This window comes from Topomyia yanbarensis, chromosome 3 (genome assembly GCF_030247195.1).
Source record: "Topomyia yanbarensis strain Yona2022 chromosome 3, ASM3024719v1, whole genome shotgun sequence".
Lineage (NCBI taxonomy): Eukaryota > Metazoa > Arthropoda > Insecta > Diptera > Culicidae > Topomyia > Topomyia yanbarensis.
This window is the reverse complement of record NC_080672.1, coordinates 104,661,739-105,799,196: the sequence shown is the minus strand read 5'-3', so window position 1 is coordinate 105,799,196 and position 1,137,458 is coordinate 104,661,739. Positions and strand designations below refer to the sequence as shown.

At 38.7% G+C, this 1,137,458-nt stretch overlaps 20 protein-coding genes across 41 annotated transcripts; 10 read left to right on the top strand and 10 right to left on the bottom strand.

Moving 5' to 3' along the window:
* Positions 1–11,325: 11,325 nt before the first annotated feature.
* On the bottom strand, positions 11,326–14,488 carry LOC131690500 (lactoylglutathione lyase). 4 transcript variants are annotated; one of them, XM_058976328.1, is made up of 5 exons: positions 14,390–14,488; positions 14,204–14,330; positions 12,280–12,416; positions 12,129–12,215; positions 11,326–12,071 (listed from the first exon to the last, which is right to left on the bottom strand). In XM_058976328.1, exons 2-5 carry the CDS (start codon positions 14,273–14,275, stop codon positions 11,828–11,830), a joined length of 540 nt encoding a protein of 179 aa, XP_058832311.1. In that variant the 5' UTR covers positions 14,276–14,330; positions 14,390–14,488; the 3' UTR covers positions 11,326–11,827. The 4 variants fall into 4 exon arrangements, with proteins under 4 accessions (XP_058832311.1, XP_058832313.1, XP_058832312.1 ...); XM_058976330.1 differs by having other exon boundaries at positions 14,395–14,477; XM_058976329.1 differs by having other exon boundaries at positions 14,385–14,472.
* A 56,820-nt stretch (positions 14,489–71,308) lies between these two features.
* Positions 71,309–206,514, top strand: LOC131689369 (uncharacterized). The gene is made up of 3 exons (XM_058974417.1): positions 71,309–73,347; positions 196,565–196,748; positions 204,470–206,514. Exons 1-3 carry the CDS (start codon positions 72,694–72,696, stop codon positions 205,669–205,671), a joined length of 2,040 nt encoding a protein of 679 aa, XP_058830400.1. The 5' UTR covers positions 71,309–72,693; the 3' UTR covers positions 205,672–206,514.
* On the bottom strand, positions 139,457–139,798 carry LOC131689370 (large ribosomal subunit protein P2-like). Its single transcript, XM_058974418.1, has one exon. The coding sequence runs from the start codon at positions 139,781–139,783 to the stop codon at positions 139,457–139,459; it is 327 nt and encodes a 108-aa protein (XP_058830401.1). The 5' UTR covers positions 139,784–139,798.
* A 16,069-nt stretch (positions 206,515–222,583) lies between the features above and the next one.
* On the bottom strand, positions 222,584–233,046 carry LOC131692955 (uncharacterized). The gene is made up of 5 exons (XM_058980387.1): positions 232,739–233,046; positions 223,902–224,778; positions 223,339–223,839; positions 223,091–223,285; positions 222,584–223,035 (listed from the first exon to the last, which is right to left on the bottom strand). Exons 1-5 carry the CDS (start codon positions 232,816–232,818, stop codon positions 222,916–222,918), a joined length of 1,773 nt encoding a protein of 590 aa, XP_058836370.1. The 5' UTR covers positions 232,819–233,046; the 3' UTR covers positions 222,584–222,915.
* Positions 233,047–235,339: 2,293 nt separating this feature from the next.
* LOC131690687 (cytochrome c oxidase assembly factor 7 homolog) lies at positions 235,340–236,624 on the top strand. The gene is made up of 2 exons (XM_058976614.1): positions 235,340–235,570; positions 235,685–236,624. Exons 1-2 carry the CDS (start codon positions 235,471–235,473, stop codon positions 236,380–236,382), a joined length of 798 nt encoding a protein of 265 aa, XP_058832597.1. The 5' UTR covers positions 235,340–235,470; the 3' UTR covers positions 236,383–236,624.
* Positions 236,625–236,806: 182 nt separating this feature from the next.
* LOC131690685 (actin-related protein 10) lies at positions 236,807–238,262 on the bottom strand. The gene is made up of 2 exons (XM_058976613.1): positions 238,025–238,262; positions 236,807–237,967 (listed from the first exon to the last, which is right to left on the bottom strand). Exons 1-2 carry the CDS (start codon positions 238,093–238,095, stop codon positions 236,896–236,898), a joined length of 1,143 nt encoding a protein of 380 aa, XP_058832596.1. The 5' UTR covers positions 238,096–238,262; the 3' UTR covers positions 236,807–236,895.
* Positions 238,263–242,532: 4,270 nt separating this feature from the next.
* LOC131690981 (zinc finger protein 883-like) lies at positions 242,533–246,307 on the top strand. The gene is made up of 8 exons (XM_058977095.1): positions 242,533–242,760; positions 242,821–243,310; positions 243,373–243,503; positions 243,606–243,779; positions 243,838–244,219; positions 244,284–244,397; positions 244,474–244,763; positions 244,846–246,307. Exons 1-8 carry the CDS (start codon positions 242,632–242,634, stop codon positions 245,032–245,034), a joined length of 1,899 nt encoding a protein of 632 aa, XP_058833078.1. The 5' UTR covers positions 242,533–242,631; the 3' UTR covers positions 245,035–246,307.
* A 10,162-nt stretch (positions 246,308–256,469) lies between these two features.
* Positions 256,470–260,151, bottom strand: LOC131690302 (protein DDI1 homolog 2). Of its 5 annotated transcripts, none has more exons than XM_058975965.1 (6): positions 260,034–260,151; positions 259,479–259,979; positions 258,521–259,239; positions 258,259–258,460; positions 257,179–257,244; positions 256,470–257,090 (listed from the first exon to the last, which is right to left on the bottom strand). In XM_058975965.1, exons 2-6 carry the CDS (start codon positions 259,750–259,752, stop codon positions 256,795–256,797), a joined length of 1,557 nt encoding a protein of 518 aa, XP_058831948.1. In that variant the 5' UTR covers positions 259,753–259,979; positions 260,034–260,151; the 3' UTR covers positions 256,470–256,794. The 5 variants fall into 5 exon arrangements, with proteins under 5 accessions (XP_058831948.1, XP_058831951.1, XP_058831949.1 ...); XM_058975968.1 differs by having other exon boundaries at positions 257,179–257,241; XM_058975966.1 differs by having other exon boundaries at positions 260,037–260,151.
* Positions 260,152–268,323: 8,172 nt separating this feature from the next.
* Positions 268,324–269,622, top strand: LOC131691915 (CD2 antigen cytoplasmic tail-binding protein 2 homolog). 2 transcript variants are annotated; one of them, XM_058978660.1, is made up of 2 exons: positions 268,324–268,558; positions 268,675–269,622. In XM_058978660.1, exons 1-2 carry the CDS (start codon positions 268,416–268,418, stop codon positions 269,573–269,575), a joined length of 1,044 nt encoding a protein of 347 aa, XP_058834643.1. In that variant the 5' UTR covers positions 268,324–268,415; the 3' UTR covers positions 269,576–269,622. The 2 variants fall into 2 exon arrangements, with proteins under 2 accessions (XP_058834643.1, XP_058834644.1); XM_058978661.1 differs by having other exon boundaries at positions 268,492–268,610.
* Positions 269,623–272,043: 2,421 nt separating this feature from the next.
* On the top strand, positions 272,044–308,498 carry LOC131688479 (probable citrate synthase 2, mitochondrial). Its single transcript, XM_058972758.1, has 6 exons — positions 272,044–272,171; positions 272,450–272,552; positions 283,581–283,739; positions 301,531–301,657; positions 306,152–306,843; positions 306,903–308,498. Exons 2-6 carry the CDS (start codon positions 272,505–272,507, stop codon positions 307,275–307,277), a joined length of 1,401 nt encoding a protein of 466 aa, XP_058828741.1. The 5' UTR covers positions 272,044–272,171; positions 272,450–272,504; the 3' UTR covers positions 307,278–308,498.
* Positions 308,499–309,002: 504 nt separating this feature from the next.
* On the bottom strand, positions 309,003–311,672 carry LOC131687125 (putative leucine-rich repeat-containing protein DDB_G0290503). Its single transcript, XM_058971173.1, has 5 exons — positions 311,264–311,672; positions 310,861–311,180; positions 310,635–310,804; positions 309,313–310,571; positions 309,003–309,254 (listed from the first exon to the last, which is right to left on the bottom strand). The coding sequence occupies exons 1-5, from the start codon at positions 311,297–311,299 to the stop codon at positions 309,147–309,149; spliced, it is 1,893 nt and encodes a 630-aa protein (XP_058827156.1). The 5' UTR covers positions 311,300–311,672; the 3' UTR covers positions 309,003–309,146.
* An 878-nt stretch (positions 311,673–312,550) lies between these two features.
* Positions 312,551–313,329, bottom strand: LOC131690118 (vacuolar protein-sorting-associated protein 25). Its single transcript, XM_058975653.1, has 2 exons — positions 313,198–313,329; positions 312,551–313,120 (listed from the first exon to the last, which is right to left on the bottom strand). The coding sequence occupies exons 1-2, from the start codon at positions 313,245–313,247 to the stop codon at positions 312,649–312,651; spliced, it is 522 nt and encodes a 173-aa protein (XP_058831636.1). The 5' UTR covers positions 313,248–313,329; the 3' UTR covers positions 312,551–312,648.
* Positions 313,330–317,933: 4,604 nt separating this feature from the next.
* Positions 317,934–344,966, top strand: LOC131688874 (ankyrin repeat and LEM domain-containing protein 1-like). Of its 2 annotated transcripts, none has more exons than XM_058973464.1 (3): positions 317,934–318,431; positions 318,492–320,463; positions 343,617–344,966. In XM_058973464.1, the coding sequence occupies exons 2-3, from the start codon at positions 318,535–318,537 to the stop codon at positions 344,226–344,228; spliced, it is 2,541 nt and encodes an 846-aa protein (XP_058829447.1). In that variant the 5' UTR covers positions 317,934–318,431; positions 318,492–318,534; the 3' UTR covers positions 344,229–344,966. The 2 variants fall into 2 exon arrangements, with proteins under 2 accessions (XP_058829447.1, XP_058829448.1); XM_058973465.1 differs by lacking the exons at positions 317,934–318,431; positions 318,492–320,463 and adding exons at positions 339,803–341,541; positions 341,631–342,392 and having other exon boundaries at positions 343,617–343,755.
* A 6,304-nt stretch (positions 344,967–351,270) lies between these two features.
* On the bottom strand, positions 351,271–1,017,520 carry LOC131693203 (solute carrier family 12 member 4). Of its 9 annotated transcripts, XM_058980844.1 has the most exons (25): positions 1,017,381–1,017,520; positions 1,001,272–1,001,846; positions 963,534–963,905; positions 540,681–540,751; positions 523,512–523,632; positions 522,869–523,002; positions 499,181–499,263; positions 487,379–487,481; positions 457,655–457,760; positions 452,184–452,313; positions 451,681–451,802; positions 451,506–451,588; positions 451,059–451,194; positions 411,516–411,672; positions 410,981–411,373; positions 409,147–409,266; positions 400,296–400,658; positions 400,048–400,237; positions 399,759–399,974; positions 392,778–392,885; positions 386,473–386,529; positions 371,020–371,148; positions 370,664–370,848; positions 370,364–370,503; positions 351,271–364,808 (listed from the first exon to the last, which is right to left on the bottom strand). In XM_058980844.1, the coding sequence occupies exons 3-25, from the start codon at positions 963,634–963,636 to the stop codon at positions 364,717–364,719; spliced, it is 3,342 nt and encodes a 1,113-aa protein (XP_058836827.1). In that variant the 5' UTR covers positions 963,637–963,905; positions 1,001,272–1,001,846; positions 1,017,381–1,017,520; the 3' UTR covers positions 351,271–364,716. The 9 variants fall into 9 exon arrangements, with proteins under 9 accessions (XP_058836827.1, XP_058836829.1, XP_058836828.1 ...); XM_058980846.1 differs by lacking the exons at positions 963,534–963,905; positions 1,001,272–1,001,846; positions 1,017,381–1,017,520 and adding exons at positions 858,242–859,288; positions 911,693–912,259; XM_058980845.1 differs by lacking the exons at positions 963,534–963,905; positions 1,001,272–1,001,846; positions 1,017,381–1,017,520 and adding exons at positions 858,242–859,288; positions 911,763–912,259.
* Positions 1,017,521–1,026,974: 9,454 nt separating this feature from the next.
* On the top strand, positions 1,026,975–1,051,182 carry LOC131687124 (uncharacterized). Its single transcript, XM_058971172.1, has 17 exons — positions 1,026,975–1,027,031; positions 1,027,091–1,027,311; positions 1,034,183–1,034,342; positions 1,034,419–1,034,784; positions 1,034,838–1,034,949; positions 1,035,004–1,035,288; positions 1,035,445–1,035,655; positions 1,035,759–1,036,281; positions 1,047,675–1,047,726; positions 1,048,299–1,048,354; positions 1,048,422–1,048,630; positions 1,048,689–1,048,848; positions 1,048,916–1,049,281; positions 1,049,337–1,049,448; positions 1,049,505–1,049,780; positions 1,049,838–1,050,048; positions 1,050,105–1,051,182. Exons 1-17 carry the CDS (start codon positions 1,026,986–1,026,988, stop codon positions 1,050,627–1,050,629), a joined length of 3,891 nt encoding a protein of 1,296 aa, XP_058827155.1. The 5' UTR covers positions 1,026,975–1,026,985; the 3' UTR covers positions 1,050,630–1,051,182.
* Positions 1,051,183–1,076,394: 25,212 nt separating this feature from the next.
* Positions 1,076,395–1,079,974, top strand: LOC131687123 (uncharacterized). The gene is made up of 4 exons (XM_058971171.1): positions 1,076,395–1,076,693; positions 1,076,759–1,076,949; positions 1,077,000–1,079,885; positions 1,079,930–1,079,974. The coding sequence occupies exons 3-4, from the start codon at positions 1,077,081–1,077,083 to the stop codon at positions 1,079,972–1,079,974; spliced, it is 2,850 nt and encodes a 949-aa protein (XP_058827154.1). The 5' UTR covers positions 1,076,395–1,076,693; positions 1,076,759–1,076,949; positions 1,077,000–1,077,080.
* Positions 1,079,975–1,080,183: 209 nt separating this feature from the next.
* On the top strand, positions 1,080,184–1,083,950 carry LOC131691413 (uncharacterized). The gene is made up of 2 exons (XM_058977785.1): positions 1,080,184–1,083,690; positions 1,083,756–1,083,950. Exon 1 carries the CDS (start codon positions 1,080,192–1,080,194, stop codon positions 1,083,453–1,083,455), a length of 3,264 nt encoding a protein of 1,087 aa, XP_058833768.1. The 5' UTR covers positions 1,080,184–1,080,191; the 3' UTR covers positions 1,083,456–1,083,690; positions 1,083,756–1,083,950.
* Positions 1,083,951–1,088,725: 4,775 nt separating this feature from the next.
* Positions 1,088,726–1,091,460, bottom strand: LOC131690606 (uncharacterized). Its single transcript, XM_058976509.1, has 8 exons — positions 1,091,402–1,091,460; positions 1,091,119–1,091,339; positions 1,090,895–1,091,054; positions 1,090,464–1,090,829; positions 1,090,086–1,090,197; positions 1,089,746–1,090,030; positions 1,089,473–1,089,683; positions 1,088,726–1,089,405 (listed from the first exon to the last, which is right to left on the bottom strand). The coding sequence occupies exons 1-8, from the start codon at positions 1,091,454–1,091,456 to the stop codon at positions 1,088,869–1,088,871; spliced, it is 1,947 nt and encodes a 648-aa protein (XP_058832492.1). The 5' UTR covers positions 1,091,457–1,091,460; the 3' UTR covers positions 1,088,726–1,088,868.
* An 8,577-nt stretch (positions 1,091,461–1,100,037) lies between these two features.
* LOC131687122 (uncharacterized) lies at positions 1,100,038–1,101,969 on the bottom strand. Its single transcript, XM_058971170.1, has one exon. The coding sequence runs from the start codon at positions 1,101,967–1,101,969 to the stop codon at positions 1,100,038–1,100,040; it is 1,932 nt and encodes a 643-aa protein (XP_058827153.1).
* A 5,674-nt stretch (positions 1,101,970–1,107,643) lies between these two features.
* Positions 1,107,644–1,128,510, top strand: LOC131688431 (uncharacterized). Of its 5 annotated transcripts, none has more exons than XM_058972645.1 (5): positions 1,107,645–1,107,867; positions 1,117,697–1,117,973; positions 1,118,031–1,118,257; positions 1,121,369–1,121,479; positions 1,127,806–1,128,510. In XM_058972645.1, the coding sequence occupies exons 1-5, from the start codon at positions 1,107,729–1,107,731 to the stop codon at positions 1,127,856–1,127,858; spliced, it is 807 nt and encodes a 268-aa protein (XP_058828628.1). In that variant the 5' UTR covers positions 1,107,645–1,107,728; the 3' UTR covers positions 1,127,859–1,128,510. The 5 variants fall into 5 exon arrangements, with proteins under 5 accessions (XP_058828630.1, XP_058828628.1, XP_058828631.1 ...); XM_058972648.1 differs by having other exon boundaries at positions 1,107,725–1,108,220; XM_058972649.1 differs by lacking the exon at positions 1,107,645–1,107,867 and adding an exon at positions 1,116,600–1,116,791.
* The last annotated feature ends 8,948 nt before the right edge of the window (positions 1,128,511–1,137,458 follow it).

Genomic DNA, 1,137,458 nt, shown 5'->3' with positions numbered 1-1,137,458 from the left:
AACTATATAATTTTAATGGTTGTGTGTGACAATGCTGTAATTAGTATCTTCATATAACGACGGTGAGAGAATCAATGTTCGGTTACAAGATCGGATACCGCTTACTTGCATATACATGTCACATATGAGAGGAATTTAGTACAAAATATAATGCGATAGTACAATTACGCAAAGTATTCTTTGCACATATCAAAGACAAAAAATAGTACGTGTCAGTTCGGTGAAAAAACGTCACATTACGGCTTATCCTGATCAGAAACCGCTGAACACAAACAATTACCAAATATTTGGAGCCCGTTCTGGTAATATTGACAACGACGCTGCGTCAAGTATCTTAAAATCTACAGCCAGCACAATCATTGAGGAAATTCACACTCATAAAGGCAACAAGCAAGCATGTTTGCGAACATAAAGACAGCAACCACGATGATGACACGGAAGTGTTCAATAGCGAGATGGATATGAACGACCCCCTATACGCAATTGGTGAGGAAAAATATTTCCTCGCCTCGTAAACAGGTATGTATGTGCAATGGCTAAGAACTTGCTAACTTTATTATTTTTATTGTTGGAAATATATATAAATAGATAACAGAACCACTGTTCCGATTGACTAAAGTATTGAACCGAGTTCACTTACTGATTATTTAAAAAAATAGTACAATAAGTTTTATGGACAACTGAGCACTAAAATTCTCCAAAAGTGAACGCTTCATCGCAAGTGATTGTCACGTTCAACAAAACTCAAATGTAATACTCGATATTGGCATTTCTGTATTGAATTTCTGTATTAGGTCTGTGCACTCTGCACTCTTAGTATAAATACTAGACATCACATTCAAAGGTACTAGGCAAAAAAATATTTCAATTTACTGAGAACGATATAGCTGAGACAACAGTTTTTGCTTTTGCGTCGTTTTAACGTATTATCATTTTCATTGGCTCTTAATTTCATTTTCATGCGAAGAATTTGTTCCGTATTAAAACACTGTTGCGACTAAAATGTTGCGACTGGTTGAATCTATTAGTCCAATAATTTCGATTTCATGTCTTCAGTATGTAGCAGTCTCACGATCTGTTTTTTATTCGTTTTGGACTAAAATGAGAGATGACCAGAAATCACGAATGCACTCAGAACGAGTGCTTTCGGAATTGCGCTCTGATGCTCACAATTCGGTTTGAATATAACGGCATTTTCGAAAGCACATTACGTCTTCGTTGCCCGCACAATATTCAACGTTAGGTGGAAAAAGTTTGATTGAAATTGTTTCCTAAATTTTGGTAAAAAAAAATCTGTTATCAAAAAGCATTACAGCTTTCTTCAAGAAGTCATGCATCTCTTTTAATCTTGATGATGATAGTAAAAAAGCTTGAGCTAATTAAAAACGAACCAATTACTGAGCAGATTTTATGAATTGACTTAGAAAGTGTAACTGCATCTGCAAGCATCTTCGCAAATCCAACTGCCAGAAGGAACTAGACAGCAGGCCATGTACACTGCCGCTAACAACAATTTTGCAAAAGATACACAGGAATCGGATAAATTGCAGTAATTTAAAAAAAAACATAGAAATATGAATGAAAGTCTCTTCGGTACAGAAGAAGCAAGTGCGCTGTGTATTGTGTCTTTGATTTGTCGGAAGCAAGTGTGGTGCTAAAATTATTGAGCTCACCCATATTTATAGTTTCGAGTAATTCTAGTGGTGTCTTGTTACATTCAGTGCTTCGAAGTATTTCTGCTTGTATTTATCAAAACTGACATTCAGATTCAACGCCTCGGTCATTCATTTATTTTCCAACTGACTGAAATTTCATGCAGAATCGAATGTTTGAGTGCAGAGGAAATATAAATTCCTTCATCAACCAAAGCATTCATTTGTTATTATATGGACAGTTTTAAGGCAGAGCATGTTCTATATTTTTGAGCATAAGCGAGCTGCGTAATCTATGTCTGGTGCATTTTTGCTCAATAATCCCTCTCAAAGCTAGCATAGAAACAAAATTCAGTTTGCTTCTGAAACCGAACATATGCGAACCCGAATGCGCTATGTCGGGAGAACAAATGACGTGGGAAACGAACCAAACATTTCATTCATCACGGCGGGCAGGAATTGAATTTCGTTTCTCTTTCAAGTTCACGCAGGGATGTCAATTTTTTTAAGGTCTGGTTACATTTAACAAACTTTACGTAAATTGCAAGATAACAATAATCAGCGGATTTCCTTTCGATTAGTGAACAGTCCTTTAGTAGATAAAATTCCGATTAGTTTGATAGATTAATTCATTAAAACATCTCTTTTGTAATGTCCAAAAATCTATGAATTCCGAAATGAAACCTGTTCGTGTGCTCAAATATAATATTTGCTTTATATAGGTAATCTTTTTTTTTTATTTTTCGATTATAGAGGTTTTAACCTTAAGGTCATTCGCCTCTTCGGGTTAGAAAAATCTCTTATGGAAAATTTCTAACCCTATGTGCGGGGTCGGGACTCGAACCGAGGTGCGCTGCGTACAAGGCAATCGATTTACCAACTACGCTACGCCCACCCCCTTATAGGTAATCTTATCGAGTACCAACGAGAACAAAGGACACGGTTTGGTGCGTAGAGGTTAATTGGTGATAGGAGATGAAGAACATCATATTCAGCCAGAAGAAGCTTAGACACGAAGATAGCTTGCGACGCGTATAGCTCTGATCTATCTCACAAAATTTTGCGGTTCTCAGTTTTCGTGTGCGAGCGCTAGGGGCGAATGTTGTTACGGGGCGCTTTTTTAAAAAAAATGTAAGACGAAAAACAAGCTTTTACTTTTTATTGTATATTTACTATAAAGTTTTATATATCATAGAGAACTTTTCATTTCACAATTCAAAATTTAGTGAAAATCAGATAGGAATAACATAGGTTGAAATAGAAATTCATTTCTACTGCAAAAGAATCGACAAGAAAGTAGTGGTCCGTATTGGAAAAGGATTGGTGTAATTCGGACCATTCGTGTACTTTTGCACAAAACTGTTTATACGCAATACGGTAAAAAATCGGAAAAAGCCGTTTTAGAAAAAATGTGCGCAATTGATCAGGCTTTCAGGAAAAAATATTTATTTGTGAATCGGTTGACACGTTACAGTTCTGTAGCTCATAAACCCTTACTAGGTCCGAATTGGCCCAGTTCAAATTCAAAAGCAAGAATTCGTCGATGAACTATAGCCTTTCTTGATAACAGATAACATATTCTCTATTGCCTATTCACTAAGAAATTTTCAAAATTACATTCAGTTTCCAGTGACAATCTCAAGTCACCAGAATTAACACATTTATGCAAAAAGTTTCAAGCCCCTCCCGAAACAAAATCCTGGCCTATGTACGTCATATAAAAGTTTACCTGTGTTTGCATCATGGAGAAGCTATCAATTTTCTTATTAAATATGTTTTTAAATAAACTGCTCATAACAAAAAATTTCCGCACTATAATCGTTTTCAAAACATTATGTCTTTTGACCGAATGAATGGATTGAAAATTATTTTCGCTGTATAAACGCTTCCTTTACCGCCATCATAAATCTGGTCGATATAATGAAAATACGCACATATCTGCGTTATATAGTCAAAACCATCACCCTCCTACAGCCGCGTAACCGACAGAAACTGTTGATGCGAGAATGCATGCTGAGAGGTCATCTGAATGCATTTCATTACTTCTACTAGTCACCATCAGATGGCTAACCACTGTGGAGGAAATATTTCGAATGAGTAGCCACTGAAACGTTTCTCTCTTAGAGATGCTCCGCTCGTTAACACGCCATCTTCCACTCAGCGATGCCAGATTTGCAGACATGTTGTTTCATTTCCATACCGATAAAATTTTAAAATTTAAAGTCTCCGGTGTCTGGGTATATATATAACTGAAAATCTGGTTCGATATTTGTAGCTTGAAATCCCCAGAAATTTTTATTTTAAGCTCCTTAGTTAGATCCCGAATGTAAATTCGGAGGCCGCGTCTGTTAAATCGAATCCCAAGGCCTATTGGGAGTGAAACTGATAGACAGACAGACTGGTGAATCACCAGTGATGATCCGATCCCTGAAGCAGAGACGATTATTCATAAAGTGTATTAAGACTTACTTTGAGAAAATTCAAAAAGACACCCTTAATGTAAGTTATCGTTATCCTTTTTTGCTATTTATATATTGAGCGACCGAAAATAAAAGTCGCAAGGACAGAACATGCTTTGTATAACCCGTTTCAAATATATTAGAATATAAAAATCGGAAGTAAACCTCAACCATAAGAATCGGACAGAGATCCTTCAGCATAAGAACCGATTGAAAATGTTCACCCGTAAAACTCGGCAAAACTGAACTTCCAGTATAAAAATCGGTTAAAAATAAATAAATCGTTCGCAGGAGCATGTTCAAGATTAAAAGTCGGCTAACAAAAACTTCTTTGTAAAAATCGGATATATTTTTTCCGGTTTTTATAGTGAAGGTTTTGTTATCCGACTCTTACAAAGGAAAGACCCACTCCCAGTCCGATTTTTATGCTTGAAGTCAGGGCCGTCGAGAGCTGCGTCGGGCCCAAGGCTTGTATTACTACCGTGCCCTTTTAAACCAAAGCCCTCTAGTTCAGTATGAGTTAGTTCCTCTTCAACCATGGGAAACTCGTGAGGCCGTGGTTTCTATTAGTCTCCAGTTGACTCATATTGCCACATCCACAGATAGTGTGCCAGACATGTGAATTTCGACAGCTTCTTATTCCGTGGTATCCAAATCGGGTTAAATTGCCATAGCTACGACTTTTTCAATTTTGCGTGTACTCAGGAATCAGGAAGCAGTAGCGTCTAGTTCGAATGACACGTTCCCCACGTTGATCGAAGAATTGTGCCTTGCCATGAATCCCCACCCACCCTTCCTCTCTTCTTTTGTTTGACAAACCGACTGTTTAAATTGACGTATTAGTGCCCATAGAAATTGGATTCGAGCTGCAGTCGAAAAACTCGTTTCAATTTGGTATACGCGTTTGATCACTGATCTGTGAGAAGATTTGCATGTATACTTGCATTTGTATAAAGAAATTTAATCCAAACTCAACCCAGATGTTGGTTTATATTACGCAAACGTCTATTGTGGATTATATTTGCAATTGTATTTTTTTCCGAAAAATCGTGCAGAATTTGCATTTTGATTATAAATTTATTGCATCATCATTTATTACATGAAGGCAATGGAAATGCTAAATTATAGCTTATCTAGAATTTTAAATTAGTGCTTATGGTTACTACACAAAGCAATTAAAGCAGAGCATTCTGCGCATCTGAACGATCTGCAGATGTCACAATAGCAGGGAATAATACTTCCAACCCCCGGAGGAATTTGGAATTTTTATTTTAACAGTAAGCGGATATATTTCATTTCGCGAAACAAACACTTCTGCTTGATTGATGGTCTGGAATATAATCAGCACGCTATATCTTACATGGTGAAACTGTAGGGTGTAAACATTGGCCATAGTGGTTTGGACATTTGGCTTCTACTGTGCAGACAAAGCGATACACGGATTGATTTATTTGCTGGTTGCAATTGAGCAGTTTTTAGCTTTTATTGTAAGCAAAATGAAAAGGTAGAAGATGCAGTTCAAAATTCTCGTTTAAAATTATTACATCAAAAATATTTTCAATTTATATAAGTTTATCTCATATTGAATCCAAGAAAACCTTTTCTAGTCGTAGATTTTATGCAGGTTTAAATAACAAACAATGTGATATGGCTAACGTAGGAGCCAGTTTTGATATGCTGTGAGAATTGACCATTGTATGAAATCCCGAGCAAAATCCAACATCAAAATTACAGCAAATAGACAACATATTTTGATATCAAGCATCAAATTGAAATCTTATTTTGATATCAGTTTAAACTTTTTCAGATATGACATCACATTTTGATCTCATTTTGATGTGCTTACATTTTTAGAAAAAAATGTTTGTTTCTATTTCTTTGACAAACATCAAATTGTCATTGTCATTTCTCAGCCCACACCCTGGCAGACGTTCATCCGCCCATCTAGACTCTGTCAAGATGAGGACCTACAAAGCCTAACTGTTCGTATGTGCTAGTCCGTATAGCACACCAGTTTCTTCCACAAGCAGGCGCCGGCTGTTAACCAGTCCCACAAGTTTCAGATACATTACATAGAGGATAGTTGGAGACAGAAAATGAAGAGATAGTAAAGAGATTTTTGGTTTGCTGAAACGAGACAAGAAAAGCAAAATAATTGTGATCAGTTTTTTTTTTATCGGGCAGATGGGACTGCAGCTTAACGTAACGTCAAGTTCTCTATTTTGTCTGGTCCAATGTATCCTGCTCCTAACAACGCGTGCTAAGTCGTCAGTGATGCAATTAAAACTTCGCATTGATTCCGCTTCTATTTTCTTCCTGATCTCCTCATGGGTCCCCTAGGTCAGAAGCGGATCAATCGACTGTTAAGTAAATTAGAGATCGCAATCAGCCGTGATGTCCGCGAATTTCATACATACATACAAACTAAGTTCAGAGCGTGTAACGTCGTGTCATCTAGTCTGTCATCCTATGGAAAATAATCCTACCATCGCCTTGGGGTAAACGTCATACTTCCTTCAATATACATATTCATTACATTATGGACCAGGCAAACCCTTAATTTTCTATTATTATTATCCTGAGTAGCTATACCAGTGAAGGTATTTTAGGATTTCGCAAAAAGAATCTCTGCCAATAAAGGCGTAAGAAATATTTATCCACTATTAACCATAAAGTTTGCTCGAACCGAATGTCCGCCTTGTTCGACTCGAATAGACCACACCGACCCGAAAGGGTTGCTTATCATTTCTGAGAGCCGGTGTGCTTGGTCGAGTTTAGTAGTCATAAGAACAAGTCCTGAATAATTAACTATCTCTTAGGTGCCAGTCCTGCACTCCTTTCCTGAACTAGCCTCATACTCACGATCAAAAGAGTCGACAACTAGTAGGATCCACATGTCCCCCACCCAAGTGAATTGATCAACTTGCAAGTAGGAGCACATATCTACAAACCAGCCAAGAAGACTTCCGAATCAATGAGAATGGACCATGCCAGTCGAAGGCCACAGGCTCAGCGCCATCTCGTACAGTGTCATTGTCATTTCTCAAGATGAGAACCTACAAAGCCTAACTGTTCGTATGTGCTAGTCCGTATAGATTTTGGTTTGCTGAAACGAAACAAGAAAAGCAAAACAATTGTGATTAGTATCGTAGCTATAATAAATAAATAAACGATTTCTCCTCTGTTGTCGGTTTCCCTGTTCGCAGTCCTCCTTCCTGTTCCTGATCTGTTTGGGCCACTGGCTTGGCCGTCCGGTTCTCCCGCACACATCGTAGCAGGAGAAACAAATGAAAAGACAAAACAAAACAAAATAAAAATAAATGGACGTCTGCTATCTGTGCCTAAATTGATGTTGCTTCTCAGTTTTGCACGACCCAGGGGGGACTTGGCCTTGATCCCAATGCTCTGTCACCGATGTTACGTGATATTCGTTATGGAATATTCTTTGTTTGTGAGCCGTTCATAAACAATGTTGTACGTTTTTTTTATCCCTGATCCGCTGATACGTCTAAAATTCATTTTTAGTTTTTTTTTATCTCGTTACGTGACGCTCTTCCCCTATTGTCAATATCCAACATCATTTATGAATGGTCTCTTGGTGATATATTTAGAGCAGACAATCCAATGAAAAATAGGATTGACAGGATTTTAGTGCGCTCTTGGCACCTTGTGTCACATCTTCATGTTTGCTATACATATTAAGAATACCAAAGCATGCGATGTGATGACCGGAAGATTAGAGAAGCAACTCCTCCCCTTCCCCCCCACATCATATTTTGATCTCATTTTGATGTGCTTACATTTTTAGAAAAAAATGTTTGTTTCTATTTCTTTGACAAACATCAAATTGATTACTTATTCTGTTATCAAAGAAATTTTCCACCATCTCAATGAGTTTTCAATTTGCTTTCACTGATAGCATAAATAGTTTTCTGTTTGATGTCATAGTGCAATTTTTCTGCTTTCGATTTTGATCTTTTAACCGTTAAAACGACCAAAATGATAACAACCTGAGCAATTATTCCCTACTACATCACAACATCAAGTTTAGCTCTCAATTTGTTATCAGACTCTGCTCGGGATGCCTTAACCTCACAAATTTGACAAGTGCTGGTACTTTTGTTTACAGTTTGGACTTAACAAATTTGAATTCCATTGAAATAAGCTTAGTGCTAATAATTAATTACCAAGAAATTTAACCGCAAAACTAGTTACCGATTCAGAGAACACTAGAAGTATTTGATAAACTAATAATTAGTTCACTAATTAGATCTTTCATATACATTTTCGCACAGTAGGGAATAGCACAATTTAATTATAAGGCGCTCATGAGAACATTTGTACTTCTAAAAACATGATTCCCAATATATTTTAAATGCTTAATTTTGAGAATACAAATAATCTCTAAGTTCAAAATGTAATCAACAGGACCACCACCTGTCACATTTAGAGCATGACGTCACTGTGCAGTGCCCAATATGTAGAACCCGACAACAATATAGACACAGAAAGAAATAAGAAGACGCAAATTAAACAACTGCGAGTACAGGCAACCGAGTACTGCTGCTGATGGATGAACTGAACCTAACGTGCTATAAAAATACAAAAATACAAAAAGGTTATCCATTTTTATTACCTGTTAATTAAGATAAGTCTACCTTCTCATCTCGCCCAGAGTAGAAACTAAAAATCGTTCCGCTATAGACACATGGCAAAAACGACTGCAGACGAATTGCGTTGCTATTGATTTTTGGAAATGTCCTGTAAGACCAACTACTCGGGAAGTGAAACAATTACTAAATGTGCAGATTGTGCTCAACCCGGGAGAAGTTAACGCCCTGCAAATGCACCATATCAAACATTAGGAAACATTCACGGAACAACGTGCAGTACACCAACGAAAGCTGCCACGTTAACAAAATCATCCCCGTATACATAGGCAAGGGCTCTAGAGAGATGTGCTTACACGAAATATCTCCACACGCCTCTGACATCGTGATTAACAAATTTATGTCAAGATACGGAAAAGTGGCTTTAATAAGAGCTGTAACTTCGCATGTTCCCGGGTATCCCTAACTTTGTTCTTGTGGTAAGAATGCTTCCGTACAAACCAACTTTGTCATATGTAACCATTTTATGCGGATCAACCAAAAATGGTACGTTTCATCAGACAATTCTGGTTATACAATCATGGTATATTCATAGGCGCGAATTCTACAAAAAGACACTGCACCACGGAAAACTTTGTGCAACAGCAGCTAAGAAAAGCATACCTACTATAACCGTAAACAGTACACTGTTATATTATGCCAAACTACAAACGGCTACAAAACCAATATCTACGGATCTGACAGGAACAAATATTCATTCAACAACAATCACGCCCAGTGTCTCCAATCCAACAACCGGCACTACCAGCAAAAAAGCGAACGTAGAAGAGAACTGATGCGTTTGTCCGTGCGCTCGCATTTCTGTTTGACGCTCATTGCTTTCTTCGAAAATACTTTAAATTGGCTTCTCACTATTTTGTAGTTTATTCCGTCGTTTCAAGCAATAAAACTCGTTTTTTAAACTTGTACACAAAGTAGACAACTCCCTTAAGAACATTTGTTTTAACAAGTGTCAACTATCAAATAAAGTTTTCATTTTTATGCGCTTTCATCATATAACAATTTATTATTTATTATTTTTGATCTTCTATGAATACCGGACGTGTTCGCCAATGTTTCGGGTAGGATCGCGGGCCCCCAAATACCATTCGGGCCCCAGGGCAATTGCCCTGGCTGCCTCCCCCTCTCATCGGGCCTGCTTGAAGTTTATATCCGTTTTTTTATATTCTAATATATTTAAAGCGGGTTTTACGAAGCATGTTCTGTCCTTGCGACTTTTATTTTCGGTCGCTCATATATCAAGTAAGTAGAGTTCTAGTTTGAAATTTTCCTGAATTTAGTCAATTTAAAAAAAAAGTATTTCTGTTATTCATTTAAATATACATTTTCCAAATAATTCACTTTTGGACTAGTTTCGGAAAGCTAGTATTACTATTTATTTAAATTCTTTGCAAAGTTTATAGCGAAGACCCAGTAAGGGATGTACAGTTTCGTATGCGGGTCATTCCGGAATAATCTAGTAAAATGTCTTGCTTGACCAGTTTTCTGTTGGCTTCAGAAAAATCTGGATGATTAAATAAAAATCCGGAACATTCGCAATACTGTCTAAAGAAATAAATTACGAAAGAATAGATTTAATGTTTTGTAATTTATACAAAGTGGCTCCATTAAACGGTCTTCTAAAGACTTATTAGAGCATTCTTTTTACGCTTTGAGTTAGCGTTGGTGACTTTCTTAACAGTATTTCACATTGCAAAGTCGGGTATCCGGAGAAGGCCACATTTCCTTTGTCCAAAAATGCTTAAAATTATGATGGTACAACACTTTTGTCCCATGTGCTGGTGCCGAATCTTGCGTAAAGCAAATGTCAACGACTTCATTTTCAATCCATGACATTTTCTGTTGTAAAACTGCAGGTAGACGTACTGGTTGATTTATACACCATCCTGAATCCGGTAAACAGGAGGTTTGTTACTATTTAAAGCTACTGCCCAAATCATGATCGAATCCGGTTGTTGTGTTCTATATACAAATATATTGCTAGGATTAATGGAAGCAAGATTTTTACTGAGTACCCTATCATGTTGACGGCAAGATATGCGGCTTACATCGAACAATTTCTCGTCCGAATAGAAAACGCTCGTGGTAAGATGATTTGCGTACCAACCCTTTCACCATTTTGCATCTTTCCAGTCTCTTCTTTTTCGTTGCCTCAGAAAGAAACTGGTGTTGTCGGAGTTTTATAGATGTAAACCAAAATCTTTTATCACCGAAGTTTGGAACGTCTTACGTGACACATTGTAGTCGTTAGCCATTTGGCTCATGGATCTGGCCGGATCGCTACGCATTTTGTTGGTCACAGCTTACACAACGAGACCTTTTCATTCCTGGACGTCTAGATTCTCTATTTTCATCTTGCAATCGTTTCTTGTATCGCCAGATAAATTTTTGATTAATACCGAGCAGCTTCATTATGTCTCCAACGAACTTCTGCTTCGTTTATAGTTCCAAAACTGCTCAGCGTTTGGATTCCCACTCCATAGTTCTGAAATTCCACAATATCACTATGTTAGTATTACATTAATTTTATCCCAATAGAAAATATTTATGTGCGCACTTGAATTTTATTTGTTCCCAGTGGTTTATAATTGAATTATGACAGATCAAAACAATGGGACCATTTTGAAGTCACCCTGTATACAAGTTATATCCTTCATTTATACATACTCGCACACCCCCCAACCGAAGAGTTTTGAATTATCGATTGGGTTGATTGATGGTAAGAATATTTTCACTTAAATATTTTAAAAAATATTGAAAAAGCAATCTTTTTGCATAATCGAAGCATTTGAAATAACTTCTCTGATATTCTTTTTTTTCACAAAGTTTCTTTATAGTTGTGTTCAAAAATATAATAAACTCACGAACGCCTCCGATAAAGAATATTTGCTTTTTTTCAAGGTATAATTATAAATAAGGCAATCTTTGTGAAGTATTCTTTTCAAAACATACAGGATTTTTAACCCTTCTTCACTGGTTCCATATTGTTTTCATAATTTGGCCGAACATTCTTATTCCAAAAAATAGATGTTATCAAACATCTGTTTCACACGCCTGCTACCTTTGCAGGGTTGAAAATCTCAATCCAATAGCCGTCAGGGTCTTTGATAAAAGCCAGTCCCTTCATGCGACCTTCCTCCGGACGTTTCACGTACTCCACACCGAGGCGATCAAATCGAGCGCATGCTTTTGCCACATCTGGTACCATAATCCCAATGTGACCGTATCCGCGAGGCTCGGCATTCCCATTGTGATACTTCTGATCCGGATCGGCTTCCGTGCCCCAGTTGCTGCAATTAACGATTATTTAGAAAATTTTCTTGGAAATAAGCTCACCGCACACTCACTGAGTTAGTTCCAGGGTAGCTTTCCGACTCATGGCCCATTGGATGCATTCCTTCTTATCGTTTGGTTGATGGGCGATGTCTTCGTATCTAGATATGGAGAAAAGCGCTTAAATAAAGCTATGCAGGGTGAGATTCGTGGTCATGTACGCACCCCATGAAATACAGCGAGAACTGAGCTTCAGGAAAGTCCATCTTGCACAGCAAATTCATTCCCAGCACTTCATTGTAGAACGGAATTGAGGCACGTGGGTCCTTGATACGGTACATGGTTTGCTGGAACAGAAAGTCCTAAATGGAGCAGGAATTGGCGGCATATGAAACACAAAAATAATGGATTAATTGACTTTTATCGGGAACGCTTGGTTTACAATTTGTTAAAGCTAAACAAAGTTCCACACGGAAAGAAATTAATCATGAAATTGCCAACTTTGCATCATGGATACAAGATAAGAGTAGAAGTTTTTGTCACTAAACAATTTGCAATGAAAAGTGTTAACTGTATAATAAGTCCTGTAATATTTGAAAGGGAAAATTGGAAAATAGCTAAAGCCTGAATAATTATTAACCTATACTTAAACGAATTCGACCAGAATTAGGGAGTAGGACACACACACTTAGAAAAAATGAAAATTACATTTGACGTAAGCAACATTGCGACGAATTTTGCTGTCTATTAATGAAATTTTACATGTTTTGACATGTAAAATAAAATATTGTGTCTCTTTTGATGTAGAACTCGGTTGAATGGAGATGTAGAATTGTGAACAACGCGCTTTTTTACATGTTCTTGAATGTAAATTCCAGTGAATTGCGACGCTCTTTTTATGTGCATCTTGCGAGATGTAAATATATGATTAATTCGTAAATCATCGATAATCTTCCATAAAGTGCAGTCGAGTGATGATCTCAACTTCACGTTAATTATATTGTAACTTTATTTGGTTTGAATAGCGAAGTGAGATTTGAGATTTGTTCGCTAGGAATGAAAACTAGATAACCGCTCTAGTTAACTGATGTCTAACATACAAATTATTACTCTATTGCTCAAAGTTCATTTTAATGTAATGTTATCATTAGTGGGAAATAAATTAATACAACTCACTTCGTGTAGGCCGGCAATAACAAACTCACGTATGAGATCCATAACCAAATAAAAAAATACACTCAAGCTCGTTTTTTGCGACTTTACCTTTGAAGTCACTCATACATTGTGAGATATAAATAAAAACAAAGCTAATTTGAACTACTCGCATGTTTCTATTTAATCTCGAATTTCAGTGCTACAGAAATGATAAAATTTAACTTTCTATTGAGATATCTGGTGTTTACAATACACACACTGATATCCCGCATTTTAACACTAGCTTCCTCGTTTCATATCGATGGTTTGTTTGATTCTAAATTCGCCATATAAACGATGCTTTCCTTCAAATTAAAACGCCAAAAAGACTCAATACCAACGCAGCTGAATAGGACTATAGTTACAAAAAAATAAATAAAAATAAAATCATTGTTTAAATATCACACAGTCGACTATGATGTAACCAGAGTGGGATAATATTTAAAATCAGTCACGCGCGAATCATTAATTAAACAGATCTTCAATCGGATATTCGCGAAACTAAATAAATTGAAACATAAACACAACGCATCCAAAGGAATGCAGAGGTGTGTCTTTTTTCAAAAACTGGATTTGCATCACAGTCGTATCATTCCAACTGGATGTATTCAAAAGGTTTTTGTAAGTTTATGACGTACTAAGTATTGATTTCCGCATATTTTTTCATTTGATCAACTATTACTTCGATCAAATATGAGCTGTTTCCTCGTCTGGTACATACAAATCAACAGTAACACTACACTGAGAAACAAAAATATGCAGATATTATTTTCTATTTCCGTCGTTATGCATACTACTAGTATGCATTCAATGTGTGGATAGACCAAATATGTTCGATGCATAAAATTTACTGCAGAAGATAAGAAAGGCAGATAAACGCAGATAACGATGACTAAATAAAGTTCTCCGTGTTCATGCACTCTTCCACACACGTCCCTGACAACCGCACACTTACCTTCGTATCGGCATCGGGAAGTTTTAGCAATTCTTTGGCTTCCTTATCCGTCAAACCCTGAGCTTCACCCATTCTGACGGCGTCAATCCGATGTGCTAGCGGTGTAGTATTGGAAAATAATTAAAATCTGAAATTATTAAAGCTTGCCATGAGATAATATTAGAATGCAATATCGAAATACCTAACTGTACCCAACACGTACGGAAAACACCGACCGGCGATCGCACGTACCAATCGACAAATAAGAAATGCAACGGTGTGTGCTGCTCTGCTAGCAGAACGAACTGGCAAGTGAGAAAACACTAGCGAAAGCATGGTTGGATCAAAGTGAGATTGTTAGCTTGTTCCGGGAGCAAAAAGCTGTTGATGAGAACGAGGGAGCTGTAAGACAAACGTTAATGGTGCGCGGTGCCTTAATATAAAATATTATCATTGTTTTGTGTATTTATTTTGTATACCTGGGATACCAAAAGAAAGTGACCAAGAAAGAGAGAGAAAGAGAGAGAGAGAGAGAGAGAGAGAGAGAGAGAGAGAGAGAGAGAGAGAGAGAGCTGTAGCTACTACAGAGTGATTCAACATCAGTTTTAAACGGCATTTTCTAGTAGTTACCAACTGCTAACAATAAACTGGCATGCTATTGTTGTTCAGTATTCTTTGCCATTTCATAATGGAACGACGTATACCGGCTCATCGTCTTCACGCGGAGAAATTTCGAGTAGTTGAATCAAAAAATGCAATTTTTGAACTCAACAATTCATTCTTGTTGTTTCAAAACTGTCAAAATTCTCTTTGAAAGGAAATTCCGGACACACCATTACTCACCAATCACAGATGTTAGTAGTAAATAAAAGAGAAAAGTTTTCTCTTTCATTAACTGTGTTTAGCCAGTAACGGTTTGGCTGGACTTACCTTTCAAAGAGAGCTATGACAGTTGGCTTTTAAGCCGTAATCATATGTTTGTCGAGAATTAAATCAACAATACTCGCTTGTACATTCAAAAAAATATTTTTTGATATGAAAAATAAATTGTTGATTCTATAGTGTACAAAACAAGTTGTTGATTTTTTGTCAGTGTATACGTCTAGCATCATCAGTAAAAAATAACAAACATTCAAAAGCTAAAATGAGTACGCCGGAAGAATATGTACATCAGGTTGCAGTGGAAGAAGTGTCCGCTGAAATTATTGAAATTGTCGAGTTGTTGAATGGAGTTGGGTTATCGGTGTCCATAACTGAGAGCTTTATCGATGAGTAAGTTATTATTTATTTGTGCCAATAGTTTAAAAGTATTATTGTTTTCAGCTAACGAGTACACCGCTGAAACATTACGGATCGTCGAGTGACGCGAGGTGGAAGAACTGCCCGAGTGAACGATATTTATCAACGGGTTAAATACCTGGAGAAAAGCTCAGGTATTTTTTTGTTCACGTTTAATGTTACCCATAAAACATTATTTTTTGTGTATAACTGCCACAATATAGTTTTCTTTTCTCTTTCGAATATTATTTTTATTATTTCGAAAAAACAATATTTTTGATTCAACTAACAAAAATGGCTGATTCAGCAACTAAATATTGTTGTTCAATCATTTTTTTTTGTTATTTCAAAAAACAAAGTTGTTGACCCATGATCTGCTTTTAAAAACAAAAAAATATTCATTGAATTCAATAAAAAATTGCTGGTGTCAACAATATTTATTGTTAGCCCGGAAACAATAAATATTGTTCAATACAGCATATTGTTGTTAAAAAATATTTCTATGCGTGCCACTGTATTACGAAAATTAGCGCTCTGTGAGGTTTCGTGCGTTCCGTCCATTCCATACCCATACCCATTTGCCGTATGCTATTAAATACGAAAACTTCTCTCAGATGGACAAAATGAGTTCGTGCAACCAACGAAATCATTCGTATTCTTCAGTTCATAAAATGACCTACTACAGTGAAGACCCGTTTTCATCAGCTCCTTGAATTATTAGTCAAATTGAAACAACATTTTAAATCATTGTTTTTTATGTTATTCAATAAATTACTGGGAGGATTAAATCAGTTTACATGGTTATGAATTTTGTATAAGAAATCCGATTAGCATTGATATGAGCTTTGAAATGAATTGCAAATACAACTAGTGCCTGACGCGTATTTTGTAATTATCAAAATCATTTGAGAAGTAACAATCATTATCATTCAGATATAAATCTCATTGTATAAATCCAGTTTCTCGGGAAATACCAAGGAACCGCTGCTCATTACGTCCAATTTTATATATTTAGTGTAGAATGGGGTCAAATGGGTATGGGGGTACAATAGGCATTGCTATGTTATTGCAAAGGTAGCTCATGTTGCGTGAATTAGATACACGGTAGAGAACATCGCCCAAGTAACAATTTAGGTTTTATGGTACTCTTGAAGTCACTTTTAAAACTTGGATTATACTTGTAGCGTGCTATAAAACTTAAAATGTTACTTGGTCGTTATCGACTGTCATTTCGACAATTACCGAGGATCAGCTGTATTAGTTACGGCGTCGTTTTTTGTTTTTGCAAATCATACTTTCGAGTGAAATAATCTTCTAGACTTGATAGTTATTGTTTGTGTTGGGTACTGTCTTCTCGAGCTTGCATCCATCCATCATGCGGCATTTGAATGGTTTTGGATATTTCATTGTACAACTAAGTGCTCTTTTTGAAATGTGAAAATATCGTTGGAAAAGTTTTGTTTTGTCTGTGGTGAGCACATATTTACGAATTAAAGGAATTTTAGCCTTCTCCTTCAACAGGTTTCACAGCAGATTCTCAGTTCACAGAATATTACGTGCCTAGTGCTACGATCCCACTGAGACTCCTTCCCGATAGAGACTCGAATATTTGACGACTGGCTTATGAGACCAGTGCTACGCCCTCTAAACCACCGCAACAGGGCAGGGTCCGCTAAAATCATAAAATTTCCATTTCGCTCAATGTGCCATAGCATCAACTTTTTCCATCCGATGTTAGTGATATTAGGCTTAAAATTAACGTAAACATATTATTTGTCATCTTAGATTCTAAAAGGTCCGAAAAAAAATTTGTTCTTCGGTAAAAAAAAATCATTTAAAATTACTCATAACTTTTAAAAATGGTCAAAAATGCACTTTTTTATACTTTGGTTGCTTGCAGCACTAAAAATTTTACATATGATCGACACATATTATTTGTTTTTGGAAAGGGCATCTCAGCACCTTTCAACCTGGATATTGACTAAATTAATTGAATGATTTTGACACGTAATATTGACTGAAAACTACTAAAAGTGCTCAAAAACGAGTTTTTTGAGAAAATCACAAAATCGCTTCCTTGAACAAAAAAATTAATATTGTTTTCGCGTTCAGCGACCCAAAATTAGTCTAAAAATACTTTTTCTTGGGGGTGGGCGTAGCGTAGTTGGTAAATCGATTGCCTTGTATGCAACACACCTGGGTTCGAGTCCCGACCCCGCACATAGGGTTAGAAATTTTTCATAAGAGATTTTTCCAACCCGAAGAGGCGAATGACGTTAGGGTTAAAACCTCTATAATCGAAAAAAAAGAAATACTTTTTCTTGTAGCTTCATTTTTCTTGTAAACTAGTGTAATCGAAAAAAAACATGGTGGAAAAAAAAGGAAAAGGAATCCAAACAAACGAATTTCCTCTCAAGGTTTGTTTTGACTATTTGACTATATTGAAAAATTTGGGGAAATGTCAGCCATGCTCTAATTTTTATATAAATGCACAGTGATAAGCATAAATAATAAACTGTTGGCATTCATTCGAACATTGTGAGGAATTTTATAAGACTGTTTTATGAAAACCATTATTTCTACCATGTTCTCTACTTAGAAATGTCTGCAATTTTTGATAAATGGGTACCTATGGCGTTCATTCGCACATTTTCATGAATTTCAAAAGGCTGTCTTATGGAAATAGTACGAGATGGAGTTGGAAAATTTCCCCGCCAAATCACAAGACCGACTTTTAAAATCCATTTAAAATCCTTATGTCTGAAGTCGGTTTTATGGAAATTCAATGTAAATTTAGCTCAGTGTATAAGCACAAACATTTACTCAGATTTCTGGACAAAATGTTGAATTCGCTTGAGTATTCGAAAATTCATAATAGAGCAACATCAAAACTACATTTTTTCCTTCTTCCTAAATACAGCTTTGAGAATAAGGGTACTCTAGGCAAAACTAAGGTCAAACTCTGTTACTTGAATTTGCACCACGACAATTAAGACCTTATATTTGGACTAAGAAGACCAAGAATTACTCTAAATATGACATATGAAGACATCTGTTTTATGAAGTGGCATCTCTCCATACCAAGTTGGGACAAAATTATGAGTAAAAATTTCTGATGCGGTCCCCCCATTTTTCACAAAGTGGTGAATTTTTCAAAACATGGAGACATGCTGTGGACTTGAGTGATTCGTAGTTATGCTACCTAAGCTCGACCCTCATCAGCAGAAGACAAAAGTTAAGCCCGTGAGGTATAAGCCTGTTCTAATGACCCTGCCACTTCTAGTTTTCCGATCTGTATATTTCACATCCTTGCTCTCACTTGAGTACTATGGCTCTAAATTTTCCTAACATTCCCTACCCAGTAATCTCTAGCTAATTGAATGTCGTTAAAATGTAAAAAAACACTTGGTTTAATTTTATTGTTTTGGTGCCCGTAAATATCTTCGTAAAATATTTTGTCATCATTCGACATATTTAAAATATTTTTTGCTATTTGAAAATTTACACATCTCTATATTGGAATAGTTTTTACAGCCAAAGTTGACGAATTGCACCAAACTTCACTGGTGGTTAAATAAATGTTTAGTCTAGAAAATGTTAAAAAAAAGTTTAACAAATGATAATTATTTCTACTATTTTTTAAACAACTTTTCAAGCAAATATAGTTTTAATTGGTTTCTTCACTCGATATTCATACCGTTTAAGTCGTAAGATATTGCATATATTATCAGTTTTTAATGGAATTTTAGGGCAAACACAGGGTTTTTAAAATATTAGATTGGTCGCCACGGCACACAGTGTCGCCTAGCTGGACAAAACCTCAAAAAAATTTTTTTGCGTTTTACATGGTTTAAAATTTTCCTGTGTTTATAAACAGGTTGAATAAATGAATTGAATGAATCTTCTCAAAATATGAAATCTTAAAAACGAAAGTTACCTATACTATTCAAATGAATATATGTTTTTAGTTTAGCTTGTCATTTAGGTCGAACTGGTTACTTTTTTGAAGCCGTTAAGAAAGATCGCTTGTAGCTAATGACACCTGAAAATTAGTGTACTTTCCCAAAATGAATGTCTTGTTTTGCCCCTTTCTACCCCGAGGTATGAAAAAAGGTGATTTCTCATAATATGTCTTAAGGAGACGCATAGTAGTGTTTGATTACCCAGGGTTCCCAGCATAATTTAGAAAATGTCTCTCAGCCTTATCAACAATTAAGAAAATGTGTGTTCTGCTATTTATCACATTATTAAAATTTATCACACCAACCTTTTTATAAATAAATATTGTGATATAGTGCACTTTATATTCTTAATGTTGAATTTTAGAACCACCAAAAGAGCCAAAATTTTGAGGAAAAAAAAATAAAAAAGATTTCATCACATTCGGATCACCTTTGAGGTTTTGTCCGTGTTTTGTATGGAAGGTGATCACTGTGCGGCACACTAGGATTAGCATCCCACTAGCAAACTTCCCGTACCATCCGAGACACGTTTAGACAAGTATAAAAATTGGCAATGATAAGTTTGGTTGACAAATGGCGTGTGACGTGATAAATCAACTAGTTTTTGGAGAACAGATGGTGCGTTTAAACTTAAAACATATTGTTTATTATTTCATCGTTTTCGTTTGTTGAAATTAGCTATAGTTGTGTGGGTGATAGGCTACCCCGTAGAGTGTTGCATTCTTTGCATAAAAACCTAACCAATGAGCGCGAGAAAATCTTTCCGTTGATACGCACAAATGGAGCAGCAAATTTTAATATAAAACTTTTCGGATTTCAAATATACAACGATTGTCGAAGGGAGTCAGAGTCGTGGAAAGCTAACATCATGCTGATCGAAGCATGCCGTGGCGAGCAGAGGCTGTTTCTCCCACACGTTGCGTGTGGCAGGGTAAAACAAAAAAAAACAAATAATTTAAAAAACCCTATGCATGCTCAATTTTTTTTCTATAATATAATATAATATAATATAATATAATATAATATAATATAATATAATATAATATAATATAATATAATATAATATAATATAATATAATATAATATAATATAATATAATATAATATAATATAATATAATATAATATAATATAATATAATATAATATAATATAATATAATATAATATAATATAATATAATATAATATAATATAATATAATATAATATAATATAATATAATATAATATAATATAATATAATATAATATAATATAATATAATATAATATAATATAATATAATATAATATAGGGGAACCCGGGGCTATTAAGACAGTAGGGGTAATTCGGACCCCCTCGATTTCTCAGAAAATCGTAAGACTTTCTGACTGTAGTACATATTCGTGGAACCGCTATTCTAAAATATTAATATTGACAGCCGAATCACCTTATTTGTTTTTTTTAGAAAGGCGATACGTGTTTCATTTTTTTGCCATCCTCAAAACAAAAATTACTGTAATGCAAAAACCCTAATTAAAGCAACAAATAAAATTGAAAAAAACGAAAGGTATGTATTTTAGAAAGCTTGAGGCTCTTATTCTATGGAATGATTTTTGTTTGGGTGAAAACACAGATATTTTCAAGACGCTAACCACTTTTGTGCGAAATGAGCGTACGGGGCTATTCGGACCCACTATTATATCAAACACCGTTTAGCGGCTTGCGGCTTTGCAGGCGATTGCACACGGCATAGCAAAGAAAGTACATGATGCGCCAATCGACAGCTGTGACTAACCAAATTAAGTTTTGGATTTTTTTCTTAAGGAGTTTCTCTAATAAATATTTCATAGGTAAATATAGTTACATTGTAAAAAAACTAAAAAAAATTGACGGTCTGAATTGCCCCGTAGGGAGGTCTGAATTACCCCTACATTGTATAAGGATGGAAAACGTAGAGTTTTGCAAATCGCTACCTAGCGCTGCCATGGAGTGGTGCAAATAAACTTTTATGGCACCAAAATTTATGTTTCATACTAACAATTAGAACTTTTGACCGATTAATTTTTTCACATCTATCCACCTAAAAGGGCGATTTGCTTAAGTAGGTCCGAATAGCCCCGGGTTCCCCTATGCAAGATTTACAGCTTAAACGGTATGAATATTAGGGTATCGCAAATTTTTTTTTTTTAATTCTCAAACCCCCCCCCCCCCCTCTCATATTGTGACAAATGTCAAATTTTTGAAATTGGTGCTATGTGAAAATATGGAGGAAAAAAAATTGTACCTTGTTGAACGTAAAAAATTCTTAGAAATACAACAAAAATAGATTCGTTTGCATTAAAATTCGAAAGCATCAAATTTTTGACATTAACTCTACAAACCACATTTTTTCATTAAATGTCCCAATACCTCAACTTCGCCTTTTTTCCAGGTATGAAACTTTTCTCATGTAATTCCTAAGCGTATTTTTCACTATAAGTAGTAAATTAAATAAGAATTTTGTTGTTAAATGGAGTTAATATGTGCGATTTTAGGATAAAAATGTGAAATAGACAAGGGGAACATGGGGAGACTTGACCAGGTTTTCAGCTAAAATTGCATAAATCTCTAAAAAGCCTTGAATCCCCCAAAAATCATCCAGATATAATGCGCAAAGTTATTGCGCGTCTTCATGATTTTTTGCAGAATTTTTAATTTAATTTTTGAAAAGTTGCAAAAGTTTTTCTGTGATCGTTTTTTCTGGTCAAGTCTCCCCATTGCGGTGAGACTTGACCAAGGCGTGGGGAGACTTGACCAAGAGAATTTTGAAAAATCATAACAAAAAATAATGACATAAAACATACTGTAATTATTTTTTTCCCTATTGTCGAGATCCTTAGGTAGCAGTAAAAAATATAAAAGAGCATTTGATAAATTTTGATTTTTTTAAATGCATTTCTTTTTAAGGATTAACTGTATTGCATGCATTGTATGTTCACACGTCACGAAATCAGTCCTACTATTGCTAACTTTGTTTACAAATTTTAAAATATAAAGACTTATGTTTGGGGTGGGATTTTTTTATGGCGTGATTAACATTAACAGTAGGTACCAAAGCATAATAAATATTAGGAATTTTGTATCTTTCTTCAGCTGATCGTCACTTGGTCAAGTCTCCCCATAAAATCTTGGTCAAGTCTCCCCAACATTAGTTATTGCGTTCAATTTCATGCGAATTCTAGTAATAACTATTCCAATGTTCCAGTTTATGTAAAATCATTTCACTACTTCACAAGAATTAAGATGGCATATTAGTCCTTTAATAGTAATTAGTAGTCGAGTAGATATGTCCATACAAAGTTTGATAAAAAATTACATCATTTATTGCAAATTTATTAATCACGTAATATTTTCTGCAAGGAAAGGATTTTTTACTCCAAACTTTCAAAATTACCTTAAGGGATCGAAACAAGTATAAAAATATTCTTGAAAAAAAATTAAGAATCGAATAGAAGACGCCATAGCCGAAAATAGAATTTTGCGCTTGGTCAAGTCTCCCCATGTTCCCCTATATGTCCGATAAGTTGATGCTTCTGAATTTTACCGGTAACGAATCTATTTTTATTTTGTTCCTAAGGATTCCACATTCAACAAGGTACAATTTATGAAAATTGAATGAAGAATAATAGAGATAATGATAAAATTTAATATGAATGACAAAAGGCTTTATAACCCCAACTTCTCGTATTTGGACAAAGATCAAAAAGGTTCCGTTCGATTCCTGAAATTTTTTCACATTAGAAAAACTGCAAAATATGTATGGTTTGCACCACGGAGCAAAAAAATTAAAAAATATCAAAATTTAAAAAAATTGGGGTCAAAATGACCCAGTCCCTCCTTTACCGTATTTTTATAGAAACAGGAATATCTTCATTTCAATACTAAGGTTATTTACTTTAAAAATAGGTATAAATTGTAATTTTCTGATTGTTACTTCAAAAGTTATAGCATTTAATATATTTAAGTTATAGCATTTAATATATTTTCATCCCATAGTACCAATTTCTAAAATTTCAAGCGACGTGCGCGGGAGTCTAGAATTGTCCAAATGATGTGAAATTTGGCATCTCAGCTTACTTTGACATTTGTCACAATATGAGAGGAGGCCTTTGAGAATTCATTTTTTTGCGATGCCCTAATGAATATCGCGCGAAGATTAAAACTGTATTTGTTTGAAAAATTGTTTAAAAAATAGTAGAAATAGTTAACATTTGTTAGACATTTTTTTAACATTTTCTAGACAAAACATTTATTTGACCACCAGTGAAGTTTGATGCAATTCGAAATTAAACTTCGGCTGTAAAAACTATTACAATAAAAAGGTGTATAAATTTTCAAATAATAATAATTATAGTAAATATTTCGAATAACGACAAAAAAAAATTTTAAATTAAATTTAAAATTAAAAATCTTTTACTTAATAAAAATTGGTTGATGTGGTTAAAAATTGAGTTTTTAACTAATTTTAGGTTGCTGAATCCATTTCTGCTATCAGTTTCGAAATCCCATAATCCTTTTTATCGACTTTTTTATGTAAACCCATTTGAAGTCGTTGGATGTTAAAGGGGTAATATACACGTTATGATGCAAGATGATGCCTGTATACCTTTAACTACGTTAAATTTTAAGTCAGATTCATGATAGGTGACCCATGAGAGACCATCTCAAAAATTGTAAGACGTATAGAGATAAATTACTGATATGACATTCAATTTCTTTATTGATTTTTCTTGATGCAGAACAAACGTAAATGATTTCTGCATGAAAAGCTCAAATGTATAGTTTAACACATTAATTCTCCTATCCAAAGAGCTCTAAACTACTCCAATCGACCGTATAGTTCTTGAAATATCGCCATTCGAAGTTCGAAGGTACGAACAATTCTTATGAATTGAAATGAACAGAAATCCTCCTTCACTTGAGGGATTCCATGAGAAACCGGCCGACCACAAAATATTACCATCGTCGATTCAAACGAAACTTTAAAGTTGTGTTCGGTTTATGAGTCTCCATTATTTTCTCTGACAATTGCAATATTTTGATACAAGAGCGATTTTTCAAAAGGGCGCAAACATTTCTACGCGCATTAAATTCAAAAAATTTTTGTTCGATTACTGTGTTTTATACAGCAAAACTTTCTGAGAACGAGTTTCAGAGAATAAATATTTATGTACAAAAAAATACTCAGTGTATTGTTGTGTAAAAAATGTTGTGTCATTTTTCACAAAAACAAAAATTTGTGTTAAAAATTTAAATTGCAGAGAAACCCTTTTTTCAAATTTTTTATATTTTAGGAACAAAAACCTATAGAGAAAATAAATATTCTGAATGTGATTGTATGATGGAGAACTTATCGGTAAAAAAGTTTTTCAAACAATAACTTTATACATGTTTTTAAATTTCATACTAATTGACATACAAAACTGTAATTTTATTACAGAATATAATTCTTAGTATTATTTTAAATCAAAATGTATTTAACAAAAATCTTCCAAGATGCGATAGTTGTCGAGATATTTGGAATTTTGGTCCAACAAAAACAGTTAATTCGTGTGATTATGCCCTTTTTAAAAGTTGTTCGTGTTATCCCATCATAAAATGTCAAAAATCTAATGTTTATCATTTTAAAGACGTTAAAGAAACTTTTTAAGTGTATTTGGTCATGGAGAATCTTTCTATAAAAAAAGTTTTCCTAACAACAACTTTTGACATATTTTTATAATTCATAATATTTGCAGTCAAAAATACAATTTTCTTTCTGAATATGATTCTAAACGCTATCGAAATGCTTATAACAATTTTTTCTGAAATGTAGTAGTTCTCGAGATATTTCAAATTTTGTTTTAACAACACAATTGTTTTGTTTTCTTACGCCCTTTTCAGAAGTTATTCGCGTTTCTCTATCAACAATATTAAGTTTTTCAAAAGACTTATAATATTTCCTGTAACTTTCTCTTTGACATCAAGGTGATATTGTAAACTATTAGAAAGCTATACAAAAACAACCAAAATATGATCGAACTATTTAGTTTAATCATAAGACCCTATGGTTGAACAGTATTTTGTTTGTTTTCGTATAGCTTTCAAATGGTTTACAATATCACCTTGATGTCAATGAGAAAGTTATAGGAAATGTTATGGGTCTGTTGAAAAACTTATTATTGTTGATCAAGAGACGCGAATAATTTCTGAAAAGCTCGTAAGAAAACAAAAGAATTATGTTGTTAAATCAAAATTTCAAATATCTCGAGAACTACTACTTTTCAGAAAAATTTTGTTATAAGCATTTTGATTTAAAATAGCGTTTAGAATCATATTTAAAAAGAAAATTGTATTTTTGACTGCAAATATTATGAATTATAAAAATATGTCAAAAGTTGTTAGGAATTTTTTTTTATTGAATCCAGATCCAGATACATTGAAAAAGTTTCTTTTACGTCTTTAAAACGATAAACATTAGATTTTTGACATTTTATAATTGGGTAACCCGAATAACTTTTAAAAAGGGCATAATCACACGAATTAACTGTTTTTGTTGGAACAAAATTCCAAATATCTGGAAAACTATCGCATTTTGGAAGATTTTTTTTAAACACATTTTGATTTAAAACGAGACTTAAAATTATATTCTATAATAAAATTACAGTTTTCTATGTCAATTAGTATGAAATTTAAAAACATGTATAAAGTTATTGTTTGTAAAACTTTTTTACCATTAAGTTCTCCATCATACAATCACATTCAGAATGATTCTTTTCTTTTGAGGTTTTTATTGACAAAGTATAAAAAATAGAAAAAATCGGTTTCTTTACAATTTAAATTTTTAATACAAATTTTTGTTTTTGTGAAAAATGACACAACATTTTTTTCAGTGTATATTGTTTTCGTACATAAATATTTATTCTCTGAAACTCGTTCTCAGAAAGTTTTGCTGTATAAAATACAGTAATCGAAAAGAAATTTTTAGAAATTAATGCGCGTAGAAATGTTTACGCCCTTTTAAAAAATTGCTCTTGAGTCAAAATAATCTTACTGATTGTTTAATCTTCCATGCCGATGAAATGTGTAAAGTAAAGAGTGTCGGTCAGGATTTTATTTATTTTCGGACGGATCTTCGTGGAATTCCTCACTTACTTCAACGACATGTTAAAAATTCACTTCTCATGCGATCAGCGTAAAATTTTGAGATAATTTTATTCAAACGGAGGGAAAAGTAAAATAAATATTTAGAAAAGAATTACAAAACATTAATTTTTGGGGTTTTGTCACTCGTCGTGCTGGTGAACGATGTTATAATTGTGGAAGATCTAGGTGCGAGTCAACCAAGTTTTACACAGTGCGATAACATATTCAAAAATACGAATGGATTAATTTGCAGGATAACATTTCTGTAACTTAACCTGTAAATTAGTCATCATTCCGATTTTCAAGCCATCCCTTTTTTTGTGTATGTTTATTGAGTTGCATCGCATGCGTCAAGAATCATTAATCACACCTTACGTACACAAGTCCACGACGTCTACAAATGATTGCCACGTGTGTTACATACAGATTTTGGAAGTAATTGGATGAATCTCAAATAGAAAATTACCGTTAGCCAACGGTACAAAATAATCAATTTCCCAAAGGCCAACTAAATTGATATAGCAATGAACGGTCCAATGCATTGTTACGTGCGTCCGTTTCTCGACTGGTGGTAATTAGAGTAGTGACATTCGTATTCGCAATTTTCATTAACTCGAACGAACAGGCGGAGGCTATGAATCATATAAACCAGTGCAAGGAGCGGCTATCGATTGAATTAGGAAAGCCCGAAATTCACCTCCTGTAAATTCACCGGTAAGAGGGTGGAAAGTATGGCATTAATCGAACATCACGGCATCACGCCAGTGGGTAAATTTTTTGACCTAGAAATGAGTTTTTGGTTTTACCAACCCTCCGGTCTGGGTAATAAAAGACAAAAGGACGCAGCACGTTGGTTAGAAAGCGCTGTCCAGATTTCGGTTTGATGTGATAATTAAACGTTCATAAAGACTTGCAAATCACTAATTATTGCATTTAAAAATTTAATTGAGCGAGTCCTACATCTGTTTGTCTCTGGAAGCTTTTCTTATATTGCCGGTCGAATGATTTACGAACATATACTTTCCACTGTAGTATTTGGTACGAATGGCAGTGCAATTAATCCTTGGATGTTGCTTCTCTTACAATTCAACTTTGTCCAGGCTGCAGTAGATATTTATGTTGTATAATTTTGGAGAATAATGAACTACTGCTACTAAATCGGTTATGACTAAATTTATAAAAATAAGTGAGTTCAATAGAGAGTTATCATTTTATAAGCCTTCGAAAAAATAAAACAGTTGGTCGCAACTTTCCCACGAGTGCATTTAATATTTATTTCGTCCCTTGAAACAACCACCATTATGTTGTTTCACACCAGTGCAAAAAAGACAAATCAAGATAAAGACCATTCTCAACAATAACTCAATATAAATTTAACATCAATTTATCCTAGTTATCATCAGCAAACATCTCTCCGGTAGGCTCGATACATGGAGCAATGATAAAATGATCTGAAAGCTGAGCCTTTCGATTTGCACTGATGCATAAAGCAAGCGTAAGCGCAAGACGGAAAGATTTTACGGAAAATCAGATCCCAACTGTTGTGACACACGTTCCAAGGCTGTGTTCGAGGATATAGAGGGTGCAAGACGAATAGAATGCATTTTTCTTCTATTCTGCTCAATTGAATGGATCATTCGGTTTTAACGGCAGGCAAAACGTTGCATTTTAATGATCTTTTGCACCTTTCGATTCACGAGTACATAACTGAAAAATGACTACAGAAATAGTTCCATCGCTTCTAGTTTCATTCTTCACAATACTAAATAGCTACCCCGGAGGCACTCGGGAAGACGGAACTAATTTCTCTGTTAGCTCCTGCAAATGAATAACCATATACAAAATGTGCGTAAGGAAACAACATCCTGCCTCTATTGAATAATCATGCTGTGTGTGGCCGCAGAATGTCCTCAAAATTTGGCTTCCGATTCATAACAGTTCATATTGTACAAGCACGTGCTCAGCATCTGGTTTCGATAGTAGCTAGCAAATATGTCGAAACTGGCGGCACTGTTACACATGTCACCTGACATTGATGACGTCGCATTTGCCGTTATCAATTCTGACGGATTAACGTGTTGGTAGTGACGTCCGGACATTCATTCAACATTTCGCCGACAAATCGAGGGTTTGATATCGTTGCGTGAGAAAAGAGTCAGCCTGACTAATAAATGGTAACTCACTGGCATTTTCTTTGTTTTATGGGCTTCGTTCAACGCAGTTACGAATAATGAGTTGCGATAAATGGAGCTGCAACTTTGGAGCTCAGCAAGGTAAAGGTTGAATCCGCCCGTGTTTGACTTGAGTGATGCTACGGATTAGTCAGCGAAAGTTCATGGGAGATTAGGTGTTAATTAGAGATATGTCACAATAGAAAGAGACTCTGTGCCTAAGACGGACACATTAAGGTTAAATAGCACATTAGGTCTATCCATTGATGCATTACTCGCAAATCGTACGCAAACCGTGATTTGAGATCATATTCCATCAATACAGTAACTTATACTAATAAAATTTCAAACAAAAAGATGTTTGAAATGGTTGTGAAAAGAGGTCATTTCAAAACAAGGATGGGAAAGACGGACACCTGGTATGGGTAAGATGGACATGCCGTATTGGTAAAGGTGAACATAGGGCAAGGGCAGAGTGAGACGCTTCTCTACCAATAAATGTTGTTTTCTATCATTTACATCACAATGTTGAGATAATAAAACATAACCCAAGGGTATGCAATTTAGCGGTATTCTGCTTTGTATTCGCGTGAGAAAAATGTCCATCTTTCCCTACCCTACTGTGTCCATCGTACCCAACATGATACCAAATTTAAAAACCGACTTAATCTACCTGGCAGCGAGATGAGACTTTTCTTACAGATATCACTGTTAGATCCTTCAATTGTTTGCAGAACTCATGCGAAATAAGCACCTACCTAGAAACGGGATGAACACAGTTTCGGGTCCTACACGAATAAAAGCACAGATAAACTACATAAATTATAGAAAATCAATAACGCAAATGAAATTTCAAAAAAGCAAAAAAAAAAAAAAAGTTGCCAAATTCATAAAATGAGTAGAATGAATAATATAGATCAAACTAATAAAATAAAAAAAAAATCAAATTAAATTAGCTCATTAAACAAAAAAAATTATACAATAACGTACATTAACTCCCACCAATGAATAAAATTGAAAGAAAAGAAATGAATGAAATTAAAAGAAATGAATAAAAGGAATCAAATTAATCAAATGAGTTAAATGAAAGTTCCTGCTTATATGGAACTATGCGACTTTGGTTAGTCATTATTGATCTGGACTGACAAATCTATGTAATGTTGCACAAATTTTAATAATTTTTGCATCATTTTGATATCACGGTGGTACCAGTCAGTGTCAATATATGAGAATTTACTGTGTGACCGTACTCTTCAACCCGTCACTCCGAAACCGGAAGTCCTATCAATAAAAATTCAATAGCAGCCGATGGGAAGGTTGTATCTTTCATTTGAGACTAAGTATGTATTGTACAAATCGGTCCAGGCATCTCCGAGAAACAGAGGTGACATATCTTTGCCACATACACACATACACAGATTGCAGACACCTCCAATCTGTATATGTGTGTACCTCCAATCTGTGTATCTGCAGACCAAAAAAATTGGAATTTTATTGTTGGCGTAATTTCAAACTTGCCACAATCTAACAAACCGTAATTGACGAAATGACGAAATATAACCGTGTTCTGTTTAATTTTACATGAAAGATGCACTTTCCATGCGCAGTGCCATAAAATTAAACCCTTCAACATTTTAAACAAGCGCCATATGTGGAGTAAAATTAAGTGACTCGCAAAATTCAACGACATGTAAAACTAATATCAAACGTAAAACTATTTTGATGCTCGTGTATGTCATGGTCAGGAGACGTAAATTTACACGATTTTTTCTAGGTGTGTGTGTACCCTGTCCAAATTAAGTCATTTTCGGAGAAAGTTTTTAAATTAACACCTAGAACAAAAATCTGAGCTGACCAATGCATGTTTCAATTTTTTTTCAAAATGTGGAGAGGTCTAATACACACAGACATTTCCCTATCTCGACGAATGGTATATGACACTCGACCAGGATTAGGTTGGCCACTAGAGTGGCTCGCGGTTGTATTGGAAAACTTCAAAATGATTTAAACTAGTGGGCACAGCACTTTTTGAGTTCCTTTTGTGGTCCCAAATGCCTGTGCAGTGGCGGTTGGTTGCTTCCCGGGTTTGCGCATTGCATTCAAAGTTTGCATGGGATGTTATATGGGGAAATTATTTTGCATTTACGTTAATAAAGATCGCTATTTCACTGAATATGAAAAACCAACTTAGTTAAACTATAGTTGGTTAACAACTTTGTCGAAGACCGTAACTGGCTACGAGTTTTCAAAAAATAGTTATAACGATTTTAAAACTTATGGTAAAATCCAAATGCAGAAATTGAATTACTTTTCCCAACACTGCCGGTGCACCACCGACATCCATATTTAAATCTTAAATAAATGAGAATATATTCATCACAGAGATTTGTTACCTTTGCATGAAATATTCAGAATGAATTTTTGAATAACATAGACGTAGTCAGAAAATGAAAACAAGAGGGCCACAAGCCGTACTCCCCAGTCCCTTTTGAGATAGGACTACGTCTTTATTTTCGATATGGGAGCGCACTTTGAAAATTCTACAAAAATGGTATGTAACGAAAAGTGTTTAATTTTAAACGAATATAATTCAGCCATCTCACGAAAAATTTTCAATTTTTTGCGCGAATCGCCCCGAAATACTTCTAAGAATAGATTCCAATAGATAAAGCCGAAGATTTTTAAATCATGGCATTAAAAATTTAAATAACATGCAACCTTGTCAAAATATCGCGCATTTACATACAGTAGATAGCGCTTCCCAAGCCCGATACGACAGATTTGTGTACCTACTTCGCTACGCTTCTATAAATGACGTCATTATCGACTATTTAAAGAACGGATTTGGCCGGAAAAGCTTAGTTGCCTGTTGAACGGCAGGCAGAGCAGATCACTGCGCTGTGTGTTTTTACAGCCAGTGTAGCTGAATGAGAAGTCCGTTATACCACTTGTGGAGATACGCTATCCAGTGCTATGCTTTCTTTTGTGTTGTGCTCTTGTGCAGCACACTTTTATGTTCAATTCACAGTTATTCATGCACAAAATCGCTTGTACATTCTCCATTTGCAAACACGGTTAACATAGTGTCGTGGTACTAGTTGTCTCTTTAGCTCTACCCGTCATCATTAGCGTTGACTCATTTTGCTTTGTTCGCTTGGGTTCAATGTTTGAGGCGAATGTATCTAATTTGTTGGCAAGGTTACTATATTCACAGATTTTTCTGTAATGTCAGAGATTTTTTCACAATTTTTTATAACAAATTCTTTTTCACAGATGGTAGATTTTTGGCATTTTGATGAAAATTTGATAGATTTTTGGAAATATTGTGATTTTTCACAGATTTTTCAGAAATTTATCACAGATTTTTTTCCTGTTTCAGTTATCACAGATGGTGAAATGATATTTTTGACCGAAACGCAGATTTCAATGGGGCATCCCTGTTTGTTAACGGATGCATACGTAAGCTGCATGATAGCAATCTGTGCTTTCATGCTCAAAAACGTCGAAAATGTGTATTATCCAAGTTTAATGTGTGCTAATTATTTACTTTACCTGCCTTTGTCAATAAAACTGGCTGAAAACTACGAATCTAACTGCGACGAAAAGTAATCGTTGTGTCTCCTTTGGAAAAACACGGACAATATTAAATGCGCCAATTCAATTCGTCGCATCAAAATGATTGAATGGCTCGTTTCCAATGAAAATATTTTTACATAAATTCTCCTTTCTTTTTCGACGCTGCTGCCGTTCGCTACTGTAGGACGCTCAGCGCTGTATGGCAGCCTGTGTGTAAAGCAGTAACATATTAAAAAATATCGCCCCTAGTACAGATGCGAACGATACAGTTTTTCTATCCTTATATTACACTTTTTAATATTTTTAATCTATTTAATATTTTTAACCACAAACAACGACAATGAATGCGGTTCATTTACGCCACGACCGGCATCAACGCTTTCGACTCTCTCTTTGAATGGACAGAGAAGAGTGTACAAAGCGAGAGGTCAAACTTTACTGCGCCACACCCTCACCGAGCAGCCGGAGTACAGCAGCAGAACAAAAATGTATTTTACTGCTGTACGGAAAAGTGTACTCGGTCTGGCTACCGTTCTGGCAGCAGCAGCAGTGATGTGTCGCTGTAGCGGGCTGTCCGGCTTGTGCAAATGTAAATATACCGGAAAATATGTAGTTTACCGGTACCGTTCGCATCCCTGGTTGGAAGAAATAATGAATTTCTGAATTTGGATTGAACCATAAGTTTTAAAATCGTTATAACTATTTTTTTTGAAAACTCGTAGCTGTAACTATCAGTACGAACTACGCTGAAAGTGAGAACGGAGGCAGTTCGGGTTCCGGAAAGGGACATCGACAGTGGACGCCATCCGCTCGTGAAGAAAGCGTTCAACAGTGCTAGCTGGAGGGCGATCGCCGTAGCGCTGCACAGAATGCGTGTTCCGGACTATCTGTGCAAGGTTCTAAAAAGTTACTTCCAAAACCGAATACTGGTCTACGAAACGAACACGGAGAAGAGCGCGATTAGGGTCACGACGGGAGTAGCTCAGGGCTCCATAGTTGGCCCAACGCTCTGGAATATAATGTACAACGGAGTGTTAACACTGTGACTGCCCAGGGGAGTGGAGATCGTTCGCTTTGCAGATGACGCTGCCCTGACGATAATGGGCGAGACCCTTGAGGAGGTGGAGATGTTGACGGCAGAGGCAATAGGCATCATGGAAACCGGGATGGCAAACGTCAAGTTGCAGCTGGCTCACCACAATACCGAGGTAGTGCTGGTCAGCAACCGTAAAAAATCCAGTTTGTCGTGATCAGCGTCGGGGTCAATCCATCCCATCGATGCGTGCTCTGAAGCACCTGGGGGTGATGGTCGACGATCGGTTAAATTACAGCAGGCATATCCACTGTGTATGTGAGAAGTCTGCGAGGATAATTTACGCATTGGAAAGGATCATGCCGAATCACGGAGGAGCAAAAGGCAGCACGAGACATTTCCTAGAGGGTGTCTTATCCTCAATACTGAGGTATGGCGTACCGGCATGGGCTGCTATGCTGAACTCAAAGCGGAACCGGACGAAGTTGTACGCGAGTGCGTACAGAGAGATATCGTCGGAGGCGGTATGCGTAAATGCCGGAATGATTCCCATCTGCATCATACTGGCTGAGTACGTGACATGCTACCAGCGGAGAAATACACGTAAAGCAAGGAGACAGGTCCGATATGACTCGTTAGCTAAGAGGGCAGCAAGAGTAGGACAACGCGGAAAAAGGAAGGTTTGGACAAGCTTCGTCGCCCTTTGCCCGGAGTGTGTGAAAGTGCAAAAGACACTGAAACACGTGGTCTCCGAATGCCCTAGGTTCGAAGAAGTCCGAAGGAATATGCCTGATATAACAGTGAATAATATCGTCGAAGAGATGTGCCGCGACGAGCATATCTGGGACGCTGTCAACAGAGTGGTTGCGAGTATACTCTCCGAGCTGCAGAAGAAGCGGCGAAGGGAACAAAAAAGTAGCGACATTGGCTAGGACTCCGCCGTGGAACCACAAATCGGGTGGCGGGAGAAATTCTACCGCTGGAGAACTCTCCGAGTGTGTAGACGGGGTCCACCGCCGGGGACCAGTTGAATAGTACGCGACATAACACCGGGTTCGGGTCGTCAGGGTGCCAGCGTACCGGATGTTAGGCATCACCGGAATCGCCGAACCGATCTCGACACCCTACCGGGTAGATCGTGAGTAGGCTAGACCGGCGGTGGCCGGGAATTAGACCGAGTAGACGGCGTCAAATAGCTAGCAGTGGGTCGTTGGAGCGCCAGTGAACCGGAAGCTACGCTTCGCCCGGAATCGCCTGATGGACTTCAGCACCTACTGGCTGGCCCGTTAAGTAGGCTAAGTCCACCGCCGGGGACTAGACCAAGTAGACGAAGCGGGGAGCTTAATGGCTCACAGAAACGTACATCGGTATCGGGAGCAATCTACCACCGGAGAATTCGCGGAAGGGTAGATTCGTCGCCGTGGACTACCCGACAGAATCGTGACGAAAGGGGAGCTGATTGGCTCACGAAACAAACACCAGTACTGAGAGAAATTCCGTTGCCGGGGAACTCTCAGTCGGAGTAGGATAATATTCGAGTTGATTTTGATAAAGCTGGGAGCTAAATGGCTCAAGGAAGCGGGTATCGGTGTCGGGGGAATTTCCTCCGTCGGGGAACTATCGGTCGGCGTAGGGTGAGTTCACCGTTTGGGACTATCCAAGTAGATCGTGATAAGGCCGGGAGCTGAATGAAGAGGAAACATGAGCTAAATGGCTCCAGGAATCAGCACCCAAACGGCTCATGGGGACGAGAGCTAAACGGCGACGTAATAGATGGAGACAAGAAGTAAGAAAAGAATCGAGAGTTAAATCAAAGATCAAAGGTCGAGCCATTCCATGAATCAAGTGAGACTGCGAGATAAAGCAGAAGAGAGAAGTGCGACGAAAGCACAACGATTCCCTTCATGAAGTAATACCTTGACGTTTTTCCGTGGGGAAGGATGGCGTGAAAAGTAAGGATTGTTTTTAGTGGTTAGGCACGAACGTGAGTCCCACACAGTGCCAATACACTACAGGCCAGGCTTTTGAAGTTTTGCTATTAAAAAAAACAGACGTTTTCCTATTTCGACGAACTAAGCCGAATGGTATATGACACTCGACCAGGATTAGGTTGGCCACATTTACGAGTGATTGATTGCATAGTCTTTTCTCATATAAGCAATAAGTTAGCTCAACATTACAATTTCGATATTTTTATCTTCGAGGCAGTTAGATTAGCCCATTAGCAACATGTTCGAATATAATAACGCTTTATTCATTGATTTTTTTAATTTTAGTCGAATCATTTACTTATACCCGTATTTTCAGGGAAAGCGCGTGTTCGTTTTTAAGCGGTTATATATGTTGAGATACGGGAAAAAATGGAAAAGTTTGAATTTTTATAAAGGAATGTAGCCATATTTTTATGAAATACTTGTTATACGTTTAGCGTAATACAATGTCCAATTTGCAAAATCCACTTGAAAAAATAAAAAATATTAATAATTGTCGAAGCCTTAGCGATTTTCGCAAAACGTGGTTTTTCAATGAGGTTTGCCGTGACTACGATTCCAGTCCAACAGCTCAACAGAAACCATCAAACTAAAAAAATCATTAGTATATGTACCTGTGGTGTCCTTGAATGATCGATTAAAAACAATTCTTCTTTTTGGAAACAGGGACAATTTTTCCAAAAAAATCACAATTTTCAACTGAAAAAAATTATTAAAAAATTCATAACAATAATATGAAAATTTTGACGAAAAAATGGAATCGTTCAAGGACACGGCAGTTAAATTACGAACAAGTCAAAAAAAAAGTTTTGAGATCGGTTGAAAACTTTTTCGGCAATCGTAGTCATCGCAAACACGCTTTTGGGAAACATGATTTCACGATAATCGCGTTTAAAGTTTCAAGTATAAGCAACCCCTCCATAAGGGAGCAAGATGAAAAACTCTATAACTTTGCGTCCACTGCTCCGATCTCTATAAAAATTTGAGGTAACATTCTTAAGAACCTGAGCTTTACGATAGAAGAATAAAAAAATTTCGATTTTTTGGCCGACCTAAACATATATATATCCCCTTAATGATGTTTGCCCACGCGTAAAAAAAATGTTTTAAATTTAATGGTACCATAATGTACAAAATAATGAAGAATATCTAAAAAATATAATTTGATCTAAAAGCTCGATTCTTTTTCTTATTTTGTCGAACTTTTCGCTTTAGCCATTCCATAGTGCCCTGGCCCAGCGCAGTGTGCCATGCGTAAATACGGTTAGAGTCTGATTAGTAGTATCACCCGCGGTTTATACTGAATGCAAATAGTCAACCTTTACATTGATAACAAGGTTTTTCCTGTGAATTTATATAGGGTTTTATTATTCTTTACCATTTGAAATTCACAGTTGATACCTCAAAAAAGCCTATCACGGATGGGTCCATTAACTTTACAAACAGGTCCAACACTATATTTAATCTCTTTCAAATAGATTTGTTTTCTTCCAGCTCCATAGGTGAAGCCGTTAATGTAGTACAAAGATAAAAGCCGTTCCACAAATATACCGATATGCAAATAGTAAACGACGCCACGACGCTCTACGTACATGATAATCCAAACAAATTGCTTTATCAGGGTGGGTGGTGAGAACCAGGAAGGGAGAAAATCCTACTCGAACAGATTTACCAGAAATTTCATTAATTAATTCCTCCGTGTGGCCTATACATGGTGGTCGATACTCCTCCTGTGGCACATATTTCGAGTAAAAGGGTTTATTCATTAGACATCGTTCCATCATTGGATGGTTGGGAGCCCTTTTAAATGAGATATCACTTTCACTTTTTTTCCTATACGCATGATCCCCAACAGGTGAAATCTGTAGCAGCAGGCAGCACCCTGCCCCGTACTCGTCATTCCACCCAAAAGCATTATCATTCTCAGATCCGCCGGTAATCCGGTTTAAGCACGATATCGAACCAGCTGATGCATATTAGTTCGAATTGAACCCCATTCAATACGGGTGATGACGATTCGTGATATGAAAAATTCTGATTCCATCGCGACTGTGGAAAAAAACAGGCTAAACGATGCAGAGTGGAATCTGATAAAAAAAAATCAGGTAACATACTGTGCCTGCTCCAAAAAAGAAAACGCTACTCGAAAAAATAGGAAAAATAGGTCAACTATGAGTTACACCACCAGCTCTTATCAGCAGATGCATTCAACATGCGTTGCAGTAGGATCGCCCTCGTCGCCATTCGGTCACCGGGCCACCAGGCAGTGAGTGCAGTTGGGGTGCTATCTGTATCCATCGGCATCAGGCCCTGTCCGATCCGTTTTACATAATGGTACTTTTGTATGCTAGGGTGAACTTTCATGAGCTTAACTTTTCGATAAAATTTTCGCCCGGCTTTTTTTTGTATGAATTTTCCGGTTTATTTGAATTTCAGAGAACAATTTGATTGATAATACGATAAGAGCCAGCCAGGTTTGTGGAAATGAAGTAGGGTTCAGGTTTGGAACGCTGATTGTCAAATGTTGGTAGCGTAACGTACTGTATTTGTCCTGCACGCTGTCAACGGTCTGTGTAAACAGAAGGTTGATAAGAGACGGTTAATTATTTAAAATTGCTGGCTGCAATTTTATAGAATTTATGCTGAATATGAATTTATATAACTAATAATTTTAGAAGGATGTCACGTCTTTAATACATCAAAATCTTGGTAGGGTAGTTGAGCCAAGCCAAATTATCAGGAATTACTATTTCTGAAAAGTTTACTCGAAAGAGAATTTAAATTCATATTTAGCCCCTTCTGAAACATGAATTGTATCTTTTTGTCACGTTCCAGTGCCGTCGATTCTCCGAAACCGATTCAATCAATCTTGCATCAGTGCTTTGGCGCATGATGGCAGGCTGGCTAGTGTCCAGGTCGGATTACATCCGAAAGACACGATCCGCTAAATGATGCATTTAATTTCTCATTTTATTTCATTTCCATTGCTCCCACTGTCGATCTTTCTCGGCTCCGGTTCGTACGATTGAGTTGTTGATGGTTGCAATGAAATTCGATACATGGGCCATTATCCCCGTTTGCGGTGGGAAAGAGACTCCGATGAAAGCTCACTGGTACAGTCGGTCGGTGTGGGGTGACGATGTTTCGATAAATACGTACGACCATTTTCGAGCGTTTCATGACAAATCAGAAAGGGGGTAGAATTCAGTTAATTTCAATGCACCTTTGCCGAAGGTGTGAATTAGCTTGATTTCAGGCTCACTTATATGACGAGACGATCTGACAAAACTTTCATCAATTAAATACATTTTCGACTTCCGGGTAGCGCAGAAATCCAGAAAAAAGACTACATAGTAGCAGATGTTCACAATTGCTACGAGAAGCATTTATTAGCAAACCGATTCAGTTCATTTTCGCCCTCCGCATTTCCAAGCATATAAAACACAACCCAGATAATTGGTTTTGGAATTTCACATCCAAGCGTTTGTCGATCGCATTAATCATTTGACGTATCGAGTTGTCAGGGAATTTTGGTCAATTGTGTGACAAATTTTGACGTAGATGTGTATACAAGTGCCACCGACTTGTTGCCAAAAATAAATCACATAGGCAAACGATAACTGGGCTAAATTTAGACTCAAATAAAAACAGTGTTTTATCTTTGTGCTGCATGGATGTACTAAGTCTTGCCGGAACAATGATATTTCCATGAATGGAAAGAATTTCACTTAAATTGTTTTTTACGCGGGGATTACATTCAGCGTAAATTGAAAAATATATATAATTGTATTTAATCCAACTAGAGGATCATCCATAAATGACGTAGCATTATATGGGGGAGGGGGAGTTTTGTATTTTGTGATGATGTGTGACGACAGGGGGGAGTGGGTCATGTTATGCTACGTAGCTTTACCCGTTTCATCTAACTAACATCGTTTTTTATTTTTTTACGGGGTCAACGGAGGGGGACGTTTAACGTCAAGCTACGTAATTACCAGGGGGGTTATTTAGAGGTTTGTGACGAAATGCTACGATGGGAGAGGGGGGGTGTTAAAAATCACTCAAAAATGCTACGTCATTTATAGATGATCCCTAGCTGTATTCATTAATCGGTTATATCACCTTGGATCACAAAAAAGTTGACAATTGGCGATTTTTCGTTTCATAATTACTATTTTGCACATATTTTGGTAGTAAGCCCGTGTGCAGAAAATTCGGTTGATTTTTAACGTTTATTTTAAAAGAAACGTACAGAAACCCTCAAACTTTGAAGATTTTTGCAGAGGCCTGGTCTTAGTCTTTTGTGAACCAAACGACTCAGCTCAACAAATTGGATAAATGTTTGTTATCAAGAAGGAGTCATCAAAAGACACCGCTGCATAGTGGTCGGAAACCCCAAGAACGTAAACTTAAGGGGGAGAAAGGGTTTTAGCCTGAAAAAAAAAACACTTTTTTGCGATTTTTTTAGAACTTTGCGTGAAGCGAAAAAACTTTTGTACATTATAGTGTGTCATTTCAATTACATGCTGTAATTTTTCTCTGCAAAAATATCCACAAACGTCTCGGTGACGAAGCTTTTTGTAGGACGTTTGTGGAAAAAACATGATTTGCGGTGTCACCTTCCATTCAAAAACTACAAAGCCAATTTCTTTCAAACTATGCATAAACATTCTATGTTAAAAATGCTTAACCCCTACGTTGAGTTTTTGAGATAAATTTTTAATTGAGGGATTTTTTACTTTTTACCCCACTGGGATGCCGGATATACCCCAAGGGAATTCGGATTAGTTCCGGAACCGGTCCACGGATTTGAACACTACTCGGTATATAGAAACTGGACTAAATTCCAGATCTTTTAAAGCCGGTTCCATCCAATTCGGTCAGAAATTGACGAAATGAGAGCAAAATTTAAACAAAATTTTCAGAAAAATTTTAGCTTGGTACTGTAAAGGTTAAATGAAAATTTTTATTTTTCACGAAAAATACCGCCTTTTTGTGAGTAAACAAACACCCCTTTAAACGAAAAATTATCTTAAAAACTCAACGTAGGGGTTAGATATTTTTAACATAGAATGTGCATCCAAAGTTTGAAAGAAAGCGGTTTTGTAGTTTTTGAATGGACGGTAACACCGCAAATCATGTTTTTTCCACAAACGTTCTACGAAAAGCTTCGTCACCGAGACGTTTGTGGATATTTTTGCATAGAAAAATTACAGCATGTTATTGAAATGATACACTATAATGTACAAAAGTTTTGATCAATTCGCTTCACGCAAGTGTTTTTTTCACGCTGAAATCCTTAACTTCACCCCCCCCCCCTCCCCCTTCATTCACTAGAGGCCAAACCATCGAATATATTCACAGGGTATCTTTGGACGAATTGTTTGTAAGAACATTCCCCACAACATGATAAAAATAAAAACTAGGCATGGCTTACTACACTCCAACTAAAAAAATAACTTTTTATGCTAAAAAGGTGGAAAGTTGGTGTCTTCGACAAAGTTTTAGAAATGCTCGTAATGAAGAATTTTGTTGAACAACTTGAACTTGTAGAACTTGAAGTTATCGATTTATAAAGCGTTTTTGCCACTGAGGCTTTTCGTGCAAACCATGTTCCAAATAAATGTGGAGGCAACAAAACCACATAATATTGTTAAAGACTGTAAGTAAAAATACTCATGCGTTTCAAAGTTATTGAAGATTTTAACATTTTTTACCAGCAATTACAAAATTTACGAAAAAGAACCGACAAATTTTTTTTCGTTAATTTTTAAATGGAAAAAGTGAAAAAAACATTACAAAGTGAACTTACCCTATTCATAGGTTTCTAGAGTGCCACGCATCAAACCTTCTTACCTTTATTATGCATAGTCTGGACATCGAAAATAGCTCGTCCGTTTTGGTTTGCACTCTTATACGCAGTTGAAATTGGTGTAAAAAATTTAAAATTCTTCAATAACTCTAAAACGAATGAGTATTTTTCAAGAGATGTGCGCGGCGCCGCCGATTTCAGGTAAAATTTTAACATGCAGTCTTCATAAATAATTTAATTTTTACATGTAGCCTTCAACAATATTATGTGGTTTTAATACCTCAACATTTGATCGAAAAATCACAGTGAAAAAGTTATATTAAAAAAAAACTAAATTTAAAACGCTTTATAAATCGATAACCTTAAGTCCTACAAGTTCAAGTTGTTCGATAAAATTCTTCACTATGGGCATTTCTAAAACTTTATCGAAGACACCAACTTCCTACCTCGTCAGTATAAAAAGTCAATTTTTCTAGCTCAATCATAGTAAGCCAAGCCTCAATTTAATTTTTATCAGCTTGTGGGGAATATTCATACGAACAATTCCTCCAAAGGCACCCTGTGAATATATTCGATAGTTTAGCCTGTAGCGAATTAAGTTCACGTTTTTAGCATTTTCGACCACTGTGCGCTACCTGCTGGCTCGTGGTGGATTCAAAATTGGTATATGTATCTCGCGATCCCCATCCGTCCGGGGCAACCGTTAAGTACTGCTTCAGTAGGGATTGTGTTCTTGCTTATTTTGTTTTGTGTTAATCGTCATGTTTTTATCCATAGCTACTTTTTCTTACTTGCCGTTCAACCTTCGCGATATATCTAACCTGCTCAGGTCTGCTGCAAATATTGTCACCTGTTCAGACAGGAACCGATCCGGAGGTGTCGACCACAAGGATTTACATCTCTGTCCAACTACCTTCGCCAGGCTTCTTATCCTTCTTGGTGCTGGTCGTTCCTATTTATCTACTAGCTGGTGCTGAGAACTTCTCGGCGGCGGTATTTCACTCTATACCGATGCCCATTTTCGCAATTCATTTCACTGCCACTCCAACGGAATAATCATCGGCGGTAAACAAGGCGGTGTGGTTTTTACCCCCCTCCCCCTTGTTGTAAAAGCTTGCAAAATGCTGCCACGGATCACCTCATTTGGAACTAGAGATGGGCGAATGAATCGCGAATCGATCAAAAGAATCGACCAATAACCCTAACGCCCTCCGTATCCTCCACCGGCCATGTCGCCTAATAAATATATTTTTTCCCGTTTCATCTCAAACATTTTTCAAAGTACTGAAACGAATCAACTCTCGGAACTGAATAAGTTTGCTATCTCTATTTGGAACCTTATGCGCGGTGACCACAATAAATCAAGAACGGCTTATCTGTAATGGAAAAACCAAGAATTTTTCTTAAGCAGCATCATGCGTGACTTCTTTGCGCCCATTTTATCAATTTTAACGAATTATAACTGTTACGGAAACTTTCGGACTTCCATTCAGCGAATCTCGTGAATTTGTTGGAGTTTGCAAAGCTGTAATTTTAATTTAATTCATCGTTTACTATAGTGTAAGTGTTAATTTGTTGTCTACTCACATTTGTTAGTCCATTTGATGTTTAACCGTAACAATGTTTAATTTTAATTATAGGGCTAGAAAAAAAGAATACTGTACTGAAAAAGCACGTGTCTGTTGAAGCTAGATTATAGGTTTTATGACCGTTGTTGATTCTCAATTGTTCTTTTTAACCCTGTATAACCAATTGCATCATTTCCGCGCAACATATCGAGATTATGTGATTAGTTCACAGATGACAGATACCTTGGCCTGCTGATACATGGAACATCTCCCGACCCGTATCGATGACTGCTTGTCCTCAGCTATACCACCATCCATTACGTCCAGCAGAGCGAGCTTAAAAACTGGTCGAACAAGTGTACACGTAGTTGTCTGCAGAAGCGCTTTCCGAATCCTGCCATCCTTAGCTGGATAAACCTGCAAAACCCGTCCTCTTACCCACTTATTTCTGGTATTAACATCAGCCATCACTACCAAGTCACCCACCCGTATTGCTCTTGTTTCCGAAAACCATTTCGTTCGTCGGTAGATAGTCGGAAGGCACTCCCTGATCCACCGTTTCCAGAATTGATCCAACATGTGCTGAACGATGTTCCAGCTGATTCGTAGTGCTACCTTCTCGTCTATAGGCGCTTTTACTGGCTGGCATATCCCCGTCGAGCTAAGCAGAAGGAAGTGATTCGGCGTTGGTGACTCCTGCCCGCGTTTTTCAAATTGGCGAGCACGATAACTCAAAAACTAATCAACGAATTGACTTGATTTTTTATGAGAATGCACAATATGTGTATCCTGTTGATGAACCACAGAAAACTGAATGAATTTTTTTTCTTCCTATTATTTTGAGGAAAAGTGAGCGAATTTTACAGTAAAATATTAGATTTTTCGGTTTTCATGAAGCCATTTTCTGAATTATTTCTATTCTTTTTTAATTCATCGATTAACTACAAGTCTAAGCTTTACAAATCTTATTGAATTTCCTGTGTCAGACAATTTTATCAAGAGTTATCGTGTTCGCCGCGGCGCTTCTCGACTTGGAAATTGTTGGGCGTCTAGTCTTGAAACACTCGTATGTGTGGTTCTGCGTGACTGAAATTATTTTTTTTTTCGTGCACAATGAGTATATAGGGTAAGGTGCCGATTTTGGCACTATTAGGTTTGAACAATTTTAAAGTGAAGCAATATTATCTATAACCTAAAGCATAATTGTACTGTTTCTTAAACATCTATATAATGCTTATTTATTAGAAATGCTTTTTTTCAGCACAAATAAATATAAATAATAAATCCTCATCGAAAAACAATTTGCTTGAATTGAAATGCCTTATTTGTTTATTTGTTGTACCGTCACCAACACACTTGGCCCCAATGGTGGTTACTTAAACTAATTACATTTCAGAATACGCATTATTTTAGTTTTTATCGAATTCCTTGTCAGGTTGAAGTCAAACGCCGTCGCCACAATGTTAAATACACGCTGGAGTCCGGTAACAGCGCTCTTGCGCCCATAGTTAGTTCTCCTGAACGGGAATCGCAGAAGAGAGTTAGGGACCATTCATAAATTACGTAACGCAAAAATTGCCCAAAATTGACCCCCCCCCCTCCCCCTATGTAACAAAGTGTCACAAATTTTTACATCCCCCCCTCCCCTGTTACGTAACAAATTCCAAGAAAATTTTTTTTTCTTCGATGAAAACATGTTACGTAACGATCTAGTTAACACCCCCTCCCCCCTATGTCACAACTTGTCACAACTTGTCGTACCCCCTCCCCCCCCCCCCTAAAAGCGTTACGTAATTTATGAATGGTCCCTTATTGCGCAGAGCTCGAACGCGAGCTTGAAGATCGAGGCGTCCGAGGATTGTAGGGCAATCCACCCTGGCAGACAGTAAGTCCGAGACGAACAGGGCTCGAGAGCAGTCCCTCCGGATGCTTAGAGTATCGAGCTGTATTAACTGACAACGGTTTTCGTAGCTTGGCAGCTGAAATCTGTTTTGCCAAGGAAGATGTCGGAGTGCAAAGCGTACGAACCGGCGTTGGACGGCCTCGATTCTGTCGACACCGTTCTGGTAGTAACCCAAGCTGTCTTGAAGCTTTATCCACAATGGATGATGTATGTGGTTTGAACGTTAGTGCCGAATCCATGATGACTCCGAGATCCTTGACGTTAGAGTGTCTTGGAATACTCGAGTCGAAGAGATGATAGTTAAACTGAATCGGATGGCGTTTTCGCGTGAATGTAACGATTGAGCATTTGCTCGGGTTTAAAACCATTCTGTTTAGATCACACCACGTACTAAAGCTCTCCAATTCACTCTGAAGAAACTTGGCATCGGTTTTATCCCGTATTTGTCGAAACATTTTCATGTCGTCGGCAAAAGAAAGGCGGGGTCCTTGTAATTTGATGTTGACATCATTAAAGTAAAGGAGGAATATCACTAGACCGAGATGGCTTCCTTGTGGGATGCCGGATGTAGCGAAGAATGGTGCAGATAGACAGTCATTAATACTGATTTGAAGTTGCCTTCCATCGAGGTAGGAACGAAACCAGCACTGTAGTTGTTCATGAATACCGAGTTTGTCCAGCTTCGCTATTGCGATATCATGATTGATTTTGTCGAAGGCCGCAGATAAATCCATGTAAATAGCATCGGTTTGCAATCCGTCAGCGAATCCATCGAGTACATATATTGTGAACGAGAGCAGGTTAGTCGTTGTCGATCGTTTAGGGATAAAGCCGTGTTGATCGTCTGCAATGTAGTGTTTACAGTGAAAGAAAAGAGGGTCTAAGACAACCAGCTCGAATAGTTTTGATACTGCACTTAAACACGAGATTCCCCAATAATTGTCAATGTTCGATTTGTTTCCTTTTTGTGAACTGGAAACATGTGTGCTGCTTTCCAGCAGGAAGGGAATGTTCTAGTATTGAGTGATAGCACAAAGACTCGCCGAAGTGGTTCAAGAAGCCCGCTGATGCACTTTTTGACAAAAATGACATACAAGATGGTAACCCGGATTCTTTTCGCAGCTCGTTCACATATCGTCGCTGTTGTGCTATCTTATGACAAGCGCCGTTTTGCACATTTCGAGAAAAACGATTTTTAAAGTTTGAGATTGAATATCTCGAAACTTATAAATGGTATAAAAAATTCAAGGAAGGCAATTGATGCTTCTGTCTATTCTGTGTTAAACACTCAAATATTACAAAGATCAGTTGACTATGTTGCGAGCTTTTAGTATAAATGTAACCAAAAGTCGCACTCACACGTGTCATAGATGTGTATTGATGACAAAATTTGTATAGCGTGTCATAATCGTGCACGGAAAATTTTCCATAGAAAAAAATCATCAACTATTAACTTTTATTCATATCTTTGGCTTCATTTGGTCTATAAACAATCAGTGAGATGCATTTTGAAGGAAATAAGTCAGGGAATCTAGCAAAAATTGTTATTTTTGTTTACAGTGTTGCCAAATATGCTATATTTCCAGTTTAAAGCTTAAATTGCATTTTTTTCACAATTCGCGCATTTTTGTTTTGAAAATGATTATGCCATTGTGTTTCTGAGATAGCTTTACATATAAAAACATCTTATTCATCAAGATAATTTGAGCCAATCCCACTGCACAGTCATTTGAAGCAAAAAATTAAAAATTTCTCAGCACATATCCAAAACGACTTGGGCTTGGATTTCAGTTGACGTTCGACGTTTCGCTGGTATGGTTGATCCATGAACGGTGAAAGTAGTGGTTTTGTAATGCAACTGTCTTATGCTTCGAGAAGTTTTTAAATGCGGCTCGTTTGGCAGTTTTTAATCGTCTAAGCACTGTTGATTGCCAGGGAGGTTCTTGATTAGTACTGACTGTTCGTTTTGGCACATGACGGTCGATTAGGTAGTTAAGAATATTAGACAACGTCATCGCTGCTTCGCTCGCGTCATCATTGTTAAGATTTTCGTCCCAGTTTATATCCAACAGAGTGCTAACGATGCTGTCGTAGTCAGCGTTTTAAAAATCGTAGACGATAGAGCTTGAGACGTCTTCGAAATTCACTCCTAGGTTACCAGCGAGTACAAGATGTAGTGGGGGATGATGGCGCACATGCTGGACTAAAGCAGAGGTCCAATGTACGTCCATTCTCGTTGATAATATTATTAATTTGCCGAAGAGTTGCGCTACTGTAGTTGTCCAAGATACAACTGGCATTGTTGATAAGCGCAGACTTTTCGATAACCAATCGTAGATATCCATTACTTGCCGGGCACCAGGTCAAGCCAGGTAGGTTGAAGTCGCCCAGTAAAACAATATCATCAGACGGGGCAGCGATCGAGGTGATGAAAGAAACGGAGGAAAGATGTACATCGATCAGGCTGCAATCACGAATTCGGTCAGGTGAAAAATACACGACGCACAGGAACAGATTGCGCTCGGCAAGTTTCACTGATATCCACACTTGCTCGGAGCTCGCCCACCGCTCATCGTTGATCACTCGGGCTTTTATACAATGGCGAACGGCGATGAGTACACCACCTCCTGATGTCTTGTGGCTGTTGATGGCATTGCGGTCACAGCGGAAGACATCAAATGTTGAACCAAACACCTGGCGAGACAGAGTACGGTTATCGAGCCACGTCTCGGTTAAGGCGATGACGTCATAACAGCAGGCCGTGGTCGCGAGCAAATTGCTGCCCGTTGATGAATTTAAGCCACCAACATTCTGGTAGTAAATCTCGATGTTATTGGATGACGGATCAGGTTCTGCAGAGAACGAAACAACTGCATCGCGCCCCAGAATGTGGCGATCATCATCGGCGAGAGAAATGGTTGACATCTGGTCACAAGATGTTAGAGCAAAAGGCAAATTTCTGCAAGCGAAGAATACACACTTAATTTTTTCTGCCGAATCTCAGCTTTTTTAGCATCTTTTGCCGAAATCTCAACAGCTGAAATTCCGCAAACATTATTTTTTCCTGAGATCTCAGTAAAAGTGACCTTTGAGTGCTGAGACTCGGAAAATATTTCACCGAAAATCAGCAAGCAAATTTCACTTTACTGAGATATCAGTTTCTAAATTTGCTGACTACACAGCTGTTGAGAAGTTACCGAACCGAATTGAGTGTGTACATCAGCGCTTGAAGTGTTCGGATCAGATGTATACTTGCCATTTGTGGCGGGTTGGAAGACCCTTTCCCCCATCCCACACACAGGACCGGGACGACTGATGATCGCTGGCTGCAATTGCCCGACTGTGGCGGGGGGATCGAGGGCTTCCATAGTGCCAACTGCGGTGCGTCCCAGTATGCGTTGAACCCCGATGGTGCGATGCGGAGAGCAGGAACGGGACGGTAGTAGCTTACGGCAAGAGTTGGACGATGAACTAGAAGCGTGAATCGGTTCAACCGTTGTATCGTTACAATTTGTATAATACTTGCCGAGCAAGGCGGCTTGGAAAACCCCTTCTCCACCCACACATACAGGACCGGGACGACTGCTGAACGATGGCTGCAAGGGCTCGACTGTAGCGAGGGGATCGAGGGCGAGTGGCAGTGGGGATAGTGGCATTGCCAATCGTTGCAGAGTCCTCTGTAGGGTTGATGGGCCGGGTTGCATTAGCGGAATACATGCGGCTTCCGAGGGCAGAGGAAAATCAGTCGGTGGGCACCAAATGTTCTGGGTATGGGTATCCTCAAATTCCCTGAACAATATGCCTTGCGGCCATGTGTCAGGGTTAAGAGCTGCTTCACGGTACTTTGGGTGAACTCCAACTTTGAAAGATATGAAGTTCCGAGTACTGACGTCTATGCCTTTTTTAACAAGCGGAATAACCTTTATTTCCTCGTTGCAGTTTAGTCCTTCTTTGGACATTTTTTCGACTGTCTCTTTGCTAACGCTGGGATGAAAGCGGGAAAGATACATCCAGAGCAACGGAGTGGGAGGTGGAACCGTCAGAATGTTGCTATTATCGACTAGCTTTCCACCGCCGACAAGAATACTGCTCGAATCAGGGCCATCCTCGCGACGACGTTTCTGAGGTGGTCGAGAGGTACCGGAATTGGGTCGGACTGGAGTGGCTGTTGAAACCTTTCTGGCAAAGTGCAAAATATGCTGGTTATTTTTTGATAACTCTGCCTTTAGTTCAGCACAGACGTCATCCGTTTTCCCAGCGATAGCAGCGATAACACATCCAAGCGAGGAAACGATGCACAGTGGCGGATTTCCCAAAAAACCTGGCCAAAAGTCGAAAATGGTTTTGATTGATCTGCATAGGTGTATACCATGGTTTTTTGGGGCGCAGATTACGATTTTGATGTCAGATTTTCAAAATTCAAAATGGCGCATGCAAAATGGCCGACATTTTAATCTAAAAATAAGTAAATTTTCACGAATGAAGATTTAATGGCTCCAGTGTATGCCAATAACATTTAAAATGTATCAAATTTTAAATAGTGTGTAGCTAAATGATAGAATTTGTTGATTTGCATACATTAAGAGGATTGGGTGTCTAGATAATGTAGCTATTATGAGAATTGATGTTATTAGTCATTTCAAACTATGTATTTTGAAATATTATGCAACATAGCTACAAAACTTTTAAACTCTCTGTACGATTATTGTTCAATTGCTGATGCATATATTTCTCAAAGAACAAAAAATAGTATTTTTCTAATATACAGAAAATAAGCCGATTCTGCGACGAAAAGCATGGAGTGAAAATTGACAACAAGTTTGCATGCAAATTGCAGTAACTAAAAATAAATATGAGAAAAATACGAAAATAAGTGAAATTCACTAAGATTGATAGTTTTATTTAAATTAAATTTGACCGAGGATTTGTGCAAAGTACATTATTATACAATGAAACATTTAAATTCTTGCGTTATACTTGGTCAGAACATGCTAGTACTGCTTCCTGTTATAGTTTTGAGCAACCACGTTTTATTATCATGCTTGCTGATATGCTACGACTGTTAACCTTCTCACAAACAAATTCGACAAACTGGAGTGTACGCCAAAGTGAGCTCTTTGGCCAAATAACGGCCGGAGATCCCAGTATTCTTTTGCACTACTCTACTCTTTTCGCTTGTAGTATCCAGTCATATATTCCACCTCTAGATTTGTTTTGTTTTGCATGATCCAAGGTCATAGTTCCCAGATAACGTTTAATCATGGCATCCATGATAGATTTTTGATATTTGGAACCTTTGGCGATTACTTCTGTTGACCTCGTTGGATTTCAATATGAACGACCAACATTATTTACGTCTTTTGCGTTCCACTTTTGATAACTTTTGAACATGTTTATGAATCTCGATGAAATTTTCACCACTAAATACCCAATTCTTTCTGATCAAAATGCAGTATTGTGCGACTCGCTATGACAACCGGAGGTGCAGTAGTAATTAAAAGTACGAGTCCAAATTTTAATCTAAAAATCTTATAATCCATCTCCGTCTCCACTTAATCAAAGATTACTCATAAACGAGCAAATTCGGGCAAGAATTCTATTATATTCCAAATAGAGAATCGTTCAAGGAACACAAAAAAAATATAGTGGACATACGTGGACAAAAAAAGTATTTCAATAATTTAGCAAAAATGTCTGTTGAAACCGTCTGCTACAAAAGCGTGAAAGTTATTGACATTTTCTATAGACAAACAAAATAATATGTTTTGACATCAGTACATATAATTAAAGTACATACCGTCAGCATAACTTTCCATTATTACACATTTGAAACCGACACTTTTATCAAAATCTAGCTACACTTGAATAATAATGATATTTCGGGCGCTCGATGAAAAATATGAGCAAAGCGCGATGGTTTAAACTGTTTGGATGTGTCAACACCTCAAATATGAAAATTTTGAAGTGTTTCACTTAAAATAGCATGCGGCAGCACCATCTGAAGGACAATATATGTACTAGACCCCAAAATACTACCATGCAATTTTCGACTTTTGGCCAGGTTTTTAGCCAAATCCGCCACTGTGCGATGTCGCGAAAGCGAGCAAACTTCAGCAACTTGACACATTCATTGCACATCCAAAATAAATTTGGGTTTTCGGCAAGTTTTTTCAAGAACGGCTTGTTGAGTTATTTACCGCACTGCATATGCACCACATTTTTGCAAAATCCCATGCATTCGAAAAAGTCATCGTCCGATTTGACGGTTTTCGCGCAGTGATCGCATGCACTTGTGGTATGAATTCCTACATACCACATAAGCAACTCTTATTAGATATTCATCAGTCAAACATGATGAAGTCAGTGTGTAATCCGCCAAAATCATCGTCACAACGCAACGCAACACAACTTACAGTGATAATATGATGATTCAGTCCAATTTGCTTCAAATTTGGATCAAGTACTCTTGGTGGGACTAGGAACCGACTCAGGGGTATGCCGATTGAGTTTTCAAAACTTAATTATTTTTCTGGGCAGTCTACTGTCCATATTAGCAATTTAACATATTCTACAATGTTTGTGTGTGTAAAAAGCGCCATCTTTTGGCAATATTAACTTTTTTTATAAATTGATTATAGTAATATATAGAAAATTTATCTTTTGAATCAAAAGTGATAGCACTTGGCCGTTGTCTACTAAGTTGTAGAGGAGAGTCTTGTTGTCTCTATCACTCACAGTAATCGAGTTACGAGACGTTTTCTATGATGAACTCATTAAATTCTTAATTTACTTACAACTTTTTTGTTTCTGATTTCTCACATCAATGACGTTCGAAGATATTTTTTATCATCACAAAACACTCAGCTTTCCCGAAAAGACCAAATAGCTGTTAATACTTTGTAAAGAGTTATGACTGATTTTGGTTTTATTATAACCTGTTTTTGAACCTGTATGACTTCACTATCGGCAAAAATTGTAATTGTTGTATTATGTTGGCTTAAGCTACAAAACGAAAATAAAACTGTTTGTCCCTAAGCACCCGCGCAGAAGTTATACATTGTTGAAAGCATTATGTGTGGCCCTTCTGAAGCCACGTGAATGACTCACTGCACAAGCACTGATGTTCAAAGACGCTTTCCCTTGATTTTCTGAGTGGCGCGCACTCTGTGTACTAGCGCATCTGCTGAAAAAATAACACCGATATTGATTTTTTTTTATTTCGTTTATAGAGGTTTTAACCTTGAGGTCATTCGCCTCTTCGGGTTAGAAAAATCTCTTATGAAAAATTTCTAACCCTATGTGCGGGGTCGGGACTCGAACCCAGGTGCGCTGCGTACAAGGCAATCGATTTACCAACTACGCTACGCCCACCCTCTCACCGATATTGAATGATTTTCTAACAGAAGATGCACAAGTTTATCTCGGTTCGGGTCTTTGAATACCAGCGCCTACTCGTTCAGTGAGCCATTCACGCGGCTTCAGGAGGGCCACACATAATGATTTCAACAGTGTATAACTTCTGAACGGGTGCCTATGCACAAAGTTTTAAACTTCGTTTTGTAGGTGAACCCCAGTCCTATGAGAATAGTTTATAATATAATTACAGTTACTGGCGTTAGTGAAGTTTTACGGGTTCAAAAACAGGTTAAAAAATGGTGTTGAGTCTTTGTTCAAATCTTCAAAACTACAAAATTCTCTTCGTCTAAAAGCCCGCGAAAGTGAAAGATGCGATTTCGACTGGTAAAACACCTCCAGAAAGAATCTTTGGACTAATTTTCAAGATGAGTTGATTATAACTCTCATTAGGCCGTTACAAATATTTAAAAATATTTGTCCCAGCACAATTCACGACGGACATATGATTACGGCGTAAAAATTCTCTTTGATGGGAAATTCTAGACAAACTGTTACTGGCCGAACACAGTTTACAGCCGTTAATGAAAAAGAAAACGTTTCTGTTTTGTTTATTACTAACATCTGTGATTGGCGAGCAACGGTTTTTCCGGAATTTCCACTCAAAGTGAATTTTGACATTTGACTTATCATATATTTGTAGAGAATTTTTTTTGAAGGGAGGTTGGGTGCGAGTCAATAAAATAAAAATATTTTTTGCCTTTTTTTTCATAAAGAAAGGATATGCAATCACTCTGAAAACCGACATTTTAACCGAAGCCCGGAGGGCCGAGTCTCATATACCATTCGACTCAGTTCGTCGAAATTGACAAATGTCTGTATGTGTGTGTGTTTTCAAAACTCACTCACTTTTCTCAGAGATGGCTGAACGGAATCGCTGATTTCAAATGAAAGGTATAACGCTCCCATAAGCTGCCATTGAATTTTTTGTCGATCGGACTTACGGTTCCGGAGTTACGGGTTGAAGAGTGTGGTCACCCAGCAAATTCCCATATAAAATGGTAACACCATAATGTCCAAATGGTGTAATACATATTAAAAAGTGTGCAAAATAACTCGGATTTGTGGGTCTAGATCACTAATGATCATTCTAAGCAGCTTTGACCACATTGGTCACCTATGGCGGATCTTGATGCCCCCAGGTACTTTCCAAGTTCGTAAGTTAATTTCACACCTTTTTCTCTGGGAATTCTTGACCGATTTTTATAAACTTGGTTTCAAATGAAAGATACAATACTCCCATGGACTGTTACAGGTTGTTTATTGCGACCACATAGGAATTTCCCATATAAACCGGTAAAATCGTAATACTTCAAAGGATAAAAATCCATTTCTATTTGCAAGACTAGATCACTGATGGCCAATCAAAGATTCTTTGAATATAATGTCCACTATCGACAGTTCCGGAATTTTCAAGTTCTGGACGTATTCCAGAATTAGTCACATCGATTACTCGGTGATGACTGAACCGATTATCACAAACCAAATCTCAAATGGTGGGTATAATATGCGGTTGGAGGTTGCAATGCACTGTTGCATACTCCATCTAGCTCTCAACTTCCCCTCACAGCATCTCTTTCTACATCACCCTCCCCCCTCCCTTCCCTTTGACCTATATTCTCTTCGTCCGCCATATTCAATTTTTAGAGAATTTCGTCCCATAGCCATTTAAGTGAGATTGGAGTCGCTGAGCTCAAATTTGACATCGAAAAGATCGAATCAATTCATCTTATAGTGATAAATTGATTTTGTCACACATTTTATGATATAAGTTTTGCAAATAGTTGGTGATGAATACAAATGGTCGGTATTAAGTCAGACCGGACTAAGTGACCAAATATTGATTTCGAGAAAAACGAGTTTAAAGTTTGAATCGCAGCATCCTTTACATTATGAGTGAAAATTATTTTTTGCCATAACTCTTGTTTATTGTTACATATTTCAAATCTGGCTAGAGTCGAATGTAGCTGACGAAATTCTTTATCCAATGCTATAATTATCTCATTTTTTGATGTTTTGCGACTTAGTCCGGTCTGACTTAACACCGACCAAATGAGAACATAAATAAACTATCCAATTTCATTATCATCAGTTCGGTTCTTGCGGATTAGATTTCAATGTCCTTTAGTGAACTGTAACTTTCTCTTACTACAACTTTTATATTAGATGATAGAATCTATCGACATTTTTACTATGACTTTCAGCTATCAACTCGGTATCGTTTGTTGGTTTTAATCAACGATTTTATTAATGGTGTGTTCAGGTTAGCCTCATTTCCGTTGATTTCTTAGCTGTGTTTTCGATTTAAGTATATCTTTAGAAAAAAAACCGCTTCTTTTATAATCTAGCCAAATATTAAAAGACGCCTTTCTACTACCTATTCGCAAATTAATAAGTATTGATGCCTTGTTAACTTAGTGTCGACTATCAGAGATAGTACTTCATCAGCATTTAACTTCGCAAATTCTGTAGCATAAGCACTCAAGTTAACTAGCAGAATTTTTATAATTCACTGCATCAACTTTAGACAATTCTAATACAGTAAAGATCCTTTTTTAATAGCCCTTTGGGGCATATATTTTTCTTTCTTTTCAATAAACCGAAGCTCTTAAAATATTCTTCTTCGGTCTCTAGATATAGCATCATAACCCTTTCTGATTATTTAGTTTAAATTCCGCTTAATAGGGTCAGACAACGCAAAATTTAAAATAAAATTTAAATTTGGATTTTTGCCTTTCTCATATAAAGAAAGGCTACGCAATCACTTCAAAAATCGATCTTCCAACCAAGGCCCCGAAAGCCAAGTGTCATATCCCATTCGATTCAGTTCGTCGAGATCGCAAAATGTCTGTGTGTATGTTTGTGTGTATGTATGTGTGTGTCAAATAATGTCACTCAATTTTCTCAGAGATGGCTGAACCGAATTGCACAAACTTAGTTTCAAATGAACGGTATAACGCTCCTATAAGACGCTATTGAGTTTTTAGTTGATCGGATTTCCGGTTCCGGAGTTACGGGTTAAAGAGTGTGGTCACACAACAAATTCCCATATAAACTAGTAACCCTATGATGTCTGAAAGGTGTAATACATATTCAAATACGTTCAACATTACTTGGATTTGCGGTTCTAGATCACTAATGACCAATTAAAGTAATTTTTCTACATTGGTCACCTATGACGGATCTTGATGCCCAATGGAAACTCGCCAAGTTCCCGAGCTAAAGTTACACCTATTTTCCAGCAAATTCTTAGCCGATGTTTACAAACTTGAATTCAAATGAAAGATATAATACCCCTGTTACTGCTTTTGATTTTCATTCAGTTCTGACTTTTGGTTCCGGAGTTACAGGTTGGTTATTGCGGTCACATAGGAATTTCTCATATAAACCGGTACAATCGTAATACCGCATAGGTTTAAAATCTATTGAAATTAACATCGAATTACTTCAATTCGCAGGACTAGATCACTGATGGCGATTCAAAAATTATTGGAATGTATTGTCCACTATTGATAATTCCGGAAATCCCGGGGTTCCGAGCAAATTCCAAATCTAAAGCCACTTCGTTGATAACTGAACCAAATTTCACTAATCTAGTCTCAAATGGAAGGTACAATATGAAGTTCGATGTTGAACCCTTCATCTACCCCTCCACCTTCTACCTCTCAATCCTCCACCCATCACTCAGTGTCAGTGTCGATATGTTGCTTATCAGGTTCGTGAAAGTCGTACACTTAAATATGCTTAATGCTCATCAAGTGTAATAAGAATGTAATAGACATTTCCACAATGTTATATTGAATACAACCAGCCATTAAATCATAGTTTGGATAAATGAGAAAGGCACAATTGCACCACTAGGTGGATTAAAACAGGTTTTTTATTAAAGCAAGTACAATAGCAATTTATTTCAATTTAATTTCTGAAAAAGAAGATTTGAAGATGGCGGGGTTGAGTTGTTTGTTTTAATGGAAAAATTCTTGCAAAACATTATCCAATCAATCAAAAGTTCGTATAAGTAGGATCTGCTTAGACTATCAGCACCGGTGCGTAAGCAAATGCGTGTGTATTTTGATTACGCTAAACGATAATAATATATTTAGACACCCGTTTTCGCACCGGTCGTTGGTAAATAGGTTGCCAAAATAATAATCTGTGTTCACACCGGTAGTTGTTATTATAGTTACGTTACATTTTTTTTGCAATCATGCAATAAAGTATTTTTTTTTTAAATTAATTATATGGATTTAATTCAGTGAAAAAATATAGCTAGAAAGAAAATACATTTATTTATTGAGTTCAATCAAATCATTTCAGTAACATATATCGTTCTCTTTTCCAAAAATTATATTATTGAAATGATTGCAACATTATTCGAACTGGAAATGTTTATTGAGATTAAAAGTTAATTATTGTTTGAATGCAAAAAATGTTCGTACCATTAATTTTGCCGATTGAAGCAATAAACATTGTATAATTGAATTCAATAAGACATTTTTTGTTCAAATTTGTTAAAATTTTCTATGTAATAATAATTATGAGAATTCATAGAATTCTATGAACTAATGATTGCCCGGCAGTTATTGTCTAAAGCACATACTACGACGGTTCCGAATCAGGAGTGCAATGAAGAAGATCTCATCCTAGATATTACGAACAGACTTGCGGTGAATGAAGCTTTTCGACCATTCAACGATTGTTTTGCGGAACCAGTTTTCACGAACGATTGGTTTCGAAGACTTTCGTTTTTTGTATTTCGAAGCCTTTGAAGAGGAGACAATACTATAATAAAAAGCCAGAGAAAGCTGGGTTTTACTAAATTATGTGAAAGCCATCTGACATACGTCCTTCGGACACTACAGTAAAATATATTCGCATGAGAGAAAATTTGCGCCTTAATCTATGTGAGAATCCTGCTATACCCCAGATAATAGATGTTTAGACAGATTTTTACATAAATTTTTAGCCCAAATGTGCGTCATCTGTGGTAATATTGCAGAGTATAGTTGGGTAAATATATCTGCGTTTTAAGAATTTTCAAAGGCGATTTTGAATCGCAGAGTAGTGGGCTTATTCAGGAATACTTGGTACGCTGGACTGTATACGGTATACCCACTCGAAATGGAAACATTACTGTACAACTTGGGCAGAATAGTATACAGTAAAACAAAAATAATGAAGTGGTAGCATTTTATGCGTGGCTTCAATAATGATATTAACTTGCTGAAGTAAACTGCGTTGTTTTCCGAGGTTGATACATGAGGTTGATTACGTTGATATAGTCATCACATCTCGTCTAACTTAGAACTAGAATCAGGAATCAGTAGTGGTTGGCTCAAATGGCACGTTCCTAATATAGATCCGAGCTTTGTGCTTAAAAGACAATTATCAAAATTCACGTTGAGGGGGAGTTCCAAACCAATATTCACCAAACACATCTAGTGCTCGTGAACAAAAGGAGTATTGCCATCTCTTTCGTGACAGCTATGAACTGCGCTAAGCCAACAATAGTTTCTCCGGACATCAGCAAGCAACAACTAGCCGCTAGCCGGCGCTACTATCGGCCAACAGACTTCTAGTAATCGGTATACGGACTTTTCGTACACCCAGTAAAGTTCAATCGGAAATGAGCCGGAATTCTGGCTGGTTTTAGTCCATATTCCGGCTCCATTGATAAAACCGATTATAACTAAAATGTGTCACTAAAGCCGGAATGCAAATTAGAACCAGCCAACATTCCGGCTGAGCTTAACTTGTAGTATTCCGGCGCCAATAACACAACCATTTCCAATTAGAATCGGTTGTATCACTGGAAATGAAATACTAACTACAACTACATCTACTTCAAGAAATAAACATTAAGTGCGTACCCTGGGGCAAATTGATACACACGAATTTGTGGCAAATTGATACAGTGTATCAATTTAATCCAACATTTTGTCATCGATACGGTAATTCCAAAGATGGAATCAAATTATCACTTACTGTTTAAAATTATAAATTTGGTTCCAATTTATCAGTATGGCAAATTACAACACGGAATCTTGCTTTCAAACAATGGTCCTGCGGGGTAGTGCAAAATTCCTAACCAGAGTTTAATATGGTAAACACTTTTAACGCAAACAATTTGAAATTCTACTAGAGCTTCGCCTGTTAAATGCATCGCTTTTTGCGATGCGATGAGCTGAAGCGACAGTAGGTAGCATAAGGTAATGTAATGTTCAGATGTGCTCCTTTGAATATGGTCGATGTACTTCTCAAATCAGTCTGTTAGGTCTGTTTGTCTGTGCATAGACCGAGCCAAAGGATCCTCCGGCGTTTATCATGGCCTGACACAGGTCATATTCATAGGAAGATTAAACAGTCGAACGTTCGAATATTTTTGAGCGTGACGTTTGCTGCTTACCAAATTGGTCGTCAAATCCACATCCATGTATCAACAGTTTGGATAAAATTCTCGGAGTAAGTCAAAAACTATTGAAACGAATTAACAAAAGTAATTATCCTTGAATCATAGAATATTTCTACATTGTTCGACGTAGAATTCTTCTAGTAAATTTGTAATAAAATTTCTTGCAACAATCAACTTTATTGTCCAACAATAAATTAGTTAATTAACATTTCGTGTTACTGTTTCTATGAGCAATATAAGAAATGTTTGAATGTATTAAAATATCAATTTTTATAATGTACTACCGTCCAACCCCGCCATCTCCTTTTTCACAAAATTAGTGAATTTTGAAATTTTATGGAGAAAGGTTAAAATTTATTGATTTTGTATTGTAATGTCATATTAGACTGTAGTATAAATTATTGTTAAACTACTGTTTTGGTACAATGAAAAAAATGGCTTTTAGTCAACACATTATTATGGTAGTGCATTCACGTTCATACATTTCACTATACACCACAACATCATATTATCCCCCGAAAATATGATGAACCACCGCCTGAAACTAGATGGTGATGATGTAACAGGTGTGATCTGTGTCCGTCCAAGTTCTTTTTAGGTATTCTTTTCTGAACCAAGCGCTGCAGAGTGTGTGGCAAACCATTATGGTCGTTATCTTCCACTTACTATTGGACCTGAATTAAAGACTTTTGCACAAGAAAAATTCACGCATTGCCTTTCTTTTTGAATCTTACTTTCCACAGTTCCATTTGTTCGCAGTGTTTCCTCATACATTCTATGCAGATTTTTAGTTTTTTGATTTGACCCATCAATCTGATCCTGGGACACATCATGACAGCTTGACATAATGCTATATCTACCAGTTCAATCCAAGTTGCTTCGATGCACTTATTTTTACTTTCACGCAGTAAATATACAGCATGATCATAAATATGTGTTATTGAATTCAAACAAATACTGTTCATTGCATCAAACGACAAAATAATTGGTGTGAATCAAGGTTTGAAAATATATTTTCATTAAAACAACAATAAACTTTTAATTTCAATAATTCTGTTGTAATTTCAGTAAACTTTAAATAAGTGTTATTTAATTCAATCATCGCGAGACCCTATTTTTTACATTTTCCTTTGCTTTGCTTCCTTTCTACGAATAGCAACGTTGCCGTCAGTTGGAAGAAGTTATCAAATATACGCACTTGCTATAAACCGAAACGATAAGTTTCCATTTCCCAACCTGTTTACGAACCGCCGGTGCGGTGTCGTGTTATGATGGCGGTTAGCAAATCGCTTTTACCCACGCTCCGGTGCTGTTAGTCTTAGGCTTCTTCCAAATTGTAATTCTGAAACGTAAAATCAAAGATTTGGCACCGCCAAGCTAACGTAAACGTGCCTGCCAAATTAATGAACTGATTAAAATAATAGTTTTTCAATCTAAATGACAGTTTTAGTACCGTGTCCAATATCTTGACATCTACGACACTGAGTCAGCATACTGCTCCGTTGAACGTAAAAATTGTGTTATCTAATAATTTGAAATAATTAACCCCGTTACGGTTGGTAATCAAATAAAGCTTCTGGGTGATTCCAGAGCGTCGCGTGTTCATACCTTTACCTTTTTTGCACAAGTATCATTTGTGAAGGGGAAAACCAAATAAATCTGTTGAAAAAACATCACATGCCATCGATTACTTTAATATTTGGCCCCGACTTTTTTGAGGAAACCCAGATAGGGTAAAGTGCCTATTTTCACCATACTAAGGACGGTTCCTCACTAACACACTAATTACTCGGCCTACAATCAATGGGATGCGTACAAATTGGCATAAACAGCTTTGCTTCGTTGTTAAGAACCAAGATAACACAAATGCGCTGAAAACAGTGAAATTCTCGTATTTGAGCGCAACGAAAACTCGAATCGTGTACGCTTATTGTTGCGCTACCATTTGGCTAACTGTGTGGAACAAAGATGACAGACGCTGCTCTACCCAACGGTTTCAAATTAGTAAGGCGATAAAAGATATCACCCTATGTTCAAAGAATCAAATCAAGCGTTCAGCAGAATTATTCTTGAAATAGACTAATTTGAGAAAACATTTCTAATACATTATAGCACTGAACATATGTTTCACACTTTCACTAGTATTGAAAAATATAGATAGTTTCGAAAGAGACTATTGCAGATGATGCAATTGTTATTAAAAATCGAACGGGTAGAAAGGTCCGCTATTGTAGACAAATATAAAGTACGGCTTGTAAATTTCTAGCTGATCGCAAAAAAGTTACAATTATTGGCAACATTGCACATACTTGAAACTATAAGAGCTCTATTATTTTTTTACGTTGTGTGTATTCGCCAGAACAAACCAAGGAAGAAGAAAACTTGGAACTTTGTGTTACTCAGTCAAGTTACGATTCACCTAATAATGTATGTCTTTTACTATCACTGAATAATCATATATCTTGAATGCACTAAAACAGACCCATAAGTAACTTATATGGATACATCCAGATTTATTGGTTTATTCAGGCATCTCGGACATTTCCCTACTCTTTCATATCAACCGATTTAACCCGCAACCAGAAGGGAACCTCATCAAGTTTTAGTTCGCCATAAATTAACACGTATTAATCCTCATAGAGATGGGAAAGTAAAATAAATAAATCGTCGCAGCTAATCACACTGGTCGTGTTCCCGTTGCATCTTTCAGGCAGTTTGAAAATGTGCGGCCAGACATTGGATACATTATTCAAATTAGTATACATTACCGGGATAGTGCTACATCGTAGTTCGGTTTTGTTTGGTTTTCAGCTTAGTCACAGATTTTCCCTCCCATAAACTAGCTGACTGACATAAGGCGATTGGCTTATATGTTCAGTACCTACTGGATGAAAGTGAAAGTAGTCATCGTTCATCGGTTGCACGATTATATTGAATCTGCCGAAATACTATATAATAGTTTCGTGCTTCAACGCCCTAATCCGTTTTCTTTTGGTTCTGGGGAATTCCAACCCTACGGCGAAAAAAAAATGTACGTTTGTGATCCCAATTAACACCAGGCGTGGACGTATAAATGAGTAATAAAATTTGTTAATTGTTACCGAAGCTTGGTGCCTGTGGTGAACTAACAGAGGCGATAGTGGCATACTTATAACACTATCCATCTACAGTTCAGTCTGTTGAGTCGATGAGTCAAGCAAAAGTTTGGATTCGCTAAGTAGTTGAGCAAAACAAAACAGTATCCGAATAAATCGACAAATTGACTATGGGTCTTGACAGTACCTGCTATGTAGATACTGCGATACAAAATTTCGTCGGAAGTGAACTAATTAGTAACCCGGTTTTGTAATGTTTTAATGGGCAGATTTAATTGTACTTGGCATAGATTCATGCCCTTGAAAACCATTCGGAAGAAATGATGCAACAATTGACTGATTTGTAAACGAAGAGCTTAAAAGATTGTGCCGTCGGGAACCGATTTCTTCTGGACTTGCCGTAATCGTTATGTTTGGTCAGTCATACCATAAAAACAATTGACAATTTTAGCGATAACCTGAATAATTTTATTATTATTGTTTTTCTCACATCACGCGCCACACGGTAGCACAATCGCGGAAGTTAATCCTAGGACAATTGTGTCTGGTTCTTACAATTTATTAGACACATCTAATCAGCTACACTCGGAGCGTTGCAAACCAGTTCATCATTTCTGGCCGAAATTATTGCAAGGTCATGAAAATACTAACCAGTGTTGGTCATGATTCGCCGAATTTTATCAATACGTTATATGTGTCATGATAATGAATTAATGTTTATTTATAGTTTCATGGTATTTTTGGATTACTTTGGAAACATTTTCTCTTCTACAGACTAATTTATTTCGTGATTGTTTGTGAAGTAATAAACAAGGCCCGATCGAACAAACTTCAGATTTAAAGGCTGACTTTTTGCTCCCTTAAATCCTCTCACTGCTTTTTGCCATTCTCATATAAAAAGTCAATGCAATAACTCCAATAATCGACTTTCCAACAAGCCCGAAGGGTCGAGTGTCATATACCATTCGATTCAGTTCGTCGAGATCGCAAAATGTCTGTGTGGAAGTATGTGTGTGGGTATGTATGTGAGTGTATGTGTGTGTCAAATAATATCACTCAATTTTCTCAGAGATAGCTGAACCTATTTGCACAATCTTAGTTTCAAATGAACGGTATAAGGCTTTCATAAACCGCTATTGAATTTTCAGTTGATCTGACTAGCGATTCCGAAATTACGGGTTGAAGAGTGCGGTCACATAGTAAATTTCCATATAAACTGGTATAACTTTGATGTTCGAATGATTTAATACATATTCAAATGGGTTCAACAAATTAAAGTTGCTTTGACCACATCGGCCACCTATAACGGTTTTTGATACCCCTGACGGTGAACTCGCCGAGTTCCTAGCTAAGTCATCTATTTTCCAGCGAACTCCTAACAAATTTTTACAAACTTGATTCCAAATGAAAGATATAATACTCCCATTGACTGATGTTGAATTTCTTTCAGTTCTAGCTTTTGGCTCCGGAGTTACAGGTTGAATATTGCGGTCACATAGAAATTTCAAATATAAATCACTACTATCATAATACCCCATAAAATCTATTAAAATTAAGATCAAATTACTTCAAACATTCTTAGAATATATTGTCCACTATCGATAATTCCGAAAGTCCCAGGTTTTAAACATTAGTTGTAATGAACGCTATAAAACTTCAACATAACCAAAATGGTTACTTGGGCTGCCATGGAATATGCCAGGAAATATTCCATGGCAGCCCAAGTAACCATTTTGGTTATGTTGAAGTTTTATAGCGTTCATTACAACTAATGTTTAAAACCTGTCATGCACACCTCACGGTTTTAGCGCCTTTCTACATGTTGCTATAAACCTGCGTCATGACAAGTTGGCCCAGGAAGTCCATTAAGAGAGCTGCTCTACGAAGGTTTACTAAGTATCGCACAATCCCACTTAGAAACCATTACGTCAGTGTCAACCATGCTTATAAACGAGCTAGTCAATATTGTTTCTTTCGATATCAGCAAAACATTCTACACAGACCTATTTGCTGTTTTTGACCAAGTGAACCATGATATAACAATCACTAAAATGGAGAAATTTGGAATCAACAGTAGTTTGTTGCAGTTATTGCGATCCTACCCTACAGATCGCGAAATAGTGGTAGTCATTGGAGATTGTCAGGCACCCATATTTACTTCTACCCCAGGGAAGTCACTTGGGACCGCTGATGTTTCTGCTTTACTTCAACGACGTCCATATAGTTCTGAAAACTCCACGCCTGTCCTTCACAGATGAGCACAAGATGTTTCTTTTCTTCCGCTCTACTAAAGATTGTAGATTACTCCAACAAAAGTTTGAATCCTTTGCGAACTGGTGTGACACGAACCCTATGTGTGTAAATCCAAAGAAGTGCTTGGTGATATCGTTCTCACAAAAAAGACCCGGTTTGTTTTAACTGCCGCCTACTGGATACTGAAATTGAACGCGTTAGTTTCGAATGATGGGATGCATCTTAAGGATAGCCAAAAATTTTACGGATAGTTATTGTCTCAAATCGATATCCTGCTCTTTGTGGCGGTCAATACTGAAGTACTGCTGTGTGGCAAGTTTGGAGCCCAAACTATAACAACGGTGTTGAGAGAATTGAATCCGCGCAATGACGATTTTTACTTTTAGTGCTTCGTAGGTTGCCTTGGAGAGATCCCATCCGTATGCCCAGTTACGAAATTCGGTAGCAGCTGATGCATTTGCAACCCCTGCTCGTTTAGCCTACAAATTTATCTCGCTCAACTCTGCGTCTACGATTTTCAGAACCTTCAACGGATCCGTTAATTTCGAATGATTCCTTCATTATTGTACTGGTGGTTTTTTCCACTTTATTGATATTATTTTTACAAAAATTTTGTGACGACATCTTTGGGGCTTTGAATATATGACAAATACAAATAAAATAGTCCATCGATTCGTGAAGTGAACCAAATGTTGAAGGTTAATGCTGTACAATAGGGCATTGGAAAATAACACTCATATTTGAAATCTAAAAAGCCCGCCATGCATAATGTGACAAATGTCAAAGTAAACTCAGATGCCAAATTTCACATCATTTGAACAATTTTAGACCTCCACCCACTTCGCTTGAAGTTTTTGACATTGGTACTATGGGAATATATGAGAAAAAATATATTAAATGCTTTAACAACAAAATGTCCCAAAACTCCAACTTACCGTATTTCTTCGAAAAGTAACAATGTTTCCTTCAGAAAAAAAGTTATGAACTGAAATTTTCCGAATCTTCAAAAGTACAAAGTTATAGCATTTAATATATTTTTTCCACAAATTTTTTCATAGTTGCAACGCACAGTGGTCCAGAATGTAAATTTAGCAGGAATTCTAACTTTTTGCTAAAATTAAATGACTAAGCCTTAATCTATATTTGGAAAAGTTGTTGTACTTTACAATGCCCTTCTTTTAGTTTAAACAGAAGCTAGGGTGGTTCTAATGTTAACAATATGTAAAATTATTAACGGTTCAAGATAGATCTTGACTGTCTTCGATGAAGTTGTAAAACAACACATTTTAGACAAATTTGCTTAAGACACGCAAGCTCTAGCTTTTATACTTTCCATTGCACGATAAATTCAAATATAAGCTTTAGGGTATTCCTCAAAAAAACGGTTGTATTTCAACTATTTTCGTAATTTTTATTTTGCACTAAAATACACTTTGGACAACTTGAAGATTATTTTTAGGCACATAATTTGCTTTAAAACACCAACTGCTAAACTGTTTTCGTTTCAAAGTAATGAGAACTTTTTTATAAAAAAAATATTTTTTTCAAGTAGCATTATCTTAGGTTAGGGCACTTAACATTAAATACCGTCGGTGTCATATGTATCATCGTGCTTTGTAGCATAGATCATCAAAAATGGCAAATTCAATATTTTTTATATCTTGCAATATTTAAATAGTTTATTTTTAGTAAAAAAGTATATATAACTTTTTAACGAGAGAAACTAGAGGTTCCGTATATTGAGACAAATTGTTCTCCATCAAAATATCTGAAAGTCTTTCTAAAATGATCTTCATGAAAAATCAAAACTGCAAAAGTTATGTAAAGAAAACCATTTTTTAAGAAATACTTTTTTTTTGGTAAATTTGTTGTAAAAAACAAAAACATAGAGTTCCAGTATCTCCGACAACATTTTTAAAATTTTATTTACTACAATTTTCTGGAAGACAGCAAAACTCTATCTCGAGCCACTAAAGTTAATTTTTTTATTTAAAAAAAATTAGAACCACCCTGCCCACTGTTTAAAATAATAGAAAAGTATTGCAAAGTGTAATATTTTATCATGAAAAAGAAACTATATTTTTTGTATCGTCCGCCGTAAAAGTAATCCAAATATATTACAAAAAAAAACCTTTTTTTTTAATATATCATACTATGTTGCGTTTCGGCTTCGCCTCATCAGAAACCGACACTAACACATTGTCGGAATAGATTAGCGCCGGCTTGACGCAAATCCCTTAAAACTAAAACACACTATGTGTTTCAATCAAACGACTGATCAAACGTGATTTCCCGTTCGAGCAGAAGTTCTGTTTATGCCGATGAGACACAAGTGAAGCCGAAACTTGTCTTGGCTTAGCAGGCCTATGCGAAAGCACTATGCTATATTTCACCCTAAGGAGGAAAATTTGGTAAAAACCAAAATTTCTCACTAGGGTGAAAATTTGTTGGTGTTGGTTTTTTTAATATAACTTTCAGTTTTTAATTTTTTCCAACCTATCCTTCAGGTGTTTTTCAGAGTTTTTGAAGACGAATATTTTCTTCTAACGTATCAAAACGTACATATAATACATATAATACCAAAAATTGATTTTTTTAAATCTCAAAGCATTTGAAATTTCAAAAAAATATCGTTCTCACCGTTTTTTGCTCAATTATAACTCTAACCATGACCTTAATTATAGTTGAAAAAGAACTATCTTTTGTTTGCCCCAATGGTAACCTTTGATTTTAAATGTATTATAAAATAAAAAGTGTGACAGATAGGGCTAACATGCCAGCAGAAATCTTTTCCAAAATTTGTCGTTCTGCAACTTCGCTGAAGGTCGTTTGGCTCTAGCTAGAATGTTTAAAAGTTAATTTTTTGATCTTGGTAGAAAAACTGTAACCCCAACTGTTGTTTTAACAAAAAGAAGAGGCTCACCAACTACGAAAACTTCTCCAAAGACTTAATAAGGCTAAGTTCTTTAGCTTTACAAAAATCTCAAAATTCGTGCTAAATTTGCATTCTGGAACTCGGCGGGGGTCTAAAAGTGTACAAATGATGTTAAATTTGTCATCTGGGCTTACTTTGATATTTGTCACAATATGAAGAGAGGGGGGGGGGAGAGTACTTCAGGCCTTGAAAAAAATTAGCAATGCCCTACTGTACAATTCCACCATTTACATCATGCGGTACTGATTATGTTCCAAAATATTAGTTAAACAAAATCATTTTCTTCGCAGAACAACTTGAAACACGTTTTCGAATGCATTGACATATTATACAACATCCCAAAATATATAGATAATGGCACCACGTAGTAGTCCCGCCGGTATCAAACAACTCATCTCAAAATACGGAGGGGTGAATAGTGTTAAGGAAGATACTTGGAGGAACTTCTTCCCAGGACACTGCAACAGCGTTCGTGTGGTGAGAATGCGTACGACAGAACCTATTCCCTCCTACTTGACCGTCCCATGCAGATCAGCTCATTTGCGTATTTCCAACGAACATTGGTAACCTACCCAGGACAGATTTCTACGTACCACTAATACTGTGATTAACCGCTACACCATGGAAAACCGCGCAGAGGCTGCTAAGGAAATCCCACCTGTTACGAACAAAGTCGATATACAGTCGTCGTATACCAAACCACAACCGGTTGTTAACTCAACGACTGCGTACCAGGCACTAACAAACACTAGCTCAACAACGATCGGGCCCACCGAATTCCATTACGAATAGCAAGCAACGATTACACCAAACGCCTCCAAACCAACAACCAACACCACCAATAAAGAATCACATGCCGACAAAGAAGGATTCACAACAGAAGCCCACAAGCACAAGAAACAAATAAAAACATCCGACCGTGAGCATTAGAGGGATTCCATGAGAAACCGACCAACCGCAAAATATGACCTTCGCTGATTCAACCGAAAGTTTGCAGTTGTGTTCGGTTTATAACTCCATGATTTTCTTTAGCAATTGCATTATTTTGACACAAGAACAATTTTTCAAAAGGGCGTAGTCGTTTCTGTGTGCATTACTTTCAAAATTATGAGTTATAGGGAATTAATACTTCTGTACAAAAAAATCTACACTGAAAGAAATGCTGTTTCATTTGTCACAAGAACAAATTGAAAAAACCCATTTTTTATTTTTTTTTTCTATTTTGTCAACAAAATCCTAAAGAGAAAAGAAACATTTTAAATGTGATTGCATGATGGATAACTTATCGGTGAAAATATATCTGGTGATAATTCAATATTAATTCGTCAAAAGGGCTAAAGAGCTTTTTGTAAACAAACTTGTTTCGCTCATTATTCCGCTGCAGAGTGGAATATGGAATGCGATAATCTAAATCTTCACGCTTCGTAGAAGCAATTTCAATTCTTTTCTGCGCTGAAATCATAGTAAATTAAGGGAAATCATAAAAACAAAAGATTTTTGCAAATCTTATTTTGAAAAAATAATTTGGCAATTTAAACATGTTTACAAATTTTATACTAATTAATATGAATATGATTCAAAGTATCATTTAAATCAATATGAATTTAACAAAAAAAAATCCAATCAGCAAAAGCTATCAAGATATTTGGAATTTTGACGCCACAAAAACAATTAATTCGTGTAATTATATCCTTTTTAAAAGTTATTCGCATTTCCCCATCATAACAAGCCAATGAGGAATTCCACGAAGATCCGTCCGAAAATCTTTAAAATCGTGACCGACCATTTTAGATTCCTATGAAACTTTACACGTTTCACCGGCATAGAAAACTAATCATTTTCCACAATCAGTAAGATTATTTTGACCCAAGAGCAATTTTTTAAATGGGCGTAGACATTTCTACGTGCATTAATTTTAAATTTTTTTTGATCGGTTGCTGTATTTTAACAGTAAAACTTTCCAAGAACGAGTTACAACGAATTAATATTTCTGTACGAAAAAAATGTGCGCTGAAAAAAAATGTCATTTTTCACACATGTTAAAAATTTAAATGTTTAATGTGTTTAAATTCAAATGTTAAAAATTTAAATTGCAAGAAAACCCATTTTTTCTATTTTTTTATATTTTGTTAACAAAATCCTAAAGAGAAAAGAAACATTTTGAATGTGATTGTATGATGGAGAAGTTATCGGTAAAAAAGTTTTTCTAACAATAATTTTATACATGTTTCGAAATTCCATACTAAATGACATACAAAACTGTCATTTTATTACAGAATAAAATTTTTAGCATCGTTTAAAATTAAAGTGCTTTTAACAAAAAATTTCCAAAATGCGATAGTTTTGGAAATATTTCAAATTTTTTCTCACCAAAATAGTCAATTCGTTTGATTATGCCCTTTTTAAAAGTTATTCGCGTTACCCCATCATACAATGTCAAAAATCTAATGTTTATCGTTTCAAAGATGTAAATGAAACTTTTTCAGCATATTTGGATCATGGAGAAGCTTTCAGTAAAAAAGTTTTCCTAACAACAGGATATATTTGTGACACATTTTTATAATTCATACTATTTGCAGTGAAAAATACAATTTTCTTTTTGAATATGATTCTAAACGCCATTTTCAATCAAAAGGCTCATAACCAAAAATTTAAAAAATGTAGTTCTCGTGATATTTTAAATTTTGTTTTGACGACACAATTATTTTATTTTATTACGACCTTTTCAGAAGTTGTTCGCGTTTCTCCATCAACAACAAAAGGATTTTCAAAAGGCCCATAACATTTCCTGTAACTTTCTCTTTGACATCACGGCGATATTGTAAAGCATTTGAAAGCTACATGAAAACAACCAAAATATGATTGATATAGTTTAATCATCAGACCATGTATAAAGTTATTGTTAGAAAATTTATTTTACCAATAAGTTCTCCATCATACAATCACATTCGAAATATTTCTTATCTCTTTAGGTTTTTGTTGATAAAATATAAAAAATTAGAAAACAATGGGTTTTCTTGTAATTTAAATTGTCAACAAAAAAATTTGTTTTTGTGAAAAATTATACAACATTTTTTTCGTACAGAAATATTCATTCCCTGTAACTCATTCTCAGAAACTTTTGCTGTATAAAATACAAAAATCGATCAAATTTTTTTGTGAAATTAATGCGCGTAGAAATGTCTACGCCCTTTTGAAAAATTGCTCTTGTATCAAAATTCAATGAAGACCCGTTTTTATCAACCCCTTGGGGAATTTTAAACTAATAAAACATGGACGTTGATAAAATCGGGACATATATGTTTCTGTCTTTTTAATTAACCGAAGCTCTTAAAATATTCTTCTTTGGTTCTTAGATATAGCCTCGCAACCTTTTCTGATTATTTACTTAAAGTACTCCTAAGGAGGTCTGACAGTGCAAAATGTAAAAAAATTGAAATATATGCTTAAGAAAGGATTTACTCGAATTCAACTTGGTTCGTCTGCTAGAGCCCATCAAACTACCAACTATCAATTTTCATATGAAACTGATAAAATCGGGTGAAAAAGCTGATAAAATCGGGGGCAGATAAAATCGGGTGCTGATAAAATCGGGTCTCCACTGTATTACAATTGTCAGAGATAACCATGAAGATTCATAAACCGAACACAACTTCAAAGTTTCGTTCGAATCGACGATGGTCATATTTTGTGGTCGGCCGGTTTCTCATGGAATCCCTCCAATAATCTAATGTTTATCGTTTTAAAGACGTTTTTTCCTAACAACTCTTGATATATTTTTATTACTATTTGCAGTCAAAAAAAAACAATTTTCATTTTGAACATGATTCTAAACGCCATTTCAAATCAAAATGCTCATAACAAAAATTTTATGAAATGTAGTAGTTCTCGAGATAATTTGAATTTAGTTTTTGTTTTTTTTTGTTGGCCGAGCAATTAACGAAATATATGTCCAAAATAGCCTCTTTACCCTGTGTGGAACGTATAAAATCCTTCAAATTGTCGGACTCGGAACTGCAAATTGTGCCTTGGGATCAATGATTGCAGTTTATTAACCCGTTAAAAATGTACGTAGAAGAATTATGATTTCAACCCTCGTGCTGACCATAGCTAATTAATCTACCATCTACCAGCAATACTAAAACCATGAATCATAAATTGAATCGTGCACCTGTGTAGCACGTGCAATCTTCTTCTCGTCCTTTTTATCAATTTCTCGCGCCAACATACTGCATACAATCCATTCTCTCACGATTTCCCCCAGCTGACAAGTTGCAAGCATCGGGAAAGCACACACGTTCGCATATGATCCATTTCCCCCTAACTCTCACCCGATTTCTCTCGCACGCGATCATCTTCTCAGCGACCATCAGCCAATCACAGCCCGCCCAAAGAAGCTTTCATTTTCCGCCGCCGAACTCGGGCATGGGAGAATTTCTCTCGCTCTACCGAGTCCACATTTGGCGCGCGTCTCGAACCGACCAACCACAAGCCAGGCACGGTGATTGCGCTCTGCTGAGAGGAGCTTAGTGCCACTGGCACTAGCAGTAGGTAGGTAGGTAGTCCGTCAGTCCGTCAGTCATATCAAGGCGATAGGCAGACAGAGTCGGTTAACGAAGCAAAAAAAAATAAGCAAGGAAAATTTTATGTTAAGTAACGACGGTCAACATCGCGGAGACAGCAGTTCAAGCTCAGAACGCTAGCTGGTCACATCGAACAGGCGCCGGAAGTTGTTCCGAAAATCGGTCGTCGGTTAGCCACAGACTGTTGCACATGTTGTTTTGCAACTTCTCCTTGCGGAGTTTTTAATGTCGCGAATTCGTGAAATTCGGAAAATCGCTTCCCTAGTGACAATTTTTCGAGGGATCGGAAGACGATCTTGTGCAATCCTGATTAATCACTTGATTTGAAGAAGTGTAATTACTCGCTTTGAGTTAGACAGAGAGCGATCGGCAGATGAGTGGGGGGGAGAAGAAAACGAATAAAAATAAATCAAAATTTGGATGCGACATCAAAACAAGTGCATTCGCGGGAAGACGATGTGCAAGTTGTAAAGTGATGTATGATGTAGAGTCGATTTTTTTGCTTCGTTTTCTGAAGAGAGTGTCAGAGAACCGGGAAAAAATACGAGCAAATAAATAAAATAACAGTGCGAATGCAAATATACGATAAAATTAAAACATTTTCCTGACAAGTTGTTCGGCGATTGCACCGCGAGAATCGAAGAGGCGCAAGAATTTGGATTTCGGGTCTCGGATCTTGCGGCGGTTTTGTGATAGTGCATCTCGAAAAACGAACCGAACAGAAAATAAGGAAGGCAGAGCAGAATCAGATGATCGTTATCGGTAACGTGTTTGTTGGTGGAAGAAACGTGTTCATATCTCAGGTGGAACGAAAGTAAATACAACGTAACTAGTGTTTGTGTTAATATATGACGGACGAAACAAGTGCGTGCTGTTTTCGAATAACAGAAGCGGAAAATTAAGGTGCAATTTTACAACTTGCAATAACAGCCGCACGCAGTACAAGTGTGGTTGAAGAGATTATTTCTGCGGTTTTGTGCGGTTTGTGCGGGAAGAAATAGAATTTGCATAACTTATTCTCAAGATATGCAACCTAGTTCGGAACGCTAGGCCTGGCGGTGAACGTGTTGCCGCTTTCGGGCAAATTCCTACTCCCATGCGCACTAGAATTAGTATGTACTAGTTTATAGATCTACTAGCGCTGACCGTGGAGTAGAACGCACTACTATTTAAAAGTATAATAAATTCGCGCTCACGTACAATTACACTTTGGTGCAATTCTGCAATAGTGCGGTTTCATCTATTATCAGATCATGCCATCGGCTGATTTTCGTTAGCAGTAGCAAAGGTTGAACAAATTACAGAAACAACGATCAATTAACACTAATAAGTTAGCTTAGACCCTCGAGGATACAATTACCTCACGTAACGTGATTATGAACTAGGATGGGTAAACTGGTACGAATACGGCAATCGACGACAGGTAGGAACACCTATCACCCTGCCAAGATGATAACCGAATTATCTGTCAGCTTCAAGCGAAGCTTGCATCCGCCCCATCCTTTGCCACACAACAAACACTCCCACCGGTATCCACATCATTATCAGCATCCAGTAGGACGACAGCACTGCCGATCCCATAGCATCGGTAGCAGTAGCAGTAGAACCGATAGCAGGTTCTGCTTTACCACTAGTAGCAGTTATTTACCGAAATTCCTGATTTTATTGTTCCTATCTATCTGTGATAACCGGGCGTGTAGAACGCTAACCCTAGCAGAGGCCGCAGCCGCTACCGTAGTCAGTAGCACCAGCAGTACCACCGTTCCCATTCTAAGCACTAGTATCAGCAGCAGCAGTAGTTCAACTATAACTAGCACAAGCAGTAGCACTCAGCTCACCAGTAGTAGTATTTACCACACTCAAGTGGAACACCATCGGCGGCAGCCGTCGCAGCAGCAGGACGTTTTAGATGATAGTGAAAGTGACGTCGTGGCGGCAGCAGCAGCAGCAGCCCCCGCGTCGGCGACGTTCAATCGAACCAAGCTGCAGGAGATCGTCATGGAGGGACTCGGACTTAGCGAGATTCCCGATGTTAGTTCGGTAAGTCGGCTTCTTACATATTTTGTTCATTATATCTGTCTGCTGATAGCAAGGTGCCTTTTCACGTCACGATATGGCTATGTATGAAAGGGTTTAATTTTGGAGTGAAATTGAGATGGGAAATAAATGGTTTATTTCCTATCTAGTGCAGTGCTTGTACAAACCAAAAAATAATTGAATTTAAACGACATGTAAATCAATACGAATGTAAACATACAAAGATCGAATTAAAAATTTGTTTGAAAATTACGTGAAAATCAATGCACTCAATTTGGAGCATCAAAAAGCATACAATTTTACACTTTCATTCGTGTAATATTACATCTCATTCATTTTACAGCAATATGCGAATAAAAATACATTGAAGTGCATTGATTTCCCGAATAAAGAAACTGTAATTTTCAATCAACGTGTAAAAGTATAATAAAATTCGTTGAAGAAAGTATGACAACTCGTTTGGATTTGTGGTGAAACTTAATTTTACATTTATATTCATTCTCCAAATATGTGCATGAAAATAAACTTAAAATCGCAAAATATTTTTTTCTGTGCATGGAATATTTTGGACCCGGAACTAGTGAAATATAAAAAAAGCCGTGGCTTTGAGAGGAAGGAGTACATTTTTACATTTTTTTGAGAGTTGTCCTACTGAAGCTGTAGAGCTAGGTTCTCGGAAGGGCTCCTCGTCAGAATCACACAATACAATTGCAGACGAGACAGGCAAAGACGCCCACTAAAACACTGCTTTAGGCCAATTGTAGCGGGCCGTAATTCTGAATGTGATATTCATTGTACGGTTCAGGTATGTGCGGGTGTAGGGACTTCGCGATCGCGTGTATCATCTAGAGATGGTCGGGTTTCAATTTTTTCGAACCCGAACCCGACCCGAACCCGAAAGCTTGAAAATCGAAAAACCCGAACCCGAAATATTAACATTTGAAAAACCCAAACCCGGCCCGAGCCTGAACATTTTAAAATAGAAAAACCCGAACCCGAAAATAAAAATTTTGTGAAACCCGAGCCCGACCCGAACCCGATATTTTCAAAATTTTAAAACCCGACCCGAACCAAAAAATTTATAATTCGAAAAACCCTATCTGAACCGGACTTGTTAATACGGATATTCAACCAAAGATCCCGAAGATTTTTAAATTTAGGCATCCGAGCTGGATCCAAGGATCATCCAAAAGTATCATCCAAAGCTCATGCAAAATAGTTATAGAATCACTCGAACCTGAAGTAGCACCATATATATATATATCTACCTATGACAAAACGAATTACTGGCTAGAGAGATTGGCATTTATATTTAGTATTATTAAACGTCGCTTTTATAATGTTCTGAGAAACTTATAAATCGGCATATGAGCGACATTTTTTGATTGGTCTAACTGAAGGCATGAGGCTAGGCTGCTAGGATCGAGCGTAGAGACTTCCGGACGAGAATGATTCATGATCGCGCGAGCGGAGAGTTAGCGCGTGAGACTGCGTTTGTAAATTCATAAGTGCTAAAACATTCACTTAATTACCGGGGTGTTTTAATGTTGGCAAGATCGCGGGCGCAAGAATGTGTGGATGATTGCAATTGCATGGTCACGTTTGTGACCAGGTTTGTGTTATCGCGAAGGTCGCGAGCGTTTGTACGCTTTGAATGGGAGAGATTGGGAGTGGAAATGAGAGAATATGCAATTTATTGTGTTAGTGAGTGTTAGTATGAATCTGATTTAATATATAGTAATAAAAGAAATATAAGTCAAACAAAGATAGATGGAAGTAGAACACAAATATAGATTAGTTTTAGTTTGCACGGATAATGTTAGGGCAGAGTAAATCTAAAAAATGGAAGAATATAGAGATTTTCTAGACTACTGAGTAAATGAAAATATATTAGCTGCAGAAAGTAATAGATATTACATGCATCTAAACTACTTTTAGGCCGCTTACAGAGCGGCGGCAAGAAGCTGAGCCGGAACTGAAACCGACACCAATATGTGGGACGCGAGAAACTGGTCTACCGCAAATCAAAGGGATGATGTCAGAGTGAAAACCGAGCGGATCTGCGCCGACTGCCTGCTTTCACCCTGACAGGCTCCAACTGGCATGCCGCAAGCAGGTCCCCCACATTCCGCACCCCACGGCCAGCACCTTTTCCTTTTTTATTCTTTTTGCTTTCGTTTTTTTTCTCTTTTTTTTTTGTCTGCCAAGCTACGTACATTATCGTGCGTTATCGATCCACCGGCGACTGCCATCGCCACACTGAAAAAAATCCGTTTATAAATTCATGAAAAAATTTCTTGAACTAAATGATTAACAAAAACCGTAATCAAGTTCCTGAAATTATGAATAATAAACCTCGTATTCATGAAACTATTTGTGTTTCCAAAAAACTAGTTCGTCCCCAATATATACATGGCGTTATTTTCGAATGTTTGGTTGCGTTTTTCTTTAGTCTCAAATGAAAGGTTGCGCTCCCGAAAATGGCTATTAAATTTCATCCCGATTCCCCGGGTTGTGGCGTGCGATCACATAGCAAATTGCGATTCAAACCGATATTCCGATGAAAGCAAAAATGGTAACAATTTCGCTAAAATGTCTCTCAAACAACTTAAATTTGCGGTTCTAGGTCCCTGGCGGCCAACCGAAATTCTCCTGTTCATGATTGAGAAAGGCACAATTGCACCGCTAGGTTGATTAAAACAGGTTTTTTATATAATTTTGTAAAATAATGTATAATTTTTAAAAGATGTATCAAATACAGAACAGACAATAGTGTATCATGTAAAACATTTATTGATATAAATACTTTTTTTCTTTTTACACTTTTTACGATAAATTGTGTCCAATGATTTTTTATAAATAAGGCGGTGGTCAGTTATTTTCGTCCACGTCCATTATCACTTATTTTATAAAGTGATTCATCAATCGTGATACCTTTGAAAATGAACCACCTCGGTTATACAACTATTTTTTCCGATCTTATTGTAATGCAAATTCATTTCGTTATATTCTGAATTTCACATATGTCGTCGCATGATTTTAAGGCATTGCAACGGAACACATGTCCGCCAGTTGATGCCAATCAAACCAACATTTCTTTAGACTGAGCAAACTAATTTCTTTGTTTTTAGTGTTTATTTGACAAACTAGAAAACTAATCCAAACTTTTTATTGCGCGTGGGAAATACGCATGGCCTTGTCTGAGTGAAGAATGACTTTTGAATTATGTATGATGGTCAAAAATTGACAATGCGCAAGAAGAATTCCAAACCAGTTACCGCCTTTCGGCAATCATATCAGCACGAAGAATAAATGTTTTGATGTCATATTCATTGGTTTACTTTTAGTCCATTCAATCACCAATAAATTATATTAATTGCTCTTATTGTATTGAGTACTTGCATATGCATTAGAATAGTACTTACACTATATTACTGTCACGTTAACCATATTTGTTCATGAGTATAAAAATGATGTAGCTTGATTATTAGGTGATAGGTTGTATATATTGTATATTTTGGTTCTAATTGTTTTGCAGCTTATTCTAGTAATTAGCGGAAAAAACCGCGCACATGTGCATCCGACATACAAAGTTAATTGTTTCAGGCATTTCGGTAGGGTTTATTTTCTACCATTTAAAATGTGCCTTAGATAGCATAACAACGCGCGAATAATTATAAGATAAAACTCAATCGTCCGCTGAGAAAGAAGTCAATACATAATTGGCATTAATAATAACACCACAATTTATACACAATAAATAATGCATGTATTACGAAACCTTTAATTAAATCAATATGTCGACAAATGTCTCGAGACACTAAAAGTAATCACTTTTCATTGTATTGTATTATTTATGATGCCGCATTTCGCCAGAATTAAAAAGCAAGGAATAATAATTTTTATTACAAACCAAACATTTCAAAATTCATTCAATAGACGATAAATCTATCATAAATTCTCGACAGCCGGCTGCCCAGAGCACACATGGTAACACTACTGAGAGTTGAAAAGATCGTATCATATATCAAGGTGAATCCAGATTTGGGTAACTCCACCCCATCCTACTAACAAAAACCCCTTCTCGTGGCAAATGTGGAGATGCAGAGGTACACGGTCTTCATAACAACGTCTGTTACACTAACATTCCTTCCCGTCCCCGATAACTGTAAGAACGTGGCTGTAGCCGTTATTGGTATTTCAAAGTAAAGATCTTTCGAAACGTACACATTGAGGAAGGATAGCTACTCCCAGGCCCCATTCGTTGATTCTCTGTGCAATTTCGTTTGTTCTGGTCAATCACGGAGTAGCGATTGTACGGTCATCATGCTTATGCTCAGGGGCGGATCCAGAAAAAAAAGGAGAGGAGTTCGAAATTTCGATTTTAAAATAAACGTTGTACAATACGTAATACGTAAAAACCTCATTTAATGAAAATCAGTAATGGTGTTCAAATTTGGTTTGGAAAGATTTTGAGTATGAAACTAATATAAAATTCAAACTAATTTAAAATTTTCTCAACAAGTTGAAAATTTTCGGGAGGGGTCCGGACTCCCAAGACCCTCCCTCTGGATCCGCCACTGCTCATACTCACGCTCATGCTCAAATTGTGTCCGATGATTTTTAAGGATATGGAAGAAATGTTTGAGAATGAGAATGTGCTGTAAGGAATGAACAGAAAATAAATTAGATACAGAAAAGTGTCAAGAGACTTTCTGTTTCGTTTAAAATTTTTACAATTAATTTGACAGGTATGTGAATTGTGGTTTAGTCGTATTTATTGATAAAACTGTATTGATAGAACTATTTGTAAAAATACATCCGCCTCACCCGCTTCGTGCATCAGTCAGACTTTCCCTATAACATTAATACAAACCATAACAACATAAAATCACGATCTTTTTTAATGTCACGTGACGTGAAATTACACAAAAAGAACACCTATACAATATTCTACAATGTGGAAGAAAAACTATTCGTAGTGTTGCCACTTGCTGATATGGTTTCAAGGTCCTAAAAAAGCTTCATCCATTATCAGAGACACAGTCACTTTTGCTGTCATTTCGATAATTAGCGCACGGCGCGGGCGCAGATGATCATTATTTACTCTGTCGTGCCAACCGAGCTGATCGGTGCGGATGGGCAATTTTATTTTATATGCTCCGCTTCCATCGAGCAATATTTTTCCGTATAAGTAAAACCAATAGAAGTAAAGTGTGAAGCTAATAATTTAAATCTAATTATACATAACTGCCGGTTACACGTTAGGGTGGTACAAATAACATGTTTTTGCTGCACATCCTAAACTGCGTCCAACTTTGGCCGATGACTACTGTTATATATCGAGATTTTGATTCTGGTTCCTTAGAGAATTTCGTAGATTTTAGCATGTCTTTCGTGTGCTATCTTTTTTCACTTAATTGAGTGAATGAAGCTGATAGTTGTAATAAATTCCTTGATTCTGAACATCTGACAATAGAAATGATTTCAAAATTCTGGAAAATTGCCCACATTTGGAGCACGGCACCATACGAACGACGAATCCTTCAGAGCTGGACGACATGGGCCCCGCAGCAACAGCGCAGCCAGCGTCTAGCATCGCTTATTCTAATTATAATTGAATCAAATTAAGCAAACCTGAAATAGTTCAGTCGACCAAACCGAGTCGAGGCCAGACCGCGAGACGGGTTGACAAAACCCAGAGGAGATGAGATTGGCCGGTTAATCGAAAACCATCGGATTGGCAGCTTGCTTGAGTAGGTTTCGCGCCGCCACACACACACATTCTTACCTCCGGCCGGACTCATTTCCTGCTTCCGATTCCTAAGATCGGCAGCTCCGATACCTAGACGCTGCGGGCGGCGGTCGGTGGCGTGAGTTGCCGCGTCCGCTTGCTGGCAGGCAAACTATGCACAGAGAAAAATCATTTCGCGTCTCCAGCCGTAACCGTGGCCAGCCAGCCTACTATGAGCTGTCAATCATCATCATCGACGACGACGTTGTCGTGTTTCCTCGTAACGTGATGCCATTGCAGCGTGATGACACGGCCCGGTCGATGTAGCGCATTTATAATAAAGGTACCAGTCAGTTCTGGCACAGATAAAAACACGCAGAACCAGCGAAACTCGGTGACTCGGTCAGTCAGTACCGGCTCGCTTCGGCAGAATTCGATCCAGATCTGCATCTTCAAGGGTAGTGCATTTTCCTGTTCGCACGCTTTGGTTTTACTATTCTGTAATGGGAAAAAAGCTGTATAATCTGGCCGAGGATTTACTTTTCTTGAACCGGGATGTAGATACATGTAGAAGCAGATTTTTCAAATGAATTCAATAGTTTGGAGTTCCATTGAAAGGATATGTAATCAAATAAATTTTTAATTGATGTTGAGCTTGAGCTTGTGCGACCACCCCTGGCTGCTACTCGGTTATCGATCTGGACTAGCTGAAGTTGCACAGAGAATAAGTAGATAATTATGCTTGGGAGTAGCGAAACATCTTTTAATGTGCAACTCCTGGTAATCCTAAAGTTTTTTTCTTGTTCAATACCGGCGCCGGCCAGGCCCAAACGTAGATCGCGGAAGGAAAGGGAAGGAATGGGTAGTCCGATACTTGCTTTTGCTAGAGGCCTTATATACTACTGCGCACTCCACAAGTATCACAAGAGGAGGATATTTTTGTTAGTATAGTTAGTAAGAATATAGAAGTTTGATCACTTCTTCTTTACCGACGTCAGAGAGGTGACTTCACTATCTGGACTAGACATCGATCCACCAAATTCATAGACCGGGGACCAACGGCTTTGCTTCCCTTCCGAAGGAAGACGTGACCACAGATTTTTTCACCTCAGACAAATCTCAACGACCTCGGCTGGAATTGAACCCAGGCAAATTGGAATGAGTGGCGGTCACGCTTACCACTCAACCAACGGCGCTGTCACAAATAATTTTTTAATTGATGTTACTGCTTAACTGAAAATATTTTGTAAATATAGACTGATTTAAAACTTAAATGACTACGTGATATAAGTGGAAATATTTTATTACTGGTTGTATTCCGTTGTTTATATTACATTGACACGGCTCAATGCTTGAGCTTAAAGGAGCCGTGGGTCTTTTGAATATTTACTAAAAAAATTAATAAAAATAGCATTTTAATGTATTTCCATTCTTTTCTTAGGCGGTGGAGCATTTTCGGCGTCGCCAGAAAACTCGTGTAAGCATTCAGTCAGCTTCTTGGTTGACGGTGATGTTTGTTACTACAGAAGCACTGGATACTTCAATATTCGTTTGTGTGATTAAACCGTCATCGTTGGTTGAACAATTGTCTGTATTTTAGCACTGCACGTTGAAGTGTGTATTGTTTTGTTTGTTGCTGATGTTTGTTTTTCTTGAGAGATTCCTTGCACAGTTTTCTATAAGGGACTATTCATATAATATGTAACGAAAACATTGCCTAAAATTGACTTCCCCCTCCCTCCATGTAGCAAATCCCTTTAAAAAATCTTTTGTGAAACCATATTACGTAACGTTCTAGCTTAATCCCCCCACCTCACACATCAAAAAATAATGAAATTTACATGACACCTAAACCAATACGAATGTAAATACAAAAAAGCAAGAATCAAGAATTTGAGTGAAAATTACGTTAAATTCAATGCACTCAATTGGAACATCAAAAATATTACGTGAATGAAAGTGTAAAATACGATTATACACTTTCATTCGTGTAATATTATCATGTCATTCATTTTACAGCAACATTGGAATAAAAATACATTGAAGTGCATTGGCTTTCCGTTGCATGAAATGCAGTTTTTTTCAATCCACGTGTAAAATTATAATAAAATTCGTTGAAGAAAGCATGACAATCCATGTGTATTTGTGATGGGACTTACTTTTACATTTATATTCATGCTCCAAATATGTGCATGCAAATAAACTTGAAATTATAAAATATTTTTTTCTGTGCATATATCACAACATGTCACAATTTATCGTATCCCACCGCTAAAGGCTATACGTAATTTATGAACGGTCCCTAATATGCAGATTGTTCACCAGCGATGCCACATGCTTTTGTGAAATATCTGTAGAAGAATAATTAAAATGTTTGTAAAAGTCTGTAGATGGTTGTGTAAATCCTAGTTACACTAGAATGTTACTTTAAAAGTAGAATGAAAATAGAATTCTATTGTAAAGGCATCACTCGTATTACAATACAGTTATTAAAGTGGAATTTTTCTAAGCATCATTCCTCTTTTTAAAATCTATAAATTTCTGACTACGTCTGTAGGAAACTATAAAAAGTCTGTAAAATACAGACATGTCTGTAAAGCTTACATCACTGTTGTTCACAGAACTGACACGTGGCAGTTTGTTGGTCATATGTGCACAGTGTGGTTTGTGCATAGCGGGTCCCATGATTCGGGGTAAAAAATAGGGCGTTTCAGCCGCATTGTTACCGCCTGAACATCGTTGGGATGGCCGAAGAAGAAATTCCTCCAAGCTGAGCTAGAAAGAGAAAGGAAATTAAATTCATGACCACCGCGGGAATGCTTCAGTTGTTTGCTACGTCTTTCATTGTTTCGGTGCAGTGTGTTCATTGAGTTATTTTTGGTTCAAATTATATTTAAATTACAAACTGAATTTTGTCTCTATGTTGGCTATGAATAGGATTATCGAGCAAAAATGCACCAGAAATAAAATGTAAAAGATGCCATATTCTGCCTTGGTCGGTGCGTGAATTGAGATTTTCTCTGAACTGAAAACATTCGCTTCTTCGTGAAACTTCAGTCAGCTTGGAAGTGAATGAATGAGGGAGGCGTTGAAGCTGAATATTTCTTTCGGTAAAGGCATGCTAAAGTGGGTACCTGAATTTGAGATTTCACACATCTGATCAAAACCCAAGCTCCGATCCACCGAAACCACCAGTGCCGCCTTTATACACTGGCATACTGGGCTAGAACCATGAGCGCCGCATTCCGGATAGGTATAACATCAAACTAAACCACTAGAGGCACCAGGGAAAAGAATGGGAAACACATGTTCCCCCTTTGAACATTATTCAGTTCCTACTTCTATTAACTCAAGAACCGTTGCACAGTGGCATAACGAGTGACAGAACCCCAAAAATCAATATCTTGTATTTCTTTTGCTAATATTTATATTAATTTTCTTTCAGTTTGAATAAAATTATCTTCAAATTTGACCAATAAAAATGAATTTTTAACATGTCATTGAAGCAAGTGATGTCGAGGATTTCGAATTAAAAATGACTACATCTCAAGAACTACACGGTCGATTAGAGTAGTTTTAAGTTCTTCAGAACGAAGAGAGATTGTAAAAAATTATCGATTTCGGCTTTTTGTACAATTTTTGTTTGCTTACAATTTTTAAGATGGTTTCATATGGGTTACTTATAACGGAACTGACTCAAAATTTAGTAAAGTTTCAAGATATACGAATTTTTGCAAGTTTTTATATCTATGTTTATGAAAATACCCGGATGGAAACGCCTAGTAGCTCATAAATCTTCTTACGAATTTGTTGCCTAAACAACATCATATTACTAACAAATTAAAGATTTTTACTAGCTTTGCCCATTATCAAATTTACATAAAATTAGTCAAAAAAGTCGAGTAATGGAATTTCAAAACTGATAACAGAAATGGATTCAGCGGCCTAAAATTAGCTAAAACGCAATTTTAGCCATATAAACCAAATTTTAAAATTTAGTCGCAACTTTGTATGGAGAGGTACCACTATGTGTCGTAGGCGGCTAATGTCAAAGACTTCGGGGTGTCATTAGTGATCCATACTCGCAAATCCAAATAATTTTGCACCCATTTTTAAAAGCTTTGCCTCATTTTAATATCGTAGTGATACCAGTTTATATGAGTAATTTCTGTGTGGTCGCACTCTTAAACCCGTAACTCCGGAACCGGATATCAGATCAACACAAAATTGAAGAGCAGCCGATGCGATGGAAAGGTTGTACCTTTCATTTGAAACTAAGTTTGGGCAAATCGGTTCAGTCATCTCTGAGAAAAATGAATGATATTTTTGACACATACACACATGTGATGTACCGGCGACTATCCGGATTTGAAGATCGTATGAAGGCACTCAAACAGCGGCGATTAGACTACCGGCCGTTGCCAACAAGCTGGCAGAGACCGGCAGGATAAAAGTGGGACAATTGATGTGCTCGTCGAGTGTCGCTCCGTGAGTTACCAAACAGATGGAGCGATGCTTCAGGTTCTTGGACCTCAGACATCAGACGAGGAACTGCATGGGCCCGAACAGGTCTACACTGTGTAGAAAATGTGGAGAAAAAGAGCACGGAGGACGGAAACGACCACACGACGGAAGGCTTCGAATACTGTGCGTACTTAAAGGCGAAGGCACACCAATTAGTCGGACGAACCCCGGTTGTTATAGGAGGAGACTTGAACGCTTGAGCCGTGGAGCGGGGTAGCAGACTGACCAACGTAAAAGGTTACAACTTGTTGGAAACCTTGGCGAAGCTGGATGTGAGAGTGTACAACGAAGGTCCGCTACCATATTCCGTAAAGACGGTCGAGAACCCATCATCGACATACCATTCTGCAGTATGGATAACATGAATTGGCAAGGTCGTGAGCAGTGGAATATGTACCCAACAACATCAAAAAATAGTGAGCAGTACACACATAGTGACCACCGGAAACAGTAGCGAGGGCATGCGATGTAACAATGCCGAGGAAAATGGAGCCGAGCAACCAGCGTCTTGCGTACTGATGGAACGAAAGGCTAAGCATCCTCCGGGCTGCCTGCCTAAAAGCAAGATGACGCGTTCAGAGGGCAAGAGCTGAGGCAATCAGAGAGGAGTGTAAGGTAGCAGTCTGGGCGACCAGGGCCGTTTTTAAACGCGAGGTAGTACTACGCAAATCCACCTGCTACGAAGATCTGTGCAGATAAGTAGACGCTAACCCCTAGGGCTATGCTTACCGTGTCATCATGACCAAGATCAAGGGTCCAATGACGCCAGTCGAAATTTACGCTGACAAGCTTAAAATTATCATGGAGGGTTTCTTCCCGAAGCACGACTCAACCGCAGTTGATGCAGTCGATGGAAATACTGGTATTAATGGAGTTTCCAACGACAAGCTCGTTATGGTGGCAAAAGGGTTGAAAGGGAAGAAAGCTCCCGGATCAAATGGTATCCCCAACGTGTCACAGAAGACCGCGATCCTAACGTTTCCGGACATGTTCAGGATAGTTCTACAGAAATGCCTGGACGAAGGCTACTCCCCGGACAGATGGAAGATCCAGAAGCTGGTGTTGCTGTCAAAACCAGGGAAACCATCAGGAGATCCAGCATCGTATCGGCCTATACGCCTGCTGGATACTCTCGGTAACCTCCTGGAAAGGGTCATCCTCAACAGGCTGACGACCTACGCTGAAAGTGCGAACGGACTATCGCAGAGGCAGTTCGGGTTTCGGAAAGGGATATCGACGGCGGACGCCATCCGTACAGTCATCGCGAGCGCGGAGAAAGCGTTGAAGCAAAAGAGAAGACCGAGGTAGTGATTGTCAGCGTCGGGGACAATCTTTCTCATCGATGCATGCGCTGAAGCACCTGGGTGGTCGACGATTGGTTAAATTACAACAGTCATGTCGACTATGTATGAGAAGGCTGCGATGACAACTACTAATACATTGGCAAGGATCATGCCGAATATCGGAGGAGCAAGAGGTAGTATGAGACGTCTCCTGGCTGGTGTCTCATCCTCAATACCGAGGTATGGCGTACCGGCCTGGGCTGCTGCGCTGAACTCAAAGCAGACCCGGACGAAGTTTACAAGGACGTTTCGCGTAATAGCTGTTCATGCCGCCAGTGCGTACAGAACGATATCGTCGGAGGCGGTATGCGTAACTACCGGGATGATTCCTATCTGCAGAACTATGGCTGAGGACCAACGGAGAAATGCATGTAATGCCAGGGGATTGGTCCGAGCGGACTCGTTGGCTAAGTGACAGCAGGAGTGGAACAACGCGGAGAAAGGAATGTGGACACAACGACTCATCCTAAATGTGTCTGCTTGGGTACATAGGAGAGATGAACTTCCATTTGAGACATTTTTGGTCCAGGAACGGATGCTTCTGGAAGTACGTGCATGAGACAGCGGAACACGTGGTCTTCGAATGTCCCAGGTTCGAAAGAGCCCGAAAGGGTATACCTGGTGTGACAGTTGACAATATCGTCGAATAGATGTACCATGACGAGCATATCGGGGACGCTGTAAACAGAGTGGTTACTAGCATACTCTCCGAGCTATCGAGGAAGCGCTATTGGCTAGAAAGCCGCCGTGGAACCACAAATCGGATTTCGGGAGAAATTCCGCCGCCGGGGAACTCTTCGACGGTTATACTGGGTCCACCGCCGGGACCAGTTGAGTAGTACTCGACGTAGCTCCGGGTTCGGGTCGTTGGGACGCCAGTAAACCGGACGTCAGGCTTCACCGGGATCGCCGGATCGACCTCGACACCCTAACGAGTAGCTTGTGAGCAGGCTAGTTCCACTGCCGGGGATTAGACCGAATAGACCGCTTCGAATAGCTAGCAGTAGGTTGTTGGGGCGCCAGTGAACCGGAAGCTACGCTTCAGCTGGAATCGCTGGAAGGACCTCAGCACCTACTGGCTGGTCCGTTGAGTAGGCAAGGTCAACCACCGAGGACTAGACCGAGTAGACAAAGCGGGGAGCTAAATGGCTCACGGAAACGAACATCGGTATCGGGAGAAATCTACTGCCGGGGAATTCACGCCGCTAGCTAATTGGCTCACGAAACAGACGCCGGTACCGAGAGAAATTCCGTTGCCGAGGAACTCTCAGTCGGAGTAGGTTAATATCCGAGTTGATCTCGATAAAGCTGGGAGCTAAATGGCTCACCGAAGCAGGTATCGGTGTCGGAAGAAATTCCTTCCATCGTTGTAAGGCCGGAAAATGAATAACTCACGGAAACAGGAGCCAAATGGCTCAAAGAATCAGCACCTAAACGGCTCACGGGGACGAGAGCTAAATGGCGACGTAATAGATTGAGACATGAAGCAAGAGAATTCAAAGCTCAAATGTGGAACCATTTCTTAAACCAAGTGAGGCTCCGAAATAGAGCAGAAGAAAGAGGTGCGACGAAAGCACAACGAATCCCCCTCTCCCACGAAGTAAACGTAGTTCTATGGGGAAGAAGGGCGTAAAGAGTAAGGATTGTTTTTAGTGGTTGGGCACGAACGTGAGTCGTGAGTCCCAAACAGTGCCAATATAGTACAGGACAGCGTTTAAAGTTTTTTGAACCTTACTATAAAAAAAACTCATGCAGACTATTTCCGATCTCAACGAACTGAGTCGAATGGGATATGACAATCGGCCCTCTGGGCCGGATTAAGTCAACATTTTCAGAGTAATTGCATAAGTTTACGGTATGAGAAAGGCAAAACTAGAAGAACTGGTATCAAAAACCTCTCTGGCCACTAGGAACGCAATCCAACCAAACAATGCCCCTAATTTGCCGGTCCATATCTCCAAAACCAGGTGTCTTGTAATTACGCTCTAAACTGTATTCGAAAGATCATGTTATGTGTCCGACCGGGTGTCTGGTATCATGCAATCCTGTTATTCTTTTCGAAGCTGGAAGCTGGCATAACTTTTGGGAGAGTTAAATTGGTGATAAAGCGGGACTGAAAAAGGACTTTTGAATTTGTTTCTGCTAAACCGACCGGATACTTACTAGACTGAAATTCTTATAACTACGGCTCTTGCTAACAACTTTAGTCACATTAAGAAGAGTTGGGTGCTGGAACTCATTTTAGAATCTGTGAAAATGGAACGAATGAACTCTAGTACTGGGATACCTTTTGTGAATTTCAGTAGAATCGCAGCAACATGAGCACCGAAACTCTTGGAACTAGCTTAGAAGACTGCATCTTATCGTTATGGAACCATTTTTAGATTTGTTCCCGGAAGGTTCATTCCGGAACCGACTCCTATGGGACCATAAGTGACTTTTCCGCGGTATAATTGTTATATGGTTCCGAAATGCTCATTTCAGCCTTTGATTTCCCCGACAAGAGAAAGTTCCCGTGTGCACCGCTAGCTGGATAGGAACCGATTTTTATTTACGAGCAAGCGACCTTTTGTTGTTGCCAAGTGGAATGTATGCGACCTGTGCTGTGATGGGAATAAATGTTGGTTGGTTTATCGATTTTTAAATGCTTTTGTAAATTTTTCATTCATTGCTATTTGCTCTGCAATGTGTTTCGTTCTGGCTGCACGGGATGCACTTGAACTTGCCGCCCACTTTTGACTGCTCGTTTCGATTCTGCGTGCCCGTTTCTTTTTTTTTATTTCAACGGGAGGCCAAGAGTCATCGATGTAAAACGAGCAAACAATTCTCATCGATAGCAATTTTCCAATTCTTTCGGGATAATTAAAAGTGATGCTATGCTGTTTCAGTACTTCATTCTCTGGAATGTTTCGAAAAAATGTTTATACCGGAGTTGTTACATTACTGCTATTTTCTTGTCATTAGATTAAAAAAAATTGCTTTAAATTTGAATTGTTTTATGATTCATGGGAAAATTCGCGCATCATATTTGATTTTCGAGGCAGCATACGATTCAAAGAAACCAAACGAAATGTAGCAGATAATTCTGAAACACTTTTTAGTCTTTTGTTTTAAAATTTCGTGAAAATCACTGAATAAAATTGAGTTGATTATTTGTGCAATTAGTCACTAAGTTAGTGTCGGATTCTAATAAGACGAAGTCGAAACGAAAATTCCATAACTAATTTAGTTATAGGTTTTGTGCTCTTCACGCGCAAAGATGGTTTCAAACAATGTTCTCCTTCACCCTCTGGAAATCGCGCAAATAGCTCACTGAACGAGCAGCCGCTGGTGCGCTAAGACGATTTCGCTAAATTTTCAGAGCAGCGTGCACTCAGTGCACTAGCGCGACTTCCGGAGATTGTTAATTGAGATTTCAATAATACAATTATATAATTAATACAATTTATATTGCTACCAAAATTACTTTTTTCGTCTAGAACACAGATTCTATAACGTTGTAGTCCCCTATCTCATGTCCGCAGGTAAGGCATCGAACACACATCGGTTGTGTACCAAGCGAGTGCGCTATCTACTAAGCTATGCCATTCACTATACTTTCTTGACGATCACACTATTTTCGTTCGTTTCTCATTCCTGAAGCAGAGCGGGGACGGGGAAAAACATAAATAAATAAAATTCCAATGCAGCCGTAATTGAGATAATTTTCCCCCTTTTCTGGCGTGTGTACTAGGCTAGTAATGTTTCATTAGTATGTACGATATGCCATAATGCATGCACAAACGTGCACCGATTCAAAAAAACGAGGAGTTTATCATTTCGAGATGTATTTATTTTCGTTCAGAGAATGCATTCAAGTTACTTGGCGGTACCCTGCTGTAGGTCGAATTCTGTAGCAAAATGCTTCAACATTTTTAGAACTTAAATGTGTTTTAAATGATATGAATGAAATAGAGTTTCATTTTTTGAGCTGAAAACCGCTGACAAACAGTTATCCGAAGCAAATTCTGCTTTTTCGACTTACTCAGAGATCATGATTTGTTGTTACATTAACCAATCATGATGTATTTCCAAAACAATGACTTGCTAATCCATACTGTTTCATCAACAACAGTCCTATTCCAACTGTACAATTTCAATTCTCCCGCATTCGGCCCAATCCTCACAGGCACCCTTGAACCCACCAAGGAGCTGAATAATCTTTCCAAAATGCTTTGTAAGTAGCTACACTTTATGTACATGATACGTATGCGATGTGACCGTGGCATGAAAGATGCGCCGCCGCCGACGCCGCACACTGTATAAATAGAACTCGCGGATACTGCTGAATTCGATCCGACCGAGTGATCAGTCTTGTGATGAATAAGATAGAGGGTCGGGGAGGGGTGGATGGAGATTATGCTCGCGTAAGATAGAGATAGGGCATACTTAGCTAATGAGGCTCGATGGAGGATGCGACAGGATGTCGGATGTCATTGGAATCAAAAATATCACTTAGATTGCAGTGGCACGATAGGTAGTCAGTGCACCGGGGATTCTGGCGGATTCTGATCATTTGCTATGGAGTATTTTTAGTGTTTCTGTTCATTAAAGAAGTAAAGTTCTGCTCAGACGGTTGCTATTTCAATATTTTTGAGCTTAAACTGGTACGAATTTGAAAAATAATAGCATGTTAATAAGACCTTCAATGGTGTTAATGGAAATAATTCGAATCAACATTGGACCGTGGCGTAGCCCTTACCAAAATAATTTAGTGTGGAGAAAATATTAAACTGTTGGTAATAGTATAAAATTCAATATTACAACTAACTTCTCTCTGCTACACATTTAGTAAACCCTTTCTTTGGAACACAAACATGCGCTTAGAATTCGGAAAATTGCGGAAACATTTTAATCTGGACCTTGATATTGTTGTGATCCTATAAATGGGGAAATAACTTAAGAACCACTTTTTCAAAACCACTTTTTCCCCTTTGTTCGAGAGGTCGTGCTTAGATTTTGATGAAAATTTCAGCGCTTGTTTATGCATATCCCACATATGGACTTCAATCAAATATTAGCTTGCTATTTTGACGGGAAGTTGTGTAGAACGGGCATTGAAAATTGATCCGCAGATATAGGTCGAAATTTTTGAACCTCTCTAACCCATTCATGCCCATGTTGTTTGTGGACAATAACGTTTTTAAACAGTTATAACTTTTGATTGAGGCAAGATTTGTTCACAAAACAAGTAAGGCTAATGAACGTGTCTATTGCCTTTCATTTGATTTCTAACAGGATCAGCTCTAGAACTGAAATTATTGCAATTAGTCTGATTGGATTCCAATGGAGCAGTGCTGCCAGAGACGGTTTACGTTGACGACGAAAAATGATTTTTTCATATATCTTCGTTATGGTTCAATATTATTGAAAACTGATAAAACTTATCAATTAAGAGTGCCTTTGGCTACGTTTTCCAAGTAAGTGGACTATTGTAAATATTCTAGGAGAATTGTATTGAGCATTGGAAGGTAAAAATTGAGCAGCTTCTAGCACTGCGAGGGATGCACCTATCTTTATGAAAAAAGGCTTTTCGTGTTTCTTGATCCCACCGTTTTCAAAGAAAAACAGTTTTTAAATCCTACGTGCACTAGAAAAAAAGTTGGGCATGAAAGGGCTAACTCGGATTTAACTAGATGAAGTCTAATTCTGTTTAGTTTTTCTTAAAACTTGATGACGTCTAACTCTGTTTACTTTTTTCTGAAAACAGAGCTTGGAAAATGAATGAACTGAAAACGAACGAACACTCTTCATTCGTTCTTCCTTTTACGAATATGTCACTTATTGAACCATTCACTACCCAAATACTGAGTTGACGGTGTTGATTCACCACCACCGAGGAGTAGAAAATAGGGTAAGCCTTTTTGATGTGTAATCGATATATTCATATTTTACCTTGAAAAATGACAACTTTGAAAACGATATAACACTGTGCAACAATTAAGGGTAGGTTTATATAGATGAATTTTAGAGGAACCTTTGTACTATAAGCTTATGGTAATGCACTATGCAATATTTCTCCTTAGTGGAGAACAATTTTGGTAAAAACTATGTTTTCTCCATTAAGGAGAAAGTTGTTTAAAACCATCTTTGCGCGTGAAGAGTATAAAACCAATAACTAAATTAGTTATTGAATTCGCGTTTCGACCAAATGTTTCGATTTCATTAGTTCTCATCAGCTTAAAATGAACTTCTTTTCTTGCGGAACATCACGCTTGACTAGGGGTTTGCTCAGGAACACAAATTGTTGCTCCATTTTTTAGAGCTAGTGCCAATCCGGCATCCGGCAGTCAGTTAAGTTCTATGCAATTGTGAAGCGAGAGCGAACGGTCATCATTAATCCAATCGAGCAGCAAGTCGCGACTGTTACAAAGCAGAAAATCCAAGGCAAGCTTGGACCAGTTTCATTGGGTGTTAAAAGAGTATTTTACTGACCCAGTGGAGAAGCAACTGGTAAATATGACAATCCCGTGAATCAGCGCTTAGATTGCTCAGTACTAGAGTGCCCAGAAATATAAAGAATTTTGGAAAACTCACTCGGCCCACCACTGAGTCAATTCCTAGTCCCACCAGGAGTACTTGCACCAAATTTGAAGCAAATCGGACAAATCTAGCTACCGGACCAACGTGCCTGAAGTTTGTATGGGATTTTTCGACAATTTACATGGAGAAAACCCACTAGCTCGCATTTTCACCGCCAGGTGGCACTGTATGCATCGTATTATCACTGTAAGTGAAAATAAGAAAGATAATTTAATTGTCTACAACTTTGTCGAAGACTGCTTGTCAATCCGGCTTTGTTGAAAGAAGTTATTAAACTTTTAGCGAAGTGATGTCTGAGTCAGTTTTGCATGGGGCCTTAGAGTGGCCCAAAATGGCATAAATCTCGAAATCAAAATCTTACCCTCTAAAATGAAAGTTTGGGTCCTCAACAAGCTTTCCTGAAAATTTCAGCTGATTTGGTTCACTGCAAGGGGTTCCGCAAACTACTCAAAGTTTGTATGGAAAAAAGAAACCAAATGTATGGAGAAATGCATCAGTTTCACATTTTCAGCTCTAGGTGGTGCCGTAATCAATGAAAGTCTTTCGTGTGAAAAAATAAAAATCCTCATGTAACAATGAATGGACTCGTGAAAACCGGAGGTCAATCTGATGACAGCAGACAAAGTTATAAGCGCGCAAAGTTGAGGGTGTCATGTGCTGCAGTTGGGGTGGCTCTGTCGAAAGTGCAAATAAAACCCTTGCTTATGAAGGCACGAATTACATGAGGTAGAAACACTCGATTACATGGATTACAACTTCTAATAACTCAAAATGCGGGCTATTTGGAAGAGTAGTATCTTCGGCAAACTGGACAAGTATGTCAAGGGCTTTCCGGTAAAAATATGAATAATTCAGAATTCTCTCACTAGGTGGCGCTAGGGCGACTGAAAATGCCGTATACTTTTTTTAAAAATAATGCTATAGCTCGTGATCGGGAACACTTGGCTGACCGTAGTCTTCTGCAAAGCAGATCATAAGGTCAAGGGCTTTTCGACAGAAAACAGTTTAATTCAAAATTCTTCCTCTGGGCGGAGTTAGAGTGTCTGGAAAATTCTAACACTCTTTCATTTTATATTAGGCCATATCTCGTGATGGGAATCATTAATTGGGGCGGAGTGTTCGGCGCAGTAGTACAATTTCTAAAGGTGAACATAATTCTCGTATTAATCGACATTTTTTTTTTCTTTTTGGCTTATTCTCTCTCAAGTGAAAAGATCAGGTGGAGATGTAGAGTGGTTTATTTATTTATTTGTGGAGATGTAGAGTGGAATATTTTTATTAAATTCAAATCCACGTGTTCAGCGCTGGACTAGTCGTTTCACGAAAATATGGTAGACGCCAGCATTGTAGCAGAGCTTGGCGATGAAAAAAACGAAATAATAAGATTTTTAAAAGAGCAGTCAGCGATCAAGCAGCAGCGAAATGACTACAAAGAATTGTTTGATATCGCTTTAGCATTCCTTAGCGACAAAAAAAATTAAATTTTCTCCACCAGAAGCGCACAGCCGTGCCAGATGGATGGCAAAAGCAATTTATTGCCTAAAATATGACTCTTTAGAGATCAAAGTAAGTATAGGGCATTTTCAGTCGCCCTAGCGCCACCTAGTGAGAGAATTCTGAATTATTCATGTTTTTACCGGAAAGCCCTTGACATACTTGTCCAGTTTGCCGAAGATACCACTCTTCCAAATAGCCCGCATTTTGAGTTATTAGAAGTTGTAATCCATGTAATCGAGTGTTTCTACCTCATGTAATTCGTGCCTTCATAAGCAAGGGTTTTATTTGCACTTTCGACAGAGCCACCCCAACTGCAGCACATGACACCCTCAACTTTGCGCGCTTATAACTTTGTCTGCTGTCATCAGATTGACCTCCGGTTTTCACGAGTCCATTCATTGTTACATGAGGATTTTTATTTTTTCACACGAAAGACTTTCATTGATTACGGCGCCACCTAGAGCTGAAAATGTGAAACTGATGCATTTCTCCATACATTTGGTTTCTTTTTTCCATACAAACTTTGAGCAGTTTGCGGAACCCCTTGCAGTGGACCAAATGAGCTGCAATTTTCAGGAAAGCTTGTTGGGAACCCAAACTATCATTTTGGGGGGTAAGGTTTGAAATTCCAAACTTTGCACTTTTTTCATACAACGTTGGGCCACTCTAATGGGGCCTAGCAGTACATGGTAGTGTATCAGTACTAGGTTCTAACAAACTAAACATTTTGTGGAATATTGGTTAGATTTAGCTCAATAGTATGTTCGGAAGAATTGTAGTACATAATACGAGTTATGTTATGGTTAGAATATTTTAGTTACACCTGTGACCGCATAGATGGCGCCAACACTAACTTTTCAACGGAGAGAGATAACATATCAAGATGTTTGGAAGAATTACTACAAAAGGCTTGTTCTACAACTTTGTAGAAGACACCTAATTTCTATCTCTCTCCGTTGAAAAGTTAGTGTTGGCGCCATCTATGCGGTCACAGGTGGAACTAAAATTTTCTAACCAAAACATAACTCGTATTATGTACTATAATTCATCCGAACATACTATTGAGCTAAATATAACCATTATTCCACAAAATGTTTAGTTTGTTAGAACCTAGTACTGATACACTACCATGCACTGCTAGGCCCCATGCAAAACTGACTCAGACATCACTTCGTTAAAAGTTTAATAACTTTTCTTGTTCGAGTCGTATCGCTTTGAAGTCTTCAACAAAGGTGTAGATAATAGAATTATCTTCTTAAGTTTCACTTTTGGTGATAATCTGATGTACACAGTGCCACCTAGCGGGGAAAATGTCCAGCCACCTAGCGGGGAAAATGTGCGAAAGTGGATTTTCTCCATGTAAATTGTCGAAAAATCCCATACAAACTTCAAGCACGTAGGTCCGGTAGCTAGACTTGTTCGATTTGGCTCAAATTTGGAGCAGACATTCCTTGTGGGACTAGGAATCGACTCAGGTGTGGGCCGATGGGGGTCATTTTTTCTGTCACTCTACTCAGTACAGTGAAAACAAATCTGTCTGAGAACGCCGTACGTCCAGAAAGCTTCATAACCCAGAGTAAAAGTTGCTGGTTTTACTGACGACATCACTGCGGAAAACTTCATTGAAAAACTAATTCAGCAAAACAATTTTCCTCAGCCTGCCAACCTAACGGTTATAGGATTTGTGCGAAACGAAAAACACACAGATAATCCGATGTCTGCCATTATTGAAACTGATGCCAAAACATTCGAAAAGCTGATGCAACTACAACAAGTCAACTCAGTAGCGTGTGGTTGGCCCCACCAAGAGCGCCAGCCTCAGAGGGGCGCTAAATTCAAGACGGGCTTTTTAATTTTTGTGAGGATAAATCATGAAATAAGTCAAGATAATGCGCCATTTCATAGTAAACTGAACACTGACAAAGAAAAGAATGTAAGCACCAAAACGTTGCAAAACAATGCTCGATGATAAACTAAGTCAAGTTCTAACTCCAACTGCTGTTTCAACTTCCCCACATGAAGATCTTTAGAGCGATACTCTTCCAAAAAAGCACAATGATTTGTCGTGGTGAGTGGCGTAACTCTTTTTAGTTTTTCTGAAAGAGTGCTTAGATTGTTTTGAACCCTTTCATGCCCAACTTTTTTCTAGTGCATGTAGGGTATCAAAACCATTTTTCCTTGAAAGCGATGGGATTAAGAAACACGAAAACTCTTTTTTTCAAAAAGATAGGCGATTCCCTTGCAGTGCTAGAAGTTGTTAAATTTTTACATTCCAATGATCAATACAATTCTTCTAGATTGTTTACAATAGTCCAATTGCGTGGAAAACGTAGCCAAAGACAGTTTGAATTGATAAGTATTATCAGTTTTCAATAATATTGCACCATAACGAAGATATATGAAGAATTCATTTTTCGTCGTCAACGTAGACTGTCCCTGGCAGTACTGCTCTATCGGAATCCAATCAGACTAATTGTAATAACTTCACTTCTAGAGCTGATCCTTGTAACTGTTAATGCTCAAATGAAAGGTAATAGTCACATTTATAAGCCTTACTTGCTTTTGTGAGCAAATCTTGCCTCAATCAAAAATTATAGATGTTTAAAAACGTTGTTGTCCACAAACAACTTGGGCTAGAATGGGTTAAAGGGAACGCTTCAGATTTCTAGGACCCTAGATCATATGAACGCTCTCAATATAGGCAAACCAATTTTACATCATTCTCAATGCAAGAGTCATTCTCACGATTCTCACCGAACCGCTCAATGAAGCAAAAGGAATCGGTGACCCCACCGTCGATCTCAACTTTATTAGCGAACATTTAGACGCGGTAATCTTTCATAAATCCTTGTCGCCACTAACGTAATTTGCTTGCATTTCTGAACTGCAATTCTGAACTGGACGACCTTTCGGGATTTCTGTCACTGTTGAATACGTCAACGTTAGTTCTTTCAAAATCTAGTATCTTTGGTCCGAAAGAAGCTCAAATATGGTCCAACCGAGTTCAATCAATGTTTTTAAACGGGAAATCGGAATCTGGGTCCTTTCAGGAAAGTTTATTTATGGCCGGGCCAAAAATCACAGGATAGTAATGCAAACATAGACATGAGAAAAACCTTTACATCTGAAATCTTTCTTCAGCGGGATTCATGTTCACTGAAAATACTGCAGGTGCATTTGTGACCACCGCTGTAGGAGAGCGGAGCCCTTTTCATGTACACTCAAAATCATTGTTCGAAAGTCGAACTAAAAAGAGTTACAAAGTTATCACCAAAGGGGCGCAAAACTGAGATTTCGCCAAGGGCGCCAGAAGGCCACGCTACGGCTCTGGGTTAGGTGACGAATACCAGATACTAATTACTGGATTTTGCATCGGAGTAATCATTGACGACACTATGAGCTGTCGAACAGTTGTGTCAACAAGTTAATTTATGAGTTATTTCAAACGAAACTTTAATGGTTCTTTTCTCGAAAGAGTGGATAACAACCGTTAAGTCAAATACTTTGAGGTTATATGGGATTCCAAACTGAACTGGTCTGCTCACATTGAGTTATGCGCCAAAAAAAGCCTACATGCCCTTCGGGCAGTGCAGACGCACTTTTGGAAAGATCTTGGGTATCAAACCCAATTACATTTGGATTAACACGGCATTTGTACGTTTAATACTGTGATACGGATGCCTTGTGTGGTGGCAGAGAGGAGAGGTCATAACGGTCCAGTCGAAGCCAAACCATCTGCAAAGAATGGCGCGCTAAGCCATCTGCAAAGAATGGCGTTTACAGGTGCTTCCACGACAACTCCGACTGCTGCCCTGAGGCCCTTCTAAATATCAAACCTACTACACATACACCTTAAGCAAGAAGCACTATCGTGCGCACCAAGACTGCAGGTTACTGGGCATTGTAACAGTAACCATGTTGATCTTGGTACCAGTCATGCACAACTGTGGTCATAAATAATTACAGGGGTTGAAGATATTCTTGCGATGTCACACTCACAAGTAATTTTCCTTACAGGACATTCCATGTGATGATTCCCTCTCGAGAGTAGTGGTTGTCTGGCTAAATAGAGAGACAACAACAAACGCAAGTCGACACAGATCTTTCATTAGGGCCTAAGTCGCAATGTACTCAAATGGAGAAAAATCAGTTTCAATATTCGGCGAAGGTTTTCTAAATGTAGTTTTTATTGTAGGTATAAATTACTTTATGACCGTGTTTTTCCGGAAGCATTTTTCGTTAAACCTTATGACAATATAACAAAGAATTTAATTCCTATGTGCTTTTAGTGGGTAGAAACTAAAAAAATGCTTACGCCCAATTTGCATCCCAGTCGTGATTTCGCCCTTCAGCAACCACCATTTGCGGAAGGGCTAAACCGTGTACATAATTTTCAGAAGGGCGCGGTAAATGGGCTAAACTGACTCTGTCTTGCTGGGTAGGGCTGGGTAAATGGGCGAGCTTGACAGTATACCTTTTAATAGGGCTCAGCAAATGGGCGCATAGAAACCCAATGTAAAAGAAAGGGCGCGTGAATCTTTTCTTCAAATTTCATGAAAATATCGAAATATTCGAATGTTTATGTGCAACAACTATCGAGTAGACATGATCATAGTAGATATTGCTTATCATTTATATAACAGAATCGCCGTTTATTCTTTTATTTGTGAATAATAACCGTACGCCCGCTTCTGTCTAAAAATGTAAGTTTGGCCTTTATATTCCATATGAGAAGAAGGGCCTAAAAAATCTCGAAGAAAATGCAATCGAAATCTCGAAGAAAATGCATGTTTCGCCGTTTTGTTTTCTTTAATTATACATCGAACCAAAAACCATTTTAACTAATTTTCACCTCAATCTTGTAGTATTTTTGTTGCATAATGTCGTAATAGCGAAAACGCAGTTTGTTTACATTTGCGATTTAAGCCCTAATGAAAAATCTATGTCGAAGTGACCTGTTACATTAACGGCTCTCCGATAGAGGGACGTGCTGGTGCTGGTGTCTACTGTCGTGAAATGAGATTGGAACAGTCCCACTCGCTAGCTAGATACTGCACTGTAGTCCAAGCAGAAATCTTCGCGATTATGTGCGGGGTACAATCGGCTCTTCGACAGAGCTTGCTCCGGCAACGTTATAAACTTCTGCTCCGATAGTCAGGCTGCAATCAAGGCCTGACAAATCACGATCCAAGCTAGTGATCGCGTATAGGGCCCTCGAGAGCCGCGCCGGGCCTCGGGACTTAGAATGCTGATTGGTCCTACTATAACTTCTTATTTGAATATCGATTAGGGCAATTGTACACTTTAACCTTTCAAATCTAACCATTTTTATACAAATCGTTTCATACAGCTTAATGCGTAAGCTTAACGGAGCCTTGGGTATTTTATAAATTTAAAATATGAAAAAATAAAACGAAATAAACGAATTAATGTCGTTAAAAACATACGAATAAAGGATGTATAGATAACTATTGCGATGATTTGAAACTTACGTAACTTTTCTCATACTTGCTCAAAATTTGCCCAGTTTCTCTTTAGAGTGTATTGTTTAGATCCGCTAAGTTTAGCAGTTGTCAGTGAGATATCGGTCGAACTGGAAGAAAACAGTAAACCGGTCGCGAAATAACTGTTTTCATCCAAATGCAAAGTTCTGGGTTGTCGCATCGCGTCTTGAGAAAACTGATGGATCTACAATGTATATTATACATCAAACCAACCGTCGCAATGGTCCTCCTAAGGTTCCTGGAATGGAAGACAGTGGACTACAAGTCAGAAGCTGAACGAAAATTAGGAACAACGCGTAAAAAACCGACAAAGCACTGATTGCCCATTTTAAGCGGAATCCGAACCTTTCGACACAGGATTTGGTCAGAAAACTAGATGTTTCGCAAAGTTCCGTCTAGTAGGCCAAGAAAAGATGCAAAACTTCCCAAATCGGGACGAACAACGGCAAAGTATTGCCAAAGCCCTCGACCAAAAAGTTTACACGACGCTATTAACGAAATACTAGTGCTGCGTCATTGATGATGAAATCAACATCAATACGGATATGAAGCAAAAGACCAAAAGCTCAATTAAATATGAGATTAACAAAACTGAGTGTCACCAAAAACGACTTTTGTCGTTATAAAGGCAGCACGATCAAAAAAAATGTTTTGGCTCAATTTGGCACCATCCACTATTCCAAATCGTATATGGATAATTCGGTGGGTTTTGTACCACGAGCCCACCAAACTGTCCTGAACTCCGTCCGATTAAAACCTATTGACCATGATTAAGCGCAAACTTCGAAATACCAAAGAAATGGCGAAGGACGAAAAGGAAATGATGAGGAAGTGGAAGCAACTGAAGTATCCCACACTATTCCATCTTCCGTGACACTAACCTATGGTACTCGTTATGCTCAGACCACGTCGTGTACCTAAGAGAATCCAACGTTTGTGTCAATTCTGTAAACAAACTGCATTACAAGAAAAGCACCGCAGTGCAGTCGAAGAGAAACGGGAAGAATCAGCGATTTTTTTTCGTACGCGTCCGTAAGCTATAGGATTTCAGCTGACTACGCAAACACACGTAAATGGACATGACGCCTTTCAATCATCGTTATCGTAACCTCGAAACCAACAACATTCAGACTGTCCCGGTCTATACCAACTACGATGTGCTTTGTCTTGTAATAGTTAATAGTTAATAATCATAACCACTCTTTTAAATTACACAAATACCTCTTCCACAGCTCTGCGATCGACTCCAGTGACGTCGATATCGTCCGCATAACCAAGAAGCCAGTCAGATATCTTTCTTTTCGCAGCAGATCTTCGGATCCTTCGCTTTTTCGAATTCTTTGTTGAACAAGAACGTAAAAAGAGCATCACTATACCGCCAAATCACCAGTCATCGTGCGTTTAAGAGGATTTGGCGTGACTTCAAGTCTTGGTTTTTTTTATCAAAACGATAACCGCTCTCATAGTCACCGTAAAAATATCTTCATAATACGTCACAATTTAGAAGTAATATAAAACTATTAGCAACAAAACGAGAATAAGGATTTGAGGACACTTGTTTGGAATATGTCATAGTCATCAGTCAGATCCATTTACCGTGTATTTAAAATTTTGATTCAACTTTATTTAGAATGTTTTAATAAAACGATGGAACGGGAGGATTTGGTTTTGAAACTACACGGCGGATGGAGCACGCAATTGAACTGCACACTAAGAATCGAAGGAAAGTCTATCAAAATGGCAGGTAAGTGCCGCAAAGGAATGTAGCAGCCAAACTTTGCTAATTTGAGTAAATTTGTTTGATAACCCAACCATTTGCATAAATTATAGAAATATATTTTCGGCTAGGTTTTCGAAATGTTATGCTAATCTCTGTTGACGCGAGGATAACATATTTGAATTATGCGATGACTATGCATATGAAAAAATTTATGCAAAATAAATTATGACTGCAAGCTTATTAATGGATCCTATTATATCTAGCTTGGGGAAACTTCCATTGGACTTCTGAAGAGTCCCAGATGCTTCAGATACGGATTTACCAGAATTTTTGGTGTGCTTGCTATGCATGGCACATATAAAAATCTCTTCGAACTCAAACCAATGAGAACAATTTATATAATGAGCATGATTTAATGAACTAAAAGCAAACCAATTAATATGACTATCCAACTTTTGTTCTTCATTCCAATATGACTCACGCAAATTGGTAAATAATTTTCGAACCATCTCGTGAATTGTCAGTTCTCATCCCTCATACATGACTCAACTCGCATCATTTCACTCAGGCAGGATCAGGCGTATTCCCTACGCACATTAAATAGTCTCTGGATTACTCACTCAGTTAGTCAAATAAATAATAAACAATCAAAGAAATTAGTTTTCTTTGTTCAAAGGCGTGACGTGAACAAGCGGATACGCGTTCTCTTACAAAGCCGTCAAATCGACGAACATTTCATTTTTTTGTTGCCCCACCCGACGCCAAACGCCCGGGGTTTCAAATATGACCTCATACGGATCTGCACTTTTTTATTCAGGTGCTCTACCAAACAACTCTTTGATATGCATTAAAATTGTTTGATCCGGTTCGAGGAAATAGTCGTTTGCCTGTTTCAACAGAACGACCGCATTGAAAGGTTCATTGAAGCATATCCCACAAAACTGACGTGTTGGAGAACAAACTGAACCGTGCATAATTAAAATTCCAAGATCGAGCCCGCTTCCCTGGTGTGTGTAAATTGATCCTAGGATTATCAGTTTACCTACAACCCCAAACACTGTGTGCCAACGTACACATCGCAGGTGGCCGCCACAAGCTAACGATCACCTTTCGGCAGGTGTCACTTTACTAAACTGCACGAACGCTACTGTTTACAAACACACGTCACTGCATCCAAGTGCGGACTGTTCAGCAATCGGGCACGACGGCAGGGAAACCTCCCACCAGCATCAAACGATGCTCTCAAACTGTCAGACCCTAAGGGCTCGTCTCTGTCTGGTGCTGAACTGTGTTGATTATAAAACCGCTGTATTCAATTTGCATAATTGAAGCTATAATATTAGAGCAAATCTATAAACTAACAGCCATTGCGGGACGTCGTCGGCTAGCCTAGGCCTAGCCTAGCCTAGTCGAAGTCCAAATCGATGTCCGACGCCACCATCGCATAGTGACAAATCGTGAAAATGATTTATCACTTCGCGCCGGCTTCGATTAAGTGGGACTTTGCCTTTCATCGGATCTATGGACTGGATTCGATTCACAGACAGGTGGACCTTCAGTTGAGGTGCAAAATCTGAGGTAGGTGTAGTTACAGTTCAAAATCAATTTTTTGGAGCTTTGTTTGTAGCAAAGCACAGCGAGCCGGGTTGCCAAACAAAGGTTAAGTTAACCTTTGTACGGAACTGTACACTCTGCTGTGTGAAAAAAAATTACAAATTAGATGAGCTGTTGTAATTGTACCGGTTTGACACCTCGCAGCCTGCAAAACAAGTTCGGCGAGCCAATGCTAGCAGAGGATGATGGAACTTGTTTCGATGCTTGCCTATATGCATATGTATGCTAAAGCGAGAAGAGCAGCGCAGAGGATTTTAAATTTAGATTTGTCTAGGAATAATTGTTTTGACGGGTGATTGGAGAATCTTCGATTCGGCTCGAAACATTTATTAGCCATGCGCGGGGTTCTCACCATTGTCCGATCGATGTAGCGACGATGACAACGAGAACGGAAAAAACGACGACGACAATCACCATAACGACGGAATATGGGTACGTGCTCGATTTAATAGTGTCGAATTAACCGTATTGTGGCACGACTCCAATTGCGGCTTGAGCACCACCGCCGAGGCGCAAGCGTGCAGAACCCGTGCTTTATGAGGTGCTTTGTGGGAGTGAGTAAATGAATGATTAGTGGCTGACCGATACGATTTTTGCGCTAATTAATTTGACTCCTGTTCGCTTAACTCCAACTGGATGTTTTGGCTTAACGGTGGACTGCATGTAAACAGTGGACAAGAAATATCGTCAACATATCTGCCTGAATTGTTTTGGGATCTTTAATACTTTTCGATAGTGAGGGTTTTGGTTAACACGGTTCGTCTCCGTCACCCGAAACGATGAATTCTTTTCTCATGATAATTTCAATTCGACTAGGATGTCATTGACCGGGAGAAAACGTTGCTGCAGGATGTTTACATTAAAGTTCGTTACCAGTAATATGGCAGGTGTCCTGCCATTTCAAAGATCCTTCTACTGCTTGGATTCAACTACCGCGATTAGACATTTGTGCTTGTGAAATGTGTGGTATTGGCGGCTCAAATCTCTCGCAGTATTTCAGCAAAGAATTGACCCACTGGGATGCTGTTCCCATGTCGTAAGAGACGACCAAAACAGAAGTCCTCTAGTCAATGTTTTCTCCGGGCCGAGGACTGAATAACTGGCAGGACTAAAATATGCCAGTCGCGCACGGAGGATCGTGGGTGTTACCCTTGCTGTGTTACGCGAATCTCTGACACAGTGGACATTTGTTTTTTTCGGATATGACGGTCATATGATGGTCCCATTACCAATTTCGGGATTCGCTATAGGCGATTATAAGCCAACGTGTTTGGTATTTTGGTTGGTTGCTGTACCGCAAGTGCTGATGATGATATGTGTGATCGAGTATGGTTAGAGTAGCGCAATTTAATTTTTTTTTAAAACAGCATTATGCATGTAAGGGTTAACTATATTTTACATTATACGTGTCGTATCTAATTATTACAGTAAGTATAGAAATGTATTATTTATGTATAATATAACTGGTAACAGTGTAACTAGTGTCTGACGGAATCAATTTTTATGGTAAGACCCAGAGTCTGTGCACTTTAAGAGTCAAGTACAGAGGAATGCGCCACACTGCATAATAAGGCTAGTTCTGGAGAAAATTTTCAATAGAACCTTAGTAACATTGCGAGCCTCTTTCTCTTTCGATTATTATGACGTCACTACAAAACTTGGCACTAAATTTTCAGTACATATCGAAAGCCCGTGTTTAGGAATACAAAACTGATAGCTTCCAAATAGTTTGTTTTAGCTTCATGATATCTTTGGCAAATTTGTTAGTTTTATGGCGATTTTTTTCGAATTAATGGAATTCGGGTGGTCCTTGTTGTTAGGGTGTTCAAAGTATCGATTGTTTAGATGTGTGAAGTTTACCTGCGCAATGCCCTACAATATAATATCACAAATAAATTGAAAGAAGTTGGCTGAATAAACAAGGCTATCTATAACGGTTAATTTGCTATGTTTTTTAGGATTTGGGGTAGGGTGACTCTTGAAAAATTGTTCATTAATTTTCAGAAAGAAGAGATAACAGCCCCAGTAGCGAAATCAACACTACCATGCAGTGAATTGTTTGAGTTTTGACGTCCAGTGGACCGAAGAAAAGCAATTCGAATTAAATGATATGTTACACCTCCGTAATGAGGGGCACGGTACTCGAGAAGTGCGCTAAGATTGTGAGAATTCTACTGGCCAACGCACAGTGTCGCCTAGCCGTACAAAACCTCAAAATTTTATTTTGGATTTTTTGATGATGATTTAGCATTTTTCTCTGTAAACAGGTTGAGTAGAGTCTTCTCAAAATATTAAGTCTTCAAGACAAAAGATAGATTTATTTACAAACCTTCAAAAGTGAAATATATGATCAATTCTTGGAAAAAAAAACTGTGTTCAAACCTTTGTTATTCAAATGAATATATAGTTTTAGTTAAGATTCTGATTAGGGTTGCACTGATTTCATTAGTAAGGTTATTCGGTAAACTTATATTTGCCATTCAATTTAGTCGATACAAGGCGTTCTTCTTAGTCACACTTTCTGAAGAACAAATAATAAATCGTGCATTAAATTAAAATTATTTATTCAAGGTGGCTGTACTTTTTTCTCGAATCAGTTCGGAAAGATAGCTTGTAGTTCATGACTATTTAAAACTAGTGTACTTTTCGAAAATAAATGTCTTGTTTGCCCCTTTCTGCCCCGAGGTATGAAAAAGGTGATTTTTCATAATATGTCTGAAGGAGACGCATGGTAATGTTTGATTATCCAGGGTTTGCAATATAATTTATAAATGTCTCTTAGCATTATCAACAATTAAAAAAATATGTATTCTGCTAAAAATTTACTAAACCATTTTTTTTAAATGAATTTTCAGACTTACTTTATATTCGTAAATGTTGAATTTTCAAACCACCCTAGGTACCAAAATTTCGAGGTAAAAAAAATAAAAAATCAACACCAAATAAGAATTCAGCGACGTAAAATTACCCCAATGTGAAATTTCATCAAATTCGGTCCCCTTTTGAGGTTTTGTCCGACTTTTGTATGGAAGGTGATCCCTGTGCGACAACTGAATTTGATAAAAATAATGAATAAAATTGAATTTTCTTATTTTTTCTTTCATCTCATTCCATTTCACACATGATTAAAAATCCTTGAAACATTTTTAAAGTCGTAAAATGAAAATCCAAACTTCAAAAATCAAGTTCCATTTTTGGCATGGTTCCGGTGTTGGCAAATGAAAAAAAAAATAAAAACGGAATCCTACTGTACTTGTGAATAGTGCTATTCACACGTCGTCGCTGTTGTGCTATCTTATGACAAACACCATTTTGGGGTAAACTGAGTTAGTTATGCCACATTACTCGTCTTAAAAATTTCTACAATGTGGCGTTTACAGAATTTTGAAATTCTGCTTAGTTACTGAAATATATCGAGAAACGTGAGGATAAATTGTGAGATTTTTGCTTCAAATCACTATAACTGGGGATTAGCTCAAGTTATAATGAAGTTTTAGATGGTTTTTGTGCAAAAATGTCTTACGAACACAATGGCATAATAATTTTCAAAATAAAAAAACTTATGTGGCAAGAAAAATGTAGTTTTACTTTTAAACTGTAAATATTTCATGTTTGGCAACACTGTAAGCATAAATTACTATTTTTTCTAGATTCCTTGATCAGTTTCAAATGCTCCTCACCGATAGTTTCTAAACCAAATAAAGCCGAAAATATCAATAAAAGTTAAAAAATTTTGCTTTATGTGTATAGAAAAACTTCCATGCACAATAATGACACGTCATACAAATTTTCATCAATACACACCTATAACACGTGAGAGTGCGACTTTTGTTTACATTTTTAGTAAAAACTCTGAATATAGCCAATAGATTTTCGTGACATTTGAGAGAGTAATACAGAATAGATATAGAAGCATCAATTGTCTTCTCTGAATTATTTCTACCAATAATAAGTTTCAAGATATTCACACTTTAAAAATCGTTTTTCTCGAAATGTGCTAAAAGGCGCCTGTCACCGACCTCACAAATCTTGATTTATGTGCTGACAAGGCCAATATGACTGTCGAGTACATAAACTAGAAATACGTTTATTGTTCGGCATATTTATCGCATAATTAATCATCATCTTCTGATGATTTCAAAAGGGTTATATCATACTGTGGCCGAAATGGGTTTCCCTCACGATCGTCACTAATGCAAATGCCCACCACATAAATTGAGGCAGCTCAGAAATAAATTTGGGAGGCAACGAATTGATGGAATACAAATATGAATGACGTATTGAAGAAAATCGCCAAATATTTGCACGACCTGACAGAGAAGAGGTGTTAAATGTAACTTTCTGCTCTGACGCTATTTCGCATGAGTTGGCAAACTGGCTCGTACCAAACGAATTCGAAACGTCGTTGTCTGATCATAAGTACAATGTCTTGGATCATTTATGAGGGCGATGGCAACCATATTGCCACCTTTTCGTTTCGTACATAACGCATGAATATGAAGTGAGAAGTGTTCCAATCTTATGAAATGTACTTGTTAGGAGTCTGGCAACTCTTCTTATTACTTTTTATTGAGATACAGTGAAAAGTGTCAGATTGGTGGAATTTTTTGACAAAAAAATAGATTCCCTTTTGAACAATAAAATTAGCTCGACTTGGAAAAAATTCTCTAGACCCTAAAAGTTGGTAATGCAAATTTGTAAAAACGACTATTTTTAATCTGAAAATTTGGTTTATGGGTGGTAAAAATTGCAAAGAAAAAAATAAAATGAAATAATGAAATCTGTAATCTGTAGTCTCAATTTTCAACTTATCCTCAGAATCCAGGGGTTATTTACTGTTAATCAGGTAATATCCAGTAACTTACCTTAATTTCTTTCTGAATTTCTGATCCAGCTCGATGTGTCGTTAAATTTGCACCAATCTCGTTGGAAATACATCAAACATTACGAAAACTGATGCTTTCTAACGAGCAATAGCAAGTATATTTTCAAAACAGTTTTTATTGCGAAATATATATATAAATATATTAAATAAACTAAGTGAAAGAACCGTGTTTCTATTAATATAACATTCATTAAGAAACTCTGAGCTATAAACTATAATGGGTTAAACGTCTCGCTAGATATCGTCACATATCGTATTCCCAAAGCTACGAACAAGGACCTCTACGAAGAGGATTTGGCGACTAGGTTTCATGGGTATCTTCCGAAGATTAAATCTTCAAGGGACAGATACAGTATCCAAGCATCTCCTCAGTGAATTTCAAAATGATCCATCGAGGGACTCGAGAGATATGGCGATTTAAAGTTTTATGATACGTTTCATAAGGCTACCAGCAAACACCCACGGATTTGGTCCAATCTCTATGAACAAAAAAATATTTGTCTGCTTATTTAGTACATGGCATTCAAAAGATATAGTAATCAAGTATATCCCCTGCAAGTTTGGAAATATTTCATTGACGGAATCGAAAGTTATAACGGTTTGGATGTGGTATGCGGTCATAGATGGGTTTTCTACCAGACTTCAAGCGTGAATCCATGTTTGTCCATTGACTATTTAGTTCGTTTATACGTGTCACGATTTTTAAAGGAAACCCTTACCATTTTATTACATAAATATAATATACAAATGGTGTTATTAATATGGTGCACTGAAAAAATATGAAAATAGGGTTGTCTACCAAACGTTAAATATAATGTGTAATTTTAAAAAAATAGATGAAAGTTGGAATGTTTACTTCAAAAGGCCATATCTCAATGGTATGTTGACTGATTCTAATTATTTTTTTCATTATTGAACAGGTAGACGTTTCATCGTTAATTTTCATCAAGAAGAATATAAAATAGAGTTGGCTACTTCAAACAATAGACAACTTAATTATCCTCAACTATATGTATTATCACTATTTAGTAAATATCTTTATATTCAAAACGACAACCTATCAATTTCTATACATTAGTTGAATGCAACGAACGCAAACTACAAATCATGGAAAAATAAAACCATAAATTCAACACATATATTCAAAAATATGAAGGTATTTGCTGATTCAGATCAATTTATGTTATGATACGGTTTTTGTTGGAAATTTTGTACAATCGTGATTCGCTGGTTGGGTTGACAGATGTTAAAACTGGGGGATGTTATTAGTGGGGGGGATCAAAGGGGATGTTATTAGTACAAGTTCATCTGCTCATATCTCTAACTATTGTCAGTTTTATTGTCGAATTGAATTTAACATGAGAATTTGACATTCAGATGTCGACAATGGACCAACTAGCGGAGGTCCAACCTGTTAAAAATTGAGCGACCAGCGAATCACGACTGTGTTAGTTTTAATATTTCATATATCTATAATTTGTAGTAAACAGCAATTGCAATCAACTAGTATATAAAAATTGATAGGCCGCTATTTTTAATACAAAAATAATCACTAAATAATTATAATACATATAGTTGAGACCAATTATATTGTCTATTTATTTATGTAGACAACTCTTTTTTATATTCTTCTTGATGAAAATTAACGATGAAACGTCTACCTGTTCAATAATGAAAAAATAATTAGAATCAGTCAACATACCATTGAGATACAGTAAAAGTAAACATTCCAACTTTCATCTATTTTTTTTTAATTTACACATTATGTTTAACGTTTGGTTGACAACCCTATTTTCATATTTTTTCAGTGCACCATATAAATAACACCATTTGTACATTATATTTATGTAATTAAATCGCAAGGGTTTCCTTTAAAAATCGCGACACGTATAAACGATCTAAATAGTCAATGGAATATTTCCAAACTTGCAGGGGATATACTTGATTACTATATCTTTTGAATGCCATGTACTAAATAAGTAGACAAATATTGTTTTGTTCATAGAGATTGGACCAAACCCGTGGGTGTTTGCTGGTAGCCTTATGAAACGTATCATAAAACTTCACATCGCCATATCTCTCGAATCCCTCGATGGATCATTTTGAAATTCACTGAGAAGATGCTTGGATACTGTATCTTTCGAATGCCGTATGCCAAATTTATGGTGATTTTTTTTAGTTATTAACGGTTTTAGGAACACCGTGTGGCTCAATTCTCGAGATTAGTAAATTAAATTAGTTAGTTTAGAAATTGAAAGACTTTCATGTCAGTTCGGTTAGAACTGCTAATGGTGAATACTCGTCTGATGACGATGTTGTACTCCACTGTCTTTTTGACACACACTTTTTAGGTTGTGCGAGGCCATCACTGACGACTGCCCCTGAGTTTAGGTAGTTCGGATTCTTGGGCATATGCTCGTAGAATTGTGACGAGCGCATCTACCAAATCGGCGATTGAAAGCTTTGCCCTGTTAAAGTCTCTGGGAAAAGATGGAATCATTCCAGTTCCCACAAAGAGGATATGAACACTTCAATTATATTCTGAAAAAAATTCTTTCTTGTAGTCTTGCAACAGGCTATATTCCATTAGCGTGGCGGGAAATGACCATAAAATTCATTCCCAAAGGTGACCGCATTACTTGAGGAGGCAAACAGCTTTAGACCGATCAGTCTGACCTCCTTCCTTCTCAAATCAAATCGACCACTACATGCGGGATGTTAGCTTGAGCGATCACCCGCTGCATGCAATGCAACATGCATATCAGCAGAGGAAATATACTACTACCCTGTTACAACATTGAAAAAGTTTGTTTTCGCAAAACCAGTCAAGTTTGGAGTTTTTCTCGATATTAAGGTGCTGTTGACAATGTGTCTTTTGAATTCATTTTGGAAGCAGCACGAGGTCACGAAGTTCCTGCATATATCACGAACTGGATACACGCAATGCTTAGCAACCGAGATCTGTGCTCATCGACTAGAGATAAGAAAACTAAGTGTCTGCGGATGTCCTCAAGGTGGTATGCTACCACCACTTTTATGGAACATTGTCGTCGATGGCGTGTTTAAGAAACTTAATTAGCTTGGACTCCCGACATATAGCTTCGCCCATGATCATCACATAATGACTACCGGTATTAGCAATAACACACCTTTTAATTTACTGCAACAAGCCTTAAGTGTTGTAGGGCAATGGTGTCTTCATGTTGGACTATCAGTTAATCCAAATAAATCATCAATGGTGCTTTTCACGCAACGAAGGATTACAACAGGAGCTTGTCGAGTCTACTTTCTACTTCTGCCGCAGTCAGACGTACAATCGAGCCAAGTGAACAACAGGCCTCTCGATCTAGTGTGCATTGTCTCGATAACAAAGGAAATATCGGATTATTCTTGTCATCATGAGTAAAGTTGACGAAAAAGCTCTACTCCGAACCAACGCAGCGGTCGTTGACTTTAAATTTTGTTTAAAACGACCGAGTTTTAGCGAAGTGGAATACCTTCTGAAGGTAAAAATGCAACTTAGGCTTGCGGAAGTCTTGTACCTTCAGTATCATCATCTTCACAATGTAGTGTTAATATCATTCAGCATGTTAGCACAAGCCGAACGTTTCGTTTTGAAGAACAACTTAAAACACGTGGTTGAAAGTGACAACTTTGGAATTAAGGTTCCCGTATACATTGAGAATGATTATATAGATGTAAGGTTATATGACCTATCACCTCGTACCCCTCCTGAGCCAATTGCAAAATGCATGTCGCAATACGGAGAAGTAGAATCCGTTACACCTGATACTTGGAGAAACTTCTTCCCGGGTACTCTTAACGGTGTTTTTGTAGTGAAGATGCGGGTTGAAAGGCCTATACCCTCCTACTTGGCAATAAAACTTAATACTCGCGGAACTACAATTATGCAAACTACGCTATGCACCCATGAGGGGCAAACTCCTACGTGCAAGTATTGTAATCAGACAGCTCATCATGGACAACCTTGCGCGGAAGATGCAGAGGAAAATGCATCTCAACCGATTGCCAACTCATCTACGGCAAACCAACCTAAAACAGAGTTTTCAATACCAATGCCTGAACCACAAACGGTGGCCAAATTTGTGGCAGCTGTTCAGACCATAATGACAACCGCAAAAGAATCATCCAGCACCACAAAAGCAACTGTAAACAACATCGGCAACGAATGCAGTAACAATGACGATGGATCTACACTGATCAACAATAAGTGCAAGAAGCAAGAGAGAACATCTGATCCCGGACACCAAGCCAGCTTCGACCGGGATGTGAAAAACAAGAGAGAATTAAATGACCCCCCTGACGTTGTTTGCCAACAGACCTCGCAAAAAAAAAGTTGCGCGCACGAGAATTAATTAAATTTTGTTTGTATTTTTATTTTTACATGTATTGTAAACGTATAAAAGATCCATGGCTCCGTTAAGCTATGAGCCGTGTCAAATAAACGAATTAAAAAAAAACAGGAGCTTGTCCCTTGTAGTTTTTATCTCTGATATCATTGTCGCAGATCAAGATAAGTACGTTGGGGTAATGCTTTACTCAAAACTTAATTGGACAGCTTACATCTATTTTTTCTCCATCAAGGAGAAAATTGTTTACAAAACATCTTTGCGTGTGAAGAGCACAAAACATATAACTTAAAATAATTATGGAATTTTCGTTTCTACCTCGTGTCATCAGAATTCGACATCAACTTAGTGCCAGGACTAAGCTCGCACCAGATTGACGCTAGCTCCAAAAAAAACGGATACACAATCTGTATTCGCCTCGTCAAGCGTGATGTCCCGCAATAAAAGGAGCTCTAGGGATTTGCTCAGGAACACAAATTGTGTCTCCGTTTGTTTGGAGCTAGTGTCAATCCGGCGCTAGCTTAGTCCTGTCACTAAGTTAGTGTCGTATTCTGATGAGACGAAGTCTAAACGCAAACTCCATAACTAATTATGAAAACTTGTATAGCCTTCGGCCAATGTAGACGGGCTTTCGGCAAATCTTGGGGACTGAAACCCAAGTACATTCAGTGGATCTACACAACAATTGTTAGATCAATACTAGCATACGGATGCCTTGTACGGAGGTGAAAGGGAGACCTCATGACAATTCAATCAAAGTTAAACCATCTTCAGAAGATGGCCTTGGTGGCGAAGACTGGTGCGTTCACAACACGTACTGCTGCTCTAGAGGCACTCGTGAACATAAAACCACTATGTGTTTCTGAAACAAGAAGCACTTACCGTCTGGAAATTTACTGGGCTCTGGAGCAATAACCCAATAAATCGTGCAACTAGCTACATAAGACTGTGGCCCCAAATGGTTGCTTGGGATGAGTATACTGTTGCTCCCAGTGGCCTTACACTCACATGTAGTTTTTCTTTTAAAACTTTCAATGTGAGATTTCCTCCCTGGAAAGGAATGGCTGTCTGGCTGGATAGAGCGACAACTTGAAGAGTACGTAGTTGGTTATACTGATGGTTCTATGTTCGATGGCCGAGCCGATGCTGGTGTCTATTGTCGTGAAATGAGATTAAACCAATCTCATTCGCTTGGTAGATACTATACCGTATCTACCAAGCGAAATTGGGTAAATGAATCTATTTTGCTCTGACAGTCAGGCTGCACTAAAAGCACTTAGTTCGGCAGATTCGAAATCGACATTAGTGATCGCATGTCGAACTCAAATCGAAGAATTTAGCATTTCAAATGCTATCTACCTTCTATGGTTACCCGGTCATTCCAGTATTACTGTAAATAAATGGGCGGACGAATTGGCTAGAGCTGGCAATGCAACTGACTTCGCTGGTTCAGAACCAGTTCTTCTACCTTCGATAAGTTGGCTAAAGCGCAAGATTCACTCTTGGGCTGCGTTCAAACAACTTTTTACAACTTTACAACTTTTCTGCCGAATATAAGTCTGAAAATGTCAACAATTTAGCTGCGTTTTTCCAAACACAATTGCAGTATTATAGTATTATAGAGCACTGACTAGACATTGCAAACTCAATTATCACTTGGCTACTATTCAGCGTGCTGAGTATTATTCATGTGATCTTTGTGAATCCGATTACGGAACTTCGTATCATTTGATATGTAACTGCCCTGCAGTAATACAACTGCGTATCTAGATTATTGGTTCTCCATACATAGATGAACCTATGTACAGAGAGCTGAAACTCAAGGATATGCTATTGTTCGTAACCCAGTGTGGTAAAGAGCTGTAGTTTAAGCCGTATCTGAATGACAATATCTCTTCGGGGTGTTGTCGTTTTGTTGTGTTTTTTATTCCCTTGTGAGTGAAGAATACTTCCGTATTATCTATTATCTATTTTCTCTGATTCGATATTTTTCTTATCTCTAACCTCACACGGAAAACCGATTCATCATTAGTTCAACCAAAGAAAAAGTTGATTTTTTTTTTGATTTCGTATGGTTGATATTTGGCCGAACCAAGTTTAAGACCACGCTCCAGTGTCAGGCCCATTCAGATTTATTCAGATACCTCCAAACGAATCCTCGAGTTGAACTATTCCTGAACCAAAAGAACATAATGCTTTGTTGTGCAAAATGAAAAAAGCGTGCTTAAAGTGTCTTTCAAGATAACGCATCAGATTATCCGGGCGTTTTTTGTACGCGGGGCAGGGCAATAGATGACGTGGACTCTCCCCACAATAGGCACAGTCTTGTCGAACAAGACACAAAAAAAGAAAGCTGTTCCACTAAAGGTCACCCGATATGAGCTTGTACACTGATAATATAAATTCGTTAATATTATGAAATTGAACCTGAAATACATGAATTCATTCGTCGTTTTCTGCAACGAACTATTTTCGTGCATTGTAAATAGTAAATAGGTTTCGTTCATTTCATCAACAAGAATGGCCGCTTTGTGAACGAAAGCTTTCGTAAATTTTACATATTTGGTATAAACTGCACGATTGTTATTGTTGATATCGACATTATTTTTCGTGAATGAAACGAAATGTTTTGTTTATTTTAATAAACGTTTGTGTATATTACGACCGATATCGTTTGTTTCGCGAATTCATTTCGTTCATTATAGAAAAGTTTTCGTATTTATTAGCATATTATTTTTGTCATTCGATCTTTTGGGATCGATGTTTGACAACACCGATTTTTTTTAATTTAAAAAAATCGATCTGGCCAAATCGATTTTATTGTGGTATGAAGAAATGGTCGTTTGATGAACGAAAGTTTTCGTAAATGCTACTTATTTAGTGTGCATTGAACGAATGTTATCGTTGATAGCGACATTATTTTTCGTGAATGAAGCGAATTGTTTCGTTTATGTATATTACGAATGATTTCGTTGGTCACACGAATTCATTTTGTTCATCTTAGAAAAGTTCTCGTATTCGTTGGAATATTATTTTTTTTCAATCGATTTTTTAGGATCGATTTATGATAACAACGATTTTTTAAACTAAAAGGATCTATCTGGTAAAATCGATATTATTTCAACCTACTCGCTTCTATAGAGGACTAGAAAGTTTATGGTGTGAAGTAATGGCCGCTTGATGAACGAAAGTTTTCGTAAATTTTACATATTTAGTGTACGATGCACGAATGTTATTATTGAAAACGATGTTATTTTTCGGGAATGAAACGAAATGTTTCGATTAATTTAATAAACGGTTGTGAATATTACGAACGATTTCGTTGGTCGCATTCGATCTTTTAGGATCGATATTTGACAGTACCGATTTTTTTTAAATTAAGGGGATCGATCTGGTAACATCGATTTTATTTCAACCTGCTCATCATTATTGAGGACTAGAAAGATTGTGGTGTAAAGAAATGGCCGCTTGGTGAACGAAAGTTTTCGTAAATTTTACTTATTTAGTGTACACTGCACGAATGTTATCGTTGATAACGACATTATTTTTCGTGAATGAAACGAAATATTTTGTTTATAAAATATTTTTTTTGTTTATAAACGTTTGTGTATATTACAAACGATTTCGTTTGTCTCGCGAATTCATTTCATTCGTCTTAGAAAAGTTTTCGTATTTATTAGCATATTTTTTTTTCATTCGATCTTTTGGGATCGATATTTGACAACACCGATTTTTTTTATTTAACGAACCGATCTGGCAAAATCGATTTTATTGTGGTATGAATAAATGGCCGCTTGATGAACGAAAGTTTTCGCAATATTTACTTATTTAGTGTACATTGCACGATTGTTGTCGTTGGTAACGACATCATTTTGGTAAATGAAATGAAATGATTCGTTTATTTTAATAAATGTTTGCGTATAATAATTTTGTTGGTTGCACGAATTCATTTCGTTTATCTTAGAAAAGTTTTCGCATTTATTACCATATTTTTTCAATCGTTCTTTTAGGATCACAACAATGATCCATGCCAAAAAGGTTTTTTTTTAAATTTTTTATTGGCGAAATCGATTTTACTTCAACCTGCTCACCTCTATTGAGGACTAGAAAGATTGTGATGTGAAGTAATGGCCACTTGATGTACGAAAGTTTTCGTAAATTTTACATATTTAGTATACATTGCACGAATGTTATTGTTGAAAACGGCAATATTTTTCCGGAATGCAACGAAATGTTTCGTTAATTTTAATAAACGGTTGTGTATATTACGAACAATATTGTTGGTCGCACAAATTCATTTCGTTCATCTAAGAAAAGTTTTCGTATTTAATAGCATATTATTTTTACATTGCTCCAGGAGAGAAAAACTCAAACTTCTTCATACAAAACCAACGACCAGTTCGCGATGGCTCAACTGGATCCGTAGTGCTCCGGATTATGGATCAACTAGAAGCGAAAGAGGTTCAGGAAATCTTCCTGAAACCGGAGGACACGGATACGGTTACTAAATAGTCAGACCGAGATCGTCGTGATGATCAACAATTATTGACCCATATTCTACCTCTCTTTTTACGTTGACGGTTTGACGAATGATGCTCGTAAATATTACGAAGACTTTCGTGTATAGCAGTGAACAATTCGTTTGCCTATTGAAGCCGTTTCGTAGTAATCCAACGAAAGTCGTTTCGTAGTTTTCACGAAAAACTCGTAAAAAAAAATAAAAGTGTTTCAATTGAACTACGAATGATTCATCATATGTACGAAAAAATTCGTATATTTTATGAAAATTGTCTGTACGAATCTAATTCGCAGCGATTTACCAATATATTGTATCAGTGTAGGAGCATACTATTTGGCTCCGTCTTGTGCGGTTACCATTATAAAACCTTCGCTCGCTGAAGCAAGAGGTCCTTGAAACAGCAAATCCCGTGCACATATGAAAAACTCGAATCCATAACCACACCGTCAATCTCAACTGCGTGGGCAGGCATTTAAGCGCGGTAGTCCATCATAAAATACTTGTCGCCAGTAATGTCAATTGCCTTCTTTAGACAAGTTATCACAAATCTAAGAATATCAGGGCGAACTTTCGAGTTACTTAGCGGAAAATCTTTGACCCGAAAGCACATCAATTCAATGTGTATTATTTTGAACGAGAAGCCGGAGTCTTCGATGACGAATCTTGCTCGCCCTCCGGGAAGATGTGGGTTGTATTTACCAATAAATCGCCTACTTAGTAAATCGATCTGAACTTACTGTCTCCCGGTAAAAACACTCCGTCCGTCACCTTCGAAGACCTAGCGCCATCTGACTTTATGAAGTCTCCAGAGAAAATGCTCCATCCGTCGCTTTTAAACACCGCAATAATGATGTTGTAGTCAAATTTTCAGTGAACTTATATTCAAAATTTCACGTTTCAAGTTTTAGTGGGCTGTAGTATTGGCAAATACCGCAACTTCAATCTACCACCTGAACTAGCTCAGAACAGAAGTCGAATTGCTCCATTTCAACCAGAAGACACACAAGTAGACCTCCTAGTTTGTCGCTTTGTCTTCTCTGTAGAAGAATATAACGAAAATTCTACCTACTTATTAAGGTGCAATAAGTGTCGATCATGAGCAAATAGCTGCCTCGCTATTTATTGGGAAAGTGGAACGGTTATTAAAAGTATGATGAGTATGAAACCTAATTTGGCTGTTGTTCGCACCCTTCAATTTAACTTTTTTTTTACATTTTAACGACATTCAATTAGCTAGAGATTACTAAGTAAGGAAAGTTATGAAAATTTAGAACCATGGCACTCAAGTGAGAGCAAGGTTGTAAAATATACAGATCGGAAAACTAGAAGTGGTAAAGTCATTAGAAAAAGGCTTCAAATCTTACTGACTAATCTTTTGTCTTTTGCTGGTAGGAGTCGAGCTTAGGCAGCATTACTACAAATCGCTCAAGTCTACCAGCATGACTCAATGGCAAAGACAGACTTGTCCCTCTTTACCGTGAGAACCGACAAAAGAGAAGTCAAGTAAGATCACCACTGAAAACCTGTCGACGACTACAGCATGAATGAAATACTGCTGTTCATCTCAATTTAACCATATCATACATAATGCACTGATTATGCGCAAAACCATTACTCAAACAGAGTCGTTCATCAAGCGAAACAACCCGCAGCACGCCGTTGAATACGACAACGTTAAAGTTAGCACTCTCGTATATATGAATGATGATTTAATCGAGGTACGACTGCACGATCTGACACCACTTACCTTTAATCTCGTAATGAAAACTAATGTTAAATTACGGAGAGGTGGTCTTTGTTGGAGAAACTTTTTCTTAGGTTGTCCCAACGGTGTTTGTGTGTTGAGAATGCTTCCGACGAAACCTATTCCCTCGTACCTAACTCTTCTAATCTATTCAATGGAGTTCAATATGCTCACAAAACGCTGGCTACACATCCGTGGCAGTACTCTATGTGCCAATTCTGTAGTCAGGCGCCACAACAGGAAAAATCCTGCTAAGGAAAATTCGTCGACTGGCCGAATAAAAAATTTTACGATGACGATATGGATGAAGACGCAACAGAAGACAGACCGATTGACCTCCAAGTTGTAGTGGATAATGCAGTTAATAATTCACCACCAAGAAAATGAATTTAAACACGCAGCAACAAACTGCGTCAACAATATCGGACAAAAAATAATTGTGGTTATTTTTCTTGTAATTTGACACATTGTAAAAACATTTGAGACCTACGGCTCGGACACCAGCCTTAGGAGAGCGCTGAAATCCTTATCTGCTTTAGAAACTTTGTTAGTATTAGTGTGCAGTTTCTATATACATAAATACCATTATTTGAAAGACAACTAAAAATAAATCCAAAGTTAACATAAATGGGAGTAAACTGAAGACTACGATACGGCTCTGCCGTTATGCCCAGCGTATATGAACATAGTTGCTGTCTCTACTTTGATGTATTTCAGTAAGGTTTGCATTAGGGTGTCTCAAATTAACATCATGTTTAAAAAGTCACGGGCATACCCAGTTTTGAAGAAAAACTAATGGAAACCACCAAAATTAACACTTTTACTAAGTTTTAATGACTCTGTCGGGCTTATAAGCCAAAATTTATACAAATAACTAAACAAAATTCTCCATTTGGATCTCCAGGAAATGGCAAAAAATGGTGATAAAATCTAAGACAGGAGCACTTCAACAGGCATAAATTTCAGTCTATTTTCAACCATCAAAGGCATCGGTCACGATACTCAGTGTGCTCCTGCTGTCCGAGCCAGTGCAAAGCGAACGCAAAAACAGTTACTTGTGCGCATTGTCTGAAGAACAAAGGATACCGTTATTATTATTCTTGCGTGATCTATCAAGATGACTGAGTCTCATCAACAAAACGTGATTATTCGACCTAACACAGTGGCCATTGACTTCAGGTCTTTTCGCATAAGACCAAGTATTCGTGATGTGAAACATCTGTTGAAGGTGAAAATGCAGCTTCGGTTTTCGGAAGTCACCTCCATACAGCCTGAGCAAGTCAGGCATGCGGTGCTGATAACCTTCAACAAATTCGCCCAGGCGAAAAGATTTATTTCGCAGAACAACTTAAAACACGTGCTTGTTTGTGACAACGCTGAAATCAAGATCCCTATATACATGGATAATGGAAATATTGAAGTTAAATTACATGATTTATCTCCACTTACTTGCAAAGTGGCAATTAAAAGATTCATGTCGCATTTCGGAGCAGTGGAATCTATTACGGAGGACACATGGAGATTTAGGTATTTCAAATGGTGTCTTTGTGGCGAGAATGCGAGTAGACCAACCCATTCCCTCCTACCTTACCCTGCAGTACAACACAGAAGGGGGTGATACCATTACACAGCGAACTCTTTGTACATATCAAGGACAAACTAATACGTGCCAGTTTTGTGAACAAACGGCACATTACAGACAACCCTGCCCAGAAACAGCTGAGGAAAGCTCATCTCCAGAAAGATATGCCAACACACAGGCTCCAATATCTTTACCTGAACTACAAACGGTTGCCAAATTTGTGGCTGCTGTTCAGGCAATAATGACAACTGCTAAAGCTGCGTCAAGTACTTCAAATTCAACAACAAATGCCACCAGCGAAGAAGCTACCACCAAGGATGGAGTGTTCACATTCGTGACCCACAAGGGCAAGAAGCCAGGAAGAACATCTGATCGCGAGTATCATGGCAGTAATATAGATGATGATACGGACGTAAACAACAACGAGACAGACATGGATAACCCCGAAGTTAGCGAAAGAAGGCACAACTTCCCGACGCGAAAAAAGATCTCCGCTCGCAATAGCAGGTTGCGCGCACAGCTCAAAATAAAATTAATTATTTTTATTTTTTACTGCTTGTTAATATATAAAAAGACCCATGGCTCCTCTAAGCTAACGCATTGAGCCGTGTCAAATAAACGAATTAAAATAAAAAAACAGGGATGAATTTGAAATTTTACCAAAAATCGGTCCATTTTTCAAAAAATCAAAATTCTCCACCAGTAGGAAGCGTTTTAATAAATTCACTGCGAAGAAGAAAGGGGTCCTAATACCCTAACCTTTCATTTAAGAAGTGAACCCGATGTCTTTTCGTATGATGTGCGCCTTGAGTCAAAATCAATAATAATTTTAAATAAGTATTATTTTAGAGTCTCGCAAAGTTAAAAGAAAATATAGTTGCATTTTTCATTATTCTGTTGAAATCAACTAATTCAGAAAACAAGAATTGGGTCTGATATTTTTTCATCGAATGGCTTTCAATGTACCACTTCCCTAATCCTTCTGATCAGGAAATGACGAAAAGACAAATCACAGCAAGGCCGAAATCTCCGATCAATATGGGATACGTGCCATTTGAATCAGTCGCTACTGATTCCTAATTCCTGATTGCATTCAACTACCGAATATAAATTTGTGAGTGTGAAATGATAAAAATTCCAAAGCAAACTGCTGAAACTGCTGCCAATATAATGCATCTCGATATCATGGTCACACGCCACGGAATTAGACATCCACATAATTCCAGCCGATTCTTAGTGTGTAGGACAATTGTAGGGCTAGTATCCCATCGATCCTATTGACAAGCAGAAACCTTTGTGTTTGGTTGACACGATACCGCATTTAAACAAACTTCCAGTATGCTAAAGTTTAACTCGTTCATTATACATAACCTCAAGTGTCCGGCAGCAGACACACAATTTTCAAGCAAACCAAAACAAACATCCAATCAATGCCGCATGCCACCGCCAAACTGCACCGATGACGATCTCCGTCTTCATTTCTGATTGTGCACCAAACGTCATAACCGCTGCTCAGCTCTCGAGCCTTCTTTTCTCCTCTTCACCGTCCCCCAAACGTCATACAAGTTCCGAACATGACCTGCTCCGATCCGTACGCATACGCTCCTGCAATATACATAAGAAACACCATGTTCAACAGAAAACGGTCGATCGCGCGCAGATCGACGCCGCCATCGCCACAGGATGCAACCAAAATACATTGGTGGTGCTGCTTTGCCTCCAGCTTCCTACCAACGACGACGACCAAAGACCGCAGGCAACATTCTCGAAAGTTTGTTTACGATCACTCATGACTTATTAGCGCAACTACTCTCGGCTACTTGAGAACTGCGGCCGATCATCACTGTCTGACGCAATGGGGGTAGGAGACGGGGTCTGTAGGTGCGTGCATTGGAACTGCACGCGAGAACCTGCGTGTTCAAGTGCTTTTACAACCTACCGCCAACGAACAGACGATTTGTTTTATAGCGCGGGAAAAAAGAGCACAAGTTCCGGCTCCGAACAGTAATTTACTACGTTTACATCGATTAACTTTTAAAATGGAACTACTCTACCTCACCCCTGTTCCTCACGGAGTACATCGCAAGCTGCCTTTAGGGAATATCTTATCATCGGGCGAGCTAGCAATTCACACACTGAAGAAGCCCATAGAGTGATGTGATTTTCAGGTTATAGTTTCTCGTCCTCAGACAACGAACCTGCGCGGCTGGTGGTCAGTTTCTGTAGGTACATACATGCCTTCTTGTCAGTAGTAAACCCAACGGAAAATTTCTCCTCATCATTAATCATAGTTTCTACATCTAGTGTCCATCATCAGGAGACACTTGCGTCTAGACGCGGTCGGCTTTCTGGATGTTCAACGGTTCTAATTACGACGGTTGTGGAAATCCCTGTTACCGGTTGCACTCAGGCACAGTGTGAATCCAAAAGTACAGAAAACTGCCATAATTATGGATGGTTTAACCTGCTAACATATCTACCGAAAATAGGCAATAATAACTGTTCAGTTGCTGTAATTTCGTGACGATGATTTGCAGAATTCGGCTGCCTGGAGGTACGGACGGGATTTCTAACTACCAGCAGCCCTAACCTCCGGGGAATTCCGTGTAGCCTTGTTTGGGGTTCCTGTTTGCGCTCTCTTTGCTGAAGGTTGTAATTTACTTACGATAATCTTCTTGTTGACGCTGTCTCTTTGGCCCTGGACTTTGCTCGTTGGCGGGATAAATTCGAAGAAAATTTGCATTTCACGCGGATGTGAGCGTTGTTGCTGTTCCGATTATTCTAGGGTGATTGGACCTCTTCTCATCATAATTTTTAGTGATTTGGTGATTTATCGGGGCTATGATTATTTGATTGAGCTAAATTCTTTTTAATGGGAAAATTTCAAAACTCGGATTTGAACGAAGTAAAAAAAAACCATCCTCGGTTAATCCTATCATTTGAGAGATCAGCAATATCATCTAGCTAACAAATGTATTCAACTGCGTACGATGAATAAAAGGAATAAGTTTGATACCGGTTTCTGCACTATTGAGCCGGTTTTTCGATGTTGGATATTCGAATTGTTTGTATTTATTACTAAATATTAACCCATTATCAAATCATGAATGGCCCAAAACTAATGATATTTTTCTTGTTTGCTTTCAGGTAAGGATGCTCCCAGCATAGGTTCATACTAGTATCTCGAAAGAACGACAACTCAAGCCTCGATTGGGTTTAGCACTGCCAGATCTTTTAGAAAACGTTGGTAACATTATTTTAAAAATATTATAGAGATGGAGGTCCCACAACATTAAACGTTTAAATGGTCACATTTTTCTTTTTTACTTTTTAACGACATTCAATTAGCTAGAGATTACTGGGTAGGGAAAGTTATGAAAATTTAGAGCCATAGTACTCAAGTGAGAACAAGGTTGTGAACTTTCCCTACCCAGTAATCTCTAGCTAATTGGATGTCGTTAACGAGTAAAAAAAATCAATAACCTTCAAATTCGCAATATTCATTAGGCTAAATCCTATTGTTGTGTAGTAGGCGGTATGCCCTTGGTTTGTTTCGAATATCTTTGAAGTGTATATATTCATCAGCAGCATTGTTTCGGTTTTCATAAGTGTTTATTCAAGTGCTTTGGTTCATAATAGTTTATACATCTCTTTTGCAGTAGTTTAAAAATGAATCGTCTTCGCGAAAATAATGCACTTCTAGGATGCTTATATTTTACAGGATAATTTACAAATTAACTCTGGTCTCCTGGCTTTTGTATCCTCTTAACACAACATCGCTTCACTGTTACTTCATCACGGACCAAGTGCATCGACGTGCTGTATGTGACAAAGTAAACTTAAATTCCAGCCCATTCCATACGACTTACTGTTGCTTCGGCCTTCCGCCGGGCCACACCCTTTTGACCCTTTCAGTGTCCAGTCACTGATTTCTAGCTACAACTGACTTTTCATTAATTATATTTGTGACATAATCGGAACAAGGATCATTGATGGAATTGTTGATAAATTATTGTTGAAGATACCGAAGTTAGTGAACCCTTCCATACATGATCCGCGAAAAAAAAACATTTACTCGGAGTGTATGTGTTTATATTTTTTGTAAAAAAATGTTTAGAATCTCCCGCGTGCGTCGATGATCCGCAATTCAACGAAATTCTTCGTCCATGGATGTGTATTCTATGCCGCACATGTAATCTTAATCTAAGAGAAACATACGTTAACCCTTTCATGCCCAACTTTTTTGTAGGGTATAAAGGGTTTTACATTTCTTATAAAAGAAATGTAAAGAATTCGCTCAAACTTTCAAGATTTTTTCCGAGGCCCGGAGGGCCGAGTCTTATATACCAATCGACTCAGCTCGACGATTTAGGTCAATGTCTGTGTGTGTGTGTGTATGTAACGGACAAATTCTCATTCGTGTTTCTCAGCAATGGCTGAACCGATCTTATCCAAACCAATTTTAAATGAAAGAACTAAAAAACAGTATGAACGCTATTAATTTGTTTTTGATTCTGATGTTTAGTTTCCAAGATATGAATGTTTGACTGCGCAAAAATGGCGTTTTTTGCAGTTTTTTTTAAATTATCTGCCGAAATTGACAATATAGATTAACAATTTATATGTTTTTAGACAGCTTTAACGAACACCTTTCGTACAAGCTATAGATTGTTGAAATCGGACTATTATCCAAAGAGATATTTAACATTAAATGCGGACGAAAGATTTTTATCATTTCCCATAGCCAGAAATATGACCAAAAACATGTAATCTATTATTAACGCCAAAACGGCTTATTTTAGGTCAATAGTATCTTCGGAGAATTTAATGGAGGCAATATGCCCTTTGTTTTGGTATTGTGCTTTTGCTGATTAATCCCCCTATGAGTGAGATATTTTCACAAATTTCTTTGGAAGTGATTATATCGAAATGATGCCTTCAGCAAATTTGTAGCTCTTACTTTTGCGAATAACTTTACTGAAGACTTTAAATATCTGTTTTGAATACTTTAAAAGTTATGGCTTGTTGTTTGTTGATTACTCTTTGTCGCCTATTTATTGTTCAATATAGTAATAATCCATTGAAATAAGCCAAACATTATTTCGATAAAACGAATTTTGCATTTCATTTTACTATCTACAACCGCTAGAAATAATCACCGAACACTTCCAAGTTGTCGTGAAGGAACTTGATAACTTATCAGAGCAAAAATGTTCATTTGTGCGCACCTTCTGACTGCAATTTTTCTAACTTATAACCATCGGATCGATCTGAAACATATCGGAAAATGAAAAGCGAAATAAATAACTCCAAGCAACGGCGTAGCCAAGAGAAGGTTTTGGGGTTTAATACCATACAACCCCCTCCCTCCCCCCCACAACACCCAAAAAAATATTGGATTGAAGTTGAAAACTTGTTGATGCAGACTGATTTAATTCAATATTACAATAACAATTATCTGATCCGTAGATTGATAACCTGTTGTTGTAAACATCATGAGGACTTTTGATAAATTGTCGGAATGGGGTCCTGATATGAAACTGATCTCTTGGTCTTGATTTCACAGTTGTCTAATAGCATCAATATCAAATTCCTGCCTGAAAACATTCCAATAGAAAATTCCAGAGTTCTGTAATCAACCATAATCCTCAGATTTATTTTCAAATTGATCTCGTTTTTGTAGAGATGTACTGTAATAAGGGTCTTTATTTAATAGGAAGCGAAGTTAAAATTGATTTAATGTCTATGCTCACCAAAAAATGCATAAATTTCAACATTTGCTAAAAATGTTTTTGCCTTTCTCATTCACTCTAACATTCATCGATCTAATCCCGACCGGGAGGGCCGAGTGTCATATGCTAATCGACTCAGTTCGTCGAGATCGGAAAATGTCTGTGTGTGTATGTATGTCTGTATGTATGTGTGTATGTGGAAAAAAATGTGACCTCTGTTAATCAGAGATGGCTGGATCGATTTGCACAAAGTTAGTCTCAAATGACAGGTACAATCTTCCCATCGGCTGCTATTCCGGAGTTACGAGTTGAAGAGTGCAATCACACAGCAAATTCCCATATAAACTGAAATGAAAAATTTTCAAAATCAAATTTGTATTTTTGATGCCAAATGACATTATAATGCATGAAACATTGAGATTTGATGTAAACTCGAAAAAATAACGTTTGACAAATATTGATTTTTTTGGACTTTGGTACTTTTTTGCTCTGTTACTATTTTCTGAAAAATTAATACTGCATAATTTTAAAACTTCAAAAATTACGGTTTCGGAATTATGCCGTTTAGACATTAAGATCGATTTTCACCAAACCCCCACCAATTGTAAAATTGGTATTGTAAAAAAACGTAAGGGCGATACTTCAATGCTGATAGGTGGGACCGAAAAAGTAAACAATCGCCAAAGGGACTATATACTATATATACAATAATTTTGTCAATTTCAATAGCAAACACAAATTTTAATTTAATAATTTCAAATACTTCATGAAGTTTTGGGTTTCGATCACTGAATCATGCAATCTGGATGTAAAAAACACAATAGTTCTTAAATAGGAAATAAAACCAAGTCTGGAAATATGCACTGTTGATTTTCTTTGAATGGTGGGTTTTTTCAAGAAAAAGCGTTGATTTCTTAATTCTCAGTCGCGTTGGAAATTTGAGTAAAGTATAAACTTCAAATCGATTAAAAAAAATCGATTTTTTTTGGCTCAGTACAATATACATAACCCCTCTAGAAAAATCAGTTTTCCCACCACAATGCATTGATTGAGGAATTTAGATATTTTATTAACAGAGCATTAGCAATAATTCGTTTGTATGTCTATTTTATGGGCCATTTTTTCGCCTTCCCATTGATTTGGTTTGAGATTTCTAGCACTGATGTTGTCCTATGCTGATTTGAGTGATTCCTGTCCCTGTCCTGCCACTATCCCATGTAGTATGTGTTATCAAAAACATCGCGAAGCATCAAGTTCTAAATGTTCTCAAACGATATAATATCCGAAGAGAGTGATAAGAGTTATAAGAAATGTCTCATCACACTGTTAGGTGGATTAAAAGCGTTTTAAAACTATTTTCACATGAAAACGGAGGGGCCAAGAAAATTATCATTACGGATCAATTGTATAAATCAAAGTTAAACAGTGTCAAGTACTGTGCAAAGATAAACAATCCGAAGTGTAATCGTAATAATTTACATCCGGAAGTCGCCATCTTGGATTTCAACATAAATTTCTGGCACCTACTCGTCAAGACCATTCCGAAAATACCCAGTCAGTGTAGATTCTAGACTGTGAAATCTGGACTTTAGATTCTGGACTCCGAGTTCTAGCCTCGATATTCTGCTATGGACTCTGGTCTCTGAACTATGGTCCCTGGGGTCTTGATTCTGAACTCTGGAATCTGAACTCTAGACTCTTGACTCTGAACTCTGGAATCTGTACTCGGGACACTGGATTCTAGACTCTTGGTTCTTCCCTCGGGACCATGGATTCTGGGTTCTGGTCTCTGGACTATGGACACTGAACTTTAGATTTTGGATTCTTTAATCTCATCGCTGAATGATGGACTCTTGGCGCTGGCCTCGACTTTCTGTACTATGCACTCTGGAATCTGAACCATGGGCTCTGGTATCTGGGGTCTTGATCCTTCACTCTGGAATCTGAACTTTAGGCTCTGCACTCGGGTCACTGGATTCTCGACTGTAGGCTCCCTCCTTGGGACTCTGGATTCTGGTCTCTGGGCTCTATGCTCTGGACCAAGGAGCTTTTATTCTTATGTGATGCGATCTTCGAGATCGCCGATCAGCCATGTTGGTAATAGAAACGACAGCTAACAACATTGTTTATTACATCCCCATGCATGTTTGCTTGGATTTCAGTATGTAAACAAAGTTGTTCTCTGTCATTTTTCTTTCCCGCAACTTGCTGCACGCTTATCTCACTCCTCACCTAGTTACTGCTGAAGACGAATCACCTTAGAACTCTAAGCACCTTGCTCTGGACTCAGTATTTTGGGTTGAGGATTTTGGACTCTGAACTCTGGCCCAGGATTCTCGTCTCTGGACTATGAGCTCTACATTTTGGACTTTGGACGCTGGGTTCTGGACTCTGGACTCTCACCTCGAGATTTTGTGTTATGGACTCTGGGTTCAGGGCTCTGTGCTCTGGAGTCTGAACTCTTCCCTCAGTATTTTGGGTTAAGTACTTTGGGGCTCTGGATTCTGATCTCAAAGCTCTGGACTCTGGTAACAGTAATTTGGGTTGAGGACTCTGGGCTCTGGACCCAGGATTCCCGACTTTGTTCTCTGCACTCTGAACTCTGGACTCTGCACTCTCTGGATTCTGAGCTCTCGCCTCGAGATTCTGTGCTAAGGACTCTGGACAGTAGACTGTGGTCTATGAGCTATGGGTTCTGCGTCTTTATTCTGGAATTTGGACTCTGAACTGTGGACTTTGGACTCTAAATTCTGGACAATGCGTTCTGCACTCGGGACTGCAGATTCTGGGCTCCGGACTCTGGGCTCTCTCCTCGGGACTCTGGGTTCTGGTCACTGGGCTATGGAATCTAAACTCTGGATTATCGAATCTGAACTCTGGATTCTGGACTCTGAGCTCTGGAATCTGGACTCCAAACTCTGGTCTTACTATTTTGGGTAAGGGGCTCTGGACTTTGGGCTTTGGGCTTTGTGTTCTGGAATTTGTGCTGAGGACTCTGGGCTCAGTATTTTTGGATATGAATTCTAGACTCTGGTTTCTGGGCTCTGTACTCTAGGTTTTGGACTCTGGGCTCTGGCATCTGAACTCTGAACTCTGGGCTCTGGACTCTGAACTCTGCACTCGGAGCTCTGCATTCTGAACTCTGAGCTCTGTCTTCGGAACTCTGAGTTTTGTTCGCTGCGCTGTGGACTCTGGACTCTGCGTTCTCGACACTGAACTCTGGATTCTGGACTCTGAATTCGCCTCAGTATTTTGGGTTAAGAACTCGCGACTCTGGACTCTGGTCTCTCTCCTTGGGACTATGGAATTCTCTCCTCGGGGTTCTAGGTTTTGGTCTCTTGGCAATGGACCATGAATAAAAATACACTGAAAAAAAATTATGTTTGGATAAGGAAAAGTTTTTTTCAAATAACTTTTTTTCCTTGAAAGTGCCCAATTTGAATTTTTGACAGTAGATAGGGAACATAATTACCTAATTTTTAAAATCGATTTTTTGCAGTGTGAGAGTAGATGAACAATTTTTTTAATATTTTTATTCAAAAATTTGACCAATTTTGTAAAAATCACTCCTACAACATTTTTTTGGTGGAATTTGTTATTTTTAGACTATAGCCGTTTGAAAAAAATGTTCGACCCTTTTCAAAAGACAGTCTATATCATTTTTAAAAAACAAAGTATGCAAAGTGGCTTTTTGTGACAAAGTCTTCATGAACAGAAAGTTTTATTAAAATCTGAGAGGGTGATTCCAACTCTGAATACGATTTAGCGCGAAATTCTTCTATAATAAGAATGTAATAGACATTTCCACAATTTTATTGAACAAAACCAATCATAGTTTGGAAAAACGAGAAAGAGACAATCGCACCACTAGGTGGATTAAAACAGGGTTTTTTATGTTTGAATATGTATATATAGGATACAGTGCCTATTTTCACCATATTTAAGAGGGTGCCTCGCTAATTCATTAATTACTCGGCCTACAATCAATGGAATGCGTACAAATTGGCATCAACAGCTTTGCTTTGTTGTTAAGAGTCAAGATAGTAGTACAAATGCTCTGGAAACGGTGAAATGTTCGTGTTTAAGCGCAACGAAAACCCGAACTGAGTGCCCCTATTGCTGCGTTACCATACGTTGAAGAAAGATAGCAGACGCTGCTCTAACCAATGGCTTCAACTGGGTAGGGTGATAGTACAAACATGGCGATAATAGGCTTATCACCCTATCTGACAACCAATGTACGATTCAAAACGATACATTATAGTATTAGGTATATTGGATTATTTGTTTTGTAAAGAAAAATAGACATGTTTTTTTGGATATATGTAAATCCTTTTCACCTTCCTCGCTCAGCTATAAGCCGTGCCATAAGAGTATCATGTTTACCGACAATCATTCATCGGCACTAAACAGCGAACATTATAGAAATATAAGCTATAAAAATCACACCTCGTATTCCAAATCAGCGGCGAAAACAAAAAATCATGTCATGCCATCCCGATTAACAGGAAATAACATAATTATGGCAAAATACCACTTTTGTAACATCTAGTGGTATAGATCAAATTACGTTAGCAGTTAAATTTAACTAGCAAAATTTACCAATAATCGGATGATATAGTTTTTATTATTTTGTTATGATCTTCTGATCAGGATCATACTATACAGTGAATCTTCCAACACTAATAAAACTACAAAAAAGTGCAAAAACCGGTTGCTGAACTTAGCCAATTTCTGAAGCGGGCCTTCGTCGGGAATTCCACCAATATTTTCAACCTTGTCCGATCAGCGATTGGTCTTCCTTTGTCCCAATTTCGTACCGCTTTCGATCGCGATAATTAACGCATCTTCTTTCCTCGCAAGTAAACAATGCAGATAAAGCCATGCAGCTGGTTCTGTTCGAAACGTACACAGCAGAGCCATATTGGCAACGTCACTATTTACGCGTCATCGGCTCACTCATTAGCGCATTTTTTTTACTGCGCTTTCTCATCAGCACCGACACTATAGCTCCGGTCTGTGTGTCAAGATCTTCTAGCGCTAATGAGTAATCGTGCGTATGACGATAATTTCTCACCGACCAGTTCCAGACTCCAGTTGCCGTGCACCGGGCGGCGGTGTTTTGTGAAAAATGTGTATACAAGCTATTGTTCTGCATTTAGGTTGCTGCTAAGCGCGGAACCTAGTATTATCTGCCTCGCTAAGTGACGTTTCAGCAACAGCAACCAATCAGTGGTTCAATCTCTCACGAACTGCCAGTTTTGCTTATTACGAAATCGATGCGCATGATACGCATCGGTCGTTTTCAACACGAAAGTTGGGTCATAAAACATATATGTATACCAGTGACTGCAACAGATTCATAGTGCATATGGGTTATGAGCAGCAACAGTGCCATTTTTATATAGGGTATTAGGCCCATTTTAGCAGTAGAATTAATTATTTTTATCATTAATAACTGAGAGCTATTTGACGAAAAAATTAATGGTTTAAACTCGAAAGTTTTTTACTCAGGAGTATTGTAAATTTTAGCTGGTAAAATTAAGTATGACAATTTGGCTTATTATTCTGAAAGTAGAGTATGGATTACTCATTTCACCACACCAGCAAATCGCCTGCCAAATCAGAATATGTATAATAAATTCGGCTTTTGCCTTTTTCTTCCTCTGGAACAGCAAACTTTGCTTGACAAAGAAATATTCCTGTTCAAGTTGTTGGCAGAAATCCACGGTAATGTAGAATTCGACGTCCAGATCGATGTAACGCAATTCACCAATCAGCGCTCCGTTATTTCCTGAACAACAACAACAAACCTGGCAACCGCTCGTAATTTGGATGCTGGTATTGTACACTGTGCATTGGATTTGATAGTCGTTAAAATGTGTACCTTGTTGGTTTCTGCGTACAAAGATACTGACAGGTGTGAATATCCATTTTGCACGTACACACCCTTTACTGCTTGTCAATTAAACAAAACCTGCACCGATGGGACAATGCAAACACCGACAACTGTTGCCAAATGACAATACCAATACAAACACATTCCAATAGTGCCACCAACCGCCGTCTCCGATCGACCTACCGACCAAGCTGCACGGCCTTCACTAGAATACCGCAGACGAAAAATATACAAATCAAGAAGTCGCGAAATGCTGTCAAACAAACATGATTTGCGCTGTTGACTACTCTGTTGTCCTCCCCGACCCTCCCACTCTTTACGGTGGCGGTGGTGGTGGTGATACTGACTGTTTCCGAAGAACAAATCGGTACCGACCAGCTACAAGCAAAAGAATGTCTGGAATGTCAAATTTACCGACGGCGCCCGATGATGCCTGCGCTAGGTGGAAAACACATTGCTCATCGACCCCCGGGGCAACCGTCCTCGTAACCACCCGGATTTTCTGCACACATCCGCCACCATTTAGTGTCGTGATTTTTCCACTAGCTGCGAGCGACCAGCATCATCAACCAAACGATCACGGGATCGTTACAAGGTGTGATTGATGCTTTGCTTTATCCAAAGTTGACTTAGTTGATTTCGCTTTGTAAAGCAGGGGGTGTTAAGCGAAGAAGGTGGACGCCTGTGTCGCTTATGGGGTGAAATATTTCAAAGCTAGGTGACGACAAAGTTGTTGACTGCTGATTTTGCCGTATTTCTTACGGATTAATGGCTTTTGACACTAACTGGTCGTTAACAGTTTGTTTGGAATTTTTACACGAGTTCTTTATCAGCTGGAAGTGCAAAGAGGATTTTGAAAAGATGTTGCAACAGTTTTGTTTTGACTTGCGCATGGATATTGTTGTTTCAGGCCTTCTCGAGATAGCAATATTGTTTGGCCAGATTATGATTATGTGGGAGGAATCGTTTTTCGGTAAAAATAAATAATAATGAATTTCAAATGTTACTGTGATAATAAACTGTGCTAGGAAACGATTCTTGAGAACAAAAAATCAGGGAATCAGTTATGTCCGTGGTATGTTACAGCACGGGGAACAGACCTCCGTGTTCGATACAACATATTGCACATTAGACTGGTTCAATTTTTGACTTTTAGCTCCACCAGGCTCTACCGATTCCTTGTATGGCCCTTAGTAATTGTGCAAATTTTGGTACCGATCGGTTGTGTCTACAGACCCTCCAAAAATTTCAAAGTTTATATGGAAGTTTGTATGTAAAATCGGTTAACATTGAAAATAAATTCTTAAAAAATCACCTCATCAATCAATTAATCATAACACTATTTATTTCTAAAGGTATTCTTCTAATGAACACATTCGGGGAACATTGCAAGTTTATCAAAATTCGATGAGAAAAGTTATTAACTAAAGAAGCAGTATGACTTCAAAACAAGTGGATTTTTTATTAATCATAGCAACCCTGTTTGAATTACAAATTTTTCATTTTTTACGCATTTTCAACACTTATTTTCAGTTTTTATTCTTTTTCTGATATTACCTTTTTGCTTTGACGATAGATCTCGACGTTTCATGTATTTTGACATCAGATCTCGACGGTTCATGCATTTTGAAATCATTCGACTTCGTCTCATCAGAAGCCGACACTACTGGGTGACTGTTTGGATTTAGTGTCTAACTAGTGCCAATTTGGGAACTAGTTTAGATACATCGTCTGACTTGGTTCCAAGCTAGTGTTAATTAGTGACGAAATGAATTTGAAACACAAAAATCCAACTTAATAAAGTAAGGTTGTTCTTTATCTGTGTACGCAATGCAATATACATTTGCTTAACGTGTTTTCTTGTCACGATTTACCGGAATGCTTAAGGATCCAAACGCGAAACTTACCACAATCCGCTGTAGAGGAGATCGATGCCAGTTGGCTTTTTTTTATTTCGATTATAGAGGTTTTAACCCCAAGGCCATTCGCCTTTTCGGGTTAGAAAAATCTCTTATGAAAATTTTCTAATCCTATGTGCGGGGTCAGGACTCGAACCCAGATGCGCTGCGTACAAGGCAATCGATTTACCAACTACGCTACGCCCACCCCCAGTTGGCGGTTGAAATTAGTTGATGGAAACCTCTTTTCTTCGTTTGTAATAGATACATCGATTTAATCCAAAATGAGTATATTTTAGGACAGTGCATAAGAAGAGCTTTAAGCATTAATAAAGATTTAAACCCAGTCTACTTTCTACTTCTGCCGCAGTCAGACGTACAATCGAGCCAAGTGAACAACAGGCCTCTCGATCTAGTGTGCATTGTCTCGAGAACAAAGGAAATATCGGATTATTCTTGTCATCATAAGTAAAGTTGACGAAAAAGCTCTATTCCGACCCAACGCTGCGGTCGTTGACTTTAAATTTTGTTTAAAACGACCGAGTTTTAGTGAAGTGGAATACTGCCTATAATCGCAAGTCAGTCCCATGTAGATAGGGAATCCCATAGAACATGGGACTGACTTGCGATTATGGGCAGAATACCTTCTGAAGGTAAAAATGCAACTTAGGCTTGCTGAAGTCTTGTACCTTCAGTATCATCATTTTCGCAATGTAGTGTTAATATCATTCAACACGTTAGCACAAGCCGAGCGTTTCGTTTTGAAGAACAACTTGAAACACGTGGTTGAAAGTGACAACGTTGGAATTAAGATTCCCGTATACATTGAGAATGATTATATAGATGTAAGGTTATATGACCTATCACCTCGTACCCCTCCTGAGCCAATTGCAAAATGCATGTCGCAATACGGAGAAGTAGAATCCGTTACACCTGATACTTGGAGAAACTTCTTCCCGGGTGCTCCTAACGGCGTTTTTGTAGTGAGGATGCGGATTGAAAGGCCTATACCCTCCTACTTGGCAATAAAACTCAAAACTCACGGAACTACAATTATGCAAACTACGCTATGCACCCATGAGGGGCAAACTCCTACGTGCAAGTATTGTAATCAGACAGCTCATCATGGACAACCTTGCGCGGAAGATGCAGAGGAAAATGCATCTCAACCGATTTTGCCGTATTTCTTACGGATTAATGGCTTTTGACACTAACTGGTCGTTAACAGTTTGTTTGGAATTTTTACACGAGTTCTTTATCAGCTGGAAGTGCAAAGAGGATTTTGAAAAGATGTTGCAACAGTTTTGTTTTGACTTGCGCATGGATATTGTTGTTTCAGGCCTTCTCGAGATAGCAATATTGTTTGGCCAGATTATGATTATGTGGGAGGAATCGTTTTTCGGTAAAAATAAATAATAATGAATTTCAAATGTTACTGTGATAATAAACTGTGCTAGGAAACGATTCTTGAGAACAAAAAATCAGGGAATCAGTTATGTCCGTGGTATGTTACAGCACGGGGAACAGACCTCCGTGTTCGATACAACATATTGCACATTAGACTGGTTCAATTTTTGACTTTTAGCTCCACCAGGCTCTACCGATTCCTTGTATGGCCCTTAGTAATTGTGCAAATTTTGGTACCGATCGGTTGTGTCTACAGACCCTCCAAAAATTTCAAAGTTTATATGGAAGTTTGTATGTAAAATCGGTTAACATTGAAAATAAATTCTTAAAAAATCACCTCATCAATCAATTAATCATAACACTATTTATTTCTAAAGGTATTCTTCTAATGAACACATTCGGGGAACATTGCAAGTTTATCAAAATTCGATGAGAAAAGTTATTAACTAAAGAAGCAGTATGACTTCAAAACAAGTGGATTTTTTATTAATCATAGCAACCCTGTTTGAATTACAAATTTTTCATTTTTTACGCATTTTCAACACTTATTTTCAGTTTTTATTCTTTTTCTGATATTACCTTTTTGCTTTGACGATAGATCTCGACGTTTCATGTATTTTGACATCAGATCTCGACGGTTCATGCATTTTGAAATCATTCGACTTCGTCTCATCAGAAGCCGACACTACTGGGTGACTGTTTGGATTTAGTGTCTAACTAGTGCCAATTTGGGAACTAGTTTAGATACATCGTCTGACTTGGTTCCAAGCTAGTGTTAATTAGTGACGAAATGAATTTGAAACACAAAAATCCAACTTAATAAAGTAAGGTTGTTCTTTATCTGTGTACGCAATGCAATATACATTTGCTTAACGTGTTTTCTTGTCACGATTTACCGGAATGCTTAAGGATCCAAACGCGAAACTTACCACAATCCGCTGTAGAGGAGATCGATGCCAGTTGGCTTTTTTTTATTTCGATTATAGAGGTTTTAACCCCAAGGCCATTCGCCTTTTCGGGTTAGAAAAATCTCTTATGAAAATTTTCTAATCCTATGTGCGGGGTCAGGACTCGAACCCAGATGCGCTGCGTACAAGGCAATCGATTTACCAACTACGCTACGCCCACCCCCAGTTGGCGGTTGAAATTAGTTGATGGAAACCTCTTTTCTTCGTTTGTAATAGATACATCGATTTAATCCAAAATGAGTATATTTTAGGACAGTGCATAAGAAGAGCTTTAAGCATTAATAAAGATTTAAACCCAGTCTACTTTCTACTTCTGCCGCAGTCAGACGTACAATCGAGCCAAGTGAACAACAGGCCTCTCGATCTAGTGTGCATTGTCTCGAGAACAAAGGAAATATCGGATTATTCTTGTCATCATAAGTAAAGTTGACGAAAAAGCTCTATTCCGACCCAACGCTGCGGTCGTTGACTTTAAATTTTGTTTAAAACGACCGAGTTTTAGTGAAGTGGAATACTGCCTATAATCGCAAGTCAGTCCCATGTAGATAGGGAATCCCATAGAACATGGGACTGACTTGCGATTATGGGCAGAATACCTTCTGAAGGTAAAAATGCAACTTAGGCTTGCTGAAGTCTTGTACCTTCAGTATCATCATTTTCGCAATGTAGTGTTAATATCATTCAACACGTTAGCACAAGCCGAGCGTTTCGTTTTGAAGAACAACTTGAAACACGTGGTTGAAAGTGACAACGTTGGAATTAAGATTCCCGTATACATTGAGAATGATTATATAGATGTAAGGTTATATGACCTATCACCTCGTACCCCTCCTGAGCCAATTGCAAAATGCATGTCGCAATACGGAGAAGTAGAATCCGTTACACCTGATACTTGGAGAAACTTCTTCCCGGGTGCTCCTAACGGCGTTTTTGTAGTGAGGATGCGGATTGAAAGGCCTATACCCTCCTACTTGGCAATAAAACTCAAAACTCACGGAACTACAATTATGCAAACTACGCTATGCACCCATGAGGGGCAAACTCCTACGTGCAAGTATTGTAATCAGACAGCTCATCATGGACAACCTTGCGCGGAAGATGCAGAGGAAAATGCATCTCAACCGAATGCCAACTCATCTACGGCAAACCAACCTAAAACAGAGTTTTCAATACCAATGCCTGAACCACAAACGGTGACCAAATTTGTGGCAGTTGTTCAGACCATAATGACAACCGCAAAAGAATCATCCAGCACCCCAAAAGCAATTGTAAGCAACATCGGCAACGAATGCAGTAACAATGACGACGGATTTACACTGATCAACAATAAGTGCAAGAAACAAGGGAGAACATCTGATCCCGGACACCAAGCCAGCTTCGATCGGGGCGTGAAAAACAAGCAAGAATTAAATGATCCCCCTGGCGCTGTTTGCCAACAGACTTCGCGAAAAAAGGTCTCAACTCGCAATAAAAAGTTGCGCGACGAGATCCAATTAATTAATTCTTGTTTGTATTTTTATTTTTACATGTATTGTAAACGTATAAAAGATCCACGGCTCCGTTAAGCTACCGCTATGAGCAAATAAACGGATTTAAAAAAAAAAGATTTAAACTCCAAATGTTGTCGTTCTTTAACAAGAAATGTGATAGTCGCGATTGACCGTAAACCGAATGTTTTCAAATAGTGCGTCTAAATCCAGCATACAGCATTGAGCTTAAACTTGGTAGGAATTAAATGCATAAACTAGTAAGAATTTATGATAACTTATGCTGCTTACGGTTAGACGAAACTATTACTATTTAAAGCTAGGCGAACGTGCATGCGGTTGAACTAAACATAAACTATCAATAGCCCTGAGGTAAGTATTACAATAAGAACTAAAGCAAAACATGATTATTATGGGTAAATAGGATATGTTGGTTTGGATAGGTACAGTGTTGCCTGAATAATTTAGTGCAAACTAGATCACTAAAAGCAAGTGGAAAATTAAAATTTTTGAATTCATATCTAGGTCCTTAGGAATTTAATAATTTACATTTACATCGAAATACATGACTGAATTTGGATCAATTTACGATGTCGATGAAATCGTCCAGGTCCGCATCGATCATGATTTCTTCCTCCCCTTTCCTAGCTTCGGAAGACAGGTAAATGTCGACGTTGCTAATAACATTTAATCCCAAGGATACGGGCAAATAAATACATTCAATATCGGACAACGTATCGTCGCACAGTGACCAGGCCAATAATACAAAAAAATCTCTCGTGATTATATAGTTATGGTTGCATAATTTATTGTTTCAAACTTGATTTTGCCAACAATGAACTGTTTTTTTAGTATATAGAAGAACGCATAGGTTGGTTCGTTATTTACCGATAAGTTAAATAATATTGATAATCGATTGCTCATCAAAATTTTTTAGCATTTTTATCGGATAACATTACTATCAGTTGTATATTGAACAATAATTATAAGGTTTTGGTGAATATGGATTGCAGAAAAATGAGTATGTTTATATATGTATTCAAAGAATTTAACTAAAAATAACCTTAACTAATTTTTCCCTCGTTATCCCTCGCAAATATTTCTTGAAAGCGGTCTTCAGACTATTCAGTTCCACTTAAACTAGGCTTCAGCTGCGCAAGTCTGCACCTAGAATTCCTAGAGTGTCTAAGATGATGTATATATTTGACGTAAGGAGCGGTTTGCCCACTACTCCGGTTTATTATTTGTCCGGCAGACCCTTTGGTCAGGGCGGTCTACCAAGACCTACGAATGCTCGTAACACAATAAGACGAAAAAAAAATTTTATATTTTAAAATTCTAATGTTTTATTATTACAGATCTTGAAATTATATAGCATATTTATTATTTTCGATCGGATCATTCCAACATGTGTTATATTAATTTATTGACCGCTACTTTTTGAAACACATGTCGTTACGGAATATTCGATGTACGGGGCAGGCTCACTTCACTTCATACCACAACGATGTTCTCGAATACTTTTTGAGAAAGCCCGTTGTGACTCATATCGATATAGTTCCAATTTACAAATAAATTTTAAGTCATGAGCTGTTGCTCCTTTTTTAAATAATTAATACTCTAACGAGGGTACTGTTATTTACGCGAAAATTTAAATTTTTCGGTTGGTAAACTCTTTGAATTCATAAAAACTACTTTTAGGGAGAAATTCACAATTAATTTTAAATTTAGTCGTGAACTTGCTTTTATAATCAAGAACAATATTCTAAAATTGAAGACTGGTCTGTGAGTTCACGAGATATCAGGCACGCTGGACACAATATCAAAATATTACGTTCGAGCACAAAAGCTGCAGTTTCGAGAATTTTCATGCCTACTCATCATGATATTTTTGTATAGGCACATCAAAACATGTACAATTTGATAATCTAAAAAGGCAACAAATTTTTTTTTATTATGAATGATTAGTGTATTAAGAAAAGCTATATTACACTCTTAGGTGGATAGAATTTTAATATGAAATTCAGATTCAGTGGCCCAAAATTTACTAAAGAAATGTAGTTTTGTATCGACATTTGCATTGAATATATTTATGACCGCCACTCTTAATGAATGGAACCACTGTGCGTCGAGGCGGTGAGCGGTCCAAGAATACTGCTAGGCGACATCCGTTGAGCGAATCTCGAAAAGTTCAGGATTATCATTGTCAGTTATGCGAATAACGTGAACAATGAAGAAATGCTGCAGTGCGATGGTTGCGTTAAGTGGTTCCATTTCATGTGTGTGCTGGTTACGGAGGAAATCGCTAACTTTAGTTGGATTTGCCCGTTCTACAAGACCGCATCCGTTTCCCACTAGTACCGCTAAACTAACGTCATCGAAATCCGCTGACGGGAATTAAGGACGCCGCCGGTTAGGTCCAAAAGCAAAGTTGGATCTGCTGGAAGTGAAACAAGGCGGTTGGGAGAACTCGAACTTCGAAGGCTACCCCAAGAGCTCGAAATGGAGAAGCGGTTCCTTGAACAAAACTACAAGGTTTTGAAGAAATACGGAAGCGAATAATCATCAGTGCCTGGATGTCGTCCAGTAAATTCAGAATCCATCAACTATTCATACCAAGCAGTGTCATGTGCGCGATGCGGTTGGCACAACAGTTATGTCAAGCGAATCCGCTATTCTCAACTCCATCGTCACAAGATACGCAGGGGCACCAGGGTCGTATATACCAGCTTCGATTTACTTCAATCCCAGAAGCCTACTTCCAGCAGCCAACACGAGAGCTGCCAGCTTTCAGGTTCGCCCAAATGAACATTCAAGTCCGACCCGGTATCCGGGTCACGAATCCAAGGTCAACGTTCATCCCCTCGCCGAATCTCGGTATCTACACGGATTCGACATGACCACTCACAATAAGGTGAAGCAAGATCCTCTACGAAACCGTATGAGTTCTCAATCGACGCCATATTGCGGCGGTTTCATGGGATGTGCCAGAGTTCGACGATACATTGGAGAACTGGTCGCATATTTATTTCACAGAAATAAATGTACCCTTCCAAACTAGTGGTATTTGTTATATCCTTCGTGTTGTGGAGAAATCTCTTATTCAAAGAGACCGAATCCCATCATCCTCGGACTCGGATTTCTCCTTCTTCACCACCTTCTTCGCCTCGGCCGGAGCGGCAACAGCAGAACCAGCAGCGGCACTACTGGCAGCCGGAGCAGCTCCACCAGCTGGCATCGAGGACAGTTTCTCGCGGCCGGAAGCGTTCAGCTCCTCCACAGATTTACCCTTAAGCTCAGTAACCTCCTTTGTGACGCGGGCCGAATGCGCTTCAATACCGACCGAGCTGAGGATCTTCGCGATGTCAGCGTTCGCTGGGGAATCATTTCCGCCCAGGACGGCCAAAAGGTATGCAGCCACGTAACGCATTTTTAAGTCCGCTGGACACGAAAAAAGAGCAACACAAAATAAAACACAACTTACTTGTTTGAACTTCAAGCCAGAAAGAGTATTCTATGCTATGTTCAACTCATTTACGCAAATGTGTGAGTTCACAAAACAAAAAGAATATGTTAAAACTACGGAAGTGGCTTAAGTGAAAAGGGATTGGAGGCAGTAAGATGCAAGTTGCAGACAACTATCGACACTGAAAATGCTATACCACGGGTGGTCAGATTCAATCATTCAGTCAATCGTCAAAAGCATCAGAAGCCTTCCAGCGCCAAACATGAAGAAAATCGAAACGGTGGTGAACTTAGCGTTGCCGCTGAAGAATTTCATCTTTAACACATATATCCGGTACGAGCTAGTGGAATCAGAATCAGAATATATTGGCTCAAATGGCACGTTCCCCGTACATAGTCGGGGATTTGTGCCTTTGTGGTTCCCCGAATCCAAATTTTGAAAGCCTTACTGGTTATATATTTTTTAATTTGTTTTACTAATTACATTTCAGAATACACATTATTTTAGTTTTTATCGAATTTCTTGTCAGGTTGAAGTCAAAAGCTGTCGCCACACTGTTAAACGCACACTGCAGTCCGGTAACAGCGCTCTGGCGCCCATAGTTAGTTCTCCTGAACGGGACTCGCAGAAGAGGGTTATTGCGCAGAGCTCGAACGCAAGCTTGAAGATCGAGGCGTCCGAGACGAACAGGGCTCGAAAGCAGTCCCTCCAGATGGTTAGAGTATCGAGCTGTATTAACTGACAACGGTTTTCGTAGCTTGGCAGCTGAAATCTGTTTTGCCAAGGAAGATGTCGGAGTGCAAAGCGTAGGAACCGGCGTTGGACGGCCTCGATTCTGTCGACACCGTTCTGGTAGTAAGGGTTCCAAACAGCAGAACAATATTCCAGCGTTGAGCGAACCAGCGCGCAATAGAGAGATTTTAAACAGTATACGTCCTTAAAGTTTTTCGCTATTCGGAAGATGAACCCAAGCTGTCTTGATACCTTATCAACAATGGATGATGTATGTGGTTTGAACGTTAGTGCCGAATCCATCATGACTCCGAAATCCTTGACGTTAGAGCGTCTTGAAATACTCGAGTCGAAGAGATGGTAGTTAAACTGAATCGGATGGCGTTTCCGCGTGAACGTAACGATTGAGCATTTGCTCGGGTTTAAAACCATTCTGTTTAGATCACACCACGTACTGAAGCTCTTCAATTCACTCCGAAGAAACTGGGCATCGGTTTTATCCCGTATTTGTCGAAACATTTTCATGTCGTCGGCAAAAGAAAGGCTTGGTCCTTGTAATTTGATGTTGACGTCATTAAAGTAGACGAGGAATATCACTGGACCGAGATGGCTTCCTTGTGGCATGCCGGATGTAGTGAAGAATGGTGTAGATAGACAGTCCTTAATGCTTTAGAGTTGCCTTCCATCGAGGTAGGAACGAAACCAGCGCAGTAGTTGTCCATGAATACCGAGTTTGTCCAGCTTCGCTATTGCGATATCATGATTTATTTTGTCGAACGCCGCAGATAAATCCATGTAAATAGCATCGGTTTGCAATCCGTCAGCGAATCCATCGAGTACATATGTTGTGAACGAGAGCAGGTTGGTCGTTGTCGATCGCTTAGGCATTAAACCGTGTTGGTCGTCTGCAATGTAGTGTTTGCAGTGAAAGAAAAGAGGGTCTAAGACAACCAGCTCGAATAGTTTTGATACTGCACTTAAACACGAGATTCCCCGATAATTGTCATTGTTCGATTTGTTTCCTTTTTTGTGAACTGGAAACATGTGCGCTGCTTTCCAGCAGAAAGGGAATGTTCCAGTATTGAGTGATAGCACAAAAACTCGCCGAAGTGGTTCAAGAAGCCCGCTGATGCACTTTTTGACTAAAATCGAGAGAACGCCATCTGGGCCCGGGGAACTAATTGCTTTCAGCTTGGAATTTGCTGCAAGAATGGTAGCATTATCGACACAAATCCGGTTGATGGTTCGTCCTAGAGAAGGAGTTAGATTGGCGGCGATATGTACCGCCTAAAAATACATAGCTTTAAAAATTCGCATAAAAATAACTTGCATTAACTTACTAAAATACGCATAAAAACCTCCTAAAAACCACATAGAACACTTCAGTTATCTTCAATTCAATTTTTCTCTGCAGGAAGTAATATATGGGATTTTCGATTGATATGCACCGATGTAGTGGAGTGCACTGGTTTGCACTTTCTAGCAGAAGTGTCAATGCAACATACCCAGTTTTCTGCACATCTGCTAGTAAGTGCAAAAATGGTGCAAAACCAGTGCACTCCACTACACCTGTGTCAATCAATCGAAAATCTCAAGAGATAATTGCAACCTGTTTGCCGTACTATGTTTTGATTTCGCTATGCACTCATCTGTGCTAATATTCTCGTTTTAGATTTAGCGTCTATCTGGTGGCTAAGTCGTTCTGTCAGACGAAGTCAAAACGCAACGCCACTACTTATAAAAGTTAGAAGTGCTATGCTCTTGTATACAAAATATGATTTAAACCATGTTGTACATGAAGAGCACGGTTCTCCTTGTGGAGTAATAGAGAATAAAATAATTATTTGAACTCGGTTATGAGGTTTTTTTTTGACAGAATCAGTTTCGGAAAATGATAAAATATGTCCCGATCTCGTCAGTTCCCCGGTGTTGTCAATATAAAATACACCAAAAGACTAACAAAAAATGTGGTCACCATTGTGCTCAAACGACAAAAGTTAAATAGAACGAGTAAAACCAATGCAAGGATATCATTCACATCGCATTATTAGGACATTTTTAAAAATATATCAAATGATTAACACCCTAGGAATCCGCTTATTTTGCTGCTCAGTATGATACCTCTAACATAAATCAAGCTAAAAATAAATGAAACGAATTCTTATTTAAAATGCCATCGCTGCTAAAAATAGCCTAGTAAGCATTCCCAACAAAGTGTCACCTCTTTCACCACAGACATTCTGACATACCAGTGCTCCGAATAAAAAAGCGCGATTTATGGCAAGCTAATTGCGACTATTTCCAGCTCCCTCATACCGGTTTTGAATCCAAACATATTTTTCGGGATCCGTAAACACCGCAAGCAATCATGTGTTCTTCAGCTACCTCTCTGCCTCGTTAATTTAAATCCCATCAACTCTTCTGGTTTGCGCGCGTACATCCGTGATCCCACGGATTCCCATCGTGTGTTGAAAAATGGCAGAGGGGAATTCCCTCACTTTGCCCGATTATTTCGTCATGTTCCCATCTCATGCCACCCAGCGGGCAAGTGACAATCCAGAATGTTTACACACCCCATCGGTATCACGCGGCGAGAGTAGAGAGCGATAAAAAAACGCTAACATGTTCCCGCAATCGGCACGAGATCATGATGATTTCGGAACGATGATAAGCTACTTTTTGCGCCATGACTGAGGACGGTCTGAAAAAGGAAACCCCCAGCCGGCGCACGTTAGCAACGAGAGTCTTCGCAAAGAATCAGAACATAAAAAACCTAAATTATGCCATCAAGCGAACGTTTACTGTCAGAATCATCGCCGTTTCGCGAGGGGGCGCAAATCGACAGTCGCGAAGCGACCCAAAAACAGCTGATTTTACCATCGCAACGGTTGTGGTAGGCAGGTTTTGCCGCAAACGCTGGCAGTAGCATAGTCACGCACACGTCAGTCACATCGCTTGTAGCTAATCGAATTCGATTGAGATTGGAAATCAGATCGATAGCCTATTTTTTCGTTGCTCTCAATAGCTCACGTTTTGATTTGTTGTGTTCACAAGGTTAGATAACTTTAAAATATTTGTTCGTATTATTTAAACGTAATCGCTATACAGATACACCAGAAGCAGCAATTAATAAGCACACAACACTGTAGATCAACTTATTCAAATTTGAGCTAACTCATGGAGTGACGAATACGCCCGCCAAACTGCAATCTCGTGGTGAATCCCCTTAATGCAGGGTACCGGGTCGAAAAAATGTCACAACCGTCCAAGCTGCACTAGCACGAATGGGCGGATAATTAAATTTCATTTCTTTTTCATGTGTACCGACATATGCTTCGAAGTCGTAAAACGAGGAGAGGTCAGACTTGCAAAAGTAATTTTCCATATCATGAGCCGTTCTGGTGGATTTCCAAAACATGAACCAGAAAAGTATCGGCCAAATGACAGTCTCATTTCGCTGGTCACTCTGGGTAGGCCGTTCTCATTTCGAAACGTTCGTACTCGGAAGCGGTTATTGCCCTCTGTGAGATTGTTTTGCTGCAGGATCAGCTGCATAAGCAACATGTATCGATGTTCGAATTGATTTATGATTTCCCAGCACAGCCCGAAACTGTCGGTGGCAAATTATGCATAATGGTCCGAACTTGTATAAGTGTTAGGAGAAGGCAGCAACGACAAATAACCAGATTACATCGATTTGACTGTGGCGTGCCGTGTGTCGTGAGTTAGTCTTGATGGGACTTCTGAGAAGTTTTCCTAAGCCAACCTTGCCTTATTATTTTTGAAGCTGACTTTCAGGATTTGTTGGTATACCGGAGTGATAGTATTTTAATGACCAACATTCGAAATTAATTGTCGCTCATGTCTTTAAAACTCCAATCGCAAATCTTGAACTGAATATTTATTATATCATTCATAACTACTTCGAACTTCCATTGTATGCACTGGATAATACAATTTTTGCACTCATCAGTTTGGATAAAATGTTCATCCATTCTGAATTAAATTACTAAATCTGAGCAAAAACTGAGTTCCGCAAAATCTTTCGGAAGCGGTGCGGAAAAGTGATAAGTCTTCAACATGGAGTTCCACCAGAACACTTAATATCGTTTAGCTATAGGATTTTGTTCCCGACAGATTTATCTGAAATATCATATTTAGTTAGGAATTTAAGGGGGGCGTCTGGTGTAGAGGACAAAAATAATCGACTTTTTTATCCGCTTAATTGTTAGTATTGAACCTCTTGAAAGGTCTCCCGAAATCTCGGTGGCCACGCTGAACTACTTGCCATGCATTCCACGCGCCTTTTGCTACAACACAGGCAGATTTCAATATATCGGTAAGAATTTTCTAAAAACTGACAGCGATAAAAATACAGCGTAAACAATACACTCTAAACTACTTCTACCCAAATATTCAAGAGAAAATACCTCTACAGCGTTTTTGTAGAAAATAACTTATTGGATATTTTCTCTTGAAAATTTGGGTAGAAGTAGATTAATGTGTACTGTTTATACTGTATTTTTATAACAGTCAGTTTTTGGAAAATTAGAAAAAATGGCACCACCCGAAAATTAACGACGGCGACGGTGGTTGAGTGGTTAGTGTGACCGCCATTCATTCCAGTTGGCCTGGGTTCAATCCCAGTCGAGGTCGTTGAGATTTTTCCGAGGTGAAAAAATCTGTGGTCACGTCTTCCTTCGGAAGGGAAGTAGGGGAGAGGGGGTAACAGTGAAACACATTTTTTCTACGATTTAAATTTGATGATAATACATGATATTTGGGTAGCCAAAAGTGGTACATAGTACCACTCTATTATTAAGTAATACATATATTTTTTCCAACTGGTTAAACTCAAGGGAAATAACTTTTTGTGGGTAATAAACAGTCGGTTATCATAATTCTACGAGCAAATGCCCAAGAATCAGAATATCCTGAAAAGAACTCAGGGGCAGGCGTCAGTGATGGCTCCCTACAACCTGGAACGTGTGTTTGTCAAAAAGACAGTTGAATACTACGTCTGCGTCAGACGAGTATTCACCATTAGCAGTTCTAATCGAACTGGCGTGAGTCTTTCGATTTCGAAAGTTACTTATTTAATCTATTAGTCTTGTTGAAACTTGAAGCATTTTTGTACAGAGGCTTTTCCAACCACTTCGCTCAGAGGATCGAAGGGCATTTCTGTATGATTTGCCTGCCAACCTAAATGCTTCTGACCCGTCCCTGCGTCTGCGATTCCTAGCTTTTCTACATAATCTTTTTGAGTCGAACAGGTTCGGTACTCCTCCAAGCAGTTCTTTTAAAAGAATGCATAACTCGAAGCGGACAAACATCTTGGTATGCTCAGTCTTGGTCTACATATTCGCCTCCAACACTGAACCTAAGCGAATGGTGCAAAGTTGTACAAAGTTCGGTTCAAACATCTTACACGGATGAAACATACGCACCAAGAAAGACGAGTCAACACTAGTGATGATGCGTGGAGAGAAAGAGACAACTAGAACCACGAACCCTTGTATATCGTATACCGTTTATGCACACTGAGTTCGACTGTCATGGATTGGTTCATACAAGTGTTTTTGTGCGAATTATTGCGTTCGAGTTTGTACACTAAATATGTATTTGAAACGAGCACAGAACAGTAGAAATAATGGTTTTTGATGTTCATTTAGCAAGACTAGTGATGAACGAGTACTTTGATGAAAATTTGCTTCATCGACTGTAAAAACCACGGTATCACTGGCAGACATTATTTAGACCAAAAAATCGCTAAAAGAACTCACTAATCGAAAGCTTTGATGCTTCTCTTCCATATGAGCATAATTTTGAAATGTTCTATCAGGGGATCTAGAACATTTATTTTTTTAACATTTTGATGATAAATTTTTAGGTAGTCTCTCAAACAGATATCTCGCTTAGCTAGGATTGCGCCGGCTCATGCATTTTAGAAAAAATTCGCCAAAGTATCTTGTAATGCTCCTTGCAAATCGACAATGTTGGGTCCTGTTACAGAGACCACTCGGTTATCTGCAAATTGCATTACCGTGCATGAATTACTTAATCTACGTCATTCACGAAAAATGAGAAGTAGACTACAACATGAGCCCTGGGGAAGACCCATGAAACTAAAACGTGATGTTTTTAATTCGCCATGAAAAAATTATGTGGTTTTCTAACAACAACGTTATTTTAAATCGGTGAACGTGTGGAAACAAACATAAAATTCTGGTGAAACTTCCCTATACCTATCCAAAAACCTTCTATTTCAGTTACGCCAACTTAGGTTACTGTATCCTTCGTCTCGGTGGTAGGCAATAATTATTATTCGGCAAAGAGACCGTTGAACAGCACGTCTTAAGTTTCAATTTCAATCAACGCTTCCTACGATTCCCTTGATCTGAGAAGTATTACAGAAGCGAATAGAGATTACTGATGCAAAAATAAAACTGTCATGTTTGTTTTAAATTTTGCAATTTCAAACCTTTAAAGGAAATGTATACTAATTAATAAGAAAGAGTTATAGGGTATTCTGGTGACTAGAGAAGTCTTTTTAAAAGAAAGAAAAAAATGTCCCGATTTTGCCAATGTCCTTATTTTGTCATTCTAAAATAAACCATGGGGCTGATAAATGCGGGTAATCACTGTAACTGCAAACACCTTATTTATTAACTGATAATAACACCGAATTGCTTGGAAACTTTCTCATGCCATGAATCGTACCACATAAATGATTTTCATTGCCATAAATCATTGGTATTCCGTATCATTGGTAGACCCAAAATAACCCAAAGCTGATTCGTGTACCAATAATACGGTCTGATTCATCTATCGATACCGCAATAAAAGGCAACCCACTCTACCTTCGATTTCACCTGCTCGTATGTCATCGCTCAGTTAACGCTCCAACGCCGTTCGTTCACGGGGGCGGAACAACTGACCAACACAGGACTCGCCAATTACGGCTGCCATTATAACCAAACCCACGGCTAAGCAACCCGATTCTACCGAAAGCAAACGGCGATCCTTTCCAGCTCCGACCACCTGATCGGTCGAGAGAAAGTCAATACCGTAGCCGAGTACCAGTGTCGATTATGTTCGATGAAATATTAAGAACCGAACCGGCGTAAACAAATAAACTTTTGCAACGCACGCAATGTAAACTCTCATTGATGATACTGGCGTTTAATAATAATTACTGACGCCGAGAAGTCAAAATTAGACTCGATACTTTTTTGGAAGATCATCTCATGGCATTCGTAAATAAACGCATCTGTTTTTTACGAGACCACAACCATCCGTGGAATCCAGCTATTTGTGGTCACGGCTCATCGACTGCGGATTGGTCGAGAGAAGGGGGAGGAAGTCGGTTCCGAAAATAGCTACAAAGTAACGCAGAATCAAAAATAGATCGAAAATATTTCAGGATTTTTCCGGTTGAGATCTGTTTTGACGTATTGGCAGCACGAACATAAATCTCCATGCTTTATTGGCCCAACGGACGTAGTTGCAAATCGCTAGGGAATCGGGTAGGTGGAGATTTACTCTGACTCACGAGAAGATTTCAGTTCCGATATGAACAGCCGCAGATATGCGGTCAGAGAGGTAAACAAATCCGATTGAGATCAGATGTGTGATCGACGCAAAAACGAGTACGCGCAGGTGTTGGCAGAATTCCGTGCATTTTTCCGTGACCATTCACATTGCGGGCAGAACATTTCACACCCCCATCCGAGATCCAAGTCTCCCTGAGGAACGTGAAGATAATCAAAATATTTTCCTTGACCAGCTATGACAAAAAGAAACAGTAAATTTACAAAAGCCATGTGTCGTGCGGTTTGCCGATCGTGGGAAGCGTCTTTATGTCTCGCGTGATCCCCGTTTTCTCGCGCAATTTGCCGCCAGTGCGCTAACATGTTTAACACCTTCCCATTTGAGGCGCAATTGAATGGGGCGGTCATACCAGTCAGGGAAAGAAATGTGCCCTCCGTCGACATTCGTGAAAACTTCGTGGTGGGTCAGCCCACTCGAAAATACAACTCATGTTTGCCACAATAGGACATCTTGGGACAAAAGTTCAATGTGTAGGAATGTAACCAACATCCGTCCGGGTGTGCTGCATAACCTCAATTTAAGTCTTCAATGGTTTTCTTGAGATTGACGTCATAAAATTTCCCCTCATTGAAGAACTTTTGTGTAGAGCAACAGTGGCCTCTTAGAAAGCAGTTGGCTGAGGGCGACCAATTACATTTTTCAGCACTTGTGACTGATTTAAAAATGACCGACAGTTACGCTTCTAGTTTGGGATGGCAGCGCTAGTATTTAACAGGTATGAATTCATATGTTTGCACTAGTATTTTATAGTCATTTCTTCGAACATGGAACATGTGTTCTCTGTGCTTTTTAGGTTTAAAACTATGTTTCAAGTGTTTCAAGCTATATTAGTACTGCTATCACAACGAAAACATTTTTGTTTCTCGAGAAAAGTTGAAATCTATACCGTTTATTCAAAACGTAATATCTAACAAATGTAAACAAACTGAGTTTATTATGCCAAATAAAAGCTAAGCATTGACTCTTTATCGTCCACAAATAAATTTGTGCAAATCGATTCATCCATCTCTGCGAAAAATGAGTGACATTATAGTGGCAAAAGGGCTGAAAGCGAAGAAATCTCCTGGTCCGGACGGTATCCCAAACGCGGTGTTCAGGTTTTGCAAATCGTTTGGTATTTCGACTTTTTAACCGAGGCACGGAAGACCAAGTTCTTCAGGCTCAGAAAATGCTGTATGTGTGTACGTGCTTTGGAGAGAGCAGAAAAAATGTTCAAAAACACTACGAGCAGGAAAAAATGTATAAAAAACAATAACTCAGGGAACGGGTTTGGGCAGCCACCCGACCCGCTAAAACAACTACTCTTGCACGGAACCTGATTTCTTAGTGCTCTTCCCCTGCAAGGACAATGTGGGCGGCAAACATCAGACTGTCTAATTCACTTCGGCTCCCTTGTGCCATTTAGTACCACTTTCTCGTTGAGCTTCCGACCTGTTCGCGAACAACTCGGTCTAGTTTCCGAAGTTGGACCTAGCCTACTCCGATGAAGAGTTCCCCGACGAGAAAATTTCTCCCGAAACCGAGCCAGCCAGCCAGGTGCTGACTCGGTGGAGCAAGGAGTGCGGTTCACTGATGCCCCGACGACCCAGACTGGTGGTGTCTCGTCGCAGTCTACTCAGTCCCGACGGTGAATCTAGCGTATGCCGCCGGAGAGTTCCCCGACGAAAGAAACTCCCCCGAAACCAATTTTAGTTTGGTTTTCGCTACATTTTTATCGAGCTAACCGGAAGGGTGCCGCGGTCGGTCCGGTAACTCCGGGTGGAGCGTGGCGTCCGGTTCGCTGGCACTCCGACATGCTTCGGTGTCTCCTTGACGTTCTGACACGCCGGACACAATGCTGACGTTGCGTGCCCGAACCGATAAAGATACTTCCTGTTGAAGCCCTCGCCTGTCACGTGGGAGTTCACCTCTCCGTACTTTCTGTTGACTCACAACGACAGATTTGGGATGAGCCGATCCACCTTCCCTTTTCGTATTGTCCCATTTCTACTGCCACCTCGCCATCGAATCGATTCTCACCATCTTCCTCACATTTCTGGTGTTTATAGCACTCGATATCCTCCGGCAGGGTGATGCAGATGGGGATCATCCCGGCAATAACACATACTATAAGATTTTATGGTCACCGCAACATATTTATTTCATGGACTTGTTGGCTTTTTTCGGTGAAAATGAAAACTCCAAATTTTCCCATTACCACACGTAACGTTTCGGCTTTCTGCTCTTTAGCCATCGTCGGACGCATAAACTTATATCTTAATTATATCGGTTTATATGAAAAATTCCTGTGTGACCGCAATAACCAACCTGTAACTCCGGAACCAAAAGCCAGAATCGAATGAAGTTCAATAGTAGTCAATGGAAGCATTATGTGTTTCATTTAAAATCAGGTTTGTAAAAATAGAGACCGCTTAGGAGCTTGGCGAGTACCTCGGGGGTATCAGAACCGTCATAGCTGGCCAATGTGATCATAACTATTTTGATTGGTCATTAGTGTTCTGGATACTCTTGGTAAACTTGTGGAAAGGATTATGCTCAACAGGCTGACCAACTACGCTGAAAGTGAAGACGAACTATCGTTAAGGCAATTCGGATTCCGGAAAGGGATATCGACGGTGGACACCATCCGTACAGTCATCGCGAGCACGGAAAAAGTGTTGAAGCAAAAGAGAAGGGGTAATCACTACTGCTCCGTGGTAACGATCGACGTGGAAAACGCGTTCAACACTGCCAGCTGGGTGGCGATAACCGCTGCACAGAATGCGGGTTCCGGACTATCTGTGCAAGGTTCTGAAAAGTTACTTTCAGAACTGAGTACTGATCGACGAAACGAACATGGGGCAGAGATCGATTAGGGTCACCTTAGGGCTCCATACTTGGCCTAACGCTCTGGAATATATATATATATATATATATATATATATATATATATATATATATATATATATATATATATATATATATATATATATATATATATATATATATATATATATATATATATATATATATATATATATATATATATATATATATATATATATATATATATATATATATATATATATATATATATATATATATATATATATATATATATATATATATATATATATATATATATATATATATATATATATATATATATATATATATATATATATAACGCAGTGTTAACACTGGAACTGCCAAAGAGAGTTGAGATCATCGGCTTTGCAGATGACGTTGTCCTGACGATAACCGGCGAGACCCTTGAGGAGGTGGAGATGTTGCCGGCAGAAGCAATAGGCATCGTGGAAACCTAGATGGCTGACGTCAATTTGCAGCTGGCTCACCACAAGACCGAGGTAGTACTGATCAGCAATCGTAAACAAATTCAGCGTGTCGTGATCAGCATCTGTGGACACTCAACCCAATGTATGCGTGCGACGAAGCATCTGGGTATGATAGTCGACGATCAGTTAAATTACAACAGCCATATCGACTACGCATGTGAGAAGGCTGCGAGGACAACTAACGCAAGGATCATGCTGAATAACGGAGGAGCAAGATGCAGCACGAGACGTCTTCTGGCGGGTGTCTCATCCTCAATACTGAGGTATGGCGTACCGGCCATGGCTGCTGCGCTGAACTCAAAGCAAAACCGGACGAAGTTGACAACCACTTTTCGCCTAACAGCTGTTCGTGTCGCGAGTGCGTACAGAACGATATCGTCGGAAGCGGTATGCGTAATTGCCGGGATGATTCCCATCTGCATCACTCTGGCTGAGGACATAGAATGCTACCAGTGGAGAAATGAACGTAATGCAAGGAGACTGGTTCGAGTGGACTTGTTGGCTAAGTGGCAGCAAGGGTGGGATAACGCGGAGAAAGGAAGGTGGACTCATCTCAAATGTGTCTACTTGGGTACATAGGAAGTATGGAGAGGTGAACTTCCATCTGACGCAGTTTTTGTCCGGGCATGGATGCTTCCGGAAATCCCTACATCGGTTTGGACACGCTTCGTCACCCCTTTGCCCGGAGTGTGTGAACGTGCAAGAGACACCGGAACACGTGGTCTTCGAATGCCCCAGATACGAAGAAGTCCGAAGGGGTATTCCTTATATAACAGTGGAAAATATCGTCGAAGAGATGTGCCGCGACGAGCATATCTGGGACGCTGCCTACAGAGTTATTACGAGTGTACTTTCCGAGCTGCAAAGGAAGTGGCGAAGGGACCAACAAAGTAACGACATTGGTTAGAACGCCGCAGTGAAACCACAAATAGGGTTTCGGGAGAAATTCCGCCGCCGGGAAACTCACCGACGAACAGTGGCGTAACTATATCAAATCCATGGCCAAAATTATTTCACATGTTTTTAAGCTTTTTTATACAATAACAAGTGATGAAAAATGGTTTTTCATGCTTTTAGACAATTTATGACCAAAATATGAAAATATTAAACCTACTAAACGAATTCCACGAGCATTATTATTTTTCAATGTAAACGTGATTTTAAAGTAATCTATTAGTTTGAGGAAACCTTGCATTGAGATTTAGTCTGTTTCAACTATTTTCATAAATTAAAACATTTTGTTTCAAATTCATATGTTTATTTCGCTTTTCTGGTTTTCTTATAGTAGAAAATAATATTCAAGATTTTGTAAATTCGTAATAATAGAAATCTATCCAGGTGATTACCGTATTCAATCTGAATTATTCACGTTAATACTTGCAATCCTGAGACAAGGAACTGGAATGAGAAGATTGCATAATTTGTTTGATGCTTCGCTTAAGTTTCCAAGGCAACTTATGTACGTTACATTTCATATAGCAAGGTTAGTGGGAGTTATATTTCACACTCTTTTATATGGCTATCGTGGTCATAATAGCTCAATTTGGTTAATGAACGCAATCTAACAAAAAATAATATGGGGGACTCAATCAAATCATTTTTGTCATATAAGCTTGAGCTTGTGCAACCACCCATGGCCGCTACTCCGTTATCGATCTGGACTAGCTGAAGTTGCACAGGGAATAAGTAGATGATTATGCTTGGGAGCAGCGTAACATCTTTCAATGTGCAACTCCTGGTAATCCTAAATTTTTTATTGATCAATACCGGCGCCGGCCAAGCCCTAACGTAGATCGCAGGAGGAAAGTGAAAGGGTTAGGGCGACACTTGATTTTTCCAGAGGCCGTATATACTACTGCGCACTCCACAAGTATTACAGGAGGAGGATATTTGTTAGTAAGTATAGAAGTTGGATACTACTTCTTCTTTACCGATGCCAGAGAGGTGACTTCATTTCTGGACTAGATATCGATCCATCAACTCATTGACCGGGGACCAACGGCTTTACTTCCCTTCCGAAGGAAGACGTCACCACAGATTTTTTCACCTCAGAAAAATCTCAATGACCTTGGCTGGAATTGAACCCAGGCCAACTGGAATGAGTGGCGGTCACGCTTACCACTCAACCACCAGCGCCGTCTCAAATTATTTTTTTCATATAAGATCTTTTAAATAGCCCCAATACTGATAATTGTATTCTCTTAAATTTGAGCAAAAAACGCGACATTTTCAAACAGCTGTAAAAAACCGAATGGGATTAATTGGGAATGTTTTCTTCGTGGAACAGTGAGAGGACACTCCAAATAATCTTTTCCTTTTAACAGATTTAGCCGACATTGCCCGACAAGGTATTTTTTTACTAACGAATATGTGGAAAATTGATAAATTGAGCACTTTTATAAAACCTACCCAAAAATAACAAAGAAAAGCTTAAATTGACCCCAATTGATTGTAGCTGCTGGAGTTTGCTATGAAAAGCACGAATTTGATTTATATATTGACTTTGGGTAATTAGTTTTTGAGCAATCTGAAAAATATAGGGATAATGGCTTTCAAGCTAATAAAATGTGTAAAATAATCACTGATTTCAAATAATTGCATATAAAAATTATCAAACAAAAACGCTTTTCTTTTTAAGCAAAGCGTTAGAGTATGTTTAGAAGAACAATTTAAGCTGAAAATATGGACAAATAAACAAAAACAATATTTTTTTTCTATTTTGGCCAGAATTTGAAGTGAGTTACGCCTCTGTGCGACGGCGGAGACTGGGTCCAGCACCGGGGACCAGTTGAGTAGTACGCGATGTAGCACCGGGCTCGGGCCGTCGGGGCGCCAGCGAACCGGACGTCAGGCTTCACCGGAATCGCCGGACCGACCTCGACACTCTACCGGGTAGCTCGGGAGTAGGATAGATCCACCGCCGGGGATTAGACCGAGTAGACCGCGTCGAATAGCCAGAAGTGGATCGTTGGGGTGCCAGTGAACGGGAAGCTACGCTCCACCCGGAATCGCTGGATGGACCTCAGCACCTGCTGGCTGGCCGTTGAGTAGGCTAGGTCCACCACCGGGGACTAGACCGAGCAGACGAAGCGGGGAGTTTAATGGCGCACAGAAACATACATTGGTATCGGGAGCGGTCTACCGCCGGGGAATTCACGTTAGGGTAGATTCGGCGCCGTGGACTACCCGACAGAACCGTGACGAAAAGGGGAGCTAATTGGCTCACGAAACAAACACCGGTAACGAAAGAAATTCCGTTGTCGGGGAACTCTCAATCGGAGTAGGATAAGCGGTAAAGCTGGGAGCTGAATGGTTCAAGAAAGCGGGTATCGGTGTCAAGGGAAATTCCTCCGTCGGTGAACTATCGGTCGGAATAGGATGAGTTCACCGTTGAGCACTATCTAAGCGGATCATGATAAGGCCGCGAGCTGAATGACTCACGGAAACATGAGCTGAATGGCTCAGGGAATCAGCACCTAAATGGCTCAGCACAGGGACGAGAACTAAACGGCAACGTAATGGATGGAGGCAAGAAGCAGGAGAGAAATCGAGAGTTAAATCAAAGCTCATAGGTCGTGCCACTCCATGAACCAAGCGAGGCTCCGAGATAGAGCAGCAGAAAGAGGTGCGACGAAAGCGCAACGAACCCCCTCCCCCCCGCGAAGTAATACGATGACGTAGTTCCGTGGGGAAGAAGGGCGTAAAAAGTAAGGAATGTTTTAGTGGTTAGGCACGAACGTGAGTCCCACACAGTGCCAATACACTACAGGCCAGGCTTTTGAAGCTTTTTTAACCTTACTATAAAAAACACATACATACACACACACAGACATTTTCCGACCTCGACGAACTGAGTCGAATGGCATATGACATTCGGCCCTCCGGACCGGGATTAGGTTGACGATTTTTAGAGCGATTGCATAACCTTTCTATATGAGAAAGACAAAAAGCAATATGGCTAACACAACAATAATATAATGCAGTGATTCTCAACCTGGAGTTCATTGAACCATAGAGAACCGTGATAAGATTTCTGGTAATCCGTGAAGATGAATATTTTTTTCCGGTTGGATATTGAAATTTAAAGCTTTTTCACAACATACAGAAAAAGTATATTGATAGCAAACAAAATTGATCTTCACAAACAGCATTATATCATCGCCTCCAGTTGCGCGGTGAAATAAACCAATCACAGACAATAAAATTACCCGTAAAGCGGAGAAATATTATTTCGATTGAATTTGAACAAAATCTTCTTTGTCCTACAGAAGACGTTGAACTGTTATTAAAGCGAAAACGGATCTCAATCTCAAGGAAGTGACATACATACAGTTACACCACGTGAGGAACTGTGTATAGGTTACGTTTAAAAGTTTAGTCCAGGTAGAAAGGTTTATTGCGACGAATAACATGCAATACGGCAGCGAATATATGTATGACGATAAAATTAACGGGCGCCGTGATCAGAACACATTAAAAGATTAATGTTTACATACGTAGAAGTAGAATCCGTTATAAACTATACTTGAGAGGAAATTTTCAGTGGCATTTCCAACAGCGTGCGATTGGCAACAGCGTGAGATCCTGGTGTCAGTTTGGTAACCTGATGAGAGAAGGCAAATGGGCTGACTCCAAAGTTGTGGCGAACAACACAGTCAAGATAAAAGTATTCAACACGCAGCAGCCAACTGCATTCACAAGCCCTTACTGTCCACAGTAACTTTGTGTTATTTCTGTGGGTCCCTGATACGAAAAAGGTTGAGAACCGCTGATATAATGCGTGTACGACACCGAAGCTTTTGAAAGTATTCAATACAATTTAATGGAACAAAAATACACTAATGAATATGACAATAAAACATTTGTTCTTCGTGCCGCTATGACTGCCGCAAATTGGTATCGGATTCATCTCGCGAACTGTCAATTTTCATTCCCCATACAAAATTCAAAAGTCATCATTTACTAAGGCAAGACCATGCGTATTCTCCACGCGCATTAAATGCCCCGAGTAATACAAGAGTGCCCATTCAATTGGAGATTAAATGATCCCGTACCTCAGTAAATCCTATTTTTGATCAGTTTTTGTCTCTTTTCCTTTCACCTGTTGATTAGTTCTTTACACGCTTTTATTATTTATTGTACGATTAAAAATACCACAGTTTTAACAAGGTTTTCACCAGCGAACGGATCCGTCGTTGGAAATTGGGATTAGGTTTGAATAAAAACCGTATTATGTTAAAATTTCGCGAGAACAACACCTGACTTGTCGGCTATTCCGTGCTCGGTGAATATAAATATCTTTATTCCGGTGAAAATCAAAACTTTGCAAGCTCTCTTCATTAGAATGACTTATTATATAAACATTATTGAGTACCTGATTAAGCTTTTTTTTCAAATTCTGTTTGAAATAGCAATCGCTGGCGAGGAAGTGCTGATTTTTGGACAGTTTTAGTGCTCAACCTTCGATAAAATTTCTTCTATAACATTTTACCATCAATTTGTTCAAAAGGAAGCAAACATATTCCCAAGGTACAAGTTGGTTTGAAGTCACCGAGACTGATGTTTCATTTATAATTTTTTTTCTGAAAAAAACGCGACGCGAAAAAATGACGCGGTTTTAACCACCTAGTCCTTCCTCCTGCAGTGTCTTATTTTAGGGTATCCCTTGAGAAATTGTAATTACTTTTTGCTATTACTTTTTAAATTATTTTGCTAGGATTGTTTTTGAAATTTTTTCAAACGCATTTATATCCTATAACCTATCCAAAATATGTTTGCTTTCCTATTAACAACCAAATAGCCAAATGATTAGTCAAATATTTGTTCGGTTAAGCACCGACACAGGCAACACGCAACGAGAATTTTAATCTCTAAATTAACATCGCCGCCTGCAAATGCATCCGCCCGGCGCTAATGGATGATCCTTTTCATCACAGGAAGCTTCCCACAGGGCAGCAATCAAAAGGATTCATTTCAACCAGCTCTTAAGTGGTTGCATCAACATTCGCAGGTAGAAAAATCCCCGCTCGGTGTGGGTTTTTCACTTTTGATGTGTTCAACTTCTAGATAACGTAAAAAAACTGACCTAATCTACTACGGCACAAAAAGAAGACCGCCCCGCCGTGCAATGGAATTTCCTATCGGTCTACTGGCTGACATTCCAAGGCATTCAGTCGGTGGCGCGTCATTGACGCCGGCACCATCAGGAAGGTGCTAATCATCGGTGTCAACAATTTTCCGCCTAATTAAAGATGTAACAGACTCTCGTACACTCCCTCAAGCGTGCCACGCCGGACTTCACTCAGGTGGGTACTTGCTTTCTCGAGTGGGTATGTGCGAACAATAATAAAGAACGAATTCCCCTCCCGCACAGGTGCGCTAGGCTGTCCGCGCTAATGGCACCATAAACTTCGATTGTTGATGCGGAGATTCGAAAGCGAATATTTTCGCTACCCCGTTCTGAACACATCCGGCTATGGCAGCTGGGTCAGATAATGACGGAATACTCCGGTGACAACCAATCCCATCAATGATGTGATGAGACAAACAGGGATGACGATACCTGTTGCAGCACTTTTTGTGTGTGTATACAATAAGTGGCTTAAACCGGCTTACTTGCGGAATACGCCGAATTACTGGAAACTTTTCGGTGGGTAAACCTACATATTTGCGTTGCCTTTAGTGGAGAGCGGCGGTTGTGGTGATTCGGCAATTAAACGGCGGAGCGCACACGATCTATACGGTGAAGCGTGCGCTTACTCAACCGCGATCATATCCTAACGATGACTGAGCAAATAGAAAGATGATCCGATCACGCAGTGACAGATCGCTTCATCTTTATTTTAAGCCGCGACCATAAATCACGGCCGTACGAATAGCGACACGTTGCGTACAGACGGGCGTTTTCTTTGGCGGCGATCAAGGTTTCAAGCTCCGCCTGTGATCTGCCGGTTATGCCCATAGGAGGCAAACGGACGCACAGTGAGCTTTGGGAATTTATTTTTTCGATCAAGGTGTGAATAATTTCTATCCAGTAAAATTTAGTTTTAAGTAGTGTATGTATCTGCATCGCTTTATTAACATGCTAATGGTAATTCAGCATGTTTATTAGATTTGCACGTTTAGTCAAAAGCCGGTTTTAAAACAAAATACGTCATTATGATGCTTTAAAAGATCCATCCACCTTTGACGCTGTTTTTATGTCTTTCTTGAAATTTCTTCATAAACAAACGATCATATTTTTTATTACACACCCTTTTGTGGTCCATCAACCTTTATGAAAAAAAAATGCAGATATCTAAATAACCATATTATAAACCTGTTATTTGAACGTAAGTGTCGAACCGAAGATGTCTCCGAGATCCTTAGCGTGGGTCTGTCTGAATGCCCGAGACGAACAAATGGTAGTTGATCTGAATAAGATTACATCACGCCGTCCAGCTTTCTTTGAAGAATTTCGGCGATATTGATAGCTTCCTTGAAGCATGGGAAATGGGCCAGATAAACAATTCTTAAGGCTAATTTGGAAATACCTTCCATTGAATGGTTTGCCCAAGAATAACGAGTTTGTCTAGCTTGGCTGTTTTAATATCATGGGTGATTTTGTCGAAGGTAGCGGTTAGATCCATGCAAATAATATGGTACAAACTAAGATAAAAAACACAGGCTGTTGAGAAAATCGCTTGAATTTTTTTTATTATAATATGAGTAGAAGAGAATGAATACAAGATAATAAAGAAAATTTTCGACTCTTGAAGTTCAAATAACTGCCAACAGACCGAACAGCTTGCAATACAGATTGGCCAAAACTTCAAATGAAAAGTACCTCGCAATTCATCAACAGTATTTATCTTTAGTGGTGGTCTTCCTTACCGATGGGATTTTTTTTCACCAGAGAAAAAAAACATAAGATAATAACCGAACGCTGCGGGGTCCATAGTTTTGCATAGGCGTGGGCGAAGCGACGCCTGCCGCTGCCAGTAATGCAGCTCTCAAGAAGCGACCGAAAAAAAACTTACAATAGCATAACAAATTGTTTGCAAGCCTATGTCAATTTTTCACTGATCCATGCGAGAACGAACACAGAGCAAAGAAAGGACGACGGTTAGAGAATTTCCCGGACGTGATCTTGTCGTTCTCTTTGTCTCCGTCGTGTGTATGTTCCCGGCAGATCAGACTCTCCTAATCCGCATGTAAGTACATGGCTAATCCTTCCTCTGTACCGGTACCGAAGACTGCTTGAGACGATAGGTTACGGGTGTTGGTCCCACATTGAACAAAAAAGATTACTTCCAAGTCGTAAATTTTCAGGAGAAATTTAGATTCTTTTCTTTGGACGTCGCATATGAATCGAGAGAATGTTTACGTTTGTGTCTGATTATTACCTCTGTATCTGTATGAATGTGCAATAACAAGAAATTCAGTCCTGGAATCATCTGCATAGGGCTGAGGGTGTAGATTTTTTTCAACGCATGAACAAACAGCTTCACCATACAATGTAACAACAGTGCAGAGGATTGAAAGCAGATGTGAAATTGTGTGGGGTTAGGGAAATGTGCATGTTTTGTGAAGGGTATGGGTCGGTAGTTTATCAAAACACTTGTTAACAGTTGTAAGCTAAATGAATAATAACAATAACAATAACTCGGAGTCGGCAATTTTGGTGATTTTTTTACATTGTTTCGTATGAAGGAAAATTTTCCTTCTATCAATGACCATACACTTCTATCACCTCAAAAGCGCAGCCGAATCTAGCAGTTGGATATGTCCGTAGGTAGTAGGTTTAGGTGAGTATACACGAAAAGTGTTGTTATCAATGGGAATAATAAGACACATATAATAATTCGAAATAACTAGAAAACACTACATTTCTCGACAAATATATTATTGTTTCATTTATTGTTTTATTTATTATGATTGCTTTATTTGGAGCAGGGAAAAGCCCCCTGGAGCTAGGCTTCATTCAAACCCTCCCTCCAGCAGGCATAAAACCTCCTCATCTTTTGTACCAACAGATTACAAATATTCAAATGATACATTTCACAGTTTATTTCTACGACTAACACTGACACTATAATTCAAGAGCTGATTCAAATGGTCCTTAGTGACAAATGTAAACAAACTGAGTTATTTGCAGCGCAGCATGTAATTACAACATAGCTAATGAATACCGAATACCAGGATTCATTATACCCAGTATTTATCAAAATAACAAGCATTATATAAAAAGTCGCAAAGTTTTCATGATAATATTTTGAAATTTTACACTTGAGACCTTTTAAATTAAAAGGACCTATGCGTGAAACATTTCAAAACCTCTGCAACGGTTCATAGGCGCCATACGAAAACGACGCAAGATTCATTTCATTCTATGTTTTTCCCACTGCACATAGGTACCTAGTAAAAACGTCCTAAGCATCAAAACAAAAGAAATTATTTTCTTCTATTCATGCGACTTATTTTCTAAGTTGAATTTAGAAAGTATAATAAATTAAATGATAATTGGAAATCTTAGTTATTCTAAAGTAACATGCCATTCATTGGTTTTAACCACTTCCAGCCAATGGTTTGTTAATATAAACTGAAGTTTCGCGCAATTTTTTTTTTTGCAAGACTTCTGTTAAATCCAGTTCAAACTATTTACCATAGTAATGAAGAAGATTCGTATTCCGGTGCTCATTTTATCGAAAACTTTGAAGAAATTTAATATTCGTCGTAAGAGCTACCTTTACTGAAAAAAGCCTTATGTGCAGCGTCGTATGATTCTTAGGCCCGAAAAAAAACCTATGTGAAAGGTCCTATAATTTTCAAAAGGACACATCATTCTAAAGCGCTTAAAAGCTACATTAGCACTAAAAATTTCATGTTTTTAGTATTATTTACATAAAGAGCATAGTCCTTAAACTATATTGGCATAATTGGTCCATCAAAACAAATATTTGTTCTCTAATTGGGATTTGTTTTAAGTCCATGAAACTTCAGCCTCGTTTTTCTCAGTTCGAGCTCAATTTCACTTAGGACCTTTTGAATAAGTACTCTTGAATTGTGCTACAGTATATCTAACATTGGGACCAAACTTCCCATGAACATGTACAATTTTGTACCTGTGCACAAAATTTCGTGCACGCGTTCAACTTCAAACATGCTTTGTCTCGATGTACAAGTTCACCTCGAACATCGAACTCAAGCGAACGATGTGCAAACTCTAGTTCAAACATCCGTGTACGTACAACGGGTGCGTAAACGAGAACGATTCGCTCATGGCAAAAAGAGTCAGCGCTAGTGACGATGAGAGTGAGAAAGAGAAAACTGGTGCCACGAACCGATGTGTACGCACACCGTGTACGTACATGGGGTTCAGTTGTGCAGGCGAACATGTGCACGTGTTTAGGTACGAAATAGCGTGTTTGAGTTCGTAGTGTGGGTTTAATTTGAGCACAGAACCAGAGCGAATATTGTGTACGATGTGCATATGGGAAGACTGATTGGGACCAAAGATAACTTGACACAATCGCTTAGTGACGTTACGGGAAAGATGGAAGTCAAAGACGTGGGAACATCGGTTTTCTCCATAAGTGAGCCGAGGGTCTTTCAAGATTTTTCAATATGTAAAAATTAAAATTTACCTTCAACTGTTCATTGGGTCTTGTTAACGCAGCTTACTGCAGCGTGTTAAGATCCTTTTCCTTGGTGGTGAAACAGTAGATGTGTAGTCTGCCTTGGGGGTCATTCGGTCCGTCTCCTGGCGCGTTTTCGTTCACGTTCATGTCGTCATCGGTACTGTATTAAGGATACTCACGGTCAGATGTTCTTATTTGTTTCTTGTACGTACAGGTCACTGTTGTAAATTCTTTTTCATCGGTATTTCATTGTTTATTGGTGTTGGTTTGGAGACATTTGGTATAATCGTTGTTACTTCGGTGGTGGTAATGGCAGTTGGTTTAGTGGTACTGGTCCCGATCGTTGTTGAGCTGATGTTTGTTACTGCCAGGTCCGCAGTCGTGGCTTACCAACCGGTTGTGTGGAATTTGTGGAGGGTTTTCCGTAGTGTAGCAGCTGACCACAATATTGGAACGTAGAAAACTGCCCTAGGTACGTGACTAGTGTTCGTTGAAAATATGCAATACCTTCAGGTGATCTGCATGAAATGGTCAAGTAGGAGGGAGTAGGTTTTGTCGGACGCATTCTCAGCACACGAACGCCGTTGCGAAGTCCTGGGAAGAAGTTCCTCCAAGTATCTTCCTTAACACTATCCACCTCTCCGTATTTTGACATAAGTTGTTTGATAGCGGATTGACTAGTACATGGGGCTAGGTCATGTAGTTTTATTTCAATACTGTCATTATCTATATACGTTGAGATGCTGTATAAAATGTCATTACATTCGACGATGCGTTTCAAGTTGTTCTGCGAAGCCAATGATTAATACTTGATTAATGTTTTTGAACATAATCAGTACCGCATGACGTAAATGGTGGAATTGCACCGCACTAATTTCTGCTACGTTGAGCTTCATGTCCACCTTCAACATTTGCTCCACTTCACGAATCGATGGTCTTACCGGACATTTCGAGAAGTCAACAGCCACGCAGTTTGCCCGCAAAGGGGTATACTCTTGCTTTGCATTGTCACTCATCGTTTGTTCACGTTTCACACACTAGGTATAAGGAATCAATTTTTGCTTTTGCAAATAGACAAAGCGGCGCACGGGTAAATGTTATTACTTGCCCTGCTATAGCAGTGGAGCGAATTCTTGCTTCTAAATTAAGCAAAATGGAACACCGGTTAAATAAACGACACAATAAACGACTGGCTCATTATGGCTCAAATTTACGTTGGACAGCTTCGATGCGTTGAATACCATTTTGGTAATAAGGTGCCCAAACAACAACTGCACATTCAAGCGTAGAACAAATAGTGCCTCTAAGCTGTGTACATCAATGAATTCTCTTGTAACACGAAATATAAATCCTAAGAGTTTGGAAGCTTTGGAAATGGTGTTCTACGTTTTCTTTAAAATTCAGTTTTGAATCTAGCTGATCCCCCAAGTCCTTTGCGGACAATTCACGTCGAAGAACAGTCTGAGAAATATTATATTCGAATTTGATTATTGAATGTTTCCGGGTGAAAGATGTGACTGAGCCTTTAGAAGCATTTAGTTGCATCCTGTTGACATGACACCAATTTTTGAATATATCCAACTGAGACTGTAAGAATTCAACATCGGTAGATGTTTTAACGAGGTAAGTTTAAAGTCATCGGCAAATGATAGTTTCATGCATTTTAGCGAGTGCATGAAGTCGTTGAGGTAGAGCAAGAATATGAAAGGTCCAAGATGACTACTCTGAGGAATCCTAGAGCGGGTAACAATATATATATATATATATATATATATATATATATATATATATATATATATATATATATATATATATATATATATATATATATATATATATATATATATATATATATATATATATATATATATATATATATATATATATATATATATATATATATATATATATATATATATATATATATATATATATATATATATATATATATATATATATATATATATATATATATATATATATATATATATATATATATATATATATATATAGGAGTGAAGCCATTTGATCACAAATTTATTAGGGTAGATCCTTTCTTTGAAGATCGTTCGCAGTTAATGACGTTGGGAGAGTTGGTAGAGTTGGCGATCTTCGTCTTCGGTTCAACGTTTATATTCGGCCGGAAACATGTTTTTCGCCAGCACTTTAAACCATGGCCGGCATCGACTGACGCTTCCGAATCACAATGTTCACTTCGTCCAGGTACATCTTCGCCGTTTAGCCAGTTGCTCCGACCTCCCCGGCTTACGGTTCAGAATGATGAGACCATTTTGGCCTCGGTCTTTCTCTTTAGCTTCTGCTGTACATTAAGGTGTGAAGACAGGTTTTTTTTTCTTCGGAAGACAATTTTTTTTCGGATGTCTGACTGATCTGACAGAATTCTGACTCAAAATCAAAAACCGATTCAGAATCCTGGGCGGTGAAGCCAAATTGAAGACATTTTTTATGGAATGTGAAGACATTTGAAAAATATACCTGGTATCCCTGTACAAAACAATTGATTACACTGTCAATTTTTTTCTCTGCACAACAGGCTTGCTACGATTGGTGATGGACAGGGTGAATCCGTGAAAGCGGTACATTGAGCATCTCGTTGTAATTTAAGAGCATCTCGTTGTAATTTCTTCCACACCATGGTTAGAGAATGCAACCCGAGGGCAACTTGACAGCTCTCATATATTAAACTTATAAGCAAATTTTGTGGTGATTTGGTGATGTCATGGCGGCTCGAATGGATGCATCCAATAAACAGACGGAATATACCACAATAATATTACCAATATGTTCCCAGGACCTCACAGTGGCTCGGCTTAGAACAAAAGGTGGACTTAAGTCAAAACATTGTCGTATCAGTACAAATAGAACGGTTGTATGTGATTTTGGTACGTTAAATTCGTTTTTGATATAAATATGTAAGATTCCGTTTTTGGCACGTTCCGTTGTTGGCATGCTCCATTTTTGGCAACAAAAATGTTCCGTTTTTGGCAACAAATGGGTTCCGTTTTTGGCAACATTGTTGTTGTACATAGTAAATCTTTTACAAAATGCTCATACACATTTAGTTTTAATAATTGATATCACTTTTGACTTTTTTTCCATACATGAGAGTCATATCTACTACATTTTATGGGGGCAGGCATAACAAATAAAATTATATTTGCTGATTTTCTTCTATCATTTCATTTCATATCACATATTCTTATATAATTACTGTTGTTGTAACATTTATGATGTAACAAATTGAAAATAAAAGCTTTTAAAATAAGGTTCCATTTTTGGCACGGTTCCTGTTTTGGCAACTGAAAAAAATATACTGTTACCAAAAACGGAATCCTACTGTACATTGAAAATAAACATTTACTGTTCATTAGGGTGACTCAAAAAAAGGTTTTTTTGTCGAAACGGCTCAAAAATTATTTTAAAAGTAACTGTTGTGCACTAGATTCGTTTTTGATGTTAAACCATGCCAGAAAAAAGAAATTCTCACTCATTAGGGTGGCTCCAAAATAATTATTTTTATGTAATCGTTCATAAAATTGTTTAATTGTAATGTTAGTGCGCTGAATTTGTGTTAATATTAAAACATGTTAGAAAAAAGTCCCCTCTCATTAGGGTGGCAGCAAAATAATTTTTTTGTGGTAGAATTTAATATTTTTTAGTAGAAATGTTTGTGTACTGCATTCCTTTTTGTTAGTAAAACACCAGAAAAAACACTCATTAGGGAGGCTAAAAAATAATTATTTCGCTGTTAAGTTTCTTCATTTTTTGTATGTTTTGCTACGCCGCACGTTTGATATTCAAAAGAGTTTATTTTTATCTCACAACAATTGAAGAATTAAAATTATTGTTATGTCTTAACGATTCAAATAAGATGATTTTGAATAGCTTTGGAACGTTGAGTTCATTTTTGACGTAAATTGTTAAGCAAAAATAACTTCATTAATCAGCAGTTTGATCATCCTCTCAATATTATTTGAAAGCTGTGCATTTCTTGATGTCCTTATTCTAGTTATAAAATAATTATTGAAATTTTATATCATTGAATACCACGCGTTTACATTTGCAGTTTTCTTAAATTTTTATTGCTTATCGCAAGTTTTCGCAAAACTACCATGGGTTCATGTGAAAGAGAAAATTAAAAGCTTTCGAATGAGTATTGTGCGCTAGCGGGCTTTCGCGGGCGTCGTAGTTGTTATGGCTTTAGAATTTCGTGCTTGGTTAATTATCATGTCAATAACAAACAGCTATTTGAACAATGAATAAACAAACTAGTAACTCATTTGTGGCAATTTTACGATGTAATTTAATCAAACGAATAATTTTGCTGAAGTAACCTATGCTATAGGACCAACGAAAATAACCGGACAAAGTTCCGATGAGCAAATTATGCAAAAACACTGGAGTTACACCTTTCTAAAAGCTGTGAATTTTTTTTTCATCCAATTAGTGTGGGTGCTCCTATAGTTGAGGTGTACCAATAGTTGCAGTAGTGGGTTATACGCCTAACTAAGGTACCAACCATCAACAAATATTTTTTTTATCGATTCATCGCACTAAAATTATGCGACAATAAAACTGTTATCCTTGAAATTTGCTCAAATAACTATTGAAAAAAATGATTTTCTTAGAATTTTGAGCTCCCTTGCACCTATAGTTGATGTAGTGTACCTATAGTTGCAAGTCCCATAAGAAAGCAATGGGATTTGCAACAATAGGAACCGAAATTAGCGATTGCACCACTATTGGTACATGTGTTCCTATAGTGGTACAAGCGGTTTTGAATACATAAATTGGTTATTAAGCCATCTTTATATTTTTCCTATGAAGTAGGGACTGAAAGCTTTCGTTTAATGTATTAACATTGCCCATAGGTCTATTAATCGATTTTTTATCAAAAATTTTCATTAAGCATGCGACTATTGGTACATCCACCCTAGCCTAAAATCGTGCGAAATTGTTTCCGGTACATAAGCCAACGCAAGAAAAAATATTGATGAACATATAGCGTGACCTTCATATCAGAGCTGCCAGATGATTTTGTTGAAAATCTGTATCCTTGCTATAAAAACTATGTATTTTTCTGTATTCATTGGAGAAAAAGAATTTTGATAATTGATGCGTATTTAAAAGTTTTAAATATTGTCTCCTATAAATTCAAACATTCAAGAAGGGTTTAAAATGAGTACTTTGAAGTAATCTGTACATTTCCCGGCTCAAGAGTTTTTGACTTTTTTTAATATAAAAAGTGTTGGGGTTCATTTGACAATAAATCGTTGAATAAATGACAATTCTTAATAAAAACGGTGGCGGGAGGGTCCGCCAATAACGTTGTCAATTGAAATTTTCAAAAGCCTGTATACATCTGTATTGTATATTGATCTGTTTAAATCTATATTCTGTATCAGGTCGGTATCAGATATAGGTATGCAGATAAATCTGTATAAATGGCAGCTCTGCTTCGATCGTTCAAATTGTTTTAGGTTGACCAGTCGTTTGATTGGAAGCATAATTAGTGTTTCCGTTATGGGATTTAGCGTCAAGCTGGCGCTGATCTATTCCGGCAATAAGTTAGTGTCGATTTCTGGTAAGACGAATCCAAAACGCACCTACGATTTTATTAGTAATTAATGTTAATCTATCTATCAACAAAGATTAGCATTTACTGACATACTTTTTGGTGGCATCCATCGGGAAAAACAGTTCGAAACGGTGAGGCGAAAGCAATTGAGTGAAAAAAAATCCCAGAGGCAGAATTCGAACCTGCAACCCTTGAGATAGGCATAAGGATCCAGAAATGAACACATAATTATCGCATTGGCAACAGTGATCGTACCGTATCGTATACGTATCGTATATCGTGTATATAGGGTACTTCAAGTGCTATATACAAGTGGTTATTTTGGAGCGAGTCGAAGACTTAGATGGCGCGAATTCGTTCGGACCTTGGACGGCACATGTTGCATTCCAGAATGGAAACATTCTTAGACGTAGACGCGAATCTAAGAAAAAATAAACTAGCACATGATTATGATAAATTTTAATTTTCCTACTATGTAGAAACATTCACCTCTATCTCGGTTAGCGCAGATGATAAATCTAGTCTGTTTGATTTACCAGCTGACGAGCCTGATTTTATTAAAGGGAACGCGCGGTCACCCACGTGCTACCGACGTCGATCGAAACAGATCGCGCGATTAGATAGTGCATGGCGCTCGAACACCGCTATTATATAGTAGCTAAGTACTTCAATTTTATGGCTGGCATCAAATGACCCAAAAATTGGTTCTCAAGTTTCACCAATGGCAAAGTAAACAACGGTTCACGTGACCCACAGATGGGCAATTCGGTTTGCACTTTTACAGCTTTATTTCGGGATTCACCACAGTGTCGTCAGCTTTGCTTTATCTTGACGTTTCGTGACAGGGGTGTGACACAAGATCAAAACACGACCTACCGATGATTGATTAATCACTTTTCTATGGTCTAATGCTTGTACCCCGCATAACCAGAAAATTCAATTTTTTACCCGCACACGCTCGTTGGGAATTCCTTCCTAAATCGATTCAGCCGCGAGATGATGACGACGCGCAACGGCCAATCGAATGGTGAGGTGTGCCGTCGCAGCGCCGTAGTTGGCTTGGCGTGTGCTTCCATTCATCACAGGTGTTGTTGTTGTTGTTGTTTTGGGGGGGAAATACGACCTGCAACGGTAATGTTGTTCAACGTTGTTTTGTGGTTGTTGGGCACTGATTATCTTATCACTGGGACGGTAGTATGGTGAAAGAAATTTAGGTTCATGTCAGCCTTCGGCGAAACGGAGAAGGCGATGACCGAAACGGGGCTATGGATTAATTTACCACATTGTTCGCCAGTTTCCAGACGCCAACTTGGATTATATCGAGCTTAATCATCGCTGAAGGAAGTAATAAGTGACCATTACACCACATTCCTTGAACAAACGAACTTGACTTAACTGCCAGCGCATTTTGCCATTCCGCCAGGCTGCACATTGTATTCGGATACGTAAGACGTGAACTATTTCCCACACACACGTACCTACCTAGTTAGTTCCTTTCAAATGGGCCTCCTCCAGGGTGCAATTAAATTTATCGCCTGCTTCGACGAAAACCCATAAAATACAAATCTCGCCGAGCAAGTGGTCGTTATACCTTGCTACCTACAACCTCGCCGAGGGACCGTTGATTTCGAGAAAACGCACAGCGATGCGATGCGCACGTTCTGCGAACTGCTATGATTAATTACTTCGTTGCACAAACTTGCCATTACAGCCGCGAAAGGTAAACACAAACTTACGATCCGGTCCGGCCCTTCGGTCAAGTCTCAATTGAAACTGGCGGGTACGATGTAATAAGTTTATTAATTTAAACATCAATCGCAACTAATTGATATTTATCAACCCCCGTACCCTCTGACTGTGTGTTAGCGGTTCCATGTTTTTCCCACTTTGGAATGTAAATTTATGCACCGACCGACACGAGAGGATCACAATCTATCATCGGATTGTCTTTTATCTTCTTGTGGTTGCGAAGACAGGTGCCGGCTGGTGTTAGTATTCAATAGTACTGATTTCACTATGATGATGGTGCGGCACCTTCAGTTCGTTCCAATATGGGCAGCTTTTTAGGCTCAGTCAGCATCCGAGCGGCTTATTAGGCCTTTCGCCGGTCCGCACACCGTGCAGCCATGCAATGGATCGTGTTTGTTCAAACGCACCTTTGTTGCATGGGACTGCATGCGGACGTTTTAGATATCCCGTGTACTACATTATTCATACGCTCGGATCGTGGGGGCATGTGTTGAGTACAAATAGTAAATAATTGTGCAACAAGTGGCGACGATTTTAAATGCCCCGTTAAGCAGTTTAAGGCAGCTAATGACAGCCATTTATCTCCCGTGATTAAGGTGACGAGGAGGAAACGAGAGTTCGTGTTGGAGATCTTTTTTTCTCGATTTTCTATGCTCGAATTGAGCGGTGGTATTTTCCATGTTTTTCGGCGTTCTTTGATAGAATGATATACTAGATTTATGTAAACGGTTTATATGAGACTTCATATCTTTGAATGCTACTAAACCAGATTCGAATCACAAGTCCCACAAAGTTTTGGTTAATTAATTCTCATCAGTTTAAATCAGAATTTCTTTTCTTACGGGACATCTGCAGGACTAGGAGTTTACTCAGAAACACAAATTGTGTTTTCGTTTTTGAAGCTAGCGTCAATCCCTCGCTAGCTTAGTCTTCTAACGAAGTTAGTGTCGGATTCTGATGAGAAGAACTCGAAACGCCACTCCATTAACTAATTTTGTTATAGGTTTTGTGCTCATTACGCGCAATAGTGATTTAAAACAATTTTCTCTTTAGTAGAGAAAAAATAGTTTTTACCCAAAAAATTTTCTCTGACATGAGAAATATAGCATAGTGTCCATTTCTTTGTTTTGCATTGTTAATTTCTTACAACCAGGGGATTATAATTTGAAATTATTTTTATAACGAAGGGAAACAATTCTACAGCTATCTCAAAGTCAAAAGAGAAGTTTAGTTATGTTCCTCCTCACAGGCTTTGCATAGTACCGAAAATACCGGTACTTATATTTATTCAGTATCTTTCGAATAAAAACTTGTCAGTCAGATGTGAGTACGAAACCGTCAAAGAATTTGTCTCATTTTTCCAAATAAAATTGCAATCTTCTAGTCAGGCCACTGATTGATATCACATGGCTGTTATTCAGCGTGCTGAGTAGTATTCATGTGATCTTTGTGAATTCGGTTACGAGACCTTCCACCTCTCGTTCTCTTCCCCCAGGCAAGAGATGGGACAACATGGCAAGGCACAAATCTCCGAATATCGTGGGAAACGTGCCAATCGAGCCAATATATTCTGATTCCTATAATATAATCAACAACACGACGTGTCGCTCCTATTTCGAAAGTGTGACTCCAATGTGACTACTCCCCGGTGGCTAGTACTATTTTGATAATTGGTGACAAAAGGCATGAAACTGGCAACTCTGATTAATCTGGAGTTAAAAACTAGAAATAAAACTGCGGGGACTCCATCGGATTCGGGTTTAGCTGCCAAATTCAATCGAATTAGTTCGTATCCTTATAGCACTGGACATGTACCCATACATTTCCGGTGAATACGTTGCCATTATATTTGATCTTAAGGACCATTTTTGTGGAAACTAACATAATAAATGTGAATGAAAGGAGTAACTAACTCACGGTAATTCGAATCGGTCTATGCACATCGTCATATTAGCGCAATCACAATTCTTGGAATATGCCTGACTGATTTGGCGGAAACACGGCGCGCAAATGCCGACAAAATTACTAACCGAACCCATATCCCTAATACCAATCTCACACTCATCCAGGTGACACTTGTGGAGTATGCAGTAGTATGTACGACCTCTAGCGATAACAAGTGTCACACTAATATTCTTTCTCTCCCCTACCGCGATCTACATTCACGAGGTGGAACTGTTGCTAAAGGTGAACATGAAGCAAAAGCTTACGGAAGTCCCATATTCAATTTCACCACGTGCACAATGCAGTTCTGATCCTCTTCCTAAAGTTAACCAAAGCAGAAACCTTCATAGATGAGTGATTCCAGGAGTAGTGATCCATCTTAAAATGCGAATGGGTTCTGATTTTCCACAATAAAATTACTGATCCAGAGGAAAATTTAACAATTTTGGCGAGTTTTGTAGAAATTATCTTTTTTTTCAGAATAGCAACTTATATGCATATATGGTGGTCCGATGTTACGCGATGATATAGTGATTACTTTCGTAAACCAACCGATTTTCGCCTCAATATAACTTCAATTCTAAGCGTTGGGATCTTTCTTTGTTAAAACAAAAGAATAAAATTTTCAAGTAGAATATTTCATTATAGCCGATGTAGTGTTTCATAGTTCCTATACATTAAGCACGCAGGTTGATTTCACCGCCGCCTGTTTTGTATTCAAAAAAGTTATTTCTAGTGAATTTTACCAACTGAAAAAAATATATCTATAAGTAAACAATAAGCTACAATGAACTTTACTTTAAACATACAGTTGTTTGGACATTTCAAGCGCGTCGCGTGTTATTTCTAAAAATGACGACTGAAAAAAATTGACAGATGGTTTGCTGTAACAGGTTTGTGAAAGTTAACGGAGTACGGTTATTTCAAATCATTTTGCTGAACAATCAGCTCAATTTTACTGGGCTGAAAACTTCTGCTGAAAAAATAACATGGGTCTGACAAATCCAGTTAAAACTAAAGCGGAGTTCAGCAATCGCTTGGGGTAATTACTGACAGTCATTGTGAAATACAAATTGTTCTGTAGTTTTTTAATCTGATTGCTGAAATAATCTTAAACATATTGTTTTACGGTGTGGATCCTCAAAAATTACTGAACAAATTTCGATTGGTTAAGTGTGGGTTATTCAACAACTTTGCCAAAGACACTATAACTTAAAAACGAAAGGTAAGGTCCCTAGTGACAATTTAGGTTTTGTGATTGTTTTATAGCCACTCATTAAACTTAGATTGCATATGTGGCGTGCCATAAAACTTCGATTGTTACTGTTGTTTTTGGTCGTCATGTACCCCGGGGCTGCCCTTTTCCCGTCAATTAAGTACTACAGTAACGAGTCAATAGTCCAATACCGTACACATTAAATAGTGGAAAAAGTTATCTTCCGTTAATTGTACCTTTACTGTGGTTGATTTAGTTGGAATATTCTGTGACACACTGGTATCATTTACCTTCAAAGTGTGTAAAAAAATAACCACAGCATAAAAGAAAAAAGGCATGAATATACCATTTCTCCAGTAAGTGGAAGGTCACGTAGCACTTCGAAAGTAAAGTGAAAGACGTACCAAAAAGAACTCAGTCGAGCATAAATATGCATCATAAATTTATATTACTTATACCTGGTCATACCTACAATCTCCACGCAGTTTTACAACTGTTTAGTGAATAGCATGACACAGGAACGGAGAAGTTTGCTTCCCGGGAGGTTGTCACATCAGTTAGTTCGAATGACAGTCGAACAATTTATTGACTGCAAAGAATTTCAATTACCCAGTAGAATAAACTGTTGTTGGAAGTATGTACTAAACATATAAAAAGAAAAAAAAACCAGGCCTTGACGATTGCATTTTCTGTCACATTATGTACGTTCCCTTCATCCAAAACTCATCTCATGATCGTGAATTGCGCGACCACACCGGCACTAAGTAAGCAAGACGGGTACAAGGTTATGTTCACATGGAAGCATAAGCTGTTGTTCTCCACTTCACGCAGCTGTCTTCTCCATACTTTGCGCACCGATGAAGGGTCACTTACGCAATAAGTGCTAATAATATATTCCTATCGTAATGGATAAACAAATAGTCATGCAGAAGCTGTCAAAATTCATCAACGTGTAGGAATATAGCTCTGCTTGAATGTCTCTCTGCTTCGCCCCTTGGACATAAATGAAGCGTGGAATGAAGATGACCAACGAATTGTCACCTCCTCGGTACGTCTGTATCCCACCATCAGTCACCGCCTGCCTTACCAACGTTAATCAGTTGAGGAAGATTGATACGTGTCGGTACCTTAAAACCACTATAAGAGTATTTCATTCAGTTTCGCAAGAATTAACCAGTGAATGTTCCCGTCGTCGTGATCTTTTGGCTTCGCCTAAGGGCACACTTCATCGGCCGAAGAAGCTCCACTTCCCAACTCTGATTGCAATAAAGATACGGTTGATCTACTCAACCCTCAGAGATGAAAAATGAATATGTTTTATCGTTTAACAATGAGCTATCGATTACCATACTTTTATCGATCCGAAGCCCGCCGCGGGCGTCATGATAAATTCTACGTGCGAGATTCGATTGAGTTTCAATAGCCTCATAACGCGTGCCACCTTGTTTGCTTCATGTCGCAACGACTATAGGTACGATCGAGTAAACCCCACGAAGGTTTCAAATTTCTATAAATGTTTGACTAACAGAAGAGGAGCGCCTTGTCTTATATAAATATGCAACGGTTGGTCGTCCAAATATTAAAATCCGTATATGGATTCAGATTGGAGTAGATGTGAAACATCTGGTTTCTTCCGTTTTTTTTCAATCAGGTTCCTTATAACACCGCAAATATATAACTAACTAGAGGCTTTATTATCATTATGTGTGATTTAGGTGCTTCGGTGGAGATTAGTTCAACAAACGGTTATTGGATTTACAGTTGGGCTAGTGATGAGTAGTGCCGCCGTGCGGCTTCAGGTCCTTACAGCTTTCAAATGTAAAGCAAATAAATCATCAGGGTCAATGACTGTGTGACACTCGGCACGGGCGAGTGACAGTGGTAATTTAGGGAGTCGAGCTGTGAGCACGTACGTAAAAAACTGTTGATTTAGAGTCAAAAGTCAATAAAAACTGAACTGAGTAGTGATCGTGTCTAGGGGAAGTTGTTTGCTTTCTAAAGTGTTCCCACTGTTACTGTTAGAGTCAGAAACTATGGTAATCCTTTGGAAGTGCTACTGGGCACGTTTTGAGATATCGGCGGAGTCTTTGGTATTTGCGGGAGAACGACATATGGTATCGCCGATGATTATCATAAAATGATCACCGGTATTTGCATTAACACACTTTTTGATTTGCTGCAACAAGCCTTATGTGTTGTTGAGCAATGTATCTACATGTTGGACTATCAGTTAATCCAAATAAAACATTAATGGTGCTTTTCACACAACGAAGGATTGCAACCGGAGTTCGTCAATTGCAGCTCATTATTGTCGCAGATCAAGTTGACTGCGTTGGGGTAATTCTTGACTCAAAACTTAATTGGACAGCTTACATTAACTTCAGGACCAAGAAAGCTTACATGGCCTTCGGCCAATGTAGACGGCTTTTCGGCAAATATTGGGGACTCAAACCCAAGTACATTCAGGGGATCTACACAATAATTGTTAAACCAATACTGGCTTACGGGTGCCTCGTTTGGTGGCAGAAGGCAGAAGCTTTGACAATCCAATCAAAGTTAAACCATGTTCAGAGGATGGTCATGATGGCGATGACTGGTGCGTTCTCGACAACACCTACTGCTGCTCTAGAGGCACTCTTAAACATAAATCCTCTATATGTGTTTCTGAAACAAGAAGCAATAGATCGTGCAACTAGCCACACAAGGCTGTGGCCCCAAATGGTTACTTGGTATGAGTATACACTTGCTTCCAGTGACCTTACAGTCACATGTAGTTTTCCTTTTAGGACTTTCAATGTGAGAATTCTTTTTAGGACTTTAAATATGAGGAATGGCTGTCTGGCTGGACTGGAACTTGAAGAATACGTATTTTGTTATACTGACGGTTCTTTGTTGCAGGGCCGAGCCGGTGCTGATATCTTTTGTCGTGAAATGAGATTAAACCAGTCTCATTCGCTCGGTAGATATTGTACCGTATACCAAGCAGAAATCTTTGCGATTTTGTGTGGCATACAATCGGCACTTCAAAAAGGAATTTGCAGTAAAAAATCTATATTCGCTCTGACAGTTTGGCTGCCCAGATTCGACATTGAACTTAGTAATCGCATGTCGGACTCAAGTCAAAGGACTTAGCGTTTCAGATGCTAACTTTTATGGTACCCCGTCATTCAGGTGTTACTGCATCGGGTGTTACTGGAATGAGCGGACGAATTGACTAGAGCGGGCGCTGCGACTAACTTCGTTGGTCCAGAACCGGTTCTACCACTTTCGATAAAATGGATAAAGCACAAGATTCGCTCTTGGGCTGCATCCGAACATGCCAACTAGGGTTGTGGTACCGGTAATACCGGTACCGAAAATCCCGGGAATACCGACCCATTTTTGGTACCGTAATACCGGTACTGAACAAAAGCCAGTACCGGTATTTTCGGTACCATGCCATTTTTTATGAAAAATATGTGGACTCTAGGGGGACCTGTTTCAAAATATCGGTCTGCAAGATGACTTTTAATTATATTAGTTACCTTCTATAAGATAAACATTACTAGCTCCCGTTGTAATGAACGGTATGTTTAAATTCCTGCTTTATTTTGTCGAAATTAAATTTTAACGATCTTGTACTAAATTCAAAATATTCACATCTAGCGTAAGAGACGTAAAAATTTGCAATGATTTTTTTATTAGCGACATACTGATTGGTTTCCATTATTCGCTGGGTAGTGCGTAATAAGACTATGGTCTAAGTCATGTCTTTGGTTTGCTCTTAAACCTTTATTTATAAAAGAACGAACAGCGATTTAGTAGCTAACAATTTTAAACTTGATGAACTACTCCAAATGGGGCGATTTGTAATTATTGGTGATCGCAAAATTCAGCAAAACTCCATAGTTTACAGGGAAGCAAGGAACCTTGGTATGCACGTCGAAATCAATTTACAGAAAATCAAGAGAGGAAATGGAAGCAACCTGCTCGGATTTACTGCCATTCTCGCTTTGATTTACTGTTGTTAATAGTTGTTAATAGTGCACAAATCAATCATCTGAGAATATGGTCATCAGTTTGAGCATTCAATTTCACTTTGAAGCTTTTCTCGATTTAAAAATAAAAAAATTCGAGTACCGGTACTTTACCGGTACTACCGGTACTGAGGGCTTCAGTACCGTAGTACCGGTTCTCGCCAAAAAGGGTCGGCACCGCGAACCCTAATGCCAACCATAGGCGTAGCTTGCGAACTTGCGCTCAAATAAAAACTTTTCTGCCGTATGTCGGTCCGACATTGTTAAAAATTTGGTTGCATTTTTTCAAGCACAATTGCAGTATTCTAGTCAGGGCACTAACTGAATATTGCACATTCAAATTTCACATGGTTACTATTCAGCGCACTGAGTATTATTCATGTGATCTTTGTAAATCCGATTACTGAATATCATATCATTTGACTTTTCTCGTTCCTTATATGAGGAAGGCATAGAAATCCTCAAACGTTGAAGATTTTTTCCGAGACCCAGAGGGCTGAGTCTTGTGTCGACTTGGCTCAACGCATTGGGGCAGGTTAGTTAGGTACAATGTCCGTTATCGAGAAGGATTCTTGATCAAACACCACCTGCCTGCTGACTCATGGTAGTGTCTTGTTCCTCCCAATCCTTATTCTTCCGCGGCCACTGTTAGGTATTACTTCAGGAGGGATAGTGCACTTGCTCTTATGTGTTAATCCTTCGAGTTTTTTCCATTGATTCTATTTGCTGCTTACCGCCCAACTTTCGTTGTATAACTGCTCGTACTGCGACACGAATCGATCCAGAGATTGCCAAACATAGCGACTTGCATCTCTTTACAACCATCTTTGCATGGTTTCTTATTCTGGTTGCAGTTGAAAATCGAAGAATTGACTTGCGCCTTTCGTTTTTTCCCCTATTTGCAAGGTGGGCAACTAAAGCGCATCTTGTGTACATATTAGAGAATCAACTTGCGCATCATCTACATCAGTTGCGCTTTAGTTCCGCACGCTGAAAATAGGAGAAAAATCGAAAGGCGCAAGTTCACTATTTCGATATTCAACTGCGACCAGAATATCCTTCGGTACTCGTTCCTATTTATCTACTAACACGTGCTGAGAGCTCCCTGGTGGCGGAATTTCTCCCGATACCGATGTCTGTTTCATGAGCGATTTAGTTCTCAACAGTGAAATTTCTCCAAACAATGACATCCCGATTATCTTCGAGTTCATGTTGTTCGTTCGTTGTATTGCTGTGTAACTGATCTACTCACAACTTTTAATTTCGAAACTGCAATTTGCAATAACAATGAATTGAACCAAGTTCATTATCGTGATTTTGGATCTGCCGGATAATATCTTTTATTTAATATCTTGTTTTTGGGGTGAAACTATCAACTGTTTTCGTTTAATCGGAGTGTGAATAATAGAACATGGGTTGGTCCAATTCGGACCTTTTGCCGTATATACGATCTGATAAGGGATCGCGAAAAACCGTTTGAAAGGAAAGTCTGCGCAGTCGGTCGAGCTATCAAAAAACATAAATTTTCGCAAATCGGTTGACAGATTTCGACGCTATAACCTATTTTTATGTAATTTGGATCAGCTCTTACTTTTTATTGTATATTTACTACAAAGTTTTATATTTCAAAGAAAAAATTTCATTACACAATTCGAAATTTAGTGAAACTCAAATAGGAATAACTTATTTCTATTGCAAAAAATCTTGTGTACATGTTAGAGAATCAACTTGCGCATCATCTACATCAGTTGCGCTTTAGTTCCGCACGCTGAAAATAGGAGAAAAATCGAAAGGCGCAAGTTCACTATTTCGATATTCAACTGCGACCAGAATATCCTTCGGTACTCGTTCCTATTTATCTACTAACACGTGCTGAGAGCTCCCTGGTGGCGGAATTTCTCCCGATACCGATGTCTGTTTCATGAGCGATTTAGTTCTCAACAGTGAAATTTCTCCAAACAATGACATCCCGATTATCTTCGAGTTCATGTTGTTCGTTCGTTGTATTGCTGTGTAACTGATCTACTCACAACTTTTAATTTCGAAACTGCAATTTGCAATAACAATGAATTGAACCAAGTTCATTATCGTGATTTTGGATCTGCCGGATAATATCTTTTATTTAATATCTTGTTTTTGGGGTGAAACTATCAACTGTTTTCGTTTAATCGGAGTGTGAATAATAGAACATGGGTTGGTCCAATTCGGACCTTTTGCCGTATATACGATCTGATAAGGGATCGCGAAAAACCGTTTGAAAGGAAAGTCTGCGCAGTCGGTCGAGCTATCAAAAAACATAAATTTTCGCAAATCGGTTGACAGATTTCGACGCTATAACCTATTTTTATGTAATTTGGATCAGCTCTTACTTTTTATTGTATATTTACTACAAAGTTTTATATTTCAAAGAAAAAATTTCATTACACAATTCGAAATTTAGTGAAACTCAAATAGGAATAACTTATTTCTATTGCAAAAAATCTTGTGTACATGTTAGAGAATCAACTTGCGCATCATCTACATCAGTTGCGCTTTAGTTCCGCACGCTGAAAATAGGAGAAAAATCGAAAGGCGCAAGTTCACTATTTCGATATTCAACTGCGACCAGAATATCCTTCGGTACTCGTTCCTATTTATCTACTAACACGTGCTGAGAGCTCCCTGGTGGCGGAATTTCTCCCGATACCGATGTCTGTTTCATGAGCGATTTAGTTCTCAACAGTGAAATTTCTCCAAACAATGACATCCCGATTATCTTCGAGTTCATGTTGTTCGTTCGTTGTATTGCTGTGTAACTGATCTACTCACAACTTTTAATTTCGAAACTGCAATTTGCAATAACAATGAATTGAACCAAGTTCATTATCGTGATTTTGGATCTGCCGGATAATATCTTTTATTTAATATCTTGTTTTTGGGGTGAAACTATCAACTGTTTTCGTTTAATCGGAGTGTGAATAATAGAACATGGGTTGGTCCAATTCGGACCTTTTGCCGTATATACGATCTGATAAGGGATCGCGAAAAACCGTTTGAAAGGAAAGTCTGCGCAGTCGGTCGAGCTATCAAAAAACATAAATTTTCGCAAATCGGTTGACAGATTTCGACGCTATAACCTATTTTTATGTAATTTGGATCAGCTCTTACTTTTTATTGTATATTTACTACAAAGTTTTATATTTCAAAGAAAAAATTTCATTACACAATTCGAAATTTAGTGAAACTCAAATAGGAATAACTTATTTCTATTGCAAAAAATCGATAAGAAATGGATGTTCTGAATTGGAACAGGGTTACGGTAATTTGAACCTTTCATGTACTTTTGCGCAGAACCTTTTATAAACAAAACGGTAAAAGAACGAAAAAAATCGCCTTAGAAAAAATGTGCACAATTGGTCAGGCTTTCAGGAAAAAAATATTTATTTGTGGATCAGTTGACACGTTCCAGTTCCATAGCTCATAAACCTTTACTAGGTCCGAATTGGCCCAGTTCCCCTTACATTTTTTCCTGATCAGGAGGTTTAGAAATTTTGCACTGTAATTCCAAACTTTCGTGAGAGGGCTTTGAACACCTAAAACGCTCCCCTTGCGCACGGGCCTGGATGGAGTATCTTTTAGGGACACGTTGTTGAATTAGTTGACACTAAGAAAATAGACAATTTTACATAAAATAAATTACCTCTTTTCTCCTTAGGGCGAAATTATAGCATAATAAATTACTTTTGACCAGCCACTTTCAGACTCTTTCTGAAATGTTGAGTAAGATACAATTTCACACTTGTATTATGGTAAGAATTGGGGTAAAATGAGAACACACGTTTCGTCACTCATTCTAAGTACGTTTCATCGATTCCTTGGACTACTTTTTACATAAGAAAAACTGCTTTTGTTTAGCCACTTTCAGCCTCTCTTGGCATACAGTTAGTGTGATTTTACATATTTATTATAGGGAGAATTGGGGTAAGCCGGGTACACAAGCTTCGTGCGGTCATTCTAAGTTTCTTCAATCGATTCCTCGGACGTTTTTGCATAAGAGTTGCTACTTTTAATCAGCCGCATTAAATCTGGTTCTGATATGTAAAGCCATAATTTTATACTTGAATTGCTGAAGGAATTAGGCTAAAAGGGGTACACACGTTTCGGGTAGTCATTCTAACTATATTCAAACGATAACCTGACTTTGTATACATAAAATTTTTTGATCCGCCGCAATTTATCTTTTACCGAAATATAGAGCCAGGAATAACATCAAACTCAAGTCGTGCGAAGAATTGGGGTGAAATAGGTATGCGAGTTTCGTGCAATTATTATACCTATCTTTATTACATTTTAACGACAGCTAGAGATTACTGGGTAGGGAAAGTTATGAAAATTAGAGCCATAGTACTCAAGTGAGAGCAAGGATGTCAAGTAAACAGATTGGAGAACTAGAAGTGGCAGGGTCAATAGAACAAGCTTAATATCGTACGGAATTAACTTTTGTCTTCTGCTAATGAGGGTTGAGCTTAGACAGCATAACTACGAATCACCCGAGTTCACTAGCATGTGTCTTAGTATAGACAGACAAGTCCATCTTTACCGTGACAACCGATTGCCGATTACCTATCTTTGATCGATTCCCTGGACTTTTTTACATAAGAAATACTAACTTTGGACAGCTGCATTTAACTTTATTCCGAGTTTTATATTCAGTATTGAATATAAACACGCTGTGGTCGTTGTAAATACCAACAATCAATTTTCAATTCCTTTTTGGGGAAACTTTATCGCGTTTGGGGAACATTGTTTCCCACTGTGCAGCGTATATACAAATACTATATAATAACTATTTCCATATACAAACAGGACGAGAGCTATGCTGAAATCTGAGATTTATAAGGCATATCGAAATCACTTATTTCAATGCAATCTTTCAGAAGATAGTAAAATTGCAGTATCCAAATCAGCAATCTGTATAGTGTACTCTACTTCACTTCGATTAAGTCGCTGATGTTGCCAGCCCATCTTTTTTATAATTCGTTTATTTGACACGGCTCATAGTGGTAGCTTAACGGAGCCGTGGATCTTTTATATGTATACAAATGTAAAAATAAAAATATAAACAAATATTATTATAATATTGGATCTCGTGCGCGCAACTTTTTATTGCGAGCAGAGACCTTCGTTCGCGGGGTTTGCTGGCAATCTGCATCTGGGGGGTCATTTAGTTTCTTGCACTTATTGTTGACCAGCGTAAATCCGTCACTGTTATTGTTATCCTTGCCAATGTTGCTTACAGTTGATTTTACGGTACTGGATGCTTCTTTCGTGGTTGTCATTATGGTCTGTGCAACTGCTGCCACAAATTTGGCCTCAGCTTGTGGGTCAGGCATTGATATTGAAAACTCTGTTTTGGGTTGATTTGCCGTAAATGAGTTGACAATCGGTTAATATGCGTCTTCCTCTGCATCTTCCGCGCAAGGTTGTCCATGATGAGCTGTCTGATTACAATACTTGCACGTATGAGTTTACCCCTAATGGGTGCATAGCGTAGTTTGCATAATTGTACTTCCGTGAGTTTTGAGTTTTATGGTCAAGTAGGAGGGTATAGGCCTTTCAACCCGCATCCTCACTACAAAAACGCCGTTCGGAGTACCCGGGAAGAAGTTTCTCCAAGTATTAGGTGTAACGGATTCTATTTCTCCGTATTGCGACATGCATTTTGCAATTGGCTCAGGAGGGGTACGAGGTGATAGGTCATATAACCTTACATCTATATAATCATTCTCAATATATACGGGAATCTTAATTCCAACGTTGTCACTTCCAATCACGTGTTTTACGTTGTTCTTCAAAACGAAACGCTTGGCTTGTGCTAACGTGTTGAATGATATTGGGTTGGGTCGGAGTAGAGCTTTTTCGTCAACTTTACTCATGATGACCTGGGAGGGAGAAACAGACACTACGCACGAAGTGTAAATAATAGCACTTGTCACGGAGCAAGAAAACTTGCGACAGCCAAAATCGATCAAGGTGGGCGACGCTTAAATCAGCAATTTCTTTTTGCGTGTCATCGATGCAAGCGTGTTACCGGCATATGACTTCAATTGTGTGATGGAAATAGAGCTTGGGGCAGTATAAAATCAGTAAAAGTTTTTTTTTTCGGGTGCTTTACATTGATTTGAAGAAAAAGTCAGACGACAGATTGGTTCCAGTGCTCGAGTGAAAATGAACACATTTCGGAACGTTGTGTCTCACCTTCTATTTTAAAAATAAGATTTTGTGCCGTTCTTCTCCTTCATTCTACCACGTTTTCCTAAAAATTTTCTTGCACTGATTATTACAAAACTGATACAATATTAAATTGAAGTTGAAAAATAGAATTTGATTTTATAAAAATTAAACTAACAGAGTCCTTGAATAAGGAAACTCGCCGGTAGAGGCATACTTATCTGATTTGTGAAATGTCGACCACCATTGAATAAGATAAATTTATTTTTCAAATATAAAAAAGAATCTGCATAATAGTTCTAGTTTATTTCATGTTACATTCGAGTGTAATTTACGATTGATGGCTCCAGCTCATATCCCATAACATATGACGTTAAATTTTGTTATCAACACAGTTTTTCCATCGCAGAATTTTTTTTTAATACCGAGACCGTTCAAGTTCACCAGAATACATTTTTCTTTAATAACTTTCTTACTTTTTCGATTTCAGTTGAGCGAACCGCCTGGGAAAGTGTTCACCGCAAGCCTCTGCGAAAAATCTGCGCTTCAAGGACGCGGCCATAATGCCGATAATTTGCAATATTTTTTTCATACAAGTTTTTATTTTCTTCGGTAGTATGACTAACAAATTGCCTTTCGCCTTTCCAAATAAAACTTGCCTGATACTCTTTTAAAAAATCACGAACTTAAATATATGAAGTGATAGCGATTGGGGTTGTAACCCGAATCAGTTTCTACTTCTAGAAAAAACGTTATATCTCGACAAACATATGATTACGGCCTAAAAGCCAACTGTCAAAATCCACTTTGAATGGAAATTCCGGACAAACCGTTACACGCCAATCACAGATGTTGATAATAAACGAAAGAGAAAAGTTTTCTCTTTCATAAACTGTTGTGAACTGTGTTCGACTAGTAACGGTTTGTCTGGAATTTCCATTCAAAGTGGATTTTGACAGTTGGCTTTTAGGCCGTAATCATATGTTTGTCGAGATATATACTTTTAGGCTGTGGACCATTTGGCGAACTTTTTTCACTTTTGATTGAAATTTGACAGTTCGAGTTTTTTTTTCTATCGGATGGTTAAATCCAATGACAAGAGCGACCCATTCCAAATGTTGACTAATGGATAGGTATTTAGAATTGACAGCTGTAAAAACAGCTTTAAATATGTCACTCGCAGTTTTCGAACATAAAGATCCACATAATGAAATAACCGAACAAACGTTTGACATAACATGTTCTCGTTTTCATATTTGCCCTTTATGTTCTACTAAAAAATATTGCCAACCTGAATAATGTACAGAAAACTGTTTCCACCTTTCTTTTCACATCATCCAACAACAATTATTTAGCTGTCAAATTTAACCATTTGCTATACAACAGGGTTATTTTGCAAATAACTTTCGAAATGTAAGTTTTTAGCTAATAAATATAAATGGAATATTTTAATGAATCGGATCATCTGATTAATCTATGGGTACCCGAACACTAAAAATATAATGTCGATGTCAAACCTGATGTCGAAGTAACTTACTAATTTCTTTTATCGAAACTTTGATAATATTTTTTTGCATGCATCTAGGCCTACGTTGATGATTTTCATTTTCTTAGTACATTCTCAAAAGAAACTTTAAACTGGGGCACCGTCAAATCTGACAAGCAAAGTGTCACCCATTCTAAAATTGTTTAATGAGCCACAAATTTTTAAAACTCTTCACACTCGATTCTCGTCATTATTTTTTGATTCTGCATTCTCATTTCTTGGAGTAGAGAACATTTACAGCGTCATCTCTTTTCCATAATTACATAACGAGCATAAAACATATGTTAGACGTAGTTTATTGAGCTTTTATGCAACGATACAGAATAATTACATAATTCAAACACCATAAAGACTTATTAAAATTTATAAAAATTCAAGTGAAAAAGACACTTTTGTTGAATCCTCCCACTAGTTGTTTTTAATAGTGATTATTTCCTTCTTATGTTCAAACACTTTCGTTCTGTCTGGTAGTTTGATTAATTCGATGAAATGTAAAGATGATTTGAAATTTGCATATAAATTTTGCGTTTTTCATATTTTACATTATAGCAAGATCGCAATATTGTCTTAAAACGATGCTCGAAACTCTTGAACGTATCCAAATTCTTATTCATCATTGAATACATAGAAATGCAATTTATTTGATGATGGCAGTACGGATTACCGAAAAATTCATCTGGTTAATCTGGAAATGACATTAAAATCGCAGAAAAACTTTGATAATATTTATTACTTTGCCCAATCTAGACAAAAAATCAAGGAAACTTATTGTTCAGAAACTTTTTCAAGCAAGAATACGATAACAATACTTTCATTTTCTCAATGTTCACTTTTTTGTGGCTCGGAGCGATAGTTTCGTTCTGGCTGGCTATGACGTTCACAATTATTGAGTCTGTTTCTCCCTCCCAGATGATGACAAGAATAATCCGATGTTTTCTTTGTTCTCGAGACAATGCACACTAGATCGAGAGGCCTGTTGTTCACTTGGCTCGATTGTACGTCTGACTGCGGCAGAAGTAGTAAGTAGACTGAGCCCATCTTTTTGATTCGATCATTCAAGTGCTCCATGAAGATACTTTCTAGAAACACTTATAGAAATGGACAAAAAACTTGGTTTACAATTTCAAAAATGGCCATTAGTTAATTGTTTTTTCCAAATTAAAACTGCTCTGAATTAGAATGCACCTATACTGTGAGTATACGCTTGTCTAGTTTTAAGTATGTGCAATAAACTGTTATTGATAAGATTCAAAGAGGGCTTTTTGGTCTCGGGTTCTACTGAGATATACGCTGAGAAATTTTCAATTTTTTGCTTCAAATGACTGTGTCTGAGGATTGGCTCAAGTTCTCTTGATGTATAAGATGTTTTTATGTGTAAAACTATTTGTGAAATACAATGACATAATCATGTTCAAAACAAAAATACACGAATTGTGAGCAAAATTCAGTTTAAGTTTTAAACTGGAAATATAACATATTTGGCAACACTGTAACCAAAAAAACTATTTTTTCTAGATTCCCTGACTCATTTCCTTCAAAATCCATCTCACCGATTGTTTATAGATCAAATGAAGCCAAAGATATCAATAAATGCTAATAATTTATGATTTTTTTCTATGGAAAATTTTCCAGGCGCGATTATGACACCCCGCATAAATGTCTACCATATGCCAACCATTAAATCAAACATTGAAAAACCATTTTCAATATGGTTCGTTCAACAATAGATTAACCATTGCCTGGTATTATATCGAAAATAACCAGTGTCGTTTTTCCATGCTCGACCATACAAACAACGGGTCGTTAAGAACAGTCACCATACCAAAATATGCGATTTTCCATATACATTTTGACAACATACCATTCAAGAACTATACAGATTATGGTGGCATGCATATTTTAGATCTAGCGATATATAAAATATTGGCGCAGAAAAAAATGTCTTCACTTTCACATTTCAATTCTATCGATTGATGAAATTTCATTTTGTTACACGCAATCTTCTGATGAGAGCTTGATTGAGATTAACTGGACTATCGCTTTATCCAACTGAGCTATCGCAGTAATATTGCAAGACGAAAATTTTTGATCATGTTAAGCTACAGGTTTTTGAAGCAGCGTGAACAGATATGCGAATAACAAAGACCACCAGAGCAATATTAACCTCTAGCGCAAAAGTACAATGTAGTATACAAATCTCCAATATAGGATACACGGAAGGTATTGGAAATGGTAACTAAAATGAGTATGGTAGTATAATATTTGAATTATAATGGTGAAATGTATCAGTAGTATTCCCAATATGGTGAGTATTATATGAATAGTTAGGAAATGGTTCCGAAAATTTCTGGAATGGTATTTATTTATACGGGACGCCATACAAATTTTGTCATCAATACACACCTATGACACGTGTGAGTGCGACTTTTGTTTACATTTACAGTATAAAACTCGCAACATAGTCAACCGATTTTCGTAATATTTGAGAGGTTAATACAGAATAGATCAAAGCATTGTCTTCTTTGAATTGTTTATACCATTTATAAGTTTCAAGATATTCAATACCAAACTTTAAAAATCGGTTTTCTCGAGATGTGCTAAATATCATAAGATAACACAACAGCGACGATGTAACGATTTTTACACAAAAAACCCAACCTGCGCAAAAATGTTTTTTACAACTAGTATTTTCAAAAAATTTACGCATGATCACCAAAAAATGATATTTCTGCTCAAAATATTGACCATCCTGGTTTGTCATTGCTTTCCGATACCGGTTCAGATTGTTGATGCTACACGTTACTAAATTTAGTAAACATTGGCATGGCTATTTAGCACATCTGCACACCCGGCAAGTATTGTCACATTTTTTTTATAAAGTACAGACAACCATTAACACACCGCCATCGTCAAATCGGGTTTCTTTGTCGATAATGCTAACGAATCTTTTATTATTGGCATTACCAGACTAGTGCGAGCTCACGTGTGGTCCCTAAACGGTCTTAGTCGCGAGACAACATTGTTCCAAATTGCCTTCGCTGGCCACTTGTTAGAAACCACAGGCTCCTCGAAAAAGCGACCATACACTGACTGGCTGACTGATCTTATCTTGAGTCGGCGTCTGTTGATTTTTGCGCCACATTCTTTGTCGCTAGCGGGGGACATTTCGGAATGCTACATGCACAGGACGAAGGGCTAATTGCTTTCCTTGTTGACGGAGGCGCCCCGAGGCGTCCTACCGGTCTTATCGGGCCGCCTGGTTACGATAAGTGTAGCCTGGATAGACCGGAATTCTATAGGAAGGAAGACGTATTTTTGCACGTCTTCACTTTTCCTTCGGGTAAATGATCGAAAAGAAAAGAGGCTGGCATGCATAAGTAAATATTTTCACAGTACTTGCATCTTTCCGTTTCACAAGGCTCTCGTGCCCACACACTGACTGTGCATTGACGAAAGGAAGGTGTCGCTTTTCGCAAACTGTGTTGACACGACACGGAGTTTGATTTCTGTTTGAATGGTCTCTCTTTAACGCCCGCCTGTCGTAGTAGGCCGCCGCCGTTTAGTGACATATATCCACATAGGCCGTGTGCGTACCCCGACTCTGGCTTCTATCATGACCAACTTCGTCTCAAGAAGAACAAGAGGCATACAGGCGCTGTTGACTTCTTCAGCTGAGTGCGTTGGACTTTATAGGAAAGGAGTTCTTTATCTTCTATCTTATTATTTTCATCCAACAGTTGGCCGGTTAGCTGGCTGAGAGGATTTTAGCACCAGTGCTCCATACCATGTGACGCTTCTTAGATCTGTGGCAATACATGGTGTTCGACTGAGCCAGAATTTGCAACAACAAAAATATATGCCCTAAAGTAAAGCTTTTTCAAGAACGTAATAGTAATCGAGCATATGGCTAGAACAATGAGAAGCCTGAAATGTTCCAAAATCGTTATCTTATCGGAAATTTTCTGCAATATTTCTTCAACTAATTGGATAACGTACAACAAAGTACTTCATTCTGCATACATGTTTATTAAAATTGAGTGAAGAATAGTAGAGATATATGCACGAGAAGATGATAAAATTTACAAATTACAAATGGCCCTATAACCCCAGCTTCTCGTATTCGGACAAAGGGCAAAAGGGTTCCTTTCGATTTCTGAGACTTTTTCACATTAGAAAAACTGCAAAATATGTATGATTTGCATCACGGAGCAGAAAATTTTTAAAAATAGGGGATTTTGGGGCCAAAATGACCCAGTACCCCACTTTCCCGTATTTTATTAGAAACAGGAATGTCTCTATTCAAATACTAATGTTATTTCCTTTAAAAAGAGGTATAAATTTTCTGATTACTACTTTAAAAGTTATAGCATTTAATATGTTTTTCCTTCTTATTTTCCCATAGCACCAATTTCAAAAATTTCAAGTGGGCGGGAGTCTAAAATTGTCCAAATGATGTGAAATTTGGCATCTGAGCTTACTTTGACCTTTGTCTCAATATGAGAGGATAGGCCTTTGAGAATTAAAAAAAAACTACTGCCCTACTGAGCAGGGGTTGGTACTGACAGTAAGATGCTTCGTGTTGAGATCCTTTTTCTCGGCGGTGAGGCATTAGTTGCCTTATCCGTCGCAGCTTAAGGGTCATTCAGTCTGCCTTCTCTCGCGTTATCGTTCACGCCAATGCTATCATCGGCACTGCTTTCTTGCTTTTCACGATCAGAGGCTCCTATTTGTTTCTTGTTTTTTCTTGTTGGAGAGACTTGCCCAAAAAAAACCAATCTCTGACTAACTTTTATAACTTTGGAAAAAGTAAACCAAAAATTCTGCAAAAAAACATGAATACGCACAATACTGCTGCGCATTATGTTTAAATGAGTTTTGAAGGATTGAAAACGTTTTTAGGCATTCACGTAGGTTTAACTAAAAACTTGATCAAGTCTTCCCATGCTCCCCTATCTCATGTGGTAGGCCATCTGTTCCTGTGACTTGAAGAGCACCATTTACCCTCGCCACCGGGACCATCAACCAACACAATTTATGTGCAGGACTGCCTTGACAAACAACACACTTGTTCCGTTCTTTTTACGGAAAAAGCCGTGGAGTAGTACGCCGGGAACATACGTCCAGGTGGTGCCCAAGGAAACGAAATCTCCCAACACGCCAGAACTCCGCCTAATAGGAATATATCGGTTTTATGTAAAAATCCTGCAATTTTTTATTTAGTCTGTTTATTTGAAGAGACACGGAATTATTTTCCCTGCTATTCTTATATATTAATGAGTTTTCGACTGTAAAGGTAATAATTTATGAGTTAACGATTGGCGTTTCGGTCAATATAAATCAAGAACACTCGTTTTTGTCATTCTCTAATATTTCGTCCTTATTGAACCATTTTAAAGTAATCAAAATTTTGTGTTCTGTTGTCGGAAGAAACAGACAACAGAACACAACATTTTCGATTCCTTGGAGAATAAGGAATCCAACAAACCAAACCGAAACGTGTGTTCTTGATTAATATTTCCTGAAACGCCGATCTTTAAAACATAAACTACCACCTTAACAGTCGAAAACACATTAAGCAAAATAAGCGGAACCTCAAGAAGACGCGAAAGACGGTTGTCAGAGAGATGCAGTTCAAAGCAAATTGACGTTCTACGGCGAGTAAAGTGATTAAGTAGGCTGTGCAAAACATGATGGAAGGAGTCATTCGCATTCGCTAAAAAGGAAGCTTGAGTGAATATTTTTTCTTTATTCTGTATGAATTGAACTTGCTAAAGAAACATGTTTTGAATTTTTAATAAAATGTTTGCCCGATTTACACGCATTCTTGCTCGACAATTTTTGATTTGAACACCCTTTAACATCGGGATAATAGAATTTAGCCACCACCTTAACTCTTCATTGCTCCACGATGTCTGTCAACTTTCTAGTGTCCTTTAACGAGAAAATTTATTGAAGCAGACCCAAGGCCTTTGGGTCTAATCTCAAAAAACGGCTTCAGTTCAATATTCCTCATCAGCAAACATGAACTTCAGCGCTTACTACCAAGACATCACTCGATACCAGCCAGCCGTTTTAGCGTTCACTCAAGATGTGACTTTTTGGATTTTAGTGTTCAACTGGCGCCAATTTTGTGCTGGTTAGGACTTATCTAACTAGCATTAAGTTAGTGTTAGTTACTGACGGGGAGAATCCAAAACACTAAAAAACCAAACTTTTAACTAAAATCGGTTGTCCCATTAGAGCCGGATTCTAACTAGAGGCAGCCATAATTCCAGCTCATTTTCAAGCTGGATATAACTGGGGCTGATGGTTTGCTGAATACCTTTAAACCTAAGTAATTTAATTCAAATTAAATCTGTTTCTATGTCCTCCCAGTTGCGACTTACAAATTGATCTGAAGCAAGTTGAATAAAAACTAACCTTATGTCCAAGTGTACCGCATAAATTTGACTCATCTTCTATTCATTTACCTTTAATGCATTTTTATAAAGTTGGATGATCGTACCACTCGCAGGAAAAAGACTACCCAGTATATTCGGTTGCCAAGTGCTTCACAGTCTTTTTTTTTTCAAATTTTCAGAAGTGGCATCTATTAGCATCTCATAATTTAAATATAAAATCGTGACACACATTCGAAGAAGCTTGCGGGTATTAAAAACCTGATACAAATTCACTGTCTGGGTAAAACGTTACGCTATCAAGTGAAAGTTTTCGCCACTTTTTGGTTTTTTTGATATTTAAGAAGAAAAATGAAAATTATAAAAGAAAGAAAGAATGCTTGAAATAATCATCTTTGCTTGGCTCTTTAGAAAGTATTCCATGATTCGTTACAACGCTACTTTTAACAAAATATTCTAGTAAGCATTATACTGTATGTCGTGACGTCCTGTAGCCATATTCGATAGTTGACCACCAACTTTCAAACACGTCCAGTCGTGCTAACTTTCGCCAATAGAATAACGCTCGAGATGCATCTAAGCGACTGCAACCCTTCGCTCTAGCTCAGAGGCTCAATTACTCTCTCATCGGTTCGTATGATCTATACTCCGAAGCTCAATAACCGACGTATGTCGCCGCGAAAGAAACTTTCCTCGTCAGTCGTGCACTGGAACCGATCATACATTCATTCTCTCCATCTCTCACCGCGTCCCAAATATACACACACTAATGTAACCTCGGTTGCTATAAACACTCATTTGCACGATATACGGGTACTCAGCAGCAGCTTTCTCGACTCTCGTTGGCGTTCACAACTATTTACTACCATCGCTCTACCGTCTCTATAGAAACGTTTATTGCCTATCGCATGCCTCTCCCGCTCACCAATACAGTCGATTGATCGCTTCCGGCTAGATAGTCTTTTTCTATGTTTGTTAATACACTGCGAAATCGGTTTACAAATTCTATGTTGCTTAACCACCCTAAACTGTTATCTACTACAATATTCCCCACCTCCACTCTAAATGGTTACAGTTTTCAACTATTGAAAAGGTTGTATATTTATCGAATGATTACTAAAATGTTGTATGAAAAACAGGTCTATGCTAAATGCAATAGACACTTTCATTGAATCTGGCTGTAGCATTTCTGAACTGAAAAAGTCCTTCTTTCAACATATTTATGATGCATTTCGCCTTGCACAATTTCATGACCCGAATTACGTATTACTATTATTGGTGGAATCAGTTTTACTCCCTGCACATTTCTAGTGTAATACCCCAAATTATCACTCATAACGACTTCGTGCCTCGTTTGTGTAATGCTTGTTTTACAATTTAGCTTAATTAATTTGCAATAGCCTAAAAAAATATTGGAGTTCATGGCGAAGTTCTCTTCATTTATTTTACAGATATTTTATTCTAGATATGACAAGATTTACAGTTATGTCGCACGAATCACAGCTATGTAGCTCCACAGCTATGTAGCTGACCTTTGGATGTGATTCTATCATTTTGATCGGTCTTCGTTAGAATTGATACCACATACACACCCTATAAACCATTCAAAAATTAAGGTTCAACCCCAGTGATCCCGTGAGGTTATAAATAGTATATCTTTACTGAACCCTCATTGATAGGCATGAATCGTGTCGCCAAAATCCCATGAAACAAAACTGCATCTCTGAATGACCGTGTAAAACCATTTTGAAATCGTAACGTATGATTAACTGCTTCAAAATTAAGAATATTTATTATTCCTATTAAGATATCTGACGTTTAAAATACCCACCTAAGATCTCGCCTTTTTATACTACCGCCCTTCCCTTAAGCCCAGAAGCGGTTTGTTTTCCTCCCAAATCGCCGTGTAAACGATTTGTTTTCCTCCCAAATCAAACGTCAAAACTGCACAATACGAACGCAGTTGGATAAGTCTATACAGGATGCATACTTCCAATATTAAATGATAGGGTGATTTTTTTTGATTTGTTGCTTAAAATTCTTAGCACAAAATGGAAGGAGTCTAGTGTTTATATAGCGATATGAAAGTTTGTTCACTAAGTTACGTTGAATAAATCTACCGAAAGATAGAATATTGCAAACAAAAACAATCAATTACATCAATATAATATCGGATATTATTGTAAATACAATGCATAGATCGACGTCAATCGATGTTTTGTCGATTTTTGGTTGATCATTTAGCTATAATTCTGATAATGTACCTAGTTCACCAAGGGGTGGTATTTAACTAGCACATGGAAATCTTAAATATCTTAAATTTATCATTGCTTACAATGTCTACAGATGTTCCTCAATAAATTTACTTTTGACCACAATTCAATTGTATTCCCAACAATCTCTGTAATCGCATAAGGTTCAGAAATGGCTCTATATTGCTGAAAGTATTCCGTATTTTTGGTTCATCGCCTGACTTTACTGCACTAACGTCAATATTCTTTTTTTTTTGTATCAAGTCGTTTCTTTCGTTTTCATTTCGAATCCTCCAGCTTCTTCTTGTATCGAGTTCCCATATTACATACATTTTATTCGGGTTCTTTCGCTTCTTCAAATTGTTCGAGTAAGGGTCAAATATTTTAATCATAACGTCTGCAACGCGTTCCACGCCATATCTCATAGTTTAACGGTTGTTAGTCTGCTACAATTTCATGTCTCGGAGCAATCCTTCTTCATTAGAATCGGTACCACAGGCTCAAGCTTTGTTATTATGCCTTCAGGTAATCCTCCGGATATCAACTTAGGACCGTTATTCATAATCGCGTCCATTTTGGAAATTGATCTTAACAGACTATTTGAAAATATTGTGCATTTTTGATTCTCAACTCGGCTCTGTTGTGCTAACGACAAATTTCATTATTTACATCGTTTCGCTCAAGGAAGAAATTTCATAAGGAACTCTTCCATTCGTTCTTTTATACCCAGAGTCCTTTCTCTCCAGGTACCTTATTTCCAAGGAGTCCTCTCGCTCCATTTTCATTTGGAGTCCATTCGCTCCTTTAAATTATTGAGTCCTTTCGCTCAAGATTTCATTTGGAGTCCTCTCGCTCCTTCCATTTTTTTAACCTTGGAGTCCTCTCGCTCCGCATACATTATAACTAAGGATCTTCGCTCCCTTTTCAGATGGAATCCTTTCGCTCCTTTAAGTTATTGAGCCCTTCCGCTCAAACAAATGACTAACGCATTTTCAAACTCCCGACACTATGAATCACGCACCTCAGACAAAGCTCAAAATACAAATTAAAGAAGTTGACCTCCTATCCACATAAGCACCGTTATTCGTCCCAACTACGTGCTCCAATATGCAGATGAAAACTAAGCAGCTTGGATCACTTCTCTACTTTTTTTAACAGTTGATGGTCAACAATACTTACCGGACGGGAGCGTCCACTGCGCCATTGTCGTGACGTCCTGTAGCCATATTCGATAGTTGACCACCAACTTTCAAACACGTCCAGTCGTGCTAACTTTCGCCAATAGAATAACGCTCGAGATTCATCTAAGCGACTGCAACCCTTCGCTCTAGCTCAGAGGCTCAATTACTCTCTCATCGGTTCGTATGATCTATACTCCGAAGCTCAATAACCGACGTATGTCGCCGCGAAAGAAACTTTCCTCGTCAGTCGTGCACTGGAACCGATCATACATTCATTCTCTCCATCTCTCACCGCGTCCCAAATATACACACACTAATGTAACCTCGGTTGCTATAAACACTCATTTGCACGATATACGGGTACTCAGCAGCAGCTTTCTCGACTCTCGTTGGCGTTCACAACTATTTACTACCATCGCTCTACCGTCTCTATAGAAACGTTTATTGCCTATCGCATGCCTCTCCCGCTCACCAATACAGTCGATTGATCGCTTCCGGCTAGATAGTCTTTTTCTATGTTTGTTAATACACTGCGAAATCGGTTTACAAATTCTATGTTGCTTAACCACCCTAAACTGTTATCTACTACACTGTATAATATTAAAGATCCATTTTTAAATTCAGAATCTAACTTTTATTCAAACTTCATGGACGATTTACCCAATTCCCAACAACCGGACATCCTTTTCAGTAAACACCATGTGAGCGGATAAACCTGCGAACCGACAAATATTGTTCGAGATATTCCACATCTTTTTTTCATTTCGGTGATCTTTCTGCTGTTTGGATAAAGAATCATAGTAGGAAAATATTGATCTACGCGAATTACAGTCAAACAGCGGCCCATATAAATGCACGTATCAACACCTACTTTATATGAGATCATCAATAAGCATCCTATGATTGATCGATCGGCAGATATATGGAACGCAAAAAAAAGAAAAATAAACAAAAGCTCAACGGACTTATGAAGCATGACTGTCACACGAGTCACACGATACTGCCTCAATTGCTGCACACTGAAGAATTTTTGATGCGGGTTTTTAGTGTGAAATTAAAGTTGTACTTTTATATTAATTCGTTATGGAAATTGCGATTCGACTTCGTCTCATCAGAATCCGACACTAACTTAATGACAAGACTAAGCTAGTGCCGGATTGACGGTAGCTTCAATTTTATTCAGGCAGGAGCTGTTGTGGTAAAAGGTGTGCATTACCCTCATATAATTTCGTCTTGATTTCTCTTTTAATATGCTAAATTGCTAACGTATGCATAAAAAATAGACAGCTTTCAGAAGGAACTGAAAAAAAAATCGAAAAATAAACCCAGGAATCAGTGTAGTTATCTAATGTAGATTACCATAATAGCTGTAAAGTCATAAATTTTTGTGTTGTTTTTCGAATTCACATCGGAATGCAGATGTTCGACCTATATAGATACATGGAAGAATTAAGCGTAGAACGGGAATATACAATGTCGGGTCTCGTTATTATTAATACTCGAATTACTTTATCTCTAAGATTTTTGGTTTAAAAGGTTGGCAAAGCTGTATTATTCTGGAACATGAGGCCAAACTATATCTCCATGCACCTCTGATACAAAACTCCTATCCCTTGCTACCCGTGGTACCCACTGGAGTAGGAGTCACCTTATGCCGTTTTTGCTTGGACCTGAGGCTGGTTCGGATTCTGACCCAACCGCTGTCAGTTCATACATTTTGACAGCGGTTGGGGTTGGAGCCTGGTTCAGTTTCGGGCATTAGCTCCATTGGTAAAGATCTGTAGGTGGAATGCTGACAGAGAAGGGGAACAAACGAAGGGACCTGGTTATGAACAGAGTAAAGCTTTCGGTACACATGCTAATTTTGGTCCGCTCAAAATTATTTCATATTCCATTCGATTATTGCTTTCGACATTATTTCATTATTTTCCTTTTCTAGTTTTCCTTATGTAAAAAATAATTTAAAAAAATGTCGATTGGCTATGTTTCAAGACATTTTCTTGCTATTTAACGTGAAGCTCAAGTTCAAGCTTAACGGAAACTAAAAAATTATTAAATGATCATTGAAGTGTGAATAACACGCAACACTTCCGATGGTCGGCTCACACCGGAATGCGGATGTTCGAATTCACACGGAAATTTTTGAAGATACCCAGTTTTTTTCATACAGATTTTCGTAATACATATGCGTGTTTTAAATTGTTACTTATCCCTCACATAAAAAAATACATCATTGTGCGATAAGTACCCCAATTGAATCAGATTGATCATCACCAAATGTTCGTCTAGTGTTACTATTTGTATTTATTACCATTCGTTCTTTATTTCCTTTTCTAGATGAACGTCAGTCAACAAGAATTCGAAACCAAATATCGAGAGTACCTGGAACGAGTGAACCGACGAAGCAACCTGCAACGGTTACTGCAACAGCAAGGGCTGGACGAGACTGACGGTGGCGAAGGCGAACTTGAGGAGGGGCACTTGGTGGAGACGCGACATCTGTACAGCTTCCCAAATTCAGGTAAGCTTTAAATCGATGAAACAATTCGGCTAACACTACTAAGCATTTTTCCCATGCTTTTTATTCATGACGTATTTAGTATATTTCCACTCCGTTTATATTACCAGAGCTTGACAATTTCAGTAGCGTCAATCAGCTTATATGTTGTCATTTCACTTACTGAATGGCACTCAATCGAGCTGATTTTTATATGTTTAACTTTTATATATTTACAACAAATAAACAATGAAAATTCTTTTTAATCTACCTAGTTGTGCAATTGTGTCTTCCTCATTTGTCCAAACTACGACTCCATAGCTGGTTATGTTGTATATAATGGAGGAAATGTCAATTATATATTCAGTACGATTGGCACATACACGGTTAAATAAAACAACCTGCAGCATAAGTTCTTTTAACTTACTTTTGAGTTGTGCCTCGCTTTCGCACTTATTAGTGTTGTCAAAAACAAAACGAGAGATTCGACTCAGTCGAGGTCTTCCGTGGAGGAAGGTACTTTTGAGTTGTTTGGGGTATACTCAAAATTAGGTAAATTCAACTTAAATTTGAGTATAAAAAACCTATCAATGAGTTGTAATTTTTGCCGTGATTAAATGGCAACTACCTTCAACACGGTTTACCTAATTTTAAGTTCCACCATGATACCACGAGATTGAGTCAAAGGAACTCAATTTTAGGTAGTTTTTCGTTTCCGTGTAGATACAATGGGGTCGACCACGAACTTGAGATGCTATGTGTCATGACTAAAACACTTCAAACCAGCAGCGGATCCAAGAGGATAGTTCGGGGGGGTCCGGACCCCCCAAAATTTTTCACACTTCTTCCAGAAGCAATTCAATGACTTCAGCGAGTAGTGTATCGATAATCGTATTATTCGAAATCTCGCAAATTGTTCTGCCACTACCTTTTACCTTGAACTGATTTTTATTTATTTCTTATGTTCGGTTTACACCGGACAGACAGCTTTTAAAACTATATATATATATATATATATATATATATATATATATATATATATATATATATATATATATATATATATATATATATATATATATATATATATATATATATATATATATATATATATATATATATATATATATATATATATATATATATATATATATATATATATATATATATATATATATATATATATATATATATATATATATATATATGTATATATATATATATATATATATATATATATATATATATATATATATATATATATATATATATATATATATATATATATATATATATATATATATATATATATATATATATATATATATATATATATATATATATATATATATATATTATTAATAACTATCTATGCTTGGAAATGTTAAAATCAAACAATGAAGAGGTTTCGTTAAATCTGCGGCAAAATTTTCCAGTGGATTATTTTGTCCATATGCAGTACGGTGTCTAAGGATCCACAACAGAGTGGGGTTACGAAAAACACGGGGAGACACATACAAATTAACGCCCGAGAGAAGAACTTGACAGCAAATCGAAAACAAAAACTCTTGGCATGAGGATACGACTCGCCAGAGTCTGCAGACCGAGTAGCATACATCTATCGGCATAAGGAGGCAATACAACTGGATCATGGAATGAAAGTTTCCTGAGAGCGAGTCGCACAAAACATCTTTGTAGACGTTAAAGTCGGTTACATTGAACGGCAAGGTACGGTGCCCTCACTTGCACAACGTAGTCCAGAACACTTCTGATCAGGGCACAGTTTTTAGTGCGTAGAAATCATCGAAGTCCGCGGTGTTCCGGAAGTGACTGCATCGGTTGCCGATCGACCGTGGACCTGCGCGCACTGTTTGCCACTGAGTATTTGCTCCCGAACAACCGTATCCAGCGCTAAGGTAGCACGTTTGTCGTTGAAAATGAAGCCGTTGGAAGAGCAATAAGAGATGGAGAAACGTCATCTCGCCGAGAAATATGCGATCCTGGAAGAGGAGCTGAACGAAACGGATGAGATGGTTAGCAACCGAAGCAGGGTCAGCAGAAGGACGAGCTTAGAAAGAAAAGTTTCCCAGTAATGCCCCGCGATCTACCTACGTTTTCGGGCAACCCAGCTGACTGGCCAATATTCATCATCACCTTTATGAATAGCTCGTTAGTATGTGAATATAACAGCGCCGAAAATCTCGCGCGTCTTCAACGTTGCCTGAAAGGACCCGTGTATGAATCTGTCAAAAGTAGATTGTTGCTTCCTGAATCAGTACCGCATGTAATTGATACCCTTCGTTTGTTGTATGGACGACATGAATTGTTAATCAGTGCTCTACTACAGGAAGTACGAATTGTTCCGACGCCGAAAGCGGCAAGATTGGAGACAATCATCGACTTTGGTATGGCTGTGCGCAGTCTCTGCGAGCACCTGGAAGCCACTGGACTGCAAGAGCACCTATCCAATCCCACGATGCTGACGGAGTTAGTGGGGAAACTGCCTGCACACACTATGATGCAATGGGTAGATCATATACAGCAGCATTCGGTGGTCAACCTTAAAGTGTTCGGGGACTTCATGCTCAGGATCGTCAAGACCTTTAGCAGAGTAACGATGTACGTTGGAGAGGATGGCGGCGATCAGTAGAAGTATAGGCAAAAGGGAGCTGTGAATGCAGAAATCAGGGCACCAAGTATCAGCGTGCTCTGCGTTTGAAGCGTATACCGTAGATAACCGGTGGAAGTTCGCGCAAAATAACGGCTGTGTCGGAGCTGCCTTAGCGCACATGGAAGGAGAAACTTAGAAACGCAACACGGTGTGCGATCGAAGGATGTCAACATCGTCACCATCCACTCCTGCATTCTGATCGAGTTAGTTCGAATACTCGGCTTACAGTACAAAATCACACGCATCGGCAAGGCAAGCAGACTCTTCTATTCCGTATTATAACAGTCGTCATCTCAGGGCCACGAGCTGCCATCGAAACTTTCGCCTTTCTGGATGATGTCTCGGATCTATCGCTGATCGAGAGCGACCTGACAGAGCAACTGGGAATCAACGGTTGGACAACACTTTTGTGCCTGAAGTGGACAGGTAAAGCTACCCGTGTCAAAGTAGAAAAGAAGCTGCAGCGCAAAACAATTCTCTATTGATGATATCCGTCCAGTGAAGGAGCTTATTTTGCCGGAATAGAGTTTTGATTAGGGTGAGCTGGCGCAACATTATCATTACCTTCAAGGTTTACCAATTGTCAGCTATGCAAATGCTGTTCCCCGTCTGTTGATAGGCTTGAACAAGGTTAGCCTCACTGTACCGATGAAAGTGAAGGAAGGCAAGAAGAGCGAGCCTGTTGCAGTGAAAACCAGACTAGAATGATGCATCTTCGGTGACAGTGGTAAAGAAGGCACGCTTTTACTGAATTTTCACGCCTGTGAGTACGCCAGCGACCAGGACTTACATATAGCAGTGATAGAATATTTCTCAATGAAGATGCAGGGATAAAGCCGTCAGTAGTTCTGGAATCCGACGAGGAGAAGAGGACTAGAAACATCATGAAGCAGACGACGAGACGAGTAGGTGACCAGCTCGAAACAGGTCCATTGTGGCAGTACGACGACATCGAACTTCCGGGTAGCTACAATATGGCATTCAAGATTTTTGAGTGTCTGGAGCGCAAGATGATGAGCTGGCTGCAAAACTAAATACCCGATTGCGGAGTACCAGCACAAAGGATATGCGCATTGTGCTGCAAAGGATTAGAACGAGCATACTTAAAACGTGCGTGGTACCTACCTCTAGGAGCGGTGACGAACCCTCGGAAGCCAGGCAAAGTTCTACTGATATGGGACGCAGCAGCAAAGGTGGATGGAATATCTCTGAACGCAATGCTGCTTAAAGTAGGAGTGCCTGCAAATATACGAAAAATGTTCCACCACCTGTTGATCCACCAGCCAGAGCGTCTTTCTCAACATTTCTTGATCCTGAATAACCCATCAGGACCGGTGGAAACCTACATTATGCATGTGGCAACATTTGGATCCACGTGTTCGTCGGCGTCAGCGCAGTATGCTAAAAATGAAAACGCTGAAGAATTCCTGAAGACCATTTCCCACGAACAGTAGAGGGAATTCTGAAAAGCCATTATGTTGACAACTATCTCGATCGCTTCGAGAATAACGAAGAAGCCAAGCGAGTGTCGCGTGAAATTGCAGCGATACACCAGAAGGGATCCATCTTAGGACCTGGGCGTCGAACAAGGCTGGAGTTCTTCATGGATTAAAGGCGTTCGATATCCCAAGCAACAGCCTATGCTTGAATGCAGCGATCGCGATCGCGTGCTGGGCATGCTATGTCAGACTTTAGAGAACGAGGTGCTGTTCTCAATGGAAATTAAAGAGGAGATATGGTGATAGATAGCGGTAAGCGGCCAACCAAACGTTAGATGTTGAAATGCCAAATGGACGTATTCGATATTTGCTGAGCGTGTCTCTCGTCCATGAAAAGATTCTCCTTCAGGATGTGTGGCGAGCTGGATTGCAGTGGGACGAACAGGTAACAGAAGAGATGTATGATCATCTTCAATTGCACGTTTTCATCGATGCAAGTGAAGTCGCTTTCTCTGCCGTAGCATACTTCAAAGTGATCAACACGGAGCGCAAAGCAGAGACTTCCGTTTGATATCATACGTTCAGGAGAATCACAGCGTGAAGGTGAAGCAGCGCTTCCTGTGGAGCGATTCCGCCAGTGTTGACCTAATTACGCGCCGATCATCGTCGGTACACGCAGTACGTAGCGTACCGTGTACGGGAGATATTGACAACAACAGACCTCTCAGAATGGCAGTGGGTCCCCAGCAAGCTAAACCCTGCAGATGCTGCAACAAAGTGGGGTAAGAATCGTGCCCTGAAGCAACCGACGAGTGGTTTAATGGACCGGAATTTCTTCGGCTTACCGAGGAGAATTGGCCGGAGAAATCGAGACCTTCAAGGGTACCCGAAGAGGAACTGAGATCCTGCTTTCTAATCCAGAGGTTGTGATAGATATTTCTAGATTCTCACAGTGGTGACAGTTGCTAGGTTCAGTTGCATACGTACACCGTTTCGTGGGCAACTGTAGGCGTAATGTCATGGAGAGACGCCGAAATTGCTGTATCTTAGTCAAGAGGAACTGAAGAAGGCGAAGAACACACTTGTGTGGATTGCGCAATGGCAGGAGTACCCGGATGAGATGATTGCAGTGTTGAGAAGACAAGCAGCATTAATCGAGCAGCTTGTATCAGTTGACACAAACAGTCAATGAATGTGGCGTGCTACGCGTCGGCGGGAGAATTGGAGCTGCACCGCATACATCGTTCGATGCCAGGTGCCCGGTGATTCTCCAAAGAAAACATCCAGTGATGACGCTGGTTGTAGACGACTCCATCGTGCCTTTCGTCATGGTAATTCTGAAACCGTAATGAACGATGTTCGGCAGTTCTACAGCATCTTCCAACTATGGAGAGTGGTGAAGCACGTTGTGACCGGCTGTCAGTGGCGAAAAGTGAAAAAGGCGACTCCAAAGGTTCCGCGAATGGCACCGCTACTTTTGGCCCGCTTGTCCTCATCTACTCGAACATTCACCTACACCGGTATTTTTTTCGGGCCGTTGCTGGTGAAAGTCAAGAATGCCAGGTGCACAGATTTATCTGTGTTTCACAGATTTTCAATATGCTGCACAGATTGCAAAACCTGCACATATTTCCACAGATTTTTGTTTTAACGCACAAATTTCAGACTTTCTTCTAGAATGCACAGATTAGAATAGATTTCTCAATTTTTTACCTTGCGCTTAATTTTTGACTCGCGCAAAAACCAAAAAAAGGTCACCACATCTTGTTTTCAGCCAAATTCGTACGTTTTCCGCACAGATTTTTCAAAATATCACCTGACATCCCTGGTGAAAGTAGGAAGGATCTCGGTTAAACGCTGAATCTGTCTGTTCACCTGTCTAACCACCCGTTCTGTTCATGTGGACAAACAGTCTTTCCACACCGTCGCTTCCTCTGTCGCCGAAGACCGCCAGTGAAAATCTGGAAATCTTCTCCGACAATGGTACCAACTTCCAAGGTTCCGAACGACTGCTGCGGAAAGAACTCGAGAACGTACATGGAGAATTAGCAGCAACGTTCACAAACGCGTGTACCAAATGAGTCTTTATCCCGCCGGGTCTTATGGGAGGCGCGTGGGAAAGGATAGTGCGATCCATAAAGTCAGAAATGGAAGCAGCCTACAACAACGACCGGAAACTGGACGACGAAGGGTTGGTGACACTAGCCGTACCAGCCAAGGGTATAGCCGGCCACGCACGTATCTATCCTAGATGCTGCTGAAGTAGAAGCCCTGACTCTAAACCATTTCCTATTGTGAATTTCTACTGGTGTTCGTCAGCCTGCAATACCCTTCAGTGATCCTGTCTCTGCCATAAAGCATTCCTGGAACCAAATACAACATAATGTGGACGTCTTCTGGAAGTGCTGGATACGGGAATATCTTCCGATGCTGACTAAGCGAATGCAGTGGTTCGGAGAAGTGAAACCTCTGGCTGTCAGAGATTTGGTGCTCATAGCAGATGTAGGAATGGCTGGACGCGCGGAAAAATCTAAAATGTGACTGCGGAAGACGAAAGAATTCAACAAGCGAGGAGAATACTGCGTAGACCACAGGCTTAAAAATATTCACATCTCGCAAGATCCACATAAAACGAGCGTCACAGTTCACTCGAATTTACATTCCAGAACATGTACAAATGCGTTTTGTTCACAATTGAGGGGGAGAATGTTGCTGCCAACACTGTTCTTGGTGGTGTATCTGGTGCTGAACAGTACTGTCACTCGACTGAAACGTGGACGATTACATGACCCGACGGCGGGAGAAGAGCTGTTATTTTATCAAAAGCGCTGAGTAAGGCATCGTGCACCGGAGGAGGAAAACTAAATTTTATTAAATATATCCTAAGCAAATCACAGAAAGTTACAGTAAGCTTTAAAAGTAAAATTCGTAAACCTAATCTAAAACTAAAATCCCAGATTAGCACATGTTAGTACGGACGAAATTCATTTTGATTCGTAAACGATTGTGGTTCAAGAATGAAAATTGTAAGTAAATCTACTATACTTACACCGGATGCTAATAAAATTATTTTCAGCTTTATGCTGTCTCACACCAAACACCATTTTTCAACCGAGGTCGTTGGATGCAAAATTAAATGATCTCTCGAAATTTAGAGTCTAAATTGCTATTAAACAAGGACGCTTCATAATAAAAAATGTTCAGCAATTTTTATATTTATAATAGAAGAATCGCAAAATAATGATAGTTTTGATATTGTTGTCCTATAATCGCAAAGTATTTTTCACAAAAGAACATAATATAGCATACTGTTGAAAAGAACATTTCTTCTTTCCAGAATGCTTAAAAAACTCAAAATCGGCTGAAAAATGACCGCGTTTGGTGCCAATCAAGATTTTGAGGGTACATTAAATTGATCAAACGTGGTTTTGTGTTGTATTTGACCAGACCTACAACAGACCACTTTAAATATACATTCATTTTTTTGCATTTTGTAGTACCGTGTTATCAGGATTGATGTTTAATTATGATTTCTACATTCTAGTCGCTCAATTAAACTCCAAAACGTCTGATTCATTACCACTGTCGCAAGTCTTCAGCATGATAATCGAGTCTCATTTTGTATTCCTTTTCAGATCCTATGCTGAATCACCAGAAGCTTCGACGCAAGCGATCTCTCAACAACAACTACGATCTGGTCTATATCCGCTTCGATATACCAACCAGAAATGCAACGACAGGTGAGCTTAGCGGACTAAACTCTCCTTCCATCTTCAACGGTCCGTCTTCCGACGAACAGTCCCATCACAGTGGCCAGCATCATCATCGGCACCACCAGACACTCTCGGAACTACCCCCAATCTCACCAGAGAACATCGAAGAATCATCACTAAACATAATGTTAACCAGAAGACAAAACAGCGAACGTAGCACAAATAATAATAATAGTAAACATCAACAACAGCATCTGACACCGCCGGCAACGGCCAGTGAAGACCAACGGCTGCAGCAGCAGTACCATCCCCATCACGGCAGACGTAAGGGAAGAGTCAAATTCAAACACAACAACCAAAACAGCGGCAATGGCATCGATGGCGGCAGCATCAGCGGCAGTCATTCAAAAAGCAACAATCACAACTCGGGCAAAAGTATTACTTTACATGTATATCAACTGGTCGAACCCTACGAACGGCACTGGTTGATATCAAAGACCATCCACGTATCGGAAATGGCTATTGACGACAAAAAGTGGTACCAGCTACCACTTGACGAAGCCGTGCGCACTTGGCTCGATGGCTCACGCAAGAATCTCGGATTGGAAATCTTTTGTGAAAACTGCTACAGCAACGACATATTCGTCATCCACGATTCGTCACCATTCTTCGCCAGTTACGATGAAACGCCCGTGCTCAACGTGGTAGGCAAACTGGTGCAGCGTGAAAAACGATCCAAAGTGCAACGTTACCGACCTACCATGCGGGATTACCTCTCGCCACCCAAGTCGACCTCGTGCACGCCGAACAACAAACGCTGCTGCCGTCACCCGCTGTTGGTGGACTTTCGCGACATTGAAGGATTCGATTTCATTATCCAGCCGAAAATCTTCGATGCCGGTTTTTGCCGAGGACGTTGCCCGTTGAAATTCAACCCCGCTAGTCACCATGCACTGTTGCAGAGTTTACTGCATGAACACGTCAAGTACGACGTCCCGAAGCCGTGCTGCGCACCGTCGCGTTTGGACCACATCGACGTCCTGCATGCCGACCCAAAGAATCCTCAACGACTGAAGGTGTCCACCTGGAGCAACATGCGCGTCACAGAGTGCGCCTGTTCGTGATCTGTTGATCGAACCGAGGACCGACCACTTGCATTTATCATGGGCTTGGGCTTCGAACCTGAACGGCACGAACTCCCCGGAGCCGAGAACGATAGTATTATTTATTGCGACAAACAAACAAAACGTGTGTAGCCTGTAAGATTCCAAGTAACAGAAAACCAAAACTCACACCGAAGGAAACTGACACTGTATGCAAATCTTTATGGTAGGATTGAATCGCACTACGAGCAACAGAACAATAGAAATAGCCCGCGTTAGTTGGTACACGTTAGTTAGAGGTTGACAGGTCATATTGTGCTTCAAATATCAAAGTTCCCCGATTCTAGCATAGGTATTTCATTTTATTTATAAATTATTTATTTGTAGAAAGTACAGAGAGCTTTTAAGTTGACTTAAATACAGTAGGTAGAGGGCAGGTGTCCGTTTAACCCTGAAATGTACAATGTTGTTTTTAATCAACATTGCGCATTTAAGGGTTACAAATACTGAATGAAAATGTACATAAATGGAAAAATTTCGAAACTCGAAAACTCAACTTTTAGCCAAAGGAAAACTATTTATGGAGAAATACATTTTGCTAGCAGAAATTTTCCAATATATGAACACACCGCGTTGTATATATGTGAGCTGATCGTGTACAATTTTAATATTTATTGATTCTTCCATCTAAAGTTTCTTTGTAGAATATTTATGTAAAAACAAAATAGGATTTTTTTTTGTTTTGTTTTTGATTTGTGAGGAAACATAAATGAACTACTTATTTTGTGAAGCCATCCCGAGTAACGAAACGAAAAGCAAAATACATAGTGTTGAAATAAATACTGTTTATAGAACTAGATTGTGTCCAGGGAAACCCCAACTCCCGTTTTCATTCGTTCGTGATTCTACGCTATCCGAAATCCAGTTTAATATTTCCTACCTTGATACCGTGTTGGCTACAGCGTCATCTCAACAATTCCAGGCGTATCGTAGAGCTTTGTCGATCTTGGGCGGCTTCCTTCCAGTTCCCCCGCACGTTCAGGGATCTCAGGACCTTCTCCACTGCGTATAGCCAACGTGTTCGTGGCCTCCCACGAAGTCGGCGTCCTCTTCCTGGCTCCGTGCTGAATATTGTTTCTTCCGACATTCGCACCACATGACCAGCCCATTCCATTCTGCCGTATCTGTTTAAGAATATCCGCAGTTTTGTATACTTAGTACAACTTATGATTCATGCGTCTGCGCCACACTCCATTTTCGCAAATCCCGCCGAGTATTGTCCGTAGCACTTTCCGCTCGAAGACTCCGAATGCTCTCCTATCTGCCTCCCTCAACGTCCACGCTTCGTGGCCATAAAGTGCGACAGGGAGGATCAGTGTCTTGTACTTTGTCTTGGCTGAGTTGATGACTAAGCCTATCCTCGCAGTCTCCCTCTTAAAAGGCGCAACGTCTTGTCATACGGGAAATGTTCTTTAGATCCGGGATGATCTCCTGCCTAATCCGGGACGTATGGTCACTTTAAGCTAGAGCCGACTTCTCGATGTAGCAAAGGATACCATGGCAGAATGCTAACGTAAGTACATATGTCTCTGAAGGGGCCTAGGAGATTTTTATCTTGTTTTCTGACACATTTTAAATGTGCATGGATTGGCACTCGCGCGTTCATCGGAAATGAAAGATTTGAAAAGGACCATAAAGCATTTTAAATTATCTAGTCCTTTACCCGTTCATTTCCAAAAAAATCAAATTATGAACCAGATGGTGAGCATTTGAACAAAAAAAATCGGTCTTATTCTGCGCGGTGTGACGTGAGGTGACTAAACTCACCTCACTTTACGTGACTTTTTCACCCGATTCTAAGAGTCGACTCGAGTGAGGTGAGATTCCCCATTGCAGTTAAATGGGCGTCTCACGTCATCCGAAGTGACTCTTCAGAATTGGGTGAGAAAAGTCATTTTAGTCAATGCACGTCGCACGCCGCGCAGAATAGGGCCGTATTTCTTTTTCGAAAAATCGTTTTTAATTGCGCCAAAAATATACTTTTTCTAAAACATGGGTTAGCTTTTAAACTAAAAATAAGTAGAGCGTTCTTGAGATACTGTTGTTCATTTATAAAACAGGTGTGTTCTCTTTGTAGCAATATTTATTACTGAACGTCAGGTTCGAGTAAGTGTTGCTAGTAATTCAGTAAGATCACAACATATATCCATGGTACCGACCGTAAGTTCCTTATAGCGGAATTTCTCTCGGTAGCAATGTCTGTTTCGTTAGCCAATTAGCTCCCATTTATGTCCCGATGTAGTCGGATAGTCCACGGCGGTGAATCTATCCTACTGTGAATACCCCGACAGTAGATTTCTCCTGATACCGATGTTTTTTTCCGTGAACCATTCAGCTCCCCGCTTCACCCCGATTTACTCGATCTAGTCCCCGGCGGTGAAACTAGCCAACTCAACGGGTCAACCAGTAGGTTCTGAAGCCTGTCCAGCGATTCCGGGTGGAGCGCAGCTTCCGGTTCAAAAGCTTTTCAACGGCCCACTGCTAGCTATTCGACGCGATCTACTCGCTCTTATCCCTGCCGGTGAATCTACCCTGCTCACGAGCTAACCGGTAGGGCGTCGAGGTGGGTCCGGCGATTCCAGTGAAGCCTGCCGTCCGGTTCACTGGTGCTCCGACGACACGAACCCTACGTCGCGTAGTACCTAATTGGTCCCCGGCGGTGGACCTAATCTACACCGACGGAGTTCCTCGAAGTCGGAATTTCTCCCGAAACCGGATTTGTGGTTTCACGGCACTACTTTGTTATTTCCTTCGCCACTTTCTCTGCAGCTCGTAGAGTATACTCGTAACCACTCTGTTGACAGCATACCAAACATGCTCGTCGTGGGATATCTATTCGACGATATTGTCAACTGTCACACCAGGCATACCCCTTCGAATCCAGGGCATTCGAAAACCACGTGTTCCGGTGTCTCTCACACGTTCACACACTCCGGGCAAAGGGGTGATGAAGCATGTCTAAACCGATGCAGGTACTTCCGGAAGTATCCGTGCCCGGATAAAAAGTTCACCTCGCCATGCTTCCTATCCACCCATACCGACACATTTAGGATTAGTTGGTGAGTCCACCTTCCTTTTTCCGCGTTGTTCTAGTCTTACTGCCACTTAGCCAACGAGTCCGCCTCCTTGCATTTCGTGTATTCCTCCGTTGGTAGCATTCCACGTCCTCAGCCAGAGTGATGCAGACGGCAATCATCCCGGCAATGACGCTCGAGCCTCGAACAACTATTATACGAAACGTGCTGCATCTTGCTCCTCCGATGTTCGGCATGATCCTTGCCAATACATTAGTTGTCCTCGCAGCCTTCTCACATGCATAGTCGACATGGCTGTTGTAATTTAACAGGTCGTCGACTATCACACCCAAGAGCCTCACCGCACACATCAATGGGATTTAGTGTTCACCGACACTGATCACGACACGCAGTACTACCTCCGTCTTGTAGTGAGCCACCTGCAACTTGACACCAGGCATCCAGGTTTCCCCGATGCGTATTGTCTCTGCCGTCAACGTCTTCACTTCCAGTTATCGCTAGGATAACGTCATCTGCAAACCCAATGATCTCTACTCCCCATGGCAGTTACAGTGTCAACACTTCGTTGTGCATTATATTCCAGAGCGTTGGGCCGAATATGGAGCCCTGGGGTATTTCCGCCGTGACTCTAATCGATCTCTACCCCATATTCGTTTCGTTGACTAGTACTGGGTTCTGGAAGTAACTCCGAACCTCTCGGAAGAGGTCCCCATCAGAATCACATACTACAATTTGCAGATGAGACAGGCAATGGCGCCCACTAAAACACGGCTTTAGGCCAATTGCAGCTGGCCGTGATTCTGAATGTGATATTTATTGTACGGTTCAGGTATGTGCGGGCGTAGGAACTCGCGATCGCGTGTATCATCGCGAAGGGCTCGAGCATTTGTACGTTAACGTATTCGATCGCGTGTGCGTTTGCATGTCGCATGTGTTAACGTGTACTTCGCGTGTATAAATTCTATTTCATAACCGTGTGCCTTTCGCATATTCGCGTGTGTTCTTGGATAATCGCGCGCGGACCGTCAATCTAATACTTTATTTTTGGTGTACGGTTCAGATGCTAAAAGAAAGTGAGATCTTCCATATCACTAGAGTTCCCGGTGATGTCGCCATGTTGTCTAGCGGGTATGAGCTTTATTTTTCGATTGGTCCTACTGAATGTATGGACCTAAGTTATTAGGACAGAGAGTAATGGTTTCAGGACGTGACCGATTCATGAGCGCACGAAAACGGACGTTTGGAGGTTCGCGTTTGAGACAGCGTTTGAAACTTTGTAAGTGCTAAAACGTTCTCCTTATTACCGGGGTGTTATTAAGTTTGCGCGATCGCGAACGTAGGTGTGCGTTGTTAATCGCGAAGGGCTTAAGTGTTCGTATGTTAACACGTTTGTCACGTGTGCTCGCGTTCATGTGTACAAAACTGGATTTTGTAACCGTGTAGCCATTCCTATATAGGCGGGCGTTCTTGGATGATCACGCGGACCTTCATTCTGATAGTTAGTTTTCGGTGTACAATTCACATTCTGACAGGGAGTAAGTTACCCCATATCACTAGAGTCCTCGGTCATGTCGCCATGTAGTGTGGTGTTCAGTGGATATGAGAGCTTTTTTTTAATCGGTCCAATTGAAGGCATGGACCTAGACTACTGATACAAAGGATAGAAACATCCGTAAGTGACCGTTTCATGATCGCGCGACCGCGGCAGTTTTTAAGTTCACGCTTGAGACCGCGTTTGAAAATTTATAGTGGCTGAGACATTCACTTTATCACCGGGATGTTATCATGTTTACGAGATCGCGGGTGTAGGTGCCGTAGATGGTCGCGAAGGGCTCAAGCATTTGTATATTAACGTGTTTGTCAAGTGTATGTGACTTGGCGTGTATAATTTCGATTTTATAATGATGTAGCGTGTATTCTTGTTTGATCGCGTGCGAACCTTGAATCTGATGCTTAATTTTTAGTGTATGGTACAGATGGTAGAAGAGAGTCCGTTTCCCATATCACTAGAGTTCCAGGTCATGTCACCATCGAACGTGTTTAGTGAATATGAGCGTCACTTGTTTGATTGGTTCAACTGAAGACATTAGTCCAGACTACTAGGACCGAGGTAAGACTTCCAGACGTGACCGTTTCATGATCGCGCGAGTGGTGGGTTCATGTTGGAGACCGCGTTTGGAGGTTTAAAAATGCTACGTTTACTTAACTGCCGGGGTTTTTTCATGTAGGCGAAATCGCGGACGTAAGTATGTGTGGATTATTGCAATTGCATGGTCGCGTTTGTGGCTAGGTTTGTGTTATCGCGAAGGCCACGAGCGTTTGTACCTATATGAGTATAGATAACATATAGTAGAGATATACTAATAAAAGGAATCATAACATGCCGAATAAAGAAAAAAAGATGCAAAGAGCTTGATTAGAAGTGTATAAATTGACCGATACTATTTTTGTATACATTAGTAATGGAAAAGCAAACTAATAGATGTGCAAAAGTATAGACTAATGAATACATGTAACATGCAATCAAACTCGTCTAAATGCAGCAAATGTTGTATGTTTACCATTAACCACAATTGCATGCTGTTAGACTTTCATCGTGCTATGCTGGTCGGGAATGGATGATTCACGTGCGTCGGTAAATTCATTGTATCCTAATTTATCCAATCCGACTTTCCCGAATGAATAGAACCAAATGCACAAATTGATCACCAGAGGTATTAGCCACTATTGTATCATATACGCCAGTTCTGCATCCATTCCCTGACCCAACTGTCACAAATACTCAGACGAACACATACATAGATAGACATACGACTAGCACATAACAATTATACACTAGCACGAAAAACTACGATTATTACAAAGCGATAACTAATAGGTTTCTACTTATGTATTTATTAAAGTAATTTAATTATTAAATGCACAATGACGAATTCGACCGATAAATGGACACACAATGACTCCCAAATTGTGGAACAATATTTGCAAACACGGCACACAGCAAATGTCAATACACGACGACCCGCCAGTCGGCCACATCACCGCGCACAGACCAGTGATTGAGCGGTTGTATGCGCAGGTGCAGAGTGTGAAGAAACATAGAACATAAGAAAAGGCGCAAAGCCCTCTTGGTCTCCTCGATGAACCACTATCGAGGCGTAATGCAATAACCATCTTAAAGCAGTTGATCTTTAGCGCTGATGCACGCAATATGCCTGATGATGTTTGCAATGCCGTCAAACCCCTCAACCTTGGGGAGGGAAGTAACTCCTCAGAACCTTGCACAAATAATCCAGCACCCGCATTCTGTGCAGCGCTACGGCGCTGTTGAATGCGTTCTTCACGACGATCATAACATCGGCGCAGAAGCGTTTACCCTTCTCTTTTATTTCAATGCTTTCTCTGCGCTCGCAATCCTACCGCTTCTGCCACAAGTTCCCGATAGGTCGAGCTCTTGTTCAATGGATCTGTCTTCAACTCGAATAGCATCTAACTTTTCTGAGTGTCCCTGGTTCTTACTACGTTCTCGCAGGATCGCAGCGTTCGTCACGCCGTCGTTTGCTTCGACGACTAGAGTGACACCCCTATACCTCTCCTGGCGCGGCCAGGGGTCCACTTTCTTTTTTGTTTTTCCTTCGTTTTTTTTCCTCCTATTTACAGTTCGCCATTCGCTCTCCATTTGGCAGCTGTTTCGCTGTCTTTCACCGACCTTCTTGCGCTTCTTCGGTTCTTCCTCCTCTCCTGGTGTTTCTCTTACTCTTCACAGAACGAGACTACCGGTCCCTTTGGCGTTTCGTAGGCTTCTGCTTTCGCTATCTCCGTGGTCTACGGTATCTTTTCGACGTGTCCAGCTTTCTGGAGTAACGTCAACTGTTCAAACAATCTGCCTTGATTCCTGCAATTAGAAACAGTTTGAGGTCGACAGCGCAAATAAGAATGCTTCCTGATGGGATCACATAAGAAATATCATTGAAGAGCAGGGAGAATAGCAGAGGTCCGAGGTTTCCTGCCTGGGGAATACCTAGGTGGTTGATGAAACCATGATTCATTATTTGCAAGCTCTGCAGATAGAAAACCATCATCGAAATATGATTTAAGCCGCTCGGTAGAGTCAGACGGTGCACACAGTCGTTTGATCTTTTCAAGTAGGAGAGAGTGATCCACACGGTAGAACGCAGCTTTGAAATCTGTGTATGCCGTGTTTACACAGGATCTTTTTTCAGTGAACATGCATTTTTCTCCTTGAATCGATTTAAGCCCTTCTTTTCAAATCTATCTATCTATCTATATAACGACGTAACCGATTGCCCTAAAAATTTATACATAGTAGACATTTGTTATGGAATGTGTTTGTGTACCATTGGTTGGAGATTATCTACCCGCCAGATGGGGCTTCGGAACAAATTGTTTTCCTCCTATTTCGTTGAAAGTTGCACCAACGCTCGATGGGTATTAGCTAGTAGAATATAAAGGCGAAACTTGCATTTGTAGACAGAACCAGGGCTAATGGTTATTGTCATTGTTATTTATCAGTGTGCAATCGGGCTGTCTCAACAACCTATTTCTGCAAACTATGTGCATTAACTGTACACCTACCGTCTCACCGTTGCACTTGACAGTGTGTGCAGTGCTTTGTGGGCACACCTACGACCGCGCACCCGGCTTCCCATGAGCGTTTTGGCCGCTCAGAGGCTGTCCTTCCATTTCGCTCAGGGATACATTGCTCCTATACACATCCACACATACCGGCCGAAAGCCTCTCGGCCCTTGGGCAGGATGTGCGTAGCGTAAGACGCACCAACACGGGAGAGATGCTCCTGGTGCTGAAGCGAGGCGCACAATCAAGTGCAGTATACAAGGCCTTGGCCCAAGAGGTCCTTGGTGAGGGCGCCCAAATCAGGTCGCTAGGTGCGGAAACAACTCTCCAGTGCAAGCACTTGGACGAGTTCACGACCGCAGAAGACGTCGTCGCAGCCGTCAAGGAGCACTGCGACGTCACAATCGAGCGGGCCTCTGTGCGATTGAGAGATGGACCCTCTGGCACCCAAGTAGCCTACCTCAGGCTACTGAAGGCGGATGCCAAAAAGGTAACCGAGAAAGGGAAGCTGAAGATCGGCTGGTCGGTATGCCCTATTAGTATACCCCAGCCGCCTTCAGTGGATAGGTGCTATCGGTGCCTTGAATCCGGCCACAAAGCATACGAATGCAAAGGCATAGACAGGAGCAAGCTATGTCGTCGCTGCGGCGTGGAGGGACATAAAGAGCGGGGGTGCACTAAGGCATATAAGTGCCTTATTTGCACCGCTAAGAAGCAAGCCCATAAACATGCTATGGGCGGACCTTCGTGTCCCTTCCGCGAGTTAAATAAGAAGAAGCCGTGAGAGTCACACAGCTAAATCTTAACCATTGTGCAGCAGCCCAACAGCTGCTGTGGCAGTCGGTCTCGGAGTCGAGGACAGATGTCGCCCTCTTATCAGACCCGTACAGCATCCCTGCCGGCAACGGCAATTGGGTGTCGGACGGGTCTGGAATGGTGGCAATCTGTACAACGGGACGGTTCCCGGTTCAAGAGGTAATACACCCCTCCGCCGAGGGTGTGGCGATTGCCAAGATCAATGGTGTGTTCTATTCAGCCCGGGGACAACTTGACAGATAGTGCTTGTTTCATATATGTACCACTAATTTGATGGTGGCGCTAGTATGCCTTCTCCGTACGAGTACCACGCACAACGAAACGAAATAGTTTCAAGAGAAAAGCGTGTTTCGTTACGTGTGTTATGAACGCCGCCAATGCAGCAAGAACAACATTTAGAAAAAGCGTATTCCAAAATGTGGATGAAAATTATTAGAGAATAAATTTATCCCTAACTGGAAACTGTCAGCAAGGTACATAAATCTTATTAATAATTTTATTTGGAAGTCGTTGTTTTTTTTTTGTTTTATTGTTGTGTGAAGTGTGTAATCGGTAAATCATTTGTGCTTTTTGCCCGAGAAATATGAATGAAAATCATTTTGGCCAATGAAAGTAAATCACCAAACCTAACAATTCGAGAACATTTGACATCTTGTTTCAAATTAATTAAGAACGTTAAGAATTCTAAAATTTTGTTTGGGAATATAAACGAAATATGTCGGATTTTCTACATAGTCAGCAAAATTGGTTTTGGATAGAATTTGTGCGCTTTTACCAGAATTCTGGCAGCAAACCGGTAGTGCCCGGTTTTAGAATGCTGCCAGGAATAGGGGCCATGCATAAATAACTCAGCATTTTGGGGGGTAGGGAGGGTGTACCAAATTTGTGACGAAGTGTGACGAGGGGGAGGGTAGGGTCAGAAGTTGTGCGACGTAGCATTAAGTTTAAAACCCATTGTTTAGAGAAAACAATTTAATGATCCTCCATTATTCCATTATTATAAATTTAAAATCAAACAAGTTACTTTTGATGCGGTTTTTCACGAGGTAAATTTTACGATTCGCGGAATTACAAGTTCACAAAAATACGAAAAGATTTTGAATGCGGATTTAACGTGCTACATTAGTTAGTTAATGTTGCTAACTATTAGACTTAGTTTGGGAGCTAAATTAAATTTTCACTTCGTATTCAACCAAACAAAATTTAGTAATTTAGATGAACGTATGCTTCTTAGAATCATTGGCAGCTGCAGGATTGTGAACTGAGAGAACTTCTCTTTATGCTCCCCTTATAAAATTCCAAACAAAACAATCAACACTATATTTGTGATGAAATGGGCTTATTTTGCACGCAATTTGCTGTTATAATGAAAATGTTGATAAAAGTCGTCAAACATTTTGAAAGGACATGTATTTAAAATAATTGAAAAACATGTAATTTTTTTTCATCACCCGGGCGCTTTGCATGGGACGAGGGGGAGGGGGGTAGGTAAATGCTACGTTATTTACGAGGGGGAGGTTAGAATTTAGTGACCAAATGCTACGAGGGGGAAGGAGGGGTCAAAAATCGCCGCAAAAAGCTACGTCATTTGTATACGGCCCCATATACAATTATGTTCGACTCTTGCCAGAGTTTTATTCGACTTTTGCAATAATTCTGTCCAAAAGATTTTGCGATGGTTTTGGTACGGATTCCTTCATAATTCATTTCGCATATTACTCAGCTCCAGCCCGACAGAAAACTAATTGAACGGCGTCTATCGGAGGATTTCATATTGGTTCGATCTCGAAGATTTTCGGAAATTTCAATATAAGTGGAAGTGGCTCGATTTTGAAAGCCATCCTCTTGTATTTCTGAAAATCAATTTATTTTTCTTGGATTTTTTAGATCCAAAATAGAATCTATGTTTCTGTTAAGGTATGGACAGTTTTTAATTTGAACAGCGAAATAAATTTGGTGATAGAAATGCTTAAATTGTTCATTTTTTACAGCTATAGAAAATAATAGATGAGATGAGCCTTTTTTAAATTTTGTTCCATTCGAGCCGCCATGACATCACCAAATCACCACAAAATTTGCTTATGAGTTCAATATATGGGAGCTGTCAAGTTGTCCCCGGGCTGGTTCTATTGCAGCTGCTACGCCCCACCAAGGTGGCCAATAGAACAGTTCTACCAGATGATCGACAGGCTCTCGTCGGACCTCGTGGGCCGGAAACCGGTAGTAATAGCGGGAGACTTTAACGCTTGGGCAGTGGAGTGGGGCAGCCGCTGTACAAATAGCAGGGGTCAAGCGCTAATGGAAGCGCTTGCGAAACTCGATACTGTGCTAGCTAATGATGGCTCCGCTAGTACATTCCGTAGAAACGGAGTGGAGGCGTGGATTTATTTGACCTTTGCCAGCCCGAGTCTGGCTCCAGGCATGGAATGGAGGGTAGACGAAGGCTACACCCATAGCGATCATTTAGCAATCCGCTTTAAGATCAACTATGGTGTGCAGCATCCGAGGGCGGGAGATCCCTGTCAGGTACGCGGGTGGAAGTCCAATCACTTCGACAGCGAAGCTTTCACCGCGGCCCTGGGACTGGAGGCCAACACCGACAGTCTAAGCGGGGATGCGCTGGTAGCTGTTCTATCACGCGCGTGCGACGCCACTATGCCGAGAAAAACACTGCCAAGAAACGGTAGATGCCCGGTATACTGGTGGAGTGCCGAGATTGCAGCTCTACGGTCAGCCTGTCTCAGAGCTAGACGTAGGATGCAAAGAGCTCGCACCGAGGATGCAAGAGAGAACCGCCGTGAAGTGTTTCGAGCTGCGAAATTAGCCCTTAACAAGGCTATTAAAAGCAGCAAGAGAGCGTGTTTCGACAACCTGTGTGAGAGTGCCAACGCGAATCCGTGGGGTGACGCCTACCGGATTGTGATGGCCAAGACCAAAGGGGGCTCCTCACCCCCAGAACGGTCTCCGGACCGGTTGGCAACGATTATCGAAGTACTCTTCCCGTCTCGAGCCACAAGCCCCTGGCCACCTGCACTACGAGACAGTGCGGGCACGGTCGAAATGGTGGCTCCAGTGACGAATGAAGAACTACTCGCAGTGGCTAAATCCCTAGCAATGAACAAAGCTCCAGGGCCGGATGGAGTTCCAAACAACGCTCTCAAGGCAGCGATCATAGCGAACCCGAACATGTTCAGGCTAGCTATGCAGAGATGCCTCGACGAGTGCCGTTTCCCCGATAGATGGAAAAGGCAGAAACTGGTGCTGTTGCCGAAGCCCGGGAAGCCGCCAGGCGACCCATCGGCGTACAGACCAATCTGTCTGATAGACACGACTGCAAACTGCTTGAGAGGATCATCCTCAACAGGCTCACCCCGTACGCGGAAGGTACGGACGGTCTGTCAAGCAACCAGTTTGGCTTTCGGAAGGGTAAGTCCACAGTGGACGCTCTCAACTCAGTGATAAATACTGCCGAGATAGCGATCCAACGAAAAAGGCGAGGTATTCGATACTGTGCGTTAGTGACACTTGACGTGAAGAACGCATTCAACAGCGCAAGCTGGGATGCCATCGCGCTCTCGTTACACCGGCTTAGCCTACCAGTGGGTCTGTACCGGATCCTGGAAAGTTACTTCCAAAACCGCGTACTGATATATGAGACCGATGCCGGTCAGAAAAGGGTTCCGATTACCGCCGGAGTCCCGCAGGGCTCGATCCTAGGCCCGGTGCTATGGAACCTCATGTATGACGGGGTTCTGAGACTGAAGTTCCCTCCTGGGGTCAAGATCGTCGGCTTTGCCGACGACGTAACCTTGGAGGTCTACGGAGAGTCAATTCCTGAGGTAGAACTAACCGCAGAACACGCGATTAGCACGGTGGAGGAATGGATGAGCGCGAGAGGCCTGGAGCTCGCTCATCATAAGACGGAGGTAGTTATCGTCAACAACCGCAAGTCGGCACAACATGCAGTTATCCATGTGGGAGAAGTCGCGATCACTTCACAGCGAAGTCTGAAGTCTCTCGGAGTCATTATAGACGACAAGCTGACCTTCGGCAGCCATGTCGACTATACGTGCAAGAGAGCGTCGACTGCTGTTGCGGCACTATCGATAATGATGTCCAACAGCTCAAAGGTGTGCGCCAGTAGACGTAGGTTACTGGCAGGCGTTGCCGTATCTATCCTCAGGTACGGCGGCCCGTCATGGTCAAGAGCACTGAGGGTAACCAGTTACCTACAGAAACTGGAGAGCACCTACCGCGTGATGTGCCTCAGAGTGATATCTGCCTACCGCACGGTATCACACGATGCATCCTGCGTGATAGCGAGCATGATGCCAGTCGGGCTGGTCATTCGGGAAGATGAGGAGTGCTTTGAGCTACGTGGAAATAGGGGAGCCCGCGAGCGCACCAGGGCGACCTCGGTCGCCAGATGGCAGCGTGAGTGGGACAACTCCTCGAAAGGTAGGTGGACTCACCGGCTGATACCTAGCATATCGAGCTGGGTGGGAAGACCCCATGGGGAAGTTCACTTCCACCTGACACAATTCCTGTCAGGCCATGGCTGTTTCCGTCAGTACCTCCACAGGTTCGGGCACGCGGAGGTCCCAGTCTGCCCGGACTGCCCAGGTGTAGATGAAACTGCCGAACACATACTGTTCGTATGTCATCGGTTCGACGTCGAAAGAAGAGCAATGCTTGACGTCTGTGGCTGGGACACAACCCCTGATACCCTTATTCAGCGGATGTGTCAATCGGTGGAGAAGTGGAACGCAGTCTCGGCTGCTACCATCCAGATTGCCAGTAGGCTACAGGTAATCTGGCGAACCGAGCAACAGACGACGGGCACGGCTAACTAGTGATTGGTTAGCTGGAGCGAAAAAGGCCAAGCGCAAAATAAGAGAGTGAATGGTCTGTTCATGCCGAGGTAGGTTGGCGCAGCGAATGGCAACCGCGTAAGGGGTAAACCCAGCCACCCCGAAGCAAGACAGAAGAGTGAGTGTATAGGCGTATAAGTGGACTGCCTCATGCCAAGACGGGAGGGTCGTAGCGTAGTATGTTGGAACTAAGCTATCGATGCCTCATGGCATGGCAGAGGAGTGAAAGGGTGAGCATCCAAGTCAGTCTCACACTGCATGTTAAGGGTGAGCATAAAAGTCAGCCTCACAGGTTGGTAGAGGCTAGCACAAAAGTCAGCCTAGCAAGGAATGAAAAAGGTGAGCACAAAAGTCAGCCTCGCATGGTATGTCAGAAGTGGGGCCTAAGAAAAATGTCCCACACGGGATGCCAGAGGGAGTGACAAAGGTACAATAGAGTGGCACGATTGAGAGTGAATCAGGTGATAGGGTGAGCACCCAAGTCAGCCTCACATGGATGGGTAGGGCGAGCACAAAAGTAAGCCTAGCAAGGAATGAGTAAGGTGAGCACACAAGTCAGCCTCGCATGGAACGTAAAAGGTGAGCACAAAAGTCAGCCTCATGTGGGAGTGTTTGAGAGTGAATCAAAGTGCGATTGAGAGAGCACCCAAGTAAGCCTCATACAGGATGTATGAACGCGTGAGTGAGAGTGAATGAGTACATTTAGTACAGCCATCCCCCCAGAAGTAATACCGAGAGGTAGTTCCTGGGAGGAATGATGGTGGAGCCCAATGGAGTTTAGTCGGTATTAATGGCTGGTCACCATTCGAGTCCGACACGCCCCCAGTGCACCCCGTGCGGTAGATTGGACCCTACCAATAGCACGTGTACTGGGCTAGGACATAAAGGTCTTCTCCATTGTAAAAAAAAAAAAAAAAAATACATGCGGGCTTATATTCATATATACATACAAACTGTTTGGCACAAGTTTAAAGCGTGTAACGTTGTGTCATCTAGTCTATCATCCTATAGAAAATCATCCTACCATCGCCTTGGGGTCAACGTCATATTGGCAAATTTCGCATTGAATCCGTTTCTGTCTCTTCCTAATCTCATTTTTGTCTCCTAGGTTCGATGCGGATCAATCGACTATTAATTGAAACGGTAAACATACTAGCAGTATTGGTCCTTACTCGCGAATACTTTTCCTACAACTGTGCTGTTTCATCTCTATCTTATAACAGACTTCGATTATACCTGTTCTAGTCATTCAGTATTCATTACATTATGGACCAGGCAAACCCTCAATTTTTCTATTATTATTATCCTGAGTAGCTATACCAGTGAAGGTATTTTAAGATTTCGCAAAAAGAATATCTGCCAATAAAGGCATAAGAAATATTTATCCACTATTCCCCATAAAGTTTGCTCGAACCGAATGTCTGCCTGGTTCGACTCGAATAGACCACACCGACCCGAAAGGGTTGCTTATCCTTTCTGAGAGCCGGTGTGCTTGGTCGAGCTTAATAATCATAAGAACAAGCCCTGAATAATTAACTATCTCTTAGGTGCCAGTCCTGCACTCCTTTCCTGAACTAGCCTCATACTCACGATCAAAAGAGTCGACAACTAGTAGGATCCACATGTCCCCCACCCAAGCGAATTGATCAACTTGCAAGTAGGAGCACATATCTACCAACCAGCCAAGAAGACTTCCGAATCAATGAGAATGGACCATGCCAGTCGAAGGCCACAGGCCCAGCGCCATCACGTACAGTGTCATTGTCATTTCTCAGCCCACATCCTGGCAGACGTTCATCCGCCCATCTAGACTCTGTCAAGATGAGAACCTACAAAGCCTAACTGTTCGTATGTGCTAGTCCGTATAGATTTTGGTTTGCTGAAACGAAACAAGAAAAGCAAAATAATTGTGATTAGTATCGTAGTTATAATAAATAAGTAAACGATTTCGCATCTGTTGTTTGTTTCCTTGTTCGCAGTCCTCCTTCCTGTTCCTGATCTGTTTGGGCTATTGGCTTTCCGTTTCCTTGGCCGTCACGTTCTCTTGCACCGAGTTGCATATATTGTAGCAAGAGAAACAAATGAAAAGACGAAACAAAAAACCCTTACTTTCCCTTTGCTTATCATTTTGGTAACAGCCAGGAAGCACTTGGCCTTGTACCCACTGCTCTTCCACCATCCTCGTGGTTTTCTCCATTTATTACTGGCGTCGCATGTGATATTTGGGTACGGAAAATGATTTCCTGAGCAGACAATTAAATGAAAGAAGATTGCCAGGTAATTAGTGCAATTTCTGCACCAGGTATCATATCGTCATTAAGTGTATCTACTATATGATGTGATGGCGTGAAGGATAAATAAGCAACCCAAGCTCCCCGATTACAAAATTTGTGTGGCATGTCCAAGGATACAAAATGCCTACCTTTTCTGCGGCGTTAATTTTTCTGCCTACATTCTCATTTCTCTCTCGATGCTGCTGTCATTCGCTAGTGCAGGACGCCCAGCGCTGTACGGCTGCCTGTGTGCAAAGCAGTAACATGACAAAAAACTACTGTCCCCAGTACAGCCACCAGACGCGAGCGGTACAGCTTCTCTTTCCTTATTTTACATTTTTTAATATTTTCAATCTTTTTAATATTTTTATTCAAAAATGACGACAATGAATGCGGCTCATTTACGCCACGGCCGGCATCAACGCTTTCGTGTGCGGGCCTCTCCCTTTGACTATGCAGAGAAAAATGTACAAAGCGAGAGAACAAACTTTACTACGCCACACTCTCACCGAGCAGTCGGAGTACAGCAGCAAAACAAAAATGTATTCTACTGCTGTACGGGAAAATGTAATCCGTTTTGGCTACCGCTCTGGTAAGAGCTGTAGTGATGCGTCGCTGTAGCGGGCTGTACGGCTTGTGCAAATGTAAATATACCGAAAAAAATGTAGTTTATCGATACCGTTGGCATCCCTGGGCATGTCATAATAGTACATAAAAAATTTCCCATAGGAAAAAATCATCAATTATTAACTTTTATTCATATCTTTGGCTTCATTTGGTCTATAAACAATCGTTGGGATGCATTTTGAAGGAAGTGAGTCAGGGAATCTAGAAAAAATATTTACTTTTGGTTACAGTGTTGCCAAATATGCTATTTTTCCATTTTAAAACTTAAAATGCATTTTTCTCACAATTAGTTTATTGGTGTTTTAAAAATGATTATGCCATTGTGTTTCTCAGATAGTTTTACCCATAAAAACATCTTATACATCAAGATAACTTGAACCAATCTTCAGACACAGTCATTTGAAGCAAAACATTAAAATTTTCTCAGCACGTTTCTCGCGATATCTCAGTAATTAAGCAGAATGTCGAAATTCTGAAAACGTCACTTTGTAGAGATTACAAGTGATGTGGCATATCTAACTCAGTTTACCCCAAAACGGCGCTGGTCATGAGATAGTACAATAGCGACGATATATTACGGTTAAAACAACCAAAACGCCCCGGAAAAGCACAGAGTCAAGAAAATGTTTTTGATCGTCAAGAAAACAAAATATGTTCAAAATATTGCTTTATAATCTGGAAGATAACATAGGCGAACAAAAAGAACAATGTTGATTATTAAAATTGATCGAAGAATTTACCTTTCTCGTATTTCTTGTTTAAACTGCTTATAAAAATCACTTACAGAACAATCATACCGATCACTCAAAATTCAAACGAGTATAAACAATGTGAACAGGCTATTGAAAAAGAATATTACATTTGCACGCAAAATACGCCAAAAAAGATAAAACATATTAACTGCTCACGAGTTCAAGAGTTTTAAAAAGTAATAGAACTTTCGTAAATCGATAGCGTAATACTATTCAGCATCAAGCCTTCAATAATCAATACAAACGGTAATGTTCGATTCGATTGATTTCTCTGCTGAATTCTTCAGTTTCGCCTTCAATAGTCCACCGTTGAAACATACGCTGATATATGGCCCCGTCAAGATAGTTTTCATCCTGAAAGACACCCAATAATAAAATATTTCAAGTCGCATAAATCAGGTTAACGTACCATAAATGAATCGTCCAATCCGGCACAGTAGAAGCTATGTTTAACAAACGTACGCATCTTCACGTAAGTAAAATACAAATGGAACGCCCGAAGATGCAAATTTTCCGGCAGTTCAACATTCTGTACACGTTCTCGGCGACACTTATGAATGACCATCAGCATAATGTCCGCCTCAAAACGATCCATCATGTTTAACTGAAATGATTGCTATATTTTCAGAAAAGTATAAAAATTCGATTATCAATTACCTTCACCATGAAGCATAGAGTTACACTATCCTGCAGATGGGATCGTTGATCAGTTTTGCAGAAGAATTCCAAAGCACACCTATTCAGTGTCATTCCGGTGACAAACTCGAGCACGCGGATGTTAAAATCCGGAATGGCCATCAACGTCAGTCCAGCAAGCGAGAAAATGTAATCCAACGAAGGAATGTGTAAATTCTTCGGATACTGTGGCTTCAACTCTGCCATGGTATATGGTTCTGTGTGACTGCGTTTGATCTTAACGTACCGAACTAGCGACTGATCATTCTTATGCTGAAGAATGACTCCGCTAATACGTTGGTACAAATTGGTAGCAATTTCATAAAAATCTACGCCATGCTGCTGCCAAAAGCGATAGTCAACAAAGGTTATTGAACAAGTGAACAATATACCATGGTAGATATCATAATTGAACGAATCCTGCTTCTTCAGTTGCATGCTGATCGAATCATTGTTCTGATCGACGGACAAGGTTATCTTATTCTGCGAAGTAATTCTGCTTTGAAACGTTCGTCATTGTTAGCAAAGTAACAAAGGATACTTACAATATTATAGCTTTCACACACAGTTTTGAAATCATCAAATTTGTCGAGATACTTCTGTTCGCCGAAAAAATCGCGTGCAATCTTGAGGTAGTCCAGCTCCTGCAAGTTCCCAGCGGTCTTTTTGACGTACGTAGCCAAGTCTCTAAACAATGTACGTCTGTCGTTAGGCACTTTGATACGTTCCAGGAACGTGCAAAACGATGAAGTGTTGAAGTACCAGTCGCAAATCGCCCCCAGAACTCTCAGCTGCTTGGTTGATAATCCAAGTGTTCGACGAATAGCGAGAGGATCAAACTCGACCGTTTCCATTTTATATGAAGCGCAGTCGACCAGCGACCACAGTTTGTACTTCGGAAAAGCCAATCCGCTGTACAGCAACAGGGCGTAATTTTTGGAAATGATAGCCAACGCGTCATGGACGCTAGCATACTTGGCAATCTCCTGATGACGCGTGTTATCCCAAGCTCGCATAATCTTGCCGTACTTGCGGGCAATCTTCTGAACCGATTCCGTCCACACACGCTCAATAGGGATGAAATTAGAATCGGCGGCAACCTGGCTGTAGTGTGCCCTGTCTAGATAATCAATGATGGCGCACTGAAGCTCATAACGCCAATCCTTGCTGCTGACTTTTGCTTCATCCTCGTCCGGCAGGATCTGTCCACTAACGTCCAAATATGGTCCGTTCGTAATGAAAAGGAGCTCCGCTCCCCAGCCCTTTAGCGATGCTACGAAGTTTTCAAGCTGTTGCACCCGTTGCCGAGAGATTCCGCATAGATCGTTCATCTTGGTCTGGTCTCCGCTCCGGTGCAGATAACCACCCAGCTGATCGTAATACATCAGATCGATGATTATCAGTGGCTTGTTGGCGTAGCGGCTGTGGGGATAATATCGGTTATTAGAGTTATATAAGAGTTGTTATTAAAGTTGTACGGTGCAATGCGTTGTGGTTGTAGAAAGCTCTATGAAACAATGCGTTCAATATTTGACTATCATTTATTCAAGGTTTAGTGGGGGTTGGATAAAACATCTTTTTTAAAATAATTGGCATTTGAGTTAACACTAATCAAAAAGGTAGAGACCTCAAGAGATGTAAACCGAATAAGACCTCGTTTTTTAATTCGAAATCCAGAGATGCTGCCGTTTTACGCATAATTATCCTATGTATATAGGGAATCCCATACAATGTGATACGTGCAGGTGGGGCTATGATTGCATTTTGGTATTTGCAGGATGAATCTAATAAGAGTGGTACGAAAAATATCAGCACAAATTAACTTACGTCATACTGATATCGTCCAGTTCTCATTAAGTCGAGTTAACGCTATGACGTCGACCCGTAGTGCTTCGGGATTTTTGGTTACCAACATTAGCAAACCGTGTGTTCTACCATACCTATATATACTACATTGAATCCCACGAGCGGTTCTCAAACTTATTTGCACAGCGGACCCCTTTGAAATCACCCTGGGTGATTGCGGACCCACACAGTTCAACGTCGATTTTGTATGCGGTCAACATTTCTTTTCTAGAGTTGTCCTACTGGAGCTGCAGAGCTAGGTTCTCGGAAGGGCTCCCCGTCAGAATCACTCACTACAACTGCAGACGAGACGGGAAATGTTACCCGCTAAAACACTGGTTAAGACCAATTGCAGCGGGCCGTGATTCTGAATGATATTCATTGTACGGTTCAGATACGTGCGAGCGAAGGGAGTTCACGATCGTATCGCGAAGTATTCGATCGTTTGTACATTAACGTGTTCGATCGCGTGGGCGTTTGTATATCTCGTGTGCTAGCGTGTATGCAACTTCGTGTGTATAAATTCGATTTTATAACCGAGTGTCCATACGCATGTTTGCGTGTGTTATTAGATAATCGCGCGCGGACCGTGAATCTAATACTTAATTTTTGGAGTACGGTTCAGATGCCAGGAGAGTTCTTCTATATCACTAGAATTCCCGGTCGTATCACCATGGAATTGTCTAATGGATATTAGCGTCATTTTTAGTGGTCCAACTGAAGGTTGCCAGGGCAGAATGTAGGGACTTCCAGCCGTAATCGAACCGTGGATGATCGCGAAGGACTAGGGCATTTGTATGTTAACGTGTTTGTCGCGTGTGCTAGCACGTATGGAACTTCGCGTATATAAATTCGATTTTATTTTATACGCATAGTTGCGTGTATTCTTGAATGATCGCGATGCTCAATTTTTAGTGCATGGTTTAGACGCTAGAAGAGAGTAAGTTTCCTCACATCACAAGACTTCCCCGTCATGCCGCCATGGAACATGTAGTCTAGTGATTATGAGCGTCATTTTTTTTGGTCCACCTAAAAGCATGGACCTAGACTGCTAGGACTGATCGTAGAGATTTCCGGACGTAACCGATGCATTATCACGCAAACATGAGCATTTGTAGGTTCCAGTTTGAGACCGCGTTTATAAGTCCATTAGTGCTAAAACATTCACTTAATCATCGGGGTGTACGTATTCATTACATTATGGACCAGGCAAATCCTCATTTTTTTCTATTATCACTACGTTGAGTAGCTAGACGAGTGAAGGTATTTTAGGGTTTCACAAAAAGAATCTCGGCCCATAATGGACATATAAAATATTTAGCCGCTATTCCCCATAAAGTTAGCTCGAACCGAATGTCTGCCTGGTTCGATTCGAACAAACCACACCGAGCCGAAAGGGCTGCCTCTCGTTTCTGAGAGCCGGCGTGCTTGGTCAAGTTAAACAATCATAATAACAAGTTCTGAACACACCCAGGTTTTATTTTTACGCGGGGGATACGTCCTGCTTAAAAAAACCGCGGTAATTGGAGAATCCGCGTAAAAAAACCACGTTAATTGGAAAATCCGCGTAAAAAAAACTCTCAGCAAAAGACTTAGAATATTTTCGCAAGTTTTCTTTTGCACGGATTTTGCAATTAACACGGTTTTTACAGAAAATTTTCTAAGTCTTTTTGAATGCAAAAGACTTAGTAGATTTTCGGAAAGATGGAAGAGACGGGTCTGGACTCCTTATGGTCCGCACCTCAACAATATGGGTATTTTTGGAATGGTCTTGACGAGTAGGTGCCAGAATTTGTTTTTGACGCCATTTTGAAATTCAAGATGGCGACTTCCGGTTTAGCGGAAATTCTCTACAACCTATGCAATATGGGTATTTGCGGGATGGTCTTGACGAGTAGGTGCCAGAAATTTGTTTGATGCCATTTTGAAATTCAAGATAGCGACTTCCGACTTAGCGAAATTCTCTACAACTCAATGAATATGGATATTTTTGGAATGGTCTTGACGAGTAGGTGCCAGAAATTGATGCTTTATGGCATTTTGAAATCCATGATGGCGACTTCCGGATTAGCAAAATTTGCTATAGCCCAATCAATATGGGTATTGTCGGAATGGTATTGACGAGTAAGTTCCAGAAATTGATTTTTGGCGCCATTTTGAAATCCAAGATGGCAACTTCCGGTTTAGCGGAAATTCTAATAACAGTACTGTAACAACATTCTACATACGCTGATTGATTTTTATGAAGATCTGACATACGGTGTGGAAAAAACTGCTTTTTTCGTTTGCGAATTTTGCGCATTCTCTGTGCAACCTTAAACAATATGGGTATTTTCGGAATGGTCTTAACGAGTAGGCCATTCTGAAATCCAAGATAGAGACTTTCGGTTCACCGAAATTCCCGCATGAAAAATCTGGGCAATCATCCAAAACATCCTCGAATATAAGATCTAATCATAAACCAGCGAAATGTAAAATATTTTTATGTCTTCATCCAGAAGAAGGCGGTGAAAATGGAAGTGAGAGAAGAAAGAGACATGTGTGGTGTGAGTTGGGGGTTTGACAAAATCGGGACGCATATTTTTCTTTCTTTTTAAGAAACCGAAGCTCTTGAAATATTATTCTTCAGTCCCTAGATATAGCCTCATAATTTTTCCTGATTATTTAGCTCTAAATTTCCTCCCAGTTCAAAATTCAAAAAAAATTTTTTTGCATATTTCGGGTCTCTAAGATAAGAAAAATATGCTCAAGAAAGGATTAGGAATTTAACTTGGTTCGTCTGCTAGAGCTATGCTACCAACTATTAATTTTTATATGAGGCTGATAAAATCGGGGTGGATAAGATGGGGGACTAATAAAATCGGGTGCTGATAAAATCGAGTCTTCAATTTCGCTTCCGGAAATCGCCATCTTGGATTTCAAAATGACGTTAAAAATCAATTTTTGGAACCAACTCGTTAAGATCATTCCGAAAATACCCATATTGATTGGGTTATAGCGAATGTGGCTAACCCGGAAGTTGCCATCTTAGAATTCAACATGGCGTCAAACATCGACCTTTGTCTTCTACTCGTCAAGACCATTCTGAAAATACCCCATTGGGTTATAGCGAGTTTCACTAAACCGGAAGTTGCCACCTTGGATTCCAAAATGGCGTCAAACAAATTTCTTGCACCTACTCGTCAAGACCATTCCCATATTGCATGGGTTGTAGGGAATTTCCGCTAAACCGGAAGTCGCCATCTTGGACTTTAAAATGGCTTCAAAAATCAAACCAACTCGTCAAGACCATTCCAAAAATACCCATAGGGGCCGTTCATAAACCACGTAGACTCATAGGGGGGACGGGGGGGTCTGGCAAAAGTCTACGTTTGTCTACGAGGGGGAGGGGGGTCTTTGAAAAAGTCTACGTAGACTTTTATTTTTTGTTATTCTCGTATTACTAATAATGAATGGGATTTAAAGAGAGTTGTATTCAAAATATCGGTCTATTCAGTATTTATGCAGAAACTTCAGAGCTAGTACATATTGAGGTAACTACTCGTTAAGCGACCACTCAACCCAGAACCCACGATTTTTTTTTTGGACAACCTCACACGTTTTTGTTTCTTGCGTATATTTTGATATAGTTTTGATCTGGGAATAATACAAAATGACAGTTCCAAAGACGATCACCAAAAATTCCTCTCGTCTCGAAGATTTTGACTGTGAAATCATCTGAAGCACCACTAGTTAGCAGACATGCATGGACCATTAAATGCATGAACCATAAAAAGTTAAAAAATGTTCAAAGTTAAGCATTGTAACAACAAAACACCCGATTTTTAACAATAAGTAGATTAATTTTTTTATTTTTATTTAATAATTTCGGTGGTTAAAGCAGTAGTGTAGTTAAACTTCTACAACAAAGTGTTTACTCGAGTTAATCAGTTTCTCTTGCAATCATTTACACTGATTAAAAAATCTTTAAACACCCGTTAAATTTTACGTCTTGACCCTATGCAACTCCGTGCAAACCGGCTCTACTATATTTATCTTCGAAAATATTCGGAGTTAAACTTTGATACTTTGCGATAATACTCTAAGGTGATACGGCTATTAATTACATAAGAAATATAAATATTTTTGGGAAGATTTAAATAGCTTCGTTCCCTTAATCAAATAAGGCAATTCAGATTATCTTAGAAATATTGGAATTTGTTCACGAAAAGTTAAATTTGTGTGCATGTTTGGTTTATTATTTTAGTCTAGATGATAGTACACATCGACAGTATTAATTTGTAATTGTTTCTTATAATTTAACAATTTTGAATGCACCAGTAAGGCTCAAAAAGTTTTTAGCAATTCTGCATTGTTGGTGTAGGTCGCACTTCGGCCAAAATTTAAGCTAGTTATAGCAATGTATCTTTATACATATATTTGAGTGACTAACCTTGAAAAGAAGTATTCCGCTACACAAACGTTGGAAAGCACCTTGAATCGGTATTAATTGATTTGATCAATCATAGACAAAAAACCAATGTGAAAAATCTTTCTTTAATATTTAAAAAGCTTGAAATAAATCTGAACGCTTATTTTTAATTGAACATTATAATGTGCTTCTTGCTAAATTCACATTTCCTGCGAATAAAAAAAAATTAAGTCTACGTAGACTTTTGGTGGGGGAGGGAGGGGGGTTGGTAAAAGTCTACTAAGGTCTACTAGGGGGGGTTAAAAATTCTCAAATTTCGGTCTACGTGGTTTATGAACGGTCCCTAAGGAGTCCAGACCCGTCTCTTACATATTTCCAAAAATCTTCTAAGTCTTTTGCATTCAAAAGGTCTTAGAATATTTTTTGCGAAAACCGCGTTAATTACGAAATCCGCGCAAAAAAAACTGCTAAAATTCTTCGAAGTTCTTTGCATTTAAAAGGACTTTTTTTCAGAAAAGTCTTGCATTTGCATTCAGAAATTTTTTGCAAAAACCGTATTGATTGAAAAATCCGCGTAAAAACCGCGTTGATTCGAAAATCCGCGTAAAAAACCTCGTAAAAAAACCACGCAAAAAAACCGCGTGAAAAAAACTTGACCTGAACTTAACTCTCTTAGGTGCCAGTCCTGCACTCCTTTTCTGAACTAGCCTCATACCCAAGGTCAAAAGAGTCGACAACTAGCAGGATACACATGTTCCACCCAGGCGAATTGATCTATCAACTTGCAAGTGGGAGCACATAGGGCGATGTGCCTATTATGGCAGTAGAGCCTGTTGTGACCCTATTTCGTACCCCTTGGTTTCGAACCAAGCATATGAGATAATGACACTATCGATTTGGCTAAAACAGGTGAGAAAAAATAAGCTCAAGTTATATTCTTTATTTGTTGTGCACATATGTATTTAGAACTATCCTCTAAATCCAACTTTTATTTAACACTCACGTAGTGAACCGAAACTGGATGCAACGGCGCTTAGCAAAATAAACACTTACGAGCCAGCATTTACCGCCTCATATCTCGTTATTCCGGCACAAATATACTAAACATTGCACTGATACATACCTTTATTTTAGCTGGAGAACCTTTTTACGATAATTTCACTTTAAAATCACTCGTCAAACACTAGAATAGGCCTAGTGTTATAATAGGATGAAACTAAATACGGGGGTTCCTATTATTGGCATGTTTTGCTGATACACTACCACAATCAAAACCGACTTTTTGCATCCATCATACAGAAAAGAATCACCAGTGCGGCCAAACCAAAACATGAAATTGTAAATATAATGTAATGCAATTTCAGGTATAAGTAATCAATTATTTCAAGTTATTCAACTAATTGTTGATTGCAGATATTTTATTTTCATCTGCACATACAATTCGGATCGGAAGAAAGCAATGTGTGATGTGAAACTTGTCATTCCACTTGCTAACCTTCGAATGGTTTTTTTTCTGCATGCGCAATTCTGGGCGCTCTTCTACTAACAGCTGATGAGTTTCATTCATGTGCGTGATGTTTACGTTTGTTTTGATCGGCTGAAAAAAGCAGAATGATTCGTTTTACAAATCACACGTTGGCGTCCATGATCTGGATACCTAGTTAGAATCGACGCAAATGGAATATGAGGCATTGCGTTTCAACTAGATTGTTTTTCGATGAGGTGGAAATTGGCACACCCATGAGGCGATATTTGGATCGTTGGGGTGGGAATAGATTCACAGAATGGAACATTTATTTTTATTTATGCTGAAAATTGAGGCAATTCTGCTAAATAAGAATTATATAGATGTTTAAGAAACAGTACACTGATACTTTATTCTGAGAAAGGTTATAGATAATATGGCTTCTTTTAAAGTTGTTCAAAAATAGTGCGACCCTCTCCCTAATGGTGCCAAAATAGGCTCATCACCCTGGCTGCTAAAAAAATTATCGACTTAGCTGAATGGTGCTTTTGAAAAAGTGGCTGTAGTTTTTTTTTTTCATTACCCAGTTGTGTTGCGTCCCCAGCACGGTGTGGTTGTGTGGCAAAAAATCGTAGCTACTTTTTCAGCTAAGTTGATATTTTTCTAGCAGCTATTTTACATTATTTGAATCAAATAAATCGACTGATTTTCTTCTTCTAGAGTTTTGAAAAGGTTTTATATGGATGAAACAGTGGCAAAGCTTAACACATTTTTTCTAACACATACTATCAAGCGCTCAATTTTTTTTTCTTTGCTGTGTCAATTACTTGACGGCTGAGACCGTACACGGCCCATTTCGGCAGCGTTCAATTCTTATAGACGCTCACCCAAAGTTCATTGAACCTTAAAATAACGACGTTGAATCCCTCTGGATAAAGACTCGCCATCTCTATCGTTTGTTTACCATTTGTCTGTCAGTGTCATTCCAATTCAACACAAGACTTGGCTGGATTTGAAGCGATTTTCTTCGTATTGACAATTTTTCTTTAGAATTGTATTCAAGTGCTAATGCGGATACTCAGTGATTTTAGTTCGGAACACATCTAAGGAAGAATTTTATGCAACTCAAGAAATTGTTTCGAGCCATGAATTGTTAGGTCAACTCAGATTTGTTCACAGTCGCGACCCCATCATCTAAACCAAGAAATCTGGAAAACGCGTTAGGGCCATTCATAAATTACGTAACGCTTTTAGGGGGGGAGGGGGTTCGACAAGTTGTTACATATTGTGACATAGGGGGGAGGGGGAGTAAGCTAGATCGTTACGTAACATGTTTTCACCGAAGAAAAAAAAATTTCAAGGAATTCGTTACGTCATAGGGGAGGGGGAATAAAGAAATTTGTGACAATTTGTTACATGGGGGAGGGGGGAGTCAATTTTGGGCAATTTTTGCGTTACGTAATTTATGAATGGTCCCTTAGAAGTTCTAGTTTCCAAGATAACGAAATATAAAGCGCTATCTCGAACTCTTAACGAGTCTTACTTCTAAACGATACGGAGGATAATGGTAGACAAAGCCGTCTATCGGGACTGCACAGTAAACAAAATAGCATTATGTTCATCGAACCAAAAAGAAGATAAAATACAGGCTTTAAACCTACCTTCTGTAATCCATTATTTTTTGACGAATAGAAACCCTTGTTGAAAGCCCATTTCCACGAAAATAGTTTGACATGAACATTTTCTGCAAAACTACACCGTTTCCCGAAGAACAAAATTACAGATAACAATAAATAATAAAAAAAATTCGATTTTTAAACGGATATATAAATCCAAACAAGTGTTCAGTTGTAACAAATACAAATTTGTATTTGGTTGTAATATATTTTTAACACGCGACTAATTTTTCTTTATAGAAAAACGTGAACGACGAACGGGCAACAGCAGCTATCTTCTAACGTCGATAATGCACGGTTAAACTAAAGTACATATTGAGTATTTAACTACCAGCGTTGCCAGATGATTTCAAATGAGTATATTACACGCAGAATTTTATTTACACACTTAAAATCCATTACCTACCAGTAGGTAATTTTAATTTGCTGTCCTTATTTCACTACCGGAAAACGACGAAGAGGGAATGATTTTTTTACTCAAAATTAATGGGATGAAGTTTAGTCGGCTTTGGCGAATATCTCATTATTTTTGGGTAAATTTGGACTCCCTCTCTTTCGTTTTTCGTTGGAGGAAGTGGGATGCACAGATTTAAAAATACCTACTGCTAGGTAATGCAAGTTTTCTGTGTATGCATCGAGAGCATACTTTTCTATCTGCTCTCGTTTCTTCTGCCACAGAGAACAGACATACATGATCGAACAAAAATATTTAAAAAACGTGTGTAAACATTTGAATTAATATACGAAAAACACTTGCGCCGCCACACCAACCTATCCCAACTATCCGTCAAATCGATTCCGGAACCGGTTCGAAATCCTGGATGGATTCAGCATGGAATCTAGCTCAAAGAAAACAACCGATTCCGACTATCGGTTGACGCATTTGAGCTGGAATTCATGCTGGAAGTCCGAATCGGTTTCGGACTAGTTTGACTGGGTAGAGGAATAACCGCTGTCAATTCAATCGAACTCAGCCACAAAAAAACATGACGACAGTAGCGCACCTGGTTTAGATATCCAAACTACCTTCGAAACCGTTAGAGATTTTACACAAGTTGAATGCTGAAGATGGACGTCTGTTCTCTGTGCTTCTGCTGTGAATTTTATGCATTGGACATATTCGGTCTATCCACCCCGGTCAAACCATTCGGAATTTGATTCGGAATCCTCTATGAAGTCAGTATGGATTCCAAATCAAATGCAACAACCGATTCTGAGTCGGAATCGGTTGTTGCATTTGATTTGGAATCCATAATGACTCCATTCAGAAATCCGAACCGGTTCCGGAATGAGTTTAGCTGGGACTCATTGAATGCTTACTAGAAGTATATGCATGAAAATGCATAAAAATCACAGCAGAAGAAAGAAGACGGGAATATGTCCAATGCATAAAATTTACAGCAGAAGAAACGTGAGGCAGATAGAAAAGTATGCTATCGATGCATAAATATAATTCTGCGTGTATACTATACTACCAATGTTGTATATACAGGTATGGCGAAGAGGGCACTTTGGTATTCGTAAGATGAATCTTACATGATTGGTGTGAGTAATCACAGAATAACACCTCATTGCAATACTACAGTATAGTATACTATATTGGAAGAACCTAGAAAAACTCTAGTAAGAGAACTGCGGAGAGAAAAACAGCATTTTGGCAACGTATACCCCGGAATTGTATGGCAACACGTCCAATGTTATAAGGATAGGCAATGTTCGATTGGATTCGTTTTTTGACAGCTAAACGCGAATCCAATCGATCCAAAATGGAGTCTCCGCAGTTCTCTTTCTAGAGTTTTTCTAGTCCGAACCGGTTACGGAATGGGTGTTTAATTGCCCACTGGGACGTCCAAAAAATTGTTTCAAAAGCGTTCAACACGGGTCCAACGATGGACGTTTGTTGAACGGTTATTTGGACGTTGTCCAAATTGGTCCAATGAACGTCCTTCATTGGACGATTTTGAAACCAACCGTTCTCCAACCAACCGGTTTCAAAATCGTCCAATGAAGGACGTTCGTTGGACCAATTTGGACATCGTCCAAATAACCGTTCAACGAACGTCCATCGTTGGACCCGTGTTGAACGATTTTGAAACAATTTTTTGGACGTCTCAGTGGGTGGGAAGGAGCATCCCAGTAAAATTCAACCGGAAATGAGCTGGAATTCCGGCTGGTTCCAGTTCGTACACCGGCTCCAGTGACACAACCGATTCTAGTTAGAATCGGTTATGTCACTGGAGCCAGTGTCCAGTAAAGTTCAGCCGGAAATGAACTGGAATTCTGGCTGGTTCCAGTTCGTATTCCGGCTCCAGTGCAACAACCGATTCTAACTAGAATCGGTTGTGTCACTGGATCCGGAATACGAACTGGAACCAGCCAGAATTCCGGTTCATTTCCGGCTGAGCTTAACTGGGTGTACGAACTGGAACCAGCCGGAAATCCGGCTCATTTCCGGTTGAACTTTACTGGGGTGTATTTATAACGTCAATTGACAATATCCAACCGCAACCATTATTAGACGAGTTATTATTCGAAGTGCGGGATAACTTTTGCTCTATATAGCTTTTCAAAACAAAAAAATCAACAGCTGACGGAATCACGACGAGTAAACGTCAAACAGACCGATAGGAGTTCGAAGAAAAACAACTTTGTGCATGTGTAAAAAATAGTAATTTGCAAAAAAATTGTTTTAACTTATCCGGATTCACGGTTCAAAAATGTCTTTCGACCTAAAAAATGAGGCTGACGTCAAGGAATATCTAGAAAAGTTGGGTATCGAGTATCGATTCGGGTGCTATTCAGAAAAGAAACCAGAAGGTAAACGACAACTTTTGCATGAATTACACAACACCTCCTTTGAATGTATTGAATTTACAAAAACTCAAGAAAACAGATGTATATTGAAAATTAACAATCATGTATTGTTTGCAGTTTGTCACCTGCTAGGCGATTACTTGGAAGGTATTAAAAAAGATTTTGAAAAAGCCGCCAAAGTTTACCGGTCTAATTGCGACGATTATGGGTATGCCAGAAGTTGTCTAAAATATGGTAATTATAGTTTTCTTGGCAAGGGACGAGCCTCAGAAAAGGGTGATCCTGTTAAAGCCTACAAATACTACGAGAAAGGTTGCGAACTCAACGATCCTGACGCTTGTCTACACTCTGGCCTCCTCCTGGTTTCCAAATCGATTCCTAAGGATTTAAAACGAGATGTCCCGAAGGCGTTTGAATATCTCAAAAAAAGCTGTGAAATGAACAACGGCAATGCTTGCTTTTACCTTTCCGGAATGCACATTTCCGGGATTCTGAAGGACGAGTTCAATACCGCAAAGGTGAAGGAAGAGTTAGATCAAAAGGAAAAGGCTTTTTCGAAAAACCCATCGTCATTACCCCCAGCTGCTTATGTCGTGGAAAGGGACATGCAAAAAGCGTTTGAATTCGCGTACAAAGCCTGCGAACTGAGAAACATGTATGCCTGTGCTAACCTGAGTCAAATGTACGCCAAAGGTGATGGTATTGGTAAGGACGAGAAAAAAGCAGAAAAATATAAACAGTTGGCAATGGAAATGCAGGACGAGATAAAAAAGCAACAACAGTTGAACTTCCAGCAAGGATTGAACCCAACGTAGATACGACATTCCACTGTAGTCGGAACTATTTGTATTTTCCCAACAATGTATGAAGATGAGTAGAACAAACGAAACTGGTCATTGCTTTTTAGGTTCTACAATTCGGTTAGTCTCGTGCAGCGTTTTTATTGTTATATTTTCAATTGTACCTTCCGACTGTCAGTTGATTGCAGTTTGCTTAAATGTGTGATGCAATATCGACTCCGGTTGGGGAATAAAAGCGCATAGGAATGTGAATTTTTTAGCGAGTTGGAAATGTTCATATTTATTCAAAGAGGTAGAAAGAAATTCATGGAGTCCCTTTCCAATAGTCTGTTCCAATTACAACAAAATTTCACGTTTGTCTAGTGTTTGAACGGCTGTGAATCATTTGCTTCAGCAATACAAATTTTTGCTTTAAAAACGTGATTTTGAAACAGTTAAGTCACCACCATCCGTAGTTTATTAGGTTTTGAAGTAAATTGTTAAACATTTTATATGAGATAGATATATGTGTTTACACATCCAACCTGGCTAAATCCGGCCGTGAGACCGCACTTCATCATAGTTGATAAAGTCTGGTAGTTGTTGATGTTTGCTGTATGCCTCCCGTGCGATGGACTTCGATAATACCAGATCTGTTGCCCCGTAGATAGACCCTCCAAGCCAAGCGGTAAAATTCGCCTTGGACGGAGGTTTGTGGAATTTGAACGTTTTGACAAAAAGTTTATCGCTGTATTGTTCAGACTCCAACAAAGCCAGCAGCTCCTGCTTCAGGCGAGCTGCCAATCCCAAAACCATCGTCGATCCGCCTATGAGTACAATATTCTCGGCCAACGCTTTACGCATGTCCTTCGGACATTTCAGTATTGAATTGAGAATTATGTTTGCCAAGTTGAGATGATCGTTATCATCTGGGAAAAGCACTTCAAATGCCGTTTCTCGAATTACGCCAGGAATCTTGATAGTTTCATCTCCTTTAACGGGATAATCAACTTCCGGACAAGCCACCGGTTTTTCGTCACTACGCCATTTGATTGCCCGCTCTCTGGTCGTAACGAAGCAGGTTCGAACCTTAATGTCTTCAATGACGTAGTCTGTCAGCAACTGTTCATCTATTCCATTCAAAATTAATTCACCCTTTATATGTTCATGCACTGCTTCTGCAGCCAAGGGCTGTGCTTCCCAAGCAAACACTGCTTGAACTCCACTGTACACAGGAACAACCACTGCTTCCTTGTACCCAATATCCACAACGAGTGCCGTATCTACTGCCAACGTAGCTAAAACAACCAAATGGATTGGTACGTAGAAAATCGATGACACGTCAAAATGACAAAAAAGTGCCCTGGCCAGATTCTCTCGAATCTGTGTAGGCCAAAGCACAGATTCCACAATCACCACCTTGCGTTCCTTGGGGCTGACCAAAACGTATTTGAAGAAAATGGTTTTCAGAAAATCTACCAACTGATCGTACAGTTCGGACTCATTAGCGTAATCGAGCAGTTTTTTGCTAGCAGCTGTTTGTCCGGAATTTTTTGATTTATGTTCCAACACTTCTGACGGAATGATACTGCGAGGGTGGGATTCACCGGCAAAGCCCAATCTGCGATGAAAACAAAAATTGAAAATGCATACCTCTGAGCTCGAGAATCAACCTTACTTAGTGAATGCATGACCAATTTCCAGCACAATTGCAGGTTTTTCTTGCAACACCGAATCGAAAAGAGGCATAATATTGTGCGAATACTTAAGAAGCAAATCGTGCTATTTAGATGTTCAGAATAGATTTCCTTTGCCTCAAAAAAGAAATTTATCTCTAGAAACTGACGGTCTGATTCCAATAATCAAAATAATTCGTTGACTTCTTTTTGTTCTCGTCTTTGTACACCCACCGTCCATGAACCATCAATTGACAATTCGAGAAATTGAGTTGCTGTACACGCTCATTCAAAACTACTTCAAATTTAACAAAAACCAAAGTGAAGTGAGCCTATATCCCCAGTAAAGTTCAGCCGGAACTCTGGCTGATTCTAATTCGCACTCCGGCTCCAGTGACGCAACCGATTCTAAATAGAATCGGTTGAGTTACTGGAGCCGCCTCTTACCCTCTAAGAACGGTTGGTTTCAAAATCGTCCAATGAAGAACGTTCGTTGGACCAATTTGGACAACGTCCAAATAACCGTTCAACAAACGCCCATCGTTGAACCCGTGTTGAACGGTTTTGCAACAATTTTTTGGACGTCTTAGTGGGTAGGAACGGTACCCGAGTAGAGTCTGATAAATTGAAAACTAAACTTGGTGTTGTGATGTTCAGCAAATGATCACTCAGATTGGTGTCGTTTTGGTCGTTTTAACGGTTCAAAATGGAGAGCAGCAAAATTGTCCTATGACATCAAATAGAAAACTAATTCTGCTATTAGTCAGAGTAAATTGAAAGCTCATTGAGATGCTGAATTTCTTTTTGATAACAAAATATGTATTCACTTTGATGTTTTACCAAAGAAATATAAACATAGAAAATTTTTCTAAGAAACAAGGATAGCAAAATGAGATCAAAATTTGATGTCATATTTAAAATATCTAAAACTGATAACAAAATAAGATTTAAATTTGATGCTATTATCAAAATACGAATTTAACTTGTAATTTTGATGTTCGACTTTGCTCGGGCTGGTTTCAAAATCGTTCAATAAAAGACGTTTGTTGGACCAACGTTGGACGACGTCCAAATAACCGTTTAACAGACGTTCTTCGTTGGACCCGTGTTGAACGATTTTGAAACAATTTTTTGGGCTTTTCAGTGGGCGGTTTCAGTGACAAAAACGATCGATTCTACTATGCTATATTTCACCCTAATCCAGCCATCGTGCCATAGCAGAAAGTTAGCAAAAGTTGAGCAAAGAGAAATTGATTCTGGCAGAGCTTCTGCAAACATTTTGCGCGATTTGTGTAAGAATTCTGGCAGAGAATTCGCTCAAATGCAACAACCGTTCCTGACAGAAGCGGTTAAATTAACCGATGCTGCTCGCTATTAGCTAGAATCCAGCCAGGAACGTACAGCCGGGATTTCTGTACACTTCCTGCCATAACTTTGTCAGATGTTTTGCTCGATTCGTGCTAAAATTCTACTAGGTAGAATTTCCAGGATCTTTGCACGGTTTATTTCCGAGTTGTTTGCTCGGTTCCAGTCAGAATCTGCCAGAAAACCGCGAGCGAAACCGAGTTCGCCTTAGTACAGTTAACCCCGCAGGATGTGCGCAGAAATCTGACAGGGCTACTAAACCAAGACTGACAGAAATCTGGCAGACCGGTCTCTGCCAGAAAAATTGGTGACTGTGTAGAACCCGGTCAAACCATTCGGAATTTGACTCGGAATCCTGAATAGAGTCAGTATGGATTCCAGCTCAAATGCAACAACCGATTCCGACTCAATCGGTTTCGGAATCGGTTGTTGCATTTGAGTTGGAATCCATACTGACTCCATTCAGATTCAGAATTCCGAATCGCAATCCGAATGGCTTGACCGGCAACCACCCAGCATCACACACTTAATTTTTTTTTTCTGCCGAATCTCAGCTTTTTTCGCATCTTTTGCCGAAATCTCAACAGTTGAGATCTCAGTAAACAATTTTTTGGCCTAAATCTCAGTAGTGTTACATTTCATAGTTGATAGGGGAACATAGGGAGACTTAACCAAGCGCAAAATTATATTTTTGACTATGGCGTCTTCTATTCGATTCTTAATTTTTTTTCAAAAATATTTTTATACTTGTGTCGATCCCTTAAGCACAGAGAACAGACATCCATGATCGAACAAAAATATTTAAAAAACGTGTGTAAACATTTGAATTAATATACAATAAACACTAGCGCCACCACACCAACCTATCCCAACTATCCGTAAAATCCATTCCGGAACCGGTTCGAAATCCTGAATGGATTCAGTATGGAATCTTGCTCAAAGAAAACAACCGATTCCGACTCTATCGGTTGATGCATTTGAGCTGCAATTCATGCTGGAAGTTCGAACCGGTTCCAGACTAGTTTGACTGGGTGACTGGGTAGAGGCATAACCGCTGTCAATTCTGTCGAACTCAGCCACAAAAAAACATGACGACAGTGGCGCACCTGGTTTCGATATCCCAACTACCTTCGAAACCGTTAGATATTTTACACAAGTTGAATGATGAAGATGGACGTCTGTTCTCTGTGCCTTAAGGTAATTTTAAAAGCTTGGAATGAAAAATCTTTTCCTTACAGAAAATATTACGTGATTGATAAATTTGCATTAAATGATGTAACTTTTTATCAAACTTTGTATGGACATATCTACTCGACTATTAATTACTATTAATGTACTAATATACCATCTTAATCCTTGTGAAGCAGTGAAATGATTTTACATAAATTGGAACATTGGAATACTTAATACTAGAATTAAGTATGACATTGAACGCAATAACTAATGTTGGGGAGACTTCACCAAATGGCAATAGGGATCTTTAATTTGGAAAAATTGTGCCAGTTTTTCATATGTATTGGTAGCGGGTGTCCTTACGAGTACACTCATATCATTCTTAAACCTTAATTATTCTTTTATGATTTTTAAATTTAAAAAAACCAAATTAAACTCAACCAGCAAACTGACAGTTGCCCTACTAAATGACGTATCTGCAAATATCTCGTTCGCCTCATTGTTAACCGGGACAGCACCCCACACAGCATGATCTGGTACTTTGTCAATCCGCTAGCAACCTGCCATCCCAAGTTTCATCTGCAAACTATGGTAGATCTGATAAGGCAACCTATAGGGTCGTGCAAGTCGCATGGGTTTGGATGTGTTATTGTCCTAAAAGGAAACAAACTAAAAAATGTTTTTTTCAATAGTTTCGGGCCAAAAAATTGAAAAAGGACTGAAATATTAACTCACGGTACTAATCTGCATCAGAATATGCCTTAACCCGCACACCCCTAAAGATCCCTATTGGCTGAAGAAAGATACTAAATTCCTGATATTTATTATGCTTTGGTATCTACTGTTAATGTTAATCACGCCATAAAAAAAATCCCACCTCAACCATAAGTCTTTATATTTTAGTATTCGTAAACAAAGTTAGCAATAGTAGGACTGATTTCGTGAAGTGTGAACATGCAATGCAAGCAGTACAGTCAATCCTTAAAAAGAAATGCATTAAAAAATTTAAATTTATCAAATACAACCCTTTTATATTTTTTACTGCTACCTAAGGATCTCGACACTATGGAAAAAAATAATTACAGTATGTTTTATGTCATTATTTTTTGTTATGATTTTTCAAAATTTTTTTGTTCAAGTCTCCCCACTCCTTGGTCAAGTCTCCTCGCAGTGGGGAGACTTGACCAAAAAAGACGATCACAGAAAAACTTTTGTAACTTTTCAAAAATTATATTAAAAATTCTGCATAAAAACATGAAGACGTATAATAACTTTGCACCACAGATAACAGACGTTTAGGCTCGATTTGAATCGTGTGTAAATACCCGCTGCTGAAATTCCGAATAAATCAGACGTCTGAAACACGTTTGGCAAACGTTTGTAAATTGCGCAGCGATCGATACAATGCAGTTAGAGTGCAGCTGTCAATCACGTGTAGCAAACAGTTGCGCAGATGGCAATAGTGAAACACGGATTTCCAACGTTTATCAATTTGAAAGTTTACACAGGTTTTTCAAGAAATTTTGTTCTAGCCTAAACGTCTGTTATCTGTGTTTGCACATTATCTCAATGACTTTTGGGGATTGAAGGCTTTTTTTGGAGATTTATGCAGTTTTAGCTGAAAACCTGGTCAAGTCTCCCATGTTCCCCTACTCGAAAAATATTTCACCGAAAATCAGCTAGCAAATCTCACATTACTGAGATATCAGTTTCTAAGTTTGCTGACTACACAGCTGTTGGGAAATTGCCGAGCCAAATTGAGTGTGTAGGAAACTTAACTAGCTCAGTTCAGCTCAGCCGGAAATGAATCGGAATTCTGGCTCTAGTTAGAATCGGTTGTGTCACTGGAGCCAGAATATGAACTGGAACCAGCCAGAACTGCGGTTCATTTCCGGCTGAACTTTACCCGGAGGATGCTGAAATTGAGTACTGCTTTACTCCAATTTTGAGTGATTCTGCATGAGCGTGTTATGTCAAAACGCTTGTTTACAAAATATAATAAATTTTATCTTCTAGCAAATTCTAATAGGCAAAAATACAAAAATCAAGTTCTAATTTGCAAAAATACACTATGATCGCAAGTTTGGATCAACTTAATTTTGCTGAAATATGTCGAGGTTGCATGACCAAAAAGCAACGGATGCGTCCTCTGTTTGGTTCCAGCCTGGACTCGATGCTGATGGCCGTAGCAGATGTGACAGTAGGGTTTCTTACAAACTGGCAAGTCGTTTAACTAATTAAATGGTCTTGTACCAAATAGGTGGCGGAAAACGATGGATATCCAGCGCAGATGTGTGTACAATGTGTGCTGCAGGTCAGTCGGGCTTTTACTTTTAAGCAGCAATGTGAACGAACCGATTCCACCTTGAAGGAGTATCTGGAAAGATCAACAATCCTGGAAAACAACACAGAAACTGTTCCAGAAGTTGTTATTGTCGATAACAATGGGGATCAAACAGATCATGCAGAATTGCGACTGATAACATTAGGCGAGGAGAACGAGCAATATGAATATCGGTTTAAGGAGGATGGTTCAAATGAATGTGTTCTGATAATACGATCCGTTGAAAGTGCAGATGAAAAGGTAGCAAACGCATCGTTAAACAATTTTGTAATATCTACGATGAATACTCTTCATGAGGAGCCTGAAATGACGATCGAGGATGTGAAGTTCATCACTTCATTCGATATTAATTCTGACGCTCTCGAATGCAATGCTGTAGACGGAGAAGCTGAGGTCGATCAATACGGTACTTATCATTATTAGTTATATAGGTTGTTTAATACACATTTTCTAAATTTGCTTCATTAGAGGGAAATGGTTCTTGTAACCAAGATATTGATGTTAAAGTCGAGCCTATGATAGAAGAACCGAAACACATCACTACAGTATTCAAATGTGCTGTATGCTTTAAGGATTTTTCGTCTCAAAATACACTACAGGTGAGTTTCAGTTTTACCAAAATTGTTCTCTACTAAGCGAAAATGTACCATGTTTTCAAAATGTTAAGATCTGATGAATTAACTGTTTGGTAACATTTACAGGAGCACTTTTGTACATCCGACACGATTAAAAATTTAGTGGAAAATGATCATCCGAAAGATTTAGGTCAACCAACCACAGAAGAACCACCACCTCCATCTTACGACTGCTCGATTTCCAGACGCTTTTGCTGTGGGGTTTGCAGTAAGAAATTTTCAGATTCCAGCAAGCTACGGGTAGGCGAAAAATTTAAAAAATTTACTTTATCTAACTAAATTGCTAATAATTTATCAGCGTCACTCTCGCACGCATCTTATTGACAAACCACACGTTTGTAAAGTGTGTGGAATGTCGTTCGCCGAAAGTTCTAATCTTACCAAGCACCATCGGAAGCATACCGGTGAACTGAGGAATGTGATAGGTAAACCAAATCTGTGCTCAGTGTGCGGCAAACGGTTCAAATGGGCAACATCGCTTTCGAAGCACATGAAGCATCACACTAAACGGAAGCTATTCGTGTGCCCGTATCAGGACTGTAACAAATACTACGTGGAACAGCGTTCGTTAGATATTCACATGTTTTCGCACGATGGACAGAAACCTTTTTCGTGTAGCTACTGTAATAAGGGATTTACCCAAAAATGTAATTTACAGAAACATGAACGTGTGCATACCGGTAAAAAATTTGTGTTTGTGAGAGATGAAACGTATCACGTAAATATTTATTTTATACTTTATAGGGGAAAAGCCATTCAAATGTACTATTTGTTTCAAAAGTTTTGCACAGAGTGGTTATTTAGTAATTCATCAACGAATACACAGCAGGGAAAAACCATACGATTGCAGAGAATGTGGTAAGACTAAATAAAATCATACATACGAAAATATTATGTTGTATATATTATTTCTGGAAAACTATTTTTCTTCCAGGGAAACAATTCGCAGCTTCCAATGCGCTGACGGTTCACCTACGATCACATAGTGGCGAACGTCCATACGGCTGTGATGTTTGTAGCAAACGCTTCTCTCGACAAGAAACTCTAACGATCCACAAAACCAGAAAACATTTGAACGATAGACCACACGTTTGCACACTGTGTTCTTCCAAATTCGTTTCCACCGGATCTCTAACGGCACATATGAAAAGTGACCACAGCGATCGGTACTACCACATGTGTCCCACTTGTGGAAAAGTATTCGCTTCCATGCAAAGTTTGAAGGTAATACATCATACATGCGCAGTTTCCGTTTGCGCTATCTCTAGTCGCGGGCGAAAATTTACTAAGCTTATTGTGATTCCAGAACCATCAAAAGATTCATCTTAAGGAAGGGGAGATAGCTGAGGGTCAGCCGCAACCTTTGATCCAATTTGTGGTGGACCAGGAACATGTAAAGCAGACGGCGAATCTAACTTCGGTTCTCAACAGTAGTACAGCTGGATCGAACGAGGGAAAACTTATTGTGATAAATTCTCAAAGTGTTACACATTAGGGGAATATACCTACTATCAACTCTAGAGATTTTGGTGTTATGAACATGATAGAATTGTTATTGTTATTTATCAGTGTGCAATCGGGCTGTCTCAACAACCTATTTCTGCAACCTATGTGCATTAACTGTACACCTATCGTCTATCCGTTGCACTTGACAGTGTGTGCAGTGCTTTATGGTCACACCTACGACCGCGCACCCGGCTTCCCATGAGCGTTTTGGCGGCTCAGAGGTGTCCTTCCATGTTGCTCAGGGATACATTGGTCCTATACACATCCATGCATACAGGCATACATACGGGCTTACATTCATACATACATACAAACTATTTGGCGCAAGTTTAGAGCGTGTAACATCGTGTCATCTAGTCTGTCATCCTATGGAAAATCATCCTACCATCGCCTTGAGGTCAACGTCATATTGGCAAATTTCGCATTGAATCCGCTTCTGTCTCTTCCTAATCTCCTTTTTGTCTCCTAGGTCCGAAGCGGATCAATCGACTATTAATTGAAATGGTAAACATACTAGCAGTATTATTAGTCCTTACTCGCGAATATGTTTCCTACAACTGTGCTGTTTCTTCTCTATATTATAACATAACTCGATTATCCCTGTTCTAGTCAATATACATATTCATTACATTATGGACCAGGCAAACCCTTAATTTTTCTATTATTATTATCCTGAGTAGCTATACCAGTGAAGGTATTTTAGGATTTCGTTAAAAAGAATCTCTGCCAATAAAGACGTAAGCAATATTTATCCACATAAAGTTTGCTCGAAACGAATGTCCGCCTGGTTCGACTCGAACAGACCACACCGACCCGAAAGGATTGCCTATCATTTCTGAGAGCCGGTGTGCTTGATCGAGTTTAATAATCATAAGAACAAGTCCTGAATAATTAACTATCTCTTAGGTGCCAGTCCTGCACTCCTTTCCTGAACTAGCCTCATACTCACGATCAAAAGAGTCGACAACTAGTAGGATCCACATGTCCCCCACCCAAGCGAATTGATCAACTTGCAAGTAGGAGCACATATCTACCAACCTGCCAAGAAGACTTCCGAATCAATGAGAATGGACCATGCCAGTCGAAGGCCACAGGCCCAGCGCCATCTCGTACAGTGTCATTGTCATTTCTCAAGATGAGAACCTACAAAGCCTAACTGTTCGTATGTGCTAGTCCGTATAGATTTTGGTTTGCTGAAACGAAACAAGAAAAGCAAAACAATTGTGATTAGTATCGTAGCTATAATAAATAAATAAACGATTTCTCCTCTGTTGTCGGTTTCCCTGTTCGCAGTCCTCCCTCCTGTTCCTGATCTGTTTGGGCCACTGGCTTTCCGTTTCCTTGGCCGTCCCGTTCTCCCGCACACATCGTAGCAGGAGAAACAAATGAAAAGACAAAACAAAATGAAAATAAATGGACGTCTGCTATCTGTGCCCTAAATTGATGTTGCTTCTCAGTTTTGCACGACCCAGGGGGGACTTGGCCTTTATCCCAATGCTCTGTCACCGATGTTACGTGATATTCGTTATGGAACATTCTTTGTTTGGGGGCCATTCATAAACAATGTTGTACGTTTTTTTATCCCTGATCCGCTGATACGTCTAAAATTCATTTTTAGTTTTTAGCTCGTTATGTGAAGCTCTTCCCCTATTGTCAATATCCAACATCATTTATGAATGGTCCCCTGGTGATATATTTAGAGCATTTCCAATGAAAAATAGGATTGACAGGATTTTAGCGCGCTCTTGGCGCCTTGTGTCACATCTTCATGTTTGTTATACATACTAAGAATACCAAAGCATGCGATGTGATGACCGGAAGATTAGAGAAGCAACTCCTCCCCTTCCCCCCCCCATAAACATGATAGAATTATAATAATTTAATTTTCTGTCTTTCATGATCGCTGGGTTCGTTGATGAGTCTAATGGGACAAAATGTTTCTTGGTGGCTAATGCTGATTTCGTTTTTAGAGCCGAGTCGCTCTAGGTTCGCTCTGAGCTGTCACTTTTGTATGGATTTTGTAAATATTAGAGCGAACCTAGTGCGACTCTGATCAAAAACCGAAATCAGCATAAGAGTGGAAAATCCAAACAAGTGGTGGGTCTGTTATGATCTGGATTAAGTGTGTCGGCGGATGGCGACATGGGTATTTCTACTTCCGAATAGGATTTTAAGATGATGTGATTATCTCTTAACTTATTCGAATTGTCTTCCTGATTCTCGCGAGCGGTGCGGGTTGCTTAGCTATACTTCCGGCTATCATATCGCTCGCAAGAAACTGTAATTGTTAACGAAGGAGTACTGCTGATGTGCAAGGTGCCAGAAAATTGAAACTGCCTATTTACCTCGCTAACCCATCAGATTTTGAACTGCTCTCCAAGAGCGATCGAGAACGACTTTTACAGTCGCACATTGGTTACCACTGAATCGGTCAAGTGGGAAGTTGACAGCTTTGCTTCATACAAATCGCCTGAAGAAGATGGAATCTTTCCCGTGCTGCTGCAAAAGGAATTTGATATTTTCAAACATATCTTCAAACACATGATTATGCTTTCCAGTCTTGCTACTTGGTATCCCGAAAGCACGATGAGAAAAAAACTGTCAAATTTATTTCCAAAGGGGGCTCTCAATCTATGAAAAAGCCAAAATTTTGAGACCTCCTATCAACTAAAGTTCTTTTCTTCTAAAAGCTTTGTAATGGGTTATCGATCATTAGGGGAAAGAGGGTAACAGTGGAACTATGAAAACGTATTGTTTTCATAGTTCCACTGTTACCCTCTTTCCCCTACATCAGGAACGATTGTTTAGTTGAATATCCACCGCACAAAATGCAACATGCACATTGTTACATCTAAAAAACCGCACATACGGGATCAAATTGAATCTCAATTAAAACGCACGCGTGTACTTCCCTTATCTGTCCTCTATATTTTTCTTTTTTTCTCTCTTCCGCGCAGTGCTACCAGAATCTATTATTATTTTCAGATACAACAATCTCCTCCTCCTATGGTTTATTTCATAGCTGTACCATGTTCAGTCGTTCATATCGTAGTCCTTGAAACGCAATGGCCGTCTCGTTTCGCGCCTCGGTCTTCCTTCACCTTCGTTCTGTGCAATATGAACCGCTGGTGTATTGGTACTGGATTGCAGCTTAGCTGGTGGTGTTGCCCAGCTAGAACATCGTGATTCGTCGTGGCCACCCTGTTCCGGTTCAGTGAACTCTGAAAGCCGCTTCAAATGTGCCGAATTTTACCAAGATATATTTCCCGTTGGAGGTTTCAACCAATACACTGTTGCCGCTCTTCTGGAGGACAGTAGCGGGTTCTGTATGGAATGGCCTGGAAAGTTTATTTTGGGGAATCAAATTGCGCATGAGAACATGCGCAATTTGATTCCCCAAAATAAAGGGTCAAGTCTGCGTCTTGAGGACGCAGACTTGACTCTTCAGCTTTATGCGAAGTATCGTACCGTAGTTTGGCTGCATTATTATAAATCCAATCACTGTCTCTCACTTCGGAATCCGCTTGTTCTCCATCATTACCAATCTTAGGAATCCAACCACGGAAGCTCCTGCCAAATAGGATTTCTGCTGGTGACCGACCCGTTGCTGGACGTTGAATCAAATAGTATACGTAATTCGCCTCGTCCAAATCAGCTTTCCAGTCTCTGCCATTAACCTGTGCTATTCGCAAGATTTTCAGGATCGATCGATTCTGGCGCTTGACCTTCCCGTTGGCTCGGGGCTAATATGGTGTGGTGTGTCTTAGCGAGATTCCAAATGTATTGCAAAACGTTTCCATTTTATTGCTTGAGAAGTTTTTCGCATTGTCCGAAATTAAAATAACTGGAAAAGCCATACGAAGAAAATTTAATATTCCTCGTAGTCGTTCGATGATATCGTCAGATGTAGTAGTTTGCATCACTGCTGTTAGGGACCGTTCATAAACCACGTAGACCGAAATTTGAGAATTTTTAACCCCCCCTCCCCCCTAGTAGACCTTAGTAGACTTTTACCAACCCCCCCCCCCCCCACACCACAAGTCTACGTAGACTTTTATTTTTTTTTATTCGCGGGAAGAAGCACAGTATAATGTTCAATTAAAAATTAGTGTTCAGATTTATTTCAAGCTTTTTAAATATTAAAGAAAGGTTTTTCATTTTTACCATTTTTTTGTTAACCATTTTTGTTAACGACCTATTGAGTCAATTTGTCAACAGTTTTTACGGCATTTAATTAGCAAGGGACTGGAAGGTGAAGTATATTTTTCAATATTTAGAGCCATAGTACTCAAGGGAGGCACCTACGGTAGCAGACAAAAGGTTAAGTCGCCGGTGAGCTCTAAGCTTGCATATATGATCCTTCCACGCTTTTCTAAACTTTCTTCCTTCAACACCTTGCTCTCCCTTGAGTACTATGGCTCTAAATATTGAAAAATATACTTCACCTTCCAGTCCCTTGCTAATTAAATGCCGTAAAAACTGTTGACAAGGTTTTTCACATTGGTTTTTTTGTCTATGATTGATCAAATCAATTAATACCAATTCAAGGTGCTTTCCAACGTTCGTGTAGCGGAATACTTCTCTTCAAGGTTAGTCATTCAAGTGTATGTAAAAAGATATATTGCTATAACTAGTTCAAATTTTGGTCGAAGTGCGACCTATACCAACAATGCAGAATTGCTAAACACTTTTTGAGCCTTACTGGTGCATTCAAAATTGTTAAATTATAAGAAACAATTACAAAATAATACTGTCGATGTGTACTATCATCTAGACTAAAATAATAAACCAAACATGTACACAAATTTCACTTTTCGTGAACAAATTTCAATATTTCTAAGATAATAAGATAATCTAAATTGCCTTATTTGAACGAAGCTATTTAAATCTTCCCAAAAATATTTATTTTTCTTGTGTAATTAATAGCCATATCACCTGAGAGTATTATCGCAAAGTATCAAAGTTTAACTCCGAATATTGTCGAAGATAAATATAGTTGAACCGATTTTCACGGAGTTGCGTAGGGTTAAGACGTAAAATTTAACGGGTGTTTAAAGATTTTGAAATCAGTGCAAATGATTGCAAGAGAAGCTGATTAACTCGAGTAAACACTTTGTTGTAAAATTATAACTACACTATTGCTTTAACCACCGAAATCAATATAAATAAAAAATAAAAAATATTAATCCATTTAATCGGGCGTTTTGTTGTTACAATGGTGGTTTTAATGCTTAACTTGGACCATTTTTTAACTTTTTATGGTTCATGCATTTAATGGTCCATGCATGTCTGCTAACTAGTGGTGTTTCAGATGATTTCACAGTCAAAATCTTCCGACGAAAGGAATTTTTGGCGATCGTCTTTGGAACTGTCATTTTGTATTATTCCTAGATAAAAACTATATCAAAATATACGCAAGAAACAACAACGTGAGAGGTTGTCCTAAAAAAATCGGTTCTGGGTTGAGTGGTCGCTTAACGAGTAGTTACCTTAATAGTGTACTAGCTTTGAAGTGTCTGTATAATTACTGAATAGACCGATATTTTGAACACAACTCTCTTTAAATCTTATTTATAATTAGTAATACGAGAATAACAAAAAATAAAAGTCTACGTAGACTTTTGCAAAGATCCCCCCTCCCCCCTCGTAGACAAACGTAGACTTTTGCCAGACCCCCCCGTCCCACCTATGAGTCTACGTGGTTTATGAACGGCCCCTTACTCGAAAACGGTTGTACATACACTGAAAAAAATCCAAACGTTAATTCTATTTGCTTCAAAACGCTTAAAATTCATATGAAGAAGAAATGCTATTGTTATCACGCGCACACATAGCTTCAATGTGTCAACTGTATAAACTATGTATGCACACACATAAGTTATATGTGCATATTGTTATAGAGTGGGGTTTTATGTGTCTAATAGTTATGAAATGTGAATGTAAGATTAATATTTCTTGTAAATACACACATTAGGTTTATGTGCCAGCAAATAGTGTCTATATGCCTCCGTTAATTGCAAAAATCTATGTGTAAAATCAATAGGCATAACGTTTACTTTTTTTTGAGTGTATCAATCAACACTAATATCGATTCGTTAGAAGGAAATGGCCCCAACATGTCAATTTCGAGCGTATGCCATGGTTGACTCGGTAATTCTCGAACCGACATTGGTTGTGGTGGACCGGACGTGCTTACCAGTCGACAATCCATACACGATTTCACCAAATTCTCTGCCTGTTTATCAATATTTGGCCACCAAAACCTGCTACTAAGCCGCTGTTTAGTTTTTCTCTATTCCTGGGTGCCCTATGTGTGCCAGTTTCAATACTTTGTTTCAAAGCGTCACTGGAATTATTATGCGATCATTCCTCAACGCAATATCATTCAGGATCATAATCTCCTCTCTAAATGAGTAATACTTTTTCAACGTCGCTTTCCAACATCCCGTGTTTGTTTAAAAATCTCTATCATGCAGTGTCTCTTCGCCTATTTCGTTCAGTGTGAGTACAGAAGGAGCATCGCTTCACCTTCCAGATCATATGTGGAGCATTCCCAGAACTGTGGTAGCCTTGACAACGGATCTGCTATGTTGGCCTTTCCAGATACATGGATAATTTTATAGCGAAAGGACTGCAACTTCAGGGCCTATCTTTCTATCCGAGAGCACTGCTTGCGTTTAGTTTCAAACGTGACCTTGAGAGACTCGTGATCCGTGACCAACTTGAATTCTAAACCTCTCAGATAAGTTTCCAATCTCTCAGTTGCCCACACCAACGCTAGCGCCTCTCTTTAATTCTGTGCCTTTGCCGTTGAGGATAACCCTTTACTGATGTAACAGATTGCTCTTTTTTCCTTGCTTCTCCTGTAGCAGAACAGCTCCCAGGCTTACCGGACTGGTATCAGCGATCAATATAGTATCGTCGTGAGGTGAATAGTATCCGAGATTTTTTGGATTAGCAACTTCATCTTTTATTTTTTCAAATGCTACGGAATGCTTTTCAATCCACTTAAATTTTACGTCTTTGTGTAATAACTCTCGCAATGGCGAAGTTATAAGTTTGTAATGAACTTACCAAGATAATTGATTAGTCGTAAAAAACTCCGTAGCTCCTCGACCGATTCTGGTTTCCGACACCTACGTATGGCATCAACTTTGTCCTCCGTCGGAGTTATTCCTTTGTCACTTAGCTGGTGACCCATAAATGTCACTTGACTTTGCCTGTATTGACACTTCTGCTCGTTAATAGTCATACCAAATTGACCAATCGCTCCATCACTGCTGCAAGCGCTTGGTCGTGGCTTTTCCGATCCGGTCCGAATACAAGTATGTCATCTATGAACAATTTCACACCTGGAATACCTGACAGCACTCGTTCCATCACGCTTTGGAACACCTCGGATGCACAGCTCAAGTGAGTCTCTTGTACCGATAGTATCCGTGGTGAGTTGCAAATGTTGTAATTGGTCGTGAATCTTCTGCTAATTCTATTTGATGAAATGCCTTGTTCAAGTCGATTTTTGAAAACACTCTGCTATTGTTCAAATGGGGAACGATGTCGTCGAATGTGGGGAGCGGGTGATGCTGCGGCACGATTGCTTTTTTAGCATCACGCATGTCTACGCAGAGCCAAACCTTGTCCTTATTGCCGATCTTCGGTCGGACTACGAGCCACGGTGAATCACGGGGTGCAATCTCGATGATGTCTTGGTTTAGTAGTTGCTTTATTTCTCGCTCAACTTTTGGTTGCAGCGGAATCGGAATCCGACTCTGTGTCTGTTGAACGGGTTTTACAGACGGATCGATTGATACAGATACTACCACACCCTTAAGCTTACCGATTCTCTCCGAGTTGGATTGCACCGAACAAATTGAGGTGTCGATTATGACGATTCCTAGATCAGTCGCTGCTTTTCGCCCAAGTAGATTTGATCCAGTTTGACTACGTATATCTGATCGTTGACAGATTTTTGCGTTGTAATATCTGTTGCGAACATGCCAACAACGTTCAACTGGTGGTTTCAATAAGCCAACAATTTTTTCGTTACCTTCGTTGTTGATACTGAACTCGCACTTTTTCGTTTTTCGGGTATTCCCAAACAGCCAGGCTGATGACATTTACTCCTGCCCCAGAATCGATCATCCACTTGATTTTAATTCCTCCTACTTTGCAGGTAACGGTTTCGTTCCTCCTCGGATTCATGGCAAACCCATAATTTACATCCTGCTCTTCTTCACTACATGAATCATCATCACAGGAATTAATTTCCTCCTTGACAGAGTCATCATTCGATATCTCTCTTACGTTTTGCTTTCGCCGCGTACCGGAATGCATTATTTGCTCAGCCCGCGATCCTTTAGTTTTGCAACACTTTTTAAAGTGTCCGAGTAGGTGGCACTTTTCACACTTTTGTCCCGTGCCGGACAATCATCATCATTTGCATAATGGCCAGCAAGTCCGCAACGAAAACATTCTCCTTTCGACCCATAAACTCTGTTGATATCTTGAGCCTTCTGTAGGTTTCGTCGATGTTTGGCGATTGATTCCAGTGAACGGCTAAGTTCAACAGTTTGCATTAAAGTCGTATCGGGTTTCGTTAGGATCTTGGCACGCAGTTCGTCGGAGTAGCTTTTTTCGAAGATTTGTTTCTTAATATTTTCCTCCAACCAATTTCCATATTCACACAGGCTACCCCTAGGGGCACATCACATAATTATAAGCATGTAAAACAAATTTGCATTACATTAAAAAAATGCATTTAATTTCCATTTCTGCAACAACTTTACACTCCCTCACAGAAAAATTTGTATGACAAACGTCCGACGTTGATCCACTTTGTTCGATGTTTTGCTGAAATTAGGGCAAGTTTTTTGTAGGGTTTTGACGTCTGGCACACAAAGCAAAATACATCACACGCAACGCAAAATACATTATGAATTTCTATTTTGATGGAAAGAAATACATTTAATTTCGCTCATTTCTCGACAAACATATGATTACGGCCTAAAAGCCAACTGTCAAAATCCACTTTGAATGGAAATTCCGGACAAACCGTTACTAGTCGAACATAGTTCACAAGAGTTTATAAAAGAGAAAACTTTTCTCTTTCGTTTACTACCAACATTTGTAATTGGCGTGTAACGGTTTGTCCGGAATTTCCAATCAAAATGGATTTTGACAGTTGGCTTTTAGGCCGTAATCATATGTTTGTCGAGATTTTTACGAATGCATATCGTGATCTGCCCCTAGGGCTACCCTGTTCTCGGAGCCGTAAAACAAATTTTTCTATTGACTCCTCAGGGCTTTGTTCTAGGTTACGAAAAATATGTATTTCTCTCGGTCGACATTTCAAATACAGAAAATAATCATCGAGCAGCTTCACAGTTTCTTTATATAAATCCGATCCTTCTGGTACTTGAAGTTCTTCTTCATCACGAAGGTTGAAGAATATGTCTTGAACGTCGTTACCGGCATAATGTAATAAATACGATCGTTTGCGTGCTGGTATTGTTACATTATTTACACCGAGAAAAATTTCAAAGCAGCGTTTCCACCTTTTCCAACGATTGCACACTGTGGATGTGTCGGTGGGGTCGAATTTAGGAAGGCTGGAAGAACCTGGGATATCCATTTTCACTCGTTTTCGATGGTTTTGTATTTGTGAACCGGTTCGCGTCGTGTTATTCTTTTATCTATGTATATAAGTGCTTTCCGCACAGTTTTGGAATAAACCGACAAATTTTTTCATCTACTGGTCTCAGTTCTCGATTGAATTTAACTTCGCTTTTGTATTTAAACACTTTTGACCAGAAATTTTCCTTCGTCGCCAAATGTTACATCTAATAAACCGCACATACGGGACCGAATTGAATCGCTATTAAAACGCACGCGTGTACTTCTCTTATGTGGTTTTTGTTTGAGGCGAAACTGAGTCAGTTCCTAACCCCAACTGCTGTCAAAATGTATGAACTGACAGCGGTTGGGGTTAGAACCTGACTCAGTTTCAGGTTCAAGCGAAATCGCCATTAACTGCTCTCTATATTCTTTTTTTTTTTTCTTCTTCATCCGCGCAGTGCTACCAGAATCTATTATTATTTTCAGATACAACACATATCACTGTAGGAAATCCTTGATCACTCTGCTTCACGATGTTGTTTACAACATTGAAAAAACCTTATTGCTTTTTGGTGCGATCATGTGGTGTCTGCATGTATCCCGGGTTGAATAAACGCAATGCTTAGTAACCGTATTCTTTGCTCGTCGCTGAGACAGGCAGAGATAAGGAAATTGAGTATTTGCGGTTGTCACATTTGCTATGAAAACTGGTTACCGAAGCCTTGTTGAAGAAACTCAATACGCTTGGATTTCCAGCCTACGGGTTCGCTGATGATTACCAAATATTAATTGCTGGACTTCGTATCGGAATTATTTTTGACTTAATGCAATAAGCATTACGAACTGCCGAACACTGGTGTCGACAAATTAAATTATCAGTTAATCCAAACAAAACTTCAATGATTATTTTAATAAAATAATAACTGGAGTTCGTTCTTTGCAATTCTTACATTCTGTGCTATTGTGTGCAAATTAAGTCAAATATGTTGGAGTTTTATTAGATTCCAAACTGAACTGGTCTGCTCACGTTGAGTTCAGAGTGCAGAAAGTGTGCCTGGCCTTCGGGCAATGCAGACCAACTTTTCAAAAGACCTGAGGTCTCAAACCTAAATACATCTATTGGATTTACACAATTGTACGTCCAATACAGTCATACGGATGCCCTAGAGGGTAGAGGTGATAACGGCCTAGTCAAAGCTAAACCATCTGCAAAGAATGGCGCTCATGGCGTTGTTTTTGCCACAATTCCGACTGCTGTCCTTGAATCCCTTCTATAAATCAAACCATTACACATACACCTCAAACAAGAAGTACGATTATGTGCATAAAGACTGCAGGGTACTGGGCTTTGGAACAGTAACCTTGTTTATCCTTGCTTTCAGTCATATACGACTGTGGTCACAAATGGTTACATGGGGTGAAGATATTCTTCTCCGAGCGATATTACACTCACATCTAGTTTTACGAACAGCACATTCCATGTGTTGATTCCCTCTCGAAAGGAGTGATTGTTTGGTTATAGGGAGAGACAACAACAAACGCAAATGGTCTGCTACACTGACGGTTCGCTGAACTGAAAATGGAGCTAGAAGAAAATATCATTTTTCATCAGCACAAAGACCCTAAGCCATCTGCCACGATATTTGAACCAAGTCCCACACCTGCCAGAATGATCCACACAATTACCTGATCTCAAGCAATAGAAAATATAAGTTTTAAAGCTTCCGGCGGATTAGGAATTAGATGGATTAGTCATGTAAGGTTCCAGAAGAACGAACATACCTATTAGCATTTTTATGTAAAACATTTTTTATTATTCAAATTCAATGCATTTATTTTACTTAAGTAACCCCTATCATGTCAGTGAATTCGTTTAGTACATTACTTTTTTCTTGTAAATAATCAGTTCCACAAATTTCTTCTGCTCAAAACTATAGAGAAGTCAAACTAACTCATTAAATGTCGTACCTTCAACCATTCTAGCACAGAAAACGGAGAAATCTCCAAAAATCGCACAAAACGATATGAAAAGAATCAACTGTTCACTCTCTCCGGTTAGAAAAAAAGAAATGCATTCCGGCGAAGCGTTTCAGAAGAAAGGTTCATTGTCAAAAATTGTCTGCCATTACTCCAATTATCCTAGCTTGGCGAAAAGACCTGAAGTAGCTTTAGCTTTATCCCCGTTAGCAGCCCTAAGCTCAGCCATTACCATCTGTCGGCTGAAACCCATTGATTCCAGCTCTACCACGTCCATCTCGGTAAACTGATCGCTCGGCAACAGCACCAATGGGACGTCCTCTGTCGATTCAGGCTCTGGTTGTTTCGCTGGCGGCGATTGCTGCTGCAGTCCGGAGGTTGTTGGTGTACTGGTACTGATAGTGCCACTGGTGGTAGTGATAATATTGCCTGGGCTGGTATTACTGGACGAAGCTACAAATAAACAGTCATGTTTCAGCAATTATGTAGAAAGACAGAGAAAGCTTATATATTAACATATCCGAAGTGATATTCCACTTACGAGATCTTCGTCGTTTATGCTGGGAATCTCCTAACTGAGGTTGTCCGCTTGTTGTAGGTTCCTCTGCTGTTCCGTTAGTATTTTATTGCACCCCAAATGGTAATAAAAGGCAGCATGTAGAAATATTTTTCTTATTGTTAAAAATATCAAAAGGAACAGCAAAACTTAAATTGCATAAAAGGGGATATATTGTCCTGCTTCAAATTAAGATACACCATCTAACAACTAGATGCACAGCTTTATTCTACATTACGACAGATCGTATTTTCGAACGAATGTGATTTGCATTCTCAATAACGACAACAAAACCAAATGGGATCCTGCTTCGATCGAACCGCATTCGTTCGAAAATGTGATCCTTTGTTATGCAGAATAAGGTTGGTAGCGTTTTAGTAAAATTAACCGATTATGGAAATCATCGCGAAAAAAGCCATGCTTTCTATCCTACATTCCATTGGTGTGAATAGAACAACTTCGTTGGGTTAGTATAACTTTCAGTCGGTATTTTAGAATAAGCGGATAACGAAGTTTATAGGAGTAGGCACGCTAGGGATTGATTAGTCCAACTATTAGGATGTCGGGCTTGTGAGTGATGATAATGGAAATGCTGAGATTTTGCAATAAAACCAATACAAATTAACATTATGGAATCCCATATAACATAGGATAATCCAATATTAATTCTTCAAAAGGACTAAGGAGATTTTTGTAAAAAAAAGCTTGTTTCGCTCCTTATTCCGCTGCAGAGTGGAATTTTATGAAAAATACACATTAATCCACATCTTTACCATTCGTAGAAGCAATTCGAAATGTTTTCTGCATTCAAATTATAGCCACTTAGGTTTTTTGAAGATAGTTGGTTATAAGTATTTGGATCTTCAACACCTCAGATCTTCGAGAATTCCTATTACTAGTAGGAATTATGAGGACAGCGATGTCAGGCCAAATAGAAAGCCAAATACAATAATGAAACAAAACAAAACATCGCTACTTGTCACTAAGCCACCCAATACAAACACGGATTAAATTTTTGAACCATTTGCGAAATATCAACAAGTAGATAACATCCCAATAACTGACCTTGATCGGACTGACTTTTAGCAAGTGCATGCTTCATGGCCATTTCTTCGGCAATCCGAGCAGATTCGGCCATAGCCCTATGTTCCTCTTCGGGACTACCTGTCAGCCGGGCACACTCCGGTAAATCGCCTTCTGCTAAGAATTTAGTTTCTGTTCCAGTTGTACCAATTCGCAGCACGCCATTCTTGAGATCAATATTACACTAGAACATAAAATACATATTATAATGCAATAACCGAACCACATCAGATACTGATCCTACCTGGTGTCTTTTCAGCATATCCAGTCCAAGCAACATATCCATCGGTTGCTCTTCCAGCACTGAAAAACTTGAGGTGAGGAAATCATTCTCGATTTGAATCTGCACCATGTGAATTCTGCCGATGATTTTCTGCACACCAACACCCTTTGCAATACCAGCCCATCTACTATCAACAAGTCGCATTATGTTACACCGTTCAGCCGCAGCAGCGCTCATAATTGTGGCCTGAGCTCCGGAGTCGATGAACGCCTTTACCGGATGTCCGTTAACGCGACAGTTGATGTACAGCATCACAACGGTTCCAAACGTTTCCGGATTGTATTCCATCGCAGCTTCCATATTGGCTTCGATATTTTTTTGCTTTATTTCCTCTGCGATCAAACGCTGAGCTTCCGCATCGAACGGGCTTGCCTGGAGAATTCTTAACCGCTGTTGTTGCTTTTCCATTCGTTCGGAAATCTGCTTTCGCAACACTGTGGCAAAAGTTTCTAAGTTTCCTGAAAGTAATGCTTCCGCCAGGCGTGGATTGTTCTGCTTAAGCAGTGCCAGTTGATCTGGATTAGAAAGAAACATTTCGCGTACCACTGCCGGATCATCCTCTGGAGCAACCGTAGGCGATGGCCGATTGTTGTTTATAAGGGCAGAGTTTCCGCTACTTGAAGCTACTACCGGCGGAACTTGAATCGAGCTGAAATCCAAGCTAGCCAAGCGAGATGGTTCTATGAAAAAAAAATGAATACTTGTTCATCCGTACAGCAGAACAAAATTTGCTTTTTAAGTGCAGCTGGTGGCGAAATAAAATATTTTTAGAAATGTACAGACTCAACCTCATTTATCAACTGCAATAACAGTCTTTCTACGGAATTCACATTCTACTGAAGTAAACAATCCCACGCATATTCACTCTTCCTGAGAGTGCATTGACCTATCGCCTACTCTTTCCAAATGATCATCTTACCTGCCGGTTGAGGCCTGGTGCGAGCTGCCTGTGAAACTTGCTGAGCAGCCTGCATTATATGCTGCAACATGATGACGTCTCCATCCCGAATTCCCAACTCTGTGACGGTCTTTTTATCGTCCAACAAAGGTTGTCCATTGAGGGAGATTACTATTTCAGTCGCAGGGAAGCCGCTCTCCATTTCGCAAAGTGCCTTAAAGTTCTCCAGTTCCATATCATCAGACACTTCCAGAGGAAATGTATAGTCTGCCATTGTCGTGACCGTGACTCGCATTTTCAACTAGTAACCGATTGTCCTCAAATAAAAATACCAAGTGTTTACAATATTCTAGAATGTTTTTGTGATATTTTATTTTTCACTGTTCTCTGATGAACACTTGAACTATTTTAATTTAAGCCTTCGCATAAAATAAGGACATTTGCCTGTCACGCTCCTTTCTCCGTCATCCACTACGACTGCTTCACGAGATTTTCTTCAGATCAAAATAAGAAACCGTTTATCTGCAAGTAGCGGTAATTATCCAAAGTAAAATACGCCGTATATAAATTTGTCACCACTGTTTCGTTGATCTCCTTAGTAAGATGTGAAGATTATCAGCAATTTTACTGCAAAAACAGAGAATTTTTACAGATATAAAACACAAACGCGTTGTCACCGTTAGCTTACTCAACACCAAATTTCGAAACGAACACAATCAAACATTTGAAAATGTCAAAAGTTGCCAAAATACAAGAGGCGCACTACAGCGAAACCTCAATATTGCTTTTATTATTGCGTATTTGTTCCCGGGATTTTCATATCCAAGAATATATTATAAGTTTTATATAGAATTCTATTCATTCTCTTTTTTTCTGTCTATCAGCTCGTTTCTTCACCATTCCATTTTCAACCTCTAGCTGTTTCGTTTCTTTTATTTCCATAAACGCTTCGAATGTCTGGCTAGTTGCCACGGATGGTGCACGGATAGTTTCTCTTTTAAATGGCGCGTTAGTTGTTTTCGGTAATGAGAGCACCTCCTGAATCACTTTATCAGATGGGCTGTTTTCTGGCTCTAATCCACCAGGAATTTTATTATCCTGCTCCACAGAATATTTGCTAAATGGTTGTATACCATTCCCCCGAAATCCATTTCCCAGAAAGCCATTCCCCAGAATTCCTTTCCCAGAATGTACCATTCCCCTGAAAGACATTTCCCAGAATGTGCCAATCCCTAGAAAACCATTATCCAGAATGCCCCATTCCCCAGAAAGTCATTCCCCAGAATGCCTAATTCCCCAGAAAAGTTATGGATTTTATTTATTATTTGTGGTTAAGCCAAAGGTTTACGCATACCTAATTAAAGAAACTTGTGCGGTGTTCAGCTGCTGAGGATGTACCGTCGAAAGCGGCGGCCTCTCGCAAGCAAACCTGTTATCCTCTCGTATAGCCGGTTTACTCGAACATAGGACTTGGTTCCTTCTTTCAAACATGAGCAGTTCTTTGAATTTGTACGCCAAGAAACTCTTGCACGCAAACTTGTGATCTTTTTGTCTGCCCGGTTTATTCAAACATAGATGTTGATTCCTTCTTTGGAGCTTTGGTTGAATCCATATTAAAATCGAAATGAATGCATATTTTGACAAATGGTTTCGTGTGCTTTTAGAGCATTTATCTTTCTTTTGTATTGGGAATGTTTCGTACGCAAATGTACAATTCACCCGATTTCTCGGTTTACTCAAATAGGTTGCACTAAATACATTCGAAAGTATTTTCATACCTTACGCCAGATGGTACTTATAGCACAGAGTTACAGACATAATACTCGACAACAATTATTCGTCAATGTTAGCGATCATTTTGAATTGAATATATTATTAGTTGAGACTGTTATCGCATTTGCGATTATGGCGCCACTGACATATGCGCAAGTATACGGGGGATATAGCAATTGCTCCTGGGCCTGAGGGTTGACTAATTTGTAAATGAGTGGTTGGAACCGTGTATAAAAGGTGTAGCTAGTGTTTTGACCGAATTGGCGCAACGATATCTTTGCGAGGAGCCGCCGCTTTCGACGGCTTATCCGTACCAGCTTAACATCGTGCATCATACATCAGTTCCTTGACTTAGGCAATGTACATAGTTTTCGTTTCGCCACACAACCTCACTTACATAACACTGTTACATTCCTTTAGATCCTAGGAAGGGGGCTACCGCTTTCTATGGTTGTTGTTAAATGGCACTGAAAAACACACCTGTACTGAATTTTGCGATTTGTCATATATGTAAAAATATTGCTATTGTCTAATGCTGCTACCAGTACACTTTTCTAGGGGAGCAATATGACCAACATAATGAAAAAATGTTTTGATATTCATCAACAAAATTTCCCACTTTAAAAAAAATGTCTGGGAAATGGTTATATCTGTGGAATGAACTTATGAGCATTAGTTCATTCTGGATATAGTTTTCCGAAGAATAGTTCTTTCTGTGGAAAACACTTCGGTATTTTAGCTTCTGTGGAATGATTTTTCGGGAAAGTTAGCTATTCTTTATTTAAATTCGGAATAAATAATGTCATCCTAACTTCCGGTTTGAACACAATGCAAATCATTTCAAATGTGACCGAATCGAAGAATGTCGTTCGATGGAAATGGGAACGAGTAGTACGTTTGAAAAGATCAAATTTATAAAAAAAATTAAACTTTTCTGGAGAATGACTTTCTGGGAGATGGTGCATTCTGGAGTATGGAATTCTGGGGAATGGTACATTCTGGGAAATGACTTTCTGTGGAATAGTACATTCTGGGGGATGATATTCTGGGGAGTGGAATTCTGGGGAATGGCTTTCTGGGGAATGATTTTCGGGGGAATAGTATACAATCTTGCTAAATAGGTCACAGATATTCACAGTATCTTGTGAATTCTCAGCGACACTATTTAATGGATCCCATGACAGAAGAAAATCGTTTGTTGAGAACTATATTCGGGCTCATTCTCGACCGCAATAAACACAAAATCTGTAAGTCTTTGGAAAATATTCAAATCAACGACCCAAATGATATATTTTAGCTACTAGCCCACTTCATTTTCCAATAACTCTGTATTTAATAAAGTCAAAACATCATCACATTTCACTGGTTCGCCAGAAATAAAACAGACTGGTGTCCTCTGTTGATCCTTGCCAGGGTTACGCCCGATCATGTTTTCGAAACTCGACAAGTTGTTCCTCGATCAGACGACTTTCAAATTGCATGAAAAAATCATCCGTTGGCTTCCGTTCGGGCGCTTGTTGTGGATGCTGAATACCCGAACAGAAAGTAATATCGAAATTGATAGTAGAAACGTTGAATTTACAACAGTTTTATTTGTTAACAACAACTTTGCTTGTAACATCAATGTACTTATGGTGCAGTCCTTCATGCCTCCAAAATCTACAACGGAAAAACAATGTAAATCTATGTTTTTGATTTCAGAATGTATGGGAAATAATCAATTTTTTCATTGTTACATCCCTTAACGACCCCCCTTTTTCCATGTAAAAATCGGGTTCACAATGAAATTGGATGTAGAAACAACAAATGTGATTATATTTCCATTGTAAATTTTCCAGAATAACATTGTTTTTCGTTGTAATGTAACAATGAAAATGCTGTAATACTGTTGTGCATTTCCATTCGGGTAGTGTTTAGCAGGCAACGCAGAATAATCGGACGCACTCGGTTTCCAAGGAAAAATTCCGCTTCTACGATATCCGCTTCTGATAACTTTCTTCTTATTTATATTAAATTATCCAAAGCAAACTTCACAAGCTAACAAATCCCGCTTTTTACGATTGCCCGCATCCGGTTTTCGAACGAAAATCTAACAGTTGATCATCCCAATGTTTGTTTCAAAGGCCCAAAAAAGCTCACGTCTAATGCACGCAGAAAAATATGGCCATCTTGATTCATAAAAAAAATTGTGTTGTTTTAAATGCACCACTTTTTGTTTTGCTCTGAAACAACTCAAACCATTTTGCTGTCCATCCCTGTCAAAGAACAATAAAATTGTGTTTTATTTTTACCCAATGAATCGTTAAAACTAATCTAACGTGTTTTTGACTGAACTCATTTTTTTATTGTTTACAAGCGGGTTTCCCTTAGCCGATAGAATAAACACGGGCGACTTTTTAGGCGATCCGAAAAAAATATCAACTAAATTGGATCGAAAAGCAATAATTTTGATCCTCCACGGCCGTTCTTACACCGCTGTTGTCCTTATTCATTGTTGGCGGGTGGTGCCAAGGATCACCTAGCACATCCAATTCCTGCGAAATCGATCAACTCGGAGCAGAACAGAACAGCTTTCTACGGAAAGGGTAAGTAAAAACTTGTTTTATTTGGTCCTGTTAATGTTGGTGTAAAATTTCAGCCTTGATTGGATCTTTTTTGACAAATATTTTGTGTTGGATAGGAAACAGATTCACTATGAGTCAGGAAGAAGTCATTGAAGAGATGAAGGTCGAAAACCTAACTGATGCTCAAATCGAACTGTACAGTTTGCTAAGTTCGTTTGGCATGTCCGAAGACAGTGTTAATCAGTTTCTCGGTAAGTATTTGAAGTAGAAAAATCAAAACTACGCGATATTAAAAAAGTAAACATACTTTTTTCTATCTCTTTTGATGTCCTCTATGATAAATTTCCTCAAACGTCCTGTGAACATAACCTCAATACTTGTTTATGCTAAAATCATAAATAATGCAAATTCGGTAGAATAATATTTTGTTATTTAATGATTACAGATAACGGATACGATTCACATTCCTTGGAGATTATTGAACGTCCAGAGTTGGAAACTTTGCTGCCGCCTCCATATTTAGCAGATCGGTCCAAATGTATCACTGGTCTCAACGGCTGGCGCAAGCATCAAGTAAGTTTATAAATGATTGACGAACTGATTTATAATACCACTGAGAACTGACATACAAGTAAAGTTTTCAACTTGTGTAAGAAATAAAACTGTCGCTTTGAAATGACAACAGTAAGTAGCAACTTGCCACTGGCTGGCGCTCCGATCGGCCAGCAGTCGCTATACGGGACTTGTGTGCGAACTTGGATACAATGGTGATTCACGCATGCGAACCTGTATGCGATGGTGATTTTCAACGTATTTTTATTTAAATGTTTACACAGGTTTTTCGGGATCGTTTGTTCTAGTTTATATGTCTGTTCTCTGTGATAATACTAATGTTTATTTTTTCAGGGACTTCCTCCAATAATGAAGCCACTGAGTATCATCGATCAGAACATACCTTTAACAAGCAGAACAAGAGGCGACTATACAGCAAAACTTCAAATAAACAGACAAAAATACAGTTTCGCCCGTTGTTTTTTGCTATATTTTTTTTTTTTTTTTTTTTTATTTCAATTATAGAGGTTTTAACCTTAAGGTCATTCGCCTCTTCGGGTTAGAAAAATCTCTTAGGAAAAATTTCTAACCCTATGTGCGGGGTCGGGACCCGAACCCAGGTGCGCTGCGTACAAGGCAATCGATTTACCAATACGCTACGCCCACTCCCCTTTTTGCTATAGTTTAAGAAAGCAATATCGTTGAATCCAAATTTTCAGGTCAATTTGTTGCTTTTCGAAGCCTTCATTTGCATGTATAGAAAATGCCCAATGTTTACATTTGTAAGTATCGCCCTTTTCACAAAAAAGTGTTGAATTGCCGGTTTCTGTATAGTGTGAGGACTGGTTGAATGAGTACAACACGCAGAAGAATCAGGCCTTTTTGAAACAACAACACGTTTAGTAGAATTTAAAACTTGGCGAATGACAGTTTTAAACGGTTGTACGTCATTTCGCGGAATACCATTTCCCGGTATACCATATTCCGGAAAACCATATCCCAGAATGTACTATTTCCCGGAAAACCATTTCCCGGAATGTACCATTTCCCAGAAAACCATTTCTCGGAATGTACCATTTCCCGGAAAAACCATTTCCCAGAATGTTCCATTTCCCGGAAAACCATTTCCCGGAAAATAAATTAAACCACGTACCTTGCCACCACTCATTTTGATTACATTTGCTACGCAGCAAATGTCAAACAAACTACGAAATTCTCTCTACTTTAGAATATAAAAAGTAGTTTGGAAATATGTTTGGAATTTTATTGATTTTAAATGTAAGTTAGAATAACATCTCAACAATGCTTCAGATATATTCTATCATCCAGAAAATCTGCGGTTTTTCTTTCTTATACATGCATGCTTCCTTGTCGTTATTTTTGGCATGTTTTTGATTTATATGTACTTTCTATTTCTATGTAGTTTCACATTCTTTTAAGAACTCTTTCAAAATATTCTTGCGGTTTTATTGGATTTAAGTACTAGTGGTCCTAACATACCTTTCCCATAGAAAATTTGACAGTTCATAAATTTCACAGTCGACCGACGAAAATGGGTGCCTCGAGGTCGACAGATTAATTAAACGACCAAGACGGGTTTCGTCGGTGGACAATTTTCGTCACCATAATAATCGCCAGATTTAATCTGTGTGAATCTGGTTCCAGTTTTAAACTATCAACTAATCGATCGATTTAATTGGTTGAAATAGACCGATTTCTACAGATTTCGTCTGTCATATTTAATCGGTTGTCGCGTCGGCTGACGTCGATGTTAAACCTCCATAAGAGTTGGTGCAACAATCGACCGATTAATTGGTGGCATAGTCGGCCGATTGTGCCGACACAAGCCGATTTAGTCGGTGGGAAAATCGGGAGGATTTTCTATGGGGTTATAACTTTTTGAATTATAATTGTTATTCTATGAGCTTATTCGCCTTCTTTTGGAGATGAGCAAATCATGAAAAATATTTTTGAATGTCTTCTTTAAAATTTGAGTACTTTTTTGGAAATTAATAATTCATAACAATCTTCTTTGAGACATTGCCTTTTTTAAGCATAATCTGTTTTCTGGTACTTTATTGGTTTATGAGCGCTTGTTTTTTATTAATATGATTAGAGAGCAAAGATAAGGTGTCAAGCGAACCAAACAAAAACTTGGAATGCAGAATAATGTCTTCATGTTTTATTCCAGCACAGTCAATCAATATCTATAAAGCTTATCATATCTTGATTGTAAATTTTATTTGTCGCGGAATAATGTGAAATAAAGAATAGAGGAAAAACGGTATATCTCAGGATGCGCTCATATTATATTGGGATGATAAGTGTTTTTTATGTAAAAATGTCTGAGGAACGCGATGGCATTAAAATTTTCAAAATTAAAATATATGTATTGAGAGAAAAACTAACTTTTAATATTTAACTGAAAAATCGCATAGTTGGCAGCACTGCCGGCAAAAAAATAATATTATTTCTAGACTCCTTGAACAATTTTCTTCAAAAGCCAATTTACGGTTTGATTCTAGAGTAAATAGAACCGGAGATATGATCAAAAGAAAATCAAGCGTTTTGGCAATTTGCCAAAACGGGGGGTGCTCCCATGACCCGAGGGGTGGTTCAATTGACACAAAAATTTGGGTTTTTATATATTGGCCCTATATGAACAATTCCTTCAAATTTGGTTCAAATCCGTGAAGGTCGATTTCAAGTTTGCATATTTTTTTGATCACTTCGCGTGGAATGACCCATATGTAAGTCAACATAGCTCTGGATTTGTTCTTAAAGTTCAAATTACATGTTAACTTTAGATTTCAATAGTATAAATAATAGGGACCTTTAGGGGTGTGCGGGTTAAGGCATATTCTGATGCAGATTAGTACCGTGAGTTAATATCTCAGTCCTTTTCCAATTTTTTGGCCCGAAACTACTGAAAAAAAAAAATTTTTTTAGTTTGTTTCCTTTTAGGACAATAACACATCCAAACCCATGCGACTTGCACGACTCTATAGGTTGCCTTATCAGATCTACCATAGTTTGCAGATGAAACTTGGGATGGCAGGCTGTTAGCGGATTGACAAAGTACCAGATCATGCTGTGTGGGGTGCTGTCCCGGTTAACAATGAAGCGAACGAGATATTTGCAGATATGTCATTTAGTCGGACAACTGTCAGTTTGTTGGTTGAATTTAATTTGGTTTTTTTTTTTTTAATTTAAAAATCAGAAAAGAATAATTAAGGTTTCAGAATGATATGAGTGCACTCGTAAGGACACCTGCTCTCCATAAATATGAAAAACTGGCACAATTTTTCCAAATTAAAGATCCCTATTACCGAGAAAAAGTACATTCCGGGTAATGGTATTCCGGGAAATGGTACATTCCGGGAAATAGTATTCCGGGAAATGGTACATTCCGGGAAATGGTTTTCTGGGAAATGACATTCTGGAAAATGGTTTTCCGGGAAATAGTAAACCGGGAATCGACGTACAATCGTTTTAAACTGAAATTGGCGTTTCTCGAAACCATGTATTTGGTTTAGTTAAACTAATACTTCTGCTTGCATTTTAAATAGAAACATTGTTGAAACAAAATAAAAGTTGTTAGATCTAACTGATCCCTTTGCTAAAAACCAACAGAATCTCAGTTTGATTTTAACTAAATTGTTCTCTCCTTTGATTAATGCAAAAGATTTTTTTGTTGCTTCAAACTTGTTAGTTCGATTAAATTTATCATGATTTTGTTGTTTCAAACGAAATATTTGTTGAAACTATTGAAAAGTCAACAAATGAATTTGCTGGTAATTTTAACCAAAAGTATTGATTGAATCAAACCTGAATCTTGTTTATCAAAAGGGAAAATTGTTACTTAAAACCTAAATTTGTTTATTTTTACTGATTTTTTTCTGTGTGAAACGAAATAAAATCCCGGGAAAGTTCTAGCCGACATACATGGACCCCTCAGTCGAATGACAGATATAATGACTAAAATAAATAATCGGTCATCTTGTTTACAACGCGATTTTTGCTAAAATTTTCTTTTCGCTAACAGTAAGGAAACTGTTTCATTTTTCTGATGTACAAACGTACAGCTTCCGTGGTTGCCGAAGAGGACAACTATTTGGATGATCTTGTGCAGGATAAACAGAGCAATCGACCCTCTACCAGCAAGCATACTCTGGATTCCGACGAAGAAGACAGCGGTGACGATGAAGCTCAGTGAGTACGACGTCTCCAAACAAATAGAATTTTCCTATTCTTATGTAAAAGAGTAAGAAAATTTCTAAAAATGATAAGAGGCATTCAGTAATTACAACAGTGTTACTATTTTACAGGTATAATGTTCTTACCGAGAACGACATCGAAGGCGAGGAGGATGGAATCGCGCGTGTCGATGGAGAAACCAAATTTACCCCCTTCAACATGAAGGAAGAAATGGAAGAAGGTCATTTCGATGCAGATGGGCATTATTTATGGAAGAAAGGAGCTGAGATTCGAGACAATTGGCTGGATAACATAGATTGGGTCAAAATAAAGAACGATCCTAATTATAAGGATAAAAAGCTAGGCGCGGTGAAAGGATTGGGAGAGTCCGACTCAGAAGACGAAGAAAATGAGATGGTGAAAACTTTTGATTCATATTCCACGTATAAAAGCATTCTGGATATGATGGAACCCAAGGAAACCATCAAGAAAGCTCTCCAGAGGATCGGTAAAAAGACGGTGAAAATGACCACAGCCCAACGTTGGAAGTTGAAAAAATCTGGTTTTTTGGACGAATCCAGTGAAAAAATAACAAAATTAACAGAATTAGCCAACGAAATTCTGACACGAGAAGGTAACATGGATATTTATGACGAGACATACGAAATGATTCAGAAAAAGGTGAAGTACCCCAAAGCACTTCAGGATGATGAATTGGATATGTATGCGGATGATTTCGATAACAAAGAAAAGAATAAATTGAAAGAAGATAGTTCTGCAGAAGGCGCAATCAATATTGATGAAAAACCTTCTGCTTCTGAAAGCCCAGAAAAGGATACCAAGCAGGTGCAGATGTGGGAGTATAAAGAGCAGCAGAATGCGGATAAGATTCATGGTCCTTTTACAACAGAACAAATGCAACGATATGCCGAGGAAGGACGATTCAGAGATGGAGCATTTGTTAGGAAAGTGGACGCAGAAGATTCCCGATTCTATTCTGCTGCGAGAATTGATTTTGAATTGTACTTGTAACTATGATAAAAGTTTTAAAAATATAGCACGATTGTATCTAAATATCAGGCCTGTGGAATGATTATCGTGCTATGGTACAGCGCTTCTAAGTAAATTGTGAGATTTTCTAGGATAACGAGCAACCGGTATGAACTATATTGTAATACCCGTGGGCAAAAGCTCAGCCCACCGTTAATATCAAATTAATTACTACACACTCATTTTGTGTATTTTGTATATGTACAAGATGGCACTTTGGCACTCATAAGATGAATCATACATGAGTATGGTGAGTGATATCAGAATAAAATTGATTCTGATTTAGGGTTGCCACCTCTGGAGAGTCTGTGACCCGGAGAATTTCACTGACTTGGTGGGGAGGGGTCGATTTTGAGTGGAACTAGACGGAAATTGGAATCAAAGCGATTGCTCGGTATTTTAGAGCACTTTAATCGCTTTTTATTACTACGTTACAGTAAAGCAATTAATTTTTCACATTTGAGAATGGTTTTTTCGGTTTAATCTGGTGTAATATTTCACTTCCCCGACTAAGTGCCAAGAATATAAAAGCACCGGCTAAGTGGGATGGTACATTTCAATGGTAGCACATAGCGAAATATTACTTTACTTAATTTGTAGTAAATTTGATGTTTTTCATATTCATTGCTTTGTGAAAGAAATCAGCAATATTTGGTGAACTCATCTTCGCCACCTTCAAACGAGGTTAGTCGTGCAAAATATATCTGAACCAGAGTAATAGTTAACTTAGACTTTTTAAATATTTTGTAAAAAATTAAATTATTCTTCTTCCCACCAAACCCGGAGAAATTGATGTAAAACACGGAGGTCCGGAGATCGCTCCCGAAAAGCGGAGTCTCCGTGTCAAACCCGGAGAGGTGGCAACCCTATTCTGATATGACTCATAATTTTATTTTATTTAGGCTGTGAACCATTTGGCGATTTTTTTTAACATTTATTTAAAATTTGACAGTTCGACAGTTATTTTCTCTTGAATGGAAAAATTTAACCGAGAGAGCGAACCATTTCAAAAGTTGACATATGGATAGTTATTTAGAATTGACAGCTACGCTGACCACAAGTTGGTAAAGGTGTGAACATTTGTCGATATTTTTAAATTGTTTTTTACTATTACATTAAGTATGACAGTCATAGCATCGAAAAGTAAACATCCGCATCATGAAATAACCCAAACAAATCTGTAAACAACACGTTATCGTTTCCATCTTTATCCCTTAATTTTGTATTGAAAAATATTGACAACCTCAATTAGGTACAGAAAATGTTTCCACCTTTTTATTCTGCATCATGGGCAAAATTTTAACCATCGAGCCAACGTTGATCGATGCGATGCCACATGTTTTGTGAAATGTCTGTAGAAGAATAATTAAAATGTCTGTAAAAGTCTGTAGAGGGTTGTGTAAATCCTATTTACACTAAGTTATTACTTCAAAAGTGGCTTGAAATTAGTAAACTATTATGAAGGAATCACTCGCATTCGAATCAAATTATTCTAGTATAATTTTGTTAAATGCTATTACTTTTTTAAAAGTCTGTAGATGTCTGATTACGTCTGTAGGAGACCATCAAAAGTCTGTAAAATACAGATATGTCTGTAAATCTGGCATCCCTGACAACCCTTGAAACCTGACTCAGTTTCGGGATCAAGCAATACCGGCATTAAGGCTAGTTTACAGTTCGGCAAACTTGTCGCGGGATTTGGGGTCCTGTGTATTTTAAATGGAGCTCGAGATTTCAAAGCCCGCAACGGGGAATGGGTCCAGCTACCCAAAAATGACAGTTTTCATGAAGTGTAAACCCTACCGCGAGAAACATCAATGGATTTTAAAACTCCACATATAAATCCAACCGGGAATAATTCAACACAAATTGTTTCCGACGGGGAAAATTGTATTTTTATTAGATTTAAAATTCAGTGCTATTTTGATACTGTTGGTGTTTTTTAGAAGCAGCAGAACTTTTGGAGAGATCTCGGCGGAAAATTTTCCCTGATAAAATCCCGTGACCCATTTCCCGAACTGTAAACTAATCTTTAGATATTGGATTCATGTTATGTGACCGTTATTATTGTTTTGCTCTTGCTGTTAAATTGCTTTTCATCTTCTCTTGTAATGTCTGTGATGTTGACGGCATAAAAACATGACGTAAGTGTTTGAAAAAAGCTTTCTTTTGTAATACGAACCTTTACACTGCTGTGTATAGAGCATGTAAGAAAGCACGAAATGCCGGTTATGATTTCGCGATATGTTCGATGCATTAGTGAATATCGGCAGTGATATGGCCACACATACTAATGCACTAGGCAATTACACGTTTTGAACTACGTAACACGAAAAATAAATTCAACAATATGGTAATATTACAAAGCACAACTTCTATTACTCATTAAACAATCAATAGCTGCCAATAAATGTTTGTAAACTTTGTGACGGCATTTATTGCTGGCCGTCAGCGCGGGACGTTCGGTGAGCATAGTTCTCTTGGCTTCAGCTCAGTTGGTTTGGAAGCAGCGAGCAGCAAAGAAGTGGTTGAAAAGCACGAGAAAGCATCTCCTTTCTCATCGTGGTGTGGAAAATTGGTTAGTAGCAGCTAGAAAAAAGTGCGAATTTTATGTGGAAATTCAGTGTTTCTGTGTGTATTAGGAGGAAAACCACTCTCTCGCGTTGGAGTTTTCTATCTAGCAGATTAGATTTTAGGCTTTCAATAAAATGATCCCAAATTAAATCAAGCGAATGAATGACATAAGATTCTTTGCAAAAGTTACCAGTGAATGCATGTGTTTAGCTGAATCTTGCATATTTTAGGGCACAGGGGCAGAAATTTCTTCAATTTCCCCCCATTTTTCTTCTCTTCTAGGTTTGAAAGGTTGTTTTGTGAGTGAAAGAAACCTAACCAGGAATCTTCGGCGATCATGGCTCTCAGCCGTATCTACACGTCAAAATTGGCCAGTGCCAACAAAGTAAGTGGAATTTTCCTAAAAATTTTAATATGTAGAAAGGTGCCGTTTGCTAGTGTGTTTCATCCACCGATAACGACGAGTCAATTTCCTGTTTCATAACAAGATTGAATAGGTCAGGAAAATCCATACATCTTTTCAGTTACGTAATGGTGTGGGATGGTTCCGATTTTTCGCAAACAACTCGTTGGCGATTTCAATTAGTACTGGCTTATCTAACGATTTAGATGCCGTGTTTTAACATTCGTAGTGACAAAAAGTAAAGAAAAACCCGAAAACAGGTAGTCTATCTAGTCTACTGCGTTTTTTTTTATTTTCCCTATTGAGACATTAATATGTAGATGTGTACATTTAGTGCCATTTACACAATCCGTCTGTTCAGTTACATCACAGATAACAGACGTTTAGGCTAGAACAAAATTTCTTCAAAAACATGTGTAAACTTTCAAATTGATATACGTTGAAAATTCGTGTTTCACTATTGCCATCTGCGCAACTGATTTCTACACGTGTTTGACAGCTGCACTCTAACTGCATTGTAGTGATCACTGCGCCATCTGCAAACGTTTGCCAAACATGTTTCAGACGTCTGATTTATTCGGAATTTCAGTAGCGGGTATTTACACACGATTCAAATCGAGCCTAAACGTCTGTTATCTGTGGTTACATGCACGTCAGAATTATTTGCATGTAGATACATTGAAGACGATTGTTGAGGAGGTTTTTATGCAACTTGTCCGGATGGAACGGCACCTTGGTGTTGACGTTTTGTTTCATGTATTATCTGTTACCCAATACAATGGTTCAAATCCAAATCGTCTGATTTATATTATGTACAATCAAATAATATATCAAGTCAAAAAAGTACTTCTAACGTGTGGAAATTCAACATTCTACACACAAAGAGAAATATTTTTAGCCCAAGGTTAAGGTTGAAATACAGTGAAGACCTGTTTTTATTAGCCCTTCGATATATTTTATGCTAACAAAATGGGGACATTGGCAAAATTCGACATATTTTTCTTTTTTTTTTTCTGGTGAACCGAATCTGTAATAGCCTCCTTCCTTTCTGAACATTATTTTAATATAAATTTCCCTTAGCGCAGAATGAAAAAATGATGCATTTTTTACATATTTTGCATCTTTAGGATAAGACAAATATGCCTACTCAAGAAATGATTCGCCCGAATTTTAATTGGTTCGTGGTTGAGGCTGACAAAGGCGGGTTCGATAAAATCTACAGGCTTCACTGTAGATTCGGTTGTTCTGCAGGATAGCATTTTTATTATTTGAAGCAAAGGCATATTTTCAAAATCATTTTCTTTGAATTTTTGTTTGTTTTACTACATTACTACGACTACTTTTAGATGGTTTTTCAATGTTATAAAATCATTGCGTTATGAAAAAGGCTTCTAAGAAGAGTATTCTACCTCATATATAAGCAAAAACTTTCAAAAAGTTTGACAATTTTCTTTCTTTGCATATAAAAATGAGAAGGGACCAACGTTACAGCGCTTTTACTGTATGTAGGTAGAAAGCTCATTACTTTGTATTTATATGTGTGCGAAATTACTAGCGTTGCTGGCAATTCATCAACAAAATACTTGGTGAAATCTGTCACTTTACATAAACAGCAATACTATCGAAACTTCACATCATTAGGCTATAGAAGCCGTTAATCTAGATATATGGCTGTATTGGAGGAAAATTTACCGTCTAGTAACGTGTCAGATAATACATAAATACATAAAGACAGTATTGCTACAGGAACTGTCGTCTTCATTATTATTATGCTTTTTTATTCACATCTCGAGAAACCTACAATTAGAACGTAAATACTAAAAATCACAATTCCGGAAGAACCGTTAATCGCCAATCGTAATTTCGATTATTTCACGCATGCAACGTAATTATAAGTTTTTCGAGTGGTTGTATGCGATGCGTAGAACGGAGTCGTAGGATCCAACATCTGCCCTTCTACGCATGAACCGGGACCAACGGATTTACTTCCTTTTCGTAGGAAGACGCGACTAGAGATTTTTTAAACTCGGAAAATCCCTCCACTAGGATTGAACTCAACTCCACTGCGGGGAGAAGAAGTTACGCTTACCATTCAAACACATCCGTGGAACAAATTATCGACGTGCTTAAAACGTACAGTAAATTCTCGACTAACATATGATTAGAGCGTATAAGTCAACTGTCTGAATTCATTTTGAGTGGAAATTCCGGATAAACAGTAACTCGCTAATCACAGATGTTGGTAGTAAATATAAGAAGAAAAAAGATTCTCTTTCATTAACTGCTGTGAACTGTGTTCGGCCAGTGTTTTGGGTTGTCCAAAATTTGACAGTTAAATTATCCACTTTTTCACCGCTAAGCGATCGTGACGCTATGAATAGACACTATCCCAACTAGCGAGTTTCAGGTATCAAGTGCACAACGAAAAATGTAAGTTAGTCTTTGATTGTAGTTGTACGGATTGCAATAATAACTTACTGTAAGTAAGTAAGAGGCAATACTCCCAATAATAGGCTTGGCAAGTATTTGTGGGCCAAACACAGGTAAACCAAAATTGGTTTTTATAAATTGTTTTTAATTAGAATGTTTGCGAACGGATTAAATTGAATAGTAATAAAATAAGTTGTCCGTAGAATTGTGCGCTCAATTTCCCGCGAAAAAAAAAACAGAATCTACTTCGTTAGTCCCATGCATCTATTAACCGTAACCATTCGATGTCTGAATGATTGTGCATCAACTCATACTTAGTTTACGTCAGCACGTGGTGCGGAGTACAAGGGAATACCAAATTCATGCCAAATTTGCCGCTAGCCAATTACTGTTTGGCGCATACGACTAGCAGCCAGACAAACGAGGAATAGTGATAAAAACCGGTTCACTACAGAGTGCTTGAAAGATGACCTGACCTTCCGAGCCGCTTCTTCGTGTGTGAGTCAGGAGGTAGCAAAACTGGAAAAAAACTCAGTCATACCATGACCATGTGCGTACAATACTTGATAGCGCTGGATGGCTATGCCTGCGGACACGTTCAAGAAAGAGGAAGAGGTGGAATTAAAACAGAGGTCTGGTCGTGCCTCCGTCATCCATTCCTTCCAACCAATTCATCCGAGCTCATTCTATTTCTTCGATTTCTTTGAATTTGTACTTGTTGGTAGCCAGTCGCGCTATTCCGTTTATCGGCCTCGACCTCTTTTCGTAGAGCGGGAGCTATCGAGTAATAATCACCTGACTGACTGTCTGCAAAGGAATTGAATGTAAAACATGGCGCTATTTCAACACCTATACTACGTTAAAGATGCTACAGTACCAACACTGACAAGCACGGAAAGCTTAAACCATTCAAGCCCATGCCATCAACAACATCGGTTTTGAACATCTATAACTTATTTAAAAGTAAATTTAATCGCAAAGAACAAATGAGGCTTATAATTCTTACTATTGCCCATCATTTGCGTACTTGTATTAAGTATTGTAATTATTTTTAATTTCGGCGCTGTTAACGATGAAAAATTATATTTTTATGTATCGTTGATGTCTTGAAACATTATTGGAAACAGATAAAAACCTATCAATTTAGACTGTCTTCAAATACTTCTTCCACGAAGTAAGAATTCTAGGAAATTATTTTGAACCTTGGATGGTAACAGCTGAGCTGCTAGTTCCTCGCGCAACGATAAAAGCACCTATTTCGATAAAAAACAAGCTTCTTCACTTTAACAGTTTTAACCCTTAAAGGCGCAAACAATTTCTTTCCAACTTTGTGAAAGTTATTTCAAAGCTCTAATAAGTTACTATAATAAATTTTTAGATATTTTTCTCAATATTATTTTAGAACAACATTGCACATTTAAGGGCTAAGGAAACCCATTTGCACTATAAAAATGTTGGGCATGACAGAGTTATTACCCTCGGTTCTTGGGAGAGAATTTTTTCTTGGTACCTACCTATTTCACATTTTCTCTTCGAGGCATGCTTCGCAGCTTTGTTTTAAATGTGAAGGCGTGCGCTCTGTTCGTCATAAGATCGATAACGATGACGTTCCTATGATTTGAAATGACGTAAGATGTATAGATGTGGTTGCACTAATGAACCGACATCACGTTGGTAGGAGTTCTTAGTTTAGGGATAAGAATTAGGTCAGTAGTAAAAAAGTGCACTCTACTACAGTAATGTGGCTTGTAATTACATTAACATAGGTAATTTGTGTTATCATTGTCACGGGTGTTTTATCTTGCGCCAATTTGATAATTTCAGATTTTTGTACCGTCACTGTAACTATTTGTCGTAATGGGTTGTATTAGTGGTTGTTTCTACAAAAATGAAGAATCACGTCACGTGACAGTTGTTTGTAAGGTTGTAAATTGTTGTGATTTTTATATCTTCATGAACAGTTGAGGGCTAGGGGCAGATCACTCTAAGAATGTATAACAAATTTGCATCAAATTGAAAAAAATGCATTTAATTTCCATTTTTGCATCAGCTTTGCACTGCCCCGCAGAAAAGTTTGTTTAACAAACGTCCTACGCTGATCCACTTTATTCAACGTTTTGTTAAATGTAGGGCTAGTTTTTCTGTAGGGTTTTGACGTCTTACACGCAACGCAAACAACATTGCACGCAACGCAAAAACATTGCAACGCAAAGTACATTATGAATTTCTATTTTGATGGAAATAAATGCATTTAATTTCGCTGATTTTTAAAAATGCATCACAAGTGATCTGCCCCTAGGTTGAGGGTCTGTGCAAAGCTCGAAACATTTAAGTTCCATTTAAGTGTCATTATATTCTCATCGCACGCAGATAGTTATAGCAGTATTTGCGATGAATTAGCGTTATGCCTCAAAATAAAACATTTACGGGCGAATGACCATCTGCTTGAAGCCCTCAATAAGCAAATTTTAATTACAAATCAAAATAAAACAACGTTTGTTTAATTTTGATTTAGCCTCGGAAGGCTGAAATTCAAAAGGCCAAAAAAATAAGGCAAAAATTCAAAAGATCGGAAAATTAAATAGCCAAAAACTCAAAAAACCGAAAAGGTCGAAAATCATAAGGCAAACGTTTTTTTCTTCTTGATTGATTATTCGAGGAGGAAATCATTTAAGATGAATATAATTAGTCCTAGTTTATAATTAATTTTCTAACTTATTTCAAAAGACAAAATGTCGAAGGGGGAATATTCAAACGTCCACATTGAATATTTCGAATGGATAAAAATATCGAATGAACAACAAGAATGATTATTAGGAATATGTCAAATAATCAATTGCTAAAATTACTGTACCGTAATTTATCTTGTAATCAACTTAGCGTTCTGCTAAAATAATAAGATATCAATAGTACTCAAGCTTTTAGAAGCCAAGATCTCATTTATTGAATTTTCAATTCGTTCCAACTCAACAAATATTAGTAATTAATTGTCAAAGTCTTAAAGGAGGTGGTAGAATTTTAGAAAATCGAAATTTTTTCGTACGTTCGCCGATTGCTGTAGTTATAAAGAAACGGAAAAACTTTGGCCATGAACCCTTTGCACAAAAACGTGTAGGCAAAAAATTGCTAGGGGGAAGCTTAATCCTTGGTCTGAGTTACCACAATACCAATAAAATTATAGTATATGTACTTTTTTAGTTTCATCATGTAGTAAGGGGAGGAGAGTTCGAAAGCGTAGTTATAAAGAAGATTATTTTATGCTACAGGATTATTTCTTAGTGTGGATATTCCCAAGAAATCCATCCGCGAATCATGGCCACCTTCAGTATTCTACGTCGTAAGCGAATATTTACTAGCGTTCTGCATTCTGTTAATTGGAATCATTCACTTATAAGTGACATACACTTCGCAATAAAGCTAAATGATTAAGATTTTGATTTTTCGGGACTCTGATCATCAACGATCTACCGGGGTATACAAAAGATCATTGTGTTGTGCCTGATAAAGATTATCTAGGACAAACCAAGAGAACACTAGATACTCGGTATTTCTACAATAGCAAAAACGTAGATAGAATTTGATTAGCAAAAATTACAATTTTTGAATTTAAAAGAGACCTATACGATATAAACACAATAAAAGCATTTCGATGCATTTCTGCTAGTGTGATAATAGTGTAATTGAAGTCTCACAAAGATTCACAACCTTTTGTAATGAATAACAAACATACACAACCATCTAAACAGCGATTCGGTCTTACCGCAACCAAGGGTTGAATATCTCAAACTCGTCTTCAATACACCGCACAGTGATCACCTTCCATACAAAAGTCGGACAAAACCTCAAAAGTGGCCCGAATTTGATAAAATTTCACATTAGGGTAATTTTGTGACGCTGAATTCATATTTGATGTTTATTTTTTGTTTTTTATTTCCTCAAAATTTTGGCACTTAGGGTGGCTCGAAAATTCAACATTTACAAATATAAAGTGCACTATTTCCAAAAAATCATTTTCAAAAAATTAGGCGCGGTGAATTTTTTAGCAGAACACACATTTTTTCAATTGTTGATAATGATAAGACACATCTATAAATTATATTGCGAACCCTGGGTAGTCAAAGGCTACCATGCGTCTCCTTTAGACGTATCATGAAAAATTACCTTTTTTCATACCTCGGGGCAGAAAGGGGCAAAACAAGATATTCATTTTCGGAAAGTACACTACTTTTCAAGTATCGTGAACAACAAGCGATCTTTCCGAACCGTTTCAAAAAAAAGTACAGCCACTTTGAACATTATAACTTTAAACTATTGCTCGATTTATTATTTGTTTTTCATGTCTGAGCGATAAGAAACGCTTGTATCGACTAAATCGAATGGCAGATATAAGTCCAGCGAATAACCTTTCACATGAAATCAGTTTGACCCCAATCGGAATCTTAACTAAAAAGATATATGCATTTGAATAACTTAGGTTTGAAAATAGTTTTCCTCAGAATTTATCATCTATTTCACCTTTGAAGTCATGTAAAAAATCGAACTATCGTCCTCGAGACTTAATATTTCGAGAAGACTCTATTCAACCTGTTAAGAAACAGAGAAAAATGTTAAATCATGAAAAATCAAAAATAAAATTTTGAGGTTTTGTCCGGCTAGGCGACACTGTGCACCGAGTTGGCAATATGAATGGGTACTGAAAAAAGTGGTGATCTGAACAGTTTTTGTTCGGTTAAAACCTCAAACAAAATCTAACATTCAGGCGGGTATGAAAGCTTCAGTCGTATGTTTTGTTCATTTTTTTGACATCTGATTTTATTTTCAAAAACTTACATAATCGTAGGGGGAAGTGGCGCAATTCGGACCGTTGGCCAAGTCGGGCCCCAGCTGTTTCTCAGCTATGGTAATATTAGGGACTATTCATAAATTACGTAACGCTTTTAGGGAGGGGGGGAGGGGGTTCGACAAGTTGTTACATATTGTGACATAGGGGGGAGGGGGAGTAAGCTAGATCGTTACGTAACATGTTTTCACCGAAGAAAATTTTTTTTTTTTAAGAATTTGTTACGTAATAGGGGAGGGGGGATAAAGAAATTTGTGACAATTTGTTACATGGGGGGAGGGGGGAGTCAATTTTGGGCAATTTTTGCGTTACGTAATTTATGAATGGTCCCTTATGAAAATCGTATATATCATTTTCATGGCTGCCGTGTTGCTCTGTTCAGTCTCACAAAATATTGCGGTTCGCAATGTTGCTTCGGAGCGCTTTTTTTTTTGAAAAATGTGTAAGTCGAAAAACAAGATTTTTGTTGGCAACAACAATTAATTAAATTAAGTGCATTATCGTGATTTTGGATCTGCCGGATAATATATTTTATTTATATCCTGTTTTAGGCGAGACTATCAACTAATACTTAGGCCAAAATAAGAATTCATTTCTATTACAAGAAATCGAAAAGAAATGAGTGGTCCGAATTGGAACAGAGTTGGGGTAACTCGGACCTTTTATGTACTTTTGTGCATAACCGTTTATACACAATACGGTAAAAGATCGGAAAAAGCCTTAGAAAAAAATATGCGCAATTGATCAGGCTTGTAGGAAAAAATATTTATTTGTGATTCGGTAGACACGTTTCAGTTCTATAACTCATAAACTCTGACTAGGTCTGAATTGTCCCAGTTCCCCCTACTAATATTAACCTGTCATTATGAAATAAATAAAAAAAATATTTCTAGGAAAAGCCTTGGGGTGCCGGTTTTACCCATGTTTCCCATAAACTGCCGCCATCACATCACATTATTTGGTATTCTTAGTATGTATAACAAACATAAAGATGTGACACAAGGTGCTAAAAACGCACAAAAATCCTATCAATCCTATTTTTCATTGGATTGTCTGCTTTAAAGATATTACCAAGGGCCGTTCATAAATGATGTCGCGTATTGACATTTGAGGAAAAGGAAAGGGTAAATCTGTACCTTTTGAACTGTCTGTAGATTTTCGCGGTCAGATTATATTTGCAAAAGCTATAAAGAGCAAAAAGTTAAAAAAAAGTTCGCTAAATCCTGTTTTCTGAAAAAAAACCTGAAAATACTTCCTTTAAAGAGAAAATGGGTATGATTTTCAATGACCCAAAATTAGTCTAGAAAACACTTTCTCGCAACTTAATTTTTCTTGTAAACTAGTGTTATCCGTTCTAAAACATCTATAAAGTTACTGAATATTGCTTTAGTGTTAAATCAAAACCGCAAAAGTTTTATGAAAAACCCGATTTAATTAACCGAGCAGTGAGATGAGCCATTTCTTATACATATCACTATTCGGCTATTCATTAGTTTGCCGAACTCATGAGAAGTACGCACACACGCGTACAGATGTGGTGAACACAGTTCAGATTCCTGCACGAATAAAATGACTAAATTATTCAATATTTATAGAATAAATTTAATAAAAAAATTAAATGATAGAAAGTAATCTAATTCATAATATGAGTAGAATGAATAATTTAAATGAAACTAATAAATTAAATAAAACGAATAATACTATACAACGAATAAAATGAAAAAATAGACATAGTAAATAATATGAATGAAACAAATAAAATAAATAAACTTAATTGTGATAATGTTTAATGCATGGGTCAAATATCTCAACTTTAGTAAAAATTTACTCTTTATCTTTGAAGGAAACTTACATATAAATTTTCGAGAAAGATTTCAATCATTATTTTATAAACTTCTTAATTATGTGCATATAGTCTGACGTAACTCTTTTCTTTAAAAGTTAATTTTTAAACGCGAGGTGTTTTGACAAAATCACCCACATCCCAAAAACTAGAATAGAATTAATAACGTTAAATTGCCACGTTAGGCCTTGCGTTTAAATCTAGTTTCGTGAATATCGGTTTAACCATTGCTGAAATAATTGCATGACATTACTGCACATATATACACACACGCAAACACACATACATATGATGGATAATTGTGAACAAAGCGCAATTTAACTTGTTTTTGAATGCAAATTCAAGTAAATTCTGACGCTCCTTTTATGTGTATCTTTCGAGATACAAATATTTTTAAGTGTGTACGTAAGATTTACTCACAAAAATAAGTATGGATAATAAATGTGACTATTACCTTTCATTTGAGCACTAATAGTTAGAAGTACTGGCTCTAGGACTGAAGTTAGTGCAATTAGTCCGATTGGATTCCGATGGAGCAGTGCTGCCAGAGACAGTTGACGTTGACGACGAAAAATGAAATTTTGGTATATCTTCGTTATTTTGTAATTTTATTGAAAACTGATAAAACCTATCAATTTAGACAATATTCGACTACATTTTCCACGCAATTGGACTATTGAGAAAATTCTAGGACAATTGTATTGAGAAGTAAGATGCAAAAATTGAGCAGCTTCTAGCACTGCGATGGAAACCCCTATCTTTATGAAAAAAGGTTTTTCTTGTTTCTTATCCCTACTATTTTCAAGGAAAAATAGTTTTGGAACCCTCTATGCACGAGAAAGAAGTTTGACATGAAAGGGTTAACACGGATTTTTACATAACGCGGATTAACACCCGTAATAATCGAAAGAGTATTTAGACAAATCTAGACCAACATGTGAAATGGGTGGAAGTCCAAATGAGAGTCTCTCTGTGTTTACTTTCGCTTTCGATTATTATGGCGTCAACATAAAACTTTCCAACATTGTTTCAATAAATATTGAAAGACTCTGATGTCGTCTAGCATAGTATGCCAAGAGTTAAGGAGCAATCGTAGAAGCTGCCGAGTTATTGACGGGAGAGAGAGTAAACAAAGAGAGACTCTCATTTGGACTTCCGCCCTTTTCTCATGTTGGTCTAGAAATAGTCTCTTGCTGTTAGATACATCTATTTGTAAATGTAGGGTAAACCGAGGAGAGTTCAAACAAAGCCCATTACTAGCGAAACCATGCCATTATAGATCTGGCCAAAATGCTTTTGGCTTACATGTTTCGTATATGTTTAACAAAAGCATTGTTGCAAAATCCCTAACAGTATGGTTTTGCTAGCAATAGGCTTTGTTTGAACTCTCCTCTGTTTCAACTCACCTCGGTTTCCCCTACTCGAGATATAGAGATCTACCGGGTAGGTACTCCAGCAGAATTTCCACTAGAACGTGACGTAACATATTTTTATTGAAGAATAAAATAAACAAATTTATTTGTTACGTTCTAAGGAAGAGGGGATAGAATTACGCTTGACATTTATGTACATTTTTTCCGTAACGTAATTTATGAATGGTCCCTAATATTCATCCTACCCTCATTATCATTTGTTGTCGATGTGTACGCTCCGATAAGATAAAACATCATTCCGTATTATAAATGCTTCAATATTGCGGTTTGAAACTCGGATCCTGCAGTCAGAATATTGTAATTAAGATTTTTTATAATTTGTTGACGTTTGTTTGATTTCATCAAATCGTAACTGTGGGGTAATTTACATGGCTCAGCTATCGGCGGAAAATGAAAATACCTGCGGACTTTTGGTTAATGTTTGAATTATTTTATTAATCTGAAGTTTTTCTCTCTTTCACTAGAACATTCTCCCTGTGATCACCACCTACGTGCGCAATGCCTCTGACAGCACAGATCTGAAGGCCGTTCTAACCGAGAAGATTCCGAAAGAGCAGGAGCGCGTCAAGAACTTCCGTAAGCAGCATGGCAACACCAAAGTGGGCGAAGTTACTGTCGATATGGTAAGTTTTTTATCTGCTACAACGAAGTCGAAATCGCGAACGCAGTCGTGAGAGGCGTTTAATTTTGGCATTGATAAAAGTCACACGCGACTCAATATGACTGGCCTTCGATTGTACTTTACATTTCACTGATTTAAATATGTTTGATATTTCAGTGATTTTATGAACATTTTCAGAAACCTTAAGAATCTGTTGCATTTTTTTATTTAATCCTCTTACATAAATGGAATGAATGTCTCGCAATCAGTGTGCTTATCTCGCTCAGAAATTATCGCCAGGAAAAAAAATTAACAGATTATCCGATCACAGGTAAAATTGAAGGTTTTGTGCCTTTAGTCAGACCATAGATTCTGTCTTTTTCAAGAACCGTTACCGTTCACTGATTTTTTTACTTTGCTTGCGATGTTCACCAAATGAAAACTTTTCCTCGAATAAAAATAGCTTCGATCGATGCTCTCCAAACGTTTGTATCGTTGAACCGAGTATCATGTGACATCATGCACTATGTCGGTGTATAAGTTAAGCACAGTATCGTCCGCGCAGATGCGTTGGCGAAATCGCGTCAATTGAATTAAGTAATAGACGAGAAGCTCTTGTCATATTAACCTCCCTAATGTGGACAATCATTGTGCGACAGGCGGGGTGAGAGGAATCAATTGACAAACTAGCGTAAATTGATTCGCGTGCAAAGATCGGACACATGAGTCGCGTTTGTCGGTCCTCATGGTTCAATTGTCACTAGTGGCGCTAGGAAGCCACCCATGAGTCCCGAGTAGCACGTTAGAGTACAGATCAATCCAACTAAGCATTTGTGCTACATCCCATTGTCGAGCTCGACCTTCTACTTCGACAGATTTCTCAGCGTATAGAACAATTACAGAGTTAAGGGCTAGCACGAAATTTTTACCTCCAAGCTAGTGAATATACTTCTAAAGCCCTTGTTTCAATCGAATAAATATTAAATTTTAGGGAAACTTTGTAAATTAATGTGTGTAGGTTGTTTGGGAAAATTCTCGACACTTTAGCTTCACCCGTAAGAACTTGTACAATCGTATTTGATAAGTTTTTCACAATTTTTGTTTAATTCCTAAGCAAACCATTTGCACTTTTTGCTTCTTGGTTTTTCTGACTTCCAGTTTTACCATGGTCCAACAGATTCCGATTAATCGGTGTTCGGGGCTATTCGATTCATGTTCTTTGGACTAAATGCACCAATTTAGCCTCATACCATTCCTGCACATACATTCAGCTTGTTTACCTGTGGTATTTTAAAACAAATTACTATATTTTCTTCTTTTTAACACCAACGTTTACTTTGAAATTATCCTTACCGGTGTAAACGCCGTTTTTTTTGGAAACATCACGTATTGATGTTGGCGATCACATGTTTACCGATCCTTGATCATTTTAGTGTGCTTCGAACGGTTGAATGAAAGATTTACAGCATTTTTTTCATAACACTATAGGCATTTTTTTAGCACTATAGGAAGAAGAAACTGTGCAAAATTTGGTAAAAATTTTACACAAGCCTTTAAACCATTAAATTTATCGTAAAGCAATTTTGGGTACAAGAAAACAATTCTGGATAAACATGTGAAAAGGGCATATCGCAAATGAGAGCCTCTTTGTGTTTTCTTTCTCTTCCGTCAATAACTCGACCGCATTTACGTTTGCTCCTTAACTCTTAGCATAATATGCATGACGACATCAGAATCTTTCGATATTCATTGAAACAATATTGTAAATTTTATGATGACTCCGTAATAATCGAAAGAGAAAGTAAATACAGAGAGGCTCTCATTTGCGATATGCCCTTTTCACATGTTTATCCAGAATTATTTCAAGTTATGAACTGATTGCAGAAATTTCATTTTTAACTGCCATACAATTCGGCTTGTGATAATGCAATATTTTGATACTAAAACATTTCCCCAAAAACCATTCCCCAGAAATATATTTTCCAGGAAAAACTAGTTTCCAAAAAGCACCAAAGTCAAGAAACCCTTTCCTTAGAAGGAACCAAAACTCATAATACTTTTTGTCAGAAACCCAGAAAATTATGCCGAAATTTCAACTTTTTCAATTAAGTTCATGATTAAGTTGTTATGTTCACAATACATAAGAGGATGGCGACATTTGTAATATTTGAATGGATCACCAAAAGATAAATAAATGAATTATTCTTTTGAATCAGTTACTTGAAGAATTGTTCTTTTGTTCAAAAAATCATATTGGTGATCTGCATCGTAATGTGAATAATATAAGTAGGGTTATTGTTTTCACTGTTTCTAAATGTATTTACTCTTCGGAAAGAGAATGTCTGTGTCTGAGTAGTTCTTCGGGTTTGAGCGATCTTTTGAGTGACTCTTAAGAGAGCGTTTATTTATTTGCATCAAGTATTTGTAAATCATAAAGAGCATTATGCATTTCTTTTGTGTTTATTTTTAGAAAAGCTGAACACCCCGTATTTTGTAGATGAGTGTTCAGAATGATGCTTTTATTTGATTTTAATATTTGGTCTTCAGTTTAAAAAAAATGGTCATCAAGCAAGAAGAATAACCTACCAAATTGTTGCTAGCGCTTTGCAAAAATCTGAAGCACTAGCAAGATCATGCCCATATCAACTGCAACGTATTAAAAGTGTTTCGGGAATTTTTGTTGATATATGGGTTGGGGAGAAGCCAAACACCGAAAGCCACAGCAACGACAAGAAGGCTGGGACACGACGACAAGCAGTTTGAAGCTGGGAGTGTCGTAGAGTTATTTATTTATTTATTTATTAAAGTAAATCACTAATAGGCCAATAATGATGTCCTAATCTGAAAATTCTTAAAAAAAATTCAAAAACCTTGTCCTTATTACATTACGAGTCAAATTAAAGTCAAATAGATGTGTCACACGATTGAATGTTCTTTGTAATCCTGTGATGGTCGCATTCGCTGTGTGGTTGAACCGCCGAAGAGGCACTCTCAAAAGAGTATTGCTGCGCAAAGCTGGGAAGTTTACTCGTTCGATCAAGGCTGGAGAATCGATGTGCGCTGACAACAGATCGGCTACAACTAGAGCTCTTGTTGTGCCTCCTGCCAGCGTAGCTGTCTCAGAGCGAATCGTATAAACCTGCGTTGGATACCTTTAATTCGGTCACAACTGTTCATATAGTGCGAGCTCCCAATCGTCGAACAATACTCGAGAGATGATCGAACTAGGGAGCAGTACAGACTCTTCAGGCAGTAGATATCCGGAAAGACTTGGCAGCACGGAAGATAACCCCCAGGTTTCGTGATGCCCGGCTAATGCTATATGAGACGTGTTGCTTGAAAATATGTTTGGAATCTAACATCACTCCAAGATCCTTCACACAGCATTCTCGCGGAATAAGCAGTCCTGAGGGAATGTAGTCGAAATTAATCGATTCTCTTTTCCTCGAGAAGGTGATTGTAGAACATTTTTCGGGATTTAGAACCATTCGATTATCGATACACTACTCGCTAAAGACATCGAATTGTTTCTGCAGGATGTGAGCGTCTGCCAAAGTCTTGATACGGTTGAATATCTTCACGTTATCAGCACACGACAAGCGTAGTGCACTGAGTCTGTAATTCACGTCGTTGAAGTAAACTAGAAAGATGAGTGGTCCAAGATGGCCTCCCTGTGGGATCCCAAACGTAGCTGCAAACATTTCAGAGTGTTCGTTGCCTATATTCACGCTGAGTTGACGGCCTACTAGATAATACTGAAACCAACGGAGAAGTGATCCTTTGAATCCAAGTTTAGCTAATTAAGCGATGGCGATACCGTGATTGAATTTGTTCGTTGAGCCATGTTTCGGTGAGAGCGATTATGTCGTACCATTGATCGGAACAAGCCAGGCGGTAAGCGCTAGCGCAGGAATTCACACCGCCTGCGTTCTGGTAATGTATTTGCATCGGCGACGAAACTACACCATTGCGTTGTCTGGAAGGTAGATTGCTATGAGAAAGTTTGACCGACTCTTCAATTGATGAATACTTGCCTGAGTGTACAGGCTGGAAGACCCCCTCTCCATTTCCAGACACGGGGCCGCACAGAGGAGTAACTGGGGTCAAATCCTGGCCAAAATTATTTGTTGCTGCTATTGCTTTTATTATGCCCCAATATGAACAAAAAATAGACAATTACTAGTTTTTGGAACAATTTGGCATCTATCCACCTACCAGTGCAGAGGTCTATTTTCTGTATGCTTTCGAATACTAGTAATTTCGGAGTGATCTTTACGAATACATTTGTTTTTTTCCAGTTGCAAAAACAGTTGATCAGTGGAAAAGGGGGAGAAAAGGGACGCCTGTTCATATTTTCCTAGAGATTCATTTTAAAAATCATAGTATTTGGCCCTGCAATATTGCGGTGTACTTTAAATTACTAAAAATTTCAATATTTTCAAATCGCTTGGAATTAAGTAGATCGGACAAGATCGGAAGAGTTCGAATGTTTTTCGGATAGCTGGAATCTGGTTTTGTAATACTGATTCAGCAACTTTGCCGGATCTCGCCGTATAATGTAGCTTTTTTATCATTCAAGTTTGGAATAAAATATTTTAAAAACGTATATTTTAAAAATGGTGCAAAGCACAACAACACCACTATTTTCAGTCGGTTTTAGCCTAAAGTTATACAAATGCCTGTGTTCAACTACATTTGTAATAATATTGTCTTACTTAATACAGTCATCATCACTAGAAAGCGTTATTGCTGAATATATAATTAAAATGATAAAAAACCCCTTAAAATATCACTATGTTTCATCCATGCAAAAAATCTAACAATTTTTGACGGTTAGGAAGCATAACAGTCTTACCTAATAAAGAATACTTGCCAGTAAGAGCAAGTCGGAAGACCTCCTCACCGGTCCCAGACACAGGGCCGAGACGATTGATGACGCTGGCTGCAAACGGCGCGACTGTGTTTGGGGGATTGAGGGCCTCCGGCCCACTTTCTACGGTACGGTCATCTTTGGACTTGTCGTTACAGATGGGTAGCGTAGACGAGGCGTTTTCCAAAACCCCAGGTTATCCTCGGAAAAGTGTCCACGTTGAAAGTCGATAAATTCGCGGAAGTACATCCCGTCGGGTCAGGTTTCCGCGTTAAGTGCCAATGCTCGAAGCTTGGGAACTATCTGGTTTGGCAGGCTTTCTGTTCCCGTGGCTTGATACGAGAAAATTTTATTGTAACCTAGCCAGTCAAACAGGAGCGCCTTTATTGCTTCGGCCGTCATATGAATGCGATCAATGAAACGTATCAAATAAAAAACTTTGATACAAGTCATCATTTCGAAAATCTGTAAATTAACATTGCTTAACTTCAAAAGTATACCAAAACCAATGCTTAAAAATTAAACTCAAAAGAACAAGCAGGGAATGTATTCATATGAAAATTAATCAGTACTAACAGTGCAACACAATCCTTTTAATATTGTTCCAATATTTGAACAAGACTACCCTCTATTTTTAGTTTTTTTTAATTTATTAACAGATTAAGGCCGAAGTGGCCTGTGCCGTATACAAAAGATTCCTCCATTCCACTCGGTCCATGGCCGCGCGTCGCCAGCCACGCAGTCTGCGAAGGGTCCGCAAATCGTCTTCCACCTGGTGCTCGCTGCGCGACACGTCTTCTTGTACCGGTCGGATTGCAATTGAGAACCGTTTTCACCGGGCTATTGTCCGACATTCTGGCTACGTGCCCGGCCCACCGTAGTCGTCCGATTTTCGCGGTATGACAGATGGGTGGCTCCCCCAACAGCTGATGCAACTCATGGTTCATTCGCCGTCTCCATGTGCCGTATTCCATCTGCACTCCACCGTAGATGGTACGCAGCACTTTCCGTTCGAAGACACCAAGTGCGCGTTGGTCCTCCACGAGCATGGTCCAGGTCTCGTGCCCGTAGAGAACTACCTGTCTAATCAGCGTCTTGTAGATGGTCAACTTCGTACGACGGCGAACTCTGTTCGACCGAAGTGTCTTGCGGAGGCCAAAGTAAGCACGATTTCCTGCCACGATGCGTCTACGAATCTATCTGCTGGTATCATTGTCGGCGGTCACCAGTGAGCCCAAATACACGAACTCTTCAACCACCTCGATTTCGTCGCCACCGATGCAAACTCGAAGCGGGCGGTTCTCATTCTCTTCTCGTGAACCTCTTCCTATCATGTACTTTGTCTTCGACGTGTTGATGGCAAGTCCGACGCGCTTGGCTTCTCTTTTCAGTCTGATGTAGGCTTCCTCCATCTTTTCAAAGTTTCGTGCAATAATATCAACGTCATCGGCGAAGCCAAGTAACTGAACGAACTTTGTGAAAATCGTACCACTCGTGTCGATCCCTGCTCTTCTTATTACATCTTCCAGCGCGATGTTGAATAACAGACACGAGAGACCATCACCTTGCCGTAACCCTCTGCGTGATTCGAAGGGACTCGAGAGCGTCCCTGAGACACGTACTACGCACATCACCCGATCCATCGTCGCCTTCACTAATCGCGTCAGTTTGTCCGGGAATCCGTACTCGTGCATAATCTGCCATAGCTGATCTCGATCGATAGTGTCGTATGCGGCTTTGAAGTCGATGAACAAATGATGTGTGGGCACATTGTACTCGCGGCATTTCTGCAGTACTTGACGAAGAGCGAACACCTGGTCCGTGGTAGATCGTTCGCTCATGAAACCCACCTGGTACTGCCCCACGAACTCTCTTGCAATTGGTGATAGTCGACGGCATAGTATTTGGGAGAGTACCTTGTAGGCGGCGTTCAGCAGGGTGATTGCTCGGTAATTACAGCAATCCAGCTTGTCGCCCTTTTTGTAGCTAGGACACACGACACCTTCCATCGACTCCTCCGGTAAAATCTCCTCCTTCCAAATCTTGGTAATCACCCAGTGCAGCGCTTTAGCTAGTGGCTCGCCACCGTGTTTTAGCAGCTCGCTTGGTATTTGGTCAATCCCAGCGGCTTTATTATTTTTGAGCCGGCTAATCTCCTCCTGGATTTCTTGGAGATCCGGAGCCGGTAGTGTAAGGTCTTCCGCGCGTGCTCCCAGGTGCGTTACCGTGCCATCCTCGTCGTCTGCTGCATCGCCGTTCAGGTGTTCTTCGTAGTGCTGCCGCCACCTCTGGATCACCTCACACTGGTCCGTGAGAAGATTCCCGTTTGTATCTCTGCACATGTCGGCCTGTGGTACGTGGCCCCTGCGCGAGCGGTTCAACTTCTCGTAGAATTTCCGTGTGTCTTTAGCGCGGTACAGCTGCTCCATCGCTTCGCGATCTCGGTCTTCCTGCTGGCGCTTTTTAGTCCGGAAAACCGAGTTCTGCCTGTTCCGTGCCTATTTATATCGCGCCTCGTTCGCCCTCGTGCGGTGTTGCAGCATTCTCGCCCATGCTGCATTCTTCTCTTCGACTAACTGCTCGCATTCGCCGTCGTACCAGTCGCTTCTTCGGTCCGGGCCCACCGTACCTAGTGCAGTGGCTGCGGTGCTACCTATGGCGGATTGGATATCTCTCCAACCATCTTCAAGGGCAACTGCGCCTAGCTGCTCTTCCGTTGGTAGTGCCACTTCCAACTGCTGCGCGTAGTCTTGAGCCACTCTGCCATCTTGTAGCCGCTCGATGTTTAGCCGCGGCGTTCGGCTTCGACGAGAGCTATGCACTGTCGAATGTTTTGAGCGCAAGCATACTGCAACCAGGTGGTGGTCCGAATCTATATTCGCACTGCGATAAGTGCGGACGTTTGTGATGTCCGAGAAGAATCTACCGTCGATTAGAACGTGGTCGATTTGGTTTTTTGTTACTTGGTCCGGTGATCTCCAGGTGACTTTGTGGATATCTTTGTGAGGGAAGAAGGTGCCTCGGATTACCATTCCACGGGAGGCTGCGAAGTTCACACATCGTTGGCCGTTGTGATTTGATACGGAATGCAGGCTGTTAGGCCCGATCACCGGTCTGTACATTGCCTCCCCTCCTACCTGTGCGTTCATGTCGCCGATGACAATTTTTACATCTCGCAGAGGGCAACCGTCGTATGTCTGCTCCAGCTGCATGTAGAACGCTTCTTTCTCGTCGTCGGGTCTCCCTTCGTGTGGGCAGTGCACGTTGATGATGCTGTAGTTGAAGAAACGGCCTTTGATCCTCAACTTGCACATCCTTGCGTTGATCGGCTGCCACCCGATCACACGTTGGCGCATCTTGCCCAGCACTATGAAGCCGGTTCCCAGCTCGTTGGTTGTACCACAGCTCTGGTAGAAGGTAGCCGCTCGATGCCCGCTTTTCCACACCTTCTGTCCCGTCCAGCAAAGTTCCTGCAGCGCCACGATATCGAAATTGCGGGGGTGTAGCTCGCCGTAGATTATCCTGTCACATCCTGCGAAGCCGAGCGATCTGCAGTTCCATGTTCCGAGTTTCCAATCGTGATCCTTTATTCGTCGCCTGGGTCGTTGCCGATTGTTCTGGGTCGTATTCTCTTCTGTATTGTTCGTTATGTGGGTTTTTTAAGGGGCGGCTTATACGGCCTACGCCAACCACCTGTCTCGCCGGTGGGCCATCGTGCCAGGACTGCTTAAGGTCCCACCTGGACACCAGGACAGGTTTACACCTTCCGAAGAAGGGTAACCCCCCCCCCCCCCCCTTCCCTGTCAGCATACGACCAAAGTTCCCACCGGGGTTGGTTACCCGATCTTCATTAAGGTTACTCGTATCCCAGTCGACGCCACGGGGAGGCCAGGGCTAGGAGTTACTGGGCAGAAAGCTAAGGACCGCAAGTGGGGTCTATTTTATGCCTTCAGGTACAAGAGGCTTACGCACTGCCCAGTCATTGCCGACCTATATTTTTTGTTACAAAATTCAAAACTTTTTGAGCGACTGTGTCTGTTGATATCAATTATAAATAAAGATCTTTTTTCGATGCAGTGAAAATTGTCACACCAATTTTTACTAAATATGTATTTTATTATTATAGATACTTAGGAAATAGTACACTGATACTTTATTCTATGAAAGGTTATTGATAATATTGCTCCACTTAAATGTTGTCCGAAGATTCGTCAAATTCGAGTTATAACAGAACAAATTTACAGAATGTGAACGGAAAATTTTATTGAAAGGCAGGTTGTTTTTGCTCCAATTGTAAAGGTTTTACCCCTAGGGTCAACATGACGCTTTATTCGGTCTATAAAAAGCTCGTCCTATTGTGCAGAGGTTGGGAATTGAACCCAGGTAAACTGCGTACAAGGCAATCGTGTAACGGACTACCCTATGCTAGTCCCCTAAATAACGATTTCTGTTTGAAGTTTACATAAATAAATCACAAATTTCGATAACAAAATTGTTTTGCTAAAGTTGGTTACCAAACGGATTGTGGTAGTTCCAGTGACCTTTTACTGAATCCAACAATTGAAATAAACTGGGGGTATTAGGCCTATTCTCGTCTTATTCCTATTTTCACCCTACCTTTTTGAAGCCGTTGGTAGGAGCACCGTCTGCCATCTTTGTTCGTCGCGTTAAGCCGAATGGTAGGGTAAAAACTGTGGCTTTCTATTTGAGTTTTCGTTGCGAGTATATAAGTCCGAATAATTTACGAGTTAAAGCGGTTCCCTGCCTAATACTGTTAAAAATAGGTTAAGGCTATTCTATGTGAGGTCATTGGTAGGAAATTACTATTCGACTTGATTGGTTTGCAAATTGCAGCACCCTAGTGATCCTCAACCACGTATACCCGTGTCACTGCTCAGATCGCGTGAGATGAATCATAGAACGAATTGTATTATTCAACACGTTCTATCATCGGCCACCATACATGTCGAACCAGTTCTGTAAAGGGGATTTCGCGGGTTTTCCGCTGATAATGGTTGACTCGGATTTCATATAAACTTTGAGCAGTATTTTCAACGGTAGCATGTTAACAAAAGCAATTGAGAGGAACTGTAAGGGACTTCTGCGTTACGAAAACATCATCATATTTCAACTGGCTTAGGTCGTTTCATAAAAGTTGAGTAGACTCATAAAATCTAATATAAATTCATTCATAACATATTTCACACGTTTCAATAATTTTATATTCGGCACTATGTAAGTGAGTAACTCTATCGTGATTATTACAAATGCACTGAAAGGTTATCGCTTCGGAGTACAGTCATTACATTAAATTACGTGTGGGACGTTAATGTATGGGTAAAAGCACTAACATCCACTGCTGGTGTTTAACAAACACGGTACAGTTTAAAGTGCACATTGCTTGCGTAAAGGTTGTTGTTGAAATGCACTGTATTGAAGTGATAACTAGCGATTACTGTGATAAGGGGCACGCAACTTTAATTCGTCTTCCACATCACTAGTCAGCTGATCCTTAAATTTACTGATGATAAGAGTTATGTGTCAGTGATAAGCGAAATCGTCAAATAAAATTTTCATGTCCAATGATATGCTATATCAACGAGTCGACGATGTCATTGTTATACACAAGTCCGTGCAGAAAAGTCAACATTATTCAACGATCAATTTAGCGACCTTATTCTAATTGAACAGAATATAAGCTAGAGTCCCCATGCAAAATACTTGTTTAGGAAGCGTCAAATCTTAATTCCACGTTGACCTTCAAAATGTTTTCAACTTAATCCGCTAATTAAGGCAAGTCTTTGACCAAATACTCACGCTTATGTGCAATATTAGGTTTGACGTTTAACCGAAATTTTCGCACGAAAGACAACACATCACTGCTGTTAAATAATTTCAAAAATTTCACAGGTTACCGTTAAGTGGGACCAGTGTTCGTCAGTTCTATTTAAGTTCAATGTCATGGGCCTAGAATAAGCTACGCGTGTTAGTAGCGGAGTAGGGAACCAGTGGAGATATCGCTGACTGACGTACTTCTGCTTATCGCTGAACAGCAGCTCACATCACAACAGAGGACCATGTGACTGATTAGATAAATTGTGAGCCCCATAGCCAGGGAGGTGGGGCTTTGGTTTTTTGCTGATCACGTGATGTTGTCAATAGACAGAGGGGAGGCTTGTATGTGGATTGTAGCGTAGCGTTGTAATAAACGGAACTGGAAGAGCTTTATTGATATGATAGGCAGATTGATATTATCCAGCTCAGAGGAGAAACCGTCTGGTATCAGACATTTTTTCTTGTTTCTAACTGTTCCTTTGAAAAATGTCAAAATGAGCTACGGTGCAGACCCAACCATCTAGCGCTATACTGCCCATTAAAGCGTAAGAAACCCACAATGAAAAACAAGCAACCCGAGAAAAACGCTGCTCAAGATTTACATTTTCATGGAGCCTTATGGGTGGGACCACCGTGTTTTGGCATTTTTTATATTTTCTTAGCAAACCTGGTAATCTTAATGGTGCATTGTGATTCTAAGGTGATTCAGAATACAATCCAACAGATAACACAATTTCGACAAAAATCTATTTGGGACTCTTATGTTTTTATGGGCACTATATTAACAATATATTTTTCTATATGACTCGTGTCCAATCATACCGAACTGAACAACAATATTTTTGAACTGGTGAGCTAGAGGTTAGTATGCAATGCGTTATCCACGAAATTTATGTATTATTTCTCGAAAAAATGAAAATGAGAAATTGTTGTCAACGATTCTTTAGGTATTATACTAATTCGTTAATTACTCAGCCTTCAATCGATCCCTAAGAAGCATTAAATCAGCGTTTCCATTATTTTTTTAAAGGAAATCCGCAAATGTAGTATCCCTGGCTGACAAAAAAAATCGCGATAAAATCCCCATGTTTGATTTTTCCACTATTAAGCTTTTCGAGCTTTTTTACGTTTTATCAACAATATGCATGATCTAAAAAATATTTTTCAAGCATAAATATCTGGTATATTTTATGCTACGCACCTTGTTCCAGAAATTTTTCAATTGAATAAATAAAAAAATTAAGAATTGGAAATAAAAACATTAAAAATTAAAGAATGGAAAAATCGCTATGAAAAAACTGATTCATTTTAAAAAATCAAACAATTAAAAAACATTGCGCAAAAATATAAAAACCTATTTTAATCCACCTAGCGGTGCAATTGTGCCTTTCTCAATCATGAATCACGAGAATGTGTGCGTTGTTTATATTCATTAAAAGCTTTTAAATGCATATTTTACATTTTATTATTATACATCACATGACAACTATATACAGGAAAATAAATCATTATTCGAGTTCTAAAATTTTGAAAAAGAAAAAACAGCCACGGTAATATTGAACTGAAAAACCTATTTTAATCCACCTAGCGGTGCAATTGTGCCTTTCTCAATCATGAATCACGAGAATGTGTGCGTTGTTTATATTCATTAAAAGAGTTCGAGTTCTAAAATTTAGACATTTGCCGAACTCGACGAACTGAATCGAATGGTATATGTCACTCGGCCCTCCGGGCCTCCGTTAAAAAGTCGGTTTTCAGAGCAATTGCAATACCTTTCTATTGAGAAAGGCAAAAAGGTGCAAAATCGGCAAAGTCCCAAAAAGTCGATTTTTATAAAAAAAAATTTTTCGAGATAACATAAAATCTCGACGTTTCATGCATTTTAAAGATGTTTGGCATCAAAAATACGAATTCGATTTCTGAAATTTCATGGGGTGTCCCCCCTTTGAAAAAAAAATTGAGTTCCGGCTTATATGGGAATTTCATATGTGACCGGACGATTTAGTATATATTTCCGGACCCATATAAGCGATCCGTACGAAATTTTATAGACATCTGTGGGGGTATTATAGCTATCATTTGGGACTAAGTTTGTGAAAATCGGCCCAACCATTTCCGAGAAACTGATGCGAGTTCGTAAATTTTGAAAGATGGCGGCTTTTCCCGGGCACTTCCGGAACCGTCTATGGTGGTCAATGTAGTCAACGAAAGTTTGGTTGGCCAGCAGTGACCTAGAACAGCAAAATGAAGTTGTTTGAGAGACATTTTAGCGAAATTTTTACCTTTTTTGCTTTCATCGGAGTATCGGTTTGAATCACAATTTGCTATGTGATCGCACGCCACAACCTGCAACTCCGGAACCGGAAGTCGGATCGGGATGAAATTAAATAGCCATTTACGGGGACGCAATACCTTTCATTTGAGGCCAAGTTTAGTCGAATCGGTCTAGCCATCTCCGAGAAACCGATGTGACTGTTATTCTGAATTTAGATACTTCCGCCGGGGCTTCCGGAACCGATGATGGTGGCCAATGTGGCCAAATAGACTTTGAATGGATGTTAGTGACTCAATACTATCAATCGAAGCAGTTGTGGTCATATTTTGGAAAAAAATTCACCTTTATACATTCATTGCAGAATTTATTAAAATCGACATTTTCTGCGTGTTCGTACTCATCACCCTGTAATTCCGGAACCGGAAGTCGGATCCATTAGAAATTCAATAGCAGCCTATGGGAACGTTGCACCTTTCATTTGAGACTAAGTTTGTCAAAATCGGTTCAGCCATCTCTGAGAAAAATGAGTGACATTTTTGGTCACATACACACACACATACACACACATACATACATACACACATACATACACACACAGACATTTGCCGAACTCGACGAACTGAATCGAATGGTATATGTCACTCGGCCCCCCGGGCCTCCGTCAAAAAGTCGGTTTTCAGAGCAATTGCAATACCTTTCTATTGAGAAAGGCAAAACATTGAAAATTAATAAAAAAAGGCATTAAAACTGAAAAATGGTTAATTCAAATACAAAAACAACACGAAAGCTCAAAGATGCATCAATCAAATTCAAAGGGACGGCTATAGCGTAGTTGGTAAATCGTTTGTCTAGTACGCAGCTCACCTGGGTGCAATTCCAAGCCCCGCACACAGGGTTAGAGATTTTTCTATCCCGAAAAAAGGCGAATGACCCTAAGGTTAAAACCTCTGAGATCGAAATAAAAAAAACAAATTCAAAAACTCACGAATTTAAAAATCAAAGATTTTCAAAATTTCAAGATCGAGAGAATTAAAATTTTTAAAATTGCATTAAACCTTTAAAATAATGTGAAAAAAACAATTGAAAATTAAAAAAAGGCATTGAAACTGAAAAATGGTTAATTCAAATACAAAAACAACACAAAAGCTCAAGGACGCATCCATCAAATTCAAAGGGACGGCTATAGCGTAGTTGGTAAATCGTTTGCCTAGCACGCAGCTCACCTGGGTTCAATTCCCAGCCCCCCGCACACAGGGTTAGAGATTTTTCTATCCCGAAAAAGAGGCGAATGACCCTAAGGTTAAAACATCTGAGATCGAAATAAAAAAATCAAATTCAAAAACTCACGAATTTAGAAATCAAGGAGTTTCAAAATTTCAAGATCGAAAAAATTAAAATTTTTAAAGTTGCATTAAATCTTTAAAATAATTTGAAATTTTAAAATTTTGGTTTTTTAAAAGCATTCCAATATTTTCGAAAGATAAAAATTTTAAAACACAAGAAATTAAAAATTCAAGGATTTGAAAACTTCAAAATTAAATAAAATCAAAAATTTAAAAATTCGGAAATTTAAAAAATTAAAATTTAAATTGAAAATTTAAAAATTTTTAAAATTAAAGAGTTAAAAATTCAAATATTCAAAAATTTACAAAATTCAATATTTGAAATCTAAGGAATTAAAAATTGAAAATTTAACTGTCTAACGATTTAAAAATTTAGATATTTGGAAATTCGTGATCGAAAAATCCCAAATTAGATAATTTTATGATTTAAAAATTTAATATTTTAAAAATTTGAAATTCAGCGATGCAAAAATTTTAGAAATTGGGAATTATACAGTTGAAAAAAGATTTAAGTAGTTAAACATTCAAAAACTTTAAAATTCAAAGATCTAAAATTAAATTTTAAGCCGTGAGAAATTAAAAATTAAAGGATTTAGAAATTTCAAAGTTAAAAGAAAATTTAAAAATTCGGGAATTTAAAAAATTAAAACCTAAGAAATAAAAAATTTAAAAATTAAAAAATATATAGAAGATTTCAAAAGCTTGAAAATTTTAAAAATCCGAGAATTAAAAAGAATTAAATTTAAGGATTAAAAAATTTAAAAAATTAAAGTAATTTAACTTTAATTTTAAAAATTCTTAAATTTTGAGAATTAAAGAGTTAAAAATTCAAAATTTTTAATATTCAACGATTTACAAAATTCAATATTTGAAATCTAAGGAATTAAGAATTGAAAAATTAACTATCTAACGATTTAAATATTTAAAAATTCATTAACATTAATTAAATTAACTTGAATGATACAAAATTTTAAGAATTTGGAAATTATTCAAAAACTTTAAAATTCAAGGGCCTAAAATTAATTTTTTTCTCTCAAATTTTGAAAATTTAGGATCTAAAAATTCCGCCATTTAAAAATTGAAACTTAAAAAGAATTTATGTTCAAATATTTGCTATTTAAAGATTTTAGTGCTCCAAAAGTTTCGAAATTTGAATTTCTTAAGTTTTAAAACATTAGAATTATTAAATTTGAGTGAAGTAGAAATCCGTTTTTGGCAACAATATGTTTATTTCAGTTGCCAAAACTGGAACCGTGCCAAAAATGGAACCCGCTTTTTAAAGTTTTTATTTGCAATTTGTAACTTCAAAAATGCAAAAAGGGATTTTTAATTTTATAAAAATAGGTAAAATTGAAAGTCATAGCAAAAATTCAGAAAATTCAATTTTTTAATCCGATTTAGTCGTATTCCAGAGTTCTCACCTTCACGGCAATTCTAATATTACTATCTCTGGGCTATGATGACATTCCAGAAAGAACAAATGATTATCGCATTGGTGTCAGTGATTGTACCCTGCCTCTAAAGCGAGATCACGCGTAACCGCAACTGGCACTCAACACATTTGATCTATTTAATTTAAATCTGGCGGGATAATTAAATGTGTTGGGTGGTCAAATTTGTCAAATTTCAGCACTTTTTGTATTTTTACTGAATTCTCAAAGGTTGCTGAAGCTCGGAAACTATTTCGCTGAAATTTAGCAACCAAAATTTAGTTTGCCAGTTTATCAGTTTGGAAATTCACTGTTTACTGAGCTGTTTCGGAAATTTCCGTGCTGAGTTAAGTGTGTACTTGTGAAAATAAGTTAAATACGACACACTGTACGATAATTGTTGCATAATTTAATTGTTGTTGTTGTTGTTGCGACAATTGTTGCATACCTAATTTGATTTATTAATATAATTTAATGTACGTATTTTGAACAAGCATGCAATTTAAAATTGAAGAAATGAAAAATTCCCAAAAAATCCACAAATTCCAAAAATCGGCAGAAAAATCCGCTACTCTATTTAAAATTTCCGAAAATCTGCAGGTTTGCGGAAAAATGACCGTTCAAGCGAACGAATAACTTCGTTTTGGAGTGTTATGTCTGTTAGTCTGTGGTAACACTGCATTAAATTAATTAAATTGGTCCATAAATAGTGAAAAACTCATGTTTTAGCACAGCGGAAACTCGAATCCAAAGCATGATTAAATCGTTTAGAAATTATATTAATTCTTTTAGTTTTTCTGACAATTGTTACTTTTCTGAGATATCCAGTTTCTACATTTGCTGATAACACGATAGCACGTTAACGTTGAATTGAGATTGAGGTAAATGCTCATGCGAATGACACACCTGAAAGCACCTTTCATGATTATATCATCCCATTTTAAAACATAAACCCAAATCTACGCCACGCGCTCATCCCAATTTTTCTTTGTTCAAATCTCAGGTCAGTCGCACTTGCACATCAAGAGAAACTGGTGCTGTCCTGTTTTCGATAATGAGCCAATGCTTATGTCTTAATACACGATCGGAACACATGATGCTGTAAGAGCATTATACAGATTAATACGATCCAGACCTCGCTTAGCGCCGAGTAATCACTTATTCGAGATAGGGCGCTGAACATTCGCGATTCGTCTGATCATTCTCTCGTTGTAGTTGCAACGTGTGTCTCCCTAACAGCCTGCCTGCAACTAATGTGCCGGTAACAACAAGGCTACAGATTTGTTCCGCGAAACAGTAAGTAATTATTGCTATTCTCGGCCAACAGGCAGACTGCGAAACCGGCACGATTTGTACGTACGCTGACATCGAAGGTCAAGCTCAATGACGATTTTTTTCCCTCTGAGTTCAAACACGATGAGCAAAATCGCAGTGGGCTATTCAAAAACTATGTCCGCATTAACGAAACAGTTCACTGGCACATAACGTGAAGAATCTGCCTCTATGGTTGTAAACGTATTCATAAAAACAGATGACTGACCTAGTACAGCGCATGTAGCGCACCGTCATCGATTACGGAAAATCATCATAGGATGTTGAATCTATTTTCGTTCTATTACTATTGTCACCTTACCCATTTGAAGCCGTTGCTTAGAGAATGGTTTGTAATCTCTGTTCATCGAATTAGCTTAAATGGTAGTATGTATTTAAATTAGGTCGTTCGTTTAACGCAAAGATATAACTTTTATCGTTGATGCACTTGCATATAATAAGGCAAAACACGATTGTCGCTTTTCAATTTTTAACTGGAACGATATTTCAGCATTTTCTCTTACATAACTATGGATGCCGATTGTAGTTAATTAACGAAATAGAGCAGTCTTCCACTTAATAGGATGACAATTGTTACAACACCTTATTTGCTTTTCAATCTGTCCATTGCATAATGTTGTTCACAAGCCAAAAATAATCGCCTCTCAGCGAAAAGATTGCGTGCAATCCCATGACTGCTGGTCTTAAAATGGAATTCTTCTAATCAAGCGTGTGTTCTTTTTTTTTAGATGTACGGTGGTATGCGAGGCATCAAGGGTTTGGTTTGCGAAACGTCGGTACTCGACCCGGAAGAGGGTATTCGCTTCCGTGGATTGTCAATTCCCGAGTGCCAGAAGGTCCTGCCGAAGGCTCCAGGTAAGTGTCGCTAGAAAAAATATTAGATCGCTCAAATAATAAGCTACAGTAGGTACTGGCATTACAACGGTAACGCCGAGACAATGAAATAGGCGATAAATTTTGCGCGCTGCGGCTGATTAGTAGGGGAAAATAGGTAAAGACGAACCTTAAGTTTAAATTACTTTGTCAATTTTTGTATTGCTAACAAATTGCACCTAAACCATGATTTGATGATTTCCAGAACTAATTTTTATTGAACTATGAAGTTTTTGAGATATACATAGAGTCTATCTTTCCTACAGTGTTCATAACAGCCTACTTCCCCCTAGAAGTATGTACTTGAAATGTGCTATGGGTACATTAGTTGCACAGCACTATGACGTAGTCTTTGACACGCTTCATGTGGTGTGAATGCCCGTCCTTAGCTTGAACGTTAGAAACGTTTTTACTCGTGCTAGTGACCTGTTCGAAGTACTTTATGCATAATGCAACTACTGTACAGTTAACAGGGCTGTCAGATACGGAAGCGGTTAGTGTTGATTTAGCATACTGGTAGATATATTAACTAGGGGAAGTGCGTCGAAGACGGTCACCCTCATAGTTTTAGTATAAAGCATGTTTTTAAAATAATTTGCCTGATACAGTTTAGTTACTAACATATACAAACTATTCACAAGCACACTTCACATATCTTGCTACGGCAACTCTCAGAAATATAAACACAAATGGTACAAAAGTTGATAAACATGCTCGTAAATCTAATTTGTTGTCCGTATTACTTCATATTTTAGCGGTTCCAGAGACTAGTAATTCTATATTTCTTTGATTCATCTTGATGCTTACGTTTTTTTCGCTACCTGGCTGAAAAATGTTGAAACATCTGCAGCCAGTATCTAATTGAGTCAATTCAATTGAAAAGTGTTCATTGCTAGTAGGATGGACACCTCATTGGTGGAGACGGTGTTTAAGTAAATATGTACTTTTATTTGTAATTTGTAAACATATTATCGTAAACTGCTGCAAGCCTTAAAACCACCAATCAATATTCAAACCTTCAAATTTCGTTGAAATCCTACTAAAAGTTGCATATTAACAATATGTTTATCCAACGCGTTTTTTCCGCATTGTTGGTGACATAGAAGATTTCCAAATCAAAGGTAATGTCTAGTATTTAGCATTTCTTCTAAATGCTTTGGAACGGATAATCGATCATCACATCAGAACCGTTAGTTCAGTTGAATATCCACTACACAAAATGCAACATACATATCAGTGTGAGAAATCCATGACCACTATGCTTCACAATGTTGTTTACAACATTGAAACGACCTTCTCGCTTAAGCAATCGAGCTTGGATGTATTCCGAGATATTGAAGGTACTTTTGACAATGTGTTCTGGAAGCGACGCGCGGTCATGGGATATATGCATGTATCTTGAGTTAGATGAACGCAATACTTAGTAAACGTATTTTTTGCTCGTCACTGAGACAGGCAGAGATAAGGAAATTGAGTATTTGCGGCTGTCCTCGGGGGAGGAGGGGGGGGGCGTTTTGTCACCTTTACTATGGAACCTGGTTGTCGACGGCTTGTCGAGGAAACTCAATGAGCTTGGATTTCCAACCTACGGGTTTGCTAAAAAAACACCCTGGTAATTAAATCAACATTGTAGCACCTATAAACCTACAAAAGCGTTCTCAAGCATTAATCCACTGCTCGCGCAGTCTACCCTAGATCCTAGCAGCCTAGATGCATGCCTTCAGTTGGACCAGTCAAAAAATGACGCTCATATTCACTAGACAACACGTTCAATGGTGACATGATCGAGAACTCTAGTGACATGGAGAAACTGACTATTCTAGCATCTGCACAATACATTAAACATTAAGCATCAGATTCACGGTCCGCGCGCAATCATTCAGGAATACGCGCGAATATGCGAAAAGACACACGATTATAAAATCGAATTTCAATCTGCTTCCTCATCTCGTTAACGTCGTCTCCTTAACTGAGGCAGAAAGCTTTGTAGCAATGAACAACATGCAACATAACGTCGAATATGAAAACGTCAAAACTAAGTGTATATGGATCTTGATCTTACGAAAATATGCCTACAGGATCTGGCACCTAGTACTAGCACAGATTATATGAAAAAATTATTGTCGAAAAAATACGGAGAAATGGAATCCATCTAACGACAAATGCAGAAACTTTTTCCTTGGCATTCTCAACGGTGTTTGGGTTGTGCAAATGCGGCTGAACCAACGTATACCGTCTTACTTGATTTTCGAGGGCAGATCATCCCAAGATGTTAACTACATACAAAGAACCCTGGGCAGACGTCCACGTGCCAGTTCTGTAACCAAATGGAACGCTATGGTAAGCCATGCACCAAAATAGCTAAAGAAAACTCATCTGCAACCAACACTACAGAACAGCCTTCAACATCTGCTGCTACACAACAGATAGCCGGCCAAAAAATAAACTCCGGATAAACAATATTCTACGGTATCTCTTTGCCAATAGGGATCTTTAATTTGGAAAAATTGTGCCAGTTTTTCGTAGTTATTGATAGCAGGTGTCCTTACGAGTGCACTCATATCATTCTTAAATCTTAATTATTCTTTTCTGATTTTTAAATTTAAAAAAACCGAATTAAATTCAACCAACAAACTGACAGTTGACCGACTAAATGACGTATCTGCAAATATCTCGTTCGCCTCATTGTTAACCGGGAAGCACCCACACATCATGATCTGGTACTTTGTCAATCCGCTAACAGCCTGCCATCCCAAGTTTCATCTGCAAACTATGGTAGATCTGATAAGGCAACCTATAGAGTCGTGCAAGTCGCACAGGTTTGGATGTGTTATTGTCCTAAAAGGAAACAAACTAAAAAATGTTTTTTTCAATAGTTTCGGGCCTAAAAATTGTAAAAGTACTGAGATATTAACTCACGGTACTAATCTACATCATAATATGCCTTAACCCGCACACCCCTAAAGATCCCTATTGTTAACATACCAAGGGAAGAAATAAACAACAAAAAAGCCGGCTATACCAAAGTTCCTCGAAAACGCAAAAAGCACCAAGCATCCAACAGCGACAACCAGAGCTCCAGCGACGAAAACATGGGCACGAGCGAATGATCAGCAAGTGACAAAAGGTAAACCTGACCATGGTTCACCGCCAAGAAAGAAAATCAATACTAGAAGCGGAAAGCAGTGCGCCCAGAGCAGTAGCAATAAAACATTTTTTTTGTCTATTATCATCAAATCAAAAAAGGTGAATGAATCTTTGGGGTTAAAAACTTAATAAACAGACTAAAAATCGAAATTATGCACGCGAAGCAAACATACATGCTAGTGCAAACACGTTACCATCCAAACTCGCGAGCTCTTCGCGATCATCTACGTACACCTACGCCCACGATCTCGCAAACATGAAAACACTTTGGAGACTAAGTGAACGGTTTGGCACTTGTAAATTTACAAACGAGGTCCCAACAGTGAACCCTACAAACGCCCATGTTCGCGCGATCATGAATCGATTACATCCGGAAGTCCCTAGTCGCCCCTAGCAGCCCAGGTCCATGCCTTTAGTTTGACCAATAAAAAATGGCGTCCATCTACTGGACAACACGTTCCATGCCGACATGACCGGGAACTCTAGTGGTATTGAAGAACTGACTTTCTTCCAGCATCTGAGTCATACAAAATACACTCATACTTTCGAAAAAATCTAATCCACGGAGACATATCCTAATAATCTGACAAGGTTGGTTGACTAACAGGAACCGACTGAAATCACAATTCTTTTTGTTCAAGATTTTCGGCTCGGTGCATGAAATTAGCGGGAAACGAGCCTCGGTCAGATGATTTCAAATCTGTTTTTTTTCGTGCGTGTGTGTATGCTGCCACCCACCGGAAATGAAAAAAATGGCCTCTGTTAGTAGCACGTTACGACATAAACTGATTTATTCACCAGCCGTGTACAGCTCACAAATATTTCTTTCTCGGTATTGTACATCAGTTTGAGGAGATACTCCGTTTGCTCCAAGCAGTCAAATACGAATGATAATAGAAACAAATCAGTAGCGAACCTATAATTAAAACTCCATTATTTAAGTGTTTGGTTGATGCACCATATTGGCGGCTCTGACCGAGATGAGCTGGAAAAGTTCCCGAGCAGTTTTTGAAATATTTTTCAACACAGTTTTTTTGTTATTAATGCATGTTATACTTACTCCAAATTTGATTACTACATTGCTGAACATACATGGCACATGATTACTACATTGCTGAACATACAAAATGGCGAAGAAATTGATTAATTCCCTGCAGCACAACAAAATATATAAACGTTCCAAACCTTACACGACTTCTCTTCCTAAATTTTGAAAAAACGGCAAACATTTGCACTTGTTTCTATTAAGTGTAAATATTATAGATTTAGGCAACGGATCTTATCAAGCGAATATTTTCACCTTTACAATTTTTCTTACTATCGTTCCAGGTGGTGCCGAACCCCTTCCTGAAGGTCTGTTCTGGCTGTTGATCACCGGTGATGTTCCCACCCAGGCCCAGGTCGATGCCTTATCTCGCGAATGGGCTAACCGCGCCGCTCTGCCATCGCACGTTGTGACCATGCTAAACAACATGCCAACGACGTTGCATCCCATGTCGCAGTTGAGCTGCGCCGTGACAGCCCTCAACCACGAAAGCAAGTACGCCAAGGCTTACTCTGAGGGTGTGCACAAGAGCAAGTACTGGGAGTACGTGTACGAGGACAGCATGGATCTGATTGCCAAGCTGCCCGTTGTTGCAGCGACCATCTACCGTAATACCTACCGCGACGGCAAGGGAATCGGTGCTATCGATCCCAAGAAGGATTGGTCTGCCAATTTCACCAAGATGTTGGGTTACGAGGATGAAAAGTTCACTGAACTTATGCGCCTGTATCTGACCATTCACAGTGATCACGAGGGTGGCAACGTTTCGGCCCACACTGTCCATTTAGTTGGTTCAGCCCTGAGCGATCCCTACCTCTCGTTCGCGGCAGGTATGAATGGACTGGCTGGTCCACTCCACGGTTTAGCTAACCAGGAAGTATTAGTGTGGCTGCAGAAACTCCGTAAAGATTTAGGGGATAATGCTAACGAAGAGAAGGTTAAAGACTTCATTTGGAAGACGTTGAAATCTGGACAGGTAAACTAACTTAACCATAAACATCGTTTACAAAGCTAACGGTATAATCCCATTTGTAGGTTGTCCCCGGCTATGGTCACGCTGTCCTGCGTAAAACCGATCCCCGTTATACTTGCCAACGCGAGTTTGCTTTGAAGCACCTGCCAAACGACCCGCTGTTCCAGCTGGTTTCTAACATCTACAAGGTTGTTCCACCAATCCTGACTGAACTGGGCAAGGTCAAGAACCCATGGCCCAACGTAGACGCTCATTCCGGTGTCCTGTTGCAGTACTATGGTCTGAAGGAAATGAACTATTACACCGTGTTGTTCGGCGTTTCCCGTGCTCTTGGTGTTTTGGCCTCGCTGGTTTGGGATCGCGCCCTTGGACTGCCAATCGAACGCCCGAAATCCATGTCCACTGATGGACTTATCAAGGCTACCGGTGCCAAGTAAATTGGATGCAAGCCTATCGAATGTCAACCACAAACCAAAAAAAAAACTAAACAAAAAATAAGTGAACTTTTTTCAAAGATTCCCGAGTAACGTACGAACCAGGGAGCCGCTCAAGCAAAAGCTATAACAGAGAAAGATAACCCGTAGCATCTCGTTCAAGAGACTGTCTTAGAGAGAGTAACAAGTCAAACTTCAATTTCAGTTCCCCTTCATTAATTTTTGCTTAGTCTTAACCTATCCAAGGGCAAGACAATACTTTCACACATATACATTTGTAAAATTGTATGATTTTAATTAAGTGTTAAAAGCATAAGTAACTTAATTAGTTTTAGGGAACAAGCTAAAGCTTGCGGGCGCTAACACAGGACGAGGCTCCCTGATACCATTCTTACCAGTAATATCAACGAATAAATGGGAGCCTTTTCGCAAAACTAAAACATACTTTTATTTATTATCTATTTAAAATCAATTAATTTAATTGCTGATTGTTGGACAGACGCTTGAATGATGCGGTTAAAAGAGAAACAATAAAGAGGAACCAAAACAGAATAAATCAGATGTTATTCTCTTATGTAATCACATAAAATAGACCACCATTCAATATAACAACATTAATGTGCTACCTCATAATCATCCCGATTTTGTAAAAATGAAGAATTCTTCAACAATCCAGATTAATAAAATCTGCTTTACAAATTGAACGTTTGGAAGTGATTACTCTATCTCTACATTTTTGGTTCGTTTGTGTGTTTTCTTACCTCGTAAATTAAATTGCGGCAGTTCACTTATCTGTACAATGTAATGTTTGACCCCCGATATTATTAGTGACAAAAATAATACATTTATTAGAAAGTTGAGGTCGATCTGATTCGCAGAAATAACTGCAAACGAAGCTATTTGGACTTCGTGTAACCAAGCAAATTAAGTCAAAACCAAGGATAATAAGCTAGCAACTAAGAGAAAGTGCTGTTTTAGCATTCTATCAAAAACGTATTCAAAAATGTTAGGTAATCACCAACCTGATATAGTGGTTTGCGTATACTCCTTTTTTTGTGCTAAGCAACTCTAACCTTACTTTCGCTTTTTCGTTAATAGTAGAATCATTGGTATGCAAGAAAAAGTCATAGTGTCGTGCTGTATGTACCTAGGCAATGTAGCAGGGAAGGGGAGAAATTAAATCTTGGACGACCTCCTAATGGGAGTAATTCATTCAAACTCAAACATGTATTTCACTAATTTACGCCGAAAGAAAGCATAGTTTATATCATGTTTAAAAAGAAAACCACTCTGCGACCCAGTTCTCTTTTCGAACATAAGTTAAATCTTATACACATGTTGTTAATAAAGAATCGTCGCTGTTTTGCTATCTTATGACAAGCGCCATTTAGCACTTTTCGAGAAAAACGATTTTTAAAGTTTGAGATTGAATATCTTTAAATTTATGCAAGTTAGACACTTTTTGGAAAAGACAATCAATTGATGCTTCTATCTTTTCTGTAGCAATCGCTCGATTTATGCGAAGATCGGTTCACTATATTGACAGTTTTTGCTGAAAATGTAAACAAAAGTCGCTCGCATACGTGTAAGTAACTATAACGATACAAGAATAGAGAAATGGCTATTTCGTATCTTGGTATCCACTGATCTCTTTCTGTACTTGAAAATTCGACAATTTTTTTTATTTTTCCAGGAATGTAGTTCCATTCGAAATAATAACACATATACTGAATAATCGAAACTAAAACTATATTACTAAACAACGGAGTAACGCAAATATTTTCTTCGTGAAGAAATTAATAAATAATCCTGAATTCAATGGTGCACAAAAACAAAAATGGGAAACATGAAAAGTGTCACTTTAACAGTTGTTCACTGTTTCTCCTGTTGTTTCCGAAAGAACGGTTTCACCATTCGGATGGAAGAGCTGTTAGAAGCACTCGTTGTTTCCAATGGTTCGTCGTCGATATTAACAGTACTCTAAAAATATGTACATTACTGTGCAATATTTAACAAAATAATATAAGCTACATCTTACCGCAAAACTCAAATTGAGGTCCACGTTTGCTCCACTCCGACGGTTCGTCCCAAAAAAGGTCTTTGCATGGGTTATCATTGACTGTTGCGGAGGTGAACGGGTATTCGCAGAATGGGCTCCGAAAAACTTCAAAGGAGCTCGCTTTCGAAGGACGTTGCTTTGAAACGTACTGTAGTTAGAACCGCTGACACCTTCTTGATCAGAAATTCGTGGTTTCTTAGCCGACGTGACATCAGAGCTGCTTCCTAGATCGATCTCATGACATGGCGTCGAAGTTATTTGTGGTGTCAATGCACGATCTTTGACTTCTTTTTCTAAAAGCTGTTGCTCTAACGCAGTCATCTTAGAAAGTTCCGCTTCCAGCTGGGCGATCCTTTTGTTGGCTTGTTCTAATTTTGCCAACTTATCCGGCAATGATAACAATTCGCTTTCCTTTTCTTTGATTTGCGACTCCATGGAAGATATTTTCGCAGCATGACTAGCTAGATCATTTTCCAACTTTTCAATTTTAGAATCTTTAACTTCTGACTCCTCTTGAAAGCCCTCCAACTGATTCTGAATCTCAATGCATTTCTGTTGAAGTTGCTGTTTTTGTTCCTCAAATCGCTTCTGTTCACCGTTCAACTTTGCATGAAGTGAATATATTTCATTATTTCGATCTTCAAGAATAGCTTGCATACCGCCGACTTTATTTTCAAATTCTTCGGCCTTGTTTTTCTCGTGATCCAATCTCTCATTGGAATCCTTGAGCTCTTTTTGCATGTTATCAATAGTTCCAGTTAGTTTTGTAAGTTCTAATTCCATTTGGATGGTGTCTTCTTTCAGCTGTTCGTATTTCTCACTAGCTTCTATATTCTCCTTTTCATGTTGCATTCGGTAGGAATTCTCCATTTCGTGTAATTTGACTTCCATCTCTTTCTCTAGCTCCGCGAACTTTATTTCCATTGCTGTTAGTTCCATCGAAAGATGAGTCTTCTCAGCCAAAACGGAATCGATATTACTTTTAAGCGCTGAATTTGTTTGTATTTCGCTGGCAATACGTTCGTCAGCTTTAGCTAGCTGTTCGTTCATTTTTGTCATATGAATCTCAATCTCATTCAGTTGGACTGAGTGGGAAGAAATCAATGTTTGATGTGTCTTATCTGCCTCCGTGAGTTGATCCTTCAGAGCGCAGTTTGTTTCAACCAACTCTTCTATTTGCTCCCGTAGTTGGCAGTTGCGCTCGGATTCTGATTTTGCGAAAGATGTTTGTTCTTGTACTAAAATAGATAGCATATCATAAAATTTAAAAAAACAATATGAATGGCGAAAATAATACAAACACTCTTTTTCAATTTGATTCATTTTTTCTTGAAAAGCTGTGGACTCCATCCGACGTTCACGGCTATCTTGAATGAGTTTCAGCCGTTTGAGATCTATCTCTCCTATCATATCCACGACAATATTGTACTGCTGGGTAATTTTGGCAGATAGATTTGCTTGTTCTTTTGCCCTAAAATATAAATAATATCAAACAGAGAAAATACCGAATGTTTCGGTGTTGTTTACGCTTCTTGCAAGCACACCACCATTCTGTTGCTGCAGGCCAAATTAAGCTGTAGCTTCGTCTTAGCAGCGCACGATTTATCTAGGACAAGCTTGAGCACATCAATTTGTCGTTTGAGCTTAGTCTGTTGAATGCGACTTTTTACAAGTTCTACAAGAACGATAGATTTATCGCTTTGGTACAAAGCGTGCACTTCAGCAACTATGTCTTGACATATTTCATGTCCTTCTGAATCATTCGACTCGTCACCAGACGAAACACGGTCATCCACATTTTCGACAACTTCTGTCTGATCTATCAGCTGGTGGTCCGTGTTGTTTACCTACGCAATTGTTATTGTAATGGTTAGAAAAGTGAAAACAATAAAAAAGTATTATATATTTAACCACGCTAACCATCTAGTACCTGTGCGTTTAAATCCATTTCCAGCCGTCTATTCATTTTTTTACATCAAAGTCACGAAAACACTAAACGGAAATACTTACAGAATTTGAAGTGAAAACAGTTTACTATGATCAAAATTTAAAAAGAAAGTGAGAGAAATCTCAGACATCCATCCAGTCGTTCATCCGGAATTCCGGCTCATATAACTCATTCCAAATCGGAGTCATTTGAGGCGGATTTCTCACCAAAATTGAACATAATCTCAGTAAAGCCAGAAATGAGCTGGAATTCTAGCTGGTTCCAGATCGTCCTGGTCAAACCATTTGGAATTTGATTCGGAATCCTGAATGGAGTCAGTATATGGATTTCAAATCAAATGCAACAACCGATTCTGAAACCGATTGAGTCGGAATCGGTTGTTGCATTTGATTTGGAATTCATTATGACTCCATTCAGAAATCCGAACCGGTTCCGGAATGAATTTAACTGGGCCCGGTCAAACCATTCGGAATTTGATTCGGAATCCTGAATGGAGTCAGTATGGATTCCAAATCAAATGCAACAACCGAATTTAAGTCGGAATCGGTTGTTGCATTTGATTTGGAATCCATAATCAGAAATCAGATCCGCCCAGTTAAACTCATTCCGGAACCGGTTCGGATTTCTGAATAGAGTCATTATGGATTCCAAATCAAATGCCACAACCGATTCCGACTCAGAATCGGTTGTTGCATTTGATTTGGAATCCATAATGACTCCATTCAGGATTCCGAATCAAATTCCGAATGGTTTGACCGGTCGGTTACAGAATGAGTTTAACTGAGGGAGGGTATTCCTGCTCCAGTGACACAACCGATTCTAACTAGAAACACAGAGCACAGACATCCATGATCGAATAAAAATATTTAAAAAACGTGTGTAAACATTTGAATTAATATACGATAAACACTAGCGCCGCCACACCAACCTATCCCTACTATACGAAACCGTTAGAGATTTTACACAAGTTGAATGCTGAAGATGGACGTCTGTTCTCTTTGGTTATATCATGGGTAAAATATTAGGCCAGAGCAATATTAGTTTATATGGACTGTGCTAGAACAAGAATTATTTAAAAATCTATTAATTTTAAAAACAATGTACGTTGTGAATCAGTCACATGCTACTGTCATTTACAATGTTTGCTAACAGCGAATCACACATTAAGTTGTGTCCGATACTATTCTTTACAGCAGTTAAGCAAATTTAAAGAACATTTTGGTAATCTATACAAGAAAACAATTACAAACGAAGGACTAATTGAGGGCCTTGCAAAATAAATTTTAAATGGACTATTTCTACGGGGAAAAAAGAAAACATCGACTTATGAGGTAAGATTAAATATATTTACAAATTGGTCAATAGTCTTAGAAAAACTTCACTCCTTCGTTATCGTCAAATTCAATTAATTCACATTTACCTTTAGTTTCTAATAATTTCAACGCCTTTTTGAATACATTCAGATCCAAACCATGAAACTCTTCCCCAACGCTAGTGTCCCCGGCAACTAGTTCGTACAACGTACATACAGTATTGGTCATTCCGTTGGCCACTGCCCAGTCATAAACCAGTGCGCTCCACTCTTCCAGCGTATGCCAATATACTTCCCACTGTTGTTTGCGCTTATCCAATGGAGCTGCATTGCCTGATTTTGTCAATTCTTCCATTATCCAGAGGCGTCCCTCGGGGGACAACTTCCTTGATATACTTTCGTTTACGAACAGAGCACTATCCTCATTAATGTTCAAAATTGCTTGCCGGTTGTGATTCTGATAATCCAGCAAAAGCGATTTCCATGTAGCTAATTGATGTTCTTTGGTTTTGGCATGAGATTGAACCCTGAAGTAAGAAAATTAAACGGCTATGTTCGAATCGCATGGAATCCATAAATCACGAAATTTTGCAGTTTTACTTACGTGAAGAACGGAGGGAAATTGTATTCCCAAGGCCACTGATAATCAGCCATCTAATCGAAATTTAACAACAGGTACCTACAATAAATTTGGTATAAATTTCCTGCTAACATTGTTTACAAATTTTTATTTTTGACAATCTAATGTAACATTGACTACCTACCTCACATACAACACCATGAAGCTAGCGATATCACCCAGGTATATGTTCATCCGGAAAATGAGCCGGAATGCTGGCAGGTTCTAATTCGTATTCCGGATCCAGTGACACAACCAGTGATGCCACAAGTACAGAATTATCTAGAAAGGTACAGATTTTTGAAGCGTTTTTGGTACAGATTCTGTACGGTACAGATTACAGATTTTTGTAAAAAAGTACAGATTGGTACAGATTTTTTTAGATGACAGAAGAGTAAAATAATTTAACCTTGCGATGCATCCCATAATGTGCACAAAGAGCGAAACACAAAAAAAGAGCGGCACAAGAACACTGCGATGTGGAGATCACCCGCCCAAAGAGAAACTTGAAAACGAAAAAGAGAAAGAGCTGTGCACCAAGAGATGCAAAATTTCGCACATTGAGTTACCTTGAAGAGCCACTTTTTTGTGCCTCCCCTCACTGGCAAACAGGGAGGAAGGGGAATCAAACTATTCAGATTCAGATGAAGATTGATCGGAAGAACGTTTTTAAAATGTTTTTTGGTTGTCTTCTCTGCTTCCGTGCGCATGGGACCATGATGCACACTAAAGAGCCTCTTTATTTCTACTCTTTGAGGTGTGCGGCCATGGAGTAGAATGCACACATGGGAGCAAAACACATAGGAGTGAAGAGGTTTATTGTGAAAGAGAAGAGTCAAAATTTCTGGTTTGATATCCCCAAATGAAAAATATGTATAAGAAAAATAATTTTTCTAAACAACCTTGTTATTGTTTCGGTACAGAATCCGGTACAGATTTTTCTATAGCAGAGTACAGATAGGAAAGATTTTTCAACTCCCGGTACAGATTTAATTGTGGCAACACTGGACACAACCGATTCTGGTTAGGATCGGCTGTGTCACTGGAGCCGATATACTAGCTAGAACCAGCCAGAATACCGAATCATTTCCGGCTGAACTTTACTGGGCAACAAAGGAGGGATTGTTTCCACGCTTGTTCAAAACTACTTAAAATTTGAGTAATATAATGTTTTCAAGTTCACAGTTAAAAAAATCCTCAACCCTCTAACACAGAGAACAGACATCCATGATCGAACAAAAATATTTAAAAAACGCGTGTAAACATTTGAATTAATATACTATATAAACACTAGCGCCGCCATACCAACCTATCCCAACTATCCGTCAAATCCATTCCGAAACCGGTTCGAAATCCTGAATGGATACAGTACACTCCACCGAAAAACTACCTAAAATTCAGTACATTTGACTCAATCTCGTGGTATCGTGCAGGAAGGTAAAATTAGGTAAACCGTATTGAAGGTAGTTTCCATTTAACTACGGCAAAAATACCCAGTAAAGTTCAGTCGGAAATGAACTGGAATTCTGGCTGGTTCCAGTTCGTATTCCGGCTCCAGTGACACAACCGATTCTAAGTTAGAATCGGTTGTGTCACTTGAGCCGGAATACGAAGTGGAACCAGCCAGAATTCCAGTTCATTTCCGGCTGAGCTTAACTGGGTAATAACTCAACCTTGAGTTTAATTTACTTAAATTTAAGTTGAATTGACCTAATTTTAAGTATACCCTAAACAACTTAAAAGTACCTTACTGCACGGAAGACGACTGAGTCGAATCTCTCGTTTTGTTTTTGACAACACTAATAAGTGCGAAAGCGACGCACAGCTCATCTAAATTTAAGTTAAAAGAACTTATTCTGTAGGTTATTTTACGGTTGCGGGTATGGAATCTTGCTCAAAGAAAACAACCGATTCCGACTCTATCAGTTGATGCATTTGAGCTGGAATTCATGCTGAAAGTCCGAGCCGATTCCGGACTAGTTTGACTGGGTAGAGGAATAACCGCCGTCAATTCTGTCGAACTCAGCCACAAAAAAACATGACGACAGTAGCGCACCTGGTTTGGATATCCCAACTACCTTGTAAACAGAGATTTTACAAAAGTTGAATGCTGAAGATGGACGTCTGTTCTCTGTGGTTTAATCATGTGAAATTTCGTTGCGTATACACACAGAACTTTATTTATGCATCGATAGCATACTTTTCTATCTGCCTCTCGTTTCTTCCGCTGTAAATTTTATGCATTGGACATATCCGGTCTATCCACTTATTGTATGCTTACTAGAAGTATATGCTAGAAAATGCATAAAAATCACAGCAGAATAAAAGAGGCGGGAATAGAAAGTATGCTAACTATGCATATTTTTGTTTCTCAGTGTACATTTCGGCCGTGTCGGTATGCATTGTAAAATGCTACAATGGAGTTTCAATTCAAAAGCAGCTCAATTATTTATTTATTAACAGATTAAGGCCGAACTGGCCTGTGCCGTATACAAAAGATTCCTCCATTCCACTCGGTCCATGGCCGCGCGTCGCCAGCCACGCAGTCTGCGAAGGGTCCGCAAATCGTCTTCCACCTGGTCGATCCATCGTGCTCGCTGCGCGCCACGTCTTCTTGTACCGGTCGGATTGCAATTGAGAACCGTTTTCACCGGGGTATTGTCCGACATTCTCGCTACGTGCTCGGCCCACCGTAGTCGTCCGATTTTCGTGGTATGACAGATGGGCGGCTCCCCCAACAGCTGATGCAACTCATGGTTCATTCGCCGTCTCCATGTGCCGTCTTCCATCTGCACTCCACCGTAGATGGTACGCAGCACTTTCCGTTCGAAGACATCAAGTGCGCGTTGGTCCTCCACGAGCATGGTCCAGGTCTCGTGCCCGTAGAGAACTACCGGTCTAATCAGCGTCTTGTAGATGGTCATCTTCGTACGACGGCGAAATCTGTTCGACCGGTGTCTTGCGGAGGCCAAAGTAAGCACGATTTCCTGCCACGATGCGTCTACGAATCTCTCTGCTGGTATCATTGTCGGCGGTCACCAGTGAGCCCAAGTACACGAACTCTTCAACCACCTCGATTTCGTCGCCACCGATGCAAACTCGAAGCGGGCGGCTCTCATTCTCTTCTCGTGAACCTCTTCCTATCATGTACTTTGTCTTCGACGTGTTGATGGCAAGTCCGATGCGCTTGGCTTCTCTTTTCAGTCTGATGTAGGCTTCCTCCATCTTCTCAAAGTTTCGTGCAATAATATCAACGTCATCGGCGAAGCCAAGTAGCTGAACGGACTTTGTGAAAATCGTACCACTCGTGTCGATCCCTGCTCTTCTTATTACACCTTCCAGCGCGATGTTGAATAACAGACACGAGAGACCATCACCTTGCCGTAACCCTCTGCGTGATTCGAAGGGACTCGAGAGCGTCCCTGAGACACGTACTACGCACATCACCCGATCCATCGTCGCCTTCACTAATCGCGTCAGTTTGTCCGGGAATCCGTACTCTTGCATAATCTGCCATAGCTGATCTCGATCGATAGTGTCGTATGCGGCTTTGAAGTCGATGAACAAATGATGTGTGGGCACATTGTACTCGCGGCATTTCTGCAGTACTTGACGAAGAGCAAACACCTGGTCCGTGGTAGATCGTTCGCTCATGAAACCCGCCTGGTACTGCCCCTCGAACTCTCTTGCAATTGGTGATAGTCGACGGCATAGTATTTGGGAGAGTACCTTGTAGGCGGTGTTCAGCAGGGTGATTGCTCGGTAATTACAGCAATCCAGCTTGTCGCCCTTTTTGTAGATAGGATACACGACACCTTCCATCCACTCCTCCGGTAAAATCTCCTCCTCCCAAATCTTGGTAATCACCCAGTGCAGCGCTTTAGCCAGTGGCTCGCCACCGTGTTTTAGTAGCTCGCTTGGTATTTGGTCAACCCCAGCGGCTTTATTATTTTTGAGCCGCTCAAATGTATTGCCAATTACGCGCAATGGCCTAATGCGTATATGGTTACCAGCGATGCCAGATGTGAAGACACGTCTTCATTTTGAAGACATTTGAAAGGCTGTGAAGACAGGTTTTTCATTTTGAAGACAAATTTGCTTCGGGTGTATGACCGATTTCTGGCAGAATTCTGGCTCAAAATCTAAAACCGATTCAGAATCCTGGTCGGTGAAGACAAATGAAGACATTTTTTCATGAATTTTCATTTTTTTTTTCAAATTTAATGTGAAGACATTTGAAAAATATGCTTGGTATCCTTGATGGTTACATGGGGTAGCTCCAGGGATACCAGGTACATTTTTCAAATGTTTTAACATTTCATAAAAAAATGTCTTCATTTGTCTTCAACGGCCAGGATTCTGAATCGGTTATTGATTTTGAGCCAGAATTCTGCCAAAAATCAGTCAGACATCCGAACAAATTTGTCTTCAAAATGAAAAACACATCTTCACAACATTTCAAATGTCTTCAAAATGAAGACAAATCTTCAAATCTGGCATCCCTGGGTAGCTCACTTCGTCGCATCAAAACGCATCCAATGAATCAGTTCAAATTAGTTTATTGAAACAACTCCAAATTCTTTTTTCTCTACACTTTTGGTTTATTGGGCCCTTTTCTAGAGAGAAACGCGAAACTTTGTCTAATGTCTTGTCCCTCGAGCAAGAAATATCCCCTTTTTATGATTTTGCTTCGAGACGCAAATCACTTTCAATGTGTGCGGGTTTGGATTACGACTTTTGCGCATGCATGTGTGTCGCAAAATAGAAAAGCCTCAGCTCGACGCTCGCCATCATTCTCGCGAATACCCCGTCGGCCTGCGGACACAACTGAATGAGTCTCGCGATCCGCCGCAGCTTGAATAAAAAAAACAGTTCGCAGTAAGCGAAGAGCAAGAAGAACATTGTGGTGATTCGTTTCGTGGTGTTTTTCGTTTTAGAACCTTAATTAAAAACATTAGGAAGGCACTGATTGGAAGAAAATGTTCCGAGCTAGCTAATCATTAAAACTAGCGGGTTTTCGCGATTCGTGGCACTTTTTCGGGATTTTTCCTCTGCCAAGTAAAATAAAGGTAGAGTATTGCGTGTGTGTAACTCTGCGTCCTTGTTTGAATGTTTGCCTCTGCCTATATTAAGGTAGATAAGCGATTGAATCGAAGTTTTAAATCGTGAAAAGTAAGAAAGTTTTGTCGTAAATTGAAGTTAAGCTTAACAAAAAAAAGGTATTTTTTTCTTATATTAAGAGTTGCGTAGAGAAGCTGAAAATATTTTTTTTCCATCAGGCTCTTGCATGTTAAAGGCCGTTGAAGAGAGAGGGGAAACAAAATGGAAGAGTCGCAACAGCTGCACTTTTCAATCCGCCACAACCACAGCGGCAATAGTAATAACAAACCGCTGAAAGACAATTCGCTGCCAAACGCTAGTGGACACGACGGCAGTGGCCACTTGGCCGATAGTGGGTATAATTCGTACCAATCGTTCAATGCATCATCTTCCGTCGTTCGATCGGTGCTGGCCACGATCGAAGAAGATAATGAGGCGGATTCTAGCTTCGAGGAACTACGGGGATCGGAAACACCATTGAAATGCAGTAGTATTTTGACTCCTACTACGGCGGCAAGTATCGAACAGATTTCGAAATTCCATCTGACCACGCCTAACAGTGCCGTTAAAAGACCGATAGCCAAACGAATCCCTCTGGCCCACAAACCTACGTGCCAGAATCTTTTCGTCCAACGTACACCTGAGAAGTCAGCAATGGAGAATGTGTTCGAATCGGGAGGTACACCTCTTCGGTCCGGTAGAAAATCTACAATGGGAATCGCAACTCCACGAAAGAACAAATCTTCTGCTAAGCGTAAATTAGCTAGTTTTCGTGAAAAGCTCTATTCGGATGGCGATGTAGATAAGTTGCGATCTTCCCCAAGGCATGTCGATTCGTTGGAGAGTGATTGTAAAAAGTTAGATCAGGAAGATATTTCTCCTATCTTTCATTCTAAGCGTCGTAGAAATTCGGTTATCGATGATTTCATGCGTTCAAGCACACCGAAGACAGCTAGTTTTGAATGTAATTTTTACGTTGATGGTCGAGAAAACATCAACTGGGAAGCGCTACAGCATGAGAAAGCCATGGGTGTTGGACATAAGCCATTGACCTTGCGTAAGTTCCAAAGTTTTAGTCCAAGCAAGATGCACAGTTATCGGAAGCGGGACACGATTCTTCAAGAAAAATCAATAAATACCAATCGCAGAGCTCCTCTCCGAAGACAGAATGCTTTTCAGGAATCGTCACCTAGACAGTTTTTTCCTAAATCATCAACTATTCAATGCAAACCATCACAGGAGCAAAATATTGAGTCGCCTAGAACTATAAACCGCTTCGTTCCAGTAAAGGATATTAGCATCACCGCTTTGTTAGATGCACCGTTGCTTTCGCAACATGCATCTGGCGATAAGCTGAAGGAATCTGATGTAGATCACGAAATCTCCCCACTCCCGTCATTCGACGATTGTAGCTTCACTCCCAAGAAGACAAGCTGCACTGAAAAAGATCTTCCACAAAACGATTCCGTTATCCGTGAGGCTCCATTTTATAATGCATCTGTTGCATCTATTCTGGAAAACGAATCTCCTTTGATTTCCATTGTAAGCATTCCTAGAACACCCACCTCGGCGAATAAATCTCGCAAGCTAAAGCGGTTGTCTTCACGCAGTTTATCTTCTGGGAAAAAAGATAAACCTCGCAGCAAACCATCTTCGCCAAAACTTCGATCGCAACCGACAATCCCAGGAGCATACCGTCGCTCGTATGTGGGCGTTGAACGTCTGAACATTCTTAAGCGTCTGAATGAGCATGACAAAGATGCTCTGGATGTAATTCTCGATTATCTGGCCGACAGCGATCTGGTACAGGTGGTAGCAGTTTCGCGAGGTTGGCGTTCCATAATTCTCCAGCACCGTCGCGTTAATCGGAGACTACGAGCATTTTTACTTCGCGAATCGCACATCAAAGAGAATCTCGATCGGACCGGATCGGCTTCGCGGGACTGCAGTTTACTGGCGTCCGGTAAATCATTGAACTGTGATGTGGGAAAGGAATCGGCTCCGCAGCCGGTGCAGCTGACCCGTCAACCGTTCAGCTTGTGCAACTCCATCGATGGCAGTTTGTCCGCGATGGAATCCAAACGAGCAAATTCGGTCCAGAAATCACCACCGGTCAGCCCGTCCAAGAGGAAGTTCCGCGAGAATCAGAAGGTGAGTGATTTGTTCCAGGATACTTTCACTAGATACGGGTAGTGGTGGCCGTTGAAAATTAATTTAATTGGGACATTTCATAGACAAGGAACAATGAAAATTTTGCGTAATGATTATTGATGGGATATTTTGCATAATAACGTACAAGAATTGTGTGTAAATGTAAAGACATTTTCATGTGAATTGGCTAGATTTATTTGCATATAAGCTCCTCATAGAAAATCCTTCCAATTTTCCCGCTAACAAAATCGACTTGCATCAGCACAATCGACCGACTATCTCACCATTTATTCGGTCGATTGTTGCAGCGACTCTTAAGAAGCAAAATACGCATATTTTACATAGCGGTACTTACCGAGCCCCTGCTCGACCGAAATGACATTTGCTGCGCTCCTTGTTTTGTTGACTGATCAGCTGTTCTTTATGGCATTTTAGCTTTTTTTTCTGTATTACAACACCGGTGTAGATAGTGCTACGCTTATGTCGTTTTTGTTTTTACCTGGTGCTACACTGGGGCAGTGCAAAAAAGAGACAGACTTGTATGAGTGTAGCACTGACTACACTGGCAGTGCACAGTCAAAATAGAAAACGACATTATTCAGACATGTGTGTATCTCAAGACGAATACTTCTTCCTCTTCATCTTGCGTGTAACTAGTCTATATCTTTTTTGCATTAAACTGGTGCAGCACCAGGAAAAAAGGAAACGCTATAAAAACCTGTAAACAGTTGATCAGCAACAGTAAACAAAGAGCCTAGAAAATGTCATTCCGGTCGAGCATGGGCTCGGAAAGTACCGCTATGTAACATTTCTTTTTTTTGTCTGTCGACGCAATAACCTGTTAAGTATGATCGACGAAATCCGTTGAAATCTGCCTATTTCAACCAAATTAATCGGTCGATTAGTTGGTAGTTTAAAACTGGAAGCAGTTTTACACAGACTAAATCTGGAGACTAAAAAAATTGACGATAATTAGTCACCGACGAAACCAAACTTAGACGGTTAATCGGTCAACCTTGAACCACCCGATTTCATCGGTCGACTAGGAAATTTATCAATTTGTCAAACTTTCGATGGGGTATTATTATTTATTATTTGCCTATAACCGCAGCGGGTCATTCGCCATGAGAAGGATGATAGTTACGTAGCATTTTACAACATTGGGTTTATCTTCATTGAGCTCGGTTTGTTATTGGGTTCGTCGTTCTGGTGTTGAGCTCCGGGTTGAAAGCGCCTAATCGGGGCCGCGAGGGCCCGTTGAGCGATGGCGTATTGTGGTGGTTGGAAAGCTGCGGAGAACCTCCCCAGCACCCGGTTCGGTTGTGGCGGAGGGCATACTAGGCGATGGGTTGGTGGATAGTTAGAGTCAGAAAGCTGCGGGAGAACCTCCCCAGCACTCGGTCCGGTTTTGGCGGAGGAGTAAGTGGTTCATCGGGAGTCTTGCGCTACAAGTTGTGCATACTAGTGGGTCGATACGGGCTATGGTCTGAGTATGGGTGAACGAGTGTATAACATTCCCCCGAAAACCATTCCCCAGAAGAAAAAATGCCGAAGCTTTCTCCCCAGAAACACATATTCCAGAAAGTACTAATTCGCAGAAAACTGATTCCCAGAAAGTACCAAAGGCCAGAAAACTTTCACCCAGAAAGACCCAGTACACAGAAAACTGTTCCGCAGAAAGTACCAAAACTCAGAAAGTATCAAAACCCGGAATTTTTTTCTTCTATTGTCTCATTAAACAATTCGTTACATTTAGATCATGTGTACTTAAATACTTGTTATAAGTTCGCTATTCACAGTATTTTTTAATATTTATGCATTGTGCTTAAATTTAAACGCATTAAAAAAAGATGGGAAGATCTACGAATGATGATTATTTGTTAAATAAAAGCTTTAAATTCCTATTTGATAGAAAAAATATTATAATTGGTTTTGAAACCATTTAAGGTTGCACAGAGAATGCGCAAAATTCGCAAACGAAAAAAGCAGTTTTTTTTCCACACCGTATGTCAGATCTTCATAAAAATCAATCAGCGTATGTAGAATGTTGTTACAGTACTGCTGATTGATTTTTATGAAGATCTGACATGCGGTGTGGACAAAAACTGCTTTTTCGCTTTCGAATTTTGCGCATTCTCTGTGCAACCTTAAAACCGCTTGCTCCGCATGTAGCAATAGTATCGCAATTGCTAATTTCGGCTTCTATAGATGCAAAACCCACACTAGTTTACAAGAAAAATGAAGCTTCAAGAAAAAGTATTTTTTAGACTAATTTTGGGTCGCTGGACACGAAAACAATATTAATTTTTTTGTTTTGTAATTTTCTCAAAAAACTCGTTCTTGAGCACTTTTTGTAGTTTTTAGTCAATATTTCGTGTCAAAATCATTCAATTAAATTGGTCAATATGCAGATTGAAAGGTGCCGAGATGCCCTTTCCAAAAACATATAATATGTGTCGATCATACGTAAAATTTTTAGCGCTGCAAGCGACCAAAGTTTTAAAAAAGTGAATTTTTGACCATTTTAAAAAGTTACTCATTGTTAAATGATTTTTTACCGAAAATCAAATTTTTCTTTCGGACTTTTTGGAATCTAAGATGACAGATAATATGTTTACGTTAATTTTAAGCCTAATATCACTAAAATCGGATGGAAAATGTTGAGTGAAATGAAAATTTTATGATTTTAGCGGACCCTGCCCTGGTGCGGCGGTTTAGAGGGTGTAGCACTGGTCTCATAAGCCAGTCGTCAAATATTCGAGTCCCTATCGGGAAGGAGTCTCAGTGGGATCGTAGCACTAGCCACGTAATATTCTGTGAATTGAGAATCTGCTGTGAAGCCTGTTGAAGCAGAAGGCGAAAATTTCTTTAATTCGTAAAATATGTGCTCACCACAGACAAAACATAACTTTTCCAACGATATTTTCACATTTTAAAAAGGGCACTTAGTTGTACAGTGAAAAATCCAAAACCATTCAAATGCCGCAGGATGGATGGATGCAAGCTCGAGAAGACAGTACCCAACACAAACAATAACTATCAAGTATAGAAGATTATTTCAGCCGAAAGTATGATTGTGCGAAAAATAAAATGCTAAAATTTTCACAAAGTGCTTCATTCCATCTACATTTTCATCCAATTTTTGTGACCATTGGTTTAAAATTTATGCAAAAAGAATATTTATTTCATTAGATTCAAAAAGAATTTTCTTCTGTCCTTCATTTATTATAAAAAAAATTACTAGAAATATGCATTTAAAAAAAAAGACATTAGACTTTTTTTTACTTTGGTCGATTGTAATCATAATAAATGTAAATTCCGGACAAACCGTTACTGGTTAAACGCAGTTCATAACAGTTAATGCAAGAGAATGTTTTTTTTCTTTTGTTTACTATAAACATCTGTGATTGGCGGGTAACAGTTTGAAATTTCCTTTCAAAGAGAATTTTGACAGTTGGCTTTTATGCCGTAATCATATGTTTATCGAGATTTGATCTACGCATATTATGCATTTTCGGAAAGGGCATATCGATACCTTTCGAACTGTTTCTATCGGATCCTATTTGAACAAGGTAATTGACAAATAATTAAAATAGTGCCCAAAACACCTTTTTCAAAGAACTCATGAAAATGTTTCCTTGAAAAAAAAATGGACAATGGAAATGGTTTTCGTATTCAGCGATCCAAAATTAACAGAGGAAACACCTTTCTTCTTAGCTTATCGCGATTACCTTAAAATTGTTAAAATCTATCACATTAGGTTCTGAAAATATGAAAAATTAATTTTCTGTAATAAAAAATAGAGCAAAAACAAAAAAGCGGAAGCAAAACAAAAACGTTTTTTTTTAAACTCGAACTTCTTTAACAGAGGAGTAGAGCATTATTTTCGTGTTCAGCGACCCAAAATTAATCTAGAAAACACTTTCTCGTAACTTCATTTTTCTTGTAAACTAGTCTAATCTTATTTAAGACAAAAAGAGATACCGTAAACCGGGGTGACTTTGATCGTTGGGGTGACTTTGATCACTCGAAACTTTTTTCGTAGATCGCTTATTAAACCAGAATAGTCCACCGAATCATTTTAATTTGAAATGATTTTGACTCTAAACTTATAAAATACTGATTTGTTATACTTTTTGAGTATATTGTTCGGTTTTTGGGTACAAAAAGTACAAAAAACCGAAATTTGACTTAACCTTATTTTTACGAAACTTCGTAAAGTGTCTATTTTTTTATAAAACAAATAAATCTCAGATTTGAGCAAGAGTAATAAATTACAAGCGAGTTTTTATTTTCCTTTAAAGTGGGATGTGCCAAATTTATTTTTAAGAGTTTGCTTATTTTAAAAACAATTTTTTGTGCAACTAGTTGGCAATTATTTCAAGCTAAAATTCGCAATATTTTTAATTGTTCAATTGTCCAACGTGTTAAAATGAATGAAACTTTTTGTACATTGATAAAGCACTGAAATAAAACAATTTTAGCTGTTTTAAAGGTTTTCAGAATCTTTTATTCTAGTTGGACACAACTTATACGAATTTTGTTTACTCGAATTTTACAGTATATTGAAATACTTTGTATAATAGCAATTAACATCTATTTAACAATGAGTATCATTCCAGAATTAGTTTAAACAAAAATTTGAGTGAAAAAACATTGACATACCGAGCAAAGTCCAATATCAAAATTACAGCAAATAGACAACATATTTTGATATCAAGCATCAAATTGAAATCTTATTTTGATATCAGTTTAAACTTTTTCAGATATGACATCATATTTGATCTTATTTTGATGTGCTTACATTTTTAGAAAAAAAATGTTTGTTTCTATTTCTTTGACGAACATTAAAATGATTACTTATTTTGTTATCAATGAAATATTTCACCATCTCAATGAGTTTTCAATTTGCTTTCACTGATAGCATAAATAGTTTTCTGTTTGATGTCATAGTGCAATTTTTCTGCTTTCGATTTTGATCTTTTAACCGTTAAAACGACCAAAATGATAGCAACCTGAGCAATCATTCCCTACTACATCACAACATCAAGTTTAGTTCTCAATTTGTTATCAGACTCTGCTCGGAACCAATAATTTAATGTGGGCGAACATGCAGGTTATCAAAGTCACCCCGGAATACGAAAACGGACTTCAATTTGAAATCAGTTTTGGAAAAATAGCTGGAAGCGGAGAATTTTAGGTAAAACCATAAAATCTTGTTCTCCATACATCAGTACATGTTTTAAAAATATAAAACTTGAAAAAAATGTGTTGCGTCTAAAAATATGTAATGATTACTTCGAAAAGTGATCAATGTCACCCCGGTTTACGGTATGTGAAAAACTGAGCATTTGTCACTCGGTTCTTAATAACATCACCAGTTTTTGTCGGATTTTTGTGATCATAGGCTTAAAATTCACGTAAGAAGTTTGCCTATCACATAAGGTATTAAAAGAAGCACAAAAAATAAAACTTAATTTAAGTTAGGTTTTGTGCCCTTAATGCACAAAGTGGTTCAGTCCAATTTTTCCCTTATGGGAATTTAAGATTGCATAATGCCAGGCGTTTGGCTCCCGAGCCAAAAGACAAGAGTTCGTTTTCGCTTTCTCGTCAGCAAATCTGAGCCTCTGTGCTTGCTTCCCGGGACATCACTCGGGACAAGTCAGTTGCTTTGAACGTTCACATGTGTCGTATGAACTGTTTGGAATTTTTTGTGTCTAACTAGTGCTAATTTGGGTTTTAGTTTAGATACATCGTCTAACTAGACACCCAGATGGTGCTAGTTACTGACGAGATGAATTCGAAACACAAAAAATAAAACTTAACCTAAATTATTGATGTTTTATCGTAACGTGTTATACATTTTTGGAATGGGCACATCAATACCTTTCGAATGGTGAGTCGTTTGTGTTAATCAGAAGTTCCTGATATATTGACCAAAAACTGCAAAAAGTGCTCAAAAACACCTTTTTCAAAAAATCACAAAAACGGTTCTTTGAAAAAGAAAATGGATTTGATTTTCGTACTCAGCGACCCAAAATTGACTTAGAAACCACCTTTTTGCTTAACTTCATGCAATTAACCCAAAATTTGTAAACTAGTGCCATTGATTACTTTTGGAGCATGCAACTCTCGGTACATATGCCTCACTATAGCTTCAAAAGAGCTCAAAAAGATGGGTGGGTAATGTCTGCGACATAACCGGAGAGATGTAGAATACATAAGGAACACGTTCTTCAAATATGTTGATACTCATTGGAATTTTCGGACAAAAGGTGATTTGGGCGAGGAATATTTCAAATTATTCTTTACAAAAATGATGGTGGTCCTGAAAAGGACCGTTTTTGTTGGCGTTGTTGGCCTTGATGAGGGAGATGGCTAACGATGAAATGAATTGTTAGCATGAGGAAGTCGCATAGTACTGGCCAATGACAGAACAGATAATTGATACCTGAAAATCAACTTTTCTTTATTCATGTAAATTATACATATTTACAAATCTAATAGAGGATTCTTGGTTATAATTCTAAATCATTAGTGCGAACATTGTGTAATTTGGTTAAGTACAATGAAAGTTACAAACTTTCTAAACTCGACCTTCTGTTCCTTCCGAAATATTGAAATGGGGTGTCTATATTAAACCGTGAGTCGTGGTTACAATAAAAAAGATGGGTGGGTAATGTCTGTGACTTAACCGGAGCGTCGTGATTTCAATTCGAAACGTTAATTTAAATCTAATAATATTCAACAGAATCACGTTTGAATGGGAAATTTTCAAATAATTCTCTATGGTAATAATGGTGGTTCTGAAAAGAACCTTTGGTATCGGCGTTGGTGTTGATGATGATGCGCTGGATCGTTGGATATAATTGGCATGATAGTGCCTGGCGAACTGTTTTGTAGCCTCGAATAAAACAACAAGACTGGCTTCTTCGGGTACTATTACGGCTGAACTTTATAAGCTTAGCTCGACTTTGAAATCCTGCACAATCTCACGAATCAGACACTGGTAGGGCCATTTTGTTTGCTACTAGCACGGAGCTGCACAACTTACGAACCAGACGCTGGAATGTTAGCCAGCGGATTAGTTGCTCCGTTGCCCTTTAGTTGGGGCGAAATACTGGCATGGCGACAGTTCCTGATCGGTAGTTGGTTGCGATGGGCCACCAGTAGCTGGGGCACTTTTGCGGACCGTCATCATTGCCAACTGCTTTCCTCCGGTGGACTGGCTGCTTGCTAGTGCTTGAACGAATACGAATGATGAGAAAAACCGACCGACCAATATTCATATATGAAAACACGAGAAAGCACTACTATCGCTCTCTCGCTCGTTTTCGTGCCATTCCTGTGCCTTTCCTTTCCGTTCGGCTACCAATACTAGCATAACCAAAACGAATATTCTGTCTTTCCATCGCCTTCAATCTAGTGGCCAGTGCTAGCAGACTTGCATGTTCAGTTTTTCAATAACAACATTCCAACAATATTTTCAAAGAATGTTGCAGATTTGAAAAGAAGGAAGGAAAAGATTTTCACAAATTTAAATTCTTTTGTCTTATTTGTTAGCGCTGATACTGGCCATGGGATGGTGGGGGAACACCCACATTCGTTTTAGTTATGATGGTATTAGCAGCAGAAAGGAATGGAGAAGCAGTGCACGAAAACGAGCGAGAGAGGATAATTTGAATTCTCTTTCTTTCTTTCTTTCCACACATCGTATTTCTTATATAGCTTTCTGAAAATTATTTGTTATGCACCATAAAATGTAAATTTCGGTTCAACTCTTATTAGAACACAATTAATTGGTCCTGTAAAGAACCGTTTATTATTTTATTGCGGGAGCATAATTCAGACGAACTCCCCGCGGACACGGTGAGCCAATTAAATGTATTTGGCGTGAAAGTTATGCGCTTGGCGCACTATTTTGCATCCTCGAACAAACCGACCAAGTAGGCATCGTTGGCTTCTCGGGGCATCATTACGACTGAGCTTTGTAAGCGTAGCTCGACTTTGCAGTCCTGCACAATCTCACGACCCAGACGCTGGAACGATAGCCTACAGATTAGTTGCTCTATTGCCCTTTAGTTAGGGCGAAATTCTTGCAGGGCGACAGTTCCTGATCGGGTTGCGACGAGTCACCAGTAGCTGGGGCACTTTTTCCGACCGTCGTCATCGCCAACTGCTTTCCTTCGGTGGACTGGCTGCTTGCTAGTGCTTGAACGAATACGAATGATGAGAAAAACCGACCGATAGATATTTATATAATCGCGCTAACATGCACTACTATCGTTTTCTCGCTCGTTCTCGTGCCGTGCATGAGCCTTTCCTTTCCGTCCGGCTTCTAATGGCCTAACCAAAGGAATATGCCGTTTTTCCCCCACCAACTGCTCTCGTCAAGCAACCCAATGCGAATAATAATTGGAACAAACATGTAGTGGACCTATATATAAACTTTTCATTATTTTATTGTTCGGTTGGTCCACCATAGTGACGGCTCTGTGCGGGATGGGCTGAAAATTTTCACTTTTCCGAGTCGTTTTCGAAAAAATTTTTAAAACACAATTTTTTGTTATTAGTGCATGTTATATATACTTCAAATTTTAATACAGCATAGAGGAACATATTTCCAACAAATTGGCCTAAAAATCAAATCATTCTGTTAAGTACGATAAAAGTTATTAAAGTTCAAAATCTGACGCGGCGCCGCAGCCGATATTTTGAAACGGGACCCCTATATTGAAAGCTTAAATGTATTCTACATTAAAATCAAGGAAAACTCACTATTTCAGTTGTTTTTTGTAGCAAATTTCTATGATAAAACTTGTGTTGCCTTGCGAGTTTAGTGCGAACTAGAAAGCAAAAAAAAATTAACGGCGGTTGGCATTTTAATCAAGACTTTAGCCTACTACTGCAACTACTGTTAAATATTCAACAATCGTCGACTTTCGATATTTGCGGCGTTGCGCTGCGGAAATATTCTAAAACTCTATAATACCACTGAGAACTGACATACAAGAAAAGTTTTCAACTTTTGTAAAAAACTTAAACTGTCGCTTTGAAATGACAACAGCAAGTAGCACCATGCCACTGGTCGGCGCTTCGATCGGCCAGCAATCGCTGTACGGAACTTGTGTGCAAACTTGTATACAATGGTGACTCACGCATGCGAACCTTTATGCGATGGTGATTTTCAACGTGTTTTCATTTAAATGTTTACACAGGTTTTTCGGGAAAATTTGTTCCAGCTTATATGTCTGTTCTCTGTGATAATACATAAAGGCATGTAATATTAACTGAAGATCTAGAAACATAAAAAGAGTACCATTACGTTAGATACCTAATAGAACATCTCAAACTTCTTTCGCATTGCGTGTTATTGACGGTTATTGATTGAGCACAAAACTGTGGCTGCCTACAGCTAAAAACTATTTTTTTTTTCGATTTCTTGGTACAATGGCAAGCGAGGTAGGATTTTGCGAAATGGCACATTTGTTACTGAAAAGGCGCTGTAAAATTCATTAAAATCGACGCAAATTTAAAAAAATGTACCAAGAAAGTCTAAAATCCTACGTACGTCGCTGCAGACAGGAATTTTGAATACACTGTGCAAACTTCAAAACTATCCTAAAAGAGTTGTTTGACTTGCATTTCCGACCAGCTAAAAGTGGTTTCGAAAAAATCACGTTTAAAGTTTTCAGTACGCTCGGGATATACATAAGACGCGCTTCGGTGACATATCATTTTCAAAACTATTTTAAGCACATTTTCAGCCATTGATTTTTTTCGATTTTTTGAAAATTCTAATGATGTAACCCCTTAACCCTTGTGAAGGCAAGCTAAAATCCTAACGTTAAAGGGCAAGCCGGGCCTCTTAGGCCCGTCTAAATTCAAGCTCCTTTTTGCCGTTCTCATATAGAAAGGTTATGCAATCGGTCGAAATTTCGACTTTTTAACCGAGACCCGCAGGGCCAAATCTCTTATACCATTCGACTCAGTTCGTCGAGATCGTAAAATGTCTGTATGTGTGTGTATGTATGTATGGATGGATGTATGTATGTGGCAAACAATCTCACCGATTTTTCTCTGAGGTGGCTGGACCGATTTGTACAAATTTAGTGTCAAATGAAAGGTGCAGCCTTCCCATCGGTCGCTATTGATTTTTTTATTGATCCGTTTTTCGGTTCTGGAGGTACGTGTTGAAGAGTACAATAACACAGCAAATTTCCATAGAAGCTGATACCACCATGATGTCCAAATGATGCAATATATATATATATTAAAATATGTGCAACATTACTTGGCTTTGCATGTCTAGATCATTATTGTCCCACCGAAGGCACATTGGCAGGCTATGGAGGTTCTTGATGCCCCGAGGGAACTTACCAAGTTCCTAAGGTAATGTCATACCTATTTCTCAGCGAATTCTTTACCGATTTTTACAAACTTGGTTTCAAATGAAAGGTACAGCATTTTCATTGGCTGCTGTTGAATTTCTAATTGATCTGACTGCCGGTTCCGGAATTGCAAGATGATGAGTACGAACACGCAGCAAATCCCGATTTCAGCGTATAAGGCGATGGATGTAAAAAGGTCAAATTTTTTTTTCCAAAAGGTGAGTACTCGGAAGATCACGTCGACTGTCGATTGGTTCTGAGCTCCATTTCGTTTGAACACGACCAATAAATGTTTCTGGGTTGCTATTAATTTCTTCTGATGCATAACCGGAGTACATATTCATATTTTTCTGCATCAGATTCATCGTCGGAAGCAATATCATTCACATCTTCTTCCTCGCTTTGCAAATCAGTTTCGAAATCGTCTGCTGTTGAATTTGCTCGAATTTCTTCCATTACTTCAGATTCTTTGAGACGATTGAAAACATGGGCATATCGTCTTATAGCCATTTAAATTTTTTGTTGCTTTTAGATCCTACAATTTGAATAATTACGACAACTATAACACAAAGAATAGACAACAAAAATAGACAATAACGACAGAGTTAGGTTATGTTATATCCAAATAATTGTCAAGTAGACCACATTGGTGAAATAAAAGTATTAACCCAAAAAATATGCCACACGTCATTATCGTATGCTATTTTTACATTTCTTATAAAAGAAATGCATAGAATTCGCTCAAACTTTCAAGATTTTTTTCTTATAAGAAAAGGTAAAAGATAAAATCAATCAAAACATGAAAAAAATTCCTGCTAATATGAAGATGAACTCATCAAAATGTTTTTTTTAGATAAATATTAATGTATAAATCCAGTGGTATTCCTAGTAAATATTGCATGCACACCGGGCCTGCCAGACCCGGCTTGCCTTTTTGTGCATGTAAAAAATTCAAACATAGCTGCGCATCACTCCATAGATGAAAATTTCACAATTCTTTATTTTTGTTATAGATTTCAAAGCTACTTATCAAAATTTCCATGCCCGAGCTTATACTGCATACACATTTTTTTGTAACTAAAAAATTGTAACGTGCCGGGCCTCTGAGACCCGGTTGCCTTTTTGAGGGTTAATAACTCGATACTTTCAACAACGTTTTCTGACTTAATAATACTTCATTGATTGCAAAGTTTCGATTTAATAAAAACTGTTGCATGCGGCCAGTTTTTAGAAGAAATGAAACATTTTTTTGGGAATTAACTGTTAGGGAGTGAATAGATTTTAATTATGTTTTTAATAACAAAGATACGTGTTTTGGCTTTCGAATTTCAGTTTTGAAGACGAAAAAAGCGCGTTTTCCCGATAGTAGTATTTTTTAGCTGTCGAATCTCCTCATAGAGCTATTGGTCCGATTTCGATATTTTTTTTAATTGTTCAGAAATCATACCGCTATGTTGGGCCGAGTACGATTTGTAAAATTTTATTCAAAAAATGACGTCATAGTTGAAAATTTTTACAAATCGTTACATAACATAAAAAAAAACAATTAAAAAACCCGTTAAAATATAGCCAACGTACCTATGATTATAGAGAATATCAACCTTTTGGTTACTGATTACCCAATTAGCCGAAAATTTAATTAAGCGGGACTCATGTAATTTAAACATCAATGTCACCAATGACCTTTCAAGGTCGCAGAGATTTTTGTTTTCGTCGTTTACAGTTAAATTGAAAAGCTGAAACATGCATCTTCAAAATAAAAAATTACGATCCATTCAGTAGATCTTTCGCAATTTATTCCCAAAAAACACCTCAATTTTACGCCTTGAGAGTAGAGCCCCCCTTGAAATTTCGATGGTACATGATGCAACAAACATCGAAGAATGTTATAAAAAATCTTTAATATGATAGTTCGAATATGTTTTGCCTATTTTAGCCAACTTTTTGCTCCAGCTATTCCATAGTGTGCTGGAAAGAATGAATCAACCCCTATGTTTGAGAAAACCGGTCAGACGAGTGGATAACAAGTTTTATTCCGAGGGCTATTTGGCATATGTACATATTCAAAGAGCTGCTTATGTTTAAAAGAAGGAGTCAACTCCTATGTTCGAATAAACCAGGCATTCGAGTTTATCACAGGTCATGCCCTTATTGATTCATCTGATACATGAATTGCCATCCACGGGTCAATCGGAACATTGAGCATTGAACGAACGTTCTTGCCCTTAGTACACATTAGGGTGAGGCAAAATGATCGTTTTTTCAGCACAGCACTTTTTTGGTTCCTTTTGGGGTCCCAAACAACTGTGCAAAATTTGGGGTCGATTGGAGTTGACCCGGCGTAGCGCATTGCGTTTGAAATTTGTATGGAGATTAGTATGGGAAAACCAACATTTTTGCACTTTTAATTCTACAGACTACAATTCTTCCTTCAGTATTCAAACAAATAGATAGAAGTGTAGTCCAGGATATGCTGAACAACTTTGCCGAAGGATGTATGGTGTTAGAATGTCTCTAAGCCAAGTTATAGCTGTTCAAAGTTCGATACATCGAAGTAAATGTCAAAAATCATTTTTATTGCCAACACTGCGGGTGTACCAATGGTATTTCATATAGCATTCCAAAATAACATTATATATTTTAGTTTTACCACATTGATATGTTTGGATGAATTATTCAAAAGTCTTAGCTCAATTTCATGAGCGTAGGTAGTTGAGCAATAGGGCGTAGTGAGGGGGGATGGGGGGGGGGGGGGAGGCTTTAATATGTAGAAATTCGAACTGAAATGTTGTCGAGTTGGAATGTTCAGATGAATTATTTCAAAACAATTACACAATGTCCTACGCATAATAGTAACAATGAAATAAAAAATACTGTATCCCTTTGCCTTGACTTTTATCAATAGAAGTTACATTGCAGACTGAATCAGCTGATGTCGATTTGATATGTCAGAGGATTATATTTCGGTTTAATACGCATTATGATTTGATAGCATGCTCATTTCTATGCTGTTCCATCACGAGGCGTGAAGCTAATTTCTGGATTTCAACACGAAATCCACCAGATCCATACAACAATTTTTGCTTCAGGTGATCTAACAGCATCGAAATGAGCATCCCATCAATCATAGTGCCTATTAAACTGAAACATAATCAATGCAATCCTCTGACATATCAACTCGACATCAATTGATTCAGTCTGTAACGTAACTTCTATTGATAAAAGTCAAGGTAAAGGGATACAGTATGTTTTATTTCATCGTTACTATTATGCGTAGGACATTGTGTAATTGTTTTGAAATAATTCATCTGAACATTCCAACTCGACAACATTTCAGTTCGAATTTCTACATATTAAAGCCTCCCCCCCCCCCCCATCCCCCCTCACTACGCCCTATTGCTCAACTACCTACGCTCATGAAATTGAGCTAAGACTTTTGAATAATTCATCCAAACATATCAATGTGGTAAAACTAAAATATATAATGTTATTTTGGAATGCTATATGAAATACCATTGGTACACCCGCAGTGTTGGCAATAAAAATGATTTTTGACATTTACTTCGATGTATCGAACTTTGAACAGCTATAACTTGGCTTAGAGACATTCTAACACCATACATCCTTCGGCAAAGTTGTTCAGCATATCCTGGACTACACTTCTATCTATTTGTTTGAATACTGAAGGAAGAATTGTAGTCTGTAGAATTAAAAGTGCAAAAATGTTGGTTTTCCCATACTAATCTCCATACAAATTTCAAACGCAATGCGCTACGCCGGGTCAACTCCAATCGACCCCAAATTTTGCACAGTTGTTTGGGACCCCAAAAGGAACCAAAAAAGTGCTGTGCTCGGTTGATATGGCTATGATTACATTTTTCCATATAACAATGCCCCACCCTAGTACACATGCTTCTTCCAGATAAATCAGAATCCAACTAGAAAAAAGCTAACAACAATATTACAATTAATCCGTCGATAGTATTGACAGATTTAAAAACCGATGAGATAAACGCTATCGCAAGGATTGTTCCCAATTCTGTGCGATATGGTTGCCTTTTTCCACCTAACGAGAAATTGGTGGAAACGGATCCAAAAATTGGGATTATGTGGAATTTATTTGAAAAGCGTGCAAATGCAGATCTCTTTCAGACAAACCCAGGCCTTGGACTTTTTGAAGCCTCAAGATGTGCCTGAAGGCTTGGGTATTGTTCGTGCTTTAGCTCCGGATCAAATGGCCCCGTACTTCGATGGCATCGAAAAAATTACGTTTTGGAGAAACGAAGGGTTGGAAAACACTGCGCACAGGCACAGGCCAGACTTTCCTCTGAATTATGGACCATGCGATACAACACCCTCAATGACATACCCAAAACCTCAAACGCCTTCTATAGCGTTTCACAACAAATGAAATGCTCTCTTAAAAGGTACCAGTGACCTTAAACTTTATGCGGTTGTGAAAGCATTCAAATAGAAAGAGCAGTCCACGTCGGCGGAATATATGCGATATCTGCAAGGAGATATGATAAACCGGCGTCGCTGTAAACAAACATGCAGGAGAGACAAAAAATTAAAAGAAGTTTTAATTGCCGACCAGGAAGATGGTACAACATTAAAAGGTACCATTTTATCAATAGCTCTTATATTACAAAACCAAACCTGAATATTAATACTAATAAATAAGTCATCTTCAGTTAAAATACCTCAATTTCTGGGAAATGGTTTTTTTTCTGGGGTATGAACTTCTGGGTATTTGTTCATTCTGGGTAACGGTTTTCTGGGCAAAAATACTTTCTGGGAAAAGGTTTTCTGGTAATTGGTACTTTCGATGGAATGGTTTTTGTGGAGAATGGTTCTTTCTGGGGGAACAACTTCTCTGTTTTAGTTTCTGGGGAATGGTTTTTTGGGGAAGGTCGTACAACCTGGGTGAACCTCGTATGACCCACGGGAAGGCGGGTAAAATAACTTTCGTGGTGTCTTAAGATTTGTTGGTAACGGCAAAGGTGATGGCTGTGGAGGGTAGGCGACGGGCTAAACCCGTTCCAATTCCGGGTGAATTTGTGTTCGACCATCTGGAGGAATTTTGCTATGGGGGAAAGGGGGGGGGGGGGGGGGCGGTTGCTTCTCTAATCTTCCGGCCATCACATCACATGATTTGGTATTCTTAGTATGCATAACAAACATAAAAATGTGACACAATGTGCTAAAAACGCACAAAAATCCTGTCAATCCTATTTTTCATTGGATGTTCTGCTCTAAAGATATTACCAAGGGCCGTTCATAAATGATGTCGCGTATTGACAGTTGGGGAAAAGCCATGAATTAACGAGAGAAAAACTAAAAATTTGAAACGTACTAGTGGGGCGGGGTTAATAAAACCAACAACAATTTTAGACTTTTTCTGCGAGACATTGTTTATGAATGGACCCCACACAAACAATATTCCATAACGAATATCACGTAACATCGATGACAGAGCAGTGGGATCAAGGCCAATTTCCTTCTGGGTCGTGCAAAACTGAGAAGCAACATCAATTTCGGCACAGAGAACAGATATCCGTCTCAAGCGTAAACGTTGAGTAAAAGGCACATCCAAAGTTAATCGAGAGGTTACCACCAAAGGTGGTTCTGTGATACCGTTTAGTGCGTGAGTGTTCCTGAATTGATATCCAAGCGATCATTCTAATTATGGGATATGCCAGTATGGTGGTCGTAATGCTCTGACAAATATTTCTCGCGTGTTTTTTGAAAAGGGCCAATAAGAGGAGATCAGGAACAAGACAGAAGCGGAATCAATGCGAAGTTTTAATTGCATCACTGACTATTAAACACGCGTTGTTAGGAGCTTGATACATTGGACTAGACAAAAGTAGAGGACTTGACCTTACACACTCCGACACAAACAGGCGCAAAATTTAGTCCTCCTCCCAAAGACCCCTGTTTACTTGGCAGACAGTTGCTAATTCGTCCGATTTTGCAAATTTTGTCTCGCGGGACGGACCGAGATTCCCTAAGCTATAAGCTGCAGTCCTATAAGCCCCCAAAAAAATTGAAGAATGGGACAAACTGATATGATATTTTTTGGGGTTTTCTGTCATCAAACAATAATTCGTATCGGATTTCAGAGTTTGGAACAGGCACACGTATTTTCGATAGAGATGGGCGGTTTGAGCCAGGGTCTATGGCTTTCGACTAACATGGGCCATTCTCGTTGGTTCGGACTGGTTGGTGTGTTCCTACTTACAAGTGAATAGACCTTGAATGACATAGGAGATAACAGAAGAGAACTGGAACAATACAATAGCTGATTCAATTCGAATTTTGTTAAGTGATGATAAAACGCACTAACAGGGGATCATTTTGTAGGAGTAGACAAACTAGAGAACAGACATCACACACTTGGAGACAAAAACGAATCAGAATGAAAATTCAAGCAAAATGTGACAGTAGACCATTAAGTACCTGAAATAGGTCCAAAATTGGGTAAACTACCCTACATTTCGACTACTATCTATCAGTGCAGGACCCATTATCATGATTGAATGCAATTGGGAGATTGTAGGACTGAATTGCTGGTATAAAAGGATGGATTTGCAGGTTGATAAAATCGGGTACAAAAAATTCATAAAATCGGGAGTTTATAAAAACGGTCGAAATTGTAAATTGTATTAATCACACACATACATTTGATGTGAAATCTGCTATGAAACAAATTTCTATGTGGCAAACTGTAATAATTTTGATGCACGCCACATGAATTTTTATAGTTTTCACATGATATTTATGTGACATAATTTTTGTGCTGCTATAAATTGCAAAAAATCATGTGTGAAATCAATAGATTCAATACAGCGAATTTTACACTAAGGCAAAACGTATAGCGAAATTCATAAGATTTAGCTTATAATGAATAAAAATATAACATAACTATGTTTCCATAAGATTAATATGAAAAACACACGACTTTTATGATTACCTTAACATTTTATAAGTTATTGCATATGCCAGTCGTTCGAATTTCATACGAGCATCTTATGATTCTCATAAACATAAGAGAAATGTAAAATATTGTCTTATGATAATTCAAAGATGCCTTATGGAACATGAAATCATAGCAAACCGATTTGACAAAATAAACGCCATTTCATAAGATAATCTTATGATTTACATACGTGCTACTTGTGGCTAAAGATTATACGATATTCCCATGAAATTCGCTGTATTTTTTGGCTGAGTGTATCAGCACAGAGAACAGACGTCAATCTTTCAACTTGTGTAAAATCTCTAACGGTTTCGAAGGTAGTTGGGATATCCAAACTAGGTGCGCTACTGTCGTCATGTTTTTTGTGTCTGAGTTCGACAGAAATGACGGCAGTCAAACTAGTCCGGAACCGGTTCAGCCTTTCTGCATGAATTCCAGCTCAAATGCATCAACCGATAGAGGTGGAATCGGTTGTTTGCTTTGAGCAAGATTCCATACTGAATCCATTCAGGATTTCGAACCGGTTCCGGAATGGATTTGACGGATACTTGGGATAGGTTGGTGTGGCGGCGCTAGTGTTTAACGTATGTATATTAATTCAAATGTTTACACACGTTTTTTAAATATTTTTGTTCGATCATGGATGTCTGTTCTCTGTGGTATCAGTGTACATTAGATGGGGCATGGTTGCATGAAAAAAAAATAAAATTTTGCTCCGAGTAACTTTTTGGGTCCCTTTTAGCTCCCAGAACAACTCTGCAAATTTTAAGCTCGATCGGTGAAACTATATTTTTGCGCCCACTGTTTAAAGTTTACATAGGATTTCCTATGGGGAATTATCCAAGACTCGTTCGTTACCACCTAAAAATAAATAGATGTCTGATTTTTATAGGAAATTTATCAAGGAAACAAAGTCTAGAAGTTCGCGAAACGATCTGATGCTTGTGGAAAAAGTTATTAAGCAAAAACCGATTGGTATCCTGAAGATTGATGAAAATTTTACTATTCATAGCATCACTGCTGCTGACGGTCGAATTATATACAAAATTCTCAGTTTTCTCTTATTATGTACAAAAGAAACCTCGAATTATCCCTCAAAACTCTTGCGAATTAGCAGATCAAAACAAAATTGCATATTATTGGACAACCAACAGCAGTGGGGTTAGAAAAAATGTATAATTTATCAATCGTCAGAGCATCAATCGGTTTCAGCTCAATAACTTTTTGCTCAAGCATCAGATCGTTTCGTGGTTTTAGAGACCCTATTGTCATTTTTAGGAAGCAATGGGCGACTCCTGGGGGAATTATGTTGTAAAAGTTAATTTACCCATACAAAATCCCATGTAAACTTTAAACAGTGGGCGCAAAAATACAGTTTTAGGGATCGAGCTAAGAATTTGCAGTTGTTCTAGGACCCAAATGGTACCATTTTTGTCCCACCCTTGTGTACATTGAAAACTGACAACTTTGTCGCTCCCCTCTAGGAACGGTTGGTTTCAAAATCGCCCAAAGAAGGGTGTTCATTGGACCAATTTGGACAACGTCCAAATTGACCTTTTTATTCCCGTTGAAAAAGAAAAGGCGCTGAATTATTTCGTGATGAAAACAAAATATTTTGTCGTGCAAAAATCGATTGAGGTTAGGTATTTCCTGATGAAAACAAACCAATTTCCTTTGACTTGAGTTTGTATCTGTGGTTGTAAATGAGCTGTCAGAAATCTTAATAGCCGTTCAACAAACGTCCATCATTGGACCCGTGTTGAACGATTTTGAAACATTTTTTTGGACGTCGTGTTGTCCTCGAGCATTGCAATTTTGATTATCAACAAAACGAATGCACTCTTCTGCTGACAACAGCTGGAGGCTAACACACGCACACCGCATCGAATTTGATCATAATGAGAGCGAACGACTCGACGAACACAGTATAAAAAAATCCCTTCCGCAAAAGAGGGAAATTTCCGAAGGAGCAAACTGTCAGATGCGGAGCTATGAAAGTATTAGTGCTACCTTATGTTTACCTATATTGTTTTCGTGTGCGATGGAAAGATATACGCGTCTGTCCCACAAAAATCGTTGAAGTTCGCACGTTCCGTGCATATTATTTTATTTAGCGTCTTCTGTTCTGTTTTGATTGCTGCTTGGCATGGCGCATTGTTTGTTTTAGAATGTTTAGTTAAAAGTGAAATAGAAGTTCTACACACGTTAAGTTTAAAGTGCCGTTTGCAATGTCTCGAGCGGAGTACTACCTTGCCCTCTGTCTGTTGGATACTCTGGAGGACCATAATTTGGAATCGCTTCGGATTTTGCTGGAGAAACATAACGCGAACCCGAACGCTATCGTATTGGAGAAAAATGTCGCTCCAATTCATCTTGTGATCGGTGTGGAAAATGTACGGTTGGCGGAGCATATGACCAGTTTGATGTTGCAGTACGGCGCAGATCCGAATCTGCGGACAAGTGAGGAAGGAATAACTCCACTGCACGTTGCTGCCAGTTTAGGCCGGGTTCGATTGGTGGAACTGTTGCTGAAAGCTGGCGGTGATATGGATTTGCAAGATGATGAATCAAAAACACCGGTTGAGTATGCCGTAGAGGAAGGCCATTTCGATGTGATTCGGGTGATGCAGAACTACGCATTCGAGCGGAAATTTGAAAAGAAGCGGGAACAGATGCTAGAGCAAAATTCGAACACGGGAAGTGGTTATATCAAGTGCTTAGGCGGTTATTTAAGAGTTACTACACCAACGAAAAATTGTCTTAAAGCAGTTCAAACATTGGACGAAAACAAGCTAACACCCAATCGGGTTCATTATAATTTTGATGCCACTTCGCCATACTACATTAACATAACGCATCGAAGAAGAAGCCGTTCTAAAAAAATCAAAGATAACATTAACAAATCGATTGTAGCGATAGAACAAGCTGCAATTGAGGTCGGGGACGATCACAGCGCTCAGGAAAGCACAGATGACGAAGATGTTGTAGTTGGTCGAAAAAATCTGTTTGAGTTGACTGAACGGAACTTGACCGATTTCAGTCGAAATATGACTGGAATGGGTCGCAGATCTTCGTTCATAGAATGTTGGAGGGATAAAATAGCTACACTGCGAGACAGAAACAAGCTAAGTACAAATCTAGAGCATATAGAGAGAATTCTTTCAGGGTTTTCAGACGTTAGCATCGAAGAAGAACCAGCGCAAGATATAACCGTTCCCAACAGTGTAGAGAGCGATCCTAGTTCAACTTTCAGAACGGCCGAAGAACATGTAGTTTACTATGAGGATAGTCTAAAGACAAATGAATTCGCTCGGGCTTTATACAGCTCACCTGAATCGGGAACTGCCAAAGCTCTTCCGCCCAATGCATCGAATCATATCGTGCAAATAACTGAAGAGTACGTCCACACTGACGATGAAGCTGGTCTAGTATTTTACGAAAAAAAGTTTTTGGCAGGTCCGATATCGGAAGAAGCCAGCGCTTCAAAGCAACATCGAAATCCTTCGCTATCTAGTCAATCAACTGCCATCACATTGCCCCCTCTAGACTACGATACTGATGCACTCCGAGCAGAGCTCACGAATTTCGGTGAACCGCCAGGTCCCATAACTAAACACACAAAAAAGTTGTATTTAAAGAAACTGGTGAAATACAAGCGAGATCCAGAGCGAGCGTTTGCTCAGGTCAAGAACAAGCATCAGCCAAGTAAGTATCGAATCGAGGTAGCTTTGATTTTGAAATGTTACGTTTTCTGATTCGTCACTTTTCGACTAAACAAACCTTTTTATGTACAGACTATTCGGTGGAGCTTCTGTCCACTCTCCGTAGCGTAGATGTCTTCCAACAAATCTCCGACCATCAGTCGCTGGAAACGGAAATGTCCAACGAGTTTCAGACAACTAGCGAGAAAACATGGCGCGAGGGTCACCTAAAAAAGAGCTTCATCTATCTATTAATTGACCCGCGTGTTTCAGAGAATCTACCAGCTCAACAAAAAATGACATCACCCCATCAACTGTGGAAACGTTTTCTACAGTCCATATTTTACGTCGGCAAAGGCAAGTCCAGTCGACCCTATTGTCATTTGTACGATGCTATGAAGTTGTACCATCAAAAGTCCACTGAGCCTGTTGGATTGAAGCCACCCATCGTAGATACCCAATTGGAAGTGGAAGAAGAACAAATAATTTTCCAAAGCGAAGATCGTATCGAACGGTTTTGTCAGGCGTCTAAAATACTCAATCGCAAACAGATGTCAGACAGTGCCAAGCTAAACCGAATAATCGACATCTGGCGCTCGCAACGGGGTGTCATTTGTCTGCACGTGTTCCACAGCATAATGCCAGCGGAAGCGTATACCCGGGAAGCGGCCATAATCGATGCGATAGGGGTGCAGAATTTAACAAATCTCAAACGGGGCGACTACTACGGGAAGGCGCTGTCCTGGCCGATGAAGCGTCGTAAGCAACTTGGCATTTTGCTACTGCACAAAGCGATGCTGGTGTTTCTGGCCGAAGGCGAGACGCAGCTGCTGCCTAGTGATTTGATCTAACGTGGTCAGTATTATATGATTAGTATTAGAGGAAAGTTTTGCCTAAATTATTGTATTTTTAACAACTGATCTGTGAGTTAGTGAAATAAATGTATAGTATGGGAGACTTGTCACACTATTGATTTATCCTTCTGGTTATAACATTATAATGAAAGGTATACTTGATATAAATATTGGGATTGCCCATTTTAAAGATGTCTTTGTTTGTTTGTATATACTGCCAATGATCATATATTTGTCCCGTTTTCCATGGGATGTCTTATCTTTAAGGGACTGATTTGTGATCATGGACAGTATATAGCAGTAGAAATTGGCGCCAAGGGCAATGTCATCAAACATTCCGTGACAAGTATCACATCACATCAGTGATAGAGCAGTAGATATTGGGACAAGTTCTCTCTATTAGGCTGACAAGCTATTAAACAAGTTATGCACTATGCCGGGAAAATATGCATTGTATGGTTTGAATAGGATGATAACTATACTGCCCATGATCGCAAATTAGTCCCATAAAGATAGGAAATTCCATAGAAAATGGGACAAATATGCGATAATGGGCAGTATAGTTCCAGGTATTTGTTTTTAATTTTAGAGGTTTTAATTTGGCTTTTCTTTTTCCGGTATAAAGAAATCTCTAACTCTAATGGTATAAAGAAATCCCTAACTCTAACTCGGGTTTGGAAATCGAACGCAGAGCTGCGTACTTGGTTACGCTATGCCCGCCTCTGCTTTATGTTATGAATCAATTGGTTATTTGTCGTCTTCAAAATAGATAATTCTAAAGAATTCTTTAATCTGAATAGATCAGAATAACTGCCGGGCTAATTGTGGGGAATAATATTTCATGAACAACAGAGTTTTGATTACTATTTCTCAATTCTTACTGGCATAACAATTCGACACTGTTGGTTGAGAAAACTGGCAAATAAGATCTGAAATTCAATGCAATTGTAAAGATACGTTATAAAAATTGTAGACATACTCGCGTAGCTACTTTATTCAAATAAATGTTTTCAAAGACATAAAACTCTAGAAGTAACAATTGTGGAGGTAAACAATATTTTGGGCAGTCAAAAAAACTCCCCTCGTACAGGCAAAATTCGAGCACAAAACTGTCTATAAAGTGACGTGGGTCCGCAATAACGGAATTGTAGGCTTGCAAACGTCTTCCGAAACAAAAATTGATACATTTATTTGACGTTCGACTTTCTTTCATATTATTCCACAGATTGCATCGCACCTCAAAAAATCGGAAAGACTGAAAGCTTGCCCACGCTGTGAGAAACCAAGCCGCGTAGTGCTTGGTAAATCATCCGTCAAATGTGCGATGCCTGCGAGCACCGTAAACCTTAGCGCAGTGACAGCAAAGCTAGAGAAATCCTACACGCTACCTGATGCCAGCAGCAATAATTCCACCAATCTTGAGACTGTCGATAGTCCTCTGTCCCCCAATGATTCGAACCGAATTCGTAGGAACTTATTCTCAACCAGTTTGCTACCGAGATCCTGCTCGATGGACGCTCGAATCACTCCGGTCAGTAGGGCCGCTCGTCGGCGCAATTCGGCCGATACAAGTACGGATTCTTCCGGTTCGCTGCTAGAGCGTAAGAGCAGAAATGGCAACCGGCAGCGGCGCGGAGATGAGTCCCAGTGTGATTACGCGATATGCAGTGGAAAAAGCTGTGGGTTCGCGTTCTGTATCAAATGTTTGTGTGAGTTTCACCCGAACTCAGTGTGCAAAGATTTGGCACCGAATTCGCCCAGCAAAGAGGAGGAACCAGTTCACAATGTTGCATGTAGTAAGCAAAGTCGTCGCTCACTCTTAAGACTGCGAAAATAGTGTGCTTTTATTTCACTGATAGCTCCAGGGATAGGTTTTAATTCACTAAACGGTATTCTTATTGTTTTAAGCAGTGACAGTTATTTATTGCTATCCTTTAGGGTTGCACGCATCCCCGTTCCAGTTTCCCAGTTGATTACCTGTATTCGTATGTTTTGTATGCTTTTTTTTTATTTTAATATGTTTATTTCCTATCAGATATGAGATTGTATTGATTTTGATTTTTTACTTAAAGCAGAAACGAAGATAGTAATATATTTCATGCTATTCGTTTTGAAAGACAATACCATTTACTGTAGTCAGCTCTGCAAAGAGAACATTATCCCAGTACCGTTATAAACGTCTCCAATGCGAGGTTCGATTGATCAGAAGCTACCAGGGTTAGTTTTTACCAAAAAAGAAAAGAACAAATTTTGTCTCCTAGTTTAATTTTATCAGACGCCTTAATCGTGAAAAAACTAGTATACTATTATGGTAATGAGTTTACACTCCAAAAAATAGCACTCAAATCAACATCGGAAACATGCCGAGTCGTTGTAGTTTATTGAGCAGTATATCATGACAAAAATATCCGATTCATTCCTAACGCTACCTCGTAAACCAACACAGCAACAATGCTGAATGTTGAATCTTAAATATTAAATGTACGCATGTGTACTACATCACTGCAACTCAACTAGGGTTAAATATGTAGGAATTGATTCTTTTACGTTCCATAATAAAATTTGTTGAAAATAACGATTTCCGTGCATTAATGGTTGATGACAGTTTTTTTTCTCTAGAAGACTACTACTACTACTACTACATAGAATAAATTGGGTAAGTTCAAATTTGTGGTAAATGCGATGATCTTTTTTTCGAATCGGTTTTCTTCAAGCTCTTCTCGTAGTAGGAATCTCTTTCAAGATTAATTCAATCTGACGAATCAAAAAGAAAAAAATGTTTTCGTTAACATTAAGGCAACAAAGAACAGGTGAACAGGTTTTGAGAACATGTAAGAAAAAAGAAGTGTCCCTTGGTGCAGAAACAACCTTTCTATACAGTGCCATTTTAAGTACCTATTTTTTAACAATATTATTATGAACTCGTAATTGGGGGGAAGGGGAGGAGTTGCTTCTCTAATCTTCCGGTCATCACATCACATGCTTTGGTATTCTTAGTATGTATAACATGAAGATGTGACACAAGGCGCCAAGAGCGCACTAAAATCCTGTCAATCCTATTTTTCATTGAATTGTCTGCTCTAAATGTATCACCAGGGGAACATTCATAAATGATATCGGATATTGACAATAGGGGAAGAGCGTCACGTAACGAGATAAAAACTAAAAATGAATTTTAGACGCATCAGCGGATCAGGGATAAAAAAAGGAACAACATTGTTTGTGAATGGCCCCCAAACAAATATTCCATAACGAATATCACGTAACATCGGCGACAGAGCATTGGGATCAAGGCCAAGTCCCCCCTGGGTTGTGCAAAACTGAGAAGCAACATCAATTTAGGCACAGATAGCAGACGTTTATTTTCATTTTTTTTGTTTTGTCTTTTCATTTGATTCTCTTGCTACAATATATGCGACTCGGTGCAAGAGAACGTGACGGCCAAGGAAACGGAAAGCCAATAGCCCAAACAGATCAGGAACAGGAAGGAGGACTACGAACAAGGAAACCAACAACAGATGAGAAATCGTTTACTTATTTATTATAAGTATGATACTAATCACAATTATTTTGCTTTTCTTGTTTCGTTTCAGCAAACCAAAATCTATACGAACTAGCACATACGAACAGTTAGGCTTTGTAGGTTCTCATCTTGACAGAGTCTAGATGGGCGGATGAACGTCTGCCAGGGTGTGGGCTGAGAAGTCACAATGACAATGACACTGTACGAGCTGGCGCTGGGCCTGTGGCCTTCCACTGGCATGGTCTATTCTCATTGATTCAGAAGTCTTCTTGGCTGGTTGGTAGATATGTGCTCCTACTTGCAAGTTGATCAATTCGCTTGGGTGGGGGACATGTGAATCCTACTAGTTGTCGACTCTTTTGATCGTGAGTATGAGGCTAGTTCAGGAAAGGAGTGCAGGACTGGCACCTAAGAGATAGTTAATTATTCAGGACTTGTTCTTATGATTACTAAACTCGACCAAGCACACCGGCTCTCAGAAATGATAAGCAACCTTTTCGGGTCGGTGTGGTCTATTCGAGTCGAACCAGGCGAACATTCGGTTCGAGCAAACTTTATGGTTAATAGTGGATAAATATTTCTTACGCCTTCTTTTTGCGAAATCCTAAAATACCTTCACTGGTATAGCTACTCAGGATAATAATAATAGATAATGTAATGATAATAATGGTCCATAATGTAATGAATATGTATATTGACTAGAATAGGGATAATCGAGTTATGTTATAAGATAGAGAAGAAACAGCACAGTTGTAGAACAAGTATTCGCGAGTAAGGACTAATACTGCTATACCGTTTCAATTAATAGTCGATTGATCCGCTTCGGACCTAGGAGACAAAAAGGAGATTAGGAAGAGACAGAAGCGGATTCAATGCGAAATTTGCCAATATGACGTTGACCCCAAGGCGATGGTAAGATGATTTTCCATAGGATGACAGACTAGATGACACGACGTTACACGCTCTAAACTTGCGTCAAATAGTTTGTATGTATGCATGAATGTAAGCCCGTCTGTGTGCCTTTATGCATGGATGTGTATAGCACCAATGTATCCCTGAGCAACATGAAAGGACAGCCTCTGAGCCACCAAAACGCTCATGGGAATATTTCAAAGGCTTTCTTCCATTTAATTCTACTATGTTTTTTTTTTATAGTTAAATGCACGTGCACTTCACTATTTAACAGATACTTTAACTCCAACAACTGGAAATTTAAAAAGGATAGAAGTAGATTTCAACCAGAATACGGTTTATCCACTTAGGAAAAAATTAAAAAAGCTTGGTGCAGATCTAGTTTTCAGTAGTAAAAATTACCAGCTAAAATCCATACTAGGATCCACAAAGGATCCGATAGAAACACTGAGCAAATCGGGGATATATAAAATATCATGTTCACATTGTGATAATGTTTATATTGGACAAACCAGGAGAACATTAGAAATTCGATTCAAAGAGCACATTGCGGAAATAGCAAAAGCTTCTAGAGAATCTGGGGCCCTATTCTCACAGTCACGTCACTTAGTGACTAGAAAAAAAATTCCTTCTAGTCACTAGGTGACGTGACTATGAGAATAGGGCCCCTGATAAAGATTTGCCTTTCCACTTCAAATCCAAGGTAGCGGAACACGCTTTTTCAGAAAATCATAACTTAACTATAGAAGATATTAAAATTCAGCGTCAAGTCTCTAAACCTTGGAAATTAGACGTAGCCGAAAGCCTGGAAATTTTCAAACATTCGTCTCCTTCCTTATTAAATCGTGACCAAGGTAACGGATATTCATGGCTCTTCGAAATTTTACCTACATGCAAAAAACGGTCAGCTTCATGCATCTAGGTACCCACCGACCACCGCCTACCCGGTTCCCTACACTCAAAAAAAAGTAAACGTTATGCCAATTGATTTTACACATAGATTTTTGCAATTAACGGAGGCACATAGACACAATTTGCTGGTACATAAACCCAATGTGTGTATTTATAAGAAATATTAATCTTACATTCACATTTCATAACTATTAGGCACATAAAACCCACAATATGCACATATAACTTATGTGTGTGCATACATAGTTTATACAGTTGACACATAGAAGGCATGTGTGCGCGTGATAATAATAGCATTTCTTCTTCATAAGAATTTTAAGTGTTTTGAAGCAAATAGAAGTAACGTTTGGATTTTTTTCAGTGTAGATAAAACGACTTTACAATCCCGTAATTTCCTATAGACTGATACAAACACTGAAGAAGATTACAAGTAGTAATCGAAATACCGGTATCTGTTAAATAGTGAAGTGCAAGTCAATTTAACTATAAATAAACCGTAGAGCACTGCACATACTGTCAAGTGCAACGGAGAAACGGTAGATGTACAGTTAATGCACATAGGTTGCAGAAATAGGTTGTTGAAGCAGCCCGATTGAACACTGATAAATAACAATAACAATTAATATGAACTCGTAATTGGGAGGAGTCGCTAAACTGATAAGCCACTCTACAAAGTATAGTTTTGCTTTATTCAGTCTGGTAAAGCCTGTGTTTGAGCGCAACGAAAACTCGAATCGAGTACCCCAATTATCGCCCTACCACTTAAAAGACCGATTCTGGGATCTCTCCTCTCGTGTACCTATTCGATGTGAGATTATGAATCCACTGGTAATTGAAAATTTTGAAAGACTTGTCGAGCTTCAACCCCAAACCAGATTCATGACAGTGTACACTTCAATAACATATCACAAGAAATGACACCTTCTAGTTGTGTTCCGACATGTGCCAATGTACTAGATACTCCCGATTCCACGTCCATGTAAGAGAAGACTCGTGGAATCCCGGATCACCTGCGCTCACTGGAGATCCCTAAAATATTCATAAGTAAATACCAACACATTGACTGCCATAAAATGTTCTACACTGATGGGTCACGAATCAATGAGGCCACTGGATTCGGTATTTTTAACAACATTTTTTCATTTTTCTTTCAAACTTGCAGAACCCGCCTCTGTTTATATAGCGGAACTAGCACCAGTTCACTACACAGAAAAAAAATGTTGGTGAAAATTAAAGTTTTTCACTTTTAGGAAAAAACAACCAACGCATACTCCTACCCGAATGGAAATGCACAACAGTATTACAGCATTTTTTTTGTTACATTACAACGAAAAACAATGTTATTCTGGAAAATTTACAATGGAAATATAATCACATTTGTTGTTTCTACATCCAATTTCATTGTAAACCCGATTTTTACATGGAAAAAGGGGGCTCGTTAAGGGATGTAAGAATGAAAAAATTGATTATTTCCCAATCAAAACATCGATTTACATTGTTTTTTCCGTTGTAGATTTTGGAGGCATGAAGGACGGCGCCATAAGTACATTGATGTTAAAAGAATAGTTGTTAACAAATAAAACTGTTGTAAATTCAACGTTTCTACGATCAATTTCGATATTACTTTCTGTTCGGGTAGTTTTAAAATAAAACTTACTATTACTATTCTTCATTAGCTTAAAAGGAAAACTTTTATTTTGATTATTATTCTTGATTAATTTAAAACTTTTACTTTCAACTTAATAGTAGGCGTTGGTTGTTTTTTGGTAAGAGCGGAACACTCTTACTTTTACCAATATGTTTTCTTTTGTGTGTATAGTTTGCAAATAATTAATACATTACCCCCGATCCATTTTACTATATCATCACTGATAGTCTCAGCACAATTGCAGCTCTACGCTCAAAGAGTGTTGATAATCACGATCCATTATTTTTGGGCAAGATACGAGAATTTCTGAGTAACCTTAAAAGAAACCCAAGCAACCAGAAGTTCGAATAATACTTAAAAAGGACACTTTAAAGTTCACATAAAGTTCTTAGCGAACTTCCAAGCTGCTTAAGCTTTAAACTGCTTAATCCGCTATTGGAACATAAAACGCACTGAAAAATTACTTAAAACGAGAAGCTTATGCAGCTCCCTTATACGAACTTTTGGTTGCTTGGGAAGTTTTATCAATTTACCCTAGTGTGGGTCCCCGCCCATTGCTCTATTGCGGGCAATGAGAAAGCTGATAATTTAGCCCAGATTGGTCCCCTAGATGGTGAAATATATGAAAGACCCATCGCTATCAATGAATTTTATAGCGCTTCTCGTCAGAGGACGCTTACTAGTTTGCAAACATCTTGGGACAATGAAGATCTGGGACGATGGCTACACTCAATTATCCGAGGGGCAAGCACGAAATCTTCGATAGGACGCAGCGCCAAAAGTATTACATATTTAGTGACTTTAAGTACTATTAAGTACCATAAAGTACATTAAGTACTTCAAAGATTTTAAAAAGTACGCGTCAAATTCATTGTACCTTAATTACTGAAACAATTTTAAGTACAGCGCATTTGTACTTTAATTACGCAAAATATTTTAATTACCTTTAGGATGTACTTTAAATACTCTAAGTACGTACACATCGACATTAATTACATTAAGTACATTATTAAGTACAACAGAAGTATTTTTAAATACTTTCATTATTTACTTTAATTATATTCAAAATACGTTGGTATTTTCAATACGACGCACTCAAACCTGCTAGTGCTTGCCCCTCGCAAATATCCCTAAAGTAACAACGAGGGCATGGTTTAGAGGATTGGATGCAAGTCGGGACTTCATCCGTATTATGTCTAGGCTCATGTCCAATCACTATACTTTAGATTCGCATCTCCGCCGTATTGGGCTCGCAGAGGGTAATCATTGTGCTTGTGGAGAGGGTTACCACGACATTGAGCATGTTGTTTGGTCGGGCACTGAATATCGTGAAGCCAGATCACAATTAGTAGATTCTTTACAAGTCCAAGTAAAACCAATATATGTTCCTGTTACAGACATCCTGGCTAATCGTGATCCTATATACATGGAACTTATCTATCATTTTCTAAAAACAGCGCCTGTCAAAATTGAATTAGATTCATCTCCTCATCTTTCATCCATGACTAACCATTCACCAATTAAAGTGTCCTAGAATGTTCAGTTTTGTTTTAAGTACAGACAATAGCAGACAAATGTAAATAAATACACACGAAAATACAAGATCATTATGAAATACGAGAATCTAAGAAAAAAAGCAAACATTAAAGTGAGTACAGTGTTAGTTTCAGACAAAGTATACTAGTATAGTTAAAATTAGTCTTCAGGATTTTTGTAACATGCTATGTAAAAAAAAGAAACTTTGGTGTAAAAAGCTTTCGCAAATGCCGTGTCAAATAAACGTATGGAAAAAAACTATTTTGAAACACATACGTTCTGAACGCGAGTTCAAAGCAGAATCCAATACGGGCGGTGATAATCACTGAGCTTTAGTAAAGTGACAGGTTTGTTTGAATTCCAATTTATTTCCCTATTTTGCTATCTCCATCCTTTTTTGCTCTTAAACCTCCTTGCTTAGTTTTTCATTCTTGCCGTATCCGTACGCTGTGTTTCGCCAATGCAATGATCGATTTACTCTATTAATTTCAGTAACTTCTTTACTTGCGAATAATTCAATACTGGGTGTTGAGTTCTTTGCTCTGTTCAATCTGCTAGCTTATGTTGTAATTATTTAAAGACTTCCTAACATCGATTTAGTTACTGATAAATTGTTTTTTTTTGTTTTGTGTCTGACGTCTGTTGTTATTTTTGCTTGTTTACTTCCATTTTCAATTATCAAATCGTGTTCTGTTGTGTTGTGTTCTTCTTTCTTACTGATCGGCTGCTGTTCGGCATCTGTAATTCAATATAATTGTAATGGTGGTTTAGTATTAACTGTCGTTTCACACTGCTTTTTCGGTAGCAGCGGTTCTAAAGGTTGTGGTTGACTGTGTCGGGTAGATTTGTTTAATCAAATCGGAAAAAAACTATCTCACTGTGCTCTTTGACCACACTATCAAAGATGACTAAGTCGCTGTCTTTTTTCTTGAGAGGCGACTCGTGTGAAAATGTTCGAATTCGCTAATTTTATTCCATAAACTTTGCTCTCCTAATAAACCTCACTTACATCAACAAAGCGTTAGACGACTTTTTATATGATTTTCTTCTGTTAGTTAAAAAAATAAAGTCTACAATAAATCTTCAAATTATACTATCAACAACAACAGATAAAATATGTAAAGTCAATCAATAATAATATTTTCTCATTGTCCTTCAATAAAAGTAGGCAATTCTGAAGTGATAGTTTCTGTGTAAGTGTACTTTGTGTTTTTTGCTATGCAGTCAGGTCGAGTGAATTTCACATACAGCGCCATTCGAGTTTGGACTCTAGCAATTATAAAATCTACATACATGTTTAATTTTTTTCTTTTTCTCTCCAATTGTTTGGAATTACTGATTGTTAGAAAAAAATGAATTTCTGGATAGCAAATGCACACGGTGTTCGCTACAGAATAAATTTATATTCGATTGGTACCAATGGGTTCATTCTGTTCTAATGATTGATTCTGTTGTTTATCAAATTTTCCTTTTGCACTGTTTTGCTATATGCTCAAAAAGTAGATATCGTAATTAGGTAGTTTGAAGAGTGCTTTATTTGGCAACGGGTTTCCATTGTAATGTTTGTTCTTAAAATGATCCTTTCTACGCTCGACTGTTCAAAGTACCTACGGCTAAAGTTTGCGTTTGCTGCTAACATCCAGATTGAAATGGGCTTATGGGCAATTTGATCGGTGAATTTAAAACTATGCTGTATATCGTGCGTTTTGCACTGACTAAAGGGTAGAGATTTATTTATAGGTATTCTTCTAATGGGTAGAATTGGTAGGTATACTTGCACCGAAATGGGATGAATTCAACACTTACCCATAGACTTGAGCAATGCTGTCACTCTGACATGGGCTGTGTCAGTACATCATTCATAAAACGATATGACAAGGAACAGTATTTGTTCATTTTCCAGTTAAGTATGATGCTAGTTGTTTCCTTGAAAGTATATTGATTGCAGTGCGTCGATAGAACTTACAAATGAAAAATTATTTCGATCGGATAGCTAGATAGCTCCATCATCTCCATGATAAAAGAAATCATTCATGTCTTCCTTCGGAAGGAAAATAAAACCATTGGTTCTGGTCCATGTGTTGATGGGCCGATATTTAGGGTCCAGGTAGTGGAGTAACCTTTCTGGCGTTAATGATAGGCACTCAGTGCGGACAGAGGCCGATGGAACTTGAAAATGAATAAATTTAAATGATTTCTTCCACAAGCTTGATCACTCTCACAAATAATGACTTCAGGTTTTTTTTTATAATTTGTGTCTAGTTCGCTTTGATCCATTGTTCGAAACAGTTGAGACGATCGAAATGAGTAACAGCATGTCTTGATACTTGGTGTCCACTGTTTTATGTATGGTAAACTATTAAAATCAAACATCCAGTTTTCGAGGGGCGTCTGAAATTTTGATTTTAAATGAACACAAAACGTAATACGTAATAACCTCATTTAATGAAAATAAGTGAAAAAATTGGGTTGAAATGACTGAGTTTGAAACTAATTTAAAATTGAAATCAATTTAAAAAAGTCCCCCTGGGTCGGCCCCTGAATGTATGTCCACGGTAGTTTTGATTTTGTTGAAAACTGGAAACATGAATGAAGATTTCCATTCTTGGGCTGTTCTTCAGAATAACTGGTGGTATTCCATTTGATCCCGTTGAGCTTGTTGTCTTCATTTTAGCGATCACCTTGCACATGGTTCAACGATTGACTTGAGACAGGCATCGTTAGATTTGCTGCGGTGAAATTACTTCGAATGATAAAAAACCCCGGGAAACAGAAGCTGGTAAATTTCCTGTGTACTCTTACCACGTCATGAAAATTCCGCCAACTTGAAAGTGAATAATAGATTCAACTGAAAGCTGTAATTTGAAAATGAAAATTTGCTTCACTGTTTCTGTCCATGCTAAGAAGGATTCTATTCTATCTATCGACAGCTGTTGTGAACTCAACTTGCCGTGAAGGAATTCAGATAACATTTTTGATTAAATTCTATTCAGGTAATACATAACTAAGTCTGAGAATCTGCCTCGCTTTCTTCGTTCTTTGGTGGTGTGCCCCAAGGAAGCACTCTTGGACCGTTATTATTCGCACTAATCATCAACATTCATCCCGGTGAACGGTGGCTTGCTAATTTACGCCGATGAAAATTATTTTATCTTCCAATGTGAAAGAGATTACAAGCAAATTTAAGAAATATATTTTGCTTGTTATTGTGTCTGTAATTTGTTTAAAGTCTCAAAGTGTTTTATCATGTCGTTTCATACTTCTCGCTGTAGATTATGCCTAGAACCATCACATGAGTCGGAAACATGATTGTCATGACCGTAGGTTCCTAGGACTAAAACGACGAAGGCGTTTTCATCATCTTTACCAAATACAAATTAAGTACGTTAATATTCTATCCAAAGGGCACAACTTTTTCACTCACAAAACAAACAAATGACGCTACCCAATATTTCTCTGTTTCATTTTGACAGATAAGAGTTACCGAAATGTATTGAAGCTGGCACCGCTCCTTGATCAAAGTATGCTATTGATTGTGAAATTTTAGTTTGTTTACCAAATCATAATGAAATCATCCATAGTATCGTTTTCGTTGCCAACAGCCATCACTTCGGTTGATGTGGTAAGCTCTGGGCGTCAGGTTGTTTCCGATGTTCCGGCCATTTGATAGATACAAAAGGTCTTGACGTTTGCGCTTCCATGATTTCATTCTCATTCGACATTGAAGCCTATTTGCCGAGATATTTGCAGTATTCCTCGTGCATCGTCAATTTGGAAATGTTATAGAACATTGCATGAAAATGTATAACCTCACTTTTCTGACAGTTGAGAGAGCTTGTTTACTTGCACTTTATTCGATTATTCGATTCCATACATTACAAGAAACTTGGTTCGAACTGCTTTTAAATTCTAACACCATGTAAACAAGCTCACTGGACTGTCGTTTTTCGAGCATTTTTACTCAGATGACGTCATCTTGTAATGTTCCATGCCGTACATTCTTACGCAGGTTGTCCACAAATGTTAAAATGAGGTTGAAATTGATTGGCAAAGTATGATCGCTTCAATGTTCAGAATTTTTCGATCAATGCGACTGGCACGCCACTCACCCCAGTTGGTCTGGGTTCAATCGTAGTCGAGGTCGTTGAGATTTTTCTGAGGTTAGAAAAATCTGAGGTCACGCCTTCCTTCGGAAGGGAAGTAAAGCCGTTGGTCCCCGGTCCATGAGTTGATGGGTCGATATCTCGTCCAGATGGTGGGAGTCGTCACGTCATGGCGTTGGTGTTTGGCCTCGTAGCGGAAATAGGCCGACGAAAAATAACCAGAACTAGACGAAGAATGCGACCGACAGTGATTGTACTATTCGCTGCTGGGAAGACAGTTCGTTGACACCGATCGCGAACAACAAGAGGATCAAGCCACTCATCTTCATACGTACGTACCAACTGTCTTCTGACTGGAAAATCTAGCCTTTAACTTCATCAAGGATTTGTACACGCAGAATGGCAACTCGGACAGCGACTCTTCGTGAAAGCAATCGAGTACTTTCAGACATTGTTTCCGGTATTAAAATTGTTGATCAGCTTCTCGATTATTACCATAACGCTGCGTATGCTATTCCTCGAGATGACTCCACTGAATTCGCACATTTTTTTCTCTACGCCGGGGATTTCTCCCGCTGCAAGCAATTCTACCTGTTCTGTTTCCTCATCATGTCATTGCACTAATTAGGTTCACCAGGCTATACCGGAAAAAGAATACAGTATCTGGTTCCAGTAGTTCTGGTGTTACGAGTGAGGCGCTCTTAGCATTAATGTTCGTGGAATTGTAAACGACTTTAGCTAGTCCTCTCAAGATATCTGTAAATGTTGCTGTAGTAGTGTGAGTGTGTTTCATAAGAGGTGGCTACGCTGGCATATACGATCACCGACGAACCAACGTGCCACATGGAACAAAAAATGCGTCAGATATTGTCCTAATTGTTTAAATTAAAATACGTTGTTACCTAGCGGCATCTGTATAATGATTCGCGTGGTAGTCTTCGTCGATAACACAACAGTACGCAAAAACCAATGTGTATCGACGTTGTACCAGGTATGCTAGAACGATTAAACTTTCTTTTAGCATGATGAAGATCGTTTTTCCAGACTTGATGGAGTAGGTCACGCCTTCGTCGCGAACAGTCGTCTTTTTCAGCTCTCTGCAAAATCTATTAAATCTCGACGATCGAATTTGTATTGCGCCACCCGGTAAACTCAAACCGTCATTATTCCTATCCCCGCAGTACCTTTGCGAAAATTTCCCCTTTAGATTTCGACGCGTGTGACATATACCCAAAATCAGACTCAACGGTGAGAAGTGAAAATCCTTTTCTGGTATTACGGACCGTCGTCTCCCGATGCGGGGCTTTTAATTCAATCCATTAAGCAAAAACCGAAAAAATATTACAACAAAAATACCCAGTTCGAAGAAAAAGATTTTCGTCAAAAATGCTCAACAAGGTGGAACGAAAAATTGGCAAATCTGTTAAATTAATACCTCGCCAATCAGGAAAATACCACCAAGTGTCGCACCTTTAATGAATACAGACCAACCACTGAATTCAAAGTTTGGCGTGAGTTTTCCCGCACTTTCAAGAACTCGTATTTTGGTGAAAGTGAACGAGTGGAACAAGCAAACATTTGGGATGTGGTTCTTTGTTTCTCACTCGCAAATGTGGGTTTGCGCCTGGAGTCCATAGGAGGACTCAGGGTCACCGATGGATCACGGGCGATCTACAATCAGTCCCGTCAGCACCGTAACGGGAGCAGCGGTGACGGATGTGTCAGGTTCTGTATCAGCTTCGACGGGTATTCATTATCGGTGAGCTCGTTCTAGTATTATTTATAATATTACATATTGTTATTCCTTTCTGTTGAATTGGAATGGGATTTATTTTGATTCCTCCACTAATACTAATTAACCGATTTCGCCATTTTTTTATTTCGTTATTTCACAGAGCGAACAAAGGTGATATAAGCTAGGCTTATTAGTCAGGACAGAACTAAATCCCTCTGTCTCATCCCAAGAACTTAGGGCCAAAGGAGTGACATTAAATCTTTTAGCCAAGTCACTCCCAATGATTTATCAAACCCCTATCAAATTGAAACGGTCGGTACGGTTGTCCACGTTTCTTCCTTATTCAAGGTTCAAAATAATTCGTTGATTAAATTCTTCATTAAATGAATAATTGATGTATAATTTTTGATCATCTTCATTTTGTACGCTGCACTGTTGGCATGACCGCTTTAGTGATTGTGTCATATACCATATATGCCATAAACATTAATATTGACAAGAAAAATTGTAGGCGAACGTTTGCAGTTTTCCAGGATCCCTACATGTATTGGCTGTGTATGTGTAGCCTAGACTAGAGCTTTCCAGCTTTGTATTATCCTATGCATGCACTATTTAACAAAACTGTCCGTTACAAGCAGAAAAGTAATAGAATACATGCATTTTCAATGAGTTCTGAATACTATTTTTATGTATATTACCACTACATACGCAGCTGAGGGAATTGCACACCGTCTGTAATATGAATATACTTATAGAGAAGCCTGCCCCGATTCAAACATGGCGAAGCGATCTGTCATAGTTTCAGTATTGATCGCTTCATTGCAAAACAATCGTTATTTGGTATGGGACACTTTTCGAATGCCTCTGTCATGTCAGTTCGTCGGTGATACGATAGTATGTTAAAACTGCATAGGACACGACCGACACTGAACATTTGAGTAACCGACCATTTAATCACATTACATTTCAACAGCCGTTTTTGTTCAACGTTTTCGAGAAACATGTTTTGCGCGGTGATTTTCGACGAAGACGTTCGTGCAGTTTCTTGCACCATGTGCAGAGATCTCAGCTCCTACTCGGAGTTTCAGCAGCTCTGCAGATAAAGCGTTTATTTGCTTTGTCAGCAGCTCGTGGAACGTGTTGTCAGGAGGAGAACTTGTTTATTTGGGTTGTGAATCAAATTACCCTCCAACATATTGGGCAGAAATACCAGAAGTTTTTGAGATCTGGTACGATGAGTTTGGCAATCGGACATACTGTGTGGAACCATTCTAGACAACCATCGCAGCATACCCAGCTTACCGCGTACGATTTTGTTTGCTACTTGTTCTTTCTTTTTTCCTCTTTGTAGGCGGACTTTCACGACCACAACTGCTACAGATATCTTCGTTGCTCATGTTGATACTAATACTACCGCATGACGACTTTATTGATTTTCACTAGTGTTGCATTGTAAAGCAACACAAAACATTGTCATGACCAGAGTTAAAAATATTCAAATTCATTGAATGAAAATTGACCATATTCAGCCGCATTCATTTTCAATATTCAGTGACGCAGCTGAAAACGTCAAACGAACAAACCGCCATTCATCCATGCAGATTTTCATTCGACTCCGATTATTACACGAAGCGACCGTGCAGCAACGAATCAAACGTATCAAAGTAGGCCCAGGCACAATGTAAGCGATGATGATAGTTGTTTCATATGCTTTACCGGCATTTGAAAACATTTTCCTAGATAATTAGCGAAATGAATATATTGTACGATATTCAACTGAATGAATAACATGGATATTTGAATGAATATTTTTTCTATTCACCGCGAGTCACATCAGGTTCATTTTCAGCAGTCAAAAAAGAGCTTCGTTTATTTTTAACTCTGGTCATGACTTTTGCGAATAAGTAGTACACTCCAGCAGATAATCAATTCGTCTAGGTTGCTGGAAACTCTCCTGTCTCCACAAACGACGTTACCTGAAACCCGTCGTTTGCGCTCGACAGCGGACATCGGGGCAACGTACTCCACCGGAAGCGCACTCGCGACTTGTTTTGGAGTAGATTAAACTTTCACGTGAAACAAAAACGGAAGAATCCTAAAAAAATACCTTTGCAATTGAGTAGTTTATGTCGTTTGTGATTACGTTATATGATAGGGCGCGCTTTTCCATATTTTGAACATCTTGCGGCAATACACAAGAAACTAGAGCTTCTTCATGACGACACATAGATGTCCGCACCATAAAATAATCTCATTCCAGTAAATTACATCCGAAATGGGATTCGGAATGTGGGCTGATTTATGATGGAATTCCAACCGAATGCAACAACCCATTTTGAATTAACCGGCTTTCGAATCGGTTGCGCTCATTTGCGCTGAAATTCTAAGAGAAACCATTGCGATTGCGATGAGTGAGAAATCTGCTGTCAAAATGAGTGAAACAGATCCAGTTAAACTCATTCCGGAACCGGCTCGGATTTCTGAATGGAGTTAGCATGGATTCCAACTCAAATGCAACAACCGATTCCGACTCAATCGGTTTCAGAATCGGTTTTTGCATTTGAGTTGGAATCCATACTGACTTCATTCAGGAATCCGAATCAAATTCCGATTGGTTTGACCGGGTAGTTGTGAGAGAAAGAGTTTAAACTTTTCTTGGTGGCAACTGATGGGTAAAATGTATGGACGCAAACAGTTTTTTTAGATTTTATTTAAAAATTTTCAAGTAAGTATCTAAATAAACTTATACAGACTGTTCCCATATTTTTTCTGCATCAAATGTGTAGCCATTTTACAACTACAATATTATGGTTTCTCCAAAATCCGAAGTTTCAATATCTTTCCCATACATTTAAATTCACGTTAAACACTACCGAAGCAGCGCCATCTCATTCGAACCCAGTAAAGTTCAGCCGGAAATAAGCCGGGATTTCGGCTGGTTCCAGCTAGTATTCCGGCCGGAATAGTAACTGGGACCAGCCGGAATCCCGGCTCATTTCCGGATGAACTTTACTGGGAAGGGGGAAAAATCCCGACGCGTCGATCGCGGTGTTGCCAAAAAAAAGGAAAGAAAAAAATTTAGTTGATGTACGTTTTAACGTTTATATTCTGATGTTACCGTGAAAATGACGCACCGTAAACGTAATACGGTTTATGAATAGGCCTAGTACTCTCCCGTGTACTGTTTAACAGGCTAATTCCATTGAACTGCTTGTCGGCTATTGGCAAGTTGGGTTTCAATAAGGACGTTCAACGACGGGCCAGAGGTTCAGCGATAATTCTTTGATAAATTACTAGACTGCAACTTGTGGACTTGAAATCTGTTTATGGGTTTAATTAAGGGAAACTCATAATTCTGTGAAACGAAAAAAAATGGTGGCAGATATTGACATTCCGCCAAAGTTGCTTGAGCATAGCACTCCAAAGTGTAATGTGAAGATCCACAGATGCACAGAAATTGAGCAATTATTGCAAAATCCTGCATGCTCCTTGGTTGGGCGGATTAGATTTAAAATCTAATTCTTCATTTTGGCTTGAAAATAAAAATCCAAATCAAGAACTATTAGAAATAGATACGTAATAAAATCAGCGAATAATTTGAATCGTTTCTCTGCGAGGTATTCTTTCATAACGCTGTTACGTATCTGCTCACGATCTGTTTTTTTTCTTCATCCCCTTCGCCATCCGCCAGCGTCGGGATTCACGTTAGTTGCCCTGTTCCCCTTGTTTAATGATTCACCAGACATCAAGCAGTGGAAACGTACTGTTTTTATTACCCGATCGCCTTTAACCGTGCCCTATTCTGGCTCTCAATCTAAATCCCCAAAAACCATATAACATCCAACTGAGAGCGGTATACTGTACAGTGTCTCTAACTACTTCCGTATGCGAAACTTTCCGTCCCTTTCTGAGCGGTGCACGTAATGACCCATTCCCGTTTTATTATCTTAACTATTTTTTCTTGTTCATATCTTCGTAGAACTTCTTTTTATTGCTTTTAAAATTTTCTTTTTGTTTTTTGGTTTTCTTTTCCCGTTTGAGATATTTTCTTCTCGCCTGCATTGTTCTTTTTTAAATATTAATTTGATTCGCCTTATGTCTTTGTGTCGTTCTACTCTAAAAGTGGTAACATGCTATAGGTGTGTTTTACTATAATTTAAAAACTTGACTTTTATACTGTAAATCTTATCGTTTCAGATTACTTGACTAAGAGAATGTTCTTCCACGCGCACTTACCTGCTATACTATATGATGGTTTGAAACATTCAGTTTTTTCTTCATTTATCTACAGCTTACTCAATTTCGAATCTGTATCTAAAGTGTGTTGTTCCTAAATTTCATTATTTTAAGTTTCCGTTTGGTAATTTAAATCCTTAAAGAATGATGCTTATGAATCGTATAGAGGATCAAGACTTCAGTACTTCAACATAATTGCGTAGGGAAATAATTACAAACAAAAGTTAGATGTGGAGAATGAACTGCGAACGGTTTCAGCCTACTATGGGCTTTGATTCTACTGCCTTATTGTTAAAAATGCTTAGTTCAATTGAAACGATAATAACTGAAAAATAATTGCTCCGGTTTGGCTGTACCTTATCGGACTCCGGTGTCAATGCTTTTATAATTATTATTAGTATTATTATTATTATTATTATTATTTTATACGTATTTGTCAAATTTGATTTTCACAGTAAATGAGCTATATTTTCCCAAAACACCACAAGTGTCTTGCTCGAAGAAAAACTTGCACGATCCAACTTTTTTATCGATTGAGTTTTCGTTAACTCAACCGCTCCTGGCACTGCATTTCTACACTCTTTTTTGATTGTTCGATTTTGTCATTCATGTCGGCATCCTTACATTTTTGTTCTGATTTCTTAAGTTAGATTCTACGTTGCTTGAGTTTTTCTTTGATCAATGCTTTGGTGTTTAAGAGTTTTGTTTGTGTTTTGGATCTTTCTCCTAATTTTTTTACATGCTTAACATTTGTTCAATAATCTCTTCAAATAATAACGGCTTTAATTATTGTTACTAACAGATACATTCAATTACCTGAAAAAGTATTATACCCTAAATCTAACCTTAGGTTATTTTTCACCGCGTTGAACCTGTTCTAATTTTCATTTCTACCGCTAACGGTTCCGTTTTCAATATTCGCATTTAAAGTAACCTTTAATAAAATTATGTTAATTTCTTGAGTGTGTCGTTTCTTCTTTCAAATACATAAAACTGCGCTAAAAGATTTAGGCAGTTCGTATATTCGTGAAAGAGAGATCTTAATTAATTATAGTAAATGATCATTTCATTATATAGGTTCTTGTTTTCTGCCTAGCACATTTAGATTAGTTTCATATAATATCGTATTTGCTCCGTGTTTTGCAACGTTTCTAAAATAGTGTATTATTTTGGATTTCCTATATCATCCCTAACGCGCTATTTCCGCTGCAGTTTGCGTCGATCGGCACGTACTTTTGATGCAATCGGTAATATGCTTTGTAAATGTTCTTTCAATAATTTTTTGTATAGAACAATTTTTCCTTAATATTACGTTTCATTCTTAAGAAAAAATACTACAATCAGTAAAACAGATTGGTTGAAAATAAAAATACAGTCTTAAACATGTTAATTTTCGGAGAATGTATCCACGCTTTCTATATATTCTATTTCATACATATTTCTGTTTTGTGTACCTCTGTATGCTGTTTGTGTGTTCAAGAGTAGGCCTAAAGTGGTTTGCATAAGCGACAAATGAACTAAGTTCTAGATTCTTATTAAATTTGTGAAAATCGAGCTACCTAAATACAAGCAAAACCTGTGAGAAAACAAGGTGCTAGACGAAATAACTTTCAATATATTGATACCGTAATGCGTTTTTGACGATGTAAATCGGGATATATTCAGTGTTTTCAATGCTCTCAATGTTATAAACAATACAATCATTGGATTGCGCTTTGTAAATTTTAACAAAATTATAATTATGGATGCATCATAACTTACCTCTGTAAAAATAATGAATGATGAATACCTCACAGGTTTAGACGCACAAAACAAAAAAAAAATACGGTGTCCCTATATGTGCTTTCGGTTGGAATTTACACTGTAAAACGAAAAAGAAAATATATTAAACTAGTATAACAATTTACAACACTAGCATTGCCTACGCTCCACTCCGTACCAAGTACGTGATAAAATTTCAAATGATCCTAGTAAATATGGGTCTGTCAAGCTTCTGTTCCAAAACTTGCCTTCAATTGCATGGGTAATTAACTTTAGTTAACTATTCTCAGTTTTGTTGCGCTGGTTTTGCTTTCCTTCTTGATGGTGGTGGTTGATTTTGTACTGTTTTATGCAACAAGGCGTAGTCCTGTTAGTCTAGAGGTCTAGTGAATGGTCGTCTTCTATCAATTACTTCAACATTCGGAGCTCCAAATCCAACAAAGCACTACATACACGATTCCACCTGAACACTGACCGGTGGAGACATGTGGTACCGGACTCGAAGCGTACCACTCGTCAGCCTTAGAAACAAAACAAAAAAGGATGTTCTTTCTGCTCTAAACAAAATCAAACTGAAAGCCTGAGAAATCAAATGCTAAACCGCTGCAACAGGATCTTCATTTCAACTTTCAACAGAGCAATAAACTAAAATAATCATAATCACATAAAATATAAACGTTCTGTTGGCACAGAAATAAAATACAGTGTGTATATGATTCGCATCGCTATGCTCGCGCTTATCATTGAACTATTTTGACTAAACATTTCTATTTGGTTGAAACAAATTGGCGTAAATTAATACTTATCGCTTTCCTATGATAGTTTCTCGATAGTGTAGCCTACAAACTATGAACGTAGCATAAGAAACCCATACCTCTTCCCGATGTGGACCGAAATCCATGGAGGAAGGGTTGTCTGTTGTGAGAAAACGCAAATAATGTTTCTTCCTTCTACTCGTACACACAAATATTAGAGCTGATAAAAGGCGTCATTTTCTGAGTTCTGGTTTTGTTGTGTCCGATTTCTTTAGTTTGACTGTCTATTTGATTTTCGTGCTTAAGAGTATAACGTAATTAGCCGATTGTTGTTATTCTTTCGTTTTTGCTGTTGATATTCTGGTTGTTCAGGGGCCAAACCTTACTTTATTTATGGTTGAGTTACGACGGCGTGCCTTTCGAAGACATTTTTCAGTGATCGCAAAAAGTCGCAATGATGAGTATATGTATTGCGCTGACACTGGTTTTGAAAAGTTTTAACGATAATCTATGCTCTTCGCAATTGGACTAAACAATTTGAATGAAATAAAGCGGAACACATCACTATTTTGCTTGTCTTCGTTCGTTTAAAGAATGGCGTTCTTATGCATCTTGCTGAACCTTAGAACTAAGTATATCAATTTGATTCGCACCAACTTTCTGGATGAAGTTTACTCGTACTAGTTATTAGTTCTTCTTTAATCTAATCTGTTTCACAGTTGTCAAACTCTATCGCGATACATGCGTACTCCTACGATAGTTTCTTCTAGAACTTCTCATCCTCTCATTAGGGTTTGCTTTTTTCGATATTATAACCTAGAACTAGTAGATTTCACAGTTTGCCTCTAATTACTATCTTTTTGTTTTTGGTTTCTTAACTGTTTTCTGTTTGTCATTTTCGAGTGTAGAAAAATGTTTGTGTCACATACGCATTCATGTGTTGGTAGTTTCGTGTACGCGAGAGGCTGTGTTCGCCATTATGTGTGTATGTATGTGTGGAATTCGTGTACTCGTAATGCATGTGTGTGTGTTGCGGGTTTTTGTTGTGTAATGACAACGACGACGATGGCGACGCGACATCGGTGGCACCGAAGACGACGACGATGTAGAAGCGTAATTGATACCGTGCTGACCGGTGCAGCATATTTGTTGATCCTCCGTATCGCAGCGACCGGAAGGAGCAAGGAGGGAAATCGGTAGGTTCTTAAGAGTAGATGGTGATGACTTCCCTTCCGCCTCCCCGTACCATCAGCACCCGTTCCAGACCCTCGGTCAGAACTTCCAGGAATTCCATATCTAGGGTAGGGTTTGAGTTAAGGAAATGCCGTGAAAAGTGTGACGCCTAGATTGAGCTGAAGAAAAATAATTTTCTAAAGGTTGCGAAATTGATTGTCCGTGGTTTTGTAGCTGCTAAATGGACTAAAGAAATAACTGGATTAATTCTAGTTTCACTGACTTTCGTAGATTGATTCAAACATCATTAGTAGCTGCTAGCACGTAGCCAGAAAAAAAATTCAAAATATCTGCGAGAAACAATGTTTCGATATACAATACAATATAATACTATTATCATAGAAAGTTTAGGGGTACTCATTTGCTTTCGATTACTATTTGAGTTCTCAGAAATAAATTGACGTAGTTGTTTCTAATGCTACATTGGAATCGACAGCGATTTTTAGGCAGGTACCCCCAAATGGCGCTTGGTCCTCTTTGGCTTAACACAGGCCATACGTTATGGCATTTTTGTACGTTTTAATGCTGATTTTCCAAGTTATGCGGTTTTTTACACGGATCTGTGTTTCGATATATGTCTATACCATCATTTGTAGTTAGCCGTTTGAATGCGACAAAGCACTCTGCGGCTGTACTGGTAGGGTTGGCCGAAAAACACGAAACTCGAAAAATCCAAGGTGCACAAGCTATTTTGGACGTGGATCCATTAAATAATGTCGGATCCAGGGTTTCGTAGATTTTCGTTAACGGTTAGGGGTCCCACCAGCCTTCCTTTTTTGATTTTTTTTATGAAATTTTGAAACTTTTTAATTTTTATTAACGTGACTTTCAATTTGTTTTCATTTGTCACGCAAAATTTTGGGACAATTTTTACTGAAACCGGGCCCCAACTTATACATGGATCTCAATCTCGTTCTTATTTGAAGGTCCATAGTTGCCTGATCAAGAAATCTGTGTTGGTTGCTGAAATCGATAGACTCTCGGTGACTAGTGGCGTAAACATAACTGAGATTTCCATTAATTTATGGTTCACAGAAACTGCAATAACTCATTAAGTAATAAAGAGATCACTTTGGATAATTATACCGTTGGGAAGGAAAAATGTTGGCCTATTATTCAAACAAATAAAATTCTAGAGCGACCATATTGGAGATTACTGTATCGATTTTGTTGGCTATTTTCGGCAAATTCAAGACTAAGAGAAACGAAAGCCATGATGTTTTACCGCCGTTGTCCTACTTAGTAGAAGGCAAAAGACTCTACACATTTCCTTTCGATCATGTACATACGAGCATGCCTAGTCCTAGTTTTCCGTTCTAAGTTTATAACTGATTCACTCGAGAATACCTATCCGTCTTTCAATTTCATTGCTTTCGTTTCTCTTAGTCTTAAATTTGCCGAAAATACCCAACAAAATCGATACAGTAGAACCTTGCGGCAATTAAAACATAGTAACATATTGGAGTTTACCACCATTTTGAATAACATATGAAAATATAGTTTTTTGTAGGATTCTCTCCCACCGATCTAATTAAAAAGTTTCATTTCAGAATTTGGGAAATGGAATACTATTAACAACATCTATCCTAGTTTATATCACCGATTATACAAAAGTTTTCTTAGATTCAAATGTTGGTGTGATTTCTCAAGATTTTATTTTTCCTAAGATAGATCTGTGACGGGAATCTTCTCCGAAATTATTTCTTTTTACCCCAGTTACTGTTTTTACACCTTTTGCGACAGGGAAAGTTTTTGATTTCACTAGAAAGTGATCCTGTAGCAACAATGTTCTTCAATTTATGCTGATTTCGGTTTTGAATTCGAGTCGCTTGAGGTTCGCTCTAATGTTTACAAAATCCATATAAAAGTGACAGTCCCAAGCGAACCTAGAGCGACTCTGATGTAAAAACGAAATCGGTATTCGTCGCAGCTAGGTACCTACCGAAGCATAGGTGGCTCTTTTATTTCAACGTCTTCTAGGGTTACTACCTCTGGCAAGGCTTTGATCCGGAGATTTTTAATGGCCTAGAAGTTGACTTTAGGGAACATATGAGTATTCGCTGGAATCAAACAGAAATGTTAATCAACGCGATTTATTGCTTTTTATTACCCAATGAGGTAAAAGTGATAAGTATGCCCTCATTCATTCCTTCTAAAACTAGTCAGGGTATTAATTCAGCGCTGGTTGATTGAAATCCCGATCAGAATGAATTAACAAGATTATAACAGAATACAATTTTCATAACAGATAGTGTCATAAAATAAATAAATGTTAATAAATGTTATACAAGTAACAATGCGAGATATAGATGCCCCATATGATCTCCCGGCATGTCCCGCGTACAAACATCGCGAGAAGAATCTTAAGCGTTCCCTTCAGGGACGCTCTAAGCGATCTGCTTAAGATAGTTACGCCACCGGCCTCTACGAACATCTATACCAGCTTGTCCACTGATGAAGGCGACTGTGATGAACCCCAGGAGGGAACATCGTAAAGGCCAGAAGGTGTCTCTTCATGGCGCCCTCTAAAATAACTACTCACGGAAGTACTGGTGCAAAACCGAAGCAAGTCGCTCCCGGTCTTAGAAATCAGAGCTCAGAAAAGGAGCTCCCAGCACTTCCAAGAACATCAAAAACCCCAAGTGTTCCTATATCTCAGCCAGAGAAAGAAACCAGCGCCAGCTTTTAAATTTCTCTGACATTGTGGACAGCACTAAATATTTCTGACCCTCTTAAAAGTATCTTGATAAGCTTTCTCCTCGTAGTAAAAACATTTTTGATGCAGTTCACTGCGCCTTTCAGCGATTGTATCCTTCGATGGTTAATTCATCGAACGAGGTCACGGATTTAATCACTGTTCTAAAGTGGAATTGCAGAAGCATTATCCCGAAAATCGATTTCATTAAAAATCTTACTGAATAACTTGAAATGCGATGCATTCGCACTATGCGAAACATGGCTTACTTCAGAAATAGACCTACACTTCCACGATTTTAAGATTATCCGCTTGAATCGAGAAGATTCTTACGGAGGAGTGCTTTTGAGGATCAAAAAGTGCTATTCTTTCAATCGAATCGACCTCCCGTCGACACCAGGCATTGAAGTTGTGGCTTGTCAAACTAGAATTAAAGGAGAGCCCAAGTAACACTTCTGGTTTTATGGCATACTACAAGTACATTCTAAATTTTAAAAATGGTTTCAAGAGTACCATAAAACATCAATTGTTACTAGGGAGACCTTTGCATTGCTTCCACCTACATCCCCCTTAGAGCCTCAGTTAGCCACCGACGGCTTTGCGATATTAGGTGACTTCAGCTCCCGCGGTACGGCATGGGGTTGCCTTCATGACGATATTCGATCTACCCTGCTCCATGAGCTTTGCGACAACTTCTATACGACCATTTTGAATACGGGTGAAATGACACGGATTCCTACCCCTCCAGCGCGTCCGAGCGCCTTGGACCTGTCCCTCTGCTCGACATCGCTGTGGTTAGGCTGCATGTGGAAGGTAATCTTTGATCCCCACGGCAGCGACCATCTGCCAATCGTAATTAATACGGTTCAGGGCCACCGAATACAATCAATGTTTCGTATGACCTCACACGAAATATTGATTGGAAGAGCTACGCGTCCGCGATATCCGACAAAATCGAGTCCACTCAGGAGCTTCCTCCGGAGGAAGAGTACGCATTCCTGACTAGGTTGATTCTCGATACCGCGATTCAAGCTCAGACTAAACGCGTACCAGACGCGAACTCTCGCGGGCGTCCTCCCAACCCATGGTGGGGGGACAAAGAGTGCTCAGACGTGTACGCGGAGAAAGCCGCCGCGTATAAGACCTTCCGGTACGGCGGGCTGCCAGCCAGCTACCGACAGTACTCGATGGCGGAAACGCGCATGAAGAGTTTGATGAAAGCCGAAAAACGTAGCTACTGGCGTCGGTTCGTCGACGGGCTAACGAGAGAAATATCGATGAGCACTATCTGGGGTACGGCCCGGCGCTTACGAAACCGAAACAGTACTAACGAGAGTGTGGAATATTTAAACTGTTGGATATTCGATTTTGCCAAAAAGGTTTGTCCGGATTCCGCTCCGGCACAGGAGATCTACCGTGCCACGTCCCCTCATGATAACGTGAATGAAACACCGTCTTCGATGGTGCAGTTCTCAATTGCTCTCTTGTCATGTAGCAATAAAGCCCCAGGGCCAGACAGAATCAAATTTAACTTGCTAAAGAATCTGCCAGACTCTGCCAAGAGACGTTTGTTGAATTTATTTAATCAAGTTTCTTGATGGTAACATTGTCCCTCATGACTGGAGGCAAGTGAAGGTCATCGCCATCCAAAAACCAGCAAAATCAGCCTTCGACCACAATTCGTATCGACCGATTGCAATGCTGCCCTGTATCCGAAACTTGTTCGAGAAAATGATCTTGTTTCGCCTCGACAATTGGGTTGAAGCACATGGTTTACTGTCAGATACCCAATTTGGTTTCCGCAAAGGCAAAGGGACGAACGATTGCCTTGCGTTGCGCTCAACAGAAATTCAAATGGCTTATGCTACAAAAGAGCAGATGGCATCAGTTTTCCTAGATATTAAGGGGGGATTTTCACCGACTCTAAACGACTTTTTGCTAAACTTGCTGTCAGAAAAACACATTCATTTTTCGCATGGTGGTTTATCATTGGTGAATGACATTGACGAATGTCTTGTCAATTCTTGCACACTAAGGCAACTTGCAGACGATGGAGTGGTCTCTATTACAGGTCCCAAAGCCGTCGATTTGCAAGGACCATTGCAAGATACTTTGTACAATTTGTCTGCTTGGGACCTCCAGCTGGGTATCGAGTTCTCCGCGGAGAAAACTGAGCTAGTCGTATTTTCAAGGAAACGTGAACCAGCGCTACAGCTTCAATTAGTGGGTTAAACTATTGCTCAGGTTTCATCTTTTAAACATCTCGGGGTCTGGTTCGACTCTAAAGGTACCTGAGGATGTCACATTAGGTATCTGAAACAGAAATGCCAATTCCACCCATGTGCATTTCATTAATACTTCTGAATCTACTGTTTTCTTCGACACATCCATGAAAGACGAGATTTGTGGGATTCCGGACCACATATGCCCGCAAGTCGTATCAAACATTTTTTATAATAAATTCCTTTCCTTCCGCGATCCGATCTACGTTCGAGCCTGGCCGGCGCCGATATTGATCAATACTTTAGGATTACCAGGAGTGTTGCACATTGAACGATGTTTCGCTACTCCCAAGCATAATTATCTACTTATTCTCTGTGCAACTTCAGCTAGTCCAGATCGATAACGGATTAGCAGCCAGGGGTAGTCGCACAAGCTCAAGCTCAAGTTGTAAAAACTGTCCCCCTTAGTTAAAAATTATTTGCTACAATAATCTTCCTGCTAAAAACGTCCAACCGTATTACCGTAAAACCTAAATGACCCCATCTTACGAAAAGTATATTACCCCCTCGTGTACATGTATAAGATAGCTATAAAATCTTCTTAGTTTCATTTAAAAAAAATCAATAGTTTTAAGAAATTTAAAATGTAAAACAATACAAATGGAACGATTGTATAAAAAAATTGTCTTCCAAAAGGATACAATTGCTTTCACGCTCCATACGCGTCTCCTTCGGTGGGCCAGGAAGGTTCAGTATGACCAGCTGAGCGTCATGTGATTTGTTGACTATAACCTCGTTGAGCTTCACAGCCGTGTGCATTCGTCTCACGTTGCCTTCGTCACTAATAGCCGGTTTGGCGGTGATTGAAAATGGGTGGAAAAATTGGTATTAATCGTTATGTTTGCATAGGACCATCCCACGCTAATGGAATAATCCTTCAATCAGGATGCAGCATCCTGCTTTCGGATTTGATAGATTATTTTTTTTATCTTTTAACTTACGGCTTATAACTAGCTTTGCTAGGCGATTTGGGCGTTTCGTCCCCGGCGCCCTTCTTGCTGTCTTTGCCGGGCGAGGCGATATTGTTGGCAAGCTTTGGCGTCTGCTCCTTCTGTTCGGAACTTTCATTACCCGACTCCTTGTCACTCTCACTCTCCTTGGTGTCCTTGTCCTTCTCGGTTTCAGTCTGGTTCGAAGAGCGAGGCACCCCCGGGAATTTTTGATAGCAAAGATGGAAATAAATTTATAGATCAAGACAGTAATTAGAGAAAGGTCAAAACATTCTTTGGTTATTAAAAAGGCATTATCATGATGTGATTTTGTCCATTTTTTAAAAAAAATATGCCTTGGCCATTACCTCATTCTTTTCCTCGCGTTCGTCGTCATTGAAGATATCTTTATTTTCCGCTGGATCTGCGAACCGAACTTTGGAAGCCGTCTTAGCATTACTCTCTATGTTGTGGTGATGATCGACGATTGCTTGTACCTGTGCAGATCGGGCACGTTTTCAGTAGAAATATAAAAAGTAAAAGAATAAAGTTGTGGTGTTAGAAGCTAGAAGAGTAAACAATTTTTTTCTGGGGTGAGCTCCGGCTAGAGGTTCGAAAGGCTTCGCTTTGGCAACGAAGAATCGTCTGCAAGATGCAGATTAGATGTGACATAACCTCATCGATCAGTAAAACACAATGGTGTCCATGCATTTCCGAATTTTAAAAGCTGCTTGATTGGTTACAACGTCAATTCAAAACGTACGATACGTAAAATTTTGGGTTGGCCAACGAAACGGTCGAAGTTTGGCTTAGTTTGAATCCAACATCAGCATACAGATTTGGATCTAATCTTCCGATTTGCGGCTCAATGGACTAAATCAGTTTTCGCATTACGTTTTACACATCGTACGTACCAAAGAAATGCCTATCACCTCTGCTCTCTTTGTAGACGCTCTTTCGTCTCAAGACATCTCCTGTGCTCAGTCACCGTCGCACCGTCACGATTGTTAGACGGATTGAGGCGCCTACGCTGAGTTCGTGCCCGCGAAGCCTTGAACGGTTTTTTGTCCACGCCTCCGCTTCATTATTATGGAGGCTATGGTACTATGGTTGGTTTTTTCATGAATCTGTAATCCCTCAGCTCGGAAAAGGCGGAAAAGAAAATTGTCTTCCACACCTCCGCACGGGTGTCTGTTGTCATTGCGAGTGGTCATCCGTGTTCGGGAGAAAGTTTTCTTTTCCACCTTCCGGCAACGTTAAATGAGGGAACATAACAATAGCGATAAAAGTGTAATCAAATTAGAGAAGAAACACGAGGGGTAACACTACTTGTAACGAAAGCAAAAAGAGCTGACATTAATAGAGAATAAACGAACACTTGGGACTAGAATGACAGCAGACCGCCGGAGGAAGGGTCCGACGAGCGCTGTGAATGGAAAACAGTGTAAAACCCGAGAACGGGCCAAAGGATCTTGCAATAGCGATTAAAAATTGAAGCTGAGAAAAGGTTTTTTTTCTTCTGTCGCAAGCGATGCTGATGTTGTCATTGCGAGCGATAGAGCACATAATGAAAGGTGTAATGGTATCAATGAGTGTGATTGTTTGAGCAGTTACTATTTGACAGCGTTGTGGAAAATGATTATACATAATGGAAATATACAATTAACAATGATGCGAGTTGAAACTAATGGATCTGATAAATATAATGATGCTATATTTACATATTTACTACGTATTATACATATATTATTACATCTAATTATAGCTGCATGCCGTCGTGCTCGAAATGCCGTAAATGAATGAGAACACGATCGGTATGATTTACATGTCAACAGGCATAATTCTAATGCGAATTTTGTATTATAATTGGTATAATAAAAATAAAGCATTATTAATTACATTATTACAACGTATAAACTCACAATCCCTCAATTATAAATGTATTGGTGAATCATATATTATCAGAATATTGGTTTTAGAATAATCCTGCACTAAAACACATGTAAAACGCATTCACTCGTATACATTCGTATATATGTATATTCGTATGTATAATGGGGTACTGGTGGTATCACTTCAGTGCTTTGTCAACGATAGAAACTATGTCTAAAATAACAAACAGCAGTTTTTAATAGTCGAGAAGCAGGGCCATGATCAGTGATGTACCGATGAGAAAAATTCCATCTTCCCGGGTTTTTATTTTTGGGTTTTAACCGGGTTTTATCCCAAATCATTTTAACCCGGACGAAATATGGGTTTTTTTTTTCGTTTTATCGAATGTATGATGTTCATTTAATGTTTTTCAATCTTTTAGCAGTCGCGCTAGCGCACTGAGTGCACGCTGCTCTGAAAATTTAACAGAATCGTCATAGGGCACCAGCGGCTGCTCGTTCAGTGGGCCATAAGCGCAACTTCCGGAGGGTTAAAGAATCTTGAATTTACATTTGAGAAACCGAAAATAAAAGTCGCAAGGATAAAACATGCTTTGTAGAACCCACTCCAGATGTGTTAGCATGTAAAAATCGAATATAAACATCAAGCGTAAAATCGGACAGAGATCCTTGAGCATGAGAATCGCTTAGAATATTCTCACCCGAAAAAGTCGGCAAGTATGAACCTCCAGTATAATTCGCTCACAGGAAATTCCGTACAACGTTACATTCAAGATTAAAAGTTGAATAAAGAAAAGTCCTTTGTAAGAACCGGATTTACTTTTTTACGGCTTTTATTCTATAGGACATAATCGAAAAGCTCTTGTCCGATTTTGAAACTTGAAGTTCAAATCCAATTTTCACATTCTAGTATATTTATAACGGGTTTTACGAAGCAATTTCTGTTCCTGCGACTTTAATTTTGGTCCATTCCATATTCCAACTTGTTTCATATAATACTGGGAACAATAGTCATTGTTACTCTGACTAGTGAAAATTAGAATAATCGTGTGATGCCAAAACTACTTTTATTCTGCTTGTTACTCATTTTAGGGGTTGCTATACTTTTAGCGAAATAAGGTAGGTATTCACACAAAATTTAGAAAATACCTATTTAGTTCGGTGAAAAGTAAAAGTGAGTAATATGCAGAAAGCGAGTGGCCTTGACATTCGTCTCTAGTATGAACAGAACTCTCACAAATCGCAATCCGAATCCTTTCGGCATCAACTACATCAGCAACAGTACAAAAAATGTTTAGTACGTTTAGGTGGATTCACAGCAAGAAACGCAATCGACTTAGCCCAAAACGTGTTGAAAAGTTTTATCACTTATTTAACCACCATATTTGTAAAGAAATGTTGGATCGCCGCTATAACAATGATTCAATCGAGGAAAACCATTCAGAATTCATATACATGCAAAACTTTATGACAATAATGCTCATAAATAAAATAAAAATGTTTTGATAACAATACATTAATGTTCAATTACTAAAATATCAAAAAATTGCAAAAAAGCCAAACTTCCCGTGAAAAAACCGTTTTAACCGGGAAAAACCTTGAGTTTTTCCCCAAAATTATAAAAACCCGATTTGGTACATCACTGCCCATAAGTGAATTGTGACGCTCCTTTTATGTACATCTTGCGAGATGTAAATATTTTCAAGTGTGTGTTAGAGTTGAACGCTTGGTAGTATGCGTAGGAAAAATTATGTTCAGCTTTGCCACCAGATTATCCATATAAAACCTTTTCAAAACTCGTAAAGAAGAAAATCAGTCGATTTATTAGGTCCTCACGATTTAAATCATGCAAAATAGCTGCTGGAAAAGATATCGACTTAGCTGAATGGTGCCTGATACGAAAAAGCGGCTGTGGTTTTTTCATTTCGCAGTTGTGTTGGGTATCCCAGCACGGTGTGGTAGTGTTGCAAAAAATCACAGCCACTTTTCCGAAAGCACTATTCAGCTAACACGATAGTTTTTTCAGCAGCTATTTTGCATAATTTGAATCGTGATGATCTATTAAATCGACTGATTTTCTTCTTTTAGGCTTTTGAAAAGGTGAATTTTATCTAACACATACTATCAACCGTTCAATTCTAATAGACACTCGCCCAAAGTTCTTTGAACCTTAAATTGTTTTAGTGTAATGCTTTCACTAAATTTGGTATCAGGGCCTACAATTCTCATATACATTCAATGAACGGTGAAACCCACTGGATTCACTTTCGTCTTTTCGCTGCATTCTTTGTTGCTAAATACATTTTGATTCTCATTTTAATTTTCATAATATGAAATTATTGCAATATGCATTGTGATGCAACTAGAACGCAGCAAACGTGGGAAATATACACACCAATAGTACTTCAGTCGTCCAATATCATCGCTAGCTCGTAATTCCACGAAATCGAACAACGACAAGTGAATATCGTTAATAGTGCATTTTTCTTAGCCCAGCATTATGTTCAATATCGAAGGGACTAATGTTGCTCTCAATCTCAAAGCGATAATGAGTTTGCGGAGGAAATAATGAAATATGACATGACAATGTTCTAAGAGTTTAGAAAGTAGCGTCGCTCTTTCGTCATTTTAGCCTGATTTTGGTAAAAGAAAAAAAAAACATTTTTCGACTCTGTTTGGTATATAATGCTAAAAGAGCATGATTCCAATTAAGAATATAAACGAAAAAATATAACGCATGGTTTGCATTGAGTAAATGTTTCGGATGATTGTAAAGCGTTCACTTTGAGAAGCTCTTAAAGAAACGCTTTCAAGGTTTTTAACATTTCACAAGTATTTTCGTTTAATTGGCACCCTAGATCGATTGCTTTCGACAAAAAAAGGAGCCGTACGTCATAGTTGTACTTTTTCAGCATACTGTACAATGACTTCCGAAAGTGGTCAAAACATCAGATACCCAAGTGTTTTCCAACTCATACACTATTCTCATTATTTACCCAATTAATATGATTTCGTTTTAGTTGCACGACCCAGAAAATGCAACAGCATGAGTTCCATATTTAAAAACAAATGCTAAATCGTATTGCATACTTTGTCGCTCGTTTACTCAGCTTCATGAAAACGCAAATGGGACTGATATACAGTCAGAGCCGTAGCATGGTCTTCTGGCGTCCTAGGCGAAATCTTAGTTGTGCGGCCCTTTGTTTTTTTTTGTTTATTTGCGTTGGCTTTTGTCCGTACTGAGTACCCACGCCAGCGACGTCAGAGAGGTGACACCACTATCTGGACCTTATATATCGTCCCATTAATACATGAACCGGGACCAACGGATTTACCTCCCTTCCTAAGGACGACGTGACTAGGGTTGTGGTACCGGTAATACCGGTACCGAAAATCCCGGGAATACCGACCCATTTTTGGTACCGTAATACCGGTACTGAACAAAAGCCAGTACCGGTATTTTCGGTACCATGCCATTTTTTATGAAAAATATGTGGACTCTAGGGGGACCTGTTTCAAAATATCGGTCTGCAAGATGACTTTTAATTATATTAGTTACCTTCTATAAGATAAACATTACTAGCTCCCGTTGTAATGAACGGTATGTTTAAATTCCTGCTTTATTTTGTCGAAATTAAATTTTAACGATCTTGTACTAAATTCAAAATATTCACATCTAGCGTAAGAGACGTAAAAATTTGCAATGATTTTTTTATTAGCGACATACTGATTGGTTTCCATTATTCGCTGGGTAGTGCGTAATAAGACTATGGTCTAAGTCATGTCTTTGGTTTGCTCTTAAACCTTTATTTATAAAAGAACGAACAGCGATTTAGTAGCTAACAATTTTAGACTTAGTGAACTACTCCAAATGGGGCGATTTGTAATTATTGGTGATCGCAAAATTCAGCAAAACTCCATAGTTTACAGGGAAGCAAGGAACCTTGGTATGCACGTCGAAACCAATTTACAGAAAATCAAGAGAGGAAATGGAAGCAACCTGCTCGGATTTACTGCCATTCTCGCTTTGATTTACTGTTGTTAATAGTTGTTAATAGTGCACAAATCAATCATCTGAGAATATGGTCATCAGTTTGAGCATTCAATTTCACTTTGAAGCTTTTCTCGATTTAAAAATCAAAAAATTCGAGTACCGGTACTTTACCGGTACTACCGGTACTGAGGGCTTCAGTACCGTAGTACCGGTTCTCGCCAAAAAGGGTCGGTACTGCGAACCCTAGACGTGACCACAGGTTTTCCTTATAAAATCTCAGCGACCTCGGCTCGAATTGAACCCAGACCGATTTGGGTGAGTGGCGGTCACGCTTACCACTCAACCACTGGCGCCGTCTGTGGTTGGTGGATTGTTAATTTTCTTCTATCTCGACCGGATTCTCACTGACAACTGAAAAACATGGCAAATGTAAACAATACACTCAAAAGAGAAACTGAGCAAAATTTGGTTTATTTCGGCTAAGTACGAAAAAAGTTACGCAAGTTTGAAAGTGTTGCGATAATTCACAATTTACGAAGTATATTAATAGATTTCAATTATCAGTGCCGTCACGGCATTTCTGTTATATCCAAGACTCTACCTGCCCATCTTTTTGCACATGCGAGTGAAGCAAAGATGCTTTTACGATCTGTTGCTCATATAGGGTTTTTCGCATTCTTCTTGCCAGTTGCTTAGAAAATCGTTATCTTTCAGCCATATAACGAGTGCAGATAGGTACAACATTTTGTCTTTACTATCCTCTAACTTGTTTTTCAATTAATTATATCTCCCGTATTTTCTGTTTTTTCCTTCGTATTCTTTACGTTTTCGGTTTGCGAAGTCGGTTAAATATGATCTTCTTTCAGACCAAAGATAAACCACCAAATATTCTAAATATTTTGGAGAGATCTGATGCAGAAATATATTTCGAAAGCTCGGCTTGTCTTAAGCAGACTTACCAATATGACTACCTTTTTACTACTGTCGCTGTGCAACAGAATCGGATGTCTCTATGTGTTCTCGACGCTCTCTTGCTAGAGCACGTTCGCTCGCCAAGCCGAACTGTATGTTACGCAAAACCAACTGAGGCTGCCATCGCTATAATTGTAGACGTATGCGCAAACTGTCGTGTGCGGTACAAGACGGCAACGTTGCAAGTCGCATAACAGTTTTACTGAGAGCTGCCGTGCTTGATTCGGTCATCAAACTGTCGAAGCGAAAAGAAGACGACAGCCTCTGAAATACTGTCGCAAGGCTGTACTGTTGGAACCCCTGGTCTTAAGCAAGTAAATGATGTAACTGACGGTAAGTCTTTTACGTAGGGCTACCGCGTCTACATCCCCGCTCACGAAGTTGAGATCGACGGTGTGTTCAACCATTCAATTTCACTGTTTAAAGGACCCTCGTGAGTGTAGATTTTAAATGGTAATCCCACAGGACGGAACCTTGGAAACGACGGATTGAACTGTTATACATAATTACTGTTCCACTATGTGTACAACGCATCTTGCATTTCATTGAACACGAACGAGTGGACCATTGCAACAATAAGCTCCCGATGTGTCAAATGCGCAGAAAAAGATTGGAATGACTCTTGCATTGGAAATTCTGAAAAGTATGCCTATTGTGGAAGAAATAAACATGATATGTTACCATGCCCCTTCGTTTAAAAGATGCTATAAGCACTATTTTGCAGAAATACTAAAGAGAGCTATGCCTCTCACCACGCCAAATTGTTATGTTATCTTGGCCAAGGAACAGTGCGGCTCTGACGATCCCCTTGCCAGGACATTTGTAACTGCTCCAAAAAACTATAGGCTGATGAGAGTTCTTGTATAGGCTAAATTTTTTCACTTGAGAGACTATCAAATATAACAGTTCGAGATAGCGCTGACGTAAACTCGAAGCAAACAGCCTTTGGTCTTAGAAATTTGAGATCAAACAAGGAGTTTCTAGCGCTTCTATCAACGCCAAAAATCTTAAGTGGTTCTACATTCCAATCAGAGATTCAACTTAGTGTAGTACTGGTTAGGTCTAGGTTGGTTGAACACCAGCTTTGAGCCCCTTTGTTGCTTACATTGGCCTGCTTGTTCAGTTCGATTTACGGACAATAATTTAGTGTGTAGTTGGAAATAGCTCTTATTCTGACTTATTTGATGACATCCCACTTATTTTACAAAGCATATCAAGATTTCAGCGTCCACCTTGTGATTGGCGCTCTTGACGGGAATCAACCTGGCCAACTGCACGCTACGGGCCTGTATGCAGTCATGGGTAGTAAACCTTACAAGCTTGATGTTTATTGTTTTTGATGGAGCTTACACTGCCATCTATCGTAAAAAATACAAGAAAAAAAATACAATTTTTCTAATATTTTATCGGAAGTCAAAATAAGACAGTAAACAAATGAAGTTAAACGTTTTCTGTGATGCCAGCATCACATATTTAATCCTTTGAAAACTTTACGCACTCCTTAGTTCAGTGTACATTTTTCATTGAATCAGAAGCAATTTCATTAAATTCAAAGGATTTTAGCTAAAAAATTTTGAGAAAGATGTTTAAAAGGCATTTCAAAAGTGTGTCTTAAACTGTTATAGTCTATAAACCAGTTTCATCTAGATTGAAGATTGTCGTTTCTAATTTTGTCCTTTTTACTTAAAATATATTTATTTGGTCCCAAAGCAGCAGTTTAACAAGGGTGATAGTTCTTTTTTTTTTTTTAATTTGACGTGTTAGTGGGGTAACGACGCTAAACGTAAACGGAAAAAATGTTCCCAAAACCGTGAATAAAATGCCATAAATTCTGGAAGAATCACGTTTTACGTTACGAAAACAGGTCCATGAACAAAAATCATGTGTTTTATAATTATGTTCAATTTTCTTTCAGTTTCGCATACATACCCTTTTATTTAGCAGATATATTTGTTTTCGTTTTGCGAACTTCAGTCACAGTTTTTGCCATGTCATTACCAAATCGTTTTTCCGTATGTGAACTAGTTCGCAACTTTATGAACATTATTCATAAAACCAAAGGTTGACTAGTGATTTCAATAATAGATTTAGGAATATCATTCAGAGTCCGACTAAACGACGTGAACTGATTAATACATTATTACAACTTGTACATGAACTAGTTTTTGTGATTGTGAATTAGTTCACAAAATCAAAACATATTTTTTTCGTGAACTATTTCACGAAACTCGAAATATTATTTTTGAATCCTTTCAATAATCGTGAACTAGTTCATGATTCCTAATATATTCGTTGCTAGTCAATATCCGTGCTCGTGAAATAGTTCACAAACTCATAAAATATTATTCATGTAGATGTAAACTGATTAATGATTTCTAGTATATTATTCAAGTTCAAGTGAAATAGTTCATTCAATCATTGAATATTTTTCATGTATTCTTGAACTGGTTTATGTTTTCTAATATATTAGTCACGACTGACCATTCGTGTTCTTGAAATAGTTGATAAAATCATAAAATATTATTCATGTATTCATGAATTGGTTCATGGTTCCTAGTATATTAGCCACAACTCATCGTTCGTACTCGTGCAATAGTTTTTCAAAATTACGAAATATTATTCATGGAAACGTGAATTGGTACATGATTTCTAGTATAATAGTTACGCTTGAAGATGCGCGGCGGTAAAATAGTTAACAAAATCATAAAATATTCATGTATTGGTGAGCTGGCTCATGATACCTAGTATAAAAGTCACAACTGACCATTCGTGCTCGTGAAATAGCTCACAAAATCATGAAATATTATGGCTCATGATTCCTGGTATATGATATTTAGTACATACATATTATGAGGAGTTTTTCGGCTAATCAGTTGTAAAGTGTACATCAAAAACAACAATATAGCTTTTACTTCCAACGTTTCAATGGATTTATTCCACCTTTATAAAGGATTGAAAACTTTGTGTTTTCTTGTTAAGTGTAATGTTGTGGTAAAACATGAACCGTCCTGTTGTTTTGTTTGTTTGTTTCACCATAACATATAACTTTGTTGTTTACCATTTATCAGTCAGAGTCACTCCAATTGAACACGAGAACTGTTGATGGGCCTCGTTCGAGATGGCTTCGAAGATATATTTCCTGATTTGATTATTTTTAACAAATGTCGTGCTCGATTTTAATGACACGGACAGAACTCGAGTCTTCATTCAAATATTCAGTGTCGTACCCCTTACATCTAGATTCGTCCTAGGAAAGCGCTATCTATCAGGGTTTGAAAAGTTAAGCAATGAGTATACAGGTGAGAGCATCACACTCTTTGGTCATCACGCCTGCATTTATGCCTCGAGTGAAACCCGAAGCGGGTTACAGCGGATGGGCTTCTTCATTTGTTAGTAGGGGAATTGTGGTTAAAACCGACACCTTAAGCTTAACAATTTTTCTGGGTTACCACAAAACGAATAAAATTATAATTTCTACGCAGAATTATTCTTCAGAAAATTCTTAACAAGGCTTAAATTTGTAAGCACTTAAAAAAAATATTTCATTAAGAATTATTGGTTGTAAAACTTGGAAAGCAAAGTGACTTCTTCTAGGCACTGCGGGTGAAACCGACACCCCATAGGGGTAAGATCGACACCCGCTTTAATTTATTTTCACTCGACTTTTTTATTAAAAATGTGTTATATGCGTGAGTAATAAAATGTGAATATGTGTGATGCAAACATGTGCTTTTGTAGCATCATGTAGTGCAGGGAAGAGAGTTCGAAAGCGTAGTGTTATAAACAAGAGTATTTTATGCTATAGGATTATTTCTTGATATGGATATTTCCAAGTAATCCTTACGCACATCATTGCAACCTTCAGTGTCATTTTATTTCGTAAGAGAAGATTTGCAAGCTTGCTACACTCTGCTAATAGGATTCATTCACTTATAAGTGCACACACTTCTTAGCAGGGGCGGCGAAACACTTCACGCCCGAGTGGGTAGAAAGCATAGGGCGAGGGGTCCATTAGTAAGGATTTTTTCCCTTTTCGCAATGCACACGCTTACATTACATTAAATCACGTTTGTTTATGCAAGTTCACATTAAATTCACGTTCGTTTATGCAAATGGAATTGTGGTATATCGATGTTTTCAAATGTGTGTAGTGCGAGATACATGCGTTGCGCATCTAATTTTTTTTGAAATGGTTCAAAATTTCGAGTGGGTAATTACCTACTCGGTTCTTTTAGAATGGGTAGTAGTACTACCCATACTACCCACGCTTTCTGCCGGTTCTGCTTCTTAGTAAAACTATCTATTTCAGATTTTTATTTTTCGGTACTCTGATCATCAACGATCTACCGGGGTATACAAAAGATCATTGTCTCACTGTAATAAAGTTCATCTATGACAAATCAAGAGAACAATAGAAATTCGGTTCGATGAGCTTTTTGCAGAAATACCAAAAGCTTCAATAGAAACTGATGAGCAAAAATTCCATTTTTTTATTTTTACAGAGACTTATAAGAAATAAGCACAATAAAAGTATATCTGCTATTACTATAGTGTGCTAATAGTGTAATTGAAGTGTCACAAAGATCCCCAACCTTTTGCAATGAACCGCAAGTAAACACAACCATTTTAACAGCGTGTCGATTTTACCCTAACCAAAGGGTATCAGTTTTACCCCAAGAGCGAACATTTTTTTAAAAAGCAATAATGAATATTGAATTTCTCAAACTCGTCTTCAATGCACCCTGTTGATCATAGGAAAGGCCGATAATAATAGGTACTGAATTGAAAATCTTTTGTTCGGTTGAAACCTTAAAATCTACCAACAAAATCTAACATCCAGACCAGTATGAACGCTGTTTTCTTATGTTTTGTTTACTTTTATGACATTCGGCGTACCATCAATTGGCGATTTGCGGCAAAACTAAAATTAGTCATGCGACACCTATGATTCAGCTCATGAACTGGCAAAGTGATACAGTTTGCTTTTTTCCACCCGCAAGTGAGTCGTAGCTTACAATAAAACTTCGTTTTCTTCTCGGAAAAAGCTTACCACTGCCAAAATATGAATGAAACGAGTAAGAAATTAAGTTTTATTTGCAATTATTTTGAAATTACAGCCATTTGCAACCCAATCAGTAAGTGGTCGGTTGCCGGCCCTGGTCGGTTGTCGGCACCCATATGTAGCTTTTGACAGAAACCAGACATGGACATTCTGATAAATATTATTTGTATGAAATATTAGCGCGATCTTTTTGTGCCGATTGCTGAAGCAAACAGACTCGAATGTTCTGTTCTACAACCACTATATTTTTTGAACAACTGAAACTCTACTTAAAAGTTTTTTTGATGATTTGCTTAGTGTTACAGAAAGTAAATCGATCGAAAAAGTATACGCATTGAATATTTATGATGTTTATTTATTCTATTTTTTTATTCAATATTGAATGGCACCGAAATTTTCGCCACAAGTTTTTTTATCAGTTTTTTAAAATCAGGTTTTTAAAATCGGTTGTCGGCACCCAAACATGGTCGGTTGTCGGCACTCCATTTTTTGTGGCAAATGCTCTCAATAACCTAGTCAATATGGGTATTTTGGAACGGGCTTTACGAATAGATACCAGAGATCGATTTTTGGCAACATTCTGAAAACCAGGAAGGCGACTTCCGGTTTAGCGTTTTACATTTACATGAAGAAAGCCCACCTGGTCGTGTTTTCACCGCTAGGTAGCCCAGTATATACGAGATTGTCACGACCAGATAATTTGGTGGGGGGAGCTCAGGGTTGCCCTGTAGCCCCCTCCCCTTTGACTGACTTCTATCTGATCTGTCTGAAGCTTTGGTAAAAAAATGGACTGCCTGAAACTAACTCAATGGCAGTGAATGCGATCCGTCAGTGCATTAGCAGTGCGTAATATTCGCACTAGTTTTTCACATACACATATTACGATTCTGATGAAGAATGATGTTCATAATGCCTTTGATGGTTGTTGAAATGAATACATTTCCTTTTCCCTTTGAATCTTGATGATCATCATTCATATTTTTTCATTTTTAGTAATTTTTTTAGGGTGCCGACAACCGACTATATTTTCATAATGGTAAAAAATTATCATTTTACTAAATTGTTAATAACTTTTTTTAAGGTGACAAAATAAATTAAATTCTTCAATAATTTATTAGCTAAGGTTTCTAGCTTTCCATTGGTATGCTTATTCTCATATATTGTTCAATTGGAGTAATGTTGTGAGCCAAAAACAAAAGTGTGCCGACAACAGAACACATTCCGCTACCAATGTCAAACTCCTTCATATTTTGGACTACGTAGGAGATTCAGTGAAGACTAACAGAGAGAAGGATCGGCTGTGTATGATACAAAGCTGCCACTTTCCTATTAGCTGAATATATTCTTTCCTCGCGTGATCTGGAGAGTTTCATGAATTTACACCATCTCATGAAGGTTTAGCTTAACTTAGGATGAACGGGAAATGATGTTGCGGCTGCTACGGTGCTCAACAAATTACATTTCGGAACAGTACACATATAGCTCTGCGAATAATATTAGAAACCACTATGTTTTACACCCTTTTCGCACGATGTTTACTCATCATCTTATAAAATGATGGTTTTCCTTCATTCTCATAAACAATTATCAACAAATTGATAGGTGATTTGATGTTTAAAAGTTATTTTTTACCAATGTTTATAGAAAATATATGCACTATGACAGAACAGAATCAAATCAGCAACACTTTGCTTCCAGCGCTATCTGTGAGCGGTTTCAACGTAGAATCGCTAATATCATGCAGTTAGATGAGGGTGAACCATATAAAACATTGTTAACACTGCTCATATGGGAGCGAAGAAATCTATCTCGCCATGTAAAATATAAGCAAATTAAAGCCTGTTAACAAACGGATATCGATAGCATTTTTATTCCTCCGAAACTATATGCACCTTAATTTATAGAGCACGAGCATCAGTGAAACTACATGTAAATTAAAATCCCTTAAGGAAATTTTCAGTTAATTTGATGCGCGGCACCATCTGAACCAGGTCGCTATGTTTCAAATGTTTTAAATACAAAACACAACTAAAAGTATTTCGACTTCTAAAATTTGTTCATCACACCCGATCCCGAAACTCTCACTTTCTCCAGTGTGCTACTGAACTGCAACTGAACTGGGTCGTTACAGAATGTAAATATCCAAAAGCCAAAACGGTCCAGCACGGACTGAGTGCAATGTGCAAAACTTTGGTCGTAAATTGTTTGCATAAAAGACAGTTGTGTTTAAAGTTTCCGATAAGTATTCCACTTCGCTTGTTTGCCACACGATGGATAATGGCACTATTGGAGTGTAGTTTAAATAGTGTGTATGCAAACGAGGGAGGAATTTAACCTAAATGCTAACTCTAATGCAGAGTTGTAGAGGGCGGCAGAGGTTTACCCTTTGCTATTGTAGTATATTAAGTCTGGAAAAACAGGTTACCTTGAAGAAAATATACTCCCGTAGGCGTGTAGCTCTTCGTTGCTACGTTTCTTGACTGCTGAAAAAGAAACGGAAAATCTAGGGAAATTACACGACATAATTACTACCCAAAGGTCACATGTAACATCTTGAAGTATGTGCAGTTCGTTAGCAGCATGTTGGGGGTTGCCTTTAGTTTCGAGTACATATTTTAATTAACACAAGACACTTTTTTTGCTGATATGAGAGGTTGTTTGCAAACAGGTGCTGCAGCCAGCGTCCAGAAATGGGAACAATTTGCTATTTGTGTCCGCGCCAAACAAGCAACAATGAATGGTACCTATATTTTTCTGTTGCTGCTCTTGTCCCTGGTAGGACCTAGGACACTTGTTGTAGCTGGCTGCCATACTAATGAAGATGATGTTTAGAACATGGCACCAGTTGGTGAGGGATGAAGAACGACAACATTTTCATGCAGTATTGTATGTACAGCACATGCTTATATGTATGTATTTTGAACGAATAGAACATAGTGTAGAGACATATAGATACATATGTACATTTACGGAAGAGAAAACGGAAGCATAGTGGGAATTGAATGCGAAGCCGGAAAATGAACTTTAATAATAACAAGGTGAGGTGTTTTTGGTCGGTATGACTCGGTATGTCCACTGGGCATGATATGATGGTAATGATGTTGATGGTGATGATAGCACGATGATTATATGGTACAGGGCTGCTGTGATAGAATGGATGTGCAATCGAAACAGCTTGCCGGATATGTTGTGCTGTTGATTCGTACACTAAACCATGAACCTTCGGGGTAAGCTGGGATCAAATGAGGTAGTTTTAGCCTTCTGCATAGGTTTCTGACTGTGATCCGAAGAAGACGATCATGGGAGGAAACGATGCGAGGATGAATGCTTTGAAAGTGGCCATCGTCGGAACGCAGGTGTGCATGTTTCGGTCAAAACCCATTTTTGTTGGATTTGAACTAATCAGTATACATAGTTTAAAGTCTACAGCGTCAACCAGAGAAGGATCAATTGAGATATGAAGGTAACTTGCGCTCTAACGATGGTCGCTAACCAAAGGTCTAAATGCTGGCGAAAAGGATGATATGAAAATGAAACGAAATGAGATACACGTGTAGATGGACTGACCTAAAACATTAAGGGGCTGATCCACATCAAGTGAAATTAGTCAAGTGAATGAAGGTAAGAGGAAGATAAGCAACTTCCGGATATGAGAATATTGTAAAACAGATGCCTAAATTAATATCAGCCTACGCTCAAAAAACATTTGTGGGTGAGACTCCCTAAGGGAACATTATGACTCTCTAAGGAGCACAAAACTTCTACTTCAACAAAAGTGTGAGCAATATAACTTTGCAGAGGCACGATTTTGATATAAAAAAGAAAGAAAACGAATACAGCAGAACAAGAAAGAAAAACGGAGTTTGCTATTATTGGCCTTGGGCTTTGCTATCATCTTTACCAGGGGCGTTCGATCCTCTCCGTTTGTGGATTGGCTGAATTCCACCATGTTTTCCACCTTCGAACACGTCGAGAATGTTTAATTATTTGGTTTCGCGATTGTGGTGGGTTTTGCAAATGTGCAATTCCGGCATTTGTTAGGGAAAGTAGAGAAAACACAGAGACAGAAAAAAGGGAATAGGAAAAGACATGGAAAAGATTGCATTTTAATTAGATTGTCTGTTGGTTTTTGGAGTTCGGTATACTGTGACCGGAATACGGTGGAACACAAATTGTTTTTTTTTAACGGCACGGAAGTTTCTATTCGGGAAACCTAGATGCCCAGCAAAGTGTGAGTGCAATCAGAAGAAAGTTTACGTGTCGACGAAACATTGAAATTTGTGTGATATAAAATTCATAATGGTTAACAATGTCAAATCATCTTTCTTCAAATTGTACTAAAGGGAGGGCTTTCTAGGGACCCAAGATGGCATTTCCAAAGCTGTGCGCAAATTTTTTTCGACCTGTGTTTATTATGGTAAATTGAAAAGTTTACATCAATTTCTATGTTTTGAATTTCAATTTCAATTAAATGTACATACATAAATCGAGAGTGCTTTGAGACAACGGTAAGTAGATCTTTTTGTACATAATTTTGTTTAAATTAAGGAATATTTGTTAAACATATAGAAATATATCTGAGTACAGTAGGTTTGGTTTCAAGTTTTAAATAGTTATAAGCCATTCGAGATCAAGTCTTACTGCAAGGTTAAGTTTGTTTATTTTTCTTCTAGGACCACTAATACTGGGGATCTATTATACTAATATCCCTTTTGGAAATATTATTACAATACAGAGCGCATTTGAATGGATAAATTGAAGAAGTTAACACCGGAGACAACTGAATTTCAGCAGGCAGATTGTTTGCTGCACGAACGACGAAAGAATTTTCCTGACCATGAAAAGCTTTTTACAGAAGCGGAAGAAGTATCATTTACGGATCATATCTGTACCTGGTTTAAGTGGAACTTAGAAAACGGATGATCTTCGAGAGGTAGTTCGGTTAGAAACGTAGAAAACGGATCTTCGAGAGGTAGCTCGGTTGGATTGTTCCAGCCTTTGTAAATACGTAATTAATAAATTTTCCCGGGATCATCTGGAGTTGAGCAAGTGTTTTGATCAAAATATTAATTTATGCCGAGTAGCGATAACGATTTTAATTTAGAGGGATACAAATATGTTGAATGCTTTGGTGTAGAATTATTTAAAACTGTAAGAAACTTCAATCTGCTGTACAGGCAGTTAGACCTTAATGTTATGTTATTGTTCATAACCCAATGTGTTGAAAAGCTATAGGGTTCATAAGTAGGGCCATTATTCCTTGGTGACTAAAAAGACTGACTGTTTTACTCTAGTGTCTTCGGAATATTGTGGGAAACATGTTGATTGAGCCAATTTATTCTAATATCGGATCCCTGCCATTGGGTAAGATTTATTTGGCCGACCTTATGCTAAGTCAACCGCACTTTCTGAGTTTGTGCATAACTTTTGCAATAGAAATTTAACGAAATAACTGGAACATAAAGAAGAAACGCTCCCCTATACTTACTAACATATATCCTTCTGTCGTGGTACTTGTGGTGTGCGCAGTGAGTATATACTGCCTCAAGCGAAAGCAAGTATCGGACTAACATTCCTTCCCTTTTCTTCCGTGATCTACGTTCGGGCCGGTATTGATCAATAAACAATTTAGGATTACTAGGAGGTGGTCGCACAAGCTCAAGCCAAAATGTATTCATTAGATTCATTAGAGTGGATACACGTTTTTACAACAGTACAAAGTATAGTAGGCGAGCTCCCGCCTGGAGTAAGACGTTTCTTATGCCATATTCGTTTTTGACAGTGCACTACACCGGCGTAGTCGGAGCTACACTCATTCAAACTTGGGTGTAATCAGTCTATCTTTTTCTTTGCACTACACCGGTGTAGCACCAAGAAAAAACGAAAACGCCATTAAGCTGTGAATTTGTTGCTGTGCATTTTAATTGAAAAAAAAATAACTGTTTTTCACCCTCGGCACCGTTATTCTGCCAATGAATCATCAGCGACTAGGCGCAGTGTTCCCGAGAAAAAATTATCCACGCGGCCCCAGCAAAAAACTAATAGTTACTATAATTGATCTATCGGTTTGGAGCTGATTCTGCGTGCTGATGTGAAGCAAGGACGGCTGTTTGGAAGTTTCTCGCCGACTGTTAGGCAGAGTCGGTGCGCCGTTGGAAAATGATTTCAAGTTAACTTTTATCTTTCTTTTTTATTGGTCAACTGGAGGTCGAATCAGGCCTGACTTCTAAGGCTTCCCCACACCGACTCAAACGTTACCCAGAACATCGATGATCGAAAGGAAATGTGAAGAATCCTTTGCCTACTGTTAAGTATGAGTTGGGCGTTGCACCCAAGTCTACCGCATGGTCTTTGATAGAACATAACTCATCATCACGTTTTTTGCAATCCGGTCCATATGTGGTCTTCTTTCGGCCGAAAAAAAGATCTCTGAATCTTTTGTAGAGCGACTGTGACCGAAATATCAAAGGTCCGTCCGGACGAGGTCAGGTCAAGGTCTTGTTAGCCAACTCAAAGCAGGAAAACAATATGTCTTGCTGCGAGCAATTTATACGGGACTAAAATGTGTATATTCCAGCGGTAAGGGTCGAGATTGAAGGCGTCGATGAGAGTTTGACATGATAGCATCTGCTGCAGAAAGCGGTTGGATGTTTTAGAAACCGCTTCCTTCTGCAGGTGGAAATATTTGATTGCAATTCAGTATTGCACAAGGTTCGTTGACCTGTGCGTCTGCTTATATTGCAGGTCAACTGCCTTAATTGCAATAGTCGATAGTCCCGAAAGTATCGACGAAACCTTGTTTCAGGGGAATGGCTGTAGGTCGTGATTTCATTCGCGTAATGTCCCGACTTATGTCAAACCATTATACGTTGGATGCACATCTTCGAGGTATTGGGTTCGTGAATAGTGGTGTCTGCGCTTGTGGCGACACTAATCACCATATCGAACATATTGTTTGGGCTTGCACCTGAGGAAGACCACCCAATTTTCCGGTTCGAGATGTGCTGGCAAGCCACGATCCCCCTTATATGCCCTTAGTTTGTATCTTTCTATAAACCATCGGCATACAGATTTAACTGTCCTTTTTCTTTTTTTCTCATTTTCAAATGTGCCCTTATGATTTTATGCGACTTCAAAGGACACGAAGCAGTCTTCCAGTCTTCAAGTCTTCCAGTCTTCCAGTCTTCCAGTCATCCATTCTTCCATTCTTCCAGTCTTCCAGTCTTCCAGTCTTCCAGTCTTCCAGTCTTCCAGTTTTCCAGTCTTCCAGTCTTCCAGTCTTCCAGTCTTCCAGTCTTCCAGTCTTCCAGTCTTCCAGTCTTCCAGTCTTCCAGTCTTCCAGTCTTCCAGTCTTCCAGTCTTCCATTCTTCCATTCTTCCAGTCTTCCAGTCTTCCAGTCTTCCATTCTTCCAGTCTTCCAGTCTTCCAGTCTTCCAGTCTTCCAGTCTTCCAGTCTTCCAGTCTTCCAGTCTTCCAGTCTTCCAGTCTTCCAGTCTTCCAGTCTTCCAGTCTTCCAGTCTTCCAGTCTTCCAGTCTTCCAGTCTTCCAGTCTTCCAGTCTTCCAGTCTTCCAGTCTTCCAGTCTTCCAGTCTTCCAGTCTTCCAGTCTTCCAGTCTTCCAGTCTTCCAGTCTTCCAGTCTTCCAGTCATCCATTCTTCCATTCTTCCAGTGTTCCAGTCTTGCAGTCTTCCAGTCTTCAAGTCTTCCAGTCTTCCAGCCTTCAAGTCTTCCAGTCTTCCAGTCTTCCAGTCTTCCAGTCTTCCAGTCTTCCAGTCTTCCAGTCTTCCAGTCTTCCAGTCTTCCAGTCTTCCAGTCTTCCAGTCTTCCTGTCTTCCAGTCTTCCAGTCTTCCAGTCTTCCAGTCTTCCAGTCTTCCAGTCTTCCAGTCTTCCAGTCTTCCAGTCTTCCAGTCTTCCAGTCTTCCAGTCTTCCAGTCTTCCAGTCTTCCAGTCTTCCAGTCTTCCAGTCTTCCAGTCTTCCAGTCTTCCAGTCTTCCAGTCTTCCAGTCTTCCAGTCTTCCAGTCTTCCAGTCTTCCAGTCTTCCAGTCTTCCAGTCTTCCAGTCTTCCAGTCTCCCAGTCTTCCAGTCTTCCAGTCTTCCAGTCTTCCAGTCTTCCAGTCTTCCAGTCTTCCAGTCTTCCAGTCTTCCAGTCTTCCAGTCTTCCAGTCTTCCAGTCTTCCAGCCTTCCAGTCTTCCAGTCTTCCAGTCTTCCAGTCTTCCAGTCTTCCAGTCTTCCAGTCTTCCAGTCTTCCAGTCTTCCAGTCTTCCAGTCTTCCAGTCTTCAAGTCTTCCAGTCTTCCAGTCTTCCAGTCTTCCAGTCTTCCAGTCTTCCAGTCTTCCAGTCTTCCAGTCTTCCAGTCTTCCAGTCTTCCAGTCTTCCAGTCTTCCAGTCTTCCAGTCTTCCAGTCTTCCAGTCTTCCAGTCTTCCAGTCTTCCAGTCTTCCAGTCTTCCAGTCTTCCAGTCTTCCAGTCTTCCAGTCTTCCAGTCTTCCAGTCTTCCAGTCTTCCAGTCTTCCAGTCTTCCAGTCTTCCAGTCTTCCAGTCTTCCAGTCTTCCAGTCTTCCAGTCTTCCAGTCTTCCAGTCTTCCAGTCTTCCAGTCTTCCAGTCTTCCAGTCTTCCAGTCTTCCAGTCTTCCAGTCTTCCAGTCTTCCAGTCTTCCAGTCTTCCAGTCTTCCAGTCTTCCAGTCTTCCTGTCTTCCAGTCTTCCAGTCTTCCAGTCTTCCAGTCTTCCAGTCTTCCAGTCTTCCAGTCTTCCAGTCTTCCAGTCTTCCAGTCTTCCAGTCTTCCAGTCTTCCAGTCTTCCAGTCTTCCAGTCTTCCAGTCTTCCAGTCTTCCAGTCTTCCAGTCTTCCAGTCTTCCAGTCTTCCAGTCTTCCAGTCTTCCAGTCTTCCAGTCTTCCAGTCTTCCAGTCTTCCAGTCTTCCAGTCTTCCAGTCTTCCAGTCTTCCAGTCTTCCAGTCTTTCAATCTTCCAGTCTTCCAGACTTCCAATCTTCCAATCTTCTAGTCTTTCAATCTTCCAGTCTTCCAATCTTCCAGTCTTCCAATCTTCCAGTCTTCCAATCTTCCATTCTTCTAGTCATTCAATCTTCCAGTCTTCATTCAAGTTTGTTATGAATATATACCAAATTCGTTACTGATACTTTTTTGATCAGGCAACTAGCAGTTGGGAAATTGGATTCTGAGATGATTATGACTTTCATTGGTTTAGTTTTCTATAAAAATACACTGAAAAAAAAAATTCAGTTTGGACAAGAAAACGTTTTTGTCAAATAACTTTTTTTCCTTGAAAGTGACCAACCAGGATTTTTGACGGTAGGTAAGGAACATAATCTTTAAAGTTTTAAAATCGATTTTTTCAGTGTAGGAGTCGATGAAGAATTTTTTCAATATCCTAATTCAAAAATTTGATAAATTTTGTGAAAATCACTCCTACAACATTTTTTTGTAGGATTTGTCATTTTTAAACTATAGCCATCTGAAAAAAAAAATTGGTCAAAAAAGTTTGACTCTTTTCAAAAGACAGTCTAGATCATTTTTGGAGAAACAAAGTATGCAAAGTGGCTTTTTGAGGAAAAGTTCTCATGTACAGAAAGTTTCATTAAAATCTGAGAGGGTGCTGCCAACATTTGTTCGAGTTGGCGCGAAATTCGTCAATAAGACTTGTCCATAAAATGCACGTCTTGTTTATTTTTTCTCACATAATAATAATAATAATAAGCGTCTCCCAGTTCTACTTCGGATGAGGTAATCTAAAATATAGTGTTTTGTATTACACCCTTTGCAAAAGTAGTCCCAACTGTACCCTCGTAGTCCGCCGTCTCAATTTACACTTCTCGATTTATGCTACATTGTTCTGCTTAAAACCAAAAACAAAATCTAATTTCAGTTGGAACCTGCTCCGCTTGAATTTTCTTTCGGAAACCACGATTGCTAGTGACATTGTTGACGACAATCACCTTCCAGCCATCACGCTAAAAGAAAAAACTAGCTAACGCAGGTTGGCATTTACACGCTATCGCTCATCCGCTTTTCACCGGTAGGTGAAAAGTTTAATCCGCGTAACCCCCGGGGGACACCCACGGGGACGGGTTAAGCTTGAACAGGTGAGCGAAACACGATCTGACTTCTGGTGCTTTGGCGTGTGTATGTGTGTGTTCGGACTAAAAAAACAAAAGGCACTGGAATGTCGGAAAGAGATACTTACGACGTTCTCCTTTTCCCGCTTATTAAGCCGCAGCTTCCGAAGCATCTGGTTGCGTTGTTCCATCATCAGTGTTCGCTCGTAAGTATATGCCGAGATATCGCTATCCATCTGCGAAATAAAGTTGAAGCGCGAGGGTTAAAACAATTTTAGAAAATATGTAATGAACTTTTTAAGCCCAAGTTCGCGCTCTTTTCATAACAAGGAACACGGCCAAGAATTCTTGTAACAAGTTTTTCTCATTATACTTGAGTTTTTCGTGTGCTGGGTATGAATTGGTGAGTAGCTGTCGGGGTCAGGAAGAACTTTGCAATGCGATGGTGGTAGGAAGGGACAGAATGAGAAAAACAGTTGAGTCATCGTCGGTTCTCGAATCGTTGAGATTGAGGTTGTTATACTAAGAAGTGATACTATCAGAATTGTGGTTCGTCAGAGTAAAATGCTTTCTATTTGCATTTAGTAGGTATTTGCCTAAACGATGTAGCATCTCTCTTTCATCGGAAGAATACATTTTTTTCTACCCACTTGAATCATACGCCACAATTTTGGATTGTTTCTAAGTTGATCAGTTTGTTTACAGCGGTAGGTTTCTGTTTTTGTTTATATTTTGTTTTGTTCATTTAATTGGTCGATAGCTAGATGCTTCTGCTGGATTTTTATCTGGCTTCAGAATAGGAATATTCTTCGTATTTTTCATCTTTCATGAAAGTATGCTAATTCAAAACATTTGTTAAATATTTTGACCAAGTATCTCTAGGTGATTGTGGGAAGGTTCTTAAGAAGAATGTTAAAAATTCCATCATAACCTGGAGCTTTAATATTTTTAAACTTTTTCATGATGGCTTTGATCTCATCATAGTTTGTTTTAACAATCTCGTCTAGAGACAATACTTGACCATTTTCATATTTTTGTAAAATTTCGTTTTCAATATGACTCACAACGTTGAGATTAAAATTATGGACGCTCTCAAACTGCTGAGCAAATTTTCGACCTTTTTCCTCGTTTGTACGAAGTGTGCGGTCACCTTCCTTCAAGCTGGAATTGCTTTATGAGAATTCTCGAAAACCTTAGAAAGTTTTCAGAAATGTTTAGAATATGGCTTGATTTGTTCAACCTCTTTCGCGAAATTTTCATTTCTTAAGAGCGTGAGTCTATGCTTAATTTCCTGATAGATAAACTTCGTAGGATCACGAAAATGTTGACGTCTTCGAACATTCTTCAAGCGTATCAGAAGTTTAAGATCGTCATCAATAATAAGAGTATTAAATCTTATCTGTGTTGTTCATACTGATAAATCAACTTAAATTTTGTAATGCCGCATCAATGCCAGCTTTTTTGTAAATCATGATCATGATTAAAATTATTTTCAATATAAGTCTTGTATCCTTCCCAGTTCGCTGATCAGTGATAATTAAACACTGAGCACACATGGAAAAAGCTTCTTGAGAAAGCAAAATGTTACTGGAAGGTGATCAAAATCAAAGTCAGCTTGTGTAATCAGTTCGCAACAGATGTGACTTTGATCTGATTGTTGATGGATTCCTTACAGACGAATAGCATGTAGGTCCATTCGGGAACAAAATTGAATAATAACCAGCAGAGCAATCATCAAAAAATAGTTTACCATTACAATTGCTTTGAGCATTATTCCATGATCAGTGTCTAGCGTTAAAATCATCAGTTAAAAAGAATTTCGATCAATTTCTTGTAAGTTTTTGTAAGTGTCCTTTCAAGAAATTGGTTTGCTCGCCAGTGCATTGAAAAGGCAAATACGCTGCAGCAATAAAAGTGATACCAAGATCGGTTTCAATTTCGATACCCAAACTCTCGATCACATTGGTGTCAAGAAACGAAAAGACGCGATGTTTGATTCTGCGAATAACCGCTATTGCGATTCCTCCGCCGGATCCAACAACTCGCTCAAATCGATGAATAACAAAATTAGAGTTACTCTTCAATTAAATATTTGTTTTTAAAAATATTTCGGTAACATCGGCTATATGCACATTATGTACCCTCAAGAAGTTGGAAAAATCGTCTTCGCACGTTTTTATTGAACTAGCATTCCAATTTAATAAATTTAAGTTTTTCTTGGCAAATTCCCGCCCAGTTTGAAAAGCTTTAAACATGGAATTAGAATTTAGCATTGCAGTCATCAATTGAAACATTGATTGCTGCAAGAAATCCAATTTTTCTTCCGTGATGCTACCTAGATCTGTTGGAGCAAAGAAAGTGTTGTGTGAAAGCGAAATTGGAGGTGCGGTACTCATCGTTCTTTTAGCTGTGTTACCTGCATCTGAAGCATAAGATAACGCACCATTCTTGGATGGTGCTAGGGAAATATAATCTTTTTGTATAGGTCGAGAAATTGTATTTCTATTTTGAAGCGGCTTAACACGTTTAAATTTGTTTTCACGAAATGCGCCTGAAGAAGAAGGTAAATTTTTTATTTGCTCAAAATTAATTATTTTTCTCGAATAAGACATGCCCAGAAATTTGATTTATGATTTTCGCTATAATTAACGCATTTGAAGCTTTCTGTGTTTTTTTCACTGGACAAGCGTCCCTTGTGTGTGAATTATAGCCACAGATCATACATTTGTAAACCCAATGACATTTTTGTGCCGTGCCCAAACTCCTGGTATCTACGACACTGAGTCTGATTTTAAAGCGAATTAAATAAAGCTCCTAAAGGGTGTCCTATATCAAATTGTATCATGGTAAAAATGCTGTAGAAAATTACCTAGTGTACCGATCCTTTTCAACCATACAGACAATGAATTATAACCCATCAGTAAACTTTTGGCGTATATACTTCATTCAACTTCAATACCATAACCGTACGCGCACGCTTAACTCCACTCCTTAGGTTCTCTACAACATCTGCAGTTTCTTCTGTAAGGAAACCCACTCAGATTTGACCTCCATGGGATGCTTCCGTAGTGTCGGCTTCATAATTGCCCAGTATTTTTCGATGGGTTTTAGTACCGCTGCATCGGGGGTTCATATCATTGGATAAGAAAGTGACCCCATTGGCTTCGTACCACTCCAGGACAACATTTGAATAGTGGCAAGAAGCTAGATCCGGCCAGAAGGTCGTAGGGCCCTCGTGTTGGTTCAATAGAGGAAGCAGATGCTTCTGTAGACACTCCTTGAAGTAGATCTCCTCGTTTACAGTCCCGGTAGTTACGAACGGAGCACTCCGTTTGCCACATGAGCAGATCGCGTGCCAAATTATGTATTTATTGGCAAACTCTGAAAGTGTCTGCTTCCTTACTTCCTTTGGAACATCAAGCTTGTGCTGGACGATGAAGAACAGTAGCCCCGGATACTGCCGGAAGTCCGCCTTGACGTAAGTCTCATCATCCATGATGAAACAATAAGGTTTCGTCAGCATCTGGGTGTACAGTTTCCGGGGCCGTGACTTTCCCGCCGTGTTTTGCCGTTCGTCGCGATTTAGAACCTTCTGCAGTTTGTACGTATGCGCTCCCTTTTGGTCTTCTTTGAACGGAATGCTTTAACTGATTTAACTTTTTGGCCACATCCCTGACAGAAGCGTTAGGATTCCGCTTAAACGCTTTCACTACACGCTTGTGATTCTGATCATTAATAGAACATCCATTCTGAGCGCATTTCTCCTTCGGTTCGATGCATCGTTGACTGCACAATTACTCGACGTTGCTTTTCGGGTTACGCCATTTTTACAATTTTCGAAAAACTAACACCGATAAAAATACACTCTAAACTATGTCTACCCAAATTTTCAAGAGCAAATACCCATTCTATAGCATTTTTCCGTGATGCAATTTGATGTGGGAGAGCCTTTAGATAATTTCAGAGTGTTGAGGCGCGTTGGAGTCGTTAGCTTTTCTCTTCATAAGAATAAATTGTGAAGGAGAAAAGCCAAGTAAATTTTTCAACTCGTTAGATATTTCGTCCAAACTTTGACTATACGGTAACCCTTTCAAAACAGCTTTGAATGGTCTATCTGTCTTGAAATCATATGGATAAAATTTATATAACTTATCCGTAAGATACTGGAGAAGTAGTTCGTTGCCAATCAAGCCATCCGCTGTAACTCGACATTCGCCTCTTCGGCCAATCTGCAAAGAGGCTTTCACGTCCGGAAGGAACGTCGAAAGCTCAGTTCAAAGGCTTTGAAGTCGGAGATCATCACTGTTATCGGCGGAAGAGATTTCTGTTTCTTCTCATTGGCATTACGAACAATGCGAAGAAATTTACCAATTTTTTCTGCTTCACATTCGAATAAACCATCGCATGAGTTGCTGCAATGAATAGAACATGAAAATGTTTAACTTCAATTTTCTGACAGTTAAGAAAGCTTGTTTAAATGGATTGAATTCACCCAGTACAAGAAACTTGGTTTCAATTGCTTTTAATTCTAACACCATGTAAACAAGCTCGCTGAACTGTCATTTTTCGAGTCTTTTCAATCAGATGACGTCATCTTGCAATGTTCCATTGAAATTTCGGGTGAAGAAGCTACCCTTTTTCGTTTTAGTCTTGAAAAAGACGGAATTAGTAGAAAAAGTAGGTAGCCTTGAGAAAGATTGATTGCCGAAAAAATATAGGTAGTTTTGAGAAAGTCTATTGCTGTTGAAAAAACGAGGAGCAATCAAAACTTGTGACCGGATCCAACGAAGGTTCAAGCCGGACTGGTAGTTTTTCGTTATTGTTGAACGCTGAGTAGCGTTTGCGGCAACAGTTTTCATTCCTGCGCATTCATTGAGTAGACCGCAAGAGACACCTTTCATGACTTAATCTAAGCAGCATTGAACAGTTTAGACCAACAGTTGTTCTTTGTTTGATCCTGCACTTGCTAATTCCTTATTACATAACTGGTTATAGTTCCTCTAACGACAATTTCAACAATCAGGACTTTTGAAACTGCAGTGTTTTTTCTATACCTTAACATAAAATAAATCTGAGCTCGGTGTGATGGTTGTGACAGTCGTTCGGTGTGGTGTCGTTAGCAGAAGAAGAAGATGAGAAAAAGAAGAAGCAGCTTCATTTTGGGTTATGGTACAACTTTATTTTTGCTCCTGAGAAACTTAAGTTACAGATAATAAATCTCTAGGTGTTGCTGAAGGTAATAGCTTATACAATTGGCGAACCACCGTGTGAAATCGGATTCTGAAAAGGAGCAGTATATTTTTATTCACTGAATTATGACCTGACGTGGCGGAGTAGCATTCAACCCCACGAGGCCAATAGAGTCCAATATTTGATTTATATTTGCGATTCTCTCGTTTCGGAGTTGGTTTCGTGAAAAGCGCATCGTTAGTTTCAATAGAACAGTGCCATGCAATAATATTGAAATTGATGTGACCAATTTATATTTTATTTAGGACCATAGGTTACGTTTTCAAATTGCAGTCCAGATAAAAGCGTGGTTTTCTTAGCTCTTATTATTGTGACGATAGTTGAACGAATTGTAATGTAGGTATCATACCTAAAAACAACTTCAAATATGCTCTGTTCATTAAGTAAAATGACCAGTTCGAATATATTCAATCTATTACGATAATATTGCTCAAGTAATGTCCGATGATGCCATATGGCATCATTCGCGTCGCGGGGAATGAGTTATTTTGCAGAATATCCCATAATTAGACGAAATTCGTCTATATAGTTTTGTTCACTGGAACATAATACAATAAATAAACTGAACAACTTGAAGCCTGGCTTTTTTACTTGAGACAAGCTCGTTCTATTAATTTAACCGGCACAGAAATCCTATACATACCAGACTGCAGATGCAAAGGGGCACTTCTATCCTATCCGCAAAGCATTCCAACTCAAATTGGAGCTGGTAAATACAAATCCAAAGCATAAAAACGAAACACTATAGGATGTCTTGCCCGAAGAGACTGCTTCGCTTTTTCCCTTGTGCTGAAAATTTAATTATGACACTAGTCTACAAGAATCCCTGATATTTGCGATCCTTCCAGTAAACAATGGGAGCAGCGTACCTTCCAGCGCAGGTCGATAACTGAGCACAATTCACGTGGGTGAATTGTGCCACGTGAATTAAAGCTTAGTTGTTGCAGAAGGAATACACTCTGGTGTTAGTTGCCGAGTTAAAATTTGTACCAATAAATACTACACAATTCAATCTTCTGTTACTTGGTCGAATCTCAATATTTTTGTACAAAAATATTACGATATTATTGCGATCAGAAACACATATCAGAAATATTTCATAACCCGCGTTGTTACTTGTTATGATTTTCTGTTATTTTAATTACTAACGAGACTAAGTTTATATCAACACTTACTACGAAAAATATATTCTGTTATAAATGTGTTGTTGCATTGTGATCGGGATATGAACCAGATAGGGTAGACGAGCCCTTATTCATCTCATTAGTCAGGATATCACACTATTTCGTTGATAACTCGACTTAAAGTTAGTGGATTGCGCTTAAATAGGTATCATCATCTTTGCTTCGTTCCTAAGAAGCAGTACAGTTAAAAAAAATTCCTGGGAAATGTAAAATACTCGCGTTTGAGCGAAGCGAAAAGTCGAGCACAACGTACCCTTATTCATCCTACTATTTGAGCTAATGCGTTGAATAGAGATAACAGATACTGCTCTAACTAATGTGTTCAAATGGGTGAGATGAATAGAGGTGCTAAGATGAATTAGGGAGCAGTTACCCTACATACGAACTTAACTTTTGTTTGTATTCGTAGCCTTTAGTGAAACTTTCCTGCAATCTTCCAATTTTTTAATCTGATAATTTGGTTTATATATTGCTATTAAATTTATTATTGTCAACTTTTCGTACAGCAATATTGAGATTTGATAAAATAACCTGAGTGTTGAATCACTTGTTTCAGATCTTATAGTATTTTTAGACCAGTATTTTGATCTATTGTGGCAGATTTAACATATTTTTCCACCTGAGTGTACGAATGAGAACATTTCATTAGTTCCCGTTAGCATCAACGATACTCACCATTTCAACGACTTCTACTTCCGCCTCGATTCGCAGGTGATAGAGGAACATCTTCAAGTCTTTCTTGATCTGGATCGAATTGTCCTCCATCTGGGCGACGGTGAAGATGCGCATCTTGCAGTTCTTCCAGGAGCGATGCTGTTTCAGCAGGAAAGGTAACAACATCAGCAGACCGCCGTCATGTACGATCCACCAGATGTCGATGTTTCCGGAAATCTTACGGATGCAAAGGATTAAAAGCTAAGTACGAAACAAAGCAAAGTTCCAATAAAGACGCCTATTAACCTACCTTGTCTTGTGACATTGGGAAGAAGTTGATTCCTTTTGGCACTAGCAGAGCCATTCGAGCGGCACTAACGTTGCGAACCGTCTGCAGGAACACGTGCCAGGTGCGATCGTCTTCGCTCTGGCGCCAACCGTACGGCCAACCAAGTATCACAGTGTTCGGCTTCATGCCACCGAGACCGATGGTTTGGACGCTAATAATGAATGACAATTTTCAGACGTTATCAACATAACGGTCGGAAATAGACTTACGCATGCGACAGTCCGTCGGCAACGTTGGTCGCGACCATCACGTCGCAAAATCCTTTCAGTTTTTCCTCTTCCATGGTTTTGCGGAGAGCCTGTTTGGCAGCGGCCGCTTCGCCAGCTCGTTTAGTGAAATCACCCGGGACCAGCGATACGACCACAACCAAACCTTTGCCAGCTTTTAGCTGTGATGTGAGGGAGAATAGTTTGCGGTACTTTGGTGTAAAGTCGTCGTTCAGTTTAGCCAGCATCAGAATCTGCGGTCGCCAGTTCTTGGTGTGCGGTGGACCTTCCTCTAGGCGAAGCAGCGAATAGCGAGCCGCGGACAGGGCGATACCACGGATTCCGTCACCCCATTCCTTTTCCGCTCTGTTGGTGGGGATTAAAATATAAGTTAATGTAAAATGTATTAGTTAGTATTGTGCATAGTGAAAAGGTTGATGCAGGTTATACAGTAGGTGAAATAATCGTGCATGGTTGTATAGTTCAAAATTGTTCAGGTATGGTGTATACACCGAAACCAAATGCAAATTTGTATTTGATCGAAACCAAAGAAGTCGCCACTAAAATGTAAATTGTTATGAGCTGCCTTGGATAATTCAGCATAATCTAAAAACAGTCCTTTTCGAGACTGCCAGTCACCTATAACGCATTAACCGTTATATGTTCGACCTGGGCACCTTTTCATATTTCAAAGAATGAAATTACAGTGTTGCTCCCCAAGCTGGAAATTGGTATTTAGTGACATCTTAGAACGTCTCCAAGCATAGCTTTTGCGATAATAAAATTAATTATGCGAAAACGGGGGCTTGAGGAAGGGTTTCTAGATTTTTTTACCTCGTGACAGATCAAGGGTACCCGGGCATCCACAAAACTGAAATACTCATAACTATGGCATTTTTGATCGATTTAGACGCTTTTGGATGTTTTTGATTCAGAAAAATCAAATTAAATTTTCATATAGTTTCGTAGCAATAAATAACAGACTTCCCGATCAGAAACACATAACAGAAATATTTCAAAAATTTATCTCACGTTGTTACTTGTTATAAATTTCTGTTATTTTAACTACTAACGAGACCAAATTTATAACACAATATGTTACAAAAATTGTGTTTTGTTATAATCTTGTTATTTCATTCTGATCGGGTTCTGAGAAAAGATCAAGAGTTTTGATACGTATATTGTTAGGATTTCATTAAAATTTACAAATCAAATCCTTGTACTGTTCCCTAGTCTAGTCTGTATAGAACAAAAAGTTACTTTTGGTTTGTTCACAATGTCTGAAGAGTAAAGAAAATTGTTACTGTTATTATTGACAGCATGATCTATAGAGATGAGTGAGTCTCAGCAGCAAAACGTGGTACTCCAGACAAATAATATGACCATTGGCTTCAGGTATCTTATTAGAGCGATTATTCGAGATGTTGAGCAATAACTGAAAATGAAGCTTAGGTTTACGGAAGTAAACTATATTCAATTTCATCACATAAACAACACAAAACTAATAAAGCCCAGCAAATCGGCACAGGTAAAAAGATTCGTTTTGCATAGGAATCTACTACATGTGGTTGAGTGTCAAGATCCTCGTGTATATGGACAATGGGAAAATCGAGGTAAGGTAACACGATTTGTCACCGCTGGTTTGCAATGTTGTCATTAAAAATTCAAGTCGCAATTCCGAGAGGTGGAATCCGTTACGGTGGAAACATGGAAAAATTATTTTCCAATTGCGTTTTATGGTGAGAATGCGGTTGGACCTATCCATGTCTTCCTGCCTGACCATGGAGTACAAAGCACAAAGCGACATATAAATAATAGATAACGAACAAATCAATAAGTACCAGCTCTGCGATCAGAAGATACATTACAGAAAACCGAGCTTAGTAAGCGGTAAAGGGAATTCGTCAACGGAAATCCAATCCAACGCGCAGTCTACAATTCCGTTACCTGAAAACTCTTAAAACAGTTGTCTTCCACTATAAAAATATTAATAATGTTCCCTTAATTTAATGTCAACAGGCACGGCATGTCCTAGTGATAGTTTTTTAATATATTTAAAAGATTAGAAGTAGACCTGAAACCTGGATTGTTAAAGTCAAACTCGGATGATACTCTGTTGAAAATCCGCTGCAATCCAGTGACGGTACCGTTAGTTAGTTAATTCGGCATTCGCAATTATCGCACTGAGAAGTTCGGGGCAGTCAATTCGATCGTTCTAATATCTGACGTTCTAAATATCCGTCATAGCACGGGGTAGACTTGCAATATATTGCATCCAATCAGCAGTCTACGACTTTTCTAATTTGTCAGCTTGTGTGGGTTGTTCCAAGGCAATTGACGTAGAGAAAATCGAACAATTCAGCGCTGTACTGACTCAATTTGATGGACATCAGTGAGATAATGAGAGTTCCACACAAGCTTTGATCGAACGAGCGAGCAGCAGAGATAAAGTTTCTAAGTAATAATCTGAAAAGTGCTTGGATATTCTCATTACGAAACCCAAACAGCGTGATGCTTTTGTGATAAAATAGTTGATATTCTGCTTAAATGTCAATTGTTTATCGACACAATTCACTCTGTCAATCGTGGCTTCTGGTGCAAAGATTACCAGTCGTAGTTGAAGTGGCGTCGTCTGGATACTGTGGTATATCTTGAGATCATCAGCGAATAACAATCATGGACCTTCTAAAAGTAGTTGAGGCCGTTGAAATACAGGATAAAATCAAAGGGCCCAGATGGCTGCCTTGCGGAACCCTGTTTGGATACCCAATCTTGGTAGCTAGATGTCGATTACTGATATACGATTGCATCCAACGGAGTAGATTGGTACCTATCCCATTTTCCAACGCAATAGCGTGATTAATCTTGTTGAAAATAGCTGAAAAATACGTAGAGCGTAGCGAGCGGTTGGCCCAACGCCAAGGGTGTCAACCATAGCGGGGCTCAGAAATCTTGATTAGCTTTATCAAACAAGTCAGGATAAGTCATCAAATAGGTTCGGATAAGTATGCCATTTTCAGGTACTCATTAAATTACTGTTCGAAAGTCGAACTGTGAAAGGAAGCCAATGCAAACATCAAAGGGGTACCAAACTGAGATTCCACAAAAGGCATCAGAAGAGCCCCTTAAGGTTCTGCCAATCCCATTCAAATTTATTCACAATAAAATTGACGTTCTCAAATCTAAAGTGAATAGAATAATAAATAACAAACCTGTTTGAGTGGCACCACACAAAAATTTCAACCGCAGATATTTCAAATTCAAGAAATAGCGAACATTATTGCTAACTTTATCGCTCGTTTTCACTGTTTCATAACTACACTAATGGGACAGAAATGTGGTTATGGGCAGTAAGACATGCCACCTCCTTAAAGCTGTAGCAAAGACCGTGGTGTAAGTTAGATCGATTACACTAGTTTACAGCATTTCTGAAATCAATAGGCTGGTGGTCATTTTTAGAGTAAAATTGAACGCTGAATCCGAAAATGAAGCCCAAAAAGCTTACAGTAGCACAGTTCTCGAGTTAGAGTAAAAAATAGACTTTCACCTTTAAAATAATTTATATGTTTAGTAATGTCTAAATATCTTCGTCTTGTGAAATATTATTATGGTAAATTAAAGGTAAATGAATGTTCTTTCGATCATCTGAGTATTTTGTTTTGGCGCGACTAACGATCTGACGTTAAAAATCAAAAGACCAAAAAAAATAAGGACTTATTATTCTAAATTGGATAAAAATTGTGAAAATTATTTTTAAGTTTCTCTGGGCCAACTTATAGAACCGTCTCATTCCCAGTTCTTTCTAGGACTTGTTTCATAAAATATTAGGGATTCTCTTTTAGAACTCTGTTAGACAAATGGAGAATTGGATCTGAGGTATTCATCGACCTTGTTTATCCAAATAGATTTTTAACAATAATTTCAGGCTCAATGAAGTGCTAAGTCATCAAAAAATTGCCATTGAATAATACGTATAACATGTGTCATACAGAATCGTATGTGTACAAAATTTATTGTAAACTACATGCTCCACGATGCCCTGATATACATTACGATATTATGACAGCACAAAATTTTAAATGCTCGTGCTAGCTTCAGGAGTGGTGACTCAATCTACTGTTTAGTCACGTGTTGTACATTTACCGATTTATTTTAAGTTATTAAAACGTCTAGAAGTCTGTAATTTGAATTTCTTTTGAATCCAAAAAAGGTTTCTACGTCGTACCGATTTGACTATACCCCCTCACGAAACTTCAATGTACTAAAATACATTGCGTGAGACTAAGTGTAAGTGTCATTACAAAATATTCTACGTTCTTCAAATCATTCCAATGTTCAGACTTTGAGGTTTTAAGCCTTAAATAAGTCATGTTCGACGTCCTACATTATTTACATTACATTTACAAATAATTAGTTTTGCAAAACATGACGTATATAGTGGCAGATAGTATCACGTATATCTACGGATTAGTGAAGTTTTTATTAATATTATGCAAACATAGATGAGCAGCTAGAGTTTCAAGATACGAACTTTAAGACTTTTAAAGGTTTAGTTTACAACGAATTTAGAATCATAGGTGTGTTATTTTCTGTATGACACGTGTAAATATTACACGCAGTATTGAATACCAACCATTCGATGACTTTCGACTTCAGTGAGTCTGAAATTATTGTCATCAGAAGTGAATCATTTAGATAAACAAATAGAACCCAGATCAAATTCTTTCAAAATTATTCATTTTATTTGTTTAACAGAGTTCCAACAGAAGACCTAATTTTAAATGAAACAAGTCTGTTGCCGCGCAAATGAGTTAATTATATAATGTCAGCAGTGCATAAGAAATGCATCACTGCTACGCGTAGGGACGGTTGATGTTGATCTTAAAATCCCGAAAATGGAATGAAAAGAACACAGAAAAAGGGATCACTCTGTCTATTTACCAACCTCCCGCACCTAATTTACATAAGCATGCAATATGCAGTCCGACTAGCTAGCTTTGGTTTTTCCTTCTCACTTTCTCTACGGTTAGGATAGTAATAAAATCTTAGAAAGCGGTATAAATGTCACAACCGTAAGGACTGGACTAGGATTGAATAGCATGAATCCGAATTGTGGTTAAATACGTTAGTCTTGAAGAGGCAGGGCCAAATATATAAGTAAACAAATAGGAATTACGCCCTTCTATGGCCATAGGAAACCTACACCGTATCTCAGGAGAATAGGGAAAAACTTAAGGACTAAAAGGGACAAATTTTCCCGTAGCGATATATGAATCGCGCGGGATAATGTTTGTAAATATTTTCTGAATAAATTGAGTTTCAAAGTTCTAAACCCAGTTCACTCCTCACTTAAGTAAGAGAAAGCATCAGGAAGGACTATTCCTATTCATCGACGAGGTAACCAGCCAATCACTCCCTTTGGGAAGTAAGTACACACGGATCTACGTTGGCATCACCGTTTCAACATCACTGTGGCAGCACTGGACTTGCTGTATCGAAATCGGTAAAGAATTGTAGCTTTCTCTCCTCGTCGTTATAAAGTCCTAGTAAAAATTATAAGTTGCTCCAAAAATTCTTATGTACTAAAAAATTAATAACCTTCACAATTTTTATCCGATTTAAGCTAATAAGCTTTTATTTTTTTAGTTAATAGCAGGCTTTAAATGCTCCTACAAATATGATTTTAAAGATTGCTGCTTTATCTTGCCCAAAATCATTTTTCTGTAAAAAATTAGGAAAAATTAAGAAAAAGTTCAGCAAACTCGTAAATAACGTCAGAATTAGTCGTAATAAAACAAAGTGTTCAGACGACCAAAAGTACATTCATTCACCTTCAATTTAACATAATTAATATTTCATGTCGATGCACTATAGCTGAAAATATTTGGATTTTACAAAAAGTATTTTTTTACTTAAAAAATGAACATAATTTTTGAATGTAACCCGAAAACTGTTCTACTGGAAATGTTTTGGATTTCATTTTCGGATTCAGATTACGACTATACATGGAAAATAGAGATCAAATAAGCAAGTTCAAATTTTTATTTTTATTTTGTAAACTAGTGTTATCATCGAGAAAACAACCTAATACCGTACCATGAGAATCGTTATTTGGTGCTGCACAGAGGAGTAACTGGGGTCGAATCCTGGCCAAAATTATTTGCTACCGCTATTGTTGTTATTGTTCCTTAATATGAACTAAAAATAGACAATAACAAGTTTTTGGATCAATTTGGCATCTATCCACCTACCAGTGCAGAGGCTAATTTTCTATATCCTTTCTAGCACTAATTTTGAGGTGATCTTTGTGAATACATTTGTTTTTACATTTTAACAGTTGCACAAACAGATAATTAGTGGAAAAGGGAGAGAAGGGACGCCTGTGCACGTATTCGTAGAGATACATTTTTCCAAACATAGTATTTGTCCCTAAATAGCATTTCGATGTAGCTCAAATTAGTAAAAATTTCACTATTTTAAAATCGTTTAGAATTTGTGGATCGGACAAGATCGGAAGAGTTCGAATGTTTTTTTGGATAGCTGAAATCTTGTTTTCTAATACTGATTCAGCAACTTTTCCGGATCTCGCCGTATAATGTAACTTTTTTATCATTCAAATTTGGAATAAAATGCTTAAAAAAGGAAATTTTTAAAGTTGGTGCAACATACAGCAAGTCTACTTCTAGTCTATTTTCAGTTAGTTTTTATACAAACAGGTTATACAAACGGTTGTGGTGAGCTACGGTTGTGGTGAGCTACGTTTGTAGTAATATTGTCTCATTTAATACAGTCATCATCACTTCAAAGCGATATGGCTGGATATATAATGAAAATGATTAAAAAATCCCTTAAAATATGACCCTTTGGCATCCATGCAAAAATCCTTTAACAAATTTTGACGGTAGGTTTTTGCACTATATGATCGGGAATATGTGCACGTGTTTTCTATTCAATTTCGCAAAATGTAATACTATTAATAAAGCAAAAACGGGTTTTTAGAAAGTCCATCTAAAACGACGGGAAAGATGCGAAAAGTTATTATACTGTATCGATTTTGCCAAGAAAAGTTATTACACAAGTCACGCGTGGTTGTTTTATATCAGTCAATGCTCACTTACCAAACGAGCAACATATCGACTGTATTGTCCAGACGGTACAATAAGCAGTAGATGCTAAGGCTTTTCAGCAACGTTAGCATTTGCACATACTCGCACCTAAGTGACTCAATCAAATACGGGTAGTTTACAAATAGAGATGCCATGTGTCCGTTTTAATCATTCGTCGCTCAAATATTAAACCAGCAACGTCATGGCTATAACGTCCGGACAGCACAGTCGTTTGTGTACATACAGGGTTTCAGTGGGGGCGCACGATAAATTGCACACAGCAGGGAAACGAGTGCAGGTTTTACACAGTTAAACTGTGTGCGAAGTGCTGCCGCTACTGCCGAAAATACATAGCCTCTACCTCTACTATGGGGTTTCGGCAGTGGTGGCATTGACACGTACACTGTTGGACTGTTGTGTATGTTTCTTGTGAGTTGCGTTGGGATAAATTAATTTATTTTGCTGCTTGTATTTGCGTTGGGGTTGATACATGTTTTCAGCGGTTTGTAGGTGATGAGCCTATTGACACTCCATTTTTTTAGACCAGATTTATTGACACTCCAATTAGACAGAATATCATAATTCTGAGCTTCTCTTGGAGAACTTTCGAGATATCCACCACGGTTGAATATTTCTGCATCAGTTCTTTGGAAATCTAGCCACTTTCAAACACCTGGTATCACCTGATTTTACGAATATACAATAAAATATATCCGACAGAAATTTACACGAAATGCGCGACAATCAAACACGAACGAGTTTCGGTTAAATCATTTGAAAATCCGGTTTCTGAAGTTTTTCATTCAGTTTACACCTAGCGTAAACTGATTTCACAAATTCTCCCGCAAAAATGGTCCGTCAGTCGCCTTCAAACACCTAATATCGAATGATATTGCAGACAAATCTGCAGTGAACTGATTTTTTTAAATTTCAAAAAATGTTAGTATCTCTGTTAGACAACTAACTAGTAATAATTTTTATTTTCTGTATCACTTTCGGAAGATTTTCTCAAAACTAGTTTTCCTGTTTTATTATGCTTAGAAATTGAATTTTGGGAAAAATTTATTCGTGTGTTAATTTTGCTCAATTTTGCTTCGGCATATTTCGACTTCTGTGCACATTGTGTAAAGAAATCATATGCCTGAAGTACGTCTGCAAAGGACGTTGAAATCTTGAGTTGTTTTATAAACAAAACAAAGATACGCCATAAAAAGTCGGAATAAGTGTAAGTACCATTTCCAAATACACATTTATTGCTCGAAAGTCGAACTGAAAATGAAAGCCAATGTAAACACCAAAGGGGCGCAAATTTGCAACTACGCCAAGGGCACCAGAAGTTAACGCTACGGCTCTGATAGAGGTGCTGTTACACAGGGGAGGGTGGTGTCTAACAATCTTCATCAGAGGAAACGGTAGCTCCGTAGTTTTTAAAGCATAGCCATATATTCGGGAACACGAATCCGTCAGAAGCGGAACATCATTTTAATCCGGAAAAGTTGAAATCAACATCGATCCCTTTGTAGCCCTGTACATAACCATAACTTCGACCTTCCTATTAAAAGCAACTGCAGTTATTGGCCTAGTCCTTGCATAGATGGTGACTTCATCACATAATTACTTACACCATTTTTAAACAACAAATTGAGACCCAATTCTGCTGTGAGAAAAAGCTATAAAACTCACTAGAAAAGTGCACAACCACGCTTTGAGACCTACCAAGAAGGACTTAAATTTCAAACAATACTTACCCGCGATATTCGATGTATTTGTAAACCAGCACCGCCAGACCCATCGCGATCAGTGCAAAGTACCAAGATGTCATGAACATAATCGACATACACAGGGTTAAACCGACGAGCGATAATGACCTGTTGTCGTGGTCATGGTTGGTGGCATTGTTATCATCAGCGGGCAGGCCGGCAGGCATCGATGGTTAGCGACCGACCGACGGGTATCACGTGATGGCACATCATCGGAAGTCGTTGTCCGTGTTATATGCGATATAGATGATAGCACAGCACAGCAGCGCCAGGAACAGGAATCGGAAATAGAGACACGAAACAAAGTGGAATTAATTGTTGCGATTGTTGTGGACCTATTCGTACGTTCTGTCGATGTGTCCATCATTAAATGCTTCTGCAGAGGGGAAATGGAATGTGCGGTAGGTCATGCATTAAGCGAGAATTGTTGGACATTGTTTTGGTGTTCATGACGGGACGCTTATACATATGTAATAGAGTACATGGTTAGGCTTTGAGGGGAAGAAACTTGGATACAATGTGAATTTTCCTAAGGCTCAACTTTCTGTCCTGCTTTCACACGATAATTCTTCCTTTAACTCTTAAATGCATGAATTTATTTTTTTCCTTAGTACTCATTTTTTGGGATGGATACGATGATTTATATTACAAAATTATGTATGTTGCCAAAAGGCAACAGTATGCACTTAAGGGTCCCATAAGGAAAATGCAGTTTAAGTTTTACTTTTTCATTGAAATTAATTGCATAGGATTTGTATTTTTTTGTATTTTCGAGATATTTTCAAAGCAACTCTGGTAGTTTTATTTGGGCGTTGTTTGAAAAGACGATTCCAAATATAATCCAACAGGTAACACATTTTTGACAAAAACGCTTATAAAACTGTTCTGCTTTTATGAACAGGACAAACTTTGAAAAATGTTGATTTTGCGACGGGGATAAATAATTTTGTTTTACATACTGTAATATTCAAGGCAATAAACAGTAATTGGATCGTGTTGCGATAAAAACATTGAATAAATTTCAAGTGACTTATGCTAGTCACCCCGGTTGGCAATTTACTAAAAAAAATAGTTCAAAATGCATTTTCGCCATTCTGGATGGGGTGAAATCGCCCAAAAATTTTTCTCGCCTCCATTTGGGGACCATCCATAAATTACATAACGCAAAATTGCCCAAAGTTGACTCCCCCTCCCCTCATGTAACAAATTGTCACAAATTTCTCTATACCCCCTCTTCTATTACGTAAGTAATTCCCTATTTTTTCTTCTGTTAAGACATTCTAGCTTTCCTTCTTCCCCCACATGTCACAATTTGTTGAACCTTTCCCCCCTAAAAGCATTACGTAATTTATGAATGGTCCCTTGGAAGGAAATTTTCTCTGACTCAGATACGAATGAGTGTAAATCCACTACATATAATTTCGATATGCAGGGGATATATGCTGTAGTACAATAAGAAATAAATAGTAAAGAAGTTTATGGTTACCGTTTCTCCAAGCGAATCAAGAAAACCGGTATTCCGTCTCCTGGGTTGCCTTGAGAAATCGGCAACGACACTAAGGAATCAGTCCATAAAATAGCTCTAACAACACCCAATTTACACTTCTAAAGCTATCCACTTGAGTGGAACAGCGCCCCATCAAGTTACTATGGGCAATGAAAATTTTATCCATTCGTAAAGCAATCCCTCGCCGGGAACCCATTCTGGTAATAAATACTCGGAACCTAACCCTTCCGAAGCGATCCATTTATCTCTCGTACATGACGAGTCATTTAAATCACGTCCTGTCAGCATCGCAAAAAACTTTCTCCCAAAACTTACCAGTGATAGTACTTGAAGCGTGGTCGCCAGTTCGGTGTCCGCAGTAGCGTCTGGACGGCGCAGGCCAAATTGACGAACCCGTAGCACATCAGGAAGAACATGGACAGCAGCGGGGCGAGCAGGTCGACATTTCCGAGCAGGATGCCACTCTGACAGATTAGCAGTGTTAGGATGAGGGCACGCGTCGGTTCACCACGCTTCGATGACACGGCAAACGGTTCGAGGAATGGGATGATGCCGTCCTTGGCGATGGCCTGCAGCAGCCTCGGGGCACCGGTTAAACTTTGCAGCCCAGCGCCCAGCGTCGAGAGAAACGATCCAATCAGAATGACCCACTGGTTCGGCCAGGCCATGTTCGCTACGACCAGCTTTCCGCCTATCGACTGTCCGAATCTTGGCATAGAAGAAGGGGTGGTTGGGGAAATAATTGAATGGTTAAATTTATGGCTCATCTTTGTGGTGTTTGGGTTTAGCTGGTAGCGCTACCGGTAACCTTTGAACGCATTAGTATGTCACCGTCACACCGTATACTTACTTGTCACGCAGCAGCAAATTGTCAACCGTTCCGGCGAACAGCATCACACAGGACAGATACACGATCGATGTGGTCAGGATGGCACCGATTGTACCGATTGGAATACTCTTTTGTGCGTCAGCCAAATCCCCGGATCGATTGGAACCGGCCATGATACCTGATAGAGGGAGAGGGAAGAGGAAGAAATTGGAACTTGAACAATGCTCGCGCTCATTAGTGATAAAAGTGTTGACATAAATAGTTTGGTCTGTAATCGTTTTTATGAGCGTTGGTTGAATTGAGTGTGAACAATTCATTTGCTATTTGTGCGTTTGAAGCATTTCTATTTTATGAGTTCATTGGAATGTTAGCGCCTGTAATAAGAACAAAAAATCTCGAGAGTGTGAAGCAATTGGAATGAATGAGTGCTACTTCGTGATAAGTGCGATTCCACGCGTTGTATTTAGGGTTCAAGCTTAGAAAAGCGGCCATTTTGGAAAACTAAAAAAGCAATTTTTTCTCACTCCGTTGGAAAAATCTTCATGAAAATCAATCAATAGTACTCTATCAATGCTCCGAGTACATTGATTCATTTTGATGAAGATTTTTCAAACACTGTGAGAAAAAAAACTGCTTTCTTCGTTTTCCAAGATGGTCGCATTTCCAAGCTTTCTCAGCTGAAGGAACCGGCTTCAGCTGATCTGATACCTTAATGCTCAGGCTTTACGAATAGAACAATGGAAAATGAAACTACTTTTCTGTCCTGAATAATTGTTTTGCGAAATTAGCCTGGAGTAATAATTTGGCGTTTGTTTACCTCAATACTATTTTCAAAAAAATAGGACATATATTCATCACCTTACAGAGAATTTGGTTCTCCTTAAGAGTTTTCCAGTGCTTGGGGTTCCCATTGGGAAGCGTCTCTGAGCTTAGATGCATTCGATAGATTACCGTTAACCTGTTTCTTTTAGCAATTATAGTCGGGTCTCTCACTGTACGATTTACTGAGATATCTACTTCTAGGAGTGTCTGCAGAAGCGTCTACTTTTTCTGTTGAGGCAACACAAGGGCCCTACGATCTTCGTGCCACTATTCAAATTTTGTCCTGGAGTGGTACGAAGCCAACGGGGTCACTTTCGTACCCAAGGACATGAGCCCCCCTAACGCACCGGAACTAAGGCCCATCGAAAAATACTGGGTTTCCGTACAGAAGAAGCTGCAGCCAGATGTTGTTAAGAACCCAATGAGTGGAGTTAAGCGTATGGCGCGAGCGTACGGTTATGATATTGAAGTTGAATGAAATAAATATGCCAAAGGCTTACTAATGGGTTACATTTTATAGTCTGACAGTTTGAAAAAGATCGGTCCACTAGGCAATTTTCTTCAACGTTTTTGCCGTGATGAAATTTGATGTTGGACACCTTTTATAACAAATCTTTGCAACTTTTAGAAAAATGCTGATTTTCGCAAAATAAGTGGATTTTTATTATAGATTAGCATTGTTATTAACGTTTTATTTACATACAAGTGATGCTCTGTGGAAGCCATCATCTTCGCCAAAATTATTTATTCTGAATCATGTTGCTTCACAAATACCTGCACCAAAAGCGACGGAACAAATGCAATGGCAGAAAGGTGACCTTCAAATTTAATAATCGGACACCTTGACAGAATTGGCACCTCGAGGAAAGTCTCTATACAAAATTGAGCTCAATCGGACACGATTAAGGGGTTGCAAAAACGGTCAAAGTGCGAACTTTTTCACTCGTGAAAAAACACAAAAGGACTCTTTGAATATTTAAAAATAGAAATCGCACTTTTGATACTAAGAATGTCATGAAACGATGAAATCTACTTTCATCTTGAATATTTTTTTTGAACGTAGCCTTTAATTTTGGATTTGAGTTGAGACTCGCGATTGAAGAGGCAACTTTCAATTCATTTTTGATAGCAAATGTGTTAAAAATGCATGAAAGGACGGATCTTGTATTTTCTCGTAAAAAAATATTCCGAAAAAAGTTGCATTTCTGGTACTTTTAATTTTTAAACTGACTGCTTCTCAAATAAAAACCAATTTAAAAAAATAAAAGAAACCGTTTTTTGTTTTCAAATTGACACCAGATTTTTACATTTAATGGAATTCTAAAACATTCGTCATACAAAAAATAAAAGCTGCATTTCCAAACCATCCAAATCACAAAACATTTTTTCTTGTTGAGCTCAATTTTTTTCGAGGTGCCAATAGTTTTGAGGTGTGCCCGGGTTGACAGGGTGACCATAAATATTGGCACTCTACCGTATATCTAGTATACTGAGTAGACAATTTTAGAAACTGTGACCTGGTTGGTGGATTGTTGATTCCGGCGCATATCATTAGATTTGAATTACCAGTCCAAATGCTGCCACACCATTTCGGTTACTTCAGACAGTGCGCATCTATTTTTTGCACATATGAGTGAAACAAAGAAGCTTTTATGATATATTGAGGATTGAATTTTTCACACATTCTTCCTGCCAGTTCCAAAAAAAATCGGTTTCATCAAGTCATACATCCAGTAAAGATAGATGACCACATTAATAATTTACTATCCAACTTAGACTTGTCTTTCAGCACATAATATCTCCCATTATTTCTGTCTCTTCCTTCATATTCTTTTAGTTTTCACTTTACGTCGGGCTTGTCCATGAATAAACACTTCTGAAATCACCCAACGGATGCTAAAGTGGATGTCAAACAAGATTCGCCACTCCGACTATCCGTTTAAAATCAAACACATTCAGTTCGACCATATCCGATCTTCTTTCGGATTAAGATAGTCCACTAATTATTCTAACATTCCGAAAGTAATGATGCAGAAATATGCAGCTCTATTATCTTTCTCCGGACAAAACCAGCCTAGAGGCCGCGTGGCATCCGGCGGGTTTGAAGTATGTCAGTTATGGAAATAACTGTCAAATTCATTCGCAAAGGTGGCCGCGTCACTTATGAGGAGGCAACGAGCTTTAGACCGATCAGTCTGACCTCCTTCCTTCTCAAATCAGTGGAACGTTTAATCGACCGCTACATTCACGATGGTAGCTTGGGCGAGCACCCGCTGCGTGCAATGCAACATGCATATCAGCGGGGGAAGTCTACTACCACCTTGTTACACAATGTTGTCTACAACATTGAAAAAGCTTTTTCACAAAAGCAATCAAGTTTAGGAGTTTTTCTCGATATTGAAGGTGCTTTTGACAACGTGTCTTTCGAATCCATTTTGGAAGCAGCACGAGATCATGGAGTACCTTCATATATCACGAACTGGATACACGCAATGCTTAGCAACCGACATCTGTGCTCATCGTTAAGACAAGTAGAGATGAGGAAACTGAGTGTCTGCGGATGTCCTCAAGGTGGTGTGCTGTCACCACTTCTATGGAACCCTGTCGCCGATAGCTTTTTGAGAAAACTAAATGAGCTTGGGTTTCCGACGTATGGTTTCGCCGATGATTATCATATAATGATCACCGGTATTTGCATTAACACACTTTTTGATTTGATGCAACAAGCCTTATGTGTTGTTGAGCGGTGGTATCTTCATGTTGGACTATCAGTTAATCCAAATAAAACCTCAATGGTGCTTTTCACGCAACGAAGGATTACAACCGGAGCTCGTCCATTGCAGTTTTTTGACTCTGAAATTATTGTCGAAGATCAAGTTAAGTACGTTGGGGTAATTCTCGACTCAAAACTTAATTGGACAGCTCACATCGATTTCAGGATCAAGAAAGCTTGCATGGCCTTTGGCCAATGTAGACAAATCTTGGGGACTCAAACCCAAGTACATTCAGTGGATCTACACAACAATTGTTAGACCAATACTGGCATACGGGTGCCTTGTCTGGTGGCAGAAGGGAGAAGTCATGACAATCCAATCAAAGTTAAACCATCTTCACACCTACTGCTGCTCTCGAGGCACTCTTGAACATAAAACCACTACATGTGTTTCTGAAACAAGAAGCACTTTCTTGTGCATACCATCTTAAGGTTACTGGGCTCTGGAACAGTAACCCAATAGATCGTGTAACTATCCACACAAGACTGTGGCCCCAAATGGTTACATGGGATGAATATACACTTGCTCCCAGTGACCTTACACTCACATGTAGTTTTCCTTCTAAAACTTTCAATGTGAGAATTCCTCTTCGTGAGGAATGGCTGTCTGGCTGGATGGAGCGACAACTTGAAGAATACGTAGTTTGTTATACGGACGGTTCTTTGTTGGAGGGCCGAGCCGGTGCTGGTGTCTATTGTCATGAGATGAGATTAAACCAATCGCATTCGCTTGATAGATACTGTACCGTATTCCAAGCAGAAATCTTTGCGATTCTGTGTGGCGTACAATCCGCACTTCAACAGGGAATTTGCGGTAAAAGAATCTATTTCTGCTCTGACAGTCAGGCTGCCCTGAAAGCACTTAGTTCGGCAGATTCGAGATCGAAATTAGTAATCGCATGTCGAACTCAAATCGAAGAACTTAGCATTTCAAATGCTATCTACCTTCTATGGGTACCCGGTCATTCCGGTATTACTGGAAATGAATGGGCGGACGAATTGACTAGAGCTGGCGCTGCGACTGATTTCGTTGGTCCAGAACCAGTTCTACCACTGTCAATAAGTTGGATAAAGCACAAGATTCGCTCTTGGGCTGCATTCGAACATGCCAACCATTGGCGTAGCTTGCAAACTTGGGTTCAAACAAAGGCTTTTCTGCCGGATGTGAGTCCGAAAATGTCAAGAAATTTGTTGCATTTTTCCAAGCACAACTGCAGTATTCTGGTCAGGGCACTGACTGGACATTGCAAACTCAATTATCACATGGCTACTATTCAGCGCGCTGAGTATTATTCATGTGATCTTTGTGAATCCGATTACGGAACATCATATCATTTGATATGCAATTGCCCTGTATTAATGCAATTGCGCGTCCGGTTTTTTGGTTCTCCATACATAGATGAACCTATATACAGAGAGCTGAAATTTAAGGATATGCTTTTGTTCCTAACCCAGTGTGGTAAAGAGCTATAGTTTTTTAGCCGCATTTGAATGACAATATCTCTTCGGGGGTGTTGCGTTCTGTTATCTCAATATCCCCTCGGGGGTGTTGATATATCCGCTCACTGTTTGAGTAGAGGTTCTAAATCCCTCCGGGGGTTGGAAGTTTTATTCCTGCTGTTGTAGCACCTGCAGATCGTTCAGCATCACTCCGGGGGTGCAGAATGCTCTGTTTTAATTGTTCTGTATCGTTTTCCTTACCCCTAACCTTGCCACTTCCCCAATCCTTCCCATCAGGAAAATGATGAAAAGACGATTCTTGGCAAGGCACAAATCTCCGATAAACATGGGGAACGTGCCATTTGAGCCAGACGCTACTGATTCCTGATTCCTGATAAACTTGTCTTTCAATACATAATATCTCCCATTATTTCTGTCTCTTCCTTCATATTCTTTTAGTTTTCACTTTACGTCGGGCTCGTCCATGAATAAACTCTTCTGAAATCACCCAACGGATGCTAAAGTGGATGTCAAACAAGATTCGCCACTCCGACTATCCGTTTAAAATCAAACACATTCAGTTCGACCATATCCGATCTTCTTTCGGATTAAGATAGTCCACTAATTATTCTAACATTCCGAAAGTAATGATGCAGAAATATGCAGCTGTGACAGATATCTCGAAAGTTCATCCAGATGAGGTCAGAATTGTGACATTTTGTCCAAACCAATCAAATGAAAATGAAAAACTACTGCGTTTACATGCCTGCTCACAAAGTTGAGATCGATGGTGTATTCATCGATTCGAACTGAAGGACGGGATTGGCTCCAGGTCCCCTGCTCCAATGAGCGAAGATTTTGAATGGTAATCGCACTGGATGGGACAAACTCGTATCGAGTTACCTTTGGTGGGACTGCATTGTGCTTTAGTCGATCAGTATTGCCTGCCTGATCGACTATTTGTGCAGAGCGTCTTATAGGCAGTATTGCACTTATTACAAACAAATCAGTCTTTGTAGCAATAAGAATCTGTGTGACAGTTTCGCAGAGAATCATGAAGCGTATTTTAAGCAGTTTTTTCAGAAATACTAAAATTATTTCGTCACTCACCATGACAAATCATTGTACTCGCTAGGCACAGGTAGAGTATTACTTTGATGATCTTCCTTGTAAAGGCTTTCTCTTTTTAGCCCTTAAATGCGCAAAATTTTTTTGAAACAACATTGCAGAAACCATCTCAAAATTATCACATTAACGTATTAAAACTGTGAGACAATTTTCAGAAAATTTGAAAAAAATTGGTTAGCGTCTTTAAGGGTTAAAGGTCGCCAAATATACCAACAAGAGGAAGCTCTGCCACAAAGCCGAAGCAAATAGTTCCTGATCTTAGACATTTAAGAAGAAACAAGGAGTTTCTTGCGCTTTTATGCACACCAAAAATCTGATGTGACATTTCAACCAGAGATTAACCTTAGTGCAGGACTTGTTGGGCTTTTGTTGGGAATCGGTAACTTTGTGATATTACTGAACACCTTCCGACATCGAGGAGACTTCAATTCTTACGGTACGGTATAGGGGTTATCTTCTCGATAATATCTAATCTAGCTTGCTCTACGGTCTGTGTTACAATTTCAAAGAGGTGTCTAACGAGCGGAAATGCAGAGCAACATTCCAGCAATAGACCTTCCTAACGGCATCCGATTTGGGGATAACAATATAAAATTGCCATTTTTTGCGATTTTTTCATGAACAATATGCAAATGGTTCAACATTTTTCCAAAGACATATCTAAGTTTTAATGATAATTCGAAAAAAAAACATTCAATTCCGCGTCTAATAAAATTTAAAATTAGGGATTCTTCCGCATAGCATCTTATGACGAAAAACGTACTTTCGAAATAACTGCTGATCATAGTAGCAATGTCAAATAATTCCCTTAAGAGTTATAGGAGATAATCCCTATTCAGAAAAATTCAAAAACTCCGCCGTTTTTCGATCGATTCTGATGATTAAAATATTACACACGTTATAAAATGTTCTTCGGAAATATCGTTAGAACAAGGAGATAACTTCGGAAAAATGTTTGTATATTTTAGGTACACACGTTATAAAATGTTATACATTTTGCCGAAGATCAATTCGCCGAATGCCGTTTCGCCGAAAGTCATTTCGCGACACGATTATTTATTCTGTAGAAATAATTTACTAACTGATTTGCGGCAAGTTTAATTACAATTATATAATATTATTAAGCAAAATCACAGTTTTTGTTACTCAGCCTCATCATTAACGTGAATTGTACATTGACTCCATATTTTATCATTATAGATCCTTGAATACCGATTAACCCTCAATAGTACTTAACAATTGCAATCCCTTGTGGTACACGATAATTTAATAAAATTAAATTTGGCGATATAAGATTCGGTGAAATAGTCTTGGGCGAAATGGCCTTCGGTGAAATAGCATACGGCGAAATGGCCTTCAGCGAAATAACATTTGGTGAAACGACTTATTCGACGAAACGAACTTCAGCGAAACGACATTCGGCGAAATGACCCAGACCTGCATAGTTAATGAAAAATGGTGTTTTTATTATGATTATAGAGGTTTAACTTTTGGATTTTGGAAAAATCTCTAACCCTATGCGCGGGGTTGGGAATCGAGGTGAGCTGCGTACAAGGCAATCTATTTATCAACGACGCTATGCCCCCGGGGGGGGGGGGATGAAAAATGGTACTTTTCAGATTGATGTTCCGAAATTACACAATATTTCTTACAAACCAGCACAACCGTTGTATTTTCCTACTTTCCAGAAGTGTTAAAAAATTCAAAATGACAAGGTAGCTATGTTCTTTTTATTACAATAAATAAAGTTTTTGAGGTTGTACAACCTTTTTCAAACATTGTTTTGTGTTGCATTTGATGAGACCTATAGCCTATACTAGATCACTTGAAAAGTTCAAAATCACTGTAGCACAGTGTAATCACTACACCGTCACTAATTTTTTGAAGTAAGGGCGAGAAAATGTGCAGCAATTGGTTTGCGTTTTGGATCAAAATAATAAACTCTTGATCATTTTTCTTTGTCAAAATCGTCTTCTTAAGAGAGCTGTAATGTTTATTTGTTTGCAAGTTGTAGATGTTGTTCTACAGTATATTTTGGGAAATATCTTCAAATAAAATTATTGCACCAAAGTTGTGCAAATGGAGAAGACGTAAGGTGCTTTTACAAGTGTCGTTTTATTGAAACTGGGATTAGAGTATTGAAGCACAATCTCAAAAGCACATGCATTGAGTGTATTGAAAAAGACGAGAGAGACGATATTTCGCTACGTGGGCAATCAAAAAAAAAACGATAGAGATGATGCTTCGCTACGTGTGCAATCATCGAAACGTATCGTTGCTCTCTAGGGACACATGCGCAAGAGTAACTTAAAGGTATGTGCGGAAAACTCGGCTGCCGCATACTGAAGAGATGCAATAGAAACTAACTTAAAGATGCAACTAGTTGCTACATTTTAGTCACACTCCAGTATTGTCTATTGATATCTCTCTGCTGTTTCGTCGCGTTGTTTGTACACTTGCAAGAACATCATTTGGCAATCACAGAGAGCGGCTAGTGTGAACTATTGTAACTGAGTGTATGGAATAGACGAGAGAGGCGCTCTTAAATCGCTTCCAATTTATTGATTTGTTTTATTCCATAACGAATCCAAAAATAACAACATACGATACTTCGCTACGCGTTTAATCACTGAAGCGTATCGTTGTTCTCTAGGAACACGCTGACACGGGCAACTTGAAGATGTACGCGGAAAACTCGGCTGACGCATATTGAAGAGTAAAGATGGGCAAGTGAATTGCGAATCGATCAAAAGAATCAACTCTTGAAAAAGAATGAATGAGCCACCGATCTTTTTATAAAGTTACGATTCCTTAAAAAACTGTGGATGAGAATCTTAAATTCCTTAAAAAACTGTGGATGAGCATCTTTAATGTTTATTTGTAACATTTAGAACGGAACGCATTTTGTGAAAGTTTTAGTTGCAATTCACTGATAGAGTGCATTAATCATTATGAGGGGCGGCTTATCGTGGCCATTAATCACATAAATATAATTAAGCGCGTTAAACACATGAGTACTTATTTGTATATATATAGAATCAGATAATCTAGTTTAAATCAAAATCAAACCGACATTTCTTTACTCATCATAAAAGAATAACTGAGACGATCAAGAGTCGATTTTTTGTGAGTGAATCGAACATCGATTTGCCCAAGAAAGAGATGAAATCGAAACCTTACTAACTTAAAGGTGCAACTAGTCGCAAAATTTTAGTCGCACTTCGGAACTGCCCGTTGGTGGCTCGCTGTTCGCTTATCAACTGTTTGCACACTTGCACGCAGATCATTTGGCAATCATAGTGTGAAATTTTCAGTTGAATCTAAACATCTAACTAAACTCGCTTCATTAGTTTTGCTCCTGTTTGCTATTACTAGAATTTTCTTAGTTTTTTGAATATTTTTATTATTTATATTACAATAGATGGATGCGAAAACAGAAACTGATTCCACAGCTATCGGGTCTCGGGCAATAGAAATAGAAATGCTGAGTTTTAGTGGACAGTCTTCGATGAAATTTATTCTTCAATGTTTTCTTTTCAATTTGTTTAAACCTTGTCTAGCGTACGACATAAGATTGTTAAAGCTGTATTCACACGAGGCGACAGGACACATTCCACAAAAAATATTCACTATGGATTTTGTCCTACCTATTCCAACGATGTTGCTGTTGCCGCGTTGGAATAGGTAAAACCAAATCCATAGTGAATATTTTTTGTGGCGTGTGTCCTGTCGCCTCGTGTGCGTACAGCTTAAGAGTCACCGAGATTCACTTTTTCTATAATTTATTTTTGAAATATTTCGTGGGAAGAGGGCTGTACTAACCTAGCCCCCCTACGGCTACGTGCCTGACTAGGAGTAAAGAAATCGAGCCACTCATCATAACTGTGGCAGTCGTTAAATCTGATAACTATGCAATATTACGAAACTCTGATTCTGTTTCCTCGAAAAAATTTCCGAGGAATCCAATGGTCTTTTAATATGTGAAATTAGCTTCAAAATGCCCCACCATGCAGCAAGTGCTCTTTCAAGCTTTCAATACATGTCAATATCATGCTTTATCTTAAGATCATAACCATCTAGAAATGTATTGTCTTTAGCAAAGTTGCTCGAGAGGTCAATGTGTGCCCAGTGGTGACTGAGTAGTTTTATATTGTGTTTTCTACAATGTTCTTTTGAGGACAAGGGCTACTCGATAGGTATACATTGATTTGGAGCAGACCAGATGGCACTGGCAGACAAATTTTTGGACACCTGTATCTAGTTCATGAGAATTTAGAATAATGTTCGTAAGCTGGGTCGAGTATAGCACGACAGTAAATAATTTATTTGAGTATATATGCTATTAATATCCTGATAAATGGTAACATCCGTCTGTTGAAGCACTTTCTTTCGTGTACTTCCGATTTCATAGCTTTATCCTTCACAAGAACATTCATTTTCTTGGCTTAGGAACAGATCCCTTGCCAAATTATACTTTTCTTTCGCGAACTTATCCCCGAAAACAACTTTAAATAGGGCAGAAACCTAGCGGCGAGGAGAAGCCCTGTAAAATTTGTTTGCAATTGGCTTTCGCATAGGTTTCGTCGTCGACCAAGACATATCAACTGTCCAACATTTTTATTAGTCAACAGGATCCTACAATTGTCCTGTACATTAATAATCTACTGCAAAAACTGTAGAAAGAGAACGTCAATTTCCGCAATGAAACGTAGTAAAACAGCTTTGCCTTGCTTTTTGCCACTGTGCTTTTAGGATAATTCAGCTGTTTTCCTAGCTTCCGAAAACTGTGCACAATAATTTTTCTTTTTTTTTCCTTCATGATGAATATCGCGGAACTATGTTAGCTTAAAATTCTAAAAAAAACGAGCGGTCCTGTTTGTAAATAACTAAACGCTTTACGAAGCTTGCATATCCGACCACTGGGAATGTCCACGTCGCCAAAATTAATTGCCCCATTTCTAAATACGGTGGTGAGGAGGTGGGGCAATTCTGAGTTACTTTTTCCATTATCCAGAAGCCATTGACTTCCTGGCGGCAAAGTTTTTTCAACTAAATTGGTCATCAAATGGCGCGACAAGACAAGCTAATCCAAGTTCTGTAAGATTGTCAAAGAAAATGTGGCGCGATCTTGTTGACTCTGACGAAATAATAGGTCACAACCCCAATTAGTCGAGATCCTATTAGCTAGGGGATTCATTGTTACAAATGCCTCGGTAATAACGAATACCGGCAAGAAGGAATCCGTGCCATAGGAGACCTGTTTGTGTAGCTTTCGCTAAACCCATCGCTGTCAGGTCAGAGAATTTAATGAATATTTATTTAATTATGTAATAAAATAATTAAAGAAATATTAATTAAATTTTCAAACCTGAAAACGGCGGGTGTTATTATGACTGTCGTTGTTTTGGGAGAGATTATTCGTCTGTACAGTCCTGAAAAATTGAGCGAACACAACGTTTGGTAATGTCCAAACCTTTCGACCGTTGGATTTGAGCGAAACATTTTTCCGTTACAAGTTGTAGTGTTCGCTAAACCTTTACCGTTACAGCGAATAAACCCTCATGGGAATAAAAAAATCATCAAAAACTTCCAAAACCACGTACATCCACATCCCGTGAGCGATACCAGCAGTGATTTGAGTTAAAGATGGTGCTCTAACATTTCCCTGATTGCAATAGTACGATTTCGAATCGAGCATGAAAACCAGCACGCCAATCACCGCAAGAAACCTATCCCAACGAGACAAGTGAACCATAAAACAATAGTATCAGCTTGCCATTCAGTAAACCATCATGGCCACCAGCCGTGCATGAGCTGCGAGTTTCAAAAGCGCAAAGAAGATGCGGGGCGCACAAATTGAAAAAGAAACCACTCATTGCTGTTGCTGGCAAGTGGCGCTATAAAAAAAAATCCCGAAACTTTCCCCACTTACTTCGGTCAGCAGTCAGACTGAGTATGACTTGACTGACTAGGTGGAAATTTATTGCTCTTGGCTAGATTCTATCGCACTGTAGGGAAAGTGGTTCGCGCTTTATGTGGTACGTGGGGATTTTGGGAATAATAGATTCATAACGACGGTGTTTTATGTTGAAGGTTTGTATTTGAAGTGGATGTAAAATGTCTAAGTAGACAAATAGTCTTTCTGATCAAATTATGGTACACAGTTGGGCATTTAATTAGATGATTCTATTTTGTTGTAAATTTTGTTGTAGTTTTAAAATAAAATTGGCTCTTGTTTTTTGTTTGTGAACGGCGGAAACAAATTGTATTGTGAATTTTCATAGTTACTGATTGTGGTATAGCATCGTATTAGTTATTAGAATTTAAAATAATTCTTCAACATGAACAGCGGGTACGAATGGCGTGTTTGTGATAAGATTTTTTGTTATTTCTCGATCAAGCATAAAAATCAAAACTAAAATTTCGCAACTGGTTCCTAGCAGATAATACAATGACGAGGCGAATGAAATGATCCTACTTACACCAAAAATCCATTTTAATCAGAGTTCTAGTATATGATAACTGGCTTATGAAAGCAGTCTCTATTTTTTATTTACACTACCAAAACAGAGCATGAGAACCAGTTCGTTCGGTATTATTTTAATTTGTTAGAAACTTAAGTACGTGATTTATAGTTATTTAGGTACAGAAATGTGTGATTATATCCGGAAATATTGGTGCATGTTATAATCCCAGACTATATGACGCAATATCTCTGTGTCATAATATCCCAATATCATTGTATGTCATACGATCCCAAAAAATAAAAATAAGTCGCAATGTTGTTTATGTCAAATTACATTTTCATTTTTTCAAGTGTGTGAGACATAAAAATTTAATTCTTACTCCATATGTGTCATGATTTTATATTTCATTTCCATATAATATTTCTAGCATTTCCTTGAAATTATAGGACCAAGTGGACGCATGGTATTTTGTTTTTCGTGCATTCTTCCACAATCAACCATGCGTTCCCGCATCATTCGTTATCGAGCACTCAGTCGAGATAGAAGTCTTTTGTCATCGGTCCGTACACTCTATAGCGACAAATAGTGTTAATCCGCGTTCAAGGTTATTTACACACTCTGCGCCTAGTTGAGGTTTCAGTATTTTTTCCCTTCTTTTGTGTTTCTGTTTCTGAGTACCGTTAGCCGGTCAGTGAAGTGAAACAGTGTTCTTCTAGTAAGCCGTCTGGATACCGTTACATACACAAGCTAAGTATTAGTTTTCGTTTCCCCTTCTTGGTTGTCTTAATAACGTGCACTGGGCAATAGGCCCGTGCAAAAATGACTTCCCCTGACGGCGGTTCATCTCAAGGTGAGATGGACGTTGAAATAAAATCGGCTCCCCGGCTCAAGGTATATCCGAGCTCGGCCACCGGGCCATTTGTGATCTTCTTTCGGACCAAAGAAAAAAAGTGTTTGAATCTGTTGCAGATTTCTCGAGTTCTGACGGATCGGTATTCGGCCGTGACAGAAATATCGAAAATTCGCCCTGATAAGCTTCGGGTGGTGGTTAACAGTTCAACTCAGGCAAACGATATTGCTGGCTACGAGCCCTTTACGAGGGAGTACAGGGTGTATATTCCAGCTAGCAGGGTTGAAGTCAGTGGGGTCGTTTCCGATTCGAGTCTGAATTGCGAGGACCTGCTAAAATATGGGACTGGCTGTTTCAAAGACCCCATGCTTAAGCCAGTGAAGATACTGGAATGCAAACGTTTGCATTCAGCATCAGTCGCAGCTGACGGGAAGAAAACATACGTCAACTCAGACTCTTATCGGGTGACCTTCGCCGGCTCTGCCCTGCCTAATTACCTCCTTTTTGACAAGGTTCGTCTACCTGTTCGCCTCTTTGTGCCGCGGGTCATGAACTGTACTAATTGCAAACAATTGGGACACACAGCCTCCCATTGTAGCAATAAAGCCCGCTGTGGGAAATGCGGTGGGAATCATGCGGATGATTCCTGTGGTAGAGATGTCGAAAAGTGCCTCTACTGTGGGGGAAATCCACATGATCTCCCTTCATGTCCCGCGTACAAACAGCGCGAGGAAAATCTTAAGCGTTCCCTTCAGGGACGCTCTAAGCGATCTTTTGCAGAAATGCTTAAGATAGCTACGCCACCTGTCTCTACGAACATCTTTACCAACTTGTCTACTGACGAAGGCGACTGTGATGAACCCCAGGAGGGAACATCTTCTGCTGTGCCTAGAAGTAGTAGAAAAAGGAAGAACATTTCCTCTTCCAAGCTTCGTCGTAAAGGCCAGAAGGTGTCTCTTCATGGTCCCCCTAAAATAACTACTCAAGGAAGTACTGGTGCAAAACCGAAGCAAGTCGCTCCCGGTCTCAGTAACCTGAGCTCAGAAAAGGAGTTCCCAGCACTTCCAGGAACATCAAAAACCCCAAGTGTTCCCATATCTCAGCCAGAGAAAGAAAACAGTGCTGGCTTAATAAATTTCTCTGACATTGTGGACCGTATTCTTACAGCGTTAAACATTTCTGACCCCCTTAAAAGTATCTTGATAAGCTTTCTCCCCGCAGTAAAAACATTCTTGATGCAGTTCACTGCGAAATGGCCCCTCCTTTCAGCGATTGTATCCTTCGATGGCTAATTCATCGAACGAGGTCAAGGATTTAATCACTGTTCTACAGTGGAATTGCAGAAGCATTATCCCGAAAATCGATTCGTTTAAAATCTTACTAAATAATTTGAAATGCGATGCATTTGCCCTATGCGAGACATGGCTCACTTCAGAAATAACCCTACACTTCCACGATTTTAATATTATTCGCTTGGATCGAGAAGACTCTTACGGAGGAGTACTTTTGGGGATCAAAAAGTGCTATTCTTTCAATCGGATCGACCTCCCCTCGACACCAGGCATTGAAGTTGTCGCTAGCCAAACCAGAATTAAAGGCAAAGACCTTTGCATTGCTTCCACCTACATCCCCCCTAGAGCCTCAGTTAGCCACCGACGGCTTTGCGATATTGCGGAACTCCTCCCCGCACCGAGGCTAGTTTTAGGTGACTTCAACTCCCACGGCACGGCATGGGGTTGTCTTCATGACGATAATCGATCTACCCTACTCCATGAGCTTTGCGACAACTTCAATATGACTATTTTGAATACGGGTGAAATGACACGGATTCCTGTCCCTCCAGCGCGACCGAGCGCCTTAGATCTGTCCCTCTGCTCGACATCGCTGCGGTTAGATTGCATGTGGAAGGTAGTCTCTGATCCCCACGGCAGCGACCATCTGCCAATCGTAATTAATATTGCTAACGGTTCAGGGCCACCGAATACAATCAATGTTTCGTATGACCTCACACGAAATATTGATTGGAAGAGCTACGCGTCCGCGATATCCGAAAAAGTAGAATCGACACAAGAGCTTCCTCCGGAGGAAGAGTACGGGTTCCTGGCTGGCTTGATTCTCGATACCGCGATTCAAGCTCAGACTAAACGCGTACCAGACGCGAATTCTCGCGGGCGTCCTCCCAATCCATGGTGGGACAAAGAGTGCTCAGACGTGTACGCGGAGAAGGCCGCTGCGTATAAGACCTTCCGGGACGACGGGCTGCCAGCTAGCTACCGACAGTACGCGATGGCGGAAACGCGCATGAAGAGTTTGATAAAAGCCAAAAAACGTAGCTACTGGCGCCGGTTCGTCGACGGACTAACGAGAGAAACATCGATGAGCACTCTTTGGAGTACGGCCCGGCGCTTACGAAACCGAAACAGTACCAATGAGAGCGTGGAATATTCAAACCGTTGGATATTCGATTTTGCCAAGAAGGTTTGTCCGGATTCCGCCCCGGCACAGAAGATCTACCGCGCCGCGTCCCCTCACAATAATGCGAACGAAACACCGTTTTCGATGGTGGAGTTCTCACTTGCTCTCTTATCATGTAACAATAAAGCCCCAGGGCCAGACAGAATCAAATTTAACTTGTTAAAGAATCTGCCAGACTCTGCCAAGAGACGCTTGTTGAATTTATTTAATAAGTTTCTTGAGGATAATATTGTCCCTCATGACTGGAGGCAAGTGAAGGTCATTGCCATTCAAAAACCAGGAAAACCAGCCTCCGACCACAACTCGTATCGACCGATTGCGATGCTGTCCTGTATCCGAAAGTTGTTCGAGAAAATGATCTTGTTTCGCCTCGATAATTGGGTTGAAGCAAATGGCTTACTGTCAGATACACAATTTGGTTTCCGCAAAGGCAAAGGGACGAACGATTGTCTTGCGTTGCTCTCAACAGAAATTCAAATGGCTTATGCTAGCAAAGAGCAGATGGCATCAGTTTTCCTAGATATAAAGGGGGCTTTTGACTCAGTTTCTATCAAAATTCTTTCTGAGAAGCTGCACCAGCATGGTCTTTCACCGACTCTAAACAACTTTTTGCTAAACTTGCTGTCTGAAAAACATATGCATTTTTCGCATGGTGATTTATCGACATCACGAATTAGCTACATGGGTCTTCCCCAGGGCTCATGTCTAAGCCCCCTTCTCTATAACTTTTACGTGAATGACATTGACGAATGTCTTGTCAATTCCTGCACGCTAAGGCAGCTTGCAGATGACGGTGTGGTCTCTATTACAGGTCCCAAAGCCGTCGATCTGCAAGGACCATTGCAAGATACCTTGGACAATTTGTCTGCTTGGGCCCTCCAGCTAGGTATCGAGTTCTCCACGGAGAAAACTGAGCTAGTCGTATTTTCAAGGAAGCGTGAACCAGCGCAACTACAGCTTCAATTAATGGATCAAACTATTGCTCAGGTTTCAACTTTCAAATATCTCGGGGTCTGGTTCGACTCTAAAGGAACCTGGGGATGTCACATTAGGTATCTGAAACAGAAGTGCCAGCAAAGGATCAACTTTCTCCGTACAATAACCGGAACATGGTGGGGTGCCCACCCAGGAGACCTGATCAGGCTGTACCAAACAACAATATTGTCGGTGATGGAGTACGGGAGTTTCTGTTTCCGCTCCGCTGCGAACATACATTTCATCAAACTAGAGCGAATCCAATATTGTTGTTTGCGTATTGCTTTGGGTTGCATGCACTCGACACATACGATGAGTTTAGAAGTGCTGGCGGGCGTCCTTCCGCTGAAAAATCGATTTTGGGAACTCTCATATCGATTGCTCATCCGATGCGATATCTTGAACCCGTTAGTAATTGCAAATTTCGAAAGGCTTATCGAGCTCAATTCTCAAACCCGATTTATGTCCTTGTACTTCGATTACATGGCACAAAATATCAATCCTTCTTCATACTATCCCAACCGTGTCAATCTCTTTCATGCTTCTGATTCAACTGTTTTCTTTGACACATCCATGAAAGACGAGATTCGTGGAATCCCGGATCACATACGCCCGCAAGTGATCCCAAGCATCTTTCATAGTAAATTTCGAGAAGTCGACTGCAACAAGATGTTTTACACCGACGGGTCAAGCCTCGACGGCTCCACTGGCTTCGGTATATTCAATCAAAACCTCACCGCCTCATTCAAACTCAATGATCCTGCTTCAGTTTACGTCGCAGAACTTGCTGCTATTCAGTATACCCTTGGGATCATTGATACTTTGCCCACCGATCATTACTTTATTGTCTCGGATAGCCTCAGCTCAATCGAGGCTCTCCGTTCAATGAAACCTAGAAAGCACATTCCATATTTTCTGGGGAAAATCTGGGAGCGCCTGCGTGCTTTGTCTGTAAGATCGTACAAGATTACCTTAGTTTGGGTTCCCTCGCATTGCTCCATTCCAGGTAATGAAGAAGCGGACTCTTTAGCTAAGGCGGGCGCTTTACAAGGTGACATATATGAAAGACCAATTAGCTTCAGCGAATTTTTCAGTATCACTCATCAGAGAACCCTCGAAAGTTGGCAAACTTCATGGAGCAATGGTGAACTGGGAAGGTGGCTACATTCGATAATCCCTAAGGTATCGACGAAACCTTGGTTTAGAGGGATGGATGTGGGTCGGGATTTCATTCGCGTGATGTCTCGGCTCATGTCCAATCACTACACGCTGGACGCACATCTCCGGCGTATTGGGCTCGTGGATAGCGGTATCTGCGCTTGTGGCAACGGTTATCACGAAATCGAACATGTTGTCTGGGCATGCGCCGAGTACTGTTCTGCCAGATCTCAACTATTCGATTCCCTTCGGGCCCGAGGAAGATCACCCAATGTCCCGGTTCGAGATGTACTAGCAAGCCGCGATATTCTCTACATGTCCCTTATATACACGTTCCTCAAAACCATCAATATCCAAATTTAAATGCCCTTATCTTTTCTCTTATCATTCCCAGAAGTGCCCTCTTCCGCCTACCGTACCCCAACGATGGTTTGATACGACTCCAAGACGAGACAAAACATCTGTCGAATGAACCAACAACACGAGATCTACAGTACAACATCACACGCGCAGCGCGGTGTGTTCCCGATCCGTATCTGAGCCGTACTACGAAATCGTTTGGAGGAACCCCTGCCGGCTCGAGGAAAACCGCCCGGCGTCCCAATACTTGATACATCCGTTCAAAACTGTAATCCTGGCCGTTGATTCCTGATGCCGGAAACTGAAGTTTATATCCCCCCCCCGTTCAGTCTTGTCCACCCTCTCTCCCATGTCTCTGATACACAGATGTATGTCTTCACCCCCTTCTCCCCTTGAATATCTTCCCAAAACTTATGTGCCCCCCTATCTTCTAGTGTTAGTTGATCAATCCATTCGAATCTGTAATCCTGGCCGTTAATTCCTGATGCCGGAAACTGAAAGTTTATATCTCACCCCCCCCCCCCCCCCCCCTTCAGCCTTGTCCACCCACCCACCCATGTCTCTGATACACAGATGTATGACTTCACCCCCTTCTCCCCTTGAATATCTTCCCAAAATTTATGTGCCCCCCTATCTTCTAGTTTTAGTTGAACAATATTAAATCTCGTTAAGAAATGCGCAACAGTACCACTACTTTAAAATAGTCCTAATTAATTCCCCTTAATCTTGAACCACTCTTTCTAGTTATCTCTAGTTAATAAGCTTGTAAAATGTTCCGCTTAGTTAATAATTATTTTTTCTACAATCTCCCTTCTAAAAATCATAATGTGAATTACTATACAAAGAACACACAAATGACCCGTTCCCCAAATCTTACGAATATTATATTATACCCTCTTTTATATGTATAAGTTAGCTGTAGTTTTTTTTAGTTTTATTATATAAAACAAAATAATATTGAAATGTGTATCCCCCTAGTTTTAAGAAATTCAAAATGTAAAACAATGAAAAAATGGCACCTTTAAGCTAACGCATACGTGCCTTATTAAATAAACAAATTGGAAAAAAAAACCTGTTTTAATCCACCTAGAGGTGCAATTGTGCCTTTCTCATTTCTCCAAACTATGATTTAATAGCTGGTTCGTACAATATAACTTTATGGAAATGTCTTTCATTCTTATTACACTTGGTAAGTATATATAAGAGCACCTTTTTGCATTCATCGCGGTATCGGTTTGAATCGGAGTTTTCTATGTGATCGACCTCCACAACCCGTAACTCCGGTGCTGGAAGTCGGATGGAGATGGAATATAATATCAGTTTCTGGGGACGCAACACCTTTCATTTGAGACTAAGTTGAGCAAATCTAGCCATTTTCGAGAAACCAATATAACCGTTATTCTGACTTTGGATGCTTCCGGATCCGTCGATGGTGGCCAGTGTGGCCAAAGAGACTTTGAATGACTGTTGGGGACCTAGATCTACAAATTCAACAGTTGTGTTTACATTTTGGAAAAAAATCACCTTTTTACATTCATCGCAGAATTCGTTAGAATCGGGATTTGCTGCGTGATCGTACGTATCACCCTGTAATTCAGGAACCAGAACTCGGATCCACACAAAATTCAACAGCAGCTGATGGACCTTTCATTTAAAATTAAGTTTGTCAAAATCGGTTCAGAAAATTCCGAGAAACCGATTTGGAAAAATCAACAAATTTTGTTTTGTAACCATACTCTTCAACTCGTAATTCGGAACAAGATGTCGGTTAAAAATGAAATTCAATAGCAACCTATGGGAATATTATACCTTTCATTTGAATCTTAGTTTGTAAAAATCGGTTCAGCCATCTCCGAGTAACCGATGTGGACATTTTGTTAACAAATCCGCACATACACACACATACATACACACATACACATACACACATACATACATACACACATACATACACACAGATATTTTGCGATCTCGGCGAACTGAGTCGAATGTTATATGAGACTCGGCCCTCCGGGCCTCGGTTAGAAAGTCGGTTTTTGGAGCAATTGCATAACCTTTCTATATAAGAAAGGCAAAAGAATAATATTTAATTAGCTTAATAAGCATGAGTTCAATGTTATCTTCATGTGATTATAATTTGCAAAGGTTGGTGGAATGCGTTTGAACGTGTAGGGAATGGGGGTTTAGTAGAGTGGGTGTGGAGGATGCGTCAGAAATCCTTCATCTTATTTCGGTATACGGGGTGGATGAAGGAAATCTGGGCGTGAGGGTGATCCAAGAAGAGGGGAGTGATGAAGGAGGGAGGTGTAAGGGCAAGGTGGGGAGGGGGGGGGGGGTAAGGGGCGGCTACGCAATACTCAACTGCATATTTTGCCTTCCATTTGAGACTAGGTTTGAGAAAATCGGTTCAGTCATCACCGATGAACCGATGTGACTTTAATTGTGGAATATGCCCGGAATTCCGGACTTCCGGAATCGTCGATAGTGGACAATATATTCAAAGAATGTTTGATTGGCAATCAGTGATCTAGATCTGTGATTAGAAGTAATTTGGTACCATTTCAATAGTTTTTAGCCTCTGAGGTATTACGATTGTACCGATTTATATGGGAAATTCCAGTGTATCCTTACTAACACCCCTGTAACTCCGGAAGCAAGAGTCAGAACCGAATGAAATTCAGCAGCAGTCAATGGCATTACTGTATCTTTCATTTGAAATTAAGTTCGTAAAAATCGGTAGAGAATTCGTTGTGGAATGGGTGTGATATTAGCTTAGGAACTTGGCGGGTTCCCCGAGGGCGTCATGAACCGTCATAGGTGGCCAATGTGGTCAAAGCTACTTTGATTGATCATTAGTGATCCAGACCCGCAAACTAGAGTAATGTTACATCAATTTTAATATGTTTTACATCATTTGAACATTATGGTGGTACCAGTTTATATGGGAATTTGCTGTGTGACCGCACTCTTCAACCCGTAACTCCGGAACCGGAAGTCGGATCAACTAAAAATTCAATAGCAGCTTATGGGAGCGTTATACCTTTCAGATGAAACTAAGTTTGCGAAAATCGGTTCAGCCATCTTTGAGAAAATTGTGTGAGTTTAAATGACACACACACACATACACACACACATACACACACACACACACAGACATTTGCCGATCTCGACGAACTGAATCGAATGGTGTATGATACTCGGCCCTCCGGGCCTCGGTTAAAAAGTCGATTTTTACAGTGATTGCATAGCCTTTCTTTATATGAGAAAGGCAAAAACCATGCGTTCCCTGCATAAGGCAGCCGGATGTGCACGCACGGAAGTTGACTTATCATCCAGGTCTCTCGTAATTACGTACAACGTACTTGTTCACGCTCTTACCGTTTTTTCATAATTAACTTCTTCATATAATTAAAAAATTTCATCATTTTATATGATGTTACTTCTCAAGCCATTGTTAAAACTTAAACTTTTTCAGTTTTTCCATCCTTCTTGGGTCTGTCCCGTGTCAGCTGGGGAGCAGGATTCCCATTTTTTTGGTTTTGTCAAATAATCTACCAATTTCTAGTGTTAATATAGTTTCATTGCAGATTCTGTTTCCGACTAATTCGCCGAATGCTATTTAGCCGAATTGATTATTCTGGTTTTCGTTCTGGATTACAAAAATAGAGAAGCTCTGCAATATTAATTGCATCACGTTTATCATTTTTATTTTATTTGCAGTATTTTTAAAGTTTACCGTAAACAATGTGTTCAAAATTTTGAACTATGGGAATACAATTCCTCCCTACTAAAAGATGGGCCAACTACATGACTTACTTGAAAAATATTCATTTCTAACCCTAGATGAGTTAGCAAATGAGTTGGATGATGATAGATCGACCGTCGGTAAACGTTTGTACACGATGAGAATGGTCCAAAAATTGGTAATTGTGTACCGCATCAATTGAAGGACAGGGATATCGACAGACGTTTGGTGATGTGTGAGCTGCTTCTTGAGCGACAGAAAAGGTTTTCTTAATCGCATCGTTGTCGGCGATGAAAAATGGTTCTATTACGATAACCCTAAGGGACGAACAAGTTTAGGGTTGACAGGTGAACCAGATCCATTCAAGCCGGATAAAAAAAATTATATTTGTGCTTTCAAGGTTATGTTGTGGCTCTGATGGGACCAGAGAGGTGTAATTTATTATGAACTCCTTAACCCTTAAATGCATGAATTTCATTTTTCCTTGGTATAATTTTTTCGGAATGGATGCGATATGTAGTTTTTGTTAAGGATTTACATTACAAAATTCGGTATGGCAACAGTATGCATTTAAGGGTTAAACCATCCGAAACAATCACTGGCGATGGTTACTGATTACAGCTTATACGTTTAACTCGAGCTTTGAAAGAAAAACGACCGGATTGGGAAGGTAGACATGATAAATTGATTTTGCTGCATGGTAACGTTAAACCCGTCGAAAAATATTTGGAAGGGGTGTCGCTTCGAATGGTACATACTTAACTTATTTTGTATTTTATATTTTTAATAAAAAAATATTTTCATGTAAAAAGAGTAAAAATTCATTCCAATCCTAAAAAAGCTACATTAATTTCGAATTAGATTCATATGTTGTTAATAAGATTTCTATTCATACCGCTCAGAAAAAAACGAAATTTTGTAACTTCGATCGGTCCATCCCTGAATCGATTCCTAGTTTCACTAGAGGTGGGTCTGCTTCAAATGATACAAATTGAAACACATCGGACGATCTTGGCGTTCGGACTGACGTGATTAAAATTTGTATGGGATTTTTCGACAATTTACGCGGAGAAAACCCACCAGCTAGCATTTTCACCGCTGGGTAGTACAGTATGTAGCAAATTATCACTGCTAGTGAAAATAAGAAAGAAAATTTTATTACTTGCAATTTTGTCGAAGACTGCAAGCCAATCCAGCTATAGCAGAAGAAGTTACAAATCATTTAACGAAGAGATGTCTGAGTCAGTTTTGCATGGGGCGTATGATGGTGAACCAATAGTCAATTTCCAAGAACTTTATTTTCTGCGAAAAAATAGTCTAACAAACTATTAAGTTTAGAAGAATTTTTGTGCAAAATATGAGCCATCTTTATCTATAAAAATTTAGTTTCACAATTCATTGAGTAGAGAGAGCCATCCCTATCATTTTAAAGAAGAGAGATAGACTATGGACATTAGGGTGAGACAAAAATTAGATTCCTGCTCCGAGCAACTTTTTAGGTTCCATTTAGGTCCTAGAACAGCTGTGTAAATTTTTAGCTCGATCAGTGAAACTATATTTTTGCGCCCACCGTTCAAAGTTTACATGGGATTTTATATGGGAAAATTAACTTTCACAAAATAATTCCTCCAGGAGTCTCCCATTGCTTCTTAAAAATAAATCGTTGTGTGCCTTTTATGGGAAATTTAACAGAGAAACAAAGTATCGAAGACCACAAAACGATCTGACGCTTAAGAAAAAAGTTATTAAGTAGAAACTGATTGATGTTCTGACGATAGATGAAATATTCATTTTTTTGGCACCACTGCTATTGGTTGTCCAATTATATTCAATTTCGTTTTGATCTTCTCTTAATGTGTCTAAATTAATTATCTGTACTGTTTGGCCACTTCACAAGATTTTTAAAGGATAAATTGAAGCTTCTTTTGTACATAAAAAATAAATTTAAAAAATTTGTATATAATTTGACCGCCAGCAGCAGTGATGCTATGAAAAGAGAAATTTTCATCAATCTTCAGGGCATCAATCGGTTTTTGCTTAATAACTTTTTCCACGAGCATCAGATCGTTTCGCAGTCTTCTAGACTTTGTTTCCTTGATAATTTTCCTATAAAAATCAGGCATCTGCATATTTTTAGGAGGTAACGGGCGACACTTGGAAGAATTATTTTGCAAAAGATGATTTCCCCATACGAAATTCTATGTAAACTTTAAACAGCGGGCGCAAAAATATAGTTTCACCGATCGAGCTTAAAATTTGCAGAGTTCCTCTGGGAGCTAAATGCGACACAAAAAGTTACTCGGAGCAAAATTTATTTTTTTCATATAACTGTGTCCCACTCTAATGGACATTAGAGTGACAGTGAGTCAAAAAAATATGACCTCCAACGGCCCCCCTGTTATAGGTTTGAAGCAAATCGTGTTCTAGGCTTGAAGCAAATCGGACAAGTCTAGCTATCTGACCCACGTACATGAAGTTTGTACTTGTTTACTCCATTAATAGCAAGTGGCGATTGGTTAAATTTCTGAAGATGGCTGATATAGAAACAGTAAGCTGAAGCCTAAACAGTAGGCAGAGTTTTCAATGTAATCACCGAAAAATCTTGATCCAAAAACTATAACGTTTACCAATAGTGACCAAAAACAGAAAAAAGTAATATTAATTGCAAATAATGAAAAATAAAAGAGAAAAAAATCAAACACTATAGCTGCCGTCTATTCTGGGTGCACTGCTTTTCGCTTCGTATATTAATTTTCTAGTTTATTTAGTTTATTTATTTATAATTAATGGTCAGGTTTACCCTCTGCCGCTTGTTGATCATTCCGTCTACCTTCTTCCTCGCTCGCGTTTACGTCCATGTCGTTGTCGCTAGAGTTTTGATTTTCGCTAGAGTTAGTTTTTTGATGTTTTTGTGTTTTTTGACTGACTCTGTTACAGTAGTCTTCTTTCTAGTTTGTTTCTTTCCTTTGTATGTTAACTATTGGCTTGGGGATGCTGTAGAACAATGCTGGGCCGGCATTTATTTTTTTACCGGCTGGCTGTCTGTGGTGTATCAGCAGATGTCGAAGACGCATAGCCAAGTAGCATTTCTAGTGTTATAACACACTAGGCTTTAAGAGTATCACAAAACCTTTATTGCTACTAGGGTAGGGTTCTTTGTATGTAGTTAACACGTCTAAATGATCTGCCTATGAAAATCAAGTAAGACATACTTCTACATACAATCCGTGCTAGTAAGCGGTGCCAAATCGTGTTGCCGAATTTGCGTCAGATCAAAGTCCATATACATGGTAATCTTGGTTTCAACGTTTTCATATTCGATGTCGTTTAGCAGGTTGTCCATTGCTACTAAGTTTTCTGCCTTGGAACTATTTGTCTGGTGTGATGTAGTGGTATGTGTGACACTTCTATAATCTATATTCATTTTCACATTGATCAACTGTTACACCTTGCAGAACGTCTCAGACGAATCGCTGGTTGTGTTCTTCCGTAAGGGTTCAAATTTATTTTGCGGTTCATTCATTTCACTCGCATTTTGGTGCAACGGAACTTTGCTGTGTCTATATGTTACACGTATCCATTAGAGCGGCGCCGTGGGGTACTAGTTTCTTCTTTGTATGCTGTTCGCAAGCGATGCGCTTTTTGATTTCTTATTTTTACGAGATGAGGTAGGAGACTGAATGAAAATAGTTTTTTTTATTGCAAATACATAGTATGATTGTAAAAGATATGTCAAAAGTTGTTGTTACGAAAACTTTCTTATTTACGTAATACATCCAGGTTTTTTTACGCGCGGGATACGCACTGCATAAAAAACGCAGTAATTGGAAAATCCGCGTAAAAAACCGCGTTAATTGGAAAATCCGCATAAAAAGCCACAGTAATTGTAAAATCCGCGCAAAAAACCCGCTGCAAAAGACTAAAGATTTTCGGAAAGATGGAAGAGACGGTTCTGGAAGCCTCCTTATGGACCGCACCCCAACAATACGGATACTTTGGAATGGTCTTGACGAGTTGGTGCGAGAAATTGATTTTTGACGCCATTTTAACATCCAAGATGGCGACTTCCGGTTTAGCGAAATTTTCTACAACCCAATCAATATAGGTATTTTCGGAATGGTCTTGAGGAGTAGGAGAAAAAGGTCGATGCTTGAAATTCAAGATGGCGACTTCCAGTTCACCGAAATTCTCTACGATTTTTTCAATTGACGCGGTATCTCCCGCCCAAAAACCTGAGTGATCACATAAAAATATTTTGCATTTCGCTGGTTAATGATTAGATCTAATATTCGAGAGTTGGAAGTTTACCCACATATTTTATGCGGAAGATACCGCGTCAATTGCAAAAATCATATTGATTAGTTCATAGAGAATTTCGGTGAACTGGAAATCGCCATCTTGAATTTCAAAATGGTGTCAAATATTGACCTTCGCCTCCTACTCGTCAAAACCATTCAGAAAATACACATATTGATTGTGTTATAGAGAATATCGTTAAACCGGGAGTCGCGGGCCATACGGAGTATTCCAGACCCGTCTCTTTCATATTTCCGAAATCTTTTGCATTCCGAAGGACGTAGAATATTTTTGCAAAAACAGCGTTAATTTTTTTTTAAATTTTATCTTATGTTTATTACCTTCACCAACAGGCCCCTTGGCCCCAATGGTGGTTTCTTAAACTAATTATATTTTAAAATTCCCAACATTTTCGCTTTTATCGCATTCCGCGTCCGGTTGAAGTCAAAGGTCGTCACCACACTGTAATTCGCTGGAGTCCGGTAACAGCGCTCTGGCAACCATAGCTGGTTCTCCTGAATGGAATTCGCAGAAGAGAGTTATTATTCAGTCTCTACGCATCGCTCGATCGAGATAGAAGTGTTTTGTTTTCGGTCTGTTGGAAAAAGAACAGTGCAGTAATCCGCGTTCAAGGTTATTTTGCCATTCTCTGCCTCTTCGAGGTTTGGACTTTTATTTTCTTTTGTGCGTGTGTTAACCGTTAGGCCACATTCCTCAACCTTTTGTTCGTAAAGCGAGGATTGAACAATAACCAGCTATTTAAGCTGGACTGGTGCGTCGTGGGAAACGAGTATACAGATAAGTGAAATCTACCTTTTTGATACATTTACGGCTTTTTCCCGTCTGCGCGGGTGCTGACCCCGTGCGTTGACGGTGTCGATGGCTTCCTCCCCGGATGGCCAAATGGAGATCGAGTCGACTCCTAAGGCTCTCCCCCGACCCAAACAATATCCAGAGCTCTCGACCGGTCCCTTTGTGGTCTTCTTTCGGCCCAAAACAAAATCGCTGAATCTATTACAGATTTCAAAAGACCTAATGGAACGGTTCTCGGCTGTGATCGAAATAAAAAAGGTCCGCTCAGACAGGCTGAGGGTCGTGCTGACTAACTCAAAGCAGGCAAACGATATTGCTTGCTGCGAGCACTTTACGAAGGACTATCACGTGTATATTCCAGCTGTGAAAGTACAGTCTGAAGGCGTTGTCACCGATGACAGTTTGACATGCGAGGATCTGCTGCAGTACGGGGTTGGCCGTTTCAGAGACCGCTTACTTCAGCCAGTGAAAATACTCGAGTGCAAGCGTTTGCACTCAGTAGTAGTTGCGGGGGATGGTTCAAAAACGTACCCCCAATCAAACTCTTATCGGTTGACCTTCGCTGGTACCGCTTTGCCAAATTACGTCCTCTTGCACAAGGTTCGTCTGCCTGTGCGTCTGTTTGTGCCGCGGGTCATGAATTGCACAAAGTGTAAACAATTGGGTCACACAGCCACCCATTGTAGCAATAAGGCCCGCTGTGGAAAATGCGGAGAGAATCATCTAGATGATTCGTGCAGTAAGAATGCTGAGAAGTGTCCTTACTGTGCAGAGAATCTGCATGATATCTCGGCATGTCCCGCGTACAAACTACGCGGGGATAAACTAAAACGTTCCCTTGCTGGACGATCCGAACGTTCTTTTGCAGAAATGCTAAAGAAAGCTACACCACCAACCTCAACAAACATCTATGCTCACTTGCCTCCTAACGAGGGCGAGGCTGATGACCCACAAGAGGGAACATCTACTAGGGCGCCTAGAAGTTATAGGAAGAGGAGGAACATTTCCTCTCCTAAAGTTCGTTGTAAAGGCCAGAAGGTATCCCTTGACGGGACTCAGAAAGTCACATCTATTGGAAGTGTTGCAACCAAACCGAAGCAATTAGCTCCTGGTCTCGGAGGATTAAACTCAGAGAAGGAGTTCCCAGCACTTCCCGGAACATCAAAAATCCCAAGTGTTCCTCTGTTTCAGTTCGAGAATAATCGCGGCACTGGAATTATCAAACTCTCGGACATTGTGGACTGGATAATAAAAACTTTCAATATAACTGATCCTATTAAAAGTCTGTTGTTAGCTTTTCTCCCTACAGTAAGAACATTTTTGAAGCAGTTGACTGCTAAATGGCCCCTCCTTTCAGCGATTGTATCCTTCGATGGCTAACTCATCGAACGAGGTCACGGATTTGATCACTGTTCTACGGTGGAATTGCAGAAGTATCATCCCGAAAATCGATTCCTTCAAAATTTTAATAAATAATTTGAGTTGCGATGCATTTGCATTATGTGAAACTTGGTTAACTTCCGACATAGATCTCAACTTCCACGACTTTAATATTATTCGCCTGGATCGAGACACCCCCTATGGAGGAGTGCTTTTGGGGATCAAAAAGCGCTATTCCTTCTACAGAATTAACCTTCCCTCGATAACAGGTATTGAAGTTGTCGCTTGTCAAGTAACAATCAAAGGCAAAGATCTTTGCATAGCTTCCATATATATTCCCCCCAACACCGCGATTGGGCATCGCCGGCTACATGACATCATAGAATCCCTGCCTGCACCGCGACTAGTTTTAGGCGACTTTAACTCTCACGGTGCGGAATGGGGTTGCCTTTATGATGATAACCGTTCCTCTTTAATTCACAATATTTGCGACAACTTCAACATGACAATTCTAAACACGGGTGAAATGACACGGATTCCTCCCCCACCAGCGCGCCCAAGCGCATTAGATTTATCCCTTTGCTCGACCTCGCTAAAGTTAGAATGCGCGTGGAAGGTAATCCCTGATCCCCACGGTAGCGACCATCTGCCGATCGTAGTCTCAATCAATAACGGCTCAAGGCCATTGGAAACAATCAATATTTCGTATGACCTCACACGAAATATCGATTGGAAGAGCTATGCTGGCGCGATATCCGACAACATCGAATCTACTCAAGAACTTCCTCCGGAGGAAGAGTACAGCTTTTTGGCTGGCTTGATTCTCGACAGCGCGAATCAAGCTCAGACTAAGCCAGTACCCGGCGCGAACATACAAAAACGTTCTCCCAATCCCTGGTGGGATAAAGAGTGCTCAGACGTGTACGCAGAGAAGGCCGCCGCGTTTAAGACCTTCCGGAACGACGGGTTACCCGCTAGTTTTCGACAGTACGCGACGTTAGACAAGCGAATGAAGAGTTTGATGAAAGCCAAAAAACGCGGTTATTGGCGCCGGTTCGTCGACGGATTAACGAGAGAAACATCGATGAGCACTCTTTGGGGAACAGCCCGACGTATGCGAAATCGAAACAGTACTAATGAGAGCGTGGAATATTCAAACCGTTGGATATTCGATTTCGCCAAGAAGGTTTGTCCGGATTCCGCCCCGGCACAGAAGATCTACCGCGCCGCGTCCCGTCACGATAACGCGAACGAAACACCTTTTTCGATGGTGGAGTTCTCACTTGCTCTCTTGTCGTGTAACAATAAAGCTCCAGGGCCAGACAGAATCAAATTCAACTTGTTGAAGAATCTGCCAGACTCTGCCAAGAGACGCTTGTTGAACTTATTTAATAAGTTTCTTGAGGCTAACATTGTCCCACACGATTGGAGGCAAGTGAAGGTCATCGCCATCCAAAAACCAGGAAAACCAGCCTCCGACCACAATTCGTATCGACCGATCGCAATGCTATCTTGTATCCGGAAGCTGTTCGAGAAAATGATCCTATTCCGCCTCGACAATTGGGTCGAAGCAAATGGCTTACTGTCAGATACACAATTTGGCTTTCGCAAAGGCAAAGGGACGAATGATTGTCTTGCGTTGCTCTCAACCGAAATTCAAATGGCCTATGCTAGTAAAGAGCAGATGGCATCAGTGTTCCTAGATATAAAGGGGGCTTTTGATTCAGTTTCTATCAACATTCTTTCAGAGAAGCTGCACCAGCATGGTCTTTCAGCGACTTTAAACAACTTTTTACTAAACTTGTTGTCGGAAAAGCACATGCATTTTTCGCATGGTGACTTATCGACATCACGATTTAGCTACATGGGCCTTCCCCAGGGCTCATGTCTAAGCCCCCTGTTATACAATTTCTACATCAACGACATTGATGAATGTCTTGACAATTCCTGCACGTTAAGACAACTTGCAGACGATGGCGTGGTGTCTGTTACGGGACCCAAAGCTGTCGATCTACAAGGACCATTACAGAATACCTTGGACAATTTGTCTGCATGGGCTATTAAGCTGGGTATCGAATTCTCCACGGAGAAAACTGAGCTAGTTGTATTTTCTAGGAAGCGTGAACCAGCACAACTACAGCTTCTATTAATGGGTCAAACTATAGCTCAGGTCTTCACAGTAAAATATCTAGGGGTCTGGTTCGACTCGAAAGGTACTTGGGGATGCCATATTCGGTATCTGAAACAGAAATGCCAGCAAAGGATCAACTTTCTTCGTACAATAACCGGAACGTGGTGGGGTGCCCACCCAGGAGACCTAATTAGGTTGTATCAAACAACGATACTGTCGGTACTGGAATACGGATGCTTCTGCTTTCGATCCGCCGCGAACATACATTTCATCAAACTCGAAAGAATTCAGTATCGTTGTTTGCGTATCGCCTTAGGGTGCATGCAGTCGACCCATACGATGAGTCTCGAAGTCCTGTCGGGCGTTCTCCCGCTGAAAAATCGATTTTGGGAACTCTCATATCGATTGCTCATTCGATGCGATATCTTGAACCCGTTGGTGATTGAAAATTTCGAAAGGCTTGTTGAGCTCAATTCTCAGACCCGTTTTATGTCCCTGTACTTTGACTACATGGCGCAAAATATTAATCCTTCTTCTTACAATCCCAACCGTGTGCATTTCATAAATACTTCTGAATCTACTGTTTTCTTCGACACATCCATGAAAGATGAGATTATTGGAATTCCGGACCACATACGCCCACAAGTGGTTCCAAATATTTTTTATAATAAATTCCGAGAAGTCGACTGTTCTAAGATGTTTTATACTGACGGATCAAACCTCGAAGGGTCCACTGGCTTCGGTATTTTCAATCAAAAGTTCACCGCCTCCTACAAACTCAGTGACCCTGCTTCAGTTTACGCCGCAGAACTAGCTGCTATTCAGTATACCCTTGGAGTCATTGACACATTACCCGCAGACCATTACTTCATCGTCTCGGATAGTCTGAGTTCTATTGACGCTATTCGCTCGATGAAACATGGAAAGCATTCCTCGTATTTTTTGGGGAAAATACGGGAGCTACTGAGTGCTTTATCTGACAAATCTTTCCAGATTACCTTGGTGTGGGTCCCTTCTCATTGCTCCATTCCGGGCAATGAGAAGGCGGACTCCTTAGCTAAGGTGGGTGCCATTGAAGGTGACGTTTTTGAAAGACCAATTTGCTTCCACGAATTTTTCAGTATTACTCATCAGAGAACCCTCGAAAGTTGGCAAACCTCGTGGAGCAATGGGGAGCTAGGAAGGTGGCTACATTCGATAGTCCCTAAGGTATCGACGAAACCTTGGTTCAAGGGGATGGATGTGGGTCGTGACTTCATTCGTGTGATGTCCCGACTCATGGCGAACCATTACACGCTGGATGCACATCTCCGACGTATTGGGCTCGTGGAGAGTGGTATCTGCGCTTGTGGCGACGGTTATCACGATATAGAGCACATAGTCTGGGCGTGCACCGAGTACAGTTCCGCCAGGTCTCGGCTTATGGACACCCTCCGGGCCCGAGGAAGACCACCCAACGTCCCGGTTCGAGATGTGTTGGCAAGCTGCGATGTCCTCTATATGTCCCTTATATACACCTTCATAAAAACCATCAATATCCAACTCTAACTGCCCCTTTTTCCTTATCATTCTCAGAAGCGCTCTCTTCCACCTGTACCATACACCCACGATGGTTTGATGCGACTCCAAGGCGACACAAAACATCCCTGTTGAATGAGCCAACAAACACGGGACCTAAAGCACGAACATCACACGCACAACTCGAAATGTAGCCGATCAACATCTGAGCCGCACTACGAAATCGTCTGGAGAAACCCCTGCCATCTCGAGAACGACCACCCGGCGTCCCAGTACATGATTCTTCCTGATGAAGACCACCCTGATTCTGTAATCCATCCGTTGATCTCCCGAAGTCTGAAACTGAAATAATGTTCTCCCCCTGCCATGTTTGTCCACCCTACTTCCCCTGACTCTTATACACAGAAGTAACACCCCTTCCCCCCCCCCCCCCCCCCCCAAATATCTTCATGAAGCATTTAGCTCTTCTTGCCTTTTCTAGTTTTAACTATTATATTATATGATCTCGTTGAAAATGCCCAACTCTACTACCACATAAAATAACTCTAATTAATGTCTCCGAATCTTTACAAAATTTAATCACGCCCTCTAATTATTTCTACTTTTAAGATAGTCGTAAAAATTTTCCCCCTTAGTTAAACATTATTTGCTCCAATAATCTCATTGCTAAAAATGTCAAACCATATTACCATAAAAACTAAATGACCCCTCTAATCTTACGAAAATTATACTACCCCCTTGTGTATATGTATAGCTATAAATTAGCCTTAGTTTAATTTCAAAAATCAATATGTAAGCCCCTAGTTTTAAGTAATTTAAAATGTAAAACAAAACAAAATTGGCACCTTTAAGCTAACGCAAACCTGCCTTATCAAATAAACGAATTGGAAAAAAAAAAAAAAAGAGAGTTATTACGTAGAGCTCGAACGCGGGCTTGAAGATCCAGACGTCCGAGGATTGTAGGGCAATCCACTCTGGCAGAGAGTAAGTCCGAGACGAACAAGGCTCGAGAGCAGTCCCTCCGAATGCTGAATGTATCGAGGTGTATTAGCTGGCAAAGTTTTCATAGCTCGGCAGCTGAAATCTGTTTCGCCATGGGAGATGCCGAAGGGCGAAACATATGAACCTGCGTTGAACAGCCGTTAATTGGAAAATCGTTGTAGAAACCGTGTTTTTGTTGAAGCAAAATTCCAAATATCTCGAAAACTATCACGTTTTGGAAGATTTTAGTTAAAAGCATTTTAACCCATTCATGCCCATTTGTTTGTGGACAACAACGTTTTTAAACAGCTATAACTTTTGATTGAGGCGAGATTTGCTCACAAAAATAAGTCAGCCTTTATTTTGAGTATTAACAGTTACATGGATCAGCTCTAGAACTGAAACTGTTTATGTTAACGATGGAAAATGATTTTTTAACTTATCTTCGTTATGGTGGAATATTATTGAAAACTGATAAAACTTATCAATTTAGACTGTCGTTGGCTACGTTTTCCACGCAATTCGACTATTGTAAGTATTCTAGGAGAATTGTATTGAGCATTAGAAGGTAAAAAATGACCAGCTTCTAACACTGCCATGGAAGTACCTATCTTTATCAAAATAGGCTTTTTGTGTTTCTTGACCCCACCGTTTTCAAGGAAAAATAGTTTTGAAACCCTACATGCACTAGAAAAAAGTTGGGCATGAAAGGGTTAATTTGGAATGATATTTAGGATAATACTTTATATTAAAATTAAAGTTTTGTTTGTCAATTAGCATTAAATTTGTAAGCATGTTTAAAGTTGGAATCGTTGGAAAAACCTTTTTAATGATAGTTTCCCCATGATGCAATTTTTTTTCGAGAGTTGTCCTACTGGAGCTGTAGAGCTAGGTTCTCGGAAGGGCTCCCCGTCAGAATCACATACTACAATTTGCAGACGAGACAGGCAATGTCGCCCAAAAAACACTGCATTAGGCCAATTGTAGCGGGCCGTGATTCTGAATGTGATATTCATTGTACGGTTCAGGTATGTGCGGGCGTAGGGACTCGCGATCGCGTGTATCATCGCGAAGGGCTCGAACATTTGTACGTTAACGTGCTCGATCGCGTGTGCGTTTGTATGTCGCGTGCGCGTTTGTATGTCGCGTGTGCTAACGTGTATGAACTTTGCGTGTATAAATTCTATTTCATAACCGTGTGCCTTTCGCATATTCGCGTGTGTTCTAGAATAATCGCGCGCGGACCGTGAATCTGATACTTAATTTTTGATTTTTGGTGTACGGTTCAGATTCCAGAAGAAAGTGGGTTCTTACATATCATTAGAATTCTCATTCATGTCGCCGTAGAACGCGTGGTCTAGTGGATATGAGCTTTTTTTTTTATTGGTCCAACTGAATGTATGGACCCAAATTGCTAGAATGAAGGCTAAAGATTTCCGGACGTGACCGATTCATGATCGCGCGCGTTTGCGGGTTCGCGTTTGAGACCGCGTTTGTAACTTCGTAAGTACTAAAACGTTCACACAATTGCCGGAGTGTTATCAAGTTTACGCGATCTCGGGCATAGGTGTGCGTAGATGATCGCGAAGGGCTTAAGCGTTCGTATGTTGACGTGTTTGTCGCGTGTGCTCGCGTGTATGTGACTTCGCGTGTATAAATTCGATTTTGAAACCCTGCGGCGCTTCATATATTCGCGGACCGTCATTCTGATCTTTAGTTTTCGGTGTACGGATCACATTCTCAGAGAGAGAGTTATCCCATATCACTAGAGTTTCCGGTCATGTCGCCATGGAACGTTTTGTCTAGTGGATATGGGAGTTATTTTTCAATTTTATTATTTTTTTTTATTAATTAACAAGGACCTAGATTGTTTGTACCGAGGATAGAGACTTCCGGACGATCCCGATTCACGATGACGCGAGCGCGGGAGTTTGTAGGTTAACGCTTGAGATCGTGTTGGTAAGTTTATGAGTGCTGAGATTTTCACCTTATCACCGGGGTGTAATCATGTTTGCGAGTTCGTAGGTTGCTTGGAAAATCGCGAGGGGCTCTAAGGTTTGTGCGCTGACGTGATTTTGTAACGTGTGTTCTTGAATAGACGCGCGAACCGTGAGTCTGATATTAAATTTTCGGTGCGCGGTTAGAATTCTGGCAGAGAGTGGGATCGTTTATATCGATAGGGTTCCCGGTCATGTCGCCATGAGAAGTGTTGTCTAATAGATATGGGCGTATTTTCTTAATTGGTCCAGCTGAAGGCATGGACCTAGGCTTCTAGGATCAAGAATAGACTTCCGGACGAGATCGATTCGCAATCGCGTGCGCGAGGGCATTTTTGTAGGTTCCCGCTGAGACCGCGTTTGAGAATGTGTGAGTGTTAAGACGTTCACTATCACCATCTTTATTGACCCAGCTGAAGGCGGGTGTAGAATGGCAGTATAGGACTCGAAAAGAAGAAATAAAAGACAATATATGAGAGACGTAATAGATTAGATAGGTACAAGATACAGTTGAAGTTATGATCATCACATGAGACATACATTAGTACTTCAAACACTACTAATACTTGAATAGCCAATCACCACACATAGCACATCCTTTCTCAATTATCTATTTGTTACTGGTTGATTGTTGGTTATGAGCTGGTAAATAAAGGAAAGGTATAGAACAGATAAAAGGCTCATATCAGCCCTCCCGGCCTCCTCGACACACCACTATCGAGGCGTATTGTAATCAACATCTTGAAGCGGGCTTCTTATATAAATCAAATCCTCAGTAGTCATAATGTTTGGTGGATTAACATGAGAACTAATTAACCTCTAGTAGTAGAACTTGGTGCAAATAAAAACTAAAAAGAGCGAAGGTCCTTATATTTAGATAACTCTATTGAATCTATTGTGGTTTGATGATGTTTACAATACCGTCAATCCCATCAACCTGCGAGAGGGATAGTTTCCCCATGATGCAATTGCATTTAAAATGTTTTCTTTTTTTTTGGGCTTTGGTTGACATAAAAAAATAAAAATAGTTTTTTTAAATTTTTTAGTTTGTTTTTGGATAAAATACAAACTTTTTTCAGTGCACCCTGTAACTTTTTCTAACTAGTTTTGCTGTACCGAATACGGTACTTAATCTATCAACTTTTCTTGAAAATTCTGCGTGTAAAAACTTGCACGCCCTTTTAAAAACTCTTTTGAGTCAAAATGATATGATCGACTATGGAACAAGTTTTGTTTTCTATGCTGGTGAAACGTGTAAAGTTTTCTCGAAATCAAAGCTAATGTTATCAATCCTCTTAGTAGACAGCAGCCTATTGTACTGCATATTATGAAATAGTATGGTTAGCATGAAAATTATTAATACCAATATATAGTATATTTGCTACATATGATGTAATTTTACGAGACACATTAAAATTAATATAGTAAGAATAATTTACTTCATAGTAAATGAAACACGTTCAAACCACTCAGATAAAACAATGCGTTTTACCCCACATATTAAAGGCTTCGTAGATCATGTCAACAGTTGGTAAACTACACAATAAATAACAATAACATCTCTTTGTCAATCGACGTTCACTACAAGCCGATCAAAGCTAAAATGTATTTTAAATGTTCACTGTTAGCAAATAGGTTTTACTTGTTTTAACAATGTTAGGTTTATATTTAGAAATAGGCAAATTTTACTCAATGGTTTTAATCACATTTAGGGTTTTTTTAGTCGGATTTTCTCCTCCTCACTACTTCTCCGTACTATCCAAGTTTTAACCGTAGTATAAGTTTTATTCTCCGTTCCGAACTAATCCTCATTGCGAGTTGAGCCTATAGAATTCTTGTTTGTATATCCTTCCGGAAGTTGCGCAAATGGCTCACTGAATGAGCAGCCTCAGTTGCTCTAAGACGATTTCGTTAGATTTTCAGAGCAGCGTGCACACTCAGTGCACTAGCGCGACTGCCGGAAGGATATAGGGTGACGAGCACATTTTCGCCATGTTTCTATTATCACGCTACCCATTTGAAGCCGTTGGTTAGAGCAGTGTCTGCCATCTTTGTTCAACGCAATTAGTCAAATGGTAGCGCAACAATAGGGGCACTCGATTCAAGTTTTCGTTGCGCTCAAACACGAGCATTTAACTGTTTTCGGAGTATTTGTGTTATTATCTTGGTTCTTAGCAACGAAGCAAAACTGATGTCGTCAATTTTTACGCATTCCATTGCTTGTAGGCAAAGAAATTAATGAATTAGTGAGACACCCTGCTTGGTATGGTGAAAATAGGCACTTCACCCTAATAATATTCGAAATTTACATTTTATTTACTCATGTATTAATTAATCGCTTTTGTTTTTACTGGTATAACCGCAAACAACCAACCTCCACTAAATTAATTTTAATTAGTCTGTCTTATCACTCGCTTTAGTTTAATCTCCTCTATTTTTATTATTTACCTTTTCCGTCCACTGACAACTAACTTATTCCATCACTCTCTATCTCACTCATCTATGTCGTTTGACGTCTTCCTTTCATTTCGTCAACACAACCCTTGTGGTGCATATTTATCTCGTTGCAGCGGCACCCATCTTATTTTTATACGTGTATAAGTTTTATACACACGAGGCCACAGGGCACACGTCACAACAAATATTTACTATGGATTTTTTATAGTTTTTCCAACCAGATAACAGCAACAGCGTTGGGATAGGTGAAACAAAATCCATAGTGAATATTTTTTGCGGTGTGTGTCCTATCGCATCGTGTGCGAACAGCTTTACAGAGCGAATATATATTGTACAGGTCAAAGTAAGGTCTGCTTGATCGACGTAAGTAAGCGTTCCCTTACAATATATCATTTTTTTGTAAAATAGAAAGTTGAAGAATACACACTCAATTCAGCCCGGCAATTTTCCAACAGCTGTGTAGTCAGCAAATTTAGAAACTGATATCTCAGTAAAGTGAGATTTGTTTGCTGATTTTCGGTAAAATATTTTTCGAGAGTCAGCTATCAAAAGTCACTTTTACTGAGATCTCTGCTGTTAAGATTTCGGCAAAAGATGGGAAAAAGGCTGAGATTCGACAGAAACAATTAAGTGTGTACAGCATAATTTTGCTTAAAAATGAGAACTAAAATAATCTAGATACATTGTCATGTGGGTTCATTTTCAAAGATATACTGTCGAAATAAAAATCAGAAATGCAATTGCTTGTGAAAGAAATTCGTAAGAAATATTGTTCATTAAGCTTTGGAACCCTTCTAAAACAACACGTGATACTTGCTCACGCATCTGGTTTCACAGTTTAATGGTTTGTTTTCTTTACATCATTCATCAATATTCAAATATAACTTTTAAAAGAAAATTTTGTTTTTTTGGGCTTTAATAATATTCCTTAATCATAGTTTATCAAATATGTTCTCTGTAGCAATGTGAACGTAGTTGCTGCTTTTTAATGAGAATTCTGTACTCCGGAATGAAAACGTAATTTCAAGCAGCTTTCCATGTTCGCCTAATGAATTCATTATCATTTTCGAAAGTTTTCCAGATCATCAACTCTTCCTTGATAGGAGCACCATTCATTTGCATAAATTGTGACCCCCATCCGATGGCACCTGCAAATGAAAATGTTCGTCCTCCGGTAGACACCCACACAGGAAAATCTCTCGCAGTTCGGTCGATTAGCAGTCGTCTGAATATGGACACCTCATGAAAAGATGAGCTCTCACTGCTATCGGTACATAGTTCCCGTTTCGACTAGGTAATCAATCAGCCGCATCCCGTTTATCTAAAAAGGGTCACATGTTTCCGAAAGGTTGCTTTGTCCAATGTGGGCGAGTTTACACAATAGGTTGATGCCGTATCTCAAAGATGCCAGTATCAGTGAACGTGGGTGGTATAGATTTATCGGGGTCAATAAATGAACTACATCAAATATTCCTAACATTTCCTCTGCTCGAGTCGCATGATTGGTTTGGAATAAGTTAGTTGGTTCCCCCGTTAGAGTCGATTCTGATTTTATCAACTGGTGTTGGTTCTGAGCTGGTCGTTCAATATTGGGGCGAAGGTTTATTGAGACAAATAAATTAAATGGAAAACTTACGTTGTAAGGTACCTATGTCTAAATTGAAACAATTAGTCCTAGAGAGCGTTGGATCAGTATTTTAATATTGTTTAGTTGTTTAGAACATAACAGAGGATAATAAAAATCCAGACCAAAGCTAAAATTTCAACACATTTAAAATAGTTTAGAAAAAAAACTCACCTGTCACCGACGGGAAAAAGATGCCGATCAATATCGTGAAAGCGGTGGTAATATCGGCGTAGACCTGGTTGTACGTCGGTCGATCTAGCGGTTCGATGTGGTCTGGGTCCATACCGTAGGCGATGTATTGTCCTTCCTATTGGAAACCGAAAACAACGCAAATTTTAAAAAAATGTATGGAATACATGTGGTGACGATAATTCGTTTAAGTGCAGCAGTTACTGCGGCAGTCAACTGTCAGTTCAACTTCGGCTGGATTGGCAGCATAACATGACACACGAATGATGAGTGAGGTAGGTGGTTGATTCGGCAGGACTAAAATGTGTTAAAATCGATTCGAACGAAAAGCGAACCGAACGGATGTTTTGACATTTACACTTTCAAATGCCTGACATGTTGTCGCCAGTGAGGGCAGGGAGCCAGAAGAAGTGGGAAAATTGAACTCACTTGCAAGAATGATGAGAAAAGATTGTCGAAAAATACGCCACTTTTAAGTCCCTTGATACCTCGAACGAGCGAAACGTTTTGTTCTGCGGAAGAGGAGAAAGAGGAAGCAAATAGAAAATACGCAACGGCTTTCGGTTGGAATCAATTTAATTTTACAGCGTGTCATTTCACTTACCTTTGAAGTAGGGATCACATTCGCTATTTTCGCAGAATATGTTGTACAGTGGGCCGCCTGCTTCCTTGGTGCAGTTGTCAATGGGGATATCCTTCAGTAGACGCTTTCCGAGTACGCACATGCTGTGGAAATGTTCAAATATGATGAGAAGTCTTTGTACGTTATTGAAACTAAGCTGCGGGGCTCAAGTTGGCATCGTGTAACATATTACGGCACTCGCGAAGGTGTTTATTAAATAATTATTAATTGAATGTTGATGATACGTTGATAATTGGATTACTGTAGAAAGTTATAGGATGTCGACAACGAGTACATTATGATCTGTATTATCATCATGTTCCGCCATTCATCATTTGCGGAATTTAAATTGTACAGCTGCACAGATGCCAACTTCAAAATAGTTTGAATCAAATCAAGCCCTTATTTCACCATTGGACAAATCACGCCAAATTCTCAATGGAGCGATTTGGCTACTGTGCATTGTACGAACTGAGCGAACTTACAATAGCTTATCGTTGCCGTCGATGTTGTTGAAGATACCGGCGTACACCGCGATGATGGAGAATATAACACAGGCCAGCGCGACGGTTGCGAATTTGTTCACAAATTTTACGCCCAGGTAGACGATCAGACCTGTGGATAGATAAACGAATTGGGATAAACATAAAGTGGTTAGAATGTGGAATTGTACAAAGTATAGACGCATAGAGTGGTTTGAAAACATAGTTTGGAGCATATCGGAAGATGATTTCATATTTCTGATACTTTCTATATGAGCTTTTGTATTTTTTTTGTAAACACACAAATTTGAATTTTTAAATTTTATATTTTTTCGAATTAGAATCACCCTAGCACAAACTACTGTATATAAGGTTTTAGTCCGTGTGGCGCATTGGAATATATTCGTTCATGCTAGATTCAACCTGTAACGAATACGTGTTCCACTTATGTCGGTTATCGAATTGGCTGCGGTTAGGAGGCTCCCCGTGGTAGCACATTGTTTAGGATTCGATAGTAAAGTTCGTTATATCGAAACTAGGCGGTCATGTTTCTGTCTCACTAATCGAATACCGACCGCGGAATGGATAATTTGCGTTTTATGCTTGGTGCAGTTGCTAGAAACGATGTGTTATTTTTGCGGGTTGGTAGGTTTAGTTGAGATATGAAAAACTGATATTTAAATCGAAAAGGTGTAGCTCCTATAATCGAAAGCGAAGAACTTTTATTATTTTCTTCAGTTGTGACTTTGTGGTCTCAGTTGAACTAAACTACAGATTTTCTAGCAAAACGCTAACAAAAATCGAACTGGTTGAATAAACATAAATAAGACTATAAGTTGATGTTAGCCGATCGTACTCGGCCTACATGCACACCTTCCATCCCAACACGTTGGTCCTCGCACATCAACTCAGCCAACGACGAAGCATACCTGGAGGTAACAGATGACGAATTTCGCGCCAACTCGAACAAATGTTGGCAGCACATTCTCAGATTTTAATGAAACTTTCTGTACATGAGAACTTTGTCACAAAAAGCCACTTTGTATACTTTGTTTTTCCAAAAATGATCTAGACTGTCTTTTGAAAAGGGTCAAACTTGTTTTTACCAATTTTTTTCAAATGACTATAGTCTAAAAATGACAAATCCTGCAAAAAATATTGTAGGAGTGATTTTTACCAAATTAGTCAAATTTTTGAATATTGAAAAAATTCTTCATCGACTCCTGCACTGAAGAAAATCGATTTTAAAATTTTTAAGTCGATTTACAAAAAAACCCATCTTTGATTTGGATGAAATTTTGTTCCAAGATAGGTAATTTTGTTCCCTATCTACTGGCAAAAATTCAAGTTGGGCACTTTCAAGGAAAAAAAGTTATTTGAAAAAAAAACTTTTCCTTGTCCAAACTGAATTTTTTCAGAGCATTTTTTATCAAAAATTAAACCAATGAAAGTCATAATCATCTCAGAATCCAATTTACCAACTGATAGTTGCCTGATACATGCAAAAAGTGTCAGTAACGAATTTGGTATAGCATCTCGAACTGGATTGGAACGAGGCCGAAGGGATTCGTTTAATAGAAATCTGGTACTAGAACACAGTGCACGACCAGACAACATGTTTAATATCGCGATAACCGCCACCACAAGTGCAGAGACCGTTCTCCACGACCCCAATACGCCGAAGATGGGCATTCTACGTAAAATGATTGTACATGACCCGAGATACCACCCGAATGAAGTCATGACCCTCATCCATTGTCTTGGATCAAGGTTTGTTGATACCTTTGGGATTCCTGAACTTCAATCGCTCCACGAAATTTGCCAATTTTCGAGCGTTCTCTGAGAAGAAATATTTAAAAACTCGTTGAAGCTACGCGATCTTTCATAAATATCTCCTTTTAAAGACTAAATGTTAATTTTCTCATTATCATTCTAATCCAAGTGTCTGCCTTCTCATTACCCGGAATGGAGAACTGCGAAAGAGCTCAAACTAAGGTAATTTGCTATGATTTTTCAGATAAAATGCTCAAAAATTCCCATGTTTTCTCAAGGAAATACAAAGAGTGCTTTCCATGCTCCATCAAACAGACAACCTCCTGTAACTGTAACGATGTGAGCATGGTTGTTGATAGGTAATAACCATCAGTTTTGTGGGGAGAATGTTGGTAGCACAGCCTCTTTTGTGATTGCACTCATCACTACTGTCATAATAATTAGCATAAAAGCGATGCATAGCTGTCATCATATGACGAACGTTCCGTGTATTCCAATCGCAGAATCAATCGAATACACAACGTAGGCCCTAGTCTCAAGACGAAACATTATTTCTCTGATGATCCGTCCGTTAACCCGTCGACGAACCGGTGCCAATATTCGCGTTTTTCAGCTTTCATCAAGTTTTTCATTTGAATTTGTAGCGTCGCGTATATTGGGAAAAATTCGGGCGAACCGACGTTCAAAAGTCCCTTTCGCGTACAATTCTAAGCAATCCCTGCCCACCACGAAGTAGGAAACTGTTCACGGTTGTTCGCGTTGGGTACTCATTTCGTCTGATCTTTAATTGTAGTTTTTTTTATAAACGTGTTGACTGGAAAACAGACAGAGAAAGAATTACCGGAACGGTGAGAATGAAGAAACAGTGAAAATTCACCTTTTTATTGGAAATACTGAGAAAAAATATGTCCTCAAGCAGTCTTTAGTTGGGAGCGTTAAATACTCCGCCATCGAGGAACTGTGATGATGCCCATCACATATTCCCAACAGTGTCGTGATCACGGCCACAGCCTTCAATACCTCCTAATTGATCCATCGACCCCCAATGTCTCCTATAAGCAGATCGTCACCTCTCCCTCTCATCGATCGGGCCAAATCTCTCTCGTTATCTATTTTTAGGTCCAGGCTTGAGATATTTATTATCACTGTTTGCTCTCTCAGTTGACTCAGTCGCCGCCAGACTTTGAGCAGTGTTGATGTCTGCCCTCAAAGCCTATCGGCAGATGGTAACGACAAACCCAGTTGTTGGTGGAATTTATATATTCCTTGTTTTGACGTGAGTCTTTGTTTTTTCCTTTTTCAAGGATTTTTATGTTCGACAGACTCACAAAATCAGACTGGGAGATCGCAGGTTCGCTTGCTGCTAGAGAACATATCTTTTCTCAGTGTTTCCATTAAAAAGTGAATTTTCACCGTTTCTTCATTCTCACCGTTCCGGTCATTTTTTCTCTGTCTGTTTTCCAGTGGACAGGTTCATAAAAATCCTTGAAAAGGGAAAAAACAAAACCTCACGTCAAAACAAGGAATATATAAATTCCATCAACGGCTGGATTTGTCGTTAGCATCTGCCGATAGACTTTGAGGGCAGACATCAACATTTTCCCGTCCATAGCTCTATTCACTGCCAAAGTCTGGCGGCGACTGAGTTAGCTTAGGGGGCAAACAGTGATAATAAATATCTCAAGTCTGAGCGCAGTCCTCTGGACATGAAAATAGATAACGAGAGAGATTTGGCCCGATCGGTGACGATCTGCTTGTAGGAGACATTGGGGGTCGATGGGTCAATTAGGAGGTATTGGAGACTGCGGCGGTGATTACAATACTGTTGGGAATATGTGATGGAATCATCACAGTTCCTCGATGGCGGAGTGGTTAACGCACCCAACTAGAGACTGGGAGATCGTAGGCTCGATTCCTGCTTGAGGACATATCTTTTCTCAGTGTTCCAATAAAGGTGAATTTTCACCGTTTCTTCATTCTCACCGTTCCTGTCATTCTTTCTGTCTGTTTTCCGGTGGACACGTTCATAAAAAGCCTAAATGTTGTTTTAACAATTTTCTCCATAGTGTAGAAAAAGTATTTTTTACCTAAAATGTTACCACTACGGAGAAATGTAGCATGTAGCATTTAATTTGCCAAAATTTTATCAAAATCTGTCTAGCCGTTTTCGCGCTATCCGTATTAAAACTTGATATTGAGAAAAACGCGTTTGAAGTTTTGTTCACCCAATCCATGCCATGCGGGCGATAGGATTCAGAGTTCTATAATTTTGATTCCAAATTTCAACCTCAACTTTTCCACGCATATTTTGAATGTATATTAAAACATCAACAATATTTTGAAAATTTTACATGACACTGTCCCACTAAAGAAAATATCCTAAAATATCATATTTACCCAATTTCGTTCTACAGAATGTTTAATTTAAAAAATAGCGCCTTCCTCGAAATCCAATATGAAAAATCTGCATTGAATAATTAAAAAAGAAATGTTATGTTCATGACCGTGATCATCGATAAAACGAAATGCATATCCAATTCAGTCCATCCAGTTAAGTGCAACACTACTTCATAATTAATTGACACATCCGTTTCAGGGAACTCTCCTCCACGTCTGTCAGCTGTGCTATTGGGACACTACTCGCAAAATGGATCAAATTTAACCGTATTCCGTGAAAGCCTTGCCCTGGCAGCAGCGGGTTCTTGCGATATGTGCTCAGATTTCCTCCATCGGACGTGATTTATTTATCGTTTCCGCGATATAAATTAATCCGAGTAGCTTGTTTCAATGCTAAATTTGTTATAGCGCCAACGATCGGTGGGATCGGAGGGAGGGTCTTGAGAGTTTTATTGTTACCGAGCAGGGACATGACGCAAATATACGCATGATTTATGGTTGCTACTATGCTGGGTATGCTTTCACTCGCGGACTCATGAATATGTATTACCATCACGGGATCGGGTATACGTGCGTATATTTGGCAGTGGCAGCAGCAGCGACAGCAGCTACAGAAACAAGGACACAAAATTTCGTACTAATAGCAGCACTTGGGGAGCAATTCAATAATCCTTCGTTTGCTACCTTTCGTTTTCTGGATGCCACTAGCAGGTATGTTTTGTAGTTCCTGGTGAATTCGACGTTCGAAGGTTATGTTTAATAGACAAATTAACTATATAGTTGGATTGCCTTCAATCGAACGCTCAAACACGCAGAAAACTACAGCAAACGAAATGAAGGGTGTTATCAACCTTCTGGGGTTTTTCAATTTCCGACAATTGTTGGTGCTGATATGTATATGTTTTTATCCACATGGATTATGTCGACCAACTCTATATAAATAGTGAATACAATTCGATACGAATTAAACCTTCCAGGCATTTGAGGGAACATTTGCAGGTAGTCTTATGTTTGAACGTCTATTTTTTGACCTCTAGCAATAAGGTCACGCATCAAACGGCCACATACCGCAAATGTACAAAGCCTCGCCAACAAAGCTGACAGGCAACAGTTAGATGCACAACATAGATAGACGCATAAATCCAAGTCTAACAAATATGCTTTTTTATGGTGAAAGCACTAAAAGCAATAATGTTTCGTGTTCCGCAATACATTGTGTGGATTAAAAAGGATTTCATAGCAATAGTATATTAAAGTGGATTGTGATGCTTTTGTTGCTGGAATCATGTGCCTATGTTACATACCCATTACGCAGAGCAGACCGGTGCCATAGACGCGAAAGTTGTTGTACATCGCCGATGCGTCCTTGGTGAAATCGCCGAATATCGACAGCCAGGGAGCCATGTAGGTCTGGAATGAGGTAGAAATAATGTATCATTAATGTTTGGAATTGTGCAGTGAAATTTGATTTCTATTGATCGGTTTTGTGTGTAACGCGAAATTGATTCGATGTCGAATGAACAAAATGGGGCTTTGCAGGTATAGCTCCATCGAATGGGTCGTTATTTACTGAGATTACAATCATTTGTATTTTATATGACAAGCTTCTCTTGAGAATGACTGAATCTGGTTGCCTCAATTTAATTGAGCTTCAATATCGAAAGCTAATGTTAAAAGTACATGGAGGCTCAACTGTAGTGGCGTTAGGGCGGTCGGTATTGGTTTGAGGCCTAACCTGAATAGTCGTATATGTACTTCTAGCTGTCTACCAGCGTTTTCCGAAAATATCTTTTATTTAAAACTCGAGTTTAGGCCGATTTTAAAGTTAATAATTGTCGTGGCTAATTTTTGTAACATGATACCAAAACAAAACAATGCAAACTATACTTTTAATCACTAGTGGAGAGTGGGGATAATTATTAGTATTTCACAAATGTATATTAAAAGGTTCATGTGCCACACAGGTGGAGATACTTGAATCACCCCATGAGGAAGGTTAAAATGTTTTTCCAGTTGTAATAAAAACACGTAGACCTATACGAAAAATTTTCGTTTATACTTTTGTTTTATCTGTACGAAAATATCATTTATTTTGCATTCTGTGCTATAAAACCCAAAATTAAAAATATTCATGGTTCTCCTATCCCCGAGTTCCAGCCCCAGTTTAACTACAAACAACTTTTATTCTTAAAAGCTTGAACAAACGTTTGACGCAGCTTGGGTTACCGACAGAGCTAAAAAACAAAATATGTGTGTAAAAATCGTCAGAATATGACGTAATATTAGTAATGGTTCGCCTACTCCGCGGTATATCTATCCCCACTCTCCCCTATTTGTATTAAGTTGTTATATACTGTTTTGTGCGGGAAAATTCAGGAATGTTCAGATGTGTTATCTGGCAACAATGAAGTTATAATGTCACGCTAGCACATTTTTTATGAAAAAACAAGCATCAGAGAAATTCCACGAAGATCCGCCCAAAAATCTTTAAAATCGTGACCGACTTATCTTAGATTTCGTTGAAACTTTACACGTTTCACCGGCATGGAAGACTAAACATTTTCCACTAAAGAGCATTTTTTAATGGGATGTGAAAGTTTCTACATGTAGCCTCTTCGTATTTTATACAACAAAACTATCTGAGAACGAGTTATAGGATATGACTACTTCTGTACGTAAAAAATATACACTGAAAAAAATGTTGGGTCGTTTTTCACAAAACCTAAAAATTTTGTTAACAATTTAAATTGCAAAAAAACCAGGATTGCATGATGGAGAACCTATCGATACAAAAGTTTTTCTACTAATAAAGTTTAAAATTTCATACTAATTGACACACAAAACTGTAATTGCATTACAGAATATGATTCTGTCATTGCAAATCAAAATGCATTTGACAAAAAATTTCTAAAATACGATAGTTGTGGAGATCTTTGGAATTTGCTCTAACAAAAACAATTAATTTGTGTAATCATGAATTTTTAAAAATAATTTGCGATTTCCCATCATAAAATGTCAACAATCTAATATTTGTCATTTTAAGAAGTTACATTCCTTTTTGTGCGAAAAAGGTCAAGAAAGTTTGGATTTACGTAAAGCCATAAAGCAATGATTTCATTACATCAAACTTATAGTATTTTGTGAGCACATTTTTCAGTGAAATAAACAAGCATAAGTTTATAAAAAAATATTGATAATTGGCGGATAACTTTTTTCTCCGAATCCCTTCTTCATTTAAGAGGTTTGCGGTGATCACGATTGAAGACCAAAAGATCAACTAAAATCCCAAAACTCAAAAAATTCTATTAGTATATGAGTATTCCTCGTACCTTAATGATTATTTGAATAAATAATAATTTTTCTTTGCATTCGGGAACGTTTTTCTTAAAAAATCGCTTTTTAGGCTCTAAAAATTGTAATAAAAATTCTCATCTACAAAACAATTTCTTTTTTCGAGAGTTGTTCAACTTGAGCTGTAGAGCTAGGTTCTCGGAAGGGCTCCCCGTCAGAATCACACACTACAATTGCAGATGAGACAAGCAATTGCGCTCACTGCTTTAGGCCAATTGTAGCGGGCCGTGATTCTGAATGTAATATTGATTGTACGGTTCAGGTATGTGCGGGCGTAGCGACTTCGCGATCGCGAAGGATTCGAGCATTTGTACGTTAACGTGTTCGATCGTGTGTGCGTTTGTATGTCGCTTGTGCTAACGTGTATGTAATTTCGCGTGTATAAATTCTGCATTAAAACCGTGTGCCGTTCGCATACTCGCGTGTGTTCTAGAATCATCTTGAATCGGATACTTAATTTTTCGTGTACGGTTCAGATTCTAGAAGAAAGTGAGATCTTCCATATCACTAGAGTTCCCGGTCATGTTGCCATAGAAGGTGTTGTCTAGTGTTTATGAGTTTTATTTTTTGATTGGCCAACTGAATGTATAGACCTAAGTTGCTAGGACGGAGGGTAATGATTTCCGGACGTAACCGATTCATGATCGCACGATCACGGACGCTTGTAGGTTCGCGTTTGAGGTCGCGTTTGAAACTCCGTAAGTGATAAAACATTCACCTTATTACCGGGTTGTTATCAAGTTTGCGCGTTCGCGGGCGTAGGTGTGCTTAGATGATCGTGAAGGGCTTAAGCGTTTGTATATTAATGTGCTTGTCGCGTGTGATTGCGTGCATGTGACTTCGCGTACATAAATTAGGTTTTGAAACCGTGTGGCCATTCACATATTCGCGTGCGTTCTTGTCCGAGCTACGTTGAAGTGGGAGGAACGCCTACCTTTGCGTCTGTTTGTGTCGCGGGTCATGAATTGCTCAAATTGCAAGTAGCTAGGTCATACGGCCACCTACTGTAGCAATAAGCAGCGGTGAGGCAAATGTGGTGAACACCTTGCGGATGATGCTTGCAATTTGATGCGCTGAAAAGTGTCTTTACTGTTGGGAGAATCACTTGCACTTTTAAAATGCGGAACGTACAAGCTTCGCGCAGACAAGCTGAAGCGATCCGCCAAAGATCGCTCCAGACGCTCTTACGTAGAAATACTCAAAGGGGCTGTTCCACTTTTCTCCGAAAACCCATACGCTCTCTTGCCAACTGACGATAATGCCTCTCACGACCCTTGTGAGGTATTATCTGGCTCCACTTGGAAACTCTAGGAAAAGATCTAATCCAACCTCACCCGAACTTCCTCGTAAGGGCCCTATGTTGTCCCACATAAAGGAACAAAATAAAAATAATTTAGCAACGAGAAGTGCTACTACAAATCCGAAGATAATACCTCCTGGTTTTGGGAAATTGAGATACAACGAGGAGTTCTCAGCCCTCCCCGGCGCACCAAAAATCCCTAGTGTTCCTAGTCAAAAACTTAGCCCAAAACGGGATTTCTTAAATTTTCTGAAATTGTGGACTGGATCAGATCACTGTTTTACAGTGGAACTGCAGAAGTATGATCCCCAAAATTGATTCTATAAAGCACTTGCTAGATTGTAATAATTGTGATGCGTTTTTCCTATGTGAAACATGGCTTACTTCTAATATAAACCTCACCTTCCACGATTTTAATATTATTCGCCTGGATCGAGAAGACTCCTATGGAGGGGTACTTTTAGGGATCAAAAAGGGCTACTCCTTCAATGGAATCAACCTCCCTTCGACACCAGGCATCAAAGTTGTCGCTTGTCAAACAATAATCATAGGCAGAGAGAGAGAGAGAGAGAGAGAGATCTTTGCATTGTTTCTATTTACATTCCTCCTAGCGCCAGGATGGGATACCGAAGATTCTTCTGATTGAATACTTTCCCTCACCACGACTGCTTCTCGGAGACTTCAATTCCCACGGTTGTCTGTACGATGATAATCGATCTTCGACAATTCAAGACCTTTGTGAAAACTTGAATATGACAATTCTGAATACAGGGGAAATGACACGGATTCCTAGACCACCAGTGCAAGCAAGTGCACTGGACATATCTCTAAGCTCGACAGCACGGTTAGATTGCAAATGGAAGGTAATATCTGATCCCCATGGTAGTGACCACCTGCCGATTGTAATTTCAGTCACCACTGGTTCAAGACATTTTTTATAATTTTGATTATATGTAGTAGTGCATTATTCGATTGATCTAGTCGTTTTTTTACATAAGTTGTGTTTATAAATAGTTTCCAGAAACAATTTACGAGTTATAAGATGACAGCTCGCGAAAGTAATGAGGCCAAGAAATTATGTCATTAATAATATTAATCATTGCAAATTTGCGGCGTTCCTTAGGAGTTGCAGCGAGTTTCATATGATAGAACAGGAAATACGATCTCGTTGAGAAAAGCGATTTTTTTGGACTGATTCAATACGTTCTTCGCACAGAACAGTCAGTGTATGAATTTCATACTACACCGCAACATTTCAGAATTTGTCACTGTGCACAGCCATTATCATTATTATCATCATCATCGTGAGCGAACAATCCGAGTACTTCGAATCCTGATCGAATGTATTTTAGATTTCCAGTTTACCAAATTTTGGGCCACCAGTTTCTTGCCTCCTTATACGTCCGCCGCATGCGCATCTTCCTCGATTGAACACCGACAGTGAGATATTTGAATTAAGTATGTTTCTGCACCAAAACACGACTCGTATGATTTACAAACAAAAACGCTTGATTTTAATATGAATTTTGCATTAGAACTGGTATAATGCATATAAAGCGTTATTGGCCCAGGACAAAATAGCATTACAAGGCGATAACGCCATAGAAACTCACACAAGTATACTATTAGGAATGCATTAACCCTGCACTAATACGCATTTAAAAACGCCTTACCTAGTATACATGTGCTTTCGTATGAATAAGTGACTTGGGCTCTAAAACTACTCACACATGGTTAAGGAACCTGCTTTCTATTTCGCCTTTCATCGATGGCATACTCTATATAATAGAGTCCTGGTAATCTTCAAATTGGTGAGGTGATGTTTATCTGATGATAGTGGTGATGCGAATTTTCATATTCAAATGCCAACTTTCAGTTGAATCATATTCAAAGCCTTGTCTGAGTTTTGCATGGAGTCCAAACACGTTTTGCAAACGTTTGTAGGTGGCGCAGTGGTCGTCGCAATGTAGTTGGAGAGCAGTTGTCAAAGACGTGTAGCAAACAGTTGTGTAGATGGCAATAGTGAAATGCGGATTATCAATTTGAAAATTTACACATGTTTTTGAAGAAATGTTATTCTAGCCTTAATGTATAGATGATGGAACTAAAATTTTTCTAGTTAAAAGATACCTCACATCACGTATTAATATTGTTCCAAACATACTATTTAGCTAAACTGACTCAGACATCACATCATTGAAAGTTTAACAACTTTTTCTAAATAAGAAGTAATTACTGCTTTATTTACTCCCACTTATGGCGAACAATAACTTTCCGTTACAGAGCATGCTTTTTCAATAATCGTAAATTTCGTCCCTGGCATAGAGTAGGGAGTGAAAATGTAGCTTTCGTTCGGTAGACCACTTTTGATATTCCAACGATTGATGGGTATACAAACCGAAACCACAACAATAATAAATATATCTTTCTTTGACGAGATCAGTGTCAGGCACCCGGGCGTTAGTAGAGAAAGGTCATAGGGCTTGCGTTGACACAAACCGCAAATATTTACTCGGGAACAGTTATGTAGGTTACTTTATGCGTAACCTTTTCCCACAGTTCGGGGTCGTTCTAGACTTTAACTAGGGTTTAAAGACCACCCGGTGTGAAGTGAAAACCCCCGGTCGAAGATAAACTTTATATGGATAACATCTTGAGCACTGGTTCTTAGAATTGACTTTAAAGCTTGAAATGTGTCATTCTGTTGTGGTAGTCTTAAGTTACACAAAAACTATTCTCGAACATGTTAAAGCAGAACGGCAGGCCCGAAGTTTCCTCTTTACATAAGATTCAAGCTAGTGAAGGCGAATGATAGCATTTTTATTGGCTAATAAAAAATCCAAGTCCATCCACAATCTTTCATTTTCTACCGTGTTAGCGACAAAGGGCCTACTACCTACCGGCACAATACTGTCATTTAAAGGGATAGCAAGTATACTTCCTGGCTGAATCGTTGGTCCAGGTTCTGTAAAACCTGCCGAGGTTCTTCGAGTTTTTGTATTCAGGATCCGTCAATCATGTGATTAATTCAGGGTTAGCTCCAAACGAGAGCAAAATTGTCCCATTAAAGTTCCTAAACGAATAAAAGCTGTCGTTACGCTGGTAACGACTACCTTTGGGAGAGAAGAAAGGCCGTTATGGTGATAGGTGGAGTCCATGTGTAGGTCGTTTTGGCGTCTGTGATTGACACTCACAGAGAACATAAACCGACGGAAAGTTATTCACGAAAAAGCAGTAATTAAACTGACAGCGTTTTTCATTTTTAAATGTCTCCATGCGAGCGTAATTCGGAAACGAACACTATTTTACCCATCATTTTCAATATCTCCCGACAGGTACGTACCGTAACATAATCACCCCATTTTCTTATTCATTTCTGAAAGCAAAAACTGAACAGAGATCAACATTAAACTGAGCTGCCTATCAATTCTCTAGGGGGTCGTGAAATCCCCGCCGGCAATTCGGTGACACACATTTGCCGTTTTCTTTCGCGCTGTGCCACTTCCCCACAGCATTTATCCCCTCCATTTTTAGCTTTTTACTCCGGAGCAACACAAACCAAAGCACCACAGCCACATGTTGACAACCTGTTCATTAGAGGAACTTAGCACGGCAATGTGTTAGACCTCTCCCGTCCATTGCTCTGAACCCCCGGCAGTAGCCCCGGAAGAGAAACATTCTATTAACGTTTGGATAACTTCAGCAACGGCCGATGAGAAGTTATTGCGATGGAGTGGAGGACACTGCACCGGATAGGCGCGCCCATCTGTACGTGCCACCCACATTCAGTGAAGGGGTATGGAATTTATTTTAATTATCATACCAGGCGAAATGGAATTCCCGACGAAACTGGGTAACTATACGAGTATGTGTGTGTGTGTGTATACCAGGCAGAGACTGCAAAGCCGTCCGTAAGTAAGAATAAATCAAACGAAGTGCACTTATGTGGATTGCGGGGATTTCTAGCGGATAAATTACGGCCGACCGGACGTGAATGAATCTGATGTTCGCCTTGTTTCGTTAACTGGAAACTGGTGGTCCTAAAATGGTAACAGTACCATTTCGCACCGACGATTGCAAGCTGGGCGAGCTGACGGGCTCGGGGATCTATGTTCGGAGAATTCGAGAAGTTGTTTAAATGGGATAAGGCCCCATTGTTTTTCAAGCAGAGACAAGAGTGAATTATATTGCAAATGGTTATATTTTAATACCCTACATCACAATGAAAGACTGTCAACAAAAATGAACACAGTTGGTTTAAATTTGAACTTGTGCTTTTGATTATTATTTGGCAGTCCGCTCATGCAGACGCATTTGACAAACCATATACTAATAGCATCCTGTAATTATGTTTATTCTAATAGTATAAATATGTCATCCCGTGTGCGCAAGTGTTCATTCTTGTACTTTTGATATTTTCGGTGTACATCCATGCCATAGCCACTATTGTGAAATCATGCCATAGCCATATTTTTTCGAACTACTTTCACCTTTATTTGCGTTCAAGCGATCTATCAGTTTATGAGATGGTACAACTTGGGTAACGTTAACCTTCCGGCAGTCGCGCTAGTGCACTGAGTACACGCTGCTCTAAAAATCTAGCGAAACCGTCTTAGGGCACCAGCGTCTGCTCGTTCAGTGAACCATACGCGCGACTTCCGGAAGGTTAATATATCGGTACGAATACAAGATACACAACAAAGAATTTCGACCAAAAAACAGATTAAAATTCTGTTCACCTACTCTTTTGGATCCAGCATGTCTCTCGAATAATCGTGCGAGTGTTGAGTACTGACACCTGAATAGCTGCCAGCTTCTTCAATACCAGAAGCTTCCTCGGAAAACTCTTGACTTGACTTCACATGACTACACTTGAACATATTTCGGAACTCAAGCTTGATAATGGTGGGGCGGGTAGCTGTCGGAATTCGAGATACTTGTACGATTCGTCACGATTCGTGTCCCGAATCATCTTAACTTTGTCAATCTTATAACAGCCAGTGTCAACCAATCACCCTAATAGCAGCTCAATAGATGGAATGAATATTTCTGTAGTCCATATTGCATGCCGATATCGCCACTGTCCCTTTTGACTAATTTGATAACTTCACTTAGTCTTTCCATGGAGTCAGCATAGATCTTCAGACCGTCCATGTAGAAGTTATTCGTTCCTCTTCGCCGTACCTTATCTGATAGCTCTATGTCTGTTTCGATTGAGTGTCCTACTGAGATGTTTATCGCAAAAAAAAACAACGTGAACTGAATGAATTGCCTTGCAATATCCTTTTCTCGATTCGGAGCATTCTAAATCACAACACGTCCGTTGTACTTCTGAGTTGTACTATTGTCGTTCATCTCCCAAAGCATGCCGCAGGAACCTTACGACTACAGGATCTACTTTATACATCTCCAATACCATGATAAGGAGCGAGTGTGGTATGGAATCGTGTGCCTACTGATAATCGATATAGGCTATCCTAAGATTCCGCTGGTTATACACTGCTTGTTTATCAATGCCTTCATTGATGATATCTTGGTCTTTGCAACCTAGTGTATTTTTTGGATCTCTTCTGTTCCTCTGTCAGGATGCTATTCTGCTTGCAACGGATACGTATGTGCTGATGACGGTGCTTAGGATCCTGTACAGACATGATAGACAGGTAATTAGCTTGTACTTGGGGATTGAAGTTTTGCTATCCTTGGGGCGGAAAATTTGGGACGCTACGAATAATGATATCCAGCAATACGTAAAATTCTTGTACCAAAACTTTTGTACACTGTCTGTAGTCGAGCTTCTCTGTCAAATAAAGAACCGTGAAAGCCAGTAAAGAGGGACAAGTCTGTCTTTACCAGGAGGTATGTTTGTAGACTTGAGTAATTTGTAGTTATACTCCCTAAGCTCGACCTCTGTCACCAGAAGACATAAAATTAGTCTGTAGGATGTTAAACCTGTTTCTAATGACCCTGCCACTTTTAGTTTTCCGATCTGTAGGGGAACATGGGGAGACTTGACCAAGCGCAAAATTTTATTTTCGGCTATTGCGTCTTCTATTCGATTCTTAATTTTTTTTCAAAAATATTTTTATACTTGTTTCGATCCCTTAAGGTAATTTTGATAGTTTGGAGTAAAAAATCCTTTCCTTGCAGAAAATATTACGTGATTAATAAATTTGCATTAAATGATGTAATTTTTTATCAAACTTTGTATGGACATATCTACTCAACTACTAATTACTATTAAAGGACTAATATACCATCTTAATCCTTGTGAAGCAGTAAATGATTTTACATAAACTGGAACATTGGAATAGTTATTACTAGAATTTGCATGACATTAAACGCAATAACTAATGTTGGGGAGACTTGACCAAGATTTTATGGGGAGACTTGACCAAGTGGCAATTAGCTGAAGAAAGATACAAAATTCCTGATATTTATTATGCTTTGGTATCTACTGTTAATGTTAATCACGCCATAAAAAAATCCCACCTCAAACAAAAGTCTTGATATTTTAGTATTAGTATACAAAGTTAGCAATAGTAGGACGGATTTTGTGACGTGTGAACACGCAATGCAAGCAGTGCAGTTAATCCTTAAAAAGAAATTCATTAAAAAAATAGAAATTTATTAAATGCAACCCTTTTATATTGTTTACTGCTACCTAAGGATCTCGACAATACGGAAAAAAAATAATTACAGTATGTTTTATGTCATTATTTTTTGTTATGATTTTTCAAAATTCTCTTGGTCAAGTCTCCCCACGCCTTGGTCAAGTCTCCCCGCAATGGGGAGACTTGACCAGAAAAAACGATCACAGAAAAACTTTTGTAACTTTTCAAAAATTAAATTAAAAATTCTGCAAAAAATCATGAAGACGCGCAATAACTTTGCGCATTATATCTGAATGATTTTTGGGGGATTGAAGGCTTTTTTAGAGATTTATGCAGTTTTAACTGAAAACCTGGTCAAGTCTCCCCATGTTCCCCTATACTTCACATCCTTGCTCTCACTTGAATACTATGGTTCTAAATTTTCATAACTTTCCCTACTCAGTAATCTCTAGCTAATTGAATGTCGTTGAAAAGTAAAAAAAATCTAATTTAGTTATGGAATTTGCGTTTCGATTTCGTTTCATTAAAATCCGCCACTAGCTTAGTGACAGGATTAAGCTACCGACAATTCGGCGCTAGCTTGGTCCTGTCACTAAGTTAGTGTCGGCTTCTGATGAGACGAAGTCCAGACGCAGATTTCATAACTAATTTAGTCACAGGTTTTGTGCACTTCGCGCGAATAGATTGTTTTGAACAATTTTCTTCTTAATGGTGAAAAAATAGATTTTACCTAAATTGTTCTCCACTAAGGAGAAACATAGCATAATGGGGGCGAGCATAGCGTGGCTGGTAAATCGATTTCCTTGTACGCAGCTCACCTGGGTTCGAATCCCAACCCCGCACATAGGGTTAGAGATTTTTCTTAAGAGATTTTTCTAAACAGAAGAGGCGAATGACCTTAAGGTTACAACTCTATAATCGAAATAAAATAAGAAACAAAATATAGTATAAAGCATAATTTCGTCGGCCTTTTCCGCTCGTTTCTGTAGACGGCCAAATTTCCAACAGCAGCATATGTGTCTGAGACCCGACACTTCAACCTCCGTTGCCATATAGGTATTCATCTGTCCCGGTAGTTTGTGGTGGGTCACTTCTGGACAGAAGTTAATATCCCAAAGATCTAACGGGCGACACTACCGCACAGAGCAATATTAGCTGTAGATCTACCAGGGTCTACCTAAGCTCTAGGTACCTTGGGCAGAATTTTGCCGTCCATGACCTGAAGTGTGCCAGCCACTACTGAATACTGAACTTCGGGATTCTTGGCACGACATTGGGTCCATATCGCTATGCAGCGTAACCTCTACATCCATCTTGCAGATCATATCGTAGTATTTGAAGACCAAGGGGTAAGTCTTCTGGAAATGATACGAATTCATGATTCACACTAGTGAATTACGCGCTCAACCTCAAACTTCGCCTCGACACATCGCTTCATTTACTATCCCATCTATTCAGTTCTCTCTGCACTTCCTGCTGAATTAATTCGATTATCGCTTGGTTGAGTGAATGATTACACTACACCGTTTATAGCGTTCGGGCTACGCCTCAATGAACATCTCGGATATGTGAGGTCGTTCGCTCGCGCCTCTTTCAGTGCTACGGTGTGATATCAGGCGTGAATCACCTATTGATTGATCTGTGTTGTCTTCATGATCCAACGCCTTGTGTTCCGGAGAGGGCGAGCGTCTAGCTTCTTCTAAATAGTCGCAGACTTTTTGGCAGCAATATTTCCTATGTGTTGTCTATGGCATACTACCTCTTTCCATTCTAATCGGAACTCGTCCCTCCTGGAAGTCTGCTGTTATGCTTCAAATCTCTAGTAGGCCACATACGTAGACTAGCTGTAGTTGGGGTGCCTTCTATGGCGATCGCATAGACAAACTTCTACGTTCTCGTAGCTACATTCGTAGGTTGTGGTGATAAACCCCCTGATATAGGTAAATTTATATACCTGATCTTCACCAAGATTGCTTGTATTTCAGCTGGTATCGCGGGGAGGGAAGGGTAGTGGTTCTGTGTTAGAAGAATATAACTACAAGTGGAGCCTATAGCTGCACATAAACCAGCTGTATCAGTTAAAATATCACAACATGTTCACTGGTACAGATTGCTTGCCAAATAAAGTATTTCGATCCAATTTCAGCATTGTGATCCAATGGCAATCGATCCTTGAATCCTCAAACTTTACCTTTTTCTTTTCTAAAACAAACGATATATTTATAAGAATATCCAATTAGTTTTGGGACTAGATTGCATCTGAATTCAGAAAAAATTCAATACGTTCATAGATTGGAAATAAGTTTTTAAAATAATCTAGAATGGATGTGTCTCGTAAGTGTTGCAAACTAACAAAAATAATCCAATCGATGTAGAAAAGGTGCAGGAATAGTGCTACGTTCCTACTACTCACTAAGAATCAGTTTTTTGAATAAACCTGGGAACCCGGTATTCCAAGAGTAGTGTGAATCAACCATTAGGAAATGAACGCGTGATCGAGCCACTTCGTCATAGTATTTTTTTAATTCCAATGTGATCACACCTACTTTCTGGCTTCTGGTAGAAATCGGCGCATTCACATTCGATTATAATTACGTGATCATATTTGTAGAGTTTACCTGAAGATTGATGCTAGTAATGACCATTTCAATAACTTGATAAAGTTGCCCATGATGTGAAATTTATCTCAGATTTGATAAATCTTGGATTGGGATAGGCACTGACTTTTTTGTGATATCTACGGGACAAAAAACGAAACGAGAACGATTATGTGAAAAAATCACCTCCAAGGCAGGATTAGAACCGGCAACCCTTGGGACTCCGGCCCAATGCATAAGGCCTTATTATATCCCTGGGTTATGATGACGTCCCAGGAAAAACACATGATTATCATCGCAATGGCGACAATGATTGTACCACTGCCTCTAAAGCGAGACCACTCACAACCACTGTTGTCACCCAAGAAATTTGATTTATTTAATTTCCCCGCTACTTACTCCCAAGAGTGGTCAAGCACATTTGAAAAATCAATTACCCGGCTGGGGACTCCCAAGGGTTGCAGGTTCCAATCTTGAATCTGGGGTGATTTTTTCACATAACTGCTTTCGTTTAACTCACTATTTCGCTCGTTGGATACCACCAAAAAGTCTTAAATAAGGTATTGGCACTTGCGTCAAAACGTCCAAAAATAAATTAAAATGAGCATTTGAAACAATGAATCGCCGTAAACTGATTTGCATTTTGGAGAAATATGGTTAAAGAGGAAATGTTCTTGAGTGATTTCGCAGTTATTTAGAAAGACGTACGCAAGTTACAAGGTACAACCGCGTTACCTCATCGGAAGACGAAAAAAACCTAGGTGTACCACAGGATAGTGTACTAGGACCACTTTTGTTTATCCTACACTCAAACGGAACATTTCCTAGACCAAATATATGATTGTAACTACGCGGCAGATGAATGAAAGTACTGCAACAGTTGAAATAGATGGAGAGATAGTTGAACGAGTTGAAACTATCAAATATCTTGGGGTCACATTGGACGAAAAACCAAGTTTTAATGAGCACGTGAACTATACAATCCGGAAAGCTGCAAGGAAGTTTGGCGTTCTTTGTAGGATTAATAGGTGTCTCACATTTGGCTTCGATTTGTTTACTACCTTCGATTATTTTTTGAGACTATTTTATTCTTGTACTTTGCTAGTTTTTTTCCTGTAAAATATTTTTAAAAAATATCGATTGAGTATGTTTCAAGACATTTTATCGCTCAAGCTTAACGAAGATTAAAAAAAAAATGACTATGGAAGTGTAAATAAGAAGCTACACTCCCGATGGCCGGCTGTCCGGAGTTCAAGTTGCTTCTTTCAAATTCTCGGAAATAGATCGCAAGTGATTGTCGTACATATTCTTCAGATCACATTGTCTACCTTCTGATCTTTTCCCTTTCCTACTAACACAATTCCTTTCCCGTGATGCTCGTGGAGATGCAGAGGTAGTCTCGGTCTATCAACAGCGAGTGTCGAACTAACATTCCTTTCCTTCACCGGTAGAACAGCATTGGACGTGGCCGGCCTCATTATTGACCACTTTCTGTTAATGTTGAATTATTGAAATATGCACAGTGAGAATGATTGGCCCCTTCTAAGCATCATTTTCTGGTTGGTGCAACTATGGGCAGTCTATCTAAGCTAAGCTAGCCAAGCTGTTACCGTAGAAGGTACCTTTCATGACGAAGATTTCACTTCTTCCACAGGTACAGCTTCCTTGCCGAATAAGGTATTTCGATGCAATATTTCGACATTGTGATTCCATATCAACCTATCCTTCTTGAACCGTTTTAGTACTCGTAAGACAGTCAAATTCAAGATTTTCAGCGGTTGTTTTCCAAGTGGGAAGTTCCGGAATTTCCGTTACATTTCTTTTCACGCGAATTCAATTGATTTAATTCCATCGACAACAAAACGCACAATTACGTAATTCAACACACATTTACACATATCCTTACTTGGTTTATAAAAGAGATCAAGATTTTCTTCCAAGGTTGCAGAACGCTCTCCCAAGGTTACAGAAGATCTGTAAGACAATCTAATCGGTGAGTAATATTTTAGAATGTTCCTGAGGAAAGACTTCAAGTTCAAATAATGAACAATTTCACATAGACACGTGAGTACAACCGAAGTGGTATAACCTTCCACTGTCACAAAATGAATGAGCCGGTCTATCTTTTTTTTGTTTATTTGACACTGCTCAACGCGTTAGCACGACTGAGCCGTGGATCTTGTGTTTTTGTTACAAAATGAAAAAAATGGGGGAAAGAAAATTACATCTCAAAATTACGTCTCTAAATGACGCAGTTTATTGCTGCGTGTTGAGATCCTCTTTCTTGGTGGTGAAACTGCGTTGTTCGGTGTACTGCACCGTGGATCAATCAGTATGCCTTCTCTTACGTTATCGTTCGCATCTATTTCGTCATAGATACTAATTTCTTGATGTTCACGGTCGATTGTTCTTGTTTGTTTATTGTTCTTATCAATCGCTATTGTCAATCTATCCTCTTCGGCGTTCGCTTCTTTGTTGGTGGTACCGTTTGTTGGCTTGGAGATATTGGGAACTATTGTTGTTTGGTTAATATTTGTTCCTGACAGATCCGTAGATATCGGGCTCACAGCCGTTTGTGGTTTAGCATAAGATGATTACGTGCTGTTTTTGACTGCAGTAGGCAAACTATCCTTAGCTGCTACTGCGTAAAGTTTTCCGTGATGCAGTGTTTCATTACAGAATTGGCACGTAGGAATCTGACCTGGGTGCGTGAGCAGCATTTTCGGATTAAAAGTCCCATTTTCGGTTGATCTACATATATTGGTCACGCATGAAGGGATTGGTTCGATCGGTCGCATAAGTCTTTTGTGAGGAACTACCGCGTCTACATGCCCACTCAATAAGTTAAGATCGATGGTGTAATCATTTATTCCAGTTTGCCGAGGTTAGCTATTTCAAGGACTTTTTGCTTCAGGGAAGATTTTTAATGTCAATCGTACTAGACGAGACAAAATTAAGTGACAAAAATACTAGCAAATGGGACATGGTAGCAATAAGGGTCGGTATGACGATTGCGAAGAGAATTACGAGGATGACTTTTGTATTGGGAATCCTGTCCATATGCTCCAAAGTCAATTATATGGCAGATATTGATTTCGTATAAATTGAACCCGGAGGCAAATCTTCCGAAAAATACGAGTTCCTGTTCCAAATGATTGCGTTTTGCTGTCACCATAAATCTTGTTTTCAGAGATATATAAACTGCAGATATACACATGCCTATAAGATTATCTATTATGGACGAAATGCCGACATAAACGATAGAACATCATGAATCAGACTATCCCCGGAAATCTACTAATGTTATTGGCTATTGTGAAGTGGGTTAAACAATCAGTAATTAATTGCTTTTATTCCGCTTTCCAGCCAACGCTAGTTGACATTCTGCTCTTTGAAGGCAAGCTGCTACATTTATCCAAAATCTGTTTCTCGAATGACCTAGGAAGAGGATGAGTATTTTGAATCAATTTCGGTACATATATACGCAGACATGCGAAAACTGACGGTATCATCAAGTCTCGAAATAAAATGAAACCATCTACGCTTTCGCTCGAAATCCAATTAAAATGACAACTCAACGCAGAATTTTCCTTACCCCCTTATAGGCTTATTGATATAACCCGGAATTCCCATCATCACATACTCGGCAGTACGTAGAGAGGCACTTTGTCTTTTTCGACCAAACAAGTCTCGATACGTCTACAGTGATACGTTCTTTCGCATGGCGGGCTTTTCTATTGTTGTTTTTTATGTATACCACCCACCTGATCCGCAAGAAGAGGATTACTAAAAATGTGTGAGTGATTCAGATTCGTGATAATAGTACCTCTCCTCAGGATGTTTATTTTCCTGTCAGGTAACCCATGACGATTGCCAATGTCAGGAATCGAAAATCGTCTAATAAAAGAACTCATCATAATAGCAACGATTCAAACTGACAGAGTATGTTCTCTCACTGACTGGTGCGTGGCACGGACAGGACAAATTTCTTGGTGTCTCGCGAAAATCGATATTGACGACCAATCTGCTCCAATTCATCAAGGCGACCTTTTTGCTGGTCTGGTTCCATTATTGATTCGACGAGGTCTAACACCAACGCACTAGCCTACTTCACGCTCCGAGGGATAGCATTTTTTGCCCAAATTCATCCAATTCTGGATTGATTCCATTGGGGATAATAATGGTGCTTCTTGTGTATGTAGTCTGTTAACGGCAATAGCTTCGCTCCACTAAGGTCTTGGCTCGTTGAGCACGCATCGGCTGCTGTAGCGAGAATAATTCAATTAACTTTTTCTTTTCGGGTTCCCGATGGGCGATAAAGGCGCAAATAAGAACACGTTATTGCAATAGCAACTTCAACATCTGAGTTTTCATTTGATTTTCACTAGTAGTAGGTGAATGGTTTTATTGCTATATCATTTCAATACAGTGAGAAAAAGTGGATGGTGACCGTATCCATGTTTCTAAAAATAAGAAAAAATAACTCACATATTTTATTTGTTTCGAAAGATGAAAGCTAATCATGAAGCACACTAAACATCACAACACTGACGACCTTCACAAATATAATACCCATGGTAGTTCCATTTTCCACGAAAATCTCTCTATCCTTTCGGTCATCTTTGACCTTCGACTGGTTATAACTTTTGCCTCATACGCTCACACTACCGACACCCAGAAACTATCTACGAAGCAGAACAAAGCCATCCTTTTCGAACGGAAGGATGAAATTCTCATTCAATTATTCCCTATCGAGCGGGTTGCTTGGTTGCTGGAATGGAAGAACTGTATTTTAGAACAGCCATCCGGTGCAAAAATCAAGCATGTTGCTATCATATTATTTTCCTCGGGGCTGAATTATGCTGCCTCCCTAGTCTCCTGGTGCACGAGATTGGCTAAACTATTGTTATAGCCTGTACAGAACTATAGGTATAGTGTAGGATTTTCTTTTATCGGTTGTCGGCATTTTTTGTTCGTCATATTTTTTGAGTAGAAACTTTTTAGTTCACACGATACACCTTTATAGATTTAATAAGGGAGCTTATATCTGTTGAACAGCTCGAAAGCTTACTAATAGAATGTTATGTGCTGTATTTCTGGCAGTCCCGTTGGTTGGTATGTTGTAGAACTGCTAAAAAGGATATATGATCAATAAGGTTATTTGTTTGAAGGTAAAATATATTGATTTGATAGCGTTACGTCTTCTTGTAATGCATGTACTAATTTGTTTTTTGCTCTCTTTTACTATAGTTTTTCTCAGACTGTTTATTTGACACGGCACATTTCGTTTAACTTGGTCCTTGTTTACCAGTAATACATTTCAAATTGCTTATAACTAGATGTTTACAATTTCACATATTTTTTTCAAATACACTCAGGTTTTTTTACGCGGGGGATACAGGCCGCGTAAATGAAAACCGCGTAAATGAAAACCGCGTAAATGAAAACCGCGTAAATTTCAAAATCCGCGTAAATGAAAACCTCGTAAATTTCAAAATCCGCGTAAATGAAAACCGCGTAAATTTCAAAATCCGCGTAAATGAAAACCGCGTAAATTTCAAAATCCGCGTAAATGAAGACCACTTAAATTTAAGTATCCGCGATAAAGGGAACCTCGTTGATGGATACCGCGTAAATTCCAAAATCCGCGTAAATGAAAACCGCGTAAATTTCAAAATCCGCGTAAATGGAAACCGCGTAAATTTCAAAATCCGCGTAAATGAAAACCGCGTAAATTTCAAAATCCGCCTAAATGAAAACCGCGTAAATTTCAAAATCCGTGTAAAAAAACCATGTAAAAAATACCGCGCAAAAAAAACCGCGTAAAAAAAACTTGAGTGTATATTAAATTTATGCAACATAACTTTGACACAAATTTTAACTAATTAACTAGGTTCAGGCTACAGTGTGTATGTATAGAAATCAAATTGCCACGTGTCCGATCCGTACACTACGAAAAGTTTAGCGGGGAAGTTTTTAAGTAAGGCTCATTTAAAGCAACCAAAACTAACACAATAACATCAACATTCTCATTTAGACCACAACATATTTTCAAAACATAACTATTGTATTAGCAAAAAAAATCTCAAACAGGAATAACTGGCCGCAGTATTTTTAAATCAACAGTCCGCGCCTCCAATGAAAAAGCAAATAGCAAAGAGGATAGATATACAATTGTTATTTATAAAGCAAAGATAAGAGAGCAATCGATCGTAACCTCGAAAATATCACGAGATTCCTTGAGTGGTTAATTTCGTGCGCATGTGTCGATGGAACCACATTGCCTTTTAATGTTATTTTTAAATAATGTTATAAATTATAGTAAATATGTCAAAACATACCACCATTGCATTTATCGCTCATATGAGTAAATGCGCCCAGATAGTTTGCTACTGCGACAATAAAAACTCATATTTTCACACGAAAAGTTATTGGCACTCACACAATTTCTCCGGATAAATATAACGTGTTATTTCTCCGGATAAATAAAACAGCCGGAGAATGAGTGAATGGGTTTATCACGGTATCCTTTTTGCGTTCCCTGCTTTGCTGTCGTTATTCCAAAACACGATAAAACAAGTCTATCATACTTCTTTGATGCTTTTCTTTGTAATTAAGTGTATTTTTTGAAGTTTTTATTGATTTCCACAAAATTAAAATTTTATCACCTTCTCCGGTGAGAAGGAGAAAATCAAATAAATTTTATCCGGAAAATCATTTTCACGGAGAATTTTGCGACTAATCTTATCTCGGATGAAATGAAATCTCGAAGACCACGAAATGATCTGAAGCTTGTGGAAAAAGCTTTTACAAAAAAAAAAACGATTGATGCTCTGGCGATTGATAAAATATTAATTTTCTCTAGCACCATAGTCGTTGGCAGCTGAATTATCTGAAATTTTGTTTTGACTTTCTCTAATTGTGTCCAAATTAATGGTCTGAGCTGATGGTCACTTTAGAAGAGTTATGAGGGATAAAATGGGGTTATTTTGTACATAATAAGAGAAAGTTAGAAATTTTGTATATAGATCCACCGCCAGGATGCTATGAAAATTGAAATTTGCGCAATCAGTTTTTGCACAACTTTTTCTTCAAGCGTCAGCTCGTTTTCCGGTCTTCGAGACTTGGTTTCCTTGATAATTTGCCTATAAATCTCATATTTCTTTTCAGGAAGCAATAGGCGACTCTTGGAAGAATTATTTTGTAAAAGTAGATTTCCCCGTACGAAACATTTTGTATTTGTATAACAGTGGGTGCAAAAATATTGTTTTACGGATCTAGCTAAAAATTTGCACAGTTGTTCTAGGTCTGAAAGTTGCTCGGAGCAAAATTTTATTTTTTTATATAACCGTGTCCCACTCTCAGACCATTCCGAAAATACCCATCTTGATTGGGTTATAGTGAATTTTGCTAAACATGAAGTCGCCATCCTGGACGCAAATTATGGACCTCTAGCACCCATTCTTCAAAACAATCCCTAAAATATCCATTTTGGCTGGGATTCGCTATATCTCATTAAACCGGAAGTAGTCGCCATCTTAGATTTCAAAATGGCTAAAGCTTCGACCTCTGAGACCCTTTCGTCAAAAGCATTCCGAAAATACCCATATTGATTGGTTTAAAACGAATTTCGCTAAACTGGAAGTAGCCATTTTATTTTTCAAAATGGTGTGAAACATCGGCCTGTGGCACTTAATCGGCAAGACCATTTCGAAATTACCCATGGTTGGATTTTAGTGAATTTTACCAAATCGAAAGTCGACATCTTGGATTTCAAAATGGCGTTAAACATCGTTCTCTGACACCTACTCGTCAAAATAATTCCAAAGATACTCATATTGGTTGGATTATAGCCAATTTCGTTAAAGCGGATGTCAGCATCTTGTATTTCAAAATGACCCCAAAACTTCGACCTCTTACACCCACTCGTCAAAACCATTCCGAAACCGCGGAACCGCCATCTTGTTTTTCAATATGGCATCAAACATCGACCTAATCGTCAAGATCATTGCGAAAATACCTATGGGTTGTAGTGAATTTTGCCAAACCGGAAGTCGCCATTTTGGATTTCACAGTGGCGTTTAGCATCGTCCTTTGATGCCCACTCATCAAAACAATTCCGAAGATACCCATATTGATTGGTTCTTTTTAGGGATTATGTTCGGCTTCCAGTCTTTGAAATATTTAACAAACGGAATATTTAAGACTGGAAGCCCAAGCCATAACACATAAAAAGAACTCCACCAACAGTCGTTAGTTTCCTCACAAACATATTGATTGGGTTATAGTTAATATCATTAAACCGGAAGTCGTCATCTTGGATTTCACACTGGCGCTAAACTTCGATCTCTCACTCCCACTCCTTGTAGCCACTCATAAAACTTAGATTGCACTTGTAGCATACTATAAAACTTCAATTGTTACTTGGGATGGCACCCATTAATCAATATCATTCCGCAAATACCCGTTATAGTGAATTTTGCCAAACCGGAAGTCGACATCTTGGATTTCAATCTTTTGAAAGATATAAGTGTCTACTATATTGTGTTAAATTTGGATTTTCGATCCACGCTTCAAAAAAGTTTCTACATGACATTGTTCGAAATGGTGTCCTGGCCGCCAAGGGACGCTCTCGGCTCGAGCCGCGCGCCTCAGGTAGAAACCTTTTAATGATATAATATACGTTCCCAGAAAGCTCCTAGTTGCACTGCACATGTGTATAGATATTTCACGGCATGATCTGTAGCGGCATCGCGGACTAATCGTGAGTTATCAAAGAACCACTGTTATTATTAGAGTCACATTTTAGTCCGCCTTATTGGAATAGCCATTTTTTGTTTTTTTATACATATTAACCCTAATGCGTGTATATAAATTACAAGACCTTTTCTTTCCGATTTTGGCTGAAATACCACTTATCTTTTTGGTGAGGGTCCGCCATATTGGATCGGCCATTTTGAATTTCGAAAAACCGACTTCAGATTAGTAATCAGCGATATCCAAAACCCATGTAACTGTTACAAAATATTAACATTTTACATTACATTTCTAATTCATTGAGAGTGTTTAAATGCGTTTATCGCAAAAGATGATTTTTTAAAACAGCGTACAATCTCATTTGAAAACGGTTCACTTTAAACATTTCTTTTGACCTCTCGAAAGAAAACCTTTTTCATTGGAGGAATGACCTATAAAATCTACAAATCCTTTCTATTCACTATTTTTAGTGAAGCCTTAAAGTGGAAAAAGGTTTAAAAATCGATCTTAAAATATGAGATCTCACCATTACGTCAAATTTGTAGTTTTTTACCCGTTCTTAGATTATTCCTCCAATCAATTTAGTTTATTTTAGAGCCTTACTATTAGTTTTGTATTTTAGATCAATCCTGAGACAGCAGGCTGTACGCACTTTTGGAAATCCACGCGCATCTAACCCTATAGCCAGGGAATGAAATGAATGTTAGAGTAACAAACGTTGTTACGGAGACCGTCTATACCTTTGAATCTCCACGTTTGCCACGGGATAGAATTTTTGTTGGTAGGATGGGGTAAACAGTATAATATAGTACATGTATTACTCCAAAGTATATGAAAGTACTCAATACAACGAGAAGATTTGATTTATAATTTACTGGACTAAAATAAACCAATGAATATGACAGTTTGTTCTTCACGCTGACATAACTGCCGAAAAAAGGTAACTGGTTTTCGATTATTCTCGCGAATTGCCAATTTTCAATCATCATACACGATTAAACAGTCATCATTTTACTTAGACAAGACTATGCGAATTCCCTCCGCACACTAAATGCCCAGTAGAACTATGAAAAGGCTGCAAGCACCACATTCATTTTTTGTATCTCTCGAGCAAGCAAAAAGGCTTTTGTCGATTCCAACAGGGTTACAGCGTTCCAAGTACCGTTTTCATATAGTTTCTGTTTATTATTGCCGTGTCCATTGCCTCTTGTTCCATCCTGTAGCGTCATTTATATTTTTCGGGATTGTTGTTTGAAGATTGGGCATGCCGCCTTACAAGCGTCGCGGCTCCTTGTGTGATGTGTCCAACATAGTAGTCCTATCACGAAACTGGGAATCGATAAGCTGGTATGCCCAATATTCAACCAACATCCCCAAAAAATGTAAATGACGATACAGGATGGAACAATATCGTTTCGGGACATATGCTGTATAGAGCTGCTTCTAAGGTGGAGAACAGGCACTTTTCGGTTTACCTGTCCTTGTCAGCATATGACCAATGACCAATCGGTTATCCGATTTTCATTAAGGTTGCTCGTATTTAGGGTTGTGGTACCGGTAATACCGGTACCGAAAATCCCGGGAATACCGACCCATTTTTGGTACCGTAATACCGGTACTAAACAAAAGTAAGTACGATATTTTCGGTACCGTACAGTTTTTTATGAAAAATATGTGGACTCTTTAGGGGGACCTGTTTCAAACTATCGGTCTGCAAGATTACTTTTAATTAAATTAATTACCTTCTATAAGTTAAACAATACTCCCGCAGGTCAAAACCAATTTACAGAAAATCAAGAAAGAAATGCGAGAAACCTGCGGATTTACTGCCATTCTCGTATTGATTTGTTAATGTTAATAGTGTTTCTTACATTTACCATCTGTTGAACTCGACAAAAGTCGCACCGCTTAGCAGTTATTGATTTCAAAGTTGCCTAGATTTCGAAATAAAAGAAGGTGCCGCATACGAAAAATATTTTCTACTGAAATGGCATGCCGAATCAATTAAAAATAATAAACATGTTTTTTTGATCAGCACAGATCAATCATCTGAGAATTAGGTCATCAGTTTGAGCATTCAATTTCACTTTTAAGTTTCTTCGAGTTTTTTACTTTACCGGTACTACCGGTACTGGCGGCTTCAGTACCGTAGTACCGCTTCTCGCCAAAAAGGGTCGGTTCTGCGAACCCTACTTGTATTGCGTCTGACATCGCGGAGAGGTAAAAGATAGGAGTTCTAGATTAGCTGTGCGCTGATATATCGCTTATAGGTCATACCGCTTCACCAAATTTGTCCATTTCATATCCCAGGCCACTACCGAAAATGCCGAACGGATCGTGACTTATCAAAACCTTTCGTGCCATCGCGCGAATCGAAACGAATAAGTTGCTGTATTACCGCTTTATTTCAAAAACTCGTTTCGATGTGCACACCTAAAAAATCGTGTAAATTTACGTATCTTGACCCTGACATATTTTTTTTTACAATGGAGAAGATCTTTACGTCCTAGCCCAGTACACGTGCTATTGGTAGGGTCCAATCTACCACACGGGGTGCACTGGGGGCGTGTCGGGCTCGAATGGTGACGCTGCCATTAATACCGACTAAACTCCATTGGGCTCCGCCATCATTCCTCCCAGGAACTACCTCTCGGTATTACTTCTGGGGGGATGGCTGTACTAAATGTACTCATTCACTCTCACTCACGCGTTCATACGTCCTGTATGAGGCTTACTTGGGTGCTCTCTCAATCGCACTTTGATTCACTCTCAAACACTCCCACATGAGGCTGACTTTTGTGCTCCCCTTTTTCGTTCCTTGCGAGGCTGACTTGTGTGCTCACTTTACTCATTCCTTGCTAGGCTTACTTTTGTGCTCGCCCCACCCATACCATGTGAGGCTGACTTGGGTGCTCACCTTATCACCTGATTCACTCTCAATCGTGCCACTCTATTGTACCTCTGTCACTCCCCCTGGCATCCCATGTGGGACATTTTTCTTAGGCCCCACTTCTGACATACCATGCGAGGCTGACTTGTGTGCTCACCTTTTTCATTCCTTGCTAGGCTGACTTTTGTGCTAGCCTCTACCATACCATGTGAGGCTGACTTTTGTGCTCACCCTTAACATGCCGTGTGAGACTGACTTGGATGCTCACCCTTTCACTCCTCCGCCACGCCATGAGGCATCGATAGCTAAGTCCCGACATACTACGCTACGACCCTCCCGTCTTGGCATGAGGCAGTCCACTTATACGCCTATACACTCACTCTTCTGTCTTGCTTCGGGGTGGCTGGGTTTACCCCTTACGCGGTTGCCAGTCGCTGCGCCAAACCTGCCTCGGCATGAACAGACCATTCACTCCCTTTTTTGCGCTTGGCCTTTTTCGCTACAGCTAACCAATCACTAGTTAGCCGTGCCCGTCGTCTGTTGCTCGGTTCGCCAGATTACCTGTAGCCTACTGGCAATCTGGATGGTAGCAGCCGAGACTGCGTTCCACTTCTCCACCGATTGACACATCCGCTGAATAAGGGTATCAGGGGTTGTGTCCCAGCCACAGACGTCAAGCATTGCTCTTCTTTCGACGTCGAACCGATGACATACGAACAGTATGTGTTCGGCAGTTTCGTCTACACCTGGGCAGTCCGGGCAGACTGGGACCTCCGCGTGCCCGACCCTGACATATACGAGTATCAAAAAGTACCAAACAGGACAAGCGTATTCAATTGTTTCAAAAAATGAATATCTAACCGATGCTCGGAGGGCCGTGCCCCATATACTGTTCGACTAAGTTCGTTTACATCGGAAAATATGTGTGTGTGTGTGTGTGTGTGTATGTGCGGTCATATTAGCTACATGTTTACATGGGTTTCCCTGAGCCGATTTTTACAAGCTAGGTGTCAAATGAAAGATGCTATATTCTATTGGCTGCTATTGGATTTTATTTTGATCCGACTTCCGGTTCCGGTGTTACGATTTGAAGAATCTAGATATAATTTGTCCACATCGGTTTCTCAGAGTTTCTTGAACTGATTTCTCAAGCTTAGTAAAAATTGAATTTGATTATTATTGAATTTCAATTTGATCCAGCAATTCCGGAGTTATGGGTTGATAAGTGTTATCACACAAAAAATCCTCATATAAATAAATATCACCAATACCAATATACTTCAAATATTATTAAAATGTGTACCAAATTGCTTGAATTTGTAGATCCAGATTACTTGTTGCGTATCAAAGATTCTTTTTACGCATTGGTCGCCTACACCGGATTCGGAAGTCCAGGACGAAGCAGCCAAGTGCCTGAATTAAATTCACATCCATTTGTCAGTGATCGATTTGCACATACTTATAATCATAGGAAAGATGCATTATTATCATGCGATCTTGGTGCTTTTTTGGAAGCTTTCAAATTTTTACCCAAAACATGTTTATTTTTAATCTAATCGTGTATCAATGTTTAGCTAATTTCCTCACTATGTAATTTTAACGAACTGTGATGAGAATAAAATCAAAAAAGTACCCGGAATTGTTCCGAACCCTGGTTATTTTTCGTCATTTCGTGAATTACGGCTTGTTAAATGTTGCCATGTTTGGAATTATGTTCATATCTTTTGGTGTGTGATTTCTTATTGTGACCCCTATATTGGTTGGTGTGCATCATAGCTAAAACTGCATTGTATTGAAAGTATTTGCCAAGGAGTATATCTTTATAATCGCACCATGGACCAGTAGATCCCCTATAAGAATTTCATTTTAGCGCTTTAATGGTAGATGGTGGCTGTACGGACCACTTTTTTAAAAAGGACAATGTAGTATTCTATAACCATTATAAGTTGCTCAGAATATAGGCTATCATTTATATCGAAACATTTACCTGCAATGTGCGCATTGGAGCGATGAAATACAAAAAATATATTGAACGCATATATCCTCTTATTAACAGCAGTGGCTCATTCAGGGGGAGGGTCTGGACCCCCTCCGAGATTTTTTTACTTGTTAGAAATTTCAAATTTTATAAAAGTGTTAATCTAAAAATCATTCCAAACCAAATTTGTCCATCAAAACTGATATTCATTACATAAGTTTATTACGTATTACGTATGGATCCGCCTTTGATTAACAGTAATTCTGTGCCAAAAACCAAATCATCAATTCATGAACAAACAAACTTTCAGGCCGACAATGCTTTATGGAGCGCTCGTCTGATCAAGCGCTATCCTACCGCTAAATAAAAAGAAACGAATTCAAAGAAGCTCAAATCGGTTTGGCTTGTGAACATTATCTGGTGCTAAAATATGCACTTTATATATCCGTCAGAGGTGTGGGTTAAAGTGCTCCAGCCGTTCTCAATGTAGAAAAACGTAATCAAATAAACATTTAGGAGGATAAGCTTCAAGTGGTGGCAAGAATAATTTACAACCCACACGCAGTCATTTCGAAGAGAAAAGGGTGTTAGTGATTCAAATGAAATGCAGAAATAAATCGTTCGGGTGCTAGAAAATATCATCTATCTCTTCAAATATCACTGCTGAACATCTTTTTGTTTCAACCGATACTTAGAGTTATCCCTCTGAAGCTCAGTACGGTCTCACTATAGCAATAATGAAACGGGTCTAGCTATGTGCAAAAACATTAAAACGCAATTTTTAAAGTCTTTTTGCCCTCTAAAAAGTTGGCTATAACGGGTTAAGGTTAAATTCGGAACGAGAAAAGATAGGGTATCTTTTTTACGGGTGAGCATTTCGATTTAATCCTAATGGATTCTTGCTAGACCAGCTCGCTCGTGTTGAGTTAGAAAATTGCTTTCAACTATGTTTTCCATGGCCGAAAGCTAAAACGTAGCTGGTAGGATAAATAACATTGCAGAAGCAGATTGCTAGCATCGTGATCTGACGGAAAACGGTTGGTACCAATGAGGCAAAACCAAACGTGATGCTTTTTACGCTCCATCGGAGAAGGTGTATGGCTTGGCTAGAAGAACGGCACAGCACTGAAGGTTCGATCCTGTGTTCGTGATGGTCCTAATTGCCAAAATTGGGGAATGTTAGTGAAACATTGTTCGGTCCATCATCAAGAGTGCCCTAAGAGCTCTTTACGCTTGATTTCTGTTGGTTGGAAAAATTCTGTTTGGGGAATTTGCTTATGGCTAGTTCAAATAAATTGGCTTATTATACGCAACTGATCAAGACTGAGTGGTGCAATTTTGGTGTGATATTTTTTTTAGATTAGTTAACAATATTCTATTACTTTGGAAACAGAGTAAAAACGATTTTTAATGTTTCACACTCGTAATTAAAGATAATTTTCTCAGTTTTCCTAGACCTAGTCATTATTTCTAGATTATATAGTACTGCAGGTACAATCAAAGCAGAATCAAGCTTTTTGTCAATTTATCAAAAAGGGGGGGGGGGGGTGTTACCATGGCCCGAGAAGTGGTTCACAATGTACACAAAAACAGTTTCTTCGAAATTTGCTTTTGCATTTTTATCACTTAGTGCGGAATGACCCGTATAATAAACTATACAATATTGAGTAGTCGGTTGCACAAAGACTAACTAATCCTCAAGCTAAAAATATTTTTACCTGCTTTTGTACCGAACCCAGTTCCAGTATCGACTCTAAATAAAGGGCGAACACGAAATTATTGCGACACCGAAAATGTCATGCCAATTTTCTCATAATGTTTAAAATCAAACCAAAATTTTAGGGTAGTTTTATACATATATTTACTTCAAAAATCAAAAGAAAAGTTAATCGATGGAGCCTTGAGTGTAAAATTAAATTTTCGCTTGATGCCCTCCATCAAAGTCTTTACAGTGTCATCCGGTACCAGTTTCTCAGTTTTTTTTCCATTTTCTTAACATGTCCTTCTCGTCTTTGACTGTCTTCTTGCTCTTCCGAAGTTCCCGCTTCATCATTGCCCAGTAGTGCTCCACCGGGCGCAGCTCCGGACAGTTTGGCGAATTCAAGTCCTTTGGAACAAAATGGACAGAATTAGCCTCATACCACTCCAGGACACTTTTAGAATAGTGGTATGATGCCAAATCTGGCCAAAATAGCGGAGCATCCCCGTGCTGCTGCAAGAACGGCAAAAGGCGCTTCTCGAGGCGCTCAGATTTGTAGATCTCGCCATTTACTGTGCCTTTTGTCACGAAAGGCTCACTCCTCAGTCCGCAAGAGCAGATGGCCTGCCAAATGAGATATTTGGAGGCGAACTTCGACATTTTCTTCTTCTTAAATTTGTCGTCCACATAGAACTTGCTTTTTCCGGTGAAAAACTCCAACGGCTTTTATATACGTTTCGCTCATCGCGGTTTGGGAAGTTCTGTACCTTGTATGTATGTAATCCAGCTCTCTTCTTTGCATTCTGGACGTAGCACTGCGACATGCCGATCTTTTTAGCCAAATCACGGCTTGAGACGTTGGGATTTGCTTTAATCATCCGCTTCACCTTTCCCTCCGTCTTTTTGTTCTCCGGTCCCGGTTTTCTTCCAGCTTCTTTGCCGTGGTCCAACGTCAACCGCTCCTGGAACCTCTTCAACACTCTGGAGACGGTTGAATGGTGAATGTTCAACATTTTTCCCAACTGTCGGTGCGACAGGTTAGAAAATTCCAAGTGTTTGGAAAGGATTTGTTCTCTCGACTCGCGTTGGTTCACCTCCATTTTCGTTGAATCGAAAAACACGACTTCGAGTTTGACAGCATGTAAACAATACACATCAATGAGAAAGTGTGCAAAATTTGATTGATTTTTACCCAATGGTAAAAAAGTTATGCCCTGTTGAATGTGTCGCAATAATTTCGTGTTCGCCCTTTAATGTTAAACATAAAAAAGTAAGTCATTTTACCACGGCGACTGAGCAGCAATATCTCGCAAGTGTGTTTCTTTCGAAAAATCTAGTTCCCACAATTTTTGATCTGGAGTCAAAAACCAAACAAAAGAAATCCAATGAAGATACAAGTTAGCTCAAAATTGCTTATTTTTAAAAACAAAACGAAGAAAAAATAAAATCATGCGTACATCGCTGGAGAAACCAATATTGAATTTTGAATTTAAATACCCTATTAAGGCTAGGTTAATCCGGATGAAATTAAACCCCCAGACGTTACCAGCCTGATTTTCCAGACTTTATCCCTGGGATCCCACCAAGTCCACCGTCGATCGTACTTGTACGCATCACCGTGTAATGAAAAACATTAAAGGAGTATCTCAAGATTACCAGAAAAAAAAATGCAACCACTCTCGAAAGCACCCCATCCTGCAGTACACTTCACATCCTATGCCAGATCAACGTAACAATAAATCACAGATTTATCTCAGCTTTTTATTATCTTTCGCTTTCAACGAAGACTTTATTTACCGACCGGTTATGAAGTAGAATAAGACAGCAGCTGCATTAAGTACTTACCAGGACGATTTCAACCGCACCGACTATGTACATGGCAGCCGCTAGTGTTGTCCCGGTATAGAACAACATCCCGACAGCGCCACCGAATTCGGGCCCGAGCGATCTGTATCAAGAGTGGAAAAAGAAAACGTTAATGGTTGGGCGCATAATTGCATTACGTTGCTGATTGAGATTTGTTTGCACACAAACTACAGGAACTAACTAAAAAGTGAACGAAATGTACACTGTTGAGTAGATGTAAAACGTGAAGCGGATGCCCGTCGAAGTGCCGTTCAACTTGCACCTAATTGATAAAATTACTTTGCAGACGAGTACCAGAATAAACAATCTGTTCCAATTAACTGTCGGAGTAGATAGTAGCAGTGCTCTAAGTAGATTGACGTTTCGAATTGTTTGTACTGATTATCGATTAATTACTAATTGCCGCAATTTCCCGACTATTTGAACAAACGACAAACGGTTCAAAAAATTGATTGCATCAAACGAACGTCGTAAAATGATTTCACAGTTTGTTCAAGTTAAAAATTGAAATCGGAAGATGCGGCAAACGAAAACTTTTCCACAAATGCAACTTGTGCGAGTTTCAAGCCCGAGTAAAAAATCAGACAGGCTATCGTAGCGCTACCATAACTGAATTAGGAAAGCGGCTAGCCTTCCTTCAATGGAACCGCAATCCAACACAATGCAATGGATGGAACACGAGATAGTAAGAGGAAAGTTACTTCCACAGATAAGTGGTCTGGTGAGAAAAGAGACGAAAGCCGTCCTAGGGTCTGTACCACAGCCACCTCGGAGCGGGTCCGGTAGTTTGCTGGACAGCAATAATGCCGGAAGGATTGTTTTTACCGTTCAGCTTTCTTTTGTGCTGGTGACTACTACTGGTGGCAATATAAGTTGATCTGATGCAAAATTTGCACTTAACTTGCTCTTTTTGCTTTACAGTTGGCTGGGATTGTTCCTGTCCTTTCAAACAGATAATAGAGAAGTTTTGCAATGAAATATTTAAAATAGAAGATAAGTTTTGAAGTAATGTTAAGAAAGGTAAGAACACTGAAGAGTAATCCTGTCCTTATCAATGTTGAGTAAGCTGTGACTAACACAGTGTCTTATAATCATGTTTTTAATATGGAATGCTTGAATAAATTGTTGGAATTTATTGTTTCTCTCAACACTGTAAAGCTGTACGTACACGAGGCGACAGGACTCACGCCAAAAAAAAAATGTTCACAATGGATTTTGGTTTACCTATTTCAACGCGACAACAGCAACAGTGTTGGGAAAGGTAGAACATAATCCAACAATAGTGAATATTTTTTGTGGCTTGTATCCTATCGCCTCATGTGCGAAAAGCTTAAATGTACCACCAGCAGAATGTTTCAATCGTAAATATCTCAGAGCATGTTCATCGCAAAGACGCGATTTCGTACGAATTATTTAGAATGATTAACTGAATCACATAAACGTGGTTGGGGATCTGGTATCAGAAATCAGGAATCAGAATATATTTGCTGGATTAGCACGTTCCCCTTGTTATCCTGAAATTTTTGCCTTACTATATTGTCTCATCACTTTCCTGATTCGAAGAGGAATGGAGATGAAAGAAAAATGTAGAGTAATAAAAAAATGACAACACAATACAATCATAACAAAAAATAGTAAACAGCCAAGATTCTACACGCACAATGGAATTAGGAGCCATACTGATAAAGCCTTTAGCACACTGGGCTAGCAACAATAACTTATCCTTGAGTTTTTGCTCGCTGTAGGCAGGTTCATCTTTGTAAGTAGGACCAACAATCCTGATACGCTATTGTATTACTGCAGGGCAGTTACATATCAAATGACATGAGGTTCCGTTATCAGACCCGATTGCATTCACCTATAGTCGATTTCGGATAATCAAAAAACCGTTTCATTCACCTATCTGTGCAAACGAAACATGCTGATATTTTCATAAAATATGTTTTTTTTTTACATTTGCTCAATGACATGTCATAGTATGTTATACTCACAAACACGGCATCATTTGTTCAAGTTTCCATATCCATAAATTAAAAAAAAAATCCTAAAATGTTGTTAACAATTTTTTACAAACTGAAGTAGTTTCAAGATCATCAAGATGATTAAAATATAAATTTTTGATCCGACAGAGATGGTGCATTTACATTCAGACCCTACCGGATGCCCAGCTCATGCGATACTCTTTCGGAGCAAATCGTTATGTCTAACACCTCCTCGCTTCCGCACTTCGCAAAAGTTGGTCGGTTTATTATATTAAAATTATGAAAATTTGTACTACTTATGTACTCCATCAGCTCAGAGCCTTTTAAATTGATATTTGAGCTACCCCAAATGATGTGAAGCCAGTTTCTGCTATAAAATGATTTTGAAATCATCATACGGTGATTACTCATGCGTGCAAATATATTAAGCGGCAAATATATTAAAAGATAGATATACCAATATGCACCGACCCACGCGCGGCACTCAATGTACCTCAATTTTACTAGTCTTTGAACTCTATCAATATCGACAATAATATGGTACAATTGGCGATTGGGAAAATGAAGGCTTCAACCACGGCAGGCCCAGATGGCATACCAATTATTATTCTTAATAAATGATCTGCAGGTCTAATTGAACCTCTTTATCATCCGTTTCAATTGTCGCTAACAACCGGAGTATTTCCCGAACTCTGGAAATATTCCTTCATGTTTCCAGTTCAAAAAAAGGTGGTGGCATTCCGCAAGGCAGCCATCTCGGGCCATTGATTTTTCTTCTGTATTTCAACGACGTCAACTTTTGTTTGGAAAGACCACGGTTGTCTTTCGCTGTCGACTACAAGTGATACCACAGAATCCGGAATACTGATGATGCAGCTTTCCTTCAACGCCAACTGGTAACCTTTGCGCAAGGCACAAATCCCCGACTACGTCCGGGGAACGTGCCATTTGAGCCAATATATTCTGATTCCTGAACCTTTGCGCAACGGTGTGAAATCAACCGAATGACCCTAAACCCCAAGAAATGCGTCATTACGTTCTCGAGGAAAAAACGCCAATTCGATTCGGATACTGTCTTGCTGAATCCTTGATTGACAGAGCGAATTGTGTCAAAGATCCCGGAGTTTTTCTCGATGAACAACTGACGTTTAAACAGCATATCAGCTATATTGTCGCAAAGGCATCACGCTGTTTGGGGTTCATATTGAGAATATTTAAGCACTTTTCAGATATTTACTGCTTGAACACTCGTTCGATCAACACTGGAATATTGTTTAGTTTTTTTTGGTTCGTTTATTTGGCACGGCTCAAGGCGTTAACTTCACGGAGCCGTGGGTCTTTTATATATTTACATGGTGTAAACAATAAAAATAATAAACAATTAATGCTAAGATCGATCCCGTACGCACGACTTGCAAATGCGCGCGCAGATCCGTTTTCGTGTAGGGGAAATATTTGCATACACGTCAACCGTATCATGGGGGTCATTTGTATCTCTGTCGTTCTCGCACATGTCCGGGTCATCATTGGGGTTACTGCCTTGATGTTGTTCCTAACTTCTTTCCCTTTCCTAACTTCTTTCCCTTTCGGGTCATGAGCGTGAACCCTCCGTCATTGCTAGTAGCTCCCTCATTGATTTTTTTTTTATTTCATTTATTTGACACGGCTCATAGCGGTAGCTTAACGGAGCCGTGGATCTTTTATGTGTTTACAATATGTAAAAAATAAAAATAAAAACAAATATTATTGTTTGTCCGTTGGATCTCGTGCGCCTACTGCGCCATGGGGACCGTGCCTTGGTGCTCGCGACCAGATGTTCTTTCCTGCTTCTTGCACTTACGGGTGACCATTGTAAATCCGTCGACATTCATCACCGATATTACTTACAGTGGTTTCAGGGGTGCTGGATGCTGCTTTGGCAGTTGTCAATATGGACTGAACAGCTGCCACAAATTTGGCAACCGTTTGTGGTTCAGGTATTGGTATTGAAATTTTCGTCTGGCTTGGGCAGAAGTAGAAAGTAGACTGATCCCTCATTGATGGTATTAGCTGTTGAATTTGTGGTACTTGACGTGGCTTTCGCAGTTATTATTGCTTGAACAGCAGCCACAAATTTGGCAACCGTTTGTGGCTCAGGGAATGATATTGGAGACTGAGTGTTGGCCTTTCTTTCTGTAGATGAGCTTTTCTTAGCGATTTCTGGGCAGGGTTGTCCGTAATGTGCCGTTTGTTCACAGAACTGGCACGTGTTAGTTTGTCCTTGATATGTACATAGAGTTCGCTGTATAATGGTATCATCCCCTTCTGTTGTGTACTGCAGGGTAAGGTAGGAGGGAATGGAGGAACCTCCACGTATATTCCGTAATGGATTCCATTTCTCCGAAAAACTACATGAATCTTTTAATGGCCACTTTGCAAGTACGCAGTGCCAAATCATGTAATTTAACTTCCACGTTTCCGTTATCCATATACACAGGGATCTTAATTTATGCGGCGTCACAATCCAGAACGTGTTTCAATTTGTTTTGCGAAATGTATCTCTCCAACTGGATGAAGCTGACATCCGAAAACCATAGCAAATGTTTCACATTACCAATACTCGGTCTTATGCGGAAAGACCGGAAGTCGATGGCCACCGTGTTAGCCCGAAGAATTACATTTTGTTGATGAGACTCAGTCATCTTGATAGAATAATAATAACGGTTCCCTTTGTTCGTTAGACAAGAAAAAAGCAACTGCTTGCGCTGGCTTGGGTAGCAGCAGAGAGCACACTGGCATTGTGACTTATGCCTTTGGTGGTTGAGAATAGACTGAAATATTGTTCAGTTGTGTGGAACCCTCATTCGATTGCCTTGGAGCAACACCCACCAGCTGCCAAGTTACGAAAGTCGTGGTTTGCTTATTGGTCTCGATACATTGCAAGTGCGGCGAGACCTATCTCGTGCTATGACGATTTCGGATATTTTGCATGATCGAATTGACTGCCCCGAGTTTCTCAGTACGATAAACATGAACGTTCGCCCTCGTGCCCTTCGCAATAATATATTCCTCCGATTACCTCTTCGCCGGACTAACTAAGGAGTTAACGGTGCCATCATTGGTTTGCAGCGGACTTTCAACAGAGTGTCAACCGAGTTCGACCATCACATTCCACGTAGAAGATTGCAATCTGACTATTTAAATAGATTAAGAAATTATCATCAATATCGTGAGTTGTCACTCCTCTTCGCGAAACCATTTGTAGAGTCGGGATGACGCAGGTACTTTTCTGATTGTAGTTATGGGCGTCTTTGAGGAATAACAGTCGCATTTACTTGTTCACCGAATCAATTGAGAGAAGAGTTGAAGAGCGTCTCTCTAGCAAGTGGGAATGTTTCAATCTCATTTCACGACAGTAGATACCAGTACCAGTACGTTTCTCCATCAGAGAGCCGTTAGTGTAACAGGATACTTGCGCATGTTGTTGCGACGGCGCCGGTGGTTGAGTGGTAAGCGTGACTGCCACTCATTCCAGTTGGCCTGGGTTCAATTCCAGCCGAGGTCGTTGAGATTTTTCTGAGGTGAATAAATCTGTGGTCACGTTTTCCTTCGGAAGGGAAGTAAAGCCGTTGGTCCCCGGTCCATGAGTAATGGATCGATATTTAGTCCAGATAGTGGAGTCACCTCTCTGGCGTCGGTAAAGAAGAACTAGAATCCAACTTTTATACTTACTAACAAATATCCTCCTCCCGTGACACTTGTGGAGTGCGCTGTAGTATATACGGCCTCTAGTGAAGTATCGGACTAACCATTCCTTCGCTTTCCTTCCGCGATCTACGTTCGGGCCTGGCAGGCGCCAGTATTGATCAAACTTTAGGATTATCAGGAGTTGCACATTGACAGATGTTTCGCTACTCCCAAGCATAATTATCTACTAATTCCCTGTGCAACTTCAGCTAGTCCAGATCGATAACGGAATAGCAGTCAGGGGTGGTCGCACAAGCTCAAGCTCAGGATACTTGCGCATGTGCTTGTGTTTCTATATAGCCAGATAGGAGTCTCTAGAGGGAAACTTCTGGGTATATATGAAGAGGTTTAATATTTAGTACAGCTTTGATAGTCGCAGTCGGAGTTGTCGTGAGTGCATCAGTCTTGACAAATGGTAGGATCGTCACCATCTCCTCCTATGCCACACCACAAAGAATCCGTATGACAGTGTTGGACGTACAACGAAATCGTATAAATCCAATAGATGTATTTGAGTTTGAAACCCCTAGTTTTGCCGAAAGTTCGTCTGCACAACCCGAAACCCATACATGCTTTGTTGACTCTGTGTAATCTTTCGGCAGTTACGCTAGGTTTCTGAGGGTAGTACGATCTGAAACTCTACCGAAACCGTCCTCGAGTACCCGCGGTTGCTCGTTTAGGAAGCCCTAGACAAGTAGGACACAGTATATTCCGTCGTCTGTTGATTCAGAGATTATTCAGCGAGTACTATTTTCACCACATTCAAAAATAGCCTGCCAGATCAGAATTTTTTTTGAAAATTTCAATTTTTACTTCTTTTGGGCATACTCTGACACGGTCAGCTATAAATTCGTGTCGAAATATTATGTTTCACTGAGTTTTTAGTGATTATTTAATCGGACAACTAAAGTCATAGTAAATAACTAAATTGTGTGTGTCATTCGTTCTGTGACTCTCAGATCGATCAGTCTATCTCTCCAGTCCGTAAAGTGTAACGTTTGCAAAGCATAGTGCTAATCCACTGCCAAGGTTTCCTTGCGCATTCTCCGCCTCGTCGAGGTTTCAGCATTTTTTCCCCGCTGTTGTGTTTCTGCGAGTTTACCGTTATTCGGCCAGTGAGTAGGAGTGATGCAAATTTTTATTTTCAAATGGCAACATACAGTTCAATTCACCCCAACCATGATTCAAATTAAAGCTTACCTTAATCATTCACTTTCAAGTTGGCGAGATTTTCATTGCTAAACCGTATGTCTTCATTTCAAATTGATACTTTTTCATTCACCAGCCAAGGTTGTCATCTGCTCTGTAGGGGCCAGTTTAAGTTAAATGTTTGACATGTTTCGTGTATTCAAGCTTAAATAAACAGTAGGAAGTATGTTCTGATTCCTGATGTTCAGAGTAGTTTAGCTTGAAAAACCTAGTCAATACCCCGCTAGAGAAATATTCAGAGGGTCAATGAAATTAAAAATGAATGGAAAATGATTGAGTAGCTCGAATGTTTGCATGAATGATGCAAACGAATAACTGCGAATTGAACATAGTAGGGCATGATTTGAGATTTGTTCCTCCTTCAAGTTCAAAACAACCTATTGAAAATTTGCAGCTCTGGTGAGTAGTATTACTAGTGACACGGTGTTTTTTTCTAGTAAACCGTCTGGATACGTTATATACACAATTTAAATATCGCTATAATATTACACTTCGTTGTCTATAGTACCAGTTTGCTCTGGGCAATAGGCCCATGTAAGTTTCGGGTGGTGGTAAACAGTAGGGGCCTTTTACGAAGGAGTACATAGCGTATATACCAGCCAATAGGGTTGAAGTTTGCGGCGTCGTTTCGGATTCGAGTCTCAGTTGCGAGGACCTGCTGACACATGGGACTGGCTATTTCAAAGACCCCATGCTTAAGCCTGTGAAGATACTGGAGTGCAAACATTTACATTCAGCATCAGTCGAAGCTGACGGGAAGAGAACATACGTCAACTCAGACTTTTATCGGGTGACTTTTGCCGGTTCTGCTTTACTTAACTACCTCCTTTTTGACAAGGTTCGTCTACCTGTTCACCTTTTTGTGCCGTGGGCTATGAACTGTACTAATTGCAAACAACAGCACACAGCTTCCCATTGTAGCAATAAGGCTCGTTGTGCGAAATGCAGTGGGAATCAAATTGATGATTCCTGTGAAAACAATTTCAATATATCTGATCGCAATATGGTACTGGTCCAAAATACCCTCGTTACCCTATACTAACACTTCTATTGACGAAGGCGACTGTGATGAACCCCAGAAGGGATCATCTTCTGCTGTGCCTAAAAGCGATAGAAAAATGAGGAACATTTCCTCCCACAAGCTTCGTGGTAAAGGCCAGAAGGTGTGTCTGTTCAAGGTCCCGCGAAAAAAACTACTCGAGGAAGTACTTCAGCTTGAGCTTGTGCGAACACCCCTGACTGCTACTCCGTTATCGATCTGGACTAGCTGAAGTTGCACAGGGAATAAGTAGATAATTATGATTGGGAGCAGCGAATGTGCAACTCCTGGTAATCCGAAAGTGTTTATTGATCAATACAGGCGCCGGCCAGGCCCGAACGTAGATCGCGGAAGGAAAGGGAAGGAATATTAGTACGATACTTGCTTTTGCTAGAGGCCGTATATACTACTGCGCACGTCACAAGTATCACGGGAGGAGGATATTTGTTAGTAAGTATAGAAGATGGATTCTACTTCTTAATGATCGACGCCAGAGAGGTGACTCCACTATCTGGCCTAGATATTGATCCATCAAATCATGCACCGGGGACCAACGGCTTTACTTCCCTTCCGAAGAAAGGCGTAATTACAGATTTTTTCACCTCAGAAAAATTTCATCGACCTCGGCTGGGATTGAATCCAGAACCTACTGGCGGTCACGCTTACCACACAATCACCGGCGCCGTCATAACTATTCGAGGAAGTACTGGTGCAAAACCGAAGCAAGTCGCTTCCAGCGATATCAAAAACCTCAAGTGTTCTCATATCTCAGCCAGAGAAAGAAACCAGCGCTGGCTTAGTAAATTTCTCCGACATTGTTGACCGTATTTATACAGCATAAAATATTTCTGAACCTCTTAAAAGCATCTTGATAAGCTTTCTCTCCGCAGCAAAGATTTTGGATGCAGTTCACTGCGAAATGGTCCCATCGTTCAGCGATTGTATTCGTTGATGGTTAATTCATCGAACGAGGTCATGGATCTACTCATTGTTCAGAAGTGGAGTTGCAGAAACATTATCCCGAAAATCGATTCTTTCAAAATATTAACAAATAATTTGAAATGCGATGTATTTGCATTATGCGAAACATGGCTTACTCCAGATATAGAACTTCTACGATTTTAATATTATTCCCTAGAATCGAGAAGACTCCTGTGGAGGAGCACTTTTGGGGATTGCAAAACTCCTCCCCGCACTGAGGCTTCAATGTTTCGTATGACCTCACAGGGAATATCGATTGGAAAAACTACGCGTCCGCGATATCCGGCAAAGTCGAGTCCACACAAGAGCTATGCGAGAAATAGTACGGGTTTCTGGCTGGCTTGATTCTCGATACTGCGTTTCAAGCTCCGACTAAACGCGTACCAGATGCGAACTCTCGCGGGCGTCCTCCCAACCCATGGTGTGACAAAGAATACTCAGACGTGTACGCGGAGAAGGCCACCGCGTATAAGACCTTCCGTGACGACGGGATACCAGCCAGCTACTGAGAGTACGCGATGGCAGAAACGCGCATGAAGAATTTGCTGAAAGCCAAAAAACGTAGCTACTGGCGCCGGTTCGTCGATAGGCTATAGAGAGAAACATCGATGAACACTTTTTGGGGGCACGGAACGGCGCTTACGAAACTGAAACAATACTAACGAGAGCGTGGAATATTCAAACCGTTGGATATTCGATTTTGCCCGGATTCCGCCCCGGCATAGAAGATCTGCCGCGCTGCGTCCACTCACGATAACTCGAACGAAACACCGTTTTCGATGGTGGAGTTTTCACTTGCTCTCTTATTATGTAACAATAAAGCCCCAGGGTCAGACAGAATCAAATTTAACTAGTTAAAGAATCTGCCAAGAGAAGCTTGTTGAATTTATTTAATTTTGAGGGTAATATTATCCCTCATGACTGGAGGCAAGTGAAGATCATCGCCATCCAAAAACCAGGAAAACCAGCCTCCGACCACAACTCATATCGACCGATTGCAATGCTGTCCGGTATCCGAAAGTTGTTTGAGAAAATGATGTTTGGCTCGACAAGTGGGTTGAACCAAATGGTTTACTGTCAGATACACAATTTGGTTTCCGCAAAGGCAAATGGACGAACGATTGTCTTGCGTTGCTTTCAACAGAAATTCACTTGGCTTATGCTAGCAAAGAGTGGCATTAGTTTAACATAAATAAAGGGGACTTTTGATTCAGTTTCTATCAAAATTATTCCTGATAAGCTGCACTAGCATGGTCTTTCACCGACTATAAACAACTTTTTGCTAAACTTGTCTGAAAAACCCATGCATTAGGTTGCATGGTGATCTATCGACATCACGAATTAGCTGCATGGGTTTTCTTCAGGGCTCATTAATATAAGCTAAAAAGATTGATCAAATATATGTATGTGTCGAAAAATAACATAAAACGATCTCACCAACGTCCGGCTCTCAATTCATTAATTGATGACATTTTGGCGACTATCTTCTCTATTATCGATCAACCCAAGCCAGTCATATTCAGATGGTGCTGCAGACGCCAAACGGTAGAAACTGGTGTACTTTTAGTGGCTCGAAACACGCATGCACTTGTCAATGTTGCGATGTAAACTATTCGCATAATTGCACTAGTCTCGCGATAATTTCACAAACCACCAGAATAAAAGATCTGGTGAATGGTTAATTCTTTTTTTAGATTATTTATGCACTCTTTGTCACTGAAAAATCAAAACAAAACATGAACGAAGACAGACATTCTCGGGCGATTCGCCAGTGTTGCCACTTCCAAGTCATAATAGTTATTTAAATTGTGCATTAAATTATTTAAGCCCCCTCCGAAGCAAAATTCTTGCTAAAGACCTAATGATGCATCAACGCATAGTTTACAACACCCTGACAAACGAAAAGCTATACACTTTTAAAAGTGTTTCGAAGTGTTCGTAAGTACAATATAAGAATTGATGAAACGTGAAGATTCTCTTGTTTTACAGACATGCGACCCAGAGAAGATTATTACTGTTCCGGTAGGCTTATTACATTTTTTTTAAATAACCGCCTTATTTTAGTGTTCTTTTATACTGTGAAGATTGTAAGCTCAGATTTGGGGGTGAAGAAATATTCACTTTTATTCGAATAGTGATCGAGTTAACTCAATGCGGTTTCGAAAAATATCGTAGAAAAAAGAAACAACAACATACCCCAATGCAGTACCGATGTTTTCGGTTAGCTAATTATCAACATGAATTTTCAAAGCAATCTTTAATGTCATCTACCAGCACTCCACAACTAGGCATCTGGTTTGTATAATGAGCTACCGCACTCGACGTGGAATTTATTTCAATATAAAAAAATTCTTTCCGGTTCTCCGGTTTTGATGAGTTTCTGTTCTGCACTAAAAGCTCCATTGTTGTCCCAGCAGACGGAAGTCGTCATGAGCTGGATATCCGTCTGCTTAGGTAAGCAATTTCATTCACAAAAATTACCGTGCTCCTTTTCCATCCCGTTAGGCTCTGGGACTAATGAGCTTCCCATCATCAAACGCGCAGCAGCCCGGAGCGAAACATCCATCCAGCCAGCCACTTTAATTTGCTAGTCTAATCCGGCACTTTATCGCCGAAAATCCGCTTCACGCCCACGAAAGTTAAACGAAAAACGCAAACTCAGATTAAGCAAGTTGGTAGGTTGGTTGATGCTCGGCGACTACGACAGTGTCGTCATCGCCATCTTTTGGGGGAAACCCGGAACCGGAATGATGAATTATTGTTGCTTCACGCTAATTAGAAAGGAAATCGGCTCGGAGCGGTTTTGGTTCTTGAAATTTTCGAACTACGGACACATCCACTTACCTCGATATCATGAAATAGCTCCCGCCCGCAGGTACCACCCCGTTCGTGGCAATCGCAGACATCGAAATGGCAGTTAACATAGTCTGTAATGAGGGAGAAAAAGAAGGGAAAAAAAGCATTCGATGGAACGGGAGAGAACGAGATATATCATTAGTAGAGTTTCACTAACCGGTTAAGTGGGTGTGATTTAGTACAGGGTTAGGATGAGAACTACGTGAGACTTAATAGTGCTGTTCTATCTAATTGGTTCTGTTACAGACGATGGAGAGTAGAGTTTCCTACAAACTATTCTAGTGTTGAGCTAATGAATGCGTTTTGATGATGGTGTGAATGAAGGGTAGATGGGAAGTGTTGGCTCGAATCAAAATCATCTGACGAACAAAAGTTTCTGCTCAATCGAGCAATTTTGTCCTTGTTAGTGCAAATTGTGAAGCGAAAGAAGTGCTCCGGTTGGAAATTCATCGATTAGACAAGAATACAGCAAAGGAAAGATCGATCGTTTTCATTAAAATCACTTTTTGAACTTTCTCTCCAACAACTTCCTCTGACACTCGGAACGTCGCACTGCGTCTAAAAATATATATGTATAGTCAACCGTTCCAGGACAGTCCGATAGGGAGGAAATAAATTATGTCACCCGAAATCTTTTGAAAAGCAAATAAATCATTCGCAAATTGGGAGCGTCCATTGAATTTCTCCGACAGTTGCCCCCACCCCCCACACGTATGGCATCTGGGGATGACAGGGGCGAGCAAGCAGGAAGCAACGCGCAGGAGCGTTCGGAAATTGTGAATGAAAGTTTATTGACGGGTGGGTGGGAAGATTTCCCACTTGTCTTGTGGTTGGAGATGTCTAATGTTAGGTTTGCAAACGCTAGACGACGTTTTTATCGACGATTAGATCGCAGTGCAGTATCGACGATAGATGACGTGTTCGGATTGCGGAGGATTACGCCTGAGTGATGATATAATATAATCATTTAGGTGTAAAAATAGGCGCAATTGAACATACACTCGGATGAGACGTTCGACAACTATTTGTAGTTCGGAAGGAAAGTTTCGTTACTACTCTGAATGAGTTTCTGTAGAAAATACGTAGCACGCCCGCAACGACACCTAAAGTTATTCACATAAATAGCATACAGTTCGTAAAAAAAGGTATAACTTTACATTTCACGCTATTTTCTCTATTTTCTATTTAAAATATCGGGTGATTACGAGTTTTCACTTTTCCACTTGACCCGAACCTTTTGGATTTTTTTAATTTTAACAGCCTTTTCTGAGTAAAAATAATTTGTGACTTTTTTGTTTGAAAATTTATAATTTTGCGAAATATGTATTTTATCTATAAAGCTCGTGTTGGGCTACAGTCAATGGAATACCAATTATAAAAATATAGCTCTTTTCCATAATTTGAACCATTTGAACCAGAGAAAGCTTGGCACAAAGTTGGGCGCATTTTTTGCGGAGTCGCGTTTACAGGCGCTTCAACGTCGAGACTGTACAGAAATCAACATTTTAAATTTCCAAATTGTAAGAAAAAGAGTTGACTAACACAATAAAAAGCACATTAAAATATCTTGAGTAGTTTCTTTGTAATCCATCCTGGTAGAAACGCTCGAAATTCGGGCTCACATCGAAGAGACCCCCTTAAAAAGAACAACTAAGAATGAGAGTAAATTGGTCCAATTGGCACTTTCCCTCAACGTTATTCGCCTTGTCGTCTCATCGTTTTCCTGATTGGAAGAGAAATGGAGGAGAAGAGAATATTAGGGAAGTAAAAACCATATTCATACATGAAAAAAAGTTCCCACATTCGTGAACAAAGTGCCATGAATATTGAAACAATCACGTTTTTGCGTGACGAAACTAGGACGTGAACAAAAATCATGTGTTTTAAAATTATGTTTAATTTTCTTTCTGTAACGCTGCATAACGCTTTTTTTTCAACACAAAATTTATAGTTAAAAAATTAAATTACAACGAACCCATTTTTAGAAATTTTTATCTTGTGTGAACAAAAGCCTAATGAGAAAAGAAAACATTTTAAAAGTGACTGAATGATAGAGAAATCGTCAGTAATTTTTTTAACGATTACTTCAAACATGTTTTTAAATTTCATACAAATTGACAGACAAAACTTATTATAAAATATAATGCAAATGGTTGACAACATCGACTTGATGTTAAAAGAAAAGCTACACGAAATGTTATGCACACTTTATTTTTTTATTAATAAAGAAACACGAACAATTTTTGAAAGCGTCGCAATAAAACAAAATAATTGATTTTGATGCAACAAAAAAAATTAAAATATTTTGAAAATGAATGAAACATTTAAATGAGAATTTGGATTTGAAATTGCATTGGGAATAATGTTCTCTAAGAAAATTGTATTTTTGGCTGCAAAATCATAAAGATATGCTAAAAGTCGATAGCTTTTCCATGATCCAAACAAGCTAAAAAAAATTTTTTTGTGTTTATAACGATAGATATTTAATTGTTGATAGCCCATGATCGAGAAATGCGAATAACTTATAAAAAGGGCATAATTGCACGAATTAATTGTGTTTGTTAAAAGAAAATCCCGAATGTCTCGAAAACTATCACATTTGGGAGATTTTCAAAATTAGAAGCATATTCTGTACTAAGAGTTTTACCTTCAAACTAATAAGAAATTTAAAAACATTACAATTACATTACCTGCCATCCATGTTTTTTCGCGCAGAACTATTCATTCCCTTTAACTTCTTTTTGTATCGTTGTGCAGTACAAAATACGACAATCGAACCGTTTTTTTAAATTATGCATGCAAAAATTCTACGCCCTTTTGAAATATTGCAGTTGTGTCAAACTGTTCTAATTTTCATAGGAAATCGTGGAGATTTATAAACCGAACAAAGTTTTGTTCGAATTGCCGATGGTCATATTTTATGGTTGACCGCTTTCTCATGGAATCTCTCTATGTCATTACCAAATCTTTTACCTTTACGCTAACCAGTTCACAACTTTATGAACATTATTCATAAACTAAAGGTTGACTCATGATTTAATTCATAGCTTTGGAAACATTGTTTACAGTTCGACGGTATACGACGTGAACTAATTCATGATTGATCATCAGCTGGTTCTCGTGATTGTGAAATAGTTAGCAGTCTGAATATTTTTTCGTGAACTATTTCACGGAACTCGTCATACTATTCATGTATTTATTCGAACTTTGTGAACTAAATTATGGTTTCTAATATATTCGTCACGATCTACCATTCGTGCTCAAAAAAACCTTAAAATTCCACCCTCATGATGTAGTTCGTAAAATATGTAATTTGCATGATCCTAATATTTTCACGTGAACCTGAACTCTGAACAATGTTCATGGTTTTGTGAACGGGTCATGAATCCTAATATATTAGTGACGACTCTTCATTCGTGCTCGTGCAAAAGGTCACACATAAAGAAATATTATTCGTGCGCTGGTTCATGATTCCTAACAAATTAGCATAATTAATAATAATTAACCGCTCAAGCTCGTAAAATAGTTCACAAAATCATTAAAATTTATTCATAGAATCGTCAGTAGGTTCTTAATTCATAGTATATTATTTATTATCTATTTTATGTGCTTATGACATTTGGAAGATATCCAATTCATTTTCACTATCATGCATCTCTGCATATGGTCTTGAAATTTCAATGGAACCTTTCACAAAATTTGGAATTATTTCTCTTTCCTGAATTAGTTCTTAAAATTCATCAGTTGTGTTGTGCTAGTGTATGTAGTAAAGCATTAGTGTATGTAGTAAAGTAGCATAAACCTCGCATTTTAGATGCTTCTTGCAGTATACCAGCATTCGTTATGCATAACTGTTGTTAATCAGCAATAAAAAAACTGTTTAAAAGCTTCTTGCCAGTAAGCAGCATTTTGAATGCACAAAGTAAAACGCAGTAAAAAGCATTTACATGGTACAGCAATAATATAGCCGCATATTTTGCTAAAAGCGATTTTAAAACAGCATTTGAAATTACTTAAGCGCTTATCAAGTAGCAGTTAAAATGCATTCAGCATGCTTATTGATTACCTGGGCAGTCTTACGTATGAGCAGTATATATAAGAGAACTATTAGAACCACCTCGAACGCCATCGATTTCATTGATCGCAGTTGATCGCAGAACAGTGGAAGAGGCATTTTTGCCTTTCAAAAAGGAGGCTGCGAGACTACAATTGATTATAACTATGGACTGACTATAAACTATGACAAGACAAGGTGCTCGAGGAAGCGGATTATCGTGTGCTCAATGATCTCACCCGGTGGTGCAGTGGAAAATGATAAATGGCACAGATGCATGAACTACGAGCTGTACTAAAGAATTTATTTATTTTTTTGATTATTTATTCATTTAATTCATTTGACAACAAATAGCCTAAATGAAAAAAAGAGTTTAATTCTAAAAACGAACATCGCGATATTTTTTGGGCAAATTTGCATGACAATTCTCCAAAAGCGAACAGAGAAAGATCGCATACATGCTGATGTCGGATCATTGAATCCTAACACCATACGATGAAATCTAGGTTGAAGCAAGTCAGTTGAGCGTAGAGGTCGTTGCGAAGCGCGGAAGTCAATAAGGGATAGTATCTTCGAAGAGTCGATTTCGGTGTTCACATTCGTCACAAATACTGCTTGTTGATTTTTTTCTACTTCATTCTAATGAGTCGAGACCGATTAGCCGGCATCTATCTGGGTAGGGTCGTAGATCCAAAGAAATCCGCAGCCCTCGTAGAGAGCGTCGAACAAGTCTTCTTTTCACACGTCCAATACGTAGATTTGATGAGGACTTGAGACTGGCATCAGTCTGGCATTTTTGAGTAGTGGGCCAACTAAGGAATAGTAATGCGGATCCATTAAAATCCCGGCCGATTCTTTGGATATAAAACCATGTTGTCGAGATACTTTCGTGATTAAAGCTGAGCGATACAGATAGAAGATTAGGCCTAGCATCCAACAAGACGCCAAGTTAGCTAACATGATTGATTCTCTTTAGCCTTTGCCCCTTGCTCCAGTTGTCGTAAAGTACCGAATTTATAATCAGACATTTAACGATGCTAACAATAAGTCAATTTCTACAAAACCAGCCGACGAATGTATTCAAAAACTTTTGAAGCCTAACGTATCCGTTGATATTGCGAACTACAAGGTACAATTTCAAGTCATTAGCGTAAACCAGTTTGTATCCAAATCCAAGCAGCAAAGTATCATCGTTGAAGAACAGCACAAACATTAGTGAACCTATGCTGCTGCCCTGTGGGACCCCAGAGTAAACTGAGAAGAACCACAAGAGCTAAGCTGCACACGTAGGACTACATCACGTAAGTAAGATTTCAGCCATTTATCAAAGCTGTGCGACGCACCCAACCTTGACATTTTTTAGTGTATCGATAGTCGTTTCGTTCAAAAACTGCTTTGAGTCGGTATATACTACATCAATTTGTGCATTTTCTTCGATCTGCGAATTGCAAGTTGACGGGAAGTTAAGGATCATCCTGGCATACACACATGTTGGTCGGTGGAGATGTAGCTTTTGGTGCGCGTAAGTATGAAGGTACTCAAAACTATTTCAAATATCTTGGATGTTGGCGATAAGATAGTTATGCCACGGTAGTTTCTTATATTTCGACGATCACCGCTCTTGTAAACCGGGAACATGAGCTGCTTCCAAATCTCCGAAAGTGTTGCTTTCTCAAACGATTTGTTGAAAATACTGCATAAAAGTTCGGCTATGAAAGCAACATAACGACCACAAACGACAGCTGGTATGTCATCCGGTCCCGCTGAGTACGGTTTTTTCAACCTATATGCAGCGGCAACAATCATGTCGGGTGTGAATAAAAATGTTCTCAAATCTGCTAAGTTTTTAGGAACATCCATCGAAGGCATCTAAGTCGGAGATACTATTCTCAGAAAAGACAGCGGCGAAAAAAATTGCAAACAGCTCACGTGAATCCACAGCAAACTTTGATTGAATCTCGACGAGACGAATGTTCAAAGGAATAGAAGAACATTTTCGCTTCGAGGTCACACAGCTCCAGAAGTTTTTACGATTTCGGCAAAGACGTATGCTTTATACAATCCGACATTCAACCCACGTTATTCAGCACTGGATTATACAAACATCCTGACATTGAAAGGGTGATAAAACATGGTAGAATGCAGTAGGCTGGGCATGTAGTGCGAATGCCGAAAGAGCGATCGATTAGAGCTATACTCAGCAGAGGACCTGGAAAGGCTTATCGACTTCGGGGTAAACTTCGTACTTATTGGCTGTGAGCAATCGACGAAGATGCGCGGGCGGAGGATGTTCAAGGAGACTCGTGACCCAAGATCGAGAAATGCATTCGGTCATGATTCGGAGTACCCAAATTATTCGGCCATGGGATGATCATGATGATGATTTGGACCTTAAACATCGTTGATATCAGGAAAGAAAACGAAAACTGCGCTGAGCACCGAAATAAAAATAAATACATAATAAAGTCACAAATCGCGTTCGTGAAATGGTTAACAATATAAAATATCGCAAATTGGTTACACTTTCATGATCGATGTTCATGTTAAAGTAAAAAATCCGAAGGTAACCCAATAAAGCACATCGCGACAGTCGATATTAAGCTCAAGAATAAATATCACGATTAAATGTATATAAATTATGAAAACCGATCCTGAAGTCATGAACACGTCTCACATTTCTCTGCCAGAAAAATCCGATTGTAAACTCATGACTACAATATCACGATCACATAAAGAAACATTAAGGAAATCCAGACTCAGATCCTGAAATATTGAACGTGAATATTCGTCAGAAAAATGAATAGAAAATACGAAAATCGTCACAAAGTTTCTGACATCATGAATATAAATCAAATCGGGGAATAAATATCACGATGACGTGACTAGAAATTACTAAAATCACGATTATGCTCTTGAAATCATGAACATCGTTTAAATGTCGGATCTTTTAGTTAATATAATTAATATAAGCCAGTGTATCCCCAAATTATAAACAAGAATCATAACAAAAACTAGCTTTTGCTAGAAACATTTAATCATAATTTTAAGTAGTTTCTAAACAGTCGCACATTCTGCTACTAAGCTTATTTTCAGCCTTCGCCATTGCTCGAACTGGATGTGGGTTCTCCGACTTTTATGTTTTTTTTTATTCCAACATTAACCGTGACGTTCTTTTGGAAACATGCATAACATTCTAGTGATGAATTTCGTCCAGCTTAAGATCATTTTCGGCGAAAAATCAAATGTTCTTTTGGAAGCACATACGTAACTTTTCATGTTTCCCACAAACAACATGAAAAGGTGAATAGAGATAGAAACCAAATTCGAAAGTAGAAGCGAATCGAAATCCATTTAAACTCGTGCTCATCACTACCGTGCAAATATTGAACAAAATGTGAGCTCAGCTAGCAAGCGATCTAAAAACACATAATAAAAGATTAATCCCGATAATGCCGAATTTGCGGTGGCGGTCGACTTGGTAGCTCATAAATATGTGCACGGCGCCAGGGGTTTCGGTTTCCGCATAACTTCCATCCATCCAATGCATTCCCAGCAGTAGCCAACATAACTTTTTCAGCTAGCACGGCTGAATCGGTTGAATACTCAGTGCACAGTTCGGTTTCGGTTCCATCATTTGCTAGCTATTGAATGTTGAATATTAAGTTTCATTTCAATTAGCTGAAAACGACGCGAACCTCGAACAACTACGTATTTAAATATTTAATAAAACATGAATTCGGCTATGCCGATACTCCGGAGCTTCTTCCCCGAGGGTATCGGAATATTATTATGGCATGGAAGCATGCCAATTATGGGTATATCTTTGGTTTATTCGATATTCGAAATTGTATAATGAAATCATATAAATCGTGTTTTAGCGGAAAATGCAAATTGTTGCAGTCCCAGTTAATCGGATAATGCATCTACCAGGGGAGAAAAAGAAAAGTGGTACAACATGTGGCATGGAGTGAGTAAGGATAAATTTAGGGAAATTTTCACGTGACATAATTTAATAATTATTCTTAAAGTGTTCACGGAAAAAAATTGTTCCCAAAATAGTAAATAAAGGGCCCTGATTTCTGGAACAGTCACGTAAAAACGACACCATGAACAAAAATCATGTATTTTACAATAATGTTCCATTCCCCTTCAGTAACGCTCGCGTAACACTTTTATTGGTAGATATATTTGTTTTGTTTTGTGAACTTTATTCGCGGTTTCCGCCATGTCATTAACATGTACGTGAACTAGTACATAATTTTATGAACATCATTCATAAAACCAAAGGTTGATTCATTATGTTATTCATAGATTTAGGAACAATAGCTCACACATTCAAACCAGTTGGGACAGTTTCTCGAGGACTATTGGACGAAACTCGGAATTTTATTCTTGAATCCATTCAATCCTCGTGAACTAATTTATGATTCCTAATATAATAGTCGCGATCCAATAAGCGTGCTCGAGAAATAATTCACAAAATCATCAAATACTCATGTATTCGTGAACTGGTTCATGATTGCTAGTACAATAGTCACGACTGGCCATTCGAGCACGTGAAATAGTTTACAAAATCATGAAATATTATTCATGAATTCGTGAACTAGTTCATGATTACATGACTTACGATCTATCTTGGATGCTTGTGGTATTTAGAATATATCTCTAATCGTTTTAAATTTCATGCAACATGATTATGAAATTTTCATGTGAACTATTTCATAAATTTAGAGTACTATTCGTAGAATCATTTTTGTTTCATGCACTATTTCATGAAATGTCATTTAAGCCCAGATGCTAGTAAGAGGCACAAGTAGTAGGGATGATCGAGTTTCAATTGTTTCAAAACCGAAACTGAGAGCTATAAAATTGGACCCGGGCCTGATATTATAAAATTTGAAAACCACGAACCCGCCCCGAGCCCGAATATTTCAAAATTGAAAAACCCGAACCCGAGAATGAACATTTTTTAAACCCGAACCCGAGAGTTTCAAAATTTGAAAACCCGTACCCGACCCGAAACAGAAAAACTATAATTTGAGAAACCCGATCCGACCCCGACTTGTTAATAGGGAGAATCAACCAAAGATGCCAAACCTGTTTACATGACGTCACCCGCGTTACTGACTGGTACGGTCAAACTTGTGTCGAAGGGTTTCAATCAAGATTATCTGACGCATTTTTGATGCTACAGCGTTAGAGCATGTTCAGGAGTGTTTCAGTTCTAGATTCATAATTTTGACAGTTCTATAATATAAAACTGAAAATTTTAAAACTAGAACTTGCTGTCCCTAGCAGCAGTTTTAGCGGATGTTCTTTTCAGTTTAAAATTCATGTCTCACCATTCCTTCAGTGTTACTGCATTCAAACTTATTTCCCCAGTCTATAGGGTCTAAGTGTCTGTGCTGAAAACTTTGCATGTATTTAAAGCACAGATCTAAACGTGTTTTAAAATCAGCAATAAATAGAACGGAGTCGTATAACAGTTTTAAATTTTGAAACAAAACTGTTCGAAATTATAAAACAAAACGCTCTGCTGGGGATGTGAATGTTTCAGTTCCAGTTCTTCTTTGAAAGCCCTATACAAAATAAAACGCTCCTGAACATGCCCTTAGTGTCAGGACGATCGCCTATAATGGGGTATATAATTTCTTATATGCTTCAGATAGTACGGTATGCGTACCAATGGAGTTCTCAGGACGACTCCAAACTTCTACAAATCTGCTAATGACTTGAACAGAATGCACAATATTTTTGTAATCAATTCCTTAAGATCGTGGAAATTCATGTATTTCCATGACGGAATCCGGATCATTCAACGGTCCAGTCCGGAGACAATCTGACAGAAAGTGCTTGTTTCGTACATGTCCCACTGATTTGATAGCGGCGCTAGTATACCATCACCATATGAGTGCCATCGATATTTATGACACTGTAAGTGCCTCGAACATCGTTATTTATTTGATAAGGTTTAGATGCACCACAAATCGACCATTACAGAGCCACAAATCGTGTTCGTGATATATTTCACAGAACAAAGCACCGCGAATCAGTCACATTTTTATGTTCCTGTTCATATTGTCACGTTACTCCGAGTAAAAAAAACTATTAAAAACCAAAAAATAGCAGCTCGCGTTAAGGCGAAGAGATATTGGCCGGTGCTAAGTTAGACCGGACAAGTTGCAAAATATCAAAAAATGAGATGATAGCACTGGATAAAAAATTTCTTCAGCTACATTTCATTTTTGCAGGAATGGTAAAATGTTACAATTAGCATGAATTATGGCAAAACTTTGTTTCGAATTATAATGTAAAGGAAGCTGCGATTCAAACTTTCAACTCGTTTTTCTCGTAATCAATAGAATGTCACTTAGTCCGGTCTGACCTAACGCTGACCAATTACGAATATATTAATAAAACTTTTTATGTTATGAACATGAGTCACATCACTCCATGTGTAAAGTTTGAAATTAGAATAAAATATGAAAATAACGTGCAATTAAATTACGAAAATCGTGACTAAGATCGTGAAATCAAGAACATAAATCACACTACTCTTTTTTTCGAGAGTTGTCCTACTGAAGCTGTAGAGCTAGGTTCTCGGAAGGGCTCCCCGTCAGAATCACATACTACAATTTGCAGACGAGACAGGTGAATGGCGCCCACTAAAACACTGTAGCGGGCCGTGATTCTGAATGTGATATTCATTGTACGGTTCTGGTATGTACGGTTCTATTTTATAACCGTGTGTCTTTCGCATATTCGCGTGTATTCTAGAATGATCGCGCGCCGACCTTGAATCTGATATTTATTTTTTCGTGTACGGCTCAGATTCTGGAAGAAAGTTGGTTCTTCCATATCAATAGAATTCCCAGTCATGTCGCAGTGGAACGCGTGGTCTAGTGGATATGAGCTTTTTTTTTTTATTGGTCCAACTGAATGTATGGATCTAAGTTGCTAGAATGAAGAGTAAAGATTTCCGGACGTGCCTGATTCATGATCTCGCGCATTTGCAGGTTCGCGTTTGAGCCCGCGTTTGTAATTTCGTATGTACGAAAACGTTCACATAATTACCGGAGTGTTATCAAGTATGCGTGATCGCGGGCATAGGTGTGCGTGGATGATCGCGAAAGGCTTAAGCGTTCGTATGTCGACGTGTTTGTCGCGTGTGCTCGCGTGTATGTGACTTAGCTTGTATAAATTTGATTTTGAAACCCTGTGGCCATTCACATATTGACGGACAGTCATTCATTTAGTTTTCGGTGTACGGATCACATTCTCACAGGGAGTGAGTTACCCCATATCACTAGAGTTCCCGGTCATGTCGCCATGGAACGTTTTGTCTAGTGGATATGGGAGTTATTTTTTCTTAATCTTTCAATTTTTTTATTAATTAATATGGACCTAGACTGTTGGTACCGAAGATAGAGACTTCCGGACGATCCCGACTCATGATGTCGCGAGCGCGGGAGTTTGTAGGTTTACGCTTGAGATCGCGTTGCTAAGTTTATGAGCGCTGAGACGTTCACCTTATTACCGGGGTGTAATCATGTTTGCGAGTACGTGGGCGTAGGTTGTACGCTGACTTGATTTCGTAACATATTTGCGTGTGTTGCCGAATGGTCGCGCGAACGTGGGTCTGCTATCAAATTTTCGGTGTGCGGTTTAAACTCTGGCAGAGATTGGAATCCCTTATATCGATAGGATTCCCGGTATTGTCGCTATGAGACGTGTTGTCTAATAGGTATGAGCGTATTTTTTTAATTGGTCCAGTTGAAGGCATGGACCCAGGCTTCTAGGTTCAAGGACAGACTTCCGGACGTGACCGATTCGTAATCGCGTGCGCGAGGTCATTTTTGTAAGTTCCCGCTTGAGACCGCGTTTGAGAATTTGTGAGTGTTAAGACGTTCACTATCACCATCTTTGCTGACCCAGCTGAAGGCGGGTGTAGAATGGCAGTATAGAACTCGAAAAGAAGAAATAAAAGACAATATATGAGAGACGTAATAGATTAGACAGGTACAAGATACAGCTGAAGTTATGATCATCATATTAAAGACATACATTAGTACTTTAAACACTACTAATACTTGAATAGCCAACCATCACACATAGCACATTCTTTCGCAATTATCTATTTGTTACTGGTTGATTGTTGGTTATGTGCGGGTAAATAGAGGAAAGGTATAGAACAGAAAAAGGCTCATATCAGCCCTCCCGGCCTCCTCGATACACCACTATCGAGGCATATTGAAATCAACATCTTGAAGCGGGCTTCTTATATAAATCAAATCCTGAGTAATAATGATTGGTGGATTATTAACATGAGAACTAATTAACCTCTAGTAGTACAACTTGGTGCAAATAGAAACTAAAAAAAGCAAATGTCCTAAATCTATTGAATCTATTGTGGCTTGATCATGTTTACAATACCGTCAATCCCATCAACCTGCGAGAGGGAACATAAATCACACTACTCGTGACAAAAATATCAAAAATCGTGACTAAGATCTTGAAATCATGAACATGAATCACTCTACTCGTGACTAAAATATCACGATAAGGTGAAAAGAAATTGCGAAAATCGCGACTAAGCTCCTGCAATCGTGAACATAAATCATGATACTCTAACAGAAAAATCCGATAGTAAACTTATGAATAAAATATCACGATGATAAGAAGACTAAGCGAATAAGCTTCTGCAATAATGAACATCGTTTAACTGTCGGCTGTGTATTCCCACATTAGAAACAAGGATCAGAACAAAAACTAATCATGTCCAGGGAACAACTACGGTAACCCCAACAAACATTCGAATTTAACGACAAGTATATATCGGCGGAAACACATATAATTTTATGAATTCGAGGTCTAAAGCCACATTCAACAGGGCATATCTTTTTTACCATTGGGTAAAAATCAACCAAATTTTGCACACTTTCTCATTGATGTGTATTGTTTACATGCTGTCAAACTCGAAGTCGTGTTTTTCGATTCAACGAAAATGGAGGTGAACCAACGCGAGTCGAGAGAACAAATTCTTTCCAAACACCTGGAATTTCCTGACCTGTCGCACCGGCAGTTGGGAAAAATGTTGAACATTCACCATTCAACCGTCTCCAGAGTGTTGAAGCGGTTCCAGGAGCGGTTACGTTGGACCACGGCAAAGGAGCTGGAAGAAAACCGGGACTGGAGAACAAAAAGACGGAGGGAAAGGTGAAGCGGATGATTAAAGCAAATCCCAACATCTCAAGCCGTGATTTGGCTAAAAAGATCGGCATGTCGCAGAGCTACGTCCAGAATGCAAAGAAGAGAGCTGGACTACATACATACAAGGTACAGAACTTCCCAAACCGCGATGAGCGGCAACAATCGACGGCTAAAACTCGGGCACGGAAGCTCTACGAGAAGATGCTGACAAAATATAACTGCTGTGTGATGGACGACGAAACGTATATAAAAGCCGATTTTAAGCAAATACAGGGGTTGGAGTTTTTCACCGGCAAGAGCAAGTTCTACGTGGACGAAAAATTTAAGAAGAAGAAAATGTCGAAGTTCGCCTCCAAATATCTCATTTGGCAGGCCATCTGCTCTTGCGGACTGAAGAGTAAGCCTTTCGTGACAAAGGGCACAGAAAATGGCGAGATCTACAAATCTGAGTGCCTCGAGAAGCGCCTTTTGCCGTTCTTGCAGCAGAACGACGAAGCTCCGCTATTTTGGCCAGATTTGGCATCATGCCACTATTCTAAAAGTGTCCTGGAGTGGTATGAGGCCAATTCTGTCCATTTTGTTCCAAAGGACATGAATCCGCCAAACTGTCCGGAGCTGCGCCCGGTGGAGCACTACTGGGCAATGATGAAGCGGGAACTTCGGAAGAGCAAGAAGACAGTCATAGACGAGAAGGACATGTTAAGAAAATGGAAAAAAAACTGAGAAACTGGAACCGGATGACACTGTAAAGACTTTGATGGAGGGCACCAAGCGAAAATGAGTTCAATTTTACACTCAAGGCTCCATCGATTAACTTTTCTTTTGATGGTTGAAGTAAATATATGTCTAAAACTACGCTAAAATTTTGGTTTGATTTTAAACATTATAAGAAAATTGGCATGATATTTTCGGTGTCGCAATAATTTCGTGTTCGCCCTTTATTATTCATAATTTCATAAACTTGGTCACGGTTTTCGTAAATCGTTTAGTTCACGAAATCGTGATCTTTTTTTCATGAATTTATAAACGGATATTTCCGTATGCGAATCGAAGTCATTACGTATTTTTTACTGTTGGTACATCTCTTCGTTTATGCATCTACACCTAGAGTTTCTAGCCCAATCCGATTCTCGCTTCTTCCCGTCTAAAATGTCCTTCTCTTCCATTGCTCTGCAATCGACTCCAACGAAGTCAATGCCATCCGCGAAGCTAAGAAGCATGTGCGATTTCGTAATGATAGTTCTGTTCATTTGCACAAAAGATCGTATCTTCGAGCGGCTCACTGCATTAGCAGCCGCTAGTGCTTAAAGACGATTTCGCTGGATTTTCAAAGTGAAGTGCACTCAGAACACTAGCGCAAGTGCCGGAACAACATATTAGAAAATAAATCGCGATGTTCCAATTCGTTCAGCGCCAGCTTCATGAACGAGTCAGATGCTTTTCCGGCTATTTGAACGCATGGATTTGACCCATCCAGAGTCATAAAAATCAGCTTAATTGGCGTTGTCGAAAAATTATGTTCACACATCATCAACAGCAGTTCGTTTCGTTTCATTGAATCGTACGCTGCCTTGAAATCTACGCACAGATAATTAATCCGTAAAATGTATTCCAGAAATTTCTCCAAGATTTGTCACAGTGTCAACGATTTATGGTGTGGAGTGTGGTTAGTTATAAAAGTCTAGACATTTTTAAACGGATCTCCTGTATACGTAAAATTCTCAATGGTGATTTTTCTATATTATTTTTTTCAAAATGTTTGTTAGAAGAAAAGTACAATCAATAGGTTTCGGACTCCTTCCCCTGAATCCGCCACTGATCTACCTAAATCCGTAAAACAAGTTATTTGCATGTAAGTGCATAGAACGTGTTTTTTCTATAAATTACTGTCAGTCAGTGGAAGATAGTTAAAACAACCGTACTGAATTTGTACAAACCTGCTCTAGAGTATAATTTGTCACGAAAATCATTACAACAGAATAACACATTCTGCCTCTAATCCAATGTAGCTCATCGATGCAGATTGGATTTATCCAAATAGCAATTCTCGAGTTTACCACTCGTATTCCGCATCGATGCGTTGTGATACGTAATATGATTTTCTGTTGATATATTTTTCGCGTCAACGCCAGCGATTTGATTTGGGTGTGATAACGAGGTCAATCATTAGTTTTAGCATATTACTTTGTACGACGGGTGACAAACCCAGATATCGTTAGCGGCGAACGCAAATTCCAATATTTTACAAAATTCAATTTCACGCTGTTTACAAATTTCCATGAATAATTAAACCATACTACACCACACTTAGTTAGATTCCAATATTTGTAGCAATCAACAACTACTGTTGACATAGAGCACCCCCCTCCCCTCCCGCTTCCGTCACACCGACGAAATATTCGCGAGTAAATGTCTCTCATTTGTTTCGAATTTGATTAAATCCGTTCCCACATCAGCCAGACCAGGCAGCAATGGTTTCGGCGAAATCGACGTAGCACGAATAAAAGTAGGTCGTTAAACCCCAAAGCCATCGTAGCGGTGAAAACGAACGGTTTCAAAAGCCTCTAACCATTACGCCGGGTACGCCTTGCCAGTTTCACTGTCTCGCTAGATATCTTGCACAGCGTTCTCTCGGCGCTGGCTGCTGTGCTGATGTCACGAAGGATAAGTGCTGATGCTGAAACAAGAACCGGGAGCGATTATCCGACGCTTCACCAGCTAAATATAGCAGCAGAATTTCCTTTGCGAAACCGGATGGGTTAGAGTGGCCGTATTTATGGGAGCTCATGCCGGGTTGCGGTAGCAGCAATAAGTAAATCGAGGGTGACGATGCGCGGCTGCTGCAGCTGCTACTGGGGTTGAATGAAATTGTTTATCAAAAGCCTTTCGCTCCGGGCGATAGCTTCCTTCAAAGTGTGTATTTTGATTACACCATACCATTTCGTTAAAATCGAGCCAACGGGATTTATTTGCAGACCCCCTTAATGGGAACGTTGCCCGCAAGGGTGATAAGTTGTTTGGGTCATAGGCGGAGGTCGAACTAAACGGAAGGTCTACTTTACCATCAGAGATAATGGAATGATATATGTATAGCGATAAAACTTTGGAATTTCCCGGAATATTCACCACGTAAACTACTCAATGAACGCTATCATTGAATTTTCAATGGTATATCAGATTGCAAATTTCCATAAGCAAAATCTCTAATTATTCGGCCAAATGACCAACTCGGTCATCGGTGGTACCGTGCATGCTAAGTACACTAAATCCATCGCATGCCCAGGAACTCCACGCATAACAATAAGCAAACTCACTCGTGGTGAGAATAATCAATTGATTAATTAATCACATCAACAAAGGACCACTTCAAAGCAATGTCGCTAGCAATAAAGGATATCCCCATCCCGGTGCTACCAAGTCCACGCCTTAAGAACACACCTTCGCCTCGTCCTCGCCACTGCTATTCGGTTGACTGAGTCCGACAGCGGAAAAATGTCATTTTCTGAAATCTGCATAATAATGGTTGGCTGGTTCCTGCTTGATTGGACGCTATCAATCAGAACTAATTAACATTTCGCCCGATAGCGAACACAGCGACGACATCCGATCAACCGTTTATCTGCAGCCAACCTGGAGCGGAAACCCGACGGAATGGATCGCTAAGGGAAACAATTATACCGGAATCAAAAGGCCAAAGCAGCTCGCTCCCGGAGCCGAAGCGGTTGGCACAGGAAGGATAATTAATGGTGAAGAAAACGGGTGCGCGAAGCGAGCATGACTTTGCTTGGGCGCGTTTTAGTTAATAAATTAAAATATGACTGCCACTCTAAGATGAAACTCAAGATGATAGGCAAATGTATGGTTTAATACCGGGTGATTGTTCAGATTTTAATTATGATCGGAAAACCTTGTATTAATTTAGATGTAAACATGCTGAGCTCAACATTTGGCAGCATGGTCTTTTATGTTTAGAAAGAGGATCATTTAAGTATAAGCATCGACAGTTAGCATCTTCATATCTCTTCCATAAGCTTATATTGTTTATATCACTAGAATACGTACCGCGTAAAAAAACCGCGTCAATTGGAAAATCCGCATGAAAAAAATTCGTAAAAAACTTGACTATATTGTATTCAATGGGTTAGGCCATCTTAGGTTAGCAAATACTACTACAGCGGTCAATAACAAAGCATTTTTTTAAAGAAAACCTTGTTTTTGTTTCGCAATTAGGGTAATTGACTGCTGATTATCTAATAAGAGTTGCTTATCAGTTTTAGTTAAAAAAAATCAAATTAATATTCTGTATTCCTAGTTTTAAGATAGCTATAATTTTTACTCTTTATTGAAACTCTTGTCCTCCATCTTGTAAATAGAATTGAATCCCTAGTTTTAAGATTTCTGTGAAATTTCTCATAAATATTTGTTCCCCCTTTTGTGTACTAAACTATATTGTTAGTTCTAAGATAACCGTAAAATATTTCGTAAAATACTATTACTCCCCCTCTTGTATATCAAAGTGAATCCCTTGTTTTAAATTTTTTCATAAAAAAATCTTTTGGCCCTCTTTTGTATATTGAATCTTATTTCTAGTCTTAAGATAGCTGTAAACTTTCTTTTCCTTTGTAAAAAAATATTTCAACATTGTAACCTCCTAGTTTTAAGATATCCAAAATGTAAAAACAAAAGCATTTGGCACCGCCAAGCTAACGCATTTGTGCCTATCAAATAAACGAAATGAATAAAAAAAAAAAAGAGTTGCTTAGGAAATGATAAGTATGATCATACCAATCCGTTTCATATTAAAACCTCTAACGCATGATAGCCACCATTGCACAGTGGTCCAGAATGTACATTTAGCAGGAAGTGCTAAAACTAAATAACTAAACTTTACAATATGTTTAGGAATGTTGTAGCGCTTTGCAAGGCTCTTCTTTTCGTTTAAACAGAAACAAGAGTGGTTCTAATTTTAGCAAGATTTGTAATTGAACTTTTTAACGGTTTGAGAGAGAGAGCATGATTGTCTTCGATGAAGTTGTAGAACAAAACATTTTAGACAAATTTGCTGAAGACATGCAAGCTCTATCTTTTATACTTTTCATTGCATGAGAAATCCAAATGGAAGTTTTAGGATGTTTCCTAAAAACCGGTTTTTTTTCTTATAACTTTTGTAGCTTTTATTTTACGCAAAATACCCTAGAACTTGAAAATTATTTTAGGGTGCAACAACTACTAAACTATATCGGGACAAACTGTGCTCCTTCAAAATATCTGAAGGTATTTCTAATGTCATGTTAATAAAAAATGAAAAGTGAAAAGGTTATATAAATAACTTGTCCACTGTGAAAATAATTTAAAAATACTACCAATCAAATTTCTAATACAAAGGTTTTTTTACACGGGAGATACGTACCGTGTAAAAAACCGTGTAAAAAAATCCGCGGTAATTTCGAAATCCGTGTAAAAAACCGCGTTAATTCAGAATACCGTGCAAAAAAACCGTGCAAAAAACCGTGCAAAAAAACCGCGTTACATTCAATCAAAAGACTTAGACGATTTTAGGAAAAGTGGGGATTTCGGAGTTTAACCAAAAATGTCCTTTTGAAGGCAATAGACGATTTTTGAACAAGTTTCTGCTTTTATTCTAGTTCCTTAGAAGAGTTTTAGAAAAGCGGAAAAGTCGGATTTTGAGAATTTCTTTTGGTCTGCATTTCAACAATATGGTTGTTTTTGGAACAGTATTAACTAGTAGACGCCAACTATGGATGTCTGTGACCATTTTAAAAATCAAGATGGCGACTTCCGGTTCACCGGAATTCTCTAAAACCACATCAATATGGGTATTTTTGGAACGGACTTGACGAGTAGATGCCAGATATCGATGTTAGAAACCATTTTGAGAATCAAGATGGCGTCGTCCGGTTCAGTGGAATTTTCTAAAACCCATCACTATGAACATTGGGTTTGACGAGTAAACGCCAAATATGGATGTCTGAGGCCATTTGGAATACCAAGATGGCGTCTTCCAATCTAACGGAATTTTCTATAACTCAATTGGTCGGTGTTAAGTCAGACCGGACTAAGTCGCAAAACATTAAACAATTAGATAATGATTGCACTGGATAAAGAATATCGTCAGCTACATTCGACTTTTGCCAGATTTGAAATATGTAACAATAAACAAGAATTATGGCAAAAATAATTTTCAATCATAAGGTAAAGGATGCTGCGATTCAAACTTTAAACTCGTTTTTCCCGAAATCAATATTTTGTCACTTAGTCCGGCCTGACTTAACACACTTAGTCCGGAATGATAGAGATCAATGTCTGAGGCTATTTTGAAATACAAAATGGCAACTATAGACTTAGCGATACTCTGTATAACTCAGACAACGTGGAGTGTTGTGGACAAATATTCAGTTGCCAGAGGTCTGACGTTATTTGCATTTATAAGACAAGAAAAATGTGTTCATGAATGGACTTATTCGAATATGAGCTGGTTGGTACGCTAGAGCTCATCGAGCGTATATTCGAGGCTCATAATCGAATCAAAAAACTGACAAAATCAGGGGAAATAATACAATCAGGTCTTCGTTCCAAAAAATACCCATATTAATGGCGCATTAGCGAATTCCACTGAACCGGAAATCGCCATCTTGATTTTCAAATTGATTGTCTCTATCATGCGTTCATTAGGCCCGCTCTGAAAATATTCATACTTATTGGATTATAGAGAATTCCGTTAGACCGAAAGTCGCCATCTTGTTATTCCGAATGGCCTCACAGACATTGATATTTGGCGTCAAGCATGTTGCAAAAATGCCCATATTGATCGGGTTTTAGAGAATTCCACTGAAACGGAAGTCGCCATCTTGATTTTCCAAATGGCTTCAGACATGGACATGCAAAACTTGATCAAACATCGTCTTTTGGGACTTAGAATATTTTTGCTAAAACCGTGTTAAATACGAAATCCGCGCAAAAAAACAAAACTTCATGCAGTCTAAGTCTTTTGCCTTTAAAAGGACATAGAATTTTTTTGCGAAAAAACAAGTTAATTGCGTGCTAATTGCGAAAACCGTGTAAAAATACCGTGCAATTTTAATTTCTTTTAACAAATCCTCTAGATGTTTTCAATGTTTTTGAAGAACCTTGAACCGTGCGCCAACCCCAGCACAATTTCAAATCTGTATCCTTACTAACAATATCCCTTCTTCCGTGATACTTGTGGACAGCGATGCCAACCTTCCAGTTTAAACTAGATTCTTCCAGTTTTTTTACAGCATCCAGTCAAACAGACAATTGGAAAAATCTTCCAGTTTTTTGAAATTTGAGCCAGTTTTATCCAGTTTTTATATCAAATCAAATCATATATCAAATATCAAATATACTGAATGAAATATTTAGTAAAAGGAGGTATGGAACATACGTGTTTACTAAAAATTACGTTCATTGAATCGTTGACTGAATCGTTACAAGGATAAAGTCGGTTTTTCGAGCATCCAGTTTTTCCAGTTTTTTTGCAAGAAAGGTTCCAGTTTTTTTTTAAATGTTGGCAACGCTGCTTGTGGTGTGCGCAGTAGTATAAACGACCCCTAATAAAAGCAATTATCGGATTAACATTCCTTCCCTTTTCTACTGCGATCTACGTTCGGGTGCTGCTGTTGATCGATAAATTACTTGGGATTACCAGGAGATGTATCAGATCACTTCAAACCCATTTCATGTAATGATTTATATAACTAATCACCAAAGTAAGGGCGACAGCACTCCGCCTTAAGGGCATCCCTTGGTTGTTTTATAGTCAGTGTCGTGTTTCCAAGACTGGTAGTTAGGTTACGCTTTAGAAACATTGAGTTTATTTATTTTTTTGTGCAAATATTAAACCTGTGTTTTCTAATAGTATTCCGCATTGAACTATGAGATATGTCGAGTAAATCGGCAAGTGAAATTTCTTTCATTACGACAGAGTCGTCCAGTCTTCCAACCACCATGTGTAATGCCTTTATTTTCAAAGATTCTAAAAGTTTATTGATGTGAAAATTACGTTTAAATGGTTTGTTTAATATTACTGCGGCAATATCATATTATTTTCATAAATCCTATGGAAAGTAAAATTATGTGATCTAATAATATCACAATAATTTTGATTTCAGTCTCTCTTCTCATCTCACCCAGAGTAGAAGCTAAAAAAATCCTGCTACTTTATCGCTTACCCACCATACAAATAGTATAGCCTCCCTTTGTGTAGTAAGTAGTAAATGAATGTACCACAAAATAATAGAGCGAGAGTAGACCATTGTGATTGACTTTAAACTTTGCACTTTGAATATTGCGCTTAAACTATCGGACCTCTCCAAAATACAATTCCACCACGTGCGCAATGCAGTTTTGATAACGTTCAATAGGTTAGATGTGGCAAAAAGCCCGACATGCAATAATTCGCCGAACACGCCAACGTTAGGATCAAGATCCCCTTATATACGGACGATGACTCAGTCGAAGCCCAGTCATTACACACCAAATGTCGAAATACGGAGAAATGACAATAAATAACGATTTATTCCAGGGATTTCCAACGGAGTTCGTGAAGTGAGAATTTTATTCCTTCCTATGTGACCATCACAGGCATCATCCAACCAGATAACGCTGTGCACCTATCCTGCTCCGGAAAATAAATGCCGGTTGTACAAAAAGCTGGAACACAACGGAAAACCCTCTGCAGAGACTGGTAAGAAAAACTCATCAATTGCAATCAAATTTCTTGTAAATAGAATTGTATTCCTAGTTTTAAAACATCTGTGAAATTTCTCATAAATATTTGTTCCCCCTTTTGTGTACCAAACTATATTGTTAGTTTTAAGATAACTGTTAAATATTTCGTAAAAAACTATTACTATTGAATTCCTTGTTTTAAAATTAAAAAAATATATATTTTGCCTCCTCTCTTGTATATAGAATATTATTGCTAGTCGATAGCTGTAAATTTTTTCTCTTTTATAAAAAAAACTGTTTTAATCCACCTAGCGATGCAATTGTGCCTTTCTCATTTCTCTAAACTATGGATCGGAGGCATAACATAATTGTGGAAATGTCCATGACATTCTGAGTACACTTTGCAGTTATACACAATAGCTTTATAGCCACGAACTTGATGAGCTAATCAGCATTAGATCAATGTTATCTGCTTGCTAACTCATTTTGTCATGCGGGGGTGGGTGTGTGAGGAGGGCGAAAGTCCCATGAACGAACGACTCCCCAGTTAAATTTGGTATGCTTTGTGATATAGTGGTGGTTTAAAGATGATGGGGTTGAGTGGGAGGGGTATGAGCGCTGGATGGCGTGGTGGTCGGAGGGGTGATTTAAGGGGATTTTAAAGGGAGGGGAGTGATTGCATAACCTTTCCATATGAGAAAGGCAAAAATATTTCAACATTGTAACCTCCTAGTATTAAGATATCCAAAATGTAAAAACAATAGAATTTGGCACCGCCAAGCTAACGCATTTGTGCCTATCAAATAAACAAAATGAATAAAAAAAATTCCAATTAAAAACCAACGTTTAGTCATCGATATCTTCTGCTAAGCCGCAAAAATCTACTCAGTCAATGATCACAACTGTGCCCAGTACCACAAATAACCGTGTATATCAAGTTTTTGTTCTTTGGGACCCATTTGATCAGTATTAACCTGTATGTAGACATCTGGGAAATTAACGATAATACTGCTTAAGGATACGTGTGCATAGTACTTTTTCTTTTGACTGAACGGTTTTATGAAAATGCGAGTAAAATAAGCTCGTTCTCAGGAGAGTCGTGTGACTTCTGATTACAATATGAAAATAATTTCTCTATTTTTTAATTCAATCAAACATTTCATCTAGCCTTATCGCGGGGTAAAATTTATCGCACCGGATTAAAGTACCTTTTTGCGTGCAAACCAAATCAGAGGTTGCGATCGGGGTGAATTTCCCCATCGACAAAACCCTCCCCGACTAACTGGAGGACGCAAGAAGTGCCATTTTTTATTTATGTACAAATAATGTTCTGCAGTATTTATGCCCGCGGTTCGTTAACTCTGTGTACACAGTTAACTGCGCGGTTAATTAATGACACAGCTATGTAGGGTACCGCTGAAACAATGGCAATAGCTAAAACAGGAAGTACGATCGATCTTCCACCGTTTCGCTGGCTCCACTTACTCATTTACTCATTTGTTTATGCTTAGTTTTATTTACCGAAATTGTGCCAACAAAGTTATGCAGTACATGTATGTGCAAAGTCGAGTATGTGCTTGAACAGGTGGTGTGCTGGGGCATGCGATTGAAAATGAGTCGAAAAAGCTGAGGTTATGAGGACGAATGAGAATGGGGTTGAAGGTGATGATAAATTGTAAAAAAAATTGTTGTAAACATACCACGCAACAACAACATAACACAATTAAAAACCCATAAATAGCTCCAGCCGTACCGACTACCCATGTTAAACGAATGAATAAAATAACACCGAAAATATTCTGTATACACGGCAGATAGACACCAATGAGTGTGCCTGTTGGTTGCAGTGGTGGTGGTGTTGATGGCGTTGGTGGTGGTAGTCAGTAGCATAGAGGTTTCGTTTTATATTCGATCAGGAGGTTGGTGAGTTGCGCAATTGATTGGTTATTTCACCCCAGGACGTTCCATTTTCCGATTTTTCCGATTACCAAAGAGCAGAAGAGAAAAAAGAAAGAAGAAAACCTGTGTGAGTAGTTGGCGCAGCTGTTTAATAAAATGTTATATGGTTATTTTTGCAGTAATTTCATTTAACTGCCCGTTTCGAAATGGCGAGAGAAGATTTAATTAGTTGTGCCCTATCCCGTTAGTATCTGAATAATTGAAAACGGAGAACTTCACTCAATCCATCTGTCTACCTGGCAGAAACCACTCGACAGATGCGATCGTGACCAGTTTTATTTCTATTCAGCCACCGGGATGTTTATTAAAACTGTTTTTTAAGTGTTTATCCAGATACCACCACTTGCAGAACTGCAGCGTTTCATATGAGATGACACTACTTACCCATTCGGGCGGAGGCAGGCGCTGGCTTCGCATCTGGGTCCGTCGGTGCAGGGATTGTATTCGAGTAGTTTGCCAGGGACGAAATAAGCGTTGTGATTTGTGGACGTTCTTGAATTTCATCCTGGAAAAAAAAATAAAATTGATGATTGTTCAAAAGCTGTTTCGTAAGGTGATAAAGAGGATTTGGTTATTTATTCGGAATATGGTGTAAACAGACTATATCTGCACTATAGAACCATAGAGAGTTGCAGAGCAAGCATGGTATCTTCTCAATGTAAACAAAATATCTGTGTTTTTCTATAAAATTTTCCAGCCCTGAATAGATGTTTTTATACGATTTTTCAAACGTAAACAGATGGGATTTAAATTTAAAATTTAAATGTAATTTAAATCATGGTTTTGTTGCTACTGCCACTCATAATTTTATAAACAAAAACCAATATGCAACAAATAACAAAAACTGCTAACTTTCCTTTCCTGTAACTCGCGTCAAATATTTTTGGGCCTAAGATAAGTCTTAGAGTGAACATAGGTGAAAATCCATTCTAGTTTGAATTCGTTAACTATGCCAAAATTCTACCGTATTTAATATTCAAAATTAGTAATGATTCTCTAACTAGTTATTTCAAATATTTTAAAATGGTCTTTTAAACTGTTATTACACTTACACAAGAATAGAAGTCAAATGGGGAGTTTGAAAAACATAGTAAAAGATAAAGATTTTTGATTTTCAGCAATCCAAATAATTAGATGCCACCTTTAATATCGTGAATATTGATGACCAAATGTGTGATTTTACACTTTTTTCTCGTGGGATTTCGGGAACACTGTGGGGGTATGAAGGGGTGGGACTCGTTGTGCTTTCGTCGCCCTAATTTTTTCTCCACTATCTCGGAGTCTCACTTGGTCCATAAAATGGACCGACCTTTGAGCTTTGATATAACTGTCGACTCTTCTCTTACTCTATCTATTACGTCGCCATTTAGTTTTCGTGCCAGTGAGCAGTTTATGAGCCATCTACACACCAAAAAATATGATTTTTTTGTTAACCTAATTTCAAGCATGAAACAATTTAACAAGCCGTAATTCACGTAATAAGGAAATATAACAGTGTTTCGCTTAATTTAACATGAAACATATACTTTACATGCGCAATGACATAAAATTACACTTACTGCCATTCAGAGTTATATGTGGAGTAAAATTAGGCGATTTACGAAATTTGACGCCATATAAAATTGAAATCAAGCATAAAACTAAGTCATTTTTGATGCTCGTATTTGTCAAGATCAGGAGACCGGATAGTCCCCGGCAGTGAACTCACCCTAATCCGACTGAGATTTCACCGATGGAGGAATTTCTCCTGATACTAGCTTCCTAGAGCCATTTAGCTACCAGATTTATCGAGATCTACTCGGAAATTATCCGGCGGTGAACTACCCTACTCCGACTAAGAGTTCCCTGACAGCGGAATTTCTCTCGGTAGCGATGTCTATTTCGTGAGCCAAATTGGATCCCATTTTTTGTTACGATATAGTCAGAATCTAAACTACTATGAATTCCCCGGCAGTAGATTTCTCCCGATACCGATGTTCGTTTCCGTTTACCTCCCCGCTTCGTACCGACCTGGATCTAGCCTACTCCGGGTCAGCCAGTAGGTGCTAAGGTCTGTCCAGCGTTTTCGTATGGAGCGTATCTTCGATTCACTGGCGTAGCTACGACCCTCTGCTAGCTTTCCGACGCGATCTATTCGTTCTAAGTCCCCACGGTTGATCTAACCTACTCACGAGCTACCCGGTAGGGTGTCGAGGTCGGTCCGGCGATACTGCTGAAGCCTGACCTCCGGTTTGCTGGCGTCCCGACAACCCAACCCGGTGCTATGCATCATACTACTCAACCGGTTCCCAGCGGTAGACCTAATCTGCATCGACGCAGAGTTCCCCAGCGGTGGAATTTCCCCAGAAACCCGATTTGTGGTTTCACGGCGGCTTTCTAGTCGACTGCGTAACTTTGTTGGTCCCTTTGCCACTTTTTTTGTTTAATATACTCTGTTGACCTCCGTTGACCGCATCCCAGATATCCTCGTCGAAGCACATCTCTTCGACGATATTGTCAACTGTCACACCAGGCATACCCCTTCGAACTTCTTCGAACCTAGGGCATTCGAGGACCACGTGTTCCATGTCTTTTGAACCTTTACAGACTCCTGGCAAAGGGGTGACGAAGCATGTCCGAACCGATGCAAGTACTTCCGGAAGTATCCGTGTCTGGACAAAAACTGCGTCAAATGTAAGTTCACCTCGCCATGTTCCCTATGCACCAAACACATTTGGGATGAGTCGGCGGGTCTATCTTCCTATCTCCGTGTTGTTCCACTCTTGTTGCCACTTAACCAACAAGTCCTCCATACCCCTCCGGGCGCGGCCGAAGGGTTTCTTTCTTCTTTTCTTTTCTTTTCCTTTATTTTTATTTGTTTTTCGTCGTCTCCTCTACGGTTCGCCATTCAATCTCCATTTGTCGGTTATTTCGCTGTCTTTCGCCGACCTTCTAGGTTCCTCCTCCTCTCCCAGGAAACCCCTTATTCTTTTCACAGAAAGGGAATATCGGTAACACTTCGGAGTCCGGCAGGCTTCTCCTTTCGCTATCTCCGTTGTCTTCAGTGTCTTTTCGGTGTTTTAGGTCTCTTCGGTAAGGTCATTAGCATTCGGCTGCTGCAACGGCGGACTTGGTGCTAATCACTAGTTCCCTGATCTGTTCGTCTACGTTGCTCTTGCTTTTCACGAATTCGTAGAGCTAGAAAAAATATATTTTTAACCTCACCTTCGTCGCTTTAGGCGCCCCCGATTGCTGGTTTTCTTAGGTAATGTTTGGTTTTGGCGCGCGCACCATTATTTTCAGTTTATTCATTTCATGGATTTTATTCGTTTTGTTTATTTTGTTCATTTTGAATATTTGACTAATTTTAAATATATGATCATTCATTCAGAATTATTTTTATTCATTTTAGTTCATTATTCGTTTTTATTCGTTTCATTCTTTGGATTCATTCTGATCCGTTTATTCATTTTATGCATTTTATTCATATCAATCATTTATTTTATTTTTTTATTCCATTCATTATATTAATTTTATCCAAATTATTAATTTGTTTTTAATTAATTTTTAATTTGTAATATTAATTTAATAATTTAATTGATTTTTTAATTTATTTTGTTTTTTCGTTCATTCATTTTGATTATTTCATTCATTTTATTGATTTTATTAATATTACCCGGATTATTTTATTTGCTTTATGTAATTTAATTATTTTATTCGTTTCATTTATTGCTTTGTTTTATTCATTTCATTCGCTTTATTTTTTATTCATTTGTTATTTTTCCCAGTCAATACATTTTATTCAATTTCTTCGTTTTATGAATTTTATTGATTCTATTCGATCATTTCTTTTATTAATTTAATCCAATTTGTTTATTTTAATATTTTTTTTGTTCTTTCAATTTTAAAACTTTTCATGTTGTCTGATTTTTTCATTAAACTCATTAAGCTGTACTAATTTGAATTATTTATTGCATTAATTTGATTCTTATTAATCATTCTACTCATTCTATGAATTTGATATCTTTGAATCACTTTTTTGCTTGAATTGGGGAACCCGGGGCTATTCGGACATACCTAAACGAATCTGACCTTTAGGTAGATAGATGTGAAATAATTTATCGGTCAAAAGTCCTAATTGTTAGAAACCTCAGCTACATTTTGAAGCCATTAAAATTCATTGGCAACACCCCGTGGCAGCGCTAGGCGACGATTTGCAAAACTCTACGTTTTTCGATCCTTTTACAATGTAGGGGTAATTCGGACTTCCCTACGGGTTAATTCAGACCATCATTTTTAAATTTGTTTAATAACGGAATCATGTTTACCTATGAAATATTTATTGAAGAAACTCCTAAAGAAGTAAAAAAAAATAAATTGCGTTACAAAAACATAATCTGGATAGTCGCAACTGTCGATAAGCGCATCATGTATTTTATTTGCTATGGTGTGTGTAATCGTGTGCGCAACCGCAAGCCGCTGAACCGGTGGTTGATAGAATAAGGGGTCCGTACGCTCATTTTGCACAAAAGTGGCGAGCGTCTTGAAAATATCTGTGTTTTCACCCAAACGCAAATCATTCCGTAAAATAGGTTTTTTTTATGGGGTTGTATGGTGGTTGAACCTATGAGAATTTGCTCGGGAATTGAGCGGTTTCTTGTTTTTTCACTAAATAATGTTCGCAAATTACCAACAGATTGGAAAAACGGTAATATTGTGAGATATGAGGCAAAACTACGTCGCCATTCACCTCTAACACAAAACTACTATTCCTTAACTCCCCACAGTGCCAACCGGGGTTGCTTAGGACTGCGTCAGGTTCTGGCCTGAACCGCTCTTACTTCATACATTTTGACAGCGGTTGGGTTTGGATACTGGTTCAGTTTCGCTTCGGGCAGGAGCTACAGCTATATGAAGATCTGTTGGTCGTATGCTGACAGGCGAGGGGAACAAATCACGTACATTGGCGAACTTTCGAACAAAAGACGGAAAAAACCTAAAATGTTGCCTGATTAGGTTGAAAATAAAGAGTTGAGCTAATTTTGAGGCGCTGAGCTCGTTTTGTCAAAAGTCATAAATTATTAGATTCATTCTTCCATACAGTGTCATTGAACCTTTCTTATTACTATGATTTCATTTTCATGATAGATTTTCCGTTACTGTTCACCAATATCCAAAATATCATAAAAATGAAGAACACTACTTTAAATCTGTTTTATAACGTGTTGGTTTACTGTAGATTTTCTAATTATCTTGCACAAAGCACCATACGCCTCCATATAAATAACCAAATTTTAATATATCTTTAAACCTGTTTGTGCACCGAGGCGCAGAACGAGACCATGATATTCGAAGAGTTGAGATAATTTCCCATAATATGTATAATATTTGACCGATCCGAACTGTTTCGCCTGATTGTACAGAATATATTAGTGAAAAAAGTATTTTTGATCAGACCTCCTCAAACATAACAAAACGAAAAAATAATAGTTCCAAGCAAACCTAATGAACACATCATAACCGAAATGAATCTAGTTGTGCTAAAATCGGACCAAAATCAAAAGAGCAACATGCATTTGAAGTAAACATAGAAATTGGGATTTGGGAAATGAAAATCATTGAAAAATCCGGACATTGCTACGTTTTAACTGCTGTTAAAAATCGTGTTCTTATTCAATTAAACTAAAATGTTGAATATATATCATTCATCACATGAGAAATTTGGGAAAAATATAAAATATTAATATTTAAACATAAACTTTTGTGGTTTTGTCCGGCCTCCAGCCGCTGTGCGACATGCGCGTGGAACTGTTAATGTGTTGGTCATACAAAATAAAGCTCTCGGTACAGTGAATACTCATTTGGGCCGCTCAAAATTATGTCATATTCTCATCACAACTAAAATCGAGTTTTCTGTTATAGCTTCGGTTTGTTTACTACACTCGATTAATTTTTCGGACTATTTTATTCTTTTTCTTTGCTAGTTTTCCTTGAGTATGCTTCAAGACATTTTCTCACTATTTAACGTGAATTTTAAAGCTTAAGCTTATCACAGCTACAAAAAGTTGAAATTTTCATTCAAGTGTAAATAAGAAGCAACAATCTCGGGCTGTTCGGAGTTCAAGTTACTGTTTTAAAGTTCCCGGAAATCGATCACGAGCTACTTTCGTACATATTGCTGAGATCATATTGTCTACTAAAACATACCTCCTGATCTTTTCCCTTTCCCACTAACACAATTCCTTTCCCGTGATGCTCGTGGAGATGCAGAAGTAGTTTCGGTCTCAATCAACAGCGAGTGTCGAACTAACATTTCTTTTCTTCCCCGGTAGAACAGCATAGGGCGTAACCGGCGTCATTATTGACCATTTATGAAAAAAGTGAAATATGCACGGTGGAGCAAAATAATGGTTAATAAATTACCAAGAATTTAAACTTGAAAAAAATGCTGAAAATCACTGTTTTTAGGTGAATTAAGAATCCTTCATTGAGGAAATTTAACTCCAATTTGAACATGTATGATGCAAATCGTTCATGCTTTTATGCAAAATTTGTTGGTTGAAATTCAAAAACAGCTCAAATGTGACCATATCTAAGACTTCTTGACAATAGTGTTGATTATTACAAACTATGTTAGCATGGAAAACGTTTAAATGAAGAATGTAATAAACCACAATTACAACTTTTTCCGATATATTATAACGAAATAAAACGTTGTTAATTCACTGAAACTGTGAAAATCGTTATATTTTCAACTGACTTGTGCGCGTGGTTCCGACTGAAATTTTAATGAAAGAAACAGTTTAAATTTCTTGATTTTGCTCATCATTGGGTCATTACCGTCCGAAAAACTTTTTTTGAGCCAATCTAACAACATTTAACGTTAAATTAAAAGAAACTCAGTCGTCTTTAGAGATGTATTCTTAAGATAATCTCTCAAACTAGTCGCATTCGAAACCTGACCAAACGAATTCGTAACAAGTAAAATTGTGCTGAAATCGCCGAACCGACCGGAAAATCTGTTGAATCAGAAAGTCAAAATTATGCAAGAAAAAATGCAGTACCAGTGCGAACCGGAATCAGAATAAATTGACTCGAACGGCACGTTCCCCCAATCCTTTGTATTTTTATTTTTAAATTAACATTTATAAACAACCCTTCAACCGTAAAATATTCGTTCCGAATACAAAAAAACGAATAGTCTAGTGTAGAAATTTATCCTGTTAGTTTGGTACAGCCACAAGTATTCGATAACAAATGCTGAATGCCTACACAAAAGAACAGCCAATACCTTTTGTTCGGCAACAGAAAAAAACTTTTATCGAAACCGAACATCTTGAATTGGGGCCGGTTTCCGTGGGAAAGTAGTACGGGAGAAAGTATGTACAGTAAGCATTGCATTTCCTGACAGGATTTCTACTGCGATCAATTGCATTGACCTGAAGCTATTGTCCGGCTTGCAGGTGAAACCCCGTCCACTTACAGAAGAGAAGAAACGATAAAGAATTTGCATTCGGAAGCTTTATTCGACTGACAACTGCCTGTACGTGTATTGGCGAAACGCTACAATAATTGAACTTGTGTGGTTTTCTGTGATTTATAGTTACAGTCATGGATTTAACCCCAAGTAAGACCAATTGCTTGTATTACTTGTTACTATCGACGCCTCCAGCATAGGGTTCCATTCTCCAGTAATTGGTTTCTCCGCATTTCCTGCCAAGTAGGTTGGTTAGATGCTCTCGAAAAGCCCTACCCATTATTAACTTAACATCCACTCAGTCGTAATATTAATAACCGCTCTGTTTGTGGTGGGGACACAAAGGGCAGAAGGAGTCCCGGTTCCATCGTGCTTACAACGCAAGAATACAAACACATCCATTTCAACATCGGAATACATAATGGGGATGCAGTCGAGTAGCTGGCGAGTCCTTTCAATGCACTATATTATACCACTTTTCGAATGATGCTTGAGAGCGCTGCACTGACTGGTACAATACGATGGAGGAGTACAGCAACCACACAGTAGGAGAAGGGTAGCAGCTGGTTGGTTCGTGACCGTACGCGCCTGGACGGCTGACTGGCAGGCAGGCAACCAACGAAAGGGCACTTGAAACTGCACTTCTGCCGGGCCCTGTAGCCGTCTATTCTCAACACGTATCAAAACTGTTACAAACTTTCCCCGCATCGGAAAGAGTTCCCACGCGGTACTTGACCTTAGAGTTTGTCGTGTGCGGGGGTTGTGGTAATTGACGGTGGTGTAGTGGAGATGCGACACAGGGCGAGCGATGGTAACCTTTGAAGGTTCTGGGAAATTGATGAATAGACTAAGTAGCCGATTGCATCTGGTTCTTTCGATAGAGGTAATATCGTTAGAAGCAATGGAAATTATTGCAAGACCATGCAGTTTGCGGTGGAAGAGTGATTGGAACTGTGATTTATACTTTGATGTTGCCTGATTGGAAAGTGATTGCGACTTGTTATTCTGCAGAACCTTTAACATATTGTGCATTAAGTGTAAAGATACCTGTTCCTGTTGCAACTGAAATTCAACTGTGATACGATAGAAGATTATTTGGCATGTCTAGTGTTGTTTGTGTCAAAACGATGACATATGGTATCTGTTCAGTGGCTATACTTTAAGTTCACCAATGCGCTAAGGAAAATGGTTATAAACTTATATTAAAGGGTGTTACGATCAAAAATTGGTCAAACAGGAATGTGTGTAAATCGGTCAAACTTTTTAATCAAAAATTAAATCATGTTTCTTTTCAATGTTCAATACATACATAATAAAGAAAAAAAAATTTCACTCAAGCTTCCTTTTCAGCGAATACGAATAGCCGGGACTTTCATTCGACCTTCCATAAAATTTAGCACAACCTCTTTAGTCACTTTACTCGCAGCAGAACGCCAGTTTGCCATGGATTGCATTTCACTGATGACTGTCTTTCGCGTCTTCTTGAGGTTCCGCTGGACGAATGTCCAATATTTTTCTATTGTCTTGTTGGGAGAGTTCATGTTCGTTGGGCGTTGTTCGCGGCATACCTCTCCATGGCCTTTTTCAGTAATGGCAAAACCGGTCAAAACAGAACGGAACAATTGTGTTGTGCCTGAAAAAGGCAACAGTCCTTTTTCCAGGCACTCCGGCATATAAATTTGCTGATCGGAATGTTCCGCTTCCGATATAAATGTCGCTCTTTAAGCCACAGGAACAGATGGCCTGCCATACGAGATATTTCTTGGCGAACTGCGACAGCTTAATATGTTTGAAAATCTCTGCCACCTTTCCTCTTCTAGTTATAATATTCCTGTCCAGGAAGCTGTTTAAAGTCTGCCTTGATGTAAGTTTCCTCATCCTGTACCACGCAATCAAACTTCGTCAGCATCTTCATGTACAGCTTCCGCGATCGTTCTCTGGCCGACTTGTTTTGCTTATCGTCACGATTTGGAATCACCACCTACTTGTAAGTGGGCAGTCCGGTTCGCTTTTTAGCTCGATGAACGGCTGTGGACGAAATTCTCAGCTTGCTTGTGACATCTCGGACGGAGAGCTTGCGTTTCCGCTTGAAATGGCCGGCCGCTCTAGGGCGGGTATAGCGTAGCTTATTGATTTATTTATCGTCTGACTTAGTTGGTCTTAATGAAATCCTAAGTAATCATTATAACGTAGCCTAATATCTGCTTTAAATCAACATTTAAAGCAGCCTTAAAGTGTCGTGAAGCCCTAAACACTGATAAATTGCTGATATTGTGCCAGAAAAGGCGAAATATAGTGTTATTACTGTGCAGAGATTGACAGCTCGTTTTTGCAGCACTAATACTATTATATAGCACCAGCGCACAAATATCAAATTTGAAAGCCTAATAATGGCTCTACTAATACTATTAGAAAGCTTCAGTTGGCTGTCATTGTCCGCCATGGTTTTAAAACCATTTCTTATGTTTCCTTTCGTTGTGATGAGCAAAAAGGAAAAATTTTAAAATAAAATGTTCTGTTTAAAATCGTAATTGACTCTCTTCTAATGCATTGGAATGAATATCCTTAATGGGTTTTCGTTCTCACACTATATGACTGTTTTACGATAACTACCTTTAGTAAGTCTCGAACTGAGGTACCTTGTCTCGTCCTTCACGGTAAATGCGCTGCGTTAGCTGCCTGGACTATATTGCATATGTTCGATTGAAATGAAATATGCCGAATATAATCTTCAAAAAGAGTTACATAACGAATAAACCCACAGCATTACAATAGCATTATATCGGTTTTCCATTTTCTCTATAATGGCACTAAATGCACATGTAAAGCTTACATGCTTTAAAGATCCTTGAAGCATGTACGCGTTATATCAGCTTTAAAGCGCATATAGAGCAAGCGATAATGCTATATTTCGACTATTCATTTATGCATTATTGATGCTGATATAGAACTTTATTGTATTGTTAATGCTGTAATGAAGTTTCAATGCAGCATTAGTGCAAAAGTATAGCCAATGTAGTACAATGGCTTAAGCGTTTGGGGCTATTAATGAATGTTATATTAATAGAAACCCGGTTCTCTCACTTAGTTTAGAATATATTTACATTTAGTTAGTAATAAAATCTGTTACTGCTACCGCCCGTTCGAAAACGTCAGTCTTTGTAATGTTTTATGTATTTCCAACGAGATTGGTGCAAATATAAAGATATTTCGAACTGGATAAGAAATTCAAAAAGAAATGAGGGTGGGTTACTGGTTTTTACCTGATTAACAGTAAATAACCCCTGGATTCTGAGTATAAGTTGAAAAATGAGATCACAGATCACAGACGTTCATTTATTTATTTTATTTTTTTTTTCTTTGCAATTTTTACCACTCATAAACCAAATTTTCGGATAAAAAATTGTTGTTTTTACAAATTTGCATCACCAATTTATAGGGTCTAGAGATCTCAATAAAAAGAAAAAAGAAGAGTTGCCAGACTCCTAACAAGCAGATTTCATAAGTTTGGAACACTTCTCACTTCTTATTCTTGCATTATGAACGAAACGAAAAGGTGGCAATATAGTTGCCACTGCCTTATAAAGAGTTAATGCTTGTGGTTACTTGGGATGGTATGGGGATGAGCATCAACCCTTCTCAAATTGGCATAAAAATCCATAATCTTCTCTAGTCGTGTGGCATCCAGTGGCTGAAATCTCTCGCAGTATCTCAGCAAAGAATTGACCCACTGGTTTTCTATTCCCATATCGTAAGAGGCGACTAAGAACAGCTGTCGCTGTGGTCCACTGGGAGGTCGATAACTGCCTATTATCTTTCTTCGGACAAAATAAGCCTAGAGGCCGTGTGGCATCCGGCAAGTTGATGTATCTCAACCAAGAACTGATCCACTGGGTCCCTGCTCCCATGTCGTAAGAGGCGACTTGAGAACAGGAATCCTCAAGTTTGGATGTTTCTCTGTGCCGAGGACTGAACGGTTGGCAGAACTAAAATATGCCTGTCACGTGTCGTGGGTCTTACCCTTAGTGTGTTAAGAGAATCTCTGACACAGTGGACGTTTGTTTCTTCGCAAATCGTGGGGATAAAATGATGGTCATACCCCAAATACTTATTTCGGGGTTCGCTATAGGCAATTAGAAGCCAACGTGTTTGGTATCTTCTAGTAACTGTACAACACGTGCTGATGATGAAGTGTATAGTGCTGTAATCGAGTATGGTTAGAGTAGCACTAATTAATCTTCAGCATAAACGTACAGCAACTATGAATCTATCCCGCCTTGTGCAGGAAGGAAAAGCTTCTATAGCTTTGGTTCAAGAACCGTATTTTCATAAAGGAAACTTCTATGTTGGAAAGCTACTTAGCTTCCAATAAAAATGGTATAACGTAGCTTCCAACAAAATGGTATGATAGTTCCATGTGAAATGCCTCGTGCATGTATACTTGCGAATAGTGCTATTGACGCATGTCTTATATCCGACCTCACAACTCATGATATTTGTGCTGTCACGGTCAATATGACTATTGATGAAGTTTACAATAAATACGTCTATTGTTCGGCATATTAGCCGCATAATGAACCATCACCTTCTGATGATTTCGAAAAAGTTGTATCATACTGTGGCAGAAATGGATTTCTTCTCACAATCGATGGTAATGCAAATGCCCACCAATGTATTTACGGCAGCTCAGATATCAATTTGAGAGGCACCAAATTGTAGGAAATCGCCTAACATTTGCACGAACTGGCAGAGAAGAAGTGTTAGATAGAACTGTCTGCTCCGACGGTATGAGTTGGAAAACTGGCTCGTACCAAACGAGCTCGAATCGTCGTTATCACAATCATAAGTGCATTGTCTTTGATCATTTAAACGTCTCGCTAGATATCGTCACATATTCTAAGCCCAAACGTACGAACTGGGACCTCTACGAAGAGGGCTTGACGAATAAGTTTCATGGATATTTTCCGACGATTGAATCTCCAAGTGAGTTGGATGAGGTCGTGGATAAAACAAAACGCTCTTATAGTAGCAGCCTACCAAGAGGCTAGTCCGCTTCGAATTTTATGTGCTTCTAGAGGAACACCTTAGGGGAATACCGAACTTGTTCGACTCAAAATGTTATGTAGAAGCGCTTGGAATCGCAGACGCAGAAACGGGTCGGAGGTATTTAAGTTGGATCACAAAGCGTACAGAAAAACCCTTTGATCTTCTGAGCGAAGTGGTCGGAAAACCTCTGAACAAATGTCTGAAATCTCAACGAGACTAGTAGATTAAATAAGTTACTTTCGAAATTGAACGACTTTCATGTCAGTTCTATTAGAACTGCTAATGGTGAATACCGTCTGACGAAGATGTAGTACTCAACAGTCTTTTTGACATGCACTTTCCAGGCTGTACGGAGCCATCACTGACGACTGCCTCTGAGTTCTTTTCAGGAAATTTTGATTCTTCGGCATTTGCTCGTACAATTGTGACAACCGAATGGGTCAAATGGCCTATTGAAAATTTTGCTCCGCATAAGTCTCCAAAAAAGATAGAATCTTTCCAGTTCTACTTCAACGAGGATATTAACACTTCAAGCATACTTTGAAAAATGTTCTTAATTGTAGTTCTGCAACAGACTACATCCCATTGGCGTGGCGGGAAATAATTGAAAAATGCATTCCCAAAGGTGGCTTCGTCACTTATGCGGAGACGAAGAGCTGATAGCTTGGGCGAGCACTCCCTACAGGCAATGCAACATGCATATCACCGTCCGGCAAGTCTACTACCTCCCCGTTACACAATGCTGTCTGCAACATTGAAAAAGCTTTTTCGCAAAAGCAACCAAATTTAGGAGTTTTTCTTGAAATTGAACGTGCTTTTGACATCTTTCGAATTCATTTTGGAAGCAGTACGAGGCCATAGACTGCCTTCATATATCATGAACTGGATATACTCAATGCTTAGCAACCGACATCTGTGCTCATCGTCAAGACCAGTAAAGATAAGGAAACTGAGTGTTTGCGGATGTCCTCAAGGCGGTGTACTATCACCACTTCTATACGCTGATGGCTTGTTGATGAAACGTAATGAACTTGGGTTTCCGACATATGGTTCCGTCGATGATTATCATATAATGATCACCGGTGTTTGCATTAGCCACTATTTTTGATTTGATGCACAAGCCTTACGTGTTGTCCAGCAAAGGCGTCTTCATGTTGGACTATCAGTAAATCCAAATAAAACATCAATGGTGCTTTTCACGCAACGAAGGAATATAACGTGAGCTCGAAGAGTTTCTAACGGGTGTTCAATAAAATATGAGAAGGATTTCAGTACCTTTCTGTAAGTAAAGTAACGAGCGTATTTTTTTCTCTCCAAGAGAATTGCTCTCTGGACTCCCTAGAAATGGGTGGCATGTTTCTTTTCGTTCTGGTGCTGTCAGTTCAATCGAAGATGGCGTCGAAACAGCAAGCACTCCGCGAGTGTGTTGTACGGTTTTACGAAACGCATTATCATCGTGGAACAAAAATTTACGGATCCTGGCATTCCTGAGCGTGGAGCGGAAGGCCGGCAGCAGCCGTACGGCGAAGATAATGACGAAAAAGAAAAGAGGCGTTGAAAAAGCTGTTCGACAACAACGACGGGACGAGTTTGCGTGACGTCGGCTGAAAATATCGCTGCTACCATACCTTGATTCACCGAACCCCAAGATGGAGGACTTCATCTGTCGGAAGAAGACTCGGTCCCCGAGTACACGAACGAGCAGATATCGACCGTGAAATCGCAGTGCCGGTGGATGACGACGAACTACCGCGGGACGTCGTTCGCGCTGGAGGACAAAACTTACTTTCCGCTTTCGAAGACCAGCATTCCAAGAAATAACAGCTACTGTTTCAGCGACAAGTCGGCACACCCCCGAAGTAAAATATAAGTTTAAGCATAAATTTGAAAAAAAGTTATGCTGTATATCGCCATATCGGACAGAGGGATTTCAAAGCCGTGGTTCAAGCCGAGCGGTCTGGCCATCAATCAACAAATGTATCAGGAAGAGTGTCTTCAGGAAATTCTTTTGCAGTTCTTGAAGGAGCATCATGCGGATGGGAAGTATGTCTTCTGGCCGGACAAGGCATCTTCCAATTACGCCAAGAAGACGCTGGAGTATCTTGAGCAGAAAAAGATACTGTACGTGCCGAAAGAAAGGAATCCGATCAACTTGCCCAAGTGCCGTCCCATTGAGGAATTTTTCGGTTCCCTCAGTGTCCTAGTATACAAAAATAATTGGCGTGCCAAGGATACGAAAGCAGTTGACTATCAGGATCGGGAAGATGGATGTCAGTGCAGTCCAGCGTTCTTGGGGGAGCATCCCGACTATGTTGTGTCGTACGGATGACCAGGGCCCCTTCTTCAATATCCATTCACGTTTTTTGAAGAATAAACATCATGTTTTGATAAAAATTACTGAATCCGTCGAATAAAAAAAACATTAGTTTTTTAACTACATGACTGAAAAATGCTCATTTTTTATTGAACACCCGTTATCATGCGTAACGAAATTCCGCAGTACCCACGACAGGTGATCCGCTTAGAATCATTAACAACTTTCGAGCAGTTGGTACAAGCCATGCTTTAGAGTGAAGAAATAACGCCTACCCAGTATGCGTTATGCGCAGGAAATCAAATATCCAACGGGTATGGTAACGTATACCGATAGAAGCGAATTTGCATGCAACGTTTGATACTTCAGCTATCCACCAGAAGGTGTCGCTTTTGCCATAAAAAATTAGCGCGACTTAGGGATGATCCATAAATGACGTAGCATTTTTTGAGTGATTTTTAACACCCCCTCCCCCATCGTAGCATTTCGTCACAAAATTCTATATACCCCCACCCCCCTGATAATTACGTAGCTTGACGGTAACCCTCACCCCCCTCGTTGTCCCCGTAAAAAATTTAAAAAAAATCAAAAACGATGTTAGATGACACCGGTAAGATTGTCGTGACATCAGGTCAACCCATATTCCCCTTTAAAAAAGCTACGTAGCATGACATGACCCCCTACCCCCCTGTCGTCACACATCAATACAAAACTCCCCCCTCCCTCATATAATGCTACGTCATTTATGGATGGTCCCTTAGCGCCAAGTGATAACGTCAAGTAGAGATCAACTAAACTATCACTTTCACAAAACAACACTTGCAGCTATCAGATATGATGCTGATTAAAGTCACGAAACTTCAAAGTACTCGCACAACCGATTAACGTGAAAAATAGATAGAACAAAACAAAAACTATCACCGTTGTACAACAAGTATAAAATAAAAAAAAAAACTATCAGCTCTGTTGACGACCGGGGTATAGCGAACAGTGATGCCATTTTAATTTTAGCTAGTTGATAAATCGTTTACCTTGTATGCCGCCTCATCTGGGTTCGATTCCCAATCACGAGGTTTCTCTAACCCGAACAAAGAGTCGAATTACCATAAGGCTAAAACCTCTACAATCTAAAGAAAAAAGCTGGTTATTCTTTTCGTTGCGTTGGTTGCCTCCTATTTTTGATTTACCTCCGATCCAATCTTCCTGGCTGTCAACGAGCATTTTCCGAACACTTCTATTACATTGGTGATAGTCGATTTGGTCAAATTCAACAATTTCGGATTTTCTCCGCGGCCCGTCTTGCTTCGAAGTCATTCACACAACTGAAGAGCAAATCGCAAAATAAAACACTAGGTATGATGCTACACACATACATCTGCAGGGTACGCCGGTTTTTTCAATGCGCGATGAAAAAATACGCCACGTTGAAGTTGACCAATTTTTGACCGTAACACCCTTTAATATTACAATTATGGGGTTTCGTCATTGTTATCGGTTCAAAAGAGAGTTAAACTATTTTCATTGAAATTGAAGATTTGCAGGAATTTAGGAATCAGAATAAATTGGCTTGTTTTTTTCATCTCCAAATTATTTAGTGATTTGTGCTTTGCCGTGTTTTCTCATCATTTTACTGATTGGAAGAAGAAGGGTAGGAGAAAGGTAGAGAAATAAAAAAGCTAACAAAATCTAATTATAACATTAAACAACCTGGATTCTTCACTCTCAAAAAAATAATGGATTCTACTGAAGAAGCTTATAGCTCTTTACCACCTTTGGGTTAGTAACAATTAGTTGCTCTTAAGTTTTAGCTTCTTGTACATAGTTTCGGCTATGTATGGGGAGCAAAAAAATCGAATAAAAACTTATTTAAGGTATAAAACATTCTAGTTTGCTCAAAAGTTGCACAACAACGGTTAATACACGTATGTACTCCATTCGCGACCAAGGTTCCAGGATTCTTGACGCAGTGAAAGTTTTCAAGAGTGACATTAAACACTCTATCCCTGTTTTATAGTGCCGGTGTGTGAGTGGATTTTACAGCACTCTGCTTACCCCGGGTGGTAATTATGAGAATTTATAGCTCCTTCAGTAACAATGCGGTTAGGGTGTCTCTGATGCATGGTCTACTGCCCACTGAGTAGTAGTATCGTACGCGTATGTATTTATTTTTGAAAAAGACACCCTAATTCCGGGCACCGGCTGCCGCTTTTCACTTGCAACGTAGCGAAACATCCCGCACCGGAACTGAACCAGAAATGATATATATCGACCAGGAGCAACTAGGTTCCAAAGCCATATGATGACCTCGACGAGTAGTTAGATAATGTCCTAAGTTGTTTACCAATTAGGATCCTGTTGCAAATGAAAGGATAAGAAAACGGTCGTAACAGAAATCGTCACTGTTTAGGTGTGGCCCAAAGTGGAATTTCGTAGAAACAACTTTCAAATGGAATTCATTTCATTTCAGTAAAAGTGCAGTAAGCTTATCGCCAACATAACGAATTGCTTCGCCCTAATCAGCCAGCATGAGAAGGGTAAATAATCTCCCTGAAAAGGGTCCAGCACTAATTGCAAATTAAAGGAGGTTTTTCAGCAACCAGACAAGGGTTACGGGCAAAGTTGGTCAAATGCTGAGTGCTTTGCTAATTTACTGAGATGTTTCTAAGTTTATGTTCTTTTGTCCAGTTGCTAGAAAACATTGACAAATCAATCACGCTCAGGCTATATTGTCACTTACCGAGTATAGGTACAGGTTGGTATCCAGTTTTTCATTTTTGGACACGAAAGGCTGATCATCGGTGGGTTCGCCTGGAATGGAACAAACAAAACAAAACATTAGAAAAAAAGTGATGCTAAATCACAAAACCATTCATATACCTCACAGTGACAGAGATGTGAATCCTTTGAGAAAACTATTTCTAGCATGAAAATGAAAACAAAAAAAATACATCCGAACAAAACGGAAGAGCTAAGTCCGTGCTCAAGCACTTCGCCATAGAAAAAGTGCATGGTTTGTGGGATCCATACACGTATGAGGAGCAAATAGTGCTGTGCTAGTTGAATGGGACTCCCGACCCGATGCACTTGTGTCATTTGTGTATCACCAACGATGACAGCAGACAGTGGAGCGCGCAAATCAATATTCTGACACAGATGTTAGTATGTATGAGGCACACCTGAGCTATGAGTACGACGTGAATCGAAACATAGAATTTTTGCAACATGCATTGAATTTTTTTGTTTCCCTCGTAATGAAGAACAGACATTCATTAGTGACTTTAGTGACTAATGAACCGCATTCGGATCGATGTTCTCTTATGTCTGTTCAACGATAGATAACACCCAAATCAATGGTAGTTTTTTGCTAGGCGACTAAAGCGAGAAGTGGATTTAAAAGTTCTGTAAACAAAGTAAATCACTGACCTGTAAAATGGGGATATAAAAACGGGGGAACAACAAAATCCTTCCCGGAAAAATACGCGTAATGCGGAAGCAATCTCCACGCACGTGGATGTCCGTACCGTCCCGCTTACGGTTCGATGCGTCGGATTAATGCGCGCGAAACGAAAACAACAATTGACACTGCTCGACACGGTGTGTGTGGGTTTGCAGGGAAGCATAATACAAAACGACGGATAACAAGTTTGGCAAAGTAATTACCATGACGGTGCATGTTGTGGCAATTTAGTAAGAAAACATGTAAACAAATATTGGTCGAGTATGAAAGAGATGGCGAACCGTTTGGGTGATTGTTAAAAAAAAGTACAATGTGTGGCTTTGAACTGATTCATTTCCTTTGAAGAGAGAAATTGTAAAAGTTCTCACATTATCGAAAAAAAGAAAATTTGATTGAGATTTTTGGTCAAATAAACCAAAAAACACAGATCGTACAATACATAAGTGTAACACTATGCGTTAGGGTCCAGTTAAGTACCTAACCTTCCTCAAGGCATGTTTTACAGCATTTCACCGTCCCAATAATTCATTTCTCGATCCTTTTATCGCTTGGACATTACTAAAAACAATCATAATAACGGAGCTGACTCCAAAACAAAAGAATAAACGAATAAAACTCTTTCTGAAGCTTGAGAATTTTTATTCGTTAAGTAAATTTTTTTTGCTTGCTGTCAATAATGAAGAACACGTATTGCGGTTCACTTTATCCAAGCCCACTCCATCGTTATTGAAAATGGTACTGTTAGCGCACACAATACTCTATGCACGTACAACCATAAAGTTTCAACGTGTCAATTTTTCATATAAAATGCCTACCAGGAAGAGTTATGCGTGGAAGTAGCATTAACGAACCGAACAACAGACAGACCTCAGCACTGTCATTTAATCTACAAACCAACGGCGAAGGCTTCTCGGTCGACACTCAACTTCGACAACGAAGAAGCAAACAATCAAAATGTCGGATATACAACAGCTGGATGATGAAAGGCAAGATGCATTGCAACATAATAATAAAGAAAAATTATACGATATTAATATGTTAAATATTATTGTTCTTTTATTAAGGGCTTTGCGAAATCCTCAAAAGACAAGTAGAGTCAGTTGACCGTTGGGTAATAATTGTCTAGGAACATTGAGTTCTATCTAAATACCATCGAACGTTAACCAAGGTGGTTTTGTTTTAATCAGGCTGAATAATTGATAAAAAAAATATCGGCAAGTGGAATAGTGCGAATGAAAATCGGTAAATATATTATTTCCCTTCTAAAGCTAATTTAGAATCTAGTCGAAATTATTTAATCATTTGAGAACTTGCAATTGTCGTTATGAGAAACCTGACGCTCGAATTGGAGACTGGGAACCTTGTACGCAGCTCACCTGGGTCCGATTTCCAACCCCGCACATAGTGTTAGAAATTTTTCCCAAAGAGATTTTTCTAACCCGACAAAAGGACCGAATAACTCTAAGGTTAAAACCTGCAAAATCGAAATAAAAAAGTGGATCATATTACCAAAAATGACGAGCGAAGCTCATTGGGGCAGTCCAAAAGAGATCTGGGATCTTCGGGCGTGGTTTATTCATGAGGGTTAAGCGAACAATAGAAGGTTTTCGATAGTATCTTGATGATTTAGCAAGGCATCTGCAGATGTGGAAGGAAAACCGCCATTGGAGCGATTATGAGCTACATGCAGGAGTGTCTTCAGAAGAGAAGTTTGCCATCGATTCAATCACACGAAGGTCCCTGAAGTTATTGCCTTACTTAACCAGCTCGGATGTCATCTAGTACAATAAAAAAGTAATGCCGATTTTATTGAAAAAAGTGTCAATGACTAAAATGTCGAGATTTTATTTGCATCGAAATTTTTTTGGAAAATGTCACGCTCAAATTCAAAGAATAGAAGAATAAGTTCTGAAAATATAAATACCTTTGCTATCACTCCTCCTGCCCACGATGGGTTTTCAATGTTAGTGTGCAAAATGTTTTCATGTCTTTCGCGATTCATATCCTGAAACTCAAAAACGTGCGAATGGATCCTGATGAAATTTTCTAATTACCGAATAAATAATACATTTTACATAAACATTGTTTTACTAAAGACGTTTTCATGTTATAGGTTAGATCGCCTGTTGAAGAAAGTAGTATTAAGTTATTCTTTTTTGTAAATATGGAGTCGCCAAAAAAGAATCCTGAAAATTTAAACTATCCTCCTAGGTTGACTAAGTGAAGGGTTCGAGTATCGAGAGCTTGATTTTTTTTATTGATTTTCAAATTCCTCCTACTTGAAGCAAAAAACCTGTTTTAATCCACCTAGCGGTGCAATTGTACCTTTCTCATTTCTCTAAACTATGGCACGGAGGCTTTTTATGTTCAACATAATTGTGGAAATGTCCATTACATTCTTAGTACACTTTGCACTTATACACAATGGCATGCCAGCCACGAACTTGATGAGCTACGTGTCGACGGTGAAACACTTGAAACAAAAAAATATCATACTCCATTAGCCTAATCAGCATTAGATCAATGTTATCTGCTTGCTAACTCATTTTGTCAAGCGGGGATGGGCATGTGAGGAGGGTGAAAGTCCCATGAACGAACGACTCCCCAGCTTAAATTGGTATGCTTTGTAATAAAGTGGTGGTTTAAAGATGATGGGGTTGAAAGGGAGGGGTGTGAGGTGGTGGTCTGAGGGGTGATTTAAGGAGATTTTTAAAGGAGGGGAGTGAACAGTAGAGGGGGAGTGTAACCCCTCTCCGTAAACCATCAACTACGCCCCTGTTAAAATCCAGAAACCTTAAGCGAGTCGAAAAAAAATTAGGGATCAGGTTGACGTTTTTCAGAGTGATTGCATAACCTTTCTATATGAGAAAGGCAAAAATGTGCAAAATCCAAAAAAGTGAATCTTCGTCAAATTTTTTTTCGTGTTTGCATCAAATCTCGACGTTTTATGCACCTTGAATACATTTAGCATCAAAAATAAAAATTCTATTTTTAATTTTTCCTATAGTTTTTATGAGAAATTTCTGTGTGGCCGCACTCTGAAACCCGTAATTCCGGAACCAGAATTCCGATCGATCCAAAATTCAATAGCAGCCGATGGGAAAGTTGCACCTTTCATTTGAGACTAAGTTTGGGCAAATCGGTCCAGCCATCTCTGAGAAAAATGAGTGACATTATTTGACACATACGCACATACATACACACACACATACACACACATACACACATACACACACATACATACACACATACACACACATATAGACTTTTTCCGATCTCGACGAACTGAGTCGAATGGGATATGGCACTCGGCCCTCCGGGCCGGGATTAGGTTGACGTTTTTCAGAGTGATTGCATAACCTTTCTATATGAGAAAGGCAAAAAGATATAGAAAATACGCAAAACATATAAAACAGTTACAAGAAACAAAATACAGAACATGCAAAAAACTGTGAAGCCCGAAAACAGAGAGAATGCGAAAGTTTTAAAATGGAATGAATGTATAGAAAAAGAAACAGAAAACACATAGAAGAGAGAAAAAAATAAAAAGGATAGAATGGACTGGAAATGCAAGAAAGACAGAAATGACTAAGTAGATAAAAACACAAAAGGCAGAGAAAACACAAGAATTGCTGGAAAAACACAAAACACAACAGAGACATTAAAAATGGAGAAAGGACCATAAAGACAACGAATAGAAAAAACAACAAAAACGTCATAAAAGACAAAGACAGTAATTATAGAAACAACAGGGCAATCAGAAAAGACATAAAAGAAGTGATAGGGAGAATACAAACTACAGAAACGACTAAAAATACAGAGAAGAGAAAAGTTCCATAAAAGAGAATAAAAAAAAGGAAATGCAGAAAAAGCAAAGAATACAGGACAGGAAAAAGAGACAGAACTAACAAAAGAATCGGGAAAACGAAACTATGGAAAAGACCGAAATATGTAGAACACAGACAAATAGAAAATACAAAAATACGGAAAATACAAAAATACGGAAAATACAAAGACGTAGAAAAGACAGAATAGAAAAAAGGACAGCAAAAACAGAGAAAACAGAAAAGATAGAGAAGACAGAAAAGGCAAAACAGAAAATACAAGAATGGTGGAAAAGACGTAAAAGACAGAAAAGGCAAAAAAAAAACAAAATGACAGAAAAAGAGGAACGACCGAAACGATAAACAGAACAAACAGAAAAGATAGAAAAGACAGAAACGAGAGAAAAAACAGAAAGGATAAAAGGTCAAAACAGATAGAAAAGACGGAAAAGGAAGTAAAGATTGAAAAAAACAGAAACGGGAGAAGAGACAGGTGGAACAAACTAGCCGGAGAAGACAAAAAAGACAGAAAATATTGAAAAGATAAAAATGATAGAAAGACAGGAAAAAGAGAAGCCAGGAAAGACTCAGCACATACAGGTTTGAAATGACAAAAAAGACAGCAAAGACAGAAAAGACAGAAAAATCAGAAAAGACAGAAAATACAGTAACGAAAATAAAGATAGTAAAGATTGAAAGGGCAAAAAAGACAGAAAAGACAGAAAAGACAGAAAAGATAGAAAAGACAGAAAAGACAGAAAATACATAAAAGACAGAAAAGACAGATTAGACAGAAAAGACAGAAAAGACAGAAAAGACAGAAAAGACAGAAAAGACAGAAAAGACAGAAAAGACAGAAAAAACAGAAAAGACAGAAAAGACAGAAAAGACAGAAAAGACAGAAAAGACAGAAAAGACAGAATAGACAGAAAAGACAGAAAAGACAGAAAAAGACAGAAAAAGACAAAAAAAGAAACAGAAAAAGACAGAAAAAGACAGAAGAGACAGAAGAGACAGAAGAGACAGAAAAGACAGAAAAGAGAGAAAAGACAGAAAAGGCAAGAAGGCAGAAAAAAATGAAAATCCAAAATTATCAGAAAATATAGAAAAAACGGAAAGGACAAAAGACATAAAAGACAGAAACGACGGAAAAGATGGATAAAAAAGGCAAAAAAGATAGATAGACAGAAAAAAGAAAAGCCAGAAAAGACTCAGGACATACAGGATTGAAATGACAACAAAGACAGAATAGACAAAAAGACGGAAAAGACAGAAAAGATAGAAAGACAGAAAAAAAGAAAGAACAGAAAATACAGTAACGAAAATAAAGATAGACACAACCCCGAAAAAATAGTAGAAAAAGGAACCGAAAAATTTAAAAAAGACGAAAATTCATAAAGGACAGAACAAGTAACAATAGAAGAGACAGAAAAAAGAAACGGGCTGGAAGGACAGAAACGGTAAAAAAGAAAGGATGGAAAATAACAGAGGCAGAAAAAAACAAAAAGACAACAAACAGAAATAAGTAAAGATTCGTCAAGGCAGAAAAAATAGAAAATACAAAAAACGAAAATTCAGAAAATGACAGAAACGATAGACCATAAACACAGAAGAAACAAAAATCCAAAAAAGCGATTGAAAATACAGAATAAGTAGAGGAAACAGGAGTGGCAGAAACGGTAGAAAAAAAAAACAAAAAAAAGAAAAGACCAAAAATACCGAGAGAGAGAGAGAGAGAGAGATACAAGATAGAAGACCAAAGACAGAAAACAGACACACTGCCATTGAACCACTTATCAAGTAATAATTTAAATTTACTTTTATCAATGTAAAGGAACCAAATGCGGTCAGAAGAAAAGACTTTCAACTTATTTTGTCGCATATTTTTGCCACATCTATAAAGCTGATGTGTGGAAAATGTGGACTCATTGGTGGCCCAAAGGATGATGAACGGTGAGAGAGAGAGTATACGGGTAGATGCACCTAGGAGGTGTTTTAGTACAAAGTTGTTTGCTGTTTCTTGCTACAATGTTTTTCATCTCATTTAGAAAACAAAAAAAGCATTTTTGTGGGATAAAGAAACCATATCCAGCTTAGGGGTTATGTGTATATTTGCATATTTGAAAAGCTTAACCCATTCATGCCCATGTTGTTTGTGGACAACAACGTTTTTAAACAGCTATAACTTTTGATTGAGGCGAGATTTGCTCACAAAAACAAGTAAGGCTCATTAATGTGATTATTGCCTTTAATTTGAGTATTAACAGTTACAAGGATCAACTCTAGAACTGAAGTTATTGCAATTAGTCTGATTGGATTCCGATGGAGCAGTGCTGCCAGGGATAGTTTACGTTGACGACGGAAAATGATTTTTTCATATATCTTCGTTATGGTGCAATATTGCTGAAAACTGATAAAACTTATCAATTTAGACTGTCGTTGGCTACGTTTTCTACGTAATTGGACTATTGTAATTATTCTAGGAGAATTGCATTGAGCATTAGAAGGTAAAAATTGACCAGCTTCTAGCACTGCCATGGAAGCACCTATCTTTATGAAAATAGGCTTTTCGTGTTTCTTGACCCAACCGTTTTCAAGGAAAAATAGTTTTGAAACCCTACATGCACTAGAAAAAAGTTGGGCATGAAAGGGTTAAATAATTCTCAAAGTGGCGAACTTTTGGGTCAATGAAGCACGTCTCATTGTAGTACTTTATTGGCGCGCAAAGTGCAACTCGCAATTCTTGTTTAAGAGAAGACACTTTAAAGCTCTATTTTCAAATCATGTATTCGGAATTGTATAAATTCCTGAATTGCACGTTTGCAATTTAAAGCTCTATTTTCAAATCATGTATTCGGAATTGTATAAATTCCTGAATTGCACGTTTGCAATTTTGTTCGAGGTCTAGAAATTGACGGCGCCGGTGGTTGAGTGGTAAGCATGACCACCACTAACCCCAGTGGGTCTGAGTTCAATCCTAGATGAGGTCGTTGAGATTTTCTGAATTGAAAAATCTGGGGTCACATCTTCCCTCGGAAGGGCAGTAAAGCTGTTGAAGTCACCTCTTTCCGAGTCAATCCGACGCTAGCTTAGCTCTATCACTAAGCTAGTGACGGATTCTGATGAGACGAAGTCGAATCGTACATTCCATAACTAATTTAGTTATAGGTTTTGTGCCCTTATCGCGCAAATGTGGTTTTAAACAACTCTTTAGTAAAGAAAAATTTCCAAATTTTTTCTCCACTAAGTAGAGAAATATAACTTAGAGGAAAATGTGTATCTTTTCGGGATAAAATTGTAATTTTGCCGGTACAAATTATTGATAGCGGGTTTCCAATTGCAATTACAGAAAAGAATTTAATTCTGAACGGAGCAATAAAAACCGATTTTTTCGATCTATGATAATTTTTTTTTTGCTTTTTGAATTGTCACGTGATGTTCTAGTTCTGGTGCGTACGTTGCGTGATCTGAGTTTGTACTTAAGTTCTCACGGCCAGGTGGGAAGTAATTGGTCGGGAGCTGCATTCTCACCACACAAACATCGTTAAAACACCTAAGAAAGAGCCATTCCAAGACTCAAACTGAACGGATCCCACCTTTCCTTATTGCGATATCCTTGTCATCGTTTGTGCACCCCTATAGTCAAGCTCACAATCACATTCGATGGTGGAACTGGGAAATGCATAGTAAACTTATTAGTCTTGATAAAGTCTCTTGAATGATAGACCTGGACTAATAATGTTGAACATTGAGTTATTTGTATTATTTATATCTATGATTCAGTGCAATTTTTTTTAAATCTCTAATATTTCCATAATTGAAAAAAAATATATATATAAAGCAACTCTTAATTCGACAGTTACACAGGTAGACCACTTTGAATTAAATCGCACAAAATTATCAATGAACTGTACAATAAATAGTTCCCATTGGATCATGCCCATTGTGTGCGTCTGCATAAACTGCCTATTAGTGCCGTTAGTCCCGCGTAAGAGCTACAATACATAGCTTCGAGACAAGCTTGCAACAAAATGACGAGTGCAAGCTTTACATTTACCGGAGACGGACATCCATCGGAAACTCAGCATGTTCCGAATGAATCAATCCTGTCCCCATAACAGTAATTGTGTAATGATTTTGCAGTTCGTTAGGCGCTGGAGATTGATTGGTCTTGCATCGAGAGTCATTTACAACAATAGTCTGTCGCATTTTTGTTGACACGCTGACATAGTTGTTCGTGGACACGGTTCAGAATCATTGCAGCTCATCTCCAATTTCTACCTGTCACGATCAGCACCGGAAACTAATCGAAAAGACAGCATTAGAAGGCATTATCATAATAATTGTAGTCCGATGGAGGCACACGGTTGCCGATCTTTATAGTGGTTAGATGTCAATGACCCCGCGTCTCCGTAAAGCTCAACATTGGTACCAAACAATTTGAATTTAGAACAGTTAGATTCTCGATTAGGATTCTAAACTTGTCTGTTTTGACTTCAATTTTGCAGCCATGTCATTATATCCTATTAAGCAATTTTTTATACTATTATTCGTTAGAAAAAAGAAAACCTAACCTAAAACTGCAAAACCATCTAATCATATAAGCTCCAGATGCAAGAAGTAAGGTAGACGGCTGGATCAATGTAACACAGTCCTAAGATACACAAGGATACATAAATCACAACCGGTGACAGTTCAATGTTTGCAGCTTAAGCATAAGCACATCTCATTTGGTTGAAGAAGAACAAGAGACGGAAACGTAGCTGTAAGCAATGTTCGCCTCCGGTACAAAATTTATCGTCGCATTTGTTGGGTAAAAAGTCGTTAAACACGTAGCCTTTTTTTACGTCGAAAGGGTAAATTTATGTCTTGTCAGGATCACACACCAGATCTACCGGAGGCGTTCGATTGTGCATCAAGTTTGTTTGGAGAAAAAACAGAGTAATATATCTTACGGCCGCCATTACAAGGAATAATGCTTACCGCGAACATGTTTTTAAAATACATTACTGCTTCGAGTGCGTATTTCTTTTTTGGCAAATGCTCAAGACATATTCGAGCATGAAATTGTGAACAGCGTTATGTGTCAATATGATAATTTCACGAAAAACTTTAGGTCACATATTGTAATTAGAATTCAGATATATCGAAATATCCGGATCAGCTTAAAACAGGAACTAAATCCAATTTATGACCGCAGATTTGAGGAGTGCATTTCGGTTGTTTGTCTCGTCCTTCATTCGTTTAGTGCAATGTATTCATTTATTTATTTGCGGTTCAAATTGCACATCAGTCGCGCAAACTGAGTTTTGTTTCTATACTTTCTATAAGTGGATCTATCAAGCAAAAACTTCATTCAGCTTGGAAGTGAATGAATGAGGGAAGCGATGAAACCGAAGGCTGGTTTCGGTAAATTCACTCAAAATAGGGCAACTGATTTTAAGATTTCGCACCATTGGTTCTAATAATTCCAACTATGATTTGATTGATCGAATCGAGACAACTCACACGTGTGAAACAACCTGTTTCGTCATCAATCAGAGTTATAATCGGGAGAATCAGGCTCATACATCGTCTTAGTTCGTTCCATTTCAAGGGTGAGACGGATTTTATTGGGTCCGCAATTTATTTACCGCCGTCGTCCGCCGAAGGCTACCGGGCAGACAGGCATCCAGCTAATAAAATTGGAATTCAACCGATCCGCTCGTTCAATTCACGTAAGTGACGATGGGCGATAAAATTTGCAATCGTTCTGCGAAAACCCTTGCCATTTACAGTAAAATTATGAGGGTTATAAAACGTGCAAATGGATGGGGCAATGTCTGCGAGATGGATCACTCTCTCTCTATATATATCTCTAGTCCTGCGAGGAACCCTCAAATGATTTTCATACATTGTTTACGTTTTGACGGTTACTCAATCGTTTCTGTCGGACAAGTTTTAAGCAACAACTATCAGCGGATAACAAGATTTAGTTGATCCAAATTGGTTTATATGATCGCTGTTTTAACTAAAAATTGAGTTGGATAATACTTGAGAAAGCTAAAATGCTGAGTGGTTACGTAAGCATGTCCCGCAGATGGGGAGCCAATCGAGATAAATTTCCCATCAATATGTATAGGAAGGATTCCCGTGGCAGGATGGCTTGCTATAAATGGTGTGCAGTGCGGAAGCAATATCCCTTCATCCATTGCTATTTTATTCGTTTTCGTTCTCTGATTACCTTCCGTCTACTGTGTCCTGGCTTTTTTCTAAATCGCCAATAATAAAGTATCACAAGTTATTTCATGGCTCGCTGGTTCCGGTTGGGATATCCCTCTTTGTGCAATGTTTCTATCGATGAAGTGGGTTGTTTCTACAGTCATATATATCCCGCTGTGTCTGGTGATGTCTATCCGGTATACCGATATCTGGCCACTTTTTCGGAAGAGATAGTGCTCGGGTAATCGAAGCTTGTTTTCCTGTACTGTATGTACTTATTCTTGAAATATATTTTTTCGATGTGCTTTTGCACTGTACTTTTCACTATGTTTTTCAACGGTGGGGAACATCTTCCACACATACACACACTTACCATTTATTTTGATATTAACTGTAATAACAGTACAATGAAACCATACTGGATGAAGAAAGAAAAGCCATTGAAATCGACGACATACTTTTGGCCTTCTATTTTTTTGGGTTGTGCCCGATAGTGCCAATCAGAACAGTAAGTTTTTGAATTGAATAAACTCTAATTTTCATTGTTTTTTTTCGAGAGTTGTCCTATTGGAGCTGTAGAGCTAGAATCTCGGCAGAGCTCTCCATCAGAATCACTCACTACAATTGCAGACGAGAGGGGAAATGTCACCCACTAAAACACTGCTTAAGGCCAACTGCGGCGGGCCGTGATTCTGAACGTGATATTCATTGTACGGTTCAGATATGTGCGGGCGTAGGGACTTCGCGATCGCGTGTATCATCGCGAACAGCTCGAGCGTTTGTACGTTTACGTGTTCGATCGGGTGTGCGTTTGTGTGTCGTGTGTGCTAACGTGTATGTAACTTCGCGTGTATAAATTCTATTTTATGGCCGTGTGTCGTTTCGCATATTACGAATGAAAATTCAATTTCAATTTTTTACCCTATAAATGTATTGCATGTATGCAATGCACAACGCATTTTTCAAGCATTGATGAAGTCCCTGCAAAACATAAGCATTGCATACATACAGTACATTTTGTGTGTAAAAAAACTTGTCACAGAGAAATTGGTTTTACATGTCGTAATATTAACCGGTTTTCAATATATAGAAAATCGTAAAAAATCATCCTCTAAATGAACCACGATTTTTTTTAATTGCTGGTGGTAATCTCTTTCTAAATTAATCTCATAGGGATCGGTGGACTGCAAGTGTCACACGTACACCAAGGTAGCTGATTAGCTAAAACGTTTCTTTATTTTGCTCACTCGTGTCTCACACGGCTTTCAAAGGGTTTGCCAATTATGAACATCTTCGTTTGACGTTGCTTGTTGAGCCGAGAGCTTTCTTTGAAGTTATACATACGTGTACGTAAGGCTTGAGTAGTATGAGGATCATTTAAAAACAGAAAAGGACACAGTGCTAAACACCACTGAACCAGCTCTGCTAACGTGAAAGATTCGTTAATCGTTGCAATGAGCGGTGAAACATGCTGAGGTACATTAAACAAGTTTGATTTTTTAGTATATCAAAATATTAAATCGCATGACTGAATATTCGATTCTAGTAGTTAATCAAAGGTGCTAATCCTCGAGATTGGAAGAGCGACATATAGAACACAACGTTTTTTTTGAGACATCATTATAATTTACCTTTGCCACTCTAGGGTGGATCTAATTCTACCCTTGGCTACATTACTGAGTTAGGTTTACCCAGTGTCGTTTATCAACGAGAGAATGGGAACAGAGGTCCGAAGGCCGGGAGAGGGGGAAGTGTAAATTGTGTACTCTACATATACCCGGCTAGGCAGAATCAGTTTTCGACAAAGATTTGGAGGGGGCACAACGGAAAAAAATTCTGGGTATTTTTCACCCAGCCATGGAGCGGCGCACAATCCACAAAGTATGAAGATTGAAATGTAAGTAAATGTTCCTTTATATTAATAAGGAGTAGATAATAACTGTAAAGTTGAATTTGTGGGGGAAAGTGTATTGTTTGAGAGTGCGTGCGTGTCTGTGACAAGTATATGTTGCTACATGCGTTTTGCATTAGCGCGTGTTGTAACGCGTGGGCAAGTGAAAGTTTTTATTGTTCCTCATTGTCAATAAACATAATTTATCTTTTTCCAGATGCGTGCGTAGGGCGATCGCGTGGAATTGAGCGTTTATTTGTTCGCGCTGGAGACCGTGTTGATCAGATTATAAGTGCTACAGCGTTCGGAACGTCTATGTGTTTGCAAAATCTTGAGCGTAATGATCCTAAGTACATGTTCGTTTTTGTGTTTCAACGCGATGGACTTGGGCGTTTGAATGGGCGGTGCTCATCTAAATTAGTTATGGAATTCGCTTTTCGACTTTGTTTCATCAGAATCCTAAGCTAGCACCGGATTGAGGCTAGCTTCAACAAACGAAAACACGATTTGTGTTCGTGTTTCGAACCCAAATGTTTCGATTTCACTTGTTCTTATCAGTTTAAAATGAGCTCGGGACATCACGCAGGACTAAGGGTTTGCTCAAGAACACAAATCGTGTTTTAGTTTCAGGCGCTAGCTTAGTTCTGTCCCTAAGTTAGTGTTGGATTCTAATGAGACGAAGTCGAAACGCCAATTCCATAACTAAAATAGTTATGGTTTTTTGCAATTAACGCCCTGGCCCTTAGCAGTTTATTTGACTAACTAGGGAACTAAATGCGCGTAGGTAGAACGCAAGTTTTGTCTGAGTTGAATGATCACTTCAACTATTTGTGAGGTTTAAAAATTGACAATTCGCGAGAAGGATAAAAAGCGAATAATAAATTTCATACAGACATTTCAGTACGAGGAACAATTGTTTTATTGCCATGATCATCGGTTTGATTTTAGTTCATTAAATCATGTTCGTTACTTTCTTTTCTATCATGAAAATTCATGTTCTTTTGTGTAGTACATACACTAAATTATTATGTAAACCATATTTCATGAGCATTATATAATTATAGTTTGATTTTTATGTTAACAGACCAGGAGTCTCTTCTTGATTTCATGCACCTTCTGCATTTGCTGGTTTTCATACATTGTTGTTTGAAATTAGTAATTTAGTTTTTCATGTTTCCATGCCGTAAGAAACGATAAAAAAATACTTCATCTTCGGCGTCTTTTCGACTTTTTACCATCTCTTGATTCTCTTCAACTAACCCCGATCAATAACGGAGTAGCAACAGGGGGTGGTTGCACAAGCCCCGGTTAAACTTAAGCTCATCGTGAAGGGATCGAGCGTTTGTAGGTTAACGTGTTCATTTGCTAGCGTGTATGTAACTTCGCGTAAAAAAAAAATCGATTTTACAACCGTGTAGCCATTCGCATATTCGCGAGTGTTCATGAATGATCACGCGGATCATGAATCTGATATTTAATTTCCAGTTCATATGCTAGTTCTCCCATATCAACAAAGTTCCCATGGTCATATCGCCATGGAACGTTTTTTCGGACTGAAGACATGAAATTAGGCTGTTAGGACCGAGGGTAAGGATTTCTGGAGTGCTAATTTGGGTACTAGTTTAGATACATCGTCTAACTAGACACCCAGATGGTGCCAGTTACTGACACGTTTATAAGTCAATAAGTTCTAAAACGTTCACTTAATCACCGAGGCGTTTTCATGTTTGCGAAATCGTGAGCCTAGGTGTTCGAAAATGATCGCGAAGGATTCGAGCGATTGTATGTTAACGTGTTTGATTGCGTGGGTGTTTGTATGTCGCGTGTGCTAGTTTTCTCGGGTATAAATTCGATTGTTTAACAGTGTTTTATTTGCAGATTCGCGAGGATTTTTGAATATTCTCGCTGACCGCGAGTCTGATGTTTGGTTTCGACTGTCAGGCTCAGAAAGACTGTTATGTGCAGAAATCAATTACAATTATTTTTAAACCTTAGAAAGAATAGTATGCAAGTAATCATAGTAAAATATTTTTTGCAGTCTACATCTAACGAAATTATTAAATAAATAAATAATATCCTTGGTCTAAAATCGTGATTGTGTGGGAACGTGCGTTTGAAAAATCGCACTTGAGACCGCATTTATAGGTGTGAACAAGAGCGTTTTTATGTTTGCCCGATCTTAGTTTTACGTGGATGACCGCAATTGCATGTTTGAGTTTGTGATCAGAGCTACACTATCTCGCAGGATTCCATCGTTTCTATGTCACCGAGTTTGATAACGTGGGCGATAAGCGCGTCACTTGTATGTAACTTCTTTCATTTATGTTTTTAACGACATTCAATTAGCAAATTGTGTACTCTACATATACCCGGCTAGGCAGAATCAGTTTTCGACAAAGATTTGGAGGGGGCACAACGGAAAAAAATTCTGGGTATTTTTCACCCAGCCATGGAGCGGCGCACAATCCACAAAGTATGAAGATTGAAATGTAAGTAAATGTTCCTTTATATTAATAAGGAGTAGATAATAACTGTAAAGTTGAATTTGTGGGGGAAAGTGTATTGTTTGAGAGTGCGTGCGTGTCTGTGACAAGTATATGTTGCTACATGCGTTTTGCATTAGCGCGTGTTGTAACGCGTGGGCAAGTGAAAGTTTTTATTGTTCCTCATTGTCAATAAACATAATTTATCTTTTTCCAGATGCGTGCGTAGGGCGATCGCGTGGAATTGAGCGTTTATTTGTTCGCGCTTGAGACCGTGTTGATCAGATTATAAGTGCTACAGCGTTCGGAACGTCTATGTGTTTGCAAAATCTTGAGCGTAATGATCCTAAGTACATGTTCGTTTTTGTGTTTCAACGCGATGGACTTGGGCGTTTGAATGGGCGGTGCTCATCTAAATTAGTTATGGAATTCGCTTTTCGACTTTGTTTCATCAGAATCCTAAGCTAGCACCGGATTGAGGCTAGCTTCAACAAACGAAAACACGATTTGTGTTCGTGTTTCGAACCCAAATGTTTCGATTTCACTTGTTCTTATCAGTTTAAAATGAGCTCGGGACATCACGCAGGACTAAGGGTTTGCTCAAGAACACAAATCGTGTTTTAGTTTCAGGCGCTAGCTTAGTTCTGTCCCTAAGTTAGTGTTGGATTCTAATGAGACGAAGTCGAAACGCCAATTCCATAACTAAAATAGTTATGGTTTTTTGCAATTAACGCCCTGGCCCTTAGCAGTTTATTTGACTAACTAGGGAACTAAATGCGCGTAGGTAGAACGCAAGTTTTGTCTGAGTTGAATGATCACTTCAACTATTTGTGAGGTTTAAAAATTGACAATTCGCGAGAAGGATAAAAAGCGAATAATAAATTTCATACAGACATTTCAGTACGAGGAACAATTGTTTTATTGCCATGATCATCGGTTTGATTTTAGTTCATTAAATCATGTTCGTTACTTTCTTTTCTATCATGAAAATTCATGTTCTTTTGTGTAGTACATACACTAAATTATTATGTAAACCATATTTCATGAGCATTATATAATTATAGTTTGATTTTTATGTTAACAGACCAGGAGTCTCTTCTTGATTTCATGCACCTTCTGCATTTGCTGGTTTTCATACATTGTTGTTTGAAATTAGTAATTTAGTTTTTCATGTTTCCATGCCGTAAGAAACGATAAAAAAATACTTCATCTTCGGCGTCTTTTCGACTTTTTACCATCTCTTGATTCTCTTCAACTAACCCCGATCAATAACGGAGTAGCAACAGGGGGTGGTTGCACAAGCCCCGGTTAAACTTAAGCTCATCGTGAAGGGATCGAGCGTTTGTAGGTTAACGTGTTCATTTGCTAGCGTGTATGTAACTTCGCGTAAAAAAAAATCGATTTTACAACCGTGTAGCCATTCGCATATTCGCGAGTGTTCATGAATGATCACGCGGATCATGAATCTGATATTTAATTTCCAGTTCATATGCTAGTTCTCCCATATCAACAAAGTTCCCATGGTCATATCGCCATGGAACGTTTTTTCGGACTGAAGACATGAAATTAGGCTGCTAGGACCGAGGGTAAGGATTTCTGGAGTGCTAATTTGGGTACTAGTTTAGATACATCGTCTAACTAGACACCCAGATGGTGCCAGTTACTGACACGTTTATAAGTCAATAAGTTCTAAAACGTTCACTTAATCACCGAGGCGTTTTCATGTTTGCGAAATCGTGAGCCTAGGTGTTCGAAAATGATCGCGAAGGATTCGAGCGATTGTATGTTAACGTGTTTGATTGCGTGGGTGTTTGTATGTCGCGTGTGCTAGTTTTCTCGGGTATAAATTCGATTGTTTAACAGTGTTTTATTTGCAGATTCGCGAGGATTTTTGAATATTCTCGCTGACCGCGAGTCTGATGTTTGGTTTCGACTGTCAGGCTCAGAAAGACTGTTATGTGCAGAAATCAATTACAATTATTTTTAAACCTTAGAAAGAATAGTATGCAAGTAATCATAGTAAAATATTTTTTGCAGTCTACATCTAACGAAATTATTAAATAAATAAATAATATCCTTGGTCTAAAATCGTGATTGTGTGGGAACGTGCGTTTGAAAAATCGCACTTGAGACCGCATTTATAGGTGTGAACAAGAGCGTTTTTATGTTTGCCCGATCTTAGTTTTACGTGGATGACCGCAATTGCATGTTTGAGTTTGTGATCAGAGCTACACTATCTCGCAGGATTCCATCGTTTCTATGTCACCGAGTTTGATAACGTGGGCGATAAGCGCGTCACTTGTATGTAACTTCTTTCATTTATGTTTTTAACGACATTCAATTAGCAAGGGACTGGAAAATGAATTATATATTTCAATAAAAAGAGCCATAGTACTCAAGGGAGATCAAGGAGTTGCAGGAAGAAAGTTTTTAGAAAAGCGTGGAAAGGGTCATATAAGCAAGCTTAGAGTTTACCGGCGACTTAACCCTTTGTCTGCTACTGCAGGAGTCAAGATCTTTTGGCTTTAGGAATGCGAATCACCTGAGTCTAAGGCATGTTCGGACGAGCGTAAAGTAACTTGTTACTTCATGCTGTCGAAACCGACCTTTGGTAACTTCGCATGTATAAATTCGTCTGTTTAACCGTGTACCCACTTACATATTCGCATTGAATTATCACGCGAACCATAAATTTGAGTATTCGGTTCAAATCTAGGAAGAAGTGAGATCCCCCATATCTCTAGAATATCCGGCCTTGGCGCCCTAAGACTTCTAGTGTATATGAGTTTGTTTTGTTTCGAGACCAAGTTTGAAGGAACCAGTCTCTACGCATCGCTCGATCGAGATAGAAGTGTTTTGTTTTCGGTCTGTTGGAAAAAGAACAGTGCAGTAATCCGCGTTCAAGGTTATTTTGCCATTCTCTGCCTCTTCGAGGTTTGGACTTTTATTTTCTTTTGTGCGTGTGTTAACCGTTAGGCCACATTCCTCAACCTTTTGTTCGTAAAGCGAGGATTGAACAATAACCAGCTATTTAAGCTGGACTGGTGCGTCGTTGGAAACGAGTATACAGATAAGTGAAATCTACCTTTTTGATACATTTACGGCTTTTTCCCGTCTGCGTGGGTGCTGACCCTGTGCGTTGACGGTGTCGATGGCTTCCTCCCCGGATGGCCAAATGGAGATCGAGTCGACTCCTAAGGCTCTCCCCCGACCCAAACAATATCCAGAGCTCCCGACCGGTCCCTTTGTGGTCTTCTTTCGGCCCAAAACAAAATCGCTGAATCTATTATAGATTTCAAAAGACCTAACGGAACGGTTCTCGGCTGTGATCGAAATAAAAAAGGTCCGCTCAGACAGGCTGAGGGTCGTGCTGACTAACTCAAAGCAGGCAAACGATATTGCTTGCTGCGAGCACTTTACGAAGGACTATCACGTGTATATTCCAGCTGTGAAAGTACAGTCTGAAGGCGTTGTCACCGATGACAGTTTGACATGCGAGGATCTGCTGCAGTACGGGGTTGGCCGTTTCAGAGACCGCTTACTTCAGCCAGTGAAAATACTCGAGTGCAAGCGTTTGCACTCAGTAGTAGTTGCGGGGGATGGTTCAAAAACGTACCCCCAATCAAACTCTTATCGGTTGACCTTCGCTGGTACCGCTTTGCCAAATTACGTCCTCTTGCACAAGGTTCGTCTGCCTGTGCGTCTGTTTGTGCCGCGGGTCATGAATTGCACAAAGTATAAACAATTGGGTCACACAGCCACCCATTGTAGCAATAAGGCCCGCTGTGGAAAATGCGGGGAGAATCATCTAGATGATTCGTGCAGTACGAATGCTGAGAAGTGTCCTTACTGTGCAGAGAATCTGCATGATATCTCGGCATGTCCCGCGTACAAACTACGCGGGGATAAACTAAAACGTTCCCTTGCTGGACGATCCGAACGTTCTTTTGCAGAAATGCTAAAGAAAGCTACACCACCAACCTCAACAAACATCTATGCTCACTTGCCTCCTAACGAGGGCGAGGCTGATGACCCACAAGAGGGAACATCTACTAGGGCGCCTAGAAGTTATAGGAAGAGGAGGAACATTTCCTCTCCTAAAGTTCGTTGTAAAGGCCAGAAGGTATCCCTTGACGGGACTCAGAAAGTCACATCTATTGGAAGTGTTGCAACCAAACCGAAGCAATTAGCTCCTGGTTTCGGAGGATTAAACTCAGAGAAGGAGTTCCCAGCACTTCCCGGAACATCAAAAATCCCAAGTGTTCCTCTGTTTCAGTTCGAGAATAATCGCGGCATTGGAATTATCAAACTCTCGGACATTGTGGACTGGATAATAAAAACTTTCAATATAACTGATCCTATTAAAAGTCTATTGTTAGCTTTTCTCCCTACAGTAAGAACATTTTTGAAGCAGTTGACTGCTAAATGGCCCCTCCTTTCAGCGATTGTATCCTTCGATGGCTAACTCATCGAACGAGGTCACGGATTTGATCACTGTTCTACAGTGGAATTGCAGAAGTATCATCCCGAAAATCGATTCCTTCAAAATTTTAATAAACAATTTGAGTTGCGATGCATTTGCATTATGTGAAACTTGGTTAACTTCCGACATAGATCTCAACTTCCACGACTTTAATATTATTCGCCTGGATCGAGACACCCCCTATGGGGGAGTGCTTTTGGGGATCAAAAAGCGCTATTCCTTCTACAGAATTAACCTTCCCTCGATAACAGGTATTGAAGTTGTCGCTTGTCAAGTAACAACCAAAGGCAAAGATCTTTGCATAGCTTCCATATATATTCCCCCCAACACCGCGATTGGGCATCGCCGGCTACTTGACATCATAGAATCCCTGCCTGCACCGCGACTAGTTTTAGGCGACTTTAACTCTCACGGTACGGAATGGGGTTGCCTTTATGATGATAACCGTTCCTCTTTAATTCACAATATTTGCGACAACTTCAACATGACAATTCTAAACACGGGTGAAATGACACGGATTCCTCCCCCACCAGCGCGCCCAAGCGCATTAGATTTATCCCTTTGCTCGACCTCGCTAAAGTTAGAATGCGCGTGGAAGGTAATCCCTGATCCCCACGGTAGCGACCATCTGCCGATCGTAGTCTCAATCAATAACGGCTCAAGGCCATTGGAAACAATCAATATTTCGTATGACCTCACACGAAATATCGATTGGAAGAGCTATGCTGCCGCGATATCCGACAACATCGAATCTACTCAAGAACTTCCTCCGGAGGAAGAGTACAGCTTTTTGGCTGGCTTGATTCTCGACAGCGCGAATCAAGCTCAGACTAAGCCAGTACCCGGCGCGAACATACAAAAACGTTCTCCCAATCCCTGGTGGGATAAAGAGTGCTCAGACGTGTACGCAGAGAAGGCCGCCGCGTTTAAGACCTTCCGGAACGACGGGTTACCCGCTAGTTTTCGACAGTACGCGACGTTAGACAAGCGAATGAAGAGTTTGATGAAAGCCAAAAAATGCGGTTATTGGCGCCGGTTCGTCGACGGATTAACGAGAGAAACATCGATGAGCACTCTTTGGGGAACAGCCCGACGTATGCGAAATCGAAACAGTACTAATGAGAGCGTGGAATATTCAAACCGTTGGATATTCGATTTCGCCAAGAAGGTTTGTCCGGATTCCGCCCCGGCACAGAAGATCTACCGCGCCGCGTCCCGTCACGATAACGCGAACGAAACACCTTTTTCGATGGTGGAGTTCTCACTTGCTCTCTTGTCGTGTAACAATAAAGCTCCAGGGCCAGACAGAATCAAATTCAACTTGTTGAAGAATCTGCCAGACTCTGCCAAGAGACGCTTGTTGAACTTATTTAATAAGTTTCTTGAGGGTAACATTGTCCCACACGATTGGAGGCAAGTGAAGGTCATCGCCATCCAAAAACCAGGAAAACCAGCCTCCGACCACAATTCGTATCGACCGATCGCAATGCTATCTTGTATCCGGAAGTTGTTCGAGAAAATGATCCTATCCCGCCTCGACAATTGGGTTGAAGCAAATGGCTTACTGTCAGATACACAATTTGGCTTTCGCAAAGGCAAAGGGACGAATGATTGTCTTGCGTTGCTCTCAACCGAAATTCAAATGGCCTATGCTAGTAAAGAGCAGATGGCATCAGTGTTCCTAGATATAAAGGGGGCTTTTGATTCAGTTTCTATCAACATTCTTTCAGAGAAGCTGCACCAGCATGGTCTTTCAGCGACTTTGAACAACTTTTTACTAAACTTGTTGTCGGAAAAGCACATGCATTTTTCGCATGGTGACTTATCGACATCACGATTTAGCTACATGGGCCTTCCCCAGGGCTCATGTCTAAGCCCCCTGTTATACAATTTCTACGTCAACGACATTGATGAATGTCTTGACAATTCCTGCACGTTAAGACAACTTGCAGACGATGGCGTGGTGTCTGTTACGGGACCCAAAGCTGTCGATCTACAAGGACCATTACAGAATACCTTGGACAATTTGTCTGCATGGGCTATTAAGCTGGGTATCGAATTCTCCACGGAGAAAACTGAGCTAGTTGTATTTTCTAGGAAGCGTGAACCAGCACAACTACAGCTTCTATTAATGGGTCAAACTATAGCTCAGGTCTTCACAGTAAAATATCTAGGGGTCTGGTTCGACTCGAAAGGTACTTGGGGATGCCATATTCGGTATCTGAAACAGAAATGCCAGCAAAGGATCAACTTTCTTCGTACAATAACCGGAACGTGGTGGGGTGCCCACCCAGGAGACCTAATTAGGTTGTATCAAACAACGATACTGTCGGTACTGGAATACGGATGCTTCTGCTTTCGATCCGCCGCGAACATACATTTCATCAAACTCGAAAGAATTCAGTATCGTTGTTTGCGTATCGCCTTAGGGTGCATGCAGTCGACCCATACAATGAGTCTCGAAGTCCTGTCGGGCGTTCTCCCGCTGAAAAATCGATTTTGGGAACTCTCATATCGATTGCTCATTCGATGCGATATCTTGAACCCGTTGGTGATTGAAAATTTCGAAAGGCTTGTTGAGCTCAATTCTCAGACCCGTTTTATGTCCCTGTACTTTGACTACATGGCGCAAAATATTAATCCTTCTTCTTACAATCCCAACCGTGTGCATTTCATAAATACTTCTGAATCTACTGTTTTCTTCGACACATCCATGAAAGATGAGATTATTGGAATTCCGGACCATATACGCCCACAAGTGGTTCCAAATATTTTTTATAATAAATTCCGAGAAGTCGACTGTTCTAAGATGTGTTATACAGACGGATCAAACCTCGAAGGGTCCACTGGCTTCGGTATTTTCAATCAAAAGTTCACCGCCTCCTACAAACTCAGTGACCCTGCTTCAGTTTACGCCGCAGAACTAGCTGCTATTCAGTATACCCTTGGAGTCATTGACACATTACCCGCAGACCATTACTTCATCGTCTCGGATAGTCTGAGTTCTATTGACGCTATTCGCTCGATGAAACATGGAAAGCATTCCTCGTATTTTTTGGGGAAAATACGGGAGCTACTGAGTGCTTTATCTGACAAATCTTTCCAGATTACCTTGGTGTGGGTCCCTTCTCATTGCTCCATTCCGGGCAATGAGAAGGCGGACTCCTTAGCTAAGGTGGGTGCCATTGAAGGTGACGTTTTTGAAAGACCAATTTGCTTCCACGAATTTTTCAACCTCGTGGAGCAATGGGGAGCTAGGAAGGTGGCTACATTCGATAGTCCCTAAGGTATCGACGAAACCTTGGTTCAAGGGGATGGATGTGGGTCGTGACTTCATTCGTGTGATGTCCCGACTCATGGCGAACCATTACACGCTGGATGCACATCTCCGACGTATTGGGCTCGTGGAGAGTGGTATCTGCGCTTGTGGCGACGGTTATCACGATATAGAGCACATAGTCTGGGCGTGCACCGAGTACAGTTCCGCCAGGTCTCGGCTTATGGACACCCTCCGGGCCCGAGGAAGACCACCCAACGTCCCGGTTCGAGATGTGTTGGCAAGCCGCGATGTCCTCTATATGTCCCTTATATACACCTTCATAAAAACCATCAATATCCAACTTTAACTGCCCCTTTTTCCTTATCATTCTCAGAAGCGCTCTCTTCCACCTGTACCATACACCCACGATGGTTTGATGCGACTCCAAGGCGACACAAAACATCCCTGTCGAATGAGCCAACAAACACGGGACCTAAAGCACGAACATCACACGCACAACTCGAAATGTAGCCGATCAACATCTGAGCCGCACTACGAAATCGTCTGGAGAAACCCCTGCCATCTCGAGAACGACCACCCGGCGTCCCAGTACATGATTCTTCCTGATGAAGACCACCCTGATTCTGTAATCCATCCGTTGATCTCCCGAAGTCTGAAACTGAAATAATGTTCTCCCCCTGCCATGTTTGTCCACCCTACTTCCCCTGACTCTTATACACAGAAGTAACACCCCTTCCCCCCCCCCCCCCCAAATATCTTCATGAAGCATTTAGCTCTTCTTGCCTTTTCTAGTTTTAACTATTATATTATATGATCTCGTTGAAAATGCCCAACTCTACCACCACATAAAATAACTCTAATTAATGTCTCCGAATCTTTACAAAATTTAATCACGCCCTCTAATTATTTCTACTTTTAAGATAGTCGTAAAAATTTTCCCCCTTAGTTAAACATTATTTGCTCCAATAATCTCATTGCTAAAAATGTCAAACCATATTGCCATAAAAACTAAATGACCCCTCTAATCTTACGAAAATTATAGTACCCCCTTGTGTATATGTATAGCTATAAATTAGCCTTAGTTTAATTTCAAAAATCAATATGTAAGCCCCTAGTTTTAAGTAATTTAAAATGTAAAACAAAACAAAATTGGCACCTTTAAGCTAACGCAAACCTGCCTTATCAAATAAACGAATTGAAAAAAAAAAAAAAGTTTGAAGGAATGAATGCTAGGACCAAAGGTAGAGCATGATCGGTTCATGTTCGGGTGGTAAGGGGCGTTGGTATAATCGCACTTGATATGGTGCTTATAAATTTGTAAGTGCTAACATATTGACTTAATCACCGAGGAATTTCTATGTGTGCGAGATTGCGGGCGTAGGTATGCGTAGAAGATACCATGATTGACCATATTTATATTATCACGAAGGACACGAGCGTTTCTATGTTAACGTGCTTGATCGTGTGGGTGTTTTAATATTGCGTATGCTAGTGTGTTTATAACTTCACCCCGCCACCATTACAAATTGCGAGTACTTTTCCGTATTTTGACATGTGTTTGTGAGTATATTCGGTGGCATGCCAAATCATGTATTCGTTCATCGATTGCATTATCTTCATAATATACGAGTATATTGGTCCTAATATTGCCACAGCTGGTTAATCAATGCACATTTTATCATTCAGTCCACTTCGCGTATGGACGGTCTAATTTTGCAATCCCTCAAAACTGCAGCGGCCGTACAATGATGTCTCAAGGAAATCTCCTCACTATCACTGGAAGTCATCCCGGTCGATGCAATCCTTACGGTAGGAACGAGAATATTAGCATTTGATTGCTATGGCTAGGTAAAGGCTGGGTAATTCGTAAGATAGAGCCTCTTCCCAGCAACTCCTATTCCGACCTCCCCGTGGTACTGGCTGGGAACTACGAGTGACCTTAGGGAAGATCGGGTAACCAACCCCGGTGGGAACTTTGGTCGTAGGCTGACAGGGAAGGGGGGGGGGGGTTTGCTGCTGCAAGCCTGAGCGTCTGATCTCCAGGAGGAGCAGCTCAAAACAGTGTCTGTTCCCCATGTTAGGGGCGGCGGATCATCGTCCGAGTGCCTGTGAAGGACTCTAAGCTCAACTGTGCATTATGGTCCTCCGGAAAGATAGGGGGTTGGTGTCTGACCCTGCGAGCCAGCCGTAAAAAAATCAATTTCAGCGATAAGTCAACAAGATAAGAATGCGAACCGATACCAATGGCGACGACCACTGCGACGAAAAGGGATTAGCGATTGGAAGCTCGGAACGCGGAACTGCAGATCTCTCAACTCTATCGGGAGCATCCGCGTACTCGCCGATGTTCTCAAGGACCGCGGGGTCGGAATCGTAGCGCTGCAGGAGGTGTGTTGGACAGGATCCATGGTGCGAACGTTGAGATGTAATCATACCATCTACCAGAGCTGCGGCAACACACATGAGCTAGGGACAGCTTTTATTGTGATGGGCGATATGCAAAGGCGCGTGATCGGTTGGTGGCCGATCGAAGAAAGAATGTGCAGGTTGAGGATCAAGGGCCGTTTCTTCAACATCAGCATAATAAACGTGTAGAGCCCTCACTCCGGAAGCACCGATTATGACAAAGACGGTTTCTACGCGCAGCTCGAACGAGAATACGACCGCTGCCCAAGCCACGACGACAAGATCATCATTGGGGACTTAAACGCTCAGGTAGGCCAGGAGGAAGAATTCAGACCGACGATTGGAAAGTTCAGCGCTCACCAGGTGACGAATGAGAACGGCCTTCGACTCATTGATTTCGCCGCCTCCAAGAACATGGCCATTCGTAGCATCTTCTTCCAGCACAGCCTCCCTTATCGTTACACCTGTAGATCACCGCTATAGACGGAATCGCAAATCGACCACGTCCTGATCGATGGACGGCACTTCTCCGACATGATCGACCTCAGGACCTATTGTGGCGCTAACATCGACTCTGACCACTATCTGGTGATGGTTAAATTGCGCCAAAAACTATCCGTCATTAATCATGTACGGTACCGACGGCCGCCTCGGTACGATCTGGAGCGACTGAAGCAACCAGATGTTGTCACTGTCTACGCGCAGCACCTCGAGGCAGCGTTACCGGACGAGGGAGAGCTCGACGTGGCCCTCTAGAGGACTGCTGGAGAACAGTAAAAGCAGCCATCAACAACGTAGCTGAGGGCATTGTCGGATACGAGGAACGGAGACGACGGAACGATTGGTTCGACGAGGAGTGCAGAGCGGTTTTGGAGGAGAAGAATGCAGTGCGAGCGGTCATGCTGCAGCGTGGAACCCGACAGAATGTGGAACGATAGAAACAGAAGCGGAGGCAGCAGACACGCCTCTTCCGGCAGAAAAAACGCCGCCTGGAAGAAACGGAGTGCGAGGAAATGGAACTGCTGTGCCGTTCTCAAGATACACGGAAGTTCTACCAAAAGCTCAACGCATCCCGCAAAGGCTTCGTGCCGCAAGCTGAAATATGTAGGGATAAGGACGGGAGCCTGCTGATGGACAACCGTGAGGTGATCGAAAGGTGGAAGCAGCACTTCGACGAACACCTGAACGGCGAGGAGAATGTAGGTACAGATGCCCAAGGTACGGAGGATTTGATTACGTCAGTGCAGTTGAGGACGGGAATGAACCAACTCGCACGTTGAGGGAAGTTAAGGATGCCATCCAACAGCTCAAGAACAATAAAGCAGCTGGCAAAGATGGTCTGCACCGGTTAGTAGTCAGGATCTGGGAAACCGAACAGCTACCGGAGGAGTGGAAAGAAGGGGTGATCTGCCCCATTCACAAGAAAGGCAACCATTTGGAGTGTGAGAACTTCCGAGTGATCACCATTTTGAATGCCGCCTACAAAGTGCTATCCCAGATCATCTTCCGTCGTCTATCACCTAAAGTGAATGAGTTCGTGGGAAGTTATCAAGCCGGCTTCATCGATGGCCGGTCAACAACGGACCAGATCTGCACCGTACGGCAAATCCTCCAGAAGTCCCAACGCATCACCTGTTCCTCGACTTCAAGGCGGCATACGACAGTATCGACCGCGTAGAGCTATGGAAAATCATGGACGAAAACAGCTTTCCCGGGAAGCTGACTCGACTGATCAAAGCAACGATGGACGGTGTATAAAACAGCGTAAGGATTTCGGGTGAACTTTCCAGTCCATTCGAATCTCGACGGGGACTGAGACAAGGTGATGGACTCTCGTGTCTACTATTCAACATCGCTCTGGAAGGTGTGATGCGACGAGCCGGGTTCAACAGCCCGGGCACGATCTTCACGAAATCCGGCCAATTTGTATGCTTCGCGGTCGACATTGACATTATCGCCCGAACATTTGGGACGGTGACAGACCTGTACACCCGCCTGAAACGCGAAGGTCGGACTGGTGGTAAATGCGTCAAAGTATATGCTGGTAGGCGGAACCGAAAACGACAGGATCCGGCTAGGAAACAGCGTTACGATCGACGGGGATACCTTCGAGGTAGTGGAGGATTTTGTCTACCTAGGATCCTTATTAACGGCTGACAATAACGTGAGCCGTGAAATCCGAAGACGCATCATCAGTGGAAGTCTAGCTTACTATGGGCTCCAGAAGAAACTACATGTACAAAACGCTTATAAGACCGGTGGTTATCTACGGGCACGAGATTTGGACCATGCTCGAGGAGGACCTGCAAGCGCTAGTAGTTTTCGAGCGACGGGTGATAAGGACGATCTTCGGCGGTGTGCAGGAGAACGGTGTGTGGCGGCGAAGGATGAATCACGAGCTCGCTGCACTCTATGGCGAAACCAGTATCCAAAAGGTGGCCAAAGCTGGAAGGATACGGGTGGCAGGGCATGTTGCAAGAATGCCGAACAACAATCCTGCAAAGATGGTGTTCGCTAATGATCCGGTTGGTACAAGAAGGCGAGGAGCGTAGAGAGCACGATGGGCGGACCAGGTGGAACGTGATTTGGCGACTGTTGGGCGTAACCGACGTTGGAGAGCTACAAATCGAGTATTGTGGAGGCAAATTGTTGATTCAGTGTTATCATGAAATTGATGTTGAACTAAATAAATGAATGAATGCTATGGCACAGGAACAAAAATAACGGTACATGAATTTCTATAGCACAGTGCATATTTACCTAACACGGAGGGTTAACTGTAAATGTTTCCGTTTGCATAACGAGCTTTCAGTGACCCTTATCTTCGGTAGAAGAAAGCAGACTATAAAATCTAGTTTTATTATTTCTGATTAATCTCGTTAAACTTTAATTATTTTATCTAAACTTTTGTCATTTTGAACATTACTAGTAAGTTTTGATCTTAACAAACTCGCTGAATTTTGGTGATCTCTCATTACCATTTTTGCATTGAGACGAATTTCAGGATGATTATCTCCTTGAGAATAAATATTTGTAAAAAATTTAATCTCTCGATTGCTTTGTTCACTTACATTCAAATGATAATGTTTCAAAAAAGGAAATAGATATTTGAAGATTTTTTCAGAACCAACAAAAAAGGTCGTTAGTCCCCTCCCTTGCGCTACAGGGTCTTAGTCAAACAAGAGCTGAAAAGAATTTCGATTAAGTTTTTATTTCAAACTGTCACGACGCTGCTTTCCCGAAAAAAAAACGGCCGTCGCCGGACGGCACGGTAAAACCTACACTAAATAATTTCAATCACACTAGGAAAAAGAAAAGCGTAGACACTCGTAGAAGTGCAAAGACAGCCCAAGGGGCAAAACGTGACTACGTTCGTAATTGATGAACAGAATTGCTAATGTCGTGGGGTGAAAGCTTGCGTATAGGAAAAATCTCGGAAAAAATACCGAGTTCCCACCGCCCACTCGAAAATAGCTCAATAAGCACATAATGCCCTTTTTATAGTCCCACCTGGGAGACGGACGCATGACATTTCACAATTTGCTGGAAAAATCATTCTATCGTTCCAACAAGCCCCAGGAAAATTATGCAAGCTGAAATGGAACAGACAATCGAAGACGGTCGGTGGTCGGAAGTGGTTGAAAAATTCATAAGATGTTGTTGATTCGAGCTTCTCTGCCGAAGATTGTTATGAAGCTGCTCTAAGCCGAATTGAGACAGTTATTTGGCAATAGAATCCTGTCTGGAATTTTTGATTGCTAATCAACGAAGCTTCCCGCTGAGTGCATTTCATTTCTTGTGAGCAATCTATTCAGTTTAATGAGTCAAGAAAAAAAGAGTTCCCAATTTGCTAGTGTATGAATAAAGATTCAATTGCTGCTATATTTTCGTTGGAGCAATGTCCTCTCATGAAGCTGATATCCTAGAAAAACGTATCATATCGAGAAAAAAAAGCAAAGCTTCATTAGAAGTTTCTGAATGCCATCCAAGAATAGCTGGGAGATGGTGGAGGAGAAAACCACTGGCTCATCTGCAGCTGGCCGAGTGGAAAAGAACTGAACTGAAAAGCACAAATTATGTGGAATGTTCTTTTTTGATGTGAGTACAGAATGTGCGATGGAATAAGAAATGAGCTGGGGAATTCCGGATACAATATTCAGAACACGTTGAGCGGAGCCATCTTGGTATGGCAAGTGGAGCAAACCGTAAAACGATATGAAGTGTGCAACTTTGTCGTGCTGATGCTTATTTGTACGAGAAATGAGCCGGGAATTCGGGTGGCATTTCGTCAACGAGAGGGCCATAAATTACACAAAACAAAAACAAATAGTTTCGGCAGTTCATACCATTCTCATAGATACTTAATCTTTCACAAATTTTAGAAGAATGTGTCTTTGAAAATATATTCTGAATCTTCGAAGAATTATGGAACGCCATTTTTCGATGTCCAATGAGTACAGCATGACAAAAAGACATAAATGAAGGGGACGGTGTAGTCATAATATAGTGCTCATGCTTGTTTTCATCTACTTTGTAAAAAAGTTTAATTTAGGTTGATTGGGTTGAAAATAAATAAGCCAAAAACAAAATTTTCTAGATCAATTGTGAATTGTTTTTTTCGGATCCTCTACATATTATTGATTTTCGATGGACATGCTGCCTCGCTATTTGTGCTCGAATTCAATATTCAGCTATAAAACAAATACATACAATGAAAAAGGACAGTTGACACAATTGATTGTTCGAACAGCATCACAGAGCATGTCAACAAAATAAACGCCAACAAATGTTGCCATGTTTTATCTTTCTCATAAACACGGTATAGAAACAGCTTAAATTATCAGGAAGGCTTCCGAGGCTTGGATGTCCGATCATATACCAATCGAATTGGGAAAATATGAGTGTGTGGTTTTGAGTGTGTGCGTATCTTTAAGATCGTTGTCTCAGCAATAGCTGCGTCAGTCTTCATCGAACTATTTTCAACTGAAAGACACCAAATCCAGACATTCGTTGTGCTTGGGAATCAGTGATATAGAGTCTGTTTCACTTAGGCTGTGATCCATTTGGTGAAATTTTTAACTTTTAGTTAAAATCTGACACTTCGAAAGTTATTTGCAAATAACCCATGGAGCATGGTTGAAATTGACAGAGCGATAGTTAAATTTGATAGCTCGATAGTTAAAATTTTGCCGATGATGTAGAATAAAAAGGTGGAAACATTTTCTGAACCTAATTGATGTTGTCAATATTTTTCAATACAAAATTAAGGGATAAAGATGGAAACGATTCGCTCTCTCGGTTAAATTTTTCCATTCAAGAGAAAATAACTTTCGAACTGTCAAATTTTCACTAAAGGTTAAAAAAAACCGCCAAATGGTTCACAGCCTTAGAACATAACCGCAAAAAATGAGTCATTTCCTCAAGTAAAAAATTACGTGTTTATCTACGTATCTTTAGAATTTGGAAGTTCTACTTCCAAATTAGAATAGTTATTGAACGAGAACATTTACCATTGTACTGAATGTAATTACAAAACTACGACCGGCTAACGAACATATTATTGCGATTTAACACCACCCCATTGGATGTCTATGAATAGTGGTTAGGCACAAAAGAATTGCCTGTCTCACTGTGGTGTGGACCAAATTTATGGCCTTAATTATTTCGTATGTTTTGAGACCTGGTTATAGATTCAAGAGAGGTTAATAGTGATTTTTTTTTGCGAGCGAATAATGATCATTGTAATCCTCCTCGCGCAATGTCGAACCGAAATAATAACAACAAAGAAACAAAATTAATTTCATATTACACTTTGTTATTTTTTTTATCTAAAGTGCTTGTTGTATTGATGTTGGGGATGGTGAATGTCAGTTGAAATCCGTCGCACATAGATGTGTGGACATTTTTAAGGTTATTCCATAAATTTAATTTTTTTTTACTTTTAAAATTAGCCCATTTGCGATAAAATATGTAATGTTTCAAAGGTTTTCTTCCATTTAATTCCACTATGTTAAATGGAAGAAAACCTTTGAAATATTACGTATATTTCACTAAGACCTCCGTTCGCGTATATATTGTGATAAAATATGCCTAGTTCTTGTTTGGGGCAATTAAGTTTTCTGCTAGTTACATTTCTAAATAGCTGTAGTTATCTTTGAGAAATCTCACAGTCAGTTATTCCGACAATTCACAACGATATTTGCTAGTAAACATTTTGGTGTTTCGTTCAGTATATGTAGGGGTAATTTGGACCTCTCTACCCGAATAGAATTTTACAATAGCATTTACCCTACAAACAATCATAAAACAATAAATATTATAGTTATTACTGTTTCAACATTGTTCGTCGCAGAGTTATTGCAGTAGATTTACAATAAAATTTCATGTTACAATCAATTTTACTTGTAATTTTGTGGACTTTCGACTGGATTATTGTTATCTAGAAATTTGAACGGCTTTTTTACAGTACTTAGTGGATTAAAACGTTTTGTTTGCTTTTAAATCCCAACGTTTCGACGCCTTGTTTGCGCCTTCTTCAGGGGAGAAAAAACTGATTATCGTTCCTCGTTAATATCACTGACAGACACTGCACTGCAGGTCTGCTCTAAACAAGATCGATCATAGCCAAAGAATATTTAACCAAATGTGTAATTTCATTGTTATTGCACGTTTGTGCCAGAAGCAAAATCACCATATATTGACCATCCACTTACATATCAGTGATATTAACGAGGAACGATAATCAGTTTTTTCTCCCCTGAATAAGGCGCAAACAAGGCGTCGAAATGTTGGGATTTAAAAGCAAACAAATCGTTTTAATTCACTAAGGACTGTAAAAAAGCCGTTCAAATTTCTAGATATCAATTTTACTGTTCAGGAAAAAACTGATGCAGTAAATTCACATTAACTTTTGTTGTTTTCGAGAAAAAAATGTATGGAGAAAAATCGATTTTTTAAATGTTAAGATACATAACCAGCCCCCCCCCCCCCTTTTTCACTGTAAAAGTAGATTTTGTATTGAAATTTACTGTAGAAAAGTTTAAAGTTTATTGTTTTTGTATTGTAGCATAACACTAGAACTTGCTGTAAATTATTGTAAAATTACTGTACTATCACAGTAAAAATCATGGTTTCGTTACTGTACATTTCTATTCGGGTACGGAGCGATTAAGAACTCTATTTTTTGCTATAGAATTATGTTTACGAAATATTTTTTGGAGAAACTGATTAAGAAGCAAAAAATAAATTGTGTTAAATAAAAATCAATCTGCGTAGACACTGCCGTCGATTGGCGCTTCATGTATTTCATCTGATGGCAATCGTGTACGCAGATGCAAGCCGCTGAATGATAGTTGATGGAATTGGCGGTCTTAATAGCCCCGTACGCTCATTTCGCACAAAAGTGATGAGTGCTTTAAAAATATCTTTGTTTTTACCCAAACAAAACTTCATTTCATTAAATAGAAACCTCATAATTACGGTGGCGCTAGTTAAATGATTTTTTTTGAGGCTTGCAAAAAAATGAAACCATTTGTATCTTTTTCCTAAAAGCACGGAAGAATGAGATTCAGCTGTCAACATTTATGTTTTACAATCAAACATGTATGACAATCAGAAAGTCTTACGATTTTCTGAGAAATCGGGAAGATGTCTGAATTACCCCCACGATATTAATAACTTCTATACAATCATGGTGTTTTTATCCAGTTTATTTGATAATCCACACAGGGCTGTGACGTGGTCTTCTGGCGCCCTTGGCGAAGTGTCAGTTTTGCGTTGTTTAACGTTGAACTACGTTTTCTAACGTTGAACTACGTTTTCTAACGTTGAACTACGTTTTCTTTTTTGATATGGTGATGCACTTTGCAAATTGATCAAAGACTTTTTGGTGGTATCCAATGGGGAAAACAGACAGAAGTGGTGAGTTAAGCGAAAGCAATTATGTGAAAAATGTTCCCTCCAGAGGCAAGATTCAAACTTACAACCCTTGGGACTTCGGCCCAAAGGACAAACCCTTATGCTATCGCTGGGCTATCACGACGTGCCAGAAAGAGCACATGATTATCGCATTGGCGACAGTGATCGTACCATGCCTCTAAAGCGAGATCACACACAACCGCAGCTGCCACTCAACACATTTGATCTAAAGGGGAATTTGTTTACATAATTGCTTTCGCTTAACTCACCATTTCTTTTTTTCCCCGTTGGATACCACCAAGAAGTCTTAACCTTCCGGCACTTGCACCGTCGTATTTTGTGCAACACCTTCCGAAACTCTAGCGAAATCATCGTCCAGCACCAGCAGCTGCTCATTCGGGGAGCCATTCGCGCGAGTGCCGGAGGGTTAAATAAGGTACATATTGGGACTTGTTTGCAATTCTCGTTCAGGAGAAGTATTGCGAGGGTGAGCTAATCCTCCCGTTCAACACCGGGTCGGAAACAACAGAAGAAACAACTACACATATTTAGAAAAGCACTCAACAACTTGCTGCATTTGAACACTTCAACCGAGAGTATGTATATATTAAATGGACAATCTTTGTCAGTCCTAGTTGAGAAGCATGCAGTACGATTTTCATATTCTTTACGTGCGCAATTTACCATTGCGAATAGAGATTCTATTCCGCGGCGGGCATGCATTTTGGACATCAGCTGATAATACCTGATGGTCATTCGGTCCGTTTCCTTGGTTGTCGCTTTCGTCCATGCTATCGTTTCTAGGTAACTTGTGTATTGGTGAGTGCTTTTACTTGTTTTTTCGGTTTGCGGATGGCGGTCGTGAAATCCTTTTCTTATCATCTTGGCGTTACTGATAGCATCTTTTAATGCATTGGAGGACTGTGTGGCTTATTTAGCTTCTGTTGATAGTTTAGGTGTAACTGTATGCAATTTTTTTGATCATAGAGGTTTTAACCTTAGGGTCATTGGCCTCTTTTCGGGTTAGAGAAAATTCTTTTGAAAAAATGTGCGTGGTTGGGAATCGAACCCCGGTGAGTTGCGTACAAGTCAATCGATTTACCAACTATGCTATGCCCGTCTCTTGGATGCAATATTCTTTCATAAAGTGAAAATCGGTATAAAGCCCATTCATGCGAAAGATTACAAAAACTAACTATAAATCGAGTGGTTTGCGTATCGAATTCGTCTCTTCAGAATCTGACGCTTAACCAAGACACCCAATTGACACTCGTCCAACAGAACACACCATTCGATGTCTCGAAAGGGAAGAAGTTCATCAGCAAAAAGAACTGCTTCTCTTTTAAGGTATCGAAAGTTAGAAGTTTTTTAGATGTGTCCACAAGTAATATTTCCAATTTTGGACTAGGAGATAAAGTAGAAACGCAAACCCTTCGACTTATAGATGTTACTGGTTGGGCGACAGCTTGTGCATTTGCTTCTACATTTTTCTTTTTGTTTTAGGCTCTACAGCGCAGAGGTTTCCAAAGTATGCTGATTGTTTAACCGTAATGATACTTGAAAGTCTGATTGTCATAAGTACATAGCGTGGTCTGAAAATAGGTAGATCCAGGTTCTAGGGTAACGAAGGAAGGAATGGGGTATTTAGTTCGCATTCTCATGACTTGGGTACCTTTGAGAATACCTGGAAATAATTTACTACATTTATTCTCTTTGGCATAGAAAACTTCTCCATATTACGACATGATGTTATTCCTGGGCACAGATCGTGCTTCATGCTGTAACATAAAGCAAAGGTTTGTGCTGTGGGTAACCATCAAATCATGACAGTGCTACATATCGTATATGTTGAAGCTGAATTGCAACCACTTCTCGCCTAAGGGGTCAAATTTTACAACCCTGAAGACCTCAACGGTCGTACAAATAGACCGACGAGTAAACTCCTGATAATCACTCAAGCTCGAAATGCGATTGGTACAATTTCTTCTGTCGGAATAAAAATAACTGTTCTTTGTTGTGGGTTTCTACAGCACAATGTATATGCACTTAACGCGGCTGGATAACTGTATAATTATCTCGTTTGCTATGCGAGCTTTTCTTGGAAGGTGTCTTTAGCGATTAGAAGAAGACTGCAATGACACACTTACCCTGACTTATTTTATAAAGCAGCTCAAGATTTGGCGCCCCCCTACGGCTGAAGCCCTTCGCAGGGGCCAACCGGGGTAACCGCGTGGTACATGTCTGAATCAACGGTATCATAAGGCTTGCGGGTACCAATTTTTGCGTTATACATTGTAGGTTTTTTAAAACTAGGAGGTTTTTGATAACTACAATTTTTTTAAATATGTTTATTAAGGCCCAAATACGGTAGCTTAACGAGGTCGATTATTCATTATTTTAAAGTACATGCTGTATTTGTTAGTAGTTATAGGTGTAGCTTTGCTATCTGCGCGAAGTGAAGTAGTGTACAGCTTGTTTACAGTACTGACAAGTGGGAGACTGATTGTCATAAGTACACAGCGTGGTCTGAGCACAGGTAGAGCCACGTCGCAGGGTGGTGGCAGGAATTGGGTGCTTCAGTCGCATTCTCAACACTCGAACGCCGTGTTAGTGCCTGAAAAGAGCTTCCTCCATTTATCATCTCCAATCGAAAGAACTTCTTCGTATTTCGACATGAACTGGCGAATAATGTTATCGAGTGGGGGATAGCTCTCGAATGCGTTATCCTTATAATACACGGGCAATTTGATCATTATATGTATTGTCATACTAGACTGCCCAAAAAATGAAGCTATGAAAACACAATCGGCGCACCGGTATGGGAATTTTCGTTTCGTTTTCAAGGATAAAGTCCACTATCTCGCATTTTCACCGCTATGTGGATAGGATGACTATCTAAGGACTTAAAGGAGATTTTATGAAATTTTTACACACTCCGTTCCCTATACGATAGAATATATATCTGTGAACATCGATGTTTTGGGAAATTTTCAAGCGTCACTCGACATGATTTTACTCCGTTAGAATGCCAGCTGGCAAAGTCGAGCCAGAGCTCCGTTGAACCTTCGTATGATTGAATTAATGGTACAATTATCATCTGGGGACACTCCTCCTCAAGACCCTTCTCCGCACTCCCAATGATGAAAAGCTTTTTTTCTTCTTCCACATATGCAGATTGGTTGGTAAACCGTTAACTTATGAGCGCATTTTCCCGTGAAATTTGTTGTACGTTTACCCGTTTATTAAAATACATTCGTTATACTTGGTCAGAACTTGTTGGTAAAGCTTTCTAGGTACAACCAAAAATGTTCTGGCAAATTCAAATGGTACTTTGCATTTTAATTTGGTAATCGTCTTAAAAACGAGTTCGGGATAGTAATTTTTCCAAGATGAACACTTTTCTCGGAAGTGGACGATTATATGATGATCTTCAGCTAGGCACGAAAAAAATATGCAATTTGCAGCTTGTTATTCACTATATATCATCCCTGCTATAATCACCCTGTTAGGTGAATTAAACCGGTTTTATTCCAACCATTTCGGTCATTATGAACTCAGACTAAAACACAACGAGCCGAGCTAGCGCGCTCGTTTGGAAACAATTTGCATACACACACCGGATGATTGGTCGCTGTTTCCGACACCTGCACGGTCTGGGTTGGGGATGTTGGTTTTAAGCCCGACCAGAAACATTCCATTTGCTCGTCTCATCCCGATACGTTTTTGGTAAACAATACCTGCATTTGACGATATTGAAGGCAATATTTGAAGTCCCATATTTACACGGGAAAGTATTTGATTGGTGTTATTATTTGATTTTTAGAGCGCTTCTGTTCTTTGATTGATGTTTGGATGTGAACTCGCTGACAACATGACGAAAAGTTCTAGTTTTAGTATTAAAGCAGAAGCTGAACGCCATTTCCTTATGTTCCGTGTAGGTAAATAAGACTGAGACGCCATTTCCTTATGTCCCGTGTAGGTAAATAAGACAAGCTACAGAACATAATCGCAGGAAATCGTTAGTCATGGTGGGTCATAAAAATTGCTCATAAACGTACTTGTGGATCATCTCCGCTGCCGCCATAGAGCGCTAAGCTGAACGATTATTTTATGGCGATTTCCACGTAACGTGTATGTTCCGGAACCATCCCAGAACTGTGGTCAACGGAATCATGAATCACGTTCGCCAGACTTTAGGGAACGGCGCAGAACAATTTTCATGATCGATCATTAAAAACTTTTACTACATGTGGGTCTTATGTCGGTGAAATCGTAATTGTTGATTTTAAAGCTAAACGATGATGGAGGATTTTAGTAATTTTATGCTTAATTTAAACAGAGAAGACGTTACGTATCGATAAGCGATTTCCTGAACGTGATTTACTTTTGGTAATGTTAAGAGCTTTGCTGACAGATATAAAAGAAAGAGGGGCGAAGGGGAGAAGCAAATAGAATGGTAACTTTTGAATTAGTCTGATTTTAGCAAATAGCAATCACAATTTGATAACAGTTTCTTTAAGGAGTTATATATGTTGATAGAGATAATCCTTGAACGATTAATTTCCAAAACATTTTTTTTGCAAGCGGGGACGATATTTCCAAAAAGGTCACTGTTTCATCTAAAAATTATTCAAACATTCATAACATTGTTATGCAAATTTTGACGAAAGCATGGAATCGTTCAAGGGCACAGCAATTAAATTGCGAACAATTTAAAAAATATTATGAAATCGGTTGGGAACTTTCCCTTTCTTTTATGCAAAGCCATTTCTGTGAAAAAATCTGTTTGTTAATACTAACTCGTTGTTTGTAATAAGATGATCGTCGTAACCTTTATATAGTAAATAAAATGATGGTCAGTTGCAATTCCTCTCAATAATGATTCCAATGAGTGAGAGATTCAGAAGAGAACCGTGTCACTGTTGTCAATTTATTGGAGTGAGAACCGTAACTCAATAAGTATCGTTTCCTGTTTATACTGCTACACGACACGACACGACACGTCTCTTTTGTCTAGCAGGTTTACCATCAGTACCTCGATGGAGCGCAGCATTGAATGGACGTCGAAACAAAATCGACACCCTGGCTTTCTGAGACCAGGAGCTACTTGCTTCGGTTTTGTATCAGTACTTCATCGAGCAGTTGTTTTTGGGAGGACCTTGAAGAGACAAGCTTCTACAACGAAGTTTAGGAGAGGACGCATTCCTCCTTTTCCTAATGCTTCTAGGCACAGCGGAAGATGTCACCCCTGTGGTTCATCAGATTCACATTCGTCACTAGACAAAATGGTATAGATATTCGTGGTTGTCGGTGGCGTAGATATCTGCAAAGGATTGCTTATAGCGTCCCTGAAGGGAACGCTTTAATTTCTCCCCGCGCTGTTTGTACGCGGTATACACTGGAAGATAATGTGAATTTCCCGCACAGTAGAGACACTTTACAACATCCCTTCCACAGGAATCATTCTCATGATTCTCATCGCATTTCTCACAACGAGGCTTATTGCTACAATGGGAGGCTGTGTGTCCCAATTGTTTACAATTAGTACAGTTCATGAGCCGCGGTACACAATGGCAAAAAGGTAGAAAAACCTTGTCAAAGAGGAAGCAGTTACGTTAGTCAGACCCGGTGAAGGTCACCCGATAGAAGTCTGAGTTGACGTATGTCCTCTTTCCGTCAGCTGTGATTGATTCTGAACGCAGACTTTTGCACTCCAGTATCTTCACTGGCTAAAGCGTGGGGTCTTTAAAACAGCCATCCTCGCAATTCAAACTCGAATTGGAGACGACTCCACAGATTTCAACATGATTAGATGGTACATATACTCTGTACTCGTTCGTAATGAGTTTTACACTATTTACTACGGCTTAATATAATTCTCTGAGAATGTGGGCAGTATTTTCACAGCTTTTAATATTTCTGACTCTCTTAAAAGCATCTTGATAAGCTTTTGGCGGCTTTTGACGGTATTTTTTGTACGGAATCACAAAATTTTTCTGCAATTTTTGCCAACCATTATAGCCAGAATCAGCGCATTTTATACTTTACTCATCGCAGTAAATCCATTCTTGGTGCAGTTCACTGCAAAACTACTTTCAGCGATTGTATCCTTCGATGTAATTCATCGAACAAAGTCACGGATTGGATCATTGCTCTACAGTGGAATTGCAGAAGCATTATCCCGAATACAGATTCCTTGAAAATCTTAATAAATAATTTGAAATGCGATGCATTTGGCTTATGAGAAATATGGCGTACTTCAGAAACACACTTCAGCTTTCACGATTTTAATATTATTCTCTGGGATCGAGAAGACTCTTTTAGATGAGTACTTTTGAGGATCAAAAAGTGCTATCCTTTCAATCGAATCGACCTCCACTCGACACCAGGCATTAAAGTAGTCACTTGCCGAACTAGAATTAACGGTAAAAACCTTTATATTGCTCCTAGAGCCTCAGTTGGCCAACGACGGCTTCGCGATATTGCAATACTCCTCACCGTACCGAGGCTAGTTTTAGGTGATTTTAGCTCGACGCGAAGTCATGAACTTCCAACCCATGGTGGGCCAAAGAGTGCTCAGACGTATACGCGTATAACGCCGCCGCGTATAAGACCTTCCGGACGACGGATTACCTGCTAACTATCCACAGTACGCGACGTTAGACACGTGAAGGAAGAGTTTGATGAAAGCCAATAAACGTAGTTACTGGCGCCGGTTCGTTGAAGGATTCACGAGCACTGTTTGGGGTACGGCCCTGCATATGCGAAATTCAAACAATACTAACGAGAGCGTGGAATTTTCAAACCGTTGGATATTCGATTTCCCCACGAAGGTTTATGCGAACTCTGCGTCGCGGCCCTCACGATAGGGCGTATGAACCACCTTTTTCGATGGTGGAGTTGCTCTCTTATCATGTAACAATAAAGCCCCAGAGCCAGACAGAATCAAATATTGCTGAAGAATCTGCTAGACGCTGCCAAGAGACGCTTGTTGAATTTATTTAATAAGTTTTTTGAGAGTAACCTTGTCCGTCATGGCCGGAGGCAAACGAAGGTCATCGCCATACAAAAACCAGGAAAACCAAACTCCGACCACAATGCGTATTGGTCGATTTTAATGCTGTCCTTTATCCGGAAGTTGTTTGAAAAAATGATCCTATTCCGCCACGACAATTGGGTCGAAGCAAATGGCTCACTGTCAGATACAAAATGGGGCTTTCGCAAAGGGTCAACAGAAATTTAAATGGCCTATACTAACAAAGAGCAGATGGCATCCGGCATTTCTTGGATATTAAGGGGTATTTTTGATACTGTTTCTATCAACATTCTTTCTGAGAATCTGCACCAGCATGGTCTTGCAGGGGCTTTAAATAACGTTTTGCTAAACTTATTGACTGAAGAACACATGCATTTTTCGCATAGTGATTTATCGACATCACAAATTAGGGGAGTCTTCCCCAGGACTCATGCCTTAGCCCCCTGCTCTACAAAGTTTACGTAAATGGCATTGACGAATATCTTGTCAATTCCTGCACGCTAGGGCAACTTGCACATTACGGTGTAGTCTCTATAACAGGTTCAAAAGCTGTCGATTTGTAAGGACCACCGATTAGACACAGTGATGAGTACTCCACCGCCTCTTTTTTACCAGCAATGATTGGATCATGATCGTTACGACAGACCGTATATCTTGGTCCGAACAGCTAAAACGAGTTGCTTTCGTAGTTCAGTCACGAACAACGCATCGATCTTTGTTCGTAGTCCTCTTACGTTCTGGTAGTATATTCTGAGCTGAAAACGGGCATTTCTTTGAGGTGAGAGTAGCTTCGGGAGGACTATACCCTCTTTGGCTTTACCTGGGGAAACAGTCGGTGGTCATCATGATTTAGATCGACGATCTTTGAAATACTTTCTCGGGGAGCTGAATTGATCTTCAGAAATATTCGATTTTGTTGTCGTAGAGTGAAACGTAGAGTTCAGAATATCTGGGAAAAACTGGCTAAACTGAAAAAATGTGGCAATATGTCTGGCTGGACTAGAGGTTTGTTTAGTTACGAAAAATGTGGAAGATTTCAGATAAATCTGGAATATTGGCAACGCTGTCTCTAGGCCTTAGGAAAAATGCCTTTAGTTTAAACGGATTTTGTTGATTTTTTATAAGACAAATGGAAGTTGTAATCGTCGACAATGACTGGGCAGTGCGTAAGCCTCTTGTACCTGAAGGCATAAAATAGACCCCACTTGCGGTCCTTAGCTTCCTGCCCAGTAACTCCTAGCCCTGGCCTCCTCGTGGCGTCGACTGGGATACGAGTAACCTTAGTGAAGATCGGGTAACCAACCCCGGTGGGAACTTTGGTCGTATGCTGGCAGGGAAGGGGGGGTTACCCTTCTTCGGAAGGTGTAAACCTGTCCTGGTGTCCAGGTGGGACCTTAAGCAGTCCTGGCACGACGGCCCACCGGCGAGACAGGTGGTTGGCGTAGGCCCTATAAGCCGCCCCTTTAAAAACCCACATAACGAACAATACAGAAGAGAATACGACCCAGAACAATCGGCAACGACCCAGGCGACGAATAAAGGATCACGATTGGAAACTCGAAACATGGAACTGCAGATCGCTCGGCTTCGCAGTATGTGACAGGATAATCTACGACGGGCTACACCCCCGCAACTTCGATATCGTGGCGCTGCAGGAACTTTGCTGGACGGGACAGAAGGTGTGGAAAAGCGGGCATCGAGCGGCTACCTTCTACCAGAGCTGTGGTACAACCAACGAGCTGGGAACCGGCTTCATAGTGCTGGGTAAGATGCGCCAACGTGTGATCGGGTGGCAGCCGATCAACGCAAGGATGTGCAAGTTGAGGATCAAAGGCCGTTTCTTCAACTACAGCATCATCAACGTGCACTGCCCACACGAAGGGAGACCCGACGACGAGAAAGAAGTGTTCTACATGCAGCTGGAGCAGACATACGACGGTTGCCCTCTGCGAGACGTGAAAATTGTCATCGGCGACATGAACGCACAGGTAGGAAGGGAGGCAATGTACAGACCGGTGATCGGGCCTAACAGCCTGCATCCCGTATCAAATGACAACGGCCAACGATGTGTGAACTCCGCAGCCTCCCGTGGAATGGTAATCCGAATCCGAAAACTTTCGACAGTGCATAGCTCTCGTCGAAGCCGAACGCCGCGGCTAAACATCGAGCGGCTACAAGATGGCAGAGTGGCTATATACGAAGGCTATATACGCGCAGCAGCTGGAAGTGGCACTACCAACGAAAGAGCAGCTAGGCGCAGTTGCCCTTGAAGATGGCTGGAGAGATATCCGATCCGCCATAGGTAGCACCGCAGCCAATGCACTAGGTACGATGGGCCCGGACCGAAGAAGCGACTGGTACGACGGCGAATGCGAGCAGTTAGTCGAAGAGAAGAATGCAGCATGGGCGAGAATGCTGCAACACCGCACGAGGGCGAACGAGGCGCGATATAAACAGGCACGGAACAGGCAGAACTCGGTTTTCCGCATCAAAAAGCGCCAGCAGGAAGACCGAGATCGCGAAGCGATGGAGCTGCTGTACCGCGCTAAAGACACACGGAAATTCTACGAGAAGTTGAACCGCTCGCGCAGGGGCCACGTACCACAGGCCGACATATGCAGAGATACAAACGGGAATCTTCTCACGGACCAGTGTGAGGTGATCCAGAGGTGGCGGCAGCACTACGAAGAACACCTGAACGGCGATGCAGCAGACGACGAGGATGGCACGGTAACGCACCTGGGAGCACGCGCGGAAGACATTACACTACCGGCTCCGGATCTCCAAGAAATCCAGGAGGAGATTAGCCGGCTCAAAAATAATAAAGCCGCTGGGGTTGACCAAATACCAAGCGAGCTACTAAAACACGGTGGCGAGCCACTGGCTAAAGCGCTGCACTGGTGATTACCAAGATTTGGAAGGAGGAGATTTTACCGGAGGAGTGGATGGAAGGTGTCGTGTGTCCTATCTACAAAAAGGGCGACAAGCTGGATTGCTGTAATTACCGAGCAATCACCCTGCTGAACGCCGCCTACAAGGTACTCTCCCAAATACTATGCCGTCGACTATCACCAATTGCAAGAGAGTTCGTGGGTCAGTACCAGGCGGGTTTCATGAGCGAACGATCTACCACGGACCAGGTGTTCGCTCTTCGTCAAGTACTGCAGAAATGCCGCGAGTACAATGTGCCCACACATCATTTGTTCATCGACTTCAAAGCCGCATACGACACTATCGATCGAGATCAGCTATGGCAGATTATGCACGAGTACGGATTCCCGGAAAAACTGACGCGATTAGTGAAGGCGACGATGGATCGGGTGATGTGCGTAGTACGTGTCTCAGGGACGCTCTCGAGTCCCTTCGAATCACGCAGAGGGTTACGGCAAGGTGATGGTCTCTCGTGTCTGTTATTCAACATCGCGCTGGAAGGTGTTATAAGAAGAGCAGGGATCGACACGAGTGGTACGATTTTCATAAAGTCCGTTCAGCTACTTGGCTTCGCCGATGATGTTGATATTATTGCACGAAACTTTGAGAAGATGGAGGAAGCCTACATCAGACTGAAAAGAGAAGCCAAGCGCGTCGGACTTGCCATCAACACGTCGAAGACAAAGTACATGATAGGAAGAGGTTCACGAGAAGAGAATGAGAACCGCCCGCTTCGAGTTTGCATCGGTGGCGACGAAATCGAGGTGGTTGAAGAGTTCGTGTACTTGGGCTCACTGGTGACCGCCGACAATGATACCAGCAGAGAGATTCGTAGACGCATCGTGGCAGGAAATCGTGCTTACTTTGGCCTCCGCAAGACACTTCGGTCGAACGGAGTTCGCCGTCGTACGAAGTTGACCATCTACAATACGCTGATTAGACCGGTAGTTCTCTACGGGCACGAGACCTGGACCATGCTCGTGGAGAACCAACGCGCACTTGGTGTCTTCGAACGGAAAGTGCTGCGTACCATCTACGGTGGAGTGCAGATGGAAGACGGCACATGGAGACGGCGAATGAACCATGAGTTGCATCAGCTGTTGGGGGAGCCGCCCATCTGTCATACCGCGAAAATCGGACGACTACGGTGGGCCGGGCACGTAGCCAGAATGTCGGACAATAGCCCGGTGAAAACGGTTCTCAATTGCAATCCGACCGGTACAAGAAGACGTGGCGCGCAGCGAGCACGATGGATCGACCAGGTGGAAGACGATTTGCGGACCCTTCGAAGACTGCGTGGCTGGCGACGCGCGGCCATGGACCGAGTGGAATGGAGGAATCTTTTGTATACGGCACAGGCCACTTCGGCCTTAATCTGTTAATAAATAAATAAAAAGGAAGTTGTAATTGAGTTTGAATATGGTGGGACCTATTGGTCCATCAACGAACACTCGCTGTCAATAGAAAACTAAAATAAATAAATACTTGATTTTTTTCCAGAGCACGCAAAAACCTAACGACCCTAACGCATGTACCGTATATCAAGCAAATAACCCTACAACAGCAAACTAGTTCATCGGCATGTGCATATGTGACACAGTTAAAAGGGAAGCTGCACAAACATCTCCTGTTCCGCCTGCTCCAGCAAACACAGACCCACGAACGCATTCTTTCCCGTCTTAGTTCCACTATCCCTGTGATGACTTATGCCTCACCGGTGCTAGGGGAGATCCTGGCTGTATATGTGTAATGTATGATAGCAAAAAAATAATCCCCAGGACCACCCTTTCCGTGTATGTGGTAATTGTTCCACCATGAATTCAGGGTGGAAAAAAAACTAGATGGACCAACCGCATACCGCCCCCGTTTCGTCGCCATCAGAGTGAGTTGGTTGGTACGAACTTGTGGGGGGCCGCCTGAACGAACCCGGTAGAGAATGGATGGACCATGTTAGTTGGAAGTTTAATGTAATCTGGTTGCTGATGCCATGAATAATGCAACAAAAAAGCGAAATTTCATTAATTTTGCTGCAAACAAGTTTATAATGATCTACTGACGTTGCGTTGGAAAGGGAACGGGATGAGGATGGTGGGGGGTGATTTCGTTCCAACTGGTAATTAATTCCCGTCTGTTCAGCACTTTGAACGCGCATCGTTACTCTGACCTAACCGACGAAAGGCTTTTAATTAGATACACCCTTTGATGGCTTACTCTTCGGACTTGGGGAGTCCTTTTAAAATGTAATGAACCGCTCGGGAACTTCGCACTCAATTCCTAGCGCACAGAATAATCGCAGGGTTAGTACAATGCTTCTACTGAGACCGAGAATCTTCCTCAAGTGGTACTCGAACTTAAGTAGATTGGCTTGAGGACTAACAACTTTCGCTTGTACGAATTTACCTCTAAGTATGAAGATTAAATTTTAGGTTTGTTCCGGTAACATAAAAAAAACAACTTAGTCCCGGTTTGCTACTAGCACAAGAAAAAGGAGAAGTAGCGAACACAAGAAAGCTTTCATCTTGTTTACTCCGGACTACATACTATACCCTATATACTATATTTTTCTATTTCCAGTGTCTGTTGGTACTGGAACAAACATGTAAATGACGTCACGTTTATCCGTCCATTCGACTAGATCACCCAGCCAGCGAATGACGATCAATTTTGAACAACGGTTTTGAGCGTTCTTTAAGATACTTCATAGTTGAGCTTGTATGTTAAAATCCACAATATTTCATGCAGCAATATTGTCAGTATATTGAATAAGGTATCTGCTGACCTCATATTTTAATCTGGACAGAGTTGTTGTTCTATTTATTATGACTAAAAAATGCAACGCAAACAGCTATCACATAAATACCTCACTCAGTGTTGATTCGCGTATTCGGTAACTCACCTGAAAAAGAGACAGAAAAAAAACAAATGAATTCAACATTTTGTTCATCAGCAATTTTCAGCAGAAATTGTAATTTACGATAATGATTTTCGTTTGTTGAGTAAAAACTTGTTTTCGGTACACTGATATGTGCAGTGTATGTTACATATCGTTGGGCTGAGGCCGCAGGCGGCGGTCCGATCCGAATTACATTGGAAAATGAAAACGAAAAAGCGGATAAGTGTTATGTAACCAACGCAATTCAGTGGTCCGTAGGAGAGACCTATTCCAGCAGGCGAAACTGTGGCAATTCTGCTCATATAGTTTTTTACTCGGACCGACAAGAGGTCGCTGTTTTTGCAGTGAAATAGCAACCAATGTAATACATGTGGAAGGGAATCCCAGAGCCGTAAAAGCTCCGATTGGTTTGAGGTAAGTTCCCAAGGGAGACCTAAATAACTGGTATGAAGCATTTCAACAATAGGTTTCCTTACGCTCTGATTAAGTTATTATCCGGATGTTTGTGCGTTGGTTGGCTGCAGCAAGCGGGTTTATTTAATGAAAATCGGAGGCTCTAGACGTTAATCCCGGTACAAATTTCTGCTACATTGAACGATAATAGCTATTATTTGGTAGCGGCAACACATTGGCAAAGTGAACAATTTTATACACCGATCGAACCGATTGCTTTCAGTCGATGTGTTTTCCGATATTGCGGAAAGCAAAATCTTTAAACCATGAAATTTACAACAAATAAAGAACTAGAAGAAAAGTCCGCTGTGCAATGAAGTGGAATAATCCTACGCGATAAGATTAACTAACTCGACTAGGTATGGTAGCAGTTTGATCCGCAACGAAACTAGCGCCAAGGGAATTTTCTCCGAAAATAGGTAACACGAATAAAAAAGGAAAAGGCCACAATGTTGGCTTCTTGACTCCTGAGGTGTCTTTGCCTTCTTCTTTTGTATTCGAGCATCTTCCACTTGATCGAACATCGATTTCACGTCAGTTGCTAGCTGGGGATGCAGGTTGTAACCTTTTCACCGGGCCCCAATAAGTTACAGAAGGTTATCACGGAAAGGTCAATTGAAATAGAATAAATAGACGACCGCTTTCGGCGTTTCAACTTGATGGCCCAAAGTTCTGTTTTCGCGTCCGTTTTAGGTCTCTCTTTAAAATATTTATGTCAAATTTTTTTATTCGTTTGAGGCGGGTATATTCTCAATTCAAAAGATTGTATTCGAGAGAAATTTCTAAGAAAATTATGATACGAAATAAAAAGCATTGTACACTCTTGTAATGTTTCAAAATGTTTTATAACCTTCCCATCAGAACTAGTGACATAGATGTACGAGATGAGATTTAAATTTCAATAAACGAGATGTTGGTTGTTTGTCTTTGGTCATGCTCCATTCTACTGTAGGAGGTCGAGGATGATTCTATGCTTGGGAAATCGCCTCGAATTTATGACATAATTTTAAATGATTGTAGCTTTTTCCGTATATTGATCGATTTAATGGCTGTACTTTGGTAAATTTAAGTGCCCTAAAGAGCATATAAATGCAGTAGAATGTACTTCCCAGAAAAGAGCTCCTAAGCGGCCTGCCAGTCGCAGCAATGCCAACATTCCATACTGGGTTGTAATGACGACTGATTTCTGTGTGTTGTGTTTAACAATCCAAATTTCCAATTTTTATTCAAAAGATAGCACCCGACCAACAGAACCAAAACGGAAACACTACTTCGGTTCCAAAGCAAACAATTGATTCAGCTTAGCATACCAATACGATGGGTAATAAATATGCCATATTTGCATACGCAAGGAAAAAATACGCAAATATCATCTTTGCATGTCAAGGTCACAGAGGGTCCTCCATTATCGAGGACTGAAATCGAGCGGTTTTTTGGGGAATAAATGTCGAAATATCTGCTGAATAGATTATGAATTTCTATTTATTATTTTGAAGCTGCATATTTTGACTTTTAAATTCCAGAAAGACCAGAAAACAAACATTGGCGACCTTGAAACGTCATTGCTCAGTGGTCACTATAGCTTATATTCCAGAACTACAATGACTTCAGAACAAATATTAGGATAGCATCTGTTGTTAAGGTGATCCGAAAATTATTTTCTGAATGTGATGAAATTGAAGATGGCAGCTTTTAGCAACTTTATAGAGTAATTTAATCGAGATAAGTTTGACGAAGACAAAATAGTTGCATCTCTAAAGGCGTTCCTAACAAAAAACTGTTGTTTTCACTAACATTTTTATTTTTTATTTCTCATAAACGGTGTCTGTGGACAACTTTCAAAGCTTGCTGAGACAATTTTTTTTTTTCATAATAGAAGAATTGAGTTAGTACTTTCGAAAATGAAATTATGAGCAATATCATTTTTGGAGAGTTGACACACTGGAGCTGTACAGGTAGGGTCTCGGGAGGGTTCCCGGCAGAATCACCTACTACAATTTCTGACGATACGGCAAATGTCACTTATGTTTAAGACCAACTGCAGCGGGCCGTGGATTCTGAATGTGAAATTCAGTATATGGTTCAGATTTTTGCGGGCGTAGGGACTTCACGATCGCGTGTATTATCGCGAAGAGCTCGAGCGTTTGCACGTTAATGTGTTCGATCGCGTGGGCGTTTGTATGTCGCTTGTGCCAGCATGTATGTAATTTCGCGTGTATGAATTCGACTTTATAACCGTGTGTCCATTCGCATATTTACGTGTGTTCTTCGATGATCCCACGCGGACCGTGAATCTGATATTTAATTTTCGGTGCACGGTTCAGATGCTAGAAGAGAGTGAGTTCTTCCACATCACTAGCATTACCGTTCACTAAGTCACCGGGATGTTATCCAGTTTGCGAGATCGCGGGCGAAGGTGTGCGTGGATGATCGCGAAGGGCTCGATCGTTTGTATGTTAACGTGGTTGTCGCGTGCCTTCGCGTATATGTAACTTCGCGTGCATAAATTAGATTTTATAACCAGGTGGCCATTCTCATATTCGCGTGTATTCTTGAATGATCGCGCGCGGACCGTGAATCTGATGCTTAATTATTAGTGTGTAGTGCACATGCTTGAAGAGACAAGTTTCCCCATATTACTAAATTTCCCGGTTATGTCGCCACGGAACGTGTTGGCTGGTTGAATGAGAGCGTGATTTTGTTAGTCCAACTGAAGGCAGGAATCCAGGCGGCTAAGACCCATGGTAAAGACGAATCTTACAAATATAACGCGTTTATAAGTTAATTAGTGCTAAAACATTTACTTAATCATCGGGATGTTTTCATTTTGCGAGACCACGGGCTTTGGCGTGCGGTGGTGGTCGCGAAGGTCTTAAGTGTTTGTATGTTAACGTGCTGAATGCTAGAAGAGAGTGGGATGCCCCATATCACTAGAGTTCCCGCTCATGTCGCCATGGAACGAGTTGTTTAGTGTGTATGAGCGTATTTTTTTGATTGGTCCAACTGAAGGCATGAGTCTAGGCTGCTAGGACCGCGGGTAGACACTTCCGGATGTGATCGATTCATGATCGCGTGCGCAATGGATTAATGCTTGAGACGGCGTTTGTAAATTTATGGGTTCTAAAACGTTCACTTCATTTCCGGGTTTTGTAATGTTGGGGCGTAAGTATGCGTGGAAGATTGCCATTGCATGTTCGCGTTTGTGACCAAAATGTGTTATCGCGAAGGCCACTGGCGTTTGTATGTTTGGAATGTGAGAGATTGTGAGCGTATATGAGAGAATATGCGATTGGTTAGTGAGTGTTAGTATGAATCTAATTGAGGATATAGCAATAGAAGGAAACAGACGATGAATGAAGAACACATGTACAATGCAAGCAAACTACACGACGACGTAACCTTGGAGGTCTACGGGGAGTCAATTCCTGAGGTAGAACTAACCGCAGAACACGCGATCAGCACGGTGGAGGAATAGATGAGCGCGAGAGGCCTGGAGCTCGCTCATCATAAGACGGAGGTAGTTATCGTCAACAACCGCAAGTCGGTACAACATGCAGTTATCCATGTGAGAGAAGTCGCGATCACTTCATAGCGAAGTCTGAAGTCTCTCGGAGTCATTATAGACGACAAGCTGACCTTCGGCAGCCATGTCGACTATACATGCAAGACAGCGTCGACTGCTGTTGCGGCTCTGTCGAGAATGATGTCCAACAGCTCAAAGGTGTGCGCCAGTAGACGTAGGTAAATGGCAGGCGTTGCCGTATCTATCCTCAGGTACGGCGGCCCGTCATGGTCAAGAGCACTGAGGGTAACCAGTTACCTACAGAAACTGGAGAGCACCTACCGCGTGATGTGCCTCAGAGTGATATCTGCCTACCGCACGATACCACATGATGCATCCTGCGTGATAGCGAGCATGATTCCAGTCGGGCTGGTCATTCGGGAAGATGAGGAGTGTTTCGAGCTACGTGGAAATAGAGGAGCCCGCGAGCGCACCAGGGTGACCTCGGTCGCCAGATGGCAGCGTGAGTGGGACAACTCCTCGAAAGGTAGGTGGACCCACCGGCTGATACCTAGCATATCGAGCTGGGTGGGAAGACCCCATGGGGAAGTTCACTTCCACCTGACACAATTCCTGTCAGGCCATGGCTGTTTCCGACAGTACCTCCACAGGTTCGGGCACGCGGAGGTCTCAGCCTGCCCGGACTGCCCAGGTGTAGATGAAACTGCCGAACACATACTGTTCGTATGTCATCGGTTCGACGTCGAAAGAAGAGCAATGCTTGACGTCTGTGGCTGGGACACAACCCCTGATACCCTTATTCAGCGGATGTGTCAATCGGTGGAGAAGTGGAACGCAGTCTCGGCTGCTACCATCCAGATTGCCAGTAGGCTACAGGTAATCTGGCGAACCGAGTAACAGACAACGGGCACGGTTAACTAGTGATTGGTTAGCTGGAGCGAAAAAGGCCAAGCGCAAAAAAGGGAGTGAATGATCTGTTCATGCCGAGGCAGGTTTGGCGCAGCGAATGGCAACCGCGTAAGGGGTAAACCCAGCCACCCCGAAGCAAGACAGAAGAGTGAGTGTATAGGCGTATAAGTGGACTGCCTCATGCCAAGACGGGAGGGTCGTAGCGTAGTATGTTGGAACTTAGCTATCGATGCCTCATGGCGTGGCAGAGGAGTGAAAGGGTGAGCATCCAAGTCAGTCTCACACGGCATGTTAAGGGTGAGCATAAAAGTCAGCATCACAGGTATGGTAGAGGCTAGCACAAAAGTCAGCCTAGCAAGGAATGAAAAAGGTGAGCACACAAGTCAGCCTCGCATGGTATGTCAGAAGTGGGGCCTAAGAAAAATGTCCCACATGGAATGCCAGGGGGAGTGACAAAGGTACAATAGAGTGGCACGATTGAGAGTGAATCAGGTGATAGGGTGAGCACCCAAGTCAGCCTCACATGGTATGGGTGGGGCGAGCACAAAAGTAAGCCTAGCAAGGAACGAGTAAGGTGAGCACACAGGTCAGCCTCGCATGGAACGTAAAAGGTGAGCACAAAAGTCAGCCTCACGTGGGAGTGTTTGAGAGTGAATCAAAGTGCGATTGAGAGAGTACCCAAGTAAGCCTCATACAGGATGTATGAACGCGTGAGTGAGAGTGAATGAGTACATTTAGTACAGCCATCCCCCCAGAAGTAATACCGAGAGGTAGTTCCTGGGAGGAATGCTGGCGGAGCCCAATGGAGTTTAGTCGGAATTAATGGCTGGTCACCATTCGAGTCCGACACGCCCCCAGTGCACCCCGTGTGGTAGATTGGACCCTACCAATAGCACGTGTACTGGGCTAGGACATGAAGGTCTTCTCCATTGTAAAAAAAAGTGTGGTCGTTCGAAAATTCCGTCTGGTTTGAGTGTCGCCGAGAATACAATAGCAAATGAAGGAATACCGCGTTCTTTTGTAAGAGTTGAACCACTGCGACCAGTACTTAGATCTATTGTGGTATCCCCCTTCCTTAACCTAAAACAGCACATTAACTTTATATTAAGTCAGCAAAGGTTAGATGGAAGTACGACTGGTATACTGCAGTATTTTAGAGAAAGACATTAGATACTGTGACAATCGTGGACAGAATTGAAATAATTGAAATTAAAGGTGAGAAATGCAAATCTGTAGAGCGTATGACAAATATATATTAGGATTTCGAACACCATACAGCTACTAATTACTGTCCGCTTTACTAAATCAAGCCATTAGGCCGTGGGATGTTATAAGCGAGCACTATCTGATGTGTTTAGAAGCGGGTTTTCCTTCCATAGCGACATTCTTAATTTCGGACATGCGAAGATTTCAGAACAAATTTTTCCATGCCGAGTGAAATGCTCAATTTCATCCAGTTCCATCCTATTCTGTTTAGAGCCTACCGGTTCCAGTAAAATGTAATTGATGTTGACTGATCGTAGTCAGACATTTTCAAACAAGTGAGTTATGTGATTTGTATAACAATCAGCACCAACGAATACAGTCTCCGTCGTATTTTTTAATTATCCGCAAGCTCATTCTAGATAGCGAAGAACACGGTCCTGCCAAACGAAAGCATTTGCGTGGAAGATGATTTTGTTCCAGTTCCATGTATAAATTATAACGGCGCCGCCAACTGTTTAATTATGCAAATCGCGCAAAAGTCGTTTATCCACCCGGTGACAATCTCGGACGGGCCGTAACTGTCGAAGCGCTTCCCACGTTCGGTTCAGTTATGTACCTAAATACTAACACAGTCTCACCATCAGTTGGTGCGGTGAGCTTTTCCTTCCTGAAATTGACACAGAAACTGACTGATGAGGTGGACAGGCGGGGGTGCACAAAGAGACAGCGATGCAAATAGAAGAAGCCTACCGAAGACGACAAAGCCGACGACCGCCAGGGGCTGTTTCTGCGGAGATTTTCCTGCCTGACCCAATTTCACTGCGGGTGCAAATAAAGCCGACACGGTAGAGCTGCTGCTAGCAGTTATTTCGGGGGTAGTCATGTTTTCATGGTAATCCACGACCTGGGGGAACTAGAACGAATAAAGTTCTATGGTTTAATCAGTATGTAGGAGATTTAATAAGTGTCTTCTTCGTCTTGATTGCCGTGTGTAATTACGAACAGTAATGAGTAAGTCTGTTACGTAGGTTTAATTGGGATACAAGGTTCGTAAGGTTATTATAGGTTATGGTAAAATAAAGTTAGGTATTTATTATGTGTTATCTTGGGAGGTATGGAAACAAAAAAAAATGTTACATGCATCAGTTAAAGTTTCGAAAACAAACTACATGTATTTTTGACAAGGTTTAGAGTTAGTGTGCAACGCCTGGTGACGCTTTTCTTGTTGCTAATGATTAACACATGTTTCAACTCTGTAGTCTGTACAAGTTATGAACAATTTTCGGTTAAAACGTTCAACGCAGCGCAAGTTCTCTATAATTCATTTTAATCTGGCTGGTCATTTTTAACCATCAAACAATTCGACGTCAACATTTCATAACGTCACACATTAATGTAATGAATATGCAACGTTTATTTTGATCACTTTCTTGGTGTTGGGATGGTTTGGGTCCTTTTCAAGTATTACTAATTTTTTCCGTTGTGCTGTTTGAAGTATATGGACCGTTAATTTTTGAGGAGAAGTAAAAGGTAACATAAACAAAACAGGTGTGTGTAAAGCTTTGTTAGTATCCAATTTTGAAGTAAGTATTAACCGGAATTGTTTACGTTTTGTTTATGTGCCCATTTGAAATGTTCTCGTCGAATTATTTGCGTCGCCATAGTTCACTCACTATTGATTTCCAATTAGTATCGCTTACTCCATTCCGGTATATCCAACGTTACTAAAATTGTCATTGGTAGAGTTTTTTCAGCATGAACTAAGAAGTTGAGTCAGTGGCGGATCCAGGGGAAGGATCTTGGGGAACCAGACCTCTCCGATTTTTTTTTGCTTGATGAGAAATTTTAAATTAGTTTTAATTTTATATTAGTTTCAAAATCATTCCACAACAAATTTGACCAACAAAACTGATATTCATTCAATACGGTTATGACGTATTACGAATTTTACAATAATCATTTGAGCGAATGAAAATAAAAGTAGCAAGGAGAGAACATGCTTCGTACAAATCCGTTTTGAATATATTAGAATATAAAAATCGGAAATAAAATTTAAGCATAAGAATCGGACAGAGATCGTTCAGCATAAGAATCGCTTAAAAATGTTCGCCCGTAAAACTCGGCAAGGATAAACCTCCAGTATAAAAATCGCTTAAAAATAAATAAATCGTTCGCAAAAGCATCCATATATCGTTATGTTCAAAATTAAAAGTCGGCTAACAAAAACTACTTTGTAAAAATCGGATACATTTCTTTCCGGATTTTATACTGAAGGTGTTTTTTATCCGACTCTTACGAAGGAAAGTCCCAGCCCGTTTTTTATGCTTGAAGTTTATATCCGTTTATTATATTCTCATGTATTTCAAGCGGGTTTTACGAAGTATGTTCTGTACTTGCAACTTTTATTTTCGGTCGCTCATTTTAAAATCAAATTTTCAGACCACCTCCGAAAAAAAAATCTGGATCCGTCCCTGAGTTGAGTCAAGCACAACCGAAAAAAAATGAAGGAAAACCTATTCCCATATTGGAATTCAATGGTTAGTATAGTTCACCGACTCTCACTCACTTTCGAAGCCTTCGCGAGTTTGCAGTACACTCCACAGCGCGTGCCACATTCCATCGTTGTTGTGTTGGACCCTTCTTTCGTGACGACAATCAATGTGCGTGTTGAGGCGAATAAAAATAACGAAATGCAAATAGGTTCGGCTAAAGTTATAGATGAGCACGGAAATGTTTCTATTCGAATTGGATGCCCGGGGGCAATCGAAGCGATTGGCAGAATTTTCGATGCTATATGTATATGCTCACGGGTTCCCCGACTGCGAATGTATACGATTAATTCGAATATTGTGAGGAAAAATTGAAACTTAGGACTAGGGATTATAATACATTTCGGTCACATAATAACTTAAACTAATAAAAAATATTATAAGGTTAATAGAACTCTATTTAGAAGCCGACTGACAGAAGATTATTATTAGATTTGGTTTGTTCTGATAATAGATACGAAAGATGCCATTTGTCTATGATTGCCCAATTCGTCAAATGGAACTGGAACATCAATGCGACTGCCGTAATCAGTAAATTTTCTGCTAAATTCTTAGCGATTCCAGCAATTAAAATGACGCGTTTGAAAGTCATATATGTTAACGATTTTATGCGTGCTTTATGGCGTTTTGTGAATGTGTAATATAGATAATGAAAAGCACCGGAGAAGCTTCCAAATTGAACGATCGAATACTATGTTGCATTCTGCGCGTGCCCGTTGTTTGTTCGATTGTTTGTGGAGGCGGACAGGGTTTGGTCACGAACATTTATGATTTATGTAATTTATGGTTTATTGCGCGATACTGTACGTTACATTTGATTATGGTTATGATTGCAGAGTTAAATCCAGATCCGATTGTTGAAACTTGTTTCTGGGCAACAGAGAGATATTGCAATCTTTAGTTATGGAGAAGTTGTGGCAACAGAGAGTAATTTTACGTTAGGCATTCGTGATGCTTTTCGGAAATCCAAATAGTGTTCTGTTTGGATTATTAATAAGCAACACGAATACATAACACAAACTGCTCTCTGCTATATTACCACAAGTTTTCCTTAATTAAAGATTGTAATATCCCCGTGTAACCCAGAAACAAGTTTCAACAATAAGACCTAGATTAAACTTAACAACTATTACTACAACCAAACTGAAAAATGAGAAAAATGCAAACGTAAAAAGTGTGTCACCTGAAATTTCAAATGAACTTTTAATGGTCATTTTATAGCTCTCCGATTGACCCGGGTGTCCTTTTTGCTTCTTGTACTCATTTGTCTTGGTATTGCTTTGTACCTTGATAACAAGTGTACACTCAAACTATACTTAGAACTTACAAACGTTCCCTTTGAGGTCTTTTGCCGATTCAAACTAAAACCTAAATGTCTAAGCTTAACCTTCCGGAAGTCGCGCTATTTAGTGCACTGCACGCTGCTCTGAAAATCTAGCGATATCGTCTTAGGGCACAAGCGGTTGCTCGTACAGTGGGCCATAAGCGGGACTTCCGGAGGGTTAAAGATTTCTATAAAACTTCTCGAATATGACCGAAATATCCAAGGTCCACTCGGACAAACCTGGGATCGTGAAAGCAGTTCAAAGTAGATACACGATGTTACTTGTTGCAATCTCTTCATCAAGGACTATCGTGCCTATGTCCCTGTTCGGGAAGTCGAGATCAACGGCGTGGTAGATGTGAGAGTCTGACATGCGAAAATGTTTTTAGAATACTTCACTTCACAGCCTGTGAACGTACTGGATAGCAAGTGATTGTATTCAGTATTTATCGCGAGGGGCAGAATGAAATCATATCATACCTCCAATTATTTATTTTCTTGTAACCTTCGCTAGATTCGTCACGACAAGCTATATAATCTTCTGCAATGTTCGTTCCTAAGTAATGAACCGTCTTAATTGCTGACAATTGGGCCATAACCATAGTAACAATAAGTCTCGCTATAGGTTCGTATCCGAACTCTCGATCGAAGCAGAACGTTGGCTTGTGCTGTCATTAGTGTGTATAATGATTTATAACTTATAAAGGCCAACCTTTACCTAGGGCAGAGTTGTTTTACGCCGATATCTACCCGAGCAAATTCTCATAAGCTCGAACACCACACAGCACAGACCCTTTATAGGACCATAAATATGGTCTGTGCCAAATTTCACAGCCATCAAAACACCAGAAAATAGTTTTATATAGGGTAGCCAATAAGGTACGCGTTCTAGTGAATGACCTTAATTAGACAAATCAGATTGCTTGCTGCAAACGTTTTACGAAACAATTTGGAGTATACGTACCTGCAAAGGTGGTGAAGATCAAGGGAGTTTTTTTTCGTATCAACGCAGTTTGCTGTCTTCGACGATGTTTAAGGCAATAAATTTATCTTACTTGTAGTGATAATCTGATGTATACAGTGTAAGTGTTCTCCGTGTAAATTATTTGGTTCAAATTTATAGCAGATATTGCTGGTGGGACAAGAAATCAACTCACGGGTGAGCTGCTTGAATTGTTAAAAATTCTTTTCTTTCTTGGCAGTGCAATGTCTTAGTTCGGGATATCCTGGAAAAAACGCGATTTTCCCTATATGACTCTTATCTACCATATTTTCTTAAAACGTTAAACACATTATATTTTCGCTGCTTTATTTTTAAGTCTCGCTCTTACTACTTCTCTGTGCTGTTTTAAAGGGGTCAACCCACACCAAAGCGCTACTACGTGATTGTTATGATTCTCACCATTGTGCCTGTCACAAGTGAATTTGAAATATAAACGACCCTATTCAAAATGTCTTGGCAGTCGGATGCTGTAATTGATATTGTTTGCCATAAAATAGCCAGTCTTTTGTCCTCTTTCTCTTGTAGTTATTGGCCGCCTAACCTCCCCCGTCCCTGATATGGTTGCTGCTACCCCGATGATGAAATTAAGCCACCTTCTGGATGTCTTCCAAGCATATGTCCCCCTTGCAAAAAGCAAAGTAGAACATGTTTCTCTGGTTACGGTGTAGTGGGTAAAAAATCGTTTTTTTTCATTCGTCTGATTGTTAGTATTGAACCTCTAGAATAGTCTCGCGCAATATCGTTGGCCGCACTAACCATTTTTTAATTTAAATTTACTTAATGATATTAGATTTTTCGTTTTGTATGATGTCAGAAATTCATTTTTTTTTGTTTTTCAGGTTCATCGAGTAACTAGAAGTCGAAGATTTAAAAACCAACTCTCCGGATTAATCTCAATAAAATTCAAATATTCCATCTTTCATTTCAAATTGTGTTCCAAGATTGAAGATAACTGTAAAATTTTTCTCCTTTGTTTTAATGTGAAAAATGGGATAATGTAACCACATAATTTAAAGAGATTTTTAAAGTAGAACCAATAGTTTAGTACCGTCAAGCTAACGCTACCGGGACCGAATTGAGCATGAGCATGAGCATATAATTCGTAGTTGTTACTCCGTAATTGATTAGAACAAGCGAAATTTTATAGAGAATCGACAAGTGGAGAATGGGACTAGCTGTATTTGCAATGCCAATTACCACATCGTCCATGTCCTTACAGTCATCGGGAAAGGACAGGAATGTTAGAGTAACAAACGTTGTTGAGGAGACAATGGATATCTCGGCTTTTTCTTGGTGGAATGGGATACAGAGTCACCAAGCTGGATACACCTTGATAAGTGAAACGATTTATGAAACTGTCAGAAGTGTTATCATGTGTTCATAGTTCGAGGCAGCAGGCTGCCGAGAATTTATGATAGATTTATCGATTATTGAATTTATTCAGAAATGCTCAGTTTATGAAAATATAACTTCTACTCTGGATAACCGGCTACCGGGAGTGTTACTTACGTATTGAATCGAACGGCATGTGAACGATTTTTTTATTCCTTTACTGTAATTAATCCAATTTGAACAATTAAGCGGTTACACCACAGTAGAACACGAACAAATAGGCATATTTCGGGATTTTTTTCTAGACACAATAAAAAGATGAATCGAAATCTTGTAAAATGGGATTTATAATACTAGTTGTTAAGCACAAAAAATATGTTTTTAATATGATTTTGGCGACTGTGCAGCGTTTTCCCGTAGACACCTCTTTCTGGAAAGGGACCTCGGCCGGAAACTTATCTCCCGTAATTGTTAACCTAGAGCTTACATATAAAGTTTTGGCAATTTCGATATTTTGATTTTTCGTGAAATTGCGCTCTTTTTAGTTAATAAACGCTAAAATTGGGAAAAAATTGTTGGTTAAAAAACCAATCATTAAAAAAAATCCTACGTACGTCGCTGAAGAAATCAATTCTGAATATACTGTAACATTTTTAAAACAATAGAAAATCATTTGTCCGAGTTACGTTTCTAACCAGTTCCGAAAATGTGGTTTCGAGAAAAACGCAGTTCAAATTTTCAATGTGCTCGGGGTTTACATAAGAGGCGATGCGGCAGAAATGAATATTAGAATATTTAGCAATTATTGTCGCCTGTGATGTTTTGTTATATCATTATCAAGACATTTTGGACCAATAAAATAAATTTCGATGTTTTAAAACTGCTACAGTGGTGTAACCTCACTATAATGAGCAGGATTCAATGCACTAAAATCTCACCACTAATAATTACAATATAACATTTGTTTTTCGTGCTGTTATTACTACCACAAATTGGAAACTGGCTTTCGATCCTTTTCGTAAACGGTCAATTTTTAATCGTTGTACATGATTTAATAGCCTCTCATACAAGAACGTGCGTATTCCCCACGCACATTAAATGCCTCAATTCCCTGGTTCACCCAATAAACACTCAACAAACAAAGAAATTTGCTTGGTCTGTTAAAAAAATTCAATCAATCTCATTCTCGAATAACTCTGCTGTGCAAATAACGAGTCTCCAACTATATTTTCTATGAAGTAGTACATGCAAGAATTCATACAATCTATTAAGAATTTACTCAGGAGTCAAAATATTTTGTTGGCCATTGAAAGAAAAAAAAAACTAATCCTTTTTCTTACTTTTATTAAAAAGGTTGATGATTTCACGATACCGTTTCAAAAAGTGGACTCAAAGTTATTAAAAATTTCATGAAAGCAATCGATGTGGTCCAATAAACTTTTGCAAGTTATTTGCTGTTTCATTACTTCACGATGCGCAGTGCGTATCTTCGAACAAAAACCGGACAATACTAAAACCAGTTGTTTCAATTGGTTCAAATCATCATATTAGAATGATTTCATTTTGGCACGCTAAATGTAATTTTGGTACTTTTTGATTTGATGCAAAATATCCAAGATGGACACAAATATGGCGGACGAAATGTATAGTTCTCTTTGTTTAAACTAATAACGTAAGTTATATTACTTGTCCACTAATTTTCTGGATATGAAGAAGGATTTATATCGATACGTATGGTTTATTGATTAATCCACCTATAAGGGACCATTTATAAATTACGTAACGCTTTTAGGGAGGGAGGGGGTTCGACAAGTTGTTACATATTGTGACATAGGGGGGAGGGGGAGTAAGCTAGATCGTTACGTAACATGTTTTCACCGAAGAATTTTTTTTCAGGGAATTTGTTACGTAATAGGGGAGGAGGGGATAAAGAAATTTGTGACAATTTGTTACATGGGGGGGGGAGGCGAGAGTCAATTTTGGGTAATTTTTGCGTTGCGTAATTTATGAATGGTCCCTAAGTGACACAGAGAAAAAAATTTCCATAAAGATTCAGATGGACAGTTCTAGTCTTCTGCAAAGTGGTGGATAATATTATTACATGTTACATTGCCAAAAAAACCTATTCTATACATTTTATATTAGTCCTTATATGGATCATTTTTTTTTTGAGAAAGATTGCTTCAAATCGGCTGTTAAACATTGACTATTTTCTACGAACCTTTACATTGTCATTCCTTTCACAAAACTTTTTCATGTGTTAAAATATATGCTTTTGCTGAGAAAACTGATCAACAGTCAATTAAAATAACACAAAAAGTTTCACTATTTTTTGCCATACCATTAGCATTAAGCCAAAGCTCTATATTAGCTATAAATTAGCACTGATATTTTCTATCAATTACCAGTTCTATATATGAATGCTATAACGCATACAAGCTCAAATAATTTTTAAAGCAAGTATATTTTACATATGCATTTCGTGCTATTATAGAGTAAATATAAAGCCAGTTTAATGCTAATGTTTTTATTCGTTATGCATTTCCTCTTCAGAACTATCTTCGACATTGTTTATTGATTCGAACGTATTCAATATAGCCCAAGTAACAAAATGAGAGTACTTGTCATGTAGGACGATCCATGGAACTCTTTTGAAAGAAAAAAAAAACAGAATTTATATCGTTAAATAAGATCCGCTTTCTATATTTACCCATGATGCTAGAAGTGCGCCGAGCAAACTTTGCCGCAAATATAGGAAAACTATTGATAGTTAGTAGTTTTCCAGGGAAAGGCCTATGATTGTTTTTTTGAAGATCCGTAATGAATAAAAAATTGCATATTCAATAAGCAAATATGAAAACCCCAAAATTGATAATTTTTTTTCAAGGATTTTGACCAGCCTACTGTGCGATGATCAATGGACATTAATCAATGTGCATCTTGGATTTTCGAGCGATATTGTCAAATTTAAATTAGGCTTCGATGGAAAAAATGTGTTTTCAGTCAAAAAGTTTAAAATATTGATTTTATTTAACCTTTCATCTTCTTTCGATTATAACGGCTGTTCAATAAAAAAATAAGAATTTTTTCAGTCATGTAGTTAAAAAACAAACAAAAAAAAGTTTCAACGAATTCTATATGTTTTGTTAAAAACATAATGTTTATTCTTCAAAAAAACGTCAATGAATATTGGAGAAGGGGCTCTGGTCAGCCGTACGACGCCACATAGGCGCGATGCGGCTATGACGTCCATCTTCCGGATAGAATTCCGGATCCTGGAGGTCAACTGCTTCGTATCCTTGGCCCGCCAATTATTTTGTACACTAGGGCACTGAGGGAGCCGAAAAAATCCTCAATGGGACGGCACTGGGGCAAGTTGGTTGGGGACCTTTCTTTCGGCACGTGCGGTATCTTTTTCTGCTCAAGATACTCCAGCATTTTCTCGGCGTAATGAGAAGACGCCTTGTCCTGCCATAAGACGTGATGCTCCTTTAAAAACGGCAGAAGAATTTTCTCACGACACTCCTCCTGGTACACTTGTTGATTGAAGGCCAAACCGCTTGGCTTGACCCATGGCTTTAAAATCTCTCTGTCCGATATAACGATGCATAGCATAATTTTTTTTTCAAATTTATGCTTAAACTTATATTTTACTTCGGGGGTTGGGGCCAATTTGTTGCTGGAATAGTAGCTGTCATTTCCTGAAATGTGGGTCTTCGAGAGCGGAAAGTAACTTTTGTCGTCCAGAACGAACGACGTCCCGCGGTAGTTCTTCGTCATCCACCGGCGCTGCGATTTCACGAGCGCTATCTGCTCGTCCGAGTACTCGGGGGACCGAGTCTTCTTCCGACAGATGATGTCCTCCATCTTGAGGATTTGGTGAATCACGGTATGTGAGCAGTAATATTTTCTGCCGGCGTGACGCAAACTTGTTCCGTCATTGTTGTCGATCAGCTTTTTCAACGCTTCCTTCTTCTTTTTCGTCATTATCTTCGCCGGACGGCCGCTACCGGCCTTCCGCTCCAAGCTCAGGGATTTCAGAATCCGATAAACTGCACTCACGGGCACTTTTTCCTCTCGAAAGTGGTCTACCGTAATTTTTCCACGATGAACATGCGTTTCGTAAAACCGTACAACACGCTCGGGGAGTGCATGCTGTTGCGACGCCATCTTCAATTGAACTAACAGCATCTGAGCGAAAAGAAACATTTCACCCACTTCTAGGGAGTCCAGAGAGCAATTTTGTTAGAGAAAAAAATCTCTTTACTTAATTAAGAAAGGTATTGAAATCATTCTCATTTTTTATTGAACACCTATTATTTAGTCATTTTCAGAGCGTACCAGAAGTATCAACAAGTTTTATAAATGATAAGCATATACGTTGTTTTGGGTTTTGCTTTCATTTTTTGTAAATGGTTATATACATACGAGAAATAAACAATGTGGGGCAAAATTTTAAATAAAAAGTGTTTACCTGTGATTGCCATTTTCAGAACCTTGACCATGTAGGCAACAAAAAGAGTCGTGTTGTGCTTTTGACAAAAACGATGAAAAACTAGCATTTTTGGAGGCTTGAAATGGAGCTGTCCTATTAAAAAGAAAAGGTTTCCACCTACCAAATCTCACAGTCGTAATAGAATTAAGAGCATACGGTTTAACGAAGCGTCAGTTTATATGGATTACTAATTCTTTATCCTTACCAGTGGTGCAAATTTTCATTTTCAAATGCCAACTTTCAGTTCAATCAAACCCAACCATGATTCAAATTCAAAGCCTCCCTCAATCATTCACTTTCAAGTTGGCGGGATTTTCATAACTGAATCGTACGTCTTCATTTCAAATTGATGCTTTTTCATTCACCAACCAAAGCTGTCATCTGCTCTGTAGAGGCCAGTTTAGGTTAAATGTCGTCATGTTTTGCATTTTCAAGCTAACATGGACAGTAAGAAGTATGTTCAGAGTAGTTTTGCTTGGAAAACCTAGTCAATATCCCAGTAAAGAGATATTCAGAGGGTCAATGCAATTGAAAATGAATGGAAAATGATTGAGAAGGTCGGCTGTTTGAATGAATAATGGAAACGAACAACTGCGAATTGAACATAGTAGGGCATGATTTGAGAATTTTTCCTCCTTCAAGTTCAAAACAAACTGTTGAAAATTTGCAGCTCTGATCCTTACTTTATTTATTCTCAGAAAAGTTATCCTCCTACGCTTCAAAAATACTTCGAATCCCGAAATCACAACTCTCACGGAAGATGATTCTAATTCCACCTGGATTTATCAAACCACAGCTTTACATTACAGTTCCTGCTCTCGCCACGCTATCCTGTTTGTCACACGTATATGTATACCTGTTTCAGCCGCACAGCTGCCGCAGGGATTCGCAGGTGCTATCCGGTTTGGCACTCGCTCGGTACAGACTAGCTAAACCTGTAGTCGACAGTCGACCAACCGAGATGGAGGACGAGGTGCGAATAAGTTTGTTTCAAAATGTGACCAACCATGGAAAATAGCATTCAGAATCATCATGAAAAATGCACACCACCGAATCGAGAAAGCAGCAGATGAAAACTCATGTTCGCCCCCGGTCCGATCCTTCGCAACAGGACGAATGGCTTGGGGGAGGGTGTCGCATGCACAGCCACACTAACGACGAAAGCAAGCTTTTAACCTATGTGGCAGCCGCACCTTCTCGCACAGAAAACCGGTAAGGTTTGCCAGATAGTACCTCGTTCCTAATTTACGAATCGTTTTTATTGTCAACCGCAAACTTTTAGTGCTCGGTGCGGAATGGGAATAGACTGGGTGCTTTCGAGAGGAGGCTCAAAGCTTCATATTATGTAGACAAAGACAACCGATAGCCAAGTGGTGTCAGTACTCATATAATGTATAACCGCAATGCCACTACCTTTACCAATCAGTTTATCTTGATCGTACCTGCCAGGAGACGAGACGAGCATGGTACGGGCGAAATTTTCTCACACATACATCAGCGCTGGCTGAGCTGAAATTTTCTCGGCTCACTTGACTATTTGATCTTCTCGCAGCATGTGTGGAATACTGGGGAGCAGTGTAATGCATGAAGCATTTTAGAATTGCTGATGCCGCCGTCACCGAACTCCGGGCTCAAGTTACCATCGAGGATGGAAATTTGATAGTTAATGGAAAATTGAGCGATATTGAGCTTGTTTGGGGTTTTGTTCGATTTTGTTTCGATGTAAATTTCGGTCCTTATGCTTTGAACTGTATTGGAGGATGTTGTTGAATGCAGCACTTTGAAGGTTTCGCATGGTTATTTGCTGTATCGGTATTGGAAAAGTGGATGAAATCCAACGGTATTCGCAGCACTGCGGGAATGCAGTAAAGATGGTAGACAATCAAATTGATAACTTATCCTGCCACTTTATTCTCATTGGTCTGCTAAATCATGTTATAAATAAACACAAGCATCCTCAAGCTTGTCTTTTCCAACGTGAATTTGAAATCATTTAAAGTCAACCCCTCAACATCGTCGTCATCGGCTTGAAAAACATTCTTGTACATCCCAGTTGAGCCCCCGAGTAAAAAATCATCCGCTTTTTGCAGCGTCATCAGCATCCACTTGACCCATTATTTCAGCCAGAGCCATCTTTGTTCCACTGCAGATTGCTATTCCTGGCCTACTCTCTGCGGTGGGTTTTCCGTCGATACTGAACGTTTCTTTTCCGTTCATCTCCAACCAACCCTTCGTCTTTTCGCTTTTCATTGCTATGTACGTACATACAATTGCCCCGCCAGTTTCTTAGTCACTCTTTCTCACTCTGTATCTTTATGAGCGCGGTGAAACATGTTTAAAGCTATGCTCGGATGGACCCATGCACCGCCATATCAATCAGGGTGGCCAACCGTGTGGATTTTCCGGCAGATCTACGGATTTCTGCCATTTCTACGGATCTACGGATTAACTCGTAATTTTCGTAAATTCTTCAGAATTCTACGGAAGTATAGTAAAATACGTACTCGATTTTTTCAATCGGATTTCTATCGTGTACGCCCAATAATTGTTGCACCTTCTTGCACTCAAGATCGTTTCATTTTTCAAGGTATTCCTTAACTCTGGCATCAAATAAACAATTATTTGATTGGATTCCGAAACCAGTCGAGCCAGAGTTGACTGATACATTTCAGCAGTAATAGGCAAGAATTCCGAATAATATTCCAGCAAGATTTGACTGTTATTCAATCTAGTACATTTAAATAAAATATTTCGAAAAGTTACAGACCGATGTGAATTCCCAGAAAGTATAATGATTCGTCATAGTGAATGGCGTGCAATAGTATTAGGCACTATGTTAGTGTCGGATTCTGATAAGACGAATTCAAATCGCAAATTCCATTACTAGCATGCGATCCTTGTCGAAGAAGACGTAATTAAACACAAAGCTGTGTCGTCAACCGATCCAAGCCCCATCCAGTGCAATTACCATTCAAAATTTTCACTGAATGAAGCAAGGAGTCCTTGAAACAGTCAACCCCGTGCTCAGTAGATTCATACATGACAAACGTAATTCGATGACCACACCATCGATCTCAACTTTGTGACCGGGTATGAATACACGGAAATCCTTCATAAAACACTTGTCACTAGCAACATAATGTGCTGCTGTAGATAGAATATCACAGTTCTAAGCTTACCTGGACTTTGAAGATATCTGTCACGGCTGATGATTTCAGCGAATTTGATCTTTGATAACTTTGATGAATTTTGTGCGACATCCATTTGATGGGTCTTTTTAAAGAAAGTTTATTTATTACGTGCCTTTCTTCAGAGACATTGTAATGTAAATTGCGAACCGTTACGATTTTCTTATAGAAATTTAGCTTCATATTCACTACGGCATATTCGCTGAAAAGCGGAATCTTCGAATAAATTCATTCTTCCTACACAGGTCAGTACCACGCGGTTGGCCCCCGTCAAGGACGGCAGCCTTCTAAGGATACTGAAATCTTGATCTGCTTTATAAGATAAGTGAGGATACGTCATAAAAGAAGTCGAGATATTTGTGTCATTCAGGGGCCGGTATAGCCTAGTTGGTAAATCGATTGCCTTGTACTTAGTTCACGTGGGATGCACATAGACCTTGGATATTTTTCTGAAAAGAGATTTTTCTAACCCGAAAAAAGAGGCGCATGACTCTAATGATAAAATCTGTATAATCTAGACAAAAAAGTGTTTGATTTCCATGTACACAATAAATTATTGTAAAAAAATCTATTTTAAAAAGTGCCAAAGTAACTAACAAAGCAGCGCAAAGCTGAGACTCCGCCAAGAGCACCAGAAGAGCACGCCACGACTTTGCATGGTTTACCGACAAACTGAATAGATTGCATGAAAAACAGGTTGCAGAATATCCAAAGAGACATACGACTCGCTCGTAACAACAGATGTATTGAAGCAGAGCGATGCACTTCCGGATTTTTTGTTGAGTGCTTGAAGGTACGGTGCCAAGATCTGGTGTATAAAGGGGATCTCTCGTGATTCTTGACTTCCAGACAATATTTGAGTTGATCGTAGAGCAGTGGAAGAGGTCTTGTGACTTTTAAAAGAAGCTGCAAAAATCGGACGGACTATAAACTATGACAAAATAAAGCACATGGTAATAGATAGAGAACCAAACCGCCAGCACGGTGTTGGTTCCTAGGTAAAAATTAACGGTAACGAGTTGTTAATGAGTTTACATATCTTGGAACACTAGCAATATTGGTGATGTGTGATAACGAAGACTGCCATGAGATAAAAAGCGATTTGCGGCGGTAAATGGGATCTTCTACGGTTTGCGTATTCAGCCGGACGCGCAAAAAACTTTCTCCATACATATCGCTGATACTCCCTGTTGCTCCGTACGGACGCAGAGAGGTCATTGGATAAGATACTTTATAGTATCAAACATGGTGTGAAGTGTACAAATGTACTGATATCGAAGGCTTATAAAGCACGGCAAACTACAACTAGTATGCCGGGAAAAAGTACAGCAAAAGCTGTGTTCAGTTGTGAACATGGATGAGCTAGTTGACGTCGGAGCGGATCCCATATTCGAAAAATAGGCGCGTCCCAATCATTTACGTTCAAAATTGGAACAAACAAATCGTCATGCCAACGAAAAGATGATTGGAAATTCTCGAACAAACGAACATTCGATAATTGTGTGCTATGTTTTACAGAGAAACTACATAATTTACTCACTCACTGAATTCCCTGATGCACTAGTATCGTGCAAAAATAATGCTCTCGGGTCAGACAGAATCAAACTCAATTTTTTGAAGATTCTGCCTGATCCAGCAAAGAGCCGATAATTGAACATATATTTATGGTAAAGCATTAGTAGACGGCTCTGGAGTCAACCATCAGTGACTGTTATTCATAACCCTGGATAACCAGCTTTTAACCATAATTCACATTGGCCGATTGCTATTCTACTACGCCTAGATAATTGGAATACTACTACGCCTAGATAATTGGTTAAGGCAAACGGCTTGTTATCGAAACTCAATATGCGTTTCGCAAAGGGAAGGACACGAACCGTTGTCTTTCGGTGCTTTCAACAACTGTTTAACTAGCAGAGGCTCAAAAGAGCAAATAGTTTCTATATTCTTGGCCTATATGAGGACTAACGATTCTGTAGCTCGGATAAACTTTGCTGTTAATTCTAAACAAGTATTCGTAAAAATTGTTATCAGAAAAGTACGCTCCCTCTTCTGGTATCGATACGGAAACTTCTTTAAACGACTGCCTGTGATTCCAGAAGTCTCTTGTTAAAGCCCCTTCTAAACAACTTCTACCTGAACGGCATTGACAAATGCTTGTCAACTCATTGCAAATTATGGTGGAGCTTCTGTCATAGAGCTACAGAATTGAAGAAACCTTTGTATGATATCAGTCTTCCCAAATGAAGATTGTACACAACGTTCGCTCTGGTTCTGTGCTCATATGAAACTCACACTTCCTGTACGAACTCGAAAACGCCATTTCGTACCAAAACACGTGCATATATTCGCCTGCACAACCGAACCCCATGTACGTACACGGTGTGCGTACACATATGTTCGTGGCATCAGTTTTCCCCTTTCTCACTCTCATCATCACTATTGTTGACTCTTTTTGCCTTTTGCGAATCGTTCTCGTGTACGCACCCGGTGTACGTACACGAATGTTTGAACTAGAGTTTGCACATCGTTCGCATGAGTTCGATGTTCGGGGCGAACCTGTACATCGAGACGAAGCATGTTTGAGGTTGAACGCGAGCACGAAATTTTGTGCACAGGTACAAACTTGTCAATGTTCATGGGAAATCTGCATGGTATCAATTGCATTTTGGCTATTAATTCGGGTACCGAGTTCTCCAGGACAGAAATCGAGCAGGTTTTTAATGAAACGTGATCTAGCAGTTTCTAGTAGTGGATAGAATGATTGCTGAAATTTTGCGAGCTTAATTACATGCTTCGGCTCTAAATGTGCTAGAAAAGGATACATCACGTATCGAATGCCTAAATACACTCAAAGGATTAATTTTCTTCACACATTGATGCGATCTTGGCAAGGTATTCACCAGGGAACCAAAGAAACAAAGGTTGTATGAAATAACGTTACTCTTATTAACTGATCATGAGAACTACTTTTGCCGTTCAGCCGAAAACATTCATCAAATTTATTACAATGTATTTCAGTCACGTTAGCAAGATTTTAATTCTTTTGCGTATGTTCCTCTACGATTCAGATTCTACGTTGTTCATAGAATACAATTCCATAAAAAAGGATATTCGTGGAATTCCGGATCATCCACGTTCGGGGGAAAATCACTAGCTTAGGTGCTTTAACAATTTATTTTTATTTTTTACCTTTTAATGACATTCAATTAGCTAGAGCTTACCGAGTAGGGAATTGTATGAGAATTGAGAGCCACTGTGCTCAAGTAAGAGCAAGGATGTGAAATATACAGATCGAATAACTAGAAGTGTCAGGGTCATTAGAAACAGGCTTAAAATCTTACAAGCTAATCTTTTGTCTTCTGCTGACAGGAGTCGAGCAATATATCATCAATTTCGTCAATGATCGTGATTCTATTTATGTCATAGAATTAGTTAATGGATTGGTTGCTACTTTTCATTATCCTTAAAGTGTCATCGAAAGCATGGTTGGAGGAGTTGAAAGCAGGTCGAGATTTGAAATGCGTGATTTCAAACGCGTAATGTTCACGCTCATGTCTCATCACTATGCACATCTCTTTCATATTGGGCATAATGATAGGAAAAATACGCGTGTGTGACAGGGACTACCAAGACATCGAGCACGTTGTTTGGACGTGTTCCGATTGTCGGGTGCTAAGTCTCCGTCAGAAGACTCCTTAAGATTCCTTCGGCAACTTTTTCTCGTATATACCAGCAATCGAGTTTATACAGCACAACTAGGTTCTTTAGCAAGCATGCATGCTTTTTTCGGGCACCGGTACAAAATTACTGTTCTCTCCGCTCGCCGGCCAAGTTTGATGCTACAAAGTCGGTGTTCGTTCTTTTGTTTGTAAAGAGTAATGTGTAAGTGATTTTTTTCAATTATTCATGATAATACGAAGAATCATAAGAGAAGATCTTGGCCATAATTATATTGTTGCATAGCTTGGTTCAACGCAATGATATGTAAAATTTCGGAAAAACATGTAGACGAACCGGACTGGTCACCGGGAGGGCCGCCGAAAAACAGATATTTTAGACATCAACTTCATCCAACTATGTCTTCAGAACCGGATGAAGAATTTTTACCACAGGGCTCGCGAAGGGAACAATATTGATATCACAAGCTTCCTGAAAACACCATAAATATGATCCGTGCGGAATTTTCTAACAACCAAAACTTCATAAAATGGTCTCAATAACAAATACAACAAAATCTGGTTTTTATGTGGGTTTTTGTGTAGGATCTATCTAATGGTGTTTTCATGGGTTGAAGCGGTTTCAAACGTACATGTCAAACACCATGAGCGCGACGGTCAATATACTAGCAATTTGTTTGCCGTATTTTAGCAGCCTTCTGCTGACAGCAAGCTTGTGTACTTGGTACAACTCGTGGTACCGTAGAGCCTGCCCCATTCTCCATTTTCTACTGCGTTGTCGAGTATTGAATGCTGAATTCTTCTCTCAAACACACCGAGTACTCGATAGGAAGCAAATCTTTCAAGACCCGTGTCTCATGGCCGTACAGAGCAACAAGGAGTATCAGCGATTTGAATAGACAGTTTATGCACGTCTATAGGCTACGGGATTTTAGCTAAACACGCAATCGATTTTATCTCGCGACTAACATGATTATTACACGTCATCACTGTTCCAAGATGTATGAACACGTCGACAACTTCGTACCCACCCATTTCTACCACGGAACCAACCGCCTCATTCTTTACCATCCACCATGACCACTTCGATTACAGTAATCCGATTGTCGCAGTTTCTCTTTATTATGAACAAATGCCTCTTCTACTGCTCTGCGATCAACGCCAATCATGTCGATGGCGTCCGTGAAACCAAGGAACATGTGAGATCTTGTGCCGATGGTTCCGTTCCTTTGCACATCATACCTGCGATTCGCACTTTTGAGCACTGTGTTGAAAAATACATTAAAGATCACTCTGCATCGATCTAACGTCACAAATGAGACGGAAATATCTCCGACTATTTTGAAACTGCATTACGATCCATCAAATGTCATACGAATAAAACCTAATCAGCTTTATCGGAAAACCATGGTCAAGCATTGCATGCCACAGTTCAAGGAACCATTTCATTTGACTGAATCGTACACAGCCTTGAAATCAATAAACAGATGATAAGTCGGCGAGTCGTATACCCGCAATGTATCGAAGATTTGCCACAGAGCAAACATCTGGTCTGTCGTTGATTGTCCTTTCCGAAGCCCACTTTGATATTCGTCGGCAACGAGTCCAGCCAACGAGTGCAATCTGCTAAACAGAACACGGGAGAGTATTTTATAACCGGTTGTGACGATCGTTATGCCTCGATTCTTATTACCCTAGAGTTTGAGGACCTTCTTGTAGATAGAGCATATGAGGCAATCTAACCAGTCCGAAGACACTTCTTCTTTTGATCAGATCATCTCGATCACGCAGTATATTGCTTCGTACAGCCGGTCAATGCCGATTACAATCCTTTAGAAAATAGAGTTCGCAAAGACTGAGTTCAAAAAGGGATTTTTTTTAGTTTTGATTATAGAGGTTTTATCCTTAGGGTCATTTTCGGGTTACAGAAATTTCTTTAGAAAAACCTTTAACCCTGTGTGCGGGTTCGGGTATCGAACCCAGGTAAACTGAATACAAAGTAATCGATTTACCAGCTACGCCTTCTTCCCCTCAGTTTTAAAAAAGGGTTTTTTTTCTAGTAATGCGGGCCCTCGGTAGCCGGTAGGTGAAGTGAAAACAGAAAAAAACTGATTCATGTTCCAAAGGCGAGTCTCCGTCATGAAAGATTCAGTCGTCTGTCTGGATCACAATTTACGATTTTCCAAGCACGTAGCATCAACAACTCCGCCAAGACTTTCTCGATGCTGGGATTCGTACGTCGGCACCCAACCATTCCGAGACGAGTACTGCCTGAAAACGCTGTGTTGCTCAGTCATCCGCAGCATTTCAAAGAACAACGAACTGGGCACCGTACCATACTGGGAGAATCAAGGGTATCTAAAAGTGTTTCATACTTTGGTCCGACCTCACAAGATTCGTTGCAGGCTTATCACCTTATAGCGGCCATCTGTTTTCGATATAATTGCCAATACAACCGACTGAACCGAACGGCTTGGAAAACTTTGATTTTACAGAATCCCCGTTGAGACAGAACCAGCGTGTAGATCTTTTTCGACCACCAACTAATCGCACATAATACGGACAGAACAACCCGCTGATTCTCCAACGAACAGCAGCATTTCATTTATGCTAATCGTCGACAGGCTCTCAGTGGTTGGTCTTACGTGGCTTCTCCTTTGTCGGTTCTCACGGTAAAGGGAGTCAAGTCTGTGTTTACCAGGAGACATGTTGGTAGACTTGAGTGATTCGTAGTTATGCTGCCTAAGCTCGACTCCTGTCAGCAGAAGACAAAAGATTAGCCCGTATGATTTTGGGCTTGTTTCTAATAACCCTGCAACTTCTTGTTTTCCGATCTGTATATTTCACATCCTTGCTCTTGCTTGAGTACTATGGCTCTAAATTTTCATAACTTTCCATACTCAGTAATCTCTAGCTAATTGAATGTCGTTAAAAGTAAAATAGAACAGGTTAACAATTAGTATATAAGTGTATGAGCGAAATGATTTATAGAAGGCTAATTGAATAAATAATTCTAATTTCAATGTAATGAATCGCTACAGCAATTGGGACTCTGGTGGGTAAAGTTCAGTGTACGTATCCACCTCATGCAAAAATGGCCACACTGCATATCATACTGATTTAGTACATCGAAAGCTACCTACATGTGTGCAGTTGCAAAAAATTGTGTAATCTGAAACAGCAGACTGCCTCCGACCGTCGCAAAGCTGTCACCAACCATCAAAAATTGCGAGCTTAGGGTGCCCTTGCTGGATAGCTGTTATTATGCCGTGTATGTACGTACAGTACATGCATTCGAGTTCGAAACACGCCTTTTTCTGGTAGCTTGACTCACGCACACGTTTTTCGAAGCATTCCTCCCAGGGAAGCGACCAGAGGGTAAACAACAGTATCGATTTCAACCGTTGTGTGCACGTGGTGTATGCCGGTCCGCTTTTCGTTTTCCTACTACTGGGCCAGGTCCAACATTGATTGGATGAAGTCAACACGGATTTAGCACAGGCCAGAAAAAAAATCGCAGCTTTCAACTACCAGTCAGCACCTACTACTACTACTACCGCTGCCTAGGACTGGATATTGATTTCAGTGTTTTTGCACAATCTGTCTGTGATTGGGGCAGGTTGGGGGGGGGGGGGGGGGGTGAATGCATTTTTGCGCCACGTTATGATGAATTCTCTCGCTGTGATTGTACTGCTGCCATTTTGTGGCTAGATCTTGAAAAGCGAATAAAACTTGAACTATGTTTTTCCCTTCTTTTTTAAGAATTGCGTGATGAACGTGATGGAAGCTAAGGATGATCTAGGAGTGAGCTTGAAGATAGACTCTGAAGTGTTGTTGAAATCTGAAACGTTGGAGTGTTTCGGTAAATATTTGAATAATTCTCGCACTTATGTTACATCTACGCTTCACATTATTTTTTTGCCATTTGAGAGCAAAACTGACTCAACTACTATCACTGTTAACGGATTCGATTCAACTTTTCCCTTGATAGATTCTTTTATTCACAATATCCTGAGCCAAAGTTCCTGATTCTTTTACAAAAAGCAATTAATTTCAGAAGTTGTAAGAAGCTTTCACAATCCGTATAAAGAAGATATTCACAAGCAAAAAATATCCGGTTTTAAACCATTCACCCAAAGTATTAAGAAACAATTGTTTAATTTCAATCTCCAACGACGCACACTAGCACTGAAGTGTGAACCAACATTGTGAGTTGGTACACATTGAAAAACTTGTATAACAACCTGTGTAATCCTCATTCAACAAAAACACACTTTTCTGACTGTTGTCTATCCTTCTAGCCGACATTCTTCGCCGGATGGTGACGCGAGCTGAAATGAAAAGTTTCAATTATTTCTCCATTCAAAGACAGCCCCCGAAAACGGGCACAATCCGCGCCGGGTGTTGTCCCAAAACCAATCCGTTGCTGGATGTTGTAGTTCCATTCAATTTACGCTTGCAAAGTGTAAAACAAACAGTCCTCTGGTTTGTTTTATTTGACATAGTCATTAAATTGAAAGTGCTGCGCTATTGACGTTTACGAGGATATACGTGCGAGCTCTGATTGAGCACTTCAACTGAGGAGCGGAGACATTCACTAGCAAATTGGAGCGGTTGGATTTGGTGAATGACTGGTAGTCTTTCGGCGCTTTCTATTGCATTGCTATATGTAAACTGTCTGTCCTTGAGTTGAGTTGAACAAATCAGTCATGGTCATTTGTTTAGTAATTGTCTCATCATAGTATTTCATGCCACATGTAAAGTATTAGACAGTAGTAGAGATTTGTAATTGGTTTGAATGTTTCACTAAATTGCACACGGAAAAAATTTGTTCATAAATTCATGAAAAAAGATCACGATTTCGTGGACTGAACGATTTACGAAAACCGTGATCAAGTTCCTGAAATTATGAATAATAAGCCTCGTATTGATGAAACTATTTATATTTCCAAAAAATTAGTTCATCCCGAGTATATACATAGCATTATATTCGAATGTTTGGTTGAGTTACTGTATTTATTGTTCCCTAGACATGTTTAGTTTTTAGTTTTATTATGATTCTAGTTTACATTTTGGGAATACAGCTGGCAGTTAAACCATGTTCATGATTTCAGGAGCTTATTCGCGATTTTCGTAATTTCTCGTCACGTTACCGTCATGAGTTTACTGTCGGATTTTTCTGTTAGAATAGCGGGATTTATGTTAATGATTTCAGGATCTTAGTCACGGTATTCGTAATTTCTATTCACGTCATGGTGATATTCTAGTCATGAGTTTCATGTTCATGATTTCAGGACCTTAGCCACGATTTTTGATACTTTTGTGAAGAGTAGCGTGATTTATGTTCAAGGTTTCAGGATCATAGTCACCGTTTTTGTCATTTACATGCACGTTATTGAGATATTTTATTCTTGAGCTTATTTTCGAATTTGTCACGTGAAGTGATGTGACTCATGTTTATGATATCAGGAGTTTTATCATGATATTCGAAATTTCTTTCCGCCTTCTAGCGATCTGTTAATTTTTTGTTACAACAGGATTTTTTACTTAGTGTAACGTGAAAATATTAACTGGATCAAAAAAGCGTTACTGATTCCCGGTATCTTGTTCTGTGAACTATATCACAGACACAATTTGTAACTCTATAGTGTATTTTGGTGCTCAGCGCAGTTTTCGTTTTCTCTCCAGACATCACACTGAACCTTATTAAATGAATATCGATGTTCGAGGTAGTGATGGGCATTTTGAAAAATAAAATCAATTTGTCTGCATCGATTTTTTGAATTAAAAAAATCGATGTTGCTAAACGTCGAAACGGGAAAGATCAGATAAAAAAATCGATTTTTGACGTGAAAAGAATAAAAAAATCACATCTTTTTCCGAATACCGAAAATACCGGATGCAAAAAATCGATTTTTCCAGTAGAAAAAATTGATTTTGAAAGAATCACATCGACATCGGCCATCCCTAGTTAGAGGTCCTAAAAGGTTCCTTATATTTGCTAGTACCTATTACTGGTTGCTATATGTCCTATATACAAGATTTCAAGAAATAGTGCATGGAACAAAAATGATTCCACGAACACTACTCCAAATTTTGTGAAATAGTTCACGTGAAAATCTCATGGCCATGTTACATAAAATTGAAAATGATTAGGGATAACTTCTAAATATCACAATAGATAGATAGTTCGTAAATCATGTAGGGTGATGAGCCTATTTTTGGGATGTGTCTATTATTCCCCTATTCATTTAAAGCCGTCGGTTAGAGCAGCGTCTGCCTTCTTTGTTCAACGCATTGAGTCAAATGGTAGCGCAACAATAGGGGCTTTCGATTCGAGTTTTCGTTGCGCTCAAACACGAGAATTTCACCATTTTCCGGGCATTTGCGTTGTTATATTGGTTCATAACGACGAATGAACCAATATAATATAATATATATATGTTGATGCCTATTTGTGCGCGTTCCATTGATTGTGGGTCGAGTAATTAATGATTTAGTGACGCACCCTCCTTAGTATGGTGAAAATAGGATCTTTACTAGGAATCAATACTCAGTTCAAGAATCCATGAATCCATTTAATGAGTTTGTAAACTTTTTCAAATCGCAATTACACAATCTCTCACGAAAAATTGATAGGAAGAGATACGCGTCCGCGATACTTAACCAAATCGAATACACACAAAAGCTTCCTGTGGAGGAAATGTACGGGTTCCTGGCTGGATTGATTCTCGACACTGCGATTCAAACGCGTACCAAACGCGTACTATCGCAGATAGTCTCCCAATTCATGGTGGAACAAAGAAAGCTCAGACGTGCACGCGGAGAAGGCCGCCGCGTATAAGACACTCCGGGACGACGGGCTACCCGCTAGCTATCGGAAATACGCGACGTTAGAAATGCGTATGAAGAGTTTGATGGAATGCCAAGAACCGTAGCTACTGGCATCGATTCGTTGACGGACTAACGAGAGAAACATCGGTGCGCATTCTTTGCGGCACAATCCCGCGTATGCGAAGCCGAAACAGTACTATGCGAGAGCGTGGAATACGCAAACCGTTGAATATTCGCGCGTTGAATATCGCGCATCATTACCTCAGCACCTTTTTCGATGGAGCTCTCACTTGCTTTCTTTTCATGTAACAGTGAAGTCCCCGAACCATACAGAATCAAATTCAACTTGCTGCAGAATTTGGTAGACTATGCCAAGGGACGCATGTTCATTTTGTTCAACAAGTTTCATGAGGGTAACGTTGTCCCTCATGACTGGTGACAAACCAGCCTCCGACATCAATTCGTATCGATCAATTCTTCTTTGTATTATCACAAACATGTAAATCTCTTTCATGCTTCTGATTCAACTGTATTCTTCGACACATCCATGAAAAATGAGATTCGTGGAATCCCGAATCATGTACTATTAAAAAATATTTGGCAAGTGATGCCAAATATTTTTTAATAGTAATTTTCGAAAGGTCAACTGCAACAAGATGTTTTACACCGACGGGTCAAGTCCCGACGGCTCCACTTGATTCGGGATATTCAACCAATACCTCTTTGCTTCTTTCAAAACTCAATGATTCTGCTTCAGTTTATGTCGCAGAACTTGCTGCTATTCAGTATATTCTTGGGATTACTGATACTTTGCACAGTCTCAAAAAGCCTCAATTCCGTTCGATAAAACCTAGAAAGCACATTACGCAATTCCCCGGGGAGAAAATGCAGGATTACCTTATTTTGCGTCCCGTCATTGCTCCATCCCGGGAAATGAAGAAGCACGGGCATAGCGTAGTTGGTAAATCGGCCTTGTACGCAGCTCACCTGAGTTCGAATCCCCACCCAGCACATAGGGTTAGAGATTTTTCTTAAGAGATTTTTCTAACCCGAAGAGGCGAATGACCTCAAGGTTAAAACCTCTATAATCTAAATAACAAAAAAGCGAACTTTCTAGCTCAAGCGGGTGCACTGGAAGGTGACATTTACGAAAAACCAATTTAGAGAAATGAATGTGGGTCAGGATTTCATTCGTGATATGTCTCGGCTCAAATCCAATCACCACACGCTAGACGCTGATATCCGAGGTATTGAACTCGCGAATAGCGGAATCTGCACTTGTGGCGACGCACAGAGGAGTAATTGGGGTCGAATCCTGGCCAAAATTATTTGCTGCTGCAATTGTTGTAATTATGCCTTAATATGAACCAACAATAGACAATTACTAGTTTTTGGAACAATTTGGCATCTACCCACCTACCAGTGCAGTGGCCAATTTTCTATATCCTTTCGACTAGTAATTTCTAGGTGGTCTTTGTGAATACATTTGTTTTTTCAGTTGCATAAACATTTGATGAGTGGAAAAGGGAGAAGAAAAGGGACGCCTGTGCATATTTTCATAGAGATACATTTTGGCAAACATAATATTAGGTCCTACAGCATTTCGGTGTACCTCAAATTAGTAAAAATTTCAATATTTTCAAATCGCTTGGAATTGGTGGATCGGACAAGATCGGAAGAGTTCGAATATTTTTTGTATAGCTGAAATCTTGTTTTGTAATACTGCTTCAGCAACTTTGCCGGATCTAGCCGTATAATGTAACTTTTTTATCATTCAAATTTGGAATAAAATGTTTAAAAAAGGTATTTTTTAAAGTTGGTGCAATACACAGCAAGTCTACCTTTTTTTAGTTAGATTTAAGCTGAAGTTAAACAAACGGTTGTGTTGAACTACGTTTGTAATAATATTGTCTTATTTAATACAGTCCTCATCACTAGAAAGCGATTTTGCTGAATATATAACGAAAACGATTAAAATATCCCTTAAAATATCACCATTGGGCATACATGCAAAAATTCTTTAAATTTTTTTGATATACTCCTAATTTTGCCACGTTATACAGTTCTTAGGTATGTAAAAAAATATAACGAAACAAAAAAATCGAAAAAATATATTTTAGTTTTTGGCCAAGAATTTGTTCTAGTTACTCCTCTGTGCGACGGTTAACGACACATCGAACATATTGTCTGGGCATGCGCCGAGTATTTTTCAGCCAGATCTCAACTATTTCATTCCCTTCATGTCCGCGATATTCCGGTCCAGGATGTGCTGGTGAGACGCGAAATATCTCTTTCGTATCAGTAAAAAGCACGAGGCATTCAGCACGAAAATCACACACGCAACTCGGTGTGCTACCGATCCACATAGGACCCGTAGGAAATTCACTCGCTCCCTCCCTGAATGTTTCATCGAATCATCGGCCTCACTGTGGTTTTCCAATTTTAATTATAACATTCAATAATCTCATTACGAAAAGCCCAAGTGTATGGGAATTGTGGTTAAAACCGACACCTTAAGCTTAACACTTTTTTCTGGGTTGGCACAGAGCCAATAAAATGATAATTTCTACGCAGAATTCTTCTTCAGAAAATTCTTAACAAGGCTTAATTTTGTCAGCGCTTCAATAAAAATTCCCCTACTAATATTCATATGAATAGCGCTAATCCCTTGGACTTAATAAAATTCAATCGCTCTTTCTATTATATCAAACGGCAATCCTAGTTTTAAGATGGCTGTAAAGCTGCTCCCCTTCGTTTAATATACATTTTTTTTCGAGAGTTGTCCTACCAGAGCTGTAGAACTAGGGTCTCGAAAGGGCTCCCCGTCAGAATCACTCAGTACAATTACCGACGACAGGGGAAAGGTCACCCACTAATACACTGCTTAAGGCCATCAGGAGAGGGCTGTGATTCTGAATGCGATGTTCATTGTACAGTTCAGATATGTGCGGCCGTAGGGACTTCACGATCGCATGAATCACCGCGAAGGGCTAGAGCGTTTCTATGTTAACACGTTCGATCGCGTTGACTAGCCTTGTATATCGCGTGTGCTAGCCTGTATGAAACATCGCGTGTATTAATTCGATTTTATAACCGTGTGTCCATTCGCATATTCGCATGTGTTCTTTTATGATATCGCGCGGACCGTGAATCTGACGCTTAATTTTCAGTGGATGGTTCAGATACTAGAAGAGAGTGGTCAAGTCGTCATGACCACGAACTCTAGTGATGTAGAAAAAACACTCTCTTCTAGTATCTGAACCGTCCACCGAAAATTAAGCATCAGATTAACGGTCTGCGCGATATCATGCAAGAACACATGCGTGTTGTCTAGTGAATATGAGCGTCACTGTTTTATTGGTCCAACTGGGGTAAAGATTTCTCCAAAAGAGATATCGCCAACCTGAAAACAGGTGAATAACTCTAAGGTTAAAACTATAATTAATATTAAAACTATAATCAAAATAAAAAATGTTTATTAGTGTGAAGGTGTTTTCGTGGCCGAGAGAGTGCGTGGATGATCGCGAAGGTCTTAAGCGTTTGTATGTACCGTGCTGAATGCTAGAGGAGAGTGAGATTCACCATGTCACTAAAGCTCCCGGGCACGTCACCATGGAACGTGTTGATCAATGGATATGAGTGTCATTTTTTCAATTGTTCTGACTGAAGGCATGATTCTAGGCTGCTAGGACCGAGGGTAGAGACTTCTGCCTGTTACCGATTCATGATCGTGCGAGCGGTGAGATAATGATTAAGACCAGCATTGCCAATGTTCCAGATATATATGGAGTCTTTCAGATTTTCTCAACAAAACAGACATCCGCACAAGCCACACATTTTGCCAGATTTTAGAAATTTTGCCAGATTTTCCCAGCTACTCAGAATTCTTAAATTGAATCAATTCATCTCTCTGAACAATAAAATAGTATGGGTCAAATCTTGGCTTCTGCCGCCGAAAGCCACGCGGCCTCTAGGTTGGGTTTACCCGGTGCAAGAAAAAACTGATATCAATATCCTAATGGATGTTGCCCCCTGAGATTTCATACACACCTTTGAAATCGCAATCTGATGAGTTCCTTAATTCCCAAAAAAACACTTTTAAATGGATTCTAAAAGATTTTAGGATTCTGGTCCGATTTTTAGTTATAAATTTCTGAGCATTGAAAGATGCAAATGAGTATCCATAACTCTGAATCACCAGATACCAGGAAAATTGTATCTTGCAATTTCAGAGGTATAAAAATTGGGTTACGCCACAGATAACAGACGTTTAGGTTAGTACAAAATTTCTTCAAAAACCTGTGTAAACTTTCAAATTGATAAACGTTGGAAATCCGTGTTTCACTATTGCCATCTGCGCAACTGTTTGCTACACGTGTTAGACAGCTGCACTCTAATTGCATTGTATCGATCACTGCACCATCTACAAACGTTTGCCAAACGTGTTTCAGACGTCTGGTTTATTCGGAATTCCAGTAGCGGGTATTTACACACGATTGAAATCGAGCCTAAACGTCTGTTATCTGTGGTTACGCTTTCGCAAGTAAGGATTTAACGGGCTGTTTTTATTTTGATGTCACAGGTGAGACGACGGTTTCTCGGATCCAAAAAGTATCTCAATGAAACTCCAAGACGAAAAATTGGAACCATAGTAGTAATTTTATACTAAGATTTTTTTGCATCCATTACAGAGATTTTAATCTTTGAGTCAATTTCTTATTTTTCGGGTATTGGCACGATAAGTAATGGAGCCAAAACAAGTTGCATACAAGGCCTACTATCGTAAGATAGAGTTTGCCAGATTTTCTTTTCATGAGATACCGTCTGCCTTCTTAACGTAAGATAACGTCTGTCAGAATTTTCCACACATTTTTTCAATGGTGCCAAATTGTGATTCAAAACACTTGGCAACGCTGCTTCAGACCGCGTTTGTAAATGTATAGATGCTAAACGTTCACTTAATAACCGGTGTGTTTTAATGTTGGCCAGATCGCGGGCGTAAGTAACGTGGATGATTCTAATTGTATGTGTTATCGCGAAGACCACGAGCGTTTGTACGTTTGGAATGGGAGAGATTGTGAATGTATATGAACAAATATGCAATTAATTGTGATAGTGAGTATTAGTATGAATCTAATTTGACATATAGTAAGGAAAGGAAAATGAAAAAAAGCCAAATAAAGCAAAAAGACACAAATAGATTAATTAAAAGTGTATAAATCGAATAATATTATTTTTGGTATACATGAGTAGTGGAAAAACAAACGATTGAAGTACAACAAAAACATACTAATGAAGCATAGCAAAGAACACATGTAACATGTAATCAAACTACTTGAACTCGTATAAATGTCAGCAAATGATGTTTATTTACCATTAACGACAATTGCATTCTGTTAGAATTTTATCACGCTTCGTCGGTAATGTATTTGAAAAAACGATATCCTCAAAAAATTCTGGTGTTCTTAGGAAAACCACAATGGATCGATAGGCAATAGGAACTTTTTAAAAGACCAATAAACCATCACGAATTGTCTTCGGAAATGCTCTTACCATTAATATGAATCGTACCATATTTCCCATTGCCTCCCTTAGTCTTATTCAAATTAAATTATGGGGTTACACCACAGTACAATTAAAAAAAATCGAATTTCTATTTATTGGTTTAAAATGTAGTTTAGGATGTTAAAAATTATACCCCATAAATTTAAAACGAAAACAATATATACATGTTCAAATTTTCAATTCTGCAGCAACGCCTTTTATGTATACACCGAGTGTATACAGTGGCCGGAAATGTAAGTCGAACAAATGATTTTTAAACGTTTTGAAACTTTCACGCTATGTTCGAAATTGATTTCTCCAGCGACATACGTAGGATTTTTTTTATTGTTTTTTAATTAACAATTGTATATCTATTTTCATGACATTTTCGAAGCTTTTTTACTCAAAAGTGCGTCATTTCGCGAAAAATCAAAATATCGGAAAAAACGTACGTCGCTTGCTATTGTCAGAAGGATTCAGAAAAACTTAAGTGTTTAGCTCTAGGTAAAAATTACTGGAGATAGATTTCCGGCCGTAGACTCCTTCAAAAAAAAACTCACGTCGGGAAAAATGCTGCACAGCCGCAGCATTGAAATGATGAAATGACTAGAAAAAAATTAATTTTTGGATTCATTACTTATTGTATAATTCCAATTTAACAAGATCTCGATATATCTCTTTATTGTGTCAAGAAGAATTCTCGAAATATGCCCATTTTTTCTTTACAGTGGTGTAACTCCTTAATATTTGTGACCTGTGATTTCTTGGGTCACAATATCGACGCTTTGGTCACTGAGCCCAGCTTGTATATATTTGTTAATATTGTTATTCGTTTTTTTGTCGCATAAATAAATAACAGTGTACAGTCTATCTCGTGTATTTGACGACGCCTGTTCTTTGTTTATAATTTGAAATTATTGCTCGTAAATGTCTAAGTAGAATTTAAACGTCAAACCATTACTACTCCATGCTTGCATGTTTGAGTCGTGTTTAAGTTTTGCCCAGGTTGGTGTCAAATGTAGGTTTCGTTATTTATTTGTTCAGAGATTTATTTACTTATTTATTTATCAATTTATTTATTTAATTATATATTTATTTATTCCTATACTCATATATTTATTTATTTGCGTATTTATATATATATATATATATATATATATATATATATATATATATATATATATATATATATATATATATATATATATATATATATATATATATATATATATATATATATATATATATATATATATATATATATATATATATATATATATATATATATATATATATATATATATATATATATTAGGGTGGGGCAAAATGATCATTTTTTCAGCACAGCACTTTTTTGGTTCCATTTGGGGTCCCAAACAACTGTGCAAAATTTGGAGTCGATTGGATTTGACCCGGCGTAGCGCATTGCGTTTGAAATTTGTATGGAAATTAGTATGGGAAAACCTACTTTTTTGTATTTTCGATTTTACAGACTATAATTCTTGCTGCAGTATACCAGCAATTAGATAGAAGTGTAGTCCAGGATACGCTGAACAACTTTGCCGAAGGATGCATGGTGCTATAATGTCTCTACAATAAGTTATAGCTGTTAAAAGTACGATAGATCGAATTAATTGCCAAAAATCATTTTTTTGCCAACACTGCGGGTGTACCAATGATATTTCATATAGCATACCAAAATAACATCATATACTTTAGATTTACCACATTGGTAAGTTTGGATGAATTATTCTAAAGTCTTAGCTCAATTTCATGGGCATAGGTAGTTTCGCAATAAGGCGTAGTGAGGGGAGAGGGAGGGAGACTTTTAAATATGGAAATTTGAACTGAAATAACTTAAATCTTATCGTTGGAATGTTCAGATGATTTATTTTACACCATTTACACAATCCACAAGAGCCCCAGTTCAACAGCAATTTTTACTTCAGGTGATCGAACAACATCGAAAAGAGCATCCTATCAAATCATAGTGCGTATTAAACTGAAATATAATCAATGCATTCCTCTGACATATCAACTCGACATCAGTTGATTCAGTCTGCAACTTTACTTCCATTGATATAAAGTCAATGCAGAGGGATACAGTATGTTTCGTTTCATCGTAATTATTATGCATAGGACATTGTGCAAATGTTTTAAAATAATTCATCTGAACATTTCAACTCGACAAGATTTCAGTTATTTTAGTTAGAATTTCTATATGTTGAAGCCTCCCCCCCTCCCTCTCCCCTCACTACGCCCTATAGCGAAACTACCTTCCCCCATGAAATTGAGCTAAGGCTTTTGAATAATTCATCCAAACATACCAATGTGGTAAATCTAAAGTATATGATGTTATTTTGGTGTGCTATATGAAATATCATTGGTACACCCGCAGTGTTCGCAAAAAAATGATTTTTGGCAATTAATTCGATCTATCGAACTTTGAACAACTATAACTTGTTGTAGAGACATTCCAGCACCATGCATCCTTCGGCAAAGTTGTTCAGCATATCCTGGATTACACTTCTATTCAATTGTTGGTATACTGCAGGAAGAATTGTAGTCTGTAAAATTGAAAATGCAAAAAAGTAGGTTTTCCCATACTAATTTCCATACAAATTTCAAACGCAATGCGCTACGCCGGGTCAAATCCAATCGACCCCAAATTTTGCACAGTTGTTTGGGACCCCAAATGGAACCAAAAAAGTGCTGTGCTCGGTTGATTAGGTTATGATTACGTTTTTCCATATAACAATGCCCCACCCTAATATATATATATATATATATATATATATATATATATATATATATATATATATATATATATATATATATATATATATATATATATATATATATATATATATATATATATATATGTATATATATATATATATATATATATATATATATATATATATATATATATATATATGTATATATATATATATATATATATATATATATATATATATATATATATATATATATATATATATATATATATATATATATATATATATATATATATATATATATATATGTATTTGTTATTTGTTCTTTTGACTTGTTTATTTATTATTCATTTTGTTTGTTATATTGTTAATTATATTAAAAAAGTCAAGGAAACAAGTAGCGCACATTAAATATTTTTGATAGCATTCATTGCACTCAAAATATTTCGTCACACCAACCAAAACGATAAAAATTGTCAACCGTCATCGTTCTGTCATCACATCGTCACCGTCATCGAATGCGGGGTGGCAGGATGCGAGGCACGGTGGGCATGTGATGGAAAAATAACTGAAAAATTTGATAAAATCCACCGCGAAAAGTTAAAGCGGTCTCTAATAGTTTTCTGGCCCGGAGAAGTGAAGAACAGCAGCAGCGAATCACAAGTTACAAGTGACAGTGCGTTTCGAGAAAAGTTCGATCATATAGTCGGTCCAAGGGATCTAAAAAAGTGTCCGTTCCGAAAATACACACGAACGAGTGTTTCGGTTCGGGCTATCGAGTGGGATAAGTTTGATTGTGACTTTATTTCCCCGGTTCCTAGCAATAAAAAATTTAATAAAAGCGTGTCGTGAGTGCAAGTCCGGTAAGTGTAAGGCAAAGTAAATAAGCCATTTTGGATTATCGTGAGGACGACATCTTCGCAGGACCGGTGAAAAGACTTTGCCGTAGTGACTGTATTTATAAAACCCACTCGATATCAGTTAGACACTCGCGAAATAGTGCACGGTACCACTCCCCGGCCCCCCACCCCCTCCCCCCATAGTGAAACGCAGGCCTCCGCTACAGCTAGGCCGAGCTGCTGCAGCATCTGGAGACCCCGGCCGTTCGCCGGCCTTTGCATCTGTTCCGGATCATCAAGAATCGCCCGCCCCGCATCCCTTTGAAGAAAGTCGACCAATGATCATCACGGCCGCAACGGTATCGTCAGGAAAAGGTTTTGGTGAATAAAAGTGCGCAAGTAAAAAGTTGAAAATATTTTCTTTTTCAAAAGAATAAATATTAATAAATTAAAAATGTAAGGTCTCTATATACATGTTGTGTCGTCCATTTTGTTTACAGTGAATTCCTTTAGGTACTTGCTTCCGCGGAAAATTAATTACGATTCGCTCAGTGACTAAAGTGTGGGAAGAAAGTCCTCCCAGTGTGAATTTGTCCAGGAGACAACCGTGAAAAGACCCTAGCTGGCAAGTACAGTGTGGCCCCACCACCATAAATAAAAAGTAAAAAAGTTACGTAACATATTACAAGATAGTCTTCTTGTTCGGATATAACAAATATTTTAAATTCTTATCCCTCGGATATAAGAAATTTGAATTGGAAAGCAATGAAATTAGAAACGTTAAGCTGATTCTTTTACTTAACCAGTCAACTTAAGCTTTACTGATAGCTAAAAGAACCACAAAAAGATATTCATAAAGCAAAATAAATATTTTCATGCAATGGTGAAAATGCACTCTAATTGCAATAACTTTTCACGAATCCACTTCCAGCGCGAATCTTGAACACATTCTGAAGCTTACCCTTCTGACCTAAAAAGGGTTTAACGCATTACTAGACGAAGAAATTACTGCCGGAGAAAAACTTTAAATCACAGCCCGGCTCGCTTCTTGAGAGAGCAATTAAGACGAAGAAAAATATAATTTTAATGAGATATTTTTCCCGCCAGCCGAGCAAATGTTTGACGGAAAGTTATAAGTGCTTTCGAAGGGATTCATTTAGTAATTATTAATTGTTTTTTTGTGTCAGTTGAATTCCAAAGCTTAATCATTGAGCTTCAAACGACGCCGGCTAGATCGTTAAATTTTAGGCACACACCGAATCTTGCCGTCTGCTGCTAATAGTCTTTACACCGCGGAATCCATAAAAAAAGGAAAACAACCTTGAAAAGGAATCCCGTAAAGTGAAAGCTGTTTCTGTCACCATAATTTATGAAAATTGCCTTCGCTGTAATGAGTTTTATTCAATCCATTTCGAGGGAGCTTCGGTGCGGTTGACAGCGCAGTGCTTTAATTTTGATGTACACGATGTTTGACGCTTGATAGCTGAAACGAAAAATTATTCACCGAGGAATTCTTGTCAGAAGATTGGTTTTACATTGGAAGAAGACAGTTTCACGCTTGAGAACAATATTCATCTTTCATTCATGTTCCAGCGGATTAGTGAAATAAAAAAATATGCTTCGAAACAGTCGTGGAACTGACAGAAAAAAAACCTTTCTCCTTCGTGGCTTTTTTCCTGAGAAAAAGCATGGTTGAAGGATTGTGGTGTTGTTCACCATCCCTCCACATAGCAGCTCCTTGGTTGTAAAGATTCGATTGTTATAAAAATAGAAAAAAAACAATAGCCTTTAAAACAAACAGTCCATTTAAAATTTGCGGCCAACCACAGAGTACGCTCTGTCTCCACCGACTTATCACTGACAGCCGCCTTCAGTGCAAGGATTAAAATTCATGGAAGACGAACCAAGCCAAGGCAGCAAAAACAAATAAATTATTTTTAATTATTTCACCGCAACCCATTAGCCAGGAAAGAGACGGCACTGGGAAAGCGATACACCACATAGCCAAACAAGCAGACCAACTTTCCAGCTCAAAAAGGACAAAACTTCTGATGCCCCGAAGCTAGCACAGTAAGCATCAACCGAATAAGCCTCTTTCCCATCTGACCTGCAGTGCCAGGCGGCACCGGTCGGTCCCTTCTTGGCACAGCAGCCTCAACCGAACACAAAGCACCACAATTGCATAAGCAAAGATGGTTGCAATATTCACCCGTTTAATTCTTAATACCCTGACTGGCACTGGATCGAAACAGAGCAGATTACCGTTGCCGGTCGGAGTGCGGATTTGCTATTTCATATTTTGCATTCAAACGTTCGCTATTTAGATACATACGAGGAGTTGCGCTATCAGAATAAACAGAAGATTTTCAAATTGGCGAATCGGACTGAAAAAGGGTTTCAATTCCACACTGTTCGGATCAGAGTGCCACACGCCATCAAGGGGTTGCGGTTTTCCCGTTATTATTATTATTATTGTTGTTGTTGTTGTTATTATCATCACCATCGTCATAATCATCACCATCATCATCAACAGCATCATTATCGTTTTGAAACGGTCTGAGCGGTCACCTTTTTTACTGCGCGCTGCTATAACATTTGCCGGTTTTTATTTCAATGAAGCGGCGGCGACCCCAAAAACATTGGTACCCGGTCCGATTATCCACATTTATTACTTGTTGAATTATTGATCATGATTCGCTGCCGGGATTGGCTGCAAGTGCATGCTGGGTTTGGTAATATTTTTCCTCCGTTTCTACCTCATTTTAAATTTATTTTTGCGAAAATTTATAAATTGTGTTATTAATTGAATTACTTGTGCGTAAATGAGACTGGATTTATGTCAAATTATTTATATACTTCTATTCAGAAATAAAAACTCATTTCTATTTACGAGCATTCCATGTATGCAATCATTGTTCTAAACTGATTATTGCAGTTCTGTGAAGAGTGTTGAACATGAGCATAACATGTGTGACCATTAGGGTATTTAATTTATATGATAAAAAAAATATCGCCACCTACACCCTCCAGCGACGCACAGTGGGGCGAAACTGAAAAAAGACGGTCAAGTCTTTCCTGAGTTTCACAGATGTTTTCATGATTTGATGTCTTCAGGAAAGTTTCCTAGGACTACATCCCACATCTTTTAGGATAAGCACCTTATTTTTTCTTAAGGTGCAAGTGTCACCTAAAAAAAAATTTTTTTTAGCTCGGCAACCAAAAATTTTTTTTTGCGCGGAATCTTGTAGAGCAATTTATTTTGAACAACTTTGAAGGACATATTTGCCATCTATATATTTTTCCTTAAGTGATATGTACGTTGCACCTTAAAATCAATTTTTCAACATTCTCTTCTACAACTTAGTTTTTTTTCTACATTTGTATATTCTAGAAAGTTTTAGATACCGTCGAAACACACAACTTTTCTGAAGACTCCAATGATGTGTGACATGTGTATCGGGGTATAAATCGATTTTTCTTTAAAAAATACTCTTTTTCATTATAAAATTTCTCAAAATTGTGAAACTTTGTGAACCAAAACTCAGCATGATTAAATTCGCCATGTTATGTAGTAAATGTAAGCGAAGTATAACAATCCGGACTTTTCGGGTTTTTTAGTTTTCCTACATTTTTATACTGTATAATGCATGGATATTTCACAGTATCTATAGAGCGGGCGTTAGTAAATCAGCACGTCATAATACAGAATACTAAACTCAATGAAAAATATTTCTTCTATTATCAACAATCAACATGTAAAAACAATGAAAGTGTATGAAGCACTAATTATACATTAGAAGGACGACTAAATTGCTTTTTACGCGGGAACATTACACGCTTAACAGTAATCCAATTATTTATTGCATTAGTAATATGAATATTTTATTGTGAATCATTGAAAATAAAAGAAAACACACATCAAAGCAAATATCATTCTGAATCACTCTCAGAGCTTGCGTTATGTGGATTTTTGAGTAACTGGAACGAAGAATGAGAGGGATAATACCAAAATTATGTAATCTTTCCAAGATTAATCGTTTTAGGCATCTTCTTCTATATATATAAAAGTCAATGTTTGTATGTATGTGATTTATGGACTCCCAAAAGGCTTAACCGATTGCCCTAAAAATTTATACGTAGTAGATATTTGTTATGGAGCGTGTTTGTGTGCTATTGGTTGGGGATTATCTGCCATGGCGCTTCGGAACAAATTGTGTTTACTCCTATTTCGTTGAAAGTCACAGCAACACGCGGCGGGTATTGGCTAGTTCAATATAAAATACTTCTAATGTATAATAAGTGCTTCATACACTTTCAATGTTTTTACATGTTGATTGTTGATACTAGAAGATATATTTTGCATTGAGTGTAGTATTCTGTATTATTACGTGTTGATTTACTAACGCCCGCTCTATAGATACTGCGAAATATCCATACATTATACAGTATAAAAATGTAGGAAAACTAAAAAACCCGAAAAGTCCGGATTGTTATACTTCGCCTACAAATACTACATAACATGACGAATCTAATCATGCTGAGTTTTGGTTCACAAAGTTTCACAATTTTGAGAAATTTTGTAATGAAAAAGAGTATTTTTTAAAGAAAAATCGATTTAAATCCCGATACACATGTTATACATCATTGGAGTCTTCAGAAAAGTTGTGTGTTTCGCCCCACTGTGCGACGTTTCAAATAATGAAAAAATTAAAATCGAATATTTCTAACGAACTGGACTGGCGAACAGAACAAATCGTAACATTACCAGAACTTTGGGGTTCTCACTAAACCGCTGCTTGTTTAAAATTGTAACATTTTAAAACTAAAATGAAATAAAAAAAATCCAAGTGAACATTTTTGTGTCCATCGATGAACCTGGGAATGGGTCAATCGAAAAAAAATCTATTACATCGCGAAACCTATCAATTAACAATACCACATTCCGATCTGACAAAAAACCTAAGTAAGCCAGAATACAATCCACGCAAAACTTCTATTACATCAAATACCGCCAATTACCGTGCACATCTCCAGATTTTTGCTTTTTGTTCTGTGCGAATCTTTCCGCATGTCGCTCGCTCCCGCTGCAGAGACGTGGTGTATAGTGTCGCGTGTCAGTGCTCGTTGATTACTTCTCATAAAAGAGGCGCATCAGCGATGAACCCAACTGAATTGGCATTGGTTGCACGAGGGAGGGGCTGATATTTTGGTGACAGCCGAGGGCTACTAGGGTCATTCGAATGCCGATTGGTGACTTTCGCGTCATATGTGGTATTGCTTAAAACTTGGAGATGGGCTTGGATCAAAATATGTTCCGTTACATTACACGGAATACGGGGCTCAAGAACTATATGCTGCTAGAACATCGGTTAGCCTGGGAAAAATCCCTAAGTAGGCCATAATCCAATTCGAACTATGATTCTATTGTATTCAGTACCCCCTAGTACCATGCAAACAAGCAAAGCGTATACGCTATATGCGCTGCCTACCCAGTCGGAGGTACACCGATAGATATTTGCATTTTGCTTTATGTGCATCTTTTCGCATAGCTGGATCGTCTCCTGTGAGAGATGAACCATTACTGCCGGTGGTTGTTGCCTGATCTCGCAGTAAAGACTTTGTGCGTTTCACCGTTCATGTTCGCTATCACCACAGAGACGTGGTGTACGGTGTTGCCGTCGGTGCTCATTGGTCGTCGCCTGGAGACGTTCCACGCACTGTGAATCTAACTCAATCGACATTAGTTGTACGTGTATGGGGCGGATATTTTGGTATTATGCAAATGATACTAAGGACGTTTGAAAGCTGAAGAGTGAGGTTTTCGTCGTACCTGGTATCAAAATCAATACTTTGGAATGGTAGTCCGTAGGAGGTCATAGAAATACGGACTACAATTCCAAAGTACTGCATACTCAATCTTCAAGCCAGAGACGTAATACCATCATATAGGGTGTCCCACATCAAAATACCTCACAAAAAACGCTGTGGAAAATTACCTAGTGGACCGAATCTTTTCAAACTTTTAGACAATAAAATATAACCCATTAGTAAGCTTTTGTGTGTTTGATTTCATTCAACTTCACTGCCATAACCGTACGCTCACTCATTACGCTTAACTCCACTCATAAGGTTCTGTACTACATCTGGCTGTAGCTACTTCTGTACGGAAACCTACTTTTTCGTCATGTCAGATTTGACGTCCTTGGGATGCTTCAGTAGTGCCTACTTCATAATTGCACACTATTTTTCGATGGGCCTTAGGTCGGGAGCGTTTGGGGGTGGTCGTTAGAGATGGTCGGGTTTCATTTTTTTCGAACCTGAACCCGACCCGAACCCGAGAGCTTGAAAATTGAAAAACCCGAACCCGACCCGAACCCGAGAGCTTGAAAATTGAAAAACCCGCACCCGACCCGAGCCCGAAAATTTTAAAATAAGAAAACCCGGACCGGACCCGTACCCGAGAATGAAAATTTTATAAAACCCGAACCCGACCCGACCCCGAGAATTTTAAAATTTGAAAACCCGAACCCGAAAATTTTTAATTTGAGAAACCCGATCCAAACCCAACTTGCTAATATGGAGAATCCACCAGAGATCTCGAAGATTTTTAATTTTAGGCACCCTAGGCTCATCCTAGAATAGTAGAATCATTCGAATCTGAAGTAGCACCATACGCGTTGAGTTATATCTGCCTATGGTGAAACGAATTACTGGCGAGTAAAATCCGCATTTTTATTTGCTATTATTGAACGTCGAATATGTAATGTTATGAGAAACTTACAAATTGTCGATATATTAAACGAAATGTAGAATAAATCGGTCGCTAATTCATGGGGAAACAAAAACTTAATGGTGACTGTTTCAAACAACCTTGCCCGTCGTACTTAACCAAAATTTCTAATTTTGTATCAAAAGCGAATTCTATACATTTCTTTTCTAGGAAATGTAAAACCATTCCTGCAAGGCAGTTTGGTATAATATATTAGCTATGGTAATTTACCAGAGCAGTACCACCAAATTTGTGATTTCAATATATGGGAATTGTGAAATCGTCCCCGGGGCCCGGACTACAACGTCCTTTTTAGTCAATGGTTACAGTTTATTTTCACTGCAAGCATTCTTTATCATAAATCAATTTGATTATTATTAAACTTCTATTAAAGCAGGTAAAAACTATTTGTTGCATTTGACCAACTTAACAGTGCCCGCTTAAAGTTTGTTTGGGGTACTAATGTATACCACAAAACCATTTACGTTAATGTTTTGTCATGTTTGCATAATTCCGAAGACATTATTTTATCTTTTTTTTAAAAGCAAAACATCGATACACAGTAAACGAAAAACTTGTGAAAAATTGTATGTTTTAGAATAAAACTATCCAATTTAATTATAAATTTAATAAAAATTAGGCATATTACAGCGATTTTAGTTATTGGCTACGAATGTATCCCAAAAAAACCGTTTACTTAGAGAAAAAGTCACGAAACCGTTGTAGGGTTAATGGACAATTATTATTCAATATGTAGCAAAAAGTACTACCATTAACTGCACTCGCAACACCCACTGTTTGATTTCGGATCAATAGATTGGTTTTTATTGTTTCTACTTTCCGTAGATTTCTACTCGCTTTGCTTTGGACACTATTTGCTGTACGCTTTAGCTGAGTTTTACGCGTTTACTCTGACCGCGGCCTACGTATCGGTTTTAAAATACCTGTCGAAATTAATATTTTAAAACAGAAAGTTGAACCAATATTTTCCGATAAATTCCTGTTGACTTGATTTATTACTAATTATCATTAAAAATAAATCGCAAAGAGATTTTAGATGTGAGACGCGTATTGTTGAATGCTCTCTCATGAATGTTCTTTTATAACATAAAATAATTCAGTCAGTTTGCGAATCTGAAGAGACAGAATTTTATACAAGAATGAAAAAATACTATATTTGAGCACCAGAAAATACGACGAATTCTAGCGATTTAAAGGTGCTACCATTTGGTACGGTTATATGTGTCTTCCCTTCGTATCACGAAGCATAAAAAAGGCTGGGTTTTGTGTATAGACAGCGTCAAGAAATGGTTGGGTTGTTTTGTTGAAAACCCGAACCCGACCCGACCCCGACAATTTCTAATTTGAAAAACCCGAACCCGACCCGAACCCGAAAGTTCAAAATTTTAAAAACCCGGACCCGACCCGAGCCCGAGAATTTCAAATTTCAAAATCCGGAACCCGACCCGAACCCGAGAAGCTTAAATTTATTGAACCCGAACCCGACCCGAAACCCGTCGGGTTCGGGTCGGGTCCGGGTTTCGGGTCTAAAAACCCGAACCCGACCATCTCTAGTGGTCGTGTTCTTGGCTACGAAAGTGACCCCGTTGGCTTCGTACCACTCCAGGACAACATTTGAATAGTGGCACAAAGCTAGATCCGGCCAGAATATCGCGGCCCTCGTGTCGCTTCAACAGAGGAAACAGGCGCTTCTATAGACACTCCTTGAGGTAGATCACTCCGTTTACATTCCCGATAGTCAGGAACGGTGCACTCTGTTTGCCACATGAGCAGATCGCTTGCTAAATCATGTATTTATTGGCAAATTTTGAAAGTATCTGCTTCCTTACATCCTCTGGAACGTCCAAATTGTGCTGGGTGGTGAAGAATAACAGCTGCCGGAAGTCCGCCTTGACATAAGTCCCATCTTCCATGATGAGACAATGAGGCTTCGTCAGTATCTGAGTGTACAGTTTCCGAACTCGTGACTTTCCCATTGTAGTTCGCCGTTCGTTACAATTTGGAGCCTTCTGCACTTTGTATGTATGCAATCGCTCCCGGTTCTCGGCCCTCTGAACGAAGGACTTGGCAGGTTCAACTGTTTGGCCACATCCCTGACCGAATCATTGGGATTCCGCTTCAACGCTTTCCCCTACACGTTTGTGACCCTGATCACTAATAGAACATTCATTCTGACTGCATTTCTTCTTCCGTTCGATGCTCAGAGTTCGGTAGTAACGATAAATCACACGACTCAGCGTTGATTGCACGATTCCGAGTTGTTTTCTGATGTTCCGATGAGAGAGTTGAGGATTTTCCGTGTGCTTGCGCAAAATCAATTCGCGACGTTGCTTTTCGGGTGATGCAATATTTTCTAATTTTCGAAAAACTGACAGCGATAAAAATACATTGTAAACAATACACTCTAAACTACTACTACCCAAATTTTCAAGACAAAATACCGAATGAGCCGGCCGCCTACAGCGTTTTCTACGGGATGCAATTTTATGTGGAACGCCCTTTACGTCGGAAATACCATGTCGGAATTTCGATGTAGAAAAATCGATGTCGACATTCCAATGTCGAGAATCCGACGTAGGAAATCCGACGCAAAAAAAATAATCGTCGAAGCTCCCACATCGGAATTTCGACGCTAGGTTTTCGATCTCAGAATTCCGACATCGGAATACCGACATCGGATTTCCTATGTCTCAATTTTGACGTAGAAAATCCAACGTGGAATCAGAATTCCGAGGTCGAATTATCCGTCGTCAAACTTTACCGGCATTAGATTTCCTACATCGGATTTCCGACATCGGAATTCCGACGCTGGAATTCTGATGTCGAAATTACGACGTCGGATTTCCTAAATCGAAATTACGACGTCGGATTTCCGACACCGAAAATCCGATGCCAAAAGACCGATATCGGTTATCCGTAACTGGAATTCCGAGATCGAAAATCAGAGGTCGGAAACCAGAAGTAGAAAATCCGTCGTCGAAAATACGACACCGGAATTCCGACGACGACAATTCGACTTCGGAAATCTGACGTCGGAAGTCTGATGTTGAAAATCTCACGTCGAAATTCCGACATCGAAATTCTGATGTCGGAATTCCGCTGTCCGGATTTCCGATGTCGAAAATCCCACGTCGGACTTCCAATGTAGGAAACCTGACGCATAAATTCCGAAGTCGAAAATCCTAAGTCGAAATCCGATGTCGGAATTCCGACGTCGAAAATCCTACGTCGGAATTTCGATGTCGGAAATGCTTCGGCGGAATTCTGACGTCCGCTTTTCGAAGCCGAAATTCCGATGTCGGCTTTGCAATACAGGAACTACGACATCGCATTTCCGACCTCGGAATACCAACATCGGATTTTCGACATCGTAAATCCGTTATTGGATTTTCGACATCGGAATTCCTACATAGGATTTTCGACGCTGGAGTTCTGATGTCGAAATTACGATGTAGGAATTCCGATATCGAAAATCCTATGCCGGAAGTCCGACATCGGATATCTGAAACCGGAATTCCGACGTCGAAAATCAGAGGTCGGAATCCAGACGTAGAAAATCGGTCGTTGAAAATACGACACCGGAATTCCGATGTCGACAATCCGACATCGTAAATTTGACGTCGGAGTTCCGATGTCGAAAATCCCATGTCGAATTTCCGACATCGATATAAAAATGTCGGAAATCCGACGTCAGAATTCTGATGTCGGAAACCCGACGTTGAAATTCCAATATCGGAATTCCGCTGTCCAAAGTTCCGATGTCGAAAATCCTACGTTGGAATTCCGATGTCGAAAATCCTTCGTCGGATTTCCGTCATACGTAAGAATTCCGACGCCGAAAATCCGTCGGAATTTTGGCTTTAGAATTTCGACAACGGAGTAGCGACGTCGGAATTCCAGCAACGAAATGCCGACGTCGGATTTTTAACATTGGAATTTCGACGCCGGAATTCCGACGTCGGATTTGCGATATCAAAATTCTTACATCGTATTTCTGACATCAAAATTCCGGCAAAAACTCAACATCGGAATTCCGATGTCGAAAATTCGACGTCGGATTTTTGATATCGGATTTCCAATGTCAGAATTCTGATGCCCGGAATTTCAATATCGCAAATCCGATGTCGAAAATCCCACGTCGGGATTCCGACATCGAAATTCTGATGTTGGAATTCCGCTGTCTGAAGTTCCGATGTCGAAAATCCCACTTCGGAATTCCAATGTAGGAAACCCGACGTAGAAATGCCGAAATCGAAAATCCGAAGTCCAAATCCGATGTCGGAATTCCGACGTCGAAAATCTTACGTCGGAATGCCGATGTCGAAAATTCTAAGTCGGAAATCCTTCGTCGGAATTCTGACGTCGGATTTTCGAAGTCGAAATTCCGAAGTTGGATTTTTTACGTTCGAGTTCCGACAGCCGATTTTGGACACTGGAACTACGACATCCGGACATGCGATGTCGTAGTTCCGGTACCGAAAATCCTAGGAATATCCTCGGAAAAATCTTCGGAATACCGACATCGGATTTTCGACGTGGAAATTCCAAGGTTGGAGTTGCGATGTTGGGAATCCGGCGCAGGAAGACCGATGTCCGAAATCCGATGTTGGAATCCGATTTCGGAATCTCGAAGCCGAAATTTCGATGTCGAAAATCAGACATTAGAATTCCCACGTCGAAAATTCGTCGGAAGACCGACATCGGAATTTCGGCTTTAGATTTTCAACATTGAAATTCCGACGTCGGATTTTTTACATTGGAATTTCGACAAAGAAATTCTGACGTCGGATTTGCGACAACAGAATTCCGACATCGAAATTCTGGTAAAAACTCGACGTCGGAATTTCGATGTCAAAAATTCGATGTCGGAATTCCGTTTCCGTAGTCCCGATTTCTGAATTCTGATGTCCGGAATGCGGACATTTTTGTCAAATTTTAAGTGATTTGAACGTAAAATGAAGTTTTGACAGCTTTTTGAAGAGCACAACTCAAGTGGTTTTTGCATTATTTGACCATAAGAACTACATCCCGTTATTTTCGTTTTTCAAAGAAACGGATGATTTATTACTTCAACAACATTATCCATGTGATGAAATTACATCGTAGAATCGCCTAAAATAAGTAAGTAGTTGGTTTAGTTATTGTTTAGATAACTGTTCGTCATGAATTTTTATTGAATTCGAACAACAACGACGCCCGTGAATGCCCGCGATCGCACTATACTCATTCGAAAGCTTTTAATTTTCTCTTTAAAGTGAATTTTGCGATAACATGCGATAAACAGGCAAAATAAAAAAACTGCGAATGGAGACGCATGGTTATTACTGATATTGAATTTGAATAATCACTTTATAGGTAGAATAATGACACGAATCCATGCACAACTTTCGGATAGCATTGAGAGCATGATCTAAGAGGGTTTTACTAGTGATCAAAAGTGAGGAGCCGAGTTTCGGTCGACTAATTTTGAAACGTTTGTTTCATTAGTGGGTTACTTGGAAAATAAATTCAGCCTACCGTAGTTACTATTGAAAAAATCTCAGAAAAAACGAAATACTCATTGTTGAGCCACCCTAATAAGTCGAAAAGTTAATTTCTAGTTTTATAACCAAAATAGGAATTCAGCGTACACAAATTTACATCGTACGCTACATGGCCAGAATAATCCACTGGATGTTAGCTGTCAGCTCTTCAACAAGATTTATCCACTTTTTATTTTAGTATAACTTAAGAATCTTTCAAATTAAAAATAGTTTATAGTTAGATTATAGTTTTTTAGTCTGTGCGATGTAATATTTTTAATCGAAGACAATTCAATGAACCAATCAAAATAGAAATTCAGCGCACAAAAATTTCCTTAAAATTTTGTTTGAACCTTTGCAATAAAATAATTATTTTGAGCCACCTTAACCCTCTAGTGCCCAAATTTTTGCTTGGTTTGAAAAAACTTTTGTATGTGGGTTTCGTGATGAGAAAAACGAAAATAATGTTGATAATTCATGTAAGCAATTGATTTTTCATTAAAGCCTTAAAATAAGTCGGTCGCCTAGAGGCGGTGTTGGGCACCTGGGCGAATAAAAAACAAAAACTTTTTTTCTTCTAGTTTCTTCAACAAGCGAATTCAGATGGTTTATAATTTGGACTCCATCAGAACGCAAATTACCCAAGCTAAGGAGTATTTCTCTAGTGCTTTGGTTGTTTAATTATTGACTTCTAATTTATAGTAGGGGAGACCAGTGTCTGCTGGCGATGGTTTGACTTATCATATTTTAATTTTTAATTTAAGAAGATCGTGTAAAAGAAAATTTTCGAGATTCTTCAGGTGAAATTCCGAAGTAAACAAACAAAAAAGAACAAATTTTGTTTGTGGTTACGTACATTGTATATACGGCCTCTGAAAGTTCTTTTCGCGCGCTATCGAAAAATCTAGTCATTCGTGGAATAGCTTTGAACTAGCTCTAAATAACAAAAATGCTGAAATTTAAACACTTCATCTAGGATAATTAGCCTATTTTCGCCCTAACCATGTGAAGCCGGTGGTTAGAGCAGCGTTTGCCATCTTTCTTCAACGCATTAGAAAGCAAAGATACTGGTGCCAATGCATGCTCATTTCATCAATTATATTCCGAGTAATTAATGAAATGGTGAGACACCCTCCCTAATACGACTAAAATAAGCTCTTCACGCTAATATGCTCAAAAACTTAACGCTTAACGTGAACGAAACAGAATGTAATGTAACATAAGTACATGGGAGAATGTATTACACAGTACTTGAAGTGCAGGACTATAAACAGCGCCCTATGTCTAATACAAAAGGAGAACAAATTATTTCGCCAACTTACCCCAGACTCCCCTAAATATAATTAAATGATAATGACATCCATATTCTAACAGCAGCATTCACCCAAAGATTTTAAAACATGCTTCTTTTCAGCTTAAAAATGCACATAAAGCTAGTTTGATACGATAAATAATCACAAAAGACTGAATTTTTTTTTCGCCCAGGTGCCCAACACCGCCATTAGGGGGGAAAAGTGTTTTACCCAAAAAGCTAAACTTCCGAATTATTTCACTAAACCAATTCACATCGACAGTAAAATGCTACTAACATGCTACTCAAAAATATGTTTTTAGTTGCTAAAATTTCCAAAAATAGTTAAAATTTGTTTAAGGAAGATTACCACTAAACACAAAATAGTTTTTTTTCCCATTTTCATCGAATTTTCAACTTTGAGCTTCAATTGCCTTTAACAGAAAGCTACGATTATTCAAACAATGTGTGTGTATGAAAGGTGTGAGCGTTGGGAAGAAATGCTAGTGCGGATGACAACATACAATCATGTTTCAGTAGGTTTATTTAGATTTTTAAAGAGACCGCCTAGAGGCGGTGTTGGGAACTAGAGGGTTAATGTATAATAAAATTTTTTTACAAGTATTATTATCAAAAATTAATATACAAACATTTTTAAAACAATTTCGATAAAATAAATATTTTTGAAATATCCTAATGAATAGTGTATGTTTATTTTTCATATGTTTTACTATCAAAAACGAATTCAACGTACCAAAATTACATAAAACCGTCCTATTTGAACCGATACGGCAAAGTTTTGACTTTAGTCCACCTTTTGTTCTAAGTGGTGCCACTGTGCACAGGAAAGAATTAGCAGTGTGGCCAAACTAAAATTCGTTTAACGAATCATGCAATCGCGTCTATGATCGGTATAATTACACACTTAATTTGAATTACTGGGTACAGTAAAATTTTACTGGAGTTTTGAACAGCAAACTGTTCGGTAATTAATTCAGTAAAACAATTCAGTTGCCGAACTCTCCGCAATCCGTTCTATCCAAACGTCAAAAAATAATGGTCAGTCAGCAGTTTCTTCTGAAAATGGCGACTTGACAGATGATTTGCTGTACCTGTTTTGTAAGTTTTTACCGAGCCTCGGTTATGCTGGTATAATTTTGCCGAACAATCAGTCAGTATTTTACTGGATAATGTTTATGTACCGAAAAAACAGAAGTACTGATAAATTCAGTGAAAAATATTGCGGGTTTCAGTAAATTATTCGCAAAAATTACTGAAAATCGCTAAAAATGAAAACTTTACCGCAATTTTTTAAACAATTTGCTGACAGCTCCGTAAAAATATCACTTTACTGAGCAAGTCGTTAAAAGAAATTACTGAACAACTTTTGGTTGGCTTAGTGTGTAGATTTTTTCAGCGCAATTATATATGAAACATTGCGTTTCAACCAAATAGTTTACCGATGAGGTGATCCTTGGTACGCCAAGGTGGTGATAATTGGATTGTTGTGGTAAGAATAGATGCACAGAATAGTGCAGTTATTTTCATTCATGCTGAAAAAAGATACATTTCTGCAGAATAAGTATTATATAGATGTTTAAGAAATAGTACATTGATACTTTACTCTGAGATAGGTTGTAGATAATATAGCTTCATTCAAAAGTTGTTCAAAAACTAGTTCGGCCTGTTCCTAAAAAGGCAAAACTAGGCTCATTACCCTACGTAACATTGTCTTCGAATAATGTTTTATTCCAAACTAAACAGATTCTGTGGTACTATTGATAGAAACCGTACCGATTATAAATTGACAGGGTTGCACCGATCAAGGGCAGTATAATACGTGTCAGTTCTGTGATCAGACGGTACATTGCGGAATTCAGAAATCACCAAGGAAAATTCATCTAGGATAGACACATAGAACACACACCTAACCCAAATCCTGAATCCAAACAGCAAAACCTGCATCCAAGAACTCCAAATCAACAGCCAGCACCATTTGCGTAGAGGCCGACGGCTAGAGCCTTGAGACCCATAAATGCAAGAAGCATTGGACAATATCTGTTTGTGAGCGCCAATACAGCGTTAACAATAACGGTAGGAGACTGTAAGATAACGAGATAAGTGAATGACCACTAAATTTCAAGCGGTGTAGAAACACAGGAGATAAATTTTATGATATTTAGTTAGGTCGACTGATTTGAATTTCAAATGTTATTTTGCACGGCAAGCATGGCATCTGGTTCAGTACAACAGGAGTTTAACTGTATATCCAACGTTTCAGCTCATGTATTTTGTCTTCTTCCGGGAATCATAGGGATCCGCTTTATGTCATACTATGTTGAGTTTCAACAACAAAAGATTAACGAATGTTGAAATACAACATAGTACAACATAGACTCAGATTCTCAGAAGAAGGCAAAATACATGAATCGAAACGTTGGTTAAGTAGATAAAGTTCTGTTTCACTGTACCAGATGACCGCAGGCCGTACACAAACACATCTAATAAATTGTACTTGCCCAGTTTCAAAATTTAATTTGTCAAAATATAGGAACAAGGCTTTTGCTTCGATATTTCTTTCAGAAACGTTCAGCAATTCCTGCTATGGAGCAGCAGAAATAGCCATTAAGAACAAACTTGAGTTAGAAAAATAACCACAAGTACACGTCTTTTAAAGCACCTACTGAAACTAATCTGTTTCATCGACCACAAAGCTTTCTCATTCGTTCAGCTGAAGGAAGTCGACGAACCGGAACTACACCATTCTGCCTTACTGCTGATTATAATCACAATCATACACGTTTCACCAGATCCGAACCAATTCAATCTTAGGAACAGGTATGCCGGACACGTGGATCATCGGTTGCTATTCACTATTATTGTATGGAAGCTGAATGGAAGAAATCAACCCGCTGTAATGAACAATCCAGCTAGGAGCATGAACAAGTGATAAAATTCCGGTATTTGTGGAGAGAGAAAAAAAATACGATTACGTGACCTGGCGGGCCCAGGTTTTTGATTGATAGTCCAACGGCATCTCACGTCCAATTCAGTCACACTTCTTCCATACTCACACCAACGCATTTAGAGGGAAAATCAGCTTCTAAATTTCAGACAGAAAAAAATAACCGGAATCACATTAAGCTGTCACTTTCAGCCATATATTATTACACCCGAGCTGTGATTGTGATGGTGCGATAAAATGAAAACAAAACGAGCATGACACCTGACATTTATGTTTTTTTTTTCGGTGGAGAGTACCAGGAAAGTGTTGACTTTGCCACCTTCGGTGAGAAAAAAAAAAAACTGCGACACCGGTACTGCTAAGGGCTGTTTCCTCATATTCCTTATTTCGTTTGATGAAAGTTTTATTTACCTTCACCTCGCCCTCTTTTTGTTGATTCTTTTGGAAACCGGCGGGGCAAACAGTGGAACAAATATAAACACATTTAGATCCTTGAGGGACGAGGTTAAAAATTGTAGAAGGTACATCAGAGGACATCACGGAGCCTGAGATGACTGAATAAGAGTACCACTTGGGATCAGCTCATCTCAGCTTTTTTCCTGGAGGATTTTTTCGTCTCATCGGATAAGAAAGGTTCACTTTCTTTGCGTTAGTCATTATAAAACCCGGAGGATTCGATCCCGGTTTAGTGTTAGGTGGAAAATTGGAGAATGTTGACAACAAAGCTTCTTTCTGCTCGATGCTGGCGCAATATACTAACCGGGACTTTACCTTCATTGCAATACCCGCTTTCGGAGAAACCTGAGCTATTTGACCGGGTAATTGATTCTAATCCATATTATCTAGAAGCAGGTACTGCTATGCTGCCGATAACCTTTTCATAGAAATTGAAAAGGGTTCAAAAGCAGAGTCGAAGATTGAAGTGTTTAGATATCAACCCATTCGAAATGTAAGATCAAACGTTAAGAAGAAATTTGTAGTCCTATCTTTTGGTAGTATCGTTACATTTCGCCAACCGAATTCGTCGCTACTACGTTAGAAACCAGCGCGCATTGAAATCACAAAACAATTGCTAAATAGTCATCAGGCGATGAGGCTTGCGAAAAGTGGAAGCTCAAACAAAACCAAATACTTACCCGTAAGTTTCCAGCTGAATACAGAATCTTGCTTTTGTAACGACATCCTTAGCCGTGCCGTTCCTCGCTTCGGCACAAAGATCTGACAATGAGCCTAACACAACTGGCGCAGCGCGGAAGATGGACGAATAAATAGTTTCTAAGCTACTCACCAACCAACCGGTACGGTAGCTTTTGGTCTTCCGGTTCCTCTTGGCTGGTTCGTAGGTAGGTAGGTGCTACTCCATATGAATTTGTGTAATCTCGCCTCAGTGCAGGAGATGGCTCCTCGAGGAAAGGTGACACTCAGCTGTAGACACTCTGCCTGTACAGCACATACGACGAAGTTGAGATTGAAGTGCTTTGCCTTATACTTGGCCGGTCGGTTTGGGTGGATGGGGGAACATAATTCTCAAGACCTGCATGTGGGGCTGTTTGCCGACCAGGAAACAGCCCGGGAGATTACGGTGGAACACGTACCGTTGGAGTACAGTGTGTCACTCCGATTTGCTGGCTGCTGGCTGCAAATGTTTGAGTAGTTAAACAATGTCAAGAGAAGAATTTGACAATAGGGGAACTGTTGAAATATGCATGCACGTTGGATAGTCTAGTGGATGTAATTGATTATAAGAAGATTGGTTGAATAATTTGATTTTGATGTTGATGATATTCTTCCTATCATTTCTAGCACAATAATTTTGTCGACAATATTTTTCACCTCTTTTTCGAATATGACGCGCAAAATGAAGGAACTGAAATCGCGATAATTTGGTGGAGTAATAGTTTATTCAATAAAATTGACATTATTCTGTTTGATTTCTGCGAGATTTTCGCATGACTGAATGAATGTCTAAACTTTTCTCTCACAATATTCTGTATTGTTCTGATTGAATATAACGGATGTATTTTGATGAACGTAAAAATGACTGATTGTGCAAGGCATATGCAGTTGTGGAAGGAAAACTATGATTTTCTAAATCATGGTTTCCTTCCACAACTGCATATGCCTTGCACAATCAGTCATTTTTATGTTCATCAAAATACCTCCGTTAAATTCAATCAGAGCTCGCCCAGAATCTTTGCATGGTTTTAGTAATAAGATTTTTTTCGGCGTTCTGATGAATCAACTTTACCGTAGAAATGGTCTATTGATAGGAGATCAGTCCCAATATAACGTTAATCTGATTTTTTTTCTAATCCCCTTTGCCGTGAGACACATAATAGACTTGAGCGATTCATACTAACTCTGCCTAAGCTCGACTCCTACTAGTAGAAGACAAAAGATTAATCCGTTAGATTTCAAACCTTTTTCTGATGACTTTGCCGCTTTTGCAGTTCTGAATCCGATCGTGTATTCGGATATCAATGCCATATTGGCCCCCTACGATCATTTCGGTTCCTCAGTGAAAGTTCTAGTTCTAGTTGTTTTAACTATTTTTATTAAGATCGTATACAAGGTTTCTAATAGCAATTGGCTCAATAATAATACTAAATACTATTTTCCATTGCAATTTCGCGCTTTCATAATTTCATTAAATGTCACATGTTACCATTCAGAAGCTTTCCAACCCAATAAATATATCGTATAATTGAAGCAACATAATCTTTTTCTGTCAACGAGAAAGTCAACTACGCAGATGAGATTAGTTGTTCAGACAATTTCAAATTCGTCGGCTGTTTGAGGTGCAAATTACCTTTGTTCAGAACACATGTATGACTCTCGGTAGATGGCTGCCCAGAGCTGAAAAACTAAGCAATATCCTTGATTTTTCGAGTGTCCGTAAACTCGAAGATTAACTAAACATCTAGATAAGAAATAGTACTTTTCAGATCGCATCGCATGCTTGAAGTGAATCCAAGATTGCATACATTTCTAAATTACGTAAGAATTTTCGTTAAAAATGAGTTATCTGTTGGATTACATAAAGTTGGATTTTGTGTGTGAGAATTCATGTCGTCAGCAGAGCCGTAGCATACGGTTGGCCAGGTTGGCCCCCGCCAAGGGCGACCGTTCAGGCTAGAGCCTCGTTGTCTCTTGCTGTATGCAGAAGCCGTCTCCACTCCACTCGGTCCATTGCTGCTTGTCACCAGCCTCGCAGCAGTCTTCGAAGGGTCCGCTGGTCGTCCTCTATCTGGTCGATCAACCATGCTAGCTGTACGCCCCGTCTTCTTGTTCCTGTAGGGTCGCCCTCAACAATCGTCTTCACCAGGTCGTCATCTGACATTCTTACGACGTGTCCACTGGATGTAATCTACCAAAAACAAATGGCAAGACGTCAATAAAATTCAACGTGTTAAGTTGGACCGGAGTTTCACTGCGATTCACTGCGAGCAAAAATGGTACACGTTTTATAAAAGTCAAAACCAAAAATGCACAAAAATGAGTTAAAAAGAAGCATATTTTTTGCCCCGAGAGGAGAAATAATATATTTTTATCCGAATATAAATTTGAGAAATTATTTATCACAAATCAATGCAAACCAATGACCATAGAAATCGAAATTCGTGATTAGTGCCATTTTCATACCCAAGATGGCGACTTCCGGTTACATGGAAACAGATGCTGAATTCGTTTTTAGATCAGAGTTGCTCTAGGTTCGCTCGGAGCTGTCACTCTTGTATGGAAACTGTAAACATTAGAGCGAACCTAGGGCGACTCGATTCTAAAACCGAAAACAGCAAGAGAGAACCATCATCAATATGGATGTCATTTGAAAGAGGATGGTCAGTAGAGTGGGACATGGTTATATGAAAAAAATAAAATTTCGCTCCGAGTTACTTTTTGGGTCCCATTTAGGTCCCAGAACAACTCTGCCAATTTTTAGTTCGGTCGGTGAAACTATATTTTTGCGCCCATGGTTTAAAGTTTACATGGGATTTCGTATGGGGAAATCTACTTTTGCAAAATAATTCTTTCAAGAGTCGCCCGTTATCTCCTAAAAATAAATAGATGACTGATTTTTATAGGAAATTTGTCAAGGAAACAAAGTCTAGAAGACCACGAAACGATCTGATGCTTGTGGAAAAAGTTATTAAGCAAAAGCCGGTTGATGCCCTGAAGATTGATGAAAATTTCACTTTTCATAGCATCACTGCTGCTGACAGTCGAATAATATACAAAATTTTCAACTTTCTCTTATTATGTACAAAAGAAACCTCAATTTATCCCCCAAAACCCTTGCGAAGTGGCCAAACAGCATAGATAAATGATTTAAACACATTAAGAGAAGATCAAAACAAAATTGCATATAATTGGACAGCCAACAGCAGTGGTGCTAGGAAAAATGAATATTTTATCAATCGTCAGAGCATCAATCGGTTTCTGCTTAATAACTTTTTTCTCAAGCGTCAGATCGTTTCGTAGTTTTCGAGACTTTGTTTCTTTGTTAAATTTCCCATAAAAGCCACATAACGATTTATTTTTAGGAAGCAATGGGCGACTTCCGGAGGATTTTTTTTGTGAAAGTTAGTTTTTCCATACAAAATCCCATGTAAACTTTAAACAGTGGGCGCAAAAATATAGTTTCAACGATCGAGCTAAGAATTTGCACAGTTGTTGTAGGACCCAAATGGTACCTGAAAAGTTGCTCGGAGCTGGATTCCATTTTTTGTCCCACCCTAGTGTCCAGCCCACCGCAAACGTCCTATTTTTGCAGTATTCGCGATGGATTGTTCTTCCAGCAGCTGATGCAACCCGCCTGTGCCACGTTCCGTCTTCCATCAGCACGCCACCATAGATGGTACGCAATACCTTTCGTTCGAAAACTCCAAGGGCGCGTTGGTCCTCCACGAGCATAGTCCAAGTGGCGTAGAGGACCACCGGTCTAATCAGCGTCTTGTAGATAATCATCTTCGTGCGGCGGCGAATTTTGTTCGACCGGAGCGTCCTCCGGAGTCCAAAGTAGGCACGATGTCCCAAGATCCGTCTTTGAATTTCTCTGCTGGTATCATTGTCGGCGGTTACCAGTGAGCTCAAATACACGAACTCATCGACCATCTCGATTTCGTCACCGTCAATCCGAAATCGGGATGGGAGGTTCACATTGTCGTCTCTAGAACCTCTTCCTCTCATGTATTTTGTCTTCGAAACGTTGATGGCAAGTCCAATCCTGCTGGCGCCAGCCTTGGGGGGAGCGCTAAAATCTTGATCTGCTTTTTAAGATAAGTGAGGTTAAGTCATGAAATTAGTCAGGATAGGAGCATCATTCCCAGGTACACACAACATTATTGCTTGAAAGTCGAAAAGAAAGCTAAAGCAGACAGCAAAAAGGCACATAACTGATGCTCTACCAAAGGCGTCAGAAGACTACGCTACGGTCCTGTTAGTCCAGAATAAACAACAGACAAGACAAAGACTTCAACTTTCAACAAAAATAGCGAAAAATATTGCAATTATCATCGAGAAGATAACCCGTACCATGAAAATTGAAGTCTCCTCGATGCTGGGAGGAGTTCCGTAATATCACAAACCTGCCGGTTCCCAACCTAGGACTAACTAATCTTACACTAAGTTGAATCTCTCGTTAAAATGTCACATGTTTTTTGGTGTTCCTGGAAGCGTTGGAAACTCTTTGTTTTTTTCTGAATTGACCAGTTGCTGTTTGCTTCGTTTTTGGATGTTCAGTAGATCCACGCATGACAAGCTCGAATCGATAACTACACCATCGATCTCAACTTTGTGAGTGGGCATGTAAACGCGGTAGTTTCTCATGGAAGTCTTGTCGCCAGTAACGTCATTTGTTTGCTTTAGACAAAATATCACAATCTTGAGCTTATCTATGCGAACTTTCGAGGTATCTGGCACAGCTGAATATTTCTGCGTCTTGCGGAATATTAGAATACTTCGCGAACTATCTTTTATCCGATGGATATGGTCGAACCCAGTTCAATATGTTTGATTTTAAATATAAGCTCAGATCTCTGGCAACTAATCTTGTTCGGCATCGCTTTTAGGGCCATTTGCGTCAATTCAGGAGTACATTTAATATACGGTAGAGTGCCAATATTTATGGTCTTCCTGAAATTTCAATCGGACACACCTCAAAAGTATTGGTACCTCAAAAAAGTCCATGCAAAATTTTAGCGCTATCGAAAAACAATGTCGTGAAGCGTCGAGATCTGGTGTAATGTTGAAAAAATGTCTTTGTGGTACAAGGAATATTTTTGAATTGAGTTTGGAGTTTGGAAATGCAGTGTTTATTTTTTTTGTATGCCAAATGTTTTAGAAATCAATGAAATGTCAAAATCTGATGTCAATTTGAAAAAAAACAAGTTTTTTGATTTTTATTTAAAGTTTGAAAATTAAAAGTATCAGAGAGGCAAGTTTTGTCAATAAAGTCAAGATACAAGATCCGTTGTTTCATGCAGTTCTAAAACATTGCATAGAAAATAAATTAAAAGCGGCTTTTTCAAACCCCAGTATCAACTCAAATCCAGAGTTTTCAAAGCTTCATAAAGGTTATCAAAACAAAATTCAGGATGACAGTAGCTCTCGACGCTTCATTACATCCTAAGCCATTTAGCATTAAAAATCGGATTCAAATTTTGAATATTTTAAGATTCTTTTTGTATTTTTTCACGGGCGAAAATTTTTGCACTTTGGCCGTTTTGCGCAACCCCTTAATCGCGTCCGATTGAGCTAAACTTTTTTTTTGTTTATGTGCGTCCGGTTACTAAATTAAATGATCACCTGTTTTCCCTACATACCATTGGCACTCTAGTATACAGCCGTCTGAATAGATGCTCCCTTCGTCGCCTTCAAACACCTAGCGACAACTGATTTCCTAAATATACGGTAAAAGATTTGTTGCTGGATTTTACAGGAAATGAACGATAGTCAAACATGAATTTATTTAGGGAGAAGGTGGACCATTTCCATGCAGATAAATTATTATTTGAAGGTCGAACTGAAAAAGAAAGCCAAAGTAAACACCAAAAGGGGCGCAAAACTGAGACTCCGACAAGGTCGCCAGAAGACCACGCTACGGTTCTGCTCGTCGGTACACGGTGGATGATGAGCTTAACTGGATGGAGCTTTTGAGGAGCTTATATGAATGGAGCTGAAATTATCCATATTTGCGAATTGACATGTTCTACAATGTTTGTGGGTATAAGACCATCGACTTTTATCCGTGTAGGTAGTGTCTTGGAGAGCGGAATGCTACGAATATCTGAAACTATTGATTTGTTTTCATTGATTTGTAGATTTGAAGAGATCTGAGATTTTATTTCTTGAATTTTACAGCTATTAAATTTGAGTTTTCTGAGTCAATGTAGGACGACTTCTTGATATGCTAAAGAGTTTTAAGGCTGTATACTGAATAATATACACTTCAGAATAATACAATTCAAAGAGACAAAGAAAATTATTGCGGTCGTCTATCTTGGGTGCACTGCTTGTTGTCGCGCGTGATCTTTCTCGTCTGCTACTTGGTGGTTGCTCAGTCTGCCCTCTTCCTCGTTCTCCTGTATGCCCATGTGGTTGTCACTAGAGCAGTTTTGGTTTTCACTGTTGGTTGTTCTCCATGATTCTTGTGTTTCTGTGTGATCTTGGTATATCCGTCTTCTTTTTTGCAGCTTCTTCGCTAGGTGTATTGGATGTTGGCTTAGATTGCAATAGATCAATTTTCCTTAACAGTTTTGGCGCATGGTTTACCCTAGTGTGCCGTCTGGTTGCATAACTGGCATGTAGGTACCCAGGGTTGTACATAGCGTGCTTTGAGTTTATGTGGTACATGGGGCAGATTTACATTCGAAGTTGAGGTCAGCCCCGTTCTAACCACACGAACATCTTTAAGAAGGCCGGAGAAAAAAATTATCCAGGTGTCGAATTGGTGCGCTATTCCGAATCAAGTAGGCGAATTTCAGTTAAACCATTGCTTGTTCATATATACGGGAATTTTGGTTTTAATGTTGTTGTATTCGACGTCTTGTTGCACGTTACTCATCGCTCTAAAGTCTATCGAATAGCATATTGAACGTTATCAGTACCAAATTTTTGCATGATGTAGTTGTAGGTGGCTTACTATCGTGAGGTCAAGGCTAATTTTCATCTTAAAGAACTGTTTAACCTCGCGCACAGTAGGTCTTCTTCGAGTTTGCGTAAAATCGATCACGGCAATATTTTTCCTTGGTGAGCGTACTTCTCTCAACTAGGCTTATCTGTTATAGGCCTGTGAAAGCAACGAAGTGACGCGGGTAAAATTTGTTCGTTTGCTTTTCTGTGAACGAACGGTGATTTGTTAGCTTCTGGTGTGTACAAGATCAGGGACTTAACCTCAAAAATCGATTTTTTGGAATCAACAAGGTTGTTTTTTATTGCAACATATTTTTTTGGGAAATCAAATCGTTGAAGTACAACACACTACATTTTTTCAATGCTTTTTTGTTATTTTTTGATTTAAGTTGAGTAGTTCGCCCTAGAGTTTTCTCTGCAAGACTCTGCAAAAACACACTTCGGGCTATAACTTCAAGAATTTTTAATATTGCTTTTAAATTCAACTTGTTTTACATTTCTTATAAAAGAAATGTATAGAATTCGCTCAAACTTTCAAGATTTTTTCCGAGGCCCGGAGGGCCGAGTCTTATATACCAATCGACTCAGCTCGACGATTTGGGACAATGTCTGTGTGTGTGTGTGTGTGTGTGTGTGTGTGTGTGTGTCTGTGTGTGTGTGTGTGTGTATGTAACGGACAAATTCTCATTCGTGTTTCTCAGCAATGGCTGAACCGATCTTATCCAAACCAATTTTAAATGAAAGAACTAAAAAACAGTATGAACGCTATTAATTTGTTTTTGATTCTGATGTTTAGTTTCCAAGATATGAATGTTTGAATGCGTAAAAATGGAGTTTTTTGCAGTTTTTTTGAATTATCTGCCGAAATTGACAATACAGATTAACAATTTATATGTTTTTAGACAGCTTCAACGAATACCTTTCGAACAAGCTATAGATTGTTGAAATCGGACTATTATAAAAAGAGATATTTAACATTAAATGCGGACGAAAGATTTTTATCATTTCCCATAGCCAGAAATATGACCAAAACATGTAATCTATTATTAACGCCGAAACGGCTTATTTTAGGTCAATAGTATCTTCGGAGAATTTAATGGAGGCAATATGCCCTTTCTTTTGGTATAGTGCTTTTGCTGATTAATCTCCCTATGAGTGAGATATTTTCATAAATTTTCTTGGAAGTGATTATATCGAAATGATGCCTTCAGCAAATTTGTAGCTCTTACTTTTGCGAATAACTTTACTGAAGACCTCAAATATCTATTTTGAATACTTTAAAAGTTATGGCTTGTTGTTTGTGGATTACCTTTTGTCGCCTATTTATTGTTCAATATAGTAATAATCCATTGAAATAAGCCAAACATTATTACGATAAAACGAATTTTGTATTTCATTTTTCTATCTACAACCGCTAGAAATAATCACCGAACACCTTCAAGTTGTCTGGAAGGAACTTGATAACTTATCAGTGCAAAAATGTTCATTTGTACGAACCTTCTGACTGCAATTTTTCTAACTTATAACCATCGGATCGATCTGAAACATATCGGAACATGAAAAGCGAAATAAATAATTCCAAGCAACGGCGTAGCCAAGAGAAGGTTTTGGGGTTTAACACCATACAACCCCCCTCCCCCCCACCACAACCAAAAAAAAATAATGGATTGAAGTTGAAAATTTATTGATGCAGACTGATTTAATTCAATATTACAATAACAATTATCTGATCCGTAGATTGATAACCTGTTGTTTTAAACATCATGAGGACTTTTGATAAATTGTCGGAATGGGGTCCTGATATGTAACTGATCTATTGGTCTTGATTTCACAGTTGTCTAATAGCATCAATATCAAATTCCTGCCTGAAAACATTCCAATAGAAAATTCCAGAGTACTGTAATCAATCATAATCCTCAGATTTCTTTTCAAATTGAGCTCGCTTTTGTAGAGATGTACTGTGATAAAGGTCTTTATTTAATAGGAAGCGATTTAATGTCTATGAAACATAGAACTGCTCACCAAAAAAATTCATAACTTTCAACATTTGCTAAAAATGTGTTTGCCTTTCTCATACACTCTTAAATTCGTCAATCTAATCCCGACCCGGAGGGCCAAGTGTTATATGCCAGTTCGTCGAGATCGGAAAATGTCTGTGTGTGTATGTGGAAAAAATGTGACCTCTGTTTCTCAGAGATGGCTGGACCGATTTGCACAAAGTCTCAAATGAAAGGTACAACCTTCCCATCGGTTGCTATTGAAATTTTTATTGATTGGACTTCCGGTTCCGGAGTTACGAGTTGAAGAGTGCAATCACACAGCAAATTCCCATATAAACTGAAATGAAAAATTTTCAAAATCAAATTTGTATTTTTGATGCCAAATGACTTTAAAATGCATGTAACATTGAGATGTTTCAAAAATTGACTTCTTTGGACTTTGGTACATTTTTGCCTTTCTCATATAGAAAGGTTATGTAATCACTCTAAAAATCGTCAATCATACCGGCCTGGAGGGAGTATGCAGTGAGGGGTTGCTACTTTAAAATTAAAACTAGTTTAAAATTTCTTAACAAGTTGAACATTTTCGGCAGGACCCGGATCTCCCGGATCTTTCTCCATGATCCGCCGCTGGTTTCAAGCGATGTTTCAGTATCACATAGTATCTCAAGATCGTGGCTGTCGATCCGTTGTATGTATGTGCAAATCGTACTGAACATTTAATATTCATTTCCACCATTGTATTGAACAGCCATGGAATCGTAGTCTGGACAAACGAGAAAGGCACAATTGCATCACTTGGTGGATTAAAACAGGTGTTTATTTTGGGAATGCGTCGAGTTGAGACGAAAACGTAATATGATTAATAACGAGGATAACACTTTCCGAATGTAGAGAGAAATTTATGAAAAATGACGATTTCCATTCGACTCTAGCAGGTTCTGATCGATTTTGATGAGCATTTGATTTTTGTTGTATGACCAATTATATGTATAGGTAAAATGTTCAAAAACAGTAATTTAAGGTCAAGATAGCATCATTTTAAAACCGCCAATTTCGGAGGTTTAGTATCTTCGATGAGTTTTACAAACGTTAAACAGCGCATCATTTGATAAAATAATTTTGACGGTATATCGTGCAAGAAGTATTTATGGTGAATTTTCTCAGGATAATATTCATGACTACAATAAAGTCTCAACAAATTCGCTGAATACACGAACTCTGTTACTATTATCTGAAAAATTAATTCTGCATAATTTTAAAATTTCAAAAGTTACGGTTTCGGAATTATACCGTTTGGACAGTAAGATCGATTTTCACTAAACCCCCACCAAACCGAATTTTTGGTTACGCCGCTGACTTCAAGTAAGTAGAAACAAAGTCGTCCTACACTCGTTCACAAGAAACTTCTTCGAATGCTGAATATCTATTACAATACATTGAAACCCCGATTTTATCAGCCAAATATGAACATATGTTTGATGGGCTCTAGCAGACGAACAAGACTGAATTCGAGTAATCCTTTCTTGAGCATGTTTTCCTTATTTTTTTTATTTCGATTATAGAGGTTTTAACCTTAAGGTCATTCGCCTCTTCGGGTTAGAAAAATCTCTTATGAAAAATTTCTAACCCTATGTGCGGGATCGGGACTCGAACCCAGGTGCGCTGCGTACAAGGCAATCGATTTACCAACTACGCTACGCACACCCCCTGTTTTCCTTATCATGAAGATGGAAATATGCAAAAATAAAAAGTTCATCATAATCAGAAATAGTTATCAGACTACATCAAGGGACGGGAAGAATATTTTAACAGCTTCAGTTTATTATAAAGAAAAAAAATTGCCCGATTTAGTCAATGTCCCCATTTTGTCAGCCTAAAATACATCATGAGACTGATAAAATGGGTCTTTATTGTATGTATTAATCGCGGTGTTTCACATTAATAGGTACATTTCGTTTTTTGGGATTTTTTTATTGCATCGAACTACAACAATTTTTTGGTAGCTTTCAAAGGGTTATTTTATAGACTTCTTCCAAAATTTGGCGAACCTATTCCAATTCGTATACCAATTAATTTGTATACTTAAGGGTTTATATGTTGCAGATAGAGAAAATACTGAAATTTTCAGCTTTTTTCCTACACAATATTACGAAAGCTTATTAAACAATTTTTCCTAATAAGTTTGTGAAAATCATAAACTATTTGAAATTTTTTAATAGTTTTATTTATTATTTAACCGTGATTTTTTAATAAATAGTGACCATCGCTTCACAACGTAGCCTATTTTTCATGGCTTGCGGTGAGCACGATCTCTCGAATTGCTGAACTGAAAATTATGGAATAGGAATTAATTTTTAGTTTCCTTTACAGATTTAACTCGCCGCGCAGATAGCTCTGAATTAGACCCGCTGGTGCCCTAAGACGATTTCGCTAGATTTTCAGAGCACTGTGCACCCAGTGCATTAAGGCAAGTGACGGAAGGTTATCGAAAAGATTCGTGAAAATGAAAATTCCAGTAATGATGATGATTTTCCCAAACGGTTCGTTTTCGTGAGGTTTTTATTTGTTCTTTGGCATTAGGATTAGCGATAATAATTCAAATCAAGGATACTACGGGGAAATCACCTTTAGAAAAAGTCGATGTCGAAGTAAAATTTGGAACGATGCACGCATGCACTTCAGAGGTAGCGTGATATCAGGAGCTGCGATTTCATTTCAACGTTTTTTTGTGAAAAGGGCGATACTTACAAATGTAAACATAAGCCTTTTTTTCATACATGCGAATGAGGGCTTTGAAACGCAACAAATTGGATTCTACGATATTGCTTTCTTAAACTACAGCAAAAAATACAACGGGTGAAACTGTATTTTTGTTTGTTAATTTAAAGTTTCGTCCTCCGCGCTCCATGCAAACAAACAGAGCGATACTGTTTTTGCTAGCAGTTTAGAGGCGAAACTGTTTTTTTTTTTCGTATTTTTTAGGATTATCAGCTGTAAATAGTAACAATGATCGCTATTGAAAAAACCTGGACGAAATCAGCGGTGTAAAACGGTAGTTATTATAAAAAAACGTAAGGGCGATACTTCAATGCTGATAGGTGGGACCGAAAAAGTAAACAATCGCCAAAGGGGCGATACTATCATTTTGTCAATTTCAATAGCAAAAACAAATTTTAATTTAATAATTTCAAATACTTTATGAAGTTTTGAGTTTCGATCACTGAATCATGCAATCTAGAATGTAAAAAACACAATAGTTCCTTAATAGGAAATAAAATGAATGGTGTCAATGCTAGTATCGCTTTTCTCAAGAAAAAGTGTTGATTTCTTAGTTCTCAGTCGCGTTGGAAATTTGAGTAAAGTATAAACTTCAAATCGATTAAAAAAATCGATATTTTTGGCTCAGTACAATATATAACCCCTTTAGAAAAATTCAGTTTTCCCACCACAATGCATTGATTGAGGAATTTAGATATTTTATTAACAGAGCGTTAGCAATAATTCGTTTGTATTTCTATTTTATGGGCCATTTTTCCGCTTTTCCATTAAATTGGTTTTATCTTTGAAATTTCTTGCACTGATATTGTCCTATGCTAATTTGAGCGATTCTCTGAGTCCTGCCACTATCCCATGTAGTATGTGTTATCAAAAACATCGCGAAGCATCAAGCTCTAAATGTTCTCAAACGATATAATATCCGAAGAGAGTGATAAGAGTTATAAGAAATGTCTCATCACACTGTTAGGTGGATTAATAGCGTTTTTTTTCTAAGATGGTACTACTAATTGTCTTTAGCTTTGTCAAACAAAATTGCATGAAACCCCTAAACATGACTAAAAACTAAAAACTTAGTTTTTCCCTCCAATTTGTATATTATCCCTTAACCTCTAAAATCTATATTTACAGTTGGATGTCTGAGTTCCTGAATTGAAGTGTTGGGTTTCTAAATTATGTGACTTTTGGTTTTCAATTCGACATATTCCAAGCCATCTAGGGTAGACGTGCCCTTATTCGTCTCATTAGTCACGATGTCACACTATTTCCCTGATAACTCGGCATACACTGATTGGAATGCGCTTAAAGAGGTATCAACGCCTTTGCTTCATTCTTAATAAGCAGATCAATAAAAAATTTGGCTTAGAAACTGTGAAATACTCGCGTTAGAGCGAAGCGAAAAGTCGAGTACAACGCACCCTTATTCATCCTACCATTTGAGCTAATGTGTTGAATAGAGATAGAAGATACTGCTCTAGCTAATGTGTTCAAATGGGTGGGATGAATAGAGGTGCTAAGATGAATTAGGGCACAGTAACCCTTAATTGTTGTATAATGTAACGTGATTCCCAGAGTTTTTTTGTTTTTGAGGTTGTTTAGTGGAATTTAACGCATAATCCCAACTTAACTAAAAGATTACTTAACTTTCAATTACAAATACATGTATTCCGTTCAAAATTTGTGATTATTTTTGATTATTATTATTAATTTTTATTAGGGATTTTACCTCAAAGGTCGTACGCCATTTTTGGAAAATATTATATATTTCAAAAATTCGAAAAATTGCAATTCATGAAAAATAAAAAAAAATTAACACTATTGCCACCGTTTGTCTCGGGTGCACTGCTTTCCGCTCCTTGTGTTAATTTTCTTTCTCGGTGGGGAGCAATGCTGCATCTGTTGTTTGTTGATCGTTCTATCTGCCTTTTCCCTCGCTCATGTTTGCATACATCTAGTCGTCGTTAGAGCAACTTTGGTTTTCGCTGTTAGATCTTTGGTGCTTTTTGTGTTTTCGAGTGACTCTGGTATAGTCGTTTTCTTTTTTATTTTGTTACTTTCCTAGGTATGTTAGTTATTGGTTTGGGGATACCGTGGTTTATTGTTTATCCGGGGTTTATTTTTTAACGGCTGTATGTGGTGTATCAGCAGATGTCGAAGGCTGTTTGTTAGTGTTGGTTACAGTAGATGAAATTTCTTTAGTTGTATTAGCGTCTGGTTTACCGTATTATACCGTCTGGTTACAGAGCCGGCATGTGGAAATCTGCTCAGGGTACGTGCATGGCGTTCTTTGGATGTAATTAACACTTTGTGATGATCTGCCCTCGAAAGTCAAGTAAGATAGTCGATAGCTATAGGTTGGTTCAACCGCATTCGTACCACCCAAACATCGTTGAAAATGCCAAGGCAAAAGCTTCTCCAAGTGTCATTCGTGGATGGATTGCACTTTTCTAAACTTCGACATGAATTTTATAATATAATGCGTGCCAGTGTGCAGTGCTAAATCGTGCAGTCGAATTTCCGTTAGATTATTGTCCATATACACCGGAACTTGGTTTTGACGTTTTCAAATTCGACGCCGTGTTGCATATTGTTCTTCGCTACGAAGCTTTCTGTCCTAGGTAAGATGGTGAACGTCATTAGTCCTACCTCGTCACCTCGCGCACTGTAGGTCTAAGACGGGTCTGCGAAAAGTCGATCGCGATTGTATTTGTCCGAAATGGGCGGAATTTATTTTGTGATTTCATTCGCAGTTGTTACACGTTACACGTTTACGCTATGCGGTGTGGTATGGGTAGTAATTTTTTGTTTGTATGCTGTTCACAAGCGATGCACTTTTAACATCTGATACGTACAAGATCACGAAGCAGACTGACAATGCGTGATCTTTATCAGTGGCTGTTATTATACAAAAAGTAAATGTTAAAGATCGTGATGAAAATACTCCTATTTGTCGATTCAAGTTAAGTAAAGTGATAAAATAGTGGTAATAAAGGGTATTCAAATTCCTCTATGTTAGTTAACAAATTTCTCTAGATTAATCGTTGTAATTCTTGGTTTCCAAATTCCTCAATATCTGAGTTTTTCGCTCACAAAATTTTAATTTTTGTACCAATATTGAATTTGGATCTCGAAAAATATCGATTTTTTGGACCATCAAAGACGTATTAACGCCACAAACTAATTGTGTCGGCACACAGAGAGTAATCGAAACCCATTATTTATTTATGTGTATAATAACAAAAACGCCTCGCCGTTCGCCCATTTCGTCATCTAACTAGGATTATGAAAATGAGTTAATGCGGGAGCAAAAAATAATATTCCGTTTGAAATCTGACTTTCATTGGTATGCCACCAATCGTTGCAAAATAAATGAATTTTCCTGTTTAACTTGAAACATCGAAGTTTTAACAGCTACAACTTTGTTCAGAGATATGCTAGCACTATGCTTTCTTCGGCAAAGTTGTGGGGCATTATTGTAGACTATACGTCTCTATAAGTAGGTACATACTGCTGGAAAACCATTTGGGACTCCAAATGGAACCTATGTGTTGAATAATAAAAACTGACAAGTTTGCCCAACTCTACCCGCGCAACATTATTTTTGCATTGGCAATTATATGTACATTTTGAGAAACCTAGTTTTCAAAACGTAGAAACGAGAATAACTTAAGAATAGGTCGTTATAAAACGAAAAAATTGTTATTGTTGAACCAAAATTTAAATTATTTCGAAAACTACATTTTTGAAATGGCGATTTTAAAGAGTATTTAGAATCATATTCTATAAGAAAATTGTATTTATGATAAAAGCTGTTGTAACGAAAATATTAATATTTTCTCCATGATCCAAATACAATTTTTTTCGTATTTGTAACGATTACAATTATGATTATGATAAAATAATAGTTTAATTCTGTCAATTTGTTTGAAATTTTAAATCATGAATTAAGTAATCGTTAGAATTTTTTTAACTGATAGTTTCTTCATAATGTAATTATGTTTCCGTTTCCTTTCTCCACAGATTTTTGTTAACAAAAGTTAAAAAAAATGAAAAAAAATATGTTTTTGTCATTTAATTGAATTACAAACATTTTTGTTTTTGTTAAAAATGCCACATTTTTTAACAGTGTATATTTTTTCCGTGCAGAAGTATTTATTCATTGTAACTCTTTCACAGATAGTTTTGGTATATGACATACGGTAATCGATTTTTTTTGGAAAATGCTTCTTTCAAAAATTTCTACGCCCTTCTAAAAATTGCTTTTAAGTCAAAATGATCTCATTGACCATGGAGAATGTGTAGTTTTCTGTTCCAGTAAAACGTGTGAAGCTTCACCAGAATCGAAGAATCGGAAGGATCCTCGTGAAATTCCTCTTAAGAATGCTCAAAATAAGGAATAATCTCAAAGAAGAAATTATTGAAACAAGATTCAAGTAAAATTACATTTGAAATAGCATTAATATAATCCAGAAATTTGTAATCATTGTGATAAAGATTTTTTTAAATGTTGGGGTTTTTTCAAGGATCCATTGCATTCAACAAGAAAAAAGTATAGTGCCACCTGCTGCAGCACTTTGTTCTAATAGCATCTCCTATAATCTGAACCGCGTTTACACCGCGTTCAGAAATCAAAGCTTTGGTATTACAATCTTTTTGCGGAATTCCATCTTCGCAGGTGATTCGAATCGTACACGATAATTGCAGGTCTATCGGTTCTACGATTCTACTAACACATAAAAGCAGAGAGGTCTATCTGGTCGGGTGGGTACAGTAGCGGACTTATTATTACAGACTTTCTCAATTTTTGTAAGTATAAATGCAAACCACAATTATCGATTCGGTAAAATAGGATTCGGCGAAATAACTCATTCGATGAAATAGACTTCGATGAAATGGCAATCGGCGAAATTAAGTGCTCTCGGAGTGATATAACAAAATGCGTACGCAATTGTCATCTCTTACTGATACATTTTTAAAAGAGTCCCATCAAATGGCTTGTTAACTGGTCGCTAAAACCTATTCAGAACCAATTTTAATATTTTTTTAATTAAAATATTGCAAAATTGATAGCGGAATGTTCAATATCTACCAAATTCTAGTAGAGCTTTCCAGACCAATCTTCTCTATTCTAACAGTAGACAAACTTCAAGAAGAATGCAACACATGTATACGAGAATACGAAAACAACAAGCTGTTCATGCGATAAATTGACTTCGCTATCACACTGGATGAAGAGAAATGTTCCGTCCATATCTTCATCGAACCAAACGGCAAGAGATATCGACGGAATAAGTTTACAATGGGTGAAAAATGAGCACATCTTAGAAACACCAGCCAGCGCAGCAGTACTAACATCACCAGCGCCATCAGCAGCAGCAGGATCAGGACACCAACCCCTACGGACGGATGTGGATGCGGTGGTCGACTTCAGCGGATGTTGCTAGCATTATTTTCCATCTTCCGTCGGCAGATGAAGATTAATTTCTTGTACCACATAATCCGTTTTGAACGTTATTTGTTCCGCGTCCAACATTCCATTACTTTGGCGAAGGGGAAGAGAAACTGAACAGTGAACATTCATCGCGTGAATAGACTTACACGAAGCCAGATGCAGTTCCCAGACGGTCGCATCGTCCGCCTCGTCTGGAAGCAACGCTGAATAGTCCATTAAGGATGACAAACTACTCCACTGTTCATCTTTTTCACATCGCCGGAACAAATCTGAGGCGTATGAGCCAGCGCAGGGTTTTGGGCAGAAGAAGGGAATAAAAAAAAACGTCAAACGGCAAGCAACGATTGCTGATGCGGAAAATGTGTAAAGCTTTCATCCCCGCGCATCCGTTACTTCCTACTGGTCTACAACAGACCATCCGTCCGTCCGTCCAGCGAACGCGCCCCCTGCAGAGCCTGCAACGGAACATCAACAAACAAAGCAGAAGCAGAGGAGTCGTTTTGAAGTAATATATGCAAAAAGCTTTCCGGCGATTCCCGTCGACCCCGGAACTCGAGTGACTGACTGACTGGGAGGGCAGCGTCGGTGCGGAGGAAAGCGGCGGATTGACGGCAAGTGCGTTTTGGATCGCACGAAAACGAGGCGGCTTCCTGGCATTGAGGCAGAACAAGTTAGCCGCAAAATGCTGACTTTGAACTTTTGCCACTACAGCGGACTAACTTCTTCCTTGCTTCCAATGGCATGATAAGGCGAACATTACGTTCAATTTACTATGGCAGAATGAATACCAGCTTCATTTTGTTGGGTATGCAATGTATTCCTGTTGGAAATGGGGCTGGGAGCGGTAGAAATCTGTAGGAGAATGAAAGATTTGTGAAGGGTGGTTGTGGGATTTCGGGGCGTGATTTGCGAATATGTACATGTGCCGTTTGTTTATCGGTTCGTTTGCAAAAACGATAAAAAGCGATTACATTCCGAATGAGGATTTGGTCGAAATTCCCAAACGACTTAATACATGTGTAAAGATAGATTGCGTTGTATAAGTTTTGTTAATTAGTGCCTTCCTGCTAATTACACTAACTTACAAATCTTGAGGTGCTAAGCGTTAATCTAAGAACAAGGTATTTTCTGAATCAATGCATCTCTAAAATGGAAAAATTTCCTTGTTTTTGTTTTTCGATACAGCGTTTACGAGATTTTTTAAACATATTTGGGATACTCTTTTCAGTTGTTTGTCAATATATCTTAAAACATTCGATTGATGAAACGGACTTACAGTTCGAAAGCTAATGATATCTGCTCTTTCCAAAAAAATGTGTAATATGTATTGATTAAATATAAATTTATCAGCTTTTAACAAGTACAATTTCGACCATTTTCAAAATTATTCTCTTATTTCGTATCACTAAAAATTTACATGTGATCCACGCATATTATATACTTTTGAAAAGGGAATACCATCATCTTTTGAATCGTTCATTGAAAAATCGGATGATTTTCTCATTAATATAGACCTGTAACTAAAAGAAGAATGTCTAAATCTCTAAAAGGCTTCTTTGAAAAAAAATCAATTTTTTTTGTGAACTGTGATCTAGAATGGGTCTGGGAAATACTTTTCCTCATAATTTATTTTTTTGTAAACTAGTGTTACTGCCCAGTTTTTTAAACAAAACACGAAAGTAGTAGTAGTCTTTTAGTATTGTTCAATTTCATAGCAGAGCTGGATAAGAAAACCTACCATTGCACTATTCTGGATGACACATTGCAATTTGTGTTTCAGTAAAAAAAAAATCACTTCGCAAGAAAAAATCTGTGAACAATTTGAATCTTTTGAATATCGAAATATTTAGAAAAGTCTGTAGATATCTGTGAAATTTTCATACAATTTCAAAAATCTACGAAAGAGTCTGTAAAAAGATTAATAAACGTATCCGTTTCATTACAGAAAACTCCATGAATATGGCAACCATGGTACTGGCGTGGCACTCAAACTCAGTGTGTTTGAGTACCATACCAGTACCAGTCACCACTATCTTCACGCATGGGCCCCGCACTGAGAATTGATATAAATCCATACTAACGCCTGTATTCGGAAAAGGGATTCTCGATTATTTGTAACTCTTCAGTGAGTTGGTAAAAATAGCAGAAATTTTAATTGAAAGTCGTCTATAGCTCAAAGTAACGACAAACAGAACACGAGGGCCAACAAATCTATGTCTGGCAAGCGCTTTGCGGATGTGGCAAAATGATTCAGGTCTTCATCACATTTGGGACTGTCACCGGACAAATATACACAAACAAACCAAACCAGATGCTGCTTTTTTAAGATCACTCGAAGACTTGGGGTAGTTATGAGCGCATTTAGAATTTTCCACTGGTACGAAATCAACAATGTTTTGAACTAAAAGATGTCAATCTTCGAACATTTCAAAACGCCCTATCGGGAAAATTTGAGCAGACTTGAAGCTGGAATTCCAATTTATAAATGGACTTAAATACCATAAATTTGCAAAACTTGAGCAACCCTATTTTTCGTTACTAAAAATCTTTTTATGAGCATTATTTGATTTTGAAGACGACTTGTGATCCTGAAATAATATGATGACAATTTTTGAATGTGGTTTATACATGCTAAATTCAAAACCTCAATCTACGGTCAAACGAGTCACTTACCTTACGAAGGAAGGCTTGTATTTTTCATCTTAGAAAATCCCAATGACCACGACTGGGATTGAATCTAGACACGCTGGGGTGAAAAGCAGTCAAGGTTACTAGTTAACCAACGTTGCATATGTCCGTTATTTCTATTCGTACAGCGAGGATGGAATAATAATAAACCTCAAGGCGAGATGCGTACCTTGAATCAACATTATATTGATTGATGTCAAGGGTAGCTGAATTCGGCGTAGTGGATTGTTCATTGGAAAAGAATATGTGTTTTTTCCCAAATTTTGGATATTGACTCTGCCCAGTTTCATCACAACAGGAATGCTGTACTGCTCACTACCCTAATAAAAAAAATATTATACACGAACTTTAACCCATATAGCCCAACGATTCCACATATTGTTTGGATGATACCCTCAACAGGTTATTAGGCTCTTGAATGATAAGATGTTTATTAGGGTAGTGAACTATATTTGACACCAGTTATTTGCTCACACAATGTACACAAAGAGCGAAATGCACTGATGAAAACGAGAGCAGCATAGAAGGGTAGGTCCAATTCGGACCTTTTGCAGTATATACGATCTGATACGCGATCGCGAAAAACCTATTGTGAAGCTTTCCTGTGCGCAGTCGGTCGAGCTTTTAGGAAAACATAAGTTTTCGCAAATCGGTTGACAGATTTCGACGTTATAGCTCACAACCTATTTTTAGGTAATTTGGCCCAGCTCTTACCTTTTATTGTGTATTTACTACAAAGTTTTATATATCAAAGAGAACTTTTCATTCCTCAATTCGAAATGTGAAAATCAAATAGGAATAACTTAGGTCGAAATAGGATTTAATTTCTGTTGCAAAAAATCGGTAATAAATAAGTGGTCCGAATTGGAACAGGGTTGGGGTAATTCGGACCTTTTTTGTACTTTTGCGCCAAACCGTGTATACACAATACGGTAAAAGAACCGAAAAAGTCGCTTTCGACAAAAAAATTGCGCAATTGATCAGGCTTTCAGGAAAAAATATTTATTTGTGAATCGGTTGACACATTCCAGTTCTATAACTCATAAACCCTTACTAGGTCCGAATTGGCCCAGTTCCCCCTATTAATATAGTTAAATTAATAGGTCAGTGAACTGTACTCTTAACACATCATAATGCATCTCACTCAAGCGTGCTAGGTAAAAAAATATTTCAATTTGCCGAGAACGATATACCCGAGAAGACAGTTTTTGTTTTCACAACACTTTAACGCAATAGTCTTTTTACTGACACTCAATTTTATTCTCTTGCGAGAAATGTGTTCCATTTTAAAACATTGTTAATTCGAAAAGCTACGTACAAGGCAATCGATTTACCAACTATGCTATGCCCGTCCCTATGTCAATTGTTGCTAAATCACATATTAGTCAATCAATCATAGTGAACTTAATATTGCAACCAGCTGCAGCATTTTAGTTGCTTTCTATAGTTTCCAGTTAATGTCCACGTAGGTTTGAAAACGACATGACACTACAGACATCGATAAGCAATCTCTGAGAGCGACTACAATGCTGTGATTGGTTGAATAATGAATATATATAAGTGAAAAAGTTGGGATTATCGTTTCGACTTTATGTCTTCAATGCGTCATAGTCTGTTGCTCTTTTTATTTTTGTTAGGGAATAAAATAAGAGAGACGATAAGACACCACGGAGAAAAGAGAAAAAAAAACTCAATTAATTGTAATCGATTCAAGAGCACCTCTTCTATACACTCAACGCGAGTGCTCCCGGAATTGCGCTCTGATCCTCTCATTTTAGTTTAGACATAACGACAATTTTCAAAGCACTTCACGTCTTCGCTGCTCATACAACTTTGATGCGTTAGGTGCAACAACTTCAAATGAAACTGGTTCCCAAATTCCCAAATTGCGGTAAAACAAACCTGTAATCAAACAACATTACAGCTTCCTTCGAGGAGCCGAACATTTCTTCCAATCTTGATGGTGAGAGTGGAAAAAAACAAAGGCCAATTATGTATACTCAAAAAACTCGAAAAGCTAAAAAAAGTGACTTCGGCAAAGAGAAGGTAAGTGGGATGTGTTCTCTTCTATGTGTCGGAAGCAAGTGATGTGGAATTTAGTGAGGTCCTTCGTATTTACAGTTTCTAGTTATTTTGACGGGGTGCATTTGACAAATATCACGTAAATTAGAAAATATCAGTAATTAGTGGTTCGACAATATTTTTGGTAGTTTTCTTTAGTAGATGATTAAATAATTGAAATAAACATTTCGGATGGTCCACAATTTCACGAATATCGAAATAAACATTTTCGTCAGTCTATTCTCAACCACCAAAGACATCAGTCACAATACCAGTGTACTCTCTGCTGCTCCCCAAGCTAGCACAAGCAGTTGCTTTTTTCTTGTGTGCTTTGTCTGAAGAACAAAGGGAACCGTTACTATTATTCTATCAAGATGACTGAGTCTCGACAACAAAATGTGATTCTTCGGGCTAACACGGTGGCCATTGACTTCCGGTCTTTCCGCATAAGACTAAATATTGGTGATGTGGAACATTTGCTGAAGGAGAAAATGCAGCTTCGGTTTTCAGACGTCAGTTTCATCCAGTTGGAGCACGTCAGACACGCGGTGCTGATAACGTTCAACAAATTCGCCCAGGCGAAAACATTCATTTCGCAAAACAACTTGAAACACGTTCTGGATTGTGACACCGCAAAAATCAAGATCCCTGTCTATATGGATAACGGAAACGTGGAAGTTAAATTACATGATTTGACACCACGTACTTGCAAAGTGGCCATTAAAAGATTCATGTCGTACTTCTGAGAAGTGGAATCCATAACGAAGGATACGTGGAGGAACTACTTTACAGGTATTACAAATGGTGTTTTTGTGGTGAGAATGCGGGTAGACCAACCCATTCCCTCCTACCTTACCCTGCAGTACACAACAGAACAGGTGATACCATTATACAGCGAACTCTATGTACATATCAACGACAAACTAACACGTGCCAGTTCTGTGAACAAACGGCACATTACGGACAACCCTGCCCAGAAACTGCTAAGAAAAGCTCATCTACAGAAAGAAATACCAACACTCAGTCTCCAATATCATTCCATGAGCCACAAACGGTTGCTAAATTTGTGGCTGCTGTTCAAGCAATAATGAAAACTGCGAAAGCCGCGTCAAGTACCACAAACTCAACAGCTAATACCATCAATGAGGGAGCTACTAGCAATGACGGAGGGTTCGCGCTCGTGACCCGAAAGGGAAAGAAGTTAGGAACAACACCTGATCGCGAACATCAAGGCAGTAACCCCGATGATGACCCGGACATGTGCGAAGACGACAGAGATACAAATGACCCCCATTATATAGTTGATGTGGATGCAAATATTTCCCCGACACGAAAACGGATCTCCGCGCGCAATGGCAAATCGCGCGTACGGGATCAATCTTAGCATTAATTGTTTATTATTTTTATCGTTTACATCATGTAAATATATAAAAGACCACGGCTCCGTGAAGCTAACGCCTTGAGCCGTGCCAAATAAACGAATTAAAAAAAACATTTTCGTTTTCAAATAGGCTGGGAAATCTGGCTTCATTTACCCAAAAACATTATTTGCTCAATCTAAGTAATCTTATCAAGTCTGAACAGTTATGCAAGATTTCAAAAAGTCAATGGAACTAAGAAACTTATGCTTGTTTTGTAAAGAAATCCATAGTGTTTGTGCACACACTTTCGAGTAGATAGGGAAAGTTATCGAATACTACAATACAAATTACTGGTCTGACTTTTGTGATCTAGAAATTCTTGCAAAATCTCTATCACTACGATTCCCTCCTGACTAGGGCTCGAGCATACAACGAATGATTTATGAGATAATCGCCTTAACATCTGATCCGCTAGCTCAAGATAAACGAATAAAGCTTCGCTTTGATTTGAAAATCGAATTTGCGTGATATCACATAACTGGCTAAAGTGGCCAGATCAAGAAAATAGGAGTTGGACCGTTTCTCCATATCATCAATTATCCTGTCAGATAAGATTTACAGCAAATTTCGACATTTTCTTTGCTCGAGCATTCTACTCATTCCAATATTACAGTCTTCTACATTTTTTAAACAGCCCATCAATAGTTTGAATTCTCGAATATAAATTGTTGTAACTAAAGGGTGTCCCACATCAAACTGCATCACGGAAAAAACGATGTGGAAAATAGCCCATTGGGTATTTTCTCTTGAAAATTTGGGTTGAAGTAGTTTCGAGTGTATTGTTTACACTGTATTTTTCTTGTTGTCAGTTTCTCGAAGATTCGTAGCCCGAAAAGCAACGCACAGTGGGACGGAATCAAAAAAAGCCGGACATTGTTATTTGCAACGAAACTATTGGTTATGGCACTTTGATGTCTTCGGAAAGGTTTCTTAATTTTTTAAGTAGTTTAATATAATGTTGGAAAATTTTGATTTAAGGGAGTATATACGCAGATAAAAAAATAACTTTGCAAGTTGTTGCCAAAATTGATTGTTATGTATGGAAAGTTTGTAGACGAAATAATTTTATGAAACTTTGTTGAAGTAGTAAAATGGCTAGCTGTTAAGCGCAAAAAGTTATTGGGTGAAATTGAAGTACATGTTGGAATACCCCCTTAAAAAGTGTGTTTTATTGTAACTTTTTTATTCGACTTTTCACAGTTTTTTGATGTTCTAGAAAGTTGTAGAAGCTTTCAAAACACACCGTTTTGCGGAATAGACCAACTCGTTATCTCTTCGTTTTTAGGATGTATGCCTGTTTTTTTTTGATATTTTTGGGCTAACTTTAAGAGGCTATGGTTTGTAGAGTAGCAGGTAGTAGCAGCTAATTTTTTTTGTTATTCAGCAAGAAATACCCTATTGAAACATATATAAATCATACATCCTAAAATCGAAGAGATAGCGAGTTGGTCTATTACGCAAAAAGGTGTGTTTTGAAAGCATCTACAACTTTCTAGAACATCGAAAAACTGTGAAAAAGCGAATAAAAAAGTTACAATAAAAAACACTTTTTTAGGGGGTATTCCGACATGTACTTCAATTTCACCCAATCACTTTTTTCGCTTAACAGATAGCCATTTTACTACTTCATCAACGTTTCATAAAATCATTTCGTCTACAAACTTTCCATACATGACTATCAATTTTGGCAACAACTTGCAAAGTTATTTTTTTTATCTGCGTATATACCCCCTTAAATCAAAATTTTCCAACATTATATTAAACTACTTAAAAAATAAAGAAACCTTTCCGAAGACATCAAAGTGCCATAACCAATAGTTTCGTCGCAAATATCAATGTCAGGCTTTTTTTATTCCGTCCCACTGTGCAACGTCGCGAATTGATTTTGCGCAAGCACCTGGAAAATCCTCAACTCTTTCATCGGGACATCGGAAAACGATTCGGAATCGTGCAGTCAACGGTGAGTCGTGTGATCAAACGTTACTACCAAACTCAGAGCATCGAACGGAAGGAGAAATGCGGTCAGAATGGATGTTCTATTAGTAATCAGGATTAGAGATGGTCGGGCTTATATTTTTTCGAATCCGAGCCCGAAATTATAAAATTTAAAAAAACCCGAACCCGACCCGAGTCCGTACCCTAAAATAAAAATTTTGGAAAACCCGAACCCAAGAGTTTCAAAATTTGAAAACCCGACCCGAAAAGTTAAAATTTAAGAAACCAGAACTGAACAGGTCTCGTTAATACGGAATACGCGACCAGTTAGCAATTTATTTTACCAGGGGCAAACCTGGTAAAATAAATTACTTGCGACTGGATTTCGCATTTATATTAACCATTCTTGAACGTCGATTTGTAATGTTCTGAGAAACTTACAAATTGTCTATCTTAACGAGAATGTAGCATAACCTGCTAATCCATGGGGCAACAAAAAGCTTAATGATGACAGCTTCAAACAACCTTGCCCCTTTGTGCTGAACCAAAAAAAAATTTTGTCGAAAACCCTTCCTGCAAGTGTAGTTTTATATATCGCGATATATAAAACTACACTTGCAGGAAGACATAGACCGCGATATCGCGAAACGCGATTCTGGTCTATGCGGTACGAAACGAAACGAATAACTATTGCGAAATTTTTCAAAAACCATTTGATATAAGGAAAGTTAATTCTTTTTAATGCTTTTGAATAGTAGAAAGTGTCCAATTATGAAAAATATTTGTAACTCATTTACCATGAGTTCGAAGATTAAAATCATTTTTCAAAAATTGTGACTGTATATTTGTAAAAATAGTCAGGAAAAGTCATATACATTATTAGAGCGATTATCTCTTTTTAGTTAGCCCAAGGCTTACTGGGCCACAGAAGCAATCTAGCAAACGAAATTTAAAACTCATTTAGTTTTCGTTCTAGCGAATTCTGAACTGTTACATCTAAGCCTTTGTTTCGATTATAGAGGTTTTAACATTAGTCATTTGCCTCTTTTACTGATTAGAAAAAGTTTTAACCCTATATGCGGATTTTGGACACGAACACAGGTGAGTTGCGTATAAGGTCAATTACGCTTTGCTCGCCCCGACCTTAGCTTTCCGATCAAGTAATAGTTGTTAGATTATAAAAAATAATGTCGCAAAATCTACCTTTTTCACACATCATAACTCCAAATGCGCAAAATGAAATTTCTTAGGATAAAAAGATTAGGTTTGAAGGGTATTTTGTGGAAAAATTCTTACTGGAACTTCTATTACAGTTACAAGACCTAGAAATAGAGGATTCCCAGAAATTATTTCATCATGGGTTATTCATATCTTTTCCGAAGACAGCAAATATGTATCATTCATTATACTAGTCGGTTATAGGCCCATTTTAGGTCACAGCGCAAAAACAAAATTATTTCGTAATATCCACTTTCATTCTTTCTTTGGTTTTTGGTCAATATCTCGTATGAAAATTGCCCGATAAATAAAATAAATAAACTGTTCAAAGCATGTTCTCTTTCCAATAATTTAAAATCTTATGTAGGATTACATCAGGAATCAGAATATATTGGCTTAAATGGCACGTTCCCCGTATGTAGTCGGGGATTTATGCGACCACAGTCGAAATAAAAGAAAATTAAGAATGTCAAAAATTATACTTGTTACAGCTTAGTCGCTTGAAACTTCAAAAAAATTATATTTGATCTACTCACGGTTTCATCGGATACTTTTTACGAAATATTGACGAATAAATAAAAAGACTACCCAAAGCTTTTTAAAAAATCTCGAAAACGCTGTTTTCAAAAGGAAAACGAGTATTGTTTTCGTGTTAGGCGACGCAAACTCGATTTTGAAAACTTTTTTCTTAGCTTAGCTTACCCTTAAATTTGTAAAATAGTGTTATTACATTTGTAAATTAGTCAACCTAGTCCATATATCTCAATTACCTTTGAATAGGCCGTTAACGCTCGAGATTGACGAATATTATCTATGATATAATTGTAGCTAAAATGAGTAAGCTGTACTTTGAATCAGTTTTTAATTAGTGCACCTTGCACATGACATATCAGGTAAATCGTTGCTCCGATCAGTTATCGAAATCTACTCAGTCATCGCAAGACGGCTTTAAGAATTGAGAATTACTCCGGATGCATCGGTTCACCTTTCAATAGATAAATCGTTATAATTTTTGTGTAAAATCGATTTAACCAAGAAACAGTTACACAGTCTAAAATTAACTGAATTTTGATAAATTTCGAAAAGTTTCGCAAACTTTGCGAAACAGGCAAAAAAGTTCGCAAAATGTCGGCGAAATTTGCGAATTTAAATGAAAGTTTCCTTAAAGTTTCGTTTCGCAAAGTTTGCGAAAAATTTCGTTTCGTTTCGTTCCGACATTATGTGAAAAAATAAGATTTCGCCCACCCTTACTTATTACACGTATTGCATTAAGCTATGGCGAATGGCAATTCGTATTCGACAGTTTACACGACGTCACCCGCGTTACTGATTGGTACGCTGAAACTCGTGTCGAAGGGTGTAAATCAAGATTCTCTGCAACCAGTCACATCATTAGTGTTACGAATCTCGTGGATCGCAACTATGCTAAGAATATACAAATCTTGCTGAATTTGAATTTAATTATCATTTTCATTCATGTTTCTTTTAAAAATATATATATATATATATATATATATATATATATATATAGTTAAATCTAAATAAACAATTTTAATTCAATATGTATCACAAAGTACAGCTATTTTGAGTAGGTAAAGTTATTTACTACAAAAAGAGACGAGTATTGTGACGAATGACCGGTCAAAACACGTGTATCCGTTTTACCCCAACTTCTTCCCATAGCTCAAGTGTGAGGTTAAACCTGGCTGTACTTCTCGGAAAGAGGCTGAATGCGGCTGATGAAAAGTAGTAATTCTTATGTAGAAAAATCCGGAGAATCAGTTGAAGATAGTTGGAATGACCGCACGAAACATTTGTATCTGTTTTACCCCAATTATTCACATAATGTATGTGTGAAGTAATGTCTTACTCGTTACAGGCTGAAACCGGATGATTAAAAGTAACTTTATGTTAAATAGTCCAGGAAATTGATTGAAGATAGTTCGAATGACTGGACAAAATATGTGTATCCGTTTTACCCCAAATTTCTCCCATAGCTCACATGTCAAGTTAAACCTGGCTGTAGCTCTCGGGAAGAGGCTGAATGCGGCTGATGAGAAGTAGTTATTCTTAGGTACAAAATTTCGGGGAATCGATTGGAGATAGCTAGTATGACCGCACGAAACGTGTATACCCGTTTTGCCCCAATTCTTCACGTAATGTATGTGTGAAGTTACACCTTACTCATCCTTTCAAAAACAGGCTCAACGCGAATTTTTAGTACATAGAATTAGTATTTTTCATCAGTTGCAGTCAGCCTCCTTCGGAGAAGTACAGCCAGGTTTGATTTCATATTTGAGTTATCAGAGGAACTTAGGGTAGGGTATTTAACATAAAAAATTACTTTTTATCAGCCACTTTCAGCCTCTTTCTGAAATGTTGGGTAAGTATAATTTCACACAAGTGTAAGGGACAGAATTGCGGTAAAACGGGTCAACACGTTTCGTGCGGTCATTCCAAGTATTTTCAATCGATTCCCTGAACTGATTTACACAAGAGAAACTACTTTGGTGAGCCGCTTACAGCCTCTTGCTGAAATAATGAGTAAGGTATAACTTCACACATACATTATGTGAAGAATTGGGGTAAAACGGGTATACACGTTTCGTACGGTCATTCTAACTATTTTCATTCGACCTCCCGGAAGTTTTTACATAGGAATTGCTACGTTTCATCAGCCGTATTCAGCTTCATTCGGAGAAGCAGAGCTAGGTTTAAGCTCACACTTGAGCTATGGGAAGAAGTTGGGGTAAAACGGATACACTTGTTTTGTCCGGTCATTCGTACTACCTTCAATCGATTTCCTGGATTATTTGCCATAAAAAAAATGGTTTTGATCAACCGCTTTCTGCTTCTTTCAGAAATATTGAGTAAGGTGTATCACCACGCTTTTATTATGTAAATAATTGGGATAAAACGGATACAAACGTTTCGTGCGGCCATTCCAACTATCTTCAACCGATTCCCCGGATTTTTCTATATAAGGATTACTACTTTTCATCAGCCACCTTCAGCCTCTTTTCGAGAAGCACAGTCAGGTTTAATTTTCCACTTGAGATATGGGAAGATTTGGGGTAAAACGGGTACACCTATTTCGTGCGGCCATTCTAACTATCTTCAATCGATTTCCCAGAATTTTTTGCATAAGAAATACTACTTTTGATCAACCGCATTCAGCCTCTTTCTGAAATGCAGAGCCTGGTTTGACTTTATACTTGAGTTATGGGAAGAATTGGGGTAAAACGGGTACATACGTTTCGGGCGACCAGTCTAACTATATTCAAACGATAACCTGGATTTTTATGCATAAGAATCATCACTTTTGATCAGCCGCATATAGCCTTTTGCCGAAATATAAAGCCAGGATTAACTTCAAACTTTAGTTTTGCGGAGAATTGGGGTAAAATGGGTGTATACGTTTCGTAAGATGATTCTAAATGTCTTCAACCGATTTTCTGGACTTTTTTACATAAGAAATATCAATTTTTGTCAGTCGTTTCCAACTTTCTTCCGAGTTATATATTCAGTTTTGAAAATAAACTCAAACGAAAGGGAGAATTGGGGCAAAACGGGCATGATAGCGTACCGTGCGGTCATTGTAAATACTAGCAATCAATTTTTCAGCCCTTTTACATAAGAAAACCCTTACCTGGTAAACGACATCCAGCCTTTGCAAAAAATGTCGCGTTTTAGGCCCATTTTTTCCCACTGTGCAATGGTTGGGTTTGATTTGTTAAAAACCCGAACCCGACCCGTCCTCGAAAATCACAAATTTAAAAAACCCGAACCCAACCCGAAATCAAAAGTTTAATATTTCAAAAACCCGAGCCCGAGAATTTCTAATTTGAAAACCCGGAACGCGACTCGCGAAGATCAAATTTACAGAACCCGAACTCGACCCGGGTTCCGACTGCGATTAAGCGGAATGCCAATGCATCAGTCAGGGATGTGGCCTAAAAGTTGAATCTGTCGATTCGTTCAGAGAGCCAAGGACCGGGAGGAACTGCATACGTACAAAGCGCACAAGGCTCCAAATCGTGACAAACGGCAAAAAACGGTGGGAAAGTCACGAGCCTGGAAACTGTGCATCTACACCACGGGCCCGAAAATGTTTCCCTGTTCTTCGCCTTCTAGTACATTTTCGATGTTCCGGAGGAAGTAAGGTAAAAGAAACTTTCAAAGTTTTCCAATAAATACATGATTTGGTAAGCGATCTGCTCATGTGGCAAAGGGAATGCGCCATTCGTGGCTATCGGGACTATAAATGGGGTGTCTACCTCAAGGAGTGTCTGCCTTCTCTGTCGAAGCAATACGTGGTCCCTACGATCTTCTGGCCGGATCTAGATTCGTGTTACTATTTAAATGTTGTCCTGAAGTGGTACAAAACCAAAGGGGTCACTTTCGTACCCAAGAACATGAATCTCCCCCAACGCACCGGCACTAAGGCTCATCGAAAAAGAGTAGGCATTATGAAATATGCACTACGGAAGCATCCCAAGGTCTCAAATCGGAGGAAGATATGAAGAAAAGTGGATTTCCGTACAGAAGAAGCTTCGGCCAGATGTTGTACAGAATCTGATGGTACGGGTATGGTATTGAAGTTGAATGAAATAAATATGCCAAAAACTTACTAATGGGCTACATTTTTTGTCTGAAAGTTTGAAAATCAGGATTAGAGATTGGTCCACTACGTAATTTTCTACAAATTATATACACCACGTCTTCTTGTAGAATATTACCTTTGCAGCTCATCAAAAAATCACAAATCGCACCATTCGATGAGATTGATATACCAAATTCAAAATGATTAGGTACTATTTCGGAGTTCGTTCTTTTATAGAAGCAGAATTTTTTCTAGGTATGTAGTTATGATAGTTAGTCGAAAAATGTTGTTTTCCGTTACTCTTCGCTTGTTGTAAATACTATGAAATTTCATATAAGACGCATTGAATACGATGTAAACATTATGATTTGGGACACATGGCTAAGTGAATATAGTGTGTCTTGTGACTGTAAAATTCATCTTAAACAACACTACTCTCCCCTGCCACGAACACTACTCTCCCCTGCCACGAAACGAAATACTCACTGTTGTAGCTTGATTGAAAACCGGCGAAATTCTTACCTGAAAATAAAAGAAACATACAGTTAGTTTTGGCGTTATGTGTTTTAAACTCTAATAAATAAAAATAAAATAAATTACACATAAGTTTTGATATGAAAAACACTTTCTGCTTTACTCATATAAACCCGACGATTCATGGAGGCTGACACATTTCGAAGCATGCTTCACGTTAAATATCCGAACATCTCAATCCAACCGCTTCCAATCGATTAATTTTTCCCTCCCGTCAAAACACGCCAACTTTCGGTAAATTGACAGATTCAGATTAATGATTAATATGACTTTCACAGCAATCGCGAACTGGACCAAATCCGCGATGACGCTTACGACGGGGAAATTTAATACTTTCCAAGGCCATTTCGGCTTCGAATCCGCTTAGTACCCACCCATTCAGCATCGGTGGTGCCTAAATCCACTTGGAGCCGTACCCCGCCTACCGACCGGTCAGACATTAACGCTCAGTCAGTGTCACGTGCCGCGCATCGGATGTCACAAAAATACACATTTAATGAATTTTTAATTATCCCTGTTCTCCTGTTTGCGCTTCCGACCGACAAACCGGATAAACAAAAGACTGATTCCCGGGTACCGTGAGATATCCGTAGCAATCACGTTCGCTAACGGTAAAGTTGAGGTTTTGTTTCGAGAATTAACATGTAGCACAGATTGGAGTTTTCGCCCTTTTCAAACGGAAATGCTATGTAATCACACTGAAATTTGACCTTTTTCAACGGGGGCGCGCGGGTTGCTGAGTCACACGTAGTCATTCGACTTAGTTCGAAAACAGAACGGAAAATGTCTGTTGCTGCTGCTATTACATCATCGGTAGGAAAACGTGTTTGTGCAGGACGAAGGCGGTACGACCTTCACCCATGTATCTTAGTATAGTTAAATTATTATGCCAACCAATATATACACATACCCGCACGAGCGGGGCTCACGGGAAACTGCTGATGAGCCGCGCATTCGGGGTGCTCTAGAATGGCTTCTCGTATTATTAATTCAGCTGCTGGATTTACATATATGTTCTGTCGTATGCTGGGAAAGCTCACGCTTCGCTTTTGGGCTAATAAGTGGCAGCCTGATTGGCGGCAAGAACAGAGAATATTTAGCACCGCTTGTTTTCTCGTGTGAAATTATGTCAGTCAATGAGAGATATACGGCGATGAGTGAGGATGATGATGATAAAGGTGCAGGTGCTAACCAGAGGAGGTGAATTCCGCGTTCATGCTGAAGTAAGGAGAATCGGCCAATTGTTTTGCTCTGGTTCACCAACGTTTGATTTAATTGAGAGGAAATACTATTTATATATAATTTAATTATTCATGGGTCTAGTGAATTATGCATTAGACAATAATTAGTAAAGAGGATGAATTTGATGGATTCACTAGAGATGTTTGTACATAGTTAAGTGAAAACTCGATCACCTTTGAAGGCAGTTTATTCACATTTAGATTATTACTGAAGTTTTGTTTCGATTATTTTCATGAAGATTTGGCAAACAGCAACGAAAAAATTGATATGTCGTGTTCAAAATGGTCATTTTTTCCAGATTTCTTTTGTTTCGGCTTATGATACATATCTTGTTTGGCCAGCAATTTGTAGCTGGATACATAAAAAACAAAGTCTTAGTTACTGGTGAAACTATAAATTATTGTATTTTAACAAAGTGAGTGTTTTGTGCAAACTAGAACAGCGATTTCGAAAGATGAGACATGAGATGGAAAAGATTGAAAATAACTAGTTTATATAATCTTGCAGAAATGACCAACAAAGTTTAAGGCTTGTAAGGTTTATTTGTTTCAGATGCAAGCTAAAATAAACTTAATGAAAGAAGTACTTCAGATGAAATTGACACAGATCTTTCATTAGGGCCTTAGAGACACCGTACGCAGATGGAGAAACTTTTTCTTCGTGTATACGACGATACTTTTTGTTGTAGATACAAATTATTTTATGACAAAGTTTTTTTCTAAAGTATCTATGGTTAAACCTCATAACAATATCAAAACTTTTTGATTCTTATATATTTTTCCTTAATGCAAATTAAAATACACTAAGGTTTTTTAACACGGAAAATACGAACCTTGTAAAAAACCGTGTAAATACCGCGTTAATTGCGAAATCCGTGCAAAAAAATCAAGTTACATTAAAAGCAAAAGACTTACACGAAAACGTGGATCTTGAAGATTCCTGGAAAAGGTGGATCTAAAGATTCCTTTAGGCGACTTCCGGTTAGGTGGAATTCTCTAAAACCCAATGAATAAAGATGTTTTTGGAATTGGTTTGACAAGTAGACGCCAAAATCGATGTCTGATACGATTTTGAAAACCAAGATGGCAACTTCCGGTTAAGTGGAATTCTCTAAAGCACAGTCAGTATAGGTCTTTATGCAACGGGCTTGATGAGTAGATGCCAAATCATCGCTGTTGTGCTATCTTATGATAAACGCCATTTTGGGGTAAACTGAGTTAGATATGCTACATCACTTGTCTAAAAAATCCTTACCAAGTGGAGTTTTCAGAATTTTGACATTCTGCTTGGTTACTGAAATATAGCGAGAAATGTGCTGAGAAATTTTTAATTTTTGATTTCAAATAACTGTATCTTGGAATTAGCTGAAGTTATCTTGATGTATAAGATATTTTTATGTGTAAAACTATCTAAGAAACACAATGGCAAAATCATTTTCAAAATATAAATACACAAATTGTGAGAAAAATGCAGCGTAAGTTTTGAACTGGAAATATAGCATATTTGGCAACACTGTAACCAAAACTATTTGTTTTCTAGATTCATTGAATCATTTCCTTCAAAATGCATTTCACCGACTGTTTATACACCAAATGAAGCCAAAAATATGAATAAAATTTAAAAATTGATGATTTTTTTCTATGGAAAATTTTTCATGCACGATTATGACACGTCATACAAATTTTGTCATCAATACACACCTATGACACGTATGAGTGCAACTTTTGTTTACATTTATAGTAAACATTCGCAACATAGTCAACCGATCTTCGTAATATTCGAGAGATTAATACAGAATAGATAGAAGCATCAAATGTCTTCTTTGAATTGTTTATACCATTTATAAGTTTCAAGATATTCAATCTCAAACTTTAAAAATCGTTTTTCTCGAAATGTGCTAAATGGCGCTTGTCATAAGATAGCACAACAGCGACGAAATATCGAGGTTTGGGGCGATTTTGAAAACCGAGATGGCAACTTCCGGTTTAACAAATTCTCTGTAAAATTTCCTTGCTACCTTCCTCAAAACAAAAAAAATGCTTTCTCTCATCACGAAACATCTTTGTTTTGAAATGGCCTGCTATCTGTCCTGATCTAAACCCAACAGAGAACGTTTGGGGGGATTTTGTTACAGCATGTATTTGCAAAAAGTCGACAATTCGATACAGCACTTCAGCTGAAAGCAGCAATTCAAGCAGCATTGAAATAAATCGTCATGTCAGTCTTGAAATAATTGGTTGTTTCAAGGGGAACGTGCCATTTGAGCCAATATATTCTGAACAAAGCATTGAGTTCTCAATTGAAATCAGATATGTGATTTATAGTGGTTGATTGGGTTGTGTACGGTATATTTTTATGAGCTGTTTTCTTAATTAATTCATTAACAAATAAGAAGCATAATTATAAAGTTAAAATATGAACCATGTGACATGGTTCAGTCCAAAGTATCACAAAAAATCAATTTCACTTTGATTTGGATCGCAGAAGTATTAGTTTAAGATTTTTATGATGTACAGTATAATTATTTCGCGCACTGTATACTGTTAGTGTAGCGGATAAGTAACAAAGCGGAGAAAGTTTGCTTTTGTGATACCAATAGCGCGATTTCAAACTTCTGCACTGTGCGCATCCGACATCAATTGTTGTTTGATTTTGCTGTTTTAGTGTTATCGCATTATTGAGAATGTAAATCACATGTGTTCGAAAAGTTTATTATTATTTATGTTATTTTACATTTCGACTGAAAGCTGAATAAATAGAGTGAGGTCAAGTAGGTCAATTTTTTTTTTGGTGAGCACAAGCACTCGTTGGAATTCTATTGTCACCCTACCCATTTGAAGCCGTTGGTAAGAGCAGCGTCTGCCATGTTCGTTCAACACATTGAGTCAAATGGTAGTGACACTCGATTCGAGTTTTCGTTGCGCTCAAACACGAGAATTTCTTTCTTTTCAGCGCATTTGTGTTATTGTCTTGGTTCATAAAAAACGAAGCAAATCTGGTGATGTCAATTTTAACGCATTCCATTGATTGTAGGCCGAGAAATTAATGAATTAGTATGGTGAAAATAGGCACTTTACTCTACATTTTGGCAATAAGGACTTTTTTCTGTCTAAATATTTTTCAAAATAAATCCAATGAGAAGAAGGTACTTTTTTCGATGTTTTTATAATCGTGAGATACGATTAGTCACTTCATTCGAGATTAAATAAAACAATGCACACGCCTATAAAATGAGCGGTTAATCTTTTATTTGAAGATTTATACTCTTCAATATTTGAAAATTAATAACACAAATAATCCATTGGCGTCATTCAGGAAAGAAAATGATGTGCTTTTTCAGCAACTACATCTGGTTTTGTACTTGCGAATGACTTCTTCGGTGTTCTCGTCGTCGCCAGAGTGTGGAATGGAAATTGTGCATTCTGGCTCACCTGGTTGCTTAGTAGTGGGACGTCCACGTTAGCCCTTCAAAGTATTTTTTCTGGTTCCCTTTCCCTTCTCTTTTTCGATCACGTTTTTTTCGATTATCTACTTCAACAACACCTTAAATTATTATATTGTTAACTCACGCGACATATCTGATGCGCTTTCATTGATAACGAGCATTTTCCTTTCGCATGAGTGATGTTTAGAACTGAACCTTGAGTTGCTTAGAGGCTAATCTAATTCAGGCATCATCTTGAACAGATGCAATTCTGTTCTTTGTGTCATTTTCACTTCGTTTTGGCATTTTTCGAAAAAAATTACGCGCCATTTTCCTGTCAAAATAATTCAAATTTTCATTATCTATACTGCCCTAAACGGCTGACCTATCGTGCCCCTAAACGTATGTGACTTGGCAATTTTCTAAAATGATTAAATGTACTGTACTGAAGATGAAAGACAATGCGATTTCTCAGAACAACAAACGAAAACATAAACAACGCCTTAACTAATACAGCCGAAATGACAGGATACCCGAGCAGAGTCTGATAACAAATTGAGAACTAAACTTGATGTTGTGATGTAGTAGGGAATGATTCCTCAGGTTGTTATCATTTTGGTCGTTTTAACGGTTAAAAGATCAAAATCGAAAGCAGAAAAATTGCACTATGACATCAAACAGAAAACTATTCATGCTATCAGTGAAAGCAAATTGAAAACTCATTGAGATGGTGAAATATTTCATTGATAACAAAATAAGTAATCAATTTGATGTTTGTCAAAGAAATAGAAACAAACATTTTTTTTCTAAAAATGTAAGCACATCAAAATGAGATCAAAATATGATGTCATATCTAAAAAAGTTTAAACTGATATCAAAATAAGATTTCAATTTGATGCTTGATATCAAAATATGTTATCTATTTGCTGTAATTTTGATGGTGGACTTTGCTCGGGTATCCACTAATATTCATTTTCGCTACACGCAACCTCTGCAATAACATAGAGAAGATAATGCCATATAACTATTCTGCTCTACTATACCCCATTCTGCTCTACTATATAGTATTTCTGAGGTTATTTCACAAATATACAGTATACAATATACAATGTGTAAACTAGACTTGTCACCCACCGCTCGTGTATGGCAGATGTAGCTATTCAAACAGAATTGCAATGATTAATAATAAAAACCACTTATTTTGAAGTCAGGCTATTTCTTTAGTTAATAACTTTTCTCATTGAATTTTCACAAACTTACAGTGTTCCATGAATGTGTTCAGTAGAAGAATACCTTTAGAACTATATAGTGTTCTCATGAATTGATTGATGAGGTGATTTTTTAAGAATTTATTTTCAATTTTAATCGATTTTCCATACTTTGAAATTTTTGGAGGGTCCGTAGACACAACCGATCGGTACCAAAATTTGCACAATTGCTAAGGGCCATAAAAGGAATCAGTAGAGCCTGGTGGAGCTAAAAGTCAAGAGTCAAGTTTCGAGAACTATCGCATTTTGGAAGATTTTTGTTAAATTCATTTTGATTTAAAATGATACTTAGAATTATATTCTGTAATACATGTTAATTGGTATGAAAATTAAAAAACATGTATAAAGTTATTGTTCGGAAACTTTTTTACGGATAAATTTTCCATTTTCCATCACATTCAAAATGTTTCTTTTCCCTTTCGGTCTTTGTTGACAAAATATAAAAAAAATTAAAAAAAAAATGATTTTTTTTTTGCAATTAAAATTTTTAACACAAATTTTAATTTTTGTGAAAAATTACACAACATTTTTTTCAGTGTCTATTTTTTCGTGAAGGAGTATTCATTCCCTGTAACTCGTTCTCAAATAGTTTTGCTGTCTAAAATACAATAATCGAACAAAAAACAATTGAAATTTATGGATATAGAAACGTCTCCGCCCTTTTGAAAAATTGCTCTTTGGATCAAAATATTCTTATTAACTGTGGCAAATATTTAGTCTTGCATGCCGGTTTAACCTGTAAAGTTTCGTCGGAATTTCAAATGATCGGTCACGATTTTAAAGATTTTCGGACGGATCTTCGTGGAATTCCTCAATAGCCCTCATTCTGACTCTTCAATAAGTCTACGAAGACTTCCTCAGAATATCGATCACTCATCCCCATTAATTTTCAGCTTTGGTTTATCGGGTGTCGGTATAATAGCTTTATACTTTTCATTTTGCTGGACTCATCGTCCTACCTACGTAAAAATGAACTTTTGCCAAATCCCGGGTAACCAAACAAAACGTAATTGGGATGCATCGCTCACGCTCAAACTCGATTTCATATATACATTCACGCGTAAGTGATTGATTTACCAAAGTATCTGCAGTTGTGGTAGGAAAATCAAGATTTTGTTCAGAACCGCGCCTATGACTGGACAACTTCATACTGTGTGTCACCGGAAGAGAATTTAGCCATTAGTTATTGAATTATTTAATGAAAGTCTGTGAGTTTCCAGTTGGTCCAGAACTTGGTGAGCAGTCATTCCAGTCGGGATGTCGTAGAATGGAATAAGTAGAATAATATCAATTTTATTGACAAATTGTCCAGTTTTTCGTCCGATCCGAATCTTTTGTGGAATTACTAAGCCTAAATTGCAGAAATGTGATAAAACAATCGATTTTCGAAATTTAAGAACCTTTTTGACGTTTCTCATGAAGTTTGCGTTGGGTTTTGCAGATCATTTTCGTGCTCATTGATATAACCAGAAAAAAATCCGTCGAGAATAATTAATGACTAATTGCCAAAATACAACGTCAACCATTTGTGACACGCGGGTTCAGCAAACTCAACTCAAGCGAACCATTATCAGAAACTTTTCCTATTTCCCGATCACAGTTTACGACCCGCAAATTTTGCCCGCAGCAAAAAAGTCGAACTGAACAAAATCAAAGTTAAGCGCTACCGGTAAGTAGGAAGCAAAATGTTAATAAAAGATAAACGAAGCAATTTTTCGAAGAAATGGTTATTATCTTTTCGCCACAAACCAGTCCAGCTCGAAACCCTGTTCGGTTGGTGGTGCTTTGCAAGCATGCATCGGGCTAGAAAGCAAACCCGCAACATTACTACGTAGCTACGTAACCGTGAATGCGATTCCGCCGCCTGCTCACAACAAAGGAGCTTCACAGCCAGGTTGAAAAGAAATTCAGTCGGCAGCATCCTGGCAGAAACATCACGTGAAAATGTTGAATTTATGGTTCTACCTGACAGGCGCAACCGAGCGAGCGATAGCATGGTGTGCGAGTGGTCCTCATGAGGATGGGCACACACGGGCTTCTGGGCAACCAGCCCCGCGAATAATACCAACGAGTGTGCACGTGATAACGCAACATCGTATACCTAGCTGCGCTGCTGAAAATAGATTGCCACGGTAAGTTCGGTTGGCAGTGGGAAATATAGATGACGCTACCTAGGGATGGGAGATTTATGGATTGTTTTTCATAAGCTTAAATCATTTTTATTGTGCCCTGGGTGCAGACTGTACACGCAGGCTACCTGGTAGCCGCTGGTTGTGGGATATTTTTTGTCAGAAAGTTCATACGTAATAACGTTTCGGGAATCTCTTGTTCGCAGAATAATTTTGGGACATGAATGAACTTAGCGAACCTAAACTAAAGTATATTTTATGTTTGGACAATCGAAATAACTTCTTTTCAGGATTGAAGCGGGATTAGTTTTTCATACTGCGCACAAAGTACAACAGGTTCAACTATTGAAATAAAACTGAAATTGCATTCTTTCATCAGAAACCATAGAAAATCAGCAATCCGACGTAAATAATGGGAGAATGTCCACCGGAGAGAAAATTTACTTTCTTGTTTTCCAGCCATAGCAACATTCTGTCTACGGTAACAAGTATCATATTTTTTCACAATGAAGTGCCACTCGTGTGCAGTAGTGCGTATCAGAGATAAGCAAAAGTTATGAGCTTCTTATTTTTCTACTTGGTGTGGAAGACAATCTAAAATGTTCCAGGATGGCGGCTGCTGTTCCCTGTAACTGTGACGGTAGGTATGTAGGAGCGAGAAATCTCTGTGCAAAGAATGTCAGTGAAGAAAAATTGTAGCATACATATAGAGTATTTATTGTACAGATTTTGCTTCGTTCAATATCACAAAATTAGCAAAACTATATGGGAAGATTTTCTTTCTTTGATTGAAATGCTTTTTAAGACTTTATGATGGTATCCAAGGGGGAGAACAGATAGAAATGGTGAGTTTAATGAAAGCAATTATGTGAACAAAATCACCCCAGAAGCAGAATTCGAACCTTGGGACTCCGACCCAAGATTTTTTTTTTCGTCGAATGAAATGGTTTCTAAGACTTTATGATTGTGTCCAACGGGGAGAACCGATCGAATTGGTAAATTAAATGAAAGCAATAATGTGAACAAAATCACCCCAGTAGCAGAATTCGAACCTGCAACCCTTGGGACTACGACCCAATACACAAGCCCTTATGCTATTCCTAGGCTATGAAGACGTCTCAAGAAGAACACTTGATTATGGTATTGGTGACAGTGATCGTACCCTGCCGCTAAAGCGAGATCACACACAACCTCGGCCGTCACCCAATACATTGAATCTCTTCAATTTCTCCGCTAGATACCAATGCCCGGATATTTACTATCGTCTGGTGTCTAAATTCAGCTCATTACCCATCGAACTTCGGTGGGTGACAGAACTAATGAAGACAGTCGATTTCTAGTTCCTTGTTTATTTAACAGAGGTAAGACGGGAGCATTCATTTTTTGTTGGGTTTTGACGTAAGTGCCAATACCTCATTTAAGATATTTTGGTGGTATTCAACACTTGCTAAGATCATCTTTCAATTGCGACGTTAAATAATCTGCTGCATCACTAAACTAGTAAACGTGAAGTACATTGTAAACTACCCTATTATAGAAACAACATGATTCACGGGCTTAGTTGTGGAATTGACGTTTCGACTTCGTCTTATCAGAATTCGATACTAACTTAATGATAGGAATAAGCTAGCGCATGATTGACGCTTGCTCCAAAAAAATGAAAAAACTATTAGCACACTGGGCTAGGGCCAGAAGCCCTGGGATTTTAAGAGACCTCCCTATTAGGATAGATATAAAACTATTCGACGTGTTTTCAATCCTTGTTTGGCACGCAATCCGCAGATGTGGCAAAATGATTCTGCTCATTGTCACATCTGGAGGATGTAGTAACTTCAGTATACCTGGGCCATCCAGTCTAGGCACATAACTAATCATGTTGTTTTTCTACTACACTTAGCTGTATAAAAATTTAAGCTGCCATGAAGGCAATCGTTAGGAAACTCCCAGAACATTGAAACAATGTATTTGTGAAAGTGTGATTGACAGTGTTCACACAACTCGACCCTAACTTTGCTCTAAACTTGGTTAAAGGAGTCAAAGCAACGGTGCGTTTGTTTGAGTTGAAAGAGGCGATTTAATCCAGCAGTTCTGTCTAAACATAACAATTTAGTAGTACTACATTTTTTTGTTAGGAGATACTTTGCCACTGCGACCACTAACAGGTTTACTTTTGTGGCTAACCTACATTTCCATCGGACTTTTGGCAACCTATATTGTGTGTCCAGTTTCGTTTGGGCTCATTTTTTTTACAAAAACAATAGTTATGTGAACATTTTCGAATTGCATTCCCGATCAAAGTATACTTAACACAAGCAGAACATTGTTGTAACGCAAAAAAATATATTCGTAAACTCTTGTTAAATTCAAAACATTAGTTCATCGACTAATGATGAACGTAAAAGTATATTATACACCACAACGACGTACATTAGACGTGTGTTCTATTCCGTCTTTTACATTTACTAAAATGGATTATACCGCTCGTATTAATAGGTTCGAGTTATTTTGATATTTCGCTTTGAATGTAATTTTAAGTTTACGTATCAATTAATGAAGTGAACTCTTTCTTGCGGTTGGCCAGAAAGCACTTTATTGTTTTTATTCAAAATTATTTTCCGTGAGTCTCTTTCCGTACTGAGTGCCTATCACCGACATCAGGGAGGCGACTGCACTGGGGCAGTCAATCTACTCTCACGAAAGAAGTTATCAGAGATGCACCAATTCGCTTCTACATCTTGCCGAACAGGCCACAATAAATGAATGCACAAAACATTCATCGAAATATATGACATAAATCTACCGCACCAGCAATTAGTGTGAAAAGAGACAATGTTTCAAAGAATCGTTATTACCGTTACCGCAGTAATTAAAGCGAGTATTTTAAGACGATTAGTAGGATTGGAATTAACATGATATTGATTCATTTCAAGGCCACCTGTAAGCAATTGGGAATATCGATTGAAACAAAAAAAAAACGAAGGTTTATCTACCATAAAGTTGAAAGTCGACTTTGTCCAGTTTCATCATACCAGAAATAAAATTCACTAGTCTGAACAACGTTCACATGACAGACGTTTGACTCGCCCTACTCCATCATTCCTCCTTCTTAAACGAGGCATCCTCAAACAACGTCTTACAACTATGCAGGTCAGATTACAATATCTGGCATAGCGTAATTGGTATGTCAATCACCTACGCTCGGACTCTACCCCCGCATTCACTGTGTTAGGCCCTTTACTACTATCGGTCAGATATCAGCTCAACAAAAGGATAATAGCTCTTTTAGATTAACTGAGATCATTTTACAGTTTTCGGCGGTACTTTACAACGAAGAGGTCGTCGAAATGGTGTTTTTTCTATATAAATTTTGATACGCATTTCAATCCTATCGACTGATTTGACTCATATTTGGAGTAGAGTTAGCATGGGGTAGAAATGGGTAATTTTTTATCACTCTCGATTCAATTGCAGGAGCGCCTTAGCTCACTAGTACCCAAATGGTCTTAAGGCGGCCCTGAGAATGACGCAATAACGGTGTACATGTTAGTTTGGATATATCGTCTAGCACGTCGGGATCGGTATTCAACGAGCATTTCAGTCTATTTTTGTATAATCAATTATAAAAATATTCACTCAGTGACATTGAAAATTAAGCAAAGAAAAAAAGAGTCGCAAGTGAAGAATTTTGGTGTACATTTGAGTACTGATTTTGTAAACAAGATCGCGTCCTCGAGTCATGCACTTTTAAACTCACGAATACGGAAATAAATATTGAAAAACAGTTTTGACGGTCAAAATCACATAATTTCGGGACCGTCAAGATTTGGTATCTTCGAATAAGTTTTCTGACATAATAAAGCACACCTCTCATTTCATGATTAATCTCCCAATAATGAAAAATCAACTTTTCAAAAATATTGTTTAAAGACTTGATGTCTTCAGCAACGTTATTGTGGATTATATTGGAAACAACTTTGATGAAAACATGAATGCTCTGTGTATTCAGGATATCAAATTTTAATGTTTACGATAACTTTTTTATTTTGTTGACTTTCTGCACCACATGACCCAATAGTCGGAAAATATTGGCATCACACTCATCAACAGAGCTGTATATATTTGTCTTCTAATTATCGATTGTTTTATGCGCCGGGAAACATTTAACTGGCTACTGATTCGCTTTTTTTGTTTATCTTCGAGATGTTTCGTTGAAATGTTCGAAATTTGTGATTAAATATCCGAAGAAATTTTGTTCAGGAATTGTGAGAATTTGGGTGTGATTCACACCGTGTATTGCCAAACACGCCTTATTTTACTTCCAAAGCGACATCTGCGGGTAAATAGCTACAAATCACTGCTCGCGAGTGAAACGGTTAGCAGTGAAAACAGCAAGCGATGTTTATTGAGTTATGGTACTCAATCCAATGGATTGACAACACCTATCCTGGGTACTGCAGAAATTTGTTCCACATGATATGTTTCAAGGTGTATTATGATAATAGAAAGATCCAGGGATGTCCCATACATGGAACTTAATCTAAATATGTAACGGCTGCACTGACTTATTTTCAACCGATTACTTTCGTAAATGTTTATTCACATTGCACAGTGGTCCGAATTCACAATTTAGGAAGACAAAAATGTTTGTAGCTAAACATTACGTTTTAGAGCTATGATGTCTTCAGGATAAATAATCAGTATCGAATAGGCCATCTCCAGATGTAGATGGTATTAGGGTAGCCCTTATCGTTAGGGTGCTTCAAAAATTATTTTCTGAATGTGAGGAGATAGAATATTACAGTCTTCTGCAACATTGTAGAGAAACTTATACCAAGCAATTTTGCCGAAGACGTCATAGTTGTATCTTCAAAGGTTTTTATTTTATAGCTATTTTAATTGAGCAACTTAGGGTGCTCCTAACAAAAACAGTTTTTTGCTCTAACTTTTTTATTTTTTTTTCATAAACATTGTCTTCAGACAACTTATAAAGCTCATCGATACAAATTTTTTTTTATAATTGAAGAATTCAGATATCACTTTTGGAACCGAAGTTATGAGCAATATTGAATGAAAAATAGACCATTTTACAACATTTATGTCAAAAATTGGGGCAAACAAAAATATATTCTTCTTATTGCATTTCAAAGAGAATACTTTCAGGTATGTTTAGAAAAAAAAATGCGAAGGAGATATTTCTGAAAAAAATTTAAATAGAGTTTGAAAATTGTGATTTTACTACTGGAAAATGCCTCATATAGAGTCAAAATTTCTCAAATGGGCCACCCAAATTAGGTGATATCGCAATTTCGATGGAAGATCCAATTTTTTGGTAGTATGTGGCATTTCAACACCAAATCTAGATGGACACACCAAATTGTTTTTTGCATGTTAAACAGACACAACACTTTGAGGAAATTCCTTAAAAAAATATCGATCCGTGAATTTTACTAGAACACTAGCTCCACCTTTTATACACGGTCCCAACCATTCGTTTTCAAAAGGATTATCCCTCAGGCTCAGAAACAATTTTTCACTAGTAGTCTATCACCGTATACTTGCGCATATCGTCGCTGTTAGGAGAGGGCGTAGCGTAGTTGGTAAATCGATTGCCTTGCACGCAGCGCACCTGGGTTCGAGTCCCGACCCCGCACATAGGGTTAGAAATTTTTCATAAGAGATTTTTATAACCCGAATAGGCGAATGACTTTAAGGTTAAAACCTCTACAATCGAAATTTAAAAAAAATGCCACATTTCCCAAAAATTGGATCTTACATCGAAATTGCGATATCACCTAATTTGGGTGGCCCATTTGAGAAATTTTGACTCCATGTGAGGCATTTTCCAGTAGTAAAATCACAATTTTCAAACTCCATTTAATTTTTTTTCAGAAATATCTCCTTCGCAATTTTTTTTCTAAACATGCCTGAAAGTATTCTCTTTGAAATGCAAGAAGAAGAAATTATTTTTGTTTGCCCCAATTTCTGATATAAATATTGTAAAATGGCCTATTTTTTATTCAATATTGCTCATAACTTCGGTTCTCAAAGTGATATCTGAATTCTTCTATTATCAAAAAAAAAAATATCTCGATGAGCTTCATAAGTTGTCTAAAGACACCGTTAATGATAAATAAAAAATAAGAAAGTTAGAGCAAAAAAACTGTCTTTGTTAGGAACACCCTAAGTTGCTCAATTAAAATAGCTATAAAATAAAAACCTTTGGAGATACAACTATGACGTCTTCGGCAAAGTTGCTTGGTATAAGTTCCTCTACAATGTAGCTGAAGACTGAAATATTCTATCTCCTCACATTCAGAAAATAACTTTTGAAGCACCCTAACGATAAGAGTCATCCTAATACCATATACATCTGGAGATAGCCTATTTGATACTGATTATTTGTCCTAAAGACATCGTGTCTCTAAAATAAAAGGTTTAGCCACAAACATTTTTGTCTTCCTAAATTGTGAATTCGGACCACTGTGCATTCCCAAGTAGCAATTAAAACATGTGAAGAAATCAAAATTAGCGAAAGATGTTTTGTAGAAGGCTTATATGCGATTTTTATGTTTAACAAGTTCGAAATGTTTCAGACAAATAAGATACAACATGTATTTGTCCTACTGCGGTATTTGTCAAGGAATCTGAAACAAATCAATATTATGTTCCACAGTGATACCACAATAATCTTCAAAAAACAAGTTGCGCTGGTATCATTTTTTTTTCATTTGATTCATAAGTTTTTTATAAGTTTATTTTACAGCTTGTAGAACGTACGGATCAAGTGATTTTGTTCAACGATTCTACATAAGAACATATTGAACACATATTACAACCAAGTAATCTGTAACTTGTGATTGAAAACTGTTGCGCTTGATTCGGGTTTCGTTTCATATTTCTCAGTTCAATTTTATTTATTATATTTGCCATTTATTGCGCTGGTATTTGACTGGAGGCTAGAGATGCCGAGTGTACAGATTTTCAATATGCTGCACAGATTTCTAAAACTGCAGAGACTTCCACAGTTTTCTGTTTAATGCACAAATTTCCAGTTTTCTGTTATAATGCATAGGCATTTCTCAATTTTTATCTCGCGCAAAAACTAAAACAAATCGCCACTTCTTGTTTTAAAACGCTTTTATTAATACAGATTTGCACAGAATTTTACATAGGCGGTTCCAGATTTCACAAAATATTAACTGGCATCCATGCTGGTGGCCGAGTAATAAACAAAATAGTGCGTCGTTCTTTCAGGTTCCAACGATGTTTTACTGCGATCTCAGAAAAATTTTACTTCTGCCTAGGAACATATTGAACATCATAAGAACAACCACATGTTCTACATAAGAAATCAAAAACTTGTCATAAAAACTGTAGCACTCGATTCGAAACTTTGCTTCGCTTAAATTCGAGTATTTTTTCATTGCATTGCTCACAAGGATAGAGCAAAACTTTTAATACCCTTTGCCGCGCTGGTAACCAATTGTATGGTAAGTAATAAACAAAATAATATAGTGCATCGCTCTTGCAAGTCTGTACGACGGTCTACAGTGATATCACAATCAGGCATTTCACGAACCGCTTGACATTTCACAGAGGGATTTCACAATCTATTTGTTTCACTCTACTGGTTTTCCCGTGTTTTGCAAGATTACGCAAACAGAAAAATATATCCACCGAATGTCGTTGATTCTATTCATTTAATGTTAGCTCGAAACGTCAATTTGATCGGACGCCGGCCTGAACAAGTCCCACTAATAAACGTCAGAAGAGATAAACAAAAGTAACAGCTAATCAGAAACGCTTCGGGGAATGCCTAATAAGAACATAATGATCAACATAAGAACTACTCATGTTCCACATAAGTAATCTAAAACTTGTGTATGAAAACCATATCGCTCGATTCGATATTTCGTTTCGCTCAACCGCGCATATTTGTTCGTTTTCAGCTGATTTTTTATTATGAAATTGTATCACGAGGACTTAGCAAAACTATTGAAATCAATAGATGCAGTGATGATTATATGTATATTGAGTAATAAACAAAATAGTGTGTCAAGTCCTTATGATGTTCTACAGTGATACATACACAACAAGTGCCATTTGTACCGATGCCTCCCCGGCCATGTTCAAAATATAGGAAAAAAGCTATCAAAACATTTATAATTGTTTTCAATCCATTACATTGAATTTGTAGCATGAATTCCTGCTATGTGTTTTAGGAATAGAAATTTAATTACGTTTTTTACATTTTGGTGCATTCACGGGTGCGTAGTTAAAATAGAATTATTGGAATAAATTTTATAATTATACAAAAACTGCTATTTTCAGAGGCGCGTTTAAATATTGGAAGCAAATTTCCATGTTTCACAGTAAAGATACACTACGTTTATTTGTTTATTTGTTGTACCGTCACCAACAGACCCCTTGGCCCCAATGGTGGTTACTTAAACTAATTACATTTCAGAATACGAATAATTTTAGTTTTTATCGAATTCCTTGTCAGGTTGAAGTCAAACGCCGTCGCCACACTGTTAAACACACGCTGGAGTCCGGTAACAGCGCCCTGGCGCCCATAGTTAGTTCTCCTGAATGGGACTCGCAGAAGAGAGTTATTGCGCAGAGCTCGAACGCGAGCTTGAAGATCGAGGCGTCCGAGGATTGTAGGGCAATCCACCCTGGCAGACAGTAAGTCCGAGACGAACAGGGCTCGAGAGCAGTCCCTCCGGATGCTTAGAGTATCGAGCTGTATTAACTGACAACGGTTTTCGTAGCTCGGCAGCTGAAATCTGTTTTGCCAAGGAAGATGTCGGAGTGCAAAGCGTATGAACCGGCGTTGGACGGCCTCGATTCTGTCGACACCGTTCTGGTAGTAAGGGTTCCAAACAGCAGAACAATATTCCAGTGTTGAGCGAACCAGCGCACAATAGAGAGATTTTAAACAGTATACGTCCTTAAAGTTTTTCGCTATTCGAAAGATGAACCCAAGCTGTCTTGAAGCCTTATCCACAATGGATGATGTATGTGGTTTGAACGTTAGTGCCGAATCCATGATGACTCCGAGATCCTTGACGTTAGAGTGTCTTGGAATACTCGAGTCGAAGAGATGGTAGTTAAACTGAATCGGATGGCGTTTCCGCGTGAACGTAACGATTGAGCATTTGCTCGGGTTTAAAACCATTCTGTTTAGATCACACCACGTACTAAAGCTGTCCAATTCCCTCTGAAGAAGCTCGGCATCGGTTTTATCCCGTATTTGTTGAAAAATTTTCATGTCGTCGGCAAAAGAAAGGCGGGGTCCTTGTAATTTGATGTTGACGTCATTAAAGTAGAGGAGGAATATCACTGGACCGAGATGGCTTCCTTGTGGGATACCGGATGTAGCGAAGAATGGTGTAGATAGACAGTCCTTAATGCTGATTTGGAGCTGCCTTCCTTCGAGGTAGGAACGAAACCAGCGCAGAAGTTGTCCATGAATACCGAGTTTGTCCAGCTTCGCTATTGCGATATCATGATTGATTTTGTCGAAGGCCGCAGATAGATCCATGTAAATAGCATCGGTTTGCAATCCGTCAGCGAATCCATCCATTGCATATGTTGTGAACGAGAGCAGGTTAGTCGTTGTCGATCGTTTAGGCATAAATCCGTGTTGATCGTCTGCAATGTAGTGTTTGCAGTGAAAGAAAAGAGGGTCTAAGACAACCAGCTCGAATAGTTTTGATACTGCACTTAAACACGAGATTCCTCGATAATTGTCAATGTTCGATTTGTTTCCTTTTTTGTGAACTGGAAACATGTGCGCTGCTTTCCAGCAGGAAGGGAATATTCCAGTATTGAGTGATAGCACAAAGACTCGCCGAAGTGGTTCAAGAAGCCCGCTGATGCACTTTTTGACAAAAATCGAAGGAACGCCATCTGGACCCGGGGAACTAGATGCTTTCAGCTTGGAATTTGCTGCAAGAATGGCAGCATTATCGACACAAATTCGGTTGATGGTTCGTCCTAGAGAAGGAGTTAGATTTGAAGCGGCAGCGACTTGTTGTGGGGAAAGGTTCTCGTCGGAAAAAACGCTTGAAAATTTGTCGGAAAACAATTGGCAAATTTCCTTAGTGTCGGTGCCTAAAACTCCATTTAATGACATACAAGATGGTAACCCGGATTCTTTTCGCTGCTCGTTCACATATTTCCAAAACGACTTGGGCTTGGATTTCAGTTGACGTTCGACGTTTCGCTGATATCTAAAAAAGGCACGTCTGCTTTGCTGTTTGTATTCGTGGTTGAGTTGAAAGTAGTGGTTTCGTAATGCAAGTGTCTTATGCTTCGAGAACTTTTTAAATGCGGCTCGTTTGGCAGTTTTTAATCGTCTAAGCACTGTTGATTGCCAGGGAGGGTGTTGATTTGTGCTGACTGTTCGTTTTGGCACATGACGGTCGATTAGGTAGTTAAGAATATTAGAAAACGTCATCGCTGCTTCGTTCGCGTCATCATTGTTAAGATTTTCGTCCCAATTTATATCCAACAGCGTGCTAACGATGCTGTCGTAGTCAGCGTTTTTAAAATCGTAGACGATAGAGCTTGAGACGTCTTCAAAACTCACTCCTAGGTTACCAGCGAGTACAAGATGTAGTGGGGGATGATGGCGCACATGCTGGACTAAAGGTGTCGGTGCGGCGCAGCAGTACGGAGCGTAGTCCCGGGCACTTACAAAGCAGAGGTCCAATGTACGTCCGTTCTCGTTGATGATATTATTAATTTGCCGAAGAGTTGCGCTACTGTAGTTGTCCAAGATACAACTGGCATTGTTGATAAGCACAGATTTTTCGATATCCAATCGTAGAAATCCGTTACTTGCTGGGCACCAGGTCAAGCCAGGTAAGTTAAAGTCGCCCAGTATAACAATATCATCAGATGGGGCAGCGATCGAGGTGATGAAAGAAACGGAGGAAAGATGTACATCGATCAGGCTGTAATCACGAATTCGGTCAGGTGGAAAATACACGACACACAGGAAGAGATTGCGATCGGCAAGTTTCACTGATATCCACACTTGCTCGGAGCTCTCCCACCGCTCATCGTTGATCACTCGGGCTTTTATACCATGGCGAACGGCGATGAGTACACCACCACCTGATGTCTTGCGGCTGTTGAGGGCATTGCGATCACAGCGGAAGACATCAAATGTTGAACCAAACACCTGGTGAGACAGAGTACGGTTGTTGAGCCACGTCTCGGTTAAGGCGATGACGTCATAACAGCAGCCCGTGGTCGCGAGCAAATAGCTGTCCGTTGATGAATTTAAGCCACCAACATTCTGGTAGTAAATCTCGATGTTATTGGATGACGGATCAGGTTCTGCAGAGGGCGAATCAACTGCATCGCGCTCCAGAATGCAGCGATCATCATCGGCGACAGAAATAGTTGACATCTCGTCACAAGATGTTAGAGCAAAAGGCAAATTACTGGAAGCGAAGAATACATCAGCGCTTGAAGTGTTCGGATCAGATGTATACTTGCCATTTGTGGCGGGTTGGAAGACCCTTTCACCCATCCCACACACAGGACCGGGACGACTGATGATCGCTGGCTGCAATTGCTCGACTGTGGCGGGGGGCTCGAGGGCTTCCATAGTGCCAACTGCGGTGCGTCCCAGTATGCGTTGAACCCCGATGGAGCGATGCGGAGAGCAGGAACGGGACGGTAGTAGCTTACGGCGAGTGTTGGACGATGAACTAGAAGCGTGAATCGGTTTAACCGTTGTATCGTTACAATTTGTATAATACTTGCCGAGAAAGGCGGCTTGGAAGACCCCTTCTCCACCCACACATACAGGACCGGGACGACTGCTGAACGCTGGCTGCAAGGGCTCGACTGTAGCGGGGGGATCGAGGGCTTCCATTGTACCAACTGCATTGCGTCCCAGTATGCGATCAGCGTCGACACTCCTTCACAATGGCGGTGTAGCTTGGTATAGTGGCATTGCCAATCGTTGCGGAGTCCTCTGTAGGGTTGATGGGCCGGGTTGACTTAGCGGAATACATGCGACTTCCGACGTTTAGTATTTTCCCTCTACTGAAACCATGTTGATTGCATAATATGAAATATATTTTCTTGAGTTTACATATTCAATATAGATTCGCTGGCGGGATTACTCTTTTTTTTAATTCGACTATCATTTGTAAATAAACTTAGCTAGAACATGTTTCTATGCAATCGTGTTCAATTTGTTTTTGTAGTAAACTTTCTGCCATTGCCGTGTTAACATGTTCTATTCCGCAACTTTTGGATTGTAAATAATACTGCTTGTCAAACATCCTGGGCAAGTGTTTAATCGAGTGTATTGTTACTGCATGAGAATATATTGAAAACAAAACTTGTTCTATATCGCACCTCAACGTGCGCTTTTTGGGTCGTACAGTAGGTAGTGATTCAGGTATTCAAAATAAAATTCTTTGTTCTACATCCAGATAAGAATACTTCACACCAACAAAGTGTGCTACTTGGGTTGCTACGATAATGTAATGTCCGACTCCAATTCTCTTAAAATTCTTAAAGGACGATGCTGACCATTTGAAAGATGTCGTAAAAAATCGCTCGGTTAAAGTTGACTCAAAATCGCTATCTCCAACCATGAACGCACCTTAGAATAGTATTCGGCTCAATCTTTATTTGTTTCGAACCATATTTTGATAAGCATTCGTGGATTAAAATTCGGATAACAAGTAGAACTTTCTTCAGCGAATGATTTCAGTTTTGGTTAAACCAGATCAGTATCAAACGCAAAGAAAAATTATGTGTCACAGCGACAGACACTTCTATTACATACTTCTACTCTCATTACATTTTCATTTCATTTTTAGCAGAATCTGATTTTTTTACTGCTGCTTCGTAATTGCCCAGTATCTTTCGATTTATTGAAGTTCTGGCCCAGTTTGGGGTATTGCAGTCTTTGGGCACAAAATTTATCTTAATGACTGCATACAACTCTAGAACTGATTTTGCATAACGACACGATGTCAAATCACGCCAAAACACCGAGGAACCACAGACTTGTCTAAAATAGGTAAGTGTATGACGCTTTTGAAGGTACTCTTTGTAATAAATTTCTTTCCCTGGTTCATAGTCCCGGTTGTGACATAAATCTGACTTCGTTTGTCGCAACTGCATATTGCTTGCCATGTCAAAAAATTCTGGCCAATTTCGAATTATTGTTTGGTTGAATATTTTAGCAAGACCAAATTGGAAAAAATCAGGTACTCTCGAAACCAACACGTTCACTGCCCGGAATCTTTTCCAAGTTTGCGATGGGGTAATTTCGAAATCTTGCGAGGTGCGAGCTGAATTTTGTTACGTTTGCTTCGCTTAGTTCAATGGTAATGTTAATTTACAGAAAGAAATCCCACCTAATTTCCCAACTCTACACAGTAATTTCACAAAATGAACAGAAGACGAAAATTGTCCCGCCAAACTGTATTTACAAATAAAATTAATTATTCTGCTTCGTTCGGAGAAGTGATGGTGCAATTTTTTCGTGGGTGGCATAACGAGTGAAGAAACTCCAAATATTCGGTGATAGTATGAAAAGACAAAAATCAAACTGAACAACTATGATTTGTTCTCGTATTTTGTCCGAAATTCCATGAATCGAAAAGTTTCATACTTCAACGATAGACTTCTAAACTAGTAATGTTCGCCAATCTATCTATGAATATTGGAATCTATTTACATACAGCATTGTTTTATTTGGAGCAGGGAAAAGCCCCCTGGTGCTGGGCTTCATTGAAACCTCACCATCTTCTATACCAACAGATTACAAACTTAGCTTTGTGTCGATTACATGCATACGTCACGGCTTGATGCTAGCAGAAGGTGAAAAGAATGATCGCATGGTTGTTCTAGGCGAGGATTTGTGAATATTTTGTTGCCGGCGTTGGTGGTAAAACATGATAGTGAGTTATGTTCTATCAATGACCATTGGGTGCAATGTCCGACTCCTACTGAGCAGAAGGCAAAGGTTTCTTCACATTTCCTTCGATCATGTTCATGTGAGCCTGCCTAGACCTAGTTTTCCGTTCTAAGTTTATAACTGATTCGCTCTAGTATACCTATCCGTCTTTCAATTCCATTGCTTTCGTTTCTCTTAGTCTTAAATTTGCCGAAAATAGCCAACAAAATCAATACATATTAGATGCTGTAATATTTACACAGTTATATTTAGCCGGTCAGGACAAGAGAGTTCAAATGATAAATATGTCCTAAATCGGACCTACTCCATTATGAACCAGATGAAGCTCACTATTGAAAAGCTAGTCTACAAGGTTAATTGTGAAGCTGAATCTCCTCAGTGGCGGAGTAGCGAAATATTTTGAAGAAATTTGAAAAAATTGAATATGTTTAACAAAAATATGCCTAATATTTTAAATGGAATTCTCAAGGTTTCATTTGCACAAGTTAACTTGAGAGAATATTTCCTTGTAGTAAATGAAAATTGGCGGCAGACCTCGGCACCTACCTGTCGGCTCGTTGTAAAGGCTAGATTAACCGCTGAGGACTACAACGAGTAGATCGCGGCGAAGCGAGGAGCTAAATGACTCCTGGTATCGTGACAAAACTGGGAGCTTATTGGTCCACGAAACGGATATCGATACCGAGAGAAATTTTACCAAATTCTGTAGTTCTTGACTGACGGCGAACATGGATTGGAGAGTGTGCGAGAAGTATCCTCATAGCGACCACCAGGCGATTCGCTACCGCATCGGTCAATGTCAAGTCTTTAACAAAAACCTCTTTGTTGAGTCACTTCGGCGAACAGCAGAATCAAGTACGTCGATGCGGCTGATCTAACAAAAAGGATAGTGGCGGTTTGTGACGTTACAGTGCCACGAAAACTGAAGCCATGCAGTAGACGGCGTGCAGCTTACTGGTTAAATGAGTAGATCAGTACACTACACGCTGGTTGTCTTAGAGCCAGAAGGCGGGCTCAGAGTGCAAGATCGGGGAGTGAGAGAGGAGCGCAAGCGAGGGTAGGGACTATTTAAAACTGGAGATCAAGCTTAGCAAGCCAATTGCTATAAGTAGCTGTGCTGAGAAATAGACGCCAATCCCTGGGGGACGCATACTGAGTCCACATGACGAAGATGAGGGCCCGTCGACATCAGCTGAAATATGCGCGGGTAAGCTAAAGATAATCGTTGAGGGTCTCTTCCCGAAGCACGATTAAACTACCTGACCACCGACACCGTACGGCGAAGAAGAAGGAGGTAACACAGCCGAGTGGCAAGCGACTAACGACGAGCTCAAAGAAGCGTCGATGTGACTAAAATCAAAGAAAACCCCGGTCCGGATATAATACCAACCGTGGTGCTGAAAGCTGCGATCCTGGCATATCCGGATATGTTTAGGATGCTACTGCTGAAGTCTTTAGATGATGGCAATTTCCCCGAAATGAGGAAGGTACAGAAGCAGATGTTGCTGCCAAAGTCAGGGAAGTTACCGGGCGATCCAGCCTTGTATAGACCAATGCCGCTGCGCTGTACATAAGAATGAGCCAGATCCTAAAGAGCTACTTCCAGAGTAGAGTACTGCAGTAGTACCAGACGAACAAAGGGCAGAAGGCAATTCGAATCGCAGCAAGCGTTGCTCAGGGCTCCATTCTCTGTCCAACTCTTTGGAGCGGGATGTACGATGGGGTCTTAATACTGCGGCTGCCCGGGTGAGTGAAAATCGTGGGTTTCGTGGATGACGTGTCAGTAACGGTGATGAGACACTTGAAGAAATGGAGGTGTCGGTGCCGGGGACAATAGATGCGCTCGAGAGCTGGAAGAATGGGGCCAAGCTGCAAATAGCTCACCTCAAGACGGATGTGTTGTTGGTTAGCAACTGCAAAGCGGTTCAGAGGATACAGATCACCGGCGAAGGGCATGCGATTGCATCGAAGCGTGCACTGAAGCAATTGGGAGTGATAAGTGACGACTGGTTGAACCTTAACAACCACGTTGATTACACCTTCGAAATGTCGGTCTATTATCTAGTGTTTCGTCATCGATACTGCGATATGGAGCTCCTACCTGGGGTGCGGCGCTGAAAACCAGATGGAACCGCGAAGAGCTGAACAGAACGTTCCGGCTGGTGGTCGTACGAGTTGCGATTGCGTACTGAAGGCAGAATACGTTATCGCTGAGATGATCGCCATCTGCATCACCCTGGCGGAGGATATCAAGTGCTGCAATCAATGAAACGTCAGAAACGTGAGGAAGATGATGAGAATCGATTCGATGGTGACGTGGAAGCGGAACGGGATAATATGCAGAAAGGAAAGTGGACTTACCGGCTCATCCTAAACCTGTCGTGGGTCAATAAAAAGCACCTTCCACCTGAAACAGCTCATACCGAACCACGGCTGCCTTAGGAAGTATCTTCATCGGCTCGGGTGCGCAACGGCACCACTGTGCTCGGAGTGTGAAAACGTCGAGGAGATACCGGAGCATGTGGTCTTTGAATGTCCGAGGTTTGAAATGACGTGCAGGGAGCTATATAAAACGGGAGGGCCGGACATCAACCCGAATAATGTAGTCTACATAATGACAAGTGACGTAAAGACGTTGAACGTAATAAACAGAGTTATGATGTAGATCAGCGGTTCTCAACCTTTTTTTGTATTACGGACCCCTTCGAAATCACCTTGGGTTGCTGCGGACACCCACGGATAAACATTGCTTTTGTATGCTATCAATATGTTATTTTCAGTTTGTTAGGAGACAAGACATGACATTTCAATCTGCACTTGGAAAATATATTTTTCTTCGCGGACCCTCAGCAACAGCTTCGCGACCCCCTAGGGGTCCGCGGACCCCAGGTTGAGAATCACTTATGTAGATCATAACCGTCTTACAGCGGAAACGGCGTGATGAACATCGAGCAACAGTTTCTGGAGAGCAATCACCGCCAGGGAACTCTCCACAGGAATAACCTAGTTTCACGGCCGAGAACTAGTCGAGTAGACTGCAACAGAGCACCCATATTAGTCGTCGAAACGCCAGCGAATCGGACGTCACGCTCCATCCGGAATCGCCAGACCGATCACGGCACCCCACCGGTTGTTCCGGTAGAAAAAAAGCAAAAACCCAAGAAGAATCGGAATTGTGAGAACTTTTTTCGCCAGGGAACTCTCCGTCAGCGTAAGCTAGATTCGCTGCTGGGGAGTAGACTGAGTAGACCACGACGAGACAACACCAGTCGCGGGTCATCGGGAACCGCACCGGACGACCTGCTTCATCGGAATCGCCGAACTGACGTCGGCACCTAGCTGATTGGCTCGGTTTCGGGAGAACTTCTCTTGCTGGGGAACTCTCCGGCGGAACTCTATCAGGTCCATCGTCGGGGACTAGACCGAGAAGTTTTGCGAACAAGCCGGGGAGCTGAATGGCTCATCGAGGAAGTAGTGCTAAATGGTGCAAGAAGCGAACTAAGGGACTTAAAGGAGTTTCGGCGCTAAATGGCACCGGTCACGGAGCCAAAGGGTTCAAGAAGTTGTGGTACCGAAACCAAATTAGAATCAGTATCGGGAGAACTTCTTTTGTCGGGTAACTCTACGTCAGCGTACAGTCAGATTCACCGCCGGGAACTGGACTGCGTAGACCGCGACGAGACAACACCAGTCGCGCCGGGGCTCCAGCAAACCGGACGGCCTACTCTACTGGAATCGTCGAACTGACCTCAGCACCTGGCTGATTGACTCGCTTTGGAACTTCGCTCGCCGAGGAACTTTTCGTCGGAGTAAGCTAGATCCATCGTCGGGGACTAGACCGAGTAGTTCGCGAACCCGTCGGAAGCTCAACGAGGAAGTGGTACTAAATGGCACAAGGGAACTGAAGGGCTCAGTAAATTAGACAGTGTGAAGTTTGCCGCCCAGATTGTCCTCGTAAGGGAAGAGCACTAATGCTAGACCCAGAGCTAGCTTTCTTACTACCATACAGAAATTGCCACGTTGTTGTGTGGGTGGTCGAAAACTGGTAGTGTGCCGAGGATGGGTGCTATAACTCTACTGAAAGAAGTAGTTGGATAGGAGCGTGTGCTGTGCACATAAAAAAATCTCTTCCCGAAGTAATCCCATAAGGTAATGTCGGGGAGGAATCAGGTTCCGTGCAAGATTAGTTGTATTACCGGGTCGGGTGACTACCCAAACCCGTTGCCTGAGTTGTTGGTTTTTGTGCATCTTTTTCCTGCTCAGAATGTTTTTGAACATTTTTTTTCATATACCCGATCAGAACGACATAACAGAAAGCTATCAAATTTATATCTCATGTTGATATTTATTACGCACTGTGTTATCTTTGTGATATCGCAATCAGCAAGGCAAGGAAACTTATATCAAGATTATATCTTCTGGTGATAGCATTGAACTGCTGATATGATATTAATGTACGCATATAACGATGATGTTATAATACATTACATATTCTTTCACAATTATCTTTGAATGCTAACTGTAATCGGTAAAGTGGGCAAATGCCCAGTTGGTTAAAGCCTCCATAAACAAATCAATCAATCAACTGTGAATGATTGTTATATTACACAGATGACCGTCTATTTGCTAATACGCTGAAGCCTCTTTTTATGCGTCGTTATTCAACTTTTTAAAGCAAATTTTCGAAGTTTTTATTGTTTTACTAATATTTGCGTTTTCCGCATGGATATTCAAAGTTCCACGATTTTGAGAATAGATAAGTTTTAGATGCAAGTGGTTCGAAAGTAAGGTGTTTAACTTACTTGGTTGCATTTTGATTAAGAGATTACCTATTTTCTGACACGCAATTTCGAATATGGGGCTTATGATTTCAATTTTGAAACCTTTATTCAAAAAGATTTGGAATCGTAAAGTTATCAAGCTATTCTAAAGATAATAATTTTCATATAAAACTTATTTTAAAGAAGATGCAGGAAGTATCAAGCACTCCAGATGAAATAAAGAAACGCGGATTCAAATAAAAAAGCATTTTTTAAACTATTTATTATGGTTTAGTCAAATGATTATATAATTAATTTTCTTTTAATTAATTGTGCATATTGCGAAAACGAATTGTCAGAACTCAAGAAACTGTTTGATATATACTGATTTCCACAATACCGTTATGAAATTTGAGGATCTTTGAGGATCTGCAGTCCGATTTCCCCAATTTATGTGAGATTTTGATAAACAACCGAAACTTGTCCAGTTTGTGGATGTCTGATTTTGTGCGTTCTCCGAATTACCAAAGTATTGCAATTTCCCCCGCACAAAAATGTTTGAGGCTGATATTGTTGTGTCTTTTCATTCCACTTAAGATAAGTTTGACATTTTACGGTTGAACTGACAATTGCTTTGAATGCGCATATGTACTAATGTTTCCGTTGTATTCGATTCGTCTTAAAAAAATCATGCTTCGTTCGTCTTAAAAAAATCATCGAGCTAACAAATTTTCGAAATATTCAAGATACTTGATTCATTTTGTTCAAATTGGTGAAAGATTAATATTTGTGAGCATGCTGCATAGAGCTATCAATATTTCAAAATGGCCTAGAAATCTCTGAATATATACATATCCCAGCTGGTATTATTGTTCGCTGTTACAATTTAAATATGTGTTTTAGATAATGCTTGAAATAGCTGTAGGCTTTAATGTAAAAATAATGAATAATTTACTCTTTAAAATTAAATGAAATTTGGAAAAGAAAATGTATTTTAGAAAACATGAAATATTCTAAAATTCGTCACACAGAAGAATCCTCAACAATTCCTCGAATTTTCAGTTGATAGATTGAACTATTGTAAAAAAAATGCATTTATGGGAATTTATTAGGTGTGAGATAATTGTACTAGTTTGCTTAATCTTTCTCATATTAAAAATGCCAATAACAAAACCCCGAAAGCGACTTTACTTGAAATCTCAAAATGCAAACCTCAAAAGTTTGGTATTTGTTTCCTTGAATCTATTCGGAATCATAATCATAACATTTGTAGTATTCTCCGTAAAATAATGTAGGTAAACTATCCGCTCAATGTTACCATATCGCATCGACATTATTTCTAAAAATCGTTTAAAACATGTAAACGTACAAGAGAAGTACCGAGGCGCACTATTCAGAATCTAAAAATAGCCCCACTTTCCTAATCTGAAATGATATTATAAAGCTATTCAGTCTATCGTAATATAGGCAGCTGTAGTAGTGAGCAAAACTGTATGAAAACAAAGCGTACGATACAAGGAAAACAAACAGTCCTTAGGCTTTGGCAAAGTTCAATGTATGCGTTCTGGAAACAAGATGCATCTATAATCGTTTTGCCCTTGACGAATGCGTAGAATATTATGCTAACATTAAACATCGGTCGAAAGCAATGTCGTTGGTTCATGCAGGAAACATCTGCATAAAACTCAGAATACCCAGGTTCAAATCGCTATATATCATCCACAAATATCAATCAGCGTGTCATATATTCATAATAACAATCAGCCAGCATGTATGCAATCATTTGACAAAACTATAAAAAAAGCTTTTGCAACATAAAGCTTTTTGCTTTCAAGCGAAAAACGCCTTAATGTATGCTATATTTTTCTATTCTATTCTATTTTTAGACATGCACGCTAAATTCGTTGATACTATACAATAGGTAATAAAAGCTATGTTGGCCGTGGGAGAACCTAACAAAATTTGTTATAATTCTGATAGAAGCCTATCACAGGTTGTCATATTTTTGATATATACTAGAATAATTTCTGTTATGTTTTCTGTTATTTTACCAACTAACGAGACCAAAGTTATAACACAACTTGTTATCATAACAAAGTGACTCAGTCTGTAATAATTTTGTTATTTCTTTCTGATCGGGTATACATATACAAAAAATATTCATATCATCCCCGAAAATTTTTCATACTGCGTCACTGACTCTCATATTATTTGTGAATATCAACAAGTCCGTTTTGTTATAAAACCATCTACCACTTCTTTCCTTATAGCTTACACTTCGATTTTGTTTCCCGTCATCGAAAAGGGTCAGCAGGTGGCGCAATTAATGTAGACATCTCAAAAGTTTTAGACAAAGCTCCTCTTAAAATAACAATCCTGAAATTACAATGGTTAGGATTTCCAGCGTTGGTGAGTAATTGGCTGCAGTTCCAGCTCTCCGACTGCTCCGCATTCGTACCTAAACACGCGGCCAAGTGTATTCAATATGCCAACCGGCATATTGAATTGTGCCGCAAGGTAGTCATCTTGGCCCACATATCCAAAGTAACAATTGAAGTTTTATAGCACGCTACAAGTGTAATCTAAGTTTTATCGGTGGCTATAAAACTATCATAAAACCACAACTGTTACTAGGGATTCTTATAATATTTATCAACGATATATGTAGTCGTATGAAGTTTAGAAAATTGTTATATGCAGATGATCTCAAAAGCTTTCGAATTATCCCTACGTGACATGAAGCTGCAGTACTACAAGAAGACATCTTTATTCTTCAAGAATCAAGTGCTCGATTAACGAAATAGATGTCAATGTTAATAAATGCAAAGTGCTAATCGATTCTCATATTTCCAACCATAGAAATAAGTTATTTATAAAAAATATATAGATTTAAAAGGAGCCAGTATGGTCTATCCAGTATACCAAAGATACGCAAAAAAAATAAATGAAAATTTTGCAATTACTGAATTAAGTCCCTTTAATTTTGAATCTCATTGATTTAAAAATTTCAAAAGTACTCGACATGTTTCTAATGCAGCTTTTCGCACTAACAATGCATTAAGTATCAAATCCTGCAAGTACAACTTGAAATTGAACTAATAACTTACCTGTCCCAGGAGCAGCTGCCTTATTCGGCGATGCACCGGTTGCGGCGGCAGTTCCTCCGGCTGACTTTTGCTGTGGGGCTGGACTGGCCTGCTTGCTACCAGGTTTCGACCCACCGCCAGGTTTATTGGCGGCTGGAGTTTTTTCACTATCCTCAGCCATTTTCAACGTGCTTTTCGATTAAGGTTGGCTTTAATCCGTTCTCGTAGACAACTGACACTTCCTTTTACCAGCGAGTCCAATTTAATTGGAATCCCAAGCGATGAAGTTTTCAATTTAACGCAACTAACATGTATCGAACTAGATAAACAACATTGACTATACTTTTTTTTTCTTATATTGATTACAACAACTATAGGATATCTGTGCGTTAGAACATTCACTTAATACTATTCAACACTGAAATCACATGAAGTATCCTAAGATCACTGTTAATATCGTGGGCTGCAAACTAAGCGACAATTCGACATTCAAAACGCCAACTCGTCAAATGATTTGAAGACTACAGCTTCTCTTGCAGCTGCACCACCTACTCCAATCAGCACCGATTTTTTCTTCTCCGCATTACTTTTGCTGGATTCGTTCTGTCTAGGCTGGTAATATTTACACCCTTGAACTGTTCACTGTTTCCCGTGTCCGGGAGGAGTTATCAAAATTGAAGTTTCATCACACTCGACGAATGAAGCACCATCCGTTTGCACTCACTCACTGGGATGCTGGTTGAAATATTCGCACGTTCGTCGTCCCGCAGAAATTGCTATTGACAAACCTAATAGGACGAAGCGTCGGAAAATAGACGAAATAGAAATTGAGCTAGATGCAAAAATATGAGATATTATTAATACTCCTGCATGCCCCCGAATATTTGTTTTTTCTTCTAGTTCTTCTTGGCACTTGAGTTTATTTGTCCACCTCTAGAGGTTGCCAAGCAGCGACGGCCAAAAGTTCGTACCACTGTCCCTTCGGAAAACGTACTGTTCCGAATCTTTCGACCGACCCCAACTATTTCCCACTGCATCTTTCCATTCTATCCCAAACAGTTCATACCCCCCATCCGAAAAAGTTCATTTAGTATCGGTTGGATCTCTATAATTGGTTTGGCAACAGTTTCGGTCCTCTTTCCGGTCCAGGCGGTGTTCATACATGACCACTACATCACACACACATACACACCCGAACCTATCGCAGCTGTGCAGTCCGATACTATGCGATTGAGTGTCCCTTTCGACGGGTGAAGATGTTCGATCCGGTTGCAGTCGAATCGGGATGGGGTAAGGTGGCGATCAGCTTGCCACGGCGATGGCGTTATGTTGAGCGTCTAAGTAGGGGACCGGCACGTGAACGTCAATGGTTTGATGCAGTGGGACTGGGGTTTGTCGTTACACACCGGGATGGCCTTGAAATGGGTGCATACTCGAATAAATCACTACACTTGGGACGGTGTCGGTTCGGAATGGTTTCTTTTTTTATTTCGATGTTGAAGCCAGTTCATCAGTTTATTAATTGGGACACTTGTTCTGGCGGGTTTCGTTGATATTAGTGTCACTGTTTTTAGAGCGTTACTTTTGATGGGAAGAAGCGAAGATTTTGTGTTCTGCGATGTAAATCACTTTAACAGACCTGCATTTTTGTTGTATTATATCAATTTCATATTTTATAATATCACATCTGAATGATTAGATGTTTTGTAAGAACAAACAAATTTAATTGTCAACTTTGATCAACATAATTTTCAAAAAATATGTCAATGGCCGAAAAAAAAACAATTCAAAAACGCAAAGCAAAAAATCAAATAAAACTTGTGCGGCAAAACGACCACTAATTTTTGGTACCAAAGGCTTCCCCACTCCAACAACAGGCAAACGAGAAACCAAAAAACTAAGTTATGGATTTGTTACTATGTTTTAATTGCCACAATGTTCTACTGTATCGATTTTGTTGGCTATTTTCGGCAAATTTGAGACTAAGAGAAACGAAAGCAATGAAATTGAAAGACGGATAGGTATTTTAGAGTGAATCAGTTATAAACTTAGAACGGAAAAACTAGGACTAGGCAGGCTCATATGGACATGATCGAAAGGAAATGTGAAGAATTCTTTGCCTTCTGCTGAGTAGGAGTTGGGCGTTGCACCCAAGTCTACCGCATGGTCTATGGTAGAACATAACTCATCATCATGTTTTACCGCCGACACCGGCGTATGAGCCTGCATAGTCCTAGTTTTTCCGTTCTAAGTTTATAACTGATTCGTTCTAGAATACCTATCCGTCTTTCAATTTCATTGCTTTCGTTTCTCTTAGTCTCAAATTTGCCGAAAATACAAAATCGATACAGTAAGTTATGGATTTGCGTACCGACTTTGTCTCATCAGTATCTGGCAGACCGACTTAGCCACTCAGGTTTACGAGTAATCCAGAAACGGAAAACTGAGTAGAAGAAGATGGCTCTGGAAACTATATTCAAAATTTTCTTACCGACAGTTCTAATGAGCCCTTCATAAAAGGTAAAATATCCAAATTCATAACACAAGCATGTTTTAGGAATATACAGTAAATAATACAATAGCTTATTATAATGCCATATCTAATACAAACATCCACTCCCAAAATGGTATTTAATAATAATAAAATGGTTCGTACACGTAATCTTGCCAGAGAACAAAAAGTGGTATTATATAGTCAGTTATTGAATTGGTATTTGTAAAAGCAACTGGAATACATAGGTAGTACTAAAATAAGGTAATACATTTCTTTGAGGTATAAGGTACGAATCAGAGGAAAGAATGACATAAACCATTGATACCAACTTTAGCTTATTGGTTTGTCAATCTTTCCACTCAGGTATTTACTTACATTCACAAACAAACAACTTTTCTTATTGCTTCTAAGATGATTGCCCTGTCAGATACTGATGAGACAAAGTCGAAATACACATCCATGACTAAAGTTACAGGTTTTGTATACTTCATGTACCACAAAGTTTTAGTTCAAGTATCTCTTCAGGGAATACTATAGCAGTTTAAAAAAGTACTTAATGTTACAAAACAGCGTTTTTCAGTAAATTTTCCGTCATCAGTAGACTGTTTTTTTTTGTTAATTAGAACAAGTATTATTAGGCGTTATTGGCTTTTACATTTCAACGCTAAACTTCACGCTATTACACACAAACACGTGTTTTAGATTGATGTCTACAATAAATTCTTTTGGCTAGGTCAATTTTATGAACTTTATCAATACAGTATTGACAGCCTGACATGATGGAACTGGATCATTGTGACTTCCGTAAACATAAGCTTCATGCTCATCCTTCAGAAGTGTTTCACATTGCTTCACAATACTCGGACCTATACGAAAAGATCGGAAGTCAATAGATATCGTATTTGATCAAAGTCCCATTTCTTGCATCGGTGACTCTTTCATCTCGATTATTAACTATGGCAAGACTAATAAAAATAGGTTCTTTTGAGACAATGTCCACAAGATTAAAATAACTGTTTTCTATTGTTTACCTCGTACTGGCTGAAGAGGAAAGAAGGTTTAATACCGTCGCAACTGCTAGCACATTTGTTAGTATGAGATAGCTGTTCAATACTCACCTCTAATTCTCCAATACGAACCTGAAATGAAAATGAAATTTTATGTTTTGTATATACTTGTAAATACTTACCTAGATTTAAGAATAAGTGAACTAAACTAACCCTAGAAACAAATGCAATGTTAAGATACTTACCATAAGATTCACACTTCAAACCCATTGTGCGAGCATAAAGCAGAAATGGATTCTGCATCGCGAAAACCGCTGTCAATCAGCTGTACCATAAAACAGACGACGAATGTAAACAAACAACATAGAATAAAAACAGATAGTAAAACGCAATCGTTGGTGTCGGTCGCAGAAAAACAGTTTTTCGAGTTTTCATTTTCGCGATATCCAAAGTTCCCTACAAACCCGTTCATTTCGCGCGCGACAGCTGAAAGTGCAGTGGATGCAGAAAAAGTCCTGATTCAGCAGGTGAAAACGGCAAAAAACTTTCTAAAAGATCCAGAAAGTAAGAAGAGTGGTGAAGTGCGTGAACATAAATTTGGTCCTTCGAACCGGATCTTGAAGAAAAAGTGCCCGCGAGTGAACAGAAAACTGCCCAGAATAGGCAAAAAGTGAACGAAAGGTGCCCAGAAGAGGCAAAAAGTGATTGTAAATTGCCCAGAATAGGCGAAAAAATCGCAAAGAACGGCCCCGCTGAAGACGGGTAGAGCCAGAAAAAGTGCGCGAAAGGTGATTTTCGGTAGCGTCCCCAAGCGGCAAACTAGCCATTTTACGCGGTAGTGCAAACAAAACCGCATAGTGTTCCCTCCAAGAATCCACCATCGCAGAATATTTACATCGTCACAACGAGTAGTGCGTGCGAGACACAGCCAGCTGACGATAGCGTAGGTAGTGTGCATTGTTTACCTACTGCCTGAACGGTGCGCGCCGTGCTGGAACGTAAATATTTCTGAAGAGAGATTTTCGAAAAAGTGTTAAAGTTTCGCGGTGAAATTTTTATTTGGCAAATTGACTGCTCGGGTGCATTTTGGATTCTTGGAGGTTGAAAAGTGCGTGAGTGAACGGGAATACGGCGCTACCGAAGAAGAAAATGGCCGACGAGAGGAAATTCAGTGAGTTGGAGCTGACGAAGCAGAATATTGTCGATTCAATGGCTTTGTTGGAATATTATGCGAAGGAGTTCGACAAGGACAGTAAGTTTGCGGGCCAAGTAGAAGCGTGGGCGGAAAAGTTGGAGAAATTTTACGACGAGTTTCACCGGACGGTGGTGAAATTGGAGATGTTTTCCACCGATAAGGAGCCAATCGACCTGAAAAAGGAACGGCAGTTGTTCGACGGTCGCTATTATGCTCTTCGGTCCTTCTACTTGGCCAAACTGGCGAAGAAAACACGTTCTCCCCCTTCTGCCAACCCCGCACCATCGAGACCAATGAACATCAGGCTTCCGGAGCTTAACCTACCCAAGTTTAGCGGTAAGTTGGAAGACTGGTGTGTTTTTCGCGATTCATTTGAATCCGCAGTAGGTTCCCGGAGCGACATCAGTGCGGTCGAGAAGATGCACTATCTGAAGGGCCTCGTTCAAGGAGAGGCAGCGCGCATTCTCGACCCTATCAAAATAAGCGAGCAGGGCTACAAGGACGCTTGGCGAACGTTGCGGCTGCGTTTTGAGAACAACCGGCAGTTAATCAAGTGTCACATTCGGACGCTTTTCGACACTCCAGCGATGCGCAAGGAATCAGCTGAAGATCTGCTTGCGCTGATCGATCGCTTCGAGCAGCAGATCTCCGTTCTGAAGAGCTTGGGTGAACCAGCAGACCGATGGAGCTCTATCCTGGTTTACCAGCTATCTATACGCCTCGATCCTTGTACGCTCCGGGAATGGGAGAACCACTGTAGCAAACTCGATGCTGACAACATCGCTTCGGTTCTGGGAGGAACCGCCGGCACATCAGAGGACACAAGCACTGGTGCGTCAACTTCAATGCCATCATACGTGACGATGGTAAACTTCCTCCAGAACTACGCTCGAGTTTTGCAAGCAGTTTCTTCAGCCACTTCGAACACCGCTCCTCCTCGCAGCAAGCCAAATCCGACATCCAAGCTAGCAGCCTTTCCAGTCGCAGCTACACAGCAAACTGCAGTATCCAGTACACCCTCTTCCAGCGCCAGCAAGCCGAAGCCGTGCGACAAGTGCGGTGAGAGTCACTACCTGTACAGCTGTCCGGAATTTCGGAAACTCAACCTTCGCCAACGGATCGATCTGGTAAGACAGAAAAACCTTTGCATTAACTGTTTGAGATCGAGTTCCCATTATGCCCGGAACTGTTCTGGGTCAAGATGCCGTACATGTACCAAGAAGCACCACACGCTTCTTCATACTGAGCCCTCTGACGACAATCCCGCTTCTGGTCAAGCCACCGGATCAACTTGCTGTGTTGCCCTCCAGCCGACTCTCACCGCAGCATCTGCGCTGCATGCTCCAAACTCACTGTCACCCCAGTCTGTTTCGCAAGCTCCCATCCAGCAACCGTCTACCTCTACCTCAATCGCAAACTTATCCCACATTCATGCGCCTTCCATGAGTTCTCAGACTGCCCTCGTATCACATACTGGTGAAGTGATTCCTGGAACCGTTTTCCTTCCGACTGCGCTAGTGAATATCCGTAACGGTAGAGGTCGCATCGTCACTGCTCGTTGCTTGCTGGACTGTGCTTCCCAACGCAACTTTGTTTCTGGGGCTCTTTGCGAACGACTGCAGCTTCCTCGCATCCGATTGCCGCATGCTATCCCGATAAGCGGAATCGGAAACACTACAACGCTGGTTGAATACCAGGCCACGATAACCATCTCCTCTCGAGTCACTCCCTTCTCCGTACAATGCTCCATGCTCGTTCTGCCTTCCATTACCGTCAAGCTGCCCCAGTCGACGGTAGAAGCCCGCCACTGGCCGATTCCAAAGCACGTGGAGCTTGCAGATCCAACATTCGCTGTTACTGGCGACATCGACATGATTCTGGGTGCCGCCCATTTCTTCCAAATTCTTCGATACGGCAGGATATCACTCGGGGAAGAGTTACCGCTTCTGCAGAACACAGAGTTCGGTTGGGTCGTCTCCGGAGAGTGTTTATTGGAAAACCACGATCACAGCGATCCACGCAAGTGCCAGTTCAGTAATCCCTGCACAATCGATGAATTGGTCAACCGATTCTGGCAGCTCGAAGAAGTCCACGATGCAAAGGGATGGTCTCCGTCGGAACGATACTGTGAGGAACATTTCTTGAAGAACACCACCCGCAACTCCGAAGGCCGCTACGTCGTCAAGCTGCCCAAGCGTGACGAGCTGCTTTGGCAGTTAAAGGACAACAAATACAACGCCACCCGCCGCTTCTTCTCTCTGGAACGATCACTCGGTGCGAGTCCCGATAAGAAGGCGATGTATCAGCAGTTCATCCACGAGTACGTGAGATTGGGACATATGCGGGAGATTGGCCCCGATGAAATCGACGCGCAACCGCAATACTACCTTCCACACCACGCTGTGATGAAACTCGACAGCACCACTACAAAGCTTCGTACCGTATTCGACGCATCATGCCGCTCGAAGTCCGGTATCTCGCTGAACGATGTCCTGCTTCCTGGTCCCACAATCCAGGACACTCTCGTGACGATTGTCCTCCGTTTTCGAATCCACCAGTTCGTGTTATCTGCGGACATTGAAAAAATGTACCGGCAGATTTTGGTCCATCCCACCGACCAACCGCTGCAGCGAATTCTCTGGCGCGACGATCCCGAGGCTCCACTGAAGAGCTACCAGCTCCGCACCGTCACATACGGCACAAGCAGTGCTCCATTTTTGGCAACTAGGGTGCTGCAGAAGCTCGCCGATGATGAAGGGCAACATTTTCCGCTGGCGGAACCCGCTGTCCGCCACGACTTCTACGTCGACAATTTGCTGTCCGGTTCTGACGATGCTGAATCTCTCGCCGTTACCTGCAACCAGCTCATTGCAATGCTCGCATGCGCAGGACTTCCTCTCCGACAATGGTCTTCGAATTGTCAAGCTATTCTTGATACCATTCCGTTGGAGCTCCGAGAGACGAAAACACTACTCGATTTGGACCACGAGTCCTCCGTGACTGCACTTGGCCTCCGCTGGGAACCGTCGACCGATTTTCTTTCGTTCAAGACGCCGAATTGGAAGGAATGCACGGTTCTGAACAAACGAACGATCCTCTCTCAGATCAGCAGTCTTTTCGACCCCTTAGGTTTGATTGGACCGACCATTGCAAAGGCGAAAATCATGCTGCAGAGTCTTTGGAAGCTCCATCTCGACTGGGACACACCCGTGGCTAACGGATTCGCTCACGAATGGCACGAATTTCACCAGAAGTTTTCAGCACTTGCCCACCTTCGAGTTTCTCGCCATGTGTTACGTCCGGGTTACGACCGCTTGGAGATTCACGGGTTCAGCGACGCTTCAGAGTCTGCATATGGTGCATGCATCTATCTCCGGTCAATACCTGCCGAGGGCCCTTGTACAGTTCGCTTGGTGATTTCTAAGTCCAAGGTCGCTCCGATGGGGACTCAAACCATTCCACGCCTCGAGCTATGCGCAGCTCAACTCCTGTCCAGACTTCTGAAACAAGTTCAGGACAGCATCGACATCACCGCAACCACATATCTGTGGACCGATTCTTCCATCGTCTTGAACTGGATATCCGCAACTCCATCGACATGGAAAACGTTCGTAGCCAACCGAGTGGCTGAAATCCAAGAGCTGACGTCTCACGCCGTTTGGAATCACGTCCCATCCGAAGACAATCCCGCTGATCTCGTTTCTCGAGGAATGGACCTCGATGAACTCCTTGCCAGTGCACTGTGGTGGAACGGACCGCAGTGGCTGAAACTAATATTCGCTCCTTGGCCAGCGAAGTACGTCGTAGCGACCTCAAACTCAGACCAACCGGAGGTCCGACAGACTATTGCCCTTCCGGTCGTGAGCGTAGAACCGTCAGATATCGTCGATCGCTATTCCAGTCTTCGTCAGCTACTTCGGATCGGCACACTTCTTCGACGTTTCGCCGCTAATTGTCTCCACCGTAAGAATCACCAGCCTATTCTTGTCGGCCCGTTGACGGCTCTTGACATTGATCGCACTCTGCTCAATCTGGTCCGTCGCATACAACAGCAGTACTTTGCCAACGAGATACGCCAACTTGAAACCGTCGGAAAAGTAAACCGTAAATCCAAGCTACGGTATCTGCACCCGACACTCGTAGACGGCATTATTCGTGTCGGCGGCCGGCTTCACAATGCAGCGATACCTGTCGACGGAAGACACCCGATCGTCCTCCCCAAACATCGTTTCACCGACATGATCGCCACGAGAGAACACCATAAGACGCTCCATGCCGGTCCCAGCTTACTACTATCCTCGTTGCGCCAAAGATTTTGGCCCCTCGGCGGACGGAACTTGGTTCGCAACATTGTTCACGGCTGCATGGTATGCGCACGTGCCAAACCCAAGCCGTTGCAGCAGCTGATGGGGGATCTGCCATCTGTTCGGGTCAACCAGGCGTACCCGTTTCAGAATGTTGGCGTTGACTTGGCTGGGCCAATGTACGTGAGAACGTCACTCCGAAATAAGAGATCGCCATTCTTCAAAGCCTACATCACCGTATACGTATGTATGGCTACCAAAGCCGTGCACTTGGACCTTGTGTCGGATCTGACCACTAGCACATTCATTGCGAGCCTGCGAAGATTTGTCGGCCGTAGAGGAAAGCCTGCGCATATCTACTGCGATAACGCCACGAACTTTGTTGGAGCACAGCGAGAACTGGAAGAACTGCGGAAGCTTTTCCGAACTCAAGTTCACCAAGATGCCGTAGCAAACGAATGCGCAGACAACGGAATACAGTTCCACTTCATCCCACCTCGCTCTCCCACATTCGGTGGAATCTGGGAAGCCTGCGTGAAATCCGTGAAGACCCTGCTTCGCAAAATCCTCGGAAATGCCCACCTAACCGAATCCGAGCTGCAAACCGCATTGATTCAGGTCGAGTCAATGCTAAACTCTCGCCCAATCACGCCGTTGCCGGACAATCCATCCGATGAGCTTGCTCTGACTCCAGGACATTTCCTGATTGGTCGTCCGTTGAATGCGGTACCTGATCCAGATTGCCGTGAAGTTCCTGAATCCAGGTTGTCTCGATGGGAACGAGTACAACAGCTAACTCAGCATTTCTGGAGTCGTTGGCACAAGGAGTATCTCGCCACCCTGCAAAGTCGCTACCGCTGGACAGAAGCCATGGACAATCTAGCCGTTGGTTCCATCGTCGCTCTCAAAGATGAGAGAGCACCGCCGTTGAAATGGCCCCTGGGACGCGTGCTCAGCGTTCATCCCGGCCCTGACGGCCTTGTTCGTGTCGCCACCGTGAAGTCGACCTTCGGCATCGTTCAACGCGCCATCCCGAAGCTCTGCTTACTTCCAGTTGAAGTAGCGCCACCCATCGTAGCACAGAGTCCCGCACCAATTAGCAGCCCTACGTCAACAACGCCAAATGAAGGCCCTTGCTCAGGGAACCGAGCCGCCGGACGAGATCCCGGCCCTTGCTCAGGGAACAGAGCCGCCGGACGAGATCCCGGCCCTTGCTCAGGGTACAGAGCCGCCGGACGAGCTCCCGGCCCCTACTCGGGGAAATGAGTCGCCAGACGAGATCCTGGCCCAAGCTCGGGGGTATCGAGCGGTTCGTGGTTCACCTGTAAAGAACCAAGCCTCGCCGTGCGGGTTCCTAGAACCCCCGGCTGGGACTTGACTCAAGTTAAGTACCCCATCCTAATTTGTCAAACCAACAGTTCGCGTACAGATGTTCCTCCTTTACAGCACACCACTCCCGGACAGTATCCTGCAGTCGGACCCGACGCACCTCGAAAAATCATCCTGGAAGCTGTAAGGAGGCCTGTACCGAGAAGACGAATCCAGGTCTTCATATCCCGTTGAACGTCAGTCATCGCAAGAAGCTCGAACTTCCGCCGCTAATGCCCGTTGAATTCCTTAAAATTTCATTGGCGGCCGGAATGTTCAATACTCACCTCTAATTCTCCAATACGAACCTGAAATGAAAATGAAATTTTATGTTTTGTATATACTTGTAAATACTTACCTAGATTTAAGAATAAGTGAACTAAACTAACCCTAGAAACAAATGCAATGTTAAGATACTTACCATAAGATTCACACTTCAAACCCATTGTGCGAGCATAAAGCAGAAATGGATTCTGCATCGCGAAAACCGCTGTCAATCAGCTGTACCATAAAACAGACGACGAATGTAAACAAACAACATAGAATAAAAACAGATAGTAAAACGCAATCGTTGGTGTCGGTCGCAGAAAAACAGTTTTTCGAGTTTTCATTTTCGCGATATCCAAAGTTCCCTACAAACCCGTTCATTTCGCGCGCGACAGCTGAAAGTGCAGTGGATGCAGAAAAAGTCCTGATTCAGCAGGTGAAAACGGCAAAAAACTTTCTAAAAGATCCAGAAAGTAAGAAGAGTGGTGAAGTGCGTGAACAATAGCTCCGTTTTGAAAAACAGCATTGTCGCTTCATTTTTCGATGTGAGATGGAACAAATTAAATTAAGTCCAATTTAAAAATTGGATGAAAATAATAAAATATATAATAGTATTCATAAAATGAAAAAACAGAATAAAATGCATGAACACGAAAAATGAATTAATAGAATCATTAAAAGGAATAAAATGATTGAATTTGAGTAAGTGGCATTCGTGTCATGTGATGTAAATCACTTAATCCATTTAATTCATTTAACTCATTTAATCCATTCATTTAATTAATTTAATTCATTAAATTCATTTAATTGATTTATTTTATTTTATTTATTTCATTTTTGTTCATTTATTTGTTTCATTTAATTTATTCAATTTCATTGTTTTAATTATTTTATTAATTTAGTTAATTTAATAACATTTATTAATTTAATTCATTAAACCATTATTAAATTTATTAAATTCATAAAATTTATGAAATTCATGAATTTCATGAAATTCATGAAATTCATGAAATTCATAAAATTCATGAAATTCATGAAATTCATGAAATTCATGAAATTCATGAAATTCATGAAATTCATGAAATTCATGAAATTCATGAAATTCATGAAATTCATGAAATTCATGAAATTCATGAAATTCATGAAATTCATGAAATTCATGAAATTCATGAAATTCATGAAATTCATGAAATTCATGAAATTCATGAAATTCATGAAATTCATGAAATTCATGAAATTCATGAAATTCATGAAATTCATGAAATTCATGAAATTCATGAAATTCATGAAATTCATGAAATTCATGAAATTCATGAAATTCATGAAATTCATGAAATTCATGAAATTCATGAAATTCATGAAATTCATGAAATTCATGAAATTCATGAAATTCATGAAATTCATGAAATTCATGAAATTCATGAAATTCATGAAATTCATGAAATTCATAAAATTCATGAAATTCATGAAATTCATAAAATTTATGAAATTCATGAAACTCCTGAAATTCATGAAATTCATGAAATTCATGAAATTCATAAAATTCATGAATTTCATGAAATTCACGAAATTCATGAAATTCATGAAATTCTGAAATTCATGAAATTGATGAAATTCATGAAGATTCGAAAAATTCGTAAAATTCGTAAAATTTGTAAAAGACGAATTTCTCGCAAAATCGTATTCAGAGTTGGCAGCATCCTATCAGATTTTAATGAAATTTTCTGTGCATGAAGACTTCGTCACAAAAAGCCACTTTCCATGCTTTGTTTTTCCAAAAATGATCTAGACTGTCTTTTGAAACGGGTCCATTTTTTTTACCAATTTTATTCAAATGGCTATTGTCCAAAAATGATAAATCCTACAAAAATGTTGTAGGAGTGATTTTCACAAAAATGTTCAAATTTTTTAATAAAAATATTGGGAAAATTCTTCATCGACTTTTACACTGAAAAAAAAATCGATTTTGAAAATTTATAGTCAATATACAAAAAACCCATCTTTGATTTGGAAGAAATTTTGTTCCAAGATAGGTAATTATGTTCCCTACCTACCGTCAAAATTTCAAGGACACCTTCAAGGAAAAACGGTTATTTGAAAAAAAAGTTTTCCTTGTCCAAACTATTTTTTTCAGTGTATGTTAACGAAAGCTAAACCAATGAAAGTCATAATCATCTCCGAATCCGATAAAACTCAGTTTGTGAGAAGATATTGTCTAATGTAGCAACTAAGTATATTTTTAGTATATCAAGAATCCCATTGAAAAGAGCTTATGTCATTATGCAAATATTTCGTTATTACTTCTTTATTTTCTTGCTTAGTTCTGAGGAAGGATAACGTGCCAACCCGTTAACGTACGAATGCTTGAGCCCTTCGCGACCATCCACGGTACCCACACGCGCGATCTCGCAAACATGACAACATTCCGGTGATCAGGTGAACGTCCCAGCGCTTAAAAATTTTCAAACGCGGTCTCAAACGTGAACCTAACAACTCCTGCGCTCGCACGATCATGAATCGGTAACTCCCGAAATTTCTATTATCAGCAGACTAGGTTCACGCCTTCAATAAAACCAATTAAAAAAAGAAAGGTTATAAAATCGAATTTATACACGCGAAGTTACATACACGTTAGCACATGCAACATACAAACGCACACGCGATTAAACACGTTAACGCTCGAGCCCTTCGCGGTGATACACGCGACTGCAAAATCTATGCGCCCGTACATATCTAAACCGTACAATGAATATCACATTCAGAATCACGGTCCGCTGCAATTAGCCTTAAGGAGTGTTTTAGTAGCCGATAAAGAGCCCTTCCAAGAACATAGCTCTACAACTCTAGTAGGACAACTCTAAAAAAAAAAGATTTTTAAATCTTGTTTTTCCCCATAAGTTGAGAGGTAGTCTGCCCAGAAAAATAATGAATTTTTGAAAACTCAATCGGCCCACCCCTGATTCGATCCCTAGTCCCACCAGAAGTTCTTGCACCAAATTTGAAGCAAATCGGACAAGTCTAGCTACCGGACCAACGTGCCTGAAGTTTGTATGAGATTTTTCCACAATTTACATGGAGAAAACCCACTAACTCGCATTTTTGCCGCTGGGTGGCACTGTATGCATCGTATTATCACTGAAAGTGAAAATAAGAAAGATAATTTAATTGTCTACAACTTTGTCGAAAACTGCTAGACAATCCGGCTTTGTTAAAAGAAGTTATTAAATTTTTTCTAACCGAAACATGACTCCTATTATTTACTATAATTCTTCTGAACATTCTATTGAGCTAAACCTAACGGTTATTTCATAAAAATGATTAGTTCGTGCGAATCGAGTACTGATGCACAACCATGTACTGATAGGTCCTATGGAAAACTGACTCAGACATCACTTCGCTAAAAGTTTAATAACTTCTTTTAACAAAGCCGGATTCACTAGCAGTCTTCGACAAAGTTGTAGACAATTAAATTATCTTTCTTATTTTCACTTTCAGTGATAATACGATGCATACAGTGCCACCCAGCGGCAAAAATGCGAGTTAGTGGATTTTCTTCATGTAAATTGTAGAAAAATCTCATACAAACTTCAGGCACGTTGGTCCGGTAGCTAGACTTGTCCGATTTGCTTCAAATTTGGAACAAGTACTCCTGGTGGGACTAGAAATCGACTCTGGGGTGGGCCGATAGGGGTCATTTTTTTCCTGTCACTCTATTGAGGGGTTTGACGGCATTGCAAACATCATCAAGCATATTGCGTGCATCAGTGCTGAAGGGCCTCTGATAGACAATTGTTTTAAGATGGTTATTCCATTACGCCTCGATAGCAATGCATCGAGGAGACCGAGAGAGCTTATGGGTCTTTTTTATGTGTGCTGTTTTTTCATACTCCGCATCTGCTCAAACAAATGACTATTGATCTGTGTGCGCTGGCGTGGCCGACTCGCGGGTCGATGTGAATTGATTTTTGCTGTGGGCCGTGTTTGCAAACATTATTCCACAGCTTAATGGCGGGGTTGTTGGACATGGCTCGCAGTGGAGGTCATTGGGTGTCGAATTATCGGTCGACTTCGTCATCGTGCTAAATACTTAAAAACAAATGTAATAGTAGAAGCCTATTAGTGTTAATTAATCGTTGTGCTTGTTTGAAAGTCTACATTCAAGTTTGTTATGAATATATACCAAATTCGTTACTGATACATTTTGCATGTATCAGGCAACTAGCAGGTGGAAAATTGGGTTCTGAGATGATTATGACTGTCATTGGTTTAGTTTTAGAAAAAAAAACACTGAAAAAAATTCAGTTTGGACAAGGAAAAGTTTCTTTTTTCAAATACCTTTTTTTCCTTGAAAATGCAGTAAATTTTTAACGGTAGGTAGGGAACATAATTACCTATCTTGGAACAAAATTTTATCCTAATCAATGATGGAGTTTTTTGAAAATCGACTTTAAATTTTTGACATCAATTTTTTTTAGTGTATGAGTCGATGAAGAATTTTTTTAATATTTTTATTCAAAAATCGGACTGATTTTGTGAAAATCACTCCTACAACATGTTTTGTAGGATTTCTTATTGTTAGACAATAGACGTTTGAAAAAAAATGGTAAAAATGTTTGACCCTTTTCAAAAGACAGTCTAGATCATTTTTGGAAAAACAAAGTGGCTTTTTGTGACGAAGTCTTCATGTACAGAAAGTTTCAATAAAATCTGAGAGGGTTCTGCCAATTTTTTGTCAAATTGGCGCAAAATTCGTGAAATTCGTAATATTCATAAAATTCGAAAAATTTGTAAAATTCGTGAAATTTATAAATTCGTAAAATTTATAAATTCGTAAAATTCATATAATTCGTGAAATTCGCAAAAATTTGTAAAATTCGTAAGATTCGAAAAATTTGTAAAATTCATAAAATTTGAAAAAATCGTAAAATTTGTGAAATTTGTAAAATTCGTGAAATTCGTAAAGTTTGTGAAATTCGTAAAGTTCGTAAAATTAGTAAAATTCATTAAATTCATTAAATTAATTAAATTAATTAAATTAATTAAATTCATTAAATTCATTAATTCATTAAATTCATTAAATTCATTAAATTCATTAAATTGATTAAATTCATTAAATTGATTAAATTCATTAAATTAATTAAATTCATTGATTCATTAAATTCATTAAATTAATTAAATTCTACTAAAGCGTTTAATTCATGAACGAATTCATTAAGGAATGAAACAAATTGAATTTATAAAATTAATCAAATACATTAAATTGTTTAAATTTAGATGTATTAAATTAATTTAATTAATTAAACGAATAAAATGACTAAAATTTACAAAATTAACCAAGCTAAAAAATATTAAAATAATCAAATTATTAAAATATTAAAATAATAAAATGAAGCAAATCAATAAAAACGGTAGAAAGATTTAATTGAATGAATCGAACTAAACAAATAAAATAGAATAACAAACGAAATGAAATAAATGAATTAAATGATTTAAATTAATTTAATAAATAAAATGAACAAAATTGATATAACTGCCGAAATTAGTCAAATAAATTAAATCTATAAAATTAATAAAGCTAATAAAATGAATTAAATGATTTAATTGAAAAAAATATATAAAAAATTATGAAATGAATAAAATGGATGAAATGAATAAAATAATTATAAAAACAAACGATATTAATAAAATAAATGAATTGAATAATATGGAATAAAATACCAAAATTAATGAAATGGAAAGAATAACTAAAATAAACAAAATGAAATGAAAGCAAGGATGTGAAATATACAAATCGGAAAACTAGAAGTGGCAGGCTCATTAAAAACAGGTTTAAAATCTTACTAATATTTTGCCTTCTGCAGGTAAGGGTCGAGCTAAGGCAGTCTTACTACAAATCACTCCAGTCATCCAACATGGCCCACGAAAAAGACAAACTTGTCTTGGTTTACAATGAGAAAATACGAAAAGAAACATATTTATAATAAAGTTTTCAAATTAAAAAAAAAACAGTCTTTAACATATAAGCTTTTTTACTATGCACAAAGATTAAGAGAATAATTGGTTTCTCGTTACGTTGAGCGTGATAATGTTAGAGTGAAGATCCCCGTGTATTATGAAGATAACACAATCGATCATACGAATATGATCTGTCTCCGAATAAAATTTGTAACTTAAAGGGGGGCATCAAAATATTTTTGGCGCATACTTTTTACGAGTGACAGTGGATCTCCGGAGGCACCTAGAAAAAATACGGTGTACCTGGGGAATTATGTAAACAGATACTGTGAAAAAGTTCAAAACGATTTGTCCAGCAGATTTATAGTTACGATGCGCCCCGCAAAACAAGTTTATTTTCATGGCACAACCGAAGATTCCTTGTCACTCGCTCATTTTTCAGCCTGTTGCAAAAAAAATTGGTTAAATAATGTTCAATCGTTGCATTATTGTATGGAAATTGATTTAATAAATTGTCACTCTCTGTAGCTCCAGTGTAAATTAAAAAAAATGTGTCTTTTGAACCAAACTAAACAGATCCCCCGGAACTATTCTACTCTTCAAAAACTGGATGAAAATAAATCTTGGAAAATATAGCACATAATAATTACAATAAAATGAGGTTTGAAAAAATATGGGACACCCTAGGAACACGCATGATTCGACTTCAGCTCAATAATGGCAATTACGGTGATGTAATCTCAAACATCTCAAACGCAATTCAAAAATCCGTGAGATGTCTCATCGTGACCGCTTTCCGTTTAGTTTTACATTAGTGAAGTTAAAAAGAGTTGTTCCGGTGTCGCCTCAAAATTAAACTTTTACGCGCTTAAAATACGTCAAAATGAAGTAAAATCGCGTGGTTCAACCTCATGTAAAATTAAAAACTAACGCAAAACTAAGTCAATTTTGATACCTGTATGTGTCAGGTTCTGAAGAACCAAATTTTCACGATTTTTTCTAAGTGTGTACTACAAACAGGGAACTCCAATCCGAAAAGTGTATCAGTTGATATACCATACTCCCAATTTCGCACATTAAAATTGGCCTGTCAGTGTACTTAGCACTGCTCTAGAAGGCATCGTTCATATTTACGATCCCCAAATTTGTGAATCTGCTATTTTCGAACCAGACCCCCTCCCCGTTCGCTACAAGCTCATTCATTTTTCACTGTTTGGTGGGAAAATACAAAGTCGCGCGCTGGGAGCCAAATTTGATTTATATCTTCACACACACACATACACTTCTTACCGCGCCGTGATCTGACGTCAAAGTAATAAAGCGAATCTGTGCAATCTGTGCCCCAATCAAACCGGCACTATTTCCACCAAAGACTACGAATCAGTAGGATAAACAAACGAAAATCGACTCGAATGGCACTACATATTTGGACAGAGGGTTGACGTTTTATTTTCCGTCAGCTGTGCGCTCTTCCCATTCTCTTAATACGGTATTGATTCAGATCTGTTCCGTGCATACTGACAGTTGGCTGTCTCAGATGAACTTCTTATATTTCACTTTATCCCATTCGAAAAAACACCTCCCAAACAGCTAGGAACACGGGTGCCAATTTTCAAGATCGCCGCCGAAGTGTGCACTGAAGCATGCAACCTTAACTGCTTGAAACAAAAACCGACCGATGCAAGTGTGTTCCGCTTCGCGATCACCGGTAGACTATCGATGGTTGGTTACTGCCACTGACCAAGTTATACGGTTCCCACATGGTCGGTCGATCGCGTTCCGTAGCAGCGACCTGTTGTTGACAGCAAGTTCCAGCCTGCGGCAATTCCGCGTGATATTTGATTTGTAAAACCCTTCGAAGGTCAACAATAGGCGATCAAAAACAATGGAACCCGATGAAACGATAATATATTAAACAATTTGACGCCTTCGCATTTGTTCCCTGATCGGCTCACGTTGCACCCCCCCCCCCTCCCTTTTTTGCGGCTGCTCAAGAGAGGTCAATCGAAGATATCACGCTAAAACAAGAAGCCGGCTCCAATAGCAAATACTTATCTGTCACCCAAATGAGAAATTTGCCATCATTTTGTGTGACTTTGGTATGCCAGGGCTCTCACGTGATTCCAGCTAGACCTCTGCCAACCGAGTAGTAGGTGCGATTGAATTAATGAGATTTTGCGCTATGCGGCAAAGGCATTGAACGAGATGCATTGCTGCTGAATGTGTGGTTGCTGGAAAACAATGAGATCTGTCGCTTGTGTCGCAATTCCCACGACGCCCTACCCCCACACCCGAGCTGTCGCCAACCCCGGGACGCTGCTAGTTAGTAGCTGTCTCGTGATAACGTGTCGATAGCAAGCGGCAACGGTTCGAAGATTAGTACTGCTCTGATGTTGTGTACCTTGATGGATGTTCCAATATTTAGGAACTAATTAACGTAGCTGTCGGTCGTCACTAAATCGCAATAATAGATTGTTTACATTGTCGGATCGGAACGTTCGGAAATCGGGTTCGAATCGGTGCATGCGGATTGTGAAACGGGAACTTGGATGAATTCAAAATTACACAGTTTGACATAAAATATTGTGTGCACCGAAAATGTGCGAACAATAATAAATAGAATTGAAGAATTTTCAGAGATATCATCAATATTTGTAAATAATTTCAGTTCAGATGTATTGTAGGAATTCTGAAAATCGTTTCGTTTTTTATATTGCAGTTCCAGTTTTTTGGCATTCTACGTCGCACCAGCCATTCCACTATTTTCCTCATGTGTAAACTCAACATTTCAGTGGCTGTTGTATTTACCACCTCGTAATAGCCTCTTTGGAGAAGTTCTCGTGGTTCGTGGGCCCCTTCGTTTTGGTAAAACAACAGTTAGGGTGGTTCCAATTTTACCAAGATCGAAAAATTAACTTTTTAATCATTTTTGCAAGAGCCAAACGACCTTCAACAAAGTTGTAGAACGAAAAATTGGAAAAGTTTGCTGAAGATATGTAATCTTTATCTGTCATACTTTTCATTTTACAACAAATTGAAAATCGAAGATTGGAGTGTTTCTTAGTGTTTTGCATGAGCATGAAACTGTACAATTCGTAGTTGCTACTCCGTGATTGACCAGAACAAGCGAAATTTCACAGAAAATCAACGAATGGGACCAGGAAATAGCTATGCATCCTCAATGTGCACGTTTCGAGAGTTCTATACTTTGAAATGCCAATAACGGCACCGGCCACGTCCTTACATTCATCGGGGAAGGGAAGGAATGTTAGTGTAACAAACGTTGTCATGGAGACCGTGTATGCCTCTGTATCTCCACGTTTGCCACGGGAAGGAGTTTTTGTTAGTAGAATGGAGTAAAGAACACAAATCTGGGTTCACCTTGATAAGTGATTCGATCTATGAAACTCTCAGTAGTGTTATCATGTGTTTATTGCTCTAGGCAGCCAGCTGCCAAGAATTTATGATAGATTTATCGTTTACTGAATTAATTTTGAAATATTTAGTTTGGAAAAAAGCAACTTCAACTCCGGACAGCCGACAGTCGGGAGTGTTTAATTGAATCAAACGGCAGGTGAACGGTTTTATTATTCTTTGTTGCTTTATTCCGGCGAAATACGGCATTCCAAAAACAATGCAATATAATTAAAAGCGATTACTTTTAGTGTGTCTCGCGACATGTAATTTAGATGTAATTTAAGGTTTCGTAATACATTATGTGATTTTGATATATTTATGTGAATTCTTATGGCGAATCGTCAATTCTCAACCCTCACACATAATTCAAAAGTAATCATTTTCTCAGACAAGATCATGCGTATTCCCCACACGCAGTCGAACAGCTCCCTCGGTGGTCAACTAAACACCAAACAAACATAGAAATTAACTCGCTCAGGCCAAAGAAACGTTAACTCGAACGGCATCAACCGATGGAAACGTGTTCCCTTACAATGACATCAAATCAAAGAACATTTAAAATTGCACACGACAAACCATATGTAATCCAGAATATAACCCAATGAAGGCCGCCTAATTATTTGCATTAAAATAAGATCGGAAAAATTATTTACACAACCGAGGTGGCTCATTTGAATCACCTAACAAAAAATAAGTTATTAGAACCGCGGACGAAAATAGCTGATCACCGCCTACTAAAATCTTCATCGGCCTGCAAGGTGACATTAGAGTGTTGTACTGTTGTACGTAACTGGATATTTTAACTATTTACAATGATCTTTCATTAAATTTATGTAGAGTCAGCATGAACAAAATTGATTTGTTTTTAGAAGCTCCCGTAAGCGATATTCGAGCTGGTTCCCATTATTCGATGCATGCCGACATAATAGGTTTTATTGTTAAATAATAATCTAGAAAATAACGACCCCCGACCTAATACTTAAGCTCGATCCGAATAAGGCACATAAGGATCTGACCTGAGTTTGTGAATAGAGTTGTTTGATTATTCGTAATTTGCATCCAAAGTTAGTTAAGAAGGTATGTTTCGTGAACTTCATCGAAGACAGTCAAGCTCTATCTCGAACCGTTGAAAAGCTCAATTCTAAATATTGCTAAAATTAGAACCACTCTGGCTTCTGTTTAAACAAAAAGTACAACAAGTATTCCAAACATATTGTAAGGCTAAGTCAATTAATTTTAGCAAAAAGTTAAAATTCCTACTAAGTTCACATTCTGGACCACTGTGCAATGTAGTAGATGTGGTACGTCAACGGAGAACCCGCAGTAGGGTTTACCGTGTGGAATTCTTGATCGCCTGTGTCGCATCATCTAACTTCTTGAAGGAATGCAATTACCTTTTACAGCTTTTGAGCGAGCAGGGCAGCTTGTGCAAGTTCCGAGTCTAGTTTTCCGTTCTAAGTTTATAACTGATTCGCTCTAGAATACCTATCCGTCTTTCAATTTCATTGCTTTCGTTTCTCTTAGTCTCAAATTTGCCGAAAATAACCAACAAAATCGATACAGTAGAACCTTTCGGCAATTAAAACATAGTAACAAATATTAATTTTCCATTTTTCAATAATTTTTCTACATCTGTCGGCTGGTCCGTGAGCAAATTATCTTCTAGTATACGACGTTTAAATTTATTCAGCATTTTTTAGTAATTATTGTAGTAATTGCCAATTCCAATTGCCCATGTTTATTTTCGCTATGCTAATCAACCAGTTGGAGATTTTCGGCTGACAAATTGTGCTCAATTCATCACAGTCTTTTAAAAAATATGAAGTTTTCGTACCGCACTTTCTTCCCGGACATATTCATATTATATTCATAATAGTGTCATAAATCCGAAACGATTCCAAGATCTAGATTAATCTTCATTAACTTCCAATCTTCTCAGGCGACTGTGGCCTACAATTTGAGCTCTTTTTCTTCTACCTTCCCTACCTACACCCTGCTACTTTCCATAGAAAACCTTCACAAGTGAGCCGGCGAACTGTTTGTTATCATTATGCGAATTCTCCTTGACGCTTGGAGCCAAAATTGTAATTCGAGTAGTTCCAAAGTTGGTCTTTCCGCTCTGCCACGCAAAAAAAAAGTTTACCGGATGCGTGGCGGTTTCCGTCGTCGGCGTCGTTTTTGTCGTCGTTGTCGACGACGTCTTCTTCGCAGCAATGAAGCTTTTCCCTCCCAGCCAGATCGAGAAACTTAAGACGATGGGGCAAAATTTTCGTTCGTACCCGGTATTCCAAATAGGTTGCCCGTCACCCACCCAGCAGGTTATCTATTCTGTCCGAGATTATTCTTCTGCCGTAGCGACGACAACATGGCGGGGCTTCTTCCAAAGTGTAACCGGTAGCAACATCGACGCTGGTTCCGCCGCACAGATCCGAGGGTAATAACGTTGTTTATTGGTTCGTTTTAATCGTCTATTCAGGACCGTGCTGCTGGGTGGTGTTTGCTGTTCTAGGAAAATCGAAAATATGGATCCGTGTACGGATTATCCCGTTGCAGGAAAACAATAACTTGTATGACGCAATAAAAGTTGTGGCTTTTGCATATAAAATATTCCGTGAAAATTTTCCGGAGGTACAATAAACAGGACAAAATGGTTCTTCGAATTAATTCCTTAGCCGTACGAAAATTAAACTGACATGCTCAGAACAAGTATCCTGCCGGTATGTCCAGATGCTCTTCTTTTGTACGTAAGATTGGTACTTCATTCATAAACTAAAGCGTAGTGAACCTTGGAATTCATTAGTGATACTTGGAGATAGTACACGCTCAAATCTTTCTTTATCACATTTTATTTGTAAAAGTTTATCTATAATACATGTTTAAGCATTGCGAAATACCATGATAATCACTCTCCGTAGATGCTGTATTTAGAATACCATTCGAAAACACATTTCAGTGACGATGGTCAATAGAAGTTATTGCATTATTCCGCCCCTCCCCCATCTCCAACTGTCAAGTGTGTCCTGCTGCAAAACAACGTGGCAAAGTTTATCTTTTACGATTTCTCTCTCCGGCTCAGATAAGAAAAGTTGCTTTTTTATTACGGGCACATATGCGCTCGATTCACATAAAACGCAAGAAAATGTTTATATTTGCAAAGGGCGAAACCGGTACCGATGTGTGGCAGAACCATCAACAGCATCATCAACGCCATCTCGCCGCCTTTCGCTGGAGCGGGACACGGTGCGGTGGTTATTGCTGTGTATTTTCACTCATTCCTCTCGAATGGCTTCGTCACCTGAGGGATATCGTATTACAGTTAGAAATTCGGCAAACGACAACCGAAGCTGCCTTTATTCGGAAGGAGATAGGGATATTTCAGCTCAGGTAAACGTTTCACTGCAAGCAAATAGAGTGACACAAATGGGAGCGCTGAGAATTTGATACAGCTGTTGTTGTCAGTTGCCATGAAAATCCATTGATGGCGGGAGAGCTTCTGATGGAAAACTACATAATGCATTTCCGGACACGGAAAACGGGTGCCTCATGATGACAAAAAGAACAAAGTTCAGAGTGGTCGATTATCAAGTCATTACTGCTGTGAGCGGGTATGAACCGGTTCCGGTAGCGCTCTGGCGCTAAAAGTTTCGTTATGCAATATGCAGCACGTTTTAGTATCTACACTAAAGCGTCTCGAGATGTTCGATGATCGGATTTGCTTTCGTTCCGGTTAGGGCAAAATAAACATTTCAAATTCAGTCGTTCACATCCGTCAAATCTATTGGAAAACTTGGGTTTATTTTATGTGTCGTACCTTTTGTAAAAGTATAGTGGATAGAATCGTGGTTGCCAATGGAACGTGTCGAGAAAAAATGTCAATTGAATTTTAAAAACGGACACACTACAAAAAATCTAAATACAAATTGAACTGAATCGGAAATCGTTCAAGTTCGCGGTAGAGCGGTCAAAGTTCGAATACATCACTGGTGAAAAATCAACAAAGTGGATATCTAAAATTTTAGAAAAATGTTATCGCCCTCGAAAATGATTTTTGTGAACAAATGTGTTCTTAAATTTTTTGACGGCGCCGGTGGTTGAGTGGTAAGCGTGCCCGCCACTCATTCCAATTTGCCTGGGTTCAATTCTAGCCGAGGTCGTTGAGATTTTTCTGGGGCGAAATAATCTGCGGTCACATCTTCTTTCGGAAGGGAAGTAAAGCTGTTGGTCCCCGGTCTATGAGTTTGGTGGATCGATATCTAGTCCAGATGGCGAAGTCACCTCTCTGGCGTCGGTTAAGAAGAAGTGATCCAACTTCTATACTCTTACTAACAATAATATCTTTCTCCTGTGAAACTTGTGGAGTAGTATATACGGCCTCTAGCAAAAGCAAGTATTGGACTTATCATTCTTTCCCTTTCCTTCCTCGATCTACGTTCGGGCGTGGCCGGCGCCGGTATTGATCAATACTTTAGGATTACCAGGAGTTGCACATTGAAAGATGTCTCACTACTCCCAAGCATAATTATCTACTTATTCTCTGTGCAACTTCAGCTAGTCCAGATCGATAACGGAGTAGGCAGCCAGGGGTGGTCGCACAAGAACGTGGAGCCAGTTAGTTGTTCAGTAGTTCTCAAATAACGTGTGAGTTTTTGGATTTATTGTTCAATTGGCACCGATTTGCTGCTGGTTTGGACTTAGTTAGAGGGTCTCAAGTTGGTGCTAGTTACAGACGAGGAGAATCCGAATCACTAAAAATCAAACTTTTAAATTATGTTGTTAGGAATTTCGAGTTACGAAATGTTACCGAAAACGTCGACTACGGCTACCTTGTGCGTACACTTTCAGTTTTCTATTAAAAATTCCAAAAAATGCAGTAATAGAAAAGCTACCCTGCCACTATTTCGTTAATTACCAATTTACCCTATTTCTTTCATCAACAAAAGTTTACACTTAAAATGGCTGTAAACGCCTAAAGTGGGCTGAATGCGACTTATCAAAAGTAGTTTTTCTTGCGCAATCCGGTGCTAGCCTAACCCTGTCACTAAGTTAGTGTCAGATTCTGATGGGACGCGATTAAAGCGCCAATTCCATAACTAATTCAGCTATATGTTTCGTGCCTTTAACGTGCAAATGTGGTTTTAAATATTGTTCTCCCTAGTAGAGAAAAATAAGTTGACTTGCTTAGCCAAACCAAATGTTTTGATTTCACTGGTTCTCATCAGCTTAAACGTAAAATCCTTTTCTTGTGAGACATCTCACTTGAGTAGGAGTTTGCTCAGGAACACAATTAGTGTCTTCGTGTTTGGAGGGAGCTAGCATCAATCCTGCGCTAGCTTAGTTCTGTCACTAAGTTAGTGTCGGATTCTGATGAGACGAAGTTGAAATGCCAATTCCATAACTAATTCAATATTTTTTTTTGCGCTGGCCGGAAATGTAACTCGAACAAATTATTTTTTATCGTTCTGAAATTTTCACAGTATATGCAGCGACCTAGGTAGGATTTTTTATTGCATTTTGAAGAAGCAATTTTGCCTCCATTTTTATATTTTTGGCGTCATTCTAAGCGATTGGAAAAACTTTGGTGTTTGACTCTAGGTAAAAAATTACGTAGATAGATTTCCGGGCGTGGACCAAATGTCAAAAATTTCGCCGGTTGGAAAATGCTGCACAGCCACCATTTTGTGACAAAATATCTTGAAAAACTTAGTTTTTGTGCATCACAATTAGTACTATAAATCCCATATTACACGAACTCGATTTATCTCTTCATTGCAGTGGTGTAACCCTTACCTGAAAATTCGAGATATGGAAAAAATTGGGGGTAAAACGGATTCACACGTTTCGTGCGGTCATTTCAGCCACCTGCAATCAATTCCCTGGAACTCTTAAATAAAGAAAGCCTACTTTTGTTCAGCAGCATACATCCTCTTTCCGAGATGTAGAGTCAGGTTTAAATATAAGCTTGAGTTCTGCGAATAGCTGGGATAAAACTGATCCAAACGTTTCCTGTGGTCATCCGTACTACGCTCTGTAGAATCGTTCATTCTTTTAATCTAAAGAAAATAAACACAAACAAAAAGGGAAATCAGGGCAAAACGAGCATAATACCGCAGCTCAACAATTGTCATTTAAAATGCAGCAAGCCGATTTCCCAGAATTTGTATTTAAAGAGTACATATTTTGAATAACCACACTAAGGCTTCTGTCAAGCTAATTCGCGAAAACAATTGTTCTCAAAATCGTAAATTAAGTGCCATGCAATGGCACAGTCACGTTTTTACGTTACGAACACAGGATACAGATTTAGGAATATTATTCAGAATCCTACGTAAACTGTTTCATGATTTATTATATCTCGAACAAGATCTGATTTTCGTGGTTGTGAATTAGATCACAATATCAAAAAGATATGTAAACTATCCAATGAAACTCGGCATTACATTCGAATCCTATCAATCATTGTGAACTAGCTCATGATTCCTAATATATATATTAGTCACGAATCAATATCCGTACTCGTGAAATAATTTACAAAATCATAAAATATTTTTCATGTATACGTGAGTTGATTCATGCTTCCTATCGAATAGTTAACAAAATCATAGAATATTATTCATGTATTCGTGGGCTGGTCAATGAGTCCTAGCATAGTAGTCACAACCCACCATTCGTGCTCGTGCAATAGTTCACACAATTTGAAAATTTTATTTATGTATAGGTGATCTGATTCGACACGGCTTACCATTCGTGCTCGTCAAATGATTCACAAAATAATAAAATATCAATCATGAATTCGTGAACTAGTTCATGATTCCTAGTACATGATTCTCGATCTATCTTAAGTGCGGCTAAGGTTCATTCGGTAAGAGAAATATTTAAAAAAAAGTAGTATATTTATCCAATTTCCATATAATAATGCCACAATTGAACGATAGTTTCTCAAAATTTCATTGCAAGATACTGAAATATGAACAAGTGACAGTTAATCTCCGGAGGCGCCTCTTCGAACTTGTTTTGCGGTGTACATCAAAACTCAAAATCTACAAGACCAATCGTTTTCAAAATTTTGCACAGTTTTTCTTCACAATGTTGCTCAGGTACCACCCCTGGCTGCTACTCCGTTATTGATCGGGACTAGCTGAAGATGCACAGGGAATCAGTAGATAATTATGCTTGGGAGTAGCGAAACATCTTTCAATGTGCAACTCCTGGTAATCCTAGTGTTTTTTATCAATACCGGCGCCGGCCAGGCCCGAACGTAGATCCCGGAAGGAAAGGGAAGGAATGGTTAGTCCGATACTTGCTTTTGTTAGAGGCCGTATATACTACTGCGCACTCCACAAGTATCACGGGAGGATGATATTTTTCTTAGTAAGAGTATAGAAGTTGGATCTACTTCTTCTTTACCGACGCCAGAGAGGCGATTCCACTACCTGGACTAGATATCGATCCACCAATTTCATGGACCGGGGACCAACGGCTTTACTTCCCTTCCGAAGGAAGACGTGATCATAGATTTTTTCACCGCAGAAAAATCTCAACGACCTCGGCTGGAATTGAACCCAGGCCAACTGTAATGAGTGGCGGTCACGCTTACCACTCAACCACCGGCGCCGTCATTTATAAATGGATTTTTTTTTTCTTGTAAGTAAAGTCGCGTTTTATTTTATCCCTCTGCACAATGGCTTCAAATGAGCAGGCTAAAGTGTTCAAGCCAATGAATAAAGGCTTCACCTGCTCCAGTCGATGGAAGTAAAAAGTCCCTGTTTCAATTTGGGACAGAATAGTAACCTGCTCTGGAAAAAAATTACTTCCTTGATTTTATATAGGGGTTGCGTTTTCAAATTTTCGGTCAGTATAATTTCCGAGGCGTGAACGTGAATAACTACCGTGCTACTATTAACAAAATAGCTAACGCACAAGGATGGGTGGGTTATGTCAGAGACATAACGGGAGTTAAGTAGAATACACTCTATGCTATTAATTCGAATGCATCAATTTTTACTATCTTCTAGAAAAGTTAAAAAGGAGTGTGAGAAGAAGAAGGGAGAGGGACGGATGGGGAGTGCAACAGACAACTTCATATTATACCTTCCAATTGAGACTAGGTTGGTGAAAATTGGTTCAGTCGTTACCGAAGAGGCTTTAGTTCTGGAATATGTCTGAACCCGGGACATCCGGAATTATCGATAGTGGTCAATTTGTTCCAAGAATTTTTGATTCACTATCAGTGATCTAGACAAGCAATTCGAAGTAATTTGATGTTCATTTCAATAGATTTTCAACCCATAAGGTATGACAATTGTACCAGTTTAGGGTAATTTGGGGAGAGAAGCCGCAAATTTCTAAAAATCTATTCTGCATCAAAGTAAACTATTTAACCATTTAATAATTGATGAAATCATTTTTATTAATTGCGACAAGTTTCTAAAATACTGTGAAATGGTTTGGTCATGATAAAAAAATTCATCAAATTTCCACGAACATTTCACAAAAAAGGCGGGAGATAGATGCCGCATGTGCGGGTGAGACGCCGCACCGTGGTCACAAACTGAAAAATGATGAACAAAAGTATTTTTTAGCTCTCGTTGATGTTTTTTTTGTAATTAAGTGTCTTCAGCTGAGTTTCATGAAGTTTGATTACACCTATAAATCGGCTAGCACTTTCACTTTTTTAAGGGGGTACTACCATTTCTAGAAACATTTTTTTATTGAACATTTTAAAAATGTTTTTTCTTTCACAACCTTGTGTAACGGTTAAGTTGGAGTAACTTAGTTAAGGGTACTATTTATCAATATGTTGGTACGAGCGATATACATCTATGTGTTGGTAGCGGTTCCTTGAAAAGCAGTGAAACACATGAATTTACATAACATAGGTTTGTTCTTGAAAGATTTATTTTGAAAAAGCATCAATTCGTTGAAATTTTCGTTTTTATCGCAATATTGACATCACTACTAATCAATGCGTTCACTAAAATTAGTGCCTGAAACTTCAAAGAATTAACCGAAGTAACTAATACTCAGATACGTGTCGCCCTTTTAGAAATATAGATAAATAGACTCATAATCCTATATGTCACTTTGTTAGGTCCGTTAGTTTGTGGATATACCTTATTAAGAACCTATATCTGACGCAAGTGATCATTTAATGACATTCCGAGGTGAAAAAAATACATTTTAGCTACCCATCCCCCTCCATCGAGTGCGGCATCTCACCCGCAATTTTGATGCGGCATCTCTCCCAATTGTAGGGGAGAGATGCCGCACGACGACATTTTCCTCTGAAAGTCTCCTTCTAAAAGGTCGCAGCTATTCAACCGATACATGATTTACCAAAAAAATCGAACAATTTAGAAAAAAATTAAATTTTAATGTGATGCTGAAAAATTTTCGGCACTCCGTGATGCAACTGGAGGCACATAATCATTAATAAAATTTTCATAAGTTAATAATAAGGTTTTTTTACATCTCTAGTGTTGTAATTTTTCGAAAGACCATCTCAGAATATCATATTACCGTATAAAAGTGACCCCACATATGAGATATAGAGAGTGCGACATCTCTCCTGACGCGGCATCTCTCCCGAAATTACCCTATATGAGAAATTCCTATGTGACCGCAATAACCAACCGAGTTTTTAAAAATCGGCAAAGAGTTCGCTGGAAAATAGATGTAAAATTATCTAAGGAATTTAGCAAGTTTCTTGGGGGCATCAAGAACCGTCATAGGCGACCAATGTGGTCAAAGCTACTTCGGATGATCATTAGTGATCTAGACCCCCAAATCCAAGTAATTTTAGTTGTAAATCTGACGTGGAATGGGACGCATTCTGCAAATGTTAGAAGCAAATCATTTTTTTAAAGTAGCTCCGAAAAGATTTTTTTTGATAACATGATTATATTAAGAAGGTTGTGTGAAAATTTTAGAATGTAACTCAAAGTATGTTACGAGATATTTTAATTAAAACAGGCCTATCACTGGGCGTTTATTGTAAAATTTCCTTGATTTAAGTTTTTAATTGTAATATTTCGCAAATATGTTGATATCCATTCCCAAATTTTTACATAATCTTTTTAGCATTATACTTAATATTTAAAAAAAATAAAAAGTAAAAAAATTGGCCCAGCTTCAAAAAAATCAATTTGTTTCTAATAATTGCAGATTTCATAAGTTACACAACAACAAAAATTTTGAAATTTTTTCGGTAAGCTCATTCGAAAACGCAACTTTTTTGTTCAAAATCTTTTTCCATATATCGAATCGTTTCCGAGTTATCATTGATAGAAAACCGTTCAATTTTATAAACTTCAAAAGTTAAAAGACTAATAACTTGAAAAAAAAATCATATTTAGCCAAAACAAAAAATACGTGTCGATTATTTTTAGCTAAAGAATGCATGAAAAAAATTTGGATGGCTGTAAAATTTTGGTTGTAAATCTGATGTGGAATGACCCATACATACACACGCACACACCTGCAGACATTTTCCGATCTCGACGAACTTCCTCGATTAGTATAAGACTTTCTAAAATTGGGAACCTAATAATGGGAAGCTTATCACTAATATAATGATTAATTTGGTGATAAATGATTTTTTTTTGTAGTTTCATCCAACATGAAAAGCAACATTTAGAAATCTATTTTTCTGAAACGATATTACGTACGTTTCGATAGCACGCACAATAAACGAAGCGAAGGTGTACATACTTTCGAGGTATATCTGTAACGGTAACGGTATTGAGGTTTAAAATCGATATATCTAGCAATGCAGGTCTGGACGTTAAACATGAATTTTTCAAAGAGACTATTTCTGACTGTAGAGTACAATATAACTCCCTGTTAAGATCATTAGTTATCAACAGGGAGTTAGAATGAAGATTCGTGTTTTGATCCGAGCGTCGTAAAATGAAGCATAATCTACTTTGTGGTGGCGTAGATCAGTAAAACACATTAGCGTATATACAGGAGGCTTATGTAAGCCTAATTTTGGCTTTAACACTTGCACAGTCTATCAGTAGCGTCTGGCTCAAATGCACAGTCTAGCTATCTACAAGAGAGCAGCAATCGACTATGTTCCCGTTATTAAACTTAAAACATGTTCAAAAGCTGCAAGCTTTTGAGCTGACTAACTCATTAGTTCCCAGTAGCCGGATAAATTATAATCTTATTACCCAACAAAATTGCTTGATTGGGGTTTATATATTTCGAGCAAACACTGTTTAATTTTCAATCGAAACCGCTCCCACTACCTTCGGCAATACTCCTGCAAGACGCCGACCATTTTTGACAACTTAATTTACCAGAAACACATACACCCCCCCCCCCCCTTCATCGAATCGAAAAGAGACTTTTCGGGCTCTAAGCTCCTTTCAGCTTTCAGTCATCAAAACTTAAACGTCTTAGCAGCAACCAGCGCACCATGCCCTCGAGAAGGAAACAACTCTTTCACGTCCCATCATCAATCCTTGCCTCGTGCTGTGCTCGTACACGGCGGCACCAATCTTCTGTCCATCAGTTTGCGAAACCCAAAGCAGCGCCGTCCGGGGCCTCGAGCATCTCACTAAAATAGCCAGAATCGTGCCGGGTGCTTGTTTTTCCTATCGTGTTATCCCATCTAACGCTCAAATGAATTGCACGAGGGTGGAATGGGAAATGAAGAGACATGTCCCGATATTCAACCATCGCGGGACGTGTTTTCTTCGGACCCGAAGCATGAACTATGCGCAAAGTTATATATTTTCACTCAGTGGAAGATGCCGAAAACGCTAGTTAACAGAAGAGCGCCCGCTAAGTCTTTTAAAGGCAAGATGTCATTAAGGTGTTTTCTTGCACGTACAAACAGAAACCCGCCGGGGACCAGCGCAGATGCGCTGAAAAACTTGGATGATAAATCATCTGAGGGTGTAATGCGAAATATAATTTTGATTCGAGCGTTCAATTTTACGCTTTGCCGCTCGAATAACTGGCTGACTGCCTGCGGTATTTATTTATTATCCTTGCTTAGCCGGGCGGCGGTCTTCGGTCGCGGCAGTGATCCCATCCGCAAAAAGTCTTGCACTTGTCGCAGACGTGTCTCGTTTTCAAGACTAGCTAGCTAGCTAGCTAGCTGGTGTTCATCATCATCATCACAGCACAGTATGACAGATCTTTCATGATTTAGTTGCAATGGGACATGCGATGACACGAGAAATGAAACTATCACATCCTCCGGTGCTCTGTGGGAACACTGTCGACGGGGATGGTTTAAAGTCGTGCGATGAGATGTTGGTGCGGGTAGACCTCTATCAACATCTCCGTCTTGCAATTACAGACTCACTATCAACTTTGGTTGACACGTTCAAGGATAATGTGGTGCCGATAAGAAGAAAACATAGAAACAAGTGTAGCTCGGTCCGGAAAAAAGTCCATTACAGATATGCTCATTTATAAATTATGCCGCTAAACTGGGGTAGAAGGTGTTACGATCAAATGTCACTTGGCTTACAGAGTGCGTGATGAATTATTGTACTATGTTTCAAATAGTAATTTCTCATGCTAGCGGAACATGATTCAGCCATATTTGGCAGCACTGAATAACTCGTTCTGCCAGGTGTCAGATGTATACAAACAGTATTGAGTAAACGTAAAGAAACAAGAACGCAATCAGTCAATTGTTGTTGTTTTATTGCTTGCCGGACCAAGCGTAAAGGAGATAGTTCGGTCGATAAACGTGTCGGAAAGAGAACTGTTTTGTGAAGATGTGATGGAGATGTGTTGAAGCCGCCATTAGTGAAAGGACTATGGTAGAAGTTGCTTTTAACTCTTTTATCGCTGTTTGAAGGACCAAAAAAGGTTGGATCCATAAGCAGAAGTTCTTATACGCCCTTCACAGGGACATTCGCAAGGGACTAAGAATCTTCCTTCTAAAATAAAATTCACGCGTTTGAATAGCGCAATTTACAGTAGTCGTATCGCAAACAAAAACTGTTTTATATAAAAAAGATTTGGGAAAGTGATAAATACATACCTGCAAGAAATATCATTCTAATACAGTTAAACGGATTCGGATAAAAAAGTAGAAAAAACTATTAAAAAGAATCCTGAAAGTTCAACGAGATTGATGGAACGACAAATCGGGTGCTCGGTCTTCTCAATCCAACGAGTAATTGCTGACAACCTTGGATATAAGTCATATGCGCTACGCAGAGGCCAATTCATGAATTCTGAGGCCACATCACGGCAATCGATTAATTCTAAAAGTCTCTTGAATCGGTTGAAGCATCCAGTTCATAAGAATCCTTGATAAAAAGAACTTAACAAGGATCAAATGGTACATCGAAGGCATGACAGGGTCTTCATCAGAGCGTAGTCAACTTCTTAGCGTAATCAAGTTACCGACTCATATGATGTTTCTAGGCGTAGTATCCAGCGAGACTATGTGCACTTCTTCAATCAAGGACTAAAGGTAACAGCCGATCTATACTTGAAGGTTTTGCAGGATGTTGTTATACCGTGGATGCAGAAGGTTGCTGTCGGTCATCATTACATCTTCAAACAAGACGGAGCAAGCAGGTGCTAATGCATAAATGGCTTGCAGAAAATGTTCCGGAGTTTTGGCAGGAGGAAATTTAGCTCTCTAGCAATCCGGACATAATCCCTTCGGGTTTTTTTTTGTCGTCGAGCGGGGTAGTAATACTAAAATCAAGCCGGCGATGGCACTTTTACATTCAAACATAGTGAAACGTTCGCGCGATAAGTTTTGGAAGTTTTCCGCAAAAGTTATCGAGAAAGGCCTTTTTTTAATGAAATGAACTATTAATTTGCATATGTTACGATAGAAAAATGCGCTAACTGCTGTATTTTTTCTTAACAGCAAAAATTTGTCACGCATCCAGTAATAAGTAATTTCAGCAATTCATATCTATGTGCTTAATAATTTTCGAGATTGAGAAGGATTTCAGAGTATTTTTAAGGCATCCAGGTGTCATCTTGCGCATTTATGCGCCAGAGTAAATATGCATTTATTTCAAAATAATTTCATAAAGACACCCTGTAGTTCATAAATCTTCGTAGAAATGATATCCCTAAATAGGTTCATATCGCTCAATAACTAGTTGTTTTTGCTAGTTTCGGAATACAATTCGTGCTACCAGATATGATCTGTCACTGATATCGACAAATTATATTAACCACATTCAAAATAGTGTATAAAAATGATAAAAAATTACGAGATTTCAAAACTGATATGGATTCGATGACCGAAGATTCGCAAGGATGCCCGTTTATAAGTTCTTATAACCTTATAAGTTTGTCACAACTTTGCAAGGAGAGGTGCCACTGTGCGTGGTGGAAGCCAATACTATAACCACAAGAACCACTGGAGGCGGTCCTCAAGGAGGAGTGCTGTCACCCCTTCTGTGGTCCTTGGTAGTAGACGGATTCCTCGACGAATGAAAAGGCCTGGGATTCGAAGTAACGGGTTTATGCAGATGACATTGTCATTGTTATTAAGGAGAAGAATAAGTACACAGGGTTTCGGGTCGTAGACTGTTTATTCAACACTCAAAGAGGGCATCTAGAGAATTTTTCGCTTTAATTAAACTGAAGGTAATCACCGAACTATCTCTCTGAGCGTATCTGGTCAAAATAGGGAAATGATATCTCAGCAAAGGGGCAATAATTTACTGTTTTTAGCGATATATTTTCCGATTTTCAGCTCAACTAACGTCACTTGTACTAACATCTGTGCGAAAGCTTTCTTTGCTGAGTGCTCGATTGCGAAAAAAAAACTGAGCTTCGGTAGAACAAAATTAAGTGTGTAGGTTTGGTTTAAATGCAGTAGACGCATTTTCCTTAGCAGTTTGATGCAACGTCTGATAGCAAAGGTGAAATGTCACCTTTGAGTGCATTGCGTGGTTAGAGTAACTGCAGTTACGTTTGTGTTTAATTGCAGAGTCAGGTAGAAAGGGTCTTTCGACATCCATCCACCAGACCAGACGAATGTTGAAAATAATTGAGAAACTGGATTGCACACCTCCGTATTGCGGTATGAATTTTTTGCAAACTGCTCACGTGTGTACGGTGCCAAATTGTGTAATCGGGCCTCTATTTTATCACCTCCCACGGGATCTTGGTTTCAGCGCTGTCGCTGTCAATCACGTGTTTAGGTTAACCTGTGGAAGGAAACTTTGTTGAACGAAATCATTACTGAGTCTAAGATTCATTTTCACTTGGAGTAAATATCCACTTCCAACACGCGATCAAAGGGAACAAAATTTCAAATTTACTATCGCCGTATTGTGCCGCAGCAGTACTCATATCGACAATAATAAGAGCGATGGTTCCTTTGTTTTCGAGACAATCCACACTAGATAGTCAGGGATGTAATGCACCTCAGAGCAAATAAAGAGTAGAATACAAAACGCTCTTTGCACTTTTCATGCGAATCACCGCTCTTCTATTTCACAATAAACCTCTTCACTCCGATATGTGTTGCTCCCATACGTGTATTCTACTCTATGGCTGCACACCACAAAGAGTAGAAATAAAGAGGCTCTTAAGTGTGCATCTTGGTCCCACGCGCACGGAAGCAGATAAGGCAACCAAAAAACATTTTAAAAACGTTCTTCCGACCAAATTTTATCTGAATTGTAATTTGACTCGCCTTCCTACCTGCTTTCCAGTGAGGGGAGGCACAAAAAAGTGGCTCTTCAAGGTGACACTTTGAACGAAATTGTGCAGCTCTTGGTGCACAGATCTTTCTCTTTTTCGTTTTCAAGTTTCTCTTTGTGCGGTCGTTCTGCACATCGCAGTGTTTTCGTGCTGCTCTATTTTTAATCGGTGTATTTCGCTCTTTGTGGCACATTGTGTGAGCAAATAACAAGCCTGGATAGAGTGACTGTTAATTATTGTTCGCTATATTCGATTGCAGTTCTGACTTGGGCAGAAGTAGTAAGCAGACTGTATTGATAAATTACGCACTACATTGATTGCCGGATTTACGTCTAAAATATTCAAATGTTCATTAAACCTATCCTGTCCTGTTAAAGACAAACTGAGAAACCCACTTTGTCCCGCATTCTTACTACATCCAAAACGAATCATCGGGTGCGTAAATGCGTCTGTTTTTTCACTGTTAGCGAAAAGCTTCCAAATTATGTATCAGTGTTCAACTAACCTCATACTTGTGAAGTATAATGTAGTTTCAAGTCATGAGTTACTGCTACAAGCAGAAAAGAAAAGATTGGAACAAAACAAAAGCAACACAGCAATGATACGATTGCGTTGAAGGTTGGCTGGGAATGTAAAGTAGGTGTAGAAGAAATGGAAGAAATTCAAAAGGGATTGCTTTTGGGCATGAGATTGCGAGCGCAAAAACAGGAAATCTGAGTGCGTTGTTTAGGAAGTACTTTCTGGAAAAAGGATCGTGCGATCTCACCACACTCAGATTAGTTTTTTGGCATAAAGGGTGTATGGTATCAATTGCATCACTTTCAAATTGCCGTAACATTTTTTTCCGCTAGGTATTTTCTATTGAAATTTTGGATGAAATTAGTTCAATGTGCATTGTTTACATTGTGTTACTTTCATTACCAATTGTGCAACGATTGCGAAAAAGTCGAAAGAACATCAGCGGTGTAAATAAGTTTTGCGCACGTACCTAGAAAATCAGACTCTCTTTCTCATCGTGCCATTAGCAAGCAGCTGGGAATGGTCAAATCTATGGTATTTCGAAACGGTTTGATCATCGATATGAAGGAAAAATGGATCTTCGTATAGTAATACGGATCACAAGTGGGCACTCGAAGCTTTGAAGGAGAATTCCAATAGCTAGTGACGCACGTGGTGATAAAACTGACGTGTACAAAGTCCCAAATGTGAAGAATACAGTGTGGAAGCTCTATACTCAGCTATTGACGAAAGCGCATTGCCCCGTCATGGTTGATGAAATTTTGTAGATTGCCGGCAGAAAACTGGGCTGCTTTTCTTCATTGCTCATCATTAGTTCGACGTCCCTGAGGAAGTCAGAAAACAAGCTGTCTAAGTGTACCAAAAATACATGATTTGGCAGGCAATGCGCTCATGTGGAAAGCGGAGCATCTCGTTCGTGACAACCGGAATAATATCGGAATGGACAGGTGTACTTGAAAGAACGCCTCTAATAGCATCTACTTCCATTTCTGAAATCTCTCGATGGCCCTACGATTTTCTGGCCTCGTGGCATTACTCGAAAGATGTTCAGGAGTGGTACAATGCCAACCAGATCAATTTCTTGTCAAAGGATCTTCATCCCCCGAACACACCAGAATTGCGGGCAATTGAGAAATGCTGAATTATTATGAAACAGGCACTGCGGAGGCAGCCTAAGGAAGTGAAATTGGGAGCAGATGCTACAATTATGTGAATATGGATAAGAAACTGAAGCGAGTTTGATAACGTGCTTTATTTCATTTCGTGAAAGTTTGAAAAGTATCGGTTGAATGGGTGAATTTGACGAACCTTTTCTCGGGATGCAACTCGATTCCGTACACCCTTTATCGTGTTACGATCAGCGATGCCAACATTCCAGTTTAATATAGATATGTTTTTGCCCGGATATATCAAGTTTTCAGGGGTTAAAACTGGTTTGATTGTATGATAGTATGATTCCAGGTATGCATGACAGTTCTCAGACTCACAATGAGAACTTTGTAACTATCACGATCATGACGCGAAAAATATTACTGTCATGCTCTCATCGTACATTTCCCATAATTTCCCAATGTATTTTGTTTTTCACCACAACAATATGCACCATATTTATTTAACAAACAAGTGATCTGAAAATGGTAAAATGGTTTTGTATGTATGAGGAAGTATGTGTTGTATTAATTTGTATTAGAACAACTAAGTCAGATGAAAAAAAGTATAATAAGTGTATTAGTAGGATGTACCGACATTACCTTATTGAAAATGATCTCATATATCATCTATGTCTAACCAATTTCCCCGTGAGTGTGTTGATTTTTTTTCTAGGTAAATAGTACAATTCAAAGTCACCTGATAGTGACTACATTTTATTTTATTCATTTATACTAAAATTATCTTCGTCTTACTACTTTTGTTGGTCTGTAAGCTTAATTTTTATTACGTCATCTTATTTTTGTAATGTTTAGCAATATAGTCTGCTGAAAAAATAGACATATAGCAATCTCACCTTCATAGCTACATTTTGTTGTCTGAGCGTATCACAATTAAAAAAGGAAAATAACATGTGCTTGGAAAATTCCAAAACTAAATTCGAATGTACGCCATTTGAACACAAATATAAAATTGAAAGTTCCTTTTAATGGATTGTTGTCTTCAATTTAGACAGTCTGAATGTCTGGAATTAGGTTTTGTAAGGTGATGATTTCCATTAGTTTTAACCTTCGTTTAACTCGAGAAATCAATTACTGTTCGTTTGAAGCCTCCCAGCCCTTATCGTCATATGTTTCATAATAGTCCAGTATGATAATGCCATACGTTTGATAATAGTTCAACAATTTTCGATTTAACATGTTTGTGGTACATTTGGAGGATTATCCTTTTTCGGCACAAATGGTATTTTCGGTTTATTCAGCCAATTCGTCGTTTTTTTCATAATGATATATCGAAAGATCCGGCCAAAAAATGATTTCTGATGAGTATGGTTTTTTTTCAATGAAATTAACTTCAATTTCAGCAATCATTTACTGATATTGCCATCTGGATAGACCGTTTTATCTTTGTTTGGACGAGGACGCTTTAGCGTTGTACAGAGGCACTGCAATACTCTTCCCAGAAATGATTGCTTATACCTTCAGCACAAACTTCGGTGTGCTGGCATATTTAACATCATCTGGCGTTGTTTCATTGTTGTCAAGGTATAGATATCATTTATAATGCAAAAACGTAAAGCACGTTTCATCATCCAAAATGTTGAATTTTTTATTCAAAGAGTGTTTATGGTGTAGTGCGCGGTAACAAATTAGTATTTTTTCCAATCGAAATGACGTTGTATATTTAGATGCACGCTTACGGTTTTGACAAATTACGTTGTTCACAAAAATCGTTGAATTTATTTGAATACTTGCTCCTTCACCAACTGTTATATTTATTTCCAACTAGAAAAAATAGCGAACAACTCGATTTCCAAAAGATTCGACCGAACCTGGGTTCGTGTTTAACTGTGCTCATTTTATGTAAATTCTAGCCGAAAATTTTTAACTCTAGTGTCGAGAAATTAGAAATCGTAAAGGACATCTATTTAGGAAACTGTATATCTAGTTTAGTATTCTGAGGAGATAGTCTTTAGCAACTGTAAGCTGGTTGATAGATTGTTGATCACTGCACTGTCATTCGATTTGAATTACCGGTCTATATGTCCTTACGATGTTGCAGTTACGCCCCGCATATTACCCATATTTTTTTTAATAAATTTATTATTTCTTTCGCATATTTTTCATATATTTTCACATACAAACTTGAAAACTCTTGTGAGTCAACTAGAGTTTTCACAAAAAGCTAATATTTGACAAATGGTATGTGAATCCAACTACCGTTTGAATTAATAGTGTTCCGAAAAAAGTAAAAATTGTTGCCGGTCTAACTACCCATCCTTTGTTTTGCACAAGCTAGGTTAGTGAGTTTTACTTAGGTTAGTGATGCTTTTACGATCTGTTGCTAGTAAAGATTTTACACATTCTTTAAGAATCAGCTAAGCAAATCGGTAGCATCTATACGGAGACTCCGATTTCCCGTTTCAAATCATACACATTGAACTCAGTCGAAGCATATCTAAGCTTCTTTCAGATCATAGGTAATCACCTAAGTATTACAAAGATTTCGAAAGAATTGAAGCAAAAATATTCAACCATATCTCGAAAGTTGGCCCCAATAAGCTTGGAATTGTGATATCATGTCTAAAGCAATCGAATGACATAACTGGTGATATGAATTTCATGAAAAGCCACCGCGCCTACATGCCCGCCCACAAAGCTGAGATCGACGGTGTGGTCGCCGATTCGAGTTTGTCATACGTGAATTTATTGAAACACAGGGTTGGATGTTTGTTTGTTTGAATGGGCAAAGCTGTTGAATGTCGATCGCAAACATGTATGTCCCTTCAAACTCGTACCGATTATTTGTACCGTGCGTCAAGCATTGCACTAAATACAACGCAGTGGGCCATTGTAGCTAGTACACCGTGCGTAGAGATTTATTAGTACATACGACTCTTGCATTGGGATTGCTGAAAAGTGTGCCTTTTTTGACCTCGTACCATTCTCTGCGAACAAACAGCGCCAAAAGAATCGGAAGCGCCCTCGTAAAAGGCGCTCTAAACACTGTTTTGCAGTAATACTAAAAAGAGCTACATCATTCAGCACAACAGAGCATTATGTCCTCTTGGCTCTTTGTGTGGACATGTGTAACTGCTATTATCAACTACAGACAGATGCGATTTCGTGTAATGACTAAACCTGCCAAATATAATAGCTCTGACACAAAGCCGAAGCAAAAAGCCTCTGGTCTTTGAAATTAGAGAACGAACGAAAAGTTTCCAGTGCTTCCAGAAACACCAAAAACTGGAGAAGGCCGAAACCAACGCTCGAAACGTCAGGACATTACGAAAAGTAGTGTTTGCATTTTTATTAAACTGAAAAATCGAATATAATCTTCTCTACCCATTACTTCGAACAAAGTAAACCCACCGAGAAACTGCAATTGGTAATTTTTATAGACCTTCGCACAGTACACGAAACAAAACAGATCCATTTCCATCCCAGTACCCAGCAAATTTACATTTCTGACCACGAACCGAGCGACGAGGATGTTTCCTTGACAGGAAACATCACTACTATCCGTATCTCATCGTCCCGAAGACTCGACCATCGTCATTATTTTCCTAAAGGTCAATACCGCTCCCCACCTCCTCTCTTCGGGCACCGGATTGGAGCGTTGATGCAGAATACCGCGGAGGCATGAACTTTTCGAGCACACGTTTCTCCCAAGCGTAATCGTGATACAAATTTAATTACTTCTAGCCCGGCAGTCTGTTGTTCTGCCCCAACGAGAAATCCGTTTTTGTACATATTTCGCCGCCTGGAAAGTACATAGGGTAGACGAGCCCTTATTCATCTCATTAGTCAGGATATCACACTATTTCGTTGATAACTCGACTTAGAGTTAGTGGATTGCGCTTAAATAGGTATCATCATCTTTGCTTCGTTCCTAAGAAGCAGTACAGTTTAAAAAATTTTCCTGGGAAATGTAAAATACTCGCGTTTGAGCGAAGCGAAAAGTCGAGCACAACGTACCCTTATTCATCCTACCATTTGAGCTAATGCGTTGAATAGAGATAGCAGATACTGCTCTAACTAATGTGTTCAAATGGGTGAGATGAATAGAGGTGCTAAGATGAATTAGGGAGCAGTTACCCTAGTTGACTCCTGAATGGAGAACAGTTTTTCATTGCGGCTCGGATGTTTTTTTTCAGCAACCCATATCCCATTTTGAAACTCGCAAGAGGATTAAGCTGGATGTACTAAATTTACGAATTCTGCTATCATGTTTGCGCCACGAAACTGGACCGAATTTATCTATCAAACAGAATTCTAAGCTTAACAATTTATGATTTGAAATCGTTTGAAATAATTTAAAGAATCTATATTGGATCCCACTAAATCCGAGTTATTGATTTTTGTAGTTTGATTTAAATTGCCACAAACTAATAACCTCATGATTATAAATTGGTTATGCACGAAAGCATACAAGTAGGGAAACTAATTTCGAAAGTACACAGCCGTTGGGGTGTGCCTGCGAAATCAAATTAGTTTCGTTATTTTGTTGCTAGCCAGCGACAACAAAGTTATCTCCCCAGATTCTGGATCAAATATTTCATTTTCTCTGTGGCGTGGTAGCATCGGTGGGGAAACCTCACCGTAGAGCATAGCAGCGTAAGGAAGTTTTTGGCAAACGACGTTCGTCTACTGCAGAAAAACAATGGTATTCAACTCTAAAAGACGCCAAATAAATCAGTATCTTTTGCGTTTGTAGCTTGATCGTTTGTGCATTAACTTCCGGCGCAGCGTGAAAGAATCCCATTAAAAGAACGACTGAAACCACGGTAATCAAATTTTAAAAAGATATTTTTCAAGTAAAAGTTCCCAAAAATTTCTTTGTCGCAGTTATTTAACAACTACAATGTAAAGCTAGCGACCAGTCAAAACTTTTGAGATTCCATAGACTTCCGAAGCTATAGCTGCAGATGAGACACACACACACCAAAGTGGGTCCGTTTTGGCAGCTTAGCAAAAACAGTTACGCAATGCTATGCGATCGAATCCAATTCAGCCATGACAGTTTTCCTGTAACCAATTTATCTCCGTTGGCACGGAATGCTCACCCACTGGATATTATCCAGATTACACCAACCGCGCACCCTTCCCGAAGCAATCCCGCGGCGTGTAAATCACATTCAACCTAATCGATTTGATGAACAACAAAAAAATAACGCGACCAGTCTACAACAGCCAGCCAGGCAGTGGCAGGAGTGACTATCCAGCACCAATTGGTGGTGCCCGTAATGTGGAAGTTGAAAAATCGGAAACTGATCCGGTTTCATGGTAAAAATCGGCGAATCAACACGAAAGAATTTTGTCAACTGTCACATTTATTCGTGATTTTTCGGAGTTTTTATTTGCGTGCAAGCATGGCGGTGTTTAACTGTTTATAGGGTAGTGAGCTAATTTCGCCCTGTGTCTAATATCAACCTTCCCATTTGAAGCAGTTGGTTCGAGCAGGCTCCGCCGTCTATGTGCGACACAGTGGCTTAAATGGTAATGTGATAGTTGAACTGGGGCGTTGATTTGAGTTTTCATTGCGTCCAAACAGGTGTATTTAATTATTCTAAGGTCATTTTTGTTATTAAATTGGTTATTAGGAGGGAAGTAAAGATGCTTATGCCAAGTCATGGAAAAAATCAATAGAGTGTAGGTCACTTAATTTATGAAAATGTGCGATCAAAATAGGCTCTTTACCCTACCAACAACAAAAAGTTAAGCTGGTACGTTTACTGACAATAACGCATATTTACACATGTAGCAATCAAGGATGGTGCACCATGTGCTCAATACAATTCTATTTTTTTACCAACGTGTTTCAGTAGGAATTCGTTGTTCATACAAGCATTCCATCCAGTTGATTTAAAAACTAGTATAAACACTAGTAAATAGCTGCATCAGTTAGTTTTGGGGAAATCACTACACGGAAAAAAATCTGTTATTATTTTAACGAAACAAAATCACGATTTCGACCCAAGCTTCTTAAACCACTTTGTGTGCGTAAAAAACTAGTTCACGCCGAAAAATACATGGCAAAAAACTCGACTATTCGGTTGAGACTATCAATGTTTCCTCTGTATTAGAAACTGAATTATTCATCAAAAATCGATATCATGATTTAATAAGGATGCAAGTTTCGTGGTGCTTTTTTTTCGCTGAGATCTCATTATGGTTAAATTGGTTATGGAATTTGCGTTTCGACTTTGTCTCATCAGAATCCGACACTAACTTAGTGACAGGACTAAGCGTCAAAACGGCGCTAGCTTAGTTCTGACCCTAAGTTACTGTCGGATGCTGATGAGACGAAGTCCAAATGCAAAATCACTCTCTAAAATAGAATATTATGGATGGTGGTCAGTTATTACCGTTCGCGTCCCTTATGACTTATTTTCATTAGGTGATTCATCAACAATGCTATTTTTGAAAATAAACCACCTTGGGTTATTTACAAATTGCACATATTTTTACGCATGTAATTTAAAATGTTCGTTGATTTGATGGCGTTGTAAGGGAACAAATATCCGCCATATTGACCGACTAGAGAATTGATTCACAGGGTATTTAATATGAGTGAGGAAAACGCATGGTCTTGGGTGAGTAGAACGACTGGTGAATTATGTGTAAGGATTGAGATTTACATTGACGTGATGGATCGAAAATCAGTTACCCATTTGCAGCACTCATACCTGCACGAAGAACAATTATCTTATTATTATATTTATTGCTTTGCATTTAGTGCATTAAATCATGTTTATTATATTAATTGTTCATTGATTATTAATATACATGCAGTACACGTACATGTACTATATTATTATTTGCTGTGTAACCATATTCCATCATGAGCATAATTTGATTGCTTGATTATTGTCGTCAAACCAGAAGCTTGTTCCCTGCATATTACTGTATTTTCTGGTCAACATATGAGTCTATCACAAAATTCTCGGCAGCCGGCTGCCCAGAGCAATTAACACATGATAACACTTTTGACAGTTTCACATATCGTATCACTTATCAAGGTGCATCCAAATTTTTGTAACTCTTGCGCAATCCTATTAACAAAAACTACTTTCCGTGGCAAACGTGGAGATGCAGAGGTTATATATGGTCTCCAAAACAACGTTTGTTATACGAACATTCCTTTCTTTCCCCGACAGCTGTAAGGACGTGGCCGGAGCCGTTATTGATACTTCAAAGCATAGAACTCTCGAAACATGCACATTGAGAATGAATAACTACTCCCAGGTCCCATTCGTTAATTCTCTATGGGCAATTTTGTTTGTTCCTGTCTACGAATTGTAGGGTCTCAGTTACGATTATAATAATTTTACTCGTCATATCGGATTTTCACTTGAATTAAAGTGACTATATGAACTGTAACATGAAAGGGTTGTCGACCGGCGGCATCTCATGGTTTTGTGAACTGTTTCACGAATACGAATTGTAAATCATTGCTTGTTGAATTGAATTAAGGGGTTATATACGGGTCATTCGAAGTCAGAGTTACTACCAAAATTTTAATTCCTTACAAATTTTTTTCTTGTATTCTTTAGCTAAAAATAATTTGTTTAGTTTAGTTTTTGAATTTTTGAAGTCTATAAAATTGAACATTTTTTAATCACTGATAACTCGGAAACGATTCGATATATTGAAAAAAAGTTGCGTTTTCAAATAAGCTTACCGAAAAATATTAACAAATTTTGTTTTGTTTTATAATTTATGAAATTTGCAATTATTTGAAACAAATTGATTTTTTTTTTGAAGTTGGACCAAATTATTTACTTATTATTTTCTTTAAATATTAAGAATTATGTTAAAAAGATTGTATAACAATTTGGGAGTGAATAGCAAAATACTCTGCGAGATATTACAATTATAAACTTAAAACAAGGAAATTTTACACTAAACGTCCAGTGATAGGCCTGTTATAATTGAAATATCTCGTAAGATACCTCGAGTTCTATTCTGAAATTTTCGCATAATCTCCTTATTATACTTATGTTATCAAAATAAATTTGTTTTCGGGGGATTTAAAAAAAATTTTGCTTCTAACATTTGGATACCACCAAAAAAGTCTGAATGCGAGTCATTCCACGTCAGATTTGCAACTAAAATTTTAGTTCCCTCCATTTTTTTGCATTCTTTAGCTGAAAATGATTGACACGAATTTTATACTTTGGCTGAATTTGATATTTTTCAAGTTATAAGTTTCTGAACTTTATAAAATATTTTTTTAAATTTAATAGAATTGGACATTTTCAATCCCTTAACTCAGAAACTATTAGATTTGCGTAAAAAAGCATTAAATAGTAAAAGTTGCGTTTTCGCATGATCCCACCGAAATTATGTTTGTAATATTTGTTTCTATTGTATAACTAATGTATTCTGCAAATGTTAGCAACAAATAATTTTTTTCAGCGCTGATCCAAAAAAATCCGTTTTAGCTTTTTCAAATAATTTATAACTATATCGAGAAGGTTGTCTGAAAATTTCAGAATGGAATTCGAAATGTTTTACGAGATATTTCAATTATAACAGACCTATCACTGGGCGTTTAGTGTAAATTTGCCTTGTTTTAAGTTTATAAGTGTAATATCTCGAAAAGCATTTTTGTATCCACTCCTAAATTTTTACACAATATTTTTAACATGATTCTTACTATTTAAAGAAAATAAAAAGAAAAATAAAATTGGTCCAACTTTAAAAAAAAAACAATTTATTTCAAATAATTGCAAATTTCATATGTTACATAACAAAAAAAAATTGTGAATATTTTTCGGCAAGCTCATTTGAAAACACAACTTTTTTATTTATTATTTTTTCCATATATAAAATCGTTTCCGAGTTATGAGTGATTGAAAAATGTTCAACATTATAAACTTCAAAAAAAAAAAAAATATCATATTCAGCCAAAACAAAAAATACGTGTCAATTATTTTTAGCTAAAGAATGCAAAAAAATTTTTTGGAAGGAATTACAATTTTGGTTGCATACCCATACAGGACCCATACAAAGTTGTAACGAAAAAGTGAGCTAAGTTCGTGATTTTTTAAAGTGTTTTCTGCAAATTTAAAAAAGCGAAAGACAGTTTGTTGGTTGCACTATTGAAGATAGAAAAAACAAGTTGAATTAAAAAAAATATTCAAGGTTGTCGGAGTTATGGCCTATTCCCCGCAATGTGTTTTGTGGCAGAGGTTTGCGTTGAACACTCTCCAAGCCAAACCAGTCAACCGAAATTCATAAACTAAGAAGATTATTGAAGAAAAATGTATTGTGGTGTACTTGAATGGATCGGCTTCCATTTTTTTCTTTTTGCGAAAAAACAAGTTGACAAAAAAATTGAGTTTTGTGGTGTTCTAAATTTGAAACAAAAATTTATTGCAAAGAATCGAAATTTTTTTGATGAAAAAGAAACCGTTCAAGTACATGAGAATGTAAATACAAACAATTAAAAAACATGAAAATCGGCTGTAATTTAAAATCAAGTGCTCCGATCTAGATAAAAATTCGCACAAATATTTTCAAGAGTATGTACTTTCAGAATATTAATTTTTGTTCGATTTTTTGAGTACCAACTTTGTATATAATCCTTTAAATTTCGATGGTGCATAATGCACAGTTGTCCACAAAGTGATTTTAGTAGGATTTGTAACTTTTTACTAGAACTAATCAACTTAGCCTTATAATATGTTCAAAAAAGTGGCTGTACTTTTTAAGGCGCTTTTTTCGTTGAAATATCGGCTAGGGCGGTTCAAATTTTCAAACCAAGTGTGTATTGTATTGTATTTTTGTTGGGGCTTTAACATCGATGGGTCATTCGCTCTTTTGACCAAGATCTAAAATTGAGCTTTCTAGCGTCTCGAGGTAGAACTTGATTGTCTTCGATAAAGTTGTAGAATTAAACAATTCAAACAAATTTTCAGAAGACATGCAAGCTCTATCTTTCATACTTTCTATTTCATAGGAAATCTAAAAGTAAGCTCTAGTGTTTTTTTCATAAATCTATTGAAGTTTTTACTTTGTTTTAACCTTTGGACCACTGCCACAATAGATCAAAACAGTGGTAGCAGTGGAATATGCACCCAACAAAAAACATTTGGGCCACTAAAAGATTCTTTTAGGGCGGATAATTTGTTCCAATATTAAAAACACGTTTTAATACACCTAGTGGTGCAATTGTGCCTTTCTCATTTTTTTAAAATACGATTCCATAGCTGGTTATGTTCAATATAATATTTCATGTAGACCATGTTGGTCGAATGGACAATAAATAAATAATGGTGGTAATACCTATTATATATTCAGCGCGATTTGCACTTATATACAATGGATCGGAAGGGGAAGGGTCGTAGGGATCCGGACCACCCCTCCCCCAAAATATCAGCTTGTTAAGAAGTTTTAAATTAGTTTTAATTAACCTATTTTATTGTGCGGAGGTAAGTGTGTGAAGGTGATGAATAATCCATAACGGAACCGTCCCCACCTTATTTTGGTATACCTAGTGGGTGAATGTGATGAAGATGAGAGAGGGGTGGGTCTGAAGAGGATGTATGAAGTGATGGTCTGAGGAGAGTGTGATTAGGGGGATAAGTAATAGTCAACTTCACGAAACGCTTTGAAACTTTAATTGCACAAATTAAAAAAAAATCGAACATTCAAAGAGAAAACTTTTGAAATTTTGCACAAAGCCTCATTTTTGAGGGTGTTATAGAACTAGCACTTTTGAAAATCTTCATTTTGTTTTCTTCAGCCAGGGTATACAACATTGAAGCTCAATTTTTTTTGGAACCATACCTAATCTTAAGCTTCAAAAGATTGAAAAAATTAGTAAAAACAAACCATACCAAACGACACTCGAACTAATCAGAACGTTCCATGATTATTATGACATCTTTTCTAAAGCAGCCTTTCCTCATCCGGGAAAACCTTCCACACCGGAGCTCCAGATTCGGTTGACGGAAAAGTTGGCGCTTTGCTACCGAAAACGGCGGTAAAAAGAAACAAACACAAAATTTATGAAATATGTAGGTTTGCTACCGAGCGGAAAAAGCTTCCCAGGACACCTAGCTTTGTTGTCGCCATTCCACTACCGCTGCTGACCAGGCTATGCCACAGCGTCAGATATATTTATTTCCCCCACTCCCCCTACTCCACCACACACCGGCACCACCACCACTCGCTCGCATCGACCTGGTGTTGAGCCACCCGGTCCCGGTTTGTCTCAGTCGAATCATGAAAGCTGAACACGATTCCGACCCCTTTCCGCGTGTCGTTCGTTCAAGCAGGCAAGCTTCTAGTGGTGATGTGAAGTCGCAAGAAAAGAGCAATCACACACGTACACGCCCAGCACCGGCAATGCATATGCATTACTACGTGTATGGATGGATATGTATGTTCGGAAGAGCTGGGAAACTTTCGAGTGCAGAAGGAAAAACACCGGAGCGACATACACACACACGGGCGAGAAAACACTGAAAGCGGACAACGAATTGAGATTGAGCCTGCTGAAAGAAAGGATTTTTATTTTTGGACCTGGTTCAAAAACAATTTTTCGTCAGCAGCGCTCTCTGACACGTAGAGTGAAACGCACTGGCACAAAAGAGGGAGAAGGCTCCGGTGTGATGGGTAGAAGTTACTGCTAGGGAATGAATAATGGTCAAATGACAATTGGTGCCACGTGTGGTTTGAAGGGAAAAAACAATTGATTGGAATAGTTTCATATGAAATGCAGAACAGTAAACCATAGAGAATTTCACGAACTTCATAATACACTAACACATACTCTGTTTTTTCATCGTTAAACTTTCGTTGTATTACTTACATTAAAATGCTTAAACTGAAATATCCAATTCCAATGAAATTATATTCAGAAATGTATTTCGAGAACAGAATAGAAAATTAAAAAAAATGTTTCCGATTTAAATATCTTCAAATACACAATTTCAAAGCCAATTGCATTCAATTCTAAAAGATCGTATGATCTGGCCAGGTGTTTATTCTTGCAGATAACTGAGTACTTTTCCCGGCAGATTCAAACAAAAGGCTACGGGTGAATCGGGTAAATTTCGTGCTTACATTAGAAAAATCACTTCAAATAACCAAATCAACGTTCGTAGCTGCTTTGCACGACAGTTGACACTCTCTGATGTCAACTCAGTTTTGTAAAACTCACCGTTCCTGGTGCATTTGGTCGCGAATAGTTCACTACGTTTGCCACAAGTGCATATGGTCTGCTTAATCAGATATTCGAAGCGAATTTCGACAGTTTTTTTCGTTAGAAAGGGTCACAAACCGCGAACCTATCCTTACCCACGAAATATTCCTGTCTCGGTAACTGCTTAAAATCCGCTTTGATGTAGGGTAGGTCTCATCGCCAATGATGCAGCACTGGTAAGACAATCTATAACGATTCTTGGTAGTCAACCCAAAAGTAATGCCATCTGACCAAGGGAAACTGATTGCATTTTATCACAGGTTTGTATTACTATTTTATATCGATCGAACTCCTTAGGGCATCTTCAGCAATGCAGTATTTTATATGGGAGTTTCAAAGTGTTGGAAAAGAAAAGAATTGGAACGGAAACAATCATATTCCCAACAGACCTTATTGATTTAATATTTCGAACAGTTTCTTTCGAACTGTGTAACTAGTATACGCTAAACAAATTATTCAATATGACAAAAAGTTAGAGTGAGTTTTTGATGAGACGAAGTCGAAACGCATTCAAGACTAATAAAAAATTATCCAATATTTTTGGTTTTGACGTAAGTGCCAATTCCTTATTTAAGACTTTTTGGTGGAACTCAATGGGGATAACATATCGAAATGACGAGCTATATCTGAGATATGATAACGTCCTACAAAGAGCACATGATTATCGCATTGGCGACAGTGATCGTACCCTGCCTCTAAAGCGAGATTACACACAACCGCAGTTTCTCCGTTAGATACCAAGGCCCGGACATAAAGGTTTGTGCATTAGGCTGCAGTCCCAAGGGTTGCGGGTTCGTATCCTGTCCCTGGGGGAATTTTCGATAGCTTTCGCTTAACTCCCATTTTGTTTAGTTTTCCCCCTTGGATATTACTAAAAAATGCGTGGTATTTGCTGCCTTTCTCTTTATTGATTTATTTGAAATACGGTTGGAATTGTTTTGAATATATAGAGTATTCAGCAAATTCACTCAGGTTCGCTGGATTGGGGAAAATAATTTCGAGTCAAGTAATGACCTAAGGACACGACGTTCGGGGGTGGTTCAGTTCGGGAGTGGTTCACAATTATTAGTTTTAAAGTACTGACATTCCAATCGGATTCAGTGTCTTGAATTTTAAATTTTCGGATCCTGGTAGGGTTCGGATTAATCAAATGTCAATTCTTGGGTTTAAGTTCCACAAACTAAAAAAAATAGAGAATGAATGAATGGTTTACGTTCTTGTTCATACAAATTGGAAAGCCATTACATTTGTCACTCTAGCCACCCCTTGTTCGAAACACAACCAGATAAATTGTCAATGTCAGTAGAATCGTAGCACTAGATCTGCAATGGTCGTGTACGCTTGGAATCGGTTACGAGGCGGCAAACGAATTGTAGTAAAAGACTTTATTTTCCCAGTGCCAAATATTATCGCAGTTTAAATCATGAAACAAAACGCTGCAGCAGATCGAACTATGATTCTTTGAAGCGATAGAGGATTGAAAAAATCACCAACGTTAAAAAAAATTGTGCTTAATTACAATGATTATAAATTATCGAATTTCATTAAACACATTTTAAATAATTATATTATTTTAATCTTTCTTGAAAAATTTGTTCTTTGAATTTTTTATTTAATCACGACCAATACAATGAATTATTCTCTCTGCGTCATTTTGGAGAACAACATTCGCAGTAAATAATTTACCAGCCTCGAGACGCTGAATTAAACCATTCCCCGTGAGTGAGCCAAAATACCGGGAAGTCACATTCGGGCAACTTCCGATTCGTTTTTCCTCTTCGCTAGGCCGTAGTTAAGGTAAAAGGTGGTAAAAGTTAATTGATTCTGAATGTTTGAATCTTTTCACATATTCTGTACATTGAAGTGAATAAAAATAATATTCTAAACTGAATGTATGGACTTTTTAGTTGGTTACAATTGGTATTCATCAGTAAAATCAGAATTTCTGTACAAACCGGGAGGTCAGTCTCGATCAGTTGTTTACTGTACGCATACGATATGTAAAAAAATTATCGATTATATATTTTAAATAAACTTGAAAGTGAGAAACCAGCTTACAGCAAATTAAAGCGAGGATGTTACGCCAAAAACCTTTAAAAAGAAGACATTCAAAAGCTAATTTAACTGCATAGTTGAATCATATATTCATTCTAGCAGCTTTTGAACGCTTCACTCTATGGTTTTAGTGTCAAAAGATGTCATGTTTCGTAAAAAAAACCTGTTCATCAAGAGAAACAAATATTTTGCTTGACGGAGAAATGCAAACAACTTATGAAAAGGTAGTAATCTCACGGAACCATTCAGTCTTCCCATGAACTTCGACAAGTTTGCACCCGTGTGTAAAATTTCGTGCACGCGTTCAGCCTCACACACGCTTTGTCTTTCTGTACAGGTTTGCATCGAGCACCGAACCCAAGCGAACGATGTGCAAACTTAGGTTCAAATAACGTGTACGTTCACACAAAACCGAATGAGTCAACGCCAGTGAGTGAGAGAAAGAGAAAACTAGTGTCAAGATCCTGTGTGTACGAACACCACGTACGTACGTGTGGTTCGGATGTGCAGACGAACACGTGCACGTGTTTTGTTACGAATTAATGCATTCGAGTTTGTACACAAAATGTGGGTATAAGATGAGCACAGAACTAGAGCGAATATGGTGTTCGATGTTTATTTGGGGAGACTGGAACCAATGGCTATTATTGCTAAGAAATTCAAAATAGCTTAAAAACGACTACATTTTGGATTTTTATTAAGAGCATTTTAAGGACATTTAGGATCACATTCAATAAACCAATTGTATTTTTGTCGGTAAATAGTTTGAACATGTTTTCGAGTTGGTGTTAGAGAGCTGTTTTGTTGAGTTATCACGAATCAATTAAATTAATTGATATCTTGACAATGACAACATTTATAATACGTTCGATATGTTCCTCATCGGCCTTGTACCACTCCAGAATATTTTTCGAGTAATGACACGAGGTTAAATCCGGTCAGATCAACGTAGGGCCATCGTGAGATTACTGAACTGGAAAAAAATGATTATAAAGGCATTCTTTGAAGTACAGCTGCTTATTGGCCGTTCCGGTTGTCACGAAAGGGGTGTTTCGCCTCCCACACAAGCAAATTGCCTGCCAAATCATGCATTTTTTGCCAAATTTAGATTTCTTCGGCTTCCTTATTTCCTCAAGAACGTCAATCTTATGACGAAGTGAAAAAATGTCGGAAGTGAAGAAAAGGAACTCAGGAAACTACTGGAAATATGCTTTCATTTAAGTCTCGTTTTCCGTGACAAGACAATAAGTGTAGAGCTTCCGTGATTTCCCCACCGTATTCTGTGGTTTGTCATGATTGGGAATCTTTTGAACTTTGTACGTATGTAGAAGTTTAACGTTTTTCGCTAAAATACTCAAATGCAGTTTTTCGCCTCGTCTCTCACTGAACTATTGATATTTCTCTTGAAAGCTTCAATTACCCACTTGTGATTTTTCACGCTATACGAAGATTTATTTTGATCTCATTTTGATTCCTTTCATTCGACTGTCACACGCTCGATATTCCGCTTCAAAACACGATTAACTGTAAATTGAAACAGTGAAACTTACATAATGTAAGTAATACATATTAAACTAGTTTCAGCCAAAATTTCAATATAAAATACCTAATGGAAAAACACGTTACACTGATTCGAAAGTGATGCAATTTGATTCCGTACACCCTTTACATATTTTCGCTTGAGACCACGTTTAAAAAGTTCTAAATGCTAAAACATCCATTTAATCGCCAGGGTATTTTCATGTTTGTGAGATCGTGAGCTTAGGTGTGCTGGATGATCGCGAAGGATTCGAGCGTTTGTATGTTACAGTGTTTGGATGCGTGATCGTTTGTATGCCGCCTATGCTAGCTTATATGAAACTTCACATATATAAATACGTGTGTATACCCGTGTGGCCATTTACATATTAGCGTGGATTTTAATTTTGCGTGTACGATTCAGATGCTGGAAGGGAATGAGTTCTCCCATATTAATAGATTGCCCCTGTATGCAAAAGTGACGCAAACGCAATCGAGTATATTTTAGGTAATCAATTTTTGGTCTTGCGTGATGCGGGCAAATGGATGCCTTCGTCACTTTGTTTTTCGCGTTTCAAAGGGTCATTTTATTATTTTTTTTAAAAATTCGCTTACACTGAAAGATATGAATTTTTGTAGTGAACTTCAAAATCGAAAAAGTGGAATTCGACCAAAGTGGCATTTACGTCACTTTTGCATATAAGGACAGTAGAATTCTTAGGAACGAGGAATATTGCCCTGAAGCGTGTTGTCCAGTGTATATGACCGTAACTTTTTCAGATTGGTCCAATTGATTAGGTATTAGGACCGAAGGTACACAGAAAGAAATATTTTGTAATTTTAAGTTTATTTTCATGCACATATTTGGAGCATGAATATAAATGTAAAATTAAGTTCCACCACAAATACACACGACTTGTCGTGCTTTCTTCAACGAATTTTATTATAATTTTACACGTGGATTGACAATTACAGTTTCTTTAAACGGAAAACAAATGCACTCTAATGTATTTTATTCTAATATTGCTGTAAAATGCATGACATGTAATATTACGCGAATGAAAGTGTAAAATTGTATGCTTTTTGATGCTCCAATTAAGTGCATTGATTTTAACGTAATTTTCAATCAAATTTTTGATTCAATTTTTGTATGTTTACATTCGTGCGGGAACAGTATGTATGTATGTTTGCCCTTGGGAACGCGTTTATAAATTTAAAAGTTGAAAAACGTTCACTTAATCACCGGAGCGTCTTTATGTTTGCGAAATTGCTGGTGTAGGTGTGCGTGGATGATCGCGTTCGCATGATCGTCTTTGTGACCAAATTTGTATCATCACGACGGGCTCGAGCGTTTGTATGTTAACGTGTTGAAACGCGTGAGCGTGTGTATGTCACGTGTGCTAGCATGTAAGAGTAGCTGGATGTGACGGTTTCATGATCGTGTGGGGGAGAGTCTGGGGTAAAATGCTCAAAAAAGCGAAAGTTATTTTGATTTACGATTTTGAAGGCAATGCAACAATGGATCTTTTGTGTAATGTTAAGATCTATTTATACCTTTAAAAAATATTTTCAGTCACGCAGAGCAATATGAGTGTTCTAAGAGTAGACGTCCAACCATTTCCACGTCGAAGAACGTCGCGTCTAAAATTGTCTGACACAGGAAATTCAATAAGATTTGTAAAGTTTAGACATGATGAACCAAAAAAAAAATGAAAAAAAAGTTCGAGTTTTGGAAAACGGCTTCATGAAAACTGAAAAATCTCATATTTTATTATTTTATATTTATGGTTCATCGACATATTGTGCATTCACATAAAAAATCAAGTCAATTCGTTGATTATTTATGAGTTATAGTGGTCGCCAATTTGAAAAACGCGGTTTAGGGATCATCCATAAATGACGTAGCATTATATGGGGGAGGGGGGAGTATTGTATTTTGTGATGATGTCGTACGACAGGGGGGTAGGGGGTCATGTCATGCTACATAGCTTTTTTTAAGGGGAATAACTAACATCGCTTTTTATTTTTTTTTAAATTTTACGGGGACAAGAGGGGGGGGAGAATTACCGTCAAGCTACGTAATTACCAAGGGGGGTATTTAGAGGTTCGTGACGAAATGCTACGATGGGGGAGGGGGGTGTTTAAAATCACTCAAAAATGCTACGTCATTTATGGATTGTCCCTTAGAGAAAAATGCTATTGAAAGGTGTTTCACATTAAATTGCATCACGGAAAAGAAACGCTGTAGAAAATAAACCACTGGGTATTTTCTCTTGAAAATTTGGGTAGAAGTAGTTTAGAGTGTATTGTTTACACTGTATTTTTATCGCTATTAGTTTTTCGAAAATTGTTGCAGATAGATTGAAATCAGCGTGTATTATAGCAAACACACGAGAGGAATGCATGGCTGTTAAAAACAAAAGAAGTTCAGCGAGGCCACCGAGATTGCGGGAGACTATTCTAGAGGTTCAATACTAACAATTAAGCGGATAAAAAAGAAGTCGATTTTTTGCCCACTATACCAGACGTCCCCCTTAAATGCTAGAACATTGATCTACTCGCTGGTACGTTTTTGTAATTGCGTGGGCGTAGATATGCGTGAATTATCGCTTTTACGACCGGGTTTGTACTATCGCGAAAGGCTCGAGCGTTTGGATATTATTGTGACTGTAAATCGTTAATCCATTCATCTCTTGGAAGTGAATCTTGGGTAATATTGCGGTATTTGAAATTTAAAATCATCGCGGGTTTGTGAAGGAAGTGATTTTTCAATTTGTAAATTTTCTGCTAAACGTTAGACTCAAGTTATTAAAATACTACAACTACATCTACATATGGTCGGTGTTAAGTCAGACCGGACTAAGTCGCAAAACATCAAAAATGAGATAATGATAACACTGGATAAAGAAAATCGTCAGCTACAATAGACTGTTGCCAGATTTGAAATATGTAACAATAAACAAGAATTATGGCAAAAATTAATTTCCAATCATAATGTAAAGGATGCTGCGATTCAAACTTTAAACTCGTTTTTCTCGAAATCAATATTTTGTCACTTAGTCCGGTCTGACATATCAGGAATCAGAATATATTGGCTCAAATGGCACGTTCCCCGTACATAGTCGGGGATTTGTGCCTAAGTGATTTCGAGAAACACGAGTTTAGAGTTTTAATCGCAGCATCCTTTACGTTATAATTTCGAAATGCATTTTTGCCGTAATTCTTATATTTTGTAACGTATTCCAAATCTGGTAAAAGTCGATTGTAACTGAACAAATTCTTTATTCAGTGCTACCATTATTTCATTTTTTAAGATTTTGCGACTTAGTGTGGTCTAATTTAACGCCGACCATATACTTTTCCGATTTTGAAAATTATCTGATTCGCGTTGATGCTTTTGTATCTTCTATCGATGTGTGATTGTAATTCGCAATTTAAAACCACAAACCTACATGTAAGAGTTCAAGCACTACGAAACCTAAAAATGCAACAATTACTGCAATTATCCCATGTAAACGTAATACGTCTACCCTCAGCAAGCTGAAAACGAGCTAAATGAAAACCATATCATAACAATTTTTCACTTTATTCTCTGAGAATTTTACTCTAATGTCACGATCCGTGATCAGCTACAATTTGCCGTCCGCCCATTACTGAACCGGAAAAAAGTATAAAAAGCCCCCCAAAAAAAGTTTTCCGTACCATGTTTTCCCCGTTCCACACAACTCCAACCCCATCGTGAATCCGGTTGGCGTAAAAGTCATAATCTATGGGAATTCAGCTCTACTACCGACAACTATACTGACTCACATTCGTTTTCGAGCTCTCCATCGAGTCAGAGGTTGTTTTTTCTAGTCCGTAGTGCTGTGTGAGGCGATAAAGAATAGTTTTAATCCGCATTCAAGGTTATTTTGCCAGTTCGGTTCGGTCCTCAGTCTTTTGTTCGCGTGTGAGGATTAAACAATAGCCAGCTGTATAAGCTGGATCGGTTCGTCGTTGGACACCAGTTTAAAGCTAAGTGGTTTTTGTCTTTTGTAACACATTTATTGCTTTCTTCCGTCTGCGCGGGCGCTGACCCCGTGCGTTGACGTTTTCTATGGTTCCCTCTCCGGATGGTCAAATGGAAGTTGAATCGGGTTCAACTTCTAAGGCTCCCCCCCGGCCCAAATGCTATCCAGAACTCTCAACTGGTCCATTTGTGGTCTTCTTTCGGCCCAAGACTAAATCACTGAATCTTCTTCAGATTTCTAGAGACCTGACGGAACGGTTCTCGGCTGTGACCGAAATTTCGAAGGTCCGCTCGGACAAGATAAGGGTGTTGCTAGCCAACTCAAAGCAGGCAAACGATATTGCTTGCTGTGAGCACTTTACGCGGGATTATAACGTGTATATTCCGGCTGTAAGAGTACAATCCGAAGGCGTCGTAACCGATGAGAGTTTGACGTGCGAGGATCTGCTGAAGTACGGGGTTGGCCGATTCAGAGACCGCTTGCTTCAGCCAGTTAAAATACTTGAGTGCAAACGTTTGCACTCAGTAGTAGTTGCGGGGGATGGTTCAAAAACGTACCCCCAATCAAACTCTTATCGGGTGACCTTCGCTGGTACCGCTTTGCCAAATTTCGTCCTCTTGCACAAGGTTCGTCTGCCTGTGCGTCTGTTTGTGCCGCGGGTCATGAATTGCACAAAGTGTAAACAATTGGGTCACACAGCCACCCATTGTAGTAATAAGGCCCGCTGTGGAAAATGCGGGGAGAATCATCTGGATGATTCGTGCAGTAAGCAAGCCGAAAAGTGTCCTTACTGTGCGGAGAGTCTGCATGATATCTCGGCATGTCCCGCGTACAAACTACGCGGGGATAAACTGAAACGTTCCCTTGCGGGACGATCCAAACATTCTTTCGCAGAAATGTTAAAGAATGCTACGCCACCATCCTCAGCAAACATCTATACTCACTTGCCTCCTGACGAGGGCGAGGCTGATAACCCACAAGAGGGAACATCTACTAGGGTGCCTAGAATTTATAGGAAGAGGAGGAACACTTCCTCTCGTAAAGTTCCTTGTAAAGGCCAGAAGGTGTCCCTTGAGGGGGCTCCGAAAGTCACATCTATTGGAAGTGTTGCAACCAAACCGAAGCAATTAGCTCCTGGTCTCGGAGGATTAAGCTCAGAGAAGGAGTTCCCAGCACTTCCAGGAACATCAAAAATCCCAAGTGTTCCTTTGTTTCAGTTCGAGAGTAATCACAGCACTGGAATTATAAAACTCTCGGACATAGTGGACTGGATAATAAAAACTTTCAATATTACTGATCCTATTAAAAGTCTTATGTTAGCTTTTCTCCCTACAGTGAGAACATTTTTGAAGCAGTTGACTGCTAAATGGCCCCTCCTCTCAGCGATTGTATCCTTCGATGGCTAACTCATCGAACGAGGTCACGGATTTGATCACTGTTCTACAGTGGAATTGCAGAAGTATCATCCCGAAAATCGATTCCTTCAAAATTTTAATAAATAATTTGAGTTGTGATGCATTTGCATTATGTGAAACTTGGTTAACTTCCGACATAGATCTCAACTTCCACGACTTTAATATTATTCGCCTGGATCGAGACACCCCCTATGGAGGAGTGCTTTTGGGGATCAAAAAGTGCTATTCCTTCTACAGAATTAACCTTCCCGCGATAACAGGTATTGAAGTTGTCGCTTGTCAAGTAACAACCAAAGGCAAAAGCCTTTGCATAGCTTCCATATATATTCCCCCCAACACCGCGGTTGGGCACCGACGGCTACAAGACATCTTAGAATCTCTGCCAGCACCGCGACTAGTTTTAGGAGACTTTAACTCTCACGGTACAGCATGGGGTTGCCTCTATGATGATAACCGGTCTTCCTTAATTCAGGATCTTTGCGATAACTTCAATTTGACAATTTTAAACACGGGTGAAATGACACGGATTCCTGCTCCTCCAGCGCGCCCGAGCGCCTTAGACTTGTCCCTTTGCTCAACATCGCTGCGGTTAAATTGCACGTGGAAGGTAATTCCTGATCCCCACGGCAGCGACCATCTGCCGATTGTAGTCTCAATCAATAACGGTTCAAGGCCATTGAAATCAATCAATATTTCGTATGACCTCACACGAAATATCGATTGGAAGAGCTATGCTGCCGCGATATCCGACAACATCGAATCTACCCAAGAACTTCCTCCGGAGGAAGAGTACAGCTTTTTGGCTGGCTTGATTCTCGACAGCGCGAATCAAGCTCAGACTAGGCCAGTACCCGGCGCGAACATACAAAAACGTTCTCCCAATCCCTGGTGGGATAAAGAGTGCTCAGACGTGTACGCAGAGAAGGCCGCCGCGTTTAAGACCTTCCGGAACGACGGGTTACCCGCTAGTTTTCGACAGTACGCGACGTTAGACAAGCGAATGAAGAGTTTGATGAAAGCCAAAAAACGCGGTTATTGGCGCCGGTTCGTCGACGGATTAACGAGAGAAACATCGATGAGCACTCTTTGGGGAACAGCCCGACGTATGCGAAATCGAAACAGTACTAATGAGAGCGTGGAATATTCAAACCGTTGGATATTCAATTTCGCCAAGAAGGTTTGTCCGGATTCCGCCCCGGCACAGAAGATTTACCGCGCCGCGTCTCCTCACGATAGCGCGAACGAAACACCTTTTTCGATGGTGGAGTTCTCACTTGCTCTCTTGTCGTGTAACAATAAAGCTCCGGGGCCAGACAGAATCAAATTCAACTTGTTGAAGAATCTGCCTGACTCTGCCAAGAGACGCTTGTTGAACTTATTTAATAAGTTTCTCGAGGCTAACATTGTCCCACTCGATTGGAGACAAGTGAAGGTCATCGCCATCCAAAAACCAGGAAAACCAGCCTCCGACCACAATTCGTATCGTCCGATCGCAATGCTATCCTGTATCCGGAAGTTGTTCGAGAAAATGATCCTATCCCGCCTCGACAATTGGGTCGAAGCAAATGGCTTACTGTCAGATACACAATTTGGCTTTCGCAAAGGCAAAGGGACGAACGATTGTCTTGCGTTGCTCTCAACTGAAATTCAAATGGCCTATGCTAGCAAAGAGCAGATGGCATCAGTGTTCCTAGATATTAAGGGGGCTTTTGATTCAGTTTCGATCAACATTCTTTCAGAGAAGCTGCACCAGCATGGTCTTTCAGCGACTTTAAACAACTTTTTACTAAACTTGTTGTCGGAAAAGCACATGCATTTTTCGCATGGTGACTTATCGACATCACGATTTAGCTACATGGGCCTTCCCCAGGGCTCATGTCTAAGCCCCCTTTTATACAATTTCTATGTCAACGACATTGATGAATGTCTTGACAATTCCTGCACGTTAAGGCAACTTGCAGACGATGGCGTGGTGTCTGTTACGGGACCCAAAGCTGTCGATCTACAAGGACCATTACAGAATACCCTGGACAATTTGTCTGCTTGGGCTATTAAGCTGGGTATCGAATTCTCCACGGAGAAAACTGAGCTAGTTGTATTTTCAAGGAAGCGTGAACCAGCACAACTACAGCTTCTATTAATGGGTCAAACTATCGCTCAGGTCTTCACAGTAAAATATCTAGGGGTCTGGTTCGACTCGAAAGGTACTTGGGGATGCCATATTCGGTATCTGAAACAGAAATGCCAGCAAAGGATCAACTTTCTTCGTACAATAACCGGAACATGGTGGGGTGCCCACCCAGGAGACCTAATTAGGTTGTATCAAACAACGATACTGTCGGTAATGGAATACGGATGCTTCTGCTTTCGCTCCGCCGCGAACATACATTTCATCAAACTCGAAAGAATTCAGTATCGTTGTTTGCGTATCGCCTTAGGGTGCATGCAGTCGACCCATACGATGAGTCTCGAAGTGCTGTCGGGCGTTCTCCCGTTGAAAAATCGATTTTGGGAACTCTCATATCGATTGCTCATTCGATGCGATATCTTGAACCCGGTCGTGATTGAAAATTTCGAAAGGCTTGTTGAGCTCAATTCTCAGACCCGTTTCATGTCCCTGTACTTTGACTACATGGCGCAGAATATTAACCCTTCTTCTTACAATCCCAACCGTGTGCATTTCATAAATACTTCTGAATCTACTGTTTTCTTCGACACATCCATGAAAGACGAGATTAGTGGAATTCCGGACCACATACGCCCACAAGTGGTTCCAAACATTTTTTATAATAAATTCCGAGAAGTCGACTGTTCTAAGATGTTCTATACTGACGGATCAAACCTCGAAGGATCCACTGGCTTCGGTATTTTCAATCAAAAGTTCACCGCCTCCTACAAACTCAGTGACCCTGCTTCAGTTTACGCCGCAGAACTAGCTGCCATTCAGTATACCCTTGGAGTCATTGAAACATTACCCGCAGACCATTACTTCATCGTTTCGGATAGCCTCAGTTCCATTGACGCTATTCGCTCGATGAAACAAGGCAAGCACTCCTCGTATTTTTTGGGGAAAATACGGGAGCTACTGAGTGCTTTATCTGACAACTCTTTCCAGATTACCTTGGTATGGGTCCCTTCTCATTGCTCCATTCCGGGCAATGAGAAGGCAGACTCCTTAGCTAAGGTGGGTGCCTTAGAAGGAGACGTTTACGAAAGACCAATTTGCTTCAGCGAATTTTTCAGTATTACTCATCAGAGAACCCTCGAAAGTTGGCAAACTTCGTGGAGCAGTGGAGAGCTGGGAAGGTGGCTACATTCGATAATCCCTAAGGTATCGACGAAACCTTGGTTCAAGGGGATGGATGTGGGTCGTGACTTCATTCGTGTGATGTCCCGACTCATGGCAAACCATTACACGCTGGATGCACATCTCCGGCGTATTGGGCTCGTGGATAGTGGTATCTGCGCTTGTGGCGACGGCTATCACGACATCGAGCACATTGTCTGGGCGTGCACCGAGTACAGTTCCGCTAGGTCTCGGCTAATGGATACCCTGCGGGCCCGAGGAAGACCAACCAACGTCCCGGTTCGAGATGTGCTGGCAAGCCGCGATGTTCTCTATATGTCCCTTATATACACCTTTGTGAAAACCATCAATATACAAGTCTAACTGCCCCTTGTTATCTCCTTATCATTCTCAGAACGCTCTTCCACCTGTATCAAACCATCTGTATCGAATGAGCCAACAAACACGGGACCTACGGCACGAACATAACACGCTTAACTCGAAATGTAGCCGATCCACATCTGAGCCGTACTACGAAATCGTCTGGAAAAACCCCTGCCATCTTGAGGAGGACCACCCGGCGTCCCAGTACATGATTCCCCTGATGAAGGCCACCCGAGTTTGTAATCCATCCGTTGATCTCACGATGCCTGAAACTGAAATAATTTTCTCTCCCTGCCATCTTTGTCTACCCTCCCTCCCCTGACTCTTATACCCAGAAGTAACACCCCTACCCCCCCCCCCCCCCCACCCAATATCATCACGAAGCATTTAGCTCTTCTTGTCTCTTCTAGTTTTAACTATTATATTATATAATCTCATTGAAATTGCCCAACTCTACTACCCACAAAAATAACTATAATTACGAATCTTACAAAATTCAATCATGCCCTCTAGTTATTCCTAGTTTTAAGTTAGTCGTAAAAAATTGTCCCCCTTAATTAAACATTATTTGCTCCAATAATCTCACTGATAAAAATGTCAAACCATATTGCCACAAAAACTAAATGACCCCCCTAATCTTACGAAAACAATATTATCCCCTTGTGTAGATATATAAGATAGCTATAAAATCGCATTAGTTTCATTTTTAAAAAATCAATATGTAATCCCCTAGTTTTAAGCAATTTAAAATGTGAAACAAAACAAAATTGGCACCTTTAAGCTAACGCAACGTGCCTTATCAAATAAACGATTTGAATAAAAAAAAAAAAAAAACTATACTGACTGTGCCTGGGCTGGCTGGCTGGAACTGAATCAAGTCTAGGCTGAGTGTAGCACACACCAACAAAAAAAAATGTCTGAAAAGAGATCCGAAAACTGGCACAGAGCGGATGGAGCTAACCAGCAAAAACCCACGGATCCAAGGCGACGATGAAAAGTCTTCGTGTTTATGCAAATTTGCGCTCGTATGCTCGCTCATTTTTTTTCCGGGTTTTACTGGTAACGACCCGTCCACGCTTTGTGGTTGATGGTTATTTCGAGCACATGTTCCTCTTTGTTCTCAAGCGAGATCCGGAATGTCACCTGATTTTGGGTACTATTTTTGATTGCATTTTTTTAATTGCGTTTTATATCTATGAACGGAACTTAAAAGTTTGATATCTGTCCGAGAATGTTTTAAAGGAATTCTTTGATCGAATTGATACGAAATTAAATGTTGATGGATTGCGAATGTTCCAGTGGTCATAAATTCAATCTCTGAACAGACACTGATCGATATACTGTCCACACATCCGCCTTAATCCAAATAGAAAATTTCCATGCTGAGAAGACCAACCACGGTAATACCGAGGCCACCCGAGTCGGATTAGCACATTATGACCACCTGCTACCGCGACTGTTTACGAGTGTAGAAGCAAATCCCAAGCAAGTTCAATATAATCCAGGTAATTTAAAAAATTAAAAATGACTGTTTTGATAAGTTGTAAATAGTTTGAAATAATAATTGTAATATTACACAGCCATCTGGAACATACACCATCTGTTTAAAATTCATACAATTTAAATCGCGGCCTACATATATCGACTCGGCTATCGCTGTGTAGTTTACTGTCCTCCTCCTAGTTTGTCTGCGATACACTCCCAGTAGCCCCGGACAGGACCAGCAGGCGCAGACAGGCGCCGATAATTGCCTATAGTTGCTGCTGATGGCTGTAGCAGTATGTAGCATGGGTGGCTTTTTCTCACCCAGTCTTTTTCCGGTATCCGTATGTCGATGTCCTAAATAACATACACATATATTTCGACAACAACAATAACAACAACAACAGAGCTAGCTAGCCAGTGGCGAGCAGCTTCAGCGAACTCACGGAAGGACGACGTTGTGGTACGTTAAAGAACAAGCGGAGAGCATGCTTTTTGTTTGTCCAACATAGGATCAAATCGACGGCAGGCCGCGAATGGGAACTGGAGGGACTACCGGAGTGGCACGAGCTGCTGCTGCTGCTGCTACTACTAACAGGGCCAGCTCTTCTCTGGTGATTTGAATCTGGATGAAAATGGGTTTGGGTTGGGTAGCGAACCGGCCTGGACAGTGCCATTGGACTAAAGATGAAAAAAAGTGGAAGCACGTGTGTGCGGTAAAACGGTATTAGGATTCCAGTGGCCGAATTCCGCTGAGAGTTTTCTTTGTGCTGGGACGAGGCGGGTTTGGATGGAAATTTTTGCTACAATTTCAGAGCTTACTTTTTTTTTTCGGTGGATAACGGAATGCTGCTACAAGGCTCAATCCAAATCGACAACGGATGCTAGTTATGCTAGTGTAGCCCAGCAAAGTGTCATTCAGTAGGATTGGATTCCACAATTTGTGATTCAAATTGTACGAGTTGGCAGATTAGTATTTGCGCGTACGTTATATCATGATGACTTTTGAATGGTATACGAAATTGGTTATTTCAGCCTGAGAGTATCGATTATGCCTATCGTTTAGGATTGATAGGTTTCAGGTAGAAAAACAATGTCCTAGAATTAGCTACGGTATCACTTACTATTTAGACAGACTGCACTGCTAGGGACCACAAAACGATCCGATCTCTACACCCCCAGACGGGTAGAATATGTAAAATAACTTAAAACTTTCAATAATATAAACTGCATTGATCTGTCATTTTTTATTAAAACTATTTCTGAAAAGTTGGGTAAATATGACATTGTACCAATCTTAGTATCAACCACTACTCAAGGAAGCCACCCAATCCCTTTGATGTTCGATTTGCTGATCAATGATAAATGCGAGATTCAGAATTTGTTTCTTTGTGATAAATGTTGCGTTTAAATGTAAACAATACAATACAATGTTTACAATAAGTAAAGTAATCGATTCTCGTGGATCAAATTTTGTTTCCTATAAATACATCAGGAATCGACTGAATACATTTGTTTATAATCATGAATCATGCGAAAATTTGGGATATATGGAATTACGCTTTTTGCTGAATAGAAATAGTGAACAACAGAAGCTTATGTAATATTATTGAAATTAGCCTAAAAATTGTTCCTAATAAAAATAGATGTAGCTAAATTTTACTGTTAAATAGAAAAGAAAAAGATTTACTTCTTAATCCCTCCAGGTGGTATTTATTGAGCTGTACAAAGACGTAGTTGGGTATCTTATCGCCTTTTTCAGGATTTGTAAACTAATGAAACTTTCTCGTTTTGTTTCTATTTATTTTCAGCATTCTATTCAAATTCTCTAAAAATCAATTGTTAAATTTTGCTCCTAAAATGTTGGATCAAATATTACACTATTTTTTCAAATCTTAAAATTTCTGTACCAAAAATTCTAAAATCGTTTCGCATCCCTAATTTTTTAATTTTATATTTTGATGGTGTATACTTGAATGTGCATTTTAAGCTTATAAACGTATTACGTGTTAACCAACTTGTCCACTTTGTTCGAGGCAGTACGCCAGTTTGCATTAAACAGCTTTTCGCTATCAATAGTGTTTGGGCCGTTCTCAGATCCCGTTTGACGATATTATAATATTTCTGGTATGGGCAGAACTCTGACATATTGGAAAGATGCATGTCCTTGGGCACCACCAGTACGTTGTTTGCGCCATATCCATCCATGACCTTTTTTGTAATGTCAAGATACCAAATCTAGCACGAAATAATATCGTGTTACTTCAGAAAATACAGTAATTACAGATAGCCTGCCAAACAAGATGTTTTTAAATAAATTTCAACATGTTACCACTTACGGTTGCCGTATAGAACTCCTACCCAAGAACCTGTTTTAGGTCTGCCTTGACGTAGGTTTCATCGTTCATTACCAAGCAATGACATTTCGTCAGCAGCGTCATATACAGCTGTCAGGATCATGTTTTGACTTTACCAATTGTGTATCACCGCAATTTGGAATCACTACCTTCCTATAAGACCGGTGTTTTTAGCTCCGTGCAGACGACACTCCACATTTATTTGCGACATCTTGGACTGTAAGCTAGCCACTCTTTTTGTAGCCATTGCGGCTTCCGGCTTTCGAATCTCCCCCCAATCCCGGCTCGATCGTTTCTATTATGTTCGTGACAAACACTTTGATCACTTTCAACGATTCCGCTATCTCAGCGTGTGAGTAGTACGTATTTTTGCGATGCACAAGCAAAATTTTGCTGCATTGCTCCGCTTGCTTGGACACAATTTTGATAAATGAAAAGCAGATGTCAAAATTCAAATAGAGACGATATTCTGCATACACACACTTACAAAATGAGATCTTTATTTTTTAAAAATACGATTAAAAGAAATGCTACAAAGTGAAGTCGACCAAACTTTGATTGTAACCTTTTATGAGTATGTTTTTTGCGAGAGTGCCGGACGTTTTTGTTTAAGAGGTCACATTGAAGTGCACTTAGAATCGATATCGAGGTCGTATCGATGAAACTTACAGCGATCGGTTATGCATTAGAATGACAAGAAAAGAAAGACATTCATCCACTGAGTCGATTTCTAGCCCCAAAAGGAGTGTCTTCTCCAAATGGTCTAACCGGGTGAGCATGTGAAATATGGCCCAGAACCAAAATTGCCATTTGATACAACTTTGCTTAGAGAAGATTTTTGCATAGTTTTAACCCTTTAGCGGTCATATTGGAGGAGCTAGGGTGGTTTTTCGATTTAAGTTTTATTTTATGTAAAAAAACCTTCCAATGGCAAAAATTGAAAAAAAATCCAGTTTGTTATTTATATTAAGAGGGACATTTTGATTTTTTTTTTCAGATTTTTAGAAAAGGATTTCATGTAAAAAATATTTAAAATGTTCAAAAATTTTGCAATTTTTGTTTTTTTGTTTACAATTATATTACTAATATAAACTTTTCATTATTTAATTAATTGATTTTTGATGCGTATTGATTTATATCATATTTTTTTAACCTAGCCGAATGACCCTTAAAGCCTTAATAAACATAATAATAATAATAATAATAATCTTAAAAATGTGGGCGGGTGATATATTTGATCAAAACCACATAATGGTGAAATATTCCCACTGCTATTGGTCGGTGTTAAGTCAGACCGGACTAAGTGACGATATATTAATTTCGAGAAAAACGAGCTTAAAGTTTGAATCACAGCATCCTTTATATTATAATTGAAAATTTATTTCTGCCATAATTCTGTTTTATTGTTACATATTTAAAATCTGGCAAAAGTTGAATGTAGCTGAAGAAATTCTCTATCTATTGCTATCATTATCTAATTTTTTAATGTTTTGCGACTTAGTCCGGTGTGACTTAACACCGACCAATTCTATCTAATTACCATACGTCTCCATAGAAGTCTTTACCAAAGGAAGCGCACCGTAGTCAGCACTTTTTTAGAGTATATCACCAGAAGCTTCCGATTTTACCACGACGGCGCCGGTGGTTGAGTGGTAAGCGTGACCGCCACTCATTTCAATTTGCCTGGGTTCAACTCCTGCCGAGGTCGTTGAGATTTTGCTGAGGTGAAAAAATCTGTGGTCACGTCTTCCTTCGGAAGGGAAGTAAAGCCGTTGGTCCCCGGTCTATGAGTTTGGTGGATCGATATCTAGTCCAGATAGTGAAGTCAACTCTCTGGCGTCGGTAAAGAAGAAGTAAACTCTATACTCTTATTAACAAAAATATCCTTCTCCTGTGATATTTGTGGAGTGCGCAGTAGTATATACGGCCTCTAGCAAAAGCAAGTATCGGACTAACCATTCCTTCCTTTTCCTTTTGCGATCTATGTTCGGGCCTGGCCGGCGCCGGTATTGATCAATACTTTAGGATTACCAGGAGTTGCACATTGAAAGGTGTTTCGCTACTCCCAAGCATAATTATCTACTTATTCTCTGTGCAACTTCTGCTAGTCCAGATCGATAACGGAGTAGCAGCCAGGGGTGGTCGCACAAGCTCAAGCTCAGGAAGCTTCCGGTTTTACCACGTGTTCACACGCTGGCTTTGAAATATTGTGAATAATACGTACGCCAAAGAAAATAAAAAAAAGTAATTTTCAATATATGTAGTGTCATTTGAGAAGCAGTTTCTTCTACCCAGAATAGGACCTGTATTAGTACTCATTATTAGAACTATTTTCATGATGAATATATGTTCCATCAAACATGAAGTACAGTTTATTCCGAATATTATTTTCGTCATTGTCGAAGTTTACTTCTCAATCTATTCTTTCCGATATAATGCTTGAAATTTAAAATTATTTGGTAAGACATCTTTTTCGAACGCCTCAGCCCAAGGTTTGAGGATATGATCATTTTAAAATTTCCAGTGCGTAATTTGTATGAAAATACAACAATGACTTGGGTAACATTTCGAGATGGGTCTCTCAATGAAACTAGCATGTCAGTAAAAAATTGATATCAAATTTATTTGCGTATTTCAATAGCATACTATTGAAAAATCCGTAAATCTACGCAAATAGGGAAAACACAAATTTGCGCAAGACTTTCCCTAACACAGACTACATCTCGACACTCGTAAGCGTCTTTCGCATTTCATTGCTTGATATAAAACTAATGTATCTGACCGAATTCATTCGTTGTCGTACCTACTCCGTAGGCAGAACGAGTAAGATTTTGGCTGCTGCTGCTGGTAGGATAGTTCTATCATTTCGCCCGGAAGGAGACCATTTGTCAATGGTGGAAGGATGTTGCTGTTCACAGTTCCAAAGTTCGTCGGATGGCGCAACATAAGCGAGATGGCGAGTCGCCATATTCTCCTTTATTGTACAAATGGTGAGTCTTCCATCTACTTAGCAAAGTTGTTTCAAATGTAGTCAGCTGCCCAAAGAGGAACGTTTATCGGTGTGTGCTGGAACGATTTTGTAATTCGTAGTTCCCAGCGATGATGGCACAATAGCAGTGAGATGGCGTATTACTGGTTTATACCGTTTGTATGAGCCGTGCCAGCAAGGTTCGAGTCGTTTCATAGAATATTCGACCCGAATCACAAGACATAGTCACAGCAGAACGTTGTTGTTAGGACGAATGCATAGTGGAAAAATAATTGAATTAGCAAAATCCTGCTAATAATTTGATTTACATTTGCGCTTGTTAAAAATCAGTTATATGACCTTATCAAAGAATAATGCTTGTAAAAGATATAAACATTGTATAATTATTAATCGGCTAAACATTAATTTCGTGATGGTTCAATAAAAAAATAAGTGTGCAAATATTCCAGATAACCAGGAAATTATTAACCCTACAACGGTTTCGTGACTTTTTCTATACGTAAACGGTTTTGTGGGGTACATTCGTACCCCAGCACTAAAACTGCTCTAATATGCCTAATTTAAATTGAATTTATTATTAAATAGGATAGTTTTATTCTAAAACCATTCGTAAAGAATTATTAAAAATATTCGTGTTTTGTCGATTTTATCATGTAATATTGCATTTTTTGTAGAACAAGTCTTTAAAATACGTCAAAATTCCCTTTTTTCCTTAATATTTCTAGAACTCCGGTAGTTTCGATCCGATTTTAACCATCTATGCGATGTTGTGAAGATCGTTAAATTTCGTTTAGAATAATTAGTAAATTATATAAAAATCGATCAAAAATTGTATTTATTCCGATGCTTTTTTGAACGCTGGCGTTTGGCGCTCAAAAAAGCATCGGAATAAATACAAATAGTAACAATACAGCAATATGCAATAGCAGAGATAACACAGGACGGTGTTGAAAGGACTGATAGAGCCGGTGCATTGTACTTGTATATAAAGTAAATATGTTCCAGAGCCTGGGCCACAGAAGACGACGAATCGAGTGGTGCATGGTGCATTTTACATACAAGTCATTTTCACGAATGTGTTTTGCCTCATTCACCCGCAAAAGTAAAAATAATGATAACGATCCGAGCGCATTTTCTAATTACTTTGCTATAGTAGCTTTATTATATCAAATGACAGATACTATTGTTCAGCAATGTTGAAGCTTATTCAATTTTACACAAGTTTCTCGCTTACTATGTATCGATATTCTGCAAGTAGTTCACGAAAATGGACATCGGTATGCGGAGAAATTCCACCGTCGAGAAACTCTCAGCACCAGCTAGTAGATAAATAGGAACGAGTATCGCCAACAAGGATAAGAAACCCTGCGATCAGGCCCGTGCGCAAGAAGTTCTCAAGGGGGGTTTTGATTTTTAACGTTTATTTTAAAAGAAACGTAAAGAAACCCTCAAACTTTGAAGATTGTTTCAAGGCCTGGACCTAGTCTTGCGAACCAAATGAATCTGCTCAACAAATTGGGTAAATGTTTGTTATCGAGAAGGAGTCATCAAAAGACACCGCTGCATAGTGGTCGGAAACCCCCAAAACGTGAACTTAATTCACTAGAGGCCAAACCGTCGAATATATTCACAGGGTGTCTTTTGACGAATTGTTCGTAAGAATATTCCCCACAACCTTTTTAAAAATTAAAATTAGGCATGGTTTACTACGATCAAATTAAAAAAATTAACTTTTTATGCCGACGAGGTAGAAAGTTGGTGTCTTCGACAAAGTTTTAGAAATCCTCGTTATAAAGAATTTTGTTTAACAAATTGAACTTGTAGGATTTAATGTTATCGATTTGTAAAGCGTTTTCTATGGCAACACCCTCAAATTTAGTTTTTTTTTTAAAATAACTATTCCCACTGTGACTTTTCGTGCAAACCGTGTTCCAGACAAATGTGGAAGCATTAAAATCACATAATATTGTTGAAGACTGTAAGTAAAAATACCCTAGGAAAAAAATATTACAAAATGAGCTTAAAACCTTCTTACCTTTATTATGCGTAGTCCGGACATTGAAAGTAGTGCCTGCACGTCCATTTTGGTTTGCACCTTTCTCACTTATACGCAGTTGAACTTGGTGTAAAAAAAATTTAAAATTCTTCAATAACTCTAAAACGAATAAGTATTTTTACAAGAGGTGTGCGCCGCGCCGCCGATTTCAGGTACAATTTTTATATGCAGTGTTCAACAATATTTTTACATGCAGTCTTCAACAATAATTTAATTTTTGACATGTAGTCTTCAACAACATTATGTGGTTTAATTGCCTCAACATTTGTCTGGAACATCGTTTGCACGAAAAGTCACATCCAAAAAAGCTATATTAAAAAGCTAAATTTAAGGGAGTTGCCTTAGACAACGCTTTATGAATCGATATCATTAAGTCCTACAAGTTCAAGTTGTTCAACAAATTTCTTTATTATGAGCATACCTAAAAGTTTGTCGAAGACAACAACTTTCTACCTCGTCAGTAAAAAAAAAGTTAATTTTTCTAGTTCAATCATAGAAAGCCATGCCTCAATTTAATTTTTATCAGATTGTGGGGAATATTCATACGAACAATTCCTCCAAAGATACCCTTGTATATATTCAATGGTTTGGCCTCTAGTGACGTTTTTGGCATTTCCGACCACTGTGCGTTGCCTGCTAGCTCGTGGTGGATTCGGATTGGTTTGTAGTAGTTGTTAAGCCAACCGCCTAAACTTAAACCTCTTGTATCTCGTAATCCTCATCCATCCGGGGCAACCGTTAAATACTGCTTTAGTAAGGATTGTGTTCTTGCTTATTTTGTTTTGTGTTAATCGTCATGTTTTTTATCCATAGCTACTTTTCCTTACTTGCTGTCAAACCTTCGCAATATATCTCACCTGCTCAGGTCTGCTGCAAATATCGTACCCTGTTGAGACATGAACCGATCCGGGGTGTCGACCATAAGGATTTACATCTGTTTACAACCACCTTCGTCGGGTTTCCTATCCTTCTTGATGCTAGTCGTTCCTATTTATCTGCTAGCTGGTGCTGAGAACTTCTTGGCGGCAGTATTTCACCCTATACCGATGCCCATTTCTGCGATCCATTTCTTTGCCACTCTAACGGAATAATCATCGGCGGTAAAATTTCTCTAGACAACGATATCCCGATTTTCTCCAACTTTGTGTTTTTCCTCCTTGACTGCCGTTGCTAGCCGGGTATACCCCATTAGGCATACGGACGTTTGGCATACGTACGTTAGGCATAATGGACGTTAGGCATAAAGACGTTTGGCATAATGGACGTTAGGCATAATATACGTTAGGCATAATGGACGTTAGGCATACTGGACGATTGGCATAATGGGGGTTAGGCATAAATTATCATATTGAAGCATCCTTTAAGAAAATAACTTTTTGGTGGTGACAGCCTCCGGTGGTAAGAGCGCAAATGTTTGAATTTTTTTGAATTACTCTGGAAGCTGATAAAGCTCGATCAACATTTTATTCTATTGTAATCAAGAAATCAAGAAATTTTCACTCAAATAAAAGATGCAGAACGAATGAACATCGAATGAACAAATTGCACATCTCTAAAATAGGCTAAATACTCGTGTTTAAAAACCGTCTTTTTTGAATTAAGGTATGAATAAAGCACATCAAGCCCTTCAATCTTCATGCCCATGTTTTTTGTAAACAACGTTTTTAAACTGCTAAAACTCTTGATTTAGGCAGAATTTACTCACAAAAATAAGGAAGACCAGCAACTGGGACTATTAGAACTTAGAACTGAAGTTATTGCTATTAGTCTGATATAACTCAACTGGAGCAGTACCACCAGATATATTGACAGTTGGCGTTGATACATGAAATTTTGATATATCTTCATTATGTTCCATTATTATTGAAAACTGCTAAAGCGTATCTTCGGCTTTCTTTTCCTAGCATATATATATATATATATATATATATATATATATATATATATATATATATATATATATATATATATATATATATATATATATATATATATATATATATATATATATATATATATATATATATATATATATATATATATATATATATATATATATATATATATATATATATATATATATATATATATATATATATATATATATATATATATATATATATATATATATATATATATATATATATATATATATATATATATATATATATATATATATATATATATATATATATATATATATATATATATATATATATATATATATATATATATATATATATATATATATATATATATATATATATATATATATATATATATATATATATATATATATATATATATATATATATATATATATATATATATATATATATATATATATATATATATATATATATATATATATATATATATATATATATATATATATATATATATTGAAAATTTTCCAGGAGAATTGTGTTGAGCACCGAAAGGTAAATATTGAACAGATTCCAGCACTGCGAAACAAGCATCTTTCAAAACGAATTTTTCGTGTTTCTTGAACCCTATGAACACTATAAAAAAGTTGGGCATGTAAGCATTAATTTAGATTAGTTCTTCATGCATGCAAGGTGTAATTGTCCAAGAAGAAAATATATAACCTAGAACAACTCATGAAAGAAAGAATGATGCATTTTATTATTCATTCAACGAATATTCGAATATTGCTGGTTCTATATTGATTATCTCCCATATTCTTAAGCAAATCACAAATAGAACTACGGAAACTCTTTGATGTGAGAGACAGAGTTTACTCGTGTACTGTGATGAGTTACCGAAACGAAAAAGGTATCGTCACAAACATAGAATCCGTAGCCTAATGTAGATCTCTGCCAGTTTCCATTGGATCGAAAACTTAATGTCTGTTCATTTTTTCCCATTTTTTGTTAACCTATTGAGTCAATTTGTTAAATGTTGTAACGGCATTTAATTATCAAGGGACTTGAAGGTGAAGTTTTTTTTTTCAATATTAAGAGCCATAGTACTCAAGGCAGAGGAAGGAGTTGAAGGAAAAAAGCTTAGAAAAGCGTGGAAAGGGTCATATGAGCAAGCTTAGAGTTTCTCGGCGACTTAACCCTTTGTTTGCTACCGCAGGAGAAATGCGAATCACCTGAGTCTACGGCATGTCCGTACGAGCGTAAAGTAACCTTGTATTTCATGCTGTCGGAACCGATCTTCAACTCCTTGCTCTCTCTTGAGTACTATGGCTCTTAATATTGAAAAATATACTTCACCTTCCAGTCCCTTGGCAATTTAATGCCGTTACAACAGTCTGTTCATTATTTTGCTTTTTTTTTTTTAAATATTTGGATGCATTTGTATTGGTAATACATCTAAAAGGTTAAAAATTTGCTTGTATCAAAACTGAAGGGATATTTTCTTAATTTCGTCTACAGAAAAAAGAAAAAAAAGCTCTACACTTGTAAGGGTTAAATATCTCGCATGGTATTTTTCATTTTGGAGTCTCTCACTAGAGTTATGCGAAGGTATGGTAGAGCAAAGCGTCATTTTTTCGTAACCTGAAAAACAAGCGAAATATCTAACGAAAGCCTTGCGATTATTTTTTTATATTTTTGTGAATTATGCCTATCGTCCATTATGCCTAACGTACATTATGCCAATCGTCCATTATGCCTAACGTATATTATGTCAATCGTCCATTATGCTTAACGTCCATTATGCCTAACATACTTATGCCTAACGTACTTATGCCTAACGTTTTTATGCCAAACGTCGCGCACCCGTTGCTAGCCCGTTGACCGACATCTGTTGTCTACTCACTACTTTTGCTAATATCGAAGCTTGTCGAAACGTTAACCGATCCTTCAGAGTAGCCGTCCAACTTGACATACATCCCTTTCCAGCCACCCTCGCAAAGTTTCGTCCTTGGTTTTTTCATTGACTTGTTTCTAGAGCGACCGAACTCAAATGACATTTTATGTGTCCAAACGGTTTGCAGGATATTTTTTTTCCTGGACAGGAAGATAATAAATTTCAAAAAGTAAATCAAAACACTCATGGGGGAGGGGGGGGGGTGGGTTTGAACCCCCCCGTGCCCACGAACCTGCCTCCGATGATTCTAAAGAGAAATGGAATAAATGGAAAAAATCACGAATGATTAACACAAAAAAAAACAACGACCAATCCCTTCTGAAGTAATACATAACGGTGGCCCCGAAAGGAAAAGGATTGGGAGGAACAAGATGTTAAGGTTTAGTCTGTAGGTTTACTACACACCACCACAAAAAGAATCGGACACTGTCGGACTGTGTCTGATGAATATTCCTTCTCGATAACAGACATTGTCTCAATTTGTTGGCCCGAGTAGACACAAGGCTCAGCCTTCCGGGCCTTCCGGAAAAAATCGTCGCCGTTTGAGGGCTTCTATACTCTCCTTATATAAGAAACGAAAACAATCAAATCCCCTCGCTTGAGAATTTCCTGTGCGCGGATCTGATATGTCGGAATAGGAATCTTGTGCGCAATATTTTCATACACAGACCACAAATATGGAGGAAGCATCGGGAAGTCGGAATACATTTGATGATTTTTTTTAAATAATTCGTGATGTACTACCCTCCCTTAGAGTTCAAGAAATTTGTGACAATTAGTGACGTAGTGAAAGGAGAAGGAGCTTCTATTCTGGACAACACTTGCGTATCGTAATTTATGAATGGTGACGTTAACGCCAAAAGCTGACACTTTTCATGTTCAGAAGCTTTACCGAAGGTACCGCTATGCAATTCATGTTTGAAGTTTGGTACATCAAAACATAATTTTAAATATATTATTTTAAACGCTGAAAGAAGTTGGTGTTTCTCATCATAAAAAATGATTGGCAAGATAGCAAATTATCAAGGCATAACCTCTCTTTGTGTAGGAACAACTGCTAGAAAAAAATTAGTAAGAAATGTGTTGTTCCGGGAAACCAAAAGATATCCATAATGGTTTCCCCAGGTAGATCAATAGTCACAAATTAACCACAGTTCACTTCACATTGAATTTAAAGTATGAAAGAAGAATATACAGTTGATTTCAAAGCAGCGTTTGATCAACCCGACCACTCCCTCCTATTGGTAAATATAGAAAGACTTGGTGGATTACTCAACTTCACTGCGTGGTTCAAGGTGCAACCTTGTTGGGCGTACCCTATCTGTCAAACTGAGAAAAATCGAATCATAAAATTTCGCTAATTTATCAGGTGTGCCCTAAGGTAGCAATCTTGGACCTTTGCCGTTCTCCTTGTTCTTCAATGACGTTTGCTGCTTTATTTCACTGTGAAGCAAACTTATCTATGCAGATAAATTTAAACTGTTTCTAATTATGCGATTTGAATTGGACTGTATTGAACTACAGTGGCAACTAGATGAACTTTGTAATTGGTATACTCGAGATCAGTTGACTCTCACTGTATCCGATTGCTCCGTAATTTCGTTTGCACGTTGAAAGAAAATCTCTAGAAAAAAGTCAGGGACCTTAGCGTACGGCAGGATTCTAAGCTGGACGACTCTCATAGGGAATTTTTTCGAAAATAATAAATTATTCTTAAAACAACTCTGGTTGTCTAAAATGAATAATAAAACTGATTCGGGTATGATTTTGCTGGAACAAAAATCGCTTCTTGGCCAACGCCCTGCTAACAGATACTGAAATATGTAGTATAGTGCCAACAGTCAGACATATGATGCGTAAAAGTGCGAGTTCGAGCCTGGGTCCGATCATTATCGAACATGGATTCAATTCAGCAGTGCTGCCCAATATCTCGTCTGACATTATTTCAATAGTGATCCAGCATTTTGGCCTAAACACGATGTTTACTTATATACACCTGTTATGGTTTATATAAAATTTCTTTTAACGGCTTTGTCAGTCTTTTGAGAAATAATAGAACGAGTTATAATGATTGTCCGACGTTTCGACGCTTTTTTGACATCATTTTCAGGCAAACAAAGGACGAACCATATTTTCCCCCTGAAGATTATGCCGGAACGTCGGACAAACATTAAAACTCGTTCTTTATTCTTAAATAACTGACAAAGCTGCTAAAATAAATGTTATATTAACCATTTATATATAATTTATTACCTTGCATTTTAGTCATAAAGGTAACGTACATGTTTTGCACACCTTGCTAGTGTACTTGCATTTTTGCAAGGGATCCCTTACATTAATAAAAATGGTTTCTACCGGGTTGATTTTGGGTCTACACAGTAACGATCAAAAGTCTGACAAGTATGTCTGTAAAAATTGGGATTTACAAATTCTCTTTGGAAATGTGTACTTAAAGCTTTATAACTACGGTTGCAAAAATTTTGCAAAGTCGACACTCCGTGACACAAGCTGCCGCGCAAATTTATCAATTGCAATCAACGGAAACTGTTACAGTATTCGAAAATATATATTGAATAGCAGTTAGCAAACTACCAAAGTTATTAAACTACTAGGCGAATCCTCGCCGTCACGCATTTAGGTGTGTATCACTGCTCGTCCTTGTAGGAAAGGATAGTTACAAAAGTTGGGTAGAATCTATTGTAAAATATGAACGATTTGATTAAACTTTTGGCGCGATAAGCAGCAAACAAGGCGTGAAGACGATGGAACACAAGGTCTAGTAATCTCAAGTACAGATCCGTTAATGGAAAAGCCTTCAGCGAATTATCAACATCTAAACACAAACGGAATCAAATTCTCACTCTTCCCATGCTGGAGGAAGAGGTTTCTACTCAACGTTTTCTGTGGATTAAAATTAACATTTCCTACATGCCACGGTTTCAAGACATGGTTTATCTCTTGGTCGGCCTACAGCCTATCGAGTGAAGCTTTTCCGCTCTCGCACGAGTATTTGTAGAATTTTCCCACCCCCGGCCTCACACAGTAGGCCGAAGGCACAGCAAAAAGCGACGTGCAAGAGAGAATGAAAATACGTTCCGTAATGTTATGGCCTACATAAAGACAAACAACATGAAAACTGTGCCTCGTCGAGAGCCCCCGGATGCTTGGCAGTAAATTATTGCTTATCTTTGAATACTAGCACAAAGGGAGATTTCTCTTGTCCGAGTTTTCTTTTCTGGCACCTGGCATCCGCTGTCGTTTCAATCCGAGAGAAAACTTTGGTTTGTATTGAACAGTTTGACACATTCGTCAAAATATTGATTCATTGTTTGCCTTCTATTTGCACTTTCACAACTTCTACCGCATGACACCCCGCTGTTCACAGTTTCATGTCATAATTTTTCATCATCGCACCATCTTTCACTTTTTGGTGACTTTTCATTTTCAGCCTAGTACCTTCGACTAGACACGCTACGCGTCCTTTCTTCGCTTCTTCCCATCAGTGCCAAAGATCCGGAACACCAGGATCGTCAATCACTTGCTTTACAAGGCCGCTCCCGTTCCGGGAACTGCAAAATCTTCCAAATTACACAAAACGTTACACCATCGCAGGAAGCACTCACGGTAAAACCACACCACCAGGCCAGATTTGGCAGCAACAGCAGCAGTAGGAGCACTAGCCTACAACACACCTTAGCACAGGACACCCAGAAAGGAGCCTCCGTCTGCGGATATACCCTACGTGACGTCAGTGCTCCGACTGAAAAGAACTGGGCTTCCAGAACTGCCACAACCCGGAGAACGGCCGAAAAACGCAAGCAGGATTTGCACAACACAGCACACGGTACGAGATTCAGCGCTATACAGCATCCAGCAGCCAGCGAGCCAGCTGCTGCAGCATCCCAAACCCAACCCAAGCCAACGGTGCCGGAGAGCGTGGACCGCTTTCTCTCCCAGCAGGTATGTAGATACCCGTGAGCCCCCGTGCGTATGCAGGGAACGCTCCATCATTCCGGAATGTCCCTCGCCTAGCGCATGCAGATGAGATCTCTGGGAGCCTTGCTTTGCCTGGGGTTTTGTGCAAGCACGCGTTTCGCATTCTGCTCTCCGGTGGCAGTGGGCAGAAAACAGAGCGAAAGCTTCCACCACCCAGCAGCGAAACGTGAGATGGAATGCAAACGGCAATGTTTGGTTAGTTTATCATCCACCCGAAAGCTTTGCATTTCCGCGTGGCTTTGGGAGAGTTGGAAAATGAAAAACGGAGGGAATCTTTCGAGCCTTTTGCTGTGATGTCAGATTTTTCCAAACAGAGAGCGTCGGTTGCCTGGGACAATGAGCAATATTTTGTGATTCGGTCAACGGAAGAGGGATTGACACAAGATAAACTGTCAGATGCTGCGAGGCTGGTGGAAGACTGATTCGCATAATCATTGTTTCGGTTATTGCTTAAATTAAGCTTGGAATGTAATTGAAAGGGTTTTTTTCGAAACTCTCCATCATTAATGGCCATAAAATGTAGCTATAGAAAAAGTGTCAATATAAGAAAATCATTTCTTTTATTATCATGTGCAAAAACCGATTTAAACCACCTAACAGTGAGATGAGATATTTCCTACACATATCACTGTTGAATCATTCATTAGTTTGCAGAATTCACGCAAGTTGACACCCAATTAGAGGTGAGATGAGTACAGTTTTGAGTCATGCACGAGTAACACCTCAATTAAACTGAATAAATTATTGAAAATCAATAAAACAAATAAAACTAAAAATAATAAGGCAAAAAACTGAAAAAAAAGTTTTCAAATTCATGAAATGAGTAGAATGAAAAATAATAATGATTAATCTAAATAATACAATAAATAAATCAACATAGCTCAGCTCAAATAAAAATTGAACAATATTAAAAAAGGTATAAAAGTAATAGAATAAATTTCATTGTTTCAAATTAGCAAATTGGATTATATGAATAAAAAGATTTACTGAATAGAAATAATAAAATTTATAAAATGAAAAAACTCAATAAAAATATATGAACTGTAATAAATAGAAAAGTATTCAAATGAATAAAATACTATTTCAGGATGCGCTCATATTATATTGGGATGATAAGTGTCTTTTATGTAAAAATGTCTAAGGAACGCGATGGCATTAAAGTTTTTAAGAATTAAAATATATGTATTGAGAGAAAAATTAACTTTTAAAATTTAACTGAAAAAATCGCACAGTTGGCAGCACTGTCGGAAAAAAATAATAATATTTTTTCTAGATTTCTTGAACAATTTTCTTCAAAAACCATCTTGCGGTTTGATTTTAGAGTAAATAGAACCGGAGATATGATCAAAAGAAAATCAAGGGTTTTGGCAATTTGCCAAAACGGGGGGTGCTCCTGTGACCCGAGGGGTGGTTCAATTGACACAAAAATTTGGGTTTTTATATATTGGCCCTATATGAACAATTCCTCCAAATTTGGTTCAAATCCGTGAAGGTCGATACACGTGCCTTGATCACTTCGCATGGAATGACCCATACTTTGTTTTTTTCCAAAAATGATTTAGATTGGTTTTAGATTCCAAAAACGATTTAGAGGTACAACTTTTTTACCATTTTTTTAACTGCTACACTTAAAAATCGATTTTAAAAGTCGATTTACAAAAAAAAAAATTTTGATTTGGATGAAATTTTGTTCCAAGATAGGTAATTATGTTCTCTACCTACCGCCAAAAATTCAAGCTGGGCACTTTTAAGGAAAAAAGGTTATTTGAAAAAACTTTTCCTTGTCCAAGCTATTTTTTTCAGTGCATTTGTATCGAAAACTCAACCAATGAAAGTCATAATCATCTCAGAATCCACTTTCCCAGCTACTAGTTGCCTGATAGATACAAAAAGTATCAGTAACAAATTTGGTATATATTCATAGCAAACTTAAATGAGGGGAAAGATAAGTGTACCCGCCTAGGAAGTAGAGATTGATGGTGTAGTCTCCAACAGGGGACTTAATTGCGAAGTATGGAATTCGTTCCTTCTCCCTTTGCTTCGGTCAGTGAAAATTCTGGTTCGTAAGCAATTGCGTTCAGGAAAAATCAAGGATCATATAAAAACAACTTATTTTCGATCAGCCTCATTTCGAACCTTTCGCCGAATCTGCTCTTCGAAACTTTGATTTTTTGGACGGGGCTAGTTTACCTGCTCGCCTTTTTGTGCCGCGAGGCATTAACTGCTGTCATTGCAAACAATCGGGCCTACAGCGACTTGTTGCAGAAACAAGACACGCTGTGGAACATACGGCAAGAATCATGAAAAGTTTTCCAACTGTGAAGAGACTCCGCATGATCTCTCGACATATCCCGCACATAAATTATGTGGGGACAAATTGAAACATTATTTTAAGGAACGCTCCGATAAGAAATACAGAGGAGCGCTACGCCACCGACGACAACTAATTTCTACGTTTCATTGTACACTAAAGAACGAGAGTCTGACCATCCCATTGTGGGAACATCTTCTAATGTGCCTATAAATTTCCGAAAGACTAAAATCAGTTTTCAATCCTAAGGTTTTACACAATGCATTTGCACTACGCTTAAAGGCCAGACTAAACGAGTACCCGACGCGAACAACCGTGAACAGTCTTCTACTTCGTGGTGGGCAGATATTGCTTAGAATTGTACGCGAAAGGGACTTTTGAACGTCGGTTTGCCCGAATTTTTTACAATATACGCGTCGCTAAAAATGCAAATGAAAAACTTGATGAAAGCTGAAAAACAGCGATTATTGGCACCGGTCCGTCGACGGATTAACGGACGGATCATCAAAGAAACAATGTTTCTTCTGGTGGCTAGGGCCTACGTTGTATTTTCGATTCGTCTTGTGATTGGAAAACACAGAACGTTCGTCATATGAAGAAAGCAGTGCCTCGCTTTTATGCTAATTATTATGACAGTAGTGGTGAGTGCAATCATAAAAGAGGCTGTGCTGCCAACTTTCTCCCCACAAAACTGATGGTTTTATATTTACCTATCAACGACCATGCCCACATCGTTACAGTTACAGGATTTGAAGGATGGAGTATGAAAAGCACTCTTTGTATTTCCTGGAGAAAAGAGGGGAAATCTGAAAAATCTAGCAGGTTACCTTAGATTGAGTTCTTTCGCAATTCTCCATTCCGGGTAATGAGAAGGCAGCACTTGGATTGGAATGATAATGAGAAGATGACCATTTAGACATTTAGATTTTAGACATTTAGATGGCATTAGAAGGTGATATTTATGAAAGATCGCGTAGCTTCAACGAGTTTTTAAATATTTATTCTCAGAGAATTAGCAAATTTCGGCCTCGTTCCAGTCCAATCCGAGATGCTATACCAAATTCGTTAGTGATACTTTTTGCATGTATCTGGCAACTATCAGTTGGGAAATTAAATTCTCAGATGATTATGACTTTCATTGGTTTGGTTTTCGATAAAAATACACTGAAAAAATATTAAGCTTGGCAAGGAAAAGTTTTTTTTTTTCAAATAACTATTTTTCCTTAAAAGTGCCCAACTTAAATTTTTGACGGTAGGTAGAGAACACATTTACCTATCATGAAACAAAATTTCGTCCAAATCAAAGATCTTTTTTTGTAAATCGACTTAAAATTTTTAAAATCCATTTTTTCAGTGTAGAAGTTGATGAAGAATTTTTTCAATATTTTTATTTAAAAAATTGACTAATTTTGTGAAAATCACTCCCATTTTTTTGCAGTATTTGTCATTTTTAGACTATAGCCATTTGGAAAAAAATTGGCAAAAAAATTGACCCTTTTCAAAAGACAGTCTAGATCATTTTTGGAAAAAATAAAGTGCAAAGCGGTTTTTTGTGACAAAGTTCTCATGTACAGAAAGTTTCATTGAAATCTGAGAGGGTGCTGCCAACATTTGTTCGAGTTGGCGCGAAATTCGTCCTTGTCATCGCTAGAAACAATGTAAAACTACAAACAATACTTTTAACTTTTCACGGAGTTAGATTACAGAATAGAACAGGGGGCCAAGTCTCAGTCTCCCTTATATCTAAACGCTCAGTGTGGAATTGTATTAAATTTGAGTTGATGTAGTTTTCGATTTTTGGTCACATGACTCTCCATAGTGCAACGTTTCGAAGGAATAACCCTTCATCTTCAGGAGAAAGCAAAGTTTGAACATAAATTAGTTACACTGTATTATTATTGTTGGATACTTTCGGCAAATTTCAGACTAAAAGAAATAAAAGCAATGAAATATAACGACAAATAGGTATTCTAGAGTGAATTAGTTGTAAACTTAGAACGGAAAACTAAGACTAGGCTGGCTCATATGGACATGATCGAAAGGAAATGTGAAGAATCCTTTGCCTTCTGCTAGTAGGAGTTTGACCCAAGTCTACCGTATGGTAGTTGATAGAACATAACTCATCATCATGTTTTACCGCCGACGCCTTTCATTTGAAACTAATTTCGTTAAGATCGGTTCAGCCGTTGTTGATCTACGAAACTGACACCGGAAAAAAAGTGTAACCATAACAGCGGGTGTTCTACAGGGTTCCATACTCGGCCAAACTTTTAATAATGCTATGTACTCTCCGCCGAGGTAGGCTAGCTCCGATGTCGGGGACTACGACGAGTAACACCGAACGCGACAAACCACCAGCATAGATGTCGTCGGGGCACCAGTGAACCGGAAGCCACCCTACCAACCGGAATCGCTGGATCGACCACGGCGTAAAAGCGTTACCGCCAAATAAAAAAAAACAAACATTGTTACAATTTATTGAGCTGAGTCGATTGGTGAATTTTCAATCTTTGAGCGAATCCTATACATTTCTTTTGCAAGAAATGTAGAAATCTTTCAAGTTTTATTGATTCATTATTCCATGAGAAACCGGTCGATCGCAAAATATGACCATTGTTGATTCGAACGAAACTTTACATTTGTTTGCGGTGTATGAATCTCCATGATTTTCTCTGGCAATTGCAATATTTTGATACAAGGGCAATTTTTCAAAAGGGCGTAGACGTTTCTACATACAATAATTTCAATTTTTTTTTGTTCGATTACACTATTTTACACAGTAAAACTATCTGAGAACGAGTTGCAGGGAATGAATACTTCTGCACGAAAAAAAAATACACTGAAGAAAATTTTGTGTCATTTTTCACAAAAACGAAAATTTATGATAAATTGCAAAAAAAAAACCATTTTTTCTAATTTTTCATATTTTGTCAACGAAAACCTAAAGAGAAAAGAAACGTTTTGAATGAAATTTCATGATGGAGAAGTTATCAGCAAAAAAGTTTTTCTACAATAACTTTATACATGCTTTTAAATTTCATACTAATTGACATACAAAACTGTAATTTTATTACAGAATATAATTCTAAGTATCATTTTATATCAAAATGCATTTAATAAATATTTTCCAAAATGCGACAGTTTTCGAGATATTTGGAATTTTGCTCCAACAAAAACAATTATTTCGTGTAATTAGGTTCTTTTTAAAGGTTATTCGCGTTCCATCATAAATTGTCAAAAGTCTAATGTTTATCGTTTTAAAAACATAAAAGAAGCCACATAAAAGTGTGTTTGGATCATGGAGAAACTTTTAATAAAAAAGTTTTTTTTTGGTGAATCCTGTACATTTCTTTTGAAAGAAATGTAAAAACCTTTCAAGTTTTGATTTTGATTTGAATTTTGATGAGTTTAAGACACAAACATTTCCTCGTCAGACTAAATTGTTTTGATGCTACGACGCACAGGGATTTAAAGCCTGGAAAAGACGGCCAAAAGCATTTTTTGGATTTCGAGACCGTTTTCGTGATTAAACGACGTCGAAAACGTCATCAAAAGTCAATAAATGCTTTTGACCGTCTTTTGCCTCTCTCGCATAAATAGAGGCTATCCAATCACTTCGAAAATCGGGTTCCCAACCGTTGACCGGAGTGCGACTCAGTTCGTCACGATAGCAATACGTCTTCACGTGTTTTTATAGTATGCTTCAAAAGTCAGGTCTGTAGTGCATTGACATTCCTTGTAACTCACTTTCGTGCTTATCCACTAAAACACTCCTCACATGAACCATTTAGCTACTAGCGTCTACTTGGTTAGTACCTTGCGGTAAATTTCGGTGAGACATTGAACTCTCGTTCCAGTGAACTACATGCTCCCAACTTGGTCGCGATCTACTCAGATAGTCCCCAGTGGTGAATCTGTTCTACTACGACTGAGAGTTCCTCGATGGGGGAATTTCTCCCGATAGGTTTGCATTTTCCTTGAACCATTTAACTCCCTTCCCCGTAATCCATTTGGCTCTTCGATGTAATCTACAGTGAAGGATCTAGCCTACTCATGAGCTTCCTGGTAGGGTGCAGAGTTCGGTCTGGTGATTCCGGGTAGAGCGTGGTATCCGCATACATTGGCACCTCGACGACCTGGTACCGGGACATTAACGTAAACTACTCGAGCAACTCCATGGGGCGCGCCGTAGTGTGTGCTTATTCGAAATGTCCATTCTCTGCGTTATTCGCAATTCAGTTGTCACTTGGCCATCGAATCGGCTCTCAACATCCTCCTCAGTTTAGTCGAACGATAATTTTAACAGCAATAGTCGCTTGCTGAACGTCTGTTTTTCCAGTCAAGATCGTTCCGGTTTGCTGAGAGTAGATGTGACCCCAGATACGCTTGTAAAAACTTGTCGCCAAATGTAAGAAGAATGTAATAGTCATTTCCACAATGTTTTATTGAACGGAATCATCTATTAAATCATAGTTTGGATAAATGAGAAAGGCACAATTGCACCACTAGGTAGATTAAAACAGGTTTTTTTTTCTGCTGTCATCTGCCACAACAATTTTTTTTCCATACGTTTATTTGACACGGCATTTGCAAAAGCTTTTTACGCCAGTTTCTTTTTTTACATAGCACGTTACAAAAATCCTTAAGACTAATTTTAACTATACTAGTAATTTGTCTAAAACTAACACTGAAATCACTTTATTGTTTGCTTTTTTCCTTACATTGTTGTATTTCATAATGATCTAGTATTTTCGGGTGTATTTATTTACTTTTTTTCTGTTATTGTCTAAATTTAAAAACTAAGTATTCTAGGACACTTTAATTGGTGAATGATTAGCCTTGGATGAGAGTATGAGGAGATGAATTTAATTAAATTTTGACAGACACTGTTTTTAGAAAATGATAGATGAGTTCCATGTATAGAGGATCGCGATACGCCAGGATGTCTCTAACAGGAACATGGATTGATCTTCCTCGGACTTGTAAAGAATCTACTAATTGTGATCTGGCTTCACGATATTCAGTGCAGGACCAAACAACATGCTCAATGTCATGGTAACCTTCTCCACAAGCACAATGATTACCCTCAGCGAGCCCAATACGACGGAGATGCGCATCTAAATTATAATGATTGGACATGAGCCTAGACATCACACGGATGAAGTCCCGACTTACATCCAATCCTTTGAACCATGCCTTCGTTGATACTTTAGGGATAATTGAGTGTAGCCATCGTCCCATATCTCCATTGTCCCAAGATGTTTGCCAACTAGCAAGTGTCCTCTGTCGAGAAGCGCTATAAAATTCATTGTAAGCGATGGGTCTTTCATATATTTCACCATCTAGTGCACCAATCTTGGCTAAATTATCAGCTTTCTCATTGCCCGCAATAGAGCAATGGGCGGGGAGCCACACTAGGGTAAATTTATAACATTTTCTTGTTAGGTTACTCAGAGATTATCGTATCTTCCCCAAAAATAATGGATCGTGATTATCAATCCTCTTTGAGCGTAGAGCTGCAATTGTGCTGAGACTATCAGTGAGGATAAAGTAATGGTTCGGGGGTAAAGTATTAATTATTTGAAAACTATAGTGAACTGCTGCTAGTTCCGCTATATAAACAGAGGCGGGCTCTGCAAGTTTGAGAGAAATTGAAAAATTATTGTTGAAAATACCGAAACCAGTGGCCTGATTCGTGATTCGTGACCCATCAGTGTAAAACATTTTAAGGCAGTCTATGTGTTGATATTTACTTGTGAATATTTTAGGGATCTCCCGCGAGCGTAGATGATCCGGAATTCCACGAATCTCTGCTTGCATGGACGTGTCGAAGAATAAAGTGGATTCAGGAGTATCTAGTATATTGACGTATGTGGGAACATACCTAGCAGGCGTTATTTCTTGTGACATGTGATTGAAACACACTGTCATGAATCTGGTTTGGGGTTGAAGCTCGACAAGTCTTTCAAAATTTTTAATTACCAGTGGGTTCATAACCTCACATCGAATAAGTAAACGAGAGGAGAGATCCCAGAATCGGTCTTTTAAAGGAAGAACTCCCGCTAGTACTTCAAGACTCATCGTATGGGTCGACTGCATGCAACCTAGGGCAATTCGTAAACAACGATACTGTATCCGTTCCAGTTTAATAATGTGAGTGTTCGCAGCTGAACGGAAACAGATGCACCCATATTCCATTACTGAAAGTATTGTTGTTTGATACAATCTTATCATGTCACTTGGATGAGAACCCCACCATGATCCAGTTATTGTTCGCAGAAAATTTATCCTTTGTTGGCATTTCGTTATTAGATACCTAATGTGGCCTCCCCATGTGCCTTTAGAATCGAACCAAATTCCAAGGTATTTAAAAGTCAGGACTTGGGCTATCGTTCTACCAACCAACTGAAGCTGAAGCTGAGCTGGATCACGCTTCCTTGAGAAAACGACCAACTCTGTTTTCTCCGTAGAGAAATCGATGCCTAGCTTTAAAGCCCAAATTGATAAATTATCCAAGCTATCTTGCAATGGTTGTTGTAAATTTATAGCTTTTGGTCCTGTGGCAGAAACCACCCCATCATCTGCAAGTTGTCTTAAAGTGCATGGGCTGACAATGCAATTATCAATGTCATTCACGTAAAAATTATAGAGAAGGGGGCTTAGACAAGAGCCTTGTGGGAGGCCCATGTAACTTATTCTGAGTGTCGCCAAATCGCCATATGAAAAATGCATGTGCTTTTCTGACAATAAATTGTATAAATAATTATTTAATATCGGTGAAAGACCACATTGATGTAGCTTCTCCGAGAGAACATCAATGGAGACTGAGTCGAATGCTCCTTTTATGTCTAAGAACACAGACGCCATTTGTTCTTTTTTTGCGTAAGCGAGTTGGATTTCTGACGAAAGTAGCGCCAGACAATCATTCGTTCCCTTTCCCCTCCGAAAACCAAACTGGGTATCTGATAGCAAGCCGTTCGCCTCAACCCAATTGTCGAGACGTCGTAGGATAATTCTGTCTAGTCCCGGAGCATTATTGTTGCATGAGAGGAGTGCAATTGAGAATTCCATCATTGTCAAAGGCGAATCTATGAAATCGTTACTTGTGGGAGTATCGCGAGTGATTTTCTGCGCAGGAGCAGAATCGGGACAAATTTTCTTGGCAAAATTAAATATCCAACGATTCGAAAAATCTTCGCTTTCATTAGTTACATTTCGATTCCTCATTCTTCTGGCTGTGTTCCAAAGAGTACTCATTGATGTTTCTCTTGACAAGCCATTAACGAAGTGTCTCCAATAACTAGACTTTTTGGCACGACGTATACTGTCAAATTTGTTTTGCAAAATGAAATAATTTTCAAAGTTCTCACGTATACCCCCTTTCTGTTTCATAATTTCTTTGTAGGCAACTTGTTTAGCTTCATATGCATCAGAGCACTCTTTGTCCCACCAAGGATTAGGGGGCCGTCTATTTATTGTCATTCCAGGATTGCATTTCGTTTGGGCTTGTTCTGCTGCTTCAATAATTAAACCCGCTAAGAATTCATATTCTTCGGTAGGGGGTAGCTCTTCTGTCGAAGCAAGAGAAGTGGAAATTAATGTTTCGTATGTTTTCCAATCAATATTTCGTGTTAAGTCATAAGGAACATTGATTGAATTCGTGAGGCCTAATTCACTGTTAATTGAAACAACGATTGGCAAATGATCGCTACCGTGAGGATCAGGTACAACCTTCCACGTGCAATCTAACCGAAGTGATGTCGAGCACAGAGATAGATCTAATGCACTTGGACGTGCAGGAGGTCTGGGGATGCGTGTTGTTTCGCCAGTATTTAAAACTGTCATATTAAATTCGTCACAAACATTGTATATCAAAGAGGATCGATTATCATTGTAGAGGGAACCCCACAATACTCCGTGCGAGTTGAAGTCTCCCAGTACCAGACGCGGAGCAGCCATGGATTCCACTACCTCAAAAATTTGACGTTGTCCAATTTGAACTTTGGGAGGTATATATATAGAAGCGATAGACATGTCTTTGCCTTTAATGTTCGTTTGGACAGCTACAGCCTCAATGCCCGCAAACAAGGGGATGTTAATTCTATAGAAAGAATAGCACTTTTTAATTCCTAGAAGCACTCCTCCATACGGGGTGTCTCGGTCTAGGCGAATAATGTTGAAATCATTTAAGTTGAAATTAATGTTTGAGGTAAGCCATGTTTCACATAGAGCAAAAGCATCGCATTTTAAGTTATGCAGTAAAATTTTTAAGGAATCAATTTTAGGTATGATACTTCTGCAATTCCACTGTAAAACAGTGATGGAATCTTTCATTGGAGGAGGTGAATTACCCATTGAAAGATACAATCGCTGCAAGGATGGGCCATTGAGCAATCAGCTGCTCTAAAAATGTTCTAATTGTTGGGAGGAAAGCTGAAAGTATACTCTTTAGTGGTTCAGAAATATTGAATGCTTTAAAAATCCAATCAACAATTTCAGAAAATTTCAATAATCCTACCCCCGGCTGAGGCTCATAGGAAGTCGAAATTTTATTATTTCCAGTAATGGTGTTCTGTTTGGATTGTACGTTCCCAAAACCGGGCGGAATTGATTTCGGTTTTGAATCGGAATTTTTCGGTTTTGGGCGCAGTTTATCTATTGGTGCAGAAATTTTAAGGCCCTTTCTTGGCAGCTTGGGAAAAGAAGACTGTTTTCTTTTTCTGCAATTTCCGGGTAAAACAAATGATGTACCTTCGTACGCTCCGTCAGAGTCAGACTGTTCCGAAAATAGAGATGTGTAAGTGTTTTCTAAGAAGATGGGTTTAGGGGTAGCATTTTTCAACATTTCTGCATAGGAGCGCTTAGACCTCTCCTTCAAGGATCGTTTAATTTTATCCTCACGCAATTTATAAATGGGGCATGCAGGGAGCTCATGTGAGTTTTCTCCGCACATTAAACATTTTTCTGAATTTTCATTGCATGTATCCTCTTGATGAGAACCTCCACATTTGCCACACCGTGCCTTATTGGAACAGTAAGTGGCTGTGTGGCCAAGCTGTTTGCAATTAAGGCAATTCATTACACGAGGGATAAAAAGGCGAACAGGGAGACGAATCTTATCGATAATGACATAGTTGGGCAGCGCAGACCCAGCGAAAGTCACTCGAAATGAGTCAGACAGTCGATAAACTTTTTTATCTCCTTCGTGTGATACTGAATACAATTACTTGCATTCAAGTATTTTTACGTCTTTAAGTATGGTGTCTTTGAAACGACCAACCCCATGCTTAACTAAGTCATCAACAGTCAAACTCGATTCTGTGATGACCCCATCAATTTCAATTTCCTTTGAAGGAATATACGCTCTATATTCACGCGTAAAAAGCTCGCAAGAAGCAATTGCATTGGCTTGTTTGAGACTACCAACGACAATGCGTATTTTATCTTTATTAACTTTGACGATCTCTTTTACATCCGAGAATCGCGAAGTCAAATCTTTAGAAATTTGAATGATATTTAGCGCCTTTGCTTTACGCCTAATAAATACAATCTGCCACAACAATTGTCGTGTGACGTTACAGTGATTGAGATTCACTTGGGTAGCCTCCATTATCTTCTTGTATACAGGGCATTTGAAGTCGTACGTCATATGGTCACTTCTGCTCTCCTTCGCGAAAAGTATGCGGTATATTTGTTTCATGGGTTTCATGCAGTCTCTTTTAGTGTATCCCCTCTCCCCGCATTTTCTTTACAGATCACAATCTATACGCGTACGGAGGTCTTAGCGGAAAGAACGTACTTTATATATGTTTTTCTTCCATTTGATTCTACTATGTTAAACATAGTGGAATTAAACGGTAGAAAAACATATATAAAGTTTACAGATCTGATTTCACGCCTGGTGACCGAATCATTTGACGTATATCTCCATTTGATAGTTTGTGTGTATGTGTGTGCGTTTGTATGTGTGTATGACATAATGTCACTCAATTTTCTCAAAGATAATTTGCACAATCTTAACTTCAAACGGACGGTATAACGCTTCAACAAGCCACAATTGTCGTTTTTGTTTATCGGAGTTCCGGATACGGAGTAATGGGAGCAAGACTCAGTTTAAGTATTAAACAAAAATGATTCTTCTTAGTTTGATTTTTTGCGACCGTTATCCCTCGGTATCACCACAGCATAAAACTTTTGTACTAATATTGTACTGGAGATGACAAAATCAAAGTATTACAAATATTGCGCCTTACTTCAATTCTTAAGCTAGTTTACATTTCAAACCCGACATCGAAATGTCATCGAGCTTCCCTGGACCTATCTACTCCCAGCTCATACTCAAATAGAGTGGATGCTGAATTCCTGAACTGAGCTCCATTTTCAGGACGTTCCTCCCTTCTGTAACTGTAAGCATCTCCCAAATCCATGTGAGTTTTCATCTCCCGATGTCTCTCCGATCGTTTCGCTCTCTCCATCCGGTAGCTTTCAGAACATAACTAAGCATCGGTTTATTTTGCTCGAAACTAGGTCAACCTACACAGCAGTAGCGCTGTGAGCCCTATCAATATAGGCAGAAATATACCAGCTAACAGGCAGATGAACGTAAGGACAACAGCAATGAGGTTGCGTTCGCAGCAAGATATATAGACCAAAAAACGGATACCGGAGAGAAAGCTCTTTTGACAGAACGTACACGAGCTGAATTTTTGCTACGATGATGGGGGAACCGAAAATCATTGCCCGAACGAACGTGTGCTCTTTTCTGTTGAGTATCATACCAGAAGTGGAGTGCTTCACCGAAGTACAGTAAATGAAGGTCAAATGGTGATAAAAATAGCAGATGGAGTAGTCGCGCTCTTTAGCATAAAGAGTTGAGATCGGCCTGTAGGGAAGATGAATTGCTTTCACAGGAGTAGGCTTGGCGATTGTTTGTCAATAATACATCAAGACATGGTTTTACCTCAACTTAAGGGTTCCGCCAGTTGAAAGTACTCACCTGAAAGAAAACGAAAAAAAAAACAAGTGTTAATTTATTTAGCTAAGAAAGATAACCAAGCGTCCCCATTAGAACGTGTTAAACGGAGTCACGTGATTTTTGTTAATGTAAACATATTTATCCGTTTATTCCAACTCCAACTCATCCTCCTGGTTGAATTGTGTTTGAATTGATGGAACATCCCCGTTTCATAGAAAAAAAAACAAATACGCCGTACATAAATAGAGCATTCACTGGTGCAGCACATTCCGTCCGACTGTCCCACATTTGCATCAGCCATCAAATGCATGCAGTCAGCACGACATCACCACAGCTGGCGCCAAAGAGCTACCGAAACAGAAATTATTGCTCAAATGAATCAAAACATCACCACCCTCAGGCAGGCCCCATTTCTCGCGAGCGGTCAAGACACACACACACATACACCCCAACATGTGCATGGGTTCATCTCGGTCCATGTCCTTTATCAGTGTCAAGTGAAAGATGGTTATACTCGGCAGGGAGGACGCGACGTCGACGTTGCACTGCGCATGTCCTGGAACGGGACCGGCCTTGCATGTGGCTCGGAATTTAGCTAAGGAGAATACATTAAACTTGAAAACATAAACGAGCTTTCGGAATTGCTAAGGGGGAACAATGTGGAAAATGAAAATGATGTTTGTATGTTAGTGTAGAGCTCGGGGGAACATTGGGTTAGTATTGCTTACTGGAAAGAGAGAGACCAAGGGAAGTGAATGTTCACAAAGCTCACAGATGGTGAACTTGTTTAGAGGCGGATATAGGGATGGAAGGATGTAATGTTGCTTGTACTACGATCGGTCGCGAACTTTAGCAAAGAGACTTCGCTCACTCGCAGACCAGTTTGAGCTAGTTGCTCCCAGATGGCGTCTTGTGTGGAATAAATTGCAAATTGGGAGTGGAATTGAGACTCGTTTCAAATCAGTTTATTGCCGGTGACGTCAGCGGTACTCAAATAATTAGATAACAAAATAGTTAAGATTGGCAATCTGCAGCCATAACGCTGAAATGGTTATGAGCCGAGGTCCAAAATTTTGTTAGTTACTTATCAAAACTAGACAGAAAGAAAAGCGAGTAACAATAATACAAAAATTTATCCACATGTACACATAAATAATTAGATTATTCCTTATCTCTTTTATTTAATTCAATTATAGGTCTTTTTCAGGTTTAAAAAGTTTCGAACCCTAAGTGCGGGGTTGGGAATCGCACAAGGGTGAGCTGCGTACGGTTGCCTCTATTGTCTTATCTCTGTGGTCTCGACAACGACTAGCTTCGATCCTTTTCGATAAGAATGAACCTTAGCATTAGTCGGCGGTATTAAAGAATACATATTTTATCGCCCTAGAGACATTTTCGGATCCCTTTTGAAAAGGGCATAAGTGTTTCAGGCTAATTTAGTTTCATGATCCGTTGGTGGTAATTAAATTACATCCGAGAAGAAATATTAGAAAATCAATAAAATTTTACAAGAAGAAATGTACACTTGTGACAAATGCATGCAAAAGTAGATAATTTTTAAGACAATTTAAACACCGTTTAAATTTTCTTGTCATTGAATCAATTTACAATAGTAATAATTTATAACAACAATGTTGGTTTTCATTGATGTTTAGTACCATAAGTGTTCACTAAGACTTTCCGAATCAGTGGTGAAACATAATGATTCAACCTTTGTTATGAAATCATAGTATACTCTCGGTAGCCGGCTACCCAGAGTTTCAAAATCACCTCAAAAACTTTTTTGAGTGACCTGTGTACTTTGACACTAACTAAACAACTAATTAACTAAACTTTACAGCTTGTATCGCGTTCTTGGAGCGAATCTTACACCATATACCCTTCTAAATATTCAAAACCGCAACACGCAACGCAAATAATCACTATGTATGTTCTCAAGTTTTGATTTTTTGCCTTTCTCATATAGAAAGGTTATGCAATCACTCTGAAAAACGTCAATCTAATCCCGGCCCGGAGGGCCGAGTGTCATATCCCATTCGACTCAGTTCGTCGAGATCGGAAAAAGTCTGTATGTGTGTGTATGTATGTATGTATGTGTGTGTATGTGTGTGTGTATGTGTGTGTGTGTATGTATGTGCGTATGTGTCAAATAATGTCACTCATTTTTCTCAGAGATGGCTGGACCGATTTGCCCAAACTTAGTCTCAAATGAAAGGTGCAACCTTCCCATCGGCTGCTATTGAATTTTGGATCGATCGGAATTCTGGTTCCGGAATTACGGGTTTCAGAGTGCGGCCACACAGAAATTTCGCATAAAAACTATAGGAAAAATTAAAAATAGAATTTTTATTTTTGATGCTAAATGTATTCAAGGTGCATAAAACGTCGAGATTTGATGCAAACACGAAAAAAATTTGACGAAGATTCACGTTTTTGGATTTTGCACATTTTTGCCTTTCTCATATAGAAAGGTTATGCAATCACTCTGAAAAACGTCAACCTAATCCCGGCCCGGAGGGCCGAGTGTCATATCCCATTCGACTCAGTTCGTCGAGATCGGAAAAAGTCTGTATGTGTGTGTGTATGTGTGTATGTATGTGTGTGTGTATGTGTGTGTGTATGTGTGTGTGTGTATGTATGTGCGTATGTGTCAGCGTAGCGTATCTTGACTTTCTATTTCGATAGACTTCGCAGCCAATTCTCATATATAGGGCAATTGCACAACTAGTGCCATGATCCTTCTGATCGCTAAGAATCCTCCTTGACTGGAGCACGAACAAACGACGAGTGATCTATGAGGCTATCACCTTACCTTCTGATCTACCAGGCCGAGCCAATATTGAATAGTTTCATTTGAGCTTAAAATATCATAAAATTGGGCGAACTCGCTTAAGGCCACAGAACTGGTAATAGTTGCAAGTCGCCAGATCATGAAAATATAAGTTGAACTGTTTCTCCGCATCTACAAATCGTGTGTCAGATTTAAAGATTTAAAACAAATTTCGACATTCTGTTTGTTCGAACATTCTCTGGATCTCTTTATACTGATTTCGATTTAATGTCTTCTACATCTTGCAATAGCTTGCATTTTCTAGCACCATCAGACATTGTCATATTCGGTTAGCCACTAAATACTGTCTCTTGAATATCCATTGTTATAACTAGAGTTAATTGTAGCAGGTAATCAAATTATTAAAATCAGTAATTTGTAAATGTACTATTGACTTACTTGTAGAGAATATATTTTTAGTATTTTTAGTTTCCATTTTCTCATTTTTTTAATTATTTGTAATAATAATTGTCAATTGTTTATAATTTTAATAATAATGTTCACAAGTCATCAAAATCAATACATTTATGCAATAATTTTTTAAATCCTTAGGTACTGAAACAAATCCCTGGCTGCGGCCCCGCCCTGGACCATTATTATTTCATAGTAAAAAGCATGTGAAAACGGTATTTCGTTCGCGGTACCGTGAGTAAACACGGCGTGCTAGCTCCGCTGTGCCGGGTCGAAATTCGGACAAACTTTCTTGGCGGAATCGAATATCTAATACGTTAGACATTGGTACTAATTCGGTTTCGTATAAGGCGTGACGTGTCCCAACGAGTGTTAATCGATGTTTCTCTTGTTAATTCCTCGACTAAGCGGTGCCAGTAACCACGTTTATTGTCTTTCATCAAATTTTACATTTGCGTTTCTAGCGACGCATACTGTCTGTCGATAGCTAACGTGTGTTCCGGAAGCCCTTATACGCAACGGCCTTTTACGCGTATACGTCTGGGAAATCTTTGTCCTACCATGGATTGGAAGAACTTGTCTTTGGAGGTTCGCGATGCGGTTGCCGTTCTGTATCGATTTTGTTGACTATTTTCGGCAAATTTAAAACTAAGAGAAGTTATGGGCCTTTTGAAAAACGGATTATTGTTGATGGAGAAACGCGAGTAACTTCTGGAACAGGTCGTAATAAAACAAAAGAATTGTGTTGTTAAAACAAAATTTAAAATATCTCGTGAAATACCATATTTCAGAAAATTTTTGTTATGAGCCGATTTAAAATGGCGTTTAAAATTATATTCAAAAAGAAAATTGTATTTTTGACTGTAAATAATATGTATTATACAAATATGTCAAAAGTTGTTGTTAGGAAAACTTTTTTATTGAAAAATTCTTCATGATCCAAACACACTAAAAAGTTTTTTTTACGTCTTTAAAAGGATAAACATTTGATTTTTAGCATTGTATGATGGGGTAACGCGAATAACTTTTAAAAAGAGCATAATCAGCAGAATTAACTGTTTTTGTTGGAAAAAAATTCCAAATATCTCGAAAACTGTCGCATTTTGGAAGATTTTTGTTAAATGCATTTTGGTTTAAAATGATACTTAGAATTATATTCTGTAATTAAATTACAGTTTTGTATGTCAAGTAGTATGAAATTTAAGAACGTATATAAAGTTTTTGTTAGAGAAAGTTTTTTACCGATAAGTTCTCCATCATACAATCACATTCAAAATGTTTCTTTTTTCTTTAAGTTTTTGTTGACACAATACAAAAAATTAAAAAAATGTTTTTTTTGCAATTTAAATTTTTACCACAAATTTTTTATTTCGTAAAAAATGGTGCAACATTTTTTTCAGTGTATATTCTTTTTGCACAGAAATATTCCTCCCTTGTAACTTGTTCTCAGAAAGTTTTGCTGTATAAAATACAGTAATCGAACAAAAAAAAATTGAAATTAATGCACGTAGAAATGTCTACGCCCTTTTGAAAAATTGCACTTGTATTAAAATATTGCAATTTTCAGAGAAAATCATGAATATTCATAAACCGAAAACTTCAAAGTTTCGTTTGAATCGACGAGAGTCATATTTTGTGGTCGGCCGGTTTCTCATGGAATCCCTCTAATACGGTTGACTGCGCTGGTGGAGGAGCAATCCGTGTCGTTTGACCCGTGATCAAAATTGTAAAATTGAGATTACAGTAAATATCATAAATTAAGGTAAGTCGGTTATCGGCATAAATGTAACCCCATGGTGCACCGTGAAAATTTGCGTAGGTTAAGCTTAATATCAGCAGTTAACCACGTTTCATGCAAATTCTTCATATCTCAAAATATTTATTAAAATTTTAAAAGAATCTATTTTCGAGATGATATTTTTGCAAGTTCACTGGAGAATGGTGATCAAATCCGTGATCTCCTTCGATGCATTGAAGGAGGGGGATATTTAGCAGTCAACTGTTCACATGCCCACATTATTTTTTAAATTGCCCACCACACTCCCCCACACCAAAGAACTCATACAAGAGCCCACTGGTAGTGGACGCAACTTGTCTCAGCCCATGAACAATGGCAACAAAACAAATAAAACAAACTGAGCTGAGACAGACATTTATTGATGTGCAATTAGTTTAAGATAATTAACTAAGGTGGAATCCCAGTGGAAATAGATTTCCTGTTAAGGGATCCACATTATAAATTAAATTAAAGTTAAATACTGCTGACGGATGTTTACATTAAATTACAAAACAATATCATTAATTAAATATTTCGTTAAGCCTATGTTTAAAGTACTGTTTTAATCATTGAACACACCATCTATTTCCACTTTATGAGCATTCATTGAGCAGGTACTTAAAGGTAATAGTTCTTCGCGAAGAGCTCGAATCAAGTAACATCACTTACTGGTTTAGAAAAAAAACTTTGAGCTTATGGCAATATCCGGGAAACGTTTCGCCAAAAAATTAAAAATTTGTAATGCATTTTAAGATTTAGTTTTTGACTTAAGCAAATTGATTGAATATCGCTCTAGATCACGTACACTGATACGATGATTTCGATCGTGCTATAACTCAGACTTTTCCACAAAATATATGACCTTAAAGTAGAATTGCTTGAAAAATCTGAAAAAGGTAGAATTTTGAAAAAGAAATTGGTTGAAAAGGAAAAAGAAAAAATTAATTTTCAAAATATGAAATTTTTGAAAAGATATAATATTTCATGAGTATAGAGACACTCCAAAATATTAATACCACAAGCTAATAGTCCCAAGTTTACTCTAAAATTCATCCATACAAACCTACCCTCAATTAAGTTTTTGCAAAGAGTATAACGTTTTTAAAATTGTCATTTTTTCGAGATTTGAATATTTTTCAAAATATTGATCACAAATCGAAAAGTTTTTCTTAATTTCTATTAATTTGAAGCCCTTTCAAAAAATTAATTTAAGGCCTTTTCAAAAAATCTAAACTGAATTAAATTTTATAAATTTATACCAAAGTTAGAAATTTGAAAATTTGGACGCATTTCTTCGGGACAATTTTCATCGAAAACGGAGCACATCAATACGACCTCTCAAACAAAGGGGTGCCACATTTTGAAAAACTCACTCTTAATTCGTTATCAAAATAGTAAATAGTATCTTCGATTCCTAGCAAAAGCTTTAAATTCAAACATTGGAAGAAGTGCTTAAATTTTCCTATATTTCTGTCTAAGGCGAAAAATAGATTAAAACCATTTTGTGAGGTTGAGCTTGCGCGACAAGCCCTGGCCGCTACTCCGTTATCGATTTGGACTAGCAGAAGTTGCCCGAACGTAGATCGCGGAAGGAAAGGGAAGGAATGTTAGTCCGATGCTTGCTTTTGCTGGAGGCCGTATATACTACTGCGGAAAAAAACTCAAAAGGTATCACAGGAGGAGGATCACAGGAGGAAGAGATCTCAAAAGGTATCACAGGAGGAGGAGATATTTGTTAGTAAATATAGAAGTTGGATTTTACATCTTCTTTACAGACGTCAGAGAGGTGACTCCACTATCTGGACTAGATATCGACTCATGGACCGGGGACCAACCGATGTATTTCCCTTCCGAAAGAAGACGTGACCACAGATTTTTTCACCTCAGAAAAATCTCAACGACCTCGGTTGGGATTGAACCCAGACCAACTAGAATGAGTGTCGGTCACGCTTACCACTCAACGACCGGCATCGTCGAAAACTAGATTAAAACCATTTTGTGCATGAAGAACACAATGCCTAAACATGTCATCTGCCTGTCAAATTTTTGAGATATCCAAGTGAGTATGTGTAGAATATGCGCGTATAATGCAATCAAAACATATTAAAGATGTCAAAAGTGAAAGGGACCATTTCCAAACGACAACGGATTTTCTACAACTCGCTCTAAAATCGATTATTTCAATTATTGATCACTAATAATCGTCGAAGGACAAGAACATGCAAAAATGATATAACCAACAGTAAACATCATAAATATTCTTGTACCTAGCTAGATTTAAACCTCTCCCCTCCTTATGAATTACGCTCATACAATCACACAAATCAGATATTGTATTTTCTTTTCATTTAATGTTCCATGGAATCGACAAACGATCCGAGTGAGTTGAGCCACATCGAGACATCATCCCACCTTTCAAAGCGACCCCATATCCCCAGGAAAAGCCCGGATCTTTTCCTGTTTCGACAAGTAACTTTTTACGATTAATCGTAAAATTGCAACAGTTCCTCCACCACAGCAGCGCGGTATGCAAGCAAGAGTCACTCATTTCACTACAGGGAACGCCAACGAACACCGTTGCCTCCGACATTGGCCACGGTGACCGCTAAGAGGAAAAATAGGTAATTGAGTGTTTCAACAAGCAACAGAGCAGCTTTCAGTTTAAGCTGCACTTTGTTAGTCGACCGATTACACTTCGTGTTCTAGCTGACCCCCTCCGCTTCCTACCTCTAAAAAGTAAGCAGATAACGTGTGGCTGTGACTATGCTGGATGCGGGTGGAAATTCGCATTACAAGTTGTTGATTTTAAGCCGGGTCAAAAAGGGAGAGCAACATTTTGCTCACAGATTTAGGTCGGGCATGCTGGTGAATAAAATGGATAATCTGATCGACGGTCAGTAATTATGTAGCAGATTGGCATTTCATGCGTGTTTGGAGCAGGAAATAATCCCCAAAGCTAGATAAACAAATGCAGTTTTAGGGATGTGGGTTTTTGGGTGCATTTGTATTGCTAGCTGACCAGATTATTGCGGATGAAAATCTTGGTTTCGTTTCTATTTTGAAACTGTTCCTATTATTGTAGTGTGACTACAATATTGAAAAGCCATGTGAAGTTTACTCTATTCTAGCCAAGATTAGTGTTTGCTGAAATTTGCAGCAATGGGTGGTTTGCCTACCATTTCTCAACTGAGAAACAACAGATAATGGTATGTTGTAATGAGCTCCTGTTTTAACATAATCTTCCACATATCTCGTAGCAGGTAAACTTAAATGGCTAGCGTTGGTATGAAGTTTATTTGCGAAATATGTATAAATAGGGTAACTTGTTTATGATTTTCAGATACCTGTATAGCTATATTTTAATTCGTTGCAGTCTGAAGATGGGTGTTTGACCCTACGCATTTCGAATGTGAGGTAAAATAAGAGATAGCATAAAAAGCTTTTTAAAGTTTCCCTTAATTTAAATAAATAACCTTTCTCAATGCTTTGGTTAATTATACTAATTTGTTCTCGAAACTCTATGTAAGCATCGAATCACAACAGATTAATTACTTAGTATGTACATGTAATTCATTACTTTTTTTACAACTGTTTTGATGGGATCTTCCTAGGAGTCAACATGTAGGTCCATGCCAAGGACTTGATGGCTGGAGGGATATTATGGGTTTTCCATTCCTGTGTTAAGTGAATCTATGATATAGTCTACCGTTTTTTCTTTACGATTCGTTGGAGCCTAATTATGATCGTGTTCATTTAAAACCTGATCTATTTCGTTATATGCGTTTACAACCCAATGAGTTTGGTGTCTTACAAAGGGTCGATAGTTGCTGGGATACTTCAGATTGATCGACGACATTTGTGATTGACGCTCTTCGTCAGAGCCTGTTGAGTTGTTTCCGGTACGTTTATCTACTGCCTCATCATTTCGTTCTCGTGCTTCGCCTCTTCTTTGGTATTCCAAAGTTTGCGCTTCATAATGACCCAATTGGTTTCGATCGGCGGAGTTCAGGGCAATTGAGTGGGTTTATGTCTTCTGGCACTAAATCCACAGAATTAGCCACACGCTACTCATGCACGGTTTTGGAGCAGTATCATGAAGCTAAATCGGGCTAAAACGTGGTTTTTGATGGTGTTGTCGTAAAAATGGCAACCGCCTTGTTTGGAGACAGTGCTGTCCTTCCGTCCATTGATGATGCCTTTCATCACAAATGGTTTACTATATTTGCCGCTAGTGCATATGTCCTGCTGAATCAGGTACTTTGAAGTGAAACTCAACAGCTTCATCCATTTGAAACGGTCATCCACAGCAACAATGTCCTTACCTGTGAAATATTTCAGTCCGTACAACTACTTAAAATCCGTTCGGGTCATACGCATCCGCTCATCATCAATGGCGCAGCTTTGCTATAGCATTGACAGTACAGTTTCCGGGCGCACGTTTTGGTAACACTCTTAAGTCGTTCGTCCCGACTTGCGAAGTACTGCGCCTTGTACGTTTTAATATGGACCAGTTCTTGAGCCCTGGATGAAAGAATTTGAAGCATCGAGTTTTTTTTACCAAGTCCCGCGTTGAAGTTTCCGGATTCCGCTTGCAAAGAGCAATCTGCGCTCTCGAGGTTTTTTTTCGCTCGTTGTTCCAGGTTTTCGTACACATTGTGGCCCATGAACCCATGAACGGCCTTTGAGATGGTCGATTAATGCATATTCATAAGGCGCGATGCGAGAAACCAGAATTATACATGTAGCTGAACAAACTCCACCTTTCATCTCGACCGAAAACTACTCAACTGAGCGGATGTAAACGATACACTCTAAAGAGAACCTGGGCAAAGTTTAATTAATTTTTCTTAAATTATGAAAAGTTATCGTAGCACCCACTATTTATGGACACTTTTAGTCGAATCTATGTTTCTTGCACGAAAGTTATTGTTGAGCGGACTTCTCTGCAAATTCCAACTAAATTGTCATGTCTCTGCATAGAAAATTTACCAAAAAGCATGCTATTTTTTCTGCTTCAACCATTTGCACTAATCTTGCATTGAAGCTCCATTGTAGCATTTACAATGCAATCAAGCTCTATATTAGCGTTATAAATACATACAGCCACAGCCGAAATATAGCATTATCGTTTGCTCTATATATGCATATAAAGCTGACATAACCAATGTTGCAAATATTCTTCGCCAAACTAGTTCATTCGTTCATCTTCACTGCGATATTCGTCGTGTTATTCACCCATGTCACGAATAACGCTGAATCGTTCACCACACGGGTACACGAACCACGCGAACGTATAATATCAACAACAAAAATATTCGAATCTGATGTCTGCTGTTCGCTGCTTGTTCGCATATTTGTTTGTTCAATTTATACTACGTTCACACTACGAGTTAAAACGTTACGAATGTATGGATACATCATTCGGATGAACGCAGATGGGCAGTCTGCTTTATTCGTGGATGAATTTAAACAGCAACTTGAATGTAAGAGCGAAGAAGCTGATTCATATTCACAGTGCTTCATCGCGATGAAGATTCTGAAGCAACATTGGACATAACGCCTACACGCTTCAAGGATATATAAAGTATATGTACTGTACATATGCATTTAGTGCTATTACATAGCGAATATAAAGCCGATATAACGCTATTGTAATGCGGTGGGTTTATTCGTTATGCAACTTTTCTTGAAAATTATATTCGGCATATATCATTGCATTTGAACATATGCAATATACATTAGGCAGTAAAAGCAGCGCACTTACCGTGAAGGACGAGAAAAGGTACTGTTACTGTTCTAGACTTACTGATGGTAATTTTTGTAAAACATTATTCACATCATGTGAGAACAAAATTCGGTTAATGATATTCATTCAATGCATTAGAAGAGAATCAATTACAGTTCTAAAAAGTATTTTAATATTTTTGGCTTTTTGTGCACCATACCGAAAGGGAAACATAAGAAAGTGCTACATATACATTGTAGAAAACGATAGATTTCCAATAGCATGAGTAGTGCCGATATCAGGCTTTGAACTGTGACACTTGTTCATTGGTGCTATATAATAACATTTATTATTGTAAATAATGGGCTGAGAATTTCTACACAGTAATAGCACAATATTTCGCCTTTTTGCATAATAACAGCATCATATCAGCATATAGGGCTGACCAGCTCTTTAAGACTGCCCGTTATGCAGGTCTAAAGCAGATAGTAATTTACGTTATAGTGCTTATTGGTTACATGGGTAAAACACAGTTTTTAGTTAATTCAATTGTGCACAGATTGAGCTAAAAATGTATACTGTATGTATTTTACAATGCTATAATGACGCACTTACTACTTAAAAGGCCAAAAAAGCGAGTTAAAAAATTACAAAAATATTTTGAATATTAATTTTCAATCACCATAATAGTCTATCCTGTGCAGAAAAGTCCTTCGAATAAGTATTACAATGTTTTGATTTATGTTTAAATTGCGGGCTGAATCTTGTACGGAGTTTGAGTGCACCGCGGCGAGTTGTTGCGCGAGATTGTTTATAAATCCGACATTTTCATGTGACACTCAAAAAACTTTTTTTGTTGAGTAAATATATGTTCAAAAACACTCGATGGATAATTTGTTGTTCTTGGTGTTTTCATCCTAAAAATCTACCTTTTTTTGATCCACTGATGAGGAGGTCCCCTTAAGTTTAGTTTATCTGTTTCAAATTCATCTCGTCAGTAACTAGCACAAACAGTCACACGTTCTAAATTCTAAAGCTTAATTCGAGAATAAAGCGTCATATGATTATAATTATGCACAAGTTTCCTGCAGAGGAATTCCAGGAAGATCCGTCCGAAAATCTCTAAAATTGTGATCGACCACCTTAGATTTCGATGAAACTTTACAGGTTTAACCGGCATGGAAGACTAAACATTTTCCACTATCAATAAGATTATTTTGACTCAAGCGTAATTTTTTAAAAGGCTGTAGACGTTTCTACGTGTAATAATTTCAAAAAAAAATTTTGTTCAATTACCCTATTTTATACAGTAAAACTATCTGAGAACGAGTTACAGGTAATGAACACTGCTGCATGAAAAATATACACTGAAAAAAAAATTGTGTCATTTCTCACAAAAACAAAAATTATGATAAAAATTCAAATTGTAAAAAACCCATTTTTTCTAATTTTTTATATTTTGTCACCTAAAACCTAAAACCTAAAGAGAAAAGAAACATTTTAACTGTGATTTCATGATGGAGAAATTATCAGCAAAAAAGCTTTCCTAACAATAACTTTATACATGTTTTTAAATTTCATACTAATTGTCATAGAAAACTGTATTTTATACAGAATATAATTCTAAGTATCATTTTAAATCAAAATGAATTTAAGAAATATCTTCCAAAATGCGATAGTTTTCGAGATATTTGGATTTTACTCCAACAAAAACAATTAATTCATATAATTACATCCTTTTTAAAAGTAATTTGCGTTACCCCATCATAAATTGTCAAAAGTCTAATGTTTACCGTTTTAAAGGCATAAATGATACTTTTTCAGTGTATTTGGATCATGGAGAAGCTTTTAGTAAAAAGTTTTCCTAACAACAACTTTTAACAATTTTTTATAATTCATACTATTTGCAGTCAAAAGTAGATTTTTATTTTTGAATATGATTCTAAGCGCCATTTTAAATCAAAATGCTTATAACAAAAAATTTCTTAAATGTAGTAGTTCTCGAGATATTTAAAATTTTGTTTTAACGACACAATTATTTTGTTTTATTACGACCTTTTCAGAAGTTATTCGCTTTTCTCCATCAACACAATTAGTTTTTCGTAAGGCCCATAATATTTCCTATAACTTTCCCATTGACATCAAGGCGATATTGTAAGCCATTTGAAAGCTACATGAAAACAACCAAAATTTAATTAAACTATATAGTTTAGTCATCAGATCCTATGGTTGAATAATATTTTGATTGTTCTTGTATAGCTTTCAAACAGTTTACAATATCGCCTTGATGTCAATGGGAAAGTTACAGGAGATGTTATGGGACTTACGAAAAACGAATTGTTGTTGATCAAGAAATGGCGTTTAGAATCATATTCAAAAATAAAATTCTACTTTTGACTGCAATTAGTTAAATTTTAAAAAATTGTCAAAAGTTGTTGTTAGGAATTTTTTTTAATAAAAAGCTTCTCCATGATCTAAATACACTGAAAAAGCTTCTTTTATGTCTTTAAAACGATAAAAAATTGGAATTATTGCATGTAGAAACGTCTACGCCCTTTTGGATAATTGCCCTTGTATCAGAATATTGCAATTGCCAGAGAAAATCATGGAGATTCATAAACCGAACACAAATGTAAAGTTTCGTTCGAATCGACGATGGTCATATTTTGTGGTCGGCCGATTTCTCATGGAATCCCTCCACAGTAACACCTGCGTGACGTTTTTGTTTACGGAAATGTTTAATTTGGTTTTGTAAACGGCGGCCGCGGTTTCCGCTGTCATTTCCACACCTAGAGGGTCATTCGTCTATTTTTGAAAATAATTTGCATTTCAAAGATACGAAAAATTATAATTCACGAAAAATAACTGATTATTATTACTGCCGTCTATCCTGGACGCACTGCTTTCCGTTCCTTGTGATGATTTCTTTTTTATCGTGGTGGTGATCAATGGTCAGATTTACATCCTCTGCTGCTTGCTGATCGTGTCGCCTGCCTTCTCCCTCGCTAGTGAGTCGTGTTCGCGTCCATGCCGTCTAGAGCAGCTTTGATTTTCGCTGTTACATGTTTGGTACTTTTTGTGTTTTTTCGAGTGACGGTCCAACGTTAACTGATTCATTATTTTATCGTTAATGTAGAAAAATAATTTTTACCAAAATTATTTTCCACTATGGAGGAATATAGCATAGTGCATCTTGTATTGGCTTGTTAAGCCAAACCAAATGTTTCAATTTCAAAATCAATCCAGTTTTTGCGCTAAGAGCACAAGACTGCCGTTACAGGCATATTTTTCCCATGTTCTATGGGATTCCCTATATACATGGGACAACTAATATATATGGGATACTAACGGCAGAAGACCTATCTTGAAATTAACTTGTCAGTAACTACCTCCAACTTGGGCCAAGTTAGACGATGTATCTAAACTGGTACCAAAATTAGCACTAGTTTGACACAATTCAAACAGTCACACTTTGATTTGCTTCCCGGGACATCACTTGGGACTAGCCAGTTACTTTAGGCTTTATATCTGTCGTATGACTGTTTGGATATAGTGCCTAGCTAGTGCTAATTGAGCGACCGAAAATAAAAGTCGCAAGGATAGAACATGCTTCGCAAAACCCGTTTCAAACATATTAGAATATAAAAATTGGAAATAAACTTCAAGCATAAAAATCGGGCAGAAATCCTTCAGCATAAGAATCGCTTAAAACGTTCTCACCCGTAAAACTAGGCAAGGATGAACCTCCAGTATAAAAATTGTTTAAACATAATTAAATCGCTCGTAGGAGCATCCCTATATCTTGATGTTCACGATTAAAAGTCGGCTAAGAAAAACTACTTTGTAAGAATCGGATATATTTTTTCCGTTTTTTTTACTGAAGGTTTTTTATCCGACTCCTACAAAAGAATGTCCCAGTCCGATTTTTATGCTTGAAGTTTATATCCGGCTTTTATATTCTAATATACTTGAAACGGGTTTTACGAAGTATGTTCTTTCCTTGCGACTTTTATTTTGGGTCGCTCAATTTGAGTACCTACTAGTTCACATGCATCGTTTAACTTGACCCCAAATTGGTGCTAATCACTGACGCGATAAATTTGAAACTCAAAAATCTAACTTAATATGGGTTTTTTTTCGGAATGGAATTGATGAGTACGGAAATCGATGTGGGAAACCATTTTGAGCACCAAGCATGGATATTTTCGGAGTGGAGTGGAGAAGCCACTTGAAAATCCACGATGGCGACTTTCAGTTTAGATAAATTCTCTATAGCGTCAACAATGTGACTATTTTCAGAACAGGATTAACGAGTAAATGACGGAAATCGATGTCGGAAGCCATTTTGGAAAACAAGGCATCTTCCGGTTTAGATAAATTCTCGATAGCCTCAACAATGTAAGTATTTTCAGAATAGGATTGACGCGTAGTTGACGGAAATCGATGAAAGCCATGATGGCGACCTCTGGTTTACCGTATATGACCTAGACTCCTGAAAGATATAAGAATTACCTCAATATTGAATATAATATTTCCACCAGTCGATCTTTTCGTTCTGATTTATTTGCTTATTCGAAAGCTCGTGACCCAATGCTTATAATTTGTGATAATAACGATACTAAAAAACGGCAAACACAAACCTTACTAGCAAAGCCAGCGCCACGATGACGGTGGTATTTTTTTCCCTAGCATGGAGCTACCCGGTGTGAAATATTAGTGAATAAATTAATGTAAATTCACGTACTACGTTGAATTAATATTCCCCCATACTCTATAACCTCTATTTGTTAGGAGCGTGCAACCTATAAACTATATTATTCACCAATTTTATCGTCAATATAACCTTCATTGAAGCTTGAAATGTGATTTTTTGCTCGTTTCGTGGGGGTAAAGTCGTTGCCTTCTAAAGTCGGTCAAATTTACAAATTTTCTTTCGCATCCGATCGCTTCAGTTTGCTTACCGAAGCTTAAATTTCTGCTCTCTGCTAGTGTTGTAACGGCAGTCGTCGGCATCGGCAGCAGATTTTTCGTGCCAGTACACAATTTATTAAAAATCGACATACCTAGGACCTATCGCCCGCAGCCCGGTGGGTGGGGTTCGGCTCCTTTTTTCCTGATTCCTATTCCGGGGCGCAAGATTTACTACCATTTCTTTTTATCCACACCGGGATTATGTTCGCTCGGATTACCTTCTTCTGGAGCTGAATTTCGGGGGGCCACAGCCAAGCTGCTCGATGACAATAAGGAGGAATGTGAAAAGTTGCGCGTCAAAATGACCTATATTTGTTGCCACATCCACTGCTCGGCACCAGCCATAGTCGTGGCTATGGGTGGGGGAGTCTTGTTGGCATAGACGTAATCGTTAAAATCTGAAGATTGGACCGGCAGCTGACGGTGATAGTCTTAATCGTAAGGCACAACCGGGAAGGAATGGAGGAAAAAAGTAGAACGTTGATACAATAAATAGTCGGTTTGTTGTGAGCGAGGTGTATTGAGTGCAAGAACGGTGGAAAGCTAAAGAGCCCTGAAGGCACTTACATTAATTATAACACTTTACTGCATTCTGAATGGGAGCTATTTTGGCGATGGTGGTTATGAGACTTGCTACTGAGCGCTGGTGTGTGAACTCCTTTGCGTCGCATTTAGGTATAAAAAATCATTTATGGTTGGAGTAATTAATTGTTCACTAGTTTTGGTAGATAATCAAATGAAAATTGCAACTTACATTTCTATGAAAAACAACGTAATGTAAACAAACTGTCCTAATATTAACCGATATTGTTTTAACAGTTGTTTATGTTGTGGTTATATACAAAGTTGTGGCGCAAAATTGAGCTAAGTTCGTCATTTTTTTTAAAGCGCTTTGTGCAAATTTTATTTGAAAAAGCGAAAAACAGATTGTTGGTAGCACTATCGAAGATAGGAAAACAAGTTGAATTGAAAAAAATTCAGGGTTAACGGAGTTATGGCCGATCCCCCGAAGCATATTTTTTGGCAGAGGTTTGCGGTGAACGCTCTCCAAGCTGAACCGCTCAACTGAAATCCAAAATCTAAAAAGATTATTGAAGAAAAATGTATTGCGGTGTACTTGAACGGATCGATCTCCCAATAAAAAACTTTTTTCTTGCAAATAAAACATGTTGACCAAAAAATTGAGTTTTTTGGTGTTCCAAATTTTAAACAAAAATTCATTGCGAAGAATCGAAATTTTTTTTTGATGAAAAAGGAACCGTTCAAAAGTACACGAGAATGTAAATACAAACAATTAAAGAAATGTATGAAGTTCGGATAAATAACTTTTGAGATATCACGTTCACCGCAACGGTACTTTTCAAAAAATTGCATTCGAGATAATTGCGTTTAAAGTTTTGTGTTAACTTCATTCGTGGAAGAACCGGCGCGCTACAAGCGGCTGTAATTTAAAATCTAGTGCTCCGATCTGGATGAAATTTCGCACAAATTTTCTCCAAAGTGTGTACTTTTAGAATGTTCAATATTTTTTTTTCGATTTTTTGAGTTGCAACTTTGTATATAACCCCTTAAGCACATTAATCTTCGTAGATTGAAGATGAGCGATTACCATGTTTTCCAAAAGTGCCTATAATCTTAATTGCACAGTGGCCATTAAAAGATACATGTTACCTTTGGAAGAACTGGAATCCATAACGAACATATATAGGATCTACATCCCGGTGTTTCAAATGGTGGTTCTGTAGCGAGAATATGGATGAATTGAACCTTTCTCTTCTACCTGATCGGAAATAAATCCCTACCCATATTCTCCAATACCATTACCTGAAGCACAAACGCTTGTCAAATATGTGGCAGCTGTTCAGGTAATACTGGTAGCTATAAAAGCTGCATCAAGTACCTCAAAACCAACAGCCATTACCATCAATGAGGAAATTCACACTTGTGAATCGTAAAGGCCAGAAGCAAGACAAAACATTTGCTCGCGAATATGATGGTAGTAACCACGAAGATGACGCGGAAGTGTACAATAGCGAGATCTAAATGGACGAACCCCAACACGAAGTTGATGAGGACACAAATATTTCCCGCGCCTAAACAGGTCTCCACGCTTAATGGAAAGTCGTTCACACGAGACCTGCCGGGAAACCATTAAACTCGTTTTATTGTTCTTCTCGTTTACATCATGTTTAGGTTTTGAACTCTACTCGTCAGTAACTGACACTATGTTGGGGCCAGATAAATGATATTTTGAGGCTGACAATGAGGATTGTATAGATTTAGATGACCTTAATATTGATTGTGGCGAGTTTTTACCTGTACGGACGTTTTGGACTACAGTGGCGCGTAAATTAGATCATCTGTTCGAGAAGAGGAGCGCTTGCTGAAGGATGAAATACAATTCGCCGTGGGGTAAATCACGCAATTTTGGCCCTATAATAAAGGGTGCCTCATTATTCCATTAATTGCTCGGCCTACAATCGATGGTGTGCGTATACATTTGCATCTACATCGTTGCTTCGTTCCTAAGAACCAATAACAGAAATGGCCTGAAAGCGGTGAAACGCTACCATTTGAACCAATGCGATGAACAAAGACGACAGACGCTGCTCTAACCAACGGCTTTAGATGGGTAGGGTGATAATACAAACAGAGCAAAAATGAGCTCTTTACTCTATATAAATTCCACAGAATTCTGTTCCACCATGATAGAAAAGTTGTACTGGTACAATTCAAGGACGAGGAATTCTTTGTTTTTCGTAATAATATGAAACTTTTTGCTGAGTGCAACAAAGTTAGAGTGTTGTGTACATTGAAGATAAAGTAATCGAGGTAAGACTACACGATCTGTCTCCGTATACACCTGATGCCACTGCAAATGCAAATTTTGGAGACCCTCTCCATTTGCGAGGATAGATGGAAGAATTGGCATTCGAGGGGTAAAAATGCGTCTGAAAAACACCTTCCTCTGTGACTTTTTAGGCTACTCTCAGATGACGCTGTGTACCTATGACAATCAGTTTCCCACGTGTCACTACTGTAAACAACCTACACACTACAGGAAACCCTACACCAGAACACCCAGGATGAAAACACTAAGCACAACAAAAACAAAGCTAATACTAATCTAACGACGACTATTGCAGCAGCTACCAGCACCACAAACGAGAGACAAGAAACAGTAAAAGTCGATTCACAACCGTAATTAGCAAATCGAAGAAAACAATGAAGGTTATCAACAATCTCTGATAATGATGTGAACCCTGTATAAATCCAAGAGCTACGTTACCAGCTGTAGTTACTTTTATCAGCAAAGCCAAACAATGCTGGCATACGACTTTCAATTTAAAGGGCGAACACGAAATTATTGCGACACATTCAACAGGGCATAACTTTTTTACCATTGGGTAAAAATCAACCAAATTTTGCACACTTTCTCATTGATGTGTATTGTTTACATGCTGTGAAACTCTAAGTCGTGTTTTTCGATTCAACGAAAATGCAGGTGAACCAGCACGAGTCGAGAGAACAAATTCTTTCCAAACATCTGGAATTTCCTGACCTGTCGCACCGACAATTGGGAAAAATGTTGAACATTCACCATTCAGCCGTCTCCAGAGTGTTGAAGCGGTTCCAGGAGCGGTTGACGTTGGACCATGGCAAAGGAGCTGGAAGAAAACCGGAACCGGAGAACAAAAAGAGGGAGGGAAAGGTAAAGCGGATGATTAAAGCAAATCCCAACGTCTCAAGCCGTGATTTGACTAAAAAAATCGGCATGTCACAGAGCTACGTCCAGAATGCAAAGAAGAGAGCTGGACTACATACATACAAGGTATAGAACTTCCCAAACCGGCTAAAACTCGGGCACGGAAGCTCTACGAGAAGATGCTGACAAAATATGGCTGCTGTGTGATGGACGACGAAACGTATATAAAAGCCGATTTTAAGCAAATTCCGGGGTTGGAGTTTTTCACCGGCAAGAGCAAGTTCTATGTGGACGACAAATTTAAGAAGAAGAAAATGTTGAAGTTCGCCTCCAAATATCTGATTTGGCAGGCTATCTGCTCTTGCGGACTGAGGAGTGAGCCTTTCGTGACAAAGGGCATAGTAAATGGCGAGATCTACAAATCTGAGTGCCTCGAGAAGCACCTTTAGCCGTTCTTGCAGCAGCACGACGAAGCTCCGTTATTTTGGCCAGATTTGGCATCATGCCACTATTCTAAAAGTGTCCTGGAGTGGTATGAGGCCAATTCTGTCCATTTTGTTCCAAAGGACATGATTCCGCCAAACTGTCCGGAGCTGCGCCCGGTGGAGCAGTACTGGGCAATGATGAAGCGGGAACTTCGGAAGAGCAAGAAGACAGTCAAAGACGAGAAGGACATATTAAGAAAATGGAAAAAAAAACTGAGAAACTGGTACCGGATGACACTGTAAAGACTTTGATGGAGGGCATCAAGCGAAAATGCGTTCAATTTTACACTCAAGGCTCCGTCGATTAACTTTTCTTTTGATTTTTGAAGTAAATATATGTATAAAACTACCCTAAAATTTTGGTTTGATTTTAAACATTATAAGAAAATTGGCATGACATTTTCGGTGTCACAATAATTTCGTGTTCGCCCTTTACTTTTAACAGCAAAGCCAAATTTTGCTGGCATACGACTTCCAATTTATTGCTGTGAGAAGGACCAAAAAGTGTTGGATCCATAAGCGGAAGCACTTATGTGCACTTCACAGGGACAAAGAATTTCTTTTCATACATAAAATCCAGGGGTTTGGATAATGACATTTGCAAAACTCGTTATGGCACTGCCTGATGGTATGTATAAAAAAGAGTACGTCATAGCAACATAATTCCGAAGAATTAGGAAGTCAATGTAGACATTGACTTGAAATAGTCGATCCACGTACCCTAATCCATGACACAGTTCGTATGATGCCCCGCACCATCCCTCCTCAAATTTCGAAATAATAAATATCATGAAAAAATACATATAACGAATGTAATAAATATAGTTCAAACAGTCAAAATAAAAAGTAAGCAAATACTTAGAAAGAATAAAATGTAATTTACGGATATATTTAAACTTATGCGTATATATTTTTTTCGAGAGTTGTCCTACTGGAGCTGTAGAGCTAGGTTCTCGGAAGGGCTCCCCGTCAGAATCACACGCTACAATTGCAGACGAGACAGGTAACGTCACCAACGAAAACACTGCTTAAGGCCAATTGCAGCGGGCCGTGATTCTGAATGTGATATTCATTGTTCGGTTCAGATAGGAGACCTCACGATCGCGTGTGTCATCGCGAAGGGCCCGAACATTTGTACGTTAACGTGCTCTATCGCGTGTGCGTTTGTATGTCGCGTGTGCTAACGTGTGTATAACTTTGCGTGTATAAGTTCTATTTTATAACCGTGTGCCTTTCGCATATTCGCGTGTGTTGTTGGATAATCGCGCGCGGACCGTGAATCTAGTACTAAATTTTTTATGTACGGTTCAAGTGGTAAAAGAAAGCGAGATCTTTCAAATCACTAGAGTTTCCGGTCATGTCGCCATGGAAGTTGTTGTCTGGTGGATGTACGCTTTATTTTTTAATTGGTGCAACTAAATGTATGGACCTAAGTTGTCAGGATGGAGGAAAATGATTTCCGGATTTGACTGATTCATGATCGCGCGAACACGGACGTTTGTAGGTTCGCGTTTGAAACTTCGTAAGTGCTAAAATGTTCACCTTATTACCGGGGTGTTATCAAGTTTGCGCGATCGCGGGCGTAGGTGTGCGTTGTTGATCGCGAAGGGCTTAAGCGTTCGTATGTTAACGTGTTTTTAGATGGTCACGCGGAACCTCATTCTGATATTTAGTTTTCGCTGTACAATTTACATTCTGACAGGGAGTGAGTTACCCCGTATCACCACAGCTCCCGGTCATGTCGCCATGGAACATGTTGTGTTGTCCAGTGAATATGACAGATTTATTTTTTTAATTGACGGCATGGACGTAGACTGCTGCTATCAAGGACAGAAATTTCCGGAATTGACCGATTAATGATCGTGCGAATCTGATGCTTAAGTTTTAGTGTATGGTACAGATGGCAGAAGAGAAGAGTTTCCCCATACAACTAGAGTTCCCGGTCATGTCGTGTTGTCTAGTGAATATGAGCGTCATTTTTTGATAGGTTCAACTGCAGGCATTATTCTAGGCTGCTAGGACCGAGGTTAGACTTCCGGACGGGACGGTTTCATGATCGCGCGAGTGTTGGGTTAATGCTTGAGACTGCGTTTGTAAGTTTACAGAGGCTACAACGTTTACTTAGCTACCGGGGTGTTTTAATGTTGGCGAAATCGCGAGCCTAAGTATGTGTAGATGATTGCAATTGCATGGTCACGTTTGTGATTAGATTTGTGTTATCGCGAAAGTCACGAGCATTTGTACCTATATGCGTATAGATAGAGTATAGTAAAGAGATATAGTAATAAAAGGAATCATAATTTGCCAAATAAAAAAAAAAGATGCAAAGACATTGATTATAAGTGTTTAAGTTGACCGATACTATTTTGGTATACCTGAGCAATGGAAAAGCAAACTAATAGAAGTACTAAAGAAACAGACTAACTAGGTAGAATAGAAAAAACACATGAAACATGCAAGCAAACTACTCAAACTCGTCTAGGATTTCATCATGGTATGCTGACCGGGAGTGGATGACTCACGTGAGTCGGTAAATTAATTGTACCATGATATTCAATCCGATCTTCCCGAATGGATAGAATCGGATGCACAAATTGAGCACCGGAAGTATTAGCCACTATTCTATCATATACGCCAGTTCTGCATCCATTCCCTGACCCAACTGTCATAAATACTCAGACGATCACATACACAGATAGACATACGACTAGCACATAACAATTGTACACTAGTATTAAAACTACAATTATTACAAAATAACAACTAATAGGTTTCTACTTATGTATTAGTTTACATTAGTTTAATTATTAAATTAATTTAATTAGCCTGTGTACAATGACGAAGTCGACCGATAAATGGACACACAACGACACCCACTGTGAGCCCCGACCACGAGCACTGCCAATAAACTGTGGAACAATGTCATCAAACACGGCCCACTGCTAAAGTTAATCCACGTCGACCCGCCAGCCGGCCATGTCAGCGCGCTCAGGCTAGTGGTTGAGCGTTAGTATGGGCAAGTGCAGAGTATGAAAAAACACAAATCATAAAAAGGCCCATAAGCGGTTTCTTCGATGCACCACTATCGAGGCGTAATGCGATAACAATCTTAAAGCAATTGTCTGTCAGAGGTTTTTTAGCACTGATGCACGCAATATGTTTGACGATGTTCGCAATACTGACAGTATGTTGAAATAAATCAACAAATAATGAAATAAATATTTTTTATAAATTTTAACCCATTATTGCCCAACTTATTTTTCATACGCAGCACAAATTGAGTTTTCCGATTGGAAAAAATGATGTGGTCATTCCAGTTAAATTAATTTCCTACTAAAAGTAGCTGAAATAATAAGGAACAACCAGTGAAAATTTCACATTGATTGATTAATTAATTCCTGAGATATCGTGGTCGCTGCGAATGAACTTTTCAACAAAATACAATTCCGAGATAATCGAGTTTTACTGTCGCTGCAGCGAGTCAACGGTCGAGCGTATCAAACACTACGCACCGCCTACGAGTGGTCAATGGGTAGCGGTCTATGAATCGCTGTAACTCAAGTTTTAGTATTCCGATCTTAATGAAATTTTGAGAAAATTTTCCTCAGCGTATGTAGTTTGAGAATATCTAATTTACAAAAATTCGATTTTTTTCATCATGACAAAAATGTGTAACCCCTTAAGAGAAAATTGAATAAAAACAAAACAAAAACACCCGTTTAACCACTCTAGCTTCTCTAAACGTAATCTGTAGGAGTATATCAACAATATTAACTCATTGATAATGCCTGTTCTGCGTTATTCCTTAAGTAATAGGAGTTATTCTTAGCACCTACTATATATAGTAGGTTGGGCAATAATGGGTTAATGTATATTTCTATGAAGATACTTTATCTTTAAATAAAATGTATAATTTTCCAACTAATATAATTACTTTATTATTAATCAACTGCAATGTAAGGAGTAATACTCTAAGAAATGGCAGGGAATGTATGAAATAAGCACTATTTTATCCTAAGTAGAAAAATTGGGTAAGCACCAAAATTTCTCACCTGGGCGAAAATTTTTGGTAAAACGAGTCTTTGTACATGAAGGACACAAATCCTAACTTATTAGTCATGGGTGCGCTTCGACTTCGTCTCTTCAGAAACCGACACTAACTTTTTTCGAAATAGAGTAATAGAGTTTGATGTACCAACGTAGCTCAGATAATAGCTAAAGATGCTAAAGTTTACGAAAAAAAATCATGATATGGCAAGAAATTTGATCATGCGAAAAAGGAGCATCCCTTTTAGTGACTACTTCAATCATCAATAAGCAGGTCTCCAAACCAGCATCTTTCTTTGTGAGGGTCGAGTGTAGCTTATACGCTAAAAACATCAAATATGATGATACATTCCAGAGAATCTAGATGACATTGTATTTCATAATCATCGTATCGTACTTGAATGGTGGCCCGAATTCGAATCGATACAGTATACGAAATATAAGATTTTTAGTTAATTGTGCTCTTCCGTTCAATCATTCAACCAACAATTTGTCCTACATATCTAATTGAATGAACATGAAGTAGCCCATATATTCGAGTCGCGATAACGACCACCAGTAGAGCAACAGATAATCTGATAAACCTTCATTTCATGGCGGATGCAAATAAGTTAATATAAAAAATTCTAACTTCAAATATTACTGAGGGAATGGGCACCATCGGCGCATGATACAGTGATGATCCGATTTTCTACTTTTTTTTGCGATGAATGAAAAATGAAACCACAAAATCCTTTCCTTGCAAATTTGTAAACTAGTATTGAGTTTAAAAATACGCAGTGTATTTTATTTGTTGTTTTGTTCATCGCTTTGGTTTTAAATGGTTGTGAATGAACTTGGTTACAAAAGTTTTTTGAGGTTCATTCTAAACCAATTACTCAGTGTCTCATGTCTACCTAATGTGATTCGTCAATGAGACTCAAATGAATTGTTCTGACTGCCAATGCCAGTCAAGACTATACCAAATTCGTGAAAACGAGTTCAAGAATATAAAAAATCCTGAAACATTAAAAGCAAAAGAAAAGCCTTGCTACTACATTTCGTTGCGGAACTTCACCTTCTGTTTCGACAGCCGATTCCTAGTATACAGGACAATTGCAGGGCTAGTGCTACGATCCTATTGACCACTAATAATACTTTCTGGCAGGACCTCGAACATGCTGACCGCCAGACCAGGGATTTCCTGAAAAGTTATGGGCAGATAAAATCGGAACATTATTGTAATCGCTTGTGGTGCTGTAGAATGGTTCATAAGCTGAGAAACTTCAACAGGCTGCCAATCATCTGGAGACGCATTATTGGGACTACATCCATCAAAAAATTGCATTCTGAAGAGTACTAGAATCAAAATAGAAGAAAACAGTACCGGAAGAATGCAGTGTGCTGAACGCGAAATTCACAAACTTGATATACGACAAATTGCATCACCTTATTGCACCAGCACCCGAACGACGCACAGGTAGTGAAGGCAACAACGGGGGGAGGGGGATATCTATCAATTGATTCAATCCGGAACAGCCGGGACGTGCATTTCCGCATGTACTGCTGCTGACTTCCAGTGCACTAGGTGCACGCGACGGATGTGCCCGTGCACCTTGTTGTGGGAGATAAATTTATTCATACCATCAACGGTGGCATTTCCGCGACACAGTCACCCCCAAATCTAGATGAAAATCAATCGATCGCAATTTGGGGTAAAGCGGTTTCGCCACCGTTGTGCGCCGCCCGCCAGCCTGGAAGCAGTGAACGCAAAAACCAGAATCACGATATAAATCAATCAAATTTTACGCCTGATTGACTTTCGATATTTTAATGGGAAATGGGAGATCTGGTGGTAGTGGGATGGTATAATCCGGAATCCGGAACGGTTGATTGAGTCGATTGAGAAGTGTCGATAGCCAGCGTAAAAAAACCATTACGAACGGTATTCGAGACAATTTTTGTATGCATTGCTTATTAAGAATAATGAAATTGAGTGAGCAATCATGAAAAATAAATAAGTTAATGTTGAACATTTATCATTCATAGCAACAATGTTCGAAAAAAGAACAATCAACTTTTGTGTGATAAAAAATTGTAGCAAAATATTTAAACTTCATAAAATTAGGCACCAAAAATGTAGTAGATTTTTTTGAAAACGTCCAAGATTTTTTGTCCACGGGAAACTTTTTGTCCAATCTAGCTCCGTCTTGGTCGAGTCTTAATATTTTTTCTTGTTTTTTTTTCAAGAGTTGTCCTACTGGAGCTGTAAATCTAGGTTCTCGGAAGTGTCATGTCACCCACTAAAACACTGCTAAAGGCACATTGCAGCGGGCCGTGATTTTGAATGTGATTTTCATTGTATGGTTCAGATATGTGCGGGCGTTGCGACTTCGCGATCGTGCATATTATCGCGATGGGTTTGAGCGTTTGTACGTTACCGTGTGCGATCGCGTTGGGGTTTGTGTGTCACGTGTGCTAGCGTGTATGTAACTTCGCGTGTATACATTCGAATTTATAACCGTGTGTCTATTCGCACATTCGCGTATGTTCTTGGATGATCGCGCGCGGTTCGTGAATCTGATATCTCGGTGTATGATTCGCATGCTAGAAGAGTGTGAGTCCATCAATATCACTAGAGTTCCTGGTCATGTCACCATGGAACGTGTTGTCTAGTGAATATGCGAGTATTTAATGATTGGTCCAATTGAAGGCATGGATCGAGGGAGGAGGGAGGAGACTTCCGGACGTGACCGATTCATGATGGCGCGGGAGGTGAGTTAATGCGAGTAAAGAAAAAAAATGCAAAGTGTATAAATTGACCAATATTATTTTTGGTACCTACAAATAGAGGTGCAACAAGAACAGACTAATGAAGTAGAAGAAAAAAAAACACATGTAACATGCAATCAGACAGCTTGAGCGAGCAAATAATTTTTTTTACCATTAACGACAATTGCATTCTATTACAATTTCATCTTGCTATGCTGACCGGAAATGGATGAAACACGTACGTCGGTAAGTTGATTGCACCTTAATTTATCCAATCCTATCTTCCCGAAAGAATCGAATCGAATGCACGAATTGAACACCGGGAAAAATAACCAACGAATCCTAGGTAGGATTACCCACAATTCTATCATATACGCCAGTTCTGTATTCCATTCCCTGAACCAACTAGTAAAAAAAACTATAATTATTACTACCCTAACGCTACTTTTCCATTTCTTTAATTAGCCTGTGTACAATGATCAAACCGACCGATAAATCGGCACAAAATAACCTCCACTGTGAGCCTATCGCTCAATGTTTGCAAAAACAGCTCACAGAAAGCGGCAATCCACGGCGACCCGCCAGCGTGCACAGGCTAATGGTTGACCGTTAGTTTGGGCTGGTGCAGAGTATGAAAAAAACACAAAGCATAAAAAAGGCCCATACGCTCTCTCGGTTTCCTCGATGTACCACTATCGAGGCGAAGCGCAATAACCATCTTAAAGCAGTTGTCTTAAACTTAAAGTTCTTTAAAACTTCGCAATGCCATCAAACCCAACAACCTAGAGGAGGTAGATTTTTACACTTTCTTTTCGCCAAGAAAATCGACGGAATCCAGCGATACATTGACTAAAGGTGGCTGGTTTTTGCGTTACTATCCCCTGACTCGTCATTAAATTTCTTATATCTCCTGTAATTTCTGTTACTTCACTCGCCTTGCAAAAGTTTTCACTTATTGTGGGCTACAGGCCCATGCATAAATCCTGAAAAGGTTCTGCTGATGGTAAATTGGATGTCAAGGTTCCTTATTGAAGACTCCGACTTCTCATTTAAAAGCTTACACATTGATTTTCTTCTGGATCAAAGATAATCCGCTACTTATTCTAAAGATTTCAAAAGTGTGCAGTTATATACATTTCGAAATTTGGCCAGGTAAGTACAGAATTGAAATATCTTACCTAAAGCAATCAACTGACATTACTACAGAAAACTATTATATGTAAGACTACCGCGCCTACATGCTCGCCTACAAAGTTGAGATCGACAGTGTGGTTATCAATGCGAGTTTTTCATGTGAAGCACGTAATTAGCTGTTTCAAGGACCCCTGACCCTGACCGGCGGATGACTTGAAAACATCCGAGTGGGTAAGTACTCACTCAAAATTGTGAACAAACTTAGAACAGTTTTCAAGTCACGGATGTATCTAGTGCACATAAAGGGTATACGAAATGAAATTGCATCACTTTCAAATTACTATAACTTCGTTTTCTGTTGAAATTTTGGGTGAAATTAGTTCAATGTCGAACTTTGCCCGCGTCGTATCGTCCACTGTTGCTTTCTTAGTCGCTATCGGAGAAAATTCTTCCATCCAAGGAATTACCGTCTTTACGAATGGACACACAGCGTCAGGGCCAAGGGCCCCGGCGCGCTCCGGATAGGCAAAAAATCATCAAAATTGGATTACTTTGCAAGGGACCAACACAATAACGTATGCGGAATAAAATTTGGACAAAATTCAAAAGGCAATTTTTTTGTAGAAAATCATTTATTAAATGTTCTCTCTGTATGAAAACATTTGTCAGCTTATTAACTTAATGTAGAAAAAAATTGAGCCCATTCGAGAAGCTTTATGATAGTTTACAGGAACTTTTTGCAAAGGAGCCAAAAAATTGATGTTGGCATATTCTTAATTTCTTTCTTAATTTTGATTATCACGTTTGTTTGTTTTAGGTCGAAAATTATTGGCATATACTCTCTGCTTCAAATTATTCCAGAATCCTCATTTGGGCGAAATTTTAGTACATTTGGAGGTTTATCAGCATTTGGTACAAAAAGTATGTCGTAATCCTCCAATGCGACAAAACTTTTTTTTGGCATAATAGCTACTAGGTGCCAGATTGAGCGTTCGCTGCCATTTCGTTCACATGGTATCTCCTAGCGGGTCGAAATTAACACTGGATGTTTAAAATAAGTGTGCCTAGAGTATGACGTTTAGTATGATGCCTTGCAACCGGTTGCATTTTTGTTTTAATGCTGCAAGCGTAGTCCAAATTTCATTCCGCATACGTTATTACTTGTATTCAAGTGATGCCACATTTGGCCTTCTGTTAGCGAAGTGAAATGTTTATTGAGATCTGAGTTTGAGCTGACGCAGGTCTTCATTCCATTAGCTGTGACTGATAATGAATACAATAGTTTACAGTGTTCACTGGTTGAAGTTTGGGATCCTTAAAGCAGTCAACCCCGTGGTTCAACAGAGTCGCGCAAACCAAACTCGTTGCAGTGACCACGCCGTCGATCTGAACTTCTTTTGTAGGTACTTACATGCGGTACGTCTTCGAAAAATGGTCGTCGCTAGTAATGTCATCTGTTTGTTTTGGACATGTTACCAAGAAGGGCTTAACAGGGTGAATTATATATTGGGCCCGAATGAGGACCATATATATAATTGCATGTGACTTCAGAAAAATATAGAGTTATGTTTGAAATGCCATATTTATTGCACATGTGTTTGATTTTATTTTACGTGAATTATCGATTGGTAGCCCTGGTTCGAAAAGTCAGCGGGTCAGGCAGCGCTGAACTCAAAAGGGACTCGTCCGGAAGGATTTTCAGTTGTCGGAAGGATCGTAGCACCTTACTTTGTGCACTAAGAATCGACTGCGAATTCAGCTCAAACAGAAGGTCAAGTTTCGCAAGGTAATTAGTATCAAGACTTTGATTGGATTATCGTTTTGTGGGGGTATACTTGTATGCGACCCGTTTAAATACATTTTGTACAAAGTAGATCAAACCCGCTATTTTTTGTCAATTGTCCAGTATCTACTCGCATTGAGTGCCTATCACCGTCGCCAGAGAGGTGGGCTCTACCATTTGTACCCAAAAAATCGACCCATCAACAGCAAGGACTAAGCCCAACGGCTGACGTGAACAGAAATTTTCACATCAAAAAATTTCTGTATGATCATAGAGGTTTTAACTTCAGGGTCATACGCCTCTTTATTCGGGTTAGAAGAATCTCTTTAGAAAAATCTTTAACCCCATGTGCGGTGTTGGAAATCGAGCCCAGGTGTGTTACATACAAGGCAGTCGATTTACCAACTACGCTATCTCCGCTCCAACCTCAAAAAATTGAAACGACCTGGAATAGAACTCGGACTCACTGGGACGAGAAGTAGTCCCGCTTACCGCCCAAACATCGGGGCTCAGTTGTCCAAAAAGACTTCCCAAAGCATTACTGGATATCGATGGAGTTTTCGTGTATTCAGCAAAGTTTCATGAAACTTAATAACTTATCTAGATCGATTAGCACCTCAAGTTCCCTCAATGAAGTACTTCTATTTTTGAAAATCTTTTTTATACAACAAAAAAAAAGTGTTTTCTTGTGCAACCCTACCCTGTTCATATTCCAGTGTGTTATTGCGGAGCTCCTCCCGGCACCGAGGACACTTAAATTCTCACTTTTACAGTTGAGAACAACACCATTTATTGTGAATAAATTTTAATAGCGCTGCTAGAACCGGTGCGTTGGTGGAGTCTCAGTTGTGCACCCCTTCGGTGTTTACATTAATTTTCTTTGCCAGTTAGACTTTCGAACAATAATGTAGTGTTTACATGTAAATGGTAAATTCATTCTGACTCATTTTCTATTTTTCTTCTTATTACACTTATTTTATAAAGCAGATCAAGATTTCAGCTCCCACTAATGTGATGTGTGATGTTCCTTAAAATTTGTGATAGTTTGTGACATAGAAAGTGACGGAGTTAAAAAAATATACGAAAACCCGGGGCTATTCGGACCTACTTAAGCAAATCGCCCTTTTAGGTGGATAGATGTGAAAAAAGTTACCGGTCATTTACACCACTCAATGGTAGCGCTAGGCGACGATTTGAAAACCCCTACGTTTTTCCATCCTTTTACAATGTTAGGGTAATTCGGACCTCCCTACGGGGCAATTCAGACCATCATTTTTCTTTAATTTTTTTATAATGGAATTATGTTTACTTATGAATTAGTTACAAGAGACACTCCTTAAAAAGTAAAAAAATAAATTGCCTTACAAAAACTTAATCTGGTATGTCACAGCTGTCAATTGGCGGCTCATGTATTTTCTTTGCTATGGCGTGTGCAATGGTGTGCACAGCCGCAAACCGTTGAATTGTGGTTGACGGAATTGGGGGTCCGAATAGCCCCGTACGCTCATATCGAAAATATATCTGTTTTCACCCAAACAAAAATCATTTCATAAAATAGGAGCCTCAAGCTATCCAAAACACTTACCTTTTATTTTTTCACTTTTATTTGTTTCTTTAATCACGGTTTTTCTATTATTATGATTTTTCTTTTGAGAATTGCAAAACAACGAAACACGTTGTATCTCCTTTCAACAAAGAACAAAGAATCAACTTTAGCCCTCAAAATTAATGTTTCAGAATAGCACTTCCACGAATATATACGATAGTCAGAAAGTCTTGCTATTTTCTGAGAAATCGAGGGGGTCCAAATTACCCCCACTGTCTTAATAACCCCGGGCTCCCCTACATCCAGGTATTTTACAAAGTGATAAAGAATCAATCATCAATGAGTTTCAGATTGGATGGAGACGCTTCGTGCCAAATCAATACCGACGCCGGCCACGTCCAAATGCAGATCTTTTATTTATTTATTTATTGGAGCAAGGAAAAGCCCATTTGAGCTGAACACACATTAGCTCTTGCTCAAGTGGGCGCAAAACCTCCTCGCCTTTTCGTACCAACAGATATAACATAGTCCAAATGATACATATTATTCCTTAAAGCTACACAAATAACATACTTTAAATTAACAGTCTGACAACATTTAAATAATAATAAGGTAACAATACATTCATGAGATTATGGGTCAAGTTTTAAAAATATCAATGTAAGGACGTTTGAGGGAAACACGGGGCAAGTTAAAATCGTGTAACATCGGTTGAATAGTCTGGTCATACTTGACATTGGTTCGTTGAACACATAATTCGTTCTGGCGGAGGAAATGATGAGAAAATTATTAGTTCTAGGTAAGACTTATGCGATGTTTATGTTCAGTTGACTGAGAAGAGGACAGTCTATATTGTCCGAAAGCAGGCCGGATATAAACATAACTTTTGAAACATTGCGCCGAGCACTAAGCAGTTTAAGATCAATTAGGTTACACCGGTGTTCGTAATTAGGTAGATTTATTTTAGGTCTCTCCAGGGCAGATGACGAAAAGCGAAGCGAACGAATTTCCGTTGCACTGCCTCAACACGCTGCACTCCATTTTGATAAAAAAAGGTGACCACGCAATTGTTCTGTGAAAGGAATGAATGTTAGTCCGATACATGTCGCTGCTAGAGACCGAGGAACCCTCTGCATCTCCACATCATATAACGAGAAGGGGAGAGTTGTTAGCAAGTGTGCTAATAGCGTTATCATGTAATAATTGCTCTGGACAGCCGGCTGTCGAGAATTTCAGAAATTTATCATTTATCTAATTGATACGATTGGCCAAATAAGCATCTTGAACTCCGGATATCCGACTATGAGAGGCATTGCTTATATTTTAATAAATCGGCAACGTCCACTTTTCTATCGTGTCGGTGCTGATTTTACCCAGCGATCATTTGAATAAAATGCGGAATATTATACAAAAGGTATTAGTGCGTGTCTTAATTTTTTCTTGTGGCAGGTATTATTCTTGTAGATAGTTGGAATTGCACATGTATAATGGTTTCGTAGTAAGATGGGCTTTTATTAATATTAAACTGCCAAAATAAAATGAAAACAGGAATGGAAACTGAGTTATTTCCGTAGCATTAGTATAACAGAATACCGATTCTAAGTAAATTATAGAATGCTGCTTCTAAGCAATCCCTTCTGTTCGCGATTTATTTATAGTTATACAAATACTGGTTATGTCAAGTTTATCCTAAAGAAGCATAAAAACAGGAGATAGTTGACAGTACTACAGTTCTGAGTGAAAATGTAGAATACAGTTAATTCAGACAGTATTCCTGCAGAAGACAAAGCAGCAAAAAGAAAAGCAACAAAAAATCTCGAACAGAAAAAAAACAAGAGTGGAAATGAGTTGGGCCACAACTAAACAATATCGACAGTTATCGCGATAGGGATATGAAAAATCTCTTCGTGCTGATATGATTGAGGAAAATCGAAAGCGAATGGGCAAATCTCATTCTTTATACATGACTAAAGTAATCGCTCCACTTAGACAAGACCATGCGTCTTCCCCACGCACACCTAATGCCCCGTAGATTAATCCCACAAACAAACAGCAACAAACAAACACAGAAATTAGTCTGCTCAGTCCAAAGCCCGATTAGCATCGCTCGGCGGATACGTCCTCCCTTACAATGCAATCAAAATAAAAAGCATTTAAAATTGCATACACACTTAATTTGAATTGCTCGTTACAGTAAAATTTTACTGGGGTTTTGAACAGCAAACCGTTCGGTAATCAATTCAGTAAAACAATTCGGTTACCGAACTGTCCGAAATTCGTTCTACCCAAAAGTCAAAAAATACTGATCAGTCAGCAGTATCCCCTCGAAATGGCGACTTGACAGATGGTTTGCTGTAGCTGTTTTGTAAGTTTTTGACAACGTTCGGTAATGCTGGTACAATTTTTCCGAACAATCAGTCATTATTTTACTGAATAATGTTTATGTACCGAAAAAACAGAAGCGCTTTTAAATTCAGTGAAAAATATTGCGATTTTCAGCAAATTATTCGAAAAACTACTGAAAATGGCTAAAAAATGAAAATTTTACCGCAATTTTTTAAACAATTTGCTGAAAGTTCCGTAAAAATATCACTTTACTGTGCAAGTCGTCAAAAGAAATTACTGAACAATGTTTGGCTGGTTTATTGTGGACGACAAAATATGTGCAAGAGACTGGTTCAAATTTTGACTTTTAGCTCCACCAGGCTTTTCTGATTCCTTTCATGGTCCTTAGTAATTGTGCAAATTTTGGTACCGATTGGTTGTGTTTACGGACAGTCCAAAAATTTCCAAGTTGGAAGTTTGTATGGAAAATCGGTTAGCATTGAAAATAAATTCTTAAAAAATCACCTCATCATTCAATTAATCAGAACACTATATATTTCTAAAGTTATTCTTCTACTGAACACATTCGGGGAACATTGCAAGTTTATGAAAATTCGTTGAGAAAAGTTATTAACAAAAGAAGCAGTATGACTTCAAAACAAGTGGATTTTATTAGTAACCATAGCAACTCTGTTTTAACTACATCGTTATACCAGTGTAAACTAGACTTGCCACCCACCGCTCGCGTATGGCAGATACAGCTATTCAAACAGGGTTGCCATGATTAATAATAAAATCCACTTGTTTTGAAGTCATGCTGCTTCTTTAGTTAATCACTTTTCTCAGCGAATTTTTATAAACTTTTAATGTTCCACGAATGTGTTCAGTAGAACCTACCTTTAGAAATATATAGTGTTCTGATTAATTGATTGATACGGTGATTTTTTAAGATTTTTTTTCAATGTTAACTGATTTTCCATACAAACTTCCATATAAACTTTGAATTTTTTGGAGGGTCCGTAGACACAACCAATCGGTACCAAAATTTGCACAATTACTAAGGACCATGAAAGGAATCAGAAAAGCCTGGTGGAGCTAAAAGTCAAAAATTGAGCCAGTCTAATGTGCAACTTTGAAAACAACAGTTACTGTGCTTGGGCAGGTTACACACTGATGGAATCAGCATAAATCGTCCTATTTCCAATAGACCTGCAAAATATGTGTATTAAGTTGGTGATGGTCGTGGCAGTGACCGTATCTGTGCCGTATTGGACCGTATCTGTACCATATTGATTCTTAGGATTTCACTCAACCACCAAAGGTGACCATTGGTCCCAAAGGTAATTCAAACTGGCCTCAGCTTGAGGAATGGGATATGATATTTAACACGGAGAAATATTCTGAAGAAGACTCAGAGAAACTTGGATATTCACGTTCTCGTAGACGTATACAAACCCAAAAATGACCTTCGAATGACCGAATTGGGATGGTAAAATTAGCACAAAATTGTGCAGCCTCACCGGCTCCAAACGTTAGACACACAGGTAACTGAACCATGCAGAATTCAACAAACAAAGAGGGAGACGTTGAAGATAACCAGAGGATGTGGGTTATGTTACCTTTCTGAAACTCGAAAGCTCCTTACTTAATTGAAGCAATAATACACAAGGTGATCGGAATGAACTAAAAACAAGTGTCAACGCCACATACGTGATTGCAGAATTGTGGTGTGCCGCTTCTTAATACAGTCGATGGAGTATGTTTAGTTTAGCAAACTGCGCTCGTTTGCTTCCGACAAGAACGATCGAGGATGGACCAGATATTTAGGCAACGATCCGCTATTTATCAAGAAAGGGACTGATCATCTACAATTGTATTCCAACAACGCGTACGAATCCGTGAAACAAACAAATCACGGTAGATTGCTAGAACAGAAGTATTTATTGTGTACTTTCCACAACAAAACTGTGATGTTGTGCTGTACGTTCATACTGGAAACTAATTTATCGTTCAGAGAACCCGAAATGTTGTCTTTCGCCATTTTCGTATAACATCCGGAAGAACTCAAACACGTTGTATTATAATCACCATCAGCGGATCAGAAAAATCTGAGCCTGGGACATGCTCATTACACTGATAGAATATATTCGTAAATTGCTAGGAATTAGATTCGCACAGAAATACGAATTTTTCGTACATATAATGAATCGTTCGTAGTTCTATTGAAACACTTTTATTTTTCATTACGATTGTTTAGTGAAAACCACGAAACGACTTTCGTTGGCTTATTACGAAATGGTTTCATTAGGCAAACGAATTGTTCGCTGCTATATACGAAAGTCTTTATAATATTTACGAGCACCATTCGCCAAACCGTCAACGTCAAAGGAGTTTCAATAGAATATGGAGTCATTGTTGCTATTCGTCAGATAATTGTTGATCACCACGACGGTCTTGGTCTGACTATTTAGTAACCGTATCCGTGCCCGCCGGTTTCAGGAAGAGGAACTTCTTTCGCTTCCATTTGATCCAGAATCTGGAGCAGTACGGATTCAGTTGACCCATCGTGAACTGCTCGTTGGTTTTGAATGAATAAGTTAGTTTTTCTCTGCGGGAGCAATGTCAAAATAATGTGCTATTAAATACGAAAAATTCTCTAATGTCGTTTTCAACGACGACATTCGTGCAATGTACACTAAATTCGTAAAATTTACGATAGCTTTCGTTCATCAAGCGGCCATTTCTTCATATCACAAAAAAATTGATCTGTGTCATTTATTAAAAAAATCGGTGTTGGCAAACATCGATCCCAAAAGATCGAATGAAAAAATAAGAGGATAATAAATACGAAAACGTTTCTAAGATGAACGAAAAGAGTTCGTGCGACCAACCACATCGTTCGTAATATACGTAAATGTTTATTAAAATAAACGAAACATTTCGTTTCTTTCACGAAAAATGATGTTGTTATCAACGATAACATTCGTGCACTGTACACCAAATAAGTAAAAGTTACCAAAACTTTCGTTCATCAAGCGGCCATTTCTACACACCACAATCTTTCTAGTCCTCAACAATGATGAACAGGTTGAAATAGAATCGAATTTGCCAGATCGATCCCTTTAATTAAAAAAAAAATCACTGATGTCAAATATCGATCCTAAAAGATCGAACGTGACCAACGAAATCGTTTGTAGTATACTTAAAGGTTTATTAAAATAAACGAAACATTTCGTTTTATCCACTAAAAATAATGTCGTTATCAACAATTGCATTCGTGTAATGTAAACAAAATAAGTAAGATTTACGAAAACTTTTGTTCATCAAGCAGTCATTTCTTCGTACCACAAGAAAATCGATTTTTATAAATTAAAAAAAATCGATGTTATCAAACATCGATCCTAAAAGATCGACTGAAAGCAGTAAGAGGCTAATAAATACGAAAACTTTTTAAGATAAGCGAAATAAAATTGTGCGACCAACAAAATCGTTCATCATATACATAAACATTTATGGAAATAAACGAATCATTTCGTTTCATTCACGAAAAATAACGTCGTTATCAACTATAATATTACTGCAATGTACACTAAATATGTAAAATTTTCGCGTGTTTTTGTTCATCAAGCGGCCATTACTTCACACCATAAGCTTTCTAGTCCCCAATAGAGATGAGCAGGTTGAAATAAAATCGATTTTGCCAGATCGATCTTTTTAATTAGTTAACAAAATCGTTGTTGTTAAACATCGATCTTAACTTATCGGTTGAAAAAATAATATGCTTATGAATACGAAAACTTTCTTAAGATGAACGAAATGAATTCGTGTGAGCAGTGAAATCGTTCGTAATATACATAATCGTTTATTAAAATAAACGAAACATTTCGTTTCATTCATGAAGAATAATGTCGTTATTAACGATAACATTAGTGCAATGTAAACTAAATAAGTAAAATTTACGAAAACTTTCGTTCATCAAGCAGCCATTTCTGCGTACCGCAATAAAATCGATTTGGCCACATCGATTTTTTTAAATTAAAAAATGTCGATGTTGTCAAACATCGATCCCAAAATATCGACTGAAAACAGCAACAGGCTAATAAATACGCAAACTTTTCTCAAATAAACGAAATAAATTCGTGCTACCAACGAAATCGTTCGTAATAAACACAAACGTTTATTAAAATAAAATAGCATTCCACGGTTAACTTGATTGAAGTATCAGCCAGAGTATCCAAATACATTCAATTTTCACACTTGTAGACAATCCGACGCATTAATATTTATTGAATAAGAATTGATGAAACATGAGTGCGACGCAGAAGATTTGAATGTGTTGGTATTGCCGTTTGGGGAATTTTTTGTTGCGACCGTTTTAGTATTATACGTGTTTTGGGTGTATGCAGTCATTTTAAAAATGGGACAATCGGACCCGTTATTTTATCATGATTTGTAGTACGAAATCGTCAATATTATCAATGTAGCGCCAAGCAGACCTAAAATAACGACGTTTAGGGCAGTAAAAGTAGAATCGATGAAAATGCAATTACCCAAGGTGCATCATGTCTAACGTCCGTATTAGGGTTTGCAGTACCGACACATTGTGGCAAGAACCGGTACTGCTGCACTAAAGCCTCTAGTACCGGTAAAGTAAGGTAATATTTTTTTCAAAAGATTCGAGAAACGCTTCAAAGTGAAATTGAATGATCAAACTGATGGCTCATTGCAGCAGGAGGTATTTTTCGAATACGGCACCTTCTTTGATTTGGAGATCTTCGGTTTAATAAGTTAACTTCTAGAATTATTATGATGATGGCCCCACCTCATTACCTCACAAAGGCGTAAGCTGAACGATTTATCTAGAAGATAGTTAAATATAATTAAAAGCGACCTTGCAGACCGATATTTGGAAACGGGTTTCTCTATAGTCTTCATATTTTTCATAAAAAAATTGTCCGCATCGCTAACGTATTTATGCTTAATGGGGTACACCCATTTTAATATCTAGTTGTTCTACAATTACTTACTATTAAACCTAGGAACAAACCCATATTTAGTGAAATGTAAAATTACATTATCGGCACTTCTACAAACAGTTCTTCATTTTAAAAAATAGAAACCATAAACTTTCCCGGTGAAAAATTTTCAATTCAGCAAAAACCAGAAACCCACCAACAAACTTTTAATAAACATAGTAATACCGCCGTACCTTATATTTAACGGACTGGTTGTATTTCAATCATACCATCATCGTTCGCCGGACACAGAAGCGACCACAATTTGCCAACAGGATGGAAGCAATAGCGGAAATTTTCAAACTACTTCGACAGCTATTTTTTCGCCATCAGTGCCCACTTCAACATCCACAATTTTATTTTTTTTTTCTCCACGAAACACCAACATACCCATTGAGCTCCGCGTGACGCTACAAGATGCCACTTCCCAACTCTTTTTTATGGCGGTAAGTTTGCACACAGTTCACTCACGCCATCTCATCGAAATGGCCGGCGGTGTCATGTACAAGTACACCACTAAAAACGACTATTATTTCCTTTCACGTCGAATTGATATTCCGTGTACTTTGTTCCGCGCTACGCAGGAAAAGGGTGCTTAATTCTTTCCTCAATTCAGAGTTTATAACTTTTATTGGCCATTGTCGACAAGGTTTTCGTTTTTCCTGTTCCGTTCGTCATGGAACGGGTTGTTAATGATGGACAAAACATAATCAATTGTTTGCGATAAGTTAATAAATAATGTCAAAAAGTACGCTGAATGCGTTGGTGAATAGCAGATTGATGTCGTGTCACTTTCGGAGTTGTGAACTGAATGTGGTTTTGTGTGGTTTTCTATCCGCCTTTACGGTACATATAATCCAATCAATAAAAGAAAAGGAAAACTGAAGGAATTCGTTGATCTTTAGAAGAAACAGTAAATAGATTATCAAATTTACCCTGTAATTATTTCGGCTAAGCTGTCTTTATCTTATTGAAAAAAATTAAGTTTAGAGTACTGGAGTAATCCTAGTCTAACGAAATCGATAATACTCTATTAAAAATTTTGAACATTTCAGCTAAAATCGAAGAATCAACTGAATTTATCAACGACAAAATACCATCAGCCTTGCTAACTGTCCATTAAAACGTAACCGCACAGGTAAGCCTAGCTTAACTTTCATCGACAAATTATACGATCCTAATCCTGGAATAACGTTACCCCACCGCATGCTGTGGCACACCAGCTTCCTGTTGATAAGCGTGTCGCTATAACTCAAGCTCTACCGGGACTAAACTTTGTTTTGAACCTAAAAGCTCCCAACAATCTTCACACATACACACAAAAACACCAAATTCAATCTGCCGGGGGTATAATCCTTTAGCCAATCACGTAGATTAAATCTACGCTTTCCAGCTTCCTTGGTGGCCCTAACGAGAAACGATGTGCACAGTTTCCCACGCAAAGTCCATAAATCAATTTCCATTCAAACCGAGACCTCGGAGCCACACCTTCGTTATCTATTTTTCTCGCTGTCCACCTGCTTCGCCTTCCCGGTTGTGAAAAGTGGAAAGGTGCGAACCACACGTGTTTACTTGTCATCAGTGCCAGAGCCTTCCCATCCATACAGCTGAGTTTTTCTCATCGCAGTTCCTTTCAATATTTAGCGCCTTCAAAGGGAAGACCCTCACAGACATCTGACTACGATTTCAACCTAAATTACGTTGCAGACTGACGAGCGACATAAATAGCAACAAATTTTCGGAAAAACGAAAAACCAAACACAGCCTCCCACAAGACGCGTCGGTGTGGAGAAAATATGAGGTGACGTGACAAACAAGCAGGCATGATTCTTGCTATCGGAAAGATGCGTAGTAATAATCAGGCCATATCGATTACCACGGAGCCGGCTGATCGATATGCAGGAAAGGCTCCAATGAGTGGAACGCATATACACTACACTACGTCGTCGTGCTAAAGTAAATCACTATATGTGCAATAAAATCAATAAAAGGAATTGTTCAAACATACACATGACACGTCAGCATCATCGATAAAGTGAGGGTGCGGGACAATAGGATAACGGTGAAGGCGTGCGCAACGAGTGGGCTTGTGAGTGGTCAGAGAATGTAGATGATCTATGTATGTCAAGTGATGAGAATGCTGAGATACAGTGCCGTCATACGTTTCTGTCGGTCGGTTATGTATAGGAAAACTAGTTGTTATCTGTTCGCAGAAAAATCACCGATGTTTTGAAAAGGGATTTTTTGCGTCATATGTGCGGCCGTTGCTATTTGAAAGGTATGCCACCTCGAAGCAACTGTTTTAATTGAGATGAATGATTCTGAAGAACGTAACCTACACTCAGTTCGTTTTAGTTTTTTGTTTGCGGTTACCACAAAACAATGAAAACTATCATCATTATGGGTGACATATGAAAGGTGATAGTTAGTAGGTGATAGAAATTGATGATTGACGCCATTTTGAAAGAGTTGGAATTTTCGCGTTTCGGATTTTTCTCATTAGTAACTAGCACAAGACTTTCAGCCATTTACACGATAAATCTCAACGTGCGCCAAAATTGGCACTAGATAGAAATTAAATCCAAAAAGTCAGACGTTTTGCACAACGTCTAACCAACTGGCTGGTTCCGAGTGATGTCTCGGGTAGCCAAGCAAATGATTGATGCCATACTGACAATCAAGATGTAGGCTTCACCTTACTTCAAAACACTGATGACCATCTTCAATACGGGTGTCATATGAAAAGAGGTTAGAAGATGACGAAAATTAGTGATTGACGCCCTTTTTGAAATCCAAGATAACGGCTTCTGTTTACCTCAAAACACTGCAAACCTTCATCAATATAGGTCATAGGGAGTTGTCCGGGTATCAGAGATCACCAAAAAATATCTGTACGGGTATCAGTTGAAAGATGTTGGCTAGTAGATAACGATAATCGATAATAGAAATATTAAATTAAATGCAATATGGTGGCTTCCAGTAGCTATAAAAGCCAGCACAATGTCGACAAAAATTCTTAATAACACTCCTTATTTGAAATTTGTCGTAGTTCATGGATCATATAAAACCACAAACAACTCTTTGGAGTCCAAGTAATAGTCATATCCACATCAATTTTAAAAATCTGTGAAATTTTGATACTATATGAACATCAAATTTGGTCTAATTCAATAGGATAACAAAATCGAGGATGATGAAAACGGGTCCTCACTGTATCAATTTATATCATTATGGGTGTTATTTAAAAGAGGAGTAGATGAGGTGGAGTAGGTGTTATTGAAAGTAGATAACGGAAAGTTACGTATTCGGCCGTTATGAAATGAAAAATTTGATAAACACTTGAGATATTATTAAAGACTGATTGATGTTTGTTTTTAAGGGAATGGTTAGCAATTGAAGTCAAAATTCAAGATGTTCGGTTTTTATAAATCATTGGAAAGCTCATTAATATGGTTCCAGTTTGAAATCAGGTGATATATAGTTGCCGGAGTCTTATTATTTGAAAATCTAAAAAAACTTTTGGTTGGAATCTCAACTCCGCAACACGCTGCTTTACAATAGAAGAATCCCGTGCACATAACTAGCAGACTGAGCAATGATTTTCTGTTCAAAATCAGTTGACTATAATATTACTGTAATCATTTTTTGCCCTGAAGATGAAGGCGTATACCTTCGAAACGTAGGCAATAGACAAAATAAAATGATATTTGCTAAACTCGCCATCTCCTTCTGCAGAAAACAAAGCGGCCTTTCTTCCAGTTATCAAAAAAGTTGTTTCAAAACAATTTTGATCGATTACCGTGTTTTAAACAGCAAAACTATTTAAGGAAGAGTTAGAGGAAATGAATATTTTTGCACGAAAAAAACATTTACACTGAAAAAACGTGGAGTCATTTTACACAAAAACAACAATCTGTTAAAAATTTCAATGGCAAAAAACAATTTTTAAAATTTTTTAACATTTGGTTAACGAAAATCTACAAAGAAACGAAACATTTTGAATATGATTGCAATTTAAATTTTTTGCATAAATTTTGGTTTTTTTAAAAAACTTAACAGCTTTCTCAGTGCATATTTTTTGTGTAGAGGTATTTATTTCCTGTAACTCATTTTCAGACAGTTTTGCTGTATAAAATACAATAATCGATTTTTTTTTGAAAATACTACGTGCAAAAACTTTTTAAAAATTGCTCTTAAGTCAAAATGATTTCATTGACCGTGGAAAATGTTAAGTCTTCTATGTCGGTGAAACGAGTAAAGCTTCATCGGAATCAAAGATTGTCGGTCCCGATTCTGATTTTAGGACGCATTTTCGTGGGATTCCTCGCTAAACATCGATCATCATCGTCATCTGCTTTCTTCCTCTTTCAAAAGAACCCTATTGTTTCAAACAGTTCTCGAAAATTATTATATGCGGAAGACGTCATCTTAGGTTTAAAAATGGCCTCAATCATCAATTTCTGTCATCTCCTGACTATCAGTTGGGTATTTATGGTGGTTTTCATTGTTTTGTTGAAAACGGAGGCTGCCATTGTGGATTACAAAATTGCCTCAATCATCAATTCTAGTAATCTACTGAACGGTCATTCCAAATGATTCCCATGTTAAGAGGAGCGTCTGTTGTGGGGTGACTTTTTTAACCGCTTAATTGTTAGTATTGAACCGCTTAAATAGTCTCCTGCAATCTCGGTGGCCACGCTAAACTACTTTTGTCTTAAACAGCCATGAATTCCTCGAGCGTATTTGCTATAAAAACGCAGATTTCGACCTGTAGGCAACATTTTTCGAAAAACTGACTGCGATAAAAATACAGTACAGCCAGTATACTCTAAACTACTGCTACCCAAATTTTCGAGAGAAAATTCCCTTTGGGTTATTTCCTACAGCGTTTCTTCCGTGGTTCAATTTGATGTGAGTTACCCTTTAATAGCGATTTTCTCGAAACCGCTTTTTACAACATGGCGAACACGATAACTCAAAAATCAAAGAATTGACTTGATTTTTTTTATGAGAATGCAATGCACAATATGTGTAGCCTGTCGATAAACCACAGAAAACTGAATAAATTTGTTTTCTCCTTATTATCTTTAAGAAAAGTGAGTGAATTTTACAGTAAAATATGATTTTTCGGTTTTCATGAAGCCATTTTCCGAAACTCGAACTTTTTTCTATTTGTCAGTTCACTGAGTAACTACAAGTCTAAGCTTTACAAATCTTATTGAATTTTCTGTGTCAGACGATTTTATCAAGAGGTGCTCGCCATGGCGCTCCTCGACGTGGAAAAGATTGGACGCCTACTCTTGGAACGCTCGTATATGTGGCTCTGCGTGACTGAAAATATTTTTTTTTCGTGCACAATTCATGTATAAATAGATCTTAACATTACACAAAAGATCCATTGTTGGCTTGCTTTCAGAATCGTAAAACAAAATAACTTTCGCGTTGAGCACTTTACACCAGACGCCCTGAAATTGTCACCCATTTTGTTCATGGTTTTCACTGGTTTATGGCCACTGGAAGATGCCATCTTGGTTTTCAAAATGGCTTCAATTGTCAATTCTCGTCGTCTTCTGATCACACCTATATTGAAGGTGGTTTTCATTGTTCTGTGGTAACCGGAAGCCACCATCTTGAAATTCAAAATTAACCATCAATATCAATCATCCACTGACCATCACCATCCCCTCCGTGGTACCCGAAAACCGCCATCTAATATTTCAAAATAGCTTCAACCATCAATTTTCATCGTCTGCTGACCAGCTTGTAACCCTGAAAATCAGACTTCCCATGAACATCGACCAGTTTGTGCTTGTGTACAAAATTTCGTGCACGCATTCAACCTCAAACATGCTTCGTCTCGATTTACATGTTCACCTCGACCGTCGAACCCAAACGAACGATGTTCAAATTCTAGTTCAAACACCCATGAGCGTACACGAGAACGGTTCACACAAGGCAAAAAGAGTCAACGCTAGTGATGATAAAAGTGAGAAAGAGAAAACTGGTGCCACGAACCTGTGTGTACAAGAGGTGCACTCATACCGTGTACGTACATGGAGTTCGGTTGTGCAGGCGAACATGTTCACGTGTTTTGGTACCAAATAGCGTGTTCGAGGTCGTACACAAATGGTTAAATATGAGCACAGAACCAGAGCGAACATTGTGTACGATATTCATTTGGGAAGACTGCTTAAAATAAACATTTGATCTACACATATTATATTTTTTTGGAGAGGGCGTTACGATCAGTGGCTGCTTCGCTCGCACGTTGCATGTGACATGCCGGGTCCTATGATTGCTTAAATCTTTTATACTGGAATTAAAAGTCGATGAATTTTGCAACATTTAACAATTTATACGGGTTGAAAATCGCGTGAAGCAACCGACTGAAACCGTATTTGTTTTAAACATTTTTTAAAAATAGTGGCAATAGTTAACATTTATTAAATATTTTTTCGTCTTTTACTAGAATAAACATTTGTTTAACCACCTACGAAGTTTCATACAATTTGAAATAGAACTGCTGCTGTAAAAAATATTAGATGAATGTGAATTTTCTAGTAACAAAAATGTAAATATTTTAAAAAATCGACAAAATCTTTCACGAACATGTTTGCGGATATCTAAACAATAAAATTAAAACACATTGCAATATTTGCCACTTTGCGAAAAATGAGGGGTCACCACAGAAATTTTTGCTAACATACCACATTTGTAAGTTTTATGTAAATCTAGTTTGATAATTTTTATAGTGTGTTTTAGTTAACGGACTAGGCTAATCCGGCGCTGGCCTAGTCCGTTAACTAAGTTAGTGTCGGATTCTGGTGAGATAAAGTCGAATCGCAAATTCCATAACTAATTCGTAATTAGAGGTTAAATGTTTTTTTATTATATTACGTTATTAAGTTAATAGACTAGAGAATTTGTTAACCAGGGAGTTTTTAGTAGTAAGAACATTCGTGCTTTAATTACATATATTTGGTAAATTTACATGTAAACCTTTACTATTTTCAATACTACTAATTAGCCTTCTGGAACGCTCAATCATTTTCGTACTCAAAAACATAAATTGGTGAGTTCCTTGGAAACGTACTGATATACTTGTTATGTCCGTGATTTGAATACCAGGGTTTGTGTTCAAAAGCCGACAAGTAATTGCATAAATAATTTAAATCAAAATATTGGAAACGATATTGATGTAAAAAACATACCAGAATTGTCTACGTAAGATATTTAGAGCGTCGTTTTTAATATTAATTATACGAATTTAAATGGTTATTGAAGCGTAGTCCTATTCAGGCCAACTCTATGAAATTTGTCAATACGATTATATCTGTGTCATTGCGAGAAAACGAACCAACCAAATGTCCAAATACGGAAGAAGTCAAGCTTCCGGTTTTTATTGAACATTAGCAATTGACTCGATAAAAATTAAGCACACCACCGATCCTCCTTTGTCACTATACAGCCAACTTGACGTATGCTTCGCGAAAGATAGATCAACTTTCTCACAAAATGAAAGTAATCGACAAAAGAGCGAATAACAAAAGATGCCTAAATGGCCTTCAGCGGAACCAGACCAGACAAATGGGAAAGGAAATCGATAGCTATAAGCAAGCCGCCGTCTTGGGAAGTACTTCGCTCGTAGGAATGATTCCGCTAGACACGGAGAGATGGAGGAAAATAGAGGAGACCGGGGCTAGTTGGCGGTCGGAATAAATTGGCGAAAGCATTTTTTCTCCGTTTAAATTTTGCCATGGGGCTGTGTCTCTCGTTGTGTCCTAGCGATGCTAAGTAATTTGAATCTAACTGGAAAAAACCCTCAAGGTGGTACTGTATGTATGAGATTATCACGACAAATGAAAATAATAAAAATAATTTTATTATTTACAACTTTATCGAAAACTGCAAGTCAATCTGTCATTGTTAGAAGAAGTTATCGAACTTTTAACGTAGTGATAACTTAGTCAGTTTTACATGGGGCATGCATGATTGTGTATTAGTACTAGATTCTCATGAACTAGAATTTTTTGTGAAATAATAGTTTAGTTAAATAGTAAATTTAGAAGAATTTAAGTACATAATTCATGTTTTTGTTAGAAAATTTTAGTTCAACCTGTGACTGCATAGATGGCGCCAACACTAATTTTCCAACGGTGATAGATAGTATATGGACATGTTCAGAAGAATTGATGCAAAATGCCTGTTCTACAACTTTGCAGAAGACACCTATTATATACTACACAGTGCTATTTTCTAGGAATAGCATTGAGCTAAATCCAACCATTATTTCACAATAATGTATAGTTCGTGGGAATCGGTTACTGATACATAACCGCGAGCAATGCAAACTGACTTAGGCATCACTATGTTAAAAATTTAATAACTTCTTCTTACAAGACCGGATTTACTTGAAGTCTTCGACAAAGTTGTATGTCTTATTTTCACTTGCAGTAATAATCTTATGCATACAGTGCCTCCTAGCGGTAAAAAGGCGAGCTAGTGTGATTTCTTCCTGTAAATTGTCAAAAAATCTCATGCAACTTCAGGTACGTTGGTTCGGTTGCTAGATTTGTCCGATTCGCTTCAAATTTGTAGCAAGTACTTCTGGTGCAATTATGAAGCGACTGAGCGATAGATCGGTTGAGTTTTCAAAAATTCATTATAATTCTGGACAGTCTAATGTATATTAGGGTGGGACAAAAAATAGATTCCTGCTCCAAGCAATTATTTGGATACCGTTCGGGCTCTAGAACAACTGTGAAAATTCTTAGCTCGATCGGTGAAACTATATTTTTGAGCCCACAGTTTAAAGTTTACATGGGATTTCGTATGGGGAAATTGACTTTCACAAAACACTTCCTCCAGGAGTCCTCCATTGCCTCCTAAAAATAAACCGATATGTGGTTTTCATGGGAAATTTAACAAAGAAACAAAGTCTCGAAGACCACGAAACGATCTGATGCTTGTGGAAAAAGTTATAAGGCAGAAACCGATTGATGCTCTGACGATTGAGAAAATATTCATTTTTCCAGCACCACTGCTGGTGGATCTCAATTTAAATGAAATTTTTTTTGCTTGCTCTTATTGTGTCTAAATCAATAACCTGAGCTGTTTGGTCCCATCACAAGAGTTTTGGGGGATACAATGAGGTTTTTTATACATAATAAAAGAGAGTTAAAAAATGTTGAATATAATTCATCAATCGTCAGAGCATCGATTGGGTTTTGCTGAATATCTTTTTCCACAAGCGTCAGATCGTTTTACGGTCTTCGAGACTTTGTTTCCTTGATAAATTTCCTATGAAAACAACATATCGATTTACTTTAAGGGGGTTATGGGCGACTCGTGGACGCAGTATTTTGTGAAAGTCAGTTTCTCCATATGAAATACCATGTAAACTTTAAACAGTGGTAGCAAAAATATAGTTTCACTGATCGAGCTAAGAATTTGCACAGTTGTTCAAGAGCCTAAATGTTACCTAAAAAGTTGTTCGAAGCAAAATTTTTTTTTTTTCATATAACCGTGTTCCACTCTAATGTACATCCTTAAAATTGAATTCATTTCATCGAGCTAAATTGTGTCTTATTTTACACAAAATATCTAAGATAGAAAAAACTGCCTACTAACCCCAGTTTCACCTATATTCCGTTACATTTAAGCACGGAAGAAATTTCACCGAATGATGCTAACTCATAGATAGTTGCGTTCGATTCGAACAGAAATGATAATGTCTCTATATAAGATATGTATCACATAGATTAAGCTTTAGGATGCCGGTAGATGGAAAATCATCATGTAGTATGAACTTTTCAAAACGTTTATCCCAACAAAAGGCTCTTTTATCACACAAAACATAGAACATGCCTGAGACGAACACAAACACACACGACTGCACTCGGAAAACTACCACATAAACTCGTGCGTAAATGAGTTCAGCGTACTTCCGGTTTTCCTTTGGAGCACAATACTCAAACGACCCGTCCCGGAGCGAGTTAAAGCGGACAAAGAGGCAACTCAAATTAGCATCGATGCGTTCGTAGCTCCCTCCCAGTAGCCGTCAACCGCCCGAGTTGGGCCTGGAAGTACCGGGCGTGCTTGCTATAATATGAACCCGCTGACTGGCAGCTCGCAATGTTCAATTTCCTGTAAACAAGTCGTCCTACATGAAACACGACCATGGATGGGCATGGGATGCATGCGTACTTCGACTTGGAATTATCATCCGGCGTGGATGGGGTCACACACCGATGCCGGTAATGTTGTGCGAGGCTGTGCATTGGTGTGCAAATACAAAGTGTGACACGGTCTACGCCACGTAGACGCACTGGGACGTGCTGGGTAGGGATATGCTTGTTTAAAATTCTGGTAAACATGTTGAAAAGCCGATTTCATGTCACTCGTGTAAAATTGCATATCGGTATGGTGATTCTGGTTGCTGCATAATGAGCTCCCGGGAAGTTGTCCTGCGGAGGATGTTCACTAAGGAATGCCAAGGTGAGAGGTCTGGTGAAAAATAATAGCAATGATATAACTTTTCTTCTTGTGGAGTGTATTCGTGGAATGCTGGAATCAAATAAACAATTAAAAAGACCTCCTTCTTTTTTCATTGGATAGTATTAATTGAACTGTACAGCTACAGATACGTATTTAGTCGAGATTTTTATGGCTTCTTCAGTGTTTGATCGCTTAAATATTTTAACAATTTTCTAAACAATTGGTGTCAAGTATCATTATTATACACACTAACTTTCTATATTTTGTTTCAGCTGTTAGTCGTGGTTCTTCGTGTGAAACGATAAATTATTCATAATGTACAACAAATCTTATCCTTTTCATCCGGTTTTTCGCTAGTTTTTTGTTTAACTAACCATAAATCAGCGCCCTTATGGGTTGATTCTCGGTGCGTTGGAAGTTATATCTCAAAAAATTGCAGCATCTTATACTTCTGGGGAACATTAATAGTGACTTGTGACTATCTAGAGTCTCAATTTTACCAGTCAGTAGTTGACCCACAAAAACAACTCTGAATATGTTTCATCGTTTGGACAGGGTATTCAAATCAAACAATTGGCAGCGATCGATATAAGGCGGCCGATCCATGGGGTTACGCCACGCAAATGTTCTATGAGCAAAGCAAAGGAATCGTGCTTGCAAAGCTTCAATTCTGTTTTCCAAATATCCGCGAAAAACACCAAACAAAAACTAAAGCTTCAAGAACATGCCGAACAAGTGAGAAGCATAGCGTTCGCAGACAATTATGGATTCTAACAATTGTAACCCGTCAGGGTAACAATTTAGCACTGGGTGGAAATATACCTGTTTGTGCGCACTCTCTCCAACATAATGCTCATCACTGTTCCATATGATCGTACACTTTTTACATAAAATTTTGTTTATATTTTTGTTTGTGAACGATTTTGTTAGTTCAGATAGGTCTAGTAATTTTTATTTAATATTTGTAAATAAATAACATAGGGTTTAGGTAGGTCACCGCTCTCCTCTCGCTGCAAAAGTGAATGCTGATTATGCTCTACCATAGCGATGACAGCTATGCGGTGGTGCGTTTTTTTGTGTTGGTTGATTTGGTCGAGTGCGGGAGGTGGCCATCAAAAAAAGTTTAGAAAGTGATGGAGCACGGCAGTCAAACGAGCCTAGCCTCTATAGCAAAAAGCCAAGGAGATCGAAGCAGGGTGGACAAAGGTTCCCCCTGGGAAGTGCACTGTGGTGACTTTCGAGATCGTTTACGGCGAGTAGACAATCCGGCGATTCGTCGCCAACGTCGCTAAGGAGGTTCCAAGAAAGGAGCCAAGATCACCTCCCTAGCTAAACACCAAGGACCGCTGCCGTAGCAGCCAAGCACATTCCCGGAGAACTCGGCCGTTGTAGTCCCGGCCGGTCGGAAGAAACCGCCAACAGTAGCAGCAGATCAGCGAGATCCAACAGTGCACATAATAGCAGAGGAGAATAAAAGTCGGTAAATTTATTAATTTATTTTGTTTGTTACGAAAATTCCGCATTTGCTATAGCATGGAAGTAGTGATATCTCAAAGACATCTGCGAGTCTAGAAGGACACCAGGGTCTCTGACGACTGACGCACTCTCAAACGATTTTCCAGAAATAGTGTAGCTCCAGAGTATTGAGTTTTTTCTGCGTGTGAAAGAGAGCGTCGGGCACTTAGATACACTGAGAGTCAACAAATTTCGATTACACCAATCACCGAAATCATCTAGATGTCGCTGAAGTGCAGTACAATCTGCTGTGGATCGCACAATAAGAAACCGTTTTAGATCGTCAGCGTATATAAGTATGCACCCCGGTGGGATGACGTAGGAAACATCATAGAAGAACAGAGAGAATAGTAAAGGTCCGAGGTTGCTTCCTTGCGGTACATTTGAGGACAAATTTGTGTTACCAACAGAGAAATATGATGTTCGTCAATAGCAACTAGTGGTTCTAATGTTTCAGAGACAGTACAATTCCTTAAAGCTTCCTCAATAACGTACACAAGATTCAAAGTTTAATTTCGTGCGTTAGTCACCGAACACATTTGCGCATGTTCAATATAGTTCCGTACAGTAAAACAATACTCGAACTCGAAAAAAATGGTTCAGATGCTCTTGAGAATGTATAGCGAGGTTGGGTGCTATTCCAAACAAGCCCAGGTTTGTTGTAGACACCAAACAAAAATAAGCTGTACACGGTTCTAAAGAATTAGCGATGCCAAGTGCTGAGTAGAAATACGTCCGAATGACATGTACATCATTGGCGAAATCATACAATAAATAGAAATCGAAATATCTCATCATCACCAATTTACAGTTCACCTACTTCATTTAGCAAGTTTGCCACAACGGTATTCAGTTGGCACTTTGTTACTCGACATTTTCTATGTAATTGAATCTCAATTTGTATACCATTATTTTTACTGCGCACATCTCTGTTTATCGGTATTGTCTATATCTCGTTTTCTTTATATCTCGATGAAGCTTAAACTTTGGCTGCACACGACCATAATATAAATTAAATAATATACTTACTATTTTCAATAGCAATTATTTGTTCTTACCTGCAATAAGATAAAGAGATAATAATTAGTATACTTTAAAAAAGAAAGCTATTTATGATCAAACAGAAACAGTTTTAGTTTAAGAATTGCATAGCGTTGTAACGATGATTTTGGCAAATCGCATACTCGCTTCATTATGTTTGACTGGTGATTATCTAATAAGTGTTGCTTAGAAAATGATAAGTAGGAACTCATATCAATTCGACCCCTATTGAAACCTCAACAACATTATAGACACCATTTCCGGCCGCTCCCCATCTTCATCGTTCATAGGGAAGGATAAAGGATAGGGTAGACGGGAAGTGTTGATGTTTCACCACTAACTTAACGGAAGGATGGCGATTCATTAATTCTTCCATAGGTATCGCGGAATTGGAGTTCTAGAATTCGCTCTAAGCATGCGATGCGATTTGTTAAGCATAGTTAATTATGTAGTTGTTAAGTTAGTGTTCAAGTGCTAAAAGATCTTGTTTAGTTTTTGAAGTTAGTTTTAAACTTTGGGTAGCCGGCTACCGAGAGAATTCTATGTATTCTAAACAAGTGCATTTTAAAATCCAAATAGGCGACAGTGGGAGTATTGCTTAGAAAAGCTAATCTTATCTGCGAAATTGACTGGATCACTGTATATTGTAACAGCATTTAGACACATTCCTTTACTCCTCTACGATATATTTATTGGGCTGAAAACCAACGAGTGGTAACAAGTAACAAAAACAAATAATTGTGTAAGCATGAAATGATATAAATAAAAGAATAATGGGCTTGTTAGTTATAATAGTTAGTTAGTTTTTTAAAGATCTCATATGGGAACGTAGTATTCAGCCCATATTTCCGTAGCCATACGTCCGATTCATACAAACTTAACCAGAAGTCTTTGAGGACATTAAACATTCCATTTGAAATTAAGTCTATAAAATTCGAATTAGCCTTTTCCGAAGGATCAACGAGACTTTAGTTCTGGAATATTGTTGGCTCTGCAGCGAAAATAAGCAATGATCATATAAGTGGGTAAATGGAACAATGTGTAATAGTCTCGTGGTGTAAGCCAAATCCACCACTGGGGACAAGATAGATGAGTTCGCATCGATGCACCAGAAGCAGGTAGTCAATGCTTCAATATATCGGACACCACGCTCTACCTAGAATCGCTGGACCTCATCAATCTATTGGGAACTCCGTAAGCAGGCTAGTTTCACCGCCGAGGACTAGATTGAATAGATCGCGTGAAGTACCAGCCATGGGTCATTGGGACACCAGCGAACCGAAAGGGCCGGACCGACCTCGACGTCCAAGCAGATCGCTACAGAACTGAATACTAAATGGCTCACACAACGGTCATAGGTAAGGAGAGAATTTTTTTTCCTTTAAAAATTACGAGAATGTCAACTGATCATATTTGGGTAGAAAAAAAACATCACAATTACTACTTACGGTATCATTTGCCCTTTGTTCAGTTTTGTGAATTATTTCTTCGATATGTGTTATCAAAAAACTATCATCCTTTTGTTTTATAACGCACGTTTATGTTTATGTGTTTATTTACTTTCACGATATCTACAAATTATTTGAAAATCTCTATGATCAACACCAAAATGACCAAAATGCAAAAAAAAACAAGCATATAAGCGAATGCGTGAGTCCGATTTCATGAGTACTGTACTGTAACGCGACGTGAACAAACCGGTGGTGTTCATATTAAAAAATTGAATAAAATGTAACCAAAAGAGATTATGGTCACCTACTCACTTAAAACCGATAGAAAAAATTGTGCGGATTGTGGGGCACTCCATGGCGACCGCTAAACGCATTACATGTTCTCTCATGGTAGGTAACTTCCACGGAGGCCAAGGTCGCGGTCCGCACTTCTAACGTGTCGAAATCAGTAAAAGAAAACGACAAGTGAAATCCAATTAGAAAAATATGGAAGTTTTGCTGAAGAAGCAAAAATTTCGAAGTCAATCATGCAACGATTCGTCAAAGATGTCCTAGGATGCACTAGTTCAGGAGTATAGTGAGGCGCCAACTGGTAACGGAACGGAGAAAGGTATAACGGCTCGAGCGCTACGCATCGTTTGCTGTCCGTTATGAAGGAGAAGTATGGGGCGCGATGTGTTTGAAAGTGGAATGCGTCTAATTGTCGCTTCTTTATTGACACAGAATTATTTCGTCCAAGAGTGGAACACATACTAACGAAAATATTTTAATCAAGTTATAACTGAAATTTATTTATGTAAAAATAGATCTTAAATCTCTCTAATATTGATTTATATTTTACAAAACTTTTCAAAGACCTTTCCTGTTTTTGAAAGACAATTTCAATAAAAATGCTTTTTAAAATGTATGTCAGATTTTTTCGCTGGTCTAGTTACCTGTAGAGATTTGCATTTTGAAGGACATATTGAAGAAAACAGGCAATCATCAAAGAAAGAACTTTGAACTTCCAAAGCTCCAATATCACGTACGCGGGAATATGAATTTTCAATGGTATTTTTTTTTCGACCAAAAAGAGAATCAAATCAGGTCTTGTTCATAAGGGAAAGTACATACATACCTATTTCCTTTTCTTTTATCACGGACACTGCACCACACATACACACAGCGCGCTGTCACAAAAGTGCCATTTCTTATTTGAACGCAACAATAGCGGTGAATAACGTAAAAGGGAACTAACTGTAAAACAACACAAAAGTCTATCATGGAGCGAAACAACGATGCTTTCAGTATTCTTTTTCTGGGCTGTACTAAGATATTTCAAAGCGAACGCCATACGTAGTTGTAGGGAACTCAAATTTCGGCTCAATGGGTACATCACATCGTCGCTGTTGTGCTATCTTATTGTAAACGCCGTTTTGGGGTAAACTGTGTTAGATATGCCACATTACTTGTCTAAAAAATGTCTACAAAGTGGTGTTTTTAGAATTTTGACATTCTGAAATATAGTGAGTTTTTTGCTTCAAATGACTGTGTCTAGGGATCAGCTCAAGTTGTCTTGATGTAAGGGAACATGGGGAGACTTGACCAGGTTTTCAGCTAAAACTGCATAAATCTCTAAAAAGGCCTTCAATCCATCAAAAGTCATTAAGATATAATGTGCAAAGTTATTGTGCGTCTTCATTTTTTGCAGAATTTTTAATTTAATTTTCGAAAAGTTACAAAAGTTTTTCTGTTGTAATTATTTTTTTTTTTCATATTGTCTAGATCTTTGGCTAGCAGCAAAAAATATAAAAGGGTTGCATTTGATAAAGTTCGATTTTTTTAATGCATTTCTTTTTAAGGATTAACTGTACTGCTTGCATTGCATGTTCACACATCACGAAATCAGTCGTACTATTGCTAACTTTGTTTACTAATACTAAAATATAAAGATTTATGTTTGAGGTGGGATTTTTTTATGTCGTGATTAACATTGACAGTAGATATCAAAGCATAATAAATATCAATAATTTTGTATCTTTCTTTAGCTAATTGCCACTTGGTCAAGTCTCCCCATAAAATCTTGGTCAAGTCTCCCTAACATTAATTATTGTGTTCAATGTCATTCAAATTCTAGAAATAACTATTCACATGCTCTAATTCATGTAAAATCATTTCACTGCTTCACAAAGATTAAGATGGTATATTAGTTCATTAATAGTAATTAGTAGGCGAGTAGATATGTCCATACAAAGTTTGATAAAAAATTACATAATTTAATGCAAATTTATTAATCAGGTGATATTTTCTGTAAGGAAAGGATTTTTCATTCCAAACTTTTAAAATTACCTTAAGGGATCGAAACAAGTATAAAAATATTTTTGAAAAAAATTTAAGAATCGAATAGAAGACACCATAGCCAAAAATAGAATTTTGCGCTTGGCCAAGTCTCCCCATGTTCCCCATTAGACGTTTTGCCTTTCTCCTATGCAATCCTATAGACTATGCAACCACTCTAAAAATCGACTTTTTAATCGAGGTCCGGAGAGCTGAGTTTCTTATACCATTCGACTCTGCTCGTTGAGGTCGGAAAATGTCTGTGTGTGAGCGTATGTATGTATGTATGTATGTGACCAAACATATGCACATCGGTTGCTCGGAGATGGCCGAATCGATTTTCTCAAACTTAGTCTCAAATGAAAGGTACAACGTTCTCATAGGTTGCTATTGAATTTCATTCAATTCCGACTTCCGGTTCCGCAGTTACGAGTTGAAAAGTACGATTACGCATAAAATTCCCATATAAATTGGTATCAGCATGTTATCTAAAAGATGCAAAAATCCATAAAATGTGTTACAAATTGCTTGACTTTATAGTTTCAGCTCACTGGTTCCCAATTACACCCACGTTGACCACTTTGGACACCTTTGGCGGAACCGGTAGCTTCGGGAAAGTGGCTAAGTTCCTGAAGTGAATTCACATCTGCTTCTTAGAAATGTCTCTATTTTCTCAAATTTAGTCTCAAATGAATGCTACAGCATCCCTATTGACTGCTATTTAATTTCATCGGAATCGGAGCTTTGGTTCCCATGTTACGGGTTAAAGTATGCGGTCACATGCGAAATGCCCATACAAACAGGTACGATCATTATATCTAAATGATGCAAAACTAAATTAAATGAGTTATAAATTGCTTGAAATTATTGGTCCAGATCACTAATTGCTAACACTGGTCTACAAAATAAAATAAAAAAATTGGTGCAGGGTTGTGATAGTAGTTTTTAGGGTAAATCGGGTGCGCTGAGTTCAAAAATGATCATAGTTTTTACCGCTGTGCTCATGTTTTTTGTTTTTGTCGTGTCTGCAGTAATACCAAAAAGAGTTGATTTTGAAGATTTTCTTTAATTGGGTTACTTGATCAGAACTCTGATAATTTTTGTCTGTTTAGCTTGAACTTTTTTTGTCTTAAAGAAGACGCTTACAGCTACTAATAAAGCTATTGTTGATCGAAATCCATTCAGAACTTTTGAAATGGCAGCATTTTGAATTTGGCGAAATGTCAAATTTTCGTAAAAATTTTTGGCATTTTTTTGTTTACGCATGGTTTTTTCGTATTTGACAGTATTTAATATGCCTTTCCAGATTTCAAAATATTTGTCAGGTGTTTGTAGCACCTTTTAATAATAGATTTGATACAGTTTGTAAATTCGAAAAATTTAAAAAAAATTTAACACTGGATAGTAAAAAAAGCAAATAATGGAGAAATCTCAAAAACAAGAGCACGGCGGTAAAAACTATGGTCATTTTTGAACTCAGCGCACCCGATTTACCCTAAAAACTACTATCACAACTCTGCACCAAAATGGCTGTCGACCAGTGTAATCAAAGTCTGCTTGACTACATTGAGAACTATTGAAGTTCCCAGAAATTCGAGGAAATTTGAAGTTTTTTCAAATACAAGCAGGTGATTGCTAATTCGTCAAAATTCAATATGGGTGTTTTGGAACAGATGACGGGGATCGATGTGACATGATTTGAAAATACAAGATGGATACTTCCGGTTGCGCAGAATTCTCTAACTCTAATAATATGGGAATTTTTGGAACAAGCTTGACGAGCAGATGAGGGGAATCGATGTGCAACGATATTTTGATATCCAAAATGGCGATTTCCGACTCAGTAAAATTCTCGGTAACGCAAATAATATGGATGTTTTTGAAACGGGCTTGGCGAATAATAATGGAAATTGATGTTTGATGTTATTTTAAAATCCAATATGGAGTTTCGATTCTTATAATCTCAAAAATATGGGTACATTTAGCTTGACCAGTAGATGACGCAAAACGATGTCCGAAGCCATTTTAAAATCTATGATGGCGAACTCCGGTTCAGCAAAATTGAATATAGGAATTTTTGGAAACGGCTTGAAAAGTAAATGACGGAAATCGATCTGTGATCATTTTTAACCCCAAGATTACAATAGGTAAAGGTAAGGGAAATGGGGTGACAAGTATACAAAGGTAATCAATGGCCCGTTTAAAATCCAAGATGGCGACTTACGACTCAGCCAAATTATCTGTAATGATGGAAATCGTCTGTTTGTTTGAAGCTATTTCAGGATCGAAGATGACGATTGCCGATTCAGTTTCTTTCATAACCTCAATAATGTAGGGTAAGGTGGGGCAAATCCGACCTAGTAAATGGTTTTGGCTGTAAAATGCTTATTTTACATCGGATCAAGTCGTTTTATATACCAAATTAAAGGATAGCAACTTTCTATATATAGCATTTTGTTTGGATCTTGGGAATGTCTTGTGATACAGGCGTTTTACAAAAATGTTCATATTTGCTGTTTTTAAAAATGGTGGGGTAAACCCGACCCCCTATGTTTTTGGTTGATTTAGTGCAGATATTATCCAAATTTTATGGGTTCTCAATGATAAATCAATGAATGTTGTGTTATTGAATTGTAACATGAAGAAAATGGAGTTCAATGTCAATCTTGGAATGCTAAAATCACGAGCAGTAGCATGGGAATATCATTCCCATTTTCATCGGAGCAATTGCTCGACGAATACTATAATCATCACGTTTTTGTGTCTTTCGTTTGTAATTATGAACCATTTTGCATAAAAATAATAAATAATAACAATAAAAATATATTTCTATTTGATAAAAAAAAATTCTTAGCAAAAAAGCGGTCGGATTTATCCCAATATTTAGTGGTCGGATTTGCCCCACCGCGTCATTTTTCATTACGATGCTATTAAAAAAATATGAAAAAGGTTGAACTAAATTCTTCTATGCACTTTGTAGGACTTTAATCAAAGAATTTAAATCCACTTACATTTATTATGCAATCACTTTAACAATCAGAAATATCCTGTAGGCAATGATGCACAAAAGTCAAATCAAAAGTTGTAAAAACACACTTTGAGCATCTCAATGTAGACTTATGAAATGCTGTCATACCACCATTATGATTATTTTCGATGCTCTACACGACAACATTGATATTAGTTCGCGTAGTGCTTCTGATTGTTGGTAACAGAGGGGGGTCGGGTTTACCCAACGGTCGGATTTGCCCCACCTTACCCTAAGTATAGTTTGAATGGGATTAACGAGTAAAGTTTCGCCTCAGTATGGATGGATAACATGGTGCTACGGTGATTTTGTACTTTACAAGTAAACTAGTATTTCTCATCAAATATACTATAATACAACACAAAACGATGTTCGATGCCAAATAGACAGTAAAACCCAACTAGCTGCCGCCAATTCGGTGCTGGTTTAGACTTATCTAACTAGCACTAACTTGGTGTTAGTTACTGACGATAAGAATACGATACATTAGAAATTAAACTTTTATGTTAGGTCTTGCCCAAAAAAACATTTCTCGTCAATGAATTTCAAACAATATGGATATTTTTGAAACAGGAATAATGAGCAGATAACGGAAATTGATGTCATAAGGTATTCTTAAATCCAAATTAGCGACTTCCGGGTCAACAAAATTTGGCATGGGTATTTCTGGAAAGGAGTTGATGACGGAAATCCATGTTAGAAGCCGGTTTCCAATCCAAATTGGCTACTTCCGGTTAAGCAAAAGTCTCTATAACCCTAGCAATATGGGTATTTTTTGAATGGGCTTGAAATAGATGATGGAAATTAGTGTGTGACACCATTTCAAAATTCAGGATGGCGACTTCCGATTCAGCAACATTCTTTATAATTTCAACAAAAAATGTATTTTCGGAATAGGGTTGATAAGTCCATGACGAAAATCAGTGTGTGACATCATTTTAAATTCAATACGGGTATCTTGAACTCATATACCCTAAAAATGTTGTTCATGGTAAAAGGCAATTTTTTGTGACCTTCGGTACTAAAAAATAAGCAACGGTGTCATTTGCCAACCGATTTTTGATTTTACAATGATTCTGGAAAAAAGAAGAATAGATCTTTTCAACGGTATGCTATGTTAGGATCTTTTGTTAGAAATGCTATGCGTGTTGGTTTTTCATGTTTCAAATTTATCTCCTCAGTAAATAGCACAAACTTGAGGCCAAGTTGGACGATGTATCTAAACTAGTACCCAAATTAGCACTGGTTAGATCAATGTTTTTCAACCGGCAGATGGTGAATAATGCCGGGCAAATTTCGACTTGTCATCCTAATATTTCCATCGAATTATTGTATATTATAGAGTGAACCCCCTTAATCGAAAAATTATCTCAAAAACTCAACTTAGGTATTTTGCACATAGAATTTGTATGCAAAATTTGAATTAAACCGGGTAAGTAGTTTTTGGATGGCAGGTAACACCGCAAATCGTGTTTTTCCAGAGACGTTCTACAAAAAGCTTCATCACCGAGTCGCTTTTGTATGAAAAAATTGCAGAACGTTATTAAAATGATACATTATAACACACAAAAGTTTTTGTCAATTCACTTTTCCCAAAGCTCGAAAAAAATCGCGAAAAAGTGATTTTTTACTAGCTGAAACACTTAACCCCCCCCCCCCCCCCTTAAATTTAGATTTTTCCAATAACGAGTTAATATTATATTAAATTTTCAAAAACAATTTTATCTTTCAATTTATCACATATCAGCATAAAATTAAAAAAAAATTCTGGAGCTACGCTAGGTCAGTGTCATTTGTATCAACTACGAATTTAGCCCCCTAAAATCCTTAATAAAATCCCGGACTGTTAAAACTATTTTTGAGGTAGTGTCCATCCTTCTCAAGGAGTCGAACCAGTGTGCACCAAGCCGAACTTCAATTTTCATTTATTTAATTATGCCTATGGGTTCCAGATTGTCCCAAGACCCCCAAACGCTAAGCGAATAATTTCTATTATAATTTCCATTATTTTCCGCCAGAATAGAAGAAAAACAATATCACGTTTCTTACCTTCCGTGTCGTACACATCCATTTCGATGGACTGGGAATGGCACTGATACTGTCGCGGCATAGTGAAGAAGCCTCGCTTTGGTATTAATTTCGCAATCAGCGGCGACGACACCGAGGGCCCTGCACCAGTATCCTCGGCTCTCGAACTGCTTCCGGACGTTCCGTATCCAGCCGGACCACCGGAGCTGGATGTCGAACAGCACGCTTGCTGCTTCTGGGGGGAATGGTACTGGGAATGACGATGAAGGGATTGATGATTTCGGCGGCCGAGGCGTGCCGCCGAAGTGTGATGACGTTCGTGTTCGTGGTCTTCCTCCTCCTGGCGTCGGGATAATTCGAACAGCAGTAGAAAGAAAAGCAGCACGAAGAACACAAACGGGGATAGTGGCAGCAACAATACTGTGCCTGGCTAGGTTTTGCTCCTCCCGGCAAAACTTCCCGATGAAGGGACGGGATGGGGGAAGGTTGTGCGATTCAACTGGGACTGGCAAAGCGCAACAGATTTAATTTCACGGCTTTCACCAACAGGTTTTTGTTTTTTTCACAAACGAACGCTTAAAACTAGTCTTCTATCACTATTGCAATAAATTTTCACTGTTACACTTGAATTCATTCAGAATGGTTCGTGATGTTGATATTCTCTGGAGAAACACAGCCACCAACACTATCCGCTCGTCGTTGGGTTGATTTTCAATTTTTCCTTTCTATATGCGAGTTTTTTTTACCCTGAAAAATGTAATCAAACTTTCTTCGAGCAACAATCAGGGGAGTGAGAACCTTTTGTGATTCTTTTGTGCTGTGAAAATGGGTAACTTTCTTTTTCGGATCACTTTGCAACTTTTGGTCTGGAATGGGCGGATCTTCTTGGCCCCCGGCTAGTTAGGTGTGTAGGTAGATTGATGACGAACCGCCTGCTGTTGTCGTTGAACTTGCACTTATCGACTTTATGCCGAACTCACTGAGCGAAGAGGATTATACACCGTGTTTCACACAATGGTAAACCGAACAACACTGCAACTGCCAGTGTCCGTGATGCGATGGCGGACGCTGTGGACAAAAAAATACGTTGGATTTTTTTTATGGTTGTTGCGATCGTTTCCAGAAACCACGGTATCGTCCGATCCGATCCGGTCATACACTGGGTACAAACTTTTCGGATTGTGGCGTATTTTTTTATCACTCCATCGTAACTTGCTCCGTTGTGTATGCAATTTACCGGCAGGCAGTGGTCTGCAGTGCTGACGCTTGATGTGGCTTTTGTGCTTGCGCTTTAAAAGTTGGAGCGGTTCTGATCCGTTAAAATGATAAATTTTTCGGCGTTCACATATTCAAAGTCTTCAAATATGCACGTGTAATATGAATTATGACATACAACTTATAATCAATAATATTGGATTCAAGACATAAAAATTATCCATCTGATGCACTTAACGTAAGTTTTAATATGTTTTCAAGCCCACAGCAATATAACGATCTGAAAGTACTCTTCGTTTTTCATTCCAGCGACCGACTCCGATAGAGTATTAAAAGGATTCCCTACAATTTCTCAAGTCAGCAATCGTCAAGCTTTAAACAAAGTAATGCAACCTTTCAACGCCAATTAGGGCTCTGAAAGACGCAACCATACACGACAAAACACCGACACCGCACAGGCGTTCGATGGTACAGATAAACCGGCACCATAGTACCGCTTATAAGCTGTAAACCTAGCAATCAACCGAAACATCCACAGGTGAAACGAGAATAGAGCGAAGAATCATGAATAATTAAATAAGTCAATTAGTATTGAAAATTGATATCACCTTGTCCTGCTTTGCAACCTTCGATTGGCGAAGGCTAAGGCAACTGTGCCATCTACTATGCACAAATACTAGGACAGCCCGCTTGTCGATAACCTAGATAGGTTACAGGACCGGCGAGGATAAAGAATATCCCTTACATACCTCATTCTTCTACACATTCCCACTGCAGCAACTGACAAATGACTTGGAATGTTATTTTTAAACTTGCTCACACCGCTACGGTTCAAAGCGGAAAACAAAAGTTCTTCTATCAATCACCCATACCCCTACTCGGCTATTGGATGTCTGTTTGTCGCATCCCAATCCTTCCGTCGCATCAGACCAAGAAGGCAGAAAACTAATATCCTGAACGACGACAGTCTGACACTTCGCTAACGACCTGAACCAGCAAACCCCGTCCGTGGCCGGATGATATAATCATTACCATCATCGATTAGGTTGTGTAGGGTAGTGTAACTGGCTTATCCACTTGCTCCCTGCCCGCCGATTCGTTGGCTCAGTACCGACGAAGTAACGACCTACTGAATGAATCAACCCGACTGGGAAAAACACTAATGCATTCTGACAATGAACTACATCAACGAGGAGCGCTGTGGTGCGGAAAACGAGAAAATTCTTCTGTGTGCATCTTCAACGGAATCACTTTGTAGGGCAACCACGTTTCAAGCATTTGTCCGCATTTCTCAGGTCGCCGTTTAACTTCTTCGCTTGTTGTTTCTTCGAGCGAAGGAAGGTAGCATTAAGTTTGCATTTCTAATTACATGAACCGGAACGGTATTCCTTTCTGGGCATTCGAATTGGTCTTATTTTATAATAAATGAGCTATCTTAAAGTAGAAACAGTTCAGCTATCAGATAAAATTTTCATATTGACGAAATACTTTATGCGTGTACCGCCACACCAGGACTCCACTAAACTATACCAGCACTTTTCCAAAATGATAAACTTATCCTGTTATTGTTGTTACTTCTGAGAGTGACACAAAAATGGAAGAAATAAAACACAACATCGCATAAAATCCGCTTGACGAAACAGTTAAATATAAAAGGGATGCTGATGCTTGGCCCAGGCAAAGTTCACGGTCTCTGGCTGTTCGAAAGCCAGTGTCACATTGTAGCGAATTTCGGTGTGCAGAGCAAAACCAAAAGCATGCAAAATGTTCTTTGCATACCTAAAAATGGCACATAACAGCGCATAAAGATAACCATTATCCCTAACGATTTAACGGGCCACGGGCATAGCGCCAACATCTGGTCGCACAGTGGGATCTGGCTGGTAGGATTATGCAAAAACTTTCCTAGTCGTTTTTGACATGCATAGGACTTATTCGAGAAAATTAAATTTTTTATTAGATAATGGAATAGGGTGTCCCGAAACTACACTTTGTTAGGAAACTCGTGAATAACTAAATACACTGATACTTCCATTTACGAACTCTTTTTTCACGTAATACTCGATTTACGTAACGTTTTTTACGAACTAAATCTGAAACAACGAACTTTTTTTTGGAACAAGTTCGTAAAAAAAAGTTTGAGTACGTACAGTGTGCTAACAGTTACTAATAAAAGTTGGGTATTTTCGGAATGGGGTTTGCCAACACATGACGGAAATCGATGTCTGAAGCCAAGATGGCGACTTCCGATTTATATAAAATCTCTGTAACCTCAACAATATTAGTTTTTTCGGAATGAGGTTGACTGGTGCATGGTGAAAGTCGATGTCTAAAGCAATTTTGAACTCCAAGATGGCGACTTCTGGTTTAGATAAATTCGCTATAACATCAACAATAAAGGGTGTCCCACATAAAATTGCATCATGGAAAAACGCTGTAGAAAATATCCCATTGGGTATTTTCTCTTGAAAATTTGGGTAGAAATAGTTCAGAATGTATTTTACCCTGTATTTTTATCGCTGTCAGTTTTAGGAAAATTGTAAAAAATGGCGTAACCCGACAAGTGACGCCGCGAATTAATTTTACTCAAACACCTGGAAATACAGTGAGTGAAAATGATATCGCCGAAATGGTTAACCCTTAAAGGCGCAAAGCAATTTTTTTTCAAATTTTCTGAAAATTGTCTAACAGTTTTAATACGTTACTATGATAATTTTGAGATGGTTTCGCAATGTTGTTTTAAAACAACATTGCGCATTTAAGGGTTAAAGATTCGCTCGGTGTTAACCCTGACGCAGTGAAGAAACTGGAAGGAGGGATCTTCGATGCCGTTCATTTTATTTAAAGTGGGAATCGATATGCAATATAAGCAGAAAGCGCTGTTTTCATCGATGGCCGAAAGGGATTTGCTTCAGAGAGTTCTATGAGAAATTCGATCTCTGGGAGCCGACGTAATCATTGTTCTCTATTTATGTTTTTATTGTAACGAGATTAATTCTGTCATGAAATTGATTTTATGTGTTGATATGTATGTGTAATCTAGATTAAATTGTAATCTGTAGACGCATAGCGTGGAAGATGAAATAAAGTAACTGCAAAAAAAATCCTCAGCTCTTTCATCGGGACATCAGAAAACAACTCGGAATTGTGCAGTCAACGGTGAGTCTTGTGATTACATAACTTTGAGTATCGAACGCAATAGAAAATGGATGTTGTATTAGTGATCAGAATCACAAGCGTGCAGCGTTTGTAAAAGCGTTTAAGCGGAATCCTAATGCTTCGGTTAGGGATGTGGCCAAAAAGTTGAATCCATCCTTCGTTCAGAGAGCCAAGGACCGGGAGGGACTGCATACGTACAAAGTGCCGAAAGTTCCAAATCGTGACGAACGGCATAATATGGTGAGAAAGTCGCAAGCTCGGGAACTGTAAACCCAGATGCCAACGAAGCCTCATTGTCTCATCATGGATGATAACGTCAAGGCGGATATCCGGTAGCTTTCGGGGCTACTGTTCTACACCATCCAGCACAAGTTTGATGTCCGGAGAAAGTAAGGAAGCAAAAACTTTCAAAGTTTGGTAATAAATACATGATTTGGCATGGCATCTGCTCATGCGGTAAACGGAAGAAACTGCAGCCAGATGTTGTACAGAACCTAATAAGTGGATTTAAGCGTAAGGTGCGAGCGTACGGTTATGGTATTGAAATTGAATGAAATAAATATGTGAAAAGCTTACTAATTGGTTATATTTTATTGTCTGAAGGTTTGAAAAGATCCACTAGATAATTTTCTACAGCGCTTTTTCTGTGATGTAATTTGATGTGGGGCCCCCTTTATGGATATTTTTGCAACATGGTTGATTAGTACATGACGGAAAACGATGTCTGACGCCATTTTGAAGTCCAAGATGGCGACTTCCGCTTTAGATAAATTCATTACACCCTCAATAGTATGGGAGCTTTCGAAATGTGGTTGACGAGTAGATGACGGAAAATCGATGTCTGAATCCATTTTGAAGTCCAAGATGGCAACTTCCGGTTTAGATAAATTCTCTATATCCTCAGCAATATGGGTATTTTTGGAATGATATCGATAACTACATGATGGAAATCAATGCATGATGCATTTTGAAATCCAAGAATGCGAATTCTGGTTTTGATACATTCTCTAGAACCTGAATATTATGGAGATTTTCGGAATGCTTAGCTTAGTTTAGCTTAGTTGACCGCCCGTGAGCTTCCCGCGATTGATCAAAGCCTGTTGAAATTGCATATTGAACGAAAATTGGGAGTAGTACATCATACTCAACGTGCAACCTAAAGAGACTAAGGGTGTAGTATTATCAATAACGTAGAATAGGTAGGTATCTATTCATCTATAGACAATTTGATCTTAGTTCTTAGAAGCAATACTTCCGACCATCGGAAGTATTGCTTCTTATTAACATATCAATGATAATTTCCAAAGTTTGCAGTACACAGCAAGCGTACAAAAAGTATGAAAGATGTTCCAAATAAATGTGAAGAGAATCACTGCGAAATGTTAGTCACAAGTTGGCATCTTCACTCTCCCTATCAGATACGTTTCCCTAATTGGGTTAAATGCCAAATTGCAAACGACATGCTTATTATGCGTAATAACTATAATAAACACAACGACAATGGCTCTTGAACCATAGGCGACCCAGAAGAAGAATGAAAGAGAGAAGAGCAGTACTGGCAAAGACCGACTACCATATGAGCGGTTCAAACTCGAAAGAGTGATTCAGAGTACTGCACTGCATAATTTTGAAGAAAGGACCAGGAGTGCGATTTTACGAAGTTTTAGCTTCTGATGGCGCTACATTTTCTGACAGAGTGAAGTTCTGGAGTGTTGAAATGTTTACCACTCTTTAAGAAAGCAAAAGTAGTACGAAGCTAGTGCCAGACCTTCATGAGACCTCAGGAAGTCACTTTTGGAGGTATTTGTCAATGTAGATTTGTCGGTAGACGGTTCTAGATTTTATAAAAAACTGACTTATTTTGACACATCTACAGTTTGCTTGCCACACAAAAAACTTTTTGTACAAGCTTCATCTTAGGCCAATTCAATAAATTTCCTACATGAAATTTTGTTTTTTAAATACGGTTTTTAAACCAAAGCTTTGAAAGTTATACCTTGGCGTGGAAGAACCGGTATATTAATATATACTGTTAATTAGTGTAGAATTAGACTTCATCCTTTATGGCTATTGTACAACCGCCAGAAAAAACCTAAAACATTGGTACACAATCGGGAATAGCGAATCAGAAAAGGAGACTATATGTCAGTGATTCACTCAATACAGAATGGATAAAGGCTATGATGCAAAACCTTAAGGTCCTAGCATGTTGTTAGTCGCCTCTTACGACATGGGAGCCGTGGTGCTATTCTTGGCTGAAATAGTGCAAAAAGATTTTAGCCCGCCGGACACCACACGACCCTAATATGGAGATTTTCGAAATTGGACAATAACAGAGTAGATAAAGTATAGTGATTAGTGATGATATGTTTATAGAAAATTTTGCTCAACATGATGTTTCTATCCTGACCTTCAAAATGATGTCATTCATCGATTTCCGTCATCCGATCGTCATGCCCATTTCAAAAATACCCTTATGGTTATGACTATACAATAATCCGCTCAACTGGAAGTCGCCATCTACGATTCCAAATGGCATCAAACTACCATTTCCATCATTTATTAGTCAAGCCCGTTCCAAAAATACCCATTATTAGGGATTTCAAGAATATTGCTAAACCAGAAGTCGCTATCTTGGATTTCTAAATGGTTTCAAACTCCTATTTTCATTATCTATTTGTCAAGTTCGCAATTAAATGCCAATATTGTTGGGGTTATCGAAAATCGGTTCCAAATATCCATTTTCATCATCTACTTGTCAAACACGTTTCAAAAATACCCATATTGTTAGAGTTATCGAGTACAGTGAGGACTTATTTTTATCAGCCCCTTGGTGTATTTTAGGATGACAAAATGGAGACATTGACAAAATCGGGAAATTTTTTTCTTTCTTTTTAATAAACCGAAGCTATTAAAATATTCTTCTTTAGTTCCTAGACAGTCTCTGATTTTTAAAATAAATTTCTCCCAGGGTGGTCTATTGTCCAAAATTGAGGAAAAAAAATTTAAAAAAATTGTATTTTGCATCCTTGAGTTAAGAAAAATATGCACGATAAAGAATTAACTCGTAATGGACTTGGATTCTCATGGGAGGCTGATGAAATCGTGTAAAAAAGCTGATAAAATCGGGGGTAGACAAACTCGAGGGCAGACAAAATCGGGTCTTCACTGTACATTGTTCAACCAAAAAGTCGCCGTTTTGAATTTCAAAAAGGTTCCAATCCTCCATCATCTACGTGGTAACTCCGCTCCAAAATACCCATATTTTTGGAGTTACGAGAATCTTGTTGAACTGGGTGTCACCAGTTGGTTAGAGCAGCGTCTGCTATCTTTGATCAACACATTGAGTCAAATGGTAGGGCAACAATAGGAGCACTCGTTGCACTCAAACACGAACATTTTACCGTTTTCAGCGCGCTTGTGTTATTATCTTGGTTCTTAACAACGAATCAAAGCTTTTGTACGCATTCCAACGATTGTAGGCCGAGTAATTAATGGATTAGTGGGACACCCTCCGGAATATGGTGCAAATAGGCACTTTACCCTATTAAAATGGCTGGCGTATTTTTCATTTGCTATTAGTAGTTCATTAGTTCAAGTTGTCTAGAAAAAAATAAGATCATTACATATACTATTTTTCAATTCACGAGTATTTTCGTAATTCGGGTTCGGGTATCTTTTGAGGATACGGACTTTGTATTTCTATAAATTTTGAAACATGGCGAATTTTTTTTAAAGTAAGTAAAAATTGTAACATGTTTATTTTTAAAATAATCTTGTTTAGTTCTTCAGCGTATTGCTTCACTATCTATTTTTAACCTACTGTAAGGAGAAAACCAGAAAAAGTACTCGATCATGGTCAAAAATATATCTATAATTAAAATTGTCGGGGATATTGGGGTGTCCTTAAGGTTTCCGATACCATTATACATACATAGCTAAATCTTCATTTACAACATCTAGGACGTATTTTCGCAAACATACTTTTCAAGTTTAGTTTTCACCCAAAACTTGCTTAAATTCTTTCTAATCGTGTATCTTTGTTCGGCACATCTCTTTGCTCCGAGAAAAATATTGTTTGAACTTCACTAAATTGATTGAATACCCAAATAAATTTCGGTAAGTTTCTGCAAGTAAATATAAATTAAATAGTTTCTAAGAAACCTTTAAATGTTTACCCAGGAGAAATCTGGGCTGTAAGAAGGCGGAGGAGAATAAATCGAATTTGATCATCTTTTTTATGGTTTTATGATTTAAGCCTGAAGATCACATTTTCAAAAACAGCACGCTATCTCGTTGTGTATACGACCTAGAAAGTTTGCATCTTCAGAAGATACATTTATATTAATAAGACCTACAGCTTTTTCAAAGACACCGTCCTAGCGACTAAATTCCTACTTGTTTGATGTAATCATATAATTCGCTTAGTGCTATCTGAAAACTCCTTTACTTTGTAACGAAATATAATAATTATAATTGATGCCACGTTTTCGTCATTTTCCGACCGCTGTGTACCGATGTTCTCTTGATCCCATCTTTGTCATAGGAACATGTACTTTCACTGGAATTAAAAAAAATATATATACGCTCGCGCAAGAAACATATTTTTGATAAAAAAAGCCATACCGTAAAGCGGGGTGACATTGATCACTTTTCGAAGTAATCATTACATATTTTTAGACGCAACACATTTTTTTCAAATTTAATATTTTTAAACCATGAACTGATGTATGGAGAACAAGATTGGATGGTTTTACCTAAAATTGTCCGTTTACAGCTACTTTTTCAAAAATGATTTCAAGTTGAAGTCCGTTTTCGTGTTCCGGGGTGATTTTGATAACCTGCATCTTCACCCACATTAAGTTATTGATGTCAATGTTTTTCATTCCAATGATTGTTTAAACTAATTCTGGAAGGATACTCATTGTTAAATAGATGTTAATTAGTATTATACAAAGTATTTCAATGTACTGTAAAATTCGAGTAACCAAAATTCGTATATTTTTTTTCAACTTGAATAAAAAATTCTGAAAACCTTTAAAACTACTAAAATTGTTTTGTTTCAGTGTTTTATCAATGTACAAAAAGTGCCATCCATTTTAACACGTTGGAATATTGAACAATAAAAAAATGTTGCGAATTTTAACTTAAAATAATTTGAAATAATTGCCAACTAGTTTCACAAAAAATGTATTAAAAATAAACAAACTCTTAAAACTAAATTTAACACATCCCAATCTAAAGGAAAATAAAAACTCGCATGTAATTTATTACTCTTGCTCAAATCTGAGATTTATTTGTTTTATAAAAATAGACACTTTACGAAGCTTCGTAAAAATCAGGTAAAGTCAAATTTCGGTTTTTTGTAGTTTTTGTACACAAAAACCGAATAATATACTTAAAATGTATAACAAATCAGTATTTTATAAGTTTAGAGTAAAAATTATTTCAAATTAAAATGATTCGGTAGACTATTCTGGTTTAATAAGCGATCTACGAAAAAAGTGTCGAGTGATCAAAGTCACCCCGATGATCAAAGTCACCCCGGTTTACGGTACACCTAATGTATTTAAGCGGCACTAACCGTTAGAAACCCTCGCCTCTTTGTCGGGTTGGAGAAATCTCTTTATAAAAATCTCTAACTCTATATGCGGGGATGGGAATTGAACCCAGGTGAGCTGCGTCAAAGGAATCGATTGACCAACTACACTATCTCCACTCCCCTTACTTAAGACTATAAAAATGCAGAAATGTCAATTTCGCCATCCATTCATTTATTAATACCAATAAGAGTTGTTATCTTCACATATTTTCATTTTGATATTTCTGTGAATTCCAACAATTTATAAAATATGAATTAGCGCAATGGTCACTGCAATGATAGCAGAAATACTGTTTTGTTTGATGTCACTGAATAATTTAACAATTTAAGCGTTTAACCGACCAAAACTATGACATCCATTTTCAGCAACTTCACAACATTCAGCTACCCTATCTAGCAAACCTGAACGCGTTCATTTGATAGAACTTCGGTCGCAGTGCCGGTATCCAGCGCCCATCATTTTTTTCCACTATGACCCACTGTGCACCACTGCTCTGATCTGTGGATGCTGTAAGCCAAAAGCTTGTTGACATTTGCATTTTCGCGCACCAAAAGACGACGTGTTCTTTTATGGTATGGTGAAGCCAAAATAAAAAAGAGTGCATAAAACTTAACTCCCCCTTGGCATAAGACGAAAACCCGCGAAAGCGAACAAAACTCGTTATGGGATCCGCTATTTCTAGGGAAAACAGTACCTCGCGGTACAGAAATTTTGCCAGTAATTAAATTTTAGCGTGTACAGATCCTTGAAACGATGCTTTTGAGAAGATAAGTAGGGTGCTGTAAATAAGGTATGTTGAGTAAAGTTCCCATTATAGATTACATGACAAATTTTTATTGTTGATGTTCAAGCAGGTTATCTAACTGGTTTTTATGTCTAGACAGACATCATGTCTGAGACATGTAAAATGTCTAAAGTGCAAATGAGAGCTCAGTTTGTTTACTTTCTCTTTTGATTATTACGGCGTCGTCATGAAACTTTCCAATATTGTTTCAGCATATATCGAAATACTTTGATAATAACAGACGAATAGAAAGTAAACAAAAAGTATCTCATTTGCAGTTAGGACCTTTTAACATTTCAATAGATATATTGAAGTGAAGTGCAAAATAAAGGCACATCCTAACATTCCGTCTCATAAGCGTAGAGTTGTTATTTTGTCACACAATGAACAAATACAGGCAAAATATAGCAATACACAGTTGAGTATGACAAAAATACAGCCATTTGAAGATTCCGTGTACTGTAGAAAGGGAAGTAGATGAATACAGTCTATATTTCAAACAAGGAATCACTTTTTTGCGGAATTTTAATTGCTATCGCACAGTGTCAATCTGGGAGAAGTGCTAAACCAACTTAAAGGTCAGATTAGGATTAAACGGAGGACTCGATTGGACAAGTTTTTAATTTGCTTCACTACTTTACTACGAGAAGGGCATCAATTCATAAAGGAATGCCACTTATATCCTCTCCTTTAATCGAAAAACATATACGGTAACAAAACAATACGTAGTAGAGTCAAACTATAACAAGAAAAAGCATGGAATCTAGAAAGAGTGTTTTTTCTGCTTCGAGGTGATTAGTACACACTAAAAATATTAATATTACAGTTGACATAAACAACATCGCATCGTTATGTTCTGGCTGATCATTGCAATTTGCATATTTCAACCTGTCAAATTAAAAGCCACAATTCGATGCGTTTTTGATAGATAGCACTCAGGTGAAGTTTATTTATGCTATCTATCGACCAAGCAACTGTATGTTGGCATGGCACAATAAGTAAAGAGGCGTGTTCAGTGAGCAGCTGGTTACCGGTAGTCTGTTCAAATCCCGGTCTTACCGGTTGCCATTTTTTAATGACGCTATGGTAATGTGATTTCCATATCGCACGTAACATTCCGTTATATTTGATGAATGATGATAAAATTTAAAAAATCTATGATTCTAAAGTTGTTCGACAAGAAACGATCGTACCAAATTTTAAGAATGAATTTCGATGAAAACGTGGAACGCAATTCATACGGATACGGAAATAAACGTATTCAAAAATCCATATCTCCGGAACAGAAGTTTCAATCCAAGAAAAACTATGAATTCGAACTCCAGGTCGTGACAATACGATCACTCATCATTGTGAGAAATCATTTTGTCGAACTTCACCTAATCAATCAATATTCAAGGGGCATATACCAAGAGATGCACTCGAAGTTTGATTAAACTCAGACTGGAACTTCTTAGTATGGTTAAAACAAGAAGTAAGGAAGATTTTATGTTTACAGAAAAACCTGACAAAGATATATCCATAAGCCTGGCTGGAGTTTACCAAACTCCTAGTCTCTAGCTGAATGTGTTAATCGATTCACCATCGAATAAATGGTGTGAAATTATCACTGATTTCCCACCAACTGAAAGCGGGGAACAACGATCATTTCGATCGGTTCCGAACGTCTCAAGGGAAGTGATAAAAATCAGAACGTGCACAACCATGAAAATGTGCGTCACAAGGCTCTAAATTTTTCGGTATCATGCCAAAAGTATTTTAGGAAGCTTGCCAGTTGGATCGTTTAATCTGTATTTATTGTGTTATTAGTTATATGATAATTGGATGAAAATAAGATTTTCAAACTAAGAACACATTTCAACTGTTTGCTGCTTCAGTAACATTTTTATTCTAATTTACGAACAGGATATTTGATCTTGCTAGGTAAATAACTCTGGAGATTGAAGCCTTTAGATAAAGAAAAACGCGCTGAAAAAAATGTGTGCCGAAATTCTCGGACAACTTGCCATGAATTCGGGAACAATCGCAAAAAAGGCCCGTCATATGTTTGATCATGAATAAGGAAACAATTCCTAGTCAAGGATCAGCGATAACCCGTACAATATCCAAATGCCTGGTACGAATTTAAGGTCGTAAACGATGTTCATTTGGGCGGGAGTATGGTGATGATTTATTGACTTTCATTGATGACATAGTAATTTTCGGCACGATTCACATTATCCTAGTTTAATGCGATATCGTGAATTACTAGAATATGTTCGTTTTTTGTGTGTACACAAAATTCTTCGGCACATTTAAGTTCCCCAGTTTCTCCCTGAGACGAGACGCGACAATCTGTTTCTTATTTTTTATTCGCACATTTTATTCCTGTCGAAATCTTCCGAATAATGTTGCCACTTTTATTAATGCATAAGGACTCTTGTTGATTTGGTTTATGTTTGCAATATTTTGTATCTTGAATCCACTATATTCAGGAAGGGCGCCATTTTTTCATGTCATGGGAGTCTAGAATGGTTTGATGAAGTCATTTTCTAAAAGTTTTTAGATTAAAATGGATTGGTTACATTTTTATTTTTATTGAAATCAATCAACGACTTGGGTCCGTACGCCGGCCTGCATTGCAAGCAACGGCAATATGAGACATAGTACAAAGTTAGGCAAAATGTAAAACATATATACATCGATGCCATCGTATGTGATATGTACCAGCAATATACGGCAAATGTATGGTAAAAACTTGTTCTACTTTGCTGTACAATTTACACTCAATTTGGTAATTTATACTCATAAAAACATTTTTTGTCAAGAATAATTACGAAATTTTCCTATAAATATACCAACACTGCCAAACATTCTTTCATCATCCCTGCAGTAACATTTCCTATGGTTCCAGTTGTCAGAATCAACCAAGTAGGAGCTGGATAATTCTGTTGTAAAATCGGAGCAATAACGACCCCTACCCGTATTTTCATGTCTTGTCTTAGGTTTCTCCTGTGTAGTGAAAATATCCCACCGAAAAGCTTTTTCAATGGCGTGTAATGCAAGTTTTCAATTGAGAACCTTATGAACCGTCCCAAAAAGCACTTAGCATAACGATCTGCTCATTAGGAAATATAATGTGTATAGATATGCATTATATGTCATATTTTTGAAACAGGGTGCGCAAAAGTTTGGAAACTTTTCATGCGCAACCTGATTCTAACCTATAATTAATTTTTGCGTGTCTATATCAAGCTCATTAATATAGTTTGTACTTCTTCGTTTGGTGGTACGCTTACAATATTCGCCAGTGGCACTCCCGAGCGAGGGAAACTTTTAGACAATTTGTCGAATAATGGGCACAAATTTTCACATAATGAGTGTGATAACCAAATATGTTTGAATTACGCTGTGCAACGTCAATCAGTTAAGGGATGTGTGGTATTGAGTATGTGATTATAGCATTTTGGCAACAGATCTTCCAAAAATCACGGTTCCAATTAGAAAATGTTATACCTACTGAAGCAGAAACCAGTACTTTTCGCAGTTTCAAGTATAATACACATTTACTACTTGATGGTTGTTGTTACAACAAGCCATGTTTTAATTGAAACAAACAGTTTCGTTATAAGATTCGTTGGTGACATACAACGTCATTTACCTATTATATTATTGTCACAAATCAAATAAGTTTTAAACAAGTTAATGAGGAAACGTCAAAGCAACAACAGAATAACAATTGGAAGCGGAACTCATTATTCAATTACCATATAACATGTATGTTACATGATTTGACGATTATACTGTGGTTAATTCGTTTATTTTAAGTTTTCACGCTGCTGCCATCTATGTTTGAACGTGGTAAATCTAAAAAAACTAAATTATATATTGCCATATGTAGTACCGTTTGATAACAGTACTAGCACATAGGAATCTATTCGCGTGCATAGCGTGTTTTGTTTAATATGTTTTGAATTGTATAGCCAAGTAGGAATGAATAGATTTTTCGACCCGCGACTCACCATGAGAACACAATTAAGAATACCCAGCGGAAAGAATTTGCTACAAGAATCGCATGTGGCGGATTCTATTCTATTTCTCCGAATTGCGACAGGTATTATGCAATTAATGTAGCCTTTCCTATATTGTGTCATTTTCCATATACATGAGAATCTTAATAACAACGCCATCCCTTTCATCCCATTGGTACGGGCTGTTCTAAAAACGAAACGCTTTGTTTGGCCTAACATGTTGTATGTTATCAGTACTGAATTGCGCCAAAAATGAAGGAAAAAATCAAGCCAACAATTAAATTTGTTTTACATGCTAATAAAAGAAAAATCATGATAGAGTTCACGGGAACAAATCCCATAACTTTTTTGCATCCACTAAACTGTCCGCGTGGATATATGGATGGTCTTTAATAGGACTTTTATGCGGTTATTTGCTGCCATAACTTAATCGTACACAGGTCAAATTGAGCAAATTGGCAGCTACTAGTATTTTCCCCTTTTTCTTCGAGTTGTGCAACTGGAGCTGCAGAGCTAGATTCTCGGAAGGGTTCCCTGTCAGGATCACTCACTGCAATTGCAGACAGAACGGGAAATATATGCTGTATGGTCTGATTCTTGATATGTCTGATTCTGAACCTGATGTGCCAAGTTTTAACTTTAGTTGAGACAGTAGAGATGCGTCTACAAGTGGACACAATTTACGTCAATTTGTCGAAAGCCTTCTACAGCCTTCTTCGCGTCCGGCTGCCGCAGTTGATCTGGAGTTACCTGACAGCTCGAAGTACTTTTGTTCGGCTTAGAATTACGATATCATTCGACATTTTCTCGGGTGTGCCAGAAGGGAGTCATTTAGGCCCGCTAACATTCCTGTTATTCATCAACGACATCTTGAAGCGACATAACTCTTCTAAATCAAATTTATGCTCACGATTTTAAGGTTTTTCAAGTGATAATCTCACCCCTGGATTGCTGTGTTATTCAGTCTGATATTGACCTGGTCATGGGATGCATCGACAACCATGTATTGTGATACAAGACCTTGGTATCAATCCTTGGTACTAAACGGTGGTATTTCGATCATGTGTCCGCAACCGCCGCAAATGCTTTCTCAATGTTGGGTTTCATTCGTCGTAACACTCAATCCTTTAATGATATGCACCACCAAAAGACTTTGTAATGTTCTATCGTCCGCTGCATTCTTGAGTACTCAGTGTCAATATGGGCACCTTATCACAGTGTTCAAATCAGCAAAATCGAGTGTTAAAAATGTTTTATCCGCAATGCTTTGCACTTTTTGTCCTGGTCCGATTTAGCACATCTACCTCCTTATGAAGATCGATGCCAGTTGATTCAGCTACCCACTTAGCCGATTGTAGAAAAGCTTTTCAAGGCCTATCAATTTTTGACGTCATCAGGAACAATATCGACAGCGCAAAGTTGCTAGGTAAACTTTCTTTCAACGTTCCTCGCAGACAGTCTCGTGCGGCTTCCGAATCGTTGTACTCTATGCAGACAAAATAACCCTTTGGATTAGACCTGTGCGCCGCCGCGCCACGCCGCCGCGCCACGCCGCCGCCGCCGGTAAATTTTAACAAACGCCGACGCCGAAAGGTAGACCGGCGGCGCGCCGCCGACGCTTTTTTCCCACGCCGACAATTCGCGAACTCGAAGATCGTTGGCTCATAATATTAACCACAAATCTAGAAACATTGTCTATGGTCCGAATATACGACGTTAACTGATTCATGATTAATCACATATTGATGTTTATTTGGTATTAGTGGTTGTGAATTAGATCACAAAATTAACAAAGTCTTGATATTTTCTCGCAAATCATTACACGACACTCGGAATACAATTCATGGATCCATTCTTGCTTCGTCAACTGGTTATGATTGCGAGCGTATAACTTACAATTCACCATTCGTGCGCGTGGAAATGTCCACAAATTAAAAAAAAAACACTTCCACTTTCAAGATATAAGTAATGATATTTACGATAATGTGCCTGATCTTAATCTTTGCACGTAATCAATTTCAATGGAATACAGTGTATTATTCATCGATTTATTAAGCGATTCATGATTCCTAGTATGCTAGACACGATTACCCGTCGAGCTCGTGAAACTGATCATGATATAATTCATGAAGTAATCAACTTTCCACATAATCTTAATATACTTACGAAAACAATTTCAAGGAACTCAGACTATTATTCATGGATTATTCGCTCTGCTCTTTGGTTTTGAAATTTCTATGTGAGATATTGTGTACAAATGCTAGCAACTAGTCTCATAGGCGCGAGCATTAGATACAAGGAAACTACCAGGACCTATAACCCTATTATTCTTTTGTTAAGATTCAGTGTAATGTTCGGAATTAAATGAAACTGCGCTAAGCATCAAAAATACATTACTTAGCCACAATTCAAGTCCGTGAAATAATTAAGAAAACTATAAGACACGTGACTCTGTGTAAAAAATCCGACGATAAACTCAAGACTAAAATATCACGTTAACACGTGATATTAATTTACGAAAATCGTTGCACATCATTCAATTCTTGACTTTTTTAGTCAATAAAGTTAATACAAATCAATGTATCATCAAATTATGAACTAGAATCATAAAAATATTAAGCATATTCAGACACACCCACCTACTAAACATTTGAGTATAATGCCATCTTTTTGCATGAACTAGTTTTTTGAAAACACAAAAATTATTTTCAATGCGAGGTTTACTTATCATTGATTGAATCGTGACCTATTTTAAAAAAAATTTCTCGAAGAATAGTTGGACAGAATGATCTTGACTTTTCGCGACGCTGGTGCACTGATGTGGCGGGTAAGATTTCTGGTCTCAAAAATTATTCATCGTGTGATCTAGCCCCACTCAGGAAAGATTTTCAGTGTCAGTTGCATCAACCCGGTATCACAGACAAAAAAGACGTAACACGAGATGAATTTTCATCACTCGTAGAAAAAACGGTCGTTGTAAATTACAAAAAAATGCGCCATATCAGCGAGCGTGGTGTTAGTGAAGAGATTTTGACACAGAGCTAAATGCGTTACTTAGTTTCCGCACCCACCCAAAAACGTTACCGTCTTTTTAATCTCATGCAAACCAAAACAAACAAAATGGTCCGGAAATGTGAAATTCATTCTTGTCGAAGTGCCCAAGGCGGGAGTTATTCACAATTATTTCTTAAGTTACAACACGATGCCGATCGCCGAGTAAGCACTTAATAGGATGTTAGTAATTTAATTGATTCGGTGTATCGAATCTGACTAGATGTATGCAATGGATTCGAATTTGTTGGTCCCCGGATCTGCTGGAGCAATTGGCGGAGTGCAGGTGCTACGAAAACTAGAGATACGCTCAGACCATTTTCAATCAGACTTGTTTAGTAATCAGTTTCAACCCAACATCAAGTCGTGGAATTATTATGAATGATAGTAACTGTATATTTAGGTTTCGTTATGATGTAGATCTGTATGACTCCAGCACATCGAGCATACTTTTCACTCTAGATAGAAGCAAATCTTAAGTTGAAAGAAAATGTGGTGCCACGGAATCGAATGCGTTATTTTGTACTTACAAGAAGCAAAAGTAAATGCCAACCAGGAAAATGAAGTAATGTGTATACCTTGAAAAGTCCTTACATGACAATTAAAAGTGACATTTCTGCGCAGTAATGCCATTAATGCCATTAGGAACGCCTCGTGTTAGGGTACCCGATATCTGTGGGATTCTTAAAGAGCGACGGTAAAGAAGACTAAAATGAAAATAAAACAATGAAACGACAACTAGAATTAATTTCCTCAAACAAAACAAAAACTATTTTTCCGTTTTAATTTCCCAAACATAGAACAAAAAATAATTATTATGTGTCATTGAAATACAGTCGTTACTCTGCATTCTTTAAATTTGTCCATTGCAATCATTATTTCATGCGAAGTCGTAGTATGCGACATCGACAATTTTTCTATTTCGTTCTTTAAATTTTGCAACTGTAAAAACAGTACCGCCATTCATTTATTATCTTGCATTTGGCAAGCAGGGTGGGCACTTGTGACGCATCAGCGAAATTAAATGCATTTCTTTCCACCAAAATAGAAATTCATAATGCATTTTGCGTTGCGTGTAAGACGTCAAAACCCTACAAAAAACCAGCCCTACATTCAACAAAACATCTAACAAAGTGGATCAGCGTAGGACGATTGTTAAACAATCTTCTCTGCGAAGGAGTGCAAAATTGCTGCAAAAATGGAAATTAAATGCATTTTTTCTAATTTGAAGCAAATTTGTAATACATTCTGAAAGTGATCTGCCCTAGGTGGGCACTATTGGAGCTTCAGTTGAAAAAAAATTACTTGATATGATTGCGAGAATTCCATTTTGTGCAATGTGTTCAACAGATGTCGCTAGTACATCGTGAGCGATGATTTTTTTTTAGAATTTTCTTCAAGCTGGTAACGTCTGTTTGTATGTGCTGCGAAGTCTGTTACCAATTTGGGAAAGGAATTTTACTGCCAAGAATTGTTTTTAGTTACATAGGCGTCAATATTCGTCACGCCGACACACGCCGGCGCGCCGCCGCCGATAGGGTCCAACGGCGTGACGCCGCCAACGCCGCCGCCGCCGGCCAAATATGTCGCTTACGCCGCCGCCGATTAAAAATGCATCGGCGCACACCTCTACTTTGGATGTTCACTGTAAACGATTTAATGATCTGGTCTAACGTGTGGAGTTCAATAAGAGTTTTAGGTTAGGAATTATTTCATTAGTATCTGGGCGATGTATAAATAAATATTTTGAATGTACTCTTCAGATGTGGAGGAGTGTGCGTTTGTATGATCGCACTTGAGGAACCGCGTTCGTAACTTCGAAAGTATTATCACTATGATTTATGTTTGCGAGATCGCAGTGGGGATAACCGTGATTGCATGTTCGCGTTAGCGATCAGGTTTGTATTGTTGTAAAGGACTCAAACATTTGTATGTTAATGTGATTGTTTACCAATATTGTAGTTGTCTTTGGCCTGAAGATGAAAGGATACTCCTTCGAAACGTCGTCCATTTTATGCAAAATTAATAATTATCAGACATCCATGACCAAAAAGCCATCTTTTATTTCGTTACCGTGATCGTATGTAATAGCGGGTATGTAACTTCGCATGTATGAATTTGTTGCGAGTGCCATGATTCTGATGTCTAATGTTGAGGGTACAGTTCGGGTGCTAGTAGAGAATGAATTATCTCATATCACTAGTTTCACTGGCTATGGCGCTCTGAAACTAGTACATATACCTACGAGCAACACAATTTTTGATTTGTTTGGTAAACTTCAGTAATTTTTTTTCGTTTTCTGAGTAAGTCCTTCGTTTTTCAAGAAAGTTACTATAACCTTCAAAGCAGTTGCAAAATTTAGGATAATTTTGAGATCTTTAGGAAAAGCTTATGTAACCTCCAAGGACTTCAAGGACGCTGTTTAAAATTCTGGCAGATCCTAAGAACTTTTGATTTGACTATTTTAACAAAATCTAGGTACAAGAGCACTATAATTAAAGAGAAGAAGTTTCGTGAAATCTCATAGTATTTTTATGAAGGAGAACCCCTTCAAACTTCAGGGAAGATACATAAGCTTCAGAGAAGGTTTTAATATGAACTTGAGAAATTCATATGGTGTCCAGGGAAATCGTACCCACTCCAGAGAACTTGATCGAAACCCAGGAAAGCCATACCAACTACATGTATTTTTTATACATTTCAGGGAGATTCTACAAACTTCAGGATAGTTCTATCAAGCCCGAGGTAGTTCTGCCATGTTCTCCAAACTTCAAGTAATCCCTACGGCCTGAAGAAAAATTTCAATTTTTTTATAGAAGTCAAAGAAACCTAAAAAAATACAAGTTTCAGAAAATTTCAATGCATTTTCGGGAAGTCTTCACAATCTTCGAGAAAACCAACCAGTGCATAGTGGTCCAGAATACTAAGTTAGCAGGAAATTCCTAATTTCCTAATTTAATCAAGATAAAAAAATAACTTTTTATTTGTGCTATATAGAACCTTTAGTGCAGTTGTTAAGCGCCTAGGTTACGAAAAGCTTACTGAAGAGATTTAAGTACGATCTGTCATACTTTTCATTTCACAAGAAATTTAACATCAATGATTAGGGTGATTCTTAGAAAACTGTTTTATTCATATATCTCTTGTGGTAAGAATTTAAAACTGAACTTAAAGATAGTTTTAGAACGAATAATTTGTTTTCTTGTACTATTAGCGTTGAAACGTATGAACACTTTTTCGCCAAAAGATGCGTCTTTATAAATAGGGGGACCCGGGGCTATTAAGACAGTGGGGGTAATTCGGACCCCCTCGATTGCTCAGAAAATATCAAAACTTTGTGACTATCGTACATATTCGTGGAACCGCTATTCTGACAGATTAATTTTGAGAGCTGAATTTGATTCTTTGTAGAAAGGAGACACAACGTGTATCGTTTTTAGCCATTCTCAAAACAAAAATCATTATGATGGAAAAACCGTGATTAAATCAACAAATAAAAGTGAAAAAAAAATGGTAAGTGTTTTGGAAACCTTGAGGCTCCTATTTTATGGAATGATTTTTGTTTGGGTGAAAACACAGATATTTTCGAGATGCTCCCCACTTTTGTGCGAAATCAGCGTACGGGGCTATTCGGACCCCCTATTCCGTCAACCACCGTTCAGCGGCTTGCGGCTGCGCACACCATTGCACACGCCACAGCAAAGAAAGTGCATGGGCCGCCAATCGACAACTGTGACTTAACAGATTAAGTTTTTGTCACGCAATTTATTTTTTTGCTTCTTAAGAAGTGTCTCTTATAAATATTTCGTAGGTAAAGATAATTCCATTGTAAAACAATTAAAGAAAAATTTGGTCTGAATTACCTCTACATTGTAAAAATATGGAAAAATTTAGAGGTTTGCAAATCGTCGCCTAGCGCTGCCATTGAGTGGTGCAAATGAACCTTTTATGGTACCAAAATGTAGCTGAGGATTCAAGCTAACAATTAGGACCTTTGACCGGAAATTGTTTTAACATCTATCCACCTAAAAGGGCGATTTGCTTAAGTAGGTCCGAATAGTCCCGGGTTCCTCTACTAATATTACTGATTGGGCTAAACAAAAATAACTCTTTTTCAACTACACGTAAGGTCATGATTCGAGGCACAATTGAGCAAAAAATAACGAAAAATATCGATTTTTTTAAAATTTTACAAAATTGATTCGAAAAAAATCAATATTATATCTTTTTAATAATAGAAGATAGAGTTTCGTTACTTTAGATGAAATTGTTTGTCTTCAAAAACTTTAAAAATAACCCTGCAAATGTATATAAATAGACGCGTTTTTAAGGAACAACCTAAACGTGTCTTCAATAAACTTGTTTACAAAAGTGTTGTTCTTCAACTTCATTGGCAACTGTCAACCTCCATCTCGAATTGTTAAAAAGTTCAATTAGGGATCTAACTAAAACCACCCTAGCTTCTATTTAACGAAAAGAAGGGCCTTGCAAAGTACAACTTATCTGAACATATGATAAAGCTACGTTATTTTATTTTAGAAAAATTCAAATTCCGACTAAATTTACATTCGGCACCACTGTGCAGTGTAGATTTACTTCGAGGAAATCTTACAAATACCAGTATAGTTTCCAAGGCTGTAAAAATGGAAAGAATAAGATCGGAGAGGAAATTACGTTTGCGTTGCGTTGCGTAAGCACGATATACTTCGTACATTGCAGACTGATGGCTCTCATTTCCAGCCAGACTACTTAGGGAGCATTGTTTGTGAATAACAATTGATCCAGTCCAAGCGAGAATTTCGGTTGCGACTTACTGACACTCCCATAATTACCACGGATTGGGTAGTTCGGTGAGGATATTACGTTTGCAGAAAAACATAAAATGGGCCCAAAAATTCTGCAAGCTCTCGACTACAAATCTTTCCCAAGCCACAATACTATAAGTTGCGAGACGGGGAAGTGTTGAACCAGTCTGAGACATTCATTCAAGTCGAAAAATTTAGCAAGACAGTTATGGTCTGGCAAGCGATTTGTGGCTGTGGTAAGATTTCGCAACCTTTCATTACAATTGCGTCGATTAACGGCGAAATATAGATCAAAGAATGTTTACAAAAACGACTTCTACCCATGATTCGAAGCCACAAGGATCCTATTGTCTTCTGGTAAGTTCTTGCGTCTTCCTATTACGCGAAGTCAACGCACAGTGGCTTGGCTTAGAATGAAAGGTAGACTAAAGTGAACACTTTCTCGTTTCGGTTCAAATACGATGTTTTGTGTTTCGTGTTTCAGCCTACCAAGAATTAACCATTTACTATTCATTAGGGTGTCTCGAAAATGTTTATTTTGTCTAAACCGTTCGTAGAATTTTTGCTTAGTATTTTTTGTGCGCTGAATCGTTTATGATATTAAAACTGATCAGAAAAAGACCTACATTACTCATTAGGGTGATTCAAAAACAAATTATTTTGTCGCGAAGATTTATAATTATTTTTTAAAGAAATGTTTGTGCTCCAAATCCCTTGTTAGATATTTAAATATCTTTGAAATTATCTTTACTGATGATTAGGGTGGCTCAAAAATAAGTATTTTGTCATTACAGTTAAATGATTTTGTCATTATGAATTCTGGTTCGCTGAATTTTTTAAAATTTATATCTCTATATGATGCTTTAAAAATGATTATTTAGTTCAAGCGAGACAAATAAAATGTATTTGCATAATTTTGGAACGCTAAATTTAGTGTTGGTTTACTTGGTATGAAAAAAAAAAACGTTTATTTATCGGTCCTTATGGTAAAGAGGGATAAGTCTGTTTTTGCCGTGAGACATGTTGGTAGACTTGAGCGATTCGTAGTAATGCTGCTTTAGCTCGACTCCTGCCAGCAGAAGACAAAAGATTAGTCCGTAAGATTTCTGATGACTCTGACACTTCTAGTTTTGCGATTTGTACATTTCACATTTTTGCTCTTACTTGAGTACTATGGCTCTAAATTTTTGTAACTTTCGCTACTCAGTAATCTTTAGCTAAGTGATTGTCGTTAAAAGTAAAAATCAATTAAGGGGTTGCAAAAAGCTGTCAAATACTCATTTTTCGTTCAAATAACCTAAAATCTCGCGAAAGTATCTCTGAGACCTCGACTAATACGAAAGAAATACTATCGAGAATATCGCGTAACCTTCACATTTGTTGTTAAGTCCGGGCACGTCCCACTGCGCAACTGTAGTATGGTATACTATACCAAGAATGTTACTTTCATTTTAAAACTTCTGACCAAAAAATCTATGTTGAATCTAATGAAAAACGTTTGCAAGAACGATTGCTAATATACAATCGCTTAATAACAAATATTGAGATTTGTTGTACTACACACTTATCAGTATATCTAATCAAAATAAAATTATCCACACTTGTGCAGATGTAATATTTACTGAAAACTGGGTTCGTCCATCCTTTCGGTGAGATACTTTGTCGACGAATATCAAGAAAACTCTTAGAGTCTGTGGCAAGCTTCACAAACGGTGCTGAAAATCTTGCAAAATACAAATATACAAGGTAACGTTTCTCTAATATCACATCCGAGACACAGTAAGGGTTTTATCAAATCATTCTCGAAGGCTCTTGATGGTTGGATCTATACTTTTACAAAATGTATAACTCTATGAAAATTCTAGATTTGCTGTTTGGTCCTGATCAAATTGCTTCGAAGCTGTGCGACAAGTTCGGGTCACTTTGATTCGTCCTAATGTTTACAAAATCGGTTTAAAATGACAGTATTGAGTAAACTTAGAGCGACTTTGAAAAAAGAACGAAATCAGCAATAATACTTAGAATAAATTTCATGCTGAAATAGGAACAATTTATTCCGAATCATGCGGTTATTTCTAAAATATGAACGAGAATTTTGGAGCTGCCAATATACAGCTTCATAAGACGTACGGTTAGGCTGTGTAGGCTGTTTTGAAATAATTAGCGGTAAACGAATAAGTTGCACCATCAATTTTAAGGTAAGAAATTGCTATAAATAAGGTATGGGCTACCTTACACGACAAAGAACACACACATTTTTACATTTTGAATCGAAACAGCTGCCCACAGAGCCTCCATCAACCACCAATGCTAGCAGTACTGCAGCGGAACATGAAAGTGTTAATTTATCAAAAAAACAACTATCAATGTCAGTACTTCATAGATCACAGAATTTTCGCTGGATCCAACCAGGTCAGGTGATGCGCTGCGCCAAAACGATTATCATTTGCAACAGGAAAGGTAAGCCGAAAAATAAATATTCAACAGGAAACTGGAACCGGTAATAAAGCTAATGAAATAGCTAGTCGCCGTTCGGAATTTCACTTCCCGCGTGTATGCTTGGGGTTCCTTCCGAATAGGAGCTTCAAGCTGCATGTTGTTGATTGTTTGGACAGCTGCTGAGAGATGGCTGACGGGCAAGGTCAGGGGTTGAGTAGTAGTACAAGGAGTAGGTATGAGTAACTTTGAATGAATTCAATCCTCTTTCATTGTCGTTGATTAGGGTTCCTGTCCGCCCTTGGTAAGCCCGTTCCGTAAACTGATTGCATGATAGCTATACGCTAATTTTGGGGTACGCTTGCTGCAGATTGAACGTGTGAAATTATGCTTGGAAAAAAGAATCCCTAAAACGTTGGTGTAGTGACGGAATTGTATTCCGTTAGTTCTAAGTATAGCTAAGAATCGATTTCCATACATTTGCCTCTGAATCTGGAGAAACATCAGGGACTTCAGAAAGAAATAAAACTCGAGAGCGAACAAAATTGGTTTCTGATCGTATCGATCCTGCAACGGAATGAACTTCGCATCGATACGATTATATTTGTGTTTCCCCCAACAAACAAGTATCAATCCCTCTGTGTTGTACTATTTCCCCCAACAAACAAGTATCAATCCTTCGTAAACCCCCCACGATACAAAAAGGAAGTGAAGATTCCTTCGCCGTAGCTTGTTTGCATCTCATAACAGCGAACGTAATGGAAAATAAAATGGACTCTGAAAATAGAACGTTCCGCGAAGCAACCATCCGATCCATTAGCCATCCACAAACGGCACACCGTATTCTGCTGGTAGTAGGTATGCAACAGGAAACATCTTTCAGCGGAAACTACCACATTAGATTAGACAGATAAATGGACGACCATCATCTATGTTTGATGTGAGGATGCGATTTCGAGTCACTCCTGGTTGGCAAATGTATGACTTGCCGTATGATAGGTTCCCGGAAACCCGATTATAAGTAAACTGATTTGAAGCTTTTTGTGAAACTTGACTGGATGCAATCATTTGGTAACGATATATTAGGTTATGAGTTTTCAGAATTTTCTGTTCACGGAACCTAGTTTGAATATAAGCTGCACATATTCCAGGTTCCGAAATGTGTAAAGGCATGGTAAGTGACAATGATAGCGTGAGCCAGACAGTTTGTGACTGGTGGTTAGAAAGGCTCTGTTCAATTTGCCAATCGAATTAGAATAAACTGTACAAACATGTAACCTGCCTGGAGATATCCTTGGACAGCAATAAACAACTTGTTTGTTGGAACTCGAAACGAACTACCATTCAGTCGACACAGCAGCATCACAGCAGGAATTTGCCAGTAAAATTCAGTAACGATTTCCAGCAGTGTTGAAAATTTCTAAACTCATTCAAAAACTTCATTGTCACCCATCACTGGGTTCACGCAATTTCAGTTAGGTTATGCGTCTGCGAACAACGTTTCCGTACCGAAATACTGTTCCGGTTTGGATAGTCACGCAAGAGTGGAACTATAGTTTAGAACGAATCTGGAATAACTTTTCGTATGACACAACTACGAACAGAAATTCGATCTTGTTTGCTTTGGCTGCTGGGCTGAACCTCATTAAATTGAAATATACACTTGAATATATAGTTTTCAGCCCCATTCTGGTGACGTGTTTCGTATTTGGCTCTCCACACTCCCACACTTCGAGTCCGGGGAGGAATGTTCCGTAATCACCGAAATTAAAATCAAAAGTTTCTATCGCCGGCAAACACAGAACTAGCGCTAGGGAATCAAGTCAAATGTCATTACGCAGAGCAGTTGGAGCGTAGAAATAGGGCAGTTTTCCATTTTATTCATCATCATTGCTGTAACTCGTGAGTTGGAAGATAAATTGTTGAAATGGTTGAATTGCTGGGATTTCAAATATGGTTGACCATGAATTAGGATGAGGAAAGTTTTGGACGATGAGATTAATATAGCATCGAATAAGTTGGTTGGCTTATCAGTAAGTTGCAGTTAAAAGTTCCTTAAATGTGGATTAAATTAATATCGGTAAAAGTAAGTCCAATAAAGGTACACGCAAAAAAAAAATCAGCAAGAATAAACAAAGGAGATAACAACTCAAATTTAGTTGAAATCAAACAAAGATTCTGTCGATTTTTAACATCAGTTATCAGATCAGTTTCGATCAGAGATCAGTTCGATCAAACACATTTTATTTTGTTTCGGCAATGTTTCTATTTAAAATGCCAACAAAATTATTTGTTTAACTAAACCAAATACATGCTTTCGAAAGACGTCCATTTCAGTTTGAAACAGTCATTCGTCAAGCTTGAAATTCAACTAAACGTTTTGTTGTTTCAAAAGGCCTGATTCTTCTGCATGTAGATGTACCATTGATTTTTTTTTCTAATTTTCCGAAAAGTAGACCAAATAGGGCAAATCTAGCTACCGGAGCACTGGGATTGGGTGGCCCAGTATGCATCAGATTAGCACTAAAAGTGAAAATAAGAAAGATATTTCAATTACCTATAACATCGTCGAAGGTAATGAACTGTTTTGATAGGAGACAACTACATCGATTTTTACCACCTTTGAAGGTACGTTAGGCTGGGTGGAATTTATTTTTTTCGGTGCTGGAATTCCGTCCATTGCCCGGTGAAAAATGAATCAAGGTTTCAAAAAATGGGTTAAATTTGACCGGAATTGGAGCATTTAACATGTTTCTCAAAGCGATTAAAGTTTTATATAGGGAATACATACATTTTTCATACGTTTTATATGAAAATTCATAACTTCTTTCAAAGTAATCAAATTTTTTTGATATTTTGGTAGAGTTCAAACACACTATGAAAGGCTTCAAAAGGGAAGTTTTCTGATTCCTTAAAATTTTGTTTGAAATATTATTTTACAAAAATGCTCTGATTTCGGGTTTTTCTTAAAAACCTTTTTTTTCGTTCTGTCCTTCCGCGATAAATACTGAATACAATCATTGTAATCCAATATTTTCACATGCTAAGAAGTAAAGAGTTCCTCAAACAGCCAACTTTGCACTTCAGCAGATTTTCGCTCGTCAAATTCTCATCATTGATCACGCCGTCGATCTCGACTTCCCGAACAGGAAAAGAGCCACGATGGTCCTTGATGAAGTGATTGCAGCAAGTATCATCGTTTACCCGCTTTGAACTTGTTTAGCCAGAGTTTGTCTAAGCAAACCTTGGATATTTCGGTCACATCCGAGAAGAGCCAGTTCTTTACAAATCTTGAAGTTTGAAGGTTTAGATTATTGTTTAAGTTGACAAACGACCACAAAGGGACCGTTCGAAAGTTCTGGGTATGGTACTTTAATGAAACCAGAAACATTCTATGGTACATTTTTAGAACACTACTGGCGAATTCATGATTTTCAATGGCCACCCTGAAATGTTCCGGATTTTTCGGCAAAATCTCAAGAATGGTTGTTTCCATAGTTTGTCAGTTTTTCTGGCGATGATTTTTATTTTTTTCGCGTTTTTTTCATAAACAAGAATCAATTTCCACTCGAATGAACTATCAGAATTAGGGTTGAAACTGAAATAAAGGTTCCTGGTTAATGGGGTTTTAAACAATTTTATTTTAGTGGAGTTAGTTCTTACCAAAAATTTTCTCCACCAAGGAGAAACATAGCATAGTAGATTTGTATATTCTTGGCTTAGTTTGAACCTACGAGAGGCTAGTGCTTACATTAGCCTTTAGACCATTGGCTACCATTCGCGTTTCTTCATGAAAATGCTTAAATTTCCATCGTTTTTAAGATTTGAACGAATTTATTGTGTGTTCTGCTCAAACACTAGCGGTTTTGTGGAGATTTAAACTCTGAACTGAGAGTTCCGTTAAAAATGTCGACACCAGTTTGGCCATACTGACGGGTCACGCGGGTGACGTCGTGTACACTGCCCATTACGAATTGCCAATAGCTTAATAAAAGTAATAAATTAAACAAAACTGACTTTTGTTTCCCCACGAGGTAGCCCACTGATTTACCCATCTTTCCGGTTATTAGGTCGACGATTTGTAAATACATATGCGTAGTTCACTGTCCAGATTTTGGCATTGGCAGATATAAAAATAGATGCGTAAAGTGCTTCTTCAGATTCGAGTGATTCTATCATTTTAAATGAGCTTAGAGTCGAGTGCCGTTGTTTAAAATTCAATATCGACAGCATTTTGTTTGGTAATCCATATACAACTATTTCTAGTTCTGATTGGGTTTCTTAAAATTAATATTTTCGGATTCGGGTTTCCTATTTTAAAATTTTTAAGCTCGGGTTCGGGTTTCCAAAATTTTTTAATTCTCGCGTTTGGATTTGGCTCGAATTTTTAATTTCGATTATCTCGGTTTCGGGTCGGGCCCGGGTTTACAAGTTCTCGGGCCCGTGTCGGGTTCGCAAAAAATGAAACCCGACCATCTCGACTTCTACAAACAACTCAAAAACTGATTTTTAGAAAAACTTTCGGAAGGGACGCAGAAAACCGAAATCAGAAAACCTAATCGAATATTGGGAATGTTATGTAAGTTTCGCATTTAATTTTATATTTCATTCATCGTTCGCTAATCGAATGAGAAACATGTGGGTGCACGTGTTTTAAGTGTCTTAAGAAGAAGGTTATCAGAATTTTTGTCGCCCATATATTTTTGTTAACCCTTTCATGCCCAACTTTTTTTAGTGCATGTAGGGTTTCAAAACTATTTTTCCTTGAAAACGGTGGAGTCAAGAAATACGAAAAGCGTTTTTTCATAAAGATAGGTGCTTCCATGGCAGTGCTAGAAGCTGGTCAATTTTTACCTTCTAATGCTCAATACAATTCTCCTAGAATAATTACAATAGTCCAATTACGTGGAAAACGTAGCCAACGACAGTTTAAATTGATAAGTTTTATCAGTTTTCAGTAATATTGAATTGTAAGTGTTAGTACTCAAATGAAAGGTAATAGTCATATTTACTAGCCTTACTTGTTTTTGTGAGCAAATCTTGCCTCAATCAAAAGTTATAGCTGTTTAAAAACGTTGTTGTCCACAAACTACAAGGGCATGAATGGGTTAATTAGCCTTATTCTGCATGATAACGGATAGCTGTTTTCGAACGAATGTTATATGCATTCTCAATAAATTTAGTAAAATTAAATAGGCGTCAGATTTGATCGAGGCACATTCGTTTGAAAAATCAATCCGCCTTAATGTAGAATAAGGTTGAATATTTGTGAAATGCGCTATATGATGATCAAATCCCAATATTCAGTTTTTCGCAGGGAGTTAGGTAACAGTATATTTAGACTGTATTGGATATGTTTGAATGCAATGAATATTATTCTGAAGAGGAGATACATTACTAATAAATCATTAGCAATATATTGGTTTTATACGTGCTCTATTATAGCCTAAAATACATATATAATGATCTTATGGTTTATTGTGCCAAAAGTCTCAGCTTAATAAACGTATATAGAGCTACCAATTATATTTCCTGTGCAGTTAAGCATTCACAATGCTAGTGAAAAGCTTGATTGCATCGTAAAGTGCTAATTAACAACCAATAAAATGCACTGACTCAATACTTACAATTACTTGGGAGGTTTGCCGCGATATGTGACATAATATAATTCGTTTCTTCATTTGAAGAGCTTTGGTTCGCCTTCCCATGGTTTTTATTTGCTTCTCAGAGTGTTCACCATTTTCACCCCAAAATTTTTGCAAAGGGAATACATTTGCAAAGACATGTTCGCACCAGTTCCCAGAGAAGAGAAACGTAAATTGCATTGTATTGTGTGGTTTACTGGGGGATTTAAGCTTGATGGGTCATTTGCGCCGAGAAATATAAAAAATTAGGAAATAAAGAAAAAATTGACCATAGGAGTTTCTTGAAGGCATGAATTTTAACAATTGGCTTTGAAGAACAGAAGCCACAAACAATATAATGAAACAAATTCCATGCCATTCTCAAGATAAAAGGGCGCAGTATATGTGCCACATGAAATTGTATATTAAATTTTCCGAGAAGGAACTAGCTAATACCCGTCGCGCCTTGCTGTGACTTTCAACGAAATAGGAGTAAATCACAATTGATTTCGAAGCGGCATCTGGCGGTCAGATAATCCCCAACCAATAGCACACAAACACGCTCCATAACAAATGTCTAATGTGTATAAATTTTTACGGCAATCGGTTAAGCCGTTCAAAAGTCCATAAAACACATACATACAAACATTTAGATTTATACATTAGGAATAGGAAATCCCATTTGATATAATAAGTTCTTCCTGTTACTTATAAGGGATAAATGTAAATAGTATCTAGAAAATATATCTTACAATATTTATAGGAAACTAAGGTCATCTTACTATGGAAATCATATAAAATTGTTAAGGATACCAATTACTGTAAACTAGTATTTGCAGTTAAGAAAAAAATATCGAGAGTAAACACGAGTAATTCGTTCGGCTTTGTTTGACACTTTCGCTTTGATTTGCTGTAATAAAGTATTCTTAAAGTACGTCACACACTAAATCCTCAAGACTGACAGCGAATATTCGAAACATTTTATTCTGCTTCCCATGCAAATGTTCAATTTTTAGAAGAATGCTTTCGTTGTTAATTTTGGACCAACGAAAACAACCCTGCTTGCTCGAAAGTTGCATAAATTTAAGGTGCAGATAGCATCACAATTTGTTTTTCTGAGCAAATCGTGTCTTCGTTTTTGGAGCTAGTGTCAATCCAGCGCTAACTCAGTCATGGCACTACATTAGTGTCGCATTCTGATGAGCCGATGTCGAAACGCAAATTCCATAACAAATTTGATATAAAAGAGGATTCATGTGTCATAAGCTTCGACGTAATACGCGACACAATATAAAATGTGTTGTTTAGCTTTGAGCATATGAAGTTTCATATATAAGATATTTTCAGGACATTTTCAAACGAAGGTTTTGCGTTTCCCATCGCATTTGACGTATTTTGTGATGGAGTTGAAGATAGACCTAATTTGGCTCTCATCGGAGTCCGCATGGGTCATAATGGGTTAAGTTTGCGAAAGTCACTGTACAGTTTCATCATACACGAAATGTTGTGTGTTACTGTTCAACGATTTAATCGAAGAAGGAGGTTTAATTTCTTCTTATGAATTGCAACACGAAGTGCGTCTACGCGTCAAAAGAATTTTTGAAAGTGTCCTATTTCAAATATGTGCACAGCTTAATATTAGAATATCCTTTTACAACAAAATCCGACAATTTACAGTTTTCGGCGAAAGTCTTAAACCTTAAACTATCTAAGGATTTTGAGATGATGCACAAGATGACATTTTTTACTAAATTTAGTTATTCGATTTTTTTTAAAATTCAAATTTTACAATTCCTGTAACATTGCTTGTCAGGCCCAATTACAGCCGTTCGCCTTATAATCAGACGAATCAATACAAGACCGCTGAAATATCCAGCTGACATCCACAAACCAGATATTCAGGACATTGTGGAAAATTGTAGACATAAGACATACAATTTTGATATTCTCTAGAAGAAAAATTGTTATCCGTCACCCAGAAATGTCAGTTTAAAATTTTCTTTTAATTTGAATGCAAACATTTCTTGAAAAATCCAGGTTTTCGTAGTACAAAATACATTACCGGAGCTTCTCTGTTTTTTTGAAATCGTCATTCTAAGTTATACAAAAGCTTAATAAAAACCCTTGAATTCGAGTTATTAAGCAGCTGTGAAAATTATTTTTCATTGAATTTGAAGAACTTTAATGCGTTTAGATCTACTTTTAACCAAGCTTCGCCAAGGTAATGTTTGCTCTGATTTTTTAATGAAGTGCTAATTTATTTGGATTTAATATTACCGATCTAACAGTCAAATGTTAATTATTTATTAATTTGAATTCTCCTGATAAGAAACTGACCAATTTGTATACATCTCGCACCAGCAAACTGGTAAGGAAGCACTATTCGCTCCAACAGTTTTTTTTTCTTTTCTCAAACATTGTATGTATTTATTTTCGGTCACGGTTTCCATTCCGAATCGAGCAGTCTCCTGTGACGGTTGCATAACCACTCAACTCGGAAACATACTGGGGCGCTGTAGGTTCTCAGTTACTCGCTTACACCCGGTGTCCCCGTAGCTAACAGTAGACAGCACTTCAATAGGATCATGTACACACGTTCCTATTGGAGCCTGTCATTCATTCTCCATGCGGTATACACCGTTTTCAACTTAATCGGTCCAACTGGATGCACTCGAGGACGTACTTCTGAGGGGGGGGGGGGGGGAGGTTTCCAGCAAACACACACAAAGTCGAAGCTACCTCCTGCAGCACACCAACCAACGAGAATTGTGCAGACAAACGTGTGAAAATTAATTAAATTACGAATGCTGCCACAACTCACGATTACAACGAAGTGTATGAATCACAGTCAATGAACACCTCAGAATGGCATTAAATTGGCACTGGTAGGGTACAGTGTTAAGGTTTCCCGTACAGTGGTTTGCAGTGAATTCCGGCGTTTTCACTTTTCTTCGAATTCTCACGATCTTCTCAGAACTACTTTTGCAAGGCGCATCACGCCATTAATATTAATAAAACTTTCTTGAGCAACTAGCCAGCTGCTGACAGCTAGATCGCCATATCTTTCCAAATCTTTCTGTCCCCTGGTTAACTTCTCACAGCAATTTGTTGGCAATAAATTTCTTTCCCGTAATCCCATCTGCAAGCATGAGCTTACGACCCCCCAGCGTAAGCCAAAACCATCTCAAACCATACCGCCTCGGTGATGCATTTTGCGTTCGCAGATAACAACAAAACTCCGTGCCAAAACCACTAACACAAACACACACGTACACCGTCACGGTCAGTTCATGACAGAATGAAAAAGTACCACGCGTCCACTTCGCTTTCTTCCGCCTTCAACGGCAACGAGTCTCGTTAGCGAATAAATCAAAAAAGGATAAAAGCTTGTCCGATCGTATCAAGCAGTTATATCAAACTGAAGCTCCGTTGCCGTCGCTGCTGCTGCTGTGTGCGCTTCTTCGTTGGACGCGTTGCGCCCCGGCATCAACAGCACCACAGCCGAAAGAAGTGCGGAGAGAAAGGCCACAGCCGGAAGACACAAGGAAGTGTTCCCACATTTTTGCACACTGCGTTCTAGAGTCTCTGTGTATACATATTTTTGATTCCCCCACCCAACTCTACTCGCAGGTAGAGTGGAGTAAAGGCAGGCGACAGCGTCGTCTTCATTTTGCCGCTAGCTACACTCTTCAAGTTAAGGTTAAGGTTTTTTTTGGTGGGACACAATTTGTTCTAGTTTTGTCGTTCGATTGAATCTAGGCTGTTATTGGGGTGGAGTGCGGATATTGACTGTGCATGTGACATGCCACATTGTAACAATACACCGAAGTCTAGGTTTGTTGTTCGTTGAGTTTGTTGAACACGTTTGTTTGGTACTGAATGTAAAAAAATGTAAACAAAGCACTTTCATGAGTTATTGGGGAAATTGCAGATTGTTGGTTTTTGAAATTACGGATCTCAAAACATTGAACTCATCCGAATTACTGTTTTTCCCATGTGCCAATAGGTGCCTGCTACATACTCAGCAGCCCACACGTTTTCCCAAAGCATGAAAGCAAGTTGAAACAAATCCGTCCTCGTTACAAAGTATGCCATATTTGAAAATGAAATGACAATGGCAAACCATGTTGGTAGGATGAAATGAAATAGTTTTTGTTATTGCTTCAAAGATGCACTTCTGCCTCCCAGAGCCTTGTCAATTGCACAACATTCCCAGCCCAGTCTATTTCATCATCTGCACGAAAAGCACATCCTTCATCGGTCTTGCCAAGCAAACGAAGGTCGACCCTTTCGAGTTTGTGTCATCTTGCAATTCCATTCAGCATAGGCTGGTGGCTACATTACATATCCCCAGCAACCATAGCAGGTCCATTGTGGCGAAGGTACGTTACTTTGCCACACAAGCAAACAATTTCTCAAACGAGTGCCCTTTTTCAGCTCCAGGAAATCAGTCTAACTATCTGCTATTGAACAGATCTGAACTTTACAAACAGTACGAAAGAGACAGAGAAGTTCCTGTTTGTGGGGGTGAAGAAATAAGGTCTATTCGGCAATTTAAACGATTTAAATTAAAAAAGCTGCTACGTTTTAAATTAACTTTCTACATATAGGACAATTCTAAAATAACGTAGATTTGGAATTACTATATTTAGGGATATGTTTAAATTACTAGATAACAACGGTTCGAGCTCCTTCGGTACGAGCGAGTTTGCCAACCTATGCGTAATACTGTCAGAGAAGAGAGTTACATCTAACACCACTTCCGCGACCTGGCAATGAGTTTCCACATGTCCCCACAGAATTGCTTTTCGTGACTTCGTGAATAAATGCTCCAAACAACAGGTTTTTTGACAGTCCCCAACTGTGAAAGCGAACACAATAGCAACGAACCTGGCACGTTGACGGTTTCGTCCATCAACCAGTAGTGCTACTGAGACACCATCGCATCTCTCCATCGCAAGCAGCATTGTCGCTAAAATATAGACAGATTAGTTCACGGTCTAAAGGAATTTCAGCATCAATCGCAAGTAATATTCCTTGTATACTAAACTAGCTAATGCCCATCGCGCGTTACTGCGACTTTCGTCGAAATATGAGGAAAACACAATTTATTCAGAAGCGCCATCTGTCGGGCAGATAATCCCCAACCAATAGCACATAAACACGCTCCATAACAAACGCCTACTATGTACAAATTCTTACGGTAATCGGTTAAGCCGTTTGGGAGTCTATAAATCATATACATACAATCATTGACTTTTATATATATAGAAGATTGTATAAACACTTTCTGAATACTTTACTGTTTACTAACAGAATGTAAGAAGCATACAAACTAAAACCAAAGTGTTTACTATAAATAGCGGGGAGTTATGCTACGACGGACCTGATGTTTACCCGCGACAAATTCTGAAAAAATTCCAGAAATACATCTTTTGCACTCATCAAATGTATGAGGATTTTAAGGTGGCGTATGATTGAATAAAACGAAACGAACAGTGGAAAATGATGTATGACGCCGGATGGGTCAAAATATAGCAGCTTAATAACCGGAGGACATTCGACTCGATTGTGATGACGTTAGATGGATTGAAGCAGGGCGATGCATATCCGAAGGTGCAAAGGAACGGAGCAATCATCACGAGAATTCACGTGCTTCCTGGTGTCGCAGTTGTCTGTGTATCGTGTATCGACATTATTGGAGCAATGGAAGAGATAATTATGCCTTACTATAAACTCTGACAAGACGGGCTATAAACTCCGACAAGATATATTATAGTTCTATGGCGTACGGTACGAGGAATAAAAGAATGTTGCCTCTGCGACTTCCTGTGGTTTGTATAGTCAGCTATTGACTTGTAGCCTAAAGACGTGCACATAATTTTCTTTGTACAACCCGAGCAGAAAAATATAACTTCAGAATAGCAAATTCAGGTATATTGTACCCAATACTTGAACACCTCAAAAGGCATTAAGAAGCCTTGCATAAGAGGTAAAATACCTGAAAGAATAACTGAGACATGTACTACGAATAACTATTTGATAATGAAACGAGTTCTTATAATACCTGAATAAAAACAAAACCTTTTCAACTTTCCAATAAAAAAATTCACTGTATGGAAGTATTCAATAAGGTATTGATTTGGTATTTGTAAAAATTACTGGAATACATGAAAATACTAAAATAATGTATTCTACCTCATTGAGCTATTAAGCAGGTATTGAAAAATGTTTCTTCAATACCTACCTAATACCTTAATGAGGTATTAATAATCAATTAATACCAGGTTTTGGTATGATACCAGAAAATAGTAGGCTCGGGTTATTGGCCAGCTATTTGCTCCTGGTCGGGAAATCACCAATACTCCCGGTTGATCTGTACGGCCATGAGGCATGGGCATTGAAGGAAACACACTGTCGAGTTCTCGATGTGTTTGAGAAGAAGTCTGTATTCAATACTAATCGGCACAGTAGAAAAGGGAGAAAGGCGCAGACGCATGAACCAGGGGAGCTTTACCAAGTATTCAAACATGTTGACATAGAAAAGCTAATAAAATACGGTATATCACAGAAGGCTGGACATGTAGCGCGAACTTCGGAAGACCTAACTACCAGTCGAAGTTATTCTTAGCAGTGAATCAGGAAAAGGTCGTCGACTTCGGGACAAACCTCGCATTCGCTGGCTGTGCGAAAAACGAATAATCAGCGTTCATCGCAGAGCAATGGAAGAGGCAATTGTGTCTTAAAAAGAGAATCTGCGGATCGGACAGGCTACAAACTTTGACAAGACAAAATACATGATGTGGGCAAAGAACGAGGCAGTCCGAACGGTATTGGTTCCGACATAAAAAATGATAGAGTACGTGTACGGTACGAGATTGTTGACGAATTCATATATCTTGGAACACTGCTTCATGTGATAGCGGTGATTTGCATAGTTGATTCGTAGCCTACAGACGCGCACATAATTTGCCTTGTACAAATCACTATTACTCCCGGTTGCTCTGTGCGGCCATGAGGCATGGGCATTAGAGGAAAGACACTGTCGAGTTCTGGGTGTGTTTGAGAGTAGAATTCTGCGTTCAATACTAATCGACACAGTATACATGGAAGAATGGCGCAGACGAACCACGAGCTTCACCAAGTATACAAACATGCGACATCGGAAGGCTGATAAAACACGGTAGACTACAGTGGGCTGGACCTGTAGCGTGAGCTTCGAAAAGAAACTAGTCAAAGTTACGCTTTGCAGTGAATCTGGAAGAGATCGTCGACTTCGGGACCGACCCCACACTCGGCTGTTGAGGCAAATGAGGAAGATACGCGTACTGCGGGCATTTAAAGAAACCGGAGAATGGTGGCCCAAAATCGCGTATCCTGATAATCTAAAATGTATTCAGTCACCAATCGCAATACCGCGATTGGTCACGTTCATGATGAAGATCTGATTTCGTCCTTACTAAAGATGACATTTTTGTTTTTGCATTAAAGCCAGAAGTATCAAAACTGCTCAAAACAATACCAATCGACTCAGCTCAACAAATTGGGACAATATCGGTCCTCCTTCTATATTAATGTGGAATCTTCATAATACACCCGAGCTCTTGGTAAAGTCTGATGCACTTAGAATTTGAACACTTTATGTGTTCTATAGTGGCGACTCTAGTTATGGGATTTGAATTTTTTTGAAACTACATGGTTTTAGTAAAGAAAGTTTGCTCTCTAGAGTGCAGTTTCGCTAGATGAAGATAAATTGATCCTGCACATACACCTCGAAAAATCATGGTCATGGTCAATTTTAAATATCGTGAAAAAGTTGTAAGCTACCGTGAGAGAAGTTCTCAAGCGATTTCGTCATTACAAGAGTGTGACCCGGAAGGTGCTTCATGAATCTTCAATTGAACTAGAAACTGTTGAGGTTCATCGAGCGCAACCCACGACAGAGATCGAAAGTTATTTTGAGAGTTGGAGTTCCCTGTCAGAATCACTGACTACAATTGTAGACGAGCCGGGAAATGTCATCTTCTAAAACAGTGCTTAAGGCCCATTACAGCGGTCCGTTATTATGATTGTGGTTGTACGATTTAGATATAGAAACTTAACGATCGCGTGCGTAAGAGTTTCAATATTCGCGTTTGAGGCTGCATTGATCAGATTATAAGTGCAATGGCGTTCACAAAATCAACGGGACGTTTTATTTTTGCGAAATCTGATGGGAAGTTGAACATGGATGATCACGATTACATCTTTCGTCATTGTGTATAATCGCAAAGGTCTCGAGCGTTTGCATGCCAGCGTGCTCGATCACGTGTACTAACGTTTATGCAACTTCGCGTGTATGGATTCGATTTTATAACCACATGGTCATACGTATATTCGCGTGTGTTCTTGGCTGATCGCGTGGAACTTTAATCTGGTACTTAATTTTCAGTGTATGGTTCAAATGCTAAAAAAGAGTGAGTTCCTCCATATCATTAAAGTTCCCTTTAATATCGCCATAGAACGTGTTGTATAGTGGATATGAGTCTTTTTTCTTTCTTTTCTTTTATTAGATTGAGCCAACTGAAGGCCTTTACCAAGGCGACTAGGACCGAGTGCCCTTTTCTTCGTGTGTGTAAGAAACTTCATGTGAATAAATTTGGTTCTATAACCGTGCGTGGTTTACATATTCGCCTGGATTCTTGAATTCGAGTTTATGCTCAGGGTTGTGTTATCTCGCAGGATTCCAGCGTTTGTATGTTAACGGGCTTGATAACGTAAGTGTGTATGTAACTTCGCAAAAATAAATTCGTTTCTATACCCGTGTAACCTCTTACATACGTGAATTGCAAATTTAAGTGTACGGTTCAGATCAAGAAGGGAGTGAGTTTCCCCCGGTCTTGGCGCTCTGAGGCTTCTAGTGTATATGAATTTGTTTTTTTAAGACCAAGATTAAAGACATGAAGCTAGGCTGCTAGGACCAAATGTAAAGGACGTGACCGATTTATATTCGCGTGAGAACGAGCATTGGTATAATTACACTTGAGATGGTGGTTTTTAAATTCGTAAGTGCTAACATATTGATTTGATAATCGAGGCGTTTTTATGCTTGCGAAATCACGTGAGCGCAGTTGATCGCATGCATGACCAGATTTCTATTATCGCGAAGGACACGAGCGTTAATGTGTTTGACCGGGGGCGTTTTATGTCACGTGTGCTAGCGTGTTAATTATTTCGCGGGTTTAGCAGCTCCTTACCACAGGACTCACTACGGACACCACAATCAATTTGATTCGTGTCTTTGTCTGATGATAAGTTCGACTTTGATATATCCAAACACTTATTTTGTAGAAGAAAAAGATACAGGAACATCTTCCCGGCGCGAAAAAAGATCTCCGCTCGCAATAGAAAGTTGCGCGCACGGGATCTTACAGGCTCAAAATAAAATGTATTGTAATTTTTATTTTTTACATATTGTAAATATATAAAAGACCCATGGCTCCTCTAAGCTAACGCATTGAGCCGTGTCAAATAAACGAATTAAAAAAAAAGAAAAATATACCTTATTTAGCTAGTATTAAGCTGTCCAGTCAGTACAAATCAATCGAGGACGGTGATAAATAAATAATAGATTTAGGAATGAGTTAAGAAAATAATAATAATAGGTTTAGGAACGAGTTGGGAAAAACTGTTGAAGATGTTTGCAATATAATCAATCCAATTAGCCCAGGGGAAGAACCTAGGACTGGGATCGGGAGTTTGCCAAAAATATGATGCCAGTCACATTATCGTACTTTGTCTGCGAGCAGGTCTTGGTTCATTCTGTGCCCCCAACCAATCTAGCAGCACAAGGATGCAGAATATAGTAGTCATAACCCACGTCGGTTAGTTGTACGAACGGATTCTGATGAAATACAAAGGCTGCCTTATCCTGTATGTCGAAACCTATGTAAATAGGGATTTCAGGCAGGTTTCTGGATTTACGTTTCATCTGATCGTCGCATGGGATGATGTTCCCAGCATATTGAAGTTTGTTTTTGCTGATAATCTCAGCCAAGATTGTTTGGCAAGAAATTTGCAACAGCACATTTAAAACTAAGTTTTTCATCATCAATAAAACGATGAACTCGATGCTGTTTTAGCAAGACTGTCTGGAGAAATTAACACTACCTTTCGTGAATGTTTCCAAAGATTCATTGATGATGTGACGAGATTTGGCAAACTGCCACTACAACTGGGAGGTACTACAATGATACCGCGGAAATAAGGTGAATATCGAAAAGTATTGAGTGAAAGTTAAAAAACTGGAAAGAAAGATGGTACGATGTTGGAAAAAATGGAGCAGAACTTCCAAGCGCTCACTTAGTCGATCAGATTGTCATAAATCTATGATCAAAAGCCCAAGAATCATAATTACCGAAAACGAACTCAGAAGCAGTCGTCCGCGATAGCTCCATACAGCCTGGGAAGTATATGTCAAAAAGAGTTGAATACTTCATCTTCGATAGACGAGTCCTTTTTCAGTATAACAATTTCGGAATTCCACTAGGAAATCCATCTAAAAGCACACATAACTCGAAGCGAACCAGCTTCTTAATATGCTGCTACTATGAGTGAGTCGGTACTAGCCAGTTTGCGAAATACTATCCGAGCAGCGAGTTACATTTAACACCGCTTCCGCGAGCAAGCAATGACAGCCTGCACATGGCCCCACGGCATCGCATTTCGCGACTTCGTGTGTAAACGCTCGGAACAACGGGTTTATTGGCAGCCTCCAACTGTAACAGCAGACACAATAGTAAAAAACTACGCACGTTGACGGTTTCGTTCATCCATCAACCAGCATTTCTCTTGAGATACCCTCGCATCCCTCATTCGAAACAGCATTGTCACTACAACAAAGGCAAATTAGTTCGCAGTCTGAAACTTATTCAGCACTAATCGTGAGTATTATTGCCTCTGAGACATTGGTTAACCAAATTGTACAAACGTCTTCTGAATACTTTACTATTTACTGTCAGAATGTAAGAGGCATGCGAACTAAAATGAAAGGTTTTTTTTTATCACCCTTACGAGGCAATAGAAAAAGTGCCACAAAATTCATAGTGAATATTACAGTACACACACTTTCTCAGCAACGAATAGAATACCATACACTAAGGCAAAACGTATAGCGAAATACATAAGATTTATCTTATGATGAATAGAAAAGGAACAAAACTATGTTTTCATAAGATTAATATGAAAAACATACGACTTTAATGATTACCTTAGCATTTTATAAGTTATTGCATATGGGTCATTCCATGCGAAGTGATCAAGGCACGTGTAATCGACCTCCACGGATTTGAACAAAATTTAGAGGAATTGTTCATCTAGGGCCAATATATAAAAACCCAAATTTTTGTGACAATTGAACCACCCCTCGGGTCATGGGAGCACCCCCCGTTTTGGCAAATTGTCAAAACCCTTGATTTTCTTTTGATCATATCTCCGGTTCTATTTACTCTAGAATCAAACTACAGGATGGCTTTTGAAGAAAATTGTTCAAGGAGTCTATAAAAAATATTATTTTTTGCCGACAGTGTTGCCAAGTATGCAATTTTATCAGTTAAATATTGAAAGTTAATTTTTCTCAAAATACGCATATTTTAATTTTGAAAATTTTAATGCCATCGCGTTCCCCAGACATTTTTACATAAAAAACACTTATCATCTCAATATAATATGAGCGCATCTTCAGATACACCGTTTTGAAGAGAAAAAACCGCAATTTCCCATATAAAATCGCAAGCGCACAACACTAAAAAACCAATTTGAGTATTCTGAGTTTAAACATAATTTTTCGTGAAGTAGACGAGAAATGATGAAAAACTACGTATTTGGTTTGCTTCTAGCAGATCAGGGTCGATTTTTATGACAGTTTGAAGATTTTCTCAATTTTGGCCAATAAAAATGGATTTTTATATGAGAAAATCGGAGTTTTTCCCTTCAAAACGGTATATCTCAGGATGCGCTCATATTATATTGGGATGATAAGTGTTTTTTATGTAAAAATGTCTGAGGAACGCGATGGCATTAAAATTTTCAAAATTAAAATATACGTATTTTGAGAAAAATTAACTTTTAATATTTAACTGAAAAAATTGCATAGTTGGCAACACTGTCGGCAAAAAATAATATTTTTTATAGTCTCCTTGAACAATTTTCTTCAAAAGCCATCTTGTGGTTTGATTCTAGATTCAATAGAACCGGAGATATGATCAAAAGAAAATCAAGGGTTTTGACAATTTGCCAAAACGGGGGGTGCTCCCATGACCCGAGGGGTGGCTCAATTGACACAAAAATTTGGGTTTTTATATATTGGCCCTAGATGAACAATTCCTCCAAATTTTGTTCAAATCCGTGAAGGTCGATTTCAAGTTTGCATCTTTTTTTGATCACTTCGCGTGGAATGACCCATATGTCAGTCATTCGAATTTCATACGAGCATCTTATGATTCTCATAAACATAAGAGAAATGTATAATATTGTCTTATGATAATTCAAAGATGCCTTATGGAACATGAAATCATAGCAAACCGATTTGACAAAATAAATGCCGTTTCATAAGAAATTTTTACGGTTTACATACGTGCTACTTGTGGCTAAAAATTATACGATATAACTAATTCGCTGTATTTTTTTCCTGAGTGTAGGTTTATGCGATAAAAAAATTATTGACTAAGCCCAATATGCTCTAAACCGTCCATAGCTCGTAAATATAAAAATGTCAAATAGTTGAGTATTATTAATTTTTTTTAATGCAAACAGCTCAGTTCGTTTTATACATTTTCCTAAGCTGGTCGCATTCAACGAGTGCAAACCATTTTTGGTGAAACCTTTAACAAAGAACCCCAACAAGAATTTGGCAAAGGCAATACAACAAAGAACCGTTATTTCTATTTCTGTAGCAAAGAAAACAAGAATCGAAAATGAATTAATTTCAAGAGTAATAACAGCATATCTATTGTTTTTAAGAGTAGCCAATATTTGACTATCTGTAAACTGGAAAGTTAATTGGAAGAAAGAATTTGGCTTTTCCAGAGATGGATATATAATGTCAGGCTAACTGGAGTCATAAATAAAATCCTATCCACTTGCATCTCCGATTGAAATTAGCTCATAGCATAACACAACAAATTTTACATATTTATATCGTTTGTAGTTATAGTACACAGAATTTTTTTTTAAATTTAGAAATTCATACAAGAGAGCTTAAAAATTGAATGTTGGTTTAATTTAAAAAAAATTGACAACAAATAATTGTTTCCAAATTTTGTCCGTGCTGCTGGGAACAAATTAGCAATGTTATCTTTGTCAACAAAGTTGTGCATCTACTGACATAAAATAGTCCCGAAGTGAAGTAAAGGACGTAAAAATTGTACTTCTTGAAATATTCAAGAATCTAACAGGGCGCTTCGGTTACGAAAATGACCTTACACACATCATGAACTGCTAAAAATACCTTTCTGGCCTGGACAAACAAGTTCGAATGGTGAATAGGCGTTCAACTGGTTATGAAACTTGCGTTTCGACTTCGCCTCATCAGAATCCAACACTAACTTAGTCACAGGATTAGGCTAACGCCGGATTAACACTAGCTCCTAAAAAACGAAAACACTATTTTTGTTTCTGAGCGATGTCCCGCAGGAAAAGGAGTTCTGATTAAGCTGATACGAATTAATTAAATCTAAGCTTGGGTTGGTTTAGCAAGCCTATGCACTATGTTACACAATAGTGTATGCTTGTATGAAGCTAGCACTAGCTTGGTCTTGTTACTAAGTTGGTGTTGGATACTGATGAGACGAAGTCGAAACGAAAATTCCATTACTAATTTAGTTATGGGTTTTCTGCCCTTCACATGCAAAGATGGGTTTAAACACTTTTCACCTTAGTATGAAATAAGTCTCATTTTAGCAAATTACGGTATACTGATGTGATGCTTTATCACTGTCATCGAATGTATCTATTTACTTGCGAACTTGTCGTTTAATTGTAGGGCTAGTGCTATGACCCTACTGTCCGCTAATAATCTTTCATTGCAGGGGTCGAACAAACGTCGAGTGGCTTATAAGGCCGGCGTCTTATCCTCTGAATAGCCATACCAGGGTTTACATTCTAAGAAGAATAATGCTATGTAGGGAAACATGGGGAGACTTGACCAGGTTTTCAGCTAAAACTGCATAAATCTCTAAAAAGACCTTCAACCCCTCAAAAGTCATTGAGATATAATGTGCAAAGTTATTGTGCGTCTCAACGATTTTCTGCAGAATTTTTAATTTAATTTTTGAAAAGTTACAAAAGTTTTTCTGAGATCGATTTTCTTGGTCAAGTTTCCCCACTGCGGGGAGACTTGTCCAAGGCGTGGGGAGACTTGACCAAGAGAATTTTAAAAAAACCGTAACAAAAAATAATGACATACTGTAATTATATTTTTTCCATATTGTCGAGATCTTTAGGTAGTCAGTAAAAAATATAAAATATATTATTTAATGGAAATTTATTAATCACGTAATATTTTCTTTATGGAAATGATTTTTCATTCCAAACTTTTAAAATTACCTTAAGGGATTGAAACAAGTATAAAAATATTTTTGAAAAAAAATTAAGAATCGAATAGAAGACACCATAGCCAAAAATAGAGTTTTGCGCTTGGTCAAGTCTCCCCATGTTCCCCTATAGAGAGCTAAAACTTAACGATATGTTCCCAGTAAAGAAGGAAATAATCGAAAGTGAAGAGCTGTCTGCTTTTTTGTGTTGCGACTGTATTGTACTGTCGTTTTCCAATTACCTACCTTTGCCATTCAACATTTTTCCTCTTTCATCAGGAAAATGACGAGTTGATATGCCAAGCTACCGATAGCAGCTTATTGTTAGTACATATAGTTTATAGATAGTAGCAAGCTACAAGTATCCGAAAACATGGGAAGTTTATTCTGATCCCTGATTTTGTTCTAATTCTGTGTGCTCTTGCATCCACTTAAAAGGCTTCCTTGACAGATTTTCAGAATTTATCGACAGCCATAGAAAAGTATAAACTTCAAGTTTTAAGATCTCGTACCGCAAAATACACCTATTTAACCCTTAGGTCGCTTCACATCACACTTTACACCATTAACACCTACGGTGCAAACACATACGATACAAGTAAAGATCTTCAAAAGGGTCCTGAAATTCAAATTTTGAAACTGTATAGATGTAACAATGATATGTGTGATGTTCCCACCAACTCTAAAAATTCACGACTAAACTTTTATTCTTCAGGTGCTTTGACGCCGTTGCTATTTCTAAAAACGACTCCAGCAGGTTATATATTTTTTTTTTATTGCAAGCTCTTCCTTTGACGTCATTCCGTTAGCTTTGATGTGATTAGAGAAATGATAATTGGAGTCCAATTTGCAGACAATTAACATACACTAAGGTTTTTTTTACACGGGGGATACGTACCGTGTAAAAAAAAACCGTGCAAAAAAAAACCGCGTTAATTGCGAAATGCGTGTAAAAAAAAACCGCGTTAATTGCGAAATCCGTGTAAAAAAAAACCGTGTTAATTCAGAAAACCGTGCAAAAAAAAAACCGCGTAATTCCGAAAATCGTGCAAAAAAAACCGTGTTACATTCAATGCAAAAGACTTAGACGATTTTAGGAAAAGGGATGATTTCGGAGTTTTATCAAAAATGTTGTAAGTCCTTTTGAAGGCAAAAGACTTAGACGATTTTTGAACAGGTTTTTTGCACGGATTATGCAAGTAGCACGGTTTTTGCTTTTTCCAATTCCTTAGGTTTTTGGAAAAGTGGAAACGTCGGATCTTGAGGTTTCCTTTTGTCCCGCACTTTAACAATACATATGGTTGTTTTCGGTACAGTGTTAACGAGTAGGCACCAAACATCGATGCCTGAGGCCATTTGGAATACCAAGATGACGACTTCCGGTCTAACAGAATTTTCAATAACCCAATCAGTATGCATATTTTCCGAGCGGGCCTAATGAGCGCATGATAGAGATCAATGTCTGAGGCCATTTTGAAATACAACATTGAGACTATCGGCTTAGCGATATTCTGTATAACTCACAACATGGAGTGTTTTGGAACTGGATTGACAAATATGCAGTTGCCAGAGGTCTGGCGGCATTGTAACACCCAAGATGGTTCTGATTATTTAGTATAAATATCCAGCGTAAAACAAAAAGATACATTTATTTTTGTATATTTTGCATTTATAAGATAAGAAAAATGTGCTCATGAATGGATTTACTCGAATTTGAGTTGGTTCGTCTGCTAGAGCTCATCGAGCGAATCTTCATGCGAGACTCAAAGTCGAATCAAAAAGCTGACATAATCAGGGGGAAATAATAAAATCAGGTCTTCGCTGTATTATTAAGGGGGGCGTCTGGTGTAAAGTGCTCAAACCGAAAGTGTTTTACGATTTTGAAGGCAAGGAAACAATGCATCTTTTATGTAAGGTTAAGCTTTAAATTTGTACGTTTATTCTGTACGAAAACTGTATTTGCGCGGCCTTATTCTGCGCGGCATGTGACGTGAGACGACGAAACTCACCTCACTTTACGTGACTTTTCTCACCCGATTCTGAGAGTCGACTCGGGTGAGGTGAGATTCCTCATTGCGGTTAAATGGGAGTCTCACGTCACCCGAAGTGACTCTTCAGAATTGGGTGAAGTCACGTAGAGTGAGGTGAGATTAGTCGTCTCACGTTACACGCCGCTCAGAATAGGGTCGGCAGCCACGCAGAGCCACACATACAAACGTTCCAAGAGTAGACGTCCAACCATTTCCACGTCGAGGAGCGCCGCGGCTAACACGATGACTCTTGATAAAATTGTTTGACACAGGAAATTAAGTAAAATTTGTAAAGCTTAGACTTGTAGTTACTCGATGAACCCAAAAAAAAGTTCGAGTTTAGGAAAATGGCTTCATGTAAACCGAAAAATCTCATATTTTTCTGTAAAATTCGTGCACTTTTCTTCAAAATAATAGAGAGAACAATTTTTTCATTCCGTTTTCTGTGGTTCACCGACAGGCTACACATATTGTGCATTTTCATAAAAAAAAAATCAAGTCAATTCTTTGATTAGTTTTTGAGTTATCGTGTTCACCAATTTGAAAAACGCGGTTTCGAAAAAACGCTATTAAATGATACTCCATATCAAATTGCATCACGGAAAAAATGACGTGGAAAACAATCCATTTGGTATTTTCTCTTAAAAATTTGGGTGGAAGTAGTTTAAAGTGTATTGTTCACACTGTATTTTTATCGCTGTCAGTCTTAAGAAAATTGCTGCCGATAGATTGAAATCTGCGTGTGTCACAGCAAATACGCGCGAGGAATGCATTGCTGTTTAAAACAAAAGAAGTTCAGCGTGGTCACCGAGATTGCGGGAGACGATTCTAGAGGCTCAATACTAACAATTAAGCGAATAAAAAAGAAGTCGATTTTTTTGCCCACTACACCAGAAGCACTCTTAAGATGAATGAGATGTACACTAAAGCAGAGATGATGCTTATAGAGATGCGCGAAGACTGAAGCCAAAAGTTCCAATCGAACCCAAAACAACGGTTCCAAACTAGCAATGTAAACAAATATGGCGGATTTAGGAAGTAATGCGTGGGGAGTATCGAGATTGAAATGAAAAGAAATGCATGTCTGCATCCTGCATCATCGATACATTTTTTCTAGTGCAACGAAAAACATGTAGACAGGCTCAGTAACGTAAATCAATGCGTTTCCAAGTTACATGATTGAGTATTGTGGGAAATATTTCAAAAAAGGGATTCGCCAAGCATTCATTAAAACTACAAGTCACTCGCTGTTTACACAATATTCCTGGTTGCCAAAACTAGCAGACAAATAATTTGTAAAACCGTGCAGCCAAATTTACTGTTTTTCTCGCCGCGTGTCTTTATATTTAAAACATCGTCTTGGCACTAAAATAGAAGTCACCATCTTAGATGAAAACATGACTTCCGGAATTGACATCCGGTATCTATTCATTAACGCTATTACAAAAATTCTCACATTGTTGTGGTAATTGAAAATTTTACTAAACCGAAGTAGCCATCTTGATTTTCGAAATGGTCTCAGACATTGATATTTGGCACCTACTCGTCAATCCCGTTCCAAAAATACTCATATTGATTGGGCTTTGGAGAATTCCACAGAACCGGAAGTCGCCATCTTGAATTTCAATATGGCACCAGACATCGATATCTAGCGTCTATTCGTCAATTCCATTCCAAAAATACCCATATTGATTCGATTTTAGAGAATTCCAATGAACCTGAAGTCGCCATCTTGGTTTTCCAAATGGCCTCTGACACTGATCTCTATCATGCGCTCTATTAGGCCCGCTCTGAAAATATGCATGCTGATTGGGTTATAGAGAATTCCACTGAATCGGAAGTCGCCTTCTTGTTTTTTAAAATGGCCTTAAACATCGATATCTGACGGCCACTCATCAATCCCGTTCCAAAAATTCCCATATTCATGGGGTTTCAGAGACTTCCACTGGACCGGAAATCGCCATCTTGGTTTTCAAAATGGCCTTAAACGTCGATATCTGACGTTCACTCATCAATTTCGTTCCAAAAATACCCATATTGATGGGGTTTCAGAAAATTCCACTGAACCGGAGATCGCCATCTTGGTTTTCCAAATGGCCTTAAACATCGATATCTGACGTCCACTCATCAATCCCGTTCCAAAAATAGCCATATTGATGGGGTTTCAGAGAATTCCACTGAACCGGAAGTCGCCATCTTGGTTTTCTAAATGACCTCAGACATGAACATTTGGCATCTACTCGTTAATGCTGTTCCAAAAGCAATCACTTCCACTTTTCCAAAAATCTTCGAAATTCTTTGCATTTAAAATGGAAAAGCAGAAACCGTGTAAATTTCAAAATCCGTGCAAAAAAAACTTGGTCAACAACCGTCTAAGTCTTTTGCCTTCATAAGGATTTTTGCTAAAACCGTGTTAATTGAGAAATCCGCGCAAAAAAAAAAATTTATCAAAAATCGTCTAAGTTTTTTGCCTCCAAAAGGACTTAGAACATTTTTGCGAAACCCGTGCAAAAAAAATTGTTGAGAAATCGTCTGTCTTTTGCCTTTAAAAGGACTTAGAATATTTTTGCGAAAAACCGTGTTAATTGCGAAAACCGTGCAAAAAAAACTTCGTCTAAGTCTTTTGCCTTCATAAGGATTTTTGCTAAAACCGTGTTAATTGCGAAATCCGCGCAAAAAAAAATTCATCAAAAATCGTCTAAGTTTTTTGCCTCCAAAAGGACTTAGAACATTTTTGCGAAACCCGTGCAAAAAAAATTGTTGAGAAATCGTCTAAGTCTTTTGCCTTTAAAAGGACTTAGAATATTTTTGCGAAAAACCGTGTTAATTGCGAAAACCGTGCAAAAAAAAACCGTGCTAATTGCGAAAACCGTGTAAAAAAAGCCGTGTAAAAAAAAACCGTGCAAAAAAAAACCGTGTAAAAAAAAACCTTAGTGTATCTCTAAAATCAATGAAACTAACGTCAAAGGAGGAGCTTGCAATCAAACAGATAATACACTGAATTAAATTTCTGTCACAGAAGCGGCATTGAAACATTTTTGTTTTAGTAAAACTTGGGATTTAAAAAAAAAACAATATTTCTGTAGCAAGCTTAAACTAAAACCCTCAAACCTAAAACAGGCCGGATAAATCATATTTAAGAAAACTGGAAGGACGAAAAATTTGTGTTCAACTTTTCGTTTTCAGAATCGTTATTATAATGGAGCTTGAGCGAGATAGGAAAGCCAGCTATACTTTCTTCTGCTGCATGTGGGCGGACATCAGAATCAGGAGGTTCATCTTGCGTACTATCATAAAATACGAACGGACCGGTATATATAAAACAATTCAAAGATATGGACCTCTTCCAACAGTTCGTACAAGTGCGTCATGGAGCGGATTCGTCGTAATCCCAATTAATTAGACCATTGGGTGGTTAATGACATGAATATCTTCCAAACAACATTCAGGACCATGGTCAACGAAGTTTTGGGATTCGTGTTTTAGAAGGCGACTCTTTGTCTCTGTGGAGCGCGCGTAAGAACTTCTGCTTATGGATCCAAATCTTTTTGGCCCTTCATTCGATAATTTGAAAATCGTTTGTTTACAAAATGTAGACCAAAATTGTGCGATCTTTTCAATACGCCTAAATCGTTAAATTTTGATCAATGCCGACTTTGGAAGATTTTGTGGACATTACTAGACTATGCAAATGTCGTATGAGTGAGATATTTTCTTGCAAGTACATATATATTTAGACATTTAGTGTTCGGCAAAGTTGTAGAGCATGCTTCTGCATGTCTTCGTCTTGAATATATAATGCTGAAAATTATTGCTTGTTGTTTGTGGATGACCTCTTAAAAGCCAATCCATTAATATAAATTTTTAAATATCCTCCCGTGATCCGACAATTTTTGAAAAATGTAGTGTTTCAAATAATGATTGGTTGTTTGCTGTCGTTTGCTGACTAGTAATTAACCCTCCTGAAAGTGACATTTTTGGTTATTTTTGTAGGTAGTAGATATAGCTTGTTCTATTTGGATGGGAATCTTTGCAATTATCATTCCTTCGAGTTTTATATATTATATGCAGATCTTTCCAAAATACACAATTTTTATTAACGCATAATTTTTGTCTTTATCGAGTATTTTGAGGATATAGGACATTTTTTGAAAAACAAGTTTTTTCAAATCCTCTATAACTCTACCTGATACAACGAGAGACAAGTGAAATCCATTGAGTTTCATACTGCAACTAGAATTTGCTGCCTGTTTTTGCCCGTTCAAAAGTATACTGTGAAAATTTAAAAACGGTTTGTTCGAGTAATATTTCCTGCCAGTTCAAAAAGAGAGATTTGAATTTTTATATATCTTTGCCGCCTTCCCTTTTTTGTACATTATTTTCAGGATCCTAAAGTCATTTAAGGCCAATACAAAATATTCATTTCTTTAAAAATTCTACGGTAGTGTAAATAAAATAAAGTAACGTTTTCTGTTGCTCATATAAATTCCGACTTTGACTTTGTCTTAATTACCGTGTAAGAATCAACGATTTCTCCCGAAAACTTCTGCAACACCCTAATGATGATAATTATACCGTTGTCTGGTATTATTATCAAAGCAGATACGAAACACCATCCCAAGATCATGGAAGTGTTAAAAACTCTAACGGTTGGGTATGTACTGCGAAGAATCAAGTTCAAATAAAGAAACAAACAATGCGTGGAAGGTTTAGCAACAAACAAGCAGTAAAACGTCGAGAAAAGACCAGAACGTCTGGGTGCAGGATGGAAATGTTCCTAATTGGGGGTTCTTCGGCAACGACTAATTAAATATTTGTTGGCTCGGGTCGGAACCCAGAGAGGGAGATTGAGAGTAAAAGCTTGGGATGGGAGAAAGTAAACAGAGAACCTAATATTTCAATTTGCTGAAGAAGGAAATAAACTTGATTAATTTGGAAATTTTCTTGCAAACGGTTCATCTGGAAAAATAATGGGGACACTATTTTTGACTTATTCGTCAGGGTTAGGGCAATTATTATCCTAATTTTTAGTAAATTTTCAAGTTACATTGAATATGAATCAACGATGTGCGAGCTTTGAGAACTTTAACAAATTAATGCGAAAATCTAAAAATCCTATCATCACATTTAATTGGTACCAAATCAAATAAAAATAGTACTTAAACATTTTAAAATCAATTGGAAAAAGTGCCATTAGGGTAATGAGCCTATTGTTGCCCTACTCATTTGATTGAAGTCGTGGTTTACAACATCTTCTACCACATTGGTTCAACGCATTGACCCAAATGGAAAGGTTGGGCGTAAATCTATTATTCTTTTATTCGAGTTTTCATTGAACTAAAACATTGACATTGCACCATTTTTAGACCATTTTAGTTACTAAACTTGTTCTTAGGCTGAGCAACCTTATTTTTTACATTTTGTTGGAATTGCCTCAATTGAAGGCTAAGTAAATAACGAAATAGTGCGGGATCCACCTTAATAGGGCCAGAATTGGCTTATTACTCTATACCGTTTGATAAACTACCCAAAAACACTTCAGGAGTTTATTACACATTACACAATTCCAATTGAACAATTGCATGCCCTCTCTATTATACTTCAACTAAGTTGCAGTTACAATCTCATAATATTTCCAATTAAACGAATAACGTAAAAACTCATTAGATCGATTGATTCTCAACATCTCTCCACTCAATTTTTTAATTACCAACATTTTCCGCTAGGATTATCCATACTGAACAAAAACCGTAATTAATTCCCATCCTGAATTGTCATTATCGACGTGGCTATCACTATTATCCCAATCGCCTCCATCGCATCGACACCACTGCCTCTATATGGTGCAAAGTTTATCCGGCAAACTTTGATGCACAGAAGGCGCAAATACTCCCACACAGCCACGCAGGATACTCCGGTGCTAAAATCGTCCCAGTGTAAAGTGCATCATTCACCACGGGCAATTGCGGTCTACCGACCACTGCCAGTCGACTGAAACGCTGTACCTCGCAAGAGGATACAACGGGAAATGGGAACAATTACATTTTTCCCGACAATGGAAAAATCAGGTCAGAATACTTTTAGCCGCACACGAAAGCCACCCAGCATCAGCGCCGCTGTTCCGAAGCTACATCATTTTAAGTACAAAATTGATTCCGTGAATGGATCCGCAAGTCAATATGTACCGCTCCACAGTCACTGATTTGTATGATGTTCCATCACACGAATGTCGTTCGACATAAATTGAATTCTCACTTCGTACAGCTCACGCACTCCTTCAATATCAATTAACACACCGAGCGAAGTGTGCGTCACGCATGCCACTTGTCGCGACGGCGAAAATCAAACGCGCGATCCCGTTTTCCAGTTCAGCGCACGATCGATCACGGTAGCGTGTAGTGGCCGCCTCCGGCACCCGTCCCGTGCGGCCAAGATAAATCGCGCTCGTACGCCACTTTAGTGTTCCGTAACCGACGACAACAACGACGACGCACGATGGACCCCTAGGAGATAGGAATCACTAGAGACCTAACACGGCACCCTCCGGAACAACTCGGTATCTCTAGGTAGGACACGGCACCGGCGGAATACGGCACACACGACAGCAACAGGACGAAAAGCAGACTGCTGGTACCAGAGCTGCCATCAGGCTAGCTTGCCTCCCGTTTTGTTTCAATGGCAAAATTGTTGGCTTCCGTCGCCGACGACGACGAGGACGACGACGATGATGACGACGATGAATGCCCCGTCCAACCACCTGTACGTCTGTGCTTCGCTGGCTTTGCTGGCGAACTGTGTGCTTCAGTCGACAGTGGGCTGGATGTGCGAGAATTTGTTCAGGCGATTTTAGCTATTAATTTTGAGTTAATTAGTGTATTGGGTTGACTACGATTCAAATTGGTGCTATTGACATATCTAATTTTGAATCACATTTTCAAGGTACAGTGAAAATCGTCACGTATTTGCATAACAGGTTTGTTTAAGGGGTAATATATGTTGTGGTCGGTCGAAATTTGTTTTTATTCTTTTATCTATAACTTTTTGCGAGTAAAAATTGAAGAAAGTTTTATAAAAGGTCCTGTTTTAAACCACCTAGCGGTGCAATTGGGCCTTTTTCAATCATGAACAAGAGAATTTTTGCGTTGTTTATATTCATCGAAAGCTTTCAAATGTATATATTACATTTTTATTATAAACGACATGACAACTATACACCAGAAAAGAAATCATTATTCGAGTTCTAAAATTTTGTAAAAGAATGAACAGCCACGGTAATATTAAATTGAAAAAGTCGGTTTTCAGAGCTATTGCAATACCTTTCTATTGAGAAAGGCAAAAAGGTGCGAAATCGGCAAAGTCCCAAAAAGTCGATTCTTATAAAAAAAATTTCGGAATCACCTAAAATTTCGACGTTTCGTACATTTTAAAGATGTTTGGCATCAAAAATACAAATTCAATTTCTGAAATTTCATGGGGTCCCTCCTTCGCAAAAAGATTTGAGTTCCGGCTTATATGGGAATTTCATATGTGACCGGACGGTTTAGTCTATATTTCCGTGACCATATAAGCGATCTGTGCGAAATTTTAAAGACATCTGTGGGGATATTATAGCTATCATTTGGGACTAAGTTTGTGAAAATCACCCCAACCGTTTCCGAGAAACTGATATGAGTTTGTTAATTTTTAAAGATGGCCGCTTTTCCCGGGCACTTCCGGAACCGTCTATGGTGGTCAATGTAGTCAACGAAAGTTCGGTTGGCCGCCAGTGACATAGAACTGCAAGTTTAAGTTGTTTGTGAGACATTTTAGCGAAATTTTTATTTTTTTTGCTTTCATCGGAGTATCGGTTTGAATCACAATTTGCTATGTGATCGCACGCCACAACCCGTCACTCCGGAACCGGAAGTCGGATCGGGATAAAATTAAATAGCCATTTACGAGGACGCAACATCTTTCATTTAAGACTAAGTTTGGTTGATTCAGTCTAGCCATCTCCGAGAAACCGATGTGACTGTTATTCTGAATTTGAATACTTCCGCTGGGGCTTCCGGAACCGATGATGGTGGCAACTGTGACCAAAGAGACTTTGAATTGCTGTTAGTGACCTAGTACTACAAATCGAAGCAGTTGTAGTCACATTTTGGAAAAATTTTCACCATTATACATTCATTGCAGTATTTATTAAAATCGACATTTTCTACGTGATCGCACTCATCACCCTGTAATTCCGGAACCGGAATATTTTTCTCAATCTTGCAATTAACATTTTTTTGAAAATCAATCCTTCGTATATAAACTTCAATATTAGGTATTAGTTATGTACTTCTAAACAAAAAGATATATTGAGACAATCGTATAACACTGCATTTTATTTTTCTAAGATTGTCGAGTGTCGCCGTAATAAAGAATCAGGAAGAATAAAGTTGTATGCTTGCCGCTTGAAAAATATCCGTACAATTAAATGTAAACAACACTCTCGATAGTCGGCTGTCCGGAGTTTAAGTTGCATACTTGACAGACCGCGAATTTCAGAATTAATACAACAAATGATAAATCTGGTAAAAAGTCTCGGCAGCCGACTGCCCAGAGCAAAGAACACAAGATAACATTTCTGGAAGTTGCATGAATTGTTTTACTTATCAGTAACGATCCAGATTCATGTAACTATATATTAGACCCCCAAAAAATAATGAATGTTTGAAAACCCAATTGGCCCACCCCTGAGCCGATTCCTAGTCTCATCAGTAGTACTTACTTCAAATTTGAAGCAAATGATATCTAAGACAGTTTTGCATAGGGCCTAGGAGCGCATGGTTGTGTATTAGTATCCGATTCCCACCAATCATCAATTTTTGTGAAATAATGGTTAGGTTTAGTTCAATTGTATGTTTATGAGAATTTTAGTCATATTTTGGTAACAAAATTTTATTTCCACCTTTGCCCGCATAGAGGGTGCCAACACTAACTTTTCAGTGAAGAGAGGTAGAATATCGACATGTTCAGAAGAATTTCTGCAAAATGTCTGTTTTACAACTTTGTGGAAGATACCCAATTACTATCTCTTCGTTGAAAAGTTAGTGTTGATACCCTCTATGCGGTAACAAGTGGAACTAAAATGTATTGATCAAAACATGGCTCGCATTACATACTGAAATTCTTCTAAACATACTATTAAGCTAAACCTGACCATTATTTCACAAAAATGTATAGTTCATGGGAATCGAGTACTGATACACAACCATGCGCTTCTACACCCAAAACTAGGCCGTAATACGTTTACGGTCATAAGAAAAAATGCTCTAATAGCGTTTAATTCTCTAATTTAATTTCCCCAACAAAAAAAAATCCCCAAACGGCAATACCAACACATTCAAATCTTCTCTGCGTCGCACACATGTTCAATCAATTCTTGTACAATAAATATTACCGCGTCGGATTGTCTGGAAGTGTGTAGCATTTCGCTTGTCATTGTATTGCGCATCAAGCGAAACGAACACAATGTGGATAAAGACGAGTTTCGATTTTCTCTACACAACACATTCCGTATTCGAAGATCGGCTCACAGAAAAAAAAACCGACCCGGAATAGTGGTGGGGTATTTCGGTCGGTGTTAAATTGAAGTTTCTTTTCTATCACGGACGTCAAAAGCAAGGTAACATAACTAACATGAACAGTCTGGATTTGAGTACCAAATCTGGGTCTGGTTCAGATCCGCACCTGGTAAGGGGAAAAGGGGATGGGCTATATCCAGGGACTGGTCCGGATCCGGGTACTAGTTCAGATCCGAGAACTGGTCCGGTTCCGGGTACTGGTCCGGATCCGGAAGCTGATCTGAATCTCGGAGGTCCGGATTGGCGAACTAGTCCTGATCCGGGAGCTGGTCCGGATCGGGAACTGCGCCGGATCAGGGAACTAGGCCGGATCCGGAAACAACCAAAAAAAAATTATTTTAGTATCTAACCGACGTAGTAAAAAATCCGTAATTCCGACAGGTTTCTGTCAATATTAGGGCAGATTCCATCCCAAATTCGGGCAGAAATCCACCAGAATTCTGGTTGGTTGGTTGGCGAAACTGAATAAGTTTCTAACCCCAACTGCTGTCAAAATGTATAAACTGACAGTGGTTGGGGTTAGAACCTGACTCAGTTTCGGGTTCAAGCGAAAACGCCATAATACTATCATAGAATTCAGTCGAATTATCCTACATATGAACAGAGCCAAGATGTACACATACCGCACGGTATTACACGATGCATCCTGCGTGATAGCGAGAATGATGCCAGTCGGGCTGGTCATTCGGGAAGATGAGGAGTGCTTCGAGCTACGTGGAAATAGAGGAGCCCGCGAGCGCACCAGGGTGACCTCAACTCCTCGAAAGGTAGGTGGACCCACCGGCTGATACCTAACATATCAAGCTGGGTGGGAAGACCGCATGGGGAAGTTCACTTCTACCTGACACAATTCCTGTCAGGCCATGGCTGTTTCCGACAGTACCTCCACAGGTTCGGGCACGCGGAGGTCCCAGCCTGCCCGGACAGCCCAGGTGTAGACGAAACTGCCGAACACATACTGTTCGTATGTCCTCGGTTCGACGTCGAAAGAAGAGCAATGCTTGACGACTGTGGCTGGGACACAACCCCTGATACCCTTATTCAGCGGATGTGTCAATCGGTGGAGAAGTGAAACGCAGTCTCGGCTGCTACCATCCAGATTGCCTGTGGGGCTACAGGTAATCTGGCGAACCGAGCAACAGACGACGGGCACGGCTAACTAGTGATTGGTTAGCTGGAGCGAAAAAGGCCAAGCGAAAAAAAGGGAGTGAATGATCTGTTCATGTTGAGGCAGGTTTGGCGCAGCGACTGGCAACCGCGTAAGGGGTAAACCCAGCCACCCCGAAGCAAGACAGAAGAGTGAGTGTATAGGCGTATAAGTGGACTGCCTCATGCCAAGACGGGAGGGTCGTAGCGTAGTATGTTGGGACTTAGCTATCGATGCCTCATGGCGTGGCAGAGGAGTGAAAGGGTGAGCATCCAAGTCAGTCTCGCATGGTATGTCAGAAGTGGGGCCTAAGAAAAATGTCCCACATGGGATGCCAGGGGGAGTGACAGAGGTACAATAGAGTGGCACGATCGAGAGTGAACCAGATGATAGGGTGAGCACCCAAGTCAGCCTCACATGGTATGGGTGGGGCGAGCACAAAAGTAAGCCTAGCAAGGAATGAGTAAGGTGAGCACACAAGTCAGCCTCGCAAGGAACGAAAAAGGTGAGCACAAAAGTCAGCCTCATGTGGGAGTGTTTGAGAGTGAATCAAGGTGCGATAGAGAGAGCACCCAAGTAAGCCTCATACAGGACGTATGAACGCGTGAGTGAGAGTGAATGAGTACATTAACCCATTCATGCCCATGTTGTTTGTGGACAACAACGTTTTTAAACAGCTATAACTTTTGATTGAGGCGAGATTTGCTCACAAAAACAAGTAAGGATCATTAATGTGATTATTGCCTTTAATTTGAGTATTAACAGTTACAAGGATCAGCTCTAGAACTGAAGTTATTGCAATTAGTCTGATTGGATTCTGATGGAGCAGTGCTGCCAGGGATAGTTTATGTTGACGACGGAAAATGATTTTTTCATATATCTTCGTTATGGTGCAATATTATTGAAAACTGATAAAACTTATCAATTTAGACTGTCGTTGGCTACGTTTTCTACGTAATTGGACTATTGTAATTATTCTAGGAGAATTGCATTGAGCATTAGAAGGTGAAAATTGACCAGCTTCTAGCACTGCCATGGAAGCACCTATCTTTATGAAAATATGCTTTTCGTGTTTCTAGACCCAACCGTTTTCAAGGAAAAATAGTTTTGAAACCCTACATGCACTAGAAAAAAGTTGGGCATGAAAGGGTTAAGTACAGCCATCCCCCCAGAAGTAATACCGACAGGTAGTTCCTGGTAGGAACGATGGCGGAGCCCAATGGAGTTTAGTCGGTATTAATGGCAGCGTCACCATTCGAGCCCGACACGCCCCCAGTGCACCCCGTGCGGTAGCTTGGACCCTACCAATAGCACGTGTACTGGGCTAGGACGTAAAGGTCTTCTCCATCGTAAAAAAAAATGTGTACACATACAGAAAAAGTGTTTAGTTGTGCGATGCACATGCATGAACAGCTACCGGAATTCGTCGTTCCACTTCCTTTGCGGTAATATGATTTTAATACCGCAATGCTCAATTGCGTGGTCTGTTACCACAAAGACAATATAATCTTACCCTAAAGTAATAGAAACATACCCGTCGGATTTTGTGTGTAGGCCCCATGTAAACTGACTAAGACATCACTTGGTTAAAAGTTTAATAATTTCTTTTAGCAAAGTCGCATTGACAGTTTTTCACAATGTTGTAGACAATTAAATTATCTTTCTTATTTTCTCGCAGTGGTAATCTGATGCTTACAGTGCCACCTAGTGGTGAAAATGCGATCTAGTGAGTTTTCTCCATGTAAATTGTCGAAAAATCCAACACAAATTTAAAGCACATTGGTCTGGTAGCTTGTCCGATTTGCTTCAAATTTGGAGTAAATGTTGCTGGTTGAACTAGGAATCGACTCAGGGGTGGGCTGATGCGGGTTATTTTTTTGTTCTTGTCATTCTACTATATATCATATCCCACAAACACAAACTTCTTCCCGTGACAACCGTGGAGATTTAGCGGTATACACGGTCTCCATAACAACGGTTGTCACACTAACATTCCCTTCCTTCCCCGATGACTATAAGGACGCGGCTGGCACTGTTATTGACACTTCAAATGCAGAACTCTCGAAACGTGCACTTTCATAATGGAAAGCTACTTCCTGGTTCCATTTGCTGGTTCCTTGTGCAATTTCACTTGTACTTGTCAATCAAGGAGCCCTCACTACGAATTGTCATTTTTGTCGTTTTTTAACACTGTTTACCAAAACAAACAAAACACTACAAGGGTCGGTAAAAGTGAATGGAGGCCCGTAAAATGAGACTACTCAACAAAACAGAAAATTGTGAGTGTACTGGGACCACATATTGTTTTTCGGAAAACCAGAAGAAAAATAATGAAAAATGGCGTTTACCATTCGTTTCTATTACGTTAGGATAGGTAAGAATTTGAATATTTATGCCTGTTTGACTCGAAACAGATAGAGGAAAATGTTGTATCCGTTTCAGTATCTGCGAGGCCTGCGATTAAATTTTGGCTTTACTTGTCCCGTATACGACCAGAATATGACCAGATGGTAGTTAAATTGGTTGTCAAGGGAATGGATATCAGTATCATCACATTCGTCTACTTACAAGTCGGCCTGGACCCTGGCTGGAAAACGATCGCATTGGATCCATCGACTTTGCTGCAAAGGGATTTTGTTTCGTTAATTCGTGGAATATTCTGCTTAAAAACTTCACCACCTCTAACCCAGCTAGGAGTAGCAGCACGTCAATAGCCGAGTGTAACACTAAATTAATACGCTCTTTCGTGGACGGTGAGAACCCTCAGGTTCCCATCACTAGCGAGTATTGCACAAATTTTTTCACAACCCCGTCACCCGTTTCCTCCATGTTGCAACCTTCCTTTTTGACAATGTTACCGCGTATCGCCTCAACGCTACTATCGGTGCTACCGATCAGCGAGAGCGTAATACTGAGAACGGTTGCACAATACGACGCCTGACACATGGCACATATAGTTTTCGAATTTCGCTTTTTGAACACCACGTGGTTTCGAGTGTGCTATCGGGTACAACAGGTTCGCGCAATCTGCCGTTACTTCAACGAAGAATGCTCTCATACACAGCACATGATTTACAAGCTATCTATTACCAGAGCGCTCGTGGGATGAGAACAAAAACGCAGTCCTTCTTGCTTGCCCTCACTTCTTGCGACTACGACATTATCGTTCTCATTAAAACTTGGCTACGTGATGATATATCAAACGCGTTGATAACGTTGAACTACACGACGAACTACCGATGCATCGCAATTCTTTTACCAGTCATTTAAGCTGCGAAGGTGGTGTTCCTATAGCGATAAAGACAAATCGAACTGGGACTGTACTAAAAATGCCTGGATATGTTTGCAGCATTTATCTGTGGTCTAATAGCGATCTTGACATGTACAACTTTTACTCATCTGTAGTTTAAAACATTCTTGAGCTAGCTAACCGATACGACAATGTACTTGCTGCAGGCGATCACAATCTCCCTCATCTTCGGCGGATTTTCGATGACGATCTTCAGTGCTACCTTTCTGAAAATTGACCCTCGCTTTAGCCGCTTATGGGAAAAATTCTTAATCGACTCCTAACATATGCGGAATAAAATTTGGACAAAATTCAAAAGGCAAAATTTTTGTAGAAAACCCTTTATTAAATGTTCTCTCTATATGAAAACATTTGTCAGCTTATTAACTTAATGTAGAAAAAAATTTGAGCCCATTCGAGAAGCTTTACGGCAGTTTGCAGGAACTTTTTGCAAAGGAGCCGAAAAAAATGATGTTGGCATACTCTTAATTTCTTTCTTAATTTTGATTATCATGTTTGTTAGTTTTACGTTGAAAATTATTGACATATACTCTCTGCTTCATATTATTCCAGAAATCCTCATTTGAACGCAGTTGTGGTACATTTGGAAAGCTATCAGCCTTTTGTACAAAAGTTATGTTATATTCCTCCAACGCGCCAAAACTTTTTTTTGGCATAATAGCTAGGTGCCAGATTGAGTGTTCGCTGTCATTTTGTTCGCATGATATCTCCTAGTGGGTCGAAATTAATACTGGATGTTTAACATAAGTGTGCCTAGGGTATGACGGTTACTATAGTGCCTTGCGCAGGGTTGCATTTTTGTTTTATTGCTGGAAGTGTTGTCCAAATTTCATTCCGCATACGTTACACTTAATAAAATCGATTTAAAAAATTTGAAGTCGATTTACAAAAAAGCCCATCTTTAATTTGGATGAAATTTTGTTCCAAGATAGGTAATTATGTTCCCTACCTACCGTTAAAAAAATTAAAGTTGGGTACTTTCAAGGAAAAGTTATTTGAAAAAACTTTTCCTTGTTCAAACTGAATTTTTTTCAGTGCATTGTTATCGAAAACTAAACCAATGAAAGTCATAATCATCTCAGAATCCAATTTCCCAAATGATAGTTGCCTGATACATGTAAAAAGTATCAGTAAACGAATTTGGTATTCATTTGGCATGTTACCCTGGTTACCTGTACCTTACCTGCATACTCATTTTACCAAATAACAGTAATATAAAACTAGTGCCTTAAAGCAGTCTAGTAACAACAGTTGTGAAGAGCAGTTCTAGTGAAATTATCTTTATGGATCAATTGTATAAATCTAAGTTAAACATTATCAAGTGCTGTGTAACGAAGTGTAATCGTAATAATTTACGCCTGTAAGTTGACATCTTAGATTTTTACACGGCGTCAGACAGAAATTGCTGGCACCTACTCGTCAAGACCATTCTGAAAATACCCAGTCAGTATAGATTTTAGACTGTGAACTCTGCACTCTTCACGCTCGATTCTGGACACCGGGTTCCGACCTCGATATTTTGTGCTATGGACTCTGAACTATGGTCTCTGGGGTCTGGACTCTGAACTCTGGAATCTGCACTCGAGACTCTGTATTCTGGACTCTTGGCTCTCCCCTCGGGACTCTGGATTCTGGGTTCTGATCGCTGTACTATGGACACTGAAATTTAGATTCTGTACTCTTTACTCTCATCGCAGGATGATGGACTCATGGCGCTGGCCCCGAATTTCTGTACTAAGCACTCTGGTCTCTGAACCATGGGCTCTGGTATCTGGGGTCTTGATCCTTCACTCTGGAATCTGAACTCTAGACTCTGGACTCTGAGCTTTAGGCTCTGTAGTTGGGTTTCTGGATTCTGGACTGTGGGCTCTTTCCTCGGGACCCTGGGCTCTGTGCTCTGGACTTTTGGCTCTGGGCTCTGAACACGGGACACTGGGCTCAGTATTTTGGGTTGAAGACTCTGGTCTCTGGAATTCTGGTCTCAGGATTCTCGTCTCTGGACTCTGAGCATCTGGATTCTGGACTTTGAACTCATGATGCACTATTCACCCTGGGTTCTGGACTCTCGCATCGAGATTGTGTTATGGACTCTGGATTCTGGCCTCTGGGTTCTGGGCTCTGTGCTATGGAGTCTGAACTCTTGCCTCAGTATTTTGGGTTAAGTACTTCGGGCTCTGGATTCTGGTCTCAGAGCTCTGGACTCTGGCCACAGTAATTTGGGTTGAGGACTCTGGGCTTTGGATCAAGGATTCACTACTCTGTTCTATGTACTCTGAACTCTGGACTCTGCATTCTTAACTCTGGTTTCTGAGCTCTCGCCTCGCGATTATGTGCTATGGACTCTGGATTGTAAACTGTGGTCTCTGAGTTATGGGCTCTGGGTCTTGATTCTGGACTTTGGACTCTGAACTGTGGACTATGGACTCTAAATTCTGGACTATGCACTCTGCACTCGGGACTCTGGATTCTGGACTTCGGATTCTGGGCTCTCTCCTCTGGATTCTAGTCGCTGGGCTATGGAATCTCAACTCTGGATTACCGAATCTGAACTCTCGATTCTGGATTCTAAGCTCTGGAATCTGGACTCTAAACTCTGGTCTCACTATTTTGGGTTAGGGGACTCTGGGCTCCGTATTTGTGAATAAGAACTCTAGACTCTGGTTTCTGCGCTCTGGACTCTAGGTTTTGGACTCTGGGCTGTGACATCTGAACTCTGAACTCTTGGCCCTGAACTCTGGGTTCTGAAGCCCAGAGCTTTGAACTCTGGGCTCTGAACTCTGCGCTCTGGATTCGGACTCTGGATTCTGGACTCTGAGCTCTGTTTTTGGAACACTGTGTTCTGATCGCTCTGGACTCTGCATTCTCGACACAGAACTCTAGGCTCGCTTCAGTATTTTGGGTTAAGGACTCGCGTTTCTGGATTCTGGTCTCTCTCCTCGCGATTCTGTAATCTGGAGTGTAGGTTCTCTAGTCGGGATTCTGGGTTCTAGTCTCAGGGCTATGGACCTTCAGTTTCAGACAAGGAAAAGTTTTTTTCAAATAAGTTTTTCCTTTAAAGTGCCCAACTTGAATTTTCGACGGTAGGTAGGGAACATAATTACCTATTTTGGAACAAAATTTCATCCAAATCCACGATTGGATTTTTTTGTAAATCAACTTTAAATTTTCAGAATCGATTTTGTTGATGAATAATTTTTTCAATATTTTCATTCAAAATATTTTTTGTTGGTTTTGTCATTTTTAGACTGTAGCCATTTGAAAAAAAAAAAAAAATGGTGAAGAACTGTTTGACGCTTTTCAAAAGACAGTCTAGATCATTTTTGGAAAAACAAAGTATGCAAAGTGGCTTTTTGTGATAAAGTCTTCATGTACAGAAAGTTTCATTAAAATCTGAGAGGGTGCTGCCAACTCTGAATACGATTTAGCGCGAAATTCATCTATTTTGATAGACTATATAGCCGATTATTGGCATGTAGGGAAATTGTAAGGCCTAAAAAATATTTTAGGGATCCTCTCGATTTTACGATCATGGTGATTAAAAACATTCTCATTTATGAATTAGATTTAAGATGGTTGCCTGCCATTTTTTGAAAGTGTTAAAACTCGATGGCCCACAGTACCGTCGGTTCTCGAGCAAGCAACCGAGTAATCATTCACGCTGCTGAGCTGGTACTCGCTGCTATTTACTTCTCGTTCTCAATATACCGTGGACCGTCGGTTCGTTCTTTCCCACCGCTCAAACAGTTACGTTCCTGTGGCAGGCGAATCCTTGCTCACGCGGAGTTACGATAACGAAAAACCTTTACCATCCCAACACCAACCAACCAGTACCTCGCGCTCGCACACATACCCCGCAAGTAAAACCGGTAAGTTAGTTTTTCATTTCTCTTCACCCACTGTTCCACTTTGGTCTTTGCTGGCGCTGCACAGAGGAGTAACTAGAACAAATTCTTGGCCAAAAACCAAAATATATTTTTCCATTTTTTTGTTTCGTTATATTTATTTTACATACCTAGGAACCTACTGTATAACGTGGAAAAATTAGGAGTATATCAAAAATTGTTAAAGAATTTTTGCATGTATGCCCAATGGTGATATTTTAAGGGATATTTTAATCGTTTTCGTTATGTATTCAGCAAAATCGCTTTCTAGTGATGATGACTGTATTAAATAAGATAATATTATTACAAACGTAGTTCAACACAACCGTTTGTTTAACTTCAGCTTAAAACTAACTAAAAAAAGTAAACTTGCTGTGTATTGCACCAACTTTAAAAAATACCTTGTTTTAACATTTTATTCCAAATTTGAATTATAAAAAAGTTACATTATACGGCTAGATCCGGCAAAGTTGCTGAAGCAGTATTACAATACAAGATTTCAGCTATACAAAAAATATTCGAACTCTTCCGATCTTGTCCGATCCACCAATCCCAAGCGATTTGAAAATATTGAAATTTTGACTAATTTGAGGTATACCGAAATGCTGTAGGGCCAAATATTATGTTTGCCAACATGTATCTCTATGAAAATATGCACAGGCGTCCCTTTTTCTTCTCCCTTTCCCACTGATCAAATGTTTATGCAACTGGAAAAATAAATGTATTCACAAAGATCACCTAGAAATTACTAGTATTTGAAAGGATATAGAAAATTGGCCTCTGCACTGGTAGGTGGGTAGATGCCAAATTGTTCCAAAAACTAGTAATTGTCTATTTTTAGTTCATATCAAGGCATAACAACAACAATTGCAGCAGCAAATAATTTTGGCCAGGATTCGACCCCAATTACTCCTCTGTGCGCTGGTAAATGGCGAAGTAGAGGCGGCATCCATTCGCACCTATTACAACGGCATTCGTCATCGACGACGAATCTGATTGCAGGATTTTTATTGCTTCATCCTTTTCTGAAGGGGAGGTTTTCTGGATTCGCTTTCGCTTTCAACCCTCCAGCATGAAAAACCCGGTAGTTCGTACCGGATTCGAACGGAAGCTACAAAATGATTGTTGTGTAATCGAATCCGACACGAGGTCCGGTTTCTAATGATGCTTGACAGCTCAGGTGTACCGTGGTTGAGAAAGGTAGCGAAATATTTATGATTGATAATCAGCTAAACGTAAAGTGTCTGCTAAATTTTCTTTGAAGTGTAAATATAGTGGGTTTTCAAAGGTGGACTAGGGATAACCAGAAAAAACACACATGCACACACACACACTCATACATAATGTTCAAGAGAGACGTACCAAGCTACAGCACTGGGATAATGTGATATATTTTCCATTGGAGTGTTTGTTAAGCTCGTAATCGCGTTTGGCATTCCTATACCAGGCTAACCGCACGACCTGACACACCTGGCAACAAACGAGCGGCGGAGGAGGAAACCGTCTTTGGTCCCAGCACGTCGCTGTTTCGCTCAACCCAAAAACCTTGAATGTTTATTCTTGGGAACAATTGTTGCGTTACCCAACAGCGCTATACCGCTAGTCAATAGTGTTCTATTTTGCTTTTCGCGCTCGTTCGCCGATTTTCCATGCTCGTTATTCTAATATACTATTTTCCAATCCTATACCCTGCCCCACTGTCATACTCGTCATTAATACTATTCCACCATCGACGGTTACCGAACAGCACGGGCATAGAATTTCATGTTTATTATTACAAAGTTGCTTGCTCGGCATTGGCAGTATACTAGGTAAAAGCGGAACTCGGTCGTAAACGCCTTTAAGTGCCTCGAACAGAACTATGAACTTAGAGAGTTTTCGTCGTGTTTTTTTTTCTGACATTCATGGCAGGTAGATAAATATATAAATATACTAACAGTAAAGAGAACCTAAACGAACCAGCTTTATTCCGTTCCATGCAATCCATCGAAAGCAAAATCCACTTCAATGGCGAACCAACCATAAAGTGGCCACTCCAACAGTTGGAGCTTTGTTGACCCCTTAAGGAGCAAGGCTTTCCCTTTTTACCGAAGCAAAATGTAGCCCACCAAAAACTGCGCCTGAAAAGAGAACACTGTGTAAAGAGGGGGCGGGGGGGATCAACGCTTCAAAGGATTACGATTCCCGCCTGCAAGCATCGCACCCGCACCACAAGTATCTCGACCATACACCAAGTGATGCAGAGCTGCGGGTCGCATATTGTTTCTCTGACTTTGTAGAACATAAACTACATCGAAGTGCACCTGAAGCTATGGAAAAGGGATATAAATGAGATTTGAAAACTAGCGTCGCGTGGAGCTAGGGAGATGAAAGCTGCGATGAAAGAAACCTGGACCCTGTAGATTCAAGGAATTGCACATGAATACATTTCAATAGAAAAAAACACTTTCATTATCCACCTAGTACTGCGATGATGAACTTTCTCATATATTTTCTTCAAGAATAATTTTGCTGCGGTCTGTGTAACGAGAAAAACTTTGCATGGTCGTCAATGGCCTAGAATTAAAACTTCCTGGTTTTTGAGGTCTTCTAATAAATCTTCCGGGTTGTTTAGTCAAGCAAATTGAAATATTTTTTTCTGATTGTTTATAACTGAATTTTCATTTCCTGTTGAATAACAGTGGATGTTGATTTTAAATATTCCATTTTCGTCTTTCTGTTCGCTCTTGCGGAAATCGACATACAGTTCTATCATACAAGAAATTCTGTTCTGATAGCGTTTAACAGTTTAACCTAGAAGGCTACACGTTCCCTTGGTGCGACTTTCGGATAAATTTATTACACGAAATTTATAAATTTATCCGAAAGTCTTATAGGTTTTTTAACGGTTTCCGTGTCGTGCAAATGCGAGTAGCTTCGATGTTCTTTTTTATTTGAACAGTAATCCTTGATTAAACATGGGTAACGTGTCATTTGAACCGATTCACCTACAATACCGAAGTATCTCAAACCTTCTGCTGTACTCAAATCCAACAACATACAATCTTATTAACTAAACCATGAACGGTTGTCTAACCAGTAACACCTGTTCAGGCAGCAGCGAATGCTTTTGCAAATTGATATTGAACGTGAGTGGAACTGAGTTAAGTTGAAAAAATCTCGAGAGCTAATGTATGTTATTTATCTAATAGTATGGTAAGGTGGGGCAAATTCGACCGTGTGGGTAAACCCGACCTCTCCCTGTAATCTAAAATCGGAAGCACTACGTAAACTAATATCAGTCTTGTCGTGTAGAGTATCGGAAAAAATCATAACGAAGGTATAACAGTATTTTATTAGTCTATATTAAGATGCTCAAACGACAACAAGTGTGTTTTTACAATTGATTGGATTTGATTTCTTTTCGTCGAAGTGATCGCATGAAAAAGGTAAACGGATTTAGATTCTTTGATTAAAGCGCTACAAAGTGCATAGATGAATTTGGAGTAGTTTGTTTTCATATTCTTTTAAATGTGTCGTAATGAAAAATGACGTGGTGGGGTAAATCCGACCTCTAAATAGTGTGGTAAATCCGACCGCATTTTTTGTTATGAAATTATTTATTTATCAATTTAAAATGCCAACCAGACGATCAGCTCGAGCCAAAAAACGCCAGCGAGCTATTTGAGCAACGAATCAGATGAATTTGATTAATTATTTTGCTACATTTTTTTAATTCCATTATCTTTTATTACCATTCAATAACATTAATTATTTGGCTACCTTAACTGTTAGTTTGAATTCCATTATCTTTCATTACTATTTAATAACATAACATTAATTCATTTATCATCGAAAAACCATAAAATTTGGATAATATCTGTACTAAACCAGCCAAAAACAGGCGGTCGGGTTTACCCCACCATTTTTGAAAATAACAAAAATGAACTTTTTCGCAAAACGCTTGTATCTCAAAATTATCCCGAGGTATGAATGAAATTCTATGCATAGAAAGTTGCGCAGAAGCCAAATCTTTAATTTGGTATACATAACGACTTGATCCGATGTAAAATGAGCATTTTACAGCCAAAACCATTTACTAGGTCGGGTTTGCCCCACCTTACCCTAATTAATTCCTAGAGCGTCCCATCCTGAAAAGAGCGACATCTGCAAAACAAGCTTTAACAAAGCAGATGTACCGCTTCAATGTAATCGAGTATAAGATGGCGGTTAAAAAACTTCCCATTATAATTAAACAAGACTGTTCTTTTCAAAATTTTCTAAAAACTTATTAATGATTTTACTACGGGCTTTGAGGTAGAATCTATTAGAATAATCCGGTATATACCGTTTCCAGTTCAATCGGTTGTCACGGTAAAGATGGACTTGTCTGTCTATACCAGGACACATTCGTAGTTATGCTGCCTAAGCTCGACACTCATTAGCAGAAGACAAAAATTAAGCCCGCACGATATTTAGCCTGTTCTAATGACCCTGCCACTTCTAGTTTTCCGATCTGTTTACTTCACATCCTTGCTCTCACTTGGTTACTATGGCTCTAATTTTCATAACATCCCCAACCCAGCAATCTCTAGCTAATTGAATGTCGTTAAAATGCAAAAAAAAAAATTTAAAATAAATCAACATCCATTCGAGTTTTATGTCGGATTCGAATGCAAATTCTCTATATTTTCAACATGAAATTAACTCCCCTGACATCCTCTCTTTTTCCAGGATTTTCTTTTCCAAGCAATCACCATTCTTGCAACAGAACAGTGAGGTTTTCGTATATTTACAAAAATGAAAAGAAAATTCAATGTTCTGAATAAATTGACGCAATTACCCTTCGTTTCTTGTTGGTGATTGTTTGTCAGTGATTTCTGGTTGGACAACAGCTTGAGACTTGACTCACGATTTTGATGTCTGGTGATTTTTGATGTAGTCGATTTTAGGAGCATTCGAGCAGGACTTGCTGCAGTGTGCAGTTAGTATACAGAATCGGAACGTGGATGTATGATGTTGATAAGTACACAGCGTGGTCTGAGCGTAGATGGTACCATGGAATAAGGTCACGAAGGAAGGAGTAAGCCGGGCTAGCTGCTTTCCTAACACCCGAATACTGTTTCTAATTCTTGAGAAGATATTTCCCAAAGCAACATCCTTAACGGAGATTACTTTTCTGTATTACCGTGAATTGCACTATCGGTTATATACGGAGATAGATCATACTGGTTTACCTCGACTGTATCATCCTTGTGACACAAACGCTATTGTATCACACGGAGCTTAATGTTGTTACGAAAAATAAATTCTACATCAGATTTGATTTCTTATTATTATCTCAATTCGTGTATGGCATTTTCCGGATTGTGCCACAGTTAAATCAAAGCAAAATCTATATTTAGTACAAGCAAAGAAATAAGTCAATCCGTAAAATGAATTTGCCAGTAGTAACTAATTTCCCTGAAAAAAAGCATATTATTGAATTCGATTATTCGACACGGCTTAATGTGTTAGCCTAACGGAGCCGCGGGTTCGTCAAATATTTACTATTTGTAAAAACAAAACGAATGTTAGCGGGTGTCCGGTAGATCACGTACACGTAAACTGTTTGCAAGATTGCGGGCATCGTTGTGTTGATGATCGCGAAGATCTTGAGCGTTTATATGTTAACGTTTTTGTCGCGTGTGCGTGTATATGTAACATCGCGTGTATATATTAATTTTGATAATTAAATGCCCCAATTCGCATATTTGCGTGTTCTTTAATGATAGCGCGCGAACCGTGAATCTGATACTTAATTTTTAGTGAATAGTTCACATGCTAGAAGAGTGTGAGTTCTCCCATTTCTGTAGAGTTTCGCGAATATCATCGCGAAGAACTCGAGCGTCGGGTCGCCGTAGAACGTATTGTCCAGTGAATATGATCGTCATTTTTTTATTGATCCAACTAAAGGCATGAGTCTAAGCTGCTAGGATCCAAGGTAGAAACTTCCGGACGTGACTGATTCATGATCGCGCGAGTGGTGGGTTAATACTTAAGACCACGTTGTTAAATTTATAACTGCTACAACGTTCACTTAATTATTGGAGTGTTTGAATGTCCGCGAGATCGCGGACGTAAGCATATGTGGATGATTACAATTTCATGTTCGCGTTTGATCTGGTTTGTATTATCGAGAAGGCCACGAGGGCTTGTACGTTTGGAATGAGAGAGATTGTATGTGTTAGTGAGTGTTAGTATGAATCTAATTTAAGACATGGTAGATAATAAAAAGAAACATAACATGCAGAATAGAGAAAAAAGGAACGAAATTAAGTAGAAGTGTACAAATTGATTGGTATTATTTTTGGTACACATGAGTAGTGGACAAGCAAACTACCAGAAGTACAACAAAACAGACTAATGAAGTAGTAGAAAAGAACACATGTAACATGCAATGAAACTACTTGAGCTCATCTAAATGCCAGCAAATGATAATTGTTTACCATTAACGACAATTGAATACTGTTGCCATTTTTGCATGCTATGCTGACCGGAAAGGGATGATTCACGTGCGTCAGTAAATTAATCGTACCTTAATTTATCCAATCCGATCTTCCCGAATGAATCGAATCGAATGCACGAATTTAACCAAGAACCGAATTTAACCAAGGAAGGATTACCCACTATTCTATCATATACGCCAGTTCTCCATCCATTCCTTGACTTTGCTGTCACAAATACTCAGACGAACAATTAATTAGCCTCTGAACGATGACGACAAACAACGACCGACCATTCGACACACAATGACTTCTATGGGCGAACCGAATCCACAAACACTGCCATTAAGCAATGTTTGCAAACACAGGCCACAGAAAAAGGCAGCCAAGCCTGTATGCTCAGGCTAATAGTTAACCGTTGGTGTGGAATATGAAAAAACACAATACATAAAAAGGTTCATAGCGTCCCACTATCGAGGTGTAATGCAATAACCATCTTAAAGAGGTTCTTTAAAACTGATGCACAAATCTGTTTTATGATACAATACCGTCAAAACTGTCAACCTAGGGGAGGGAACTCTGGAACATTCACGCTTTACGTTACGAAAACAAAACCTTGAACGAAAATCATGCGTTTTATAAAAAAGTTCAATTTCCCTTCAGCTATGCCTGTATAACCCTTTTATTAGAAATCCAAATCAATTTTCTGTACGTGAGCTAACATTCTTCATACAACCAAAAATAGTCACGTGACAATATTCACAGATTTAGGAACATTATTCAGAGTTACGACAATACGACGTGAATTGATTTATGATTTATTACATCTTGAACATGATCTGGTTTCCATGGTTGTGAATTAGTTCACAAAGTCAAAACATATTTTATCGTGAAATATTTCACGAAACTCGGAATATTGTTCATGAATCCTTTGAATCATCACGAACTAGTTCATACTTCCTACTATATTATTCACGGTTCTACATCCGTGCTCGTGAAATAGTTCACAAAATCATAAATAATTTTTCATGTATACGTCAACTGATTCATGATATTAGTTACAACTCACCATTCGTGCTCGTGAAATAGTTCACGAAACCATAAAATGTTCTTTATGGAAACGTGAACTGGTTTATGATTCGTAGTATAGTAGTCACGCCTGACCATGCTTGCCGGTGAAATATTGTTGATGTATTCGTGAACTGGTTCATGATTCTTGGTAGTCACGTCTGACCATTCGTGCTCGTGAAATTGTTAACAAAATCTTAAAAGATTATTCATTTATTCGTGAACTGGTTCTTGATTTCTACTATAAAATATAGTGTGAAATAGTTCACAAAATCATTAAATATTTTTCCTGAATTCGTGAGCTGCATCATGATTCGTAGTACATGATTCACAATCTGTCTTGACTACTTGTGATATTTAAAATTTAAAATATTTCAATTCAATGCAACTCTGGAAATGGTCATGAAATTTTTACGTGAACTTTTTCACAATATTTAGATTTTTCCATGAAATATCATCTAGTTAGCTAGCGCCTAGTAACAGTTGTGAGCAGCAATTATAGAGTGATTCCATGAAAAACCGGCTGACCGCAAAATATGACCATCATTAATTCGAACTAAACTTTTCATTTGTGTACGGTTTATGAATCTCCATGTTTTTCTCTGACAATTGCAATATTTTGATACAAGAGCAATTTTTCAAAAGGGCGTAGATGTTTCTACGTTCATTAATTTCTTTTTTTTGTTTGATTACTCTATTTCATACAGCAAAACTATCTAAAAACGAGTTACAGGGAATGAATACTTCTGCACGAAAAAAATATGCACTGAAAAAAAATGTTGCAAAACAAAAAATTATGTTAAAAATTTAAATTTCGAAAAACCCACTTTTTAATTTTTAATATTTTGTCAATGAAAACCAAAAGAGAAAAGAAACATTTTGAATGTGATTACATGATGGAGAACTTATCCGTAAAAAAATTTTTCAAACAAATAACTTTATACATGTTTTTCAATGTCATACTGTTTGGCATACAAAACTGCAATTTTACTCCAAAATATTATTCTATGTGTCATTTCACATTAAAATGCATTTAAGAAAAATCTTGCAAAATGCAATAGTTTTAGAAATATTTGGAATTTTGCTTCAACAAAACCAATTAATTCATGTAATTATGCGCTTTTTAGAAGTTATTCGCGGTACCCCATCATAGAATGTTAACAATTAAATGTTTATCGTTTTAAAGATGTAAAAGAAACTTTTTCAATGTATTTGGATTATAGAGAACCTTTCAGTAAAATAGTTTTTCTAACAACTTTTGACATATTTTTATAATTCACACTATTTGTTATATAAAATACAACTTTCTTTTTGAATATGATTCTAAATGCTATTTCAAATCAAAATGCTCATTACAAAAATTTTCTGAAATGTTGTAGTTCTCGAGATATTTTAAATTTTATTTTGTTACGACCTATTCATAAGTTATTCGCGTTTTTTTTCGAATAGAGTTCAAGAATAAAATATCACGATAATGTGCAAATAAACTACGAAAATCGTGACTTAGATCTCGAAATCATGAACATAACTCACACTACTCAGATAGAAAAATCCGATACGAAATTCGTGATTAAAATATTACAATAACGTGAATATAAATTACACAAATCGTGACTAAATATCATGGTAAAGTGATAAGAAATTGCGAATATCGCCACAAAGCTCGTGAATTCATGAACATCGTTTAGATGTCGATTAATAAAGTTGATATACTTTTTACAAACCAGTATATCTCCAAATCATGAACATGATTCATAACAAAAACTAGACACGTCCAGGGAACAACCACAGTAACCCAACTAAACACTAATTTAACGCCATATATATTTTTGGCGCGAACTAGTTTTTTTTTTAAAACACTATTAGTTTCATAAATATGAGGTTCATTATTCATAATTTCAGGAACTTGGTCACGATTTTCGTAAATCGTTCTGTTCACGAAGTCGTGATTTCTTCCTGAATTTATAATCGGATTATTTTCCGTGTAGTGTTTAGTGCATTTGTATTACAAAGTGCAAGTTTATCTGTGTAATACAGTAAAAGTGCAGGTTGTAAAGAAGGTTGTAAAAGCGGAAGACTTTTCTGAAAGTTATAATTCAAAAGCTACTTTGATGGTCAATTTAATTCAATTTTAGCCAGTGGTACGCTGAAGTCACCCAAGATTACTACACCGATCCAAAATAATTTAAAATCAAATCGAACAAGCAATAGATTTTTCCCTAGTTGGAGAGAAAGTCTCAACCTGGTGAGATAGAAACAAAAAGTTTTGCACATGAGATAGTCCACCCAATTCCACCTTTTTCCCGAGCGACACGTCACTGAATGTGCAATCCGAGAAAAGACCATTACGTGAAGTAAAGCTATGTGAAGTTAAAGTGGAGCAGATGGAATGTAACTTATCTTTTTCACTTCATTCCGTGTTGATGGTATGACGACATGGAGGAGGATTCACAGCAGTGCAGATGGAGCGACACTGGGAAAGTACTTACACACACACACACACACACACACACACACACACACACACACACACACACACACACACACACACACGCGCGAAAGAAGAGATCGATGTTGATTCTACTCAAAGTTATGTTTGCATTTTTTTTTCAGAAAATTGGCACTACCGAAGAAAGTAGGGAACAGGGCCATCGCCAGAAAAAAAGGTGCTGTTGTTGGTCGAACGAATTTTCCGATGGCAGAATGCAGGTTACAACACCATTACCATGCAGGCGACGACGGGGAAACGTGACAGTGAAGCATAAATGGGTGTCAAAAGTTAAACACCATTACGTTAGTCACTCGTTTAGCTGTTGGGAAGGACAGCTCCGTAAGATTACGTTTACCTTGACAAGGTGTAAAAAGGATCAGATTAAAGCTGGGAGATAGGTCCAATTCCGGAATGATAATAATGGTTATTTTAGTTGGGGTCATACTGCGAAAATTTAAAAAGAAAGATAGGAGCTATTAGTATCTACTTAGTTAGAACATAGCTATTAATAAAAAATCATTGACATAGTATGGAATACAAAATTTTACTTCTAATCATTTTTTTCCTTTTTATTAACGACTAAAGTGAGTCCATTTTCCCCTTTTTAATATTGTAACGATGTTTATTAAGCAAGGGACTGGAGGGTGTGAACTTAGTTTCAATCTTAAGAACCTTAGTACTCAGAGCGCAAGGAGTTGAAGGTAGAAAGTTTAGAAAAGCGTGAAAAAGGGTCACTTGATCAAGCTTAGCGTTTCCCGGCGACTTACCTTTTGTCTTATCCACGCAGGAGTTAGGATATTTTAGCATAAAATGCGAATGACCTGAGCCTGCCGCATGTCCGGACAAGCGTCAAGCAACAACCATCTAACCAATACGACATATTGTTATTGAACTCCAATTCATTTACAACCATAACCAGAACAATGGAGATGCCACGTTCCAATGCACAAACTGCCTCATGCCAACCCGTCTTACTTACTAGTATCTTAACCTTCCTAATGCGGCAGGTCATCATCCAGTCAGACCGACCGGCAGGTTAACAAGAGTTCATTTGCCTCTCGTGGCCTAAAGCGTCCCCCCGTTGGAGGCCAATTTTAAATAAAACTCCGACCCATATTCGTGCCGTGGCAGCATTTTTACCACATAGTTTTTTTTGCTACGGCGCCGTGTTGCGCCAAAAGCTGCAATTTAGCAGCACGGCTACCGTTCGTGACGGAGCATTTTTTATGATTAATTAAAGTTGAAATTTTTACCGCATCTCACCTACAGTCACCTAGTACCGTGTCTCTGTACCTACTGTCTCGCGTTTCCATGCGGTTAAATATAGTTTCCAGGCCAGACTGCACCCAACATCCTGTAAATTTCGCAATGCTTTTTTTGCTGTTGCTTTCCTGTTTGGAAATGAGAATCTTCACCAGCGCTAGAATCGTTGTTAGCACCGAAAGTCATGGAAATAGACTAAAATAGCGAAGTAAAAGTTTCGACCAAACGAAAATGCCACCGAAGGAGAAGTACTCCCATAATAGTTTGGAATAATAATTGTATAGTCCAAACGGGCGCGCGAAGTTGATTGCCGCTCGAAACGAAGGCTTATCTACGTCGGCCCAAAATTTGTGGTTGCTATACCGTGCCAGGCATGGTTCGCCGACCATCTGGATTAAACGCGAATTACGGGTATTTCTGGGATTTTGCGTGTGTTCCTTTTTTCACGTAACTCACCGGGCACAGGTACACGTGGAGCACATTTGTTCTGAGCCATCAATTTACCTCGGTACCCTTTATGCTTGGTGAAAATTTTAATTTCCGTCTGAGCGCACTCTCGCGCGCGGCCCAATCGGATACGATTGGGGGCGCGACAGTGTAGAAGGAAGGTAAACAAATCAATCTGGTTTGCGAGGAAAATCTGTTAGCGCGAAAAATAAAAGCGCTGGTACTTCATTTCATCCCGGGACTTGGCTTTCTATTTTGACTGATTGTGTAGCCGATAGTTAAAGTTCCGGGGCAATCTCAGGGCTAATCAAATGCTTTTTACTAATCTAAAAATATTTTCTGGCTGGGGTCATTTCTATTGAGATACCAGCGCTTTTCCTGCGGCACACAAAACCAGGGCGTTTGCGGTATAATATTTAATGTAAGTTATATTCGACTGTAAATCATTGTTAACAATATCGAGTCTCGTAAAGTACATATTTGTGACTGAGGTATTCCAGAAAATCGATAGAAATACATGTCACGTGAAGTGACATAGAAAGATGCGAACAGAACTCTACACAGGTTATCGTGCGAACCTTGACCTATTTGAATCGAGAAAAATTAAACTGTATCGCACAGTAAGTTTGACCGGTAATGTTATCATCGTTAAAAAAGCCAATTCTTCGCAAACCCATTATACCTGTTACCGGCAGGTCAAGGTTATAATTAGAAGTATTAAGGGTCGTTTCATGTATAGCTATAAACGGCCAGCCAGCGATCTGAAGCCATCTATCGAATCGAGTAGGGACACTGAAACAAAATTCACCAAGCGCATGCGCTCTGAAAAGCTTTCACTATTATCCTAGTATTACGATGCTGGAATTCCAGTAGATGACACTTTTTAAATTGACAGAAAGCTTCTGTGGTGAAAGCTCTCGTTGGTTTCACGAAAACAGCACGAAAAGAAGCAAATGCCCAACAAATGGAGACGCGTCATTGATTGTGCAGAAAATAGGAAACCATCGACCTAATTCAATAGGCTCTTGGAGGAATGCTCTTAGTAAATTTGCTGAGCTTTATTTTGGTTTGGACGAAAATGTTGCGAACAGGATTGCATTAGATTGGGTGATGTGGATTCAAATTTTAAGCATTTGAAGACTAACACTGGATATAATAATTGTAGAGTAAAGGGTGTTACGATCAAAAATTAATCAAACAAGCATGTGCGTAAATCGGTCAAACTTTAAAAAAAAATCAAATTATGTGTTTTCTGCAAGTTCAATTTATATTCACTCTAGCCTCCTATTTTAGCGAATGCTAATTTCGGGCCCTTCGTTTGAATCCTTTCATCAGATTTTGCACAGCCTCCTTGGTCACTTTCTTTGCAGCAGAACGTTAGTTTGTTGAATGCGCACATGTCGTCTCTCGCATCTTCTTGAAATTCCGTTTGACGATTTACCAATACTTTGCTATTGAGTGGAGTTCTGGCGTATTGGTAGGGTTGATGTCCTTGGGTACCATCAGGTTTTTAGATAAACCTGTATAAATCTCTAAAAAAAACTTTCAATTGCTCAAAACTCATTGAGATTTGATATGCCAAGGTATTGTGCGTGTTCATGATTTTTTGCATAATTTTTAATTCACTTTTGCAAAAGTTATAAAAGTTTTTTGTGAACGTTTTTTTACCAAGGCCTGGGGAGACTTGACCAAGAGAGTTTTGAAAAATCAGGACAAAAAATAATGACATAAAACCCTACTGTAATCCTTTTTTCCAAACTTTCGAGATCCTTAGGTAGCAGTAAAAAATATAAAAAGGGTTGCGTTTCATAAATTCCCATGTTTTAAATGTATTTCCTTTTGAGGATTATCTGTACATGTTCACACGTTACGAAGTTAAGCATATCACTGCTAACTTTGATTGCGAGTACCAAAAGATATTCCACGTAACAATTGAAGTTTTAAAGCATGCTACAAGTGCAATCTAAGTTTTATGATTGGCTATAAAACTGCCATAAACCCTTAATTGTTAATTATTAGTTGAGTAGATATGTCCTTTCAAAGATTGAAAAAACTTTACATCTTTTAACTCAAATTAATTAATTACGGAATATTTTCTATAAGGAAAGGATTTTTCATTCCAACCTTTTCAAATTACCTTAAGGGATCGAAACAACCACATAAATATTTTCAGAAAAAAATTTGAAGAACCTAATAGAAGACGTCATAGCCAATAATAGATTTTTGCGCTTGTTCAAGTCTCCCCATGTTCCCCTACCACTCAATGCGCTGTTTTCCGTAATGGTAAGATGCCAAATCCGGCTAGAAAAGAACGGACAATTGTATTGCTTGAGGAAAGGCAACAGAAGTTTATACAGGCACTTCTGCACATAAATTGCCTGGTAGATGGTCCCGGTTGCGATGTGAATGTTGCTCTTCAAGCTTCTGGAACAGATGGCCTGCCACACGAGATATTTTTTACGAGCTTCGAAAGCTTAATGTGTTTGAAAATCTCTGCCACCTTTAATCCTCAAATCGTCGTATAATATTCCTGTCCAGGAAACTGTTTAGACTGCCTTGACGTAAATTTCGTCATCCTGTATCACGTAATCAAACTTCGTCAGCATTTTCATGTACAGCTTCCGCAATCGCTCTCTGACCGATTTGTTTTGCTTATCGTCACGAGTCACCACCTTCCTGTAAGTCGACAGTCCAGCTCGTCTGACGCCATTCACAGCTTGCTTACGATATATTGGACGGAGAGGTTGTGGTGGTCACTCTTTTTGTCGCTTTTACGACATCCGGCTTTCGATTTCCCTTTGATCCAGTTTTCCTAACTGTCGATCGACAAATGTTTTCCAAATAGTTTCAACACGTTCGTGACACACTCAACAATTTTACCAACATGACGTACGAGTAACTTCCTTGGATGAAAAGTTGGCAGCTGGCAGAAATATGTCACGTATCCAGCATCGCCGATTAGAACAAAACCTTTCAGTTGCGTTCGATTTATGAATCTCTGTGATTTCCTCTGTCAATTAAAACATTTCAAACATTTTGACAAAGAGCAATTTTTAAAAGGGCGTAGAATTTTTTGCAAGCAGCTTTTTTTCCAAAAAAGTGCTATTACTGTATTTTATACAGCAAAAGTATCTGATATAGAGTTATAGGAAATGAAAACTTCCGCACAAAAATATGCACTGAAAAAAATTGGCGCATTTAAAAAAAATACGATCGTTGTCCTACTGCAGCTGTAGAGCTAGAGTCTCGGAAGGGCTTCCTGTCAGAATCATTCACTACAATTGCAGACGAGACGAGAAATATCACCCACTAAAACACTGCTTAAGACCAATTGTAGCGGACCGTAATTCTGAATGTGATATTCTTTGTACGGCTCAGATATGTGCGAACGTAGAGACTTCACTAATACGTGTTATCATCGCGAAGGGCTCGAGCGTTGGTGTCTTAACGTGTTCGATCGCGTGAGCGTTTTTAAGTCGCGTGTGCTAGCGTGTATGTATCTATTCGCATATTCGCGTGTGTTCTTGGATAGTCACGCGCGGAACGTGAATCTAATACTTACCGGGTGTTCAATAAAAATGAGAATGATTTCAACACCTTTCTGTAATTAAAGTAAAGAGCGTGATTTTTTTATCTCCAAGAGAATTGCGCTCTGGATTCCCTAGAAATGGGTGGCATGGCTCTTTTCGCTCGGGTGCTGTCAGTTCAATCGAAGATGGCGTCGAAACAGCAACCATACCGCGAGCGTGTTGTGCGGTTTTACGAAACGTATAGTCATCGTGGAGAAAAGTTTACGGTACCACTTTCCAGACGAAAACTTGCCCGTTAGATGAAAACATGCCCGTGAGTACAGTTTACCGGATCCTGGCATCCCTGACCGTGGAGCGGAAGGCCGGTAGCGGTCGTTCGGCGAAGATAATGACGAAGAAGAAGAAAAAGAAATCTGCACTCGAAGACCCACTTTCCAGGAAATGACAGCTATTATTCCAGCAACAAGTCGGTCACACCCTTCGAAGTAAAATATAAGTTTAAGCATAAATTTGAAAAAAAAGTTATGCTGTACATCGCCATATTGGACAGAGGGATTTCAAAGTCGTAATTCAAGCCGAGCAACAAGTGTACTAGGACGAGTGTCTTGAGAAAATTCTTCTGCCTTTCTTAATGGGTTACATAACTATTTATTTTAAAAAAAACTCGAAATTTCTTTTATTACTTTATCTCAATGCAGAAGTCTTTGAGAATATTTTCCCAAATTTTCGTAGAGATCCGAGTAATATATCGCATGTAATTTTCATTTTTTCTAAGCGTGTAGATGAGAATTTTTTAATAAAATTTTTAATCGATGCTTTAGATTTTTTAGGGAAAACGCTCTTGAATGCAGGAAAAAATATTATTTATTCAACTAATTTATTCAACGAGGATTTTTCGTATACTAATGGAATTTTAGGCGTTTTAGGATTTTGGTTGATCTATTGGTCTTCAATCGTGATCACCGCAAGTCTTTTAAATAAAAAGGATTTTGGGGAAAAGATAATAACTCCTTCAATTATCAATATATTTTATAAAATAATGCTTGTTTTTTTCACTGAAAACTGTACTACCAAAATACTATAACTTTAATGTAATTAAATTATTTCTTTATGCCTTTACTTAAATTCGAACTTTATAAAATGTTCACTTAGTCACCGGTGTGTTATCTAGTTTGCGAGATCGCGGGCGTAGGTGTGCGTGAATGATCGCGAAGGGTTCGAGGGTGTGTATGTAAACGTGTTTGTCGCTAACGCTAGCATGTATGTAACCTCGCGTGCATATATTAGATGTTAGAACCATGTGGACATTCGCATATTCGCGTGTATTCTTGAATGATCGCGCGCGGACCGTAAATCTGATGCTTGGATTTTATGTTGTAGTACACATGCTATAAGGCATGGGCCTAGGCTGCTAAGACCGAAGGCATAGATTTCCGGACGTGACCGGACGTGCATTATCGCGCGAACATGGGCGTCAGTAGGTTCCCGCTTGAGACCGCGTTTACAAGTCTATTAGTGTTAAGACATTCACTTAATCACCGGAGTGTTTTCATGGCCAAGACCACGGGCATAAGTGCGCGGTGGATGATCGCGAAGGCCTCAAGTGTTTGTATGTTAATGTGCTAAATGCTAAAAGAGAGATTACCCATATCACTGCAGTTCTAGATCATGTCGCCATGGAACGAGTTTAATAATGGGTATGAGCGTAATTTTTCTTCGATTGGTTCAACTGAATTCATGGACCTATGCTACTAGGGTAGAGTATAAAAAACTTTCGAACGTGACCGATTTATGATCGCGCGAGCACATATGTTTGTAGATTCGCGCTTGAGACCGCGTTTATGAGTTTATATGTGCTATAATGTTTACTCAATCACCGGCGTGCTTTCATGTTTGTGAGATCTCGGGCGCAGTTGTGCGTGGATGAAGGATAAGCGTTTGTATGTAAACGTGTTTGTCACGTCTGCTGGCGTGTATGTAGCATCGCGTGCATAAACTCGATGTTATACCCGTGTGGCCATTCGCGCGTGGACCGTGAATCTGACACTTAATCTTTAGTACATGATTCGGATGCTAGAGGAGTGAGATTCCCCATATCACTAGTTTTTCCGGTCATGTCGCCATGGAACGTGTTGTCTAGTAGATATGAGCGACGTTAGTTTTAATTGGACCAACTGAAGGCATGAGTCTAGGTTGTTAGAACCGTGGATAGGGACTTCCGGACGTGGCCGATTTATAATAGCGCGAACAGCGGGTTGATGCTTGAGATCACGTTTGTAAATTTGTAGAAGGTTCACGTAATTACCGGGGTGTTTTAATGTTGGCGAGATTGCGAGCGTAAGTGTAGATGATTTCGATCGCATGTGCGCGTTTGAGATCAAGTTTGTGTTATCGTGAAGGCCACGAACGTTTGTACGATTAGAATGAGGGAATGTATATGAGAGAATATGCAATCGATTGTGTTAGTGAGTGATAGTATGAGTAGTGGAAAAGCAATCTACTAGAAGTAGAACGAAAACAGACTAAGGAAGCATAATAAACAACCCATGTAACATGAAATCAAACTGCTTAAAGTAGTATAAATGTCAGCAAATGATATTTATTTGCCAATAACGACAATTGGAATCTATTACTATATTGTCATACTATGCTGACCGGAATTGATTCACGAGCGTCGGTAAATCAATCGTACCTTGATTTATCCAATCCGATTTTCACGAATAAATCGAATCGAATTCTCGAATTGAACATCGGAAGTGAAGTGACCATCGAATCCTAGGAACACGTCCTCTATATGTCCCTCGTTTACACCTTCTTAAAAACCATCAATATACAAATTTAACTGCCCCTTCTTATTTCCTATCATTCTCAGAAACGCTCTCTTGCACCTGTACCATACACCCACGAAGGTTTGATGCGACTCCAAGGCGACACAAACATCTCTGTCGAATGAGCCAACAAACACGGGACCTACAAGACGAACATCACACGCGCAACTCAAATCGTTGCCAATCCACATCTGAGCCGTACTACGAAATCGAAACCTCTGCCGTCTTGAGGAGGACCACCCAGCGTCCCAGTACATGATTCTTCCATGAAGGCCGCCCGAGTCTGTAATCTATGCCGTTGATCTCCCGATGCCTGAAACTGAAAGTTTATAATTTTCTCCCCCCTGACATCTTTGTCCACCCTCCCTCCCCTGTCTCGTTGAAAATGCCCAACTCTACTACCACATAAAACTAACTCTAATTAATCTACCCGAATCTTTTTACAAAATTCAATCACGCCCTTTAGTTATTCCTACTTTTAAGATAGTTGTAAAATTATTTGCTTCAATAATCTCCCTGCTTAAAATGTCAAACCATCTTTCCATAAAAACTAAATGACCCCCGTAATCTTACGAAAATATAATTATTCTCCTGTGAATAGTATAAGATAGCTATAAAATCTCCTTAGTTTCATTAAAAAAAATCAATATGTAATCCCCTAGTTTTAGGTAATTTAAAATGTAAAACAAAACAAAATTGGCACCTTTAAGCTAACGCAAACGTGCCTTATCAAATAAACGAATTGAATAAAAAAAATCCTAGGAACGAAAAATTTGCACACGAGATAATAAATTACCCACTATTCCATCATTTACGCCAGTTCAGCATTCATTCCCTGACCAAGATGTCCCAGATAATCAGACAAAAACATGTACAGATAATTATATGACTAGCACATAACAATTTCACGCTAGTACAAAAATACAGTTATTACATTTTTTTTATTAACGACTAAGAGTGAGTCAATTTTCCCTTTTTATAAGTTGATTCGTATTTAATGCCACAATATCCTGACTCCTGCATGTAGAAGACAACAGGTTAAGTCGCCGGGAAACTCTAAGCTTGCTCATGTGAACTTATTCCACGCTTTTCTAAACTTTCTTCCTTCGAATCGTTGCTCTTCCTTGAGTACTATGGCTCTTAATATTGAAAAATATTTCACGCCTTCCAGTCCCTTGCTATATGTCGTTACAACATTGTTACTACACTCATACTAATAGGCTTTTACTCAACCTAGGGGAGGGAAGTTGAAGAAAAATCAACCAATTATACTAAAAAGCCCTTCTGCTAAACAATGATTCATCAATACGAATGAAAATTGGATTCTTCAAGAGGATAACGATTTTAAACAGCGAAGTAGACTGAGCAGCAACTGTAAGGATCAGAATGACGTCGTCAGTTTAGATTACTCTATGCAGTAAGGTGTAATATCAATACGTTTTTAAAACTATATTTATATATTCCTGGGATCCTGAGATTCCCCAGAAAATACCTTTTTATATTCCGAGTTTTAGGAAGTTAAAAACTGTCAGGAAGTTAAAGCTCGACTTACGAGTCTTTTCCTCTGGTGATCATAGTTTCTACCTACAGCTGCATCAGGTTAAAATGTACAACAACTTCCATTTGGCCGGAAGTGTACACAATTTCTAGTTTGTCGCAATGTTCTACTAAAATTTCTAAATGGGTATGGTTGTAGAAACACATATGTAGTTTTACAGGAAACTGTGCTGTTTTCAAAAACTCCGTCCATTGGAAATCCTCGTACACCTCATTACCAAACTCGCAAAAATCGCATATGACGTACACGAGTTCAGCACAACAAAATCAAAAAGTGAATAATTATTAAGTGAAATTGTCTGGGTTTATCATATCGACATGATCTTTCCAAAATTGAACTCCCAACCGCTCTCGCTATCCAACCCCGTTAGCAACGCCATTATCTCGTCAGTGAGGTACCTTAGCTCATCGTGATAAAAATAAGTTCCCGTGTTCGTATTAGTAGATTTTCCACACGGAATAGTTGGAATTTATTCCCGTTACAATCGTACACACAGTCGATCTAATGATTTTCCACGAGCATCACGCAGTACGGTTGGGCACGGTCTGTTGATTGAAAAACAGCGAATAATATTTATATTCACTACTAAAAGCTAGGGTGACTTGCCAAATTTAGTTCACTGCCGAAACAGCATCATCGGTCGAATTCATTTCAATTTTTATAACTATTTTTCCGCACTGCCGATGTCCGAACCAATCTCTAAAAACCACCCTACTTTTAAATGGTCGGTGTTAAGTCAGACCGGATGAAGTGACAATATATTGGTTTCGACAAAACCGAGTTTAAAGTTTGAATCGCAGCATCCTTTACGTTATAATTGGAAATTAATGTTTGCCATAATTCTTGATTATTGTTACATATTTCAAATCTGGCAAGAGTCTAATGTAGCTGAAGAAATTCTTTATTCAGTGCTATCATTATCTCATTTTTTGATGTTTTGCTACTTAGTCCGGTCTGACTTAACACCGACTAAATATAAGAGTTATAGATCCACTTAGGCACAACAATGCGCATTTCCTTCCGCATATTATTCAGCTGTGGCTTTTTGCATTTTTTCGTTTCATCTTTTCGTTTACAGATGGCAATGTTAACAATGCAGCCTTTGAAATAAATGTTCTCAATACCATAACTGTTAGTTAAACAAATTTTTTAAATGTTTTAATAACGAAACATCGAAATTAATCGACCCTATTAATACGATTGGTACAATTAATTTCAATGCCTGTCATGTAAAACAGTCTAAATAGACAGTGCAGTGCACGTTGTCGTGAGGCACAAATCCCTGACTATATAACGTTCCGTTTGAGCCACATTATTCTGATTCCAGATTCTAATTCTTGCACGTCGCTGTGACGCATAATATGCCTCTGCGTTCGTCATTTGACCATAAACTGAGATTTTGAATTTGGTAAAGCAAAAACTGAGTTTAAAATTTGAATTTATTTTATTTCTGCAAAAGAAGAATTTTCGTGGTAAAAATATTGGGATCAATAAAAAAATGTACTCACAATGTAGGTTCACCAAATGCTATAGGTTCTTCATATATCTTAAAAGGCACACAAATGTGTGCCTTGACTCGTAAAATCAGATTTAGGGTTAAGGTAGTGTCAATTTGTGTATACTATTTCAATCACACTCTCACAAATGCATTTTTAAACATTTTTGGGGATTTACAAATGTTTGACATGACGTCCTATATTTTTAGTATGGCGAAGTGTAGTAAAAATATTATTATTGCTTCTGTGCCAATCTAAGACAACATAGTGAAAGATGCCAAATCCAGTCGAGAAAGTATCGAGTCTTCGTGAGACCCCAAAAAGTCCAGAAGTTACTTTTGGACGCTTGCATGAAGATTTGTCCATTCAAGGGCTAAGGCGTGATGAAGAACTGAATATTTGCCACATCCACGAATCGCTTGCCAAACAAGGATTTTTAGCGAATGTCGGCATCATTTTCTTCCATTTTTTGTATAGCTTCTTGTGCCTCCGTGTTCTGATTGTCGCTCTTGCTCGGTGCCTTTTGAACTTTGTATACGTACTGTATAAAACATTTCATTGTTTTTGCTAAAAATAAATTGAAATTTTCATCGAAATGTTTAATTGGTGTTTAAATTTGTTCAATAACATTCTCGTCATGCATGATATCATTTTCTATAATTACTACAACTCCGCTAGGTTATCTGATGCTCTTTAATCATATGGGAAAAGGTGCCATACGCGATTCCAAGCTGCTACTGATCAATTGTTACCCACACGCCAAAGAGTTACAACAATTGAGTGTGACTATTTTTCGGAATGTAGCCTTTAGAATAGTTTTGATTCGTCCTAAATAGTTGGACCCCAAGATCCCGGTGCCCCTGACCCTGGGCCAGTGTGACCATGCGTTTAAACGGTACTGGTAGCGTTCCCGTTTTTGATTTAACATCTATCTCGTGGCCAAGTCGATCGATGCTATATACTGATGAGACTAAATAAGTCGATGCAAATGTATGACGAATGATTAATTTTTAATTCATTAATTCATCATTACAAATAGTAACTTGATTACCTGATTCTAAATGAATCATAACACTGAAGCAGATTCCGAAACAAGGGCCAACACAGCTCAAACCACCCCATTGGCGAGTAAAAGTGAACTGAGCAATAACACGGTTGCCGCCATTCAAAAAAAAAATAGTACCCAGCTGTGAGTATAAATTACGCTCGGTTGTCGGGAGTGACCATTTGGACTGACGATGATGACGCGCTGTTTAAAACTGCCACACCTCTGTCCATCCCGTTCCCTAGGATTCCCACTAATCTGCCATTTTATAGGAGCTATACTTTAGTGGGTGTCGCGGGTCAGCCATTCCCGAGAGTACGCTTCGAGGACAAATAATGTAGCTAGCTACCACCATCGGTGTTGTGAGTGCTTGCAGTATGAGTATGAATGTTTTTGCTCTAACTAGCATCACCATTCACATTAGCAGCAGTGCATTTCCCGACGACGTTCGGAAAGCGTTTTCACGACACGGAACTGTTGGAGCAGTTTGTTTACATTTTTCCATAAATAGTTTTCATTGATTGCTGGGAACTAACGTGGAGCTGGTAGCACGCGCGTAAACAACAGTCTACCGGGGATATTGTGTGGCATATGGGTTCGTTGTGGACATTTTTTTTCTTTCTGTCGCGTCGGTATCTTTATGGATTGAACAAAGATTATGTCGTTTCTGTCCGGTGGAGTGGTACTTGACTCGTTGATCTATAACATATGTGTGTGATCAATAAGTTTTAGCAACGAGTTTACATCATGTCTGACGCACACGTGCTGTTATTGTTGTTACATGCAAAGGCTGAGAGAGTAATGTATAGAACAAACTATAAGTTACCGACACGTGTAGAGTTCGCTCATCTTATTGCACTAGATTCTTTTTGGATTACATTTTCGTGCATTTATAAAGTATTTACAGTAGAAGAGGGATCCTTGAACGAGCATTCGACAAGTTCTCAAACATTTTACACCTTACCAAAAACAATTATATCATTTTTGAATAAGCCACGTCGATCTAATTTTATCCAGGCTGTAATAAAATTGGCTTTATTTTCAATCAAATGCTTAAATAATGAAAACCACCACCTGACAACCCATTTTCATAACGAAGTCAATTCCATTCCAAAGTATACAAGAATACATATTGCAATGGTTGGCATTGACCTAAATCACTTACCGCACCTTTGCCGCGACCCTTCCCCATTTAATTTGCGAAGTCAGAGGGGTGATCGGTGATTTCTGAGTGCGGTGGTTCGCATCTATAGCTAATCATGACCAATGTTGCTGCTTCTACTGCGAGTGCATTCATTTATTCAAATTTCCCGAACATCGTTTTCCCATTTGGATCGCTTGGATGAAACCTATGCTGTTAACACAAACGACTTGCATACGAATTTAGACTCGCATACGAGAGAGAGAGAGAGAGAGAGAGAGAGAGAGAGAGAGAGAAATGCAATAAAATTACTACTGAAGTGCAGTCTGCTAATGTATGCGAAGGTACTTCCACACTTCGTAATGAAATGACAGTGAACTTGATAGAGAATCGAATTCGGCTTCGCGACTACACTAGTATATAAATAAATGCCCTGGATGGATGGATGGATGGACGGACGGATGGATTATGTCTAGTCTCAATTAGTGTGATTGAATTCAATAGGTTTGCATCGATTTCAATGAGATGCTTCGTTTTATTGTATACCGGTTGGAAGAAGGAATACTCTGATATGTGATTAGTCGAATGAAATATTGGATTAAAACAGAATAGATTTTATTTAAAATACTCATGATTGCGAGAACCACAGAGGCTCAATGTGAGAATCGTTGTTGTGGAGACCGTGTATACCTCGGCATGTTCACTTTTGTCACGGGAAGAGTATTTGATTACTGGGAATGGGTGAAAAATAAAATAAATCTGCTTTCATCGTCATTAGTGGCACGGTCAGTGCATATCTTGAAAATCTTTTCGTGTGCTGATTTCTCTGGGCAGACGGCTGCCGAGAATTTATGATAAATTTATAATTTGTTGATTCGTCGTTAAATCGGAAATTCTCCGTATGTAAAATATACAACTTAAACTCCGGACAGCCAACTGTCGAAAGTGTTAGTTATGTTTAATGGAATCGAACATTTTTCAAACCGCATATTAACAATTTTATTATTCACTGTTTCTTTATTTCGACAAAATGCAACAGCCCAAAAGGAATAAAATATAATGAAAAGCGATTGCCTTTACTGACATTTGTGAATATACATACATATTCGTAAATTGAATTAGTTCGTAAAAAAGGAGGTCGCCATTTGGGATTTAATTCGTGAAAAAGTATACTTCACAACTTTATTGAAATTCCTTTTGTCAAAACAGTTCACAAAACTATTCAAAAACTAATCTTTATCAAAGTAGTAGGTAGGTATGATTATATCTACGGTTGTTTATGGATGAAGTACATACATATGGATATGTACTTGAGTCCAATTGAAGTTTATGGGCATCAAAGAACCCTCTGAAATAAAAAATTACGATCTACAAGCGTAAATAAATAACAGGTAAGCAAGTAACAGGTTGAAATTTTTTTCCTGTATAATCCTTGAGATGCATTAAGTTAAAAATTATTTATAGTTATAATAGTACCTAATTTTTCTCCATTAGGGAGAAATACAGCATAGTGCATATTGCATTGGCTTGCTAAGCCAAACCAAGTTTAGATTTCATTAATTTTCATCATCTGAGCTTCTTTACGGGACATCACGCAGGACATCTCAGGAACACAAATAGTGTTTTCGTTTTTGGAGCTAGCGTCAATCCGGCGCTAGCTTAGTTTTATTACTAAGATAGTGTCGGATTCTGATGAGACGCAATCGAAACGTCAATTCCACAACTAATTTACTTGAGATTCATATTATCAAGTTCAATAAAGTTTAAACTCCAACGGATGTAACAGGTCAACTAACTACATTTTAGCCACAGGTCTAAAGATCTACAAGCGTTGCCACTGCTATGAATGGCAGATAAAACTAATCGATTAAAGGAAAGTGTAGTGAATCCAGAGCTTCCCGTAATGGAAATCAGTTTTAATGCTATATTAAAATTCAAGATGGCGTCTTTCGGTCGAGCAATATTTTTGACTACAATAATATGAGTATTTTTGGAACGGGCTTGATGAAAATTAACGAGTAGATGATGAAAATTAAAGTTCGACATCGTTTCTAAATCCAAGATGGCGACTTCCGGTTGCGTAATGTTCTCGAAACCCCTAATAATATGAATATTTTCAAACGAGATTGACGAGAAGATGGTGAAAATCGATATTTAAAAATCCAGGATGACTTCCGGTTGACCAGTATTTTCGAAAAGTCTTACAATGTGAGTATTTTTAAAATAGGTTTGACGAGTAAGTGCCGGAAACCGATGTAGCCGCTTCTTAAAAATTCAAGATTGTGATTTTCGCATGAACAATATTTTGCATAAACCTCACAATGTAGTTATTTTCGGACAGGGCTGACAAATTGATGGCGGAAATCAGCGTTTGGCACGATTTTCCAGTTCTCGATAACCTTAACTTTATGAATATTTTCGAACGGGATTGATGAGCTGGGGATGGAAATCGACGTTTGGCGATATTTGAAAATTCCAGATGGCGACAACCGGTTGAGCAATATTTTACGATAACCCCAACATTATGGATACTCGGCGAGTTGGATTGTTCTTATATATGGCATACGGATGTTGTTGTTTTCAGACGTCTGGTGATATGCGTGTTGATTAGTGCTAGTTAGATTAGGAAATCTACAAATATATCAATTGCCTACATTTATCAGACTTAGAAAGCCCTAAATGTTTCGTAGCCAGTCATCAAACATCTAATCTAGTTTGTTTTTTAATAGTCCAATTGAATGCAAGGACCTAGGTTTCTAGGACCAAGGATGTGGCGTTGAGGATTTATGATAATTATAGGAGCATTATCATGCTTGCGAGTTCGCGTGCATGGGCATGCTTGAATGATCTCGTTTGCGACTGAATTTGTATTATCGCGAAAGACACGAGAGTTTGTATCTAACCGTGCGTATTCTTTTTATTGTTTGAGCCTTTATAGGTATGGTCTTGTTTGCGAAAGACTTTGCATAATCGTAAAAAACTGAAGCGTTTGTATGTAATCGTTCGCGTTCTTTGTATCGCCTGAGTCTTTGTTTGTTTTAGCTCGTTTGTAATTTCACATGTACTAATGCGTTTTTGTCGATATTCTCATGGGCTGTATATGAAAAAGTATGGATGTATGGGATAAAATAGCAGTCGCTAAAAATAAAATAAAATAAAGCAAAAGAAGCAACAAAAAATAATTAGAAATATATTCGATGACTTCAAATGTGATTACGTTGTTCATAAATCACAAGTTGACGTTATTTGATGTGCCGCATGATATGACAACATAAAAGATTTGGTCCGAAGAACCGGATTCTGCAATATTCGAAATCGGCCGTAAAGTGTCCGTGTGTGTCCGAGTGGCTTCGAATGTTATTACATTATTTAGAGATCATCATATTAATTTAACTTAAAGTGCCATATAATAGAAGTATTCCCAAAAAATATTTGGTGCGAAGAACCAGATTCCGGAACAACCGCAACCGAACATAAAGTTTTCCCAGGTGCTTCCGAAATGTCCAGCAATAGTCTATGAATACTCAATTTGCACCCTCATCTGTTATCCATGATAATCTGTATGGTATAGGTCCCGTAGAATCGGTTCCAGGTTGACCGAATATGACCAATATGTGCTCAAAATAATATCAAACGGTTTGCTTGAGCTTGAGCTTGTGCGACCACCCCTGGCTGCTACTCCGTTATCGATCGGGACTAGCTGAAGTTGCACAGGGAATCAGTAGATAATTATGCTTGGGATTAGCGAAACATCTTTCAATGTGCAGCTCCTCGTAATCCTAGTGTTTCTGATCAATACCGACGCCGGCCAGGCCCGAACGTAGATCGCGGAAGGAAAGGGAAGGAATTGTTAGTCCGATACTTGCTTGTGCTAGAGGCCGTATATACTACTGCGCACTCCACAAGTATCACGGGAGGAGGATATTTTTGTTAGTAGAGTATAGAAGTTGTATATACTTCTTCTTTACCGACGCCAGAGAGGTGACTCCACTACCTGGACTAGATATCGATCCACCAATTTCATGGACCGGGGACCAACGGCTTTACTTCCCTTCCGAAGGAAGACGTGACCACAGATTTTTTCACCTCAGAAAAATCTCAACGACCTCGGCTGGAATTGAACCCAGGCCAACTGGAATGAGTGGCGGTCACGCTTACCACTCAACCACCGGCGCCGCACAGTGGGACGGAATCAAAAAAAGCCGGACATTGATATTTGCGACGAAACTATTGGTTATGGCACTTTGATGTCTTCGGAAAGGTTTCTTCAATTTTTAAGTAGTTTAATATAATGTTGGAAAATTTTTATTTAAGGGGGTGTATACGCAGATAAAAAAAATAACTTTGCAAGTTGTTGCCAAAATTGATAGTCATGTATGGAAAGTTTGTAGACGAAATGATTTTATGAAATGATGTCCTGCCAATGATCTCCTTCGTCATTGGATGAACAAGGTAATAATATAACCGAGTATTTTAAGCAACGAAATACCTTGTTCATCCAATGACGAAGAAGATCATTGGCAGGATACTGATGACTTATGAGCATGTTAATAACAAAAAAATTTACTTTGAATGTCGGAATATATGGAATGAACTATAATATTTCAAATGTTTAATAATTTCGCATAATAGTTTATTTTTCATGCTTCATAATACCAATAATTTATTGAAACGCTAGTCTATTTTACCCCGCATTATTCCAAGGATCCTATTAGATCCCGCTATGAATATGTATCAATAGGGTATTTCTTGCTGAATATCAAAAAAATAAATTTAGCTGCTACTACCTGCTACTCTACAAACCATAGCCCCTTAAAGTTAGCCCAGAAAAACCAAAAAAACAGACATACACCCTACAAACGAAGAGATAGCGAGTTGATCTATTTCGCAAAAAGGTGTGTTTTGAAAGCATCAACAACTTTCTAGAACATCGAGAAACTGTAAAAAATCAAATAAAAAAGTTACAATGAAAAACACTTTTTAAGGGGGTATTCCGACATGTACTTCAATTTCACCCAATAACTTTTTTCGATTAACAGATAGCCATTTCGCTACTTCAACAAAGTTTCATAAAATCATTTCGTCTACAAACTTTCCATACATGACTATCAATTTCGGCAACAACTTGCAAAGTTATTTTTTTTTATCTGCATATACACCCCCTTAAATAAAATTTTTCCAACATTATATTAAACTACTTAAAAATTGAAGAAACCTTTCCGAAGACATCAAAGTGCCATAACCAATAGTTTCGTCGCAAATATCAATGTCCGGCTTTTTTTGATTCCGTCCCACTGTGCGCCGTCGTCAAAATAATATCGAACGATTTGCATGTATAAACTATAATATGATGTGATGTGTTATGAAAGCACCATCAGTGCAAGGTTTTCCCAGAGTATTCGAGTAGACTTACCGTAGCCTCGAAATTGTTTATCAGATAACCTTCACATTATTACTGTTACTGAGGAGAGGTCAAAAAGGATAAGGCGGATCTGCAAGCAGAGACGCTTACGCGCATTCCTCAGGAATAAAATATTCTTTTACAACAATAACATCCGATTAAATAATAATAAAATAAATTTCGCTAAATGTGCTTAAACTCACCAGATGTTTTATTATGAGAAGGGCGCGTCAAACTCATATCGGATCTTCTGAGTGACTTGGACTAGTTATTCACGTGCCCTTGTCCAGTCTTCAATTTGTATGATACCCTGATTCATCCAGGCCCTTCCACATTTCATTTGTTACCCACAATTTAATACAAAGTAGATAGACAGTACACAATGAATATAATGAACTAAACAAGTACACCCAGGTTTTTTTTACGCGGGGGATACGTACCGCGTAAAAAACTGCGTTAATTGCAAAATCCGCGTAAAAAACCGCGTAATTGGAAAATCCGCGTAAAAAAACCGCGTTAATTGGAAAATCCGCGTAAAAAACGCGTTGATTCGAAAATCCGCGTAAAAAAACTCTCAACAAAAGAATATTTTTGGAAGTTTTTTTTTGCGCGGATTTCGCAATTAACACGGTTTTTGCAAAAAATATTCTAAGTCCTTTTGAATGCAAAAGACTTCGAAGATTTTCGGAAAGATGGAAGAGACGGGTCTGGAAGACTCCTTATGGCCCATACTCCAACAATATGGGCGCCTACTCTTCAAGACCATTCCGAAAATACCCATATTGATTGGGTTATAGCGAATTTCGCTAAACCGGAAGTCGCCACCTTGGATTTCAAAATGGCGCTAAACATAAATTTCTGGTACCTACTCTTCAAGACCATTCCGAAAATACCTATATTGATTGGGCTATAACGAATTTCACTAAACCGGAAGTCGCCATGTTTGATTTCAAAATGGCGTCAAAAATCAATTTCTGGCACCTACTCTTCAAGACCATTCCGAAAATACGCATATTGATTGGGTTATAGCGAATTTCGATAAACCCGAAGTTGCCATGTTTGATTCATATTGATTGGGTTGTATCGATTGCGCTAAACCGGAAGTCGCCATCTTTGATGTCAAAATGGCGTTAAAAATCAATTTCTGGCACCTACTCTTCAAGGCCATTCCGAAAATACCCATATTGATTGGGTTATAGCACATCGCTTCGATTGGATGTTTTATCAATTACATCACACTATCAATAATCTCAAGTTTTGCAACTATTAGATTTCAATTCTCTGCTCTGAGTGCAGTCACGACGCACCGCCCCACTATGGGAAGGTTTCATACAAACAGGTGGCCAAAAAGTTTTTGTCTCATATTTTTTCGCGAAAAGCTTGTTTGAGTTGTTAATAATGAACGAAACTCATAATGGACGTATCCAGGTTTAAAAACCTTAAGGGGAGGAGAAGGGGCAGAGGGGGGGGGGGGGTTGGTGTAAAGTATTCAAGGCAATTTTTTTTTTCAAACAAATAAAATAGAGGCACAGAGAGGTTTAGTCAATTCAATCACTTTCCATAAAATGATGCAGTATTTGAACAATATTTTCTTAAATTTTCATTGGTCAAGTGACAGTGAATTTCCGAAGGCACCTCGGAAAAATGCGGTGTGCATCATAACTCAAAATCTACTGGGCCAATCGTTTCGAAATTTTTCACAGTTCTTCTTCACATCATTCTCCAGGTAACTACAAGACCTTTCGATAAAATTATTTTTAAAACTATTTTTTACAAAAAATGTTAGTAGTTCTTTTTAGCTAAAATGGGACTTTGTCTTCAAAGTGTTACAAAAAACTCAAAAAGCGAAAAAAGGAGAAACTCAGATAACATGTGGTTTCTAACCCTCAAACTAATAGTAACAAAGAGAGAATGCATGTCGCAAAAAAGACATAAATATTTCAATTTATTTATAAAATACAAGTAAATAGAAAGTAGTTTGAAGTGCTTAGGCTATTTAGTGATTATTTCAATGTTGAAATGACCAATGAGTTTTAAAAGAAATGTCGCTCTTTCAGTTGATTGCTATGCCAATATATTTCTTCATGTTTATAGTTTGCGATTAATTGTTGTTTCATTTGGAACTCTTGTTCCGGAGATATAGCATAATGAATCCTATATAAACTAATATCACGAAAACGAAATAGTTAAAACTATCAGAATAGGTATTAAAATACATTTTTTATATTACGAGTGGCCAAAAAAAAATCTTGGTTACAAAACCTGCTTTTGACGATTCCGGGGCTCATTATTATAAGCATGAACATTTTTTAATTTACAAATCATGCTACTTAAAAATTTCAAATATTTGGTTACATTGATCGTGTTAACGGTAAGTTGGAAATTCCAGTACAACTCAGTACCATTTATTGCTGCACAGTAATGTTGAATAGCAAAAATGTAGTCAGATGAATTATCTTTTCAATAAAAATTGTAGTCCACGCTCATTTCGTTGTGGAATATGCAGCACTCAACCGAAACATGTACTGAAGTATCCTTTTCTGGTCGACTAGCTGAGACTGCCTTTAAAACTTCAAGTGATGCGTGCTCAGTTTAGGGCAAATTCGGGCAACTAAAATCTTCGCTATAAGTTAGAAGATGCATTATTCTTGCATTCCCCATCGAGAATTCCGGGGGACATTGGGGGACTTTTTTTCCCGGATCCAATTTGTGGATATTTTAGGACTTTGAATTGTTATTTTTCATATAACTCCATACCAATGCAATATATATGCATTTTTAATAATATAATCACAAAGCTGGCATTCTTAGCTTTAAAATGGCATATTCAAACATATGTTTCATTCAAAATTCAGCAAAGATACGAACAGTTGAAAAAACGCGCGTGATATTCCTATTTTTCAAAATTTTTATCTTTAGACACCCATATACACAGTTAAGTCAAATATATTTCCGAGATACTCTGGGAATTTCTTAGCTAGAGTATATATAAACATTCAGTATAGAATTGGTTTGAATTTGAGTTGATGCAATTTTAGATTTTTGGCCACATGCCTCCCCATAGTGCGCCCACGGACCAGACATTATTCAACCAACTTCTCAGCTTCTGTTCTGAGCAAGATAAAAAGGTAGTCAGATTTCAAGACCTCAATAATTTTAACCTTCCCAATTTTTCCCAGCTGTACACAATTGGTATTTTGTTGGCAAATCATTTAAGGGGGCAACTGGTGTGAAATACTAGACGCAGAAGACAAACTCTAAAATATTGCTACTTTTTTACATACTTTAGAATTTTCAAAAGCGACAATTTTTTTTTTAATTTTTGTTTTTAAACTGAACTTAGTATGTTTTGGTTTCATTTAACCGCAGTATCAATATTACCAACTGCGGGGATATGAGGTATATAAGGTATATCTACATATTAACAAAATTATTAAAAGAACGTATCTGATACTGATCATAGAATTGACGATTGAACATGTCTTACAAAATTATACCAAATTTCGTAAACTGTTCAAGACAACTCCAATAACTAACATTTAACTCAAACTACCACCTATCTATTCTATTATTCCCGAGAAGCAAACCGAACAATGCAGTACAGCAGCAAGGAGCCTCGTTTCATACTCGATAAATGCAATGCCGCTCATTAAAATTCAAGGTCTCCCGTACGAGTTAAAAGCCCGTCGGCAAGAAATCGACTGGCATTCGGTAGCCAAGAGAGACCAATTTCAAATCCACAACATATGGCGATAGAAGAAAAAAAATAAAACGCCGTGAGCCGTTTATTGGGCTATCATCAAACCACCAGTAAAAAAGAAAGCAAAATATGTAATAACAAACGAGACTTCCACGAGCAGCAATTTCATGTTTGAACGGACCACAGGTACACAGAAATATCACTCTTTTGTCCCAATTTAAGAAAACAAAATTTGTGCGGAACTGCCTGTTTATATTGATTGAAAAGATTATTTTTGGTCTGATATAACTCATTCTCAAATAGTTTGCTTGCTCTAAACCTTTTTCTAAAAACTACTTTTGAGCTAAATGGTCTGATTATTATTAGATATAATTGCTTCTCAATACAAAAGAAATATGGTTCATTTGAATCGTTGGCGGTCGAGCAAAATATTCTACACACATTCTGTTTGAAATTGATCCGCGGTTATTTGTATGGTTGAAGAACCACCAAAATGGTATCGCCTCGAAGCAGTTTGCGTTGGCAACTGTTGATTCTAGTACCATTGTGGTACAGCAATATGTCGGAAATATGTACACCAGTCTTGAAGGTAGACACAACGATAATGTAGCAAAAATGTTGCATCAACGTTTCCGTGACGGTTGAATTCCGCAATTTCCCTGCTGCATACATCCGGCAAAGGCTGTTTTCCAGAATACCTCGATGTGCCTATGGCAGGTATGACAGCTGATTTAAGAGCCACAAATAGACTCCAAACGAGTGGTAAATTTGTCAAAAATTGTGAATTGAGTCAGCCCTCACGGGTAACGGAAACTTGTTGATGTGATTGTGATTGATAGAAAGGATTTCAGTGGAGTTTGGAGGCTTGGTTAAAAATAAAAATGATCAATTTCACACGAAACCAAATAGTGAACTCGCTCAAATTAAATTGAATCATTTCACAGCGCGGGCAATTAATTTAAAGATGACTGACAAAGGGACAGTGCGTTCGCCGACTAATAAATTAAATCATTTGGCGGGCTGGTTAGCTTTGTGCGCTTAGCGTGCCAACAAGATCGGTAGCTTGATCGCTTGCCAGAGTATCAAACTGCGTAGTGGTACAATTCAATTTGAATGGAATTTAAACGGCGTCCTACGAGCCTGCGGCAAATTATAGCTGTGTCTAATAAATTTAAATTGAGCTTTGCTGCGAGCATGATCGCATTCGACGATGATTTGAGTGACACTCATTTTAATATGAACGAAATTGTTTGGGAAATTTCGGCCCGCTTTTATTAGTTATTCCTGTCATCGTGACTAATCTAATGTGATACCATACGATACGATACCAGGGGTATATTGCAAACGGATTTTGTAAGAGGAACCAAAGGATTATCCAAACCATTATCAAAATTAGAAGCAAGTAATCAGAATTGAACGTTGTTATTCTTTTAAGTTTCACACTATCGACACGATATGCGATGGAAATCATAGGACTGTTACACTTGAATGGCTGGTGTCCAAAAGGGGCTAACCCACATTTTTGCCGAAATTGACATTTTTGCATTTTTTATAGTGCTAAGTAATCCAAGTAATTTGAAAATAATTTTCAGATTTTTTGCTATTGCCAGTCAAAGTATGGAGGTAACCCCAGTACTAGCTGGCGTCCAAAAGGGTTACCCCAGCATTGAGTTTTATGGAAATTGAAGAATTCTCGTTGGATTTCCGAAGTTTTAAGAAAAAGTAGTCTATCGATTCGCAATCAGTAATTTTGATGTTGTAGCTCACATATCGGCGAACTCGATATACTGTTTTTAGTTGGATTGCATTGTATGTTGACGTTTCGGCCCAAACAGTCGTTCCTGAAGGTGAGAGCCGCTCACACACTCGCTATGTATGGCTATTTTCTATCTAATATATATTTCTTGCACAAATGTATATTATTAAGTGAATTTTTTTCGAAAATTCCAGTGAAGGTGTCATGTCTCTACATTGATAGTTGACCGAGCAATAAGGGATTAACCCATTTATGCCCATGTTGTTTGTGGACAACAACGTTTTTAATCAGCTAATGACTGTTGATTAAGGAAAAATTCCCTCACAAAAACATGTAAGGCTAATAAATGTGACTATTGCCTTTCCAGTATTAATAGTTTCAATGACCAGCTCTAGAACTGTAGTTATTGCAATTAGTCTGATTGGATTCCGATGGAGCAGTGCTGCCAGGAACAGTTTACGTTGAAGACGGAAAATGAATTTTTCATATATCTTCGTTATGTTGCAATATTATTGAAAATTGATAAAACTTATCAGTTTGGATTATCTTTGGCTACATTTTCCACGGAATTGGACTTAAATATAAATATTCTAGGAGAATTGCATTGAGCATTGGAAGGTCAAAATTGAGCAGCTTCTAGCACTGCGAGGAAAGCACCTATCTTTATGAAAAAAGGCTTTTCGTGTTTCTTGACCCCACTGTTTTAAAGGAAAAATAGTTTTGAAACCATACATGCACGAGAAAAAGATTGGGCATGAAAGGATTAAGACAAAAACGGTACATTGTTGTCGGAAAGTTAAAAAACGTGGAATCAATTACTATCTTTCGTAATAGAGTTATGGTGTCTTCGGAAAAGTTGTTGTATGGCACTTAGCGATTTATTTGGTTGAATCATATTAGTTAGGAATTCGGGGTCCTACAAAGTGGGTACCTTCAGAAGATATATTTACAATTACCTAACATACAACTTTGCCCTAGATACCAGATCGGAAAACTAGAAGTGGCAGGGTCATTAGAACAGGCTTAATATCTTACGAGCTTAACTTTTGTCTTCTGCTAATGAGGGTCGAGCTTATTTTTACACTAAAAACAATGTTAATATGGAAATGCGGAAGTTCTTTCCATTTCCTGTAAAATGAAATATGTGAGTTAACCCCTTTTGGACGTCAAACATTCAATTGCGTTACGCGTACACGTATCCTCTGACATATTCATGAAAGACGAGATTCGTGGAATCCCGGATCGCATACTACCGCAGCTAGAGTAAATTTCAAGAAGTCGACAGCAAAAAGATGTTTCATACTAACGGGTCAAATCACAACGGCTCCATTGGCATGCATCTTGGAGCGACGGAGAGTTAGGACGGTAGCTATATTCTATCAACCCGGTGTAATCACTGAAACCTTGGTTTAGAGGAATGGATGTGAGCCGGGATTTCATTCGTGTGATTGTGTAGTGATTGGACATGAGCCGAGTTTGACGCTCATTTCCTACGTGTTGGGTTCGCGAATAGCGCTTGTGGCGACAGTTATCACGATATCGAACATATTGTCTGGGCGTGCGCCGAGAACTGTTCTACCAGATCTCAACTAGCAGATTCTCTTTGGGCCGGAAGAATATCACCCAATATCCTGGTTAGAGATGTACTGGGAAGACACGACCTTCTCTATATGTCCCTTGTATACACCTTCCTAAAAAAATGTACAGATTTAACTGCCCCCTTTAATTTCTTATCATTCTCAGAAGTGCCCTCTTCCAACGACGGTTTGATGCGACCTCAAGCTGACACGAAACATCTCTGCGACTGAGTCAACAAAAACGGGACCGACAGTACAAACTTCACACACAACCAAGGTTGCCACTATTTTTCGAAGAAAATATGGCAGTTTAACTAAAAATGTCTGGCAAAATCTGACTGCAACTTCAAAGTCGTCGAACATTTCTATATATTTTAGTCTTCATAGCACGTGCATCATACTATTTATGTTGTATCTTGGCCAAATTTCCAACATTTGTGTGTAACAAGTTCTACAATATAAAAATCTGGCAGAATGAGACGTTTGTCTTTTTGTCTGGAAGCTGCAAAAAACTTTGGCTGTTCCAGATAAACCTGGCATAACGGCATTCCTGCGCACAACGCGGTGTGTTGCCGATCCGCATCTGAGCCGCACTACAAAACCTCTGCCGGCTCGAAGAGAACCACCCAGCGTACCAATACATGATCAGGAATCAGAAATCAGTCGCAACAGGCTCAAATGGAACGTTCCCCATGTTGATCAGAGATTTGTGTCTTGGCATGATTTGTTTTTTCATCATTTCCCTGATAGGAAGGATTGGGGAAGTGGTAATGTTAGTGATAAGGAAAATAACGACAGAGAGAACATAGACAATGCGGAAGTATTTTTCACTCCCAAGGGTATAAACACACTTCTCGAAGAGTGGGTGTATCAACACCCCGAGAGGATATTGAGATAACAAAACGACAGCACTTCCGGTGAGTTATTGTCATTCAAATTCGGCGTAAACCGATTCAGGTTTATAAACTTTCGCCGTGACTTTTTGGAAGCCATAGTTTAGTTGATAACCCTTTTTCGCCAGGAATTTCAAAGAACGGTTCTCGATGCTGCAAAAACACTGTTGTATTTTCACTGTAATCAACTTGCTTCACAGAACTGGCAGGAAACTGCCAGCGAACCAGGATAATGGAAATAGCCTCATCGTAACATCAGTACTCTTAAAACATTTCGTGGGATTCCACTTTGAAACAATAACAACTGGTTAGAAATCTATTTTAAACACATTTAACACTTCCAAGTTAGTAGACTTATCCGTCACAGAAACGCTGATTTTCTTGCCACAGGAACAGATCCCTTGCCAATTCTTTATCGAGAAAACAATTTTGAATTTGCCTGGAAACTTGCCGCAAGTGAAGCAAAGCAACCTGGCGCAACGGATGCACCCGTTTCGAAGCTGCAGCAACAAATAAAAAGCAAATCATTTGTTTTCGTTCTACCCCATTCCCAGCATGGATGCTTTTTTCGAGTGGCTCGTGACATCGGGTTTTCATCAAATTTTTTATTTTGATATGATCTCCCCACAATACAATAATTCTTCGGATAATCATTTTCACTGCTTATTAGATATCCGGTAATCGCAGAGGAGCTAGTGTTTACTAGCAGGTTAACATCACAATTATCTTGCTCCGGACAAACCAAGCCTAGGGGCTGTGTTGCATCGGGCGGTAGAAACTAAGAATTGTTCCAATGCGTTCCTGTTCCCTTGTCGTATTAAGCGACAAAAACTGGAAAACTTCTTCATTTCCTGCATCTTTTAGACTTTGTAATTTTGTTTATTAAATTAGAATTTTTTTTCTCTTATATATCTTCTTATCTATTCCTAATAAGTTTGCTTGCTTCTCTTTATAATAGCTGGTTTTTTTTATCATGCAGCTAGTAAGTAGTATGTGCGTCATACAAAGTAAGGTTTTCACTCTAAGGCCGCTCATTTTTTTTCATATTCTCATCGCGAACACAATGCATACCTTTTTAGTTGTAGGCTCAGTTTGTTTACTATTTTTAATTACTTTTTCTAGTTTATATATTGACTCGCTTGTCTTCTATGAATATATCATTTGAAGTAACTATATTCCTAGAAATTTTCTCGCTATTCGTCGTTATGATATTCGTATTGTTAGGCACCTATTGAGTCTTCTAGTGGCCGGACGCCCGGAGACTCCTAAAGTCTTGAATCGAACGCGAATGCCAGCACAATTTTCAATCGATCACCTATCCCAATCTCCCTCTTCTCGTGGCACTTGTGGCGTACGCGTACGGCCTCTAGTAATCATAAGTGTTGGACTAACATTTCTCTTTTTGCCGCGTTCTACGTACGGTCTTAGCTAGCGCTGGTATTGATCAATAAACAACTTTGGATTACCAGGAATTGATGTGCAAAGGCATCGAACCATCATCACGAGATTACACAAGCTTCTTGGTTTTGCGGACGACATCAATATCATTGGTAGGGTTGCAACCTCTGGGTGACGCTCTTATCCGGAGATTTTCACTGACCTTGAATAGGCTTCAGGAGAAACATGAGTATGTACTGATTGGAAAATTCCCAAATTGGGTGTAGAATTTCACTACCCCGGAACCGCAAAGAATCCAAAAGCACCTGCCACTATCGCTGTGGAGGATAAGCCGAACGAACATTGCTCTCCACCACAGCTAACATGAAGAGGAGAGTGAAGCATCAAGATGTCGGTATAGTTTCATTTCATCGCAGGGCGTAGAGATTCCGGTTATCCATCGCCACAGACAGATTCCAACAAAGGAGAAAAACTCTCCCGACTGGCCAACAGTTACGGACACTGCAGGAGCAGCCAACATTACCACAGAAAGAACTCGTTTGTTATAGTACTATAAAAATAAAAATTAGTTGTCGTCTCGCCAGACCCGGAGGAATTGATATCAAACACGGAGCCCCGAAGATCAACCCCAAAAACCGGAGTCTCTGGGTCAAACCCGGAGGGATGGCAACCCTAATCATTGGTATTGATCTAAAAACAATAGAATAGGCGAGGGAGATGGTACAAGGCGGTCGACGAATTCGGCAAAATAGATTTGGAGAATGGAGCAGACACATGAAACACGATCTGTACCAAATAAACAAACATGCTGCTCAGCAGAGAATCGTTCTGTAATTGGCACTCGTTACTTGTTGACAATCAGCATCTCCAAATAATCCAAAGTCGAAAAGATTAGAACAGCGATTGCATTGACGACACACACACTTGTCAGCATGTATATATAGTTGTTACAGCTCGTTGTTCATGCGTCTGTGTCTTTTTCCAGGCTTCGGTTTCTGTCCATTATAATACCACGAAGAAAGCTTGCACGACTTCTCTTCAGTTATTAACTAGTTTATCAAATAATAATAGCTCGCGAAATAATAAATTTCGATCAATTTACCAGAACGTCGTAATTAGAAAACTCGAACACACTGAACATTTCAAACAACTCATCTCTCGTCATCTACGTGACAATTAATCAACTTCAACGTCATCATGCGGGTGATGGCGGCGGCGGCGGCTTTGTATATGCTCCACGCAAGGCAAACGGTTCCGTTTATACAAATGGTATTAATTAAGCAAACACAATAACCATCATCCGAAAGAAGTTGTAATCTATCCTATTCATGATAATAAAATCTTCTTGGAGAGCGATTCGATGCAACGCCCCGATTAGTTGCCTTGAACAGACTTCAAAGCAAGCGATGCATGCAGTCGTAAATTCCAATGAAATAATGTCCCCATGCAATTCCATTCTTTGGCTTGATTTGCGTTTTGTCGTCTGATGCTGCCCGCCCGCTAAGGTTAATTAGGTCATTGTGATAGCGCTTCTTTTAGTACACTTTGTGGTACTTTAAAGAATGCCTCCCGTTGCATGGGGTAATTATGATGCATTTTCCAACTTGTTGAAATATTGACAAATGGTTCAACTATAAAAAGCAATAGATTGTTTCACTAACTACAACCCGCTCTCTCACATTATATTTTTTACATACTCAGTTTGTTCCACTTAAAAGTGCGCATCCTTATAAAGGCACAAGAAATAAAAAACGTTTATTTTGGCCCTTCACCCAAGTCGCCTCCTAATTGCTATCCACAGACCACAGAATCTATACCTCCTAGCCCCAACGAATGGCTCCGCGGCACGCGATCCTACCATCGTATCTCTGCGTGCAAGAACCACTTTTGAATAAAAAGTAAAAAAATAACAAGCGCTGGGACCATAAATCATAACTATGCGGCATCTCCATTTCGCCAAAATAGTTCGCGGGCGTTGGCTCTAAACGGATGGGAAATTGAATTAAATGTGCAACACTTACCTTGTTTTTCGGACGAGGACAGTAACTTTCCAGTGACGGCCGCTTCCTCGTCCCTCGCCGACAGGGTGGCGTCCGATTTGGTTACCTTGAAGCGTTCTGGCATCTTGGAGGCTGTGCTATCCTTGCACACTCAAATCTTAGGAATGTTACCACTTGCCGCGTTGGATGATTGCTATTTACGATTTTTTGCTTACTAATCACTTCATTAAACAACTAAACACTTTCACAAACACTGCTCGACTGGGAGCATACATAAACCACTTTCACGCCGATAATAGGTAGCACCACTGCACTACTACAATTTGATGTACTTTTTATTCACTAGCCATACAGGAATGAGCGAAGAAAAACCCAAGGAAAAAATAAGCGTATCTGAAAAAAGAAATAGAAGAAAAAAACCTTGTGAATAATATTGCTAAAATTATAACATGACTGAGGGCAGGGTTTAAAATTTTAGGCACTCGGATTCAACGTTATCATCAGAAATTATTATGTGATACGCAAAATATTTTTTTCTTGTCATGTTCGGGTTAGCTTTGAAGCTTTGGAGCTTTAAAACAACATTTTCGTTGTGAAATGTGACTTTAACTGCTACCACCGAGAGCTGAGTATTTTATGCACCGGATGAAACTTCCGCGTTTTCACACGAACAATTTTTTATTGTAAAAAGATACTTTTATTAGTAGTTCATCGATTCAAGTTGTCTAGAAAAAATAAGATCATTAACATCAGCATGTTCGTAATTCGGGGGGAGGGGGGTTAACCTCGGGGGTCCTACAGGAGCTGTAAAGCTGGGTTCTCGGAAGTACTCCCTGTCAGAATCACACACTACAATTGCAGACGAGACGAGAAAGCCTTCACCCACTAAAAAACTTAGCAGTCACCCACTAAAACATTGCTTAGGGTGAACTGCAGTGGTCCGTGATTCTGAATGTGACATTGAGTGCACGGTTCAGATTAGCGGACGTAGGGACTTTACGATCGCATGTATCATCGCAAAGGGCTCGAGCGTTTGTGCGTTATCGTTTGTATGTCGTGTGTGCTAGCGTATATGTAAAATCGCGATCATTAATTCGATTTTAAAACCGTGTGGTCATTCCTTATTCGCGTGTGTTCTTCAATGATCGCGCGCACCGTAAATCTGATAAAGTCATTGGTGTGTTTCGATTTCGTTTCGTAGGAATTTTAATGTCGGATAGCTTATTGCTGGAATAATTTAGCGCCGGCTTGACGCTAAATACCAAAACAGGAACACAATTTATGTTCTGTTATGTCGATGAGATATAGCGAAGCCGAAACTTGTTTTGGCTTAGCAGGCCGATGCGAAGTTTGAGTTATGATTTGTTCCTTGCATGTACAAAGAATGCTTTACCCAAAAATTTGCACCCCTGAGAGAACTTTTAGTGTCTACTCAATTTTTCTCCTTGGGGATAAATATAGTATAGTGGATCTGATACTTTAATGTACGATTTAGATGCTAGAGGAAAGTGAGTTCCCCCATATAACTCGGTCTCCCGGTCATGTCACCATGGAATGTTGTCTAATGGAAATGAACATCGTTTTTAACGGTCTAACATGGACATGGACCTAGGCTACTATGATCGAGGGTAAGGACTTCAGGACGTGATCGAACCATGCTCGCGCGAACATGTGTATTTGTATGTTCACGTTCGATACCGCGTTTGTATTTTAGAAGTGCTAAACGTTCACTTAATCACAGGGGATTTTTCATGTTTGCAAGATCGCTTAGCTGTTTTTGGATGCTCGCGAAAGACCCGAGCGTTTGTATGTTAACGTGTTGGATCATAAAGGGCGTTTGTAAGTCGCCAGTTGTAAAGTACTGTCACCTATCTTTTTTCACAAAAATCTCGGAAACGCTTCATCATAATGTCAATTTAGTCTGTTTCTAACAACCGACAAAATCAATCACGAAACTGTCTTCTTCCTGCTTCCACAACTTCAATCTGGTATACATAGTGTGACGAACAAAGGAAGTCGTTATTTATCTCAAAATCAACAGTCAGTACCATCAACGAGCAAGCTAGCACCAACGACGACTTAGTGATGACTAGAACGAAGAGGCTGTGCGTGCGTGAATGAGCTGACGGTGCACATGTAGCGATTACTAGTAATATTCTTTGGACCGAAATTTATAAATAAGGGTAATAAATTGAAATCCTCTGAATAGAAGGATGATTGGGTTTACCTACAAAAGATTACCATTTATGGGCAGGTCTTCGAATTAGTCATCGTTTCCGACAGCATGAAGTAACAAGTTACTTTACGCTTGTCCGGACATGCCGTAGACTCAGGTGATTCGCATTTCTAATGCCAAAAGATCTTGACTCCTACGGTAGCAGACAAAAAGTTGAGTCGCCGGTGAGCTCTAAGCTTACATATATGATTCTTCCACGCTTTTCTAAACTTTCTCCCTTCAACTCCTTGCTCTCCTTGAGTACTATGGCTCCTAATATTGAAAAATATACTTCACCTTCCAGTCCCTTGCTAATTAAATGACGTAACAACTGTGGACAAAAAGGTTATACATCTGGTAACATTTTGGCAATAATGATTTTATGCATGGCTAAATATTTTTCAAGCTAAATCCAATAAGGCAAAGGTACTTTTTTCGATGTTTTCAAAATAAAGAGGTATGATAGGTTAATATTCGAGGTTAAATAAAATGTACACACATATAAAATCATCGATTCAACTTTCATTTGAAGAGTATGAATACTGCAGATTATTGAAAAATTAAAAACACAATCCAAAACATAATCCTACGACGTCATGCAGATAAGAAAATGAGGAATTGGCAAATGATGTGAAAAATCATGAAACCGCGGAAGGAAATGTTGAAAAAACATGTTTTTCTCAGCAGCTACGTCTGGTTTTGTACTCGCAAATGACTTCTTCGGTGCCTTTGTCGTCGCTAGAGTGTGGAATTGAAGCTGTGCATTCCGAATCACGTGGTTAGGTGTGCGACGATTACGTTTGCGCTTCGAAGCATTTTTTAATTCCTTTTCCTTCTCTTTATCGATCAAGTTTTTTTCGATTATATTCTTAAGCGGGGTGTTGTGTTGAGGGTTTCAGGGTGGAATAAAGCACTTTTATTGCGAATTTTTGACACATTTTGGTGAAGTGAATTAATAAAAAAAATTGTCCATTATAATGTATCATTTCAATAACATTCTGTAATTTTCTCATGCAGAAATATCGACAAGCGACACGGTGACGGAGCGTTTGGTAGAAAAAAATACGATTTGCGATGTTAACTGCCATTCAAAGGTTCGATTTATTTCAAATTTTGCATACACATTCTATGTAAAAAATACCTATCCCCTACGTTGAGTTTTCGAGATAATTTTTCGTTTAAGGGGCTTTTCAACTCATAAAATGGCGGAATTTTTCGTGAAAGATAGAAATTTTTATTTCAAATTAGTAAAAAGCACCCTTATTGAATAATTATCTCAAAAACTCAACTAAAACCTTTGAATCGAAAATTTTTCAAATTCCTAAAAAAGGTTTTTTAAAAAAAATTGTACTATAAAACTGCTCAAATTTTGGGCTTTTCTTAAAAAAAATTCATTCACATTTTTTTTTAAGTTTTCATAGTGTGCTCGAACTCTACCAAGTTTCAAAAAAATTTCTATTACTTTGAAAAAAGTTTCGAATTTTAATATAAAACGTATGAAAAAATATATTGATTTCCCACATAAAATTCAATTGCTTTGGGGCACTTGTTAAATGGTTCAATTTCGCCCAATTTTTTTAAGTCTTGATTTATTTTTTACCGGAAATGGATAAAATTCCAATATTGCAAATCTAACTGCACCAAGATAGTCTTGGGACCCTTAACCATCCACAGTACGGCATGGAGCTCCTCTCATGATGATAAGCGGTCTACCTTATTTCACGAGCTTTGTGACAATTTCAATATGACCGGGAGAAATGTAATGCGTGATTTTAATTCTGCTCAATTTCGCTACAATTCCATGGTATGTGGAAGGTTATCTCTGATCCGCCGGTTGTAATTATCTGCCGATCGTAATCACGATCGCTAATCGATCCGAGCAATAGGAAACAATAAAAGTTTCATATGACATCATACGAAACATTGACCTGTTGCGAGTCATAGAGAACGTACTCTGTGCTTGTGGCCACGAATATCACGACACCGAGCATGTTCGGATTCGAGAAAGTCCACCCAATGTTCCGGTTCGAGATGTGCTGGTAAGCCGCAAGCTCCCCTATATGTTTCTTATCTACATACATCGTTTAAAAAGTTCACAATATCCAAATTTAGACACTAATTTCATGCTAAACTAATTTTCATGAGTCCACTGTGACGCCTTTGTCGCTATAACGATACCATACCATTGATTGTTTGGAGCGAGCTCAAGAGCATAGTAAAGCACCATCGCATAAGAAAACCATACTGTAACATAAGCAACATCCTACCAACTCGGTGTAGTGCCGACCCGTACCAGATACATGATCATCTTTATCCACACTGCTATAGTAAATCCAGAATTGTTCCTTGGACCACCAAAACATTTTTCTCTCAAATGTGGCAAATTTTTGCGTTATGTAATCTATGAATGGTTCTTTATGGGTCACGGTTGTCAACATATTTTGGGTTTGTTTGTAAATATGATATACAGTCGTTTATAGAACATTTCATGCTGTACAGTTGTTGCTGGTTAGTCAGTAAATTCCGATTTGCTGAAGATGCTTATATATCTGTGTATGTTGATGTTATTTGCGATGGATGCCATTTTCTTAGATTAGAAATTATTGATGGAAAGCATCATGGCGATTCTTTTCTTAAGGGGAGGGAGAAGGGTTTGCAGGAAAATACTTTTTTCGCTATTTATTTTTAGAACTTTGCGTGAAGCGAATTAATCAAAGCTGTTGTACATTACAGTGTATCATTTCAATATTATTCTGTAATTTTTCTATGGAAAAATATCGACAAACGACTCAGTGAGGAAGCTTTTTGCAGAACGTCTCTGGAAAAACATGATTCGCTGTGTTATCTGTCATTCAAAAACTACTTACCCGATTTTTTCCAAACTCTACATACACATTCTATGTAAACAATTATCCAACCCCTACGTTGAGTTTTTTAGATAATTTTTCAATTAACCCTCCGGAAGTCGCGCTTATGACTGAACGAGCAGCCGCTGGTTTCCTAAGACGATTTCGTTAGATTTTCAGAGCAGCGTGCACTCAGTGCACTAGCGCGACTGCCGGAAGGTTGAGGGAGTTTTTATTCATAAAAAGGCGAAATTTATCGTAAAATCGTTTCTAAAATGGCTGAAATACCCTTTTAATTGAAAATTTATCTGAAAAACTCGACGTAAGGGTTATGTATTTTTTACGTAGAATGTTGTAAACAAAATTTGAAAGTAATCGGTTAAGTAGGTTTTGAATGGCAGGTAACACCGCAAATCATCTTTTTCCAGAGACGTTCTGCAAAAAGCTTCGTCACCGAATCATTTGTCGATATTTTTGCATAGAACAATTACAGAATATTATTGAAATAATACACTATAATGTACAACAGTTTTGATTAATTCGCTTCCCGCGAAGTTCTAAAAAAATCGCAAAAAAGTGTTTTTTTTTACGCTGAAACCCTTACCTCTTACTTAATTTATAATTTGTAATTTAAAGGTGCGATACGAAGAACTGGTTTGCAAAGGAACGGAGCTACCATCAAGTGATCTCACAAGCGGAGTTCATGGCATAGCTGAGTAAAAGGCATTTGCGACATTTAAATGCGAGACTTCGACATTCGGACTTGCTATTAACTATAATAAGCTGATAGAGAACGAATCAATCTGAATTGTGAACGAGGTGGAAATTGAGTACAGTACTATGTTATCGAGGAGGTCATACAGCATGAAACACTACTGACGTTAGCCACGAGGTGAAAAGGAGTGTTGCAAAAAGGACTTTCTACGGTTCAGCTAGTATTCCGTAGCCTACCGCGTGATTAAGATGATGTGGGTGGAAGAGGAAATTCCATCCAATTGGTTGGATGGTCTGATATAATCCAAGTACAAGAACGGAGCAAACTCCAGTGTAACAATTATCGAGGCGTAACGATCCTCAATACCTCCTACAAGGAACTCTCTCGTGTTCTGTTTAGCAAACTGTACCCGTTGACCGAATCCCATGCGGGTTTCGATAAGGACGATCAACAACAGACCAGACCAGATAAGTTCACTGGATAACAACTTGCGCATTCATCATCTGTTTGTGGATTTCAAGTTGGGGTACGAATCAGTGAAACGAAACGAACTGTGACAGATAATACTTGAACATGGCATTCCGAGTAAACTGATTCGTATGATACTAAGGGGGTCCAAATCAAACGTAAAAATAGCCGCAGATACTCCCGACTTGATCTTCGTGATAAATGAGTCGAAGCAATACGATGCACCCAGTAATCTATTGTTTAAAGTAGTGCTCGAGTCGATAATCGTGAGAACTCACATGCTTCTTGGCTTCGCGAACGACATCCAAATCATTGGCGTTAATCGCAGAGCAGTGAAAGAGGCATTTATGCTTTTTAAAAGACTGTGAGAATCGGACTGAATATAAGCTTTATCAAGACAAGTTGATATATTTTGGTAAAAAGGTGTAGTGGTTCTATGGTCTACGTAGCCTACAGACACGTACAAAGCTTGATCTATACAAATCTCTGACACTCTTTGTTGCTCTGTACGGTCATGGGACATGGGAAGTACAATCGAGTGCTCGGCGTGTTTGAGAGAAGAACTCCTTGTTCAATTCTCGACGGCACAGTAGAAAGTGGAGAATGGTGCAGACGCATGAATCACTATCTATACAAACATGCTGATATTGGAAGGTTAATAAAAACGGTACCTTGAAATGGACATGTAGCGCTAATGTCGAAAGAAAGATCAGCTAACGTTATGCTCAGTTAACCTGAAGCTCTGAAGAGCTCTATCAAGTATAAAAGTATGTTACCATCAAAAAATGAATAAACCACGACAATCTCCAGTGGGCTGGGCATGTAGCGTAAATGCAGGAAGAGATACGCTAAAGTTATGTTCTACAGAGAACCTGGAAGAGATCGACAACTTCCGGGCGGACCCACACTCGCTGTGCAATCGAAGAAGATGCCCGTAGTTACAAAGAGTCTAGAAAGTGACGACTGCAATACATTCTGTTAAGATTCGAAGCGCACGAATTATTCGGCAACGATGATGATGATGCCTTTCTCTTGAAAGACTCCGGCAGGGTTTTTCGTAAACCGATGTTTGGTTACACAATTTACACGTGGCTGTTTGATGGCAACACAGCGCGTTCTGAGCATACGGAGTGGCTTGAGTCAGTGTCACGAATTATGGAATATTGGAGGATCATTGCATTTTTAGCTACCTTTGTTTCCAATACCTCAACAATCTCACTTATTCATATTACGACCAGAATATCATAACTATATCGATAATAGTAAGCGTTATGAAATTGTAAAAAAGCACTACAGTTTTTGAGCAAAATTTGAGCATTTTTCCCTCAAGGCATCGCATCCAATTCTCAGCGGCCAGGATAATTGTAGTGCCAGTACTACTATTCTGCTGACGCTTAAAATTCTTCCTTCGAACAACCGATTATCAGACCACCGCTTTACCCTCTAAACCGTTATACTAAAGTGTAAAATTTACTAGATCTTGATTTGTAGGCCTTCTTGCTAATTGTAGTGTTTTAAGTTCTTGCAATGAAATTACAAGTGATTATTGAACTAATTTTTTCTCTCTCAATAAACATGCCACATCACGAATAGATAGACATCTTGTATCACTTTATATTAACAGCCACTGTAACACCAACACTGTGTCTACATAATCGAAAAATAAATTCTGCATCGTACTTTTAGAGAGATTACCCATTCAGCTTTCCATCGTATACAAATTATTCACCTAACGCATCGAGCTACATCCAATACACGGAGGAGAAAATCATTTAAGGGTTTTAGTATGTTCCTCGTTCCTAAGAACCAGTATAATAACAAAAGTGACCTGACACTGCTGAACTACTCATCACGGACGTATCTTAAACATGATACTACCATTTGAGCCCATGCGTTGAACAATGGTGGCAGACGCTGCTCTAACCAACTCCATCGAATGAGTAGGGCAATAATAGAAACACGAAACGCTACATTCTATCTGTTTCTTTTTGTTATTTAGAAAAGCTATCGTCAACCGGCAAATGAGTCATCTGAAATAGGGTAAATATTGATTTTCAAGTAGCCAAGCCGAAGCAATCTTCAACGCAATGGTTTAAACCAAAGTCACGATGATTGCACGTTTTGCGTTCGATGTAACAAAACATCTTATCAATCAAATTGATTAAAAATCGATAAAAAAGCAACACCCACAATCCTAAATTATCCTATTACCTAATCGAAGGCTCACGCGAATAATGATGCAAATTCTTCCGAGGATTAGACGCTAAATCTTTATCGCCCACCTACTTCGCGTAAATCGCGTAGCAATCGGAAAGATAAACTTTGATCCCACGCCGCCCACTCTACAGCACCTGAAAGTATGCACATAACTTCTTTGAACCGATATTATCTTGTTTTGGCCTTTCTCATATATTTTTTTCAATTGAAACTTGCTGGCAACAACAAGTAGGTGCGTGCAATCTAATCAATCGGCAGCAAATTGAGATTTTTTTGATTGTTTAGGCGGCACCAATAGAAACACAATAACAATATCAATCTTGCAGGCATATCAATGTAGTGTATAGTTGATAATGATGAGCAAAATAGGCCACCAAGGCACGCTGAAGTGCCCGATAATATTATTACTAATTAATACAAATATGACTGCAATTTCAATAAGGAACTGATCGTATTCAGTCATCTTTGACAGAATAGACTAAAACTGCGTTAGTAATGATTATATAGAAATCTTACGCAATAATCAACGTACACCTAGTGTAAATAGGTATCACCAAAAATCACTGGAAACCACTCACCTCAAATCGTAAGGCAGAACTAGATAAACCGGTAAGTTCGATTCTCACAACACACTATTACACATCCGGGCGGGACCTAATCTTCCAAGCGACTGGCCTTAGTCAGCTTTTCGACTGGCCGGGAATCGGGAAAAAATATATGTATATTACATCACTTGTTTTTCGACAGCACCGGCGACGAGATATTGAACAAACGTGAGGCCGGAATCGGGCGTCGAAATTTTAAAGATAAGAAAACCGCACACTTCTGCCCGAAGAAGGTGCGAAGCGATAAGGTCTATTCCGTCTATTCGCATACCACAAGTGCGACTATTCTGCCAGTCTGGCAAACTTAATGCGAAGGCCGGCAATCGTGGCAAAGGTTGGGTGCATTACTTTTTATCGTTACCAGCTTCAAACTGCAAATACTTGATGGATTTGAAATCGGACGAGATTATGAGCCTGGTTTAGCTACTTATCGAGCACAAATCCTGACCGTAATCCGAACTTTCGCAACAATATGGCGGTCATCGTGAAGTTCGCTCCGCAGTTCCGTAATTCAAGGTCAAATAAAATAGAATTATAAATAGTTAAAACTAAAATTTACTTAATGCTTGTAACTTTTGAAAGTCAACTTGACAATGCAAATTGTAGGCGATTTGTTGTTCTTAAAAAGCTTTCCTAGCTCTATTACTATAATATTCAACAGTGAAAGTTCCCTATTTCTAGAACCGCTCATCATCCAGGATCAATTATTCAGTTCCTTTCACCGATACAGAGTCATTGCCAGCCGTTCAAGGCAGCTACCGCTCGTTGTTCTATTTGTAAGCTGACCTAAATAAAAAAGTCATTCATTTCCACCAACTTCGTCATCCCTAGCAAGTTTGATTGATTGTTGATTGGTTGAATCTCTAACGGGGTTGGATAAAGACATCCTAATGCCTAGCTATGCGGGATATGCGAAGCGCGTGAATGACCGAGACGTGATATATAATACTGACCCACAACCGGTGGCTTACAACGAACGACGGCCTAGGGGAGGTTAAGAGTAACGAACTTTCGGAAATAGAACAATCGAAAACAGCTGCGAAGCGGATTATTCCAAAAGCCACCAACTAGTAGTATACATATATACTCTTACACAAGGACGCTTTTTACCAGTCTCGTTCAGCAAAAATAGCGGAATTGTGCGACGTTTAATCGCTTGTTAGTCACGCGAGTTTTTTTGCCATCGTGGCATTTTTCAGAGTATCCTGGGAAGGGGGCTTGAAAGTATGTAATTCGTCAAAAGGCCAAGTTCAAATAGATGACAACGTTTTCTTTTTTGCTTCGGTGGAGAAAAACTTTGTATTTTCCTCATTCGATGCAAGAGATCTGATTAATTTATAGAGATATCAGGACGAACTAGGGGTGCCCCTGGAGTATCCCTACATTCGCAATTGCATTTTACGATGGAAAAGATTATGGAAAAGAGACGTATCACTTTATAAATTGCCTTGGAAACGATTATATAAATACACCAAGAAGATTAGTTTTAGCCCTTAGCTTCTAGAGCTCACAATTTTTATGCGATACACCTTCTTCTACTCTAATTCGACTAGCATCATAGTGTGTTGTAAAATAATTAGTAAGATGGCAAAAAATGGCCATTCTGAATATTCCAAACGGGTAGGGTGCAACGCCTTGGAAAAAGTTCCTAAACAAAATTTGAGCTTAATCAGATAAGATAGAGAGATGTGTGTTTGTGTTAACCATCTTAACTAGCCGGTAGTGATTTACAAAAAAAAAGATGTATTTAAACATATTCATGCAAATAACTTGGTTCGCAGATTTAGGTAGGTGTTAGCTCAATTGACTTTCCGATGACCCATTTCGTATAAAGCGCCAGATATGTTCCGAGGTGATCGTTCCATCCACCAGCTCCGCCTTACTGTAATGTTTGTATCAAATGGATTATAACATTACAGTAGGACTTTCGATTTCTTACATGAGGTAAGAAATCGACACGTATTTAGTGTATTAATTTGATTTTTGTGAATACAAATTAGAATATGTCCATAGAAAAATATACCAGATTTTCTATTTCCTTTATCATCTCCTACTTACGAAACTAACTGATAGTTGCTTATCCATATTTCTTGTATAAAAAACAAAAAAAGAAAAATACATCCCCACACGGTTCATAAATTATATCTAGAGAAAATCCAGAATAGAACGCAAGCAACAATTAGAGACTCTCCTTCTCTTCTGCTCATTACTCGATCGTTTCAACATTTACTACTCTGTTCTTTGCATAATATTCCAGCAAAAACCGTCGGCTTTCGGTATGTACTGGAAAACTAGTGCAAGGTTTTATAGTGACGTCGTAATAATCGAAACAGAATGTAACCAAAGAGTGGCTCTCAATCCCTAGTAACAATTGAAGTTTTATGGTAGTTTTACAGCCACTCATAAAACTTAGATTGCACTTGTAGCCTTCTATAAAACATCAATCGTTACTTGGGATGCTACTCACGTCCCACTCTGAAACTTCTCCAGATATCCCCACAATATCCAGCTTCTTTCTCACGCATCAAACAGCCCGAGCAATCCTTTCTCTTTCCCACCTTTGCACAGTGGTCGGAAATGCCAAAAACGTGAACTTAATTTACTAGAGGCCAAACCATCGAATATATTCACAGGGTGTCTTTGGACGAATTGTTCGTATGAATATTCCCCACAATCTGATTAAAATTAAAATGAGGCATGGCTTACTACGATCGAACTAAAAAAATATTGAATTTTTTAACATTCTTTTGTAAGCATTAAATTCATTATGACATGTATATTTGAGTATATATCAGTTTGGAATCTCCAACGATATTAAAATCCTCATATTTTTACTCCCACGTTTATAAAATCGGAAATAATCACTTGTAAGTAAAAATCATTCTTGCAATTGAATATCAAACCAAAAATTAATAAAAAAAAAAATTTCGAAAGTTGTCCTACTGGAGCTGTAGAGCTAGGTTCTCGGAAGGGCTCCCCGTCAGAATCACATACTACAATTTGCAGACGAGACAGGCAATGTCGGCCACTAAAACACTGCTTTAGGCCAATTGTAGCGGGCCGTGATTCTGAATGTGATATTCATTGTACGGTTCAGGTATGTGCGGGCGTGTATCATCGCTAAGAGCTCGAGCATTTGTACGTTAACGTGTTCGATCGCGTGTGCGTTTGTATGTAGCGTGTGCGAAGGTGTATGTAACTTCGAGTGTTCTTCTAATTTAAAACCGTGTACCTTTCGCATATTCGCGTGTGTTCTTGAATACTCGCGCGCTGACCGTGAATCCAATACTTTATTTTTGGTGTACGGCTAAGATGCTAAAAAAGAGTGAGATCTTTCATATCATAGAGTTCCCGGTTATGTCGCCATGGAACGTGTTTAGCGGATATGAACTTTATTTTTTATTGGTCCTACTGAATGTATGGACCTAAGCTATTAGGACAGAGAGTAATGGTTTCCGGACGTGACCGATTTATGAGCGCGCGAAAACGGACGTTTGTAAGTTCGCGCTTGAGACAGCGTTTGAAACTTCGTAAGTGCTAAAACGTTCTTCTTATTACCGGGGTGTTATTAAGTTTGCGCGATCGCGAACCGTAGGTGTGCGTTGTTAATCGCGAAGGGCTTAAGCGTTCATATGTAAACGTGTTTGTCACGTGTGCTCGCGTTCATGTGACTTCGCGGGTCCAAGACTGGATTTTGTAACCGTGTGGCATTTCCTATATACGCGTGCGTTCTTGGATGGTCACGCGAACCTCCATTCTGATAGCTAGTTTTCGGTGTACAATTCACATTCTGACAGGGAGTAAGTTACCCCATATCACTAGAGTCCTCGGTCATGTCGCTATGGAACGTGGTGTCCAGTGGATATGTTAGCTTTCTTTTTTTAATTGGTCCAATTGAAGGCATGGACCTAGTCGGCTGACATCAAGGATAGAAACATCCGGAAGTGACCGATTCATCGTACGACCGCGGGAGTTTTTAGGTTCACGCTTGAGACAGCGTTTGAAAATTTATAGGAGCTGAGACATGCACTTTATCACCGGGATGTTATCATGTTTACGAGATCGCGGGTGTAGGTGCCGTGGATTGTCGCGAAGGGCTCAAGCATTTGTATATTAATATGTTTGTCACGTGTATGTGACTTCGCGTGTATAATTTCGATTTGATGTAGTATGTATTCTTGCTTGATGGCGCGCGAACCGTGAGTCTGGTGCTTAATTTTTAGTGTATGGTACAGATGGTAGAAGAGAGTTCGTTTCCCCATATCACTAGAGTTCCAGGTCATGTCACCATGGAACGTGTTGTTTAGTGAATATGAGCGTCACTTTTTTGATTGGTTCAACTGAAGACATTAGTACAGACTGCTAGAACCGAGGTAAGACTTCCGGACGTGGCCGTTTCATGATCGCGCGAGTGATGGGTCAATGTTGGAGACCGCGTTTGGATGTTTAAAGATGCTACGTTTATTTAACTACCTGAGTTTTTTCATTTAAGTTGTTTGACGACTGTTGTTAATTATTCTGAGGATGTTATCGGCTGAATCAGTCAAAATAAAACGGCAAAAACGAAGTATTGCTTCTTAATCCGACAATTTCGGTGATTTTATTTCACCTTTATCAAGGAGTCTATAAAATGAAAATATTTCCGTTACTGTTGTCTGTTTGTCTGTGGTTTTTTGTACTCACTGAAACGGTTCGTTTTTTTGTTAAGTGTGTTTGTGTCCAACATAGGTTGTCCGGTGTGTGTTTATAATGGCGTCCTTCTATAGCTAATTTAGTTTCAATGAAAAAATATATTTTATCCTGTACAAAAGTTGTACTTACTGTACATATGCGTATTTTTTACTGCACCGCACTTTAAAATAATCGGTGTTTAAAAGCTCGTCTTGTTTTAGTGCTTTTATAGCAGCGAAACGTGGGTAAATTTTTGCGCAGAGCGAGAAACTGTGGTGTTGTCTTTCCTACTTGTCTACTACTTTTGATTCGATTATAGCGTGTGTGTTTGTGAGAGTGTGTATTATTGCTGTTTTGTGATCATATACTATTGCGTGTTACATTGGTTGTCATTTTTCGTTTGTTTTGATTCTCAATATCTAGAGTGTGAATAATTCCAGCATAGATGGAATTTAAACCTTCTGTATCTGTTCGCTTATTAATACTGTTTTTGCTAGTGATTATGTGGCATACTTCTATGTAGGGAAGTGCATGTGGTTTACAGTTTTTGGCTAATATGCTAGTATTTTCAAAGTCGAACCTGTGATTGTGTTTAATACTGTGATCCATTAGTGCTGTTTTCTCCTTTAGATGGGCAATTTGTATTTCTGTTGTGTCCGATCTATCCTGTAGAAGTTTGTCCCAAGTATTGTAGTGTGTCTTGTGTCCGCATATCCTGGTTTTTAGCATATTTGACGTCATTCCTATGTAGCATGAACTGCACTGTTTGCATGGAATACTGTAAATAACGTTGCTGTGGTGATCGGCTGGAACGGGATCTTTAATTTTTGTGTAGAATTTTCCAACTGTTTTTATGTTTCTATGTGCAAGTTGTATGTGTTTGTAGTCGTTTTTCAGGTGTTTTCCAATTTGGTTTGATAAGTATGGAATGTATGCTATTGACCGGTAAGTAGTTTGCAGGTTTTTATCGGTAGTCTGAAGGGTGAGTATGTTGCGTTCGTGCATCCTATTGATCAGTCTATGTCGAAGTTTTTTTGGGTAGTTGTTAAGACTGAGTTGTTTATCTATGATGCTTATTTTTTCGTTGTCTCGCAGGTTGGATGACAAATAGTTGACTCGATGAATAAAATTTTTGGCCATGTTTATCTTTTGATGGAGCGGATGGAATGAATTGTAATTCAAAAATCTGCCACTTGCGATGGGTTTCATGTACCAAAAGCGCATAAAATTGGATTACCCCTCCGGCCCGTTGTACCTAACATGACCGCCCCAGCATACAACCTTTCCAAAATGATAGGAAAAATCATTCAGAACTCGATCAATAGCTCATACAACATAAAAGACTCCTTCTCATTCTGCGACTTCATAAACACTATAACACTCCCACCGGACTATATACTCATATCCCTAGATGTGACGGCTTTGTTCACGTCAATCCCAAAAGCCCTGGTAGCACACGATATCATACATAGATGGGACGATATCAAGCTACATACGCACATCAACTTGGACCTTTTCATGGAAATAGTAGAATTCTGTATCGACTCCAGCTACTTCAAATACGATGGCCAACATTACTTACAAGTTTTCGGAACCGCCATGGGAAACCCTCTGTCCCCTGCCCTAGCTGACCTAGTCATGGAAACACTTCTAGACACCGTAATAAGACTACTATCTTTCAAACCACCTTTTGTCAGAAAATATGTTGATGATCTAATAATGGCAATCCACAAGGACAAACTAGAACATGTTGTTGAAACTTTCAACAATTACAATAGTCACATCCAATTCACCTATGAACTGGAAGTGGACAATAAAATACCGTTTTTAGACATGCTGCTCATACGACAACAGAATCAACAGATCAAAACAGAGTGGTACATGAAACCCATCGCAAGTGGCAGATTTTTGAATTACAATTCATTCCATCCGCTCCATCAAAAGATAAACATGGCCAAAAATTTTATTCATCGAGTCAACTATTTGTCATCCAACCTGCGAGACAACGAAAAAATAAGCATCATAGATAAACAACTCAGTCTTAACAACTACCCAAAAAAACTTCGACATAGACTGATCAATAGGATGCACGAACGCAACATACTCACCCTTCAGACTACCGATAAAAACCTGCAAACTACTTACCGGTCAATAGCATACATTCCATACTTATCAAACCAAATTGGAAAACACCTGAAAAACGACTACAAACACATACAACTTGCACATAGAAACATAAAAACAGTTGGAAAATTCTACACAAAAATTAAAGATCCCGTTCCAGCCGATCACCACAGCAACGTTATTTACAGTATTCCATGCAAACAGTGCAGTTCATGCTACATAGGAATGACGTCAAATATGCTAAAAACCAGGATATGCGGACACAAGACACACTACAATACTTGGGACAAACTTCTACAGGATAGATCGGACACAACAGAAATACAAATTGCCCATCTAAAGGAGAAAACAGCACTAATGGATCACAGTATTAAACACAATCACAGGTTCGACTTTGAAAATACTAGCATATTAGCCAAAAACTGTAAACCACATGCACTTCCCTACATAGAAGTATGCCACATAATCACTAGCAAAAACAGTATTAATAAGCGAACAGATACAGAAGGTTTAAATTCCATCTATGCTGGAATTATTCACACTCTAGATATTGAGAATCAAAACAAACGAAAAATGACAACCAATGTAACACGCAATAGTATATGATCACAAAACAGCAATAATACACACTCTCACAAACACACACGCTATAATCGAATCAAAAGTAGTAGACAAGTAGGAAAGACAACACCACAGTTTCTCGCTCTGCGCAAAAATTTACCCACGTTTCGCTGCTATAAAAGCACTAAAACAAGACGAGCTTTTAAACACCGATTATTTTAAAGTGCGGTGCAGTAAAAAATACGCATATGTACAGTAAGTACAACTTTTGTACAGGATAAAATATATTTTTTCATTGAAACTAAATTAGCTATAGAAGGACGCCATTATAAACACACACCGGACAACCTATGTTGGACACAAACACACTTAACAAAAAAACGAACCGTTTCAGTGAGTACAAAAAAACCACAGACAAACAGACAACAGTAACGGAAATATTTTCATTTTATAGACTCCTTGATAAAGGTGAAATAAAATCACCGAAATTGTCGGATTAAGAAGCAATACTTCGTTTTTGCCGTTTTATTTTGACTGATTCAGCCGATAACATCCTCAGAATGAGTTTTTTCATACAGGCGAAATCGCGTGCGTAAGTATGTGTGGATTATTGAAATTGCATGGTAGCGTTTGTGGCCATATTTGTGTTATCGCGAAGGCCCCAAGCGTTTCTACCTATATGAGTATAGATAGCGTATAGTAGATAGACTAATAAAAGGAATCATAACATGCCGAATAAAAAAATTATGTAAAGAGCTTGAATACAAGTGTATAAATTGACCGATACTATTTTGGTATACATCAATAATAGAAAAAAGGCAGCCCTAAGTTTGCGCCGCTAAAACAACAAAAATGATCCATAAAAAATTGAAAAACGATCCATAAAAAAGTTGTCAATGTTCCATAAAACAATATTGAAAATCCATAAAAAAGTGTGATTGATCCATAAAAAAGGGTGATTTGATCCATAGATTATGTAAAATTGAACCATAAAATAATCGCAAAAGAGCACTAAAATAGTAATAAAAGAGCAATTAAAATGAACCAATGCCCCATAAAAATATTGGAAATGTTCCATAAAATGATACATTTTGCGCCATAAATTAACTGACATTGATCCACAGAATATTAACAATGTACATTAAAACACGTCGATATGTTCCATAATATCGACAAAAGTGCTCCACGGTATTACAAAATGGAGCAATAAAATGTCAGAAAAAGTTCCATAAATTTGATGAAAATGTTTGCTAAATAATTTTTCTTGGTCCATAGAAGATGTAAAAATGAACATTAGAAATGATTCATATATCGAACGTTAAATTATGGTTCATGGATATTTACAAAACGATCCATAAGAAAATAAAATGTTAAACGATCCATTAATATGTGCTTATGCACCAGAAAATTAAATTTAATGAATTCATGCGAAATTTTTGCTATTCGAACTAATAATAAAGTTTATTACATTTGGTTGTAATGTCAAACTACAACAAACAATGCATACATTATAGTTAAACTTCAGCTTCCGTACCCAACTAGTCAGCTAACTGACCTTAGCTAACCTGAAATCATTATGGCAATTCTTTAAACGTCAGGGTATTTATGATATATGAGCGCTGAGTGTTATTAGACCACCTATACAGGCTGGCATGAGTCGCAAATACTATCTGAATAACTATCTGAAGCGAAAACGGACACTTTATACTCGAACACTGACTAATGTGGCTACGCCACATCGCTTTCTTGTGCACTGTCCGACTTCGCTGCCGCTCAGTCGGCTTTTAACTAGCTATAGCCCCTATGTTTAAGTAAACCGGGCAAACGAGAGGACCACAGGTTTGCCTGCAATTCCAGCTACGGGTTAATCAATGCCTCGTCCAACGGATCCTCAGCGGCTTTGCGCCGCTTCGGATCCTTGGCCTCGGATATGCGGCCAAGCCGCATCACACTAACTCCCAGTATAAGCTCACTTGTTAAAACACTGTCACTGTTATGAGAATTATTAAGCACAACTTATTTTTTAAGTTTACCATAAAATTTCGCATGAATTCATTAAATTTATTTTTTCTAATGCATAAGCACATATTAATGGGTCGTTTTACATTTTCTTTTCTTATGGATCGTTTTGTAAATATCCATGAACCATAATTTCGTTCGATATATGAATCATTTCTAATGTTCATTTTTACATCTTCTATGGACCAAGAAAAATTATTTAACAAACATTTTCATCAAATTTATGGAACTTTTTCTGACATTTTATTGCTCCATTTTGTAATACCGTGGAAAATTTTTGTCGATATTATGGAACATATCGACGTGTTTTAATGTACATTGGTAATATTCTATGGATCAATGTCAGTTAATTTATGGCGCAAAATGTATCATTTTATGGAACATTTCCAATATTTTTATGAGGCATTGGTTCATTTTAATTGCTCTTTTATTACTATTTTAGTGCTCCTTTGAGACCATTTTATGGTTCAATTTTACATAATCTATGGATCAAATCACCCTTTTTTATGGATCATTCACACAGTTTTATGGATTTTCAGTTTTGTTTTATGGAACATTGACAACTTTTTTATGGATCGTTTTACAATTATTTTAAACATTTTATATGCAAAAGTACATTTTCCCTAGAAAAAACTAACTAGTGGATGTACAAAAGAAATAGACTAGCGAAGTAGAATAGAAAAACACATGTAACATGCAATCAAACTCATCTAAATGCAGCAAATGTTGTATATTTACCATTAACGACAATTGCATGCTGTTAGACTTTCATCATGCTATACTGGCCGGGAATGGATGATTCACGTGCGTCGGTAAATTAATTGTACCCTAATTTATCCAATCCGACTTTCCCGAATGAATAGAACCAAATGTACAAATTGATCACCAGAAGTATTAGCCACTATTCTATCATATACGCCAGTTCTGCATCAATTTCCTGACCCAACTGCTACAAATACTCAGACGAACACATACATAGATAGAGATACGACTAGCACCTAACAATTGTACCTACGAAAAATTGTGGAACAATGTTTGCAAACACGGCACACAGCAAAAGTCAATCCACGTCGATCCGCCAGTCGGCCACGCCACCGCGCACAGACTAGTGGTTGAGCGTTGGTATGCGCAGGTGCAGAGTATGAAAAACATAGAACATAAAAAAGGCGCATAAACTCTCTCGGTCTCCTCGATGCACCACTATCGAGGCGTAATGCAAAAGCCATCTTAAAGCAATTGTCTGTCAGAGGTGCTGTAGCACTGATGCACGCAATATGCTTGATGATGTTTGCAATACCGTCAAACCCCTCAAACGTTGGGGAGGGGAATATTTAGTGACACTTTTTACCTCGAAAATACCGATTTAAAATAATTATGACCGAACCGTAAATATTAATGCTGAACACGAGTACTTTGTTGATTTTTTTATATTTTTATCTTTGAACTGGATAATATCCGTCTCGCGTTGCTGCGCCTTTTAACGAAATAGGAGTAAAACACAATTCGTTCCGAAGCACCATTTGGCGGGCAGATAATCCCCAACCAATAGTACACAAATACGCTTCATAACAAATGTCCACTACGTATAAATTTTCACGGCAATCGGTTAAGATGTCTGGAAGTCCATAAATCACATACATACAAACATTGACTTTAGATAACATACGGACATCAACATGAAACATACGCTTGGGGCACGATAGGGCACCATAGGACAATACTAAAATGTAAATTTGAATTATTTTGACAGGGAAATTGTGCGAAAATTCGTGCGAAAAACGTCAAAACGAAGCGAAGAGGACAGACACATTTGCCTTTGTACAAGATGGCGCCAGTATGGGATCAGCCTCTTAACAATTATAGATTCTGTTCGAAACATTTCGTGCTCGAGTGAAAGGAAAGTCATCGTCATCAATGAAAGCGCGTCGCGTGAATTAACAATATAATAATTTAAGGTGTTGTTGAAGCAAAAAAACATGATTGAGAAAGAGAAGGAAAACACACACAACAACTTCAATTACGCACTCTGGCGACGACGAGGACAACGAAGAAGACATTTGCGAGTACAAAACCAGACGCAGCTGGTAAAAACACAAGTTTTTTTCAAAATTTCCTTCTGCGGTTTCAGGATTTTTTACCTGATTTGCCAATTCCTGATTTTCTTACCTGATTTACGTCAATGGATTACATTTATTATTTGTTTGAATTATTAATTTTTAAATGATCTGTAGTATTCATACTCTTTAAATAAAAATTGGACCGCTGATTTTCTAGGTGTGTACATTGCTTTATTTAACCTCGAATATCGTACCTCCAGATTTTAAAAACATCGAAAAAAAATTCCTTCGGCTTATTAGATGTAGCTTGAAAATATTTAACAATGCATAAAATCATTGTTGCCAAAACGTTGCCAGATGTATAAACTTTCCAACGAGCGCTTATTTGTCAAAATCCGTGCAAAAATGTCCGCGTACGAGCTCACAAAGAACTGACCTACTTGACTCCACTCTGTCCTACTTGAAGAAATTTTACAGCATATCATTTCAATAACATGCTGTAATTTTTCTATGGAAAAATATCCACAAACGACTCGGTGACGAAGCTTTTTGTAGAACGTCTCGGAAAAAACATGATTTGAGGTAGTACCAGCCATTCAAAAACTTCTTAACCGATTTCTTTCAAATTTCACCTACACATTCTATGTAAAAAATACCTAACCCCTACGTTGAGTATTTGAAATAATTTGGTTACAATGTATTCCGAACACTACCTTATTCGTAGAAACTCTACCTAGTAAAAAAAGCATGCAATATAAAAAAGACCTCCTCGATGCACCACTATCGTGGCGTTTTGTAGCAACATGCTATTAAAGATCAAGTGAAAAACTACAACTATGTTCAATTGACAATTGATGCACTAAGTGCATCTAAACTGATTCATATAATATTGCTTGAAAATGTTTGCAATACCGTCAATCCAATCAGCCTACGGGAAGGAGCCAACTCTGCATTCAAATTCAAGGTCTTCCGTTCGATTCCATTGTATCCCGTGCGTACAATATGAGTTATCACATGTAGGGTTTGTCGCGGTGCGGATGTGGGCGGTAAATGGATTGTCCGCACCGCAACCGCAAAAAAATAATAAAACCGCACCGCTTACCGCAACCGCACTTTATTTACCGCACCGCACCGCGCGGTAATGCGGTAAATGCGGTAAAAATTTTATATTTTCAAAAATAGTGTTGAAAAATTGTTCATTTGTGTAGCCATATATAATAAAATGTTATTCTTATTCACACGAAATTTAACTTTAAGAGACCTCTCAGAATGTAATGTTCATGAAAAAATCATCTTTTGCATTTTCTAAAAATATTCATTCAAATATCCATGTCATTCATTCAGTTGAATATCGTACAATATATTCATTTCACTAATTATTAAGGAAAATGTTTTCAAATGTCGATAAAGCATATTAAACAACAATCATCATCGCTTACATTGTGCCAGGGCCTACTTTGATGCGTTTAATTCGTTGCTGCACGGTCGCTTCGTGTAATAATCGGAGACGAATGAAAATCTGCATGGATGAATGGGCGGTTTGTTCGTTTGACGTTTTCAGCTGCGTCACTGAATATTGAAAATGAATGTGGCTGAATATGATCAATTTTCATTCAATGAATTTGAATATTTTTGACTCTGGCAAAAACCACCTTTCTTTCTTGAAGGAATTTCACCAAAAAAATTAAAGTCGAAATACCAGTACTTCTATATAGTAACGCATATATTCCAATACAGTGAAATAAAAATATATTGTATTTCATCAATAAAAACGACGCAATATTGGACGAAAAAAAATTGCTCTATACATTACATCTAATCAGGAGTCCGGTCTCAACCGGTACAGAATTATAGAACATTAGAAAAACTGCAAAAAATGTATGATTTGTAGCATACAGCAGAAATGATTTTTAAAAATAGGGGGTTTTACGGACAAAATATCCCAAAATTCTACGTCCGCATTCTTCATGAAACAGATGTATTCTCATTCAAAAACTAAGATTGCTCGCTTTAAAAATGTAGGAAGCGTTATTTTCTAAAAGCTAGTTCGAAAGTTCTAGCATTTAATGTATTTTCCTCAAATATTTTCTTAAAGAGCCAATGGCAAAAACTTCAATTGAAGTGAACGGGAGTCAAACTATGTGGTATTTGGAAAAAAAGCTTCAAAAAAGATACAAAATAGTCTTAACTGAAAAATGTTAGGACTTCATTTGGTAGAAAATTATAGTAAATTTGAATGAAAGAACACAAAAAAAAGTTATGTAGCGTACTTTTTGAGAAAGAGTCTAATAAAATTGACTGCAGAAAAATTCACATTGAATTTACACAGCAATCAAAGAAGATAGAAATACGATGTTGATTAACGAATGATAGAATAATCATCCTAATTTGGACCCCTCCTTATTTTGGACGCTTTCATACATTTGTATCCTTTACTGCTAATTACTCCAAATTCGTTTGGTTTGATGAAGATAATTATATTCTTTGGGTTGTGTTTAAGCCCCAGCATAATTAGTTCATCTCTAATTCCTTTAAATTAGTCAAAATTCACCGTTGAATAATTGATATCGAAAACGATTCATAATTCCACGATTTCCAACAGAAATCGGAAGAAGTGATGCACTTTTAAATTGGATTTAAGAGCACAAATTTATTGTTTTTAAATGATCTAATAATTTTGTCTCTATTTGGATCTTGCATTTTATGTATTTGAAATGGTTAGTTTGTGAAGTTTTACTTAGAAGTATAAAATAACTAGTTCAAAATATGTCGTAAAAATAATAGCGTCAAAATACACGGACACAACTAGATTTTCTTTCGTTATAGCAGTCTGTTTATCAATTTAGAATAATCAACTCATCAATTATTTTTTTGCAGTGCGGTTGCGGTAAAACCGCGCGGTAAAGGCTCATTCCCGCACCGCATCTGCGGGAAAAAATGTCTCACCGCACCGCAGATTTTGCGGTGCGGATGCGGTAAATACCGCGCGGTTGCGGTAATTACCGCAACCGCGACGAACCCTAATCACATGCAACAAAACTGAAATGATAGACTGGAAAACATAAACCCAACCCACAGTGATAACGCCATCGAAGCAATTAGGAATGCCGCTCAATTGAATCGACTCGCTTCTTCTCGAGGGTTGAATAAATCCCATTCCACCAAACCCGCGATACGAATTACTAGACATGCGCAATATCGCATCAAAACTTGATAGACTGCTTAACCTGTTGCGATCCATGAAATCAAAATGCGTGACAAGTCGATTACAAAACCGGTACTTGAACATTTTAGTTTCCTGACCCAACTGTCACAGGAATACAAATACAAAATAGTTACAACTCTTTTCAAAAACAAAATATATTTCACGATGTAGTTATAAAGTGATAGGGAGGTAGAGGGTTAAATGTCAGCAATTAGTAGCGATTTCTCCTTCCGAGTCGACATGAAGTTTATTCCGACTACCAACAATTACACATGTCTGTAGTGCAGCTAGCAAACAGGTTGTCCATTAGGGTGGGGAATTGTTTACTACTGCCATTCTCAAGGATCCTGTTACTAAAGGATACTACCTTGCACGTGCAGCCCATCACTATACCATTACGAATCCCTCTGGTTGGTTTCGCATTTCATAGCCAGGCAAAACTATTTCGACTGATAGCTGCCAAAACCAGGATGGGCTACTATGGAGATCGATCCAGGATACACTCACTGCTGGTGCTTTTTTATTGATATTTCTCTCATAATAGGCAAAATATTGACACAACGGACAGTAAATATACAGTGTTTGGCGACACTTCCAGCGGTAAAAGTGAACGTGTATTAAATTTCTAAACAAATCGATTTCTCATTTTCTTCCTGCCGTTTCCCGCCCTCTTGTTCGCTAACGGCGCACCCCTTTCGCCTATGATGCGCTGTTACTCAATCGGTCAACCTGTGCACCGTGCTGGGCTGGATGAAAAACCATAAAGTTCCGTTGGATCGCCGCAATGTATGTATTGCCAATACAACTTGTCCGTCTAAACAGAACTGACAGCAGGTGCTCGGTGAATTACTCAACTGTATGACGTCTGCTGGTATTACCACTATATGCACGATAAGTAATAGTGTTAATAGTTACCGACATGTTATGTACAGAGGCGTGGGAGTTGCTAAAAAATAATTACCTTTGCTGATAGGGTGGTTTGTTTATTTAATGCATATGAGCAGCTAAAAATAATAGTTGAAGCAGCATAGCATGTTTTGTAAAACCTGATTAAATTTATTAGAATGAGAAAGTTGGCAATGAACTGCCATTCTGGTTCTTAGAATGTTCGGCGCGGTGCACAGAGGAGTAATTGGGGTCGAATCCTGGCCAAAATTATTTGCTGCTGCAATTGTTATTATGCCCTAATATGAACCAAAAATAGGCAATCACTAGTTTTTGGAACAATTTGGCATCTACCCACCTACCAGTGCAGTGGCCAATTTTCTATATCCTTTCGAATACTAGTAATTTCTAGGTGATCTTTGTGAATACATTTGTTTTTCCAGTTGCATAAACATTTGATCAGTGGAAAAGGTAGAAGAAAAGGGACGCCTGTGCATATTTTCATAGAGATACATTTTGGCAAACATAATATTTGGTCCTACAGCATTTCGGTGTACCTCAAATTAGTAAAAATTTCAATATTTTCAAATCGCTTGGAATTGGTGGATCGGACAAGATCGGAAGAGTTCGAATTTTTTTTTTGTATAGCTAAAATCTTGTTTTGTAATACTGCTTCAGCAACTTTGCCGGATCTAACCGTATAAAGTAACTTTTTTATAATTCAAATTTGGAATAAAATGTTTAAAAAAGGTATTTTTTAAAGTTGGTGCAATACACAGCAAGTCTACTTTTTTTAGTTAGTTTTAAACTGAAGTTAAACAAACGGTTGTGTTGAACTACGTTTGTAATACTAGTGTTTTATTTAATACAGTCACTAGAAAGCGATTTTGCTGAATATATAACGAAAACGATAAAAATATCCCTTAAAATATCACCATTGGGCATACACGCGAAAATTCTTAAACAATTTTTGATATACTCCTAATTTTGCCACGTAATACAGTAGGTTCTTAGGTATGTAAAAAAATATCACGAAACAAAAAAATCGAAAAAAAAAATTTTGATTTTTGGCCAAGAATTTGTTCTAGTTACTCCTCTGTGCGATGTAAGAATCGGAGAAAAACGATCTTTTTTTATAATTTCTAATTTGACACGGTTCAATGCGTACGCTAGAGGAGCAGGGGATCTTTTGAATGTAATAACGCAAAAAAAATGCTGGAACATTAAATTCTGTGCATGCAATCTACCATTGCACGGGGAGATTTGTTACAGTAATTCAAAGTATTTTTACGCTTTTATTGAAAGAAAAGAATAAATTTATCTTCCAGAAATTGTAGCAGTCTTTATTTTCCATCGTTTGTGAATGAACATTAATTTAAAAATCGATTTGAAGAGTGTTAGTTCGCGAAGAAATATCTCGTGTGGCAGGCGATCTGTTCCCGTGGCTTGAAGAGCAACATTTACATTGTAGCCGACACCACCAACCAGGAACTTTATGTGCTGGAAAACCTGGTAAAACGTCTATTGCCTTTCCTTAAGCAACATAATTGATCCGATCTGTTTTAGACTAAATTGGCATCTTGCCATTACAGAAAAAGGGCCTTGGAGCGGTATGCCGCGAATAATGTACAAGGAGGTTCTGCCCAAGGACGTAAACCCGTCAAAGCTCCGCTCAATAGAAAAATACAGTGGAGACCCGATTTTATCAGCCCCCAATTTTATCAGCTTTTTGACCCCATTTTATCAGCTTCATATGAAAATTGATAGTTAGTAGTTTAATGGGCTCTAGTAGACGAACCAAGTTGAATTCGAGTAAATCCTTTCTTGGGCATATATTTCTTATCTTAGAGATCCGAAAAATGCAACAATAGAAATATTATTTTTTTTAAATTTGAAATGTCAGGCCCCTTAAGGGAAACTTAAAGTAAATAATCAGAAAAAGTTCCGAGGCTATATCTAAGGACCAAAGAAGTGTATTTTAAGAGCCTCATTTTATTAAAAATACCGAAAAATATATGTCCCGATTTTATCAATGTCCTTGTTTTATCAACTTAAAATGCGTTAAGGGGCTGATTAAAATGGGTCTTCACTGTATTGAGCAATCGCCAAGCGAAATCTCAAGCAGGCGCGAAAGGCAGTTGTCAGCGAGATACAGTTTAAAGCAAACTTCTGAAACTAGGAAAGTGACCCAGGAGGCTGTGCAAAATTTAATGCAATTCGCATTCGCTAAACAGGAAGCTTGAGAGAACATTTGTCCTTTATTCTGTATGTATAGAAATCGCAAAAAACATGATTTGATTTAAAAAAAACTGACCGATTTTCACACATCCTTGTTTGACCAATTGTAAATCAATTTAAATTCAAATTTATTAGTAAATTGGGTATTTTTTGTATTTCTACCTTTCTCTTTCCCATTTTGCACACCGGGTAGCATACATTATCTTTTTTCTTAGAGAATCTTGCTCTCGTAAAATAAATCTTTCTAGTAACGAGAAAATATATGAAAACTCCAAGTTGAGATATGACCAGTTGAACCGAAAATTGCGTAAAAAGTGCGTGAATTAAAAAAAATCTAACATAAGCTGAAGCTGAAAAATAAATTCACGTGTTGGATTGAAATTCAAACTACTGAAATACATATATTAGTAACGTAATAATATTTATGCTAAAATAATAGCTTAAAGAAAATACATTTATCATATGTCCATGCATGAAGGTTAAGGTGGATTATGGAGGACTGATTCATATGCTTTTCTGGAAATACAAGTTGTTGCTACAGAAACATTGGGTGTAATCATTGATGGATCAATGTTCGATGTTTGTTGGACGATTTTCTGAGATTTAAGCTTGGGTGTTGCAGCTTGGATGGTTGTTTTGGTTGTAGTTTTTTTTCGAGACTTGTTCTATTGGAGCTGTAGAGCTAGGTTCTCGGAAGGGATCCCCGTCAGAATCACTCACTACAATTGCAGACGAGACTGGAAATGTCACCCACGACAACACTACTTCAGATTCAACTAAGAAAACTTGGAAAAGCGGAAAACGAAAAAAGCTGTTTTGATCACACCGTTGGAAAAATCTTCATAAAAATAAATCAGTAATACTTCACCAATGCCCCGAATGCATTGATTCATTTTCATGAATTCGTTTACCAGGAGCCGCTTATTGAGGATTGTCAGGCGTTACCTTAAGGCCAATTGCAGCGGGCCGTGATTCTGAATGTGATATTCATTGTACGGTTCAGATATGTGGGAGCGTAGGGACTTCGCGATCACGTATATCATCGCGAAAGGCTCGAGCGTTTGTGCGTTAACGTGTTCGATCGCCTGTGCGTTTGTATGTCGCATGTGCTAACGTGTATGTAACTTCGCGCATATAAATTCTATTTTATAACCGTATGTCCATTTGCATATTCGCGAGTGTTCTTGGGTGATTACGCGCGGATCGTGAACCTGATACTTAATTTTCGATGTACGGTTCAGATACTAGAAGAAAATGAGAAATTTATGGTATGGACCTAGACTGCTGATACCAAGGATAGAGACTTCCGGAAGTAACCGATTCATGATTGTGCAAGTGCGGGAGTTTTTAGGTTCACGCTTGTGACTCAGTTTGAAAATTTATAAGTTCTGAAACGTTCACCTTATTACCGGGACGTTATGTTTACGAGATCGCGTGTGTAGGTTTCGTGTATGACCGCAAAAGGCTCCAGCATATGTATGTTTAGGACTGGTGGTATCCAACGGGGAAAAACGATCGGAAATGGTGAGTGAAGCTAAGCAATCATGTGAAAAAAAAAATTCCCCACCCAGAGGCGAGACACGAACTCGCAACCTTTGAGACTCCGGCCCAATGCACTAACCCTTATGCTATCCCTGGGTATGGTGACATCCCAGAAAGAACATATGATTATCCCACTGGCGACGGTGATCGTACCCTGCCTGCAAAGCGAGGAATCACACACAATGGCAGCTGATCACCCCAACACACATTTGATCTATTTAATTTCCCCGCTAGATACCAAGGCCCGGGTTTTTATAATCGTCTGATGTCTAATTTTTAGTTCATTACCCATCGTACTTCGGAGGGTGACAGAGCTAATGAAGACTGTCGATTTCTGGTTCCTTGCCCAGTGAACAGAGGTATGACGGGAGCGAACCCGCCCGTTCGAATTAAACTAATAATTCAATTTTTTTGGTCTTTTGGCTTAAGTGCCAATACCTTATTTAGGACTGGTGGTATCCAACGGGGAAAAACGATCGGAAATGGTGAGTGAAGCTAAGCAATCATGTGAAAAAAAAATCCCCACCTCGCCTCTGGGTGGGGAATTTTTTTTTCACATGATTGCTTAGCTCACCATTTCCGATCGTTTTTCCCCGTTGGATACCACCAGTCCTAAATAAGGTATAGGCACTTAAGCCAATAGACCAAAAAAATTGAATTATTAGTTTATATGTATGTTGACGTGGTGTCGCGTGTGTCACTCACACGCAACACAAATAGAGATTATTTTTTAGTATACATGGATAATGCTAAGGCATTATTTATTTTTTTATTTATATTTTGATTACAGGATATTTAAACCCTAAGGTCATTCGCCTCTTTGGTAGAATAAATTGATCTATAAAGTGGGGAATATAAAGATTTTCTATACCAGCGGTTCTCAACATTTTTCGTAACACGGACAGGTTGTGGTCCACTAGGAGGTTGATAACAGTCTATTATCTTTCTCCGGACAAAACCAGCCTAGAGGCGGTGTGACGTCCAGCGAGTTGAAGTATCTCAACCAAGAATTGATCCACTGTCCCCATGTAGTAAGAGCCGACTGAAAACAGGAGTCCTCAAGTCAAGATGTTTCTCCGTGCCGAGGACTAAATGGTTGGCAGGACTAGCATATGCCAGTCGCGCACGGAGTGACGTGGGTCTGTGTTATGCGAATATCTGACACAGTGGACGTTTGTTTCTTCGCAAATCGTGGGATTCAAATGATGGTCATTCCTTAATACCTATTTTGGGGTTCGCTATAGGCGATTATAAGCCAACGTGTTTGATATCTTCTAGTTGCTGTACAACAAGTGCTGATGATGAAATGTCTAGTGCTGTAATCGAATATGGTTAGAGTAGCACAAATTAATCTTCAGCATAGACGTACAGCAACTATGAATCTATCCCTCCTTGTGTAGGAAGGAAAAGCTTCCATAGCTTTGGTTCAAAAACCGTATCCATACCGTATCCACAAACGAAAATTCTACGTTGGAAAGCTACGTAACCCCGTCTTGTATACTTGCGAATAGTGCTATTGACGCATGTCTTATATCTGGATCACAGCTCGCGATATTTGTGCTGTCACGGTAAATATGACTGTTGACAACATAAACAAGAAATACGTCTATTGTTCGGCATATTTTCCACATAATGAACTATCCCCCTCTGATGATTTCAAAAGGGTTGCATCATACTGCGGCAGAAGCGGGTTTCCCCTCATAATCGGCGGTGATGCAAATGACCACGACATAATTTGGGGTAGCTCAGATGTCAATTTGAAAGGCACCGAATTAATGGAATACTTAAGTAGTACAAATCTGCACATTCGTAATGCAGGAAACCGCCCAACATTTGCACGAGTTGGCAGAGAAGAGGATAACTAACTGCTCTAATGGTATTGCGCATGAGTTGGCAAACTGGCTCGTGCCAAACGAGTTCGAACCGTCGTTATCTGATCATAAGTACATCGTCTTTGATCATTTGAACGTCTCACTAAATATCGTCACACATTGTAATCTCTAATGTACGAACTGGGACCCCTACGAAGAGGGCATGGCGACTAGGTTTGATGGGTATCTTCCGACGATTGCATCTCCAAGTGACTTGGATGAGGCCGAGGATAGAACAAGCCCACTCATAGTCGCAACATACCAAGAGGCTTGGTGGAATACCAAACTTATTCGTCTCAAAAAGTTACGTAGAAGAGCTTGAAATCGCAGATGCAGGGACGGGTCGGTGGCATTTAGGTTGGCTTTCATCTCATACAGAAATGCCCTTCAATACTCTGAGCGAACTGGTTGGAAATGCCTCTGCACAAATGTCTCAAGTCTCAACGGTAGATTAAATAAGTTACTTTAGAAATCGAAAGACTTTCATGTCAGTTCAATTAGAACTGCTTATGGTGAATACTCGTCTGACGAAGATGTAGTACTCAACTGTCTTTTTGACACACACTTGTCAGGATGTACGGGGCCATCACGGACGACTGCCCGTGAGTTCTTTTTAGGTATTTCTGATTCTTGGGCATTTGCTCGTAGAATTGTGACAATTGAATCGATCAAATGGGCGATTGAATGTTTTGCTCCGTATAAGTCTTCGGGAAAGGATGGAATCATTCCAATTCTACTACAAAAAGGATATGGAAACTTCAAGCATATTTTGAAAAAGGTTCTTACTTGTAGTCTTGCAACAGGATACATTCAATTAGCGTGGCGGGAAATAACTGTCAAATTCATTCCCAAAGGTGGCCGCGTCACTTATGAGGAGGCAAAGAGCTTTACAGCAATCATCCTTCTTTCTCAAATCAGTGGAACGTTTAATCGACAACTACATTCGGGATGTTTACTTGGGCGAGTAACCGCAGCATACAATGCAACATGCTTATCAGCGGGGGACTACTACCACCCAGTTACACAATGTTTTCTGCAACATTGAAAAAGCTTTTTCACAAAACCAATCAAGTTTACGATCTTTTCTCGATATTCAAGGTGCTTTTTAAAACGTGTCTTTCGAAACCGTTTTGGAAACAGCACGAGGTCATGGAGTACCTTCATATATCACAAACTGCATACACGCAATTCTTAGCAACCGACATCTGTGCTCATTGTTAAGACAAGTAGGGATATGGAAAATGAGTGTCGGCGGATGTTCTCGAGGTGGTGTGCTGTCACCACTTCTATGAAACCTTGTCGTCGATGGCTTGTTGAAGAAACTTAATGAGCCTAGGTTTCCGACGTATGGTTTCGCCGATGATTATCATATAATGATCACCGGTATTTGCATTAACACACTTTTTGATTTGATGCAACAAACCTTAAGTGTTGTTGAGCAATGGTGTTTTCATGTTGGACTATCAGTTAATCCAAATAAAATATTTATTACCCCCGCAGATCAAGTAAAGCACGTTGGGGTAATTCTTGGCTCAAAACTTAATTGGACAGCTCACATCGATTTCAGAGTCAAGAAGCTTGCATGGTAGACAGGCTGTCGGCCAATCTTGGGGACTCATACCCAAGTATATTCAGTGGATCTACACAACAATTGTTAGACCAATACTGGCATACGGGTGCCTTGTTTGGTGGCAGAAGGGAGAAGTCATGACAATCCAATTAAAGTTAAACCACTTTCAGTGGATGGTCTTGATGGCGATGACTGGTGCGATCTCGACAACACCTACTGTTACTCTAGCGGCACTCTTGAATATAAAACAACTACATATGTTTCTGAAACAAGAAGCACTTTCTTGTGCATATCGTCTTAAGGTTACTAAGCTCTGGAATAGTAACCCAATAGATCGGGCAACTAGCCATACAAGACTGTGGCCCCAAATGGTTACTTGAGATGAGTACACACTTGCTTCCAATTACCTTAAATTCACATGTATTTTCCTTTTAGAACTTTCAATGTGAGAATTCCTTTTCGCGAGAAACGGCTGTCTGGCTGGATGGAGCGACAACTTGGAAAATACGCAGTTTATTATAGTGACGGTACTTTGTTGGAGGGCCGAGTCGGTACTGGGGTCTATTGTCATGAAATGAGATAAAACCAATCTCATTCGCTTGGTAGAAACTGTACCGTATTCCAAGCAGAAATCTTCTTTGCGGTTCTGTGTGGCGTACAATCAGCACTTCAACAGGGAATTTGCGGTAAAAGAATCTATTTTTGCTCTGGCAGCCAGACTACCCTGAAAGCACTTAGTTCGCCAGATTCGAGATCGAAATTAGTAATCGCATGTCGAACTCAAATCGAAGAACTTAGCATTTCAAATGCTATCTACCTTCTATGGGTACCCGGTCATTCCGGTATTACTGGAAATGAATGGGCGCACGAATTGGCTAGAGCTGACGCTGCGACTGACTTCGTTGGTCCAGAACCAGTTCTATTACTGTGAATAAGTTGGATAAAGCACAATATTCGCTCTTGGGCTGCATCCAAAGCCAACCAATGACGTAATTTGCAAACTTGCGTTCAAACAGACTTTTTTGTCCGAAAATGCCAAAGAATTAGTTGTATTTTTCTAAGCACAACCTATTCAGGGCACTGACTAGACATTGCAAACTCAATTATCATATAATTCAGCGCGCTGAGTATTATTCATGTGATCTTTGTTTTTTTTTTTCATACATTTATTTGGCACGGCATTTACGAAAGATTTTTACGCCAGAGTTTCTTTTTTTACATAGCATGTTACAAAAATCCTTAAAAATAATTTTAACTATACACTCAAGTTTTTTTTACGCGGTTTTTTTTGCGCGGTCTTTTTTTATGCGTTTTTTTTACGCGGATTTTAAAATTTACGCGGTTTTCATTTACGCGGATTTCGAAATTTACGCGGTTTTCATTTACGCGGTTTTTGAAATTTACGCGGTTTTCATTTACGCGGATTTTGAAATTTACGCGGTATCCATCAATGAGGTTCCCTTTATCGCGGATTCTTAAATTTAAGTGGTCTTCATTTACGCGGTTTTCATTTACGCGGATTTTGAAATTTACGCGGTTTTCATTTACGCGGATTTTGAAATTTACGCGGATTTTGAAATTTACGCGGTTTTCATTTACGCGGTCTGTATCTGTATGTCTGAAGCTAACACTGTATTCACTTTAATGTTTGCTGTTTGCAATCATTCGTTCTCTTTCCACTCCGAAAACCAAACTGGGTATCTGAGAGCAAGCCATTCGCCTTAACCCAGTTGTCGAGACGTCGAAGGATAATTTTTTTCCAACAATTTCCTGATGCAGGATAGCATTGCAATCGGTCGATACGAGGTATGATCGGAGGCTGGTTTTCCCGGTTTTGGAATGGCGATAACTCTCACTTGTCTCCAGTCACGCGGGACAATGTTCTGCTGAAGAAATTTGTTGAATAAATTCAACAAGCGTCTTTTTGCTAGGTCAGGCAGATTCTTCACCAAGTTGAATTTAATTCTGTCTGATCCCAAAGCATTTTTGTTGCATGAAAGGAGTGTCATGAGTGAATATATGGAATCGTTAGTTGTGGGAGCATCGCGAATGATTTTCTGTGCAGGAGCCGTATCTGGACAAACTTTTTTTTTATAATTCGTTTATTTGACACGGCTCATAGCGGTAGCTTAACGGAGCCGTGGATCTTTTATGTTTTCAAATGTAAAAATAAAAATATAAACAAATATTATTACAATATTGGATCTCGCGCGCGCAACTTTTTATTGCGAGCAGAGACCTTCTTTCGCGGGGTTTGCTGGCAATCTGCAGCTGGGGGGTCATTTAATTCTTTTTTGTTTTCCACGTCCAGGTCAAAGCCGGCTTGGTGTCCGCGATCAGGTGTTTTCCCCTGTTTCTTGCACTTATTGTTGACCAGCGTAAATCCGTCACTGTTATTGTTATCCTTGCCAATGTTGCTTACAGTTGATTTTGCGGTACTGGATGCTTCTTTTGTGGTTGGCATTATGGTCTGTGCAACTGCTGCCACAAATTTGGCCACAGTTTGTGGTTCAGGCATTGGTATTGAAAACTCTGTTTTGGGTTGGTTTGCCGTAGATGAGTTGGCAATCGGTTGAGATGCGTCGCATGTTTGCATAATTGTAGTTCCGTGAGTTTTGAGTTTTATTGTCAAGTAGGAGGGTATAGGCCTTTCAACCCGCATCCTCACTACAAAAAACGCCGTTAGGAGTACCCGGGAAGAAGTTTCTCCAAGTATATGGTGTAACGGATTCTACTTCTCCGTATTGCGACATGCATTTTGCAATTGGATCACGAGGGGTACGAGGTCATAGGTCATATAACCTTACATCTATATAATCATTTTCAATATATACGGGAATCTTAATTCCAACGTTGTCACTTTCAACCACGTGTTTTAAGTTGTTCTTCAAAACGAAACGCTCGGCTTGTGCTAACGTGTTGAATGATATTAACACGGTATTGCGAAGATGATGATACTGAAGGTACAACACTTCCGTAAGTCTAAGTTGCATTTTTACCTTCAGAAGGTATTCCACTTCACTAAAACTGGGTCGCTTTAAACAAAATTTAAAGTCCACGACCGCAGCGTTGGGTCGGAGTAGAGCTTTTTCGTCAACTTTACTCATGATGACAAGAATAATCCGATGTTTCTTTTGTTCTCGAGACAATGCACACTAGATCGAGAGGCCTGTTGTTCACTTGGCTCGATTGTACGTCTGACTGCGGCAGAAGTAGAAAGTAGACTGATGGACAAACTTTCTTGGCTAAACTAAATATCCAGCGATTCGAAAAATCTTCGTTCATTAGTCCCGTTTCGATTCCTCATTCTTCTGGCTGTGTTCCAAAGAGTACTCATTGATGTTGCTCTTGACAAGCCACCAATGAAGCGTCTCCAATAACTAGACTTTTTGGCACGACGTAGGCTGTCAAATTTGTTTTGCAAAAACAAATAATTTTTAAAGTTCTTACGAATACTCCCTTTCCGTTTCATAATTTCTTTGTAGGCAACTTGTTTAGCTTCATATGCATCAGAGCACTCTTTGTCCCACCAAGGATTAGGAGGCCGTCTATTTATTGTAATGCCAGGATTGCATTTAAATTTGGGCTTGTTCTGCCGCTTCAACAATCAAACCCGCAAGGAATTCATATTCTTCGGTAGGGGGTAGCTCTTCCCTCGCAACAAGAGAAGTGGAAATTAATGTTTCGTATATTTTTCAATGAATATTTCGTGTCACGTCATAAGAAACATTGATTGAATTTGTGAGGCGTAATTCACTGTTAATTGAAATAACGATTGGCAAATGATCGCTACCGTGAGGATCAGGTACAACCTTCCACGTGCAATCTAACCGAAGTGAGATCGAGCACAGATATAGATCTAATGCACTTGGACGTGCAGGAGGTCTGGGGATGCGTGTTGTTTCGCCAGTGTTGTTTCGTCACAAGCATTGTATATCAAAGAGAATCGATTATCATTGAAGATGATGTGATCTTTGTGAATCCGATTACGGAACATCATATCATTTGATATGCAACTATAGTAATGCAATTACGTATCCGGATTTTTGGTTCTCCCTACATAGATGAACCTAGGTACAGATAGCTGAAACTGAAGGATATGCTATTGTTCCTAAGCTATATTTGAATCACAATATCTCTTTGGTGGTGTTGTTGTTCTGTAATCTCCACCAAACATTCGATCAAATTATTATTAGCCATGCGATTTGGAGATCAAAGAACCAGCACTCGCTCGGATATCCCACTCTTGTCCACCACCCAAGAGTAGGCGCCCTTAGGCTTATCACCGAAGCCCAGGGGTTTGGAATTGATAAATGTCTATGCAATCAAATTATAACGAAAACTCTCATAGTGTAGTACAAAGTACAATAGCGCGAGTGTTCGAGGGTTAAGTATAGGTAATAATATGCACAGGAACTGTAGTTTCTTGAAGTGTAAATTAGGGACACCGAATCATATAATAAATAACTCCCAATCAAGTAACTGAAATGGAATCTAGATGTGGAGTCGTAAATATTTCCAGATATTTAAAATCTGGTCTTAAAACACAATACAATGAGAATGTATGAATTTTGAGGCTAGGTAAAGAAATTTGATTGTGATCAAAATGATCTGAAGAGCCTGTTTACGCAAAAGTCCTCCGAAAGACACATAAAACGAAAATTAATTGCTTTAATATCGACCAAATCCCAACCCAGCCCAGACTGTCAACCAACCTTTACTTTCCCGACGCACTGTCTGGTTGCACGTTTTTCCACCGAATGGAAATACACTCAACATGCAATGTTCCGTTCACCCGCAGAACAACCTTGTAGGTGTGGTCCAGGGTAGGGTATATATGCACACTAAATTATCACCATCTCTATTTACTGTCTTTGGAATTAAAAGGAACACTGACTGTGGAAAAGAAATTGGGCAAAGAAAATTGTTTCTGGAGCTTCACTGTTTTTTGTGAGGGTTGATTTTGCAATTTTGACCCGCTACCGTAACGTATCACGAAATATTTTTATCATTTACTCGGCTTTCTATCGTTGCATTATTTATTGATCGCTTCATTCCTAACGAAATCTGTAAAACAAAAGTGAATTTAAATCGGACGCTCCAAGTATCAATCTACCATTCGAGCCAATAATGCGCTGAGCAAACATAACCGACGCTGTTGTAACCGTCACTGAATCTACTTAAAGATTTGAGTTTGGATTGAGTCTTATCTGTAAATTACACTCGAGAGCTCGATGACAATTCACATTATTGTTTCGTGTGTTGACAAAAGATGCTATATGCTCGTCTCATCGAGAATGTGCATAGGAGCCGGATAACACAGAGAACAGACGTCCTTGTTCGAATATATTAGTTCTTTCTCGACAAACATTTGATTAGGGCTTTTAAGCTAACCGTCAAAGTTTACTTACGGAATTGTCAACCGGACAAACAGTTACTCGCCCAATCATAGATTTTGGTAGTAAATAAAAGAGAAAAGTTTTCTCTTTCATTAAGTGTTCTTTTCGGCCAGTAACGGTTTCTCCAGAATTTCCCTTCAAAGAGAATTTTGATAGTTGACTTTTACAGAGATTTGAACGAATATCCGTTAGCTAGCATATCCCAACTAGAGAAATAACTTTGTAGGCCATTTTAATATTTGTACACTAATTCAGTCTAACTCAGTAGTGTATCTGATGCTAATATCCAAATTATCACAAGTACAGTACTTGGTGCTAATATCCCAATTATCTTTGAATAGACCGTTCATTTTTACACAACTCGCTCGAGGTGGTCGTCTGTGCTCTGTGCGAAAAACTTGTAAAAGGCGACACCCAATTATGGGTATACCAGTACATATTACCATTTCTGTATTCCATGGTTTTCCAAGCAACTTTATACCAATTGCGACATGTACAAATAGAGAACTATAACGAAAGCGAGAGTATGTACAATCGAACGCAGAACTTACCTTAGCGCGTTTGGCGTTCCGCTTCGAATCTGCCGCCGTCGTCGTCGTCTTCGATTTCTTCGCTCCGAACTTATCGGCGGTGTTTGGTGTAGTTTGCTACCACTCTCGACTACGATTCAGTTCTGACCTTGACTCACTCAGAAAACTCACTCAAAGAAAAATCAAACCGACTGCAGCTACTGAACCTACCACTGTACCGCCGAAAACTGCCACTTTAAGACAGTTTAACTTTTGATTTTTTCGACACTTGACTCTTGGAAAACTTTTTCACAGACTTTTCATTCAATCGATTAGTATTAAATTTGGAACCGTTCGCTGCTAGTTTTCTAGCACTGATTTAGTACTTTATAACTTCGCCGCCGTGGGGTATTTGTTTATTATTTCACCACTTGGAGCAACTTCGGCTACGGCTCGAAACACATCGCGATTGTTTACACTTTTCTTTTGAATCACAATCCAAACGCACACGCACACCACCGTCTCAGCGATTTAAGAATAACTCTCGTGACAGACAGATAGCGAGCGGTGGGGGTGGTTGCCTAAGATCAGTAACTTAGTTTCCTTAGCGGTCGGATCTGAGGAAGATCACGCGAGATCACGTTAGAGAAGCAAAAAAAATAACACTAACGCAGTAAATAGCTGCGATTGCAAAGGTGACATGACTGAAACCCCCAAACAGAATGGTCCCTCACTGGTTAGGCCTATAGGAGAAGGTGAGGTATGACGGGACTCCTAGGGAAATTGGTTATTTATTTGTAAGATCCATTTTCATCAGCTCCCTGGTGCATTTTAGACTGACAAAATGGAGACATATTTTTACCTACCTATTGTTGCGCTATCATTTGACTCAATGCGTTGAACAAAGATGTCAGACACTGCTCTAACCAACGGTTTCAAATGGGTAGGGTGATAATAGAAACAGCGAAAATGGGCTCATCACCTTATCTACTGTTATAGCGCATCGACATGGAATATTATTATGTTTAATTAAAGGTAATTGCATGTATTTTTGGTTGTCCGAGCATTCCGTTTTAGTGCGACTAATAGTTCTGACCGTATTTTGAGTTTTTTTTAAACTTTTTCTTATTTTTTCCTCGTTTTTAGAAAAATGAACGTTTGTTCAAAATTTTGGGCAAGATAAGCAATTCAAAAAATAATTTTTTGAGATAAACTGAATGCTTGCTAACAACCAATGAAAATAACCACTTGTTTTTTGAACCAGATGAAAATTTCGAAAGCTATTCATTATTTTTTTTGTAAAATAGGAACTGTTTGAGTTTCTCCGGGTCAATTTATTGAACCGTCTCCATTTTTTCTAGGGCTCGTTTCATAAAAGATGAAGGGTTCTCTATTAGAACACTGTTAAAAAAATAAAATGAATTTTGAGAGATTTTGAGTTGTGGTAATATTCAACAATAACAATAATTTCCGGCTCATTGAAGTGATAAGTCATTGAATGATTGGTAATATTTACACGCTTGTGATAAAAAATTCGTTGTAAACTTAACCCTCACACGTCATAAAGTTTCATATCTTGAAAGTCTAGCTGCAGGAATATGTTTTGTGCAATGATAATACAAACTTTACTACATACCAGTACATACGTTAAGTATTGAATAACTAATTATTTGTAAAACTAATAATTTCTTATACTTAGAAAATATTGTGGTTCGTATAAAACTCATTTTAGTTTTAAAATCTCATAATCTGAAGTTCAAAATAATGTATTCTTGTTGAATTTATTTCGGCATTCACTATTTTTGAACTTGGTTTTTTATCCTTTAATTTGAAGAACTTAAAATATTTTGTAACTTGCGCACGTACGTAACACTTCTGCAATGCATTTTAATATAGAGGTTTTGTGGACCAGTGCAGTGAAATCGATAAGTCGTAAAAGCCTATGTGAATCCAGTATAATTTCAAATTACAAACTTCTAGTCGTTTTATTAACGTAAAAAAAAATGTTAGTAGAACAAAACGTGACAAAATAGGGAGATAAGCAACCATTCGTGAATATAGTGAGAGCGATTAACATTTTGCCCCGTCATGAATTTCTGATATGTATATAAGGGCGCTGTGGAGCGTGCAGTTTACAACGAATTTAGTACATATCCGAATGTGTATGACATGTGTAAATATAACGCTTATTATTTAGTACCAATTTTTTGATGATTTACCCCTTTACTGAGCTGAAGTTTTCAATCATTTGGATAAATGAGGTCGAATATTTCCCCCTCGTGAATAACTTCAGAATTATTAGTCGCACTAAAACAAATTGTTCGGAAGACCAAAAGTACATATCTTTACGTTTATTTTAACATAATAATATTTCATATCGGTGGGCTATATCTTAAGATATTTGAATTTTACTGAACGCATTTATTATTTTGAGGAAGAAATTATTCTTTTTACTCTATCTCGAAAACTGTTCTACTATAAATTTTTTAACTTCTTGTTCGGATTCAGCACACAATTTTTACATCGAAACTGGAGGTCATATATTGATGTTCAGAATTTTATTTTTATTTTGTAAACTAGTGTAATAATAGGAGATCCTAGGCCTAGTTCGTGGAAGGCGAAAATTGGCGGAGTTCCTTTTTCTTCGTTTGTATTAGGCACATGGCACTGTATCTCAGTTTCTACCTCAAATTATGTAAAATATGTTTTCATATGATGCATTTCATTTTGTTTTATAGAATTCATGGGTGACAGTTTTCGAACGTAATGAGCGAATTTCCTCAAAAAATGAAAATACCGCTATCTAGCCTTTGGGCTTCCCTACTCTTTCGAATCAAGTAGGTTAAATTTATTGATTGAAAATCGGGATCGGGTCGGGCACGGTTTGTAATTTTTTTTTAATACGGGTGCGGGTCGGGTTTGGGTCGGGTTCGGATTCTTTTTCATGGTCGGGTACGGGTCGGGTTCGGGTTTTGTATTTTTATAAAATCCGGGTACGGGTCGGATTCGGGTAAGCTTACAAAAATAATTTTCGGGTTCGGGTCGGGTCCGGGTACGAAAAATCTCATACCCACCCATCTCTACAACACTCCAGCTGTGACAAACGAAAAGTTATTTCCAGAATAGAAAGCCATTGAACTGAAAGAATTAGTTGCAATTCAGTAATTTTCGTCAAATCAAAAAAGCATGTAAACGCTTTCCTCTGTTATACTATATTTCTCACAGAGGCCCAAATTTTATGCGAGAAACAATTTTTCTGGTCTAAGGAGAAAGTATAGTGAAACCACTTTTGTACGTGAAGGGCACAAAACCTATAACCTATAACATTAGTTATGGAATTCGCGTTTCGTCTTCGTCTCATCAGTATCCGACACTAACTTAGTGCCAGGACTAAGCTAGCGCCAAATAGACGCCAGTTCCAAAAGTAGCCCAATCAGAACTCTTTTTCTTGCGGGACACCACTCTTGACTAACAATTTGCTCCAGAACACAAATTGCGTCTATTACGCTATCTTTGTCGTAGCACTAAGTTAGTGTCACATTCTGATGAGACGAAATCGAAATGCAAATTCTATAACTTCGCAAAAATCAGCTAATAGCACAATACTTCCAACTTGAAACCCCAAAACAATATGCTCAGCTACTTTGAATTAGTCAATTTCTCAACTCTTTAACCCTAAAAATTTTGGTTTTTTGAAACCGTTTGAAGACGAGAATTCGGCATTCACCGATCTGGAACCCCAACCATAATTCAATTTAGAGTTCAAAAAGGAAAAGGTGGTAAAAAGCCAGTTTGCTTTTGGCCTTCGTGGAAGCTTGAGTCAAAGTTGGCGTAGGGTACATTTGTACTCCAGTGTACGGTTGCCGTTAGTGTTTCGTTCTGTTCGTGGAACTGTGACTCGTGACAATACCAGTTTAAATACAGGTTTTTTCGCTACGTGTAACAATTAGTATCATGTAATCGTTTAAATAATTTATTCAATTAATTTAATTTAATTTTGAAGCAGAAAAAAATTCGTTGTCATTTACGCTGATTTTTACTTTTTAATTTTCCATTTTTTACAGTTTTTCAAAATAATGGAGTACAAATATAATTTGCGCGCAGTAACTGCTGTAACATTAGAGTTGCGTGTTGCCAATGTTTGACTGACAAGAGATATTTTTTCATTTCAATTTCCATCCCATTTCGTGGTATTTTCCAAAACCTCATTGTTCAACTTTCACTCTTGCAAATAATTGCACTTTTTCAAAAATCTCGAAATTTCATTTTATTCCGTTTTTAGACCATTCTTTTAACTTTTAGAATCATTCGATTTTTTCAAATCTATTGAAAATTAGCGAATTTATAGTAATTTTTGTGAAAAAGTGAAAACAGCTCTTCTTTCAGTTTTTTGTTCATACCACTTAATGTATCATTGATTCAATCAATTCCGTACTTTCAGCTGCTCAGCTGTTTTCGCATTTAAAAAACAAAGAACATGATATATTATAAATTTCTTTTGTTTACATTTTTACCTGTGAAAATTGCGATCAAAGCGTGGGGTACGTTTGTACGCCAGTGCAAAGTTCTGAGGTAAGAAAAGTAAGTGTAACGTTCTAGGGTTAAAATATATCAAAAATTCTTCCTTTCCCTCGAACAAAACAACCCGTCCGACATTCCCCGCAAAAATTATTTTGATGTTAATGTTTACGTTTAATAAGTTCAACCAATTAAGGGTAGTTTGAAATGTTAATAGTTACAACAAAACCTCATTTCGTACACGCGAAATACAGGAATATGAAAAATATAAAGTTTTTAACACTAAATTACCACTGTCCCACCTTACCCCACCTTCCCCCTTCTTTCGGTCCGTCCAATCGGCCAAATATTCAATCGTTCAAATTTCATGTGTACGACGACTATTGACACACAATCACGAGACGAGACGCTGCTGTTCGAGGGTAGACGTTGAGTTGAATGTTGACGTTACCAACCTTTGAATCTGCGATAAATGATTGGACACACAGGGAAGTGAAAAATTTTTTGGATGTCAAGTTTTTTTTCGATTCTGAATTTAGAACAATTCACATTCACTGATTAAATCGTAACAAGTAATAGTTTTCGCCGTGACTAACGACTTACCTTTCAATATACGCGTCCCTTTGCAAAATTTCGAAAGAAAAATCAAATAAGCTTCGCAACGTTTATTGCTTTTGTTGTACTGCATGAAATTAATCAATACCTTTGTCATTTTATCGAAATTATGTTTAGCCATTTCGTATAATTTTTGGAGTATGTATGTCATACATTAATAATAAAACACTAGGGGTGGGTAATGTCGGGAAAACAAATGAGATGTTGACGTAAGACTATTCCTTGGCGTATCGTATTATTAAAATTCTGCGTATCTCTTTTCAACGGCTAAATTTACACCAGGTTCACCAGTACGTTTAAACTTGGCTTAAACGCTTAGCGAGAGTGAAGAAATCGACCCTAAGTTAGATTAACTGCTTTCAGTAAAATTTTCCTGGGAATTTGAATAATATTCCGTTCGGTAATCAACTCAATAAAACAGTGTTGTTACCGAGCTCTCCGCATAAAATATATGTAAACTTCTGTCAATAAGAGTATATAGTTTTCAGCAAATTTATGTAGAAAACTTGTACACGAAATAATGGTCCTGCGTCAACACCCCGGTAATATATTGGGCATTATCTACACCTAGTTTTTGGGAATTAACAACAAACTTTTAAAAATTCCAAATTTCCAATTAATCAGAAGTAATGAAATACCTACAATAATTTGGATTTGGATCGGAAAACCTCTACCTTTTCTAAATGTTTAACAGCTGAAGTTACCTACTTGTTTTTCAACGTTAATTATTACCGCTGTACTGAATATTCTAAACAATTTGTGTAACAGATTCCGTAGAGGATACGATTACCAAAAATAACGATCAAAATGATTTTGTTAAAGCAGCTATTAGCTGTGATTTGATAGATTGTCTACTTATTAGCACCGCCCATCTAAGACGGTGCAACCAACTGTCTATTGGAACATTTCCTAGCTTGTGTTTCATCGTCGAAGAAGCCACAAGCATTTTTCCGCTGGCGAACTGCTTCATTAAATGTACCTAAAAGGCGACGCTAGCAGTATCCAACAAAAAACGCTCTCAAAATTTCCTCTGCACAAAGACGCTAAAAAGCCTCACTGTTACTGTCTATAGCGAAAGTTCTCCAGTTACCAGTGTGCGTTTGAACGTCGTAGAAGCTACAAGCATTTTACCGCCGGTGACCCACTGTGTTAATTAGAAGGAACGGTCCCCGCTAGCAGTAGTCAACTAAAAACGCTCTCAAAATTGCCACCGGCACTAGATGTGTTAAGAAGTCGCCCGGTTGCATGCCAGGAAACGAGCTGTCCACAATAAATGGTCCTTATTATGACCATAAAACTATTCTTATAAGAATTTGAATTGAAATTTTTATTTCGCGTTCTGAAAAATATCTAATTTCTCATCGGGTTCAATGTTTTCTATTACAAAATCCGACAAAGTGTGATTAAACAAATATACGTTTTGGAATGGATGTGACCTATAATAATATGGATCAGAAAAGTAACCTTTGCAGAAAAAAAACTTCTACCGTTTCTAAATGTCTAAGTGGCAGCTGAAATTTCCGAGTTGTTTTTTAACGTCAATTATTGCTGCTGTACTGAAAGGAATAAAAAGAAATATTCTCAGCAATTATGTAACAAATTCCGTAGAGGAAACGATTAGCGTAAATTACGATGAAAATGATTTTTTTAAAAGCAGTCTTTAGCAGTCTCTGAATTAATTGGTGGCCTACAGTTCAACGAGTATAAATTTTGCAATCGAACCCAATCAAATTTTCATTGTTGTTTGAATAAATAAATTTGCTAACTAGTTCGGTACCAGCAAATGATTCGGTAACAGCATTCGTTACTAACTCGCGCGTTACTAATAAATTATTTCGATGCAACACCTATATTTATAGATTTTAGCATTTATGTTGATTCACATTAAAAGTAGTTTTTACACAAGTTTTACATAGCAAACAAGTTATCGGTAGCTAACATTAAACCTTTTCCTTTCAATTTGTGTTTTAAGATTAGTAATTGGTTTAGTAGGAAGAAAGTTATTAAGGTTCAAAGTGTACGTAACGATTCCGTTTTGCAAATATTGAAATGGCACCCAGTATGGTAAAGAAAGGCGATGTAATCACATGTGAAAAACTATCCAAGTAACCATAAACATTACGCCATTGCACTGTATTGGCTATACATTTGCACTAATGTTGCATTTAGACTCAATTAATTGCATTAACAATGCAATCAACCTCTATATTAGCATCATAAATGCATACATGAACAGCCGAAATATAGCATTAACACTTGCTTTATACACGTATATAAAGCTTATATAAGACGCACATGTTTCAAGGATCTTTAAAACATGTATGCTTTACATGTGCATCTAGTGCCACTATATCGCAAATATAAAGCCGATATAATGCTATCATAATGCTGTGGGTTTATTCGCTATGCAACTCCTCTTAAAGATTTTATTCGGCATATTTCATTTCATTCGAACATACGCAATATAGCCTAGACAGCAAAAGCTGCGCACTTGCGGTGAGAGACGAGGCGAGGTACCTCTGTTCGAGACTTACTAAAGCAAATTTTCATAAAACATTATTCATATCCTGTGAGACCGAAATTACGATAAGGATATTGATTAAAATGCAATAGAAGGGAGTCAATTACGGTTCCAAACATTATTTTTTATATTTTTCCTCTTTGTTCATCATACCGAAAAGAAAACATAAAAAATCGTTGCAAAACCACATTCCGGAAAATGGCAGCCAATTCAAGCTTTCTAATAGCATGATATTTGGGCACTGGTACTATATAATAGCATTAGTACCACAAAAACAGGCTGTCAATCTCTTCACAGTAATAGTACAATATTTCACCTTTTCTAGCATAATACTGACATTATGCCCTATATGTCAATCTAAAGCAGATATTAGGCTACGTCGTAATGCTTGTTGGTTACTTGGGCGTGTTTTGAAAAATCTTTCGAAAACGGCCCGGTATAAATGAAAATATCCAGTCTGTAAGGTGCATCAACCGAACACTAAAGTGATGAAAAGTTTTAAATAAAGGTCCGCTACAGATTTGTCTCTAGTACCATTCGTATTGAACTGTTTGAAGCGAACAAGGCATCTCTCAAAGGATTGCACAATACAGGTGGATTGCGATTCAATTAGTTTGTGTCGTTTCGTGCTACTAGCAGTGACCATTATTTTTAATTCTAATCGTTGGAAAGTGTCATACACAACAACAAAAACCGCTTTTAAAATATCCGACCAATGCTCGTTTGTTATTGATTTTCGCTAAATTCATGCATCAAGCCGCCAATCCTGAACAGAAAGATTTTTTGACATCAGTCGAATGCTGCTGCTCAAGATTTCCGAGTGCCTTCTTTTCAAGAGACCGCATATCAACACCGCGGTAGAAGATGATTATTAGGATGCGGCCGTCTCCGTGGGCTGACTGACTTTCTTTTGTGTCCAGTTCCGTGCTAGTTGCGACACCAATCGAATAATCTTAGGCACTCTAATACCGGCTAGGAAGACTGCGTCCGCCTCTGTGGACTGACTGCGGTCTTTTTATTCTTCAGCTCAGTGCTAGTAGCTAGGGCTGATTGTAAAAAATATTCTCCACTCAACATTTTTTTCTTCACAAATCAAAATAGTCAAGGTCAGCGCTAATAAACCTGAACATGAAAATTTGAAAATCACCTTCACCTTTACCAACTATTATTTTTATTCTCAATAGTTGCAAAGTAAAAGAAACAACTAAAAAATCGATTTTGATACGTCTGACCGAAGCTCGTTCGAGATTAGTTCCCGCTAATTTCATGCATCGAGCCGGAAATCTTGAACTGAACAAATTGTGGAATCAGTCCAAGGCAATCGTCAAATCCAATCGTCCCCAGATGGTGGTGCTGTTGCAATTTATTATCGGCCAACTGCTTCTGCTATGGCTATTATTCATGAAATTGAAAGAGTTAATCAAGAGCATTACGAGAAATAGTCTCGCCTAAGAGGTATCAAAACGTTGCTGATTGTTGTACAAATATCGCCAGATACTACTCTTAAAGAAAACCAATTTTTCGTTACACGTAATCTATGCACCGGAAAAATGTTCCGATTGTTAGGCCGTGTTCCATTATCTTCGAAGTTCGATTTGAAGTTCAAGTTATGCAACGTTCTCCTTAAGGGGGGACCTCCATTTAAAGCCTGGTCGTTTATTGGAAAATCTTTTGAACAAGAAAATAATACGACAGCAAAGTGGTCATTTAGGTTGATTCAGACACATGTCTGAACTTTATTTTTTGATTTTGAACATATTTCAAATTTTAGAAAATGGCGGCTGTGGCAGCCATTTTCTGAAGGCCGTTTGTTAGATTACTTTTGCGATAATCACGCTACAGCTCAGACTTATCTGAAACACATTAAGCATTTTTCTTTTTATAGTCAAGGGTTGTGTTGTTTGGTTAAAATTCGGAAATGTTATTAAGCATTAGAATTTCAAGCCAACAAGTAGTCGGATTTTCACCATTTTTTGTTGTTATCAGCGACTAAAACGGTGTTTAAACAATTAGTTTTAACCCTCTGGAGGTCGCGCTTATGGCCCATTGAACGAGCAGTCACTGGTGTCCTAAGACGATTTCGCTAGATTTTCAGAGCAGCGTGCACTCAGTGCAGGAGCGGATACAGAAAAAATTTTTGGAGGGCGTCTGAAATTTCGATTTTGAAATGTTAAATGTACAATACGTAATATGTATCTGAATCTGGTTTGGAATGATTTGGAATTTAGAACGAATTTAAAATAGAAAATATTTTAAAATTTCTCAAGGAGATAAACATTTTCGGGGGGGGGGGTCCGGACCCCCAGGATACTCCTCTGGATCCGCCACTGACTCAGTGCACTACCGCGACTGCCGGAAGGTTAACTGATATCAGAGTTTTAAACACAAGCGGTGAATTTAATAAAAAAATAATGTGCGTTAAAAAAAGCAGTTTCGAGAAAACGCGCTCAAATTTTTCTCCGCCGCTGCACGAGAGGAGCGACGAGAGACACCGACGTCACCGCACAAGAAGTGCGACTCCGCGCGCCAGTTGCTAGACGGATATTCTGAAATTATTCTAAGTAGCACTTTCAAGCTTCAGGATTATATTTTTGGATAGTATGGCTATCGAATAAAGGGAAAAAAGATAAATCGATTATTTGGAAGTTGTAAATGAAATGCTTTTCTCAAACCGACTTTCTAGAGTTATCTTGGTTTGACCAATATAAACTTGACCGCAGTGAGAACTTGATATTTTGTATATCGCAGATTTGCTCAGTGTGTCTATCGGATCTTTCGTGGAATCTAGTATCGATCCGCCTTCGTTAGAATTGGCACCACACGCTCAAGCGCATTCGTAACGCCAACCGGTGTGCCTCAAGGAAGTCACCTAGGGCCACGGATTTTTTTCTTATTCATCAACGATCTCAGCACTCGCATCAGCTCTGAAAAACTACTCTGTGCTGATGATCTGAAAATCTTTCGTTCAATTGTCTCAGCACTCGACTCTGCTGTGCTGCAAGACGATATATCCAATATAGAGGAATGGTGCTTGCTGAACGGTATGCAGATCAACGTTGATAAATGTAAGGTGCTAAGTTTCGAGCGCTCGGAAAATATAAGGCGTTGCGAATATACTCTTCAAGCCTGTTCCATTGAGCGGGTGGATTCTAGTGAAGAGCAACATCTTCCGGCTAGAACGCGAAGAACGGTGATAAAAGTACGGTTTTTATTGTATCGCTAATCCCTAGAATCCAAGTTCGTACAGCGAATGAGTGTGCGCGTGTGGTTCTGCTTCTGGATCTCGACAAAGCATAGCAATCACTGTTGACAGACGGGCGTGGAGGGAACCGGTGCAAAGAGCGACCTCTGGTTGCAACCTAAGAGAAGAGACGACAACAGGCTTCTTGGTCTTTTTTCCCGACTAGGCCCTGCAGTAAATCTAAAGACAACAAGTGTTCATCGTTGCCAGATTCCTTTTGTATGCTTTTCGCAATTGCTGAAAACAATTCCATATTAAATTTGCAAAAGTGCGAATAAGATTTGTAAACAAACTTTTATTTTGATGGTTTCTCTTAATTTACTATAATTTCAAAGCAGAAAGCAATTGAAATTACTTCTACGAAGGGTAATAAATTACATTAACGCATATTTTTCATGAAATTCCACTCTGCAGCAGACTAATGAGCGAAATAAGTTTGTTTACAAAAAACACTTTCGCCCTTTTGACGAATTAATATTGAATTGTACCTCGAAAATCGAACCTCAATCAACAATTTACAATGCATAAGCTGCGTTTAAAAATTTAATTTAATTTTTATTCGTGTCTCTCTTAACAGTAGACGTAACTATATCGTCATTCAGGACTTTTATTCAATTTGCATGAAAAGTAGCCAGAATAGATTCAGCAGCACTGTTTTCCATCCCGTTGGTAAATATAATAAACGCTCATGATTGGCAAAACGACCAATCAGAAGCTGGTTCAATATTGAGGTTAGGACTGGATCAAATTGGTTACGCGATTGTCTTCTCTTCTCTTAGGTTGCAACCAGCTCACGAAGGAAACATGAGGAAAAAGTATAAAAGAGCACCTTCGTCCGTGGTTGAAAAAAGAGCAGCATTGCCTTTGGACACTAGGAACTTCCGAAAGAGTCCCGTCCGGCCATGATGAAGCTGCAGATGTGTGTTCTGATCAAGCACTAGAATCCCTGTGGCCAGCAAAGGAACGCGAGGAAGTTGAGCGGTTAGTGTGTACAATGTCTCCCTTTCCTCTTGCATTTTGCTTCGGCATTCTTGGTTGGGTCAACTAGCCTTTTTTCGATTGAACAATCTCCGCGACATGATACGAGAACAATACATGCTCGATGAGACAGTGATTGCGACGTGGTTTGAAGACTCACGACAATTCCCTGGCAGCTATCCGATTGCTGTACGTCGCTGTATAATATCTACCGCTGAATATTGCGGTGATTCCGAAAAGGCCTTGCGCCTGGTTTGGGATGTCGCAACATCAGTTAACAGAGTATTTCTTAACTTAATCAAAGATCCGTATATGCTAGTTCCATTTATCAGAAAAATTTGCAACTTTCTGTAGTGGCCATTAACCTCTGGTGGTGACATTCAAGGATTGTATCATCAGATCCGTATCAGACCTGAGGGTAAGCAGGCGCAACGGTTTTGGTTCCGAGCGAACAGTGAAGATGCTCCACAAGCGTACGTTATGGAAGTTGAGAAAGGAGGGTTTATTCCGCAGTGTATGTTGACCGGAACAAAATACCGAATATGAGCGCGTGCTACGCGTCGCTTGGAACCCTATTGAAGAAGAGTTCTGTTTTATTACCGAACGAAAAGCAGGTTACAGCAAGTTTTTCCAAGACGAAAAATGCCCAACGAAAAGAAACTTCCTGAGTGTTGTGATGGCGCAGTTCTATCTAACAGGATTTCTCGCTCCGGTTACAATTCTCGGAAAGATACTGGTTCAGGAACTTTTGAAGACGGGCTGGGACTGGGTTGATGCGATCACTGAGCTGTCATTCAGGAAGTGTTTCCGGTGGACCAACACTCTAGTAGTCGTACCTGTGTTTAAGCAACCTCGAAGCTGTTTCGGGAATGCAAGATCAAACAAGGTCGAAAAAGTCCAACTTGACATCTTTGCTGATGCCAGCGACATGGTGTTCGTATGCGTGGCATCCTTTCGTGCAATCGTGCGACATAAAGTGGTGTGTTCACTATTGATGAGTCGAGCAAAGGTAGAACTGTTGAAGCAGTTGTTGATTCCAAGCCTAGAACTCCTATCAGCGGTTTTTCCGGCAAGGCTGTCACGAGCGATCGAGGAAAATTACAACTTCACGATCAGTAAAGTGGTGTTCTGGATCGACGCAGAAGTGCTGCTGTCTTGGATTCGGTCGAATCAGCGCCGCTATAGGCACTTTGTCGGTTTTCGAATTGCCGAACTTCTCAGCTTGACTAAGCTGACAGATTGGCGTTGGGTTCTAATGATATTGTGGGCATGTAGGCAACAATTTTTGTACGACAGTGTAGAAGACTGACCGAAGAGAGAATTATCGCCAGCTATGACTACGGAGGAACTTTCGGGTTTATTTGATGCTGCAAGATGTGCAGCTGGTACCGACTGTCGTGAACGCCAATCGCTTCTATAAGTAGACAGTTCTGGCGAGGACGATGGCTTGCGTAATCCGGTTCGCGTAGAATTGAAATGCTAAGAGCAACGATCAGACAGAGCAGAGTACCATAACTGAGTACAGCTACGTTAGTAGGTACGTGTGGCGCTACAGCAAAGCGAGTCCGAGAATGGCCAAGCAGTGGCTGATGAAGATGGCACAGGCGGAGTGTTTTGTTGATGAGTTGAAAGTACTGGTCAGGAGCAAGGATCGGCCGGTCAGCCAATGGCTGGTGATCGATAGGTCTAGTCCGCTCCAAAAACTTACTCCGCTGATTGATGAAAACGGACTCATTCGAATAAAGGGTAGAGCTGGGAAGGCATAGTTGCTGTCATTCGATCTACGTTTTCCAACGATCCTATCACATTAGCACAGAATTACGCAGCTGATTTTTCAGCATTACCACGAGAAGAGCACACACGGATATCGACGGCATGAAGAACGAGCTGAAGCAGCTGTTCTACATTCCGCAGTTTGTTGCAATAGTCCGGTGTCGTGTCGTTTTGCGTTTGATGTAAGGATCATCGAAGTCGTCCACGAGTTCCACAAATGGCTACGCTACAAGTGCAGTGGATAACACCAAATCTTCGCCCTTCTAGCTAGGTCCATTTGATGTTACTGTAGGGCGCCGAATGCAGAAGAGATAGATCGCACTGTTCACCTGCTTGGTAACCCGCGCAATGCACCTGGAGTTGGCGCAGTCGTGTTTAATGGCGATTCACCGATTCATTGGTCGCGAGGTTGGCTGATGGAGTTTCTGTTCGGCAATGGGACCAACGTCCTAGGGGCCGTTAAGGAACCGGTGGGAGTTGTCTGAGAAATAGGAAAATATTTTGCTGATCAGCTGACTAATGCGAGAACGATGGGCACGTTCAATTGCCACAAAAATGCAAGTGTTCATCCCAAACTTTTAGTTTCAACTTTTTCCGAAATGGCTTAACTTGGACGATCGTATACAAAGTGTATCTGTACTGCCGCTCTACGCATAATTGTCCCATGTGTATATGGAATCCTATAGCACATGGGACAGTTACGCTTATAGCGGCAGTGTAAAAAATGTGAGTAGCATGCTTTGCGAGATATCACTTGAAATCATCCTGTTGTTTTAGCCTTTCAGATTAATGGTGTGAATTGTATGGCATTAGTGTCTAACTAGTGTCAATTCGGTGCTAGTTTGGATTTAGCCTCGAACTGACCCCAAGTTAGCATCATTTACTGACGAGATGAATTCGATACACCCAAATTCAATTTTGCAATTTCAAATACTCTTTATGGCAAAACAAAAAATATGTTCAAAATTACTTCCTTCTTATCCAAATCATTGCGATGTTTTAGTTCTAGTCTACTCGTTACTCAAAGCCGAATAATTCCTACAACCGAAAATCCTTTGGCGTAAAAATCGCTTTGAAACTTCTCCCTGAACAAGTCGACAAACACAAACTTTTACTTAGAAAGTCTGCTAAAGCAAATAAATAGTACAATGCTACATTCAACAATAAACACTAAAACTACTGTTTGAAAATCGGCTATTCTTTGTTTGCTAAAGATTCTTTAAACCGACTGTTAATTAAAGAGCCCATTTCCAATTATACACCAGCTATATAAACATATAGCTAACTTTTACATTCTAACCTGAGTAAAGCAGCCTAACGAAACATGGTCAACCCTTAGGAATTTTCATTTGGGTCTCCCAACTATTAATAATTTAGAGAGAGCACGTTTAACCCTATTGGACAATTTAATTAGTGCAGCAAACATACTGACACGATTCTTTTTCCACGGAAAAACACCGGAGCGTGTTTTACAAGTGCGAGCATAAATGGCAATGAAACACGACAGGGGGATTAAACTTCTGCACCGCCCATGTCTTTTTCAATGAAAATCGACAGAAGACTTGCCCCCTGTCGGGACACACCACTACAGCTGACTCGTTAGATCCGCTCTCCGTTGGTCCTGTTAAAAAGTTTCTACTGAACTTTCATTTCAAAATCTGGATTTATCCAGTTCCTGGTTCCTGGTGGTAACTAAAACATTCATTGTGCTCTTGAATCAAACCATTCAAGCAGACGACACCATGTTGATGTTGTTGCATTTCAATAGCTAGAACATAGCGCGCGGTCACTTTTTAAAGACACGCACTAGCGTTCGTTTTCGGGTGCTTTTACCCATATTCCTAGAATGCTTTTATTGACCCATTGAATGTGTCTCTAAAGACTATCCAAACACTTTTCCACACTGCTATAGATGTTTCCCTTTGAATGGGCGTACCCCAATTACTGATGTCGTCAATATTCTGTCACAACGATCGCTCTGCGGGCTCGAACAGCAAGCAGCGCGCGGTGATCGATGAGTCCAGCAATTGATTTCAATTAATTGTTTTCAAATATAAAACGGTTCTATATTAATATCAGCACGAACTGGATCACCGAGTTTGTTCTGCTGAACGGAAACGACGACATACGCAGACCGGCTGGGCATGAATACTATCACTGACTGTAAACTGATATGAACATTCAGTCGAAGCACCGGACCTACCAAACCCCCTTTTCTCTTTGCTATATGATAAAATCTGTTGACTTGATACACTTCTTTTGGTGCTATCGATGTTGCAGTTATTTCAACGTGTTGGACTGGGAATTGTTTCATTAGCACACTATTAGTATTTCTACTGAATAAAACTCTGTCTTAAAATCCTATTTCCGAAACTACCTACTAAAAATTAAAATCATACAAGCTTGGACTAATCACAGAAACAGCTGTTTAAGGACATTAAATAAGAGTGCGCACAGCCCAACGAAACAAATCGAACCATATTTCTTCCCCGCAATTTCATTCACCTTCAACAGCGGCACTAGATACCCGAAGGAAACAAGCGCCGGCTACGTTTTCAAAACAATGACGAACAAGGCACGACGGAACCGACAGAACAAGCACCGAAACACCCGGAGAGAATGATCCAGACTGACTGGGAAGACGGCGTTGGTCGCGTATGTGTATAAAACTAAAACACGAATTCGCGTCGCGTCTCCCATACCACGCTGTTTGTAATCTGTTGGCCACAACAAGGGCGCGTGGTACGATGACTCTCTTTTATGCCGGCTCTCATTATGAGACAGAACTGAACTCCCTGCAATATGGAGCGCTCTCCCGGTAGAACTTAGGGTGTTCCCTTGCAACTCGCATCAAAGTACCGGCGCTTCCTAATATGCAACCGAGGCGCTGGGTTGAGTGCGTAATCGGTCAGACCGGAGCATAGAATAGAATGGAGAGAATCGAGGATGACGGCATCAACTTTAATCATATTGGAAGCACTATGGATGCAACCAGAGCTACGTTGGGTGAAAATATTTCTCCGATGCCGTTTCTCTGTTTAGTCGGATCAGTGACGTTTTATATGATTTCAATTTTAAATTGGATACATATTGTTGGGATTTCCGGCCTTGCTAAACAATCTTGGTACTGCACTTTATCGACAGACTCAAATCGGAATCATTCACATCATTTGAAAAAAATGTACCTAAAATACTGTTTCAAATATACCAGCTATTAGTCAATAATTTATTCATTTTCAAATTTAGATACACATAAGTTTGTTCTTACCAGTAATACATACGACAAGCATTCAGCAAATTGTGTTCTTTGCTTTAAGTACTGCCGAATCACTAGCACCGGTCTTCTTCCGTTTTTTGGAACGGTGACCCTGTAATCCAATGTGCACCGCTGTCTTCTCTTCCATTTCAACGCCATCCTGCTCATCTTCAGAATAGAAACATTCTACAAACTCCTGTGGAATGAGTTCCTGTTCCCACGATTCTGGCGATCCACTTTTGTTACCGGGTAATACCGAGGGTTTCGAACTTTGAAGCTTTGGCGAACCTAAGAGCCAGTTGGTCATCAAAAACGCTGATTTTTTATTTTGCTTTTGCCATGGTTTTTGCGACATTTTCACTCAGGCAAAGAGAATAGTGAAAGAGACGCAGAGTGAAAATCAGTCAAAACGGCAACACTCCCTTTACGATGATTTCAACACTAGAATTTGGCAACCGTTTCCAAAGGCAGCACTTTAAATGACTCCTATTATATTTTGAAAACAAACCTTTTGTCGATCGTTGGATTTGTTTATCAAACGATGTGCATTTCGAAACAAAGAGATGAAATAATTCTAAAACTTGTTTTTACTCATACATAGACTCTAGAATGCACCTTACAATCACGATTGCACTAAATTCTGACGAAAATTCAAATTTTTTTTTGATAGATTTACAATACTTATCTCCTCCAACTCAGGCATGAGTAATGTTTATTTACATTGCACGATTGGTCTGCTCAATAAGGTATTTTTGGCTTCACACTATTCGTCTCTTTTCCTATTCTCTTTGCACTCAGGTTGTATTATGGTTTTTGAAACTAATTTGCACGGATCACTTTACGGGCGCGGATACGTTTTCAAATTTTTGCTTCCGGAGCGAATCAAAGAGAATAGGAAAAGAGACGAATAGTGTGAAGCCAAAAATACCTTATTGAGCAGACCAATCGTGCAATGTAAATAAACATTACTCATGCCTGAGTTGGAGGAGATAAGTATTGTAAATCTATCAAAAAAAAAATTTGAATTTTCGTCAGAATTTAGTGCAATCGTGATTGTAAGGTGCATTCTAGAGTCTATGTATGAGTAAAAACAAGTTTTAGAATTATTTCATCTCTTTGTTTCGAAATGCACATCGTTTGATAAACAAATCCAACGATCGACAAAAGGTTTGTTTTCAAAATATAATAGGAGTCATTTAAAGTGCTGCCTTTGGAAACGGTTGCCAAATTCTAGTGTTGAAATCATCGTAAAGGGAGTGTTGCCGTTTTGACTGATTTTCACTCTGCGTCTCTTTCACTATTCTCTTTGGAGCGAATGACATTTTCGGGCAGAGATGCCAGGTACTTTTTTCAAATGTCTGCAATAATAATTTTACAAGTCTGGGAAAACTAAAAAATGTCAGGAGTGTGTAGTGTAACCTAGTGTAACCAAAAGCCTTTATATTCAAAAATCTGTAAATATCTGCAACCAAACTAAAAAATCTGCAAATATCTGCAACCAAACTAAAAAATCTGCAAATATCTGCCCCATCGAAAAAATCTGCAGCTTAAATTAAGTCTGCGAATTTGCAGACTTGTCTGCAACTCTGGCATCTCTGTTTTCGGGATCTTTGAAATTTTCTTCAAATGGCAGGGTTGCCAATCATATTTCACTTCTTTCAGATCAATCCGATCGCGAACCGACCAAAGGACCAAAGCCACTTTGATTTTGCCGGTGTTTACTAGAGCACTCTAGTTAGAGTGCGACCAAGACGCGTTTGACGTATCCAAACGAGCAGAAATCTGACGTATTTCTATTGTGAATACGTCAAATTTCATGTTCGTTTGGATACGTCATGGCCTCTTGGCCACACTCTAACTAGAGTGCTCTAGTGTTTACATATACTAAAGGCTTCCCTAATAAACATCGTATGATTCAAGAGCCTATAACTAGGGGCACATCGCCCTAGAAATGTTTAACAAATTTGCATCAAATTAGAAAAAAATGCATTTAATTTCCATTTTTGCATCAACTTTGCACTCCCTCGCAGAAAAGTTTGTTTAACAAACGTCCTACGCTGATTCACTTTGTTCGACGTTTTGTTGAATGCAGAGCTAATTTGTTGTAGGGTTTTGACGTCTTACACACAACGCAAAATATATTGCACGCAACGCAAAATACATTATGAATTTCTATTTTGATGGAAAGAAATGCATTTAATTTAGCTGATTTTTAAAAATGCATCACAAGTGATCTGCCCCTAGGACTATAACGACCTGTTCAGGGTATCATCCAAACAATATGTGGAATCGTTGCACTATATGGATTAAAGCTCGAGCGTATTTTTATCAATTGTGTAATTTTTATTAATTAACAATATATTAAAACTCTTCACTTAAAAGACAGTTCATTTACAATTACAGATGCAAAACCAAACAAAATACTAATACCAATATTTGTATTTGACCAAACCAACGGAGTTTAGATTGCTTTCATCACGAAATATCCAACCTCAACCGATTTTATCAGTGCAAAATATTTTTATCTCCTCAAAAATAATTCAGCACCATTTCTTTTTTTAACGAGAATAGAAAGGCTTATATCATCGCTGATCTTATGATAGACGCCATTTTGGATTAAACTATCTTAGTTAGATGTCACTGAATTTCAAAATCTCTACAAAGTGACATTTTCAAAATTTTTATAACCTGCCTGGTTACTGAGATATAGCGAAACACGATTATGGTAAGCGACACTTGATCGAGTTGTGCTATCTTGAGATAACAAAAAAACACACAACAATCCTAGCATTAAGTATTGATTGATGCAAAAAAGCTTATACAGTGGCGGATCCAAGGGGAGGGTCCTAGGAATCCGGACCTCTCCCGAAATTTTTCAACTTGTAGAGAAATTTTAAATAAGTTTGAATTTTATATTAGTTTCAAACTCAAAATCTTTTCAAACCAAATCTGACCACCAATACTGATTATCACTAAATATGGTTTTTACGTATTACGTATTGTCCGCGCTACTAGCCCGATAAGATCTCGTTAAACTCTGTGGCTTTTGCGCCACTAACGCAAACGAGAGACCACCGGTCGTTTACTAGCTCGACTACTTTGTATGGGATGACCCGAACGGCTATTGCTGGCTTGCAAAAATCTATAACCGAAATCATTCCGCTATAAAAAAATCTACTCGCTAATACGAAGTTTATCGCCAACGGTGAAATTTTTTGGCAAATAATTTAAACTAATTTAAATTTAAAAATCTTTATTTAACGTGTCTCTCGTAAAAGAACACAAATGTTCTCTAGTAAAACAAGATGAGTTTGACCTATTCAAACGAGCAGATGGTTTTCGTTTTCAAATAAGCGGAGCATATTATATTAACGTTTCAAGTAGAAAATATCTAGGTATTGACTAACTTTGTACTCCGGTTGACTTCATGAAAAGCAAATAAAAAAAAACATTTTTTCCATCACATTAATCCATTCCATTTTCGTCGTTAGAGAATGGAACGCTTTACTATCAGATTGCAAAAATTTACCATCGAAAATGCAGTCATTTACTCTGAATTTAGCATATTTCCAGATATTTTGTCAAATATCATCCTATCTTTACAAAATATTAGATATTTGTCAACTGTTAAACAAAACAAGATTTCTAAGTTTATTGAGCGCTTCACAATTTCAAGCTTAGTCCAACTTTTTTGAGCCATGTTTCTTGAAGTTATGGCTTTCTCATGACCAGATTTTTACTGTTGGAACTCTAAACAACACATGAGTTTTGTGGATTATTTGGCAATCCATGAGACATTTCTGATCAGCTGTTTATTTCTTCTAACTCGGGTGGGTGCAACGTCCGACAAAATCGCCGACTCGACCCAACATCAAACGAATCAGGCTAACGAATTATGGTCGTCGGACGGGTTTTTTTTGATCGCAGGAGCAAATTTGTCCACAAAACTCCTCGCTGAATTGTAAAATAAATGTCGGGGTGGATTGCCTAATTAGAGAGTTGACGCAAAATTCTGTAGCTTTTACTGTCAAATGCAAATGTCCGTTTGACAGTACGAGTTACCGATTTTTGCATCAAATCTCCAATAATCTTTTGCCAAATCTAAAGATAGAGAGTCATGTCAGATTGTCGGTGGTATTGGCACGAATCAAAATTAAACTCTAAAAAATAGTTGGTGGAACAACAATTGACCGGGTGGAATGGTGCTTTTGAAAAAGTAACACTGAGATGATTTTCATAAAGTTTGAAAAACAATCGATGGGCGCCTTTAAGGGTTAAATTAATTAATTTCTTATTTCAGAGAGCTGGAAAAGGCGCTGTAATCTAGGCTCATTAGCCAGGACAAGGTGCAAATACCTCTATCCCATCTAAAAGGACCAAAGGAGTGACATTAACCTTCTTAGCCAAGTCACTCCCAACGTCTTAACCCAACCCCCTACAATCTGAAACGGTCAGTACGGTTGTCCTCGTTTCATCCTCATTCAAGTTTCAAAACGATTCGTTGGTTAAATTGTTCAATAAATGAATAATTCAATTTCCGAATAATATTGAAACATCTTCAAATCAAACTTTGCACAGTAGGCCTGGCCGTTTTAATATTTGCGACATATTATAATATGCTTCAAATATTAATGTTGACTAGAAAAACACTAAAGTATAACTGCAGTGTTTTCCAGGATGCTTTTTGTGCAAGGGTTAGAATAGAATAGAATAGAACACACATATAAGTTATATGTATATGCGTGTTATTATAGAATAAAGTTTTATGTGCCTTTTGTTATTGTTTCATTATTTTATTTGAGAGCAGGAAAAAGCTCGCTGGAGCTGAAATCCTTTCAATCTCGCTATCCAGCAGGCATACAACCTCGTTTTTTGCACAAACACCCAGGAATCAAAGCCACAGGGGATCCGCCGGATAAAGTGGCCGCCGGCCTGCCTTCTGAAGCAGTGGTCTCTCGCAAGTAAACCTGTGATTCATCCGTTTGCTCGGCCCACTCAAACATAGTGGCTATGGCAAGGTTAAGTCCAACAAGATACACAGAGGAGTATTCGGGTCGAAAAGCTGGCCGAATGTATTGAAATATCTTCTTTTACAGATAAAGGGACGGTACTCAATGGAAACCAGTGTAATACTATGTACGAAGCATTTTCCTTATGAAAGTTGGTTCTCATGGTAAAGAGGGACAAGTCTGTCTTTTGGTGTGATACATGTTAGTAGACTTGAGTAATTCGTAGTAACTCTGCCTATGCTCGACTCCTGCCAGCAGAAGACAATCTGGGTTGTCTGCAATAAGTCTGCAAAATGCGCCTTAACGGCTACCTCATAAGCATTTAAGTCGTTTTAAATGCTATTTAAAAGTTGATTTTGGCAAAATAAACGGCTACATTACTGCTGTGACATAAAAATACTTCTTTACTGCTGTTGTGCATTCAGAAGGCAGCTTACCTTCATACCTTCATACTTCACATCCTTGCTCTCCCTTGAGTAATATGGCTCTTCTTCACAAACGTCGATCGTTCGTTCATCGATTAAAACAAATTTTGAAAGCAGTCGATTTAAATATGGTTTTTGGCTCAAATTTTTTCCAGGACGATATTTCAATCACAAAGAACAGACACATAAGTTAAAACAATTTTCCTGAAAAACATGCGCAAACCATTTAAATGAAAATACGTTGAAAATCACCATCGTCTCCAAGTTCGCATGCATGAATCATCATTGTTTCCAAGTTACACGCAACGCCCGTATAACGTTTGCTGATCGATCGTAGCGCCGACTAGTGGCAAGTTGCTTCTCTCTGGTGACATTTCAAACCGACAGTTTTATTTTTACACACATTGAAAACTTTACTTGTATATTAGTTCTCAGGGGTTCAATGTCGATTATTCTACGTCGTTTCTAATCTCAAAGCGGCGTAGCCAGAAATTATAATTGGGGGGTTGTTCGATACAAATCGTTGATTTTTAGAAAATCGAAAGTTTGATAAATTTGTGAAAGTTCTGAAACTAAATTAGTCTAACAGATGCCTTTTTTAATTTCTATTATAATATGTCAATGAAGTCAAAGAATGCAAATACAAAGTGCACTTTTAAAAAGGAATAAATGTTCGAAAACCTTTCTAATGGTCAAGATCACATAATTTCGAAACCATCCTTTGAAGGTTTAGCAACCTCGAAGAAGTTTTCCAGCATAATAAGCTAATTTTTTTTATATAATTATGGAGAAATAATTCTTCAACAATAGTAAGAGACTTAATGTCTTCAGCAAAGTAGTTCATAATGTAATTTTAAAAAAACTTTGTTGTAAATATGAAGGCTACATAAATGCAATATTTCGAGATATAAAAGGATATTCATGAAAGTTTCCCAAATCCACTTCTTTCAAACAAAACTTTTTATTGTAAGGTTCAGGGACTATGGAATGTGTAATATCAGAATAACTTGTTTTGTAGGTTTTCTTTCACATATAGTCTATTATATTTCGATGTTCTGAATGCACGGTGTATTCTTGTCTTCAACAAAATTAGTTTTGGAATGTCTTCAATAGTTTTTTTTAATTTCGATTGTCGGTTGCTTTTTCATTAGCCCAGTGCTGCCATAGTATCATACCTTACATAAATGAAAAAGACTCAATTGCAAAACATACTAGGTGTATTGTCGCGCTCATAATAAAATCTCACTTTGCGGGCGTCTGAAAGGCGCATCAAATATAGCCGCAGTTACTCCGCAAGCAAATTTCAGTGGAGCTTTATTTTTCTGCCAGCTGTGTGCTTTTCGAAAGCTTCAAGGAAAAAGCTGCTATAAATTTATATAGGCTGCTGTCACGCGCCTATCTCAATTGAGCTTTCATATAATCGCATGTCGAGCGATTATCCTGCAAGGCACAATATTAAAACATGTTTCTTATTTTCCGATCACAATGCTTTCCCTCGACGAGATTTCCTCATTTCTTTCGAACTGCTAGGGTTAAGAGCATGTTCAGGAGAGTTTCAGTTTTAGATTTATAATTTTGACAGTTCTATAATATAAAACTGGAAATTTAAAAACTGGAACTTTCTGTCCCCAGCAGCAGTTTTAGCGGGTGTTCTATTCAGTTTAAAATTCATGTATCGCCATGCCTTCAGCGTTACTGCATTCAAATTTATTTTTCCCCTGCCTATCTGTTCTAAGTGTCCCTACTGAAAACTTTGCATGTATTTAAAACACAGTTCTAAACGTGTTTCAAAATCAGCAACAAATAGAACGGCGTCGTATAACAGTTTTAAATTTTGAAACAAAACTGTACGAAATAATAAAACAAAACGCTCTGCTGGGGATGTGATTGTTTCAGTTCCAGTTCTACTTTGAAACTCCTATATAAAATAAAACGCTCCTGAATATGCCCTAAGGTCAACTAAAAAAACTCGGAAATCTTTGAAAACGAAAAAAGCTGATTTTTCACTACGCACAATCACTAGAAAATCTCTCAATATATTGTTACTGATTAATATTCAAGTAAATTTTATAAAACGATTTGCAAAAAACCTGCTTTTATTCGTTTTCAAAGATGGCCTCTTTTGAGGCTTTCTGAGTTTAACCTAAATGGGTTGATAGTAGACAGTTGAATCTTGGTGGTAGGCTGAAAACCGTATAAAAATGAATGAGCGCGTATGTGATTTTTAAAGCATGTACTCACCTGCGACTATAACTTGGAAGGTGGTTCTCCGATTTCCAAGCGCTGGGCCCAAAGTGGAATTAATTAGAACTCTACGCGTTATTAAGTGGCTTATAAAATAAATATTAGTCCAAGTAATGATGGTTACAATCTGTAAATTGATAAGGAATGATACATAGTTATTAGGACCATTTAAACGCGCAATAAACTTAACATTGCTAAGTAATGAGATAACTTAAATTATATCAGAATTCCGTCATTAGTCGCCTTACACGAATATTAAGTAAAATTACTGATCAGTAATGACATTACTAACGCCTCTTATAAGGGTACCTATTGGTTAGTGGCGTTCCACTGCACAGTAACTATAGGGCGTAGGCTTCATAAGTCATTCGTCGTGTGTTCGAGCCCGATTAGGCAAGATTCTCAGTGCTCGTAGGTCTCTGGCACTAGCCATGGAATTGTTCAGTATACTGAGAAACGACTGCGAAGTCCGTTGAAATAGAAGGCGGATGTTCGCCAAAAAAAACCGTACTGTTAAAGCTACGCTTCTTATAATCCACTAGATAAGCATACGATTAAATATGAATAATTAGTAAAATAAAACATCTCAATGACCGAAGCAAAGTGAGCGCTTTCTGAACATTTGCCCTTTTTGTTGTATTCAACTAGGCTCTATGCAAATATTCGAATTACGTGCTCGATTTTTCAGCAATATTTGCAAATGGTTGAACAACTTATTAAATTATTCGTGCACCATATGCCGGCACGTGCAACGCAATGTAAGGAACCATCGGGTATCATCTTGAAGAATAACGGATGAGTAGGGAATAGTAGCAATAGTATACATTTTGTATAACAACAATTAGGCTATCGCCATTCGTGTGCTGCCTTGTTCAATTGTATCATACGTCCTAATTTAATTTAACGAACTCATACAAAAAATCTAATCAGTTCGATTACATAAATTTGTTTCAAAGGCTAAAAGTTTAAAAATTGGTTGACACTGGTTAAACATCAATGATAATTTGTAATTCAGAGTGGGAAGGTACTGAATAAACAAAACCGAATCGGCCAGCTTCATTTTGGAAATGCACAAGGTAAATATAGATCCAAATAGAATGGTGTAAGAAAAGGTATATATAAACGCTCTTGAGTTACAACGGTTTGCATACGATCCGGTGGGCAAACTGTGTAGTGATGTTAGAGGTGCAAGGTTATTTTGTTGCTTTTCTCCAGTACCTGGGTAGTAACTGTTCAACAGCAAGTTTGACAGTGAAATAAAGCTTCAGTTGTTATTTTCAGTGCTCACATACTTTTCGCGTGATTCCTACTGTACGGTTATCTATTATGATCGTCAAATGACAGATGCGGATAAAGAATGCGATCAATACTGTTTGATGCTTCAGGCAGTTGAGCTGGCTTTTGGCCAACTGAACGATGATCAACCTGCTGTGATGTGGATATCAGCTGAATCGGATACGGAAGAAATGCATCTTGAAAATGCAATTGAATATGGTTGTCAAGTGAGATTGTTTTTTTATGGAAAACCTACATTGTTTGCCATAAGTTTGAGTACGCTTGTTGAACTGGGAATGCAAAAAGAATCAATCGAAAAAATAGTTTTCTTCACATTGTTTGCTATATTGACATGAAGTTCAGTAGTTGATTGAGGTCTGTAGAAGAATAATTAAAATGTCTTTAAAAGTCTGTAAATGGTTGTACAAATCCCAGTTACACTAGAATATTACTTTAAGAGTAGCTTCGAAAAAGAATACTCTTGTGAAGGAATCGCTCGTATTTCAATACAATCATTCTAGTGCAATTTTGCTAAAAACTATTGCTCTTTTAAAAGTCTGTTGTCTGTACATCTGGCATCGCTGGTTAAACTTGAATTCTAGCTAAACATGTCAAATGTTCCTAAGTGAAAATGTCAGTTTCTCTTTGTTTACGTTCTCTTTCGCTAATAACTCGTCCGTTTATACGTTTGTTCATTAACTCTTAGCATAATATGCTAGTCGAAATCAGCGTTTTTCGATATATCCTAAAACAATATTGAAAAGTTTTATGCTGACGCCGTAATAATCGAAAGAGAAAGTAAACAAAGGGAAGCTCTAATTTGCACTTAGGACCATTTAACATGTTTGTCGAGAATTATCTGCATACACATATTCTTATTCTTTTTTCTTTTTGCGTTAAGGGGGTCTTCTACTAGCGAGGCCTAAAATTGAGCACTTTATTGGGAATAAATTGTAAAGCCTCTACTTAATGGATTTAGAAACCTATTTTTTTTATTATTAAGATATATGAAAAATCTCTCATGACTTTGAAACTTCATTGATGACATTGACGTTGAAACTGCATGGGTCCCGCTTAGGTAAAGTTGTGGCAAATTAGGTAATCTGTAATCTCCTTTTTATAATCATAATGACGTTGGCTGTGTTTGGGGGGTTATTGAGGGTTATGTAAAAGTTATGTAACGATTTCTGAAAATTTCCATTATTTAGGTTATTTTTTGGCCTATCAGGGGCCATAAAAATGGAACAAATTGACATTTCACAAATCTCTCTCGAGGAAACATAGCGGTATGTTTTCTGATCATTTGGAGAAAAAATGATTGAAATCGGACCAGTACGTGTACTTGAAAAATCTTACTGGGCCGCTTAAAAAGCACGACTTTCGAGAAAATGCGTTTAAAGATAAGATACGGTGTATAACTGGATAGTAGTAACTTACTAGATAATCTACTGTAGCGGGTCCGCAGAGCTCAGCTTCCTCATCACGAAAATGTTCTTGGCTTTGCACATTTTGCTCTTTCTGTTGAATTCGGGACTGTTTTGCCGCGGCACCCACTTTGCGTTCAGAACGAGTTATACGTTTACTGTCGAGTCGAGTGGTACATGTTTCATTTTCAGTCCCCAAGTGAATGTGTTTTGGCGCTAAGGAACAGATTCCATTATTCAGAGACCCATTGATGTTTTGCGCACAGAGAACAGACATCCATGATCGAACAAAAATATTTAAAAAACGTGTGTAAACATTTGAATTAATGTACGATAAACACTAGCGCCGCCATACCAACCTATCCCAACTATCCGTCAAATCCAGTATGGAATCTTGCTCAAAGAAAACTCTATCGGTTGATGCATTTGAGCTGAAATTCATGCTGGAAGTCCGAACCGGTTCCGGACTAGTTTGACTGGGTAGAGGAATAACCGCTGTCAATTCTGTCGAACTCAGTCACAAAAAAACATGTCGACAGTAGCGCACCTGGTTTGAATATCCCAACTATATTCGAAACCGTTAGATTTTACACAATTTGAATGCTGAAGATGAACGTCTGTTCTCTGTGTTTTGGGTGTGAGCTCCTAAGCATCTTTCTAATAAATCATTAGATGATAGACTTTCGTAGATCCTGAAATGTTCGAAAGTTTCGAAAGTTCCTTTTACTTCGGCCTGATGCGACTTGCACCAACTGTCCTCGCCGGGTGTACACTTTGGGTGTTGGGAATTTTTGGTCGATGACGAGCAGTGTTTGAGAGAGGCCCAGGTTGTATTTCGCATTTGTTATACAGAATTTGAGTTTTTCCGAATCGGCAACCCACAGCATTTTGTTAGCTGCCCGATGGATTTGTCCGTCAACGTTTGTTTTATTTCTTTAGTTTTCGTAATCTCGTTCCCATACGCTTCTCAACAAGTCCGATGCATCCTTTCTTCCATGCGATAATCTCGTCCCCCCAAAAGAACAAGAAGCCATTCTTAGACGCTCACATATACATAAACCGTCAAGAATGGACCGGTGAATTCTTTCAAACAATGATTTTCCATAGACAAGCGTCATCGTGGTGCGCCGCGCTTAGTATCTCAGAAACGGCCGGTGATGGGTGCCCAGAAACATACCAAGAAATATGATTTTCACCAAATCCTTTCTGTAGCGTATTCTCAGATACTGAAAGATAAAGAAAAAAAAATCGATTTTTTGAAACCGTGAGAGTAGAAGACCCCCTTAATATAAATGTTACTTCTATTTGCAAGGCTAGATCACTGATTACCAATCAATGATTCTTTGATTATATTGTTTACTATCGACAGTTCCGGAACATTCGGGCTCTGATCGTATATCTATACCTTTTATTCAAAACGACATATCTACAATAAGTGACTCTCTTTGTTTACTTTCTCTTCTGTTAATAATTCGGTCGCTTTAACATTTACCCCTCAACTCTTTGCATAATATGCTAGTCAAAACCACCATCTTTCGATCTGTACTGTAAAATAAGTGAAAAGTGATATAGTGACGCCGTAAAAATCGAAACAGAAAGTAAACAAAGAGAGTCACTCATTGTAGATATGCCTTTTTGAAAAAAAAAAAACGCTCAAGATTTTAGAATTAATATCGCATCAGTTCTTGGATGATGTGTTACATAACGATGCACAGTGGGACGAGCCCGGACTTAAGTCCATATATGAAGGTTATGCGATATTCTCACTAGTATTTTTCTCGTATCAGCTGAGCCATCAGAGACATTTTCGCGAGATTTTAGGTGATTTGAATGCAAAATGAATTTTCGACAGCTTTTTGAAGGGCATAACTCAAGTGTTTTTTGCATTATTTGACCATAGGAACTATATACGGTTATTCTCGTTTTTCAAAGAAACGGTTGATTTTATGAATTGCATTACTTCACCAAAATTATCCGTGTGATAAAATTACATCGTAAAATCGCCAAAAATAAGTCACTAGTTGGTTTAGTTAGTGTTTAGATAACTGTTTGTCATGATTTTTTATTGAATTCGAACTTCTAAAGCGATAACAACAACGACGCCCGTGAATGCCCGCGATCACACTATGCTCATTCGAAAGCTTTTCATTTTCTCTTTAAAATGAGCCTATGCTAGTTTTGCGAAAACTTGCGATAAGCAGTCAAAATTTGAAAAAACTGTGAATGGAGACGCATGGTTATTACTGATATTTAATTTGAATATTCACTTTATGACTAGAATAATGACACTAATTTATGCACAACTTTCAAATAGCATTTAGAGCATGATCTACAAGGGTTTTACTAGTGATCAAGAGTAAGGAGCCGAATGGGAAGTATGGTTTTTAAGTGGTAAAGGAATTAAGAATGTTTAAAATTCAGTAAATATTTTCAACCATCTGAAACGTGTCATAAAATGTTTCATGAACTATTTTTGCTAACTTACGCAATAACTGTCAAATTGAGTGAACACAGTTGAGCTCTAGTCATTTGGTGAGACTATTTTTTCCGACTTTGCATAGCACTGATATAGCTTAAGGGTATGCGATATTATCTAAATAAAATAAGACCATTTTTAAATGAACCATACACGCGAAAAACGGATTTTGGATTTATTTTAATTTAAGGTATAAAATAAGCAATCTAAGGAACTTAAAACACACCTGCGAAAACAAAATAGTCAATCATCTTGTTGATTAGTGAATGTAAATTAATATTCCACTAAGACGCTCAAAATGTTTGTTTTGAAAATGAAAAAAATGTAGTTTTCATACCAAGTAACCCACTAATGAATTAAACGTTCCAAAATAAGACAATCACATCTTATTTGATCCTTAAAAATAATATAGTCATTTTTAAAGCCCCATAATGAGATGTCAATCAATTCGTTTCAATACCGAAAATAAATTTCAAAATTACAATTGAAAGAAATCTTTATAAAAGACAAAATATTTACTTTTGAGCCACTCTAATAAGTAGTAAAGTTAATTTCTATTTTCTATAACCAACATAGGAATTCAGCGCACAAAAATGTCTTTAAAAAAAATTTGAACCTTCACAACAAAATAATAATTTTTGAGCCACCCTAATGTATAATGAATTTTTTTTGCAAATGTTAATATAAAAAACGATTTAGCACACAAAAATTAATATACACAAATTTTAAGAATGATTTAGGAAAAAAAAATATTTTTGAGACACCCTAATGAATAGTAAATGTTCATTTTTGAAATGTTTTAATATCGAAAACGAATTCAGCGTACCAAAATTACATAAAAACGTCCTATATGAACCGATACGGAAAAGTTTGGACTTTAGTCCACCTTTTGTTCTAAATCGTGCCACTGTGCGATGCAACAAGGCTCTACGGTAGAAGCGACTCTATTGCTGGTATCGCAGGGTCGGCTAGCTACCGGGTAATCTAGAGCAACGCGAATCAAGAACAAAGATCTAAGAACATTCACTTTTCTTATCACAGTTTTTATTCAGGTGTATTTGTGTCGTGTGGATGTGGGGTGTAATTTACATTTGTTCTAATGTGGCTTGTGCACTACTGCTATCACTCAACGTACCGTACTTTTGCTGCTTCTGTTGATGTGCGTCGCGACGCTGACGATGCCGACGAGCGAGATCCCCTCGCAGACGTCAGGGAAACTGGCCGGATGAAGGCCCCGGTACGATGGTGGTCCAGATGGCAGATGGACGGACCAGCGGGCGTTGCTGGTTTGGCTGTAGGCAGGCGTCTTCCCTCTTTGGCGAGCATCGGTGCACGTGACCGCGGCTAACTGCAATGGCCAACACCGAGAGGGGACCCTCCTTTGCGATTAGGGCCTTTGCCCGAGGGTGTGATACGATGGCGCGCAGCGCCGGATGACGTATTGTAATCCTTTACGAGTTAGGCGCGGAATACTCCCGGATTCGCGGGCCAAACCGTGTGCTGGACAATTTGAAGTTGCGCTAAGAGGTCCTGGTGAAGATATTTACAACACAAGGTTGCTAAAGAATATGATCGCTTCGACGTTGTAATATACTAAATTACCTGAACGATCGTAACACTTTTTTACAACTATCTTCAAGCCCCAAAGGGGGGGGGGGGGGGGGCTATGCACTTAACCAGTTAAATCAAACTTCAGCACACGGACGCCTGATACTGAAAGAGACCAGAGTTATGCGCTACTGGTCCTTTTATATAATTTGGAGGTGCATTTCCCTCCAATTTTTACCCGAAAACCACTTTTAAAATTCAGTATCCGCGTCTCCAGACTGGGTGGTTGTCCTTCCCACGGATATGGACTGACAGCTTACAGCGGTACGCACCCTTCGCTACCCTGCTTACTGTTGTTGTTGTGTATTTAGTACAAGTACGATGAAGGTTCTATAAACCACAAATATTATTTACAACAAAAATCTAAACGATGAAACCAACGGTTACAGATGACTGAACCGATTTCCATAAACCAAGTCTCAAATAGAGGGTATAATATGCGGTTGGATGTTGCATCCTTCATCAACCTCTCCACCCCGCTCCCCTTACACCATTCTTCCATGCATCATACCACAGTATGGTCAGACTGCATATTCCCATATAAACTTGCACCATCAAGATGTCCAAATGATGCAATAATATTAAAATGGATGTAACATTACTTGGATTAGCAGTCCAATATCACTAAAGACCAATCGAAGCAGCTTTGACCATATTGGCCACCTATTGCAGTTCTTGATACCCTCGGCGACCTCCTAAGTTCCTAAGATAATGTCACAGCAGCTATCAGCAAATTCTTGACTGATTCTAAGGTTGGACAGAGAAAGGGTAAAATTCGCAAACGAAAAAAGCAGTTTTTTTCACACCGTATGTCAGATCTTCATAAAAATCAATCAGCAGTACTGTAACAACATTCTACATACGATGATTGATTTTTATGAAGATCTGACATACGGTGTGGAAAAAACTGCTTTTTTCGTTTGAGAATTTTGCGCATTCTCTGTCCAACCTTAAGAAGCTTACTTCCAATTGATAAATACAATACTCCCATTGACTGCTATTGAATTTCATCCAGATCTGACTTTTGGTTTCGGAGTTACAGGTTATTTACTACGGTAACATAGGAATTTTCCATATAAACCGGTACAATCGTAATATTTCGAAGGTTAAAAATCTATAAGAATAGACATCAAATTACTTCGATTTGCAGGTCTAAATCACATGTGGACTATTAAGGATTTTCGGAAAATATTGTCCACCATTCTTATTCTGGACGCGCCGGCCATTAAAGTCACTTCGGTTATTCGGTGATGACAACCCATTTTCACCAACAAAGACCCTCTTAGACCATCCTCACACCCCCTTTGCACTTATAACTCCTACCTCCCACTGCATTCCAAAATATGTTAACACAAAGACAACGTTTAATTCATTCTGACTTATCTACTTAAATATTATATTTTTTGTTCCAAGTGTGTGAATTTTAGCATGAAAAATCTTTAAAAAAAAAACTAGCACTTAGTTTTGTAAAGCTTGAAACGAAAAACAAAATTGTTCAATTAATGTTAATAAACTAAAGATTTTTTCATCAAGTGTATTTAACATTTTGGCCAATTCTTTGTGAAGTATATGAAACGCGTGTTTTTCCAGTCGTACATTGTTATTAGCCAGAGGGTGATGGAATTTCTACAAACAAAATTAACTGTGAAAGAGAGGACGTTGCAAAGAATACGCGACAGGAATTTTCTAATATATTCCGAAAACAAAGCACTACTCGACAACAGCTCCATAACAACAACAGCATTAAAATGTAATCGTATATTCAAAGCTCCATGGTTTCTGGATAGAAGTCGAGTTCTAATACACATTTACTTTTCCGTTTACAGTTTTTCCCAACCTCTGGTTTTTAGTTCCGTCCAGTAACACCAGCTATGATTTTTATACCCAACAAAACTGGAACGAGGTACCGTCGAAGATTATACTAGCGGACAGTTACGACATAGTCGAACGGAAGTTTACCGGTGATGGAAATCTGTATTTGGACAAGCTGTTCGATCTACAAGGTACAACGATTAACATGGGCGTTACCGACTACGCACCTTACTGTGTGACAAAAAATGTTGGCGCCAACCAAGGTAACGCCGATGCCTTTAATTCAAGTGTGCCCAAAGAACTTTTCATCGACGGACTCGAAGGATCGTTGATAGTGGAGTTTTGCAAAAATCGAAACTGTAACATCAAACTGTGGCCATGTAGGTAAATGTCTGATACAACTAATGTGACGATAAGTGTTCTTTTCTTTTAGACGGTCCCAGTGATTGGGGAGAAATTTACCCCAACGGATCCGGTTACGGCGAAATTTATTCCACTTACACGAAACAAACCGAATTTTCGATTTGTTGTCTGTATTATACTTGGTATTAACGACAGCTTTTATTGTACGATGAATTGATTTTTACGAACTTTCTCAGGTTCCGTTCGATGCTGGATGCAAGTCAGTATATTGCGAAATCCACTATAACCGTACTAGTTCCAGGAGCAAAACTGCTTCCGACAACTCTAACTCTCACGTACCCTTTCTCAAAAATTGTATGGTTTTCAATCTTTCTTATGTTGGTGATAATGACCGTCGTTCATCATATGATAACAACCATTAACCTGAAGCAAAGCTTCAACAGAGATACACCTCAGCCACCGATTGAAAAGTCTATTTTCGACATGATCTCAATCTATTTAGATCAAGGAATATTTCCAAAGTAAAACATTTGTTTATTTGATATAGTGTGTGGAATTCTTTATAAGCAAGTAAACTTGAATAAAAGATGTTCCTTTTAATTCCGCTACCACAGTGACAATGGAACAGGAAGGAATGTCTTATCCATGATTATCTTACTAACATCAATTGATTTCAGCTCTGCGTCCTCATCCTACCGAGTGCTGATTTCCTTCATACTTTTATCTGGAGTCGTTCTAAGCAATTCCTATGCTAGCGGTTTAGCAAGCGTTCTAACTATACCAAGATATGGAAAATCAATCGAAAACATACATGACTTTGTGGAATCATCTTACCGATGGGCCGCCCCGGCTTGGGCGTGGGTTCTTTCCTTATACGCGGCTGACACGGTAACTGCCTTATTCATACCTTTCTTGAAGACGTATTTCTTGAATCTAATTATTAAATATCTAGTCTGTATGTGTTATTAAACTAATGGATCTTTTGTTACAGTACGACATCCGTCAAGTGGTGAACAGGTTTGATATGATTCCGGATGAAGACGAAATATTTCGCCGAACGCAGGCTGGTGACTACGGAGTTGGTGTAGAGTTGTTGAACGGTGGCAACTATGCTTATGGGGCGTCTGTCCGAGAGGAAAATGTTCACCTATTCGATATTATGAAAGAAGAATTGTATTTTTCCTACACAATCGCATACTCACAACGGGGGTGGCCATTGATGGAATATTTCAACAAGTTCAACCTGGAAGCAGTGCAGCATGGATTCATCATATACTGGGAAGGACAAACGATTCGTAAGTATATGAGTAACCGTATGGAGCATGCTTTGGCCCTCGTTTCTGAAGGTCATAATGATAAAGAAGAGATAAAGCCACTGTCAGTACAGCATATCCTAGGCCCGTCGTTTGTATTGCTGGTCGGTTTGACTGCAGCGACCGTAATGTTTATCTGTGAGCTGATGTGGAAAGCCTTACATGTTAGTATTGGGCAATTGCTACGAAAAGCTAAGCTAGGCATTTATGGAAAAGAATAATTCAAATCATTGTTAAAAGTTTCTTGTATTTCAACTCATATCTCTATACTTAAAAACGCACTCACTGTTTGAAATAAATATAGCGAAAACACAATGCACTTTTTCTGCTATTCTTTTGAAGGTTGCCTAGGATACATTTTATAAATTTAGATTTTAGAAGTTTTAACCGTAGGGTCATTCGGTTACTTTTTTCGGGTTAGAAAAATGTCTAACCCTATGTGCGGGATTGGGAATCGAACCCAAGTGAGCTGCGTACAAGGCCATCGCTTTACCAACTACGCTATGCCCACCCCTACTGGAATACAATTGTTAATGTTTGCCTTTAATATACCTTTCAGTGTGGCTCAGCATATGCACTATTTTGACCGCAAGATCATATTTCTTTGCTATACTGAGATTTAAACTCTAATACAAAGATAAATATATAATGCGCATTACTTACACACTAACTCACCTATCAGTCTAAGGCCGTGATGTCCTTTGCTGTATCAAGAAGATGTCTCCAGTTCACTTCTTCCATGCATGTTTGTAGCTAGCATTGGTGCAAATTTTCATTCTTAAATGCCAACTTTCAGCTCAATCAAACCCAACCATGATTGAAATTCAAAGCCTCCCTTAATCATTCACTTTCAAGTTGGCGGGACCAAACCGTATGTTGTCATCTGCTCTGTAGAGGCCAGTTTAGGTTAAATGTTAACATATTTTGCGTTTTCAAGCTTACATGCCATTTAGCACATATCGAGTAAAACGATTTTTTACGTTTGATATTGAATACCTTGAAAGTTATAAAGGATAGAAATAGTTCATCGAAGACAATTTATGTTTCTATCTATTGAGAGTTTTCGCTGAAATTTAAACAAAAGTCGCACTCACACATGTCATAAGTGTGTATTGATGACCAAATTTGTATGACGTGTCATAATAATTATTGAGCTTGGAAAATTTTCTATAAAAATAAACCATCAAATTTTAACTTTTATTCATATCTTCGGCTTAATTTGGTTTATAAACAATTTGTGTATTTTAAAGAAAATTGGTCAAGGAATCTAGAAAAAAATGGTATTCGTTTGTTACAGTGTTGCCAAACATGCAATATTTTCAGTTAAAAACGAAATTTGTTTTTTTCGCGCAAAACATATATTTTCCAAAGAGAATAGTGAAAGAGACGCAGAGTGAAAATCAGTCAAAACGGCAACACTCCCTTTACGATGATTTCAACACTAGAATTTGGCAACCGTTTCCAAAGGCAGCACTTTAAATGACTCCTATTATATTTTGAAAACAAACCTTTTGTCGATCGTTGGATTTGTTTATCAAACGATGTGCATTTTGAAACAAAGAGATGAAATAATTCTAAAGCTTGTTTTTACTCATACATAGACTCTAGAATGCACCTTACAATCACGATTGCACTAAATTCTGACGAAAATTCATTTTTTACCGCTTTGAATTTGGTAGATCTTGCAAATTAGAATACTTTGCATGAAAGGGCAAACTGTTGGCAACATCTCTGAATTTTATGAAAATGTTTCATACTTTGTCTTTATTTCTAGAGACAAAAATATGTGACGCGGAAAAGCCGCCAACTTACCCCAGCCCCGGGGTAAGTTTGTGGTATGTGTGGGGTAAGATGGCGGAATGCCAAAAAATAAGCAATCAAATGGAAATTCGATTACATCAGTGGTCCTTTTGAAATGTTCCGATTGTCTTTTCAATAAAACTGTTTATTATTCGACACTTTTCATTATATTTCAGTCTCAATACCCCGTCATTTTGACTTTGACGCGTACTCCATATTCAAAAGCAAATTTTTGTAATTCTTCAGGCGATTGGCCGAAATAATTGCCCCCTGCATTGACGAGAGACACAAGAAAAGTTTCTCTTACTTTGGAGTGAATTCCAGAAATGAAAATATTTGATGACTATTTTTGCACCGCCAACTTACCCCAACCGCACTTTTTCTAAAAAAGGATTTAAAAATTTGCTTTTGTGTATGGATAGGTGTAATATTTAAACGTATACTGAAAGCTCTTTTCACGCTCTATCGAAAAATATAATCATTCGGGGAATATATTAAAAAGCACCTTAAATAACACAAAATATTTAAAATTAAGAAAATTTACAAAGTATGCTCAAAAACACAATATTGTCCACAGCTTCTACAAAACAAAATGTTTTACAACAAAAACACATTGGATTATGCGTTTCACATTACTTGAGATTCACAACGAGAGACAACGCTTTATGTCTAATAGAAACGGAGAAAAGGGGATTCCGCCAACTTACGCCAACCGCCAACTAGCCCAGGGCTCCCCTAACTTGAGCAAATCCTAGGATACTGTGATTTGAAGCAAAAAAATCCCAATTTCTCATCACGTTTCTCACTATATTTCAGTAACCAAGCAGAATTTCAAAATTTAGCTTACGTTTAAGGCACACTAATAGAACTACGATTCCATTGTAATAAAATACTAAAACTAGCTCAAAACGTCTGGAAAGCTGAAACGCGTATCACAGTTTCCTTACATAAAGAATTATCTTTTGTTATATGTTTCTCTTTTCTTCCCTTTGACGCGAGATCCCTTTTTAAATCCGTATACCTAAACAAAGGGAGAAATAGGAACTAGTTTCAAACGTGGGTACACTTTTGTCGACTCTACTCTACTTGTATTCTTCTTGAAGATCTACTTGTATTCTTGATATAAATCGTACTGTAGATAACTTTTTAGTTGACAGGTCATTTGTCGAACACGAATTCAACAGTTATCAGCAGGGGCGGCGAAACATTTTACGCCCGAGTGGGTAGAAAGCGTAGGATGAGGGGTCCTTTAGTAATGATTTTTTTCCCTTTTCGCAATGCATACTCTTACATTACATTCACATTAAGTCACGTTCGTTTATGCAATTGGAATTGTGGTACATCGATATTTTCAAATGTGTGTAGTGCGAGATTATTTTCGAGTGGGTAGTACTACCCATACTACCCACGCTTTCCGCCGGCCCTGGTTATCAGACTGTTGATGAGCGTGCATCCAAAAATAATATATTTGTTATTGTCCGGTATTTCCTCGGGTGTTTCAATGCACGATAAGAAAATTCTATAGTCGTACTTAGCTCCATAGCATTTATCCTTATAATTTTGGAAATATAATATATAGGGGAACCCGAGGCTATTCGAACCTACTTAAGCAAATCGCCCTTTTAGGTGGATAGATGTGAAAAAAGTTACCGATCAAAAGTCCTAATTGTTAGTTTGAAACCTCAGCTACATTTTGGTGCCAACAATAGGGGCACTCGATTCGAGTTTTCGTTGCGCTCAAACACGAGAATTTCTCCGTTTTCAGCGTATTTGTGTTATTATAGGGGAGAGTGGGGGTACATGAACCACGGGGATAGGTGAACCACTAAGGATATTACGTCACATTCTACCAATTTTAGTGCAAATATTATGCGATTGAAGGTGCTATAACCTAGGCTTATTAGCCAGGGCAATATGTAAATACCTCTGTCCCATCCCAAAGAACCAAAGGAGTGACATTAAACTTCTTAGCAAAGTCACTCCCAACGATTTACTATATCCCCTCCAAACTGAAACGGTCGGTACGGTTGTCCTCGCTTCTTCCTCCTTTAAGATTCAAAGCAAATCGTTAATTAAATTATTCATTAAATGAATAATTTAATTGCCGTCTATTTTTGAAACATCTTCAAACCCAACTCTCCACAGTAGGTCTGGCCGTTTTAATATTTGCGACATATGTAAAATATGCTTCAGATATTAATATTAACAAGAAAAACACTACAGAATAACTGCAGTGGTTTTCAGGATGCTTTTCAATACTGGCTGTGTAAGGGTTAGAGTAGAATAGAAAAGAAACCTTGTGCGTTTTGGTAACTCTGTTGGTAAACTAACTTTACACGTATTTGCGATAGTGTCAAGTGTTTGTTGTCGCTTTTACAGATAATCAATGTAATTGTAGATTAAAAGTTGTCTCAATTGAGACCTGACGTTTTTTTGGAAAAAGTTTGTGGTATCCCGGTTGAAAAGGTTTGTGGTTTTACGTAAATTAAGAGTGGCTTTGAATGCATGTGTTCGATACATCTACAATCTTTCTAGATTTTCTAGAGTAGCCCATCTTCATCACCACCTTATTGGCTGCCCATTTCATCAATTTTATAATTTACGGTCCAATCTAACATTATATCGCATTATCCAGTCTAAGCGGCCTGAATACCTGTATTCAAAATTAATACCTCTTCGTAATCCTCGTACACTAAATTTTTCATTACCACTTAATTATACGGCTTATTACAACCAATTAATATTTGTAAGAGGTGTTGTTTGTTGGAATAACCTACCATTTTCAATTAAATCTTGTACTTCTAAGTTAGCCTTTAGGCGAGAATTATTACGTGAACTCAACAACACGGACTAAATTTTAAATATTTGAGAGCATAGAATTAGAGATTAAAATTAGTTTTGAAATGTCGTTATAATTATAAATACTGAATTTAAGCAAAGTGTTAAAAAGCATTAAAAAAGGCAACTGCCTTACGTTACATGGTTGAATAAACAAATCAAATCCCTTCTGTGAGACTAAACATCATAAAGCTTTTCGTTATTGGAAGTAGGTGCAAATATGTTATTTATATGAAGAAATTTGCAAAAGTAAATATTTCCTGTCAGCTCAACATTAATTCAAATTAGTTTATGGCATGTGGGGATACATGAACAGATTTTTACGAGGATATATGAACCACTTTTAGGTTAGGATTTCTGAAATTTCTTGTTAAGGGTTGTCAAAATAATGTGCAACTATAAACGCTACACGCAAACAGACTTAACTATGAGTGTAGCTATGAAGGTTGCGCTAATTTACAATCTTGAGAAGAGACATAGAGCACGTCGAACAGGTAAAATACACAATATTTCGTACCCTACTTTAAGACATTACGTCGTCCTTTGTTTGAATTAGCTCTTTCAAAAAGGCCAAGAATAACAAATCATATAGTAAATTTGACAAATTAAATATCAAATGTTTCTCTATGATGGAATAGTTCTCGACAAACATATGATTACGGCCTAAAAGCCAACTGTCAAAATCCACTTTGAATGGAAATTCCAGACAAACCGTTACTAGTCGAACACAGTTCACTACAGTTTATGAAAGAGAAAACTTTTCTCTTTCGTTTACTACCAACATCTGTGATTGGCGTGTAACGGTTTGTCCGGAATTTCCATTCAACGTGGATTGTGACAGTTGGCTTTTAGGCCGTAATCATATGTTTGTCGAGAGTTCTTCTACTCTATTAACTTAATTTATTTTTAATACATTTATTGAATAAAATTAGCTCATAACTTCTAAAGAACTGCAGGAAACAGTTTTAAGTATCAACCGAGATAGATGGAACAAAAATATGCATGGACGCTATAATACCGTGATGAATCACTGATGACCACATGAAATATGGATGTACTCAGTAAAGAAATACGTTTCTACGTATCTTTCTTGGATGACTCGCTATAGCAAAGCTGATGAATAGATGCATCTTGAAAGATGATCCGAAAAGCATATGCCTTAAGGCTTCTGTACATTTTGGAAATTTGACCAAGAAAATTGAGCCGGGGTTGTCTGCCAGATTTCGATCACGGGAAAATTTATGCCGAGATCTCTCCACCTGTCAAAAAAAACTTCTGCAGATTCCAAAAATACCAGATGTTTCAGAACAGCAAAGATTTTCAAGCGTAATAAAAACAATAATTTTGTCGAAAACAGTTCAAGTTGAATTGTTTCCGGCTGGATGATTTATTGTGAAGAAATGGAAAATAAATAACTTGTAAGTTGGAGCTGATTGCTCATGTAAAGCGGAATCCGAATATTTTGATACGGGACTGGGCCAGAAAACTAAAATCACATTTTTTTCATTAAATGTCCTAATGGTTCCATTTCGCCTATTTTTTCCCAGGAATGAAACTTTTCTAATGTGATTCCCAAGCGCATTTTACACTAAAAATAGTAAATTAAATAAGAATGTATTGTTAAATGGAGTTAATATGTACAATTTATTGATAAATACGTGAAATCGAGACTATATCTCAGAAAATTTGATGTTTCTGAATTTTGTTGGCAACGAATCTATTCTTATATTGTTCCTAAGGATTTCCCACGTTCAATAAGGTACAGTTTATTAAAACTGAATGATGAATAATAGAGATATATGCACGAGAAAATGATTAAATTTAATATGAATGATAAAAGGCCCTCTAACCCCCACTTGTCGTATTCGCACAAAGATCAAAAAGGTTCCGTTCGATTTCTGAGATTTTTTTACATAAGAAAAACTGCAAAGTATGTTTGATTTGCATCACGAAGTAGAAAAATTATTAAAAATTGTGGATTTTGGCGACAAAATGACCCAGTACCCCACTTTCCCGTATTTTTCGAGAAAAGGAAATATCTCCGTTCAAACATTAAGGTTATTTCCTTTGAAAAGAGATATGAATTGTAATTTTCTGAGTGGTTCTTCATTTAATATATTTTTTCTCCATATTTTCCCATAGTACCATAGTACACTAAGGTTTTTTTACACGGTTTTTGCACGGTTTTTTTACACGGCTTTTTTACACGATTTTCGCAATTAGTGCGTTTTTTTGCACGGTTTTCGCAATTAACACGGTTTTTCGCAAAAATATTCTAAGTCCTTTTAAAGGCAACAGACTTAGACGATTTCTCAACAAGTTTTTTGCACGGATTTCGCAAAAATGTTCTAAGTCCTTTTAAAGGCAAAAGACTTAGACGATTTTTAATCAAGTTTTTTTGCGCGGATTTTGCTTTTATTCAAAGACAAAAGATTTTTGAAAAAGTGGAAAAGGGTTCCTTCTAGCACGTCAACAATTTGGTTGCTTTTGGAACAGTATTAACGAGTAGACGCCGTGTCTGAGGCCATACTGAAAACCAAGATGGCGACTTCCGGTTCAATGAAATTCTCTAAACCCCATCAACATGGGTATTTCTGGAACGGGATTGATGAGTGGACGTCAGATATCGATGTTTAAGACCATTATGAAAACCAAGATGGCGAATTCCGTTTCAATGAAATTCTCTAAAACCCCATCAACATGGGTGTTTTTGGAACGGGATTGATGAGTAGACGTCAGATATCCATGTTTAAGACCATTTTGAAATCCAAGATGGCGACTTCCGGTTCAGTGGAATTCTCTAAAACTATCAATATGGGTATTTTTGGAACGGGATTGATGAGTGGATGCCAGATATAGATGTTTAAGGCTATTTTGAAAACCAAGATGACGACTTCCGGTTCAAAGAAATTCTCTAAATCGATGTCGATGTCTGTGGCCATTTTGAAAACCAAGTAGGTAACTTTCGCTTTGGCGGAATTCTTTAAAACTCAATCAATATGGTTAATTCTGGAATGGTTTTCATGAGTAGGTGCTAGAGATTGATGTTTGGCGCCGTTTTGAAATCCGAGATGGCGACATCCGATTTAGTGAAATTCTCAATAACTATTTACTTCAATGCAAATGAAAACTTTGAAATATCTACCTGTCTCATTCACGAATCGCATTCTCCCTTTGTCGCTGTTTAAGGGACTTGAAAGCACATGTGACCTTGTCTTCTTTTACTATTTCGAATTGCACGTATTTACATATTCTGTACAAAAATCAATTACTCGGGAATATGTGACCAAAAAGAAAACTTTGAATTCCAAAACAAATTGGACGTTCCAGGTTCCTGATGCCTAATTAAGGTTGATCAATGAAGTAGAATCACCAGATAATCTTAAAAGACGCCGTCAAGAAAGGAAGAACGAAAACGAAAAGATGAAAACAAAAAATAATGGAAACCCTAGAAAGTCCACTTTATATTATTTAGCTATTTTTCAGATAATGGGATTTTCCAAAACAATTCATAACTTTCTGATACAATGGTTCTCAAATTCGTACAATTCTATTTATTCATTTACTTTATTCAAAATGATTTTTAATTTCATTCTAAATAGTAAATTTTTTCAGTTTCTTCATTTCATGGAAGTCATTCGTATTGTTTATTTTATTCATTTTGAATATTTGAATAATTTAAGTGTATGATCATTGCGTGTTAATTATTTATTTCATTCAGCATTGTTATTAATTTTGTTCATTTGGGTTCATGTTAACTATTTTATTCGTTTCATTATTTGGATTCTTTCTGATCAGTTTATTTTTTTCGTGCATTTTATTTATGTCATTCATTTAACTTATTTTATTCACTGGTTTCATTCTATGCATTCTATTCGTTTTTATTCCAGTTCATACATGTTATTCAGTTTCTTCATTTTAATAATCTGACTATTTTTCAGTTTTATTGATTTCATCGAAATTATTTATTTGACACAATTTATTTTTTTCTATAAATTTATAACTTTTAAAACATCGCTTCATTTTATTTAATTCATTTTGTCCTGCATTTTACCAATTCTATTCGTTTTGTTTATTTGATTGCTTTGTTTTCATCTTATTCAATTCATTATTTTTTTGTTTTATTGATTTTATTCAATTCATTCATTCCAATCATTATATTCATTTTATCCATTTCATTTGTTTGATTCATTGTATTCACTGGATTCATTAAATTCATTCGATCCACTTGATTCATTTGATTTATTTGATTCATTTGAATCATTTGATTCATTTCATTCATTTGATTCATTTGGTGACATTTGATTCATTTGATTTATTTGATTCATTTGATTCATTTGATTCATTTGATTCATTTGATTCATTTGATTCATTTGATTCATTTGATTCATTTGATTCATTTGATTCATTTGATTCATTTGATTCATTTGATTCATTTGATTCATTTGATTCATTTGATTCATTTAGTTCATTTGATTCATTTGATTCATTTGATTCATTTGATTCATTTCATGATAATTTATTTTATTCAATTTGTTAGTTTGAGTCAATTTAATTTATTCTATTGGTTTTATAACTATTTTTAAATATTGCGTAATTTTCCATTTAATGAGCTAGTCTAATTTGATTTATGTATTTAATTAATTTTATATATAAATCTTTCCATTCATTTTATGAATTTGAAAGCCTTTTTTTCGTTTTTCGCTCCTTTTTTATTTTGTTCGTTTTATTGATTTTTGATAGTTTATTCAGTTTATTCGATGTTTTATTCGTGCAGACAAGAAACTGTTGTGTGCCTACTTCGCGTAAATTCTGCAAACTAATAAATGATCCAACAGTGATATGTGTAAGAAATGTCTCATCTCACTGCTAGGTGGATTAAGTTGGTTTTTCTTTTCTAAGCGCTGTTGGAGCGGTTCCAGTGGTGGTGGTTTTCGTAATAACCTTCGCCATTTTCAAATTTTTGTTACGTTTTGCTTGAATTTCTTTAGTGTTTATGTATAAAAGTAAGATTTCAGTCTTAATTTAGACCCAAGAATTTGACTTAATCAGACCGGGCTAAATCCATTAGAATTGATAAAATAATTATTATTTGGTTTAAGAAACAATGGTTTATGGGCCAGACATCGCCCTAATCCCATTTCGAAAATTCTCATAGGTTTTTTTTATTATTATCCACAAAATCGGAAATCGTCATCTTTGGTTTCAAAATGCCATCTGACTTCGATCTCTGGCATCTACGTGCCAATCCCGTTTCGAAAGCATTAGTGCTTTCTTAATTTTGATGTCTGACATCATTTTGAAAACTAAGATGGCACCTTTCGGTTAAGTGAAATTCTCTAAAACCCATTCAATATGGGTATTGACGGAACGGGCTTGATGAGTGTATAATAGAGATCAATGCCCGAAGATATTTTGTAATACATGATCACTACTTCCGGCATAGGAAAATTTTATATAGCTCAGACAATATGGAATGTTTTGGAACCGGATGACTAAGCAGTTTCCAGATGTCTACATCTGAAGCCATTTTAAGATCCAAGATTTCAACTTACCGAAAATACATATACACTAGGTTATTTTGGCGTCTAGGCGTTAATCCTGTTCTGAAAACACCCATATCCTTGAAGTGCCGACATCAATCTTCAAGATTCGTCTACATTGTTCAAAAATCTTCTAAGTTTTTTGTACATATTTAAAAAGACTTAGAGTGAATGCAGAAACCGTGGTATGTAATTGCGAAATCCGTGCAAACAAAATTCAAAAATCGTTCAAAGTCTTTTGTATTCAATGTAACGCAGTATTTTTTTACACGGTTTTTGAAATTACCGCGTTTTTGCACGGATTCCGGAATTACCGCGGTTTTTTTCACACGGTTTTCGGAATTAACACGGTTTTTTTTACACGGATTTCGCAATTAACGCGGTTTTTTTACACGGCACATATCCCCCGTGTAAAAAAAAACCTTAGTGTATTTCCAAAATTTTCTAGCGATGTGGGCATTTGATCCAATTACGCCAAAAATGGTAACCATTTTGATGAAACTTTTTACGTTTCATCTGTATGGGAAACTAAGTATTTTCCACAAGCAGACAAATAATTTTTATTAAAGAGTATTTTTTTAAAAGAGCGTAAGGGATGTTGCATGTATTTAATAAAAAATATATTGTTCGAAAGCCTTCATTTGTACCGCAAAACTATATGATAATCAGTTCCAGGGTTAAAAATCAAACAAAGTTTTTATTAAAAAGGCAATTACTAAAAAAACTTATTTTCTGAGTTTGTTTTGTTAGCACAATCCTGAAAATAGAGGAAAATGTAATTCTTTTATGAAGGAGCTGTCAGTAAAAACGTATTTCTGACCACAACTTTAATTATTTTCAAATTTCGAATTAATTTCCAAACATAAATCTAATTTTCTTTTAAAATATGGTACTAAATATCATTTCAAAACAAAATGATCTTAAGAATAATCTACCGAAATATTTAGATTTTCATCTAACAAAAATACACCCTTTTGATAAGTTATCCACGTTTCCCCATCAACTTCCAAATGTTTGAACATAAAAAAAATAATTTTAAATAAAATTTAAAGTATTATGAAGAAGATAATAATAAATGATTTTCGAACAAAAACTTTTCACATATTTTAATAATCTAGTCTATTTGCAACAACTTTAAATAATTTGCTTATTGAATATACTTCTCTTGATGAAACATTGTTCTACAAAAGGCAGCCGGTTTCTGTTCTACAACTTTGTGGAAGACACTTAATTTCTATCTCTCTCCGTTGAAAACTTAGTGTTGGCGCCCTCTATACGGTAACATGTGGAACTAAAATGTTCTAACCAAACTATGACTATTTTTTACTGTAGTTCTTCTGAATATGCTACTGAGCTAAACTTAACCGTTATTATCTTAATTATCTTTCTTATTTTCACTTAATTCACTTATAGCGACGAAAAGGCGAGCCAGTGGGTTATTACAAACAACCAATACAAACTTCAGGCACGTTTGTCCGGTAGCTAGACTTGTCCCATTTGCTTCAAATTTGGAGCAAGTACTCCTGGTGGGACTAGGAATCGACTCAAGGGTGGGCCGATAGGGATCATTTTTTTCTTGTCACTATAGTGTTGGTGTCCTATAGGTCAAATGACTCAATGGACCAGATCCTTAGTTGGTCCAATAAATGGGGGAATGCAAAGTTGAAACTACCTCATTATACATTATTCAGTACCGGATAACATGCAAATTGCATTGTGCTCAGGTTTTCTCAAAATTTGCTTTAGGAATTTATACTGTTTCTGTTGACATAGTAATACCGACAAAAGTGCATAAGAATTCGAACCATAATCAAATATGCGGAAACGAACTATAGAAAAAAGCATATACTCCGTCGCATCAATTATGATGTACCTACATATTAGTTTTTCTATCCTGTCTTGAAGTACATTTTGAATGAATACTGAATGCGGGTAAATACGTTAGTTCCAACCTCGAGCAATACAGGTTTATTTGAGAGTCAGTTTATATATAATGGATCATCGTTTCGGTATATTTCATTAGTTCTAACATTTCAGCGGAGCAATAATGATACAGGATCAAGCAGAACTAGTGGCATTCTTTCAGTACCTAGGTAAGAGTAATATTTACTTATGCACATACATACAACTGATATAATTTGCATATTGCGTAAACTTCAGTCCTGACGTACTTTTCGGGTGACAGTTATTGTACGGTTATCTACTATGATCGGAAATCATACGAATGCGACCAGTACTGCTCTGTATTGCTCGTAGTTGAACAAGCCTTGGCACAATTGAAGAATTCACAAATACCCGTTGTATGGATCGCTTCTGAATCAGACACTGAAGGAAAACATCTCACAAATGCAGTCGAAATAGGTTGTCAAGTAAGAATGATTTGGGATGGTAATATTCATCTATATAAACAAACATGGTTCTTTACAGTCATATTTAGTTGTAACGCGAAAAGTAATGGATTTTTTTAAACTAAAACTGACTCTGAAGGAGAAGACAATGCAAAAAGCACGCGACAGAAAGATTCTCATATATTCTGAAAACATTACATTTCTAGACAGTAGTTCGATTGCAAGCAACGCCTTAAAATGTAATCATCGTGTCTCGGACGCTCCGTTAAAGACAAGTGTAACTATATTTTTGTCATCTTCTAACAGTCTACCCCAATCTGTGGTTCATTGTTGGATCTGGCAATGACAAGTACGATTTCTATACTCAACACTACTGGAACGGTAGTCCGTCGGATATACGAATTGCAGACAGCTACGACATTGCCGAAAGTAAATTCATCGGCGGCGGAAACCTTTTCTACGACAAAATGTATGATCTGCACGGAACAACAGTCAACTTAGGAGTCACTGACTACGCACCTTACTGTATCACAACCAATGTTGGGGTTAACCAAGGAAACGTAGATGCTTACAATTCCAGTTTACCCAAGGAACTTTTCCTAGAAGGTTTTGAAGGGTCGTTAGTAGTTGAATTCTGCGAAATGCGAAACTGTAGCATTCGGCTGTGGCCATGTAAGTGAGTATTTGTTCCATGATTTTTTGCGATCTTTAGAAACTTTTCTTTCAGACGGTTCCAGTAACTGGGGAAACATTTTCCACAACGGATCCGGTTACGGGCTCATCTACTCCACATATATTAAAGAGACTGAGTTTGCGATCTGCAGTTTATATTACAACTGGTATACATTTTCAAAATGTCGACAGAATCAATTGTTTATGCGTAATAATTTTTAAGGCACTTTCAATTCCTTGACAGCAGTCAGTATATTGCAAAATCTTCTATAACCACACTGGTTCCAGGAGCAAAACTGCTTCCGACATCACTGACTCTCACCTACCCCTTTACGAATATTGTATGGTTTTCGATTTTTATTATGATGGTGATAATGACCGTGGTCCATCATATGATAACCAGCTTGAATCTGCAACACAGAGAGACATTCCAACCACCGATTGAAAAGTCGATTTTCGACATGATCTCAATCTATTTAGATCAAGGAATATTCCCAAAGTAAATTAGTCATGCAGTACACAAATCAAGTCACTACAAACCCTGTGTGCATTTTAGCTCTGTGTCCTCGTCGTACCGCGTGCTGCTATCATTCATCCTTTTATCTGGGGTAATTTTGAGCAATTCCTACTCCAGTGGTTTGGCTTGTGTGCTTACCATACCCAGATACGGAAAATCAATTGAAACCATACATGACCTGGCACAGTCGCCTTATCGATGGGGTGCTCCGGACTGGGCTTGGGTTTTTTCTCTCTTGGAAGTAGATTCGGTAAATCATGAAAGTTCAATTCAGTCGAGTTTAAGAATTAGCTATCTCTCTTTCAGGCCGACATACGTCAAGTGGTGGCCAAGTTCGATATGATTCCTGATGAGGAAAAGATCTACCAACGTACTCTGCCTGGGGATTTTGGCGTTGCCGTCGAAGTACTGAACGGCGGAAACTATGCCTATGGATCGTACGTGCGTGAGCAGAATGTCCACCGGTTCGATATCTTGAAGGAGGAATTATACTTTTCCTATTCAAGTGCCTACTCACAACGGGGATGGCCATTGATGGAATACTTCAATAAATTCAGTCTGGAAGCAATACAGCACGGATTCATCATATACTGGGAGAGACGGACGATTCGTAAATATATGGGTTACAGAATGGGACATGCACTGTCTCGGATGGCCGAAGGCCACAATGAGAAAGAGGAGCTTAAATCACTTTCTTTACAACATATAGTTGGTCCAATGTTTGTGATAGTAATTGGGTCTACAATAGCGATGGCGATGTTCATCTGTGAACTGATTTGGTATTCTTTATGTAAAAAGTATACACAAAAGATTCATTGCCCAGAATCATGACAACATGCAACTTTAAATGTTGTACCGAAACCTCTTCTCGCCCATGTTGTTTGAAAGCAACAAAGTTTTAAATATCTGTAACCTTTGATATATCCAACATTTGCTCACAAGGTATAGCCTTTTCTTTAAGCACTAAGTTTGTACTATCCGTAGAATTAAAATTTTTGCAATTAATCTGATTAAATTTCGCTGGAGCAGTGTGACCAGGAAAAGTTACAGTAAATGGTAAAAATATTTTTTAAATATCTTCTTGAGTTCAAATAAACCTATCAATTTAGATTGTTATCGATTACGTTTTCCATGCAATTGCACCATAGTAAATATTCTGTACATATTTTAGGAGAATCGCATTGAGCATCAAAAGATAAAAAAAATTGCAGCTTCTGACACTCCGAGAATTTTTGACCAAGTTTAAACGAATTTGTTTGATCTATTTTGACCAAGTTTTAACGAAACATACTTTTGGAACCCTATAATATTATATGAGCTGGAAAAAGATTGGCACGTATATGTTAATTCAAAGTATCCTTTACATTTCAATGCAAAAATCCCACTACGGCGACTTTTTTTGAAATAAAATTAATATAAAAAGTGTTAGTAGAATAACATAGCATAGCATAGCACGAACACCTGCACATATCGTATTGAGCACATCCATTGTCATAGGTATCAGATTTTGCCACGATATGCTTCAGCAATATTTCTTGCGGGTAAAGGTATTGTCTATTCCGAGATAATCTAAAATTTCGTCGAGTATATGGGATACATTGGAACGCGACCGAAACCAAAACAAACGTCAAAACGTTTTCTCACTCGCACTGATGCAAATTAGATAGGCGCGTAATTTAACGCATTTGTGGATTTAAGATAAGATTCGCAATAGTACTTTTCATAGTGTTGCACCAACTTTTACGTTGAGCCTCCTACCTTCGTACAATAGAGGTGCTGTAAGTTCTGTCGTTTCTCATTTGTAATGGGGGGAGAAGAGAGATATCAGTCTACTTGTTATGTAGTGTTTGCTTACATTCTAATTTTGCAAAAGACTGATGGAAGCCAAAAAATACGCCTACATCATCTAAGGTTGCTGCGATCCCCACCATTAATATTCAGTGTTAGTAGTGATAATAATTAATTGAAGAAATGACCACTGCATTGTATTCCAGAGAGGAGATGTGTTAAACCCGTACCCCACCGAGCAACCAACTACTTGACATCGAACGAGGGGATCGGTGCCTGTCAGTGTTTATGCAGTAAACGCATTCATTAGAGCAAGGTAGTAATAAATTTATAAAACAATACGCATACCAGGACTTCATAAATATTATGTCTCAAGAAGAAGAAGCAGTACCGTCTTTACGCATGGGTATACTGGCCCAGAGCTAGGGGCCCCGAACTTAGGATGAATATAAAGTGATTCTAAAGGCTATATTGAGCATTGCATGAAAATGTATAACCTCACTTTTCTGACAGCTCAGAGAGCTTGTTTACATGGACTTAGAAAATTTTTGGTGTCACCCAGTACAAGAAACTCGGTTCGAATTCTAACACCATGTGAACAAGCTCACTGAACTGTCATTTTTTCGAGCATTTTTACTCATATGACGTCATCTTGCAATGTCCCATTGTAAAAAGTAGCGAAATGAGGCACTGCATAACCAGGATGGCAGTGAACCAACTCAAACGTCAACCCAACATTTCGATTCAAGTTTTAATTTACACTGGCACAGAAACAATATTGTTATTTCTGCACTACACTTCGTTTTATCAAAAATAATTTTTGGGCCGTTATGAAGGCAAGCATTCGCCAAATCCTCAAAAAAAGTTAAAATTGCCCTTGTAAAAGTGTATTTGAAACTAGGCATGTCCAAACACGCCACGGCACCGCGTGCTGCATTTTACCACCGCAACCGAGTGTATTGAAATGAGCACCCCAAGCCAGTGCTCGATGCGAAGCAACGATGCACGATAAACGAAGCACCTGTGTCGGTGGCGGTGTAATATTTTCGACCCGGTGCTTGGGTGCTTCGGAAAACACTCGGGCCGGGTGCTTTAAAATTTCTGAAGCACCGGAGCCGAGCGCTTTCAACTTCGGATAACACCTCGGAAACTCTTTGACTTTGCACCCGTATCATAGCGAGAATGTTTAAGCCCGCTAGCATATGCACAAAAAGAAAGAAAAAAAGATTTTTCGGTGCGACGGAATAAAAGAGAACAGCAAATATACTTCTATAATCACGGTAGTTTGATTTTTAGTTAGATATGTAATTATAAAATATCCAAAGTCGATGCAAGTATAGATCGCGGATAGTGGATTTTTTTATTTTTGCGTCTTGGAAATACTAGTCAACGAAAATTCTATTTCTTTATCTTCTTGCAAATGTATATCTAATTGAAAGCAAAAGGTATGAACTTTGCCATCGATAAACATCTTTTTATTTTTTTTATGATCCCAATCTATACGGATAACGCACATATGGTGCTTAGCTCAATTTGAATCTATTCCTATTGCCGCCATTTAGTTGGTATTTCTATACAACTCAATCTTATTATGGCGTTAGAATTGGGCACACGTTTCAAATTTTCGATCAATCAATCACAAGTATTTCACAGTATTTGGATAATTTTTATTATACGAAGCTTTGGTACCAATTTTTAGACATTCTATCTATTGCTGGTCGTAATAATAAAGTATTGAGTCATTTTATGTCGCAAACTCTATTACAATATTTAGCTAAAATAGTGATGAACTGCCTCATAGTGCTTTTTAGGCTGACAAAATGGAGACACTGAAAAAATCAGTTTATCCGGTGATGCTATTACCTGTAAGTCGATTATTCTGGGAAAGTGAATGGGTTACCAGGTTGTTTTAAAAAAAAAAATAATTTCAATTAGAATGTCAAACTACAGTACTTATTTTATCATTGCGGTCAATAAAACGTATTTTCAGAGGAGCTAATCTCATATAAAATTGTGGCCCTTCGCTAAAACAAGGTCATGTATAAGGTGATCATGTTTCTCAAATATTTTATATTCATTCCAAGCACCCCGGCCTGGTAAATTAAAAGGGAGGGAGACTTTGCTTTACTCTAATGGAACTGGAATTGTTCATATCATTTGTAGCAAGTTTCCTACTGCAGAGAACTTCAATTTTCAAAATTACTTGAAACACGTTATCGTATATAAAGGCGTTAGGGCACAATCGAGGTGCGCCCATACGATTTATTTCCGCATTATACGTAATTACCAGTGCCATTACAAAACTTCTAACACAGCACAATGCATAGAAATGAATTTTAGCCAAACTCCATTACTTTTCTGGTACATCCAATGGCGTCCGTGTGTTGAAGTGCCGTTTGGTTCGCTGTACTATAAACTTATAGAGCATTAATTTAGAAAAATCTACGTTATCATAAATATCGCCAGCTAGTGTCCTAGTCCTTATCAGTTCTTCGATAGTTATACTATATAAGCTATATTCATTATTCCGCCTGTAAACTCAATAAAACAAAGACAAATTTAATTGACAAGATGGTGAGTGAACACCCAAACCACATTCTGAAGTGATGCAGTTTGAAATCTGAAGACTAGATTTTTGTCTTGCTATATTCTGCATTTTTAATAATTGTTCCGATACCTTGTCCTTTTAATATCTATTCTGCTTTAAGGTATAAAAAAGCCAGCTTCAAATGAGTTTTTACAATTTGATCGGCAAAATTTAATTTCTGCATGCATTTTAGATACATAAAATTTCATTTGACTGTCTAAGGAGTTTTCAATTCTTGCACAGTATAGTGGTTTAGTAGACTTACCAGTCATAGAGAGTATAACTGTACTGGAAACAGTGATCGATGTAAGGATATGCGATGATTTTTGCTGATACGGTCGGGCATCTATCATCGACATAACTTTTTATAGTCCATCGGAGATGGCAAACATTAGTTGGAGAGTTTGTGAAAACTAAAAGCATATTGACCACCAGACCATCCAGTACAATATTGGTCAATGAAGTTATGCTTTGTGTAAGCACTACGCACAGGAAGAGACTCCTCTCACTTCAACGTCGGGAAGTTAGCTGAAGCATGTAACACCACAACACCAACGAAACGCTCATTAATTTACTTTATTTTTTTAGTAGTTGAAAAATTAATTGATTTGCACCAGAAAATCGAATAACAGACAAATGATTTCCCGGATAATGCGACCTGCAGAGTTTACAATTTTCGCATTCGTGAACAGAATAAGGCGATATTTCACCTACTTCGACCAGCAATAAAAAAGCAAACATGCTATGTAACATTGTTTGCTCTCCAACTTTTCACGACGAGACAGCATTGGATCTCATCTTTTCGCGGTATAATATGAGATGATATTTTCGCGCCTAATGTAAAATTGCCGAATAACTAATGGTTTCGCAAAAATTCACAAAAATGAGTAGATACAGATCCTTAGAATGAAAATACTGCAATAATGTGGGGAAATAAATTCTATAACGTAATATATTAATGGTTTTTCTTGAACTTAATTTATCACGAGGTTCGAAGCTGCGAAATTATCACGCTTCCATACTGCATTGCCAGCAAATTCTCGCAATTTCTTGAAAGGTGAAAAGTTGGGTCCGTGCCTACTAAGGATGAAAAAGCTGTGCGATAAACTGCTTGTCGTGAGAATGAGCGAATATTTTAACCTCTGGCGACCTGTAATGCATTAAATACACCTTAAGTTTGTTTGAGAATTCATGCACAAATAGCTATACAAAACTGAAATATATCATGAACCAATATTAAATAAATAAAAAGCAACTGAAAAGACAAATCACGCCTTGGAATTTTCCAAATTGAGTAGAGCCAAATTGATACATTTACATTTAACATATTTTATTTTAGATTCGATTACCCGGGGTAAGATTTTTTAAATCCCCGGATATTCGAATCTGACCTGTTAATTATTTGGAATAAATTTCCCTTATTCCACAGTAAAATCAAAAAAAAATTATGTGTGCATACTTTGCATCTATAAGATGTGAACAACATTCTTAAGAAATTATACTTGAATTTGGCTTGGTTCGTCAATAGACCATCGGTATAATCTGTGTTGAGTTTGTGTAAGTCATAGAAATTAAAACGCGTATGTAAATGATATGTTCCCACGCGAGCTGACTTTATTCGCTTGCATATTATCGTATGAAAAGTTGTTTCTTTTACTTTTACGGTAAATTTTGACAAATGAACAGTTTATTTGATTGAATTTATTAGAATGACAAAATAGGATACAGATGTAATCGGGAGTTGGTCTGATTTGTCTTGAACAAAAACCAAGATCTAAAAATCGAAATACAAACTAGTTAGACCCACTCACATTTGCCCGAAAGGTAGACTGAGTTTTTGTTTAATTCATACATGGCACTCATGAAGTCATTTGATGGTAGCTGAAGCCGCCACTTTAGAAATTTTACTAAAATACTACAATTTCTTGTTTGATTTTACCTATGCACAAACAAAAGACAATTTCCATAGATTTTAAATAATGAGCTTCCTACCTAGAGTTAAAAACTAAAATGTTTTCTCAATCAGTGACATATTCACTTTCCAGACTGATGGCTGGAAACATAATTTCTTTTTGAAGTTATGACTAAAGCTGAATACTTTACAGGGTACTTAACGACCTTGGCTTATACTACTTTTTCAGAAATCATATTTTTATTAATTTTATAATGACAGGACATTATTTTGAGCATTTACAGACAAATGAAAAATACAACCGTCAAACTGGGAACTTGCAACACTTCTCACTTCCTCTGTTAATGTAAATTTGGCAACGGTAATAATAATTTTAACAATTTGGAGTCAAAAGTCTTAAAATTATGCAAAACTTATGAAAGGTATTGACAAAATAAAAATATTTAATATCAACATGCTTTTCTATCACGCATTCCTATTTGCTTTTCAATTTAATTTAGGCGCATATGAATTTCCATACCTGAATAAAATTTTCAAACTGAGCTATCTAGTACTAAGTAGCGGAAATTTTTGACACCTTAGTCTTGCAATGATACTTTTAGTAATACAAATGTGGAGGTTACAATCCAATCGCTATTAATCGTTAAATAGTTAGTCTGAATATTAATTTTTTTAGTTTTTAGAAGAGAATTTTCTCTTATTTTTAAAGAATACAAATGACCGGACGATATTAAAATTTCGAAGTGCAGAAAAATCTTTTTAATGTTGATACTGAATAAAGGTCAGTTATGGTCTTCAAACGTAATAATAATGAGATTGTTTGAAGTAAGAGTTGGCTAAGATGTACAATTCGACTCCAGTACCAACGCTAATTTAAATCCATTCATTCATTCATTCATTTATAATTCCTACTTGCACACCTACTTAATCCTTTCTTACTGTATAATGCATTACAGATTTTTCACAAAGTACCAAGCTCGTTCATGCATATGCACGCACCAAATTGCTTTAGGCCACTTACCAAGCGACAGCAATAGCGCGGCGATAATCGCTACCGAAATATAAGCTGCCGTGTTTTACGAATTTAAAAACACTCGGTACGGTGCCTGCCGATGTCAGAAACACCTCGGTTGCGGTGCCTGCCAATATGAGATGCACCTCGGTTACGGTGCCTACCGAAGACAGAAACACTCGGGTCGGTGCTTTGCCGAAGCAACGAGCACGGTGGTTAAATATCATGCGCTGGCACCGACACCGGTGCCTTGGTATCGGCGACCGGTGTCTGCTGTTGAGAACCGGTACTGCGTGCCAACTTCAATGCTCTTGGTGGCGTGTTTAATGGTAGAAGTGCCCACCGTGCAGCACCGTTCGGTGCTTTTGCCATGCCTATTGAAAGTGCCTGGACTAATCCACCCTACCTTTATCCTAAATCTGATTAGTCAAGTAAATGTGCGCACCTTTGAGGATATTTGAAAAACCTCGGACATTTGGTGACCTATATTGTCGGTAAAATTTTTTCGATTAGTTCAAATATTTTTGCCACAAAAAATATGTTTCTTGTATTGTGAGGTGCTTCTAATCAAAATATGGGAAACACATTCTCGTGCTTTCAAATTAAAAGAATTTAAAATTTCAAAAACTCAGTTTTACCTTGTTAAATTCAAAATCTGTATTTACGAATAAGTAAAAGCACAAAAGCATATTATACGTTACGGCAACGTGCACTCGGTGTGTTTTTTTGGCATTGAAATTTATTGTACCGCTCATATTAATAGTTTCGAGCAATCTCGATGATTTGTTATGAAAGCATTTTTAAAGAAACTTTACGTCACAATTCAGTTAGATTAGATCTAAGACAAGACGTGAAAATCGGCTTGTTATTTTTCCTTCGGCATTCTTCTTTTCGCACATTTTCGCCCTGCCGAAATCTTCCGAACAGTGTTGCTAATTTTATTAATTAAAATGGAGTCTTGTTAATTTATTAACTATATTAATGAAGGGCACTGTTTTTTCATGTCATGGGTGTTTAGTAAGGTTTGATGAATAATTTTAGATTATAATGTGGTTTCTGTCTTATTTTTGTTAGAGTTAATCAACCACATAGACGGTAAATGCATGATAAATACTTGTTTCACTTTGCCGCACAAATTCAGTTCAATTTAGTCATTTTTACTTTTTTAATGATAATTATTTTATTTGTCAAAAGTAATGACAATCTTTTCCTACAAATATAGCAACACTGCCAAACATCATTTCGCTATCCCTGCAGTAACATTGCGTGCGGTGCAAAAAGTTAGAATCAACCAATCAGGAGCTGGATCATTCTGACGTAGGATTAGATGTACTCGGGCTTTTTCCGCACTGAGTACCTAAACCCAAATACCAGCGAGGCAATTACGCCATCTGAGGCCTAGATATGACACTGAAACACCGGCGTCGGCTACGAAATATCAGTTTGATGAAAAGATAGACCGTTATTATTGCTTGAATGTCCGTGTTCACTTTTACGCCTCTCGAACCGATAAAAATAAACGAATACACAAATCGTCTGTCGGAATATAGAACATAGAATTAATTCTGCAGTAAGGAAGGCGAACATCGAAAATTAATGAATCTCAAGGCGACTCGCACGCTTGGATTCAAGAAAAGATCTATTAATTTCAAAGGCTGCAAAAGTCGGCCATCTGTAAGCGAAGCGGAATATTGATTGAAAGAAAAATTTGGGTTTTTGTCCAAAGCTGTTCAGTTTTATCATATCAGGAACATCATGAAGTTGAGAGCAACACTAACCGAAGCAATGCAAATATTATAGTCTGTATGCTACATACGTTTCATGGCATTAACCTATCTTGAACGCAAACAAAACAATCAATAACAAGTTGAATTTTGTTGGTATATTGCTACACATTTTTTATTGATTGTCATAATGTAATTTCAGAGCTGTTATAGTAATGTAGTCAAATAAAATCCTCGACATTTTCGTGTATTTTTCTAGAAAAGGGACATTTATTAGCTTTAGAAACTAATAAAACCTATTTTAATCCACCTAGCGGTGCAATTGTGCCTTTCTCAATCATGAATCACGAGAATGTGTGCGTTGTTTATTTTCATTAAAAGCTTTTAAATGCATATATTACATTTTATTATTATACATCACATGACAACTATATACAGGAAAATAAATCATTATTCGAGTTCTAAAATTTTGAAAAAGAAAAAACAGCCACGGTAATATTGAACTGAAAAACCTATTTTAATCCACCTAGCGGTGCAATTGTGCCTTTCTCAATCATGAATCACGAGAATGTGTGCGTTGTTTATATTCATTATCAGCTTTTAAATGCATATATTACATTTTATTATTATATATCACATGACAACTATATACAGGAAAATAAATCATTATTCGAGTTCTAAAATTTTGAAAAAGAAAAAACAGCCACGGTAATATTGAACTGAAAAACCTATTTTAATCCACCTAGCGGTGCAATTGTGCCTTTCTCAATCATGAATCACGAGAATGTGTGCGTTGTTTATTTTCATTAAAAGCTTTTAAATGCATATATTACATTTTATTATTATACATCACATGACAACTATATACAGGAAAATAAATCATTATTCGAGTTCTAAAACTTTGTAAAAGATAAAACAGCCACGGTAATGTTAAACTGAAAAAACCTGTTTTAATCCACCTAGAGGTGCAATTGTGCCTTTCTCATTTCTCCAAACTATGATTTAATAGCTGGTTCGTACAATATAACATTATGGACATGTATTTCATTCTTATTACACTTAGTAAGTATATATAAGAGCACGTTTTTGCATTCATCGCGGTATCGGTTTGAATCGGAGTTTTCTATGTGATCGCACTCCACAACCCGTAACTCTGGCGCCGGAAGTCGGATGGAGATGGAATTTAATATCAGTTTCCGGGGACGCAGCACCTTTCATTTGAAACTAAGTTGATCAAATCGGTCTAGCCATTTTCGAGAAACCAATATAACCGTTATTCTGAATTTGGATACTTCAGGATCCGTCGATGGTGGCCAGTGTGACCAAAGAGCCTTTGAATGACTGTTGGGGACCTAGATCTTCAAATTCAACAGTTGTGTTTACATTTTGGAAAAAAATCACCTTTTTACATTCATCGCAAAATTCGTTATAATCGGAATTTGCTGCGTGATCGTACGTATCACCCTGTAATTCAGGAACCAGAACTCGGATCCACACAAAATTCAACAGCAGCTGATGGACCTTTCATTTAAAATCAAGTTTGTCAAAATCGGTTCAGAAAATTCCGAGAAACCGATGTGGACAAATCAACAAATTTTGTTTTGTAACCATACTCTTCAACTCGTAATCCGGATCAAGATGTCCGTTGAAAATGAAATTCAATAGCAACCTAGGGAATATTATACCTTTCATTTGAATCTTAGTTTGTAAAAATCGGTTCAGCCATCTCAGAGAAACCGATGTGGACATTTTGTTAACAAATCCGCACATACACACATACATACATACATACATACATACATACATACATACATACATACGTACATACATACATACATACATACATACATACATACATGCATACATACATACATACATACACACATACATACATACATGCATACATACATACATACATACATACATACATACTAGGGTGGGGCGTTGTTATATGGATAAACGTAATCATAGCCACATCAATCGAGCACAGCACTTTTTTGGTACCTTTTGGAGTCCTAAACAACTGTGCAAAATTTGGGGTCGATTGGTGTTGACCCGGCGTGGCGCATTGCGTTTGAAATTTGTATGAAGATTAGTATGGGAAAACCTACATTTTTGCATTTTTAATTCTGTAGACTACAATTCTTTCTGTAGTATGCCAACAAATAGATAGAAGTATAGTCCAGGATATGCTGAACAACTTTGCCGAAGGATGTATGGTGCTAGAATGTCTCTAAGCCAAGTTATAGCTATTCAAAGTTCGATACATCGAATTAAATGCCAAAAATCATTTTTATTGCCAACACTGCGGGTATACCAATGGTATTTCATATAGCATTCCAAAATAACATTATATATTTTATATTTACCACATTGGAATATGTGGATGAATTATTCAAAAGCCTTAGCTCAATTTCATGAGCGCAGGTAGTTGAGCAATAGGGCGTAGTGAGGGGTGAGGGGGGAGGGGGGGGGGGCTGACTTTAATATGTAGAAATTCGAACTGGAATGTTGTCGAGTGGGAATGTTCAGACGAATTATTTCAAAACATTTACACAATGTCTTACGCATAGTAGTAACGATGAAATAAAACATACTGCATCCATTTGCCTTGACTTTTATCAATTGAAGTTACGTTACAGACTGAATCAACTGATGTCCAGTTGATATGTCAGAGGATTGCATTGAAAATATTTCAGTTTAATACGCACTATGATTTGATGGGATGCTCATTTCGATGCTGTTCGATCACCTGAAGCAAAAATTGATGTAGGGATCTGGTGGATTTCATGTTGAAATCCAGAAATTAGCTTCACGCCTCGTGATCGAACAGTATAGAAATGAGCATGCTATCAAATCATGCATATTATACCGAAATATAATCCTCTGACACATCAACTCAACATCAGTTGATTCAGTCTGTAACATAACTTCTATCGATAAAAGTCAAGGCAAAGGTATACAGTATGTTTTATTTCATCGTTACTATTATGCGTAGGACAATGTGTAAATGTTTTGAAATAATTCATCTGAACATTCCAACTCGACAACATTTCAGTTCGAATTTCTACATATTAAAGTCCCCCCCTCACCCCTCACTACGCCCTATTGCTCAACTACCTACGCTCATGAAATTGAGCTAAGGCTTTTGAATAATTCATCCAAACATACCAATGTGGTAAATCTAAAATATATAATGTTATTTTGGAATTCTATATGAAATTCCATTGGTACACCCGCAGTGTTGGCAATAAAAATGATTTTTGGCATTTAATTCGATGTATTGAACTTTGAACAGCTATAACTTGGCTTAGAGACATTCTAACACCATACATCCTTAGACAAAGTTGTTCAGCATATCCTGAACTATACTTCTATCTATTTGTTGGTTTACTATAGGAAGAATTGTAGTCTGTGGAATTAAAAATGCAAAAATGTAGGTTTTCCCATACTAATCTCCATACAAATTTCAAACGCAATGCGCTACGCCGGGTCAACACCAATCGACCCCAAATTTTGCACAGTTGTTTGGGACCCCAAAAGGTACTAAAAAAGTGCTGTGCTGAAAAAACGATCATTTTGCCCCACCCTAATACATACATACATACATACATACATACATACATACATACATACATACATACATACATACATACATACATACATACATACATACATACATACATACATACATACATACATACATACATACATACATACATACATACATACATACATACATACATACACACATACATACACACAGATATTTTGCGATCTCGGCGAACTGAGTCAAATGTTATGAGACTCGGCCCTCCGGGTCTCGGTTAGAAAGTCGGTTTTTGGAGCAATTGCATAACTTTTCTATATAAGAAAGGCAAAAGAATAATATTGCATTAGCTTATGAGTTCAATGTTATCTTCATGTGATTATAATTTGGAAAGGTTGGTGGAATGGGTTTGAACGTGTAGGGAATGGGGGGTTAGTAGAATGGGAGTGGAGGATGCGTCAGAAATCCTTCATCTTATTTCGGTATACGGGGTGGATGAAGGAAATGCGGGCGTGAGGGTGGTCCAAGAGGAGGGGAGTGATGAAGGAGGGAGGTGTAAGGGCAAGGCGGGGAGAGGTGCGGCGACGCAATACTCACCTGCATATTTTGACTTCCATGCCACTTGGTTTGAGAAAATCGGTTCAGTCATCACCGATGAACCGATGTGACTTTAATTGTGGAATATGCCCGGAATTCCGGACTTCCGGAATCGTCGATAGTGGACAATGTATTCAAAGAATGTTTGATTGGCAATCAGTGATCTAGATCTGCGATTAGAAGTAATTTGGTGACCATTTCAATAGTTTTTAGCCTTTGAGGTATTACGATTGTACCGATTTATATGGGAAATTCCAGTGTATCCTTACTAACACCCCTGTAACTCCGGAAGCAAGAGTCAGAACCGAATTAAATTCAGCAGCAGTCAATGGCATTAATGTATCTTTCATTTGAAATCAAGTTTGTAAAAATCGGTATAGAATTCGTTGTGGAATGGATGTGACATTAGCTTAGGAACTTGGCGGGTATCCCGGGGGCGTCATGAACCGTCATAGGTAGACAATGTGGTCAAAACTGCTTTGATTGATCATTAGTGATCCATACCCGCAAACTAGAGTAATGTTACATCAATTTTAATATGATTTACATCATTTTAACATCATGGTGGTACCAGTTTATATGGGAATTTGCTGTGTGACCGCACTCTTTAACCCGTAACTCCGGAACCGGAAGTCGGATCAACTAAAAATTCAATAGCAGCTTATGGGAGCGTTATACCTTTCAGATGAAACTAAGTTTGCGAAAATCGGTTCAGCCATCTCTGAGAAAATTGTGTGAGTTTAAATGACACACACACACATACACACACATACATACACACACACACACACACACACACACACACACACATTTGCCGATCTCGACGAACTGAATCGAATAGTGTATGACACTCGGCCCTCCGGGCCTCGGTTAAAAAGTCGATTTTTACAGTGATTGCATAGCCTTTCTTTATATGAGAAAGGCAAAAAGGTGCAAAATCGGCAAAGTCCCAAAAAGTCGATTTTTATAAAAAAAAAATTTTCGAGATAACATAAAATCTCGACGTTTCATGCATTTTAAAGATGTTTGGCATCAAAAATACGAATTCGATTTCTGAAATTTCATGGGGTCCCCCCTTTGAAAAAAAAAATTTGAGTTCCGGCTTATATGGGAATTTCATATGTGACCGGACGATTTAGTCTATATTTCCGGACCCATATAAGCGATCCGTACGAAATTTTATTGACATCCGTGGGAATATTATAGCTATCATTTGGGACTAAGTTTGTGAAAATCGACCCAACCATTTTCGGGAAACTGATGTGAGTTCATAAATTTTGAAAGATGGCCGCTTTTCCCGGGCACTTCCGGAACCGTCTATGGTGGTCAATGTAGTCAACGAAAGTTTGGTTGGCCGTCGGCGACCTAGAACAGCAAATTTAAGTTGTTTGAGAGACATTTTAGCGAAATTTTTACCTTTTTTGCTTTCATCGGAGTATCGGTTTGAATCACAATTTGCTATGTGATCGCTCGCCACAACCTGTAACTCCGGAACCGGAAGTCGGATCGGGATGAAATTCAATAGCCATTTACGGGGACGCAATACCTTTCATTTGAGGCCAAGTTTAGTTGAATCGGTCTAGCCATCTCTGAGCAACCGATGTGACTGTTATTCTGAATTTAGATACTTCCGCCGGGGCTTCCGAAACCGATGATGGTGGCCAATGTGGCCAAATAGACTTTGAATGGATGTTAGTGACCTAATATTACAAATCGAAGCAGTTGTGGTCATATTTTGGAAAATTTTTCACCTTTATACATTCATTGCAGAATTTATTAAAATCGACATTTTCTGCGTGATCGTACTCATCACCCTGTAATTCCGGAACCGGAAGTCGGATCCATTAGAAATTCAATAGCAGCCTATGGGAACGTTGCACCTTTCATTTGAGACTAAGTTTGTCAAAATCGGTTCAGCCATCTCTGAGAAAAATGAGTGACATTTTTGGTCACATACACACATACATACACACATACATACATACACACATACATACACACACACAGACATTTGCCGAACTCGACGAACTGAATCGAATGGTATATGTCACTCGGCCCTCCGGGCCTCCGTTAAAAAGTCGGTTTTCAGAGCAATTGCAATACCTTTCTATTGAGAAAGGCAAAAATGATTTAAAAATAAAAAATAAAAACGAAAAATTTTTGTTTTCAAATTTTGACAGCTACGCTTAGATTAAAAACTGTGATGTTATTGCGATAACCTTCAAAAACAGCAATATTAACCCATCTGTTAACAAAGTTTGATAACGTGTGAAAATTACATGACATTCTAGAAATTATAAACAGTAGTACGCTTCGTTTTAGGTTACACATTATGGAGCATTCACGAAAAACTTTCAATAGGTAATCATTTTTTAGAATCTTCTCAAATTATCCATACATGGTCATTTATAACGACATATGGCGATGGGAATAAAATCGCGTTATTTCCTTATATATTTTATCACACCCTTTTTTTTAATAATTTTACCGTGGTTGAATGATTTGGCTCAAATTTGGAAAAAGTCCAATGGTTGCATGCACACAAAAAATAATGAAATTTAAACGACATGTAAATCAATACGAATGTAAACATACAAAGATTCAATCAAAACTTTGATTGAAAATTACGTTAAAATCAATGCACTCAAGTGGAGCATCAAACAGCATACAATTTTACACTCTCATTCGTGTAATATTACATGTCATTCATTTTACAGCGTGTAAAAAATACATTGGAGTGCATTGGTTTTCCGTTTGAAGAAACTGTAATTTTCAATCCACGTGTAGAATTATAATAAAATTCGTTGAAGAAAGTACGACAAGTCGTGTGGATTTTTAGTGGGACTTAATGTTACATTTATATTCATGCTCCAAATATGTGCATGAAAATCAACTTAAAATTACAAAATATTTTTTTCTGTGTGGAGTAGGAGTGGCTCCGTAACGCTGTTGATCGTTTCTGATTTACCTATTACTTCCTATTCTAAAGCATTTTATACCTGTTCAATTTGGTGACCCCTTAGCATGAAAAGTGCATCTAAGGTAATGAGATCCAAATGAAAATATTAAGTCGTCTTTATTCTGTAATTTTAGCAACTGAAACTAGTTGGGACGAAATGGTTAAAAGTGAAGAAGTTTTCGCGATGACCACGATTGTCGAGTATCTGGAAAGAAGTCAGGGGGCGGCGTTTTAATTGCGGTTTCGGCAAAGCTAGATGCTGAAGTGGTTACAACAACAAAATCAAAAAAAAAATCGAGCATGTGTGGGTAAAAGTATATGTTGAGGATGAAAAAGTTCCTATTCGCTGCAACACTGCCCATTATTACAAAATAAACATTTATGACGAACACCCTCCTCTTCTAAAGCGCGGACAATATTTATCGTCAGCTGATCAGTACCGATGTTTCATCTTTCGTTCAACTCTATAATCATAAGTCGGTCCCATGTAGTTATGGAAAACCATAGAATATTAGAAAAACATGTTACTAAGGACAGTATTCCGGTTGTACAAATTTTTATACTATTTACTGATAAACTGATGATTGTTTCCGCTGAAGACCCAAACACAAATGATCCGACTTTTACGGTTCGGTTGATTATTGTCTCAGAGATGTCACATTTTCCCGGACGTATACGACTTATAGAACCCTCCGGATGTCACGGAAATGCCACTCTGATCGACCTTCTGGTGCTCAGATAGACGATTTCGCTTGTTTCGGAACGTGGTACACTAGTGGAGGGTTATGAATGATGGGAAGAGAATCAAATCATTTAAAACTAAACCAAATTAACTCACCTTTTCTTTCGCGAATTTATCTACTTTGATTTTTTTGTTTTTTATTTTGATTATAGAGGTTTTAATCTTAGGGTTATTCACCTCTTTTTAATATTTGGGTTATTCGAAATCTTTTTTGGAAAAATCTCTAACCCTATGTGCGGGGTTGGGAATCGAACCAATATGAGCTGCGTACAAGGCAATTGATTTGCCAACTGCGCTGTGCCCGTCCCGCGTCTCCTTTGATCTTTGACGAACACTTTCCATTGTTCCTTAGCGTGTTGATTCGTCCGAAAATTATTCTAATAATCCCTACCCAATAATAACAATTGAATTCAATAAATTCACAAACGAAAATGCGATACAAACGGCACTGCCTATCACGGGAGAAAAGTTTGTAGTACATAATTTAATTCCAAACTACTAAAAAATAAATTACAAGTGTAATGCCTATTTTAAAGTAATAGCTAGAACATGTCGCTGGTAATTTTGAACCCACTGTTAAGGTATCCCATTTTCTCCGCAATAGGCAGCTATGTTGCTTGAAATTCTACATGCAGCTCTACTACTGTAAACCGAGGTGACATTGATCACTTTTCGAAGTAATCATTACATATTTTTAGACGCAACTCATTTTTTTCAAGTTTAATATTTTTAAACCATGTACTGCTGTATGGGGAGAAAGATTGGATGGTTTTACCTAAAATTGTCCGCTTACAGCTATTTTTCCAAAAATGATGTCAAGTTGAAGTCCGTTTTCGTATTCCGGGGTAACTTTGATAACCTGCATGTTCACTCACATTAAGTTATTGATGTCAATGTTTTTAATTCAAATGTTTGTTTAAACTAATTCTGGAAAGATACTTATTGTTTAATAGATGTTAATTGCATACCAAAAAAATCTGAATTTTATCGTTGACGTAATTGCAAACATGACACAAATCAACAAACCGTAATTTACGAAATGACGGAACATTACTGTGTTCCATTTAATTTTACATGAAACATATACTTTACATGCGCAATGACATAAAATTACATTTCCTACCATTCAGAACAAACGCTGTACAGTCGTGATTCGCTGGTTGGGCTACACCTCTGTCCAACTAACGAATTTGATTCGTTAGTTGAACCGACTGCCAGATGTCAAAAACTCTCCAAAGGAGACGTTAGTAGTGTAATTGCATCCATTCACATCTCTAATAATTGTCAGATTGATTGTCAAAGTAAATTTGACATAAGATTTTGACATTCAGATGCTTTTTAGTTGGACAATGGTCCAACTAGCGGAGGTCCAACTAAAAAGCGGTCCAGTTAAAAATGTGCAACCAGCGAATCACGACTGTATGTGGAGTAAAATTACATGATTTACGAAATTAAACGTCATGTAAAATTAAAATCAAATGTAAAACTAAGTTATTTTTGATGCTCGTATATGTCAGGGTCAAGAGACGTAAATTTACATTATTTTTTCTAGGTGTGATGTATTACACAAAATATTTCAATGTACTGTAAAATTCGAGTAACCAAAATTCGTATAATTTGTGTCCAACTAGAACAAAAGATTCTGAAAACCTTAAAAGCTGCCAAAAATTGTTTTACTTCAGTGCTTTATCAGTGTACAAAAAGTTTCGTCCATTTTAACACGTTGGAATATTGAACAATAAAAAAATGTTGCGAATTTGAACTTAAAATAGTTTGAAAAAATTGCAAACTAGTTTCACAAAAAAATGCATTTAAAATAACTCTTAAAACTAAATTTGGCACATCCCAATCTAAAGGAAAATAAAAACTCGCTTGTAATTTATTACTCTTGCTAAAATCTGAGATTTATTTGTTTTATAAAAAATAGACACTTTACGAAGCTTTATAAAAATAAGGTAAAGTCAAATTTCGGTTTTCTGTAGTTTTCGTACCCAAAAACCGAATAATATACTCAAAAAGTATAACAAATCAGTATTTTATAAGTTTAGAGTAAAAGTCATTTCAAATTAAAATGATTCTGTAGACTATAATCTGGTTTAATAAGCGATCTACGAAAAAAGTTTCGAGTGATCAAAGTCACCCCGATGATCAAAGTCACCCCGGTTTATGGTATCCCATTTTCAACGTAATAGGCAGCTATAGGTTTGTTCCAGTACACGGAAGTCACTCCGGAGTAAACAGGAGCGAAAAATCTTTGCTCCTTTTTACTCCGGTTTGCTACCAGAAGAAGAAAAAAGAGAAGAAGAGAGTACAGGAACGATTTTCTCCGGAGTACTTCCAGTTTCTCCTTGTACTGGAACAGACCTTATGTTGCTTGAAATTCTGCATGCAGCTCTACTAACTCTTTCCACAGCGTAAACAACTGCTTGATGCCATCGTCACGTTTTCTGACGCTACTTGCACACGTGAGAATGAAATATTGTTTGCCATAACTCATGTTAAGGTTCAACTGAGAACGCCTCAATAAGCGGCCATATTGGGAAGCGAAAAAAGCAGTTTTTTTCTCACGCTGTTGGAAAAATCTGCATCAAAATCAGCAATACTTTGCCAATTCCTCGAGTACCTCGATTCATTTTAATGAAAAGTTTCCAAACGGTGTTAGGAACAACTTCTTTTTTCGATTTCCAAACTGGCCGCTTATTGAGGAGTTCTCAGTTGAACCTTAATTTTCAGGATTTTCTATCTCTTGATCACGCAAAAATATGTTGATTAATTGAATATTCAATTAATCAAAACGGTCATGGCAATTTTATTTACATTGTCTTCAGTACTTCGAGAATTTAGATTAACACGATAATGTTCTTCCCTGTCTATTCCAACATGCTCAAATTCGTATCAATTGCTAAAATACTTCTATTCACGCAGCGGCCACAAGCGTCACGTCATGCATTTAACGATTAATTTTGTGTCATAAAAAGGTCATCCATAAACAAACACTTCCAACACTGTCAGTCTAACAAATAGTTTATTTTCCTGCTCGTCGCTCTTCCAACAAATAGGGTAAAAGGATGTAATACGCCCCACTCCTACCCCAACAAGCTCCGAATTATCTGAAGCGAAGAATGGCTGATAACTGTATCATTTCATGAAATCGACGTACTAAGTACGCCACGATAAACTCTGGATGGAGGGTCTCGTGCACGCTTTTTTGCCAATAATGCTATTGACGCATGTCTCATGTCGTCTTTCACAACTCGCGATAACTGTGCTGTCACAGTTACTCAGACTATGGGTAATATAGACAAAAAGTACTTATATATTGTTCGGCATATTTGCCGCATAAAGAGTCGCATAACCTGCTGATAATTGGCAGGTTCCCAATGAAACTGAACCGTCTCTATCCGACCATAAATATATACTTTTTGAACACCTTCATATCTCCTTAAATGTGGTAGCATATCGTAATCTTAAATCTACAAATTGGGACTTTTTTTTTTGGAAAACTTGTCGATAAAATTTCAGGAATATTTTCCAACAATTTGTCGACTAGACGACTTGGATGACATCGTGGATACGAAAAACTCGTTCAAAGTACACCGAGCAAAAAGCATCTGAGAATTTCATAAGTCTCGGCATATGAACAGGCCTTCTGACGATGCCATTGAACGCTTTCGAATGTCATAGACAGGCTTATGAATTCATTTATCTTTATTCATGCACTCCATAGACGCATAAATAATGTATTTCATAAAACAGTCTTATGATTTCGCTCCAATATATGCGTTTAAGAATTTCTTAAGTTTTTCTCATGAAACCCATATGAGATCTGTTATTGATTCTATAAAATTATATTTTGTTTTTCATAAACGTCACTTTTGTGAAAAGTTCATAATTGTTTCTTATGAATTCAGTACTAGCCTGGACGGCCAACCAGGAGCTAATCGTTTCAGGCCAGCACTTTTTGATTACCGCTGTTTGAAACAAAAGAAGTGAGATTTTTAGTCAAATTGTAACAAATTTATATATGTAATTGTTTTTTATGTTATTTAATAAATTACTGTGAGCATTAAATCAGTTTACATGGTTATGATTTTTACAAAAGATATCCGATTATTTGAAATTTGGAAAAAGTTGTGCATATAATTAGTGTCTGACGCGTATTTTATAATTATCAAAACCATTTGAGAAGTAACAATCATTATCATTCAGTTGTCAAGTTCAGTTTCCCAGTTATCTAAGCCCAGTTTCCCAGGAAATATTGACGAAGAGTTGCTCATTAGGTAAAAATTTTAATATTTAATGAGAGTTTTCTCTTCAATCTTCTGAAGTGATCTACACTTGGCGGTTCATTTGTCCCGAATTGAGTTCTACAAGATGACCACACAAATAAACTCATGATGAATGACGTTCATGTTTGACAATTCTCGGTGGTTTGTTTACTTTGTCAGTTGCATGTGTTCGAGTGCAACAGGTGCCCATCTGTTACATTTAAACTCACTCACTCCCATGTAAACAAACCACCGAGAATCGTCAAACGAAGTTCATCCGGCTCATTTTGTGTGGTTATATCGGTTGGTGTAAAACCTAATATCCTCTCAAGGTTGATTTTTACTGTCGATTTTCTGTCTACTAAAAATGCTCGAAAAATATCAGCCACGTTCTATTTTTTATATAAATGCACAATAATATCTATAAATAAAAAAACTTATGGCATGGCATTCATTTGAACATTATGATGAATTTCATAAGACTGTTCCATGGAAATCATTAGTTCTACTATGTTTTCTGCTTATAAATGTCAGCAATTTTCATAAATGGATACCTATCGTGTTCATTCGGACATTTTCATAAATTTCATAAGACTGTCTTATGAAAATAATAAGAGATGGATTTGTAAAATTTCCCCTCAAAATTATAAGACAGACTTATAAAATCTATTTAAAATCCTTATGTCTGAAAGTCATAAGACATTTTTATGGCAATTCAATGTAAATTTTGCTCGGTGTAGCATTTTACGAAGAAGCTTATCCAATTCGTAAAATCGACTAGGGGAACCCTTGGTAGAGGGCTGAGCTTGAAAAAAATGGAGAAGGATATGAGATGAACTGGGCGCAGTGTGATGACCCCAGGTCCACTCGTATAAGAAATGTCTTAGATCTGCAGAGCGGACTGGTTGGCAAAACCTATGCGCTATTGTCCCTTGTTTGAAAAATAGAATAAAAAAAATTAACTCGAACTCGAAAGATTTTTAAATGAACTTCTTAAAAACCAGAGATGTTGTTTATATTACGGATGAAGAGAATGTTCTCAAGTGTCTCATCCACACACTTTCAAGGTTGTACCTATCCAGAGCTGTTGTTCACAGATCTCATTCTGGTGATTGCGACTCGTGGGCGTTATCACGCACATTAGTTACCACAAAAACGGTCAAGTGTTAGTTACATCATTGAAAAGGTTTTCTCGCCCATTAGCGTTTTATCATTTTTATTTTTTACATCATGAAAAAACCCATAGCTCCATTTATCTAACGCATTGAACCGAATTAAATAAATAAATTATATAATAAAAGTTTTTGAGAAAATTTGGCACAAAAAAACTCTAAAAAATTTGCACAAATGACCGCCACGTTTGAGAGGGGGGAGGGGGTGAACGGTTTCAGCGTATAAAAAAAACACTTTCTTTGCAATTTTTTTTTTTAGAAATTTGGATGAAGCGAATTGATCGAAACTTTTGTACATTATACTGCTTCATTTCAATAACATTCTGTAATTGTTCCATTCAAAAATTTCGACAAGCTGCTCTGTGACGAAGCTTGTTGTGGAAAAAACACGATTTGCGGTGTTAACTGCCATTCAAAAACTACTTAACCGATTTATTTCAAACTTTGCATACACATTATATGTAAAAAAATGCCAAAACCCTATGTTGAGTTTTCGGTAAAAATTTTCAATTTCTAATCATAAAATAGCGGAATTTTTCTTGAAAAATTTCCTTCCCGTCATTTTAAGAGTAGAGAACCATTGAATAATTGAAAAATTATCTCAAAAACTCGACCTAGGGGTTGGGTATTGTTTTACTTAAAATGTGTAGAAAGTTGTAAATAAATCGGTTAAGTAGTTTTTGAATGGTAGATATTTTATTATATATTTCCTGATTCTACATCATCATTTAATCTGTTCCACAATATTCCACCACGTCACTCGGTCAGTTGCTGCTTGTCTCCAACCTCTCAGATCCCCGATACTCACCAGGTTCTGTTCCACTTGCTCGAGCCACCGGGAACGCTGCGCTCCTCTCCGTCTTGTACCAACCGGGTTGGAGGTAAAAAAACTTGGTGGGGTTGTTGTCCGGCATCCTCACAACATGCCCCGCCCACCTTACCCTTCCAGCTTGAGCTACTTTCCGGATACTTTACTTACCATAGAGTCGCGCAAGTTCGTGGTTCATCCTTCTCCTCCACACGCCATCCTCATGCACACCACCGAAGATCGTTCTCAGCACCCTTCTTTCGAAGACTTCGAGTGCTTGCAGATCCTCCTCGAGCATTGTCCACGTTTCGTGCCCGTAGAGAACCACCGGTCTAATCAGTGTTCTGTACATGGCGCATTTCGTGCGGTGGTGAAGCTTCCTGAACCTCAAAGTTTTGTGGAGCCCATAGTAAGCACGACTTCCAGAGATAATACGCCTTCTGATCTCCCGGATGGTGTTATTGTCCGCAGTCACCAATGAGCCTAGATAGATGAACTCGTCAACCACCTCGAACTCGTCGCCGTCGATCGTAATACTACTGCCCAAGCGTTCCCTATCGCGATCGGTTCCGCCAGCCAGCATGTACTTCGTCTTAGACACATTTATCTTCAGTCCTACTTGTGCTGCTTCGCGCTTCAGTCGGATATACAGATCTGCTACCATCTCCTTGTTTCTACCGGTTATGTCCACGTTGTCAGCGAAGCACACGAACTGTCCGGACATCGGAAAATCGTTCCCCGCTTGTTGAACCCCGCTCTTCGCATTACACATTCCAGCGCTATATTGAACAGCAGGCAGGACAACCCATCGCCATCCCCTGCGTGTTTCAAACGGACCCGAGACGCGGCTCGAAATTTCGACACAACACCTTTCAGCATCCATCGTAGCCTTAGGGATCATCCATAAGGCTACGATGACAGGCGCCGGAACAGAATCTGGGATAGAACTTTGAAAGCGGCATTTGTCACTGTGATCGCTCTGTAGTTTTCACATTCCAATTTGTCGCCTTTTTGCCTTTCTCATATAAAGAAAGGCTATGCAATCACTGTAAAAATCGACTTTTTAACCAAGGCCCGGAGGGCCGAGTGTCATACACCATTCGATTCAGTTCGTCGAGATCGGCAAATGTCTGTGTGTGTATGTACGTGTGTGTGTGTGTGTGTATGTGTGTGTGTGTCATTTAAACTCACACAATTTTCTCAGAGATGGCTGAACCGATTTTCGCAAACTTAGTTTCATCTGAAAGGTATAACGTTCCCATAAGCTGCTATTGAATTTTTAGTTGATCCGACTTCCGGTTCCGGAGTTACGGGTTGAAAAGTGCGGTCACACAGCAAATTCCCATATAAACTGGTACCACCATGATGTTCAAATGATGTAAAACATATCAAAATTGATGTAACATTACTCTAGTTTGCGGGTCTGGATCACTAATGATCAATCAAAGCAGCTTTGACCACATTGGCCACCTATGACGGTTCATGACACCCCCGGGGAACCCGCCAAGTTCCTAAACTAATATCACACCCATTCCACAACGAATTCACTACCGATTTTTACAAACTTGATTTCAAATGAAAGATACAGTAATGCCATTGACTGCTGCTGAATTTCATTCGGTTCTGACTCTTGCTTCCGGAGTTACAGGGGTGTTAGTAAGGATACACTGGAATTTTCCATATAAATCGGTACAATCGTAATACCTCAGAGGCTAAAAACTTTTGAAATGGTCACCAAATTACTTCTAATCGCAGATCTAGATCACTGATTGCCAATCAAACATTCTTTGAATATATTGTCCACTATCGACGATTCCGGAAGTCCGGAATTTCGGGCATATTCCACAATTAAAGTCACATCGGTTCATCGGTGATGACTGAACCGATTTTCTCAAACCAAGTCTCAAATGGAAGGCAAAATATGCAGTTGAGTATTGCGTCGCCGGCCCTCCCCCCCCCTCCGCCTTGCCCTTGCACCTCCCTCCTTTATCACTCCCCTCCTCTTGGACTACCCTCACGCCCGCATTTCCTTCATCCACCCCGTATACCAAAATAAGATGAAGGATTTCTGACGCATCCTCCACTCCCACTCTACTAACCCCCCATTCCCTACATGTTCAAACCCATTCCACCAACCTTTCCAAATTATAATCACATGAAGATAACATTGAACTCATTATGCTACATAGTATGGATTGAACTCATGCTTATTAAGCTAATTAAATATTATTCTTTTGCCTTTCTTATATAGAAAGGTTATGCAATTGCTCCAAAAACTGACTTTCTAACCGAGGCCCGGAGGGCCGAGTCTCATATAACATTCGACTCGATTCGCCGAGATCGCAAAATATCTGTGTGTATGTATGTGTGTATGTATGTATGTATGTATGCATGTATGTATGTATGTATGTATGTATGTATGTGTGTATGTGCGGATTTGTTAACAAAATGTCCACATCGGTTTCTCTGAGATGGCTGAACCGATTTTTACAAACTAAGATTCAAATGAAAGGTATAATATTCCCTAGGTTGCTATTGAATTTCATTTTCAACGGACATCTTGATCCGGATTACAAAACAAAATTTGTTGATTTGTCCACATCGGTTTCTCGGAATTTTCTGAACCGATTTTGACAAACTTGATTTTAAATGAAAGGTCCATCAGCTGCTGTTGAATTTTGTGTGGATCCGAGTTCTGGTTCCTGAATTACAGGGTGATACGTACGATCACGCAGCAAATTCCGATTATAACGAATTTTGCGATGAATGTAAAAAGGTGATTTTTTTCCAAAATGTGCACAACTGTTGAATTTGTAGATCTAGGTCCCCAACAGTCATTCAAAGGCTCTTTGGTCACACTGGCCACCATCGACGGATCCTGAAGTATCCAAATTCAGAATAACGGTTATATTGGTTTCTCTAAAATGGCTAGACCGATTTGATCAACTTAGTCTCAAATGAAAGGTGTCGCGTCCCCGGAAACTGATATTAAATTCCATCTCCATCCGACTTCCGGCTCCGGAGTTACGGGTTGTGGAGTGCGATCACATAGAAAACTCCGATTCAAACCGATACCGCGATGAATGCAAAAAGGTGCTCTTATATATGTACTTGCCAAGTGTAATAAGAATGAAAGAGATTTCCATAATGTTATATTGTACGAACCAGCTATTATATCATAGTTTGGAGAAATGAGAAAGGCACAATTGCACCTCTAGGTGGATTAAAACAGGTTTTTGTATATCGGTTTGATGACCCCTTCCTTCCACTCCTCCGGTAGCTGTTCCCTGTCCCAGATCTTTTCGATTATTCGGTGCATGCATTCCGTCAGTTTCTCTGGATCTACTTTGAAGAGTTCCGCTCCTAGACCATCCTTACCAGCTGCCTTTTTGTTCTTGAGCTGTTGAATAGCCTCATTAACCTCATTCATAGTGGGCGCCGGTATATCCCCGTTAGCTGCGACACTGACATTGTTACGGTATGTCCCGCTGACCCCTTCCAACTCCACGGTCGACCACCTGTCGGTGAAGGACAATTTTGATGTAGTGAGGACCATTTGAAATGGAAGGATAGGAAAAGGGAAGAAGGACCGTTTGAAATGGAAGGATAGAAAAAAAGGAAAAAAGGATCGTTTGAAATGGTAGGATAGAAAAAGATAGACGTCATGCACAGATGAGAGGAAGATATAAGAAAAAATATAGATGAAATTTGTTAGTTAGTAGTTGAAAATATAGACCATTGAATTCGTGAACATCACAAGCAAAAATTTAAATCCCGTAAGTAGAACCTACGTCGGAGAGAAATTCTTTTAATCCTTACCCTGAATTATATTCCTTAACAGGTGATAGTAGCACAAGAATACTGTCGGTCAGAACGGACGGTGTCGGATTGTTCAAGTTAAGGTTAGGACAAACGTGGCGTGAATTTGTTCGCCCTGAAAATTAACATTTTGATCCAAATTGTAGCTTTAAACGGAATAGTATTCCACCTGCACAATTGTTGGGAAGAAGAAGGATTACGTATTGAACCGATGTAAGTAGCGCATAAGTTTCCTAGGGCATTTCATTAATAAAGCTCCACAGCTTTTAGCTGATTCATGCTGAAAAGCCGTTTATTCAATCCACCCAACAATCTAAAAGATCGTCCAAGATAACCACGAAGCAATGCCGAATTGTACAGGAAGTGCCCCCACCGTGGAAACACACTGTAACCAGTGTAATGAACCTGACACGGATCGGATGGTAAGCTGTTGTCACTGCGATTCGTGGTGGCATTTTACCTGTGTGGGTGTGAACGACAGCATTGATGCGACAGACCGACCGTTTACATGCCCAAACTGTAAGAGACCGTCGGCACAGATTCCGGTGATTGATGCACCCGGAAGCAAGGCTAACAGCAAAGCAGGAACGAGCACTTCAACCTGTAGTGCTGGAGCAATAAGGGCTCGCCTACAGCTCGAGAGACTTGAGGCCCAGAAGGCTTTGGCGATGAAGCGTATAGAGTTGGAGCGCCGGGAGCACGAGCGGAAGATGGAGCAAGAGAAGCAGAAAAAGGAAGCAGAGTTTGAGCGGAGGCAATTGCAGCTAGAGCAGGCGGTAATGAACGAGTCATTCCGTTTGAGAGAGGTGATTGACCTAGGTGGGGAAGGCGATGAAGACAACCGGAGTGTCGCCTCAGTGCAGAGTTCCTTCAGCAAGGTACAGCAGTGGAAGGCCGCCCATTCGACGTTGGTTGTCCCGACGGAGAAGGCTCCAGCTATTGGTACGAGTAACGCGACGACCGCAACTGGAATACAAGCTAGGCAGGATGGCATGCAGCAACCAACTAGCATTAACGAGGGTATTCTAGAAGCAGCGTTGGCAGGTATTTCGTTTGGGCAGTCAGGGTTTGAGCCAACGTTAGGGGGTATTATCGGTCGAGCCGAAAGCACAACAGCGCCAATAGTTGGTAGAGGTCAGGCTAACATTTTCTCGGTTACCTCCGCGCTCACCAGGCCTAGCAAAGGCATCGCAAATGTAATCCCCAAGCAGCATGCTTTCCAAAACTATCCCTTTCCTCTCACCCAGCCTCCTCCAGCAGGCAATTCGTTTGTCATTCCGCGAGTTGGTAATCCGAATTTTGCAATCGCCGCGCAATCGACCGCAGTGAATAGAGATAGTGCAGGCCCAATTAGAGGTCCAGTGACAGTGGAAGAATTACTGGGAGGAGAGTATTCCCAGTCGTACGCCGGCCAACCGTTACCGTCTGTGATCCCCACTGAGCAAAGGTTTTCGAGAAGGCAGACGGTGCCACCAGGAATCCAATTGGGACCGCAGGAGCAACCACGGTTTGCGGAGTTCCAGGCTGGTGCGCAGCAACCTCCGTTGCATGACGAGCAGGCGTATTGGGGACCGACACCGCGACAATTGGCGGCAAGACACGTGATGAACAAGGAGTTGCCAATCTTTTCTGGTAATCCGGAGGACTGGCCGCTATTCATTAGCTCGTACGTTAACTCTACTCAGACGTGCGGGTTTTCGAACGAGGAAAATTTGGCGAGGTTGCAACGGTGTTTGAAGGGGCACGCACTTGAATCGGTGCGGAGTCGACTGTTGCTACCGGCGAGCGTCCCAAATGTTTTAGCTACGCTGGAGACACTTTATGGTAGACCGGAATTGTTGATCCATGCGTTGTTGCAGAGGATCCGAGGGGTACCTGCGCCAAAACAGGAAAGATTAGATACGCTAATCGGTTTCGGTATGGCGGTGCAGAATTTTTGTGATCATCTGGAAGCCGGGAGGCATGAAGCGCATCTCAACAATCCGATGCTACTGTTCGAGTTGGTAGAGAAGCTTCCAGCACATATGAAACTGGACTGGTCGCTATACAAGCAGCGCTGCGTGGAAGTGAACCTGCGTTCTTTCTCGCAGTATATGCAGACGCTCGTGCGAGCGGCATCCGACGTGACCGTGAACTACGATCCTAGGCCGCAACCTGTACAGCAGCAGCGAATAGTGAAGGAGAAGAACGGAAAGGACAAAAACTTCTGCGGAACTCACTCAATGGAGGATTCTTCTTTGATGGCGACGAACAAAGAAGCATCTGGCGTTACGATGCGCCCATCAAGCCCAGCGTGTTTCATTTGCAAAAACCCGGGGCATCGGGTAAAAGACTGCTCAGAGTTCGACAAGAAAACGGTCGATGAACGCTGGGAGACAATACAGAAACTCGGCTTGTGTCGGCTCTGTCTTGGAGCACACGGAAGGCGCCCCTGCAAGAATCGCAAGCAATGCGATATCGACGGGTGTCAACGGCGTCACCACCCTTTGCTGCACTCCAAACGGGACACAAATGAAGCCCAGCAGGCCAGGGAAAACGGAAAGACGCCAGGAAATGGCTGTAAGAAGTTTGGGAACGACGGAAATTCGGCGAAGAATGGGTCCAGGCAAGAATCGAATGAAGCTAAGCCAAGTAGTTCCAAAGCTGTCACCAACCATCATTCCGCTGGGAAGACTACGCTTTTTCGTATTATTCCAGTGACTTTGTATGGGAACAATCGATCTGTGTCCGTGTATGCTTTCTTGGACGACGGCTCGGAGAGAACGCTGATTGACGAAGAGTTGGTAAAGGACCTTGGGGTTGTAGGAGATCCGCAACCATTGTGCTTGCAGTGGACGGCGAACGTGAAGAGGTCAGAAGCTAATTCTCAACGGATCGCATTGGAAATAGCAGGACGGTCAGGGGCATCCAAACATTTTTTGTCGGACGTGCGCACCGTAAGCAAGCTGGACTTACCACGACAATCCTTGCGGTACGCGGAACTCGCAGAAACCTTTCCGTACCTAAAGGGCCTACCGATCGATGATTACGATCAAGCGGTACCGCGCATCCTCATCGGAAACGACAACGCTCACGTTACATCGACACTCAAGCTACGAGATGGCCGACCGGGAGAGCCGATAGCAGCAAAATCACGTTTGGGATGGACGGTTTACGGATCCAACCAGAACAAGTCAGGGGATATCGTTCATAGTTTCCACATATGCGAGTGCCAGGAGGCCGAGCAGACCCTACATGAGCTCGTGGAGAAGTTTTTCTCAGTCAAGAGTCTGGGAATAATGGAAGTCGCCCATCCTGAGTCCGCGGAAACTCAACGAGCAAATCGGATCCTGATGGAAACAACTAAGCGGGTCGGACAGCGATTCGAAACTGGGCTTCTCTGGAAGTACGATAGCTTCGAGTTCCCGGACAGCTACCAGATGGCGGTTCGACAACTGCAGTGTTTGGAAAGGCGTATGCAGAGGGATTTACTCATCGGCGAAAGTGTGAGGAGACAGCTTTCTGAGTATCAAGCGAAAGGGTACATACACAAAGCGACCCGGAAGGAGCTCGATGATTCAGATCCACGGCGTACGTGGTACTTACCTTTAGGAGTGGTCATCAATCCCAAGAAGCCGTCCAAGGTTCGTATCTTCTGCGATGCAGCGGCCAAAGTGGATGGAGTCGCACTCAACACGATGCTGTTGAAAGGGCCGGATCTGCTAAATACGTTGCTCAATGTTCTATACGGATTCCGGGAGAAACGGGTCGCTCTGTGCGCAGATCTGAAGGAGATGTTTCACCAGATTCGGATTCGACGAGAAGATCGACATGCGCAACGACTGCTTTGGCGAGATGATCCTACACAAGCCCCCGATGTGTATTTGATGGACGTCGCAACGTTTGGTGCAACGTGTTCACCGTGTTCGGCACAATTCGTGAAGAATTTGAACGCTAAGGAGCATTCAAGACAGTATCCAGTTGCAGCCGACGCAATTATCCGGAAGCACTACGTGGATGACTACTTGGACAGCGCTGACGACGTTGACGAAGCGGTGAAGCTGGCACATGAAGTCAAACTGGTCCACTCTCTCGGCGGATTCCATCTGCGGAACTGGCTTTCAAATTCCACCGAGGTTCTCGCACGGGTCGGGGAGAGAGACCCAGTCACAGAAAAGTGTCTCCAGCTGGACAAGAACAGTTCAACCGAACGCGTGCTCGGGATGTACTGGAAGCCGGTCGACGATGTCTTCACGTTTACAACGACGCTAGCGGTGGGTGCGGAGCATCCAACTAAGCGCCAGGCACTGCGAGTAGTGATGAGCCCATTCGATCCGGCAGGATTGTTGTGTTTTTTCCTCATACACGGCAAGGTACTAATCCAGGAGCTGTGGAGGGCGAAGACGACATGGGATCAACTAATTCCGGAGGAGTTACTTGGGAAGTGGATGCGGTGGACGAGTTTGTTCAAACATCTGGACCAGATTAGCATTCCGCGTTGCTACTTTCCGCAACGTTCGGTGAAAGATATCTTGTCGCTGCAACTGCATATCTACGTGGATGCTAGCGAAGAAGCTTATGCGTGTGTCGCTTACTTTCGGGCGGTATTTCCGGATGGGATTTCTGTTGCGTTAGTCGGTGGGAAATCCAAGGTGGCTCCACTGAAGGCACACTCCATCCCACGGTTGGAGTTGATGGCGGCGGTAATCGGAGTACGCTTGATGAAGACCATCCTCACTGGGCACTCGCTCGTAGTCGAGAAGACAGTGTTATGGTGTGACTCTAAGACGGTGCTGGCTTGGATAAATTCAGATCATCGAAGATATCGCCAGTTCGTAGCTTGCCGAGTAGGTGAGATTTTGTCCAAGTCGGAGGCGAAGCAATGGCGTTGGATATCATCGAGAAAGAACGTCGCCGACGATGCGACAAAGTGGGGAAAAGGGCCGTGTTTGTCCTCAGGCGGCCGTTGGTTCCGTGGTGACAACGATTTATATTTGCCAGAAGATCAATGGACCGTAGATGCAGATTCAGTCGGCGCGACGACCGATGAAGAGCTGAGGTCGTGTTTGGTGCACAAGGAGGTTATCGTACCGCCACAACTTGTGAGGTGGGAGCGATTCTCGAAACTGACGCATTTGTATCGATCGGTAGCACATGTTCATCGCTACGTACAAAATCTACGGCGAACGGTAAAACGAGAGACTCGACTGGACGGACCACTCACTCAAGAGGAATTAGCAACAGCCGAAACCACAATCTTTCGTTGGGTGCAGTGTGAGCAGTATCCGGACGAGGTGGCGACTTTGTCAGTAATGCGGGACAAGCAGCCAGGACAACAGGCGCGGCTAGAGAAAACCAGCAAAATATACAAACTGTCTCCGTACTTGGACGAAGCAGGTGTTATTCGTTCTGATGGAAGGATATCTGCTGCGACCGTCGCCGCGTTTGACACTAAGTTTCCAGTAATATTGCCGAAAGCCCATCCAGTGACTAGACTGCTGGTTGATTGGTACCACCAACGATTTCTTCACGCCAATGGCGAGACTGTCGTGAACGAAGTGAGACAGCGTTTCCACATATCGCAGCTGCGCCCGTTCGTGCGTAAGGTGGCTAAAGAGTGCGCCTTGTGTAAAGTCAAGAAGCCAAGTCTGGCGACACCCCGAATGGCTCCACTCCCGGCGGCCAGGTTGCAGGCGTACGTACGTCCATTTTCCTACGTAGGCGTCGACTATTTCGGGCCGATCGGCGTGCGGGTGAACCGAAGTATTGCAAAACGATGGGTAGCTCTGTTCACGTGTATGACCACACGAGCAATCCATCTCGAAGTCGCTCACACACTTTCAACGGAATCTTGCAAGATGGCGATCAGGCGTTTCATCGGACGCAGAGGAGCACCTGTGGAGATCCGCAGCGACAGGGGCACAAATTTCGTGGGATCGAGCAACGAACTTAAGCAGGAGATGGGCAAAATCGAGCGCCAGCTTGCCGAAACGTTCACCAACGCGAACACGAAATGGGTGTTTAACCCACCTGGATCACCTCACATGGGTGGCGCCTGGGAGCGTCTAGTGCGGTCGGTGAAAACCGCTCTTGCTGCAATGGAGTCTTCTCGAACGCCGAACGAAGAAACGCTGGCAACGTTGCTAGTGGAAGCTGAGAGTGTGGTCAATTCGAGACCGCTAACATATATTCCTCTGGAGACGGCGCAACAGGAGGCTCTAACACCGAACCACTTTCTTCTAATGAGCTCGAGCGGCGTAACGCAGACTCCGAAGACGCTTACGGATCCAAGACAAGCCTGCAGGAACGACTGGAATCTATGCCGTACAATGGTAGATCAGTTTTGGCGCCGGTGGGTGCGGGAATATCTTCCTACCATCGCACGTCGTACCAAGTGGTTTGAGGAGACAAAACCGATCGAGGTAGGAGATTCGGTGATCATCGTGGAGGAGAAGATACGCAACGGATGGATTCGAGGACGTGTAGCCAAGGTCGTGGTGGGCCGAGATGGGCGAGTTCGCGATGCCGTGGTGCAGACTCCCGACGGAATGGTGCATCGACCTGTAGCAAAGCTGGCGCGGATCGACATAGAAAAGGTGGGGCTTCAGCCGGGAACAGCAGAAGGTAAAGCTGAACCGGAGATAGCTAACCAGCCTTACGGGTCGGGGAGTGTTACGGTATGTCCCGCTGACCCCTTCCAACTCCACGGTCGACCACCTGTCGGTGAAGGACAATTTTGATGTAGTGAGGACCATTTGAAATGGAAGGATAGGAAAAGGGAAGAAGGACCGTTTGAAATGGAAGAATAGAAAAAAAGGAAAAAAGGATCGTTTGAAATGGTAGGATAGAAAAAGATAGACGTCATGCACAGATGAGAGGAAGATATAAGAAAAAATATAGATGAAATTTGTTAGTTAGTAGTTGAAAATATAGACCATTGAATTCGTGAACATCACAAGCAAAAATTTAAATCCCGTAAGTAGAACCTACGTCGGAGAGGAATTCTTTTAATCCTTACCCTGAATTATATTCCTTAACAGGTGATAGTAGCACAAGAATACTGTCGGTCAGAACGGACGGTGTCGGATTGTTCAAGTTAAGGTTAGGACAAACGTGGCGTGAATTTGTTCGCCCTGAAAATTAACATTTTGATCCAAATTGTAGCTTTAAACGGAATAGTATTCCACCTGCACAATTGTTGGGAAGAAGAAGGATTACGTATTGAACCGATGTAAGTAGCGCATAAGTTTCCTAGGGCATTTCATTAATAAAGCTCCACAGCTTTTAGCTGATTCATGCTGAAAAGCCGTTTATTCAATCCACCCAACAGACATAATCGTCCTCCTCGAACGCCCGATTGTCCGCCTGCGCACCATTCAAACGTTCATTGCAGTACTGCCTCCACCTTTCGACCACCTCACGTTCGTCCGTCAAGATGCCACCTTCCTTGTCTCTACACATTTCGGCCCGCAACACAAAACCGTTGCGAGAGTCTTTCAGCTTCTTGAAGAACGTCCGCGTTTCGTGAGCGCGATACAGCAGCTCTATCTCCTCTCTCTCTGACTCTTCCAGTCGGCGCTTTTTATCCTGAAAAAGACGAGTCTGCTGTTTTGGCTTCCGTCGATATGACTCCACGTTCTGACGAGTGGCTTGAAGCAACATCGCTGCGCGTGCTGCATTCGTCTCGTCCAATATCTCTTGGCAATGGCCATCGAACCAATCGTTCCGTCGACTCCTCTGTACATATCCCAAGACGCTCTCCGCAGTGCTGCTTATGGCTGCTTTAGTCCTGGTCCAGCAGTGCGCGTACGTTGGTTTCCCTTAGTCGGTCCAGGTTATACCGCGGCGGGCGCCAGTATCTTATACTGTTCACTACGGATAGTTTTGGACGCAGTTCAACCATCACCAGATAGTGGTCCGAGTCGATGTTAGCGCCCTGATAGGTCCTTACGTCGATAATGTCCGAGAAGTGCCGTCCATCAATTAGAACATGATCAATTTGCGTCTGATCTCCAGGTGTATCGGTGCAGGAGGCGGTGCTGGAAGAAGCTGCTCCTTATGGCCATGTTCTTGGAGGTGGCGAAATCGATTAGTCTTAGGCCGTTCTCGTTCGTCTGCTGGTGGGCGCTGAACCTTCCAATTACCGGTCTGTATTCCACCTCCTGACCAACCTGAGCATTAAGGTCGCCGATGACGATCTTGACATCATGTCCTGGGCAGCGATCGTATTCACGCTCCAGCTGCGCATTGAATTCGCCTTTGTCGTCATCGCTACTTCCGAGGTGGGGACTATGCACGTTAATTATTCTGATGTTGAATAACCGGCCCTTGATCCTCATCCTGCACATTCTGTCACTAACCGGCCACCATCCGATGACACGCTTTAGCATCTCCCCCACCACCATAAAAGCTGTTCCCAGCTCGTGTGTATTGCCGCAGCTCTGGTAGATGGTGTGGTTCCCGCGAAAGACCCGCACCGTAGACCCCTTTCAACACACCTCCTGCAACGCCACAATGTCGAACTTGCGGTCTTTCACTATATCGGCAAGCATGCGAGTGCTCCCGATAAAGTTAAGCGACAGTGCAGTTCCATGTCCCATGTTTCCAGTCTCTTGTCCGTTTCCGTTGCGTACGTCTGTGCCAATTTTGTCCATCCGAAATTTCTTGTTGAACTTCCTGAGCATGCTATTTTTATGGGCGGCTAGCTAGGCCTGCGCAAACCTTGCAGTAACGCTGAAGGATCACGGGAGGAGAGAGATTTGGGCTAAGCGCTTATTTAAAGGCGGCGCTGGCTTGCCTTGTCAGGGCTGCTTTCGGGCATGTGGTATTTAGGCCTAGAACGTGTAGCCCACTATCTCGTCCTACCACACCCGCAGTCAGCCCCCGCTACTGGTTCGGCTCGCGAATCACAACTAGTTGCTATCGCGACTAAGCATTATCCACCACCTATGATCCGCCCGGCTGCTTGCAACTCAGCTTCTCACATAGCGTTCTTCCGGGAAAAAATATTTTATTTTTCTTTGTTTCAAGTGTGAGCGTCGAAATGTTGCTCATCAGGTTTGTGGCAGACATGCACCCATATATACTTACCAAGTGTAATAAGAATGTAATAGATATTTCCACAATGTTATATTGAACGTAACCTAAGCCACAGACTAACAGACATAACACTCAAAAACAAAGCTTCGCCCGCTTTAACGGTCATTTTAAATATATTTGTAGTTGGGACTGTGGCCACATTTGAAATTATGGCGCCACTGACATATGAACAAGCATATGGGGATAGACCACTAGTGAAAAATTGTTCCCAAACCTGAGGGGTAACCCACCAGTAAATGAGTGTTTGGGACTGTGAATAAAAGGTGGAGCTATTGTTCTGGGAAAATTTTCGGATCGATGTTTTTTGAGGGAATTCCCTCATAGTGTTATGTCTGTTAGTCTGTGCCTAAGCCTTGATAAATGAGAAAGGCACAATTGCACCACTAGGTGGATTAAAACAGGTTTTTTTTTACATTTTAATGACATTCAATTAGCTAGAGTGTACTGGGTAGGGAAAGTTATGAAAATTAGAGCCATTAGTGAGAGCAAGGATGTGAAGTATACAGATCGGAAAACTAGAAGTGGCAGGGTCTTAAGAACAGGCTTAAAATCTTACGGGCTTAACTTGTTAAAGGAAATTAAATTTTACCGGGCCTTAGATGCCCAGCTTGCCTTTTAACATTAGGATTTTAGCTTGCCTTCATAAGGGTTAATACTTAATAATATTTACAATAAGGGCCTCAAAGTCGAGTGTAATAACAATCGGGGCATAATGATCCTCAATGTCGCCTATTCTCCATTTTTTGTTTAGTCGATTATACCCATTAGCCGAAACCTTTGCCGACGAATACTTTACGACATATCCTGGATAAATTTCGGCAATAAAACAGGCGGATTTCAAAGCGGCGTACGATTGTGTGAAACTAAACGATGTAACCCGTCAGGGTAACAATTGAGCACTGGGTGGAAATATACCCTTTCGTGCGTACTCTCTCCGTAGAGTGTATTGTTTACGAAAATTTATGCTCACCGCTGTTTTGTACCGTTCACACTAAAGGTGTAAATTTTTGTTCATTTTCTCGTTTGTGAACGGTTTTGTTTGTGCAGATAGGTGTAGTAATTTTTGTTGAACATTTGTATATAAGAAACATAGGGTTTAGGTAGGACACCGCTCTCTTCTCGCTGTAAAAGTGATTGCCACACGCAGAAAAATTTAGCCTATTTAAACCAAAAATATGTGTTGTTGAATCCAATCATTTATTGTTTATCACTTTAACAAACAAACTTATTGGTTTGAAAATATTTTTTTATTAGAACAACAACAAATTTTTGCTTTCAATAAATACATTTTTAGTATCAATAATTATTGAAAAACGGAACGATAATTTTTTTTATTGAAACAAAAAATAAATTTTATTGAATTCAATAAATAATTTTATTGTCTCCCGACCAATAATTTAATTTATTGAATTTAATGCATAATTTTATTGAACCTACAAATCTTTTTTCTGCGTGTAACTATGCTGTACCATGGCAATGACAGCTATGCGGCGGTGTGTTTTTTTTGGTGGTTGTTTGGTGGAGTGAAAAAGGCGGCCATCGAGATAAGGCAGAAAGTGACGGAGCACGAACAAGAACAGACGTCCAGAGTATTTTGCTTTCGGGACAATCTTGCGCCACCGTAACTGTGGAGTTTAGTGTGACAGTAAAATCCCTGTCGAAAAGTGCCGGTTTGTGGTTCGGGCACAGTGCATAGTGTGGTGTCGGTTCGCCAAAAGGGGTTAGCTAATTGCAAAGGAGTTCTTTCGCCACCCCGGCTAATTAACAAGGAACCGAACATCAGCCGTTCTCGCTATAGAGAATAAGTCGAACGAGCCTAGCTCTCCTCTATAGCTAATAGCCAAGGAGAACGAAGCAGGGCGGACAAAGGTTTCCCCTGGGAAATTTACTGCGGTAACTTCCGGGATCGTTTACGGCGAGTAGACGATCCGGCGATTCGTCGCCAACGTCGCTAGGGCGGTTCCAACAAAGGAACCAAGCTCACCTCCCTAGCTAAACGCGAAGGACCGCTGCCGGAGCAGCCAACGACCAAAGGAGAACGCGGCCATTGTTGTCCCGGCCGGTCGGAGGAAACCGCCCGCAGCAGTGAGCCACCAGCAGCAGCAGTGAAGTGGAGAGTTGGAGGTCAATAAAGTCGGTAAATTTAGTAATTTATTTTGTTTTGTTTACCCTTTTTTTGTTGTTACGAAAATCCGAAATTCTGTAGAGGCACCTAGGCCGCCCTGAAAAGAAGGGTACGCCGGGCAAATAAGAACCCGAGTAGCGGGCAAACCCCTACTTACAACGAATTGTGGTAGATAATGCTTTACCATGGTTTCCGACAAAACTATTTAAGCAGATTGCTGGGTGGGTCAAACTCAAGCGACAAAATAGCCAAAGAGGCACCAGACACAGTGCTAGCTGGTGCGATAAGAAGATCTGATGTGTTACAGCATGGAACCATCATTATGAGATAAACCATGATTCTTGGCTTCGTAAATTGGCGTTGTTCACCGAACAGTGGAAGCATTTGTGTTTTTTTAAAAGAAGGCTGTGAGAATCGAACTGACCATGAGCTCTGCCAAGACAGAGTACATTGTTGGTCGTGAGCGTGGCAGTTCGAACGGTGTTGCTTCTGAGATGGAATTCGATTTGATACAGTAGGGGGTGATCGACGAATTTATATACATTGGCATACTAGTAGCATGTGAAGTGATATTCTGAGATAGTTATGATTCAATGTGATAAGAGATGCTAGATGCGAGATGAAAAGTTTAGAGACGCGCCAAAAAACTTGCTTTTTACAAATCGCTGTCGCTACCTATTGCTATGTACGATCACGAGGCATGGGCGTCCATGAGATTAGGCTATCGAATGTTCGGCGTGTTTGAGAGAAGAAATCTGTGGACAACACTCGATGACATTGCTTTGTTACGTAGGAAATTTTTCATATTTTTCTACAGTCCCAGATAGTAAAGTTAAACATTTTTTATGTCAAAAAATACCGAAATGGTAATGACAAATCCATTCGAGCTCTATTGCATAAACATTAAAAACTAACAGCTTCTACTAAGCTCACATAGTTTTATCCGTGAATATTTTTGATTGCCGTTTTTGTATACGAATTGATAACTTATGCCAAGCCAATTCACCCAGAAAAATAGTTAGTGCAGCAAGCAGTCCAATCATTAATACAATCATTGGTCCTAGAACATGCTCCGTCGTAAGTGGTTTCTTCTCTTCCTCGTCCTTATGGCCTTCTGAGATTTGTATCAAAGCTTGCTGCATGCGAGTGCTTGTATACTTTCTGATCGCCTGTCTTTCCCAAACTATAATAAAACCGTGCGATATTGCCTCCAGATTGAACTTGTTGAAGTATTCCATCAATGGCCAACCCCGTTGGGAGTATCCAATAGTGTACGCAAAGTACAATATTTCTTTCATGATGTCAAAGGTACCCACATTTTCATCACGAACTGATTTCCCGTACGCGAAGTTTCCGCCATTCAGTAGCTCCACACCGATAGCGTAGTCACCGGGCAGTGATCGTCGGAACATTTCGTTCTCATCGGGAACCTCATCGAATCGTTCCACCACAGTGCGGATATCATACTGTAACAAAAAATTACAGGTGGAGCATAATGAATACCATTCGAGGAATATAACTTAGATGAGTTACCGATTCCGCTCCGAATAAGGCAAAAATCCATGCTACTGCCGGCGCTGCCCATCGGTACGGTGAAAGAACGTAGTCGTGAACGGTTTCGATCGACTTTTCGTATCTCGGTACAGTTAAAACACTGGCTAATCCACCGGCATACGAGTTGCTCAAAACGACTCCAGATAAAAGGATGAATGATATCAGAACACGATACGACGAAGAAATTGAGCTAAAATACATCACTTTTGAGTAGAGGGTAAGAATAACGCGATATACAAATTTGAACTGTACTTTGGAAATATCCCTTGATCTAAGTAGATGGAGATCATATCGAAAATTGATTTTTCAATCGGAGGCTGGGCAGAATCCCTGTCCATGCTGTGTTTCAAATTCAAACTTGTTATCATGTGATGAACGAATGTCATTACCACAAGCATGAGACCCACTGATAGCCACAATGTTTTTGCGAAGGGATAAATTAGCGTCAGAAACATCGGACGCAATTTTGCTCCTGGAACCAGCAATATTACAGTTGATTTACAGATATATTGGCTCCCGTCCATTAGATGAAAGTACCTGTAAAAATATAACTTAATTTATCGGAACTCTTTACTATCAGCTAATGATCTACCAATCATAATAAACACAACAAGTAGCAAACTCAGTCTGCTTCGAATAGGTGGAGTAGACTTCACCATACCCGGTTCCGTTATCGTATATGTCGCCCCATCCACTGGGTCCAACTGTAAAAAAATAGATTTCATAGCTTCAACCAGATATCACAGGCAAGTCCCAAGCAACCAAAACTTTGTAATAGGGAGCTGCCTAAACTTCTAGGTTTTGATAATTTTTCGAGCTGTACTACGTTTTAATAGTGGTTTAAACAACTTTCAAATTAAAATAAAGTTGAGACAGCTTGAAAATTGTCTAACGATTTTATATGAACTTTAAAGGGATTTTAAAGATTTTATTCGAACTATCGGTTGCTTGGGTTGACCTTGACACTCACAATCCCATAGCTTTATGTTGCAGTTTCGAATTCGGCAAAACTCCACTATCAAGGTACCCTCAATGCCTTCCAAAAATAGTTCCTTCGGGGAGCTCGAATTGAACGCATCGATGTTTCCTTTATTCTCTCCAACGTTGGACGTCATACAGTATGGCACATAATCGGCGACCCCCATTGCTACATCTCTCCGTTGTAAATCGAACATTTTATCGTAGAATACGTTTCCATCGCCGACGAATTTGTTCTCGATGACGTTGTAGCTTTCTACAAGTTGTACCTCCGCTGTGTTACTGATCGAATAATTTTGCGTGTACAAATCGTAGTTGCTGTTACCGGAAGGAACTATGAACCAAAGATTCGGGTACACTGTCAATTAAAATTGAAACAAATTTTTGGATTATTCTCGTTCATCCGTAGCCTTAGGCAATTACTTTTCAATGCTTCTCTCGTGAACCAACTTTTGTCCAGCATGGTACTATTTTCGTAAAATATCAGAAAATTCCTGTCACGGATCCTTTGCAACGTTCTTTCCTTTATATCAAGCTTCAACTGAAGATAATTCATTACATATCGAGTTATTACGATGTACGACTGGAAGTACAAAATTAAACTTTTTTTTGCTAACATTTCCACGTGCACAAAACTTGGCGCTCACTTGGCATCCATGCTCGATGGCATCTTCGAGGTATGATTCTACATCTTGTTCGGCAGCAATCCACATAACTGCAAATCGTTCTTGATCCTTTTGCAGCAGTGCGAGCTCAACCGCTACCATGAAGGAACAGTACGTATCACATTCATTCTGAGCATCGGATATGTGTCGATCATAGTAAATCACGGTACAGTAGCTGCTGTTACTCGAAAAATATGATAACACTGAAATTAAACCGGTATCTTAATTTTGATACTTAAAATTTTGGTCTTGATTATTTTGTTACTCAAGTACTGAAGAAAGGACACCAGATTGCCTTGCACTTCAGTGGTTGGTATCATTGTGGCACCGCTAACTTGTATGTGAACCGTGGCTACCGTTCCGTACTTTTATTTGTAGATTTTCCCCTGCTCGATGATTACCCATCAGGATAATTCATCGGCGATTACCAGCATGTACTAATTGGCGTTATGCAAAATGTACTTAAAGGAATCGGTTATCGATGGCGTTATTACATGATAATCGATCCTTTACATAAGTTCAGCGGTGCTCAACATTCTTCTCCTTTTGTGAAACTTATTGCAAAGGTTTTTCATTATTTGTTAAGATATGTGTCGGGCTCTTATAACTTTTAGATAGTCAACTTGTGGTTAGGGGAACTATTTTATTGAAATTATTTTTCCTAAGCAGAATCTTTCTGTAAGGAAGTCGTATACCTCGACAATTTTATGACATTCGAAACGGGATTTTGTGCCAGATTTTGAGCACAGAAAATGCCCCTCCGTAATCTCTACAAAAATTCGAAACGAAAATTTGACCGATTAAAAAAATGCAATTTAAAAATGGTTCTGATTTTTGACGTAGGACTACGTCTTTGTTTTCGATATGGGGGTGCACTCTGCAAATTCTACAAAAATGGTATGTAACGAAAAGTGGTCCAATTGTAAACGCATATAATTCAGCCATCTCCCGATAAATTTTCAAATTTTTTGCACAAATCGCTCCGAAATACTTCTAAGAATAGATTCCAATAGATAAACCCAAAGATTTTTGATATGCTATATTAAAAAATTAAATAATATACAACCTTGTCAAAATATCGCGCATTAACACACAGAAGATAGCGCTTCCCAAGCCCTGTACGACGGATTGGTGTACCTAGCGCGCAACGCTTCTATGAATGACGTCATCATCGACTATTTAAAGAACGGACTTGGTCAGACACGCTCAGTTCCCTGTTGAACGGCTGGTGAAGCAGATCACTGCGCTGTGTTTTTTACAGCCAGTGTAGCTGAGCTAGAAGTCCGTTACACTGGCTGTGGAGGGACGCTACAACAGGCGACCGCTCCAACTGCTTTCTAAATGCCGCTGTAATGTTGCCAGTAAATTTTTGGTTTAACTAGCACATGTATTTGCGCTTGAAGTTAAGTAATGTAGTGGTAGTAATAAGCTTCCCATTTTGGTTTAAACGCAAGGACAGTTTTTAAAACAGGATTTGATTAATTAGTTTAGCTCATCTAAGCAATTTTATCAATTCTGTCATTTAAAAGGAATTTTACGGAACTTGGTGAATTTGACCCCACTTGCAACTGGTATAATCAACCTGCACAAAGTGTTGCATAACGCAGGGCTGTTTTTTGGAACAAAATCATTCAGCCCTTCGCTATGCAAAATCACGATATTATGACAGATGGGCTAAGCGCGGCCGTTCCTTTCAATCGGGAAAGGCCGCGTGGAATTTTGGTGAAACGCGCTAATAGTGTCGTGGTGGTACTAGTTGTCTCTTTCGCTCTACCCATCATCATCAGCGTTGACTCATTTTGCATTGTGCGCTTGGGTTCAATGTTTGGGGCGAATGTGTTGGTTGGTAGGGGAACTGGCGGTAAAATGAACACGTTAAGCAAAGTCATTATTTTCTAACTAATAAGTGAATGAGATATTACAATCACCTTATGTTTCTTGTTAGACATGTTTTGTACATATCTGGTAAAAATACTTCGTCATAAACACATTTTTTCAAACATGATTCTTGATTTCTAAACATGTCCAAAAATGAGACATGTTTATAGCGAGTGGGTAAAATGAACATGTGGCGGTGGTAAAATGAACAGCTTCTGGTGACCAGCAAAATGTCCTGTATGTATGCAATGCGCAGCGTTGGAAAGCATTTTCCGATCAATGCTAATATCCCAACAAATCATGAGCTTTGCATACACACAGGGCATTTTGCAGGCAAAAAAAAATTATCACGGAAGAATTGAATTTTCATGACGTAATATTAACCATTTTACAATTCTGTGGCATCGAAACACATCTACAAACTTGGGGTTATCCATGGGTGTTTGAACTTTTAGGATCTGTTTGAGAGCAACTAGAAAGCTTGTTCTATACATGAGATGTGATTATATTGTCTAAAATTTGATTTTTCTTCACCGGTCCGGGTGTTTTTCCCACACATTAAGTACTAAGAAAATAAATATTTTACATTAAGTAGTATAGTCCTACGTCTACAGTTCGTGCAACCCCATAGGGCTGCCCCTTGTAGTTTATTTTTTTTTAAATTTTACGGGGACAAGGAGGGGGAGAGTTACCATCAAGCTACGTAATTACCAGGGGGGTATTTAGAGGTTTGTGACGAAATGCTACGATGGGGGAGGGGGGTGTTAAAAATCACTCAAAAAATGCTACGTCATTTATGGATGATCCCAAACCGAACCAACCAGCCAGGTGTCGAGGTCAGTTCGGCGATTCCGGTGGAGTAGGGCGTCCGGTTCGCTGGTACCCCGACGACCCGCGACTGGTGGTGTCTCGTCGCGGTCTACTCAGTCTAGTCCCTGGCGGTGAATCTAGCTTACGCCGACGGGGAGTTCCCCGGCGATAAAAGCTCTCCCGATACCGATTCTTCTTCGGTTTTAGCACCATTCAACACCGCAACTTCTTTAACATTCAACACCGCAACTTCTTTAAGCCTTTTAGTTCCCCGCTCGTTCCATTTCGCTCCACTTCCCCGGTGAGCCATTCAGCTCCCGCCCTTACTTGTTCGCGAACTACTCGGTCCCCGACAATTGATCTAGCCTACTCCGACGGAGAATTCCCCGGCGAGAGGTTCTCCCGAAACCGAGCGATAGATTTCGCATGATTCCGATGTTCGTATTCGTGAGCCATTTAGCTCCCCGCTTCGTCCCGATCTACTCGATCTAGTCCCTGGCGGTGGACCTACCCTATTCAAACGAGCCAGCCAGTAGGTGTTGAAGTCCACCCATCGATTCCGGGTGGAGCGTAGCTTCTGGTTCACTGGCGCCCCAATTACCCACTGCTAGCTTTACAACGCGGTCTTCTCGGTCTAATCCCCGGCGGAGGATCTAGTCTACTCAAGAGCTACCCGGTAGGGTGTCGAGGTCGGTCTGACGATTCCGGTGATGCCTGACGTTTGGTTCAACCGGTACCCCGGCGACCCAAACGCGGTGCTACGTCGCGTACTACTCAACTGATCCCCAGCGGTGGACCCAGCCTACACCGTCGGAGAGTTCCCCGGCGGCGGAATTTCTCTCAAAACCCGATTTGTGGCTTCACAGCGACATTCTAGCCAATGGCGCTACTTTGTTGGTACCTACATTTGTACCCCAGACAAACTTTAGGCGACACTGTTAAGTTGGTCAAGTGAATCACCTGCTTTAATGAAAGTTTAATAATCGAATTGATTTATGATAAAGATTACTTGCAGTTAAAACTATCCGTAACGGAATAACAGTGATTACAAATAGCTCTGGGGTACAAATGTACCCCCACAAAAGCAATCTAGGGTTAAAGTAAACCCCAAAAAATGTATGCATTTTAGAGCCGAAATCCCTCTGTCACAACAGCGGTGACACCGGTGACAGCGGTGTTGAACCGGATGATGGGAAATTACAAATCTTAACAGGTTATCTAGAAACAACATACATAGACGAAGTTCGTAGCGTTTTGTAGTTATTACTGCAAACTCGTTCCTAGATTTGCGAACATTGTAAAACCGTTGAATAATTTGTTAAAAAAGTATGCTTCATTTGTTAGGAATTTCGAACAACATCAAAGTTTCCAATTGGGTCATTAAATGAGAAAAAAAAACTTTTTTTTATTACATATATCGATAAAGCTGATTTTCGTGATCACAACAATGTTTTTTTTTCCAACTCAGGATACGTGCAAATAAAATTTAAATTTAAATTAAAAAACTTGTTGACAGTCTTGATTTTACACTATTAGAAGCATTTGACATATCGAATTTCACGACAAGTGATGTCCTGTCCGAAAAAAATGAGTACATGTTTTCCCGGTTTTCCAGCAGGGTTATTTTTATTTGATATAAACTACATTCAATGTATATAGTTTTTTTTCATTTTGGGTGTTGTCTTGATAGGCCAGATGCAAACAACCGCAGTTTTCCCTTGTATGGTCTATGTTTACATAAGGTTTATTTAAAAAAAAACAAAAAATCGTTTTTACGTATTACAACGAAATTTTTTTGAAATTATGTTTTATTATGTATATTGGACCTAAAATTTATCGAATGGAACGGAAAACTATATATAGCTTAATGACCCAATTCTTAAAGCAACATTTATTATGTGTGTGTTAACCATCCTTTCTTCCATTAGCCGGTAGTGATTTATAGAAAAAAGATGTTTGCATGTATTTGGACATATTCATTCAAATAACTTGATTCATGGATTTAGGTAGGTGTTAGCTCAATTGACTTTCCGATGACCCATTTCATGTACAGCGTCAGACATGTTCCGAGGTTATCGTTCCATCAATCAGCCCTTCCTTAATGTAATGTTTGTATCAGTTGTATTTTAACATTACAACAAAACTTTCGCGTATTTAGTGTACAGGGTGCGTCAGCTGGATGTTCCTTTTTCAACATTGAACAACTCCGCCATTTTTCAGCCGATTTTGACAGATAAACACAATTCTGAAACGTCATTTAGTGCCTATGAGTCAATTTACACCAAAAGAACGCGCTGAAATCGTAGCGCTTTACTTTGAAAACGATCGTTCAATAGTGAAAACTGTGCGTGCTTATCATATGGCAGGCATTCGGCGTCTACAAACAAGACAATCCGTGTTGAAATAGGATACATCCAGATGGCGCACCCTGTATTTGATTTGTATATAATTTAAACAAGATGAGAATGCGCTGATACAATAAATGTTATATACTGATTGGATAAGCTTAAAGTTTCTTGGCCCCGTTACTATCTGTTTGAGTTCATCAAAGATGACCTCTTCTTCATCTCTGAACTCGTCGAACCCAACTAGCGGTAGCGAGTCATCCGAGTATCGCTCACCGAGTAGTCGGGTTTGTCATCCGTTGACGTGATAGTGCATAAGACCGATAGAAAAAAGAATTAAAATTAAAGCAACATTTATTATCTCCCAAAATTCTTCATTAGGGCGAGTGTATACATCTAGGGAATTTGATAACGGGATATTTTTCACCGTGCAGGTATTTAAAATAATTTCGATTTTCAGTGGTTCGAAAAAAAATAAGATTCCCGAAGTGTAAACTCGATCGCGGAAAATTTCATGAATTTAAAAAATCTCCACGCAAAACATCCGGCCGGAAACAATTCAACAAGAATGCCAACTGGCACAAAACACCGGTCCAAATTCTGTGATAAAATTGCTGTATAACTGCCTTTTTACTTGCTTTACCCAGATTTTTTTTCAATGGTTTCAAATAATGCAAGAAATCCATTTTCTTAAAAAAGGGAAATTAAAGGTTTATGTTCATTCATTTCCAAGAACCGACCAGCCTTGTCCAATATAACTATTAGGGTGGGGCAAAATGATTGTTTTTTCAGCACTACACTTTTATCTAATTGTTGACTTACTGCAGGAAGAATTCAAGAGAATATTTTCAATAGGACGTAAGTAACAATGAGAGATTCTCTTTGAGGTCTATCTCTTCTGTTCATTACTCGGCCATTTCAACATTTACTACTCTACTCTTTGCATGATATTGTAGTAAAAACCGTTGGCTTTCGATATGTACTGCAAAATTAGTACAAAGTGTTTTTTTTTTATCTTAAATACGTTTATTTAGGCCCAAATGCTTTAGCTTAACGAGGCCGATAATTCATTTTTTTAATTACATGTCACATGTTAGTGGGGGAAGGGAAAGCCGTATTTAGGGGCGGCTTGCTCCCCTCTTATGTAAGTAAAGGAAAAAGGTAGGAAGTGGGATACATATTGTGTAATTGACAGCGTCGTTTGCTGATTGATTATTGTGGCGGATATGCACACTTTGTTGTAGTGTTGTAGTTTCCAGCCTGTAATCGCAGGGGCGAGGGGAGGGTCGATATTTCGGATAATTATTGGCACTCTGATACTGTCATGGTGTTCTCTATATCATCTGCATGTGAGGTATGTCATGATGTTCTGGGTAGACGGTTATCAAGAAGGGTATGCACCGAAGACTCGTGAAGCAATGCCATATTGTAGATGCAGGGATAGGTTGGTGAGATTCTACTGTGAATGAGAGAGGGGAAAATGTATTAAACTTGGACATCAATGGTTTTCAAAAAGATATAGATAAGAAAAATATAGGGGTGGTCACGGCTTGCCAGGACGTCCCGGACTGGCACATAGGGTGATCTACCTCGGGCCCGAAGGGAATCTATTAGTTGGGACCTGGCAACACAGTACTCTGCGCACAGCCAAACAACATGCTCGATGTCGTGATAGCCGTTCTCACAAACACAATGATTACTTTCAGCAAGCCCTATACGACGGAGATGCGCGTCAAACGAGTAATGGTTGGACATGATCCTTGACATCGTACGAATAAAGTCCCGGTTCACATCCAACCCCTTAAACCAAGCATTCGTTGATACCTTCGGGATAATGGAATGTAGCCACCGTCCCAGATGCCCATTGCTCCATGAGGTTTGCCAACTATCGAGCGTCCTCTGACGAGAGATACTGAAAAATTCGTTGAAGCAAATTGGTCTTTCGTAAGTGTCGCCTTCTACTGCGCCCACCTTGGCTAAAGAGTCCGCCTTCTCATTGCCCGCAATAGAACAATGTGACGGGACCCAAACCAAGGTAATCTGGTAAGATTTTTCAGATAAAGCACTCAGATATTCCCGTATTTTCCCCAGGAAATACGGTGAGTGCTTTCCAGGCTTCGCCGCACGGATGGCCTCAATGGAGCTGAGACTATCCGAAACGATGAAGTAATGGTCTGAGGGCAGGGTGTCAATGATCCCGAGAGTATACTGAATGGCAGCTAATTCTGCGACGTAAATTGAAGCAGGATCATTGAGTTTGAATGAGGCAGCAAGATTTTCGTTGAAGATACCGAAGCCTGTGGACCCGTCGAGAATTGATCCGTCAGTGTAGAACATTTTGGTGCAGTCGACTTGATGGTATTTGTTATAGAAAATATTTGGGACCACTTGTGGGCGAATATGATCCGGAATTCCACAAATCTCTTCCTTCATGGATGTATCGAAAAATACAGTGTGATCAGAAGTATCTAAGAGATGAGCACGGTTGACGTTATACGTAGATGAATTGATGTTCTGTGCCATGTAATCGAAGTACAAGGACATGAATCGGGTCTGAGAATTAAGCTCGACAAGCCTTTCGCAATTTGCAATCACCAATGGGTTCAGAATATCGCATCGAATGAGCAATCGATATGAGAGGTCCCAGAATCGATTTTTTAGCGGAAGAACGCCCGCCAGCACTTCGAGACTCATCGTATGGGTCGAGTGCATGCAACCCAAGGCAATACGCAAGCAACGATACTGGATTCGCTCCAGTTTGATGAAGTGTATGTTCGCAGCGGAGCGAAAGCAGAAACAACCGTAACTCCAACACTGATAATATCGTTGTTTGGTACAGCCTGATTAGGTCTCCTGGATGGGCACCCCACCATGTTCCAGTTATTGTACGGAAAAAGTTGATCCTTTGTTGGCACTTCTGTTTCAGATACCTAATGTGACATCCCCAGGTACCTTTAGAGTCGAACCATACCCCGAGATATTTGAATGTTGAAGCCTGAGCAATAGTTTGATCCATTAATTGAAGCTGTAGTTGCGCTGGTTCACGCTTTCTAGAAAATACGACTAGCTCAGTTTTCTCCGTGGAGAACTCGATACCCAGCTGGAGAGCCCAAGCAGACAAATTGTCCAAGGTATCTTGCAGTGGTCCTTGCAAGTCGACGGCTTTAGGACCTGTAATAGAGACCACACCGTCATCTGCAAGCTGCCTTAGCGTGCAGGAATTGACAAGACATTCGTCAATGTCATTCACGTAAAAATTGTAGAGGAGAGGGCTTAGACATGAGCCCTGGGGAAGGCCCATGTAGCTAAATCGTGATGTCGATAAATCGCCATGCGAGAAATGCATTTGTTTTTCAGACAACAGGTTTAGCAAAAAGTTATTTAACATTGGCGAAAGACCATGCTGGTGCAACTTCTCATAAAGAATGTTGATCGAAACTGAATCGAAAGCCCCCTTAATATCCAAGAATACTGATGCCATCTGCTCTTTGTTAGCATATGCCATTTGAATTTCTGTTGAGAGCAACGCAAGGCAATCGTTCGTCCCTTTGCCTTTGCGGAAGCCAAATTGTGTATCTGGCAGTAAGCCATTTGTTTCGACCCAATTATCGAGGCGAAACAAGATCATTTTTTGCTATCGTTTTTTATTGATATTTTTCGGTGATTCTATTAAAAAAAAAAAAAACTCTTACTGTTGACGTTTCAGCTTACTCGATTATAATTTCAGCCATCTTCAGAACTTTACAATAAAAATACAAAAAAATACAATAAATTTTACAGATCACAATTTACGTTAAAAACGATCACGACTTACATTTAACCCCATTCGCCTCTTGCTATCGCTGGGGGAAACAAATTTAAACTAAACCTACAGCGTCGTTGCCAGCGTCGTTGCTCCCTCCTCTCCTGTGAATTGCTGCGTTGATCGTAGCTTGTTGAGAAGTCCATTATACGTGCTAGAGAAGCTAGCTGCGTCACGTTGAAGATTCACAGCTCTCTCCTCTCGCAGCTTGATGTGGAGAACCTCAGCAGTCAGCCTATTGGAATCATTGTTGATTCTCTCCAATACACGCGTTCTGTTGAAATCGAACTGATGTCCACACTCTCTCGCATGCTGCGTTAGGCCGGTTATAGAGGTGCTCGTGCGAATTGAATTTTTATGCTGGGCAATGCGTTTTTCCAGAGTTTGCGATGTCTGTCCTATGTACTCTCTATTGTCGCATCCACCACACGGAATGCTGTAGACCACATTGGTCTGTTGCATCTTTGGGATCCTGTCCTTCAACATAGTAAAGATAGTGTTTTTAATTTTGTCGGTCGGTTGGTACGCTGCGATGATGTCATTCTTGCGTAACACTTTTCCTATCTTCTCGCTTAGGCAGGGGATGTATGGGATGGAAATGTACTTAGCTATTTGCTCGTCTGTACTCCTGGTTTGCAGTGTGTTGTATAGTGAGTGTACCCTCTGTTTCAGTACACGCTTTATGAAGTGTTCCGGGTAGTTGTTGTTGCGCAGGATGTCCGACGCTTCTTTTATGCTTACCTCTCTCTTCCCCGCATCAGTAAGCTTTAGCGCTCGGTCGAATAATGCGATAGCGGTATTCTTTTTGTGGGCGTGCGGACTCTCTGATGTGTAATCAAGATATCGTCCTGTTGTCTGTTTTGGGAGCCATTTTTTATCTATTCTCTCTTCCCTTCTAGTTAATAGGAGATCCAAGAACCGGATAGATTCATTTTCTTCCTTTTCCACTGTGAATTTTATGCTGTTGTGATCTTTTTCGAACTCCTGGATGACAGCATCGATCTCATTCTCCTTACCCACCAGAAAACAATCATCCACATACCTTCGATACACTACCAGCGAAATATTTTTTTGTTTCAATCTTTCTATCGCTTCTCTCTCTAGCCTCTCCATCACTATATTGGCAACGACGGGAGAAAGTGGGGATCCCATCGGTACTCCGAATATTTGGTCATAATACTTTCCATCGTATTGAAAAAATGACGCTTCTAGGACTGTTTTCATCGCCTGTTTGAAACTGTCCCATGGGATTGTTGTAATGTGTTGTAGTTCGTTCCAACGTTCCTCAACATACTCGTACACTTTGTCTACAGGCACATTTGTGTACAGGGACACCACATCCAACGAGTATAGTACACATCCCTCCGGTACCCGTATCTTAGAAATCTCTTCTGCGAAATCAAAGCTATTGCGAACATGGTACTCTGTCTTTCCCACTAAATTGTTCAATATTCCCGAAAGGTATTGAGCCATACGGTACGTTGCTGAGCCAATGGTGGACACTACCGGTCGGAGGGGGCAGTTTTCCTTATGGATTTTAGGAAGACCATAGATCCGCGGTGGTGCGCAGTTGTACAATTTAAGTCTGTATTTGGTGGCTTTGTCAATGTGTTGGTCTAACCACCACTGCTCCACAATGCTGTTTAGCCTTTTTAGCACTCTGTTCGTAGGATTGTCCTTACGCTGCTTATAAGTAGATGGGTCATTTACCATTTCTGTCATTTTTTGGTGGTACTCGGTGGCTGATATCAGGACGGTTTTATTTCCTTTGTCGGCCTTTGCAACATATAGGTCTGGGTTCTCTCGCAAGAACTTCTTGCTGCGCACTATGTCTTTGTGTATCCAATCGTTCTCTTTCGTTCGTGGTTGGTTTTGATAGTTGACGTAGTTGGATATGATGGTAGAAACCTCTGCTCTAATTTCGTCAGCTTGTGGTTTGTTCTGTATTGCTGTCTCTACATCGGCGACAAGTTTCACGTATGGGATGGAGCATCGCATCGCAAACTCTGCAAACTCTGGAAAAACGCATTGCCCAGCATAAAAATTCAATTCGCACGAGCACCTCTATAACCGGCCTAACGCAGCATGCGAGAGAGTGTGGACATCAGTTCGATTTCAACAGAACGCGTGTATTGGAGAGAATCAACAATGATTCCAATAGGCTGACTGCTGAGGTTCTCCACATCAAGCTGCGAGAGGAGAGAGCTGTGAATCTTCAACGTGACGCAGCTAGCTTCTCTAGCACGTATAATGGACTTCTCAACAAGCTACGATCAACGCAGCAATTCACAGGAGAGGAGGGAGCAACGACGCTGGCAACGACGCTGTAGGTTTAGTTTAAATTTGTTTCCCCCAGCGATAGCAAGAGGCGAATGGGGTTAAATGTAAGTCGTGATCGTTTTTAACGTAAATTGTGATCTGTAAAATTTATTGTATTTTTTTGTATTTTTATTGTAAAGTTCTGAAGATGGCTGAAATTATAATCGAGTAAGCTAAAACGTCAACAGTAAGAGTTTTTTTTTTAATAGAATCACCGAAAAATATCAATAAAAAACGATAGCATTTACCAACGGTGACCAAAAAATAGAAAACAAGATCATTTTTTCGAATAACTTCCGGATACAGGACAGCATTGCAATCGGACGATACGAATTGTGGTCGGAGGCTGGTTTTCCTGGTTTTTGGATGGCGATGACCCTCACCTGTCTCCAGTCATGTGGGACAATGTTACCCTCAAGAAACCTATTAAATAAATTCAACAAGCGTTTTTTGGCAGAGTCTGGCAGATTCTTCAACAAGTTGAATTTGATTCTATTTGGCCCCGGGGCTTTATTGTTACATGATAAGAGAGCAAGTGAGAACTCCACCATCGTAAACGGTGTTTCGTTCGCGGTATTGTAAGGCGACGCGGCGCGGTAGATTTTCTGTGCCGGGGCGGAATACGGACAAACCTTCTTGGGGAAATCGAATATCCAACGGTTTGAATATTCCACGCTCTCGTTAGTACTGTTTCGGTTTCGCATACGTCGGGCCGTGCCCCAAAGAGTGCTCATCGATGTTTCTCTTGTTAACCCGTCGACAAACCGGCGCCAGTAACTGCGTTTCTTAGCTTTCATTAAATTTTTCATTCGCTTTTCTAATATCGCGTACACTCGATAACTAGCAACTAACCCGTCGTTCCGGAAGGTTTTATACGCGGTAGCTTTCTCCGCGTACACGTTTGAGCACTCTTTGTCCCACCACGGGTTGGGAGAACGTTTTTGGGTGTTCACGTCGGGTACTCGTTTCGTCTGAGTTTGAATCGCGCTATCGAGAATCGAGTTGGACAAAAACTTATATTCTTCCTCCGGGGGAAGTACCTGTGTTGAATCGATAGTTTTGGATATCTCAGCAGCGTAGCTCTTCCAATCAATGTTTCGTGTGAGGTCATAAGGAACATTGATTGGTGCCGATGGTCTTGAACCAGTGGTAATTGCAATTACAATTGGTAAGTGGTCACTACCGTGGGGATCAGATATTACCTTCCACTTGCAATCTAACCGTAGTGATGTCGAGCATAAAGATATATCCAGTGCACTTGCTTGCGCAGGTGGTCTAGGGATCCGTGTCATTTCCCCTGTGTTCAGAATTGTCATATTGAAGTTGTCACAAAGGTCTTGAATTGTCGAAAATCGATTATCGTCGTATAGACAGCCCCACCCCGTACCGTGAGAGTTAAAGTCTCCAAGAAGCAGACGGGGCGAGGGAAGGTGTTCAATCACGTTGGAGAATCTTCGATTTCCCATCATGGCCCTAGGAGGAATGTAAATAGAAGCAATGCAAAGATCTTTGCCTTTGATTGTTGTTTGACAAGCGACAACTTCAATGCCTGGCGTCGAAGGTTGATTCGATTGAAGGAGTAGCACTTTTTGATCCCTAAAAGTACCCCCCCCCCGTATGAGTCTTCTCGATCCAAGCGGATAATGTTAAAATCGTGGAAGTTGAGGTTTATATTAGAAGTTAGCCATGTTTCACATAGGGAAAATGCATCACAATGATTGTAATTTAGCAAGTGTTTTAATGAATCAATTTTGGGGATAATACTTCTGCAGTTCCACTGTAAAACAGTGATCAGATCCCTGATTCCGTCTAATAAGTTAGCCATCGAAGGATACGATCGCTGTAAGGAGGGGCCATTGTTCAGTCAACTGTTTTAAAAATGTTCTTACTGTTGGTAGAATAGCAACCAGCAAGCTTTTCATAGGATCGGTAATGTTGAAAGCTGTGAATATTCAGTCCACAATGTCAGAAAATTTAAGGAATCCCGTTTTAGGTTGAGTTTCTGACTGTAAAATTGGAGCACTTGGGATTTTTGGTGCCCCGGGGAGTGCTGGGAACTCCTGGTTGTATCTCAATTTCCCAAAACCAGGAGGTATTATCTTCGGATTTGTACCAGCACTTCCAGTTAATGAATTATTTTTATTTTGTACCCTTGTTTGGGACAACCTAGGACCCTTACGAGGAAGTTCAGGTGAGTTTTGATTAGGTCTTTTCCTAGTTTCCAAGCGGAGCCAAAGAATGCCCCTCGCAAGGGTCGTTAGAGGCGTTATCGTCAGTTGGCAAGAGAGCGAATGGGTTTTCGGAGATAAGTGGAACAGCTCTTTTAAGCATTTCTGCGTAAGAGCGTCTGGAGCGATCTTTGGCGGATCGCTTCAGTTTATCCGCGCGAAGTTTGTACGTTGGGCATGTCAAAAGTGCATGCGGATTCTCCCCACAGTAAACACACTTCTCAGCGGGCCTACTGCAAGTATCATCCGCATGGCGTTCCCCACATTTACCGAACCGTTGCTTGTTGCTACAGCAGGTGGCCGTGTGACCTAGCTGCTTGCAATTGGAACAATTCATGACCCGCGGTACAAACAGGCGTACAGGTAGACGAGCTCCTCCCACTTCAACGTAGCTCGGAAGTGCAGATCCAGCGAAGGTTATGCGAAACGAGTCTGATGGATAGTAATTCCCATCTTCGATGGACTTTGAGTGCAATTGCTTGCACTCCAAAATCTTAACTGATTGAAGGTTAGGGTCCTTAAAGCGGCCAGCCCCATTATTCATCAGATCATCGACAGTTAGACCCGCATCACTTACCACACCGCCGATCTCTACATCACGAGAAGGGATGTAGACGCGATACTCCAGCGTAAAGAGGCTATTGCTAACGATATCATTGGCCTGTTTCAAGTCAGTAACGACTACGCGCAGTTTATCTGACTGAACCTTTTTAATCTCGGTTACGGCCGAGTAACGTTTTGTCAGCTCCCGTGCAACAGTTATGCTGTTTAACGGTTTATTTTTGGGCCGAAAGTATACCACCCAAGGACCAGCGGATCCATCCTGGTAAACCTTAACTCGGGGGGGCTGTGAGACATTGGGAGGAAGTGGATCGACCATAACATTATCTGTCTCAGTATCAGATATATAATTCTTCTTCCCCATAATATTCGTCTTCGGAGGGTGATCCTTCTGTTTGTTCCATTTTTTTGCGGGAGCAACACGCTCGACCGCACTGTTTAACTTAAATCAAAATAAAAAATCAAAAGCAATAAAAAGAGAAAAAAATCGATAAGAAAAGTAAAAAACGAAACACTTCACCAGTTGGTTTCTGACGAGCTGGTAGGTGAATTGATCCTTCGTTTGTTTTATCCGTCACCCGCGTGACCTTCACACAATAGAGCAGATATAGCTCGTCTAAACAAAGCCGTCTTTCAGGCAAGAAAACTGTTTAGTAACTTCACTGCACTACCTTTACCTTCGCAGGTAATAATTATCACTCGCGGGACTGTTTATTAGTAATGCTTTACTGCAGCCTCTGCCACAGCAAGCACCTTCGTACTACCGAAAAAACTAAACCACACCGGAGAGAACAAAAATCACTTGTTTCCCGGTACAAAGTTGGGTTACGAATGAAGTACAAAGTGTTGTAATGACGTCGTAATAAACGAAAGAGAAAGTAAACAAAGAGAGACTCTCAATGTTACTTACGTCCTATTGAAAATTTTCTCTAGAATTGTAGTCTGTAGAATTGAAAATGCAAAAAATTAGGTTTTCCCATATTAATTTCCTTACAAATTTCAAACGCAATGCGCTACGCCGGGTCAAAACCAATCGACCCCAAATTTTGCTCAGTTTGTTGCGACCCCAAATGGAACCAAAAAAGTGCTGTGCTCGGGTGATGTGGATATGGTTACGTTTTTCCATATAACAATGCCCCACCCTAATAACTAGGTTTGTATGTCTGTCAAGAAACGTTTAGTAAAAATCGAAATGTGTGTAAACTGCCGCAGCTGAACTTCCGAATAAACACGTTTGGCAAACGTTTGTATGAGGCGCAGAGATCAATAAAATGCAGTTGGAGTGCAACTGTCAAACACGTGTAGCAAACGTAGCAAACAGTTGCGAAGGTGGCAATAGAGAAAAACTGATTTTAAACGTTTATCAATTTGAAAGCTTAGGTACATAGGTTTTCAAATAAATTTTGTTCTAGCCGGAATGCCTGTTATCGTTGGTATAAGTGTCAAATAACATTTAAGGCTCTGTATAAACCTACCCCTTGGTGTGTATAAAACTATCACACCCAAATAACAATCATGGTTTTATGGCCGCCTTGAAGCCACACTTATAACTCAGATTGCATGAAATAGAAATCATGGTTTCGTGCATCGGCGGGTCCGGGGAAAGTTGATACAAAAATTGAGCCGTATTCTTCCAATATCTTGAAAACCAGAGATTGAATTTCATTCCATTTAAACCGGTTATTAAACAATAACTATGAAATTAAATAATAAAACCTACACTCAAACAAATTTAAACGTTATGCCTATTGATTTTACACATAGATTTTTGCAATTAGCGGAGGCAGATACACACTATTTGCTGACAAATAAACCTAATGTGTGTTTTTATAAGACTTAATAATCTTACATTCACATTCCATAACTATAAGGTACATAAAACCCGATTCTATAACAATACGCACATATAACTTATGTGTGCGCATACATAGTTTATAAAGTTGACACATAGAAGGTATGTGTGCGCGTAATAACATTAGCATTTCTTCTTCAAATGGATTTTGAAAGGTTTGAAGCAAATAGAATTAACGTCTGGATTTTTTTTCAGTGTACGTACGTCGCCGAAGAAAGCAATTTTTAATCTACTATGTAAATCTAATAACGATTAAAACAGTTTTGTTTGAGTTACATTACTGGCCAACCAGGTTTCGAGAAAATCGTATTTAAACTTTTGAGTGCGCTTGGCTATTCGAACTTTCTTGCCTGTATGTATGTCATCTTACAGACCTTAAGCCATTTTATATCAATAAAATGATTGTGATTCCAAAATTGCTTTGTTGCAGAAATTTTGATTTATAAATATAAAATTTAAATCAAACATTATGTTATAGAATTTTCTACTTCAATGGTTGATATTGTGACGTCTTTTTTGTTTGAAGCTAAATGAGTTGAAAATGAATTGAATGCAGCGGATGAGATGAATAATGAAACAAATTTGATTTGTTTTTGCTTTCTTGAAAGATTAAAATTTAAAAACAAATATTCACGAAACCGTACCTATTCAGCCCACAGTGCTCAGTGGTGAATATGCCGCACCATTCTCGTTGACGCAGGCTGTCGAGTAGAAATTTTTCGTATCGATCAGTACCAAAAGACAACTGATACCGGAAAGCCGGGAGTGCAAACATCGTGTAGTAGAAAATTCCATTGATGTTACTCAACATTCTGAAACGGGTCGATCACAGTGCCAGGAACAGCAATCTGCCGATTTGTCGTAGCCTTTGCAAACTTCTCATCGCCAAGCAGCAGCAACCACAAAGCCAAACATTTGACCAACCACTAGCTAAAGGTAATAGGGCACAGCACTAACTGGATAAAGTCCAGTTGGCTGTGTGAGAGCGGGGAAAACGTGCCAAATTCATTAATTCTGCTGGGCATACAACATTCAGTACTAACCGCACCTACCTCAGCGACAGGAGGAAGTTTCACATTCCCGAACTAATCGGCAAGGACCTCGCCAAACTAATCTAGCACTTGCAATCTCACACTGAATACATCTTTTACCACCCACTCATCCGCACATCTGCCTATAACCTGTGTACGTGTGGTTGTGTTTGCGTGCATTCTTATGCTCGTCCTAGTTCATGACTAAAAAAACATAAATCTTCACGATGCTAACAATCGCCGTTGTAATTGCCAGGGGTGAGTTTATGTCTCGATATGTTTTTTTCCTGATGTTAGCCGTCTATTACTAGGATTGATCGAGTCGTGTTAGAGGCTCGCTTGCCGTCGGGGCATGTTCCGTGTGTAGTTTTTTTTTGCATAATATGTATATTTGCGATAAAGTATAAGCTAGTATAGTGATAGAATCAAGGTCGGTAGATTGAGAAGGTAATGGCGTGTGAAAATTTGCCCAAAATAAGCGCAGGCAATAGGATTCTTGAAACGGAAAATCGTTGGAGTGATGCTCGAAGATGTCCTCAGCACATTTCCCATTTGACGCTACCTTCTAAATTTATCATCTTGATATAGAACAGTGTGTCGGTGTGCGACAACCGACACATATCAGCATGCTGTTAGTGGTGAATATAATTGATAACCACTCACTCGTATTTGTAGTGGTAAATATTGGTTTATATCTCTTGTACCGTTATCGTAGTGAGTTTGTTGAGCCTGAGCGTGTTTTTGCGTTAGGGGTACGTTCACAAAGTGTTTTGTTTTGATCCGTATTTACTGTATGTTTTGCCAGCATTGCGAACGTCGACGGAAAAGCATGCTCCATATGCATGTGCCGGGGGTAGCCGTGGTAGCTAAAAGGCATAAATCTTGAGCGTTTTTTCAAAACGTCATATCTGCAATGAGTTACTCTCTTTGTTTACTTTCTCTTCTGTTAATAATTCGGTCATTTTAACATTTATCCCTCAACTCTTTGCATAATATGCTAGTTAAAACCACCGTCTTTCGATCTGTAGTGTAAAATAAGTGAAAAGTGTTATAGTGATGCCGTAAAAATCGAAAGAGAAAGTAAACAGAGTAACTCATTGCAGATATGGCGTTTTGAAAAAACGCTCAAGAAATACATCGTGCGTACTCAACATTTCGGTTTGATTAAACGTTGTGAACCTTGATTTTTTAGTTTTTTCGCACTAAAATGAGAATAGTTATACGATAAGCAGATTGGCGTATTTCATATCAACATTGTCAGTTTTTAAAAAATGACACATACGTAGTGGTGATTCTGTTATGATTATTTTTGGTCCAGTAGATGTTCGCAAAAAAACTTGCTGCACAGCGACACCCGACATGTGCGTGGTTCATAAATTAAAATCTTACCCTTCATTTCTGGTTCACCTCACCCAGCCAGAATCTATAAATAGAAAAAATTGCACCGAAAGTTCATGTATCGTGCCAAACCGTTTTATTGTATATGGTTTGCAACGTTTCGAAAATGGATACTTTTATGCATAGAATATAAGCGAACTGTAACACAGCGATCAGAAGAGAAAGTTTATTCTAAATCACAAAAAAAAATCTGTTAGCTCCGATCTAGCTGAGTTGATACTTCCACACACTGAATTATCTCTACCAAATAATATTATCAGCTTCTTGTGTCTTTTGCCGAGATCTGAACAGCTGATATATTAGGTAACAATTTTTTGCTAAGATCTAAGATAAACGTAACGTTTAGTGTGTCAAACATGTCGCTAAAAATCAGTAAAGCAGTTACTTTTTAGAGCTTCAAATTGAGCTGTCAAAATGATTCCAGTATATGAGCGTTTTATTATATAGATTAAAGACCAGCCCCCGATTTTTTTCCCCCAATGTTTTGTCTACCCCCGATTTTATATACCCTAGCCAGCTTTTGTCAATTTCATTTGAAAATATGTTAAATCGGCTCTAGCAGACGAACCAAGTAAAATTCGATTAAATCATTTTTTAATCATATTTTCCTTATCTCAAATATTTAAAATCTAGACCTTTAATTCAAAACGACATATTTACAATGAGTGACTCTCTTTGTTTACTTTCGGTTAATTAATCGGTCGTTTTAACATTTATCCCTCAACTCTGCATAATATGCTAGTCAAAACCACCGTCTTTCAATCTGTGCTGTAAAATAAGTAAAATGTGCTATAGTGACGGCATAAAAATCGAAAGAGAGCGTAAACAAAGAGAGTCATTCATTGTAGATATATCTTTTTGAAAAAAAAAAACGCTCTAGAAATATGCAAAATAAAAAAATGTTTTTTTTAAATTTTGCATTGGTAGACCCCTTTAAGAGTAATTTACGCAAAATAATTATAAAGGGATATGAGACTATGTCTATGGACTAAACACATATATTTGAACAGCTTCGGTTTGTAAAAAAAGAAAAAAAATATGTCCCGATTTTGACAATGCCCCCATTTGATCAGCCTAAAATAAACAAAGGGGCTGATAAAAACGGGTCGTCACTGTACATATTCATACAATTCATTTCATTTATTTTACACATTATATTTATTAAATACGTTTCTTTCGTTTAATACACATAATTCATGAATTCATTTTGCTCACTTTGCTCATTTTATTCATCTTATTCTACTTATCAATTTTGCTTATTTTATTACTTTAATGCATTTTATTCAACTGCTTACATTCAATCGTTCTTTTAATTTCGATTATAGAGGTTTTAACCTTCGGGTCATTCACTTTGTTTTTCGGGTTATATAAATCTTTTTTAGAAAAATCTGACCCCCTGCGCGGAGTTGGGAATCGAACCCAGGTGAGCTGCGCAAGAGTTAATCGACTTACCAACTACGCTTCATCCATTGTATTTATTTCATACATTTTATTCATGCATGATTTGGTCCCTTTTTCATTTGCATCATTTGATTCCTTTAAAATTTTAATCATTTTATTCCTTTTCATTCGTTTTATTATATTGTTCGTGTTATTCATTTTTATCTTTTTGTTAATTGCTATTTTATTTATTTTATTCTTTTTGTACTCTTTAATCATAGTATACATTTTAATGTTTCATAATACTAAAGTGCATTACATCAATACTCGCATACGCGAAAACCGAAAATTTGCAACATTCATGTAATTCCGCCAACACCTTAGATGCTTTCCTTATTCTTCCACTCGGTTAGACGTTCACTTAGAGTTAAGACACTCTCAAAAATGATTTTCTGCTGTATGTAGTTCTGTATTCTAGCATAGGTAACAGGTGTTTTACTGGCATAGATCCACGATCCACCGGCATGATCTCGGTGTAGTCCGTTGCTGTGAACAATTCTTCGTGCTGGAACGCTTTTATGATGGTATAAAACTTTACCATATCCTCACTTCAATTGGCTATTCAATTTATTGTTCTACCCTTCAGTTAAGTTCAATGTTCAAGGAGTGTTGTTGAGAAGATTCGTACTCATATTTCAATCTTCTGGCGAAAAACTTGGCTTCGATCTCTTGGTTGGATCGTTTTAATTTATTTTTCCAAAAGCGTAGTTATAAGAGATGTACGTTGTTACCGATTTCCTTCATAATTCAAGACCTAGAGGCATTTCTTAGGGATCCATGAAAGTCAAGGATTAGGATTGCTATAAATCCAATTGCATTTTGAAGCTTTTGGCATATTGAACCATCAATCTTAACTTCTGTATGCGACTAGACCAGATTTTTGAAAGATGAAACAACACTTGCCACGATCTCGAATCGGTCAAGTTTTTCGAGGGATCCAGGTCGATATTATGCACATTGTTTTTTTTTTTTAATTTGAAGACGCAACTTTATCTGGGAGTAAAATATGCACAATAGATGCAAATTTTCGGCCCAGTCCATTCCCAACCTACAAATTGTAAAAAATTGCCAGAGGAAAATGTTCCATCCAAAGCAGTGGACTCAGACTAATTCAATCTTGCTAAATTGTCGATTTGTTCTGAAGACTGTTCCGTTGGCTAGTAAGAAATTTATCCCATCGAACTTTTTCATAATTTTTTTTTCAAAGTTATTGAAGTTTGTTTTGGAAGCAAAGCCGCTCCTCTTTGTCTTAAGTAGACTTTTTTTAAGATGCCTTGGATATAGTTGTTTGGACCTTCAACATATGGTCACACCTCGACAGAAAATGTGGTGAAAACAGCCAAATATTTCAAAATAAAGCCACTTCCACTGAATTTCTGAAAATCTTCCGGGTCGAATACACATTCCACCAGGCATAAAATGCTCCGGTGGATGCCATTCCGTTAGGTTTCTATCAAACTGGAACAAAATGCCAGAATAATTCTGAAGGGATCCGTACCAAAACCATCGCAATATCTGCCGGACGGAATAATTGCAAAAGTCGAACAAAGCTCTGGCAGGAGTCGAACAAAATTGTACATTTCTGGCAGCATTCTTGCTGAAACCGAGTACTACCGGTTTGCTGCCAGAATTCTGATAAAAGCACACAAATTCTATTCAAAACAAATTTTGCTAAATAGGTAGAAAATCCTACATATATTAAAAAAACCGATCAAAATACTAGAATTCTTGACGTTCTTAATGAACTTGAAACAAGATGTCGTAGGTTCACGAAGCTTGGTGATTTACTTTCATTGGCCAAAATATTTTTCATTTATATTTCTCGAGAAAAGCACCAATGATTTACCGACTACAAACTTTACACAACAAGAAAACCAAAGCATTTTTCGGAAGGAAGCGAGCCTGTTGTTAAAAACAACGACTTCGAGCTAAATTTATAATAAGATTTATGTAACTGTGCTGACGGTTTCCAGTTAGGGAAAAATTTATTCTCTAATAATATTTTTCTTTATCCACATTTTGGAATAAGCTTTTTCTAAATGTTGTTCTGTCAAGTTGTCCCTGGGTTGGGGTGGTCCAATCGACACAAAAATTGGGATCCTAGGTGAATAATACTTTAAAAATTGGTTCAAATTCTTGAACGGAATGTCGATTTCAAACTTGTATTTTTATTGGTCACTGTGCGGCATGCCGTTTATTCATCGTTTAAGAATTAAATTAACTTTTGCGATTGGAAAAAATGACTTCGTGTGCATATTTTACCAAAATGGCAATTTTACTGAAGAAACGCTTTTACTAGAACTAAAATGCGAGAGTTGTGAATGCCTCAGGGACGATTCCTAATGACAAGAGTTGGCGCTGAGCGAATTGACACGGAAAACAGTCACTGTTCGAACAAAGGAATTTAAAATACTAACATTAGCGCCACCACGCTAGAATATACCAGATAGAGATATAACCACAGATAACAGACATTCAATTTCGAATAAGTTATCTGAAACACGTTTGGCAATGGTTTGTGTGATCGATGCAATGTAGTTAGAGTGCAGTTGTCAAGCATATGCAGTGCATTTATTTATTATGCACATTTAACACTAACGTCTGTTCTCGGTAGAATTTTTGATTTCAATAGAATTATTCACAATTTATTATTTGTAAGGTGGACGATCTGTTACTCCTATCGTAAGTCTCGATAGGATACTATGTTTAGCGAGAGTTTTAAAAGTAATAACTTTTGAACGGGTAAAAACGGGCAACCAGCTCTAGTTGCAATTAGAAGTGTGAAAAAATATTGTTTTTCAAAAAATGTCCCATAGCTTCGAAAATACTCGAGATAGGAAAAAATATGCGGTAATGAAAATTATGTATTTTGACGATTGAAAAATTGGAATATATAAAACTCGTAGGAAGAATAATTGATACGCGATTAATATTTAAACAAATTTTTCGGGGTCATCCAAATATAACGAGCAATAATTTCTAAAGCATTCAAAAAAGATCTTAGTGTTTTCAGCAAAGATATTCACGAAAGCAATCTCAACAACTTTTCTACAGATCATTTCTACTACCAAAAAAGTTATTAAAAATCTCGCTTTTAGGATGGTTGATCACTAAAGTCACAGCAGCTCATGACAGATCTTGCTATTTTTGATGAGTATCCTGAAAACTCAATAACGTAAACTCAGACGTTTCAACGTAAACAACGAATCACTATTTGAAGTACCATATTTTTCAAAAATTGCCGAATTACTTCGAAAATTCACGATATCGGTCAATACAAGTAATATACGAAGTTGTTCATTTTGATCATTCAAATAATTTTACGGAACATATCCAACTTGTCAGGATGATATTTTAAAAGTTCTATTAATGAATTGGCTATTAAGGAGTCATCCATAAAAACAAACAATAATTTTGAAGATATTAAAGATAAAAGCTTTATGTTTTCAGCAAAGCAGTTGGCAAAAGTTTGCTTTACAAATCTTAATCTTAATATATGAACTTGCAAGAAAGTTGTTAAATATATCATTTAGTGAGGTTCATCATAAAAATGATAACACCCTATGAAAGGGCTTATAATGTCCACAAATCCCTCCGAAGACGTCATTGATCCAAATTTAGCGACATAGGCTTGATTAATAGATCGCACGACTTTGGCAAAAACAAACCGCTGTGTACATGTGTGATTTGTCCGCCAAAATACCCTAATCTAATCTAATTATTCGTGTACATTTGCATACACTATTCGAGGCGTTCTCGAAGAATGGTCAGGAATAGATGCATGAGCGCAGTATTGTTGAAGGTCAGTGACGAAAATGACATCATATTCGTTAACGTTGCGGACCAACCGATCAGTGCCGGTGGGATTCGTTTGTTAATAGATATGGGAACGGTGAGGTTGCGGAGCATTTAATGACGTTTTTATTATTAAACAGGCAATTAAACGACACTAATTCTGGATGATTTGTGATGTGATCCGATTGAAACCCATTAATCCTAATTTTTCTTTTCTTTCTGGATGGATAACTCAAGAATGCATGAATCGTTCAGATCTAGTGTTGTGTTTTTTAATAAAAAATATTTGTGGTCTTAAAAATTTCCGTTAGTATTATTTTCCAAAGCTTTTATAAAATGTTTAGGGTAAAGTGCCTATTTTCAAATTATCGCGGAGTGTGCCTCACTATTTCATTATTTACTCAGCCTCCAATCCATGAATGCGTAAAAATCGGCATCAGGGGCTTTGCTTTGTTGTTAAGAACCAATATATGAACACAAACGCCCTGAAAACGATAAAATACTCGTGTTTGAGCGCAACGAAAACTCGAATAGAGTGTCCATATTGTCGCAATACCATTTAACCCAATGCGTTGAACAAAGATGGCAGACGTTGCTCTAACCAACGGCTTCAAACGGATAGGGTACAAATAGAAACAAGGTTCAAGTTTTTTCTCGGTATAGGATAATGTACCTATTTCCACCCTGTATCTATTATCACTCTATTCCATTTAAAGCCGTTGGTTAGAGCAGCATCCGCCATCTTTGTTTCACGCATTGGCTCAATTGGGGCATTCGATTAAAGTTTTTGTTAAAGGCGCATTTCACTGTTATCAGGCCATTTTTGTTATTATAGTGGTTCTTAGGAACGAAGCAAATATGTTGATGCCAATTTATATGCATTCCATAAATTGTAGTCCGAGTAATTAACGAATTAGTGTGGCACCCTCCTTACAAGAGTCAAAATTGGTGCTTTACTCCTAAATCTAAATCTGAAATAAATAAAATTTAAAAAAATATTGATTTATGAAATATTTATATGAAAACTTCTGCATACAGAAATATTCCCAACTGATCCGCTTATCAGAATTTTTCATAAATCGGCATTATCCAACGCCAATGTTGATAAATGCTGGATTCGCGCTGGAAAAATCTTGCAACTATTTCAGTTTTTTTTTTGGAAAAAAGGCTCTAAACGGGTTGAAGAATCGGATTCAGACTAAATAGTATTTTAATTATTTCAAGGTTGCGCACATAACCTTAAGCCCATGACAACAGAGAACTCGTTATACATATTTCAAAACAACTCGTCGCATTGGATGAGTTCATAACATAAATGATTTTTGAGAAGTTGCCAATGTTTTGGTAGGGTACTTGCTCTCCAATTTATCCTGGTCCCTCTATTCAACGAACCTAGTTGAAAACCTTAGCTACGATAGCGTCAGCTGTCTACACAATGAAAATAGAGGTGTACTGCCTATAATCGCAAGTCCGTCGCGGGATCCCGTAGAACATTGCACAAACATGTGAGTATGGGCTGTGAATAGAATCAACGTGAAACAAATTGCAGATCGTATTCAAACCTTTCTTAAAATATTAAATTTAAACCAGTGTTTTCCTGTAAATCAAAAGGAAAAAGTCATTTGGAGTGAGATGAAATCGACATGAATTAGCGTTGCTACAGTCAATAAGAAAACCCGATTTCCGGTTTTCGAGAATATGAACTAGTTCCAAAATTCCTTGCCGTGTCACGAAACACTCCATCTGCCGGGATCTAAAACCTAAAACATTGCGTCTCATGTATTGGACACCTTCACTTTAATTTCGTCAAAAATGCACAACGAGCCTCTCGACATGCCGCATGGATGTTAGCGAAAATACACATGATCTGGCCTAGTTGCGCTGTATGTTTCTGTCCTGCGCAGATCTACAATCGACTTCTACGCAGACTCGGTCCGCTTCGGCCCTCTCGGCTTACTATTCGAGTTAATTCGCTCGGTGCCATGTAGGTACCAACCGTGCCAACTTTTTCCGTGATGTGCCAGTCATACCGAAGCATTTACTAAAGCCGGTCCCCGAGAGAGCCGGAACTGCACCTGCCCAGAATATCAGGCGCCTGCAACGTGGTCAAGTTTTTTACGACGTAAGGTCTACAGGTTAAAAATAGCTGTGAATCGTAGTTTGTTTTTGTTTTTGCCGGAATTCGGACTGTTGACGGTGAGCCACTTCCTTTAGCTATATAGCAGTACACTGATTGGTAGTATAACTTAACCTTCCACAACCCACCTTTGCCTTCGGGTGGGTTGCTCATTCTAAAGAGCAATTTATTTTTAGAAGAACGTTACTACGTTTCCAGATACTCCAAATTGATCAACAAACTCATAGCGATTTCTTTGTTCTCTAACGTACGCCACAACGCCTTTTATACGAAAACCAACTTAACACCGAAAAGTTACGGGTTGTAGAGGGTTATTGAAAAGAGATAAAATATGACGAAGTTTTTTAGAACTAAACTTTTTGAGCGACTTAGTGAAATGTCACATTACCCCTCTAAAGACAAATGTCTTTCGTTGAATTCCACTATAATAATAATAATAATAAAATGCACTTGCATTTCGCCGTCAGAACAGATACTAGCATTTCGATTATGACTCTTAGTCTTCTTCAGTGTTCATGATTTATCATTGAAGAAAACTATACATCATAGTCGACATACTAGTGTCTTTTTATTGTAAAATGTAAGTTATTATTATAGTGGAACTAAACGGAATAATATGCCTTAAGAGGGTTAATGACGGGACAGCAAATTAGTCATTCGGGGACGGACACGAAAATAAAGCCAATAAACGCTTCTAGACTGTGTATTTACGGTTGATTGACATTCGTTTAATCGAGAAAGGACGAAGTCAAGAAATATTGCGTGTCAGACGTTTTCCTTGGAGTCGTTTCCGTTAGTGTCACAGTAATTGGAACACTAACAAAGGTCTTTATTTCGCTGCATGTTTAGTCGCTTGCTTTTAGTTCTTTTCACAAGTACCGGGGCTTCATTAGATAGTGATCCGTTGCCTAAGTCAGATTATAAGACTATTATAAAGAGATATTTTTTCTTTTTAAATCAAAAGCATTTTCGCAACTCACCAGTATGGTACGACAAGGTCCCCGCCCTCTGGTCATTTGTGGCCCATCTGGGTCCGGTAAAAGTACCCTGCTGAAGAAGCTGTTCAAGGAATTTCCAGAAACGTTCGGTTTCAGTGTATCACACACGACAAGAAAACCACGTCCGGGAGAGGAAAATGGTGTCCACTATCACTTCGTTTCGGTGGAAGATATGCAGGCTGCCATCGAGAATGGAGAATTTATCGAGACTGCCGTCTTCAGCGGGAATATGTACGGCACTAGGTAAGTTCCCCAGGCTAGGGTTTTGTAAAACATTGAAATTGTTTTTTTTTGTTACAGCAAAAAGGCAGTGGAAACTGTCCAGCATCACGGCAAAGTGTGCGTTCTTGATATTGAAATTGAAGGCGTCAAGCAGGTTCGGAATTCTGAGCGCTTGAACCCGCTGCTGGTCTTTATCAATCCTCCTTCCATTGCCGAGCTGGAGCGTAGACTGCGTGGACGAAAGACTGAGACCGAGGAGAGCTTGCAGAAACGATTGAATACGGCGCGGGTTGAGATCGAGTATGGTAAGTGCTGGTGGGAACTTACGTGGGCGTTGAATAGTTTTCCATTATCTCGAATTCTCTCCACTCATTTTTATCTTATATACTTGTTAGTAGAATAATTTATATGGTAAAGATAAATGCCAAAGATAGCTTTTTTGAGATTTTCGGGTGGTTTACCAGAAACTGTTGTAATGGCATTTAATTAGCAAGGGACTGGAAGGTGAAGTATATTTTTCAATATTAAGAGCCATAGTACTCAAGGGAGAGCAAGGAGTTGAAGAAAGGAAGTTTAGAAAAGCGTGAAATAGGGTCACATGGGCAATCTTAGAGTTTCCCGGCGACTTAACCTTGTGTCTGCTACCGCTTTTAGCATTAGAAATGCGATTAACTTGAGTGTGCGGCATGTCCGGACGTGCGTAAAGTAGCTGTGTATTTCATGCTGTCGGAAACGACTCGGTTCTTATTCGTGACGCGTTGTAACGTCACGTTACATTATCGGTCATAAAACAATCATCTTCTAGTATATTTAGTTCTTGTTGATTCAATTTTTCGTGACATATTGTCTACTTTCCGAATCTGTAATTAGTTTTGATGTAAGCGTTGATTTGATAAAGTTAGAGCATATTTAATGTATGAAGATTCGTCAAATCGTTGTAACGTCACGAAAGAATGTCATTAGAGAATTTTATTAGGTCAGCGCTGTTTACTTTTTCTGACTGAGATATGGGATCACTTTAGATTTTTTATGTCTCAGAAAGTGCTGGGAACTCATTTTCTGCGTTCAGGCTTCTGAGCTCTGGCAGTTATTTTGAAGGACTTTGAAGACACCTTCTGGTCTTTAAAACGATGCTTAAGATAGGAAATGTTCCTATTCTTTCTATTGCTTCTAATCCATAGAATTAGAAGATGTTCCCTTCTGGGGCTCGCCAGAGTCGCATTCGTCAGTAGACAAGTTAGTATAGATACTCGTGGAGACCGCTTAAGTTTTTCCTTGCGCTATTTACACGCTGGACATGTCAGGAGATCATGTGGATTTCCCCCACAGTAGGGACACTTTTCAATATCCCTTCCACAGGAATCCATCATATGATTCTCACTGCAATTCCCACAACGAACTTTATTGCTACAATGGAAGGCTGTGTGTTCCAATAGTTTGCAATTAGTGCAGTTCATGATCCGCGGCCCAAAAAGGCGAACAGGAGAACAAACCTCAAAGAGAAGGTAGTTAGGTAGAGCAGACCCAGCGAAGGTCACTAGTTACCTGTGACTGAGGTTGAATACGATCGTTTTTAGTCTATTGCCTTCACTAGCTGATGTGTGGGGTCTTCAAAACAATCAGCCCCGTGCGTCGGCAGATCCCCTCAATTCAAATCCGAATAGGACACCATCTATTTCAACCTGGTCTACTAGTACATATTCTATGTACTTCATAAAAACATTACGAGTAGTTGGATGTGGGACACATCTGTGTAAGTTGCAGTTTCATTTTCACCTTTTTCAATTATTCTATCTCGTGCGCTGAAGGTGTACGTCTAATGAGATGCGATTGTTTTCTTGTTTATTTCGTGGTTCACCGATACCACTCATCCGGGGGAGAGAGGCGGCAAAGAGAATTTGCTCTTTCTGCGATGTATAAGCAATAAGGTGGTCCAGGTAGAATTAGTTTGTTTGCTTTGTTGTTACCAAGCGGGGCATTTTTTGGTTTCTGGTCTGTATGAAATGAGAAGGTAAACTGTAGTTGATCTTCTTACAGCAAAGCATATAAAGCAACAGTTTCCTAAATCATCTTAGCACCTCTATGCATCCCATCCATTTGAACACATTAATTAGAGCAGTGTCTTCTATTTCTGTTCCGTTCTACGCATAATTGTCCCATGTAGATAGGGAATCCCATGGAACATGGGATAATTAAGCTTATAACGGCAGCGCAAGTATTTTACATTTTCCAGACTAGATTTTTCATTGTATTATTTCTTGGGAACGAGGCAAAGATGATGAAACCTATTTAAGCGCGATCCAGCGACAGTTAATCGAGTTATCAACGATATAGTGTAACATCCTGACTAAAAAGATGAATAAAGGGTTCGTCTACCCTGATTCACTATTTGTCTATACATGTAACAATTAGCTAAGCTATTTTGGTCAGTGCATTTTTAGGGTAAATGCTTCTGGATTTGACCTTTTTATACTGGTTCCACAAGACGAAGTGTTCTGTGGTATCTGGTGTCTAAGTTCTTCATCGATATCAGTACCCATCACATTTCTTACATGTTAAAACTGGATAAAAGTGAATGCCGCGGAGCTAGCTAACCCCAATTTGCACTCTTAACTCTTCGGAAGGTGCAAAAACGATTTGTCAGAAGAAGAGTGAATTGCACAACTCCACTATGCTGTGAGGGTAGTGAATAACTTAGCCTTAAATTTAACTCATTTTCGAATTACATGTTCTTCACAGCCAGAGTATCTGGCTGCCAACGACTGACGATCGAAATATACAACTTTGTTGTATATTTCGATTGTCTCTTCGTCTATATCTTTACTTAATTTTCTGCAATAGGTGAAACACGGTTTCTGTAAAGATGTGATGTGATGTGATATGACGCCAACATTAACTCAAGTTTTTTCTAGTGTATGCGGGTAGACTTGTCGTAACTCCGAAATAGATTATCGCGAGACCTTCACATAGTTACTGTTTTCGTAGGGAGGTTAAAATAAGATGGATGGACCCGCAAGCAGAAACACTTACACACATTCCGCGGGTATGAGAGATTCCCTTACAACAATATCCAGTCAAGGTGCGTCGCACTCATTTCAGACCTACAGGGGGAAACGGAAGGTTCCATTCAAGTGATTCAGGTTGGTAATCCACGCCATCATCAAGTCTTCCAGTTGTAAGGTACCCTTATGCTGCCCTCCCTCCCCATGTCATTTCATACATTTATGTTACAGAATATATAATATGAATGTATGGTTATGAATATAATAATAAAAATATTTCATGTACGCATAAGATGATGATCCGCAAACACGGTTTCTCTAGTCACCACAAACGTATTTAGAAAAAAAAACTAATTTTCGCACAGCTTGACTATCACATTTTTTAAAACACTTTGTGCTCATTTCTCATTACAGGAAACACTGCAGGCAATTTTCACATCGTGGTCCACAACACCAATCTGAAACAGGCATACTCCGACCTGCGGGACTTCATTGTACGCGAGCTGGAAACTCAACAGAACCAAGGTATCAACGTTACATTGAACCGTGTGCCCCAGAATGATGACTAAACACAGACAGAGTGCGTTATGAGTGCATTTATAACTGTTTATGTAGGATCTGTTATCGAGGGTCGGCGATAAATTAAAGGCCATGTGGAACGTGCCGCTCTTCGACCTCCAACATGATCCTGTAACCTGTTTTTATTTTTAGGTCAACCACAAATTTAACATCTGCGCTAACCTAATCCAAACAATTTTGATAAAGTTAACCCTTGTGAACATTTACAATGCTGTATTATACGCACCATTCCAACTATGATTTTGCAGATTAAAACTCTGCGCTAACACTAGCTACTTGCAAATTAGTCTCAGGATTGCAGCAGTTCTATCCTTACACCGTACATGAGATCCATGTGAAAATGGAATTACACTATTATACAAATTTTGGGGTAATCGCTTTAAGTTAAGAAAGAGGATGTTTTCTTATTTAATTTTGTGCCGTTGAACACGAAAACAATGTTCATTTTTTTTTCGAAAGGAACGTTATGGAGATCTTTTTGACAAACATGTTTTGGGTACTTCGTCAATGTCTCGCGAAATAAAAAACATCCGGTTGAAATAATAGTTTCAGTTCGAAAGGTGATGTGGCCTTTACAAAACTGTTCAACATATTGTAGATCGAATATAAATTTATTGGGGTTTTAAGCGACCAAAGTTGTAAATTTTTTGTCAATTTTTAAAAATTTCACGTTTAGTCGTTTTCAGCGCCATATGAACCTGACTGTTTGATGGATTGCCAATAGATGACGCAAATTTGAAGCATTTGTGAGACTTTTTAATATTCTTCTTCTGCACCTATAGACATATAAATAAGTTACCAAAATATTTTGCCTATAATGTGAATATATTCAATGTATCAAACATGTTACATCTATTTGAATTTGAGTTTGAATCTACATCTATAAATATAACAATAAATATGTAAATAAGTTTCTTTCAGAGAAGCACTGCCGGTCAGTGAGCGATGAATTTCATTCACACTTTTTTTTAAATTCCGCATTTCGAAAATGCTATATGTTTTGATTTTGGTCGCTTAAAACAATCTACACATTTGGGTTGAGCACAGTTGTAGATTTTTTTAATTCCATTCAGTGTCACAAAAAAACCGTGGGGTCGCATTGCGTTTAAAATTTGTATGGGAAAACATGCTTTATTACATTTTCATTTCTAGAGTATCCAGATTTTATCCTTCTTTTCTACTACGTATGTTAGATTGAGCAAATGTGTTTGAAGAATTCACGTAAACAAAGCAACTTGACAATATTTCAGCTCGAAATTCTTCTTCTACTTATGAGTATGATAGCGGCCGCCCCACTCCAACTTCATCTTTTTCATCATCTGACAACATTTATGAACTGGGGTAATGCATTTGAACCATTTTCCAGAACGTACAAATTCAAAAAACTACGAAGTTATTTCAGTTTGGAGTCTGACTAGCCAGTGGCGTAGCCAGAAATTTGGTTTGGAGGGGGTTTTGATGAGAATCGCAATTTTTTTGAAAAAATGCTAAAATTTAATATGAGTTTGATAAATTATTGAAAACTCAAAAACATAAGTAGTCTAACAGATGTCATTTCAGTCTACAAACAAGAAGGATCAACATGGAACAGTTTTCAAACCTCTATAGATTATTTTCTTGTATAATATGTCAATGAAGTCAAAAATTGCGATTTTTTAAAGTGGGATAAAAGATCTAAAAAATTTTCAACGTTCAAGATCACCTAATATAATAATCCTTGACTTTGAAGGTTTGACAACTTCGGGAAGTTATCAACATGAAACAGCGCCTGCTTTGATATAGAAATTTTAGTGATTAACTCTCATAGAGGTAATTATGGTGAATTAAATTTTCAAAAATATTAAGAGACATGGTGCCTTTAGCAAAGTTTTTGATAATGTCATTTCAAACAATTTTGTTGAAAATATGAAGGCTACATGAATTCAACATATAGGGATTTAAATGGACTGGGCCTGCTATATTTCTTCTTAGTGAAGAAAAATTTAGGTGAAAACTATTTTTTTCTGCGCTACGGATAAAATTGTTTGAAACAATCATTGCGAGTTGAGAACACAAAACCTATAACTAAATTATGGATGGATGGAACTGAAACTTGCGTTTCGACTTCATCTCATCAGAATCCGACACTAACTTGGTGGGCGGACTAAGCTTGAGCCGAATTGATGCTAGCTCCTGAAAATGGAATCACTCTTTGTGTTTTTGAGTCCTTTTAATATCTGGGAATTATTTGTTTTATGTCCAATTCCCTTATTTTTTTGTAAGCTTCAAAGGCACCTTGAACGCAATGTGAATTTATCATTTAATTACCGCAGAAGAGATTTATCAAATACAGTAATTTCAGAATAGCTTGTTGTAAAGGTTTTCTACTACTATATTTCGATACTCTGAATATGTGGGATATTTATGTCTTTGACAAAGTTGTTTGAAATAGCACTTTCGAAAACTTTGCTGGAGACATTAAGTCTCGACCCAAATTTGGTTGAAGAGTAATTCTTGTCTATAATTACTTCTAGGAGGATTAACCGTCAAAATTATTCTATCAGCAGATGAACAGTTTTACGTTTTGAAATTCTTCAATGTTACTTAACATCGAAATTTGGCAGTTTCGAATGAATGTGATCGTGACCGTTAAAAATTTATCGAGCATTAATTTTACTTTTCTTTATTAGACAACCTCACAACTTGCAGTACTAGTACGTAGCACACAAAATTTTAGTACGCCATTCATTGAATCCTGCTAAGAGGCTATTCATATAGTTGATAATACAACAAAAATCCAATGCTCATAAAACCGATCCTGACCTGCTAGAGACAAAATTACATCAGCTTTCAACTAGTTTCTGAAATGTTATTCTTGTTGTTAACCATATTGAATTGTTGTCTAAACTCTACACAATCTAAAAAAATACATTTTCAGCAAATGTTGAAATGTATGTAAGTTTTCGGTAAACAAGCTTATGTTTTATATGCAATCAACCTATTCAAATTTAGATTCCCAAAATTGTCTCTAATCCATAATTTGAAGCATCTTTCCAAAAATGAGCTCATAATAATTCAGACAGTTATTTTATTTTACATTGAAGTAATTTGACAACTATGGGATTTTGGCTAAGAGATAAGTTACAAGATCCCCTTCCCATAATTTTCCAAAAGTTCTCATGACGCTTTAAACACAGTTCTCAATGTAGTGATCAGAGAATATTTTTCCAAAAATATTTTGTGGAATATTAAATTAAATTCGTCAGCATCAATTTTTTTTTCAATCCAATTAATTTTGGTTTGGGGGGGGGGGGGTTAACCCCCAACCCCCCCCCCCCCCCCCCTCCCTGGCTACGCCACTGTGACTAGCAATGATACACTGGCAGTGTTGTTAATATAAATGATTTTCCCCGCTTAATTAGAACTATCAGACTTTGAACAGCTCTAATTTTGTTCATTTTAGAACTATTGTTCCTTCGGCAAAGTTGTTGGATAAATCCTGATAGTTTTATTTAATAGTATAGTTTTATTCAATTAGTTGCATACTGCAGAAAAAACTGTGGTCTATAGGATTGAAAAGGCAAAAGGGTACGTTTTTCCATATAAATTTCAAACGCAATGCGCTACGCCGGGATAAATCCTGATAGTTTTATTTAATAGTATAGTTTTATTCAATTAGTTGCATACTGCAGAAAAAACTGTGGTCTATAGGATTGAAAAGGCAAAAGGGTACGTTTTTCCATATAAATTTCAAACGCAATGCGCTACGCCGCATAACCAATCGACTTCAAAATTTGCACAGTTATTTGAGACACCAAAAAATATGTCGAGAAAACGATCATTTTGCCCCACCCTACTACAAATATAATAGCTCACTAAATCCTTTCGACTTCGTATTGATCGTGTAGTATTCTACCCATATTTTGACCAATAATTAAAAGAAACGTTAAACACGTCTTCAAAAAAATATCAAAGTTTTCTTATTTTAAAAAGAAAATGAATATTGTTTTCTTGCTCAGCGAACCAAAATTAGCCTATTATACCATTTCTCACAGTTTATTTTTGTAGTAATCTAGAAATTAACGCTAAACCTCAAAATCAAACACTACTTAGGGTGCTTAGAAGGAACTATCGTGTTTCACAGCAGTAACGTTGAAAAAAATAACGTTCCTCGTCCTGGTGAATTGGAACGTGGTACTGTGCTATTATGTAGGCACCTATTATATAGGGAAACTTCGATTCGAATTTATTCCGTGCAAAGGTTCAACCAAACGGGTGCATTTGGGGATATTGATTGTTTCACTATTTCGTAAATGTATACACTCTGTTTGAATCTTACAAACTATTTTGTTATATGTAGATTTTACTAAAATTAACAATAACTGTATGCATAAGATTTAAATGCTTTATTTAGTCGAAATGTACATTCCAAGAAATATGATTTTGCCTTTTTGATACTATTATCTACTTTTTTATCCCTTTTTAAATCGATTAACTAATTTTATCTGAAAGCGCTAAATATGTGACTAAAAGAAAATACATCTTTTCATTTAAGTTAGTAAAACCCCTAACTAAATCTTGTATCATTTTGCAATCGTACGATTCTAGATTTCGCAAAGTTTAAGTTAGTTCCATGGGCTTTGCTAAATTAGTAATAGACAAAAATGGGTAATTTTTCTCCCTAGGAATATTAAATTAACTGCATGTTTTTTTTACTAAAACAGTGCTTGAGTTTCAATAGTTTATCAGTTGCCTGAAAAGAGATTATAACTACTAGAGGGAGCAGAGCGCTACTGTCTCCATGTATTCACGGACTGAAACATGGGGTCTCGCTCTAGCATGTTGTATCCCATTACTTTGACATGTGTGTATCCGATGCAATATGTGTCAAACTAATGGGCCTATCCTATGTAAGAGCGAGATGATAAATTATCAGTGTTAGCAGCGACATGCGACCTCTAGTAGTTATAATCTCTTTTGTTGCCTGTTTTGATGGTTTGGTTCATACCTACTTTCCTGAAAAAACGCCCATTGATATTGTATTCATTTTATCAACATTATTCGAAACGTTCTATGTACTTTGTGTCAATGAGAGCTTCTCTTTGTTTACTTTCTATTTGATTGATAACTAGATCCCTTCAACGATCCCCTGAATGATAGAGACCGGCAATTTATTGGAATATTTGATGTTGACGTCGTAATAATCGAAAGATAAATTTAACAGAGAAAGGCTCTCTTTTGCACAGAAGACCTATTAAAAAAAACGCTAGAATTACTGTGATCGTGCTCCTTCATAATTATTATCCGACACGGAGAATTTTATTCAGTCGTCTATAGCATATTTCGTCTATTTGTCCCTCTTTTCTTCTGCTGTAAATTTTATGCATTGGACATATTCGGTCTATTCACTCATTGAATGTTTACTTGAACTATATGGCTTTGTATAAAGTCTCTATATGCAAGACCATAATTTCTCGCGTGGTTTTTGAAAAGGACCAATACGCAAGCTGTCAAAATTCACTTTGAGTAGATATTCCGGATAAACTATTGATGGCAGATTATAAATCATAGCAGTAGACGAAAGACATCCATTCTCGGCTAGTAACGGTTTGTCCGGAATTTTCTTTCAAAGTAAATTTTGACAGTATGCTTATTGGCCGTTTACAAAAAACACGCGAGATTTGATGTTGGAAACGATCTCTCCCTGAAAATGGTCATCGGAAGGATAGTCCCTCATAAAATTACAGCAGAATAAAAGGGATGGAAATAGATAATATCCGAACTCTGTATATTTCTAGATAAACATGTGAAAATGGCATAAGTGCAAATGAGAGTCTCTGTGTTTACTTACTCTTATGATTATTTTTATTATTATTATCACAAAACTTTTCAACATTGTTTCAATAAATATCAAAAGACTGATGTCGGCTAGCATATTATGCTAATAGCAAACGTGGCGAGTCATTGACGGAAGAGAAAGTGAATAAAGAGAGACTTTCATTGGGACTTATGCCCTTCCCAAGAAACAACGAAAGCTGAACAAGCCTTTGATACGAGAGAATAAGCTAAAGAAGAACCGTACAAGCCATTGCCTAGCTAAATTGTTTGATGGGTTTCCACGTGTTTGTCTAGATTTGTATTTCTCAGTGTACGGAAAAAACCTCCGTCACCGTTCTATCTTTGTTTACATTTTCTTTCTTTTCTTTTCTCTTTTTTTCCCAACACTATCTATGAATGAATCTATTTCATCGAACGGTTTCCGTTTTCCCGTTACTGTTGAAAACTTACAACAGATAATCTTCTCATACCTTCGTTAGCTACCGGATGTAAGGGTTATGAGTCTTAAGTATTTCGATACATAATCCATGTATGTCATTACTGCTTTTTGTGTAATGTCAACACGTACACGTACATTTAAACTGAACACTTTTTTCACAACATGATGAACTAATTGTAAGCAGCCACAAAAGTAATCTAATCCCACTGAAACTATAGCTGTTAGACAAATACAAATTTACTCCTGAAATTAGAAATCAGTAGGGCCGCTGGTAATAAGCGGGAGATTGAGGAATGGATTTTGAAGCTAAAAATAAATTAAATGCTGATGGGAAACTAATTGCTTTTTCGTTGTTAGCAATAATGTTTAGGCTTTATAGATTCACTTTTCGTCCTGCTCTCTTATAAAATGAAAGCTTTTCTTGTCCGCCGTGTAACCAATCGAGAGGAAGTAAGGTGCTAGTATTACAAAGTCAGAGGCCAGGTCACAGACAGGAAAAAAGTACACAGAAGACCTGTCCGACAATTTATTATTTTATAATCATATTTTTGCTACACTCAGTTTTGGATCACTGTCGAAGAAATCAATACAGAATAAGTAGTAAGTCTGGACGTAGTTAAGGTGTTGTTGGATCATAAGATCAGTTAGTTCTCTTCAAACCATGGTCCTTTAGCAGGCATCAATAAATGACGTTGTGCTTTCAGTAACTGGAGAATGATGAGACTGTTCTTTTTGTTGTAAGAGATAATATCACTGCTGTATACTGCCGTTCTACGCATAATCGTCCCATGTATATAGGGAATCCCATAGAATATGGGACAATTAAGCTTATAACGGCAATATCGGGGTACCTCCCATGACAAGGAGGAAGGAAACAGTTTTAGGATTCAAAAATCTTTTATTTTCAACTCATTTACAATTTTTTTCAAGACGAAAAAACGAAATGGCACCCGTGGTGACATTCTGTTTAAGGTTACACAGTAAAAAAAATCTTGTGATATCACATCAAAATCACTGCACATAGCTCTTTAGATTGAGTATTGTGTTATTACACGATTGAATGCTACACTAGAAGACGTACGCAAAATAATGTAATGAGTAAGATGTGTAGGAAACCAGTGTGCTAATCTCGATGTAATGGCTATAACGATGGGATGGCGAATGACATTATGACAAACCACGTAATACCGAAAATGGCGAACGATGTAACGACAAACGACGTAGTAACGTCACTTAATATCCGAATAAACTGCACTTGCCATAGTCTGACACTCAAAATAATGCACATTGAACGCACTAAATACGACTGAGAACACACGAAAAGCTTAAAAACTAATGTGAGCTGTAGCGAAACAAGAAGATTCATGTTAGATAAACACACGCCCATTACAGCCGCCTGAAATTTTTTCTACGTGTTGAAGTCGCCTTCTACTCGCACTAGTAAATTGCAATTGTTCATAGGAGCAATTAGCTGAAAACATGTAAGCTCTTTCTGTCTACTTTTCATATGACAACAAATTTAAAATCAAAGCTTAGCGTGTTTCTTAAATCTGTTCTATTCAGATAACTTTTGCGGTATTGATTTAAAACTGAAGTAGACTTCAGACAATTTTAAGATTGTTTTATGGCGAGTATCTAACTATTATTGTTGAAAAGTCATGAGCGCTTTTTCGCCAAAAAAGGTTTTTTTTTGAATACCAATATCACTCATTGGGGCTACCAAAAGATAATTCTTTTTGAACTGACGAATCCAACATTTTTTTAAATTTCCCATAATTGATTTCTAAAAATCAATTGATACTATAAGTAAAGTAGAATGGGGTCCAATAGGTATGGGGGTACACTAGGTATAGGGCATTATCTTTGCTATGTTATTGCAGAAGTCGCTCATCTTGTATGAATTTGATGCATGGTAGAGAATATTGTTGACGACTGTCATTTCGGCTGTTACCGTGGATCATCTGTATTCGTTACGGCGTCGTTTGTTTATTTTTTATTTTTCTCGTGTTGTTCCGCGAAAACGCATTGTCTTTCGTCCTCAGTACAGTACATTTAATCAATGTAAAAAAATGTCATCTGGGTTTTTTCTTACGTCAAAATTAATGCTGAACACGAGTTTGGTGTCGGTTTTTCGATATTTCTGTTTAAAAAATGGACATTAACAGGAAACATATGCTTGAGAGCACGATATGTCAGTCGTTTGGGGCACTATAGGCGACGACGAGGACTCCGAAGAACTCATTCGGAAGTACAAAGCCAGACGCCGAAATAACAATAACAGGAAATCGCGGTTTCATGATTTATCACATCATTTGCCACTTCTCATTTTCTTACCTGATGGACATCAATTTAATTTTAGTCTATTCTCAACCACCAAAGGCATCAGTCACAATACTAGTGTCTTCTCTGCTGCTACCCAAGCCAGCGCAAGCAGTTGCTTTTTTCTTGTGTGCTTTGTCTGAAGTACAAAGGGAACCGTTACTATTATTCTATAAAGATGACTAAGTCCCGACAACAAAATGTGATTCTTCGGGCTAACACGGTGGCCATTGACTTTGGGTCTTTTCACATAAGACCGAGTATTGGTGATGTGGAACATTTGCTGAAGGAAAAAATGCAGCTTCGGTTTTCAGACGTCAGTTTCATCCAGTTGAAGCACGTCAGACACGCGGTGCTGATAACGTTCAACAAATTCGCCCAGGCGAAAAGATTCATTTCGCAAAACAACTTGAAACACGTTCTGGATTGTGACACCGCAAAAATCAAGATCCCTGTGTATATGGATAACGGAAACGTGGAAGTTGGCACCACGTACTTGCCAAGTTGCCATTGAAAGTTTCTTGTCGTATTTCGGAGAAGTGGAATCCATTACGGAGAATACGTGGAGGAACTACTTTCCAGGTATTTCAAATGGTATTTTTGTGGTGAGAATGCGGGTAGACCAATCCATTCCCTCCTACCTTACCCTGCAGTACACAACAGAATGGGATGATACCATTATACAGCGAACTCTATGTACATATCAAGGACAAAATAACACGTGCCAGTTCTGTGAACAAACGGCACATTACGGACAACCCTGCCCAGAAACCGCTAAGAAAAGCTCATCTACAGAAAGAAATACCAACACTCAGTCTCCAATATCATTCCCTGAGCCACAAACGGTTGCCAAATTTGTGACTGCTGTTTAAGCAATAATGATAACTGCGAAAGCCGCGTCAAGTACCACAAACTCAACAACTAATACCATCAATGAGGGAGTTACTAGCAATGACGGAGGGTTCACGATCGTGACCCGAAAGGGAAAGAAGTTAGGAACAACACCTGATCGCGAACATCAAGGCAGTAACCCCGATGATGATCCGGACATGTGCGAAGACGACAGAGATACAAATGACCCCCATGATATAGTTGACGTGGATACAAATATTTTCCGGACACGAAAACGGATCTCCACGCGCAATGGCAAGTCGCGCGTACGGGATCGATCTTAGCATTAATTATTTATTATTTTTATCGTTTACATCATGTAAATATATAAAAGACCCACGGCTCCGTGAAGCTAATGCTTTGAGCCGTGCCAAATAAACGAATCCAAAAAAAAAAAGAAAAACAATTCAATTTTAAAATAATCTGCAGTATTAATACTTTTCAAATAACAGTTGAACCGGTGATTTTCGTGTATATTGTTTAATTTAACTATCGTACCCCCAGATTTTAAAAACATCGAAAAAAGTACCTTCGTCTTATTGGATTTAGCTTGAAAAATATTTAGTCAAGCATAAAATCATTATTGCCAAAACGTTGCCAGATGTATAACCTTTCCAACGAGTGCTTGTTTGTCAAAATCAGTGCAAAAATACCATCGCACGAGATCGCCAGGGAAAACTGACCTACTTGATCCCAATCTACTCTACTTATATCTTTTGAATAATCGAAGCTAGAGCTCAATGTATTAGACGAAAATGTTCGTCTTCAAATTCTATGAAAAACATCTAAAGGATATGCTAGAAAAAAAATGAAAATTGCAAAAGTTATACTAAAAATTAGTTTTTCATGAATTAGCCCTTGGTAGTATGAAGAAATTACTCTCATGGTGGACAATATAAAGATTTAGCTTCGTGTTCATGATCATTCATTTTACCAATTTAGAACCAGCCTACTCACAGCTTAAAACAAAAGGAAAGTCTTGTAAAGTGTGAAACTTTACAAGACTTTCCTTTTGTTTTAAGCTGTGAGTAGGCTGGTGCTAAATTTCTTAAAAATCAGAAAATCAGCTTTTTAATAGTTCGAGATAGAATTTTGTAGTCTTCCAGAAGTTGATAAAAATCATAGTTAAAAAAAACTTTGTGTTAGACACTGGAACTCTATGTCTTGTACTTTATTTTTACAAGAAATTTACAGAAAAAAATATTGGTGTTTCTTAAAAAAGTTTTTTATTTATATAGCTCTTCCAGTTTTGATTTTTCATGAAGATGACTTTAGAAATACTTCCGATATTTGGAAAGAGAACAGTTTGTACTAAACGTCTAGCTTCATTAGTTATAAAGTTATACATACTTTTTACTAAAAATGAACTATTTGTTGAGTAAATATTGCAAGATTTACAAAAATGTCGCATTTTCCATTTTTTGGTGATCGATACTATAAAGCATGATATTTCATACGACAGCAACGATATTTTATATTGAGTGCCCTAATCGAAGATAATGCTATTTGAAAGTTATATTTCTTACGAGGAATTCCACGAAGATCCGTCCGAAAATCATTAAAATCGTGACCGACCATCTTAGATTCCGATGAAACTTTGCACGTTTCACCATCATGGAAGACTAAATATTTTCCACAGGTAATAAGATTATTTTGACTCAAGAGCAACTTTTCAAAAGGGCGTAAACGTTTCTACATGTACGAATTTCAATTTTTTTTTGTTCGATTACTATATTTTATACAGCAAAACTATCTAAGAACGAGTTACAGAGAATGAATACTTCTGTCTGAAAAAATATGCACTGAAAAAAATGTTGTGTCATTTTTCAAAAAACAAAAATTTATGATAAAAATTTAAATTGCGAAAAAACCCATTTTTTTAAAATTTTTATATTTTGTTACCAAAAACCTAAAGAGAAAAGAAACATTTTGAATGTGATTGCATGATGGAGAAAAAATTGGTGAAATTTTTTTCTAACAATAACTTCGTACATGTTTTTAAATTTCATACTAATTGACATATAAAATTGTAATTTTATTACAGTATATAATTCTAAGCACCATATAAAATCAAAATGCATTTAGTAAAAATCTTCCAAAATGCGATAGATTTCGAGATATTTGAAATTTTGCTCCTTCAAAAACAATTAATTCGTGTAATTATGCTCTTTTTAAAAGTTATTCGCGTTACCCCATCATAAAATGTCAAAAATTTAATGTTTCTCGTTTTAAAGACGTAAAAGCAACTTTTTAGCGTATTTGGATCATGGAGAAGCTTTCAATAAAAAAGTTTTCCTAACAACAACTTTTGACATATTTTTATAATTCTTACTATGTGCAGTCAAAAATACAATTTTCTTTTTGAATATGATTCTAAACGCCATCTTCAATCGAAATGCTCTTAACAAAATTTTTCTAAAATGTAGTAGTTCTCGAGATATTTTAACTTTTGTTTTAACAACACAATTATTTTGTTTTATTACGACCTTTTCATAAATTAGTCGCGTTTCTCCATCAACAATAATAGGTTTTTCAAAAGGTCCGTAAACTTTCCTGCAACTTTCTCTTTGACATCTAGGCGATGTTGTGAAACATTTGAAAGTTACATGAAAACAACCAAAATATGATTCAACAATATAGTTTAATCATCAGACCCTATGGTTGAAATATATTTTGATTGCTTTCATGTAACTTTCAAATGGTTTAGAATATCGCCTTCATGTCAAAAAGAAAGTTGCAGGAAAGTTTACGGGCCTTTTGAAAAACATATTATTTTTGATGGAGAAATGCGACTAACTTATGAAAAGATCGTAATAAAACAAAATAATTGTGTTGTTAAAACAAAAGTTAAAATATCTCGAGAACTGCTACATTTTAGAAAATTTTTGTTAAGAGCATTTCGATTTAGAATGGCGTTTAGAATCATATTGTATTTTTGACTGCAAATAGTAAGAATTATAAAAATATGTCAAAAGTTGTTGTTAGGAAAACTTTTTTATTGAAAGCTTCTCCATGATCCAAATACACTAAAAAAGTTGCTTTTACGTCTTTAAAACGATTAACATTAAAATTTTCACATTTTATGATGGGGTAACGCGAATAACTTTTAAAAAGAGCATAATTACACGAATTAATTGTTTTGAAGGAGCAAAATTTCAAATATCTCGAAAACTATCGCATTTTGAAAGATTTTTGTTAAATGCATTTTGATTTTAAATGGTGCTTAGAATTATATTTTGTAATAAAATTACAATTTTGTATGTTAATTAGTATGAAATTTAAAAACATGTACGAAGTTATTGTTAGAAAAACTTTTTCACCGATTTTTTCTCCATCATGCAATCACATTCAAAATGTTTCCTTTCTCTTTAGGTTTTTGGTAACAAAATATAAAAAAAATTAAAAGAATGGGTTTTCTCGCCTTTTAAATTTTTATCATAAATTTTTGTTTTTTTGAAAAATAACACAACATTTTTTTCAGTGTATATTTTTGACAGACAGAAGTATTCATTCCCTGTAACTTGCTCTCAGAGAGTTTTGCTGTATAAAATACAGTAATCGAACAAAAAAATTTTGAAATTCATACACGTAGAAACGTTTACGCCCTTTTGAAAAATTGCTCCTGTATCAAAATATTCCAATTGCCAGAGAATATCATGGAGATTCATACAGTGAACACACTTGCAAAGTTTCGTTCGAATCGACGATGGTCATATTTTGCGGTCGACCGGTTTCTCATGGAATCCCTCTTACGTAAAAGTTTTCATAACTTTGAAATGAAAAAAGTTTAGTAGTTGGTGCTTAAAAAAAATTATGCGCCCTAAAATAATCTTCAAGTTTTCCAAAGGGTACTTTAGTGTAAAATAAAAACAACAAAAGTTATAGAAATAAAGCTATTTTTTCAAAGCACACCCCAAAGTTTACATTTGGTTTTGTCGTCCAATGGAAAGTATAAAAGATAGAACTTATGTGTCTTCAACATTTTTTTTTCTAAAATATGTTGTTCTACAACTTCATCGAAGACAGTCAAGCTCTATCTCGAATCGTTAAAAAGTTCAAGCTCTATCTCGAACCGCTAAAAAGCTAAATTTTAAATCTTGTTAAACTTAGAACCGCCCTAGCTTCTGTTTAAACGAAAAGAAGGGTCTTGCAAAGCACAACTTTCCCAAATATATTGTAAGGCTAAGGTATTTCGTTTTAGCAAAAAGTTAAAATTCCTGCTAAATTTACATTCTGGACTACTGTGCAATGGTCATCCGCCTTTTTTGACAGGGAAGGATTGATTTTTTATGACTTTTAGCATCCGAAATGAACTCTGTGTATCTCAAAATTAGCTTGACTTGTGATTTTCAGCCAAATTAGGCAACATTTAAGGATTTGTCCGACTTTTGCTCGAAGATGCGCCATTGTGCGTCCCATCAAAAGTTCATGCCACTAATTTTCTAATTTTGGAAAAATAATAACTCAGGCACTTTTCAATCGATGTTGATGATAAATATTTCGCCAGATGCAGAATTAAATGTTTTATCTAAATTTTCATAACATAACATAGCATACCATTGTAAAGGCCATTTCTTTTTCTTTACAGAGCAATTAAGGGGGGGGGGGGGGCGTTTGGTGTAAAGTTCTCAAACCGAAAGTTATTTTGTTTTACGATTTTGAAGGCAATGCAACATCTTTCGTCTAATGTTAGCACCGTGGCGAACACGATAACTCTTGATAAAATTGTGTGACACAGGAAAAATAAAAAAAGTTCATGTTTCGGAAAATGGTTTCATTAAAAACCGAAAAATCTCTTTTACTGTAAAATTCGCTCACTTTCCTTCAAAATAATAGGGAGAAATTTTATTCAGTTTTCAGTTGTTCATCGACAGCCTAACCATCCTAACGTGCACACTGCACGTTAGGGTGGGACAAAAAGATTCCTGCTTCGAGCAACTTTTTGGGTAGAATTCGGGTCCTAGAAGAACTGTGCAAATTCTTAGCTCGATAAGTGATACTATATTCTTGCGCCCGCTGTTTAAAGTTTACATGGGATTTCGCATGGGTAAATTGGCTTTCCCAAAATAACTCCTCCAGAAGTCGCTCGTTACCTCCTAAAAATAAACCGTTATGTCCCTTTTATAGGAAATTTAACAAAGAAACAAAGTCTCGAAGACCACAACACGATCTGACACTTGTGGGAAATGTTATGAAGCAGAAACCGATTGATGTTCTTACGATTGATAAAACAATCAACAGAGTTTTGAGGGATAAATTAAGGCTTCTTTTCTGCATAATAAGAGGAAGTTAAAATAATTGTATATAATTCGACCGTTAGCAGCAGTGAAGCTATGAAAATTGAAATTTTCATCAACCTTCAGAGCATTAGTTGGTTTTTGCTTAATAACTTTATTCACAAGTATCTGATCGCTTCGCGGTCTTCGAGACTTTATTTCCTTGATAAATTTCCTATGAAAATTACACATCGATTTTTTTTAGGATGCGATCGGCGACTTCTGGAAGAATTATTTTGTAAAAGTCAATTTTTCCATGCGAAATCCCATCTAAACTTTAAACCGTGGGCGCAAAAATATAGTTTTTCCGACCGTGCTTAAAATTTGCAGTTAATCTAGGACCCAAATGGAACCTAGAAAGTTGCTCGGAGCAAATTTTTTTTTTCATATAACTCTACTGCACATATTGTGCATTCTCATAAAAATCAAGTCAATTCGTTGATTAGTTTTTCTGTTATCGTGTTTTCCTATTTGAAAAATGCGGTTTCGAGAAACCGTTATGAGAGGGTGTCCCATATAGAATTGCATCACGGAAAAACGCTGTGCAAAATAACCCAGTAGGTATTTTCTCTTGAAAATTTGAGTGGAAGTAGTTATTACACTGTATTTTTATCGCTGTCAGTTTTTCGAAAATTGTTGCCGATGATTGAAATCTGTGTGTGTTACAGCAAATACGCGTGAGGAATGTATGGCTATTTTAATCGAAAGAGGTTCAGCGTGGCCACCGAGATTCCGGGATACTCTTCTAGAGGTTCAATACTAACAATTAAGCAGATAAAAAAAGAAGTCGATTTTTGCCCACTACACCAGACGCCCCATTAAGGGATTAAAATCGGTTGAAAAGTGACAGCGTGCTAATTTTTTAGTGCCGATAGTCCTAAAAATTGTTTTGGAGGGTATGTTAAATTGATCCAACGTGATTTTTGGTTGTATTTGAACAGTTCTACAACGTTTATTGGATCACTTGAAAAGCACATTAATTTTTTTATTTAGTGGCACCGTGTTTATCTATTTATTTTTATTTAGTGGCACATCTAATAGCATTTTCATTTTATTCGGCGCCATAATAAGTAATAATGTAATAAGTTTTGATACAGGCGATCATTTGATAAAGCTAGGGTTACTGTGCCCTAATTCATCTTAGCACCTCTATTCATCGCACCCATTTGAACACATTAGTTAG

Bases quoted from the DNA above. Each gene is read 5' to 3' on its own strand.
- LOC131690606 (XM_058976509.1), bottom strand. From the start codon at position 1,091,456: ATGATACCAACCACTGAAGTGCAAGGCAATCTGGTGTCCTTTCTTCAG. The intron at 1,090,198-1,090,463 runs GTGAGTGTCAAG...ATTTTTTTACAG, and splicing joins CAACATAAAGCTATGGGATT to TTGGACCCAGTGGATGGGGC. The intron at 1,090,031-1,090,085 runs GTAGATCATTAG...ATATTTTTACAG, and splicing joins TGTTGTGTTTATTATGATTG to GTACTTTCATCTAATGGACG.
- LOC131690981 (XM_058977095.1), top strand. From the start codon at position 242,632: ATGATCGCAAGTTTGGATCAACTTAATTTTGCTGAAATATGTCGAGGT. The intron at 243,504-243,605 runs GTGAGTTTCAGT...TAACATTTACAG, and splicing joins CGTCTCAAAATACACTACAG to GAGCACTTTTGTACATCCGA. The intron at 243,780-243,837 runs GTAGGCGAAAAA...ATAATTTATCAG, and splicing joins CAGATTCCAGCAAGCTACGG to CGTCACTCTCGCACGCATCT.
- LOC131689370 (XM_058974418.1), bottom strand. From the start codon at position 139,783: ATGCGTTACGTGGCTGCATACCTTTTGGCCGTCCTGGGCGGAAATGAT.
- LOC131693203 (XM_058980841.1), bottom strand. From the start codon at position 705,803: ATGGCTGAGGATAGTGAAAAAACTCCAGCCGCCAATAAACCTGGCGGT. The intron at 451,803-452,183 runs GTAAGTTCGCTC...ACATTTCCACAG, and splicing joins GACGGCAACGATAAGCTATT to CATGTGCGTACTCGGAAAGC. The intron at 451,589-451,680 runs GTAAGTGAAATG...CCTCTTCCGCAG, and splicing joins ATGTGATCCCTACTTCAAAG to AACAAAACGTTTCGCTCGTT.
- LOC131687122 (XM_058971170.1), bottom strand. From the start codon at position 1,101,969: ATGCGATGCTCCATCCCATACGTGAAACTTGTCGCCGATGTAGAGACA.
- LOC131690687 (XM_058976614.1), top strand. From the start codon at position 235,471: ATGTCTTTCGACCTAAAAAATGAGGCTGACGTCAAGGAATATCTAGAA. The intron at 235,571-235,684 runs GTAAACGACAAC...TATTGTTTGCAG, and splicing joins TTCAGAAAAGAAACCAGAAG to TTTGTCACCTGCTAGGCGAT.
- LOC131688479 (XM_058972758.1), top strand. From the start codon at position 272,505: ATGGCTCTCAGCCGTATCTACACGTCAAAATTGGCCAGTGCCAACAAA. The intron at 283,740-301,530 runs GTAAGTTTTTTA...CTTTTTTTTTAG, and splicing joins GCGAAGTTACTGTCGATATG to ATGTACGGTGGTATGCGAGG. The intron at 306,844-306,902 runs GTAAACTAACTT...TCCCATTTGTAG, and splicing joins AGACGTTGAAATCTGGACAG to GTTGTCCCCGGCTATGGTCA.
- LOC131690685 (XM_058976613.1), bottom strand. From the start codon at position 238,095: ATGCCTCTTTTCGATTCGGTGTTGCAAGAAAAACCTGCAATTGTGCTG. The intron at 237,968-238,024 runs GTAAGGTTGATT...TTTTCATCGCAG, and splicing joins ATTGGTCATGCATTCACTAA to ATTGGGCTTTGCCGGTGAAT.
- LOC131690302 (XM_058975967.1), bottom strand. From the start codon at position 259,752: ATGCGAGTCACGGTCACGACAATGGCAGACTATACATTTCCTCTGGAA. The intron at 259,240-259,478 runs GTAAGATGATCA...TTTTTTTCATAG, and splicing joins CACCAGGCCTCAACCGGCAG to AACCATCTCGCTTGGCTAGC. The intron at 258,461-258,520 runs GTAGGATCAGTA...TTTATGTTCTAG, and splicing joins ATATGCTGAAAAGACACCAG to TGTAATATTGATCTCAAGAA.
- LOC131687123 (XM_058971171.1), top strand. From the start codon at position 1,077,081: ATGCCGAATTGTACAGGAAGTGCCCCCACCGTGGAAACACACTGTAAC. The intron at 1,079,886-1,079,929 runs GTTTACGGATCC...TATCGTTCATAG, and splicing joins AATCACGTTTGGGATGGACG to TTTCCACATATGCGAGTGCC.
- LOC131691413 (XM_058977785.1), top strand. From the start codon at position 1,080,192: ATGCAGAGGGATTTACTCATCGGCGAAAGTGTGAGGAGACAGCTTTCT.
- LOC131687125 (XM_058971173.1), bottom strand. From the start codon at position 311,299: ATGAATAGACGGCTGGAAATGGATTTAAACGCACAG. The intron at 311,181-311,263 runs GTACTAGATGGT...ACAATTGCGTAG, and splicing joins AAATGGATTTAAACGCACAG to GTAAACAACACGGACCACCA. The intron at 309,255-309,312 runs GTAAGATGTAGC...ACATATTTTTAG, and splicing joins ACCTCAATTTGAGTTTTGCG to AGTACTGTTAATATCGACGA.
- LOC131687124 (XM_058971172.1), top strand. From the start codon at position 1,026,986: ATGTTAGAGGTGCAAGGTTATTTTGTTGCTTTTCTCCAGTACCTGG. The intron at 1,048,631-1,048,688 runs GTAAGAATGATT...GGTTCTTTACAG, and splicing joins CAGTCGAAATAGGTTGTCAA to TCATATTTAGTTGTAACGCG. The intron at 1,048,849-1,048,915 runs GTAATCATCGTG...ATCTTCTAACAG, and splicing joins TGCAAGCAACGCCTTAAAAT to TCTACCCCAATCTGTGGTTC.
- LOC131692955 (XM_058980387.1), bottom strand. From the start codon at position 232,818: ATGTTCATGTCAAACTATTTTCGTGGAAATGGGCTTTCAACAAGGGTT. The intron at 223,286-223,338 runs GTAATTGATAAT...CAATCATTTCAG, and splicing joins CTCTATGCTTCATGGTGAAG to TTAAACATGATGGATCGTTT. The intron at 223,036-223,090 runs GTACGTTAACCT...GGTGTCTTTCAG, and splicing joins GATTGGACGATTCATTTATG to GATGAAAACTATCTTGACGG.
- LOC131688874 (XM_058973464.1), top strand. From the start codon at position 318,535: ATGGAAGAGTCGCAACAGCTGCACTTTTCAATCCGCCACAACCACAGC. The intron at 320,464-343,616 runs GTGAGTGATTTG...ATTATTCCACAG, and splicing joins AGTTCCGCGAGAATCAGAAG to ATTGCATCGCACCTCAAAAA.
- LOC131688431 (XM_058972645.1), top strand. From the start codon at position 1,107,729: ATGTTACTCAACATTCTGAAACGGGTCGATCACAGTGCCAGGAACAGC. The intron at 1,107,868-1,117,696 runs GTAATAGGGCAC...TTAAATCAAAAG, and splicing joins TGACCAACCACTAGCTAAAG to CATTTTCGCAACTCACCAGT. The intron at 1,118,258-1,121,368 runs GTAAGTGCTGGT...TTCTCATTACAG, and splicing joins GCGGGTTGAGATCGAGTATG to GAAACACTGCAGGCAATTTT.
- LOC131691915 (XM_058978660.1), top strand. From the start codon at position 268,416: ATGTACAAACGTACAGCTTCCGTGGTTGCCGAAGAGGACAACTATTTG. The intron at 268,559-268,674 runs GTGAGTACGACG...ACTATTTTACAG, and splicing joins AGCGGTGACGATGAAGCTCA to GTATAATGTTCTTACCGAGA.
- LOC131689369 (XM_058974417.1), top strand. From the start codon at position 72,694: ATGGGTAAACTGGTACGAATACGGCAATCGACGACAGGTAGGAACACC. The intron at 73,348-196,564 runs GTAAGTCGGCTT...TTCCTTTTCTAG, and splicing joins AGATTCCCGATGTTAGTTCG to ATGAACGTCAGTCAACAAGA. The intron at 196,749-204,469 runs GTAAGCTTTAAA...ATTCCTTTTCAG, and splicing joins GTACAGCTTCCCAAATTCAG to ATCCTATGCTGAATCACCAG.
- LOC131690118 (XM_058975653.1), bottom strand. From the start codon at position 313,247: ATGGCTGATTATCAGTGGCCTTGGGAATACAATTTCCCTCCGTTCTTC. The intron at 313,121-313,197 runs GTAAGTAAAACT...TTCTTACTTCAG, and splicing joins AATTTCCCTCCGTTCTTCAC to GGTTCAATCTCATGCCAAAA.
- LOC131690500 (XM_058976328.1), bottom strand. From the start codon at position 14,275: ATGGGTGAAGCTCAGGGTTTGACGGATAAGGAAGCCAAAGAATTGCTA. The intron at 12,216-12,279 runs GTGCGTACATGA...CTCCATATCTAG, and splicing joins TTCTCGCTGTATTTCATGGG to ATACGAAGACATCGCCCATC. The intron at 12,072-12,128 runs GTGAGTGTGCGG...CGTTAATTGCAG, and splicing joins GCTACCCTGGAACTAACTCA to CAACTGGGGCACGGAAGCCG.